The sequence below is a fragment of the Anabrus simplex genome, chromosome 3, assembly GCF_040414725.1.
Source record: "Anabrus simplex isolate iqAnaSimp1 chromosome 3, ASM4041472v1, whole genome shotgun sequence".
Lineage (NCBI taxonomy): Eukaryota > Metazoa > Arthropoda > Insecta > Orthoptera > Tettigoniidae > Anabrus > Anabrus simplex.
This window is the reverse complement of record NC_090267.1, coordinates 478,187,981-479,309,163: the sequence shown is the minus strand read 5'-3', so window position 1 is coordinate 479,309,163 and position 1,121,183 is coordinate 478,187,981. Positions and strand designations below refer to the sequence as shown.

The window sequence follows — 1,121,183 nt, the reverse complement described above, 5'->3', positions numbered from 1 at the left end:
CCAACGATATCATTGCTACCTTTCTTCTTTCTTGTTATGCTGTCTGCTTAGTTACTTCGTTTCTTCATTTCTTTATTTCCGACATTCAGTGATAATACGTATTGTGTCTGAATAAGTAGTAAAAATGTTGCTTTCATCCTCTGGATAATATATATCGCATTTCTTTTAAAACTTCTTATTTATGTCCGGCAAGTTTTGATAGGTCTTCTCCAGAACCACATTTTAAACTCATTTTGTCTTCTGTCAAGAGAGACCAACCATTTAGCAATAAATTTCAAACACATGTCTTTAGAACGTTTGTTTTTCTTTCTGTGCTGAGAGTAAGAGTTGAGATCTTGTCACTGTGAAACCTTCTTTTTTCTACCAATTTGCATACTGCATCTACCTTTTGTTGTATGAACTATCACTGGCAACGACCAAGCAAATAATTGGGACGCTGATTAATTCTCTTCTCTTTATGGCAATAGGATTATATCACTACAAGTGGAACGAAGTTAATTATCTAATCTTGGTTATTAACTAATTCTGCGGTTACTAAGTCTCACATAATATCTTCCTGATAATTCAGTCCACCAGGCTATAATAATGAAACAAGGTTATGTTAATTATACAGAAGGAACATATGTTGTATAACTTTTTCTTCCCGCTAGGAATATTTTCCGTGTGTCCTCAAGGCTTACAGTCAACTGGTAGACCTTGGTGCAGTACTTCTTTCTGTGTCTTTGTTTAGCCGAGCATGAAGTTACATATGCAATTAAGATTTGAACATTTCCTTACGCATTATGTTCTCATTTGCAAGGATAAAAGGTGCAATAAAAGATAATCGTCATTTGGAGGCATTAATCGAAATACTGAATAGCATGAGGTACAACGAAAGCAGAATTAGTTCTATGGCCTTGACATTTTCAGAGACGTTGCTCAGACTTATTCGTACTAAAGTTAACGTTGTATCCATAACATCTTACAATGGAACACATTGTTAATTTGAAACTTCATCCAGCTCCTTCTTAATTCCAAAAAGGAGAATAGGGCATCAGAAAACTTTCGCCAACACGTTCTCGATCTCGTGACAGATATTCTGTTACTTCTTCGTTTGGTATACTCCGCATATAAGTGTTTCCTGGTCTTTCTCGTCAATAAGTGCATTTTTGGCGATGTTACGGTTTTCGCAGAAAAAGACGGGTGTGCCCAACCTACGTGACATTTAAAATATTTTTGTACTAAATAACCCTTTCCAAACTCGGTTCATTGGTTGAATGGTTAGAGAACTGCACTTTCGGTTCAGAGAAAACCGAGTTCGATTGCTAGCAAGGGCGAAGATTTTGGCCAGGTCTAGTTAAATCCTCTAGCTTTTAGGCTGCGTTTTTGCATTCCTTTTAATACGCATCTTCATTTTTATACAATATATCCCAATGCAATCCACACGGAATTGCGAATAAATCACAAAACATAATAAAGGCATCGGATCGTAAGAATCCAACCCCAAGTATTGTAATTGGGGAAACGCCGGGAAGAAGTATATGAAGATATAATCGGTTCAAGCCCTTCTCCCTCCAGGTCAAAAAGGCCCTTTGAGGAGAAGGGAGAATCTTGGCACTAAATGGGATAGAGTGGTTCTACGTCCTACGTTCAGCTGACTCTGTCCCCAGAATATAACCTGGAGCTCATTTTGTGTGTAAGCTCAGTGAACCACCCGGCCTCTCCAAAAGTGGAAATTTCATTTGTAAATTTTCCGATTTCCTGGAGCGGAATCGAATCCTCGCTCTTTCGGGTAAACTGGGAACACCTTTACCATATTGGCAAGTTGTAAAAAATAGCACTTAAGATCCAGGAGAATCCAGAAGAACAAAGAATGGAACGCAATTCTCAGTATAAGAACAAGGTACTAAAATTGACGAATCCAAGTCTTTGTAATTAAAGAAAGTACATTAGTCCCTAGTTGCTGTATAGTTCAGTAATTTATGAAGACTGTTCATTCCTTTAGCGTGGCATACGTCCATTAATCAATGCCGCGGTAAACCAAGCTGAAATGCATTGTACACAGATCATTGACGTCACTGTCACGAATAGATGCAGTACATAAAGGTTGCATTTACTGCTTACCCAGCACAAATCGAGCAGATACAATGAATGCAATAAATTATCTCAGCAACAGTATTTAATTTTGCTGATGGTGTAATGTCGCGAACACTTTTTTAGGTTTTCGGCAACAAGGGGATGGAAGAGGCCTATGGATGAGAAGCAGCGTGGTGGCGTTAATTAAAATACACGCCCGGTATTTGCCCGGTGAAACAATCGGAAAGCACGGAAAGCCATCTCAAACTACGCCACCCACAATTCACAGCCAAATGATTCCTGAACTTAAAAAATTGGAGCAAGATTTTTTAAATTGTATCACTGACGCAGTCGGTTCTTCCTTGATTTTCTGTTCTCAGGTTTACAGATTTATTTTTGACTTAGCGCAACGGGAGTTGACGGAGTTTAAAATTTGAGATAATTTTTTTACACATTTAGGAAACATTGCGGTACAGACGTTCGACACCTTGGTTTTTCCAAATCTGTAGTAGATAAAGATATACACATAACTTCGTTCCTCATAATCTAAACATTATCATCTTATTCATGTAGCAGGCTGAGCTGAAGCACAGTATCATCTCTCTAGAACACCCTCTCTGGATCAGTGGTAGAGTGTCGGTCTCCTGATTCCAAGGTAACGGGTTCCCGGAGAGATAATCGGATTTCTAAGGTTGAACAAAAGTACATCCGACACTCCATGTTGGCATGTAAAAGATCTCTGGTGACAAAGTTCGTGTTTGTTAACCTGAAAAAATTAATTAACGTTCATCCATAGACGACCGAAAGATATTCCATTCACTCTGCCGTCTAGAGCAAATCTAAATTGAAAATTGAAAAGCAGGTAACCAGATGGCGTCAAAAATAAAACATCTGCACACGGTAGCTATAGCCATACAATTGTTACAATTTTTTTCTTTCTGAACTGAATATTTGTTCCGAAATCCTTAATAAACAGATGGGGATTAGCAGGGTCTATAAGGTGACACTGATAATAATTAATAGTTTGATTGTTTGCAAGTGGCCTCCGGAAAGAAGTATTTCTATTCCTATTTGACGCATTTCGGCAACCGGCTGAATGCTGGTGTCGGCACATAGCCTTCTCTTGTCTGCTCAAGGCTTAACGTCTCCATCTGACGGATGAATCACTAACAGGAACATTACATGTTCTCACCACGGAGATGTTCGGAATTGAACCCTGGCTTTTGGCACGAGATCTAGTGAGAAGAAATGTTCACATTTTCATTTATATGTTTCCATTTAGGCAAGATATTACGGTGTTCAATGTAAACTCTTTACCGGCACAGAACACGGATACTTTCTCAACGTAACCTCACTGCCATTCATGGTTGAGAAGAAAAATGAGTGTACTTAAATATTATTTCGAAAATAAAAAATAAAATAAAATTTCAAGCCACCTGTGGGGTTTTCAACCTATTCTCAACTAGCCGTACTATACAGATAAAGTCTATACCAATCCTTATTCTTCTGGTGTAACCTATTTCTAGATTGCTTACAACAATCATGGCGTCTTTTTCTTAGCATTTATCCTGCGACGGTTCATTGTCGTAATTTTTTCCTGTTATGTTTTACCCGTATCGTTGCCCATAAATTGTTAAATGGCCGGGCTGTGTAGATCAAGGGGTAGAGCACTGGCCTTCTGAACTCAAGTAGGCCGGTCCAATTCCGGCTCAGTCCGGTGGTATTTGAAGGTGTTCAAATATGTCATCCTCGCGTCGGATGAAGTACTAAGGGGCAAAATTCCGGCATCTCGCCGTCTCTGAAAAGTGATTCGAGGGACACAAAACAAACATTATTATTATTATTATTATTATTATTATTATTATTATTATTATTATTATTATTATTATTATTATTATTATTATTATTATTATTATTATTATTATTATTATTATTATTATTATTATTATTATTATTATTATTATTATTATTGATACCGAATTGATGTCGAGGGTTCTAGGCTCAGGATAACCTTCTCCGCTCATGTCAACGTTTCTCTTACATCTATACCGCATTTCGGTTAATGTCAGAATCACTACATACTGATCACACAATCCGATAAGGTTCACGATAATGACCCTGAACTTAGTGGATGCTGCTTCGTCCTTGAAGTAGCCTTTCTTGGCACATACACACCTTAAAAACTGGCTGATTACCGCATACAACAAATCTAAGCTGGTCGTTATGCCTTGTATGGATATTCATACGGGATGGATTATGCAGCATCAGATTAGTTCCAGGTCATATGAACACGTGCAATTTAGAATCCGAGACCTCAAAGCATTACATTGTTCTTCTCGAACGTGTTAACTATCTCGACTGAACGCACGAAAGCATGGCTTACATTTTAGATGACGTTAAACAACGTTGACTTATATCGAGAGTGCGCTTTTGTACATAATATTATTACCCAAGATAGCGCACTATACGATAAAACAAATATATATTTTTTGTAAAATACTGTGTGAGTGTATGTGTTTTGTATGAAATAAAAAATAAACATTGATATCCAATGAAATGTGTTAAAACTTTATTGATACCCTGAAGGCTTGTCATGTTACAGTGTTTTGTATATTCATATGTTATTAATTACTGAGCCCAGATGTTCATGCATTTTTAAGGAAGAATGAAAACTTACCGAAGCGGCTTTATACCCTAGCCAGGATAACAGTTCTGTTTATGCGATTTGCATAAACATTTGGGGCACGGTCTGTTTTAAACTCTAGAAGTTATGTTATATTCTAGCCCGGACAACAGTTCTTCTATGAGATTTGCATAAAATTAGGGCGGGATCTATTCGAACCTTTAGTTACGTTATACTCTTGCCAGGATAACAATTCTGCTTTGAGATTTGGATTAAATTAGGGCAGGATGTATTAGAACCCCTAGCAGTTATGTTATGCTCTCGCCAGGATAACAGTTCTGCAATGAGATTTGAATAAATTTAGGTCAGGATCTATAGAACCCCTACAAGTTATGTTATACTCATGCCAGGATAATAGTTCTGCTACAAGATTTGCATAAAATTAGGGCACGATCTATTAGAACCCCTAGAAGTTACGGTATACTCTAACCCGGTAATGCTATGAGATTTGCATAAATACTAGGGGCACTGTCTATCAGAACCCCTAGGAATTATGTTCTACTCTAGCCCGCGCGGCAAATCTGTTATTAGATTTGCATAAACAATAGGGCCACGATCTATCAGATCCCCTAGAGATTATGTTACTATCGCTACTTTACGGAATAGTGGACTGGTCCACATTCCTTACCAGCCAAATTAGTTTGCCTATTACTGCCAAAACATCCGGACTTCAGTTATTATAGCTTGCCCCACTCGCTACTTAACCCGGTTTTTCCTTAATAATTCCAATACCAATAAAGATATTGCAACAAAACTTTAACAAGTCTCACTTCATCTCTTTAAGTCCTAGAAATGGCCACTATTTGCTTCCACACAGGATTTTCGACATGTTTAGAGAACCTCTCGTCGTTCAAAAAAGCTTGCAGTTTCTTGGAAAAGACCCAAATGGTGGACTTGATTGGTTGGTTGATGTGGACCTTCAAATTTTCTAAGAAATTGAGAAAGAGCATAAGTCAGTTTTTGACGAAAATTAATTAGGAATATATTTCTATTCTTCAGTGATTAATATACTTTCCACCACAGAAACCAGTGTAAGTCACGCTGTATGTTTTCTATTTTTTATCAAAGCAATTCACATGAGTCACTCTTCGAATCTCACAGTCGGCAGCTCTGAAGTAGGTTTTCCGTGGTTTCACAGTTTCAACCAGGTTAATGCTGGGACTGTACCATAAGTAAGGAAACCAAAAAAAATAAAAGAATGACTTTTTCCAAATGCTGCCTCATTCAATTATTTGGACTCTGCTGATTAGAATAGTGTACAGTTTATTTTAATACGACACATGGAAGCATTTTAAAGAAATATTTTAAAAATCAATGCAAAATTGTCAAATTGGGCAACTTAGACATTTTTGTTTTTGAAAATATGTGGAACCCTTTAATCTAGGAGGCTGTGGTTTTCACTGTTCTATTCCTGAATGTTATGCACAGAGGTTTCCGGCACTGTCATTTCATTAGTTTCGATTAAATAGAGTTGGATTTTAGGCACTGTTGTGGGTAAATGTGAGAGTGAACATTCTGTTTAACTTTGAAATCATATTCTGAAAAATGACTTTTTTCACACGTTTGACCCATTATCTCAGAAAATATACTGGATAGGTAGTTCATAGTTTGCAGAGAGTCACCTTGTGCCATGATACAGCTACTGAACCAGATAAAAGCACTTCACATATATAGTTTCTGATTTGCATACATTTATAATGACATTGTTTGTTAAAAACTTAGAACTTATTAAACAATTTCATAATTTTACAAATGTTTGCTCCAACCATTCAATCCTGGTTCAGTACTTATGGAAAGGGTGTAAATACAAGTCGTTTAAAATATTAAAGCTCTAACCTTAATACTTCCTGAGATAACGGGCCACCTTTTCTGTCAAATTAACATTATCAAGATAGGGCTTTCCGACTCCCCTTAAGACAACAATTGCTTCCTTCTCCCACAATCAGCACACCGCTATAAGACCTATCTACGCCGGTGCGACGTGAAACGAATTGTAACAAAAAAAAATACTCGCTGACGTCTGTTATTTCTCTACTGTACAGCTGACTACTTCAGAAATATTTTGCAGTACCGAGTAAAGAGGAAAATTAAACTACTTGATGGAATGTACATTAGTGGTTAATTTTGCTAAGCTGTTATTATAAGAACTCCTTCCTTGTTTTCTTATTAATGAGGTTGTGATAATTTCAAGGAATCTGTGTAAAAGGTATTAAATGATAGAGAATTCTCTTCAGTGAATGTCTTGGTAAAGGTGTGTCGCGACAACAGACAAATGTTCTTCATTTCGAAATGATGCACTATATGTATTCGCACACTCCAGTGACCAAAAATGTACGGTTCAGGCCAGAGATTTTTATAGATTGTCTCCAAGTTCATAGGCATAGGTATCTGTAACACCGGTAACGAGCTCAACGCAGAAAGGCTTTCTTTCAAACAATGAGGAGATAAAAAAACTGAATCATACTTACCAGAGGTAGAATAAAATTTTCCTGTAAAATTCTGGATATTTTGTTTAGCTATTAACAACAAATCTACTACAAAGCATAGATTGTAAAGGAAAGTGGCATATTTCTGGTATACAAGTAAAGTAAACTTGTGTCCTCGCCCAGAAGTGGTGCAGATTTCTCCCAGTTAAAACTCCTAATGGAGGTGAGCTGGGTGTACCAGCCACCTCACCACTCATCAATTTTAACCACATACCAGTCCTCCTGTCAATCTTAAATTTATTGCAGTACCCGGAATCGAACCCGGTCCGCTGAGGCCGGTAACTCGTAGAGCTAAACATTACGCTACGGAGGCGGAATGTTGTATTTCAATGAGTGAAAATCGCTTCAGAATTTCTTCTGCTACCCAATAATCTGTCCATTAACTTGAGAAACATCATAAGTCAGTATCATTAATTTTAATATAAGATTCCTCCTAAGTAAAACACTGTATAGCGTTTTCTTTCATAAAGTAAATAAATATATTATTTTTAATTCTTTAAATGAGAAACTCAAATGACCAATTCAATTATTGTTGACATGTCTTTATCGACCGTTTCCTAATAACTGCGGAAAATATACACTTGCTCCTTTCAGAGTTTTCTGATTTATTTTCTAACTATTCTGTGTGAATTCACAAAAAACAACCACTTGTGCAGTTAGCCACGCCCCAAGTTCATATGATTCTCAAGATGTGGAAATTTCATTTTGAAGTTTCTTGAAAACCTAACCCGGAATCGAACTATACATCGTCTCAGCTAGGTATACTCCTAATAGGAGTGCATCTAGTTTTCTTATCATTTAGGTAATTTAAACAAATATTGAGTTGCATTCACTGATGCGTAATCCAAACCTAGATGTAGGCAGCCTTGTCAGTACCGTAGCAAAGCCAAAGGGTTAATACTTAGACCTTCTCAGTCGGAGATTTCATGATTGTGGTAGGTCATCCTTTCCCTAGTATTCCTCCTTTCATCAAGAACACGTGAGCGTAACTTTGGAGATTTCAAGAGGTCCGTTATGTCAACATGGCTTTGGCGTTACCGAGTAGTTTCATGGAAGCTAAAGAGAATAGTACATGATAATAAAATACATCAATCGACAGAGTAGTATAGAGCAATTGTCCCATTAATAATCTCATTAAATCCCATTAAATATCTCCATGAGAAGGTGGATGATGAACATAATGTAATAAGTAAACCTTTACTTCCGAGACAATTCATTCGTACCAACAGTATTACTTTTACATTCATTCATATTTGAATTACACCACTCAGTGACAGAGTAAAAAGGTGAGGAATATGTTGTTCAAAAGTTAACCGTTGAAAACGTTTAGCAGAACTGCAAACGCAACTGACTGCAAAGTATGGAGCACAATTAACACGATAACAGCAATAACATCGTGTCGTTGTTTGAGTGATCAAACTAGTTTGATGCAACCCTCCATGCCACCCTATCCTAAGCTAATCTTTTCAATCCTACATAACTACTACATCCTACATCGGCTCTAATCTGCTTGGAATATTCATACCTTGGTCTACCCCTACCGTTCTTACCGCCTACACGTCCCTCCAAACCAACAGAACAATTCCTGAGTGTCTTAAGATGTGTCCTATCATTCTAATACTCCTCCTCATCAAATTTAACCAAATCGATCTCCTCTCACTAACTCGATTCAGTACCTCTTCATTCGTGATTCGATCAATACATGTCACTTCAGCATTCTGTAACACCACATTTCAAAATCTTCTATTCTCTTTCTTTCTGAGCTAGATACCGTCAATGTTTCACTTCCATACAATGCCATGATCCAGACGAAAGTCTTCAAAAACATATTTCTAATTCCTGTTTCAAACTTCCAAGTGAGAAAATTTTTCTTAAGAAAAACATTCCTTGCTTGTGGTGATTATCGTATGATCAGCCTAATGTCCCATGTGATAAAGGTATTTCTGCGTATCATCCACGCTCGAATCTACCTCAAATGCGAACACCAAGTTGGACATACTCAGTTTGGCTTTAGGAATGGACTGGGTACTCGCGAGGCTCTTTTCTCCTTGAATGTTTTGACCCAGAGACGCCTAGATATGAATGTAGATGTATACGCTTGTTCCATCGACTACCGAAAAGCATTTGATGCGTATCTCATGCAAAACTTGTTGAGATTTTAAAATCTACTGGTGTAGATGTTGGTGATCTTCGTATAATTTCCCATCTGTACTGGAATTAAACAGCAGAGGTCAAAATAGAACATAGCTATACGAAGAGGTGTCTGCCAGGGATGTGTCCTCTCCCCACTCCTTTTCAACATCTACTCTGAAGCTGTGTTCAGAGAGGCTATGGAAGATGTTAATCTAGGTATCAAGATCAATGGCTTTGTTATTAATAACATCCGATTTGCTGATGACAAAATTGTGTTAGCCAGCAACCCTAGTGATCTTCAAATCATTATAAACAACATCGTGAGGACCAGTGAAACCTACGGTTTATCCTTGAATATTAACAAGACCAAGCTGATTGTATTCTCAAAAACACCAAAACAGGCCTCCCTTTACATCAACAACAACATTGTCCAACAAGTATCTTCTATCAAATACCTTCGAACTCTAGTGAACCAGCATTGTGATTCAAAATGCGAAATCTTATCCAGGAATTGACAAGCAAAAAATATGTTCTATACCATGAGGATCTTATTCACCAGCCGAGAACTCAACCTCCTGCTCAGAGTTCGAATGCTACGTTGTTATGTCTTTCCTGTCCTTCTGTATGGTTTTGAAGGGTAGACGCTTAGCCCTTTAATGGAGAAGGGTATCGAATCTTTTGAAATGTACTTATACAGGAGAATACTCCGAATATCTTGGGTAGAAAAGAAGACAAATGAAGAAGTCCTCAACATCTTGAACAAGACGAAAGAGCTTTTCATAACCATCAAGAAGCGTAAGCTGAGCTACCTCGGGCACATCATGAGAGGTGAAAGATACGAACTTCTCCGACTGATCATTCAAGGGAAGATTGATGGGAAAAGATCTGTGGGAAGACGGAGAAATTCCTGGCTGAAAGACCTGCGGCGGTGGTATGGACATACGTCGATAGAAATCTTCCGTGCTGCCGTTTCGCGTGTAATCATAATCAATTGGATCGCCAACCTTCGGAGGGAGACGGCGTCATAAGAAGAAGAAGCTTGTGCTAGTTTGAATTTAATGTCCTCCTTATTTCTTCCATCATTAGTTATTTTGCTACCCAAGTAACAATATACATCTACTCCTTTTTCCATTTCCTAACCTTGAATTCCCGGCATCACCTGAATTCGTTCGACCCCACTCCGCGACTTTTGTTTTGGACTTACTTATACTCAAGTTTTACTCCTTTCCCTGGACTCTGTCCGTATCATATAGCAATTTCCCCTGACCTTCAGAAACATCTGATAAAATAACAATACCATCGGCAAACCTTGGGGTTTTAGTTTCCTCTCCAGGGATTGTGATTCCCCTTGCCAGTAACATATTATTTATAGCCTAATTTTACAAGAATTTGTGGGTAAAAAAAGTGAAGAGGATAGTAGACGGAATAAGAATAATGGAGAGAAAGGTCACCTGTTTCGTCTTTTTGAAACAGTATCATATATGTCTAAATGTGAAAATTTAGGAGACTGCGATATGACCAGCTTTTCTCTACGGCTTCAGCATATTGACCGGTGACAAGGAAAATGTCTTCACTATCCTGGGAGTAGAAGGTGCTTGAGTGGACATCCAGACTAACTCACTGTGACCATACAATGGACGAGGGTGTACGACGAAGAATTGGTGAAGCGTCGATTCTGAAAGAAAATGAGGGAGGTTCGAATATGGTGGAGTGACTAAGGCATGAAAAACTGGCCATTTGGTAAAGAAAACAGTTCTAAAACTCAGCAGAACTCGAAGCCATCTACCTAGAAGGCCAATGAAGCGGTGGATGAACATTATCATGGTGGGCATATAGGATACTACGGGCTTCAGATCTGAAGGTGCTGAGTCAAATGAAGAATTAGGGAAGGAGCACATCCCGGGCATAGGGTTGTATGCAAGGAAATAATAATAATAATAATAATAATAATAATAATAATAATAATAATAATAATAATAATAATAATAATAATAATAATAATAATAATAATAATAATAATAATAATAATAATACCTACTTTGAAACAATTCAGAAAAATGGACTCGAAACAAAAGCCAATGAAATTAGATGCCGAAAGATAGAAACTGCATACCGAATAACCCAAAGTATCTGCCACAAAAGTGTACAAAAGTACACAAAACTAAGAAATTACAATAGACTCGCTAAACCAGAATACCTTTATTGGTCAGAAATGCTAATTTTGAACAGTAAAACAGACACAAAAAGCACTGAGAAGCCGAATGTTATAATCATAAGAAAATATCTAGGCCCAAAAGTTCTCGCCGGGCAATCCCGATTCAGAGACAATACGCAAATATTTACAGTGACAATTAGGAAACACCTGTTAATATTATATGGACCTATTAAAAGAATACATCCAGACAGACTTACAAAACAAATAGCCGAGTTTTACGAAAACAGGAGAAAAGCCTTAACAGAAAAACTGAAATGGATTTGCGAAATCAAAACCGATTTGAAACAAGCAGTTACTACAGCAGCAGATTTCGAAATCGTGTATTCTTCAGATCCCAAATTCACAAATGGCAAGTTGACGGAGAGAAAAGACCAAAGAAGAAGACTGGAACAACCTAGTCTGAAGACAAAAAGGAAGCCCACAGTAAAAGAATGAAGCAAAAGATGGTACGAAGGAAGGCAAATGCATGCCTCTAAAAATTTCGCGTTTACCGAGCTCGATAGCTGCAGTCGCTTAAGTGCGGCCAGTATCCAGTATTCGGGGGATAGTATGTTCGAACCACACTGTCGGCAGACCTGAAGATGGTTTTCCGTGCTTTCTCATTTTCACACCAGGCACATGCTGGGGCTGTACCTTAATTAAGGCCACGGCCGCTTCCTTCCCACTCCTAGCCTTTTCCTATCCCATCGTCGCCATAAGACCTATCCGTGTCGGTGCAACATAAAGCAACTAGCAAATAAATATATATATATCGATATATATATTCAGGTACTCCTTTCATTCTTTCTTTCTTCCTTTCTTTAACATCCAGAGTTGTTTCTCCGTAGGACTCAGCGGGGGACCCCAACTCTACCACCTCAAGGGCAGTGTCCTCGTGCGTGAGACATTCGATCTGGGTATACAATTGTAGAGGGGAACCAGTACATCGCCCAGGAGGCTTCACTCGCTATGTTGAACGGGGAACTTGTGGGGGGGATGGGAATGTTAGAAGGGGTGGATAAGGAAGAGTGAAAGAAGCGGCCGTGGCCTTAAGTTAGGTACAATCCCGGCATTGGCCTGGAGAATTGAAAAACCACGGAAAAACACTTCGAAGATTTCTGAGGAGGGAATTGAACCCCCTTCTACTCAGTTTACCTACCGAGACTGAGTGGACCCCGTTACAGCCCTCGTACCACTTTTCAGAGCCGGGAATCGAACCCGGTCCTCCAGGGGCGGCAACAAATCACGCTAATCACTACACCACAGAGGCCGACTTTGCGTAGTCCTAATGGGCTTATTCGCATCTATATATGTCAAATCCTTAATTCTGTCTGTCATCCACAGCGACTTTGAGAAAACGAGAAGGACTCAACAGCTGAAATTGCTAACAGTTATAGATTTCTATGTCTTCCTTACCAGAAAAAATACTATTATCCTTTCACGACCACGACTTTTGGACTTTTCTGAGGAAAAATATGTTTCCATCAGTGATGTTATTGTCTCATCGCCATGATGACTATCGGCATGTTGTCGAAATGAGACGGGCATTGTGAAAACGGTAACGTTTCATAGACTTAAGCTGGTACAAGTTATGGGTTACCAGAACAATGCAAGAATCGGCCATCATTCTTGAACTGTTTAGTGAAAAATACTCCCTTTCACTTTTAGCTTTCGTGTGGCTATTTCTAGCGAAGTGCAGCCCTTGTAAGGCAGACCCTCCAATGAGGGTGGGCGGCATCTGCCATGTGTAAGTGATTTCGTGTTATTGTAGTGGAGGATAGTGTTATGTGTGATGTGCGAGTTGCTGGGATGTTGGGGATAGCACAAACACCAGCCCCCAGGACATTGGAATTTTCCAATGTGTGGTTTAAATCCCCGACGCGGCCGATAATCGAACCCGGGAACTTCTGAACCGAAGACCATTCAGCCAACGAGTCGCACCTCTCTTTTGGTTAATTGAATGAGTAATTTTCTTCCATTCTGGAGTATGAAAACAGAGTATCTCTATATACGCAGACAATACATCAGACTCTCTGGTTGCCGTGAGCGTGCAAGCATGAAGTTATTGTCTCAGACAATCTGGGTTCGAACCTCATTCGTCGAGAATATTTTTACAATCAGAATGTTGCCTGGCAGGGAAGGAGAGGTGGTGGTATACGATTTCTAATCACTAAATTGCGAGCCAAAAGCCTGGATTAAATTCCAAACCTGTACGCAGTGCACATGTTGAGTGAGGGCATATGACGCTGTTGATGGTGATTCGTCCGTCGGATGGGGACGTTAAGCCTCGAGCAGACCCCATGGTGTTATTCGACAGGAGATGGCTCTGTGCCAGCACCGGGCTTCACCTTCCATATATCACGTCATTCATACTTTCAATTCTCGATCATCAAAGGCTGTATGAGTTTCGTGTGCTAAATCAATTTGTTTCTAAATGCAAAGCATTAAAACCCCATGTCCGCCTCTGTGGTGATTAGCTGCCACCCCCGGAGGCCCAGGTTCCATTCCCGGCTCTGCCACGAAATTTGAAAATTGGTACGAGGGCTGGAACGGGGTCCACTCAGCCTCGGGAGGTCAACTGAGTAGAGGTGGGTTCGATTCCCACCTCAGCCATCCTGGAAGTGGTTTTTCCGTGGTTTCCCACTTCTCCTCCACTCGAATGCCTGGATGGTACCTAACTTAAGGCCACGGCCGCTTCCTTCCCTCTTCCTTGCCTATCCCTTCCAATCTTCCCATCCCCCCACAAGGTACCTGTTCAACATAGCAGGTGAGGCCGCCTGGGCGAGGTACTGGTCATTCTCCCCAGTTGTATCCCCCGACCAAGAGTCTGAAGCTCCAGGACACTGCCCTTCAGGCGGTAGAGGTGGGATCCCTCGCTGAGTCCGAGGGAAAAACCGAACCTGGAGGGTAAACAGATGATGATGATAATGATTAAAACCCCACAAACCGGGCGAGTTGGCCGTGCGCGTAGAGGCGCGCGGCTGTGAGATTGCATCCGGGAGATAGTAGGTTCGAATCCCACTATCGGCAGCCCTGAAAATGGTTTTCCGTTGTTTCCCATTCTCACACCAGGCAAATGCTGGGGCTGTACCTCAATTAAGGCCACGGCTGCTTCCTTCCAACTCCTAGGCCTTTCCTATCCCATCGTCGCCATAAGACCTATCTGTGTCGGTGCGACGTAAAGCCCCTAGCAAAAAAAACCCACAAGGAAGACAAAAAGGGTAAACAAAGGGCTAATTGGCAAAGATAAAATATTCAGTTACAGAGACCAAAAAAATTGAAGCTAAGAGGATGCGTTCGGAGAAATATGAAAGTAGACAGTGATGCGGCTATAAATTAGTAGGGCTCTACGTGCCACATAAGAATGTCAGAAGGCGGAGTAAATGAGATAGAATGAGTTAGTCGGATGGGAAGAGGCAGCATGACTCTCCTTCACGCTCTTTAAACATCAACATACAATGAACAACAAATCAGTTTACGCTGGAAATGTGCTCTTGCTTGATGCAGGCTTCAGACAGTGTCTGGCACTAGTTCCTCACTGTTACAGAATAAGTGTTTCCCAGTCAAGATTTAAATATCATATTTTTTTCCCAAAAAATAGAATTAAATTCAGTGAATGGCCTCTAAAACTCGAAAACCGAGAACTCGGACAAATGGAAATATTGAGATTCTTCAATCCATTATCTTACAAAATATTGTACGAGATCCACTAGGTTATTCTTTCCGCCCAAGCCAGAGTTCAGTTTTTCCAAAGTAGAAACGAACAAGTTAAAATCATCAGTAGTTTGAGTAGTTTGATAGGTGACCAAATAACATACATTATCATTGACTCCATGTTCGACTCGTTGGCTGAACGGTCAGCGTACTGGCCTTCGGTTCAGAGGGTTCCAGGTTCGATTCCCGGCCGGGTCGGGGATTTTGACCTTAATTTGTTAATTCCTACGGCACGGAGGCTGGGTGTATGTGTTGTCATCATCATCATTTCATCGTCATCACGACGCGCAGGTCGCCTACGGGTGTCAAATAGAAAGACCTGCACCTTGGCGAGCCGAACCCGTCCTGGGATATCCCGGTACTAAAAGCCATACGACATTTCATTTCATTGACTCCATAATGATAATGAAGTTAATAAAGCTGGTTTGTGCAAAGGAACGAAATTGAGTTTATGGAAGCTAGACAAAAATATTGTTCATGCAGAATATCAGACAGACTCAGCTTGAGGGAGAAAGTCCTTTAATCTAAGAATAGATCTAGCACCTGTGTATTGCATATGTTCTTAAAAGAAGGAAGTTTCATCTAATTTTAGGCGTATCTGTCACAATGACTAAGACAGGAGCATAAATATTTAGGGTGGGATAAATCTCCCCAGTGCTTTCGACAGTTGTATGTTGTATTCCCAAGAGTATGCAGATCCATAGATGTCAAAGTACAACTCCCAGCTACAACTGCACGCAGTATGTTTTGTAAAGGAACAGTACCTGTTTTGATTCCATTCGAATGCGGCATAAAACCTGGAAACTGTAATTTCTATTCATAAGACATATTAATAGTCCATGTAAAATTTCCAATTAATTTATAGATAGTAATTTCGACTGTCGAAGACAGACTTACGTACTAGTATTACATAGCGGACTTTTTAACGGGCTAGTAAATATTGTATAAATTCTTTGCATTATGAACACTCTTAAACGCTGACCGACTGCATAAGAGTTCGATGCTACGACCTCGGGTAATTAATCAAAGTAGTTTATCAACTGCACTCCACCCACCAGTTTTAAAAAAGCGCATTTCTTTCCCTTGGCTAATGGGTTGTTAAACAGTTGACATTGCAGTGGTACGTATAGCTCGTATATCAGTGCAGTTTTTCTCAACATTTCTCTCATTACATTCTTCCTTTCTGACTGACTTTTTTCTCCTTTTCTATATTGAACTCTCGTGCTATTTCTTCAAAATCCCAGACAGACAATATTCAAGCATCTTACTGCAAATTAATACAGATGGCATTTAGGATCCAAGATGCCAACAATTTATTTATTTATTTATTTATTTATTTATTTATTTATTTATTTATTATTTATTATTTATTATAACTATTTCTGACAATATTTAGCTTAACAGAACCTAAATCATTCCAGCTTTTTCACAAAATTGAAACGAGAAGTGTGAAAAAGGAATTGAAATTATAAATGAAACTTGAGACGGTATACTGTACTTAAAATTAATAAATGGGGGAGGGGGGCTCACAACCAAAGTTAACCAAGTCTGTTTGGAATAGTTTATAGAAATAATGTCCTAAGGTCTCTGGCTCATTAATTCAGGGAAATTTAAATTACAGCATTTTAAAAGAAATAATAGGTAGGGTATGAACAGGTGTTACCCAGTCAAAATTTAAATAATATACTTTTTTCCCAAAACCCAGAATTAAATTCAGTGAATGGCTTCTAAAACACGTAAACGGTGAACTCGGTCAAATCGCGAAATATATATTTTGAAAAAATTAGCACCAGATTTCAATACAAAAAAGTGGAACAAAGTCAGTCAGAAAGAAGAATGTATGACAACTTTTAACATAGATATTAAATTACAAGTTTTAACTCTGGTGAATATTTTCATTTTGTAACAAAAGAATTGGACTTGGTTCAGTCTGTTTGTGAATTTTAATTTCATGGAAGAAACAAAAAATTAATGTAAACAATATATCGAAATGATCAGTTTATAATATACATCACAGTCAGATCATTATTTGTGCTTGTAACATAACTTACTGCAATAATAGAGATTTTTTGACATTTGTTCATATAACCTTATCAGCAAAATTCAATTCAATTAGTGTATAAACATTCATCAATTTGATCTTCTTCATTCTTTACAATGTCAGTTGACCTTGTAATAAATTCAAATGGGAGATTCATGAATTGGTGGCAAATTCTAGGTATATAAGGAAAGAGGTGCATCATGTCATTTTTAGCGCAGAGATCCTTCGTTGAATGCCATACGTGGTCGTGAATGACATGTGACAATGATAATAATTATCGTACTGCACTTTTCGGGCTAAATTTACCTCCAAGCAAAACATATGTTCATTTAGAGTTTGCTTGGAATATGTTTATATATATTGAATAGGACAAAGAAGGGGAAAGATAAACTTACGAAGAATATTACAAGCACTTCATAGAAATTAAGTGTTCAGGGCGTTCACAAGCCAATATAAAATCAATAACCTTAAGTCTTATTGATAGATAAAAGTATGAATGAATGGGAAGCTTTTCACCACTCTTAACCCCATTAAATTCTGATGGTATACAGTCCAGTTCTATGGATAAATATTTAGTCTGCTTGCCTTTGGCTCAAGATGTCGTGGGTTCTATTCCAGACTGGATCAGATATCTAACCTTCATTGGTTCGTTCCAATGGCTCGGGAGCTGGGTGTAGGTGTGTGCCATGTTCAGCTTTATAATTCATAATAAGTAGGACCCCATCTTCACAGTCGCGCAGGTCGCCTATAAGGCGTCACCTCGAAAGACCTGCATCAGACCTCTACGGAGAGTATAAGTCATTAATTCATTAATACAAAAATATATATCGTAAATTCACTGGTTAGGTGGTGGAGAGGGGCCAAAGCTTATATTCACCACAAACGTCACTCTCTCATAGATCAACGTGTGTTATCTTCATTTTTTCTTTCTTTCTTTCTTTCTTTCTTTCTTTCTTTCTTTCTTTCTTTCTTTCTTTCTTTCTTTCTTTTTTCGTTCTTTCTTTCGTACTTTCTTTCTCTCTTAATCCATTTAGCCTCAACGGTTGGTTTCCCCACTCTCAGCGAGGGATCCCACCTCTACCGCCACAATAGCCTCTGGAGCGCGAGACATTCGGTCGGGGAGGATACAGCTGGGCATTGGGACGAGTACCTCGCCCAGGCGGCCTCACCTGCTATGCTGAACATGGGGCTTGTAGGCGGGATGGGAAGATCAGAAGGGATAGACAAGGAAGAGGTTACGAAACGGCCGTGGCCGTAAGTTACAGACCATCCCGGCATTTGCCTGAAGGAGAAGTGGTACACCACAAAAAATAATTTCGAGGATTGCAGAGGTGAGAATTGAACCCACTCTACTCAATTGACCTCCCGAGGCTGAATGGAGCCGTTCAATTTCGCGTACCACTTATTCAAATTTCGTGGCAGAGCCGGAATCGAACCGGGCCCTCCGCGGATGGCAACAATCTCACTAACCACTACAACACAGAGGCGAACAATTTAATTAATTCATTAGTATATATAACTAAGGTATATAATCGTCCCTCTGTTCTTATTTTTTAAATATGTACCTGATAGGACACGTTGTACCCTCTGTCTGTCTATTTTTTTGCTAGTGACTTTAAGTCGCACCGACACAGATAGGCCTAGGTCTTATAGCGACGATGGAATAGTAAAGTCCTACAAGTTGGAAGGAAGCGGCCGTGGCTTTAATTAAGGTACAGCCCCAGCATTTGTCTATTGTGAAAATGGGAAAACACGGAAAACCATCTTCAGGGCTGCCTACAGTGAGATACGAACCCACTATCTCCCGGATGCAAGCTCACAGCCACGCTCCCCTGACCGCATGGGCGACTCGCCCGATTATCAGTCAGTCAGTCAGTCTGTCTGTCTGTCTGTCTGTCTGTCTGTCTGTCTGTCTGTCTGTCTGTCTGTCTGTCTGTCTATTCGTATTTTATAGCATCGCGCGGGAACAGATCTGTGGGTTATCATGAAGATCGGTGTTTTCGTTCAGTATAAGGGCGAGTGGGATCTTAACTATAATTCCTTCAAAAAATCATGAACGTAGAACTCGACAAAATTCTTTTTGTGGAATAATTTATTACCACCGCAAATAATATTTATAGAGAAGGTTAGGTTATTTCATGAAATTTAATTTAATTGAATTATCTGTGTTTTCCAATTTTTAGTGCGTGTTCTTTCCTTAGCCCTCACCTTCTCTTCTGAATAACCTGAAGGTTGCTGTGATTACCACACATCTCCTATCACACTCACACGGCTATGAAGGCAGATTTTATAATTCACCGTTGATAACAAGGCACTATTGAGGCTAACAGGACGTAACTTAAACCACACCCTGGCAGGTGGAGAACGTGAATATGGATTGCTGTTCACAGTTAGGAAAACCCACCTCATAATGAGCTTTTGTTCTGGTCTCCCGACCACGATAACTTCGCCGGCCGTGTTTAATGAATGGGAACTTCGGAAAGTTCAGGAGCCAAAGATAATAATGATTACACCAAATAACACACCACATAGGTAACTTCTAAACAATTGGACATTTAAGGAATAATATTTCATAATGCAGAGAACAATGCTGCTAACCTATTAACCCTCTTAGACTGAGTATAAAATTGAATAGGAAAAAGAAAGGGAAAGATAAACATACGACGAATATTACAAGCACTTCGCAGAAATTAAGTGTTCAGGGAGTTTACAGGCCATTATAAAATTAATAACCTTAAGTCTTATTGATAGATAAAAGTATGTATGAGTAGCATTCAAAAATAATCTGATGGCCCAGTGATTAAGTACCCACGTCTCAGTAAAACAACGCAGCTTTTATGACTTCATTCTTTCATTCACGTACACCTACTCAAATAGGAAGAGATTTCATTCAGGGGATTGCTGTGGTTAGCCAAATTTCACCAGGACCTACAGTCCTATAATTAGTGCAAAACAGTCGAACATTACATTTTGGTTAATTATGAATGGGAAATCCGAGTCTCCATGGCTCAGGTGGCAGAGTGCCCGCTTTTAACCTCTGGGTTCCGTGGTTCAAATCCCGGTCAGGTCAGGTGAAACTTATGCTGGGCAAAGAGGAGGCGGGATAGGTTTTTCTCCGTCCACTCAGCTTTTCCCTGTCATCTTTCCTTCCAGTAACACTGTCCAATAGTAGTATAATGGGACAGTTCTGCGGCCTCCTCCGCCGCCCGCCTCCTCCTCCTCCCTCCTCCTCCTTCTCCTCCCTCCTCCTCCTCCCTCCTCCTCCCGCGGGAAATTTGAATTTTGGCGGGAGATTTGAATTTTGGCGGGAGATTTGAATTTGTAAACAAAGCCACGTGCTTTTTGACAGCTGTCATCGACAACAACGCATCGCTAACCTCACTGCTGCCATCTTGACGGGCCTAAACCTCACTAGTGCCAACTTAACCTAACTAGCATGAGGTAAACAAAGCCACGTGTTTTTTGACAGCCACGTGCTTTTTGACAGACAACAACGCATCGCTAACCTCAGTACTGCCATCTTGACGGGCCTAAACCTCAGTAGTGCCAACTTAACCTAACTAGCGGGAGGTAAACAAATCCACGTGTTTTTTGACAGCCACGTGCTTTTTGACAGACAACAACGCATCGCTAACCTCAGTACTGCCATCTTGACGGGCCTAAACCTCAGTAGTACCAACTTAACCTAACTAGCGCGTGGTAAACAAAGCCACGTGCTTTTTTGCCAGCTGTCATCCGCCATCTTTGAGCACTGTGCTGCCCTCTTTCGTCACCTGTCATCGGCAGTGCTGCCATCTTGGCGGGCCTAAACCTTAGTGCTACCAACTTAACCTAACTAGCGCGTGGTAAACAAAGCCACGTGCTTTTTGACAGCCACGTGCTTTTTTGACAGCTGTCATCCGCCATCTTTAAACCACAGAGCACTGTGCTGCCCTCTTTATCGTAGTAGATGTAAAATTCGTCACCTGTCATCGGCAGTGCTGCCATCTTGGCGGGCCTAAACCTTAGTGCTACCAACTTAACCTCACTAGCGTGAGATAAACAAATCCACGTGCTTTTTTGACAGCTGTCATCCGCCATCTTTAATCTATAGAGCACAGTGCTACCCTGTTTAGCTACTTACCTTTGAAATGTGGTGGCGGATAATTTGAAAAATGCTTTTTGACAGCAGCCATCTTTAATCTAGAGAGCACCGTGCTGCCCTCTTTAGCTAGATACCTTTGAAATGTGGTGGCAGGCAATTCCACATGACAGCAGACATCTTTAATCAAGAGAGCACCGTGCTGCCCTCTATGTGGTGGCGGCAAATTCTACATGCTCTTGTTTGGAAACAAACTCACGCGCTTTTTTGACAGCCGTCATCCGCCATCTTTAATCAACAGAGCACAGTGCTGCACTCTTTAGCTAGATACCTTTGAAATGTGGTGGCGGCAATTTGAAAAATTCTATGTGCTCTTGTTTGGAAACAAAGCCACGTGCTTTTTTGACAGCTGTCATCCGCCATCCTTAATCAATAGAGCACTGTGCTGCTATCATGCGGACAATTTCATCAGCTGTCATCCGCCATCTTTAATCCACAGAACACCGTGCTTCCCTCTTTATGACATGTAGTAGCGGGCAATTTGAAAAGTTCTGTTAGCTGTCATCCGCCATCTTTAATCTATAGGGCACAGTGCTACCCTGTTTAGCTACTTACCTTTGAAATGTGGTGGCGGATAATTTGAAAAATGCTTTTTGACAGCAGCCATCTTTAATCTAGAGATCACCGTGCTGCCCTCTTTAGCTAGATACCTTTGAAATGTGGTGGCAGGCAATTCCACATGACAGCAGCCATCTTTAATCAAGAGAGCACCGTGCTGCCCTCTATGTGGTGGCGGCAAATTCTACATGCTCTTGTTTGGAAACAAACTCACGCGCTTTTTTGACAGCCGTCATCCGCCATCTTTAATCAACAGAGCACAGTGCTGCACTCTTTAGCTAGATACCTTTGAAATGTGGTGGCGGCAATTTGAAAAATTCTATGTGCTCTTGTTTGGAAACAAAGCCACGTGCTTTTTTGACAGCTGTCATCCGCCATCTTTAATCAATAGAGCACTGTGCTGCTATCATGCGGACAATTTCATCAGCTGTCATCCGCCATCTTTAATCCACAGAACACAGTGCTTCCCTCTTTATGACATGTAGTAGCGGGCAATTTGAAAAGTTCTGTTAGCTGCCATCCGCCATCTTTAATCAAGAGCGCACCGTGCTGCCATCTTTAGCTAGATACCTATGAAATGTGGTGACGGCAAATTGAAAAATTCCACGTGCTCCTGTTTAGTAAACAAACTCACGCGCTTTTTTGTCAGCTGTCATCCGCCATCTTACATCGCAAACCTCAGTGCTACATTCTTTAGGTACATACCTTTGAAAGATGGTGGTGGATAATTTAAAAAGAAAAATTCTACAGCAGCCATCTCTCGACGCTAATTGCACAAGATGGTGGCTATACATGACTCCTTACAGGTGCTTGTGCAAGACGGCTGCTATACATAGGTTCTTATGAGACGCCCTTGGGATGCTTGCGCAAGATGGCGGTTATACATGGCTCCTTATGAGATGCCCTAGGGATGCTTGCGCAAGATGGCGGTTGCTCTTATGAGGCGACTTAAGGGTCCTTGCACAAGATGGCTAGAGATGCCCTAAGGATGCTTGCGCAAGATGGCGGACACAAGATGGCGGCTATACACGTCTCCTTATGAGACGCCTTAAGGGTGCTTGCGCAAGATGGCTGCTGCTCTTATGAAGAAAGCTAGCTTAGAGGCTAACGCGTCGTGCTAGTTCGATTCATTAAATTTGGGGCTTAAATGCAAAATGTTAAATATCTCGAAAGCGGTGCATCGTAGAGCAAAACGGACAAAAAAATTTCTGCCCAATACCTCGGTTCGCAGTACGAGGAACAAGAAAAACATAGTCTAATGATGAGATCAACGGTTCGGTTCCTACTTAGGCCCTTTAGCATTCGCTCTGTTTTAGCTTGTATTGAAGCAAGTCTTCGTAACATGATCAGGTTTAGCTATGGTAGAGAGTATAACGTGCCGTGCAGGTTCGATTCATTAAATTTGGGGCTTAAATGCAAAATGTTAAATATCTCGAAAACAGACAAAATTTTTCTACCTGATACCTAGGTTTGCAGTATCAGGAACAAGAAAAAAACATAGTCTAATGATGAGATCGACGGTTCGATCCCTACTTAGGCCCTTTGGCATTGGCAGCTATCTAATTCTACAAGATGGGGGCTATACATAGCTTCTTATGAGGTAGCTTAAGAGCGCTTGCACAAGATGGCTGCTGCTCTTATGAGACGCCCTAGGGGTGCTTGCGCAAGGTAGCAGCGACAAGACGGTGACTATACACAGCTCCTTATGATACGGTCTAGAGGTGCTCACACAAGATGGTGGCTGCTCTGATGAAGAAAGCTAGCTTTGCATCGTGCAGGTATCTTTACAGCACTAAACCTCATACCTTTGAAATGTAATTTGAAAAATTCTACGTGCTTTTTCTTAACAGCAGCTATCTTTAAACAATAGCGGCTATACATAAGCTGTTAAGGCCTCCTCTTATGTCAAGGCATAAACCTGCATCGGGATAGCTAGAGTAAGCACGTGCTGCAGTGAAGACGTCATTATGCATGTTTGGATTTGCAAATCACTAAAGAAACATAACAAGACTAGAATCGAACACTGCACTCTATGCTGTTAACTTTATCATGTGATCGGAACATTGACTGAAGTGTTTAGAACACTAAATAAGTGATCAAGACTAAAACAGAACACTGTACTCGATACAACATGTCATGGGATACCTTTGTTCTAAGAAGATTAGAATACCGCACATTCCTTGTAGGGCTAATAGGCTAAAGGGCTAATGGGCAAAAGGGCAAAAGGGCTAATGGGCTAAAGGGCTAAAGGACTAGGGTGCCTCTCCTCTCTTTATCCGGGCTTGAGACCGGCTCTACAACTAGAGGCGGAGTTAACACCCTAAGGAAGGGAGAATGTTGGGAAATAATCTATACGAATATAGCTACTCGATCGACTATATACTACAGATGGATGACTTAGGTGAGGATAAGCGCTTACTTAATAATACCAACACGACGTAATTCATGCTCTATTTCAAAAATATCTTCTTTGTATTGAGTGTAACCAGCATCATGATAGGCTCTTAGCAGTTGTAAACGTTTTACCAGTACGTTGGGGTCTTTACAGTAGCTTATATCTACATAGGGTAACAGAGGCTCGTTGTGAACTTTGAGTCTATATGCAGACAGTTGATGTGTAGGGACTTGTTTTGATATAATACGTGCTTCAGCAGTAGCGTTTCTAGGTACAAACTTAACTTGTTTCGATAGCGACGAAGCGTTGAAATTTCCTTCTTCTTTACCTTGCATCTCTTCTTGAGATGTTTGCACTGCGACAGAACGTGTAGTAGGCTTAGGAAATGAAGTAAAATCATCAAGCTGTAATGGCAATGAAACATTCAGATTTTCTTCTTCTACTTTCCCTTTACTACTGTTTTAATGAACATCATTATCCTTATTATCATAATCATGATCTTGTCTCTCTTTATCTTGAAGTTTGTGCTTAGTAACAGAACTCGCAGCAGGTCTAGACAACAAGGGAGAATTAAAAATCTCTCGCAGAGGTGTACTTTTTAAACATAAATTAGTGTTCGCTGGAATATGGTTGAGCTCTTTGTATTTTGTTCCCGATGAAGCTGCATTACACGCGGCTTCATGACGTTGAGCGTTGTATGCGTTCTTGAACTCTCTTCTACAATGTTTGCATTGAAAAATTGTCCTGCATGATATCTCATGACGTCTCCTGTGATAGCTTCGGGAAAATGCTTTTCTACACTCTTCGCAAATATACCTAGAAATAGGTTTTTCCATGACGGACTTTTATCTTCTGCTAACAGATTCTTCTTTAAATCTACTCGACATTTGTTACTCTCTACTTCGATGATGCGAACAGCTTAGCGATTAACAGTAAACTAGCACAAAAGCGTATAACCAAGGTAGCAACAGTAAGGTTTAAGCCCATCAAGATGGCAAGAGTGAGGTTAGCGACGTTCTGCTGTTGGATTTTAAATTCCGCGCTATAACATGCATAAGGTGGCAGCCTTGAGGTTTACTGCCGTAAAGATGGCAGCAGTGAGGTTAGCGACGTTCTATAGTCCTTCAAAGTGAGGTTAGGGTTCGTCAAGAAGACAGCTGTCAAAAAAGCACGTGGCTATGTTTACCAAACAAGAGCACGTGGTCGTGACGTCACGGTCACGTAATCAATCCTTAGCTCTACGTCGTTGAGAGCAGCATTAGGATTAGCTATGTTTAAAAATCTTAGGAACAGAGCAGCAGTATGAACAGCCATGTTTAAAGCGTGTAGACATCACCTATCGATTTTGCATGCATCGACTATCATACTAAACTTCTTCCGCTAGATTGTGCTACTATCTTAGCATAATTTATACATATGAACTTAAGGTACAGAGAATAGCCATGTTTCAAAGCGTGTACACATTATCTATCGATTTTGCATGCATCAAATATCACACTAAACGTCTTCCGCTATCTTAGCATAACCTATACGCATGAAATTAAAGTACAAAGAATAGCCATGTTTCAAAGCGTGCACACATTACCTATTGATTTTACATGAATCGACTATCATACTAAACTTCTTCCGTTAGATTGTGCTGCTATCTTATCATAACCTATACCCATGAACTTAAAGTACAATGAATAGTCATGTTTCAAAGCGTGTACGCATCAACTATCGATTTTGCATGTATCGAATCTCGTACTGTACTTCTTCAGGTAGATTGTGCTGGTATCTTAGCATAACTTATACAAATGAACTTAAAGTACAAAGAATAGCCATGTTTCTAAGCGTGTACACATCACCTATCGATTTTGCATTCATCGACTCTCGTACTAAACTTCTTACGCTAGACTGTGCTGCTATCTTAGCCTAACCTATACGCATGAACTTAAAGTACGACGAATAACCATGTTTTAAAGCGTGTACACGTCACCTATCGATTTTGCATGCATCACATATCGTACTAAACTTCTTGCGCTAGATTGTGCTGCTATCTTAGCATAACCTATACCCATGAACTTCAAGTACAAGGAATAGCCATGTTTCAAAGCGTGTACATATTACTTATCGATTTTGCATGCATAGACTATCGTACTAAACTTCTACCGCTAGAGTGTACAACGTTCGCAATTGTGTGCTGCTACCTATGTGCGTGAACTTAAAGCACAAAGAATAGCGTGTACACAACACCTGTCAATTTTGCACGCATTAACTCTTGTACTAAACTTCTTCCACAACAGCGTGCGATCATCATTTGTGTGTGCTGCAATCTTAACATAACCTATGTGCACGAAGTTAAAGCACAAGAATACCCAAGTTCAAAGCGTGTACACATCACCTATCGATTTTGCATGCATCGTCTTTCTTACTAAACTTTTTCCACTAGAGCGTGCAACAACCTTATAAGTATGCTGCTAACTTAGTATAACTTATACGCATGAACTTAAAGCATAAAGAATACTGATGTATAAAAATCTTGTGAACATAGCAGCAGCAGCAGTAAGACTAGCAATGTTTTAAAAGCGTGTACGCATTGCCTATCGATTATACATGCATCAACTAGAGTACAAAACCTCTCCCGCAAGAGTGTGCTGCTATCTTAGCATAACCTATGTGCACGGATTTAAAGCACGAAGAATAGTTAAGTTTCAAAGTGTGTACACAACACCTATAGATTTTGCATTCATCAACTATCGTACTAAACACATCCCGCTAGAATGTACAACGTTCGTATGTGTTTGCTCTGCTACTTTAGCATGACCTATGCGAACGAACTTAAAGCACAAAGAATAGCGATCTTTGAAAATCTTGCGAACTTGGCAGCAGTAAGAATAGCAAGGTTTAAAAGCGTGTACATATCACCTTTGGATAATGCATGCATCTTCTACTAGAGCACGTGACCATCGCTTGTACGTGTGCTGCTATCTTAACATAACCTATGTGGACGAACTTAAAGCATAAAAAATAGTTATGAGTAAAAATTTTGTCTACATAGCGGAGTGTTTACTACGTAGGTGTAGACATATAACTTTGCATGCTGAAGCAGCATACTACGTGACCGTGAAGTCACGACCACGTGCTCTTGTTTGGTAAACATAGCCACGTGCTTTTTTGACAGCAGTCTTCTTGACGAACCCTAACCTCACTTTGAAGGACAATAGAGCGTCGCTAACCTCACTGCTGCCATCTTTACGGCAGTAAACCTCAAGGCTGCCACCTTATGCATGTTATAGCGCGGAATTTAAAATCCAACAGCAGAACATCGCTAACCTCACTCTTGCCATCTTGATGGGCTTAAACCTTACTGTTGCTACCTTGTGCTAGTTTACTGTTAATCGCTAAGCTGTTCGCATCATCGAAGTAGAGAGTAACAAATGTCGAGTAGATTTAAAGAAAAATCTGTTAGCAGAAGATAAAAGTCCGTCATGGAAAAAACTATTTCTAGGTATATTTGCGAAGAGTGTGGGAAAGCATTTTCCTGAAGCTATCACAGGAGACGTCATGAGATATCATGCAGGACAATTTTTCAATGCAAACATTGTAGAAGAGAGTTCAAGAACGCATACAACGCTCAACGTCATGGAGCCGCGTGTAATGCAGCTTCATCGGGAACAAAATACAAAGAGCTCAACCATATTCCAGCGAACACTGATTTATGTTTAAAAAGTACACCTCTGCGAGAGATTTTTAATTCTCCCTTGTTGTCTAGACCTGCTGCGAGTTCTGTTACTAAGCACAAACTCAAGATAAAGAGAGGCAAGATCATGATTATGATAATAAGGATAATGATGTTCATTAAAACAGTAGTAAAGGGAAAGTAGAAGAAGAAAATCTGAATGTTTCATTGCCATTACAGCTTGATGATTTTACTTCATTTCCTAAGCCTACTACACGTTCTGTCGCAGTGCAAACATCTCAAGAAGAGATGCAAGGTAAAGAAGAAGGAAATTTCAACGCTTCGTCGCTATCGAAACAAGTTAAGTTTGTACCTAGAAACGCTACTGCTGAAGCACGTATTATATCAAAACAAGTCCCTACACATCAACTGTCTGCATATAGACTCAAAGTTCACAACGAGCCTCTGTTACCCTATGTAGATATAAGCTACTGTAAAGACCCCAACGTACTGGTAAAACGTTTACAACTGCTAAGAGCCTATCATGATGCTGGTTACACTCAATACAAAGAAGATATTTTTGAAATAGAGCATGAATTACGTCGTGTTGGTATTATTAAGTAAGCGCTTACCCTCACCTAAGTCATCCATCTGTAGTATATAGTCGATCGAGTAGCTATATTCGTATAGATTATTTCCCAACATTCTCCCTTCCTTATGGTGTTAACTCCGCCTCTAGTTGTAGAGACGGTCTCAAGCCCGGATAAAGAGAGAAGAGGCACCCTAGTCCTTTAGCCCTTTAGCCCATTAGCCCTTTTGCCCTTTTGCCCATTAGCCCTTTAGCCTATTAGCCCTACAAGGAATGAGCGGTAATCTAATCTTCTTAGAACAAAGGTATCCCCTGACATGTTGTATCGAGTACAGTGTTCTGTTTTAGTCTTGATCACTTATTTAGTGTTCTAAACACTTCAGTCAATGTTCCGATCACATGATAAAGTTAACAGCATAGAGTGCAGTGTTCGATTCTAGTCTTGTTATGTTTCTTTAGTGATTTGCAAGTCTAAACATGCATAATGACGTCATCACTGCAGCACGTGCTTACTCTAGCTATCCCGATGCAGGTTTATGCCTTGACATAAGAGGAGGCCTTAACAGCTTATATATAGCCGCTATTGTTTAAAGATAGCTGCTGTTAAGAAAAAGCACGTAGAATTTTTCAAATTACATTTCAAAGGTATGAGGTTTAGTGCTGTAAAGATACCTGCACGATGCAAAGCTAGCTTTCTTCATCAGAGCAGCCACCATCTTGTGTGAGCACCTCTAGACCGTATCATAAGGAGCTGTGTATAGTCACCGTCTTGTCGCTGCTACCTTGCGCAAGCACCCCTAGGGCGTCTCATAAGAGCAGCAGCCATCTTGTGCAAGCGCTCTTAAGCTGCCTCATAAGAAGCTATGTATAGCCCCCATCTTGTAGAATTACATAGCTGCCAATGCCAAAGGGCCTAAGTAGGGATCGAACCGTCGATCTCATCATTAGACTATTTTTTTTGTTCCTGATACTGCAAACCTAGGTATCAGGTAGAAAAATTTTGTCCGTTTTTAGATATTTAACATTTTGCATTTAAGCCCCAAATTTAATGAATCGAACCTGCACGGCACGTTATACTCTCTACCATAGCTAAACCTGATCATGTTACGAAGACTTGCTTCAATACAAGCTAAAACAGAGCGAATGCTAAAGGGCCTAAGTAGGAACCGAACCGTTGATCTCATCATTATACTATGTTTTTCTTGTTCCTCGTACTGCGAACCGAGGTACTGGGCAGAAAATTTTTTGTCCGTTTTGCTCTACGATGCACCGCTTTCGAGATATTTAACATTTTGCATTTAAGCCCCAAATTTAATGAATCGAACTAGCACGACGCGTTAGCCTCTAAGCTAGATTTCTTCATAAGAGCAGCAGCCATCTTGCGCAAGCACCCTTAAGGCGTCTCATAAGGAGACGTGTATAGCCGCCATCTTGTGTCCGCCATCTTGCGCAAGCATCCTTAGGGCATCTCTAGCCATCTTGTGCAAGGACCCTTAAGTCGCCTCATAAGAGCAACCGCCATCTTGCGCAAGCATCCCTAGGGCATCTCATAAGGAGCCATGTATAACCGCCATCTTGCGCAAGCATCCCAAGGGCGTCTCATAAGAACCTATGTATATCAGCCATCTTGCACAAGCACCTGTAAGGAGTCATGTATAGCCACCATCTTGTGCAATTAGCGTCGAGAGATGGCTGCTGTAGAATTTTTCTTTTTAAATTATCCACCACCATCTTTCAAAGGTATGTACCTAAAGAGTGTAGCACTGAGGTTTGCGATGTAAGATGGCGGATGACAGCTGACAAAAAAGCGCGTGAGTTTGTTTACTAAACAGGAGCACGTGGAATTTTTCAATTTGCTGCCACCACATTTCAAAGGTATCTAGCTAAAGATGGCAGCACGGTGCGCTCTTGATTAAAGATGGCGGATGACAGCTAACAGAACTTTTCAAATTGCCCGCTACTACATGTCATAAAGAGGGAAGCACGGTGTTCTGTGGATTAAAGATGGCGGATGACAGCTGATGAAATTGTCGGCATGATAGCAGCACAGTGCTCTATTGATTAAAGATGGCGGATGACAGCTGTCAAAAAAGCACGTGGCTTTGTTTCCAAACAAGAGCACATAGAATTTTTCAAATTGCCGCCACCACATTTCAAAGGTATCTAGCTAAAGAGTGCAGCACTGTGCTCTGTTGATTAAAGATGGCGGATGACGGCTGTCAAAAAAGCGCGTGAGTTTGTTTCCAAACAAGAGCATGTAGAATTTGCCGCCACCACATAGAGGGCAGCACGGTGCTCTCTTGATTAAAGATGGCTGCTGTCATGTGGAATTGCCTGCCACCACATTTCAAAGGTATCTAGCTAAAGAGGGCAGCACGCTGCTCTCTAAATTAAAGATGGCTGCTGTCAAAAAGCATTTTTCAAATTATCCGCCACCACATTTCAAAGGTAAGTAGCTAAACAGGGTAGCACTGTGCTCTATAGATTAAAGATGGCGGATGACAGCTGTCAAAAAAGCACGTGGATTCGTTTATCTCACGCTAGTGAGGTTAAGTTGGTAGCACTAAGGTTTAGGCCCGCCAAGATGGCAGCACTGCCGATGACAGGTGACGAATTTTACATCTACTACGATAAAGAGGGCAGCACAGTGCTCTGTGGTTTAAAGATGGCGGATGACAGCTGTCAAAAAAGCACGTGGCTGTCAAAAAACACGTGGCTTTGTTTACCACGCGCTAGTTAGGTTAAGTTGGTAGCACCAAGGTTTAGGCCCGCCAAGATGGCAGCACTGCCGATGACAGGTGACGAAAGAGGGCAGCACAGTGCTCAAAGATGGCGGATGACAGCTGGCAAAAAAGCACGTGGCTTTGTTTACCACGCGCTAGTTAGGTTAAGTTGGTACTACTGAGGTTTAGGCCCGTCAAGATGGCAGTACTGAGGTTAGCGATGCGTTGTTGTCTGTCAAAAAGCACGTGGCTGTCAAAAAACACGTGGATTTGTTTACCTCCCGCTAGTTAGGTTAAGTTGGCACTACTGAGGTTTAGGCCCGTCAAGATGGCAGTACTGAGGTTAGCGATGCGTTGTTGTCTGTCAAAAAGCACGTGGCTGTCAAAAAACACGTGGCTTTGTTTACCTCATGCTAGTTAGGTTAAGTTGTCACTAGTGAGGTTTAGGCCCGTCAAGATGGCAGCAGTGAGGTTAGCGATGCGTTGTTGTCGATGACAGCTGTCAAAAAGCACGTGGCTTTGTTTACAAATTCAAATCTCCCGCCAAAATTCAAATCTCCCGCCAAAATCAAATTTCCCGCCGGAGGAGGAGGAGGGTGGAGGAGGAGGGAGGAGGAGGAGGAGGAGGGAGGAGGAGGAGGAGGAGGGAGGAGGAGGAGGCGGGCGGCGGAGGAGGCCGCAGAACTGTCCCATTATACTACTTCCAATATCATTTCATCTGTCAGTGCGACATGCTTCGGCAGCCGGCACAGTTCCTATCGTCGCCGCTAGATGGGACTTCTTTCATTTCATTCCTGACCTGGTCACAGGCTGTGGTTCTTCATTTTCATAAATGAGAAATCTGAACTCAACTACCGACGACGGAAGTGCTTAATTTTACATTCCAATCACTAAATAATTTCGTGTTCTCATCCAAAGGTGGTGCGGGAGGTCTTTTCAGGAGAATAAATCCACGGTATCCCCTGTTTGTAGTAAGGTAAGGTAAGGGTTATTCTGCCCGCAGGCAGGTCCGAACCTCCGCAGAGGTGTTCCTGAGCCGGGGTTTACTTGCGGTAGGGTGGCCAGCTCCTTTCTGCTCCTCCATTTCCTTACCCCCCACCAACAGAGCGTGGCAACCATCCAACTCCTGACCACGCCCAATGTTGCTTAACTTCGGAGATCTCACGGGATCCGGTGTTTCAACACGGCTACGGTCGTTGGCTGTTTGTAGTAAAAGACCACTGAAAGGGGACTTAGATGCTTTCATCTTGGTTGCGTGGGTTGGGGACTACGGGTCCCCAAGCTGTTTCTGGCATTATTTCCACTTGTGACAGGATCCTCAATTTCATCCTTCCCATCCGACTGTCAACTGTTTTTGCTTTAACGTCGACTTATGTTCTTCAACATCAGATGCATGGAAAGAAAAATGTTAACACTCTTTTAGTGTTTGGGTAGATCGCGTATATCACTGAGATTATTTAACTTACAATTATGTTTAACGACTCAATTGACAGAAAAAAGAGGAGGCAACCTATTGCATGAAGAAATTGACATTTGTAACGTAGTTTTAATGAAATAGCGCTTCAAACTAAGGAAAAATATGTGCTAAATATGTGTCGTCCCACGCATACTCTGTTATAAGATGGCGCTGTGTTAACTCGCGCGCTCAGTTGGAGGTTAGCTGTCGTTGTGAATACATTCTGGTCAGTTGTATGTATGTTGGGTATTCAGCCCGAAGGCTGGTTTGATCCTCTGCAGCTCCGCCAACAGCTGTCATGAATAGCCTAGGCATCACAGAAGAGGCGTTCTAGGGAAATGAGGAGTGAGGTAGTTTCCCGTTGCTTTCCTCACCGAGCCAGCCGTTGCTATTACATATCAGTCTGCCAAGCCCACTGAAATGCATGCACCAAGTAACCCTATGAGTGATATTTTCACACCATGCATAACAGGGACTGGCTGCATAAGGAATGGTATTACTAGCATCGCTCATACCTCAGTCACTTTCATATTGTCAAAACCAAGGATGAGACTGAGACAGGTCTGTGAAAGTAACAAATTTGATATAGCCCATACCAGAAGACATAGTGCACTGTAAACACATCTGCCGGGCTGGGTGGCTCAGACGGTTGAGAGGCTGCCCTTCCGACCCTAGCTTGGCAGGTTCGATCCTGGCTCAGTCCGTTGGTATTTTAAGGTGTTCAAACACGTCAGCCTCGTGTCGGTAGATTTACTGGCGCGTAAAAGAACTCCTGAGGGACAAAATTCCGGCACCTCGGTGTCTCCGAAAATCGTAAAAGTAGTTAGTGGGACGTAAAGCAAATAACATTATTATTATTATTATTATACTCCACATCTCGCTAGCGAAGGCAGATCAGTTTAATTGAAAAACATATTTATAATGTACTGTACATAATATATATTTTTAAATTTCTAATAGGTAAGTCTACGAAACCCTCAAAACCCTGCGACCGTTACAATAGCGACAATATACCGCCAATTTGTTTCAACCCCACCGGTATTAGGTAAGCGAGGGCTTTGACGTCCTTCCTGGATCTTGCATTATTTTGCCAATACCTTCGTTTTTCAAAGTGTCGGACCTCTTAATTGATATCCACATGATTGAATTAGCGCCTGTGCCAGAAATGCGGGGCATGGTGTTCCGCAAGTTTCAGTTTGAGGACCGCTGATATATTTTATATACCTCCGATTAGTGTTAATAGAGGATGGTTGACCAGACCAGTTCTACGTCCACTTAACATAATAAAAACTACCAACACAACAATCCTAATAAAACGCGCAACGTGTAGGTTTTTAACCACATACCAGCCCTCCTGCCAGGCTTAAATTTCTGTCAGTTCCGGAAATCGAACCCGGGCCCCCGATGATCCCAAATAATGGTGTTTTCCGTTACACTATGGAGGCAGACTACTTTCAAAACCGACCATGCGGTTGTGTGGTTTGGGTCATGTAGTAATCAGCTTGCATTCCACTGTTTGCTGCCCTGGAGATGGTTTTCCTTACTTCCCATTTTCACACCAGGCTGTACCTTAATTAAGGTCACGGTCGCTTCCTCCCCAGTCCTAACACTTTCATCTTCCCTCGTAGCCACAAGACCTAGCTGTTGACGGTCCGAAGTAGAGCAAATTGTAAAAAATTAAAAATTAAAATATACCCTTCACTCAAACCGTGCACGCGGAGTAGGGGAATATGCAGTAATTCTGTTAGCACACTTACAAAGCGAGGCCGCATACCGGGGAATCACGGAACTTACGTAAATATCCCAATGAGCCAAACATTGCTTTCTGAAATTACGCCATGCGTCCTACAGAATGCATTAATATCCACATGATTGAATTAGCACTTGTGCCAGAAATACTGGTCATGGTGTTCCACAAGGTTCAGTTTGAAAACCGTTGTTATTTTTTTATATATATCAGTAATGTGGTCCAAAATGTACATAATTTGCAAGGAGTGCAATTAACTTTATTTGCAGATGATATTACAGTTTTTGTAGCGGAAAATTTATTGTAGGGATAGAATTAAAGGCAGGCAATATTGAGAGTAACATCGTGAGTTGTTTTGAAGGTTACAAATTTATATTAATTAAATAATAAACTTCTGTGAACGGATTTCATCATAAGATTAATCAAATTATAGAAATTGTTCAATACATTTGGGAGAGAGCATAGTTAGATAATCATCATGAAGACATTTTCTTGGCTTCTGGGTAGATGAATCATTAACCTGGGCAAAACATAAAGAATATATAGGAAAAAAGGCTTAACCGAATTTATTTCAAATTAATGTCTTTGTAAAATAGTTCTAATCTGGAATCTTGTCGAATCATGCATTTTTCATACGTCCATCCTCTGATAGCCTATGATATTATATACTGGTCGAGTTCACGAAGTAGAGAAGACACCATTAAGTCATGCTTTCTGTAGTACGCTTGACGTAATTTCGGAAAGGAATGTTTGGCCGTTATATTATTCTTGGCTCATTTAACGTTTGTGCGAAATTTACGTAAGATTCGTGATTCCCCGGCATGCGTTAGCAGAAGGATATTTCTTGTAGAAGTTGCATTACGTCGTACCGACACAGATAGGTCCTATGCGACGCTGTGATAGGAGAGGGCTAGGAGTGGAAAGGTAGCCTTAATTAAGGCACAGACGCAGTCTTGTGTGAAAGTGGGAAACCACGTAAAACCATGTTCAGAATTGCCGACAATGGGACTCGAACCCACTCTCTCCCGAATGCATGCTCACAGCGCCCCTAACCGCTCGGCCAGCTCACTCGCTGCAGAAGGACAAACTGAAAGAAATATTTTAAAATACTTAAGTACTTAAATACTTAAAATACTTAAGAGAATATAGCCAATTTCACAAGAAAGTTGGTTGAACATAGGTATAATACTAGAAAGAGACACTAAAATCACGGAACTAAGCTGAATGAATTAAGTTGGATTTCTGCAGGAGTCCATTTGTTTAATAAATTGCCGTACCACATTCAAAATTCTAGACAGTATTATTCAAATTTGTTTTTGCCCATTGTTTTAAATCCATTAAAGAATACTTAGCTCGCGAAAAGGAACATGTACTGTATATCAGTGTTTTGTTTGTTTGTCCTCTACTGGATTATATATATATTTCCTTTTCCTTTGTTACTGTAAATTTGACTCCGTGGCTCAGGCGGCAACGCGCAGACCTCTCACCGCTGAGTTTCGTGGTTCAAATCACTGTCACTCTATACGAGATTTGTGCTAGACAAAGCGGAGGCCAGACAGGTTTTTCTTCGGGTACGTCGGTTTTCCCTGTCATCTTTCATTCCAGGAACACTATGCAATATCATTTCATGTCATCTGTCAGAGGAGCACGACAGGCTACGGCAGCCGACGCAGTTCCTATCCTCGGCGCTAGACGGGAGCTTCATTTATTCAATTCATGCCACGGTCAAATGACTGGAAAGAGGCTGTGGATTTTCATTACTCTAAATATGATTATTGCCGTGCCCGATATTACACTACGAACGAGGTGTGTGATATAAAATGCAATACAATCTTTATAAACAATGATTATTTAGCCTAACATTGTTGAAAATATATACGTGAAATGTTTAACGGGTTTAATTTTCGCTCTCTCGATTTATACTTAACAGTGGATTACGGTAACTACGAACGTGGAAGATAACAGATACACTCTGATCGTGTGATTGACCACGTACAGTGTTTTGTTTATTTGACCTTCTTTACTAGTTTATATATTTCTTTTCCTTCATTACTGGAAATTTTCCTCCCTATAAAAAACGTATTCTTCTTTAATTGTTGTTTATTGTTGTTTCTCTGTTGTTTGGTGTAGAAACTAGCTTGCCGTTTGCTGACATCTGCCCGCCGGTCCGTGAAGCTTTGGCAGTCAAAACCACCTGTTGTGACTGTACCGCAGCCTTATCAGTAGAGAAGTAATCGTTGATCAATACGGCTATCTTATCTCGGTGTCGATAACCCATTGTATCCCGCGTGCTGTGTACTCTACCAATTAGTATGCTAGACCGACCGTACTGCTACTTCTTCATGCTGACCTCCATGCTATGTCCTGCCGCTGAACTGTCTAGTGGCAATTTCATCATTCATCAAATCAGTCACAATTTCACCTTGACATAAACCGCAGTTGCTTGTTCCTGGTTGCCCACCCTGGATGCTAATTTTCTGGAATATTTTGCTCCGTTGCGTATGCAGCGATTTTTGTACAAACAATAAAATACTTGGAACAACAAGAAACTTACGGAAACGGAAACATGGTGTACTGAATGTCCCAAAGCTACCAAGGAGTACGGAAAAAAGGCTCTGTACACTAGCAGCTTGTTATATTCAGTTACTGATTGCCTTGGAAAAAAGTCACGTCAAACAGCGGTCGCAAATACTACCGACATAAAATAAAAGCAAAAGAAGTTTCTCTGGGCTACTATATACTCTTTGTTTTCATTCCAGGATTAAAATTCCTGACTTGGCTTGGAGTCGATCTTAAGGACCCTGTGAACCGAAGGCCTCAATTTTGTCCAATATTCCAAGGAGTTTCTCGGTCACTCCATGTGAGATTTGTGTTGAACAATGCGGAGGAGGGACAGGTTTTTCTCCGGGTACTCCGGTTTTCCCTGTCATCTTTCATTCTGGCAACACTCTCCAATATCATTTCATTCCATCTATCATTCATTAATCATTGCCTCAGAGGACTGCGACAGGCTCCGACAGCCGGCAAAATTCCTATCCTCGCCGCTAGATTGGGGCTTCATCCATTCCATTTTCTGACCCGGTCGAATGACTGGAACCAGGCTGTGTATTTTCATTCTCACCAAGGAGTTAACATATCCTGGAACACCCTCAGCCCTAGAAAGATATAGAACCACACTAGCCCGAAGACATGAACAGAGGTTAAAGACACAGCAGTGTCGCAAGCCCAACAATAATTCATCACCAACCACATACACGAGCCAGAAAGAGAATGACACAACAACATGGCATGAACGTAATAACAGCTGTATCGGTACCATCTTTAACTAGTTGTCAACACCTCAGAGTGCAGTCGTGCTTGGACGAAGCATCCTTCTCTTGCTTACAGACATGACGTAACAATAGCGAATGTAGTGGGAGTCCTGAACTCCGCCCTGCATACCTGAACGAGAAGTGGGTCCAAGGTTTGGGAAGAGTCTGCGCTGACAATGGTCGCCCTTTCACCGCTTGCGAAACCCAAGTCAAGCCAGGCCAATCGATCGGATACTAGACAGAGCAATTGCTAAAAACAAGAACGGGTTTATCTCCCAGAGCCTGGGGCGAGGAGTCTTACGATGTGTCGAACCGAAAACACGCGTGATGGAGTTGCGCCAGAAACCAGTAATCTTGTTTAAAGTAAGTCATCTAGCGTGCGTCTAGCAGAATCACGAGTTACGTGCATAAATCACTCTCTATAACATGTGGATAGTAGTACGAAAGCTGGCAAGTATTCACCAAAATAAACAAGAAGAGGTGAGTCCTTCCCCTCGGCTGGTTCCTAAGCGAATTAGCTTTCACTTCAAAAAGTCCCGGGTTCATTTCCGGTCATTTCGGGGGTATCAAGTTCATATGGTTAATTCCTCCGGCTCGGGGGGTAAGTTTTTTTTTTTGCTATTGGCTTTACGTCGCACCGACACGGATATGTCTTATGGCGACGATGGGACAGGAAAGGGCTAGGACTGGGAAGGAAGCGGCCGTGGCCTTAATTAAGGTACAGCCCCAGCATTTGCCTGGTGTGAAAATGGGAAACCAAGGAAAACCATCTTCAGGGTTGCCGACAGTGGGGCTCGAACCCTCTATCTCCCGATTACTGGATACTGGCCGCACTTAAGCGACTGCAGCTATCGAGCTCGGTATTATTATTGTTGTTGTTGTTGTTCTTGTTTCTTCCCATTGAAAAGTCTTTACTGTATTCTGAAGTCAAAAGGTACGATATAGGCTATGGGAAAAATTAAAAAGTAATCTCTGTATATAAAATCCATAATTCTGTCTGACGTTCACAGCGACATTAAGAAAACTAGAAGGTTTAAACAGCTGAAATTGATACCAGTTATATATTGCTATGTCTTCTTTAAAATAAAAATACAATGAACCTCTCACGACCACAAATTTTGCATTTTTCTAGGGAGAAAAATAAGTTTCTGTCGGCGAAGTTATTGTCTCATTCGCCATTATACCATAGGTACCCAGGTATATCTATCAGCATGATGTCGAAGTACAAAAATCGTAACTTCTGCTGCCTTCGACAGATAGTGTATGTGGAGGAAACGGGAACTTTCGAGAGTTAAACAGGTACCAGATACGGGCTACAAGAATAATGCAATGAAAAACATCATACTTGAACTATTTAGTGAAAAATGCAACCTTTCAGCGATTCTCATTTTCATTTTATGTCTGTTGATAAGCACGAATTACAGCAGTCCACCTGGTGCGCACTGATACCAGTGCACCTTATTTCAGATTTTCTCATACTGATCATTACTCGCGACCTAAATCTGGCAACTCTGATTTACATTCTCAAGGTGATACTCCCTACAGTGACTGAAATCAACACAGGGTTTTATTTGAGTGTTTGTTTGCGGCAACAACCGCTTGGAATTTGAGATCGTGTTGGAGGAAGAAAAATGAATGCCCGTCTAAGGTTAGTTGCTTTATTTTGTTTATAAATATTGACTATATAATTTCGTATCGCATGGTTTATTATCTTGAAATATCAGTCCAGGAACTGCAATAACAAGCAATTGGTCATCATTTCTGTCTTAGGTATTTTGACACTAATTATTCTGTTGGTGCCGTATCTCTCTGCTCCTTGCTTCTAAGGGCGATTATAAAGAAGACAATTCATACTGTAGTTGCAAATAATGAATTATATGTGTCATAATTGTATAATTGTAGATTTTACTAAAAAAAATACACGTCATAGCAGACGATATATCGCATCTAATGATACATGAACGTCATTTGAGTAGCCTGACGCTTGAGGAGGTTCTACATGTTATTGAAGAAAAGGATACTGTTGCTGAAGCCATATACATTGAAACACCAGAATGTAATGTATTATTCGATGAAGATTCGGCTGAGAAAAATGAAGGTGGTCTCAGGTTAAACTTACGGGAGGTGTACTGCCAGCACCAGCTGAAGTAGTGCTGAAATAGCAAATTCCGCACATGAGTAGAGAATCCATGTCCGATAATGATTCACGACTCGCGAAGAGGACGATATCATCCCCTTATCCACCAGTTTAGTGCGAATTTTCCACTTTTAGAAATATGAAGCTGACCGAAATATTTCTGAGTTGTATTTCGACGATGAAATTGTGAATTGCTTTTTCTCTGAAGGCGCTTTTTAAAAATGAAGAAGATCCTAAAGTAACTCCGGAGAAATATTCGTCATCATTTTACTTCTAAGTGGCTAAGTGTAAATGCCATCTTCAGAATAAGGAAAATATTAGTTACAATATATATTTGAGAAGTATTTTGAAGAGAAATAAGGGCAGTTGTTCACACTTCTTTTCTTTTTAGAGTATCTGACACCTTGAGATTCAATGACCTACATCACTATTTCGCTCCAATAAACCATCGCGGCCGCTGGACGCGAATCTCGTGGCCTCACAGAATGCGTCAAGAATAATGTGGACGTCTGTGTAAACTACTTTTTGGCTCTTCAAGCTAGTGAAAAGTTGAAATAGGTGACCAAAAACTGAAGCCTATAGAAGTATTACTCCTATTTCCTAAAGATATGTCACGTCTGACCTAATGTTTTTTTTTTCGGAATTCCCAAAGGGATGTCACCGTTCGTTTTTTCTGTTTGTTGATAAGTAATTTGTAATCGATATTCTGTAACAGTATTAAGCATTAAATTTCATGGTATTCTAACGAGGTAACAATAATGTTCGTGTTTCAAGCGCCTTGCGGTACCATACGGCTCTCATTTAGAAACCAATCATCCAATTTTTAGAAAAAATGACTTTTAAATGTTCTCTGACATGTGAATGCTGAGAATATTAAATAAAAATTTTAAAAAATCGATCATTGAAAACTCCCAGGTCGTGTCACCTTTATATAGTCTTACACCATGGTTAAACATATTTTTACCAACAGAATGTTTGCCGGCACAATTTCTAATCACTAGAATGCCTGCCAAAAGTGTGGATTAAATTCCAAACTTCTCCGCGATGCTCATATGGAGAGAGAACATATGATCCTGTTGATGGCGATTGGTTTTGGACAGTTGTATGTAGCTTTCTCAAGAGTACGCAGATCCATAGACTGCGAGCTACAGCTGAACTCAATATGGTCTGTAAGGAAATGCTACAATACCTGTTTTGATTCCATTCGAATTGCGTATAAAATCTGGAAAAGTAACTTTAATTCATAAGATATATTAATAGTCAATTTACAATTTCTGATTACTTTATAGATACGGTAGCAATTTCGACTGTCGGGGACAGGCTTTTATGTACTAGTAAAATGTAAAGCTTTTCAACCTTAAAGAAATGAATCCTGAGCACTTCGACATCAATTTTTTCTTGATTTTCTTCCCTGTTTCACGCACAATCAAGTTGCGGATTTTCCATATAGGCAAATTACGTACATCCCAAATTCTATAAAATTGTACAAGTTCTTCATTTTATTAAGAAGTATATCTTTTTGGGCCGTCTGGAATTAGAGATATAAATTTCTCGACACTATTGTGACTATGACAACCACTGTACACTAGGTCAGTAGCGTAATCTCCTCACTGCGCCCTTTCTTCCTGCAACTAAGAACCAAGTGAAACCGATCCTAATCCTCAGTCCAGAATTACATTCCGGGGACTGGCTCACTTCTCCCCGTGGGAAATGCCGGTATGGTACCAAATTTGTGCCCACGGCCGCTTCCTTCCATATTCCTTCTATATCCTTTCCGATCTCCCCATCCTCTCACAACGCCCCCGTTCACCATAGCAGGTGAGGCAGCCAGGGCGTGGTATTGGTCCACCTACCCAGTTGTATCCCCCGACACAAAGTCCCACGCTCCTGGACACTGCCCTTGAGGAGGTGGTAGAGGCGGGATCCCTTGCTGAATCCGAGGGGAAAATCCAACCCTGGAGTGTAAGCGGATTAAGAAAGTAATAAAATAAATTTCGTGTGGCTGTTCCTAGCCGGGTGCAGCCCTTGTAAGGTAGACCCTCCGATGAGGGTGCGCGGCATCTGCCATGTGTGGGTAACTGCGTGTTATTGTTGTGGAGGATAGTGTGTGGTGTGTGAGTTGCAGAGATATCGGAGACAGCACAAACACCCAGCCCTCGGGCCACTGGAATTAACCAATGAAGGTTAAAATCCCCGACCCGCCCGGGAATCAAACCAGGGACCCTCTGAACCGAAGGCCAGTACCCTAACCATTCAGCCAACGACACGAACATTAAATAAATAAATTAATTAAAAGGAGAAGGTAATGGAGTGTGACCTGCGGAGAGGCATGGTGCAGGTATTTCGAGTAGGCACGTTATAGGCGACCTGCGTGTCTGTGTAGATGTTGCCCAATCTGAGATGAATTCTCTTATACTCAGTCCCGGAGGCATAGGAATCAAGTTATGAAAGTTAAAATGCCCAACCCGGCCGGGAATCAAACCTGGGACTCCTTTTCGAAGGGCCAGCATGCTAACCATTTACCCATTTAGCCAAATAATAATAATAATAATAATAATAATAATAATAATAATAATAATAATAATAATAATAATAATAATAATAATAATAATAATAAGGGCTCAGCTACGGTACAACGAAATTAAATGTATTAAGAATGTTTGTTACGAAAACTGACTGGAAGAAGTTGTGAATTTATTTTGTAAGGATTTATTTAAAACTGGAAGGATTTTACTTTTCCAGTAGAAAGGAAATGCCATTTATAGTGAAGTTAAATCAAGTGGACAATGAACAGCACAGCATAGAGCAGCGTTCTCTTTATGACGTAGTGTTATTTCTTCTTGTTGCCACGTACAGGTTTGCATATGGATTGAACAAGTTCCGTGTCGCTGGAGAGTGCGTGTTGATACTATGGTGATTTATTAAACCAAGGGAATAATTATTATTATGATTATTCTTATCTCCACTTCACTGTTACATGAAGTAGACTTGAGAATAACCCAGTTTTCAACGGTAATGGAATAAAAGTACTGTGTTAATAAGCTCTTAAAGCTACGATAAAAATGAAAGGGTACACATTCTATTTGCTAGCCATTCATAACTGAAAATTACACTAGGCTTTGTGTGAATGTGTATTTAGGATTCAGGTAGCTAAGTAGATTTACTTAATGGAGACAGGATGGGGGAAAATTGGAGTACGCTTAATCACTGTTGACAAAAGTGCGTTACCCAATTAGAGCTACTTGTACAAACAAATGAAACGTTCAGTAACAGTTATACAACCAGCAGTGTGGTTTCGATCCCTGGTCAGTCCGATGGTATTTTACGCCAGTCTTGAGTCACCAGATTTACTGGCAGAAAGAGAAGTGGCATAAGACCAAACACCGGTTAAGTCGGCATCTCCGGAGATCGTAAAATTAGTTTGTGGGACGTGAAACGAATAACATTATTATTACTGACACCCGTGCTCTTCAGTATCTATGGCGAGTTCATAATGAGAGGTGCACTTGAGGAATGTGATGGTGGATTTTCTGTTGGTGTTAATAAAATATCCAACCTGCATTGTGAAGACGATATTGCACTCAATGCTAATGTTGGGAATAAAATGCCACAGCTCATTTCTCGTGTCAAAAATGTCAGTGCTCAAATAGGACAACAAATTAATATGACGAAACATAAATAACGATTGTTAATAGAGCCGAGAAATTAGCCAGCAGAGACATATTCAAGGAAGTACAGAACGTCTCATAAATTCTATACCTTGGTTCACTTTAAGTAGCTGTGCTCCTGAGATTAAGAGAAGAACAGTTATGGCCAAAGTGTAATGACTAATGACGAATTTGTGCCATTTATGTGAGGATCGCTCTGTCTTGCTACCGCTGAACATGAGAGTAGTATCCAGTCTGGTATTTTCAGTTTTCCTCCATGAAGCGGACACGTGGACTTCTCGTGCTTAAAGGAAATCGATTATTTTGAAATGAGGTGGTGGCGAAGAATGTTACACATGTCTTGGACAGAATTTCGCACCAATGATTCCATTGTAATCATATTATCACTGAAATGTAAACGAAGAGTTTTACAATTCACTGGACTTGTTTTGCGACGTGGGAATGACAGCATGGAAAATCTGGTCATTCTTGGAAATGTTCCCAGCAAGAGAAGTCGTGGACGAGTTCCGACTCGATAGTCGAACATTATCTAGAGTATTACTGGGTTGAACAGGTCTGGTGCAGCACGTCTGGTGGAGGACTGCAAGAGACGGAGTCAAAGGACCAGTAGCCTCTTCGGAGATCACGATCCTGAGAATTGAGCGAACGAGAAGAGAAGAGAAGAGAAGAGAAGAGAAGAGAAGAGAAGAGAAGAGAAGAGAAGAGAAGAGAAGAGAAGAGAAGAGAAGAGAAGAAAGATTTTCTCCAGTGGGAAGGACCGGCAAGGGTTCTGGGTGAATACAGCCTGTCCTTCCCTTCTGCTCGCACGAGTTTGCCGTAACTTCTTGCTTGGTGGTCACTATACAAAATCTTCGTCAGACGGTGTCGAAATGCACATGTTGGCCACATAAAGGTACCTGAAAAATCATACGTACGCTTCAAGGCGACCACGTTGTTTGAAGGACCAGGTTGCACTGTTTGATGGAAAGGTGTGTGTAAAGTGCGGTGCTCCACTGTGGATGAAGCCTGCGGGTGCAACTATTTTTAACACGGATATATTTTTGGTCTATCTGGAATTAGCAGCATTAGTTTCCCATTGCAACAAGTGTTGTATGTATACTAGGTCCTTACGGTCATCTTCATACTGTGCGCTTTCTTCCTGTAACTGAAGTGTTTGAGAAAATCTCGTATCCCGTTCTACTCCTCAGTCCAGAATTAAATTCCTTGAACTAGCCAGAAAACGAACCCAGGGCCTTGGAGTAATAGGCAGGCACACTACCTCTACACCACAGTGCTGGCTAATAATAATTATTATTATTACTGATTTTAATTATTACTTATTATTTTTTGAGTTAGCTTGGACCGCCTGAGGACAATGGTGCTTGTGCTTTAGCTGTGTTGTTGTTGTTATTATTTCCTATGTTTGATGCTTTTGGTGTGTTTTATGGTGAGTTTGGTTTCTGCTTTCTATTTCATTCCTTGAGCTTTTCTGTTGGACCAGTGATCCTTCATTTCTTTGCTGAACTCTCTTTTACGTTCCTTGGAGCATTTTGTCGTCCAGTTATAATTTACTACTGTAAGGGATATTAGAAAGGGTCTGGTTTTGATAGCTGAACGGTAGTTGCTTCCGTTAATTTAGCTGTGTTGTTGCTGTTATTTTCTTTTAGATGGTTGCTGCTTTTGGTGTTCTTGATGGTGGGTTTGGTTACTGCTTTCTATTTTGTTGTTGTTATTATGCGACCTTTCCTCAATTTATTGTGGTTGGAATATGGTGTGGATTAAGCCTATATTTATCGCCGGATGCACTTCCTGACGTCAACCCTGTTGTATTAATGTATTCACAATTATTATTTTTTTTTTTGAGGTTGTTGGTGGTGTGCTGTGATCTCTATTTCTGTTAATATTAAGTTCTGTCAAATCTTTCTCTACCTGCTGGATCCGCTTCGATTCAGTGGCTTTATCTTTTGCTGGCTTCTTTGAAGATCGAATAGGACATATTATTAATATTATATTATATTATATTATATTATATTATATTATATTATATTATATTATATTATATTATATTATCTTAATAATAATAATAATATTGGATTCCTGCCACCCCTGCCACCAGACGGTACAAACGCTAAAGAAGAAGAAGATTATTTATTATTATTATTATTATTATTATTATTATTATTATTATTATTATTATTATTAATTTTGAGGAATGTGATGGCGGATTTCCTGTTTGTGGTAAGAAAATGTCCAACCTCCACTGTGAAGACAATATTGCACGCATTGCTAATTTTGAGAAGAAACTGGCAGAGCTCATTTTTCGTCCACGATCCCTCTTGCCGCGAACATTTCCAAGAATGATCAGTTTTCCTATGCTGTCATTTCCACGTCGCAAAGTGAGTCCAGTGAATTGTAAAACCCTTTGTTTATATTTTATTGATAATATGATTATAGGGTTGAGCTGGTTTATAATGGAATCATTGCTGCGAAATGCTGTCCAAGGCATTCGTAACATTCTTCGCCACCACCTCATTTCAAAATAATCGATTTCCTTTAAGCACAAGAAGACCACGTGTCCGCTTCATAGAGGAAAACTGAAAATACCAGACTGGATATTACTCTCATCTTCAGCGGTGAAGAGACAGAGCGATACTCACATAAATGGTTCAAATTCGTCATTACATTTTTGGCCATAACTGTTCTTCTCTTAATCTCAGGAGCACAGCTACTTAAAGTGAACTAAAGTATAGAATTTATGAGACGTTCTGTAGTTCCTTGAATATCTCTTTGCTGGATACTTTCTCGGCTCTATTAACAATCGTTTTTTTTTTAATATATTAATTTGTTGTCCTATTTGAGCTCTATTTGAGGGAAAGAAAAGAGAGTGAACAAAAGAGAAGAGAAGAGAAGAGAAGAGAAGAGAAGAGAAGAGAAGAGAAGAGAAGAGAAGAGAAGAGAAGAGAAGAGAAGGGAAGAGTAGTTTTCTCCAGTGGGAAGGACCGCTAAGTGTTCTTGGGGAATACAGCCTGTCCTTCCCTTCTGATCGCTTAAATTTGGCGTAAAATCTTGCTTGGAGGTCGCGGTACAAAATAATAATAATATTAATATTAGATTAGTATTATATTTACGAGTTCTAGAATGTATTTTCTCACAACTCATGAGCATTAGCATTCTTTTTTGGATACACACATTCTGCTTTCGATTCATCTAACTCTCTACCTCCCGCGTGGATGGAGACAAAGGATTCATTATCTGTACCGCCTTGAATATCGTGGAAGGGTACTTAGAGGAAGATAATGAAAGAATCTGCAGTCACTCTCTCGTCTTCCAAGCGCAAATATCATATTGATGGAACTATGCTCGACTGTGTAGCGGAGAAAATGTATGAATCCGAAGTTATTCAGTACCAACTGTAAAAATAATTATGATAACCACGACTATCCCATGTTTATGAGGTTTTTTGAACTGAAAGGCACGTTCTACAGATACGAATTCTTAGTAAAACTGGAGGTGCGGTGGCTATGACCACTTTATCCAACTGTATGTTAGCTTTCTTCTCATAATTAATAATGAGATTCTTTCATTATATCGTTATTTTACCTCTTAAAACAGCCACTACCTACACCACCCCAAGATCCAAAAACTGAGCCCAGCTGAGTTCGGTACCACCAATCAGAGCTATCTGACCTCAGCTCTTTTATCATTTTGACTAGAAGCATATTGCGTTTGTGAGACCTAAGGTGTCCTACATTTCACCTTCGTGAACCTATACTTCTATACTTTGACGAGTCAGACCACTACCCACATCTTCTTCTTCTCCTTCTTCTTCGTTTAGGCCTACAAATGACAACGTGGTTCATAACTTTTGTGAGATTTTTTCTCCTTCCTATCCCAGTATTCATTCATTCCAGCGCCATGGATGCCTTTTCCTTCTTGAGTCCATTTCACTCCTACTCCTGGACGCAGTGATTTATCTGTTACTGACTGGAGGGAGTCACATGTCTTGTTTAACTTTCTGAACTTATCTCGGTTGTAAATGTCAGTGTGATCAGTAGGTCTCTCCGAACTAAAATCATCCATTTGGCATTTGTTGCTTTCCCTCTGTTGAAGATCCTTGAAGTGAATCTCTGGCTGTCCATCCTGACTATATGACCATAGAACAGTAGTCTTCTCTTCCTCACAGGTGTTTTAATGCTCTCTGTTTTACTGTACAGTTCCTTGTTGTGCCTGATTCTGTACCCATCTCCTTCTTTAATCTCTACCCATATCTAATAAATTGCTGACTAAAAGAACTGCTTATGACAATGTTTGGTCTCTAAAATCAGGAATTACTTCTAACACTGAAATCGTTAAATACTACCTTCACTTCCCTGCTACATCGCTCAACGCAGTGGTTGCTATGAACCAAGATAATGCATGCGGAAATGGAATATCAGTCACGTGTAACTTCTATTGAATTAAGACATGCAAACCATAGCCAGATTGGTGTTAATTTGTGAAGTAGGTTTGTGAGGAATGAGAGAAACAGAGTAGATTTCAACACAGAAATTCTTTCAACCATTCCCGTGTCGCACACGGAATATTCCGCACGGTCTCTTGGTAAATAACTACACCGAACCGTATTCTTGAGCACAAGTTCTAGGCCTATGATGATGCACATCCCTGCACTCTCCAAATAATATGCCGAGCTCGATAGCTGCAGTCGTTTAAGTGCGGCCAATATCCAGTAATCGGGAGATATAGGGTTCGAACCCACAGCTGGCAACCCTGAAGATGGTTTACCGTAGGAAGACGTTTATACGCCCTGTGGATTGCTCTGCGGCCTATCAATGCAGAGACATTCTGTAAAGCAGCCATGGAAGTATACTATGTGTATCACACAGGCTATATTATTCAGTTGTTCATGTTACTCACTAAGGTACTGCAACAAACTTCTATGAGCCTCCCTGGCGGAGGCCCGCCGGCCTCTTTGTATTGGGGTCCGTGGTTCAAATCCCTGTCAGTGTAAGATTTGTGCTGGACAAAGCAGAGGCAGGACAGGTTTTCCTCCGGGTACTCCGGTTTTCCCTGCTATCTTTCATCCCTGCAACAGTCTCCAATACAATTTAATTTCATCTAGGAGTCAGTAATCTTTGCCCCATACGAGTGTGACAAGCATAGGCAGCCCGCACAATTCCTCTCCTCGACGATAAACGGGAACTTCATTCATGCCATTCCTGACCCGGTCGAACGACTGGAAACAGACTGTGGATTTTCATGTGTGTTGTCCATTTTCCTGGCTATTTTTTGGTCAAATAACAATGTACTAAAACCATACTATACAGTAATTCAAGTGCGTTTCCTTTCTTGTTATCTCCTGAATAGATTTGTAACATTTTACGGAATTTAAGAGCAATCGGCACGTTTTTCGGAACATTTGGATGGAAAACCTGATTACCCTAAACAATTGATCTATTATTAGCCTGACGTACGATGAGTTAAATGTTGGAAGGCAACATAAGTTTATACCCAGTGGTGAAGATATCACCAAGGCTAAACCTAAACCTACACTTCATACGTGCGTAATTCAAACATACTTCTGTAAACAACAACAGACACACACACACACGTTCCTTCTCAGTGGGCAAAGAGTCATGTCCGGCTGTAGTCCATGACCTCTGACTTTCAAGTGACTCATCGGCTGCTTGGTAAACTGTGGAGGCAGATTCTTTACGCTCAAGACAATGAATTGTCAACTGCAAGGCCTTTCTTAGTTCTCGTTTCTGATGATTAGGAGAAACAGGAGGCAAATTTTATAACCTTTTTCATCGGGAACAAGTAGTAGTAGTAGTAGTAGTAGTAGTAGTAGTAGTAGTATTTATTCATTCATCATGTCGTTTACATATTTACAGGACTCTGTTTTATATATACATAACTCTTCTAATAACATTATTACTTGAGAAATATTAATCTTATAACTAAACCACATATATTACAGAAGTAGTAGTATTATTATCAACATATTAATACTTAAAATAAATTGAACTTCTAACTATCTCTTGCACACATTAAATAAATTATTATTATTATTATTATTATTATTATTATTATTATTATTATTATTATTATTATTATTATTAATATTATTATACAAAATCAAACCAACCTCAACAGAGTCGAGTAGATATCAGTAAAATACCACGTAAGGCGAAACCTTGTGTGTGGTAATTTAGAATATTAATTACATAGTGAGAAATATATTTTAAATGATGCCTGAAATACGAGTATGTTCCCTTCATCCACCTACCTCTGTCTGATCGGAAACAACGTAAACCGGGTATATGAATGTTATATGCTTGGTTATTCTGATACATAATTTGAATTTTTAGCGAGACCTAGTGATTACAGCGCACTATGTCTTCTGGTCTGGGCTAGAACAATTTTGTTACTTTCATTGATCTGTCTCAGTCTTGGCTTTGATAATACGAGAATGAGCGATGCCATTAATACCACTGTATATGCAGCCAGTCCCTGTTATGAATGGTATGAAAACTTGCTCATAGGGTCTGTTGATGTATGCATTTCAACGGGCTTAGCAGACTGATGTGTAATAGCAACATCTGGTTCAGTGAGGAAAGTAACAGAAAACTACGACACTCCTATTTCCCCAGTATTCATCTTCAGTGATGCCTAGGCCGTCTACGACAGTTGGTGGTGGAGCTTCCCAGGATACAATCAGCCTCCGGGCTTGGATTGAACATACATACAATTAGATATCTTAGCCCTTGTCATTTCACCAGCTAGTGATTTTAGCGAATCCGGTCGGGCGATTTGAAAGGGGCTTTGCGAGGTTATGATGCTAAAACAGCAGTTGGCTTAAGACCGGCTTGAGGTCACCAATCGGAGGAAGATCTTCGCGAAGGAGTTAGAATTGAACAAGGACCTTCGAACTGAGAGGATCACTCCATAGCTAGCACGCAAGTAACACCGGCTGAAAGCCACGGTGTGTTTGTGTTCTATGTTGATTTCTCTGCATCGGTAGCTACTAGGTGATCGCCCATTTAAGGAATTGCTCGTTTGGCAGCCAAGTGACATACCTACAGTATACTTGGACACATATTGCAATGCAAGACTTCTTCGGATGGTGTTCACAAGCTGGTCTTTAACCACGTACAACACCGCCTCACAGAGCCCATTTGAACTTTCTCGCGAAGAGATCTGATTAGTTAACTTCAGCAGTTGACGAAATGACAACGACAAGAGATATAGAATTATTTCTTAAATACTCAGCAGTAATAGTAACACTCTAACACTCATGCACCTGGTTCACCTTGTTTCTGACCACCCTCTATAAGCCGTGCTATGATAATAATAATAATAATAATAATAATAATAATAATAATAATAATAATGATAATGAACACAAGCATTCGACATTACCCCTGGAACCGTACACAAATGTTTCATGGACACTAATCGTACACCGGGGCACCGAGTATTTCACAAAAGAATAAGGTATTTTACACATTCACACTAACGATTTGTTTTAAAATCTCATGAAATCAGTGAAATGGATTATTTTCAGTACATGAATTTATATATGTAAATTACAACAGCACTGTAATCGCTGGTAATTAAATAAAATATAAAGGTCACATTTAAAAAAGTCTATCTTTTGGTTTTGGTACTACTGTAAAGATCTGTTAGAAAAATTTGGGCAAAATTACAGCATATGTCTTTTTTTATACGGATATCCTTTGTTCACTGCACATATTGGTGATTTTAGACACGTAGCGCAGTCGTTACATATTCCAGGTCTGAGAATGGCTGGTGTTGGTTGACTGGGTATCGAAAATACCATTTTCCCTTCGCAATAGAAAGGTGGACTCTATAAATGTTGGTGGGATTTTCAGTCCTCGTCATACCCAGGATATTAATTCTTCTGCCAACGTAGAAATAAGGTCATCTGAAGCACGAAGGGAAAATATACATTCTATCACACCATCTTCTTCAATAATGTTTATTTCCATCATCGTCTAGAGCATCATCAAAATCATTAAGGATATCAGGCTCAGGCCTACATGATTCTGGTCAAATCTGTTCAGCGCTTTCAAGGCAATCGATTTCATACACTCTTAACACAAAGTACAAAGGTAAACATTAAAAAAGTATGAAAAACCAAACTGGCTACAAAGAAATAAAGTTTCATTAACCATACATACCGAGCTCGATAGCTGCAGTCGCTAAGTGTGGCCAGTATCCAGTAATCGGGAGATAGTGGGTTCGAACCCCACTGTCGGCAGCCCTGAAAATGGTTTTCCGTGGTTTCCCATTTTCACACCAGGCAAATGCTGGGGCTGTACCTTAATGAAGGCCACGGCCGCTTCCTTGCCACTCCTAGGCCTTTCCCATCCAATCGTCGCCATAAGACCTATCTGTGTCGGTGCGACGTAAAGCAAATAGCAAAAAAAATTAACCATACATCGGGGAACTGTATGCCCCAAAGGTATGTTTGGATATAGACGTACTCCTCGCTCGTTGGAATTAATGCACGAGCTGAGAGAGTCACAGATGTACGAGACTATTGGAGTTGTGAAAACCAAATTAATCCTAATTAAACATTCTCTGGCGCACTCAGTGCCCCAGTGTACGGTTCCAGGGTTACACGACGGTCGTCAAACCTGAAACACTATATCCCAATGAGAACGTAAACCTGAATTATACAGAGGATCTCGAAAATATCAAGAAAGCTGAAAGGAAAATCCTCCGCAAAAACCTTGGCCCAAAACTTACAGATGAACAATATCGTCTACAACCGCACAAGATTTCCGTGAAGGACAATTGAAATTTTATGGACCCATTATGAGGCTAAATGACAACCGACTAACAAAGAAATGATACTGATGTACTCACAAACATTCAAGACGACAACGATTTGGATCAAATAAGTCCAAACTGATCTCAATAACGCCAACATCACACCTCAAGATATCGAAAGCCGCAAAGCTTTCAGACATAAGCTTTACACTAGGCAAATTGCTTCAGAAGATGAGCCCAGTAGATCTACGAGAAAATGGACTGACGAACGTCGATCTAAACATAGCGACATGATGAAAGAATTCTGGAAGAACAAGAAGAATAACAACAAATCATAATTTCCTTTATGTGATCCGTTATGGGTCGAAATAAATAAATAAATAAATAAATAAATAAATAAATAAATAAATAAATAAATAAATAAATCCGAATCTATTTTAACTGGTGGCAGATTATTAGAAAAAACATAGAGAAATGAGAGGTAAATTCTCATCTCATTTTCGCTGTGCTATAACTAGTGCTAAACCGTACCATTTGCGGCGAAGTTAAGCATGCAGACGTCTCATGTGTTTTAGTTCACAGATTCCTCTCGTATGTTGTAATCGAAGGCTAATTTAAAATGCGTCTTGAAACCTAATTGCATTTCCGTGATGTGGGGATGAAGGCCGTCTTCTAGGGTGGGTGCAACACTCAGAATGCAAAAAGAACGGTCAATTTCCATGCTAAGTGTTCGTGATGAAGTTTCAGTTCCCCACTTGGTGTTATTCTGCAAGCCACATACCGTTACCATGCTGCAATGCACGTGTCAGCGTGTGCTGTTAGAAGGCCACATGAAGTCACATGTATGTAGCGTGCGGGCCGGCTTCGCGCGGGAACCCACGAGACTACCACGTGCCGTATGAGAACAACAGGGAACGAGTCGTCTGACTCTTGGATCTTACGTTCAATATTGAAATTCCTTACAATATGGTATTTTGTCTGTGAATAATAATAATAATAATAATAATAATAATAATAATAATAATAATAATAATAATAATAATAATAATAATAATAGAAAAATCACAGACACCAGTAGGAAAAGGAGATTAAAATTCTATGGTCACCTGGTCAGAATGTATAACAATAGGCTAACGAAGAAAATACTAAACTTCGCAGTATCTGTAAAAATTCACAATTGGCTTACAGAAATAAACGAAGACCTTCAGGAAATTAGTATAAATGAAGATATATTGCAAGACAGAAAAATTCATAAATCTAATAAACAAACACGAATTGGTTGTTCAACCTAAAAGACAAGCTACAGTAACCATGGCAACAACAGCTCCAGTAAGCTTTCAGCAGCGAGATTATCTACAGTATATCACAAAATCCTAACATGTTACAGACATAAAATTTGGTATTCGGAATATCTTTTAAAATAAAAAGAACACACATTTTTGTTTTCAGAGTATCCACTTAAGGGGTGAGGGTTGAAAAGAAGTGAGGAAAGTGTTGAATTCTTTAAGGTCTATTCACACATATCCGTGACGTGTCCGTGCCGTGAAATTTCATCAGTGTCAGTGATGATTCGTATCGTTCCTTTGAATCTGACAGTCGTGTCCACACTTGTCCGGCGCAGTGCCGTATTTTCTGCGTCCGTATCAGTGCAGTATCCGTTCCGTGATATTGAGTTTTGTCGCCAACGATATTTTTGCTGTTTCACGGGCGTGTTCTGTTGTGAATTTTGTAAGCGTTTGTGAATGTAAAAATAAAATAAATGACGTAAGTTCAATGTGTGTGGTTAAGTAAATATTTGTTTAGTTGTATTTGTAATGTGTTATTCACTTACCTCAGACAAACTGCCAACTGTTCTCTCGGTATTATCGCCTTTCTCCAGCGGGTGTCTTGTCGTTTTAAATGAACTTCCAGTTTACTAAGCAATCTGTTAAAGCAATTTTCAGACATTCTGAAATATTCAAAACACATAGTTTGATCTTCAATTAGTTCCTTGTACAGGGTAGCGAATTCGCCATCACGTTCTCTATTCTGCCATGCCTCATGTATCCACTTTTTTTTATTGACGTTGTTCCTCTTCCTCTTCGTCTAGAAGTATAGCAATAGCCGCCAATTTCACATTCGTAAACTTTGACATCTCGGCAATCACTGAACTGAAACTGAAACAGTACTGATAGGTGTGGATAGCCATCACTCAGATGTCACGAATGTCACGGAACTGATACGTCACGGCAATGACACGTCACAGATATGTGTGAATAGACCTTTCTTTGAGGATACATATATCTCAAAAACAGAAGATATTACAGACGTTAAAATTGGTAGGCTGTACTTGGAATTTCTTTTAAAAATAAATGAACGCACTTTTTCTGGAAAATCCATTGAAGGGGGTGAATTTTTTTTTTTTTTAAAGCGGGTGATATTTTAAAATGAGTACCTTCTCCTCTTCTATCGGTCTTCCCACACCTGTAGGATCGTGGGTGCGAACCGTGTCGTACATGTGGATTTGACGCTGTTTTACGACTGGGTGCTCTTCCTGACGCCAAACCTATGTGTAGGGATGTAATTACTATTACGTATTCCTGTTGTGGTTGGTAATGTGGTGTGTTCAGTGAATATGAAGAGGAGAGTGTTGGGACAAACACAAACAACCTGTCCTCGAGCCTGAAGTATTAATCGCACGCGATTAAAATATCCGACCCAGCCCGGAATCGAAACCGGAACTCTGTGAACCGAAAGGCCTCAACGATGAACTCTCAGCGAAGGAGTAGGGAAGTTTTTAAAGTTAGTATATCTACAGTATTTCTCATAAGTTTAACATGTTACAGGCGTGAAAATTGGTGTTTGTAGTCTCCTTTAGAAATAAAGAAAACCCCTTCTTTTTACTGTTTTTCACGTGTAGAGCTCCATGTCGCACGTTCCAAATTTAGCTCTGACAGCAGCTTGGTCATCTTATCCCCAAAAGGCAATGCCATGGTTTACAAAGTGGTTCTGGCGTTAATGAAATACAATTTTCGGCGAGTTTTTATACTTTAAGGATTTTCAAATAATGTCTTAGTGCAGTACCGAGGAACAATTAATTATTATAAACTTACGAAACCCTCGCGAGCGACGCTGTGGGTAACAGTTAATAATAATAATAATAATAATAATAATAATAATAATAATAATAATAATAATAATAATAATAATAATAATAATAATAATAATAATAACAGTTTGAGATAAGAACAGGCCTAAGAGAAGGGGATGGTCTTTCCCCAATTCTGTTTAATTGTGTTTTGGATAAGATAATCAGAGAGTGGAGGAAAAGTTGACCGAAAATAATCTTCAAAATGGAGTGACAGTGGAATGAAAAAGCAAACGTTTGGCTTTCGCTGATGATATTGTGCTCCTAGCAGACAATCTTCAGACAGCAGTGAAATAGGTGGAATTTCTTCAAGAATTAGCCTTTAAAAGAGGCTTAAGGTTCCTTGGAAAGAGCTAGTGTACGGACTCGAAAAAATTGATGATGATGATGATGATGATGATGATGATGATGCTTCTTGTTTAACGCGGCCTAACATCTAGGTCATTGGCCCCTAATGGTACGGAATGAGACAAAATGCAATGACAAGTTAAAGGTACAAAAAAGTCATCCAGTGACCACAATTCAAAACGTGATGATGAAGAATGAATTGATGAATATGAATTTGAAACAATCAGTGGATCCGACTCGCAAGGTCTCACCTTCCCAGAAACAATATTACTGATCAAGGGACTGCTTCCAAAGCACAGTGATGAATCGATGGTGCTTGTTGTCTAAAGGGGTTCAATATCCAGGTCAACGGTCCCTCATAATGGCAATTGTTGCTATTACAGTAGAACCAAGGTATTTCTCAAGTTGCAGTACTAATCAAAGGTAGCGTAAACTCACCATGTTCCAAACATTGTGGTACTACTTACAAGTATTGTACGTTGTACAGGTAACGCAGACTTATGGTGTTTCTCACATAATGGCGCCACTCGTAGGCAATGCAAACCCATGGTGCACCTCACATAGGTGTACTAATCGTAGGGACTCGTACTATCCCTTGGTGTTCCTCACATAGTGGGTACAAATCGCTGGCAGTGCAGACCAACAATGTCGCTCATATAGCGGCACTAAACACAGGCAACCCCCAGACCCCTGGTCTATCTCACATTATGGTACAAATCACAGGCAACTTAAGCGCGTGATGTTCCGCATATTGTGGTACAATTCACAGGTACTGGAAAGCCACAGTGAACCACTCTCTGCTATTACTAATCACAAACCTATTGCGTACCTAACATAGTGGTACTACTCGCATGTAAAGGCGACCCATAGCTCTCCCCGTGTGATGGTACTAATCACAAGTAGTTTCACGGATCAAATTCAATCGTCCCTTGGTCGCCCCATTTAGTCCCCTCTTGCGACAGACATGGGATACCATGGGTGTATTATTCGTCTGCGTCCCCCACCCTCAGGGGTGATTCGGGAAAGAGAGACTCCACTCACAACATTGCGACGGCTTATGTGAGTGTCCGGATGACCATGAAATTTAAATATCTTGGCGCGATTATTACCCCGAATAACAATAAAGAAGAAGCACTGGAGGAGAAAGTCAGAAACATGGAACTGGCATTTGAAATGATCCGCGATACTTAGCGATCCGAATCCATCCACTGCCCGGTTAATCTGAGACTACTGCGTAGTAGTCAGACCGCCGTGAATTTACGCTGCAGAAATACTGGCATGAATGGTAGAATATCGATTGAGAGAAAGGAGAGGAAGTTCCTCAAGAATATTCTGGGTCCTACAAAGTGTCCACGGGCTTGGTCTTCCACCTGAGGTCAAGCAAGGAACTGTTTACATTTTATGGTCATCTGAAGAGAATGGAGAGACTGGCGCACAGATTCCTCACTTTACTGGAAAAATGGAAATCTTATCGCCACTGGCTGAAACAGGTGCGTAGAGACATTCAGGAAAATGATAAGACCAGAGGTCATAATAGGGGAGGACCATCTATAGGAATAAAGTTGTGGGGTTGAAGGATGATACAGAGAAAGAATCTGCTAATTACATATATAGGCGTTCCATTGATTTTTACTCCTAAACTTGTACCTTCTTGAACTCATGGAACCCAAAAATTACCGTGTCCAGCGCAGGCATGAACGATATCATTTCGTGTCATTTACACTGTCACCGAGTAGACTAAAACCACATGAAAAAATGTTTCGGAAAATATTCTGACAATTTTGCGCATTTTACTATAAGTCAAATTAATATTCTTAGTCAAAAACCAAAAATACACTCGCTTACTGAAATTTCCAATACCGTACACGATTTTTTGACTTAAATTTACTTTCCCTTTTTTATATTTATAAATTATTTAAAGTTGTTTGCAAAAATAAAATTCTAGCATTGAAATCATAACGCTTTTCTGAACCTTTTCCTAACAATGTTGCTGATTACATCAGGAGCTCCAGATAGAACACACTGCTTCGCGCTCTCGCTACTGTGTTCAATCAGAGAGAGCCGTTTAGAGTAGCAAATGTTTTATGCTGAAGCACTATGTGGGAGGAGTGCACAACTAGCTGCCGGTATCTGCATATGTATAATGTGTTCTGCCGTTAGGCAGGTCTTCACCCAGCCGCTCTCCATGCATTCTCGTCTGCAGCTATCCTCTTAGTTTCTTCGTAAGTCCCTGCTATTTTGACACTGTCCACCATCTGGTACCTTCTTCCCCTTTCATTTATCGATCCTTCTAGAGCTTCCATCAGAAAACACTCTCTTCGTAGCCAGTACCAAAGCCAGTTCCTGTTCCATGTATGGATGGTTTGTAACAACTTTATCTTTTCTCCAACGCTCTCCACTACCAGGTCGTTCCGTACCCTTCCCATCCAGGATATCCTTTCCATCCTTCTCCATAACCACATCTCAAATGTTTCTAGTCTCCTTTCGTCTACCTTCCTTAGCTTCCAGGTCTCTGCTCCATACAGCGCCACACTACAAACAAAGCATTTCGCCAACCTCTTCCTTAATCTCAAGTCCTAGCCTCCACATAAGAGTCTCCTCTTCCTGTTGATGGCTTCTTTAGCGATGGCAATGCGAGTTATTTCCTCCCTACTGCATCTCATATGGTTCGTTATTATGTGACGTAGATATTTGAGACGTGAAACTAGTTCAATATCTGTCTGGTTTACCTTGTCTTGTTCTTGTTCTTGTCTTGTCTTGTTCTTATTAATTTTCATTACATATTGCTCACAGGTTGCATTCAGGTCCTGTAGCATTCCATTCAGCACCCTTTCATTCTCTGCTAACAATACCATGCCATTCGCAAATCGAATACCATCCTGTGTCCTGTAACCAACACGTAATCCTCCTCTTCCATCCAGGCATTTCCCAATACTATCTTCCAAGCAAACTTTGAATAGAATGGGAGATAGACATGATCCTTGTCTAACCCCCCTTTCAATTCTGCTTTCCTCTGTCAACTCATTCCCTACTCATTCCCTCATTCTGACCTTCTGTTGTAAGTAAAGACCTTTGATTAGTATTCTGTCTTTACAGTCCACTCCTTTCCTCACGAGTATTTACATCAGCTTCTTCTGCACGTAGACATAACATTGTCATCGAAAGCAGGACTGATACTTGGATACAAGAAGGACAACTTCATCGTACATTGTCTAGCCTTTGATGATGATCTAACCCTGCTGGCAAACATCATAGAGGAGGCTACTCACCAAATACAGAGCCTCTAGAGTATTTCAGCAAATAGTGGCTTAAAGGTTAACCTACTGAAGAAGGGGTTTATCACTAATACAAAGCCACCTTCTTCAATAATTACACTAGGAAGCAACAACGTAGGTCAGATTCCTGCAGTCAAGTACTTAGGGGGATGGATCTCATCAAGCGAGAGCGAAACATTGGCCACAGACACCAGGTGCACCAAGTCAGAGCGGGCGTATCGTTCCTGAAAAGCATCTACGCCTTCAAGAACCTCTCCAAGAGCCTAAAGCTGAAGCACTACAACTCAGCAGTAAGATCATCTGTATTCTACGCCTGTGAGTGCCTCTTGATGAACCACAAGGGACCACTCAGAAAACTAGAACTTAAAGAGAAGAATATCTTAAGGAGGATAGTAGGACCCACAGTGGAAAAGGATAACACCTACATGATAAGGCACAACAACGAGCTCTACGTACATCAGGAAGACATAGTCATATGTACGAGAAAAAGGCGACTTACCCTCTACGGGCACATGAGCCGCCCGAAACCCTACAGACAACCAACAAAATATTCACAGTGATATGTAGGGGAAAGACATCCAAGACCAAGTGGATCAACTCGGTAAAATCATATAATATACTACGGTTGATTGTTTGGTCTGCCCTGTCAGTATATTATATGAACCTAGTCAATACGGACCAATTAAGGGACCGAAAATGGTCAAATTTGTCGAATAGGTAAACTTAGACCTAGAGGAACTACAGATACCATTAAAGACCAAAAAGAACCGTTCTTAGTTCCGACAGGCCATCCTAGGGGGAGTCTTTCTACTGTCCATCTCAGGGACCACCAGACCTCAATGGACGGATGGAAGGAAGAAGGCACACGACCAGAAAATGAAAGCGTACAGGGCCAAGAAAGATCAGAAGATCATACTAAGAGTTAAAAGGAGCTCCATGGCCGCTAGTAGGCCAAAAAAATATATGTGCATAAAAATGTGGGTAAGAATGTGGTTCAAAAGTGACTCGAAATCACTGGTCTCTTGTTTGGACTGTAACGTGACTGTACTTCTATGGAGTTGAATAAGTGACCTTTTTATTGCACTTGAACTGCTTTAGCGAGAGAGGTGAGGTATTGTATTGGAAGTGTAATGGGTAATTAACTTTTATTTACAATGTTTTTTTCAGTGAAAATTCTTATTGGTAAAAAAAAAAAGAACGGTAACGTTTCCTACCTTGGTCACACCTATCTGCCTGCTAACTGAGCACAGTCGCCACGAGGGGTTCATAAAACTAAACTCGCTCATTATTACAATGGATGACTCCCTGTGGGCCGGGGTTTAAAACCGTGAAGAGGAAGGCATGCGGATCACATGCAGCCCACTTCTAATTACCACAACGTTGCGTACATAAATTAGGAAAGGGAGTTTACGACAGTATTATTCTTATTAACGCTTGCAAATGGACTCAAGCGTGATTTAAAATATTAAGTCGATTGGAAATCGTTAGGAAGAACTTTTCATTACAGAGTAATTTATAAAATAAATGAACCAGATCGTAACTACATAGTCAGCTAAATTTCTGTTTTGTTTTTTGTTTATCTCTCTCTGCCCTCTCTAATCCGGCATAATAGGATTGAGGAAATAAATCGTTTAAGTAGTTTATATATCAGTAATTTTATTCTTTCATCCATTAATTTGGGAGGTGCCGTAATAAAATTTAACATGCCCACCAGGACAAGTTTGTGGAAAATTAGAAAAATAGGTTTTCTGTTCAAGAAAACAAGAAAGAAAATCCTGTACTTCATTTTTAATGCCATTTTAAAATAAAAATTTTGCTGCACCAATCAGTTGCTGCCACATGAGCGCGCGCGCATCTCCCTCATGCTCAACACGCGAGGGTTTGTCATTATGCTGTAACGCATGCACCATAGTAAATTTGTAAGCATACAGATTTGTTTATTTAGTTATTTATTTATTTATTTATTTATTTATTTATTTATTTATTTATTTATTTATTTATTTATTTATTTATTTATTTATTTATTTATTTATTTATTTATTTATTTATTTAATTCATTCATTGTGCTTCAGACAGGTACAAACCTAACGATGTGAAACACATATACATATACTATTACATTAGATAAAAACAAATAACAAATTAAAGTCCTTGTAAAATAAAGTCACAAATGAAATAAAAATGCACTTTTCTTCAGTTACATAATATTACGAATATTCAGTTACATATGCACATAGTATAACAAGGTATTTAAAATATCGTCGTTGTCGGGACAAAAATTCCTATGTGATAATATTTTTGGAGATATACTGACTCGCAGCACATACATTATGAAGAGCGAGATTGCCTTGACAATATTCACACAATACTGCACCTTAGATGACAGAACCTTACCGGCCAAAGTTCTAAGCTAAACTATTTCACATAGGAGGTTTCGTCCTGACAGCGACGATGTTAAAATTAAAATGATTTACGAACTGCTTTAAAGCTTCATTAGTACTGTAATTATACATGATGGTAGTGATGTTATCGAAGATAAAAATGATGATGAGGTAGATGGTATAACTAGAAAGATAACAAAAGTTATGAGCTGGTCCTTTCATTAATGTTTCTACACGACGAACTCTGAATTCCCACTTGCACAGATAAATGGCGTTGAGATTTAGTCGGACTTAGTTCCAGGATTTCCTTCACTCGGACAATGTTTTCTGGTGTTCGAACACTTTTCGGACAGTTACGGTTTTCATTCGCTGCAGAGGCCGTTTCACACCATTTTGCCACTAAGTTCTGCATTGCAGAATTTATCTGGAGGTTTTGCCAAAACACTTCCAGTCTTAAACTCTTGCGCAAAGAGTACCCTAAAGGTATTCCGCGAATCGTGCTTCGCAAAACACTCGACAATGAACACGCGCTGTTTTGCGTAAGCACCATTTTGTGTTGCATTCAACTGGTCACTAAATACGTCTACTCCTATCATTCCCCCTCCCAACACCCAATGCCACTAGAGCCCTTGAAGGGCCTTGGCCTACCAAGCGACCGCTGCTCAACCCGAAGGCTTGCAGATTACGAGGTGTCGTGTGGTCAGCACGACGAATGCTCTCGGCCGTTATTCTTGGATTTCCTAGGCGGGGGCCGCTATCTCACCGTCAGATAGCTCCTCAATTCTAATCACGTAGGCTGAGTGGACCTCGAACCAGCCCTCAGGTCCAGGTAAAAATCCCTGACCTGGCCGGAAATCGAACCCGGGGCCTCCAGGTAAGAGGCAGGAACGCTATCCCTACACTACGGGGCCGGCGCTCCTCTCACTCACTCACTCACTCACTCACACGTAATGGCACACAAACGTTCTCGGGAGAGAGCATTACGTTCAGCAATCGATTTGTCCATTGATATCACGGTCTCCAGCATTTCCTGTCATGCTCAGTTCTCCTGTTCATTAACAAGGTCCAATTCCGCGTGTTTTTTAAATATCTTCCAGGCCAGTTTTATTTCGCTCGTCCTGCAACCTACTACTGCTGCAGTCAATCAGTTTTTGGACTGGCACCTACAGTGTAGGCAACACAGCGTACACTTACATACGAGTAATATGACAACATTGTCCCTGAAAATAGTCACTATTGGTCACTATGCACTTCCATAAACGTTGGTATAGTTGTTGAAATCACTGCTGAATTATACTGGCACAAATCTACTATACGGCTGATTTTGTAGCAGTACCGATCTGCTCAAGTAGTATTGTTTGAAGTGGGAAGAGAGAAAGAAATTGCATGATGCTATGTCACCTAGCTATGGTGGGTGTAATGAAATACTGACCTATCCCTTGCCAGTTCCTCCTGCACAAGCGCTGAACGATATTCAACCACACCGTTGTGCAGAAAGGGTTAGTTTTTCTAAACCACAGCTTAAGACGCTTACAGAGAACCGAATCTCTTAGACCGGGTAAGAGGCAGGCACGCTACCCCTACATCATGGGGCCGGCACCTTAATTAACACCACTGGTAATTCCTTCCCAACATCCTCCCACCAAAAAAAAATCTTATTTCAGCCATACAAAATTATTTAACTGTTGATATCATGATTATAGGCAAGAAGCTCTCAATGTACGTGAAATTAAAAACACAGGACATTACATTTCATTGTTTTAAACGCAAATGCTTTCGCCATGGTTCGAAATGAGGATAACTCGCAGACAATGCAGCGACTATACAAATCAGCTGGCACGCACTTCAGGGTCCGCTATGGTTTGCATACTTAATATCTGGCAGGTGTCATAATACTTTTTTTTTTTTTTTGCTAGGGGCTTTACGTCGCACCGACACAGATAGGTCTTATGGCGACGATGGGATAGGAAAGGCCTAGGAGTTGGAAGGAAGCGACCGTGCCCTTAATTAAGGTACAGCCCCAGCATTTGCCTGGTGTGAAAATGGGAAACCACGGAGAATCATTTTCAGGGCTGCCGATAGTGGAATTCGAACCTACTATCTCCCGGATGCAAGCTCACAGCCGCGCGCCTCTACGCGCACTGCCAACTCGCCCGGTATGTCATAATACCTCTACCAGGATTTTAATTTTTATATATTTCAAATAAGGTTGAAAAACATGTTCAAAGTCAAGTTGTTAGCAGACAAAGTAGGGGACGCTATACTACAAAAAACGTAAAATTGACCTAAAGGGCTAAAGGTCCCGGAAAGGTTTCAAATTGTGAGTCTTGCACAGCTCTATCAAACTAAAAAAAAAACTTTTGAAAATCACTTCAGGCCTAAAATAGTTTGTTCCTTCACTCGTTTTCTTTTTGATTTAAATCCTAGCCAAATTAACAAATTTACATAATTCCATCTCTATTATGTACCTTGGTTTAGTACCGTCAAGTTTTTTTCTGATTTTTTGAATAATGTGCACACCCAATGTAGTTATAAGGGCGTAAGTGAAATTCTATATTCACTCACATTAGCGCTAACTGCAGCGTTTAAGCGAAACTATGTATTGACGCACGTTAGCACTCGTGGTGGTAGAAATAGAAAAACTGGTAACCTAATCGACTGGATAACGATGATTAAGAAAATATTGCAATATTTAGAACTACGTAATGAATATATTCTCATATTTTATTATATTTTATTTGCGCAAGCCAACGGCCGTAGCCGTGTTGAAACACCGGATCCCGTGAGATCTCCGCAGTTAAGCAACATTGGGCGTGGTCAGGAGTTGGATGGGTTGCCACGCATGGGGGGTAAGGGAATGGAAGAGCGGAAATGATCTGGCCACCCTACCGCACGTAAACTCCGGCTCAGGAACAGCTCTGTGGGGGTTCGGATCTGCCTTCGGGCAGAATAACCTAAAATTCGTAGCTCATATCCCTGGGATGTTTTCAACATTGAGTGGTTTGCCTGAAGGACTAGAACTGTGGATTTTTCAATCATATTACAAAGTACGCCTTTAAATATTATGACTAATTTACGGCTATTAAAATTTCTATCACCAGAGCATTTTCTAAACCAATGTGTCAGACCACAACAATTCTAACGTCAGCTTAAAACCGCCTTATTTAATTTTATTTCCATTGTACTCCCTCTCCGTCTAATCCCTTCTAAGAGGATTGTGAGAATGAATCGTTTAACTATTTTCTCTTCCGGCACTTGTTTGCGTCTCCTGTTATTAAGTAGATTTTAGTTATGTCAGCGATTTACTTTTAAAATACCTACTGCAGAACCTCTTCTCTAAAATCAAAGAGATAGTGTAATTTGTACGTTGTTGAATTCTGCCAGACGTGGGAGGAAGATAGGTATGCTTTTCTTGTGAAATAAAGTGGAACTGACGGTTTGATAAGGACATTCCTCTACGTAATATACGACCCATATCTACTGACACGATGTCGTAATAATTTAGTATATGAAATTTTGAAGAATGCTTGCCTGTCAAGAGTGATATTACCTTACAAAGGAGAAAATCGGATGAAATCTTTATAAAAATTGGCGGTGCTTTACCAATTTATTCCTCACAGATTCTGTGTATATTATCATATACGTACCGATGTTAAAATTACTTCAACGAACAGATGTTTATCTTGTTGGAAATGATTAATTTCATTTACAATTGAAGTAGTTTTAAAGGAATGAGGAATGATGTGGAGTTGTTGACGGCAAAAAAGACGTGGGTTTATGAAAAGTATTGAATTATGATGTGCAAATAACTTCTCAATTCAATCAACCAATCAATCTCAAGTGAGCCTAATGAGGGTTGTCACCGAGGTGGCATATTTACTATCAGTTGTTTAGCTAGTCTTTACTTAAAGAATTTCAGTGAGGTTGAAAATTCATTGTACATCTCCCTTTGTAAATTCTTCCAGTCCCTAATTCATCTTACCATGGATCAATACCAATCCCAATTAGTCCTCTTATATTACAACTTTACCTTATAATTGTTTCTACCCTTTAAAACTCTATCCGAGTTTATTCGTGAACTAAGGCCATTCTACGCCACTTCTAAACTGACTTCCCGAAACATACCGCTCAGTCAAACAGCTTGTTACTGAAGCTGTTGAATCTCAATACGAGGCAAAACCGTCATCAACCTCAATTACGCCGACCATGCCCTCATCACAACTGAAAGTGTCGGGGAGATAAAAAGTTATAATGGAATAGTTGATGATAGTTAGTAGGTAATATGGTCTAGAGATCGAACAGTCCAAGACCAAAATCATAAATGTAGGCAGAGAAAACAGCAATCTTCATCTACTTGGAAAATCAAAATCACTTCGAAGTATGGTAGCAGCTTGGAAGAAATCTGAAGAAGATTACCCCCGTGACTAACAAAATGACAGGACGATAACAAGCCAAACCAAACTCCGTCCTACCACTATGTGTACCGCAGAACGACGGACGTTAAGAAAGCAGATAGAAATAAAATCTAAGCTTTTGGACTGTGGGTAATTCTCCTGGCCCTGAAAATGTCATGAACAGGGGACGAACTAGCACATGTGTTCTGAGAAAGCTTATAGTGTAGGATAGGCTCATCATAAGAATGGACAACGCTTATCTGAAATTCTTCGGCCGCTTCCCACGAAGACATGATGGTGCAGGGGAAAATAGAAGGAATGTTGTCCTCAGGTAGACATCCCAAGCAGTTGGATCGAACAGTTGAAAACTTTGGCTGGAAAAGAAACCAAGAACATCAAATAGTCATGTTTTCTTGCTATGGCCATCCATCAACGGCTGAAAATTTCAGATGATTACCAGCCATAAGATATAGCCTCCACGGTTGCTAGGTAACATAATCTTACTATCCATCAATACTTTACATAATTGTCTGACCATTCATCCGTACCTAACATCGCTGCCTGCACGGTTGCTAGGTAACATTGTCTGACCATTCATCAACACCTTACATCACTGCCTGAGAGGTTACTAGGTAACATAATCTGACCATCCATCAATACCTTACATCACTGCCTGCACAGTTACTGGGTAACATTGTCTGAACATGCATCAATACCTTACATCACTGCCTGCACATTTGCTAGGTAACACTGTCTGACCATCCATCAACACCTTACATCACTGCCTGAGAGGTTACTAGGTAACATAATCTGACCATCCATCAATACCTTACATCACTGCCTGCACATTTGCTAGGTAACATTGTCTGACCATCCATCAACACCTTACATCACTGCCTGAGAGGTTACTAGGTAACATAATCTGACCATCCATCAATACCTTACATCACTGCCTGCACAGTTACTGGGTAACATTGTCTGAACATGCATCAATACCTTACATCACTGCCTGCACATTTGCTAGGTAACATTGTCTGACCATCCATCAACACCTTACATCACTGCCTGCACATTTGCTAGGTAACATTGTCTGACCAACTATCAATACCGTACATCACTGCCTGCGAGGTTGCTAGGTAGCATTGTCTGACCATCCGCCAACACCTTACATCATTGCCTTCACGGTTGCTAGTTAACATTGTCTGACCATGCATCAATACCTTACATCACTGCTTGCACAATACATTACTGCGTGGATCAATACATTACATCATGGCCTGTAAGGTTGCTAGGCAACATTGACTGACCGTTCATCTATAACTTACATCACTGCCTGCACGGTTGCTAGGTAACATTGTTTGACCATCCATCCATACCTTACATCACTGCCTGAGAGGTTGCTAGGTAACATAATCCCACCATCCATCAATACCTTACATCACTGCCTGCACAATACCTTACCGCCTGCATCATTACCCTTCATCACGTCCTGTGAGGTTGCTAGGAAGCATTGTCTGACCGTTCATCTATAACTTACATCACGGCCTGCATGGTTGCTAGGTAACATTGTCTGAACATCCATCAGTACCTTACATCACTGCCTGAGAGGTTCCTAAGAAACATTCTCTGACCGTTCATCCATAACTTACATCACTGCCTGCACGGTTGCTAGGTAACATTGTCTGACCATCCAGCAATACCTTACATCACTCCCTGCACATTTGCTACGTAACATTGTCTGACCAACTATCAATACCTTACATCACTCCCTGCACGGTTGCTAGGTAACATTGTCTGACCAACCATCAATATCTTACATCACTGCCTTCACGGTTGCTAGGTAGCATTGTCTGACCATGCAACAATACTTTACATCACTGCATGTGAGGTTGCTAGGTAACATCATTCTCCGACCATTCATCCATACCTTACATCACTGCCTGCACGGTTGCTAGGTAACATTGCATGACCATCCATCAATACCTTACATCACTGCCTGAGAGGTTGCTAGGTAACATAATCCCACCATCCATCAATACCTTACATCACTGCCTGCACAATACATTACTGCCTGCATCAATACATTACATCATGGCCTGTAAGGTTGCTAGGCAACATTGACTGACCGTTCATCTATAACTTACATCACTGCCTGCACGGTTGCTAGGTAACATTGTTTGACCATCCATCCATACCTTACATCACTACCTGTGAGGTTGCTAGGTAACATTGTCCGACCATTCATCTATACCTTACATCACTGCCTGCGCGGTTGCTAGGTAACATTGTCTGACCATGCATCCATACCTTACATCACTACCTATGAGTTTGCTAGGTAACATTGTCTGACCAACCATCCATTCCTTACATCACTGCCTGCACGGTTGCTATGGTTTACACTTCCGTCACACATTTTGTCGCATTACGTTATACAAATTTTTGGATGACCACCAGCCGTAAGCCATATTTATATAAAAGTTACTCCATTAGACTACACAGCTGGCACAGAATCGGAGAGAATGTTATTTAATTCCCAGAAATACACGACATGCCACCGCATCCTATCAGAAGTGTAGGGACAGAGGGAGAGAATCGAATCCGTGAACTCAGGTTTCTAAATCCAGGCACTCTACTTGTGATCCACTGTGAATAGTAACACTACTGACGCCACCAGCGTTATGTAAAAAATCCCTGTGCTGTGTACATAACTGCTGTAAATAACTTTTAAAGTGCACTAATGCCGAAGTATTAAGCAGACAGGGCGGCTCCGATAAGCATTGACAGGGAATTACAAGGGACTGAACGCCCTATTGGAGCCACATAGTCAATGTACACTGACAGAAATGTATCCTGTGACATGATCTGACGGCAGTGACAGAATGGATATGTAAACAATGGCTTCTCCTGGCTATAACTTTCATAATTCATTTTACTGTATATGATGAGTCGATAAGTACGCTCGTCTCAAATATCTCCAGATCCTTAAAGATACCGACATATTCAATTCAGATTTCAAAATTGTATATTATATAATGTATCGTGCTGTCACATGACATGTTACAATGTATGATTGCGACTACGACTGAGACAGAGCCTTGACTGGGCGTCATGGATACCAAGATGCTGAAGTGAACACCTGACATCACTAAACTGGATATTATCTCCAATGAATCCATCAGGGATAGATTTGTCGTTACAGCGGTTCAAGACAAAATGCGCGAGAGTCGTCTACGTTGGTTTAAACATGTACTAAGGGCAGACGCTGACACTATCGTGAAGATAGAATAACATGTTAGAAGTCGCCAGTAGGAGGATGAAAGGAAGGCCAAAACTGCGATGGGCCGTTACCCTTCACAAAGCCCTGAAGAATATCACTCTCCACCCGGACATGGCCCAGGACAAAACTAAATAGAGACAACGAATCCATGCAACGGAACCGCCACCAGGACGATCAAACGCTGACTTAAAAAGAAGAAGATAGGGGTAGACGTGCACGAAAACCTTTAAAACTATAAAAAATAATTTGCAAAATATTGCAAGCTTATTGTTTTATGGATCTAGCCCCAAAAGGATTCGGTTGAATTTAGTACATAAATTCATTTAAAAATCAAAATTCCGTACATATTTATGTCGAGTGGCATGCCTCCTTTTGCATGCATTGCTATTTTTCATCATCGCTGAACCCTTCACGTCTGTTTGCTCAGGAGTATTGAAGAATGCTGCAAAGAAACATTTCCGGTTTATCAATTTCCCCACCAACACTGGGTAGGGCCTGACACATCCCAATCTGCGGAGTCTAGTGCCAAGACCAAGAAGAAATCCTGATTTGTAGAGCAAACACCTGAAAAGCCTTACATATAATTTTTAATTGCTCTATTTTTGAAAAATCTAGTTATTTTCCTACACATGCATCACTTGATCTATTTCATTATATGAGACCGATTTCATTTCATCATGGTCTAAAATTAGAATTTTATACCTGAACTAGCAAGATACCCGTGCTTCGCTACGGTATTATACTGAAATTTATAATTAAATGCTGAACGTTTTATATATATAATCCTCCGAAATTCGCGATCTGACTCGTTTTCTGAGAGATTACGGCAAAGTTCCTCAAATTTTTCAATCTTTCTTTCCAGCAATCGATTTCGTACTTCCCGAGGTAGGTCCAGGTATTCCACGCGGTCAGTTCGGCCCCTAAATCTTTGCCATCTTTTCCTATAAGCATTTTTAGTATGGATCAAATCCTGAAGGAGATCCGGCGTGGTGTCGTCTTGGGTGCCTTGGCGGTACTGAACCCGCGGCTTGACTGTATTCGTAGTCATTACCAGGCCAGGACCCGTTTCCAGCGCGGTCCGCACAATTTGACGACGGTCCAGAACATTATTATTATTATTATTATTATTATTATTATTATTATTATTATTATTATTATTATTATTATTATTATTATTATTATTATTAGATGTTCTGGACCGCACAGCAAGATGCAAGACCGCTACTTGGCGGTAAATTACATCCGCTACCATTGTCATTGTTGACATAGTGACCAGCACCATTGTCGCGCGTAGGCAAGTGTACGGGATTTCTAGCGATACGAATGACATACTTCCGTGCATTATTGACCTTATTATAGAGGTGAATAATTTGACGGTCAATCTCATTCCTATCGTTGATTTCAAATGTGTTTAAATTTTTATTTATATGCCAGGTGGGTCTACTGTAATCTAAAAATGTACTCCGAAGGAAAAGATGGCTGTTGAAATCGAACCCAGGAAAGATTAAAAATGATCGGTTTATGATCAGAATAAGTACATCGAAAATCTACAGCCTGTTTCCAGTCATTCGACAGGGTCAGGAATGGAATGAATAAAGCCCCATCAAACGGCGACAATAGGAATTGTGCCGGCTGCCAAAGCACTCCTCTGGGGCAATAAGCGATGAATGACAAATGAAATTAAATATTGGACAGTGTTGCTGAAATGAATGATGCAGAGAAAACCGGAGTATCCGGAGAAAAACCTGTCCCACCTCCGATTTGTCCAGCACGAATATCACATGGAGTTATCGGGATTTGAACCACAGAACCCAGCTGTGAGAGTCCGGCGCGCTGCCGAGTGAGCAACGGAGGCTCCTTATAAGTACATTATGAACAGTAAAATCAATTGGTCTCACCTCCTTTTACACACCACCGCCGTTAATTTTATTTACCCCCCCCCCCCAAAGAAAAATTTAAAAAAGGCGTGTTTCTTTATGCTTAAAGGAGATTCCAAACACCAATTTTCACGTCTATTATCTTCAGTCTTGAGATAAAAGTATGCCCATACAAATAATTCACCTTTTTTCACTTCCTTTCTCCCCCCCCCCCACCCGACGGGTGAATTTTCCGGCAAAAAATACTTGTTTCTTTAATAGTAAATGATCTTCTAAATACCAATTATCACGACTCTTAACTTCTTTAGTTTTTGATTTGTGTGTCCTCATGAAAGGAATTCAACTCCTTTTCACTCCCGCCGCCCAAGATGGTTTCCCCTTCAAAACGCGTTTTTGTTTGTTTATAGAGAGCCAAATACCAATTTTCACGTCTGTAACAACTTTAGTTTTTATTAGATGTATGTATTCTCATACAATTAAGTCAATTCATTTTTCAATTCTTTCACCCCTTCCCCCCCTTCATTGGATTTTCCGAAAATACGTGTTTCTTTACTTTTAAAGCAGATTCCAAATATCAAATTTCGCGCCTGTTACATCTTCATTTTTGAGATATCAGTAGCCTAATTAAAAGAAGTCGACACCATTTTCAGTCACTTTTACACACACACCCCGTTCCACCCAAGTGGTTTTAGAAAACCCGTCCTATTGGGATTTACAGAAAACAAAAACATACGTGTTTCTTTATTTTTAAAGGTGATTCTAAATACCAAATTTTAAACCTATAAACTTTAAAAGTTTTGAGATATAGATATACTCATTTTAAAATTCACCCTCTTTTCACCCGCTCCATTAATTGGATTTTCCAAAAACAAAAAAATACGTGCTTCTTTATTTTAAAGGAGATTCCAAACACCAGTTTTCAGGTCTGTAATATCGTCAGTTTCTGAGATATAAGTATCCTCATTAAAGGCATTCAACCCATTTTTCACCCCTTTCCACCCCTCCTATTGGGATTTTCCGAAAACAAAAAAATACGTTTTTCTTTATTTTTAATGAAGATTCTAAATACCTATTTTTACATCTGTAAACTTTAAAAGTTTTGAGATATGGATGCACTGTTCTTAAAAATTCACCCCCCTTTTCACCGTCCCATTAATTGGATTTTTCAAAAACAAAAAAAATACGGGTTTATTTATTTTTAAAAGAGATCAAAAGTACCAATTTTCAGGTCTGTATTATCTTCAGTTTCTGAGATATAAGTGCCGGTATTCTAATTAAAGGCATTCAACCCCTTTTTCACCGATTTTCACCCCTCCTATTGGGATTTGCTGAAAACAAAAAAATACGTGTTTCCTTATTTTTAAAGGAGATTCTAAATACCAAATTTTACATGTGTAAACTTTCAAAGTTTCGAGATACACTCATTTTAAAATTTCACCCCCCTTTTCAACCCCTTAGCAAAGGAATATCCAAAAATCCTCTCTTAGCGAGCACCTACATCTTAATATGAATCTATGCCCAAAATTTCATTTCTTTATGTCCAGTAGTTTTGGCTCGGCGATGATGAATCAGTCAGTCAGTCAGTCAGGACAAGTTATTTTATATATACTAGCAAGATACCCGTGCTTCGCTACGGTAATATACTGAAATTTATAATTGAATGCTTATCGTTTTATATACAACCCGCCGATATTCGTGATCTGACTCGTTTACTGAGAGATTACGGCAACGTTCCTCCCATTTTTCAATCTTTCTTTCCAGCAATCGATTTCGTATTTCCCGGGCTAGGTCCAGGTATTCCACCCGGTCAGTTGGGTTCCTAAATCTTAGCCATGCTTTCCTATAAGCATTTTTAATGTGGATCAAATCCTTGAGGAGATCCGGCGTGGTGTCCTCTTAGGTGCCTTGGCGGTACTAAACCGGCGGCCGGACTGCAATCGTAGTCATTACCCGTCCAGGACACTTTTCCAGCACGGTCCGCACATGTTGACGACGGTCCAGGACATTATTATTATTATTATTATTATTATTATTATTATTATTATTATTATTATTATTATTATTATTATTATTATTATTATTGATGTTCTGGACCCCACAGCAATATGCAAGACCGCTACTTGGCGGTAAAATACATCTGCTGCCATTGTCATTGCTAACAATGTGACCAGCACCATTGTTGCGCGTAGGCAAGTGTGCGGAATTTCTGGCGATACGAATGACATACCTCCGTGTGTTATTGACCTTATTATAGAGGTGAACAATTTGACGGCCAATCTCATTCCTATCGTTTATTTCAAATGTGTTTAAATTTTTATTTATATGCCAGGAGAATCTACTCTAATCTAAGAACGTTCTCCGAAGGAAAATATGGCTGTTGAAAAAGAACCCCGGAAAGATTAAAAATGATCGGTTTATGATCAGAATAAGTACATCGCAAGTCTACAGCCTGTTTCCTATCATTCGACAGGATCAGGGATGGAATGAATAAAGCCCCATCTAGCGGCGACAATAGGAATTGTGCCGGCTGCCGAAGCTCCCCTCTGGGGCAATGATCGATGAGTGACGAATGAAATGAAATATTGGACAATGTTGCTGGAATGAATGATGACAGGGAAAGCCGGAGTATCCGGAGAAAAACCTGTCCCGAGTCAATTTTGTCCAGCACGAATGTCACATGGAGTGACCGGGATTTGAAACACGGAACCCAGCTGTGAGAGGCCGGCGCGCTGCCGACTGAGCAACGGAGGCTCCTTATAAGTACATTACGAACAGTAAAATCAATTGGTCTCACCTCCTTTTACACCCCACCGCCGTTAAGTTTATTTACCCCCACCCTCCAAAAAATTAAAAGAAGGCGGGTTTCTTTATGTTTAAAGGAGATTCCAAACACCAATGTTCAAGTTTATTACCTTCAGTTTTGAGATATAAGTATCCCCTTAAAAATAATTCACGTTTTTAACTTCCTTCCACACTCCCCCTCCCCCTCCCTCACAAAGTGATATTAAAGCAAAAATTACTTGTTCCTTTAATAGTAAAGGATTTTCTAAATACCAATTATCACCACTCTAACCTCTTCAGTTTTTTATTTATGTGTCCTCATGTAAGGAATTCAACTCCTTTTCACTCCCGCCCCTCCCCCCAAGATTGTTTCCCCCCTAAAACGCGCTTTTCTTTGTTACTAAAGAAGATCAAAATACCAATTTTCACGTCTGTAACAACTTTAGTTTTTATTAGATGTATGTATTCTCATACAATTAAGTCAATTAATTTTTTCTATCCTTTAACACTCCAAATCCCCTTCATTGGATTTTCCGAGAATACGTGTTTGTTTACTTTTAAAGCAGATTCCAAAAATAAAATTTCACGTGTGTAACATCTTAATTTTTGAGATATCAGTAGCCTAATTAAAATAATTCAGCACCATTTTCAGTCACTTTTACCCGCCCCCCACTACCCAAGTTGTATTTCCGAAAACTAAAAATACACTTTTCTTTATTTTTAATAGGATGAAAAAATGACCATTTTTCACTTCTGTACATGTTAAGTTTTTTGAGATATACTGTAGAAATTCTCATTTTAAAATTTCACCCCATTTTAGTTCCCCTTAAGTGGAGTTTCCAAAGACAAATCACCTATGTTTCTTTACACTTACAGGAGATTCCAAATACCCACTATTTACGTCTGTAACATTTTACGCTTCTCAGATATTCTGTAGATATAGTCTTTCAAAGAATTCACCCCAATTTGCCACTCCTGTTTAACCGCAATTAATTGAATTTTCCAAAAGCAAAAATATACGTGTTTCTATATTTTTAAAGGAGATCCCATTTACAAATTTTCAGTTCTGTAATATCTTCAGTTTCTGGGATATATGTATCCTCATTAAAGGCATTCAACCCATTATTCACCCTTTTACACCCCTCCTATTGGGATTTAGAGAAAACAAAGAAATACGTGTTCCTTTATTTTTAAGGGAGATTCTAAAGACCAATTTTTACATCTGTAAACGTTTAAAGTTTTAAGATGTAGACACACTCATTTTAAAAATTCACCCCCCTTTTCACCCCCATTATTTAGATTTTCCAAAAACGAATAAATACCTGTTTCTTTACTTTTAAAGTAGATCCCAAATACCAATTTTCAGGTCTGTAATATCTTCAGGTTCTGAAATATAAGTAGCCTCATTAAAGGCATTCAACCTATTTTTCACCCTTTTTCACCCTTCCTATTAGGATTTTCCGAAAACAAAAAGTACGTGTTTCTTTATTTTTAAAGGAGATTTCTAAATACCAAATTTTACACCTATAAACTTTAAAAGTTTGAGATATAGATACACTCATTTTAAAAATTTCATCCCCCTTTTCACCCCCCATTATTTGGATTTTCCCAAAACGAAAAATTCCTGTTTCTTTATTTTTAAAGTAGATCCCAAATACCATTTTTCAGGTCTGTAATATATTCAGTTTCTAAGATATAAGTATTCTCTTTAAAGGCATTCAACCCATTTTTCACCCCTTTTCACCCCTCCTATTGGGATTTTCCGAAAACAAAAAAATACGTGTTCCTTTATTTTTAATGAAGATTCTAAATACCAATTTTTACATCTCTAAACTTTAAAACTTTTGAGATATAGATGCACTCATTTTAAAAATTCACCCCCCTTTTCACCCTCGCATTAATTGGATTTTCCAAAAACAAAAAATTTGTGTTTCTTTATTTTTGAAAGCGATCAAAAGTACCAATTTTGAGGTCTGTAATATCTTCAGTTTCTGAGATATAAGTAGCGTATCCGGATTAAAGGCATACAACCCCTTTTTCACCATTTTTCACCCCTCCTATTGGGATTGTCTGAAAACAAAAAATACGTGTTTCCTTATTTTTAAAGAAGATTCTAAATACCAATTTTCACATCTGTAAACTTTTAAAGTTTTAAGATATAGACACACTCAGTTTGAAAATTTCACCCCCCTTTTCACCCCCTTAGCGACGGAATATCCAAAAATCCTCTCTCAGCGAGCACCTACATCTTAATATGAATATATCCCCAAAATTTCATTTCTTTATGTCCAGTAGTTTTGGCTCGGCGATGATGAATCAGTCAGTCAGTCAGTCAGTCAGTCAGTCAGGACAAGCTACTTTATATATATAGATAGATGGTACGGATTCTGTGGCGATAATAATGAACGTGACCATAGGAATCAGCAATTTCTAACTTGTTACTTTACGATTATTGTAATAAACAGGGGATAGGAGGTAGATGGATCTATCCCTGTTCTAAATAATTTTTAAAAATGCACTTCTCGTGTTCTTACTGTTGCAATAAAATTAATCACCGTATTTCAGTTAATAAACTAAGTATATCAGGACTAATCTTAGCCAAGAAATTGGAGAGAAAGATCCTTCACAATATAATCGGTGGCCACTATAGGTTACGGGGAAGGGGGACAACTGTTCCAGGAAAGGGAAGGATTTACTGAGTCAATGAAGAAAAGAAGACTCAAATGTTATGGACATCTACTTCATACTCACGAGAAGAGTCTGACAAAACAGACTTTTCAAACGCATGATGGTAGCGCTAAAGTTCAAATTGCTAGGGAGGTAAGAAAAGATCTTGAGCAGTCCGGATAAAATCGGGAAAAACATCCTAAACCGAACAATGTACCGGGCGGTTTGGCCATGCAGTCAGAGGCGCTGGGCTTGAGTTTGCATCTGGGAGATAGTGGGTTTGAACCCCAATTTCGGCAGCCCTGAAGATGGTTTTCCTTGGTTTCCCATTTTCAAACCAGGCAAATGCAGGGGCTGTACCTTAATTAAGGCCACGGCCGCTTCCTTCCAATTCCTAGACCTTTCCTATAAAGCCACTAGCAAAAACGTAACAAAGTATAGATCAGTGATCGACAGCTTCAGAGGATTCCTTGACGAGCAGAAACTGAATGGGGCATGGACAGAGGAAAGAAGACAGCCTGTCAGAGAAAGAATTGAAATTTTTCGGGCTGCAAAGATGGCTTCTAAATATGTGTTGCTTAATGTGGTCTCAAATGGCCATAAACAAATATAAGAAGAAGAAGAAGAAAAGACCAGACCCCATGGCTAAACAGACCCAAAAGTCATGGCCTATGAAGCGACTGGTGCTCAGCCCGACGACCTTCAGATTATGAGGTGCCATGTGATCCGGTACGACGAATCCTCTCGCCATTATTCTTGGCACTATCTCACCTCAAAGCATCCAGGAAAAATCCCTGACCTGGGCGGGAATCGAACCCGGGGCCTGCGAGTAAGATGCAGGTACGCTACTCCTACACCGCGGGGGTGTCATATCAATCTATATATATAAAGTAGCTTGTCCTGACTGACTGACTGACTGACTGACTGATTCATCATCGCCGAGCCAAAACTACTGGACATAAAGAAATGAAATTTTGGGGATATATTCATATTAAGATGTAGGTGCTCGCTAAGAGAGGATTTTCGGATATTCCGTCGCTAAGGGGGTGAAAAGGGGGGTGAAATGTTAAAATGAGTGTGTTTATATCTCAAAACTTTAAAAGTTTAGAGATGTGAAAATTGGTATTTAGAATCTTCTTTAAAAATAAGGAAACACGTATTTTTTTGTTTTCAGACAATCCCAATAGGAGGGGTGAAAAAGGGTGAAAAAGGGGTTGAATGCCTAATCAGGATACCGGTGCTTATATCTCAGAAACTGAAGATATTACAGACCTGAAAATTGGTACTTTTGATCTCTTTTAAAAATAAAGAAACACGTATTTTTTTGTTTTTGGAAAATCCAATTAATGGGATGGTGAAAATGGGGTGAATTTTTAAAATGAGTGAATCTATATCTCCAAACTTTTAAAGTTTGCAGATGTAAAAATTGGTATTTAGAATCTTCATTAAACATAAAGAAACACGTATTTTTTTGTTTTCGGAAAATCGCAATAGGAGGGGGTGAAAAGGGGTGAAAAAGGGGTCGAAAGCCTTTGATGAGGCTACATATATTTCAGAAACTGAAGATATTACAGACCTGAAAATTGGTGTTTGGGATCTCCTTTAAAATAAAGAAACACGTATTTTTTTGTTTTTGGAAAATCCAATTAATGGGGGGGTGAAAAGGGGGTGATTTTTTAAAATGAGTGTATCTATATCTCAAAACTGTTACAGTTTATAGATGTAAAAATTGGTATTTAGAATCTCCTTTAAAAATAAAGAAACACGTATTCTTTTGTTTTCGGAAAATCCCAATAGGAAGGGTGTAAAAGGGTGAATAATGGGTTGAATGCCTTTAATGAGGCTACTTATATTTCAGAACCCGAAGATATTACAGACCTGAAAATTGGTATTTGGGATCTACTTTAAATGTAAAGAAACACGTATTTTTTTCGTTTTTGGAAAATCCAAATATTGAGGGGTGAAAAGGGGGGTGAATGTTTTAAAATGAATGTGTCTACATCTTAAAACTTTAAAATTTACAGATGTAAAAATTGGTAGTTAGAATCTCCTCTAAAAATAAAGGAACACGTATTTTTTTGTTTCCTGTAAATCCCAACAGGAGGGGTGTAAAAGGGTAAAAAATGGGTTGAATTCCTTTAATGAGGATACATATATCTCAGAAACGGAAGATATTACAGAACTGAAAATTTGTATATGGGATCTCCTTTAAAAATAAAGAAACACGTATTTATTTAGTTTTTGGAAAATCCTATTAATGGCGGTTAAACAGAAGTGACAAATTGGGGTGAATTTTTTGAAAGATTATCTTGGGAACGTAAAATGTTACAGACGTAAAGTGGGTGTTTGGAATCTCCTGTAAATGTAAAGAAACATAGGTGATTTGTTTTTGGAAACTGCACTTAAGGGGAACCCAAAAGGTGTGAAATTTTAAAATGAGAATTTTTACAGTATATCTAAAAAACTTAACATGTTACAGAAGTGAAAAATGGTATTTTTATCTCTATTAAACATAAAGAAACGTGTATTTTTAATTTTCGGAAATACCACTTGGGTTGGGGGGGGGGTGAAAGTGACTGAAAATGGTGTTGAATTCTTTTAATTAGGCTACTGATATCTTAAAAATGAAGATGTTACAGACGTGAAATTTGATATTTGCAATCTGCTTTAAAAGTAAAGAAACACGTATTCTCGGAAAATCCAATGAAGCGGGGGGAGGGGGGTGAAAGAATTGAAAAATTAATTGACTTTAATTGTATGAGAATATATACATCTAATAAAAACTAACGTTGTTACAGACGTGAAAATTCGTATTTGGATCTCCTTTAAAAACAAAGAAAAACGCGTTTTGGGGCGGACGGCATCTTGGGGGGCGGGAGTGTAAAGGAGTTGAATTCCTTTCATGAGGACACATAAATCAAAAACTGAAGAAGTTAGAGTCGTGATAATTGGTATTTAGAAGATCCTTCACTATTAAAGAAACAAGTATTTTTTGCGGGAAAATTCACTTAGGGGGGGGGGGGGGGGGAGTAGTTTGAAATGAAGTGAAAAAAGTAAATTATATTTATGGGGATACTTATATCTCAAAACTGAAGGTAATAGACGTGAACATTGGTGTTTGTAATCTCCCTTAAACATAAAGAAACACGCCTTCTTTTAATTTTCTTTTTTTCGGGGGGGGGGGGGGCAGTAAAAACTAACGGCGGTGGGGTGTAAAAGGAGGTGAGGCCAATTGATTTTACTGTTCTTAATGTACTTATAAGGATCCTCCGTTGCTCAGGCGGCAGCGCGCCGGCCTCTCACAGCTGGGTTCCGTGGTTCAAATCCCGGTCACTCCATGTGACATTCGTGCTGGACAAAACGGAGGCGGAACAGGTTTTTCTCCGGATACTCCGGTTTTCCCTGTCATCATTCATCCCAGCAACACATAATAGTAATAGTAATAATAAGAAGAAGAAGTATAAGAATAACATTAATAATAATAATAATAATAATAATAATAATAATAATAATAATAATAATAATAATAATAATAATGTTCCGGATCGTCGTCAAATGTGCGGACCGCGCTGGAAACGGCTCCTGGACGGGTAATGACTAAGAATGCAGCCGGCCGCGGGTTCAGTGCAGCCAAGGCTCCCAATAAGACACCACGCCGGATCTCCTGAAGGATTTTGTCCAGATTAAAAATGATTATAGGAATATACGGTATGTCAAAGATTTACGGACCCAACTGACCGGGAAGAATACCTGAGCCTAGCCAAGGGAAGTACGAAATCGATTGCTGGAAAGGAAGATTGAAAAATGGGAGGAAACGTGCCGTAATCTAACAGAAAACGAGTCAGATCGGGAATTTTGGTGGATTCTCGCTGAAAACGTGTCAGATCGCGAATTTCGGCGGATTATATATCTAAAACAATAAGCATTCAATTATAAATTTCAGTATAATACCGTAGCGAAGCACGGGTACCATGCTAGTATAATATATAATAAGTGCAACGAAATTATTTTTTCACTCGTAGTTGGAATTAAAACAGAAAATACCAGCATAACGTGTGACAATGTTGTTGTTGTTGTTGTTGGTGGTGGTGGTGGAGGTGGTAGTGGTGGTGGTGGTGGTGGTGGTGGTGCGCTCAGTCCGATTTTACAGCAGAGTATTTGCCAGGTCAAGAATTACTGATTCTGGCTGGAGTGAAAATCCACAGTCATTCGACCGCGTCAGGAATGGAATGAATGAAGCAGTCTTCCAGCGGCGGGGATAGGAAATCTGCCGGCGGTCGGAGCCCGTCACACTCTTCTCGGGCAATGATTGGTGCCTGACGGGTAAAATAAAATGGTATTGGAGGGTGTTGCTGGAGTGAAAGATGCCATGCAAAAGCGGAGTACAAGGAGAAATACCTGTCCCGTACCCACTTTGTCTAGAACAAATCTCAAATGGTGTTTGAACCACTGATCCCAGCGTTGAGAGACCGGCGCGTTGCCTCTTGAGACACAGAAGCTCATTCATAAATAAATTCATCACCAATCCATTGTGCTTATCACAGGAAAGCTTGTAGTCATAATGCTACCATTTGCTAGTCAGCCAGTGTCTTCCAACGGTGCGCAGTCCAAATGATAAGCACAAGCCATAATGGGCTGAAACACTGGTGCTTTCACTATTGAGATTCCAGAATTTATCTAGTTACCTCAATCAGAAGCTGTAGATTTGGGTCATGCTATTAAGTGGAGGTACATATTTCCCCCAAGTACAACGGCTCTGCATTGTACACGCATGCCCAGAAACGGTCTCCTGATATAAACAAAGCATGACGTCTTCCCCACTCCACCTCCTCGCTTAATGCATTGCTGCAGGTAGACAGCCCACTACATGATTGTTGTGATTTAAATGGGAACATTGTTGGATGTATAGGGACATACACACAGACACAAACACACATTCTGTGCCTTCAGCAAAACCCGTTCACTCCCTTCCCCTCCTTTTCAGTGCTGAAGTGGGGCAGTGTTGATTGCTTATGTTATCACTTGGTTTCTGTCCATGCGTGTACTTATCACAGGGTTACTTGCAATGCGCCATGTGGAGTGTGTTTTGACTTAACAGCGGCAAGTTTAAGTAGCCTTGCAAGTCTACATTCGGCAGGCGGAGGGGCTTGTACTCACCGTCGGATGTCATCAAAGAGGTTTTCGGTAGTTTTCCATTCACCTGCATTAAGGCGAATGCCAGGGCAGTTTCTGTTGTAGACCGCGACCTCACCTATCTCAAACTTCTTCGAATCACAAATCACCGTACCACAGCTCCTGGGCTCAGAGGTGGCCCATCGTCCTCATACTCGGTTGTAGTATACAATACTGCTTTACAGAAACGTTTGGTGGTTAGCCGATATAGCCAGGCGTCAGACTACTTCATTACTCGGTTGAAGTATAAAATACAGCCTTACAGAAACGTTTGTTGGTTTGCCGATAGAGCCAGGCGTCAGACTACTTCATTACTCGGTTGAAGTATACAATACTGCTTTACAGAAACGTTCGTTGGTTTGCCGGTATAGCCAGGCGTCAGACTATTTCATTACTCGGTTGCATTATACAATACTGCTTTACAGAAATGCTTGGTGTTTTACCGATATAGCCAGGCGTCAGACTACTTCATCACTCTGTTGTAGTATACAATACTGCTTTACAGAAACGTTTGGTGGTCTACCGATATAGCCAGGCGTCCGACCATTTCATTACTCGGTTGTAGTATACAATACTGCTTTACAGAAACGTTTGGTGGTTTGCCGATATAGCAAGCCATCAGACTATTCCGCCACTCAGTTGCAGTATACAATACTGTTTCACAGAAATGTTTGGTGGTTTACCAATATAGCCGGGCGTCAGACTACTTCAGGCTATTCGGTTATGCGGAGCACTATTAGGTACGGTTGCTTGTGAGTGAAACATCAAATTGTTGAAACTTACGACATAAATGACGATGACACATCCTAAGTTGCAACATAGACCGTAATTTTCGCTAACTCCCTCCTTGGAAGAAATACTTTACCAGTTTCGCAGAATAACTGTCGATCCTATGGTCGTGAGATTTTAAATCACGCAATGCTACGACATATATAAGATCTGTGGAGGGCCCATAAATTGAAGACAGAATTGGCCGATAGAACCATTCACCTTAACATCAAAGGAATGCTATATAGTTATAACATACCTCTAGTTTGAAGTTAAATTGATATTTCTTGAATCTTCTCAAAAGCGTTTGTACTTGAAGTTCTTTCAAAGGATTTGTTACTTTTTATTCTTACTATTTCCCAACCTTCAGCTTGTAGAGTTCGATTGGCGAGCCAGAGCGTTCCAGATCAAAGGAAACTTGCTTTTAACATAATACTGTTTTATTTCAAGTTCTAGTTACCTTTATTAATGGTGAAGGCAAGGAAATTTTTGTTACCTTTGCTAATTATATTAATGATATAATGATATATGGTAAACATTTACTTGTACATGTTAAGAGAACACAGTTTCATTAATTTCCTTTTGCGTGTCCAGAATATGAAATTAATAAAGTATGCAGATATTACTTTGTACCGGGGATACACATTCTCCGTTCAGTTAAACTGTGCGCCTTCTTTAAGTCCATCTATGTTATTGAACTTGAACTAATATAAATGCAAGATACATGTGTTTTCAACTGTTAGATGTTCTACCATCGGACAAAGTGCCCTCTCTTGCGGGATTAAGGAAAATTAATTTTTAATGGAAAAGTCGATTCTTTAAAGTTGGATAACCTTTATTTTTTAAGATTATTTTGTTCATGTATCAAAGTTGTCAACACAACTACGGCTTCCTTCTTCCTTAGTTACCAACCAATCAGAAATTTGCAATATTTTTCTAGCCAATTAAAGTTCCTGCCTATCTGTAAAGTGTTATAGAAACGTCCCCTAGAAATGCTATAAACGCTGGGCAGTTTTGGGCTGTATCGTCATCTTCATCGCTCCAGTTGATCGTGTGCGGCGTGTATTAAGGAGGCAGGGGCCGCAGGTCGGCTTTCGGAAGGCCCAGAAAAACAAGGTAGTGGCAGAGATTCATTACGACGATATTAAGGATGCTAAATCATACAATTTATTACAGTGTATGGGCAGAGTAGAGGTAATATACGTAGACGTCAGAAGAAAATGAAGGATGTCTGTCAACAGCTCGTGTTTCATACTAAGTGCGTCATTTGGCTGCCTGATTTGTTGTTGTAGTTGAACAGGGTGGCCCACGCCTGACAAAGGAGCCAACTTTGATAACTCTTTTTTTTTTTACTTGAGAAATACTAGTCTAATTTTCGAGATAATCACAACTCTGAGTTTAGGGTCAGGTGTAGAAGAAAAGTGTTTTCTTAAAATAATCAGATATAATATCATTATCTCAGCAGGTACTATCACCCTGGAAAATAAATGCAAATGTTATTCAGTGCCTATACTACATTAGAAAACAAAATATATATATCTTTAAACGCTTCTCGGTTTTTGTGATGTGAACATGTTAGCTGAATAACCCTGTAGAGTATTATGATCAAAATCCCTCTGTTTTGAGGTGGTTAGGAGCACAAATAGCCAATAAAAATACTAGAGTGTTTCACGTAAAAAATTATCATCGTTGTAAAGAATTGATGCCAGACCGTGGTCTAAGTGTAGCGTGCCTACTTCATATCCGGAGGTCCCGGCTTCACTTCCACACGACGTCAGGGATTTTTATCTGGATCTGAGGTTTGTTCCGAGATCCAGTCATCCTATGTGATTACAATTGAAGAGATATATGGTAGCGGCCCCAGTCTAGAAAGCCAAGAATAACGGTCAAGAAGATTTGTCGTGCGGACCACACGGCATCCCACAATCTTCAGACCTTACTGCTAAGCAGCGGTCACTTGGTAGGTCATCACTCTTCGAGGCTTTTGCGCCATGGGCTTTGGATTGGTTTGGTTTGATTTGGCGAAGAAATGACGTGAGAAGCGTAATTTTTTCTTCTAACACAATATTTAGCCATCAATTTTCAAGTAAAAGTTTCGTTTTCTCTTCATGGTGCCGAGACTTGGACCGTAACAGGGAACACCACGAAAAATTGTGATTCATTGAGATGTGGTGCTGCCGAATCTTGCTCTGAATAACGTGGGCTAACAGAATACGTAAGACTGAAGTACTCCAACGCCTGAATAAAGGGATACTGTCAACCTGGAAAATAACTGCAAGTGCTATTTTGTGCCCCTCATTAACATTACTGGAATGGAAAACAAAATGCACAACATGAATAGGAACTTCAGATTAACTTACAAGGTAAAATTGAAGGAAGGTGAATCATGGAAAGAAGGAGAATGTCTTGGCTACGAGAATGTAATGGGATCCGTACCGCCAATGTTTTCGAGTTGCTGAGAACAAGAACCAGATTAGCCTGATGATAGCCGACATCCAATGAGTACATGGTACAAGAAGAATAATGAAATTTTAGAAGTGAAAAGACCGTTTTCTCTAGATTGAGATAGACAGACACGCAGATACGTAGACTGATAAAGCAAACAATATTTCAACACGTCTACTTACACTGATATGTCATATGTACACCAAGTAGATATGTTACGATTCCATACTGCAGTCAGTGTCTCGAAAAGTGCAAGGTTAATATATTTTATGAATAATAATCTTCGGCAATATGTATTACATGTCAAAAACGGCACGTTAACAGCTACTGTACTTGGAATTATTCCTTTTAGTCTATGTCTTTGTGGTTCACCTTGGTTAAGTTTAGGTGGACTACCTTTGCAATGTCCAACCACGTGCAATTGCGGTGATTTACCGCTCTACATCGGCTTTCGGCAGTCAACCTAAGAGTGTCTCCATACACATCGCTCAAATAGGGTAACAATTTCTAGGGATGTACACGAGAAATATAAAATAATAAGACATATTTTTAGACAGGAGTGGCATATACAGGAGAGAAGAGAACCTTTGCACAACAATAATTAAATACCGTACCTTGTGAAGAAGAAATTCAAGGGCAACTTGCGCTTATTTCAGTTCTTCAGCTTTTGGTTAAAACTGTATTGTCGTGCTGCTGTTAAAAATGTAGTCCTACAGGTATTACTTCATAAATATACTGAAAGGAATCTATTCGCTGGTTACACATTATATTGGGCAGCTGTGTATCGTTGTTTCTGAATTACAAGTCAGAAAAGTAGCGGACTTCTATCTTGCAGATGAACTCACTAGGTGTCACTAGTGCACTAATAAAACAACCATTTTCCTGTATGAATGGTCTGTTGATCTTTATTGTCAAGAAGACATTCGAGTTGAATCTGGTCGATTGCGAAGTTACCTGGAATGATTTAAAATGCAATGTTGATATTACGAAATGACGTCTTAAAGGAATTAGTCGAAGTAAGGATATAAAGTTAAGATTAGCATAAACAAGAAAAGAATAGCTTCGAAATATACATTTGCTCATCTCGAACATTACTGTAGGAATTAGAAAGATGTTTCTTAAGGAGTTCGTCTCAATTTTGACACTGTATGAAAGTGAAACATGGATAATGAAAGATACAGAGAGAAAGAGAATAGAAGCTTTTGAAATGTGGTGTTACCGAAGAATGCTGAAGGTGAGATGGGTAGATTGAATCATGAATTTTGAGATACTGAATCGAATTTGTGAAACGGGAATAATTTACTGGAATTTGACTAGAAGAAGGGATAGAATGATAGGGCACATTTTATACACCCAGGGCTTGTTCAGTTAGTTTAGAGGGAAGTGTAAATGGCAATGACGTTAGGGGTAGACGAAGGCATGAATATATCAAGCAGATTAGAGTAGTTGTAGGATCTAGTAGTTATGTAGAAACTAACATGTTAGTGCAGGATAGGGTGGCACGGAAAACATTCTGGTATAATCAAATAGGCCCTATCTGTATATTTCTTAAGAATAGGCATTATTTCCTATATTTAAAATTCTGCATTGACATAATCGTATATGTATATAGACCTATTTAAGAAGGGAAGGTAAAATTACCACTGTAATATGTTTTATCTCACAGAATTCATGAGCGTGGATATTTCTTAAAGTGGAAGACTGAAGTATCTAAATCTTCAAGATTTTATAGGTGATGATGGTTTTTGAGGTTCAGGATCTGTTCAGCGCATGTCCTTGTCTTTCAAAACGAAGCCTGGTACTCTACGATGCAGGAGTCTAGTTGTGAGTAATACTTTGAAGAGTGTCTTATAAATCACTGATACAAGGTAAATTACTCTGTAGCTGTTGAGATCTGATCTGTCGCCTTTTTTGTGTAACGGGTAGATGAGAGCTGAGGTCCAGTCGCTAGGTAATGCTTCTGTCACCAAGATATTAGATATGATTTCATGGATAATTTGGATTGACTCCCCATCAGCGTATTTCCAGAGCTCTGCTATGATTCCATCATCGCCCGCTGCATTGTTAGATTTCAATTCTGAAATGGCTTTCTGAATCCCCTTCTTTGTTGGGGGGAGAGAGTCCGACTTAGCAACATTCTGAGGTTCGGAATGCAGTTTCTCCTTGGATTCCTTTGAATTTACCAGTTCGTTGAAATACTCTGCTTGAACTGTAGTGCACTTTTCATTGTTCAGTGTGAGTTTTCCGTCAGCTCCCCGAAGGTGAATTGTAGGGGCTGTGTAGACTGTTATTTGAGATTTAAAAGTTTAGTACAAGTGTATTGCTTGGTGAATCATATCTTAATTGTACTACCTCTTGGGGTTTCCGAAAAATTTTTGTAGCAGTTTCTATGGCTTCTAAGAAGATTTGTGAATATCCAGACTTTTGTTACGGTTCCATTTTAGCCATGCTTGCTTTCTCTCTGCTATTGCTTTGTCACAAGTAGTTGTACACTATGGATGTTTGATCTTTCTGACCGCCGGGATGATGGTTGTCGCTGTATTTATTAGTGCCTTCTGTAGTTGGGGCCAATCATTTTTGTCTTTAATTTTAGCCGGGTTATGGGTGACGTTATCGTTATACTTCAGCTTGGCTGGACTGAACCTTCGAATTCGCGACTTGATGCAGTGGTTGTCTCTGCTTTTATAAGAGGAATGAAATTGATTTTGATCAAAGAAAGTGGTCTGAATCAATGTTCGCACTTCTCAGTACTTTTACATTTAGCACTTCCTTGCCATTCCTTCTACTGATGGCTAAATGGTCCAGTTGGAATTCCCTGAACATTGGGTTAGGGCATCTCGCAGTCATGACTTTCCCAAGAAGGCGTTTGGATGCTGTAGATTTCAGGACTGAAATGTAACTTCTGCACAGGTCAATTAGCCTTTCTCAGTTCCTGTTGGTCCGATTGTGAGCTGAGTATTCTCAAGCTTTTTTCTTGAATTTTCTCTCTTTGCAAGTCTCCCATTAAAATAGTTATTTGGTGCTTTGGAATCCGATCCATTGTCTCTTCGAGTATCCTCCAAAAAGGTTTCCACATTTTCAATATATTTCCTGTTGGTGTCATCAGTAGGTGCATGGAAGTTAACAACGGTGTATGCTTTGTTGAGAGTTGATCATTTTGTTGCAGACTATGAAGCCTGTCCCCAAGTGAGTCACATTATTCATCACTTTTTCACCTGGTTGCCCTTTGTAGATTGCGATTCTATCACTTCTTGGTCAAGGAATCTGGTCTCTTGTACAGCTGTTATCAGAACGTTGTGTTCAATTAAAACATCTAGTGTATGCTTTAGTTTTCCTGTCAATAGGAGACAGTTGATGTTTTGATGGTCGCCAAGAATTTAAAACGTATCTTCGTCTGGGGTGAAAGTGCAAACTCCCCAGAATCCAAAGTTTTGCTTGCCCCATGAAAACTTGGGGTGGATTTTATACCACCTGAGGTAGTTTTTCCGTTGGTCGTTTTCTCCATGTTGCGAGAGTTAAGAAAAACTTTTCGGGTGGTTACCCGCAGGTAACAAATTGTTAACTGTCCAGATTGTAAGCCTTGAAGCTCTCAGCACTGATCGGTTCGCCGACCAAACTTCTCGCTGGGATTGGTACCCAACATTCCACTGGGTTGCTCGGTTTAGCAAGGGCACCTTTTTCAACTTATGCGCTGGGGCTGGAATGAAAGAGGCTAGTTTGATTCTCTTGCTGATTTCAATATCTTCATGTTTCAGATGACTGACAGCAAAGCATTTCACTCCCATTATTATTATTATTATTATTATTATTATTATTATTATTATTATTGTTATTCAATGAACTGTGTTTAGCTCGATATTACCCATTTGTAAGAATAACCTTTATTTACGTACGGTACTGAAATTTGTATTTAAAATGTGTTTGATTCAGCCATGGTCGGGCTTGTGTGGTTGAGAAGAGTGTTTTCGCTACGAGCCGCGGCGGCAGCACTGGTCGATACTGCGGCTGACCTCAGGCGGTACCATGGCAGCCCGGCTGGTATGCGGTCCAGTCACCAGCTCCTACACGTGGTCAAACTGTTCACGTGCTTGATCACACTACCACACAACTCACGTGCAACTCCATGCCCCGTTACCCAGAGGTGTGTCCCGCAACGGACTCACGTGCCACCGCATGCCAGTGAGAGTAAAAAGCGAGGCGATGCGATGCTCTTTCCCGGAAATAGGTTAGTTGGCAAACCTGTCAGGGCAAGGTCGAGCGAACAGTAATGAGTCTGAGGATACGAAATGTCAACACTCATCACGTGCGGATTTTTTAGACGGGCCATAATGCTATTTCAGAATAACTGAGAGATTGTACGAAGGGGATATGTCGTCATCTCTGAGATTACAGAGCCAACGACCGACCCAAGATTAAGGTTAAGAAAAATACACGATTGGCAATCAATAGATGCAGATTAGTGGTGGAGGTCTTAAGAAGAAGTAGGCCATACAACTGGTTAACAATCCTCATTTAACACCAATCAGTGGACCTCGGATTTTATGCATAAAAACCAATGTTCTTGATGAAGAGGTAATTTAAAGTAAAGTAGTATTTACACGTTTCATGTAGTTATAACGAGTTCCCACAGTTTGTTATGAACATGAGTGTATTTCAATTGCTGAAGTTGGATTTAAAAATCCTTTAAAATTGGGATTTATAACCCTTTTTCTGGGAAATGCAGTAGGTCTGTGTGACCCAAGTGTATACAACAGCAATAATAGTTCTTCAAAATCTGGGGTGGGTGGGTGCTTTTCATTAGTCATAGATTCTAACAAACTCCACGCAGTCTTAAATAGAAATCTAGATTATGCAAGCTTTCTATCTGTTTGGAAGATCATTAGTGCGAACGAAACATATGTACCAGTGACTTCCTGCGATAGTCCTCCTAAGCCTACAAGAGAATTTTATCCGATCAGTGCCAAAACGTCACACTGGAAAACATAGATAAGTACTTGGTGACACACTGAGCATTACGGTAATAAAAGATACCACAGTATTTGTGTTACTTCATAGAGGTTTAAAGACAGATTCTATATTAACCTTTTACAGGGTCTGAGTGGCAGACGGTTGAGGCGCCGGCCTTCTGAACCCAACTTGTCAGATTCGATCCTGGCTCAGTCCGGTGGTATTTGAAGGTGCTCAGGTACGTCAGCCTCGGATTAGTAGGTTTACTGGCACTTAAAATAATTAATACGGGACAAAATTTCGGTACCTCGGCGTCTACGAAAACCTTAAAAAGTAGTTAGTGGGACCTAAAGATAATATTATTTAATATTATTCCTTCTTTCTTTCTTTCTTTCTTCCTTCCTTTCTTTCTTCCTTGTTTCTTTCTTTCTTTCTTTCTTTCTTTCTTTCTTTCCTTCTTCCTTTCTTTCTTTCTCTTCCCGTTAGGGTCTTCTAGGGGCCACGAGACAATATCAATGCTTCATCCTTTGTTGTTCCTTCTTCCTCCTCCAATTCTCCTTCAGCTGCTCACTTTGCCTCTTTCTCTCCCCGCAGACCATTTTGTGCCCATTTACTTTCCCTCGCGACCTTGGATTCCTTCGATTTTTAAAAATGTCTTTGTAAAAATATCCCTCTCTCTGTTGTTTCTTCTCGCCTTATCTTGTTTCTTTCCAAATCTATCTGGACTTCAAGAATCCAGGTTGTTGTTGACTTCTTATTCCAAAGATATTTGAAGATCTCTTTGGTTTACCTGTTGTCATCCATTCTGTATAATTGTCCAGAAAATATCTATCACATCTTCCACGTTGTATCTGTTATGTTTTCTATATTCCGGGATACTTCGTCATTACTTCTTGATTTCCAAAGTACAGTAGTTCTTAACGGGACGAGTATTTTCCGAATCAATTTTCTTTCCAACACTTCTAATTTATTCAGCTTTTAATTAAGTACTAGACATTCATTCGCGTATAGGCATTCCGGTTAGACTACTGTGTTGTGGTGTTGTATTTAGAGGTTTCTAGATAAACACATTTGTTGTAGATATTCCGTATGCTCCTTCCATCTCATGTATCCTTTTTTCTACAACGAATTTTTCCAAACCACTTTCCTGAATGGTTTCTCCCAAATATTTGAATTTCATTACCTTCTTTATTCGAACAAGTCCTGTTACTACAAATTCTGGAGCATATTTCATATTTGTCATCAATTTGTTTTTTCGTACAGAAATTCTTAAACATTATACTTATGAACTTAATTTAGTTACATTTATTTGTTTCTTCTTCAGGCTATGAGGTCATCGGGAAATTAGCTACTATAATACTTTATGAAATATACTCCGCTATTGACAGTGCTTAATATTATTTTTAAATATTTGGAGTTTTTTCATCATGCCTTTAATATTATTATTTAATACTGTCAAAGTTAGAAAAAGCTAAAATATATAAATGATATAAAGCAACCAAGAAGGCTTTGTCATAAAAAAATGTTCGGGTAATTAAAACAATTTTACTGTTTCGTATAATAAGCAGAAGTCATAATAAAAGGAACATACGAATATTATTTTGTAAATTTATTGCTGTAAAACTATTGCGTATTTTATTAATATAACATACTTTATGAATATGAATTACATATTTCACTTATATTTATACATTTTATGTGCATACTTTTCACTTTGAGATTATATAAAAAATAGGGCACTAGTTATAAGGTTAAGCACGGTGATCTCATAACGTCTAACAATGACTTAAATTTATATTAGAACCTATAATTGCCTATATTGCTAAATTCCTATTTTTATCCGTAAATCTATTAAAATGCTTTTAATTCATTCCTAGAAATGAAAATATATGCTAACTCGTTTTATTATCTTTAACAGTACATTCTTGAAATACTTCTGAAACAAAATCTGTGACAAATTTTTCATTCGTGGGCATATATTTGAATTGTTTTTTATTTTCTATGATCCTTAGTTTCACTTGTTTTCTAAGTTGATATTGTATTTTCAAGTATGTCTTTTATATGGGCAATAATAATAATAATAATAATAATAATAATAATAATAATAATAATAATAATAATAATAATAATAATATCTGCCTCTGTCGTGTAGTGATTAGCGTGATTGGCTGCCAACCCCGGATGTCCGGGTTCGATTCCAGACTCTGCCACGCAATTTGAAAAATGGTACGAGGGCTGAAACTCGGGAGGCCAACTGAGTAGATGTGGGTTCGATTCCAACCTCAGCCATCCTCGAAGTGGTTTTCCGTGGTTTCCCATTTTCCCTCCAGGAAAATTCCGGGATGGTACCTAATTAAAGGCCATGGCCTCTACCTTTCCTTTTCCCTGTCTATCCCTTCCAAACTTCCCATCACCCCTCAAGGCCCCAGTTCAGCATAGGAGGTGAGACCACCTGGGCGAGGTACTGTTCCTCCTCCCCAGTTGTACCAGAGACCCAAAGTGTCACGTTCCAGGACACGGCCCTTGAGGCGGTAGAGGTGGGATCCTTCGCTGAGTCCGAGGGATAAACCATCCCTGGAGGGTTAACAGATTAAGAAATAAATAAAGAAAGAAAGAAAGAAAGAAAGAAAGAAAGAAAGAAAGAAAGAAAGAAAGAAAGAAAGAATAATAATTTGACCTCTCCTATCCAGTAGGGGAATTTTTATTTGATGCCACTTCGGATGCCTGCGTTTCAATTTCCACTTTATGTTTCGCTGTACAACATGGGAGAATAAAGATGATCTCCGCTATGTGCTCTAACGCTGAGTGTTAATTAATTGTGTCTGGTAAATGCCAAATCTTTTACATCGCAACAGCCTACGACTTAGAGTGTCGAATAGACCCGACTATATCTGTCGGGCTTCAACCCGCGATCTTATGATCTCGAGGCCAATGATCCATAGCTGATTCAATGATATGTTCCAAAATACCGAAACTCAGCAATTATAACATTCGGATACAGGTATGTGTACTATCGTGAATAAGATATGGCAAAATAAACAGCCCATCTATTATGCAGAAAATGAGGTAAGTTACTTAGATCATTTCATATTACAAAAGAAATGTGTATTTATCTCCTTCCTTCTGGTCTGTGGCGTGGAGAGGTTTCAGTTTTGCCGTGTACTGCAGTTCGGGGAGTAATGAGGGATTCAACCGCTCCATAACGGAGCTGAGTTTGAAAACATACAATTTCTAACAATATAAGTTTCCCATTCTTTGAGTGGCCACAACAGGAATATGAAATGTAACAATAAAGGGATAAAGTAACATTACGGTTGTGGGTGGTTCTCTGTCTCTTTACCGTTAAGGCTTCTTAAGAGTGATGACGCCACCTCCGACATTGTTTAATATTGCTGGGACAGGAGTAATTTTACCTCATGCAGAGAATATAGCATTATATCATGTCACGGTGGCCTTACTGCTGGATATTCATGACGTGATTTCATCGTGAAATGTGGATACAAGTATTTGTAGGACGTGCTCGAGTTTATCAAGTCATTGCAAGAAGTATGAGTCGCACCCTGTAATATACATCGCCTATTAGGAGTGCTGGTTTTCCGAGGAGGCTGTTCCCCATCCGGATGGATTTTTTTTTGCTAGTTGCTTTACGTCTCACCAAAACAGATAGGTTGGGGACAGGGAAGGGGTAGGACTGGGAAGGAAGCGGTCGTGGCCTTAATTAAGGTACAGCCCCAGAATTTGCCTGGTGTGAAAATGGGAAACCACGGAAAACCATCTTCAGGGCTGCCGACAGTGGGGTTCGAACCTACTATCTCCCAAATACTGGATACTGGCCGCACTTAAGAGAACTAGCTTGCTGACACTGGAGTATACGTGGTCAACGTAACGAGATACTCCGTCCAGGTGTCTGACTGTATACAAGAGACCAGAATACAATATACTACAACCATATTTTCCGGGAACAGCTGTACAACAGGAGAATTTCAAAATTAAAAATATGTGTTTCCTTACAGTTGGTTTTACGTCGTACCGACACAGATAAATCCATGGTGACAATTGGACAGGGAAGGTCTTGGAGTGGGAAGGAAGCGGCCGTGTCCTTAATTAAGGTACAGCCCCAGCATTTACCTGGTGTTAAAATTGGAAACCACGGAAAGCGATCTTCAGCTTGCTGACAGTGGAGTTCAAACTTACTATCTCCCGAATGCAAGCTCAAAGCTGAACGCCCCTAAGTGCACGGCCAGATCACTCTGTATAAAATATGTAAGCCCATTTTATTGTAAGATAAATAGTATGAATATCTGAATAGCATTACAGTATATTGCTATCAATGTGATGGTATTGCCGTCCGGCACCCCTTGTTGCAGGGAAAATCAGACATTCCTTCACCCCCCGTGCGTGGTGGCCCTAGAATAACACCAACGGCATCCCCTGCCTGTCGAAAGAGGCGACTAAAGTGATCCCCAGGGGCTCTTAACTTGGGAGCGTGGGTTGGCGTCCACGGGGCCTTTAGCTGGATCCTGGCATTGTTTTCACTTACTTGTGCCAGGCTACTCTCCTTAATATATCATATCTGACCTACCTTGGAGAACTCTTGTTCTTTTCCGACCCTGATGGTATTAGGTTTGCAAATCATAGGGAGTTTTTCATTTTCACGCCCTTCGTGGCCCTTGTCTTTCTCTGGCCGATTTCTTCACTTTTCGAAGTGTGAGAACCCTTCCATTCTTTCTCTCTGATTAGTGTTGTATAGTGGATAGTTGCGTAGCTATACTTCGTTTTTAAACAATAATCACCACCACCACCACCACCACCATCACCACCACCACCACTTCTGGGGAGGCTATCCCTTGTTGATTTCCACTATGTTTAAATGATACTTTATTTTCAACTTGTCTAAGTAAAACTGATTCAGATATGTCTTATGCTGACGATGGGATAGGAAAGGGCCAGAAGTTGAAAGAAAGCAACCGTGGCCTTAAATAAGATACAGTCCGAGAATTTGCCTGGTGTTAAAAGAGGAAACCGCGGGAAAACATCTTCAGTGATGCCAGCGGTGGGCTTTCGATCCCACTATTTCCCGAATGCAACCTCACAGCTGAGCGACCCAAACCGCACGGCCAACTCGCTCGGTGTTTTGATTTCTTCTCCTCCTTCTTCCCCGTCTTCTTATTCTCATTCTTCTTATTCTCATTCTTCTTATTCTCCTTCTTATTTCATATAGGCCGACTAAGCGCCACGATATTCAACTATTGCGTTTGGGGTGGATTATGAAGTTTGCCCGGTAATTGCGCATCTTTTGGCTATGTTGTTCTCACTTCTCCTTTGTCCAGAGGGAACCTGTCTTCCTTCTTGGTGGTTTGCCCTGGAACCTCTTTTGATTAATCATCTTCCACTCTTTATGTTCCCCCCCCCCAGTACCTGAAGATCCAACAACCATGGTGACTTGGTCTCCATGTTTTGCCAGTAAACGAGGAACTGATTGGTCAGTCTGGTATGATGCATCCTGTAGAGGTGTCTATGGCGTCTCTTATTGGCCACGTCCGTGATGCTTCAATTTGCAGAGCTCTTTTGTGTTCATTCCCTACCTTGACTGGTGCTAATATCTTTCTCAATATTTTTCTCTCCTGGATTTTCAGCTTGTCTGTCAATCCCTTTCTGTTGAAGGTTAGACATTCTGAAGCATATAAGGATTCAGGACGGATGACTCTCCGGTAGTGCTTCATTTTAGTGTTTCGGGACACTTGTTATTGTAGGAGATCTTGGTCACTTGGTATGCCAGTTCTAGCTTATTAGCTCGAGTTTATAATGCTACTCCTTCTAGAAATTAGGTTCCAGCCATTCTCGGAGGTACTTAAAACTGTTGGCTGTCTTGATCGTTCCGTGCTACAAAAGGGGCTGCCTGGCCGAGGCGGTAAAAGCATGCTCGGTTCGCCCGGACGGACGGGGGTTCGAATACCCGTCAGGAAGTCGTAAAATTTAAGAAACGAGATTTCAACTTCCGGAGGTGCATATGGCCCTGAGGTTCACTCAGCCTACACCAAAAATGAGTACCAGGTTAATTCCTGGGGCAAATGCGGCCGAGCGTAAAGCTAACCACTCTACCCCATCACGTGCCGAGGTTAACAATGGTGGGAGCCTTTACCTTCCACTCCTCCAAGGGCCTTAATGGCCTGTACGGAGATGACATTGCTATTTTTCCTTGCTAAAAATGCAGTATACAAGGAAATTCACTGATGTTTGTGATGTACTGTGTGTTCTCTTCTTCTTCTTTCTTCGTTATGACCATTTACAAAGCCCGTTAAACTTGTTAGCTTGATGATGGTTTTCCTTTCTTCGTCTCCTCCAAAAATCTATTCATGAATCTCGCTATCCTGTTTCCTGCGTTCTTCTATCCATTAATGTATTACTATTATCATTATTATTATTATTATTATTATTATTATTATTATTATTATTATTATTATTATTATTATTATGTCGCATATCCCTCACCCTAATGAAGTCGCGAGTGCAAACTGTGTTGCTCATGTTGCCTTAGACTTACTTTAACTCTCAAAAGGTGAGGTGGGGTCGTTTATGGCACCAGTTAGACTGTACACCTCTACTTCGGTCCTCACTTTACTTCCTAACTGTTGCTCATCCTCGTACCTTAAACCTAGCCGAAGGCTAATTCTTGTCTGAAGTGGCTGTTCGCTAATGTTGTCCGTTTTCGTTGTACCCAGTGTTGAAATTACAGTATAGTGGTGCATTCTTTGTTCCCGCCTTACCGTTTGCGTAAATATAATGTATTTTAACCCGCGATCACTCGCGCTATGAGGTTTAACCTAACATTTTTACAAATTTTGCTATAATTCGTTTGTCCTTAGCTTTGAATTGATGTCAGTTTGAAAATGCTTCAGTCGGTCCTTTGAGCACGCCATGATGTATTTGTGTAGTAGTTTGTGATATTTTGGAGAGGAGGAAAGAATCTGGAAAAGAGCGCGTCACGCGTTGTGTTAGTTGCTATCTCACTGCGCGAGCAGTCGTGTGTGTGTAACCAGTGAGTAGCGTTAGGGGAAACCTAACAGTGCGAGTGATCACGTGTGTCTGATTTTCTACAATTTGATTGATATTTATTGTTATAACCGGCAATATGAGTGTAAGTCAAAGACAGCAAGTTATCAGCTGGTTGTTAGATGAAATTTACGTTGATCACATGAGTTTTCCTCGAAATAATTATGTGTTGCTTGTGTGAAAATGCTGAAAATAACGTTAATACCATAGGATAAAGTAAACTACCTTTTAGACCGTAAACCAATATACTGTAGATGTCATTAATATTACAAATTGTATTTTTGACTTGGTAACTAAGCTGATATATTTATAATCCACTTTTATCAGTTGGTGCTATTTCACCTGAAATAAATGTAATGTTTAAGTTTAATTGTATATCATATTCAATAAAAATATTAAAACGTGTTAAAATTATCTGTATATAATCTATATAAATAAAATTGTTTCTGTTTGTCTGTTTGTCTGTTCCACCATCACGTCGAAACGGCTGGATAGATCTCAACCAAACTTCATATTTAGAGTATACTGACCCCGGGGAAGGTTTCGATATGCATATCATTTTAAAATCTTTGAAAAGACGGGGGTTTTATAGGAAAAACGGTTTTCCTCCATTTTCTCTTATACTATTATAGGCAAAATATCGAATTTGTCGTATAAGGACGAGACAAAGCTCAATTTAATCCTCTTGACGCAAAGAACAAAACTCGGTAAGCCCTACGGGCCCGAAAACCATGTTTTAAGGCCCTAAAACCAACCGTTACGGAGATATTGGCACCACACTACCCCTGCTCTAGGAATCGGATAAAGAAATGAACTGCCGTAACCATGGCAACGTCAGCTCCAGGATTCTAGAGCAGTGAGATTATGCATGTACGTTTGGGCATAGCTGTCAACCAAAATAGGTACAAATAAGACTTAATATCTGGGAAAAAAATATACTGTTGTGTAAGGCACTCATAGGACTCCTTTGGGCGGGGATGGAAAGGGGGTGAAGAACGAGTGTAAAAATCTATCTATATAAATAAAATTGTTTCTGTTTGTCTGTCTGTTTGTCTGTTCCACCATCACGTCGAAACGGCTGGATAGATCTCAACCAAACTTCATATTTAGGGTATACTCATCCCGGAGAAGGTTTTGATATGCATATCATTTTAAAATCCTTGAATAGACAGGGGGTTTATAGGAAAACCAGAATGGTTTTTCCACCATCACGTCGAAACGGCTGGATAGATCTCAACCAAACTTCATATTTAGAGGATACTCATCGCGGGGAAGTTTTCCATATGCATATCATTTTAAAATATTTGAATATATGGGGGGTTTATAGGAAAATCAGAATGTTTTTTCCACCATCACGTCGAAACGGCTGGATGGATCTCAACCAAACATTGTATTTAGAGTATACTAATCCCGGGGAAGGTTTAGGTATGCATATCATTTTAAAATCCTTGAATAGACGGGGGGTTTATAGGAAAACCAGAGTGGTTTTCCCACCATCACGTCGAAACGGCTGGATAGATCTCAACCAAACTTCATATTTAGAGGATACTATCGCGGGGAAGTTTTCCATATGCATATCATTTTAAAATATTTGAATATATGGGGGGTTTATAGGAAAATCAGAATGGTTTTTCCACCATCACGTCGAAACGGCTGGATGGATCTCAACCAAACATTGTATTTAGAGTATACTAATCCCGGGGAAGGTTTAGATATGCATATCATTTTAAAATCCTTGAATAGACGGGGGGTTTATAGGAAAACCAGAGTGGTTTTCCCACCATCACGTCGAAACGGCTGGATAGATCTCAGCCAAACTTCATATTTAGAGTATACTCATCCCAGGAAAGGTTCCGATATGCATATAATTTTAAAATCTTTGAATAGACGGGGTGTTTATAGGAAAACCACAGTGGTTTTCCTCTATTTTCTCTTATACTATTGATTTTCTGTAAACTTCGTTTACCGTACGTGAAACGTCTCTTCATTATAAACAACTTTCGTTATGTTCATAATTTACCTTACTCTTCACATGACGGAGAAATTTACAATTTTCTGCTGGTATCATGCTCTGCATTTAGTGACCGACAGACCGACAACGAACCTACAGGTTACCATGGCAACGTCTCTGACTGCATGCCAGTAGGGAAGTAACGTATTGCCATTTTCCTCATCATGCTTTTAAATTCGTGGTTGTTCCTTGGGTAGATGGCAAGAGAGGCATCAATCGGCTCATCTGCGGGATATTGGCGGAATATCGTTGGAGGTTATAACCGCCCTCGAATAGATTAAGTAATAACACCATTAGTCATCTTCATATTTGTTTACCTAAGAATCACTGAACCTAAATTTCTCCTCTGTTAGCGCTTTATTATATCCATAACTCACGGCATTTATTTATTTGTCGTTATCCGGCTGTCCTCAGTTATAATCCATTTTCTATTAGTTTCAACATTCTTAACTGTATTATTTTCTTCCTTAATTACGCCGTATGTACGTGAATGCTAGAAACTACTGGATGCATTTCCACCAAGATTCGTATTTAGAATACACCTGTCCTTGATAGGTTGCAGGGCAAATATTGTTTCTAAATCCCTGAACTAACTGGGGGTTTATACGAAACCGAAACAGTGATTTTGCACTTCCAAAAAATATACACAACAAAAGTTTATGGAAGTCTACCTACCTTGGTAGAAATTAATGTCTAAACCTTTTTTTCTCATGTGCATCATTTCGATACGAGGATCAATAAGGGAGATATCATTAAAGGACCGTTTTTCTGTACAAGTCCCATCGGACTTAACTCACGAGCGGGTGCGTGTAAAGCGTATTCCTTACAACTTGAAAACTACTGAAGACATTCGAAACAAAATTTATATTTAGCATCCACCTGTCCAAAGGTAGGTTTTAAACGTAAATAACATTTCATGTTCCGGAATGGACTGGCGGTTTATAAGGAACCGAAATGGTGATTTTACTCTTCCACAATATATACAGAACAAGACCAACCTGACTGGAAATCGACCAAACCTGATGGAATTCCACCTCTAAACCTTTTTTTTCATGTGCATTTTTTCGTCAGGAGGATTAATAAGGGAGATATCATGAATGGTCACTTTTGCAGGTTAAGTCCAGCGGACATACCCCAAAAGGTGTTTTACATGGAGCAGATTCCTTATCTATATAAATCAAATCGTAACGACTGTGTACCTCTACACTGACTATTTTGGCGAAATTTTCGTACAGCTTTCCGTTTAAGGGGTAATAATAACAATCTCCATAATTTTTGATTTCCTGAAAGTCCTAATTTTTACCCGCCTCGCCCAAAATCCACATTGTGGCATAATCTGCCAGAAGAATAAGAAGATAATTGAAATTTGACAAAATTATACGTTTTAGCCTGTAACGAATGAAAAATCCTATATCATTAAATTTTTCATTTTTTATCCCCGAAGAATATCGAAATATGCAGGCAATTTTAATGATGGTGCAGACCTTCGGAAATTCCTATCACGTAACGGATTGCACAATCTCCGTTCAATTTGGAATGATCTACAACCTTGGTCTTATGACTTTATGCCGTATCTGTATCCCTTTTACGTTTGATTTTTCTCTATTAATCGATGTTAAGTCAATTTGGAATTTTCACATGCATTATTCATACTTTCAATTACTTATATGAAATACAGAATCATCAAACTCTTCACGAAAATTGGCCCACTCAGTAGCCATATGTGAGCCAAATGCTACGTATGTAGCTGTCACATTATTATCCGAAAAGTAATGTAATGTGAGATGATCTTACAAAACCTTTACCCTGTTCCACGTTTCTAAATCTGACCCAAGAATAGATGACATATCATTGGACCAGCCATTTAGGCCACTAAATCCGGCGTCTCTTATGGTATAATCCTTTGTCGATATGACGTACGTTTAGTAGCAGTTAATCTGTAAATGAAGGTCTTCAATATTGTAAACACGCATATACTTTCGTATGTCGATCTATATATATTCACTGATGTCGATTTAGCGATCGAGAAAGGGTCGGTCTGCTATTGTAATCAGTACTCCCCACACCGACTTTGACTGGCAGTAGGAAAGGGTTCCTTCTCCAACTCCTGTGTAACTGTCATTAGTAAGGAAGGCCTACAATTGTAATGAATAGTTCCCTTCTCGATTTGACTTGCAGAAGGTAAGTGAGCATGCAGTTTTGTTTAAAACTCCCCTACCCGATTGTGTTTGGCAGTAGGCAAGGGTGCCCGCCATTATAAAGAAATGTACTCATCTAAAATGTGACTGGCATTAGGCATAGTGGCCTGCTATTTTGATGGAAACTCACCAACTTGGTGTGACTGGCAGTACGCTGGCTGGCAGTAGGAAAAGGGGCCTGTCATTATAATGATAACTGCACAACTCAATTTCGAGTGATAGTAGGGTAATTGCCTGCCATTATAATAAAAACTGTAATCTGTCTGGAGGTAGGAAAGGGGGGCTGCCATTTTAACGAAAACTCCCCAAATCGATTCTGTCCGCATAGTAGGCAATGGGGCCTGCAATTATAATGTAAACTTCCCAACCTGATTGTGAATGACAGTAGGCAAGTGAGCCTGCCGTTATATCACAAATCCGTAACAAACACTTTACATTGGAAACGTACGGGGACCTCCCCATGCTCTTTCTCGGATAACGCTAAGAGACATGCAATTTTAAAACTATCTTATTTACTGCATGTACACTATTTACTTCGATATTCGAATACAATGTAGAATACCGTAGCGAAGCACGGGTACATTCGCTAGTATCTATATAAATAAAATTGTTTCTGTTTGTCTGTTTGTCTGTCTGTTTGTCTGTTCCACCATCACGTCGAAACGGCTGGATAGATCTCAACCAAACTTCATATTTAGAGTATACTGACCCCGGGGAAGGTTTCGATATGCATGTCATTTTAAAATCTTTGAAAAGACGGGGGTTTTATAGGAAAAACGGTTTTCCTCCATTTTCTCTTATACTATTATAGGCAAAATATCGAATTTGTCGTATAAGGACGAGACAAAGCTCAATTTAATCCTCTTGACGCAAAGAACAAAACTCGGTAAGCCCTACGGGCCCGAAAACCATGTTTTAAGGCCCTAAAACCAACCGTTACGGAGATATTGGCACCACACTACCCCTGCTCTAGGAATTGGATAAAGAAATGAACTGCCGTAACCATGGCAACGTCAGCTCCAGGATTCTAGAGCAGTGAGATTATGCATGTACGTTTGGGCATAGCTGTCAACCAAAATAGGTACAAATAAGACTTAATATCTGGGAAAAAAATATACTGTTGTGTAAGGCACTCATAGGACTCCTTTGGGCGGGGATGGAAAGGGGGTGAAGAACGAGTGTAAAAATCTATCTATATAAATAAAATTGTTTCTGTTTGTCTGTCTGTTTGTCTGTTCCACCATCACGTCGAAACGGCTGGATAGATCTCAACCAAACTTCATATTTAGGGTATACTCATCCCGGAGAAGGTTTTGATATGCATATCATTTTAAAATCCTTGAATAGACAGGGGGTTTATAGGAAAACCAGAATGGTTTTTCCACCATCACGTCGAAACGGCTGGATAGATCTCAACCAAACTTCATATTTAGAGGATACTCATCGCGGGGAAGTTTTCCATATGCATATCATTTTAAAATATTTGAATATATGGGGGGTTTATAGGAAAATCAGAATGGTTTTTCCACCATCACGTCGAAACGGCTGGATGGATCTCAACCAAACATTGTATTTAGAGTATACTAATCCCGGGGAAGGTTTAGATATGCATATCATTTTAAAATCCTTGAATAGACGGGGGGTTTATAGGAAAACCAGAGTGGTTTTCCCACCATCACGTCGAAACGGCTGGATAGATCTCAGCCAAACTTCATATTTAGAGTATACTCATCCCAGGAAAGGTTCCGATATGCATATAATTTTAAAATCTTTGAATAGACGGGGTGTTTATAGGAAAACCACAGTGGTTTTCCTCTATTTTCTCTTATACTATTGATTTTCTGTAAACTTCGTTTACCGTACGTGAAACGTCTCTTCATTATAAACAACTTTCGTTATGTTCATAATTTACCTTACTCTTCACATGACGGAGAAATTTACAATTTTCTGCTGGTATCATGCTCTGCATTTAGTGACCGACAGACCGACAACGAACCTACAGGTTACCATGGCAACGTCTCTGACTGCATGCCAGTAGGGAAGTAACGTATTGCCATTTTCCTCATCATGCTTTTAAATTCGTGGTTGTTCCTTGGGTAGATGGCAAGAGAGGCATCAATCGGCTCATCTGCGGGATATTGGCGGAATATCGTTGGAGGTTATAACCGCCCTCGAATAGATTAAGTAATAACACCATTAGTCATCTTCATATTTGTTTACCTAAGAATCACTGAACCTAAATTTCTCCTCTGTTAGCGCTTTATTATATCCATAACTCACGGCATTTATTTATTTGTCGTTATCCGGCTGTCCTCAGTTATAATCCATTTTCTATTAGTTTCAACATTCTTAACTGTATTATTTTCTTCCTTAATTACGCCGTATGTACGTGAATGCTAGAAACTACTGGATGCATTTCCACCAAGATTCGTATTTAGAATACACCTGTCCTTGATAGGTTGCAGGGCAAATATTGTTTCTAAATCCCTGAACTAACTGGGGGTTTATACGAAACCGAAACAGTGATTTTGCACTTCCAAAAAATATACACAACAAAAGTTTATGGAAGTCTACCTACCTTGGTAGAAATTAATGTCTAAACCTTTTTTTCTCATGTGCATCATTTCGATACGAGGATCAATAAGGGAGATATCATTAAAGGACCGTTTTTCTGTACAAGTCCCATCGGACTTAACACACGAGCGGGTGCGTGTAAAGCGTATTCCTTACAACTTGAAAACTACTGAAGACATTCGAAACAAAATTTATATTTAGCATCCACCTGTCCAAAGGTAGGTTTTAAACGTAAATAACATTTCATGTTCCGGAATGGACTGGCGGTTTATAAGGAACCGAAATGGTGATTTTACTCTTCCACAATATATACAGAACAAGACCAACCTGACTGGAAATCGACCAAACCTGATGGAATTCCATCTCTAAACCTTTTTTTTCATGTGCATTTTTTCGTCAGGAGGATTAATAAGGGAGATATCATGAATGGTCACTTTTGCAGGTTAAGTCCAGCGGACATAGCCCAAAAGGTGTTTTACATGGAGCAGATTCCTTATCTATATAAATCAAATCGTAACGACTGTGTACCTCTACACTGACTATTTTGGCGAAATTTTCGTACAGCTTTCCGTTTAAGGGGTAATAATAACAATCTCCATAATTTTTGATTTCCTGAAAGTCCTAATTTTTACCCGCCTCGCCCAAAATCCACATTGTGGCATAATCTGCCAGAAGAATAAGAAGATAATTGAAATTTGACAAAATTATACGTTTTAGCCCGTAACGAATGAAAAATCCTATATCATTAAATTTTTCATTTTTTATCCCCGAAGAATATCGAAATATGCAGGCAATTTTAATGATGGTGCAGACCTTCGGAAATTCCTATCACGTAACGGATTGCACAATCTCCGTTCAATTTGGAATGATCTACAACCTTGGTCTTATGACTTTATGCCGTATCTGTATCCCTTTTACGTTTGATTTTTCTCTATTAATCGATGTTAAGTCAATTTGGAATTTTCACATGCATTATTCATACTTTCAATTACTTATATGAAATACAGAATCATCAAACTCTTCACGAAAATTGGCCCACTCAGTAGCCATATGTGAGCCAAATGCTACGTATGTAGCTGTCACATTATTATCCGAAAAGTAATGTAATGTGAGATGATCTTACAAAACCTTTACCCTGTTCCACGTTTCTAAATCTGACCCAAGAATAGATGACATATCATTGGACCAGCCATTTAGGCCACTAAATCCGGCGTCTCTTATGGTATAATCCTTTGTCGATATGACGTACGTTTAGTAGCAGTTAATCTGTAAATGAAGGTCTTCAATATTGTAAACACGCATATACTTTCGTATGTCGATCTATATATATTCACTGATGTCGATTTAGCGATCGAGAAAGGGTCGGTCTGCTATTGTAATCAGTACTCCCCACACCGACTTTGACTGGCAGTAGGAAAGGGTTCCTTCTCCAACTCCTGTGTAACTGTCATTAGTAAGGAAGGCCTACAATTGTAATGAATAGTTCCCTTCTCGATTTGACTTGCAGAAGGTAAGTGAGCATGCAGTTTTGTTTAAAACTCCCCTACCCGATTGTGTTTGGCAGTAGGCAAGGGTGCCCGCCATTATAAAGAAATGTACTCATCTAAAATGTGACTGGCATTAGGCATAGTGGCCTGCTATTTTGATGGAAACTCACCAACTTGGTGTGACTGGCAGTACGCTGGCTGGCAGTAGGAAAAGGGGCCTGTCATTATAATGATAACTGCACAACTCAATTTCGAGTGATAGTAGGGTAATTGCCTGCCATTATAATAAAAACTGCAATCTGTCTGGAGGTAGGAAAGGGGGCTGCCATTTTAACGAAAACTCCCCAAATCGATTCTGTCCGCATAGTAGGCAATGGGGCCTGCAATTATAATGTAAACTTCCCAACCTGATTGTGAATGCCAGTAGGCAAGTGAGCCTGCCGTTATATCACAAATCCGTAACAAACACTTTACATTGGAAACGTACGGGGACCTCCCCATGCTCTTTCTCGGATAACGCTAAGAGACATGCAATTTTAAAACTATCTTATTTACTGCATGTACACTATTTACTTCGATATTCGAATACAATGTAGAATACCGTAGCGAAGCACGGGTACATTCGCTAGTAAACATTAAAATAAAATAAAAGCGAAAAGAAAGTACGAAATTAATGATTTTATGAGAGAAATACTGATGTTAGGTTGCACCTAACAGCGCGAGTGATAGCGTGACTTGCCGATGCGCGAGTGATCGCGGGTTAATTTTCTTATATATTTTACGAAATTGGCACCATAAACTTCATCTCCTCGTGCAAATATTGCAGTTCACCTGTTTCTATTCAGATGTAACTCTCGACGAATGGAATTTTTTTTAATCACCGGTCTCGATTTTCCAGGTTTTGTGACCAGTGTAGTAAATGATTATTGCAATGGGATCGATGCCTGAGATAGGTGGATAATGAACATGAGTTTCAATTTGGAAGCTCTGAAGCAGTACTGGGCCAACGAATACTGTACGTGTCGCTTGCAGCCGTCTATTGTGTCACAACTACCGTTCCGTTGTTTGCCACGAGTGTCCAGAGAGCAGACTGTGAAGTAATCTCACCGATTGTGAAATCAAAGTTATAAATATTTCTGTATATTTGGACTCTTTATATAGAATTCCCAGTATAAATTTTGGAATCATCTCTATCTTTAAGGAAGAAAATTAGTGTCTATCAGATCTTGCAATTTCGTTACGAGTTTGGTGGAAGAGTATTACTATTTAATCGATTTATTATCCAGGGTTGTTTTTCCCTCGGACTCTGCGAGAGATCCCACCTCTACCGCCTAAAGTGGATGATACAACTGGGGAGGGGACTAGTACTAGCGGCCTCACCTGCTATGCTGAACAGGGGCCTTGTGGGCGATGCGAAGAACTGGAGGCATAGACAAGGGAGAGGGAAGGAAGTAGTTAAGAAGTATATTCTAGTCCGCACAACAGTTCTGCTATGAGATTTGTATAAACATTTGGGGTACACCAATTAGAACTCCTAGAATATATGTTACTCTCGGCACATTTCGAAAGAGCGGGCAAGACGATATTTCTCTAACGTATCACTGCCTAAAAGTCAGTGCTCTAATCATTATCCATAAACAATGGAGTGCGAAATTTTCGTTGGCGTCGTCCTTTATAGGCTCTGTTTTGCCTCTACAAAAATTCTTCCCTTCCTTAAGCTGTCCTTTTCATTTCTTCGTGGTTCCAGCATCCTGTATACTACATCGCATCTTCCATTATCTTCTTTTGAGGTCTTACTTTCTCTTTATTTCCTAATGTTTTAACTTCCAAAATCTTTTCTCCTTTTAACTTTAATTTTAGTTGACTGTGCAAGTTAGCCGTGAGGTTAGGGTCGCGTAGCTGTGATCTAGCATTCGGGAAATAGTAGGTTCGAGTTGCACCGTCGGCAGCCCTCGCGTTGGTTTTCCGTGGTATCCCATTTTCACACGTGGCATATTTTGGGGCTGTACTGTAATTAAGGTCACGGTCGCTACCTTCCTAATTGTAGCCTTTTCGTATTATCCCGTCGCCAAAGTCCTTTGATGTGTTAGTGTGACGTTAAATCACTAGAAACAATAAATAAATAAATAAATAAATAAATAAATAAATAAATAAATAAATAAATAAATAAATAAATAAATAAATAAATAAATAAATAAATAAATAAATAAATAAATAAATAAATAAATAAATAAATAAATAAATAAAATAAATAAATAAATAACATATTTTTGATATGCACTATTACGAATAAGCCACTGTGTGTTTCATTGCTCTAGTTTAATTCTATGATGGCCTAGATTAATACACACACACATATTTACACAATTTTATTCAACCATGAATTACCACACTCCAATATTTGCTGTCTATTTAAAAGTCCTTGTCCTCCTTACAGTAGGTAGTCCTGATCTGCAGTATTACCTGGAAGATGGTAATCCTGACTGACAACCCACTTTTCACTTTCGTTTGCAAGATCAGTCACCTCGCATGGCTTCTGCTAGTGGGTAGATACGAACACAGGGGTACTGGCCACCTCGGCACACGGCGACTGTCCCTTGGTTTGACTTCGGAGAAAGGCAGCCCCTCACAAAGTCAACACAGGCAGTTAACGTGTCCGCTCCACCCACTGAACTACTGAACGTTGATAACTAAACAGCAGCAACTCCACAGTTATAACTAGCACTACAGCATTTCTCGCAACCATATATCCGCACCACTATACTCAGAACAACTGCGCTACATGCGGATTCACGTTGTTCTACAGTCTCCGGTAGCACACACACAGTACTGCTAGGCAGTACACAGAAAGTACTCCACGCTGTAAACGACGAAACTCTGATGACAACCAGCCTTACTGCCAGCCAGCTGCAATCACCATCCACTCCTCGTCGTAGTGCACATACAGTACTCCAGTCACTCCTCCCAGGAAGTACACACACAGTGCAGTACTCCGCTCAGATACTCTGAGACTGACATAACGACAGCCAGCTCTTCTGCCACCCCAGTCTCACTAACGAACTGCCTGTTCGCGGCTAGCCTCCTTCTCTGTATCCTCATGATGGACTACTAGAATCTTCGCGATGCGGCTAGAGAGGTCATTTTCACGTTTCTCGTTCAAGAAGATTCACGGGGAAGCAAAACGAAAACAAAATGCAAGGAGAGGCCAACCGTGCCCTCCAGCCCTGTGGGGACATCTCCGATCTGACTCCTTAATCTCTTCCATGAAACATCGAAAATGTTTACGACAGGGCCAGTATATAACAATACTGTTGTTTTTGTTGTTGTTTGATTCATCAGTCCATAGACGGGTTTCATGCAACTCTCCATGCCACACTATCCAGTGCTAATCTGTTCATTTCTACGTAACTAGTACATCCTACAACTGTTCTAATCTGTTAGTCATATTCATACCTTGATCTACCCCTACCGTTCTTACCGCCTACATTTCCCTCAAAATCCAATTGTACAAGTCCTGGGTGTCTTAAGATGTTCCTATCATCCTATCTCTTCTTCTCGTCAAATGTAGTCAAATTGATTTATCTCCTCTTAGCAGTTGGATTCAACATCTCTTCATTTGTGATTCTATCCACCCGTATCTCCTTCAGCATTCTTCTATAACACCACAATTCAGAAGTTTCTGTTCCATTTACTTTCTTTTTGAGCTATCATTTTCCATGTCTCCCTTCCATACAATCGCAACCTCCATATGAAAGTCTTCAAAAACATATTTCTATTTCCTATATCAATGTACGAAGTGAGAATAATTATTTTCTTAAAAGAGGACTTTCGTGCTTGTGCTAGTGTGCATTTTATGTCCTCCTTACTTCTGCTATCGTTTGTTATGTGACTACCCAAATAAAAATATTCATCTACTTCCTTTAACACTTATTTCCTAATCTAATATTATCTGCATCACCTGATTTTGATCGACTGCACTCCATTACTTTTGTTTTGGACTTATTTATTTTCATCTTGCACTCTTTACCCAAGGCTCTGTCAATAGCATTCAGCAGTTTATCCAGATGTTCTGCAGTCTCAGATAAAATAATAAAATCATCGGGTAATCTCAGAGTTTTGATTTCCTCTTCTTGGATTGTTATTCCCATTCCTAATTCCTCCTTCGTTTCCTTTACCGCACGTTCGCAGGGGCGGGTAACAGTACTACATTTACTGAATACGAACCAATGCACTGAAAGTTTATTTCGAGTGAAAATGTGGTCGTATAAATCAAATATTCATTGTCCTTGCGTTACTTGTTTCCTTTCAATTTCAGAGAAAATTGGTTGATTCCTGTCCCATATTAATTATTGTATCAGCCTCTTCATCGTGGCCTTTTGTTATTGGACGGCATTTTATTACAGTCTTTATAACAACGGTTCAATATTGTAGCTTAGCAAGTTCACAGCAATACGCTATCTCCTACGATAAGCCTAATCTTAAACGAGATAAGCGTCAACACACGTCATCTTTTCTTTGTACGAGGCGACCATTACTCACAGCTTTGCTCCAGGCTATTTGGCAACACGACACAAACATTCTTCCAGACTATCTCGCGACAATAGGGCCGTGTCCGCACGAACGGCTCATTCTCACAGTCATTCATCCTTTAGAACACGCGAGGATATATCTGTGTCAGGAAGCCAAGTCTAGCACGCCACAATTTCTCGCTACTTGTCTTCGTTACCGGACATTTCTCATGTGTGAAATAACTACACAGTTCCAAATCTTATGTAGCACTGTCACGACGGGATTCATTTATGTCATCTGTAATAGTTTGGCCGCAGAGAAGCGTTCATACGCCTCCCAAAAATTTAAAATGTTTAGAGCAAATCGTCCTCAAAGATAAAAGGAAGTCCTCAGAATTCTCAATAAATTATTCGATTCAGTCAAAAAAAAAAAATCGAGCTATTTCAGTAAACCAGTTTTCAGTCTGCAAAATATTTGATGAGGTTGTTAAGAAAGGTTATAGACCTCTTCACATGGCTGTGAAGGTTTTTAGGTGTTGTAGTAAGGATGTAATGGAGAGAGCGTGTAAGTCTGGTAAGAACCCACCTCACCAGGATTACTTGATTCGAGAACTGGAAAGAAATTCAAAGGAAAGCAGCATGATTTATTCTTGGTGATTTTCGAAAAACAAGTAGAGTTATGAAAACTACTGCAAATTTCGGGCTGGGAAGACTTGGGAATAAGGATAGGAGCTACTCGACTGCGCGGTATGTTTCGAGTTGTCAGTGGTGAATTAGCGTGGAATGATATTATTAGACGAATAAATTTGAGTCATGTTTTTAAAAGTAGGAAAGATCACAATATGAAGATAAAAATGGAATAGAAGGAAACAAATATTCGTTAATAGGAAGCGCAGTTAGGGATTGGACTAATTTACCAAGGGCCATGTTCAATAAACTTCCAAATTTGGCACAGCATATTTTTAAAGACAGCTTCAAAAGATGGTCACCGGCTAAAAGTATAATATCTATTGCTTAATGTAACCCATGGCTGCTTAAGGAGATATAACCACGAGTAGGTTCTTCTGCATTCTTTCCCACTAGGCATCTTTGGGCAAATATGTGATGCGAATGAAAGTCCTTGTCATTACATATAAGGCAATGATTTTCCTATCGATTTCGTAGAATTGCTAGCGTATAATAGATGTTTCCATTACTCTGTAGTACTTTGAAATACATGGTCCGTGGAAGGAAGCAGAACTAAATTTAAACTCCATTAACGTAGCCAACCACTCCGAGGAAATAATAGTGAACCAGTCTTGTTCAGAGGAACAAGACGACGAACTGCAGACGACTGGCGACGTGATCTGCCAAGTATTTTATAGCATCATATGTTACGTCTTCACTGGCAATCGTTAAATTGCTCAGGTCAGTATCAAGTAGCAAGTTTTCTTCACTTCCGCCAAAGCTTAAGCGGGTCCCATGCATTTGCTTACCAATTTTATTGCACCTCTTCTCAACAACTAATTAATTTACATGTCTGAATTAAAATAAGGTGAACCTGGTTTTCTAATACTTTAGGACAGTCATTTCCAAATGCACCGTTTTGTTTGGCAGAATTAATATTTTTATACTCCAATTGTTTGCGCTTTCTGAGATGCTTTACAGTCAATAATTCACACAATATGATGTATAATACAATATACCTGTGTTAAAATAATCACAGAAACATATTTCCAAGGTTTTAAAAGTTTCAGGAAGTTCATGCAGGTAGTTTATGAGAAAAGTTACACTAAATCTTTCAAAAGTCCGTCCCCGCGGTTTAGGGTTCAACGCATCCGCCTGTCACCTTGCGGCCCCGGGTTCGATTCACGGCCGGGTATGGGGTTTTTAATTGTAAAATATTAATATGCCTGGCCTGGGCCCAGGCCTTAACGTTCGTTTCCTCAAATTCAACACTCTTCACTTCCACAATTGCATTTACACGGAGGTTCCTATCATATGGTGAAAGTAATGGCAAAAGATCTGCAGAGGTTGACGCCACGAACAAATACCATTTTTTTAAATATTTTAAAACGTAAACTTACGAGAAACTGCTGTCAATTCAATGCATTTCGGAACCATAACTCGGGTCATCTTCATCGTTCCGATATGTTTCTTCCAGCCTCCTCTTTAAGTTTTTTCTTCTCTCGTACCTTATTTTCCACTCCCCTCAACGCTTTCTCTGAAGCTCTAACCCTTACTTTGTCAAGCTTGTACATGTTCCGTATGGTGTGATACCCAACGCTAATACTACGTTTCTTGAGTGACTATCAGATTTACAAGTTGCCATTGTTAAAAGTCATTACAGTATCGTAAACACCAAAGTAAAGAGCATTAATTCACACAAAAACTGTTTTTGGAATCCTTGACCAAATAAAACGCCTGTTGCCATTTCTTGATGGACGCAGTATTTTTGTATCCGTCTGTTGGCACAGGCCAGAGCAAAGTGTAGCTTCCAGCGAAGTCCCATCTCATCCATGGCTGTGACAATGTGGAAGCTGCTGGGGTACGGGTAGTGCTGAGTAATGACATTCAGAGCACGACTAGTGCATCTGAGTGTTATGAAAGGTGTTGCTCATAGGGTCAGTCGTGCTGCAGTAGCACGGTCTGGCCCAGTGAGGAAAGCAATGGCAAACTACCTCACTCCTCATCTTGCCTAGTACGCCTCATCTGGGCTCTGCCATTTGTTTTTGCGGTTTCCCTATAACTGCATAGCCTTTGGTGGTGCAATTTGAGGATCCAACCAGCCTCTGGGCCGATGACCTGACACACGACCAAATAAAACTGTTGATGCCCTCATTATGCTTTTGGGTACGACAATGTAAACACTCTTTCAGTAACTGTACATCAGAGAGGTCCCTGAATATGGGCCTAACTTCCTCTATGACAGCATATGGTAAACCAACCTTGTTTACAAATATTCGGCCTGTTGCTTGTGCTTTGTTGTACTTACATCATGTATCAGATCCTTTGAGGAAGAGTCCGTAGTTCGGTGCAGAATGAGTTCAATTAACGCTGCCACGTCCACACTGCTTTCTCTGAAGTCGTTTATTTAAAGCCTTTCTAGGTTACAAAAATATATGTATTATACACCAAATTAAAGAGAACATTTCGAAGACAATAATCAGAAAAAGAAGCGAAAATGATAAATTTGATAATTTTCCCACCATACTGGAGCCCTTTAAACCATCTGCCGTGTTGTCAATCACTCTGATGCAAAGTTAGATGGAAGGGAAATTCTGGAATTATTCTTCAGTTCTTCATCAGGTGTCATGGGGTCAGAAAATGTACGAGGTTGACTTCTGTCATCAGCAACAGTGGCTCTATGAGATATGAGGTATATCGTTCGCGTTTCCAGTTAGTGTTACGAGACGCAGTCTGTTCGAAAAGAGTGGGATTGATATAAAATATACAGAGACCTCGAAGTCTAGAAAAATAATTTTCCAGGCAATCCTGATTTAGTCTGGAAGTCAAAATATACCTTGCTCCAATGCCATTTACATCTTGAAAGAGTATAGTAAGTGATTTTATGGATATTACTTTCTGGAATGGAAGGAGACTGCTCCTTTCCCCAGCCGCATACTCGAGAAAATGTCTAAAAATCTTCTTAAAGTCTTTTCTTGACTTCTAAAGTTGAGGTTTAACCACTTCTAATAGGATATTTTTCGTCATTACTAACCCTTGAGTTCAAAACGTCGAATATGTAATTTTTTAGTTCAATGATATTTGCGTAGAATATATTTCATTGCTTGAGCAGTGCGGCGTGAAAATAGTTGTGCAGCCTTGCTAACATTTCGGCGAGCACGCCCAGGAAACTTCAGGAAAGCCTACTATACCAAGGGTGATTCACCTAAGGTGTCCACCTAAAATATCTTCTGATCCGTTAAAGAGGCATTCGGTTTTCAAATTCTGAAATTATATTAGGGGGGGTCATAAAGTACTCTCTTATTCCTCTCGATCATGTACGTAGGTAAGTATCGAGAGGCAGGTAGCAACTTTGCTTTTTTAGATGAGACGATACTAATTTCGCCCAACATAACAATTAAGAATCGAGCAACAAATTCTATGATCTGTCTACTTTGCAAATTAGACGAGTATTTTTGGAGATATGAAGGGTTTCAACTGTGTGGGCATTAGACGAAAAGCGATTTGCCACTTGTATTGTCATCGTGTATGACTCACGCTTTGTTGATAAACACACACACCGAACGTATTCCATACATAGCATATTGTGATGTAATTGTGCAGTCAAAATGTTTAGTGGTTAGCCACACTCGTATGAAAAAAACTAGAAGAGACGTTCACAAGAAACTAAATGGTCGAGTTTTGTTTCATTTTAAATTTGAATGTGCAAATTAATTCAATTTTCTCAGTAATGAGAGAGTACAGTACTTACTTTTCCAACTCAACCACTGCCTGATGCTAACGTACATCGATCTTACATGTTGCCTTCGAGGAGGACCAACGAGCCCAACTATAATGTTGTCCGTCAAGTTTGCATCCATTCTTCCCAATCCAGTTGGATTTTGAAGTTGTTGATTTCATCTCATGTACTACGTACTCATGAGAAGGATAATAAATCACTTAAATTATTAAAATGTCACTGTGTTATCTGATCTTTTTCTGGTTAAACAGTAATTAAACAAAAGCGTCCGCCTCTGTGGTGTAGTGGTTAGCGTGATTAGCTGCCACCCCCTGATGTCCGGCTTCTATTCCCGGCTCTGCCACGAAATTTGAAAAGTGGTACGAGGGCTGGAACGGGGTCAACTCAGACTCGGGAGGCCAACTGAGTAGAGGTGGGTTCGATTCCCACCTCAGCCATCCTGGAAGTGGTTTTCCGTGGTTTCCCACTTCCCCTCCAGGCGAATGCCGGGATGGTACCTAACTTAAGGCCACGGCCGTTTCCTTCCCTCTTCCTTGCCTATCCCTTCCAATCTTTCCATCCCTCCAGCATAGCAGGTGAGGCCGCCTGGGCGAGGTACTGGTCATTTTACCCAGTTGTATCCCCTGCCCAAGAGTCTGAAGCTCCGGGACACTGCCCTTGAGGCGGTAGAGGTGGGATCCCTCGCTGAGTCCGAGGGAAAAAGCCGAACCTAGAGGGTAAACAGATGATGATGATGATGATGATGATGATGATGATGATGATGATAAACAAAAGCTTTGTAATTTCGAAATGCTGTAGGTCTACATCATACTTTTTCTTCTCTGGCCCAACTCGAGATAATTGCGAGATATCTGTGTTTATCAAGCACGAGAATTACGCGCTCAACATCAAGCCGAATGGTGCATCCCTTTACGTCTAATACCTACACATTTGAAACCCTTTAATATCTCCAGACGTACTAATCAGTTTTCCAAAATAAGTAGATCACTGAATTTGTCCCTCGATTGTTAGTTGTTCTATTGGGTGAAATTAGTATAGCTCCATTTTAAAGAATTTGTGCCACCTGTCTCTCGGTACTTACCTACGTATTTGATCGAGAGGAATAGGACAGAACTTTAGGAGCCACTTATACAATTCAAGAATTTGGAAACAGAATGTCAATATCTTCAACGAACCAGGAGATTTTTGAAGCGGAAAGCTTAGCTAAATCACCCTGTACAGTGTACGATTAAAAGTGTTAGCGCCGGGCTGAGTGGCTCAAACGGTAGAGCGCTGGCGTTCTGTCCTCAGCTTGGCAGGTTCGATCCTGGCTCAGTCCGGTGGTATTTGAAGGTGCTCAAATACGTCAGTAATTTGTCGGTAGATTTACTGTCACGTAAAAGAATTCCTTCGGGACAAAATTCCGGCACCTTGGCGTCTCCGTAAACCGGAAAAGTAGTTAGTGGGACTTAAAGCCAGTAACATTATTTGTTGAAAAAGTAGCGGTTTGTTTTAAACACCTCACGTTATATAGCCTATATTAGAGCGGGGAAAAGGCAGAACTTCATTAAGGTAAGTTCCAAATCTTAAATTCCTATGTGTTTGGGCAGAAATAAACATAAATACTTCCAAATAATGAGTGTCACTTGATAGAACCTGAAGATGACCTTATAAGAACGAAATATTCTTTGTTTAGTAGTGCGTATTATTATTGCTTGTTTAATAGTGGTATTTTACATGCATGTTATAATGTAATATTTTCCGACTCGTTGGCTGAATGGTCAGCGTGCTGGCCTTCGGTTCAGAGGGTCCCAGGTTCGATTCCAGGCCAGGTCGGGGATTTTAACCTTCATTGGTTAATAACAGTGGCTCGGGGGTTGGGTGTTTTTGCTGTCCCCAACATCCCTGCAACTCACACACCACACATAACACTATCCTCTACCACAACAACACACAGTTACCTGCAAATGGCAGATGCCGCCTACCGTCATCGGAGGGGCTGCCTTACAAGGGCTGCACCCGGCTAGAAATAGACACAGGAAATTATTATTATTATTATTATTATTATTATTATTATTATTATTATTATTATTATTATTATTATTATTATTATTATGTAATATTTATGTTCAAATTGTGTGTTGGACAGATTTGTTGTTTTTTTTTTTACGTTACACCGATACAGATGGTTCTTGTGGCGACTATGGGCTATGAGTGGAAAAGAAGCCGCCGTGGCCTTTATAAAAGTACAGCCCCAGCATGTACGCGTCCGCAGCGTAACGGTTAGTGTTATTAGCTGCCATCCTCGGGAGCCCGGGTTCGATTCCAAGTATTGTCAGAAAATTAATAATCGCAGGAGGCCTGGTATGTGGTTGAAATGGTAGCCTACATGCAGCTCACATCCATTAGGGAGGTGCCTGGAAAGAGCTGCACCACCTCGCGATGAGGACACGAGTTTGTATTTAGCCCCAGAGTTTGCCTGGTATGAAAATGGGAAACGACGAAAAACCACCTTCAGAGCTGCCGACAGTAGGGTTCGAACCCACTATCTCCCGGATGCAAGCTCACAGCTGCGCGCCCCTAACCGCATGGCTAACTTGCCCGGTTGTTCGACAGACTGAAAAACTTTTACGTTACACTATTTTTACGCACAAAACTACAAATGATATTCAGGTAAGGAAACATCAGCCACTTTTTCCACGGGATCTGCGACTACGGAGTTCAACTCAACAATCGGAACACTGTTCCCAATGCGACAGAAAGAGCAAGCAAGTTCGTACCATGTGTATGTGCCTAAGTAAAAATAAAGCATATTTCTAGGATTTTCACAATCGTTAGAATGATATTACTGATAATTAGACACGTGTTGCAATAATGTTTCTAAATAACTTACTTTTCATTGTAGTCATGTTCAATATGTTGTACGACAGGAAAAATTACAATTAAACGCGATATATTTCTAGTCTTTAGAATTTATTGATAACGTAAAGCCTGGAGCGGACCCCTTGGAGCTATTCGAGAGGAGTAGGCTATGTGCCGGCACCGGATTTCACCATCTCGCTTCGTATCATGTATGTATATCACGTCACTCATTTCATCTCATTAAATCGTCTGATCAGGTTGACGTCAGGAAGGGCATCCGGGCGTAAAATCTAGGTAGGAAGTTTTATCTCGCTTCATACCTGACCCCGCAGAGAAACGGGAAAAATGATGGACATACGATTCTGTATAATTATTGGTTGTTCCCTCTCCTGTTCCTCCTCTTTCCCTTCTCAAACGTAGTCTTCATTCTCTTTTTTGGATTAATTATCAGAAAATTTACTTGTCTTGTTAGGTGTTCCTTTCGAACCTCAGGCTGCTGGGGTGCGAACATCGGAGTGTATGTTGAATGAAAGCTTGGTTTCTTTTGGCAGCGATTAGGCATGTAAATGTGGTAAGTGCCTGTCGTTTCTTTGTGTGTTATGTGTTAGGCTCGTAGCACATTTGCTCTGATTTCCAGTGTGGTTTTATTATTTAACTTTGTTTTCTATTGGGCCACTACATACTTTATAGCATGCTAAATGCCGGAATAGTTTTGTGTACAAAAATAGGTTTGACTGAACATTATGTTGAAGTGTATGCTATGGAGCAAATGGCAATGCAGTTTTGGTCCCGTATCTATCAGCTTAATTCAAGCGATAGTGGGTTCCAACCCCACTGTCGACGCCCTGAATATTAAATACCGTGGTTTCCCCATTTTCACCCCAGGCAAATGCTGGGGCTGTACATAGATTAAGCCACGGTCGCTACATTCTCAGTCCCAGACTTTTCCTGTTGCATCCTCGTCACAAGACCTATTTGTGTCGGTGTGACGTAAACCAGATTGTAATGAAGAGGATGTTCAACAGTAATTAGTTGGCGAAGTATACTCCGGGTCGAGAATTTTCCTTTTGAACATTATGACTTTGCTTTCTGAACTCAATGAAGCTTTTCGTTAATGCTGTCATGTTATGCAGCAGTTAAATTTGTTTTTGAAAGAACATTTGCTCCTTATAAACTGCTCTTACCCTCTCATTGTCCTGTTAATAATAATAATAATGTTATTTGCTTTACGTCCCACTAACTACTCTTTTACGGTTTTAGGACACGCCGAGGTGCCGGAATTTAGTCCCGCAGGAGTTCTTTTACGTGCCAGTAGATCTACCGACACGAGACTGACGTATTTGAGCACCTTCAAATACCACCGGACTGAGCCAGGATCGAACCTGCCAAGTTGCATTGTCCTGTTAAATTACAGATGATAAAGTGTCTTATCGGCTAGTTTCTTCCCATGGGCCTTATGGTAGTAACTTCTCAGTCCGGATGATGCGAATTCCTGTTTATTGGGGATATGAATAAACGAGGTTTCACAGTAATTTGTGACGCTCTTGTCTCTAGTGCTGGATGTAGAAAATAGTTTAATCTCAGTTACAAGAGCAAAAGTAGTTCCATTAACTCGACAGATATTGCCACACTGGATGAGTACTGCAAGTTCTAATGTGAAACCGTGTTAATATTGCTAAAAGAGAAAACAGATTTTGGAATCCTTGGAGGTTTACACTTTACTTGAAAAGTTTATTTCAAAAAGGTACCAAATGCAGAATTTCGAAACTGAAGAAGTGATGGAAAGCACAATATCTTGGGAGAAAGTTCCATTATATACTCGTATATTGTACCGTGAAGGCATAGGCTCTGGCATATCTGGTTATAAACATTTTAAACATGAAAGAATGGCTGAGTTGTGACATAAGGAACAGCTGTCCGAGGGAATGTTGTCGTCTCTACTGCTCTGTGTATGTGTGAGGGAGACAGCAAGAGAGGGGAGCAAGGTCAAGTGACGTCAGCGCCACATGTATCTCACCTCCCCGCGGAAACATCTAGAAATCATTTTTATAACTTCTAAACGACTCGACAGATGAAAACTAGACAAACACCAGCATGTAGCTCATATTTTAGACGTACAATGTTCAAACTCTGAGATCAATCCACCTATTAGTTTAGAAAATATGACGAGTAGAAGTTTGGAATGCATAACCACCCCTCTGTCGTCTGACCCAGTGAGCTCGCTCCCAGCAGAACATAAATTGGTCAACGAATCAAGGGTATGGACAGTTGAAATCTACAACTCGATCATGGCTAGAAGTCATACTGCTCCGTCGCGCATCGCGTGACATGCGTAAGTCATAGTCTAAAACTTGGAATTTGTGCGAAATCGTAGTAAGTGAAGCTTCAAACGCGTCGTGGAGGTGTGAGATGTTATAAAGTTCCATAAAAACGAGTGTCGTCGTATAAGATTTACGGATTTCTTGAACAAGTGATCTTTTTATAGAGACTGTGCATTTAGGCAGACCTGAGAATACCAGCGTTTAATTTACCATTTGACAATATTACGGACTTTGTTAAATTCCTCACCTACTTGAACTCTGTCGTGATCATTTACAGTGACGAGCATATTATGAAATTGTGCGTGATACATTAAACCTTCAATTAATGATAATTTCATTAATTTTGAGACACATTTCTCGTATACAATTACGATTGTGAACTATTTGAAGTACTATTCCACTCAAATATTCAGTTATTAAATGGTTATTAAATGTGGCTAATTTCACGCTTTTCCTTGAACATTCGATTAGTTCCACAAGAAAAGGACTGAATATTAAGGACTTTTAATGGTAATATTACGTCATACGCACTCTTATTAAGAGAAATCGCTCATAAAAAACACTTAAGCAGTGAATATTAGGATTCAAGAGACTGTTCTAGAAGTGACCTTAATTGTATTTATTCGACCATTTAACCGACTGTGATAGTTATTCTTGTATTGAATTTCGATGTAATCTGTGATTATTCTGCATTATAACTTATTTCAGTGTGAAATACAACTCATTAATGATAATTAATAGTCCTACAGCTATCTGTATAGTGCCAATTGAACTATCCCGTGTTTCAACATTTCTTTTTTAAAACACCGGAAATTTGGCGAAGTGTCGTAAGCACACCACGTAGAACGTCATATCCAGCTTGGGATTATTCGTGGTGTCTTCGAGGGATTAAACGTGGTATCGTCGTGGGATGGAACGTGGTACGTCGCTGGTGCTGAGTTCGAGTTCAGGCTGTTCGCTGCAGAAGCTCCAGTCACCAAGCTGCAGAGCTATACTTCATCCATTCTTATGAACAGAACACAGGTGATATAAGTGTATTTTATCTTTTATTAAGCGAGTAATTATACTTAAACAATAACTGACCTTTTAATAATGCACTCAATCACTCAACAGTGCTACGTTGATCAAATGAAAAGTGCTTCTTAACTTTTGATCGTGAAAATTCTGCTTGTAGAAATTGTGGGAGACTTCAAGTCATATTTCAATGAACTTTAGGTTTCTCTTCGAAGTTGTGTAAGCTGAAATCATTTCACAATAACTAGATGAACTGTAGGGCTTGTCATATAACAAGTGAACTATTTAGCAGTCTTGTATAATTGGTTTAGATGAACTGTAGGATTCCTTAAGAAAGTGATTGATAATATTTAATTTTAACTATAAGACTACTAAAGCAAGTGTCAGTTAATATTATGTTTAAAAATTTTAGAAAGACTTTAAGTTTTCACTACAAGTGGTGGACTTAATTTGCAATTTTTAAATATTGGTAAATCAACAAGTGGTTGAATGAAGTTCTATGATCAGAGCGCTATTTTGAATTTGAGTTTATATGAGAGATCCTAGATGAACTTCAGGGTGTATTGAGATCTTAGAAAACTGATATTTACTCTGAATATTATTAGCATCGAGTGGATGTATAGGATTATAACAGCGCATATATTTCATTTACGTAATTGCATTCTGAAGAGATCAAATGAAAATGTAATTTTGATGAAGCAGAGGCAGGGTAATTTGCTTCAAATTACCAATAAATATTGTCAAAAAATTTAATTACCATCTATTATTCGCCCTGCGAAATCATCCTTCTCTGTACCGACTCCAATCGCAACCGCACACTACCTGAGATCCTTCCCATGCTCTGGCCCCATAACTACTTCCCAGTACAATATAATTATATACAATAAGTTTTGTCCGTAAATTGCTCAGAATTTAAAAGGAATAGGATTTCTGCACCGGTCGGGTCCAGAGTAACTAGAAAATGCACCTTTGAATTTTCCATAATTTCTGTCTGTCTGTCTGTCTGTCTGTCTGTCTGTCTGTCTGTCTGTCTGTCTGTCTGTCTGTCTGTCTGTCTGTCTGTCTGTCTGTCTGTCTGTCTGTCTGCACAAGCATCACGAGAAAATGGCTGAAGAGAATTTAATGATAATCGGTATGTGGAGTCGAGGAATGATACACTACAATCTAGGCTGTAAATAATTGTGTTCACACTGGGTGAAATGGTAGTTTAGGGGAAGGCTTAAAATTTTATTCTCAAGTATTTACGTTATTAATGGTCCTACCGAGAAATACAACATAACTAATCTTATATGTAATTAAATTTCCGATCATTTATGTCTTATACATTTTTACCGTACGGGATTTTCGTGAATTTCTGTTTATGTTGCAAGGTACATATGAACACCGAAACAGGAAAAAATGGGTGGAAAGAATTAAATGTAAATCGTATGCAATGTCTGGTAATAAGGTGCTTAAGCCTAAGGGGGCTGTCACACAGGCTCGATCGAACGACTGCGATCAACCGACTAAGAAAACAAACCTACAGAGGGCAGTGGCACCAGTCACACAGCATCGATCGTCAGCGATCAACTACGAGCGATGAAGATCGACTGGTTTGTGAAAACAAACGTGTCCGTTTTTCAGTCGCAGTCGTTCGATGATGGCGGACGCAACATAGTCATCTGTTGATGAAATCGAAACATTAATTTGCTTAGTGTATGAAAACAAAGTGGTGTATAATCCTAGACTCCCTGGATATAGTAATAGGGAGACCGTGAATTTTGTATGGCATTCTATAGCGTCGAGAACTGGGACAAAAACTGGTAAGTAATTATTATATTTTTACGATTATCTTATGAATAGTGTTATCTTAGATTATTTATTGATAAAATATATTATACGGAATAGATTGGTAAAAAAAGTTATACTAGAACTAGTAATTATCATTCTTGTAACTTAATTGAAGAAATTTTTGGAAAACATAAGCAGTGCTTTCCTAACCTCCATCTCGTACCGGTACCTAATGAAATGAATAGGCCTACCATTGTTCGCTTTAATGACAAATAAGTGTAGGCCTATGCCATAAGTAGGCCTACTACATGTATATTTTCTTTGTCACAATATTCTGATTCATTGTTTCAGGAAAAAGTTGTGCCAAAACAAGGCAAATTCTGAAGGCTGGATATCGAACTTGGAGAGATAACATCCTCCCTCTCCTCCCAGGTTCTGCTGTACAGAAAACATAAAATGGGTCTACTTCAATGCTCTCAACTTTCTGGAACTCTTCATTGCTGGAGAAAGGTACAATTCTGTAATATTTATTTTTAAAAGTAGGCCTACACTACAGACCAGTGTTATAGTTGTGAAAGAGTGAGGGGAAGATTCAATCTGTAGGCCATTAGTTCCACCCATCTGTTCATTAATTTATCAGATATAACTGAAAGTAATATAATATAATCCAACCTAACAATCATCTTACTAAAATAATTATTGAAAGTAACAATTTCTTAAGCAGAAGGCTTGTGTCCAGACTAAAATATAGCTCCAATTTAGAAGAATTGCATTAATATGTTGTTCATTTTTTTTCAGTTCTGTAACAAACACATCTATGGAAGTGGCACCTGATGTGTGAGAGCCTTTTCACCAAGCTGAAATAGAGGAGGAGGAAGCAGAAATAATTTGTGTTGGAGGGGTCTAACTCCTGCAGTTCAGAAATTACTGAAGGGACTTCAACTTCCAGTCCAGTGGCTTCTGCTTCTACAAACAGCTCTGCAAGCAGTTAAAAATAAAAGAAGCAGAAATGTGAAAGTGACAGTGACAGTGATGTGTTAAGTGAATATTTAGAAAAGATACTGAAAACTGAAAAGAAAATGTAATCAGTGTTATTTTTAGTGTCTTTGTGATGACATGGAAAGAATGAGTGTACTAGGTCGAAGGGTTTTCAAAGTTAAAATTCAGGAACTGTTGTATACAGTGTTAGATCAAGAAAGAATCAAATAAAATTTATGTTCTTGAGAAATGTTCTACTTTTTTAATTAAATCAGTTTTTGTTATACTTATCTATCAATATTTATTTGAATCCTCAGTGAGTTATGTGTATTAGCACCTGATGGGAAAGAACCTTAACTCCAATTTTTTTAAATTATTAGCATTATTACAACATCTTAATTTGTATATTTTATGTGGTAGAACACGTATGGTTTACAAGGAAAGGAGTATTTTGAAATACATGTAGTAGGTCCCTTCTGTGTGTATGTAGTAAGCAGTTGTACAGCACAGGTGGTCTGAAACCAGACCGGCGTATTGATAGTTCTGTCCAAGAGCTGACTTCCTTCTTTTGGTACCTATACTGTTGATCACAACTGCAAACTCATTGCATTAGGTATGTACAGCACAGGTGTTCTGAAACCAGACCAGTGTAAAGACATGAGTAGTTTTGTCCAGGAGCTAACTGTCTTCTTACAGAATACTGTTGAACACAACTGCAAGCTCATTGCATTGGGTTTACTGCATCTATATTCAATGTTGCCTACTAGACTGCCATCCTGGAAGAATACACATCCTAAATACCTATTTGAAATTATCTACCTGTTCCAATTTTGTATTCTCAACCTGACATTCAGTTCTACTATTCTTCCCTACTGCCATCACTTTAGAATTGAAACGACTAATTTTCATGTCATATTCATTGCATCCTTTTTGAAGTTGCAAGATATTAGATTGCACAGTTTCAATAGACCAAGTCGTTTGCATAGGACAAAATTCTTACTAGAGTTATACCTGACAGAATCCCTCCCTGCCACCTTATACCTTTGTAACTTAGGTAGCCTTTATCTCCTCATTCCAAGTACTCTCCTGCCATTGGTACCTGTCTGCACCAGCAATCACTACTTTCATGTCTGTTACCGTACTTATAATTTATTAATAACATATAGGCCTACAGAGGGCATCAAGGTAGACCGATTATTTTATTTCTTGTGCTGTAGATCCATATAAACAATGAAAAACAAAGATGAAAAATTCATTTGTAACTATTTGGACAGGTGTTTCTACCAAAGTTTTGTAGATTTTAATCTACAACATAAAAAAAACTGTATTTTGCGGGATGTGATATTAAGGGGATATGATGGCAGAACATGTACATATTTATAAAAAGTATATCCATATGACAGTTACATGCTTGTAATGAAAGGTTGAGTAGATTAATTACCCTGTAAGTCAATCCAAGATCTTAAAAGACCCATACACCCTACTCTGTCAAACATTAATTTATATAATTGGTATTTACAAACAGTTTTGACAGGCAATGTAAGATATTGCAAAATTAAATCATTTACCACCTGAGCAACAGGCCTAAATAACATTTTACTGTAGATGGCAATAGTATTTAGTTGTTAGAAAGGCACACTCTTCACTTCTAAAAATAGAAGGCAAGGTGCTTGTTATTAGCACCTATTATTTTTTGCAGTGTTTGGTTCTCATTTTGGGTTAAATTGAAGGCAAAGTTTTCATTTTCCTTGAACTGATTCATAAGGAAAGTATTTTAGGATGGATAGATAGGCTTGGTAGTGTTCATATCAGTAAAGAAGTTACATATGAACAATGCACAGAAAGGCAAAATCAACATTGAGGTAAGAAAGAGAGTCCTACCAGACCTTTGCGGAAAAAGTTGTTACTCTGTACCAAGGAGTTTACCAGTAACTTGGATGGAAGTGCAGGATTTATATTAATTGGTTTATTATTGTCAAGTGAGCAATTAGAGCAGCTTGCCAGTGCGAAGTTTGGGGGGACAGTACTTTATGCTTAGTGATGAGGGTAATAAACAAGACCTTGTGTGTAATTTACATGTAGTTGTGACAAGTATCAGTCTATTACACTGCCAACTTATTAGAACAATATTCCAGAAGCTTTTCCTATAGTTATTAAGTTAGTGTAGAGCACTAGCCTCACCTGAACTCCTCAAGAAATGTACACATATGTGAATACACAGAACCCCAAAGAGAATTTACTTTGGAAGAGATGTCCATAGACAACCTTTCTTCACAGCCATTTGGTAAAATTAGCTGCTTTTGAAGCTGCTGTAGTCTTCAATGATATAAATTAAGACAGGATTGTCATTCTTGCAAAGTTTGGATATGGACCTGGATTCTTTGCACAAAACACAGTAGGCCTACAGAAATTCAGCAACATCTTTGTCATGAAAGCAATATGATACTATTCTGAACATGGCACAATAACAAAGAAGAGGAGAGGCAACAAGAGATTTGCAGAGGATCATGAGGGAGAGAAACAGTGTAAGGAACTCCAATACTTTTATCATTTTCACAATATTCAGAGCATATGTGCATTTTTTTTTCCTTCCAAAATTATTTACAGGATTGTAATGAAACTTGACACATTATTTCTACATTAGGTAATGTAAATTTTGACTGGAAGCATTTCTTGATATGTCTATTATTTTGGTAGGTGGGATCTCACCAAGTGGTATGGAAAAAAAAAGCTGTTAACCTCCATCAAATAAACACCTCAAAATATCATTTGAAAAGACAGTAACTATGCTCCAAGATCCAGCATCATTAAAACAAATAAGCATAAATGGTATTAGTCTTATATTTGAAGTACAATGAGCCACTGTTGTGAGGCTTTTGTTGGAACTTTCACCCTGTCAAGAATTCTGGCTGTAGTGCTCTATGAATGGCATCACATATAATAGGAACAAATCCACTGATGTATTGTGAGCAATCCTAAATCTGTATGAGTCACCAATGTCCAGAAACCTGTAGGCCTAAATAAATATATTTCCACTGGTCATTGTAGCACCTTCAAATTATGAATTCAAATTGATCTAGGCTACATAACCGTTTTCAGTCCTTTTTTATCAATACTTTACTAGAATCCTACAGAATGCAAAGAAATGTACCTGCCACTAATCCTTTATTTGATATATTTTGCCACGGACATACAGTAGTTGTTTCGGAGGTGAACATCACTTCTGACTTTAAACCTAAAAAAATCGTTGTGAATATTGAATTTAACGATAGTGTCAGCCTTTCCTCAGAACTTCTACTTTTCCTGTAATTTGTTTGCCTGATGTTTATTAGTGACTACATTTTTTCCTCTAATTCCTTATACCGTAATTATTGATGAACATTCGGTACTAGTTCCTGAATTTTTCTTCGTCATTCCACAACGAAGGCACACTTTGGTGGAATTCTCCATGGCTCTTTACCTCGTCCACTGCGATCGTCTGGTTCTTTCCTTTCTCCTAATATATTCATAGGTTAGAATCATATTTCCACCCGAATTATCGCTTTCACAACACATTCTTTTTCTCCCGTGAATATGAATACGTCTGTAGCCTGTACGGTACTGGGCGGGAATATCAGCTGTTTCCGTGCAGTCGATCCCTCTCGATCGATGAGCAGTGTGACAAGGTAAATGAATTTATTCGTTAGTACTCGATGCCAGTTGGTCGCTCTTGATCGTTCGATGCCCTGTGTGACAGCGGGCTAAGTTGTAAATAATTTTTATTCGCGTTCGATGAAATTGTAATTTAGGAGAAGGTTCCTATTTTTTTAAATACGTATGTTATTGGTCCCAACGAAAAGTATTACATTCTGCAACAAAAGTTATAGAGAATACAAGTTCCGATCATCTATGTCTTAATACAGTTTTACCATATAATGATTGTAGAATAATGAATTAAGACTTTTGTTATTTAGTCCATACCGAGCTCGATAGCTGCAGTCGCTTAAGTGCGGCCAGTATCCAGTATTCGGGAGATAGTGGGTTCGAACCCCACTGTCAGCAGCCCTGAAGATGGTTTTCTGTGGTTTCCCATTTTCACACCAGGCAAATACTGGGGTTGTTCCTTAAATAAGGCCACGGCCACTTCCTTCCTATTCCTAGGCCTTTCATATCCCATCGTCGCCATAAGACCTATCTGTGTCGGTGCGTCGTAAAACAAATAGCAAAAAATATTTAGTCCATATAAAAACCAAGCATTGTTCAAATGAAAATGTTGTTTAATTGTGTTAACCGGTGATGGTTTATGTCATGATTGCCTTGAAGTGTAAAACAGCGTGGTCTTCGGTCCGTATCGACAAGGAAAGTTGTGAAGATAATTATCAAAAAAATAGAAAAATCGTAAAGGAACCATCGCTTGAAGAATACGACAAGAGGGATTCATGAAAGAGAGTAGGACTGCCATGACATGAGTTGCTATAATACCGCAGGGTCGGAAGAAAACGTATGTGAAAGCCTTAAACATCGACAGCTCATAAAACTGATGTAAAAAGTAACATTATGTTGACCATTGTAGTGATGTGATTTGTCTCTTCTGCTACCACTCATCCCTGATAGATGGGATTTCTGCTGCGTCCAGAGTCTGCCTGAATATGGGCAGAAAGTAGCGGGGAGTTATATAACTTTGCATATGTTATATGATTATCACGTCAACAACGCGTACTGCAACTAGTATGAAAACAAAACCACCCCAGTATAATCAAATACAATTTAAACGTCTTTGATTATATGCTATTTGTCATTTGCTTCGTTGTCAGAGGCGAAGATCATCCTGCGCGAGTGTTGAGGTTATGTCACGATACTTCTACCCTATGTTCATTAATACGATTTTATTTACTGTCAGAAGACGTAATCAATAGTATATAATCTATTATTAACTGTAAACATGATGTATAAATCCAATGTACTGTTGTTCAACAACAAGGCACTTTTGTCACACAAGTTTTACATAATGTTCTATCCATTTGTACATAGGTTACTGGAGACTCGAGAAGATACGAGAAAACATGTTATGTCATACTTTTCTAGAAGCCTAGCCTGGCAAATATATATATATATGCTATTTGCTTTACGTCGCACCGACACAGATAGGTCTTATGGCGACGATGGGACAGGAACGGCCTAGGAATGGGAAGGAAGCGGCCGTGGTTTTAATTAAGGTACAGCCAGCATTTGCCTGGTGTGAAAATGGAAACCACGGAAAACCATCTTCAAGTCTGCCGACAGTGAGATTCCAACCCACTATTTCCCGGATGCGAGCTCACAGCTGCGCGCCACTAACCGCACGGCCAACCCGCCCGGTAATGTATATAAAGAATCGTCTTTGGAGTTGAGCTGAGTTGTTAGCTAAAGTTGTCAGTCCAATCAAGTGTATGAACTCATGTTGTGATTTTGTTGTGTTGGTAGTTGGTTGACATGCTAATGTCTTCTTCTTCTTCTCTTCTTTGACTCAGTTCAGTGTGGTGGTGCAGTAATGTGTGTATTATTTTTAAATAAAACAGTGTACACAATTGACAATTTTAAATACGATAGCGTATTTTGTGTCCGATGTGATATTTCAATCAGTGGTGTATGGTGGTAAAATCACGACGTGGCACAAGGTTTTAATATTTTGACACAACTATGTTTTATGGCTGGGGTCATCTGAAAATTTGTGTAATTTGTTACATAGCAACCGTCCTAACGGCCCCAAAATCTATGTCAAGCAGGCCGAAAAAATTCACGTCTGATACCAGTAAATACCAAGATCCAAGGAGTGAATTTGCTAAACCATAACTTATCCATGGAGCCAATTAGAAGTCATTTCTGAGGCACGAGACCAGGTATAACACAACATTTTGTTTAATCCCTAATTACTCGCGTCGTGTCATAGAGACCCGAGTGAATTTTATTTTATCAATTTTCTGTAATACGTGGTATTAAAAATCTCGTCTGCACTATGAAATTTCAACTGCTGTTGAGATAATCGTCTTATTGTTCACAACAATTCTTGTTCACCTGCTAAGGTGATGAGATTTGATCCGAAGCTAATTTGTGTGTTCTGCTAAAAGATCTATGACTATGAATTAATGAGCGCACAAACAGATATTCTTTTAAAAAATTGTATGTATAAGTGTTACTTTATGGCGCGGCTGCATGGTTCAACTGGTTAGCATTTTAGCCTTTACTCCAAAGGTTCCTTAGGTTCGATTCCAGGCTGGGTTAGGGATGTTTTGGATATGTCCTCCAGATCGTGACGGGTTGTTTGTGCCGCGTTGAACATTACAGTGCATCATATTCATTGTCCCATTGTCACTAGTGGATAGTCGCTCATCAGCGTTCTATTGAAATACCTGCAGCAGGCCATTATAATATACAGTACATGATGTTACGGAATAGTCGGTAGTGTCGTTCGTAACATGTGTATTAAGGTGGACACAAACACCCAGTCCCCGATCGACAGAGGTCTACCATTCGAAGTTACTATTCTAGGCCTGGCCAAGCATTGAACCTAGAGCACTTTGAACCGAAGGCCACTACACTGATCATTCAGCCAATGAACATGTCTTCATATTTCGTATATGAATGAATGGGTCAAAAAGAGCCGACGCGAGTGTTGATGTACCATTCTTTCACACGAGTACTTTAATTTATATTGTTGCGGTTCGATGGTAGGTAGGTAAGGGTTATTCTGCCCGAAGGCAGGTCGGAACCTCCGCAGAGGTTTTGCTGAGCCGGAGTTTACGTGCTTTAGGGTGGCCAGTTCCTTTCCGCTCCTCCATTCCCTTACCCCCCACCAACAGCGCGTGGCAACCCATCCAACTCCCGACCACGCCCAATGTTGCTTAACTTCGGAGATCTCACGGGATCCGGTGTTTCAACACGGCTACGGCCGTTGGCGTGGTTCAATGAGTTCATTTAATATTATTCAACTAATCTGTGCCTTCACTGTAAATATCTTACTTTTGATGATTGTATATTTAAATATATTCAGTGTCCTGATAGAGCCTCCGTGGCTCAGGCGGCAGCACGCCGGCCTCTCACCGCTGAGTTCCGTGGTTCAAATCCCGGTCACTCCATGTGAGATTTGTGCTGGACAAAGCGGAAGCGGGGCAGTGTTTGCTACGTGTACTCCGGTTTTCCTGTCATAATTTATTCCACCAGCACTCTCCAATATCATTCAATTTCACCCCAGAGGAGTGCGACAGGCTTCGGCAGCCGGCACAATTCCTATCCTCGCCGCTAGATGGGGCTTCATTTATTATATTTCTGACCCGGGCGAATGACGGGAAACAGGCTGTGGATTTCCAGTTGTCATTGTCCTGATGACTGCAGTGAAATTTATGACATTCGGATGGAAGTATTTAGAGTTTCAGTGCCAAAAAGCACCAGATCTTTTCTTGAATATCTCTTAAACTGCCGATGGTTTGAAAAATATACTTCTTATAATGGCCCCTTTAATCTGCTAGATCACAATAAAAGTGACAGAATAATATTTTGTTGACATTTTACACTGAGTGTTTTCATTCCCTCCTGTAAAATTTTACTTTTGGACTGGATACCTCTTGAAAATAAGATTTCCATTTGAGGTAAATCTTTAAGGTTCTTCACCCTGCTCTGTAAAAGTTAACTGTAGTAATATTCTAAAGCCCAAATTAAAAAAGTAACTGTGAATAGATGTGAGTTAATCTTATTCAGCATTACCTCTCTTGCCTTGTATTAATTCATTTTATATGTATTTCTATTGTTTTGTTGAAACTTTACATCTCAGTAACGCAGTTTGCTTTATAATGAAACATATTTGCATAAAGCCGTGCACGATAAGCGCCCAGAGTGACCATCCCTTGTTGCCGTTCTCAGAAATTAGCTGTAAACCCTCATTATCATTCCTTTTAAAACGATTTTATGCGCCAGCACGTTACAAATGCGATATTGATTCTTCCATGCACGCTCTCCCAATCCTGCTGAATATGTATTACGTCTGCATCACATCATTCAGTCCCCTTTTCTTTCCCTCCAGTGCAGTGTTTATTCCCTTGCCAACTTGAAACATCCAAGGGAAGCATATATTTTACAGCGCATTTCGGTCCTTAGGTTTTTGAGTGAAAGGTAATGTTCTCGGCGTGTATCTTCTTACACATTTAATGTATTGTTTCTATAACATTGTTGTCCTTTATGGCTGCGAAAAGTTCCAAAGCAAAAATTCACATTTTGGTTTTTCCCTTCTTTGTATACAAGAAGCTTTCCTGAATCCAAATGCTCATGTGTAAAATTGTCATTCGGTCTGTACATGGCTTTTAGAATCTTCTGTTTGTTACATAGTCAAGGAAAACTGATAGAGGTGATATCATGGTTCTGTATTAACCCGCGTGTGGTCGCTAGCCGAAATGTAACGTGAGTGGTCGCGCGTAAGACTTTCTCTCACGTTAAAATAAATATAACTTAATTCACAGTTTTGTGGGGCGTAAGGCTGAAATTTACAACTGAAATGAAACGTAAATTCTACCTTATATATTTTAGATAAAAGTAAAATGATTAGCTCTGTGTGTGTGTGTGTGTGTGTGTGTGTGTGTGTAAGGGAGAGAGAGAGAGATGGCGTATGGTTTTTAGCGCCAGGAGTGTTCGAGGACAAGTTCGGCTCGCCAGATGCAGTTATTTTGATTTGACTCCCGTAGGCGACCTGCGCGTCATGGTGAGGATGAAATGATGATGAAGACGACACATACACCCAGCCCCCGTGTCAGCGAAATTAACCAATTAAGGTTAAAATTCCCGACCCCGCCGGGAATCGAACCCGCGACTTTTGTGACCAAAGGCCAGCACACTAACCATTTATCCATGGAGCCGGACATGATTAACTGTTTATTAAAGACACAAATTACTACTTAAAATAACATATTGAATGTACATGAAAATAACTTCGGCCCTGAATTCGTAAAAAGAAAAATCTCACACATGCATTATATCTAGTAATATGTACGTACAAAGCAAGGTTTCTGAACACAATAACATTTTCAGAAACAAGAAGAGCTCATAATACAAATACTAACGCGTACAGCAGGAGTAAGTTTCCCGCTCCACTTCAAAATAACACCAACGTCATTAGTCGCGCTATGAGAGAATCTCTCACGCAGCGCGCACGGATATGTAGGAACCTTTGTTCTGACTAGGGGAAGGGGTGCTTACCCTTCAAATCGGAATCGCTCTACTCTCAAAAGTCATAAACTCAGCTAGACGAGTGAACAGTCGCCTCCCTTTCATCACTGTGAAGTAATATCAGAATAAAAAATAATGTGAGAGAAAATCTCATATAGCGACCACTCGCGGGTTAATGGAGATCTCAACCACATTTCGTTTAAGTGTGGACTTTATAATGTTTATCGAAGCCGATTTCTATCTGAACTATGTCATCTACAAGTGCCGTTCCCAACCACCGCTGCATTGGAGTTGCAAGGTAAAAGTTGTCAATGCTCTTATGGACTTTTTGAGGACGGCGGATAGAAGCATTTGACTTTGTGCTCATCGCATTGTTGCCAGTGTTTTGTTTGTTCTTCCCCTTTCCTCCCGTAATAGAGATTCATTGTGGTTTTATGTACGTGAAGAATGTGGACGATTTGCTTTTATTTCTGATATGGGCAAAGCTATACTGCCCACTCCGCAAAGGGCACCACTAGGTGGCGCACGCGAGTTGACTGTCCTTTGTATAATACTTAGGTTTCAACTAGTAGGGCTGAGGTAAGAACTGCTGCCAAGTGTTGGTTGTTGGTTTGAAATGGGTATACTAAAATTTTTCTTGCTGTGCGGACAGTATGAGCCGTGGCGGTAGAAAAGACCTTCTGGAAGGGAGTGTGGACCCGAAAGGTCCACTTTTCTCAAGAGAGGGATTGGCCATGATGAGCAAAAGTACTGTGCGTAAAAGCTAATAATTGACCTTGCCTAATTAAAGGCGGAATTGAGAAAATTTAAGGTTACCGTCCGACGCCGTGATCCTTTTAAACTTTGCTGGCCACTTCAAAATTGCTTTTTTCTGAAATAGTTGGTAACAAAATCTCGGCCTCTTCATTGGTGTCAATGACGTCATCTTCTTTCATACGTCAACCAATCCCCGATATAATACCGCATTAGCAATGGACTATGACGCCTAAAACAGTTTTTTGATTATAAAAGTAAATATACTTTGTAGGGCCGGGTGTGTCCATGGCAAGCGTATTGAACACATCTCCTTTCCACAATAACAGCAATGAAGCTAACATATTATGTTACAATCCTTGCGAAGTGCATGCTATATTTCTACTGTTATATGTACTTTGCGCTGCCAATTCATATTTTTGTATGTGTGCTGTGAGTGTTCCTTGTACGTGAAGGATGATAAAATGTTGTTACAACAAAGATCAAGTAAATATTTAAAAAATGGTACGGTGTTTAAGTTTAGATAGAGCGAGTGGAATCTCTTCTAGAAGTTGTTCGAAAAGATTTCCGCGGGAGCGGGGCTTCAGAGGAAAACAAAAACATAAAAAGGTTGGCGATACGCTGCGAAAAAATATTTTTTATGCATCAATTTCCAGTGTTCAATTGGGCTTACTGATGTACATTGGTACTTCCACCTCTACAGTTGTCGTAGTGACGTCACCTTACAACAAATTTTGCGAAGAGTGGTTAATGAAAGTCGCTTCTTAACCCATTATTTAGCCATATATTGACAGCTTTTCTCTTGCACGCACGTTCTACAGTTTGTTTCACTTTCTTCTGTGGACTGGAAGCATAGCTTCAGCTAGTATACTTGCTAGGTGACTGCGGTGTCTCTTCACTGGATTGACGGGAATCAGACTCGGGGCTCAAAATCGGATCCGTAACACATCTTGTACCTGGCAATGGTGTGCTTTCTTCTCTTTCAGATAATGTAGGTGAGGTCGGTGTTTCCACTATCACTTTCACTGTCACTATTTCTCTCCAGACACGACTTCTAGACGATGCTGGCACCCATGGGATGATTTATAATTAGTTCGATCACATGTCGACACATCACCCATTCTTCCGAAGTTATTTCACGGGAAGAGGAGAAACTTTATTACGGAAATAACGTAAAGAATACTCGAGAACATTAGCCGGATTCATGACTGCTCTTTCGAAGGCACATATGTCAACTGGCTAGCACAGAAAGCTCAAGATAACCCGGTCGCTTCAGCTGGTCAAGAGGGCTGTCTACGTCGAGCTACGTCTATATGACATTTCCATATCGATTTTAGGACTTTACAGATTGAAATGCCAGCTGAATTTGTGTACATTGATTTGTTATGGACTCCCCATCCTCTCTATTAAATTTCATCGTCGATTTCGATGTGACAGTATGGACAGTTCCCTTGTTGTCCCATATCAACTCCGAGCATTGCTGATATGGACATATTGTTCATTTGTGTTAACTGGCGATGGTCTATTGTTATGATTGTCTTAAAGGGCAAAACCGCGTCCATATCGACGACGAAAATTGTGAATATGATTATAAAAGTTCGTGAAGGAACGATCGCTTGAAGAATAGGAGAAGAGGATGGCATGAAAGAAGGAAGGACTGCCTTTACGTTGGAAGCCCTAACATCACAGTGTCGGAGGATAACTAAACGTGAAGGTCTACAATATCGAAAGCTTATAAAAGTGATGAACAATAACATTACACTGAGCAGTGTTGACTCCTGTAGTTGTTGGGTAGTTACGTTTAAAGTTTGCTTCATTATCACTTTAATGTCAAGCTTGTAGTAAGCTCAGCCTATAGAATTTTAAGCCGTAGTGATAAGCACTTGGAATATTTAAGTTGTGTATGAAAACGTATATATATTCTGATCCTGGATTTAGAATGTTAAACTAGTTACATTTCTTGTAATATTATATTTCCATTGAATTGCTTGTTGAACTCTTGTTGTTGTTGTTGTTGTTTTTGGGTAGTTAGGTTTTAACTTCATTATCGATGAAGACGATGATGACAATGCTTGTTGTTTAAAGGGGCCAAAAGTCGAGGTCATCGGCCCCTAATGGTACGAAATGAGACAAAATGTTATGACAAATTAAAAGTCCAAAATTCTCCACAGACCAGAATTCAAAGCGTGAGTACGATGGATGGATGGATGGATGGATGGAGGGATGGATGGATGGATGGATGGATGGATGGATGGATGGATGGATGGATGGATGGATGGATGGATGGATGGATGGATGGATGGATGGATGGATGGATGGATGGATGGATGTGAATTTAAAACGATTAGTGGAACCGACCCACAGTGCCTCACATGCAGAGAAGCTGGCACAAAACAAGAGTATTACTGACCAAGGGACTGCTTCTATAGCACGATGCTGAATCTATTATGCTAGTAGTCGAAAGAGGCCCAAAATCCAGGTCATCAGCCCCTCATAATGGTACGCATCGCTAGGAAAGTAGAACCATGCTATTTGTCATTTGGCGGTTCTAATCAAATGTTGCCTAGACTCGCGGTATCCCACAGGTAGTGTATTGCCCACATGTAACACAGACCCATGGTGTTTCGAACATTGCAGCGCTGTTTACAGGCAACCCAAACCTATAAAGGCAACGCAAACCTATGGCGTTCCTCACATAAGTGGACTAATCACAGGGACCCGAACTATCCCGTGGTATTCCTCACACAGTGAGAACTAAGAATAAGCAAGGCAGAACCATGGTGTCGCTTATCTCATGGTGTTGCTTATATAGGCGTACGAATCACAGGTACGGTAAGACCCTCATCCTGATTCACACACCGTCGCTACTAATCACAAACCTATTGCGTACCTAACATAGTGGTACTGCGCGAAAGTAAATGCGGCTCATGTTGTTCCCTGCGTGACGCTACAAATTACAAATAGTCTCATGGTTCTAATTTGATCATCCCTTGGTCGCCCCTTCTAGTCGCCTCCTAGGACAGGCAGACGATACCGCGGGTGTATTCTACATGTGCGTCCCCCACCCGCAGGGGTAACGTTATTATCAGTTGTAATGTTAAGCTCAACCTATAACAGTATAAGCCGTAGTGTTAAGCACTGGAAATACTTCGTGTGAAATTGTGTATGATGATGCTGAATTAAGAATGTTAAGCTAGTAATATTTCTTGTCGTATCTTCTTTCCATCGAATTGCTTGTTGTACTCTAGCAAGAAGACTGAAGCGGAATGCATACGATGAAGCTCTGCGACTGTGGGCCTTGAAAATTTCAAGAGAGATTTCGATGGCGGGGGGGGGGGGGACTAATTTCAGCGTATGTACTAGTTGAGAGAGTAAAAAGTTGAAAAATTACGAAATTTGTATCTCGTACCTATCTGCAAGAAGAAGACGAAAAAGATAAAGTAGCAAAGAAATTTGTGGAAGCAGTTACAACATACAGAAATTCTCCAGATTCCTCCCGGCACTACAAGGAAAATACAGCCCTTGGACAAGTTTTTCTTCCGGCAGTGGAAGGTTTTGATTTACAGCTTAACAGGCATTGTGCCGACTTGTGAACACATTGAGTCTGATGTTTATCAGAGAAACAGCATACTGAAAATGCAGTCCATTCATTTTCAATTTTCTTCCCCACGGTCCAAGGATTTGATTAAATATTCGTGGTTCGCAACCAATTATACAACGGAGAGACCTCCCGAGTTCGAAATACCTGCCAAATATTGCCTTCAAACAAGTAAAGAAAACTGTGAAGAACAATGTGGCCTCAAACTGCATATTTGTTGTGCATGGTGCCAAAAATATCTGTGATTTTTATAATACGATTAACGCACCTCATTTCAGTTTCACATTCGTTCCGTGACAATAAAGTGACCTTGGAGCGTGGCAGCCTGCCAGTTCGTTCTCTCCCTCATTCTGGTCAGCACAACTGCAACTCCACTTCGTTGTGCGCCGCGCGAGCCAGCAAGAAGAAGGGTTGTCCAGTAAGCTGCGGTGTCACACGAATTTTGTATCAAGATTTCAAAACTTTTCAGTTCGAAACAGCAGCTACATGTTTGTACATCGCCATCCATTTTATGGGTCTCCTAATGGTCTCTCCGAAATTTCATTGTCGATTTCGATATGGCAGTATGGACAGTTCCCTTGTACGCAACAAAAGGTTTTTATTTTTTAACAAAAGTCTAAATTCATGAATTTTATCACTATAGTCGGCAAGATAAAACTGAATAACACATAAATAATCGGAAATTGTATTATCTATAACTTTTGTTATGTCCAATTTTTCGTTTGCACCAATAACACGGGTATTTAAAAATTAAATTTTAGGTGCCTTCCCATAAACTACCATTTCATAAGGCGTGAATAACATTATTTATAGCCTATACTGTAGTTCATTAATCCTTGACTTTATACACCAATTTTCATTAAATTCTATTCGCCCATTTTCTCGTGTTTCGGCGTTGAAATGGACTTAGCAACAAAAATTGGAATTCATTAATATCTATGCTGTAATAACTAGTACGTTAAAAATGTATAAGACGTAAATGATCGAAAATTTAATTCTATATACCATTAATAGCATTAATCTATAGAACCACGAATACAATAGATATTTGAGAATAAAATTTTAGGCCTTCCACCAAACTGCCATCACCGGCGTGAATAAAATTATTCATACCCTAGATTTTAATGCCTCATTTCCCGATTTTACATGCAGATTTTCGTTACATTATTTTCAGCGGTTTTCTCGTGATGCGCGTACATACTTACAGAGAGACAGACAGTGAAGACAGAAAATTAAAAAAGGTCATTTTCTTGTTACTGTGGATACGACCGATGCAGAAATACCATTATTTCTTAATTCTGAGTAATGTACAGACAAAACTCGTATTTTATATATAGACGACAATTATTATGTGGATTATAAGTTTTATTTAATAGAACGTGGTACACTTGAATTTGGGTAATAACTCGGTGTGGTACGGGTCTGAGAAATAAGAGACACAATTTAAGAGTTGCCTTTTTGTAAATAGTTTTCGCTGTTTCAATTTCTTATAGTAACGCCACTTGCACTCTTTCTGTTTCTTTTATCTTCTTCCTTCATCATTCACTTTTCATATTTCAATTCTTTCTTTTGCGCGTTTTTGCCGAAACCTAATCAAATCTTTCTTTTTCATTCTTAAATTTGTTATTGTATACAAATGACCACGATGGTTTCATAATCTCTCACATATCGCTAGAAGTATTTTTTCCGACTATAAAGCATACACAGCAATCTTTTCCAATTTTATAGTTCTTTTCAAAAACACAAAAATGCTGTCCAGCGTGAACGAAAATATGAAGGAAAGATCAGATCAAGTTCCTATGAGATAACTTTCCAGTACCTCAGCTTCTTCTAATTTCGAAACCAACAAAAATTTTAAAAATGTTAGGAGAAATAGAAGAAGAAGGAGAAGAAGAATTTTAAGGCAAGCTGTTTTACTCGGGTGGCAGCAATTATGAAAAATGTTTATTATTATTATTATTATTATTATTATTGTTGTTGTTGTTGTTGTTGTTGTTTGTTACGGAGTTATCCGTGGAAGGCAGAGGTGAAAGAAGGTGCGGGCTGGAATGGGTCTAACTACAAGGCCGAAAGATTTACTAAAATTTAAATAAAGGTTACATTTTCAATAGACAGCAAGATTTAACAAATTTTCACTAGGTGAAATGAACATAAAAAAACACAGGTACAATGATAATTTTACAAGCGAAAACACAAGTTTTAGGGGATCATTACAGGATCTGGGCTACGGCCCCAAGATCAATAATTCCTGAGCTCTCAGCTCACAACCACAATTTACCAAAGGGCAGAAAACCCCTAATTACATGGAGCACTTGCTCCCACCTAGTAATGTCAAGCCTCTTAGAGGCACCTTACACAACACCATAAAGACCTGACCAGCGGTCAATCATTCAAGCCTATTAAAGGCAATACAATGCTTTACAATCACTTGCCATCGAGGCGCAACTTACAAGAATAAACAGGGGCATCTCGTACCCAAACTACAGGGCCTTAAAAGAAAAATAATAGGTTAATTAAATGGCCCAAAATACCTATCTGAATGGAGGCGTTGCTTGCACTCCTACATGAAACCTTATAAAGCCTAAGGGGCACTAGGCCGATGACACAGGGGCTATTCCCAAACTAGAGAGATGACTCGTATGAGAACACTTTAATACATTAAGAGTAGGAAATCGGTTATGAAAACGTAGTCACCTCAACTCAAAATGAAGGGGAGCTCGAGAGGGTAAAGCACTCTCCATCCACGAATTACAGTTAAAGTAATAAGAAACTTTACATAAGGCGGCGCAAGTTACATTTTTAGAAAGGTAGGTTACATTGAAAAGTTTCGGACCTTCCCCGAGGGCTAAACTGCTGAGCTAGCAAGAAATAAAGATGTTAAAAGGCCATTACCTTGAAGAAGAGCTGCAGACTGATAAAAGTGGCGCTTCCCGCCTTCTGCTATACTTCAATACACTAAGCAAGATGTTGTACGAGTGGCCGAGAGACAAGAAAATCAGCAATTTTTATACTCTCGGGGAAGATTCGAGACCTTTCATGAATAATTCAGACACACCCACATGCGTTTATTGGCTAACTAAAATTTACACATCAAAAATTGGGGAAGAAGGACACAATTGGCTGAAAATTAATGACAGAAATTATTGATTGGCTAACTTAAAAACTGGCAGAAAGAGAAGATTTATATTGCCAACCCCCAACTGAAAGAACGAAATTTAGTTATAGGAAAACTTATGAGTATAAAATATCTTCAAGAAAAGTTCCGTCACTTCGCAGCAGGGTGCATGATCATAGTTTTTGGTAGAGACATCTGTGAGAGAATGTCCACACTTCTTGATAATTAGTAAACAAAAACAATTCGAAATTAACACAGTGACATCTTCTGATAAACGGTTGAATTAATTAAGTTGTGAAGTTCAGAGTTTTAGCTGTAGGGGAGTACTTTAAGGCGGAAAATTCAAATGTGCGGCGTATAGGTGTACCAACCGGTACAATTATTATTATTATTATTATTATTATTATTATTATTATTATTATTATTATTATTATTATTATTATTATTATTATTATTATTATTATTATTATTATTATTGTTACGGAGTTTTGGTGGACCAGCAGAGGTGAAAGAAGGTGCTGGGTGGAATAGGTCTCAACTACGAAATTAAAGTTAATTTAAAATTTAACCAAGGTTATATTTTATTTTCAAGATCAAGAAATAACAAGTACAACAGGCACCCAGTAGCATATCAACAAATTAAGAAAGTACAATTACAGTTTGTTACTGGATTTGGGCTTCGAGCCCCAGACTCACAATCCTTGAGCAATGAGCCCAACTTTACCTATGTACAAAGTTCAACAAAGGGGCAGAAAACCCCAATCATGCCAAGGAGCACTTGCTCCCAATTCCCCAGTAAAGCCTCCTCGAGGCACACAGAAAATCCACTTTTAAGAAAGAGCAAACCCGCTCTCAAAGTTCAAGCCTATTCAAACGCCATACCAAACTCCACCTTCAATCTGCCCTCCAGGCACACAAGAACAGGGGAAATAATACCCAACCTACTGAGGCCTATTCAGTAAAGAAACAGGTCAATTACATGGCCCAAAATTCTGAGTTGAATGGAGGCGTAGCTTGCACTCCTAATACACTTTTAAAACCTACTTGGCACTAGGCCGCTAACGCAAGGGTTAATCTCATACTACGGAGGTGACACGATAAGAAAACTTATTTACATTACGAAGGGAGGAAAAACGGAAATGAAAACGTAGTCACCTCAGAACAATATGAGTGGGAGCTCGAGAGGGTTAGGCACTCTCTATCCCAATTTATAGTTAAAGAGCCAAAATTTACCAAATGTCTATTACATTTTAAAGATAGGTTACATTAGAAAGGTTTCGAACCTGCCCCGCGGGTTAAACTGCTGAGCTATCAAAAAATGAAGTTATAAAATGGCCATTACCTTATAGATGAACTGCTGCCCGAAGAAAGAGGCGCTTCCCGCCCCCTGCTACATAATCACAAAGGAGAGATGTTACTGAAGTGGCGACGAGCCATGAACCTCAGCAGTTTTATACCCCCAAGGAAGCTTCGAGACCATTCATGAAATAAAAGAGCCACACACCTTCCCTTTATTGGCTAACACCAAACGTTACACACAGCATGAACAAGAAACCCAGGATTGGAGGAAAATTAATTAAGAAAATTCGGGATTGGCTGCATTCAAAACTGGCGGAAACAGAGATTAATATTGCCAACCCAAAAGATGAAAGAAAGAAATTTAACAAAGAACAGACTTACGGATATAGAATTTCATCAAAAACAGTTCGTTCACTTCGCACCAGGGTGCACAGTTATAGTTTTTATGTAGTGACATCTAGAAGAGAATGTCCACACTTCTTGCTACAGGGCAAACAAACATAAATCGAAATAGACACAGTTCAGAACACTTCAAAATTTACAATAGCGACATCTTCTGAGAAACCTTAGAATTAATATGGTTGTTAAAGTTCAGGCTTTCTCCAGTAGAGGAGTTTCAACTGGCGCAATGTTTGAATTAGCGGCGTGGAGGTGTACCGCCCGGTACAATTATTATTATTATTATTATTATTATTATTATTATTATTATTATTATTATTATTATTATTATTATTATTATGTCTTTACTTGCTGCTATAAAAATTGGCATAAAAAATCACATTTCTCGTGATCTCTAAATATGGACAACCAGTTTGTGATTTATTTGCAGATTTTATCATGTTTTCGTCTTAGTACAACTTGCCCAGAGACTCCATTGCAGTCTTTACCATTCCCATGCTTTATATTTCTCACTTTCTTTTTCCATACCATCAGAATATTAACTACTCTTATTCGGCGTTTAGAAATATGATTTGCACATTCTTGTGTCATCACTGGTGTTGTATTCATAGCCTGAATTTGCAGGATAACTCCCTTCTTGCTGAGCAAATTTCCTTCTTTCTTGCACTAAATATGGCACAAATGTTTCACTATGTATGCTACTATTCCGCCGGAACATTTTTCGAAAATTCCTTAAATATTTTTGGAATGGGTACCGCCGTACTCATGCTAGTTGGGTGTTCATAGGGCAACTTTTACCATTATTGATATGAAAGAACCAAAAGAAGTAAATAGCTTTTAATGAATTATTTCGGGGGGGGGAAATACGATATAATTGTAACGAATTAAACTGATGACAATTTTTAATATTATTGGCGTAATTTATTCCGTATGAAAAAGATTCACGCACGTATTCCATTTAATTTGTTTCTTAAAGGCCATTTCTCAGTATCACACATGGGTGTGGAGCAATCACTTTCCTTGCAGAGGCACAGGTCATAGTCTACATAGCGAGTTCTGGCTCCAGTGTTTCATTCATAAACTTTAAGCCTGGTAAGCTGACCGTGCCGAAAGGTTGCAAGTCTACCTCTTACGCCCTGTGTTCAATTCCCGGCTAGTTCAAGGACGTTTATCTGGATATGAGCGCTAATTCGAGGTCCAGTCAACATCCTGGATAACCATTCGTGAGCTATCAAACGTTGACAGATGTTGAGATAGCGTCCTCTAGTAATTGTGTATGCAAGACTTCGGGATGAGCATCGGCCGCTTTTTAAGATAAGTCACATATGCTGCCATATTTTTGTTTTAAGGTGATTGCCAAATACAACAACAAAATCAGTCAAAAGACGCTCTTTAAGACCCACAAAATGGTGGCCATCGACGAGGCTAATACGATTGAGCGAACCAGATTTTATTTAAATCTCAGCCACACGTTCCCGCTGGTCAGATAGGAAAATGAATATAAAGAATAAGTTACTTCCGACTTGCACAAAATCCTTCAGTTACATCTGCACTGATCAATAGCTGGTGAAAATGTCGCTGAGACGTAGAAAGAGTATGAGGCAATGGAGTCTCCAGCAAAAGTGACGTATCCAACGAGAATGCAGTCATACACGAATCACTGTAGGTAATGTAGCCACTTCTAGGATTAGATGACGGAAAAAGGTTGTTGTATTGCGCAACATCGTAGATTCATACTACGCTGAAGGAAACGTTCTTGCATAGAGAACAATATTAAATCTTGATTTATGTTTAGAAAATACAAATGGGATCTTACGAACAAAGTTGATCTGTATAGTTGTTTAGGAAATTACTGAGATTATACTAACTTTTACCGTGCGAATGGCTGGGAGGTTTGTGTCATATAGTTATCAGCTTGCATTCGAAACACTAAAATAGGTTTCCCTATCAATAGCCTTCCGTGGTTTCTCATTTTTACAACCGGGAAATGTTGGGAATGTACGTCAATTAAAGACACTGTCGCTTCCCACCAATTCCTAGCCTTTTCCTAGCCCATTGTAAACTACAGGCAATAATAATAATCGTAATAATAATGAAATGAATAATGACTCCGGGTCAGGAATGGAATGAATGAAGCCCCATCTAGCGGCGCGGAAAGGAAATATGCCGGCTGCCGGAGCCTGTCGCACTCCTCTGGGACTATGATTAATGCCTGACAGTTGAAATGAAATGATTTGGACAGTGTTGCGGGAATGAAAACTGACAGGGAAAACTGGAATACCCGGAGAAAAACCTGTCCCGAATCCTCTTTGTCCAGCACCAAACTCACATGGAGTGACTGCGATTTGAACCACGCAACCCAGGCGGTGGGAGGTCAGCGCGCTAGTGCCTGAGCCACGGAGGCTACAATAATAATAATAATAATAATAATAATAATAATAATAATAATAATAATAATAATAATAATTTAATATCCTTTTCAAAGAAACCGCTAATATTAATTTCGTGTGGCTATTTCTAGCCGAGTGCACCCCTTGTAAGGCAGACCCTCCGATGAGGGTGGGCGGCATCTGCCATGTGTAGGTAACTGCGTGTTATTTTGGTGGAGGATAGTGTTATGTGTGGTGTGTGAGTTGCAGGGATGTTGGGGACAGCACAAACACCCAGCCCCCGGGCCAATTGAATTAAGCAATTAAAGTTAAAATCCCCGACCCGGCCGGGAATTGAACCCGGACCCTATGAACAGAGGGCCACTACGCTGACCATTCAGCCAGCGAGTCGGATAATGACACCCCTAGAACGATGAGTTAGTGATACCAAGCAATTCAAGTGATCCAAAACAGTGAAGTATATTGGAGACCTTAGTGAAACGGTTATTCTCGAACAGAGAGGAATCAAGCTAGACAAGACATACTATGTAGGCCTATGCAGAAAACTGTACGTCTAAAAACATCTAACGATGAATGTCAAACTAAGACCCTACAATACAATAGTGCTACGCAGCAGAGTGCTCGACTAAGAAGACCAAAACAAGAGCCCTCGATGTTCAAGAGAGGAACCTCCTCAGAAAGATAGTAGGACGAAGGGTCCTATTAGATGAAAGGCGATGGTACAAACCAAACCGTGAACTCTACCAACAACAAGAAAGACTCACAGATGCCATCAGAAAAAGTACAGCTGACTCTCTACGGACAGCTGTATAGAATGGACTCCAACAGGATTCCCCATTAGATCTTGTAAGTAGCCAGCAAGGGTAAAGCCATTGCTTTCTGTAGATCCAGCAGATAGAGAACGATCTCGCAGAACTTACTATTAATCATGCCACAATAATTAACTGAAGTAACTACCATCCAACTATCAAAATCAGATCCTTCCCAACATGAGATCAAGAAATGATCCGAGAAATGCAAGATAGATTTCAAGAGAGTGAAGGATATCTGGGAAAACATAAAAGGTCAAGGTATGAAGAAGAAAGCAGGAGTCCAACCCCCTTTCTACAACACCAGAAGCGGTCAACATCGACAACAAAATCAGCAACAACAACAACAACAACAACAACAACAACAACACAGCTAAAGTACAAGAACCATAGTCCTCACAATCAGGCACCCCAAATTAACTAAATAATAATAATAATAATAATAATAATAATAATAATAATAATAATAATAATAATAATAATAATAGAAACAACAATAATAATAACTTAAAAAAATAATCATAATCATAATGTACATCACACCCTTTACCCTCCTACCTAAATCACTGCCTGGAGAGAATATGTAGAGCTCAAGTTGAAATGTTAAAGAAAATTGCCGAACAAACTGGTCTGCAGATATCGTTTGAAAAAACAGAAGTAATGACTGACATCGAAGAGGTCCCACCAAATCTCCATACAAAATAAGGGGACATCACCCGAGTAGACAAATTCAAATAGCTGGTTGAGATAATCATGAAAAATGGATTGGACAAAGAAGCACTTCAGAAGCGAGTACCCAAACTGGAAATAGTTTACCGAACATCCCGCAAAATTTACAACAAAAAATGCCTTTGCCAAAACACAAATATACGTCACTATGAACCAGTTCTGAAGCATGTAGTTCTATATGCAGCCGAAACCTTGTCTCTAAATGCCAACAAAGGACTCCTTGAAGAACTGGAGAAAAAAAGAGCGCAAAATTGTGAGAGAAATCTTGGGATCAAAGTACAGAAATGGAATCCATCAAAAGAGATCCAACGAGGAAGTCTACAACAAAATAGAGAAAATTACTGACACAATCCGAAAAAGACTGGCACGATTTTACGGTCATCTGAAAAGAATGGACGGAAGAAAGTTAACTAAAGAGACCTTTCACTTTTTTGATTGAAATCCCAAAACCACAATTCCCTGGTTTAGATATACCAAAGAAGACCTGCAAATGCTACATATCTCAACCGGAGATGCCCTTAACAGAGATCTCTTCCGCAAGAAAATATTGACGAACGGGCTAAACCGAGACGAGCAACCGAAGTGAAGACACGGTGCCCCTTGGACAGAGGAGAGTAAGCAGGTCCACTCACAAAGAATGAGGGAAATTTGGGCTCTAAAGAAGGCCAAGTTCAGTGTCAAATGCAAGAAGACTTTACGTGGTCCTTGATGGCTCCAAATAATTATATAATAATAATAATAATAATAATAATAATAATAATAATAATAATAATGAATATCTTAATACGTAGCCCTTCGCGATAACTAAATGACATTATAATAATTATTTGGGGATATTAGGTCGCGTAATATTAATAATCAGGTGACGCGTTTCGATCCTGCGACCAGGATCGTCTTCAGAGCAATAACAAATAACGTATTTGTAACTGCCACTTCTTAATAACCAGACTCAAGATATAGAGACTCTTTTAGAAATACAGCTCATTCCAGGTCATCCAGAGTCACAGAGAATTATTTTGACGAATTAATTATGGTGGGTAGCCATGTTCTACTCAGTATAATTATAGCCGTCAACTTTGTTTAAATTATTCGGGTGTTTAGCAATTTATATCACCTCGCGAATGATTCTAGATATAAAACGTTTCTATTTATAAATGAAACACTTCACATTTTCACATCTGATGACAGAAATTCGAATAAATTACCTGATAGTAATTATATACTATTAATGAATAACATTTTCACATTCAGTACCTGATTATTAACTGTTAATTTTCTCGTGTATAATGTATATTACACCCTTTACCCTCCTATCTAAATCACTGCCTGGAGAGAATATGCAGCCAAAATATGCTTCCACATCCCCACCCGCTGCATAAATATAACTGAAACAATTCGAACTAACCACAGGCAGGTTGAGAATACCGGAAACTCGCAAATCGCTTCCCTGGTAGCGTTATTCCTTTATTCAAAATTTACACCGCTCATCCATATTTCGACAGTAGATTTTTTCTTGCATCATAGTAACCACAACAGTAACCACGAGATACCTATATTCCCATAAATAAACTAGAATCTGTATTTAGTATGGACTGTTTGTTACTTTGTTGTCTCTATGCCTTCTGTTGTGTGAAAGCTAAAAGCGATGGGATTGATATTGACAGATACAAGTTGATAATGATATTTCGAAGGAGCCATAATTCACTTCGAGTATATAGGGTGTTTCATCTAGCCTATATTTTGTTTACAAAACTTCCCTCAGTCGAAGTTTGCCACAATGAACGAAGCATAACGAAACAAATTAAGTTATAATTTTTATTTACAATAATTTTGTTGATTATATTATTTTCATAATGTCTTAAAACTACAATAGTTATAACTCAGTTATTTATCAGTAATAAAATTGAACCTCGTAAATCTAACAAAGACATAGTTTGTATTTCCGGAACCTGTAAATTGAACTACTTCCAAAAATTCAATCAATTTCATGTCCTTCAGTCCAAATTTAATTTTATAACAAATTAAGCTTATTTTCCCTATCAACGTCTTCTGTCTGGTTTGTGGAAATTTCAAAACGAACTGTGTAATTTATTATATATCCCACACACTCTGATTCATTGCAGTCTATGATTTTAATTATCCTGCTGCTATCGTTATCGGCAAGTCTGTATACCTCTTCGACGAACCCAATAATTTTTTTCTGAGGTTATTTGCTATAAAGGATGGAATTTTGTAATTCCTGGCATTCCGCAGCCTTTCTCAATGAGGGCATGATTCCAAAACACGAGGAAGTGTTTTATATCTCTCTTCGGCAATGCCGACAGAAGTTTCCGTTCTGGGTCCTACCAGCGTACACAATGGCAGTCATTTTTATTCCCTCACGCCATTCACTGACTGATAAATTAGTATGATTTCTATCTCAGTTATTTTCGGGTTTATATTGTTAAAATAGCGCCACACCTTTACCTTCGTGAGATAATTTGAACCATTTCTTGAATTCACGGTTTCTAAGCTATACTCTGATTTTGTAAGCTGAAAGTAAATGACTACGTTTATCTAAAATATGTTCTTGTTCCTCTAACCCAGGGCTTCTCAAACGCCCAAAATCTCACGCGTGCAGATAGAGGCGCAAGAGCTCCGTGCACTGTGCATCGCTGCCGCTCGGCATGGCTCGGATAAACGCTTCGTCTCTGGGCTACGCGGCTAAGCTCGGCTCAACTCGCCTATACTCGGCTCAAGTCAGCCCGGATTTGGAGCGTTACGGCGCAAGTGGGGCAGAGGGAGATAGGCGGAGCGAGCGAGACAGGCGTGAGGAAAGAGAGAGTAAGCGCTATTGCTCCAAATCGAGGAGTGGGGGTCTGCACTCTGGTCAACCAAGCCAAGTCGTCTTTTGCACCGTGCACAGTGCATGCACCACGCGCATGCACCCTGAGAGGCCCTGATCTAACCCAAGCTCTGTGAGACATTTGTTGAATTCTTAACGACATCTCTTGTTGTAGATATATGTGAGTTCATTTACAGTGCAAGCAATTTAAAAGTATTGATATGTTGTAGTTTAGAGTCCCAAGATGCGCAAAAAGAGACCAGGATCTTTAACATTCTTTCTAGAATAAACCATGGCATCAGGTACGTCAGACGGATGTTGTATTATTTCCTTATCCGCATTCTTGATTAGCTATGTGTGTGTGTTTGGGAATTGGACATGGACATGGTTCTCACATGAACTCCGAAACTACTGGACTGATTTCGCTGAAAATTTTACTAATTGTTCTTATTACTCCTGAGATAGTTTAGGAAGTGGTTTGGACGAAATCCGAGAGTAGTTTTTATTATGAGTCTTCTTTCTTCACTTTGCCAACGGCCGTAGCCGTGTTGAAACACCGGATCCCGTGAGATCTCCGAAGTTAAGCAACATTGGGCGTGGTCAGGAGTTGGATGGGTTGCCACGCGCTGTTGGTTGGGGTAAGGGAATGGAGGAGCGGAAAGGAACTGGCCACCCTACCGCACGTATACTCCGGCTCAGGAGCACCTCTGCGGAGGTTCGGACCTGCCTTCGGGCAGAATAACCCTTACCTTACCTTTCTTCTCTTGCTACCGATTTTCCCGTAGCTGTGGAGTCGCGGGAACGAACGGCGTCGCACATGTGGATTTGGCCATGTTTTACGGCCGGATGAACTTCCTGACGTCAACCCTATATGATTATCACCATTGCGTGTTTTCCTGGTGGTTGGTAGTGTGTAGGAGAGTGTTGGGACGGACACATACAGCCAGTCCCCGAGCCAGAAGAATTAAACAGAACCGATTAAAATACCCAACCTGGCCGGGAATCGAACCCGGAACCCTCTGAACCGAAGGCCAATACGCTGACCATTCAGCCAACGAGTCAGATGGTAGTTTTTATGATGAATTGTTTTACATAATTAATTTAATTGCAAAGACTCACCAAGACTGGTTCGATTTGATGGAATGTTTGTCGCTAGGCGACAGCAACTGACGCTGTATCATGACAGTTCGGTAGGAAAAGCTGTATATAGGGGGATGGGAACACGCCGCCATGCTCGATAAAGTACCTTTCTTGCTATGAGATTCAATATCATGCCTGTTACTTGGAAATAGTTATCCAACATGCCGAGATCGAGATGTACTTTCATGTCATAGGACCAACCTTGATAGGTCTGACAAGTTTGATGAAGGTAGACGGAAAACAGTAAATTAAAATTGATTGTACATGTCAACAAACACAATACTTTCATCACTACGATTCTTGAAGAGAAAGTGCTGGGAAAAAAATGAAGAGGAAGTCCTAGGATGAAGTATTTGGACGACATCAAGAAGTGTGACAAATACACGGAACTGAAACGAACAGTCAATGAAAGAAGAGAGTGGTTGGATCGACAAGACATTAGCCTTTAGAATATAGATTGACCCATCCCCACCTCTAGGGATTCATGGGGGTTTGTCTTCAGGGAGTCCGCACATCCCAATTGCTCATCGTTAGGAGTGGCTGATACCTCGTGCCATTCTGCTGTTGATATTCTAAGTTCTTCAGAGTTTCTTAAATATTTTTTCGTCATCTAATGCACAGCGTTCTAGCTGAACACTCATGACGATAAGGTTGAGTATTGTAGCTAAATGCAATATGTATTGAACCTTAGCCGAGGTGGTTAAATAATTAACTACAATCCTATACAGGGTTTTAAGGGTCACTGGTGTGAATAGCGACACCCCCATTGTGCGAGGAGTTGTAAATGTGGGTTATTTTATGTAGGTTGTCCTCTTCCCTGTCCTTTCATATTGTTATTTCATATCGGTGTTCCCCAAATTCTCACGCTCCTTCTCACTAGACGGTTCATTTCAGGTTCGTTACCTTCATAACGTGTGTCCCATCAGTTATACCCCCTCACCCTTCCTCTCGCGGACCGACTTCCGCTCATTACACTCTCTTTTTTCTACATACTTTCTTTCCATTCTTCAGCTCTGTTCTATTCTTCTATCCTGGGAGTCATTCGTTGCACTTTATTTTATTAGTTTTATTTCTATTTCTTCTACCACATTCGTCCCTGATTATTCTGATAACCTTGCTGTTACTTAACAACGCACGGTGTAACAAGAAACGTTTTAACTGGAGCTAAGGTGGTGTAGTCAGCTCCCTCTTGGAAACCCCATTTGGGTGGACGCGGTAGACTAACACCCAAAGCATCCCCTGCCTGTCGTAAGAGGCGACTAAAAGGGGTCCCAGGGGCTCTCAACTTCGGAGCGTGGGGCCCTTAGCTGAGTCCTGGCATTGCCTCCACTTACTTGTGCCAGGGTCCTCACTTTCATCTATGCTATCCGACCTCCCTTGGTCAACTTTTGTTCTTTTCCGACCGCGACAGTATTAGAGTATTCGAGACCTAGGGATTCATTCATTTTGACACCCTTCATCGCTCTTGTCTTTCTATGGCCGATATCTTCATTTTTCAAAATGTCGGACCTCTTTCCTTTTTCCCTTCGGATTGTTGTTTTATAGAGGGTGGTTGCCTGGTTGTACTTCCTCTTACAGTAAAACATTAATCACCACCACTCCCTCTTGGAATGCTAGCTTACAGTGAGCCATATAGTGACATATGACTGTACCACTCTCTCTAGATCAACGGTAAGGCGTTCTTAAATTCAAACCTTGTTTATTAGAGAAGTCTTCTGAATGCGCAGAGCAAAGTTCTCTGCGAAACGTAAATAATTTCATCTTGTTTTCTGGACACGATTATATCCCTCAAATACCATAGGTGTATTCTAACACTCCCACGCACTGGGAAATAAATACTCGTGCATTTACTCTGCTGTACGGAAAGGCATAAAATAGTGGACATATTTTTGGGCTCAGAAGACGAGAAAGAGAGAGTGAGAGAGAGAGTGAAATTTTTGAAATTTGAATTTGAATTTATTGATAATTTACATGCCACTGAGGCTGAAAATCCCCTTTATGTGGCATTTTTATATAATAATATACAGGTTTATGAACACACTATTTTTATATTCAAAAATATTAAATTAAACAATTAAAAATCAAAATACAGATGCCAAATCCAGTAAAATTAAAACATACGTTATATAATAGGTATAAAGGAAGGATCAGCAGGAATTGCAAGCTTTTATCTTTCGCAGACGACGTGGTGAGCTGGGTGAAATGTTGAGAAAGAGCTGTAGAAATGGAGTCAAGAGTGTAAGAGGTATGATTTAAATATCAACAAGGCTATGACGGTGGTGATGAAGTTACAGAGAGAGAGAGATGACAAACCACAAATCAGAATAAATGACATCAAACTGGTCAGTTTTCCAACGTTTTTAAGTACTTGGGTAGTATAATATCAAAAGACAACTTTGAAAAGTATGACGTGGACAGTCGAATTAGCAAGGCAACTAAATTTTACAACCATCTAAGACAACAGCTGTGAAATAAACAAGTACCATTAAAAGCAAAGATGACATTATGAAAATCATATTATACACTCATCCTCACGTATAGCTTGGAAACTACCACGATAGCGAGACAAGACAACTCAAAACTCCAAGCTGCAGAAATGAAGTTTTCACGCACCATGACACAGAAGAGCAGGAAGGACAAGTTCAGGCATGAAAAAGTCCGAGATGAGGTAGGAATATACGAGTCTTTACAACATAGGATTCAGAAAGCAAGAATGAGGTGGTTTGGCCTTCTAAGAAGGATGAGCGCAAGCAGGACTGCAAGGAGAGAATATGCAAGACAAGTAAAAGGAAAAAGTCCATTGGGCAGACCCATAGGAAAATGGATAGATCTGGTGAAGAAAGACGTCGAGGAGAGAGGACAAGATTGGGAGAAGATTATGAGAGAACAGTGGTTCATGGGCAGATAAAGATGGAGGGGGCTCGTACACCACACCCGGGCAACTGGAGTTGGTCAACGATGATGATGATGATATAATAAGTATGAATGTAAGACATTAAATCTCTTTATTATTTTAGACTGCAAGAATATAAAGTAGAGCAAAAACGGAAAGTAAAACAATTCTCTAAGAAAGATACATATTTCTGATTGTTAGACGAGGGAATGCGTAATCTCAGCCCCTTGCGTACTCCTGGACTGCTCTAGTGGAATTTACTGGCCCCGCGGCTCAGGAGTAGCGTTTCTGCCTCTTACCCGGCGGCGCCTGATTCGATTGCCGGACAGGTCAGGAAATTTTACATGGATCTGAGGGCTGGTTCGAAGTCCACTCAGCCTACGTGATTACGATTGAGAAGCTATCTGACGGAGAGATGGCAGCCCCGATCTAGAAAGCCAGGAATAACGGCTGAGAGGATTCGTTGTACTGACCACACGTCACCTCATAATCTGGAGGTCTTCGGGCTGAGCAGTGGTCGCTTGGTAGGCCAAGGCCCTTCGGAGCTGTTGCGCCATGGGGATTGGTTGGGGGTAGTTGAATACAGTTAGTGATATTTGTGAAACGGTGAAGATTAAAATTGTGTGCTTTTCTGTCTACTGGAGAAAATATGCGAGTGTCTGTAATGGAGCATAGGAGTGCAAAGGTTCAATTATTTTTCGTTAGTGCGACGTTAAAGCGGTAGCGAAAGAGAACATATTTTTGCGAAGAAAAAGTACAATGATGATGGAATAAATGAAAAATATATTTACACATAAATATACAGACATAGGATTGTGCACATTGGGTATACTCGGTAATGGACAGTGAAAGGAAAAGTACGAAACGTACTGTTGTCTTGTTAAGCCGTTTTAGTCGCAACGGTGCATGTACTACTACTCGTCGGCGAAGTGTCTGGGTCGTTGTTTAATTCGAGGGCGAAAGTATCACTCATGAAGGAGAGGAGCTCTTGACCAAGTGCTGACTTCAGATCACTGCCAAGTAAGATAGTGTTACTCGTTCTTCTGAAGCATGCGTTGTTATAGCAACGCAAAGATGACGCCACTAGCCTTGTATGATGAACATTGGTTGCCATGGTTATAATGGTGTCGGAAAATTGTTCGAGGTTCCAGGTTGACATCCTGCCCAAAAATACATCCGTATTAATACTGTCGTATAACTCCGCTCTTTTCTGTAGAAATTCTTCAAACGATTCTACAGCAGTGAGTTGGCAGCTCATAAAAGCAGGATTGCAGTCAGCGAAGAGGCATGTTACTCCCAACTTGACCTTCACTGTTCAAGTGGATACACTTCTTTACTGGTAATGATATGAAAACAAACATACGTTTTAACAGCAAGCAGTAGCCAGTAAAAGCAATCCTCCCTTGAGATCATTACTCTAAATATGCGCATAGCAAACTCCTAGTCATAGAAGGTAGATGTAGCCCTTTCATTAATATACCCCACTCGATATTTCTAAGTCAACTTCTGTTCTCTCTCGGCACCTTCACTAAAATAGGATTCCAGAAATAAAATGCCATGTTTTTCTTACACCCTATACCCTCAACGCTGGACTTACGGTGTGTGTGACTGCGGTAGAAAAGTAAATTACCCCTGTTCCTCACCTGTCTTTCCCTCAGAGATTTCTCGTCTACAAAGCCTTTCAGATCTAACCAGATTTGTCACTCACTATCATTTTACACCGTTAGTTTCAAAGTGGCACTAATAATTAGTTGAATTTTGTAGCGATTAGCGTAGCCGCGCGTCCATAGTTTGGGATACTCAGCACAGTAGTGCGTGACGGAGCCTCCAGTATAGTACACTCACTTTCACAAAAAACAGAAAAATTGAAATACTAGAGATAGGAAGTTCATATTCCCATCACATGTTCATTAGTATGTTCTGGAGAAACGATTAGCATTTCAGTCACCTAGTTTCAGCATGTGTCCTGTTCCCCAGTAGGCACTAGGTCCTCCATGGGCACTAATTACCTGTTTCTTGGGTGATTGCATTGACACCTATGGCCCTAATGGCGTTCAGGGGTATAGCAACCCATGCCGCATTCACTTGGTTCCACAATTCACCTTTGCTGGTTGGCATTGGGTCACAGCGTCGCACCCGCCGTTTCACCATATCCTACATATTTTCGATTGGCGGTAAGTTCAGAGATCAGATGGGCCAGGGCAGCAGTATGACATTCTGTGACAACAGAAGGCACGCTTTCGTGCAGCAACATGTGGTCGAGCATTGTCCTGCTGAAATATGGCGTCTGGGGTGTCGTGCAGAAAGCGAATGGCTACGGGTCGCAGGATGTCATTCGCGTAGATCAAGCTGGTCACATTGCCCTGGACACGCACCAACTGTGATTCGTGGTTGTACCCAATAGCACCCCGCATCATAATGTCTTGAGTTGGCGCTGTATGTCTTGTGCGAATGCAGTCAATATGATGCTTCTCCCCCTATCGGCGGAGAACTAAAATGCGACCATCATTTTTAAACAAACGGAACCTGGATTCCTCCGAAAACACTATCTACTGCCATTCCTGTCCCCAGTGACGTCATCCTATACACCATTTCAGTCAATCATGTTTATGCACATTATAGGCGGAGAAGTGGACGACGCGCTGGTAACCCAGACCGTAATAACCGGGGACGAACTATCACTAATGATAGTGAACGATATTTTAAACTATTCCAATGTTGCGGCAGGGCCGAGGAGGTGGCGTCGATCTTCTGTGGGGGGGGGGGGTCCTGAGTGGTGCGTCCAGACCCATATCGTCGTGTTTTATGGCCTCCTGTGAACCATTCTGTACACAGCCGTTGCACTGCCGACACACTTCATCACACGCGAGCAGTAATTTCTCAGATGGATTCATCCCTTCTTCTCATGCCAATAGTGCACCCTCTTTCAAACTCGCTCATTTGAGGGAACGGTTCTCGCATCCTGCTCGTCTGCTCAAGTCACACTGATCCATTACCTTCGGTTTATAGCGACAACGAGTTCCGGAGGCACATTTTACTAGTCGGTGGTGGTGCGTCGAGATATCGATGTGGACATTGAACCTGAGGGCCAACATGAATCAAATGCTAAACATTTCTTTAGAACATTATGTTCTGTGAATATGAACTTTCTATCTCTATTCCTTCAAGGTGTTACGGTTTTTATGTACTGTATATGAGTGTAGAAACTCGGTAATCTGAAACCCACAATTCCAAAATTTCGAATAATCCGAACAGAATCAGTGACAGCAGAAGAAAAATCTAAATCCGATTTGAAATATAAAGTAAAATACATAAATCATTCTTAACAGAATATATAGTTAATGAAAATGAAAATCCGGAGCCGTTTCCAGATTCGACCCGGTCAGGAATTGAAAGAATGAAGGCTTCATTTAGCGGTGAGGATAGGAATTGTGGTGGGTACCGAAGTCTGTCGTACTCTTCTGGGGAAATGATTAATGACTGACAGATGAAATTAAATGACGCGGCTTTAATGGTTCATGTTTGTGGGTTACTGTAGTCACGTCCTAGTTCGTGAACCATGGGCAACGGCTGAGTGGCCTAGTAAGTGGTCCTGAGAGTCGGGATACCAATTGCTATGGAATGGTAGGGGGCATCTCGGACATATTCTGAGTCGTGGCCCTCCTTGTGCTCAGGCGACTAGGACTATACAATTCACCGGTGGTCCATAACCCGTTAGAGGAGAGATGCTCACTTGGACTATGTGCAAGTAGGGCAGCATCCTGCTTCATGAATTTACCGAGCTCAGAACACTTTACGCAAGCCTCGGACCTATGGGAGTAATGGAGTCCCACTCCCATTTGACAGGCGAGGGACTCCTTGGAAACAACTTGGCGAACGAAATGGAATTCGATGGGGAGCTATCAATATTAATGGGGCTTATGGAAGAAAGAAGGTAGAACTGGCTGAGTCAGCAAAGAGGATGCATCTGGATATACTAGGAGTAAGTGATATACGGGTAAGGGAAGGTAATGAGGAAGAGATAGGATATTATAAAGTGTACTTGACGGGTGTTAGAAAGGGAAGGGCAGAGTCTGGGGTAGGGCTCTTTATCAGGAATACCATTGCACGCAACATAGTTTCTGTTTGGCACGTAAATGAGCGAATGTTGTGGGTAGATTTGTCAGTGGGAGGAATTAGGACAAAAATTGTCTCCGTGTATTCACCATGTGAGGGTACAGATGAGGATGAAGTTGACAAGTTTTATGAAGCATTGAGTGACATCGTGTTCAGGGTCAACAGCAAGGATAAAATAGTGCTAATGGGCGATTTCAATGCGAGAGTTGGGAATAGAACTGAAGGATACGAAAGGGTGATTGGTAAATGTGGGGAAGATATGGAAGCTAATGGGGATGGGAAGCGTTTGCTGGACTTCTGCGCTAGTATGGGTTTAGCTGTTACGAATACATTCTTCAAGCATGAGGCTATTCAACGCTACACATGGGAGGCTAGGGGTACCAGATCCATAATAGACTATATCTTAACAGACTTTGAATTCAGGAAATTTGTTGGGAATGTACGAGTTTTTCGCGGATTTTTCGATGATACAGACCACTATCTGATCTGTAGTGAACTAAGTATCTCTAGGCCTAGGGTAGAGAAAGTGAAATCTGTCTGCAAACGAATAAGGGTAGAAAATCTCCAGGACGAGGAAATTAGACAGAAGTACATGGGTATGATTAGTGAGAAGTTTCGAACAGTAGACAGTAAGCAGGTTCAGGATATAGAAAGTGAATGGGTGGCATACAGGGATGCTGTAGTAGAAACAGCAAGGGAATGCCTAGGAACAACTGTGTGTAAAGATGGGAAAAGGCGAACATCTTGGTGGAATGATGAAGTGAGAGCAGCCTGTAAACGTAAAAAGAAGGCTTATCAGCAATGGCTCCAAACAAGGGCCGAGGCACGTACGTAGATGAAAGACACAGAGCGGAGCAAATAGTTGTTGAATCCAAAAAGTCGTGGGAAGATTTTGGTAATAACCTGGAAAGGCTAGGTCAAGCAGCAGGGAAACCTTTCTGGACAGTAATAAAGAATCTTAGGAAGGGAGGGAAAAAGGAAATGAACAGTGTTTTGAGTACTTCAGGTGAACTCATAGTAGATCCCAGGGAATCACTGGAGAGGTGGAGGGAATATTTTGAACATCTTCTCAATGTAAAAGGAAATCATCATGGTGGTGTTCCAAACAGCCAAGTTCAAGGGGAGGAGGAAAATGATGTTGGTGAAATTATGCTTGAGGAATTGGAAAGGATAGTAAATAAACTCCATTGTCATAGGGCAGCAGGAATAGATGAAATTGGACCTGAAATGGTGAAGTATACTGGGAAGGCAGGGATGAAATGGCTTTATAGAGTAGTAAAATTAGCGTGGAGTGTTGGTAAGGTACCTTCAGATTGGACACAAGCAGTAATTGCACCTATCTATAAGCAAGGGAACAGGACGGATTGCAACAACTATCGAGGTATATCATTGATTAGTATACCAGGCAAAGTATTCACTGGCATCTTGGAAGGGAGGGTGCGATCAGTCGTTGATGAAAACCAGGATCAGATTTTCAGTATGCGCCAGGTAATTGAAAAATGCTACGAGAAAAATAGGCAGTTGTGTTTATGTTTCGTAGATCTAGAGAAAGCATATGACAGGGTACCGAGGGAAAAGATGTTCGCCATACTGGGGGACTATGCAACTAAAGGTAGATTATTAAAATCAATCAAAGGCATTTATGTTGACAATTGGGCTTCAGTGAGAATTGATGGTAGAATGAGTTCTTGGTTCAGGGTACTTACAGGATTTAGACAAGGCTGTAATCTTCCACCTTTGCTGTTCGTAGTTTACATGGATCATCTGCTGAAAGGTATAAAATGGCAGGGAGGGATTCAGTTAGGTGGAAATGTAGTAAGCAGTTTGGCCTATGCTGACGACTTGGTCTTAATGGCAGACTGTGCCGAAAGCCTGCAGTCTAATATCTTGGAACTTGAAAATAAGTGCAATGAGTATGGTATGAAAATAAGCCTCTCGAAGTCTAAATTGATGTCAGTAGGTAAGAAATTCAACAGAATTGAATGTCAGATTGGTGATACAAAGCTAGAATAGGTCTATAATTTCAAGTATTTAGGTTGTGTGTTCTCCCAGGATGGTAATATAGTAAGGGAGATTGAATCAAGGTGTAGTAACGCTAATGCAGTTAGCTCGCAGTTGCGATCAGCAGTATTTTGTAAGAAGGAAGTCAGCTCCCAGACGAAACTATCTTTACATCGGTCTGTTTTCAGACCAACTTTGCTTTACGGGAGAGAAAGCTGGGTGGACTCAGGATATCTTATTCATAAGTTAGAAGTAACAGACATGAAAGTAGCAAGAATGATTGCGGGTACAAACAGGTGGGAACAATGGCAGGAGGGTACTCGGAATGAGGAGATAAAGGCTAATTTAGGAATGAACTCGATGGATGAAGTTGTACGCATAAACCGGCTTCGGTGGTGGGGTCATGTGAGGCGAATGGAGGAGGATAGGTTACCTACGAGATTAATGGACTCTGTTATGGAGGGTAAGAGAAGTAGAGGGAGACCAAGACGACGATGGTTAGACTCGGTTTCTAACGATTTAAAGATAAGAGGTGTAGAACTAAATGAGGCCACAACACTAGTTGCAAATCGAGTATTGTTGCGACGTTTAGTAAATTCTCAGAGGCTTGCAGACTGAACGCTGAAAGGCATAACAGTCTATAATGATAATATATGTATGTATGATATCGATATCAACGTGGTTTGCTTTTCCCCTCCGTGGCTCAGGCGGCAACGCGCCGGTCTCTCACCGCACGGTTTCATGGTTCAAATCCCTCCAACTCCATGTGAGATTTGTGGTATACAGGCGGAGGTGGGGCAGGTTTATCTCTGGGTACTTCATTCTTGCCTGTCACCTTTCATTTCAGCAATACTCTCCAAAATCATTTCATCTGTCAGCCATTCATCATTTTCCCAGGGAAATTGTACAGGCTTCGGTAGCTGGCACAATTCCTATCCTCGTCGCTGAATGGGGGTTTCATTCATTCTATACCTGACCCGGTCGGATAACTGGAAACAGGCTGTTTCCTTTTTTTCATAAAATAAAGCCATTTTGATATGAAAACTACAATTTAATCATTCACTTGCACAGTAAATTCTGGGAACAAAAGTGTAGGCTTGACTACGTAACACAACACGCTGTTGAGACCCGTTCCTCCTACGCGGGATAATTAAGTCTCGTGTCCAGTCACGTTCACCTGGTCCCCACACCACAGCACACGACTCAACACGTGCATGTGCTGACCTTAACCTCAGTTACTGTAAATGCATCAACTCCACACGTTGTTCATTAGCGCTGAGTTGGCCTTGTTTATACAACCCACTCCCCATATAAACTGCGCATATTGCTCTGAATGAGTGTCATTGATCCACCTCTAGTCATTTATTCTGTCTATCACAACCATCTTCTTGAATTGTGCAAATTATCAACGAATGTTGTATCATGAATACATTTGTAAAACAAGAATTTTGCAGGATTCAACACAGAGAGAGTTCTTATGTTTATATACAATAAGAGTTCTGTCTATACAATGCTCATAATTTTAAAATAATTATATTTCTGTGTCGGTTGTAACCACAGTAATAAGATAAATCACATTTTCCCCCCGTAATTTCTGTCTCGTACGCCTCTGTGGTGTAGTGGTTAGCGTGATTAGATGCCACCCCCAGAGGCCCGGGTTCGATTCCCGGCTCTGCCACGAAATTTGAAAAGTGGTACGAGGGCTGGAACGGGGTCCACTCAGCCTCGGGAGGTCAACTGAGTAGAGGTGGGTTCGATTCCCACCTCAGCCTTCCTGGAAGTGGTTTTCCGTGGTTTCCCACTTCTCCTCCAGGCGAATGCTGGGATGGCACCTAACTTAAGGCCACGGCCGCTTCCTTCCCTCTTCCTTGCCCATCCCTTCCAATCTTCCCATCCCTACAAAAGGCCCCTGTTCAGCATAGCAGCGAGGCCGCCTGGGCGAGGTACTGGTCATACTCCCCAGTTGTATCCCCGACCAAGAGTCTGAAGCTCCAGGACACTGCCCTTGAGGTGGTAGAGGTGGGATCCCTCGCTAAGGCCGAGGGAAGAACCGAACCTGGAGGGTAAACAGATGATGATGATGATGAATTTCTGTCTCACTGCCTGTCTGTTTTTATATGTGTGTACGCGCATAGCAAGAAAATGGATGAACAGAATTCAATGAAAATTCGTGTGCAAAGTCGGGGAATAACCCGCTACAATCAAGGCTATAAAAAATTGTATTCACGCTGAGTGAAATGGTAATTTTTAGGAAGGCGTAAAATTTAATTCGCAAATATTTATGTTAATAGTGGTCAAATCGATCAATACTATTTAAGTAATGTTGTGCAGAATGAAATTTCCGATCATTTATGTGTTATACATTTTTACCGTACCGGCTATGATGACAGATTCATGAATTGCGATTTTTGTTGCTAAGTCCATATCGACGCAGAGCCACGAGAAAATGGGTAAACAGAATTTAATGTAAATCGGTATGTAGAGTCGGGGAACAAGGAACTACAAACTACGCTGTAAATAATTTAATTCACGCTGGTTGAAATGGCAGCTGAGGGGAAGGTTCCTAAAATTTCATTTATAATTGCATACGTTATTAGTCAAAGCACTACATAACAAAAGTTATAGAGAATACAATTTCCGATCATTTATGTCTTATTCAATTTTACCGTACAGACTGTAATAAGATTGGTGGTGATGGTGATTAAATTGTTAAGATAATTATAAGAACAAGAAAAATATCATGAAGGAACGATCGCTTGAATAATGACACAAGAGTGAGTTATGAAAGAAAGGAGGACTCACTTTACATTAGATGCTCTAATATCACAGAGTCGGAAGAAAACTAAATGTGAAGGCGTGAAGTATAGAATGCTTATAAACATTGATCAACAATAACATTACATTGACCATTGTTTGTTGTTATGTGCTTTATGCACCGAAGTGGCTTTGTGCCTTCTGCTGCCTTTCATCTCTGATAGATGGGACTACTGCTACGTACCAGGTATAATAGCCTGTCTGCATATCTTTTTCAATCACCACTGATCTGCATTTAGGGCAGTTGTTCATGTGGCAGATTCCCTATATGTTGTTTCCCTAGCCTTTTCTTAAATGATTTTAAAGAAATTGGAAATTTATTAAACATCTCCCTTGGTAAGTTCTTCTAAACCCTAACTCCCCTTCCTATAAACGAATATTTGTCCCAATTTGTCTTTTTGAATTCTAGCTTGATCTTCATATGTTGATCTTTCCTACGTTTAAAGGCACAACTTAAACTTATTCGTCCACTGATATCATTCCACGCCATATCTCCAATGACAGCTCGGAACATACCACTTAGTCGAGCAGCTCTTCTCCTTTCTCCCAAGTCTTCCCAGCCCAAACTTTCCAACATTTTTGTAACACTACTCCTATCGGAAATCATCCAGATAAAATCGAGCTGCTTTTCTTTGGATTTTTTCCAGTTCTTCAATCAGGTAATCATACGCTGGAACCAAACTCTAGTTGGGATCTTAGTAGAGAAGTATATGCCCTCTCCTTTACTTCCTTCCTACAACCCCTAAATACTCTCATAATCATGTGCAGGGATCTTTACCCTTTATTTACAATCATATTTATGTGATTACCCCAAGGAGGATCTTTCCTTATATTAAGATCTACGTACTTACAACGATCCTCAAAAGGAACTTTCACTCCCTCAACGCGGTGATTAAAACTGAGAGGACTTTTACTATTTGTGAAACTCACAACCTGACTTTTAACCTCGTTTATCATCATACTATTACCTACTGTCCATCTCACAACATTATCGAGGTCATTTTGCAATTGCTCACAATCTTGTAATTTATTTATTACTCTGTACAGAATAACATCATCTGCAAAAAGCCTGATCTCTGATTCCACTTCTTTACATATATCATTGTTATATATAAGAAAATATATAGGTCCAATAGTACTGCCTTCGGAACGCCCCTCTTAATTGTTACAGGGACAGATAAAGCTTCGCCTACTCTAATTCTGTGAGTTCCATTTTCTAGAAAAATAGCCACCCATTCAGTCACACTTTTGTCTTATCCAATTGTACTCAATTTTGCAAGGAGTCTCTCATGATCTACCCTATCAAATGCCTTGGAGAAGTAAATCGCGATACAGGCCGTTTGAATTCCTGAATCTAGGATATCTGCTATATCTTGCTGGAAACCTACAAGTTGAATAACCATTCCTAAACCCAAACTGCCTTCTACCAAACCAGTTATTAATTTCGCAAACATGTCTATCATGATCAGAAAGAATATTTTCCCAAAGAAATCTGCCTGCCATCTCCTTCCCCTTAAAATATTAGACCACCTGACTTCTACAAATCCCCGCTTTCCTTCCTATCCCTCATTTACACCTACTGTATCTTGTAATCCTGGAGAGGTTCTCATATGCTGGAACCATACCTAGTTGGGATCTTAGTAGAGAAGTATATGCCCTTTTCTTTACTTCCTTACTACAACCCTTAAATACTCTCATAATCATGTGCAGGGATCTTTACCATTTATTTACAATCATATTTATGTGATTACCCCAATGAAGATTTTTCCTTATATTAAGATCTATGTACTTACAACGATCCCCAAAAGGCCTACTTTCCTTCCTGTCCTCTGTGAGTTTCCTAATTATTTCCCTCAAACTCTCCAACTCCTCCCTCATACTCCTTAATGCCTGACCACACCCATAATTCCTACACTTGCACTCCTTATCCATTCTTTACAGAATAATGAAGAGAAAAGGAAAAATAAAATAACTTATTCTGTGCAAGGTAAAAAAGAAAGTAATGAAATATTGTCTAGGGTAGTTCACAAAGATCACACGACAATAAGGTAATTAATACAGGCTACTACTTAGTTGTACGATTTTTTTCCTACAACACCCTGACGGTATGAAAATTGCTGTTAATTGTGAAAACCGAAAGTAAATACACAATAATTTCACAATTCTAAACTGCAGTTAATTCCACCCTAATAATTACAACAGATTTTTAGTAAGAGAGTTACCACAGATACCACAGATACTACAGATACTATACTACACAAATATTTCAGAGTAATAGAGTAAACACACTAATTACTTATAATACAATAGCCGGGCTGAGTGGCTCAGACGGTTAAGGCGCTGGCCTTCTGGCCCCAACTTGGCAGGTTCGATCCTGGCTCAGTTTCGGTGGTATTTGAAGGTGCTCAAATACGTCAGCCTCGTGTCGGTAGATTTACTGGCACGTAAAAGAACTCCTGCGGGACTAAATTCCGGCACCTCGGCGTCTCCGAAAACCGTAAAAGAGTAGTTAGTGGGACGTAAAACAAATAACATTATTATTATTATTATTATAATACAATACACTACAATAATTTTATACTACGTTCAGATGTATCCTAATTACAACAGGTTATTACTGAGCAAAAGCAGGAATTGAAATTACAATTAATGTTTGAAATTCGCAAGACTACTGAAACAATTAGAATAAGCACTCAAATTTCTAATAGTCTAAGTTACTACAATACACTACAATAATTTTTAAACTACATTCAGACGTATCTTAATTACAGTAGGTTATTACTAAGCCGAAATAGAAATGAAAACTGCAATTAGTCTTAAAGCTTTAAATTCGCAAGAACTACTCAAGGATTACCAACAAAGTTAAACGCCTAGACAGGCTATTGTTAATTTAGTGCTACTTTATCCTACTATGCTCTAATAGAAATAAAACCTGCCGTTTGGTTAAATGCTAAAGTATAGAAAGGATTACCGTACACAAATATGCACACGAATATAACAGGCAATATACTACATACAATAATATACCGTTTCTACACTACAATTCTCACCTGAAATGTGGTTGTGATTATTACAGCTGGTGGATTACTACAGTATTATTTTTCCTACTCTACGGGACGGAGAATAAAATTGTCCTTAAATGCTGAGAAATACGAGGTTGACTAATTTAATGTCTCAAAAAATTATTCTGTCAAAATTACGCCAGGGACTTGAATTGCAATTATTGGGACATAGGAACTTTACTATTATCAGCTAAGCGCTGAAATTCTGAAATATTGAGGGTGCGTATTATCAATTACGGATACTTTAACTACCTACTCATAACTATAAATGATCGGAATACAAGAATCAGCTGTTTTTAATTTTTTTTCCTTGACTACACTACAGCCTTTTTTCACGACTGTAGGCAACAATGTAATATTATTGAATATGAAGAGCGACAATAATTGATAACAATACAACGACTGTTAACTATTGCGCCAGTGAAATACTGTATATTCTGTTGAAAACCTTCCTTAAACAAAATTTACAACAATATCGCGTTATTTAAAGAACTTATTACCTTCGTTATAGGTGGAACAATTGAACTGCTATTTGAAATACCCTGTCAATTGCCTGCACTAATATAACCGTTGTCGAAACTACGACTCATTTTAATATCCCGTCTTTGTAAGTATATTATCAATAAACCCACTGATATTTTAATAATTAAATTTAAAAGAAGATATTTCATCTTTCACGCAATCTCAAATTACAGCTTGTAATCTAGCAAACGCCTACGGAGCTACTCAGTGTAAAAATTGTAAATAAATACCACTAAACGCAATTACTACAAACAAACACTAAACACGAATATTTGTGGAACTAGATGTATTACACAAACACATTGCTAAATTTCTACAACTATTAACTACTTTATCACTGATATAATACAGAGCTCTAGGAACAGCCAACCACTCGCTAGCGCATCCAACAATGGATTTGGGGGAAGTACCTGGGGAGTTATTTTTCTTTCTTCTTTAGCATGCCATTCCTCTGGATCTTCAATTTTCTGATACTACTGGCACGTAACACAGTGGTTCGTCGTATTCCAACTACTGGATCCGTACTCTGAGGCACTGATTGGAATGAGCAGTATGCAGACTTAACGGAATAATGGCAGAGGAGTGTCTGCGGCCTGGTCATTCCGGCTCTGGAACTTTGAACTGTTAGATCGGCAGCGCAGTACTTTTTAAGAGTGTGGAAATGTGCTGTTTTTTATTTTTTTATCGAATATTTCATATCACAGCATTGCTTTTAATCGTGACATTCGTACTGACGTCATTGTAATGACCTATGTTGACTTCAATTGGAAATTCTGAGAATTCCGTAGCGAAGTTTTTAATAAATTACTTACTGGAACCGCGCTTGATAGCCAGCTTAACATGTATTTTTGTAAACCTTTGGAAACCATTCTTTCTGATGTTAAATTACTAACTGTTTTTATGTATGGGTTTAGGAAAAGTTACTCCAGTGAACGATTCCAGCAAGATATAGCAGAAGGCTTTTGACAGGATAGATTATGGGAGATTACAGTTAAAAGATGACAGCTAATGGACTGTACAAAAGCGTGGTTGAATGTGCGGCTACATTTTTAGAAAATAGAACTCAGAGAATTAGAGTGGATGATCCTGTAATGATTAAGAGGTGGATCCCGCAGGGCACTATTGTTGATCCTTTATATTTCCCTATGTATATAAATGATAGGAGTAAAGAAGTTTAATCGGAGATCAGGTTATTTGCAGATGATGTTGTACTGTACAGAGTAGTAAATGAGTTGCAGGATTGTGAGCGATTTCAGTGGAACCTAGACATTGTTGTGAGATGGACTGCCAATAATGGTATGATGATAATGGGATGAAAAGTGAGGTTGTAAACACCAAGAGGAAAATTCCTTTCAGTTCTAATTACTGTGTTCATGGGGTGATAGTACCTCTCGGGAAGCTGACTGTCGTTTTCGAACTATCCTCCGAATGTAAGCTCACAGCTGGGTTACCCTAACCAAACCTGCCAAAGAAACTATTCGGTTGCTATACGCTGTAGTAAGAAGACAAAATGATAATTGGACAGAAGCTTTGACCGATTTGATATCCAACACTGAAGATATTACTGGATTAAACCAAACCAAACCACATGGCGAGACATCTCTGAAGGGCCATGGACTACAACGCGAGCGCTGCTCAGCCCAAAGGCCTGCATATCATGTGGTCAGCACGATGAATCCAGTTGGCTGTTATTCTTGGCTTTCGAGACTGGGGCAGCTATCCCTGACGTGGCCGGAAATCAATCTCGGGGGTTGCGGGTAAGAGGAAGGTATGCTACTCCCATACTGCAGGGCCGGCTTACTGGACTATGGTTTTCAGTTTTTAATTTTGACTGAAAAATATGATTTTCCACTGCAATAAGCCTGGGTGTGAGAACTGTTACTGTTGAAAGCAATCTCCCTTTTTCCTAATCTGCTGATGGGCTATGCCTAACACTGTCAAGGGTATTTCTGTCAGGATGAACTCCCCTAGTTTTGGTAATCCCCTACACCATCCACAATATTTTAGGTAAAGAATTGAATTGCCTTACCCGCCAACTGCGTCGTTCTTAAGGTCCCGTTCTCCACCGCAACTGCTGTTAAGTACTTCACAGTAACAATGTCAGGGGACACATATATGGTACTTCCATTAGGGCTAGCTGGGCTGAGTTTTTTAAATGTGTTACTCGTCTATCTCTCGCCCTTTGTATTAACATGTGACAGACATAGCCTGGCTAAACTTCCAATGGCACTGGCCTTCTGACCCCATCTTGGCAGGTTCCATCGTGGCTCTGTCTGGTGGTATTTGAAGGTGCTCAAATACGTCAACCTCTTGTCGGCAGACTCTTAGGCACATAAAAGAAATCCTCGGCTTCTCAGAAAACCCTAAGAGTAGTTAGTGGAACGTAAAACCAATATACTTCAATATTATTATTATTATTATTATTATTAATAATAATAATACTATTATTATTACAAACGTGCAGGACACATTCCCCACACGTAACAGAAGAGCATAGGTTATATGTGCATGGGTCTGGAAATACTTCTCTGGCCTCCACACTCTCCGGACATAAACCCAATAGACTTTTATTTGTGGGGGCGTTTGAAAGCTCTTGCGTATCGAAACCATATGCAATACTCCAGGGGGACATTCGTGCACCTGGAACTCAGTGAGTCGGCGGGTTGAACCACCTATCAACGGCGGGTTGAAGCACCTATCAATGCAAACGGTGGGCATTTTGAACGTTTCACATAAGGAGGTGTTTCATGTGTTATGCCGGTATGTTGCGTTCCTGCGTGTTTCCCATTATTCATGTACTGTGTAGAGTAGAAGAAGAGTTTTAACGTGGAAATAAAGCATTTCCGACACTTTGCGCGTATAACATATTTTTTTCTTCTACGTGTGGGAAATGTGCCCTGAAAATTTAGACCATACCTCATTATTACACCTGTATACTGAGAACAGGTTGCTGTTGGTGGTGGTGGGGGTGAACTGTGTTCGAATATTTTGAAACATGACAGTAGCCACCACGGACTAGAATCGCAATACCAATATACCTAGATAGGTATGACGTCAGTGTGGCAGTTACTGGGCGAGTTGTCCATAGGTTAGAGGCGCGCAGCTGTGAGCCTATATCCGGGAGATAGTGGGTTCGAACCCCACTGTCGGCAGCTCTGTAGAGAGCTTTCAGTGTTTTCTCATTTTCACATAAGGCACATGCCGGGGCTATACCTTAATTAAGGCCACTGCTGCTTCCTTCCCACTCCTAGGCCTTTCCTATTCCATCGCCGGCATAAGACCTTTCTATGTCAGTGTGACGTAAAGCAAATCGTAAAAAATGGCAGATAGTAAAACTGCAATTAAAGTGCTCATGAAAACTCGGAGGAAATAGTTTTAAAACATCTTCCGTCATAATTGTACAAAATTTCTCATTATATTGCGCAACAAATTGGTTTCGCATGAAAATAATTTTACCAGTTGTAAGATCCATGTAAACTCACGATTCGTAAGGATACAGGAAATGTTTATCCACTCCAGGGTTAGAACAAAGGTGTGGAAAATGGTGGACAGGGAACAAGTCAGTTAATGCAGTAATTTACTCAGCTCGGGTCATTGTGTTCACCGAGTCCATCTCCCCAGCTGTTAGCCTGTTGCTATTGTAAGCGAAAGTTGTGATCTCTGACACAGACACTTATATTTCATGCTGGTGTAACAGCATTTCATACACTTCAGTACTGAACCATGAGACATGATTTGAAGCGAGAGAAAAGCAGAGGTTATATCGGACCCACAAATCGTGGTCTATTATCCGTTACTACATTGCGATAAGGCCGCGCAAATTTTCTACTTTGAGATCAGTGTCATCATCTAACAACAGCTGTTTTCAATAGATATAAAGGTCATTCACACTCATGAGGACAAGCGAAAAGCATTTGCTTCAAGATAACGTAAGATTTTTATCTATGACACGTAACTACTATAATAATAATATACAATTTACCTTGTGTTTTCTGAGCTAAACATCAGGGGGAAGAGATTCAAACCGATAATGGAAATGTCAAACGGTGTTCCAAATGATTAACAAGTAATTTGCGTGTTTTGTAAGAAAGACGGCAGAGTGGAAGTCTGGGAGTGAAACACAAACCTTACATTATTGATCTTCGGCCGGTATGACTAATAGAGTCAGGATATTTTGGTAGTAATAGGTTAGAATGCAAACTAATTTGGCTGGTAGGCGATGTCGTTTAGCCTGCACTTCCGTAATGTACCAAGAGTAACATAACTTCTAAGTTTTCTGATAGTCCGGGTCCCTATTGCTTATGCAAACCTTAAATCAGAACTGTTGTCCGGGATAGTGTATAGTTGTTACATAACTTCTAAGGGTTCCAGATAGTACGGGCCCCTAATACATATTAAAACCTCAAATCAAAACTGTTGTCCGGGATAGGGTATAGTTGTGAACATTACTTCTAAGGGTTCTGATAGTACGGGTCCCTAATGCTTATGCAAACCTTAAAGCAGAACTGTTGTCCGGGATAGTGTGTCGTTGTTATTCACTTATTTCCATACAACTCGGCAACTTTCGGAAGCACCATTGATGTATTTCTTTTTTAACATTTTGCTTTAAGTCTCACTGACACAGACAGATCTTTTGACGACGATGGGATAGGAAAGGGCTAGGAGTGGGAAGGAGGAGACCGTGGACTTAATAAGGAACAGCATGAGTGTTTTCCTGGTGGGAAAAGGGCTTCACCTTCGTCAGGGCTGCTCACAGTGGGATTTAAACCCACTAACTTTGCAATGCAAGCTGGTAGCTTCGCGACCCAAACCGCACAGCCACTTGCTCGGTCCACCTGTCTCAAGCTCATTCATGTCATTAGCAACGTTGAAGTTACTGAGGTACGTGCGGTATTAAGTAATGACATTTGAGGTACATCGGCTGTGACTGGATGTTTCCAGGAAATTATTTATAAGGTAGGGCGTGCTGCAATAGAACGTCTATGTTCCAGCGGGGAAAGCAGAGGCTGGTCTAAGCCAAGGAAACTTAAAACTAGTTAGTGGAACGTAAAGACAATAGCATTATAATTACTACTACTACTACTATTATTATTATTATTATTATTATTATTATTATTATTATTATTATTATTATTATTATTATTATTATTATTACAAAAATTCAGGACACATTCCTCAGACGTAGCAGAAGAACGTACGTTATATGTGCATGGGTATGGAAAGACTTCCCTGGCCTCCACACTCTCTGGACATATACCTACTGGACTTTTAATTGTGGGGCCATTTGAAAGCTCCTGTGTATCGAAACCACATACAATACTCCAGGGATAAATTAGCGCACCTGGAACTTAGTGAGACGGCGGGTTGAAGCACGTATCAATGCAAATGTCATCTTGCCTAGAGCATTTGAACACAAAAAGTTCACCGATTGTTTCGGTTTCCCCACATAACAGTGCATCATAACTACAAAAAGATGGATTCAACTATCCCTTCTAGCGCGTTTCCTCAAATAAAGTTGGGGGTTATTTTTGAGTGTTCTCCTGATAAGGAAACTTTACCGTCGTGTCCCTAATGATTTAATTTATTTTCCAATATATGTGCAGGTTATGGCGAGGAATTTCAGCGGTTGGAACTGCAAGGCACAAACCCCATCTAATTCCGAGAAAATGGAATTTGAATATTTAGAAAGATTTTTACAAGCAGGAGAGCCGGTTACTGCGATGCTACGGTGCTCAAGCATCACCCAGAACTTTTGTAACGGTGCCCAGGAACCCCCACAAACAGAGGCTAGAAAGATAAAAAAACTTTGTGATAACAGAAATAATAAACTGGGGAATCATAACGTTTCGTCGTAGTTCTCAACCCTAGCAATAACAAGGTATATTTTGTCCCGTGTATTACCATCGGAGGTTGGGGATGGATTTGAGGAGCCCACAAAAAAGAAATTGTTCAGTTTATTCCCAGTCACAAGTGAGATATGTACCCACTTCTACATCTATATTAGAACGTTCTTTTCCCACCCTGAGAAGGTTAATAACTAACTGCGAGGTATCAAGAAGCAAGGATATTTGAATGACAATGCAATCATGCATATTAATAAAACGAAAATAAATTGAACCTAGAAACTTTGGAGAACATTTTCATCAAAATATCGACTTCTTGTAGAAACACACTCTTTATGAGTGGGAATTAGAAATTTATTTTATTAATATGCTAATAATAAGTGCCAAACTAAAGGCAATTTACTTTTTAAATCTCAATTTGGTGTTATTCCTCGAGGAAGGTAGACTAAAGCTTAAGAGTTTAGAGATAAAAATGTATTTATTCAGCTTCCATCCTTCTAATTCACATATATTTTAAAAATCTTACTTTTTCAACCTCAAAACACAGCTTTACCTTTTATGTGGATTTTATGCCGATTGTGTGAGAAGATATGTTGGCTTTTGTTAGTACTCATTCCTTATTGTTGAAGAAGAGCCTTATAAAAACTATAGTTCATGTTTTTCATCAATTAGAATTCATTCAAGGAAAAGGACTAAGACTTGAATTTTCGTGAAGCTTAAATTTCGACATTCTCAGAGTCCTTTCCCCCGTTCAGGACTGTGAGTTACAGCACCCCCACTAATTTACAAAAACCTGCGATCTTGCTCACAATACCAGCGTTCGAGATATTCCCTCCCATCCATTAAGGTTACCTTAAATTCAGACAATAGTCAAACTGATCTGAGAATTTTTCCGGATATCCCTCCCTGCCTCCACACAACTTGTAGCGTTTACTCTACTATCCCTCATTCCTACACAATTACACAGTTCGCGCTCTCTCTGTCGCTATGACAGCCAATCAGTTAACAGCCCATGCACTACAGTCTCTCATTCCCGTATGATGTAAAATACCTTGTCCATTCACTCCCAACAGGACTTGTTCATTGTCCCTTGCCGAGCGCTCTTCGAACTCTTCCACGATGCACCAGACATGACGTCCACTTCACAGCAGCTGAACCGTGAGACTCCATACGTCAAGGACAGACCCATACTACAAACACTCATTTTCACGGTCAGAACACTCACAGAAAATTGCAGGCAGATTGCCTCCTCAAGTCAGGCTGAACTTCAACTTGAACTGTCACTGTCCACAGCAGCATTCCCTCGCAGACTGCAGAATGACTGCACTCCACTCAAGACTACTCTGGACCACCTTAAATAGGGAGACCAGTGGTTTCAGAATAGCCCGGAAGCTGGATGCGCCTAGACACCTCGCACATCCCACCCCCAATCATCACGAGGTTTCTGGTCATTGCTAGCGGCTACCGAAGAGACACCAGACTACAATCTCTCCCTTCCATGGAGTAGACAAGCAGGTAACGGCCAATAGTCTGGCTGTGACTTCATTCGCTTGTGGTCGGGGCCAGACCAGCCTGCTACGCTCGGCAAGGAATCGCCATGGCCGACACAGCTACAATATTTTCCTGTTTTACACCTATTGTCATACGTTTTGTCATTTTTGTGTTTATTTGCATTCCACATTTTACTCAGGAGTTCTTCAGTTCTTTTAACATCTGCGTACTTGCTTACTGCTTTATAACATTTACTGATAGCGAAATGTTCCCAGTATTAATTTCTAAGCAGCGAGTAAAACTATATAAGTAAAATTATTCACTTATATGCAAACATATTAATAAGATCTTTTCACTCATCAAAAGCTACAAGACTGGAAGCATGGATCAATGAAGTAAAAATGGCATTTCTGATAGTGATGTCTCAGACCACTCCAAAATTAGTAAAATAGTAAACTCTTGGTCTCCTCTACCAATGGTTGTTAATTCTCGCAAACCTATTTCACAGCAATATAAGGAAAAACTAATAGGAAGACTCAACATGTACTGGGAACGAATGTGAGCATCCAAAATTAAGTAGATATAAGAGCTCTATACTGGGCTTAAATTATTATTTATTTATATAGCGTATGATGCTTCATTTGACAATCGTTTGAAATGTATTTTACATATAAGTGTCATTAGAAAAATATAAACACATTTACAGACTAACTAGGAGGTAAACACACACACACACATACACACACAACTGCAGGTTCCGAGATTTCATCACAAGCTGATGTCAAGTCCTTCCAGCCAAGTGAGCGCCGTAGGGGTTACTTGATGTAGCTCCTCCATAGGCCCAGTGAATACTCGGAGAGGACAATCTTTCACGATGTGGCTGATGGTTTGCACTACAGCACCACAGTTGCAGGAAGGAGACTCCAACCACCCCCATTGGTGTAGTGCAGAAGCAGTTCTTCCAACACCGCAGCGTATCCTGTTTAATCTAGTCCAGATGGTGCGTGGGAGGTTGAACCCAGGAGGTTTTGCTGTTGGGTCATCAATGTTGATGAGACCATGTGGGTGTAATCTGGCCCATTCTTGCTTCCATGCTTCGTCAGGTCTAAAAGGTATGTCAGTTAGTTCCCTGTCCGTCTTCCAGGCAGGTTTCCGGGATTTCAGTCTCGCAAGGGCGTTTCCTTCTGCATCCTGGTGGATGGGAAGTGAGCTGTTCATCATCACCTTAGTCCATAATCTGACAAGAGCATTTTGTCTTCTGATGTGAGGAGGTTGAATGTGGCTCAGTACGGGTAACCACTGTACAGGACTGGAGTGCAGGGTGCCAGATATGATTATCATTGTGTGGCGCAGCTGGACATCGACCAGGCGAGTATGGGAACTATTCAGCCATACAGCAGAACAGTATTCAGCTGAAAAATATACTAGTGCTAAAGCAGTTGTTCGCAGTGAATTCGCATCTGCACCCCATGATGTTCCAGCTAGTCTACCCAGAAGGTTGTTACGACTTTTCAGTTTAGCTGCCAGTTTCTGAAGGTATTGGCGGTAGGTTAGGGATCTATCTAAAGTTACACCGAGGCTTTTGGGGGTAGCATTACACCGCAGTGTGTTATTTCTGAACCTTATTGTCGGTTGATAGTTTGCATTCCTGTTACTGAGGTGAAACGTAGCTACTTCTGTCTTTACAGGGCTAGGTGTCAATCGACACTTTGTGAAATAACCGTCCATCTTCTCAAGGTCCTGGGATAGGATTTCTTCAGCTTCACTGAAGTCTACTCTTTGTATGGTGAGGTTTATGTCATCTGCATAGATGAACTTGAGAGATGTGGTTTCTGGAAGTTCGTGTATGTATAAGTTGAAAAGAACTGGAGACAGCACTGAACCCTGTGGCAAACCATTGTTGAGTTTGTGGAAACGACTGCGGACATGTTCTGTATGAACCTGGAAAAATCTATTTCCCAGCATATTTTTATTAGAGTGAAGATCTTGAGACATGGTATTGCTCTGCTAAGTTTCAGGAGGAGACCTTCTTTCCAGACTGTGTCATAGGCGGCGGTAAGATCGAGGAACACAAAGACAATTTTCTCCTTCCTCTCAAATCTATTTTCTATAAAGGAAGTCAGAGAAAGCAACTGATCGCTGTAGTCACGGCCATGACGAAAACTTGCTTGTTCAATGGGAATGAGGCATTCAATCGTAGGAGCTACCCTGTTAAGAATCAATCTTTCCGAAAGCTTGTAAGTTACGCTTAGTAGGGCTATTGGTCTGTAGCTTTGGGGTAATTTAGGATCCTTGCCTGGTTTCAATATAGCGATCATTTGAATTTTCTTAAACAGCGGAGGCAGTCGGGCAGACTGCAAAACTTTACTAAAGAAAGAGGCAAGCCAGCGCTTGGTTGCAGGACCACAGTTCTTTAAAAGTTCTGGGAATATGCCATCAAGTCCGGAAGCTTTACCACTACGAAGGGAGTCGAGACCATTTTGTATCTCTTCTGAGGAAATCGGAATTGAATATTGGTCATTTGGTTGGATTTCTTGTTTTCTTTGCCTTAGTTCCAACTTAACTTGCTTCGTGAATTTCTCATTCCCCTGAGGCCGTGATACAGAGACCAAGTGGTTTGCTATGGTCTCCACATTAATGGAGGTCTGCATCCTCAGTGGTGTGGAAGTTGGATCTAGTTTACGGATGCGTGACCACGCTTTTCTACTAGAGTGTGTGAAGTTCAGATCTTGTACTGCTATTATCCACTTCTCTCGTCTAGCATTATCTAGAGATTTCAGAAGTTCAGTTGCTTTCTCCTGACTGTTTTCTTCTAAGTATTCAGCAAACAAGCGACTCGTTTTCTCGTTACAGCCAGGTATGTAATCCTTCCTATAGCCACGAGGAATGGTTGTTTTTGCAGCTGATTTTATTAGCCCAACAAACCTCCAGTAATTTTCTGGCGTTGGAGCTATCCACCTAATGTTGGCATCTGTGTGCAAGGGATATGACTTCCAGTCATCTTTCTGAAAGTTCCATCTTGGTATGGGTACAGACCTAATAACAGGAATCTGAAGACCAACTCTATAGATGATGGGTCTGTGTTGGCTCCAAGGGAAATTGTTCAGTACCTGTCTGTGTATTGAGGTAGTTGTCATAAGATTATGGGAAGCAAAACACAGACCTGGCGAATAGTATTTTTTCCAACGACCAGAGTGGAAAGTTCCTTTGTCCTTGGCATCGTACACTAGCTTAAGATCGCTTGCATCCATCTATTCAAATAGCCTGTCTCCATTTCCATCGCACTCATCGTATCCCCACAGTGTGTGGTGGCTGTTGAAGTCTCCAAGAATGATGCTGTTTTCTGGAGGTACCAACATTCTGTGCTCTGGCCAGCTGACGCTAGGTGGTTTATATACGTTAGTAATAACGACATTATCTACCTTTACAGATGAGGAGAAGAATGCTTCGTGTGTAACGTGTTCCATTGCTTCACAGTTTGCTATATCGTTCTTAACAAAGGTGGCTATGCCATACTTAGGATCATTCACTGCTACCGCTAGTTAGCTTTAGAATTTTACCCCTATATTTCAATTGCTGGTCATCTTTAGTGTGAGTTTCCAGGAGTACAATCACATCCACGGAGAGTTCATGAAGGATCATGGATAAATATTCACTTTTTGCCTTACTAATGCCTTCTATGTTACTGTAAGTTGGCAGATGGTTAATACAGAGCCAAAGGTTCGGGTGTGTGAATGTGAGTCCTCAGAAGGACTATTATTTAAGTTCGTTGCACGATTGTCATAGCCGTGAGGCTCTGTAGGGCAGTACGGCGGCATCTTGCTGTTATTGCTCGATTAGCACCACCCAAATATTTCGGTTTCAACAGAATAACATACAGTAGGCACGTACTGCTGATTTTGCGGTCTGTGGTCAAATTATTATCCAAGAAATTTCAGTGCACTATTCTGATAAAATAATATGGAAACAAGTCCATGTAGGTGTGGTCAGATAAAAATGATTTTGTTATATGATGCGCGAGTGGATTTGCCATAGACACAGAATTTTTAAGTGAAGTGCATGCACAAACTAGATAAAAACATCCTGACATATTTCAAAATCCACAGTTGTAGCACTCCAAGCAAACAACTCAATTTTGGAAACATCCAAGGGAAATGAGCTACGAATTTTAGGTAAATATAATGAAGTATGAGAAAGTATTCTTTAATTACTCCCAAAGTTGCAATCTTTTTCTTAATCATCGTTCTTAAATCGATCAGATTAGCAGTTTGTCTTTGTCTACCACTACGAGCGCTAATGTGAGTTAATGCATTGTTTCACTTACGTACCACTACGAACGCTTATGTGAGTCAATGCAGAGTTTCACTTAAAGCACTTATAACTAAATTCCATTGGACATTTTTCAAAAATCAGACAAACGCCTGAGGGTGTTGAACCTAGGAACTCGTTACGGAAGAAATTACAACGTATATAAATAAGTTAAATGAGCTAAGATTTTTGCATCGAATTGCTTTGCTGAAAGTCTAGAACTGTAGATTTGTTTCTTGACTGACGGCGATATTATCGATATTTCTATTGTTTCCGTTCGTCATCAGTCGGTAAACAACTTCGTGAACTCCTAACACTTTCTTGTGCAGGAAGGCGTTACCGGAAGACTGTATTATGTCACTTTATAGCTATTGATCGTCTAAATATCTTGATATGCTTATTATGGTTTGGTCATTGAATCAAAGGGTTATATAGTCTAAATGACTCGTGTTACGATTCATACGATTTTATTCGATGGTCAAGCAAAAAAAGAATCGTTACGTGTTATCAGAACAAATATATCTAAAGTTATTCTTTTGCATATTTACCTCAGTGCGACAGATATTCCGTCATATTAGCAGTTCAATATTCCTGTGAACCCTTTAAAACACGTACTTGGCAGTTTGTGGCGCTGCTATGATATAAAGTCATCTCAATTTGTTTCTATCTATTTTTTTCGTAACGTGGTGCGTGGTGCAATTCGAAAGACTACTGCATACATTCTTCACAAAGTGGCAGGAAATAACTTCAATTTACTTTACCCATGGGACGATGTCTGACCTACATGTTCAACAGCCCTTGAAGGTAAAATACAGAGCGACATTTACAGCGACCAGTCTGGGAAACACATCAACGATTTAACTGGGAATTCATGAACTAGTTCGGAGCAACAGGAGGCATTGTTTCACGGCTTCCAAGTGGACGGTTTATGAATCCTTACTAAGTAATTAGAGAACGAACTGCAGCGTAAATGACTCCAGGATTCCGGCATTTTATGATCGCTATTCGAACTGGACAAGGCAAAACGTATTTAATTAACAGGCTTGGAGTCGGGATAACGCAGTGCCGACCCATTTGCTTTAATGGCAAGCGGCGAGTGATGTAATTAATTGAGTGAAATTAGGGGTAAGACTGATGAAAAGTCTATTTCCAAGGAACTACCATAACTGAAACAATAAAACTAAAAGCACACTACTTTTAAACACTCATAAAAGGTTCATTACTATTATTATTATTATTATTATTATTATTATTATTATTATTATTATTATTATTATTATTATTATTATTATTATTATTATTATATAATTCGCTGGGGCCATCAAGGACCACGTCAAGTCTTGTTGCATTTGACACTGAACTTGGCCTTCTTTAGAGCCCAAATTTCCCTCATTCTTTGTGAGTGGGCCTGCTTACGCTCCTCTGTCCAAGGGGCACCGTGCCTTCTCTTCGGCTGCTCGTCTCGGCTTAGCCCGTTCGTCAATACTTTCTTGCGGAAGAGGTCTCTGTTAAGGGCGTCTTCAGCTGAGATATGTAGCATTTGCAGGTCTTCTTTGGTATTTCTAAACCAGGGAATTGTGGTTTTGGGGTTTGAATAAAAAAGTAAAAGATTTCTTTAGTTAACTTTCTTCCGTCCATTCTTTTCATATGACCGTAAAATCGTGCCCGTCTTTTTCTGATTGTGTCGGTAATTTTCTCTATTTTGCTGTAGACTTCCTTGTTGGATCTCTTTTGATGGATTCCATTTCTGTACTTTGATCCCAAGATTCCTCTCGCAATTTTGCGTTCTCTTTTCTCCAGTTCTTCAAGGAGTCCTTTGTTGGCATTTAGAGACAGGGTTTCGGGTGCATATAGAACTACTGGCTTCAGAACTGTTTCATAGTGACGTATCTTGGTGTTTTGGAAAAGGCATTTTTTGTTGTAGATTGTGCGGGATGTTTGGTAGGCTATTTCCAGTTTGTGTACTCGCTCCTGAAGTGCTTCTTTGTCCAGTCCATTTTTCATGATGACCTCACCCAGGTATTTGAATTTGTCTACTCGGGTGATGTCCCCGTATTTTTTATGGAGTTTTGGTGGAACCTCTTTGATGTTAGTCATTACTTCTGTTTTCTCAAACGATATCTGCAAACCAGTTTGTTCGGCAATTTCCTTTAAAATTTCAACTTGAGCTCTAGTAGTTTCTATGTCGTTTGAGAGAACAGCAACATCATCGGCAAATGCTAAGCAGTCTGTTGCGATCCCCTTGGATTTGGTTCCTATTCTCAATGGACTGTAGTTGGTTTCCTGAAATCTCACCCGCCAGGTTCTGATGATCTTTTCAAGAACACAGTTGAAGAGTATCGGGGATAGCCCATCACCTTGTCGGACTCCTGTTTTGATGTCAAAGGAATGCGAGAGACATCCGTGGAACTACACCTTGGATTTTGTATCGGTCAGGGTGGCTCTAACTGATGCCAGCAGTTTCAAATCAACTCCAAATTCATTTAAGATGTTTAGCAGGACTTCCCGGTCAATGGAGTCGTACGCTTTCCTAAAGTCCACAAAGACAGACATATACTGCTTGGACCTTAGTGTACAATATCTGATGATCGTTTTGAGATTTTGGATCTGTTCAGCTGTTGAGCGACCTTTTCTGAACCCTCCTTGGTATTCACCTATTTGATGTTCGACTTGTGCTTCCAAACGCTCCAGGATGGCAAGTGATAGAATTTTGTAAGTCACGGTTACAAAGATATTCCTCCGTAGTTGTTGATGTTATTCATGCTGCCTTTTTTGTGTAATGGATGGATCAAAGCTATTTTCCAATCTTCGTGTAGGGTTTCCTTGTTCCAAATTTCTTCTATTTGCTTTTGCAACATATCAAGTGATTCCTCTGGGGCATATTTCCATAGTTCTGCTACTACTGAGTCTTCCCCCGGCGCTTTGTTATTTTTGAGACGGGCAATGTGGCGCTTGATTTCATCTCTGTCGGGTGGTCTGGAATCTGGGTACCTGAGTAAGGGTTCCTTGGTCTCAATGGCGCTTTGCGGTTTAGAGCAATTAAGTAAATTCTTGAAGTAATCTGCCAGAATGCTGCAATTTTCTTCATTTGATGTCGCCAGTGTGCCGTCCTTTCGCTCAAAGCATAGAGATGGTGGTATATAGCCAGTGAGTTAGCGTTTGAAGGCTCTGTAGTACTCTTTGCCTTCAATCTTCCTGAAGTTTTGTTCTATCTTTTCAATGAGAGATTTTTCGTATTTACGTTTCTCAGTTCTGAACACCCTAGCTGCTTGGGCACGTTGGGTTTTGTAGGTTTCCCAATCATTTTCTGATTTCGTAGAGTAGTACTGTTTCCACGCATTGAGTCTTTCTTGGAGGACTGATTCGCAGGTACCATTCCACCAGGCATGCTTTTTGCCTCTCTTGATTTCTGCAACGTCTTCGGCGGCCTCAACAAGGAGACTTTTGGCGTTGTTAAAGTCACAGTCATTTGGTCTAGCCTTCTCCTGGAACTCCTCGACCCTTTGCCGAAGTTCATCATTGTCGAAGCGTGTGATCTGTTTGGTTGCCTTCCTTGTGTTTGTGGGAATTGGTTTGAATTTGATAAGAGACATATAATGATCTGAGGCCACAATGATGCCTTTCTTTACCTTGACATTCATAATCTCAGGGCTGTTTCTCCTGGAGACTGCAACATGATCAATTTGGAACTCTCCGAGAGCTTGGACCGGAGAACGCCAAGTCATTTGCTTTCTGGGTAGATGGCGAAAGTGGGTCGACATGACCTTCAGGTTGTGATTTTCACAAATGGACACCAGTCTTTTGCCGTTGGGATTGGTGCTTTTGTGAGCAGGGTAATTTCCTATAACTCTCTTGTACTTCTGTTCACGACCTAGTTGGGCATTGAAGTCACCCAAAAGAAGCTTGACATGGTGTTTGGGGATTTTGTTTAATTTTTCATCCAGTAGGTCCCAGAAATTATCAACTTCGTCTGGATCAGACTTGTTCTTATCGTTTGAAGGAGCATGTGCGTTAACTATGGCGTAGGTTTTGTTCGTGCATTTAATTGTGAGTACAGACAAACTGTCATTCACACGTTCGAAATTTGCAACCGATTTAAGGATCTTGGTTCTAACAGCAAACGCGGTTCCAAGAATCACAGCTCCATTGAGGATTCCTCTTTGCGCTTTGCTCTTGAAAAATAGGTAGCCTTCGGATTCAAAAATCTCTCCATCTGGGTACCTTGTTTCCTGTAGGCCCATTATTTTCGTTAAGAGCTTTGGTGAGGGTTTTCAGCTTGCCAGTTTGTGTAAGTGAATTTATGTTGAAAGTTGCTAGAAAGGTTTTAGACTTTGGCCTGAGTTTTTGACTCTTCGGGGTACACCGAGACGCTCCGACTCGTCTCTTGCATGATGTCGTGTCTCCCCCAGAATCTGAACGAGACTCGTGCGCCGTGGCGTTCACGACGAGGGATTTATCCGAAGATTTACCCCCTGGGGTATGTTTCTTGAAATGTCGTGCCATCATGCTTTTTGACGTGACTTTGCTTTGGACGAGTACCCATCCTTTTACAACTAGGGTTGTTAGCCCTAGAGGTTGCCTCAAGATGTTTTCTGGCTTCTGGTCATTTACCAGTCTTCGCCGTAACCCTGGCAAGGGACCAGTTTTTTTTAACGGTGGTATTTTATTTCCCTACTACCCTCTGACTCTGCTGGCGGCAGAGCCATCGAGCTTCCCCAATTCCAATGGGACGCGCCCGATGGAAGTAACCGGTAAATCCCCACACGGGTATTATTATTATTATTATTATTATTATTATTAATTTTTATGAGCCTCTGTGGTGTAGTGGTTATTGTTATTAGCTGCCACCCACGGAGGCTATGGTTCGATTTCCGACTCTGCCACGAAATTTGAAGAGAGTCTTACGAGGGATGAAGCGGGGTCCACTCAGCCTCGGGAGTTCAACTGAGTAGAGGGTTTTCGATTCCCACCTCAGCCATCCCCCAAGTGGTTTTCCGTGGTTTCCCACTTCTTCTTCAGGCAATTGCCGGGATGGTACATAACTTTAGGTCATGGAAACTTTCTTCCCACTTCATTGTCTGTCCCTTCCTATCTTCCTATCTCCCACAAGGCACCTGTTACCACAGTAAGTGAGGCCGCCTGGGTGAGGTACGGGTCCACCTCCCAGTTGTATCCCCGACCAAATATCGCATGCTCCTTCAGGCGGTAGAGTTTGGATCTCTCGATGATTCTGGGGGAAAACCAAACCTGGACGGTAAAAGAACTAAATACATAATAAATAAATAAAATTATAAAATTATTATTATTATTATTATTATTATTATTATTATTATTATTATTATATCGTCTTTGAAAGAAAAATATCTTGTTCTGAAGTTATTGAACCTAGAGAGAACATAAAACCTGGGAACGTATGCCAGAGCAGGAAGAGTGAAATTATGCATTGGAATGCAAACTAATGCAGTATATTCAACCTCAGTCAATAAAAGGCCATTGGTCATTTGGGTTCTGTTATTACTGAATAGGTAGATGGATGATATTCAAACGTGTTCTAATAGTCACCTCCATACAAGCAAAATAAATGAAGTGGCTAATTTTTCAACCCATATTTATATGGTACGTTCGTTTACAAACCTTGCTCACTGATTAGAAATGTCAGGGATTGAAACTCAATAGATGCTTAATCAGAAACATTTGTTGGTGAGTGAATAAGCTATAGTTTCTATCTGGATCGAATCTAAATGGCACCATTAGCAAATGAGCTAATATATGCAGCTCGTTTAGTGTTGTTTGAAATGCATTCATTCATACTTATTATAGGTATTTGCCAGGTCTGCACGACTTTGCTGTTGAATCAATGCCAGTTAACACTCGGTTTCGAGACTATAAAGGGTTCTTGGTATCAAATGTATGTGCAAGGAGGATCTAATTGGTTAGAAGCGATGTTTCTCAGACTTGCAGGTCAAAGTTATGTTTTGTTGTTCTACAAATTCCTGAATATCTACCGAATTATTGACTTCAAAACTTGTGAATTTGGCTCTCTTTTACGGTTGAATGCCTTTCATGATGACAACACTATAAGGAGAGATGTATTCACTATTGATTGATAACTCCACCTGGTTGTCAGTCCGAAGCCTGGATAAAATAGGAGGGTTTCCGGGGGTTACCATTGCCCCACCATAAAAATCAGGCAAGCAACGCAATGTTGAAAACATCCTAGGGATATGAGATACGAACTTTTGGTAAATAAAATATAATAATATAGGCCTACTATAATATATTCAATGATCGCAAATTCAGTTCTAGATTTTGTACCACTTAGTGATAGAGTAATTTTGCTGAGGTTACAAACATCACACCGGCTCATGAACGTTATTCAGGTCCATGCACCAACTGCCGATAAAGATGACAACTTAGAGTAAGCTATGAAAATAACTAAGAATGGAGAAATAACATTGGTCATGGGTGATTTCAACTAAAATGTAGGGGCTGGCATTGAGGGCAATACTGTAGACAGCCATGGTCTTGGTGAACGTAATATAAGAGGAGAGAGACTTGTTCAGTTCTGTATGGAGCACAATCTGTTTGCCTCTATCACATTCTTCAAACTTCCTCCTCGGCGGCTTTACACATGGGTATCACCCGCCGATAACGACGAAAAGATCATAAGAAATCAAGTTGATTTCATTTTGGTAAAACAACAACTAAGGAAATATGTGACATCCGTTAAGACGTATCCCGGTGCTGATGTAAATAGGGACCACAATCCAGTTGTAATGGACCTTAAACATGATACGTTTTAGAAAAATTAAAATAAATGTTAAACCATCCAAGCATATAGATATTAAGAAACTCTTGGATCCCAAAGTAAGAACTAATGTTGGAACTGCACTGGAAAAGAAGATGGAATTAATAAGATACACTGAATCATCAGAGGTAGAATACACATGGAACGCCATTAAAGATAGTGTGACTGAAATCCAGGAAAATGAAATTGGACACTGCAACAACACCAAAAGACAGAGCTGGATGACAGATGAAATTCTAGAACTTATGGATGAAAGGAGAAAGCACAAAAATACAGATCACATCCAATACAAAACTCTAAACAAAGCTGAACGTAGAAAGTGCAGGGAATCCTGATAATTATGGATGACAGACAGATGTAAAGAAATTGAGATCCTTCAAGAGAAGCACGACTATTTTAACTTGCATAAGAAAGTGAAAGAACTTGCTGGTTTGAAACGGAGACGACATGGTCAAATTTTGAGAGATGCCAATAATAAAATCATCTTGGGTGTGGAAGGGAAACTCAAACGATGGAAGGAATTTATAGAAAATCTCTTCAAAGATGAAAGAAATGATTCTCCTTCACCTGACGAGAGAATATATGAAAATAGCCCTGAAATAACAAAAAGGGAAGTTGTACATGCCGCAAAACTTTAAAAGAGTGGTAAAGCAACTGGACCTGATGGTGTGTACGCTGAGGTTCTCAAAGTAATAACAGAATAGGAATCTACCGGCCTCAATATCTTTACATCATTATCCAATCAAATATATGTATCAGGAGAAATAACATCAGACTGGCTGAAATTAACCTTCATACCACTACCGAAGAAGCCTAACTCGTCTCAGAGCGATGATTATCGTATGATACGTTTGATGTCTCACGTGCGATTCTTGCTAATCATTCACACTAGAATATACAAAAAATGTGAATCTCACATGATCAGAATCAGTTCTGTTTCCTAAATGGCGTTGGTACACATGAGTCACTCATCTCATTAAATGTGATGTTGCAGAGGTGCAGAGATATGAATGTTGATGTCTATGCCTGTTTTATAGACTATAAAAAAGCTTTTGATTGTGTCAGGCACAATAATCTGATAGAGATTCTGAGATCAACAGGTATTGACTACGGTGACTTACGTATAATCAGTAACCTGTACTGGAATCAGTTTGCAAATGTCAAAACTGATCAAGGAACTTCAGAAACTGCTTCGATCAGGAAGGGCGTCCGCCAGGGTTGTGTACTGTCACCTCTGTTGTTTAACATTTACTCAGAGGCAATCTTTAAAGAAACATTGGAAGACTATGGTGGGATCAAAATTAACGGGAAAGTCATCAACAACATCAGATATGCAGATGATACTGTTGTCCTAGCTGATGACGTGCCTGCCCTTCAGTGCACGATAAACTCCTTAGTTCAGCACAATGAAGAGTTTCGATTCTATGTTAACCCCTCAAAAACGAAACTGATGGTGTTCTCTAAGAAGACAATTCGGACAAATCTCACAATAAAAGATAAAATAGTTGAGCAAGTGTCTTCTCTCAAATATCTGGGTACCATCTTGGATGACCAAAGTAACTCCAAACGGGAGATAATATCTAGAACTGAGCAGGCCAGGAAACAATTCATTACCATGAAGAAATTCTTTGTGAGGTCAGATCTCAGTCTCCAGCTACGAATTCGTATGATCCGCCGCTATATATTTTCTTTTCTCCTATATGGGTGTGAAAGCTGGACTCTGGATCCAATCATAGAAAAACGTATTGATGCCTTCGAAATGTTCCTGTATCGCCGTCTATTGCGGATATCCCGGGTAATGAAAATCTCAAATGCCGAGGTTCTTCGTCGGATGAAAAAGCAAAAAGAACTACCGCTCACCATAAAACAGAGGGAAAGGCAATACCTAGGACATATCATGAGAGGTGAGAGGTATCAGTTATTACAGATTATTATCGAAGGGAAGATACAGTGGAAGAGATATGCTGGGAGAAGAAGAAATTCATGGCTGAAAGACCTTTGAAGATGGCACTGCTGTACTTCAGAAATGGCATTCCATTCTGCGCTGTCAAGATCAGAGCTAGCTACGTGGATCCCCAACCTCCGCTCGGAGATGGCGTCTTAAGAAGAAGAAGATAATCTATTTTTTATTTACTCCTAATGATTACAATTCTGTTCTTAATCATCGTTGTCCGGTCGATTAGATTAGCAGTTGGCCAATTTCTACCACTATGAGCGCTTATATGAGTCAATGCATTGTTTCACTTAAGCACCACTATGAGCGCTAATGTGAGTTAATGCAGAGTTTCACTTAAGCACCACTACAAGAACTAATGTGGGTCAATGCATTGTTTCACTTAAGCACTACTACGAGCGCTAATGTGAGTCAATGCATTGTTTCACTTTAGCACCACTACGAGCGCTAATGTGAGTTGATGCAGAGTTTCATTTGAGCACCACTACGAGAACTAATGTGGGTCAATGCATTGTTTCACTAAAGCACTACTACGAGAACTAATGTGGGTCAATGCATTGTTTCACTTAAGCACTACTACGAGCGCTAATGTGAGTTAATGCATTGTTTCACTTTAGCACCACTACGAGCGCTAATGTGAGTTAATGCAGAGTTTCACTTAAGCACCACTACGAGAACTAATGTGGGTCAATGCATTGTTTCACTTAAGCACTACTACGAGCGCTAATATGAGTCAATGCATTGTTTCACTTTAGCACCACTACGAGCGCTAATGTGAGTTGATGCAGAGTTTCATTTGAGCACCACTACGAGAACTAATGTGGGTCGATGCATTGTTTCACTTAAGCACTACTACGAGAACTAATGTGGGTCAATGCATTGTTTCACTTAAGCACTACTACGAGCGCTAATGTGAGTTAATGCAGAGTTTCATTTGAGCACCACTACGAGAACTAATGTGGGTCAATGCATTGTTTCACTTTAGCACCACTACAAGCGCTAATGTGAGTTGATGCAGAGTTTCATTTGAGCACCACTACGAGAACTAATGTGGGTCAATGCATTGTTTCACTTAAGCACTACTACGAGAACTAATGTGGGTCAATGCATTGTTTCACTTAAGCACTACTACGAGCGCTAATGTGAGTTAATGCAGAGTTTCATTTGAGCACCACTACGAGCGCTAATGTGGGTCAATGCATTGTTTCACTTAAGCACTACTACGAGCGCTAATATGAGTCAATGCATTGTTTCACTTTAGCACCACTACGAGCTCTAATGTGACTTAATGCAGAGTTTCACTTAAGCACCACTACGAGCGCTAATGTGGTCAATACATTGTTTCACTTAAGCATCACTACGAGCGCTAATGTGAGTTAATGCAGAGTTTCACTTAAGCACCACTACGAGCGCTAATGTGGTCAATACATTGTTTCACTTAAGCACTAATACGAACGCCAATGTGAGTCAATGCAGAGTTTCACTTAAGCACCACTACGAGCGCTAATGTGAGTCAATACATTGTTTCATTTTAGCACCACTACGAGAGCTAATATAAGTCAACGTAGAATTTGACTTAATTCCTTATAACCACATTCAGTGTGGACAATTTTTCAAAAAATTATAAAAAGCCTGAGGGTATTTAACCAAGGAGAAATTTACAGAAATAATAAAGTAAATAAAATAATTTGATTAGGATATGAATAAAACAGAAAGCGAGTAAAGAAACAAGCGATTCTCGCGAAACTCCATTTAGGCCGGAAGTGATTTTCGAAATTTGTTTCTTATTTTAGTTTTATAGAGCTATCCATGACTCACAATTTTAAATCATTCTGGGCACTTTATCCCATAGGAAATCGCTTTATTTTACGTTTTTCGTGGTTTTTGACCCTAACTGTTTCTGATAAGAAATGTTTTCAACATGAAAATAAGACTGGTTAATAACCTACAAAAATCACTTTCACAGTCGTACATTTTATCGACTCAACGAAAAATTATAGACGAAAGAGCGAGTACAGATTATATGTTTGTTCCCCTCTTAGTAGCCTCTTACGACATGCAAGAGTGTACATCATTTTAATCCGCCCACAGTGTAGAGAAAGTTTTGAGATAAATCGAAAGTAAAATGAGTGTATTCACAAATGAATATTAAGGCTCATGAATTGTGAGAAAATGAACAGACATTCTAGACCTCATAAGTCATGTATATTATTTCGGTAGTATAAATCCATTTTGCGGCGCTCACAAGTGAAAAATGAGCATTTAAAAGAAAGGGAATAGAAATTAGAAGTGACGAATTGCACTCTCATTTCGTAAATGTCGACAAATTGTTTAATACGAGAGTTTAAAAAACTGTACGAAGTGTGCGATTTGCAAATACTGTTGCTGTAGGAAAATACGCGCCATCATTTCTGTCCACCGCAAATTTTGGCCGCGGGGTTGCCTGTTTTATGCCATTATAATATGCTGTAATTATCAGTTAAGGAAAGAATGATAGTGAAACCAAAAATTACTTCCGGAACATTCGTCAGTATAATCATGCATATGAATTTGCTTCCGTACAAAACTCTGCCTGCCTGGAAGTGAGAAGTAATAGTGAAAGATTCTGGTCTCTGATAAACAGCAGGAAAAATACAAAGCGTGTGCCAGACACAGTGACTTGGGGTGATAATTTAGCCAGTGGTAGTAATAGACCGGAAATTTTCAACGATTACTTTGCGTCTAATTTTTTTGCACCTGTTCAGTTCCCTGATTTTCCGTCTATTGATTCTGTTCCTTCTCATAGTCTCAGTAATCTTTCCACCTCTGAGTCAGAAGTCTATTCGTTACTTTCCTCCCTGCCAGAAAATAAACCTACTGGTCCGGATGGTCTCAGTCCTGTCTTCCTTAAAAATACCGCTACGACTCTTGCCCATTCTATTGCTGTTATATTTAACCGTTGCTTCTTAGCCGGCTACTTTCCTGACGACTGGAAAATCGCTAACATCACTCCGGTTTTTAAAAGTGGAAAGAGGTCTGATGTCAGAAACTATCGTCCGATTTCTATATTGCCCACTCTGTCACTCATCTGTGAAAAGATTATCCACCAGCGCCTTCTTTCTTTCACACTTCCTTATATATCGTCCCAGCAGCATGGTTTTCATCCTGGTAGCTCCTGCCTAACTAATCTGGCTGTTCTTCTCCATCGTGCAACATCTGCTCTTAACGCCGGTTCTCAACTGGACGTATGCTACATTGATATTGCTAAGGCTTTTGATACCGTAGACCACGCACTTCTTTCCTATAAACTCTCAGAACGTTTTAATGTCCATGGTCGTTTGCTAACTCTCCTGCAGAACTTCCTCAATACCAGAACTCAGCGTGTGGTTCTTGATGGGTTCAGTTCGACTCTTGTTATGGTACATTCTGGCGTCCCACAGGGCAGTGTCCTAGGTCCGCTTCTTTTTGTCTTATTTATTGACGATCTCATTAATTCTATATCCTCCGTTTCTTGTGAAATTCTACTATTTGCAGATGACTGTAAAATATTCAAACAAATCGATTCTTTATCTGACGTAAAATCCTTACAGAGTGGGCTTAATTCACTCTCTGAATGGTGCTCCACATGGCGCCTTAAGCCTAATCCTGCCAAGTGTTCCTCTATTTCGATCACGCTTCGTAAATCCCCTATTCTCAGTAAATACTCCCTCCTCGGTAACCCGTTCCCAACTCTAACAGAACAAAATGACTTAGGAGTGATGTTTGACAGTAAAATGTTATTTGTCCCCCATATACAAAAGATAACCGCGCGAGCAATGTCACTTCTCGGTTTGTTGTATAGATTTTCTGACATCACCGATATCCACGCCCTCCGAGCCTACTATGTATCTTGCATCCTACCGATTATTGAATTCGCGTCTCCCATTTGGGCTACCTCTTCACCCACTAATCTGAATCATATTGACTGCGTGCAGTCATCCTTCTGTGCCATTGTTAGAGCCAGAGTATCTGATTGTCGAAACTTGAGCAGTTATCAGATACTAGACAAGTTAAACCTTCACCCGTTATCTAGTCGCAGGAATGTAGCCGACCTTAGATTCCTATATAACGCTGTTAACGGTTTATTTCGTTCTCCTGAACCTGCATCCTTCTTTTCCTTACATGTTCCAACTCGCAAAACCAGGATTAATCCGCCCCTTCATATTCCGTATTCCCGCCTCTCTCTCGTTCAAAGAAGTTTATTTATCCGCATACCAACCCTCCTTAACTCTTTATCTTCTGACAGGAACTTGGACGTTTTTTCTTCGTATGCCTCCTTTAATCGATTCTTCCTTAACTTAACCTAGTTCATTTTCTTCATATTCCTTTTTTCTCTTCTCATTGCTGTCCTCTCTTTTGTACATAATATAATATTTATTTTTTACTGTACTATACCATTACTTAAGTGTTATATCTGTATTTATCTTACTGTGACTAGCTATAAGTTCTTCTCTTCGTTTTACGTTCAACAATTTTTCTCGTTGTTTCTTTAGCTTTTATTTTTTGTTTTTATATGTTGTGTCTCTAATTTGGTTAGTTTTTAATTTTTTCCTCTATTTTTATCGTTAGATGTTTTTTCGTCATTATTCTTCCACTTTTCTTTATGCTTGCCTTGTGCTACTCTATTGTAAATATGTATATCATTGCGGAACTCTGTAATTCGGCTTCTCGCTGTTTTGGTTTCCCAAATAAATAAATAAATAAATAAATAAATAAATAAATAAATAAATAAATAAATAAATAAATAAATAAATAAATAAATAAATAAATAAATAAAATCAAAGATTACATTAAGTGTTAAGTAAGACTGTCTAATATTGTACTGATCTGTGTATTTCTTAGCTCACCATTAGTTCACCAGGGGTATCCACCACCAAATACTTTATGAACATGCGAGATTTCTCGCACGGGTCCCCTATAGTTGGGCCCGCGACAGTTGAAGTCTGACGCTGCGTTGCTAGTGTTACCTCAAACTGCGGAATATCACTCTTTCATGCAGGCTGAATATTTAATCAACTATGTTGGCCTAATGCAATTCAATAAACTTTAACCCGTTCTACGCTCGTGCTAATAATTCCGGCATTTAAGACAGAAGACGTCATTGTCGATAAGTATGAGATTTCATATTCACTAAACTGGCAATAACCTCAATAAATACGCATGTCAGATAGAGAATAGAGTCCGCCTCTGTGGTGTAGTGGTTAGTGTGATTAGCTGCCATCCCCGGAGGCCCGGGTTCGATTCCCGGCTCTGCCACGAAATTTGAAAAGTGTTACGAAGGCTGGAACGTGGTCCACTCAGCCTTGGGAGGTCAACTGAGTAGAGGTAGGTTCGATTCCCACCTCAGCCATCCTGGAAGTGGTTTTCCGTGGTTTCCAATTTCTCCTCAAGGCAAATGCCGGGATGGTATCTAACTTAAAGGCACGGCCGCTTCCTTCCCCCTTCCTTCTATATCCCTTCCAAGCTCCCCATCCACCCGCAAGGCCCTTGTTCAGCATAGCAGGTGAGGCCGCCTGGGCGAGGTACTGGTCATCCTCCCCAGCTGTATCCCCCGACCCAGAGTCTGATGCTCCAGGACACTGCCCTTGAGGCGTTAGAGGTGGGATCCCTCGCCGAGTCCGAAGGAAAAGCCAATCCTGGACGGTAAACAGACTGAGAGAGAGGAAAGAAATAGAGTATAGAACTGTATAAATGGCCACTGATTAACAACGAAAATAATATCCTGAAAACAAACACGTAAATAATTATATAAACCAGCAATAACTAACACAGCTAACACAGTACCCCTCAGAATAACATCACAAAAGCGACTGAGAGCAAGCCAACCCACATGGCGATAGTTTCCTTAAATGTGGCATCTCTGTTGACGTTGCCAGAGCAACAGACCATTTTCGAGCAGTGTTATTCAACTTTTTCTCGCCGGTGGCGCTAAACGTCTGACTTCAACTCTCTTTGGCCCAACTATAGTATAATACTTATCTAATTATTGTTACCCAGCCCTAAGGCCTAGAGAGATTGTGCCTGTCATTTATTTCAGCCAATTCAAGGATTTTAATTCTGGACTGAGGGGTAAGCCGGTGTTTACTTGATATGCGATTTTCGTTTTAGTTTTTAGTTACAAGGAGAAAGCGCACAGTGAGAAGGTGACGCTTCATAGACGGTTGCCATGGTTACAATGGTGTTGGTTAGCTGGTGACGCTAATTCTAGGTAGACCCCCAGCCCAAAAGGAACTATCCTTATTATGAAAGCCTTGAATGAACGGATGGATGCGACGGAAGAATTTGTGTGCAAATCTCGGACTACAAATTTGAACATGGAATGATGTAGGTCTATTTCGACCATGAGATTTCTAGTAACAAAAGTAGAGAGAATTTCACTCCAGGAAATGAGTTGGAAAGGTAAAGGGCCACTTCGCGATTATAAATACACTATATTGTATGGGGGATGTGCTGAGTAAGAGAGACATGCCTTTGGAACAAACTCTAGTTCCTGACACTGATAGCTGACTCTATTTTACTTTCATGTACCTAGAAAAGCACAGACGAGCTTTTGCGTCCAGCTGTCTCATTTACAGCAGTACAATCAGGCGTAATTCGGCTTTTTTAAATTATAAAGCTACATAGTGCTCACTGGAATAACTTTATTCGTTATAGACATCTTCTTATATTTTTTCTTTTGTTTTAATCTTAATACTTGCCACTTTTTCAGATTCATTTCGGTTACCATGTTATGTTGTTCTACCAGATTTTCCATTCTGATTACCTACAACTCCTCTACACTGTAGTTCCTGTTTATTGTTATTTTCTTTTCCATAACAGCATTTGTTAGGCATGGAGCTAATTGCTGTTGGCAGCGTAATGGTATAATAATAATTTCATTTGGCTATTTCTAGCCGAGTGCAGCCCTTGTAAGGCAGAACCTCCGATGAGGGTGGACGGCACCTGCCACGTGTAGGTAACTGCGTGTTATTGTGGTGGAGGATAGTGTTATGTGTGGTGTATGAGTTGCAGGGATGTTGGGGATAGTACAAACACCCAGCCTTCGAGTCACTGGAATTAACCAATGAAGGATAAAATCCCAGAGACGGCCGGGAATCGAACCCGGGACCCTCTGAAGCTAAGGCCAGTTCGCTGATCATACAGCCAACGTGTCGGACACCGTGCTGTAATTGCAAAGGGAGACTCGTCCTATTTTTAATATTCTCTGCCTTACTTAACGTAAGGCACTGACACTCTGGCGCCTCAGGTGTGGATTAGTGTCGTACAGTACATTTGTAACAACTCTCAATGGTTTCAAGAGTTTACCTAGTCCTGCCGCGAGGAAACATGTACAGAAACTAGGTTGAGTATCAGGCTTTCATGTCCTTTCCGACATCACACACCCCTTGATGTCGTTCAATTTTGAAACACTTCCATCTCAACATGTCCGTCCTTATCAACAACCACCTGCTGTTCCTAACATTATCGTTACATCACGTAATATAATCAGTTCTGCAAGTTTCTTTTAATGTAGAAAAAATTTCCTCTATTGTGCCGAAAGCCGAACCGATAAAGGGCCCGGAAATGCATCAAATTGTAATTCTTGGATAGTTCTATCAAAATAAAAAACATATTTCGAAAATCACTTTCGGCCTAAATGAGGTTCCGGACAACAACATAAAATTGATGTTTCTTTACTCCTTCTCTTTTTAATTCAAATCCTAGCCAAATTATCTTATTTACATAATTATTTCTGTAATGTGTTCCTAGGTTCAATACTACCAGGCGATTTTTGTAATGTCCACGCTAAATGTAGTTATAAGGAATTAACTGAAGCTCTGCATTGAGTCACATTAGCACTCGTAGTGGTGCTTAAGTAAAACAATGCAGTGACCCACATTAACGCTCGTGGTGGTAGAAAAATGCGAGCTGATAATTTAACCGACCGGATAACAATGATTAAGAAAAAGATTGTAATTTTTAGTAATAAATAAAGAATATATTCTCATAATTTATTCTATTTTGTTTACCTAAAATTCGTAGCTCATATTGCCAGGATGTTTTAAACATTGAGTTGCTTGCATGAAGGGCAGGAAGCGTGGATTTTTCTATGCCCAGTGCTGTTCCAATGTTAAAACCGCCAATAAAAATCAGGATATTTTCAATTATGACATTTTCACACAATTGGTATCTGAATCGAGGAAATTCCAGCAGTAAATCTTCTTAATCCCATTTCGAATTTTGCTACAAGGTAATTCAGTACACGGGAGTAATGCCTCGCATATTTCAAAGGAAAATTCGAATGGGAAGGTAAGTTGCAGTGGTGTGGCGATAAGGAAGCGAGGGACAAAAACCTAATATCATTGATCATTAATTTATTTATGAATTCAGCCTGCAAGTACTGCTATTATTTTCGCTTTCACTTAATTCTTCATAAGTACACAGTGTCTCACGCTGCTCCCTCCTAAGTACGATCACTGCTCTTACAGATAATAACGTACACGCCCTCATCATTAGATAATGCTTCCTGGTATGTTTGCAGAGTGCACACTTTCTTCCAAGGAGGGAAGATTACCTTATAAGGAACAAAACATGGATGGAATGTAGATCAAAGCCTTATGTTTCACAACAGTTAAACCGGCAGTGATAAAGTCATCAATCAAGAATAAATCTTCATTTGAAGAACGGTAGTGTTTTCCATATCAGTTATCACTGTAAATGTTTCAATCATTTACCAGTTGGTAAATTATTCCAATCCATAATTCAACATCCTTTAATAATGTTATTATCCAATAGAAACAGTACTTCATTATGATTTTAGGAGCCATGAGGAGCACTTCCTATGAACAAGTAGTTGTGTTAGTTTGTCCTCTTGAATTCGAAATTTACTGTTTGTTCATTGTAGAACGCCGGCCCCGTGGTGTAGGGGTAGCGTGCCTGCCTCTTACCCGGAGGCCCCGGGTTCGATTCCCGGCCAGGTCAGGGCATTTTACCTAGACCTGAGGGCTGGTTCGAGGTCCACTCAGCCTACGTGATTACAATTGAGGAGCTATCTGACGGTGAGGTGGCGGCCCCGGTCTAGAAAGCCAAGAATAACGGCCGAGAGGATTCATCGTGCTGACCACACGACACCTCGTAATCTGCAGGCCTTCGGGCTGAGCAGCGGTCGCTTGGTAGGCCAAGGCCCTTCAAGGGCTGTAGTGCGATGGGGTTTGGTTTGTTTTTTTTTTTTCATTGTAGAACATTTTGTACTTCCAAAAAATTTATATTTAAGCTTATTCTTTCTTGCTTTCTTAATCCGTTTACGCTCAAGAGTTGGTTTCTCCGTTGGACTCAGAGAGGAATCCCACCTCTACCTTCTCAAGGGCAGTGTCCTGGAACGTGAGATTTTGGGTTGGGTGATATAACTGGCAAGGAGGACCAATACCTCGCCCAGGGCCTTCACCTGCTATGCTGAACGGAGGCTTTGTGGAGGGATGGGAAGATTGGAAGGAAAAGACAAGAAAGAGGGAAGGAAGTGGCTGGTATGTTATGTACCGTCCCGGCAATTGCCTGGAGGAAAAGTGCGAAACCACGGAAAACCACTTCGAGGATGACTGAGGTGGGAATCGATCCCCTCTACTCACCTGACCTAACGAGGCTGAGTGGATCCCGTTCCAGCCCTTACGGCACTTTTCAAATTTCCTCGCAGAGCCGGAAAACGAACCCGGGCTTCCGGGGGTGGCAGCTAATCACGCTAACCACTATACCACAGAGGTGGCACATCTTAATAGCTACAGTAAATTGTTATGGCTTCCGGAGTCACCAGTTACACTTCTTATAAAAAGTCCACTTGCCTCAATTTGTCTTCATGAATTCGAAATTTATCTTCATCATGGAATATTTCCTGTTTTCAAAAGATCCATTTAGCTTATTTCTTCACTAGAGGCTGCCCCGCCAAGGCGGTAAAGGCGTGCTCGGTTCACCCGAAAGGACGTGGGTTCGATTTCCCGTCAGGGAGTCGTAAACTTTAAGAAACGAGATTTCCACTTCCGGAGGTGCATATGGCCCTGTAGTTAATTCAGCCTACACCAAAAATGAGAACCAGGATCATTCCTGGCGGGGGAGAAGGCGGCCGGGTGTAGAGTTAATTACTCTCCACCCCCATCAAGTGCCGAGGTTACGCATAGTGGAAGCCTTTACCTTCCACCCCTACAGGGGCCTTCATGGCCTGTACGGAGATTACTTTGCTTTTTATTTCTTCACTAATGACATTCCACGCCATATCTCCGCTGACAGCTCGGAATATACCACTTAGTCGATCAGTTGTCCAGGTGCTCGTCGCGGTCTAGGGGTAGCGTGCTCGTTTCTCACCCAGAGACCCTGGGTTCGATTCCCGGCCAGTTACTTTGACCTAGAGGTTTGGTTCGCGGTCCACTCATTCTACACGATTACATTGAGGAGGTATCTGACAGTGAGAAGGCACCCCGGTCTAAAAACCAAATTTAATGGCCGAGAGGATTCCTCTCACTGACTACACAACACCTGGTAATCTGCATTCTTTCGGAATGGACAGTGGTCGTTTGGTAGGCCCAGGCCCCGTAGAATTTTAATCGCATTTTTCTAATTGTATCTGTGATTTTTTCTGTGAGTTTATAAATTTCATCTGGTTTCTTTACCTAGCGAGTTGGCCGTGAGCTTCGAGGCACGCTGCTGTGAGCTTGCATCCGCAATATAGTGGGTTCGAACCCCACTGTCGGCCACCCTGAAGATTGCTTTCCGTGGTTTCCCATTTTCACACCAGGCAAATGCTGGGGCTGTACCTAATTTAAGGCAAGGGCCACTTTTTCCCACTCCTACACCTTGCCTCTCGCAACATCACCATAAGCCTTATCTGTGGCGGTGCGACGTAAATCAACTTGTAAAATATATATGGTTTATTTTTCGTGCAAATTCCAGTTTCGTATTTTTGTCCTGTGATTTTCTGAGAAATTTCGTATCCTATTTTTGGATATTTTCTATTTGTGACCTGCCGCTAGTTATCAGGGTTTCGAATGCATAATGTGCCTATGGTTTGATGGCTGTGTTGTAGTGTCGCAATTTTGCATGTTTGGTAATAAAGATTTTGTGAATCTGTTCCGGGAGATTTTGTGAGCACTTTGTAGTTTATCAGTTAATTGTTTGCATCTTTATTCATCTCTGCTTGTTGAAAAATTTTGACTAGCATCTTGAATTTGTATACTTGGAACATTTTCCGAATATGGTGGTTAATGGTCCGTTGTCGAATCTTGATATAGTTCCTTCTATATCTTGCGTCTTTTCAAATGAAATTGGAGTCCAATTTTAGCAGCTATTTCATGACATTTTTCTTTGGACTCGATTTATTTTTATTATCATTTTCGTTTCAGTGACCTATGGGTTGCGATTGCATAAATTCGATAATTTTCTCGAATTCTTTGCCTCTTTCCTCTTTCGATAATACCCCTTGATCCGTTGTCTTACGCGTGCTCGTTCTTCTTCCTAGAATACTCCATTCTTTCTCGTTATTCTCGTAAGACAGATCCTGCACCTACGCAGACTTTTTTCTGAAGCATTTTCTCTCTCGTGTATTTTCTGAGCTGATTGCACACTTTCTAGATCCGACAGACTTCTTTCAACTAATGGACTTGCATTTTTCTGTTCTCCTGGAAAGTGGGAATCTTGTTGGCGAGATTTTCCGGTGCCATCATTTTAATACCTCCATAGAAAGCCAATCTCCTTTCCATCATTGTGGTACTGATATTTTCAAATCTATGGTATAGTTCTTGATCGGAAAATAAATTCAGCTGTTGGTTTCCAGGATTCAATAATATTTCTAAGGAACTATCTTTTCCACATCTGAGTGTCCCTTGATGGCTATTGCCGCAACTGCATATAACCATTCAGTTTTGACTTCAGCACTGTAATGCCTGAATTTGGCCTGATAGGTGAGCGATTTCGATTCTTAAGTGTTCTGATAAAGTCTGAATGTCGTCTCCATCTTTATTAGGGCCGATGACCTTCGATGTTAAGCCCCTTTAAACAACAAGCAGCAAGCATCTTTATCACCCGCTCTTGAGTTGCTGCCTTGAAGCCAGAATTGCAGAATTTCTTAGTCCTTTTGATATCATCATACATGGTCATCATTGTCCAGGATGGATCTCTTCTTCTTTTTATTCTCTTTCGATATGCCCCTTCAAAGAGTGCGTTTGAACTTGTTCGTTGGACTGATGCTTTTGGACCTCTTATCCTCCCAAAATCTCATCATGAATGCACTCAGCTGCACCTTGCGTTCAGTGGACCACTTCCTACCAGTTTTCCTTTTAGGTTTATCCAAGAATTTGTGCTTGGCTACTATAGTACTAAAATCTCCACTATATTCTACGATGTCATCTGTGATATGCATTTCTTGGAGGTCCGCCTTAGTTTCTTCTAGCCAGTTCACTTTGACCCTCGTTGAGTGGATTACTTTAAATAATATTTTGGTGAGTCTGTCGCTGTCCATTATATAGATATGGTCATAGAATTTCAGGCGTCTCTTGCGTACGGCATCAGCAAACCTGTTTGATAATGAGTGGAGGTCCACTGCTCACCTCTTAATCCACATTTCATTTTCTCTCGTGGGACCATACATTTTCCGGAGAATTTTTCTTTCTTTATTTTCAATTTCTATAATTTTTGAGTGACCTCCAATGGATATGGTTTCTGAGGCGTACAAACTGTCTCGTAATGTCGTAATTTGCCTTATGGGGTTTAGTTGCTTTTCTGTGTTGGCCCTACTGAGTAGTTCCGATTTTAGTATGATTTCTCCAAAGTATTTGAAGGAGAACACCTGTGAAATTGTTCCGTTTTACATCTCTAGCGGACATTTTTTTCCTATGTTGTTGTAGATTTTCCATGTAGTGGGTTTTGTCGTACGATATGTGGAGGCTTGTCTTTGGTGGTATCTTGCGTAATCTCTGCACGGCGTTTCTGGTTTCATCTCTGGTCTTAGTAATGATTGCTAGATCATCAGCAAAGGCTTAACATTTCACCTTAACTTTGCTTCACATATTTCTGCTGCTCACACCTTTGACGTCAATTTCCCATTCTCTAATAACCTTGTCTAGAACTAAGTTAAGCAGAATTGGGGAAATGCCGTCACTTTCACGAATTCCCGTACATATTTCAAAAGGCTATTATTATTATTATTATTATTATTATTATTATTATTATTATTATTATTATTATTATTATTATCATTATTATTATTATTATTATTATTATTTATATTAATTACTGTTACCGTCCGAGATCGTTTGGACTCCAGTGAACTGATTGTAATTTTGCGATAATACATCCTCTGCACGACCGAGAGAAGCACCATTCTGACGCTTGTTTATATTTAGCCGCGGCTGTCGCTTGCTATCGGAGTTGAAGTTTAGTTAGCTGAAAGCCGCATGTTGAGTCGTATGTGTAAGGAAGTGTTGGTAATTGAAAAGTTTACGTTTTCTTTTCACAAACCTCTCGCTGACGATGTGGAACGATCGAAGTGTATCACCCGTGGATACACAGCGTATTCTAAGCAGCTGGGGAGTGTTACGAAAACAAATCAAAATCATTCCGAAGCAACACGTACGATGAAAGTGCTCTGTATCTGATTTTAAAGAGATAGGACCAATACATCTATGGTACTAGGTACATAAGCGTATAGGTACACTAAAAAGGAAAAATCTTCGCCCTATTCTCTTTTCTTAAATTAAGTAGTGGCGATTGGGTATTAGAAGTGGAGGGTCAAAAAAGTACAGACAGGAAAAATTACCCGAGTTTGTTGTGGGATATAGGGGAAGTTGGGGGGGGGGGTGTTTATACACATTAAAACTGAAGAAAAATATTACAAAGTGGTATTTGATCTCTCTGAGCAAATTTCGCCACACAGAGGTAAAAGTTGACAGTTTACCGACTTAATGCGGTAATAATAGCTTCTTGATATTTTATTCAATATTGTACAATAAAACTTTCACCGAAGGAACAATATTTCACATATATTACAATGAAATAGAAGCATGATGTGATTATACAATTGGAATCATTTAGTATGTGATTAAACACTAAGAAACTAACAGCCACTATAGAGGCCGCAAGACTGACGAATGTGCGTGGCAAGCGCGTCAATCATAGCTCAGTCTCCATGATCTTGGCAAAATAATACACCCCTGCTAGTCTTCCTCACGGCACATGCAAGGTCTCCACTATTTGCTGTGGCGCAATACAAATCGGTTAGCTGGGACGAACGACAATTTTGCGTATTTCCGCAAATAATTTTTTAAATAATTAAATAAAATAAAGGAGAGAATTAGCTAATAAGACAACAAGAATAATAAAAATTGCATTTATTTAATAATTCCTTAATTCCTAGCTCCAGTTGGCTAAAATGTAATAAAATTGTCATTCTTTTTCCACAGCTCCACCCCCCCCCCCCCCCCTCGCGACTCTAATCGCCTCTACTGTTTTTAATGGCTCATCACTGCTGCCTACTTCACTAGTAATCACCAGAAATAACCGTAAAAACCGAACCTGAATGTAAGCATCAATAATGTAGTTTCGTTTACCCAAGTAAATGGTAAATCAAGATATTCATAATTTTGTTTTCAAGCTCAGTGAAGAATTAATAAAATAATCACACTCTCACACTCTCACAGAGGCTAAGTCTGCAAACCGTACCAAAGTCGTGAAAAGAGTAGGGAGGCAACGTTTCTTTCCTTGCTGATTTTTATTGCGACTGCTATATCTTCATTACTATTTATTCATATCAGAAGCATTATACTATAAATACATATATACTCTTGCTGAATTATAAACATTATATACAAAGTCACACTTATAAGAAAAAGTATATACTACTTTTGCCCAGAAATTGGCGACATTCAGTGCATTTTCTGTTGCCTGAAGTAGATCTTGTACTGTGCATGTTTTAGGGCACTTACTACACTGCAACAAATGAGACGTCGTCTGGATTGCACCACACTCACACAATGATGACTCGATGTTAAAACCCCAGTTCTGCAGGTTGCTTGTCACGCCTGCCCGTAATCTGTTCAGTGATCTCCAGGTACTCCATTTCTCCATGTGACCAGGTGGTAATTCTTCACTTGGTGTCAACCATTCTTCGGAGCGAGTGCAGCTTGCGCGCCACATATCAATTCGGGACTGTTCAGGTGTCCCATTAAGAACCTCTGTTGTTCTGAGGAAACTTTTCCTTGATTTGAGACTTGGAGTAACTGGCCTGTATCCATACAGAGGGTAAGCTTCGGTTGTTTCCGCCTTCTTCCTCTCGTTTCTTGCTGCAGTCCATTGACGGATATCAGGAGGGGCAATACCAGCAAGACTATACAATTTGTTCAACGGAGTTGGTTTTAGACAGCCGGTAATGATGCGACAGGTATCGTTTAGAGCAACATGTAATTTCCTGGCATGACTTGACTTGTACCATACTGGGGATGCATATTCCGCTGCAGAGTAACATAGAGCAATGGAAGAGGTTCTCACAGTATTGGGATGTGCCCCCCTGGTAGTACCTGTTATTTTCCTTATAATATTGTTTCTGGCTGCCACTTTTTGCTTGGTTTTCGAGCAGTGTTTCTGGTAAGTGAGAGCGCGATCAAGGGTAACTCTAAGATATTTTCGCGTGATGCAATGTTTTAATGTGGTTCCTTCCCAAGTGATTTTGAGAGTTCTGTTTGCCATTTTATTTCTGAGGTGGAAGGCACAAGTCTGGGTTTTACTGGGGTTCGGTCTCAGATGATTCTCCTTGTAATAAGCAGACAGCACTGAAAGTGCATTAGATAATTTCTGCTCAATAGCGTCGAAGCAGGTGTCTTGAGTGGTAATGGCACAGTCATCTGCATAGATAAAGCTCGGTGTTCCTTCGGATAGCAGCTGGTCATAGGTGTAGATGTTGAACAGTGACGGAGAGAGCACACTTCCCTGAGGTAATCCATTCCTCTGTGATCTCCACCTGCTTCTTTTTCCCTGAAATTCAACAAAAAATCTTCTATTTTCAAGGAGGTTCCTAATGAAGCATGTAAGCTGGTAGTCATTAGTAGCATTGTATAGTTTCATACAGAAGAAATGAAATAAGACCGTTTTAATAAAATGCTGCGTTCGTCATGTAACTCTAACTACATCATTAAACACATTATTAGAACATGCCAAAGTTCTACTTATCTAGTATTATCCCACAAAATTTACAATTCCACATAAAAATAAAATATGCTTTAATAATACCCGCAAATATAACATTAGTTATAATCATAACACGGCACTGGTAAAACGTATAATCTTGCATGTCACAAAAAAATTATGACTACATAGTGCCAACTTGCAAGATTAACAGTAAGTGTAAGATAACGTATCAGTAAGTAGGATCCCTAAACTGTATGATTGGCGAGACTGAATCCAACCCAAAAGTTAGAAAATAACTATAAAATCCTATCGTCAGTATTAACAGGGCAGAAAGGGTAAGATTGTTCCCTTAGTGTATTCACTTACATGCCGATTAGTATAAAGTATGTATCTACTTTACAAGATCCTACGCGTTAAATGGGGTTCGCTGATGCCATATGTACTGCACATGCGAAGTTGTGCAAGGTTAGGAACATGTAACAAAACTCTTATACAAGCGTGTTTTTAATGAAAAATTCCCGAATTTCCGATATATTTTTTTGTTGCATGCAATTGTACTTTATGCCCATTCCAACAAAGCATAAATGTACTTCTAAATAAATTTGCGTTCTTAATCCCAGGCCAGAGGTGCATTAATTTTTAAATAATTATACTGATTTCAAAATATCCTTCCATGTGCCTTGGTACCGCGTACAGTAGGTTGCTGGCGTGTTGAATTATTTTGATTTTATATATCCCCCATATGCATCCATCAGCACAATTCTTTGGATATGAATTTCCAATTCCAGTTTCTACTCATCTATCCAGTTCAGCAATTAACAACACCTCAGTATTTTGAATGTAGTGCATTCAGATTTTTTTTCTTTCCCTGGTATGGTATTTTCACTTACACGTTTAGAAATACTCCTGTTTCAAATATCACTGAATGATTTTGTCTTAGAAGAAATGGGAATTGTATACTTTGGAACCATTGTCTCCTTTACAATCAACCAAATATACTTTTACGGTAATTATTAGATTGCTAACTTCCGTTGTATGAATAGAATTATTTGATAAACTAAGTTAAAATGTCTTGTTTCGGAATACGCCAAAATGAAATTTTTGTACATTTCACATCGCCCGACCAGAAACAAACAACCAAACAAGAAATATCCCACAAACAAAACAGATATACAGAATATATACACGTTTCTGTGCGAATTTTTTTAAAAGATTTGGAATCTAATATAGTACTCTCACACAGATTCGGTTAAAACGCTTCTCCCTCAGTTCACTGAAGTACTGCAGATTCATTATACATTTAATATACTATATATTTTAATAAGGAAATCGGTCGAGATAAAAAAATTCACTTCTATTGGTCCAGCATTTTCTTTGCTAAGAAACAATTTTTTCAAGCATTATCTGAAGAGATAATACTTGCAAAATAATTTGCAGTAATTGTAGTTAGTCTTTTGATAATTTCCATTGAAAATGTTTGTGCAAATCTCATAAATTCTGCGAAGTGTTGTGGGCATTGTGTCGTTTCAGAAATCAGAGGTCATTTCAGTCTTATGAATCGAATAATAATAATAATAATAATAATAATAAGAAAAGACGTTTGCCTGATTCCTTTATCTCAGTGGCTGGGTATTTTTGAACATCTTAACACATATATTAATGTACCTAACACATATCACTCTACAATCCACCACAGAAACACGCAAAAATGAATGCTTCCCTCCGCATAAAGTTAGTGCCAGGAAGAGCATCAGGTCGTAAAACTGGGCTCAGTCCATATCCACCTTTTTAGATCCCGTATAATTGGGAAAAATGATAGAGAGGGATAAATGAAAATAACAGGGAACCACCTTTGCGAAAATCGATTGATCATAAATATATTTCCCGGTCATGGTCATCCGTTAACGGCTGTTAATTTCAAATGGCAACCAGCCATAGGACGTAACCTGTACGGTTGCTAGGTAACATTGTCTGACCATACCTTACATGACTGTCTGCACCGTTGTTATTTGTTACAATTTCGTCACATATTAATGTTAAAAACATTTCTTAGCAGACAAATTAAGGATCCCCATTGTACGAAAAACGTAAAATTAAGAAGTTTCCTAAATTTTGCCCTGAATTTGAAGGGCCAAAAGGCCCGGAAAAGTTTTAAATTGTGAGTCTTTGATAGCTCTATCAAACTTAAAAAACAAGTTTAAAAATCACTTCCGGCCTAAATGCTGTTCCAGAATAACAGCATAAAATCTCTTGTTTCCTTATTCGCATTCTGTTTTATTCAAATCCCAGCTAAATTAACTTACTTACATGATTATTTCTGTAATGTATTCCTAGGTTCAATACCCTCAGGCGTTTTTTGATTTTTTGGAAAATGTCCGCACCGAATCTAGTTATAAGTGCTTAACTGAAACAATGCATTGTCTCACATTAGCGCTCGTGGTAGTGCTTAAGTGAAACAATGCATTGACTCACATTAGCGCTCGTGGTAGTGCTTAAGTGAAACAATGCATTGACTCATATTAGCGCTCGTGGTAGTGCTTAAGTGAAACAATGCATTGACTCACATTGGCTCTCGTGATAGTGCTTAAGTGAAACAATGCATTGACTCATATTAGCGCTCGTGGTAGTGCTTAAGTGAAACAATGCATTGGCTCACATTAGCGCTCGTGGTAGTGCTTAAGTGAAACAATGCATTGACTCACATTAGCGCTCGTGGTAGTGCTTAAGTGAAACAATGCATTGACTCAGATTTGCGCTCGTGGTAGTGCTTAAGTGAAACAATGCATTGACTCACATTGGCTCTCGTGGTAGTGCTTAAGTGAAACAATGCATTGACTCACATTGGCGCTCGTGGTAGTGCTTAAGTGAAACAATGCATTGACTCACATTAGCGCTCGTGGTAGTACTTAAGTGAAACAATGCATTGACTCACATTACCGCTCGTGGTAGTGCTTAAGTGAAACAATGCATTGACTCATATTAGCGCTCGTGGTAGTGCTTAAGTGAAACAATGCATTGGCTCACATTAGCGCTCGTGGTAGTGCTTAAGTGAAACAATGCATTGACTCACATTAGCGCTCGTGGTAGTGCTTAAGTGAAACAATGCATTGACTCAGATTTGCGCTCGTGGTAGTGCTTAAGTGAAACAATGCATTGACTCACATTAGCGCTCGTGGTAGTGCTTAAGTGAAACAATGCATTGACTCACATTGGCGCTCGTGGTAGTGCTTAAGTGAAACAATGCATTGACTCACATTGGCTCTCGTGGTAGTGCTTAAGTGAAACAATGCATTGACTCACATTACCGCTCGTGGTAGTGCTTAAGTGAAACAATGCATTGACTCACATTACCGCTCGTGGTAGTGCTTCAGTGAAACAATGCATTGACTCACATTAGCGCTCGTGGTAGTACTTAAGTGAAACAATGCATTGACTCGCTCGTGGTAGTGCTTAAATGAAACAATGCATTGACTCACATTAGCGCTCGTGGTAGTGCTTAAGTGAAACAATGCATTGACTCACATTAACGCTCCTAGTGGTAGAAAAATGCAAACTGCTAACCTAATCGACCGGATAATGATGATTAAGAAACGGTTTGTAATTTTTGGTAATATATAAAGAAGACATTCTCACGCGTTATTACATTTTATTTACCTAAAATTCATAGCTCATATCCCTGAATGCTTTCTACATTGAGTTGCTTGACTGAAGGGCTAGAACTGTGGATTTTTTCATTCTCTGAGGAAACACCTTCCAATGGTAATTATTTTTTAAATCGCGAATTCCTTGTCTGTATTAAGAAAGACTGAGTTACTAAACAAGTTTTCCGTATTCTTCATTTTGTATGATTTTATTAGTACAGGGAAGTAATTTTACATTCCATAGGAATTGGTGCGGTCGATACAGTTGAACGAAATTTCGCATCAGTACATTGGACATCTGTCGAATTTCTGCCATTCTCATCACCTCTGTTACAAACACCCGAAAATTCACTCACTCCTGGAATACGTATTCAATATTTCTAGCAAGCTGAAACACCTCAATCCATTCCACACACCACATCATAAGTAACAACCACATACGTACACTTTTAACTGATACGCTCGGAATATGCATTCGAGAGCTCACGCAAGAGTGCGCGTGTGTGCCAGCCTTTCCTCGAACAGCCCGTACGAGGTCTGACATCCACGCTGTTACATTCGCTGTGTCGAGCACAGGGCCATTTACTGGCTAGTGTAACTATTTCTAACTCAATTGCCAATAATGTTATTTTGCTTTACGTCCCACTAACTACTTTTTAAGGTTTTCGGAGACGCCGAGGTGCCAAAATTTTAGTCCCGCAGGAGTTCTTTTACGTGCCAGTAAATCTACCGACACGAGGCTGACGTATTTGAGCACCTTCAAATACCACCGGACTAAGCCAGGATCGAACCTGCCAAGTTGAAGTCAGAAGGCCAGCGCCCTAACCGTCTGAGCCACTCATCCCGGCACCAATAACTATATATACCAGATGTCTAATAACTGATTTTTACAGGGGTATTGTTGCCTGCAGCTTATTTACATCAGAATATGAGGAGATAATATCCTGATCGCCACACGCTGCGCGAATGTGATCCCTTACTTAAGTAATCCTCGTTTTCGAACCCACAGTTACAGGCTGGTATTTGGTATAATAGCACAAAAATTGCTGTCAACATATTGCTGATGTGTTCAGCAAGGACGAATACACAGACATTATTTTAATCTGTGGAGAATCTGGTCGGAATGCAGCCGAAGTTCGCAGATGTTTCCATATAGCCATCTACCTTCTGTGCACGTATTTCGCCGAAATGAATTGCAATTAAGAGCTAGTAAAGCCTTCAAAGCATTTTTTTTGTTCATCCGAAGTTTAGCACTTTGAAGCGCTTCTTTGTAAACCGGTGAATAGGCACCTCCACTCAACATTGGTGCGTGCGGGATAATCATAAGTTTAAACTCAGGGAGTAAAGAATACAGGGAGCTGCCCGCTACACTACTCTCTGTGGCTATCGCTTGAAGCCAACGGCCACGCCCCACCATGGTTAGCAAAACATGGCAATTCTTACGTTGTGGATATATACAAACTAAGGCACTTTCTCGGGAGTAGGGAAACTTCGAATCGCTCAATTATGTACGATCGTTTTCAAAATAGCACGGCGATTAACTTTAACAATATTTTCTGGCAAACAGACCTATTAATGTTTTTGTTTCTTACTGAGCTCTAAGGGCGCGTTTCTCATGACCCGCAGCCTTAAATCTACTCTCTCGCTAGTTGACTATTGGTACTGTAAACCGAGTATCTTAAAAACAGGAGATGCAAATCTTCACGTGATATCAGTAAAGATAATGAGAAGGCTATTAATAACGGCATACCGCAATCTAAATGCTTTAGAAGAATGCGCAATAAATCACCAAACTGGACATAGCAACATTGCTTACTATACCACTACCGTGCAACCGTCAAGTAAACCATCCTCTGACAAAGTGGAAACATGCAGGACTCAGCTAAGGGCCCCTTGGACACCAAGCCACACTCCGAAGGTAAGAGCCCCTTAGGCTACTTAGAAGCCAAACCACACTCCGAAGGTAAGAGCCCCTTAGGCTACTTGGACGCCAAATCACACTCCGAAGGTAAGAGCCCCTTAGGCTATTTGAACGCCAAACCACACTCCGAAGTTAAGGGCCTCTTAGGCTACTTGGACACCAAACCACACTCCGAAGGTAAGAGCCCCTTAGGCTACTTGGACACCAAACCACACTCCGAAGGTAAGAGCCCCTTAGGCTACTTCTACACCAAGCCATACTCCGAAGTTAAGGGCCCCTTAGGCTACTTGGACACCAAACTACACTCCGAAGGTAAGAGCCCCTTAGGCTACTTGTACACCAAGCCATACTCCGAAGTTAAGAGCCCCTTAGGCTACTTGTACACCAAGCCATACTCCGAAGTTAAGGGCCCCTTAGGCTACTTGGACACCAAACTACACTCCGAAGGTAAGAGCTCCTTAGGCTACTTGGACGCCAAACCACACTCCGAAGTTAAGAGCCCCTCAGGCTATTTGGACGTCAAACCACATTCCGATGGTAAGAGCCCCTCAGGCTATTTGGACGCCAAACCACACTCCGAAGGTAAGAGCCCCTCGGGCTTCCTTAATCGCCTTTTATGACACGTGGTGGTGATTATTGCTTTAAGAGGGAGTACAACTAGGCAACCATCCTCTATTAACACTAATCAGAGAGAAATGAAGATATCAGTTAATTAAAGAAAGTCATTGGCCTTGAAGAGCAAGAAAATGAAAGAATCCCAACCCCTCGAATCCTCTTATAGCCTCGGGGTCGGAAAAGAACAAGAGTTGACCATCGCAGGTCAGATATGAGATTAAAATTAGCCTGGCACAAGTAAGTGGAAGCAATGCCAGGTCTCAGCTAAGGGCCCTGTGGTTGCCAACCTATGCTCCGAAACTGAGAGCTCCTACGGCGCCTTTCAGTGGCCTTTTACGAAAAGCAGGGGATACCGTGGGCCTTATTCTACCGTAATAACCCATAGGACGATACCTACGTTAGAGGTGGTGGTAGTGATTATTGTTGTAAGAGGAAGTACAACTGGTCAAACATCCTCCATTAACACTAATTAGGAGGAAGAATGGAAGAGAGTCGACACTTCGAAAAATGAAGGTATCGGCCAAAGGAAGACAAGTGCCACGAAGGGCGTGAAAATGAAATACTCCTTGGGCCTGGAGTGCTCTAATTCTGTAGGTAAGAAGGGAATGCTTCAAAAATGGTAGGTACTCCTTTCTCCTTCAAAACAAATTTCTTCATGGACCGATCAAACAATTCCGGTTTGAAATATGCTGAACATATTCTGATGTAAAGAGAAAGTATTCAATTTTCCCTTCTAATGGCCTTAATCCAGTCTGCTCTCCTTCCTTGATAAACAGGAAACCCCAGGAAAAATTGACTATAAACAACAAGTCTAACCTAAGAATTCTTACGAAAAGTGGACGGTGCTTCTAAGACTCCGAAATACTAGCACAATAACAATGGAGGTAATATAACATACTGTACTACATACAAGCCATACTTAGAATCTTACCTATGAAATGGTATTCCAGGAATATTTTTGGATTTCCGATTCGTGCAACCGTATGCACAACACGACATTTTAAGAGCTACAACATCAACTAAATATTAGTGTCTATTTTTACGTTTTAGCGTGTCGTACAGTGTTAGCATTTGAAAATTCCTGCAATTACAATTTACGTTCACCGTATTTACTTCAATGAGCTGTGACAGATTTGACTGTCAAAAAATAGCATGTGCCTTGCGCCTATTTACAACCACACCCCCGGGGGATGTAGACCACTGTCATTGGGCTTCACGCTCAGAGCTCCAAGGCATCTCTCTGTATTCTTTACTCCCCGTTTAAAGTACGAGGCTCCAGGTCCACCTGGAATATATAGCCTCTATTAATTTAGAAGAAATCAGCAATCATTTGATGAAAATGGAAATCCACAGCCTGTTTTCAGTAATTCGACTGGCCCCTATCTAGCGGTGAGAACAGAAATTGTGCTGGCTGCAGAAGCCTCTCGCACTTCCTTAGGGTCATGACAGATGGAATGAAATTATGTCGGAGAGTGTTGTTAGAATTGTAGATGGCATCCAGAGAAACACCTCTCCCGCCCCCACTTTGTCCAGCAAAATAACTCACATGGAGTGACCGATATTTGAACCACGGAACCCAGTGGTGAGAGGCCGGCTCACTATCGCCTGAGCTACGGAGGCTCAGGTAGTTTAATACCATTTGTGTAAAACAATCTTAATCAGTGAAATTGTTTCACAATTCAAGGAATTTCCTTCCTGTTAGAGTCGGACGGCTCTATGGTATTATCTGCTGGTATCTAACGAGAGATAAGCCCAGCCCAGTACACACAAGAGGTAGTATCTCTGTGACCGTGTTGAGAGTAAGGATCATTAGCAGCTCCAACTGCAACCCTCGTGTGTAAATCACTTTCAACCCCTCGTGTGTGAACGTAATGGCAGGCAAAGGTGACGGTACGGGCACGGCTAGTGAAAACAGACTGGGAAACAGCATTAGCTGTATCAAATATACGCTGCTATGCTTCAACGCCATTTGCTGGGTGAGTCGTTTGCTTTCTTTCACTTATGTAAGATATAGAAAGAAGAGACTACCTTCAGGTTTCAACTCCAGGAATGAAGCAACAAGCACGATCCGTGTCTTTCTCACAAATTTAATATTTTAACTCTAAATATTCACGAGGGGGTGGGGGGCGGCAAGGGGAGAGGAGGGGGGCTTCGAGACCTACAATGAGAAAAAATGGTTCTTTAATGGGATACACTGGTTGTAAAGAAGGTATATTATAATTTTAGTCATAATTTAACTACCATATTACAGTAGAGTAAATAATTTTGAAGCTTTTGTTCTTACCTAAAAATGGTACTCAAAACTGGTATAAGCTTGCGAGGCCAACCCTTTGACCAATTTGTCTAATTATGAATACCATTGATTTTCACATCAGCTTTGCACAAATAGATTCCAATAATGCACAAATAACATCATTGGTAATAAAATCAACAATAACAACAAGCAGATTATCGAAGGAACAAGACTGGCTATTGGCAGATTGTGTATGTTTTTAATGTCAAATATACAGTAGTAGGTTTACGTATTTTTCCTTAGATAATGTATAAGCTGTGAGTCAACGTGAGTCGAAATCATTTTAGTTTTGAAGAAATAAACAGCATGTTGGAAGAGGAAGACCATTTGGAGCAAAATATTTTTGATACTTCAGATGAAGAAGTTCGTGTCTGATTTGTGTTTGTGCCTAATATTTCGGTGAATTTAATTTTGGAGTCTAATGATGCTATTGATAAATATGAATATAATAAAGAGAGAGACATTCATTGACATAACTCTATTACATAATAAATCTGTAATCTACTTAAACTATGAGGCCGCAAATAACACTGACAAGGAAGATATGTGTGATTGATTTGTGTTTGTGATCAATATCTGGGCGAAATGAATTTAATTTCATACTTTGTACTGAAGTTTTCCTTACAAATTATTCATGAAATGATGTTTCATAATTTATGTCAGTAGAATTCTGGTTTATTACATACTTTCTACAATGGGCCACAGAAGCGGCCCCTTGGTCCTCCGTGCAACAAACGTATCCTTGTAGTGTTACAAGGGGTGGTAAAGGAAACAACATTTTTCAATTTATTTTGTGGAGAAAACATTTCAGTTTTATCTGGTGAAAATAACAATCTCCACCACGTCAAAAGAAAGAAGCAGTGCAGAAGGAAGGAGAATAGAAGTTTTTGAGATGTAGTGTTTCCAAAAAATGTATAAGGCCAGATGGACGGATTGAATCAGTATTTTTCTTTGCTAATTGCTTTACGTCGCACTGACACAGATAGGTCTTATGGCGACGATGGGACAGGAAAGGCCTCGGAATGGGAAGGAAGCGGCCGTGGTATTAATTAAGGTCCAGCCCCATCATTTGCCTGGTGTGAAAGTGGGAAACCATGGAAAACCATCTTCAGGGCTGCCGACAGTGGGGTTCGAACCCACTATCTCCCGGATGCGAGCTCACAGCTGCGCGCTCCTAACCGCACGGCCTACTCGCCTGGTGGATCAGTAATTATGAGAGGAAGAATTTAATTGGTGAGAGGAAATATATTTAGTGAAATTTAATTGGCAGGAGAGATAGAATGATAGGTCATATGTTGAGACACCCAGGAATTTTTAACTTACTTGTTGAGGGACGTACACACGGTAAGAATGGTAGGGATAGACCAAGGCAATAATATGAAAAACACGTGTAGGTAGTAGTGTAGTTGTTACATAGAAGTTTAGCTCAGGATAGGAAGGTTTGCAATGATCTATCTAACCGATCTATTATCTGATGACCCAAATTATATGTTTGTAAATGCTTATCTATGTGTTTGGTACATATGCTCGTCGTCGAAGTCGACGAATGAAACCAAAGACATAGCGCACTGTAAACACTAAGAATATTAATATAGATTCATTCAGGAAACGTAACAGCTCCAACATGATCTCAATAGAAGAGGAAGAGCAGTTTTTGAGTGGAAATGATAGCCTCTGACAACAAAAACCCAGACAAAATGGAACAAAACATCTTCAATTTTCTTCTTGTAATGCATTGTTCTTAATCAGCATTTCTTAACCACAAGGCCGGGAGATGTTCCCTTGATACTTGCATTTTTACTTTTCTAAGCTTTTGTCACGAATAAATATCCTATAGTGGAATATGTTAGGTGAATACTTTTTTGTGATTCTGTTGAGACTTGAGAGATTCCTACATTTTTATACACAAAATTACACCCATTGCATACATATAAAAATATTTGGCAATATGTGTGATAAGTATAGAGAAAAATGCGCGGGAACCGATTGACAAAGATCTTTAAAAACATCGTAGGACTGAAGGCTACAGCGAAATGGGTGGAAGAGATCAAGAGGGATGCTGAGGAAATTCGACTTACAGTAGACGTGATCAACAACAGAGAGGAATTGAAGCTGAACTGACAACATAAGAGAAACGACTAACATTTGGACCCAAATTGATAATATCCGAGGTGCGGAGAAAGTTCAGAAGTGAAGAAATGAAGATGTTCTGGGAAGAAAAGAAAAAGAAACTGACCATATTGCCTCAGGTTCCATGCGGTGCATATTTGGCCATATTCGGATATAAAAATATATTTGTTGAACAGAAAAATGAGTTTAGCCACATTTTTTGTAAATATTGCTGTGCAATATTTCTGTAAATCGTTGTGTAATAACTTCTTGTTGCTCAAAACTAGTCCTTTCAGCACTTTTCCTAATAACGAACACTTCTTAAAAGGGATATGTGTTACGTTTTCGATCGGCATCCGTTGTTACATTGTATTTGCATTTATTAACAATGTTTTGGGATGTACTGTATTATTGAGGCACTTGTACAATGAATGCAGACATTAAGCAGAAATATGTGGATAGTAATACATCATCCAAAGATATATTTTGCCTGTCCACCATGTTTATATTACGGAATATTTTCCTCCACTGTGATCTTGAACCTCCGTAGGCCGAACCCAGTCTATATTTGATAAACCCAGTAGTCTGTAAAATATGAATTCTTATACTCATAATTCATGCAACCTGGATAGCCACCTACCGAATTACATTAAAGTACCTAGGATCGAAACAGGATAATGATGGCTCATAGAGAAAGAAGAGACCGAAAATACGGCTGTGCAGGTTTGTCACGCAGCTATCAACTTGCATTCGACGAATTGTGGGTTAGAGACCCACTGTTGGCAGCCCTGAAGATGGCTGTACCTTAATTAAGGTCACGGTCACTTCCTTCCCTCTACTAGCACTTTCCCACCCATCGTCGCCATAGGACCTATCAAAGTCGGTGCGACGCAAAGCAAATTGTAAAAATAAAAGGCTCCCTCCTGTTACATATTGATGTAAAGTCATCTACAGAATATTGTGGTGTAGGATGTAGGAAACGAACGACTATCCTGTGTGTAGACTGATAATGTAGCGTCATCGGACGATAAGTTAAGTTGAGATTTGAGTCACACTGATAACGTACAGTGAAACTGATATCTTCAAAGTGACAATCATCGTAAGACGCAATAACAATCAATTTTTTTTTTTGTTCTACGTCTTGCTAGCACGAACAGGGTTATGGCGACTATGAGGTAAAGGAATCAAGATGAATGAAGAGCAAATAACAGTATCTAGTATGCACACTATACGGCGATACTTGCTAACAATTACTTGCTCAAGAACAATTCGAAAAATAGCTGCAGATTATAAGTTAAAATGGTCTTTACGATTAATTTTACTGAGGAATTGACAGAATGTGACGGTCCTTTTCTTTCGCATGCCATTTTACAGTAACATACGATCGCTTCTTGTTCACAGAAGACTATAAATAATAATACAATATATTTACTATCCCCTCAGGTATTATCGTATTTGATAATAAATAATAAACACTTTGTTAATCATCATAATTAATAAACATACAGCACACAAATTGTTCATGGTATAAACAAAGTTTATCATATATACTGTCACCTCTCACTATTACAGAAGTTCACAATGGATAATCCCTGGTTTTTGCATGAAATCACATGATATTGACTGCAATGCTCACCGCAGAGCTTGCCAACACAGGTTTTGTCATGGTCATGAAAGTAATCAGTGTTGCACAGTTTATGGTGATACCCATGGACCACCATCGAGTTAACGATGTCGCATGTCTTGATAAGTCTTTGTCCATGTTCTATTCACCATCGCCGCCGTTGAGTAAAAATCCAACCAGATTTCTTCCGTCTTCATCTCTCTGTCCTACAGTAATTTTTCCCAAGCGTCTGTGGTTGGAAACCCTCGTTTCATTCGGAGGTCCTCGATGAAGAAGGTCTCCTTTGCGAGCAAATATTCAAGCCTTGATTTTGTGTATTTTGATGTTCCCAGTGCAGCTTTCAGGAAGCGCTACTTAACTGCTTCATTCGTCTTCATCTCAGCCAGACCCAGTTTATCCCATATAATGTCCAGTCCGTATGAGGCAATTAGCGCAATTTTCGCATCGGATAGTTTCATATAAATTGATAGTATTTTAGAATTTTTCCCCAACTGTCTAAAGTACCAGCAATCTTTGCTGGATTTCTGTCCCACATCTTGGACTATGGTAGTTAAGCACTCGTGGCCATTGAGATATTTTGAAGGATTAAACGGTTTCCAGACTTAAACATTGTTGGTATTGCAGATGAAACCAGTGGTTTAGAAAAGTACGTCGATGACCTGTGAAATATAAAAGACTGTATAGAAAGTAATTATCTTAATGTCATTACATCCAAGTCGCAAGCAATCATAATAGGATCAAAAAATTCTCATACCAAATTGAAAAGTGTCAACATTTCTCCAATCATTTTCCATACATTACCAATGAAATTAATCGGAACTGTGGAGTACCTTGACCTAATTTTGATATGCACTTAAACTGTACAGAGCACGCCACAAAATTTCGCCAATGAGTATTATTTTCTGTTTTTTGCACTCCTTTAAACTTTTACTGGATTTCCTTTCACTAAATACCAGGAAGTTACTTGTTCAGAGCTTAATTCTACCATATTTTATTATGATTACGTAATATACAACAATATAAATACCACACTTAACGTTAAACTTCAGCAGGCTTATACATTAATTAAATACAGTCTCGAACAGCTGTCTTGGTTTATATTTGGGGCAGAGAAGAAACCTTCACTCAGTCTCGCTCGTCTACAACGTCCTCCGTACAGACACACCAAGTTAAGTGAGAGCAGATCATAAATAGTTTACGTCCCCAAACATTATTCCTACATAGTCAGAAACCTCCTTCATGCTGAGCTTCCCAATGTACCGCATGACAAGTTACGGCAACTATTTCATACCTGTAACCATACGCTCCTAGTATTCCCTTCCGGCTCTAGAGACATGCATAATAGAAGTGTATTTAAAAATGATATGTAAATGGTACATAGACTTGTATATAATGTAATGTTTCTTTGAAGTAACTCAGAAATTTACCCTTCCTTTATAACTATTATTTAAACTTAATTTCATAATAAATTGCACCCAATTAGGAAACTTAAGACGCTTTCGTTTGTCCTATGGAGCATATACAGTATAAGACGGTTTGGCATAACAGCAAGCTTCACAGCCTGAGTCACGCCATATATAATAAGTAAATAAATAAAAAAAATAAAATGTACCACTCATTCAAACATTGTACTCTAAAACGACGTCACTATAATTTGATATATATTGTATAGGACAGCGATGTCATGGTCTAGTTCAGGGTCTCTCTGGGTGCATGCACCGTTTCATTGCGCGGCGCAAGGTCGAAGACGACTTCGCTAGTTTGACCTGAGTGCAGACACCCACTCTTTGATTTTGAGCAATAGCGCTCTCCCTATCTTTCCCTATGCCTATCTCGCTCGCTCCGCCTATCTCCCCCTCCCTCACTTGCTCAGCAGTGCTCCACCATCCGAGCAGAGTTCAGCCGAGTTTACCCGATTTTCCCCGAGAAAACGCTGGTCCTAACCGAGCCGAGTCGGACCGATGCGCGGTGCACAGAAACTTTGCGTCTCATTTTGCTTGCGTGAGATTTTGAGCGTTTGAGGGGCACTGTCCTATGTTTATGGTGAGAACAGAATGCACTCGATATTTCTCATATGGGCAATGTATTTCGAAACCAACTTCCAACGTATTAGGTCGTTCGGCACAAACATGACCTAGGCCACCATAGCGCAACTGGTAAGAGCATTAGAAGCAAAATCGGCAGTTAGTACGTTCGGATCCCATGATTGTTCTGTACACAAAATCATATCGGCGTATATTGTATTTACTGAACACGACAAAGTATGCTGAAATGTTATTTCGAGTACAATACGATCATGAAAATCAAACACTCAACGGAGAATATGCCGGTTTAATTATATCTTATAAATCGTAATATTCAACATCATTAGCGCATATAACATCCTAATACTTCTTGACGGTTTATTAGACCTCCGTTTTCTATTGAAAATAAATTTAATCTTAAAATAAACATTAAGAAACCCAGTTTCATGATAATCAGTAACCAAGAGAGAAAATATTAAAGCAACAAACACTTCTATCTCATAAATTGTGTCCGCTGCACGGAAAAACATAGAATCTTTGACATGTTATTGGTCCTAGAACAAGGGAGAGTGAGTTAGATTCTTTAGTTATTCCCCTCTCAGTGGCCCAGAGGTACAGACAAATCATCATTTGGCTCAACCCACAGAGAAGGTGAAGAGTTCCGAGAGATCGAAAAAAAGTGAGTGTACCGGTAGTTTTCCCTTTTTTTAAATTTGCTTTACATCGCATCGAGACACATAGGTTTTATGGCGACGATGGGGGTAGGAAAGGCCTAGGAAGTGGAAAAGAAGCAGACGTGACCTTCATTAACCCTAAAATACTAACATATGTGAAATTAACTTGTATGCGTCCTATAAATGTGCACTGCTTCTCCCCTCCCACATTACCGCCAATGTACCATCCCCATGCAGTGCTGTCACCGATGAATGTGGATCATGTCACCATAGCAAGTAGATGCATGTGTGAGGAGCGAATGCCGGGAGAGTTCATTTTCCGTAAGTTACTGTGCTTCTTTTACGTATTATTAGTATGTAACAGGTACTTGGATGTTGTCGTATGCTGGTAGGTTGTTCATTCCGGATGGTTGCTTTGTGGCTTTGCACGACAAAAGGGATAAACGAAGAGAGAAAGAGGGGGAGTTCATCTGCCGTATTCTTGACGAGCTGGGTGAAGATAAGAGCGGGGAAGATAACGATTCAGAAACTGAATCTGAGCACGAGACTCATCGATGACGATTCCAACTATTCACCCAGTGATGGTGGTTCCGAAGATGATCTCGACTTTGATTCAGATTTACGAGCTTCTCTTGAAATTCATCAAACTGAGCGGCCATCGAAAGGGAAATATAAAAAACAAATCTATGAAAGAAACAACAGAAATGACTACTTCTAGCAGCTAAGCTTCAGCCTCTCAACATCTACAACAGCTTCTTGTTGACTGTGAAGTGGGTAAACTCTTTAGTAAGGCATATATTGAAAGCAACTGCGAGCTCGATAGCTGCATTCGCTTAAGTGCAGCCGGTATCCAGTATTCGGGAAATAGTAGGTTCGAACCCCACTGTCGGCAGCCCTGAAGATGGTTTTCCGTGGTTTCCCATTTTTACACCAGGCAATAGCTGGAGCTGTACCTTAATTAAGGTCACGGCCGCTTCCTTCCCAGTCCTAGCCCTTTCCTATCCCATCGTCGCCATAAGACATATCTGTGTCGCTGCGACGTAAAGCCAATAGCAAAAGAAAAAAGAAAAATTCAAACTGTACTTCGCAATTTTTAAATAATACATTACTTGTAGCAACAGTGTGGAGTCTGCATATTGTTTTAGCGTAGATATGGATATGCAAGTAAATTTTACGTATGTTAGTATTGGGCAGCTAGCGAATAATGTTAGTATTCTAGGGTTGTACAATCCCAGCATTTGCCTGGTGTGAAAATGGGGAAAACACGGAAATCTATATTCCGGGCTGCCGACTGAGGGGTTCGAACCCAATATATCCGGGATGCCGGTCACAGCTGCGTGCTCCTAACCGCACGGTCAAGTCGTCTGCTATATCAAAAAAAGAAAAGAATGATAAGGCTCATGAATGGTGAGAAAATGAAAGATTTATTTTCTTAATATTATCATTATCATTAATAGCCAGGCGTGTGGTGTAGAAATAGAATGAGGTTCACTTGGTAAGAGGTTTTCTAAAGCTCTTATTTCCAGGAAGAAGACGACGGTGAGAATAAGACGTGGTTACGTTGGTTTCGGGAAGTTTATGCCGAACTTCTTTCGTCACTTTTTGCGAGTTAGCACTTGTCACAATGTGTAAGACTTTATGATGAGAGTAAGATTCTTTCTCGTCGTAGATATGACTCACGAGCCCATTCAAGATGATAAGGCGGCGACCATGTGTTAATATTTGACAACCTGACAAACAAGTGACTACCTTTATTTACTTTAGTGTCCCACCTTAAAGACAAGGCTAGGGACGAAACAAAGTAGTATCATAGCACAAGGCTGTGTATTAGGTCATTTTCTATTTCTTACCTTGTAACACTGGACCGAGCGGAGAGGCCGCGCGTGTCAACGCGCCACGGCAATGGATCCAAACTCTGCCTTCGAGAGATGAGTGGGCTCGAACCCAGTCGTCTGTCACTTCCAGGCAAATGCTGGGAGAATTCCTATTCATAGACCGGAGCCTATTCCTTTACTCTCCTAAAAATACGTCCTTCACCATAATTCGTTTAATCCTTACTAGATCTTCAACTGTGGTTGGTGAAAGGAAGGGTATCCAGCCGTAAAATCATGCCTTATACCTTACTCTTACCTCATCCCCGATCCAATGGGACTAAGGGGTAGATGTACAACAGAACCTGATGCCTATTCTGTCTTACAGAACATACTTTCTTTCCTATTTTCTTTCCTTCGTCTTACTTCGTTTAACATCCAGGATTCGTTTTCTTTCGGATACAGCGAGGGATCCCACCTCTAAAGCCTCAAGGGTGTCCTGGAAAGTAAAACTTTTGGTCGGGGTTACAACTGGGAAGGAGGACCACTACCTAGCCAAAGCGGCCTCACCTGCTACCCTGAACAGGGGCTTTGTGGGAGGATGGGAAGTTTGGAAGGGATAGGCAAGGAAGAGGGAAGGAAGCGACCGTGGCCTTAACTTAGGTACCATCACATTTACCTGAAGGCGAAGTGGAAAACATCGGGAAACCACATCGTTCGTGGATGGCTGAGGTTGAAATCGAATCCGTCTCTAGTCAGTTGACGTCCGGAGGCTGAGTGGATCCCGCTCCAGCCATCGTACCACTTTCCAATTTTCGTGGCAGAGCCGGAAATTGAACCCGGGTCTCCGGTGTTTGGCATCTAATCACGCTAACCACTACACCACAGAGGCGGATCTCAGTTGATAATGTAATTCTAAAGTGTCCTATACAGTTGAATACACGGATAGTGTGGCGGTATTCGCGGAATCAGGGAACGATCGGAAATTAATGTAGAAAATATTGAAAAAGTGGGCACAGAGTGAGGAATGAAGGTCAATATTCCAAGGTAATGAGAGTAGGAAAAGAAGAAAATACTGTTAATATAACACCAGATGGAAATAAATCAGAACAAATAAAAAATTCAGATAGTTGAGGTGTTTATTAACATGGAATGGTAGCTGTCCTGAAGAAGTAGGAAGCAGGGTATCCATGGGAAAATAAGCTTTAGGTATGGTGAGAGGGTTTCTGAAGTCTAAGGCAATCGTTATTAATTTAAGAAAGAGTTTCGCAAAGTATTTTGTGCAGTGTACGGTGAACAATGTATTTATTTATTTATTTATTTATTTATTTATTTATTTATTTATTTATTTATTTATTTATTTATTTATTTATTTATTTATTTATTTATTTTACTTTAATCACACCAGCACTGATAGGTCTTATGGTGACGATGGGATAGGAAAAGGCTAGTAGTGGGAAGGAAGCGGTCGTGCACGTAATTAAGGGATAGCCTCAGAACTTTCCTGGTGTGAAAATGGGAAACGATGGAAATCCATCCTCAGGACTGCCAACAGTGGGGTTCGAACCCACTAGCTCCCGAATGCAAGCTGATAGCTACGTGACCCAAACTGCGCGACCAATTGCTCGGTGGAGTACGGTGTAATACGGAATTGAAACATGGACATTACGGAAAAAAAAGATAAAAATTATTTGGAAAGCTTTAAAATTGTGTTGTGGAGATGTAGTCTGCCGACAGAGAATCGTGATGTCCTGGGTTGTCAATTCGACACTCCCTTGGTCCATCAGCTTCCATCCTGCTTCACGACATATCGTACCAATTTCTTCTTCAGGGTCACGATGGACACACAAGTTCTTCTGCTGACTTGTTTGTCGGTGTCCTGTATCGATATGAGTTCTCTTATAAGCTGCTCACCATGGTCTGTAGCATAGGTTGTAGTCTGTTGGACATTATGTGAGATACCATGACTGTATTCAGACCATAAGAGTAACAGGGAGGGTACAGATATTAAATACTTTCTTGTTAAAGTTGTCTCCCAAGATAAAGCTAAGTCTTCCAAAAGCACCCTAGATTAGACTCGCCCTCCTTGTTACTTCTGATCTGTGATATTTCTATCCGTGCTTGATCTTGTGTCCGAGATTCTACTCAAATTCCTCGGCCTGCTCCAGAGTTTGACCTTCAGTAATGGCGAAGATACCATCAGTTCCCATCACCTTAGTATTTCATAGATTGCTAAACATACAATGTCAATGCAATCTCTTGAAAATTCACGTAATTTCGTTTTATATTTATACAGATATATTTAACAATATTTTTCACACAAATTCATTGCTGAAACAATGACCACTATCATATGAAGTAATTCTATAGTGGTTACAATTGCTGTGTGGTTTCTCCTTCTCCATATACTGTGGTTTTATAAACTTTTTGTGAACGCTAATAAACGTATTTTTTTCAACATTTCATGCCTGGCTAGGTATGCCAGTGAAAATATGCAGTTATTAAAAATTGATTAATGTGAACGTAAATTAACTTTATTTAGTAATGTTTGCGTGTATTTATAGAACACTGTGTCTCTATATGATTATATAATCTATATAAATAAAATTGTTTCTGTTTGTCTGTTTGTCTGTCTGTTTGTCTGTTCCACCATCACGTCGAAACGGCTGGATAGATCTCAACCAAACTTCATATTTAGAGTATACTGACCCCGGGGAAGGTTTCGATATGCATATCATTTTAAAATCTTTGAAAAGACGGGGGTTTTATAGGAAAAACGGTTTTCCTCCATTTTCTCTTATACTATTATAGGCAAAATATCGAATTTGTCGTATAAGGACGAGACAAAGCTCAATTTAATCCTCTTGACGCAAAGAACAAAACTCGGTAAGCCCTACGGGCCCGAAAACCATGTTTTAAGGCCCTAAAACCAACCGTTACGGAGATATTGGCACCACACTACCCCTGCTCTAGGAATCGGATAAAGAAATGAACTGCCGTAACCATGGCAACGTCAGCTCCAGGATTCTAGAGCAGTGAGATTATGCATGTACGTTTGGGCATAGCTGTCAACCAAAATAGGTACAAATAAGACTTAATATCTGGGAAAAAAATATACTGTTGTGTAAGGCACTCATAGGACTCCTTTGGGCGGGGATGGAAAGGGGGTGAAGAACGAGTGTAAAAATCTTACTATATATAGAAATGGAAGTGTGTGTGTAAATGACACATCTCCAACTAAACCACTGGAGCAATTTCAACCAAACTTGGTACACGAATCACTTACTATCGGGAGACGATCACTGTGGGGGGTAAGCCATCCCTAGCGCCCTTAAGGGAGAGGGTCAGGGGGGTGGTAGTTACAATAATAATCGAGAATAGTGTCGAATTCATAGTTTTCGGGGTCGCTGAGTTGAAAAGTGATACTCTAGAATTTTTTTAAAATCCAGCCCCCTTTTAGGTTGGGAGCAAAGGGTGGGGGGGTGGGGTGAGATATAGAAATAATTAAAAACAGTTTCGAATCCATAGATTTCAGGGTCTCTGAGATGAATAGTATTACTCCGGATTTTTTGCAAATCCAAGTGGGGAGCGAAGGGGGTGAGATATAAAATTAATCGAAAAACTACATATAAAAATATTATCTTCTTCTTCTTACTATATATAAAAATTGATGTATGTGTGTGCGTGGGTGTGTGGGTGTGGGTGTGTATATGACACATCTCCTCCTAAACCACTGGAGCAATTTCACCAAACGTGGTACACTTATCAATTAGTATCAGGAGACAAACCGCGTGAGGGTAAGACACCCCTAGCACCCTTTTGGCAGGGGGCGAGGGGAGTGGTATAAAAATAATCTTATAAATAAAGTTGTTCGTTTCTGTTTGTTTGTTTGTTTGTTTGTTTGTTTGTTTGTTTGTTTGTTTGTTTGTTTGGCTTAAGTGCGGCCAATATCCAGTATTCGGGAGATAGTAGGTTCGAACCCCACTGTCGGCAGCTCTGAAAATGGTTTTCCGTGGTTTCCCATTTTCACACCAGGCAAATGCTGGGGCTGTACCTTAATTAAGGCCACGGCCGATTCCTTCCAACTCCTATCCCTTCCCTGTCCCATCGTCGCCATAAGACCTATCTGTGTCGGTGCGACGTAAAGCAACTAGCAAAATAAAAAGAATAAAAATGTTTGTTTGTTCCACCATCACGTCGAAAGGGCTGGATAGATCTCAACCAAACTTCATATTTAGAGTATACTCACCCCGGGGAAGGTTTCGATATGCATATCATTTTAAAATCTTTGAAAAGACGGGGGTCTATAGGAAAACCACAACGGTCTTCCTCCATTTTCTCTTATACTATTGATTTTCTGCAAACTCTGTGGACCGTATGTGAAAGGTCTCTTCATCACAAACAACTTTCGTTGTGTTCATAATTTACCTTACTCTTCAAATGACGGAGAAATTTACTATTTTCTGCCGATACCATGCTCGGCATTGAGGGACCGACAGAGCGATAACGAATATATGGGTTACCATGGCAACGTCTCTGACTGCTTGCCAGCAGGGAAGTAACGTATTGTCATTTTCCTCATCATTCCTTTAAATTCGTGGTTGTTCCTTGGGTAGAAAGCAAGAGAGTCGTCAATCGGCCATTCTGCGGGATATTGGCGGAATATCATTGGAGGTTATAACCGTCCTCGAATAGCATAAGTAATAACACAAATATTCATCTTCTTATCTGATTACCTAAGAATCCCTGCGCCTAAATTTCTCTCCGATTACCGCTTTCTTATATCCATAACTCACTCCGGCATAATTTATTGAAGAGCATTTGATTTTCCAATACATTCACTTGGTATTTATATATTTGTCGTCATCCGGATGTCCTCTGTTATAATCTATTTTCTATTAATTTCAACTTACTAAACTGTATTACTTTCTTCCTTAATTACCACGTATGTATGCGAGTGCTAATCCCGAATGCTGTACACTCTTTCCTTTGAGGAAATATTCTAAGCTATGCAAATGTATAACTTCTGGCCCAGGAAAATTCCGAAATATGGATGCAATTTTAACGGCGGTGCAGACCTTCGTTTCGGGGTAATTGGTGGCTAATCAGTAAGTCGTATCAAAAGTCACAAAGCAAATTGCGTTTCATTTTGGAGAGATCTACAACTTTTGTCCTGTGACTTTTCGTCGTATTTCTATCCCTAATACATTAAACACAAGTTGATTTTGTACTTTTACACGTATATGTTATCATTTGGCACACTTATAGGAAAGGTAGAATCATGACATTCGGCACGCACATTGACATGACCATTGGCAATGTTATAGCCAAATTTTATGATTCTAGCTGTCACATGAGAATCAAAAATATAAAGTAGCATTCAAAAACTGTACAAGATTTCACCCCATTCAATGACTCTAACTCAATCTAACCCATAAATAAAGGAGATACGAGAAGATGTCATAGGACCAACCATGTAGAGCACTCAAAGGGGCGTCTGATGGTGAAGTCCGTTTGTAGATACGTCGTACAGTTGCAAAGCAGTAACTATCGAAATAAAGGTCTACACTTCTAGAGTATGTCTGTACATTGACAATTTTGGCGAAATTTCCGTACAGTTATCCGTTTCAGGTGTAATAATGACCATCTGCATATATTCTGTTTTGGTGTCTGTCTGTTTGTTTGTTTGTCTGTTTGTCTAAAACTTGGAAACTACTGGATATATTTCCACCAAACTTGATATTTAGAATCCATCTGTCCTTTGGTAGGTTTTAGGGCAAGTATTGTTTCTGAATCCCTGAATTGACTGGGGGATTATACGAAACCGAAACCGTCATTTTGCAACCAAACTTAATGTAAATTTAGCTGCCGTAATGGAAATTCATTTCTAGGCCTTTTTCGTCATGTGCATCATTTCAATACGAGGATTAATAAGGGAGATATCATTAACGGACCGTTTTCCGGTACAAGTCCCACCGGACTTAACTCAAGAGCGGGTGCGTGTAAAGCGTATGTTTTACAACTTGAAAACTACTGAAGATATTTGAGTCAAACTTTATATTAACATCCACCTGTCCAACGGTAGGTGTTAATCGTCAATAACATTTCATGTTCCCGGAATGGACTGGCGGTTTATAGGGAACCGAAATGGTGATTTTACTCTTCCAGAATATATACAGCACAAGACCAACCTGACTGGAAATCGACCAAACATGATGGAATTCCATCTCTAAAACTTTTTTTCATGTGCATTTTTTCGACAGGAGGATTAATAAGGGAGATATCATAAACGGTCCGTTTTTCCGGTTAAGTCCAGCGGATATAGCCCAAAAGGTGTTGTACGTGGAGCAGGTTCCTTATTTATCTATGTAAATAAAATCGTAACTACTGTGTGCCTGTACATAGACTATTTTGTCGAAATTTTCGTACAGCTACACGCTTAAGGGGTAATAATGATCATCTGCATATTTTTTGGTTTAGTATCTTGAAAGTTCTACTTTTTACACTTCTCACTGAAAACCCAGATTGCGGCATAATCTGCCAGTCGAGAAAGAAAACTGAAATTTGGCAAAATTTTACGACTTAGCCTGTAACGGGCGGAAAACTTCCAAGAGCTTTAAATTTTTCCCTTTCTATCCCGAAGAATATCGAAATATGGAGGCAATTTTAATGATGGTGCAGACCTTCGGGAAGTATCATCACATAACGGATGGCACAATCCCCGTTCAATTTGGAGTGATCTACAACCTTGGTCGTACGACTTTTTGTCGTATTTATATCCATTTTACGTTTGACTTTTCTCTATTTCTCGATCTTAAGTAAAGTAGTACTTTTCACATACATAATTCATACCTTCCATCACTTAGAGGAAAGATAGAATCATCATACTCTACACGAAAATTGGTCCACCCAGTAGCCATATGTGAGCCAAATGCTATGTATGTAGCTGTCACTTAATTATCCGAAAAGCAATGCAATGTGAGATAATCTTACACAAATTTTACCCAAGTTTCTAACTCAATCTGACCCATGAATAGATGAGATATCATATGACCAGCAATTTAGGCCGCTAAATCCGGCGTCTTATGGTACAATCTTTTCTCGATATGATGTACCGTTTAGAAGCAGTTAATCTGTAAATGAAGGTCTGCAATATTGTAAACAAGCACATACTTTCGTATGTCGAACTATATATATTCACTGATGTCGATTTTGTAGCGATCGAGAAAGGGTGTGTCTGCTATTGTAATCAGTACTCCGCACACCGACTATGACTGGCAGTAGGAATGGAGTCCTTCTCCAATTCCTGTGTAACTGGCATTAATGAGGCAGGCCTACCATTGTAATGAATAATTCACTTCTCGATTTGACTTTCAGAAGGCAAGGGAGCATGCAGCATACAGTCTTTGGCTGTAGGCAAGCGTTCCCGCAGTTATAAACAGATGTACCCATCTAAAATGTGACTGGCATTAGGCATACTGGCCTGCTATTTTGATGGAAACTCATCAACTTGGTGTGACTGGCAGGAAGCTGGCTGGCAGTTGGAAAAGGGGCCTATCATTATAATGATAACTGCACAACTCAATTTTGACTGGTTGTAGGGAAGTTTCCTGCCATTATAATAAAAACTCTTCAATTTGTAATATGTCTGGAGGTAGGAAAGGGGGCCTGCAATTGTAACGGAAACTCCCCAAATAGATTGTGACCGCGCAGTAGGCAATGGGGCCTGCAATTATAATGTAAACTTCCCAACTCGATTGTGAATCGCAGTAGGGAAGTGAGCCTGTCGTTATCATCACAAATCCGTAACAAGCACTTTACACTGGAAACAACGTATGGGGACCTCTGCATATTGTTTCTCGGATAACGCTAAGAGACATGCTATTTTAAAACAATCTTATTTACTGCATGTACAGTATTTACTTCAATATTCGTATACAATGCAGAATACCGTAGCGAAGCACGGGTACATTTGCTAGTGATTATATAATTTGAAATTAAATCTAGAGTATCCTGAAAGCATTTGCTTTGAATTTGTGAATATAATTAACCTATTACTTAATGGCTGCTTTAACATGTGATTTAATTTGTTCAACTCCTATGCGGAATTTTTGTGACAGAATGATGGTTTCTATTGTCTGGCTTGAATATATATTTATGTGAAGTAGGGTAATATTGACAATTAATTTACACGGAACAGTAAACCGTTCATGACGAATTGTTCAGTAAATGCCAGAGCATCTATTTACAAAATATGTTTCAGTATAATCAAATATTACAGTTGATCGAGTGGCCAGGCACGTCTACGTACGGTCGTATGTAATGTTAGCAATGTATACATGATAGGGTAGAAAAAGTTCCTCTTGCTTTCATCAACATTTCTCCAACTTAAATTTTATTCTGATAATCTGAAAGTAGGGATTAATCACCATCTGATAATAGTAATGATGGTAATAACTTCAGTACTCTGGAAATGAAGTCGTAATGATGAAATATACCGGCACATAGGAAACAGTGATACAAGTACGGAAAAGGCGATTGATTTTTTTTTTGGACATTTATACAGAACGGACGATAACAGGTTAACCAAATAGATCTTCAGAATGTCTTTAGAACAATAAGTCAAAAACAGCCTAGATTCATGAAGTCAAGAAAGATTTTAAAAGGGAAGAAGTAGTAACAGGGAGAGAGAGATATTTTTAGAAAGAAAGAAAGAACGAAAGAAAGAAAGAAAGAAAGAAAGAAAGAAAGAAAGAAAGAAAGTGTTAAAAATGGAAAGATACCAAGTTTGGGCGGGAAAGAAAACAGCCCCAAAATGTATCGAGGACAGGAAAAGGAGACATAATGAGCAGATGGAGGAGAATTGGAGGAAGAAGAAGGAACATTAGAACATTTATTGAACATATCAGGCGACTTCGCCACTATGCATGTTCACATACAGAGTAAAATAAATAATAGAGAATAATAAAGTGAAACAATACAAATTTAGCTGTCTGCTGCTACCGTCCGACCGTGTTATTCCCCTGGTGAGAAGAAGGCCGCCTTCCCCATGACGACACGGCCGGCCCTAACTGTGGGGCCCTAAGGAGAACCCAACCATCCTACCAGATGACAGTGTGTTTTCTTCTCACCCTTCCATTACGACGGTCCACATCTAACTGGATCCTCTCTCCTTCCCTATCCAACCTATCGTATTCTTCCCTTCCTTGACTTATTTGGAGTGGGCCTTACCCACCCCGTCTTTCTCACTTGCCCATCCTCCCTTACTCCCCCCTAATATGCATGAATGGTGAGAAAAAAGCACCTGTCCTAATACAATAATAATAATAATAATAATAATAATAATAATAATAATAATAATAATAATAATAATAATAATGGACAACTCATATTACAAAAAAGGGTAAGGAAAGAAATTGCCGTATCCCCTGGGCATGCCATGAGGTTCGTTGGATACTCCGGAAACGTAAAACCCCCAAATAGAGTCACCACAGCAGTCATCCTCAGAACCTCGTGCCATGCCCCTCATCCCGTTGAATTAAAACCCCAGAATCAAGAGAGAAATAATGATGAAGGTAATAATAATAGAAATAATATATATATATATATATATATATATATGATAGTATTATTCCTAGCAGTCATTAGCAGTAGCAGTCACTTACTCAATGTTCAAAACTGCTCACCAAGTGTCCTTATTGCGCTCTGCACTTGCGTCACATTATTGTTCCTGACCTACACCTAATCAATACTCCAAACAACAACACTAAGCATTTCAGCACTTGCATTCCAACCAACTCTAACACAAACAGAAAAAGACCTTGCCTTCATACAATCCCATATCATTACCCAACTCCACATACTTAACTAAGTACTTGACTCCTATATTCTCTAACCCATTAGAATTTTATCATACTACCCCATTCCCTTATATACTCACACACTCTTCCCATATACATACATAACTCTTCCACCACCTACCCCCTTGTCCACCCTCTAACTCACCCTCCTTCATTTTACTCTCGCAGGCCTTTTTTGCCGCACATAAATACCTGTTCAATTCATCCCCTTTTTCCCACTGCTTAATAATCCATCTCAAGATTGCTTTCTCATCCCCTCTCCCCAATATTTTCCGATGCTCGTCACTCAATAATCCATGTCTTATCTCTCTCGTTTCCTCACAATCTCTTAGCAAATGAAATTCATTATTCACAGCTCCACAAAGTATGCACCTTGTCTTATCCCATCCCTGCAGCCACCCTGTATTCCTTTGCAATCCTAACAGCCACCACATCATCCCATATCGTTTTGACCCATCAACGTATCTAAAATTCAACCCTGCTATCTCCTCTATTTTCGTCAAAACATTCAGCGAGTTTCTCAATCTGCTTTCCCCCAATAATTTCTGCCTATGGATATCTCTAATTCTCCTTTCAAGTATCTTCATCCCTCTCACTTCTGTCTTCGACCAGGCCTCCCCCCATAGGTGTCCTAATCCTATCCTTTCCAAATATCCCTTTATTTTTTCTAGCCATCCGCCCTTATACATGCTCTTACATTGCTGTTCATACGCTGCCTGTAATACCCTCCCACCTTCCTGTCTTTTTAAATTCATCCAGTATCTAACTATTCTTTTCACACCCTCTGATTCCAAATCCTCCCCACACATTAATTCCGCCCCTGCATTTGCCGTTTACCTCGGTAAGCCCATTACTAACTTAGCAAAACTACTAACAATCCTTCTTAGATCCTCTCTTTTCTCATCCAGCCCCCAAACTTCTGCGCTGTACAATACCCTCCCAAAAATTACCGACCTTAACACTAGCCTCAGTGTTTTATAACTGATAACCGGGTATTTGGCTAGCAAATTTCTGACTGAGGCTAGGGCTGCCAATCCTCTGTTTTTCACCCTTTTGATTTGGTCGTTGCACGTTCCTTTATCATTAAAAATAAACTCCTAGATATTCCAACTTCCTAACCTGTTCCAATCTTTCTCCCTGAATTACCCATTTACCTTCTATCTTTCTTCTTTTATCTACCTGGACTACTAATATTTTAGACTTATTTCCATTAATTCTCAATTCCCATTTCCTCGCAAATAGCGTCACTGAATTTAACGCTCTATTCATCCCCCCTGAAGTTAGCGTCATCAATAACACATCATCTGCAAATATCAGTCCTGGTACCTCTAAACCATTAATTACCGGCACAGCCCAATTTTCTGCCCCAAACCCCTCTAAAATATCGTTGATAAATAAAATAAACAGTATTGGCGATAACTTGCACCCTTGTTTTAAACCCACCTTGGACTCTAAGGGTCCACTCAGTCTCTCTACTAACAATTTTACACAAAACCTGACAACCCTATATATTCCTTCCACTGCCCTCAACATCTTTTCCGAAATCCCTAGCCTGCCTAATTTCTCTAATAGGGCCTCTCTATTCACCTTGTCAAAAGCTTTCTCAAAGTCTATTGCTGCTACATAAACCGTACTTCTAGCCATATTCTTATACTTTTCTAGAATAGTCTTTGCCGAGCTGAGTGGCTCAGACGGTTAAGGCGCTGGCCTTCTGACCCCAACTTGGCAGGTTCGATCCTGGCTCAGTCCGGTGGTATTTGAAGGTGCTCAAATACGTCAGCCTCGTGTCGGTAGATTTACTGGCACGTAAAAGAACTCCTGCGGGACTAAATTCCGGCACCTCGGCGTCTCCGAAAACCGTAAAAGAGTAGTTAGTGGGACGCAAAACAAATAACATTATTATTATTAGAATAGTTTTTACTATCATTATATTATCAACTGTTATTTTATTTTTCCGAAATCCCCCTTGGTAATCTGTCAATATTTAATTTTCTTCCGCCCACCCGCTTATTCTGTTCGCTAACACCCCAGTGTATATTTTACTCAAGGAATCCAACAGAGATATACCTCTATAACTGTCCACACTGTTCCTACTACCATTCTCTTTGTATATAGGGCGTATAATTCCTGTTTCCCATTCCTTCGGGTACTTACCTCCCTCAAATAACTTAATGAATAGTTTAACTATGCCCTCTATCATTATCTCATTTTTGCTGATTTCCTTCCAAAACTTGTTATTTATACCATTACATCCCCCGGCCGACTTCGCTCTGATTCTGCTTATCACCCTCAGGATTTCCTCCCTTGTGATTCCTTTATCCACATCATAAATTGCCACTCTCCTATTCCTCCAAATTACCTCTTTCCCCATACCTCTCCATCCTTCTTCCCCCTTTTCCCCTAGTAATTCATCAACGTGTCTCACCCATTGCACTTCTTCAATACTCGTTTTCTCTGTATTCCTTCCACCCTTAATAATTTTATTAATCTTGTCCCAAACTCTCTCAAAATTGTTTGTCTTGCAATCATTATTTATGGCTTCAATTTGTTCCTCTAACCACGCCTTTTTTGTCTCACAAATTTTCTTTTTATACTCCTTCCTCAATTTACAGTAAATCTCCCTTTCTTGGCCCCCACCTTTCCTTCTAAATTCTCCTAACGCCTCCATCACTTTCCTCCGCATTCCTTCACACTCCCTATTAAACCACTCTTCTCCCTCTTTATTATTTCTCTTTCTAGCATTCGCCTTCTGTGCTATTATCTTTATTGGATGCAGCAGAAATTCCAAGGCTTTATCAGTATTATTTTCTTCTAACGCCCCTTCCCACCCATATTTCAGAAGTTGTAACTCCTCTTTTACTCCCCTATTCCAATCCCGACCCACCTTCTCTGACCATTTATACTTATTATATCCACTTCCTTGTTTATCATTCGTCTCATCCTCCTTCCGTGTACACTTCTCTTCCCCCTTTTCAGCATAACCCTCACCGTGAAATGGTGTGATTCAATCCAGTCTCCTATTTCCATTCTTACAATATCCTCAATCACCCCTTCCGAACTTAAAACCATATCTATCACACTACCACCCTTCTCAGTAACATATGTCAATTTCCCCATCCTGTCACCCTCTATCCACCCATTCAGAATATACAAATTTCCCACAGCACACATCTCTAGGAGCTTCTCTCCATAACTGTTTATAATTTTGTCCTCACTCCTTCAACTTTTCAACATACACATTCCATCTTCCCTACTATATACCGGGCTCTGTTCCCCTATTCTCGCGTTCCAATCCCCGAATAACAACATATCCTCTTCCCCTGGAAACATTCCTCTTATCCTACAAATATCTACCAATAACTCTTCAAAAAATATTTATTTGCATATGCTGAATTACTAGGATGGCAGTAAACAAAAGCTAGATTTATTTTCTTCCTCCTTCCCTCAACCCCTCCCATATTCAATCTCAACCATTTGGTTTCTTTCATATCGGTCTCTATATCCTTTACCATTTCACTAATTTCTTCCCTAATTAGAACTATCATCCCTCCTGGTGCGCGACCCCTAATCCTCTCTTTTCTTCTATATTTATATTTTATCACAAACCCCTTCCATGCGATCTCCTTCCCTGTTTCTAGCCACGTCTCTAAGAGTGCAACCACATCGAAACTTTAAATTTCTTCCCGCACTTTCTTATTTCCTAATTTGTTCATTAATCCTTCTATATTTACGCATCCTATTTTCCAATATAGTTATAACTTTCCCTCACTCCCTTCTGAGTTTACCCCTCTGATCTTGCTCCTAGTCGTTATCGAACTCTCAGTCGTTATCGACCTCTCATCCCTTGTTTCCCTTCCGTCTCTTTTAACCGACCTATTCCTTTCCCCATCCTCCCTATCCTCCTTCCCATTCCGACCTTTTCCCCATAGGTCTTTCAAACTGATACTTCTTTTTTACTCATAATGGCTTTACCTTCCTGTTGGTTCGTTTTCCCTTGTCCTTTCTTGCTCACTGCAACACTACATTCTGCTCTCACAGTTTCTTGCTGCTCACTCTCACTGTCCACTTCACTATCTTCTGTATCCCGACTGCACTGCCCGTTCTCTTCTGAGATGCTCTCCTCTCCTTCCACGTCTCTCCTCCTCTCCTTTTCTTCTTCCCATCTTGCCTTGTCATTTCACCACCCTCAACCCACTCGTTTTCGTCCATCTCCTTTAGCTTCGCCACTTAGTGCACTCTAACCCATCGCCCGTTTGTCACCTCCAACGTCAGACCTCTTATTCGGGCCTTTAGCCCCTGGTTCCTCGCTCTCCATAGGTGCCTATTCAAGATCCTCATATTTTCACTTCCTTCTCTTCCCATGTCTCTTTTCACCCTTATTTTCTGTTCCTGTAAATTATTACTGTTACATAACACAATTTCTGCCATTAAGGTAGAGAAAAATTTTACCCTAATTGGCCTCCGACCTTTAGTTTTACCAACTCTCCCTACATCGTCTATGTCTACATTACTGAAGTTTATCTTCATTGTATCACGTATGACTTCGACCACCTTGGTTATCAGTTCAATCTTGCTCTCCCTCACACCTTCCTCAACTCCATATATAAATATGGCTTTCTTCAATCTCTCCTGCTTGTACTCCTCCGCTTCTTTCTTCATTCTCATCATCTCCTCTTTCTGATGTTTCACTTCCCCTCTCAGTAACTCGATTTCTTTCTCACAACCACCCTGAGTGCGGCCAAATACTCCGTGCTATATTTTCCAGTGGTATTTGGGCCTGGATTTAATTCCAGTCCCCCAATAACCAGTAGAACCGCTATCACTGCCACTACCAGCACCGCTTCACTCATTTTTAATCCGTCCTTACTTATCACCAATCCATTCCTGTGCACCTTCTTCTGCTTCGCCTGCCATTTGCAAATAGCGGCCCGGTACTGCTCAATACCGACCATGTTCACAGCACGCACTACACTACGCAACCTCTCTCCTCGACCGCTCGAGCTAGACTGGAGAAGAAGGAACAACAAAGGTTGAAATATTGAAACTGTCACGTAGTCCCTAGAAGACCCCAACGGAGAAAGAAGAAAGAATAGTAATTGTTACGGGGTTAAACGTGGACCAGCAGAGGTGAAAGAAGGTGCCGGGGTGAATGGGTCTAACTACTATGTCAAGAAAGAATTTAAACTGAAATGGAAGGTTATATTTTCAAAAAAAAAAAAATCAAGTTAACAAATTCTCACTTAGTGAGATAACAATGACAAAGCAATTTAGAAACAAGACTTAGAAAAATCCAAGATTTCAAAATTTTAACACACTTGGGCTACATGCACCTAGTTTTACAATTTTTGAGCTTCCAGCTCAAACTTTACAGAAGGGCATAAATTTACAAAAGGGCAGAAATCCCCTAAATACACAATATCAAGCTCCCAGAGGCACCTTTACAACACTAGAAAAGAGCAGACGTGCTCTCAGTTTTTGAAAGCCTATGCAAGGCGATATAAGAAAATTACAATCACTTGCCATCAAGGCACAACTTACAAATTTGAAACAGGGGTATCCAGTACCCAACCTATTGGGCCGTTGCGGAAAGAAACAGGTTAAGTAATGGCCCGAAACACAAATTGAATGGAGGCGGGTACTTGCACGCCTAAAAATGCATTCTAGAAACCTAAGGGGCACTAGGCCGATGAAACAGGGGCTATTCCCAAACTATGGAGATGACTCGTATAAGAAAGAAATTTAAGACATTACGGAGAGGAAGGAAACCAGTTACAAAACGTAGTCACCTCAAACCAATATGAAGGGGAGCTCGAGAGGGTACCTCACTCTCTATCCCCAATTTACAGTTAAAGATATTGTGAAGTTTTTACATAAGCCGGCAGAAATTACATTTTCAGAAAGGTAGGTTACATAGTTAAAGTTTCGGACCTCCCCCTCGGGTTAAACCGCAGAGCTAGCAAGAAATAAAGATGTTAATAGGCCATTACCTTGCCGAAGAACTGCTGCCTGATGAAAGAGGCGCCTCCCGCCTCCTGCTTCACACACACACACACACACACACTTGGATGTTGATCAAATGAACAAGAGACGTGAAAACCCGCAGTTTATAAACCCTTGGGGAAAGTTCGAGACCTTTCATGAATAAACCAGCCACACCCTCTCTCTTTTATTGGTTGACATCAAAAGTGACACTCAGCATCAAGTAAGAAGCCTGTGATAGGCTGAAAATTAAATTACGAAAATTTATGATTGGCTAAATTCAAAACTGGCGGAAAGAAAAGATCAATATAGCCAACCTAAAAATGAATGAACGTAATTTATTAAAAAAATAACTTATGAATACAAAACTTCTTCAAAAAAGGTTTCTTCTACTTCGCACCAGGGTGCATGATCATAGTTTATTAGCAGTGACATATGTTGAAAAAGGTCCGAACTTCTTGATGACTGGTAAACTAAACACGTAGAATTTCATACAGTACATGAAACTTCACAATAAGAAAATTACGTCCAATTACTGTAGTGACATCTTCTGAGTAAAGGTTGAAGTAGGACTAGTTTCAAGTTCACGATTTCTCTAGTAGAGGAGTTCTTTTAGGCGCAAGATTTAAATGTGCGGCGTAGAGGTGTACCTCCCGGTACAGTAATAATAATAATAATAATAATAATAATAATAATAATAATAATAATAATAACACGGAGCTAGTTGGCTGTGCGTTTAGTGGCGCGCAGCTGTCAGCTTGCATTTGGCAGATAATTGGTTCGAACCCCACATTCGGCAGACTTGAAGATGGTATTCTGTGATTTCGCCTTTTCACACTACGAAAATACAGGGGGCAGTACCGTAATTAAAGCCGCAGTCCTTGCCTACCCCATCGTCGATGTAAGACCTATCTGTGTTCGTGAGACGTAAAACAGATTGGAAAAATAAAATTACTAATAGCATACTCGGTGACTTTGAAATCTCAAGTAATGGATGTGAAGGTGATATTCAAAACAAAACTATCACAATAATTCACTTTTTTACCAACACCCTTCCCCACAGCAGAACTAACATTATTAAGTGCCCTTTTTATTTTTATATGGAAAAGCCATATTTTAAGTCCTTAGAGTTTCGTATTACATTTGGTTCACAACAATCACCCATAAACCGCACGAAAAGAAGTATTGTTGCAGCAATCAATCTAAGAAAGCTTTTCGAAATTTAAATTTCTGTTCATGTGCTACGTATAAAATTTTGCAAAGCTCGAAGTATAAATTCAGTACTGCCAGTATAACTCTGAAACTTCGATTTGTGTCATAACGGCCCTGATGTACAAAACCTTTGTACGTAACCATTACCAACGCGCTGTTATCAGATATTGACAGGCCTGTAATTTCAGTCAACTTAGAATAATCCTAAGATCACCACTCCAATAATTGCAGGCGAAGGCTTACGCTACCCCGCAATACATTCTGTACATAGCGGGTTGCTAAGAGATTATCAAGTTCATTAATATGCGATTTTCAACTTTAGCAATGTTATTGTATACAGCCATGTTTGTTTAGTACTTGTCAAGCCAGAGAGTATACACTTCCTTTGATCATGGAAGAATGCTATTCTCTACCAGATACTGTGACCTTTCCTAACTTCTAAAGATACTCATCAGATGGCAGAATGTTCCTAATAACGTGCATGCTGCTAAGAGTAAACAGTCGACGTACGCACATACAAAAATGTATCAAGTAGGCTAGCCTTCTGTATGACCATTTATAACGCGCTGGGGCATACTTTTGAACGGATAGGTGTCTACTTACCCGAACCAGTATTCCATTACGGCCAATTGTATGTTGAACTAAGGCCAGATCCAGATATGCCTAAATGGTCGAAGCGCAGTGAATATCGTATGGAAAGAATTGTTATAAAGTACATTACGAATGCATCAATTATCGTGTACTGGCATTAAATATTTATAAAACTACTGAGGCAGGCATATAAGGACGATTTATCTGACCTACTCATAACAAATGCTGCCGAGCAGCACGGGTTCACTACGTTAACGTTAAAATCTCTGTCCCGGCCGGGAATCGAACCCGTAATTCTCTGAACTGAAAAGCTGACTATTCAGCCAAGTAGCCGGACAGATGATATGTAAACTATGAACTGAAACGGTGAAAGACTCTCGCTATCAATATACATAAAATTTATTGCTTTAAATAATCTACACTTAACCCCAAAATTCAAAATGCCTCAGTACAGCTAATATCTATTACTTGGTACACTTTCGCTAGATCTACGAATTATGAGCGTAGCTGTTTATTCATCTCGTAGCATTTTCACTTACTCGGCACATACTGAAAATCCGATCCTGACGGCCCCTCTGAGATCTGAAATCACGCTGGTTTTCATCCAACTTCCTCTCAACCAAAATCTTACTGAACAGTTTATATATTCCATTTATCATTCTTGGACCTAGTTTTAATATGTACACAAATTGAGACCTTTTAGATATTCCTAAACTTTAGGATATCTCTTTATGCACATCGTTAAAACGCTACATATTTTTTCAACTTCCTTGGTTTCCTTTTAAAAATTCCTATGATAAAATTACATACTTTTACCGTTCTCCCTGTTTTTGTCCATTCCATTTTCAGTAACTAAAGAGGAGTGTAATGTTCTAATTCAGTTACAAATCTCTTTCTCATGCCTATATTTTATCTGATTCAATTTGTTTATTTGCATTCGTTTTTTAAGTGTGCAGCTTTCACAATCTTGTTGCACGAAACACATTGAGTTTCTTTTCCTCTTATTCAATTGCTTTGTTCTCACATTCTCATCAACCATTCTGGAATACAGGAGCAGATAAACGAATACCTGTGCGTGTCAGTATTGTACGAGGAAAACTATTTCGTCATTCTGGATAAGCTGTTATCTCTCAAAGATAACAGTATCTCTGGACTTGCTAGAAACCTGAGAACCATTCTCAATACATCAGTGTTATAATTCCACATATTTTTGATAGATCAAATTTACTTCAGTTTCGGGAATATTTCTGTTGTCTAACGACACCCTCAGTCTGATTGCTTCCATCTGTTGCACCTCGTATCAGATAGCACATTTTTAGGTCTCAGGAGGTTCAATGAACATTCTTCCAGTTCTCAGTTAAGAATTATAACTTCTGTACCTGAAGGGATTCGAACTCGGCTCTCCAGGGAGGGAGAGACGAGCTACTATATAAGAAATAATTTATCTTGATTACCACAGAGTAAATAATATAATATTAAGGTACAATTTATCTTCGTACGCCCTACCTTTTAAATTCAAGTTACCGTAGAGGTAGGCATGACGTTATCAACTAGTCTGATGCATTCTTACTTTCACTGAGAAGCAATGAATTTATTTCACAAAACTCCCTGGTGAAAATTTTCCATTTCAGTCCATAATTCCGTTTCACGTTCGTTACGCTTGAACGGACGGATACTGTTAATTAAACCCATTAAATTTATTAGGCCCTTCAGTTTATCAAATATAGAGAGAAACAAGATTCGTCACAGCACTAAAAAGAAACATTCATGCAATGTACAACAATATTTGACCTTCAGGAATACCAATTGGGCCAGTAATGACCCCAAATAAACGATACATTTTTCCTGCGCATCTTTATTTCATCACATAATTTTACTTATCACATCGTGCATGTTTATTTATTAGACCGGTACGTCCTAAGGAAACATGTTTTTTATTCATCTGGGATTTTGTTGCCCCTCACGGAAGTTTGCGTTGAACAAAATTTTCATTCTGGCCTCTTGCTTGTTCATTTTTGTGTTGATATACATTTCCGATATTTTAAGTCGTTCATTGCTGTTGGGAAGTTTCCTCCCTTTTAGTTCAGTAGATGGCTGGAGTAGAATTAAGATCTACACGAATATTTTTTTAATATATAAATGTCAAAAAGGGACACATTTACCCTACATTATATGGTGCGATGAAGAAGCATCTGATCGATCAGAATCAGAAGAAAATATTGTGATAGAAATAGATGAAGAAGGTTTCTTTTTTACAAATGGCTTTACGTCGCACCTGCACAGATAGGTATTACGGCGACGATGGGATAGGAAAGGGCTAGAAGTGGAAAGGAAGAGCACGTGGCCATAATTAGGATATATCAGCGTGGTGTGAATATGGGAAACCGCGGAAAACCATCTCCGGGGTTACTGAGAGTGGAATTCGAAACCACTATCTCCCGAATTCAAGCTCACATCTGTTTTCACTTAACCGTACATCCAACTCGCTCGGTAGTTGAAGTAGTAGATTAAACAAGAAATAGCGGCACTAATGTAGATAGAGATCAAAATTATGACAGGGGTATTGTAATCTGATTAAAATAAAAAATAAAAATCCAGTCATTAGACCGGGTCAGGATAGGAACTTTGCCGGCTGCCGAAGCCTGTCGCACTCCTCTGGGGCAATGATTAATGACTGACAGATGAAATGATATTGCAGAGCGTTGCTGGAATGAAAGATTACAGGGCAGTCCGAAGTACCCGGAGAAAAACCTGCCTCGCTTCCTCTTTGTTCAGCACCAATTTCACCTGGAGCGACCGCGAATTGACTCACGGAACCCAGCGGATAGAGGCGGCCGCGCTGCCACCTAAGCCACGAAGGCTCACCTGTTTAAAACTATAAAAGTAAAAATAAAATCATTGCTATTAAATAAAGACAATGTCACGCGGCGAATTGTTCATAATATTGTTCGAGTGCCTGCGGGGTTTACAGACGAATATCACAGAACTGAGACTTGAGGAAGAAATTGTAGAAAACTGGAAGTTACATGATTGTTAATGCTCGAAAATACGAATGATAATTCAGAGGAGGAAATTTCAGTTTGGTTGAAATTTGTCGAGAACCGACGAGATTTTCTTCTGAAGATTTGGAACGAAGTTCTTTGCGAAGCGTAAAGAATCTTACCTTGTCTTCTGATATGGCAAAAGCCTTAATCTTATTATCATGTCTACAATTGAGGCATGTTTTTTCAAAAGGTGTTATTTACACTTCGACTTTTTTTCCTAATATTCTATCCACATGCATCGCAGTAGTTGAATGCTATCGAACGCCATGAGCAATCCAAACCAGAAATATGTAATTCGTTAAAAGTAGTACCATTCCCGATCATTGTTACGTTCCATGTGCCTTTTATTATACGTTTCCTTGCGTTTTCCACGACTTCCTCAGGGTGGAATTACCGCCTTTTGAATAGACACTGACAGGCCGTCAAAACTTCAATCTAAATATTGTCTTATATTTTTTTTTCTGAACTCATTGATGAGATATTATGTATTTTTAAAATGCACCGTAATTCTCATTTACTTGAATTATTTGTTGAAATGAAATGGCATATAATTTGAGTGCCCGGATGTGTCCGAGGACTTCGGCTCGCCAGGTGCAGGTCTTTTGATGTCACGCCAATAGGCGACCTGCGCGTCGTGATGAGGTTAAAATGATTATGAAGACAACACATACACCAGTCCCCATGCCAGGGTAACTAACCAATTATGGTTAACATTCCCGACCCTGCCAGGAATCGAACCCGGGACCCCTGCGACCAAGAGCTAGCACGCTAACCATTTAGCCATGGAGGCGGTCAAGTATTTGTTTAGTTTTTGTTTTGATTGTTTATTTTTTAAATTAACTAGCAATTTCCCGCTGGCTCCTCCCACAATGTACAAAGTATGTATTTCCAAAGTTTCAAGTTAATGAAATAAAGCACATGATCTGATGTGGTAATAGAATGTAATATTATGTCAACAAAACACTTGAAAATACATCACACAAATAAATTGAATTAAACGTTCCTTGGAACAACACTACGCGCCGAACTGTTAAAAAGTCCTTCAAAGATCTTCGTCATGGAGACAAATGTACTCATAACTTTTCTCAGAATCTACCAATTCAAGTACTAATTACCTCAAAAGAAAGCACTTGATCCACTGAGTGGTTTTAGACCAAAACGAACCACGTACCTCAATTAGAATGAAAGATGTGATTGCTTCAAGGAGAAAAAATGTTGAAGAAATGAGACGTCAAATTTAATGTGCACTAATAACTTTCCTCAGAATCAATCAATTTGAATAGATAAGAGCTGAAATGAAAGAGCTTGATCCACTGAGTGTTCCTAGGCCAAAACGAACTCTGTACCTCAATTAGAGCAAAAGATAGGATTGCTTCAAACAGACAAACAATTGAAAAATCAAATAATTTGAGGAAGGCGGAAATTAAGTGATTTATAGTACAGGATGACAAATCTGTGCATGAATACCTTTCAGTTAAAAAAGAATGAAGGAAATCGACCGAATAGAATGACCTGACTGACTGACTTTAGTTTTCAATTTTTTTAATATATATATTTCTTCTTTAGGTCTGGGGTAACCCCACGTGGTTCTTGGTATCAATAAAATAGTTTGGTAGTCTGGAGGATAACTCAGAAGGAAGGCAAGTATAGCCCTAATGAGGAATGACTAGATATTACGTACACATCCTTAATTACTCCTAAGAACAATCTGTCAAGAAATATAAAGTAATTATTGCATGAATATTAATAGTAGAGTTCTTGTACTAAGACAACAGGAAATCCTTATATTTTTTTCTGGAGAAAAAACTTTTAAACACGTTTCTTTGCCCAAATTTTAATATCAAAATAATCTATCCACCTTGCGCATCCCTTGTCAATCACACGCCATGTCTTTCGTAATATAGATACGCTCGTACTTGCCTACGAGCAGTGTAGCTAATTCTCCAGCAAGTGACGCAATATCTGGGCGCAGCAATATCTCGCAGAAGCAATAAGCAGTTTCAAAAACTTAACAGAATGTTAAGTAAATTTTGTTGTCGAATACTATGTGCTGAGGAATTCGAAGCATCGGTTTATTGGATCCAAGTAACACACTCCGCCAGCAGATACTGGGAGTCGGCTTGCTCTTGGTTAATGTGCCTACAAACATTTCTTTTACATAAGTTCAGCCAGGCTGTGTTAGGTAATGAATAACGACAGGATGTTAGTAAAATATCTTCATGTATAAGAAATGTGTTATAAATTCTGACCCAATCACTGACGATTTTACTTCGTTCGAGGTTTATCCCTGTCACATCGGGCGGTACAATGTTTACAAAAAATAAGTTATACATTATTTTTTTCTGGAAAATATTGCAGGAAAATATTAATAAATATTAATAAATATTAATAAAAGTTTAACAAAATATGAGTACACATATATATGACCAACGCATTCTTATGATGTGAGTCACAACCGTTCATTTTTCTACATTACGAATATATTATGTTAATTCTAAGTGTAATTAAACACCATTCTAAGTATGGAAAGACATGTTGCTTTAGTCCTTTAGTATTAAGGGTGACATACAACTATACTTCATGAAATATTTGCAATTTTTATAGGCTCAAATATACTCCAATTATACAATTTCTTAGCTGTTAAATGACGTTAAGTGTCTGCGCTTCCTTACTTCTCATGAAGTTCGAAAACTGTTCAATAGTCACGGATACACATCGACATTGTACAATCAAGTGGTATGGATCCCTAGAGATTATTGGATCGTTAATCACTTGTCACAGGGTAGGGGCGGAGCTGGTATAAATATTCTAAACACTATATTGCGTATCAAAAGTATGGATTCAGTTCCAAACTTCTCCGCAGTGTTCAAATTGAGTGAAAGCATATGAAGCTGTTGATGGTGATCCGTCCGTCTAATGGAGAAGTTAAGCTTTCACGAGACGTCTTCGTACTATTCGACAGTAGTAGTCCATATACTGACACCGGCTATCACCCTCTCCCTTCCTTCTATCATTTATAACGTAATTCATTTCATGACATTAACTTCTCTAATAAGGTTGACTTCAAGAAGGGCATCCGATCGTTAAACCTCGCTACGAACATTTTTCTCACTTCATAACCAAGACCGTAGAGCAGGGCCTCTCAAACGCCCAAAATCTCACGCGTGCAGAGCGAGGCGCAAGAGCTCCGTGCGCTGTGCATCGGTGCCGCTCGGTATAGCTCGGATCAACGCTTCGTCTCTTGGCTACTCGGCTAAGCTCGGCTCTACTCGGCTATACTCGGCTCAACTCAGCCCGGATTTGGAGCGCTACGGCGCAAGTGGGGCAGAGGGAGACAGGCGGAGCGAGCGAGAGAGGCGTGAGGAAAGAGAGAGTAAGCGCTATTGCTCCAAATCGAGGAGTGGGGGGTCTGCACTCTGGTCAACCAACCCAAGTCGTCTTTTGCACCGTGCACAGTGCATGCACCACGCGCATGCACCCTGAGAGGCCCTGCCGTAGAGAAACAGATCAAAAGGGGGATGTTCGTATATTTATTACTTGTTTTCCTTCTTCTACTTCTTCCTCTTCTTCCTCTTCCTCGATTTGGGCCAGTGTGAAACACGGAGTAACAACTTCACTGTATTGGATTCGTGTTTATCTTCTTCTTCTGCTGTTATTGCCTGATTCTGTCACTTAATAATTTCCTGCATTCTTATGAGAAAATCACCCATGGAAGTTTCCTTCTTATTTCCCCTCGTCGAAGTCTCATATCATGCGTATGAAGCGGCTTCTTTCCTGAATAACCTCCTGTTTGATACCCATTTTCTACATATCTGGACGGCTTTCTGTGAGTCAACTAGAAACAATTTTCTTCACTTCAAAATGCATCAGGATCTTTCGTGTAAGTCTTTCACGGTTCATCATTAGGAGATGCCCATCAAAGTGGACTCATATTTTATTTCATGGATTCCACATTTCGTTTCCTTTCTTTGTGCAGTCCTCATCGACCATTAACTTACCTAGACACTAAAATATTTCTCAAAATCTTCCATTCCACATTCTCTAATTGATCTATCAATCCTCTGCTTGTTTCAACAGACCTATCTGTGTCCGCGTTACGTAAAGCAAAGTGTAAAGAAAAAAGGTTGTTGCATCCTTCCTATCTCAAAATTCCACTGTTAAATTTCCGTTCTTATATTTGAATCCACAGTTTTTAACTTACCTCGTCTCTTCTCGCCTCAGAATATTCTTTTTCATACCGTGACATGTTTATTTCGTGCTCTCTATTCTAAGGCAGTCTTATAGTTTAACTTCATAACAAAATGTATTTATTTGTATTATGTACTACTTTAAAAATAATTTAATGTAGTAAAAATCAAAACAAAGTCATCTCCGTACTGGCAATTAAGGTCCTTGGGGAGGGGAAAGGTTAAGGCTTTCACTATCCGTAACCTCGGGTAGAGTTGTTAGCTCTACGCCCGGCCGCCTTTGACCCCAGGAATTAACCTCATACTAATTTTTGGTGTAGGCTGGATGAGCCTCAGGGCCATGAGCACCTCCGGAAATGGAAATCCCTTTTTTTAATTTTTCGACTTTCTAACGGATAATCGAACCCACGTCCTTCCAGGTGAACCGAGCACGCCTCTGTCACTTCGCTCAGGCTGTCCCTTATTTATTGTAATAGCAGCATGTTTTGTATTGTATTATTATCTTTCTCTTGTTGCAATCCTGAAATCTAAATAGAGTTCATTGTATTCTCCTGATTGTATTTTTATTTGTTTGTATTCAATTAATGTTTGATAGTGCAGTTATCATTTGTATATTTTGAACATTGTTATTGGGTAGAAGCCTGTTATGTTGTTCATTCAATAAATTAATACAAATTGGTTTCGAGCTTCATACTAGTATTTTAGTATTTTGTTTTTAAGTTTTGCTGTGATGTAATTGAAATATAATGGCGCGTGGCTTTTAGTGTCTGGATGTGTCCGCGGACTTCGGCTCGCCAGGTGCAGGTGTTTTGATTTGTCGCGCGTAGACGACCTGCGCGTCGTGATGAGGATGAAATGATGATGAAGACGACACATACATCCAGTCCCCTTGCCAGGGGAATGAAGTAATTATGGTAAAAATTCCCAACCCTACCGGGAATCGAACCCAGGAACTCTGTGACCAATGGCCGGCACGCTGACCATTTAGCCATGGAGACGGACTATGCAATGTAAACGTACTTTTAAAAGAATCAAGGGGAGTCGTTGCTGAAATACTGCCATTTTTAGAATTTTTATTTTTCACCGAAAAAGTCCTCTAAATCTTCCTTTTCCACATCCCATTATCAGTTTTTCTGTTACGCCATTTTTAAAACTAAAAATGCCGGATTTAAAGGGTGGAGCTACGGCGTATATAGAACAGGCACTCGCCCATTTCTCTCGCTCTGTCAGACAAAATTAGCCTCAAATTTCTTTCGGACTACTATTTCAGTAATTCAGCTGGAATATATATTTACCTTTTGATAGGCCTACGCTGTGGGTAAGAGAAGAAGGACATGTGAGGGAGTAATTTACAGTCCAGGGCAGTTTTGTGGCAAGTGGGTTTCTTAAAGTTTTCAATTGCTTTTATGTATCTTACAATTATTTAGCTCTTTGTCATGCATAAAATACTCCTTTCGACAGACTTCGGACTTCTTATCGGATTCTCCTGAAATTTTCGGATAATGTTTGAATACGTGTAGGAATTAAAAATCAGTTCTGCATTTTATTATAAGTTAAATATTACCTTCATATATTTACTCCTGAAGTATCACGATACCAGATTTTTGCCCATTGAATGAATAATAACAAATTTAAAATACTGTATCTCCTATAGTATATGCCTGACTGCAAAACACAGAGTTGTCCTTAAATATATGAGTATTTTTGACAAGTCTGCAAAATTATAGTCCATAAAATGTAAACTGTACTGCGAGGGGCATTTTCCATGAAGCATGTAAAAATAAAAGTTATTTGTCAATAATTGTGCAATTATTTAACTAATCAACAGTAAATTGTGTGGGGGGCTATCTATATATTAAGCGAGTTTACTAAAACAGCTTTGGTAAATCAATAATTCCGTTCTACTGAACCAATTTGCTTCCTTTTTTCTCATTCGCTCCGAAATTTCCTGCCGATGAATCATAAGACATTGATAAGTCTCTTAAGTTCATCCAACTTGGGGTAACAATGAAATTATCACTACAGTGATGTTTGACTCGTTGGTTGAATGGTCAGCTTACTGGTACTTCATTCAGAGGGTCTCGGGTTCGATTCCCGGCCAGGTCGGAGATTCTAACCTGCATTGCTTAATTCCAATGGATCGAGGGTTAGTTGTTTGTAGCTACACATGGCAGATGCCGCCCAGCCTCATCGGAGAGTCTGCCTTACAAGGGCTGCACTCGGCTAGAAATAGTCTCACGAAATTAAAATTAAACTCCAGTAATTGTAGGCGAAGCCTTACCCTAACCCGCAATACAGCGTTATTCTCAATGATTGTCGGGGTTCCGTGAATTTTTTTAAAAAAAACGTGGAAGACGTACCATTTTTATCGTCGCAGTAACGGTTAGACAAACTCTCAAAGTTTTGTTTTGCATCAACTGTAGTATATAAATTGCCACCAGATGGCAGTCATAGCAGTGTTTAACAAAATGGCGGTTAGCGATAAGGAAAAAGCTCTTTGCACTCTTGAATTTCATCAACACCGATCCGTTACCACAGTACAGCACTATTTTCGGACAAAATGCGGGAAGGAGCCTCCTTCCGACAACTCTGTTCGCAGATAGTAAGCACACTTTGGGGATACACATTGTTTGTGCAAAGGGAAAAGCAGTGGGCGTCCCGCTGTGTCAGAAGCGGATGTGAATCGAATTAGGAGCGTTTATCTCCGTAGTCCTAAGAAATCAACTACGAGAAGTAGCAGGGAACTGCAAGTATGGCGTGTGTTACGAAGGCGCCTAAAGGTAAAGCCACGTCGCCTACAATTGCGTCAAGCTGTAACAGCTAATGACAAAGCCCTACGTTTCAACTTTTGCATTGCACTGCAGGAACGGATTGAAGAAGATGATGGTTTTCTTGGCAGAATAGTTTTCAGTGACGAAGCTACTTTTCATGTAAGTGGAAAGGTAAACAAACAAAACTTTCGCATTTGGGGTGCAACGAACCCCCATTCTTATGAAGAACATGTGCGAGACTTTCCTAAAGTGAATGTGTTCTGCGCCGTATAAACACGAAGGCCTATGGCCCATTCTTCTTCAACGAAGTGACAGTAACAGGCCTGACTTACCTGGACATGCTCACAGAATGGCTGTTACCCCAGTTGAGTGACGACAGGGTTCATTACGTGCTGCAACAGGATGGTGCACCACCTCTTTTCCACAGGGAGGTTAGAACTTCCACAACGAACGATGGGACGCGGAACGGAAGGTGATCTGATGTTCTTACCCTTTCCACCACGTTCACCAGATCTTACTCCATGCGATTTCTTCCTGTGGGGATATGTTTTAAGATCAGGTATTTGTTCCTCCTCTACCGGTGGATATTCAGGAAGTGAAGCAGAGCATCCAAGCCGCCTTCGAAAGCATCACCGCAGCAATGTTGACTCCTGTGTGGGAAGAGATTGAGTAGATGTGTGTAGAGTGACACAAGGCGCACATATCGAGCATTTGTAAAGTATGTCAAAATAACTTTATGAGTTACAGTACACAACAAAAGAAGATTCATATTCCTACGTCAAATGCACTGTGATTTATGAATTTTGTAACCCCGGAAATCATTTAGAATAACCCTGTACATTCTGTACTTAGCGAGTTGCTAAGCGACTGACACTTTCATTAATATTCTGATATAGGCCATACCTACCTGTCAAGCCAGAGAGTATACTTCCTCTGATCATACAACATTATTATTTTGTGCTGTATACTCTTTGATTATCTGACCTCCTCTAGATTTTTCATGTACTCAACAGATGGCAGAACATTCCTAATAACTTACATGCTGCTAATAGGGAACATCGACGTACGCACATACGCAACGGTATCAAGTCGACTAGCCTTATGTGTGACCATTACCAGTAATAAAGAGCAGGCACAACCTCTTGAAAAAGTTGGTGTCTACTTACCCGAAACAGTATTCAGTCACGGTCAACTGTATGTTGCACTATCCCGGGTAAGATCGTTTGAAAATATTAAGGCGACACTCCCGAAATAAAATTTTTACCTAATGCATGGATTTTCACGAAACTTTGTGGGAATGTCAGCTACATAAAAGTAGAGATATCACGAAAATTTCTTTCATATAAAATTAATAGCTTTACGAAAAAAAAATTGAAATTTGAAATTCCATTTTATCAAGTTATTTCATAAACATGTTAATGTAAATTCGCAATTAGGTAGAGAGCACTTCTTTAAAAGCTCTACCCATCGAGTTTTCTGCATATAATTAATATAAGGAGATACTAACATTTAATTTGTTTGTTCTAAAATTTTGGACTTAAAAACCCCTACTTCTCAAAAAATACTGAAATGAAAACTTCCATACGCAAGTTTCTTAATACAGCTGTGATACATGTACCATACAAATGTTGTTACATTTGGCAGAATATTATGGGAGAAAAATGGGATTTAAATGTAAAATTAAAATTGGAAAACAAAGCATTATCACAGTGATAAATTGTTTCAACTCAGCGGAATAACAACGTAACAAGAAAAAGGAAGCTTAATCTTTTCAATATCAGACATTAAAAATTTCACGAAAATGATCAAAATATCGATTTTTTCCTCCGGAGTGTTACCTTAAGATACGTACACGCCCGAATGCTCGAAGCACGGTGAATAGTGTATGGGAATTGTGATAAACTACATAACTAATGAATCATTTATTACGTAGTGGTATTAAATATTCCAAAAACTATTGAAAAGGCCGGGGAAAACAATATGGCTGCGAAGGGCATATCAAGACGAGTTATCTGGCCTGTTTATAACGAACGATGTGGAACAGCGCGTGTCCTCTTGTATCTTATTAATATGTGCGTGTGTTTTAAATTCTGTTTTGTTCAATAAACAACAAAATAATTGAAGAAGTATTGTTTAAATTAAGTCTAACTGTGTGGGGTGTCTGACAGATACCACGAATCCTGTTACGGTACATAAATATGATGTACCAATTGAGGGTTACGTATAACGCCACCTGCCGTAAATCCTTAATTGGGATAAGCCACGTTACATGCTAGATTCACTGAACTGAAAGTAACAGCACTTCAGAGGAGCTTGCGGAAAAGGAAGAAGGAGAACAGTGCGTCGAGCGCGGGTGAAAATAATGATGCTCACTTCCTCACACATACATCGTGTACAGAGGTGAAGTGCCTTTCAATAGAATTATGAATAGCACAAAAGAGAGAGGAAATGTTTGATTTCCCGTCATTTCGTGAACAATTGGCGACTAATGGTTAAATTCTCAAGTGCTTTCCTTTAATCACGATCTTCACAATATCGGGCCGTTTCCATGGTTACCAGACGGCCTACCGGATATGAACTTAATGCTGCGTGCTCCATCGCTCCGTCGGTCGTTACATCTGCTGATGCTGATGACACAGCTCGCTCTTTTTGAGCCCCGTACAAATGAAGCAACTGAACTATTACCAGACATTATAAAGCAAAGGAAATGTATCTTACGTGTATATAAATCAAAACGTGGTGTCAATTATCCCTTTCTGAAAATCAAGTGATCAAAAATATATCTCTGAATAAATGAGACTCAAATTGATAACGATAAATTCATTTGCATCCAACGAATCATTTTAGAGAGGTATCGGTGTGGAATTTCGAGTCGACTGGTGTAGGACACAGTGTATTGTTAGGAGTAAAGTGACCCAAAATGATACCTAACAAAGTCTTGTACGAAGAGCTAGAACCCATTACAGATACTATGCGTAAGAGGAGAGCAGGGTTTCCCAAACTTTTAATGTTAAAAATATTTCTTAGCAGGCAAAGTAGGGTTCCTCATACTACGAAAAACATACAATTACCGGGCAAGCTGGCCGTTCGGTTAGAGACGCTTGGCTGTGAGCTTGCATCCGGGAGATAATAATAATAATAATAATAATAATAATAATAATAATAATAATAATAATAATATCAACTCAAAGAAGGTCAAAATAAAATGGCTAGAAGAAACAAAGGCGGACCTCCAAGAAATAAATATCACAGACGACATCATGAAAAATCGTGGAGCTTTTAGAACAAGAGTAGCCAATCATAAATTTAGGGAGAAACCCAAAAAGACAACTGGTAGGAAGTGGTCGACAGAATGCAAGATGCAATACAGTGCATTCACGAAGAGATTTTGGGAGGAAAAGAAGGCACAAACCATCGAACCAACTAACAAGTTCAAGCGCGCTCTATGAATGGGCATAACGAAGAAAGAAAGAAAGAAAGAAAGAAAGAAAGAAAGAAAGAATAATAATAATAATAATAATAATACACTCATGTTCGTAAAAACTAGAAAACCTTAAAGGGCAAGAGATAGGAAGTTAATATTCACAGGACATGTGCATTGGTATGTTCTGAAGAAATGATTAGCATTTGAACCATGTCAGCCCTCAGGTTCAAGGTCCACATCGATGTCTCTGCGCACAACCACCGACTGGTAAAATGTGCCTGAGGCTCTCGTTGTTGCTATAAACCGAAGGTAATGGAACATTGTGACTTGAGCAGACGTTCAAGATGACTCGCAGGCGTATGCGAGAACCGTGACGTTAAATCAGTGAGTTTGAGAGACGGCGCTATATTGGCATAAGAGAACATGATGCATCCATCCGGAAAATTTCCGGGTTACCGGCGCGTCGTCCACTTCTTCGCCTACTTTAGGATAGTGTGCATAAACGTGCTAGGCTGCAATGGTGTATGTAGCGACGTCACTGGGGACTGAAATAGCAGCAGATAGTGTTTTCGGACGAATCCAGGCTCTGTTTGTTTGAAAATGATGACCGCTGACAGAGAGAGAGAGGCATCACATTGACTGCATTCGCACAAGACATACAGCGCCAACTCAAGGCCTTATTGTGTGGGGTGCTATTGGGTACCACCACAAATCAGAGTTGGTGCGCGTCCAGGGCATTGTGACCAGATTGACCTATGTGAATGACATCCTGTGACCCGTGGCCATGCCCTTTCTGCACGACACCCCAGCCTTTCAGAAGGACAATGCGCGACCACGTGTTGCTGCACGAATACGTGCCTTCTTGTTGTCAAAGGATGTCAGACTGTTGCCCTGGCCTGTCAAATACCGGACTTATCGTCAATCGAAAATGTGTGGGATATGGTGAAGTGATAGGTGCGGTGCTGTGACCCAGTGCCAACCACTAATGGTGAACTGTGGAACCAGGTGAATGCAGCATGGATGGCTATACACCAGGATGCCATTCACGCCTTATACGCGTCGATGGCATCACTCGTGTAACAAGTTATCAGTGCCCATGGAGGACCCAGTGCCTACTAGGCAACAGGACACCTGTTGAATCTAGGCGTCTGGAATACTAATCGTTTATGCAGAACATACTAATGAACATGTCCTGTGAATACGAACTTCGTATCACTAGTCTTTCAAGGTGTTCTGTTTTTATGATCATGAGTGTAATAATAATATTGAAAAAATATAATTTTGGATAATTTATGATTTTTCACCGCACGAATAATAAGGGAGATATTATTACGATTTATTACTTTATTTTTTAACAAACTACAAGTACCTGCAGACATATTAGTTCATTGAGGGATTTGGCTACAGGGTTTAAGTCACATACCTGTGATATTACATGGCTTTGAACCTCTACTGTCGGCAATACTGCATGTCCTTTTTCCGTGGTCTCCCACTTTCACACCAGAAAAATGGCGAGACTGTACCTCAATTAAAGACAAGGCTCTCCCTTCACAGTGTCACCCCACCATCACCGTAAGACTTACGGCTTGGACTTATATTTTAGAAAATCCACACCGGGCGAGTTGGCAGTGCGGTTAAGGTCGAGCAGCTTGCATTCGGGAGATAGGGGTTCGGACCCCACTGTCGGCAGCCCTGAAGATATTTGTCCATGCTTTCTCATTTTAACACCAAGAAAATTCTGGAGATGTATCTTAATCAAGGCTACGGCCGCTTCCTTCCAACTCCTAGCCCTTTCCTCCCCCATCGTCGCCATAAGACCTATCTGTGACGATGAGTCGTAAAGCTAATTTCTAAAAGGAATCCGTATTAGATACAATGCTGTAATAATACATACGTTTTTCAACATTGAACCTATAACTCGCTGTAACATACACAGCGAACAGAATACCCCATATGGCCTATACCTAATTAAAATCATACACCAATCACTACCAGTAATACATAGAAACGCTTCAACTTCGATGTAAACCAAGAACTGGGCGGCTCCTTCAGTGTTGTCATCTTTAAACTGATTTGCGAAAAGACTCGCTATAGGGCAGAAATGTTAGCAAATATAACCAAATCTATAAAAATAAGTCCGCCTCTGTGGTGCAGTGGTGAGCGTGATTAGCTGGCTCCCTGGAGACCCGGATTCTATTCCCGGCTCTGCCACGAAATTTGAAAAGTGTTGGGAGTACTGGAACCGAGACCACTCAGCCTCGAAATGTCAACTGAGTTGAGGGGTGTTCGATTCCCACCTCAGTGATTTCCGAAGTGGTTTTCCATGATTCCGCACTTTTCTAGAAGCAGTTTTTCGTAGTTATTTATTCTTGTAGTGGTTTTCATGATTCCTTACTTTTCTAGAAGCAGTTTTTCGTGGTTATTTATTCTCGTAGTGGTTTTTCATAATTCCCCACTTTTCTAGAAGCAGTATTTCGTGGTTATTTATTTTCTTAGTGGTTTTCCATGATTCCTCACTTTTCTAGAAGCAGTTTTTCGTGGTTATTTATTCTCGTAGTGGTTTTCCATGATTTGCCACTTTTCTAGAAGCAGTTTTTCGTGGTTATTTATTCTCGTAGTGGTTTTCCATGATTTGCCACTTCTCTAGAAGCAGTTTTTGAGATTATTTATTTGAACCTGTTTTTCCATTATTTGCCACTTTTCTAGAAGCAGTTTTTCGTGGTTATTTATTTTCGAAGTGGTTTTTCATTATTCGCCACTTTTATGGAAGCAGTTTTTCGGGGTGTTTTACTCTCGAAGTGGTTTTCCCAGGATTCCCACGTTTACTCCAGGCAAATGTTGGGATCGTACTTAAGTTAAGGTCACGGTCATTTCCTCCTATTTCCTTGCCTATTCCGCCCCTGTTCCGCATAGCATGTGGGACCGCCTGGGCGAGGTACTGGTCCTCCTCCCAGTTGAATCCCCAACCAAATATCTCACACTCAAAGATGCTGTCCTTGAAGCGGTAAAGATGGGCCCTCGCTATGTCCGGGGGGAGAAACCAAACTATACGGTAAAGTGAATAGTTATACATAAATAGAAGTAAAACAATAAAATAAAAAAGTGTGAAGAATTAGCTAGAAGGCTAGATGACCCTAGTTGCGTTGCCATGTATTGACAGCCAGGGATCAAAATAAATTAAAATGATAAATATAAATAATTTGATGGTAGTCCAAAAATCGGGGCATCTAACAAAACTGAAAGTGATTTGGAGTGGGAAGGTTGTTAAAAACAAGTCGTTCCCGCTAAAAACGGGAGATAAGATAATCCTAATCTGAGTTCAACCCGATTCAGATCAACATTGGTTTACTTTTGTTGTAGATTCGTACCCAGGTCAACCTCGTAAATGGTTATTATTACAATCTACCGGCACACAGTTGAATACCTCGAATTTATTACTTTCACCATAACTCTTAAAATTCGAGGAGTAAGGTCTTTCATTTGACAGGAATAATGGATAAGTCGAGCGTGCAGGAAATCACATGGTTACCTTGAGAAATATTCAGCGAAATTTCAGAGCTATCCTAAGCTTATCGTATTTCACAACGTGGTGAAGGTGGGTGCGGAGGCAATATTAATGACGCACACAGAGATAACAAGCAACTGGTGGGTTTGTCTTGTAGCGTGAATTACATTCCTCTCTCCAGCTAGGTGACCGTGGACCAAGGGACCTGCAAGCGCTATCTCGTGACGTCTGCTCGAAACGAGAGAGCAGACGAAGGTTCCTTCAGAGCTCTGCCGCCTTTCTTATACAAGACCTGCATGCTAATCCTCTCTAAGTGCTCTGAGAGCAACGATGTGAGAACTGAGTTTCTTGCTTATCACTAGCGCTCAGAGTTTATGTAACATTTAGTAAATAACTGTGAAATATGTATTCATAATATACATAATAGTATTAATGCACACAATTTAAAAAAATGTTCGTATATTCCCTTAAACATGGCCAGGACTCGGAAGTTGAAGAGCTATAAATAGACTAAGAAAGACATGAGAAAAACCAAAATTTAAAAAAGGGCCTAAAATTTGGCTTAATTTTTGGTTTTAATGATTTAGTGAAGGAATGCTTCTTCTTCTTCTTCTTCTTCTTCTTCTTCTTCTTCTTCTTTTCTTTTGCTACCGCTTTTTTTTTTTTCAAACGTCGGATCGTGGGTGGTAACTGTGTCGAGCATATGTGGATTTGGGCCTGTTTTACGGTCGGATGCCCTTGCTAACGCCAACCCTATATGGAGGGGTGTAATCACTATTGCGTGTTTCTGTGGTGGTTGGTAGTGCGGTATGCTGTCTGAATATGATGAGGATAATGTTGGAACGGACACATACATCCAGTTCCCGAGGCAGGAGAATTAATTAGAAGTGATTAAAATCTCTAACCCGGCCGGGAATCGAACCCGAGACCCCTCTGTAGCAAAGGCCAGTACGCTGACCATTCAGACAACGAATCGGACTATTTAATGAAAGAATACAATGTTTTGAAATGCAAAATTGTGTAAAAAAAAATGTACATGCAGAATTTACAATGAGTGTTTCTCCATCTAGAATGAATTCAGCGAACCCGCAAAGGACATCCTGGAGGAAGAAATTTAAATTAGTATAACTGAAATCATTTTTGTCTTCACCACACTACCGTTACAGAAATTGGAATTCGGAAACCTTACCTCAGTTCCTTTGCAGTATATCACAACAGTCATCTTCAGGTTCTTATGTGTAACGCATCGTCTGTTTCCAGACAGCACGTTGCAGAACATCGAGAAACATATCTTCTCATCAACAGGTTTGAAGGGTGCGTCCTTGAAGGAAATGAGATCTTCCTCGCATCAAAACGTTCTCCTTTCAATACTTCAATTACCTGGTTTTTCAAGCATTACTTTCTTACTTTTATTTCATTTCATTTTCTCTCATGCCACAGAAAAGATGTTTAAGGGCTGGTGGATGAACTAATGCTGATTAGAATTGAGAATGGGCAGTACAAATGTCGTCGAAAGACGGTGAAGTTCACAAAACCTGGCCGTTGAAACATAAAAAGGCTAAAAAAGAACTATAAGCCTAAAACGCCAAGAAAAAGGCAAAAAGGACAAGTAAAACCCATCATTTTCTGGCCATCAGTGAACCAGAATGAAAAAAATATTATATTAGACCTTTCCTCAATTTCCGAGCCCTATTTATGACGTTCAGTTATAATATATGGTGTACTGTATGGAGATATTCAGCCGGTAGGCTGGTTTGGACCTCCCCCGCTCCGGCAGTAGCCGTCATACATGTTCTAGGCGTCACTGAATAGGCATACTAGGGAAATGAGGAGTAGTGAAGTTTCCCGTTGCTTTCCTCAACGAAGCAGAAGTTGCTATTGCATATCAGTCTGCCAAGCCCACTGAAATGCAAGCACCAACCGATCACGTCAGCAATATTTTCACACCATTCAGAACAGGGACTGGCTGGATAAGGAATGATATTACTAGCATTACTCAATACCTCAATCACATTCATATTGTCAAAGCCAAGGATGAGACTGAGACAGGTCATTGAAAGTAACAGATTTATTCTAGTCCATACCAGAAGACATACTGTACTGTAAATACTGCATCCCGCCAGCAAAGATATGTTGTTATGATATGATACATTAAAATAGTTTTAAATGCCTCCATATTTTGACAAAGTCACAGTTGTTTCATTAAATAATTGATATAGCCCCCTGTTTTTGACAGTGTTAAACAATCAAATTAAAGGGATAATGATAATACTTCAAAATATTTAAAAATAATGTTATACGCTGTAAATCATAGAGTATATTTAATCGCAGAGTATATTTAAACGTAGAATATATTTAATCGCAGAGTATACTTAAACGCAGAGTATATTTAAATGTAGAATATATTTAATGGCAGAGTATACTTAAACGCAGAGTATATTTAAACGTAGAATATGTTTCATCGCATAGTATATTTAATCGCCGAGTATATTTAAACTTAGAATATATTTAATCGAATAGTATATTTAATCGCAGAGTATATTTAATCACGGAGTATATTTATACAAAGAGGATATTTCATCGCAGACTATATTTCACAACGTATTGTTTCAGTTAAATTCCTGTCGCCCCCATGCCCTGAAAATGAAACAAATAAATGTTACAAAATAAAATTGAAATATAATTTATCCTTAAACCGTAAGTAAAACAAATAGTATGGTAACTCTTTTCATCGTGATGTGCAATGTGTCACCTAGTACTTCTCCTTGTTTTCCATTGTGATCTGATAAAATTCTCTTGCTGGGCGGGAAGGACTGTTCAACATCGCAGGAAATCATCGGTTCATATTTTAAATTATAAAACTAGCCAGTTATGAAATGCAGCCCTTCATGTTCGCCACTTTTGTTCTTATAAACAGATAAAGAGTTTGAATAGCCTAAATTTAATTTCAAGATTTCATGGAGTCCGTTGAAAACTATGACCAATTAAAGGCACCTAACCATACCAGACTCTGAAAGAGGATTAGCATTGCTGTATTTCACAGAAAGAATACTAGAAATCTCAATTTTAAAGGAATTTTTAAAGCCACCTTCAGCAATTGAAATTATTCTCCTTCTATCTTCGATTTTGGCCCACTTTGGACCACGGTAAACAACTGACTTGCTGGCCAGTCCTTTTTTCCTTCTCCCAGAACTTCTTCATCATTTCGCTGTGATGATGATGATGTTGATGATGATGATGATGATGATTATTATTATTATTATTATTATTATTATTATTATTATTATTATTATTATTATTATCTCAGGCTCCAGGAAAAATTGTTAGCGTGATGGCCTTTGGTCTCAGGGGTCCCGAGTTCCATTCCCGGCGGGGACGGGCATTTTAACCATAATTGTTTAATTCCCCTGGCATGGGGACTGGGTTTATTTCCCGTCTTCATCATCATTTCATCCTCATCACGACGCGCAAGTTTCCTACGGGCGTCAAATAAAACGACCTGAACCAGGACTCTCCCGATGCCACACGCCTTTTTATTATTATTATTATTATTATTATTATTATTATTATTATTATTATTATTATTATTATTATTATTATTATTATTATTATTATTTGGATCATCACGACTTCAGTTATTATTCATAACGAGAATGGCAACGTGAGTAATTCCATGAACCGGACTATTCCACTTATAATTATTTTACCACGTACTAAATAAATATAAAGGCATAAAATGACGTTGTGTTGGCGGTGAGATGGAAACATGCATTCAGCTTTGTATTAGTTCATATTGTGTGAGTACTTTTCAGGTGAATGACAGGCCCAGATTAATGACGTCACAGCGGCTGCTCATGTACAATGGAAACATGTTGTTAGCAAAATAATTGCCAGTCCGGAAAGCATAAATACATCACAGAACTCAGCACAACTAGGTCGAGTGACTGTCTAGCTGCATGACAAGGTGAAAATAGAATATTTACAATGTTCCTCTTGCAGAAAAATACACATTTTACTTCTAAAGTACACGGAAATCCTTTTACAGACAGATTTCGTGTCGAAATATCGCCCTCAGCGTAAAATATTGTGCCGTAAAGACGAGGGGCGATCTAACCCAGGCGATAAAGGCGTGATTGGTTCATCCAGAAGAATATGGTTGTGTTCAGTTACCGCCAAGTTAGGAAATTATGAAAAGAGACTTCCACATGTTGGGTAGCACTTGGCTCTAGGGTAAAATTATCCTACAAGAGAAGTGAATAATGTGTTTATTTCTAGCGGCAAAGACAGAGAGACATGAAGCTAACTACTCTCTTCCAGTTAGAATCGAGAATGTGGGATCTGAAACACTCTACCCTACACTTCTCTAAGAGATTTCATGCCTATCAAAAGGTGCCTCTTTTCATTATACAAGTTACGGTGGGCGTTCTTTATGGCATTTTTCTATAAATTTGCATAAATCACTTCCAAAAACTACAAAAAATATACCAGATTTGTGTCTGTTGTCAAGAGTGATGTAACTAAATACTTACAGTAGTATAGTAAACGCGATCATGTAGCTTTGTCTTCTGTTATTCATTACATCACAAACTGTATTTACTGATAGACATGGTATGGGCTTAGGTGTGTTTTTAAATTTTAAATATAGGCACATGAGCCAAGGCTTTTCTTGGTGCAACACAGAGTAATTACAATGATGACCGTGTTTCACGACGAAACTACAAAATGAACTGCATTATTATACAAGTCTTCCTCCTGAACAGTCAAGATTTACTTCTGAAAACGTTGCGACTTACTCCTCATTGATTTTACTCGGTCTATGTACTCACACTTAGTTCATACCTGATTACTTACACATACAATAATTGATGGGCTCCAGCTACAATTCAATGCAGCAATATTAAAATGAGAGTCTTGCATATCTCTAGGGTGTGAGGTAATAAGCGTAATTAGACGGCATAAGATATAGGTTCTGGGAAAAAGAGATTGTCGTTATGTATCCCCATTAAATTTGAGGTAAACTAATTCTACCATTGTAATAAAACGATAAATTAATTTGATATTGAAAAAGTATATTCTTTAAAATACCTCTAAGTCCAAAAATAGTAAGACTTGCTGCGATGAAACAGATGAGAATACAAAATTAAGACACAGTAACTGAAAGAAACTAGGCATTAAATTTGAATTCCTCCTGACCGGACATTTAAAATTTGTACAAAAAATGTATCCCTCACTGGTTCACCTTAGAGTACCTCGAACACTTTGAGTGTTATTACGACATATACCTTTGAGTTGGTATCAGCTATAGTTATATCAAGCCTAATTAGGTGATTTATCCTTTTTCTTTCACAGACGAGATATATCATGGCTTGACATTATACTTACACTTCTCATTCAACTTTAGAAGTTGATAATTGTTAGTCTGCATTACGACGATTCTATATTCGTCTGTCATCTAACTGACACAAGAAATCAACCGAACAGATATATGAAACACACTCCGAACATATAATCCATTTAGTCACTGATGATTACGTATCCGTATCACTATCTCCATCCAAATATCTCACCATTACCATCTCAGTAGTACTCCGTATGTCAAAGTTCTGTATCCAGCTGACTTCATGGCAAGTCCCTTCATTAATCTCCTTCCTCTCACCTGCTTCCAATTCTGAACTCTCCAAGTGACTGACCGACTGAGGCCTCTCCATCCAAATGACTGACTCTATAATATACAGCCAGCTTATGTATGATAATCTCCAGAAATAGCAACGACCTCACACCACCCAACTCGAGGTGTTGCAGGTTGTTGTGAAATTGTCTGGGGCACTCTAAGTGTTTCCTAAAAATGTTGCCATTGCTAAATGCATACAATGACAGAGCAATGAACCGACAGTTATGGTAGCATTATTGCACCATGTGTTGCAATGTCAAAAGATTTCACAAAGCATATCCATATATGATATTAGGTAACAAGCCTCACTTTACATATCTTTAATCTACACACACATATATACATAACAATTTAACTACAATCACGCAAGCGATGATCAATAATTATTACTACATAGCGGAATTAGATTACAGAATTGAATTAAATAATAATACAGATTCAATAATAACAATAATAATAATAATTAAAATAATTTTTAGGGGAACTGTCAGAGCCCTTTGAAATTAAAACACATTTGAGACAAGGAGATGGCCTCTCTCTCCAATTTTGTTCAACTGTGTTTTAGAGAAAGTTATTAGGGAATGGCGAAAAGAAATTAGCAAATTCAACTTTCCAAATCTAATTAGATTAGGTCACAAGAGAACTGGGCATAAATTTGAATGCCTCGCATTTGCAGAAAATTTGCAAACTGCAATTAAGCAGATTGAAGTCCTCAATGAAACAGCAGACAAAACAGGATTGCAAATATCTTTCGAGAAGACGGAGTACATGAACATAAATACCACTGACCCAACCTGCACAACGAGGAAGAAGTACGGTGACATCAAAAGAACTAAAAAAATTCAAGTATTTAGGAGAGATTTTGACTCCAAACATGAATGAGAAAGCAGCAATTCAAGAACGTGCAAGAAAGATGGAAACTGAGTTTAGATTATGTCAGAACACCTACAATTCTATGTCACTCTCCTACCAGGCCAAATTTAAGCACTACAGCACGATAGTCAAATCTGAATGTTTATACGCAGCTGAGAAAATAGCCACGAAGGGACTCTCAGATTTGGAAAAGAAAGAAAGGAGGTTACTTAGAAAGCTTGGAACCAGAAAATCAGAAGACAAGTTTACGTTTCACATGAGACCAAACCGATAACTATACCAACAATTTGAAAACATCACCACCACAATGAAAAAGAGGAGGTTGACGTTCTACGGACATATTAAAAGGATGGGATCGGAGAGACTCGCCAACACGATCCTTACCTTCCAGGAGAACAGGAAGACACAAGTCCCATGGATAAAAGAAGTCCACCGAGATTTAGAAAAATGTGGGATCGTGGCAGAAGATATAACAAACAGAAAAATCTTCAGGCAGAGAGTTGCGGAGGTGAAGGACCTAGCTGATGAGAAAACAAGGAAGAATAGAGTATTCTCGGCAGAAGAACGAGCACGAGCAAGCCAACGGATGAAGAAATACTGGCGAAAGAGGAAGGAGAAAGAGCTTGAGAAAGCAATGAAAGTTGCGTAATCGCAGCCCATAGAAGGCTGAAACGAAAATAATAATAATAATAATAATAATAATAATAATAATAATAATAATAATAATAATAATAATAATAATAATAATAATAATAATAATAATAATAATAATAATAATAATAATAATAATAATAATAATAATAATAATAATAATAATAATAATAACTGTACCGGTTGGTACACCTATACGCCGCACATTTGAATTTTCCGCCTTAAAGTACTCCTCTACAGCTGAAACTCTGAGTTTTAAAACTGAATTAATTCAACCGTTTATCAGAAGATGTAACTGTGTTAATTTCGAATTGGTTTTTGTTTACTATTATCAAGAAGTGCGGACATTCTCTCACAAATATCTCAACCAAAAACTATGATCATGCACCCTGGTGTGAAGTGAAGGAACTTTTCTTGAAGATATTTTGTATTTATAAGTTTGTTCTTTACAAAATGTTGTTCTTTCATTTGTGGGTTGGCAATATTAATTTTTCCTTCCGCCAGTTTTGAAATTAGCCAATCGTAAATTTTTGTCATTAATTTTCAGCCAATGGCGTCGTTTTTCCCCAATGTTGATGTGTAACTGTAAACTACCCAATAAACGCATGTGGGTGTGTCTTAATTATTCATGAAAGCTCTCGAATCTTCCCCGAGAGTATAAAAACTGCTGATTTTCTTGTCTCTCGGCCACTCGTACAACATCTAGCTTAGTGTATGGAAGTATAGCAGGAGGCGGAAAACGCCTCTTTCATCCGCCAGCAGCTCTTCTACAGGGTAATGGCCTTTGAACATCTTTATTTCTTGCTAGCTCAGCAGTTTAGCCCTCGGGGAAGGTCCGAAACTTTTTCAATGTAACCTACGTTTCGAGAAATGTAACTTGGTGCCGGCTTATGTAAAAGTTTTTTATTATTTAACTGTAAATCGGGGATAGAGAGTGCTTTACCCTCTCGAGCTCCCCTTCATTTTGAGTTGAGGTGACTACGTTTTCACAACCGATTTTCTACTCTTAATGTATTAAAATTTTCTTATACGAGTCACCTCCCTAGTTTGGGAATAGCCCCTGTGTCATCGGCCTAGTGCCCCTCAGGTTTTATTAAGTTTCATGTAGGAGTGCAAGCAACGCCTCCATTCATCTTGGTATTTTGGGCCATTCAATTAACCTATTATTTTTCTTTTAAAGCCCTGTAGGCTGGGTACGAGATACCCCTGTTTAATTCTTGTAAGTTGTGCCTCGATGGTATTGCCTTTTATAGGCTTGAAAAATTGAGAGCGGGTCAGCTCTTTCTTGTGTTTGAAAAGTGACTCTGGGAGGCTTGAAGTTAAAAGTTTGGAGCAAGTGCTCCTTGAATGAAGGGGTTTTCTGCCCTTTGAATATATGAGTGTACCTTTGTAATGTCGGGCTAGTAGCTCAAGGGTTGTGTAACTGAGGCTCGAAGCCAGAACTTGTAAAGACCCCGAAACTTGTGCTTTTGTTTGTAAAGTTATCAGTGTACCTGTGTTTTTCATCGTTATTTCACCTAGTGAAAATTTGTTAAATCTTGTTGTCTAATGAAAATATAATTTTTATGAAATTTTAATTCATCTTTCGGACTTGTAGTTAGACCTATTCCAGCCCGCACCTTCCTTCACCTGTGCATTCCACGGATAACTCCGTAATAATAATAATAATAATAATAATAATAATAATAATAATAATAATAATAATAATAATAATAATAATAATAATAATAATAATAATAATAATAATAATAATAATGTAAGGGGATTTGAACCGTTACAATGCGGAGCAAATTCTCCGCGAAACGTAAATGGTTTCACCTTGTTTTCTTGACAAGTCACAAGCCCAAAAGTCCATATCGTGTCTATAAGTAAATACAGTTAGTGATGTAATAAATAAGAGAGAACAAAGCTACACGATCACAATTACTATACTTCTGTAATGATTCATTATTCTTGAAAGCAGACACAAATATGGTACAATGTTTATAGCTTTGGAGAGTGGATTACTCACATTTATAGAAAAATGACGTAGATGCACTTTCATAGTAACTAGTAGACTAAATTTGACTGTAGTGAATGTTATGAATACTTCTTGTTTCATTATGATAAAAGTGTGAATTGGTGATAATTGATGTGTTTGGTGTTCAGTTGAATTATGCACATGACAGAGGACTTCAAGAAGTTGCCAGCCTCTCTAATATTTTGTTACTGTGTGGAATAATAGAGATAACCTTTACATTTATAAGAATCTGTGCAATATGTTGAGGGGACTGGGGGCAATGGTTAATATTCGGTACGAAATAATTCATCACAAAAATGACTAAGCAACCTGTTTAATGTGCTAAAGAAACACGCGTTCTCCGATATTTGAAACGAAACGTTTCTCAAAACGCTTGTATGCCAAAGGAGACATGCGAATAATTACGTTCCTGTAGCTCAAACATTTTTCATTTAAAGAATTCTGAACGTCGTTTTGCGAGGTTTCCATTTAAACTTGGGTCAAGCCATTGTAGGACACTTGCGTGATATTGGAGTGGCTTCTCACTTATGAGTTGGTGGTGCTAATCCCACTTAATATATATGAGGTATTAGAAATTAGAACCTCGTCTATGTGGCTTGGATAATACGTAGTATTTGGAGTTATCGTGACTAGGACCACAGTGCCAACAGTCTCTTAGTATTAAAAGCTTTCCTTCGCCTCCTACATGATATTTATATTTGATTAAAATATTTCTATATCAAAATGGAACTATTTATATACACTGACTGACAGAGCAAATGCAACACCAAGAAGGAGTGGTCAGAACTTTATGCCAATTGCAGGGTAGACTGACGTCACTGAGGTATGCTCATGATGTGAAATGCGCCTCTGTGCTGCGCACGTAGCGAACGATAAATGGGACACGGCGTTGGCGAATGGCCCACTTCGTACCGTGATTTCTCAGCCGACAGTCATTGTAGAACGTGTTGTCGTGTGCCACAGGACACGTGTATAGCTAAGAATGCCAGGCCGCCGTCAACGGAGGCATTTCCAGCAGACAGACGACTTTACGAGGGGTATGGTGATCGGGCTGAGAAGGGCAGGTTGGTCGCTTCGTCAAATCGCAGCCGATACCCATAGGGATGTGTCCACGGTGCAGCGCCTGTGGTGAAGATGGTTGGCGCAGGGACATGTGGCACGTGCGAGGGGTCCAGGCGCAGCCCGAGTGACGTCAGCACGCGAGGATCGGCGCATCCGCCGCCAAGCGGTGGCAGCCCCGCACGCCACGTCAACCGCCATTCTTCAGCATGTGCAAGACACCCTGGCTGTTCCAATATCGACCAGAACAATTTCCCGTCGATTGGTTGAAGGAGGCCTGCACTCCCGGCGTCCGCTCAGAAGACTACCATTGACTCCACAGCATAGACGTGCACGCCTGGCATGGTGCCGGGCTAGAGCGACTTGGATGAGGGAATGGCGGAACGTCGTGTTCTCCGATGAGTCACGCTTCTGTTCTGTCAGTGATAGTCACCGCAGACGAGTTTGGCGTCGGCGTGGAGAAAGGTCAAATCCGGCCGTAACTGTGGAGCGCCCTACCGCTAGACAACGCGGCATCATGGTTTGGGGCGCTATTGCGTATGATTCCACGTCACCTCTAGTGCGTATTCAAGGCACGTTAAATGCCCACCGCTACGTGCAGCATGTGCTGCGGCCGGTGGCACTCCCGTACCTTCAGGGGCTGCCCAATGCTCTGTTTCAGCAGGATAATGCCCACCCACACACTGCTCGCATCTCCCAACAGGCTCTACGAGGTGTACAGATGCTTCCGTGGCCAGCGTACTCTCCGGATCTCTCACCAATCGAACACGTGTGGGATCTCATTAGACGCCGTTTGCAAACTCTGCCCCAGCCTCGTACGGACGACCAACTGTGGCAAATGGTTGACAGAGAATGGAGAACCATCCCTCAGGACACCATCCGCACTCTTATTGACTCTGTACCTCGACGTGTTTCTGCGTGCATCGCCGCTCGCGGTGGTCCTACATCCTACTGAGTCGATGCCGTGCGCATTGCGTAACCTGCATATCGGTTTGAAATAAACATCAATTATTCGTACGTGCCGTCTCTGTTTTTCACCAACTTTCATCCCTTTCGAACCACTCCTTCTTGGTGTTGCATTTGCTCTGTCAGTCAGTGTATGTCTGTCTTTCGAAACGGCATCGCGTCTAGACTGATTGCCGGAATATTATGAAATTTTGCTCTAATGTTCTCGGAGAGAGCAGTCACTTTTATATATATTAAAAGTGTGCACTAAAAACAAATTTGGCAAATCTGTCCGTCCGGTCTACTGGACCGATTTGCTTCACTTATCTATTAATCTCTCTGGAATTGCCTGTTGGTGAATCATGAGGCATTGATAGGTCTCTAAGTTCAGCCAGATTTCAGTAATTATAAAATCAAGTCACTAAATGATCACTTCAGTAATTGCAGTGGAAGTCTTACCCTGACCCGCAATACATGCCGTACTTAGCAGGTTGATAGTCAACTAACACTTTCATTAATATTCTGATATACGTGATTTTCATCCTTAGTAGTGTCATCGCAGTAAGCCAAATATATTCAACAGATGACAGAGCGGTCCAAATTACTTACATGCTGCTAAGAGAAAAATCTCGATGTACACCACAGACATTATTTGGGAACACCTATCGAATTAGCTACCCTAGAAAGTGTGAGGGACCATATGTATTAAAGAGTTCTCTGTCTAATTAAAAAACGCTCCTCCGATACTAACATGTGAGAAGAACTGCGGTTAAAAATACCATTGCCTTCTGCGACACAATACGAAGCTTTACATCAGGAATTGCAGGATAACAAAAGCGAATATATGGATAGATTTTGCTAAAGAGGTGACATGATGACGTCAGAATCCATTAGCTCCAGCTATGAACTGGGATATACCATAACGCAATTCTAACTAAATGTTCGTGAAACTATTGAAAAGGGCAGGCAAAGCAATATGATTACGATAGGCATATCAAGACGAGTTATCTGACCTGTTTATAAGGAATGCTGCGCAGCTGCACAGATCCTACAGTTTTCTTTTGAAAGACAGACCTGAAAATACAGCACTTGGGGAAATTATTTGTTAATAATTGCATAATGCATTACTCATAGATCAGGTAATATGGTTACGTGAACGTACCAGTGATATGGGTTTACTGACATGAAGGCCATTGCCGACTGCTTACTACGTGGCGTGGTAAAAGTAAGTCGGTTGACCTGGGTAGCGCTTTCCCATAACAATATTATTTTCTGTAAATTATCGCTACGAACTGTCTTCGGATTTCCAACAGGGCAACAGCGTAATAATTTTGTTAAGAAACAGTGACAATGCAACATGCCTATAGCACCCCTCCCCTGCATTATTAAATTACGTCATCTTATTTTATATTATACATGAACACCACTCCTTGAAGATATTTCATGTCAATATCACACTTCGGGATAGGGAAGAAAATATAAAACAATTTTCCGAAACACGAGACAGCTGTTTACTTGTTTTAAAATAAATACAGTAGAAAATTGTATTATTTATATTACTTTAGATGCATACGATACTATCCTCGTGTTATTGAATATTATATTGAGATGAAATATGCAAATTTGTTCACAACTGTAGAGTTGAGGATAACGCCTGATTTTCAGGCAACCCATCTAACAGTTATGTTTGGCGGTTAAAACAGAATACTTCCGTGCTCCTTTGAAACTTCTGCTACATTGTAATATTAGTCGTAACATGAATTGCGAACTTAGGAGCAATAGAAGGCTAAACATATATTATTAAAAACGCTACTCCATTCAGAACTCCTTCCAGAATAATTCGAGAATCGAGTATTACGAAGTAGCGGGTTTCAAAGGAGTTCAGAAGTATGTTGCCTCAACCACCAAACAGAACTGTTTGGTGGGCTGCCTGAATTTCAGGAGGTAGTACTCAACACTGTAGTTGTGAACAAATTTGCAGATTACTTCTCATAAAGATGTTCAGTAAGAGGGGGCGAGAATCGTATATTGCTGGTGGCTTAACGTCACACTAATACGTCGAAGATCTTCGGTGACGCAAGGCTAGGATATGGACGGTAGCGGCCATGGCCTTTATAAAGTACAACCCCACCAATCTATCAGGTGTGAGAATTGGAAACCACGGTCAACCAACTTTAGGGATGTTTACGGTACGATTCTAAGACACCATCTCCCTAATACAGTCTCACAGCTACGAGGCCTTAAACGGATGTGTTACTCTCTCGGTCATCACCATATTCTGTGGAAAATATTTGGATCGAAGTTCGGAGATGGTAGCTGGATGCGCAAAATACTCTGAAGAACTCATTCATTTAAGTCGCATGAAAAAACGTACGAAATTCTATAGACAAATAGCACGAACGGACGATTCGCCATTCACCACGAGAATCTTCCTCATCACCATTGGAACAAAACAAACCAAGGTACATCGCTTAGCAGACACCCAAATGAATATCACAGAAGTCAGTTGACCCACTACATGGAGACAGAAAATAACCTCAAACAAATCTACACCCAAAGCACCGAATGCAAGAAATTTGAAATTCAGAAACCTGTAGACGAGAAGCTTCGGGAATAAAAAAATTTACAAGAGGACCAATGCTAAATAATGGTTCTACGTGTGCTACTTAGTCAGCCACAAACATAATAATAATAATAATAATAATAATAATAATAATAATAATAATAATAATAATAATAATAATAATAATAATACGTAATTGTAAATGAATTCAGAGGCAGCCATCAGGTTCATGTTTAAATACCTGGGAGAAATTCTCATTTCCAATAGAAATTAAGAAGAGGCATTAAAGGAGAAAGTGGGGAGGATGGAGATTCCCTCCAGACTATGCCATGACACAAGTCCAAGTCCATCTCCATTAAGCCAATTTAACAAAAATCATTACTGCACAGTGGTCAGAGCGAAGTGCCTTTATAGAACGGAAGCACTGACAAGGGTTTCAAACTCAGACCTTGAAAAAAGAAAAGGAAAATTTTTTCGAAATAAATTGGGTCCAAAATGGCAAAATGACCAACATACTTTCTGGTTGAGATCAAACCACTAACTCTATAAACGATCTAAACATTTATAACGACGATGAGGGAAAGGTGACGGACTGATTGACCTTACATGGACACAGAAATAAACAATATTGACATCTCCAACATCCTTTTGGGTGTCCACAAACCAGCATAACTTGGTTTATCTGATTCTATTGACGATGAGGAAGATTTCCTTGGTTAGCGAACAGAATATTCCCTACAAAAGCAGTGGTAACTACAGACTGGGTGGCTTACAGAAGAGCACAAGAACCAAGAAGAAGCTGGTGTCAAGTAGGAAGAGAGAGAGGAAAGAACAACATTCAGGAACAAGTTTGCGGGAGTGATGGATGCACCCGAAAATCTACTGGCCAAGCACCGGAACATGTCGGCGGGCGAATAAGAAAGAAGCCTAAGACTTAAGGATCTTTGGCGAGATTGAAAGGAGAGGGGCATTCGTTTGAGTAAGCATGGCATACAGATATCCGTATCGATAAATAATAATAATAATAATAATAATAATAATAATAATAATAATAATAATAATAATAATAATAATAATAATAATAATAATAATAATAATAATATAGAACAATAAGGAGATTGGCTTCACAGTCAAATAAATACTTTCATGGTCGCAGAACATTGTTGCACGGGAATTCTTCTCCGTGATGGTTAATCTACCAGCACGGCGCTGACGTATTTATGCACACTGCAGTATTATCTGACAGAGCCGAGTTCGAACCCACCAACTTGAATTCATAAGGCCAGTGCTCCTACCACCCCAGTCACTAAATGCGGACTTTGGAGCCATAACTACTCGAATGCTTCATGACCTTCTCTACTCAAGACTGTGATCCTCTCATTTAGAAGAACAATGAATGTCTCAGCTAGTAACATTTATTAGTAGAATGAGGTATCAACACAAGATCAGTATAATGCAAATACCATTACAAAGTACACTATTTCCCCATTTCTCAAAATACTTTCCGTATTCGTATTTGCCTCAAATAGAATTCATGTGTAATTACTATTTTTCTCTAAGTTCAGAATAGCGTGTGTTTTACTATAATGAGTATTGCATGGCGAGCTTCATTTATATTGAAAAGATTGATTTCATCTTGGCTCTACGTTCTACATTCACCTGCATTTCCAAGTCTAATGTTCTCGAACAGTTCACGACGTTTCTACTCATGGTAATAAAATAATATTATCCGTTGTATGCTGTAGCAAGAATTTACATTACATTAAATCGTGTATTAATATGAGGGAGGGGGTGTAATCACAGGTGAAAATTAACATAATCATAATTTAATTCCATAATTAATGGCATACAGTAGAAACGAGAGCAATGATTCAAGAATATTCTGTTTAAAGTCTTCCTATTCGTCAAGCTCCTTTAGTGTATAATTTCAAGGATGTTCATACTTTGATATTCCGAAAGATATGTAATTTGTCTATGGAAGTACTTATGGACTTTTCAACCGGCAATTTGGATTATTTCTCTGTGCAGAATTTGTGTTGGAAGTCGTATGGCAATGTAAAATTTAATGAGTATAGCTTCAAGGAAACAAAGATTTTCATTCCATTAATATTTACGTCAGATCAATACTTCTTTCTTCTCTCGTTCATAGGCAGCACATCTTTCACTTCGAGTTTTCATGGCTCTTCTCAGGAATATCTTTATTCTTTAGTCATTGGTATGGTTATAGTATTACTTTCATAAATAGCACATTTGGAAATACAAGTCGGTGAACTGTGTAGCTGGACTACTTGCTGCCCTTCTCGGTCATAGTTTTCTTGTGACCGAGGCTCTGTCATTTTACCAGGCTGCGCCTCCAAGAAAAGTAGCAAACGGCAGGGCCCCTTGCCCACTGTCAGTCACAGTAGAGCTGAGAGTTTTCATTATGATGGCAGGCTAAGACAACGTTTGGAGACCATGTACTTTGAACCTATGATTGACGATCACATAGAGCTTCTGACCGGGAGTTGATTTGTACGATTTTACTTTCCATTCCAAAGCCAGACTTCGCATTTTAGAAGTTTAAGTCACCTTCATTATTTTTTTTTTACATTTTTTTTGCTAGGGGCTTTACGTCGCGCCGACACAGATAGGTCTTATGGCGACGATGGGATAGGAAAGGCCTAGGAGTTGGAAGGAAGCGGCCGTGGCCTTAATTAAGGTACAGCCCCAGCATTTGCCTGGTGTGAAAATGGGAAACCACGGAAAACCATTTTCAGGGCTGCCGATAGTGGGATTCGAACCTACTATCTCCCGGATGCAAGCTCACAGCCGCGCGCCTCTACGCGCACGGCCAACTCGCCCGGTGCCTTCATTATTAGATTAAATCCTGTACTTATGTCTAATGTACTGGGAAGTAAACATTATTTTCATTATTGGTATTGCACCTGAACCCTGTAATCTTATTAGTCGGTCGCAAAAGAAGGTTGATGGACAGCATGGAAATAGTGCTCTGGTTTTCTTCTATCAGCCAGTGGCTTGGTTCATTGTCTGATGATATGGATCAATTTTGTCTGTGGGTATTCTGCCTTGATAACATATTTCCTGTAGTGTGGTGCCTGTATGTTTCGGGTGGTGTCAATCAGCATAACAACATGTATTTTATCACTGACATGAAAAGTTCCTCCAATAAATATTACTGAACCATGTTCCCAAGTTCTTCAGCCAATTTTTTTTCTTCCAGTCCTCCATTTCTGGAGAATCAATTGTGTGAAGTAAAACGTATCTTTGTATTTTTGTCGCTATATGCAGCAAATACTCCCCTTTACGATATTTTACTCTGAAAAGAATCTCCCTCGGTTTTCCAATTATTTCCAGAAGAGTGTTGACGTGGTCTATCCAAGATATCTGAGTATGTGATGACAAATTAACATTTATGACTCAATGTTTGCGTCAAGGATTAAACTCCAGATATTAGTACTGGGAATACAACATCTCAATAGCTTTACTTTATACCAGAAGGATAGAGCTTGATATATAAGTAGCTTCAACATCCCCAGAAATACCAACGTTAACCTTTTCAGTTGGCACCTAATTTCGACTTCTCCCAATATTCGTTAATTTATTTCCCAAATTATGGGCAATTTTTGTGCCCTCTAAGTTGGATGTCCAATCAGGTGGCCGGTAAGTATATGTTTCCTCAATGACAGCAGCGAGGCTGTACTCTTCTTGTATTATAAGGATCATTTCACGCCTAATTTTCAACAAAAGGACGATGGGGTTATTTGTCTGCACTTGATCTTAGAACGAGACAAATAAAGGCCTTACTTTTGCTCTGAACTGTACGGCTCGCGACGAATGAAAAATGGTTGTCAGCTAAGCGACGCGATCCAATCCCGGTTGTGTACTGACCCCTGACAAGCGGGGTGGAGAGCAAGCCCGCTGAACACAGGCTTTCGATTAAACGCTTCGTCTATGCGGCACATCCTCAGCTTCCGGCAGAGAATAGTCTAGGTCCTTAATTCTGGGGGAAAGGGTCAAATCATATCCTTACTATCTCCTTACAAACTACTATATTCACGGGCAGTAAACTAATACAAAGCTCACGTAAATTAGTTCCTGACGTTTTTCTAGTTTCTGTCTTTCAAGTTGTATAGAATTTAGACCAGTTTCAATTACGACATACCCGTACAATTGCACATGAATAAATACTAAACATACTGTATTAAACAAATATACTAAATACGTCATTTTCTATAAGTAAGAAAAAACAAAGGATGATAAACATAGCATAATTATGAATTGAAGGAAATCATTTTTTGGAGAAAAGATGACCTGATGATGGTGATATCGTAAAAAGTGTCTTACATCTAAAATTAAATCCATTTCTCAGTTATGTTCGTCAATAGCGTTCCATGTATCAATCATTGTTGGTGTTGACACTTTTACAAAGTTATTCCAGAAAGTTGTATATTGACGGGAGCATGGGGTATCTTGAGTAAGAACTCATAACTGCCCTCCAAGTTATTAACTATTTTAATCAGAAAATTTTTATCAGTAATTTTCCTTCTATTTTTCAGTATGACATATTGAAGATGTAGTTGTAATTTAATATTATGATGTTCTGATACGGTAAGTACCCTTTAATCATTCTACAAAAATTTCAAACATAGTCTGCTTGTTCTGAAAATATCTTGGGTTCTAGATAATACAAAATACAACATATGACTCCATTATGGCAATGCAATAGCCTTCTCACTCTGGAATAGCTTGACTGCCCTGTCAGAAAATCCAGGTTGTGATACCCATCAGTTGATAGTTTACAAATCTAGGCGAGTAAATGGCCGTTCCAAGCGTATAAAATATCCAGAATGAAAATGAGTTCCTGTTACAAATGTTTGTGCTGTACAAATTGGATTGAATGTAGTTGTGATAAGGAATTAACATCCAGATACTTGGCGTCATAATTGGCTTCCTATCATTTAGGTTAATTTCAGCCATCTCTGTTGATAAAGTTGAGTTTAAACGCGATGGATTTATCGGGTGCAGATGATATTTAATTATTTTCCCTGCTCTTACTGTGGTTAAACCTTCTCAGACGGCTCTGTGGTAATATTGATCGCATTGATCTTATCCTTCGTCCATAGCATCCACTAATGTTTCTTATTAATAGATCAAATTGTAACAGATTGTACCATTCACTTCCATCCACTCATTAGTTGTTCCATTTTCAGATCTAAACCTGTTCGTTTCGTTTCCTCACTTGTGCTTTGTCGTTCGTTGTGAAGACAGTGAATTACATTATGTTGTGTCATATGAAATTCATTTTTTAAAGGAAGAATTCCCCTGCTTACTTATGAGGGTAAGCAGAATAGCCTTACATTTTACAATAGAAATGTTTTATTAAAAGTAAAAAGTAGAACCCAATGACGGGAACCAAAGAAAATGGGAAAATGCTTCATCGTTGACAATTGGAAATATTTTCGATCACACAATTTACAACATTGCGAAAGTGCTCGTTGATATGTGTAAAATTTAGCATACATACAATAGCTGCAAACATTTTAGGATTCTCCAGGAATATATCGTAGGTATTTGGAGAACGAAATTTACCAGTTTTTCTGTCAGGAGTATTAACCACATTGACACAACGGCAAATATAATGTAACAAATGTTTATAAAACGCACTTGTAAAACTGCAGGTTTTATGTTTGGCTTGTGCCTAATACTAAGGTAATAGTCACAAAATCCATAATTTATGTGAAAATTTACGACATGAATCACACCCAAATAAAAACAGAATTACCCAAATTTATATCCCTGCGTGTGGTTGCTTTGGTTGTGTGGGTAGTCTCCCATTCACATTCATTGCTTAAACTTACTAGATTCTGGTACAGTAGATTGAGAGACGAAATTTTTACACATAATCCAGATTATTCATCCAATAAATCTACGATACAAGTCACTCAGAATGAATAACTCGGACAGTCCCAGGATTGTATCCCATAACCTTAATCACTGGAGATCGGGGACTTCAGTCAATGTCCTTAAAGGTGAACAGAGTAGATAAGTTATAGCTCACTTCGTATAAATATTCCACATATTTAAAGGGCATTTCGTCATATAATAATTCACTGAACCATGGTAAATAATCCCGAGAACACTGTATTGTGTACCAAGTCGTACGTTATGCCAGAAGTAGTGCGACCTTTGAAGTTCAAGATTATTTGAGGAAGCCACGGGGGAGGAAGAGCCGTGATATTCAACATGTGACTTGGCACGAAATTTAGAATTCAGGTGAAGAAGGATAACAAAGCTCTCAACAAAAGAGCAACCAACCTACTTATGAGCCTAAATTTGACATCTTTTCCAGTAAACTGACTCTTTTACAAATTGTAAAATAATGTTGTGTGCAAATACCTGATTGGCAATATAGAAGACTACATATTGTAAACTACTACATTTGGAAGGAGTTTATTATGGTATGAAGAGTGGAATTCGGAGGGCACTTCAGTGCAAAATCTGTATGTTTTAAGACTCACGGTCTAGCTTCATATATAAGAATATGTTCGCTTCAAGACTATAAACCTTTACTCACATTTAATAATAATTTGGACAAAATAAATTATTAATACAGACTATGTATCTCACTTAGTTTGTCAACCTAGATGCATGAAGCAAAACAAAAAGTACTTACATGTGCATCAAAAACGTTCCTTTTCCAATTAAGATGGGTGTTTAGTGGCATACTACTTGCTTTTTGTTAATATTTTAACGTTATATTAATTCAGTTAGGTCCTTTGGTAACGATGGGATAGCCGTTTCTTAACACCGTTAAAAGTTAGGAGGTGTTTCAAGAAAATTATTGTTGTTGTTATTATTATTAATTACTGCGTTTATGCCCATCTATGCAGTTCAATGGAAAATTAACTTATGTTGACTTTTTCTTCTCTCAAAATCTCTTCATCTGGACATTGAAAAATTGCATCAGTTCTTCAGTCCATAATTTATTGGTCATGGCATTAATTTCCTCAGCAGAATGATGGTTGTTGACTGATTTTTGAGTTCGTATTCTTATAATCATTATTACTAAATGCCTACCTAGCTTTCGTTAACTTGGAAAGTACTTCTGAGAGTTCCCAATGCAAAAAAACAGTTGTTCATAATGAATAAAGATATAAACATGGACTGCAAAGACAGAAGGGTAATACTAAACCTCTACATTAACCAGAGGATAAATATTCTGAATAATGAAACAATTTGCAAGGTAAAAGTCAGAAAAGGAGTACGACAGGGCTGTTACCCATCACATTTTCAGTTTAAATGAAGCTGCCATTAATATTTTAGGTCATAAATACCTGGAGGAAAATTAATTGGAGTAACTATACATCGTATTATATTTGCCGATAATATTGCACTTTTGGCTGACAGCTAAAATAATACGATTCTGCCTAATAAACTCACAACCATCTTTAAAATATTAAACTGTATATTAACGTTAATATAGCTAATGTTGTGATTATAATAAAACCAAAAGAAAAGAGAAGAACGCATTTCAAAATTGATAAAAGCACAATACAGCAAGTGCGTAGGTTCTTCTACCTAGGGTCATTTGTGACGGATGACAACAGGTGTACTGCGGGAATAAGAAAAAGAATTATATAAAATATGTATTTCACGATAGCTCTTAGTGAATAAATCATTGGGCACTGAACAAATGAAATGATTGTTCCACTGAATGGCTGTGAAAGCTGGAATCACTTGATGAAGGATGACAAATGGCTACAGGGCGTGGAAATGTGGCTATCGAGAAGTATGAAAAGATCCAGCTAGACTGATAGAAAATTCAATGATGAAGTGCTTAAGGAAATAAACACTCCGAGGCTTCTTCTGGCAACGGTGAAGAAGAGTAAAACACCCGTATTTGGTCGTCTTCTACAGCACAACAATTTCCTGCAGAATATGTTTGAAAGCAATGCACTGGGTAAGAGGGCAGAGGAGAACCACGCAAGAAGATTCAAGAAGAGGTAGCGGAGATCATGGGATGCCAATATTACGCACATATGAAACGAACTGCAGAGAGAATAGATCAATGGTTTAGGAAATGATGCTTATTATTATTATTATTATTATTATTATTATTATTATTATTATTATTATTATTATTATTATTATTATTATTGTACGAATTTTCTTTGATATGACCCGGCAACCGACAGGAGAGAGAGAGACAATGTAAGTTCCTACTTAATGATGTATACTATCCCGCACAGCAAAGCCGCTTGAAGTATTATCGAACCAACATTGTGCATGGCGCATGGGTTGTCTGAACCAGCGGGACTATCAGTAACCAACTGAATTAGTGATATAACAAAGAAGAAATCAAATCTCTGCACAGACTATGAAAGCCCTTAGTAGAATGTATTATACAAGCTATCAATATTCGTAGGTACGACACAAAATGGCAGTGAGCGTAATTCAAGGTCCAATCGCCTTTGTCCAAAGGACAAATAATACTCACACACATTTCTTTACACAAATAGGTTTTATGGTGAAAATAAAAATACGTTTTCATGTTATTGCGACGTTGGGATAAGAGAGGGAAGGAAGTGACTGTTGCCTTAATTAAAGCACAGCCCCAGAATTTGCCTGGTGTGGAAATGGGATAAAACAGAAAACCATTTTCAGGGCTGCTGACAATGAAATTCGAACAATTATCCCCCGAATGCATTACGTTAGCTACGTGACACAAACTGCGCAACCACTGTTACGGTCGCGCTTATTCCTAATAAAGAATTCATGTTATTGGCTTTACGTCCCAATATCTACTTTTACGGCCTTCGGAATTGCCGATCTCCCGGTATTTTGTCCCGGAGGAGATCTTTTATATGCCAATAAATCTACGGACCCGATGCTGACGTATTTTAGTAGTTTCAAATACCATCGGACAGTGCCAGGATCGAACCTGCCAAGTTGAGTTCCTACTGCAGTGCCTCAACCGCCTGAGCCACTCATTTCTGTTGTAGAAAGAGCAATACGAGGCAGGAAGTGCTGTGCAACCCGACCTGAAGACTCAGCGAAACTCATTTTCAAGAAATGGGTCCCGCTCAGTCCAGACTCATTTGAGGACTTCCGGATCGAGCCCTTTGTTCAATGTGTGTTTGGATCGACAGAATAAAAGGCGCTAAACTTCACTGAAAAAGTGAGTCTAATGAACTGCCCATGCTGTGTGTTCAAGTCTAACCAAATCGGAATTTCAAGAGGCTTACTCATTTTTACAGTGCTGCAACATGCATTGGTTCTCCGAACACCTTTCTTGTACAGCCACTGAATATACAAGGCATTATCAAAAAGTATCCGTTTGTGGGCATTACTGCATAGGACATTCAACGTAGCGCGACTCTCATGCGGATATTTAATAACTGACATGTGGGTAAAGCGATTAGAGGGCAGTCGTGTCCTGCTGAGGTGCAAGCATTAAATGCGTCCAAACAGGACCAACGTGCTGTTACTCTGTTCTTGGTTGCTGAAGGACAAACACCTGTGGACATCCATAGGAGAATGCAGACTGTGTACGCCGGTCGATTGGTGATTTTGCCTGATTTGCATCCCAATGTATAGCCGTCGAACGGGAACTTTTTGATCGACCCTTGCAATAATCGTAGTGCACACGCGTGAAGCAGAAAGATGGCGACAGCTCGCAGTTTGGGCACCGAATGAGTGACTCGTATACCGAGCACGTAATCGAATTTTGCTATTAAAATATCGCCAAATAAACTGAGCAGCTAGGAGTTTGGTTCGAATCTGTCGTGAATCGTTCATATACGAGTCTGTTTCTGTTCGTTCTAGCAGTAGGCTCGTTCTCTGGAAAGTAGAAGGGGAGACCGAATGAGGGCAGACTCGCACATTACACGACTCTAGGCCATGGACCACTACAGAAGTGGAAATTACGATTCCAAATTTCAAGGCTTTTGAGAGATAGCCAACTTCACGCCGTCTTGCAAGAATCAAGCCGGTCTTTACATTCTGCTGTATAAACAAACAAACACTAAGGTTCTTCAGCCCAGATTATTCTTGATCTACAAGGAGACCGCTCCCCCATGCCGAAGGCCTGAAGACTGTAATGTCCCGCATGGTCAACGTAAAAAGTCCACTCACTTTTTAGGCCAGGAGCGCTGTATAACCGTCTTACGTAGACTGCAAGCATCCCGAGTCACGCATAAAGTCAACAGTAACATAACAGTGACTTACATTTTTTGGTTACTTGAGATGTGCTTTGTTTCTTCTGCAGCTACTCATTTCCAAGATATCGATGGACTAGTTCAAATACCACGTACCTTTTCCTTAAGACTGACCACGCCTCCCAGCCACATATGGATCTGAAGTCCATCAGAACAATTTTCGTTGCGTTAAATTTGCTATTGCTTCGGTTATAGAAAAATTAACCATGAATAGTTTATACAACATGAGTTAGTAAATTGGTCATGCGTAAATACTGGGGTCGACAATTAAACTGACGGTGTTCCGTGCAGCATAGCACGGGCTGTAGTTATCGTAGGCATCCTAAGTTTCGTAGATATTCTAGTTACGCAATGGGCTCACATATTATGCCCCAAGTGTTAGTTATATGTCTTGTCACCAGTTGGAAATATGGCACTGCAAGCGATCATAATGAGCAATTTTCCGTAACTCTGACGTCTGAATATTTTTCCGGTCGAATTACGTTGTATCCCTTGATTGGTTGTTGCAGGAACAACCATTGCATCCATATTACGTTACTCTTTGTGTGGATTTACAAGCTCCTTCATCCTTGCCCGTTTTTCTTTGAGGAGACGACCCCTCGTGGACCAGTTAGGTGTACAGTGACATCTGCACGTTATAAGGACTGTCTAGAGAAGTATGTGATTCCAGATTTGCTGAAAAGCAACTATGACAACACCTTTATTTTTATGCAAGACGGTGAAACACCGCATGTAACGCGCCAGGTGAAATATTTGCTGCGAGAAACTTTCAGTAACCACCGCGTCATCTCTGGGCATTATTCAGATGCATAACCTTCGATATCCCCCGACCTAAATCCGATTGTGGAAATATTTGGAGGACCGTGTCTATCAGGAACATATCCGGTCTCTGGTCCAAAGACTAGTATACAGCAACATATCGCTCCGATTTCATCCGATATGCTTTTAACAGCTATCGACCACACCTTGTTAGTGATGCAACGTCTTGTTGAATTGGGAGGCCATATCGAACAGTGTATTCAATCATAAATAAATATGCCAGAACCAACGTTATCATGTGTTTCATTTTTATTGAACTTTTCTGCGACCCTACCACTGCTTACAGCACCCTATTTTCGCCTGGTGGCAAGACATGGAACTAATAATTTGTGTGGCATAATTCGGTAGCACATTGCTCAGTTTAATTGAGGACATTCCTACAGTATGTTACGGCAAGGTTTGTTTTCCTTTGCACATTAGCGTAGGAAAATGAACACAGCGACTGTTGCTCCGATGGACTGCATATCCGTATAGTGGCTGTTAGGCGTAAAGAGTTTTAAGGAAAATAATGGGTGGGAAATATATTATCGAATGCGTAGTATTAAAACTAGGCCATCGATGTGGTTTTACTGGTGCTAATGAAAAACTCATCCAACAAAAAACACTATGCAATGATTAAGATCTAATATTCAATGATTGAAGAAATTTGCGTGACATTCATCTGTTCATTGCTCACTTTATTATTCTGTATGATGTTAGAGAAAGGTTTACTTTTCCTTCCATCAATCTCTTTCTAGTAAAGATCATTAACGAAAAACGTATTACGCTATATACTTCCTTGAATTCATCACGTCTTGGCCTTAATACCAGCGAAACATGCGGAGAGTGAAGGGAAGCGAGAACCCCTTGTTTATGGCGTAATTATAACCCGTCACTTGTCTGGCACATGTTTTAATTGCAGCCGTAACACTGAGTAGGTGACACCACCCGCTCGGCGCTATTCATTAAGAACACTCCGGGGAAGAGCAATATCACCACCGTACCTAGCACATATCACCCCAAGCAATTCTTTTGGACACATATTTCATTAGTAATTGTTAGATCTTGAATGCAAACTTACCGAAGGGAGTAATAAATATATCCTAAACTCCACAGCAGTTATCATATGAGGTTTGCATATGCATTAGTGTTACGATGTATTACAACTCCTAGAACTTATGCTATTCTTGCTACATTACGAAACAGCAGGTTAGTCGACAGTTCCTAATAACCAAAATACTTTGCATTCCAACCTATTTAAAACCAAACCCAATGGCGCCTTGGCCTACAAAGCGACCACTGCTCAGATTAGCAGGTGTCGTGTAATCAGCACGACGATTCCTCTCGGCCCTTACGTTAGCCTTTCTAGACCGCAGCCGCTATCTCACCGAGAGATAGCTCCTCACTTGTTACCACGTAGGCTGATTGAACATCAAACCAGGCCTCAGATCCAGGCAAAAGTCCGCAGTTCAGACAAGTAACCCAATGTTAAAAACATCCCAACCTGAGAATTTTAGGTAAAAAAAATATTAAAACGTGTGAGAATATAAATGAGAATATAAATATAAATAAATATAATGTATGAGAATATCACAATCACAATCATTTTCCTAATCATCGTTATCAGGTCGATTAGATTAGCAGTTTACGTCTTTCTACCTAATTAGAGAACACGCCAAGGAAATAAATAAGGAAATACAAGAGTTAAAACAGTGTGTTAAAGAGGAGATAAACGTGATAAAAGAGAGAGTGGCTCATAACGCGGAGGAAGTAGAACGAAACTAAAGTCAGGGATTTAAGAAGGAACTGAGTCAAGTAAAGTTGTCTCAAAACAGGACTAACCAAGTGTTCAGGAGGATAAACCTTTCTATTGATGGTGTGCCGGAAGGAGACAACGAAAGCAAGGTGGAAATAGTATTTAAAGTGGTAGAAGTAATATGAAGTAAAATGAAGATAAACTTTAGTGAGGTGGACATAGACGATGTATAGAGAGTGGGGAAAGTAGAGGGTAGGAGACCAATCAAGGTTAAGTTAATATCAACCCCTACACAGTGGGTCTGACACATATTAACTTTATACTGCCTAAAACGACGGAGTCTAGAAATTATTTGATGAAATCTGATGTACCCATATCTTACACTGAAAAACGAACATGAGTTAATATTTTTGTTGTAGATTTTGCCTCATCCTCTTCCTACCTGACCCACATGTCCATTCAACTTCAGTTTAAAGAAAATATGGTGTGCTAACGTGTTGCTTTAAACTCGTAAACCGGGACTGCAGTTATTGTGCGGATGTCGCAAAGTACTTTTTCTAAAAATTATCTTGCTGTGGTAGACCAAAGCAGGTACCAGGTTTTGGATTTCTTCGATGCAAATGTAGAAAAAATCTCTCTCTGCAATGTTGAGAAATTACTTTCTAGAAACAAATTAAATGGAACATCTATCAGAATCGTTTTCATACAAATTGCTCTAATTTTTCGGGAAGTTCTTACTGGACAAATAATGGGAAACGATTGTACAGGTTAAATTCCTGGACATGAATGGTAAAAATAAATTCCCTTCTTCGAGGCCTACCGAGCTCGATAGCTGCAGTCGCTTAATTGCGGCCAGTATCCAGTATTCGGGAGATAGTAGGTTCGAACCCCACTATCGACAGCCCTGAAAATGGTTTTCAGTGGTTTCCCATTTTCACACCAGGCAAATGCTGGGGCTGTACCTTAATTAAGGCCACGGCCGCTTTCTTCCTACTCCTAGCCATTTCCTGTCCCATCGTCGCCATAAGACCTATCTGTGTCGGTGCGACGTAAAGCAACTAGCAAAAAAAAAAAAAAAAAAATCTTCGAGGCCTTCTGCGAATTAAAAGACAAAAATATGTACAGGTGAAAAAGGGATATTAGAGAGATGTGATATATGAGTAATACGAGGGTAAATCCAAAAGTAAGCTACTCTTCCAAGTTATGACCGTTTTTGAAACCACCTACACATAGGCAACATGTTAGAACAACATACAGTGTAAGTTCACTTTTACACATAGTTCCCAAGAGACTGCAATCATTTCTCGGATCGCTCAACCAATTATTGGAATCCGGATGCGTAGAAATAACCTCCAGGGTTTTCAGACCCCTGGAGACAGCTACCTTCAACTTCCTCATCGTTTCAGAATCGTCGTCCACCGAGATCCTTTTTCAGCTTACCGAAACATGATAATCGATTGGTGCCAAGTCTGGAGTGTACGGAGGATGTTGCCATACCTCCCACTTGAATCGCTGTAGCAGTTCGAACGTTTAGCTAGCCGTGTGAGGTGTTGCTTTATCGTGCAAGTTAAAAAAATGATCTTGGATTACGATGATTCCGAAACGATGAAGAGGTGAAAGCAGCTGTATCCAGGTGGTGACATAGCGCTGGAGGTGATTTCTACGCATCCGAAATTGAAAAGTTGGTTGACCATTCCGAGAAACGTTTACAGTCTCTTGGGGACTACATGAAAAGTGAAATTATATTGTGTATTTTCAAAGCCGTGTTGTCTATGTGTGGGTGGTTTCATAAATGACTATAACTTGGAAGTGTAACGTAACTTCTTGATTCGCCCTCGTATATTCACAACCTGTCTATTGCATTTTGTAGCTTAGACGTCTTGTCCCGTGCTTATGATCACGACTGACAGTATTCAATGTGTATTCTAGGATAATTTCCACGAAATATTCGTGCTTCAATAATAATAATAATAATAATAATAATAATAATAATAATAATAATAATAATAATAATAATAGAGTTCTGTCTGACCTAATCGCTATAGTCGCGTTGTAAATTTCATTACTCAGTACCACGCGTACCTCGGCAACTTTCCATAGTCTCCACAGCTGCGAGTGTGATAAGGACTGAGTTAAATTGCCAGTGGTTTTCAGGAAATCAACCGTACCTTGAACCCCGACAATAAATGTGGTATTTTCAAATTAAAATTCACGCTCCTTTTGTTCAGATTCTATGTAAAACTGGAAATTCTGTGCCTATATTCACGATATCGACAATTTCGTAAAGCTTCAAGGTTGCTTTGCTTACTCTCACAGCTCGTTGTTAGAAACTGCATGTTTAACCCCGTGCCATCGGCAGGTGCAAGAATACATCTAGAGCTTACGTCAACAGGGCAGCCATTATCCTCTTTTCAGGATAAAAGGCCCGATCCGAGCTACTGTCTGTCCGGTGGTATTACAACATGCTCAGTTACGGCTTCGTGTTGTAAAATAACTCCCACAAGTCAAAATTTTGGCATCTCGACGTTTCTGAAAACCATTTAACTCGTGAGTTGAACGCAAAACCAATGACATATTTACACCATCATACATACAAAGAACAGCCTTCTAACCTGATGCTATTTTCCTTTTTAGTCGTAATCGCTTTCGTATTTCACGTCTGATTAATTACTCTGTAAGGAGGACACGTCTCCGGTGTTCGTGCCAACACTTAACTCTTCATACCCACTCCACCCAGGCAACGTAATACTGAATATATCAGTCCACATAGGATTGGCGTCAGGAAGGGCATCCTGCAGTGAAAGAGAGCCAAGTCCACATGTGCGACACCACCAGTGTGTGAGAAAAGAGGAAGTAAAATGAGAAAAAGAAGAAGAAAAAAGGTAATGACCGGGAATTGAACGAGGTGCCTCCAGAGAAGAGGCAGGCACAGTAAGAAACAGAGCAAAGTCATCTCCCTATAGGCCATGAAGGCCCTTGGATGAGGGGTGGAAACTAAAGCTTCCGTCATTCGTAACCTCAGCACTTCATAGGGTAGAGTTGTTAGCTCCGTGCCCAGCCGTCTTTACCCCCAGGAATTTACCTAGTACTCATTTTTGGTGTAAACTGAGTGAACGCAAGGGCCATGTGAACCTCCACAAGTGAAAATCTAGTTTCTTAAACTTAACGACTTCCTAACGGGGAATCGAACTCACGTCCTTCCGGGTGAACCACCTTACCACCTCGGCCTGGCAGCCTCTCTAACCCACGTAACTGGCTAATAAATAAATAAATAAATAAATAAATAAATAAATAAATAAATAAATAAATAAATAAATAAATAAATAAATAAATAAATAAATAAATACATAAATAAATAAATAACTAAATAAATAAATAAATAAATAAATAAATAAATAAATACTATCACCAGAAATCATGACAGAAATTTTCCCATACTGTAGCCACACATGACCGCTCCAATAAAAGGGGAGATATTTTAGAAATATCTCCGCCGATCGTTCCTGGATTTAGACTGAGAGAATCTCATTTCTACAAGACGCACACATTCTTCGAAATGTGACTGCTCTCCTCTTTCCTCTTCAGTCTCGTTCTTCTTGTCGGCGAAGTGCATTAAAGTTATTCTGGAATAGCTTGGTCTACAGCTTGCGAAATGGGATGTTCCTGCGCCTCATCCCACTCCCTTGCATCTCCTCTGCAACTACTCGTCTGGAATTTGAAAAGTCTAGTAATTGGTGACTTAAGAGGGGGATCTTCCTTATACCTCCTCACCCTCATCTGTCACATGCTCACCCGCTGTCTCTCCCTTATAGAGCACCGTGAAATATGCTCTTGGGGTTAGCATACGAGAAAACAATTTCCTGGGATGGATGAAATATGAGGCGATGAATTAAAAGTCACCACGAGCTGCAGTAAATGGCGTTCATTAACGATCTATCAGATTGGCTGTCTTTGAACATAATTACACTCTGGTGGTAATTCCTCTTCTGTCACAGGTGCACCTTGTTCCCGTGCCGTAATTACATAGTTTTGCGCTGTAAATAATTTAGGTTCAGGTCTGACAAGAGTCATACATCATCCCCGATGACTTACTTATACAATGTCAATAAATGGTGGTTATTTCCCCTGATAAGTATTAATATCCAATAATTATCTCTGCTGTTTGTTTTTAGTCATTGTCTATTGCCTAAGGAACAACATTTGAATTCCCAGCATTTTTCTGACTCCATTTACAACGATGTGTATGCTGCACTGGACGCAGTATTTAAGGAACTAGCAAGCAGAATTGTATTACATTTCTTCAATGTAGTCACCCGCAAAATCTATTGCCAAATGTCGGCAAGCCACTGGGGGCCGTTGGCAAGGCGTTCTCTGTTGATGACAGCGACGAAACGCCCTACTGCGGATGCAACGTCCGAAAATCGACGGGCTCGTAAGGGTTCCTTTAACTTCAGAAACAGGTTACAAGGAGTCATGTCTGGTGAGTACGGAGGGAGTTCCACGACTTCATTAAAATCTGCACGAAACACCCTGACCAATCATACAACCATCCCATATTGTAATGCATTCTCGTCACACGTTTCACATATACCTTGATAAAGTTTTTGCCGCTGGAAACCTCAATTTTAATCCACGAACGCTGATCATCTTTTGAAAACATGCTTTAGAGTGGTGAAATTGACACTCTTCACTTCATCGCCACACAGCAACAACACTCCCAACTGGATGCCCGTCAAATGCAAGCTACACAAGGTCTATATACACAAATCTCGTCGCGCTCCCAGAATTCTTTGCCGCAGCGACCATAATGGGAACAAAGGCCTCCACTCTGCATTATACAGTGCAGTGAGATTAAGTTGCCATGGTTTGTTGTGTCGCTCCATTCTTGTAAAAGGACTAGGTTATTTAAATTCCTGAAAGATAAGAACAGGAGAAAAAAATGGGTTCAAAATTGCCCACGTCATTAGTTACTGCCCACAGATCAATCGTAGCTGTGTGAGGTTAATATAATTTTTGCTAGCTAAAAATAAATACTGACCAAGTTTAATTATATTCAGTTTTGTGGTGTAGTGGTTAGTGTGATTAGTTGCCATTCTTGGAGGCCTGAGTTCGATTCCCGGCTCTCCCACGAAATTTGAAAAGTGGTACGAAGACTGGAAGGGAGTCCATTCAGCCTTGGGAGGTCAACTGAGTGAAACGGGTGTTCGATTCCCGCCTCAGCCATCCTCAAAGTGGCTTTCCGTGGTTTTCCACTTCTCTCCCAGGCATATGCCGAGTTGGTACCTAACCTAAGACCACGGCCGCATCTTTTCTCTTCCTTACCTACCCCTTCCAATCTTATCATCCCCCGACAATGCCCCTGTTCAGCACATCAGATGAGGCCGCCTGGGAGATGTACTGGTCTTCCTCCCCAGATTTATTCCTCAATGCAACGTCTCACGCTCGAGGATACTAACTTTGAGGCGGTAGAGGTGGGATCCCTCGCTGAGGCCGAGGTGAAATAGAATCCCGGACGGCAAATGGATTAGGAAGAAGAGAAATAAAGAAATAATAAGGTAAAATTTGTATAACTCATTATTATTATTATTATTATTATTATTATTATTATTATTATTATTATTATTATTATTATTATTATTATTATTATTATTATTATTATTATTATTATATAAATTTTACATCACCGAGAAAGTGGCTGCGGGTCTTGGGTCACGGAGTAATCAGTTTGCATTCGTTAGATAGTCGGTTCGAGCCACACTGTCGGCAGCCCTGAGGATGGTTTTCCGTGGTTTCCCATTTTCAGACCAGGCAAAGTTGGGATGCACCTTAATTAAGGCCACGGTTGTTTCCTTCCCACTCCTAGCTCCTCCCTATACCATCGTCGCCATAATACCCATCTGTATCGGTGCGATGTAAAACGAATTGTAAAAAAAATATATATTACATTATAACAGTAAACTCGTATCGTCATCCCGTGATGGTGCGGCCTTTTTTTAGGCACACTCGCAATAGGTGTGGGCTGCATGTACCATTTCGACCACATACTATTGTTAAATTTCCCGTAGTACCGGCAATCGAAACCGTGCCCGGAGGACGGCAGTTAATTACATAAACCGTTACACTACGAAGGCAGTTCTCTAATATACGTGTTTATACCTGTTACTAGAAAAATGGCCTAAATTAGTGGCTTTAATATTTATTAGAATAGGCCTGATGTTGTGTTAGGGATTAGCCTATATGTAATTATTTAATTTTAACCGTTTAGGCTTTGATCGTTATATTAATTTGTTCACGCTTAGGTGCCCTACATATTAGGTCTACTGACTGAAAAATTGATGATAATTTTGTCATATAGTCTGTTCATAATGCCATTAGAACTGCTCACAATATATGAAAACCGAGTGCTTATAGATGACAAAATACGTAAATTAGTGTTATTTCAAACTTCGCAAGTTATGGTAAAACTATTAACTACACGTAATCAAAGGCAAAAAAAAAATTATTTTAACAGCTTTCTTATTCTTAAATCCATTTTTAAATCCCAAACTTGCCTGTATCCAACACAGAAATACTGTGGGGAACGCCCAGACTTAGTGGCAATATGGCGGCTCCATAAGTAACATGCGTGTCCTGACCAGTGTATATAGACATTGACACTACACATCGACAACAGAGCCACCTGTCCGCTCCCATATCGTATTCTTTACGTTTCGCAGAGAACTCTGCTTCAGAAGAAAATCTCGTTTGTTGAAGAGCAAGACTTCTACAGAACACGACAAAAGGTCAAAGGCTTATTGTCATGTCAACATTTGAATACCCATCATTTTTTTTATTCCAGCCTTTTCTAATATGCCAATGCTTTGTTGTAACAGTACAAATCTACAACATCAGAACTGCGGTAATCCAAATCCATGAATCTCAAGTTTCAAGTAATCCGAACAGAATTTAGATTAAAATTCTATTTGCAGTAAGAATCTGCGTAAAGAAGTTTCTAATCATGGCACGGTACTTAAAATGATTATTTAATCTAGCATTAAGCAGAATTGGATTCAGTTTCTGTACAGTACTTTGTACTGCACTGGTTTACAATGTTCTAATTTGCTTTTAATGGCCGGTTGTATGGCTAAATGTTAGGTCCAGGGGATTCAGGGTTCGTTTCCCAGTAGGGTCGGTGATTTTAACATTCATTGGTAAACTCCACGGCTTGGGCCTGGTGTATGTATAGCGTATTCATTACCAGAATTCATAATAGGTTGGGCCCCATTGTCATACATGTGCAGGTCGCCTGTACGGTGGCAGCTCGGAATGCCTTCACCATGCTTCGTCGAAGGCCACACGTCATTATTTACTTTCTTTAATTTAGGGAACGTTCCGATTTGCATTAGAACACAAAAATTTCACTTAACTAGAGCATTAGGTTACTATTAGCCTAAGAGACTGAAGTTGAAAGTTTCTTTGATGACAGAATAATTTCGCAGGCATTATTGCCCCAACTTACGCCGCCAGATATTTGCCTTGTGGGGTTACCTCAAGGATCGAATTTATCAGAATGGTAAGTACAACTGGACAACCATCGACTTTTAAAATTAATCAGAAGGAAGATAGAAGCGGTCCAATAACTTCAACGAATGATGGTAGAGGGGAAGAAGGGGAACGGCTACGAAGGCGTGAATTTGAAGGACTCCCTAGGCCTCGCAAACCTAATACCATAGGCCACGGAAGTGAATAAGAGTTGACCAACCAAAGTCAGATACGAGAATGCTGGCAAGCAATGCAGATAGGTCGCACTTTTATTCGCTTCTTACGACGGGATGTGTAAGGCATGATCAAAAAGTTTCCTTTTGAGGGCATTACTGCAGCGGATATGCAACATAGTGCGACTCCTAAGTGGGTATGTAAGCGTGTACTTGTAGGCAAAGGGATTAGTATGTCAGTAGTATCGTGCCGAGGTGCGTGCCTTAAATGAACCCGCGTGAACTATGGAGACGTTATTACCAAAATGCGTCCAAACAGGACCAACGTGATATTATTCTGTTCTTGGCTGTCGGAGGTCAAACACAGGTGAACACCCATCGGGGAATGAAGACTGTGTATGGGTCAGCAAATCTGCCGACAACCACCGTTGTGGAATGGTACACCAAGTTCCGTGAGGGTCGTGTTTCCACGAAGTTGCCGGTCGATCTGGGAGGCCAGCCTCATCCACTACGGACAGCAACAAGCAGGAGACACTCGAGCACCCGCCATATAGTCCTGATCTCTTCCCATGCAATTATCACGCGTTCGGTCCCCTCTAAAGAACCTTGAGGGGTCGACGCTTCCTGTCTGTGGAGGATGTGCAGCAGGTGGTTACGGACTTGGTCACGCAGCAGGACACGGGAATCTTCAGCTTGGTGCGTCGGTGGGATGAGTTCCTAATGCTCACGGCGATTTTGCCTGATCGGCAACCCGATTCAAGACAGCACGGCCGTCGAACGGAAACGTTTAGATCGCCCCATGGGGGAGGGACTCAGTGCTGAACATTACATACGGCACTTCCACAATATGACAACAGGTTGTACAAGTAACTGGTATTTTTAGCGAGGGGCGGATCATGAGATGATGAATAAGCTCATCAATTTGAAATTGTGGTAAATGATTACCACTGGTTCACGTTGAGCGTTGGACATAATTAAACTCCACAGTCTCCCACGCAGGTACTACCAATTCGTTCCTATAATTACATAGTGTTACATAATAAATAACTGAGGTTTGCTATTAATAACAGTAGTACATCATTCTACTTATAATGTCAATACCAGTTAACATTTGTATACAGTTTTATCACATGTTACTTAATAATCCTCAGCCATTTTTAACTTACAGTTCATTATTATGAGCGGTGAATAATATTACACAAGATTTATAGAAAACTCTGCTACTATGATATATTGTGAACCAACTGAAAACGACAGAGCGAATGGTTTCAATGAGAATTAAAAACGATATAAATGTGCAATAACAGAAATGATTTCTATATCCTCCTCTGACTCGAAGCTTATGCCGGAATATCCCCTGCAGCTACTTACACTCAGATTATGTGGTACTAATCTGCATGTCAGCAAGCACGGTTCACAATTAAACTTAGAACTGCTGTAGGTTAATTTATTAATTGAATTTACCATAGCGTACTGGATATCGGAACACAATATGTGTACCTATATCTTAATCCTACCATACGCAACTGAAAGCTGTTCAGTCACACTAGGTGTACATTTTATCGCTTACGAACTAAAACAATCAAAATTAACACTCTTCCATAACTGTCACTTATTGTCTAAGTCAGTTCCAGTACGCTATCACAGTAATTTAGTTTGCAGCTCGCACGCCTGAGGCTATCAATCCTCTATGTCATACACAGTCCTTACACTCACAATAGAACTCGTTCATAATCTCATTCCGATGCTTCACATGCTGCAACAGAGACGCACACATTTGCTCAGACGCACACATTTGCTCTGACCACGTGGGCGAGAAAAACAACAGAAAGCTGAAAGAGAGTTGTGTATAATTATTCCCAAAGTAGCAACAGTAATTTAATCATATTCAATTAAGTAATTAATAATATTAATAGAATTTAAAAACATTATTCATTATTTTCGATCACTGAATGAATTTTCAGAGTATAACTTACATTAAAACATTGTCTTTGAAGGCTTATAAATATCGACTTTCTAACGCAACGGTTTTAGATATCCCTTGTTAGATCTCACGAAAAGTATAATTTATGTAGCCTAACACTTCTGACATTCTTTTTACCAATTTTGGACATGGTCTTGGCTTTAACACTTTTCCAGACCTTCAGAGGTACCCTGTGTAACACCATCACTCTCATTACTTTCAGCTAATTACATTTTATGTCCGACTCGTTGGCTGAATGGTCAGCGTACTGGCCTTCGGTTCAGATGGTCCCGGGTTCGATTCCCGGCCGGGTCGGGGATTTTAACCTTCATTGGTTAATTCCAGTGGCCCGGGGGCTGGGTGTTTGTGCTGTCCCCAACATCGCTGCAACTCACACACCACACATAACACTATCCTCCACCACAATTACACGCAGTTACCTACACATGGCAGATGCCGCCCACCCTCGTCGGAGGGTCTGCCTTACAAGGGCTGCACTCGGCTAGAAATAGCCATACGAAGTTATTATTATTTACATTTTATTCCTTTTCACTAAATAAGTACTTATTTTTGTGAGAGTGGAAAGCAATATATATATATATATATATATATATATTTACGGGTCGAGATAGTTAATTCACACCAAATGAGTCGACCGAGCGGTTAGGGTTGCGCAGCTGTGATTTTATATTCGAGAGTTAGTGGGTTCGAACCATAATGTCGGCAGCCCTGAAGATTGTTTTGGCTCTCCTGAGGACTGTATCTCAAGCATCAACTCCGCATTAGAATTATTCGGGGTTGAGTTAACACTTTGAAAAAATACACAAAGTTATTAACCTATTTTCCCTGCTTTGAATAATGCTAAAATAATTTCATTTAGTGTTACGTTGTTAATTGTATTTACAAATTTCATGATCCCTTTCCCAACGTTCTAACTGTGGAAGTTGTTTTTCAAAAACGCCTTTCTTTAAGGAATATTGCTGTGGTAATGTTAGGTGACTCACTCTACGTATGTATACTTTGTCATCAGCCCTGAAGATGGCCTTCCGTGGTTTTCCATTTTTACACTAGGCGAATGCCGGAGCTGTACCTTAATTAAGGCCACGGCCGCTTACTTCCAATTCCAAGGTCTTTCCTATCCCATTGTCGCCATAAGACCTACCTGTGTCGGTGCGACGTAAAGCAAATAACAAAAAAAAAATACAAGAGGTCGTAATAAAGGGGATGAAGATAGCATATGGAGCGCGCTTGTTACACTACCTTTATCACGTAGCCGCGAGTTTGGATAGCAGACATAGTGGGTTCGAACCACACTCTGGGCAGCTCTTGTCATGATTTTCTGCCGTCTGCCATTTTTAACTATTGAGAAATTTATGGCGCTGAACATTAAAGCTACGGTCGCTTCCTTCAAAATCTTAGCCCTGCTCTATACCATCGTCGACATAAGACCTCTCTGTGTCGATGCGACGTAAAACAGAGATAAAATGAGGGCAGAAACCAACCTCCACGCGCTAAAACAACTGTCAGCCCTATCGCAGCCCCCTTCCGTATTTACCAGAAGGAATTAGTGAGTCACACCCGGGACCTCCCAGCCAGCCAGAAGGACATGGCTGGCCTCTCCTTTTATTGTGATTTCATCTGGTTTTCACGTGGTCCTTCTGGAGAGGGAACCGATAAACTTTCCTCTTCAGTCGTACCGCAAAGATTCAGTACTATATCACCCGGGATTTAAATACAAGTCCGCAACGAACGAGGAGTTGTTGTTGTTGCGTCGGAGTGTCGAGTGTGGTGGATTTTCCACCACAGTCAGAGTCAGAGTAACGTCGTGGGTACTGAGTGTAGTAACGTGTGTGTACTTTACTGAAGTACATTGCGTGGAACAGTTGATTTTTCACTGTTAAGTAGCTCACTGTGTGGAGTGGCCACGTGAACTGACTGTTTTGACTGTGCGAATGACAGATTTTGTCTGAAGTTGAGCCATGGAACAGTCAAAGTGTGTTGTGGTGGTCAGCAGTCCTATGTTCAAACATGTCTGTTGCAGTTGTTGAGTGGGGCGCTTGAACGTGTGGAGCGATAGTGAACGGTGAAGCCTGTACCAGGTAAAGACTGTTCGGATGGAGTCCTGCTGCGACAGGCTTTTAAGTAGACAGCAAAATAGTGGAGTGTGATCATTCAGGATAGAATATAATTGTGTGTGTACTAATTGGGCCGCGCTATAATTAAATTAATTCGACGAAACAGTCTTTAATTCGTAACAAAACAGGATTTGGATGAAAGTTGCGTGTTATGTGATTGGGTCGGTACCCCGCACATTTTTCCGAATCCGCATTATCTAACTTTAAACTTTTCCCGATTTCCGTACTTACCATTTTCGCGAATAAAATCTGTCATTTATTTAAAATTTAGTTTGTGAAAATGTATCTAAGTAATACATGATGGAATTTATTTCAAAATTTACAAAGTTATTTTTTTTAATTTCGTGTGGCTATTTCTAGCCGAGTGCAGCCCTTGTAAGGCAGACCCTCCGATGAGGGTTGGCGGCATTTGTAATGTTAGGTAACTGCGTGTTATTGTGTTGGAGGATAGTGTTATGTGTGGTGTGTGAGTTGCAGGGATGATGGGGACAGCACAAACACCCAGCCCCCGGGCCATTGGAATTAACCAACGAAGGTTAAAATCCTCGACCCGGCCGAGAATCGAACCCGGGACCCTCTGAACCAAAGGCCAGTACGCTGACCATTCAGCCAACAAGTCGGACATTTACAATGTGAAGTAGGTACAAATTTCCTCAGATATTCAAGGTGTCTGTTATTGTCTGAAAGTCATCCAATATAACTCGTATTCGACTCTGCAGTTGTAGCCACTGTCTCATTATTTGTGCCGGCAAGCGTCTATCCAATGCAAATTCCGCAGTCAAAGTCCGAGTGCCGTTCTCTTCCTTTTTCAGTTCAATTAAAACACCATAAAAGCTTAGATGCTGTTTACCGAACGTCACTTCCAGACGTTTGTGGAAGTCTTTCGATAGATTATTTGTTCGGTGCACACGCATGAACAGAACTGGTGTCCCAATATAAACAACGCATGACGTCCCTTCATCTCCTCGCTTACGCATCGCTTGTGAAAGATATCCCGCTACAAGACTGTTGTGATTGAAATGGGCACACTGGTGGATGTATAGCAATACACACACACTGTGCTTTCAGCAGTATCCGTTCACTCCCTTCCTATCGTTTACGGTACAGTAGTGGCTTTTAACAATACCCCTTCACTCGCCCCCCCCCCTCTCTTTCAGTACTGGAGTGGGGCAGTGGTGATTGTTTATGTCGGGGACATCATTTCTGTGCATGCGTGCACATTATTTAATGTGGAATTATGCTGGTTCCAAACATCAAATCGCGGAGGTGCACCTTGTTTTCTGCCAGAAACGTGTGTGACACTGGTATACTTAATATCAATGTAATAAAAGAGCCTCATCCGAAACTTCATCATGGAATTCTTCAAAACTTCGAGGCACATCTGCAACTGGCACAGCAAAACGAACATTGAACGTTGCCTGCAGGTGGAACTTCATGTCTATTGAAAACTCGCAATAAGCTGGCATACGTTTTTGGAATACGCCCCATTATACAAAGGGCGATCAAAATGTTTCTGTTCGACGGCCGTACAGTCCTGAAACGGGATGTAAATCAGGCAAAACTGCAGTGAGCAATGAGGCAGTTATCCCACCGACGCACCAGGATGAAGTGTCTCCCACTTGTTGTTGTCCGTAATGCATGAGGCTGCCTTCCCAGATCGAAACTCGACCAGCAGGAAACTTGGTGCACCATTCCACAACGGTAGTTTTCGACACACACGCTGCCCCATACAGATTCTTCATTCTCCGATGGTTGTCCACGGGTGTGGCAGGCAAGAACAGAACAACAGCATGTCCTGTTTGGATGCATTTCGTAATAACTTCGCCATAGTTCACGTAGGCACATTTAATGCACGCAACTCGGAACGACACGACTGCCACACTAATACGCGAACCTAGGACCTAGGGAAGGTTTTCATTCCCCTCCCCAAGGAGGGGTGGGGCAACAAGAAGGTGACGCCTCCTCTCTGGCCAGGAGATTCGGCGGGTTTGGTGGATTGTTGAAATTTTTGGGAGGGGGATGGGGCTTTGATTCGGTGAAGGAGTGAGGAGGCGGTCTCGACTTCTTGGCTAAGTGCTTTATTGAATTTCAAGTTTGTACAGCTGAATTTCGCCTGAATGTCCATTCTTATATACCCTCATCGGAGCCGCGCTACGTTTCATGTCCGCTGCAGCAACGCCCTCAGTCGGAAACTTGTTAATTACCCCTTATAACAATAATAATAAAAAATTTTTAGATCGATGATTTCATGGTCCGTATTTATAAATGTAAATGTAAATAAGTTATTGGGCCTTCGCCGTGTAAAGGAAACAATTAGAACTTCTTTACATTTCGCAGAGAACTTCTCTTCGCGTCTTCAGAAGAAACTCTCGACTGTTCACGAGCAAGCGGAGCAAAGTTCTTTGCGAAACGTAAGGAATTTCACCCTTTATCTGGACACGGCAAAAGCCCATACGCCTATTATCACGTTTATAATAATAATGTAATTGGTTTTCGTCTGTCTAACTATACCTTTTTACTGTTTTGGAAGACGCTGAGGTGCCAGAATTTCGTCCCGCGATGCTCCTTTACGCGCCGATAAGTCTGCAGACAGGCAGCTGACATATTTGAGCACCGGACTGAACCATGATCGAACCTGCCATCTTGTCCCTTATGTGTCTGTCTATCTGCCAACTCATCAGCCCGTTGGCTGCTTGGATCCTCACGCAGTACTACTGATATTTATGCAGTTATGAAGCAACCGGAAAAATCCTATGGAGGTACTACAACGAGACACATTAGGGATGGTGGGATAGTAAGTTTGCCATTGCTTTCCTCAGAAGGTTTTATTTCAACACTATTGATCTTATGAGAAGGACCTTTCAATGCACCCTGAACTGTATGCCATCAGTAAGCAAAGCCATACCCGAGAAGGTACTGTACATTCAAAGCCATATATGAGACTGGGAATTCGGTGGTAGCTGCATTATACTCTGAACTTTGCCAACAGACAGATGTAAAATAAAAACACAATGCAATAGTAGTAGCCGCGCCTCTGTGCGTAACGGAAATGAAACAGGTCAGATGGACAAGGAAAATTTTAAGTGAGTAGCGATTCTGTCTATATAAAGAAAATCCATATTATGTCTGCCTTTCGCACCGATATTGAGAAAATCACAACGTTTCAACAGCTAAAATTGGCACCACATATAGGTTAGAAGAACAGTACAATGATGAACGTCATATTGGTGCTACTAAGTGAAAATTATATCCTTTCACTGAACCATCTTCATGATTCTAGCGAATACAACGACGTTATCTCCTTCTAAATCTCCAAATGCCGAGTTTCAGGAGTGACAACTATGAAAATTCAAATACGAAGATTTGCCATGCTACGATGTTGAAATGAGCTCAGATTATTACACAGAAATTGGATGGACAGATTCGGCAGAGGCAGTGTGTCAAATTTAAAATAGCAAAATACCTTAAAATAAATATTTTTCTTAATTTCTTTATTCCTCATTTCATCATATATTTATATTTATGGAGCCTCCGTGGCTCAGGTGGCAGCGCACCGGCCTCTCATCGCTGGATTCCGTGATTCAAATCCCGGTCACTCCATGTGAGATTTGTGCTGAACAAAGCGGAGGCGGGACAGGTTTTTGTCCGGGTACTCCGGTTTTCCCTGTCATATTTCATTCCAGCAACACTCTCCACTATCATTTCACTCCAACTGTCATTCATTAATCATTGCCCCAGATGAGTGCGACAGGCTTCGGCAGCCGGCACAATTCCAGTCCTCGCCGCAAGATGGGGCTTCGTTCATTCCATTTCTGACCCGGTCGCATGACTGGAAACAGGCTGTGGATTTTCATTCATTTATATTTCCCTCTCTTCTATATACATCTACTATTTATTATTTCTACAATAATTTGGCCAATTATAGACTGCTTAGAACCTAAGACTAAGTTACAGTATTTTTTTATTATTTTCTTCTCATAACTTCTTTACCCGGCCGCTGATCGCCTGCCTCTTTGTCTCCGATAACTCTGTCCGAAGTTGAAGTCGAATTTGCAAAAGCGAAAAATTTGCAGAAGTGATATGTCGCTGGAAGGCCTCCCTGAAATTTGCTGTATCATCTGCGATCTTCAGTCTTCGTAGATTCCATAGTATATCTTTCAGCCAACGGGTCGTGTGTTTTTAAATTAGGAGATATTATCAAAAATCTTGTTAGTTACCCTGTCGATGTTTATTCGGTGAAGGTGAACGTAAACATGTAGTCTTCGACTTTTATTTGTGCTGTAATTCACCCCATCCCCCACCCCCCGGGGGACTATCTGGAATTAGGGTTATCAATATTCCGACAGCATTGTAACCATGGCAACCAGTCTTCTTCTATGTAAACTAGGTCAGAAGCGTCAACTTCTCACTGTAACTTAGAACTTGATAAAATCTCGTATCAAGTGAACACCGTTCTACTCCTCTTCAGTACAGAATTAAAATCCTTGAACTGGCCGGAACACGAAGCCAGGGCGTTGGAATAAGAGGTCGGCACACTAACGTTGCACCACAGGGCTGTAGTAGTATATTTACGAGGGCTAGAATGTCTTTCATTTATCACAATTCATGATAATTTCCATTCTTTGTGTTGTCAAGTTTACGCAGTGGAATTGGTGTGTTTCACTCGTATACTGATTCGAAAGGTTTCATAAATAACGGGTTTTACGTGTAGCCAACTGCGAACAATCAAAGGGATGACAAACGACAATTGAATTGGAAGCAGCCTGGGAACAGTGAGGTATCCGTGGATGGTACAAGAAAGAGTAAGTGTGATTTTTAACAGACTTTGTGTACTATTTCTACTTGAAACTCAACCATAACAGAACTCAGTATCTTATAAATTTCAAAACTAAGGTACAACAAAATTTGAACGGAAATGACGTCATTGCGACGGATGAACTTAGAGAAAAAAGCGTAGTTACAACAATATTTTATATACAGAGTTCTAGACCATTTATAAAAGGTTTTTACAATTAAGCCAACGGCCGTAGCCGTGTTGAAACACGGGATCTCGTGATATATTCAAAGTTAAGCAACATTAGGCATGGTCAAGAAGTGGATGGGTTGCCACGCGCTGTTGGTGGGGGTAACGGAATGGAGGAACGGAAAGGAACTGGCCACCCTACCGTACGTAAACTCCGGCACAGGCATACCTCTGCGGAGTTTTGGACCTGCCTTCGAGCAGAATACACCCCTACCTTACCTATGCAATTAAAATAATAAGAGATAATAATAAGAAACTCTCCAAGTCTTAGACTACTAAAAAGGGAAACACAGTTTCAGAAGAATTAAGTGAGTAAGTATGCAACAGAGAAGGTCTGAGAAGGAATGGGTGGAATCACAACACCAGCTATCGTTCGTAAATAAGTAGGTTAAATGCCACAGTTTTCAAAAGTTCACTTGCCGATTGGTTCGTTTAAACTTAATTCCAGGCCCACTCTTCATTACTCAAGTCTCAACCGGAGATGCATTTACGTAGATTATTTTTAAACTAGTCAAGAAAAGTACCGTACTGAATTTAAATACTTGTACATAATATGAGCTGCGCATTCTCGTAAAAGGAAAGGAATATAGTGTAAAAGTACGCCGGCATAATAAAGTCTGCGGGGCAAAATGACAAAATCACAACACTCTGTTGCTCAACCAATATTGTTGAAGCAGTAGCAGAATTTCGCAGTGATGGAACTGGGAACAAGTAAGACGACCCTCCAACCTCACTGAGTGTCAGTGCTGGACTGAAGACCGAGCGGTCGGCGAAGGAGTGTTATTGAAGCAAAATAAACTTCGAGAAGCAATACGCACAGTGACTTGGCGAGTGACGTAATCTACGGGCAATAGCAAATAGCAGTTCAGTATGTAGCAGCATGTTGAGTGAGTCAAGCAATGTGCGCAGCAACAGCCGGCCGAATGAAGTCAAATAGGTAAGCGCTCGTTACAGTAGATACACGCATTTTTATTTCGATTTATCGGAACTCTGTATCTCCCTTGTGAGTGGAGTCCAACGATGCAACATCTGTTTTCCTTGCGTGTTGTAAGATGCCACTAAAAAGGAAACAACCAAAGAATCTGTATTTTTTCTCTCGTCTTCAAAGCCCAAAATCGTATTCATTATTCTATGCTTTTCATAAAGCGGAGAAAATGTAGGAGTGCTTATCTTTATTTTTCTGTCATACCTTCACTACTCTGAACCCGGGCCTTTGTCCTTCCACACGTTTCCTTTACCCCCATCCTCCATGGCACTACAGCGTACCAAGCGACATCTGCTCAGCGAGATCTGCAGATCATGAAATCAGTGATTACAAAACCTATTGTTCGTTATTCATGGATTTCTAGACCAGGATCCCCAGGACACATTCAGATAGCTCTTCATTTATATACACGTAGAATGAATGGACGCCACGAGCCAGCCCTCTAATGGACGTAAAACTGACCGACGTGAGCGGGAAACGAACCATGGCCCACCGTGTGAAAGGAAGGCATACCACTACTACTCCGCGGGACCGGCATTTCCTTTAGTCCTCACACATTTTAAAAAGTCCTCAAAAATTACACATGTCTTGTCTGCTCACTTCATCATTTCGTTTCTCAAAATTTGTAAACACAAGGCGCAATTCTGCTTGTAATTCTATGTGCTTTTCTGCTAGTTGCCATGAGGTAAGCTGAAAGAAGGTGTGATACATAAGATTCAAGTTCTGAAAGTAAAATTGTAAGGTATTTTATTTTATAAAGCTCCTTACATTTCGGAGGTTTAACTGCAGCCTCGTATCTCGCAAGGAAGAGGAGTGTAATTGCCTTGTTCACACGTGGAACATTTACGGCGAGCTTCAATACATATTACACAATATTAAAGCCAACACAATGGAAGAATGTTCCATGTTAGACTAGTTTTAAATTGTGTCAAAATTGGAATACATTCACTATAATGTATGGTGTATTTGAGCATAATAGTAACAATAATAAATTTATTTAATATTTATAAAAAATATTTACGAGTTTAATTTATTTTCAGTATGGATATAGTAATAGTATTTTTATTCTAATATATATAAACATATAAAAGTTACGAAATTAATTTATTATTTATTTATGTTATTAGGAGAGTTATGTATATAAGAAACAGAGTCCTGGAGTTTTTTTTATTTTATTTTGTTGCAATTTGCTTCACGTTGCACTAACACAGGTAGGTCTTACCTCGACGATGGGATAGGAAAGGGCTCAGAGTGATAATTAAGTGACCGTGCCCTTAATTAAGGTACAACCCCAGAATTTGCCTCTTGTGAAAATTTTAACCACGGAAAACTATCTCCGAGGCTGCGAGGTGATATCTACGTGACCCAAACCATGCTCCGGAATTACTTATACAATGTAATGATTGAATAAATCAGGTCATAGGGACCCGCATTCGACTCCGGGAGAGGCCGGAGATCTTAATCCCAACAGGTTAATTCCCCTGGCTCGGGTATTAGGTTTATGTCCCAACAGTGTCCTCTTCTAATTCAGACAAAACAACAAACTACCAACCATGGCAGAAACACGTAATATTGAATGTAGTCCTAAGTATAGGATTGGCGTCAGGAAGGACATCTGGCTGTGAAACAGGGTCAAATCCACATGTGCACCTTCTAACTTACTTTTAGGAGGAGGAGAAAAAGGAGAAAAGGGGAATAGAGTGTTGTATTTTAAGGGGAATCCAACATTTCTACTATAGAGCTATCCCTTATCAGCTTACTTAACTCATGATAATCGAATGGCGCTAAGTCTGGACTGTATATGGAGGATGTTTCCATATCTCCCACTAGAATCGCTGAAGCAGTTCGGACGTTTGGCGGGCGGGAGGGTCGTGTGAGGTGGAAGACGTTTCCGAAACGATTTTGAGGTGCAAGCAGCTGTCTCCAGGTGGTTGTGTAGCGCTGGAGGTGATTTCTACACATCCCGAATCGAAAAGTTGGTAGACCATTCCTGAAAACATTTACCGACTCTTGGGGCTATGTGGAAAAGTGAACTTATATCGTATGTTGTCATGGCCGTGTTGTCTATGTCTAGGTGGTTTCATAAATGGTCATATCTTGAAAGTGTAACTTACTTTCTGATTCACCCTCGTATGTAACCTGATTTTTATGGATGTTGTCACATCAATATAATCACTCACAATTTCAAGATTGCTTCATTGCCTATTGCCACATGACCTACAGCAATCGGGCTCCCGCTCCCTTAGAAACAACGCTGTAACAAGGTTATTTCCCCTCAAACGCATCGTGAAAATAACTGCAGATCATATAACCCACGCGAAACTGTAACGAAGTCCACTGAGCAAATTACATACAGGGTACATCTATAGAACTTGCGAGCTAACAACATGCATTGTTCTTTATGACTGCGGACATAACACACTCGACTATATTCCATTGACTGAAACAGACCCGCAGACAATGCAGCCGGGTCACATACTGTTGAGCTGCGTTACGTGCAGCCCATTTTCTCTCCCTATGATGGAACGTATCAACTGTGCCAGGTGACGAATGAACGCTGGCTTGTGCCGATACGCGCGCCTGCCGTTAGTTATAACTTGAGTGTGCCAGTCTCTTATTTACTGGTGACACGTTTAATTGCCAATACCTACAGTGAGAGTAATTAAACACGTGTGTCGGGAACGTGATCGTAACAGAACTTAAAATTGTTTCTGTGAGACTAGCTCGAAGGCAACATGCTTCCTTTCTGATGCGAACAACATTACAGTATATAATATGACACATGTGAAGGCTGTCTACTGTTGATTTTTCTTAACACGTTCCTTAAACGACAGATCACCGAGCTCGTGGCTGCGAGGTGTCAGTCGCGCAGTTGTCAACTTTCATTCGGGAGATAGTTGGGTCGAACTGCACTGTCCACAGCCCTGAAGAGGCTTTACCGTGGTTGGCCATTTTCACACCAAGAAAATGCTGGGGCTGTACAGTAATCAAGGCCATTGCCACTTCGTTTCCACTTTGAGACATTTCGTATCCCATCGTCAATGTAAGAACTGTCTGTGTCGGTGCGACTTAAAACAAATAGCAAAAAAAAAAAAAAAAAAAGAAAAAAAAAGGAAAAGAATACAAACTACTCATGACCCGGTTAACAATCCTGTTATGAGGATTGCATAAACATTAGTGGTTCGGCATCTTAGAACCACTTAATATTATGTTTCTCTCATATTATGGAAGAAATGGGTAGACAACACATCCTACTCGACAAATTAATGTATATATTCTAAGCTAATACTGCCTATCCGGGCACCACTGATGACGCGGGCAGTTGAAACTATTTGATTTCAAAATCTCCTTTTATAAAAGCAAAGCAATTTCTTTACAGGCCATGAAGGCCCACAGCTTCTCCTATACTTAACCTTCACAGTGTCCGGATAGCGTAATTATCTCCGTGCCTCCAGGATTTTCCTGGCACTCATTCCTGTTGCAAGATGAGGGAAACTCATGATAATGTGCCTCTCGATAAGTAAAAATGTGGATTTTAAATTTTTTGACGTCTTGCCGGGGATCAGAACTTACATCCTTGTTGATGACATATATTTATGCTACATTTAAATTTTCCTTCCAGTCAAGGTCTTATCAGCGACTAACGGCAACCTTATAAGAAAGGAAGAAATTCTGCAGTAAAGGAATATTGCCAGTGGAAAGGAAAGGCAACTCCTTGGATCGACGGCCCTCTGAGAGCCCTGGCATCCTTTAAGATGATCGCCAATTCTTTGCTGTTTATCGCTGTCCTTTTCCAACGTCGCACTTACAACAAACTGTCACACTCCATGCACATGCACTCCTTCTTTCAGATTTACCATCCAGAACCGCCTTCAAGAAGTCTGGTTTCATGCATTCTCATGAATTGGCTAATACATTGTTACCTGCTCTTACAACAGCTGCCACTATCTCTTTACTTCTGCACGAAATTCGTTGTTCGTTATTGGGGAAAGCACCTTTTTAGTCACTAATAGGATAGATTGCAAACGTATTTGACCAAGGCGCAAATTTCCTCTACCCGCACGACAGTTCTGCAGTGAGATTTGCATAATAATTAGCGATCTGGACGGTCAGAACGCCTTACATTTATACAACTCACCTACATGAATGTAGCGCTGCTAGATGGTACTTGCGCCTTGCTCAAATACATTAGCATTCTAGCGCTTTCCCTATTAGTTTTTACGTTTTATTCTCCAAATTGCATCCTCCGCTAGTAATATACGGATCGCTTAATGCAAGATAGTATTGTGGCTCTAGTCCCGAGAAATTTCATATCACTCTACGGAGAACTTGTCTCCAAATACTAAAGCATGTCTAAGACGACAGACAGTATTCAGAGAAGTACGATTTGATATCGGAAAAAATGTAATGCAATTTCTTAAACTTTTCTTCTTTTTTACATGTAAGCCTGTACCTTATACTACTTCTCAACATGAGTTCGAGATATTTTTTTTTGCTATGGGCTTTACGTCCACCGACACAGATAGGTCTTATGGCGACGATGGGATAGGAAAGGCCTAGGAGTTGGAAGAAAGCGGCCGTGGCCTTAATTAAGGTACAGCCCCAGCATTTTCCTGGTGTGAAAATGGGAAACCACGGAAAACCATTTTCAAGGCTGCCGATAGTGGGATTCGAACCTACTATCTCCCGGATGCAAGCCCACAGCCGCGCGCCTCTACGCGCACGGCCAACTCGCCCGGTGAATTCCAGATATATTAAAGCACTTGTCATATCTTGAAGCCAGCGTATGAATTCCATCCTAATAGTTATCTGTCGCCTGATCTGCCAGCCATTGCCACGCGGTCGCTTTTAGGTCATTATCATCGTCGTGGCATTGATTTTCTAAATGCTTTTATCAGGCGCAGGAACAAGTGGTAGTCACTAGACACTTGGTTACGAGTATACGACCGGGCGAGTTGGCCGTGCGGTTAGGAGCGCGCTGCTGTGAGCTCGCATCCGGGAGATAGAGAGTTCGAACCCCACTGTCGGCAGCCCTGAAGATGGTCTTGCGTGGTTTCCCATTTTCACACCAGGCAAATCCTGGGGCTGTACCTTAATTAAGGCCTCGGCCGCTTCCTTCCCATTCCTAAGCCTTTCCGGTCCCATCAACGCCATAAGATATATCTGTGTCGGTGCGACGTAAAGCAAATAGCGAAAAAAAAAGTCCCCAACCAAATAAAGAGATGAGGTCTCGGGTTGAATTAGACGTGTGAGGTCGCACCCTGTCATTAAGCAAACGAATCCTCCTTGTGAGCATGACAAGCCGCTTGCTTTGGATTGCGTGAACACAACTTCCGATAATCTAAGCGTCCTGACACACTCCGTGAAATTTCAGGCAACACATAACTAAATGACAAAATCGTAAATCATCCGTTTTCTCGAACCTTTGCATCAACTTTTTGCCCCAAGTCTTCAGTTTGACAGACGGTCTCCCATTACGCTTCCCGCCGTGAACATTAGTACGGCCTTCTTTGACTGCTCTAACCTATTTTCATACCATTCCTTTGCTCATAGTGTGTTCTTCATACACTTCACTAATCTGCCAAAGAATTTCAACAGCTTTTACGCCTTCTGTCTTCAAAAATCGAATAACAGTGCGTACTTCACACTCGCCGGGATCGTTAATTTTCAGAGGCATTTTCAATACGCACAAACAAACGTAAATACGAGCGAATTCTTCAGTAATGGCGTTTGTGGCTAGCCTACAGATGTTAAGCACTGAGCGCGAATGCTCTGAACGACGAACGAAGCGTTGCAGTGACCATATTTTAAAACGGTAGTTACTTTAAAAACATGCTTCGTATAAATCTTATATCCGTGGCTCTTCTTCCAGTTATGTGGGGTTGGCTGTAATGTGATTGAGCGCAGTTTCACGCGTGGATGTCCTTCCCGACGCCAAGCCTGCGTGGAGAGATGTATTTCCCATTGAGTGTTTCAGCAGTGGCTGGTACTGCCAAGTGCTGTATGTAAATGAGACGGTCATAAGTACCCATATCCCGAGCTAGAATCCCCGAGCGGGCCGGGAATGAACCGCGTAGCTCTATGAGCCAAATGCCTGGATGTTGACCATTCAGCCGAGGAACCGTACGGAAGTACATTTATGTACAAATCAAAAGGAAGGACGCATAGAAATATTTCACGTTACTGAGCGAGTCAAATGCGCAATTCGGATCACGTAGCTGTGATCTTGATCTCGGGTGATTGTGGGTTTGAATACGACCGTCAGCAGCCCTGAAAATAGTTTTTAGGTGGTTTCCCATTTTCATACCTGCCGCATACAGAGGATGGACCTGAATTCAGGCGAAGGGTACTACATTCCAATCATTGTGTCACCTCAAACCTTCGATGTGCTGGTATGCCAAACTAATACCAAGAGCACGAAACAAAATCTACATGATATGGTAAACTTTTATTTATTTACGTCAGCCTGAGCTTGATGAAAGACATTGTAATGAAGATATAAGTTATTTATTCGGTCTTTTCCCATATTTTTGTGCTCTTCGTTGTTGGTTACTAACAAAACCTGTTTTAATCCACGATTATTTTTGGGCTTGTCCTCTTCGTTGGAATAACATTGATAGTAAACATCACATCTTTCCTATTTTTCTTTCTTCAGGTACATTGGGAGTGTACATTTGTATGGGTCTTCTAAATAAGTTCAATGTATCTTCTTTCTCTGAAGGAAGTCAGTCATAATTATGATATGATATCCATATGAAAGAATTGGCAACAATCTTTTTTCCCGATCTTTTGCATCTATTTTAGCTTTTTCAGCATTGTGCTGTTTTTCAAGAGAAAGAACGTTCGAATGAGCATGGCGCAGATACATTTTGAACGTAAGTGAGCATTGATGTGATAACAGGAAAGAGGAGTGAATTGATTCTGGCTGCGGAGTGAAGTGTGCGCTGCAAGACGAAGGGGCCCCATAAGCAGAAAACGACTGGATTATTCCACCCTTGTGGCTGCGAAGATAGAAAATATATGGAATCGGGGAGGGTTTTCTTAAATGTATGTCACCAAGAGACTGCATAAGAAAAATACTGTGAGTCCATCTCAGGACTAGTCACAGTACTCGCTAAGGTTTTAGTGAATAAAACGTAGCTAATTGAAATTATTTTTATTATTTTTATGAATAAAATAAAGTCTGTTTTATTAGTCTAATGTATGTAATGATGACCCAATACATACACACACACACACACACACACACACACACACACACATACAATGTGATTCATTGGTTGGCCGGCAGGCGCGCCAGCATATCTGCCTCCCGTTCACTCACTACACCCCGTTAAACGGCGCAGAGACAGCGCGGGAATGCCCGCACTTCGCAGTTCAGGTCCATGCTTAGAACGTGTATTAAGTGTTGATCTGTCGTTCCAAATGTTCTCGAGTTGAGAAGTGTTATTTGCAAGTATAATTCTCATTATGCCTGCACAAGTATACACAGTAGAGGAAGGGGTACATGTGTATGATAATTGTGTGTAAACAGAGTCCTGCAGGGAAGTCGTTAGGCGATTTGTAAAACAATGTCCATGCGTACTCCCTGCACATACCGATACCGTGTGGAAACTCGGAAACAAATTGAGAGGAACTGGTTCTTTACTCGATAAGATTCGAAGTGTTAACAACGTGTACTTAACGAGGAAAAGTAGATAAAATCGCAGAAAGATTAGAACATACGCCAACAAAATCCCTAAGACGACCTTGACAAGAATCCGGGCTTTCGAAGAGCTCAGCATGGCGGGCTACTGAAATGTGTAGATGCAGCAGTAGAACATCTGTCATATGGTACGAACTTATTTGGTTAATTCTTAATTACTAATTTTCTTAATTCTTAATTACTAATTTCCTTAATTCCTCAATTCTTATTTTCTTAATTTTAATTGTTATCTCAAGTCATGCACGGATAAAGTAAGCGAAGTAATGTTGCTATGCCGCGGAGCGGGGAGTGATGAGTCAACGGGTGGGAGATAAGCTGGGTACATCTGCCGGCCGACCGATGAGAGAAACTCACTGTATACATATAAGCACTTACAATTCTATTCAACCATGAATGGCCACATTTACAAATTGCTGGCTATCTCACAGCAGGACTCCGACTGGGAAGTCTTTACCTTAAGGATGGTTTTGGTGATTATTGTTTTAAAAGGGAGTACAACTAGGCAACCATCCTCTATTAACAGCAATCAGAGAGAAAAAATGGCAGGGATCGAACACTTCGAAAAAAAGAAGGTAAGGGCGTAAAAATGAAGGCCTCGAGTGTCGGTGTCGGAAAAGAAAAATAGTTGACCAAGGAAGGTCAGATAGGATAGACTAAAGTGAGGATCCTGGCACAAGTAAGTGGAAGCAATGCCAGGTCTCAACTAAGGGCCTTGTGGTCACCAACCCAAGCTCCAAAGTTCAGAGCACCTGGGCCCCTTTCAGTCGCCTTTTACGACAGGCAGGGGATACCGTGGGTTTTATTCTACCGCTCCCACCCACAGGGGGTTACCTTAAGTACGCTACAATCCTGAATGGCGGGCCTTTCACTTGCGTTCGTTCACCAGTCCAGTCACCCCACACAGCAACTTCATACAAACGGACCGAGCTCGATTGCTGCAGTCGCTTAAGTGCGTCCAGTATCCAGTATTCGGGAGATAGTGGGTTCAAACCCCACTGTCAGCAGCCCCGAAAATGGTTTTCCGTGGTTTCCTATTTTCACACCAGGCAAATGCTGGGGCTGTACCTTAATTAAGGCCATAGCCGCTTCCTTGCTAGTCCTAGCCCTCTCCTGTCCCATCGTCGCCGTAAGACCTATCTGTGTCGGTGCGACCTAAAGCCAATAGCATACAGACGGGTTTGAACACAGTGCTATTCGCCACACAACAAACGATGATTATTCCTTGGTTCAACTCAAGTGATTTACACAGTCATATTCAGTGAACAAGTAAACAGCTGAACACTGCTAACCCGCAGGACAGTACTCAGAAAACGACCATTTAACACTGTTCTAATTTCACTCTCGATAGCTGCTCCGGTCGCTGACCCTACGAAGATCATCTTCAGTTCACAGAAGTACAAAAGCGCACAGTACTCTCAGGTCGTACATACTCTTCTGTTCCGTACGCCGTCTTCAGTGCAGCCACTCACTCCACACTCAATGCAACAACGAACACAACTGCTCGTTCAGACCTCGGTGGCACACTGTCGACAGCCCAAACCTCTGTTGCCCTCAGCGCAACCATCGAACGCCAACACACTGAAGCTCACAGTGACTCCAACAGACAGTACCCAGTGACTCTAGCACCGACTCCGAGGCCAACACTGACTAACACTGACTCAAATACTGACTCCATCATGGAGTCCAACACTGACTCACAGTCCCGCGGCTAGTCTCCCTTTTTATAGCTCGGGTGATGTGCACCAGAATATTCGTGACGGAACATTCTCGTTGCATCTCCCAGAAACTCACGGGTAAACCAGCCAACGAGAACAACACAAGGAAACGCCGGCCCCACCCTCCAGACCGGCTGGGAGCTCCCCGGTCGTCGTGTTTCCCTGACTCACTAGCCCCTTCCAGGAAGTACCGAAAAGGGCTACCACAGAGCTGGCACGTAACATTATTTTCTCTGAATCATTTTCCAGTGTTTGGTGCAAAAATAACCTCCTAGTTGTAACAGTTTATTTTTTAATATTTTGTGCATACAACACATTGTTTTCGAAGTGTCCCTACTTTTTAACAAGCCAAACAAGGGCAGGGTTATCAATATTCGTACAGAAAATATAATCCCTTGTTAAATATAAATTCAGGATGGGAAAAATATGACTACTTATATTTCGCGTGTTTCTTTTTACTGTCTGTGAACTGTTAGAGCAAGTAATAATTATCTCTTAGAATACAGTAGTAATTGTTTTAATAATTATCAACACATTGTTACGTAATATTAATAAATCAACAGTGCACCAGCTTGATCCCTTTGTTGAGAAATTCTCTAAAATGTAGTAAATGAAAACGGACAATGAAATATAGTATAATTAGAACACGATTTTTAGCCAGTAATAGGTTAGAATGAAAACTTACTGACGCGAGTAACTAGCATGTTTTTAATTGCTCAACACCTATGCCATAAGCTTTGCATAAACACTAGGCATACGGACCATCAGAAGCCCTAAAATACATGTTACTCTCGCTACATCACGGAAGAGCGGGCTAGACGACAATTCCTAATAATCAAATTAGTTTTCTTTTTAACCTAGTTCTACCGAGCGAGTTGGCCGTGCGGTTAGGGTGGCGTAGCTGTGAGTCTCCATTCAGGGGTAGCGAGTTCAAACTCCCCCACTGTTGGCAGCCCTGAATGTGGTTTTCAGTGGTTTACCATTTTCATTCAAGCCAAATGCTAGGACCACTAGCACTACCTTCCCAATCCTAACACTTTCCTATCCCTCGTCGCCATGAGACATATCTGTGTCGGTGCAACGTAAAGCCAATTGTAAAAAAAAAAAAAAAAAAAGCTGATTCTAATGAACTTAATCTTTAACTCCTCATTCCGGTTACCCTCCTGCCATTCAATCGTTTGTACTTGCGACTATATTTCCTACTTTCATGTCTATTATTTCTAACTTATGAATAAGGTATTCTGAGCCCACCCAGCTTTCACTCCCATAAAGCAAAATTGGTCTGAAAACAGATCGATGTAAATATAGTTTCGTCCGGGAGCTCACTTTTTCTTACAGAACACTGTTGGTCGCAACTGCAAGCTCACTGCATTAGCTTTGCTGCACCTTGATACAATCTCATTTACTATGCTGCCATAGTAAATACATGAAATTATCTACCTGTTCCAATTTGTACTCCCAACATCACATTCAGTTATCTTACCAACTAACATCACTCATTGCAATAATTTTCCAGTTCCAAGGTATTAGACTGCAGGCTTTAGCCAGAATCTGCCATTAAAACCAAGTTGTCAGCAAAGGCCAAACTGCTTACAATATTTCCACCCAAATGAATCCCTCCTTGTTACTGTATTCCTTTAAGTAAACTACGAACAACAAAGGTGAGAGATTACAGGCTTGTCTAAAGAATTGTTCAACGAAATTTCTGCCATTCTACATGGAGGTATTGAACTTCTAATTGATTCCGGTGTTTCTTTCCAGTCCTGTTAATTCCTCCTCATGGGATTTCTTCCGCTCTGCTAACTAAAGGGCACGCACAGCCGTGTTCTGTTCTTTGAGGCAGCATAAAAAATGTAGCGTTCCTTCCCAACTTCCTTTCTTTTCATTGTCTTTTCATTATGCTCTTTCTCCAACAACAACAACAACACAGCTTCCTTAGGTCAGCCAAGATATTTTATTGATTAGCCTTCGGAGACTGTAGAGTTCAGGTCCACATACATGATGCAATATTCACTAACATGGTCCCTCATAAAGTTACTCTGCTGTTTTCAGTATTGCGATAGTAAACAAACTGTTATTAATGGAATACAGGAAACTACGGGAGATTAGCTCTCAGCTTCTTAACGCTGTAAGAGTCGAGCCTGGGATCTTCATCTTCAAACAAGTGCTTCATTTATCATTTTCTCAAATTTCGATTGCAGACCAACATTTATAATGCTATGTATATGTTTTATCTCAGCATGTATGTTGATACCATGTTACGGATGAGAATTTCACATACGACAAAAGAGCAGATAGTGTTTACGCCTTCGTCTTTCGCCTCTGTCTTTCAAATATTTGTTTATTCGAATAAAGAATAATAAAAAATATTCTCAATACATTTGAAAAAAGTGCAACGATAAAGATGACAACAACGAGTATGATGATGATGATGATGATGATGATGATGATGATGATGATTATCGTACTATGAGCCAGTAGTCAAAATTTTCATTTCAACATAAAAACATATGATTCAAGAAGCATTTTCTGTATTGAAAAGTAAAATGCAAAAAATAGAAAAGGAAACAGATCTAAGAAAAATTTTGTGAAACTTTTCTGCGATAACTTCATATGGGACTAAGGATCAATTATTTAAATTTAGCTAGAAAATAGTAGAAATTCAACATTTCAATTGTAAATAATTTTGAGGGCTTCAAAATTAAAGACCTCCCCGGAATAAGGATATAACTAACAAATCAGTAATTTTTCAGGAGAGAGGAAAATTACTTTTGGTGTTTATTTCATGGTGTACAGTACTTAAACCAATTTCATACGAAAGTCTGCAAATAAGTTCATCTATTAAAAGCAATATATATTATTGTTATAAATTAAGGCTTTAACAATAATGTATGAATTGGAAGTAATAAAAAGGAAAATAATCAGCAAGTATGTGCAAGCACAATTAACAGGAATTTATAGTTACCAGCCACCACTGACTTGAGTGGGTGCAAACGTCATCTTAATTAAGAAAATTACCAATACAACATTAATAAAAATTATTAGATACTTCAGTAGAAGTGCACTGGCTAAGACGATTGAGGCGCCGGCCTTCTGACCCCAACTGGGCACGTACGCTCCTGACTCTGTCCGGGGGCTTTTGAAAGTGCTCAAATACGTCAGCCTCGAGTCAGTAGATTTACTGACACGTAGAACAATTCCGGAGGGACTAAATTCCGGCACCTCGGCGTCTCCGAAAACCGTAAAAGTAGTTAGTGGGACGTAAATCAAATATCATAAATTATTATTACAAGTTCAGTTGATTTTATTATCATAGAGAAAGATACTTCGAAGTCTGACTCGTCGGCTGAATGGTCAGCGTACTGGCCTTCGTTTCAGAGCGTCCTGGGTTCCATTCCGGGCCGTCGGAAATTGTAATCGCTTCTGATTAATTCTTCTGGCTCGAAAACTGGGTGTTTTTGTTCATCCCAACACTCTCCTCTCCATATTCAGAAAACATACCATACTACCCACCACCACAGAAACACGCAATAGTAATTACATCCCTCTATATTGGATTGGTATCAGAAAGGGCATCCGGCAGTAAAACAGGCCAAATCCACATGTACAACGCAGTTCACACCCGCCACCACGCGGGTGTGTAAAAAGTGGTAGGAAAAGAAGAAGAAGAAAAACCATGACATTTCGAACGCTTTCCTTAACCAGGAGTATAAACAGTATATTGTACAGTCAATGTAACATAAAACTGTAACATACTATGTTCGTTAAATACCTACACTTCTACCAAAGTATCTAATAACTTTTTTTAACGTTGTATTGGTACCTTTTCCTAACCAGGATGGCGTTTACGCACAATCAAATCAGTGGTAGCTGGTAGGCATAATTATAAATGATCTCGCAAACGGCTCGTTTGTGGACCCATGTTTAATAACCCCACTTGCTTTTAGTACAGTGTACTTACTGCTTTTACAATTTGCGCGTTTAATAATGATACAACCTATATTATATTTGTACATAACAGAAGAGAATTCCTGTATATGCATTGGAAGCACAAATGAAAGCAAGTAATATTGTGCAATAATAAATGAAATAACAAAAACGATACAAATGCCAGACAATATTTCAAAATATAGTTGTACCGGGCGAATTAGCCGTGCGGTTAGGGGCGCGCAGCTGTGAGCTTGCATCCGGCAGATAGTGGGTTCGAACCTCACTCTCGGCAGCCCTGAAGATATTTTTCCGTAGTTTCCCATTTTCACACCAGGCAAATGCTGGGGGTGTACATTAATTACGGACATGGCCGCTTCCTTTCCCCTCCTAGCCCTTTCGTATCCCATCGTACTCATAACACCTATATGTGTTGTGTAACAAAAATCATATTATAAGAACATATATGATGATATAAAAGTGATTTCGTATGCGGCCTCTAAATTATCTCCTACACCAACTCAAACACTGTCCACCACCTTGACTGATGTTCCATCCTTGCACCACTGACGAGTCCGGCTCCATCGATAAACGGTTAGTGTGCTGGCATTAATTGGGTAACCGATTGGGTAACCCTACCGATTTTACCGTCTACACTTCCCTCAGAAACGAACTGAACAAGCCCTGCCTGTCTTAAAATATGTCCTATCATTCTATAACTTCACTTCAATTTTTTGCAAAATCTTTCTTTTCTCGCCAATTCGATTCAGTGCCTCTTCATTCATGATTCGATCTACTCACCTCACCTTAAGCATTCTACTGTATTATCAAGTTTCAAAAGCTCCTATTGTCGTTCTTTTTGAGCTAGTTATCGTCATGTTTCACTTCCATACTATATCACACTCCAGAAGACAGTCTTCATAAACAACTTTATAACTCCTATATCAATGCATGAAGTGAGCAAATTTCTATTCTTATGCAAGGCCTTCCTTGGTTGTGGTAGTCGGAAATGTATGTCCTCTTTACTTCTACCATCTTTAGATATTTTACTACCCAAGTAAAAATATTCACATATTTCCTTTAGGAAATCATTTCTAGTATTTCCTGCATCACCTGACATTTTTCCACTGCACTGCATTGTTTTGTTTTTCACTTATTTCCATCCACTGTGTACAACTTCACATGAATCATTCAATACCATTCAGGAATATCTCCAGATCTTCTACGTACTCAGATAAAATAGCAATATCATCGGGAATCTCAGGGTTTTGATTTCCTCTCTTTAGACTGTGAATCCATTTCCAAATTCCTCTTTGATTTCCATTGCTGCCTGTTCTATATAATCACTGAAGGGCAGTGGCCACAAACTGTAGCCTCTTGCCCCACTCATTCATGGATTCCTGCTTACTTTTCAAAGCCCTCGATACGTATCACTGACAACTGACTTTTGTATGTTAAGTTATGAATAATTTATTGGCATGATTCGCCCAATAATGTGATAGAGTATACAATATCTATTTTTTGCTAAACCGTTTGGTTGATGGCCACTTGTAACTGCTTCGTATCTATTATACCCTGTGACACAGTGCATTTTATTCCCAAACAAATTCGTAGGATCTGTAGAAATTATCTCAGCCATCATTTATGAACACAGTGCAGACATAAGCGCGTGACTGAAGACTGCACTGTATTGGCTGTTCCGGAAAGCAATCCAGTAGAGCGTATTGGTTGGCCCAACACGTCTACAGAAGGGAAATGGAAAAATGGGGCATCGCGAATGAGAAATTCAAAGTGGCAATTCCTGCAAATGTACGCGGTTGTGCCCTGCGCCGAATAAAACGCACTACAAAGTAAAATACAAAATACTGACGTTCGATAATATTACCTGTTTTTGTTTTTACGCCCCGCTAACTACTTTTACGGTTTTTGGAGATGCCTAGATGTAGCAATTTAGCCGGTAGGTGTTATTTTACATGCCACTGAATCTACCGACACGAGGCTGAACAACTTCAAATACCACCGGACTAACCCAGGATCCAGTCCGGCCCAGCGGTGTAGGGAGCAACGCGTCCGCCTGTCATCCGGCGGCCCCGGGTTCGATTCCCGACTGGGCCATGGGTTTCAATTGTAAATGATTAATATCCCTGGCCTGGAGACTGGGTGTTTGTGTCGTCCTTACCGCTCCTTTCCTCACATTCAACACTCTACACTTCCTCCATTCCAATTACATGCAGGTTCATACCACATGGTACAAGTAGGTTGTATCGGTCACCGACGAAAGTGGATCGCCTTTCCGTTCCTCATTAAAGTGATGGATCACGCGTGTTAATTATAAAAAAAAACAAAAAAAGATATCTTAATGGTCGTGTATCTCTCAAGATTTGTTTGTTTTTGTTGATTTTGTATTTGATGTTTATCCGTAATAGTATGTCTAATTTAAGAAGAACTGAAATTAATTATGTATCCTTTACTTTGCTCTAGAAAATAAAATAATTATTTTATAAAAAGTAGGGGCAAAAGATCTCTATAAGTCGACGCCCGAACAATAATAGAATTTGTAAAAAAAAAAAAAAGGAAAAACAGGATCCATCCTTACAAGTTAGCGTTAGAAGGCCTGCGCCTCAATCATCTGAGCCACTCAGCCCTGCACGGAGGGTCACAGTATGAACAATACCTAAACATAACAGAAATCTATGACAATAAATTAAAATCCTGGATGGCTACGGTAGGGAATCTAAATAATGTAAAGAAGATATTTGGCATTAAAGTGGTGCACGTTTCTGACTAACACCTACTGAACACAATAATAAGGTAAAATATTAGGTAAAACATTGATTTATTAGTCTATATCCTGTAATGAAGGGGCTGCCTGGCCGATGCGGTAAAGGCGTGCTCGGTTGGCCCGGAAGGAAGTGGGTTCGAATCCCCGTCGGGAAGTCGTAAAATTTAAGAAACGAGATTTCCACTTCCGGAGGTGCACATGGCCCTCAGGTTCACACAACCTACACCAAAAATGAGTACCAGGTTAATTCCTGAGGGCAAAAGCGACCTGGCGTAGAGCTAACCACTCTAACCCACCAAGTGCCGAGGTTACGGATAGTGGAAGCCATTACCTTCCACCCCTCCAAGGGCCTTCATGGCCTGTACGGAGATGACTTTGCTTTGCTTTTATATCCTGTAATGAACCTAGCCTTTGATTCTTGTCAATACGGCAGAACGTGTTAGCAAATTTAACTCCACTTCACTGGATATAAACTGAGATGTTGTAATTAATATAACATAATATTGCTATGTGAAGGAATAGTGAATTATTCACACAATTTGCTTTACGTCGCACCCATACTGGTAAGTCATTTGGCGACGATGGTGTGGGAAAGGGCTAGGAGTGGGGAGGAAGCGGACGTAGCTTTAATTAAGGTACAAAACCCCCACCCCCCCCACAGCATTTGCCTGGTGTGAAAATGCGACACCACGGAAAACCATCTTCAGTACTGCCGACAGTAGGGTTCGAACCCGCTATCTCCCGAATGAAAGCTCGCAGCTGAGCGCCCAAAACTTCACGTCCAACTCACTCGATGATGGTGAACTCTCCCGACTGGTAAGTATTCGAAACGTGTTTACGCGAATTTAACTATGTAAACTACATGAATGCTGGCCCTGCATGCTTGCCTCATGCCTGAGGCTCCAGGTTCTATATCCGGCCAGTTCAGTGAAATTACCTGGGTCCGAGGGCTGATTTTAGGTTCACTCACTCTACATGATTACAGCTGAGGAGCTACCTGCCAGTGATATAGAGATCCCGGTCTAGGAAACGAGGCATAATGGCCAAGGTATTCGTTGCACTGACATTGCGTCACCTCACAATCTGCAGGCCTTCGTAGGCCAAGGCCCTTCAACGTTGTAGTGCCATGTGATCGTGGAAAGTAAAACATATTTAGGTGCATAATGTGAAATTTATAAGAGCATACTTACATGCATATTTTTGACATTTTACTGCACATAAGACCGAGCTAGTGGCTGGGTGATTTGGCTCACGCAAATATCAGCTTGCATACGGGAGATAGTGGGTTCAGCAATCCCACTGTCGACATCCCAGAAGATTTTTTTCGCCGCTTCCCATTTTCACACCAGGAAATTACTGTGTCTTGCATTTTAATGAAGACCACGACCGCTTTCTTCCCAGTCCTAGCCTCTTCCTATCTGATCGTCGCCATAAGACATATCTGAGACTGTACGACTTAAAAATAACTGCATATAAGATCTCGATATACTGATCATATTCTACAATAATAGCAAGTGAAATTTAATCCAGATGCACAAAGTTCTTCAGACATGAAGGTTCAAAAAATCCAAACGCAACCGGAGACTCGTGTTCTTTCTCAGGATCGAATTCACATTTTTCATAATCCCACATGGACATAATTAAACAACAAACCTGTTTCTCGAAACGTACAGAAACCATGCGAATATTTTATGATAAATACTTTGTATATTATGTAGAGTACAATTTACATTTTCAAGAGAGAATTATTCCGTTCCATGGACACATTTAAAGTCCCAGAAGCGAAGGTAAACGTAGGCAATTACAAGCAGGATATTTATCAGCGGAGGACAGCTTATAGCAGCATTATTTATGCATATAACGCAAACAAGCGACTGGCAATTAGCTGGGGGTCGAGGAAGATGGATGAGCTAGGTACGTCTGCACCGGCAAAGTGACAAGTGTTGGCTGGCCTGTCACCGACTGCTTCCGACGCTCAGCTTACTCCAGAGATGACTCAAAAGACAGTACTCATCATAACAGAGTCTCATTTCATAATGAATTATAATTTCTTTCGTAAGCAGATACAAACCCAGGTACAAAAATGTTAAGCCATCTGCGAAAAGGCAATAATAATAATAATAATCATAGCAATAATCATAATATTTTTTGCTATTTGCTTTACGTCGTTCCGACACAGATAGGTCATATGACGACGATGGGACAGGAAAGGCCTAGGAATAGGAAGGAAGCGCCTGTGGCCTTAATTAAGGTACAACCCCAGCATTTGCCTTGCGTGAAAATAGGAAGCCACGGAAAACCATCTTCAGGCCTGCCGACAATGGGGTTCGAACCCACTATCTCCCGGATGCAAGCTCACAGTCGCGCGCTCCTAAGCGCAGGGCCAACTCACCCGGTATAATAATAATAATAATAATAATAATAATAATAATATTAATAATAAAAATATCCGCATCTGTGGTGTAGTGGTTAGTGTGATTAGCTGCCATCTCCGGAGGCCCGGGAAGGATTCCTAGCTCTGCCACGAATAAAAAGTAGTACGAGGGCTGGAATGGGGTCCACTCAGAATGGGAGGTCAACTGAGTAGAAGGGGGTTCGATTCCGTTCTCAGCCATCCTCGAAGTGCTTTTTTGTGCTTTCCCACTTCTCCTCTAGGAAAATGCTGGGATGGTAGCAAACTTAAGGCCACAGCCGCTTCGTTGCCTCTTCCTTGTCTATCCCTTCCAATCTTCTCATACCCCCCACAAGGCCCTTCTTGGGCGATGTACTGGTCTTCTTCCCCAGTTGTATCATCCGACCCAATGTCTCACGCTCCAGGACACTGCCCTTGAAGTGGTAGAGGTGGGAACCCTCCCGGAGTCCGAAGTAAAAACCAACCCTGGTGGGTAACCGGTTTAATAATAATAATAATAATAATAATAATAATAATAATAATAATAATAATAATAATAATAATAATAATAATAATAATAATAATAATAATAATATTTCCTCAGTAACGGAATGCAAGCATTTAAATTTGATGCCATCTATTCTGTGTGCGTGTCAGCTTAGATGTTGTATTCTAGTCTACCAAATGGCACAGATGGGTGATCTATGAGTGAGAATTAATTAATTATTTAAGGCAAACAGCAAATAATAAGTCAGCAGAGAATTTTACATCTCGTCATCGTATGACATGGAGTGTCGATTGGACATTTTTCGCCCTCTAAAAATCCGTAAACCTTAACCTGGTTTGAACATTAGGATTCTAAGTCCGTTTCTCTTGTGTCGGGCTGAGTATTTCAGAGGTTAGAGCGCTGGTCTGCTGAGCCTAACATGAAAGATTCGATTCTGACTTACTCCGGTGGTATTTCTGAAGGTGTTCAAATACGTCAGCCTCGTGTCTGTAGATTTACCTGCAAATACCGTGGGAAAAAATTCCTGACGTAATTAGTAGGACTTAAATTCAGTAACATTGATTCTCTACCAGTGATCTACATACGGAGCTAACAGGACATGAATATGCCTGAAAAAGGGAAAGGTCTCTTCTGTTCGCAATATCGACTTTAGGTTGGATGGAGGCATAACTCATTGGCTTTAAGTCGAGTAGACTTCATTCTTAATAAACAAGCGAAACATCTTGTAGTTTTACCTGGAACCTGTTATTGTGATTAAAACCTTGTGACCGGAATCTGAACTACAAGAGCATGACACTTTATTTCAAAAATCGAGTATATATAGGCCGGGACTGGAACCACTGTTTCCTTGATGGGAGTGTAACTCAGTTGTTATGATCCTGCTCTTAGTAAATTATCACTCTCATTTTTAAGTCGGCTATGGTGACTATTATCAGTCACGTTAAACAAGAGCTTGACTTCGTACATTCCCACATTTTAATGTTAGCTGTCGGCATATGACGGAAATATGCCTCTAAGGAAATGAAGTTTCATTCCTAAACGTCTCTAACTTGCTGTTAGGGAATCAAAACTGAGTACTCGGGGAATCATCAGCGAATCCGGGATTCAAAGTGATGGTAGGTTTTTGCATGTATCCTTGTTTTATTTTTCTAGCTGTTTTACGTCGCACCGACACAGATAGGTCTTATGGCGATGATGGGATAGGAAAGGGCTAGGAGTGGGAAGGAAGCGGCCGTGGCCTGGCGTAAAAACGGGTAGCCACGGGAAACCATCTTCAGGGTTTTCGACAGCGTGGTTCGAAACCACTATCTCGCGGATGCAAGCTCACAGCTGCGAGCCCCTGACCGTGCGGCCAACTCGTCCGGTGTGTAACAATGTTAAAGGAGGAAATGTTTCATGCGGTACGCTGATACGTTTTGTACCTGTGCGTTTCCCAGGTAGGCTACAGTAGTAAACAACGCGTTATAACGTGGAAATGAAGCGTTCCGTATTCATTCCATACAACATATTTTCTTCTCCTACGTGTGAGGATAATTTCCTGAAAATTTGGCTATACCTTAGTGTTACACTGTTTAGTGTCTTCTGTATATGTCATCCACTTTTTCTCCATATTCTTTGCGAGGTCAATGTTTTTTGCTCTCATGGCATGATAGACATACCCCACATACAGCTGCAATCCTTTAGCCCATAATTTGATGCGTGCCTTCCCTATACTCAAGTAGAGATCATCTGAGGTTTCAATTGGTATATATTCACTGTCATATGCTGAAATACCAGATGTTTCTCCTCCCTAGACTACTCCTGCGTCAGCCGTTTTGTTTCTGATGAGTGGTGAGTGCTGGCTCGCCGTAGGTCAGCATTGGAGTGTATTTTAAGTCAGGCACGAGCAATATTTGGAAGAACGGCGCATCTCAATATAGCACATCACACGCCATCTATTGACACTACCGAGAAACCATTTAGGTAGTATCTAGAACCGCCTCCAAGGAACGTATATATGTAATTTACCGAATAACAACACAATCTGACTTAAGCCCTTTTTCCATCCATGTCTTCAATTCTTCCTCCAAGCCAGAGGAGAAAACCCCTCTTCACTGCTAATTTGGAATAAAATGAATACAGAAAATAATAAAAGTGAAACGGAAGAAGCTTTCCTTAAGGAACGGCTCTTTTCAGGGTTGAAGTGAGTTATTTAGTGAATTGTGGTGCTATAATTTGGAACAGGCCTAAATTGTAATTCTAGACTAGGTCATACTACTACTACTACTACTACTCTGCTTTAAGTGTGCACACTGCTCATTCAAAACAGCGCGTCAGAGTAGGGATCGAATAGCTGGAATACTATGATGGACCAGTGTGTTACGTACCAATATCAGTAAATGAATGAACCAGAGGAATGGCATGCTAAAGGAAGAAAGTTTTTAACTGCCCAGCTATTTCCTGTCAATATTCAGTCGGGCTGTTAAACTCGGTACGCAGTAGTAATCCCATATATCGTAGTTTACTGGCAACATAAGAGACAAAGAACATTACAACCAACAATGGTCAATGTATGTTATTATTGATCAATGATATGGCTTTCGATATTGTAGGCCTTCACATTTCGTTTTCTTCCGACTCTTAAATACCACTCTTATAATAGTCGGTACGTTAAAACTGAACAAAACATAAAAGGTCGGAAATTGTATTCTCTACACCTTTCGTTATGTAGTACTTTTCGATAGGACCAATAACATAGGTATTTAAAATTGAATTTTAGGCGCCTTCCTCTGAATTACAATTTCATCCAGGGTGAATACAATTTCTTATAGCATAGACTGTAGTTCCTTCTTCCCCGACTCTATACACCTATTTTCATTAAATTATGTTAACCCATTTTCTCGTGGCTCGGCGTCGATTTGGACTTAGCAACAAAAATACAAATTCATTAATATCTGTGTTATCATAGCCGGTACGGTAAAACTAAATGGTTGAAAATTTAATTCTATATAACTTTATTTATGTAGTATTTATCGATAGGACCACTAATAATATAAATATTTGAGAATTAAATTTTAGGTCATCCCCTAAACTACCATTTCACTCAGCGTGAATGAAATGGCTTATAGCCTAGATTGCAGTGGCAGAACCCCCGACTTCACCTACCGATTTTAATTAAATTATCTTCAGCCGTTATCTCGTGATGCGTGTACATACATACATACATACATACATACATACATACATGTAGACAGACAGACAGAGAGACAGACAGGCAGACAGAAATTACAGGAAAGTAAAAAGTGCATTTTCTTGTTACTGTGGACATGACCGATTCAAATTCTGGGCAACGTACAGACAAAACTCTTATTTTATATATAGATAGATGAAATTAATGTAAAACAATTTTTTTGTGCTGAATATTTTCACCACGCTAACACTTTTAACTACTCAAAAACGTGTCACATGAAGCGTCATTTGTAAACGCCTCCATTTTTCAGTCTAGTAATTTAAACTGAGGTACAATCAATATTTTACTTTCAAGCGTTGTGATGTTGACGAATGAGTTCTTCCAAATGATTAAATGTGACGTTCCACTTAATTTGACGGTGATTTTAATGGACTAAGTGTATGTGATAATATGACTGATAAACAATAAATATTGTTCGTAAATAAATGATGATGCTTATCACTGTGAAGCATAATAGCTCTTCTGTATATTAATTGACAAACCTGAATATCGAACATAGACGTACTGCTTTACTTTATTGTGATACGTGCTGCTTTTAGCCCTTATTGACGGGTTAGCTTTTGTAACTGCAGGAAAACGATCATCATGATGAGATGACCAGCTTCAAAGGAGACGAACTAACAACAATATTCAGTAAGTATGTTTAACGTTGGTCTAGAAAGACAAGAATAACGGCCGAGAGGATTCGTCGTGCTGACCACACGACACCTCGTAACCTGCAGGCCTTCGAGCTGAGCAGCGGTCGCTTGGTAGGCCAAGGCCCTTTAAGGGCTGTAGTGCCATGGGGTTTGGTTTTGACGTTTAATGTTAACACTTATAAGCTCACCGGACAAAGAATTAGTTACCCTAGTGGGCACGGGTAGATGTATCGTTAAGCCTATACAGATGGCGTACCGGTCGAGTCTCGTGCTCAACCGCACGCGCACTCCCTCTACAGTATGTTAGCATAAGGTCGTAGCAATCAGTGAGACATTCATGTTTCAAGCGGACATTGTACGTCAACATGGATAGATGTAAGGATTGACCGAGCGGGTAAAAGCGACAATCGTGTTTGACCGTGCCCCTGGCCATACCCGTTTCAGACCGAGTACGCACAATTGTGCGGGTTCGTATTTTGTTTATCCCTGACCGTATTTGATGTTTTTTCGGCGCTAGACCGGACTGCAGTGATTGTGCGGGACACGTGGCACCTATTTCAATTGTTTTTCGTATGCGCTTGACCGCCAGGGCGAAGGAAGAAGAGTTTAAAAAGCACAGTTGATCAGCGAGATGGCGAGAAGCAGTAGTGCCAAAAGTAAGTATTTATTTATTGCGTTTATATTAATCTAGAAGCTTTACTGAATACCGGAATATATTCAATGAAGTGTGTACATTGGTTAGTGAACGTAAATTTTGAAGATACATCATCGTATGTGATACAACGAGGTTTTGAATTATGATACGCACATTTGCGTGGATCCTTTTTTTCGGATGTTAGGTTTTATTTTGTAAAATAAACTATCAATATGTGTATTGAGGAGCATTTTATTCAATTTTTGACATACAAACAAAAATTCACGCCTCCAGTTTTATTTCAGGTCTGAAAGGGATACGATACGTGAAGTTGCTGTATTTGTTGGCGTTTCGCAGCGGACGGTTCTTCGTGTATAAAAGCAGTGCTGTACTACACGTGGCCACGAAGAACGACGTAAGAATTGTGGTCGGGAAAATATCCTGACTGAAAGGGACGGGGGTGCTATTCACGGCTTGTGAATGAAAATCACTTCCAAACCCGACACAAATTTCTGCAGTCAGGGAATGGAGGTCAATCCCAACGTGTTAGCGAGAGAACATTGGGACATGGAACTGAGTGCAATGAGCAAAGCTCGCACAGCCAAATGGGCTTGAAATTATCGAACGTGGACGGTAGCTGACTAGCGGAACACAATGCGGTCTGACGAATTACTTTTTTGCCTGTATTCCAGTGACACATGTCGTCGACTGCACTGAAGACCAAATGAAGGATTTCATCCTGGATGTGTGCAAGGTCAGGTTGAAGCCGGAGATGGGTCCATGATGTTTTGGTGGTGTTTTCCGTATCATGGATTGGGCCAGCTCACTGAGGTGACACTAGCATGAACCAGAATGCTTATTTAAACATCCTGTATGATCAAGTGTTGCCTTTCAGTCAACTAATCACTCTGTAAAATTTCCTGAAGATAGTTCAAACCCGCTCTCTATAGATCCGAAGGTCGAAACTCTAGCACTAATCCACAGAGGGAGCTATGATGCTAAAGTGATACATGCAGCTCACCTCTGCTGGAGGTTTTGGTGAAGAAAGCTGCACCACCTCGGGATGAGGACACCAGTTTTTCTTCCCTTTAACTATGCATAATTCGTAACCTAAAACTAAATCAAGTCTATCTGCATTTAGACTATGAAATTCACTGGAGTTTTGGAAGGTAAAGGCTTCCAATATTTCTAACGTCGGGACAAAGTGGAGCGTGTGATTTGCCAATCAACCTGACATGGATAGAATCCCGGGACCTGTTCTAAATTTCTGAACTTCCCAAAGTAGAAACGAACAATTTATTGAAAACATAAGAACCGCTCACTGTAGTTTAGTCATGGTACAGTCAACTTTCAAGGGATGCCAAAGACAGCTTTACACATTTAAGAGTTTCAAAAGTGAAAAATCCACGGCCTGTTTCCACTGTTTCGACAGGGTCAGGAACGGAATGAATGAAGCCCCTATCCAGCGGTGAGGATAGGAACTTTTCTGGCTGCCGAAGTCAGTCATACTCCTCTGGAGCATTGATTCATGACAGATAGATAAAATAAAATGATAGTGGAGAGTGTTGCTGGAATGAAAGATGACAGGGAAAACCGGAGTATCTGGAGAGAAACCTGTCCCACCTCCACTTGGTCCAGCACAAGTCTTACATGGACTGACCGGGTTTTGAACCACGGAACCCAGCGGTGATAGGCCTGTGCGATGCCACCTGAGACATGGAAGTAAGTATCAAAGGTAAAGGGACATAAATTTGGCAATTTTAGAATCTTATTCCAATTTTCCTCCTTGTTGTGAACTACTTCCAGTGCATTACGGAGCCATGAAAAGAAGAGTAGTTAATTGTGGAGCGGAATAATCCACCTATCGGGCAAAGCCACACTGTATTCCCAGTCTCTTTATATCAAGTCAAATATACCATAATGTTTATGGTCACTTATATGACCGTTAAACCTACTGTCATCTAAGAGTTCGCTAGCTACCACAGAGGATCTCGTCCACTCTTCAAACCGTTAAATGAATAATGCTGTGAAGCCGTAAATGACACTAAAGTGGGTTATGCTGACATCACCTCTCCACAATACTACCGCTGAGTTATGAGTTTGCCGGATATATTTTATTGAGGGTTTAAGCTTGGTTTAACGATTTTACAGCCTGCTGGAGTATCATTGACGTATTACAAAGTTCTCAAAACAATTTTGTTTAGATATAATATCCCTTCGGAATAGTGTAGTGTACCCCATCGTATCTAACTAAATCTGACCTTGTTCCCATAATGTTATTATAATAATATTAACAAAAACACTGTGCAGTAATCGAGGGATACCACGATGTAAATGCATGTTTACAGTAGAATAGAAACTAAGTTTAAACGTAGATTATATAATAAGGCAACACAACAAACATTACGTGGAAACGAAATATAACAGAAAATTTTACTATAACGAAAGAAGGAGGAAAATCATTGAAACAAAAAATAATTCACGAGTAGTGAAACGTAATAATTTAATATCAGTACTCTAGAAATCCATACGAAATTCACGGGGAAAAATATATTTTCTGTTACATATATTCCAACATTGAGCCTAGATGGCACTGGCGGCAGCGCGTCTTCCTCTCACCTCTGGGTTCCGTGGTTCAAATCCCGGTCCCTCCATGTGAGATTTGTGCTGGACAAAGCGGAGGCGGGACAGGATTTTCTCCGCGTACTCCGGTTTTCCCTGTCAGATTTCATTCCATCAACACTATCTAATAACATTTCATTTCATATCTTATTGCCGCAGAAGGGTGCGGCAGCCGGCACAGTTCCTATCCTCGCCGCAAGATGGGGGCTTCATTCATTTCATTCCTGACCCGGTCGAATGACTCGGAATGTATTCCAACACCATCACAACCCAGTTATTCAGCAATTCCCTCAAATTTACCAAATAATTATTGCATGCGATGTAGCATATTAATTGTACTACAATCACTTATAAATAATCACATAACCTAAATATTTTCAATATCATAACGATACTATTTACAGTAGATTGAGCAGTACAAGCTTTATATATTTTTTTTTACAATTTGCTCTACGACGCACCGACACGGATAGCTCCTATGCCAGCAGTGGGATAGGAAAGCGCTAGAGCTGGGAAGGAAACGGTAGTGGTCTTATATTAAAGTACAACCCCAGAATTTTCCTACTGTGAAAATAGGAAACCACGGAGAACCATCTTCAGGACTGCCGATAGTGGGGTTCGAAACCACTATCTCCAGAAATCAAGGTCACAGCTGCACGGCGCTGACTGCACGGCAAGCTCACTCGGTACAATGGCTTATACTAGCATTCTTCTGGAGATGGATGGTGATCAGCATAGCGATCTTGAATTGGATGCAGCGATACGGAACAGGGACATCGTGCTCAGTCTGTACCCATGAACGAGATTCCTCAGCCACATACAGTCTTGTGCCAGGTCTCATCCGCCCTCTTTTTATATTCCCTGTATGGCAAGTCGTAAGACTTTCCACTCCTCATTCCACATTAATTGGCCGAAGTAGCTTCCAATTTTTGATGGTTAACATGATTTCACTCTTCTTTCTCAGCAGATCCAACACGTTGGATTCTGTCCCTCTATGAAATTAAAAGCATCAATACATTCACCCATATTTCGAAGGTTTTCAATCTATTGTAGAAAGCCCGACTAAGTGCCCACCCTCCCATTCCATTCAATAACGCGAGAAAGATGTAGGTGCCTTAGGTTGAGTAGCAGGTTGCGGTTGGTGAGCAATTTTCTCCATCTGGATGAAGATACTTCTTGCACGTTCGTTGCGGACGCGAATTTCTTGGCTGCAGTCACATTGCTGGCTGTGGTTACATCCTAGGTACTGGTGTCGGTGAAACTTAGTGATGGTCTCATTGCCCAGATCGAGCTGCACGTTGTTTACTTGTTGTTTACTGGCGACTATGAAGTTATTTCTCTGTATTTATCTTCTTTTCTCTGCTGTTGCAACCATGTTCATTTTGTCTAATAGCAGCCGAAGTTCCTCTGCATTGTCTGCTAGCAACACCGTGTTGTTACTTAAAGATGTTTCAAAGAAGGTTCACGTTAATACTGATGCCTATGCTAGATGGTGACAGTACACAGCCTTGTCGAAAGTAGCGGTGGATATCTATTTCTTCTGACAAGCTTTCCTCGCTCATGACTGCTGCTTTCCTGAGTGCAACATTACCTAAACACTGTAAATACAATACTATCGCACAGAGTAACTGCAGAAAAGTTACAGGATACTGAGTACTTTCATGCAGCATCTTATATTTTAGGAAAATTATGCTTTGCTCATTACTTTCTCTACGGTCTGACACTGCGGTTAGCTGGTTCGATCCTCGCTGATGGAAAAAATATTAGCAACAGAATTGGCTGGCTGGGCAGGAGAAGTGGTGGTAGTGGTGCAGAATTTCTAATCACTACATAGCCCACCAGAAACCTTGGTCCAATATTCGCTACCCAAACTTATATATAGTTTTCTATGTAGTGAGGGGAAATATCTCTGTTGATATTGATTCGTCCGTCGGATGGCGACGTTCAGTCATGTGCAGAACCGTTGGTGTTATGCAACGGGATTGCTCTACGGTTCGCTGCGGGCCGCTGGGAAGGCCACACACCATCATATCATATCACATAATATTGTTCCTTCCTGACTTTCCTTGTCCGGCTCCATGGCTAAATAGTTAGCGTGCTGGCCTTTGGTCACAAGGGCCCAGGGTTCAATTTCCGGCAGGGTCGGGAATTTTAACCATAATTGGTTACTTTTTTTGGCACGGGGGCTGGATGTATGTGTCGTCTTCATTATCCTTTCATCATCATGACGCGCAGGTCGCCTACGGGTGTAAAATCAAAAGACCTGCATTTGGCGAGTCGAACTTGTCCTTGGACACTCCCGGCACTAAAAGCCATACGCCATTTAATTTCATACTTTCCTTGATAAAGATTTGTTCTAACCCTACGCTGGTAGTGATTATTATTTCGTGGTGAAGTACAACTAAGCAACCGTTCCACATGAAGTCTAATCAGGTGGTGAAGAAGGAAGAACAGATCCCTCCAAGAATGAAGGTAGGGGATTAGAAAATAAAGGATTACGAAGAATGTGGAATGAAAGACTAGGTCTCACAGATCTAATACTATCGGCGTTGGAAGAGATCAAGAGTTGACAAAGGGAGGTTGGATTGGAAAGCAAAAATGTGAGGAGTCTGGGACGAGTTAATGGAATCAAAGTCAGACGCAACTACGTTGCCAATCCATGCTCCAAATTTCAAGTCGCCTCTGACAACAGGCAGGGAACATGACGAATGTACTCCACGTCCACACCTTCATTCTCAGACCTTTCATGGCTCCTACATTTATTTACACTATACTTCAATTTCCCTAGAAGTCGCTCTTTTCTATTTGGAGTTAACACGAACCTATTTAGCCTTAAAATAATAATCTCTTTTGCCTGGTAAAAACCCGTGATCTAGCGAAGCGGAGCCCGACAATTCCCCGCTGATACAGAGAACAAAATTATTTACAGTTATGAATTATTATTATTGCATTTCTCCTGACGCTTGACTGAGTGGTAATAGCCGACAACTTTCGTTTAGGGGGTCCTGCGCTCAATTCCTGGTTGGGTTGAGGATTTTAGACGTGCCTGGTTAATACCTCAGGCTGGAGGAGCTAATACACGTGTTAGGTCCAATACACACACAGAAACACGCAATAGTCAATATATCCCTCCACAAAGGGATGTGTCAAGAAGGGCATCCGGCCGTAAAACAGATCCAATGTGTGTTAAAAGTGACAGGAAAAGAAGACCAATTTATGTAGGCATTCATTCATTCATCCATTCATTCATTCAAATGTATGTTGTAATTATAGGATTCGGTTAAAGTATATGTAATGTTAAACGGAATATTATTCATCTCACAAAACTAAACTTTTTGACAAAACAAAATATTTATTCTCATTATACTAAATTTTCGTTCAATTTTGTTATTGTTCTTATCCTTTGCTCCGGTTCTTCTTCGTCTTATTTTCCTTCTTGTTCATATTTTTGTTTCTTCTTTCTTTCTTAATCTGTTTACCCTCCAGGTTTTTTTTTTTCCTCGGACTCAGTGAGGGATTCCACCTCTACCGCCTCAAGGACAGTGTCCTGGAGCGTAAGATATAGGGTTGGGAATAAAATTGGCGAGGAGGACCAGTACCTTGCCCAGGTGACCTCACCTGATATGCTAAAGTGGGGCCTTGTGAGGGAATGAGAAGAGGGAAAGAAGCGACCGTGGCCTTAAGTTAGATACCATTCTGGCATTTGTCTGGAAGAAAAGTGGGAAACCACGGAAAACCACTTAGAGGATGACTGAGGTGGGAAAAGAACACCCCTCTACTCAGTTTTCCTCCCTAGGTTGAGTGGACCCCGTTTCAGTCCTCATACTAATTTTCGTATTTCGTGGCAGATCCGGGAATCGAACCCGGGGCTATGAGGGTGGCAGCTAATAATACTAATCACTACATCACAGAGGCGGACCTTGTTTTTGTTACCTTTCTTATTATTCATACTCTTGTTCTTAGTATTATTCTATTTATGTTCATATTCTACTTACTTGTATCCTTATTTTTATTGTGCTTATTATCATTCTTATTAGTGTTCTAGAACTTATTCTTGTTTATTGTTCTTCTTCTTCTTCTTCTACCTATTGTTGATATTACTCTAATTCATATTCTAGTCCTTACTTTTGTTCGTCTTCTTGTGTTTCTTAATGTACATACGTTTCTTCTAAGTTTCTTGTTGCTGACTTTATTATTCTTGTTCTACTACTGATTATTCTTGTTCTTTTTCTCCCTCTATTTATTTTTTGTTCTAATTCTACTTATTCTAGTTGGTATTCTTGCTCTTCATCGCACTACGTTAAGTTTCACAGAGATTTTTGAAAGCTATAGCAGATCATTTTGTACGTAACTATATCATGTCTGCTGTAATACCTCAGAACACTTTAAGCAAGCCTCGGACCTATGGGGGTAATGGAGTCCCACTCCCATTTGACAGGCGAGGGACTCCTTGGAAACAACTTGGCGAACGAAATGGAATTCGATGGGGAGCTATCAATATTAATGGGGCTTATGGAAGAAAGAAGGTAGAACTGGCTGAGTCAGCAAAGAGGATGCACCTGGATGTGCTAGGAGTAAGTAATATTCGGTTAAGGGGAGATAATGAGGAAGAGATAGCAGATTATAAAGTGTACTTGACGGGTGTTAGAAAGGGAAGGGCAGAGTCTGGTGTAGGGCTCTTTATCAGGAATACCATTGCACGCAACATTGTTTCTGTTAGGCACGTAAATGAGCGAATGATGTGGGTAGATTTGTCAGTGGGAGGAATTAGGACAAGAATTTTGTCCGTGTATTCACCATGTGAGGGTGCAGATGAGGATGAAGTTGACAAGTTTTATGAAGCATTGAGTGACATCGTGGTCAGGGTCAACAGCATGGATAGAATAGTGCTAATGGGCGATTTCAATGCGAGAGTTGGGAATAGAACTGAAGGATACGAAAGGGTGATTGGTAAATGTGGGGAAGATATGGAAGCTAATGGGAATGGGAAGCGTTTGCTGGACTTCTGTGCTAGTATGGGTTTAGCTGTTACGAATACATTCTTCAAGCATAAGGCTATTCACCGCTACACATGGGAGGCTAGGGGTACCAGATCCATAATAGACTATATCTTAACAGATTTTGAATTCAGGAAATCAGTTAGGAATGTACGAGTTTTTCGGGGATTTTTCGATGATACACACCACTATCTGATCTGTAGTGAACTAAGTATCTCTAGGCCTAGGGTAGAGAAAGTGAAATCTGTCTGCAAACGAATAAGGGTAGAAAATCTCCAGGACGAGGAAATTAGACAGAAGTACATGGATATGATTAGTGAGAAGTTTCGAACAGTAGACAGTAAGCAGGTTCAGGATATAGAAAGTGAATGGGTGGCATACGGGGATGCTGCAATAGAAACAGCAAGGGAATGCCTAGGAACAACTGTGTGTAAAGATGGGAAAAGGCGAACATCTTGGTGGAATGATGAAGTGAGAGCAGCCTGTAAACGTAAAAAGAAGGCTTATCAGAAATGGCTCCAAACAAGGGCCGAGGCAGACAGGGATTTGTACGTAGATGAAAGAAACAGAGCGAAACAAATAGTTGTTGAATCCAAAAAGAAATCATGGGAAGATTTTGGTAATAACCTGGAAAGGCTAGGTCAAGCAGCAGGGAAACCTTTCTGGACAGTAATAAAGAATCTTAGGAAGGGAGGGAAAAAGGAAATGAACAGTGATTTGAGTAATTCAGGTGAACTCATAATAGATCCCAGGGAATCACTGGAGAGGTGGAGGGAATATTTTGAACATCTTCTCAATGTAAAAGGAAATCATCATGGTGGTGTTGCAAACAGCCAAGCTCATGGGGAGGAGAAAAATGATGTTGGTGAAATTATGCTTGAGGAAGTGGAAAGGATAGTAAATAAACTCCATCGTCATAAGGCAGCACGAATAGATGAAATTACACCTGAAATGGTGAAGTATAGTGGGAAGGCAGGGGTGAAATGGCTTCATAGAGTAGTAAAATTAGCGTGGAGTGTTGGTAAGGTACCTTCAGATTGGACAAAAGCAGTAATTGAACCTATCTATAAGCAAGGGAACAGGAAGGATCGCAACAACTATCGAGGTATCTCATTGATTAGTATACCAGGCAAAGTATTCACTGGCATCTTGGAAGGGAGGGTGCGATCAGTCGTTGAGAGGAAGTTGGATGAAAACCAGTGGTGTTTCAGACCACAGAGAGGCTGTCAGGATCAGATTTTCAGTATGCGCCAGGTAATTGAAAAATGCTACGAGAGGAATAGGCAGTTGTGGTTATGTTTCGTAGATCTAGAGAAAGCATATGACATGGTACCAAGGGAAAAGATGTTTGCCATACTGGGGGACTATGGAATTAAAGGTAGATTATTAAAATCAATCAAAAGCATTTATGTTGACAATTGGGCTTCAGTGAGAATTGATGGTAGAATGAGTTCTTGGTTCAGGGTACTTACAGGGGTTAGACAAGGCTGTAATCTTTCACCTTTGCTGTTCGTAGTTTACATGGATCATCTGCTGAAAGGTATAAAATGGCAGGGAGGGATTCAGTTAGGTGGAAATGTAATAAGCAGTCTGGCCTATGCTGACGACTTGGTCTTAATGGCAGACTGTGCCGAAAGCCTGCAGTCTAATATCTTGGAACTTGAAAATAGATGCAATGAGTATGGTATGAAAATTAGCCTCTCGAAGACTAAATTGATGTCAGTAGGTAAGAAATTTAACAGTATTGAATGTCAGATTGGTGATACAAAGCTCGAACAGGTCGATAAGTTCAAGTATTTAGGTTGTGTGTTCTCCCTGGATGTTAATATAGTAAGTGAGATTGAATCAAGGTGTAGTAAAGCTAATGGATTGAGTTCGCAGTTACGATCAGCAGTATTCTGTAAGAAGGAAGTCAGCCCCCAGACTAAACTATCTTTACATCGGTCTGTTTTCAGACCAACTTTGCTTTACGGGAGCGAATGCTGGGTGGACTCAGGATATCTTATTCATAAGTTAGAAGTAACAGACATGGATGTAGCAAGAATGATTGTTGGTACAAACAAGTGGGAACAATGGCAGGAGGGTACTCGGAATGAGGAGATAAAGGCTAATTTAGGAATGAACTCGATGGATGAAGCTGAACGCATTAACCGGCTTCGGTGGTGGGGTTATGTGAGGCGAATGGAGGAGGATAGGTTACCTAGGAGAATAATGGACTCTGTTATGGAGGGTAAGAGAAGTAGGGGGAGACCAAGACGACGATGGTTAGACTCGGTTTCTAACGATTTAAAGATAAGAGGTATAGAACTAAATGAGGCCACAACACTAGTTGCAAATCGAGGATTGTGGCGACGTTTAGTAAATTCTCAGAGGCTTGCAGACTGAACGCTGAAAGGCATAACAGTCTATAATGATAAATGTATGTATGTATGTATGTATGTATGTATGTATGTATGTATGTATGTATGTATGTGTGTATGTATGAAAAATCTAATTTGAAGTAAGAACTATTTTACTTGCGTTCTTCTTTGTGTTGGGTACACGAAGTAAATGAGCCTAAGACTGTGAATGGGTCGTGTAATCTTGTCTACAAACAATTACGAAATCATCCCTACATATTTTATGAATATTTTGGAATGACTACAGAAACGTTAGATATTCTGCAAAAGCAAGACACCAACTATAGGAAATGCATATTACCCAAAGAACGACTAGTCGTCACTTTGAGGTAAGACCAAGGTATCCTTTAGTTTTTATTACATACTTTGTCATTTAAAGAAAAAATGTGCGCAATTCCTCTTAAAAGTGGACAAAAGCTACGTATAAAGTATGTCAAGTACAAAAAACAAGTTCACGTTTCTACCTGAATAGAAACTTGGAACAGCAGTCCAGTTCGTTCGCTAGGATAGACGCTTAGCGACTACCCAAGGAACCAAGCCAAGCCAAGCGCTCGGTGCGGCCACTTCCATTCGTTCTTGGGAGTACGTTCGCTTGGATGAATCATACTAGCGAATATCAACCATCTAGGCACTAAGCAAGCCACCTCTGGTGCGGACGTAACTTAATGTGGGACCTACGCATTTGAACATAGAAAAATGGGGTGTATTAAATTTCCTTTTCTGTAGCAACGAAATTAATACTAAAAGCAGGGCCTCTCAAACGCCCAAAATCTCACGCGTGCAAATCGAGGCGCAGGAGCTCCGTGCACTGTACATCGGTTCCACTCGGCTCGGCTCGGAACAACGCTTCGTCTCTGGGCTACTTGGCTAAGCTCGGCTCAACTCGGCCCAACTCGGCTCAACTCGGCTCGGATTTGGAGTGCTATGGAGCAAGTGACGAAGAGGGAGACAGAGGGAGCGAGCGAGATAGGCTTGGGGAAAGAGAGAGACAGCGCTATTACTTCAAATCGAGGAGTGGGGGTCTGAACTCTGGGCAACAAAGCGAAGTCGTCTTTTGTACCGTGCACAGTGCATGCACCAGGCGCATGCACCAAGTGTTGGAGATACTAAGATAAAATTGCACTGTTATAAAGAGAAGTTTAAATTTTTAAAAGTGGAAAATGGCATTTTTATCGGTCAAGGGTGTTGGCCGCCCCTTAAAATGGAATCATACTCTAACTGAGGTCTTGTCAGTAATTTACATGCATATCTCCAACCCCTAAATATCCTCACAATCAGATGAAGAGATTTGTAACCTTCATATATACTACAACCTCGTTAACGTGACTAACGCAATGTCTGGCCCCATGACTAAAGCGTTATTACCGGACGAATTGGCCGTGCGGTTAGGGGCGCACGACTGTCATCTTGCATCCGGGAGATAGTGCGTTCGAGCCTCACTGTCGTTAACCTAGAAGATGGCTTTTCGTGGTTTCCCATTTTCACACCAGGCAAATGTTTGGACATTGGCCGCTTCCTTCCCACTCCTAAGCATTGCCTATCCCATCGTCACCATAAGACGTATCTTTGTCGGTGCGACGTAAAACAAATTATAAAAAGAAGGTTTAGTGTGCTGGTCTTTGGTTCATGAGTCCTGGCTTCGATTACCACCCGGGTTCATTTTAATTGCTCGGGGGAATTGGGCTAAGAGATGGACACGTTAACGTTAACTCTCCGTAACAGAATAAGTTATAACTTACATTAAATTACGCCCAAAGTTCAAGAAATGCAGTAATAAACGACGTTCTAATTAAGAAACCCGCTGTAATAATTAATTTTCAAATACTTCATGGAGAATTATTAATTCTTTTCCTTAATAATAAACAGCTGGATTCTGCTGCAGGGCTATGTGGAAGCATGCCAGCTTGTTTATTAAATTGAAAATTTATATGTAAATTACCGATCTACTGTACTTAAATAGCATTACTGAAATTATTGGGATTTTAATTAATCGTCTTGAGACTCACACGTCTCTTCAGAAATCATAATTATAATACAGTGCTACTACTTTTGGAAATGGATATGGATAGTAGTTCGATGGGTAGTCAATGATGGACTGTTAAAACGTTAATATTCCCTGAAATATTGCTATCAAAGAATATTTTAGGGGTAAAAGAGGAATCAATATCGCATGATACAGCATTGGACATAACTGCTTATTTTCAGCGTTTCACATTTGATATGTCTCTCAAGACCAACAGCACCTATGTATCCGATCAGTAACAACATATCGATGGCTTTCTTTTAAAAGTTCGTATGTCCCAATGCTCTTCCCACTCATCACATTCCTTAAGACTGCTCACACCTACTAGCCACGTAATTATATGCAGTCCATCAGAAGAATATTGGTTGTGTTGATTTTACTATGCTAATGTGTAAAGGAAAATGAACATTAAATACAGTGCACGGTATAAGTGTGTAAATTCGCCATGCAAACACCATCCCTACGAAAACTGTTCTCAGAGACTCCATATAAATACGTGGCTGGGAGGTGTGACCAGTCTTAAGGAGTAGAATGAGTAGGAAGAGAATTGAGACATAAGAGATTTTAAAGAGAGCCATTGATATGTTACACTTTGCCTCACTTTCAGCACGTGCTTCTTTTTTTCCTTCCTTCTTTCCTTCCTTCCTCCCTTCCATTCTTCCTTCTTTCTTTCTTAATCCGTTTATCCTCCTTTCACCTTCAGACAATGACATTATTCAAACGCATAGAAGCATGAATTAAATCAATCAATCAATCAATCAATCAATCAATCAATCAATCAATCAATCAATCAATCAATCAATACTGATCTGCATTTAGGGCAGTCACCCAGGTGGCAGATTCCCTATCTGTTGTTTTCCTATAAATGAATATTTTCACCATTTGTCCCCTTGAATTCCAACTTTACCTTCGCATTGTGATCTTTCCTACCTTTAAAGACGCCACTCAAACTTATTCGTCTACTAATGTCATTCCACGCCATCTCTCCGCTGACAGCACGAAACATACCACTTAGTCGAGCACCTCGTCTTCTTTTTCCCAATTCTTCCCAGCCAAAACTTTGCAACATTTTTGTAACGCTACTCTTTTGTCGGAAATCACCCAGAACAAATCGAGCTGCTTTTCATTGGAATTTTTCCAGTTCTTGAATCAAGTAATCCTGGTGAGGGCCCCATACACTGGAACTGGGGTCTTACCAGAGAATTCTATGCTCCCACCTTTACATCCTTACTACAGCCCCTAAACACTCTCATAACCATGTGCAGAGATCTGTATCCTTTATTTACAATGCCATTTATATGACCCGATTAAGATCCTTCCTTATATTAACAGCCAGATACTTACAATGATCCCCAAAACGAAATTTCACCCCATCAACTCAGTAATTAAAACTGAGAGGACCTTTCCTATTTGTGAAACTCACAACCTTAATTTTAACCCCGTTTATCATCATACCATTGTCTGCTGTCCATCTCACAACATTATCGAGGTCATCTTCAGTTTCTCACAATCTTCTATCTTATTTATACTCTATACAGAATAACATCATATGCAAAAGGCCTACTTCTGATTCCACTCCTTTACTCATATCGTTTAGATATATAAGAACATGTAAAGGTCCATGAATACTACCTTGAGGAATTCTCCTCTTAATAGTTACAGGGTCAGATAAATATTCGCCTATTATAATTCTCTGTGATCTATTTCCTAGAAATAGAGCAACCCATTCAGCCACTCGTTTGTCTAGTTCAATTGCACTCATTTTGCCAGTGTTCTTCCATGATCCAACCTATCAAATGTTTTAGACAGGCCAATCGCGATACAGTCCATTGGACCTCCTGAATCCAAGATATCTGCTATATCCTGCTGAAATCATACAAGTTGAGCTTCAATGGAATAAACTTTCCTAAAACCGAACTGCCTTCTATCGAACCAGTTATTAATTTCACAAACATGTCTAATACTGGCCTGTAATTTTCAGCTTTATGTCTACCACCTTTTTTTTCTTTATACACAGGGGCTACTATAGCAACTCTCCATTCATTTGGTATAGCTCCTTCAACCAAACAATAATCAAATAAGTACTCCAATGAATGAATGAATGAATGAATGAATACACTTCTCTCCCAGTCACGGATGACAACCAAGTGGGGAGAGCGTATTCATTTTTTATAATCTAAAACATTATATGTAGTTATATTTCAACGTACTCCTAGCCAACAAACCAATAACCGAAAGCAAGATACAAAAAAATTCAAAGATATTCAAATTCGTTAACAGTTAGATAATGTTAGTATATACTGCAAACCACATACATATTATACATCCTTATAAAAACAGCTAACAGACGCCCCCACCCCCAAGTCAGGCACAACCGCCCACCGGGGAGGGGGAGAAGGTCCGCCTGCCGCGACCATTGCACTCACATGCAACCAGGATTATTAATTACGGTAAATCGAATATATTTAACTGCACACGACCGATTGGAAACAATGAACGGATATCCCCCTCCCCCAGTCACAGATGGCCACCAACCCGGGGGAGAGACCGTCCGATCATCGCATCCATCGTTATCACATGTCACTGGTTCTGTTAAATAAGTACTTCACATATGGTATTATATCCCAACCCATTGTCTTTAGTATATCCCCAGAAATCTTATCAATTCCAGCCGCTTTTCAAGTTTTCAACTTTTGTAAGTTATCTCTTTGTAAGTATCATTGTCATCATATGTGAATGTTAATACTTCTTTAGCATTAGTCACCTCCTCCAGGAACAATATCATTCAAAAACTTGCAGGTTCTACATGGGGAGCATCAGCATCCACTCTTAGGTCGTCAGGACTGGGACTGATATACTCTACAGCCGAGTATTGTTCTTCTGTTTGGCTGAATAGCCCTTATGTTAAGAATATTGATGTTGTTCTGAATCAGACCATGCGCATTGTCAGCGGCGCAGTCAGATCTACTCCTCTTTTCTGGTTGCCAGTCTTGAGCCACAAAACAACCTAATTCGCGAGTTCAGGAAGATAACAATGAACCCAAGTCTTCCCATTCATGAAGACATGGTTGTTAGGTATAGACGTCTGAAGTCAAGAACTCCGCCCATTCAGACTGCAAGAGAACTCATCAATAGGAACTTTAACGGTTCTGATGAATGGGAATTGGAGTGGACCAACACAGCTCCAGATGAATGGCAGACCCTCTTTAGTCGCCAACACCCACCACCTGGTTTTAATCTCCCCAGAAGAACTTGGGTTCTTCTCAACATAGTCCGTTACCAATCATGGACGATGTGGGTGAGTGTTGAATATGTGGGGTATGCGCTCCTCCCCTGAGTGCGACTGTGGTGAGAAGAAACAGACCATCCGTCATATTGACACCGAATGTCCTAGGAGGTCATACTCTGGTCAGCTGAAGGAGTTTGTGTGTGCTTCTGACGGGTTTGCACAACGGTTGGACGGCTTAGATTTGAGTTTATGAACTGTTTTAGATATTGGTTGATTGTTTATGGTGTTATATTGTTTGTTATATTTTTGAATATTTGTTTGTAGAGTTATGTACAAATCATAAGCTAAATAAATAAATAAATAACCTCCTCCATCTGGACATTATCCTTGTAACCAACTACCTTTACATACTGCTGACTGAATACTTCTGCCTTTTGAAGATCCTCACATACACACTCCCCTTTTTAATTAATTATTCCTGGAATGTCCTTCTTGGAATCTGTTTCTGCCTTGAAGTACCTATATATACCCTTCCATTTTTACCCAGATTTGTATGACTGTCAATTATTCTTGCCATCATGTTATTCTTAGCTGCCTTCTTTGCTAGATTCAATTTCCTAGTAAGTTCCTTCAATTTCTCCTTGCTTCCACAGCCATTTCTAACGCTATTTCTCTCCAATTTGCACCTCCTTTTTAGTCTCTTTATTTCTCCATTATAATAAGGTGGGTTTTTACCGTTCCTTAACACCTTTAAAGGTAAAAACCTGTTTTCACATTCCACACACACTCCCAGGCCTTTCCTATCCCATCGTCGCCGTAAGACCTATCTGTGTCGGTGCGACGTAAAGCCCCTAGCATTCCTCAACAATTGCTTTAAACCCATCCCAGAGCCTGTTCACATTTTTATTTACGGTTTTCCACCGATCCTAATAACTTTTTTAAAAACTGCCTCATGCCTGCTTTATCGGCCATATGGTACTGCCTAACAGTCCTATTTTTAGACCTTCCTTTCTATCACATTTATTTTTAACTACGACAAAAACAGCTTCATGATCACTAATGCCATCAGTTACTTCGGTTTCTCTATTATAGAGCTCATCTGGTTTTATCAGCACCACGTCCAGGATATTTTTCCCTCTAGTTGTTCCGTCACTTTCTGGATCAGCTGTCCTTCCCATATCAGTTTTTTTGCCATTTATTGGTCATGCTTCCTGTCGTTCGCATTTCCTTTCCAATTGACATTTGGTAAATTCAGATCTCCCGCTACAATCACATTCCTTTCCATGTCGTTTCCCACAAAGCTGATTGTCTTATCAAATAATTCTGAATCCGTGTCAGCCGTACCCTTTCCCGGTCTGTACACTCTAAAGACATTAAGTTGCCAATACTTTGAAACACTTTATAACACATGGTTGTTGATGTTTTGTATTATAATGAGTTCTTTTATATGATGATGTCCTGTGCTTAACCCCTGTTTCAGGTGAATGTATATGAAATTTACATAACACGAGAATCTGTTATCGAAAGCGGTATTAGTTCAGTCCCAATGTTTCTTGTTTTGATAAATGTTCCCACTCTCCAAATAACTATATAAAACCACTTTATTCACTGTGTATATATGATCAAGGAATTGTTATCTGTGGCACAATTCCAGGTCACCCGTCCCAACTACGACCTAGAAAAATGAAATCCATAAAGCAAGCGTGTCAAGTGAACAAAGTTGGAATGTTTGAACTTAAATATGATCATCTAGAACTTGTAGGACAGTTCTTCATATATACAATAAACAACAGACCATCTTGTTATTTTGACGTAAGTAGGACAAAGTTCAGCGAGAAGCGTCTGAGGATAAGCAAAGAGAAGAAAAAAGACTTTGAAGGAAAAATGTGGCATGTATTGTGGGGGTCTAGGTTCGATAGCGCTGGGAGATCTCTGTTGTCTTCCTAGAGGTAAATCCTTTGTGTAACATTTGTCTTGCGAGTTACCATAGACAGGGTGAATCGATAGCATAAGCGTAGTCTTCTTCTGCGCCAAGATAGACCTTGTCACAAGAACTCTCTTTCAAAGTCTAGCTGTAGAGTACCTAGCATTTTGATTGCAGCGGTAATACAATTCAAAATATACGTGCAAAATATTATGTAGTATTTAGTACCTTTAACCGAAAGTTCAGCTTCGTGGTTAAAAGTTTAGCGTGCTGGCGGTTGGTTCAAGGGTTGCTGGGTTCGATTCCCGGCCGGGCCGGGGATTTTAACATTCATTAGTTAATTCCTACGCCTCGAGGGCTTTGATATTTGTGACGCCTTCAGCATTAGATGACATAAGTACCTTAATGAACTTTTATTTTTCACAACACATCATATATTTTGTTTCATTTTTTTTTATTTTGTTGCTATTTGTTTTACGTCGCACCGACACAGATAAATCTTATGACGACGATGGGACAGCAAAGGCCTATGAATGGGAAGGAAGCGGTCGTAGCCTTAATTAAGGTACAGCCCCAGCATTTGCCTGGTGTGAAAGTGGGAAACCACGAAAATCATCTTCAGGGCTGCTCACAGTGGGGTTCGAACCAACCCACTATCTCCCGAATGCGAGCTCAGAGCTGCAAGCCCCTAACCGCAGGGCCAACTCGCCCAGTCATATTTTCTAGAAATGTTTTGAAATATCTCTTGCTAAATTTGTTAGCCAGGTGATGCTGGTCCAACGGGAAACGAAACATGTTCTGGTGTTATAAAAAATGTCTCTTTCATTATTTATTAATAAGGTAGAGTCTTATCCGCCTCTCTGGTGAAGTGGTTAGTGTGATTAACTACCAGCCCCGGAATCCCGGGTTCGATTCCCGGCTCTGACACGAAATATGGAAAATTGTACCAGGGCTCGAAATGGGTCCACTCAGCCTCGGGAGGTCAACTGAGTAGAAGGGGGTTCGATTCCCTCATCAGCCATCTCACAGAGACGGATATTATTATTATTATCATTATTATTATTATTATTATTATTATTATTATTCGATATCCTTCTGGAACATCATATTTTAAAAGTTTAAATTCTTTCTTTTTTTTGTACAAGTTGGTCCATGGTCAATTCAAAGCCAACTACACACACAAAAGTCTTCAGTAAAATTGTGTTAACAGATCTAATGTAAACTAATTCCTTTTGACATAAATAGGTATGTCTTATGACTGAGGGTCAACCGAAAATATGTGTAACGTGACACGACAAAATGTGTAACGGAAGTGTAACCATAGCAACCCTGCAGAGAGTGATGTATTGTATTGTTGGATGGCCAGACACTGTCACATAGCAACCGTGCCGGCTATGTCTTATGGCTGGTTGCCATCTGAAATTAGCAGCCGTTGATTGATGGCCATGAACGGGAGACATATTTATGATTATTTTCCAGAATCAAGTCATTTTTACTACCAGGTGTATTCATAAGTTTTTATCGGCTTTGTGGTAAAGAATTCATTTTTTTGTTTATTCAAAATATTGGCCATCGGCTTCTACACAATTCACCCATCTTTTGGGTAAGTTATAAATACCATACCAGAAAAAACTGCTTTCCTTGTGCGGAAAACCACTCGTCGAGCCATTTTCTAACTTCCCCGAAATTGCTGAGGTGCTGCTCTGCGAACGCGTGCCCCATTGATGCGAAGAGGTGATAGTCAGATGGCGCCAGGTCGGGACAGTACGGCGGGTCCCACCCAAGCGGTTTTAATGTGTCTTTGAAGATGTGTGAGGTGGTGCATCGTCGAGTAGGAAAATCACTTTGCCATGTCGTCTGGCCCATTCCAGCAGTCTTTCGATCAAATTAGAATGAATTTAATTTAAATTAATCATTTTTAGCTATAACGTTGTCCATTAATGGTTTCGCCGGGCTTCAAGAGTTCATAATACACAATACTGCTACCAGAGGGCGCACTGTCTTTCACATTAAAATCACCACGTTTAAACCTTTGAAACTACGTCTCACATGTTCTAACCGATGGAGCGTGTTCACCATTTGTTTCTACCAGCAAACGATGACTTTCACAGACTTTTTCTTTTGATTAAATAAGAAAAGCAATTTCTGCCACGAATGTTCCTTTTCAGGTACAAACCTCGATATGATCACTGAACGATACAGCGCAGATGCTAATTATTGGCGGAATCAACTTGTGTGGTAGGTTAATGATGCGATCTATTAGTGAAACCGGAAAAGACTTATGCATACACCTGGTATTTAGGTCATCTTTAGGTCATTCTTTTATAGGTCATTTTTGTTACGAGATATTCATTTTAAATTCTCTATTAATATTTGTGTTTTTAAACTATAAAAAATGTGTCAGCGTAAATATTCTTGGAATGATCCATATACTGTAGTTGTGCAGTGCTCATCTATTTTCATTAGCCGTTCCATACCTACTCAGAAGTTTTATTTTTTCTTAACCATGATGCATTTGTGTGCAGGCCATACTTTGAGTCACCGATTTCTTCATGTGCAAGTGAGTATTGCGTCCGTCTCAGTTAAGAACCCGGGGTAATCCCCTCAGTGCCGTGCGGCTTGTGTCGAGTTTCGCTCTATTAGAAGTGTTGGCAGCTATGGCGCAGATCTGGCCTCTGGTCCTTCACTCAGTTAGCCAGCAACTATAGGACTTTAAAGGTGTGTGTTGTAGGTGTGTGACGTTTTGTTGTGCAGTGCAATATTGAAATGCCAAAACAAAAGCAGTCACCTGCAAACCGTTTAAAACAGTAGCTTGTGTGTCAGAGTTCGGTGAAAACATATTCTCAACTGATGGAACTGTATTGTTCTTGCATAAAATGAATTTCATAGCAAAGCTCGTATTATCGATATTATACTTTTTAAAGGTAAAGACAACGTTTCCACCTTTATAAAACGACAAAAATGTTTAATTAGCAATTAGCAATTTAATTAGCAATTAACAAGTTTCAGGACATGTTTCGTCCTTCTTTTTTGGACATCATTAGCCAAAAATATTGTTCTGTAAAGTGTGAGAAATTATAGTCGCTGCAGAATCACCATACAAAAACATGTTGGGCGCGAGAAACTTTTGCGAGTTCCTGAAAATGTGAACAAAAGGAAAGTGCCTAATTACTGTTAAAAGAAACTGTTTCGACATCAAGTAACAAGTCATTTTCCTTTCATAAAGAATTAAGTGAAGGGTTTTAGTGCAAATATTCTAAACTAAACAATACTAAATTAAGTGGTTTCTTGAACGCCACACTGGTCATACTATTTCAAATGAATTAACATTGCGTAAAAACTACCTAAAAATGTTACAAAAGCACATTCAACAGAATACGTGAATGTGTTAGGAAAAAAAGAATTCCGTATCAACTGACGAGGCTACAGATGGAAAGAGACGTTATGTAGGTAAATTACGATCATTTGATTTTCGCAAAGGTAGAATTGGTTTCTTTTATTAATGAATGTGTATTGCACATCAATTCATGTCCAAGATAGTACCGATTTTGTAACATTTTTAACGGCTGAAGAGCAAAAAATTATTGCTTTGAACATTAAAATGTACATGAAGGCTTTGTTCTTGAGCAAATAACTATATGAAATATGACATCTAAAATCGCGCGCGTTAGGAAAGAACCGTCTTCTTTATGGTAGAAAGTAAAGGAGAGGATATTTTTAATTTCATGCGTATAAGGAATGATTTAGCTTTATTACTCGCCGTCACCCAAACTTTTAAGACTCGCAATTAAAGTGAGGTAGTCTGTTAAAAATAACTCGAGTGGTATTTTTATTGCCAAATTTTCTCCTAAAAATATTGCTCTTCCGGTAGTTTACATGCAGACTCACGTACTACAAGACCACTCCAAGAATTGTTTATGCGTCTGAGGATATAGAGTAGACAGTAAAGAAGGTATATCATTCGTGGAATATGAAAATACTTCCTTCAGCTTCGTTCTTCTGCTCTTTTAGAGATACGCGCTCGTGCCAGATTCACGTGAGTTCTACGTTTATATTACGGCAATGTTTTGTTGTTGTTGGTTCCTTTCCATTTGTTTCACTTCGCACTGACATAGGCGGGTCTTGTGGAGAAGACCATACAGGGCAGAGCTGGGAGAGGGAAGGAAGCGACCGTGGCCTTAAGTAAGTTGCAGCCTGGTATTTAACTGGTGTGAAAATGGCAAACCACAGAGCGGCCGACAGTTCGCAATATACCATTTAGTCGAGCATCTCGTCTTCTTACTCCCAAGTCTTCCCAATATTTTCGTAGCACTACTCCTTGGCCGGAAACTGCCCAGAACTAATCGTGATGCTTTTCCAGTTCTCGTACCACGTAGTCCTAGGAAAGGCCTACAGCCAGCCATATTTGAATTGCTTAGTTGTCATTGTAAAGGCAGACTCCCTTGCCTACTGCTGTTGAAATTATGGTGCCCAAGATGATTGTTCAAATCACGATCCAGTTGGGAATTGTCAAAGTAATGGCAGGCCCTCTTGCCAGTCACAATCGATTTGGGGAGTAATCATTACATTACTCTTAAGTTAATATTTTCTACATCTGTTTATTAGTCCACATTCCACTCCTTTCTGTTTTCGTTTTATTTTTACCTTTAACACTTTCTCTAGTTCTTCAATAAATCCGGATAATATAACAATTGTATGTGTCAAACCCATATTACGTTTCTCTATAGGACTGGGTATGAAGTGAGAAAAATCTTCGTAGCAGGTTTTACTACCGGTTGCCCTTACTGACGTAAACAGCAGAGGATTTAACGAGATGAAATCAATTGCGTGACATACTAGGACTGCAGAGGGTGAAACCAGGTGCCTGCACATAGCATTCTCCTATCGAATAACACCAAGGAGTATGCTCAAGGCAATTGTCATCAACAGCGTCATATCATCCCTTCTATGAAAGAACCATGAATGTGAAAATGCTCCTCGTATCCATTATTTCTCTTAACACTGGTCACGCCTCTCAACCATATATTATTATGTAGAATATCAGAACAATTTTCGTTTAGTTAATTTTTCTATGTGCATGAGTAAGGGAAAATGAACCTTAAATACATCGTAATCTTGGAGTGAGTAAATATGTCATGCAAACATACATTCCTACAGTAGGTATGATGCAGTAAGGTTCATTTTCTTTTACACATGCGCATAGGAAAACCAACCCAACAAAAATTCTTCTGATGGACTGCGTATCAATATATATCGTCCGCTTAGCGACGTGCAGCTTTGAGCTCGCATCCGGGAGATAGTGGGTTTGAACTCCCACTGTCGGCAGTCCTGAAGATAGTTTTCCGTGGTTTTCTTTCATTTTTGCACCAAGCAAATGGTGGGGCTGTACCTTAATTAAGGCCACGGCCACTTCCTTCCCACCGCTAGCCCTTTCCTGTCCCATCGTAACCATAAGACCTATCTGTGTCAGTGCGACGTAAAAAAAAACCGAATTGTTATTATCAATATCTGGCTGGGAGGCGTGACCAGTCTTAAGGTAAATAATGGATAGGAAAAGCATTGTCACATTCGTGGTTTCGGCATAGGAGTGACGGTATACTCCTCACTCCATATGAAGAAGGCGGAGAAATTTGGAACTGAATTATGACTTTTAGGACGCAATCTCTTGAATATAAATTATACACCAGTACCTCCCACACCCTTTTGGCCAACATTCTGATGGTGAAATGGGACTCGAACCAACCACTCGAACTGTCTTTTTGCGGTGTTAGACTATATAGATTTGATGCTTTAACGATCATGGCCATCAGATGGAATTCCAAAGTAAAAGAACCGAGCTCGATAGCTGCAGTCGCTTCAGTGCGGCCAGTATCCAGTATTCGGGAGATAGTAGGTTCGAACCCCACTGTCGGCAGCCCTGAAAATGGTTTTCCGTGGTTTCCCATTTTCACACCAGGCAAATGCTGGGGCTGTACCTTAATTAAGGCCACGGCCGCTTCCTTCCCACTCCTAGCCCTTCCCTGTCCCACCGTCACCATAAGACCTATCTGAGTCGGTGCGACGTAAAGCAACTAGCAAAAAAAAAAAAAAAAAAAAAAGAAGTAAAAGAATATCATTGGAACATTTCAGAGATTTGATATCCCGTCCTGCCTCCTAGATTTCGTTTACCACGCATTCTACATAAACAGTGAAAAGGAGGTGTAGAAACTGCAGCACTGCCACACTCGCTTCTGATTAGTTACTTTTTTGGAGCCCTCAGTTCTTATCTCATTTAACTCTTTACCTGAATTTTTCTGCTCTACAGATCTATGCTTTTACCTGTTGCTTCTGGACGCTCCGCTCTTAGGGAATAATTCGTCTAAATTTTTGTCAGGCATGTCCAGTGAAAATTCTGTGTTTCAAGCCTCGTTCACTGAAATAAAGTTTATCGTGCATGAGTATCTTAATTATCTTTTCTGTGGCAAGGTTTTGGACTTCCAGTCGTGAGATTCATACACTCAATATTTTAAATAACTTCAAGTAAGGTCATTTCTAACATCGTCCTGTTCCATGTCTAAATGGATAGCGTTTTGTCCTTTGGTTCAGAGGGTCCGTGTTTAATTCCAGGCCGGGTCGGGCATTTTAACTGATTAATTCGTCTGGCTCGGTGGCTGGGTACGTGTGCTGTCTTCTTTCTTTCTTAATCCGTTTATCGCCCGGGGTTGGTTTTCCCTTTGAACTCAGCGAGGGATCCCAACTCTACCGTGTAAAGGACAGTGTCCAGGAGCGTGAGACTTTGCGCCGGGAATACAACTGGAGAGGAGGACCAGTACATCGCCCAGGCGGCTTCACTTGCTATGGTGAACCTGGGGCCTTGAGGGGGAATGGGGAGATCGGAAGAGACAGACAAGGAAGAGGGAAGGCACTGGCTGTGGCCATAAGTTAGGTACCATTCGGGTACTTGCCTGGAGTAGAAATGGGAGATCACGGAAAACCACTTCGAGGATGGCTGAGGTGGGAATCGAACAACCCCTCTACTCAGTTGATCTCTTCAGGCTGAATGGACTCAGTTCTAGCCCTCGTCCCACATCCCAAATTTAATGGCAGAACCGGTAATCGAATCCGGGCCTCCGGGCGTGGCAGATAATCACACTAACCACTACACCACCGAGGCGGACTGTGCCGTCTTCACCATTACAAATCATCATAAGCAGGGTCCCATCTTCGGAGACATGCAGGTCACCTATAGACGTCTACTATTATTATTATTATTATTATTAATCGTTATAAAACCCATGCTTACTTTCCATTATTTTTGTAGAACATAATCTCAACTCTCCTTTTGGAATCTTATTCAACGAGTATTGTGAACCTATGCACTCACTTTGAACACTGTACTGATAACAATAACATAAGGCGCAGAAAAATTTAACAGTTTAACCTTGTTTACTGTCGTGGCAAAATCCAAAAAGCTTATTACAATGTCAACAAATAAAAGAAAATCTAGAATTTGCAAAGGATTTCCTTCTCGTGAGAAAGCGGTTTCCGTTCCCGGAGAGTGGAGCTAACCGAAGAATTATTGCTGAAAGACTGCGAGAAAGATTGAATATGAATCACTAGGAAGATAAGTTTATACTACTCTCCCTATATTACAGTTTAACTGCGGACAAACTACTTTGGCTTTTATTACGTCCATGGAACTGTCTATAAAATATCATAGACCATTTCGCTCCTAACTTTTCGTTCTTTGCATCCACTTACAGATCTGCTGGTATTGAAAAGAATTGTCACATATCTTCTCCACCTTTAATGGCTTCACAAGAATTCATGAGATATATGGACATGTTTTCAACTTGAGTCAGAAATAACCTCCACCGAGAAAACTTTTATAGTTAAGTGTATGGTGCGAGAGGGAGAAAATCTCTCACTTCACTTTCTTCTCCTCTCCTAGAGAGCAACATCAGAAGGTTTCTCGTAGCGAGCATTAAAAGTTAGCGATACAGTTACTTCCTTCTGATCCTAACGGCAATTGTTCTTCGTATCACTACGCAGGTCGGTAGGACATGTTTACTGATTTGAATTTGGTGATATTTTTTCTAAGCTAGGTTAAATAATTACAACTACATGTTGAGTATCTTCCACTTTTCTCCTAGAAAAAGAGCACTGGATACTGGTAACGACAGGAAAAGAAACTCAGCAATAAGTAATGATTATTGCATTGAATTTTGGCTTCCTCAAAAGTATATCAACATATTTGAGGGTCCTGATGTATAAATCTGTTACGTACAAAAATCCACACTTATATCCCTTGAGTCAAACAAGTCAATGTCGAAAATATCCTAGGGATATGAGTTACGAATTTTAGGTAAATAAAATATAAAAAAATATCAGAATATATTCGTTATTTATTCCTAAAATTTACAATACTTTTCTTAGTCGTCGTTATCCGGTCGATTAGATTAGCAGTTTGCCTTTTTCTACCACTACGAGCGCTAATGTAAGTCAATGCATTGTTTCACTTAAACCCTTATAACTAACCCTTATAACTAAATTCGGTGTGAACATTTTTCAAAAATCAAAAAGCACCTGAGGGTATAGAACCAAGGAATTCATTACAGAGAGAATTATGTAAATAGCTTAATTTAGCTAGGCTTTGGATAAAAAGGAAATGAGAAAAATAACAAGATTTCTCAGGATGTTTTTCCGGAACTGCATTTTGGCCAGAAGTGATTTTCGAAATTTTTTCTTTTGTTTGATAGAGCTATCCAAGACCTCTCCGGGCCTTTAGACCCCCAATTTTCGGCACAATCACACTATCACACTAACCACTACACAACAGAGGCGTACATGTTACAAAGTACGTAATTTTACGACCAGGTCATGTGGGCAGCTAAACCTTTACTCACTGCCAGATCATTTAAACCTAATTAAAAAATATGAAATACATGAGATAGGAAATGCTTAAGAGAGGGAAGGAAGTGGCCATGGCCTTAAGTGAAATACAGCCCCAGCATTTGCCTCGTGTGAAAATGGGTAAACCCAGAAAAATTCCTCAGGCCTGATAATAGAGCGGCTCGAACCCACTATCTCGCGGTCGCAAGCTCACAGATGAGCGCCCCTAACCGCACAGCCAACTCGCCCGCTAAAGATAAAATAAATACTCGCCAATCAGTTCGAAAATGTTGTTCGTAAGACACGAGCTCAGAGTTTGTATTTAGACCACAGTGGGAAATGGAATGAGAACAGAGACCGTGTTATTTTGTGATATCTGCAGAATCGTTTCCTTTCCTCTAAGTTTAAGAACAAATAGTTCCAATTCTCTTCCAGAAGCAGTAAGGATAAATCAGATTGCAATATACTGTATACTTCACTGGTGTGAAAAGTCGTAGTATCCTCCAGGAATCAACCCTATCCAGCCCCCAAGCTTCTCAATCCTTCCTTCCTTCCTTCCCGATCAATTTAATCTACCGAAAACAACATTGCCGCCGGCTCGCGCGGAATCCGCACACAATTACACATCTTAATTGTAGGGCGTCTCCCGCTGGCGATAAGCCTTGGCTTTTCCCCTTCCTGCGGAGAGAGGCGCGATTCATCAGGCTCGCTCGGCAGGTGAACTAACGGGGTTACATTACGCTTCTCTTACAGTTACTGTAAACAGAGGCGAGCTCATACGGTGATGAGGAGAACAGATCTGATTTAAGACAGGGAGAAATATGTGTCTTACGTCCAGAGAAAAATAGTCCTCTTAGGATGTATGGTTGTCATGCAGCAGAAGTAATGACATTAGAAGAACATACATACATTACATACATTATCATTATAGACTGTTATGCCTTTCAGCGTTCAGTCTGCAAGCCTCTGTGAATTTACTAAACGTCGCCACAATCCTCGATTTGCAACTAGTGTTGTGGCCTCATTAAAAGTAAACTCGTGTCCTCATCCCGAGGTGGTGCAGCTCTTTTCAGGCACACCCCCATTGGAGGTGAGCTGCACGTACCATTTCAACCACATACCAGCCCTCCTGCCATTCTTAAATTTCTGGCAGTACCGGGAATCGAACCCGGGCCCCAGAGGACGGCAGCTAATAACACTAACCGTTACGCTACGGAGGCGGACTGTGGCCTCATTTAGTTCCATATATAAGAAATATGTCATATACAGTAAATCATGGCTGAAACTGACCTCCCACATACAATATATCAAAACCTTGCAAAGACCGAAAATAAATTTTTAAATAGAAGAATTTCCTTTGTTCATTTACGAAAAGTGCCTAACGCTGAAAGAGAACAGTTGTTGGGAAACATTTAGATAAATAACCTGATGAAAACAGAATACCTATCTCGAATCATTTAAAATTTTGCCCCTGATAGTATTATCACTGAAAATTCGAGTTGCTCAGCTCCCAACTGCACAAACACAGCATTTATCAAATTTTCTTATTAGAATTTATATGTTAATGTTGAAAATATTTCTTAGCACACAGCGTAGGGGTCCCCATACTTTGAAAAACGTAAAATTAAGCATTTTCCTCAATTGTGCCGAACACTGGAGGTCTAAAGGCCCGGAGAGGTCTTGGATAACTCCATCAAACTAAGAAAGAAATTACCGAGCTCGATAGCTGCAGTCGCTTAAGTGCAGCCAGTATCCAGTACTCGGGAGGTAGTAGGATCGAACCCCACTGTCGGCTGCCCTGAAGATGGTTTTCCGTGGTTTCCCATTTTTACACCAGGAAAATGCTGGGTCTGTACCTTAATTAAGGCCAAGGCCGCTTCCTCCCCACTCCTAGCCCTTTCCTGTCCCGTCGTCACCATAAGACCTATCTGTGTCGGTGTGACGTAAAGCCAGTTGTTCCAAGTAAAAGCAAGCAAGGTACTTCTTTTGAAACTGAGTGTACTCGGAATTCTAGAAACCATTAAGACAACCCTTTTTGACCAACTTCTTTCCCGTCCTACCTCCCTTTTCCGACACCGAAGGTTTTAGGTTTTCGAGGACTAGGGAGTCTCACTTTTACTCCCTTCACGAGCTTTCCCTTTCATTTACCGATATTTTCATTTTTCGAAGAGTCGCATATCTTCCATTTTCCCATGCTGTACTTCTTTGAAAAACAGTAATCAACACCACCACCACTTCACTTGCAAGAGCACGGATTCAATACATTGTCGCGAAGCCAAACAATTTAGAAACAATTCTTTCACCTCCTCAGAGGCACACGGCTGTGAACTTCATTCAGCTTACACTAAAAATGAGTATATACCAGGGTAATTTCTGGGGGAACAGGCGGCTGGACAAAGACCTATCCACTATCATGAGGTATTAACCAGCAGCGGGTAGGATTAACCCTACTGGGGATCAAACCTTGGACCCTATGAAGCGAACACCACTAGGATGTCAGTGAAGAATACGGAGTGGATTAGCGTTAAACGCCGCTCCGCTTGGAGGTCGGGTCATCCATGCCCTGTGTAAATACACGATAGTGTTTTAATGGCGCGTGCATTACACCTGCAATACAATCCGATGCGCATGAGCAGACGTGTATTGAATACTGCCCTACAAAAGTGTGCTTTAGTTAACAACAGCTTCATCCTCATTATTAATAGTCCTTTAGATCAGCGTTCACACTACCGCATTTACAACACCTCAGCGCCCGATTTGTTACCAGTATTATACACACTTTATATTGAATCACATGTACGATGTTTATATAAAAAAGTCGAAAACAATTAGCCGGCACCTTTGTTTAAAAGTAGTGAGATTGCCTCTTACCCATACGCCCGGGTTCAATTCACAGCCACGTCATTATTACCTGAATCTGAGGAATGTCTCGAAGTCCACTCAGCCTACGTCATAACAAATGAGGAGCTATTTGACGAAGAGATAGCGACCCCGGTCTAGGAAGTCGAGAATAACGGCCGACAGGATTCGTCATGCAGACCATACGGCACCTCGTAATTTTTCTGCTGAGCAGCGGTCGCTCGATAGGCCAAGACACCTAGTTGCTGTTTTCTTTAATTGGTTTCATGTTCACTTCGGCACAGATAGGCCTTATGGCGACGATGGTATAGGAAACCGCTTGGAGTGGGAAGGAACCGGCCGGTGCCTTAATTGGGGAACAGCCCCAGCATTTTGCGTGATGTGAAAATGGGAAACCACGGAAAACCATGTTCAGGACTTCCGAGAGAGGGGTTCGAACGCACTATTTCCCGAAGTCAAGCTGACAGCTGCGCGATCTCAACCACACGGCCTACTCGCTCGGTCTTGGTGCGGTTGTGGCATTGGGTTAGGTTTTGTCTTTTTAAACGTGTCATGCTCAAGGCAAGGTCTAAAGTCTTCATTCGTTGCCGGCTTGAGCGGCTCAAGTAGTAGAGGAGCTCAAGGTGGCTGGTTCAATCCCACCCAAATCCAGTGGTATTTGAAGGTATTCAAATGCACTGAGTGGCCAAAAGACACGGGAAGGGGTATTCCGTTAGAAAATGTGCCGTGTATGACGCCTGAGCGTTGCGGCTAGCTGCGGCATAGCAAAGAGAATGTTACCACCCGCGTAAACCGCCGCACGGGAAAACCACAAGTGTTTAATGAACGGACATCACGTCGCCTCCGCAGAACTATACTGGGCGCTCGACGGGCTACTGTGAGTCAGACCCCAGCCCAGTTGAACGTTGGGAGTAAGAAACCAATTCTACCAGAACCCATTTCTGCACTGCATAGGCTTGACCAATCGGCGACACCTCGACACAGAGCTTAACGACATGCATCGGCCCGCGAACATCGACAATGGACCATGGAATATTGGCGACGTGTGGTATGGTACGATGAATCATGGTTCCAGTTGTATAGAACTGCTGGGTGCGTGAGAGTGTGGCGTATGCCCCATGAAGCTCTGGATCCTGCGTGTTAACAAGGTTGTATCCAGGCGGGAGGTGGCTCAGTTCTGGTTTGGGCGGCGTTCTCATGGTCGCAATTAGGCCCTATTGTCCGACAGAGGGAGCGCTGGCAGGTGTACATTATGTGGACATTCTTTCAGACCATCTGCATCCCTTTTTGTCCCTAGAGTACCTTGACGGATATGACATGATACAACAGGACATTGCGCCATGTGACCGCTCTGTGGTGTGTCCAGATCCCTCCACAACGATTCCAACACCTTGTAGACAGGATGCCTCGTAGGAGGAGCAACTCGTTATTAACATCACATTTGGTGTCTTCACATGACTTTTGGCCACTCAGTGTGCATGAGCCTCGTATCGGATGATTTACTGGCACGTAAAATAACCGTGCACGATAAAATTCCTCCACCTCGGCGTGCCCAAAAACAACTTCAGTAGTTAGCAGGACGTTAAACAAATAAAATGACTTACCTTCATAGTTTGCCAGTGAAGTTCCTCAATTTGTTAAGCGTTCGTTATCTACGATTTTGAGTGAATTCTAACGGCGGAGAGGATTCATCACAATGAACATTCGATACTTCGTAGTATGCAGGCCTTCGTACTAATGAGCACACCTTTGGCTGTGTTGTGTTTTGTTATATATTGTTTTTGTTTTATTTTGTTAAGGGAGCTCAGATACTAGAACATCTTGCCACACATTCCCACTTCCTCTTCCCTCAAACGAATAACCAAGAAATAACGTCAAAATGTTCATCATAATCATTATCATTATTTTGTCATCGTCCAACTCCGTATCGTAGCAGTTAGCACTATACTCCTATTGGCCGCCACTCTCGGTGGCCTGGCTTCGATTCCCGGTACTTCCAGAAAATTAAGAATGGCAGGAGGGCTTAGGTGAGGTTAAAACGGTAAAAGAAGCTCTCCATTTTTGTAGGATATACCTGAAAGAGCATCACCCCATCAGAATATTGTCGACACCATTGCACCAGTCGAGTAGGGGAGGGGGGGGGGGCTCGTGAGGGAGTGCCGAGGTCAGTATCTGCATGGGTGAGCACTCAAGACTATCGCATATCGTACTCCATATTAAACTGTTCTAGCCATGCTATCGTACAACCAAATCGACTTTCCTGCTACCCAACACAGCATATTAATCATATAAAATATAAACACACGTCCTAAAATTATTAAAACTTCTCAAACTTACTTACAGTACTAAAGCGAAATTATACACTCATCTACAGACCAAGAGAAGAGCACCAGGAGTACACCGTTATCGGTAATTCACTCATCTCTTTTGAGATGGGTGACTCATAGGGATGACCAGGGAGTTAATAAAAATAAATTTAACTATGTTTCCTTAATGGAAGCTGGCGACAATGTTACCTTTATCTACCAAAGGTAAGGTAAGGGTTATTCTGCCCGAAGGCAGGTCCGAACCTCCGCAGAGGTGTTCCTGAGCCAGAGTTTACGTGCGGTAGGGTGGCCAGTTCCCTTCCGCTCCTCCATTCCCTTACCCCCCTCCAACAGCGCGTGGCAACCCATCCAACTCCTGACCACGCCCAATGTTGCTTAACTTCGGAGATCTCACGGGATCCGGTGTTTCAACACGGCTACGGCCGTTGGCTTATCTACCAAATGCCAGCACAAAGTATCATATTTTATAACAATTTTGCTGTTTATTTCATGTATTTTAATAGAGTCGTTTACTTAAATTTTGTGCATAATATGGGGCGCAGAATAGCCGCCTCTGTGGTGTAGTGGTTAGCGTGATTAGCTGCCACCCCCGGAGGTCCGGGTTCGATTCCCGGCTCTGCCACGAAATTTGAAAATTGGTACGAGGGCTGGAACGGGGTCCAGTCAGCCTCGGGAGGTCAACTGAATAGAGGTGGGTTCGATTCCCACCTCAGCCATTCTCGAAGTGGTTTTCCGTGGTTTCCCACTTCACCTCCAGGCGAATGCCGGGATGGTACCTAACTTAAGGCCACGGCCGCTTCCTTCCCTCATCCATGCCTATCCCTTCCAATCTTCCCATCCCCCTACAAGGCCCCTGTTCACCATAGCAGGTGAGGCCGCCTGGGCAAGGTACTGGTCATCCTCCCCAGTTGTATCCCCCGACCAAGAGTCTGAAGCTCCAGGACACTGCCCTTGAGGCGGTAGAGGTGGGATCCCTCGCTGTGTCCGAGGGAAAAACCGACCCTGGAGGGTAAACAGATGATGATGATGATGATATGGGGTGCAGAAGGAAACCATATGAAATGTATATACTCGATACGTGTAAAGTGCCTGCAAGTTTAAGATAAAACATTTTATTAATTTCATTTTCGCGACAACTAAAATTGTGACCATGTGCTTGTGCTGGCGATAGCAAGCTGATTTATTCGTATGTGAGGCAAGCATGTGCTACTTTCAGCACCGTTCTTATCAGTTCATTTGAAGGTTTCGTTCGAGCTTTTGGAAAAAAATACTTTCGGTAATAGGAGCCTACATATTTCTTCTTCATTCTTTTTTCCCCTGAGATTCGATCAATAATTTTCTTAAAACTAGAATTTTAAGAAAAGTACATATTTCATAAAGTAAATATTTATGTTAGTTCCTCAATTCCTAAATTCTCTTCAATTGATCTTCCTTTCTTTCTATCTCAATCTCTTTACTCTCCAGGGTTGCTTTTTCCCTAGGACTAAGCGAGGGATCCCACTTCTACCGCCTCAAGGACAGTGTGCTGGAGCGAGAGACTTTTGGTTGGAGATAAAAGTGGGATAGTATTCAGTATTTAGCATTTATTGAGTTTGAACTTTAGAGGCATTCGCCCATTACAATCTTCAAATCCATAACAACCAAGCAAGAACTGAATATTAATCACAATGTTAGTATTAGTCGCCTCTGTGGTGTAATGGTTAGCGTGATTAGCTGCCAGCCCCAGATGTCCGGGTTCGATTCCCGGCTCTGCCACGAAATTTGAAAAGTGGTACGAGGGCTGGAACGGGGTCCACTCAGCCTCGGGAGGTCAACTGAGTAGAGGTGGGTTCGATTCCCACCTCAGCCATCCTCGAAGTGGTTTTCTGTGGTTTCCCACTTCACCTCCAGGCGAATGCCGGGATGGTACCTAACTTAAGGCCACGGCCGCTTCCTTCCCTCATCCTTGCCTGTCCCTTCCACTCTTCCCATCCCCCTACAAGGCCCCTGTTCACCATAGCAGGTGAGGCCGCCTGGGCGAGGTACTGGTCATACTCCCCAGTTGTATCACCGACCAAGATTCTGAAGCTCCAGGACACTGCCCTTAAGGCGGTAGAGGTGGGATCCCTCGCTGAGTCCGAGGGAAAAGCCGAACCTGGAGGGTAAACAGATGATGATGATGATGATGTTAGTATTAGTTAAATTAGAATTGTAAACAGAAAAAAATGCTCACAGTCAACTCACTACCGGAGTGCCGATAGCCCAAACGAACCAAAATACAGTTATGAATAATACACGAGCTGTTACAAGTGTGTAGGACCCCCCACGCGTTGGTTACTGCTCGGCGGAGCCCAATGCCGCGAGGCTGCTTTCAACAATAATAGTGTGGACCCCGCAATGATCACCGTCCGTAGGAGTTCCGCGATAACCAGGTGAACTATAATTGCCAGGAAATGTGAGGCTACTCACAAGACAATATGGATTTTGTACTAATAGAAGAATTAGCCTACCAGCAAACGTGACGGCCTCACTTGCTATGCTGAAGAGGGGTCTTGGGGTGGGTGAGGTGGGGGGGGGGGGGTGAGATTGGAAGGGATAGACAAGGAAGAGGGAAGGAAGCCACCGCGGCCTTAAGTTAGGTTCCATCCCGGCATTTGCCTGGAGGAGAAGCGGAAAACCACGGAAAACCACATCAAGGATGGCTGAAGAGGGAATCGACGCCACCTCAACTCAGTTGATCTGCAGAGGCTGAGTGAGCCCGGTTACAGCCCCTGTACCACTTTTCAAATTTCGTGGCAGAGCCAGGAATCGAACCCGGGCCACCGGGGGTGGCAGCTAATCACGTTAACCATTACACCACGGAGGCGTACAGTTTCAATTGATACTTCATTGAATGTACGGTAATGCACAATATGGTAGTTAAGTAGGCCAATGTCATGTACCATATTATAACACTGGCAAATATGCAATGTATATATTTACACCTTTGAAGTTTTTTCTTACTATTTATAAATTTTCTGCGACCACCGACATAATACTCAGCGGCTGACACTGTAGTCCAGTAAAAAAATTCAAGCAGACTTGAAAAGTATACGATTATCTTATTTTAATTTGCTTTTCGTCGCACGGACACACATAAGTCTTACGGCGGCGATGGGATAGGGAAGGGCTAGGAGTGGGGAAAGAAGTGGTCGTGGCCTTATTTAAGGTACAGCCTGATTTGCCTGGTGAGAAAATGGGAAACTACGGAAAACCATCTTCAGGACTGCCGACAGTGTGGTTCTAACCCACTATCTCCCGAATGCTAGTTCACAGCTGCGCGCCACCAGCCGCACATCCAACTCGCCCGGAGTATACGAATTTTGACATCTCTAGGGTGCCTTCTTTGTAATAGCTGGCATCCCCACTTCATTACATTGTGACTTGATTGATCCAAGGTGTGGTCGTGAGTGTGCATCGTTAATGACAAGATCTGGTATACCTAACTTTTCCAACGATTCCCAATAGGATGGTTTGTACAACGTCATTAACTTAGTTTGCTTCCACCTGCATTAATGAGCTATTATGTTTACTACAGAAAACTTACAAGACGTGCCTAAGGAATCGATTTATAGATATGATCTCGACTTTCATGTGACAGGTCAATAACACACACAGTTCAAGAACATCAAGCCCTTTTTAAGGAGTTTTTAAAAATTTATTTCAATCAAACATTTTGTTGATTTGCATGGTAATTAATAACGATATTATAGATGTGCATGAAAAAATCTACAGCCTCAGCCTGTTTCCAGTCATTCAACCGGATCAGGAATGAAATGAATGAAATCCCCTTCTAGCGGTGAGGATATGAATTATGCCGGTTGCCAAGGCCTGTAGCACTCGTCTGAGGCAATGATTAATGAATGACAGATGAAATGGCGTATGGCTTTTAGCGCCGGGAGTGTCCGAAGACAAGTTCGGCTTGCCAGGTACAGGTCTTTCTATTCGACACCCGTAGGTGCCCTGCGCGTCGTGATGAGGATGAAATGATGATGAAGACAGCACATACACCCAGCCCCCGTGCCATTGGAATTAACCAATTAAGGTTTAAATCCCCGACCCGGCCGGGAATCGAACCCGGGACCCTCTGAACCGAAGGCCAGGACGTTGACCGTTCAGCCAACGAGTCGGACATGAAGGATAAAATGATATGATATGGGAGAGTGGTGCTAGAACGAAAGATGACAGGGAAATTCAGACTATGCCACACTGGTGTAGTCGCGGGTGCAAACTATTTCGCACGTGTGAATCTGGCTTGGTTTCACGACCGGATGCACTTCCTGGCGCCAACCCACTGAAGAGGGATGTACTCACTATTGGGCGTTTCTGTGGTATTTGGTAAATGTTGGGACAAACATAAAAACCCAGTCCTGAAGCCGTAAAATTAACCATACGCAGTTAAAATCTCCGGCCCAGCTGGAAATCAAATCCGCGTCCCTCTGGTCCTATTATTATTATTGTTATTATTATTATTATTATTATTATTATTATTATTATTATTATTATTATTATTATTATTATTATTGTATGGGTTCATATGCTGAGATATATTATAAAGTACTGCCATATAGGCGTCCTGCTTAGCAATTTTGTCACTGAGTGCCAGAAATCTTTGATATGGTAACAACAATGACTTGATGGACCAATATATTTTTACCGCTGGCGTTATCGAACTCGGCGGAGTCGGTCACTCTACCACTGATCCAGAGAGTTTGCTCTCTTTCGTAAAAAGATTGATTGAAACCACTTCCGCAGCATCGGAACGATACACAGTATTCTGACTGCATGCAGTTCAATGCACACTATGTGAGTATCTGGACTTCTTGTCCGTCTTAACTGAATAAGAATCGAACTCTTGAACGGAACAGAAATGGCCACGAAGTAAAATATCTTATGAACCGTAGAGTTACCACTTATCAAGTTGCACTGGTTATTCAATGGAACAGTGAACTATTTTTGCTCAGTACTGCATTGAGCAGTCTAATGAGAGGAACTTGAGTATCACACAATGACGACTACCATTGTGCCATTGTGCTCGTTCGTCAATACCCAGTCAGTACGAAGTCTCGTACAGTAATGCCTGACAGGAATTCTGGATTCTTTTTCTTCTCTTCTTCCATTCATCCTCCTCTCGGCTTTTAACGTAGCCTTTCTTCTTTATTTCTTAGGTATTCAGGGAGTAATCTCTTGCTTCGTTCCTTTCTCCTCTTTTATTTCTGACAAATTCTGATTCTGCCTTCAATTTCTGTTTGTTAGATTCGTTCTCTTCATTTTTTCCTCCTTCTTTCTTCTCTCTTTCTCTCTCTGTTATGTCCCTGGGCTTGTGACTGCTCTATTCAACCTCAGAATAAAAGCATCTTTCTCTAGTCCCCCTTCGGCTTTTATTTTATTTCTTGTCGTTGTGTGTGTGTGTGTCGCCCTGCTGCCTTCATCCCTTTCCCGCACACGCCCGCCACAAGCTTTATCCCACATTTATCTCGTGTATTAACTTGTTACGAGATTATATTTCTGGCAGAAGCCTCCCCTTGTCCCCCGCCACACACACCCTTAACGACGACCGTGCAGCAGAAAAGCAACGCTCGACCACGCTGCCAGACAAACACGTCTAATGGCGACTCCATCTCAAGTCGCCAGCCTGGCTGCAAGCGATTACCCCTTCGTCCCGAGGGGAACCCCCTTTCTCTGTTCCCATTAAACTCCATTCAGCTCGTGGCCCTCCAAAACAATACCGAGAGCATCCAACAGAGTGCATCCCTATCGACTTAGACGTCCTGTCAGCAAAAACCTCGCGACTATCTGCAGCCGTGTAGGTCCAAACAGAGAACGTGATGTGCATTGTTTACGTACCCTTCACTGAGGGGAGAAAAGATGCGACGTGCCTGAAGAGTGTTAAACACATTCGCGCTGCCATTAAAGGATAATGCTTACAGCAGTCCTGAGATACGATTTAATCGTGAGAAGCTACTGCTCTGTTGGCTGGAACGCCACAGGTCTCAAATAAAACTGGTATTATAGAGACGGCCATTTATTGACCTTAATGTTCTTCAAACATTAGATGTTTTCTGTTTCTTTGAAATAAAGTACGATCTCAATAAGACCGGAATGATGCCGTATTACTGGGAAAGCCACATTAATGGAATTTATAGGTTTGAACTTCTGGTTTTTAGAAGTGTAATAATAATAATAATAATAATAATAATAATAATAATAATAATAATAATAATAATAATAATAATAATAATAATAATGTCTTGATATGAACAAGAAAGGCCTGGAAATGAAAGAAAGAACTCTCTTAAGGAAAATTCATGGCGCAGTTAAAGACAAATGTCTTGCGGAGAAGGAAAATTGCGTTTTACGGCCACTTGTTGAGAAAGAAACAGAACGATTAATGAAGCGGATCTTCACCTATTTTAAAGGTAAGAAAACCCAGCCAGATTGGTTCAAGGACGTGAAAAGGGACCTGCAGGAGATGGGAATATACATGCAGCCCACCCTGGAGGAAACTGAAAGACCACCAGGGTTTCCAAGAAAAGCCAAAGTTGAAGACGGCAAAGACGTGCACGGAGGAAAGGAATGGGCAACACTGGAAAGGAATGAAGGATCACTGGGTAAAGATCAAAACCCAGAGAAGACAGCTGAAATAACGTGGTCCTTAGTAGGCCGATACGAACAAAATAATAATTTATAGCATGGTGCACACCGTGTAACCCATGGCAGCATATACAGTGTATAGGATGTTGGGGACAACATTAAATCCCAGTCCCCGAGAGAAGGAAATAAAACCATTTAGGGTTAAAATCTCCGACGTAGTTGGGTATCGAACCCGCGGCCCTGAGAACCGAGCAGCACTACGCTGACGATTCAGCCAATGAGCCGGACATAATGTATAATATGCCGTAAGTAATTTATCCGTACTTCGTTTAGTATAATATATTACTATTATTATTTTTTTATCCATTCACCCTCCAGGATAGTTTCTGTTTTCCATGGACTCAGTGAGCGATCCCACCTGTACCGCCTTAAGAACAGTGTCCTGGAGCTTGAGACATTTAGTCGGGGATACAACTGTGGAGAAGGCTCGCCCAGGTGGCCTCACCTGCTATGCTGAATTGGGCCTTGTGGAGGGATGGGAAGGTTGGAAGGAATAGGTAAGGGAAGAAAGCGGACGTAGCCTTAAGTTAGGTACCATCCCGGCATTTGTCTGGAGAAGAAGTATAATACCACGCAAAACCACATTGAGGATGGCTGAGGTGGGAATCGAACTCCCTCTACTTAGCTGACCTCCCGAGACCGACTGAACCCCGTTCCATAATTCGTACCACTTATCAAATTTCGTGCAGAGCTGGGAATGGAATCCGGGCCTCCGGTGGGATAGCGGCTTATTATACTAACCACTACACCACAGAGGTGGACACAGAAAGTACCTTACCCTCTTTTTTCTTTCTTTCTTAATCCGTTTACCGTCCAGGGTTGGTTTCTCCCTCGGACTCAGTGAGAGATCCCGCCTCTACCGCCTCAAGGGCAGTGTCCTGGAGCTTGAGACTTTGAGTCGCAGGGATAGAACTGGGGAGGAGGACCAATACCTCGTCCAGGTGACCTCACCTGCTATGCTGAACAGGGAACTTGTTGGTGGAGGAAGAGGTTAGGAGGAATAGACAAGGAAGAGGGAAGGAAGTGGCTGTGGCCTTAAGGTACGTGCCATCCTGGCATTTACATGGAGGAGAAGTGGGAAACCACAGAAAACCACTTCGCGTATGACTGAGGTAGGCATCGAACACCCTCCTACTCATTTGACCTCCAGATTAGTGATGAAAACATTAACAAATGAAGCTTCCTAAAAACCTGTAGTTAAGAAGATTTCTCTCCAGAGAGATTGGTGGAAATATCCAGTACAGTAGTGAATTACCAATAATTGAAGGAACATATCTTAGCCAGCGGGACTGGCCAAAGGACTACGACAGGAATAGTGTGAGTGTATAGTCTGACTGGAAAACAGGATTGCAAAGGGTTTAGGTGATTATGTTTCGTGTTGTGTACACAAAATCGCATCATAGAATTGATCGCATTTTTCACCCCAGACCGGGTCACTGCGATAAGACGTGTTCCGTCAAAAATATTATTATTTAGGTCGGTAAGTGATATACAAGTCGGCTCCGCGGTGTAGAGGTAGCGTGCTTGCCTCTTAACCGGAGGCCTCGGCTTAGATTCCCGGTCAAGTCAGGACGTTTTACCTGGATCAGAAGGCCAGTTCGAGGTCCAGTCTACGTGTTTACAATTGAGGAGCTATCTGACGGTGAGATAGAGGTCTAGAAAGCCAAGAAAAACGGCCGAGAGGGTGCATCGTGCTGACCACACGACACCTCATAATCTGCAGTCCTTCGGGCTGAGCAGCGGTCGCGTGGTAAGCCATGGCCCTTCGGGGCTGTTACGCCGTGGGGTTTGGTTTGGTTTGAGGGATATACAAGGTGGTCGGAAACAACGTGAACAGGGTATATGAGTTTAGAGTGTTGGTCACACTGATAAGTAAATTGAAAATAATACGTCGATATCTGATACCGATGTCATTTTATCAGATGCTGAAGTTGGCCAATCAGAACGCTTCGCGGTGACTTTATATGGGCTTTGTGAGGCGGTGTTGCTAAATTTGCACGTGGCTTATGGCCGGCTAGAGAGCGCCAGTAGAAGAAAAAAAAAAACTACTCCAGGGGAGGAACTTGAAAAAGGACATCCCTGCTTATAGGCTCGGCTCACAGCAAGCACGCTACCGTGGGATTGGCTGAAACCCATGGTGTCTTAAGTTTGAAGCTCATTTCTCGTCATGGGTCTCAAGGTTGACCAACCGCTAGGTGCAGGCATCTGGAAGTGCACACTGTAGTACGATTAATATAGATACCTTATTAACTTCAAATTGTGTGTAAATAAAGCTACTGATTATGACGTTAATAATGCTTGTAATGAAGCACTTAGAAACACATTAAATAACAATAATTTAACCTACAACATCCATGTTTGTACTCCAACAATAATACCATTGCAAACTGGAACAGTTTATGGACAATTTAAAAGATTTTATATGTATGAGGAGTAAAATTTATACCCCGTGTTTCAGTGCCAGGCTAGTTAAATATTGATTTCCGGTATCGCAATTTGAATATTTTCCACCTCTTGCACGCGCCACCCATATCATATATACCTTCCATTTAGCCATTAAGTGTGTAGGAATTAGGGAATGGGTGATGTCATTGATAATGGAAACTGTCAAAAAATGTCATTACGCCCACAGTTCCACGCAGAAAATATCCGCAATGCAATTTCCGTGTGATAATTGAATACTGTTACCGGATTGGGAAATGACTGATAGTTACAACATGGGAAAGAAATGGAAGTGCGGGGGCTAAACAGATTAGAATTGCTAAATCCATTTGGCTATAGAATACCATGTAGAAAATGTTCCCTCGCCTCGTTCATTCATTCGCTTTGATTGGTTTAGACTAGTTCTAGGCAGCACGACTAATGCAAAAGTCAGAGTTTCCTCAACTGTGGTAAAAGTTGGCTCTGTGGTTACGTCGATTCAGCTTTGTTCGCAGGGCTTCCCTCACCCTACCCTCCTCCTCATCCGTCCTCCTTTCCTCACCTCCATCTGTTGTTTCAGTCCCCTGTGCCACGAATGCACTCAGATTGCTCCCGCTATCCTTCCCTCTACCATTCGTCACAATTATCCATTATTCTCTAATACAAGTTCTCTTTTATTTTTATCTTTAATGGTATGGTTGTGAAAGTGTGCTTCATGGATCTCCTGCGGCAGCTCTCAGGGGATCTGCTACTGGAAATATTCTTAAAACACTTTAGAGACCAAATATGCTGTAGTGCATCAAGATTTTTTTTTAAGTGGAGTCAAGACCAAAATATTGAACTTCTAAAATTTACCACTTATCAGAACCAAATATAAAACACAAGCAACTATTAATATGATGTAGCCCCACACAAAATTTGGAGTTGATTAATTGATTGGTTGAAAAGTTATTAACAAATAATATTTAGTTTATACGCTGCGTGGAAAATGCACGTTGGTGTAGAGTTTTCATTTTGTTTAGGCTATAATTTGGCAGACATATCAAAAATACTCATGTATTTAAGAACAACTCCTGGTTTTGAAGTTAGGTATTAAATACTGGAGATATTTTTTTTCAGTTTTTCATTATTAATTCTTCTTCTTCTTCCTCTTCTTTATCTATTTACCCTCCAGGGTCGGTTTTTCCCTGGGACTCAGTGAGGGATCCTACCTCTACCACCACAAGGGCAGTGTGCTGGAACTTCAGACTCTGGGTCGGGGGATACAAGTGGGGAGGATGACCAGTACCACGCAGAGGCGGCCTTACCTGCTATGCTGAACAGGGACCTTGCGGGGGGATGGGAATATTGGAAGGGGTTGACAAGGAAGAAGGAAGGAAGTGGCCGTGGCCTTGAGTTAGGTACCATCCCGGCATTTGCCTGGAGGAGAGGTGGGAAACCGCGGAAAACCACTTCCAGGATGGCTGAGGTGGGATTCGAACCCACCTCTACTCAGTTGACCTCCCGAGGCTCAGTGGATCCCGTTCCAGCCCTCGTACCACCTTTCAAATTTCGTGGCATAGTCGGGAATCGAACTCGGGTCTCCGGGGTTGGCAGCTAATCACACTAACCACTACACCACAGAGGCGGACTCATTATTAATTGGATAGGCAAAAATCTAGTTTCGTGCAAATTCCAGAGTAAAATTATTCATGTGATAATAAAATGCAAAACTACTTTTCAATCCTGTACATATTCAAACGTATCCTGAAAATTGCAGGTGAATCAGATAAGAACTCTTTTGCAAGGAGCTGAAAATTGATAAGGTAAATAAAAATAATTGGAAGTTTTAAGAAACATAATTGCTTTAAAACTGCCCTGGACTCTAAATTACGCCCTCAGGTTTCTTTATCCTCTTGCGGACAATATAGGCCTACTAGAAGGTAAATAAATTCTAGCTGTAATACTGAAAGAGTAGTCCGAAAGAACTTTGAAGCTACTTTGTCTGACAGCGTGTGAGAAAGGGGCGTGGATTTATTCTGTATACGCCGAAATGCTACTCTTTAAATCCGGCATTTATACCTTTAAAATGGCGTTACTAAAAAAAAAAAAAACTGACAACGAGATTTGAAGCAGGAATAATTGGGAGATTTTTAAAAAGTTAAAATTGGAAATTCGATTTTCTTTTGTCAGAAATTACATTTCAGTCATAATTCCCCTTTTATCTTCTGTGAATTTTAAAATACTTCCGTCTCTGTGGTGTAGTGGTTAGTGTGATTAGCTGCCACCCCTGGAGGCCCGGATTCGATTCCCGGCTCTGCGGCGAAATTTGTAAAGTGGTACGAGGGCTTGAACGAAGTCCACTCAGCCTCGGGAGGTAAAGTGAGTAGAAGTGGATTCGATTCCCTCCTCAGCCATCTTCGAAGTGGTTTTCCGTGGTTTACCACTTCTCCTCCAGGCAAATGCCGGGATGGTACCTAAGGCCTCGGCCGCTTCCTTTCCTCTTCCTTGTATATCCCTTAAAATCTTCTCATTCCCCTGCAAGGCCCCTGTTCAGCATAGCAGGTGAGGCTATCTGGGCGAGGTACTCGTCATCCTTCCCAGTTGTATCCCCCGACCCAGAGTCTGAAGCTCCAAGACACTGCACTTGAAGCAGTAGAGGTGGGATTCCTCGCTGAGTCCGAGGGAAAAACCGACCCTGGACAGTAAACAGATAAAGAAAAATCAAAAGGAGTGTTGCTATGTGATTGAAATGGTAGATGTGGATTGAGGATGTGCCTGGAGGGGGCTGCACCACCTCAGAACAAGAGATTATTTTTACTTCATTGTAGAGATGTCTGACTCCATTGTTAAATGTTTAGCATGCTGGCCTTTGGACCCAGTAATCCCGGGTTCGATTCGTGGCTGGGTCGAGAATATAAACCTTCATTCGTTAATTCCTTTGGTTCTGTAGCTCGACGTTTTTGTCTTCAACATCAGAATTCAACACAGGTAGGGCCCCATCTTCACATGCGCACACGTTGCCTATACGGCGTCAACTCGAAAAAACAGCACCAGGATTCTCAGCACAAAGCATTATGTAATTTGTTTTATGTTCCACTTACAACTTTTACGGTTTTAGGAGATGCCAAATTGCTGGAATTTTGCCCAATATTTTAACTTGTAGGTACCGTCACAAGCAGGGTTGCCAGACGTCCGGGATTTTACGTAACTGTACTCTGTTATAGCCGACCCCGTGGTGTATTGATAGCGAGCCTGCCTCTTAACCGGAGGCCCCGGGTTCGATTCCCGGCCAGGTCAGGGATTATTACCTGGACCTGAGGGCTGGTTCGAGGTCCACTCAGCCTACGTGATTAGAATTGAGGAGTTATGTGACGGTGAGATAGCGGCCCCGGTCCAGAAAGCCAAGAATAACGGCCGAGAGGAATCGTCGTACTGACCACACGACACCCTGTAATCTGCAGGCCTTCGGGCTGAACAGCGGTCGCTTGGTAGGGCAAGGCCCTTCAAGGGCTGTTGTGCCATGGGGTTTGGTTTTGGTTTGGTTTGTTTGGTACTCTGTTAAATTCCCCGCGTCCCGGACAGTTTCTATCACGGACAGTGGTCATTTCTTTCAAACCTCGAAAGAAATACGCCAGTATTCCCACGTCTGATAAATACCAAGCTTTTTCTTCTTTCTTGAAAGAGGATAAATTCCTTCACTCCTTGGTTTCTTTATCTGGTGTGAGCTGGTAGATCTTTTAAATATTATTTTATAGTTTGCACTTCTCGGGTTTTCGATCCTAGCGAATGAGACTAGTAACAGCGCACAGTTACCTGAGGTAGTTCGAGTCCACCGCATGTTCGTGTGAAATTGTCAGCTGTGAGACAGTCGACTTGATTGGGTCTGAGCTGTTCATTTCTATAAATTGTTCTTAAATGTCATGCAGAGAGTTTAATGCATAGCACTTCAGAGAAACGAAAATGTATTGAAATTGAAAGAATTGGTATGAATAATTAAATAAACTACTTTCTATTTGCTTTACGTCGTACCGACATAGGCAGGTCTTACAGTAACAATGGGACCGAAAAAGGCTAGGATAGGAATTGTCCCTGGCCTTAAGACAGGTTACATCCCCAGCATTTGCCTGGTGTAAAATGGGAAATCACGGAAAACAATCTTTAGGACTGACTACAGTGGGGTTCGAACCCATCATCTCCCAAATACAAGCTCATAGGTACATGACCCAAACCGCGCGGTCATCTTGCTTGGTACTGTAAGTTTCAGTCTGTGTGTGAATGTTAAGGCATGCATTAGTAAACTGCACTCTGATGTCAACATAATAACAAGCCTATCAGTTTGAAACGAAGTTTACAACTTATAGAATACGGGCCCGCTGACTTCCTCGATCGCACATCTGTTTTGTGTTTTTATTTCAAATATCTGTCAACCCTTGTCACAAGTCTCAGAAGTCTAACACTCCACCGCATGAGCCACTAACTCCGGCAATAACAATAAGAAGAAGAAACTGTCATCTCTGCCACATTGTACAGTGATAATATTGGTCTGACGTTATTTACAGGGCTGATTATTATGAAGAATATGCCGCCCTGAAAGTAACCGCTTCTAATCAAACCACGCCCGTATGCTGTTGACGTGAAGAACCCAATAAATTTTAATATTCTTACTCCCCTTCTTTGTTATGCCCATGAGGCTGAATTCACCTCATTCCAGAAGCTCAGACATTAAATTCGTACCAGAGTTTAAACAAAACCAAAGCAAACCAAACTGGAAGCTATTATTTAAATCTTTATACAACTGGGCTGCGTTCTAGAACTCGTATTTTCTTACATCTCAGGGTACTTCATCTCCCTATTCTGTGGCATCCAGTTAGGTCGAATTTCATCTCCTTTGACGCTAGTGTTTTCACTTCACTTTCCCTATCCTATTTCAAGCCTGCCCTCCCACCTTCGACCAGTATCTCATATTTCTCCCTTTTAAGTCGTTTCTGTTTGCCTACCACCTCGGCCTCTTGCTTATACTCTCGACTTGGTCGCTCAACCGCAGGCATGTTGACCTTCCGGCCATCAATCATACACCATTTTTATTTAGCAGAGAAACTTCAGGAGCAGTTAGAGTTCATCCAATAAGACTCCTTATGTCCACCCGCCAGCGTGATTGAGTGGGCTGTGGACACAGAACTAAAAGTTGGAAAAATAAGAAGAATCCATCTGTTGGAGACACTCTCACAGTCCTTTCCCTGTGGGCATATAAATCTCTTCAGTTATTGTATTCCGAGTCGCGAGGGCTTTTTATCCTTGCTATGAAACGAAACAATATGAGCGGGTGCGTTTTTGTGCTTGTTTCAAGCAGGCTTCATTTGAAGAGAAGGATCAGCTAGCGTGTCCTGAGAAATTTATTCTTGTATCTAAGTGCGCCTGACTCTAATACTTGGATGTCAATCATTTATCGCCTTACAATGAGTTCAAATCTCAGCCAGTATACGCTGAAACAACTAAAAGCAAACATATTATGGATAGGAGATGACGCTGTTTGTTTTAAGAGGAAGACAACAAGACAATCAACATCACTTAGCACTAGCAGGAAGCAAAAAGTGGAATACTCGTTCTCCGTGGAAGAAAAAGGCTACCTGAATTCGGAATGATCAAGAAGGGAATAATAAAAATACGAGTAGTAATAATAAAATGGAATTTGGATGAAAAAGAAACCACACGAAATTTTTCAATTCACAGATAAAATCACGGATACCATCAGAAAGAGACGACTAAAATTCTACGGACACCTACACAGAATGGATAACAACAGGCTGATAAAGAAAATTCTAAATCTAGCTCTAACCCTGAAAATCCGCAACAATTGGTTAGCAGAAATTCATGAAGATCTACAAGAAATGGGTATTGAGGACGAAACCATTCAAGATAGAATGAAATTTAGAAGCTTAGTAAACAAACATAAATTTGCAGAGAAACCAACAAGAAAAAATACAGGCTGGACAGAAACACGCAGAAAGGAACACAGTGAAAAAATGAAGAGATATTGGGAAGAAAAGAAGAAGAAACATTGTGCAAAATAAGTTCAAACGCGCTCCACAGCTGGGCACAACGAATCACAAAAAAAAAAATAAGAAAATCGTGGAAGCAAACAGAGAGAGAGAATTTCTAAATTACAAAAAGCGTATAGAATAACATGAAACAAGTGCAACATCTCGGAACACTAAATTAAAACACCGTAACACTGGAATTGAGCCTAAAGCATTATACGCATTAGAAACGTTGATCACTGGGGACAGATCCGTAACTAAAACAAAAACAAGAAAGAAAGGAAAATGCCTAGGAAAATGCTTTCTTTTTTTTTTTTTTGCTATTTGCTTTACGTCGCACCGACACAGATATGTCTTGTGGCGACGATGCGATAGGAAAGGTCTAGGAATGGGAAGGAAGTGGCCCTGGCCTTAATTAAGGTACAGCCCCAGCATTTGCCTGGTGTGAAATTGGGAAACCATGGAAAACCATCTTCAGGGCTGCCGATAGTGGGGCTCGAACCCACTATCTCCCGATTACTGGATACTGGCCGCACTTAAGCGACTGCAGCTATCGACCTCGGTCCTAGGAAAAATGTTTGGCACAATATGCATCGGATTGTGGAGGAAAAGGTGGTCTCCTGTATTGTATCAACAGTTTGAAAAAAAAAAATTATCAGACACTATTAGGAAAAGACAAGTTTAATGTTACGGTCATATTCAAAGAATGGACAATGAAATAATTACCAGAAACATACTTAATTATCCCTCCTCACCAAATGTCAAAAATAATTGAATGATCGAAATTGAAGAAGACCTTCAAGAAATCAGCATAACTGATGAAATTATATGGAACATGCTTAGCTTTAGAATGTTGGTGAACAAACACCACTTTGCTAAAAAAACCAAGAAAAGAAATCACCACTGAATGGACGGTAGAACGAAAAGAAGGAATACAGCGAGAGGTCGGAGAGTTTCTGGGAAGATAAGCAAGCAGATTCGTCTGCTAAATAAGTGCAGCATTGTTCCTTAGTTGGACAAATCATTGCGAATAAAATAATAATAATAATAATAATAATAATAATAATAATAATAATAATAATAATAATAATAATAATAATAGGAAAATATTAGGTCATCTAAGAATTGCAGAGCTTTGGAAATTAAGACGTAACAATGAAATTTACCAGAACGTAGAAAACATATCAGAAACAATAAGAAAAAGGAGATTGCTATTTCTTGGACACATTTACAGAATGGATGACAATAGACTAACTAAACGAATCTTCAAGTACCTTTGGGAAAAGAAATCAACTACCACCTGGATTCAAGAAGTCAAGACAGACCTGCAAATGAACAACATACGAGAAGAAGAATTATTGGAAAGAAAGATTTTTGGGAAGAAAGTCTTACAAATGGAAGGATTCCAAGGGAGGAAGGAAAGGAAAACAGGCACAAAGTGGACTGAAGACAGGAAAAAGAAACACAGTGTAACAATGAAAGAATACTGGAAGAAAAGGAAAGAACAACTAAGGAGGAACAATTGAAATTGTAACGTGGTCCTTAGAAGGCCGGAACGCAAGAATAATAATAATAATAATAATAATAATAATAATAATAATAATAATAATAATAATAATAATAATAATAATAATAATAATAATAATAATAATAATAATAATAATAATAATAACAATAATAATAATAATCTAAAATTATAGAAATTAAAAAGCAATGAAGGAAAATTCTTCGGAAAATTTGTGGTCCCACGAGATAAAATGGAATGTGGATTAACAGGAAAACAGGGGACCTCTGCTCATTAACCGACAGGTTTACTGAAGTACGCAAGAGACGCCTGAAATTCTATGGCCGTATCCATAGCTTGGACAGCGAGAGACTCACCAAAACATTATTTAAAGTAATCAACTCAAGGAAGGTCAAAATAAACAGGCTAGAAGAAACTAAGCCCGACCTCCAAGAAATGAATATCACGGACGACATCATAGAAGATAGTGGAGCCTTTAGTACAATAGTAGCCGAACACAAATTCGTGGAAAAGCCCAAAAAGAAAACTGGTAGGAAGTGGTCCACAGAACGCAAGGTGCAACACAGTGCATTCATGAAGAGATTTTGCGAGGGTAAGAAGGCAAAAACCATCAGGCCACCTTCAAACACGCGCTCTTTGAGTGGACATAGTGCGGTAGTAATATTAATAATAATAATAATAATAATAATAATAATAATAGCTGGGCTAATTTTCTCAGGCTTTTTGACCCCAAAATTTGGCAGGTTAGACCCTGACTCTGCTTCATGGTATTTGGATGTGCTCAAATATGTCGTCAGTCCCGTACGGTTAGATTTACTGACACGGAAGTGAACACTCGAGGGACACAATTCGGAACCTCAGCCTCTCTAAAAACTGTCAAAGTAGTTAGCGGGATGTAGAAACAATTAATAGTACTAATGAAAATCCACAGCCTGTTTCCAGTCATTCGACCGGGTCAGGAATTGAATTAATGAAGCCCCCATCTAGCGGCGAGGATAGAAATTGTGCCGGCTGCCGAATCCTGTCGCACTCCTCTGGGGCAATGATTAATTAATGTCAGATGGAATGAAATGATATAGGAGAGTGTTGCTGGAATGAATTATGACAGGGAAAACCGGAGTACCCGGAGAAAAACCTGTCCCGCCTCCGCTTTGTCCAGCACAAATCTTACATGGAGTGACCGGGATTTGAACCACGGAACCAAGCGGTGAGAGGCCGGCGCGCTGCCGCCTGAGCCACGGAGGCTCTCATAGTACTAATAAATAATAATATACAATAATATATCGAATCTGAAAAAGATTCTGAAGATCTGCAGAAGCAACACGATAGTCACTTTCGTGGACCTGAAGAAGGCGTATGATTCTGGTGACAGACAGATCTTGTTCGACACGCTAGATGAACTTCGAGTGGATAAGAATACCATTGAAATGATACGTTAGATCCACACAAACACAACATCTCAAGTGAAAATTTTTGGGGAAATTTCTGACCCTTTTGAACTGCACACAGTTGTTCGTCAAGGAGATGGACTCTCCCCTCTTCTACTTAACTTGATTTTAGATAAACTCATCAGAGAGTGGGAAAAGCATACCACAGGCATAACCATCAGGAGTGGTGGGAACAAAATTAAAGTGTAATGTCTGGCTTTGGCAAATGACTTAACAATCATCACTAAGAACAAGTAGGAAACTAGGTATGCTATAGAGACATTACACAAAATAGTAACAGAGACACGCATTCGGATATCAATCGAGAAAACCAAATATATGCAGAATTTTCAGCAAAAGTGCATGAAAGATCAAATTTAAACTGCATATGAGACAATTTCACAGGTGTCTTATTTTAAATACCTTGGAAAATAATTCTTCCTTCGAGATTAGACAGTTTGGCTAATACAGAAAGAGCCTCAAAACTCCAGAGGGCATTTAGACTGACATGGGATCACTACAATAAGCGAGTAATGTCACGTAGTGCTATATTGAAACATTATAAAACAGTTATTCCACCGGAAGCTCTGTATACATTAGAAACCTTAACTTTAGGAGGTTTTTCTAAAATTGCAGATATTGAAAAACATTGGGCCCCATAAAATAAAATGTAATTAGGAACAAAAGGCGAACTTCATACCTCTATAGTTAGACGGATAGTTTCATCAGTACTGTTCGGAGGAGACGTTTGAAATTTTTGGACACATTTTTAGGATGGATAATAACAGACTAACAAAAAGTTTATTCAATGTAATACTTTGTCAAAAGAGGAGAAAAAATTGGCTGGAGGAAACAAGAGGGGACCTGAATGAATTGAAAATCGGGGAAGACATCTTAAAAAATCAGGACCTCAGTAAGTAAGCACGCATTTGTGGTCAAAACTAGACGCAGGACTGGTACAAAGTGGTCAGAAGAACGGAAGAGACAACGCAGTGAGTTCATGAAGAGATTTTGGAAGAATAAGAAGGTGAAAGTCATCAAGCCAATGAACAAGTTCCAACGTACTCTATGAATGGGAATAACGAAACAACAACAAGAAGAATATACAAGATAGATGTACAATATAGCAGGGAATCGCATCTATGTTGGACGATTTATGACTGCGCCGAAATCATTTTTCTCGAGTAAACACCAAACGTGTCACCAGAGAGCTTTTACCACTCAATATCTTATCACATGGAATATCCTGCGGGCATCTTCGCCCGTCAAAATTCCAAATGAATTCGAACTCTTATGCTTGGTATAGGGAAGCCGTCACTCTACCACTGGTCCATGGAGGAAGTAAGCATTAATTTAACGATTTAAAGTGTTATTATGAAATAAATTACATTACTGTTACAAGTTTCAACGTTGCTGATATGATATGTTATGTTATATTTTTAGACCAAAAATATCGTGATTGTATATTGAAAATTTGTCTCTTGCATCCGAGCCATGTCTCGAAGCATGGTTGCTTATGATACCTCAGACAGTAGTTAAATTACTGACCATCCATACATCTTTAATGGTCGACTACCACCTTGAGAACACTTTGCATCAATTTCATGGATGAGTATACGAGACACGATAACAGGAAGTTTGTAATTATGAAGTTGCCAACTGGTTCAAAGAGATAGAATGCCTCGTACTGATGCTACCTAAACTTTAAGACCACCAGCGGAAATTCTTACGCGGATTTAAACGTGTGGAGCTATGAGGAATTTAAGATATAGCGTCCAGTGATTTCTTTGAAGGAGTTGAAATAAACAAATACTGACATATGAAGGCGTATAAACATACGTGTGTCATTTACATCAAATGTTATCATAAATCAGTGAGGCTGCTGTCAAACGTTCTCTCGGCCATCCCCTCTCCTTCTGGGGTCCTTGTGAATTTGCACTTATTGAAAATTGTAGTGTTGCCTGTGATAATTAAAAATTGTTCATTTTTAACCAAACTCGATTATGTACATCGAAATGTTAATTACTTGAGTTTCCAGAAATTTCGTTTCCCTTACCGATACTAGGTTCTTTTTAAAAGTCTGACGTAGACAGTTGGCAATGAAAATAAATCAGTAGCTTCAAGAATTCAGAAAATGGAAATTGCTTTTCCACACAGAGAATGTTTATTACAAAAAAGTCTGGTCCTGAAACATTAAAATTCGTCATTACTTAACAGTGATATAACCTGAAGCTCTTTCTGCTTCAGGAACGTTCAATTTATATCAGAAAAAATTAAAGGAACAATTAGAGATCACAGAAAGGAAAGTTACGAGAACAAATCTTAGGAACAAGAATAAAAAATGGAATACATTACCCAAAACCCAGTTCAAAAATAAAAATATATTTAAATATACCTAAACTTACTGATACAATTAGACTGCTACGAATTCAATTTTTAAGCCATTTGGAAGGAATGAATAATAACAGACTTGCTTATCAAATACACTAATTTTTGCAAAATTTCGCACAAGATCAAAATGGTAAAGCAAGTAGAGAATTAGTCACCAAATCTGCAGGATAGAAATTTAATCAGGAAAATTGTTCACAAGAAGAAGTTTGAGGAAAATGAGAAGAAATCAGCACTAAATACCTAGTGGGAGGAACAGAAATGATAACAATTGATGAAAATGAAGAACTACTGGGCAAGATTGAAAGCTCAACAAATGTTGATTCGCCGTGGTCTTAAGTGACGCATTCGCACAGAAGGAGAAGAGAAGAGAAGAAGAAGAAGAAGAAGAAGAAGTGTCTATTAAAAGGCACACTTAAGAAAAGGAGGATTCGAGGGGAATTATTGCCTTTCACTCGTATATTAGATATATTACAGTAGTTACTGTTTTTGTTTAGTTTCCATATCAATACATTTTTGTTTAGATGTATTATAGGAGCGTGATATTTCAATTGATATTTAAGATTATACAGTAAATACTGAGTTGTGGAAAACATTAGATAAAGGAGGGAAATTTTATCATTGTGATTGGAATTTCAGCTCTAAATTCCTATCAGCACAGAATGACCAAAATATTCGATTGTAAATTACTGAGAGCTCCCTCAAAACATTTCTCAGACAAAGAATAGTTTAAACAAATGCTTCGACTAGCTTCCTTCAATGTGAGGAAGTTAATACTGATGAATAATCTTTCTGTCACAGGTGCGACTGTGTCACACATGTAGATTTGTCCATATTTTACGGCCGGATGCCCTTTCTGACGCCAATCTCCTGTGGAGGGATGTAATTACTATTGCGTGTCCCTGCGGTACTTGGTAGTGTTGTGTGTTTTTTAAATGTGAAGATGAGAGTTTTGGGACGAACAGGAGCACAAATACCAAGTCCCCGAACCAGAATAATTAATCAGACGCAATTAAATATTCCCGACCCGACCAGGGCTCTATGATTAGAAGGCCTCAACAATGTCCACTCAGCGACGGAGTCTGACAGTACTGGTCAAGAATAAAGGAACATGTTTTTGATCCGTTTGTACGTGACATTACGACTATTAAAATATTACAGAGCGCTTCTGTGATGTTGGGTTTAGTGAGATTAGCTGCCAGTCCAGGAGTCCCGCGATCGATTCCCGGCTCCGCCACGAAATTGAAAAAAGGCGTACGAGGAATGAAACGGGGTCCACTCAGCCTCGGGATGTCAAGTGAATAGAGGTGGGTTGGATTACCACCTCAGCCATCCCTGAAATGCTTTTCCGTGATTTCCAACTTCTCCACCAGGCAAATGCCGTGTTGGTGCCTAACTTAAGGCCACGGCCGCTTCCTTCCCTCTTCTTTGCCTACCCTTTCCAATCTTCGCATCCCCTTACAACGCCCCTGTTCAGCATAGGAGGTGCGGCCACCTGGGTGAGGTACTGATCATGCTGCCCAGTTGTATCATCGACCTAAAGTCTCACCCTCCAGGACACTACCCTTGAGGTGGTAGAGGTGGGATCCCTCGTTGAGTCGTAGGGGAAAACTAACCCTGGAGTGCAAACAGGTTAATAAATAATAATAATAATTATAATAATAATAATAATAATAATAATACGCCTATTTTAATTATGGATGACAGATGAGTGGAGAATTAATGATATTCACAGTGTACGGGCAACTATTGTCAAGAACATTCACCGAGAGCAAACTAAACCGTAGCAATTTGTTGACTTGACAGTTTGGTAGATGGCAACAGGAATCAGATCGATGCCCAGTGTCTCGAGAAGTACGTTTAGTGATCATGCAACCGGAACTTCGTCGTTTCACATTTGTCTATCAAGAACAGAGGTTCCTGATGTCGCAAAACACGAAATGACTGCCATTTGTAAAGTGTCACTTGGAAATCCAGACGACATTTACAGCACGCGACATGATTTCTATTAGCGGGTTACCGTCACTTAAATACATGTACATACACTGTGGCTGATGGCCTGGAAAGTTTAGAGTTTCGTATTTCTATTTGCATTTTTTTTTGTAACTTAGTGATTTAACGTCTCAGAAGGTGAACGATGTGAAAGGGCTAGGATTGGAAAAGTAGACGCCAGGGCAAGTCCGCGTGTTCGAACCTATCAGGGTGTGCGAAAGGCAGAAGCAGATGAAGAATAAGATGAAGAAAATGTATAATCATTTAAATATCCCATCACCAAGCAGCTGATTACTTAGGTTCTGGTGCAATATCAGACCTCAACTCTGTTGATGAAGAAGTTATGGCATATTTTCATATATATGTATCTTGAAATAATCCACACTCAACTCCCGATTAACCGGGATAATGTAGGCTTCCCGGGTAAGTGAAATCGCGGTTAACCCGAACAGGCATACTGAAAGTACAGTTAAATGATAATAAATGAAACTGCTGCAAAAGTTTTTTATTAACTTACCCTAAACGTTGCCGTAAAAGTAGCACTTGGCACAATTAATACCACGAAAAATTAACTGCACTTTTCTATTTGCATTACGTCGCACCGACACAGATAGGTCTCATGGCGACGATGGGATAGGGAAGGCCTAGGAGTTCGAAGGAAGCGGCCGTGGCCTTAATTAAGGTACAGCCCCAGCATTTTCCTGGTGTGAAAATGGGAAACCACGGCAAACCATCTTGAGGGCTGCCGACAGTGGGATTCGAACCCACTATCTCCCGGATGCGAGCTCACAGCTGCGCGCCCCTAACCGCACGGCCAACTCGCCCGGTAACAGCACTTTTCGTTGAAACTAATAAGGCAAAAAAAATGTTCAGACTACGTAACTTTACTGCTTCTGATAATCAGTGATGATTATCTGCTTTTCTGTCGAGAAACACTTTTCTTTCTTTTTTTTTTTCTCTCAAGTTTTTCGGTGATGAGCGCATCATCCGGGCCCTCGACACACCAGCTACAAATAACTTCAAGGTCGCGCCACCCCTGCTAATATTACGACTTCGCAATATTATACCGACCCTTTGTAATTCTGTATTACTCTAACTCCTAACACTGATAGGGGCTGCCTGGCCGAGGCGGTAAAGGCGTGCGCGGTTTTCCCGGAAGGACGTAGGTTCGAATCCCCGTCAGGAAGTCGTAAAATTTAAGAAACGAGATTTCCAATTCCGGAGTTGCATATGGCCCAGAGGTTCACTCAGCCTACCCCAAAAATGAGTACCAGGTTAATTCCTGGGGGCAAACGCGGCCGGGCGTAGAGCCAACCACTCTACCCCATCACGTGCCGCGGTTAACAATGGTGGAAGCCTTTACCTTCCACTCCTCTAAGGGCCTTCATGGCCTGTACGGAGGTGTCTTTGTCTTTTTGCCTAACACTGATGTATTTTTAGTGTTTTTTATATTGCGGTTAAGCCACAACGCGGTTGATCCGATAATGGTAAACCGAAAGTTGAGTGTATACACATAAAATAAGAATTTTATTTGTACATTGCCCGGGATTTAAAAGGAATGGTATTTTTGTATAGGTCGTGTCCACAGTAACAAGAAAACTCACCTTTTAATGCAATTCACATCTGGCTATATACACAGTAAGTACGGGCACCACGAGAAAATGACGGAAGAGAATTGCACTCCCGAATGCAATCTGACAATTTGATAGCTACGTGGTCCAGACCGCGCAGTCCCTCGCTCGGTGTAATTGAAATTGAGGAGCTATCTCAGATATCGGCCCCGGTCTAGAAACCCAAGAATAACGGCCGAGGGGATTCGTCATGCCGACCACACGACACCTCGTAATCTACAGGCTTTCGGGCAGCGGTCGACTGATAGGCCAAGGCTCTTCTGCGCAGAGTATGGGGGGTGGTTTGGATTTTTAACTCTTTGAATTTTTAACTGATGCTGGGATGGAATTGTGTGTGTTCATCTTCCAATGGTACTCGGTAAAAAAAAAATGAGCCGCACTCCTATATTTAAGGTTCATTTTCCTCTACACATATTCATAGGAAATTGATCACAACGAAAATTGTTATGATAGACTGCATATCCATATGTGACTCGGAGGCGTGACCTGTCTTATTCAAGACTAGCTGATGTACCCGTGCTTCGCTACGGAATTGTAGTGTACACGTTGTGAGCAAGATTGTATTAAATTGCATAGCTCTTAACGTTACCGAAGAAACGCGACGGGGAAGTGATCAAACACCATTTCTCATATGAAGACTGAGTTGGGGAATTTTCACTGAAATATTTCTTGCATACCATCAGTCACAATCAGGTTGGGGAGTTTTCATTATAATGGCAGACACTCACTCTCCACCTGCCTTTTTATATCCTCAGAAAGACTGTCTTAGTGGTTTTCCCAGCTGAAATGAGCAAACATTGCAATGACGTCAGTAGGAATGGCGCGATTAAAAGCAATGCTTTCATATGAAATACTCGATGAAATGAAACACCACACATTTTCTCACTTTTAACGAACAGGACTACACTGCCGATCTAACAGTCGAAAGTTCCAGAGCTGGAATGACCAAGCCGCAGACAGCCGTGATTCGTGATCACTCTTCGTCTTTTTTCGGTGGGGAGAGGGTCGAATAGTAGAGACTCCCAGGGCAAAAACTATGCCCTTTTACTAATCTGTTTCCTAGGAGTACCGGATGAGTAGGAAAATATCAGTTCAATACACTGGCGGCGGAAAAATCTGAGTTGGAGGCAAATTTTTTCTCCAAGCCAGTGAAGAAACCCCCCTTTCACTGATAATTTGGAATAAAATGAATGTAGAATTCAATAAAAGTGAAGAGGAAGACGCTTTTCTTAAGAAACGTATCTTTTCAAGATTGAATTTTGAATTATTTAGTGGATTGTAGTGCTATAATTTGGAATAGGCCTAAATTGTAATTCTAGACCAGGTCATACTGCTACTACTAAGTGAGCCTCTGCCAAATGTGCACACTGCTCATTCAAAACAGCACGTCAGAGTAGGGATCGAAGAGCTGTCTTCTAGGCCTTCACATGGCCGACACTGAAATACTACTCTTGTAGTCGGTACGGTAAAGCTGAATAAAACCTAAATGATCTGAAATTGCATTCTTTATAACTTTTGTTATGTAGTACTTTTCTATAGTACCAATAACATAGGTATTTAAAAATTAAATTTACCGAGCTCGATAGCTGCAGTCGCTTAAGTGCGGCCAGTATCCAGTAATCGGGAGATAGTAGGTTCGAACCCCACTGTCTGTAGCCCTGAAGATGCTTTTCCGTGATTTCCCATTTTCACACCAAGCAAATGCTGGGGCTGTACCTTAATTAAGGCCATGGCCGCTTCTTTCCCATTCCTAGGCCTTTCCTATCCCATCGTCGCCATAACAGATATCTGTGTCGGTGCGACGTAAAGCAACTAGCAAAAAAAAAAAAAAAAAAAAAAATAGGCGCCTACCCTAAACTACCATTTCGTCCAGGGTGGGTATAATTGTTTATAGCTTAGACTATATTTTATTCTTCCCTGACTCTATATACCGATTTTCATTAAATTCTGTTCGCCCGTTTTCTCGTGGCTCGGCGTTGATGTGGACTTAGCAACAAAAATCAAAATTCATGAATATCTGTGTTATAATAGGCGGTACGGTAAAAATGTATAAGACATACATGATCGGAAATTTAATTCTAAGTTTAGTTATGTAGTATTTATTGATAGGACCACTAATAATGCAACTATTTGAGAATTGAATTTTAGGCCTTCCCCTAAACTACCATTTCACTCAGCGTAAGTAAAATGATTTATAGCCTAGATTGTAGTGGCTCATGCCTCGACTTTACATACCGATTTTCATGAAATTATCTTCAGTCGTTTTCTCGTGATGCGTGTACATACATACATACATACATACAGACAGACAGACAGAAATTACGGAAAAGTAGAAAGTGCATTTCCTTGTTACTGTGGACATGACCGATACAGAAACACAACTTTTTTCAAATTCTGAGCAATGTACAGACAAAACTCTTATTATATATATATATAGATATAGATAATGGATACGAATAGCATTGTGAGACACGTGGTGTTAGGACTAGGCCATAGATATGCGTCAGATACTACTTAGTGAAGATGGGAACGAAATGTTAAGCATAACTATGAATGTGGATTGTGTCCTGCTTTAATAAACACGTGTCTTAAATGGCAAAACAGCTCATTTGACTGCAAACACATGACCAACAGAGACATATCTCTCTCTGTGTGCAAAAGATACATGATGGGTCGAATACATATTTGCAAACACTCGAGATCATTCTTGTCACTAGAACGGCTCGTCTTTCTTGTTAGAGGAAGAACTATAAACGTAGCCAATTTTCGTGGAATATTTCACATGTTATTCGAAGAGTTATTTGTAAATATATCATTCTGCATTAGTGAACAACCATATTAACGATGTAACTTTAATTCCAAAGAATAATATTCATTTTACAGTCACAGGAAACAGAAACGAAATATTTTAAACTAGCAAATGTACCCGTGCTTCGCTACGGTATTCTACATTGTATACGGATATCGACGTAAATACTGTGCGTGCAGCAAATGAGATTGTTTTAAAATTGCATGTCTCTTAGCCTTATCCGAGAAATAGCATGGGGAGGTCCACATACGTCGTTTCCAATGTAAAGTGAGGGTTGCGGAGTTGTGATGATAACGCCAGGCTCACTTGCCTACTGTCATTCACAATCGAGTTGGCAAGTTTACATTATAATTGCAGGCCCCAATGCCTACTGCGCGACCACAATCGATTTGGGGAGTTTTAGTTACAATGGCAGACCCATTTCCTACTTTCAGACAGGTTACAGTTGAGGAGTTTTTATTATAATACCAGGCAACTTCCCTACCACCAGTCAAAATTGAGTTGTGCAGTTATCATTATAATGACAGTCCCTTTTTACTGCTGCTAGCCAGCTTACTGCCAGTCACACGGAATTAGTGAGTTTCCATGAAAATAGCAGGCCACTATGCCTAATGCTAGTCAAATTTTATATTGGAACATTTGTTTATAATGGCGGGCACCCTGGCCTAGAGCCAAACACAATAGAGTAGGGGACTTTCGAACAAAACTGCATGATCCCTTGCCTTCTGCAAGACAAATGGAAAAGTGAATTATTCATTAAAATGGTAGGCCCTCCTTACTAATGCCAGTTACACAGGAGTTGGAGAAGGACCCCATTCCTACTGCCAGCAGTCAAAGTCGGTGTAGGGAGTACTGATTACAATAGCAGACACATCCTTTCTCGATCGCTACAAATCGACATCAATGAATATATACAGATGGACATACGAAAGTATATGAATGTTTACAATATTGCAGACCTTCATTTACAGATTAACTGCTGCTAAACGGTACGTCATATCGACAAAGGATTGTACCGTAAGGCGCAGTATTTAGCGATCTAAATGGCTGGTCCTATGATATTTTCTCGCATCTAATCTATTCGTGGGTCAGATTGAATCAGAAACGTTGAATAGGTTGAAATTTGTGTGAGATTATCTTACATTGCATTACTTTTCGGATAATTATGTGACATAGCATTTGGCTCACATATGGGTACTGGGTGGGCCAATGTTCGTGTAGAGTTTGATCATACTATCTTTCCTGTAAGTGATTGAAATGATGCACATGAGAAGAAAAGGTTTAGAAATTAATTTCCATTAAGGCAGGTAGATTTCCATTAAGTTTGGTTGTATGTATTTTGAGGGAGTGCAAAATCACGGTTTCGGTTTCGTATAAACCCCCAATTAGTTCAGGGATTTAGAAACAATATTTGCCCTAAAACCTCCCCAAAGGATAGGTGGATTCTAAATATGAAGTTTGGTGGAAATATATCCAGTAGTTTTCAAGTTAGAGAAAGACAAACAGACCAAACAAACAAACAAACAAACAAACAAACAAAGAAACAAACAAACTAACTAACTAACAGACACCAAGGAAACCTACCCTTGGACAGATGGATGCTATATATAAAATTTGGTTCAAATATCTTGTTAGTTTTCAAGTTGTAAGAAGTACGCTTTACACGCACCCGCTCTTGCGTTAAGTCCGCTGGGATTTGTACCGAAAAACGGTCCGTTAATATCTCCCTTACTAAATCCTGTTATCGAAATGATGCACATGAGAAAAAAAGGTTTAAAAAAAATTTTCATTAAGGCAGGTTGATTTCCATTAAGTTCGGTTGTGTATACTTTGAGGGAGTGCAAAATCACGGTTTCGGTTTCGTAAAAATCCCCACTCAGTTCAGGGATTTAGAAACGATATTTGCGCTAAAACCTACCCAAGGAGAGGTGGATTCTAAATATGAAGTTTGGTGGAAATATATATTTAGTAGTTTCAAGTTATAGAAGGACAGACAAACAGACAAAGAGACAAACAAACAGACAAACAGACACCAAAGCTAAAAATGATGCAGATGGTCATTATTACACCTGAAACGGATAACTGTACGGAAATTTCGCCAAAATAATCAGTGTACAGACACACAGTTTGCGCTAAAACCTACCCAAGGACAGGTGGATTCTAAATATGAAGTTTGGTGGAAATATATCCAGTAGTTTTCAAGTTATAGAAGGACAGACAAACAAACAGACAAACACTAAAGCTAAAAATGATGCAGATGGTCATTTTTACACCTGAAACGGATAACTGTACCGAAATTTCGCCAAAATAATCAATGTACAGACACACGGTCGTTACGATTTTATTTATATAGATGACGGATAAGCATGAGCACATTGAACAGTGCAGACTTCCACTTCGAGATTCATATCTCCTAAACGGTTTATGATATTAAGAAACGGTTTGCGCCATCAGACGCCTCATTTATCGACTATATGTTTATTTCTAAACCATTTCCTCGTATCTCCCATATTAAGGTGCTAAATTGAGTTCAAATTTTCAATAGGGTGAAATTTGGGTGCATTTTTAACATTTTACATTACATTTTGCCTACTTATGTATAAGCTAGAATCATGAAATTTGGTACACATATGTCCCTTAATCGTGCCAATGTGCGCACACAACGTGATGATCCTATCATTCTTATAAGTGTGTCAAACAATAAAATATACTTGTAAAAATCACCAAATTTACGAACAATCCAGAAATACGGCCAAATTTAACGTATAAGGGAGAGAGATACGACAAAATGTCACAGGACCAAAGTTGTAGATCACTCCGAATTGAAGTGACATTGTGCCATCCGTTTTGTGATACGACTTACCGTTTAGCCAAAAAATAGCTCAAAAGGAATGTCTGCACAGTCATTAAAATTGCCTCCATATTTCGATATCCTTGGGGGTAAAAAGTGAAAAATTTGAACATCTTGGAATTTTCCCGTCGGTTAGAGACCAAAAGCTATAATTTCACCAAATTTCAATTGTCTACCTCGTCTCGCAGGTTGTGCCGCCATCTTGATTTGGGGGGATGGGGGATAAAAATGAGGAAATTCCCGAAAATTTTTAAGCCCACGAAACCTATAGGTTATCGTTTTGGATATACTATACGACTGTGTTCTTATACTGAGCCCAAAATTGGAGCCCCCCCAGCGTGCCCCCTTCAGGGAATTTTGAGAATTTCCGATTTTTCTAGGGATCCTGGGGTCATCAGTTTCCCTCGTACCAAGTTTCAAATTTCTGAAATTTCTGGAAGTGCCTCATTAATTCACGTCTTTTTTCATTTTTAAATATTTATATATACATCGCTCCAGCCCGACTTGCTTTTATATATATAGATGACGGATAAGCATGAGCACGTTGAAAAGTGCAGACTTCCACTTCGAGATTCATATCTCCTAAACGGTTTATGATATTAAGAAACGGTTTGCGCCATCAGACGCCCCATTTATCGCCCTACATGTTTGTATCTAAACCATTTCCCCGTATATCCCATATTAAGGGGGTAAATTGAGTTCAAATTTTGAATAGGGTGAAATTTGGGTGCATTTTTAACATTTTACATTACATTTTGCCTACTTATGTATAAGCTAGATTCATGAAATTTGGTACACATATGTCCCTTAATCGTGCCAATGTGCGCACACAACGTGATGATCCTATCATTCTTATAAGTGTGTCAAACAATAAAATATACTTGTAAAAATCACCAAATTTACGAACAATCCAGAAATACGGCCAAATTAAACGTATAAGGGAGAGAGATACGACAAAATGTCACAGGACCAAAGTTGTAGATCACTCCGAATTGAAGGGACATTGTGCCATCCGTTTTGTGATACGACTTACCGTTTAGCCAAAAAATAGCTCAAAAGGAATGTCTGCACAGTCATTAAAATTGCCTCCATATTTCGATAGCCTTGGGGGTAAAAAGTGAAAAATTTGAACATCTTGGAATTTTCCCGTCGGTTAGAGACCAAAAGCTATAATTTCACCAAATTTCAATTGTCTACCTCGTCTCGCAGGTTGTGCCGCCATCTTGATTTGGGGGGATGGGGGATAAAAATGAGGAAATTCCCGAAAATTTTTAAGCCCACGAAACCTATAGGTTATCGTTTTGGATATACTATACGACTGTGTTCTTATACTGAGCCCAAAATTGGAGCCCCCCCAGCGTGCCCCCTTCAGGGAATTTTGAGAATTTCCGATTTTTCTAGGGATCCTGGGGTCATCAGTTTCCCTCGTACCAAGTTTCAAATTTCTGAGATTTCTGGAAGTGCCTCATTAATTCACGTCTTTTTTCATTTTTAAATATTTATATATACATCGCTCCAGCCCGACTTGCTTTTATATATATAGATGACGGATAAGCATGAGCACGTTGAAAAGTGCAGACTTCCACTTCGAGATTCATATCTCCTAAACGGTTTATGATATTAAGAAACGGTTTGCGCCATCAGACGCCTCATTTATCGCTCTACATGTTTGTTTCTAAACCATTTCCTCGTATCTCCCATATTAAGGGGGTAAATTGAGTTCAAATTTTGAATAGGTTGAAATTTGGGTGCATTTTTAACATTTTACATTACATTTTGCCTACTTATGTATAAGCTAGAATCATGAAATTTGGTACACATATGTCCCTTAATCGTGCCAATGTGCGCACACAACGTGATGATCCTATCATTCTTATAAGTGTGTCAAACAATAAAATATACTTGTAAAAATCACCAAATTTACGAACAATCCAGAAATACGGCCAAATTTAACGTATAAGGGAGAGAGATACGACAAAATGTCACAGGACCAAAGTTGTAGATCACTCCGAATTGAAGGGACATTGTGCCATCCGTTTTGTGATACGACTTACCGTTTAGCCAAAAAATAGCTCAAAAGGAATGTCTGCACAGTCATTAAAATTGCATCCATATTTCGATATCCTTGGGGGTAAAAAGTGAAAAATTTGAACATCTTGGAATTTTCCCGTCGGTTAGAGACCAAAAGCTATAATTTCACCAAATTTCAATTGTCTACCTCGTCTCGCAGGTTGTGCCGCCATCTTGATTTGGGGGGATGGGGGATAAAAATGAGGAAATTCCCGAAAATTTTTAAGCCCACGAAACCTATAGGTTATCGTTTTGGATATACTATACGACTGTGTTCTTATACTGAGCCCAAAATTGGAGCCCCCCCAGCGTGCCCCCTTCAGGGAATTTTGAGAATTTCCGATTTTTCTAGGGATCCTGGGGTCATCAGTTTCCCTCGTACCAAGTTTCAAATTTCTGAGATTTCTGGAAGTGCCTCATTAATTCACGTCTTTTTTCATTTTTAAATATTTATATATACATCGCTCCAGCCCGACTTGCTTTTATATATATAGATGACGGATAAGCATGAGCACGTTGAAAAGTGCAGACTTCCACTTCGAGATTCATATCTCCTAAACGGTATATGATATTAAGAAACGGTTTGCGCCATCAGACGCCTCATTTACCGCTCTACATGTTTGTATCTAAACCATTTCCTCGTATCTCCCACATTAAGGGGGTAAATTGAGTTCAAATTTTGAATAGGGTGAAATTTGGGTGCATTTTTAACATTTTACATTACATTTTGCCTACTTATGTATAAGCTAGAATCATGAAATTTGGTACACATATGTCCCTCAATCGTGCCAATGTGCGCACACAACGTGATGATCCTATCATTCTTATAAGTGTGTCAAACAATAAAATATACTTGTAAAAATCACCAAATTTACGAACAATCCAGAAATACGGCCAAATTTAACGTATAAGGGAGAGAGATACGACAAAATGTCACAGGACCGAAGTTGTAGATCACTCCGAATTGAAGGGACATTGTGCCATCCGTTTTGTGATACGACTTACCGTTTAGCCAAAAAATAGCTCAAAAGGAATGTCTGCACAGTCATTAAAATTGCCTCCATATTTCGATATCCTTGGGGGTAAAAAGTGAAAAATTTGGACATCTTGGAATTTTCCCGTCGGTTAGAGACCAAAAGCTATAATTTCACCAAATTTCAATTGTCTACCTCGTCTCGCAGGTTGTGCCGCCAACTTGATTTGGGGGGATGGGGGATAAAAATGAGGAAATTCCCGAAAATTTTTAAGCCCACGAAACCTATAGGTTATCGTTTTGGATATACTATACGACTGTGTTCTTATACTGAGCCCAAAATTGGAGCCCCCCCAGCGTGCCCCCTTCAGGGAATTTTGAGAATTTCCGATTTTTCTAGGGATCCTGGGGTCATCAGTTTCCCTCGTACCAAGTTTCAAATTTCTGAGATATCTGGAAGTGCCTCATTAATTCACGTCTTTTTTCATTTTTAAATATTTATATATACATCGCTCCAGCCCGACTTGCTTTTATATATATAGATGACGGATAAGCATGAGCACGTTGAAAAGTGCAGACTTCCACTTCGAGATTCATATCTCCTAAACGGTTTATGATATTAAGAAACGGTTTGCGCCATCAGACGCCCCATTTATCGCTCTACATGTTTGTATCTAAACCATTTCCCCGTATCTCCCATATTAAGGGGGTAAATTGAGTTCAAATTTTGAATAGGGTGAAATTTGGGTGCATTTTTAACATTTTACATTACATTTTGCCTACTTATGTATAAGCTAGATTCATGAAATTTGGTACACATATGTCCCTTAATCGTGCCAATGTGCGCACACAACGTGATGATCCTATCATTCTTATAAGTGTGTCAAACAATAAAATATACTTGTAAAAATCACCAAATTTACGAACAATCCAGAAATACGGCCAAATTTAACGTATAAGGGAGAGAGATACGACAAAATGTCACAGGACGAAAGTTGTAGATCACTCCGAATTGAAGGGACATTGTGCCATCCGTTTTGTGATACGACTTACCGTTTAGCCAAAAAATAGCTCAAAAGGAATGTCTGCACAGTCATTAAAATTGCCTCCATATTTCGATATCCTTGGGGGTAAAAAGTGAAAAATTTGAACATCTTGGAATTTTCCCGTCGGTTAGAGACCAAAAGCTATAATTTCACCAAATTTCAATTGTCTACCTCGTCTCGCAGGTTGTGCCGCCATCTTGATTTGGGGGGATGGGGGATAAAAATGAGGAAATTCCCGAAAATTTTTAAGCCCACGAAACCTATAGGTTATCGTTTTGGATATACTATACGACTGTGTTCTTATACTGAGCCCAAAATTGGAGCCCCCCAGCGTGCCCCCTTCAGGGAATTTTGAGAATTTCCGATTTTTCTAGGGATCCTGGGGTCATCAGTTTCCCTCGTACCAAGTTTCAAATTTCTGAGATTTCTGGAAGTGCCTCATTAATTCACGTCTTTTTTCATTTTTAAATATTTATATATACATCGCTCCAGCCCGACTTGCTTTTATATATATAGATGACGGATAAGCATGAGCACGTTGAAAAGTGCAGACTTCCACTTCGAGATTCATATCTCCTAAACAGTTTATGATATTAAGAAACGGTTTGCGCCATCAGACGCCTCATTTATCGCTCTACATGTTTGTATCTAAACCATTTCCTCGTATCTCCCATATTAAGGGGGTAAACTGAGTTCAAATTTTGAATAGGGTGAAATTTGGGTGCATTTTTAACATTTTACATTACATTTTGCCTACTTAAGTATAAGCTAGAATCATGAAATTTGGTACACATATGTCCCTTAATCTTGCCAATGTGCGCACACAACGTGATGATCCTATCGTTGTTATAAGTGTGTTAAACAATAAAATATACTTGTAAAAATCACCAAATTTACGAACAATCCAGAAATACGGCCGAATTTAACGTATAAGGGAGAGAGATACGACAAAATGTCACAGGACCAAAGTTGTAGATCACTCCGAATTGAAGGGACATTGTGCCATCCGTTTTGTGATACGACTTACCGTTTAGCCAAAAAATAGCTCAAAAGGAATGTCTGCACAGTCATTAAAATTGCCTCCATATTTCGATATCTTTGGGGGTAAAAAGTGAAAAATTTGAACATCCTGTAATTTTCCCGTCGGTTAGGGACCAAAAGCTATAATTTCACCAAATTTCAATTGTCTACCTCGTCTCGCAGGTTGTGCCGCCATCTTGATTTGGGGGGATGGGGAATAAAAATGAGGAAATTCCCGAAAATTTTTAAGCCCACGAAACCTATAGGTTATCGTTTTGGATATAATATACGACTGTGTTCTTATACTGAGCCCAAAATTTGAGCCCCCCCAGCGTGCCCCCTTGAGGGAATTTTGAGATTTTCCGATTTTTCTAGGGATCCTGGGGTCATCAGTTTCCCTCGTACCAAGTATCAAATTTCTGAGTTTTCTGGAAGTGCCTCATTAATTCACGTCTTTTTTCATTTTTAAATATTTATATATACATCGCTCCAGCCCGACTTGCTTTTATATATATAGATGACGGATAAGCATGAGCACGTTGAAAAGTGCAGACTTCCACTTCGAGATTCATATCTCCTAAACAGTTTATGATATTAAGAAACGGTTTGCGCCATCAGACGCCTCATTTATCGCTCTACATGTTTGTTTCTAAACCACTTCCTCGTATCTCCCATATTAAGGGGGTAAACTGAGTTCAAATTTTGAATAGGGTGAAATTTGGGTGCATTTTTAACATTTTACATTACATTTTGCCTACTTAAGTATAAGCTAGAATCATGAAATTTGGTACACATATGTCCCTTAACCTTGCCAATGTGCGCACACAACGTGATGATCCTATCCTTGTTATAAGTGTGTCAAACAATAAAATATACTTGTAAAAATCACCAAATTTACGAACAATCCAGAAATACGGCCGAATTTAACGTATAAGGGAGAGAGATACGACAAAATGTCACTGGACCAAAGTTGTAGATCACTCCGAATTGAAGGGACGTTGTGCCATCCGTTTTGTGATACGACTTACCGTTTAGCCAAAAAATAGCTCAAAAGGAATGTCTTCACAGTCATTAAAATTGCCTCCATATTTCGATATCTTTGGGGGTAAAAAGTGAAAAATTTGAACATCTTGGAATTTTCCCGTCGGTTAGGGACCAAAAGCTATAATTTCACCAAATTTCAATTGTCTACCTCGTCTCGCAGGTTGTGCCGCCATCTTGATTTGGGGGGATGGGGGATAAAAATGAGGAAATTCCCGAAAATTTTTAAGGCCACGAAACCTATAGGTTATCGTTTTGGATATACTATACGACTGTGTTCTTATACTGAGCCCAAAATTTGAGCCCCCCCAGCGTGCCCCCTTGAGGGAATTTTGAGATTTTCCGATTTTTCTAGGGATCCTGGGGTCATCAGTTTCCCTCGTACCAAGTATCAAATTTCTGAGATTTCTGGAAGTGCCTCATTAATTCACGTCTTTTTTCATTTTTAAATATTTATATATACATCGCTCCAGCCCGACTTGCTTTTATATATATAGATGACGGATAAGCATGAGCACGTTGAAAAGTGCAGACTTCCACTTCGAGATTCATATCTCCTAAACGGTTTATGATATTAAGAAACGGTTTGCGCCATCAGACGCCTCATTTATCGCTCTACATGTTTGTATCTAAACCATTTCCTCGTATCTCCCATATTAAGGGGGTAAATTGAGTTCAAATTTTGAATAGGGTGAAATTTGGGTGCATTTTTAACATTTTACATTACATTTTGCCTACTTATGTATAAGCTAGAATCATGAAATTTGGTACACATATGTCCCTTAATCGTGCCAATGTGCGCACACAACGTGATGATCCTATCATTCTTATAAGTGTGTCAAACAATAAAATATACTTGTAAAAATCACCAAATTTACGAACAATCCAGAAATACGGCCAAATTTAACGTATAAGGGAGAGAGATACGACAAAATGTCACAGGACCGAAGTTGTAGATCACTCCGAATTGAAGAGACATTGTGCCATCCGTTTTGTGATACGACTTACCGTTTAGCCAAAAAATAGCTCAAAAGGAATGTCTGCACAGTCATTAAAATTGCCTCCATATTTCGATATCCTTGGGGGTAAAAAGTGAAAAATTTGAACATCTTGGAATTTTCCCGTCGGTTAGAGACCAAAAGCTATAATTTCACCAAATTTCAATTGTCTACCTCGTCTCGCAGGTTGTGCCGCCATCTTGATTTGGGGGGATGGGGGATAAAAATGAGGAAATTCCCGAAAATTTTTAAGCCCACGAAACCTATAGGTTATCGTTTTGGATATACTATACGACTGTGTTCTTATACTGAGCCCAAAATTGGAGCCCCCCCAGCGTGCCCCCTTCAGGGAATTTTGAGAATTTCCGATTTTTCTAGGGATCCTGGGGTCATCAGTTTCCCTCGTACCAAGTTTCAAATTTCTGAGATTTCTGGAAGTGCCTCATTAATTCACGTCTTTTTTCATTTTTAAATATTTATATATACATCGCTCCAGCCCGACTTGCTTTTATATATATAGACAAAGCTATTATACATTTTTTCTTTCTTAATCTGTTTATCCTCCAAGGTTGGTCTTCCCCTCGGAGTCAGCGAGGGATCGCGCCTCTACCAACTCAAGGGCAGTGTCCTAGAGCGTGAGACTTTTGGGTAGGGGTATACAACTGGGGAGGAGGACCAGTACGTCGCTCAGGCGGCCTCAGCTGCTATGCTGAACAGGGGCCTTGTGGGGGATAGAATGTTTGGAAGAGCTTGACAAAGAAGAGGGAAGGAAGTAGCCGTGGCCTTAGGTTAGGTACCAACCTGGTATTTGCCTGGAGGAGAAGTAGGTAACCACGGAAAATCACTTCCAGGATGGCTGTGGTGGGAATCGAACCCTCCTCTACTCAGTTGACCATCTGAAGCTGATTAGATCTCATTCCACTCCTCGTACCACTTTTGAAACTTTCGTCCAGAGCCTTGAACCGAACCCGGGCCTCCGGGGATGCCAGCTAATCACACTAACCACTAAAACGAAGCCATATTTCCTGGAATATTTCACATGTTACCCGAAGAGTTGTTTGCAAATATATTATTCTGCATTAGTGAACAACTATGTTAATGATGTAATTTTTCGTTCCAGAGAAGAATTCCTTTTACAAGCACAGCAAAGAGGAAAAAATATTTAATCTCATAGCTTTGTTATAAAATAAGATCCTTTTGTTTTATAATTTCCTACATTACAGAATGGCTTTGTTTGTCGGCATTTTTAGTGGGTGCATATTCTGTTTGTAATTATGATGACCTTTTAGTGTGTACCTTGGTTATTGATGTCAAGCATACAAGCGCAGTTATTTCCATAAAATGATGCTTAGTAAATTGACAGTCTTTCAATGTCGCATGTTTGTTTTGTGTAAACATATTTTTTTCTGTTATTAATGGTTTAACGTCACAGCAATTTAGAGAGATTTTCCTTTTGTGATGATGGCGCAGGAACAGTGAAGAAATACTGAGAACGAAGCAACTTAATTAAATTAAAGCCACCGAGCTCGATAGCTGCAGTCGCTTAAGCGCGGCCAGTATCCAGTATTCGGGAGATAGTAGGTTCGAACCTCACTGTCGGTAGCCCTGAAAATGGTTTTCCGTGGTTTTCCATTTTCACACGAGGCAAATGCTGAGGCTGTACCTTAACTAAGACCACGGCCGCTTCTTTCCCACTCCTAGCCCTTTCCTGTCCCATCGTCGCCGTAAGACCTATATGTGTCGGTGCGACGTAAAACAACTAGCAAAAAAAAAAAAAAAGAAATTAAAGCCACTGCATATGTTCGGTATATAAATGTCGAATTATCTTAAGGAACATGCTGGGCTTCAAACTCACTATCTCCGAAATCCAAACTAACAGACATAGGGTCTGCATCACGTAGTGCGCTCGCCAGGTGAAGAAATTTGTGTGCGAAAGAATGAATTGAGTCAATCGTTGGAGAAAGGAACTAAGATTTTTTTTGGTACTTTTTCGTACCTTCACCAAGATACTATGTGCAGTGATGGAAGGAAATATGTGTGTCTTATTGTAAGAGAGGAAAACTCATATCAATGTTATTCATCATGAAGGGAAAATATGTATTGCAGTGACATTATTCCTTTTTAAAACAAGACTGGCTACGACACTTGTTACTACAAGAAAAAATGTAGGGTAACGGGAGGGATCCAGTATTTGTGCTCCTGGTGCGTTCATGATAAAGTGTCCGCTAGAGCGTGATGAAGGCCAAGCAAGTAGCTAGAGACATCTGTCGAGAAACTGCAATATTTAAATTAATTATACGTATTCAGATATGTGTTACGAATTTTCTTCCCTTGGTAAAAATATAGAGTACGCCCCGCAAGGATTATTACAAAATATGCCAGATTCAACGGTGCTATTCGTACCTAGAAATGATTCTGGATGTGCTGATTACGCCTGCCGGGCCCCAATCCACCCGCCCCTAGAACCTAAAGTAGTGGTCCAGGCGCCATTATCCATTGCTTCTGCCAAGAATCACGGACATTGGCCGACGTTACCAACCACTGCAAAAGAAAAAACTAAAGAGGCCCGCGAAGTTTGAAAGTGTCATGGCGTCGGACGATAACCTTACACTTTCCCGATTCCTGCTTTAATCTCGGGGTTTACGGCAAGAAATGAAGGTCATTTATTAACTTTAATCTATTTTTTCACAACCAGGCCAATCTCTGTCATGAGAACAGTGGTCCCTTCAGGGCCACACTCCCTTCAAAAGGCTCTTTTCTGTCCCCGTTGCGCATAATGTCCGTACGACATAAAAAGAAATATAGCGATATCAGACCAACAACCAACAGTTAACAACCATGCTATTCTACTGTACTCACCTCTACTTACCTCAGCGCTACAAGTGGAAACCTAAGTAAACAAAGGACAGTCAGTTCGCGTGCCCCACACTGTGGTACCTCGTTTTACTAACTTTGCGGGGCGGACTCTATAGTTTTTCCCCTCCCTAGAGAAACAGCATACAGGAATGTACCCCGCAATGAGAAGCAAAGCTTCCGCATATCACTGCTTAAACAATACACGTATAACTAACTCAAAGAAACCCGGAATACTAGCTGCCTATAGCCTACTTTGTAAACAGTTGCGTTAATAATTCCTTTAATTTTGAGAAACACAAGGTACCTGTATTTTCTAAGACATCATGTAGGGTTCACAAAGGAGGAAAAGTGAAACTAAACAATAAATCGAGGATATTAAAAAAATTAATGAAATACATTCAAGGAGCACAGCAGCTTTTTTACATTTTTTTTACCTGGAGGTATTGAAGTGGCAAGCCACAAGTAGTGATGATTCAGTCGTGTTGTAAAATGATTTGAACATGTTTGGAAGCGTTTATCCCCAAGATTTTTCTTTCGTAACAACAATATTTAGGGTTTTTTTTTTCAAATTGCTCAACGTCGCACCGACGATGGGCTAGGAGTGGGAAGGACGCAGCCTTGACCGAAATTGAGGCCTAGCTCCAGCATTTGCCTGGTGTGAAAATGGGAAACCATCGTCAGGGCTGCCCACAATGGGGATCAAACCCACTGTATCCCGAAGGCAAGCTCATAGCTGCGTATCCCTAACACCACTGTCAACTCTCTCGGTTAGGTTTTGTTCCAACAGTGCAATTTTTTGCAGTTTGGTGTGATTATAATGCAATAATATAATTTCTTTGTTTTTATCAATAAATAGTAGTTTTGTGGTAAAATACATGTTATTCACGAGTAAATTACCGGAAGTACGCCTCTGTGGTATAGTGGTTAGTGTGAAAAGCTGCCAGCCCCCGCAGGCTCAGATTCGATTCCCGGCTCTATTCAACCACAAAATGTGTAACGTGTTACGTGGAAATGAACTGAGTCCGATGACTCGTTGGGGTTCGATTTCCACATTAGCCATCTTCAAAGTGGTTTTCCGTGATTATCCACTTCTTCTCCAGGTAACGGCCGGGGTAGTAGCTAACTTAAGACCACGGCCACCTCCTTCCATTTTCCTTACCTATCCCTTCCAGTCTTCCCATCCTCCACAAGGCCTCTGATTAGCATAGCAGGTGATACCACCTGGGCGAGGTACAGGTCTTCCTCCTCAGTTGTATCTCTGATCAAATATCTCATAAACCAGTACACTGTTCTTCAGGCGGTAGAGATGGGATCCCTTTCTGACGCCAGAGTAAAAAGCAATTCTGGAGAGTAAACGTATTAAATTAACAATATACTATGTATATATATTACCTAAAATATGTTAAATTCCCACAGCGAAAATATAAAAGTAAGTTAATTTTTAAAATAATTATTTCTCTAATACCTCATTAAATAAATCGGTCGTGTTAAGTGGTCAATAAACGTTATAGGCCATATATCAACTCAAACAGCTGTTAAACGCAACACTTTATTCACAATTAAATTTATCGTTTCAACTGTATAATTATAAAAAAGTTTAATCGTTCCTTTTTCCACCCATCAATTCAATTTTATAAGAAAACGGAATATTATATAAACATGTAAAATGTTTAGTTGAAGTTTACTATAGGGCATTCTACTCCTAATATTTTTCCAAATGGCTATAAAAATGTACACTCTCCTTCGATCACACATTGTCATCTATAACCGATGAAGTCTAATTCTAGCCACCGTGTATATTATCAAAATATCGTAGATTATTTTTCACCAATTAATTACCAAAGTACTGAATTTTATCAATTTATCTCATTGATCTCTTAGTTCTTATAATAAATCTCGTATGATACAAATGCACGACTCTCCACTTTCTCAGTACGGAGAGTGTGATGGAAACTTCAGCAATTGTTTTACCTCCCACAGAATTTAACTCACATCTCTTTCCTTTTATCAGGAAGAGCTCTTTGCGGTTTGTAAACAGTTGGAGGAACACGTCGGTAAATCACAACTCTCTCCCTTTTTGGACCAATGCTATCTTAAAGCTCACTATGATATATCGCCGCACAAGTATTGACTGCGAAAACTTCGGAAAGGACTGTTTACATAATTTAGTATCCTTTAGATAATTTGATCTTGTTTTATCTGAATTATGGGAGCAGGCACAGTAGACTTCTATCCCCGAGAGAGAGGTTCCTTCCAGGGAAATGATTCCGGTAAAGACACAATTCTGCTTAGTCATTTCCCCAGAGGAGTTACGTAAGGCAAACTAACCAAGTTCTGAGAGTATATAAAAAATTTTTAGCCTGCTCTCCAAAGATGGTAAAGATGGAATATAGGTTTAAAAAAACGTTTCTCCCTCTCTCTTGGTTTTGTAAGTACGGTTGATAAACTGTCCCATTTGTCCTTTAAATCACCAATCGCCTTCGCCAGCTAAGTGTGTATGTGTTAGTGTATTTGTGTCATTATCATACTGAAACACTCCTTCAATACTGAATTATTATTATTATTATTATTATTATTATTATTATTATTATTATTATTATTATTATTATTATTATTTAATGCGTCTACCTTCAAGGGTTGTGGTTCCCAGACTCCCGGACTCAGCGAGGGATCGAAACTCTACCGCCTCAAGGGCAATGGCCTGGATGGTGGGATATTTTGTTGAGGATACAACTGAGCAGGAGGACCCGTACCTCGCCCAGGCCACCTCAACAGCTATGTTGCAAAGGGGCTTTGTGGGGATAGAAGGATTGGAAGGTATAGGCAAGAAAAGGGAAGGAGTTAGGTACCATTCCGGCATTTGTCTGAAGAAGAAGTGGGGAACCACGGAAAACCCCTCTCATCTGATGACCTCCCGAGGTTGAGTGGACCCCATTCCAGATCTAGTACCACTTTTCAAATTTCATGCCAGAGCCTGAATCGAACAAGGACCTCCGGGTGTGGCAGATATTCACATTAACCACTGCATCACTGAGGTAAGGTAAGGGTTAATCTGCCCGAAGGCAGGTCCGAACCTCCGCAGAGGTGTTCCTGAGCCGGAGTTTACGTGTGGTAGGGTGGCCAGTTCCTTTCCGCTCCTCCATTCCCTTACCCCCACCAACAGCGCGTGGCAACCCATCCAACTCCTGACCACGCCCAATGTTGCTTAACTTCGGAGATATCACGGGATCCGGTGTTTCAACACGGCTACGGCCGTTGGCGCACCACAGAGGCGGACATTATTATTATTATTATTATTATTATTATTATTATTATTATTATTATTATTATTATTATTATTTTATACTCCCATACAGAAGCTGGAAAAACTTAGTTATGAAATAATATTTTATACAAAATATTTGTATATTGCTAAATTATAACTTCGTCTACTCAAATACTTTCTTGTGCTTAGTTCTTGATCGATTTACATCAGCCGTATATCCGTCCTTATAAGTCATGCCATCGTAAAAATTTGAGCTAAGTCGACTGCAATGCCACAGATTGCATCCATGACTTCAAGAGGTATGGGACGAACGGCGCAGGAAGAGGAAGGAAATAATAATAATAATAATAATAATAATAATAATAATAATAATAATAATAATAATAATAATAATAATAATAATAATATATTTACGACGTCTTGCATGTCTTTCATTTTTTTTACAACTCATGAACCACGCAACTCTTCTTTTGGATATCGTCGTTGCGTTCGGAATAGCGTTATGTGACAATGATAAGGGGAGAAATACTGATCCGCAGCACATGTATCACTTAGAAATAAAATTCGTTGGTACAGCTCATGCAATACTGAACCTTAGAAGGCAGAACCGTTCTGGTCAGAGTTCTAAGGTGAAATATCACATAGCGGTTTTTCACTTTTTAAATTCTTCTTTCGGTTCATCCTGTGAGTGGAAGGAAATGATACATTATGTGTAACCCCTACATGTCGTAAGAAGGGAGAATAAAGAATCCGAGATCTCTCTCTCTTTCTCTCTCTCTCTCTCTCTCGTCCTCGAATCCCAAAGAAAGAAAAATCCATGATTCTATGCATTTTTGTGTAGGTGAGAAAATATGCGAGTGCGACGCTTTTCATTACCATCTGTAGCTTCCTTCTTTTCTTCATATAACAACAAGAACGGATTTTGCGTTCCGTTAACTAAATTTTTGGTTTTTGAATTTGCCGATGTGCCCAACAGGACTGCCCTTACGTGTCGGTCGAGCCCGTCATCCTGGTCTCTTTACCACGACATAAACACAGTATCTTCTCTCACAGCGCGGTAATGATTGTCTAAAACTCTGTCTGATATTCTCCGCGGCGGTCACGCTAAATAATTCACACCAAAAACTTCGTACTCAAGTCATCCGCGTAAATATAACTAGATGAGGGGAGAACGTTGGACGATATTCCTTGTAGGAATGACACCATATACGGCTTGATAAGTGAGAAAAACCTCTAAGAGTGTGCTTCTTGGGAAAGTTTATACATTGTAAAATATACTTTTTGGGTAGGATACGCGTATCGTTTAAGAACCGTACTTGTGCAGGTGGGTGCTAGAAAAACATGAAAGTTTTTAAAAATCACAATGATTTGTAGAAAACAGGTGTGATGACAGTGTTCAACATCTTATTTTAAAAAGCAAGAATCGTTGTATATAGCAACAAGAATCTGACAACGGTATAGCATCATCGAGCGACATAATAGTGCTGCCACTGGGCGAGTTGGCCGTGCGGTTAGGAGCGCGCAGCTGTGAGCTTGCATCCGGGAGATAGTGGGTTCGAATCCCACTGTCGGCAGCCCTGAATATGGCTTGCCGTGGTTTCCCATTTTCACATCAGGCTAATGCTGGGGCTGTGCCATAATTAAGGCCACGGCCGCTTACTTCCAATTCCTAGGCCTTTCATATCCCATGGTTGCCATAAGACCTATCTGTGTCGGTGCGACGTAAAGCGTAGGCCTATAGCCAAAAAAGAGTGCTGCCATCTTGAGGTACGGCAATCGCCATGCCACGCGGCTAAGATTTATGTATATATGAATTCCGATGCCGTATAATGTCCTGTGTGGTCCTTTGGATTCTTCTAAGCTAAATTAACTTATTTACATAATTATTTCTGTAATTAGTTCCTTGGTTCAATACCATCATAAGTTTCTGGATTTTTTGAAAAATGACCACACCGAATGTAGTTATAAGGGTTTAAGTGAAACTCTGCATTGACCCATATTATCGTTCGATTGCTCGTAGTGGGGCTTAAGTGAAACAATTTATTGACTGACGTTAGCGCTCGTAGTAGTAGAAAAAGACAAACTGCTAATCTAATCGACCACATAACGATTAAGAAAAGGACTGTAAATTTTTAGGAATAAATAAAGAATGTATTCTCATACTTTAATATGCATTTCATGTACTTAAAGTTCGTAGCATGTTTTCAACACTGAGTTACTTGCCTGAAAGGCATGTATACGAGAAAAAATAAAATAGCCGATATATGAGAACGTTTCGATGCGAAGAAGTGCGAGAAATTTATTAGTAAAACGTAGCAACTTATCATAGTTGCGCCTGCATAAACCATCATATAATCATGTTGTTGAGAAAATACTGACCCGCGGCACAAATCTCATTAAGAACGAGAAATATTTACGATCTTACACAATATTAAATACTAGATGACAGATCCTCTCATGCGAATAGAGAGGATGGCATTCCTTAATGTCGTATGATACCACACAAAAGGAAGAATATTCCTCGAAATTGTGCATTTCAACAGTACAACTAGCCAGAGCATTCCTCCGTCCATGTGAGGAATGGTTTTTGATTGACCAAACTAAAGCCCCGATCTGAACCTCATTGAACACATCTGAAAAAAAAAAAAAGGGACCGATGTGTACATTGCTGGAATTACTCAAAATAAGGATCAGTTCCTTGCTGCTTTAACATCAAAACAGCTGAGAATCTTGCATTCCTTGAACAGCGGTAAGGGATCATTTTGACACTTCATAAGAAACGCTTGGAATAGTTCCAAGTAGAACACAATAAGATATGTATTCTCTTCCACTGTATTTCCACAAATTTATTTTGCACACAAAGACTTCAAATTAGTGTATGGACCTCTTATATATTACTCATGGACACATAATAATCACAAACAACTGTACCATGTTTCTCTAAAGGGTTTTCACAAAATTAACCAACTGAACACCTTTCCTTAGTCAGTCATCCACATTGCAACAATTATACGTTGTGAGAAATACCTTAAGAAAATTAAAAGCACCCTAAACACATTTCTCACACACATCTGCTTTTCGGGCACATATTCCGCACACAGCTTTGAAACACTTTCTGCAGGCATTGCTAGATAAGTTGCCTTTACTCAAACCAACTTGGCAGTTCTTCCTTTTAGATGGACACGGTCCTACTGGTTCCTCTTGTTGTTGTCGTTGTTGCCCTTGCTCGCCCCTCCTTGTTATTTCACTTGCCAGCTGGCGGAGGAATTTCATCCGCTTTATCTTCCTAGCGGTTACATGCTTCTAAATGACCATAGCATTGACAGCCGGTAGGTCCAGGACATTGCAAATGACGTGCATTGGCCACCTCCTGCATGCAGCCTCGGTAGTATATTTACGAGACATTTGGTCGACCTCATCTCGCCGTGTTTCGTTCCGTTGTAGAAGGTTTCAGTTTCGAATACTTCTTTCATTTTGTGCTCATCGTTACTTCATCGTGCCATGAGCTGAGAAGAAGGACGTTCTTCTTCCCTTGATACATTGTCAAGGTTCACTGTGTGTTCCCAGCCTGTCAAAAGGTGGTTGTAGAGTACTGTATAATTCAGACTTGAACTTATTCACCTCAATACTGATTTCCCGAGGAATGAAATCTTTTCCTCCTGAAGTTTCTTAGCAAGTTGGAGATTTGGAAGGATGCTGTCTATCGTCACGTTTCTCCCTTGGTTCAGAAACGGCTCCAAAAGACAAAGTACGATGTATTCTCCCAGTGGCTACTAATCAGGACATCTGTTGACTTTACCAAGGAAAAAGATGGTAATGCAGATGTATCTTGAGTCCACGTCTGCAGCATTCCAGAATTTGAGTCCATACTTGTCGGCTTGTTTGTCAATAATTGTGTAAATATGCAGTTGATTTCGCTGGGAAGTAATTGTTCATCGACTGTAATATTTTCACTTGGGTGGTAACAGTGAAGGCAATTTTTCACAAATTTATCCCAGATTTCAGACACAAGAGCAAACCTGTTAGCTGGCAGGCTCTCAGATCGGGGAGATCTCTCGTTGAAACGCAGGAATATGAGAAACTCTCCAAACCTATCTCTTGATTTTGTGTCCTTTATGAATTGCTGTCCACAACTATAGGGACTTAGGTCATCCACAGACACACCTTTCGAACACGGGATACCGTGGGTGTATATGATGGCAATCATAGCCGTAAACTTCTCTAACGACACTGTCCAGTCCGTATTTTTGAGTTCTTTCTGAGCATTTGATTCGGTGTCTCGTTTCATTAGACGAAGCAAAGTAGAGACGAAAGGCACTAATGGCAGAGTCGTCAATTCTGCGGTAAGCATATGTGGTAGTACCTCCCCGATCTTTCAGGACGTTCATTTGCAGTCCACTTTCCAGATGAAGAGTTCAAATACCAGACTTCCCAGGCGGTTACGTCTCGGGCGACAGCCTGAACTGATGAAACACCTAACAGAGACAGGCATTTCGTCCTCGCTAGGCTCACCTGTCTCAAGCAAGAAATCACCACATGAATCGGATAGTTCACTTTGAGACGCAACATCTGAATTTTCTAGCATACGAGACACCTCGTTAGTAGAAAGACGATCTATCACGAGATTTCTGTAAGATGAACACTTTGTAAATGATGAATTGAATGCAAAATCCAGGCTGGGTACACACTGTTGTCTTACAATGCAAACTGCTGAGGTGTAATAAGGAAATAAACAGGAGTCAAAATGACCCCTAGCGCTGTCCAGGGTAAGTCATATCAAAAATCTATGAAAATGTAAATATTTTGCTGGATGCAATACATCACCGTAAACTGGACAAATTGCGATGAAAAGTCATGATGTTTGGTGAGATATGATACAAGAATGAGCACATTAATAAAGAAAAATTGAAGGCGAGTGTCATTTTGACCCGTTCCGCTGTTCTAGTGTTGAAAGAGGAATGGACCAACATTGCATCCGTACTTTTCCATAAGCTTGTGAATTCTAGGCCTATATCACGGAGATGTGCTGCTATTATCAGTGCTCACGGATATGCATCTAGTACACTAGTCTCCAAAAGTTATCATAAGTTACGAGTAAGCAGGGCAGCAGGAAATACAAATGGCAAGACATATGCACCTACCGACCTTACGTGTTCGCTCTGCATAGGAATGGAGTGTTCCCCGCTTTGACTAGCGGCGTAACCGGCAGGTAAACACAGCCAATGCCAGTGACTGAGTTCCCTCAGTCGTGTTTGCGCAGTTACAGTGTGCGGAGTGTAGCCTGATGGTGAATGTGACAGCATAATGGCACAACGACGCCATTTGGACACCGTTTTATCAGGGTAGAATACTCGGCCGCCTCGAAGCAGGCCAATCACAGACCGGAGTCGCCGTAGTCTTGAATGTGCCAAAAAGTGTCATTTCCAGGCTTTGAAGACGATTTCGAAACACAGGAGATGTCAGTGGTAGACCAGTACCAGTTCGACCAAACGTAACCATCCCACAGCAGGACCGATATCTGGCCTTAACCGCCCGACGAATTCGGAGTGCACCTGCAAGACAATTTGTCGGCGGAGCTTGCAGCCGTCTGAGCAAAGTTTCTCGGCAAACTGTGTACCGGAGGCTCAAAACATCAGGGCTGTTTGCCCGACGTCCAGCGGTGTGTGCCTCGTTCACTCCAGCACAGAGATGGGCCCATTTACTGTGGAGCCGGCAACATCGAAACTGGACACTGGAGGCATGTGCTCTTCACAGATGAATCCCGCTTCAGTTTGCAGAACGATTCCTGTTGCACATTAATCTGAAGAGAACCGGATAACCGATATAACCACAGGAACTTCGTGGAAAGGGACCAGTATGGTGGTGGTGGCGTCATGTTGTGGGGCGGCATCAGGTTGAATTGTTGTACGGACCTGCACATCTTCATGGGTGGTCCGAGGAACACTGTTAACGCTCGGAGATACAGGGATGAGGTACTGAGACCACATGTTCTACTCTTCAGAGGTGCGGTTGGTCCAGACTTCCTCTTAATGGACGATAATGCCCGACCGCACCGCACTGCTGGATGAATTTCTGGCTGGGGAAGACATTCAGCGCATGGACTGGCCAGCGAGGTCTGCGGATCTGTATCCTATAGAACGTGCCTGGGATGCATTGGGGAGGCGAATTGCATCCCGTCAGCTTCCACAAAGGGCCCTCGAAGACCTTCGCATTGTCCTTTCATAGGAACAGCATCGACTGCCACAAGAGCTCTTGGACCATCTCATAGAGAGCGTGCCACGTCGTCGCTGCGAAGCATGCGTGGCAGTTATGGGTAACCATACACCCTATTATCAGCATATTTTGTTGTGGAAGACATTGCCAAGTTTTGTTAGTTGTTGTCAAACGTGTACCTTACTATCAGAACCTTCCTGACACTGTTTTTTGGACAAGTTGTGTGACATATGGTGTGTGATTCAAGTTCTGTTTGTTCACTAAACCGTCTGACATTCCTATCAGGCGTTATGGCCTCGTTGAGTGATTATGCTTAACTTTTGGATACTAGTGTACTAAATTTGTACTTCATCATCTAACAATACTTTGTGTACTGATTTATTGTTCTATTTACAACATACTTTCGATACACGAAATTCTAAGCTTATGTGTTTGATAAATATAAAAATCAACACAGTTTGTATGTATATTCGCAATAAGATATTCTTCCATAGTAAAACAATGTGAACAAACGACTCAATTTTTTTTATTCAAAATTTTAAAAACACATTCTTGACTTATTGTTAAGTTCATAGTTTTAGTTCACTTCCTAGTGTCTATTATACACATCTGCATCATCACAATCGATTTTGATAACATCAATTATAATTACAGTAATAATGCAGGTTTTTTTACTTTTTGCTAGTTGCTTTACTTCGCTCCGACACTGATAGGTCTTATGGCGACGATGGAAGAGGAAAGGCCTAGGAATGGGAAGTAAGTGGTCGTGGCCTTAATTAAGGTACAGCCCATCATTGGCCTGGTGTGAAAATGGGAAACCACGGAAAACCATCTTCAGGGCTGCCGACAGGTGGGATCGAACCCACTATCTCCCAGATGCGAGCTCACAGCTTGAATGTGATTCTTAACACTTTTCTCTCCGGGAATGAAGTTGTTTCGTATTGGCCAATCCACAATGTTGTAATGTTTATCTTTTGCCCGGATGTCCCATTTGCAAGGAAAGCAACAAAATTTGGTAAACACAGACTGCATGCCTAACAGTATACCAAACATTTTGAGAACCCCACATATCTGCCAAGCATATTTTTCATAATTTATCATATTTGATATGGTATCCATATTTTCGAATATTTCGTTCATGGTTAAACAATAGGCAATATGTACTATATGTTCCCATTATATATTATACATTGGATTAATCTAAAATATAGTATCCACTCGTTTGGGTTGTGACTCCTTCGAAGTTCTTGCAGATGGTCTTCTATATTATTGCAGTAATATAACTCATTACTAATAGAAAATAATATGTCACTGATTGTTTCCATTTCCGATATGACACCTTAACGTCATCTTGTAATAAATTCCACCCTACTTGAAATTTAGAAAGGTTGAGGTCTCTGACTAGATCATTTAGTTCGGATTGGGAAATAAAGTTATGTATATTTCGATGAGGAAAATTTGGATCGGTGTTTTAATATGACAGTATAGGTTCTTCATCTGAAGAGCCACTGCTTGGTTCTGTCTCATCCACTGCCCATTCTTTAGGAGGCTTAAGATTTGGTATAATATCATGACTCATAGCTTTCTTGACTGAGGGAATATCAGGATAAAATATAGAATGTTTAGATTTAGAACTATATCACACTGTGCTTTTAAATGTGTAGTATGGTATTTCTATTCTGACCATATCACAGGGTTTATGAATGCCATTAAGCCTAGCAGCTAAAGTTCGTAAATAATTACAACAAATTTTACCTGGCGCCCAGCCTTTTCCCTTCTCTACTTTACTTCCAAAATACAACTCAGATGTTTTTTTTCACTATAGGAGTGATAGTATTTCTCTGTGACTTCCGAGTAAATTCGGGTCATTCACACATTTGCGTGTCATGGTGAACTCATTAACTGAGTTACAATATATTTCGTTACAAAAACAATTATGATGAATGCTGTTTTGTTAAAATACAACATACAAACATACACAAAATACGGCTACTCGCTACTCGTGAAGTGATTGGGAAGGAAGTTAAAACTTGACTAACCCACAAAAGAAAAACTTTTAACAAATAAGCATGAAATGACTCTACCGACAGATGTTTTATCCACGAAATATTAGGTGCCAGTCATAAAAATAAAATGATGATTAAACGTTCTTTTCCATCTAATAGCAAAAAACCGCTAATCCGGGTGCGAAGAGCTGAAACTGTAAAACAGTAAATGCGGGTGTTCTGCGAACAATTTAGGTGATTCAGTAGAACGGATGCGATATTCGTTATCAGCACATCAAAATGCAATTCGTTTTATTTAAAGGAGTATTTCGTTGTTTATGAGTGTAATTTTACTAAGGATAGTTACACTTAGAGTTGTGTTAGTACCAAATCGATCACAAACCTACACGTGTATATGTACTGTATATTATGTGATCAGGTTAATTCCGGATAGGGAGCAGAAATCGCTGCATCAAATCAGACTATGAACTGATGGCCGACACAACAAGCCCCATCGCAAATAACACTTCAATTATTGCACTCTTGTGCTGTGTAATCTACACAGCAATTAGAGATAGTATCTAAATTAAAATAACTAATTATTTCAAAAGATGCATTTAATTGGTCTCTCTATGCGGAGCTGGAATTCATTAACGTTTGGTGTTTTTAGTGCAATGCACTAATTGAAAATTGAGGTTGAACAATGAAATCAAGATACGTCTCAGTCATTTTGCTAATTAAGTCAGAATTTTAGTTACGGTCATATTTTCGGTTTGGTTTGATCGTCGATAGACTTCGTTATGCAGTTCTCCATGTCACCCTATCCTGCGTTAAGGTTTTCAGGTCTACGTAACGACTACTGCTTACATCTACTCTAATCTGCTTGTCATATTCATGCCTTTATCTACCCCTACCATTGTTATTTATTTATTTATTTATTTATTTATTTATTTATTTATTTAATTTATTTACTTATTTATTTATTTATTTATTTATTTATTTATTTATTTATTTATTTATTTATTTATTTATTTATTTATTTATTTATTTATTTATTTATTTATTTATTTATTTTTCTGTACATGACGTGGCTCAGCCTATGAAGCCTGTTATTATTCCAAACCATATAATTATGCACTTGCATGAACATAATATATTGAGCATTATAACTACTTAAAATTAAAAATAAGTATATTATAATTTAAAGTTAACGCGAAATGTAATTTAACTGAAATTTGAAGTATCATAAATATAATTTTAACATTTTGAAATGAATTTATAGTATTTACTATTATTAAAAATATATATCGAAAAACTAAAACTATAAATGTTACTAATTTTTATTTACATTTTATTCATTTAACTTAATAACGTAATATTTGAGGGGGCTTCTTAGAGTATATTTTCAATGTTGGTAAAATTTACAGCACATTCTTCTGAATAGCTTTAGGTGCTTATGTCTCTAATTGCAGTCGGGAGAAAATTTCAGAAATGTGTGGTACAAATGAGTAGTTGTACTGCAACCATACCACCCAAGCCATTGCCCCATAGAATCACACAACAGCAACATTGCCCCCAAACTGGGCTATCGCCATACGGGACCATACGCCAAGGCGTTCTATGGTATGGGACATTTTGAGTCTAGAGCCAAATGCCACCTCACGTGGAAAGTCAAGAAAAAGAATATAATCGATACTGATGGGTAAACAAATGCTCTTCCAACCGTGCAAGGATCACCTGCACTCCCTCCGTTCCTAAATACACAATCCGGTCTCCCAGGGCACAGAGCTTTCGCGGCATAATATCAAAAATACAACATTAAACTAACTTAAAGGCATAAGTGAACGGAAGAAAAGTAGGATGAATTTCTACGGCAAATGATAAGCAAACAACCTTTAAAACCCTATTTTAATATACCTTGATAAAACACAAAAAATAAATTCAATGTAACCATGAATAGCACTACAGTAAAAAATGTATATTGTCTGATGGACTGTATACATAAATTCGGAGATATGCCTTCGTTCATTGGAAATTGAAAATTGCATCAGATTGAACGTTCTTTTCGTTTACTACATGGGAATACACCTAGATCTTTAAACACACATGTATTTGAAATACCCTTAAGTACAGGAATATTCTTGTAAATGCGACGGTTCTCATCAAAGACTTTCATCACTATCAGAAGAAAAACACTATCTACGCATAAATCGGAGGAAACTTTGAGTGGTCGCCTAACTAATTAATTACACTACTAATAAATAAACAAAAATAATAAGCTAACGCTAATAGAAAATATCATAACAAAATATTAAATTAAACAGATGTCACGTCCAAAATCGAACCCACATCGCAATGAACACGATGAAAAAATCACGGGACAGAACCCGCTCTCTAATTCAGACATCAAACATGAAATAAATCTCAAAAAATACGTTCAAAAATTATGTACCCACACTACAAACAGAAGTATAAGCAATAAACACATACGACCAACTGTATTTCATGAAAAAAAAAAGAACTTGTGCGTGACGCAAAATCCAGGTTTTGACTTGGACTTCGAACAGGTGGTCTACAGGATACCTTCGACAAATGGTCTCTGAAAAATCCCTATCTAAATTATTCAAAAGATAAACAAATAATACTATCCCGACGTTCCAGTTACTCAATTTCTTTACAGAGATAATCATGAAAAAATTAAAAGGAAATCTCCTTAATGCGATCGTATATCTGCGAACCCCTAAGTTTCTCTTTATTGGTGCACAGGCTTGAACAATACTCTTGGCAGAATTCTTTCTTGCGAGAGCGGCCAGGTTCCCACTCTCACATATCATAAATTATGACGACGCAGGGCCAAGCTTGTAAATACTAGCCGGAGACCCTTCATTTTAAACCTTCTCCAAACGAGACAATTAGTCTACCTGAGAAAACATCAAAGTAGATATATATCATTTCAACCAATATCCTGTTATCATATTCAAAAGTTTTACTCGCTCATTCATTCTCTGCCCAAACTCTTTGACTCGCATCAAGCCAGTATTCATCTTTTCAGTGTCACATCCGTACACATGGAATACCCGTGTTCACAATTAGTCGATCGCAAAGAAAAATCAACCTATGGTTTTCCTACAAATCTGAACGCAAACAAAAAATATCAAATGTATCTGAACGTAGCCATAACTTTATTCTAGCTTAAAAGAAAAGTATGTACTTATTGACATAGAAGGAATATCCTATCTCAAATGGGAGGACGTCCGTTAGAGCCAAGGCTTCTCACATATTACACAAATTGATACAGCCATCTCAATTAACGTAAATAAATGAATACGGGATTAAAGCCACTATATTTATTTCATGAACCTCAGCTTTCAGCCACATTGCATTGGCCTTCATCAAGGCATGTTAATTCCTGCTTCCGACAGTGAGCAAAGGAGTTCAAAGAAACATGGAAGTCATGACCGTAGTATCCACGGCCTACCCCACTAATTGGACACAAGGATCGTCGTGCTGTGATTCACCGCCCCTCTGTCGGTGGTTTCGTGAGTGCGTCCCGCTGTTCCATGGTGGTGTTATGCATGTATTTCTGCAGTAGAGGTCTCCATGTATTTGATAACTTGATGCCGTCTTATTGATGTTATTTGGGCGCAGCTCTATCTCTATGGCTTCCCTTGCAAGTCGATCATAGAAGTCTTCTACAAGCGCGATAACCTTCGCCTGGTCGAAGAGGATTTCATGGTCTGTACTGTAGAAATGTTCTGCTATGGCAGACTGGCTTATGGCATTCTGTGTGGGGGATGAATGAGTGGCATTCTTTACCGACCTGATGTGGTCTTTCACCCTGGTGCAGACAAGCCTTTTCTTCATGCCAATATATGAGCAACCACAACCACATGGAACTTCATACACGCCCGGTGTTTCAAGATGTGGTTTTCCTTTGAATGAGCGAAACAGGGATTTGACTTCCGGTCTGTGGTGAAAACTGGAATTATATTGTACTTCATAAGAATGCGCCCTATTTTGTCAGTTATACCTGCCACATCAGGAAGGAATACTTTCTTATTTTTACTGTAGTCCTGGTTGGTACTATCCCTGTTAGCCTCCTTGATCTTCACAGCTCGTGCTATGTTTTCCTCCATGGATGTTGTCAGTGTTCTTAATGCACGTGTGTGGTTATCAGCGTCTGCAACGTTATTCACCCTTGTAAATAACGTTCGAAGGAGAGCTACGTTTTGGCAGGGGTGGTGTTGTGAGGACTTATGAAAGTATCTTTGAGAATGTGTACGTTTCTTGTACATTGCATAGTCTAGTGTAACATGATTCTTATTGTATACGAGCACATCAAGAAAAATTATGGAATATGGGATACATTTTCGAGCCTATGAAATGTTAAATTAAATCATGTGCATGGATTTATAGATAAAATATCCGAAAGGTTGAGAGTGCTTTAGATTGAGAGCGTAAAATATTGTTTAGTTTTACTGAAGATTTCAAATGGTAAAATTAATAACTTACTTTGTATGGAATATTAAATCTAGATTGGTAATGCATGACGGTAGTGTCTTCAAAATACCAGTATTGATCAAGCCAGTATTCATTTTTTCAGTGTCGCATCCATACGCATGGAATACCCGGCTTAACAACTAGTCGATAGCACAGTAAAATCAGCCAATGGTTTTCCTACAACTTTCAACGCAAACAAAAATCTCAAGTGGATATGAATGTAGCCATAACTTTATTCTAGCTTAAAAGAAAAGTATATACTTCTTGACATAGAAGGAAAATGCTATCTAAAATGGGAGGACGTCCACTTGAGTCAAGGCTTGTTACATATTACACAAATTGATACATCCATTTTAATTAATGTAAATAAATAAATGAATACTGTATTAAACCTACACGATAATGACGTGCCAGTAAGACCAATCGTGAGTGCAATTGGTTCTGCGACCCATTAGGTAGTCCGCTATATTAAATCACTCTTACAGCCAGAAACAGGGAAGACAGAACATCACGTTAAAGATTCGAAACACTTCTTGCAAAAGTTACGTGAGCTACGGGTAGACGAACGTGACATCCTAGTAAGCTTTGACGTTAGGTCACTTTTTACTGATATACCAGTAGAAGAAATGCTTGCTTATATCAGACAATACCTGTCTGAGGACTTGACCAATCTGGCAGAAGATTGTTTAAAATCTACTTACTTCTACTACAAAGGGTATTATTACGAACAGACAGAAGGAGCAGCAATTGGTTCACCTCTGTAACCAGTGACTGCTGATATTTTTATGGAACACTTTGAGTAAGCAGTTTGGCCTATGCTGACGACTTGGTCTTAATGGCAGACTGTGCCGAAAGCCTGCAGTCTAATATCTTGGAACTTGAAAATAGGTGCAATGAGTATGGTATGAAAATTAGCCTCTCGAAGACTAAATTGATGTCAGTAGGTAAGAAATTCAACAGAATCGAATGTCAGATTGGTGATACAAAGCTAGAACAGGTCGATAATTTCAAGTATTTAGGTTGTGTGTTCTCCCAGGATGGTAATATAGTAAGTGAAATTGAATCAAGGTGTAGTAAAACTAATGCAGTGAGCTCGCAGTTGCGATCAGCAGTATTCTGTAAGAACGAAGTCAGCTCCCACACGAAACTATCTTTACATCGGACTGTTTTCAGACCAACTTTGCTTTACGGGAGCGAAACCTGGGTGGACTCAGGATATCTTATCCATAAGTTAGAAGTAACAGACATGAAAGTAGCGAGAATGATTGCTGGTACAAACAGGTGGGAACAATGGCAGGAGGGTACTCGGAATGAGGAGATAAAGGCTAATTTAGGAATAAACTCGATGGATGAAGCTGTACGCATAAACCGGCTTCGGTGGTGGGGTCATGTGAGGCGAATGGAGGAGGATAGGTTACCTAGGACAATAATGGACTCTGTTATGGAGGGTAAGATAAGTAGAGGGAGACCAAGACGACGATGGTTAGACTCGGTTTCTAACGATTTAAAGATAAGAGGTATGGAACTAAATGAGGCCACAACACTAGTTGCAAATCGAGGATTGTGGCGACGTTTAGTAAATTCTCAGAGGCTTGCAGACTGAACGCTGAAAGGCATAACAGTCTATAATGATAATGTATGTATGTATGTACTTTGAGTCTGCTGTATTAACAACAGCGCCATTGAAGCCTAAGTGCTTCTATCGTTACGTTGATGACACGTTTTCGGTTTGGACACATGGAAGGGAAACATTAAAATAATTTTTGGAGCACCTAAATTCCATTAACAGTAAGATCAGGTTCACGATGTAAGTAGAAAATGAAGGTAAATTACCTTTCTTTGATGTGCTAGTATACAATAAGAATGATAGTACTCTAGGCCATGCAAAGTACAAGAAACCTACATATTCTGAAAGATACTTTCAAAAGTCCTCACAACACCACCCCAGCCAAAAGCAGCTCTCCTTAGAACGTTATTCACAAGGGTGAATACTTCTACTAGGGTGAATAACGTTGCAGACGCTGACTACAGCTCCAAGTGCATTAAGAGGACTGACAACATCCATGAAGGAAAACGGATATACGTCAGGAGACATAGCACGAGCTGTGAAGGCCAAGGAGACTAACATGAATAGTACCAACCAGGACTACAGTAAAAAGAAGAAAGAATTATTTCCTTACGTGGCAGGTATAACTGACAGAATAGGGCGCATTCTTAGGAAGTACAATATACTACCAGTTTTCACCACAGACCGGAAGCTAAAATCCCTGTTACGAGCATTCAAAGAAAAACTGCATCTTGAAACACCGGGCAAGTATGAAGTTCCATGTGGTTGTGGTTGCTCATATATTGGTATGAAAAAAAGGCTTGTCAGGACCAGTGTGAAAGAACACGTTAGGTCGGTAAAGAATGTCACTCTTTTATCCTCCACGGAGAATGCCATAAGCCAGTCTGCCATAGCAGAATATTTCTACAGTCCATCCTACCATTATCTAAAGGCTAAGGCTTGTCGCTGCAGCCATATCCCACGCTCCTCAGCAGTCCTTTTCATCGTGACATTGGAAGCAAAACCCAGCTGAGTGATTATGTTCCTGAGGTATGAGAGACGCGGTCTTCCTCCCGACCTCTTCCCTAGGACCTTTCCTTCGAAGACATTCTGGAGAAAGGTGTCATGTCGTAGGAAATGTCCAAGAAATTTAGCTTTCCTTTCCTCTGTTGAATAAATTAAGGTCCGTTTCTCATTAACTTCATTCAGGATTTGGATATTAGTCTTTTTTCTGTCCAACTCGTCCCTCCAGAACCACATTTCAGCAGCTTCTATTGTTGATAGTGCTTGTTTTCCCAAAGTACAGGTCTCACAACCGTAAGTTAGCACACTCCAAACAAAGGTTTTAACAAATTACTTCCTGGTTTCAATTCCTAAGTGCTTATTTAACAATAGATTTTTCCTGCTTTGAAACACTTGTTTTGCCATAGCAATTCTTCTTTTGACTTCTACCAGGCACTGATTATCATTGGTAATAACACTAGGCCCTACCTAGATAACAAAATTCTTTAACCTGATCTATTTTTTCATAGCCTATAGTACAGACCATGAAATCCTCTTCGACCAGGTGAAGATCATCGCGCCTGTAAAAGACTTCGATGCTCGACTGGTAAGAGAAGCCATAGAGATAGAGCTGAGCCCAAATAACATCAACAAGGAAGATGGCTTCAAGTCATCAAATACATGCGGACTTGTACTGCAGAAATACATGCATAAAACCACCATGGAACAGCGGGAGGCACTCACGAAACCATCGACAGTGGGTGGTAAATCACAGCACGACGATCCTTGAGTCCAATTAGTGGGTTAGGCCGTGGATACTACGGTCATGACTTCAACGTTTCTTTGAATTTCTTTGCTCCCTGTCGGAAGCAGAACTTAACATGCCCTGATGAAGGCCAATGCAATTTGGCTGAATGGTCGGCTTCATTAAATAGATATAATGGCTTGAATCCAGTATTCATTTATTTATTTATTTACGTTAATACAATGAGCCACGAAATCCTACGTTCATTACTCAGCCATCTCAATATTCTATTCATGCAAATTTACTTTAAAATCAGAGTGAATTGCTACCTTCACGATTATCATGCCAATACTGGTATTTTGAAGACACTGCCGCCATGCATTACCAATACAGATAGAATAACTATATATATATAAAATAATTGTTTTATCTGTAAATTGCTCAGAATTTGACAATAATGCTATTTCTGTATCGGTCATGTCCACAGTAACCAGGAAATGCACTTTTTACTTTTCCGTAATGTCTGTCTGTCTGTCTGTCTGTCTGTCTGTCTGTCTGTCTGTCTGTCTGTCTGTCTGTCTGTCTGTCTGTCTGTCTGTCTGTCTGTCTGTCTGTCTGTCTGTCTGTCTGTCTGTCTGTCTGTACACGCATCACTAGAAAACTGCCAAAGAGAATTTAATGAAAATCGGTATACAAAGTTTGGGAATTAGTCGCTACAATCTAGGCTATAAATACTTGTATTCACGCTGATAGAAATGGTAGTTTAGGGGAAGGCCTAAAATTACATTTTCAAATATTTTTTTAGTAATCCTATCTTCATAAAAATTGGTATACAAAGTCGAGGAATATGTCGCTACAATCTAGCCTATGAATAATTTTATTCACGCAGAGTGAAATGGTAGTTTAGGGGGAGGCCTAAAAGTAATTCTCAAATATTTATAATATTAGTTGTCGTATCGATAAATACTACATAACCAAAGTTATAGATAATTAAATTTCCGACCGTTTATGTCTTATACATTTTTACCGTACCGGCTAGGATAACACAGATATTCACGAATTTGTATTTTTGTTGGTAAGTCCATATGAACGCCGAGCCACGAGAAAATGATTTAACAGAATTTAATGAAAATCGGTATATAGATTCGGGGAAAAGGAAGCTACAGTCTAAGCTATAAACAACTTTATTCATCCTGGATTAAATTGTAGTTTAGGGGAAGGTGCCTAAAATGTAATTTTTAAATACCAATGTTATTGGTCCTATCAAAAAGTACTATATAAAAAGTTATAGAGAATACAATTTCCGATCATTTATCTCATATTCAGTTTTACCGTACCGACTATGATAAGAGTGGTATTTCAGAGTCGGAAGAAAACCAAATGGGAAGGCCTATAATATCGAACAATGACATTACATTGACCATTGTTTATTGTGATGTTCTTTGTCTCTTATGCTGCCTCTCAACTCTGATAGATGGATTACTGCTGCGTTCCGAGTATAACAGCCTGACTGAATATTGGCGGGAAATAGCCGGGCAGTTAGAAAACTTTCTTCTTTAGCATGCCATTCCCCTGGTTCATACATTTTCTTATACAGTTGGTACGTAACAAGCTGGTTCATCATAGTATTTCAGCTATTCGATCCCTACTCTGATGCGCTGTTTTGAATAAGCAGTGTGCATACTTAAGGCAGACCCTCACTTAGTAGTAGTAGTAGTATGGCCTGGTCTAGAAGAACAATTTACCGAGCTCGATAGCTGCAGTCGCTTAAGTGCGGCCAGTATCCAGTAATCGGGAGATCGTTGGTTCGAGCCCGACTGTCGGCAGCCCTGAAGATGGTTTTCCGTGGTTTCCTATTTTCACACCAGGCAAATGCTGGGGCTGTACCTTAATTAAGGCCACGGCCGCTTCCTTCCACTTCCTAGGCCCTTCCCATCCCATCGTCGCCATAAGACCTATCTGTGTCGGTGCGACGTAAAGCATATAGCAAAAAAAATAGAAGGACTATTTAGGCCTTTTCCAAATTATAGCACTACAATATTCACTAAATAACTCAAAATTCAACTCTGAAAAGAGCCGTTTCTTAAGAAAAGCTTCTTTCTCTTCACTTTTGAAGAGGGGCTTTCTCTTCTGGCTTGGAGAAAAAATTTGCCTTCAAGTCAGATAGATTTTTCCGACGCCAGTGTAGTGAATTGATATTTTCAGACTCATCGGGTATTTCTAGGAAACAGAATGGTAATTGGGCATAGTTTTTTTTTCCCTGGGAGCCTCCACTATTCGACCCTCTCCCCGCCGAAGAGTGTTCACGGATCACGGCTGTCTGCGGTTTGGTAATTCCAGGTCTGGAACTTTGGACTGTTAGATAGGCAGTGTAGTCCTGTTTGTTATAAGTGAGAAAATGTGTGGCGTTTCATTTGATCGAGTATTTCGTAATATAAAAGCATTGCTTTTAATCGCGCCATTCCTATTGACGTCAATGTATGTTCATTTCAGTTGGGGAAACCACTAAGACAGTCTTTCTGAGGACGTAAAAGGGCATTATAATGAAAACATCCCAACCTGATTGTGACTGGTGGTATGAAATTGGGTCTACCATTACAGTGAAAATTCCGTCAGTCTTCATACTGTATGAGAAAAGATGTTTGGTGACCTCCCGTCGCGTTTCTAGGGTAACGTTAAGAGCTATACAATTTAAGACAATCTTGCTCACAACGTATACACTACCTAACCTAGAATTCTGTATACAGTGTAGAATTCCGTAGCGAAGCACAGGTACATCAGCTAGTTCCATATAAAGTAGGATATAAATTTTACCATTTGAAATCTTCAATAAAAGAAATTATGTTTTACCCTCTCAGTCTAAAGCAGTCTCAACCTTTTGGAAATGCCTTACTTTATACCATTTAGACCACTCAAAATTCACTCCATAATTCAAAAATACACACAGTTTACATTTACTAACATATCTTACGTGATCTACATAATTACACAAAATAAATCCGCACCTAAAAAGTTAGTAACTTATTTCAAATTTAATGTACTGATCGTCACGTAAAGAAATCCATGGCTCAGGCCTTGGCAAGTCCCTTGGCGTCGTTTAACCCCTCCTGGTACTGGCGTGGATCACTGCTTCAAATCCCCTTCTGGTCCTCTTGAGCACCTTCATAATCCTGGAGTATTCTTCACTGGAACATGTCTAATCTTAATGACGTTCAGTTAATTTCAATTAAATTACGTCATTCACCAACACAGTTTATGAAACTCTAATACAGTTCCCGCGGTCTTTTTACAGCAATATAATAGTCCTGTTAGTCAAATTTGCACACACTTTCAGTAATTTAACTTTAACTGTAACTTGAACACAGTCTTTCATTCAGCGCATCGATAAAATGTACAATAGCACTCCCGAACACAGGTAAGGCCAGAGCACCAGCGGACGGTGTGTCTGCCTCCAATATTTCGCGTCAAGTCATCCCTTCCGTATCACCGCGGGTTTCTTTATGATTTTACGCCTACACGAACAACAGACGGCGAACGGTCCCCACCACACTTTTCACATCAGCCGATCTACGAGTTCTGCAACACAGGCAATGCAGTTAAGAATGTAACTCAGACTTCTAAGTAATTTGGTTATGTGCGGAAAACAAATCAATGGGCGGTTTATCCTATATCCATCACCAAATATGATACTTTTTCGGGGGTCCACCGTCGGGAGCCTGCGTTCTCGACTAGCGCGGGTACAATGCTGGTGCTTATATAATCTTCTGGTGGCGTAATTTTCCACACGTTGAAATTTTACAAACACTTGTAATTTTGGCAGTGGTGTACTATAAGAACATATGACATGTCGAGGTTTCCCTTACTAATTAATGCGCTTATCTCGAAATCTTACGACACAAATCAAGCTTGCACGTTGACATTACCGTGTTTCGGTCATTTTTAGTGGGCGGACTTCGACATGGACAAAGGAGCTTGACAAAAGTTTCCATTGCTTAAAGCAATTTTCGATTAATTATATGTATGACCGATACGGTTACAATACATACTACGGTGGTGAGTGGAGATGGACAGCCGGGATCGTATTGATGACCATAAAGATGCTCTACCTGAAGGTGAGAGGTAGTTGAATTCTATTCTGAGGTAATATGGTTTACTTGTTTGCAGTATTTTTTGCAGTAGATAAAGAGTATGGTACTTACGTCTATCACATAATCTTAACCAGGACAGCTGATGGAGAATGGAGCGGAACATTTAGAAATAATCGAATGCAGGCATTCCTACGGTCTACCCTTCCCTCAAAAGCTAACTAAAATTTCCTGGGTGTCTTAAGGTGTGTCCTGTCATTCTATCTCTACTTCTGGTAAAGTTATGTCAAACCATTTTCTTCTAAGCAATTTGATTCACCATCTCTTCATTTGTGATTCGATATACCTATCTCACTTACAGCATCCTTCTGTAACACCACATTTCAAAATCTTCCTTTCTGAGCTAGCTGTTGTCGATATTTCACTTCAGTACAATGCCACGCTTCAGACAAAAGTCATAAAAAACATCTGTTTAATTCCTATTTCATTGTTCAAAGGGAGAAAATTCTTTTTCTTAACTAAGATCCTTTTTTACTTGTGCTAGACTTCATGTTATGTCCTCCTTACTTCTGCCGTCATTAGATATTCTGCTATCCAAGTAACAACATTCATCCACTTCCTGATCTAATATTTCTTGCTGTAGCTGACTTAGTGCGACTGAACTCCATTAGTTTTGTTTTGGATTTGTTTTGTTTTATCTTCTACTCTTTCTCAAACACTGTGTCCATACCACTCAACAGTTTCCAGACCGTCTCAATACCCAGATACAATAACAATATTATCGTCAAATCTCATAAATTTTGTTTCCTCTCTTTGAATTGTTATTCCGTTTCTAAATTACTGTTTGATTTTCTTTGCCACTTGTTCTATATAAATATTTGAAACGAGAGACGACAAATTGCAGCCTTCAGTCACTCCTTCATGGATTACTGCTTCTTCCTCATAGGATTCGATTCTTATCACTGCAGACTTGATTTTTGTACAGTTTGTAGATAATCGCTCTTTCCGGTATCTGATCCTGATCGCCTTCAGATCGCTTGGTCAAATCAACTTTATCAAATGACTTTTCAAGATCTACGAATGCGAATGGGGGCTTGCCCTTCTTAATTTGACCCTCGAAGACCCGGTCAACTCGTTCGGTTAGAGAACAATCTTGCAGCTAGAATGAACGATTCTGAACAGTATGGAAGCCGTCTGACTGCTACTCAGTCAATGTAAACTGGAAAGTCGATAAGGGACTCTGTATACCAGTCACTCAGTGGGTGCTCAGACTGCCAGCTGTTGCCATATTTCTGCTTCTCACGTGTTTGTTGCGATTAGCCGTATAAGATAGATGTTCAGAGAACCAAAGTATGGGCAACAATATTCCAGTGAACTTTTGAGCTGCTCGGTCTGACCGGACTCGTTTCTGCTCATTGTGATCAGGCAGCGTGGATAGTACGTGAAGATTCATTTGTACAGTGAAGCTTAGTCTTTCCAGACACCTATTATCCAAGGTGGTCGAGCAGGAGGCTTTCAACTAGTTTAGACAGACGGAGCCTATTCCTTGTAAATTAATTTCAGAGAGTAAACGCGTAGTTTTGCACAGATCTACTACATATCACTCGAGGGCTGCAATAGTGCCACAACAAAAGAAAAATACTAATTTGGAGTTGGTGCCCTCTCCAGCATTGTAGATTTGCCTTCCTTCCGGCAGAAACACCGGAAAATATTTCACCAACAATTGAGAGAAGTCAGTTGTAATCGAGCAGGAGAAGTGAGGACATATTGTGTGTGAGTGCTGAACGAGTTTTGGTCGATGACACGGACGTGAGGAGTGTGAGCGTGTGGCAGATGCGAAGTAACTGGCAACAACAGGGATTGCACGCTTCGCTGAAATGACAGAAGTACCACTGTTGCATTCTCTGCTTTGTTGTTTACAATGGCTGCATTACTGGCGCTTCTCAGTTCGCACCTGGAGATTGGCGGTCCCGTAGCACATTCTCTTCATCAACAGTGACACATTGCAAGTTGAGCCGGTGTTCCAGAAGATTTTAATTATTGTCTGCGATCCTTCAGAATCTTCTAAGCTTATTTATCTTAGAACTTGTATTTTTGAGTTGTTCGGAATCGTCAGGAATTCGAACCGTGGTCGCCTGATCAAATTCAACGTCACTTAGACATCCCACCTTTCGCCAATACTGTAGCTTAATTATGACGTGTAGCCCCCGAAGTGTTGTGGTGCAGTTCTTTTGAGTTGACGGCGTATAGGCGACCTGCGCTTCTGTGAGGATTAAGATTAATTCTGATGTTCAATACCTCACATACAACCATCTCCAGCCCTCCGAACTAACCAATGAGTGTTAACATCCTATACCCGGCCGGGAACCAAACCCGGGCCCCCTAGACCAAAGGCTAGCATGCTAACAATTTAGCCATGGAGGCGCACAGTACTGCAGCATGAGCCGGATATGTCACATTTTACACCCTCACAGTTCCATCACTGGTTTAAAAAATCAGGACTAATATTGAAGGTATCTGAATATTCAATACTGTATTCTCTCTTTCTTTTTTCTTTACATGATTTCTTTAACCTATTTTCGTGACTTAACACACAGATAACGAGACTACAGTCCTTAATGAGTCTTTTGCGTGTTGCCAATTAACGTGCTGTAATTTGTCAAGTTCAGTCTATAAGGACTGTGTTATTTATACGTCATACTCTTCAAATTACAGTCACCGGAGCACTGGTAATTACCTCAAGCATCCGTCGTAATCGGCTATGACATTCCCTCTCGTACATGATTTAAAAGAACTATATTTTTACCAGTGAATGACAGAAATATTTAGCACTGCATTAAAAACAGAATTCAGTCGAACATTGCGTACTACGGATAATATTCCCGTAGGCTTACTAATACTTCTACAGTCAATAAGTTCGTGTACTGCCGCCTACGGTACAGGCAACACTGCCTACACTTACGCTGCAATGTCAATAAGTTCATGGACTGGAACCTACAGTGTAGGCAGAAAACTGTACAGGCGGCTACAGATGAAGTATCACGCAGTCCTTTTAGTCTATATTTTCTTGTTGCTACGAGAGATATCGTAAACACTGTCTAACCAGAAGTATGATGCGAATGGTGGTTGAATGTGAGCGGTGGAATTTGAGAATGTCGTAGTTTGAACAACATGTAAATTTGATTTTCTTCCAAAATTGAATTTGTGAAGAACTGACACGGCACATTCCGGTGGTGCAAACTATTCACACCACAGGGACGCTAGGCAGGCAGTACACGAACTTACTGAACGCACTACCTATAAAATCAGCGTGGTGTCTGCCTGTGCATTCGGTTCCTTCTGTCATGATATTCAGAAGATTGATGGCACACACGATGTGGAAACTATATTCATCAGTTTTAAAAGTTATATTCACCTATTTCTTTGTCAATTGGTTTAACCCGCTGTTGGTCGAGCCTAAGGATGAGCGCGGCGCCCTTGGTGAGGATTTCTTAACTTTTGTAGACTATTTTTACTTTGTTATATTTTGGGGAGGTTTATCATTCTATTATAGTCTTTTTAAAACGCAGATCGTCTTTTTTTCTACAACTTGTTTAACGTCGCACAGACACAGATATGTATTATGGCGACGATAGAATAGGAATGGGATAGGAGCGGAGAGGAAGCGGCTGTGGCCTTAATTAAGGTACAGCCCCAGCATTCGCCCGGTGATAACATGGGAAACCAAGGAAAGCATCTTTAGAGCTGCCGACAGTGGGGATCGAACTCGCTACCTCCCGGATGCATTCTCATAGCTACGCGCCCCTAACCGCACGGCCATTTCGCCCGGTAGATTGCTTTTTAGAACGTTATATGAGGCTCTTGTGTCGTTATGAGATCTAGACGCAAGGTTTTCGGGAATTTTCCAATTGAAATCCTTTTCCAGTATTGCAGTCCATAATGATTTGTGAATTTATTCCACAATGTAAAGAAAATATTCCCAAAGCGAAGGGCATTAAGCAATACATACTGTACCTCATAACCAAATGAAATATGTAGTTGCATCATTCGCCCAAAAATCTAACATGCTTACGTGGTAAGATTTCATCACCCCAACCAGATAAAGCAATTCCATAAGGGCTTTTATTTCTTATAGATTGTATCAACCACATCTGATATACGCATGTACTTCATTCTAATTTTCCCATCCGTACATTCGTATGGTAGGTTATTTCTTCAAAAACCGACACTGGTAAAAATAGGTTCCATGCTTCGATAATTGTCTCTGAATTTCAGGCCTTCCCTGTCACTTCTGGAAGTTGAATTACGATGCTCCCCCTTGATATGCGTCTGCACAGATTTGGTACGTCGATTATCCATCGTGTTGTCTTGTCGTGGTCAGTGTAGTAAGGCCCAAAACTAACGGAAATTCCTTCCTCTTCATTTTCTTCAGCATATTGTTCACATTGTGGTCAGTGTTTCCAACCTCATCTACCTCCGATCAGAAGAACTCTTACCGTCCTGAAACATATTCTCTTCATAGTCCGGTTCCTCTTCAAGCCAATTGGCAATTTTATATTCATCATTCACAATGTAAGAAATAAACTACTCGTAAAATTGTTAAAATTATTAGAATTGAGTAATTAATCATAGGAATTGTAAGAATTTGATAAGCTAAACACAAAATACGAAAATAGAGAATCAAACGAAATCAGAAAAATATATAACACATATGGTCTAGGGTGAGCGCTCCGCTCACTGGCACGTAGTAGTTTACAGTTTAGTGAGAGTGAAGTCACTGAAGACGATTCAGTTAGGTAGTGACTATTCCCCCTCACTCCAGATATTCCAACGAACAACTACTCAGACTTACACGTCACTACCTACGGTTTCCGGACTTTTAGAGCAAAATTAATTTGAAAGTGAGCGCCGCGCTCACCCTGCGACCAAGGGCGGGTGAAATTGAATGAATAGAAAAAATGCTCATTGAATTTTTAATGAGAGTTCCAATTTTGTTAATCCGAGAGAAGTCCCAATGTGTGTTTGAGTCCAAGTTCATATCATTCACGTCACCCTTTTGGGATTCCCATCATATAATGATTATATTATTATTTGCTTTACATGCGACACCCAGGTGTTACAATTTAGTCCCGCAGGAGTTCTTTTACGTGCCAGTAAATCTATCGTCACGAGGCTGACTTATTTGAGCACCTTCAAATACCACCGGACTGAGTTGGATAGAACCTGTCAAGTTGGGGTCAGAAGGCCAGCGCCTCAACCATCTGAGGCGCTCAGCCCGGCTCCCACCATACACAATGTAACCCTAAAGGGAGTTTTAGCAATACTTTCCCGCCATCCACCAGTCCACTGTAGCGCGTCAAGTCCAGTTACACACCATAGATTTCAGACGAGTCTTTGGAACTTTGCGTGAGGTACCGAATTTTGCATTTTATGATGGTACCCAAAGAAGAGGTTAGAATCGGGAATCACTTGGAGAGCACAGAGACAGAAACCGCGTGCTTATAAGTGAACAAGACAGGAAACGAGAAAAATTATCGCTTATCAGGGAGATGAACATAACAATATGCAGCATTCTGAAAGAACGCAGCGAATAGGAGACTGAAATGTGACAGCCTGTAACATTGAGGCAGGAAATAGGGCCTGGTCGTTGCGCCATCTATGATGGATGCAAGCACTGCAGACCAAGGCTCAGTGCAACGTATGTCAGTCGTACATCTGCAAGAAGCGCACAGTTCCAATGTGTGTCAAGTGTGCGCAGGGGAAGGTAATGACGAAATCTAATGAGCAGACCAATGAGGAACTGGAGTGTACGACATACTTTTCTGTTATAATTACAAATATTTCTAGAATTGTCATTAGAAATAGTTCATAAGTAAACATTACAACGCGTGTCCACTGACTGAACTATCATTTTAAATTTTACAATGTGTGAATCTTTTAAATTATCCAAAAATCAGAATAATTCCATGCAAACAATAAAAATTAATCCTAGAACAAAAATATTTTAACAAATAATAAAAATCAATACAGTAATGATTCATTTAAAAGCATCCATTCCAAGACACCTAACGGGACCTCTCATGTCTAAAAAGGGAACGCGACAACTTCCTGATTAATCTAGAGGCATGCATAATTTCCTTAAACGTGGTTTTATTTTAATCCGTTAAGTGAAAGAATTTGAACTCTGGCTAAACAGAATAATTTTGAGAATATCATGGACTCAGAAAGTTACAAACGTTGAAGTTCTACACCGAGCTAGCAAGAAATCAGAGCTGATCAACACCATCATGTGCCGTAAACTACAATATTTTGGGCACATCATAAGGGATAAGAAAATATATGAGCTGCTACAACTTATCCTGCAAGGAAAAATAGAAGGAAAAAGATCTCCTGAGCAAAGAAGAATTTCCTAACTCGATAACCTTAAAACCTGGTTCAACAAAACATCTGCAGAACTGTTCAGATTTGCAATGGATAAATTCAGAATAGCCATATTGATCGCCAACGTCCGAGACCGCCAGGCACGCTAAGAAGAAGAAGAAGTGAAGGTTGAGATATAACATTATTAACTTGGTGAATGCGCCTCTCTACTAGAGAGAAGGAAAAACAAGAGTTGAGAGACTTCCCTTGCGGGATACGGATACTGCGCCCGGGTAAACTACTCTGTTTTGTTAACAACAGCCGTTGTGTTTGGCACTTGATTCTCCTCTACACTGAGATGAGCGAAGAAGTTTGCTATCATACTGAGGTGAAATTGCTCTGTTATCTTACTGTTCTGAGGGGCCCGATTATCAATATAGTGGTAGTGAGGGTGTTCAGGAATAATACAGATACCCTCAGCTATCGTCGTAGGTACATACGAAGCAGAGATAAAATAGTATACAATATTAGTTGATAGCTCAAACATATACGTGGTAGAAGAAGCAGCATGATATAATCATAATAATAAGAAGAATAATTTACGGCAGAATTTACGCAGTGAGAAGGAATAGGACCACGAGAAAGTGACAGGAACAAGAAAATCTCGAATTTAACAAAGCAAACAGGATATGTATTTAACAGATAATAAAAATAGTAAACATTTTTCAACAAGTTTAGTAAATCGCAGACAAGAGTTTGCTAGACTGAAATATATAGAGGAAACCTTGAAAGACAAGGAAAATGTGCCACATTTACAATATAAAACATCAAAACCGTATGAATAAGTATAAAGGGTACAATGAAGAATAATATAAGTCGATATAGAGGAAGCAACCTGAAAGAAAAAGTGAAAAGAAGGAAAAAGGATAAAAATGAAGTAGGGATTGAACTAGGAAAGGGATTCCTTCGCCGGGTGAAGTTACGCTGCAGAATGTGTTAAATAAACATTATACCAAAAGGTAACGATGGTCCAAGGAAATAGATATTGTGATTTCAAAATTCCATTGTCCGTAGTACAGATGCGGTAATAAGCTGGCCAAAGTAAAGTTCAAGTGGGGCAGATGGCCCAAAGAAGAATTTAATGTCCAAATAATATTATGATAAAACTGGCTCACCGGATAACCTGAAGAAAATAACAGTCCAGATGGTAAATGGCAATATCGAACGTAGCAGTAGTATGGCTGCTTCCACCACTCCGTAACGAAGCCAGACTCAATATTTTGAGCGGTGGAGCGAGATTATATAATCGTACAGAAACATCGAGAAGGATAGAGAAGTTGAAAACCAGCATATTCCAGAAACGTCATAATCACGTGTCCAATAGAGGTTAGCGCAAGCACACACACAGGTAGAGGAGGCGGTGCGTGGAGAAGAAGATGACGTCAGGATCACGTGATGAACAGAGTAGGCAGGCGACAGGTGAACATAGCAGAAGAGTGAATGAAGCAGTGGCGGCGTGATCGGCGAAAACCAGCATGCGAAGGTAGGTTGTATACGTAGCGGTAGCGGAGATCGTAACAACACGCTGTGTGGAATGCAGAGCAATTGGAACCAAAATATAACATCCTTCACATGTGCACTGACTGTGGAGTTTCCTGCTGATCGATGCTTCGCTGAGATGTGTGAATTTCATTTCCTTACAGCACCAGTACATCTCGGCATACTTTCGATGCCCCGCACCACAATTCTGGCAGTAAATTCATCGCATTACCATACCTTCTGAAAGTGTTCCAATATTTGGTTAAAGTTAGTGCAGCTAAGTTTGCTGAAATCCATGTCGTGTACAACAACTGATAATGACAGGAAAATGGATGTGGATAGGCCACACCCTGAGGACACCACAAGAAAGTATCACAAGGCAAGGATTGAACTGGAATCCGCAACGTAGTCGCAGGCAAGGCAGGACGAGGATTGCCTGGGAGAAAACCATGGACAGGAGGATAGATGGAGTCAACAAGACATACAGAGCCGAGTAAGCATTGCCAGTAGCTGGAACCAATTGGAGGAATTTCGTCGAGACGCTATGTTCCACCAACAAATGAAAGAAAATAATTAAAAATTGTTCTCCATTATATTCCGAAATACTTCTATTTAAGTAGAATACTTGCTTCTAATCACACGTTAGTTATCTACTAGAACCTTGAAGACCTGTAATGGCGAGTTGGCCATGCGGTTGGGGGCGCGCGGCTGTGAGCTTTCATCCGGGAGATAGTGGATTCGAGCCCCACTGTCGGCAACCCTGAAGATGGTTTTCCGTGGTTTCCCATTCTCACACCAGGCTGTACCTTAATTAAGGCCACGGCCGCTTCCTTCCAATTCCTAGCATTTTCCTGTCCCATCGTCACCATAAGACCTACCTGTGTCAGTGCGACGTACAACAAATTGTAAAATATATTTAACATTCATCAAACCCACCTGACGGCCGTGATGGTTAATGCGTCATGTCTGTATGATAGTGGTTATTCCTTTCAAGTCCTGCTGATGGAAAAATCTCACCAACAGAATGTTGGCCAGCAGGGTAGAATAAATGGTGGCATACAATTTCTAATCACTAGATTGTAAGCCAAAAATCTGAATTTAATTCCAATCCTCTCCGTAGTGTTCGTATGAATGACTGTGATTCGTCCCTCGGATGGACCGTTAAGCCTTGAACTGTCCCCTTCGACAGCGGTATACTATGTGCCTCTCTATCCCAAGAAAACATCATCTCATACCCAGACGCGCATATCGCCAAATGGCGCACCTGCACCAGGCGAACCAAACATACCCTTGAGCACTCCCGGCACTGAAAGCCATTTGCTAAATAACAAGGCCGTCCTAGGGAAGTAAACATTATTGAAAGTTTCCGAAATTAGGCCAGAAGAAAAATGTCATAATTCGCTGTCCACCCGCTGTTCAGTGGAACACATTTTGTTACTCATCTCTATAGACCGGAAGTTTAGGAAGTAACAGGTTAGAATGGAAACTAATTTGGCTGGTACAAAGTATCGTCTAGCATGCTCTACCGTAATGTAGCGACAGTAACATAATTCCTGGGGGCACTCCTAATGATTATACAAATTTCATAGCAGGAATGTTGTGCAGACAAGACTAAACTCGTTACTCGCTTTTGTAAGTTTGCATTTCAGGCTATTTATGCCCTTAAAATGTTTGGCTTCCTGAAAAGAAATTGCAGGAGTTTTCTTATCCCCATTCACATTAAAAAAGCCTGTATTTCTCACTCATATGGTCGAACCTAGAGTACAACTCTGAGATGTGGACACTTTCATAACAATGCCTTCGAGCAAGTGCAGATTAGATTTGCAAAATAGATCAGTGCAAAGTGTTTGTGCACTGATCTGTCATTAATAGATTATGATGATTCATCACTCATATGCAGAGATCAAAACGAAATTTACAAATAAGACCCTGTTGCAACATAAAGTACAGTCAATATATAATAATTAATACACTGTTTGGTTCATTGTCCTGCTTCTTGGGTGAATGGTCAGAGTTCTGACCTTCGGTTTCAGAGGACCCCGAGTTCTCTTCCTTCTCCGGTCGAAAAATTTAATTTGGTACAGTTAATTCCTCTGGATCGGGGACGGGCATTTGTGCTTGTTTCAAGACCTATAATTTCATATATACCAACCCCCACAGGGAAACGAATTAGTGAATAGCCTACATCCTTCTAAATAGGGTTGGTGTTTGGAAGGCTCATAATGCAGAAACACATCCACATGTACAAAACAGCGAATTGATATTATTATTATTATTATTGTAATAAATTAAATTTGAATGAAGATATTCAGAAATGGATTAAACTGATAAACGTTACTATGTAAACTAGGTGCTTAACGTCGCACTAACATAGGTATCATCTCGAAATATTTCAAAATACGGTGCAATATCCTTCACGACTAAGTCGAAAATTAGTGTATTCAATTGTTATATGAAAGGCCAAGAAGTGATATTCCTTTTCGTAATAAAACCGGTTTACGTTACAATTAGCAAGAGTTAATTATCGTCAATATGACACTTAAAAAGATATTGCAGGAGTTACAATTCTACAATCTCTTTAAAAACCCTGTATTTCTCACTCATACAGTCGAGTCTAGAGTAGTACTCTGAGGTGCGGACCCCTTCACAACAATTCATTAGAGCAAATAGAAATCAGGTTCACAAAAGAGATCAGTACAATGTGTTTTTGTACCAAGCTGTCATTGGTATATTACGATGTGTTTTGTACAAAGATGGATATTGGGTAACACAGAACTCGACGCAGGAAACTGAATGCATGTTTCATACACAAATGTATTGGTAACAGTAGCGGCTGTTTGTATCAGAAGCTGGCTGTTGCATCAACATATTTAATGTCACATTGTTATATAAAAAGCTTGCAGAAATGAAAATAAACTATTATCCTTAAGTAACGAACTACACTCCTATTAAAACGAAATATGCCCCGCAATTAAAACACAGGAGATAAGAGGCAAATTATACAGTAAAACTACAGTTATTCTTACCTAACGCGAATAGAAAATTAGCCTTCTGTTTTTCATTGATGCAAAATGTTGATAATATTGTGGGTGGACTGGTATGGTTTACCCTAGAAGCGTGGAAATGAAATTACCTTTGAGAGGAGAGAAATCAGGTATGAAGTCTTCTCCGAAGAGAGGTGCAATCTAACGGGGAGATTTGGAGTTGTTTCTCGATAGGGGGTTTGCTGGTCTCGTGCAACACCCAAGGACCGATACTGGCGAGCGTCGTACCTGATGTTACGTACATGCATAGCCGTATCGCTTGGGAATTGCCGTAGGAAAGCATAGTCGCTGAGTTTGATTAACCATTTATTGGTCAATTAAGAAGCATTAGGACATCTAACGATCAAAGTTGGTTGATTTTAATGTATTTTAGAATATATGATGGGTTCATTAAACCAAATATTTAGAAGAAAGGACGACAAATAGAAAGGACGACAAATGAATTATTGAGGGTTGTGCATCACTGCGCAACAATACCACGCACCGTTCCTGATCGGTAATATGCTACATTGTCCTAATTTACTCTAGCTCCTACCAGTTTATGCTCCTTTCCATAATACCAGACAGACTACCACCTTTCACATACCGAAGTGCGGAACTGAATTATAGAGAAAATTCTTGGTTTATTCAGGCCCCTAAGATCACTAAATCAAATTAGTACCGGGCGAGTTGGCTGTGCGTTTAGAGGCGCACGGCTTTGAGCTTGCATCCGGGAGATAGTGGGTTCGAATCCCACTGTCGGCAGCCCTGAAGATCTTTCTCCGTAGTTTCCCATTTTCACACCAGGAAAATGCTGGGGCTGTAATTTAATGAAGGCCACGGCCGCTTCCTTCCAACTCCTAGGCCTCTCCTATTCCATCGTCGCCATAAGCCCTATCTGTGTCAGTGCGAAAATAGCAAAAAATAGTGGAATAGTGGATGTATTCCACTTGTCAGGTATTCCAATTCGTAAACATCTTATAGATGCCTCACAGACAGATAATTCCTCGTATCCTCTTCTCAGTACTTAGTGAGTTGAAGTTAAATATTCTTCCCTTATCTATTAGTCATTTCATTCTTCCGTTTTCATGTCCTCTTCTCGTGTGTGTGTCTCGTAAATAAGTACAGAGTGACCTGATAGTTCGTTGTTAACATTGGACGAGGCAGTAGGCTCTACTTCACGAAATGTTTTAGGCAGAGAGGTAATAAATGATACACATAATTGGCGTGACATGGGCTTTTACTGACATCATTAAGCCCTACCTGAAATGAATTCTAATGCTGAAGACGTCACATATACCCAGCCCTCGAGCCATCTGAATTAGCCAAAGGAGGTTAAAATCCCCGACCCGGCCGGGAATCGAACCCTGGACCCTCTGGACCAAAGTCCATCACGCTAACCATTTAGCCATGGAGGCGGACACTTAATATACGTGTAAAATATTTAAAACCTAGAAAAACGCATCCAAAAACATTAAAAACGTTAAAATAGTGCATACACGGAGCTTAAAAACACTTTAAATTACTATAGGTGAGCTGATAAAAGCTTTGTCAAATCTCGTTAATGTTAGCTTTTTTGAATAAATCCCACATGAATGGTTTCATGAAAAGTACACTCTTTTTCACATTTGATCCCTGCCTTCATGTCTAGCTTATTATCGAGCTTCCAATGTTCAGTACCACCGTAATTTGTCTTCTTGAGTTGATATTGATAAACTGATTGTTGTTGCTTTGGATTATAAACAATGTGTCCAATGTATGGCTGTAACATGTATCCAGAGGTTCCTAATTAAAATAAAAGCTGATGTAATTAGGTTGGATAGGTACAAGAATATCCTCCTGATCGTGTCGAATAGGATCGGATAATTAAGGACACTGAAAAATGAAGGAAAATAAAAAGTGTAATCATTGACTTATAAGTGGAAGTGGTAGAAATAAACACTGGAACCTCTGCAGTATGCTGGACATACATGCAGTGATCAAATTTGGTAAATTTAACACGAAAACTTTCCAGTCTGTTAAACACATAACAATTTCAATATAAATTACAACACTATAAATATACAATACCTGTAAAGTACACACTATTATACAAAGAATGACATGATTTCTTCTACAAGAACATTCTCAGATTCTATCAGTTCAATCAAAATATGCGTATACCTGTACAGTATTGTTGACGTAAACAATATTTACTTTAACATTAACGAAATTTAACGAAGCTTTTATCGGCTAACATATAGCAATTTAAAGGGTTAAACTGTTTATGTGTAGTATTTTAATGTGTTTTTACTTAAACAATACTGTACATTATACGCATGCTTTAAGTGATTTTCATAGAAACTGAGGATGTTCATGTAGAACGAAACATGACATTCTTTGTATAATGGCGTGTATTTTTTTTTACAGTTATGTTTATAGTGTGCCTTTGCTGGCAGGACCTAGTGTTCACAGTGCACTATGTCTTCTGGTATGGGCTAGAGCAATTTTGTTACTTTCATTGATCTGTCTCAGCTTTATCCTTAGCTTGGACAAAATGAAAGTGACTGAGGTATGAGTAATGCTAGTAATGCCATTCCTTCTGCAGCCAGTCCCTGCTATGAATGGTGTGAAAATATTGCTCATAGGGTCAGTTGGTGCATGCATTTCAGTGGGCTTGGCAGACTGATGTGTAATAGCAACTTCTGGCTCGGTGAGGAAAGCAACGGGAAACTACCTCACTCCTCATTTCCCTAGTACGCCTCTTCAGTGATGCCTAGGCCATCTATGACAGCTGATGGCGGAACTGTTGAGGATCCAACCAGCCTTCGGGCTGAGGACTAAACATACATACATACATGTTTATAGTGTTTTAATTTATATTGAGATAATTGTGTTTTTGACAGACGGGAACGTTTTTAAGTTACATTTCACTAAGTCTACACTAGAAAGTATGCTTTTACTCTTAACAAATGTGATATATAATAATTTCGTGTGTCTACTTCTAGCCGAGTGCAGCCCTTGTAAGGCAGACCCTCCGATGAGGGTGGGCGGCATCTGTCATGTGTAGGTAACTGCGTGTTATTGTGGTGGAGGATAGTGTTATGTGAGGTGTGTGAGTTGCAGGGATGTTGGGGACAGCACAAACACCTAGCCCCCGGGCTATTGCAATTAAACAATGTAGGTTAAAATCCCCGACCCGGCCGGGAATCGAACCCGGGACCCTCTGAACCGAAGGCCAGTACGCTGACCATTCAGCCAACGAGTCGGACAACAAATGTGATAAGGAGTGTGTTTTTCATGACAACCATTCACGTGGGAATTATTCGGATTTGACAAAGCTTTTATCGCCTAACATGTAATAATGTAAAGTGGTTTAAGCTCTGTGTATGTAGTATTTTAGCGTGTATTTATGTTTTGGATGTGTTTTTCTAGTTTGTAAATGTTTTGTATACTTTTATTAACGTCCCTATTTTAAATTACATGGCTGAAGATAACCCTACGCAAGGGTCGAAACCTGTGCCATATATATTAAATGGTGTAAATTTTAGTTTTTCCTTTTAATTTTGTATTGAAAGGTGGATAATTCCTTCCCTATTCTCCTGAATACTGTATCAATATGTATAAAATATGAAGTTTCTTACTTATGAGATAGTTAAGAGTATTGCTATTATTTATATTTACTGTATCATCTGAAGGTGGATAAGTATTGACTCCCTTGATGACAAATAGACGAATCAAATCAAATCAAATCAGATCAAATATTCGCTCTCTACAAATATCATGAGTGCGTAGAAGCACGGACAGGATTCCGTGCTCGACATCGTCATATTGTAGCCTCGCGTGAATTGAATGGGACTTATCAAATCACTGACGTTCGCATGTTTTCTCCCCTCCTCTCCCGCATACCCCAATCACCTCAATCACGTTCTGGTAGGTTTATACAGTCCCGTTTGAACTCGTGGAGCAGAATCGTCCTCAATTCACTTCTCTGTAACACGCTGTACAGACTGCTCTCACACGAATACTAATAACTGGAGCTCAACACATTATAATGTGCCCGGCGCACAATTAGTAGTATGAGTGGTGCTGCGATCAGACCCGCAGTAAACGAGGTGCATGGGTCACCTCAGAAAATAGGCCGTGATGTAGAGGATAACGAATCGGATTATCAGTGATGGGAAAAGTAAAAATAAAAGCAACAGGCTTAATTAAGCCACATGACAAATATTGCACTCATTTACAATTATAAATTCCTTTCTCAGACAGTATTCTTTAAAATTACAATTGCAGTTAGAATTAGTTCACAGAACGTTTTAGAGAAATCGCGTATTGGAGCTTGAACTGTTCAAAGAGAAAGATAATACTGTGCCCTACAGGACCCTAGAGTTCCGGCCAGACGAAAGCCGGTCTCGTACCCAGGGTACAGTAGTGAAAGAACTCTCACAAACGTGAGCTGGTGCACATAGTCTTACCTGAACACACATCCTTACTCAGCCGGATAAAAGCGCTCTTCTCAGGGATAACATGGGGATCAATGGGCAATATAAAGATAAAACACTAGGATATGTGACTAATCAGGTAAGAATCAGCTAAATAAAAAAAAATTCTAACAGAAACATCGCTGCATTCAAAGTATAACAAATAGGGATTTATTACAAAAACAAAATCTATTTACAAAATATAAGAGCTTTCAAATGCTTGGGTAAAGATAACGTTGAGCCGATGACAACCAGTTCACTGCCTTCACGAAACAGCTGGGCTGTAACAAGCATGTTACAATTGTGTAAGTAACGAAATCTCGAAAACGGATATCTGCTGAAATACACATCTAAGAGTGATTCCCATACAATTTACTATGCCTCGTACCATCGAACCCCGGTGCCAACAAATCTAAACACAAAATGTACAGTGTCCTGACTCGGTCACGAACCCTAGTCCCATGAAGAGTAAAGCGTAGAATATTCATATCCAAACAATCAAAAAAGAACGCAACCAACATATCCAAAGTGACAATATCAAACGGGCCAGTGTTAAAATTAAAGTAGAAAAAATCGAACAAAAAAAATCTCTCCCTGCGTTCCAAAACATCAAGGTCGTCTCCTTCCCCCATACACACTCGACAAGCTGAAGACAGAAATATCACCGAGTTTCAAGACTGTGACGTCAGACACACCAACCCTCACCATTCGACCACTTGACTAGCGGCAATCCACATAATTTACGAGCTCAGCTGGCTGCAGGCAAAAACAAAACCTTGCCTTTCTACTCACGTAATCTGGCTGCTAAAAAGTACTCTTTTAAATACACCTGGGCTATCCGCCCTCATCTCAATATCGCCAGCAATATAACAAATCTTATTTCCGCCTCCCATGGGCTCAACCTTGATAATACAAAGACAGAAGTCAATATGCGATAGTCACATGGCCATAATAAGGCATCTCTAATGCTTCCAATACACTCTCAAACTGTGCTGGGCTTTCTCATCTCAAATACATACAGTCAGCTACATGCATAATGCTCACATCTCTCAAACATTCGGACTTGCTCGCCCTGTCAGTAAAGCTGGGTGAATTACGGGTTGTGGTCTTAACTATACAGCCTACATCTGCAGAAACAAATGCCTGAACGCGACACAATAAATAGTGTCTGCCTGTTAGACTAACCTACTATGACCAAGGGAGTTCGACCTGACCCATGAAGATAATACATACGCTAATATAATACAATCGAAATGAAATATAAACACACCAATAAGGAATCTACAAAGTATCATCTACTCTAATGTACGGGGTTCGAGCTTGAGGCCTAGCTCTATATTACCAAGAAATTTTCCTACCATAACTAATCTGTTGACTGACGGCCCCTCTATTACTATCTAAATTTAAATGACATGCTTGAAACAGAATTGGAAAGCTCTGACCTTATGTGATTGATGACATGAAGGAGCGGCCCTCCCTGTGCACCACTGAATTTACCACATCATGACAAACTGCGACGGTGGCAGCAGATACTGGTGAACACTTGGAGACATCCTATCTTGCGTGAGTCCTTCGTACAGCTCCTTGGATGGTTGGAAGATGTCCCCTTCGACGTCGCGCTGATCAGGTACTCCCAACGTTCCTGGATCGATGCCCGTTGTCGTGTTGGCTTCAGCTCCGGTTGTGGCTTCCTCGAAATGATGATGTAAAAGCTCGTTCTGGCTTGATGCAGGGGTAACTGAAAACAAATTCATTCATTACAGACTGTCCAAACTCGATGCCTGTTTCCACTACTATCGTGTCTCACACGTGACATTGACCAAGTCTTGTTCAGAATTTTAAACCTGGTACACAATAGTTTCTTCCCTACTCTTAGTCACTGTTATTTCATCCCTTCACTCGGACAACATGTAGTGCTTGAAGAACTACTCTGAGCCTAAATTTATTCTAGCCTTACGTCAGTTGCAACTTGACCTCACAGAAATATGAAGCTACTAGTTCATCAGTCTATTATAGGCAGTACCTCATCTCACCATAGCATATCAACACAGGTAATATCAGGAATTTAGCTGAATATGCAAGTTGATTACTTACTTCCTCGCCGATACAGTAGTACTAGTTGTATGTGCAGCTCGAAGACAAAGTGTCGTTCGCAGTGCCGACTTGTAGCATGACGACTTCGTTCCAGCAGCCTTACGGTCAAAGAATGAGACTGATATGCCAGGTGGCCTCTCTTTTATAATTGGGTTAGCGTAACCACGCCACTCGCGTGCAGAATACGCGCGCCCGCGACTCGAAGTTTTCCCGCACAACGCACTTCAAGTACTTCATTTAACGAATGCATTTATGATTGCAGCCTTAATGCATATCAAAATAAAGCAGAAATTATGCAGGTTGCAATTCTAGTATCAAATCCAATGCAACTCTTCCGTAACCAAAGATATTAATTTAATTCTTTCTTCCCTCCGAAGGTAAGTTTTGCCGGGATCCTGGAAGCGTCCCCAATCTTCATTAAGAGGCTTGGCTTGGGACATAACTCCCTTTAATGAGGTTCTGGAGATTTCTCATAATGACGCTCCAGCTCTCTTCACAAGAACGCTTTTTCTGGCCTCTTTTATGAAATATACTATAAGACAATGACTTCGTGGGTGGTCTTATGTAATCCCAATATCCAATACTAAAATCTATACTATTGGTCCATGAACAGTATGGTTCATAGCCCTCCGTGAACGACAAAATAAAATTTTGCCAAAAATTTTATTTTCCTCAATGTTGAGATCATCTTCTCATCGCAATCATTTATGCTGTAAAATTTCAAAACTTTATGGCACGGGACTATCTTCGGCTACAGACATAATAGCCTCCCTATCCTTCCTAACTTGGTAATAGGCATCTAGCAGTGCTAGAAATCTCCGGTGGTTACACTCGCAGCCTTGGCATTCTGCTCCTTCTCGCTGCTCAGGTATCTGTTTATGACGGTTTCCTGAAGAAATCATATTTCTTCTTCTTCTTCTTCTTCTCCTTCACCACTGGGTACCTCTGGTTGCTCTTCTCTGCCGTCATGTTCATCTTCTTCCGGAATAACAACCTCCTCTCCTGCAATATCTTCGGTGTCTTCCTCCCCAAGTTCTTCTTCCTCTTCTTCGTCTCCTTCTTCTTCTTCTCCTTCCCCTTCCTCATTGTTTAATTGGTATTGGCCTGGTCTGAAAAAGGGCTTAAGATTTGCCGAGTTAAAGACCTTAGTCACAGTAGCGTCCAAGCTTTGTACCTTGTATGAGTTATTTTCATAACTATGAATTATTCTATACGGTCCAGTATATAGCTCAGCAAACTTGTGGTAGTATCTCTCTGTAGGGTTGGAGACAGTGGGTGTCTTAACTAAAACCAACTCGCCCACTTGTAGGGGTCTATGAAACCTCTTTTTCCTTGTTCTTCGCAGCCGTTTTTCAGCCTGTGCTTTCAAATGATCCGCAACGATTCTAATACACATCTCTCGAGCTAGGTGGGGATCCCTAGGGCAAGGAATTACATTCTCCCAAGGACGTTTGGGCAGCACGTTGTTGTGAAGCCATGCCGGAATCATACCGGTGGATTCGTGTCTGGTTGAGTTAATACACTCAGTAATAATGGGCACTACAGTGTTCCACTTATAATGTTCTCTCGGGCAGTATATCCTACAATACTTGGATATCTCCCTCATGACACGTTCACTCGGGTTAGCTTGCGGATGTCTGATACTGGATAAGACATGCTTATTTCCCAGTCTTTGTAATTCACGCTTAAACCCTGCAGCAGTGAATTGGCTCCCATGATCACTTAAGATACTCTCTGGCTTACCCATAATGGGTATTATCTTCTTCTTGATCTGCGATAGTGCTGAGCGAGTATTCGCCTTCTGAATAGGGCATAGCGTTACAAATTTACTGAATACGTCCATACAGACAAGGATGTATTTTAAGTCCCTAGTAGCAGAGGGTAAGGGACCGAAGAAGTCTATTGCATATAATTTACGTGGTCCCGTGGGTATCAGTGGTCGGGGTGGTTGCTTCAGAAGGTAAGGATTTGGTTTCACCCTCTGACAGATGTCACAGGTACGCAGGATTTTCTGTACCATTGTCCTCATTTTAGGCCAAACGAAAGTTTCCTGCAGTATTGCTACCACTTTATCAATTCCCGAATGTCCTGTAGAATGATGAGCTATCCACACCAAGTCAATCTGTAATCGAGGAGGTACAACAATTCTAAATTTCGTGTGATTCTCATCCACAAATTTGTGTAAAATATTATTGAAGAAATGATAATTTGCCGCTTTGCGCTCCGCTTCAGCGTACTGTGGAGTTCCGGGTTGGAGTTCTTTCCGAAAGTACTGGATCAGCCGTCCGGTCTCTGGGTAATTTGCCTGTTCCTCATGAATATTCCGAAGTCTCTCCAGTATATTCTGATCCTCTTGGTCTAACATAGTTAAGTGTATTGTGAGCTCCTCCGGATTTGGATTTCCGCTTAGCGCGTCAGCAAGCACGTTCATTTTCCCTGGGCAATGTTCTACCGTGAGGTCGAACTGCTGGACGTAAAGTGCCCATCTACTGACCCGTGCATTAGCCATGTCCGTCTTGAGAATAAAGGTAAGGGCTTTGTGATCTGTCCTAATCACTACCGGGAACCCGTACACATATTTTCTCCAGTGTGCCAAGGCAGTAACTATGGCTAACATCTCCAACTCGGTGGTAGTGTATTTCAACTCGTGTCCTCATAATTTTCTACTCATGAAAGCCAAATAGGATATTTTATGCTCCTTCTCGGGTGTATAATGAATTTTCTATCGAAGCTAGGGTACCCCAATTTTACGGAATTCTCTAAAAGCCTTTTAGTGTTTACGAAAGCTTTTTCTTGCTCTTCTCCCCATTTCCATCTGTTATTAGTCTTTAACATGTCTTGAAGTGGCACCGCGGTTTCTGTGTAACCGGGACAATGATTGGAGAAAAAGTTCGTTAGGCCCAAGAACTGCCTAACGTGTTTAATCTTGATTGGCCTAGGAAAATTCTGTATTGCTGCAATTTTAGCTGGGTTAGGCCGAATGCCCTGACCGTCGACAACATGTCCCAGGAACAGTACCCTGCGCTGACAGAAGTGCGATTTCTCAAAATTGACCTTGAAATTGCATCGCTCGAGGTCCTGAAAGAGTAAATTCAATTTTTCCAGGTGTTCTTCCAGTGTTTTAGTGCAAATTAAAATATCGTCGATGTACCTTATCGTAAACTCTTTTACCTCGGGACTGAGGTTCGATTCCAGTGCCCGTATCAAAGCGGCACAACTTGAAGCCAGGCCAAAGGGAAGCCGTAAGAAAATATACGTCTGATTATCAAATACGAATCCGGTTAGCATACTAGTACTTGGATCCAAGACGGTATGGTGAAACCTTGAGGTCATGTCTACCGTGCTGAAGAATTCCATACCTCCGAACTTCTTCAGAATGTCTTTAAGGTTTGGAGGTCTCTCATACTCGGGGACTAGGCGCTGGTTCAAAGATCGAGCGTCTAGGCACACGCGGACAATTCCATTTGCTTTGGGCACTGCACACAATGGGTTTAAAAACGGACTCGGGGACTTGGCGATTATCCCGTTCCTCTCCATGTCTTCGATTACCTCCCGGACCTGGGGTAACATTTTCTCTGGAATCGGATAAGGTCTCTGTTTGAAAGGCTCCCAGTTATTCACACACAATTTGTACTGGTAATTAGGGATCTTTCCGGGCCTCGAACCAAAGACCGTCTCATGCCTCTTCAATAATTCCTGCAGCCGCCCCTTGTCTTCTGGACTAATCTTCGCTTCTTCGATTTTACCCGGCAACAGATCTAAAAAATTTTCTCTCTCTCGTTGTTCTTCCAATTCAGATAGCATGATTTCAAACTCCGGTATAATCTCTTCATGACCCTGCAGCCACCCTTCTGAACCAAGTTCTTCCGTCTTCATGTCCATTGTCCAAATACGTTCCCCGGGTTGGTAATCCTGGGTCTTGTTTAACTATATTCGTTCCTGGTTACCATTTAATTTTAACAAGATAGAGTTTGTACCCATGTCAATAACGGCTTCGTATTCTCTTAAGAAATCGGCTCCTAATATCAGATTATATTCCATTCTGGGAAGCACAATACATGGATGGGACACCAGTAAGTCTCCAATTTGGATGTCCAGTAATACCTGCTCCTTACAGGACGTTGCTTTATCTGGTATAATACCCTTAATTTTGACTTTCGAAATTGGTATGGACGGGATACGAACTCGGCTTTGAATTTCCGATACTAAGGCCTGTGAAACCACACTGACCGTGGCTCCTGTACCAGCCAGAGAGCATACATTCAAACCGTGAATTCTGGTATAAATTACTGGTAATTCTTTCGGTCGGGGCAAGGTACTTTTAATAGGATCCTCTAGTAGATCTTCTGGAGTGATAACCCAATTATGAATAGCTACTGTCACCCAACCGGCATCCTCGCGAAATATTCTATCTCCTCGCATTAAATTTCTCGTTTTTTTATCCTCCCTTTCGATCTCATCAAAACTGGGTGCATTTGGGTTTAGATTCTTCTGCCTGGCTCCGTTGTGGAATTCTTGGTAAGCCAAGCTCGCAGCTCCCGGAGAATTGGCAGCACTGTGGGTTCGTATTGCTTCCTGCCATGTGTCTTGTGGTGATACATTCCCCGATCCTTTTACTCTTGAGTGGAAGGCGCCCTCTTGTCTGTCACCATTTCTCGGGCGCAGTGAACTCTCCCTAGGTCTGTTGTACCTCGCTCGGTTCCCATTCCACCGCTGGCTGTTATTTCTGGGGTTGTAACGATCTCCGTCTCGTCTCCAGTACGGCCGGTCATTCCTTCGCTGTTCATATGAATTCCTGCGGCGTTCTTGTCCTCTCCATCGGTCCGGTTCCTCCTGCCATGTGACCCACCTTCGAAATCGCCTGTTCGTGCCTCCTCTGTGTTTAGGGTTTTCTTCTTCTCGTTCCCTCAGGGTTGGCGTTTGAGTGCCGGAATTTTGACACTCCTTGGGGCGTCCTTCTCCAATCTGCTCTCCCGCATGAACGTTCACATGATGGACAGTCTCTATAGCCCGTATACGTGGCTGATGCAGTGCAGACGTCTGGTCCCAGAGCCTAAGCATTTCCTCAGCGGCTACTGCCGTCGTAACATTGGCAGCGATTAGAGCTCTTTGTACCTCTACAGGCAACTGCCTAATAATGGTCGTTACGATCTCCATTTCTTCAGGCGGATGATCTAGCTCTTGCAAACGTAAGTATTGGGAAATAAAGAACTCGCTTAGTCTTGTGGCAGTACTATTGGCATACCTACGAGCGTAGAGCTCCATTCTAAGCGCTAGCTGATGCCCCTTATTCCAGAACTTATTCAGGAATCCGCTCTTGAATTCTTCATAATTCTTAAATGCTTGCCCAAATGCCTTGAACCAGGCTCCAGCAATCCCTCCAAGATACTTTTCTGCTGTGCGTAATCTGCGCTCTGGTGGTATCTGGCATTCGTCCATGTATGTTTCTAACTCTTTAAGGAATGAACGGGGCGTGACCTCCCCATTCCCTCGAATTTCTTAGGTTTCTCCTCGGGTGCCCTAATCCAATTATAACCCGGGAAAACACTGTCCTGACTGAATAGGGTAGTATTTCCTATTCTTGGCTTAGCTCTAAATGATTCTCCTAGCAGTTCATGTCCCTCATCCTGACTTTCATTTAGGCTGTCACCTCCATACTGGTGTTCTATCGGGCTGTGAGTCCTACTCAGCTTCCGCTTCTTTACTCCGTTTTCCTCCTCGAGTTTCAATTGGTCCAACTTATCACGCATATTCTCCATTTCATGCTCTAATCCCTGTATTCGCTTCTCAGTTGTCCGTTGTTCCCGCTCTCGGCAATTCTTCAAACCCTGGACCTCAGCGCTGACTTCCTTCCTAGTCTGTTGTAAACTCAGTTCTAGTCCAGCAATCTTAGCCTTATTATTTTCGGTCGTCTTCTCATATCTGTCAGCTACTTCTTGAGTCCTAGCCTCTAGTTTTTCTTCTATTCTTACTAGCTCTTCTTGGGTATGGTCCATACGGACTACTACTGCCACCAGGTTTTCTTTAAATGTTCCCAGTTCCGATTGAGTCTCCTTGTCTTTTTCTTCCATACGATGTTCTATTCCTTCGATACTGTCCTTTACTTCACGAATTTGCTTCTCTACCGTTCTATGGGATTCTTCAACCTGTTGACTCAACTTCTCGGTCGTGGTGACACAGCACAGACGTACGTTTTCTATTTTCGTATCTAATTCTTCTATGGTTTCCCTAGTCGCTTCATTTTCAGAGGCCAATTGCTCCAAACGAATGCTAGTGTGTTCCTTTAGCTCAGTTATTTGGTTCGCTACCCGTGTCTCTGTGAGTACTAATTGTTCGGTCACCTTTTCTTCGCACTCCGCGAATTTTTCCGTGAGTTTCTCGGTGATTGTTTGTGTAACCTTTTCTTCGGACTCCGCGAATTTTTCCTTAAGTTGCTCGGTTAAGTGTTCTTTAAGTCCTGTCACTTGTTCCGAGTTCCTAATTTCCTGTTCTTTAAATTTTATAGTGGCTTGCTCGTTCAAACGTTCACCGTTCCTATCCGCTTGTCCTTTAACCACTCCTAGTTCCTCTTTAAGCGCCACAAACTGTTCATTGAATAGCTCACTATCCCTAGTCTGTTGTCTTTAATAACTCCTACATCCTCTCTAAGTTCCTTTAGCTGATCGCTCAGGTGCCTCAGCACCTCTCCCATGTCTACCGACATTCGTGATTCACTCGTCATAAGGTCCGGCGAAAAAACCGTTCCGTATGTCACCGATTAAATTTCAAGTACTATCAATTTCCCTCAATATTAATTTATCAAAAATGTTCCTAACTGCCAAACTCTCGAACTTCCAAAGCCTAAGTAGGCTACCTCAATATAACATCATGTCATTCAAACACAGGGTAACCGTCAGCACAACACTATGATACAAAATATATACAACACAAACAGAAAATTCTCCAACAAATGTCATAAAACAGCAAAAAACTACAACATGCAAAAATCAAAGCTAGATGATTATACACCTGTTAAACACAACACCTTACAGGTCAAATCTCCACACGAATCTCATCCAACACTCCACGGTAACCACAAAATCAGCACACCCTCACTAATCAACATCAACTGCAATATCCACATTCTAATGGTAAGATCAAGGGACATATAAATCACGAAATACCTCTATGAACTGGCAGTCATGTAAACATCACAGGTCTCAACAAGATACTCCTAATACATCACGAAGCTAACAGTACAGATCAAAGACCAAACTTGGTATACCTGCACTACACATACTTGAATGCAGCTGCCATAACATATGCCTGAAATCAAGCCTTGCATGGCCTTTATTTACCGAAATATCAGGTCCTGCCTTTATAGACACAAGTTATGACCTATAGCCCTATTTACGGAGAACATCAGCAAAATTCAACTTGGCTGTGTGAGCTCGTTTACACATATATCAAGCATCACCTGACGGCATAATAAAACAAGCTGTATGACCCTCATTTCTGCAATATCGGGTCCTCAGTTAGCCACACCAAGTTCACTATTATTGGGTAACCCTCATTTACGGAAATTTCAGGCCCCAGAATTGTCTTGCGTCATGTTTACTATGGCGCTATGGTCCCCTTTACTGAAATATCGGGCCGACATGTTGCTCGGCGTCATATTTACTATGGCGCTAAATTTACTATGTCTGGGTAGCCCTCATTTACGGACATATCGAGCCCCGCAGTTGCACGGCGCCATAAATACTATGTGCACTACAGGACCCTAGAATTCCGGCCAGGCGAAAGCCGGTCTCGAACCCAGGGTACAGTAGTGAAAGAACTCTCACAAACGTGAGCTGGTGCACATAGTCTTACCTGAACACACATCCTTACTCAGCCGGATAAAAGCGCTCTTCTCAGGGATAACATGGGGATCAATGGGCAATATAAAGATAAAACACTAGGATATGTGACTATTCAGGTAAGAATCAGCTAAATAAAAAAATTCTAACAGAAACATCGCTGCATTCAAAGTATAACAAATAGGGATTTATTACAAAAACAAAATCTATTTACAAAATATAAGAGCTTTCAAATGCTTGGGTAAAGATAACGTTGAGCCGATGACAACCAGTTCACTGCCTTCACGAAACAGCTGGGCTGTAACAAGCATGTTACAATTGTGTAAGTAACGAAATCTCGAAAAACGGATATCTGCTGAAATACACATCTAACAGTGATTCCCATACAATTTACTATGCCTCGTACCATCGAACCCCGGTGCCAACAAATCTAAACACAAAATGTACAGTGTCCTGACTTGGTCACGAACCCTAGTCCCATGAAGAGTAAAGCGTAGAATATTCATATCCAAACAATCAAAAAAGAACGCAACCAACATATCCAAAGTGACAATATCAAACGGGCCAGTGTTAAAATTAAAGTAGAACAAATCGAACAAAAAAAATCTCTCCCTCCGTTCCAGAACATCAAGGTCGTCTCCTTCCCCCATACACACTCGACAAGCTGAAGACAGAAATATCACCGAGTTTCAAGACTGTGACGTCAGACACACAACCCTCACCATTCGACCACTTGACTACCGGCAATCCACATAATTTACGAGCTCAGCTGGCTGCAGGCAAAAACAAAACCTTGCCTTTCTACTCACGTAATCTGGCTGCTAAAAAGTACTCTTTTAAATACACCTGGGCTATCCGCCCTCATCTCAATATCGCCAGCAATATAACAAATCTTATTTCCGCCTCCCATGGGCTCAACCTTGATAATACAAAGACAGAAGTCAATATGCGATAGTCACATGGCCATAATAAGGCATCTCTAATGCTTCCAATACACTCTCAAACTGTGCTGGGCTTTCTCATCTCAAATACATACAGTCAGCTACATGCATAATGCTCACATCTCTCAAACATTCGGACTTGCTCGCCCTGTCAGTAAAGCTGGGTGAATTACGGGTTGTGGTCTTAACTATACAGCCTACATCTGCAGAAACAAATGCCTGAACGCGACACAATAAATAGTGTCTGCCTGTTAGACTAACCTACTATGACCAAGGGAGTTCGACCTGACCCATGAAGATAATACATACGCTAATATAATACAATCGAAATGAAATATAAACACACCAATAAGGAATCTACAAAGTATCATCTACTCTAATGTACGGGGTTCGAGCTTGAGGCCTAGCTCTATATTACCAAGAAATTTTCCTACCATAACTAATCTGTTGACTGACGGCCCCTCTATTCCTATCTAAATTTAAATGACACGCTTGAAACAGAATTGGAATGCTCTGACCTTATGTGATTGATGACATGACGGAGCGGCCCTCCCTGTGGACCACTGAATTTACCACATCATGACAAACTGCGACGGTGGCAGCAGATACTGGTGAACACTTGGAGACATCCTATCTTGCGTGAGTCCTTCGTACAGCTCCTTGGATGGTTGGAAGATGTCCCCTTCGACGTCGCGCTGATCAGGTACTCCCAACGTTCCTGGATCGATGCCCGTTGTCGTGTTGGCTTCAGCTCCGGTTGTGGCTTCCTCGAAATGATGATGTAAAAGCTCGTTCTGGCTTGATGCAGGGGTAACTGAAAACAAATTCATTCATTACAGACTGTCCAAACTCGATGCCTGTTTCCACTACTATCGTGTCTCACACGTGACATTGACCAAGTCTTGTTCAGAATTTTAAACCTGGTACACAATAGTTTCTTCCCTACTCTTAGTCACTGTTATTTCATCCCTTCACTCGGACAACATGTAGTGCTTGAAGAACTACTCTGAGCCTAAATTTATTCTAGCCTTACGTCAGTTGCAACTTGACCTCACAGAAATATGAAGCTACTAGTTCATCAGTCTATTATAGGCAGTACCTCATCTCACCATAGCATATCAACACAGGTAATATCAGGAATTTAGCTGAATATGCAAGTTGATTACTTACTTCCTCGCCGATACAGTAGTACTAGTTGTATGTGCAGCTCGAAGACAAAGTGTCGTTCGCAGTGCCGACTTGTAGCATGACGACTTCGTTCCAGCAGCCTTACGGTCAAAGAATGAGACTGATATGCCAGGTGGCCTCTCTTTTATAATTGGGTTAGCGTAACCACGCCACTCGCGTGCAGAATACGCGCGCCCGCGACTCGAAGTTTTCCCGCACAACGCACTTCAAGTACTTCACTTAACGAATGCATTTATGATTGCAGCCTTAATGCATATCAAAATAAAGCAGAAATTATGCAGGTTGCAATTCTAGTATCAAATCCAATGCAACTCTTCCGTAACCAAAGATATTAATTTAATTCTTTCTTCCCTCCGAAGGTAAGTTTTGCCGGGATCCGGGAAGCGTCGCCAATCTTCATTAAGAGGCTTGGCTTGGGACATAACTCCCTTTAATGAGGTTCTGGAGATTTCTCATAATGACGCTCCAGCTCTCTTCACAAGAACGCTTCTTCTGGCCTCTTTTATGAAATATACTATAAGACAATGACTTAGTGGGTGGTCTTATGTAATCCCAATATCCAATACTACAATCTATACTATTGGTCCATGAACAGTATGGTTCAATACTTCATTTAGTGTCTTTTTTTTTCATGGACACATTAAGTGGCTATCATAAAGCAAGACATTAAAAATGCTATCTTCCAAACAAAGCCAGAATTTCACACGCATATGCTCATTATTCTGAGAGGCAACTAATATTCTAATTTATAAAAATGAATATTTGTTAGTTCGTCTCGGATGAACTCAAAAACTATTGGACAAATTTCGCTGAACATTTCACTATTAGTTACTACTCCTGGGAGGGTTTAGGAAGTGGTTTGAATGAAATCCGCCAGGTAACCACGCCGGATCTAGGTAGACTTTTATGATGAGTAATATAATGTAATTTAATTACAAAGGCGCCCCAAGATTTGGATCTACTTTGATGGAGAGACTGTCGCTAGGTGACAGCAACTTACTCTGTATCGTGATTGTCCTGTAAGAAATGCTGTGTATAGGAGGATGAGAACACGCCGCCATGTTTTGTAAAGTATATTTCCACATCCCCTCGTAAGCCACTGGAACGATTTCAACAAAACTTTGAAAACTGCCAATATTAGCGACGAGTTTATAGTTTTAAGAATCTGTGACATGAATAGTGACACTCTGGTTATCGTTTAAGTATATGTTCTGGCCCCACAGGAATGGAGGGTAAGAATGGGTTAAAAGGATAATGTGGAAAATCACCGAGATTCACAAGAACGCTTCTTCTGGCCTCTTTTATGAAATATACTATAAGACAATGACTTCGTGGGTGGTTCCAGTATAGCTCTCCACCAACTTGGTACTGCACCCGCCCCTACCCACTGGTTCTTCGGCGACGATTCTACAGGCTCGTTAATTGGGTATAAATTAAGTGGGAATCATAAATATATAATAAAAAATTAGCAGCATAAATAGTTGGAAAATATGGATGTCATATTACTAAAATCGAATGATAATATAATTTTAAAATATTGAAATCGGAGTGTTTATTTTCCTCCTGATGATTGCGGAATCTGATGCAAAATAACCATATTGAATACATATGAATAATTACAAATTTCACAGGTAACATGTTGAAGATTGTTTCAATTGTTTTGAGGGTGGGACTAAGTACCATCGATATAAAATTTGATCATGACCTAGCATATACGGAATAATAAACGAAGAAAATCACTCAAACTATCCCCGTTAACTCTGGGATATTTTTACATAATTTATACACACGTCTGAACGAAGCCTATTCTAGATCTAACTTGTACAAAAAATAACATGCCGATGTAAAATAACACGTACTAAACACACAGGATACTTCAACACGAAATGCTCTGGTTAGGAATCGAACCCAGCATACATATATTCAACCCCAGGACTAGAACCTGTGTTGACAAATCATAATAGAAAGCACTCACCACAATGAAACAAAACATAATAAAATGGATACAAATGAACACGGATCTCCACAGTGTGATACTCGAACAAGTGAGCACTGGAATCCACGGACGGGCACTGAAAACCCTAACTATCATATTCAGTCAAAAATGGCTGCCTTACACTAACTGATTCAGTCTATCTATGATCAAAGTACTTTAAAGAAACGGTACCTCCTTAATGTGTCACATAACACGTAAATCACGGGACCCAACTGTCTAAAACCCTGGCTCGCCTCACAAAAATATCGTTCACTCTTCCCTGTGCAGGGGTCTCTGTGGTGGACGTGTCTCTGTCACACAAATATATGGCTGCTCAAGTCGGTCAGCCGACACACATCTTAACTCGGGTGCATAACTTCACTCTCAAATATATCTTTAATCTGCCTTCACGGCTTCCATATTATCGTTGCTTATAAACTCATACTTAGCCCGTTAATATACTAGTTCACAGAGACATTTCAACTCATATTCCATTTCATATCGGGTGATCAATCTTTGCAACTCAGAGTCCCGGCTTCCAATCTCTGATGTACCCCTATGTTACGTTTCTCCCTGTGCAATTACACAAAAATTCACTACCAAATAATTGGCAATTAAAATACTTCCTTCAACGATTCTACTAAGTTCTTAGGATGACATTACTACCTTCTCAACTCACAGCCATTTATTTAGTGTATGAACGAATATAAAATATCCGTTTCTCGCCTAGTTACATGGGAGGACATGGTTCGAACCTCACGACGGCTCACTCTGGCACTCCTTCCATTCCATCAAAATACTACTCGCATGCATGATGATACAACTGGTTGAGTACCAATCAACATACGAAAAATATTCCAGTGTAGACTACTGGCACTAACCATTCTACTCCAAGTCAAACCATGTAAACAATAAAAGAAACCCGAGAAAATTTCCAAATAGAAAATGAAGAATAAAATAAAATAAAAATCAAATTACCGTATTTACAAGAATCGAATTCTTTCAGACTTGTTACTAATTGAACACTATGCCGTTAATTAGCATATTTACATATTAAAGGAAAGAAACCCTATCAATTATTATTTTCAGATTAATGAAATTTAAATAGATATTCCGTTATAATACGCGTCATCCTAATCCTCAGGACACGTCGTGTAGCTACGAGACACCCAAACGTCGATCTACTGATTCATAGCTTACGTGTCAACTGCTTTTATGACCAGGTGCGAACTAGAACTCCTAGGATGAAACTCCATATTCCTTGGCACTGGAATATCGTTGTCTACGGCACACAACACACAGAGTTAGATTCGTAACGTACGTCTGCTTTAAACACGCGCTTTACGGTTCGATTTTTGACCCAAGGTACCTGGATCGAAAATACTACCCCAGGTTTATTAATTAAACGCCCACATTTTTTAGTTGTGACGTCTTACAGTTAAGATTTGTGTCTCTACTCACGATATTTATTATTATGAGGGTTTGTTTTGGGTGATAACGATAATAAGAATACTACTAGTTCGAGTTCCTGCTCATAATTACGACCCAATAACCCGAACGCGCACTCTCATATAACACCGATGTCACTTCTTCTTATACACCAATTGTTTAAGGCATTACTACTATTCTTTAAAACAAAAGTTCACATACAAACGAAACTGCCACTCGAGACGTTCACACGTGTGTTTCTCACGAGACAAAAACACAGACTTCCCAGGGATGACGCTTCCCAAATCTTACTGAGAAGTTTCCTCCTCTCAAATTTCCCATACATACTATTTTTGGTGTATTAGGGGCGCAACAGCGCGATAATCAGGTGACCGATGGTATTATACTATCGTTAAGATCCGCCTGGACGAAATCTGATCGCAGAATCCTCACTAGTGAATAAATAACTGTATTCAATTTTCAGCTCGCTCACGGGATTCCCCCTGTCAAGTGGGTGTGAAGACATTTAACACATGGCCTCTCTAACTTTCCACGGTTAGGCAATCATATATTACTTCTTTTAACAGGAGATTATCACCATAAAGGACGTTAAATCCTCTAAATAAATTCACAAATCACGAACAGCTTTTCTGAATCGTTATACAGTGCAGTATTATTAAAATCTTTAATTCCTTTAACATAGAAAACGAAGTTGGCCAAACTGTTTTAAGGATGGTACCAAGATAACGATGCTAAAAAGTTTACCTCTCGCATTCACCAACGACTTGTGGTGGGGATAACCTTTTCCGCCTTTCCATCCAGGGATTGCCTAGCTCTGCTTAGGGAAATATTTCCTAGCCACGTCCGTGGCGTTCCAAGCTTCGAGATCCCGCGAATTCGCTCCCAGACAAAGAAATGCGCGTCCTTGGTACAGTACACATATCACTTTTTATCTGAACAAAATAACACTGTGGTGGTGAGATACCCCTAAGAACTCGTAGGAGAGGGCTTGACATGAAAAAATGTCGATAACGACCAAATATAAGTGTCGAATCAATAGTTTTCGGGGTCGCTGAGATGAATTGTGCAAATTGGTTTGTTAAATATCAGCCAACGTTACAATAATGAAATCTACAAAACATCGCTTCACACATAATTAACAGGTTTAAATACAGACATTCAATAAAGTGCCCGGGCAGTGTAGGGTAATATAGCTAGTTCAAAATATTTATTCAAATAGGGAACTGGAAATTCCATAACATCTTTGCCGTCACGAGTTAATTGTGGTTCCATTATCGACTACGTACGAACTCACAAAGTCACGGTACACGATAATCTAAATGTCAACTCAACTCCTCTAGAAACCACAAGCTGAGAGTAAATGAACTAGTGTGCGTTGTATCCTTGGCTTTATAACCTTGGTGTGACGCCTTGTGAGTGATGGGACTTCAAAGTATCCAAACTCTCAATTCCGTGTATGTCGCTTACAAGGATGCAACGATTGCTTGGAGGGTAACGATTAAAATTTTATTTCAAGGAGTAAATTACGAATGAAACTTACATTTTATGAAAAGTAACGATTAAAAGTATTCCGGGAATTCTGTGAAATGCAGAGGTGTAAGAAAGTGCTGGGGTGATTGGGTGAGCAGGGAAATGACCAGAGCTTAAGGTCAACCAAAAAATTTTGAAATCTTATTTCTTTCCTTAATATTTTATTTTAATATTTGATGGATAATCAGAATGAACAACAACAATATTATGATTATCTCGTCAGCTCCGGTAAGAACAGTCGATTATAAGACCAAAAATCAGTTACGATAGAGAAAATTATCGACACAATAGTTTACATGGTTTGAGCAATATGGCTCAAAACAGCTTCACTTTTAAAAGCATGTTTGCTCCACTCATTTTCATTCAAGGAGGCTGAGATCCGAAAGTTACTACAATACAGCCCCTCCAAGGCACACGCTTCTTACAAAATTACAGCTGATAAACTTCAAATACTGTGTTTATAGTCACCTATGCTCAACTAATGACTGTGCATTTAAGTGAATTATTTTCAAATCAGATGGATGGATTTCTGATGATTTTGTGAATTTCAGAAGACTTAAGTTTAGAAGACATGAAGGAATTTGGATGGTTCCAAAAATTCCAGAATATTAATATTCAGTTATAGGTTCTAATAACATTACATAGGGTATTAGATCACGCGAAGCGAATGTAGGAAAAAAATAGTGAATCGAACATACTAATTTACTTTCAACAAGGAAAGATCCTTCTAAGTTCAGCAATATTTTTCACACGGTGTTTAACACCGCGTTTTAGTACGATAATTTTTCTATCAGAATTCCACACCTGCCTTTCGCTGAAGATGGAAATTGCCTGTTTCAAAAGATGATGTCTGGTGGAGGTAAGATATTCGCGAATCGCCACCTTGGATCCACGTGACAGCCTCTTCGCACGGAAAACTACTGATCTCTTGGTGCAGCAGACAAATTTATACATAATAGGTCTTGACTTCCCAGACCCAGGGTCTCCAACCCTATGCGAGCGCTCAATATCCTCCGCGCTTAATTTTTGGGCCACATTGATCACTAAGTGAGTTGTATCCTCGCCAGATTCTTCGAACAACCCAAAAATTCTAATACTATTTCGCTTTTGGTATTGTTTAATTTCGTCCATTTAAGGATTTAATAAAGACTTCAATTCCAAAATTTCATTTTCACGAGCTTTTAACTCAGATTTTAAATCGCTGATAAATTTAGAATTGAAATCTATTATTTCTTTTAGTTCTTCACAGACTTTTTGTGCAAGAACTGTTACTAAGGTTTGAAGGAAGTCCCTATTTTGGAATAAGTTCCCCACTGTACCTTGAACCAAGGTCACAATCTTGTCCTCAGTTAAATTAGTGTTACCTTTGGTGTAGGAGGGCGCTGCGGTCAGCATGTTGATGTTGCCTCTAGTTGGTGGTGTGAGGGAGAGCTTCTCACTAACAGCTGACATCGTGATGCACGGGTCGAGCCAGATGGAAGAGATTGCGCAGCTTCCTGCGAAGTGGCGGTAGTGCCGTTAGTCTCCGATGGAGAGCGCTTGCGATCAGCCGAAGGTACAGTAGCAGAAGGATGGAGGGTTGACCGTGTTTGTGAATGCTGTCTAGAAACAGTTGACAAGCGTGATGTGGGAGTCTGAGCTGCACCCTGCCCCTGGAAAGCTGAAGATCTTACTTCCGGCCGTACCTGACCTAACTTCCAAACTTCTTATTAATTTAAGAGAAATAAGTGCTATATTTCTACAACGATATATACTGCCCTAACACACTTCACAGGTCACTTTCCCTTCACTAAATCAGTACTTGCACACAAGACCGTACTAAGAGTACTATACACCTTCAATACACCTGGGATTATGAGCCGCAATCCACGCCACAATGACACGGAGTACACTTAGCGAGAGGGACTGCTTACTGAAAGAAGAAATAGAAGAAATGGTGAAAGGCAAGCGAGGAAGGGGAAGGAAAAGGTATCAGATGTTGGATAATATCAAAGGAAATAAATATTTTGACATGAAAACTTGGCGCAGGACAGGCAAAAATGGAAGATTTTCATCCCATGACAAGACTTGGCATGATGATGACTATTATGATCTGTTGTGCCTTTCAGCGTTTAACCCTCTCAGTGCCAGAGCCGCTATAAGCGATCCTTAAAAAATGAACGAATCTTGTTAACATCGCTTAGAGAGACGCTTCGTTCCTTTACTCCTTGATAGGCCTCTAGACCGAAAATGGCGCCTAATCTTGGCACAACTATTGAAGAGAATTCAAGCGACCATGTTCTGACAACATTCTTTTGTTTTCTGTCTATTGACAATTTCGAGAAATATTTACAATTTCTGGACTTTTTACGAGCGACTCGAAAAATTTCATGGCGTCGAAGTGTAAGAAGAGTGCTGTAAGAGAGAAGGAAATTAAATAACTGATTGGTTCAGGAACTGTCGTGGAGCCTGTGTAGGATTATCCTGGTCACCCAATCAGTATCAGTATCAACATCATCACTATCCCTTGCTTGGTTATGTATTGTCACATTGCGTGCATGTAATTTATTGTCTGATGCGAAATGGAAACTTGATTCGTCATCAAAATCCGAATCACTGTGCACGAAGTCCGAGAGATCATCACTTGATTGCAAATCATTAGCTATATGGCTGTTTATTTTCACTGCCATCATTTATTTGCCTTTACATCTGTGATTGCCATTCTTGCTAGATTTTGGAATTTCGGATGTTTGAAACCACTGCAATATGTATAGAATAAACAAGCTGGATTTTCTGGTTCTAGTATTATGTATGTTTATCCTCCAATGTTCATTTTACTCCATTTGTAAGCGTGTGGTAATAAGAGTAATGAAAATTTTCAACTTTCATTTTCCTGAATAATTTATTTTAATTAATTAATGAATAACGTGAGTAATAAATTTCGTAAAGATCTGAAATACTATATATCCCGTATTTATATGACTATTCGTCATTTCCTGATTAAATTTTGCTCTCATATATTGAAAGGCAGATGAGTTACATTATTTTTTATGTGAAAGCTTTCATTTTGCATTAAAACAGCCAGGAACAGTTAGACCTCACCTTTATATTTTCTCCTGGTATTTAATCAGGCGCCTCTATATCCTCTATTTACAACTTCCCCATATGCTCGATTAATTCTAATTCAAAATTGTTATAAACCGAGTGTAAGCATCGTTGTCTTGGACGCCCTCTGCAGAGTTGCTCAGCTGGGCGTCCGTTGAGGCTAGACTAATGTAACCGGGCGCGCTTGTCTGAAATGCGGGCAGCTTACGTACCCAGTGTACATTACAGTTAAGCGAGAGAGGGAACACACTCGGTAAAGGACAGAAGCAATGATGTTCGAACGTGACATCAAAGCTCTCCTTGCACCATTCAATGAAATGTTCATTGGAGTACAGTATAAAAAAGAACTTTATAATCAGAGGAAACCCATCTATTAAAATATTCTGGTTTGATTTATACTACGCTCGAAAAACCGACACGTTTCAAGTTTCGTGTTACAATGTACAATGTACAAATCTACTACAAACAATTTCTTGGAAAGGAATGACAGAATTTCTACTCAGAAAAGTAAACTTCCCCTCAGTCATTCATGAAAATTAAAAATATTATTGACAATATTTCAACAAGTGTTATGCTTGGTTTAGCCCAGTGATGTAATGTTATGTGATTTCCTTTGCTCATTGATTTTCTAAAAACAGTATTTTTAAGATAAGACGCCCGTTAATAATAAGCCTCTAAACAACGAGTGATCTTCATCATTAGTAATAATAATTAATAATTAATGGTATTTGTTTTACGTCCCACTAACTACTTTTAGGTCTTCGGAGACGCCGAGGTGCCGGAATTTAGTCCCGCAGGAGTTCTTTTACGTGCCAGTAAATCTACCGACACGAGGCTGTCGTATTTGAGCACCTTCAAATACCACCGGACTGAGCCAGGATCGAATCTGCCAAGTTGGGGTTAGAAGACCAGCACCTTAACCGTCTGAGCCACTCAGCCCGGCTCCATCATTAGTGAAGATACATATATATATATCACTATATACAGGGTGGTCAAAAACAACGTGAACCTAGTTTATGAGCGTTAGGGCTTGGTCATACTGATAAATAATTTGAAAATTATTATACACTGTACACCATTGTTATTTTATCAGCTGCTGCAATTAACCAATCAGATCGTTTTGAGCGCGAATTCAAATGGTCTTTGCGAGGTAGTGTTGCTAAATCTGCACTTGGTTTAAAACCAGTTTGAGAACTATGTCAAGATCTCAGCATCAAACATAAACACACCGAGGGTTTCAGCCGGTGTCTTCGTGGCGCGAACCTGTCAGCTCAGAGCTCTGTGTTTAAATCCCTCCTATGGCAAATGTTTTGCTTCTTTGAGTGGTGTTCTCAAACCGGTCCTCATCACGTCGAGATTTAGCAACACCGCCTCGCAAAACCCAGTTGAGTTGCTCGCGAAGCGATCTTATTGGTTAAGTTCAGCAGTTGATAAAATGATTAAGGCGCGAGATTCCAAATTATTATTTTCAAATTATTTATCAGTTTGACCAACCTTCGAACGCTTATATACTCGGCCCACATTGTTTCCGTCCACCCTGCATAGATTATATCTTTTAAAAAATAGTCTAATTAATTTTATCCCCCTATAAACGTGATTAGATTGTAGATGAGTTTATCAGGTTATTTAACTCAAGAAAGAACAACAACAAGCAAGAGCTCATCCCCTTTACTCTTGAATATACAGGGTGAGCAACTTAACGCGGAACCAGTCCCGTAGTCCGGCAGGGCAGCATGCAAATGGCACGTGCGTGCGTGACAGGAAGTCTGCAGTAAATACATTGTCGCGTAAGCTATTTCTAACAAACAAATAACTCAAAAAAAAATTAAAACTACTAAAATATATCACAACAAGAGATGTTGAAACTGCCTCCCATCAATGTTCAAGCATTTCTGGCACCTGCTTAGGAAATTTTCTATGACCCTCTGTAGTTCCCTCTGAGAAACGGCACCAATTTCTTGACGAAGTCCGACCTGGAACTTGAAAATCAGGAAACTTCCCTTGAAGTAATCTCCCTACGGTCCTCGCACTTTCTGTAAGGACGTATGACTCGGAAATGAACACCCTTTGGGGAAAAGATTACCGATACCCAACTTGAGCCACTGAGCCATTTCATTGAATTCACACACTGTGCTATTGTCACCAACAAAACACGTGCTACGTTTGCAAAAGTTCAACAAAGACTGAAACCTAACGCGGTAGCGCGGCCTTGAGTACATCCGTCACAGTATTACGTCACCGGCCGACTACTCACTCACTCAGGAATTTCCGCGCAGAGGATGGAGCGGTTCCGCTTTATTCTGCTCACCCAGTATCAGAAATGTTTATAAAGCATATCCGTCTTAAAATTTTGAAAATCCTGATTCATTGCGTAGAATAAAGTATAAACTTACTTTTAGGTACCGGTAAACTTTCTATTGTATACATAAAGAGAACAGTAAAACATCTTACAAAGTAAGTTATATTGAAAATTACATGGTCCTGACTGAGTTGCTCAGACGGTTGAGGCGCAGGATTTTTGACCCCAACGTGGCAGGTTCGATCCTGACTCAGTCCTGTGGTATTTGAAGGTGCTCAAATACGACAGCCTCGCTTATACAGATTTATTACTGGCGGGTAAAATAAATCCTGCAGGACTGAATTCCGGTACATCGGCGTCTCCGAAAACTGTAGAAGTAGTTACTGGGAGGTAAATCAAGTAACATTATTATTAAAATTAAATGGATTTCTGTCCACTGGAAATAAAACAATAATCTATTCCTTTGGTACTCAAATGAACCTTCACCATTCACAACTTCCACGTCTGTGACGTAAGCACAGTGTCGCTGTCGCTGAAGCGCACACACTGTTCGCTCGTCCGCCCATTTAATTTCTGTGTACCCGCGAGACGAGAAAAACCTCTGCTCCATGGCCTATACTCGTGTTTCAAATGACCTCAACTCGGAGCCACTTTATCGATTTCAGTTTGAAATTAGCCTTTAAGCCTCATTCTCTTGCAGTGTTCCCACATATATATTTACCAAGAATCATTATCATTTCTTTCATGTGTCACTTCCAACATATGGAGGAAAACAATCTGAGTCCACCCATATTTCACTCACGTAGAACAAAGTCGGTATGAAGACAGATTTATTTAATTACTGTATTATTTCTTCCAAGAACTCGTTTCATCATTCTAGAATACCGTTGAATGAAAATGCGAGCTGTCTGAATTAGCCTAGCTACACTTTGGTTCAGCTTCACTACTACACTACCATTCTTGGAGAATACATGTTCCACACAAAACATGTTCCATTTATTTGTGGAAGTCCGTTAACGCCTTATTCTTTGCATTCTCTTGTGAGATGATGACTACTGCAATAATATTTAGGTGCTATGTGACTTGTACTTAATGTAACTCTATTTATTACATATAGCTAACAAATATTTCTCTTTGTTTTCTAGGTGAGTTATGGTGCTAAATGATTTGGTGATTGACGAACTTAGTTTTCAATTGGTGAGTTACATTTGATTTGTCTTAGGAAAATAAGCTTTTGTTTTTAAATTTGATCTAGAAATGTTAACCCATCCTTTGTATCGGATGAAAATATAAAGTACAACAATATACCAAACCATTCTGGTCTAATCATGGGCCAATTCAATTGTATTTATTGTGTTCATTACCTATTCATGTATGAACCTTGCTGATTTGATGTTCTTCAGTTTATTCCTCGTCACAATCGCATTAGGTGGTCTCGTATAAAAAAATAACCAGTGTTTTAGATTGGCACTGGAGCATCTGACATGTTTTAAGTCGGTTTAGTGAACTCCACTGACTTTAAAAAACATTACCGTTTATTCACAGCATGCCTCATTACATGACAGTAATACTATTATATTATAAATGCAACTTAATTATCTAATTACATGTAAGATACATTCTTAATACGATGGCTCTTGTTATGTATATAAGTAAACAAAATGATAATGTAAACAAAACTACATCCTCTTTTACAGTTTTTCAAATACAATTGAGTTTGTGAAACGTAAGAACTGTTTAAAATATTTTTGACTTAACTAGTTTTGCTCACTGGCCATAAGTCTGTGCCTAAAATATCTTTAATTAAAATACTTCTTTCTCTCTCAAGTAATTCACAATGGAATAATAAATGGTCAACAGCTTGATTACATGGACATATGGGACTATCTAAAATTTTGAAGCGATGAAAATAAGCTCTTAATTTCCCATGACCCGTTACCATTGCTGTAAATTTTGGTGTTAAGTAGGTATATTGGGAAGGTATGTCTATTACACTGGGAAAAATGATTTTGTAATTCAACCTTTCGTCGTTTGATCCCATTATCTCTACCATTTTCTTATACTCTCATCTCTCAATTCCTTAATCAAAACACTTTTAGGAATTTTGCTGTAACATTCACTAATTTCTATGTGTGTGCTACTTCCTTGGCCAGATGATCCGCAAGTTCGTTACCGCAGTTCCCAGCGTGAGCCTTAATCCAGATGAACTCGATTTTCCGCTTGTTACTTGCAATAATCTTCGCTTTAACCTTGATTTGTTGAATAAGGTCGTTGCAGTTATTATATTTTAATGAGTCAATTGTTATTTTACAGTCAGTGAATATCTTGGCTTTCCGCCAGATATTTTCTTTTAATATCAATGTTTCAATTGATTCGAATGCTTTCAAAATAGCCAACTGTTCAGCTTGATTATTCGAACATCTTTTATCCCGTTTTAATTCAAACTGTCGTATAAGTTCGTTTTCTAGAATTATAGCTGATCCTGAACCAACTCCGATGTCAGTCTTGCTCCCATCTGCGAACATTTGAAGGGCGTCATTTTTAGATTCGTTGAACTCACTAATTACGATGTTTTCTGCTGGATGTAATCTGTGTTCAATTCCCACTGCAAACAAAATCTATTAAATTATTTCGTCTCATTTCATTCAAAACAGTGTATAATTTTGAACTCTCTTCAGCTTTAATAACAATAGGTGTTAATCCTGTAATGATACACTGTTCTGCGTTAGATATAGTCCGGAAACCTTTTGCGATTTTGATGTTAATAACGATTTGCACTCTTACGTAAATGTTCCTAGTGCATTCCTTTTCCATAGCTCCAATCCATACAGGTGCTCCGTACAGCAGCAGAGGCTTCTTCATATATTACCTACGCCTCATGTTGAAGCCTCCAACATGTTTTCGCTGATGTTGACAATGCGTGAATTAATTTCGTACACTTCTCAGCTGCATGATATATATGGTGCTTAAAGTTAAGATTGTGGTCAAATATTATCCCCAGATATTTCATCCTGTCGACTTGCTTCAAGGCACTGTTACCAAGGTAGGTTCTTATATCTTTTACTTTTCGTCATTTTATTCTCGTTATGAGTATAGCCTTTGATTTATCTTCTTCTTCCTCTTCTTTTATCGATTTTGGCCAGCTGTGGACCACGTAAATAACTCCTCATGTATTAAATTTTCTTTGGCGCCAGTACTCCTTCATCCTACTGCTTCTTTCCTTTCAGCCGTCCATTGTTGCTTCTTCTTGGTCGCTGTTTCTGGCTCTAGGAAATCCTTAAGTGTGTGTAACTTGTTTCTGAAGGTGGTTCTATTGTGGATGTCTTAATGCGTGATGTTCATTTCTTGCAAATCCTTCTTCGAGTTAACAAACCATTTTTCATAAGATCTGCCTTTCCTATTGGGCTTATTGAAGTGGTTAAACATTTCCTTGGCAAGTCTCTCATCAGGCATTCTTGAATTATGTCCAAAAAATTTAACTCTTCGTTTTCGAATGACACCTGAAATCCTACTGCATGTTCTATATATTTCTTTGTTACTGCGTAATCGATATGTGTCAGTACATTTCTTTGTATCGAGGATTTTTCTTAGAATCTTTCTTTCGTTCTTCTCAATTTCTTCAATGTCTTTCCTGGTTGTTAATCTCAGGCATTCTGAAGCATACAAGCACTCTGGTTGAATTACTGCCTGATAGTGGCGTAGTTTTGTCCTAATAGAGATCGCTTTCTTGTTGTATGTGTTTTTTGTAAGGTGGAATTAAAGCTCCATTTTTCTGGCTCTCTCTTGCGGTTTGCTTCTTTATCAAGCCCATTAGGTTGTATAATCTCACCAAGGTATTTGAATTTTACAACTTTATTTATCTTATCATTGTTTGTTGTTACTATGTACCCTGGGGGTTCTTAATGTTGGTCATAAAATGTGTATTTTGAAATGATATCTGCAGGCCGGTTTTCATTGCTACCTCTTTTAAAGTGTTAACTTGTATTATCACCGATTCAATATTTTCTGATAACAGTACAAGATCGTCAGCAAATGCTCAGCAGTTGATAGTGATGTTCTCTTTCTTGTATCCTATCCTTATTTGGTCTTTAATGGCTTTTTATGCGAGTTCTTTTTTTATTATTATTATTTATTTATTCATTTATTTATTTATTTATTTATTTATTTATTTATTTATTTATTTATTTATTTTTAGCTCTTGTTGCTAATTTGTTCATTTTCATGTTCGTATAGCATTCAATTTCTTTAACGGTTTCTCCTTTGACGGCTAATATTAAATCATCAGTGAATGATACTGCTAATGTACGTTTTGTGAATTCAAGGTTAAGCAAAGAGTTGTACTGTATATCCCAAAATCCTGGTCCACAGCATGAACCTTGTGGGCAGTCATTAGTAATATTTGTCTCGAAAACTTCGCCATTAACGGCCATAAAATCTGTGCTTTGGCTGAACTCCTTGTCAGGTTATTTAAATTTCTTGAACTTCTGTAGACTCTTAAAGCTTTTAGAATATTCGGCCACCAAAGCTAACAAGCACTACTATTTGACCTGCTTTTAAAGCTTCTTCAATAAATTCCTTAACCAACATCGCAGCGTCAATAGTACATTTGGTGGAGTAAACTCGTATTAGTTTTGATTCATAAGATTGTTAGTATAGATATGATGCATTATTCTTTTAAAGAGAATTTTCTCAAGTAATTTTCTTCCTATATTTATTAAACTTATTAAACGGAATTTAGATACTTCTTTGCTACCTTTTTTACCTGGTTTAATAACAGGTATTACTTTAGCTCTTTTACATTTCTTCGGGAAACATCCTATTTTTCTATGTAAAATCCCGCTACTGATTCCATCTTCTGGAACTTTATATGATCTATGTTTGATGTTGCTTGGCGGCAGAATATTCTAAAAGCAAAGTTGATGCCCTACAGGTGACCTACGAGTCTGTCAGGATGGGACACTACCTAAGATAAATTCTAATGATGAAGCCGGCACAAAACTCTAGTCCCAGAGGCAGAACAATTAACGAATCAAAGTTCAAATCCTCGACACTTTTCGCCAATCGAATACGGGACCCTTTTGACCAAAGGACAGCATGTTAACCATTTAGCCATGGAGCTGGACAGGCATATTATGGACCCATTCCTTAATTAATACAAGTGGTACTTCCGAGTCGTATGCCTGTCCTATCCCATCGCCGCCGCAAAATCTATAGGAAGGGGAAAGTAACGTGCGTGAATGCTGGATAAATTCCATAAAGGGGTGAGAATCACGATAGTGTGACCTCATGGCTAGGAAACAAAACACTTTTAAAGATACTTCATTGTTTCGAGAAGTACTTGTCGGATATTGAAAAGAATCACAATTCTGAAAGTACTCATCTCTTGGTAGCAGGTAGAGACTCCTCTCTAATGAGGCAGCCCTATTCAGGGAGGACCCATGTGAGTAACAGAGCACACTCTCCCGGTGTGTAGCATCTGGTAAGGGTCCAAGCTCCTGGTTACGAGTGAAAACCTCAATAGTGGAGGAGAAGGGCTTCATTACGGTGTCGGTGGCGGAAGATTCAAACCAGTGCTCGGATTAAGGAGAGCCGTATCCGGAAAATATAATTTCATTTTTATTAAAAGATAGAGGGGAGTTTCCCAATTAATTTGACATATAGGTCACTACAACACCAGTTTGAGAACGGTAGTAAAATAATTTTTAAAATGAGCATTGCAACTAGTGTGTGGACTTCGTGAAGCGTATGTATGACAGATATAAGGAATGTAATTCTAATTTTAAATATGTTGCCCCTGCAAAAATCACAGTGAATATGGGAAACTTTTGTGGGTTAGATGGCCTGTTTGTACAGATATATATGTGAAGTGTGGTGGCCAGTCTGTTTGATTTGGGAGGGAATAATGTAGAAGTCCATTTGTTTGTTTACACATTTGACTTCGTGCTGTGCTCCGCGATAGCACGAACATTTATCACACCAAGATGGGAGGAAATACTGACAAAAAGTTAGAAATAACCTAAAAAATTGGAAAAGTTAATACTAAATTAATTCCTAGTGCTGGAAGCTCCATTTTTTACGTGAAAATACAAGTGTAACACTCAGTGAAAATCAACAGGACAAGGAAGTATCTTCTTCGGCAAAGAAACTAAGTTAAATTGATAAGACAAATAAAACTTAATTAGGAAAGTGTGACAGCATGAATTTGAATGACGTTATTAATATAAAACTCTTATCAGTGTGAAGAGAAAACAGCTGATGAAATGGCTGAGGATCAATATGAACCTTCATACGGAGCACGAATGCTCTGCAGTTTAATACTGTTCCTTAAACTCCGATTCTCAGAAGTTTAACATTTCTCAAATCCAGTGCACTTTTCCTCTCAACCTGCTGAAAGTTGAAATAGAAACTTTTATCACTCATAAACAATATGACTGTGCACGCTTTAGCCCGGGATTACTTCCATAACTCGGATTACAAATAAATTACATGTTAAAAAGTGCACATAATTGATGTGCAATTTTGACAGTCACAAAAAATGTTATTCCAGTAAATAGGGAAGAAATTCAAAAACCACTGTGTTAAAGTGTGTGTAAATATTCAGTTTAAAATGTATAAAAATATGAAACTTCTATAATTAGTAAATTCCTAGAAAAGGTGCACCAAAATTCTTAAATATATCATTACTGTGGTAGGCAGGTCAGGCTCCCCTAATTGAGTAAAATGTATTTGTATTCAAGTTAGAACTTTCAGCCGCAGCGTCTGTACCTCAGAGAGGTGGCTAAAACAGCGACTGTTCCTTATGTTAAGGGTGGCTGATGAGTAGCCTAAGATTGAATTGAGGAAGGCAACGGGCAATCAACAAAAATAATTTTTCCAGGATGTAATGATTGGATCACAGTCATGACTGGACCAGAACAACTTATGATGCTGCTGCTGTTGATGATGAAAACTATCTCAGCGATTATTGAAACTGCGGAAGTTTACTGAAACTTGGATTATGAGCAGCTTAGGCCCAGTTTGATCAACTCTGTATTAAACTTTACGTAAATTAATAACAACAATTAGTTAACGTTTGTTAACACTTCGGTTAAAAATCCCCAGTTTAACGAACAAATTTCCAACATTTGTTACGAAACAATTGTTTAAGACAAATTAACACGTTTCCATGAGATTTCTGAACGCTTTTGCAGTGAGCGTCTTTCGTTTCTTTACATAGAGTATCTCAGAGCGTAGTATAAAGGAATTGTTATTTTGTCACAAATGGTTGACATTATAATAGGTTATGGTAAGCAGAGACCGCTAAGACGTAGAAATGTGCAGTGGGAGAAAACAAAAAGTCTTATTGTAATGAATACGAAACAAACGTTATTATATAATTAATTTCAAAGTATACGAGTGTGCCTGACAAATGAAACAACGGACGATTATTTCACAACATTCAATATATTCTTATATGAGAGTGATCTAAGATTCCTGGGAAAATGTGATAATTGACATGATAATTTTTGGGCATTACCTTACTGCGGGGAAAATATGTTAATGTCTTGCCAGTGCTGCAATGGCAAGAGAAAAACTTTGCACAGTTATTTTACACTCTGTTATTTTTAACTCGCTGGCCCCGTGGTATGCGGGTAGCGTGCCTGCCTCTTACCCGGAGGCCCCGGGTTCGATTCCCGGCCAGGGCAGGGATTTTTACCTGGACCCGAGGGCTGGTTCGAGGTCCACTCAGCCAACGTGATTAGAATTGAGGAGCTATTTGACTGTGAGATAGCGGCCCCGGTCTAGGAAGCCAAGAATAACGGCCGAGAGGATTCGTCGTGCCGACCACACGACCCCTCATAATCTGCAGGCCTTCGGGCTGAGCAGCGGTCGCTTGGTAGGCCAAGGCCCTTCAAGGGCTATAGTGCCATGGGGGGGTATTTTTAACTCACGGACATAGCCATCTACAATAATTGAATCATGGAAATCAAAAACCATCTAACCTTTCTTCATTTTCGGTGTTGTGATGGAAAAGTATTGCAAGCGTAGTCTACTATCCATCTACAGCATAAAACATCAAAATCTGAAGGTAACTAGGCAGCTACAAGCTGTTTATAATTTCTTGGAAATCACAAACCAATTTATTCCATGGAGTTAGCGAGTTTCTCCTTTCCATAAATATTCTACCACTACTTGGCAGCATTATCACATGCTAGCAGATGATGAGAATGACACAAAAACCATAACTAATGACTTCCAGTGAAATATCTCTGTTTCCATCACGAACTTTTGTTATGATTTCTACCTCAGGCGGATGTGGGTGCATAACTTAGGTGTACATCGAATATCAGACAATAAACAAGTCATGTATATGTACAGTGAATTAGACGGCCACAAATGGTGTTCTGATGTTTGTAGCTTGTTAATACCCTGTGGAAATCGAAAACCACCTCATTACAGGCACATGAAACATTTATCTAAATAAAATCCTATCCAACTATCATATTTTTTGGTATTTTTGTTTGTATTAAGATAGTCCTGCAATTAAAAAAAGTATCAAAATGATTTAACAGGAAACATGGCCATAAATTAGTTTTTGTTCCTGCTGTAGAATTTCGTTTAATGGAAATAGTGGGTTTTTGATTTCCATGATTCAGTTACATGAAAAAATTCTGAAGCCTAATGCCTAAGAACGATAAAAAATTACTGCATTTGGGAAACTACTTAGTTTCTACTTCTAATAAACTCCAACCTACGCTATCTTCAGCTTCTTCAACTACCTTCTTCATTATGGCTTTGGTAATTAGGTGTCTTTGTAAAAAATATTTTCCGATAAATTCATAATGTAGTTCTCCAGTTTATGGGTAGTTTTCATACAGTAGTAAAACTTCAAACATCTTCAAGAGCCGTCATTTTGGAAATTTAACAGCTTTTATGAGGCTTAACTTGGACTGGTGTCATGTTAATTTAACACATGTATGAAGGCCATCCAGAAATTAAGTTTCCTATTTTTATATAAATGACAACGTAGTTACATGGAATCTTTATTGTCACCCGATAAAGCAATGTAGGAGCTAATTTTCAACAGAATTCAGACACTTGTCATATCGTGGTATCAACATTTGTATGCTAGTGTTGCAGAAGTCTGACGCCTGGGAATAGAACCAGCGTGTGACATTCGTCTTCAGCTCTTCAAAATTGCGAAAATGCTGACAGCAGGACAGGAATTTTTTGAGGTGTAAGGAAAGACAAAGATAACTGGAAACACGACCAGGACTGTATGGTGGATGATAAAACACCTCTTCGCGAACACCTGCAGAATAGTTGCTGAGCGCTGAGCCGTATGTGGGCGATAATTGCTATGGATCAGCACAGCACCTGCACTGAGCATTCCTCGCCTCTTGTTCTGAATGGCCCATCGCACTGAAACTTTATCACAGACCGAACCTCGCTGGCAGTAGAAAAAAGAATACGAGCCGCCATTTCGAGCCACTGCTGCTACGCTACCTATACCAGGCGGGATTGTCTGGCCGCCATATGATTCCGACGTCATAGGTCTGTAGTGCATGCTCATATCTCCTGACGAAATATATTTACATTACAAGAAAATAAATAGGGAATCTTAATTTCTGGATGGCCTGCGTATTAACACTTTTTAATGTTAACAATTCCTGTTGAGACGTTCATATTGCTAGATTGTGTGTTAAGTTTACTTAACAGCAGTTTTAACACTTAACATTCGTTGAAGGAACCGGGACTTAGTAACGTTAATGGAACTGAAAAAAATATTTTCGATCACTTCATCTGCTTACCGGTTATTGGAGGTGAATGTGTTTGCTGGCCTACACCCTATAATGAATAAATTCTTTGTTGGAGAAATCCGGATGGAAAGAAAAATGCTTCCCTGTATTTCATACACTTATACGTCCAATTTTGATGAGAAATCACTAGATCCGGTAGACCTATTCAGTCTGGAAGTATCAGCAGAGAAACGACCTCAAGGCAGTCTATTTCAGCAAAGAGCATACAGCGTTGGGCGTTTAGAATTATGATAGCTCGTTTCTCTCTCACAGCAGGAGAACTCCGGCGAGGAACTCCCAGTGTATGGTACGTCTAGCGTCATGGCGTGACGCTGGTATTGCGACATCACAATCGTTTCAGGTTGCGCTCCCTCGAGGCGCCATTGAAGCCTCCCCACTGAGCTCGCCGTCGATAGACCCAATTATACCTCTCTCCGAGCTTGTCAACCTGCGCAGCAGAGAAATTGATCCCAAATGGAAGCATAAATCCTATAATAACCAGAGCCATAAGACGGGAAATACGAGCTGAGCCCTCGAAACCGCGCTAAGAGCATTTGCTGTATTATTATTATTATTATTATTATTATTATTATTATTATTATTATTATTATTATTATGTCGACCGAGCTGACGGTGCAGTTAGGGATGCACAGCTCTGAGCTTGTATCAGGAAGATGGTGGGTTCGAACTCCACGGTCGATAGCCCTGAAGATGTTTTTCGTGGTTTCCATTTTCACACCAGGGAAATGCTGCGGCTGTACACTAAGGCCACGGCCGTTTCTATGCCACTCCTAGGCTTTTCCTATCCCATAGTCGCCATAAGAACTACCTGTGTCGGTGCGACGTAAAGCAAATTGTATTATTATTATTATTATTATTATTATTATTATTATTATTATTATTATTATTATTATTATTATTATTATTATTATTATTACGAGAAAATCTACCCGTGCTTTGCTACGGTATTCTACATTGTATACAGATATCGAAGTACAGTAAATTAGTGTACATGCAGTGAATACGACTTTTTAATTGCATGTCTCTTAACGTTATTACAGAAACAGCATGGTCAGGTCCCCATACGTTGTTTCCAATGTAAAATGTGAACTGGGGAGTTGTGATGATAATGGTAGGCCCCCATTCCTACTTCCAGACAGATTACATTTGAGGATTTTTTTATTATAATGATAGGCAACTTCCCTACTGCCAGTCAAAATTGAGAGGTGCTGTTATCATTATAATGACGGGCCCCTTTTCCTACTGCCAGCCAGCTTAATTCGAGTCACACCAAGTTTCCATTAAAATAGCAGGCCAATATGCCTAATGCCAGTCACATTTTAGGTGGGTATATTTATTTATAAGGGTGGGCACCCGTGCCTACAGCCAAACACAATCGGGTAGGGAAGTTTTGAAGAAAACTGCATGCTCCCTTGCCTCCTGCAAGTGAAATCGAGGAGGGAATTATTCACAACAACGATAGTCCCTCCTCAATAATGCCACTTACACAGGAGATGGAGAAGGACCCCCATTCCTACTGCCAGTCAAAGTTGATGCGGGGAGTACTAATTACAACAACAGACACATCCTTTTTCTATCGCTAAAAATCGACATCAGTGAATATATGTAGATCGACGTACGAAACTGCATGCATGCCTACAATATTGTAGACCTTCATTTACTGACTAACTGCTGCTAAACGGTACGTCATATCAACAAACTGATTGTACCATAAGACGCCGTAATTATGAGTCTAGATAGCTAGCTGGCCCAATGACGTTTTCTCGTATCTTATCTATTATGGGTCAGATTGAGTTAGTAACTTTGAATAAGGTGAAGTTTGGGTAAGCTTGTCTAACAGTGCATTACATTTCGGATAATTATGTGACAGCTATAAACATAGCTCACATATGGCTACTGGGTGTGCCAATGTTCGTGTAGAATTTGAAGATCCTGTCTTTCCTATAAGTGATTCAAAGTGTGAATTATACGTGCAAAAATAGAAAAAATTAACTTACTTAAAATCGAGCAATCTAACGTGTAAGGGATAGAGGTACGACAACATGTCATAGGACGAAAGAAAAACAAGTGTAAAATTATGAAATCAATACATGTAAACTTACAATGTTGTTGTAAAAGTTTTGGACATACCATGGTATGTATTGATTTCATAATTTTACACTTGTTTTCTTTTTTCTCATTTTACAGTTAATGTCAATATTTAACTCATTTTAACTCATTTTGACGACACACTTATGTGAAATTAAATTTAAAATTTAAATATAAACACTGATGATGTACCTTAGTGTCCGAAAACCGGTTATGTTTTAATAAATTGTGTGCTGATACGACTGTATATATCAATAATAATAATAATAATAATAATAATAAAATAATTACATCAGCACTGTCAAAATGGCTTTGATATTTTATAATGATTATAATTTGATATGGGAAACCAAGAAAAGCCATCATCAGGGCTGCCTACAGTGGGATTCGAACGTACTATTTCCCGAATGCATGCTCATAGCTCCGCGCCCCCAACCACACGGCAAACTCGCATGGTAATCCTGCATCTTATATTGAAGTTAGCACGTAAATTCTTGCTGAATAAAATGAATGTGTGGGAGTAACTCCGATTTCAAACCATCGCTGCGATGCCAAAACCGTGTATGTGACAATGGTCTTCCTATCCAGTATTTCCAGGTCACGCCTCCAAGCCACATATTGATATGCAGTCCATCAGAACATTTTCGTTGTGTTAATTTTCCTAGGCTAAAGTGTAAAGGAAAATTAATCTTAAATACATCACACTCTAGGAGGGGGTAAATACGTCGGGCAAAAATACAGTCCTACAGTACTGTACAATAAAATTCATTTTCCTTTGCACAACGCATAGGAAAATGAACTCGACGACATTTTTTTTTTTTCTGATGGACTGGATATCCATATGTGGCTGGGTGACGTGACCAGTCTTGAGGGAAATAATATATGGGAAGAGAATCGTTACATTCACGATGTAGGCACAGCAGCGACGGTATCTTTCCTGTCAGTACTCTTTTAATAACCACTTCCGGAGGTGCATATGGCCCTGAGGTTCACTCAGCCTACACCAAAAATGAGTACCAGGATAATTCCTGGGGGCAAAGGCGGCAGGGCGTAAATCTAACCACTCTACCCCATCACGTGCCGAGTTTAACAATGGTGGAAGCCTTTACCTTCAACTCCTCCAAGGGCCTTCGTGGCCTGTACGGAGGTGACTTAGCTTTGCTTTGCTTTTTACTCTTTTAATAATCATTCTATTACTTGGTACCGGGCGAGTTGGCCGTGCGGTTGGGGCGCGCAGCTCTGAGCTTGCATCAAGGAGATAGTGGGTTCGAACCCCACTGCTGGCAGCCCTGAAGATGGTTTTGTGTGGTTTCCCATTTTCCCACCGGGCAAACGCTGGGGGCTGTAAAGGCCACGGCAGCTTCCTTCCCATTCCTAGGTCTTTCCTATCCCATCATCACCTATCTGTGTCGGTGCGACGTAAAACAAATAGCAAGAAAAGTGTCTTACCTGGTAGGAAGGCATTAAACATTCTTAGTAGACAATGTTAATTTTTCCGAACTAGGCGACGTTTCGTAATTCGACAAATGAAATTGACGAAATAAATAATGAAGTTCGGTTAGCGATACTTTCAATATCGTCGCTGCCGGGACAAAACCTTCTATGTGAAATATTTTAGCTTAGAACTTTGGCCGGTAAGGTTCTGTCATCTAAGGTGCAATATTGTGTGAATACTGTCAAGGCATTCTTGCTCTTCATAATGTATGTGCTGCGGGTCAGTATAACTCCAAAATTATTGTCACATAGGAGGTTTTGTCCCGGCAACGACAATATATAACTTCAACATTGGTTTGGAAATTTTACTTAAAATTCACATTTGACTTTTAAAACGTAAAGTTTCAGGACCAATAAATGCTATTATACACGTAGTATTCTGGGATATTACGTCGTGTTACAAATATTGTACATTGATATGTTTCGATCATAATACGTAGGCCGTCTTCAGAGCAATAACAATTAAATAGCAATAGTCACTCCTTAGTGAATGAAATGGTGTACGGTTTTTAGTGACGGGAGTGTCCGAGGACATGGTCGACTCGCTACGTGCAGGTATTTTGATTTGATACCCGTAGGCGACCTGCGCGTCGTGATGAGGGTGAAAAAATTATGAAGACGACCTATACACCCAGCCCCCGTGTCCGCGAAATTAACCAATGATGGATAAAATTCCCGGCCCTGCCGTTAAGTGAACCCCTGTGACCAAAAGCCAGCAGGCTAACCATTCATCCATGGAGCAGGACACTCCCTAGTAACTAGACTCAAGATAGAAATGACGATGATGGTGATGACGATGATGATGATGATGATCAAGTGCTATCAAGTCGACGTCAACTTCTGGTAACTGCACTGATGGACTGTCTCCAGATATTTCGTTCTTCAACCATTTACTTCATATCCTTCAGTGACATGTTTGATTCGAATGAGTCTGTCCATCTCATCCCCGTTGTCTCCAAGAAAACTTCACCTTCCCTAACCTTTTCCAATGAATCAGAGCGTCTCATAATGTGTTCGAAATATTACAGCTATAATGAATGCCTGAAGAGGTAGATCTAGTCTGATCTTTTAAATGACCCATGCATTTGTCTTCTTAGATGTCAAATGGATACATAACATCCTTCTCAAACACCAGAGCTCAAATGCATCTATATGCTTCCTGTCTCGCTTCCTTTAGGTCCAGATTTTACAACCATATGTAGACTAAACCAACTGACTTTAGCATGCAAAGCTACATCTAAACAATTGAAGATCTTATCCAAGCCTTTGAACGCCGGTCTTCCAAGAGCAAGTCTTCAGAGAATTTATGGACTGCTTGGGCCACTTCTAGTGATGGTTGATACCAATAAAGAGAAACTATTCACTTCTTCGATAAACTCATTTATCACAATGTTTGACGGTAAACCTACTGTCATGATTTTGATCTTGTTGATGTTCAGGTACAGGCCCATGCTCTCTAACTTTCATTATGATGTCCACAAGCTCTTCCTTACTTTTAGCAACCAAAGTGGTATCATCGACATACCACAAGTTGTTGGTACTCAGACCACCAATCTCGAAATCATGAGTTGACTCATCGAATCCGGATTTCCTCGTGATGTACTCAGCGCACCCTGAATAAAAGTAGTTCATTCCATAGCTTTAAGATTCATATTTGAAATTTAACTATAGAGGACAACCATTATTTACTCAGTATATAGACGAACCCCTTGTTAAAATTATTCGGATGTTTAGCATTTTTTTATCGACGCACGAATGATTGTAATTGTAAAACCTTCCTCCTTACAAATGGCAGATGTTGCATTAAAATGATGTAATGGCATACCCAGCCACATAAGACTGCTCTGCCACGGATAGAATTGCCAGTATTCTCAGAAGTATTTGCTTATGATCGGTTAAAACTCCTAATGGATTAAACTGAGCTTGAATAAATCGTCTCTGTGTCTGCGAAAAATGCAATGTGAAATACTTCAGCTTAGAACTTCCGCCAGGAATGTTCTGTCATCTAAAATTGAATACAGTGCGAGTGATTAGAAGGAGTTTTCACTTTCGATGACATATGTGCTGTGGGTAAGTATTTCTCCCAAAACATTCTTACATAGAGGTTTTCGCTGGCGCAGCGGCGATATAGGATTACTTGTTCCTGTGGATCTGTTAATGTTCGCCAAACATGTAGAAAGATAGCGACGAGGGATTAGGAACATTGCAGGCACTTACGACTTTTGCTGTGTATCTGTGTCTAAGGACTGGTCAGTGATATAATATTGATCCAGAAAAATGGGACTATAAGCTAAATTAATCACTATTCATTCTTTCATTTTCATGCATGACCACTGGTGCAGATCTCAGAAGAATTTCGTGTAGTACAGAAAATCGCTGGATTGATATGATGGTGCCTAATCCCTGAGTAATATAATAATCAAACGGCCCACGTGCCAAGTTATTGTCCTTCTAAGGTAGTACATTGTAGGCGGCTTTACTGCGAATTTCTCTATTCCGATTATGATAATGTCTACGAACGAAATCGGAAAATTGCAAGTCGGTTCCTATGACTGAGTTCATTAAATGTCGTCGGAGGTCACTGAGTGCGCTGCCAGTCGATTATCACAGTCTCAATCAAACCCATGACATTTTATCACTGATCCACCTAGGCAGCTATATAAACCTTTGAATGGACGGTACAAAAGTGAGGGGCAAAGATCAATTCGAGCGAATCACAATAATTTAAACGAGAAATACCAGTCATTATGTGACAGTCGTAAACTCTCAATAGAAAGTATGCACCTCCATGACTAAATAGCGAGTGTCCTAGCCTATCCAGGGGTCCGGGGATTGACTCCCGGCCGTGTCGAGCATTTTAACCTTAGTTGGTATATTCGTATGCCTTGCGGGATGGGTGTGTGTGCCGTATTAATCACTAGAAATCATCCTAGATATGGCCCCATCCACACAGACATGAAGGTCGCCTATAGGCCATCTACTGGAAAAAGACCTGCACCAGTCCTCTCTGGGGCCATACACTATTATTATTATTATTATTATTATTATTATTATTATTATTATTATTATTATTATTATTATAAGTGGTAGTAGCGTAAAGGTGAGCACTATTAGCTGCCGTCGTCGGAGGCCCGGCTTCCATTCTGGTACTGCCATTAATTTAAGAATAGTAAGAGGGCTGATATATAGTTAAATGTTATGATATGCAGCTCAAATTTATTGAGAGTGTGCCTGAAAAGAGCTGTATCACTTTGGAACGAGGGCACGAGTTTACTTTACTAGCTTAAAGTGAATACATTTTGAACATATAGCTTAATTCCACATCCAGTAATTGACGTTAGAAAAAATGATGAGTGGTCCATGATGAGCCATTCCGAGACGAGAGTGGATTGGATTTATTGACACTTAATAGCTTGAATTAATTTCCGTGATTTAGGTGGAGTATATTCAAACCGTGGAATACAGGATTCATTATAATGCTTGTTCTAAAGGAGTAAGGAAAAACACAAAAAAATGAACAAATATCGCTGATTTAAACATCTCAGTTAAAATAGCTTGTGAATGGATAATTCCAATCCAATGAAGTAAAGTGAAATGAGCTAATGTATTTCTTTCCTTCTTCTTTTTCTTATTCTCCTTCTTATTCCTCCTCCTCCTCCCTCATAGCGTCATCAATCATTAGGCTGGTTACATGTAGATCTAAACATTCCGGGCTAACACGGTGAATATGTATCTGTTTGGCTCATTTTGTGAATAGTACTCTTTCGGTGACATCTTGACTGCTGCCTCAGCCCGAGATAAGAACTAATTACCAGCAAATCGATACAAAATATGATGGTCCTCATCACCACTATCTTCATACAAATTAAAGTCATTGATTTTGAAGAGAGTTACTGTACCTTTTAAATACCATAATCTATCTTAAAATCTATGCAAACTGAACCTGGAATAGGAAACAAACCACTCACATTAAACCGCTGTTTCCAAATACGCACGTGTAATAATAATAATAATAATAATAATAATAATAATAATAATAATAATAATAATAATAATAATAATTTCTGTTGTAAATATTTGTACATATATGTACCTGTAGTTTCATAATCAAGAGGGTGACTCCTTGCTTAGGCCGAGTCAGCCCATTATGTTACCGGCACAAGCCGAGCCTTCCTAAAATGATGATGATGTTAATAATAATAATAATAATAATAATAATAATAATAATAATAATAATAATAATAATAATAATAATAATAATAATAATAATAATAAGGGATACAAGAACGGCTCAAACAGAAATCGGTCCTCAAAATTCACCAACCAATTGCTTTAGGCAGAGGAACAGTAGCGATACATTTGCGGATGACCTAGCAATACTAACCCGTGATATTTCAAAAGCCCTAAATCAGACTGAATTCCTGAAAGACATTGCGGAGAAAGTCGGCCTTCAGATATCTTTTGAAATTACTAGAATTCATGCAACAAACATGCACCAAAATTCATGAAAACAAAATACGGCAAAATTAAACGAGTATCAAAATTTTGTGAAACAATTCAGGCAAATGGACTCGAAATCAAAGCCAATGGAATTAGATGCCAAACGATGGAATCTGTACATCGACTAACCCAAAATGTCTATTAAAAATGTATCCTCAAGCATACAAATCTGATACTCTACAATAAAGTCATTAAACCAGAATGTCTTCATGGGTCAGGGGCGCTAATTTTGAACAGGAAAGCAGAGATTGAAAACATTGAGGAAAAGTGACGAAAAATTATAAGAAAAATTCTAGGCAGACAGGAAATCCAACAATACAAAAATATTCACAGTGACATTAGGAATCGCAGGCTAAGTTTCTGGGGTTATATTAAAAGAATGCATCCAGACAGATTTACCAAACGAATAGTTGAATTCTTTGAAAATAGGTGTAAGGCTAATGAAATGGACTGGCGAAATTAAAACCGATTTGAAACAGGCCGGAATTACACCAGCAGATGTCCAAACCAGGGTAAACTTCAGATCCAAAATTCATAAATGGCAAGTTGACCAAGAGAAAAAACCAAGGAAAAAGACTGGAACAACCTGGTCTGAAGACAGAAAGAAAGTCCACATTAAAAGAATGAAAGAAATATGGGCACAGGGGAAGGTACATGCATGCCTCAAAGTACTTCGCGCAGTCTTAATGGGCTTATTCGCATACATATATAAAAATAATGTTATTGGGTTTACGTCTCACTAACTGCTTCTGCGGTCTTCGGAGACGCCAAGGTGCCGGAATTTAATCCCGCATGATTTCCTTTACGTAACATTAAATCTACCGACACGAGGCTGACGTATTTGATCAGCTTCAAATACCACGGGACTGGGCCATGGCCGAACCTGTCAAGTTGGAGCAAGAAGGCCAGCGCCTCAACAATCCGAGCCACTCATCCCGGCGGGAACGTACAAATTCTGAAACTTTTAACTACACACAGTGCACAAAATTGAAAAATTACACGTATAGGATAATTTTTTACCTATTCGCTGCAATAATTTGTACAAGTAAAGAATTTATGTCACAACTTGTAAATGTTATAGCCTGCCTTTCACGGTAAGATACTGATGACCAGAAGTACGCTCACTTCCAATCCAGTAAACTAAACAGCAATGCGAAGTGAAGTGAAAGTGGAAGAGCCGTTTTATTCAGTACTACCAATGAGGAAATATGCCGCAATGAAAATTCTCGCATGTCAACCATAAAAAAGTACACAAGGTGTTTTTCTTTAAAACTGGCTTATGTCGCTCCGACACAGATAGGTCTTATGGCGACGATGGACAGGAAACAGTTAGGTAAGGGAAGAAAGTGGCCGTGGCCCTAATTAATGTACAGCCCCAGCATTTACTGGTGTTAAAATGTGAAATCATGGAAAACCATCTTCAGGGCTGCCGGCAGCGGGGTTCGAACCCACAATGCACAATCTTAAGTGCCGGGCTTAGTGGCTCAGACGGTTAAGGCGCTGGCCTTCTAACCCCAACTTGGCAGGTTCGATCCTGGCTCAGTCCGGTGGTATTTGAAGGTGCTCAAATACGACAGCCTCGTGTCGGTAGATTTACTGGCACGTAAAAGAACTCCTGCGGGACTAAATTCCGGCACCTCGGCGTCTCCGAAGACCGTAAAAGTAGTTAGTGGGACGTAAAACAAATAGCATTATTATTATTATTATTATTATTATTATTATTATTATTATTATTATTATTATTATTTGTATCAATTTAGGAAGGCTCGGCTTGTGCCGGTAACATAATGGGCTGACTCGGCCTAAGCAAGGAGTCACCCTCTTGATTATGAAACTACAGGTACATATATGTACAAATATTTACAACAGAAATAATTACAACATATACATTTATACAGTAAATACAAACAACTTCAGACTTCTTATGTCCCCGTTTTGGGAATCTGTTCTTCAGTATTACTGGAACTGCGACCTGGAACTTCATGCTGTTTGGCGTGAGTCAGAGGAAAAGTCGTTCCTAGGAACTTTCTCACAATGTGGCAGGTGCTCAGGAGGGTGGCTTTCTGTAGTTCTACGTATGTGTGATGATGCAGGTTTAATGCGGCCAGAGAGCTGTGCAAGCATTTTGGAATAACACCGGTACATGATATTACTATTGGAACTGTGGTGACTGATTCTAGTTTCCACAGGCGTTGTATTTCTATTGCCAGTTCTGTGTATTTTGATATCTTTGTGGCTATTGTTGTTTGCAGATTGGAGGTATTTGGACAAGCAATTTCTATAAGGGATGCGGATCTTTTTGATTTATCGATTAGAATAATATCTGGCCTGTTGTTGCTGAGCGTGACATCGGTTATTATTATTATTATTATTATTATTATTATTATTATTATTATTATTATTATTATTATTATTATTATTATTATTATTATTATTATTATTATTATTATTAGATTTTTAAGTGGGTTAAGTCGTCTTCATATTAAGGAACTCATTCTGTACAATTTAACCAGAGTGTATTACCTGAGTAGCTGCATACCTTTTGAGCTTTAACTCTGGCTCAGTCTACTTCATAACACTCAGAAAGCTACTCACAGTAAAGGTGATGTGTAAGTTGGGAGTTTATAACCAGCTGGTTTACTCCAATGTCAGATCAGAACAGTAACGACTGTGCCATGTTTATTTTAAATGCAAATGAAAAATAGAAGTTTATTAAAGAAGTGGAAACATTTCGAAGGAAGAAGAAATAATGTTGAAATTTCATTGTAAATATTAAGATATCTCCTATATAAATTAACGTATCCTGACTGATTGACGACTGATTGATTAATCATAGCCGAGCTAAAACTACTGCACACGAAGAAATTGAATTACAGTGTTGGTGTTCACTAAGGTATTTTTATATTCCGTCGCTAAGGGATGAAATTGGGTTGAACTTTTAAATGAGTATATCTCAAAAACATAACAGTGTACAGACGTAAAAATTGGTATTTGTAATCTCCCTTAAAAAACTAAGAAGGCACGTATATTTCCGCTTTCGGAAAAACCGCATAGGCCGCGGTTTGCATGTCAAATGCAAATGGAAAATAGAAGTAGATTAAAGAAGTGGAAACATTTTGAAGGACGAAGAAATAATGTTGAAATTGCATTTAAAATATTAAGATATCTGCCATATAAAATGACATTTCCTGACTGGCTGACTGATTGATTCTGTCCTCAGCTCTTTCATTAGGATACTTACATCTCAAAACTGAAGATATTAAAGACATGAAAATTGGTATTGGGTACTCCCTTAAAATTAAAGAATTAAAATTAAAGAATTGGTTTTCAGGAAGGCCAATCTAGGGCGTTTGGGGTGAATAGAAGTGAAAGAAGTGAAAAAGGAGCTGAATTATTCTTATGAGGTTGCTTATATGTCAAAAAATTAAGATGTTACAAACGTGAAAATAGGTACTTGGGGTCTCATTTAAAAATAAATACGTACTGTTTTGTTTCCGGAAAATCCACTTAGGTTAAGAGAAGTGGAAAATAGATTTATTTACTTTTATGAGGATACTTATCTCGAAAACTGAAGATTATAAAGGCGTGAAAATTGGTATTTGAATTCTCCTTTATAAATAAAGAAACACATATATCACCATTTTCCAAATATCCTCTGATGGGCGTGAAAAGGTGTGAAAACCGGACGAGTTGGCCGTGCGTTTAAGGGCGCGCGGCTGTGAGCTTGCATCCGGGAGATAGTGGGTTCGAACCCCACGTAGGGCGCGGTTTGCATGCTTAGTTAAAGCCACGATACCGATATGTGTATCTTTAAAACTGAATATGTTACTCTGAGGGTGTGCGGTTCTTAATGGATTTCCCGCCCTGAACTCATTCTTAAGGGAGACCTTACCAATGTTCTGCATGCTATAGTATTTTCCCTCTAAAGCAACACCTTAATAGCCACGTGAAGGTGTGGAGTCCGGATGGTCAACTTAGCGTATTCCAGTGGACCGGTTTAAACCAATTTTCCTATTAGAAGAAATTATCAATAACACCACCGACTCTCAACGTACCAAAACCTGGTAGTGAATCGCACAATAGTGGGACTGACCAGAACGACACACTTCACGTTTCCGTGAAATCCACACGGTCGAAGCCGCAGGTGAAAGCCATTTATTAATATCATATTACAATAATTGTAGAGTTTCCTAGAGGAAATGGGAAGGAAACTTCTTCTCGGAAGAATGCACGAAGTTAATATGCTACCGAATGAGTAAATATTGACAGAACCTCAAAGTCAAGCGCGGAAGAATTTGAACACCAATCCAGTATACTGAAATTGTTACTAAGTGGTCCATAGTGGCCCAAATAGAATAGAAGGAGAATTCTGGACATAGAAATAATTAGAGGCAGTGGTGATAGAAATTAGGATGCAAATAACAGCACAGTTGATAATTATTTTGTGGAACTGAAATAGCACGCACATTTTCCTAAACATAGAATTTTCTATAACTCAAGGTATTTTCAACCCCTCGCAAGCGTGTCAATATATCAAAGTTATTCAGTAATTGCAATGCCATTATTTCACTGAAAATATGTAAAACTGAATCGCTTTATCATTTGCGTATGCATCTACACCAGACTTAGACAGATCGATGAAATAAACTAACTACTTCACACTTGTGCGCTTTGAACACCATGTCACACCAGAGATAAATCAGAACTAATACTTAAAATAGGTCTCAACCTTTCTACAGGCGTTTCCGCCATATGATTGCAAGTTTCCTTTATTTTTGTGACCACATAACTTAAAGGTAATAATTTGAAAGGGTATTTTAGGACTTCTAATTTTGTTGTGATCAGACGTAACCTGTCAACTATTGATCATTTAAACTTTGCTCGTGCGAACTAACACACATAGTGACATTACAAACTTCGGTTCGTTGGACTAAACTGAACTTCTACTTAGTGGGCAGAAATAGATGGAAAGTAGGAAGTGCATGATGATGACACTATTTTTACACTCCTAAAAGTAGCGCTTCCATATTTAGCTGTAATTTCCAAACGTACTTGTATGACAGTTCAAGCTAATTTTATAGCGTTTCGTTCTGTTGCACGCACCATTGAATGTGTAGAGAAACAAAGTATAAATTGTTAGCTTGTAGGCTGGGAAATAAAGAACACGGTGATTCCTCTCATCGATAACTAGAGCTAAGTTCTTCTGCAAACATTTATGCAATATTAAGGGAGAATATTCTTTACAGAAAGGGCTGAGGGGGAAACGATAGCTGACTGGTAACGTCACTGGATTCTCTCCAGGGGGATAGCGATTCTACTCCCGGCAAGTATAACTGGGATATTTAATATGAAATGCATTTGAAAATTGAATAATAATAATAATAATAATAATAATAATAATAATAATAATAATAATAACAATAATAATAATAGGGACGTACTCCATTTCTTCACATAACCAGTCTTAACCTAGAACACTGTTAATAATAACTACTGATGTCTATAAGATTAACAATTTTAACAATAATAGCAGTAACAATATTAATAAAATAATCAAACATAGTTATATTAAGGAAGAATCACATCGTGTATTAAAAAAACAATCATATCATCCATATAATACACATCGTACGTAGAGGACATAAAAGCATACGAATGATAAGGACTAGATATACTTCTTAAAAGAAAGTTTGAAAATATACATAGATTTCAAGAAGATACCGAGATATCGCCTTGAACTGAGAGGTGAAGATGATTATCTGTGAGAGGAAGAGGAAAATGATGATGAAGATTAAGCAGGAGAAGGTGTTTTCAGGTCGAAACTTGATGATTCATCCATGATTGCCTAGTATTTCGACACAGGCATGTTTAAAAGCTGAGTTGCTGTACATGCTTCTGGCGTCCTGTAAGAGATTCCACTGTCGGGTTGTGGTAACTGTGAATGATTTCGCGTACGGTATATTGTTGTTCTGTGTACAGGAAGGGATAAACACGTGGCGCTGCAGGATCGGGTATTTTTATTATGATCTGTGGAGAGGAGCTTCATCCGATCACGGAGATAGGTAGGTTGAGAAGTTTTATTGTGCAAAAAGCAAAGAGTATGAAGTATGCGTTGCTCTTGCAAGCGAAGCTTCGCAAACCGCGTTTACGACGGTGTGGCATAGTCAGCATAACGAAGCCCACAGATAAACTTTACACAAGCATTCTGAGCACACTGTGGTTTCCTTCCCCATCAAGTGTCTCCAGCGAAAAGTCAACGTGCCGGTTCACATTTAAGGCTATAAATTATTATAGCTAACCAGTCAGATGCGCTTGTATGGTAAAACAAAACTGAATCGGACTCTTCTCACTCACGGCGATAAAGTTGTAGAAGTACAGCGACTGAAGTCCAGATCTCCGGCAGTCCGAATAGCACAAGAACTGATCTTCAGAGACTGTAGGTTGGCAGCTGGGTGGCGTTTCGAATATTGCAGTAAGAGTTCACAGTGATGAAACATCTAATGCCCAGTACCCTCCAAAATGATTTGATTTACCAGGGAGAACCTATGCTACCCTCAACAGAGACCGAAAAAAATCATGGGCTATATAGCTCTTTGCTTCGTACACGGGGCACATGATCTTCCATTGCGTGTGATTATGGTGACGCGAATCAGACAATCCAACATATTGTTACTGATCTCCAAGGAGGTAATTTGCAGGTTATACATAGGACTTCATGAAAGCTTCTGAACAGGCTATACAATGGCTGGACAACTTAGATATTATGACTGCCAAGTACTTTTCTGTTTGTCAATTTATGGCACGTCTGTTAATGTAGAAATTTGTTAATGTCGATGTTTGTAAATGCTCGTCCGTATAAAATCTGGTACCATAGGATAAATAAATATTACCAAAACCCGGATTTTTTAAACACTATTAAGTTAGAATGTTAACTTGTTTAAGAAGTAGCAAGTGGAGTGAGGCCCGGCCCTATCGTTATGTAGGCGAGTTGTATCAGGACTTATAGGCCTTGACTATGATATGCAAATCTCATTGCAGAGCCGTGACGCGGGCTAGTATAACTTGCCTGTTGTTAGAAATCCGGGATCTACTGTATATTACGTAACGGGGAATGGTTTGTATGTAAGTGTTAAAATTAGAAGTGTGAATGCACAAGAGATGACCGTGGTAGCTGACGTAATGCACATGACGGCCGCCATTCAAGATACGACTGTTGGCGGTCAAAAGTCACTTACCACGTGGTATAACATGGCGTGTAGGTATCGCGCAGGGCCAAGTGTGGTTTTATTAGATTTGTCTTCACGAAGACTAGAAGCAAATATCAGAAAAATGTACATGTAATCGTATTTTAAATTTTCTGACAGAAACATTGAATTTTGGTATGATTTTCAAAAATACCCAACTATGTTAATAATGAGCTCGTAAAAAATCAGTGAACGTTTATGGGAGGAATCAAGACTCAATAGAGGATCAAACAGGACCTAATTAATAGGTTCGAAACGAATGAAATGGATACGGGATTGGCGGCCTTCCAAACAGAAAAATATTTTTCACTTCAATTTCAATAAACAATTATGCAAATTAAAATTTGAATGAATAAAGGAAACGATATGGAAATTTCAAGTTGTTTATTATTTTTAATTACAAGACAAAGTAAGTTTCACTCCCGTGGCTGTACGACTACCACGTGATTTTCGAAATGAACGTCACGTCCTGTCGTTCGGATTCCATATTAAACTGCAAATATTACTATCACTACAGTCTGCAAGCTTGGGTACTAGCCTTCCATTGTATTGATACGGTAGGAGGGCTGTACTTCTGCAACCAAGCTAGGGAGGATCGATCTCAATTTAGTGTGGAGATTTGTAATTGCGTACCTAAACAGCCTCATCTCGATTGATTTATCGGCACGAAATAGAACTAATGTGAAACGAATTTCGGGCACCTTGGCACACCGAAACTGCCTGAGAATTTATAGGGATGTAAAACAATGGATGGTATTGTTAATAGCACTCACTGGGAGGGACAACAATGTCAACCAGTGTTCGTCACATCTGTATAACAGGTCCGTTGCGTCCCCTATACGTTGCTTCATGAACGCAAGTTCGTTGTCCAATTCCAAATGGTAACGAATTTCTACACGAGTTGCATCCCGCTAAGCAACATACTCCAATGTGGACGGAGGAAAAGTATTTAAATTTCGCACCGGGCGTGGAACAGAAGCCGATCAGTTTGTTATACGATGAACACGTCGATTGTGTTTTCGTTCCCATTAGTACCTATGGCTACGAGTGAAGTTCGTAGACGAGACAGACGTGGAGTGAATTCCGAGCATGTCCTCTACATGGCGATGAAAATTATGTGCATCCGCTTTACCTAAGGTTTGTTCTCCACTTTCAAAACTACCGGTTAAACAACAAACTCTAGTCACAGACATGAACTTTATGGAGGGCTGTATCGAGGCGAATCTCTCGCTACACATATCGATTCCAACCGATACAGTGCTGGACGTAGCGGAAGAAGGACGTGTTTGCGATCATCCTTCAGCTAGGTAAACCTGCTGTGTACTTAACTTTGAGCACTTAATTTTTTATACGAACTTCGTTTTCACATCTTTTAAGCCCATGTGGACGAAACGTATGAATGACAATTATTTTTACAAAGGAATACCACACAGTTGTAATCATTAACAAGTTTAAGCATCGTATAAAGTATTGTACAAATAAAAAAAATTTAACTAATTTAAGTATGTTATTATACAATGGAACATGTCGTTCTGTTATTACCTTGTTATTTTACAGACAGGTAACATTACCGTTAATTTTTATGGTTTGTAGAAACACCATGTAATATAATAATAATATAATATAATATATAATATATTGAGTCTACACTGAATAAAGTCTAAGCTTCCTCATTTAAAACCTTTTAAAATTGTGTTATAGATTTATAAAATTTGATTATGATGATGATGATACTTGTTGTTTTAATGGGCCTAACATCTAGGTCATCGGCCCCAATGGCATAAGTGAGACGAAATCCAATGACAATTTAAAAGTTCAAAATTCATCCACTGAATAGAATATGAAACGTGATGAAGAATGAATATGAACTTAAAACTGTTAGTGGATCCGACCCGCAATGCCTCACCTTCACAGAAACTATGTTGGATAATTTAGTATTACTGACCAGAGGACTGGTTACAAAGCAAAACTCTGATTCGATGATTCTTGTTGTCCAAAAGAGTCCAAAATCCCGGTCAACGGTTCCTAGTAGTGGTACCTAAAGGTAGTAAAGTAGAACCATGTTATTTATCAAGTTGTTGTACGAGTACTAATCAAGAGTAGCGTAGACTCACGGTGTTCCAAACTTTATGGTACTACTCACAAGTATTGTACGTAGCGCAGGTAACGCAGACCTATGGTGGCACTCGCAGGCAACGCAAACCCATGGTATTCCTCACATAGGTGTACCAATCATACGGACCCTTACTATCCCGTAGTGTTTTACACATAGTGGGTACTAATCATAGGTAACGCAGACCTACAGCGTCGCCCATGTAGTGCTACTAACCACAGGCAACTCTCAGTCCCCTGGTGTTTCTCACAATGCTACTAATCACAGGCAACGTAAGCCCGTGGTGTTCCGCATATAGTAGTACTAATCACGGGTACTGTAAACCAGTAGTGAACCACCCACTATTGCTACTAATCACAAACCTATTGTGTAACTAACATAGTGGTAAAACTCGCAAGTAAAGGTGAGCCATGGTTTTATCCGCACGATGGCACTAATAACAAGTAGGTTCTTGGTTCTAATTCACCCCTTTTAGTTGCCTCTTACGACAGGCAGGGGGTACCGTGAGTGTATTCTTCATCTGCGTCCTCCACCCACAGGGGGTATATATTTTGCAATATTTGATTAGAAATAATGATCAACGTACAGGTTAGATAACAAATTAGTAATCATCTCTAGTACATCCTTAAGGGGAGTTAAAATGTTGAAATTTTTGACCCAAAATTCGAATTTTCAATGTTAAACTTAAAAGTCCTCCAATTCTTCATATTTAAAATCCCGTCATCACTTTTGCTCTAACACCATTTCTTAAGATGTAAATGCCGTATTTAAGAGGTAGGAACACGGCGTATATAGAGCAAGCATACGTCTCCTTTTCACATGTTGTCAGAAAAAATTGGGTTCATAGTTCTTTCTGACTACCGTTTCAATAATCCCAAGCCTGTGCATGAGAGGAGAGAGGAGTCTGAGGGAATTATTTAAGTCCATAGCAGTTTTAAAGCAAGTATGTTTCTTAAAACTTTCAATTTCATTTTTCCAGCTTAAATTAGGATCAGATCTTTGCCAAGTATAAAATGCTCCTTGTGACAGAACTCTTATCAGAGTCACCTGAAATGTTCAATAATGTGTCAGTATGTATAGGAATTAAAGTATTTATGCATTTGATTATCATTTTAATATTAGCTTCTTATTTGTATTCCTAAAATAGCACCTAAGTAGAGGTTTGTCTATTGAATGAATAATGAAAAGCTGAAACACGTTATCTCCAATTGTTTATACCTGACTGGAAAACCCAGCGTTATTATTAAGTATATGAGTATTATGACAATTCTATCAAATTATTACCCAAAATTAATGAAAACTGTTGTGCAAGGAGTATTTTCCATGCAACCTGTGATGATAAACAATATTTTTTTAATAACTTTGCAACAAATTAACTAATCATCATATAATTTTGTGTGACCCTGTATCTTATTTATATATGATTATATTTGAAATTTGGCTGTGGTAAGTGTTAAATTGTGGAAGTTCCAAATTTCAGTCATTAACTTGTAGAAAAACTACTAATTGAGCCAAGAGAAAGTGGGTGTGAATCCACTATGCTAACGTTCGGACTATGGAAGAAATTAATCTCTCATTTGAAGAGGCATACTACAATTGCGATATTAGCCATATTCCAATAAAGTAGAACAAAATAATAAGTGTCATATTAGGTGCTAAAGGTACAAAATAACAGGGTTAATAGACAAATTCCAACCCGAACTGTACACAGAGCTGATGATCAAGGATTTTTGAACGTATTAAAAATGTTCCTAAAGCTACAAACAAAAGCATTCGTTTCAAACTCTTAAATATTCCGAATGTGTTCGTTGTTAGCACATGTGGTGCATTCAACGAGTTAATTTGTGGTGATATAAGAGGGTAAATTTGTCTCCTGTTGGATTGGCTGTCGAGTCTTATCTGCTTGTCAAATAGTCTTCACGTCCCAGAATGCCGCAACCACGTCTGGATAAGGCAGAGCGACGCATGGCGTTCCGGAGCGTCATAAATCGTGGCTCGGTTAAAATTGGTTTTGAATGTATGGAAGATATTTCGGAGAGGGTGGGACGGGAAGCAGTGAGCTAACCGACATACCAAACCACACCATAGGAAATTGTTGGATTTGATGATGAATGGCTTGGAGAAGACTTGGCAGCCAGAAGGAGATCCATGTATGTGGGGCTGACGAATGAGTGCTGATAAGCGCCACCATTTACAGACTTGTGCATTTCCAATACTTTTCTCGACGAGATACCCATAATAATTTCGCATTCGGAAGGATATATAAATCATTTATTATAACTCTACGATATCCTCTAGAAGAAAAACCTATTTATATTGAGATAAGTGAAATAACTTTATCAAAGACCTTCAAGACGTACAGTATATCTTTAAGAATGAGTTCATTTATAAAAACATTTTCCACAAACAAATGGAAACTCAGGATTGTCAGGGATATTTTGAAGTCTGTACAGGTGTCTCAATTGCCGTCGACTTCTTGAAATTATATCTCGTAGTTGTCCGCCATCATATCTTAACGGTCATACTATCAGCTGCCGCCCTGGGGGTCGGGTTTCGATTCCAAGTATTGCAAGAAATTTAAGAATGATTCGGTTAAAACGAAAATTGTCCATTTGGAAAGAGTTAATGATAATGAGTAGGAAAAGGATGTTTAGGCCCTAATAGGTTAGAAGGAAAATGTATTCGAACAAGATGCAAGTATCATCTAGCCCAGAGGTGCTCATCTGGGTGCCCGTTAAAGCTAGCCCAGTGCGGTTAGGCTGGCGTGACCTAAATGTGGGCAGCTTACGTCACAGTGAAGTGAGAGAGCGGACACTCTTCGCAGGTAAGGAAGGAAGCATTGACGTTCAGTTGTCATTACGAAGACCTCCTCCACTACTCAAGGAAATGTTGATTGGGGTACAGTATTTAAAATAAAGCGCTATAATCTCAAAAAAATAAGCTGACCTTTTCAAGACATTCCAGATTGATTTATACTGCGATCATTATAAACAGTCAGTTTAATTTCCTTATAGCTATTCATTCAAGGAAAACTGGCATGTTATAATATGTTTGTTGTAATGTACAAAGGTACAGGGTTTCAGCGTACAAACTACGATTTACAATTCCTTGGATGGGAATGACAGTATTTCCATTTTATAAAATGTAAAATTCTTATTATTCATTAAGCAGAAAGTGCTATAATTACATAATTCAACAAGTTTGCTGATTGATTCTTCACAGTGTTGTGGTGTTGTGTAACTTTCCCTGTTCACTAAGTTTCTTAAAGTAGAATTTAAAATTTAACAGGCGTTCAATGATAGTAGATAGCATCTAAATGGCGAGAGGGAGTTTCATCACGATTGAGGACATAGATATTTACTATCCAAGATAAAAGTACACAATGTAAATGCATCTGCCAGGTAGATATAGAGTATGCCTTCAAATGAATAACTAACTGATGTTATTCCCGGTAAACATGAGTGGATTTTTGGTGAGTTTATTAGATAATAAAAACCCAAACAACCACAAACTACAGCTTATCCTTCTCAACTCCTTATTATATTACAAATGTTTCTAAAGCCCCTCTAAATATTTAACAATGAAAACTGTAATTCTTACCTATATTGTGGTCGAAGGCCTAACTCATTATTGTGTCCGGTCAAAATGCATAAACTGAAATGAAAGTAAATAAGTTTTCCTTACAACGTAAAATGAAAATGACGTCTATTTCTGCCCTCTTTCTTTCATTATTTTCTACCTCCATTTCAAACTTGGGTCTCTTCGCACTGGTGGAGATTGACTGGGAGGACATCATTCGACATTCACAGCCTGTCACTGTGGTTGAATACCATACGTTGCGCTCATCGCCTGTCTGCCCACCCACTTACGGTGCTGGATGCCCGCGAGACGGAATGCCCATTATGAGCACCCCTGATCTAATCGCTCTGCAGTTAGGTGGGATCTGCATTAATTTTAGAGCTCTGATAATTCAGATCGCTAATATTTACGCAAATCTCACTGCAGAACCGTTGTGCGGGTAGAAAACACTTCAGGGGGTTCGATTGTTCCGATCGCTAATATTTATCCAAATCCACTGCAAAACCGTTGTGCGGGTGGAAGACACTTTATGGGTTCTGATAGTTCAGATCGCTAATATTTATGCAAATCTCACTGCAGAACCGTGGTGAGGGTAGAAGACACTTTAGAGATTCTGATAGTTCAGATCGCTAATATCGCTATTTATGATTCTGAAGATGATAGGGATCAGATACCGAGAACGAAGAATTATCTACAACCTGTATAAAAATCAGTCTGCAGTGATAAGAATCGAGGGCTTTAAAAAAGAAGCAGCAATCCAGAAAGGAGTGAGGCAAGGCTGCAGTTTGTCCCCTCTCCTTTTCAATGTTTACATAGAACAGGCAGTAAAGGAAATCAAACAGAAATTTGGAAAGGGAATCACAGTCCAAGGAGAGGAAATCAAAACCTTGAGATTTGCCGATGATATTGTTATTTTATCTGAGACTGCAGAAGATCTCGAGAAGTTGCTGAATGGTATGGATGAAGTTTTAGGTAAGGAGTACAAGATGAAAATAAATAAGTCCAAAACAAAAGTAATGGAGTGCAGTCGAACGAAGGCAGGTGATGTAGGAAATATTAGATTAGGAAACGAAGTCCTAAAGGAAGTAGATGAATATTGTTACTTGGGTAGTAAAATAACCAACGATGGCAGAAGTAAGGAGGACATAAAATGCAGACTAGCACAAGCCAGGAAGAATTTTCTTAAGAAAAGAAATTTGCTCACTTCAAACATTGATATCGGAATTAGAAAGATGTTTTTGAAGACGTTTGTGTGGAGCGTGGCATTGTATGGAAGTGAAACATGGACGATAACTAGCTCAGAAAGAAAGAGAATAGAAGCTTTTGAAATGTGGTGTTACAGAAGAATGCTGAAGGTGAGATGGATAGATCGAATCACGAATGAAGAGATACTGAATCGAATTGGTGAGAGGAGATCGATTTGGCTACATTTGACGAGAAGAAGAGATAGAATGATAGGACACATCTTAAGACACCCAGGACTTGTTCAGTTGGTTTTTGAAGGAAGTGTAGGTGGCAAGAACGGTAGGGGTAGACCAAGGTATGAATATGACAAACAGATTAGAGCAGATGTAGGATGCAATAGTTACGTAGAAATGAAAAGGTTAGCACAGGATAGGGTGGCATGGAGAGCTGCATCAAACCAGTCTATGGACTGATGACTCAACAACAAGAACAATTTTTATGCAAATCTCACTGCAGAGCCGGCATGCGGGTAGAAGACACTTAAGGGGTTCTGGTAGTTCAGATCGCTGATATTTATGCAAATCTCACTGCAGAACCGTTATGCGGGTAGAAGAAATTATTTATGCCTTGGTTAAACACGTGTGCATTCTAACGTATCAGTGCCTAAAACTTCTTGCCCAAATTTCATGTATATGTCTTTTAATAATTGAAACTTAATAATGATAACGAGAAGCGCGATCAAGGCATGAGGTAAAGACTAACGTAAGGTCACGGGCGGTACACTTTCTATATCAACACACTCTATTTATACATCCACAGCATTTTTAGCGACCAAGGCCCACTGTAACGACTAATGTGATGTCACCTCCATCATACATTTTGTCACGTTACACACATTTTCGAATGACCATCCCAGCCTTAAGGCATATTCATGTCAAAATGGTGAATGCAGCTCACCTCCACGGGTGTGTGCCTCATAAGATCTGCACCACCTCAGAATGAGGACACGAGTTTACCGTGTCCCGTAGTTGTGCATGGCGCGCTAGTACGATGGTTGAATGTTACAGGGGTCTCATGGGTCGTAGAAGTAATTTCATTTGCAATTTGTGGCTATTAGGTCTCCGTTTGTTTTGACTAATGAGTTAAAAGTCAGTATTATGTTTGAAGATCCTATCGTCCTCACAATACACTTCAGTGGTATACAGGTAGAATCTACATTATTGTCAAACTGGCATAATTATGTACCCGTTCTCCACATGGGAAATGGTAATCGATTCACGATTCCTTCATGAATTTATGCGAACTTACACGTCTGTATTCAAACATTTAGTACTGCATCATAAATTGATATTCTTCGACGAAGACACATGGCAGTAACGTGAAGTACGATAAAGATTAACAAAGTGGAGGCATAATGAAGACGATTACATAAATTTTTGAACGGTAAAGTTCCTTGGCCAAAATTCTCGGTTACATATTGCTGTTAATCTGAAGCAGGAAGTGGAGCTGTGGCTCAAGACTCTTTGACGACAACCTCCCTTATTATTTCTATCGAAAACAGTAAAATGGCTATATAGGTAAACCCTTTAAACCACGATGAAATGACAGGAGAGCCTGTAAAACAGTCCGTTAATGATATCTCTCTTATCAATCATCGTATCGAAATGATACACATGAGAAAAAGGTTTCGGAAATTGATTTCCATTAAAGCGGATAGATTTTCATTAAGTTAGGTTGTGTATATTTTGTCAAAGACAAACACAAAGTTACCTCCGTACAGACCATGAAGGCCCTTGGAGGAGTGGAAGGTAAAGGCTTCCACCATTGTTAACCGCGGCACGTGATGGGGTAGAGTGGTTAGCTCTACGCCCGGCCGCCTTTGCCCCCAGGAATTAACCTGGTACTCAGTTTTGGTGTAGTCTGAGTGAACCTCAGGGCCATATGCACCTCCGGATGTGGAAATCTTGTTTCTTAAATTTTACGACTTCCTGACGGGGATTCGAACCCACGTCCTTCCGGGCGAACCGAGCACGCCTTTACCGCCTTGGCCAGGCATCCCCTTGTGTATATCTTGTGGCAGTGCAAAATCACGGTTTCGGCTCCGTGCAAAACCTGCAGTCATTTCAGAGATTTAGAAACAATATTTACCCTAAGACCTACCCGGGGACAAGCGGATTCTAAATATGAAGTTTGCTTTAAATATATTCAGCAGTTTTCAAGTTATACGAAATCAGACAAACAGACATACACCAAAGCAAAAAAAAATATGCAGATGGTCATTACTACATCTGAAAACGATAACTGAACGAAAATTTCAACAATATAATCAATGTTCAGACATACGGTCGCTACGATTTAATTTATCTAGATTAACCAGTAACCCTGAAGTTCAGCAGTGCCAGGCTCCATATCTGAATTATCAGCGTACTCGCATTTGGTTCATAGGTCCGTATGTTCAATTCCCAGCTGGACCGGTGATTTTAACTGGGAACGATAAATTCATCTGGCTCAGTGACTCGGATTTTATATACTTATAATTATGCTAATTTTCATCTACATACAACACGCCACACTACTGACCACCACAGCAAAGTAAAATGTCCAAAACGTCCCTTCGCATTGGATAAAACTGTGCAAGTTCACAATAAATGCTGATCCCAATAAATTATGGAGAATCCAGGAAGAATAAGAAGAAACTGATATTCACAATCACAATCCAAGGAACTCCTCAACTCTATTTCGAGATAAACATCAGTGTATTATCACTGCGACCCCGAATTCCAGAAAGGAGACCAAGTAGAGAAACAGGATCAATGGTGATCAAAAATCGCTAACAGTAATCGGGAACAAAAGTGCTAGAGTGACTGACAAACATACAGCATGCACACTGAACGTTTTTGAGAAAAGCAATTCATTTTCAAATACACTATAATTCAATCGGAGAACGAACTTAAACATTTTCACAAATGCAACTGAACAGATTTTTAATGAAAAGTACACATAGCCACACAAAAATTAGCCAACAAAAAATTTTTAATTTTACACATTTTCAAAATGCCACAATATTCGTAAACTGTAGATAACCAATGTGGAAGAGATTATACTTTGAATCTTACCACTTTCGCAATATATTCAACCTATTTAAAACAAGATAATTTTAAGACAAGGTCTTCTTCTGCGACGGTCCACTTTTGTGCAGTTGAGAATAGATCTTCGGACAAAAGAAAATCAAGCAGATATAGATTAAATGATAGTACCCATAATTTGTAAAAGTTTACAATGAATTAATTAAACATGTACTTTAAATATAAGGAAACCTCCAAAAATCAGTGTTGAGATAGAATCTTTCTTAGATAAGAATTGGGTTTGCATTCGGGAGAGAGTGCGTTCTAACTCTACTGAAGATGAATTTCCTTGGTTTACAATTTTCACAAATGTTGCGGTTGTACCGCAAATAAGGCCACGGTCGCTGCCTTCCTACTCCTAGGCCTTTCCTATTCCATCGTCGCTCTAAAACCGACCTATTTCGGTGCGACGTTAAGCGAAGTGTTAAAAAAAAAGATGAGAAGTAGTATAATCCAGACATTAACTTACACCTGTGCATCTATTTCCTTTTTTAATATTGGGTGATATGAATTAAAAATTAAAAGTACTTGACAGAACTCACACTCGTGAGAATCAGCTATTAGCAGGAATATCTTTTCATCCAAGCTTATGTACTCATTTACTTAAGAATAGAAAGGTACTCGCTTTTATTCGTACCATAAATGAGAATCGACTCAGGCTGTTAGAACAAGAGCATACACTCATCCAAAAATATATTCTAAAGAACTGAATTCCTATGAAGTGGAATGTTTGCTCAGAAATGTGGATTACGTACTAAATATTTGTGTCTATTCATATCACCCATTATACCGTTGACCATTCTGACATCTAAGGTTCAGTAGTGCATAAATTGTATCAACGAATTTTCGTTATAAGTAATACATCTGCTGCGGATCAGTATTCCTCGCATCATTATTGTCACATAGCGGTATTTCAAGGCGCAACGACGAAATATTGTGATTATGTAAATCCCTTTGAGAAGAAAAGGACACATTTGTCCCCTACAAAACTATTCATTTTCTTCACTTTCACTATGAAAGGAATCAATATGTTTTATCTCCAACCAGTGATGTTTCTAACTATCCACCTATGTAATACAAAATTCCACTTACAAAAATTAATAGAAATTTGCACTTTCCCTTTTCAGCTAATATTTTATTAATTCATACTTTTAAAATTTACAATATTTATTCAACAACTGATCTCGAATCTAATTATTTATCCTTTAGAATTATATCCTCGAGATTTACAAGAAGAAATAGTTTCGGGACAAATATGTCGTTGTTTTACATATTACTGGCCAAATATATTATTTGTTGCTTTTATTTATATTCGCGAAGGCGATGTGTATTATTATATTGCTCTGCGTTGCTCTATCTATTGGTGCTGCTAATCGTTCTAAACTGACTTCTAAAAGACTGTTTTCTATAAATGAAACAGATATTTTTACATTGTTTGACAGCAGATACAAGTGGCGATGAAGAAAACCTTGTCCTCGATGAAGAGGACTGTGTGTTTATAACGTAAATGTGTGCAACGTTCTAAGAGCAAAGTTGAAAATTGTTCAAATAATCTGTGTGAAGTTGCGATGTGCATTTGTGCTTTACATATGATAGTAAATGCTTTGAAATATTTGATAGAGTACCGTGAACTTGAATTTCCTCCCTCTGAAGAAGTTATTCAGACATAACGTCTTGGTACTTTCATGGACAAAGTATACAACCGTAGATCATTTTGAAATATATATGTACCATCATACAGATACTTGGCTGTTTCAGAGTCAATCCAAATATTTAATCCTCAATATCTTTTAAAATACAGTTTATGAAAGAACAGTCTTTAGTAGCCAAGCAATGTCTTATTCAGAATCGTACACTGCATTAAAAACAATGGAGGTAAAATCCTGGTCCCTTATGAGCCATAGGAACACATACGTCCCTTGCAATTATGATTAGTCTAATCACGGCAGATTAAAATAAATGCATGTAATATTTATTAGGGACCATAAAGACGTAACAATACTGACGAATCTTAAAGAGATCTGTCACAGTTCTTATAGTCCCGAAAGAGGTAAATTGATGTCACTTTTCTATCCCATATATATTTCTCCCTTCAATGATTATTTGCGCGTGGAAGTCTGCCTTTTGAATTAATATCGGTATACTTTCTCATATTTTTCTAAACATAACTTTCGCCTTAAGTAATTATGAGAAAATACCTCGCTTGTTAGTACTCGGTCGAATGATTCTCTCCGCTGTGAGCTAAGGTTTATTGTACTTAATATTCCTACCTTAACTGAATTTTTCTTCTCACCAGGCTACGCGTCTCTTTCTCCTGTAAAGATCGAACGTTTGTATGCAGCATTAAATGACACGTGAAGGAGCTGGAGTGCTGAAATAATACGCATGCAGAATCTCCCCCAGATGCGTGAGAGCCGTAGGAAATAATATTCTCTACTAAACACCTCAGCTGGAAAACCATAAAATATACGCTCTCTCCTTCATTGGAGTGACGATATCTGCAACACGATACGAACATAAGGAGAAGCGTAGAGGCTGCGAATGTTCTTAACAACAATTGTTTTTTTCATTCAAGACAAGAAACACAGTTATGGTGTATCACATTCTCTCGCGACAACCGTTTCCTCCATTATTGCATTCATATATTCAAATGTGTTATTGAATTTCAATGTATTCTTTTCTCTCTAAATGTTCCTTTTTGCTGTACGGGAGAAGTTGACGTCCATACGGTGCCTCATATGGCCCGAATATATTTTTACTGCACAACTTTATCCACTCTAATAGCACAACAACTTTTCTTGAACGTACAAAAGTGTATTTTCCCTAGTTCCGAAACATATATTCCTTCTGTGTTCTTTCTGCCTTCTTTTTTAAATAAAATACCATGAGATGTATAGAGATAAGGGATAAAGTAGGTACAAGCTGTTGAAAGGAAACGAAGTAGAGAAACTGGGTAAATCAGGCGATCATCTCTTTCTTTTTGTTTTTTGTGCACCCTCCCGTATGGAAGCTGAAGATCGTCAAAGGGCACACACAGTAAACGGATTTAAGGCGCTGGCGACTAGAGTGTTCGAGGGTGGGGGGGGGGGGGGTGCACATTTGCATGCAAAGTAGTCTGGTCCATGTAGCGGCCGCAAGATGAACTTCTGTGCGTCGGGGATGTTGTATCGAGAACTGTACGAAGCTGTGAGGGACTTAGCGTTTACAAAGTAGCAGTCATGTGGCTCAAATAACTCGTTCAAAATTAACAAAGAGCAATGTAATGTTACGCAATTTCTAAGTTACTTAAATGAGAAATGTCATAATTGTTCCTCAGAAGAAGAAGAAGGAGAGTGTTACAAGAACGTGGGTTGGTAAATCCATATCGTTACACAGTTGTACAAGTGTGCGTATTTACTGCGTGCACCCCGATACGTCCTGATTGCCAGAATAAAATACGAGACACCGGATATTTACAAAAATAATTACGTAGCGAATTCATTTAATGTGGGCCTCACCTAACACTAAGACCCTGCACAAGATATCCTGTCCTCTGTAGTTCTTGGCGATTGCTTGTTTGGACACTGCGTTCCTCTGGAAAGTTTTATTGGACAGAACTAGACAGAATTCCTGAGTAGGCTACTATATTGCCTGGTTACTTGGAAGATATACCACTATCAACACATCGACAACTGTACTTCATGCATGTTGGTGCTCCAACAAATTTCAGTTGTTTAGACCAGAGGCACCTTAAAGTATATTATCCTGGGCATTGGATAGGGAAAGGGGGACCAAATTTTTGGCCACCACACTTCCTTGACTTAAACCCCTGGACGTTTATCTTTGGGAACAGGATGTGTAGAGATGAATAAATTGTTTGGCCACCACACTTCCCTGAATTAAACTGTCTGAAATTTAACATTTGGAAACAGGTTAATTAGAAGAGGACCAATTGCTTGGCCACCACACTGCCCTGACTTCAACCCTCGACATTTACCTCTGGGAACAGGATGTGTAGAGATTAACAAATTGTTTGGCCACCGTACTTCCCTAAATAAAATAGTCTGGTCTTTTGCATTTGGAAACAGGGTAGGTAAAGGAGGACAAATTGCTTGGCCACCACACTCCCCTGACTTCATCCTGGACGTTTACCTTTGGGAACAGGATGTGTAGAGGTGGACCTATTGCTTGGCTACCACACTTCCCTTACTTAAACCCTCTGAACATTACCTTTGGGAACAGGATCTGTAACGAAACACTTACTATTTGGCAACCACATTCCCCTGACTTGAACTCACACAATTGTACAAGTGTGTGTATTTACTGAGTGCACCCCGATACGTCCTGATTGCCAGAATAAAATACGCGACACCGGTTAAATACAAACGCAATTAGGTAGCGAATTCATTTAATGTGGGCCGCACCTAACACTAGGTCCCTAAAAATTTGAGAACAAGTTAAGAAGACGTGGGCCAAATGCTTGGGCACCATACTCCCCTAACTTAAACCCCTGGACTTTTACCTTTGGGAACAGGATAGGTAGAGGTGAATTAATTGCTTCGCAACGACACTCCCCTGACTTGAATCGCTGGACTTTTACCTTTGGGAACAGGTTTGGAGAGGTGAACCAAATGCATGGTTACCACACTCCCCTGACTTGAGCCCCTGTACTTTTACTTTTGGGAACAGGGTAGGTAAAGCATAACCAATTGTTTGGCGACCACACTTCTCTGACTCGAACACCCTGGACGTTCACGTTCGGGAAGAGAATATCTACACAGGACCAATTGTATGGCCGCAATCTTCCCCTATTTTAAACCCTCTGGACTTTTACCTTTGGGAACAGGATAGGTAGAGATGAACTAATTGTATGGCCACCACACTCCCGTAACTTAAACCCCCCACCTGGACGTTTGCCCTTGGGAAAATAATAGGTAGAGATGAGCTAATTTTATGGACACTACACCCCATTGACAAAAACCATCTTGACTTTTACGTTGGGTAACAGAATAGGTACAGATGAACCCATTGCTTGGCCACCGCACTTCCCTGAAGAGAACCCTCTGGATTTTAACCATGGGAACGGCTAAAATCTGTCGAGTACTCAACTACTGCTGATTATGAAGCAACTAATAGGTGGGAGAACATTGTAATCATACATTTCTTGACTTATTTGTTCATATCACTTAATTTTTTCTCTCTATATGATTAATCCATTCCTGAAAATTTGGAAGTTCTACTAGGTAATGTATCCATTGTTGATCCCCCCTGTGGGTGGGGGTGGTAGAATACTTCCACGGTATCTTCTGCCTACTGTAAGAGGTGACTTGAAGAGGGACAAGGATCATGTGTTTGCTACCAGTGGTCCCCTAGCTGAATCTTCCATTGCTTTTTCATGAGGCTCTTCAATTCCATCTCTTCTATCAAAACTCTTGTAGCCAACTCTTGCTCTCTTCCGAGCGTGCTGGTATGAGGTTTTTCCAGGCCTAGGGAGTCTTTCATGTTCCCGTCCTGTGTGGACTTTCCCTTTCTTATGCCGATACCTTCATCATTGGACGTGTCGGATCTCGTCCATTTCTCCTCCGGTTAGTGAGTATGGTTGCCCAGTTGCACTGCGTCTTAACATAACTACCACCACCACTATCCATCGTTGACGGGTTACTTTTGTGCAAATGCAGAATTAATGTTATCTCGGTCCATCTTAGTGGCTAGTGTAGTAATTTCCGGTTCAAAAGGATCCGGCTTTGATTCCCAGGCCAGGTATTATAACCGCGTCTCTGTGTTCGTCTTAATATGTATACGACCGGGCGAGTTGGCCGTGCGCGTAGAGGCGCGCGGCTGTGAGCTTGCATCCGGGAAATAGTAGGTTCGAATTCCACTATCGGCAGCCCTGAAGATGGTTTTCCGTGGTTTCCCATTTTTACACCAGGCAAATGCTGGGGCTGTACCTTAATAAAGGCCACGGCCGCTTCCTTCCAACTCCTGGGCCTTTCCTATTCCATCGTCGCCATAAGACCTATCTGTGTCGGTGCGACGTAAAGTCCCTAGCAAAAAAAAAAATAATACGTATACGTGCAACACATCACCAGAGAAAACGCGTAATATTTGAAAATACTTAAAGTTAGCTTCAAGAAGTGCATCTGGTCGTAAAACTGGGCTTCATATACATTAGTTTTGATCCCAGATGACTGAGAAAAGAGCAAGAAGAAAGAAGGAGAAATGCTATTTGAGTAGTAGCAGAAGAGATCAGTTCCACCTCAGTTAATAATAATTATTCATTCAGTCATTAGTTCCCTGTGTGGATCAGTTGCAGACTGTCGATCTCCAAGATCTGCGGTTCAAATCTTTCAGAGATAATCGTATTTGTTTAAGTGGAAAAAATCCTTTCAGTAATCCATGACGTACGTTGTGGACACTTGAACACCTTCTGATGACACACTCGTTATTTAGGTTATTATTATTATTATTATTATTATTATTATTATTATTATTATTATTATTATTATTATTATTATTATTATTACTATTAGTCAGTAGCCCTCCTGGTGTCCATATCATTAAGGTATTGAAGTCTAAGTCTAAGTCTTACACCGTGGTTAGTCAGTTCGAGTCCCTTTGGTCGAAATTAATTTTCACCATAAGAATGTTGGCTGGCAAACCTGGGGAGGTGGTGGTAATACCACTTCTAATCACTAGATTGCGTGCCAAAAGAACGGATTAAATTCCAAACCTCTCACCAGTGCTCATGTGAAGTGAAGGCAAATTTCGCCGTTGATGGTGATTCGTCCGTCGGATGGATAAATTAAGCCTAGAGCAGATCCGTTCGTGCTATTCGACAAGAGTCGGCTACGTGACGGTACCGGGTTTCACCCTCTCCCTTCCTATTATCACATATCACGTCATTCATTTCATCTCATTGTTTACTTTGATGAGGTTGACGTCAGGAAGGGCATCTGGTCATACAAACGGGACAAGGGTTAGACAAACATTATTATTATTTTATTATGTCAGTCAGTGCAATGTTAATGTTGAATCCGGCTCTCTGGCTGAATTGTCACCGAAATAAACTTCGCTTCAGAATGATCTAGGTTCGATTCCGGCCGGATGGTGGATCTTAACTTTTACAGGTTAATTCCTCTAAGCTCGGGGGATGAAATTTTGTGCCCGATTTATACCGTCAAAGCCCAATGTTACATAGAGGTGACGCTTGTTATAAAATAATATTTCCTGATCACCAGACTGCTTGAATTTCTTTGCCTGTTGGGAGTATTTAAAGAAATATCTTTTAATTTGAAATTGGCCATTGTTGACTGGTCAGTCAATTGTCGCTCGGATAAAAGAGGAAGTGGAAGAATGAAACAGTCATAGGTGTATGTAGGTTATGAAACTATGAAGAAGAGCACAAGTCTAGAGTGAACCATCTAGTGATGAGGAGAGTACGAATTTAGAAAACACCGAAGTGAAATAATTATAGGGAAAGGACAAGGAAGGGAATTACCTTAATGGCTGGCAACCACATATTACCGAATTCACAGCAAGTGACCGTGTTGAAATTATTGGGATTTTTACGTATCTCCACAGCTTCTGCCACATTAGTCCCTGATTCGTCTGATGACCTTGCTGTTTACTTCGCACACACATACGATGGAACAGGAAACATCTTAACTGAAGCTCAGAAGGCTAGCGCACAGTGACCCACCTAGTGACGAACGAGACTACCACTTACTACATACCAGCGGTGAAGCATTCTTAAATAAATTCAAAATTTCATTATCAGAGAAGTCTTGCTCGTGAAGACGTAGAGCAAAGTTCTCTGCGAAACGTAAAGAATTTCACCTTGTTTTCTGACACACTTAAAACTTATTAACAAGTCTACAATTACTGCCCTTGGATCCGTCAATCTAAAGATTACCGATCAATTGTTTATCTAGTCTTTTCTGTCCGGCTCCATTGGTAAATGGTTATGGTTCTGGCGTTTGGTCATAGGGGTCCCGGGTTCAATTCCCGGCAGGGTAGGGAATTTTAACCATCATTAGTTGATTTCGCTGGCTCGGGGGATGGAGGTATGTTTCTTCTTCATCATCATTCATCCTCATCAAGACGAGCAGGTCGCCTACGGATGTCAAATCAAAAGACCTGCACCAGGCGAGCCGAACATGTCTTCTGACACTCCGGCACTAAAATCCATACGGCATTTCCGTTGTCTAGACTTTTCTTAAATTATTTCTAAAAAGTTGAAAACTTATCCAATGTGTGCCATGGTAAATTATTGCTATCCGTATTTCCTCATCCTATACAGGAATATCTTCCCAATTTGTCCTCTTGAATTTTAATATTTATCTGCACATTTTGATATTGCTCACTTCTCAAGCTTATTCGTCTACTGACAGTATTCCTCACCATCTCGCTACTGACAGTTCGAAACATACCACTTAGTCGGGTGGCTCGTCTCCTTACTCTCAAGTCTTTCCAGCCCAAAGATTGTAACATTTCCGTAACACTACACTTTTCTCAGGAAATAATCCATAACAAGTCGTCACAATCACATTTAGAGAAACTATTGTAATTCAGTTCCATTGGCTACTTCCTTTCAATGTTGAACACATTTCTGAGCGGCAAAGTAAGTGTCCCCATTCTACTAGAAACGTAAAATTGAACAATTTCCTCAATTGTGCCGAAAGTTGAAGGGCTAAAGGGCCCGAAATGTTAAAATTGTGAATCTTAGATAGCTGTATCAGACTAAAGAAAACTGGGCGAGTTGTCCGTGCGGTTAGAGGCGCGTGGCAATGAGCCTGAATCCGGGAGATACGGGGTTCGAATCTCACTGTTAGCAGCCCTTAAGATGGTTTTCCCTAGTTTCCCATTTTCACACCAGGCAAATGCTGGGGTTGAATCTTAAATAAGGCCACAACCGCTTCCTTCCCACTCCTAGGCCTTTCCTATCCCATTTCCGCCATAAGACCTACCTATGTCGGTGAGGCGTAAAGCCACTAGCAACAAATAATAACTAAATAAAACACATAACTTCCGGCCTAAATGCAGTTCCGGAAAAATTGACTAAATTCGCTTGTTTGTTTACTCGTTTTATTTTTATTCAAATCCTAGCCAAATTAACTTATTTACATAATTCTTTCTGTAATGTGTTCCTTGGCTCAGGAGGTTTTTCTCATTTTTTGAAAAATGTCCACGTCATACGTAGTTATAAGTGCTTAAGTGAAACTCTGCGTTTACTACATTAGCGCTCGTAGTGGTGCTTAAGTGAAACAATGCATTCACTCACATTAGCGCTCGTAGTGGTAGAAAAAATGTAAACTGCTAATCTAATTGACCGGGTAATTATGGTTAAGAAAAGAATGGTAATTTTTAGGAATAAATATATATTATCGTATTGTATTTACCTAAAATTCGTAGCTCGTATTCCTAGGATGTGTTCAACATTGACTTGCTTGGCTGTGGATTTTTAAAATTATTTCTAAAAAGTTGAAAACTTATCGAATATCTGCCATGATAAATTATTTCTTTCCTTATTTCCTCTTCTTATAAACGAATATCTTCCCCAATTTGTCGTCTTGAACTTAACACTTTGATATTTCCTACTCCCCAAGCTTATACGTCTAATAACGACATTTCTCGCAATCTCATTACTGACAATTCGGAACATACCACGTGGTCGAGTGATACGTCTCCTTACTCCCAAGTCTTCCCAGCCCAAAGATTGCAACATTTCCGTAACACTACCTGTTCGTCGGAAATCACCATAAACAAGTTGTCACTTTCATCCTAAGAGTAACTATTGTTTGAATTTGTTTCCGTAAACCACTTCCTTTTCCATTAATTCGTATTATTCAAAAATCTCCCTCCAGTGCAAGTTGGAACGTCAAAATACATGGATTATAAAATAATTAAAAATATGAAGAGCTTAATGAACGTGCTGTTGTCTCCTTGTTTGACATGAAGCAATTTTTCCAGCTATCTGCAGCGCCAAAGCTCCGACAGGCAGTATGTCTAGCTCGGGTGGGTGACAGCTTAGGGTGAAATCCCAGGCATTGTTTGTTTCTTCTTGTTTGGCGCAGCCAAAGCCCTCCTTATCGTTCTGCCGGCAGTAAATCAAGTTGCCAGCTCCTAGCTGCAGCGCGACAATTATTTTTATCAAGGTCACGTAAAAATAGAGAAGAAGGGGGATAATAAATTAACGACACAGCAAAGCGCGTCGACGTCTGGCCGAAACGACGTAAGGTCACGGAGGCGAGCGAAAGCAGAAAAACCGTAAATGTTCCATATAACTGTTAAATGAGAGAACAGCTCAAGCTTTCGTTTTATAATTGCGTACAACTGTAACCAAAACTTCAGGTTATAAAACAAACTTCAGGAGGTCATGGGTTTAATGCTAGAAATCAACATATTGATTCCGTTTACACACAGTATCATTACCGACATTAACACAGATATACACTCATCGTCGCTGCCGGGACAAAACCTCCTATGTGAAATATTTTAGCTTAGAACTTTGGCCGGTAAGGTTCTGTCATCTAAGGTGCAATTTCGTGTGCATATTGTCAAGGCATTCTCGCTCTTCATAATATATGTGCTGCGGGTCAGTATGTCTCCAAAAATATTATCACATAGGAGGTTTTGTCCCGGCAACGACGTAATGTTCTTAAAAAACCCGAACACGTTGAAAGACTACAGATAGCAAGTTCATATCCACAGGACATGTTCATTAGTATGTTCTGCAGAAACGATTAGCATTTCAGTCACGTAGGTTCAGCATATGTCCTGTTGCGTAGTAGGAACTGGGTACCCCATGGGTACTGATAACACGTTCCATGCGTGATGGCATCGACGAGTATAAGGCGCGAATGGCGCTCTGGGGTATAGCTACCCATGCTACATTCACCTGTTTCACAGTTCATATTTAGTGGCTGGCTATGGGTCATAGCGCCGCACCCGTCTTTTCATCATATCCCACTCATTTTCAATTGGCGACGAGTCCGGTGAAAGGGAGGGCGAGGGCAACATTTTGACATCCTGCGACAACAATAAGGCACGTGTTCGCGCATTACTTACTTACTACTTACTAGGTTGGCCACACAAACCGTAGTCGGTTTTTGGCCTCACCTTTCTCGATCCCAGTATTCTTCTTCGTTTAGTCCCATTCTGCTCATATCCTCTCTGACCCCATCTATCCATCTCAATCGTGGTCTTCCCTTTGGTCTTTTGCCTCTGATGTTTTCTTCCACCATCTGCCTGGTTATCTGACCTTCTCAACGCATTACGTGCCCATACCACTTTATCCTCCTCTCTTTAATCACTGCAACAATGTCTAACAATTCCTGAAGTTCTAGGTTTTTCCGTTACCTCCATTCCCCTCTGTCCTTCACTGATCCAAAAATCTTTCTCAGCACAGCATTCTCAAATGTCATGAGTTTCCTTTCTGTCTTTTGGGTCAGAGTCCAGATTTCTGCTCCGTATTACAGCCGCCTTATCTTCGTGTGTCTCGATAGAAGCCGGGACTTTAGCACCTTTCCCAATGCAAACCTTGACCTGTTTCCTGCTTGAATTCTATCTATTATTTCTTGGTCTATCTCATTTCCTCTCACTGAGTACTGCCCCAAGATATTTAAATGCTCTTACTCTTTCGAATATTTCTCCATCCACATATAAGTGTTTGTTATTGTTTTCCCTGCTCACTACAAGGTATTTGGTCTTTTCCATATTCATCTTTAAGCCCACACTAATTGCTTATTCCCTTAAAACTCTTGTCATTTTAACAAGATCTTGCTCATTCTGTGCTATCAGGACTACATCATCCGCGTATGCGGATGTTGATTCTTCTACCCAATTGATTCCTGTCTCTAGGTTTGTTACTTTCGTCAGTGCTTTTTCTAGTACCAGATTAAACAGAAGGGGGAAGAGGCAGTCTCCCTGTCGTACTCCAGTCCTTACTTCGAACTTCTCCGACCTCTTTCCATTCACTTGTACTGAGCATGTTGCTTCTTGTATACATGTTTGTGTTAGTTTTATTAGTTTCCTGGGAACTGGTGCCCTTTCCAGTTCCTGCCATATTGCTTGCCTGCACATTGTACTGATGAAATATGGCGTCTTGGATATCGTGCAGGATGGGTATGGCTGCGGGTCACAAGGATGCCATTAACGTAGGTAGAACCGGCTAAAGTGCCCTGGGCACACACCAACTGTGATTTGTGGTTGTACCCAATAGCACCCTACACTATAAGGCCTTGGGTTGGTTCGGTAAGCCGTATGCGAATGCATTCAATGTGATGTCTCTACCCCTATCTGCGGCGAAACAAAATGTGGCGATCATTTTCAAACAAAATGGACCTGGATTCGTCCTAAAAGACTATCTGCTGCCATTTCAACATTGCAGTCTAGCATTAGTCAAAGGTAGGAGGAGAAGTGGATGACGCCTCGGTAACCCAGACCGTAATAAACGGTGACGGACTGTCACCCCTGATAGTGTACGATGTGGTACACTGTCCCACTGTTGCGCCAGAACGGAGGACGATGCAGATCTCTCCTGCAGTGCCGTTCGGGTGACGTGTCGATCTTCTCTTGAGATGGTCTTGGTGGTGCGAGCAGACCCATTTCGTTGTGTTCCACGGCCTATTGTGCACTGCCGACACACATCGTCCTACACGAGCAGCAGTTTCCCGGATGGATACATCACGTTCTCTCATGCCAATAATGCGCCCTCTTTCAAAATCAGTCATTTGACAGTTCGGTGCTCGCATACGTCTGCGAGGCATCCTGCACGTCTGTACAAGTCACAACGATCCGTTATCTTCGGTTCATAGCGACAACAGGAGCTTCAGGCACATTTTTCCAGTAGATGGGCGTGCGCCGATATATCGATGTGGCACTTTAACCAGAGCGCCGGCATGGTTGATATGCTAATCAGTTCTTCAAAACATACTAATGCTCACGTCCTGTGAATATGAACTTCCAAACTCTACTCCTTCAAGCTGTTCTGATTGTTATGAACATGAGTATACAAGGAGGTCCAAAACAACGTGAGCTGGGTATATGAGCGCTAGAGGTTTGGTCATACTGATCAATAATCTGAAAAAATAATTCTTATCTCACACCGTTGTCATTTTATAACATGTTGAAGTTGGCCAATCAGATCGCTTCGCGGGAGAATTCAAATGGGCTTTGAGAGGCGGTGTTGCTAAAGCTGCGGGTGGCATACAGGGCTTGAGAACCGTGTCGAGAAATCATCATCAAACACAAGGAATCCGGGGGTTTCAGCCGGTATCACTGTAGCGCACTTGCTATGGCTAAGTTATTTCTTTTTTTTGTCCTTAAGTCAGTCTTTAGCCACGTTCAGATTTAGTTGAATTCGCCCGCGAAGCGATCTGATTGGTTGAGTTCAGTAGCTTTTAAAATGACAACAGCAAGGGATGTGGAGTTAATCTTTTTTCAAATTATTTATCAGTATGACCAATCCTCTAATGCTCATGTAGCCGTTTCACGTTGTTTCCGACCACCCTGTATTTTTGGGATGGGGTCTATCTGGGATGAGTGTCACAAATTTCCAAACACTGTTGAAATAATGGAAACTAGCGTACCTCTTCGTATACTAGGTCAGTAACGTCGTCTTCTCACTGTCCGCTTCCTTCCTGTTACTGAGAGTCTGCGATATTCCCGTAGCAAGTGAACTCTATTCTACTCTCAGTTCAGAATTGAAATCCTAGAACCGTCCTGGTTAACGAACCCAGAGTCTTGGAATATGAGGCAGGCACGCTATCTCTAAACCACAGGGAACCTAATAATACTAATAATAATAATAATAATAATAATAATAATAATAATAATAATAATAATAATGAAAATAAGTTCACCTCAAAGCAATATGAGTGGGAGCTCGAGAGGGTTAAGCACTCTCTCTCCCAATTTGTAGTTTAAAAAGATAGAATAGATACCAAGTGTCTTTACATTTTAGAGGAAAGTTACATGGTAAAAGGCTTCGGCCTGCCCCGATAGTTAAACTGCTGAGCTAGCAAGAAAAGAAGTTATTAAAAGGCCATTACCTGGTGGTTGAACTGCTGCCCGAAGAACGAGGCGCTTCCCGCCCCCTGCTACATAATTTACACCATGATAGATGTTACTGAAGTGGCGCGGAGACCCGAAAATCAGCAGTTTATATACCCTCGTGGAAAGTTCGAGGCGTTTCGTGAATGATAACACCCGCCCACAAGCATTTTATTGGATAATGGCAAAAACTACTACACTAGACGAAGAAGAAACACCCTATTGGTGGAAAATTAATTACAGAAATTCCTTATTGGTCAAATTCAAAACTAGCGGAAAGAAAGGGTTAATATTGCCAACTTAAACAATGACTGAAAGAAATTTAACAAAGAACAAACTTATGAACCCAAAATTTCTCCCAAAACACAGTTCGTTCACTTAGCATTAGGGTGCATAATTGTAGTCCTTCAGTAGTGCCATCTAGACGAGAATGTCCACACTTCTTACTACATGCAAAACAAAAATACATCGAAAACAACACAGTTCAGAAAACTTCAAAATTTACAAGTAGGGACATCTTCTGAGAAACTTGAGAATTAACACTGTGGTTAAAGTTCAGGCTTCCTCCAGTAGAGGAGTTTCAACAGGCGCAATGTTTGAATTAGCGGAGCGGAGGTGTACCGCCCGGTACAATAATAATAATAATAATAATATTAATAATAATAATAATAATAATAATAATAATAATAATAATAATAATAATAATAATAATAATAATAATAATAATCTTTTTTGAATCTTTCTTATTTTTTGAATCCAGTAATTCCTATCTGTCGATTTATCAAAATTTTATCTTCCCATTGGATGCAGCCCTTGTAAGGCAGACCCTCCGATGAGGGTGGGCGGCATCTGCCATATGTAGGTAACTGCGTGTTATTGTGGTGGAGGATAGTGTTATGTGTGGTGTGTGAGTTGCAGGGATGTTGGGGACAGCACAAACACCCATTCCCCGGGCCATTGGAATTAACCAATGACGGTTCAAATCCCCGACCCGGCCGGGAATCGAACCCGGGACCCTCTGAACCGAAGGCCAGTACGCTGACCATTCAGCCAACGAGTCGGACAATAATAATAATAATAATAATAATAATAATAATAATAATAATAATAATAATAATAATAATAATCATCATCTGCATCTACCGCTTTCCATACACCTGTGTGGTCGCGGGTGCGAACTGCGTGGCACAAGTGGTTTTGGCCCAGTTTTACGATCGGATGCCCTTCCCGACGTCAACCCTATGTGGAGGGATATAAATACTATTGCGTGTTCCTGTGGTGGTCGGTAGTGTGGTGTGCTGTCTGAATATGAAGAGGAGAGTGTTGGGACATACGCAAACACCCAGTCCCTTGGCCAGAAGAATTAATCAGAAGCGATTAAAATCTCCGACCCTGTAGGAAATCGAACCCGGGATCCTCTGAACCGAAGGACAGTGCGCTGACCATTAAGCCAACAAGTCGAACAATAATAATAATAATAATAATAATAATAATAATAATAATAATAATAATAATATATTTAGGAGATGTAGAATACGTTTCTTCTTTTTTGGATCAACTAACTCCTATCTTTCGATTTATCAAAATTTTATCTTCCCATTGGGTGGAGTCAAGGGATGCATTATCTGTACCCCGTGCATATCGTAAGTGACTACTAAGAGGGGAACAACGAAAGACTCTGTACTCGCTCTCTCGTCTTTTTGGAGAAAATGTACCAGTGCAAATTTCCATTCTATTTTTAAATATTGCTTCTTACTTACTTTTATCCATTTGTGTTCCACAAGTAGCGGTATAATTTTTATTTTGTACGGAAGTGTGGAAAGACAGTGTTTCCATCGATAAGAACTGCTACTGAAAACTTGCTTTCCTGCAATGAGTATTCAGTATACTTTTCCACCCTTATATCCTGCACGCTTCCTAATAAATAGCATAACAGCTTGACTACTGTAATCACAACAAGCCTGGCTCAAAGATCCGCCTAATGGAAATAGGTGTTTACCTTATTTACACGTTTCCAATAAAATAAAGTTTCTCGCTCTGATGTTTATAACATTCTCTTTTGTCTGTTAAATGGGAACTCTTTCGTATAAAAGAAAATTATGTAACACCCTTGCGGAAGTGAGAACAGCAAACTCGATGATAGGAGCAATTATTTCGCACATACTCCAATTTACATGTTAAATTTTCAATAGAGCCCCTTCACAACATTATCGATTTTAAAATACACTCAAATACTTCCACTATGTTGAGGATAGATGCTTACTGCATTCACTTCAGTTAGTACGTGCTGGTCACAAGACCGTAAGAAAACGTTCCCCATTTCCTCGCCTTTACGTAAGGTGTTGGAAGGAGAGGCTATTGATCCTGAAGGAGGCAAGAAATAGCATGTACTAGACGTGGAATGTACGTGAAACTGGATCCAGGTGTGTGCGACACCGCTATTGAAGCGTCAAGCGAGCCCTAGTATGTGGGAGGTACTGTATTTATAGGCAGGTTGGGCTGGGAATGACGCACTTGGAAACACTACGCCCGCACTCATGAGAGAAACAAAAATACTTTCAAAAATAACTGTATTATGAAATATCAAGTCTGGATCTCCACGGGAAGATAAACAAAGTACTTCGATTAATTTATTGCTAATTGTTTTCTGTCGCACTGACACAGACAGGTTTTATAGTGACAAAAATGGAGGGCAGTATTGGGACTTTGAAGGGAGTGGCCGTGGCCTTAGGTAAGGTACATTCCCAGCATTTTTCTGGTGTGAAAATGAGAAACTACAGAAAACTATACTCAAATCTTCCGAAGGAGGTGATCGACCTCGCAATATACCGAACAGAAGCTCACAGATACGTAACCAATACCCCGTAGCCAAATCGGTTGCTAGTAAATCATTTCTCTCATCTGGGACGGAATGACCGAAAATCAAACTGCGATGAAAGATCATAGATACACGTAATATCATACCACAATCCTGTGTCTAGAGGAGAAAATGTGATGAAGGAAGAATAGTGAAAATATTAGCATTATTAACGGTTTGTTAAAAAATAAACAAGCTAGTTACATGCTGGTTAATTCATTTTTAATATCTCAGTTGAGGAGTGTCTGTTGAAAAGGCACCTAAAGAAAGCTGTGGGAAGAACGAAGGAAATGTAACATAAAAGGGGCATGGAACGTACCCACGAATCAGTTTGGTACAACGTTTAAGGAATTACATCTTTCTTATCTGGATTGCTCACGGAAATAGATAATATTCAACTACTTAAATGCATGTGGACGAAATAATTTACTTTTTGTAAGTAGCAGTAGCACCTCTTGAACAGAGGATCCACTGTTGGTGTTCGTCAAGGTTTATTCCACTCACCCCTAATCTTCAACCTTTGAATGGATACGACAATAGCTCTGGACACTCCGATGTGTGTGGATGTTGAGGTAATTTCATAAGAGTGAAATCTTGCATTTCAAGACCATGTGGTAAACTGCAAACAGAGGCTGGATGTGAATGGGCTTCGACTGATCATCAAAAGGTCGGAATATCTAAACCGTGGCCCCGAGACCGATGGAACCATTACGATGATGATTATTTGATTATTATTGTTGTTTAAAGAGGCGTAACATCTAGGTCATTGGTCCCTAATGGTACATGATAAAGCGCAGTGATATGACCATCAAAATTCTAAAATTCATCCACTGCCTAGAATTTAAAAAGACGACGACGATGAACAATGTTTATGAACATAAAACAATCAATGAATCCGATCCTAAACACTGGTTACAGTGGTACCAATCACGGCAACGCCCAACCATATAATGGTACTTATTACAGGTAAAGTCGACCAGTGGAGTTCCTCACGTAATAGTACTAATCGCAAGTGACCTCATGGTTCCAATTCCATCAAACATTGGTCGCCCCTTTTGATTATGAACTTAAAACAATCAATGGATCCCAATCCGAAAAGCCCCACCTTCGCAAAAAATAACTTAAAACAATAGTATAAACTGATCAGCGGCAAACTCTTACGACAGGCAAGGGATACCATGGGTGTATTCTTCGTCTGCGTCCTGCACCCACAGGGGTTGGCACCATTACCATTAAAGGCCATTTTAACTATTTTAAATATTTTAACTATTTTAAATATCTTGGATATTGGAACATATCAAATTACGATGCTACCTCTGACACACGGACGGGAATCAGCGCTATATGGCCCAAGTGGAGACAGGTACCTGGGGCCCTCTGAGGCGAAAGAATACCTAAATACCTGAAAGCTTAAATTTACAAGGCAGTAATAAGACCAGTTGCTCTCTATAGAGAAGGATTTTTTCACTTCCTTTCACATCCCCCCACCCCCACCATTAAGTGAATTTCCCGTTAAAAATACTTGTTTCTTTAATAGTAAAGCATCTTCTAAATACCAATCATCACGACTCTAACATCTTCAGTTTTTGAGATATGTGTCCTCATAAATGGGATTTAACTCCTTTTCACCCCCGCCCCCAAGATAATTTCCCCAATACGCTTTTTTATTTGTTTTGAAAGCAGATCCAAATACCAATTTTCACGTCTGTAAAATCTTTAATTTTTATTAGATGTATCCTCATGCAATTAATTTTTCAATTCTGTCACCCCCCCCCCTTCATTGAATTTTCCGAGAATATGTGTTTCTTCAGTTATAAAGCAGATTCCAAATACCAATTTTCACGTCTGCAAAATCTTTCGATTTTGAGATAATAGTATTCTCATACAATAATTCAACTAATTTTTCCGCGCAATATGGCTCAAGTGGACACAGGTACCTGGTGCCCTCTGAGGTGAAAGGATGCTCAAATACCTGAACAGGCCCTCCAGTTTGACCCAGGTGGACGCCGACTATGAGGAAGTCCACTGAAGTGGTAGTTTGACAACATTATGGAAGATATGAGTGCTGTGGACATCAATCGTAGGGACGTCCATGGCAGGGCCAAATGGTGAAAATGTAGCCGAATAGCGCATCCCATCTGATGGGAAAAATCCACAGTTCTATCCCTTCAGGCAAGCAAATCAGTGTTGACAGCACCATAGCAAAATGAGCTACGAATTTTAGGTCAATAAATTTAATAAAGTATGAGAATATATTCTTTATTTATTTCCAAAAATTACAATCATTTACTAAATCATCGAATGCAAAGTGTGCATGCACGACCTTCAATAGATAAAACACCACTTAGTTTTAGAAGAACGTTACATCTGGAACAGCGGCAGAAAAGTGTATAATTAATGTGCCGGTGTGATGCCATATCCGGTCGATTGGATTAGAAGTTTGACTTTTGTACCGCTACCAGTGCTAATGTGAGTCAGTAATGATGAAATGAGATAGAATGGTGATTTTTCACTGGAATCTCAACCATATCCGTCGTCGTTGTCGAAAGGTTTTCATTCTCCACCCGGAAGGTGTGGGGCGGGCCACCTGGCCAGGAGATGTGACGGGGTTGGGAAGAAGTGAGAGAAAAAGAAGATGGGTAAAGGGAGATATAAAGAAAGGTGATGCGAAGAAATGGCTTTATTTATGAGGTGTGATACAAATACGAATACATCTTGGTGAATATAACAAGGCCAGGAAGGTCAGAAGAGAGTTCCTGGTTGGAGATCCATATCCGGTCGATTAGATTAGAAATTTTCAGCGCTATCACTTCCGGCCTAAGTGCAGTTCCGAAAAATCACCCTAAAACCATTTGTTTCTTTAATCGTTTTATTTTCTACTCAGATCCTACCTAGATTAAGTTATTTACATAATTCTTCTGTAATGTGTACTTGGTTCAATAACCTCAACCAGTTTTTAATTTTTTGAAAAATGTCCACGACGAATGTAGTGATAAGGACTTACGTGAAACTCTGCTTTGACTCACAATAGCGCTCATAGTGGTGCTTAAGCGAAACAAGCAATGCATTGACTCACATTAGGGCTCGTAGTGGTACAAAAAGGTAGAATGCTAATTTAATTGACAGGATAACGATGATTAGAAAAAATATCGTAATTTGTAGGAATAAATAAAGAGTACATTTTCATAAGTTATTATATTTTATTTACCTAAAATTTGCAGCTCACATCCCTATGATGTTTTGAACATAGAATTGCTTGCGTGAAGGGCTGTAACTGTAGATTTTTGTGTTGTTATAAAATCATGTTCGTCATTAGTTCTAATTCTCCAAACTTCCCGACTTTTAGCCCCTTTCCCCATACGCCGGTGCGGTAATAGGTGCAATCTATGTAGCACTTGTGGAGTCAGTCCTGTTTTACGACCGGATACCATCCTATCGTCAACTCTCTTAGGAGGGTTGTATTCAAAACTGCGTGCTTAAGTGTTGCTTAGTAGTGTAACGTGTTGTGTCTATGTGAGAATGTGGTGGTGGATCGGAAAAAACACAAATTTCTGGTCTCCAAGCCAAATGCGGCTTAAGGCCCCGATCCAGATGAGTATCAAACCCGTCTGCCTTTCGACCGAAGATCATGACGCTGACCAGTCAGCCTAGGAACAACGCATACTCTTAGATTAATTGCTAATATTTTTCAGTTTACTTAAATTCAAAGAGCCTACGTGCTCAGGTAGCTGCGCACCGAACTCTAACATCTGGGTTCCGTGGTTCAAATCCCAGTCACTCCACGTGAGATTTGTGCTGGACAAGGAGGAAGCGGGGCAGGTTTCTCTCCTGATACTCCGAATTTCCTCGTCATCAATCATTCCATCAACACGCTCCAGTATCATTTCATTTCACATGTTAGTCGTTAATCATTGCCTCAGGGAAGTGACAGACTTTGACAGCCGGCATAATTCCTATTCAGGTCGCAAGATGACCCGGTCGAGCGACTGGAAACAGGCTGTGAATTTTTCACCTAAATCTAAAATTTATAGGCCAAAAAATGAATTCATGGTTCATGATTGGTAAGTGCTCTGATTTCCATGGTTGCACGTACGGGCACATAAAACTATAAAGTAACAAATTACATCTCCTTGCCTTAATCCACTATTAATAATTGTTTCATAATTAATATTCCACATTAATTACATAGCCTACAGAGATGAATACCGAAAATGGTTCCCTTTCTTGTCCTGCTCACTAAACTTAATCCACCCGAACTTTTACAGTATTTAAAATGATAAAGTACAGCATGTTATCAATTCACAGTTGAACAGAACTGAAAATTATACATTTTCCTCCGCTGTAGTAAATATTCGTGATTTTACAACAACTGTCTCGAATCTGCTGCTTGTGGAACACACAGGTGGAAGAAGTGGGAAATATAGAGCTATCGGAACTGCTCAAAGTATTAAACGTTAGGAAAGTTTTTAATTGGATTCTGAGCGGAAATAGTAACAACAAATACCAAAATCTGAATGGCAAGGTATTTCTAATATGTCAGTAAATATTTTTAGAATCATTTTGGACGGAATATAATTAAAAATACAGACAGAAGTTATTGAGAATGTAACTTATGTAATTACTGAATACCCCTTGAATAATTAAATACCTTCCTAAAAATAATATTGTAGAGTATAAGCAACCGAACAGTGACATTACTGGGTTAAGGAGCTTGTTTTCTATCCATTATTTACAGCAGATGTTGTTAGGAGAGCGTTAACGAAACTGGTCGTCCCATGGGACTTCCTACGTCTCCAGACACTTGTTGGGAGGTTCATAAACTGCAGGTCAACACTTCTCTTTTATAGGTTTCGTTTTATTTCGCCCTGCCTTTAATCGTTACGGAAGCGAAAAAAACAAAAAGAAAGAAGCAGGAAACCGTATACCAGTACATGTGACTCTCGTTCGTAAGGTGAATGTATTCTTAGGAAATGTAGACCAATGCCTGTCCCATTACCTCGACAATAAATTTTACAACCAACAAGTTTACCGAAAGCATCTAAAAGCTGGTTATATGCTCGATTTCTACGCACAACATTGTAGGGCCAGATCCCGGCGCAGTACGTTCCTATTTGCGAGTGTTTCAATGAAATAAATTTTATCATTAGAATTACTGGCACCAAAGGGGAACTCCTTTTATATTTGAAATTCTAACTCTCTGAAATATAGAGCAAATGAAGGGCTGTTAAATATAATAATAATAATTATTATTAATATTATTATTATTACTTATATTTGTTTACGTCCCTTCGTCGCAGAGAGATCTAATGCTAGAAACTGGCCGTCGGTGTCATTAAGGTGGGAAAATGGTGAAAATGGGAAAGAATGGAAAAACATCTTCAGGGCCCCCGAAAATGGAGTTCGAGCCTACTAACTCCCGCCTACAAGCTTAAAGCCACGTGACCCAAACAACACAATCCCACTCGGTATACTATTACAAGGGTTTGGGAAAAAGACATGGGAACTATGTTTTCCTTTCTCGAACGAATGCGGGCTCTGTCAGACAAATGGAGAGTGAGGAGCGTAAGGTGCTGTGGAAAGTGTGAATAATGACGAGTAGGTTTACTAGGTGTACGATATAAAGCGACCATAAAGTTCTTCTGCTTCATAATGTTTATTCACAGAGAGTACAGTAACCTTTACGGTAAACCCTCAGAGTACTCCTCTAGGTTGTCCACAACACGTTGCCAACAATGCGAAAGACGTTGGATACCATTGGCCTCAAAATGAGTATATTATGCAGTCTCATGTTTCAGAACGTTGGCAATGTCGTCATTGGTCATAAAGCGCTACTAGTGTATTTTCCTTTCAAAATCACATGGAGACAAGTCCGGTGAGTACGGCGGGTGTTTCTGCATTTCCAACCCCCAGCGCTGTAGTTGTTCCCGTACATCTTGGGTTCTCGTGGGGGGGGGGGGCGTGATGGTACTTTTGAGAAGATTCGGGTGTTTGCCCCTAATGACACGACGTAACTGTCTCTGCAGGGAGATTCTGTAGTACGTTGCTGTCATCGTTGCACCATGTAGAACGAACTGATGCACAGTCACTCCCCTGACGTCGTAAGCCACAATGACCAACATATTCACGGGAGAAGGGTTTTGCTTGAACTTCGATCTTTGTGGTGATCCTGCATGTCGCCGTCCAAAAATTAACTGATCACATCCATTCTGCATGGAGCCTGACTCAGTACTGTAGTCCCATCGCCCTGTGCGAAGTACCTCTCCACCTCTTGCTGTGTCCGAGTATAATGAGTGTCATGCTTTTCGGAATATACACCCACTGTATGGTAGCATTGTACAACTGTCGTATAATTGTAATATATTATAATAATTGTTATACTATTATTATTATTCTTTCGTTCGTTATGCCCATTTGCAGAGCGCGTTGGAACTTGTTGGCTTGATGATGGTTTCTCTTTCTTCTTCTTCCAAGATCTCTTCATGTACTCGCTATGTTGTTTCTTGCGTTCTTCCGTCCATTGTTTCCCTGTGGTTATTTTTAGCCTGTTCCGTGATCGTGTGCTTTGCAACCAGACTTCCAATAGCCTTGCGATTATTATTATTATTATTATTATTATTATTATTATTATTATTATTATTATTATTATTATTATTATTATTATTATTCCCCTGCGAACCATGTGACGATGCCGTATAGCGGTGGCTTATGCGTCCCATTGGAAGTAGATAGCCGAACCTTAGGAGCAACCATATCGCATGGGTATCTGTCAAGGTCCCACACTAACGAACGGTTAATCGAAACTGGGTAGAAACCTTTCGGAAGTTGCAAGGACGTTAGTCTGGATGATTGATAAATATGGCCTGGTAATAATATTTAACATGGCTTAGTAGTGTTGATGCTGCTACACGGCTGAAAGCAACAAAAAACTACAGCCGTCATTAGTCCCGAGTGTATGCGATTCTCTCTGTGTGAATGATTTGCTGATAATGGCTTCCTTCCAGGTAAAATATTCCGGATCTTCGGGTGGGGACTACACGAGAGGGGGCAATCATCAGGAAGGTGGATACTGACATTCTGCGAGTCAGAAGGTGGAATGTTAGAAGCATGAATCGTTATGGTAGGGCGGTGAGTATGAAAAGGGAGATGGATAGACTAAAGTTAGATGTCGTTGGTACAAGTGAAGTACGTTGGTAGGAAGAACAGGATTTTTGGTCAGTTAACTACAGCATTGTCATCACTAAATGGAACTTGGGAAATACGGGAGTTGGTTTAATAACGAATAAATAAATAGGTAAACTAGTATGGTCAGCAAAGTGAAAGGATTATTGTTTTCGAGGTAGATACCAAAGCACTGCCCACCACAATAGTGCAGGTCCATATGCCTACTAATTCAACGGATGATGAAGAAATCGGAAGAATATATGAAGAAAATGTAAAAGGCGACGATAATCTTATTGTGATGGGAGATAGGAAAGCAACGGTAGGTCAATGAAGAGAAGGTAGTCCAGTAGGAGAATTGGGACTGGAACAAAAGAATGAATGAGGAAAAACGGCTGGTTGAATTTTGCTAACATTTGTTTCAAACAACTTAAACGTCGGCTATCAGCTTGCATGTGGAAAAGGGTTGGAATTTCACTGCCGGTGGCCCTGAACGTGGTTCTCTATTTTCACACAACACAAATGTCCACCTCCGTAGTGCAAAGGTTATCTCTATTATTTTCGTCCTCGGAGAGCCGGGTTCTATTCCGGGTACTAACAACAATCTTAAACTGGCACGAGGGATAGTACAGGGTAAATGTGGTACATACAGCTCACCTCCGATGTCGATTTACCTGAAAAGAGCTGCACCACTTCGTAATGAGAACACTAGTTTACATTTACCAGTCAAATGCTGGGGCTGAACTTTAATTAAGGCCACGGTAGTTTCCCTCCAAGCCCTTTCCCAACTCCATCGCTGCCGTAAGACCTATCTGTTTTCGGTGTGATATAAAGGAAAGTATAACAAATTACCAGTACAGTGCCGTTTCCAATTGGAACTATTTCACCTTAAAAGTATGATGAAATTGTATTCCACAATGTGTCATTAAACACATTAAAAATCTATGCAGATGTGCTAAAATGTAATTTATGCTCGACGATGCCGAAATATAAATATTATATGCCAGAAAACTGAATATTAATTAGGCTCATTATTGTTCAAGTTTCATTATGATACAGGTTCTCCACCAACCAGAGTTCAGATTTTCGTTATGATACAAGTGTTTGACTAATTAAGTAAGGATAACATCGCACCTGCGCTCAACGCACTTGCTTTGCACTTGTTTCCAAAATCAAACATGTCGGACACACAAATTAACATCAATGCACATTCTACTTCCAATATTCCACAACCACACGGCACATTCCCGCAAATTCACTTCACCAACAAACAATTTGTATTTGAAATAAAGCTAGGTTATGATAACTTTATATCAAAGCACTTAAAACATATGAAATTGTCAATGTATCTGATCGACTCACGGAAAATCAATAACCCATCAATAATCAATAATCAATAACCCAGCTCTGTGCTCTGTACAGTTAACTCAAATGCCAAGCGTCATCTCGACAGAAATGTATGAACATTTAAAAAATAGGATTATACGTAATTATCGTCAAGCATAAACAGTCGTATGCAACTCGCCTATAATGTTAATTAAGACACGAGTATGTTTATAATACGTGCGAGGCTTGTTTCATACTGTACTATTTTATGTACATATTAGAAAAATAATTATTTCCCAAAATACTTGCGTGTCTCTTACCATAGCCTCTGCCTTAATATTTAAGTTTCTAATTGTGTTAAAAGGTACATTATCCCTATTGTTAATTATTATGCCACACGTGAATACTACAGTTTTCAGAACTGACACGCAAGAACGCCTCGTGTTGCTCATAAAGGACTTGCTACATCCAAAGCAGACACCTCCTCACATACAAATATCCTCAATTCTCCCGGGATGATGTGGGGATGGATAAACTAACCTATGACGTAGTGAATCCTCTCGAAGCTCACTTTGCATGTGGAAACGACCTTCTCTGCCATCAGTCGAGCTTTTAAAGTGTGTTGGAGTGAGTCAAACACTCTAGCGCCAGCTCACAAATATTGGACTGGGCGAGGCAGAAACTTACAGCACAAACAAACGTTAATTTGATGCGTCACTTTAGTTCGACGGCATGGATACGTCGCGTTGCTCCCAAGCTGCTGAGTGGAAGGGAACAGAAAGCTACAGTTGTTATTGCTGACGCACATGTTACTTGTCCAAACAAAGTAAGTCAGCACATTGTGTCTGAGTCAAAGATCGACATACAAATAATATTCCTTTCTAAACATTACGTATTAAAATTGTTCTGTAGAGAAAGGGTCCATAATGCTTGTAGTTACAGCTTGAATTTAAAATAATTCTGAGAGGATCTTCGAACAGAATCTTGAATTAAATGAATTATTAGCGTCTTACGAAACATTATGTTAAAAGAGAGGAGTTATTTCACTGAAAAGCAATATAATTTATAAGTAGGAAATCTGTCACCTCAGTTGTCTCAAAAAAACATTCAATAATAATAATAATAATAATAATAATAATAATAATAATAATAATAATAATAATAATAATAATAATAATAATGTCCGCCTGTGTGGTGTAGTGGTTAGCATGATCGGCTGCCACCCTCTGCCGGCTCTGTCACAAAACTAGAAAAAGGTATAATCCGCGAACCTTTTAGTGATATTTCTTTGTACGGGGTGAGGAATAAGGAGGGAGCACTCCCGGTTCCGGCAATACTGCCAACTAAATGGAAATGAAATCTGAATTGAATCGATAATATGATCGATATGAATTTTCCAAACCTTTATTATCTTACGCCAAAACTGTGCCATACACACATTATATAACATTATATAACATTCCTCGATGCGAATCTTGTTCCCAGTATGAATTCTATACTTTGGGTTTGCTGTGTAAACAACAACAGTACTAGTACGTAAAGTGTATGCCAGATGTCGCACAGCGATGCACAAGCGATTCATAGTTCGTGTTTCAAAGGTTACCAATACGAATCTCGAAGATACCAGAGGTCGACCTATTCAGCACTAGGGTGTCCATGTATCGCTGAAAGGTGCGCGTAGGTACGAGGGCTGAAACGTGGTCCACTCAGCCTCGGGAGGTCAGCTGAGTAGAGTGGGATCCGATTCCCTCTTCAGACATCCTCGAAGTTCTTTTTATGTGGTTTCCCACTTCTCCTCAAGGCAAACGAATTAATAAGTAAATAAATAAATAAATAATAATAATAATAATAATAATAATAATAATAATAATAATAATAATAATAATAATAATAATAATAATAATAATACGTATTGTTTTTCTGGCAAAGTTTGGAATTTCCTGCCTTTCTTACACTTAACCAGTCTTAACCTATAAAACTGTTAATAACAACTATTGATGACAAGAATATGAAAACAATAACAGTAATATAATTAATAAAAATAAACACACGTAGTGATATTAAGGAAGAATCACTTTAAATATTATTTAAAATGCTTAATTCTCTCAGACATTCACTGCGATATTGAGAAAACGGGAAGGGTTCAACTGCTGTAATTGATACCAGTTATAGATTTCTATGTCAGCTTTACAACCAAAATACAATGAGAATATCACGACCAAATATGTTGTACTTTCTTAATGAAAAAGTAAGACTCTGTCAGCGAAGATTTTGTCTCATCGCCATGATGACGTTAGTACACAGCTACTGTATATCTATCGGCATGATGTCGAACTGCGTCAGGCTTCTATTGCTTACCACAGAAATACATTGAGAAAAAGATAACGTTTAGCAGACTTAAACTGGTACAAGGTATGGGCTATGAGAACAATGCAGGATGACCATCATACTTGAGCTGTTTAGTGAAACATACTCAGTGAAAGGTAATGACGTATGGCTTTTAGTGCCTGGAGTGTCCGAGGACATGTTCGGCTCGCCAGGTGCAGGTCTTTTGATTTGACACCCGTAGGCGACCTGCGCGTCGTGATGAGGATGAAACGATAATGAAGATGACACACACACCCAGTCTCGGTGCCAGCGAAATTAACCAATGATGGTTAAAATTCCCGACCCTGCCCGGAATCGAGCACAGGTCTCCTGCGACCAAAAGCCAGCACGCTAACCATTTAGCCATGGTGCCTGACTCTCTTTCAGTGAATTGAATGAATATTTTCCTTCCATTTAGAGTACGAAAACACAGTATCTGTATGTACAAGCACGCAACGGGCAAGAGTGTCCGGTGGCCGCGGACTTTAAAGCATGAAGTTAATGTCTCAGATCGTGCTTCGACTGTTCTAGTCCCATTCGTCGAAGATATTTTTAGCGTCAGAATGCTGGCTGACAGGGTAAGGGAGGTGATGGTATACAATTTATAACCACTGGAATGTATGCCGAAAGTGTGGATTAAAGTCGAAGCCTGTACGCAGTTCTCATTAGGAGTGAGGGCACATGACGCAGTTGATGGTGATTCGTCCAACGGATGGAGACTTAGTTCGCCGGGTTGAGTGTCACAGACGGTTGAGGCGCTGCCCTTCTGACCCCAACTTGGCAGGTTCGATCCTGGCTCTGTCCGGTGGTATTTGAAGGTGCTCAAATACATCAGCCTCGTGTCGGTAGATTTACTGGCACGTAAAAGAACTCCTGCGGGACAAAATTCCGGTACCTCGGCGTCTTCGAAAACCGTAAAAATGTTAGTGGGACGTGAAGCAAATAAGATTATTATTATTGAGACTTAGTTCGCCTGTGTGGTATAGGGGTTAGCGTGATTAGCTGCCTTCCCCGCGGTCCCGAGTTCGATTCGTGGCTCTGCCAACAAATTTGAGAAGTGGTACGAGGGCTTAAACGGGCTCCACTCAGCCTAGGACTGTCAACTGACCAGAGTAGAGGTGGGTTCGATTCCAACCTCAGACATACTCGAAGTGGCTTTCCGTGGTTTCCCATTTCTCCTCCAGGCAAATGGTGTGATGGTACCTAGCTTAAGGCCACGGCCGCTTCCTTACCTCTTTCTTGTCTATCCCTTCCAATCTTCCCATCCCCCACTAGGCCCCTGTTCAGCAGGTGAGGTACTGGTCCGCCCGATCCAAAGTCTCACGCTCCAGAACACTGCCCTTGAGGCGGTGTAGGAGGGATCACTAGCTGAGTCCGAGGGAAGAACCAAGCCTGGAGGGTAAATAGATTAAGAAAGAAGAAAGAAAGTAAGAAAGGATTCGCCCTCTCCCTTCCTACTATCCTATATCACGTCACTTATTTCAATTGTCGATCGCCAAAGGCTGTATAAATTTCCTGTGTTAATTTCTTTTTCAGATGGAACGCACTAGAACTCCACGAGGAAGACGAAAAGAGTAAACAATGGAAAAATTACTTAAGATAAAATATGCAGTTACAGAGACAAAAAATTGAAGCTAAAACGATACGTTTAGAGCAAGATGAATTGAGTAAAGAATGTCAGAATTCGCAGATTAAATGAGACACGTTGAGTTAATCATATGAGACAAGGCAAGGTGGCTTCACTTCACGCTCTTTCATCTATAGGCCAGCTGCTTACAATGAATAAAAATCACTTTTCGCTTGATGCAGACTTCAGTCAGTGCCTGTCAGTAATTCCTCAATATTACATAACAGGTGTTATCCAGTCAAGTTTCAAATATTATATTTTATTGTCCAAAATGAACAATTAACTGAATGACATCAAACACAAGAAAACGTACAATTCGGCTAAATGGCCGTACTGACATCCTTCAAAACATTATTTCAAAAAAGCTTTGTATGAGTTCTACATGTTTTTTTTTTCGTCCAAGTCAGAGTACATTTTTTCCAACCTAGCAATGTTTTTTCCCAAGAAACGAACAAATTAACATCATCAACCGATACGTTCTGAATAGTTTGATAGGTGACCAAATAACGTACATTATAATTGACTCCATAATGTCTATGAAGCTAATAAAGTTGGTTTTTGCTCTGGAACGAGATTGAATTTACGGTAGCTATACAAAATCTCGTTCATCCAGAAAGTCAGACGTACTCAGCTTCAGAAGAAAAGTGCTTTAATCCAAGAATAGATTTAGCACCTGTGCATACCATTCGTTCTTTAATAGAGGCAATTTCCTCTAAATTTAGCCTTCTCTGACACAATGAATAAGTCGCCAGTGTGAAAATTATAATTGCGATAAATTTCTCCACTCCACTGTTTTCTACAGTTGCATGCAGGTTTACAAGGAGTACGTAGATCCATAGATGTGAAAGTACAACTGCGAGCTACAAATGTGGTTTGTAAGGATATACTACAATACCTGTTTTAATTCCATTCGAATGTCGTATAAATCCTGGAAAGTGTAACTTTTATTCATAAGATATATTAATAGTCCATTTAGAATTTCCAATTACTTTATAGATAGTAATTTCCATTGTTGAATGTAGGCTTGCATACTAGGATCATACTTAAAAAACAAATCATATCATCTACAGTATATAATACACAGTACATTAAAACTATATAAATAATGATACTAGATAAAACACTTAAATTATTTCAAAAATATACACAGTACATTTCAAGAAGACACCGAGATATCGTCTTCAATTGAGAGGTGAAGGAAAGGATGAGCAAGAAGAAGATGATAATGTTGAAGAGGAAGTAGGAGGAGGTGTTTACAGGTCAAAACCCTCCTTCAACCGAATACCTCAGTTGGCAGAAATACAAACGAAACCTTGAAAGGAATGAATTAAGACTGACGGATTCAAGGCGAGCCAGAAAAAGAATACATGCAAGGACTAAGAGTAAGTGGTCAGAGGGAAGAAGAGGAAATCTGTTAATGAAAGGAAATTCTGGATTGAGGAGAAAAGACTAAACAGTAAACCAATTTTGTCTTGTGGTTCATTGTGGTCAATTTTGAAGAAGCAGGAGTTTAAGAATAAATAAATAAATAAATGAATAAATAAATAAATAAATAAATAAATAAATAAATAAATAAATAAATAAATAAATAAATAAATAAATAAATAAATAAATAAATAAATAAATACTGTAGCACGATAAAGAGTAACAACAGCTTCCCCCACAAACCAGTGGCAGAGTGTCCGACACATGATCCCTCGTTCAGGAGTTCGGTCCCGACTGAGGTAGTTCCTTAAAGAACAGTCAAAAACTTTCGTCCTCTATTTTATTGCTGTTGGCAAGTTAATATCTCCTTATTTTTTCACAAATTTGTTTCATGTCTTACCGACACAGATAGGCCTTAGGGGGGCGATGGGATAGGAAAGGGCTAGGAGGTGGTCGTGGCCTTAATGAAAATACAGCCCCAGCACATATTCGATTTGAAAATGGAGAAGTAGGGAAAACTATCTTAAGAGCTGCCGACAGTGGAGTTTGAACCCACTATCTCCGGAATCGGGGCTCAGCTCGGCGACTGTAATCGCACAGCTAACTCAGTTGGTTTGAAGATGTCTGCTGTCAGCGGACAAAATAATTAAATAACGCACTAATAGTGCCTGCCAAGTACAATTCAGCGTTCCTTGATAGATGGCAGCATATTGAATTGTCAGGCGGCTTACCTAAATGGCACCACTTCATATGAGTCTGCAATCCGATAGCTGAGGACAAACTGTTGTTGTTATTATTATTATTATTATTATTATTATTATTATTATTATTATTATTATTATTATTATTATTATTATTATTTGCTTGCGAAATTTCAATTTTTGAAACGTAAACGAATAATTTATCATCTTCTACAAGGCGACGAAAGTAGTTATAACATAGATTACTTCCTCCAATCGACATATGTGTTGTTGCTCATGGATTCCAAATACACAGTTTAACACTTTAAAGAAGGTATGTAAAATAAAGAATGGTATTTATTCCCTATCTGCTATTCCGTGAAATCTCTCTCTTCTGTGTCCCCGTCTCATCCATCTCGTTATCCGTCTGCTTACTCTAACACACAAGACGAACAGACGAGGTTGCAATGCGTGTACTGCACAAAGAAGAGATTTTATGTATGTATGTGTAAATAGAAGAAAGCGCGCCAAGTTTTTGCGGCTGAGTGGAGAAGAGATGTGTTTGCTCAGAGTGATGCGTCCTCCACTCACTACACACTAAAATGTTTGCCCAGTCTTCGGTAGACGATCACGAATTATCATGGTTATGAATAGATTTACACATAATGGGAATTGTGTGAAATTAGCAACAAAAAAAAAAACCGTCCATGAAGAAAGACGAATAGAGAGATAAGAGGTACAAGGAGGTGGCTAATGGGTATCTATAAAATAAAAATATAAGAGAGGAAAATTACGCCTTTCAGCAAGCCTCCGTGAAATTACTGAACGTCGCCACAATCCTATATTTTCAACAAGTGTTGTGGCTTCATTTAGTTCTATGCCTCTTATCTTTAAAACGTTAGAAACTGAGTCTAACCATCGTCATCTAGGTCTCCCTCTATTTCTCTTATCCTCCCTAACAGAGTCCATTATTCCCATAGGTAACCTACCTCCCAAGTTCACCTCACATGACCTACCACCGAAGACGGTTTATGCGCACAGCTTCATCCATCGAGCTCAGTCCTAACTTAGTCTTTTCCTCCTCATTCCGAACACTTCCGTGGCATTCTTACCGCCTGTTTGTACCAGCAATAATTCTCGCTACTTTCATGTCTGTTACTTCTCACTTATAAATAATATGTCCTGAGTACACCCAGCTTTCGCTCCCGTAAAGCAAAGTTGGTTTGAAATTAGACCAATGTAAAGATAGTTTCGTCCAGAAGCTGATTTCCTTCTTACAGAATAATGTTGATCGCTCTCTTCATTAGATATACTGCACCTTGATTCAATCTCACTTACGATATCACCATCCTGATAGAACACACATCCAGCTTTCTATCAACAATGTGACATTCAGTTCTCTTAGATATTTTACCTAATGACCTCAATTCAGTCTCCGAAAGGCTAATTTTCATACCATACTCGTTGCATCTATTTCCAAGTTCCATGTTATTAGACTGCAGGCTTCCGGCACAATCTTCCATTAAGACTAAATATCAGCATAGGCCAGATTGCTTATTACATTGTCGCCTGCCTGAATCTCTCCCTGCCACATTATACCATTCAGCAGATGATCCATGGAACATTCGAAGAACAAAGATGAAAGATTACAGCCTTGTCTAACCCATGTAAGAACCCTGAACCAAGTACTGATTCTGCCATCAGTTCCCACTGCAGCCCGATTGTCAAAAATAATGTTTTTGAATGATTTTCTAGCCTTAACCTCATAGTCCTCCAGTATGGCGAACATGTTTTCCCCACGGTACCATACCATATGCTTTATCTACATATACAAAACATAAACGTAACTGTCTATACCTCTCGTAGCATTTTTCAGTTACCTGGCGCATACTGAAAATCTGATCCTGACAGCCTCTCTGTGGTCTGCAACCACACTGTTTTCATCCACCTTCCTCTCAACCACTGATCGCACACCTTTCCAAGACGCCAGTGAATACTTTGCCTGGTATACTAATGAATGTGATACTTCGATAGTTTCTGCAATACCTGCTGTTCCCTTGCATATAGATAGGTGCAATTACTGCTTTTGTCGAACCTGAAGGTACCTTACCAACACTCCATGTTAATGGTATTACTCTATGAATCCATTTCATCCCTGCCTTCCCGCTATACTTCACCATTTCAGGTCTAATTTCACCTATTCCTTTCTATACCATATTTTCCACTTCCTAAAGCATAATTTTGCCAACATTATTTTCCTCCTCCCCATTAGCTCGGTTGTTCGCGACACCACCAGGGAGATTTCCTTTTAGGTTGAAAATATTTTCAAAACATACCCTCACTTGTCCAGTGATTCCCTGGGATCTATTATGAGTTCACCTGAATTCCCTAAAACATTGTTCATTTCTTTTCTCCCTACCTTCCTACGATTTATTTACTGTCCAGAAAGGTTTCCCTGCTGCTAGACCCAGCCTTTTCAGGTTATTACCAAAATCCTCCCACGACCTCTTTTTGGATTCAACTATTTGTTTTGCTCTGTTTCTTTCATATACGAACCCTGTCTGCATCACACCTTCTTTGGAGCCATTTCTGACAAGCCTTCTTTTTACTTATACAAGCTGTTCTCATGTTCAGACAACATACCACACTACCAATCACCACAGACACACGCAATAGTTATTACATCCCTCCATATAGAGTGGGCGTCAGGAAGGGCATCCGGCCGTAAAACAGAGCCTAATCCTCATGTGCGGCACAGTTCGCACCCACGACCCCACACATGTGGGGAAAGCGGTAGGAAATGATGATGAAGAAGAAGAAGACCCTCCTTTCTCTCACGTTGTCAGACAATAATGGGTTCAAATCTCTTACGGACTGCCAGTTCAATAATCCCACTGGAATATATTTACCTTGTAATAGAGCTAGGCAGTGCGTAAGAGGAGAAAGACATCTGAGGGAGTAACGTACAGTCCAGGGCAGTTTTAATGCAAGTATGTTAAAATTTCAATAACACATTTCTAGCTTATAATATTATCAACTCCTTATCATTTATATGAAATGCTCCTTGTGACGGAGTTCTTATCAGATTCACCTTAAATTTTGTGATGAAGTTGCAATATGTACAGGAATTAAAAGTAGTTCTGAATGTTATTGTCAGTTGATGATGATGCTTGTTGTTTATAGGGGTCTAACATCTAGGTCATCAATCCCTAATGGTAGTAAACGAGACGAAACGCAATGATAATTTAAAAGTCCAAAATTCATCCACTCACTAGAATTTAAAATGTGATGATGAAGAATGAAAGGATACATATGAATTTTAAATAATCAGCGGAGCCCACTCACAATACTGAAAGTTAGAAATGATTCCAAAACCGATCCATTATCTAGACTTCAAAACTATGACGATGATTAATGATTATGAACTTAAAACAATCAGTGGAACCGAACTGAAATACCTCACCTTCCCTGAAAATGTATTGATAAATTAGTATTACTCACTAAGGGACCTGCTTACAACGCACAAATCTGAATCGTGATTCTTGTTGTCCAAAGGGGTCCAATTTCCAGACCAAGGGGACCCTCATAATGGTGCTTACAGCTAGTAAAGTAGAACCATGTTATATCTCAACTAATCAAAAGTAGCGTGCATTCACGGTGTTCCAAAAGTTATGGTACTACTCACAAGTATTGTACGTCGCACAGGTAACGCAAACCCATGGTGTTCCTCACATAGTGGATACTCATCACAGGCAACACAGACCAACAGTGTCGCTCATATAGCCCTACTAATCACAGGCAACACCCAGATTCGTGGTATTTTACACATGATACTAACCACAGGCAAGGTAAGCCCGTGGTGTTCCGCATATAGTGGCACTAATCATGGGCACTGTAAACCCATAGTGACCCACCCACTATTTCTAGTAATCACAAACCTATTGTATACCTAACATAGTGGTACTACTCGCAAGTAAAGGCGACCATGGTGTTCCCCGGATGATACTACTAATAACAAGTAGTTTCATGGTTCTAATTCAAATATCCCTTGATCGCCCCTCTTAGTCACCTCTTACGACAGGCAGGGGATACCGTGGGTGTATTCTTCATCTGCGTTCCCCATCCACAGGGGTCAGTTGAATATTACCTTCATATGTTTGTTCCTAAAGTAGCAGCAAAATATTTTGCCTATCGCATGAATAATGAAAAATTGTAAAAATTATATCTCCAAGAGTTTTTACCTAACCCAGAGTTATTATTAATTGTATGAGTACTGTTGACAAGTCTGCCAAATTATAACCCGTAAAAAATGGAAACTGTGCCACAAAGACCATTTTTCATGCACCATATAAAAATAAATATTATTTGTTAATAATTATGCCACAAATTAACTAATAAACTTCAAGTTATTAATATATGCCCGTGTTCTAAATTTTTGTTATGGTAAGTGTTAGTAGTCCGATTCATTGGCAGAATGATCAGCATTCAGGCCTTCGGTTCAGAGGGTCTCGGGTTCGATTCACGGCAGGGTCGGGGTTTTAAATCGTGTTTGATCGATACTTCTGGCTTGGGGACTGGGAGTTTGTGTTTGTTCCAACACTCTCTTCTTCATATGCAGACAACACACTACACTACCAACCACCACAGACACACTCAATAGTGATTACAGTCTTCCATAAAGTTTGGCGTCAGGAAGGGCACCCGGCCGTCAAACAGGACCAAATCCACATGTGCGCCACAGTTCGCACCCGCGACCGCACAGGTGTGGGAAAATCGGTAGAAGAAGAAGTGGAAAATTTTAGAAGTTACGAATTTCAGTCCTGACTCTTCTTAAGCGGCAGAAGAAGTCCAAGTTTTGTGCAGATAGTGTTATTTATTAAATAATTCGAAAGAGATCGTATAACTCTTGATACTCTTCCACTTCCTTCTCTTTGCAGATATCGTGAGATCTAAAGCCAATTATACGCCTGTAATAGTCCGTAAGAGTTTATCGTAAAATATACAGCAGTAATAGAAAAGCAGATATTGCAATTAGAATTTTAATACAAAAATTTTAGGTATGTTTTCTGATTCCTCAGTAAGGGATGGAGAAATACTGTCTGTTTGCTAGAAACGTAAATATTTGCGTGACGTTTGAGAGGGTTTCCTGGAAATGGCCTGGACTAAGTTACGAGCGTTCTTAACAGCCGTAAAGGACACTAAAAGAAGATGTAGATGCCGGATGTACGAGATGTAGGAAAACGCTTCGGAAAGACATGTGTGAGTCTTCCGCTTTGATGACCTAATAGTGACAGTACATAAAAGAAATGTTCGCCTATGTCTCAGCTGCTTGCAGGCCTAAGTAGAAATCCAGGATACAGGAAAATATTTAGGCTATGTATCCACTTCGTTCTGCTCCACCATCCTCCCCACGTAGGCTTTTCTCTGTGAGGAATGTGTCTGTCACAATTCTGTACTGAGGAACTCTGTAAGTTAATGTAATAATAATAATAATAATAATAATAATAATAATAATAATAATAATAATAATAATAATAATAATAATAAATAATGATAGGTCACTGACCACGTTCAAAGCAATTTAATGTCGCATATAAATGCATATTTCGGCCATTTTTATTGTTTTGGTCATATTTTGCTATTTTATTGCTATCGGGTCATATTTTGTTTTAATTTCAGCATTTTAGTTTTCATTGAGGGGTCGTTAACAAAGTACGTCTTACCTGCGTCGAGTTTCCAACACAAATAGTATAATAGGTATATTTGTCTTTCTTTTCCCTGAACAGACAGGTAGCAGGTTTATAAGACCCGGCTCCAAGAAGGAGCTGTTGTCTTTTAGCATATCCTTCTGGACAGGTTACAGTGGGACACGATACGCGTGAGCTCATGGGAAGTGATGATAGTGTGTTTGCTTCTTTGAATCACTCTAGTAGATATATTTAGCTCAGAATCAATTTGTAAACAGGTAAATTCGATGTTATCTCTCACCCAGTTCTTCTTTTTATGGCCCAGTTACAGGTCCTTTCCCCTTAAAGTACCAACGAATTTCAACAAATTCGCCTCAGTAAACTTCCCTTCAGGAAGCGTCTTCAAAGCCTACACATACCATATACATATACCGGTCGAGAGCTGCACCTCAAGGCTGCGATACTGAATAAATGTTGAACATTTTAACTTAGTATAGCTCTCGGTCAGTTTGTATGTTTAAATGTGTCTGGTGTATGATCGCTGATCATGTTTTGTTAATTAAGATGTTTAATATTAGTAATAATCTAATACCTGCTACCTGTCCCTAATATTCGTGTCATACTTCATCATTTTAGGTCATATTTTGTTAGTCTTCGAGACATATTTGCCCGCATATTTTCTACTTCTTTAGGTCATACATTTCCAAACTATAATAATAATAATAATAATAATAATAATAATAATAATAATAATAATAATAATAATAATAATAATAATAATAATAATAATAATAATAATAATAATAATAATAATAATAATGGAAACATACAACCTGTTTTCAATTCAGTAACCCGGTCAGGGATGGAATGAATGAAGCCCCCATCTTGCGGCGAGGATAGGAATTGTGCCGGCTGCCGAAGCCTGACGCACTCCTCTGTGGCAATGATGAATGACTGATAGGTGAAATTATATGATATTGGAGAGTGTTGATGGAATGAAAGATGACGAAAAACCGGAATACACGGAGAAAAACCTATCCCGCCTCCGCTTGGTCCAGCACAATTCTCACATGGAGTGACCGCGATTTGAACCACGGAACCTAGCGGTGAGAGGCCGGCGCGCTGCCTCCTGAGCCACGGAGGCTCCCTAATAATAATAATAATAATAATAATAATAATAATAATAATAATAATAATAATAATAATAACAATATGAGGGCAGAACAGAAAATAAGTTCCCAATTCCCAATTATGGCCATTTATTACACCACCTATATAATAGCAACGCGACTATAACGACATTCACTGTAACGTCACTTTTCCACATAGTTTCCCAGAGACTCCAAATATTTCTACGAACGCACAACCAACTTGTCGATGCAGGATGCATAGAAATTTCCTCCAGCATTCTGCAATCACTCGGAGACAGCGGCCTTCACCTTTTCATCGGTCTGGAAACGTCTACCACCGAGCTCCGTTTTGAGGTTACCGAACAGATGAAAGTCACACGGCGCTAGGTCTGGACTGCAGGGCCAGACCTCCCACTTGAAACGCTGCAGCAGTTCTCTCGTTTTGCGGGCCTTGTGAGGTGTTGCGTTATCGTGCAACAAAATCATGCCGGTGCTCAATTTCCCCCGGCGCTTCTCTCTAATCGCTTTACGCAACCGGTGCAGCCACGGTTACTAGACTAGACGGTAGGGGTCACCCGCAGGCTCGCTTTGGCTGGTGACGTCATATGGCCTCCACTGCCGAACTTGCAGTGAACAAGACCCATTGTAATTGTGCATTTCTGTTAATGATTTGCTTGTTTTTATTTAACCACTTAATTAATATTTTTCTATTTTGTTTAATATAATTGCCAGTTGTTATGTGTTGTAATTTATTTCAGTATTTTTCAGAGCATTACAAGTAATATAATAACACTGATTAACACGAACAATTCTAGTAGCTTTCTCAGTACTAAATTATCTTTCGCCACGCAAGTATTTACGTTTCGGTTTTCGTATTTTCTATCCATCCATCCAGTGCTTTTAGAACGATGTTAAACGCAGTTTTATTTCTACAACGACTTACTAAAAATAAAGAAACATGACCAATCGCACGGGATGCTTTTTAACGCTGTTTTTGCGGATTGTTAATATTAAGTAGTATTGTAAAAACCTAACATTATATTATTGTATAAGTAATTATTTATAAATGTGTACTGGCCGGTGAAATGTTGGTGAAAAGCCCCTGACGAAACGTCAACCTCTTGCACCATGTCAGAGTCACTCGTTTTTAGCGGAAAGAGGCTTCCCATGGTGAAAATTAATTCGAATAATTTGTCAAGAGCATGATTTTATTGTTCTACACAATTCCCATAGGCACTTTTAAGCTGTTTGTACCACACACGTGGACACGGGAGTTTAGGACGTCAAATCCATTATTAATAGTGATTACAGTCTCTTCTACATAGCTGAGCTCTGGAAAGTTGTGGCATATCACTTTACCCACAGTCAGTGATAACAGTTCAGCGGCTTTCCATACATTCTGCCTCTCCGTTCCAGTCACAAGAATATGGTTCATTGAAAGAGTATGCTCATATTGCAGGTCTTCGCCCTCACTTCGCATTTCAATTAATTTTGTAAATGCTTCTTTTGTAACAGATTGCCCACTTTTCAGTTGATATCCTTCCGCAGTAATTCAAGTGCATGAGGCACATCGCAAGAAAACCACATGTTACGTTCTTTACTTGATGGGTTTTCCAGCGAGGGTTTGTCCAACGAACGGTTTCTTATATTTCTCATTCTTAACTGGTTTTCCTTTTTTAATTTTGTACTTAAGGACGACACACATACCAAGTCCCCAAGCCAGTGCAAATAACCAATTAAGGTTAAAATCGCCGACTCGGCTGGGAATCGAAACCGGGGCCCCTTGAACCAAAAGCAAGCACGCTAACCATTGAGCCGGACGCTTATCAATTGGTCGGATATCTGCCTCCATAGAGTAATGGTTTCGATGCCATCCTCGGGGGTTTGGGTTCGATTTTCGGTACTGTCAGAAATTTAAGAATGACTGCAAGGCTGGTATGTGGTTAAAAGGATACATGCAGCTCATCTCCATTGGGAGTTGCACTACCTCGCGATGAGGACACGAGTTTACCTACTGGGTCGGCTTAAGGAAGGTTTACTGCCCTTCCAGTCGTTGTCGTAACATTATCCTTCGTTCTCACAATCCTCCACTCTCCAAACCTCCCTGGAACCAGAGAAACGAAAATAAAAGGATTCTTCCCAGTTTTGTTATGAACTTAAAAGTGGGTGAGGGACGATTGATCGATGAAATTTTACGGATATTAGCTTGTGGTTCCAAAGACCAAATCTATCTAAGAAAATAAAGAAATTGAACCTATCAACACCTGTCTATCGCCAAAACATTAACGTTTACGTATTACAATTTTCGTATTATCGCACGTACATTAACTTGATTTTAGATAAGTTAATCAAAATAACGTGATCAAACATCTACATAGATCTCTCGCTGAAATAGCATGCTTCAATAATATACACAGTTAAAAAATAGGGTAACATGTTTTTGATCGTATACCATGCTCCACAAAACAACACCTCACACCCAGGTATATTATCAACTAAACCTTTATTCTTTATTGTTGACGAACACAAAATAACATCGATGGATTCGCGTTCATTTTCAGAACACAAACGGAAATGTTCAAATAGGGGCCAAAACAAAGTGGTAACAGTCCTCCAGGGTGGATGTTTATCAGAGTTGGAGAGCCTCAATTTGTTGTATGACCCTCCACGAGCATTTAACACAGCTTAGTACCTACGTGGCATGATCCGTATAAGTCACCGGAGGTCACGTTGCAGTATCAGGTCCTAGTCTATAAATCGAGGGGGATGACTGAAACTTAGATAATACGATAATATTTGACCTCTAAGCTTGCATGTATCCTTGCTGACTTCTGTATCCCCTCAGCTTTTACCGGTGGCTCTATAAAACTGTAAATGATGACGAGTAAATTGATGAGTTCCTAGTAATAGTCGGTGTTTTATTCCAGGTCCACACTTCGTGAGTCGACTAATTGCCGGTAATGAAGGGCAGATGCTGATTGGTGAGAAAGTTTGGTGATCGCCCGTTAACGGCTCATCTAGCGCAGTGCGGTGGTCACAGGCTAGGGCAGGCGACTGGCGGTACAACACCTATTAGTATTCATTAGTCCGGCTGGCGTTTGCGATGCATAGCAAGTGTGCTACGGTCTTCCGTTCGCCTCATCTTCCAGCCTGTGATGTGTTACGACAGCTACCAGCATGACATGACACTAAACGGAAATGTATACAACGTTATTGTCACGGTAGCAGAGTAAAGCCGACTGCAAATGTTAAGCAGACGTGTTTACGATAAATGAAAGCAGAAATACAACAAAAAATTAACGCAGAATTCAAGTTTTTACTAGTTTTCTTAATTACGTGGTAACTCATAGGTTTTAGGTGACGATGACAGAGAAAAGGGATAGGATAGGAAAGTAATCGTCCATGTTCTTAATTAAGGTACACCCCAACATTTGTTTATTTTGAAAATGTGACAGAACGGAGAATCATCTTCAAGGCTTCTGATGGTGGACTTCAGATCCACTATCAATCAAATGTATGCTTACAACAAGCCCATGTACCAAGCATTTTTTGTGATATCTGACATCGGATAATTATTTGGAGGGAGCTTATTACCAAGAATACAGGCATGTGAAATGATGAACAACTATTAGTGCGAACATTCCTAGATAATAACAATATTCACAAACAAACACAAAAACAGAACTAAAATATAGCTTGTTTCTCAAATGCATTTTTGAACGAGTCTAATGTATGGAGATTTCAATAATATTCACAATTAAAGAGAAAATTAGAACTTGATTCATAAATAAATATGTAGAAGGAATGTTTTATGTACGAAAATAATCACAAGTAAAAAAATTCATAAATACATTTTCTTAATAAATGACATATTACTATAGCCTATAATATGCATTTCATGATACGAAATGTGAAAAGCTCTACCCTCTGTACAGTATCCGTTGAGAAATGTAGTTCTCTGAAGCAATGCCCGCTTTCTAATCTCATTTCTTGATATATAAACATCTACAACCTCCCAGAATTAACGTCTTAGCAGCCTCCGAAGACTACCAAACTCCACGTTTTTGGGGTGTAAAATGGCATTCTCCCACACTAAGATCAATTTTGGGGGCTCACAAAACGCCTTGCACCCCCAGAGTCGGCGCCACAGACTGTTAGGTTCATGAGTCTGCCTAAATTAATTTTGAATGCATAAATTTAAAAACTATCTGAAAAAGAAAACATAGGGTTACAGAATTATACCTGAAAAAAGAAACAACATAATTCAAATAGAATTCCAGGTTTGAATTAACATCATCAGTTTCTACCAAATTTTAGCATTCTATCTTAGACTAGTGAGAAATGACCAGTTAATTAATGTAAGTTCCAAATTTCAAGTTTTTAAGGATTCAAATAGAAATGATGATGATGATGATGCTGATGATGATATTTGTTTTACGTCCCACTAACTACTTTGTTAAGGTCTTCGGAGACGCCGAAGTGCCGGAATTTAGTCCCGCAGGAGTTCTCTAACGTGCCAGTAAATCTACCGACACGGGGCTGTCGTATTTGAGCACCTTCAAATACCACCGGACTGAGCCAGGATCGAACCTGTCAAGTTGGGGTTAGAAGGCCAGCGTCTTAACAGTCTGAGCCACTCAGCCCGGCCAAATAGAAATAAACAGAAATGTTGATATATTTCTAAATATATTCTAGTGTGATTTGATAAACATGATGATGCCCTTCCAAGAACGAAATATGTCATTATATTTTAATTAAGTTGTTTATTTTTCAGGTTTAATTTTGTTTAATTTTTTACTTTCCTGGTAGCTTGTAAATGTATTTATTCAAAATTAGTTTCGACAGAATGAAGAACTAAACAGTTGTTTTAAAAACTGTGCCAAGCAGCAAACTTTTTGTCGGAAAGACAACAACAAGGTCATTAATTAGAATGAGAATGTATAAAATAATTACGTCCTTCAATATGTCGTTTTTTTTGCTAGTTGCTTTACGTCGCACCAACACAGATAGGTCTTATGGCGACGATTGGATAGGGAAGGGCTAGGAGTGGGAAGGAAGCGGCCGTGGCCTTAATTAAGGTACAGTCCCAGCATTTGCCTGGGGTGAAAATGAGGAAACCACGGAAAACCATTTTCAGGGCTGCCGACAGTGGGGTTCGAACCTACTATCTCCCGAATACTGGATGCTAGCTGCACTTAAGCGACTGCAGCTATCGAGCTCGGTCAATATGTCTAAGAGTATCTATAAACTGGGATATTTCGGAGTAAAGACTACATTATTGGCAACTCAGTTATGGGAATTCCTTCCTCCAGGAACATATTTCCTGCTCCTACAGTTGTATATGAAGCTACTTTATACACCTGGCTTGTGTCTGTAGATAAAAGAACTCCTGCGGGAGAGCACCTGAGTGTCTCCGGACACCTTACATGTTAGTTAGAGGAATTACGAAACTATATCGACAACATCTAAATTACAAGACAACCAAACCTAATTTAAACTAACGAGATTCAATGGAAGGGGATCTATAGAACATTCTGAAGGAAGAACGAAAGATCATAAGGAAAATTCTAGGTCCAGAAGACAAACTTAAGACGGATACAGACTGAAATCCCACAAAGCAACGGTGAAAATTTCCAACCTGGCAGCAGATATCAGAAAACGAAGATTGAAATTTTATGGACGCGTTCAAAGACTCCCAACAACAAGGCTTGCACACAAGATCATGACGTATAGCAGAAAACTGAACAGTCAAAAAAGACCTGGATAAAGCTCAGTTAGATACATCGAAAATATTAGATAGAAATCTATTCCGTAAGAAAAGTAAACACGTGGGTAGTACATCCAGAGAATGAAGTTCCAAGGAGACCAGAAACTAAGTGAACTGAAGAAAGGAAGAGAGCCCACGGAGAAAAAATGAAAGCCATATGGAAGACCAGAAAGGCGAATCATGTAAGCACTGCATGACTTAAGAGGATCCATACGCAAACAATAATAATAATTACGTGATTCTTCCTCAAAGTTAATAGTTATTAATTTTTGCGTACAACGAAATTCACATGCTAATGTACTGTAGTTATTTTACAAGGGCCTAAAGTACAGTTTTTAGGCATGAGTTTAGATATGTCATTATTCGATGTTCCTAACTGCATTGTACGAATACATAGTGGGATGTGGACTGGACTATTGAGGTAATAACATATCCTGTTTAAACATCAGAGAACCCCACTGGCACCCGGATGTCTGATAGGGACCAAGAAAATTGACTACGCCGTCTGTATCATATATCTGTGTCTGTGTGACGTAAAGTAAAAGATAAAGAGTTAAAAATCCACGCCACATTTTCTATCAACAGATATATACATGCATGCTATAAAATATGTAATCACCTATTAGCACAAACAAGGAAGCTGCCGGATTCTTGTAAGAAGGCAAAAATAATTAATACATTGAATTAATCAATTAATTGGGTTGAATTGCTGTTACCTGAGAAATATTTTAGGGGCTGCCTGGCCGAGGCGGTAAAGGCGTGCTCGGTTCGCCCAGAAGGACGGGGGTTCGAATCCCCGTCATGAAATCGTAAAATTTAAGGAACCAGATTTCCACTTCCGGAGGTGGATATGGCCCTGAGGTTCACTTAGCCTACACCAAAAGTGAGTGCCAGGTTAATTCCTGTGGGCAAAGACGGCCAAGCATAGAGCTAACCACTCTACCCCATCACGTGCCGAGGTTAACAATGGTGGAGGTCTTTACCTTCCACTCCTCCAAGGGCCTTCATGGCCTGTACGGATGTGACTTTGCTTTTGCTTTGCTTTTCTTTGAATTTTGAGACATATTTTACTCCATTACTAATTGCGTTTTCAACAAGTGATAAGTAAAATTAATTTACCGAACGCCAGTCGTGAGAAAATCAATGACACTTTATTAACATGGGGTTGGAATGGTACCTAAATTCGCAAGAAAAAATATGTTACCTCTTTTTGTGTTTTTTGCCATAGATACATTAGGTGACTAGCATCACTATCATCACTTAGACTAAACAGGATACCGCTCAATTTTCGGTATATTTGCTTCCAACAAAGTTTGAATTTAGCACTCAATACTTTGAGGTCCAACTAATACAAGGGTGTTTATTCAAATATAAGAACGGAAAACCCTTAGCTCCTTCACCGTCACATGGTTATTCCGGTTCCGTATAGATTACCTGAGAACTTCCACGATCATATAAATCTCACCCAACAACTAACCACGTTTGACGTGAAGCCTTGCGAATGCTGGGGTCCAAAGTGCTCTAAATTTGCCAAAATCTTGATTAATTAATTGAAACAAATGGGTGCAATATATATATTATCAGAATGTAACGACTAAAATTTATTTTGGGAAGTAAATTAATTAATTAATTAAATTAATTTTCATTATGATTATTAATATCTTTATTAATAGCGCAGTTAAGCTCTTGGGCCTTTCTTCTCCTTCACCATACCGGTAATGGAAAATTATGATCTTATTATGGTGCAAACAACATTTCTAAATTATGTACGATAATAAAATATTTCATTGCAAGTGAAACCTGATTAATTTAAGCTAGGAATATCTATATAGTCTACCTTTAAATCTTAATAACGAATATAAACATATGCATCATTATCTCAGGCAGTTGAATAATTCTGAGAATAATTTCGGCAAGAAGATCTGACGTTTTTTAAGTAGTGTGAATGGCAACGGTATGGGAGATCGAATGTATTATTGTCGTAAGAGGAAGGAAGTGAGTCAACCCTCTACTGCATACTGTTGCCGTTAGGCAACAAATAACATTTCAACTGTATAAATGGATAAATACAGTAGACAGAGGTAGTTTTACGGCACACCTTCAACTGTACAGTCAATTAAACACATATCCCAGTTATACCATGGTTTTTATTTACATAATATAAGACAAAAGAGCCCTACAACCAAAGGTAATCCTTCCGCCCCGTCAACATCCACGCGTACCAACTACCGTTTATTTTACGTAGGCCCTCCCAATCGCATACGAGTGTTAAGCTATTAGCCCCAGTTAAGAATTGCTGGTACATCTAAAACACTGAACATATTGAACCCTTTGGTCCATATAGAGGGATACCTACCTTTCTTACCTATCAGCAAAGTTCATGAGATCTGTCTCTTGGGTCGTATCGGGTTCTTCGTCACTTGCTGAGGTAAAGGTAGGGTTCAGTAATTCTAATCTATCTACTGGAATGAAAGGCCTATTTAAAAGATTCCTATTTATTCAGGAAAATTCTTAAGCGATCAGATATGTCAGCGGTGTCATAGAAGTCAATTGTGTCCACTGGACACCACAATCATTTTTACATAAAGGTCAGAACACTGGTGTGAGACTTTAACGTAACTGCCTGACGGGCATTCATACTAGAAACCATTGTCTCAATTATTAATCATTTAAGAAAGGAAAGTCTGGAAATCCTTAAATTCGGCTTCTATGTGAGACCACATGTACCATCATAGTGATTCGTTATGGTCCAGCCCTCGTAACACGAACTCTGGACTCTGGGTATAATTAAGGCCGTCCAATTGGTGTGTGCCACACAGTGGTTCTACGGCATGGACCCTTAATTGAATCGATGTGACCTGCGTCTATGTCATGGACCGACATCTAATCGTCTAAGTTACTTTAAAGTCATTGTGGATGATGACCGCAAGGAAATGATGCTACAATGGCATATGGCCCTAATCTAAGTCACTGAGGTTGATGACCCCCTGACCATCCAAGTTTCTAGGCTGAAGGCTAAACACAATTAAGTTACATCGGTTGATTACCAAGTTCCACTTTACTATCCCCAGCACATTCACTGCTCAACCAATCAAAGTTCCATAATTACAACAATAGCAATGCTCACAAACTTTGTGGCAGTAAAATCCATTTCCTTCGGATATGTCCCTTTAATCGTTACTTCATATTTAAAATATTCCCCAGAAAACAAGCTAAAATTTCCAGAATGCATCTCCAAGTTATTCGTTTGATTAAAGTTATTTCAAAATGCGGTTTCACTGAATTTAATAATTAAATAAATTTAAATGATTTAACGAAATGTTAAAGATCAGTAAAATTTATCTCCGCGGACTCTGGTTTCTTCACAAATTCCTACGCAGCTGTGATGTAAATTCAATATTGCGATGTTTATCTGGCTGGAAAAGAATTGTTACATAATTCATGTCCAGTTATATATCTTGACTCGTGATCTCACACTTTAAAATCTAATCTAGTCCCAACCGTTTTTAACACTTGGATATCCTATGAATCTACGTACAAACCAAACGACTCGCCATATAATTACGATGTCATCTCTCGTCATACCATTATGAATTTTGCACACCCCTCACAGACAAACCGATCATCACGGCTATCGCTCTATATTTTGGACAACCCTGAATTTGGTTACTCTGTTCCTTATACTCGAAGTTCATGATTTCAAATGTTCATTACGTCCCCAATTACAGTATTTCACAATACTCAGATCATTACCGGCTATGAATTTCAACTAAATCCAACATTTTAACGTTTTCGCTGGCCGAGAAATACAATCTCAATTCCACGCGTGTCCCGTTATATCCCCGCTGTTTTCCCCCTATCAGCTGAGGCCTCTCACTCCAAGTTCGCTTGGCAGTTACATGACACACCTGGTTTATTCCAGTTGACTGGCTTCTCAAAATGCTCTCTTTAAACTCTGCCGACAACATTAAACAAATACGATATTCTAACCAACAAAATGCACAGATTAAGCTTCAAGAAGCCCACACTAATTATACGCATCGCGAATTAACACTGCTATAGATTTCTATGAATTTCTTTCCATTCCCAACATTATAAAATATACCTCGGGCTATCGTGTCCCGGCTTCATGACAGGACTCTAACCTGATTCGCACATCTCATCTCAACTCATATAAAACATTCCTTGGGCTTCCATGTCCTGGCTTCAATGACAGGTCCAACCTGATTCACAAATCTCATATCAACAAAACTAACCTCTGTTTCCCAGCTCCACAATTATCATCGACAAAGAACTGGAATAAAATCCTCACTAGAAATATCGACGTCTAATATCGCACAATGCATTAATCATGAATAACTTCGCATAAAGGATATCGTATTTAATAACTTGACTTTTACGAGAAAATGACTGAAACATTCTACTAGATCTTTTTATTGTCAGTCAGACACAGTTTAAAATGGGCCTAGAAAAACGTTTCTCTCCGTGACCAAATTCATCACCCTAGATTCTCACCCGACAGCGCGCTTCCACTCGATTGAAAATGAGTAACCATGGATTATCATTATTAACGTCAAATTGCAGACAAAAAAATTTTACGTCGACTGAACATCTTAATTTGGCACTCACACGGATGACGATCTACATTGGACGTGATATCACTTCGAAACCCTATTCAATAACTTTGACAACATTATACGGCACTCGCAAGACTTCAAAAATTTATCCAAGTGGGAAATAAAACAAATGACTCTTTTAGTCGTACTCTCACATTTACAAACTTAGTAGGGGTGACGACATGTTTCTTCAGGTTTCCTGGAATAAAACATAAAAAAAAGAAAATACCCTTCACTTGTTTCCTGAGCGCACACGATGGACTATAATTATTTCCGCACACGAATTACTTAATCACATTAGAATTTATTCAGTACTTTGACCGTCCTATCTGGTACAATTATTTCACTCAAGAAAACTATCTCCTCATGGACTCAAGACCTAGCCACACTGGCTGAAATCTGCAGTTGAATTCAGTCTACTTTCGTTGTTTGATTTCGCAGAGCAGCTCAACAATTTTTCGTCCGCTTTGTATCAAAAATGCCGGAGAAGGAGACTTCGTCATGGCGTCCCTTCATATTTATAGCAGTTACCCCCTCTCCTCGGATATCTCCCTTTGCCGCCAAGAAAATTTCTATAAAATTTCCGACTTACCTAAACTGTAATTTAAAGAGTTTTGAACGTGACTACATGCTTGCTACATTTCTGGCGGTAGTGTTCATGGACATTTAAAATGTATACGTGTTAGATTTGTGAGATGATTGACCTCCTTTGATAGGCACTATATTTTTTGACTTGGCTTTGATCACGCCATGTACACGCGCTTTGAAATAGTTCATAAAAATGACTTGAGATTCTTCCGCCGTTGACACGTGTGGCTGACGTCACGTATCCCAGAGCGTGGGACCGAAGGTAATCACCTCCTCGTCACGTGTCAAATCCATGCTATCAAGAATCCAACTTTTAAATGATTGTCGATTTATGCATAATGTTCTTAGGGCACAAAGGTCATGGGTTCAATATGTTGAACATTAAAGCTTGAAATTTTCTTCAAAAAACAACGAAAAATAATTCATGCAGTAGAGGGTTAAACATAGAAATTCAATTAGGTTGTGAATTATTCAACGATCTATGAACTAGCGTGACTGCATGAAGCCTACGTAGTTCATAGAATGTTATCAATGCTAGTCTTTCAAGATAGGGTGTTATTTGAGCGAAGCAATTTCATGAAGTTATGTATCGTATACATTAATTTAATGCTTAGTGATCGCTTCAACAGTTGCATCAATAAGTATAACAGCACAATAGTTTAATAGGCAGAATATGAGTGTTTGAATCGATTTTTATTTAGAGGGTTGTGGGATTGTTGATGCTCAGCACACTCGCTATATATTAATTCCAACTTCTATTTTCACTCATAACGGCACCGACGATTTTTACTGCATTTCAGAAAGCAACATTAACACTATTTAGCTCAAAGTTGAGAATATTGCTGCTTTTGGGTTTAGTTATTAGCAGAGACTGAACGTTAAGGTATTAATAGGTTAGAATCAAGCAACTGAAGCTAGTAACAAGCATATTCTAGTGTGGACAGCAGTTCTGCACAAACGTTAGTGGTTCTGCCTATTAAAACCCCTATAAATTATGTTATACTCCAGCCTATACAACAAGTCTGCTATGAGATTTGCATAATCATTAGGCGTACTGCCTTCAGATAATGACACACTCGCTCCATTACGGAAGTGCGGGCTAGACAACACTTCTTATTTGGCGAATTAGTTTGCATTCTATCTTAACATCTCTATCTTAACATTCTATATTAAACATCTCGGCTCTATTTATGACTCTAATTTGTCCAAGGATTACCGATTGTATTGCACGTTTTTGGAAACTAACGACTACATGTAAAGACTACCGGTAGTAAAAGAGTACTCGTTACAAATTTTACTATTCCATTAACTTTATTCAATTAATAATCAAGTTTGATATCTTACCCATTTTCATTGAAATGAATGCCTTCGATGCACCACGTTCGATTTAAAACATCAACAAAAGTACGTAAATATTATCTTTGGCGGAATGGCTCTTACCTTTAATTATGACACCGTACTTGATCATCCCATTGCATTCTATCTGATCCAACTCACATAATTCCCTTGAGAGACGATGTGTAACTCAGCATGAAATTTGATGCAGTGTCTCTAACACTTGTCCATGATTTTTCATAAATACCCGTGTACGTTAAAGCGAATACCTTGCAAGAGAATCTACTGCTAAGTGGTATTTACATATAGCGATGATGCACGTTACACACTACAACGCTGAATTCAATAAGCATTGGCTAAACCTCTCTGAAACCGCTTTGTCGAGGTCTTTGTGGGAAAATAAAGTTACGTCCTGCTTTGCTCCACGCTCCATTGTTAGTTATTTTACAGCATATTCTGGAGTAGCATTGTTCAAAGCTAAGACCTGTATGTAATAAAGTCACTGTATCGTTTCCTTTCCTTAAAACAACATTCTCTCTTTCACATATCCGGCTCCATATCTGATTACATCCTACATCACACACTTTTTCCATAAAACATGAGGGAAGGAATGATTCTCATTTATTCCTAGTTGTTCACATGATATTTTTTTCACTAAAAGTTGTTTATGATCTCGTCATTAATGTGCAGAGAAGAGTCACACCCGGTTGAAGGGAACTCCTTTACACAAACAGGTTAATAAGATATCAGCTGCCACTGAATATTGAAAAGCTAAAGTTACGCATCAATCACGGATTCAAGTCAATATTCGTAAGAGGATTTGATTAAGGAGAAGGGATATATCCTTTTACAAAGAGGTTCCGCATGTTTCAATTTTACAGAACCTTTAATCCTAAATTGTGTTGAAGGTATAATTCATCATCTTCAAGACGATGATATCTGTAGGTGGTGGAGAAACGACAGCCAAGCAGCGAGTTAGTCTACTCTTCTACTGAAACTTTCAAAGTAGAATACGTTTCTTGGAGAAGGGAAACGGACAAAATCGACACTTGGACAGCCTTTTAACAGCCTCATTGCATATCGATGGAACCTTTCGTGGTCATAGTAAACGTAAACTTTCACAATGTGATAAAATAACCCTATTTATATACCAAGCAACGTTTTTCATCAACTCTCTCTGCATTTTAAACACTATTAGGGCAAATAACAATTATGTTTGTGTACAACCGTTATCCAGTTTCTATACGGGGTAGGATATGTAGTGAGATATACATTCGTAGCGAGCTTTTACGACCGGATGTCATTCCTGACGTTAACCTAATCAGAGAAGTGACGTGATATATAACATATGATATATGGTTATAAACTGTGCCTAGCCTACACCTGTCCAATAGAGCCAAAGCTTATCGTCACCATCCGACGAGCGAATCGCCATCAGTTGTGTCATTTGCCTCACTCCACATGACATGGAGGGATTTGGAACTGAATCCAGGCCTTCGACACTAAATCTAGTGTTTACAACTTGTATACCACCAACTCTCGTACTCTGCACTAAATTATTCTGATAGTGGTTCCTTTTCCACCAGCGGGACTCGAACGCTGCTAACCACGGTGTCAGAACATATAGATTTGGTACGTTAACAATCATGGCCACCAAGGGGCGGGAAATAACAATGTATTAGAAGATAACTGTAATTGTAGCTAGATGTTGAATGACGGTGTTGATGGAGTGAATGTACGCCATGGGGATGCTGTTAAGTACCTAGGTGTTAATATAAGGATGTATTTTTACTGGAGTATTCATATTAACGATTTTGTAAACAAAAGGTGCAGATCTCTTCATATGTGTGTGGAGATATTTTGAGAATAGAAGTAAGGATGTAAACTGGAAGGCGTTTAAATCAATGGCAAGACCCCTGTTATCATTCCATTGTATGGGACTGTCACTGGGACAACCTGATTCGAGAGCTGGAAAATATCCAAAGAAAAGAAGCACGAATTGCTGTCGATGATTTCCGACAAAATATTACTATGAAGAAAATCTTGCACACTTTGTACTGAGAAGACTTGGGAGTAAGGAGATGAGCTGCTTAACATAATGGTGTGTTCTGAGTTGTCAGTGGATCCGTGGTAGAGTGTCGGCCTCCGGTTCCCAAGATAGCGGGTTTAAACCCGGCAGAGGTAGTTGGATTTTTGAAGGGCGGAAAAAAGTCCATTCGACACTCCATGTCGTACGATGTCGGCATGTAAAAGAACTCTGGTGATACATTTGGTATTTACCCGACAAAATTAATTAAATCTCAGCCATAGACGCACCCGGTGTACTCTAGGTCCGCTAGATGGCAGACAGAGTAAACCGGAACGTCGAAATTGACGAGCAGACAGCCAGATGGCGTCAAATCGAAATGTCTGCAAACGGTAGCTGAGGCCATACGATTATTATTATTATTATTAGTGGAGAGATGGCGTGGAATATTAGCAGACGAATAAGCTGGAGTGGTGCTTTTAAAATTAGAGATGATCAACATATGAAGACGTTGAAATTCAAGAGGAAAAATTGGGACAACTATTCCTTTATAGGGATAAGAATTGTGGTAGGGAGTGAAAGGCACATGTAAGTTGAAACAATGGCAGACTTGTTTACGGCCCCGTGGTTGTCACTCCACGCGCATAAGTTGTGAGTGTTTGGAGTAGTGAATCATCTCGATGGAAGACTGTATTCTAAACTCGTCATTTGTTGACAATCTGCGTTTAATTCTCTTAATATTTGAATATATTTATATTTACACACATCTTTATGTTGACTTTCTAGAATCTCAAACTAAAATCAAAAGAAAAGCATCACTCCTGAAAATAATAAAATGGTTCACAGAAATAACAAGAAGACCATTTTATAAAAAGTAAGTACATTTCAAGGTAACTGTCTCAAATGTTGAATATTTAAATGCATATTCTTCTGTCCTGTGAAGCAAGCAGTGTAGATATGGATATCGGGAACAGCTGTTGGTAACTGCGGATTTCATTATGGACCCCTGTTGACTTTTGTACCTTCTGCAGTGGTAAAAAAATGGTTAATATTGAAACGGTAACGCCCTACGAGCATTCACGTTTCATTCTTTTATTAAGAGAAGCTCGCTAATACCCGGCCGTAAACTTGCGCCGAGCGCACAGGCATAATGGGAACTGCGAGCAAGTTCGCGACGTTCCAGAACACCGGCCAAGGACGAGCGACGTCACGCAGAAGGTTCCTTCGTGTTCCATTGCTGCATGAACGAAATATAAGCGAGTCGCCAGCCTGGGGTAAGGCAGAATGTAAGCAGAGAGCCTGCAGTAAAGCAGAGGGAGTGCGCGGTATGCGACGGCAGTGTGCTGAAGGCAGAGAGTGGAGTGAGTCGGCAGTAAGCCGTGAGTCAGCGAGCGCGTGCAAGTAAGCCGTCGCGACATAATTCGTCTCTCGATCCGGCTGTATATTTGAATTCGTTTAAAGACTGTGTTCTCGCCAGCTTGAATTCATTTAAAGACTGTGTTCTCACATAAACTGTGCCAGTTTTGAATTCGTTTAAAGACTGTGTTCTTGCATTAATTGTGTCAGCTCTGAATTCGTTTAAAGACTGTGTTCTCGCCAGCTTGAATTCGTTTAAAGACTGTGTTCTCGCCAGCTTGAATTCGTTTAAAGACTGTGTTCTCGCCAGCTTGAATTCATTTAAAGACTGTGTTCTCACATAAACTGTGCCAGCTTTGAATTCGTTTAAAGACTGTGTTCTTGCATTAATTGTGTCAGCTTTGAATTCGTTTAAAGACTGTGTTCTCGCCAGCTTGAATTCATTTAAAGACTGTGTTCTCACATAAACTGTGCCAGCTTTGAATTCGTTTAAAGACTGTGTTCTTGCATTAATTGTGTCAGCTTTGAATTCGTTTAAAGACTGTGTTCTCGCCAGCTTGAATTCATTTAAAGACTGTGTTCTTGCATTAACTGTGCCAGCATTAATTTCGTTCAAAGACTGTGTGAAAGCAGCGGTAGTATTTCTAGCCAGCCCCAATTTCATTTAAAGACTATGTCTATCCGTTGAACTGTGTTGCATTATGATCTTAAGTGCCAGTGTTAATCTGAAAATTACGACGCACGGGAATTTGGACTATCATTTATTTCAACAAATGTATTATGCTGGTGGAGTACAGTGCAGAGACTGTACTCGATAAATTTAATTTTCTTTATGAAGTGCTTGATCACCGCACCTCGGAAGGTTCTAGATTGTTTCATTTGCGTATTATTCCCAATACGAACTGTGACTCTAACTTTATCCTTGCTACTGTGGGAACTATTTCGGCGTGCTTCGCCATAGGGAAGTGTCACACCAGTACCCCATGACGTCAAATGTGGAAGCTCCACATTTCCCCGTTCCTGCCTCTGGTTCGAGTCATCAACACTAATACAAACACCAACGACGGAAGACAACGCCGACGCCGACCGCAAGACGACGCAGCCGCCGCGGGACAACGTCCTCTTTACGCCCTCAGGGACAAATCTACAATTCAGCTATAAAAGGTGACATAATTATTTGCCTATTTATTGAATAAACTGAAGGATCCACTTAATCATGAATTTTTCTTTCACTACCCTTCTCTCTTACTCTCTTAGCATGGGCCGTACACGCCTTGTCGTTCCTCATGCTCTCCGATAAACTGAAGTACGGGCGTTCCTGTTACAGAGAGAAGGTAGTGAATAGTGGCACCCAAGACGTTGGGGCCAGATTAAAGAGAGTAAAGTGATAAAAATTAACTTTGAAATCAGTGATATCTTAACTTACCAATTCAAATAAAAGTGCATAGTACGTACGTTAATTCCAGTTCAGTGAATATGTTAAAATTTTACGAAGTTCAATTCAATGACTTTGACGAAATTTTAAACTTTTGGCACAGAACTCTGATCAAGTTTATGGCACAAGTGATTATTTTTCTCTTTCTCTTGCTATGTAAAACATTTCAGGCATAATATTCATGCACAGGCTTATATAAATTTTGATATTTTGTATTGGTGAGATTTTGAACTTTACCATTGGACAATAATGGTGATATTTAATTTTATGCACAAGTGTTTGATATTTTGTGTTGGTGAGATTTTGAACTTTACCATTGGACAATAATGGTGATATTTAATTTTATGCACAAGTGTTTGATATTTTGTATTGGTGAGATTTTGAACTTTACCATTGGACAATAATGGTGATATTTAATTTTATGCACAAGTGTTTGATATTTTGTGCTGGTGAAATTTTGAACTTTACCATTGGACAATAATGGTGATTTTACGTATGAAGTGAATGATTGTATTTTCTGCATTTTGTGAAAATAACTACATTAATATGGAAAACATACTAGCTGCCATTGAGGCTTTAAAAATCAGTCTAAATGACAGGATTACGGAAAGTAACACTAATCTCGGGCGTAGGATTGCTGAATCTAATAATACTTTAGGAGCTCAACTTAAAGAATCTAACGCGGCCTTGGAAAGTCGTATGGAAGCCACTAAGGCTAGTATAGGTCAACTTAGGGAGGCTAATGAAGTAACTAATCGTAGTATCACTCAACTAAGGGAGGCTAATGATGCCAACATTGTAAAATTGACAGAATCTGTTGATCAAAAATTTGCAGAAGTTAATAATAATTTGGAACGTAGGCTCAATAGTGCAGGTGCCGAAATTGAAAAAAGATTTAAAGAATCTAACAAAAGGATGGATTCTAAGTTTACGGAAATAAATGAAAGATTAACACGTGACTTAGAAACCATTAAGCAAGATATAAAATCACAAGTGGCGGAGGACTTAAAACTTGCTTTCCCGTCTTCTTCTCAGGAAGTCCTTAAGGAAGTAGAAAGCTTAAAGGAAGAATTTCAAGAGTCCCATGCTCAATTATCTCTTGCGCAAACTAAAATCGCGTCTATTCAAGACAAACTTCATGAATCTGTTAAAAATAATTTCATGAAGTTGGGAAACGAAATTACTCTTCTGAAAAGTCAGCAAGAGGAGGCCGATAAACGTGTTAAGACTCAGTTAGATAATGCTCACACGCAGATTACTCGTATCTGTCGCGACGTAGCAGAAGTCAAGACCGACATAGAAAAGGAGGTCAAGGAAATTGAGAATTCTGTACAGGGGAAAATTAAAACCCTAAAACTTGAACTCCAAGGAGGTATAGAAGCTCTCAACAGCAAAGTATCGCAAATCGAACAGGATGTTTCATCATCTAGCCTTCACAACACTAGTGGAGAATCCATGAATGTTTCCACAGTTTTTAAAATAACTGAGGAAAAACCAGCCAAATTTTCGGGGAAGGAGGAGTATACTGCTAAGGAGTTTCTCCTCAACCTCGAAGAGTTCTTTCAAGAAAATCACGTTAAGACCGACCGTCGTTTACGAATAGCATCTCGATTGTTAGAAGGCAAGGCGTTAATGTGGTTTACCGCTTTTAAATTCAGTATTAACACTTACGAAGAGTTTAAGGAAGCCTTACTTAGACGATTTTGGAGTGCTGAGGCTCAGCACCTGATAAAACTTCAATTATACTCTAGAAAGTATAACACGTCCGTCAATTCCTCGCGATACTCAGATTATCTCATATCTCAGCTTAAAAAGATGCAGTTTTTCGACCCTCCTTTACCGGAGCAAGAACTTATTCAGGTCATAACGCTGCAATTTCCACCAAATGTTCAGGAAATATTGGTGGCAGCAAACGTCCAGGACTTGGAGCAGCTCGATGATGTCCTGAGGAAACTCGATACTGCGCACACTCAGAGCGCAGCAAAAGCAGGTCGAACCAAAGAAACTACAACCAACTTTACGGAAATGAAAACTCCGGTTCAAGTAAATCTAGAACCGCGAGAAGAAAGAGAAACTCGCCGAGATATTCCGTTTCGGTATAGAAGATCTAGGAATCGCCCCTACGAAGGGAGGGCTAAGTTTCAACCTGGACCTTCATGGAGGCAGGCAGCTAATCAACCCAATGATAATAGGAACTCCCAGCGGGAAGAATTAGAGAAACGTTGGAGAGAGACTACGGAATATGTAAGGAGTAAGAACAGGGAAGAGGGCTTACCTGGAGCAGCTTCTTTGGAATACCAGGCAGAGATGCAGAGAAGAAATGAGAGAACGGAAATGGATCCAAGAGCTACGGGTACCAAAAAAAAAACTTTGTCGAAGCAATAAAGAGATTGCCTGAAAACCCGGAGGGAGGAGAGGTAGTATGTAGTGCACTCATTAACCATTGGTATTTAGAGGATGCAGATTTACTATATGAGGATTCAACACCACGACAGCCTCAGATACAACGCGGCTTACCGATCATTATTACTAAGTTAGGCAATATGATTGTCCACTCTCTAGTAGACTCGGGATCGCAAGCCTCACTAATTTCGCAGAAATTAATAGATGTGGCGCAGGAGACGTCCTACATCTCCATCTTGCCGGTTGCTCAAGTTAAGGTTAAAGGCATAGTTCCTGACAAAGCTATTAAATGCAAATTCCAGGCGTTTCTTGAGTTAGAAATTGGTGGTGTTAAGTTCCAACATCTATTTTTGATTTTGACGCAAATGAAATTTGACTTAATTCTTGGATCAGACTTTCTCATTCAACATGGGGGAATCATTGATTATCCCGCTAATGTGATTAAATTTTTCCACGTCGAATCTGTAGGGCTACAGTTGGTTACTTATAATGACGTGAAGAATCCGGAATGTGAGACCCCGGTGGGCATAGTAGAAGGCAAGATGAGCGAGGCTCCGCCTGTCGAAGAAAGCGTCCACGAAGAGGGGCGACCCGAGGAAGTGGGACCCGTAGAGGACCAGATGGCGTCCATTATCGATGATGAGTTTAACGAGGACCACTACAACTTCACGCTTTTCGCCAATGTAGCTGAAAGCCCAGATTACGATGATGATAAAGTAATAAAGGCAATCCAAGAGCTTTTTAAGAAGTTTCCAGATGTATTTTCTGAAAAACCTGGAGTCATTAAGGGTTTCAAGCACCACTTAGATGTTACTGACACATCACCTTATAAGAAACGGCCTTATCCGATACCCATGAAGTACTTGGAAGAAGCACGGGTCATTATTAAACAGATGGAGAATGATGGAATCATATCAAAATGCGTCACACCTTATATTAATCCTCTGGCTATAGTAAGAAAACCAAATGGTAATCTGCGCATATGCCTCGATGCGAGGGCTTTGAACGATAGGCTTGTGCTAGAATATGACCACCCTCCCCTTCTCCGGGATGTAATTAGGAGATTTCATAACATGAAAGTATTTTCTGCTATGGACATGGCTTCTTCATATTTTCACATTTTATTGGATGAAGATAGTCGGAAATTTAACGGATTCATCTTTGATAATGTCACTTATGCCTTTAATAGACTCCCTTTTGGCATTAAGAACTCTGGTGCAGTTCTTATCAGAGCCTTAGAGGAACAACTCTCCGATGAAGTAAAGGCAATCACCACCATTTATGTGGACGATATCATCATCGCGTCCGAGTCCCTGGAACAACATGTACGAGATGTCCATAAGGTGTTGGAGGAATTACAGACCAAGAACTTTAAAATTAACGCCAAGAAAAGCCAGTTTTTCAAAACTGAAGTTTTGTTTTTAGGCCATCTTATTGGAGGGAATGGGATCAAGCCCAATCCGGCTAAGATTCAATGTATTCTAGAATTTCCTAAACCCACAAGAATGAAACACATCAGGCAATTCTTAGGCCTCTGCCAGTTCTTCGCGCAGCATTGCCCTAATTTTACTGAAACGGTAGCACCCCTGCAGCAGTTGTTGAGGAAGAACAACAGGTGGAAGTGGACTGATGTCTGCGATAAAGCATTTGTGGCGACAAAACAGATGTTGAAAGACAATGTTCAACTGGCCTATCCTAATTACGAGCTACCCTTTTATATTGAATGTGACGCCAGCCGCATAGGGATCGGTGCAGCTCTTTTCCAAATTGATCCAAGGGAACCTGAAGTCCGCATCTTTCTCTCGTTCATGAGCCGCAAGTTGAGACCCCATGAAAAGGCTTATACGATAACAGAGTTAGAAGCCCTTGCCGTAGTACATTCTCTCATTTACTGGAAGAAAATAATCTTTGGATATCCGGTGATTATTTGCACAGATCATCAAGCACTGACATTTATTCTCAAGTCAGACATTACAAGCGAACGGATAACCCGATGGGCGCTGTTTATACAGCAATTTGATATCACTGTTGTTCACAGGCCCGGAAGGAAAAATATCCTAGCCGACGCATTAAGTCGGAATCCGACAGATGAGGTTTCGATCCATGCGATTGAAGTCATGAATGATGAAGATGAAGAGTTCTTGCGACGACTAAAGTATCTAGCGCAAGCTCAAGGAAGAGATCCTCTAAGCCATGAGCTGATTCGTTTTTTAAAAGGATTTATCCCTCAAGACGACGACGAGTATCCTCGTATATCTAGGATAGCTCAAAATTTTTGCTACCATGATGGCCTACTTCACAAGTACGTCGACCTCGCTAGAACAACAGATCGTATTTATGCCCCTCCTCGAATAAGGACTGCTATTATATGGCATTGCCATTCCATTTCTGGACACGCCGGTACGGACAAGGTCCTAAACCTGATTAGAGAAAGGTTTACGTGGGAATACTTACGCCGTGACATCCGTAACACCATTAGGACTTGTGATATTTGTCAAAGGATCAAGCCCAATAACAGGCTCCTCCGGGAATACCCACGACCTTTAATACCTGAAAAACCTGGCCAGATCTTCGCAATGGACCTATATGGACCTTTGCCCAAGGCGTTACGTGCCAACAGATACATTGTTGTCACCATAGATGCATTTTCTAAATACACTATGTTGCTTCCAATTCAGAAGGCAAATACCGGGAACATTCTCCGCAGGATCCGTCGAAACATCATTCCCGAGATGGGCAAGCCGGAATTTCTCTTAACAGACCATGGAAGTCAGTTTACCTCCATGGAATTCCAAGTTGCCCTGGAAGAACTTGAGATAAGGCATATCATGAACTCCATCCGACACCCGGAAGCCAACCCAGCCGAACGGGTTATGCGAGAAATTGCCAGATTCTGTAGATTGTATTGTGGACAACAGCATTGGAAGTGGGTTGAAGTTCTGCCCATTATGCAAAGGATCGTCAATACCACCGTGCATGAGTCTATTCAGGACATCCCTTTAAGTGTACATAAAGACCTCACTCCTGACAGACCGTGGGATCGAGTTTTGCCTGATCAACCTGACGCAGTAGTGAGCCAACAAGCTCGCATTACCAAGGCCCTTCGGCAATTACGACATGCTGCCCGAATCCGAGAAAAGAAGTTACGACATCACAAGTTTCGACAACCCTTACAAGTGGATGACCTGGTATTAATACGCAAGCCTGCAGTTTCGCACCCCGACCAGGGAATTTACGCCAAATTTTGTCCCTTATTCATAGGACCCTTCAGGATACTTACCGCACTAAATAATGGTGCCTATGAAGTAGGAAGGGCAGATGGTGACATTGAGGGAATCTTCAACTCAGCCAATCTCAAGAAATACTTTACTAGGAGATGAGCGAAAGAAAATCGCCCAGCAATTTTCTTTTTCCCGAGCAGGGGGGAGATGAAACGGTAACGCCCTACGAGCATTCACGTTTCATTCTTTTATTAAGAGAAGCTCGCTAATACCCGGCCGTAAACTTGCGCCGAGCGCACAGGCATAATGGGAACTGCGAGCAAGTTCGCGACGTTCCAGAACACCGGCCAAGGACGAGCGACGTCACGCAGAAGGTTCCTTCGTGTTCCATTGCTGCATGAACGAAATATAAGCGAGTCGCCAGCCTGGGGTAAGGCAGAATGTAAGCAGAGAGCCTGCAGTAAAGCAGAGGGAGTGCGCGGTATGCGACGGCAGTGTGCTGAAGGCAGAGAGTGGAGTGAGTCGGCAGTAAGCCGTGAGTCAGCGAGCGCGTGCAAGTAAGCCGTCGCGACATAATTCGTCTCTCGATCCGGCTGTATATTTGAATTCGTTTAAAGACTGTGTTCTCGCCAGCTTGAATTCATTTAAAGACTGTGTTCTCACATAAACTGTGCCAGTTTTGAATTCGTTTAAAGACTGTGTTCTTGCATTAATTGTGTCAGCTCTGAATTCGTTTAAAGACTGTGTTCTCGCCAGCTTGAATTCGTTTAAAGACTGTGTTCTCGCCAGCTTGAATTCGTTTAAAGACTGTGTTCTCGCCAGCTTGAATTCATTTAAAGACTGTGTTCTCACATAAACTGTGCCAGCTTTGAATTCGTTTAAAGACTGTGTTCTTGCATTAATTGTGTCAGCTTTGAATTCGTTTAAAGACTGTGTTCTCGCCAGCTTGAATTCATTTAAAGACTGTGTTCTCACATAAACTGTGCCAGCTTTGAATTCGTTTAAAGACTGTGTTCTTGCATTAATTGTGTCAGCTTTGAATTCGTTTAAAGACTGTGTTCTCGCCAGCTTGAATTCATTTAAAGACTGTGTTCTTGCATTAACTGTGCCAGCATTAATTTCGTTCAAAGACTGTGTGAAAGCAGCGGTAGTATTTCTAGCCAGCCCCAATTTCATTTAAAGACTATGTCTATCCGTTGAACTGTGTTGCATTATGATCTTAAGTGCCAGTGTTAATCTGAAAATTACGACGCACGGGAATTTGGACTATCATTTATTTCAACAAATGTATTATGCTGGTGGAGTACAGTGCAGAGACTGTACTCGATAAATTTAATTTTCTTTATGAAGTGCTTGATCACCGCACCTCGGAAGGTTCTAGATTGTTTCATTTGCGTATTATTCCCAATACGAACTGTGACTCTAACTTTATCCTTGCTACTGTGGGAACTATTTCGGCGTGCTTCGCCATAGGGAAGTGTCACACCAGTACCCCATGACGTCAAATGTGGAAGCTCCACATTTCCCCGTTCCTGCCTCTGGTTCGAGTCATCAACACTAATACAAACACCAACGACGGAAGACAACGCCGACGCCGACCGCAAGACGACGCAGCCGCCGCGGGACAACGTCCTCTTTACGCCCTCAGGGTCAAATCTACAATTCAGCTATAAAAGGTGACATAATTATTTGCCTATTTATTGAATAAACTGAAGGATCCACTTAATCATGAATTTTTCTTTCACTACCCTTCTCTCTTACTCTCTTAGCATGGGCCGTACACGCCTTGTCGTTCCTCATGCTCTCCGATAAACTGAAGTACGGGCGTTCCTGTTACAATATATACAATCTTAGTTACACCCCATACATAGCAGGCAGAATCCACACTGATCACACGCTTGAGGTGACTGGGAAAACTACTATGACTGGAATGAATCTTCGTGATGGACCATCTTCTATCATTCAATTTTGAAATACATGGCTTTTCTGGAGGGTATTGTTCTATAGTAGAGTTATACTGTCCTCACTTATTTTTAGATGTTGTCAATAATTGATATACCTCAGTCTCATATTTGGCTTTGACGGTATGGAAGTGACTGAGGTACGAGCGATGCTAGTAATGTCATTCCTATGCGGCCAGTTCCTATTACGAATGGTGTAAAAATTTTGCTCATAGTGTCGGTTAATGCATGCATTTAGTGGACTTGTAGTGGTGGATTCTGGCTCGGTGAGGAAGGCAACGGCAAACTACGTCATTCCTAATTTCCTTAGTACATCTCTTCAGTGATAACTAGGCCATTTATTACGACTGATGGTGGAGCTGTTGAGGATCCAAACAGCCTTCGGAATGAGGACTGAACAAACAAATAAAGAAACAAACATCCACCACTGATTCGAATGTACATAGTTGTTGTAGATTTAATGGTAGATAATTAAAAATTAGGTCCAGCAGTCAGCATTATAGCCTTGATAGCACCATTCAGAGGTTAAGTGCGGGCTATTTTGAGGTAAAACTTACGGATGTGATGTAAATTATACTTCAATCAATCACCCATCCACAGAAGCTGTGAGAAAATAATTTCAACCACAATGCTACCGATGAAAGGAAGAGGGGACCTCAGTAACAAAACAATACCTCTGGCCTGTGCTTCATTCATCCTAGGGATTCGACCTGACAGCAATGACTTGGTCCACCCTTTATAGGATCCGTTGTGGTCATGGTGTATGTTCAAGTGTGGTGAGATCCAATTTCCCAAGTGACGCTGCGGTATCTCGCCTCAAACTATCGAACACTTGTGAGGGAGTGTGGGAGAGGTGACGGTTTTGACATTCTGGAGGTAAATACAGACGCACTGAACTGGTACAAGACTTGGGCATTATAAAGATTTATTAAATTTTAAAGGATCTATGAATTTGTGTTCTTTTGTATATTGTGTATACGGAAAAAAATATCCCGTTTGTACATTTTCTCCGCTACACGGAAGTATATAGCATCTCCGATATGTTTCTGAGCTTTAGAAGACGCGAAAGAGCGAGTAAACTTTCTCTGGTTGTTCGCCTCTATATAGCGTTTTACGACATGCAAAGAGGTACGATAAGGAGTTGTGATAAACCGAAAGTAAAGTAAATGCATCCGCAAAGGCTCCCTGAATTGTGACAAATTGAAAGCCATCCTACACCTCTGGATTGTACCATCAAAGGAAGAATCTTGACTGTTGGAAATACTTTTCATGATCTTCCAGAAAACAGACTAAAAACATGTATAATATAATCAGTAATGGGTAGAATCTAAAGTATATATATCGCCTAGCTGAGTTGCTCAGATGTTTGAAGCGTTAGCCTTCTCACACCAACTTGGCAGGTTCGATCCTGGCTCAGACCGGTGGTATTTAAAAGTGATCAAATACGTCAACATCGTGTCGGTAGATTTTCTGGCACGTAAAATAACTCCTACGAGACAAATATCCGGCACCTCGGCGTTTCTGAAATCCGTAAAAGTAGTTAGTGGGACTTAAAGCAAATAAGATTTTTTAATTAATTTACCTGGCAGCTTGCGAGCGCCGTACTTTCTACTTACAATTGTCCCGCATGCAATAGTGATGCATGGGTTGCCTACACATTTGTTTTCGAAGGAGTGCTACAACGTGATATATTGTGGATATTGTGAAATAAATAGCAGTCATTTTAATGCACATGTTCCAAAAGAGATTTCATTTTTAAATACGCAGGAGAGAAAATTTAATAACTTATTAATTTATACACGTGTAGACATTCCATTCTATAAAAGAGGTGTTTGTATGAAACAAAAACTAATACTCTTCGGCGAAATACTTGTGTGGAAGGCAGACGTCTCTTTGGAGCTTCGGCTGCATTCCCACCAGGTTCCCCACAGATTAAAATGACTATGTGTATTCATCGTTGCTGAACACAATAGCTATTGCAGATATGCAGACAGCAAATGTAATGCTGCTGTACACAAGTGCATATGCCAGCCTAGTGCTACGGGGTCGTAAACGAGGTTTGCTAATCCAAGAGGTTGCATTAGACGGGTAGCGCTGAGGAACATGCTGCGAGCAACCGTCCGATTGTTATCTCTTCATATTCTGGCGTAACCTGCCAGTTGGCGGTAGTGCCCCTGTGAAAATCTGTTAGTAGACTTCCCATTTATCATTTGATCATGCGGGACATTTATAAGTAGAAAGTACGGCGATCGCGGGCCTCCTGGTATAGCTGAAGACTCTACTACAGAGCAGTACCTTCCATCCATGCTTTGCTTTTCAAAATGGAATGCCAATGGAATATTTTGCACTTTAGACATCGTAGTTTTCCCTGTAATATCCAACGCGGAACGCTGTGAATTCTCCGTACTGTGTATGAGATGGAACTACGATTTTAGATATTAACCATTTATTCTACCACTGCAGAAGATACCAAAGTCAACAGGGGACTTTAATGAAATCGGCAGTCATGAACACCTATTCCTGACATACATATCTACACTGCTTTCTGCACAAGAAAGAAATAAACACACTTTAAATATTCAACACCTGAGGATATTTTCATAAAATTGAGCTTAATTCGTTACAAAATGTTATTTTTTTTTCTGTGAAAATTTTTATTACGTTCTGGAGTGATGTTCTTTTACATATTCAAATTACTGTTTTTCCCTTAGTTTAAGATCCTAAAAGTCAGATTGTATCAGAAGAAATTTCAAAATCTAAATGTAGCTCACAGTGTTTTTAAAAGCAAATTGCCAAGTAAATGAGAAGTACAGAGAACGTCAATGTGCCATATTCCTCCCAGATGACGGAGTGCTAAGTAGATAAGTCTATCATTGCTTCTACTTGTGTCTTGCACCCTCTTTCACATTTCTTATCCCTAATTATTCTTCTCCTGAAAGGAATATTTGCCCTAATTTGTCTTATTGAATGTCAACTTGATCTTCATACTGTGGTATTTCCTAGTTTTGAAAAATCAATTGAAGCATAATTGTCTACTGTCATTCCAAACCACTGACAGCTGGAAACGTACCACTTACGAGAGGTGACTGCATTAGCTTCGCTGCACCTTGATTCAATTTTACTAAAATGCCATCCTGGGAGAATACACATCCTAAATACTTGAAATGATCTACCTGTCCCAGTTCTGTATTCTCAACCTGACATTAAATTCACTCAGGAATCTCATCTACTGACAATATTTTAGTATTGGAAAGGTATAATTTTCATATTATATTCATTGCATCTACTTTCGATTTCCTAGATATTAGACCGCAGGCTTTCGACACCTCTGTCATTCCGAACACGTCGTCCGCCAAACTGCTTACTATATTTCCACCAATCTGAATCCAACCCTGCAATTTTATACCTTCCAGTAGGTGATGCACAACAAAGGTGAACGATTATAGCCTTGTCTGTACCATTTGAGTACCTTGAACTAAGAACTCATTTTACCATCAGTTCTCATTGCATCTCTGTTATCGACGTACATGCTTATGGATTGACTTTCCTCTGTACTCTGTCATATTCCTTCTCTAGATCTACGGAACAGTGTCGTTCCCTGGGCAAGAAGTCCACGCGTTGTCATATATGAAATTAATGGATTGGATATAATGCCAATCAAGCCAATCCAACCTCCATGGTGCAACAGCCCTGAACGGCCTTGCCCTACCAAGCTACAGCTTCTCAGCCAGAAGGCCTGCAGATCACGAGGTATCGTGTGGTCAGGATGACGAATGCTCAATGCCGTTATTCTTGGCTCTCTATACCGGGGCCGCCATCAGATAGCTCCTCAATTGTAATCACGTAGGCTGAGTGTACTTCGAACCACATCTCACATCTAGGTAAAAATTCCTGGACTGGCCGGGAAAAGAACCTAGACCACCGGGTAAGAGGCAGGCACTCTACACCTACACCGCGTGGCCGGAAAATGTAATCCCGCCTCCCCTCATTCTCCACTATTTATTTTCCCAGATTACCAGACCACAATTTATGAAAACTGAGATCAGTCAGTCCAGCCATTCCATCCGGTCGATTTCCTTCTGTTTTAACTGAAAGATATTCATACACAGATTTGTCATCAGGTACTAACAATCACTTAACTTCCGCCTTCCTCAAATTATTGTATTTTTTCAATTTTTGTCTCATTGGAGCAATCATTTGGTTCTAATTGACGTACGGAGTTCCTTTTGGACTAAGAACACTCAGTGAATCAAGGTCTTTCATTTAAGCTCTTAAATATTCAAATTGGTTGATTCTGAGGAAAGTTATGAGTGCACATTCAATTTGACGTCTCATTTCTTAAACATTTTTTCTCATTGAAGAAATCATAGGCCTATCTTTCGTTCTAACTGAGGAATCTTGTAGATTCTTTAGAACAGATCCTAGTTACATACTTCAATTGTATTAAATTGTAGTATATATACACATTTTTGCAACCGAAACAATTACAGACTGGATCATTAAGTTATTCACCGAGTTCCGTCGTCGTTCGAAAGCACAGTGCCGGACATTGAATATGTTGTTCTGATCTTCAGGAGCTAGCAATTTGCTTCAATCAAACGACTCGTCTTCGACTTTTACACAGTTCTGGGACTTCATATTTCCTAAATTGTGTTGTTACTTCGCGCCTGATGGTACATTCAGGTTGGCTCACTTAACTGTTCTCCGCTTCTCGTAAACACTTTGAGACATTGCAGAACTTTGCGTGTGTTGTGCTACTATTCACAAGATTGCGCCTCAAGTGACTGACCTTCTACTTCTTCTAAATTTTACGATTTCAAATCGTGCAGTGCCTATCCCCATTATCTTATATTGCGTCTTCAACTGTTTTTGTTAAAGACTCATTCTTTAATTTCTTATTTACCTATGCATTGTTTTTGCATTTTATTCGGCTGATGATGAGCCAGATTGGGGTCGAGACCGGTACCATTTCCTATTATAATTAAATAGGAAAAACACCACATTTCTTATTTACTTGTATTGAATAGGTTGAACTACGTTATTTGTTATTTCGATTTAACTTCTCAACAATGTCATCTTTCTCCGTGACAACGTCAGACCTCATGCAGCAAAGGCTGCACGGAAGCAACTTCAGTGCTGGGGATGGGAAGTATTTGAACACACGCCATACTCTCCGGACATGTCTCCTTGCGATTGTGTTCTCATCCCCAAAGAGAAAACTCCATTACGCGGAAGATGGTTTGGGTCACGAGATGATATGGTGAACGATAAGAAACATGAGACTGAAAAATTCACACGTGGTGAGGAGACTCGTATCGGACATCTCCCACATCGTTCGCGACGTGTTGTGGACGATCTAGAAGACTAATTTGAGAGTATACGAAAACGTTTAATGTATTCTCTGAGAATAAACATTATGTAGCACAAAGATTTCATGGCTGAGAGTTTCCTGGATTTGTATCCCACTCCTGGTAAACCTACTCCTCATTATTCATGCCTTGCACAGCACATTACACTCCCCACGCTTGTCTGTATATTTCCGTATATATAGATTCCGTATTCTTGCGGAGAAACGAACTTATTTTGGCTTTTGCCCTAACCCTCGTATGAAGCATTTTGTCAGTACTCAAAAGTTTACTCTCCTTCCAACAGGAAAATTGCTACTAATGAACTCCTCAAGACCCTAGTGCTCGTGGAACTTCTCACCGGCTACTTCACAAGTCATTGCCCCCGTCATTCTTCCGTCGTTGTTGTCACGTCCATCCTGTTATGATGTTGTCACTGCACGACTATTTTCATGAAGTAAATAAACTTATTGATGGATGTGTTACAAAGTTGACTTAGGTAGTGGAAGTTTGTGTACCGATATGACTGCGGTGTTCTGAGAACAGCCTTCCTCTATCCTCATTTCAGCTTCTAATCACCTTTCAATACACACAAGTGTGAATGATAATATTGATAATAATAATAATCATCATAATCATAATAATATCCGCCTCTGTGGTGTAGTGGTTAGTATGATTAGCTGCCACCCCCAGGGGCTCGGGTTAGATTCCAGGCACTGCCACGAAATATGAAAATTGGTACGAGGATTAGAACGGAGTCATATGAGTAGAAGGAGGTTCGATTCCCATCTCAGCAATCATCGAAGTAGTTTTCCGTGGTTTTCCACTTCTCCTGAGGCAAATGCCGGGGTGAAACCTAGTTTTAGGCCACGGCCCCTTCCTTCCTTCTTACAGGCCATTCTTCCCATCCCCCTACAAGGCCCCTATTCATCACAGCAGGTGGAGTGGCCTAGGGGAGGTACTGGTCTTTCTCGCCACTTGTATTCCCAACCCAAAGTCCCACGATCTAGGGCACTGCCGTAGAGATTGTGGAGGGGGAATTCCTCACTGAGTGCGAGGACAAAGACAAACCCGGACGGTAAACGGATTAAGATATAAAGGAAGAAAGAAAGAAAGAAAGAAAAGAAAGAAAGTAAGAAGAAAGAAAGAAAGAAAGAAAGAAAGAAAGAAAGAAAGACAGAAAGAAAGAGTAATAATTTGTGTGTAAATTTACATATCTTGGAGAATGGAGCCAATCACATGGACTAGTGGCCTTAGTGGCAAGAGAAAAATGATTTCAAAACCGCCCGAAAATATTCAACAAAAAGTGCATTTCTCTAGATACCAAAATGCATCATTACAACACTGACGTCAAGCCGGTATCTCATGCGTCAGAATGCCTTATCCTCTCCTAGAAATGTGCGCAGGTTAAGCTAGACCAAAACGAGGGAAAGAATACTCCACAACATTCTTGGCCCAAACTCTAAAAACGGGATCTTCATAGGAAAACCCGGACAAGATATCTACTATAAGATAGAGAAGATCTCAGAAAGCTTGTTTATACGGTCACCTACATAACGACAAGTGCACGACTCTCCATAGACAAAACAGTTTTTAACAATTTCCCTCAAAACCAAAAACAAACATTTCCCCGGTATGTTAACGTCAAGAAATGGTCCTATGACCAGATGACGCTCACAAACGAGAACGTACCATAGCAAGTTTCGTGACTTTTGGGACTTACCGCGTGCAAGGTGGTCCGATGAGCATCTTGCTCAACACAGGGATCTAACGAAAACCTACTGGATCGAACAAAAATTGGAAAGCAGAATGAAACTTATTTGTGGTCTCTCGTAGGCCAAGTAGTGAAGAATAAATAAATAAATAAATAAATAAATAAATAAATAAATAAATAAATAAATAAATAAATAAATAAATAAATAAATAAATAAATAATACCTTGTCTGAATGGCCTAAAGCTCAGAAGGCCATGGATTCGACTCCCGGCTGGACAGGGGTTGTTAGCGGCGTCTGTTTAATTTCTCCGACTAACAGGCTAAGTGCTTGTGTTTGTCGTAACAAAGCAGTTAACTTTGAATACATCCCTACACGTTAAGAATGGTAACAGAAAAGCATCCGTCTCACAGGTAAGTTTTATTAGAAAGAACTACCGACCAAAAATAGACGAGAAAATACCAGTAATAATACGAAGGGTGTACTATGTAGTTTTACACTTAATTTTTTCTACCCAAATGAAGTACATTACACGTCATTTGTTACTTCAACCTTCGCAACATAATCACCTTGTAATTTTATGCACATTTGCCATCGATGTGTCAGTCTCTCCAGGCCTTCCTTAAACCATTCTTTCGGAGTGCTGAGTACCCATGCCTTGACAGCTGTGTCCAGTTCTGCAAAATCCACCAAATGGCGACCACGCAGGGGTTTCCTCACGTTTCCGAACAGGTGATGATCACTTGGTGCCATGTCGGGAGAGTATGGTGGATGCAGCAGCACCGTGAATCCCACTTCATCGATGGCAGGGGTGATCTCTCGGCTGATGTGGGGCCGGGCATTGTCATGTTGCAATACTACACCTTTAGTCCATTTTCCCGTCAACTTAGTTTCAATGGCACGGCGTTAGCGCTTAAGGGTTGCCACATATGCTGCACAGTTAATCATGGCCCAAAATTCCAGCCAGTCAATGTGTCCCTGAACACTGTCGCCATTCGCTTGTCAACTGATGGAACTGTTCGACATTTCTTTGACGCCGGACTGCCCCTATGCTTCCATTGCATCGATTGTTGTTTCGTTTGTGGCTCATGGTAATGGAGCCACGTCTCATCACCAGTCACAAACCTAGACATGAAGTCGGCTGTATCTTGATCATGGCGTTGCATAAGTTCCCTGCACACGTCCACACGCCCGAGATTGTCGTCTGCAGACAAGACTCTAGACACCCACGTGGATGGCACGTTCCCCAAAGGAACTGTAAGTAGCCGTGCACGATCCGCTGCAGGGTGTTTCTGCTAATTCCTGTGGCTGCCTCCATTTGTTTCTTTGGATGGCCTCTTTGATCCGGGAAATGTTGGCTGGTGTCGACACTGTCACATTCCTTCCAGAACTGGTCCCTTTGTCCACCGATGTGCGCCATGTTTAACAAACTTACACCTAATTGTATGTTAGAGACGCAGAGGTCAGAGTGAGCGTCGGAACGTTCACGCTATCATTAAGGATAGACTATAATTTCGCTAAAAGTGCTCCCATTGGTTGTCTCACAGTATTCAACCAGCACAGGAAGCAAGCCGTATGGACATCTCTCTTGAACGTCTACTGCGCTGTGCCAAGGAAGATAATGAATTCCTGTCACGAGTGGTTACAGAAGACGAGACATAGTGTCATCACTTCGAAACCAAGTCAAACCGACAAAGTCTCCAGCGGAAGCATGCAGGGTCGTCGCCACCGAAAAATTTAGTGTGAGCTAAAGAAATCTCCGAGAGGCAAATGATTTACCTCGGACTCCGACGTCAAGCAGTACGTTCGGAAATGATTCACAACGCAGCCACAGGAATTTTACGAGACGGCCATTCACCCCCTTGTGTCACGAATTGTCTGTTATTTGTGTCGGCGCGCGTGGCGTTCAATATGTTTAAAATTCTTAAAAATGTGTAGTTAAATATTACAAAGAAAATCAGTGAAATAATGTTCCAACCGGTAATTTTTATAATGATGTTACTGATGAAGATAACCATTATAAGTTTGATAAAGTTAAATAATAATAATAATAATAATAATAATAATAATAATAATAATAATAATAATAATAATAATAATTGTACCGGTTGGTACACCTACACGCCGCACACTTGAATTTTCCGCCTTAAAGTACTCCTCTGCTGCTGAATATCTGAACCATAAAACTGAATTAATTCAATCGTTTATCAGATGTCACTGTGTTAGTTTCGAATTGTTTTTGTTTTTTAATTATCAAGAAGTGTGGACATTCTCTCACAGATGTCTCTACCAAAAACTTTGATCATGCACCCTGGTGCGAAGTGAAGGAACTTTTCTTTAAGATATTTTGTATTCATAAGTTGTTGTCTTTACTCAATTTCGTTCTTTCGTTGGTGGGTTGGCAATATTAATCCTTTCTTTCCGCCTGTTTTGAATTTACCCAATCAGTAATTTCTGTAATTAATTTCCCTCCAATCACAGGTTTCTTCTTTACTTTTGACTTGTAACTTTTAGCCGACCAATAAACGCAAGTGGGTGTGTTTTAATTATTCATGAAAGGTCTCGAATCTTCCGCGACTGTATAAAAGCTGCTGATTTTCTGGCTCTCGGCCACTCGTACAACATCTAGCTTAGTGTATGGAAGAATAGCAGGAGGCGGGAAGCGCCTCTTTCATCAGTCAGCAGCCCTTCAAAAAGGTAATGGCCGTTTAACATCTTTAATTTCTTGCTAGCTCAGCAGTTTAATCCTGGGGGAAGGTCCGAAACCGTTTTGATGTAACATATACCATTTCGATGTAAAATTTTCATGTTACTTTAACGGTAAATCGGGGATAGAGAGTGCCTTACCCTCTCGAGCTCCCCTTCATTTTGATCTGAGGTAACTACGTTTTCATAACCGATTTTCTTTTCTTTCCTAATGTATTAAAATTTTCTTATACGAGTCACCTCCCTAGTGTGGGAATAGCCTCTGTTGAATCTGCCTAGCTCCAATTAGGTTATAACAAGCTTTCATGTAGGAGAGCAAGTACTCGCCTCCATTCAGCCTTGTATTTTGGGCCATTAACTTAACCAGTTTTTGTTTTCCTTCCTACGAAGGCCCAGTAGATTGGGTACAAGATACCCTTGTTTATATTTGTATGTTCTGCCTTGATGGCAGTTAATTGCAAAGTCTGGTATTGCCTTTAATAGGCTTGAAAGATTGAGAGCGGGTCAGCTCTTTTTAGTATTTCGAAAGGTGCCTCTAGGAGGCTTCACTTTACTAGGTGGGAGCAAGTGATCCATAGAATTAGGGGCTTTCTGCCCTTTGGTATTTTGTGGTTGTGAGCTGCGAACTCAAGGATTGTGAAATTGGGGCTCGAAGCCCAGAATTTTTAAGGACCCCTTAACTTGTGCTTTCGTTTGTAAAGTTATAATTGTACCTGATTTTCTTCATTGTTATTTCACCTAGTGAAAATTTGTTAAATCTTGTTGTCTATTGAAAATATAACCTTTACTTAAATTTTTAATTCTTCTTTCGGACTTGTAGTTAGACCCATTCCAGCCCGCAGCTTCTTTCATCTCTGCTGTTCCACAGATACCTCGGAACAATAATTATAATAATAATAATAATAATAATAATAATAATAATAATAATAATAATAATAATAATAATTGTACCGGGCGGTACACCTCCACGCCGCTAATTTAAATTGTGCGCCAGTTGAAACTCCTCTGCTGGAGGAAGTCTGAACTTTATCGACGGTATTAATTTTCAAGTTTCTCAGAAGATGTCACTACTTGGAAAGTTTGGAGTTTTTGAACTGTGCCACTTTTGATGTATTTTTGTTTTACCGGTAGTAAGAAGTGTGAACTTTCTCTTCTAGAGGACACTACTGAAGAACTACAATAGTGCACCCTAGTGCGAAGAAAAAGAACTGTTCTTTTGGAGAAAATTTAATTTCAAAAGTTTGTTCTTTGTTAAATTTCCTTCTGTCATTGTTTAAGTTGGCAATATTAACCCTTTCTTTCCCCTTGTTTTAAATCCAGCCAATCCCGAATTTCTTTAATTAATTTTCCACCAATAATATGTTTCTTCTTCGTATTGTGTAGGGGCTTTCTCGGTGAACCAATAAAATGATTGTGGGCGGGTGTTTTCCTTCCTGAAACGCCTCGAACTTTCCGCGAGAGTATATAATGCAACCTTTCCAAGGCATCAGTACATGAACCAGTTACCATTGTTCATAAATATGACGTTAGAATGGAGCACCATCGGTGAGCTTCGAACTCTGCCCGGTTTGTCGAAGCCTCACCCTCCCCTACTAGAATAGTTCGCTAGCCGAGTCGGTATCGCATTTTCGGGTCTGTGGACTGTCCGATGGGGGCGGTAAGTCCTTTAGTAATAGTCTCTATAGTAGGGGAAAAAGTTAATTATGAAAGGAATACCATTTCATTACTAATGAGAAGAGAGACAATATCTTGTATAATAAAAATTTTACTTATACTAGTGAAACATTATTTACATGGGTATGCCATACAAACACCTTACATATAGTAACTTGGGTAATCTTGACGTTTAAATGTTCGGTAGTCCTTTCTACACTTCATTATACGTTTAAATATTCCAACTTAAGAAGGCGCTCCCTCTTGGGTTATTTACACTATCTCAGATTTAGAGAGGCGTTTTCTGTCTAATTATTTCACTTTACATTTACACTAATCACTTTACACACAAATCTATTCAACATAGGCATACCCAGCTGTAATTCTGTTTGTTTGTCGAGAATTAATATATTCAATTTGCATCAAATTATGATATCAGTTTGCTAGTATCGTATGAACTGAGATAAGCAATTTACACTCCCAATCCTTTGAAAGTCGCGTTACAACACTACCTTAAGTTAAACGTTGCCAAATATGCAGTATGATAAACACGCTCATTTCATTAGGATTTTTATCACCACATATATCAGGACATTATTTACACAACGATGTTACCTATGGACAAGCATTTAGCGACTTCAATACCAGACATCATAAACAAAGTATTATAGCACTACCTGCAACAAATGGACAAGAATATATACACTTCACATACACATAATGGGCCGCAGGTGGTCTTATTCACCTGCCGCTTGTGACAGGAGGCTTTACTGTCTCCTGCAATGAACTCAGGACCTTCTGAGACGGGGTATATCTGACCTGGAATTCCCTATACGCTGTGGATAATTAAAGAAATAAATTGGAGGGATCCTTCATTTAATGCTCATTTGGAATCTCTGCGACGTTGGCTCTATTTAAATTAACACACATAATCTTTGTATCGAAAGGAAAAGAAACTCGCCACTTGTATCTGTTCTATTTCACTGAAGAAACGCCTTCACTCCCCCGTTTAAAGGGGCTCATAAACCTCCCGCTGTGAGCTACCCGTGCCACACTTTCAAAGAGCGGTCCACTAGCCTTCTCGGGCAATGACTTCACGGCAAATAATCTATTCACTTCTTTCAATACTGGCCATAAATGGCATCACACAAATCACGGCCCTATATCCGGCCTAATCAACACATTCACATCGCGATATGCGCCTCGCGTGTCTTAATGACAGATTCCAAGGGAACTTCACATTTCATTTCACAATATATATTGTGGCTACAGCCTGTTCAGCCATTTCATTTCCTCTCGGTACATCGACCACGATGCAGATCTAATGATGATCTCCTGCCACCAGGGTCCAAATTAACTTGCACATTCGCGAACTAATTAGCGATGTAAGATATATACCCCAATCTCATGCACCATTCGTTGTTCCAGCAGTTTTAATTTCTAATAAGGAGGATTTCCTAAGAGCTTGTGAAGTACAAGAAAAAAAATCATTTACTGAGATATCTTTGAGGACTCCTATTGGCTGTAGAAAGATGATAACTGGAGTCGCTTACGTAGAATATTTAGGCCCTTTTACTTGACGGTACTTCACACTTAATTAATCTGAGGTCCTTAAACTTACGTCATGCATTATCAAACCCTTGTAAAAAAAATGGAAGTAAAATATGGTCGTTCCCAAACCATGAAGAAGTATTCTATAAAAGACCCAAATAAAATGAAATTATAATTGTTATCCCTCTGAAATGGCGTGCTTGCAGTCTACGTTATATCTAAGTGAAAAATCTACATATTTACAATGGGACACGACCTTCAAAGATATAAATACTTGGAAATGTACTCAGCCTTCTGGATACCACGTTCACAGCTTTACAGGAGGGCACTCCATGGATTTAGAGTGCTTGCATCACGTCATCGGCGATGTGAAGACCCATGATGACCTCCTGGCAGGTCATACACATGACAGTGACGTTCCAGACGTTCTCGGCTACCAGGCGAAATTCCGGCAAACAGCTAGATGACTCGTTCACTCCGGTACACAGGCAAAATTCTGGCATTCAACTGGACGTCGGCGTTCACTTCGGCGTTCTCGTAGACATGTAAATGAGGGGAAATTATCTCAAGTGAATGCGTTAGTCTATTACAAACCACAATTTGAATATATGGTTGGATCTGCTCAATAGCACGGGCATTCCAACCCAATGCCGGTATTGTCTCTGTAGCCCGACACTGCTCCCTCCTCATGTACCTATTCTTTTATAAACAGCATACAGCTATTCTAGGTCCTGAATAAAGAATGTCACTGGTTAGGCCACTACTGGATTAAAATTTCTCGTCTCACACGACCACACTTCAAGCATATTCTATCTCGCCTAGTCATGCGTAAGTCAGGCTCTCAACTGCATTATCGATTTATAGACGTGACACTACCCTTAATTATGCCGACACTGAGGCGTTCACGCACTTTCTTTGTATCTCTCAATTATGTCGAGACACACACACACAACTCCACGCACTGAGTTACCTGGCTATTGTGGTTAATTGAGCCGTATTAGTATCGGCACGTATGAGGCTCGACGCACGACCTCTTCGACACACGGACAGCAGTCATTTCGGTTTCGTGCTGCTCCCACTATATTAATTAGCGACACACTGTACTCGCAAAAAAAAACTTACTTAAATTGTGGGTATTTTCGCAGATGTTCACAGGGTTTAATGAATCTGCATAACACTGCTCAAATTACAAGATTATTTCTTCACAAACGACTCATACACAAACCACGACGAAATACTACCGTACTGGCGTCACATTGAGAATGCACTGGCTAGTGTCTCCTCCTCAGCTCATGAATATATAGGCGAGCTACGCTAGAGACCCGAATGCTGAGGTTGGGGGAAAAAATGCAATCCTTTCTCACACATTGATCCGTTAATACGCAACGTACAGTGACGAACGGGGTATCGAAATGTAGCTCCTGTATTCCCATCTCCACTGAGTGACTGTTATTAAAATAACTTCGTAGGTTTTGAAGCAATCTTAAAAGCGTCCTTTAGTCTCTGGCGGTGAATGATGACGAGCACAGGGGATTCCTTGTGTTCCTTGGCACGGTTAGGGTCCAACATCTGTTAGTCATTAAGACGCGCCCTTGTTTACAGCGCAGTTACTGCCCTGTCAGTTAAGTAGAGCACTTCTCGGTCCCATAATTATGCGTAAAATTCCCTGATGCAAATGAATGTTTGCGCTTAATTATCCATTGGGTATTTTGCGATTCATGAAAATTAACAGAAATAAAACAGTTGAATGCGTTAAGTTGGCAGTGGTGAATAAGCGAGGAAAACATGGTATAATGTTAGTTTTCACGTTGGACCTACTCTCTGGGCTCAGGTAGTGACCTAGATTCTTTGTCACGTGATAACGCGTATCGTTTCGTCTCTCTCGCGGTGGGAGTGAGAGAGCTTCGAGTACAAGCGCTCTTGCACCGCCTTGCTGCTAATTACCAGCAACTAGAGCTGGGTCGCGCGACTCTGGAGATTGCAACTCGAGTGCTGGAGCGGGCAGAAAAATTCTAACTTGGGCAGTTTTTATCGTAGAATAACGCGGAAAACGGCATATTTCATCTCCTGGATATCATGACATACCATAGGTGACGCTGTGAACGGTCACAATAAACTGCTGATTTTAGGGTCTCTGTGCCACTTCAGTACCATCTTTCAGTGTGTAAAGTACATAGCAGGGGGCGGGGAGCGCCTCTTTCTTTGGGGAGCAGTTCTACACCAAGGTAATGGCCTTTTAATATCTTCTGTTCTTGCTAGCTCAGCAGTTTAACTCTCGGGGCGGGTCCGAAGCGTTCCTACCATGTAACCTTTTCCTAAAATGTAACGTCTCTTAACTCTATTCTCTTTAAAGTCACATATTGGGATAGAGAGTGCTTAACCCTCTCGAGCTCCCACTCATATTATTTATTTTGAGGTGAACTTATTTTTCACAACCGATTCTTCCTTAATATAATGTAAATTGTTCTTTTCTGAAGTCACCTCTGTAGTATGGGATTAGCCCTTGCATTAACGGCCTAGTGCCAAGTAGGTTTTAAATAAAGTGTATTAGGAGTGCGGAGAGCTTCCTTTCAAGTTGGTATTTTAGAGGCCATTTAATTAACCTTTTCTCACTTAATAGGCCTCAGTAGATTGGGTATTTTACCCCTGTGTTTATGTCCGTTGAGGACAGCTTGAAGGTGGAGTTTGGTGTGGCCTGAGACAGGCCTAAATTTGAGAGCGGGTCGCTCTTTAGTTTAAATTGTTGTTGTTGTACGCCTCGAGGAGGCTTTACTGTGTATTTGGAGCAAGTGCTCCGGGGCTTGATTGTGGTCTTCTGCCCCTCTGTTAAATCTTGTTTTGAGGTAAAGTTGGGCTAGTTACCCAAGAATTGCGAGGTCGGGGCTCGAAGCCCAAATCCTGTAAATACTGTAATTGTACTTTTGTTGCCTTGCTACTCTGTACCTGCCATTCGTGTTATTTCTGAATTTTGGAAAGAAAATATAACCTTGTTAAATTTTACATTAACTTTAATTTCGTAGTTTGAGACCTATTCACACCCGCACCTTCTTTCACCTCTACCTACCACGGAAATCTCCGTAACAATAATAATAATAATAATAATAATAATAATAATAATAATAATAATAATAATAATAATAATAATAATAATGCATTGAGCAGTTAGGTAAACGAGAGTTGCTGTTTACACCGAAATCCAGTGACGCAGAGTAAAGTTAGGCACTTTGGAAATTTAATTTTTGTGACACCGTGTATTTGTGATATAAAATTACGGCATGCTGTTTTGCTCCTGAGGTCTGGAAAAATTTTGAGAAGTTAAATTTGAGATCATTATAAAGATGTTTGGTTATGGCATCGCTTGTACTTAAAAGTTTCAAGCAAGAAGAAAATGGATTGTAATTGAAATGAAATATTATGAGAATGATTAGGAAGCAGCTAAAGGCAGAGTAATACTGTATTTAATGAGTGATATATAATAAGCACGATTCCGAGGATAAAAGACCCTGTAGTTCAAAAGAGAGGGATTTTTTGTTACAGGATGTACGTATATGCTGATGTGTAATACTTCTGAGACAGGTTGTATAAGAAGCGCGATGTCTTGTAGCGATCAAGAACGATTGAAGTATGTAAGGGTTGTCAAATCCATGTGAGTGCGTTGTAACGTCTACTTTAGGTACAAGCTGATATTCTCCCATAATTATTATTTTATGTTTTTTTTTTTTGCTAGGGGCTTTACGTCGCACCGACGCAGATAGGTCTTATGGCGACGATGGGATAGGAAAGGCCTAGGAGTTGGAAGGAAGCGGCCGTGGCCTTAATTAAGGTACAGCCCCAGCATTTGCCTGGTGTGAAAATGGGAAACCACGGAAAACCATCTTCAGGGCTGCCGATAGTGGGATTCGAACCTACTATCTCTCGGATGCAAGCTCACAGCCGCGCGCCTCTACGCGCACGGCCAACTCGCCCGGTATTATTTTATGTAAGACCATAGGTAACGTCAGTTAAGTCAAGGTGACGATTGTATTTGATACCAGCCAAGTGTATTTTGTGATAGCCGATTTCAGGAATAAAGTACATTCTTACACACGGTCGAGATAATACTTACTTATTGTAGCTTGAATCTTATTCTATTTTTAAGAGACAAAAATATCGTGAATTGGAAATACTGCGGGTGAGAGAATGAATTTTAACAGACTGATAGTTTATCCTGCGTATTTTGATGGAATTTACTTCATTGAATAGTTTACAATGATACATGTTTGTAGTGTTGACATTGCAGGTCATTTGGAGCTTCACAATCGAGTTATGCCATGAATATCGTGATGGTTGTGATTATTAATATTAGCGATATTACGTAATTTCAAACGAGATTTGAGTTTAATTTGAGTGTTCATGCCCATGCCAACTGAGAATTTTTCCAACCCTCGTTGACCCTTACCTAGAGTGCTAAATGTCTCAACCATTGAATTGTTGACATGGAAAGCAGGCCTCTGTGAATTATTATTTTTCACTCTTGGAGAACTATATACATTTGCAGAAACATAATCACAAGTTCTGCATTTAACACAAATTTTAGACAAAAAAACCATGGATTTCTCTAAATTGAATGAAAATTGATTTGGTTCGACACTCACCACATAGTAGTTCTTTCACAAGTTCACTCCATACATCACTCTGTACTAAGGTGTAATTTACAGGCGCAATATTAGAACATTTAATGGTAGGGTAAGAATTAGAAAATGAGTCGATTTTTCTTTTTGAAACAGTAATAACTGGAGGTGGTAAGGTACTAGAATCAGGAACCTCCTCACTAGGCCTACATGGAGCTGTACCTGGCTTTACCTCCTGACATTTCCTTACTGAATATCTCAATTTTGCAGCCAAACTTCTCCTAGAAGGTTGTTTCTTTCCTGATCTATAAGAAGTTCTGGGCCTTTTATCCATCATAACATAGGATGTTTGCCTAACCTAACAATGTATATAACTACCAATATACTCGAAACAAAGCACTATCCCGTTATATACACTGAATTTAAAATATTCACACTATATATACACAGTAAAATGAACTTAGTATACTGTTTTTCACTGGATAAATAATTTTATCACTCAGGAATAAGATTTATTGTGCAAAATGTATACAAATTAAAACAGGAACATGCCTCTACAACGTGAAATAAATAAATACTAAGTAAAAAATGTAAACGAAGATAGAAGAGAAAATATGCAACATTGAAAATACACTTGTGTGGCTAAAATAAATCTACTCTTGTTTAGCAACACATTTTTAGTTCCCTTTGATGGACTAGTAAATGATTTCTTTTATTTTAGTATTTATTTTGACTACGTCGTAAACAAATGAAAGGAGACTGCGTAGATGAGTGTCTGTCGTCCTCAGAGGGAAATGTTTCGCGCAATATTCAAAACTCTGAACAAACAACTCAACAAAAACGAAGACTGTGGCGTATCAGTAGAAAGAGGGCGTGGACCGGGCATTAAATCCCACGCGCTCTCCCTTTAAGTAGCCACTGGGAGGTTTAAAAATGGCGCTGGAAGGAAATGTATAACATTTTCTGATAGAGAAAATATGGAGCTATTTTTTAAACACAAAACTCAAAAAGTAATTTTTCGACCAAATTCCACAAATTTTAGTCATAACCCCCCCCTTTTTAAGGGGACAAGTGTAGGTAGACAGGTTTGTAATTGCAGTTGTAGTTACATAGATTTGGAAATATTTCATGTTGTTTGTTTCATATTGTAGAATTGTATCTTAACGAATTTCAGACGTAAGTGTTTCATAACCTGGAATTTGGTTTATTAAGAACACTTTTCGAGTGATTTATCACTTTTATTTAACTTCAGTGTTCGGCGTTTCTTCTAAACGCCCGATGAATTAATGTTTCCCTGCATTTCGCAGTTTTGTTCCTCCGGAACAATGTAACGAAAAATCCCCTCGGATCAAGTGTTGTTGGTTCATTCTGAACATCTGTTCGAGGTGACGCGTGTTTAAGCGTCGGGATTCATCTATAACTTAAGGGTGTCACGAGATGACAATACATGGTGGAATTTTATTTTTTACTGTGATAATTGCTGTTAACTAGTAATACACACCATGCTTTCAAGTAATATTTCGCAACCTATCCTAAGCAACTGATAGTCAATTTGGTTCGATTAAGAATCCATTCGAGGGATGTTCCAATATCAGAGAGGATAGTCGACTGGAGGATTAGTTTATTTAAATGTAAATCTGGAATTCTACTTGTTGAAGGTCAGATTTTCCACAGATATTGTGGATTTCGAGATACTTTTTCCACTCACGTTATGCAATGTGACTGCGTTGTAACATTTTGTGATAAATTTGACTGATTTTCTTGTCTATTTAAAATATATAATTATCATGGCTTAATTAAATACATTCTTAGTAAGCACGAACTCGCTCTTCATTTGAAGTAGTTATTCTCTCCTCTGAACCCTATCGATTTGTCAATGATGTCACAGAACAAAACCCGAAGCGAACCCAAGATCAAAGAATCGACATTGTTCTACCTAATTGGCCTAGGCAGACGACCAACGATGGAACGGTATGTTAAAGGGTACAGCACGACATTATGTTCGGTAGGAAGTGAAGAGGTTGTCAGAAAATACCTTTCTTAAAGAAATATGCTATGATTGGAGGAAATAAGGAATAGTTAGCTAGTCCAATGTAATATGGACTATGTAATATGATTAGAGATTTGGACCTTTGGATCGTGGGAATGGGTGAGAACTGAATTATTTTTCAATGGTTTCTTCTGAAATAGACGTAGAGGCGAAGGTTGAAGTTATTGCTAGAACCTTAATTTTAGTCAGTAATAGGTTGGAATTCGAACTAATGTGCCGTCTGGTCCGCTCTTCCGTACTGTAGCGTGAGCAACATAACTTCTAGGCGTTCCAATTAATCGGGTCCCTAATGCTTATGCAAATGTCAAAGCAAAATTGTTGTCCGGGATGGAGTATACTTGTTACTCTCTTCGATAAGTTTTAATTCTCACCCATAAAATCCTAAACGTCTGAGCAATAGTTATTGATAAATTAAAAAAAGATGCAGCGCTGCAAAGCCCACTGAATTGAATGACATTTCTTAAAGAACCGCGTCCCTTTGGTGGAAAAATAATCATTGGAAAGGCTTGTTACTCATGCTGCTAGAGGGGTGAAAGAGGCTGCATCTACGTTAGACATTTTATTACGAACGTACGTAACCGTTCCTACATGGGCCAGATTTTGCACACGAGTGTAAATCTGTAGTTGTGAAACAAAGGCAAACAAACTTGTAGCTCTGAATAACAGTTCTTTTCGTGATCAAAGTACGGCTCAATAGCTGAGTGGTCAACGTAATGGTCGTCGGTTCTGGGAGCCACGGGATCGATTCTTGGCCGGGTCGAGGGATATTAAGCTTATAAGCGGTTAATTCCCTTGGGTGGAGGACTGGATGATTGTGTTGTCCCCAGCATTCCCGTAACACGCACACCACGCACAATCCTACCCTCGTGATGAAAGCCAGGTGACTCACAGACTTACCTGGAATGTGAACAGTAAAGATTTAGCCTTTCATATTGAAACACCCCAGTCATTGCTCGAGGATTGAACCGCGATATTCTTAACGGAAAGCCAGATGCGCTTTCAGTAGCCAATTTCGGAGCGTGCTCAAACCTTTGATTTACCGACTTCTGAATTACTGCTTCCTAATCCAGTCCATTTTAAAGGGAGCATAGTACATAGGTATAAAATAATTTTAAAATTCCTGATTAAATTGCGGAATCAGATGTAATGAACCACTTTTTATAGAATAGCTCTTAAGGTTTACTAAATTAATTTCACAACATCAGTTCACAAATTTTAATGACCATAAGGATTCTGATTTTTTAGCATTTAAGCGATGATAACCGAAAATATTAAAATTATTGTACAGAAAGGAAACACTAAATAAATTATCATTTAAGAGCAGAATGAATGATGGTTTAAAATTTCCACCGAATGTTTTACAATGTCCGCTATAATATGTTCTTCACAAATTTCCCTTGTTTCTCTTTTACTTTAAAACAAAATGACGTATATGTCTTAATTGTTCGCTAATTTATGGCGAAAGATTCACTTTTACGTTGGTAAGATTGTAATGACCATCACGGCTGCTTAGAGTGCGATATTTTATTCTTATTTTTTGCTTTTTATAATTTGCTTTACATCGCACCTTCACAGATATGTTTTATGGCCACTGTGGTATACGAAAGTAATAAGAGTAGGAAGGAAGCGGCCATGGCCTTAGCTAAGGTACAGACGCGTTATTAGCCTGGTGTGAAGATGGGGAAACCACAGAAAACCATCTTCAGGGCTGCCGACAGTGGGGTTCGAATCCACTGTCTCCCGGATGCAAGCTCACAGTTGCGCGACCCGTAACCGAAAAGGCCAAATTGATCGGTAAATACAGTTTTGTGTTGACTGAGCTTGACATTCAGTTATAGCAAATACTCGCTAACAATATGATGGCATAATTAATTCCTGTACATTACAGTATATCGTAGTTGCCCCTAGAAAACCACTATGTGATATTATTTCAGCTTAGCATTATGGCCACAAAAATCCCTAACCGCACTGCCTACTCACTTAGCGGTATTTTGTTTAAAATGTCTCGTGAATATTCATAATGTTTTACCTTTAAACTTCATATAATGTGTAACAGTTCAACATGTTAGTTATCGATGCATGTTTTGATGCACAAAACCACGTCCTCTGGAACAGTTCACAGTAGATATTGAAATATCCCACCAACGACTTCAACGCAAGTTTCAGTTATCTTGACAATTGGCAGTCGGAGGTCGTCTAATCGCTCATTTATGAGGGCAGAACTTTGAATAATTTGAGCAACTAATCATCTCTTGTGTTTAATTTGTCTCTGTAGACATCCCCATAAAAAGTAAAAAGCTGATGGAGAAATGTTTCAGTATCAATCAATGAATCATTAAGTCATTTGTGAGTCTTTGATAATTTTAATAGGCTGTTCTTGTGCGTACCCTTCAAACAACTTTAATTCCAAGTACATTGCACATTGGATATTCACTCATATGACATTTTGTACTACTGTTTTCCTAAAAGTGTATCCAAAAAAATCATAAATCTTGTTCAAATCGTAAAGGCAGCTTGATTCTAAAACAAAATGCCTTATCAAATCCAGAACGATGGTGACCTAATCAATGCACCCAGTTAAGCAATGGAACTCTGATCAGGCATCTTGAGCTGAAATCTACTTCCAGTTAATTAATGTATTTATTTACGTATTTGTATTAAAGCTAAGGGCTGATACAATTGCATATATCGTATACAATATTTAAATATTAATATATACAAAAGTAAATACATTGTGTAAAACTCCAGTTTACGTAATCTTGCACCTCACGGTCCAGCCTGCTAATCCGTACAAACACTTCAGCAGATGATCAGTAAATATTCATTACTGGCCCGTTAAATTTTCTTATTGGGCTGTTATCACTAGAAGGCGAATTTTGGCATATTTTTATGTTCTGTTTGTTTCCAGATATAATATACCTGTAAGACATAAAGGTGATTCACACCATTTGAAATCGGATGACTTTTTAGCGCATATAAATGCATATATGTGGAATACTAGCATATTCTTTTCATATGTGCATATCAATGAATAATTTCAGTTTTTATTCTTATTTTGTATAAAACAACATATAATTTTGTATATTGATATTCAAATCTGTACAACAATGCAAAGAAATGAATATGTTCTTTTACGGTCGACAGTATTAACAAGAGCTTGACAATTTTTTTCGTTGGTGTTTTGGTGTTTGTTTCGTATGTTGGAATCAAAGAAAAAAAATGTTTTACAAGACACGAAGTAGCATAGAGGAGAGACCCTTCCTCAATACTTGGCAGGGACCAACCTAGCAGCTCCAAAAATCATTCTTACTTATGTAGAAAAATTAAAACAGAAACAGCCTGGAACTAAATAATGTCACCATTTATTTTGTCCCTATGGTCTTGTCACTCGCAGGATCTAACCAGTGCAGACCGATCTTTTGTAGCACTAACCTATCTCTACCGTTCACCTTTCCTGTTGTTCAGTATATCTGGATAATACGCAGACGCCGGCAAGCCTGTTTAATGCACTGGTAATTCGCCGGAGCCACCGCTATGTTGGATCTATAACCTATACGTCCATTTCTTCGTTGTAACCAGTAACCAATGGAAATAACACCAGAAGAAAAATCAAATACAATTAACGTATTCTGCTTCAGCAGTTGATATTTGGAGAACCAACCATATACATAGAGGAAAATCAAGTATTTTTCAGATTATGATATATGCACATATCAGTGCATATTTTCCCGTTATTTGCGCATATGAATCCGCTCATTATTTATAATTGTATTTGTAAGTTGGCCACACGGTCAAGTTTTGCAGAAGCAGGCTTGCCCGTCTTATACAGGAAATATAGATATCTGCTTCGTCTTGAAAGGATACGGTTAATGATTCTCCACGGGCGGACTGGGAGACTCGATGGCTAGCACATAATAGGAGGGATTTCCAATGCAATCTTTATTTAATACTAACGACTGCTTCGACTAGGTTTTCCATTCGTTAATGACGCTGAAACCGTCTCTTTAAGTTGAACTACTGTACGCCTGATTGTTTTATTGATTTCAAGCTATGTGTTGAATCTCTGTTAGGTCTCAATTTATGGGTAACTGAGTATTCTTCTGAATGTTACTCCAGATCTTAGAGAGAGCTTTTGATCTTCGTAGGGCTGGAGGTAGAATTTTACCAACAACAGGGAGCCATTTGTGCTTGCGTTACGTATACAGCTACTGCCACACGCCCGTAGGTTTTGCCTTCAAGTGCCCTATGCGTGAACTCTGCGAGGTCCTACGTAAGCAGTAATATGATGAAACCGATCCGTCTGAACTTGTTTGAAAAATCCCCCGACGGAAAAATTCTTAGAAAACCCTTATTGCTGAATATCTTCCAAGTAGTCTCGGGCTCGATTCAAGACCGGCTCGGAGATTTTTATGTTAATTGGTTAATTCCCATGGCTCGGGGGCTGGGAGTTTTTGCCGTATCAGAGCTAGAATTCTAGAACTCGTCTTCAGCAGGAACACATCCTCAGAGGCGCGCAGGTCGCCTATACGGTTTCAACTTGAATGAATTGCACCAGGCTACTTTGGAGGCCACATGAATTATTTATTATTATTATTATTATTATTATTATTATTATTATTATTATTATTATTATTATTATTATTATTATTATTATTATTATATATATATATATTGCGAATGAGCCCATTAGGACTACGCAAAGTACTTAGAGACAGGCATTTGCCTTTCTTTGTGCCCACACTTCCTTCATTCGTTTGCTGTGTGCTTCTTTTCTCTCTTGAGACCATGTTGTTCCGGTCTTCTTCTTTGGTTTTTCCTCTTGGTCAACTTGCCACTTATGAACTTTGGTTCTGAAGATAACCCGGCTTTGGATGTCTTCAGGTGTAATTCCTGCCAGTTTGAGATCTGTTTTATTATTATTATTATTATTATTATTATTATTATTATTATTATTATTATTATTATTATTATTATTATTATTACGAACATTATTATTATTATTATTCATTTTGAATTTGAATATCTCATGATGACCCAATTTTCACTTCTTTCCCTTCTTCCTCCTCTCTTCCCAAAATATCTTCATCCTTTGGCTGTGCTCTTGTTTCCTTTGTTCTGTCCACAATATTCCTGTCTTCTTCTTCTTCTTCTTCTCATTTACTATAAATTTTGTATTCCTAATTTTGTTTCTGAATTATTTTCTATCTCGTATCGTTTGCCTTTTGATCCCCAACTGCCTTAAATCTTCCTCTATAATTTACTAAATGAGCTTGTAGCTCCACAGTTACACTATTTCAAACAGCACCTTTGCTACACTCGATTTACACTCTAGAAGACTGAGCTCCAAAATTGACTGTAATCCGGCCTCTCAAAAGCACCAGTTTCTTATCATGAGAATAGTGTTCACTGTATTTTCAGCCCGACAGTCTATTACACACTCATCCATAATATTAATGACACATTAAACAGAGGCATTAAGTGCCCCTAAATGGCCTTAGTGGTCAAAAGAAAAGGTTTAAGAAATCGGCAATAAACAAAATGCTAGGTGGCGAAACACATGAACTCCTCTTGAAATACACTTTGAAAACCACTTAAGATCCTATAATAGCTTATGGCCTGAAGTTACAGAGGCTAGAGGATGACTAGAATGCTAAAATATAAAGTTCCAAATAAAGTCAAAACTTTAAGTTTTAGAAAATCATAGTCACCCATACCCCAAGTCGTAGGCGAATTAAAAGAGGGTTAAAACTCTTTTATCTCTAAGGTATATATTTCCTAGCAGGGATTTGAAGAGAGTCCTTAGACTTGTCTGAAAATTTACATTTAAAAGATGACATTAAACTTTAGAAATTTATATTAAGGAAGAAGTCAACTTTCTGGACCTATCATATCGTCGCTTCATCGGTAAAACGTTGTATCCCACAATACTCCTCCTCGACGATTAAACGAAAATGAACCTTACATGCATTGTACACTAGGAGTGCGTAAATACGTAATGCAAACGTACATTCCTACAGTACGGTACTGTGAGGTTCATTTTCCTTTACACATGGACATAGGAAAATGAACACAACAAAATATGTTCTGATGGACTGCATATCCATACGTGGCTGGGAGGCGTGACCAGTGTTAAGGAGAATAATTGATAGGAAGAGCTTTGTGGAATACAACCTTTTACCGGTCGAGCGACGATATATTTAAATGATGTTTGCTATTACCTTGAGCAGGTGGGCCTTCCGAGGACGGCAAGACTTTTCCCTGCCTCCACTGACATTACGCACTCTAGACTGGAGGGATGAAGAAGACAACATGGCCCAAACGCTCCCAGCTTTTATAGCAGCTGAAATGTTCCAGAACTCTCTAGGCCGATGGCTAATAATTCCAGGAATAAGGAGGCCATATAGCACTGAACAAATTCAGCAAACATCAATAAACAATGTACAAACACTTCAGGTTAACAAAAATGTAGGATATAATTTTCCCTTGAAAATTAATTGTCCCTCCTCCCACAAGAGGGGACACATAAGTTGATAGTAGAGGCATCTGAAGATTAAAGTTCGAAACTTCTTCCATTACACAGTTCAGGGTTTATATCACAGATGGCCTTCTAAAAAGTGCTCAGTTCAAACCTACGGTACAATTATTATTATTAATATTATGGTAATAAAATTATTATAATTAATTATTTTCTTTCTTCTTTTCTTCCTTTCTTAATCCGTTTACCCACCAGGGTGTGTTTTTCCCCTCGGACTCAGCGAGGGATCCCACCTCCATCGCCTCAAGGGCAGTGATCTGACTTTGGATCTGCGGCATACAACTGGGTAGGAGGACCAGTTCCTTGCTCAGGCTGCCCCATCTGCAATGCTGAGCTGGGGCCATGTGTTGGGGATGAGAAGTTAGACAATTAAAAGGGAAGGAAACAAGCCGTGCCCTTTAGATTGATACCATCACGGTGTTTGCCTTCAGAAGAAGTGGAAAACCACGGAAAACCACTTCAGGATGGCTGAGGTGTGAATCGAATCCCCGTCTAATCAGTTGACCTCCTGAGGCTGAGCTGACCCCGTTCCAGCCCTCGTAACACTTTCCAAATTTTCGTGGCCGAGCTAGAAATCGAACCCGGACCTCCGGGAATGGCAGCTAATCACACTAACCACAACACCACAGAAGCAGAATAAGTTTAATATGTACGTAATAATAATAATAATAATAATAATAATAATAATAATAATAATAATAATGCTATTGTTTTTACGTACCACTAACTAAGTTCGACGGTTTTCGAAGACACCGAGGTTCAGGAATATTTCCCACCAGGAGTTGTTTTTCGTGCCGTTAAATCTAGTGACACGAAGCCAACGTAGGTGAGTATCTTCTAACAGCGCCGGACTGAGACAGAATCGAACCTGCCAAATTCGGGACAGAGGCCAGCGTCTCAACCGTCTGAGCCACTCACCGCGGCATTGAAATATGCTGTTTTGCTTTCATGGGATCACTTGCGAGGAATTCATTTTTTTTACCCCAGTGACACCAACGTCAAGGAATGCTCAACTCTCCGTTGAACCGACACCAACTTGTATTTTAATAAAGTGTAAATTGAGGGGAACATAGTGGGGAGCTAGCTTTGTTTACATTCTTCCGTCATGTCAGTGAGAGCGAGGGGCTGTAAGCTGCTTTTCACTTTCGATCGACGATGATGGCAAGCTGTCAATACAGACAGCACCAACACGAGTCGCTACTCAGCACTTCCTTGAGCAGAACACCAGTTAATATAAGAAAATGAGATGTGGCGTCAAAATACAGTATTCCGTCAACGTAGAATGAGTACAGAATGTGTATCAGGAATTTTCTCCTATATTACCGAACAAGTCTGTGTGGTCCGATACCGGGTAATTGTAAGCTTACGTTCCGGAGATTGTGGTTTCCATCCTTTCTCTTGGAAGCCCTGAAGATAATTTTCCGTAGTTTCCAATTTTCACACCAATAAAATTCTGAAATCAATCGAGGGATGTTCCACTATTCAACATATTATACAATATATAACTTTTATTAAATGAAAACCGATTTCGATTCCCTTGAAATCGTCATCAGTTCAAAGAAAATAAATACATCAAAAGGTTTTTAACACAATCAACATGAAATCTGTCTTAAAACACACTTAAAATGGTTTACATGGGTTATATGACATAAAAAGAAATTAAAATTTAGGATCCAGGCCACAAATAATTGTAGTGCTTATCTACAATATAGAGCAGAGTTAAAAGATAATATATACAACTTGAATTTGAGGAACGATATTTTATTACTGTAGATATAAAAAGACATATGTTAAAAAATGTTCATATATTCGTAGTTGAAACGTCGATGGTAAATAAAAACCTGTATCAAATTTGACGATCTTGCGAAAGTGCCGATATTAAGACAATTTGCAGTTAAAGTAATTTGCCTGGGAGTTAGGGGAACATCCTACGTTGTTTTTAACAGTTGCTGTATATTGAAAATGTCACTGTTGATGTTGTTGTTGTTGTCGTTGTTGTTGTTGTTGAAGGTAAAATGTTAAATGACGGTACGGCCTTGGTTGTACGGCACAGTAGTCGTAAAAATGTGGACGTTCCCTTACTTCTCGCTCTCCTTTACCTGCCGCAAGGAGGTGCACTGCTAGCCCGTAAATGAAAGCAAATTCTGTGAAAGATACTTTTAAATGACACTTTCCAAACGTTGCCTCATAAAATTATTTGAACTCTTCCGAATGAAATGAAGGTATCATTCAATACGATACGCTACCCGTAAACATTTTTAATATATTTTAGAATGTGAATGCACAAGTGGGAAATATTACAACTTCGGGCATGTTTCCATTTGAAATTACTTATTTCTGTAACCGTTTGATCTATGAGGCTCTGGTTTTAACTAATCTGTTCCAGAATTATGTGTGAGAAGTTGCTGTCACTGTCATAACAAACACCTAGATAATGCTGATTATAGATATGGTCAAATGTGTGAGAGAAAAATGCGTCTTATTTTGAACTCTGTTTCTGAAAATAGACTTTTTTTTCACATGTCTGACCCATTATCTCATGAAGTATACAAGCTAAGCGATATTTTTTCAGAGAGTTATTTTATGCCTTAATCCGGCTACTGAATTAGAAAACAAATTATTTCGCTTGATTAGTTTCTAATTTAGAACAATTTTAATGAATTCGTCTGCAAAAATATGTACACGTGTTCACTCAATCTACTTCACTCTAGTTCAGGATCTAGGGGAAGGTTGTTATTATCAGTGTTGTTGTGCTCCATGTCACCCTATCCTGGGCTAACCTTTTCATTTCTACATAACTACTACATCCTACATCTGCTCTAATCTGCTTGTCATATTCGTATTCTTGGTTTACCCTTACCGTTCCTACCACCTACATTTCCCTAAAAAAAAACCACTACAAGTCCTGGGTGTCTTAAGATGTGTCCTATCATTCTATCTCTTCTTCTGGTCAAATTTAGCCAAATCGATCTCCTCTCACCAATTCAACTCAGTATCTCTTCGTTCGTGATTCTATTTACCCATCCCACCTTCAGCATTCCTCTGTAACGCCACATTCCAAAAGCTTCTATTCTCTTTCTTTCTGGCCTAGTTATCTTCCACGTTTCACTTCCATACAATGCCACGCTCCAGATAAAAGTCTTCAAAAACATATTTCTAATTCCTATATCAATGTTCTGGGTGACCAAATTTATTTTCTTAAGAAAGACATTCCTTTCTTGTGATAGTCTGCATTTTATGTCCTCTTCACTTCTACTATCGTTAGTTATTTTACTACCCATGTAATAATATTCATCTACTCCCTTTAAGACTTAATTTCCTAATCTAATATTTCCTGCATCACCTGACTTTGTTCGACCGCTCAAAACTTTAAGATTATTAGTACCTGCGATACTTTGATATCTTCTCTGTCAAATTAACATTGTGAAGATAGGGCTTCCCCACTCCCCTGAACGCCAGACATTGGTACCTGAATGTTCGTGACTCCATTGTTCTCTAGTATCTGAATTAGATAGCAATCCTTGTCTTATAAGTTACTTTAAAATCCTTCAAAGTGGAACAAATTGCTTTGATAATAACTATTTTATATCATAACGGTCAGCGCTAATCGTTACTCCTCGGAGTCCTGGGTTTGATTTCCTGTGCTGCCAGAGATTTAAGAACGACAGGAGGGCTCCAGTGTGAGTGTGCGTGAAGAAAGAGCTGCGTCACCTCGGGACGAGGACACAGGTTTACTAATGATAATTGAAATGAAAACATCAGGGGGGACGCTTGGCTGAAGAATGGTATAAATTCTCAGATCCAAATGCAATGTTTTTCTCGAAAAATGTATATCTTAACCGGTTTAGAGAGTGAAGAAAAAATATTAATTTCGTTATGTACGGGAGGTGCACCCTCTCCGTGCATTTAAAGTGAGCGCCTTTTAGAAGGCCATCTGTATCGTGTACTTCAAACCGTGTATTGAAGAAGTTTGAACCTTTGTCGTCAGATGTCTCTACTGTCTATTTATGTGCCCCCCCCCCTGGAGGGAAGAAGAACAATTAATTTTCAAAGAGATGTGTAATGTCGAAGTTTTCAGAAATTAAATTATGTAAATTTTTTGTGTTCTTAGATTAATAGTACTGCTATCCCTTTCTTCTTCTTCTTCTAAATTTCCAACAAATCAGGAATTTTGCACATTTATTAAATCAACCAATAGAATTTCTGGATGTGTACAGGGCTTCGTCCCGGAGAATTCTGGAACCATATTCTCCGCTATAAAACTGGGGCATTTTGGGTCATCGTCCCAGTCAAAAAATTTCGAGTGTATTCGTAGAGGAGGCAGTGGACTAGCCTTGCCCATTTCCGAAAGGCCCACCCGCTCAAGGTAATGGTAGACATCTTTTATTCATGTAATAGGGTCAGAAATCTGACTTGAGAGGAAGGATTCAAAATTATTTCGTAATATGAATTTCTATCTTTCAATGTAAATTTTCAAATATGTCTAAGGAATTTATTCTAACTATTCAACTTGGCATTGAGGTGACTATGATTTTAAAATGTATCTCACCGAGCTCGATAGCTGCAGTCGCTTAAGTGCGGCCAGTATCCAGTAATCGGGAGATCGTGGGTTCGAGCCTCACTGTCGGCAGCCCTGAAGATGGTTTTCCGTGGTTTCCCATTTTCACACCAGGCAAATGCTGGGGCTGTACCTCAATTAAGGCCACGGCCGCTTCCTTCCCATTCCTAGGCCATTCCTATCCCATCGTCGTCGCCATAAGACATATCTGTGTCGGTGCGACGTAAAGCAAATAGAAAAAAATGTATCTCTTATTTTTGTAATTTAAAATTGTCTCTCCATCTAGTTGCCTTCGTAGTATACGTTTAGCCTCTGCCAACTTCGGGCCATAAGCCCACATAGCGTTTTAAGAATTTTAGAGTGAAATTCAAAGGAGTACAAGTGCTCACCTCCTACATTTTGATTTACAACGGACATATTAAAAATATTTTCTTTTTTCACTATGGCCAGGTAGAATGGACGCTTATTGAATCTGTTAATGTTTAACTATTCGTATTCAAATGTAACTTAGACTATCGAGCGAATAAGTCAGTGGAAACCGGTTGTATTTTACCTAATGTAAAAGTTAGACTGTACCTTGGAGAGGCTTGAATCTTGTAAACTTTGGAGAGTGGTTTCCTTACTTCTAATTGGTTGGAGCAGTAGTGCTCTTGTTAATAGTGTAAAGTTTGAGCCACCTAACTCATCTCCTAAAAATAATTATGTCTCTTGTATCCGACCATACTTAGGTTTTGAAATAACTATTGTTATACGTGCTGAAGAGCTCCCCTTATGTCTAACCAACTGTTATTCGTTATTGTTTGATAAAGTGTATAATCTGAAAATAGAAATGAATTAGGAAAGGAAAACATTCAAATTTTAGAGTTTCAAATTAAGGTTTGATCTTTTCTCTGTCCACCCATTCGTGCCCTCACCTTCTTACACCTCTGTATCGCCGTATCACGTTATATTAGAAATGTGAGCAGCCCAGGACAAGTTTTTACCCAGGGTAATGCCAAAGTATTTGACTCTGGATGTAAGTGGTGTTCTACTGCCACAAATGATAATGGAGGGGAAGAACCTTTTGGTTAATTTTGTATAGGAGCTTGGGATAGCCTAGAATTATTGCTTTAGATTCAGTAATGTTCTGTGAAGAGAAGAATGGATTGACAATTCAGCTTCTGAGCCTATGCTGTCTATACTTGAAAGAAATGGGATAAAATACGGGAGTGGCTCTGAGTGGTTACATTAGTGTTTTGTGAGGCTGCGGTTTTGATTTATTGATGCTGATCTCATGTACTCTAATTGAACAGTCACTATAACCGCGCCCTTAGGATCCATTAGAATTCACTCGATAATCCTTTGCCGATTTATTAGTAATTACCTTCCTGGCCAACACAATTGTGTGCGGGTCGGCGTCTGACATAAGCGAATAAAGCCATTTCATTACCGTTCAAACCTGTACGGCCACAGTGATAAATGCTTGATTAAACGGCGTGGTCAACTGTATGTACATACTCTGGCAACAGTGAATTAATGAAGTATAGTACATTTAATGAGGATAATAAAAAGGTACTTCAAAATTTCTTTCTTGCCTAGGTATCGGATATTCCGTGAATATATGGTGTCCTCATCATGGCGGTTTGTGACATTTTACTTTGACAGGGCTGTGCCATCATCTCTTTCCCCTCCCCAATCATTTCAGGTTTCAATATTTTATCGACAATAATAATAATAATCTATAGATTAAAGTACTTTACATAAAACAGCTCCGGTAAATCCGTCCATGCGTTCTACTGGAGCGATTTCCTTCAGTTTTCTTCTTTCTCTCCTGAAATACCTGCCGGTGAATAATCAGACATTGATAGATCTCTAAGTTCAGCGAATATTAAGTAATAATAAAATCAAATCATTAAATGATCATTCAAATAATTGCAAGCGAAGGCTTACCCTAACCAGGAATAAATTCTGTACTTAGCAGATTGCTGAGCGACTAACACTCTCAATAATATTCTGATATATATATGGAATGGAATGGCGTATGGCTTTTAGTATCGGGAGTGTCCGAGGATATGTTGGCTCGCCAGGTGCATGTCTTTTGATTTGACTCCCGTAGGTGACCTGCGCGTCCGGAGGATGAAATGATTATGAAGATGACATATACACACATTCCCTGTGCCAGCGAAATTAACGAATGATGGTTAAAATTCACGAACCTGTCGGAAATCGAACTCGAGTCCCCTGCGACCAAAGGCCAGCACGCTAACCGTTTAGTCATAGAGGTGGACTCTGATATATTATATTCATCCTTAGTAATGCCATTACATGCAGCCATAATTGATTACTACCTGTCAAGCCAAAAATTATACAATTCCTCCGATCACGGAGGAGTACTATTCCTTGCTAGATACTCTTTGATTTTCTAACCTTTCGCGGGTTACAAATATATTCAACAGATGGCAGAGCATTCCTAATAACTTCTTACATGATGCTAAGAGAAAGAATTCTACGTACAAACTGACCCCATCATGACATACGCCTTAGATATTATGAAGGCCATATCTCTTAAAATTTTTCTCTGCCTGGGTTTCCTTCGTGACTAAATTATGAGCTCACAAGACAACCGTTCTATATAGAACTGCGATTAAAAATACCATTGCCTTCTACGACAAAATTACAAGATTTACATGAAGAACTGCAGGATTTAAAAAAAGCTAATATATGGATAGATTTTTTACCGAACAGACGGCATGATGACGTCAGAATGGATGAATGACTACGAACTGCGGCACTCCATATAGAGCTTCTTATTAAATGTCCATAAAACCTTTGAAACGAACAGGCAAACAATATGATTACGATAGGCATATCAAGACGAGTTATCTGACCTGTTCATAACGAATGCTGGGGAGCAGCGCGTTCCCTCTAATAATAACAATCATCCGATGACGTTGGCTGAATAGAAAGCTGTTTCCGAGACAGAAAGGTTAAGACAACATTAAAAAACTCGAAAAATATGAGGGTTGTCAGATGTATCTGCCTGAGCGCTAATTCAAACTTCCCACAGAGCTTAACAGCACATTTTAACTTACTAAGAATGCGGAATCAAAGACATTCATTGCCAAATAAGAGTAACGAAAAACGCATTCCTCATTTCACATCCACACAGTCAGTCAGCGTGCTTATGATATAACGAACTGAATTTCCTAGTTTATTTATTTTCGTTTTTAAAACCCTTCTGTTCTTGTGCAATATTTAAATTCGGCTGAAGAGGCTCTAACTTCCTTCATTCTAACCTATGTTCACAGATTAAATTCCCGCCACTAGTTAAAATGCTGCCAGATCCGTGGTGTAGGGGTAGCGTGTCTGCCTCTTACCCGAGGCCACGGGTTCGATTCGCGGCCAGGTCAGGGATTCTTATCTGAATCTGAAGGCTGATTCGAGGTACAGTCAGCCTACGTGATTAGAATCAAGGAGCTATCTGAGGGTGAGATATCGGCCCCGATCTAGAAAGCTAGGAATAACGAACGAGGGGATTCGTCCTCCTGACCACACGACACCTCGTAACCCGTGGGCCTTCCGGCTGAGCAGCTGGTAGGCCAAGGCTCTTCAGGGCTTAGATAGTTTTAAAAATACTACTTACAGAATTCATCTCCTTTATATTCTTAAATCCAGTCCGTAACACTTGCTGTAGTTTTCAACTAGACAGCTAAGCACACGAATGAGGATATTAACACGAGACATAAATTTACATGGCTATTTAAACTAGAATGGTGCCGCAGTTTTATCTATCGAATATTTTCACTACACTACAATGGCACTTATACACACATTAACAGGCTAACAGCTACTGCAATTACGACTATTATGGCACTGCACTGTTTCACTGAACGCAAACGAGAATAACGACAATCGCGAAACCAAATGAATATTAATATTATTTGTTTTTACGTCCCACTAACAAATTTTATGTTTTAAGGAGAAGCCATTGTGCCGGAATTTAGTCCTGAAGGAGTTCTATAACGTGCCACTAAATTACCGACACGAGGCTGACGTATTTGACCACCTTCAAATACCACCGGACTGAGCCAGGGTCGAACCTGCAAAGTTGGAGCCAGAAGACCAGCGCTCTAGCATCCGAGCTAGTCAGCCCGTCAAAAAACAGTGCACGTCCGAATTTCTCTCGTCTTGCCCAATTCTCAAAATATGAAGACTTAACAAATGATGCCGTCATCTTATGGTTACATTTTAAATTTTTATATTAGCTTCTTTGTATAACGGAATTATTTCAGTGGTCAATATAATGGAATTCATTGTTTTGTAAAATGTTTTGGAATTCATCTCTAAAAGCAGTTAATATAAGACGTGGGAGATAAAGACTGGATACATTGTAAAGTGGTTGGTGATGTTGCTGTGGGCTCTGCCGGACAGCTCATAGAGCCGCCTGCACTCTTTCTTCCCCTGAGAAGCCCATATCGCCTTTTTAAGGTCCTCCCGCAACCCGCACACTTATTTAACTCTAGAAACCTACTGAAGGCTGCCCTGCCAGAACCCGACTGCCTCAAGACTAAAGAGGTAACATCGTACTTGCTGAACAGCTGCCACTTTCTGAAAATAGAAAAGCGAAATGTTTACAGACAAAGAAGTAAAGATAACACTATATAACTGATAGCACACCGCCATAAGTTCGAATTCACTGCCCTTGTACATCTCTTTATGTAATCAGTTACAGAGTGTAATTATGCTATGTGTTTCTTAAAAGGCGGCTGGGCAGCGCCCAAAGTCCCCCCATGCACCAACAGCCATTGGTCCAAATATCCTGGATGTCATTTTCTGGACGCATAAATGTCCTGGATTTGATAAATATTTAAAATGAATAGGCTACTGAATTTTGCGTCGTCCAACGTGATGTTAAATATTAAGAATGAAATGAAAATCCACAGCCTGTTTCCATTTTCAACCAGGTCAGGATTGGAATGAATGAAGCCACCATCTAGCGGCGAGAATAGGAACTGTGCCCGCTGCCGAAGCCTGTCACACTCCTCTGGGGCAATGATTAATGACTGACAGATAAAATTGAACGGAGATGACAGTAAAAGCTGGAGTACGTGGAGAAAAGCCTGTTACACTCCCGCATTGTGCAGCACAAATCTCACACGTAGTCACCGGGATTTGAACCATGGAGCTCAGCAGTGAGAGGCCACCGCGCTTCCACCTGAGCTACGGAGGCTACAAACATGGGGAATAATAAATGAAATATTCGTAATCATTTCTAAAATGAGTCCACTCTCGAGTTATCACAATGTTTGCGAATGTACCATTGCAGTTTGAATTTGATCGACCTCTCGAACAAATGTCAAGCATAAGTCTCTCTTGTAGATTTAGACGTCGGGTTCTCTAGTATGTGTAATTCATTGGCCGGTCAGATACAGATAATCTGAATCCGGTTTCACTTCCGAAAAATACCTGTTAAACGTGGTAGCGACTGTTATGAACAAGGCGACACACCGGAGATAAGATATTTTACGTACTAATGCATGGATTTTCACGAAACTTCGTGTGAATATAACCTGCTTAAAAGTGAAGATATCACGAACATTTCTTTAATACACAATTAATCGTTTTTCCAAAATAATTTTTTTTTGAAATTTTTGATTCCATTTTATATGAAATTGAATTAATATGTTATTGTAAAATCGTATTTTTGTAGATAATACTTCCTTTAAGAGCACTACGTATCGATTTTTGTGTACATAATTTATAAAGAGATATATCATACTAAAGTTTGTGTAATTTTTATGTCCTAAAATTTTGGAAATAAAAATCCCTGCTGTTTGAAAATCTTCTGCAAGCAAAAATTCCATAATCAGGTTTCATAATATAGCTGTGATACTTATACCATACAAATTTTGTTACATTTGGCAAAATATTATAGGAGAAAATGGGACTTAAATGTAAATTACAACTGACAAACAAAGCTTTATTGCAGTGAAAAACTGTTTGAATTCAGCGGGAAAACTTCGTGACAATAACACAGCAATTCCAATCCTTTCAACTTCAGTGATTAAAAAATTCACCAAAATGAAGAAAAAATCGATATTTATCTCCGGAGTGTCTCCTTAAGGACTCCTACTGCAGAAACCAACGTGGCGAAAATAAGTCCGGCTCTTATTTACTCTAACCAACAAAATGTGAGTGTTGCCTGGAAATATGCTAGATTCATAAATTTTGTGAATCGATTTTGGCCTCATTTGAACCAAGTAAACAATTCTTTATGATTTCAGTTTTCTTTGGGGACAGTATTTCTTCATTCCCTGGCAGCATTTTGCTTCTTTCCCGTCCGAAGTTGTTTCTCGAGATGTCTTGTATGAAAATCCTCCAAATTAATTTACCTGCATTTTCGGAAAATTGAAAAAATACTGTTCAGAATGAATCATTAGCCACATAACATAGATTTAACGTTGATATTTTAAGTTTACTGTTCAGCGTTTGATACTGAAATTGGGATTTAGTGGGTTCAGAAACAAAGGAATGGAAGATTCATTTGAAAATACGGGTAATGTTGAAAGAGGTGCCAGTAGCTGTGTAAACTAATATTCACTTTTAATAATATAAATTATGGATTCTAGGTTAAATGAATTGGGTTTTATGAAAACTGACTTTTAATACCACCATTTAAAGAAAGAAAGGTGTGACTTGCATGCTGGAAATTCGTTGGAAGGACTCCAGAACGAGATGCCGTGCATAGGTTCCTTTGGACTCAGCGATGGTGGTGATGGTGCGTGATTGTTTTTTTAACACTAGAACCGTGGTTGGGTCATTTGTGACCCAGCTGTCATTCCTTTCTTCTCTATATTCAGAAAAAGAACCTTTTTATCAAATGTAGAGCCAATGAATATACTAGTACTTGCGCTGGATATTTTTTTGAAATTTAATACACATAGTGTATTTTGAAGTAGAGTACTAACCGTACAAGTAAGGAATGTGTGTACAATATGATTGCCCCGATTCGCTGGCCCACAATAAGTCCATTTCTAAGCCCGTGGTCCTATGGCACCGCGAATGTACAGCAGGGCTAGAAAGGCTTCCATCTCCTCCATGTTTAGAGAGCAATTGTCTGACATCAGTATGCACGATGTACATTATGCTTCATATAGCTTATTTGTAGGAATGGCACTTCACACGACACACACGTTGAGAATACATAATATTCCCTGGCTGTACACATGCTACAAATGTTTTTTTTTTTTTTTTTTTTTTTTGAGAAGATAGGGAAGGAAGAAAGAAATAACAGCTGGGTCACAAATGACCCAGCCGCGGTTCGAGTTTTAAAACGGAGCACTAATGTGCAGCAATCCTTTCCTTACACTAATCAGAGTAACAATACAAGAGATATGACCCATCTAAGAACGAGGACTTCGGCAAAAGAAATGGGAGGCCACAAAGGAAGTGAAAATTAGAGAATTCGTGGTCTTCGTAATCCTCTGTCGGGACTGGAGGAAAACAATAGCTGACGAATGTAGATCTGACAGGAAAGTGAGGAGTCTAGCAAGAAGGGTGAGCACTGGACAAACAATGATAAAAGAAAAGTGGAACACAATGTGATGGGGAAAATATTGCGATGAATGCAGTAAACTCTCCAACAAGAGTACAACCCTCATAATGGAGGATCGACAAGAGAGTTACTAATAATTTTCGATTCAGACATCGTTACCACAGGGAAGAATGTTCCTTAGCATCAGCTTGGATTCAATTCTCTGACAGAGCTACATGGAGTTTTATGGAGGAGTCACGTTTCAGATCCTTGGAGGCTGTTGACTGTTGCAATGCTAGACTTCTGAGCTAACAATGTGTGTAATTACTCTTTGTGTGACGTAAGCAGGTGCTGACTCCCGAGAACACTTCATGGAGCTGAGCTCTATCTCTCTTTCGAGAGGGCGCTTAGAGAGCAGCATTAGCGCAAACAACGCCCGCGAGTGACGAGTACAAGTTGAACATCGGAATGCATTCGCACGGGTGACTAAGAATTGAGAAATATAAAATGAACTTAGGGTTTATATAAGATAAGATCAGAAAATTTAAATCTTAAGAGGACTTCTACGTTAACATCGTAGAAAAAGCTCCAATATTTGCTCCAATATTTGCTTACATTCAATGCTACTCTTGCTACTGAAGTTTAGAATGCACAAGGTTATAATTATTATGATAATTTCACTATACCTTTAGAAGTATTTAAGCCCATAAAGTATACTTTCCCAAAAATTACATTTGTTATATATTTTTATGAGTTTTTGTAAGATTCAATGAATGTTCTTACTTCATGGGTTGGTACAAGTTTCTCATAAACTACTGAAGATGGAGATCTGAAATTTTGTGCAAAACTCTTAGACAGATATTAGATTAAATCAGACCATCTTTCGTGTTCTATTTGAAATAATTCCCATACTTACTTAAGACCAAACACTTAAAATTTTCAATATTTTTTTGTTTGTAAAAAATTTACACAGTAGAATTCCCACACACTAGAAATACAGTAACGGTCTACTTTGAAGACCAGATTAAGGTGGACATCTATGAAAAATGTCATTCCAGTAAAGTTGCTGATTTCTGAGGTAATTTATCAACCCATGAGATGACAAAAACTTTTTTTAAAAATTATAACAAGAGTAATTTCTGGGAAACATGGGTCTAAAATACTTCTAAGTGTTTAGTGATATTATCATAATAATTATAACATTGTGCATTTTAAACTGCAATAGAGAGTCGCACAGCTGTGAGCTTGCATTCGGGTGATAGTGGGTTCGAATCCCACTATCTACAGCCCTGAAGAGGGTTTTCTGTGATTTCTCATTCTTACACAATTCCAATGCCGTGGCCGCTTCCTTCCCACTCCTATCCCTATTCTATCACATCGTTGTCATAATACTTGTGTCCGTGTGAATTAACGCCAATTTAAAAAAAACAAAAGCCTTCAGTAGAATGAGTACTATGAATATAAGTAAATATTGGAGGATTTTCTATTATGTTCACGTACAAGTCCATTTAATGGAAGTAAACATTGTCATTTGATAGATGAAGTAAGGAAAAGAAATTTATTTTAACCACAAGCAGAAAATATTTTATGAGGAAGAGGACTTTATTTACTTCAAACATAGCATCAGAAAGTCTGTCTCTTTGGTTGAATGTGACCTTCGGTTCAAGGGGCCCCGAGTTCGATTCCCCGTTGGATTGGTTGATTCATCCTGTTAGCGGGATGGCTGTTTCGCTCGTCTTAATAAATATCTTAATTTACCTACAATTATAGTTCGTATGTTAAGGCGTTACTAGGTTGAAATACAAACTTACTGAAGCGAAGTAACAGGTATACTCAAGCCCGCACAACAGTTCTGCTATGAGATTTACAAAAATTAGGAACACTGCCTATTGGAACCCCTAGGAATGATGTTATACTCTGACCAACACAACAGTTTTACTATGAGTCTTGCATAAACATTAGGAGTACTGCCTATTAGAACCCCTAGGATCTGTGTAATATCTAACTAGGACAACAGTTTTGCTATGAGACTTGCATAAACATTAGGAGTACTGCCTATTAGAACCCCTAGGATCTGTGTAATATCTAACTAGCACAACAGTTTTACTATGAGGCTTGCATAAACATTAGGAGTAATGCCTATTAGAACCCCTAGGAACTGTGTAATATCTAACTAGCACAACAGTTTTGCTATGAGACTTGCATAAACATTAGGAGTAATGCCTATTAGAACCCCTAGGAACTGTGTAATATCTAACTAGCACAACAGTTTTACTATGAGGCTTGCATAAACATTAGGAGTAATGCCTATTAGAACCCCTAGGAATTATGTTATACTCTATAGACATGATACTGTATATGGCAATATGTTATGCTGTAACTAGCATAACAGTTTTACTATGAGGCTTGCATAAACATCACGAGTACTTTCTATTAGAATCCCTAGGAATTACGTTACTCTCACTACATTCGTTTTAGTGATCACTCTGAAGAAAGTGTCCCTTTCATTCGGTAATCGTTGATGTTTCTGAGCCATGATATCGGTGGTCTACCAGCTGCTCGCTCGTCTTCTCTCTTGCCTTCACCTAGAAAGTGGCTGCGCGGTATGAGTCAAGTAGTTATCAGCTTGCGTTCAGGAAATATTGGATTCGAGCCCAACTGTCAGCGGTCGTGAAGATGGTTTTCCGTGGTTTCCAATTTTCACACCTAGAAAATGCTGGGGCTGTACCTTAATTACGGCCACCGTTGCTTCTTCCCCACTACCAACTCTTTCCTATCCAGTCATTGCCGTAAAACCCATGGGTGTCGGTGCAACGTAAAGCAATTTTTTTTTTTTTTTGGAATCTTGCCTTGTAGTATCAGGTGCTTTCCAAACCGTTGAACATCGAATAAATAATCTGTTGTCATGGCTTTGATATTTGCCAGCACTCTATCTACTGTGTTTCTCCGCGAACATTTAATTATTTTTAACGAAATCCGTCCAGGGTATTATGAGCTTTCTCCAATGTAACCACATTTTAAAAGCCTCTAATCTGTTTATGGAGTAAGCCTTGAGTGTCCAGGTCTTTAATCTATAAAACACCATCGATATAAATGTGCCAGTTGTATGGGGTAGATTTCTCGGTTTCTTCCAGTTATTCCGTGAAGGAATTTTTGTGCAGTTCTAAGCAAGGAAACAGGAAAATATATTCAGTATAACGACCCGTTTCCTCGTTCTTAACATCACTCAAGCGATTAAGTTTCCGACGTTTTATGGCACCAGACCGACTCGTCAGCAACGTAGATTTTAAATGTAATTTTTTTGCTAATTATATGTCTGTTAATAAACTAAGGTAGGTAGATATTTGATACTACGCAGGTGTTTTGTGAGCAAAAATTGTTAGTCTTGAATCAAATAATTTCAAAATGGTTCTTAAAATGTGCAGGGTTTACATCAATATGCCCTTAAAATAATAACCACCAAAATTAACACTGTACACAAAAACATAATCTAGTGTGTAGGATCGATGTTTATCAATACAAGACAAGACTGCAAGGCGATTTTATGTGCCACTATGTCGTTGTCGCAGCAAGTTGCTGAACATCCAAGTGGCTGCTCTTTAATGGGGAAATGAAGTCTAGACTTAGCATGCATTACCTAACTCGAAACTTTACCTTGTTCATCACAACAGCGTGACATTTTACCACCACTTACCAGGATCTGGCAGAGAGAAAGGTGGGATTTAATCCTCAGTTGCGTCAGAGAATGTTGCTTCGCGACAGCTTTTTAACCATTAAAGGCTCTAGCGATGATTAAAGTTAGGCTTAGTAATGACCTGAACACGTCCTGCTGCTTTAACACTGGAAGAAATCATTTACGAAGCTAAGCACACAGAACTGTGTTTGAAATGTTAATTATTTTTAAATATAGAAATCACTGACGTGAATAAATCTGCATCAGACTACGTTACAATTTGAATGATTTAACTGCGATAAATTACGTGATATCAGCAATATGCTGAGTGAAGATATTTAAATTCGGTTAAAAGTACGACAGTGATAATCACCATCCCCTATTCTTGTATTCGGAGGGGAAAATTTCGTAAATTTGTGTTGAAAAATTAATGGGAACAGCAGGTAAGTGAATAACATACGTTATTCGTTATTAAATTATTAATACAGTTACCAGTCACAATTTTTATTAATTTGTATTTCACAACGCATTTCAGAGCTTGTTCTCTATCTCAGGTGGTGAAATGGTGACCTTTAACTGTTATTCTATTTGATGCACAGTTGCTTGACGATTTCATGGAAGAGTATCATTAATTTATTACAGCTAGGTTGGGTCAAGTATAGGTGTGTGTTGTCTCATAAATATACAGTTGTCCCTAAACTTAATATTGTTTATAAATATTCATTTTAAATTTTATCATTGATTGTGTGTTGAGGATCTATTAATTGATGTTTACAAATTTTGTAAGTTTCTAAAATCTTAAATTTTATCCTTTTTGGATATGTGAATAAAACAGTAAGATATTATTTGTATTTGATACTCGATGTCTGTGTCACGTAGATGTGCATTAACTACTTATTTTTTGTGCTTATTTAGCCGAAGCGCCACCAGGTATTCTTGAAATCTGACGTCAAGTCCTCTTCCATTTTGTTCGATGTAAAAACATTCATCACTTGTTTCGTCATACAGCAATGCAATTTCGTGCATTGCTTACAATGAAAAGCATGGATGGATCGTCTTCTAAAGGTGCTCTGCAGGTCTTGGTTTGAATCAGTCCATCTTTGCTTCAGCTTACGTTATAATTAATTACTGGAAAATGCACCGCGGACAGGCCTCGTGCACGTTTTCGAGTTGATGTTCATGGCATCCTGCGCATCTGTGAGTATATAGAGCTACCTAGGATGAACTTTAATGATGAGGATGGCAAACCAAAACAGCCAGGCGAAATGAATACTGAAGTTTAATTAGATTTGGCGACGGAGCCGTGAATCGAATCAGGGACCCCTTGAACCAAAGGCCAGCAAGCTAAGTAGCTAGACATGGCGCCGGGCATAAGTTATGCTTAAAATATCTTATTGTTGTTATTATTATTATTATTGTTATTATTTCATTCGTTCTTCCTTTCTACTTTTTTGTCGTGCCCGATTAAAGAGCGCGTATGAACTTGTTAACTTGGTCTCATGGTTTCCCCCTTTTCATCTCCTTCCAAAATCTCTTCATGAACTCGATGTTGTATTTAACCCCTTCTTCTTCCCAGTGGTCCTTTCAGCTTTTTCCACGAATCTGTGATTTGCAACCAAAATTTCAAGGACTTTACACGGTTTGTTATGCTATCGTCGGGGATTTTTAACCTTGATTGGTTACTTCCAATGGCACGGGCGCTGGATGTATGTGTCGTCTTCATCATCATTTCATCCTCATCACGACGCGCAGGTCGCCTACGGGAGTCAAATAAAAATACCTGCATCTGGCGAGCCGAACCCGTCCCGGGGTATCCCGGCACTAAAAGCCATACGACATTTCATTTTTCATGGATAGGAAGATCATTGTGGCATACAAAGTATTGATTCTTTCAGCGACGATATATTCTTAATATAAATATTAATAAAATATATTATAAATAAGTAGAAATAGAAGTCGGCTCCCTGATCTTCTTTTACTGGAAGTGCCATATTCTGAATGGACGTTGGCTGTCAATCTGGTCCAGGACTCCCCACTAACAGCTGCCCTGAATAAGCCAGCAGGTATAATAATAATAATAATAATAATAATAATAATAATAATAATAATAATAATAATAATAATAATAATAATAATAATAATAATAATAATAATCCTGACCTTTTCCCGTGAAAATTGTGACTGAACTAAATACACTAAATTTGTAGTTGAGATTGCTAGAAATTTCTCCCAATTGATAAGGATTTGTATTCCCGGAGGACAAAATATACTAAAGAAAAGATGAACATTATAAGTAATTTTGAGTTGATTACAAAATGTTTGGTTGGCACATTTGTTGCATTAACAAGTTTGGGAGAAATGGGTCTTCAGGATTCGGATATAATATTTCCAAGCTGTTTTCTCTTATTAAAGCCTGATCGATGTTAAATGATTTGCGGAACTTCACGAAAAAGTAGTAGAATGGTTCTTCTAGGGACAAGCATTAATCCTATAACTTCGATATTGCTTATATCCTCACGAAATTAATTTGAAACTAAGGATGCCTTATGTGTAATGCTATGTCTGCTCTGTGTTACTACAATGTTTAGATACATGGACGCTGAAAGCTTAAAGCTTAAAGGTTTTAAGATGCGGACATACCGTCTCCTAATGAAACTTCTCTTGGCTGATCTTGAAAAGAATGGAAAACAGAGAGAATTTATCTATAGAATGAAACGCAGGAAAATACATTATTTGGGTCACAAAATGAGAAATATCAAATACGAAACGTTTTAGCTACCGATATGCTTCAAGGCAAGTTATTTGGCGAAAGCAGAGTACGAAGAACAGGCGGAAACTTTGGGTAATAATGACCTTCCATACCGAACCGTTGCGAGATGGGCAGCAGAATTTCAGCACGTACATGAAACTACCAGTGGCCTGCAATGCTCGGGAAGACCTGATGTGTCACAGTAATTACCCAGTGCATGGGTTTGGACAGAATATGGACACTACTTGTGTCAGAACATGCACTGAAATGAGAAATATCCATGGAATTTTACCTACTGCCTAAAATTTCATTACTGTGGACGTGGAGGAACAAGCGATGAATTCCCTGGACGTGTTTACGTGCCATTTTGACCTCATCCTCGAAATGAAAATCCGTCGGAGATGGCTGTGAACAGGGGAGGACGTTACCAATGCTGTGAAACATGAGATTACAAAACTCAAACATTGTGGAGCGACTGGCATCGTGTTGTGGGAATCTAGGGGACTACGCTGAGGATTTACTATAAACGTTACTGTAATGAAGTGTTTCTTGGCTGACAGTGGTTCCCTCGCTTTATATCCTACATTCTTTATATCCTACCTACTCGGCATCATTATTACATTCTATACCGCGTTACTCTCCCCACTCCTATCTGTATATTTCTATTTATCTGGTAGATCCCACAATCGTACGGAAACAAAATTCTGTACTTGCCATGACTTTTACGACCACTCTCGTACATAAATTTTAAGCTTCAACATTCTGTAGGTTCATCTAGTTCCTTATTTAAGACGCATGATATTAATTATTACTCTTTTCGTTTTGGCCACCCGAGGACCACGTTAATTCATATCAGCTCCATTTCTTCTGGACTTTCTTCTTGTTCAATATTCAATCTCATACTTCGCAACCTTCTACTCACTTCTTTCCATGATTATTTTATTCTGTACCTAGTCTGTCCTGAAGACAGTCTGATTTAATTAAAATCCACAGTTCTAGCTCTTCAGGCAAGCAACTCAATGTTGAAAACGTCCTAAAATATAATAAAGTATGAAAATATATTCTTTATTTATTTTTAAAGATTACAATCCTTGTCTTAATCATCGTTATCCGGTCGATTAGAAGTTTGACTTTTTCTATCACTACGAGTGCTAATGTAAGTCAATGTAGAATTTCACTTCAGCCCTTATTCGGTGTGAGCGTACTTCAATAAAAAAAATTAATGCTTGAGGGTATTGAACCAATGAACACGTTATAGAAAGAATATTATGTAAATAAGTTAATAAGCTAATATTTGAATAAGAAAGAATACGAGTAAGAGAAGAAGTGACTTTAGGCTGTTTTTTCTAAGCTGCATTTTGGCCAGAAGTGACTTTGGGCACGTTAGGCCTTCAAAATTGCTTAATTGTACCTTTTTTGCTTGCTAAGAAATGTTTTCAACCTTAAAAATCACTCTGTTTTATATCTCCGGTCCTTTGCACCTCTTGCATCCAGCGTACTTTGGTTCTCTTGTTCACAAGAAACTGTGTTATTTGCAGTGTTAACCTCCCCTGGTATATTTTCAGGAAGCGTCCGAAGGACACGCTCGTACTTTTCCGTATGATTTCCGTGTTTTCTGTGTCTTAGTATACAGTTCGTGGTTCGCTCGTCTTCTAAACTGACCGTCCTCTGTTCTTGGTTGTCACAATATCTTCCTGAGAATCTTTCATTCCACCATTTCTAATCTTTTCGGTACTCCTGTTCTTACTAGTTTATGAGTTTCTGCTTTGTGTAAGGATTCAGGGAGAATCACTTTCTGGCAATGTCTCAATTTTGAATTGATCGAAATACAGGGTCTCTCTTATAAACCAACTATCGGTTTTCCGTGGTTTCCCATTTTCACACCAGGCAAATGCTGGGGCTGTACCTTAATTAAGGCCACGGCCGCTTCCTTCCCACTCCTAACTATTCCCTGTCCCATCGTCACCATAAGACCTATCTGAGTGGGTGCGACGTAAAGCAACTAGCAACAAAAAGAATCTTATTAACCAGATCAAGCGCACGGTGGTTGTACTCTGCGCTACAGCAGATGCCTCAGCTCAACGGACTCACGCGCGGTCGCCCTACTTTAAGAGTGAATACAACCTTATACGAAATCTTACCTTATAAAAAATGCTGGAAGTGTCATCCTTCATAATGATGGACTTCATAAAAACCATTAGGATTTTCTTCACACCAATAGCGAGAGTTATAAATATTCACACGACCATTAAGATGAGCCTCCGTGGCTCAGACGGCAGAGCGTCGGCCTCTCACCGCTGGATACCGTGGTTCAAATCCCGGTCACTCCATGTGAGATTTGTGCTGGACAAAGCGGAGGCGGGACAGGTTTTTCTCCGGGTACTCCGGTTTTCCCTGTCATCTCTCATTCCAGCAACACTCTCCATTATCATTTCATAGCATTTATCACTCATTAATAAATCACCTTGGGAGTGGCGACCCCATTGTAATAACAGCCTATATAAGTTTCATTCATTACATCCCTGACCCGGCCAATGACTGGAAAACAGGTTGTAGGTTTTCTTTTTTTTCTTTTTTTCATTTTCATTAAGATGAAACCAGGCCTCATCCGTAGAGAACAAAGCTGTGGGTCGAACAAAACGATCGTTCAATGATGCAAGATACCACTCATAATATCTCACTCTTGTGGCTGGATCAGCAAGTTTTAAAAAATGGGCCCGTGTAAACCTGTACGGTTTGGTGTGTAACAGGTTTGCGGCTCTGTGTGCAGAAGAAACCGAAACCCCAACTTTCTGTGATAATTTTCTGAGTGATTTATTCGGTGACCGTTCCAGATTCGCGCCAATATTATCTAGGGTTTCCTCTGTTAAAACTGTTCTTGTGCGCTCATATTTTGTATTGAGCACTGAGCTTCATATGTATTTACAATTACGTGAATCTGTGCTCATTAAGATAGCACTTCACCAGGAAATTGCTGAAGGAAGGCATCGCGAACCCGTCGAGCCGACTCGTACTTAAAATTACTTTTACATACGAAAATACGATGTTTCAATGACAACTGTTCTACCAGGTTAACAGCTGGGATTCAGACTGGCAATTGATGCTAAGTCAAACACGTGAATGCTCCTTGCATGTTCAAGCACTATGCTTGTGCCTTCCGTTCAGCTGCTTAGGTCTCGGAGCGTAGAAACGCCGCTGGACGGTCTGGGCTTATAAAAGAGACCCTGTGTTCTTCTTATTGTAGACTAGCAAATGTACCCGTGCTTCGCTACGGTATTCTACATTTTATACAAATATCGAACTAAATACTGTATGTGCAGTAAATAAGATTGTTATAAAATAGCATGTAAAGTACGGGTTGCGGAGTTGTAATGATAACGGCAGGCTCACTTGCCTACTGCCATTAACAATCGAGGTGGGAAGTTTATATTATAATTGCAGACCCCATTGTCTACTGCGCGGTCACATTCGATTTGGGGAGGTTTCGTTACAATTTCCTATCTCCAGGCAAAAGCAGTTGAGGAGCTTTTATTATAATGACAGGCAACTTCCCTTCTACTAGTCAAAATTGAGTCGTGCAGTTATCATCATAATGACGGGCCATTTTTCCTTCTGCCAGCCAGCTTACTGCCAGTCACACAGCATTGGTGAATTTCCATTAAAATAGCAGGCCACTATGCCTAATGCTAGTCACATTTTAGATGGGTACATTTGTTTATAATGGCGGGCACCCTGGCGTACAGCCAAACACAATCGGGTATGGGAGTATTGAACAAAACTGCATGCTCCCTTGCCTTCTGCAAGTCAAATCGAGAAGTGAAATAGTCATTACAATGGTAGGCCCTACTTACTAATGCCAGTCACACAGGAGTTGGAGAAGGACCCCATTTCTACTGCCAGTCAAAGTCGGTGTGGGGAGCACTAACTACAATACCAGACACACGCTTTCTCGATGGCTACAAATCGACATCAATGAATATATATAGATCGACATACCGGTACGAAAGCATATGCATGTTTACAATATTACAGACCTTCATTTACAGATTAACTTCTGCTAAACGGTACGTCATGGATTGTACCATAAGACTCAGTATTTAGTGGCCTAAATGGCTGGTCCTATGATATTTTCTCGCACCTCGTCTATCCATGGGTCAGATGGAGTTAGAAACTTTGAATAGAGTGAAATTTGGGTAAGAGTATCTTACATTGCATTACGTGACATAGCATTTGGCTCATATATGGGTACTGGGTGGGCCAATGTTTTGTAGGGTTTGATGATTCTAACTTTCCTGCAAGTGACTGAAAGAACGAATTATGCCTGTAAAAAGTCCAAATTTACTTAAAATATTCATATGGTCATTAGTACAACTGAATCGGAAAACTGTACGGAAATTCCGCCAAAATAGTCAATGTACAGACAAACGGTCGTTACGATTACATTTATGTAGATGACAGGAAAGCATGGGCACGTTAGTAAGTGCAAAGCTTCATTTCGAGATTTACTAACAAACGGTTTGCACCCTTTTACCGCTCTTAATGATTGCTCTCAAAACATTTTCTCGTATTTTCCGTATTTATGAGTTCGATTGAGTTACAATGTTTGAACGGGGTGAAATTTTGGTACATTTTTAACATTTTACATTATTTTTAAATACTTATGTGGAAGGTAGAATCATGAAATTTGGTTCGCATATAGCCATGGTCGTGACAATGTGCGTGCCATATTCGATGACTATCTTTCCTATAAGTGTGTCAAACTAAGTAACACACGTGTAAAAAGCAAAAAATTTACGAACAGTCGAAATATACAGCCAAATCGACCCTATAAGGGAGATAGTGACGACAAAAAGTCACAGGACCAAAGATGTAGAACACTTCAAATTGAACGGAGATTGCGCCATCCGTTTTGAGATATACTTACCGTTTAGCCGCGAAATACCTCGAAACGAAGGTATGCACCGTCATTAAATTGCCTCCATATTTCGATATTCTTCTGCAAAAAAGTGAAAAATTTAAAGATCTCGGAAATTTTCCATAGGTTACCGGCTAAAACGTATAATTTTGATTAATTTAAATTTTCCAGCTCGTATGGCAGATTGTGAGGCAATCTTGATTTTGGGCGAGGGGACTTTTAGGACTTTCAGGAAACTATAGCTAAAAATATGTAGATGGCCATTATTACACCTTAAACGGAAAAAATGTACGAAAATTTCGCCAAAATAGTCAACGAACATACACACGGTCGTTACGATTTGATTTATATAGATAAGGAATCTGCTCCATTTTTCGGTACAAGTTCCACAGGGCTTAACGCAAGAGTGGGTGCTTGTAAAGCGTATTTCTTAAAACTTGAAAACTACTGAAGATATTTGAACCAAACTTTATATTTAGCATCCACCTGTCCAAGGGTAGGTTTTAAGTTCAATACCATTTCAAATTCACGGAATGGACTGGGGTTTTATAGGGAACCGAAGTGGTGATTTTACTCTCGCACGATATATAAAGTACAAGACCAACCTGACTGGAAATTGACCAAACTTGATGGAAATCCAATTCTATTTCTTTTCTCATGTGTATTGTTTCAACAGGAGGATTAATACGGGAGATATTATGAAAGGTAGGTTTCTCAGGCCATGTCCAGCGGACACAGTCCAAATGGTGTTATACGTGGAGCAGATTCCTTATCTATATATATAAATCATATCGTAACGACCGTGTGTCTGTGCATTGACTATTTTGGCAAAATTTTCGTACAGATTTCCATTTAAGGCATATTTTTAGCTATAGTTTCTTGAAAGTCGCCCTCGCCCTAAATCAAGATTGCCTTACAACCTGCCACACCAGCTGGAAAATTTAAATGAAGCAAAAGTATACGTTTTAGCCGGTAACGTACGGAAAATGTCCAAGATCTTTAAAATTTTTACTTTTTATGCCGAAGAATATCGAAGTATAGAGGCAATTTAATGACAGTGCATACTTTCGTTACGAGGTATTTCGCGGCTAAACGGTATGTCTATCACAAAACGGATGGCGCAATCTCCGTTCAATTTGGAGTGATTTACAGCTTTGGTCCTGTGACATTTTGACGTCTCTCTCTCTCTCTGTCTCCCTTATCGGGTAGATTTGCCAGTATATTTCGATTGTTCGTAAATATTGTGCTTGTTACACGTATTATACTTAGATTGACACACTTATAGGAAAGACAGAGTCATCGAATTTGGCACGCACATTAACACAATCAATGGCTATATGCGAACCAAATTTCATGATTCTAGCTTCCACATAAATCTGTGAAAAATAATGTAAAATGTTAAAAATGTACCCAAATTTCACCCCATTCAAATATCCTAACTCAATTGAACCCATAAAAATGGAAGATACGAGAAAATGTCTTACGCCCAAATATGTAGAGCGATAAAAGGGACGTCTGTGGGTGCAAACCGTTTGTTGATATGATCTACCGTTTAGGAACAGTAAATGAAGGTTTGCGCTTACAAACGTGCCCATGCTTATCTGTCATCTATATAAATATAATCGTAACGACCGTCTGTCTATACACTCACTATTTTGTCGGACTTTCCGTACAGTCATCCGTTTCAGGTGTAAAAATGACCATATGCTTATCTATTAGCTTTGGTGTCTGTTTGTTTGTCTGTTTGATTGTGTGAGATCTTATAACTTGAAAACTACTGAATATATTTCTACCAAACTTGATATTTAGAATCCACCTGTCCTTGAGTATGTTTTAGGGCCAATATTATTTCTGAATACCTAAATTTACTGGGGGTTGATCAGAAACCGGAACCATAATTTTGCACTCCCTCAAAATATGCACATCCGAAATAAATGGAAATATACAATCCTTAATGGAAATCCATTTCTAAAACTTTTTTCTCATGTGCATTTTTCGATAGGAGAATTAATAAATGAGATATCATGAACGGTCGGTTTTACAGGTTAAAAGTCCAGCGGACAAAGGTCAAAAGGTGTTGTACGTGGAGCAGATTTCTTTCCTATCTATGTAAATAAAATCGTAAACACTGTGTGTGCCTGTACATTGACTATTTTGGTGAGATTTTCATACAGCTACCCTTTTGAGGGGTAATAATGACCATCTGCATATTTTCGGTGTAGTTTCCTGAAAGTCCTGATTTTACCTCCCTCACCCAAAATCCAGATTGCGGCATAATTTGCCAGACCAGCAAGAAAATTGAAATTTGGCAAAATTATATGTTTTAGCAAGTAATGGACGGAAAAATGCCAAGATCTTTAAATTTTTCACTTTTTATACCCGAAGAATATCGAAATATGGAGGCAATTTTGATGATGGTGCAGACCTTCGTTTCGAAGTATTTCGTGGGATAAACGGGAAGTCCTATCACATAACGAATGGCACAATATCCGTTCAATTTGGAGTGATCTTCCACCTTGGTCTTACGACTTATTGTCGTATCTCTATCCCGTATACGTTACATTCGTCTGTATTTCATGATTTTAAGTAAATTTGGAATTATTACGTGCGTAATTCGTACTTTCAATCACTTACAGTAAAGATAGGATCATCACACTCTACACGAACATTGGCCCACCCAGTATCCACATGTGAGCCAAATGCTATGTCACATAATTATCCGAAATATAATGCAATGTAAGATAATCTTACACAAATTTCACCCTATTAAACGTCTCTAACTCAACCTGACCCATGAATAGATGAGAAGCGAGAAAATATCATAGGACCACCCATTTAGGCCGCTATATACCGCGTTTTATGGTACAATCCTTAGTTGATATAACGTACCGATTAGCATCAGTTAATCTGTAAATGAAGGTCTGCAATTTTGTAAACATGATTATACTTTCGTATGTCGATCTATGTACATTCATTGATGTCGTTTTGTAGCGATCGGGAAAGGGGGTGTCTCCTTTTATAATCAGTACTCCCCACACCGACATTGACTGGCAGTAGAATGGGGTCCTTCTCCAACTCCTGTATAATTGGCATTAGCAAGGAGGGCCTGCCATTGTAATGAATATTTCACTTCTAGATTTGACTTGCCGAAGACAAGGGAGTATCTATTTTTATCAAAACTCTCCTGTCCGATTGTTTGGCTGTAGGTAAGGGTGCCCGCCACTATATACAAATGCACCCATCTAAAATGTGACTACCATTCGGCATAGTGGCCTGCTATTTTGATGGAAACTCACCAACTCTGTGTGGCTGCAGTAAGCTGGCTGGCAGGAGGAAAAAGGGCCTGTTTTTATAATGATAACTGCACAACTCAATTTTGACTGGTAGTAGGGAAGTTGCCTGCCATTATAATAAAAACTCCTCAGCTGTTATCTGTCTGGAAGTAGGAAACGAAGCCTGCCATGTTAACGAAAACTCCCCACATCGATTGTGACCGCGCAGTAGGCAGTGGGGCCTGCAATTATGATGTAAACTTCCCAAATCGATTTTGAATGACAGTAGGCAAGTGAGCCTGCCGTTATCATCACAGCTCCACAACCCACACTTTACATTGGAACAACGTATGGAAACCTCCCCATGCTATTTCTCGGATAATACTAAGAGACATGCAATTTTAAAACAGTTTTAATTACAGTATTTACTTAGATATCCGTATACAATGTAGAATACCATAGCGAAGCACGGGTAAATTTGCTAGTTAAAATTAATTTTGTTTATTCGAGCCCCCATTGCTTCTATTTATGTCGGTCAAATTTCTATCCATTCTCCTAGGTATTTAAATCTCTACACCTTCTGAATTTTCCCTCCTTGTATTGTCATACATGTAGGAAATGCATATTAATAATAATAATAATAATAATAATAATAATAATAATAATAATAATAATAATAATAATAATAATAATAATAATAATAATAATAATAATCATAGATTCTTATGAAAAGAAAAAGTATGTGGAAGGGACTATGTCAGGTTTCAATAGTCAACAGTTAGTCACCAAATATGGAAATATTGCTCAAGTAGACAAATTCACCAAATATGGAAATATCGCTCAAGTAGACAAATTTGACTATCTAGGTTAAATTACTGAACCATTAGGGTTAAATCAATTGCCATTTTCTTTACGTCGCACCGACACAGGTAGGTCTTATGGCGACGATGGGACAGGAAAGGGCTAGGACTGAGAAGGAAGCGGCCGTGGCCTTAATTAAGGTACAGCCCCAGCATTTGCCTGGTGTGAAAATGGGAAACCACGGAAAACCATCTTCAGGGCTGCCGACAATGGGATTCGAACCTACTATCTCCCGAATACTGGATACTGCCCGCAGTTTAGCGACTGCAGCTATCGAGATCGGTGGTTAAACCAAGCCATCAAGAAAAGAAATGCAAAACTTCAAAGAGAATACAATATTACTTACAATTGATGGAATAAAATAACTACCTATATCGTCAAAGGCAAAATTACGACATTATAACACAGTAGTTAAAATCGAAGCACTTGAGGCATCTGAAACTATTATAATTGGTGGCAGATCTGGAATAAAAATGATAGCAAAACAAAAAATATATCCTCAGGAAAATCGCAGGACCACAGCGCGAAAATGGCATTTGGATGAAAAAGAAATGACATGAAGTCTATTAAGTGACAAGAAATGTGACAGATACAATCAGGAAACACTGATTACAATTTTATGGTCACTTATATAGAATGAATAATAACGGGAACACAGAGATAGTTTTAAACCTAACCTTCTAAATGAAGAATCACCGTAAATGGCTAAAAGAAATCAGTGAATACCTAAATGAAATTGACATTGGTGAAGAAACCATTTAAGACACAATAAAATTCAGTACCTCAATTCACAAACACAAATTTTCTTTAAAGCCCAACCGAATAGATATAGCATGGACTGAAGAACATACAAAAGGAACACAGTGAGAGGATGAAAAGATATTGGGAAGACAAGAAGAAAAAATAGAAAGTGCTAATAAGTTCAAACGCACCCCTTAGTTGGACATAAAGAATCAAGAAGAATAATGGATGGAGACAAATTTCAAAATAAATTATATGATTACATGTCACTGAGCGAACTACTCCTGGGGACAGATAAACAAGCTTTCAGCAAGTCCTACTTGCGATCACGTGCAGGCCATCTGGTCCAAGGCCTAAATACACCAGGATATAATATAGCCGTAATATCAACACACAGTATATTATATAGTGGATGATATAAGCGTGCTCACTGCAATGCAGCAGGCAGACTCACTGCACAGTTTAGCTGATCACTGCTGTGTATCTGTAACATTTCCAGCTGGAGGTTAGCCCAGATTCTCCCTGGACAATATCTCACTGCAATAGCTCAAACAGTGGGCTGCTATATTAGGTATTCTGATAATGTGGAGTACTTTGTCCCAGTCCTGGCGTTTGAGTACCGAAGAGGACTGGTGCAGGTGTTTCGAGTTGACGCCTTGTTGGCGACCTGCGCATCTGTGAGGATGAAGCCTACCTGTGATGAAGATGAATTATAATGCTGAAGAAGACACACACATCCAGTCCCCAAGCTATTGGAATGAACCAATGAATGTTAAAATACCTGACCCAGCCGGGAATTGAACCCAGAATCTCCTACGACAAAGGCCAGCGCGCTAACCATTTAGCCATGGAGATGGACAGTCTTAGTACTCACAGTGTGAAATTCCAAGGTGGTTTTCGGTCTAGCTAATTTTTCTCTACTTTGCTAGTGGTTTAATGCCACTCCAGCGAAATTATTACATGCTCTAAGTGGCAATGCAGAGGAACATATCATCGTCACTTATTTTTATTTTTTAAAATTTGGTTCACGTCGCACCGACACAGATAGATAGGCCTTATGGCGATGATGGGATAGGAAAGGGCTAGAAGTGGGAAACAAACTGCCGTGGCTTTAATTCAGGTATAGATCCAGCATTTCTTTCTTTCTTAATCTGTTTACCCTCCAGGGTTGGTTTTCCCTCGGACTTAGCGAGGGATCCCACCTCTACCTCCCCAAGGGCAATGATCTGGAGCTGAGGCTTTGGGTCGGGGGATACAACTGGAGAGGATGACCAGTGCCTCGCCCAGGTGGCCTCACCTGCTATGATGAACAGGGGCCTTGGTGGAGGATAGGAAGATTGGAAGGGATAGGCAAGGAAGAGAGAAGGAAGCGGCCGTGGCCTTATGTTAGGTAACATCACGGCATTTGCCTGGAGGAGAAGTGGATAACCACGGGAAACTACTTCGAGGATGGCTGAGGTGGGAATCGAACCCACCTGTACTCAGTTGACCTCCCGAGTATGAGTTGACCCCATTCCAGCCCTCGTACCACTTTTCAAATTTCGTGCCAGAGCCGGGAATCTAACCCGGGCCTCCGGTGGTGTCAGCTAGTCACACTAACCACTACACCACAGAGGTGGACAAAGCTCCAGCATTTGCCTGGTTTTAAAATGGGAAACCACGACAAACCATCTTCAGGCCTGCCGACAGTGGGGTTCGAACCGAATTCAAGCTCACAGCTGAGCGATCCGAACTAACGTCCAACTCACTCTGTTAAAGTGGTTGGGAAAGAAGACATCTAGTTTCCGCCCATAAAGTATATAAGACTTACAGTAAAAAAATTAATTGTTTTATGTATTAATTATGTTTTTTCCCTCCTTTGAATTCTGTGAGTATAACGAATGATGTCAGCTAGTTGAATTGATTATATTACCTTTCGGTGTTTGATTGCAGATCAATATTTGTGCGCGTTGACTGTCCTCTGTAGATAAAAGCAATCAATAAAACATTCAGCACTTTAATTAATTTTGAAGCGAATGACTTCCCAAATTGTATGAAGTAAATTACTTCAAGTCAGTTCGCATCTGTTACACCTGGTATAATATTCAATTAATTTTCTCTAAAATCGATCTTCGACTAATTAACTGATCTAAATTTTATGGACTGGTTCTGCTATGATGTGGCGTATTTCGACGTTATTAGTGAATCTATTCTTGGTTTGAAATAACTCACAATATAGAGGGTGATTAATAAAAGCAACGACAACGCTGAACATACTTGGCTTTGACGATATGAAAGTGACTTAGGTATGAGCGGTGATTGTAATGTAATTCCTTGTGCAGCCAGTTCCTTTTATCAATGGTATGAATATGTAGCTCAAATGGTCGGTAGCGGAGTGCATTTCATTGGACTTGGGGGACTGATATGTAAGAGCAACTTGGGGTTCGGCGGAGAAATAAACGGGAAACTACCCAATTTCGGGCATATCTCTTCAGTGACACCTAGACTATTCGTAACAGCTTATGGATGAGCCTTATGCCTGTGTTTCGCAAAAATATGGAATGCACACCCTTTCTCATATTGCAGGCGTCGCCATAATTCGACGACCCACAGTGCGAAAACCATGCTTTTGGATCAAAGGTTTCCGCTTGAAAAATAATCAGTTTGCTTCTTAGCAAAACGTATTAACCCTATGGGTGTTGAATGGTAACAGATGATCGTGACAGTAACTTAAAGTGTTGAATTTGTATTTTACTCAACAGATATATCCACCAGACCTACGAAATATTTTTATTCTCTACAAATGAAATCTGCTCACTGTGAATGTTTATGTTGTGGTTGTCCGAAGTTGATATTGTGTGGATCTGTTTTTGTGGGTGGTTTATCAATGCAGGAATTTGATCTTGCCATCAGTTTAGTTTAGAGTCTCTTTCATTTCTCTGGTATATCGTGTGTTCGCTGTACTTCCCGAACTACAATTATTCATCTTCTCATTACTCCGTTGCTGCATGTGCTTGCGTCATCTTTTTCTAGTAAAGCCTCGACCATGTTCAAGGCCGAATGATTCCAATATCCTTGAATTTTCAGATTATTTCGACAGTAATAGTGACATTTTTGTCGAAGTGATTCCTATTGTGTAGGAACTAAAGATTTTACCCCTAACGATTTTCGCACAGTCACAGCTGCTTACCATGCATCGGACCGTGGAGAATATGACACCGATGAGTGAATTGAAGCACACATATCATACTGATATCAAATTATAAATTAAATGTTTTTTCTTTCAGGCTTAAGAGTAAAGAAGAAAGACGCAATAATGTCTCATCTTTCCGTCACTGAAAACCGTCATTTTTTAAAGTTATTTTCAAATTTTTATAATTGTTTGGGGGTTACCAATAATAATACGTCTAAGGTATATTCTTTTCTGAAATGGTAATTGTTTCTTATATTAGTGTCATTTAATTTATTTTAATATGTGTTAAACTATGTGTTCATGTTTTATAATTTGGTTGCAAAATCACAAAAATTAGTTTGAGCTGCTTCGAGCAAACCCCTGCATATATGCTGAGTGAAAAAGAGTTAAGTGTTACCGTGAAGAGTTTCAGTAAATGGGAACTAGTAAATAAATTTAGAAGATTCCTGAATAACTTATTATACCTGGAAAATATATTCTCTTCTTGATCAAAAGTATCCGGAAATCCCTAGGTAATGTGGAATTGAACTCTAGATGTCATGAGGGGGCGGACCCGCCAGTATAAAAGGACGTGGGTAGTATTTTGTCATTAACTGTCAAGGTTGTTAGCCCTGAGGTATATTGTATCAGCCGCTTCTAACATGTGGAAGAGACTCTACCGGGGTACCGCCACTGACATTTGGAACCATCATTAAAACGATGGACAGTGGATTGCCAGCTCAACCGAGCTGAAGTCCATATTCTCCTTCTTTGTTGCCTTTGAGTTCTTTTTAATGAATTTGTGGGCCATTTCCTCCGCAGAGGCTTCATTAATCCTCCCATGAGAGAACTCCTCCTCCCGAAACCTTTGGTTCTCTATGGGGTGTTAGGTTTGATATTGGCTGCCCAACGTTCGGTCAGACAACCGCAGGTAGTACCGTCTACTGTCTCATGCTGCAGCAGAAAACTTCTGACCTGGGCCCTGCTTAAAATGTATTTCACTAATATTATTAGCATAAACAAATATTATTACATTATAAATAGTAGATGTTCCTAATAATATTAGTAAAGTGTTTCATAGACAGAATGTCTAATAAAATTAATTTTATTCATGTTATTAAGATTATTTCCATTAGTGTGTTTTGACTCATGATCCATATTGTTAATGATACAAAAGTGAGTGGGATTTCAATATTTTGGAATAACATTGTGAAGATCAGTGAAATGGCTGAATCTTATTCAAAGAGTGATGAGGAGAGAGTGTATTGTGGAACTGACTTCATCACCCTCTTACCTGGTTTCCCTTTATAAATACTGTATCCTTGGGTTTCCATTGGTCTTCATCTGTGAACCGAGTCTCTTGTAATGCTGCTATCTTGATGTTATACTTGTCCAACATTTCAAGGGTGTGTTTGAGTTTACCTACCTTTAACAGGTAGCTAGGTAAGTAACGATCCTTTTCCTTTTTCTGTTTTTTATGTAAGAGCAGTAGTGATGAGGTACATAAAGGTGCAGGCTCCCGAGAATCCGATGTCCAGCTTGCCCCATCATGACTGAGGGTGGATTGGTTACAACCTGGAGTAATATATTTGATGCTATTTCTATTCATATTAAGTCCAAAGAGTATATACGTGGGGTCACCCAAGTGGGTGTTGTCTGCAGGGAAGCAGTAACACCAAAATGGGTCGGTTGGGGAGCTCAGTGACTTCTAACGTGGACTAGACACTGAATGTCACCTGAGTAACGAATCCATCCGAAAAATTTCAACCGTCCTAAAGCTGCCAAGTCGACTGTTAGTTTGTCACGTGATTGTGAAGCGGAAACGCGAAGGAACAGCCGCAGCTAAATGAAGACCAGTCAGACCTCATTTAATGACGGACAGGAACCGTGGAGCATTGCGGAAGATGGTTGTAAAACATCACAGGAAATCAGACGAAAGGAATCACTCGCGTGTTCCAATGTGTTATCAGCAGTACAGCTAGAACAATGACTGTGCGTCTGGAATTAAAAAGAATGAGGTACAATGATCGAGCTGCTGCACATAATCCAAACAGTTCTGCAGTCAGTGCTAGACGACGCTTGAGGTGGTGCAAGGAGCGACGCCACTGGACGGTAGATGACTGGAAACGAGTGAATTGGAACGATGAATCACGCTATATGCTGTAGCAATTCGGTGGAGGGTTTCGGTGGAGCGTATGTCTGGATAACGTTACTTGCAGTCGTCTGTAGTACCAACAGTGAAGTGCGGAGGAGGAGGTGGTGGTCCGTCTCCATAGCTAAATGGTTAGCGTGCTGGCTTTTGGTTACTTGGGTCTGGGGTTCGATTTCCGGCCGGGTCGGGGATTCTAACTTCGTCTGGTTAATTTCTCCGGCTCTGGGGCTAGATGCTTTTGTTCGTCCTAAATGTGTAAGTTCAATTCATCAAATTCGATTCATAATTAATAATGAGAAACGTACAAAAAGTCAATTCCTAATTAATAATAAGAAATATACAACATTGTAGCTGGCTAAATGGTCGTTAAGACGGAAAGTCATGATTTAAAGAAAGAGGAGGTGTTGTTATGGTATGGGGGTGTTCTTCGTGCTTAGAGTGTAGACCGCTTATTGCGCTTAAGAAAAATCTAAATGCTGGAGTGTATGAACACATTTTAAACTGTTGTGTACTGCGTACAGTAGAGGTTCAGTTCGGAGACGATTATGTTTCTATCAGCATGACGATGCACTCTATCATAAATCTGCATCTGTGAGGCAATGACTTGTAGACAATAATTTTGAAAAGAAGTGCCCCCGTGGCTCAGGCGGCAGCGCGTCGGCTTCTCACCGCTGGGATCCGTGGTTCAAATCCCGGTTTCTCCATGTGAGATTTGTGCTGGAGGAAGCGGAGGCGGGACAGATTTTTCTCCGGGTACTCCGGTTTTTCCTGTCATCTTTCATTCCAGCAACTCTCTCCAATATCATTTCATTTCATCTGTCAGTCATTAATCATTGCCCGAGAGGAGTGCGACAGACTTCGGCAGCCGGCACAATTCCTATCCTCGTCGCAAGATGAGGGCTTCATTCATTCCATCCCTGACCCACTCACTGACTGGAAAACAGGTTTTAGGTTTTCATTCAATTTTGAATTGGATTGGCCAGCGAAGAGTCCCGACCTGAACCCAATGGAAGGCTTTTGGGATGACTTCGCTCCAGACTCCACTGTCCAATACCACTATATTCCCTTTTTCCGGTTTTGAGGAAGAATTGGCTGTCATTCCTCCACAACCATTTAGACACCTCAATGAAAGTGTTCCCAGCAGAGTTAAAGCAGTCACAAATTCTAAGGGTGGACTCGCCGCATATTACTGTCCAATAATAGAGAATGTGTGACACGGTCCCCGGATACTTTTAATCAGTTAGGCTATATTTCATTAAAACAGAACATAATTCGTTATTGAAAGAACATGACGAGATTCTACCATAGCACACCGGCATTAGTATTGTTATTATTATTGTTTTATATATTGTTATTTTATCTGAGTCTGCAGAAGATCTAGAGAAATTGCCGAATGTAATTATGGACGCAAACTTGGAGAAGGTGTACAAGATAAAAATAAAATATTAAAATACGAAAGTGGTGGACTGCATAAATACACATATCAAAAACCCAAACCAAATCCCATGGCTTGGATAGACTTTGGGGTAAGATGAAGTGGATGTGCGTACTGATAGTTCTGTTTCATTCAATAAATATGAGCAGTTATTTAAGATTTAAATGAAAGAGAATGTAATGAATGACTCTTCGATGAAGCAGATGTTGCTTTTATCTCCATTCGATGCAATTCCTTCAAAGACATCTTTCTTTGCTAAATTTCTCTCGCTTACATGATCTTAAAGTAACTGCCATGCGAGATTTTTCCAGATATTTTGTTTCAAGGCTCATGCGAACTTCAGTAAGTTGGGAAAGAGCGTAAAAACATCCGACAGCACAAATCCAGTTAAAAAAATATTTGATCTACTACTTTTACTGGAACACTTCGAAAATTAACTAAAATAGAACATACACATTTCAAATTCCTACCAATGTCATCAATTTTTTTGTTGCTATTTGCTTTACGCCGCACCGACACAGATAGGTCTTGTGGCGATGATGGGAGAGGAAAGGGCTAAGGCTGGGAAGGAAGCAGCCGTTTACTCAATGAAGGTACATCCCCAGCATTTGCCTGGTGTGAAAATGGAAATCCACGGAATACCATGTTCAGGGCTGCCGACAATGGGGTTCGAGCTCATTATCTCCCGGATGCAATCTCACAGCTGCCCGCCCCTATCCGCACGACCAACTCGCCTGGTATCATCAACTTTATCTTCATCCGTATTATAAGTGACTTTTAACCCAACAATGAATTATAGACTAAACTTATGAAATATTTGTGATTATTCTGTTTAGTAATAATAAAACGATTGTAATTTTAATTCCATGAGCCTTTTTCATAAAACTAAATAATTATATTAACAAATATTAATAGAACTCATAAAAATAATTAACTCGGTTCCATAAAAATGTATGCATGAATAATAAAATGGCTTCACACTTAATATTAGTTCATTAGTCAACTGAAAAAAAATGTCGTATGGCTTTTAGTGCCGGGATATCCCAGGACGGGTTCGGCTCGCCAGGTGCAGGTCTTTATATTTGACTCCCGTAGGCGGCCTGCGCGTCGTGATGAGGATGAAATGATGATGAAGACAATATTGGAATTAACCAATTAAGGTTAAAATCCCCGACCCGGCCGGTACGCTGACCGTTCAGCCAACGAGTCGGACATTAGTCAGCTGATACAATCGGAGTTTAGAATGTGTTTGTTGCATGCTCCTAGTTTGTGTTTGTTCCTTGCAGTAGGCTAGCGCTTGACTACAAACGGTTAAAGGAGTAGAATATCTGGTGAAGATAAAGCTCCAACTTGAAGTTCTTAAATTGGCTGCATATCTAGGTGATGGGAAAGGAGCAATCGTTGAAAATTGAAAATGTTTACCCACACACGTGGCATTGAACTGGGAGAAGAATGAGCGGCACACTCAGAACATTGATATTGCTATATAGTAACTGATGAAGGACAGTTTGTTATGGCTCATCCACAGACCTCAAAGTAAATAAAAAGCACTACTGTGTTTGGTGGCCATACCATTTTCCTTAAATTTAATTTTTATTCGGTCATCACGAAGTACGTTAAGGCAAAGTGGTCGTAAAGGAAATTCAGATTTTATTGAGCCTGGGCTGGAACTTCCTCACCCTGCTGAATATCATCTTCCTACAAATGATTGTCTTATATTTCAGGAGCCATGTAGTTGTCTAGACGTCTTGAGGAATTACGAGCACATATTCAAATGTTCTGTAATATAACCTAAATCTCTTATTGTATTCATATGTTTGTTCCATACCAGTATAGGCTGCTCTTGGCCTAAACGTTCTTGGATGGCAAATATGAACTTTCTACTCATCACTATTTGAATCACAGTCAACCATTTCACTGACCTTCACAGTTTTATGCCATAATATCAAAATACCACTCACTTTGTTTCATTAATAATATGAATTATGAGTCAAAAAAGAGTAATGGAAATAATCCTAATAACATTAGTAACTTTTATTAGCCATGTTGTCTATGAAACACTTTACAAATATTATTTTTGATTCATAAAATAATAATTAATATAATTATGAAATAATAATAATCGTATGGTCTCAGCTACCGTGCGCAGACATTTCAATTTGACGCCATCTGGCTGTCTGCTCGTCAATTTCGACGTTCCGTTTTACTACAGGCCTACTAGATGGCAGACCGAGTAAACCGAACCTATCTTGGGCGTCTATGGCTGAGATTTAATGAATTTGTCGGGTAAACACCAAATGTGTCACCAGAGATCTTTTACATGCCGACATCGTACGACATGGAGTGTCAAATGGACATTTTTTCCACCCTTCAAAAATTCGACTACCTCTGCCAGGTTTGAACCCGCTATCTTGGGATCCGGAGGCCAACGCCCTACCACTGACCCACTTTATGAATCATAATATCAACAGTATTAGTTAGTACTATTGGTTTTTACTAATAATATTAGTGAAATATGTTTTATGAAACAGGGCCCAGGTCAGAAGATTTCTGCTAACAGTATGAGACAGAAGACGGTACTACCGGCGATTGCCTTACCGAGGGTTGGGCAGCCAGTACCAAACCTGACAACCCATAAGGAAACCAAAGAGTTCGAACGGAGGAGTTCTTTCATGGGAGGCTTAATGAATCCTTTGTGGAGGAAATGTCCCATAAATTCATTAGAAAGACCTCAACGGCAACAAGGAAGCGGAAGATGGACTTCGGCACGGTGGAAGTAGTGCAGAATGCAATCTATTGCCCAATGTTATAATGAGCACAGGGGACATCGGTCTCTTCCACAGGTTAGTGTTAGTGGCGGCTGATAAAATATACCCCAAGGCTAACAACCTTGAGAGTTAACAACCGTCACCCACTAGGGAGACCCAAAATATATACTCTTTAGACTTAACATGAAGAGAAATATCAACAAAAATATTACCCCACGTTGTAACCAATCTACCTTCAGTCATAACGAGGCAAGCAAGCCATCGGATTCTGGGGAGCCTGTACCTTCATGTGCTTCACCACTACTGCCCTTACATAAATAACAACAGAAACGAGAAAGGAACGTTACTTACCTAGCTACCTGTTAAAGGTAGGTAAACTCAAAAACACCCTTTAAATGTTGGACAATTACGAATATAACACCAAGATAGCAGGATTACAAGAGCTTCAGTTCACAGTTGAAGAATGGAAACCCAGGGATACCGGATTTATAGAGGGGACACCCGGTAAAAGGTGATAAAGTCAGTTCCACACCTGGGTACTGGCCTTGATGTACACCATAGAATGGTCGACCATCTATTAGAATTCATCTCGCCCAATGGCAGAACCTTCTTACTATTCTTCAGATCACACAACAGAGCGTACATCATAGTGAACTTCCCCTCACTTACAAACGATACCAATGGGAACGATTTGCGAGCAGTAGAGTACTACTGGAACACCCTTGGAGAGAACCTATACATGATCACAAACCACCACACCACCATACTGATGGGCTACTTCAACGCACAAGTCTCAAGGGGAAGAAATACCGCAGGGTAGTAGGCAATTACCCAGCCCACAAAACGACCAAAAGAAATAGCGAGCGACTCATAGACCTTTGCGAGATATCTACCTGGTCCTAAAATCAACAGCGTTCAAGCGATTGCCTAGGAAGGCCATTATCTGCAAGAGCCCAAAACACATGCTTGGTGAATTTCAGATAGATCATGTGGCTGTTGACAGGCGATGCCACAGGGAAATTCAGAACGTCAAGGTCTTGAGAGGAGCCAACCTCTACTCTGACCACTATCTCTCCCTAGAAAAGATCAACCTACAAAACTTAAGCAGAGCAACAAAACCCCAAAAGTCTCGAGGATAACTAGGTTCAACACCCAATGGCTGAGACCAACCTTGAGAAGAATGCACGGAAACAAGTGTGGCCTACTTTACACAATGCTCTCCTGGATGCCGATCAAGAAAACATCCCTGCTTCAGCCAACAAAGGTAAGCACCCCTGATGGACCACAGAAAGTGATCAGGCTGTAGAGGAAATGCGCAGAGCCTATATCAAGTGGAACCAGCGCAAGGATGAACCCAACCATCAGGCTTTCATTGCACAAAGGAAAACATCAGTGAGCATCATTCACAAAACTAAGAGGAATTACAACAGTCTCAAATACAGTACAATAGATATAAGAAGACTTCATGATGTAAATAATTCAAGAGATATCTACAAGTGACTCAAGAAACAGTCTACCTCATACACGGTCCTCACCGTACGTCTCCCAGAACAACAGAGACTGCACCAACACCTTTGCAGAGTACTTCCAGAAACTCCTCAACGCAGAAGAACCTAAAGAGAGACTGGCCTTCACCGAGCCAACTGTCAAGAACCAGGACTCTGTACCACCCAACAGGGAAGAAATTGAGGAGATCATCAAAGGCCTCAAGAACAAGTCCCCAGGTGAAGTTGGTATAGTTGCAGGGACGTGGAAGCATGTATATGAACAGTCCTTGAAGAGTTCCACCCGGATCGTCCAGGACGTACGGAGAAGAGAGTTCTTGCGAGAGGGATGGATCTCAGTCATGGTCCATCCACTTACACAACAAGGGAAGTAAGACCTATCTCAACAACTACCGAGGCAACTCCCTGTTGCTTGTAACATCCAAGATCTTCTCTACAGCCCTGCGAACTAGAGTCACCTAACAGCTGTACTCCCAATTAGGTGAATAACAGACTGGTTCCCGCATCAGCAGGTCCTGTGAACAGCAGATACAAATTATCAAGACAATCCTCACATATAGAAGCCGAAGGGGAGACCCCTGGGTAGCCATTGTGGTGGATTTCCAAAAGGCATACGATTGAATACACAGACAGACCCTCTTTTCTACCCTGCGAGAACTAGGCCCAGATGAGAAGATCACCAGATTGGACCATGCTACCTTGACGAACGCGACCTACATAGTCATGGTCAAGGGTTAGCTCTCCCATCCAGACATGAGTCATAAAGCCAGATGGTCTCTCTTGCATCATATTCAACTGTGTTCTAGGGAAGATCACCAGGGAATGGACTGGAATACTGTCATCAGAAACAGGACTGCAACTTCGTTAAAAGACAGACAACCTCAGTGTATCCTGTCTAGCCTTTGCTGATGGTCTTACCCTACTGGCCAACAGCATGGAGGAGGCTACTCACCAACTACGGAACCTCTAGAGTAATGCAGCAAAAACCTAATTGAGGCTTAACCTAGAGAAGACTGAGTTTATCACAAAATATAAAGCATGCTTCTTCTACAATCCCACTAGGAAACAACACCATGAGTAAAGTTCCTGCAGTAAAATACTTAGGAAAATGGATCTTAGCAAACGAGAGCGAAACTTTGGTCATAGACACCAGGTGCACCAAGTTAGAGAGGGTCTGTCATTCCTGTCAAAGCATCTACACCTCCATGTACCTCCCCAAGAACCTAAGGCTGAAACACTACAACTCAGTAGTAAGACCCTCTGTTCTGAAGCATCTGAGTGCCTCTTGATGAACTGAAAGTGCCCATTCAGGAAACTAGAACTTAAAGATAAGATCTTGAGGAAGATACTAGGACCCATAAGGGAGGAGGATGGCACCTACAGGATTAGGCATAACGACCGCTACAAACATCAGGAAAACATAGTCACAATTATGAGGAAATGGTGACTGAGCTTCTATGGGCACATTACCCGCCTGAAACCCTGCAGGCTCACCAATAGAAGTGACGACAAGTATGGGGAGAGGCTTCCAAAACCAATGATAATTTCTGTAAAGAGAACCGATCTCAGTACCGATAGAAATGGAGTTTTCCCACTGAACATTGACCACCAGAGCTAAGTGGACGGATGGAAGGAAGCAGGCATACGGCTAGAAAATGAAAGCGTACTTCGCCAAGAAAATGAAGAACATAGCTAAGAGTAAAGACGAACAATGTGATCCCTAGTAGGACAAAACGAAGCAAAAAAGAAAGAATGTAATAAGCTTTACGAACGACAGTCAAACAAACTTATTAAAATATTATTTTATAGCATTATTCCCACGGTATACCCTGCCTGTCATAAGAGAAGACTGGCAAGGACCGTAGGGGCTCTTATCTTTGGAGCGTTGTGTGCGATCAAGGGACCTTAGCAGAGTCCCCGCATTGCTTCCATTTTCACATCATTTGTGGCCCTTCTCTTACTCTCGCCGTACCTTCATTTCTTGAAGTGTGGGATCCCTTCAATTTTTCCTCTGATTAGTGTTATGTGGAGGATAGTTGCCTAGTTGTACTTACTCTTAAAACAATAATCACTACCACCACCATGGCATTATTGTCACATAAGAGAAGGAAAGGAAATATTGCCCCAAACAGAATATTCATTCCCGGACCACCAACGAAAATTTTAGGGTTCTCTGTGGTTCTGTGAACCCCACAGTGAGAAACAATTTCATAAACCAATGAAAAGGAAAGTCATCTCCGTCGACGTGCGAGGAGAGTAAGGTTAAGCCTTCCGCTATCCGTAACCCTGGCACTTGATGGGATAGAGTGGTTAGATCGTCGCCCTACCACAATTTCCCTCAGGCATTAACCTCGTTCTCCTCGGGTAGTGGAAAACTCGTTTCTTAAATTGTTCGAACCCACGTCCTTCAGCGTGAACCGAGCACGCCCTTACTGCCCCGGCCCTAAACTAAAGCTCAACTATATATATTTTTTATGCAATTTGTTTTATGACGCGACGACAAATGTAGGTCTTATGCCGACGATGGGAGTGCGAATGATGTGGCCGTGGCCTTTATTAAGGTACAGTCCCAGCATTTGCCTGGAGTGAAAATGGGGAAACCATCTTCAGGGCTGTCGACAATGGCGTTCGAATTCACTGTCCCCGAATGCAAGCTCACAGAAAACCGCACGGCCAACTCGCCCAGTAAAAATGGAGACCATGAGCATGGATTATGCGTGAGCTTTCTATGAAATGACGTTCCTACTTCAGTTCTGCATCAATTTACTCTGTTAGGAGCATAGTTTTATTGTCCTTCGTGTAGGTGCAGTGGACGTTTCGTGGAGGCTATCGAACGCACATCAGAATCCCGGGTAAGTGATGGGTCTGGAGCAACCTTCGCGCTGTTTACATTGCCATATCGCCAGTCTTGTGGAAGGAACAGAATGATGAACAAGGTATTCTGGAGAAAATGGGATGGAAAACGACCGGGGAAGAAGACCCAGCATTTTGAGGATAGATGGCGTAATATAGGGGCTAAACAGCCCGAGTTGGTGGTCCAGAAGGGATGACGCATTATGGAGAAAATGGGGAGAGACTGCCGAGGGAAATGTAATGCTGTTAGACAAAACTTTACCACTGGCAGGTCAGACCAACATTGATCCAGGCTTTAGGAGTTTAGATTATAGCACGGTGGTGAGAATACTGGGCCTGTTCCGAATTACATACTGAATATAAAGTATGTCTCTAGTTTTGTAACAGAACATAGTTTATCAACGTTTTAATATCACTTGAATGTTATAAAATCAACATATTTTCCACCAACGCTTGTGGCGACAATGTTGAAAAGTTCGTTTTAATGATCAAATTTCTTTTCTTCAGAAAGGCCTTCCTTGCTTGTGTTAATCTGCATTTCATGTCTTCCTTATTTCAGCCATTTTTAGTTATCTTACTACCCAAGTAAAAATATCCATCTCCTTACTGTAGGACTTAACTTCCTAATCTAATATTTTCTGCATCACCTGATTTCGTTATACCGCGCTCCATTACATTTGTTTCGGATTAATTAATTTTTCATCTTAGAGCGTCCGTGGCTCAGGCGGATGCACGCCGATCTCTCACGACTGGGTTCCACAGTTCAAATCTAGGTCACTCCATGTGAGATTTCTGCTGCATAAATTAGAGGTGGGACAGGTTTTTCTCCGGGTACTCAGGATTTCCCTGACATCTTTCATTCCAGCAACACTCTCCAATATCTTTTAATCTGTCAATCTTTAATCATTGCTTCATAGGAGTGCGACAGGCTTCGACAGCCGGTGCAATTCCTATCCTCGCCACTAGATGGGGCTTCATTCATTCCATTCCTGACCTTGTCAAATGACTGGAAACAGGCTGTGGATGTTCATTTATTTCTTGTACTCCTTCTTCAAGACAGCATCCATACCATGCAGCAACATCTCCAGATCTTCTGCAGTCTCAGATATAATAATAATAATAATAATAATAATAATAATAATAATAATAATAAAACGATCAGAAACAATAGGCCAGATATTATTCTAGTCGATAAATCAAAAAGATGCGCATCCCTTATAGAAATTGCTTGTCCAAACACCTCCAATCTGCAAACAACAATAGCCACAAAGGTACCAAAATGCACAGAGCTGGCAATAGAAATGCAACGCCTGTGAAAACTAGAATCAGTCACCACAGTTCCATGTACCGGTGTTATTCCAGAAAGCTTGCGCAGCTCTCTGGCCGAATTAAACCTGCATCATCACACATACGTTGAACTACAGAAAGCCACCTGCCACATTGTGAGAAAGTTTCTAGGAACGACTTTTCCTCTGAGTTATATCAAAGAGCATGAAGTTCCAGGCCGCAGTTCCAGTAATACTGAAGACCAGATTCCCAAAACGGGGAGATAAGGAGTTCTTTAGTGACATCATCTGTGCATGTTTATTGTATGAATGTATATGTTCTAATTATTTATGCTTGTAGATATATGTACCTATAGTTTCAAAATCAAGAGGGTGACTCCTTGCTTAGGCCGAGTCAGCCCATTATGTTACCGGCAACAAGCCGAGCCTTCCTAAATTGATGTAATAATAATAATAATAATAATAATAATAATAATAATAATAATAATAATAATAATTGCGTTATTTGATAGAATCTGATCATTTCCTTTCATGAACAAAACATTTCACTCCGTTTTTAGTGTAATTAAAATAATCCACAATTCCAGTCCTTCAGAAAAGAAAGTACTGAAAACATCCTAGGGATATGAGCTACAAATGTTATATAAATAAAATATAATAAAGTATGAGAATGTATTATTTATTCCTAAATATTACAATCCTTTCCTAAATCCTCGTTATCCTGTCGATTAGATTAGCAGTTTGAATTTTCTGCCACTACGAGTGCTCAGGTGAGTCAATGCAGAATTTCACTTAAGCCTTTAGGCCCATAACTACACTCGGTGTCGGTGTCAAAAATCAAATAAAACCCGGAGGGTATTGAACCAAGGAACACTTTACAGAAAGAATTATGTCAATGAGTTAATTAGGCTAGGATTTGAATAAAAAACAAAACGAGTAAAGAAACAAGACATTTTAGACTGTTTTTTTAGAACTGCATTTAGGCCGGAAGCGATTTTCAAAATTTGCTTTTTTTTTAGTTTAATGGAGCTATCCAGGACTCACAATTTGAAAATTTTCGGGCCCTTTATCCGATGAACATTCGGCACAATTAAGTAAATTGCTTATTTTTACTTTTTTCGTAGCATGCGAACCCACATTTTGCTAAGAAATATCTTCAGATTCAGGTATAATTTATGTTATTCAGTTATCTTCTAATTTTATTTATAGTTATAATAAAATCAACGCAATACAACACTGATCGTGTTTCAAGTGGGAGTCTTGGTTCGGAAATGCAAAGTTTTGGCACTGTGGGTTGTCGATATTTCGCTACGAGTCGTATATGAGAATGGGTGTGCGTTCACCTTTTTTACAAAGCTGAGAACGTCTATGTAAGTATGTTAAGATCACTAAGAAAACACTCAAGGTTGCAGGCCGTACACCTTTACAGACCACTCTCACGATGTTCCTAGTTCTTCCCTCGTGCCTTGGGACCGACTTGGAGATGACATGAATATCATCACCTGAAAATCGTCCCCCTCATGACACAAGCACTGCACTTGAATGTAGAGAATTTTTGCTCGACAAAACACTTCATGAGAATTTGTGGAATGGCACTCTCATTTCAAGTAATATCTGAAACTATTTTATTAATTTACAATAATATCTTGAGGGATAGTATCTCCAAACTAGTCGTAACCTAAGTCGAAACAAGCAGACTCCATAACTCAATTGCTTAAGTGATCACCGTCAATACAGATGTTTCGAGAATGAATCCCGAATTAGAAGGATGGTATGCATTGGTGGTGGTGATCTTATTATAGAACTAAACTGACATATTATCCACTTTTCTTATAAATAAATTTATTCAGATAATAAACAATTCCCCCATGAGGGAGTTGCCCAAAAGGACAACGTATAATTGTTATATTAATGAAGGAAAATAACTTTTACGTTTAAACAAACTGTTACAGAAAGCTGGGGATTCCATTAGTTAGTAGAGAAAGGTGCATTATTTATGGCTATAGGATTGTCATAATACGTATGACATCACAGAGGAAACTGGAAGCTTAAAAATCAAAATTGACTTTTTAAATTTTTCGAAAGTTTTGCTATTAAACTGATCTATCATTTGTTAAGAATTGGTTATCTGCAGAACTAAATAAAAGAGGTTACATAATACAGAAAACGAAGACCCTGGGGAGATGAAAGGTAAATTTTTTCACTGCCTTTATCCTCGGCAGTAAGTGGGATAGAATGATTGCTTCATTACCCGTTCGTCTTTACCGCCAGGAATTAACCAGGTGTTAATTTTATATTTAGACTGAGTTCCTAGAATCTCTACTGAAGTGAAAATCTCTTTTACTAAATTTTTCGACTTCCTGACTTAGAATCGAACCTATGTCCTTTACCACTTTATAGCTAGGCAGTCTGTTGAAAGAGAATATGTGATCTCAAGCCGTGATAATTTTTCGATTATCTCTGCTGTTACAATGAACGTCTGAGAATGTAACGAGAAACAATATTTATAGTTGGAATTTCACGCACTCAGTAGAAGGAAATTCAAGGTCTTAAGCAAGTTACGGCAGGTTACAAGAAACTGACAACGAGCAGTTGGTAGGTAAGTCATAAATGTTCTCAGGGGAATATTTCTTGTTTTTAAACAATACGAAGTCACCGATTCACCAAATGTCCAAACATTTCTTCGTTATATGAAGCAGCATTTTAAATAATGGTTTTATTCGGAATTTGTTTAATTCAAAAATTAAATGAAATATCTGCCTTGGATCGTGAATGAAACTGACTTGTAATATATTGAACATGCATTATTTTCTTGTGTGGATCAGTAAAAACAAAGCGTGTAAGTCACATATGTGTATAGTTAGCTGTTAAGATTTATCAACGCTTATTAACAAAGAGAGCTGTGTAAATTCACTACCAATAATAAAATTACAAGACATTAATGTCCACGTCCACAACACACAACATAAACTGACTTGTATGCTTTATTTTCCATTTACTGTACGTACTCTCTGCATGCTCCACTACATGAGTGGTACTACATGCACTTACAATACATTTCCTTACAAATGAACAAACATAAATTACATTTGAATAATTAAATTTCTAGATGACTGTTAATCTTGCCAATATCAATCAATATCAGTCTTCCTTTTTCCTGAGAGTTTGAAAGTCCAGAGCATTAACAAATTTGGAAAATTCCTTTAAATACTTTTTTAATAGCACAGATTTCTGCATTGGCCAATTATCACTTCTATTAACACTCTTTATCAACAATTGCCTAATATTTTTCACTTCACTGCACTCGTAAATTATATGATCTATTGTCTGAGGGCTGCTGTTACAGGAACACTCGGAGTTACGTATAATTTTAAGTCTGCATAAGTACGAAGCAATGTTTCCGTGTCCAGTCAGTATTGTAGTCATATTTGGTGTTAAGTTGATTTTGGATTTTAATCTGCCTGCAACTGTTGGAAAGAATTCCTTTGTAAGTGTGCCTTTTGAAGTTTGTTCCCATTTTTGCTGCCATTCATGAATTGATTCTTCCCTAAGATTTTTCTTTAATTCAGAATATTAACAAGATAACTCAACTTACCTAATTCATACCGGGGACTGTTTTGTATTCTTGAACAAAATGGAAGTAAAACTGGCTATTTATTCAATATTGTGACGAAACAACTTATTTTGTTAGTGTATAAGGAATGAGAACATTGACTTTAGTAGGTCACCGCTAAATTTAATAAAAATAATGAAATGACTCATCTGACTTTTTCTCCAGAATGAGTGAAATAAACTACGCTCCATAGAGAATCTGGCTACGTTTCACTTTCTTAACAATAAGAACATAAATTGAAACTATCTGCAACATATGACTCTACTCCCAGAGCATTTTAAGTTTCCATATACTTGAATGATTTCTAACAAATGTTTTATAGTTGCATGTCAGGATGAAAAATCAACCTATCCATCGCTACTAAACATATTGTCTGTGTCAGACAGGGCTAATGCTAACCTCGCGAACAAGCATTTGCACTTTCCATTGAAAACTTAAAGTAATTTCAACGTCAAAGTGGTTCTGAAGTCAATTAATTAGACGACGGTGGGAGAGAAGGCCTGTAGCAGATTGTGTCACCTGGCAACGCCGAGCGGGACCCCGAGTTATTGCATTCCAGATTACAAATTCTAATGGGTCCCTGTCTTCAGATGGAACGAGATTACAAACTAACTACTACAGAAGCGTATTTACACAATTATTAATAATATTACATCCTGAAGAGAACGGGGGGAGTTCTTCAAATTGAGCTAATAATCCAGTAAACTTTTCGTTTATTTCATGTCAATTTCAGATCACCTCTACTTTTTAACGTTGAAAATATTTCTTAGCAGACAAAGTAGGTGTCCCCATGCCAGGAAAAACGTAACATTAAGCAATTTCTTCAGTTGTGCCGAAAGTTGACGTGCTAATGAGCGCGGAAAGGTTTAAATTGTGAGTTTTGGATATCTCTATCAAACTAAACAATTCGAAAATCGCTTCCGGCCTGAAAGTATTTCCGAGGAAACAACCTTAACTCGCTTACTTCTTTACTCGTTTCCTTTTTTATTCAAATCTTAGCCCAAATCAATAATTCTTTTTGTAATGTGTTCCTTGGTTCAATAACCTCAGATGTTTTTTGATTTCTTGGTAAAATAGCCACACCAAATGTAGTTATAAGGGCTTGCGTGAAACTCTGCATTGATTCACATTAGCGTTCGTAGTGGTAGAAAAAGGCAAACTGCTAATCTAATCGACCGGACAACGATGATTAAGAGAAGGACTTTCATTTTTAGAAATAAATAAATACATTCTCATCGTTTATTACATTTTATTTATCTAAAATTTGTAGGTCATATCCTTTGGATGTTTTGAACGTTGAGTTGCTTGCCTGAAGGGCTAAAACTATAGATTTTTATCTGAATTCTCAATGTTCTCCTGCCGATCAGTGGTAAAGTGTCGGCTTTCCGAACCTAAATTCGCGAGTTCCAACGTGGCGGACGCAGATTGGATTTTTAAAGGATGGAAAAAATCCACTCGTACAATTTCGTGTTCGACCAAAAAATGCAAACTAAATCATTGATCGCATAAAGTAGATGCGATACTCTACCATCTGGAGGAGTAAAATTTAAACATCGAAATTGATACACAGCTACCTAAAGTGCCTCAAATCAAATTGCCTTAACATGATAGTTGAGGCCATATTATTATTATTATTATTATTATTATTATTATTATTATTATTATTATTATTATTATTATTATTATTATTATTATTGATGTTGTTATTCCTGGGTTTCCGTGGTCCACTGAGGAATAGGAAGCGTCTGAGTTGAATGGCTGGACAAGGGATTAGTTAGAGCAACTTTTAGTATAACAAATTTGGAAATTTTATTATTCCCCTTTCATAAAATTGAGAGATAGAAAATCTAACATAATAACATAATGACACGCTTAAATTACAGTAGGAGACCCATCAGGCCACTTTAAAGTGTTCATACACGCTCTCCCCATGGTGGGCTTATCAACTGATTCACAATAAGATTGATAATTGTTCTCAAAGGGAACCAAAACGAAGAAACAGCTACCCTATGAATAGTACAGAATGAACAAGGGCATAATTACCCATCCTACACGGCCTTAATATTGAAAATGAAACGATCGCACGTAACAGGCTATCAACAAGATGCATAGGGGGAAACACTAACATTCCTTATATAAATATCTGGAAACCAAAGTGGGCTCAAGGCCCAATGGCACAGAGGCTAATCCTATACTAAAAAGGATAACTAAAGGAAGAAAATTTAAAGCCGAGACAGGATTTTCAAAATTTAGAGGTTGGAAACTTTAGTCATCCAATTCAAAACAGAATGGGAGATGACAGAGTGTCACCACTCGCGTTTCCTTACATTGCATATTTCCCAGTAGGGAATAGAACTAGACTCCAAAACTTCACCGAAAATCCTACATTTAAGCCACCAAATTGCAATATTTCATTAAGAAACGGGTGAAACCTTCCCTCAGACTATCCTCAGGCACGATCACATGTTTAGGTAAACACTGCCATAACCTTTTATCGATGGATCTTCTTAAAGCAGGCAGCCCTCTGCCTCCATAGCCCTCCGTCAAGTCGCGCTCGCAAGCACTGGAGCAATTCAAACAAGACGCCTCTGAGATTCCCTGCGTGTATAGTTCCGTAAGGGAAAATTCCAGATTACTGAACTAAAATATGCTGGTAGGCTGATTTTCCCTACACACTCCCGGGTATGTTTTGCTAGAGAACATATTTACAAACATATGATAGGTAGATTACAATAGAGGGGGAATCAGTTGTAGTGTTTACAACTTTGGTATCGTACATTTAAAAACATCCTCAGAATAACGTTTACCTATAACAATAAAATATCCTAAGCTATTAGTTTGCTTTTGTCCATGAGATGTCATTAGTAAATAGACGGCAGAGCCATCCCACCATAAACGAAGAAAGTTTTTGAGAGTTTAATGTTCATGTCCGTTAGCACAGATGGCAATAGAGAAGATGCGCGGTTAAAATAGCCTCGGAAGGTGTATCCCTGCTACAATTATTATTATTATTATTATTATTATTATTATTATTATTATTATTATTATTATTATTATTAGATCCGACCCCTTGGTTGAATGGTCAGAGTACTGTACTTCAGTTCAGAGGGCCCCGGGTTCGATTCCCGACCGGATCGGGGATTTTAATCGCTTCTGATTAATTCTTCTGGCCCGGGAACTGGGTGTTTGTGATTGTCCCAACACTTTCCTCTTCATATTCAGACAAAACACTACACTACCAATCATTACAGATTCACGTAATAGTGTTTACATCCCTCATGTAGGGTTGGTGTCAGGAAGGGCATCCGGCCGTAAAACACTGCCAAATCCACATCCATCCATCCATCCATCCATCCATCCATCCATCCATCCATCCATCCATCTATCCATCCATACATCCATCCATACATACATACATATATATATATATATATATATATATATATATATATATATATATATATATATATATATATATATATATATATATACGTGTGTGTGTGTGTGTGTGTGTGTGTGTGTGTGTGTGTGTGACGCAGTTCGCACTCGCGACCCCACAAGGGTGGGAAAAGCGGTAGGAAAATATTATTATTATTATTATTATTATTATTATTATTATTATTATTATTATTATTATTATTATTATTATTATCATATCGTTCGACCCCTTGGAACGACGGTTAGCACTTGTCAATCATTCTGGATTTCTTAATACCGAGCAAGTCGGCAGAGTGGTCAGGGGCGGGCAGCTGTGAGCTCACATTCACATTCGACAGATAGTGTGTTCGAAACCTAGTATCGGCTGCCCTTAAGATGGTCTTCCGTAGTTTCCCATTTTCACACAAGGCATATTCTTTGGATGTACCTTCATTAAGGCCACGGCCGCTTCCTTCCCACTCCTAACCATTTCCTATCCCATCATCGCCATGTGACCTATCTGTGTCGGTGCGACGTAAAGCAATTTGCAAAAATGTTTCATCTTGGTGGGGCATGCAGTTCTTCGCACTCCATACCATTTTGAGCCTGGCCATCTTCTCACTTTTTCGGAAAAACCAGTGTGGACTCACTGTGTACTTACTTTATCCTTGAACCAGTTTCTCGGAGACACCGACCATATCCTCTTTCACTGCAGTTGTCCATGGATTGATACAATTGAAAGTAATGAGAAGACTAGAATTCGAGATATTCTGATTAGGCATTCGAGACGGTGCTTCCTCATAACAAGTGAGAGATTTTCAAATCAAGAATACAGTTCTGGCTTCTTATCTTCCCAAAATCTCTTCATGAATTCATTTTGTTGTTTCTTGTGCTCTTCTGACAATTTCTTACCGGTTACTTTCTAGATAATTTGTGCTTAGTTACTAATGCTAGCTAGTTGCTTTACGTCGCACTGACACAGATAGGTTTTTGGCGGCGATCGGACAGGAAAGGCCTAGGAATGGGAAGAAAGCGGCCGTGGCTTAAATAAGGTAGAGCCCCAGCATTTGCCTGGTGTGAAAATGGGAAACCACGGAAAACCACCTTCAGGGATGCGGACAGTTGGGGTCGAACCCACTATTCCCCACATGGGAGCTCAAAGCTGCGCGCTCGTAACCGCACGGCCAACACGCGCCCGGTATTTGCTAATGTTGTAAACGCTCCGTGATTTCTTATGATGTCTTTCTTCGAATAGGGACTGTTGTACTTAAGTCTCAATTTCATTATGCCAACCTTATAATATGAATTTCCACCTAAAATACTTATTCTCACTAATATCTGTACATTTTTTCCAGATCGTTGGAGCCGGTCTTTTCGGGTTGGCTATGTGGATGAAACTGGAGCCTGGATTTGCCGACTGGATTGAGCGCCTTGACATAGAGGAATTCTACGCGGGAATCTACGTACTGATCTGTGGTGCTGTCATCATTATGATCGTCTCTTTCGTAGGCTGCTGGAGTTCTCTCATGGAAAATACGAGACTTCTCGCCGTGGTAAGTCACATATTTATCGCTTTTCTTCAAGTTGTCTCTTTACGTTGTTTAATTACGAAATGAAACACTTCTACTTACATTGAAATGTTACTGACTTTATTTGAGAAGCCTCAAGTGTGACTTTAGTTCTTAAGATTCTCTTTGCATGAGATCAAAGATCAACGACTTTATTTTCCTCTTCCTGCCTTCTCCCAGATGCATAGGGTTGGCTTTAATGTGGTGAAATCCATTCACTACTTATTTTTATATTTTGCTGCGAATAGCCCGCATAAAGGCCAGGTAATGGTATTTCTAGCTGATGTCCTGTACGTGACACCCGCGTGTGTCAGGAAGGTAAGGTAAGTGTGTATTCTGCCCGATGGCAGGTCCCAACCTCCGCAGAGGTGTGCCTGAGCCAGACTTTACGTACGGTAGGGTGGCCAGTTCTTTTCCGCTCCTCCATTCCCTTACCCCCACCAACAGCGCGTGGCAACCCATCCAAATCATGACCACGCCCAATGTTGCTTAACTTCGGAGATCTCACGGGATCCGGTGTTTCAACACGGCTACGGCCGTTGGCTGTGTCATGAAGAGGGACCACTTAAAATTAATTCTAACGTTAAAGACGGCACAAAATCCAAGCCCCCAACCCGGCCGGAAGTCTAACCCGGGAAACTTGAACCGAATGCAAGCATACTAGACATTTAGCCACGGAATAAATTCGTGCCCTCATCCCGCAGTGGCGCAGCTCCTTTAAGGCACACCCCTAATGGAGGTTATCTGCTACATACCAGCTCTCCTGCCATTCTTATATCCCTGACAGTACCAAGAATCGAACGCGGGCCTACGAAGACGGCAGTTAATCGCGCTAACCGTTACGCTGCAGCAGTGGACTGTATGCAAACAAAACGAACGAAGATGAACCGACATGAACAAAATACACCCAGCCCACAAGCTGGAGGATTTAGCCAATCATGGTTAAAATCTGTGGCCCAGTCTGGAATCTAACCCCGGGCACTCTGAACTGAAGGCGAATTTGCTGACCATTCATCCAGCGAGACAGTCATATACAAAATTGTTCCTTAGTCAAAATTTAAACTTTGTTTGGATATATTCGATTTATTCTTCCATATGAATATATTCCTGCAATGCGAATGAAATTCCATTGCTTTTGAAAGAAAATTGCTTGCAAAAGAGCTCAGATATTAAATTTGTATTTGCTGATTAACTATACCAAACTATTAAAATTCTGAATATCACATATGGTGTAGCGGTTAGTGTGATTAGCTGCCACCCCCGGAGGCCCCGGCTCTGTCACGAAATTTGAAAAATGGTACGGGGGCTGGAACGGGGTCCACTCAGCCTCTGGAGGTCAACTGAGTAGTGATGGGTTCGATTCCCACGTCAACCATCCTGGAAGTGGTTTTCCGTGATTTTCCACTTTTCATCCAGGCAAATTCCTGGATGCTACTCAACTTAAGGCCACGACTGATTCCTTCCCTCTTCATTGTCTATCCCTTCCAATCTTCCAATCCCCATCACAAGGCCCTGTTCAGTATAGCAGGTGAGACCGCCTGGGTGAGATAGAGGTCCTACTCCCCTGTTGTATCCCCCACCCAAAGTCTCACGCTGCAGCACACTGCCCTTGAGGCGGTAGAAGTGGGATTCCTCACTGAGTCCGAAGTAAAAACTAACCCTGGAAGAAAAACAGATTAAGAAAGAAAAGAAAGAATATCACATGTAATTACTCCTACTATATTTATATTGTATACGAATAAAACCTCTGAGTAATCTATCCGCTAAGGTACGTACTAAGTAGAGGGTAGGCATAATTCAAACTAGCCCAAAAATGTTTATAAGACTGACGTGGAATTGGTCCTTGTCAATTAACGGGAGACCTGCCCATCACATGAAATGCGGATACCGTGATATCCATGCATCAGTCAATTGCTGTCATATGTCGAACACCAGAAAACATTGCTCAAGTGAAGGAAAGCCTAGAACGAAGTACGACGAAATCTCAACGCCGTATATCTGTACAAGTGGGAATAAAGACATCGACGTGTCGAAACTTTATCAAAAAGGATCAGAATCTGTGTCCTTACAAATATACTGTCGTGCATGTGTTAAAGCGTCCAGAAGAACATTTGCGTGTTGAGTTCTACCGGTGATTTCTGAGTAAAGTGGAGCCAGGTGACTCTTGGATCCTCAGTTTTTCATTTCTTCAGATTAGGCCTGGTTCAGCCTGTCAGGGTATGTGAACTCAGAGAACACGCGCCAATATACATCGGAAAAACTCGTAATCTCAAGATTGGTGCGTGGTGGGTAATGTCCGGTTTCCGCGTCGTAACACGATTGCTTCACCAAACTGATAATGCAAACCGGTATGTACAGACACTGTTTAATCCATATGTGGATCAACTCACAGAAGACGAACAACTGTATACATGTTTTTAGCAAGACGGAGCAACAGGTGTACTCCAATAATTCTACAGCTATTGCTACGCGTGTCTCACAGTTTGATAAATCGATGACAGCGCTGAATAGAAGTCACCGGTGGCCATTTTCAGCGTCTTCTGTGATGGTTATTAAGAAGGGTCACACTCACTTCAAACCAATTGTATATATTTTACGTATTTTAAAACACGTAACACTTTCTTGAAACCAAAATTCAGCTATATTTCTCCTTAAAAAGTATGATACTCTTGAAGGATTTACTTCTCGCCATTGTTTTCATCGACTGAATCCCCTTACTTTTCTGCTCATGGGTCCGCATTTCGAAGGCGACAACGTTAGAGACAAGCATTTCTAACATAACTGCTCATTCTTCAGAGGGCAATGGAGGTACAAGTATAGCATTGTTAACTGTTCAAAGGGCAGGATTCGCTCAGTTATTGGCTTCTCCTACCTCAACTTACTCGGTAAAATCATGTACCTCAGTTCGTGGTTCGGACGGAACTTACATCTATCCCGTAGAACATGCCAAGTCCAAGTAGAGGTCGTCTGTTCGCTTGTACGACAGAGAAATTCTCCAAGGCATCAAACCATCGGAGGAATGGAAGAATTCATCAATTCATATAAATAAATAAATAAATAAATAAATAAATAAATAAATAAATAAATAAATAAATAAATAAATAAATAAATAAATAAATAAATAAATAAATAAATAAATAAATAAATAAATAAATAATCAAATAAATAAATAAATAAATAAATAAATAAATAAATAAATAAATAAAAAGAATACTATATTTCTTAAAGAAACATTTACACGTTCCACCGGAGTGTGTTGTGTTCACTAGGGAGTGATTACAGTCTGAGTTTAAATTTGTAAATACTCTTGAAGGATTTGCTGCTCGCCGTGGTTTTCTTCAACTGAATTCCCTCACTTCTCTTGAAATATGTCAACCTTCAATCCAGTCTAGGAATTTCTGATTCAGAAATTACTGTTGTAAACTTGCTTTGCTTCCATGTCTCATCTTCCATTATAGGCCCGTAGTACATGAAGTGCCCAGCACGATGGCTTGGTTAGTATATTATGTATTTCTCAAACCATTTAAAATTAAATTATTTACTTACAGAGATTGAAATATATGATATTAAGTGAAAAATGGTGAATGAGATTATAAGAGAACAGAATTTTTAGTGCTACATTTACGTTGGTTCCTATGAGGTATATCTCGTGTTGGAATATGGAAATTTTGCATTTAACATTGTATTTAAAAGGTGTAAAGTTGCTTGTAGATCAAACTAGACGAAATTTCAGAGTTCTGTGGTGACAAAAGCATGAAAGAAATTAAAATAAGATTCCCTGTGGCAAAAAGTTAATCTGAAAATAAAAAAGAAAATATTCCTTAAAACCAGGAAGAAATAATTAAAACTATTCAGAAGAATGTATTGTAAATGTTACCTGCAGTGAGAATAATTTCCTCTAAGAAGCACCCTAAAAAGTTAGATTATTAATGTAAATAAAGAAAATATGATAGTAAGGTTAGTAACATTATAGTTTCAATTTTTCGAGATATAGATTTAATAATAGTAAATACTGCACATTCATTTCATAATGTTAACATTATTTTTATGATACCTCAACTTTCAGTTAAATTACATTTTACTTTAACTTTAAATTATGTTAAATTTTCTTTCAATTTTAAGTAGTTATAATGATCAGTCTATTATGTTTATGCAGCTGTATAATTATATGGTTTAGCATAATAGTAAGCTTCATAGCCTGATATCCTCCATGTACAGAATGTCATAAATAAATAAATAATAAATAAATAAATAAATAAATTTAATATATTGAGTGTACTAACATATAGGCGTGAAACATGGAATCTGGCCAAACCATAAAATGACAGACTGGAAGCAGGTAAGGTGGGTTTCGAAGTCTATTAAACCGAACAAGCTGTATTGATAGAAAGCATAACACTGTATTGCTGAGATAATTAAATTGAAATACGTATTATCCGAGAAATGGAGTTTAAAAATGTTAAATGGTTTCAGCACTTAATGAAACACGACATTTTCATTTGCAACTTTACGGAAAGCATAGATCCTGGAAAAAAAGAGAATAGGGCCACTGACCCCTTCGTATATTAAGAACGTCATGATGCAAATGAACTGCAGCTTCTACAAAGAGATATTTGGTTGTAGAAATAAGGGTATGCTCCAGTAAATTATAATGGTGGACGCTGAATATTCCAATGTTCTAACACTGCTGCAGTGTTTGAAACGAAACCATAATAGAATGGTGTCTAAAATATGATCAGCATTTGAGGGCTAATTTTTGTATATCATTCAATCAAATGTTGTCAATTTTAGATCATTTTTTACTCTATATTCAATTTTTTCGTTGAGAAATAAGTGTAATTTTCAACCTGAAATCATCGTAAATGGAATTGTCACCCACCGTATAACATACGCTGATCACATGATAGTGTAAGTTTACAGTGAAAACGGCATGAAAAAAATTAATGAAAAATTAGTGTACATTGAGAGGAAGAGAATTAATATTAATAAAGCTAAATGTACGATTATTCGCAGATCAAAATAAAGACACCCAACAGAAATACAGGTTAATTAAACATAGAGCAGATGTACTCTGTAAATTAGAATAATTGCAACAGCCAACAGACCTTTCATGGAGGGAAGTAATGTATTAATAAACAACTCTCGCAGCTTGGAAATAAATAAATAAGAAGTCTCTAAATACATGTATTTAAAATATATTGATATATGGTTACAAAAGCCGCACTCCCTTGAAACAAGGCGAAATATATTTAGAAGCACTGAAAATATGGTTATGAAGGAGACTTACAAGAACTATCTAGAAAGAAAGAAGAACCAATAAAGACGTTTTAAAAGAAGTGGAGGAACAAAATAAAACCTCATAGTTAATATCTAGAGGAGTAAAGCAAATTGTTTTGGCTGCCTGTTGAGATATAATAGCTTCATAACTACAGCACGGATGTTGACGCATTAATAGGTTAGAATGGCGAACTTACTCATGAGTGTACAGTGACAAGTATATCTTAACCCGGCCAACAATCCTGTTAAGAGGCTTGCATAGGAATTAGGAGCTCTACCTCTTAAAATGCCCTGAAAGTTACGTTAATCTCGTTACATTACCGAAGAACGGGCTAGACCACACATCCTATTCAACAAATCAGTTTGCATTCTTACCTAATACTGCCTAAACATCCGGACTACATTAATCTATATACAGTAAAAAATATCGTAACACCGTGTACCTATACATTGAATATTTTGCGAAATTTTCGTACAGTGTAATAATGACCATCTGCATAATCTTTAGTTTTGGTGTATGCGGTTTGTCTGTTTATCGGAATTCTTATAACTGGAAAACTACTAGTTATATTTCTACCAAACTTCAAATTTAGAATCTACCTGTCCTTGCGTAAGTTATTATTAATTAACCCCTGAATGGACTGCGGGTTTGTAGGAAGATCGAAACAGTGATTTTATACAAGCACAATACTTAAATGACAAAATTTCATGGATATCAAACAGTTCCTAATTTTTTTCTCATTTGCATATTTTCGATAGGAGGATTGATAAGGGTGATATCATTAACGGACGGTTTTTCAGTCTAAGTCCCAGTGGACACAGATCAAAATCGGGTGCAAGTTTTAATCTAATCATTCAGGATTTCATGTCAAGGTGTCACTTGAATTTAGCTTTTTTAGAAGAAGTATTCCCAATATATGCTCATTAAATTAGCTATATCATAAGACTATATATAATAAAAGCTGAAGAACATGTCGTTTCCGTCTTTTTATGCCATATACTCATCGTATGATGGACGGGGTATAATAACGTAGTTGCCTACGAAAATTGGATTTTCCTTCCATGAAACACTTGGTCCATGTCACTTCAAGGTGCATTAACGGTAAAAACTTAAGAGATATTTTACTGTTTTCGATAGAACAGATAACAAGGGAGGTTATCGTCAACAATGGGTTTCATTAGTCTTCAACCACAGCGCCACTGCAGTGGTCAGAGAAACAACAGCATGTAACCGAGAAGCAGGGATAATTTCACACAACTTCGGACCAGGAACTGTACCGTAAAATAAACTCTGCAGTCATCCTCATTCTGTCGCGAATTTGTTAAGCTTTATCGTGCTCTACGTTGCTGCCACGTGTTCTTGTAGAAAAATATCAGTTTAACATGCCGTATTAAACATTTCAATATAGGCACGTAAGATCGCATAAATTCATGAAGGAAACATCCAATCCATTACAAATTCCCGTGCGAAGTACCGGTACAGATGTACATGTAACTTTTTGATGACTACCAATAAATAATAAAATATATCATGAATAATATATAAATAAATAACATTGCTAAAAACTTCACAAAATTAATAAACATAATGAACCGAAATGTCCGTAGTATGGGCGCCAGAGTTCACCAGAATGGATCCCTCGAATTTTGATAGAGCATGATAAACTTTATATCCCTGGGGCGTGTACATAATGCTGCGTACTGGTACATCTGCTGCAGGCCTTACCTAACCTCCTGAAAACGACTAAATAGGTAGGAACTGCACCTGGGTTCATCAATAACTCCTCTGATTCTAAAATAGCGAACTATATTCTTAACAAAATCCGTGCATGAGCACCTCATCAACATACAACATTATACATATAATACACACATAAAATATTGCTGGAAGACTCCATATTTACAGCAACAACAATAATGAAAACCGTGGGAAAACGAAAGCGAGAACTAAGTTACCATTTGTAGATAGTCCGATGAACAATGTACATGTATGAAGATAAATACCCTTCACTGTCTCTATATCAATTCGACTTACCGATTCTCATAATCGGCAGTTATCACATCCCACAGATACTGTACCTTGTAATACTGTGTTCACATATTTTAAGACTTGTAAAGATATATAGATTTTAGTAACACACGCTTGTCGATCCTCAACATAATTTATGGAAAGTCTGAGATAGGTTTCACCAACATATAATGCTAGACCTCCACAAGTACAACAACACTTAATGCGTACGCCCTCCACAATTTGTTGATCAGCCACTTTCAACGGACATAACAAGACTACGCTCCACGAACGTTTGAAGTCAAGTCCATTGCAGCCGTGTCACTCCAGTACCGTGTATCAGCACCACTTCCTTCCCGTACAGTGTGCCAGTTGTCCTTCTTGTCCGTACCGAGTGGTTCTCTTGTACAGTGTCACTGGTTCCTTATCGTTCCTTTACAATGTCACTGGTTGCCGCCGTATGATCAACCTTTATAGTCATCAACATCCCCCTCCTCTCAGATGATACGTCTGGATTGGTGCTTGCCAGCCAATCATGAGTGAACGTCTTGTCAAGACTATGCCCTGAACTTCTCCTTGCTCCCAAGAGATACACAAACTCTGGGGTTTATTACATGAGTCAACGAACTTCCCTAATACAACAACAAGCTAATCTCATCAGGCTGGGATATATACATGACTCATGGAATTTCCCGACACAAGTACATCACAACAAACACTGGGGTAGCCACATGACTCATCCAGATTACCAGAGTTATTAAAGCAATGTTTTCCCACTCGTGCAAAACAAATTACTCATACCTGCATATGTGGATATCTTCCAGCTTACAAATATAAATGGCAAAATATACAAATGAAATATTGATAATAATAATGATCATAATAATAATAATAATAATAATAATAATAATAATAATAATAATAATAATAATAATAATAATAATAATAATAAATCTAATGCTGACAATAATATCTCTAACTTCTACACATAATTCGAGGGTGTGATATATGTACTATCAGAACCAATAAGTCTCAAGGCGAAATTCGGGTTATGAAAGACAAGGAAGACCACGCAAAAAGGTGAATACAGATGTGACGGAGGTCACAAGATGTAAAAATTATCAGCAAATGGAATATTTAGTAAATGATGATGAATATGATGATGATGATGAAGTTGATTATCATAAGATGTAGAAATACTGGGCCAGAATTCATCAGTTAATGGAATTAGGTCATGTCTCACTGTACGGGTGTGACGCTAACGCCCTGCCCTTCGGAGACATGTCGTGACAGTCACCTTCTGAGTGCTCTTGTGGGACCACTTGGATGTTGACACACGCGAGTCTTCAATAAAACAGCTGTTATGGCTCCTAACCTGAGGCTCGTATATTTAGAGTTATTGCTTTCTGAAGACTGCATTAATATTTTAATGAAGGATTGAAGTGAGATAGAAAACAGGAATTCATGCTGTACAATCGTCATATTCTCTGTAATATATAACAGAAGAAGGATTCAATATATTCAGAGAAATTGGATTATAAAAACGTATCTCCACTATTCTTGTAAATATTCATCACAGAATGCCCCTACGATACTTTTTTGTTGTTGCGTTTCTGCTCGTTACCGTCCTTTGAATTGTTACAAACCTTCAAGAGGCATCAATATGTATGAATCGTATCGGGTAGGTGTTTTTCAACGTGACAATAGTCAGTAACAAGGTGTTGTCACATAGAAATATTCTCAAATGCTACTAATTTCAGTCATATTCAAACTGATTGTTTTCTTAACACGTCAAATTTTAATTTTCAATTTAATATTTAGCTGTGCGCTTGTAAAAGCATAGCTTATTATGTCCCATTGAAACACTCCATACGACAATATTCCTACACTTTCACGTCCTTTAATTGTCTTCAACAGCTGAAGGGACGCTAAAAACAAAACGTTGGCACTTCTAGCCCTTCAGGCAACCTTAATGTTGAAAATATCCTAGGAATATGAGCTACGAAGTTTAGGTAAATAAAATATTAAAAAGTATGACAATATATTCTGTATTTATTCCTAAAATTACAATCCTTTTAATCATAGTTAGATGTTTGCCTCTTTCTACCACCACGAGCGCTAATGTGAGTCAGTAGAGAGTAATCCCTTATAACTACATTCGATGTGAATATTGTTCAGAAAATAAAAAACACCGCCTGCCAGAAGTAATTTTAAATTGTTTTATAGCTTGATAGAGCTATTTATCCCTTTCTGGGCCCTTTAACTCTTCAATTTTCGGCTTATTCTGCTAATAAATGTTTCAATATTAAAACCGTAACAACAAAAATATCACAGAGGTATTCTTTTATTTCAAACGGCTCACACTGGGCGACTAGGGCACACTCTATACTCGGATTCGCTGTTGTACCAGAGCAGTAGGTCACAAGGGAATCCTCAGTGAAGCCACGTCGCAACTTACTAAAAGTTTAGCTGATATAATCTACGTACCATGAAATGGTCATCTACTAAAAATTGTCAGGCAAGTTTTAAGTAGAAGTTTCCGAAACCTACATCGGAATGCGTATAAAATAGCAGTGTATGAATTATGAAGTCTATCGATCCGTTTGGACATTCCCGGTAAGGAAGTAACGGTGTGCAATAGATCATGCGCACACAAAAGACAAGATGCGTGAATCATTGTGTTCGTCGCCTATTGGTCCTCTTATCCTCAAAGAAACAATGGAGATCCAACAGCAGACCTTAACTCCACACCGTCTCCAGTCAGCTAGCGGACAGGGATGTCCAGTACAACTATTTAAAAACTTCAATACCTACAATGAGCGAATATATTTTTTTTTCAAACTCTCGCAAGCATTATCATGATTTACTACTATTTACCCATGAACTTAAAGGGAGAACAATATCGCCATTGAATGTAACAATTCCCTTCCTCTCCATTATGCTCCTTAAGACTGGTCACGCCTCCCAGTCTCATACGGACATACAGTCCTTCAGAACAATCTTCTTTGTGTTCATTTTCCTATACTAATGCGTAAAATAAAGTGAACCTTACTGTACTACACCGTAGGAAGTTGTGTTTGTGTGACGTATTTAAGTACGCACTCTTGCAGTATATCGTATTTATGGTTCATCTTCCTTTACGCCTTGGCACAGGAAAAATGAAGGAAATAATGGATAGTTTTGTGCGATACGAGTTATTGTATCTTCGGTGATGATATGGAAAATTTGACCTAATTTGAAATTTCAAGTTTGAAAACTAATAAAACGTAACAATTGATAAACTTGAATCTGTCGGAAGAAAACGAAATTGGTAAAAGGGTTAGACAAGGTTGTTATATTTCACCACCCTTGTTTAATATATTCCTTGAGTAAGTAGTTCGAAGTTGTTATCAGGGTAATCAAGGTGTAAATGTGGCATGGTGATCCTAGCAGAAACTGAGCAAATGAATATCATGTTGGAAAAAATGAGAAGATCGTGTGTAATATTTGGTATGAAAATTAACATAAAGAAAGACTAAGGCAATGATCATGGGTAAGAAGAATGATGTAACAGCAAAGATAGTTCTCTCATGTGTAGAAATATAACAAGTATTTGCATTCAGGTATTCAGGAAGCAACATCGGATGTGATGCATATTGTTTGCATGAGGTGAACAGCACGATCGCAATGAGCAATGGAATCAAACAAAGGGTACTGATGAGTAGGCCACTGAATACGGACCTTAAGGAGAGGTTAGTGAAGTGCATTGTATGGAGCGTTTCTCTTTATTGGTCTGAGACTTAAACTCCATTGAAACGTGGGAATGGAGAAAAGTGGATAATATCAACTGAGAGGACAAATTAGGGAATGAAGTAGTATTGGAAATAGTACGTGAAGAAAGGACGACAATATTGAAACCATTAAAAAGAGAAATAATACTTGGTTAGGTCACTGTTTACGAAGAAAATGTTTATTAAAACAGACATTGGAATGAAAAGTTGCAGGGAGATTTTTGAGAGGAACAAAGAGGTATCAGATAAATGAAATGGAAATGGCGTATGGCGTTTAGTACCGGAAGTGTCTGAGGACAAGTTCGGCTCGCCAGATGCAGGTTTTTTGATTTTGACTCCCGTAGGCGACCTGCATGTCGTGATGAGGGTGAAATTATGATGAAAACGACAGGTACACCCCGCCCCCGTGCCAGCGAAATTCACCGATTAAAGTTAAATTTCGCGACCCTGCCGAGAATCGAATCCGGGACCCCTGTGAATAAAGGCCAGCACACTAACCATTTAGCCATGGAGCCGGGTGGTATCTGATGATGGACAGCGTGAAAATTTATGGCAGGTACTGGAAGACTAAAAGGATGGCAGAAGACAGATCAACATGGAAAATGCATGCGAAAATCTGCTGACAGGGAGAGAACCGATGATGTTAAACTTTATTATAATGTAGTCAAACTGAATCCGCTATGAAAACTGTAAAGTCACTGTCTTGAAATATATGCAAAGGAGAGTCGAAGTAAATTTCACGGAAAAGGAGCAGATTCATAACATAACATAGAAACTCTTTCTTTTCTCCTAAATAGTAGGGACTACATACGTTAGTTTTAACATGGTGCCGACGATATGATGAGTATTTGTGAATTAATGTTTACGTTCTAATTAAATTATATTTTAAATTTAGTGAATTATAATTACCAACATTATTTCCCCCCGTTTGTTTGCGATAACTTGTGTAGAACTTCTCCCAAGACATAATCCAGTCGTGACATTGATATATTCATATTATATATTTATTTTCCTACCCACGGCGTGTTTCCGCAATCGTTCGCGGAAGGAAATGACAAGAATAAGAGGGACCGAGGAAAGGGGACGGAATGAAAACAACGGAAGTGCCGGTGAGTTTCTCGTGCTAGAGGACGGGACGGGACGGGAAGTGTGTACAACGAGTGGCCTTTATTCAGGATCAACTTTATTACCATATCCGGTCGTACAAATTGATGAAGAGCAGAGTTAGGGTGCATATTTTACGGCGACCACCCCGGCTGATGCAACCTCACGCACCAAGGTTCTTATAAATCTACTTAAGGAAATTGCTTATTGAAATGAATCTCCACAGATATCCTTCCTACAACCCGCCAAGACTTAGAGCGCCGTCGCCAAGCCAATTTTATTGTTCGTCTCTCTATTCTTTTGCCTTACCATACTGTAGCTGGATTCAAGCAATATTAGAAAGTAGAGAAGAATAGTATCCAGCCAGGTCGGAACAAAAATTCTTCTACTTCTGGGCCTTTCTCTCAAATTTCTTTGGAGACGGCATTTGAAGTGGATTAGTCCCAGTTTCACGGCAGGATGGCCCTCCAGATCCCAATCCTATCTCGTTGGGTGTATTCATTCAGTATTGTGTGTTTCTGTGAAGATTGGTATTGTTGTGTCGTGTATGGAAATGAAGAGATTTTAATTAGGGAATCATACGTCGAAGACATTAACAAATGGGAACGCAATATCAATAGGAGTATTGTAGGTGATCTGTACCGACTAAGAAAAAATTAAATAACTCATTCACAGAGACATCAGAAAATATGGATTTTTTACGAACACATAAAAATAATGAACTGTAGCAAACTAAAAATATAGAATTCTATGAGAATAGAGGTAATGTAGAAACAGTAAATATTGCATTGATCGGGGAATTATAAAGTGACCTTACACTGGCAGGAATCACACGAACAGACATTCAAAGTTCACAAATTGCAAGTTGACAGGTAGTGGTGGTTGTGGTTGTATTGATTATTGTTTTAAGAGGAAGTCCAACTAGGAGGGGAACATTGAAAGGGTCCGACACTTCGAAAAATGAAAGTAAAGAAATGCAAAGGCCACGAATGGCTAGAAAATAAAAGGCTAATAATGAATATTGTTAAAATATTTTACTACTTTAATGGTTTTCGAAGACGCCGAAGTGAAATGAAATGGCGTATGGCTTTTAGTGCCGGGAGTGTCCGAAGACATGTTCGGCTCGCCAGGTGCAGGTCTTTCTATTCGACACCCGTAGGTGACCTGCGCGTCGTGATAAGGATGAAATGATGATGAAGACAGCACATACACCCAGCCCCCGTGCCATTGGAATTAACCAATTAAGGTTAAAATCCCCGACCCGGCCGGGAATCGAACCCGGGACCCTCTGAACCGAAGGCCAGTACGCTGACCGTTCAGCCAACGAGTCGGACGACGCCGAAGTGCCGGAATTTTGTCCCGTACTAGTAGATATACGTGCCAGTAAATCTACAGACATGAAGCTGACGTATTTGATCACCTTCAAATACCACCAGAATGAGCCAGGATCGAACCTGCCAAGTTGAGGCTGCGGAGTTGGGGTCAGATGGCGAGTGCCTCAAACATCTGAGCCACTCAGCCGGACAATAAAAGACTCACCAGGCTTCGACACACATTACCGTTGGGATCGGAAAAAACAAAAATTGATCCAAGAAGGACAGATAGAACAGATGAAAGATGACTCAAGTAAGTGGAAGCACTATCAGGACTCAAATTAGAAACCCGTAACCTCCAATCCTTGCTCCCAAGTTAAGAGCCCCTGGGACTCTCTTAGCAGCATTTATGATAGGCAAGGGATACCGTGGATGTTATTCTACAGCCCCAACCACAAGAGGGTAAACAGTTCTCAATAAAGAGTGGAAATAAACCCACAGCAAATAATGAAAGAAATACGGCTCAAAGAAAGGCAAATAAACGCCCGTAAGCACTTCACGTGTTTCTAAATAGAATCACTTACAAATAATAATAATAATAATAATAATAATAATAATAATAATAATAATAATAATAATAATAATAATAATGTAATAAACAAAACTCTGTCATTATATTACTCTAATTTATTGCAGGATGACCCAATAAATGCACAGACACACATATATACATAAATGCTAATCAGCTATGAATGGCCACACTTATTAATTGCTGTCTAGTTACAAGTCTCTCTCTTCCTTACGGCACAACAGGCAGTCTGACCCGTTGCTCTACCAGGGGCGCCTAATCCTTACTTTCACTTCCCCAAATTCGGTCAGCTCATACATTAACTGTGTGTAGATCTTTGGCTGTGTGTAGACACAGGGCTACAGGCCCCTCAACATACGATGACTGTTCGTTGATTCTACTCCACGGACAGTTCAGTAATTCACATATTCACATGCAGTGAACAACTAAACAGCTCAACAGTATTCAAGTGCAGGACGATAGTCACAACAGCGAACATTAACACAGATCCATTTACACTCACACTCACGACAGCAGATCCTCTCGCTGACTCGCTGCGATCCTCAGTCCAGAGAAATACACAAACTCAAAGTACTCTCACGCAGTACACATCTTCCGTTCCATCATTTCCAGCACACCTACTCACGTGATTCTCCCTGCACCACAACCACGGCTCGTGTTTCAGGCCTTACTGGCACACTACCGAAAGCCAACATCTCCGTCACCCTCAGTCCAGCCAGCGAACCCCAACATAGTGAGTCTCACACTGACTACACCATCGAGTCCAACACTGGCTGACTGTCCGCGGCTAGCGTCCCTTTTTATAGCTCGGATGATTTGTTTCGCGAGGTAGCTAGAGGCAAATCATTCCCGTTGAATCTCCAACAAACTCACAAGTAAGCCGGTCGACGAGAACAATACACGGAAAGGCTGGCCCCACCCCACAAAAGGACTGGGAGATTCCAGGTCGTCTGAGTCACTACAGACAGGGGCTACCGCAGGGCTGACACGTAATCATAATAATAATAATAATAATAATAATAATAATAATAATAATAATAATAATAATAATAATAATTTTCTTGAGTTTATCCCAATTATTTTTGAAGTCATTGGAACACCCCTGGTGCATTTAGGGTTTTGATTGGGAATTTAATGTAGGATGCCCTTTCCGATGGCTCTTGATAATTCTCTGAAATTTCCATCATAGGATAAACAAGTTTTGGAACTGAGGTCGTTCGTGTGGACAGCCAGAAGCTAAGCTAGTGAACAATTTTACCGAAAGCATAGGTGTCGAACTGTTGTCCCAATGGACTTCTGTAATGTGTCTAACATTCTGAATGCTCCAGCTGAGGGGATTACTGCTATGAACTAAGCCGTGTATTCGGGAGACGCGTGGTTTCGAACCAAACGGTCGGCTGTCCTGAGAATGGTTTTCCGTGGTTTCCCAGTTTCACCTCCAGGCAAATGCCGGAACATTCATAGGCCACAGACGATTCCTTCCACCACCTTACCCAATTTCACTCACCATCATTCATTTTATCTCGACCGAGATTTGTGTCAAGAAGGGCATCCGGCCCTAAAATATGCCTAATAAATGCGTATCACCTCATTCTCGACTCCGTATTAAGAAGCGGGACTACCGAACTCGATAGCTGCAGTCGCTTAAGTGCGGCCAGTATCCAGTATTCGGGAGATGGTAGGTTCGAACCCCACTGTCGGCAGCCCTGAAAATAATTGTCCGTGGTTTCCCATTTTCACACCAGGCAAATGCTGGGGCTGTACCTTAATTAAGGCCACGGCCGCTTTCTCCCCACTCCTAGCCCTTCCTTGTCCCATCGTCGCCATAAGACCTATCTGTGTCGGTGCGACGTAAAGCAACTAGCAAAAAAAAAACAAAAAAAAGAAAGAAGCGGGACTAGACAGTAGACAAATACTGAACGAATACTGCACGTTGCAAGTAATAACTATTTTTATTTAGCTATGTGCATGTACATAAATTGTGCATTACCAAGGCTATCTACAAAGAAATTCAATACGCAGTCAGCAATGCAAAAGCAGCAAAGGCACAGACTTGGTCAAATGGGATTTTCAACACAAAATTTTCGTTCAAGTATGGAACTGTGCCCAACATTCACTAATGACGCTGGTCATTTGTGTCAACCTTCGAAAAGTGGCAGTGGAAGCGTACCCATGGTTAGTGGTCAGGTAGGTTTCCCCCCTCCTTCGGCCACTCTGCCAAATTATGTTGTGTCTAGTGATATCAATTTTAAGTGACTCATTTCAAATCTATGTAAATTTGCAGGTGAAAAATATGAAATACAGGTATTTGTTGTCAGAAACACACCACAGTCCAGGAACAAGAATACTTCCGTTCATTTTCTTATGCTCATGTGCAGGGAATCAACCTAAGAAGAATGTCACATATGAAAACGAAATAACTAGGACATTAAAAAAACGAGACATCACTGCTAAACGTAATCTATAAAATCTTCAACACTGCCTTCGATTAAAACAATGCCTGATATTTCACTATCTCTTTGGCAAAAATTTTTCAACATTTATTAAAACCAACCAAAAAATAATAAAATGTATTTCCATAATATTACACATTTTCTTTAACCTTTAGGACGAATATTGTCTTGGAATGTTGTCTGTTGGGTTTCAATAGGCCTATTATTCTGAAAAGTACAGGAGCTAGTGGTGGAAGACGGAGCATCACTTCCCCTTAAACTTACTTTGGGCTAACAGCCGACTTGACTATGGGCGCAGTTCAATCGGCCTAATTGAAGGATCTTCAAATACCACTGCCCACGGGCGTAGTTCCATGTACCTCGGCAGTCCAATATCGGGTGTATCCACTTCCCGCCCGGAGTCATGCTTGAGCACGACGAGGCACAGTCAACACCAAAGAATTCAACTTATTTTAGGGCATATTACTTCACTGTCGGATGCCGTCTTCTGAATGCTGGCAGGAGGAATAGAACGGTGGTCATCTGGTCTCTTCAATTCATGCCATGCATATTAACACATCCATAACCACAAAATATGACTGCCACACACCATTCATTGTTTACCATGTGTCTCAAGGAGCTTATTGGCTACTCTGGTTCCACAGGCACGAGCATTATCATCTACTGATATTAAGCCCTCGTACACAGTGGCAGAAAATCCTTTAACTACAGGTTCCCTGTATACTCGACCAAGTATATTACTCTGGATAGGAATTAGAGGCGTATGTTGACCACACTTCTTCTTCTTCATTATCTGGTTACCCTCCACGGTCCGTTTTTCCCTCGGACTGAGCAGGGGATCCCACCTCTACCGCCTCAGGGGCACTGTCCTAGAGCTTCAGACTCTGGGTTGGGGATACAACTGGGGAGGATGAACAGTACCTCGTCCAGGCGGCCTCACCTGCTATGCTGAAAAGACAAGGAAGAGGGAAGGAAGCGGCTGTGACCTTAAGTTAGGTAACATCCCTGCATTTGCCTGGAGGAGAATTGGAGAACCACGGAAAACCGCTTCCAGAATGGCTGAGTTGGGAATCTAACCCACCTCTAATCAGCTGACCTCCCGAGGCTGAGTGGACCCCGTTCCAGCCCTCGTACCACTTTTCAAATTTCGTGACAGACCGGGGAATGGGAGTGGCAGCTTATCACACTAACCACTACACCACACAGGTGGACAACCACACATCTTCCACCCCAAAACATTACCGAAGTACCATTTCAGAACTCTCATATTTTCATTACAAATTTATTTTTGAAGAGGAATGCTTAGTGGAGTACTTAGCCGCTTTGGCTTCGGTCCAGATGACTGATTTTCTAATCCCGGTCGATCCTGGGTTAGAATTTTCTACAGAAAATCACGTGACTTCAGCGGGCTTCCGGGCTTAAACTAAAATGAGCCTGGATGGCTACGGTTACTCTAGAAATAACTCGGATAGTCTAAGGAGAGTGTTTTCATGAAGTGATAAAGCACTGCTTGGGTGTAGAATAGTGCTGATGCTAAAATCGGACTAACAATTATTGCGAAACAAGGAATAGCCTAGACTTTTTGCTATCTCAGGGAATGTTCCTTGAGTCGTTTGCTAAGTAACGAACTTTGAGTTTCGGTAACCGGGAAAACCTGTTCATTATTTCTAAGCCCAGGACTTCATGTCGGCTTGATTGAAACGAGATTAAATGAGTAACTTACAGATTTAAGGCCAGCCTGGTTAACTTAAAATGTGACGTGGATTGTGTTATATTCAAATTTTGCTATACAGGGTGAAGCGAAATTCGCGCACTCTGGCGTCGCAGCGCGACTCCTCACATGCCAGCAATAAAGAAATGTCTCTCACAAAAGTTCGTCCTGCGAGTATATCCGGCAGAAAAAGGACGTTGAAGAGTAGCTGTCTGGCAACACTGTAACCACATGTAGTGTAACTACCTCTGTCAGCATTTATTAGTCGTGCTGTGCAGTTGGTGCAGTGGGTAGAGTTTTCGGTTAGCATACAGAAGGTGTAGGGTTCGATCCTGGGTTGAGGAGTAAGCTTTATTTCTTTCGTAAATGTAGTGCAGGTGGTGTAGTATCTGGCATCTTAATCGTCAACAGCGATTGCAGCGGGTCCTCTAGAAACCATTTGCACTTACATACTACGATCCTAGAAATGGATTAACAATCGTTTTCATTGGTCAGCTTTGAAAGACGCCCTTTCCACATCGTGGGCGTGAATTTTTTCGCACCACTTCATCTACTAGATGCGTTACAACGTGTTCAGCGTTCCAAAAATGTTGTAAATATAGGAGACATGTGACCTAAGGAACGGTGTCTTACTGTATTACAGTATGTAATGTCCGATGGAAATTAGCAAATAAAAAATGCGCCTCAACCCAGGATCGAACCCTCGACCTCCTGAATGTTAACCCAAAACTCTGTCCACTGCACCAACTGTACACCAGGACTAAAGTGTGCTGGCAGAGGTAGTTACCCTACAGGTGGTTACAGTGTTGCCAGATTGTCACTCATCAACGTCCTTTTTCTGCCGGATATATTCGCAGGACGAACTTTTGTGAGAGACATTTTGTTATTGCTGGGATGTGAGGAATCGCGCTGTGACGCCCGAGTGCGCGAATTTCGCTTCATCCTGTATACAGCAATTCTCTATACTTCTTCCCCTTAGTGCACAATTCCACAATGTTTCTTGTACGGCCTTACTGCTTTATTTACTTCGAACATTTTATGGCTACAGCTATCATTGTACCACCTCTTGCTTATTTTCCTCTTCACCTGGTTTACCAGTATCTTCTCTCCCGTCACCTTAAGTGCATGTTGTGAGGAGTTCGCTACCCTACCCGTTTAATTATTTTCAGTCATGGTATCTATTGTTCGCCTCTGTGGTGTAGTGGTTAGCGTGATTTGCTGCCACCCCCGGAGGCACGGGTTCGATTCCCGGCTCTGCCACGAAATTTGAAAAGTGGTATGAGGGCTGGAACGGGGTCTACTCAGCCTCGGGAGGTCAACTGAGTAGAGGTAGGTTCGATTCCCACCTCAGCCATCCTGGAAATGGTTTTCCGTGGTTTCCCACTTCTCCTCCAGGCGAATGACGGGATGCTACCTAACATAAGGCCACGGCCGCTTCCTTCCCTCTTCCTTGCCTATCCCTTCCAATCTTCCCATCCCTCCACAAGGCCCCTGTTCAGCATAGAAGGTGAGGCCGCCTGGGCGAGGTACTGGTCATTCTCCCCAGTTGTATCCCCGACCAAGAGTCTGAAGCTCCGGGACACTGCCCTTGAGGCGGTAGAGGTGGGATCCCTCGCTAAGCCCGAGGGAAAAGCCGACCCTGGAGGGTAAACAGATGATGATGATGATGGTATCTATTACAGTTTTCACTATTTTACATGTTGCTTCTTCATAATAATTCATAATCTCTTCTTCCAGCTCCTCTTTCAACCTGTATTCCTCGTGCAACTCGTTGAGGCGTTACTCTCAGTACATTCCAATCGAGAAACCATTGAAAATGTGGGCATCGTTTTGAATTAGAGATAAGGACGGTGTGTATGTTTAATTCGAATTCGTAGTTAACTCGAATTTTATTGAAAACATTTCTTAGCAAACAAAGTAGGGGTCCTCATACAAGGAACAACGCAAAATGAAGCATTTTCCTCAATTGTATTGAAAATTGAACAGTAAAAGAGCCCGGAAAGGTTTCAAAATGTGAATATTGGATATCTACATTAAACTGAAAAAATCTAATTTCGAATATTACTTCCGGTCTAAATGCAGTTCCGGAAAAACAGCCTAAAATCGCTTGTTTCTTTACTCGTTTATTTATTTCAATCCTAGGCGAATTAACTTATTTACGTAATTATTTCTGTAATGTGTTCCTTGGTTCAATACCCTAAGTCATTTCCTGACTTTTGAAAAATGTTCACACCGAATGTAGTTATAAGGGCTTAAGTAGAAACTCGTCCGCCTCTGTGGTGTAGTGGTTAGCGTGATTAGTTGCCACCCCCGGAGGACCGGGTTCGATTCCCGGCTCTGCCACGAAATTTGAAAAGTGGTAGGAGGGCTGGAACGGGGTCCACTCAGCCTCGGGAGGTCAACTGAGTAGAGGTGGGTTCGATTCCCACCTCAGCCATCCTGGAAGTGGTTTTCCGTGGTTTCCCACTTCTCCTCCAGGCGAATGCCGAGATGGTACCTAACTTAAGGCCACGGCCGCTTCCTTCCCTCTTCCTTGCCTATCCCTTCCAATCTTCCCATCCCTCCACAAGGCCCCTGTTCAGCATAGCAGGTGAGGCCGCCTGGGCGAGGTACTGGTCATACTCCCCAGTTGTATCCCCCGACCAAGAGTCTGAAGCTCCAGGGCACTGCCCTTGAGGCGGTAGAGGTGGGATCCCTCGCTAAGCCCGAGGGAAAAACCGAACCTGGAGGATGATGATGATGAAGTAGAAACTCTGCATTGATTCACATTAGCGCTCGTAGTGGTACGTAAGTGAAACAATGGACTGACTCACATTAGTTCTCATAGTGGTAGAAAAAGGCATACTGCTAATCTAATCGACGGCATAAAGATGATTAAGGAAAAGATTGTCAATTTTAGGAATAAATAAAGAATATATATTTTTATTTACCTTAAATTCGTAGCTCATATCCCTAGGATGTTTTCAACAATGAGTTGCTAGCCTAAAGGGCTAGAACTGTGAAATATTTTGGACGCTTAGGTCTCAAATTAAGCAAGTTCTATCGTATTACTCTCGATAGTTAAGACGCTTCTTGAAGGGTGTGTACCTCTGAGGGATGCGAGCCTGCAGCTTTATCTGGCGCGCAGCAGGAGGCCTGGAGGGGCTGTCCTGGTCTCCCCTATCAGGGTTGCTATGATACAAGCCGCCCCTTCCAGGTAATGTATCAACACTTGCCACGTGCCACGGCTTCTTAACGTAGGCCAGGCTTCCACTTCTGCAAGTCATTTTCTCCACAAGTAATAATTAAGTTAAAAACAAATTTAACTCGCGGAGCGAGACAAATCACCAGAAATGAAACAGAGTAAGGTCGAATGTCTTGGAACATAAACGAAACAGTAAGTACACACGTGTTACTCTGATCAATTCTCTATAGTGTTCCAAGTAGGCCTATATACGGAGTGGTTGGAAATGAACAAGGAAGCTTCCCAGGATGTAAAAACATTCTCAACATGAGCATAATTAATATAGGACGTTACGCGGAGTGGGGTGGCAAGAGAGAAGCTCCTCATTCGGAAGACACATGGGTTCGTAGCCCACCGTTGACTGACGTGAGAGTAGATCGCTGTGGTTTCCCATCTTCACACCCAGGTAAATGTTGGGAAAATTACAGTTCATAGGCCACAGCCAATTATATCCACTTCCTTGCCCAATTTCATTCCCCATCATTCGTTTCATTTTCATTAGCATCTCAACTGAGATCGGCGTCAGGAAGGGCATTCAGCCGTAAAACCGTGCCAAGTACATTCGTTTCACATCATCCCCACTACGTATCAAGAAACAGGACTAAAGGGTAGACGCCGCGGTGTAGGGGGCAACGCGTCCGTCTGTCACCCGGCGACCCCGGATTCGATTCCCGGCCGCGTCAGGGTTTTTTAATTGTAATGATTAATATCCCTGGCCTGGGGACTGGGTGACTGTGACGTCCTTAATCTTCCTCACTCACAATATTCCACACTACCATCATTCCAATTACACGCAGGTTCATACAATATGGTGTCAGTAGGGGCAAAAGGTCCACATGGGTCAACGCCCGGAACAAATACCATTTAAGAAATAAGGGGTAGACAAACACACACACAATCTCAGCATTTTCACTTTTATTAAATGTGCCAATGGAAGAATTCAATGTTTAAAATCAGTAGTTTATAAACAATATGGACTCATGGGCCCTTGTAGCAAATATGTAGGCTTAGAGAACCCCAATAACCATAACCCTGTACGATATTTACACTTTGCGGTGTAATTTGTATGGAAAAATTTTAATACCGTAAAATGATGCTCCATTTAAAGACTATTGAAAGTGAATTGGGTGGTGTTATGCATTGACCAAGGGCCAGAAATATATTCCGAGTTATTTTCAGAAGCGCAGAATCCCTTGTATTAATTCATCTGCCGAGTAAAATATTATATACCAAACGGAAGGTAAAGCCTGAATTTTCTTGTTGCAATCTGAGATAATGGTGATCACTTGATGTTTTATTGCAGTTACTTTATATTTTTTTGTATTGACTAATCAATAAATTTGTCATTTGGTGACTAGATTTGACTTTTAAAAATCGGTACAGTGTAGAATATGGAATTTTGAACACAATTTATTGCTCATTTGAGTACAGAATCATATCCCGTCAAAAACCACATCGTGTCATATTGATCATATTCGTCAACAGTCTTCTTACACAAAGGCCTGCAATTTTTGCACTAAATAGAACAAGAGTTTATAAACATTAGAATTACACCATAAATTGCTCATATAAGAAGTTCTAAAACAATGTTCTACATGAAAACAGCATACAACATGAAATGGCGGGTATTCACTTGATGTAACACTTTAAATTCCTGATTAAAGGGTTGGCATTTGGTCAAAATTCATTTTCCACGAAACAATATAGAGAACAAAAGTCCGAATAACAAACTACATGAACTATTTAAGTCTTCAGGCTTTTTCAATCGTGAAATTACCAGCGTTTCGCCCCAGTGTAGCAGCAGACTCATCAGTTTTTTTTCGAAACTACATAATGTTTAGACTATTAACTACCAGATGGAGCAATAATCTAAAAAGTAAATCAAATTTGAGCTCAAGGCATGCATTAAGCAATCCAATTATAAGAAATCGATCACAATCTAATCAATATACTATCAAAAGTATACAATGGACACTTGAACCTTTAACAAGCATATTGTGGCGTGAATTTGGTTTCTACAGTTATATTATTAATAATTGTTTTATGATATAAAGGGAGTCACGTTTGCTTATACAGACGGGTAATTTTTCTCCATTCTTAAATATAATTCAGCCACAAAATGAAGGTGGAGGAGAGTAATAATTTCCCCATTTAGAATTTGAATGATCACGACTACTTAGGATTTTAGGAAATGGGGGCGAAAGTTTTAATACTTTTTTCTCGAGAACTGTCAGTTCGATTTTGAAAATAATTACACCCCTGCATTTTTAAAGTCAATTACCTGGGGATCCTTCATATGAGATAAAATGGAACCCCTGGTACATCCACCAACGTACCTCATCGCCAAACGATTCAGGAACCTGAAATTATTGTTTTCGCAAGGCAAACCGAACTTCAGAGGTGTTTTCTGACACTCCATAATGAAAGATAGTAAGACGCCAATAGCATCTCTTAGTACCCTGAGACAGACTTGCACCTACAGCAAAAAAATCTGACTACGCATTGTTCCCGAATTGTGTCCGATTGTTTTGACCAACACTACGAAAATACGTGTATTCATGCCTCGCCTTCAAGTTTGCCTGACCTCATTCCTATTGAGCACATCTGGGATGCTGTCTAGAGGGATGTGCGTCCCCTGGGCTATGCTCCGAACATCTGCGTACGTTTCGACAGGCTGAGCAGCGACGTGGGTCAGTATGGCTCCACTGTGCTTCTGATGTTTTGTGGAACCCATGTTTCACCGCATCGCCACCATCATCAGGGCGAAAAGAACTGCTATACGCTACTACCCAGGTATCTCTTATTCAATTGCTCATCAGTGTAACATGAATTAATTCACTTCTAGATCTTAGGGTTTTATTAAACAAACTCATGCGTGGTAGTTTGAAAGACTGTTTCCCACTTTCGGTACACTAAATCCAATACTGGTAGACTCCAAATTCCGCACAGACGTCTCTCGAATACTATTCGTTAGATGCAAATAAATTAATCGTTATGAATAATTGTCAACACAACAAGGCTTCTTCGGTGACGCTGTGTAAATTTCTCAACCTTCTGACTGGGAATTTAATCTACTTTCTTCCGGAATAGTCAATGGTCTTGATGAACTGTGTTGCTCATTAAAAAAGCGAATCGGCGTGTCCCAGAAAGGTGCATATCAGACTCTCCGAGATTAATTTCAAAACTAGAGTTCAGGAACCCCAGAAATGTAAAGCTTGGTATGATAAAATCTGATACCTCGTATACCCAGACCCTTAGAAAAAATGGAAATTCACAAAAATCTCTGAAGGTGCTCGAAATGGGGTCTTCCAAACTGGTACATAGAAGCAGAACAGCTTAAGTACACAAGAGCTAACAAACGCTTTTTGTATTGAAGTATTTGGGATAAATTGAGATCATGTGTTAGCCATTCAATGGCACTTAAGTGAATACAAAAAATAGGCCGGAATAAGGCCTTAGGAAAGTTAAAATTTTCAAATGGGACTTCATTGTTTTCTATCCAGAGTAATAGTAATTACCTGGAATGGGCGGCTTGTATCATAGCTGCAAAAGTAATGAGGCTGTCTAACAGGATGCTTGGTTTTATCATTAGATATTCCATAATACTTACTCAGCCTGAGTTAAATGTTAAGTTTTACATAAGTTTAGTATGAAGCAAATTAGAATATTCATTGGTAATATTAGACCCCCTCCCCTTCATTAGGACCACGCCCGTAGCCGTGTTGAAACACCGGATCCCGTGAGATCTCCGAAGTTAAACAACATAGGGCGTGGTCAGTAGTTGGATGGGTTGCCACTGTTGGTGGGGGTAAGGGAATGGAGGAGCGGAAAGGAACTGGCCACCCTACCGCACGTAAACTCCGACTCAGGAATACCTCTGCGGAGGTTCGGACCTGCCTTCGGGCAGAATACCCCTTACCTTACCTTATAAGGGCCAAACACGTCACATTGAGACTGTACACAATAGTTTTCTAAGATATTTGCGTTATAGTGGTTTTAATGTACTTTGTCCAGTTTTTTAAGAAATTTGTACAATTTTACGTCTTTGAAAAATGGGAGAACATTAGTTCCGTTGCAATTACTGTGGATAATTGTATATTAAAAATTGATTTTCGAGAATTATTTACTTTCATTCCTTTTCATGTACCACAATAAAATCATGACATTACTATTTTATATCACTAGAAATAGAAGAATTAATCGTTCTAATTCACCACTAGTTAAAATATTATTGGTTTATAATTCAATTGGTGCTCAAGTCGATATATTTGCTGGCACTAGATTGTTCAATAAGCAAATAAAGGCAATGTTTTACTAAATCATTATTGAATTTCTTTATGCTGGAATGCTAGGGACTCATAATTTTTTGTTTTCTGTTTTTCTTTCTATGGCTGATCTATAGCCTATATTATTATGTCTTCCATTTGTAGTTTTAATTTTAAACTGATTTCTTATTTTTAGTTTTCTATCAATTAATTTATTGTTACTATTGTTATTATTTTTGTTTTCTTGTTTTTAAAGTTATAATAATATAATTTCGTGTGCCTGTTTCTAGCCGGGTGCAGCCCTTGTAAGGCAGACCCTCCGATGAGGGTGGGTGGCATCTGCCATGTGTAGGTAACTGCGTGTTATTGTGGTGGAGGATAGTGTTATGTGTGGTGTGTGAGTTGCAGGGATGTTGGGGACAGCACAAACACCCAGCTCCCGGGCAACTGGAATTAACCAATTAAGGTTAAAATCACCGACCCGGCCGGAAATCGAACCCAGGACCCTCTAAACCGAAGGCCAGTACGCTGACCATTCAGCCAACGAGACGGACTGTATTTAAAGTCATGAAGAAACGTAATTGGGCTCAGGTCTGTATACCTCCGCATTATCAAATAAATAAATGCATAAATGCATAAATGAATAAATAAATAAATAATTAAATAAATAAATAAATAAATACATAAATAAATAAATTTGCCTGCGTTTTTACAATTTGTTTTTCATCGCTCTGACACACATAGGTCTTCTGGCGACGATGGGATAAGAAAGGACCAGGAGTGGGAAAGAAGCGACCGTGGTCTTAATTAGGGTACAGCCCCAGCATTTTCCTGTTGTGAAAATGGGAAACCACGGAAAACCTTCTTCAGGGCTGCTGACAGTGGGGTTCGAAACCACCATCTCCCGGAAGCGAGCTCACAGCTGCACGCTCCCCTACTGCTGGACGTAGTAGCTTAGATCTCTGCCAACAGAACAAGAATGCCAGGGCCCTCCATATTTTGAGAGTAAACAGCATGTGAATTATTTTTTTCTTCTTCTTCATGTCGATGACCCCTTCAATGGAAGGAAAGTTGCGAGGAATCAGTAATCACCACGACTCATTATGGAAGGGGCAACTTCTCTGTTTCTTACTTAGGTTCCACATTAGATTTCTACTTTCTTCAATGACTTCAGTTGCAATCTGTTCTAGTCTGAAAATTCGAGGATGTCAGAGTAAACAAAGCAGATGTTAAACAAAAAAAAATTAAAAGCAAAACACAGAAATATAAACAAATCCTAATTAAGGGGGGGGGGGAGATCCAGCTTAACAAAGGAAAACATAGGTTAATATTCATTCTATTGTTAAATATGCTACAATTGTTGTTGACAATTGCTGCACATATCCCAGTATTGGCATGCTTCCCGGCAACCAGCGGCAACTTTAATAATGTCAGAATTTTAATAATTTTAATATTTTAAAATAAAATGTTCGAAATTTCCCGCCCTTTTAACAGTATATCACTGTTTCCCTTATAAATTCCAAGTTTATAAGAATTTTCGTACTTTTCCTTTTTTAAAGTGTGTATCAAAACTCCAGCTACAAAATGAACCTCAATCATTAACATAGTCTGTGATTTGAATTTTTGTCACGTTTTTATTCTGAGTACCAGGAAATATTTATAGTTTTTTAATAAAAATGTTATATAAAATCAAATTAAAATCCTATTGATCTGAACGAGATACAGAGTGTAGTACAACACTATGGGAGGAAACTGAAAAATTCATAATTATCCGTGAATCAGTGAGAGAGTTATGAAGGAAACCGTGATATATTGTTAAAAAGCGGGAAATTTTGAACATTTTATTTGAAAATGTTATAATTAAAATTTTGACATTATTGAAGTTGCTTCTGATTGCTCTGAAGCATGCCAATACTGGGATATGTGCAGCATTTGTCAACAACGTTTGTAGCATATTTAACAATCGAATGAATATTGGCTTATTTTCCCCTTAAAACAATATATAATATTAAACAAATCAGAAATGAAACAGAAGTCAAACAAGACAAAACGAATGATAAATGAAACAAAACGAAAGACACAAGCCTAATTTAAAGCTAGGGCTGCATTAATTAATGAAACAATCAGCGAATAAACAAGATGAAAAGCGAAATAAAAGAGAAAAACATAACAGTAAAATAATGGTAAATAAAACGGAAGAGTAGATTAAAGAACGACAAAAAGCAAAGTATAAAAGTCATAACAAAGCTAAGCAAAGCAGAACAAAATTAAACAAACCTAAACGAAGCGAAATGAAAGAAAAAGAAAACAGAAGCAAGGGAGCAAACACTTGAACTAGAGAAACAAGCAGATAAATTAGGTCTGCACATCTCCTTCGAGAAAAAAGTCACGTCAGACCACAAACACTCAGATGAATAACTCAAAGTCCAAGAGCAAAAGATTGAAATAGTAACAGAATTCAAATATCTGGGAGAATGGATTAGTTAGAATGCCGTGAAATTCAAAGCAATGGAATCCAGAAAATATAAACTTGAACTGGCCTTCCAACTAACAAAAGATACATACAACAAGAAGTCCAAAATTAAACATTATAAAACATTCATTAAATCAGAACCACTATACGTGGCAGAAACACTAAATATGAAATAGAAAGGCCAGGTGGGAAAACTCCAGCTAAAAGAAAGGAAAATTTTGTGAACGATTATAGGACCAACATTTCAGGATAATAAAGTAATATGCATCAAGAATGAAACACTCTACAATAAACTGAAAATTAAAACACTATGCGAAAAATAAGGAAAAATTTTTACGGTCATCTTCTCAGGATGAACTGTAATAGATTAAACAAACAAATCTTTTACTTCTTCCTTAACCGAAAAACCACACACAACTGGTTAAATAAACTGATAAAACTAGAAGTTACAGAAAATTCACACCTAAAGCAATAACTGAAGACGGAAATATAAGGTTCCAAGAACAATCTGCTATAAAAGCCAAACCTGTTATCTCGGATGACGAGGGGAAACGAAGGATGAAGACATACTGAGGAAATAACAACACACAGAGAAATGATTGAATCAACGTACCCCAAAGAGGATGAAACGAAAGAAGAAGAAGACGACAAAACTAAATTTCTAGTTGAGAAGAGGGTATTAACCCCCAATCCTCAACTGAATGGCTATACCCCAGAATAACACACAAAAAGGGTTATACTTGAACTACAACTTTAATGCAATGTAGGATAGAGTGCAAATGAACAGCACCCATTATCGAATGTAAGTGAAGATTCTTTCATGTTATTGCCCGCTTCTTGCGACTAGTATATTCACTGGTTCAGACAACTAGTGACATAATATAGTGATACTCAGTTAAATATATAAACATGACTAGCAATAAAACTAATATAGCAACGCTCTACAGAAGGACAGCTCATTGTCCACGAAAGAAAACATCTCTGATGAGGTTTCAATTGAAAGGGACGTACAATTGTATGAATGGCCTCCAATAATGGGCAGTCAGAAACACAACAGCAAGTATTGTTTCCACTTTTATAATATCGCCACAAAAAGAGAAACCCTGAAATGCTGCTAACCACAGTTAAACAGATGGTATTGGCATTTTACACAGCGTCATTCAAATAACAATATTTGTCAGTCATTGATATGTCACGGGCTGGTTTTATTACAAACCACACCCAAGCAATATTTGGGGGCTCATTACTAGGTACGTGAAATGTGAATATTACGGGCACATTTTCAGATGAATACGTATATAATGATGATGACGACGATTAATTATTTATTATTCGCAAAACGTCCAACTAGGGACCACGATAAGTCTAATTATACACTCTGGCGTTTATTCGATTTTCTTTTGACTCAGTAGGTTTTATTTGCTTGCTGTGTTGAGCACAGCGTTCATAAGACCACTTTGCATCTATTTTTCATCTCGGAATGTCTCAAGTGCGATGCTTGTCCTGAAAAGGTTTCGCTCGTGTGTGTCTTCGGGTCCTAGGCTCTATTCTTCGAGGCCTTTCTTGACGATATTATTATTAATATTGTTGCGGAGTTTCCGGAGAGCACGGAGTTGTAAGAAGGTGCGGCCGTGAATGGGTGGACAAAGAAAAGATCAAATTTTAATTTAAAACTCTACAATTTGACAAATGGTTTCTTTCCTTTTCTTTCGAATTCAAATTTAGATGAACAAGACCAAAAAAAAAAAAAAATAACAGCTGGATAGACAAAGGTGAGCTCATCAGCTCTAGTAACCATAATGATTTGGAAAACCCTAAAACAATCAGGTACACAATAATTTAAGAGTAAGCTCGAAGCTCCAAGTTTAGAAATGTTCAAAAGAGTACCACTGCTCCATTCCAATAATTCTCTGGAAGACCTACTATCCAACTTAGGGGCACAGGATCAACATGGATCACCGCCCCGACCTAATAGCATTTTTAGGAATAAAACCTCTCCAACTTATTACAAGGTACAATCTAAGTTTTAACACTAGATTAATAAAAGCAGCTTTCACTGTATTACCCGCTCGACAGCTTGCATTACACTTAAATGGGAACAGTTAAACTTCTAACAGAGGCAAAAGCTGCATTAGTGAAAGACGAAAAGGATAAAGTTATTCGCCGTAAATCAAAATACTAGGAGTCGAACTCTTGCACTCCTTTGAAAATAAACTCAGAAACGTTTAAAACCCTATGAGGGCTCCTGGCCCGTAGTTACAGAGCTTAATCCTATAATACAGAACATTAGAACATTTTTTTTTTCAATCATCAATCAATCAATACTGATCTGCATTTAGGGCAGTCGCCCAGGTGGCAGATTCCCTATCTGTTGCTTTCCTAGCCTTTTCCGAAATGATTTCAAAGAAATTGGAAATTTATTGAACATCTCCCTTGGTAATTTATTCCAATCCCTAACTCCCCTTCCTATAAATGAATATTTGAACCAGTTTGTCCTCTTGAATTCCAACTTTATTTTCATATTGTGATCTTTCCTACTTTTATAAACGCCATTCAAACGTATTCGTCTACTAATGTCATTCCACGCCATCTTTCCGCTGACAGCTCGGAACATACCACTTAGTCGAGCAGCTCTTCTTCTTTCTCTCAATTCTTCCCAACCCAAACATTGCAACATTTTTGTAACGCTACTCTTTTGTCGGAAATCACCCAGAACAAATCGAGCTGCTTTTCTTTGGATTTTTTCCAGTTCTTGAATCAGGTAATCCTGGTGAGGGTCCCATACACTGGAACCATACTCTAGTTGGGGTCTTACCAGAGACTTATATGCACTCTCCTTTACATCCTTACTACAACCCCTAAACACCCTCATAACCATGTGTAGAGATCGGTACCCTTTATTTACAATCCCATTTATGTGATTACCCCAGTGAAGATCTTTCCTTATATTAACACCTAGATACTTACAATGATCCCCAAAAGGAACTTTCAACCCATCAACGCAGTAATTAAAACTGAGAGGACTTTTCCTATTTGTGAAACTCACAACCTGACTTTTAGCCCCGTTTATCAACATACCATTGCCTGCTGTCCATCTCACAACATTTTCGAGGTCACGTTGCAGTTGCTCACAATCTTGTAACTTATTTATCACTCTATAGAGAATAACATCATCCGCAAAAAGCCTTACCTCCGATTCCACTCCTTTACTAGCTGAAAAAAAAATGTTAACTTCCAAAAGAAGAGATAATTTTAAATTTTACTAAATCATAGTCACCCCAATACCAAGTTGAATGGGAATTGAAAAGAGGGTTAACACTCTTTATTACCTATGTTAGAAAAAAGTCCTTAGATTTGCTTAAAAATATGCATTGAAAAGATGATAGATTTACATTAAGACATAATTTTGAAACCTTCTCCTCAAGTCAGCTTTCTGAGACACCACATGATTAAAAGATGTCTGCCATTACCTTGAGCTGCTGGGCCTTCCGAATACGGGCAAGACTTGCCCCCTGCCTCCGCTACGAGCACACTCAAAACCTCCTGACTGGAGCGATAGAAACCACAACCTGGCCCAAAAGGACTCAGCTTTTATAGCGGAGAGGAAGGTTCCAGAGTTCTATTGGCCAAAGCCCTGAACACACCTTTAATTTTCAGTACCTAGTTTAATAAATAACCAAAATTCCTGATTGGTTCATAAATTAGATGAAGAAGCAGTGCTAGTAACCTTAGAACACAAAAACAATCTACAAACATTTCAGTTTGGAAAACCTCGAAATACCAACATTCCTATGAAAATTAATTATCCATCCCTCCACCACAGGGGACACATTCGTTGATAGAAGAGGCACCTGAAGATAGAGGTTGAAACTTCTTCTGATAGATAATTTAAATTTAAATGAACAGAGTTGTTATACCTCCGGTACAATTATTATTATTATTATTATTATTATTATTATTATTATTATTATTATTCCATCTTCATTATGCCCATTCAAAACAGTTCATTTAAATTTGTTCATTGACCTGATGATTTTCGGCATTTTATCCTCCCAAAATCTCTTCACGAATGCACTGTGTTGCATATTGCGTTCTGTGGACCACTTCCTACCAGTTTTCTTTTCCAGGTTTCTGCACGAATTTGTGCTTGGCTACTATTGTACTAAAGACTCCATAATCTTCAATGGTGTGGTTCGTAATATTCATTTCTTGGAGGTTTGCTTTAGTTTCTTCTAGTCACATTACATTTTGCAGAAACGCTATTAGTCGTAATGTTACAACTTGGGAAAAGTAAATTATTTGTATATACAAATAAAAATCCACGGTATTAGTCCTTCAGGCAAACAATTCAACTTTGAAAATATCCTAGGGGTATTAGGTAAATAAAATGTAGTAAAGTATGAGAATATATGCCTTATTTATTCCTATCATATGCAATCCTTTTCTTAATAATCGTTGTCCGGTCGATTAGATTAGCAGTTTGCCTTTTTCTACCGCTAATAGCGCTAATGTGATTCAATGCAGACTTTCACTTAAGTCTTTATAACTATATACGGTGTGGAAAGTTTTGAAAAATCAAAAAACGCCTGAGGGTGTTGAACCAAGGAACACATTACAGGAAGTATTATGTAAATAAGTTAATTTGGCTAGGATTTAAATGTTAAAAATCGTGTTAAGAAACAAGCGATTTTAGGTTGTTTTTCCGGAACTGCATTTAGGCCGGAAGTGATTTTCTAAATTTGTTTTTTAGTTTGATAGAGCTATCCAATACACATAATTTGAAACCTTTCCGGGCCTTTTAACCCTTCAACTCTCGGCACAATTGAGGAAAATACTTAATTTTATGTTTCCCGTAGTACGGGGATCCCTACTTTTTCGGATAAGAATTTTTTTCAACGTTAAAAACTGCTTGGAGACATCCTTTTCGGAATGCTACACATGTATCGGGGATTATCACATAACGTGGCCACGTTTAACATTTATTAAATATAAAGGTGGTGTGCAGAATGTCGGCTTCGCGATGTAAGGGTACCATGTCTGCCTCTTACCCGGAGGCCCTGGGTTCGATTCCCGGCCTGGATCTTTACCTCGTGGTTCGAAGTTCACTCAGCCTAGGTGATTACAACTGAGGAGCTATCTGACGGTGAGGTAGCGGCCCCGGCCTAGGAAGCCAAGAATAACGGCCGAGAGGAACCGTTGTGCTGACTACATGACACCTCGTAATCTGTAGGCTTTCGGGCTGAGCAATGGTCGCTTGGTAGGTCAAGGTCCTTCGGGGCTGTTATGGCATGGGATTCTGGAGCTTGCAGAATGCTTAAAGAGTCCTTGACAATGCCTATTTTGATGTTGAGAGTATTTCTTGGGATACCTACAGTAACCCTTTCAAGATATTCCAGGTGTAGTTTGCAGTACTTCCCCTTATTTATTTATTTATTTATCGTGTCAGAAGTACAAAGTAAGAGTACTTCCCCTGATACCAAGTAACAATCCTTTAATTGGCCAAAGCTCAAGTCGGAAGTTGTAATATTTGCTTAAATATGGGAGGCATGGTTGATAAATATCCATCATTTGTGTGTCAACCTCAACAGTCGCCTGCTCACTGTCTCTTTGGAAATGAATAGTGGGATCCAATACTAGAACTTTGGTTAGCACCCATTTACGTTGAAGGAATAGAATTTATTCAAAACGACCAAATGAAAGAATTTATTCCTTCTCACACCCCCTCTCCTCACTTCTCCCGTAATTCTCTCTCCAGAACTCTGCGAATGGACTGTAAAGCGATTCCTTTCACAATTCTATAAAATAAGAGGCAGCATAATTACTACATTAAGTCTGTCACTCCTCGGAATTATATTTTTCCGTGTGCGCTCAACTCCATTTTCCTCCCTTTGAGACCGTCTGTACTCGAGATATTGGAATAGTTTGTCTGGAATACATTTCAGTTTCATCAGCTCGTAAAGTCAGGTTAGCGTCAGGAAGGGCATCCGGCCGCAAAGATACATGCCATATAAATTCATATAACGTCATACCTGACTCCGTATCGAGAAACCGGACTAAGGGTCGGACATGCAGACATCAATCTGAAATTAGCTACAGCAATGTTAGGCTAAGGTAAATATATTCTCTCGACTCATGCTTCAAATAACCTGTGTTAGGTTGTGAAATAATATTATTAGGAATTTGACGTCACAAAAATTCATATATTTCCTTTAACACATTTCCTGTGAACTCAGTTCCATGCTAAGTCACTGTCCTCTCTTGGTGACATTGTGATCTTTTGTACTGTATATCCAGTGGTTATGCTCTATGCTGTATAACTGTGAAATACACAAATGAATTCACATTTTTTGTAGCAATTTGTATTTGTACTGGGTAGAATGACATGGATCAGTAGCTCTCCGGTACAGGAAACCCCTGCGCCATAGCGCGTCTCACTCGGAGTTGAATCTACTGATTACAGGTTGCATGTACAATAATATTTGCTTCACCGTTTGCTTAATATTTCCTTCCGGTATTTAATAATTCAAGTTGTAAGAAATACGCTTTTGCTTTTGCGTTAAGTCCGGTGGGACTTGTACCGAAAAACGGTCCGTTAATGATATCTCCGTTATTAATCCTGGTATCGAAATGAAGCACATGAGAAAAAAAGTTTAGAAATTAATTTCCATTAAGGCAGGTAGATTTTCATTAAGTTTGGTTGTGTATATTTTGAGGGAGTGCGAAATCACGGTTTCGGTTTCGTATAAACCCCCAATTAGTTCAGGGATTTAGAGACAATATTTGCCCTAAAACATACCCAAGGACAGGTGGATTCTAAATATGAAGTTTGGTGGAAATATATGCAGTAGTTTTCAAGTTATAGAAGGACAGACAAACAAACAGACAAACAGACACCAAAGCTAAAAATGATGCAGATGGTCATTATTACAGCTGAAACGGATAACTGTACGGAAATTTCGCCCAAATAATCAATGTACAGACACACGGTCGTTACGATTTTATTTATTTATATATATATATATACATTGAAAGTCAGTCATCAAACTTTTGGGTTTTCATATTGATGCCAAATTGAACTGGGAAACAAACATTGATCATGTTTGTAAAATAATATCACGAGTGGCGTATTTTATATTAAACTTGAGGGATTTTTTTTAGCAGTGACTACGTAAGGTAGGTAAGGGTTATGCTGCCCGAAGGCAGGTCCAAACCTCCGCAGAGGTGTTCCTGAGCCGGAGTTTACGTGCGGTAGCGTGGCCAGTTCCTTTCCGCTCCTCCAATCCCTTACCTCCCACCAACAGCGCGTGGCAACCCATCCAACTCCTGACCACGCCCAATGTTGCTTGACTTCGGAGATCTCACGGGATCCGGTGTTTCAACACGGCTACGGCCGTTGGCTGACTACCTAAGGATGGCATATTTTGGTCTCTTCCAGTCACACAATACTTATGGACTGTTATTATGGGGGCATTCTTCTTACGTATATAATGTTCTTCTAATACAGAAAAAGGTTTTCCGCACAATGTGTAGGGCTGGTGCAATTGACCAATATCGACATCTCTTCATTAAGCTTAAAATACTGACAGTTATAAATTTGTATATTTATATATCTTTGACATATTTTAAAAACAACATAAATGAATTCTTTACTAGGGAAAGCATTCACCTTCACGATAGTCGAGGCAAAGCGGACATTGATATCCCAATTCACAGGCAGTCGAAAACTGCTAACTCACTAAAAAATCAGTTATTTAAGATTGTATAATAAATTACGACATTCTGCGCGGTTTATTCCTTTAAGTAATTTTAAAAGGATAATTTGTGATTTTTAGGTATTGTAAACAATGCCAATATACACCTTCTGCCCTAGTACTTTCCACCTACTTACTTAATTGACGACAACTTTTATATCAAAGATACCTAGTCAAAGATGTGTTAATTATGTCAATTATTTTCAGTAAAAAATAATCAGTATTTTCCCAGAAAATACGAATAAATTAAAATGTCTACGGCATGTGGTGGTAAATAAGTGGAATATACTACTAAAAGTTTCATCATTTTGGTGTTAATACTTTAGAAGGAAATGTTCCTTTTATTTAACATTGGAGGTATGAAGGTCCAGGTCCGCTTAAAGCTTCATGGGTCACCAACAGGATGTGCTTCAGCGTTACCCGATCGTCCGTGACCACACAGACACACCTATTCCATTCCAGTAGGTAGGAGAAGAGCCGTCCTCGGAAGAAAAGGAACATAGCTTTTCCATCATTGTGCCATCCGGCTCAAAACCAATATTGAATTTCCGCTTCAGTGTAACAGATCTTTGTAGTTAAAAGCTCAACTATGCTCTAGCCAGAGCCGAACTAGTAAAAGCTCTATAACTGGCAGTGGAATGTGTGGATTTTGTGATATTTTAAGTTTTGTATTTCTCTGTTTTTTACATGCAGGGGAATCGAAACTTCTGTGTTGTGAGTGTTATTCTTTTAAAGGGTTGACTTTTCAGCCCGCGCTGTTATCTGAGCGAAAATATAATCACAAACCCGCTGTCGTAAGATACACAAGAGAATCCACAGAAATATTCTTTTAATGTAATGTAAATGTACCGACTTTCACAAAAAAGAACTGTAAAAGAGGGAGGAGTCCCCCTGTGTACACAAAATAGTCTGCGAGAGTTTCAGTAGAGATAATACGCGTGATACCTGTAATACACCGTAGTGTCTACTTCAATTAACTAGCGCAGACATAACGTTTCAAATACAGTTGTACTATTCTCTACAAAATGAGATTGGATTTGCACAGTGGGCTGACAGTCGGGCTAGACACGGTATATTGTACAAGACTGCGGGCATGAAGATTCTAATTAAACGAGAGATCATAATAACACTTGCTTCTATGTAAATACTTACCCACTTTTACACTCTTCCACGCAGTCCAAATTCATACTTTATAACATACAAACTAAAGTTTGTGAAACTAGGCTAAGTTTATTAAGTTTTGTAGGATAAGGAGTATTATTAAAGTAGTCTAACATTATTTAGATTAAGCGTGGTTTGGGCCACGCAGCTTTGAGCTTGCATTCAAGAGAAAGGGGTTTCGAAACCCACTGTCGACAGTCCTGAAAGAGGTTCCGTGGTTTCCTCTTTTCACCACCCGACAAATGCTGGGAACATGCCTAAATCAAGGCTATAGTCAATTCCTTCTCACTCCTATCCGTTTTTCTTTCAACGTTGTCATAAGACCCATTGATGTCGGTGCGACATAAAAGAAATTATAAAATAGAAAAAGCAACCCTTATGTTAACCAAGAAGGAATCTGCAAGACATAAACATCATGGATCAAGACATTCATAACAGAACCACTTTCAGGAACAGGATACGCATATTTGAGGAATTCCTGGAGCCAGAAACAGCGATCAAGAAGAAAAAACATTGGACGGCTGAAAAGAAAGACGCTGTAAGCAAGAGAATGAAGATGTACAGGGGCCAAAGAAAACTGAAATCAGGAGGATTTATTTACGTCGTCCATAATTGGCCAAACTCGATTATGGAAATAAAATAGATTGATTTTCCCAGGGCTTCATTTTATTTATTTATTTATTTATTTATTTATTTATTTATTTATTTATTTATTTATTTATTTATTTATTTATTTATTTATTTATTTATTTATTTATTTATTTATGCTTCCCAATATATCGGGTTGCTATTTTGACATAATATACCGTACAAAATTTGTAATTTTAAATCGTAAAAATAACACTTCGAAATGAAATATGTTTAAAGACGATTGTGCAATCGTTTTATTTTTATTATTTGTTTTTTGTAATCTAAGGAGGGTCTTCTAGGACCAGTGTAGCTAAGAACCGCAGCGTGAATTTCACTCAATAACGGAGTCGATACTCGATCTAGGAATAGTGAAGTTGAGTTCTACTCTATGGCCGCGGTTGATTTACATCGGTTGCAAAATTATTGGACTTGGATAAAATAGAAGATAAACTGTCCAAGACCTGTTATATTCTATCATTGCTGGTCCATATTTGATTCAGGTTGGGAATATTATATTCTGTGCTTTGTAATAAATAGGCAGGAATTCGATCAGTTAATAATTTATAATTTTCCTTTCTTTAGTTATTTTATTTAATTATAATATTTGTTCGTTTGTTTTTGTTTTTTGTTTGTTTGTTTGTTTGTTTGTTTGTTTGTTTGTTTGTTTGTTTGTTTGTGTGTTTGTTTGTTTGCCCAACCCTTGTCCCGTTTCTCTACGGGGTCAAGTATGAGGTGAGATGAGATGAATCTGTCGTGGCGGGTTTTTATGACCGGATGTCCTTCGTGACGTTAACCTCATCAGAGGAGTTAATGAAATGGAATGAATGACATGATATGTGATACCAGGAAGGAAGATGGTAAAAATGAAATGGCGTGTGGCTTTTAGTGCCGGGAGTGTCCGAGGACATGTTCGGCTCGCCAGGTGCAGGTCTTTTGATTTGACTCCCGTAGGCGACCTGCGCGTCGTGATGAAGATGAAATGGTGATGAAGACGACACATACACCCAGTCCTCGTGCCAGCGAAATTAACCAATGATGTTTAAAATTCCCGACCCTACCGGGAATCGAACCCGGGACCCCTGTGGCCAAAGGCCAGCACGCTAACCGTTTAGCCATGGAGCCGGACAAGGAAGATGGTGAAACCTGTTAACGGCGCGTATCCTACTCCCGTCGAATAGCACCAAGGCTTAACGTCGCCATCCGACGGACGAATCACCATCAACAGCGTCATATGCCCTCACTCCATATGAGCACTGCGGAGAGGTTTGGAATTTAATCCAGGTCTTTGGCACTCAATCTAGTGATCAGAAATGGTATACCATAACCCTTCCGGCCAACATTCTGATGGTGAACAGTTTTTCGACCAACGGGACTCGAACCGGCTAACCTCGGTGTCAAACCGTTTAGACCTCAACGCCTTAACGATCATACTACACGGGCTTTTAATGATTATATTTATATTTTCTTAATTTATTTTATTCCTTTTTATTTTTATTTTATAATTTATCCTCGTCAATGTTTAGTAGCTTTAGTTTGGCGGCAGCTTTGGCTTCTCTTTTGACTGTTTACATTATGATAACTGAAATGCGACTACCTGTTTTACATAGAATCCGAAACAAAGACACGCAAAATTCAATTTTCTAAAATCCCACATACATCAGTCAGAATTCGAACCACGGTCACTTAGACGGGAAAACAGTGACTACGCCATGCAGCTATCACTCCTGCTAACATAATAACCGGGAGAGTTACGGAAGACTATTGAAGTCACAACCTTTTGTGTTCTTCATGACAAATAGTCTCATACAATATTTGATCATGCCACAAGAACAATGTGTCCTGTGTTGCTGTGTTCCCAATACTAGGAATAAATGTAAGATGTTAATGCAGTAAAACTTAATTCCTCTTGTGGAAGTTTTTAAGTCAATTTTAAATTGTTAGGGCCTAAGTATGCTTGGTGTCTAAGTATACAGGCTGTAGCAATAAGGTATGGTAAAACATTTGGGATACATTTCTCACACTTAGAAGTACAAGAAAAAATATGTTCCAGGGACATGGGCCCATAGACGCTTTATTTCCATGTTACAACTCATTTTCTACAACTCTACATGGTACTTTAATCATGGGAAGCACATGTCAGCATTCCACATTAAACTCTTCCTTCCCTTCTTATTCCATTTAACGTCCAGGGTTGGTTTATCCCTCGGACTCAGAGAGCGATCTCACCTCTACCACATCCAGGAGCGTAAGACTTTGGTACGGAGATAGAAATGAGGAGGGGGACCAGTACCTCGCCCAAGCGGCATCACCTGCTACGTAGAACAGGAGCCTTGTGTGAGAATGGGTAGATTGGAAGGGATAGACAAGGGAGGGAAAAGGAAGCGTCCATGGCCTTGAGTTAGGTATAATCCCGCCATTTGTCTGGAGAAGAAGTCGGGAACCACGGAGGATGGCTGAGGTGGGATTCGAACTCCCCTCTACACAGTTGACATCCGAGGCTGAGTGGACCCCGTTCCAGTCCTCGTAACACTTTTCAAATTTCGTGACAAGTTGGGAATTGAACCCGGGCCTCCGGAGGTGGCAGCTAATCGCACTAGCCACTTCACCACAGAGACGTACAAACTTGTTCTTACATAAAATATTAAATGTCTACTTGATACGAGATTTTTTCACACAGAAAAAAAGCGCACGGTGAAAAAAACGGCGCCACATACAGTGGATGACGTATCCATTACATATCCATGTCAAAATGGCCCCAGATCAAAACCAATGTTGGCCTATATAGGGTATTTATTATACAGTACGTAAATGAAAGAAAAATAACGAAATAATTTATTGAGAATTCACAAATAAATCATGGGACGTTTTAAGATTTAATATGGAAAGGCTTGTTCAAGCGGAAGGAAATCCGTTCTGGTCAGTAGTAAAGATTCTTGGAAAAGGACAGAAATGGAAAATGGTAATTGCATTGGGTAAATCAGGTGATCTCACTGTAGAACCCAGAGAATCGTTGGATGGACGAAAGGAATGATCTGAAAATCTTCAGAAAAAGAAAGGAAATATTCTTGTATTATCCATGTAGAACGTAGAAATATTCTATTCGAAATAAACGTACGTAAGTGAAGCGATATTCTTCAATTCTCAGTAAAAAGACGTTCTGAAAGAACCTTTTTTCCTTAGATATAATATATTAAAGACATGTCTTGATCTAGCTAATAAAATGTAATGTAGTGTCGTTACAAATTGCAGAGTTTTTTTACACATGCACTACGCATGAGTTCTCAAAGAGAAATATTCATCTCACTCACAGCAAATTCATTCTACTCGAGGATATTTTTAAAAGTGTAATAACCCTTATCTAACAAATGGTTCTTGTAGTGTCTGACTTGAAGCCTACCTACAAGACAGAGTGTCTGGCGGATAAGGCTCGGTTGCCAAGTACGCTGCTATTCATCGCAGCCGCACAGAGCTTAATGACGGCCAATCTCGGCATAGCTTATAGCTCCGCAGACGAGATGCCGGGCGGCGTCTGTACACACTCCGTTCCACACATCAGCGAGAGAGACGTCAGTCCAAAGAATCAACTTAATACAACAAGGAAATGTTCTTAAAGACGGAGGTCAAACATCCATCTTCCACATAATCGGATTATAATTTCTTAAAACTCAAATTAAATTGGGGAAGTTTTGTAATAATTACAGTTCGGATGTTTACGAAGTAACAAGTTAGAATGCAAACTAATTTGGCCAGTAGAAGTGTCGACAAGCTCGCTCTTCAGTTACGTAGGGAGAGTGACATAACTTCCAGGGGTTCTAATACACCGAGCGCCTAATGTTTATGCAAATCTCATAGCAAAACTGTTGTTCCCGCTGGATTATATTCGTTGTTCAGTGGTAGTGGTGGCGGCGGTGGTGATTGTTTTTCTGTGAGTAGTAGTGTGGTTACTCATTAATTTAAAAATGAAACCGAATTAAAATATTCATGATATAAAATATTCAATCGTCGGACTATGTACTCACACTTAGCACTTACCTAATTACTTACACATATAATTGTTGATGGGCGCCAGCTACAAATAAATGTAACGATAATAGAATGAGAATCTTGAATACAAAAGGCACTAGGAATGTTTTGCAATGTGAGTGAACGCTTCAGACTTTTTCAAAATAATATCCAGCACACTCAATACACTTCTCCGTACGTCGAAACCAGTCACTGAACCACCTCTGCTACTTTTCTTCGGTTACATTTTCACACTCTTCATCTCATGCTGCCAGAAGCTCCTCGTCGGATGCAAGACGCCGCCCTTTCACTTTCATCTTCACTTCTGGGAAGAGTGTGAAGTCACATATCTCATGCTGCCAGAAGCTCCTCGTCGGATGCAAGACGCCGCCCTTTCACTTTCATCTTCACTTCTGGGAAGAGTGTGAAGTCACATGGGGCAAGATCAGGACTCTATGGAGGGTGATCAAGCACAGTCAACTCTGATCGGGCAAGAAAATCCATTGTTACATTAGTACGATGTGCTGGAGCTTTGCCGTGATGCAAGAGCCAAGTGTTGAGCCGTGACATCGGACGGAGCTGCTTGAGAGCCTGGATGACCCGAGGCAGACAAGTATCACTGTACCACTTCTCAGTAACTGTCCTTTGTGTTTCTAGCACAACCCCAGTCAGGATACCCCGTTTAGTGAAGAATACTGCAATCATCCTTTTCTTCACTGACCTTGACTTTCGCACAGTCACAGGAGAACCCTCATCTTCAAACAGCCATACCATGTTCTGAGATTTTGTTGGGACATCGTAATAATAAATCCAATTTTCGTCACCCGTAACGATGTTATTGACGTTACGCGAAGTCCCATTTTCAAACTGTTTTAGCATTTCTCGGCACCAATTCACTCGACGTGCCCTTTGTTCCTCTGAAAGTGAATGGGACACCCAAAGGGAACAGATCTTTCTAACATGGAGATGGTCGTGTAGAATTAATGAATAGCTGGTGCAGGAATGTGGACGGTCTCTTCTGTCTGCCGATATGTCAACCGCCCCTCTTGCTGCACTATTTTCCTCACAGCTTCAATGTTTTCCTCAGTCACTGATTCAGACGGTCGCCCAGAACGAGGATCATCTTCAACCCCAAAATTTCCCCCCCGGAACTCTTTGTACCAGCGTAAAATTGTTGCCTGATGTGGACAGTCTTTCCCCAGCACAGTAGTCATTTCCTACAGGCATTGGTCAACAGTTTATCCACGAGCAAAATTGTAGCGGATAATTGCGCGATATTCACCCTTAAACCACACTGACATCTTAACTTGCTTTCAATCCCACTGCTTGGTGACAACCGATGTGAAGGTCGCGCCTTGCTCTCTTCTAGACCAGTTTCCACCCCTCTTTTCATCACTCACCATAACAGGGGTGTCCAGCCAACCGTTTTTGCGTATTGCAAAACTTTCCTAGTGCCCTTTGTATATTTAAGGTGTGAGGTAATAAGCTTAATTTAACAGCATAACATAGGTTCTGGGAAAAGGACATTGAAGTTTAGTTTCTCATTAAAATTTTAGGTTATCTGATCTACTATTGAAATAAAACAAATAATTGTATTTGATACTAAACAAAATATATTCCTTAAATATTGGCATTAACGGGTGAGACCTGCTGCGATAATATCAATGATAATATGAAACTGTGAAATAACAATTGAAAGAAACTCTAGGCATTAAATTTGAGATCCCCTTGACCGGATATTTAAAAGTTGTACAAGAAATTTATCCCTAACTGGTTCACTTAATTGTACCTTGAACACATTTAATGTTATTACATCGTATTCCTTTGAATTGGTATCAGCTGTAGGTATCTCAAACCTCATTTGGTGATGTACCCTTGTAGTTTCACCAACGAGATATAGCATGGCTTGAAATTATATTCACACTTCACAATCAACTTTACAAGAAATTCACTGATAACTGTTAGTCTGCATTACGACGACTCAATATTCGGCTGTCACCGAACTGACACAAGAACTCGACCGAACAGATACACGAAACACACTCCGAATACATAATCCATTTGGTCACTGATGATTACGCATCCATATCACTGTTCGCCATCAGTCTCCCTCCAACTGATTCCAATTGACTTCATGCCAAGTCTCTCCATTCAACACCTGCCAACCAACTGAACTGCTGCTGTAGAATACAGTCCTTTATATAGATATTAGTTGGCACATACACATCATTTCTAAAAGAGTATATGGTGTAACTCCCACCCAGTTCCAAAGCATTACATATAGTGATGAAATAGCCTCAGGCAAAGTAGAAACTCCCAGAAATTATTTCATAGTCTAAATGCATACAATGACAGAGCGATGACCCGACAGTTACTGTAACAGTATTACACCGTATGTTGCAATATAACTCTCACTCTACATGGTTTTTATGCTAATACACACATACACACACATATACACAATAAATGAACTACAATGAAGTAAGCGATAATTAATTAATACATAGCGAAATCAGATTAAATAATTGGATCAAACAATAGTAATAATAATAATAATAATGTCCCTCACAAGTAAGAAGATTACAGGAACTAAGTGGACAGAAGAGAGAAAGCTGGCTCATAGTTAGCAAATGAAGGAGTATTGGAAGAAGAAGAAGAAGAAGAAGAAGAAGAAGAAAGCAAGAACTTTACCGAAGAGGAGATACGAGCCGCGTGGTCCTCAGTAGGTCTAAACGACAAAGAATAATAATAATAATACACATTAATTCTTATAACGGGGTCTGAACCGTTACAGTAGTACAACTAGGTAACCATCCTCTCTCTCCAAAAAAATAAGTGGAAACAAAAAATGATAATAAATGTAAAACAATTTATTAAACCGTGTAATTTGAAAATAAATTTCAAAATAACAATAACTGGAGGACTCGTCCTGCTCCACAGCATCGTTATAAATAGGTCAGATAACTCGTCTTGATATGCCTGTCGTATGCCTGCCCTTTTCAATGGTTTTATGAACATTTAATAATAAGCGCGTTATGGTACGCCGCAGTTTGTCGTCAGAATTAATCCATTCTGACGTCATCATGCCACCTATTTGGTAAAAATCTATCCATATATTCGCTTCGTTCTTGATGTAAACCTCAGTATTGTGGAGTATAAGACAATGGTATTTTTAATCTCAGTTATTCTGTTTAGAACGATTGTCTTGTGAGTTGCCAACCAGAGAACTTTTATAAGATGCATGGCCTTAACTCTTTATACTGTAGCTAGGTTATCCTTTGTTTGGTGTTTCCAGACATTGTCTAAGGCGTATGTCATGTCCGTTTGTACGTAGACCTTTTTCTCTTAGCAGCATATAAATTATTACAAATGCTCTGCCATGTGTTGAATAAATTTGGAAGCCGCGAAAGCTTGGAGAATCAAAGAGTATTTAGTTGGGGATAGTATTCTACCATGATCAGGGGAAGTTTGAATTTTCTAGCTGCATGCAATGACATTACTGAGGATGAAAATCACACATATCACAGTATTAATGAAAGTGTTAGTCGCCTAGCAACCTGTTAAGTACAGAATGTACTGCGGGTTAGGGCGAGGCTTCCCTGCAATTATTGGCGTAATCATTTAATTACATATTTTTATTATTACTTAAATTTGGCTGGACTTAGAGACCTATCAATGTCTCATGATTCGGCGGCAGGTAATTCCTGAGAGAATAAAACAAGAATGAAGTAAATCGGTCCAATAGAACGGACGGACGGATTTTCCAAAGTTGATTCCAGTAAACTCTTTTAGTATAGAGATAATAATAATAATAATGATAATGTCCGCCTCTGCGGTGTAGCGGTTAGCGTACTTAGCTGGCACCCCTGGAGGCCTGGACTCCATTCCCGGCTCTGACACAAAACTGAAAAGTGTTACGAGGGCTTGAACGGGGTCCACTCAGCCTCGGGAGGTCAACTGAATGTAGAGTGTTCGATTCCCTCCTCAGCCATCCTGAAAGTTGGTTTTCCGTGCTTTCTCGCTTCTCCTCCAGGCAAATACAGAGGTAGTACCTAACTTAAGTCCACGGCCATTTCCTTCCCTCTCCCTTGTCTATCCCTTGCAATTTTCCCATCCCACACACAAGACCTCTGTTCAGCATAGCAGGCGAGGCCACCTGGGTGATGTACTGGTTGTATCCCTGACTAAAAGTCTCACACTCCAAGACACTGCCCTTGAGACGATATATATGAGATCCCTCGCTGAGTCCGAGGGAGAGACCAACCCTGCACGATAAACAGATTAAGAAATAAAAAATAATAATTTCGTGTGTATATTGCTAGCTGAAGGCAGACCCTCCGAAGAGGGTGGGAGGTATCTGCCGTGTTTTGGAAACTGCGTGTTAGTGTAGTGGAGTATAGTGTTTTATGTAGTGTGTGAGTTACAATGTTGTTGGAGGAATACAAACAGCCAGCCAACGAACCAGGTGAATTAACCATTTAACGTTAAAATCTCCGATTCCACCAGGTATCGAACTCGAGCCCCTCTCACCAGAAGTCAACTTCGCTGACCATTCAGCCAAGGACTGAACAAGTAAACTCGTCTCCTTATCCTGATTTTGGGTATGTTTTTCATGCACCTGTTCAATGAAGGTGAGCGTTATGAATCATCGTTAACCATATACCAACCCTCCTGCCATTCGTAAATTTCTGGGAATCGAACCCAGGCCTGCGAGGACTGCCATTAATCAGGCTAACCGTTACGCAACGGAAGACACTACTACACGAGTTATCATTCCGCCCCTGAAGGGTACGGCGGACCTCCTACGCGGTAACGCCGTTCCTGAGGCCAGGAAGATTTGATTCGGCCAAGGAGATGTTCAGAGAAGGTAAGGTGGATGCCGCCGTGTTAAGCTAGGAACTGTCTCGGCATTCGCATTTGTGCAGGAGAATGGAAAACAACGGAAAACAACTCTAAGTCAGCCGATAGTGGGAACTATCCCCTCTCCGACTCCCGAATGAAGAGCTGCAGAGTCACTGTATAGCCGTAGCCACTGCTACGGCTGCATCCAACTGTGCATCAGCTGACGCCGTTGAGGCACCCCTGCAAGTCTCTTGTATACGACAATGCAGTGACGGCGCACTAGGGGAAGTATGTATCTCCACTTACACAGTAGAGAAAAGACTTTTAAAAGCTAACCACATGGCACTACAGTCCTGAAGCGACCGCTGCTCAGCCCGAAAGCCTGCAGATTACGAGGTGTCGTTTCGTCAGCACGACGAATCATCTCGGCCTTTATTTTTGTCTTTCTAGACCGGGGCCGCTATCTCACCGTCAGGTAGCTCCTCAATTCTAATCACGTAGGCTGCACAATTTGCTTTACGTCGCTCTGACACAGATAGGTCTTATGGCGGCGATGGGGTAGGAAAGAGCTAGGAGTGAGAAGAAAGAGACTGTCGCCTTAGTTAAGATGCAGCCTGGTGTGAAAATGGGAAACCACGGAAAACGATCTTCAGGGCTGCAGACAGTGGGGTTCGAACCCACTATCTCTCGAACACAAGCTCATATTTGCTAGACCCTAACCACACGGCCAACTTGTTCGGTCAAAGTAGGCTGAGTGGACATTGAACCGGCCGTCAGATCCAGGGAAAATCCTTGACCTGGCCGGGAATCGAAGGCAAATCGCTGAAGTTAAAATATCAGTATTAAACTATTAGGCTGCCTGTTTAATATTATTTTTATATTCTACAAATTTAATGTGTCGATAACGTACGGACTACATTATTGAAATGGAGAATAATATTACGTTTCTACTGCTTATGTCATTGCAATGACCAGTTTTTCTTCAATGGAAATAGGGTTGACATGATAGTTGCTGTACTTCTGTGGTTTCATATGGCCTTCAATTAATTCCTTTTAGCAAATAAGAATAACGCCCACGGTATCCCCTGCCTGTCTTAAGAGGCGACTAAAAGGAGCACAAGGGGCTCTTAACTTGCGAGCGTGGGTTGGCGACCATGGGGTCCTCAGCTGAGTTCTGGAATTGCTTACGCTTACTTGTGCTAGGTTATTCACATCAGTCTATCGCATTTGACCTTCATTGGTCAATTCTTGTTCATGTTGAGCGAACCAATCACAGAAGAGCACTCAAGAAGCACATCGCTCCAAAATCAAGCGATTTGATTCTTGAGGGAGGATCGGAGAGAATTGTTGATCCCGTCGTTATTAGAGCTTTTGAGGCCTAGGGAGTCTTCTATTTTCACGCCCTTTGTGGCCCTCCCTTTGGCCGATACCTTCATTTTTCGAAGTTTCGGATCTCTTCCATTTTTTCTCTCTGATTAGTGTTATACAGAGGATGGTTGCCTCGTTGTACTTCCTTTTAAAACAATAATCACCATCACCACCACCTTTTAGCAAATATTGAAATGTCTGCATTCTTCTTCTTCTTTTTCTACCACTTTTTCTCACATCTTTTGGGTTGACGGGTGCGAACTGTGTCGCACATGTGGATTTGACCCTGTTTCACAGCCGTATGTTCATCTCGACGAAAATACTATGAGGAAGGGATGTAATCACCTTTGCGTGTTTGTATTGGTTGTTAGTGTGGCGTGCTATCGGAATATGAAAAGGAGAGTGTTGGGATCAACACAAACAACCAGTCACCGATGCAGAAGAGTAAAATCCTCGACCTTGTCGGGAATCGAGCCCGGAACCTGTGAACCGTAGGCCTGAACGTTGTCCATTCAGCCAAGGAGTGGGACATTGAAATGTCTGCAATGCCATTCTTAAATGGTTGTGGAATTTCGGTGAGTCGTTCTTCATTTACTAGTTTAAATGGTGGAATTCACCGAAGAACGCGATCTTCTCTTATTGATTGGATGTGCGCTGTACATTCTGACAGAACTTGAAATCTAGTACAATTGGCTTGCCACCGTAAGTTCAATTTAAAGAACACAACGCGATCTTCGCGTGAACGCTGCACAGTCATAACTGGATGGAAAACCTTTCCCCTTTAATGAAAAAACGAGGGTCTCCCACCCGGTATCGCGCCTTTGAATGATGAGTGAAGGCACTGCTATGAGCATTGAGTGAGGAGTAATTCACTAGGCATGTTCGTGCCGAAAGACAGGACCGAACCTTTTTTAATTTTTCATTCTTTTTTGTTTTCCTTCTATTTCCTGTTTAAGGATGACACACACACACACACGCGCGCGCACGCACGCACACACACACACACACACACATTCCCCTGGCCAGTGGAAATAACCAATTAAGGTTAAAATTCCCAACCCGGATGGGAATCGAATCCGGGGTCCCTTGAACCAAAGGCCAGCGCATTAACCATTTAGCCATGGAGCCGGACAAACTCATTAACTTGCGATTAGAACGTCAAAGTTAGCGAGACGGGCTAGAACTCTTTGTCTACACTCAAACGTTAGTGTTTCTGTCCTATTCTATATTATAGACATGCCATAAGTTACTTTATGGACCAGGATATTCAACCTAATAAGGTACAGAGGAGAATCTCATAACCTCGACCTCAAACTACTGTCAATGTGTAGTCAAATGAAGGGACTTACGAGGAGTTTAAATCTAGGGAGGAGTATAGGTGATGGAGTTTCCAAACTCAAGTGTGAACAAGTATTAGCATATATTGTCTTGTATGACGTTAAACTCTGTATGGAGGCCACCAGCATGCTATTGCGTCATACCACCTTGTGAAATGTTTCATTAGTCCGCCTCTGTGGTGTAGTGGTTAATGTGATTAGCTGTCACTCCCGGTGACCCGGGTTCGATTCCCGGTTCTGCCACGAAATTTGGAAAGTGGTACGAGGGCTGGAACGGGGTCCACTCAACGTCTGGAGGTCAACTGAGAAGATGTGGGTTCGATTCCCACCTCAGCCATTATGGAAGAGTTTTTCCGTGGTTTCCCACTTCTCCTCCAAGCAAATGCCGGGATGGTACCTAACTTAAGGCCACGGCCGCTTCCTTCCCTCTTCCTTGTCTATCCTTTCCATTCTTCCCATCTCCCCGCAAGGCCCCTGTTCAACATAGCAGGTGAGGCCGCCTGGGCGAGGTACTGGTCATCCTCCCCAGTTGTATCCCCCGACCCAGAGTCTGAGTTCCAGGACAGTGCCTTTGAGGCGGTAGAGGTGGGATCCCTCGCTGAGTCCGAGGGAAAAACCGACCATAGAGGTTAAGCAGTTTAAGAAGAAGAGGGGCAAGAAGAAGAAGAAGAAGAAGAAATGTTTGATTAAAGTGAAACTCCATAACAAGACCAAAAATACCGTAACAAATAGTTTATACGTAGCCTAGTCTGCTCAGGAGTCGTGACAATCCTGACAGGCAATCTGTTATAGAATCTATATACACTAATTATTTGAAGAAGCCTAAAGGAAAGCTGAAAGATTACGTTCATGTCTGAGACAAGATATCTTCTTATAACTTATTTATTTATTATCACTGTTTTACAGTCCGCCTCCATAGCGTAACGGTTATTGTTAATAGCTGCCGTCCTCGGGGGGCCGGGTTCGATTCCCGGTACTGCCAGAAGTTTAATCATGGCAGGAAAGCTGGTATGTGGTTGAAATAGTACATGCAGCTCACCTCCAATGGGGGTGTGAAAGAGCTGCACCACCTCGGGATGAGGACACGAGTTCACTTTATTGTTTTACGTTGCACCGACACATATAGCTCTTAAGGGGATGATGGGACAGCAATGAGCTAGGAGAGGGAAGGAACTGGCCTTCGTTAATGTACAGCCCCAGGATTTTCAAGCTCACAGCTGCCCGATGCTAACCACATGGCCAACACACTCGGTATTTTATTATTATTAAAAATTAGTGTTATTAATATTATTCTTCGTTATTTCTTTCTTAAGCCCTTTTCCCTCTAGGGTTGGTTCATCCCTCGGACTTAGCGAAGGATCTCACCTCTACCACCTCAAGGGAAGTATCCTGGGGATGAACTGGAGAGGAGGACCAGTACCTCGCCCAGGTGGCCTTACCTGTTATGCTAAACAGTGGCCTTGTTAGGGAATGGGAAGATTGGTTGGGACAGGCAAGGAAGAGGGAGCAAGCGGCCGTGGCCCTACGTCAGGTACCATCCCGGCATTTGCCTGGAGGAGAAACCACGGAAAACCACTTCGAGAATGGCTGAGGTGGGAATCAAACCTACCTCTACTCAGTTTACCACCCGAGTCTGACTAGATCCCGTTCCAGCCCTCGTAACACTTTCCAAATTTCGTTGCAGAGCCGGGAATCGAACGCAGGCCTCCGGGGACGGCAGTTAATCACACCAACTACTACAGTACACCACAAAGGCTATTATTATTATTATTATTATTATTATTATTATTATTATTATTATTATTATTATTATTATTATTATTATTATTATTATTATTATTATTATTATTATTATTATTGTTCCGGGGTATCTGTGGAACTGCAGAGGTGAAAGAAGGTGCTGGGTGGAATAGGTCTCAACTGACGAAAGTAAAGTTAATTTAAAACTTTAACAAAGGTTATATTTTCTTTTCAAGATAAATAAATAACAGAATATAACATGTACCAAGTAGCAGATCAACAAATTAAGAAAGTACAATTTTAGTTCATAACAAAATTTGGGCTTCGAGCCCGACACTCACGAACCTTGAGCTATAAGCCCAACTTTACCTATATACCAAGTTCAAACAAAGGGGCAGAAAACCCCGATCATGCTAAGGAGCACTGGCTCCTGATTACCATATTAAGCCTCCTCGAGGCACACAGAAACCAAATTTAAGAAAGAGCAAAGGCCACAACAAACTATACTTCAAACTGCCCTCAAGGCATACCAAGAACAGGGGTAATAAATACCCAACCTACTGGGCCTATTCAGTAAAGAAGCAGGTTAATTACATGGCCCAAAATACCAACTTGACTGGAGGCGTAACTTGCACTCCTAATACACTTTTAAAACCTACTTGGCACTAGGCCGCATAGACAAGGGCTAATCCCATACTAAAGAGGTGACTTGTATAAGAGGACATTATTACATTAAGAAAGGAAGAAACGGTTGTGAAAACAAAGCCACCTCAAAACAATAGGAGTGGGAGCTCGAGAGGGTTTAGCACTCTCTATCCCAATTTATATTTAAAGAGATGAAGTTTTACCAAGTGTCTATTACATTTTAAAGATAGGTTACATGAGAAAAGTTTTCGAACCTGCCCCGAGGGTTAAACTGCTGAGCTAGCGAGAAATGAAGTTATTAAATGGCCATTACCTTATGGATGAACTGCTGCCCGAAGAAAGAGGCGCTTCCCGCCCCCTGCTACATAATCACACTAGGAGAGATGTTACTGAAGTGGCCAGGAGACCAGAAAATCAGCAGTTTATATACCCTCGCGGAATATTCGAGACCTTTCATGAATGATAGGACACACCCACAGCAGTTTATTGGTTACAGAACACAGTTACAGAGCAGGTTGGGGAAGAAAGCCCCGATTGGCCGAAAATTAATTTAAGAAATTCGGGATTGGCTAATTTCAAAACTGGCGGAAAGAAACGATTAACATTGCCAACTCTCAAACCACAGAACAAAATTTAGCAAAAACAAAACTTATGAATGTTAAATTTCTTCAGGACAGTTCATTCCTTAACACCAGAGTGCGTTATTATAGTTTTTGTAGAGACATCTGTTAGAAAACGTCCAAATTTCTTGATCCGGAGGAAACAAACACAAGTCGAAATAGACACCGTTCAGACACTGCAAAATTACCAAATTTACTGTGGTGACATCTTTCGAGAAACCATTGGATTAATATAGTTGTTAAAGTTCAGGCATTCTCCTGTAGAGGAGTTTCGACTGGCGCAATATTTGAATTTGCGTCGTGGAGGTGTACCGCCCGGTACAATTATTATTATTATTATTATTATTATTATTATTATTATTATTATTATTATTATTATTATTTCCATCCATTTCCCACACCTTAGCTCCGTTAAGGGTTCGATCTGCGTCGCTCACGTCCACTTGGCCCTATTTTACAACCAGATGCGCTTCGTGGCGCCAACCCCATGAGTAAGGATTATTTAATTATTACGCGCTTCAGTTGTGGTTGGTAAGTGTTGTGTGTATACGAATACGTATGCACTGGACAAATAAAAACACCTAGTCTCCGAGTGAGCAGGGAATTACGCAGATGTGACTAAAATCCCTTATCAGGCTGGGATTCGAACCCGAGATCCTCTGATCAGAAGACCACAATGCTGACCATTCAGCCAAGGAGCTGCACGGCTGAGAAATATAACATATATTTTAAATATCGATTACATCATTACTGATTTTCAAGTTCATACTGTCAAGGGTGAAAGTCAGCCTACTAAACTAGTTGGATACGCAGTTTGGTTCACGTTACCGCGGGCTTGTATTCGAGAGATAGTGGGTTCGCACTCTATCCCAAGCAGTCCTGAATATTGATCGCTATTATTCTCACCACCTTCAGTGTGTGGGTGAAAGTTGGGCTACCATATTTAGCAGAACGCTTATTTTTATACACCAGGTGTCCTGCAAGCGCCGTACTTTTTAATTATAAATGTCCTTCATGCACCAATGGCGAATGGATTGTTTGCTATCTGGTTTTCACAGGGGCATTACTACCAGCAGGTAGGTTACGTCAGAATACGAGTATTATGAAGAGATAAAAACCTGACGGTCGCTCGCAGCACGTTCCTAGGCGTTACCCGTCTGTTGAAACTCCTTGAATAGTAAACCTCGCTTTCGACCGCATGGTACGAGGCTATTCTGTGTACTAGTGTACAGCAGCCTTACATTTACTATCTTCATATCGGTAATGGCTAGTGTGCTCAGCAATGACGAATACAAAGACATCATTTTAATCTATGGAGAATCTGGTCGAAATGCAGCCGAAGCTCGCGGACGGTAGGCACAGGAGTTTCCAAACAGACGTCTGCCTTCTACACACGTATTTCGCCGAACAGTGGAATTTTTGTTTCATACAAACAAGTCTTTTATAGAGTGGAACGGCTGCACGGGTATAAATTAATAAGTTAATAAATTATATTTTTTGCATCTTTGGCGTATTTACAAATGCACGCTGTTATTGAACGCGTACAGTAAAATGACTGTTATTTGTTTCACAACATCCGAAATACATCACGTTGTAGTGCTCCTTTGAAAAAAGTGATCAGCATCCCATGCTTCAATAGTGCATGCGGGACATTGGTAAGTAGAAAGTACGGCGCTTGCGGGCCGCCTGGTGTGTTGCGTGTGTTTGCGTCACATATGACACTACAGTGTGGTTTGTGTAACAATGGTTTGTTCATTACAATTATTCTGTCTCATAAATGTCATATGTAACTGATAAACGTTTGAAGTAGAATGATACATTATCTGATCGCCATTTGAGATATTGAGGCGTAGAAGTGGCGTGCTCGAGCTGTAGTCTTTCAGCAGACTAAATCTGCAAATTTATTAATGTTAAAGTAGGATAGAGATGTGTCATTCCTAACTGAACTGCTCCTAAAGAACTGCTCCTCGGGATGAGTAACTCTTCATGGAAGGACTAGCTACGGAGCTGTAGTTCTTTTATTCCCAACCGACCAATGAGAGGCTTGTATGTGACTTGAGCGGGACATGATCGTACTAGGAGTTGGAGTAAGATTAACCAGAAGGTTGGCTCGGGGCTCATCTAAAGGAGTGTGCGGAGAGGACTTTCAAGTGAAATGTAAATTAATGCGTGTAAATTGATTGCAATACGAAACACCGGTAGGGAAGCCATAAAACTTGGCCAAAATCTATGTCAGTATCGACGCAATTATTTTTACATTTTTGTCTTCGTGATGTATAGTGCTCAAAGCTAAAATAGGCCTAATTCAAACGCTGGTTATGCGATATTTAGAGAGTTTGAAATCATATCCGAAATTGTTTAATCAAAATATTAATAATGTGGAATCAGCAAACTCATAGTTTATCACCGACCGGTGTAGCGTGACGTTAAGCACTGTTTGCTTGTAACCCGGACTCGGGAGGCACTGTTGGTTTGAATCTCTCCATCGGCTGTTCTTTAAAGGGTTTTCTGTAGTTTTCGATTTTCCCTCCAGAAACATGCTAGAACAGTGCCTTCTTCAAAAGCGATGGCTGATTCCTTCCAAATTCTTTTCCAAACCCCACATAGGGAAAAATCTCCAGTAAGAATGAGTGGACTCTACAAATAAATTTCCCCTTATTTTTCTCTGTTTATCGCGAAAAATAAATAAGTAGGGGCCTAACGTTTAAAAGCTTATACCTTTATTTCTTTGACACAGTTTTTTTTAATTTCATGTGCCTATTTCTAGCCGAGTGCAGCCCTTATAAGGCAGACCCTCCGATGAGAGTGGGTAGCATCTGCCATATGTAGGTAACTGCGTGTTATTGTGGTTATGTGTGGTGTGTGAGTTGCAGGGATGTTGGGGGCAGCACAAACACCCATCCCCGAGCCATTGCAAATAACCAACGAAGGTTAAAATCCCCGATCCAGCCGGGAAACGAACCCGCGGCCCTCTGAACCGAAGGACAGTACGTTAACCATTAAGCCAACGAACCGTACTTTGCCACAGGTGAAGATGTCCAACCGAAGAAGTGTTGTGTGGCTTCATTTCAACTATACAGAAAGTAAAGTCATATGTCGATACTGCCTAGCGGAAATTAGTGTGAAAGGAGGAAATATTAGTAATATATGAAGACACCTCAAAAATAAATACCCAAAAATCCACATCAGTGCATATATCACAAATAATGTTCGCTCTCAAAACCTCAACATACCCTCGTACTGGTCACGGGCCACTGTTGGCAGCCCAGACGCCTGGGACTATTTGCGAGCCAAGTAAATTAATTCCGTGTGGCTATTTCTAGCCGAGTGCAGCCCTTGTAAGGCAGACCCTCCGATGAGGGTGGGCGGCATCTGCCATTTGTAGGTAACTGCGTGTTATTGTGGTGGAGGATAGTGTTATGTGTGGTGTGTGAGTTGCAGGGATGTTGGGGACAGCACAAACACCCAGTCCCCGGGCCACTGGAATTAACCAATGAAGGTTAAAATCCCCGACCCGGCCGGGAATCGAACCCGGGACCCTCTGAACCGAAGGCCGGTACGCTGACCATTCAGCCAACGAGTCGGACTGCGAGCCAAGTTACTGACGGAGAAGACTAGGAACTCAAAGAACTGCTCCCAAAGAACTATTCATTTCAGGGACTGAGGAGTTCTGATACTAGTTCTTCGGTCAACTACCCTTATCCATCTTTAAAGTAGGACATGGAATCACAGTGCAGATTCAGTGGAGTGAAATTAAAGAATTCGCTGAAAAGCAGCTGATACTGATGGTGAAGATGAAACAGTTGAAGTAGCTGGTATCGAAGGCAAGTTTTAAAAGGAGTTCATATATTATGGAACGTAAAGTAGCCTATGGTAAAAAAAGGCAACAAGAGGTCAGATAATACTTCCCATTCAAGATACAAAATTAAGAAAGCAAATTTTGATAAATCATTGTCCAAAAGCCAATGAACAAAGTACTATGTATTGTGGTATTTAAATGAAAAATGAAAAGAAAATCTAAAGCCTGTTTCCAGTCATTCGACCGGGTCAGGAATGGAATGTATGAAGTCCCCCATTTAACGGCAAGGTTTGGAATTGTGCCGGCTGCCGAAACCTGTAGCACTCATCTGGGGCTATGATTAATGACTAACATCTGAAATGAAATGATACTGGAGAGTGTTTCTGGAATGATATATGACAGGGAAAACCCGAGCACCCGGAGGAAAACCCTCCCCACCTCCTTTATGTCAGCACAAATCTCACTTAGAGTGACCGGGATATGAACCAGGGAAACCCAGCCGTGAGAGACCGGCGCGCTGCCACCTGAGCCACGGAGGTTGTGGTATTTAAATGATTTTGTTAATATTATTTGTCCATCAAATAGTTGTAGTAAGTAAGAGAGTAATTCTACGACTCATTTTACTACTGTTGTATTATTACTATAAAATATTCAGCAAATCAGTATTTAATGCCGGACACTACATCAATGAGGAGAGAAATAACGTAAAATTTCAATATAATAATTGCTTGAGTTACGTTTCCTAAATGGATTATTGGTAACCCCAGATTGTGCTTTGTGTCCTGAAAGTGACAGAGTGCTGTTGTAAGGTTGAATTAAACTGAAACTTGTTATGCAAACTAACGCATGTGGCAGATGATACCCTGAAGCGCACACACTAACATGATCGTTTACTTAAACAAAACTAAACTAAACCACTGTAAACAAATACATAATTATAGCACATCTATTTCTTTGTCACGTGACCTACGGCAATGTTCACAGCAGGCTGTTTACACAACACCACATGAAATCAATGAAAAATTTTACTATGCGACTTTCTGCCGACGTTCAATTATACCCTCCTATCGATTCCCCCCATTTTAGTCAAACAATTTCGCACAGTGTTTTCTGCGATTTCTTCGCCACAGTGACAAAGCATCGCTGTGGCAATTATTTGTTTTTGAACCAAAGTGGGGAGGAGTCGGGAACATGCTACAAGTTTCGTTAACGGCGTGTGAGCTCCGGGGAGATCTGGTTCAGAATAAGAATAAGAATAAGAATAAGAATAAGAATAAGAATAAGAATAAGAATAAGAATAAGAATAAGAATAAGAATAAGAATAAGAATAAGAATAACAATAACAATAACAATAAGAACAATGAATATGTCCGCTTCCGCGGTGTAGTGGTTAGTGTGATTAGCTGCCACCCCCGGAGGCCCGGGGTTGATTTCCGGCTCTGCCACGAAATTTGAAAAGTGGTACGATGGTCGAAACGGGGTCCACGCAGCCTCTGAAGGTCAACCGAGTAGAGGTGGGTTCAATTTCCACCTCAGCCATCCTCAAAGTGGTTTTCTGTGGCTTCCCACTTCTCCTCCAGGGAAATGCCGGGATGGTACCTAACGTAAGGCCACGGCCGCTTCCTTCACCCTTCCTTGTCTATCCCTGCAAATCTTTCCATCCCACACCAAGGCCCCTGTTCAGCATAACAGGTGAGGCCGCCTGGGCGAGATACTGGTCATCCTCCCTAGTTGTATCCCCGACCCAGTGTCTGAAGCTCCAGGACACTACTCTTGAGGCTGTAGAGGTGGGTTCCCTCGCTGAGTCCGAGGGAAAAACCGACTCTGGAGTTTAAAAATATAAAGAAGAAGTAAATATTAATAATAATAATAATAATAATAATAATAATAATTGTACCGGGAATTAAGCCACAACCCCTGCATTTAAACGAAGCGCCTTGAAGAACGCTATTTATCACATAAAAATGTAAATAACTAGTGCAAGAAGTTGGGACGTTGATCAATTTGGATCTTTCTGCCAATCATGGGCTTCATGTAACTTTTCGGCTGCGCAATAAAAATGAGAGGGTGTGTCTGGTTTGAGTCCAGAGCCTTCTCGAACCTTCCTCTCGGGTATAAAAGCTGACGCCTTTTTGAGATAATTTGTCTTATTGATCGTCGTGTTACTGAGTGTGTGTGTTAAGATAGGAGGCGGGAGCCTCATTCTTCGGCAGGCAGAATATCAGGTAAGGTAATGGCCACCATATTTCTAACTCTGTAGGTATCTCTGCCAGCTAAACTTGAGGGGGAGATTCCAATCTCTAACTATGTAACAGTCAATTTCCGCAAATGTAATCCTTCTTCCTTCTCATGTAAAGTACTTAAATTGAAAACCAGACATTGAGAGTGCATTACCCTCCCGAATTCCCCTTCAGTTAATCTAGTGGTGACTATGATCTTGTAAAACCGTTTCGCTTGTAAATTGTAACTTAAATTGTCCATATATTCACCTCAGTAGTTTAGGATTAGCTTCTGCATCGTCGGGCCACAAGCCCCAGTAGGGTTTTAACCTCTTGATTTCTAGGAGCGCAAATGTCCGCCTCCATGCATTTTGTTTTTGGGGCCATAATTGAACGTGTTAATTTCCATAGAGGCCCAGTAGAATGGTACTAGATACCCCTGTATAAACTTCAAAACAATTGATAAGGTATTGTAAATCGTAGGTTTGCCTAGGGAGGACTGAAAGTGTAATTTTATTGAGCAAAGACACTAATCTTTAGTGTAAAAGGTAAAAGTTGCCTTGAGTAGGCTGTTAGGGTTTGGAAGTCCAGTCTCCTTGGTTGAATTATCGAGCATAGAGACTCTTTTATAATGTAATAGATTTTTGTGTGATATTGAAGGGTGCCTTTGGAAGGCCATATATTGTAACCTTTGGAGCAAAGTGTTCTGCAAAATTGTGATGTAGAATTTCCTGTGAAAGAAAGGGGGGTGGGATACGTCTCCTTGCCTATCTAACTAAATGCAACATTAGTGATGTCAGGACCTTTGTAAATTATGAGCTGGGAGCTCAAATTGTTACCTACCAATTCTTGGTTTTTGTGCTTTTCTCTTTTGTACGAACTACCTCTGTACCTGAAATCTTGTTTGTTTGTTCAAATTTAATACCTGAAAAGACATATAACCTTTATTGTAAAGTATTAATTTAATCTTTGACTATCGTAGATAGACCCATTCAAACCCGCACCTTCTTTCACCTCTCTGCGTTCCACAGAAAACCCCGGAATAATAATAATAATAATAATAATAATAATAATAATAATAATAATAATAATAATAATAATAATAATTCAAAATATGGAAGGGTTTCAAGTCGTAAGAACTACAAAGATGGGAAGAACCTGGACGAACGAACGGAAGAAACAGCATAGCTCCCATAAGAAGGAGTACTTGAGGAAAGGGAAACTTCGGACAAAGAATACATTAAACGTAGCGTGACCCTAACTGGTCAATTCGCAAATAATAGTAATAATCATAACAATAAAAGTAATAATGGGTTTTATTTATTCTGGCAATTTTAGGGATGTACTCTCCTTCTTACACTTAACCAGTCTAAACCTTGAACACTGTTACTAACAACTACTGATTACAGTAATATGAAAAAAATATTAACAGTAATAACAGTAACAGTATTAACAAAATAATAAAACGTAGTGATATTAAGGAAGAATCATATCATACATAAAAATAAATCATATCATCTGTACCCAAATGCACATCGTGCGTAGAGTACATTAAAAATATATGAATAAGTACTAGAAATACTACTTAATAGAAAGTTACAAAAACATATATTTCAAGAAGATAACGAGATATCGCCTTCAATTGAGGGGTGCCGGGCTTGGTGGCTTAGACGGTTGAGACGCTGGCCTGAATCCAGCGTGGCAGGTTCGATCCCTGCTCAGTCCGGTGGTATTTGAAAGTGCTCAAATACGTCATCATCGTGTCGGTAGATTTATTGGCATGTAAAAGAACTCCTGCGGGACTGAATACCGACACCTCGGCGTCGCGGAAAACCGTCAAAAAGTAGTTAGTGGGACGTAAAGCCAATAATATTATTAACGATTGAGAGGTGACGAGAAGGATTCGTCAGAAGAAGAAGAAGATAATGATAATCTGGTAAAGGAAGAGTGAAATAATGATGAATGGGAAGTAGGAGGAGGTGTTTCAGGTCAAAATTGACGATTTCGACACAGGCATGTTTTATGGTTGAGCTGCTGCAAATGCTTCTCACGTCTATTGGTAAGAGATTCCATTGCCGGGTTGTAGTAACGGTGAATCATTTCGCGTAGATTGTTGTTCTGTGTACAGGAAGGGATAAACACATGGTCTGGTCTGTGGAGAAGAGTTAGATGTGACCACAGAGATAGGCTGGTTGAGAAGTTTTAAGGGTATTATGCAAAAAGCAAAGAATATGAAATGTGCGTCGTTCTTGCAGGCGAAGCAACCCGAGCCACGAGTACGACGGTGTGATATGGTCAGCGTAACGAAGCCCACAGAAAAATCTTACACAAGCATTCTGAACACACTGTAATTTCCTTCCCCTTTCTACTCCTAGGTTCTTGTAAACTATATCTCTATAATCAAAATTAGATAATGCGAGTGATTCAACATCTGTCTTTAGTTTAAAAGGGAAAGTGAATTTACATTTACTGAGACAACAATTTTCTACACACGGAACTGGCTAAAACAGAACTGATGTTCATCAAATATTATACAAGATTCCTTACTAAGATGAATTCTAGTGCTAAAGACGGCACAAACTAACTAATTAACATTGAAATCCCTGACCTGACCGGTAATCGAACCCGGGACCTCTTTGACAAAGGTCAGCCTTATAACCATTTAACTATGGAGTCTGACATGCTACAAGTGTCGTGCAAAATGACGTTCCTGAAGACAGTCTAGTTGTATGAGGAACCTGTGGAAATATTCAAGTTGCTTTACGTCGCACCTACACAGATAGGTCTTATGGCGACGATGGGACAGGAGAGGGCTAGGAGTGGGAAGGAAGCGTCCGTGGAGTTAATTAAGGTACAGCCCCAGCATTTTCTTGGTGTGGAAATGGGAAACCACGGAAAACCATCTTGAGGGCTGCTGACAGTGGGGTTCGAACCTACTATATTCCGAATACCGGACACTGGCCGCACTTAAGCGACTGCAGCTATCGAGCTCGGTGTGGAAATATTCGAAAGGACGAACAACATACGGGTACCTTAAATAAAGAATCTGATATCACTGCTGGTGTGGATCATCAGCTTGGTGCGAACAGTCTATTTAATTGAAATCATAATAAAATCCACAGTCCTAGCCCTTCAGGCAAGCAACCGAATGTTGAAAAATATCCTAGGGATATGACCTACGAATTTTAGGAATTTTTTTTTTTTAATGTGAGAATATATTATTTATTCCTAAAAATATAAATATTTTCTTCTTGTGACTCTTCTTATTAATCGGTTTACCCCCTAGAGTTAGTTTTTCCCTCGAGTCAGCGAGTGATCCCACCTATACCACCTCATGAGCAGTGTCCTCGAGCGGGTCGGGGGATACAACTGGGGAGAAAGAACAGTACCTCGCCCAAGCGGCCTCACCTGCTATGCTGAACAGGACCGTCGTGGGGATGGAAGGGATAGACAAGCAAGAGGGAGTGGCCGTGGACTTCAGTTAGGTACCATCCCGGCATTTGCCTGGAGGAGAAGTGGGAAACTACGGAAAACTACTTCCAGGATGGCTGAGGTGGGAATCGAACCCACCTCTACTCATTTGTCCTCCCGAGGCTGAGTAGACCCCGTTCTAGCCCTCGTATCACTTTTCAAATTTCGTGCCAGGGCCAGGAATAGAACCTGAGCCTCCGGGGGTGGCAGCTAATCACACTAACCGCTAAACCACTCAGGCGGACGAAATATTTTCTTAATAATCGTTCTCCGCTCGATTACATTAGCAGTTTACATTTATCTACCGCTATAAGCGCTAATGTGAGCCAATGCAGAGTTTCACTTAAGCCCATTATAAATACCTTCGGTGTGGGTATTTTAAACAACAAAAAACACCTGAGGGTATCGAACCCAGGAACGCATTACTGAAAAATTATGTAAATAATTTGGTTACAATGTGAACCAAAACAGAAAACTAGTAAAGAAACGAGTCATTTTAGAGAGATTTCCGAAACTGCATTTCGGCCGAAAGTGATTTTTGATTTTTTGTTGTTGTTGTTGTTGTTTAATAGAGCTATCAATGAATCAAAATTTGAAACCTCTCCTGGCCCTTTATCTCCTCAATTAACGGCACAACTGAGGAAATTGCTTAATTTTACGTTTTTCTGTGGTATGGCCACCCTCTTCCCTACTTTGTCTGAAAACTGATACAGTGGTTCATGCCACTTTGCTTAGCATTCATTTAATTTACACCAACAGTTGAATCTAGCTTCGTGATGAAAGTAGAAACATGCGAAAATTATCCATGAACACAGCTTACCTTTTCCTTGATGAAGATTTTCTAGATGAAAACTGAGAACGCTTTTGCCTGTGGAGAAGAGAACATAACCACTGCAGACCTCATTACCAAGCGAGAATGTAATTCTCGGGTTACACAGCAAGAGGATGAGCCAAAAGGGGAGGAAAACATCTGTTTGGTATATTACAGCAGACATTCTCCATGCTTATGCCCCACAGCAATCATTATTTACCCTCCAATGTCATTGTTACACAAAATCTTTTACGAAAATAGCTCATATTTGTGGAGAATTCTTAATAAATTTTGTCTGCTTTAATCTCTATGAAACACTATTAAGTTTCTCCTAACGTTTACTCTCCAGGGTCGCTTTTTCCCTCGCACTCACCCAGGGATCCCAAGACTACCGCCTCAAGGGCAGTGTCCTGCAGCTTCAGACTCTGGGTCGGGGGATACAACTGGGGAGGATGACCAGTACTTCGCCTAGGCGGCCTCACCTGCTATGCTGAACAGGGGCTTTGCGGGGGGGGGGGAAGATTGGAATGTATAGACAAGGAAGAGGGAAGGAAGCGGCCGTGGCCTTAAGTTACGTACCATCCCGGCATTTTCTTGGAGGAGAAGTGGGAAACCACGGAAAACCATTGCCGGGATGGCTGAGGTGAGAATCTAACACACCTCTACTCAGTTGACCTCCCGAATCTGAATGCACCCCGTTCCAGACCTCGTACCACTTTTTCAAATTTCGTGGCAGAGCCGGGAATCGAACCCGGGCCTCCGGGGATTGCAGGTAATCACACTACCCACTACACCACAGAGGCGGACGTGCTTGTATTCTGTCGGCTGAATTGTCAACGTATCGGACTTCAGTTCATTGCATCCCTGGTTCGATTTCCGACAATGCCAGGAATTTTTGTTATGTCCTGTTTACTAATCTGTTTTGGAAAGCGGTTTCTTTTGCCCGCCTCAGTACACATCTTCACTATTAAATAGAAGGTGCCAAACTCTCAGAACCAGAGGAACTAACCGAACGCATTAAAATGCTCTGCCGGCCAGGAATCGAACCTGGGTCCCGTTGACGATTCAGCTACAAAGAACACAAGATATAAATTTAACTGCGTTACGTGTTGTACAAGTTGTGCCGTTTACGTCAAGTGAGGGAGATACAGACACCTTTAGAGAACGCCACTATGGTTGAATCTAAATTTTGGTAGGCACAGTTCCGTGACTAAACCAAATAGAATTAAACACAGATTTATGAAAGTGACATACATTCCTCAGTCCAGAATTAATATCTTAGAACTGGCTGGGAAACGAATCCAGGTATACGCCAAAGGCTTGGATAAAATTATTATTATTATTATTATTATTATTATTATTATTATTATTATTATTATTATTATTATTATTATTATTATTATTATTATTATTACACAGTTCAGAAAATTCGGGGAACATGTTTTTGAACGTGTGCCACTCTCTACAAAACAATACCTCACAACCACTTACACTGACTGACGGAGCAAATGCAACACCAAGAAGGAGTGGTTCGAAAGGGATGAAAGTTGGGGAAAATGCAGAGACGGCACGGACGAATAATTGATGTTTATTTCAAACCGGTATGCAGGTTACACAATGCGCACGGCATCGACTCAGTAGGATGTAGGACCACCGCGAGCGGCGATGCACGCAGAAACACGTCGAGGTACAGAGTCAATAAGAGTGCGGATGGTGTCCTGAGGGATGGTTCTCCATTCTCTGTCAACCATTTGCCACAGTTGGTCGTCCGTACGAGGCTGGGGCAGAGTTTGCAAACGGCGTCCAATGAGATCCCACACGTGTTCGATTGGTGAGAGATCCGGAGAGTACGCTGGCCACGGAAGCATCTGTACACCTCGTAGAGCCTGTTGGGAGATGCGCGCAGTGTGTGGGCGGGCATTATACTATTGAAACAGAGCATTGGGCAGCCCCTGAAGGTACGGGAGTGCCACCGGCCGCAGCACATGCTGCACGTAGCGGTGGGCATTTAACGTGCCTTGAATACGCACTAGAGGTGACGTGGAATCATACGCAATAGCGCCCCAAACCATGATGCCGCGTTGTCTAGCGGTAGGGCGCTCCACAGTTACTGCCGGATTTGACCTTTCTCCACGCCGACGCCAAAGTCGTCTGCGGTGACTATCACTGACAGAACAGAAGCGTGACTCATCGGAGAACACGACGTTCCGCCATTCCCTCATCCAAGTCGCTCTAGCCCGGCACCATGCCAGGCGTGCACGTCTATGCTGTGGAGTCAATGGTAGTCTTCTGAGCGGACGCCGGGAGTGCAGGCCTTCTTCAACCAATCGACGGGAAATTGTTCTGGTCGATATTGGAACAGCCAGGGTGTCTTGCACATGCTGAAGAATGGCGGTTGACGTGGCGTGCGGGGCTGCCACCGCTTGGCGGCGGATGCGCCGATCCTCGCGTGCTGACGTCACTCGGGCTGCGCCTGGACCCTCGCACGTGCCACATGTCCCTGCGCCAACCATCTTCGCCACAGGCGCTGCACCGTGGACACATCCCTATGGGTATCGGCTGCGATTTGACGAAGCGACCAACCTGCCCTTCTCAGCCCGATCACTATACCCCTCGTAAAGTCGTCTGTCTGCTGGAAATGCCTCCGTTGACGGCGGCCTGGCATTCTTAGCTATACACGTGTCCTGTGGCACACGACAACACGTTCTACAATGACTGTCGGCTGAGAAATCACGGTACGAAGTGGGCCATTCGCCAACGCCGTGTCCCATTTATCGTTCGCTACGTGCGCAGCAAAGCGGCGCATTTCACATCATGAGCATACCTCAGTGACGTCAGTCTACCCTGCAATTGGCATAAAGTTCTGACCACTCCTTCTTGGTGTTGCATTTGCTCTGTCAGTCAGTGTATATTACCAACTAAACCTGTATTCTTTACCATTGAAGTATACAAAAGAACATCGATGGATTCACGTTCATTTTCAGAACACAAACGGAAATGTCCAAATAGGGGCGAAAACAAATTGATAACAGTTCTCCAGGTTGGATAATTATCACAGTTGGAGAACTTCTGTATGGTGTATGTCCTCCACGAACATTTATCACAGCATGGCACCTACGTGGCATGTTCCGTATAAGTCGACGGAGGTCATGTTGCGGTATCAGGTCCCATTCTTCAATGAGTGCCTGTTCGATGTATTGGAGAGTCTGTGGTTGAACAGGACACCCATGAACACTTATGTCAAGCCTATCCCACACATGCTCCATGGGATTAAGGTTGGGACTCACTGCTCGCCAATCCATCTCTTGAATGGCCAGTTCTCGCAAGACAGCTCTGGTGATGCGCGCTACATGAGCCCTGGCATTGTCGTGCATGAGTACGAATTCAGGGCCAACACCGTATGCAGCAACCAACACATGATGCACACTGCAGCTGTAAGATTGCCACGGTAGACGACATGATCCGTACGGCCATCAATGCTGATGCCACCCCACACCATCACAGAACCTTGTCCGAATTGGTCGCCTTCCTGGGCAACATTTGGCAAGTACTGCTCACCACGGCGTCAGCATGCACGTTTATGTGCATCACATCGTGTCAGGGGAAATCTGTACTCGTCTGTGTACAACACAGGTCTCCAATGGCGAAGTCGCCAGTTGACGTGGGTACGGGCAAACAGAAGGTGAGCTGCGCGATGTTGCTGCGTTAAACAGGGCACTCGAACAGGACGTCTGGGTCGTAAGGACACTTGTCCTAACCTGTTCCTTACTGTCTGGTCAGACACCCTGACTGACACTGAGCTCGATAGCTGCAGTCGCTTAAGTGCGGCCAGTATCCAGTAATCGGGAGATAGTGGGTTCGAGCCCCACTGTCGGCAGCCCTGAAAATGGTTTTCCGTGGTTTCCCATTTTCACACCAGGCAAATGCCGGGGCTGTACCTTAATTAAGGCCACGGCCGCTTCCTTTCAATTCCTAGGCCTTTCCTATCCCATCGTCGCCGTAAGACATATCTGTGTCGGTGCGACGTAAAGCAAATAGAAAAGAAAAGAAAAAAGACACCGTGACACCAGTGACCCTCCTGTGATCTTGTTGCAGTTCTCTGGCAGTTGCTGAACGACGCCGCAACGCACAGATGGTCAGGTGTCGTTCATCCTGTGTGGTTATCATGCGTCCACAACCTTATCCAACCCTCCTTGTGAACTGGCCTGTCTCATTGTTGCGATTCCACAAGCGGTGAATAAGTGATGGAGAGACATTGAGATCCACAGCGACGCGACGTAAAGTCTATACTTCCTGAATCAAAGTGATGGCCCTTGTGACTTGAACCTCGTTAAGATGCCTCATGGAATGTGCTGGTTGACGTACAAGGTGCTCCACTGACCGCATTACCTCACAACAACACACGGACGCACGGCTATTCACAGATGGAACATAACTTCCATTTGACATACCCTGAATAGCTAAGGTCTCAAGATATGCTGTACGACCATTGGAACCCCATCTACCAAATTAACGTTCACACATAGCAGACATTAAAGGACATGTTCCCCTAATTTTTTGAACTGTGTACTATTATTATTATTCCTAGTGGACCCGTGCTACTCCTCAGCATTCCTTAGACCAGGGCCTCTCAGGGTGCATGCACTGTGCACGGTGCAAAAGACTACTTGGCTTGGTTGACCAGAGTGCAGACCCCCCACTCCTCGATTTGGAGCAATAGCGCTTACTCTCTCTTTCCCCACGCCTGTCTCGCTCGCTCCGCCTGTCTCTCTCTGCCCCACTTGCGCCGTAGCGCTCCAAATCCGGGCTGACTTGAGCCGAGTATAGGCGAGTTGAGCCGAGCTTAGCCGAGTAGCCCAGATACGAAGCGTTGATCCGAGCCATGCCGAGCGGCAGTGATGCACAGTGCACGGAGCTCTTGCGCCTCGCTCTGCACGCGTGAGATTTTGGGCGTTTGAGAGGCCCTGCCTTAGACTATAAATAGGTCAGATAATTCGTCTTGATATGCTTGTCATAGTCATATTGGTATGCCTTCCCTTTTCAACAGTTTTATGAATATTTAACACCTAATACATAATAATAATTGGTTAATTTGTAATGCAGTTCGTGCTCAAGGGCAGTGTACTAGAGCATGAGACATTGGGTTGGTGGATACAACTGGGGAGGATGACCGTACCTCGCCCGGTGGCCTCACCTGCTATGCGCGAGATGGGAAGATTGGAAGGGATATACAAGGAAGAGGGAAGGAAGCGGCCGTGGCCTTAAGTTAGGTACCATCCCTGCATTTGCCTGGAGGAGAAGTGGGAAACCACAGAAAACCACTTCCAGGATGGCTGAGGTGGGAATCGAACTTACCTCTACTCGGTTGACGTCCCGAAGCTGAGTGGATCCTGTTCCAGCCCTCGTACCACTTTTCAAATTTCGTGGCAGAGCCTGGAATCGAACCCGGGCCTCCGGGGGTGGCAGACAATCACACTTACACCACAGAGGCGGACCTCTTATAATTTAATAGTGAAAATGACGTGGATTTCTGGCCTATTTCTTTCATCACTTTCTGCCTCCAATTCAAACTCGTGTATCGCTGCAGTGATCGAATGTGATTGAGAGAACTTCGCCAAACCTTCATGGGTTATGACGTAACCAGAACGTCATTGTGGTTGAAGAGCATACGCTGCGCTCATCGCCTGCCCGCCCACGTACAGTGCCGGGCGCCTGCGGGATGGAATATCCAGCGTGAGCACCTTAGGTCTAAAGGGTTAAAAATATGTCGATAGTGGTAGAACTTCGCAGGACATGAAGCCGAACAGAGCAGACAATGAGGCCTTGATCGGTGTACAACAACGCCGCCTGAGGCAGGTATTCCACTCTACGTCCGAAACAATGCCACCTCGATACATGAATGAGGGTAGCTTTATGGCAATTTACATGTTGTAAGAAGTGTTGCCAATACTAATACATGATTGCAAAAACGGCTAGCAATAACAAGCTATATAGTAGCTTGCAAATAGTCGCTATATACATGGTATAAATCAAAAGACAGAATAGGCTCGTAGAGCCACACAAAACGTAAACAATGTTTGAAATAATACTGAACTCAACGAGTAAACATACACATTGTCCTCCTCATCCGTCCTCAACATTTCTTCCTGGATAAATTGGCATGTCCGTTGATTTCTATGATGACGTGTAAGCTACACTTGTTCCAACAAACTAAAGGACTCCCGACAGGACCGCATACGAAAAACAACATATATCCTCGCAGCTTAGTCCAAATATTACACTCAAAACAGCCCACAAGTCTTTTGTTCCAGTTTGCTTCTTAGTTAGTTTTTAACGATGTTAACCTGACCGAACACACCATTGACGTCAGTAATTGAATCAGGCAATGTGAGGGCTCAGGGAACAAACGGAATCAATATTCTAAATAGGAATTTTCTACTGCAGAATATTTATTTATTTATTTATTTATTTATTTATTTATTTATTTATTTATTTATTTATTTATTTATTTATTTGTTTATTTTTTTATTTATTTATGAAATGCTCGCCCAGGTGGCCTCACCATTTAAGCTGAACAGGAGCCTTGTGGGGAATGGGAATATTGGAAGGGATAAACAAGGAAGAGGGAAGGAAGCGACAGTGGCCTTAAGTTAGGTACCATCCGAAATTTGCCTGGAGAAATAGTGGGAAACCACGGAAAACCACTTCGAGGATGGCTGAGGAGGGATTCTAACCCCCTCTATCAGTTGATCTCTCGAGGCTGAGTGAACCCTTTTCCAGTACCCGTACCACTTTTCAAAATTCGTGGCAGAGCCGGGCATCGAGCCTAGGTCTCCGGGAATGGCAGCTAATCAGACTAACCACTACTGTACACCATAGAGGCGGACGTCACTTCTGAAAATTATATTCCTACAATGATTTTCAATTTTGTCAATACTCATTTCAAATTCTAAAACTGGGTATGCGAAAGGCTGTTTAAGTGGGATTTTTTATTCATTGTAGTTATATATTTTGTTAGCAGACGATTTTGAATTTCCATATACATTTTTACACCTCTCTCTTAATATTTATTTGGTCTCATGTGACAAACTGGAATTATTCATTTCTTTCATAACTGAATAACGAAGGCAAGGCAGACGAAATTCGAATCGGGATTTTTTGGTTTTTTTATGAAACAGAGGTGTCCAGTTAATATTATTAACTTTCCATTAAAGTAAGAATCATTTCACAAAATGCCCATACCAGCAATATTAAAATCTGTAACTACATAGAAAATCACAGTAACATTTTTTATAGTAAAATATTACTGACTTTTCTACTCTGAAAAAAGGACATTTTCACGTACAACTTGTCTCAAAAACATGATACTCGCGAAGTCAAAAGTGTTTTTTTCATTACTCAACACCCAGTTTTCAATTATTTCTGTTAATTGCAGAAATATAAAGAAAACACATTTCCCTTTGCGGAAATCAAATGATCAGAATGATGTCTCCCAGTCATGGACATCCATGAGTGGCTGCTAATTTCAGATGGCAAGCAGCCATAAAACATAGCCTGCACGGTTGCTAGGTAACATCATACCTTACATCACAGTCTGCACGATTGCTATGATCACACTTCCGTCACACATTTTGTCGCACCGGCCGAGTTGGCCGTGCGGTTAAGGGATCGCGGCTGTGAGCTTGCATCCGGGAAATAGTGGATTCGAATCCCACTGTCGGCAGCTCTGAAGATAGTTTTCAGTGGTTTACCATTTTCACACCCGGCAAATGCTGGGTCTCTACCTTAATTAAGGCCACGGCCGCTTCCATCCAACTCCTGGGCCTTTCCTATCCCATCGTCGCCATAAGACCTATCTGTGTCGGTGCGACGTAAAGCCACTAGCATTTTGTCGCGCCACATTACACAAATTTTCGAATGAGCCGTAGCCATAAGACATATGTATGGCATAACGTAGGAAGAAAAACATGGCTATAAGTGGCCAAGTTAAAACAAAGAAGAGGCCAAAATGCCAATAGTGGCTTTATCGAAAGAAAATTTCTAACTTGATACACGAAATAACCAGATCTAGTCGCATAGAGGTTAAACTGAGAACCCTTATTTTAAGTCAATTTTACAAATTTTGTGTCAAGGCATGAGGACGGGCCTGGTAACCTCCATCTCGACATGTTAATATTTATTCTTACACTGAGTATGATATCGTCTGTTGAATCTGAATAACGTAGCCTATCGACTTCGATAAACACTGTCATCCAAGCCTTCCATTGTTCTCCAAAATTTTAAACACAAATTCCTTGTTAAGGAGAGTCACGACTGAAATTTTGAACTTCTCTAATTTACCGATTATCAAAAATCAAATTTAAAGCATAAGGCAAATTTTAATAATATATAGACTCACACAAACTTTGGAGTATTTGATTGATTAATTGGTTGCAAATTCTTGACAAATCATTGCTATATATTGAATGAAAAATACTCCTTCTGGCAAAGTCTCCATTTTCTGGGCTAATATTTGGCAGACTTGCCAAAAATATATTTATTTAAGACCAATTCCAGGTTTTGTAGTCAAGTATAAACAATTAGACATGTAGATTTTTTCAATTTTCATTATACGTTTATTAGACAAAAATCCAGTTTCGTGCTATTTCATCATCATCATTATCATCTGTTTACCCTCCAGGTTCGGTTTTTCCCTCGGACTGAGCGAGGGATCCCACCTCTACCGCCTCAAGGGCAGTGTCCTGGAGCTTCAGACTCTTGGTCGGGGGATACAACTGGGTAGTATGACCAGTACCTCGCCCAGGCGGCCTCACCTGCTTTGCTGAACAGGGGCCTTGTGGAGGGATGGGAAGATTGGAAGGGATAGGCAAGGAAGAGGGAAGGAAGCGGCCGTGGCTTTATGTTAGGTACCATCCCGGCATTCGCCTGGAGGAGAAGTGGGAAACCACGGAAAACCACTTCCAGGATGGCTGAGGTGGGAATCGAACCCACCTCTACTCAGTTGACCTCCCGAAGCTGAGTGGACCCCGTTCCAGCCCTCGTACCACTTTTCAAATTTCGTGGCAGAGCCGGGAATCGAACCCGGGCCTCTGGGGGTGGCAGCTAATCACGCTAACCACTACACCACAGAGGCGGACTTCGTGCTATTTTAGGAGCAAAAATATGAAGTTAATATTCAGTTGCTAATAAAATTCATAACCAATTTTAATTCCTGTTAATGTTGAAACATTATCTGAAAATTTCCGGTTAATCTGATAAGAACTTTTTTCGCAGGGAGCATTTTATGCATGGCAAAGTACTGAAAAAATTTCAAGTTAGAAAAATCAATTGTAATTTTTAAGAAACTTACTTGCTTTAAAACTGCCCAGGTCTGTAAGTTTATTCCTCAGACTTATTTCTCCCCTTACGTACAGTGTACGCCTACTACAAGGTGTTATTGAAATGGTAGTCCGAAAGAACTTTGAAGCTAATTTTGTCTGACAACGTGTGAGAAAGGGGTGTGGGTTTGCTCTATATACGCTGAACAACTACCCTTTAAATCCGTTATTTAAAAATTATGATAGGGCAAAAATGATCACGAGATTTGAAAGAGGATGAATTGGGGCATTTTTTAAGGTTAAAATTGAAAATTCTATTTTTGGTCGAAAATTCAATTTTTTTTCTGTCACAACTCGACTTAATCCTCTATCATGGTCCCTACACAGGATAATTCTTTCTAATTTTCCTATGTTCAGCTACTAATGGTTATATTCTTGATTAAATCCTATTTAATGTAAGATTAAAATTCACTTCATCACATTTCGGAAGTTGCAGTTGGTAACACAGGTGCTATGAATGTGTTTTGAAGTTAAGGATCAATTCTAATAAGGACAACTTAGTGAAATAAATCAAAAGTGATTGGAACAAGAGAATTGCACGAATTTAATACCTTCTTCAATATTACACTCGCAGGAGTCGAACACATTCACTTTGGAATACCAATGAGAAGAGAGTAAGCTTTGAACTTCCATAAACTGTTCTCCTCGACAGATGAGATCTGAAGTAGTTTCTCAAGTGGGGCAACAAGCAATTGTCTACAACTTCCACATCTCCTTATCGACATGTACTCCAAGATACTGGCATGGAAACTGTTTGTATTGGACTTCACAGATTTCAGTTAAACATCAATGAGTGATGAGTTCCCATGAATTTAATGGAGATAAACAGTTTGCTTTTACATCAATGATACTGCTAATAATAATTTAATTTAGAGAGGCACAGCTATGGAGAATCAACAAGATGAAATTGGAATATAAATCAACTATGACACTTTATGATGAATATCTCGATAAATACAAAACTGAGGAATTACCGGAGAGTAATCCGCCCGGTGACTTCATATGACTCTGAATGCTTGAACATGATTAAAAACAGGATTGATGAAGAAGTTTGAACTGATGGAAAGAAAGATGATGAGGAGGAAACTGGGGACCCAAGGAACAGAGGATGGATCATACAGAAAGAAAGGAAACCAAGAATTCTACCTCAGGATGGGAAAGATTTCAGATACCATCCGGAAGAGGAGAGCCATGTTCTTTGGAAATATTTACATAATGAATCCGGGAATAACTACCATTCAAATAATAAGATTTATTGAGACCAGGGAGACTATTGTGCGCCGTTAACAGGAGGTGAAGGATGGCCTGGAAATAATGGGAATACAAGAAACGGAATTCAACAACAGGGATGCATACAATTCGAGGATCAACACCACCAAGAGTTTCCAAGATAAAGTTAGAGATCCCGCACCCAAATACCGCCGACAGAAGAGAGAAAGAAATTGCAGGTTGAAAGGATGAAAGAGTACTGTACACGGATCTAAGCCAAGAAAATGATGAAGCTGAATGGAAGTGAACGTGATACTTACACGGCCAAAACGAAAGAAGAAGAAGGGCGGACATCATTGACATCAATAAGGAAGAAAATAAAGCGATGGTGTTAGATCCTACCATTCGCTTCGAGAGGGACCTGCAACTAGCTCAGGACGTTGATCTCGAAAAACAAGTAATTTATACACAATGTCTGCCATATCTATCAGACATATATAATATTCCGTTTGGTCATTGGGTTCCCAGAGGACTCTTGTTTAGATCCAAGGGTACCCTGTTGAAGAACACAGCCACCATCCTTCAAAATTAAAAATTTATTTTTATGGCATAGAGAAAATCGAATTACAGATCATAAGAGATATTCTGCATTTATACCTGGGAACATCATCATCATCATCATCATCATCATCATCATCATCATCATCATCCTTTTACCCTCTAGGTTCGGCTTTTCCCTCGGACTCAGCGAGGGATCCCACCTCTACCGCCTCAAGGGCAGTGTCCTAGAGCTTCAGACTCTTGGTCGGGGATACAACTGGGGAGAATGACCAGTACCTCGCCCAGGCGGCCTCACCTGCTATGCTGAACAGGGGCCTTGTGGAGAGATGGGAAGATTGGAAGGGATAGGCAAGGAAGAGGGAAGGAAGCGGCCGTGGCCTTAAGTTAGGTACCATCCCGGCATTCGCCTGGAGGAGAAGTGGGAAACCAGGGAAAACCACTTCCAGGATGGCTGAGGTGGGAATCGAACCCACCCCTACTCAGTTGACCTCCCGAGGCTGAGTGGACCCCGTTCCAGCCCTCGTACCACTTTTCAAATTTCGTGGCAGAGCCGGGAATCGGACCCAGACCTCAGGGGGTGGCAGCTAATCACGCTAACCACTACACCACAGAGGTGGACGTACGTGGGAACATAATCTCCTTAAAATGAATTTTACGGATTTTTTAAATTTCATTATTGTAATTACATACTGTAAGTTCAGGACATTTTATGGTCTCCCTCACTGCAGCACAGAAGATTTTTTAAAAAATCTTATTAATCCACAAGTGGTTTACATACGTTTGTAATAAATATCTGCTATAGGTTATTAGTGATAATTCAAGTACTGTGACCTCCGTTCACATGGTGCCTGACGATTTCTACTGAAAATGAGTTGTTATAACCTGACCTTGAGGTCGATTTAAAATTTGTATGTTTCCATCCTCTTTACAAATCCATTGGAAATCGTTCCTCCGGCTCCATGGCTAAATGGTTAGCGTGCTGGCCTTTGATCGCAGGGGTCCTGGGTTCGATTCCCGGCAGGGTCGGGTATTTTAACTATCATTGGTAAATTTTCCTGGAACGGGGCTGGCTGTATGTGTTGTCTTCAGCATCATTTCATCGTCAGCACGGCGCGCAGGTCACCTATAAGTGTCAAATCAAAAGACCTGCACCTGGAGAGCCGAACCCGTCCTGGGATCTCCGGGCACTAAAAGCCATACGCCATTTCATTTCACTGACTCATATATATATATTTCTTTTCTCTGTCGACCTTGTGCGGTTATGTAATAATAAATATTTATTGCGCATAAGTATGCATTTACCGAGCTCGATAGCTTCAGTCGCTTAAGTGCGGTCAGTATCCAGTATTCGGGAGACAGTGGGTTCAAACCCCATTGTCGGCAGACCTGAAAATGGTTTTCCGTGTTTTCCCATTTGCACACCTCAATTAAGGACACGGCCCTTCCCTTTCCACTCCTATCCCTTTCCTACCCATCCTCGTCATAAAAAAAGAGAAACTTAATCATACTTTGCAATCGAAGGAAGTAATTGAAATATATATGGACACTTGAGATAGTAAAATTAGCAGCATTAAGCATGAGGATTTGCCTGCCCCTAATAGTGGCGTGAAAGCATTCACGAGGTTGAGGCAAGTGAGCCTCTGTTTATTACTGGTTATTAATTAAAATAATCCAGTTCACTTTGGACTTACACAAAATAAAAATAAACCACAAAAAGTTACAAATCATGACAAAAACGCACGGTGTCAACAAAAAACTTCCTCCTGGCAATTATGTTATTAAGTCGAAGGGTTGTTTCTGTGATCTCTTGAAGGAAATACGTTAGGCTGCGGTAAGGCACTTGGGATTCAAATCTTCTCCTTGTCGTCGGCGCACTTACTTCAATCCCTTGCTTCAAAAATAGATATGTTAATCTCGTCGCTCCAAACCACTTTCGCGCAGTCACCATTAGTCCAAGATCTGTGATTGCTTACGCCATTTCACATTATTTCCTCGCCTTTCGTTGAGAAATGACTTTTTTCTGGACGATCTTGCAGTTTTTAGGCGATTTTCGATTAAGATTCTTCGAACAGTTATTGCAGAAATGTCAATTTCGGAACGCTGTAGAATTTCCTGGATCGCTTTAAAAGAATTTCTGCAATCTCCCATTGATCACCTGCTCAACTCCCTCACATCCCTTGAATTACTTTGGGTTTTCTACCAGTTCTTGGAGCTGATTTGCAAGTTTTGGTAGGTCATACCTCTAGCATACCTTTAGTACTCAGGACGGTGTAGCATCATTACCAATCTTTCTGGATATTTTATTGTATGTGTACCTTTATTTACGAAGAGTGATTGTCTTGCTTCATTTAGCACGGGCCATTCCTTTCTTAAAACCATTTTGAGATATTTTGAACTGAAATTAACCGATGAATGTTACCTGGATGGAAGCTAAACAGAGAATCGCAAAATGAATACTCAACACTGCTGAAATTGCCGCCAGAAGTTAACAGTGTACTAAATATATACAAGAATATGAACAATTTCAACTATGGAACAAGTGCGCCTTATATGAATGAACCATTAACACCACGGATTTAGTTTCAAATTAATTATTTAACGATCACATGAGGAGCATATTTCCAAAACGTCCTTTCTCCACATTTTGAGGAAATTGACTTATGGGTACATTGATAAAGTCCATCTCTTTCCCTGTGGAATGGTGATGAGTTTTTAGGCAGGATGTCCTTTTTGTAAGCACAAAACACGGTTAAATATGAGCTATGTTTCCAAAGAGTCTCTTCTCCAGAGCAATATGGCTGACTGGAGTGCATCACAATTATGTTTACAAAATGTCTCTTCTCCTCTATACTGCATAACAAGGACTGCCATTATTGTTTCAAAGCTGTCTCTTATCCTACAATGCAACTAGATATAAAGGCAATGCAAAACGAGCATTTTATTCAATTTCTTTGCAAATATGGTGATAATTGTGTAGTGGAAACATTGTTGCATGACTATGAGATTTAGGAAAACAGTTGAACTACAGGTTATGGTGTAATAATACGTTGAAATCCTTGTACTTCGTGTGCGTTTTTCGCTAAGTTATTGTGCTTTTACGCATATTGTGTGGTATATTTAATAAGTTTGGACATACGTTCTGTAAGGTGTTTACTGTTACATTCGTTTCCACGCAAAATAATGGCAGAAAAAGTGTCAAGTGAAGATAGTGTGAAAAACAGCGCAGTAGTTCCTGCTCCCTTGAGAAAAGGGAGAAAACGTACTAGGAATGAGTAGTGGAGGAAAAACGTTAAGAAACGAAAACTCTATGCTCAAAAGAGACTACCACAGATGCCGAACTGTACGCATGTCAGCAGTGTTTTGAAGTGTAAAGAGTTATCTATGCAGAATGTTCAAATGTATTTCCAAAACGTCTCTTATCCTTTTCATATTTCCAAAATGTCCCTTCTCCAACTCATTTGTATTAAGATCTAATGAACGGTATGGTATTAAATGCATTCCTTGGTTGTGGGGAATTATGTATAACAATTATGTATAACAATTAGCTAGAAGTATGTTTGAGAGAGTCAAACTCAAAATTGCATTTTCTATTCGTTTTTTCTCCGTTCTGTAAATTAGAAGCTGCTGGAGAAAGGACGTTTTGGAAATATGCTCCTCACATTTACCTTTCCAGTTATTAACGGGGTTCAATATTTTCTTCACCTGCTAAGAAACATATAAGAAGTGAGAACTCAATGCAAATGCATAATATTTCCAGAATTATGGCCACCAGTGTAAGTGTGCAGTCTATAACTTACAGATTTTTAGTAACAACAAAAAGAAAGATCGGCTTGTGTGACTATCAGCTATAACGACCGTTAATTGACTGTCACATCTTAGTCGTTATAACCACTTTCGACTTTATTTAACAATTGTACTTTCAATTTGATTTATTGCATAAATCTGGGAGTTTCGACCTGACTTGATTTACCATATCTATAAATAATCGTGCGAGGTTTTCTAAATGATTTCTTGATATCTAGAAAGTAGGTAGTATAGTGCATCCTTTTCATTCTGTAATCCAACATTTTACTTGCTAAATATAAAAGATTAGCCACCCACCAGAAGCCAGTTTTGTATAGAGAAAAATACTAAAGTTAGCCATTAAGTCTCTTGAATATAAAGTTTGGTAGACAGGCTTGCTCTCCGTTAGATTGCTCGCATGTCATTAAAATCCTCTAAGCTCAAAAAAAAAAGAAAGATGAATAGCTACGAGCAAAAGTTAGTCGCATATATATATATCGGGTAAGTGAAGAAAATATCGTACAGTCGCTTGCATGGTTAATCCGATAATCTACCTCTGGACAATGGAAGTCGACTCTATTCCAAAGCTGCTAAGCCTGGAGGACGTTATTAGACCAGCAGACAATACCAATTCGTTGCTAAGTAGAACACTGTCCTCCCAAACTTACGCCACCATATTAAATTGCTACGTTCGAAAAGAAGTTTTCAACCGGAACTCGACTATATAAATTCACTGTATGCAGTAAAATGCTAGGAAATAAAATGTAGTGTCAAAAATGAAATCTCCTATCACACATCACGTTGGGATTTCAGTTCAAATTACCGACTGTCTCCTCACATTTCATTAATATTCTTGCCGTATTACGGACTCCAACCACATTCAGGATATCCATGGCAAAGAAGAAGACTTCAAATGAATTGTGCCATGAAAACATACAGAAAGGCTACTCGTCTATTGAAAAGGATTTGAAGGACATTGGCAACCATTTCAACTGTCCATCAACGTACGATATTTTCTTTTCTAAGAGGCGCTGGCCTTCTGACCTCAAATTGATAGATACAATTCAGGCTCAGTCCGGTGGTATTTGAAGATTCTAAAATACGTCAGATTCGTGTCGGTACGTTTAGTGGCACGTAAAGAACTCCTGCGGGACAAAATTCCGGCCCCACGGCGTGTCCTTAAACCGTCAATGTAGCAATTATTATTATTATTATTATTATTATTATTATTATTATTATTATTATTATTATTATTAGAGAGATCGCACTTCTACCACCTCAAGGATAGTGTCCTAGAGCGTGAGAATTTGAGTCGGGGATACAACTGAAGAGGAGGACCAGTGCCTCGCCCATGCGGCCTCACTTGCTATGCTGAACAATGGCCTGGTCGGCGACGGGAAGATTGATGATGATGATGATGATGATGATGATGATGATGATGATTGTTGTTGTTGTTTAAAGGGGCCTAACATCAAAGGTCATCGGCCTCGATGGGTAGGTTGGAAGGGATAGATAAAGAAGAGGGAAGGAAGCGGCCGTTGCCTTAAGCTAGGTACTATCATGGCATTTGCCTGGAGGAGAAGTGGGAAAACACAAAAATCAACTTCGAGGGTGGCTGAGGCGGGAATCGAAACCCTCTCTACTCAGCTGACCTTCCAAGGCTGAGTTGACCCCGTCTCAACCCTCGTACCACTTTTCAAATTTTGTGGCAGAACCGGTAACCGAACCCGGGCCTCCGGGGGTTGCAGCTAATCACACTAACCACTACACCACAGAGGAGGACATTATTATTATTATTATTATTATTATTATTATTATTATTATTATTATTATTATTATTATATATAATTCGCTGGGGCCATCAAGGACCACGATAAGTCTTGTTGCATTTGACACTGAACTTGGCCTTCTTTAGAGCCCAAATTTCCCTCATTCTTTGTGAGTGCGCCTGCTTACGCTCCTCTGTCTTCTCTTCGGTTGCTCGTCTCGGTTTAGCCCGTTCGTCAATATTTTCTTGCGGAAGAGATCTCTATTGAGGGTGTCTTCAGCTGAGATATGTAGCATTTGCAGGTCTTCTTTGGTATTTCTAAACCAGGGAATTGTGGTTTTGGGGTTTGAATCAAAAAAGTGAAAGATTTCTTTAGTTAACTTTCTTCCGTCCATTCTTTTCAGATGACCATAAAATCGTGCCCGTCTTTTTCTGATTGTGTCGGTAATTTTCTCTATTTTGCTGTAGACTTCCTTGTTGGATCTCTTTTGATGGATTCCATTTCTGTACTTTGATCCCAAGATTCCTCTCACAATTTTGCGTTCTCTTTTCTCCATTTCTTCAAGAAGTCCTTTGTTGGCATTTAGAGACAGGGTTTCGGCTGCATATAGAACTACTGGCTTCAGAACTGTTTCATAGTGACGTATCTCGGTGTTTTGGGAAAGGCACTTTTTGTTGTAGATTGTGCAGGATGTTTGGTAGGCTATTTCCAGTTTGCGTACTCGCTCCTGAAGTGCTACTTTGTCCAGTCCATTTTTCATGATGATCTCACCCAGGTATTCGAATTTGTCTACTCGGGTGATGTCCCCGTATTTTGTATGGAGTTTTGGTGGAGCCTCTTTGATGTTAGTCATTACTTTTGTTTTCTCAAACCATATCTGCAAACCAGTTTGTTCGGCAATTTCCTTTAAAATTTCAACTTGAGCTCTAACGGTTTCTATGTCGTTTGAGAGAACAGCAATATCATCGGCAAATGCTAAGCAGTCTGTTGCGATCCCCTTGGCTTTGGTTCCTATTCTCAATGGACTGTAGTTGGTTTCCTGTAATCTCACCCGCCAGGTTCTGATGATCATTTCAAGAACACAGTTGAAGAATATCGGGGATAGCCCATCACCTTGTCGGACTCCTGTTTTGATGTCAAAGGAATGCGAGAGACATCCGTGGAACTTCACCTTGGATTTTGTATCGGTCAGAGTGGCTCTAATTAATGCCAGCAGTTTCAAATCAACTCCAAATTCATTTAAGATGTTTAGCAGGATTTCCCGGTCAATGGAGTCGTACGCTTTCTTTAAGTCCACAAAGACAGACACATAATGCTTGGATCTTAGTGTACAATATCTGATGATCGTTTTGAGATTTTGAACCTGTTCAGCTGTTGAGCGACCTTTTCTGAACCCTCCTTGGTATTCACCTATTTGATGTTCGACTTGTGCTTCCAAACGCTCCAGGATGGCAAGTGATAGAATTTTGTAAGTCACGGGTAGCAAATATATTCCTCTGTAGTTGTTGATGTTCTTCATGCTGCCTTTTTTGTGTAATGGATGGATCAAAGCTATTTTCCAATCTTCGGGTAGGTTCTCCTTGTTCCAAATTTCTTCTATTTGCTTTTGCAAGATATCAAGTGATTCCTCTGGGGCATATTTCCATAGTTCTGCTACTACTGAGTCTTCCCCCGGCGCTTTGTTATTTTTGAGATGGGCAATGTGGCGCTTGATTTCATCTCTGTCGGGTGGTCTGGAATCTGGGTACCTGAGTAAGGGTTCCTTGGTCTCAATGGCGCTTTGCGGTTTAGAGAAATTAAGTAAATTCTTGAAGTATTCTGCCAGAATGCTGCAATTTTCTTCATTTGACGTCGCCAGTGTGCCGTCCTTTCGTTCAAAGCATAGAGATGGTGGTTTATAGCCAGTGAGTTTGCGTTTGAAGGCTCTGTAGTACTCTCTGCTTTCATTCTTCCTAAGGTTTTGTTCTATCTTTTCAATGAGAGATTTTTCGTATTTACGTTTCTCAGTTCTGAACACCCTAGCTGCTTGGGCACGTTGAGTTTTACAGGTTTCCCAATCATTTTCTGATTTCGTAGAGTAGTACTGTTTCCACGCATTGAGTCTTTCTTGGAGGACTGATTCGCAGGTACCATTCCACCAGGCATGCTTTTTGCTTCTCTTGATTTCTGCAACGTCTTTGGCGGCCTCAACAAGGAGACTTTTGGCGTTGTTAAAGTCACAGTCATTTGGTCTAGCCTTCTCCTGGAACTCCTCGACCCTTTATTTATTATTATTATTATTATTATTATTATTATTATTATTATTATTATTATTATTATTATTATTATTATTATTATTATTGTACCGGGCGGTACACCTCCACGCCGCTAATTTAAAATGTGCGCCAGTTGAAACTCCTCTGCTGGAGGAAGTCTGAACTTTATCTACGGTATTAATTTTCTACTTTCTCAGAAGATGTCACTACCTGGAAATTTTGGAGTTTTTGAACTGTGTCATTTTCGACGTATTTTTGTTTTGCTTGTAGTAAGAAGTGTGAACTTTCTCTTCTAGAGGACACTACTGAAGATCAACAATAGTGCACCCTAGTGCGGAGTGAAAGAACTTTTTTTTTTTTTTTTTTTGGAGAAAATTTAATTTCAAAAGTTTGTTCTTTACTAAATTTCTTTCAGTCATTGTTTAAGTTGGCAATATTAACCCTTTCTTTCCCCTTGCTTTGAATTTAGCCAATCCCGAATTTCTTAAATTAATTTTCCACCAATGATGTGTTTCTTCTTCATCTTGTGTAGGGGTTTTCTATAACCACCAATAAAAGATTGTGGGCGGGTGTTTTCCTTCCTAAAACGCCTCGAACTTTCCGCGAGAGTATATAAACTGCTGATTTTAGGGTCTCTGCGCCACTTCTGTTCCATCTTTCAGTGTGTAAAGTACATAGCAGGGGGCGGGAAGCGCCTCTTTCTTCGGCAGCGGTCAACAACAAGGTAATGGCCGATCAATAACTTCTTTCTTTGCTAGCTCAGCAGTTTAACTCTCGGGGCGGGTCCGAAGTTTTTCCATAATGTAACCGTCCTTAAAATATATCTATCCTATCTTTAAACTGCATATCGGGATAGAGAGTGCTTAACCATCTCGAGCTCCCAATCATATTGTTTTGAGGTGAACTTATTTTTCTCAACCTATTCTTCGTTAACGTAAAGCAAATTGTTCTTTTCTAAAGTCACCTCTGTAGTATGGGATTAGCCCTTGCATTAGTGGCCTAGAGCCAGATTAGGTTTTAAAAACAAATGCATTAGGAGTGCTGATCGCCTCCTCTCTAATTGTTATTTTAGAGGTCATGTAATTAACCTTCTTCTCATTTAATAGACCTCAGTAGGTTGGGTATTTTACCCCTGTGTATATGTCCTTGGAGGACAGCTTGAAGGTGGAATTAGGTGTGGCCTTTGACAGGCCTGAATGTTGAGAGCAAGTTGCTATTTTCCCGAAAATTTTGTTTTCTGCGCGCCTCAAGGAGGCCTTTCTGTGTATTTTGGAGCAAGTGCTCCTAGGCATGAATGGGGTTTTCTGCCTCTCTGTTGAAACTTGTGTTTTGGGGTAAAACTGGGCTAATTGCTCAAGAAGTGTGAGGCTGGGGCTCGAATACCAAATCCTGTAAATATTGTAATTGTATTTTTATTGCCTTGCTACTCTGTACCTGCCATGATTGTTATTTCTTTATTTGGAAAAGAAAATATAACCTTGTTAATTTTACATGCACTATAATTTCGTAGCTTGAGACCCGTTCACACCCGCACCTTCTTTCACGCATAACTACCACAAAAACACGGTAACAATTATTACTATTTTTATTATTATTATTATTATTATTATTATTATTATTATTATTATTATTATTATTATTATTATTATTATTATTATTATTATTTTATCCCGTGGCATATACAACCCGTTACGTGACTTGACACGTGAGCAATTTTTTGTGGTTCGAATTCGAGCTACAACGAAGATTTCCGGGGCCATCATTATACAATATCAAAGCAAAGCAAAGCCACCTCCGTACAGGCCATGACGGCCCTTGGAGGAGTGGAGGTAAAGGCTTCCACCATTGTTAACCTCGGCACGTGATGGGGTAGAGTGGTTAGCTCTACGCTCGGCCGCCTTTGCCCCCAGGAATTAACCTAGTACTCATTTTTGGTGTAGGCTGAGTGAACCTCAGGTCATATGCACCTCCGGAAGTGGAAATCTCGTTTCTTAAATTTTTACGACTTCCTGACGGTATCAAAAGTCACGCAAAACTCCAAATTGTATTACTTGCTTGGTTGCTTGCTTAATAAGGTGCCGAGTCGAGCAGATGATTAGACAGCACAGAGTACTTGTATGTCCCAAATATGATCGCACACCATGGCTTTGGACGAACGAAATACTTTTATGTCTCCAACAAAACAATCTTCTAGTCAATATAAATATAATTGTGGTATATATTTAAGTTCATGAGGATATGAACATTAAAAGCAGGATAATGGGGGAATGAGAAGTGGTGCGAGCTCCATGTTGTTTATTTGCGAAGCCCGGCAAGGGAGACTCAAGTGTTCTGCGGAGATAATTGGAAAGCTCAGTGGCCCCGCTGGATTGCGAGCAGGGCCCTGAAATTAACGAGCAAATTAGTAAGGAAGGAGCTTGTGCTATTAATGAAATAGTCAGTCCATATTACAAATCCTCCCAAGGTCACGTGGCGACAATCGATCGGTAAATCTAATTGTCGAGAGAGCGCTCTTGATGGAATATTGCAGGCTGCTCACGTCTTATATGGGGATGTCTGTTACAACTTTACTCGTCTATGAAACGTGATATTAGGTACTACAAAATTGTAACTAGATCCGCATACCTCTGAGATAGGTCCTTGGGTTGCTCAATCTACAGGAAATGACATTCATACCAGTCACTTGACAATAGAAGAGTAGTGAGAAGTTGTAGATCAATAATGTCAGAGAATAAGGCTATGTAAATTGTGCAGGGTATCAATAAAAGAACTCCGGGGATTTCAAGTTATAATTTCAATGATATCACAAATAAAGGATAATATGTTATACATGGTTTGAAAGATAATATTGCCAAGTTCCTTTTTTACAATGTACTGATCAAAATTTTACACCATGGCTCCGAATAACAATAATAATAAGTATTTCCACGGAAAGAAAATAATACAAGCAATATTACTAATTTACGCTGCCAACAGATCCTACAGTGCACTGTACCCTCTTCTGAGAAGTAAACATTTAAGCAGGAAATTAAAACTGACTCTCTAAAAAAACAATAATAAGACCAGTACTTATGTATGGGAGTGAGGCATGGGTATTGACTGAGGCCACTGAGAGGCGGTTAAATGTGTGGAAAAGGAAAGTTCTGAGGAATATATATTTGGACCGGTGTAGGAGGGAGATTTATGGAGAATCAGAACAAATAAATAAGATTATTGTATAAGGAGCCGGACTTGGTGACCTCTCAAAATGGGACGAATTGGATGGTTGGGGCATGTACAACGGATGGAGGAGGGAAGACTTCCAAGGAAAGCACTGACAGGACAACCTGGGGACAGGAGAAGGACAGGTCGGCCCCGGATGGGATGGCTGGAAGATGTGGAGACTGTTCTGAGGACCGTTGGAGTCAGGAGGTGGCGTAGGCGTGCTGAAGACCGAGACGACTGAAGAGCTGTGGTTAAGGAGGCCAAGGTCCTTAAAGGACCGTAGAGCCATGGAATAAGTAAATAACTATTAATTTACCAGGTATATGCATAAGTATTTTCCTGTTTCACTAAGAGATGGCGCCAGCGAACAGTATACAGCGTGTGAATTTGACGCATACGTCAGTTAGTTTGACCTACGAACACATAAAAGTTGAGTCTGCCAAACAATAGCGTCTCTGTTATATCGTTCAGTGACCATGTCGTCGTTTGTGCCTGGAAAACAACATTTGCAGCACGCATTGTTTTCTTATTTAATCTTAAGAAAAAGCTGTGGAAAGTCATCGCTTGATTCTAGAAACATATGGTGAACACGTTCCGTCGATTACAACGTTTGAGCCATAGTTTCGACAGTTAAAATTTGGTGATTTCAATGTGAAAGACAGTGCACGCTCTGGTATATCACAAAACTTCGAAGACGAGCAATTGCAGGCGTTACTGGATGAAACCGTTAATGCACAATGCTATCTCCAAAAATGATTACGGTAATTTAAATCACGCATTGATCGAAAGACGACCGAAATGTGCCAGAAGACAAGGCAAAGTGATTTTGTTACACAAGAATGCACCGTCTCACACAGCAAAACCATTAACAGACACCTCGAAATCGCTTGGATAGAACATCTTTCCGCACCCGCCGTACTTCCCCAACCTGGCACCATCTGACTATCACACTTTGTTGTGTGAATGGGGTACGCTCTCGCAGAGCAGCACTTCAGCAATTTCGGAGAAGTTGGAAAATAGTTCGACGAGTGGTTTAGCGCAAAAGACATTCAGATTTTCCGGCATGATGTTTATAACATACCTCAAAGATGGGCGAAGCGTGTGGAAGCCGATATTTTGAATAAACAAAAAATTATTTTCCTCGAAAATTACGCGTTTTCTTTACCAGAAAAAGCAGCAAAAACGTATGCATACACCTAGTAACATATTAAATATAGCATCAGAATACACAAATTCACGCGTACCTTAAAATATGTTAATAAATAGGGCCCGGATGTTTATGCAGTAATAGGTTAGAATGCAAACTTACTGAAGTGAGTGGCAAGTAGAGTCTACCTGCACGACGGCAATGCTATGAGGTTTGCATAAACATTAGGGGTTTGGCCCATTAGAACCCCTGATGTTTATGTAAACCTCATAGCATTGCCGTCGTGCAGGTAGACTCTACTTGCAGCTCGCTTCAGAAAGTTTTCATTCTAACCTTTTACTGCATAAACATCCGGACCCTATTAATAAATATTGATTCTATATTTTTGTATAGAAATGTATTGTCGTGATTTTTATCCTTCCATCAACAAAATGAGAGAATAAATTATACACTCCTCTTCTTTTTTCCTATAGAGATTGAATATATTATTACTAAATAAAGTGCACAAACTATATCTATGTAGTAAATAGCCTTATTCAAAACTCATGATTGCCCATCTCAGTTGAGGTAAGACATATGCAAAAGAGTTGTCACCTGTAGGGAATGTATAGTGACCAACAGATCCCTCAGGATTATCTAGCAGTTAATGGAGGGATTAACTCAAAATCATTGCTAACTTGTATCATGTGCGGGCATTATCAGGTAGGCCCAAGACTGTCGCATTTGCCACAGTTAGATCGAAACCCTTGCACATGTTCTGCGCGCCTACAGACATGGTGAAACCCTTAGAAATGCCTGCTATCATTGTATTCGAAGCCTGCTATTTTCGTGTGTATCTTTGTGTGTGTATCTTTCGCGTGTATCTATTAGAGCATAGTAAGATAAAATAGTACTAATAATGATCTGTCTCAGCATTTAGCTTTGTTGGTAATCTTTGACTAGTTCTCGCAAATTTCAAACTTTTAATTTTCATTTCTGTTTGTGCTTTTTAGTAACATAGGCCTACGGTATTGTAATTAGGATACGTCTGAACGTATTTTAAAATTATTGTAGTGTACTGTAGTATACGAGTAATATCTATTAGAAATTAGCGTGTTTATTCTATTATTGTGAAATATTTGTTAATTAGACCTATAGTACAGTTATCCGTAGAAACTCTCTTACTAGAATTCTGTTGTTGTAATTAGGATAGGCTTAACTGCAGTTTAGAACTGCGTAATTCTTGTGTATCCCTTTCGGTATTCAGTAATTAACGGCAGTTTTTTATCCTGTTAGAGTGTTGTAGGATAAAAATAAAGTACAACTAAGTAGTATTGTAGTAGTATATTAATTACCTTATTGTCGTGTAATCTTTGTGTACTATCCTAGACAATATTTATTTCCTTTCATTTTTTGCACATAAAAATAATTTTGTTTTTATTTTCCACTTCATTTTTCCGTAAAGAATGGATAAGGAGTGCAAGTGTAGGAAATATTGGTGTGGCCAGGCATTAAGTAATATGAGGGAGGAGTTGGAGAGTTTGAGGGAGATAATTAGGATTCTCTCAGAAGATAAGAAAGAAGACAGGATACAGTAGATCTAAAAGAGGGATGGGAAGGCAATGAAGGAATTGCAGAAGTGAAAGGAGATTGCAGGCCAAGGGTTCTATTCAGGATCAAAATTCAGGACAGGTGTCTGTGAGAAATCAGTACGAGTCACTGCAAGTAGAACAACAGAGGGAAGATGAGCATCAGGGAACTGTTGTTGAGAATTGTGGAAGTAGGAGGAAGGGAAATGGTAGGAAAGGAAAATATAGAATAGAAGACAGGAAAAGTCAGGTGGAACAGGCTCATAGGAGGGATAAAAGGGAAGAGGAAGTAGCTTCTGCAGCTGTCAATAAAGACAGAGCTCACCGGCACGGGAGGGGATCAGTTGAGGTGGGTAGGATTGAGTCTCTGCTCATGGGGGATTCCATTGTAATACATGTGGGGAAACTGTATGGAGGAAAAGTAGAGTGTTATCCAGGAATAAGGTTGAGGAAGATGTTGAAGAAAGTATAAGATAAGGAGGATGGGAAAGAGAAGGTGGTAGTGTTTCACGTTGGTACCAACAACGTAAAGCAAACTGGTATAATTACCAACATAGTTGGGGATGTGTGAGATCTCGTAAATGCAGCACGGATGAAGTTTAAGGAAGTGGATATTGTTGTCAGTGGAATACTCTGTAGGAGGGATACTGACTGGAGGGTGATTGGGGATTTAAATGAGACTGGAGAGTGGGTATGTGGGAAACTGGAAGTGAGATTTCTAGTTCCTAATGGGTGGTTAGGAGATACGGATCTGCGCTCAGACGGCCTTCACTTAAACCGCAATGGTACGTATAAGTTAAGAAATTTGTTTTGAAGGGTTATAGGGTGGTGCATTCAGAGAAATTGGGTGGTCTAGGTAGCGGTGATAAGGGTACTGGGATCTGGAAGTCAAGTAGGGATGATATAAAAAGGTTAGTGTTGAACTGTAGAAGTATGTGTAAAGAAAGGAATAGAACTAATTTAATAAATATATACTTACCACATATTGTAATAGGAGTTGTATTGCCCCCATTATTACCTAGCTAAGCCCAGCCAGTGAGCGAGAGATCCCGAGGTGGACCGTTCGTTCATGGCTATCGTTTTCTAGAGGCATTTAAGGGAAAAGGGGTTGATGACCAGGCAAAGATAATAAATTTTAAAACAACACTCTGACATTTATTGACATAAGCATATCACAAAAAAATATCCTTGGTGGTTTTGTTACAATGAACTTTCATAATATTTTATTCTTCCGCAGTGTTTGAGTATAACACGTATTTCTCGACCTCCAGCCTTATTGTTCTGGAATGAAAATCAAAGAAAAATTAGGCCTCTACTGCCTTTTAAAATTAAAATATTTGGCTGAAAGAACTCAAAACATTAACATAGGGATTTTACAAAATAATTAGACAGCTGTCTCGCTTAAGGTTCCACAATAAAAGTTGCTAGAGGTTTTAAGAATTAAGAGTAGTCTCAACACGTGGTTTAAGCTTAATTCTAATAAATTTCAACATTTAAAGTATATAACATTTGTCAATTACACCAATATAAGCTTTAATAGAAATCAAAATTAATTTCAAAAATCTCATAATTAATTAATAGTTATTATTATTATTAATCTCTATCATCATTTGATTAACATGTTCTTTACCATCACACGCTCGTGTTTCTAATTAATGTATCTCACTGCATTATCCACATGGCAATTGTCATTTACATTTTAAATATTCTTCAATTAATTACTGTCCGCCTCTGTAGCGTAACGGTCAGTGTGATTAGCTGCCGTCCTCGGGGGCCCGGGTTCGATTCCTGGTACTGCCAGAAATTTGAGAATGGCAGGAGGGCTGGTATATGATTGAAATGGTACATGCAGCTCACCTCCAATGGGGGTGTGCCTGAAAAGAGCTGCACCACCTCGGGATGAGGACACGAGTTTAGTCCGACTCGTTGGCTGAATGGTCAGCGTACTGGCCTTCGGTTCAGAGGGTCCCGGGTTCGATTCCCGGCTGGGTCGGGGATTTTAACCTTCATTGGTTAATTCCAATGGCCCGGGAGCTGGGTGTTTGTGCTGTCCCCAACATCCCTGCAATTCACACACCACACTTAACACTATCCTCCACCACAATAACACGCCGTTACCTACACATAGCAGATGCCGCCCACCCTCATCGTAGGGTCTGCCTTACAAGGGCTGCATTCGGATAGAAATAGCCACACGAAATTATTATTAATTAATTACTGTGACTCATTATCACCAGAATTCAAGATAACTATGCCGTTTGTGAACATTTAATTCTGACCATTGCATGGCATTCACATTTCAAATTAATTTAAAATGTCACGAAATTTAAACATAAACGTATTGGAAATTTTTGTTATCCACGTGAGAGCTAATTAAATAATAATTTACTTTACAAATCGTTTGCCTTAGCGAAAATAACAAGATGATCTTTCCTTTTAAATCACATTAATCAACAAAATAAAATCCTTTTCTAGTCTTCCTCGACTTAAACTTATTAAATTTTCCCTTAAGGGCGCAAAAATAACTTCTTAAAGGTGGCACACAACGATGAACGTAATCTGCGTCGCCACAAGTACACGACCAGATTAAATCAAATGGAACAATCAAGATACATGGAAAATACTCATATTTACACACACACATCAGATTGATACTGGGAAACACGTATTTTTACATACATTATTTACATCGAATCCTGTCCTTATAAGTTTATTAACTAAATTTAAACATGGTCAGGTCAACACTCAGTAGAAGATCAATTCGTGTACGGAAATTACTCTTTCATCAATAGTGCCTAGTGATCGAAATTAGGGATATCACTTGGGTTGAAATATTCTTCTCACAATGATGGAGATTCATCTCAAATTTGGAGATATAATTGAAGATGCCAATAAAATCCATAATCACTACCATCACATGGGTCATAAATCGCAACTCTCGCGTCCGTGAGCCTCAATCACATTATTATTATTCCCTCTCCGTGAAATACACACGCAACACGTGCTCCACTTAAAATAAATTCCCTTGTGCTCCCAATGACACAAGAACAAGTTAATCATCACAAATAAATTATCCAATTGCTCAATTACATAATTAACATCCCGCAGGATTTGTCATATTCCAGACACTTCATGAACAGAGCACATTAAATCTCACATATAAGGAATCTAAGATAAGTTATAGCTCACGAGCATTTAATTATCCTTTTTACCCGATCTTTAGTTAATTTTATTATTACTCAAGTGATTATTACATCTATCAATCCTCCTGAAATATCGTAAAATTAGATGACTCGATCCTAAGGAATACAAGTGATCTTAAAAAGACACTAGGTTCGACCCTGTCTCACAAGATGTACACGTAAATTCAAGTCCGATTAATTCCAATATTATAGGCAAAGCAAGAAGGTTTATCCCGTGGTCAGTGATTTTTAGATACCTAACTCATATGCATGGGAAGTCATTCAAAGGCAGACTACACATCTACTCTAATAGGTTCCAAATTTCAGTCACACACATGAAACTCGACTACCATGACACCTCAAGAAATGGAAAAATGAAACGTTTCTAACTACAACAAAACTAAGAGATCTACGATTTAAAGAAGAAAGACCTCTAGTTTTACAAAAGATGGAAAGAAATAAAAAAATTTAAATGGTACTCAAGTTTTAGATGAGGTTCGATCCCAGGTAGTAGCCAATCATTCCAGCATTTCCCCGGTCAGTCACTTTCCCCTGACCAGATACGCCTCACATTTTAGAAATCCATGGAGACACGGCAGTAGACGCCCCACAATGAAGTTGAGGTGTTGATGATTGAGGAATTATCCATCTTGATGCACTGCGATCTCCGGGATGGCTTCTGTTGCGTTCCAGACGTGTAAGCTGTAACTGAGATGGCAAATGTTAAGATAGGCACAAACACACGCAGAATACTGAATATTCTCGAGGATAGTCACTTAACTTGGTTTTTAAGTCGAATTTTACTCCATAAGAGTTAGTTAGCAATTTCCACTAAATTTGGCAGAACTGACGTCTGCTCAGACTGCAAGGTTCCTTTCCACGTGGTCACGTAGATCAGCGTCGAGTAACGTCGTAGAGTAGAACAGCACAAAGTAGAACAGCATAGCATAGAGTAGCATAGAGAGTGATTTACTCGGAACATGGCTTTTTATATCCTTGGCTTGGGAGGCGTGTACTCTACGAAGACGATAATTGGCTATTGGGTCTCTTGTAATTGGCTCTGACTGTTCGAGAAGGTGGCTGTCAGTCGTTCGCGCGTGGCAGGACAGCACATGGGCTCGTCACGTGATTTACCTTGCCCTTGTCCTAGCTGGATCAATACATCGCCTCTCTGAATGAAGAAAAACTGGTTCGGAGCTCACTGACGACTTCCCAAATAACAAATTACAACTTCCGCCAGACAATAAAACTTTTAATATTAACTTGTTGGAAATATTCTCAAGATCGCCAAATTTAAAGGGGACTGTATCATTTTTGAGAAATGATGTAATGGATGCAGGAATATTCTCACGGAACTGGAGTGTGTATCGTAGAGATAGGATATGTATGGTAGGAGGGGTGGTATTCATTCTGGTGAAAGATGGATTTGTAATCTACGAAAAGTCAAAGATGGCAAACATGAAATTCTAGGTGTAAGGTTCATTTCTAAAGACAATAGGAAACTTGATGTCTTTAGAGTGTACAGACCGGGAAAGAGTAGCACTGACGCTGGTTCAGAAACATTTGATAAGATAATCAGCTATGAGGCAAACGATATGGAAAGGAATGTGACTGTAACGGGAGATATGAATTTACCAAATGTCAACTGGGAAGGGAAGACAGGAAGCATGACCAACACATGGCAAATAAGTTAATATGGGAAGGACAGCTGATTCAGAAGGTGATGGAACCATCTAAAGGTAAGAATAACCTGGACGTGGTGCTGATAAAACCAGATGAGCTCTATAGAGAAACAAAAGTAATAGATGGTATTAGTGATAATGTAGCTGTAGTTTTTTGTACTTTAAAATAAATGCGATAGAGAGAAAGGTCGTAAAAGTAGGACTATTAGGTAGTACCATATAAATGATAAAGCGTGGATAAGGGAGTTTAAAAAAAGTAACACTATGATCGGTGGAAAACGGTAAATAAAAATGTAAACATTCTCTCGGATGGGTTTAAAACAACTGTTGAGGAATGTGAAAACAGGTTTGTACCTTTAAAAGTGGAAAAGAATGGTAAAGTCTCACCTTATTATAGTAGAGAAATAAAGAGACTAAAAAGAAGGTGCAGGCACTTTAAGGCAGAAACAGGCTCCAAGAAGGACATTCCAGGAATCATTAATGAACAATGGGAGTGTTTATGTGAGGATCTTCAAAAGGCAGAAGTATTCAGTCAGCAGTATATAAAGATTGTTGGTTACGGGGATTATGTCCAGTTAGAGGAGATGACTAATGCTAAATAAGTATTAAAATTTACCTATGAAAACAACGACATTTGTATGTATGAACAGTCTTCAGCCCTAAGGCTGGTTGGATCCTCAATAGCTCTGCCATCAGCTGTCATAGATGGCCTAGGCATCACTAAAGAGGCGTACTAGGGAAACGAGAAGTTTGGTGGTTTGCCGTTGCTTTCCTCACCGAGCCAGAAGTTGTTATAACAATTCAGTCTTCCAAGCCCACTGAAATGCATGCACCAACCGACCCTACGAGCAACATTTTCACACCATTCATAGCAGGGACTGGCTGCAGAAGGAATGGCATTACCAGCATCGCTCATAGCTCAGTCACTTTCATATTGTCAAGTCCAAGGATAAGACAGAGACAGATCAATGAAAGTAACAAAATTGCTCTAGCGTATACCAGAAGACATAGTGCACAGTGAACACTAGGTCCTGGCAGCAAAGGCATAACAACGACAATTTACAATAAGATAAAAATGTTGAAAATAGAAAATCAGCTGGAATTGATAAGATTTCTAGGGATATACTAATGACAATGGGTTGGGATATAGTACAATATCTGAAATACTTACTTGATTATTCCATGCATGAAGGAGCTATACCAAATGAATGGAGAGTTGCTAAAGTAGCCCCTCTGTATAAAAGGAAGGGCGATAGACATAAACTGAAAATTACAGGCCAGTAAGTTTGACATGCATTGCATGTAAGCTTTGGGAATGCATTCTTTCTGATTATATTAGACATGTTTGCTAAATAAATAACTGGTTCGATAGAAGGCAGTTCGGGTTTAATAAAGCTTATTCTACTGAAGCTCAACTTGTAGGATTCCAGAAAGATACAGCAGATATCTTGGATTCAGGAGTTCAAATGGACTGTATCGCTATTGACCTGTCTAAAGAAACTGACAGGGTGGATTATGGGAGACTACTGGCAAAGATTAGTGCAATTGGACAAGACAAAGAGTTGCTGTATTTCCAGAAAATAGATCTCAGAGAATTAGAGTAGACGAAGCTTTATCTGACCCTGTAATAATTAAGAGGGAATTCCTCAAGGCAGTATTACTGTACTTTTAAGTACTCGTGTATATATAAATGATATGAGTAAAGAAGTGGAATCAGAGATAAAGCTCTTCGCATATGATGTTATTCCGTATAGAGTAATAAATGAGTTACAAGATTGTGAGCAATTGCAAAATGACCTCGATAATGTTGTGAGATGGACAGCAGGCAATGGTATGATGAAAAACGGGGTTAAAAGTCAGCTTATGAATTTCGCAAATAGGGAGTGTCTTCTCAGTTTTAATTATTGCGTTGATGGGGTGAATGTTCCTTATGGGGAACACTGTAAGTATCTATGTGTTAATATAATGAAAGATTTTCATTGGGGTAATCACATAAATGGGATTGTAATTAAAGGGTACAGATCTCTGCACATGGTTATGAGGGTGTTTAGGGTTTGTAGTAAGGATGTAAAGGAGAGGGCATATGTCTCTGGTAAGACCCCAACTAGAGTATGGTTCTAGTGTATGGGACCCTCACCAGGATTACTTGATTCAAGAACTGGAAAAAAATCCGAAGAAAGGCAGCTCGATTTGTTCTGGGTGATTTCCGACAAAAGAGTAGCTTTTAAAATGTTGCAATATTTGGGCTGGGAAGACTTGAGAGAAATAAGACGAGCTGCTCGTCTAAAGGGTATGTTCCGAGCTGTCAGTGGAGAGATGGCGTGGAATGACATTTGCAGACGAATAAGTTTGAGTGGTGTCTTTAAAAGTAGAAAAGATCACAACATGAAGATAAGGTTGTTATTCAAGAAGATAAATGGGGGCAAATATTCGTTTATAGGAAGGGGAGTTAGAGAATCTGCCATCTGGGCGGCTGCCCTAAATGCAGATCAGGATTGATTGATTGATTGATTGATTGATTGATTGATTGATTGATTGATTGATTGATTGATTGATTGATTGATTGATTGATTGATTGATTGATTGATTGATTGATTGATTGATTGATTGATTGATTGATTGATTGATTGATTGATTGATTGATTGATTGATTGATTGATTGATTGATTGATTGATTGATTGATTGATTGATTGATTGATTGATTGATTGATTGATTGATTGATTGATTGATTGATTGATTGATTGATTGATTGATTGATTGATTGATTGATTGATAAGTTTTTGCTAGATGCTTTACGTCGCACCGACACAGATAGGTCTTATGGCGGCGATTGGATAGGAAAGGCTTAGCAGTGAGAAGGAAGCGGTCGTGGCCTTAATTAAGGTACAACCCAGCATTTGCCTGCTGTGAAGATGGGAAACCACGGAGAACCATTTTCAAGGCTGCCGACAGCGGGACTGGAACCCACTGTCTCCCGGATGCAAGCTAACAGCTGCGCGCCCCTAACGACACGGCCAACTCGCCTGGTGGCACATGGTCTTTCAGTATATGTAGTTTCATTTACTTTCAAACACTCCTTCTGGGTGCTTAACATTTTTTGCCGGGCAGTGTATGTTTATGTATTTGATGTGTTAGTGTATATACTAGGCTTTGAATATTGTATTGACAGGGCGGATCTTTAAATAACTAATAACACAGAAATATTCCTGATGTAAAATCTGAGAGAAATTTTCTAAACCTTCTCACTGATAGAGAAACAGCATATTATCTCAGAAGGGACATGGAAATTTCCAAGCACTTGTTTATTCAGTAATGAAATATAAAGTGGAATTAGCGAAGGTTATGCTCGACCCCGTTCGTGTAGAATACCAAGCGCTTGACCAGTAAGAGGTGGGACGTGTATGAGAACTGGGTGTGTAGGGCGCCTCGCGTTATGATCACTGCTGACTCAGGAGCGTCACAAAATTCATTACGAGAGGAATAAGGCGACTGTATTCCTGTCCTCATGATTACATGTAAGCTGAACCTAACCTCCTCAATCTAAGGAAATGGAATTCCATTCCATAAATACAGTGCCAGCAACTCCCATTGTGTAAATTTATGCAACTCTTGTATACTCGTATACTACGTAGTTTGGAGGTACTACAGAATAAATCACTTTACTTTTCACAGTACAAATCGAGTGACTTTGATATTTGCGATTCGAGGCATGTAGCCTATTAGGAGGTAGTGAGATATAATCCCACTGTCAGCAGCCATGAAGGTAATTTTCCGTGGCTTCCCATTTTAACACCAGGTAGATGCTAGGGCTGAGCCTTAACTAAGGATAGGATCTCTTACCTCCCGTTTCCTAGCCCTGTCTAACTCATGCAATGATGAAATGAAATTTCCACAATATATTGAAGTTAATAGGTCCCTGGTCTTGTCGAAAGATCCTGGAATCCAATTCCTCTGGTAGAAGAACGTATTTTTGAGAATGGGTAAACTGGTAACCAAAAAGTTATTAAATATAAATACAATGGAAAAATTAACTAGCTAAATTTGAGTAATATGCCACTAGGATAACTTGTGGCTTGATAATCAGATTATTTTTAAATGATCATGGTTATTCAGTACTTCACTGATACAAAATCTCCTTTTTCAATAGTTGGAGATAATATGAAGAGTTCCAGTACAACAGAAGGTTGATTTGCGGCTTATTTTTGTTCCTCTGCTTGAGGATATCGTGGTCTTTGAAACAATGTGTACCGGGCGGTACACCCCTACGCCGCAACTTTAAATCTTGCCCCAATAGAACCTCCTCTACAGGAGAAACTTGGAACTTAAAACTGGAACAACTTATAAATTTACTCAGAAGATGTCACTACTGTATTTTTTTATGGTGAAGTTTTCTGAACTGTGTACATTTCTACTGGTTTGTTTTCCGTTCGGCAAGAAGTATGGTCAGTCTCTCATTGATGTCTCTGCCAAAAAAAAAACTATGATCATGCACCCTGGTGCGAAGTTAAGGAACTTTTTTGAAGGAATTTTGTATTCCTAAGTTTTCTCTTTACTAAATTTCGTTCTTTCATTTGTGGTTTGGCAATATTGATCTTTTCTTTCCGCCAGTTTTGAACTTAGCCAATCCAGAATTTCTGTAATTAATTTTTGACCAATCGTGTCTTTCTTCTTCGATTTTGAGTGTACCTTCTATTCTGACCAATGAAATTTAGTGGGTTTGGCTGTTTTATTCATGAAAGGTCTCGAACTTTCCCCGAAGATATAAAAACTGCTGATTTTCTTGTCTCTCGGCCACTTCATCAACATTCAACCTAGCGTATGGACGTATAGCAGGAAGCGGGAAGCGCCTCTTTCATCAGGCAGCAGCTCTTCAGTAAGGTAATGGCCGTTTAACATCTTTATTTTCTTGCTAGCTCAGCAGTTTAACTCGCGGGAAAGGTCCGAAACCTTTACTATGTAACCTATCTTTCAAACATGTAATTTTCTGTCGTTTTTGTAAAACTTCATAAATCTGTGTCTGTAATTCGGATATAGAGAGTGATTTACCCTCTCGAGCTCATTTTGGTTCGAGATGACTACGTTTTGTAACTGGTTTTCTTCCTTTCTGTAATGTCTTAAAATTTTCTTATACGAGTCACCTCCATAGTTTAGGAATAGCCCCTGTTTCATCGGCCTATAGTGCCTCATGGGTTTTAAAAAGTTTCATGTAGGAGTGCAAGTACACGCCTCCATTCTACTTGGTGTTGCGGGCCATTTACTTAACCTGTTCTTTTCTGCTAGGCCAGTAGGTTGGGTACAAGATACCCCCCGTTTCCTTGTAAGTTGTGCCTTGAGGGCAATTAACGGTAGAGTCTGTTATGCCCTTTAATAGGCTCAGAAAAGTGAGAGCGGGTCAGCTCTTTAATGTATTATCTGGGAGGCCGGATAGTGTAATGAGGAGCAAGGGCTCCGTGTATTATAGTGTTTCTGCTCTTGAAACAAATTTTGGTTTTTGAGCTACCATTAAAAATTGTAAAACTAAGGGCTTGTAACCGAAATATGTTAAAGATTTAAAATCTTGAATTCCTTTTTCTTTGCCGAATCCTGTATTTTTTTAAAATTGCTAATGTTATTGTAATCTCACTAAGTGAGAATTTGTTTACTTTTCGAAAATATAACCTTCCATTTCAGTTTAAAGTCCTTCTTGTCAAAGTAGTTAGACCCATTCACCCCGGCACCTTCTGTTCCACAGAAATCTCCGGAACACAATGAATGCTATGCTAGTGGCTTTACGTCGCACCGACACAGATAGGTCTTATGGCGACGACGGGATAGGAAAGGCCTAGGAATTGGAAGGAAGCGGCCGTGGCCTTAATTAAGGTACAGCCCCAGCATTTGCCTGGTGTGAAAATGGGAAACCACGGAAAACCATCTTCAGGGCTGCCGATAGTGGGATTCGAACCTACTATCTCCCGGATGCAAGCTCACAGCCGCGCGCCTCTTCGCGCACGGCCAACTCGCCCGGTACACAATGAATGACGAATTCAACATACATAATTAATTAACACTTATAACTTGAAAGTTGGTGAACTTCTTCCTTGAACACAGCGCTGGGAGTGTAGGTCGCCCGGTGCTTTGTATACTGGTGACTCAAGAATTTCGTAAAATTGAACAGAATACTTCCGCATACTTTATCTAAAAATAGAATTACCACCGTGTTTACAGAAGAATATCACACATACATGGGGTTTCCCAAATAAGACTATAAATTAGGTTACAGTAATCTAACAATGAAGGCCGACGGAATGCAATAATGCCAATGGAATGAAAATCACTGCGTAGTCGCGTCAGTGTAGACGGAGCCAGCAGCGAGTAAATCTACAACACTAGCGAACTTTTGAGGCTCGTAATAAGAAAACTCCTATGTAAAGCTGCAGGCCTTTAATGCATAATTTTTTATTTTCATCTATATAGTTATTTTTGGACTTTCCATGAGGTTTATTGAACGGGAAAAATATTGAAAAAATTATCAATAATGCTGCACATGATGGATAAATATGGGTTGCCATTCAACTGGTTCCTACATAAAATATATAGAAATGGGTAACTAAGGTCAAAGATATTCTATAAACAACTTGGAACTCATGTGGAACATGCATTGGTTCATGAATTGTCCACCAGAGGCGTGCAAAACAGTTTGTTAATCTATGTTGCATATATGTTACACAATGCAACAAAGGGTTAAGAATGGACTAGGCGTCCAGGATAATCAGGAAGTGGAAAATACTAGAATTTTTCGCGGGCCTTTATGAACAGCGCAACTGGCGCAGACCATTCGGCCTTGAGTGTGTCAATCGCGACCGAAAATAAGCAAACGGTCTCAAGTCCATGACGAGTCATTTATCAAAAGTGAGTCTGTCAGACGGTTACGCGGAGTTCAACCGAGCCTTGCTAGATGCGAACTGTAGTATCGAGTGTGTTTGTGAGTCGAGAAAAACTGTGTCGAGTAAATTAAAGGTTTAATTAAATGTAAATAGAAACTCAATAAGTTTAGTGGATAGTGAAACGCACTACCTGTCTGTGTGGTAATTTTAATTTTAAGGACCCCGGTAGTTTGTCATAGCACTGTACTATAGTTAAGTAACTATGACGAAGTTCCTATTGCACTCACCCAGACGGATTGACATGATTTAGGGTGAACGTACTCATGGTAGCTCCGTATAAAGCACAAGGAGACAACATCCTCCCTACATCATCTTTAAACAGAGGACATTTTTTACAAATATATTTGCATGAAATCCCGATGTATTATATATTTACTCAGGAAACGCCTTACACCTATCAAATGCTGTGTTATTCAAAATAAAGTAATATTTAATACTGAATGCATTTTGAAAATTTAATAAGTAATATCACACCCGACATTCGACTTAACACATTTAAAAATATCAACTTGCTGTGTTTACTGTTTTTGATTCCTTATGCCCATAAAAATATTTAAACTCTAGTTTAGTAACAATTTGTAGTCTTACATAAATGTTCAATTACTTTACACATACAGATTACATGATCACGGTTTCAAGAGAGAAGTCACAAAAATTTTATTCAGTGACAGGTTGCATTATTACATATAAATTGGTATGTAATTTATTCTTCTTTTAAAAAAAGCCGATTATTAGTAAAGAGATTGAAATTAGAGGGGATAGTGCTAAAATATAAAACATATTTCTATGAACACATAAAAACCTATACCCCATGGCGTAACATTTCCAAAGGGCCTTGGCTCAGCACGAAGGCCTGCAGATTACGGGGTGTCGCTTGGTCAGTCCGACGAATTATCTCGATCGTTATTCTTGAATTTCTAGACCGAGCCCGATATCTTACCGTAAGATAGCTCCTCAATTGTAATCACGTAGGCTGAGTGGACCTGGAACCAGCCCTCAGAACCAGGTAAAAATCCCTAACCTGGTCGATAATCGAAACCGGACTCCGAACACATGATATTTATAATTCTGTTTTATATTTTCATTATAAAAATGTTTCCAAACCGAATCGCTAAACTTCCCATTATGAGAGCCGCAGTTGCCGTTCACACCGCCAATAAACACAGTCACGCATATATACTACATAGCATGTGTATATGAGAAAATTGCTTTGTATATGAGAAAAAGAACGAAGATATATCTGAGACAGAAACTTATCTGCAAATAAAATCTTCAAGTTTAGGTCAAGTGTAAAACGCAAGTTGGCAGTTCGTGTTTGCAACTGCCGGGCTTATTTATTTGAAAAGGAGCCCGAGTCCAGGCCATTGAGGCAATCAATAGAATGCTATGTTCAGGAAAGTGGTCCCGTTCCTCTTAAATGAGTCTCCGGCTAGTCCAATCTCTTTCGTGCCCCGTGTATAAATAAGGCAGTGCCCGCATTTGTCTACGAGGTAGGCCTGCTCGCACAAAACGTAGCGATGACTACACAGACTTGCCTGTCTTATGAGGTTGCTCGCAATTCACGTTCATTCGTCTACAGTAAAAGACCTTTTGTTATTCATGAATACCTCCAGCCTAGCACATGGCAGTACTGAAATACCTAATTGAAAGACTCCAATCTGGAGAAGGATTTACAGTAGTCATGGCATTTGAGTCAGAGATAAACTTTGATATACTAAGAAGGAACAAAGCCACGGGTATACAAATGTTTTGTTAATGAATAAACTATTCTGAACTTCTCAAAGTAAAGTTTGGTTAAAGAAAAAGTCAAAGGAATTATGTTGTGACCTGCACGCCATGATGAGTATGAAATGATTATGAAGACAACACATACACCCAGCCCCCGTGCCAGCGAAATTAACCAATTATGGTTAAAATTCCGGACCCTGCAGGGAATCGAACCCGGGACTCCTGTGAAAAAGGGCTGGCACGCTAACCATTTAGCCATGGAGCCGGACAGAGTAAGAGGAAATTGAATAGTTTTCTTCTGGTCTGCCTATAAACCTCTTAGCTACGTTCGAATTCAGCTGGTGTCGTTCCATTTGCGTTCTGTCTCATTTGCAATCACTCAGGTAGAGTACAAGACAAATTTATTTTCGACGTGTTAAGCATTGTCCCATTTGCTATCAGTCCAATTTGCATTCACTCTTATTAGTGAGAATATAATGACTTACAAACACTCGGGCTTCTGTGAAGGAATTCTCTACTGAAGGGCTGGCACAGGTAGACAGCCTTCAAGTAACTGGTGACAACTACCCACTAAGATTCTGATACTGATTCTTATGTTTACCGTTTGAGTCTGATGCGTTAATATCGGGACAGGAAAACAGAGACCAAATAGCACCCACATGCCCCTTTTATTTCGGGTTAATGGCGATCAAATGTGTTTCAAAAAGCATGACAAAGATTTGTGCTGTAACACTCCGCTTCCTCGATAGAGTGACCCTTTTTTGAAGCAATTGTAGCTCGTTAATAACTTAGCAGTAAACTCACACTTTCTTTTCCGCAATATACAACAGGAGACACTATTAAATGAATGCGTAAATATTGCTCAAACTGTTCAAATATTTGATATGGCATGTTAAATAAACAACTGCTCAAAATATAATTAGCCTACTTTCATATCTATACAAATAAATAAAACTGAAGTGTCTGTTTGTAATGTCATAATAACAGCACTTTGCTAGGTACGCATGAAAGTATATACGGTACTTATAAAAAAAGGATTTTTTAAAATTTGTGTCTGTTTGTCTGTCTATTCCACCTAATCCCCGAAACGGTTGTACCTATTTTGACGGGTCTTTCACTGGCAGATAGCTGATGGTATAAGGAGTAACTTAGGATACTTTTAAATTTTCAAAACAATTAGGGGGGTGACGGAGGGGAGTTATGAAAATAACAGGTGAAATATCGAATCTGTCGTACAGGGACGTATCGTATTAGAATAAAAAAGTGTATTTAAGATGTGATGTGTGCTACTTGAACTGAATCAAAAAATGTAATCTCCACACAGGCCATGGAGGCCCTTGGAGGGGTGGAAGGTAAAGGTTTCCACTATCCGTAATCTAAGCACCTGATGGGGTAGGGTGGTTAGCTCTACGCCCGGCCGCTTTTGCCCCCACGAATTAACCTGGTATCCACTTTCGGTATAGGCTGTGTAAAGTGTAGGGCCATATGCACCTCCGGAAGTGGAAATCTCTTTTCTTAAATATTTTGACTTCCTGGCAAGGAATCGTACCTACGTCCTTCCGGGAAAATCGAGCACGCCTTTACCACCTCGGCAAAATTTTAATGTCGCCAGGGGTCAAAAAATTTTAAAAAGTACACTTTCGATAGATTTAGTAGAAAAGTTAGACATCATAAAGCAACTCATTTAAAACGAAACTGTGGCAAAGCCAATTACGAGTAGAATAAAAGGAAACAATGTCTTGACAAAGTGAAATTTGAAATGTGAACGCCCGCACTATACATTGATGCGTCTTTCTTTTGTTAATCGACTGTTAGTGAATTCATTTTCAGGCTTAAAATCGATATATCGATTCGATTTCGAATTAAGTTACGGCACATGATTGGAACTCATCCAGTGACCACCACGGTCAAGTGCTGTAGATTAAATATTTGATTTCATAGGAAATCAATTATGGAAAACGCAAGTGTGGAAAATCAACATACAGCAGTTGAATATAGAGAAATATTGTCCGGAGGAAATGAAGCTCAATGCAACTTTAAATTAAAGAGGGAAAGGGTAGCTTTATTCAACGCTCGGAACTGTGCAAGATAACTCGAGATTGTAACACGCTTATGGACCACATTGCGGGATTACCTGAATTCAAAATATCCACGCTGGCAGGTCACTATTATGCAAACCAGGAAACCACAGAGCCGTGTAACAGAGTCACTATGCGTGGTCATGGGAACATGCTGTGCACATCCAGCTGAATATTCTCTGACACAATTCTTTGAAATGGAAGTGGTTGCACAGCTTGGCGCTTGTACTCCAGATACGTGGATCGAATCCCGTACTGCAGGCAATTAAGTGTGTTTGAACCAAATATAACACTATTCATGGTTTATTTTGTTCTCCTGAACCTGCATCCTCCTTTTCCCTACATGTCCCAGCTGGCAAAACCAGGATAAATCTATCCCTTCATATTCCGTATTCCTGCCTCCCTCTTGTTCAAAGAATTTCATTCATCCGCATTCCATTCCCCCTTTACTCTTTATCTTCTGACAGGTACCTGGACGTTTTTTATTCGTATGCCTCCCTTAATCCACCATTCCTTAACTTAACCTAGCTCATTTTATTCATACTCCTGTTTTCTCTTCTCATTGCTGTCCCCTCTATTGTACATAATGTAATATTTATTTATTTTTACTGTACTATGCCGTTACTTACGTGTCATACCCGTATTTGTCTTACTTTTCCGAGGTACAAGTTCTTCTCTTAGTTTTATTTAAATCTTTAATTTTTCTCGTTCTGTTTATTTGTCTTTATGTTTTATTGTTAATTCATATGTCTCTACAGTTATTTTGCTAGTTTTAAATTTTCTTCTGCTACTTTTATGATTCGATGATTTTTCTTCATTGAATATTCACTTAATATTTTTAAGTTTGCACTGTACTACTCCGTTGTAAATATATTTTTCATTATGGAACTGTAATTAGGCTTCTCGCTGTTTTAGTTTCCCAAATAAATAAATAAATAAATAAATAAATAAATAAATAAATAAATAAATAAATAAATAAATAAATAAATAATAAATAAATAAACTGTACCAAACACTACGAAGATTATATCCCCCATGAGCCTTGACCTAGAATGGAACGGTTACTCAGCTCATAGACCTCCAGATTACGAGATGATACGTGGTCAGTGTAACGAATCCTCTCGCCCATTAGTTTTGGGTTTCTAAGCTGGAGAAGATATATCGCAGACAGATAGCTTCTCATTGTTCTCACGGAGGTTGAGTATATATTGAATAAGCCTTTAGATGTAGGTATAAATCCCTGACCTGGCTGGGATACAACCTGGCGCTTTCCGATAATAGGCGGGGTCGCTGCCCATAGGGTGCGGGCTGGCGAATGAATCATCTTATTAAATTTCTTGCCCTTACAGAACTTCTTTCATGATAACAATGCAGCACTATAATGCTTCCAAACACCAACAGTAATTGAAGAGACGTTAAACACAAAAATATTTTTCGTCATCCTTATTCCTTCTTATACCGAGCTCGATAGCTGCAGTCGCTTAAGTGCGGCCAGTGTCCAGTATTCGGGAAATAGTAGGTTCGAACCCCACTGTCGGCAGCCCTGAAAATGGTTTTCCGTGGTTTCCCATTTTCACACCAGGCAAATGCTGGGGCTGTACCTTAATTAAGGCCACGGCCGCTTCCTTCCCACTCCTAGCCCTTTCCTGTCCCATCGTCGCCATAAGACCTATCTGTGTCGATGCGACGTAAAGCAACTAGCAAAAAAAAAAAAAAAAAATCCTTCTTATTCCCACTATTAATACTAGAGGGACGTAAAGCCAATAACAATAGTTACTTTTACGGTTTTTGAAGACGCCGAGGTGCCGGAATTCAGTCCTGTAGGTGTTCGTTTACGTGCCAGTAAATCTACCGAGACGACACTGACGTATTTGAGCACCTTCAAATACCACCGGACTGACCCAGGATCCAGCCTGCCATGTTGGGGGCAGAGGGCCAGTGCCTCAAGAGTCTGAGCCATTCAGTCCGGTACATTATTATTATTATTATTATTATTATTATTATTATTATTGTTACCGAGTTTTTGTGGTAGTTAAGCATGAAAGAAGGTGCTGGGTGGTGAATAGGTCTCAAGCTACTAAAGAGAAATTAAATTTTAAAATTTAACAAGGTTATATTTTCTTTTCAAAATTAGGTAACAACAAATAGAACAGGTACTTAGTAGCCGAAATACAACTTGAAATGTACAATTACAGGGATTAAAGAATTTGGGCTTCGAGCCCTGGAAATACAATTCTTGAGCAACTAGCTCAACTTTACGATATACCAATTTCAACAAAAGGGGCAGAAGACCCCACTCAAACCCTGGAGCCCTTGCTCCAAATTACACAGCAAAGCCTCCTCGAGGCATACAACTCTCAGTTTTAGAAAAGAGCCACTCGCTCTTAAAGTTAAGCCTCTCCCAGGCCACACCAAACTCAACTTTCAAGTCGTCCTCAAAGGACATATACACAGGGGTAAAATACCCAACCTACTGAGGTCTATTAGGTGAGAAAAGATTAATACATGACCTCTAAAATACAACTTGAGAGGAGGCGAACTTGCACTCCTAATACACTTTGCTTTTAAAACCTAATCTGGCTCTGGGCCACTAACGCAAGGGCTAATCCCATACTACAGAGGTGACTTAGAGAAGAACACTTTACATTACATAAACGAAGAAAAGTTTGAGAAAATAAGTTCACCTCAAAACAAATGTGAGTGGGAGCTCGAGAGGGTTAGCACTCTCTATCCCAATATGTAACTTTACAAGAAAAGAAGAAAAGAGTAGTTACATTTTAGGAAAAGGTTACATGATGGAAAACGCTTCGAACCCGCCGCGAGAGTTAAACTGCCGACCTAGCAAGAAAAGAAGATATTAATAGGCCATTACCTGGTAGTAGATCGCTGCCGAGGAAAGAGGCGCTTCCCGCCTCCTGCAATGTACTTAATACACTGAAAGATGGAACAGAAGTGGCCCGGAGACCCCAAAATCAGCAGTTTATATCCTCTCGCGGAAGATTCTAGGCGTTAGGGGAAAGAAAACACCCTCCCACAAAATCTTTATTGGTTCGGGAAAAGAAACCCCTACATAGAGGAAAAAGAAACACATTATTGGTGGAAAATTAATTAAAGAAATTCGGGATTGGCTAGATCCAAACTAAGGGGAAAAAGAGGGGTATACAGCCAACTTAAACCATGACAGAAAGAAATTTAACAAAGAACAAACTTTTGAAATAAAATTTTCTCCAACAAAATAGTTCTTTGATTTCGCACTAGGTTGCACTATTGTAATTCTTCAGTAGTGTCCTCTAGAAGAGAAAGTTCACACTTCTTACTTCAAGCGAAACAAAAACACATCAAAAGTGACACAGTTCAAAAACTCAAAATTTTCCACGTGGTGACATCTTCTGAGAAAGTAGAGAATTAATAGAATAGATAAAGTTCAACCTTCCTCCAGAAGAGGAGTTTCAACTGGCGCAACTTTTAAATAAACAGAGTAGAGGTGTACCGCCCGGTACAATTATTATTATTATTATTATTATTATTATTATTATTATTATTATTATTATTAATGAATTAAATATTCAATAATAATCCTCATCTGTCCTAACTGTGTAATCTCGGAATGAGCCGAGCAATTTTTCTCCGAGATTATCCTAGTTGGTTTCCAACTCTGTCACGAAATTCAGAAGACGTAGCGATTTGGTCGTGCGGTTAGGGTCACGTAACTGTGAGCTTACATTCGAAAGATAGTGGGTTCGAATCTCACCGTCGACAGCTTCGAAGATGGTTTTGCGCAGTTCCCAATTTTTACCTCAGGCAAATGCTGGGACTGTACCTGAAGGTCACGGACACTACCTTTCCAATCCTATCCCTTTCCTATCCTTGCATCGACGAAAAACCTTCAATGTGTTTGTGCGACTTTAAACCACTAGCAACTAAATAGAAATACAAAATTAAGACTAGTTTGAAAAGTAGGCGAGAGGTACAGAGAGAAATAGACAGCGTAGGAAGCGTAAGATAGAAGTTTTTTTCTTTGAAATCACCACTGCTTGGAATTCGATTCTCTTACCCGAAACACAACACCGAATTTCAAGAAATTCATTTTAGCCACTTACCTGTTATGCCGTAAAAGAAAAACCGACACGCAGACAGACAGAAATTGAACTGGACCTATTTTGTAATTCGAGTTAAAAATGAAGATTGGTGGCAAAATTATAAATAGGCCCCTGATTTTTAGGCACTAGTAGGTTATAACGCAAACTAATTCGGTTATTAGTAAGTGTCGTTCATCCTGGTCTTCCATTTGTAGTAGGTTCTGATGGGCTGTACCCCTACTGCTTATGCAAAGCTCATAGCATATCTGTTGTTCAGTATAGAACATGCTTGTTACCCGCTACATTAAGTTTGCATTCTTGGCTAAAAAAACAAAAAACATGGCACTACAGCCATGACGGACCTCGGCCTACCAAGTGACCGCTGCTCAGCTCGAAGGCCTGCACATTACGAGGTGTCGTGTGGTCAGCACGACGAATCCTCTCGGCCGTTTTTCTATGGTTTATAGACCGGGGCCGCCATCACACCGTCAGATAGCTCCCTAATTGTAATCACGTAGGCTAAGTGAACCTCGAACCAGCCCTCAGATGCAGGTAAAAATCACTGATATGGCCGGGAATATAACTCGGGTCCTCAGGGTAAATGGCAGGCACGCTTCCCCAACACCGCGGGGCCGGCATTCTCCGCTATTACCGTCCGAAAATGCGAGCTCTAATTACAAATTTATTCACACGAACACAATAATGACCTAATACTCACATCACATGGGATTGGAAATGAAGATCTCAGATCTCTTCATGTAATTAGGATGGTATTTAAGGGACGTAGTAAGGATTTAAAAGAGAAGGCGTGTAAGTTACTGAATATGATTCCAATGTACGAACCCTCGCCAGAATTACTTGATTCAAGAACTGGAGATGATCCACGAACCACCGATTTGTTCTGGATGATTTTCGACAAGTGAACAGCGTTACAAAAACGTAGCAAACCTAGGGCTGAGAAGACTTGGTACTTAAGAAACGAGCTGCTCCACTGAGCGTGTGTTCTGAGCTATGAGTGAAGAGTTGGTGTGGAATGTCATTAATAGGATAATAAGCTTGAAAGAAGTTTCTAAAAGTAGGAACAACCATTGTATTAAAATAAAGTTGGAATTCAACAGGAAAAATTGGGGAATGTAAGTATTTGTTTATAGGCAGATGAATTAGGATTGAGAATAATTTACCAACTTCTTTCAAATCATTTCAGAAATGGCTTGGTATACAACTGATAGAAAATATGTCACCTAGGTGACAGCCCTAAATGCATATCAGTAGTAATTATTTGATTGTATTCTTACTTCCTAATGATATGTGTGACGAATAAAACTGCTAGAAAGTTATATATTTCATGAAATATTGTAAAAAACTGAAGACCACGGTGAAAAATCCAGTTAAGTCCATAAAGTCAATTTTTACAGGAAACGAAAAATCCCAAACCATTCATATTTGTTTAAATATCGAATGTTCACACAAAATTTACGATAATTGTCGGGAATGTGTGTGGTTACCAATGTTCTCTGTCCTGTTTGTTTCATACATAGTCATCTTTTAGAATGATGGACTTTACTGTTTTAGCCAGTTTTCATCATGTAGTAACAAAAGTCAAACAAACAAACAAACAGACAAACGGTAATTAAAACTTAGAGGATTTCTCCTCTTTGTGAAACATACGACCTGACTGTTCACCCTCATTTACCATCATACCATGTCTGATGCCCATCTCACAACTTTTGTCGAGATTTTCTTGCAGTCACTCACAATCCAGTAATAATCAATAATAATATAATTATTACTCCATATAGTATAAGATCATCCCCAAAGAGCTTTATATGTGATTCTTGAGTCTTACACATATCAACTGTATACAAAATTGCATGTAAAATGTCGTATTTTAAGAAAAAATTGAACTTCACTGCTTCCCACTACGAGGTCTTCAATTGAATGGGTACTCGCAAAAACGGGCTAACCAACATTTTGTCAGAACAGAGATAAATCAACTTTTGCAAATGTCAAAAAACAAAAATTATACCATAAAAATAATATTTGTTTCATTATTTTATCTTGTTCCAGTACCTTTAAATTATCAATACCGTATATTGGAACTGTATTAAAATGAAAAGTGCTTGGAAAAATAGGAATATAAAAAATGGAAGGAAATTGACTTCTGCGTTTACCTAGCTATAGTTAGTAGTTTACCTTAGATTCGTAACCAAACTTTATTTTATGATCATACAAAACAAAAAATGTGTTTTATACAGTAAACCAGACATAAAGATGCCGGCCCCCGTGGTGTAGGGGTAGCGTGCCTGCCTCTCGCCCGGAGGCCCCGAGTTCGATTTCCGGCCAGGTCAGGGATGTTTCTCTCGACCTGAGGGCTGATTCGAGGTTCACTCGGCCTACGTGATTAGAATTGAGGAGCTATCTGACGGTAAGATGGCGGCCCCGGTCTCAAAAACCCAGAATAACGGCCGAGAGGATGCGTCGTGCTGACCACACGATCCGTGGTAATCTGCAGGCCTTAGGGCTGAGTAGCGGTCGCTGGGCAGGGCAGAGCCCTTCCAAGGGCACGGCAAACTTATCACTTGTCATTTTTACTACTTGAAATGGCTTTCTTACTCTAGCTCTTTTTACTAAATACTTCCATTCATCTGGCACAAAAACACAAGGAACACCCACAGCCTCTAGTATACATGGGGATAAGGTTTGCTAACCTACATATACAGCAACGCCATCTTTACGGCCTCCTCCGTAAATGTCTGTTATCCCGATTTTGCAATAACAAAATTGACCTAAATAAAATGGCATAAAATTCAAAGCGTTGTATCTCATCACACAGGATTGCCTCATGTTAGCTCAACTCACAGAAAATACTTTGATCCTTTCGAAATTGATGGCGGCACATAACTATTTTTTCCAAATTTGTTGGTTAGCCCGTTTTTGCGAGCACCCATTCAATTGGGAGACACTGATTTCATTTCCATCTGCAGTTAATAGACAACTAACTCTGTGCCATTTTACTGCAGTCGACAAGATTTACGTCTTCCTGGTAGCACTTAATCCCCACAGACGACTTCAAGTGCTTATTCTTGACACAGCTATATTAGAGTGAGGATATATAATTCATAGAATGTTACATCTATGTGTTGTACATTCTACTTATTTCTCCTTTTGTACTTAATGGAGGAAGGAATATCATACATTTCTAAGTTATAATGTCTGAGTTTTGCTCTCAAACTCAAATAGTTCCATATCTCCTGGTCTTGCTTTCGCTACTTCCTTTTCTATTCCAAACCAGGCGAGCTGGCCGTGCAGTTAGGGGCATGAAGTGGCGAGCTTTCACCCGAGACATAGTGGGTTCGAATACCAATTGTCGACAGCCTTTAAGATGGTTTTTCAGTGGATTCCCGATTTTACACCTTGAGAATGCTGGGGCTGTACCTTAATTATGGCCACGGCCGCTTCCTTCACTCTCCTAGGCCTTTCCCATACCATCGTCACCATAAGACCTATCTGTGTCGATGTCAAGTAAAACAAATTGTAGAAGAAAACGTTCTTTATTGTTATTTTGATTATTAATTTTATTCGTTACACTCATCTCTGGACAACGTTTGCATATTTCAGCAGATCTTCTACACCTCAAACTTATTCCCTCTTCTTTGCACTCCTTCCAGATCTTCTTAAGTCTTAGACTTCTGCTTTTTCACCCTTTAATTGAGATGCTGCGTGACTTGACACGGTTCCCCGGTGCATCCATCATTTCTGCAATTATTTTCTTACAAAAAGTTACTCTATCCTGTATATCTCCCTCCTGGATCCCAACTTCTTCCCTTTCCTTATGGAATCTCCTAGCCATAAAGACTGAACTTTCCACTTTTCTTTCAGGTTAACAATTCTGTGTGCCAGAATCTTTGGATTTGTTCTCTTAATCCATTGTTATTATTATTATTGCTTCCCCTCAAATACGGTTGGCACTCATTATGAAGGAAAATTACTCTAATTGTGCGCTTCCCCTTTCAGCGTCGCTGTGTCATAGATGTAGAACCATTGTCGGAGTTCTCCCCCTAGGATAATCATCTCTCCGTCCACGTCACATTTCCCATATACATGGGCGGAAAATGGAATCCCAACACTATGAATTATTATTGCTAAATAACGAAATTCTGGAGGCATGTTTGCTTACCTTAAAGATGACTCCTATTCAAGATTGCGCGCTAGTCGTCCAAGAGTCATGCTGGTAAAGCTTTCAAAGCAAATTTGCCTAAGATACGCGCTGCACACTTCGTGAGCGTTAACCATCGTCCTGTGTGAGAGAAGTGTGAAACAAACATGCCTTTAAGGAGATGAAGAACGCAATATCAGCAACTTACTGAGTTTGAACGAGGTCGTGTAATGTTGCTACGAGAAGGTTGATATCATTTCTGTGATATTGCACCAGTGTTGGCAACTCTCTCAATAAGACCGCCGTGATTGCCACATGGCTGTGGTGGATCATACTGCATTTTCAGCAGCCATTAGAGCTTTAGTTGAAACCAGAGAGAGACAGCGAAATGTGAGAAATCGATTACTTGAGTGATAGCAGCTCCGACCTAGACGTCCTGTAACTTTTATGCAACTACCTCCGAATCACTGCCATCTGCAACTTCAGTGGTGTCAAGCTATGGCTGATTGGAGGTCGGCGAGGGAGATTTTTTGTGTTCTCAAATTAAAGCTATTTCTGTCTTAGTCACTTCCGAATATTGTGACATATTTAAGCTGATTTCATGCGTTTTGTGTTAAGTTAAGACTTCGCGTTTTTTAGCACGACGGAGTACCTTCTTGTTTTTTAAGTGGTCAAACCATATGATCTTGAATATTCTGCGAAACACCCACATATCAAACGCATGAAATCGATTCTCTGACGTAATATTTAGTTTTCATTCTTCGGAACCATATAACTACACCGATTGCATGTAAACCTTTACGACAGGCCAATAACTTCGAATCGGAGTTCGGAGGTCAGAAAAATAGCCAGGTGCCTATAGGCGGGTAATCAAACTAAAAAATTTCAAAATTGCTTAATACGTGTCCCCTTAAGGCATCAATTCCAGTCAACGAATAAATATTCGTTTATTCTGCCGTGGCTCTGAAATATCCGCAGACATTGACGCTGTTCGAAGCCTCCGTAGCTCAGTAGCCATCGCACCAGTCTCTCATCGCTGGGTTCCGTGGTTCAAAGCCCGGTCACTCCATCTAAGATTTGTACTAGATAAAGCGGAGGCGGAACAGGTTTTTCTTCGGGTACTCCGTTTTCCCCTAATATCTTTCATTCCAGCTACACTTTCCAATATTATTTCATCTGTCATTAATCATTGCCCAACAGGAATGCAGCAGCCTTCCGCAGTCGGCACAATTCCTGTCCTCACCGCTAAATGGGGTCTTCATTCATTCCATTCGTGACCGGGTTAAAATTGTAAACAGGCTGTGGATTTTTTTCATTGATGCCATCTGTAGACACTCTTCAGAACAAGGTTTATAAATGTAATATAATAGAAAACTCAGTCCAACTCGTTGGCTGAATGGTAAGCGTACAAGCCTTCGGTTCAGAGGGTCCCGGGTTCGATTCCCGGCCAGGTCGGGAATTTTAACCTTCATTGGTTAATTCCAATGGCCCGGGGGCTGGGTGTTTGTACTGTCTCCAACAACCCTGCAACTTACACACCACACATAACACTATTCTCCACCACAATAACACGCAGTTACCTACCAATGGCAGATGCCGCCCACCCTCATCGGAGGGTCTGCCTTACAAGGGCTGCACTCGGCTAGAAATAGCCACACGAAATTAAACATTTTATAGAAAACTCAGACGGACGTAAAGAAACACTTCCAAATTCAATGCATTTGTTCTTTTGTTTCTTCACACCGAGCATTTACGAAAATAGATAAATGTGAGAAAGTCTCATGGTAACACATAGCTTAAATCCTGCCGCCGGAACTATTGATTTAAAAGTCATTCTGAAGCGAAATATATTCCAGAAGCAAAGGAGGCTTGAAATATGGCGAACTTAGTGACAGAAAGCATTTCATCTACGGGGGGGGGGCTTGTTGTGTGGGAAGGATGTGTTTACCGAGGAGAAAAACGCAATAAATTTTACTGAATGTTCACCAAAGCCGAGAGCGAGACTGGAAGGTGTATTTACCGACTAGGCCCTTTGTAGAGCTGCGAGCAAATACCTGCTTTAACCGCCTCTCTTTGTTTCAGTTCAAATCCTCCATTCTCGCTGTGCAGGCTCTAGAATAAGCCTCTTCGCTGGTCAATTGGTCAGAGAGCAGATAGTCCAGCAGATATACAATACTGGGTCAGAAATGCTCACGTGATACAATCCATCTCCCGTGATAGGCACTACCTTATACTCTCTTTGGAGTATGTGGTAGTCTGAAGTAATCAAAATTAGCATCTTAACGTAACCCAATACAACAACGATGATATCTCTGTATCCATATTGTATGTACCATAGCAATCAAAAAATTTAGGACCTCATAAAGGAATCATGAAATGTCATATACATCCTAAAAATTGTTGTGCCACTAGAGCCTTGTACTGTTTATTCTGAGCTCTTACATGTAATAGAATACATGTCACCTGAATTCACTGATTTAGGCCAAGTATTGTAGAAGTTCTACATGTTTAACTGTTACAAAGTCACACCAAACAGTCAGAAATTTTGCAAATACAACTATAATGTAATGTATACTATAATTCAGGGCCTCTAAGGGTGCATGCGCTTGGTGCATGCGCTTGGTGCATGCGGTTGGTGCATGCGCTTGGTGCATGCACTGTGCTCGGTGCAAAAGACGACTTCCCTTGGTTGACCAGAGTGCAGACCCCCAAATCCTCGATTTGGAGCAATAGCGCCGTCTGTCTCTCTCCAACGCCTGTGCTCGCTCCCCCTGTCTCCCTCTACCACACTTGCTCCGTAGGGCTCTAAATCCGAGCTGACTTGAGCCGAGTAGAGCCGAGCTTAGCCGAGTAGCCTAGAGACGAAGCGTTGGTCCGAGCTGAACCGAGAGGGACCGATGCAAAGTGCACGGAGCTCTTGCGCCTCGATTTGCACGCGTGAAAATTTGGGTGTTTGAGAGGCCCTGCTCTAATTGTTTGTGGTATTGTCATTAAGATTTTTTAGACTTAGCAGTATACTCATGTCATTTTTGTGAAAATATAACATTCCTATAAATGTGGTAACATTCTTTTGAGTGTTTTTTTCAAATCAGCGCTAATATAGTTTTGTCATAGGTTGCAGGGCATGCAATCGCCATCAGACTTATCCGCTTTTATAGTTTCACTTGCGCTCTACAAATGGTATCCAAGAACATATTTATGACGCCGATAGCTCGACCTGTGACCTATGACAAGAACAAGGATAAACCGAAAAAAATAAAGACGCAAAAAAACCGTGCCGCATTTTTTGAGATGTTTATATTTGTCCTAAAAGGTTCCCCAAGTCCACAAAAAAAATTGTTGATAATCATTGTAACCAATTAGAGTGTAATATAATGGCGTGTGGCCTCCGGTGAGGCCTAGTGCAGCTCTTCCGAGTTGATGACGTACAGGCGACCTGCCTGAAAGGAATCGAACCAGGCACCCCTGGACCAAAGGCCATCCTGCTAACCCCTTAGCCATGGAGCCAGACACCAATTAGATTGTACAGTACATTATAATTTTGACCTTGCAACAGTTGTGGATTTTTAACTTCTACAATACTCGGCTTAACTCAGTGAAATCAGGGAACGTAAATCCTATTTGATGTACGAGCTTAGAAAAACAATTACATAGTTCTAGTGGTACAATAAAAGGTTCTAAGTGGTATTCAATAATTTTTTCGTGCGGTCCTAAACTTTTAACCGGTACTGTATGTCGTTGTTAATAAGAAATCATAAACTACATTTTGACACAAAAGAAAGTTTATGTGACGTCACTCGTAAAAACAATATAGCTGACAAATAAGACCCCATTTTGGCAGTACCGTGCTCGAAGGCAATCATCATTACATAGAAACAGCCCGTCCGATTTCAAAAACAAAAATGTCTTTTGGAACCCTATATAATGTCCTACAAAATGTCGAAAATTCAATTTTAGTTTGCGAAGCCGTTGGCGAGGGGCGGCTCCTTCCAAAAAATTCACAGTTCTAGACAAACAACTCAATGTTTTAAACATCCTAGGGATATGAGCTACGAATTTTCGGTAAATAAAATATCAGTATATATTTATTTATTCCTAAAAATTACAAGTATTTTCTTAATCATCGTTATCAGGTCTATTAGATTAGCAGTTTGCCTTCTCCTACCACTGTGAGCGCTAGTGTGAGTCAGTGCATTGTTTCATTTAAGCACCACTAGGAGCGCTAATGTGAGCTAATGCAGAGTTTCACTTAAGGCCTTAATAACTACATTCGGTGTGGACGTTAAAAAAATAAATAAATGCCAGAGGGTATTGAACCAAGGAACACATTACAGAAAAAAATCCTAGTTAATTTGGCTAGGATTTTAATCAAAGAGAAAACGAGTAAAAGAACAAGCGATTTTAGGCAGTTTCCGGAACTGCATTTATACAGGATATGCGAAATTTACTTTTCTAGTTCGATAAAGCAATCCAAGAGTCACAACGTGAAACCGTTCTGGGCTCTTTCACTTTCGGCCCAATTGAGGAAATTGCTCAGATTTACGTTTTTCGTCGCATGGGGCCCCCTACTTTGTCAGTTCAGGAATGTTTTTCAACATTAAAATATTTTTGAAATATTCCTAAATTAAATAACAAAGAAACAGGCAACATTGTTCGACTACTCCATCGTTAATATGACAACTAAATTAAGAATGCAATTGAAATGAAGAGTTTAACCCCCTTCTGGTTCATAAACGATCACATTTCTTTTTCAAAACTTCAAATAAAATCGCACATGTATAAAATTTGAACTATACCAGTTACCAGTATAATTACGGCAAGACTATTTTATGGACTTCTAATTAAAGGAGTCCTAATCTGGTCCCTTGATTAGTTGATTACTATAGACCAAGAAAAATGAATAACACATATCCAATTTAGTGTTAGAATATTTATGTCGTTCTCTAATTTAGACTTGCTTAGTCATTGAAATTTGAAGGTAGTATTCATTGTTCAATAATGATAATAATACTATCTGGCCTACAGGCTAACGCAGAACAGGTATATCTTATCTTTTTATCTTAATCTGTTTACACTCCAGCGTCGACTTTTCCCTCGGACTCAGCCAGAGATCCAACCTCTACCGCCTCAAGGGCAGTGTACTGGAGTTTCACAGTTTTGGGTCGGGTGATACAACTGGGGAGAATGACCAGTACCTCGCCCAGGCGGCCTCACCTGCTAGGCTAAACAGGGGCCTTGCAGAGGGATGGAAAGACTGGATGGGACAGGCAAGGAAGAGGGAAGGAAGCGGCCGTGGCCTTAAGTTAGGGACCATCCCGGCATTTGCTTGGAGGAGAAGTGGGAAACCACGGAAAACCACTTCCAGGATGGCTGAGGTGGGAATCGAACCCATCTCTACTCAGTTGACCTCCCGAGGCTGAGTGGACGCCGTTCCAGCCCTCGTACCACTTTTCAAATTTCGTGGCAGAGCCGGGAATCGAACCCGGACCTCCGGGGGTGGCAGCTAATCACGCTAACCACTACACCACAGCGGCGGACCTAGGAATTTCTTAAGAAAAGAAAAGAAATTTTCTCACTTCGAACATTGATATAGGAATTAGAAAGGTGTTTCTGAAGACTTTCCTCTGGAGCGTGGCATTGTAAGGAAGTGAATCATAGACGTTAAGTAGCCCAGATATAAAGAGAATAGTAGCTTTTTAAATGTGCTGTTACGGAGGGACGCTGGCGGTGAGATGGATACATCGAATCATAAATGAAGAGATACTGAATCGAATTGGTGAGAGCAGATCAATTTGGGTACCGGTAAATTTGACTAGAGGAAGTGATAGAATTATAGGACATTTTAACACACCCAAGACTTGTGGAGTCGGTTTTTCAGAGAAGTGTAGACGGTAAGAACGGCAGGGGTAGACCAAGATATGGATATGACAAGCAGATTAGAACATGTAGAAAGCAACAGTTACGTAGAAATGAAAAGGTTAGCACAGGATAGGGTGGGATGGATTGCTGCATCAAACCAGTGTATGGACTGATCACTCAAAGAACAACAGGAACCATAGGTCTGCGATAAGTTTTAAAATGTAACCGACAGATGTCAGGAAGTGCGTGAACTTCGTTTTTATATCATAAACTTTAACTCGCTCCTCAAATAAGGAAAATAAAACACACCTCACCGCGTGATATTTGTAGACAAATATGGTAGCGGCCTGGAATGGCGCGGATGATGTTATTCATGATAGGCTTGAAAATATTGATGTTAATATTCACTATGAAACCGCGCGAAGTGATAATAATTCACCTTCAAATGATATTGGGGAAGGTGAACCTGATTATTTTTCCGAAGACCCAGAGATAATGGATAATTCAAGATTTACACAAGGTACAGCAAATTCAACAGGTAGGAACGTCAGTAATGACTGGATGTGGAACTGGATCTAATAAACCTACTGATGTCATATGCAAGCCAGTTTTTGAAATTCACTCTGTGACAAAGAGAATGTTAGGAGATAATCCAACAGATCTGTAAGTGGTCAATGAATTTCTAAACCCATAGTTCTGTGATCATGTAGGAAAGAAACCAGTGCTTATGTTTGTAAATATCTTGAATCTTTGCCAAATCCCCCCCCCCCACACTGATAATATTCCCATGACACTTCAAGGTGGATATACTGGCTACTACCCATCAAATATGACCACAATCAGAAGAAATCATAGCCACCCAGGCGTAGATAAGTGGTGTAATATGGGGACTCTGAAAGGATACTTCATTACAGCATTTCAAATTAGAGTTTGGTTTGCATGTGAACACCTGTTTTCTTTAGTGTCCCATACATACGAGGACTTCTCTAAACCATAAATGTATGGTGTAATTTAAAAAATGTTATATATGTGTAACGTCCATGTATATATTCGTTTGCATTTTCTTAAAATAACTGAAATTCTAAATAGTATGCAAGGACAGAAGTTTAAGCTCGAACGTCTGGAAAGTAGGCAGGCGAAAATAATCACCGCAGACCTTATGTTCACAATATTTGTATTTGTACCACCTAACACTCCTTTAAGGGGACCGGGGACACATTTTTTTTCGGTAAATGGATGAAATTGTCGAAATTTGAATTCTGGCATAAATAAATTGTATTAACCTTCCTCTACGTAACAAAAGTGGTTTTGTGTCGCTGTGACTATTTTTGGCGTAGTTACGGCCGTTTTTAAATGGCTCTGCACGGTCATTTAAATCTCCACCACACCCCATTCCTCTGTATGCTCGGCTATCCGTGTCCCTTCTGTTACCATTAATTCACTCTTTACAGTGGCATTGAGATGACACTATTTTTGAATATTGGAATATATACTGCCATCTGGTGACTATGTAATGAACTACTTGAACCTACAATTTAGTCAACATAAAACTTTATATTTTAAAACATGTTTACAATTATATCCATTCTAGTGACATGTTGACTTGAAAAAATTATGTGTTTTTAGAAGTAGTATTTTAATATGTTTGAGAGTTGTAATCAAATGCATATATTTAATAAGGTTATGGACAGCCTGACATCACCCTATACACTTCCTTGTTTACTATTGGGTTTGTTTTGGTCAGTTTTGTGAATTGCAAGCAAGGTTGTGGGAATTTTTTAGTGAATATTATATCAAATCATGAGGAAGTAGATCCATCCAATGTAGATAAACAAGTGCTTGGCATTGTTGTATCACTTGATGGAACATGGCACAAGCATCTCTCTATGGCATTGGCATGGTGATTGACATTCTGAGTGGATTAGTAATAGATTACCATGTGTTATCTAAATATTGTCACATGTGTGTTGTAACTGCTCATGAACTGGGTGATGATTCTCCAGAATATAATATATGGCTGGAAGGTCATAAAGCATGTGGGGAATGCTCCAGGAATTATGAGGGATCATCTGTAGCAATTGAAGTATTCGCAGCTGATATTTTATGGAATAAATCAGTGGAAAAATGTGGCATGCGCTACACAACTGTGCTTTCTAATTGGGGATGCCGAAACATTTCTCCACCTTTTAAATGAAGCAGTATATATCAACCAGATGTACAATTGAAGAAAGAAGAGTGCATTAACCATGTTGCAAAAAGGATAGGGACTGGTTTGAGGAATTTGGTGAAAGAGTGGAATGTAAAAGGAACTACACTTGGTGGAAGGGCACCTGGAGGTTTGAAAGAAGCAACTATTGTGAAGTTCACAAATTATTATAGGCAGGCAATATGTGCAAATATTCTCTCAGTAGATAATATGAAATCTGCAATATATGCACCACTATACCATTACTCCTCCACAGATGAAGATCCTAAGCATAAGAAATGCTCCCAAGGACCTGAATCATGGTGCTTCTACAACAAGAGTATTGCAACTGGACAAACCCCTCAAAACGCACAAAAAATATCAGTTAAATTCACAACTGCAATGCTGCTGAAAATTGTGCCTGTATACCAAAGGCTGGCATCAACAGAACTTCTGTCTAGATGTTGTAGAGGGGCTACTCAAAATGCAATGAAAGTCTTCATGCATGTATATGGAAAAAGTGCCCAAAAGAGACCTCTTTGTCCTCAAAACGACTTGGAATAGCTGTTTCTAATGCAGTTGCAGAATACAACATGTGATGTAGTGCAACACAAGAAATGAAAATGGCTATAAGGAATTATAAACTTTCACCAGTATCCAACAAACTTGCCACACAAAGAGATGGAAGAAGAAAATTTTACAGTCAGCGGTCAGTCACACAACAAAAGAATACAGCCAGGAAAAAACTGAAAATCCTCAAAGTACACAGGAAGGAAGCCAAGAAGAAACGGAAGGGTAGGAGTTATAGTGCTGGTGAATTTTAAGAGATTTGGAAAGGCCATTATGAAAATTTTTAATGGTTTTAGAACTAAAATTCATTTAACTCAAAACACCATTTTTTGTAACCTGCAGTGTTCCATGCGGGTTACATCTAAACCTATATTTACCAAAGTCGGTATGTAGCTTCTATGTGACCTAACAAAGAAATTGTAGGATGGATTTTGCAATCTTCTTCAACATACTCATTTTATGAGGCAAAATGTACAGAAAATTAGTGGAAAATTACATGAAATAAAATTAAAAAATTGAAACAGGAGTTAATTCAGCAACATAGGGTGAATCGAAAATTCCATCCTAGAGTTGTTTTGTATTATAAGGAAGAATCATTACACAATTTTTCAAACTCTCAGGTAAAAATCCATCCCGCAGGGAACTTTTTGAAAGTTGCCTGTTTCGCGAGTGTCATAAACACAAAGTACATCATATCTCATGAACTACTAAGGATATTAAGTTGAAATTAAGATATATTCTTTCCACAATAGTCCTACATATTCTAAATTAATTTCATCGTGATTGCTCAAAAATTGTGGAAAATAAGAAAATGTGTCCCAGGTTCCCTTAATTTAATAAAAAAAAATTTGTGTACGCTATATAGGAAATCCATAAGTAATGTTTTAGGTACGAACAATCATGGCATACAGATCAATATCAAACCGTACAGCAACATAAGATTTGCAAGTGATATAGCAATGATAATTGAGAATGAAGAAGAATATCGATCGTCACTTCTTCTTCGTCTCCTTCTTCTTCTGTTTTCCTCCAACGTTGGTTTTTCCCACGGACTCAGCGATGGATCCCACCTCTACCACCTCAAGGACAGTGTCCTGGAGCTTCAGACTCTGGGTCGGCGGATATAACTGGGGAGGATAAGCAGTACCTCGCCCAGGCGGCCTCACCTGCTATGCTGAACATGGGCCTTGTGGGGGGATGGGAAGATTTGAAGGTATAGACAAGGAAGAGGGAAGGAAGCGGCCGTGGCCTTAAGTTAGGTACCATCCCAGCATTTTCCTGGAGGAGAAGTGGGAAGCCACGGAGAACCACTTCTAGGTCGGCTGAGATGGGAATCGAAACCACCTCTACTCAGTTGACTTCCCGAGGCTGAGTGGACCCCGTTCCAGCACTCGTACCACATTTCAAATTTCGTGGTAGAGCCGGGAATCGAACCCGAGTCTCCAGGGGTGGCAGCCAATCACGCTAACCACTACACCACAGAGGCGGACTCAATCGCCACTTAAGAAGCAAAATCTCGTATCCGAAAATTCTCCTCCTATCCATTATTTTCCCTAAGTTTTGTCACGCTTTCCAGCCACGTATGGATATGAAGTCCATCAGAACAATTTTCATTGTGTCCATGTTCCTATAATCACGTGCTGCTCCGCTGGATTTGTTATAAATAGGTCAGGTAACATGTCTTGATATTAGTTATGTGTCAAGTGAATTTTTGTTTCTTCATGTGACTTAGGACCTAGGAAAGATCTTCATTCCCCGAAGGGGAGGGGCGGGCCAACTAGATGGTGACGCCTTCTTGATATTTCACGAACTATTTTGTAGTTATAGAGTTATTATGCGTTTAATTAAAAGTTTTAGATGATTTTGTTTCGAGTGGAAGTTTCTACTTTTGGCAAGCAGTTGAACATTTCAAATAAATAAGAGAATTAGTAATGTTTGTATTTAAAGGTCGCAGTAGAATATGATGTGGACTGTAGACTGCACGATTCCCACAGTCACTGGGACTGTTACCAATCAGCCTAGCGAACCCTAAAACTGCCATTTTGGACATTTTATTCCTCACCCCTTCTGACATGCATGCCGATAGGGGCTGAACTTGAACTCAGACGGCATCAAGAGTGTCGCAATTGACCCCGAAAAGTATTGATCGTTTTCGATTATTTGTGCATGTCACTCCCTGCCAACCCCCAATCGTAGGGTTGACTTACCCAGAAATTATTTTGCTGCAGATATCAAGTCGTCTGTGTATCAAGTTTGGTTGAGAGCTATGTTGGAACATACAAACAAACACATACACGCACACACATATTATACATATTATATTTCAGCAGTATAGATTCCTTTTGCGGCGCTCACAATTAACCGACAGTAAAAACGAGCATTCAATAGAAAGAAAATAGACATTAGCAGTGACGAATTGCACTCTCATTTCATAAATATCGATAATTTATTTCAAATATTGTACGAAGTGTGCGATTTGCACATCCTGTTGCTGTAGGAAAATATGCGCCATCATTGCACCTCACTTCACTTTTTTGCCTCTGGGACGCCTGTTTTATGTCATTACAATATGCTATAATTACCAGTTAAGAAAATGATAGTAAAACCAATAGTTACTTCGGAATATTCGTCACTATAATAACGCACTTGCATTTGCTTCCGTTCAAGTGGATACCATAAATGTTTAAAAAAAGATTACGTTAATTGGTAAGTAAGTCTGTCCAATATTGCACTGGTTTGTGTATACCTTAGTTCACCAGGGGGCTACTGCACCACATACTCTATGAAAACGGGAGATTTTTCACACGGGTGCCCTAGTACATACATAATCTCGGTAATTTTGGACATTTTCCTTTTTAACCCTTCTCATCCCCATGCCGAAGGTGGCGGAACGTTGACTTAAATGTCATAAGGAGTGTCACTATTCATCTCAGCGACCCCTAAAACTGTGGATTCAACATTAAATTAGGTTATTTTCTATTATTTTATATGCTACTCCATCCCCACTCCACCCCTAGGAGTATTTCTCTCCAGGCAGTGTTAAGTCATATGTTTACCAAGTTTGGTCGAACTGCAGGTTTGCCTATAGTCGCTATCATTTTTAATTGTTTAGGTTCGCTGATATATTTACGTACAAATAGTGTTCCTTAAATGTATACAACGCGCTGAGTAATATATATATAGCGGGCTAGGTTAAGCCCTCGCCTGGAATTATCATCATTTAACGAATTAATTTTATGATTTCTCACAGTTGACTGAATTTTGGGACCTATCAATGCCTCACGATTCACCGGCAGGTAACTCCGGAGAGAATAGAACAAAAATGCAGAAATCGGTCCAGTAGAACGGACGGACAGACTGACCAATCTGTTTTAGAAAACATTAATATATAGATAGTGTAGAAGTCCGTAAATACCTCATGAAAATATACATTCGTAGAGTACAGTACGGTGAGTTCCATATTTGAAAATATCAGATTATAAAATAATTTGTAAGCTTAGTCAATATAGGCAATCTCCAATTACGGAGAAAGCAGAATAAATAATGTATTGAAAATAATAGCAGAAAACTTCGTTTCTAGATTTGATTCACTGTAACGTCATGGTTAATATAAATGTTCCCTTTTCTCTGCAACTATTGATATTAGACAAAAACGTAGGTTACATTCATTTTGAAGCCACCCTGTAGATTTAAACATCATGTCACATATGACATGCAAGTTGTCTAAATTGTGCTGCACACAGTATCCGAGTCCATATGCTGAAATGGTTCGTGGATCGTTGTTGAATACTGTCATTCACCGTGCGTCTATGTCACATCTGAGAATGTGTGGGTCTTCATTTGTCTGATGTTCCCTTGCTCGTGGTAGTTCAGAAGCATTTCACCAAGCACGTGTCGCAGCATCCCTTAGAGACAATTCGCCTCTCACACAAAGCGAACCCTCTCGAAACACGCATGTTGTTGATAATGCGGTCTTCTTTGCCACATGACCGTGCTTGGCACACCACCTCGACATTTCATTCACTTCAAGTAAACTGAGCCTCACTATGGTCTATATGCTGAATATGGCTTATCAGAGCCTGTAGAATGAGACTTATTTTAATAAATGGTACTTAAAATTGAAATGATTAAAGCCCCATAATTCAAAGACCAAACAAAGCGATGTATTTTCATGGTAACTGCAGTTCTCATTTCACTTACTTTTCCATATTTTCATTTTAATATTGATAACATTTCTGAGCGGAGAAAGTAGGACTCCCTATACAACGAAATAGGTAAAATTTACCAATTTATGCTGAAAGTTGAAGAGCTAAAGGGCCCGAAAAGACTTCAAATCGTGAATCTTGGACAGCTCTGTCCAACTACAAGAAAGCAAATTTTGAAAATCACTTCCGACCGAGACGCAGTTCCAGAAAAACAGCCTAAAATAACTTGTTTCTTAACTCATCTTATTCATTCAAATTCTAGCAAAATTATATACATAATTCTTTCTGTAATGTGTTCCTTGGCTGATTAGCCTCAGACATTTTTTTTGAAAAATGTATTAAGTGAAATGGCTTGTGAAACTCAACATTGTCTCACATTAGCGCTCGTAGTGGTAGAAAAAGGAAAACTGCTAATCTAATCGACCGGATAACCATGATTAAGATCAGGATTGCAGTTTTTGAGAATAAATAAAAAATATATTCTGGTACTTTATAATAATTTATTTACCTAAACTTCGTAGCTCATATTCCTAGGATGTTTTCTGTCTGGTTTCACTAGCTCTGTGCTAATGCAACTCTGAAGTTCATGTTGTCAGATATATTCCTTCCTGCATATCGCAAATTATTTTCAGAAATGTAAAGTCAAGACGCACCTTATTTAACTCTCATTTTAAGCGAGTGTTATCTTTTCCTGTGAAACACATCACGGCTGTTATCTCATACCCCTTTGTGTGGTTTCATACGTCGTCAGCGGTGTGTCTCGTAAAAAGAAGATGACTGTGTCTTTGTACTTGCTGACGTTATGAGTAATTCGCGACACCATTTCATTAAATGAAATAGTTAATTTTGTTCGCCATGACAGATGTACATAATGCAGGTGCAGAGATGTTCTCTTTCCCCCAATGCTGTTGAAGTATTCATTCTTATTTTGTTCTATTCAGTTTCTCAAAATGTATATTTTTACTGTTCTATTTATAAGTACTCCCTGTGAAGTTTTACCAGAGTCATTTGATAATATGTGCCTTCCATATTTTGAATTTATTTCCAACTAATCGTATTTCGAACGACATAGTTATCCATATCGTTGACAAATGAAATTTGTATCGAACCATCCACCTTCAGATCAGAAGGCCAGCGCTTTACGGCGTGAGCTACCAAGCCCTGCAAATCCTAATAATTCCGTTTTAAGTCAGGTTAATAAAAGAATCACTGTTAATTGTTATTTGGGATGAATTTCCTTTCATATATATTGGGGGACATAAGAATCCACACAGCCTTATCGACATGAAATTAATACTTGTCTTATGTACATAGTTAGAATCACTAAAGTATAAACGGAGGCGCTTCATCACTAAACATCGTAAACGACACAACATGAATAAACGGAAGAAGTAAGAAGTTTGTAAATAATAACGCAGCACGTCATTAGTCTGGATTAACCCAGTGACAGTATTCATACAGCTGGTTTGTCCTTCAGCTGTACAGACAGTGGATACATCTCCCCCCCCACCCACCCACCTATTCAGTTCCCAGCAGTTGTAGGCTAGACGTACTGTAGATGAGCAGTCCACAGCACTGGAACAGAGTACAAGCTGACATTGTTACCCGAACGGGGCAAAAGTCCAAAGAATCTAGGGTTGGTGAGAGAGAGATCATGGTACGGCTTCATAATCTAAGTAAATCACATTCTGAAATCGCAAATTTAATACGTAGAAGATGTGCTACTGTCCAAAGTGTCATACAGAGGTTTAAGACAAACAAAAGCTAGTAAACAACAAAATATTAGGCCGACCATTCAGCTGACGACTCGAGAAAGTAGTGAAAACATTTATGAAGAATCTGAAGACAACTGCGATAGAAATATAAGCCCATTGAACCCATGACCTTTGGACAAAAGGGTTCACCATGTATACGAATATTATGGTAAAGAAGTCACAAGCAGAACCATTAGAAGAATCCTTCATCGCGCGGTGTAAAATGCTATGGTCCCTAGGAAGAGACACTACATTAGCAACAAAAATCAAGTAGCCATATTGCACTTTGCCAACGAGTATGAAAGAAAAAATAATGGATTATGGGATCGAGCTTTATTTAGTGACGAATATTTCACAAACATGGACGGGTGTTGGTCTGGAGAAAGCTTAATACTAAACTGGACAACAGGGGGTAGGAGAACTAGTTTTCTTGATGGAATTATGGACATATTTGGTTACCTGAATGTACTGAAGGAAGTATTGCAGAAAAGTGTCGACGAACTAGGCATTGGGGACAATTTCTATTTCCAGTATGAAAATGAATCTGTCCGTCTCTGGCTGCATTATCATACACCACACATCCTGAAAACCACAGCCCAATCTCAATCCAACTGAGCATTTCTGGAACGCGCTGGGGAAAAGACCAGCAAACAAAGGAACTTTTGCTACAAGAATTTAACACTACTGGTTCCGAAGTAACGAGAAAATTGAGATAACATATTCCACGCCATATGGGCTTACACACATCATTCATAACAATTTGGTGGATGAGGTACTTATAGAAACAACGAACATTCGTTCATGTATGAATACTTATGTCTTATATAAAAATGATATTCCAATGAGTAGTTATTCAGTAAGGAATCATTTTATGTTGATTTTCTTATTTATATCTTTAAGTCGAGATGTTTTCTCTGCCAGTGGCTTTACGTCGCACCGACACAGACAGACCTTATGGCGACGATGGGTTAAGAAAGGGTTAAGAGTGGGAAGGAAGTGACCGAGGCCTTAATAAGGTACAGCCCTAGCATTTGCCTGTTGTGAAAAAGGGAAACCACGGAAAACCATTTTCAGGACTGCCGACAGTGGGATTCGAACCCACTATCTTCCGGATGCAAGCTCACAGCTGCGCGCGTCTGCTATAGCGTCTGAGTGTCGTTAAGGATAGTTGGATGTTAATAAACAGATGTTCATTACCGGTACTAATATACGTTCTCTTGTATAATTAAATCTGATAGAATGATGTTTCTATATAAACCCATCTGTTATGTCCCACATTGTATATATATATGCGAAGGAATTGTTGTGAATTGTACTCTATTTTTAGCATCTCAAGTCATTGTGATGCTATAGCGTCTGAGTGTCGTTAAGAATAGTTGGGTTCTGATCTCTGAAAGTTTTCGCGGATATATAGCATGGTGTGTTTTGAGTTCCAGTGTTACATTATCACACAAATCCTAATGGCAAGCACATTTTTATGCGCGCCACGCCACATGAAAAGACGGCTTATTATTATGATACGGGCCACCATGCCATTTACTCTGCTATTGAATTTCCTTCCCGTAGCTCGACTTGAAGTTAGCTTTCCTACAATAATACCATATCGTTAAGTCAGCGCCTGGTTATCGCTGTAAGAAAAGATTGGATTTCAATAACGCGCTGTGCTATATGCACGCGAAAAACAAGAAATAAAATACATGTAATTACGAGAACGCAATTCTGCTATTACGAGCAAAATAGCGGAGTTTACATGAGTAAATATATTATGAAATGAGTGCTATAATTAACTAAGTGAGTGACACACCACACTGGCGAGCCTTGAGGGATTTCATACTCCCTCTTAATTTGATAAAGCAAACTATCACCTCCTTTGAACAAATAGTCAGCCCTGGATTCCTTACTTATAATAAGGAAACAATTCCATTAATCTAATGAGACTTCCGATTTGTCTGGCCTGAGTTCATATTGTATAAGAAACAGCATGAAATAACTCTGACCACACCCTCGCCTTCTCATTATGGTTTTCGGGATAGTAATGAGAAGTTAGATGTTAAGGACATTGTTTTGCTTAATCGCTATTATACTGCAAAAACGATCCACGCTCTGGTCTTGGGGTTAATATTGTTACATGCCAGCCCGGAGCTGGTTTCCTTCGGTACTTATTGGAAGTGGCTAGTGAGTGTGATGAACGACGATCTCCCAGCCGGCCAGGAGGACTGAGCTGGACTTTCTGTGTGTTGTTCTCGTCAGATGGTTTACCTGTGGGTTACCGTATATTTTGCGCTCACTGACATTTCTCGTCACTGAGATAAACTTGTGCCCACTCACAGAAATTCCCCTGCAGTCACATGAGATTTGCGGTCACTGCGGCAGGGGGTAGGCCTCATTAGTTTAATCTCGGTATACCCCCGCTAACCTACCTGGGCTCCTACTCGCTCATTCTGCATTAACATTATGGATAAAGTGTGATGGAACTCGTCATTTTAAAACATATAAAAATTACTGACTACCAAATTATTATACCAGGTGGCTCTCGAACGCCGTACTTTCTACTTATAAATGTCCCGCATGCACAAATGGTGAATGGGGTGTCTACCAACTGATTTTCACAGAAGAACTACTGCCAGCGGGCAGGTTACGTCAGAATATGAAGAGGACCGGAGTGTAGCGCGCAGCATGTTACTCAGCGCTACCGGTCTAAAGCACCCGTTTCATTAGTAAACATCGTTTCCGACCGCATAGTTCTAGGCTGGAGTATGGTACAGCCGCACTAACAATGGCTAGTGTGTTGAGCAGCGACGAATACACAGACATTATTTTAATCTGGATAACCTGGTCGGAATGCAACAGAAGCTCCAAACAGATGTATGTCTTCTACGCACGTACTTTACCGAACAGTATTAGTTTTTGTTTCATACATGCAACTATATTATCGAATGGAATGTCTACACGTGTATAAATTAATAAGTTATTAGATTTCCTTTTCAGCATCTTTGGCGTATCTACAAACAGTAGAGGCGATTAGGGGGGTGGGGTGAGAGGGACAGTCGCCCCCCCTCCCCAACTTTGTGGATTAAACTTTATATTTTTATTCCACTTTAGCCAGCTGGAACTAGGAATTATTTCAAAAAAGCTGTTTGTACAAACCTTGTTACCTGATCTGCTAATTCCTTCGTTTATTTTCTTTAATTATTAATGTTACCGTGGTTTGGTGGATCAGCAGAGGTGAAACAAGGTGCTGGGATGAATAGGTTTCAATATACGAAATTAAAGTTAATTTAAAATTTAACAAGGTTATATTTTCTTTTTAAGATCAAGAAATAACAAATATAACAGGTACTCAGTAGCCTAGCAACAAATCGAGAATGTACAATTACAGTTGTTACAGGATTTGGGCTCCGAGAGCCAGACACACAATTCTTGAGCTATAAGCCCAACTTTACTTATATACTAGATTCAACAAAGGGGCAGAAAACCCCAATCATGCCCAGGAGCACTTGCTCCCTATTACACGGTAAAGCCTCCTCGAGGCACACAGAAACCAAATTTTAAGAAAGAGCAACTCGCTCTCAAAGTTCAAGCCCATCAAAGGCCACACCAAACTCCACATTCAAGCTGTCCTCCAAGTACATGAAAACAGGGGTAAAAATACCCAACCTACTGAGGCCTACTCAATAAAGAAACAGGACAATTACATGGCCTCCAAAATATCAACTTGAGAGGAGGCGTACTTGCACTCCTAATACACTTTATTAAAACCTAATTTGGACCTAGGCCGCTTATGCAAGGGCTAATCCCATTCTACGGAGGTGACACGATAGAAAACTTTATGACATTACGAGTAGAAGGGAAACAGTTATGAAAACGTAGTCACCTCAAAACAAAATGAATGGGAGCTCGAGAGGATTAGGCACTCTCTATCCCAATTTGTAGTTTAAAGAGACAGAATTTATACCAACAGTCTTTTACATTTTAGAGGAAAGTTACATGGTAAAAAGTATCGAACCTGCCCCGAGAGTTAAACTGCTGAGCTAGCAAGAAAAGAAGTTATTGAAAGGCCATTACCTTATTGATGAACCGCTGCCCGAAGAAAGAGGCGCTTCCCGCCCACTGCTACATAATTTACACAATGATAGATGTTACTGAAGTGGCCCGGAGACCCAAAAATCAGCAGTTTATATACCCTCGTGGAACATTAGAGACCTTTCATGAATGATAACACCCGCCCACAAGCTTTCTATTGGACGGCCAAAAGATTACGTATCAAAACAGGAGAAGAAAACCAGGATTGGTGGAAAATTAGTTACAGAAATTTACGATTGGCCAATTTCAAAACTGGCGGAAAGAACCGATTAACATTGCCAACTTAAACAAGGGCTGAAAAAAAATTAATAAAGAACAAACTTATAAATACAAAATTTCTTCAAAGAAAAGTTCCTTCACTTCGCACTAGGGTGCACAATAGTAGTTCTTAAGTAGTGTCATCTAGAAGAGAATGTTCACACTTCTTGCTACAGAGAAAACAAATATAAATCGAAAAAGACACAGTTCAGAACACTTCAAAATTTATAGTAATGACATCTTCTGATAAACTTTAGAACAAGGTTGTTAGAGTTCAGGCTTCCTCCAGAAGAGTTCAACTGGCGCAAAGTTTGAATTAGCGGAGCGGAGGTGTACCGTCCGGTACAATTAACATCATTATTGACGGAAATACGCACAAAATGCTGTTCGTCGCGGCTAACCAATTTGTACAGCACTACGGTAAGTAGTGGAGACTTTGCACGTGCTGTGAGGAAGGATAGTAGGTGAACATAGTTTTTTGCCAAGGTCGTGGCCACTGAGTTATAATTCACCCGCTTGCCGCGCGCATTCGTCAATCTGGCGGTCTCTTTAGTGTCTGTTAGTTTCTTAGTGTGTATTTAAATACTGAATGATTTTAATGGCATAATCATGCCGTACTTCTATTTAATTGTACCGGGCGAAATGGCCGTGGGCTTAAGGGCGCGCAGCTGTGAGCTTGCACTCGGGAGATACTGGTTTCGAATCCCACTGTCGGCAGCCCTGAAGATGGTTTTCCGTGGTTTATAACTCAGTGGCCACGACCTTCGCAAAAAAATACTATTTACCCCTACTACCCTTCCTCAGAGCACATGCAAAGTCTCCACTATTTGCCGTAGCGCTATACAAGTTGCTTAGTCGCGGCAAATGGCGTTTTGTGCGTATTTCCGCCTATAATTATGTTAATTAAAGAAAATAAAGGAAAGATTTAGCATATAAGACAACAAGGCTTGTACAAATAGCTATTTTAAAATAATTCCTACTTCCAGCTGGCTAAAGTGGAATAAAAAAGTAATGTTTACTCCACAAAGTGGGTGGGGGTGTGAGTGTCCCTCTTCGCCACACCCCGTAATCGAATGGCCGCTACTGTTTGTAGACACGCCAAAGATACAGTAAAGGATACCTAATAACTTAGTATTGTATACACGTGTAGACATTTCACTCGATAAAAGAGTTGATTGTATGAAACAAAAACTAATACTGTTCGGCGAAACACGTGTATAGAAAACATTCGTCTGTTTGGAGCTTATGTTGCATTCCGACCAGGTTGTTCAGTTTAAAATAATGTCTGTCTATTCATCGCTGCTGAACACACTAGTCATTGTCGATATGCAGTCAGCAAATACAGTGCTGCCCTACCATACAACAGCCTAGAAGTATGCGGTGGAAAACGAGGTTTACTAATGCAAGTGATGCATTAGACCGTTGTCGCTCAGTAACATGCTGCGAGCGACACTCTGGTCCTTGTCTCTTGATATTCTGAGGTAACCTGCCCGCTGGCAGTAGTCCCCCAGTGAAAATCAGTTGGTAGACATCCCATTCATCATTTGTGCATGCGGGACATTTGTATATAGAAAGTACGGCGTTCGTGAGCCACCTGGTATGTACTCGAGTTTCGAGGTTGTTCATTAAATAATCAATAGGTCTACAGAAATCCAATGACGCTATAATCTTCCCCCCTTCATGTTAAGTTTCATTTTACGTTAGGTTTTGAATTTGTGATTATATTAATTTTTTATCGCATGTGGAACGCAAAACGTACCCAGTATTAAACGTGTTTCAACCATACATCAATTTTAAGACATTATTATTCAAAAACCCGTCATCTGGTCTAATCCCAAATTTCAACACTGTTTTATACTTTGCTCATAAATTTGAGAATTGTACACAGCCGGCCAAACGTTTCCGGGCAAAACACATGTATCCGCACGAATATGTTTAATGATAGGATATATTAATGTAACAAAGTTTCGGAGGTTTTCGGGCAACGGCGACAAGTTTATGTTCGACGTTCAGCGTCGGAAAAATGCATCCTATTGTATTACACCTACAGTGAAACACGGAGGGTCTCTGTTATGGTGTGAGGTTGTTTCACAATCAGTGGAGTTGGTAGATTGCACCGAATTCAAGGAACACTAGACAAAAACGGCTCCTTATGCTCTTCCATCTGGACTGCAAAGCGGGTTTGTCCTTCAACAAAACAATGACCCCAGACACACGTCTCCCTATTGCATGAATTATCTGAAAAAACAAACAAAAGTATGGGGAGTTATTTTTAATGGATTTCCCCCCCCCTCACAAATCCCCGGTGCTGTAGGAGTAGTTGGATCGGCAAATCCGAAAACAGTGTCCTTCTTCATGGGAAAATCTGTGGGACGTTTTACAGAATGTCTGGAAAAATATACCTGCATCAGTGTTAGAAAAACTTGTTCTGAGAATGCCGACAATAGTTAAAAATATACTTGCAAAAATGTGGGGTTTCTTTGATGAGTAGAGCGTTTGGTGTGTTCTGGGGAAGTATGAGATTAAATGTGTACATATTGTCCATCTTCTGACCAATCTCCACCCACTTTTCTCTGTTGACTGCTCTGGTTCTCCATCTTCTGATTTCCATCCTTCTCAAATCCTCCTCCACGTTGTCCAGCCATCTGATCCTCGGTCTCCTCCTCATACGACGTCCTTCTGGTTTCCCATCGAAGACTTCCTTTACTGCCCTGTTCTCTGTCATTCTATCTACATATCCCAACCATCGCAGTCCACTAAGATTTATTTCTGATACTATATCTGGTTTATTATACAGCTCTCTTATTTTTTATTATGTCTTATTCGCCAGAGTCTACCATCCTTTATTGGTACATAGACTCTCCTAAGTATCTCCCTTTCCTGTCTTCGTAGCAACTCCTGATCACCTTGTGTCCTTGTCCAAGTCTCCACAACATACATCACCACAGGTCTCACTACCGTGCGATAAACAGTCAACTTCAGATTCTTACTAAGATTCCTTGCTTTAAATACTTTGCCCTCCTAGCATGTATTTCTTCCTTCATACCATTGTTTACAGCTACCATTGACCTCATATATTTAAAGCTTTTGCAACGTTCACATTCTTTTCCATTCAAATTCACATATTTTTCCGCTTCATTATACTTTTTCCTATACATTAACATGTGCTTATTTTTGACTGATTAATCGCCAGTCCCCTCTCAGCCCCATAGTTTTCTAGTTTTCTCAACTTCTTTTCTAGATCCTGTTTCCTCCTAGATAGCATATCAATATCATCTGCGTATGCAAGGTCTTGTGTCATTCGATTAAACAATGTTCCATCCGGGTTGCGCCCTTGTATTATTCACATCACCCTCTCCAAAACAATTTTAAACAGAAGGGTGGAGAGTACAACACCCTTCCGTAATAGTTGGTTAACTTCAAAAGCTTTAGATAAAGTACCCTCAACCTTTACTTTACATACTGTTGTATGTAAACCTTGTCAGTTTTTTTGGGTTTCCCTGCCTCTTTCATTGCCTTCCGTAACGGACACCTGCACTAGTTTAAATCAATAAACAGCTGGTGAACTTCACTGTTATACTCGTAACATTTTTCAAGAAACTTTATAATAGTAAAATTCTGGTCCGTAGTAGACCTGTTAATTCTGAAGCCGCACTGGTAAACTCCTACATATTCTTCAACGTTTGGTCTCAGCCTTCCAGCTATGATTTTTCTGAGATTGTATAAGCAATGCATAGCAATGCCATTCTTCTATAATTCCCACAGTATGCTTTATCATGTTTCTTACGTATAGGGCATAGAATTGCTATATTCCATTGCTCTGGCATATTCCCCTTTGCCATATCTCTACCATAAATTCACGCAACCATCTTGTTAATTTCTCACCTCAATAGTTTATCATTTCTGCTGTATGAATAATGCTGTCTTCTCTTGGCGCCTTATTGCTTTTAAGTGCATTCATTCCATCTTTAACTTCTTGCAATGTAGGTTTGATTGATTCCACCCCTTTTCTGCTGTTCCTGTCCCCTCTTTTCTGTCTACGCATCTTCTAATTCACCTTGAGATCCTGATTCCTTATTCATCAGTTTACTAAAATATTCCACTCATCTGTCTAACATCTGATCTTTACCTCCAATCAGATTTTCCTCCTTATCTTTACTGAAAACTGCTGTGGGTTTAAATCCTTTCTTTATATCTTTTATCCTTATAAAAACTGTCTACTTTCCTGGGCAATCTCTTCTAATTCTTAAATCCAGTGTTTCTCAAATTCTATCTTTTTCTTCCTAAATTCCTTGCCTGCTTCCTTTCTCTTCTCTCTGTATTCTTCTACAGTAGTTCTTGTTCTTCTCTGTAATACTGTTCTGCTTGCCTCGTTCCTTTCTTCAGTCTTCTTCCTACAAGCTTCATCAAACCATGCTGAATCCTCGATTGCTTCTTTCTGCGCAAAACAATTTCGCCCTTTTTGTGTATTTTACATTTAACCGTTCGCCATCTTACTTCAGTACTATCTCCTGTCCAATCTCCCGCTTCTTTAAGGCTAATTGTCAAAACTGTTGCATATTTATGTGATTTATTTTCATCATTTCTTAACTTAGCATCATCGAACCTGGGTATAACAGTTCTCTTAATCTATCTGTAGTTGGCTATTCTTTGTCTGTATTTGACTCTTACCACATAATGATCACTATCCCGATCTGCGCCTCGACAGCTAACCACTTCCAGAATATCTGAAGCATACCGTCCATCTATAATCACATGATCAATTTGATTGTTTGTGAGCGCAATATTGCTTTCCTTATATCCTTTCGTTGCGTCCATGCGCTTTTGGTAAGCATGTTATTACCCGTAGCGAAATCAGTCAACCTTATATCATTATCGTTCGAAACCTCATGTTAACTCTCCTTACCAGCTGTTTTCCTGTTAGCAATATCTCTACCCACATGGGCGTTGAAGTTCCCCATAAACACTTTAATATCATGCTTTGCCACTAGTGTTAATTCTTGTTCCAGTTGTTCGTAAAATATATCTTTCTCTGCTGACTCTGCATCTTCTGTTGGTGCATATATACATGTCAAGCATATATTGAAGAAGCTGGCTTTTACTCGTAGAACACAAATTCTGTCATTACCGGGCTTAAAGTTCAATATTACATTCTTACATGCATTATCAACAAGGAACACTGTGCCTCCGTATCCTCTATTTCCACAGATATAGAACAAGATGTGTGTCCCAGTTCGAAGTAATCCACTTCCATTCCATTTCACCGCTTTTATTGCTACCACCATCACATTATATTTTTTCATTTCATTCTTCAGATTCAGTAATCCTCCAGGTTTAATCAGCGTTCTTACTTTCCATGTCGCGAAATACCAATTCATATGCCGTTTCCGTTGCCAGGGTCGTTTATAAATTACAGTATATCCGTCCAATTTCCTTCGTCCTCCTGGAGGACCAGGCTACCCAACCCCCAACCTGGAGGGCCAGGGTACTGCTCTTAGTCAGGCTCATCGCCTTAGACCTGTCCAGCTTTGGTGGCCCTATCATTAGCCGTAACTACCGCTGGCATAGCTCTAAGGGTCATTTGAGCACGCAAGCCTCCAAAATATTAGTTTTATTTTACATACATGCATATATCAATTCCTTGCGTAGGTATCTTGTTTTCTTTTAATCCCAGTCCATAATTTAACAGTTCAGTGTTTGTCCGGAAACGTTTAGCTGGCATTGTATGTTTCCAAAACATGACATGCCTTGTTCTTCTCTTTCAGACACACCCAGGTGAAGATTCCATTTTGATTTTTCCTATTCCTTCTGTACATATAACCATTGTAATGTGCACAATAATAGCTGAAGTTATCAGTCTCTAAATAATTATCGGGAGAGAAAAATGTTGTTTTCCAAGGGAACAGGAGACCAGGCAGGTTAGCGGGGATACCCCGAGTTTGAGCTAAAGAGGCCCACGCCTGCTGCATTGACCGCAAATCTCCTGTGACTGATGGGTTTATCTGTGAGTGGCCAAACGTATTTCTCAACGACCGTAAATGTCCGTGATTTTGTGGTGACCCCAAATACCCGTGAACGCAAATATCCGGACACCCAACTCTGAGTTTCTGCGATATAAATGATTTCTTCTATTATCCACATCCTAATACAGTTATCACCATTGCATTGTTTTTTATTATTTCACAGTAACTGCAAGAGAAATCTTCAGGACCTTAACTACACCAAACAAAACAAGGCAAATAAAGAATTACTAGTGGAACCAAAATATAAAGATGTATATTCACGGAATGGAATATTAACTATGAAGTGGTTACAAAGACTAGACGAATGTTCGAGTATTTATGCACGTCGTTGAGCTACAGCACCATTCATTACATTACATTTCCTAGTAACCACCGCGCAATATTCTGTTATACGAGACCATTCTCGCCGAGCCTTGGACAAGTATTTGCACTTTGCCTCGTAATTTATTTATTACTCCACGTAGTAAGAGGTATGTGGAATATTACGACAGAAACTGTTCAACTGACTGACCCAATTATCTATCTTTATATAGTTCAACAACCATTCTTTAGAGCATTCAGGTTTTTATGTGAAAAGATTATTATTTGATCATCTTAAACAGCTGGGAAACATATGTCTTGTGACGAGCGTCACATTACTGTTAAAGTTATTTGAGGATTTAAAAACGAAGTTTCTTTTCCATTATGTGTCTGAAATGAGTTCCACAGCTTCTAATACTTTTAAGACTTGCCTTAAATATTATAACGAGGTATTATACTCAGTGTCGGATAGCACCTTATACATGCAGCTGTCAAACATATCTCTGTCTAGAAGTGGAAGTTTCTTTTCTATCAAATCCACGTTCTTCTGATGAAATCATCTCAGACTCAGCTTGGAAGCCTCCCATTTTATTGGAGTGTGACTCGTTAGTTTGATTGTATATTCGGACGACTTTAATAGCGATATTGAAACATTGGTTTATTAATTACACTGGCAAACGAAAATAAATAGATACGTAACACATGGATGATTTTTACAAATACAAATTTAATGTATTGATTTGTTTATTTAGCGCATGGCTAGAGATACACTGTTGTTATAGGTATACGTATATATACAAGGTGTAAAACTTTGCTTCCGCCGTCTTGTCTCCAAAATTGGAGGCTTTAATGAAACAGATTACTTACACATGTATCATTCAAAGTAGTGTCCATCGCTGTCCACGACTTTATCCCATCCTTCGGGCAGTGTTAGAATCCCGTGTCGAAAAAAATGTTCATCTTCTGAAGCGATCCACGAATAGATCCAATTTGTGACTTCTTCATGAGATCGGAAGTGTCGGTCAGCCAGGCCATGCGCCATTGATCGAAACAGGTGATAATCAGAGGGAGCAATGTCTGGAGAATACGGCGGGTGTGGTAGGATGTCCCATTTTAACATTCCCAGGTATGTATTGACCTCTTTTGCAAAGTGGAGTCGAGCGTTGTCGTGTTGCAAAATCACTTTATCGTGCCTCTCGCTGTATATCAGCCGTTTGTCTTTCAATGCTCTGCTCAAACGCATTAATTGCGTTCGATAACGAGCACCTGTGATTGTTTCACCGGGTTTTAACACCTCATACAAGGGTAGTACACGACGCCGAGCTGGTCCCACCAAATGCAGAGCATGAACTTGGAGCCGTGAATATTAGGTTTTGCCGTCGACTTTTTTGCGTTTAAGGTTATTGTAATGAAACCACATTCGTCCCCGTTCAACGTCTCTTGGTTTCAACTCATACGGGACCCAAGTTCCTTCTTTATGAATCATGCCCATGGTCTTGAGACGTTTTGGAATGGCTTGCTGTGTCTCTCCCACTGATCGTGCCAATTCTTCTTGAATTTGACGCGAGTCTTCACTCAGCAATGTCTTCAATTCTGCATCTTCGAAAACTTTCTCTCTTCCACCACTATACCGGTCTTCGACGTTAAAATCACCGTTCCTGAAGCGTTGAAACCACTCACGACATGTTCTTCCACTAATAGAGTACTCACCATACGTACGTTAGAGCATTCGATGAGACTCAGCCGCTGTTTTCTTCATATTGAAACAAAACAGTAACACCTCCCGCAAATGCCGAGAATTTGGCTCGTACACTGATATGCTCAATCGAGAACAACTTGATGATGCAGACACACATCGACTAAGTTTGAATGGGGCTATATTGACCGAGGTCCAAGCTAACTGTCTGACGTCTGCGATCTGTTTCGTCCGACCGCTACGGACCCTTGTCGCCATCCATCGGCAAACGGCGGAAGCAAAGTTGTACACCTTGTACATATAACTAAATTTTGGATGTAGTCTATGATTTTTGGGGTCACGCGAGCCGACTTTATTGTCTTACAATCAGTAATAAAGTGCTGGATCATCTGGTTTTTAGCGTCGCAGTCAGACTCAGGCGCTGAAGTGCCGTTTCAATTGTAGTGGAAGACTGCACAGTTCCCGTGGTTGGTTCGAATTCTGTTCAGTGTGGATCATAGTCTACGAGGGAGGTTGAAATCAGATGGGGGCGTCTACATCACAGGAGGCATTGTTGGGTAGTACTAAGACTCTTCTGCCGTTCAACATTAGTTTGGTAGTTGCTGTTCTTCAAGTTCATGGTATCTCTTGTTGGTGGTTTTCTTGAACGCAGGCCTTTAGCATTTGCATCACCGATTTCATCATGTATCGGCAGTTCTAGATTGTTCATTATTTTGTTGAATTCTTTTAGGAGAACATCTTTACGCCTGAGATCTGTAGGAGGAATATGACTTAACACTGGTAACCACAGTAGATTTGATTGTACCAGTGATGAGACTCAGTGTAGTACTCGGAATGAACAATGTTTTCACTAATTCTTGAATTACCTTTCTTTAAAGTTATTGTTCCCTTATTTAAGCAGGTAAGGTAAGGTAAGGGTGTATTCTGCCCGAAAAAGGTCTGAACCTCCGCATAGGTGTGCCTCAGCCGTAGTTTACGTACGGTAATGTGGCCAGTTCTTTTCCGCTCCTCTATTCCCTTACCCCCCATCAACAGCGCGTGGCAACCCATCCATATCTTGACCACGCCCGATATTCCTTAACGTAGGAGATCTCACGCGTTCCGGTGTTTCAACACGGCTATGGCCGTTGGCTTATTTCAACAAGAAACACAATTTTAACCAAGGGAAGGGCATTTAAACAGGGAGTGAATAGAACACTTAGAAACTGTTCCTTCGGCGACATTCGAGTTACACTCCTATAAATCCACTCTGACACACCCCTGCCAACTTACAAAATGTACAACCACTTGCGAACATCTCTGGATACTGAGTAACGGGTCCTGTCATAATTTTCAGCAATACAAGCTCAAGACCTAATATACCCACCGAATCATTATAATTCATTTTTACATTACATTGATTGCCATAGAAACACGCAAGCTTGTTTTATAAAGAGTGAGTGCGCCGTTTGAGTCACATAGGTATCAGTTTGCAGTAGGGAAATCGTGGCTTCGAACTCCAATGTCGGCAGCATTGAAGATGTTTGTTCCACTGTTTCCCATTTTCACACCAGGTAAAACTTGGGGCCGTACATTAAGGCCATGGTGGCTTCCTTTCCAGTCCTATCCATTTTCTAGCCCATCAAAATCTATCTGTGTCGGTGTGTCGTAAAGCAAATTGTAAAAATTGATAGGCTTAATTCTATGACATAAGATCACCTATAGGTGGAATGTAAACCACAGATAAACAAATTAGGTACTTTTCTTTTCAAAAATCCCATACTCAGTGTTCAGAACTCGTAATACGTCTAATTTGGTGATAAACTATTACTAATGCCCTTATACAATTAGATCACTGCCATGCAGTGTTCATATCCGTGGATTTTGCTGGGCTCTTTATATCATACTAGCAGAAGTACCCGTTCTTCGTACGGGTTATCACAACCTGGCTTTAGTTACTCATACTATCGGTGTGACTGACTTCATTAGATATTTATATCACTGGTGTATTTACTTAAGTACGTAGAAATTATTTGTCATGTTTGGAATTATAGTGTATCTTCTTTTCCTTTTCTTCATGGGGGCCTCTAAATATTAGTTCCTAATTAGCGTCGACCTCTAAGATCTTTTGCTACAATGTTTTTCCTTCATTCCCACCTAGATATACCTACTCCCTTCACAAAGCTGCAGGTTTAGTGTAAGTATACTTTCGCCAGATAGTACCACAAATATAAATATTATTGAATGTACTTGTTTGATCCGACATTTCATAACTATTACAAATGATAAATGGCATACGCGATGCATAAAAGAAACTACTAAAATTATCAAGAATTATAATTCTCAAAGCTTGTCACTCATGTCGCACATCATATAATGAATCTGAGTATAAATGTTGAGAAATGTTTTCAAGTATATAGGTTTCATGGTTACAATGATCGTAAAAGTGGACCAAAATATCGGCACTGATAACACCAGTGATCCTACTACTCCATGATTTAATAGAAAATACTTTAAACTATAGGTAACAGACTCCGCAAAATGCTGAAACCTAAGCCAGTACGTAAAAATGGAGGTCCGTCGGCAACCGCTGGTCGCTGTACTACGGAGATCTCCGGGGCTATTATTTTTATACTTCACTCCCTTTCCATCCCCTCCCAAAGGAGTCCTATGAGCGTCTTACACAACAGTTTATTTTTTCCAGATAGTAAGTCATATGTGTAACAATGTTGGTTTACAGCTATGCCCAAACGAACATGCATAATCTAGCTGCTGTAGAATCCTGGAGCTGACGTTGCCACGGTTACGGCTTTTCGTTTCTTTATCCAATTAATAGACCAGGGGTAGCGTGGTTCCAATATTTCCGTAACGGATGGTTTTAGGGCCTTAAAACATGGTTTTCGGGCCCGAAGTGTTTACCGAGTTTTGTTCTTTGCGTCCAGGGGCTTAAAAGGAGCTTTGTCTCGTTCTTGTACGATAAATTCGATTTCGCTTATATTAACCTATTATTTTAATATTTTTATATCGCCCCTCCCCCTCGAATTGTTTTGAAAATAAAATACAGCCCATGTTACTCACTGGCACTGTAGCTTTCAATAAGTGAAGTGATTTTTAAAATTGGTTCAGTGGTTTTGAGTTTATCCGTTACAAACAAATATACAACATTTTTCCTCTTTGTAATATTAGTATAGAAGTATAGATTACATCCCTACACATACGGTTTCCGTCAGGAAGGGCATCCAGCCGTAAAACAGGGTCAAATCCACATGTTTGACACAGTTCGCACCCGCAACCCCACAGGTGTGGATGAAGCGATAGAAGAAGAAGATACTTATTTTTAAAAATCATCCGCTTTTTTTTCTTTTCACCCCCTTAAGTGCATTTTCCAAAAAGAGTGTGTTCATTTTTAAAGGAGATTCCAAGTACCAATTTTAAAGTCTGTAACATCTTCATTTTTTAGATATATGTATCCTCATATAAATAATTCAACTCCTTCCTCACTTCTATTCACACACACACCCCCCTTTCCCCTTAAGTGGATTTTCTGAAAACGAATATTTGTGTCCTTTTATTTGTAAAGGGGATACCAAATATCATTTTTCATGTCTGTAACATGTTAGGTTTTTGAGATTTATTGTACATAATTTCGCTGCTGTAGAATCCTGGAACTGATGTTGCCATGGTTACGGCAGTTCATTACTTTATTAAATTTCTAGAGCTGGGGTAGTGTGGTGCCAATATCTCCGTAACGGTTGGTTTTGGGGTCTTAAAACATGGTTTTCGGGCCCATAGGGCGGACCGAGTTTTGTTCTTTGCGTCAAGAGAATTAAATTGAGCTTTGTCTCGTCCTTATACGGAAAATTCGATATTTTGCCTATATTAGCCCGTTATTTTTATATCTCCCCCCGTGCCCCCCACCTCGAATTGTTTTGAAAATAAAATACAGCCCATGTTACTTACTGCCAATGTAGCTTTCTATAGGTGAAGTAATTTGTAAAATCGTTTCAGTAGTTTTTGAGCCTATTCTTTACAAACAAACAAATTTTTCCTCTTTATAAAACTAGTATAGATAAGGCATGATCAAGAAGTTTTTGAGAGCGTTGCTGTAGTGGATATGCAACGTAGCGCGATCTTTATTCGCGTATACTGTATACGTGATCTGTGGTGGCAATATTACCAAATGCGTCCAAACAGGACCATTGTGCTGTTATTCTGTTCTTGGCTGCCGACGAACAAATGAAGATGTGTATGGGGTGGCATGGCCGTCGAAAACCACCGTTGTGCAATGGTGCACCAAGTTCTGTGCGGGTCGTTTCGACACAAGACGCTGGTAGATCTAAGAGGCCAGCATCATCCACTACGGTCTAGGCCAAGTGAGAGGTGATGAGGCGATACGATTATCACGCCTTCGGTTCCCTCAAACAGGTCTTGAAAAGTCGACGCTTCTTGTCGGACGAGGATGTGCAGCAGGTGCTTACGGACTTCTTCACACAGAAGGGAACGTTGTTTTAACACACGGCGATCTTCAACGTGATGCGTCGGTGGGATGAATGCCTCAACGCTCAGGGCGATTTTGCCCGATGGATATCCAGATACAGGACTGTATGGCCGTCGAACGCAAATTTTGACCACCTTGTATATTAAAACTCATTAAATTCCATGATGAAATATATTCAGAAGAAACATGTATTTCAGGTACCTCTGAAACATTTTTGACAGGATGCCTTTCCTGACGCCGCATGATATTTCAGGAGAAAACTTCAACCCAGCATCGACCAAAATTCGAACCGCGGCCATCCAGGCGGAAAGCCACAGTGTTGATCACGATTTCCTCTTTCCCGCGGCACAGCAGCCCATTTAGAACCCTTGTCTATCCAGAAGACTGTTGCCCTGTCGGAGGAACTACTGATAGTGTAGTATCTCGAGGTCTGTGTACTCCTTGGTTTTCTCTCATGGGTTTCAATGAACACCGTGCCAGCCATCAGTCCAAAATTTAAATCCTTATATCGGCCGAGAATCGAACTCGGTGCCTTGAGTTAAGAGGCAGTCACCGCCGGATGGCACACAGTGGTTTCCGGTTAACCGCCCCTATCCTCCAGCCATGTATACGCGAAAGTACTTCAGGACACGAGAGATAATAAAGAAACGGATCTGGTATCAGATTTGCATAAATATTAGGAGTACTGCCTATGAGAAGCCCTAATAATATGTTACTCTCGCTAGTGGGCTAGAGGACAGTTCTTACTAGCCTAATTTGTTTGCATCCTAGGATATAGTTATCTGTGTAAGAGACAGTGCGACATATACCACGCCGTAGTGTGCTTACGAAGATCAGCCTCAGTCACGAAATATTGTAGTGATAAATTCGATACTCCTGTCTTAAGCGGCTTACGGTGGTATGGACATAATAACGGGCCGTTTAAAGCAAGTAATCATTCTTTATAATTTATCTCATGCTTATTAGGTTGTACAAGTACTTCAATAAATTCTTCTTCTTCTTCGTCGTCGTCGTTTGCGCCTACTAATGACCACGGGGCTCGTATCTTCTTATCACTTGGGCCTTCTGTTTTATGCTATTTCATAATTCGTTCATTTTCTGGCTATGAGCCAGCTATCTTTTCTCCGTCCACATAGATATCAGGTTCTTCCTAGACGTACGTAACCTTGGAAACATTCTCCGCTGAATGGCTTCCCGAAACTGTGCGATCATGTATGGACTCGTACTGGATCTCTAGTTGTTTCAGATCCGACTTCACCGAAGAGATCCACTTGTTCCTGGGTGCCTTCCCTCTACTTGCCACAGTGAAGATCATGTTGGTAAGCCTGCAGGGGTTCATTCGGGTTAGGTGCCCATAGAATACCGGGCGCCTTTTTCTTATACAAGTAAATATGTCTTCCTGATGTTTATATAGCTCATCGTTGTGCCGAATTCTGTAAGTGCCTCCCTCTTCTCTTATGGGTCCCAGTATTCCTCTCAGGAGATCTTCCTTCCTTTGGGTTCTTGTTTCTTAAGAGGGCTTTCCCTGGTCGCCACGAGACAACCAGAGGCTTAGGGAACAGATGGTTTTACTACCGCATTGTTGTACCCGAGTTTGAGGTTCTTGGAGAGGTACATTCATGCGTAGGTGCTTTTGCAGGAGTGATAGGTCCTCTCAAACTTGGTGCATCTCGTTTCGGTGGATTTCTCACTCTGGTTTGCAGAGATCCACTCTCCTGTGTACCTTTCTGATGGTGGTACCTTCTAGTTGTATTGTGGAAGGGGCTTCTTTGGTATTGGTCATGAACTCAGTCTTCCTGATGTTGATCTTCAAGCCAGCCCTAGCCGCTACAGTATGAAGGCCTTGCAGGTGGTGAGTAGCTTCCTCTACACTGTTAGTTAGTATGATGAAGTCGTCGGCAAAGGCTAGACAAGAGGCGTTAATGTTGTCTTGCTTGTTCCTTAGATTCAGTCCCGCTGGTGGTGGTAATATTGTCGTCCATTCTCTTATGATCTTCTTCAGGATGCAGTTGCAAAGAATGCAAGACAGTCCATCACATTTCCTGACACCTGTCCTGATGGAGAAACTCTCAGATAGTTCACCACTGAACTTTACCTTAGAAGTTGTGTCCTTCATGGTAGCCTGAACAAATTTTAAGGTCTTCCCATCAAGGCCAAGTATTCGCAGGGTGAAGAAAATGATCTTTCTTTCCACAGAGTCGTATGCTTTCTGGAAAACTACTAAGACAACTACGTAAGGATCCAGATTGCTGAGAAATATGTCTATCTAGGCATACATATTATTAGACCCCGCAGCAATAGGTTAAAATGTATACTGATTTGGTTATTAGGAACTGCTGACTAGCCCGCAAGAATAACATAAATCCTAGGGTTTCTGACAGAACGTACCCTAATGTTTATGCAAATTTCAGAGCATAACCGATATGCAGTACAGCTTATACTTGTTAGTCTCTTCAGTATGTTTGCATTCAAACCTATTATTGCGTAAAGATCAGGACTCTACACATTACAAACAGTCGGAATAAAGAGAAGATTATTGATTGATACAGGATAGTAAAAGTCCACAGTTCTAGCCCTTGAGGCAAGCAACTCAGGGTTGCAAACATCCTAGAAATATGAGCTACGAATTTTAGGTAAATACGTGTATATAATAAATTATGAGATTATATTCTTTATAAAATATTATTAACAATGAGAATATATTATTTTATTCCTAAAATGGCAATCCTTTTCTTAATCCTCGTTATCCAGTCGATTAGATTAGCAGTTTGCATTCTTCTACCATTACGAGCGGTAATGTGGGCTAATGCAGAGTTTCACCTAAGCCCTGTCCGACTCCTTGGCTGAACAGTCAGCGTACCGGCCTTCGGTTCAGAGGGTCCCGGGTTCGATTCCCGGCCGGGTCGGGGATTTTAACCTTAATTGGTTAATTCCAATGGCACGGGGGCTGGGTGTATGTGTTGTCTTCATCATCATTTCATCCTCATCACGACGCGCAGGTCACCTACGGGTGTCAAATAGAAAGACCTGCACCTGGCGAGCCGAACCCTTCCTGGGATATCCCGGCACTAAAAGCCATACGACATTTCTTTTTCATTTCACCTAAGCCCTTATAACTACATTCGATATAGACCTTTTTCGAAAATCATAAATGCATGAGGGTACTGAACAAAGGAACGCATTACAGAAAGAACTATGTAAATAAGTTAATTTGGCAAGGATTTGAATAAAAAAGAAAACGAGCAAAGAAACAATCGATTTTAGGCTGTTTTTCAGGAACTGTATTTAGGACAGAAGTGTTTCTAAAATATGTTTGTTTTTGAGCTTGATAGAGCATCCAAGACTCAAAATTTGAAACCTTTCCGGGCCCTTTAGCCCTTCAACTTTTGGCATAATCGAGAAAATTGATTAATTTTACGTTTTTCGTCGTACGGGGACATCTATTTTGTCTTCAGAGAAATGTGTACTATATTAAAAATATTAAGGCAGTATTTCAAAGATCAACATAGAATATATATGTGCAAATTTTTATAGACTAACGATGAGGTCATCCTTACACCCTCCTTGAATTTCTGTCATCAATTATTATCAACGGGGTTAGATTGGCTAATTCCAACGAAGTGTGCGTCACGAAATGAAACTAGCCACACAAGAATTAACCACTCAGCCCTCCATGCGATATACTCTGCTATGTATTATCTCTTTATTTTCTCATGACTTGTTTCCCATGGGAGGGTGGATGTGCCATGACGTCAGACTACTCCTATCGACTCACCCTCCCTCCCCACACCACCTACCTATATAGACGCGTCAACGTGCCTCTCAGCGAACAAGGCTCGACAGGTCCTGCGTCCAAATACAGTTAATAATTTATATAAAACGAACTTATTACGAGAGAAAACTGTTATAATGGGAAGATTGACATTTTTCCCACACACAAGCACTCTCCAGCCAGGAATTATTGAAGATAAATAGGAATGATTTAAGGTTGGTCACTGTTAGATACAATATTTATATCCCACGTCCAATGTCCTTTCATTACGTTACATTAGTTCTTGCCTAGGGATGGACTACAACTCTGAACCAGTAGGATCTCAACCGTTTTGTTCTCTCGATGCTGTTTCTTCACGACAATCATGGGTTAATTTTAATATAGATATATTCTTGGGTTAGGGGCCTAACTGGAATATGCGTCATAAATTTCCTATCACCAGTGTAATGACGGAAACCAGTGTTCGTATATGTATACTAGGTCAGTGGCGCTATATTCTCACTGTGCGCTTTAAATATTGAAAACATTTCATAACAAAGTAGGGGATACGACGAAGAACACAAAATTAAGCACTTTTCTCGATTGTGCCGAAAGTTGAAGGGATAAAAGGCTCAGAAAGGTTTCAAATTGTGAGAGATAGACTATTAAACTAAACAGCAAACAAATTTTGAAAATCAGTTCCGGACTAAATGTAGTTCCATAAAAAAAGCCTAAAATCGCTAGTTTCTTTATTCGTCTTCTTTTTCATTCAAATTCCAGACAAATGAACTTATTTGCATAATTAGTTCTATAATGTGTTCCAAGGTTCAATAACCTCAGTCATTTTTCGAGTTTTTGGAAAATATCCTTACCGAATGTAGTTACAAGGGCTTGAGTGAAACTCTGCATTGACTCACATTAACGCTCGAAGTGGTAGAAAGAGGCAAACTGCTAATGTAATCGCCCGATAACGAGGATTAAGAAAAGGATTGCCATTTTAGGAATAAAATAATATATTCTTATTGTTAATAATATTTTATTTACACAAAATTCGTAGCTCATACACCTAGGGTGTTTTCAACACTGATTTGCTTGCCTGACCGGCCAGAGCTCTGGATTTTTTCCTGTAACTAAAACTTGAGATGAAATGAACTATCGGATGGCTTTTAGTGCCGGGATATCCCAGGACGGGTTCGGCTCGCCAGGTGCAGGTCTCTCTATTTGACACCAGTAGGCGACCTACGCGTCGTGATGATGAAATGATGATGAAGACAACAGCGCGCGTGCCGTAGGAATCAACCAATTAAAGTTAAAGTCCCCGACCCGGCCGGGAATCGAACCCGGGACCCTCTGAACCGATGGCTAGTACGCTGACCGTTCAGCCAACGAGTCGGACAACTTGAGATGATCTTGGCGGATAGACGAACCCAGGACCTCCAAATAAAACATAAGCAAGCTGCCTCTTCACCATAGGTTAGTCTAATACTTAGTAATCATTAGCAGATTAGTATTACATTTACTAGGTCTACAATGTCTTTTATTTTCTCACAATTCACTAAAATTACCATTTTTTGTGGATACACTAGTTTTTCTTGCGATGTACCGAAACTTTCCATCTCCTCCGAGGGTATTCATTATCTTTATGCCCTGCATGATATAACAGGATTCTAAAAGGGGAACTACCAAAGAATCTGTACTCTTTCTCTCGTCTTATAAGCCCAAAAACATATCCAAGAATCTATGCTTTTCCGTGCAGCGGAGAAAATTTTTGAAGGAATACCTCCTCACTTAATTCCTTGCTGAGGATCTCCACCAAGGTCATGCACGATATTCCCAGCAGAACTAGAACTTCAGGTTGTTGTTTCCAGAAACCCATATTTGTCTCTGGAATTACCCACTTTCACACAACTAGTGCTGAAAGGCCTTTCGTTTTTACTTTTGTATCCGATTTCTCTAGGTCGATTTTGGTTATCTTACAACATTTCGCAATACATGAAGCCTCCGTGGCTTAGGTGGCAGTGCGATTTAGAACTGAACATCATGTATGCTGATACGACTGTTTGATCTTAATAATAATAATAATAATAATAATAATAATAATAATAATAATAATAATAATAATAATAATAATAATAATAAATGCCGGGCTGAGTGGCTCAGACGGACGAGGCACTGGCCTTCTGAGCCCAACTTGTCAGGTTGGATCCTGGCTCAGTCCGGTGGTATATGAAGGTGCTCAACTACATTATCTCTCCTACAACCTGTGACAATAACGTTCGGTGAATAGTCCTGTACTATCAACATAGATGAACAATGCACGACAGTGACCTTACTGTCCTTCGAAATAGTCCCCTCCCATAACTATGCACTGCTAAGATCGGCGATACATGTCCTGGAAACTTTGCAAGAAGGCTTCCTTTGGGATGGTGTTCAAAATCCTCGTCGCGTTTCGTCGGATGTCATGATTATCGTCCAATCTCTCTCCTTTCAAAGTGAGTTTGAGTCGTGGGAATAGGAAGAAGTCTGCAGGATTGAGATCTGATCTTTTTTCTGACGAGGGGATCCCGGAGAATGCCATTCCATGCTTTTCCGTTTCGTTTCAGGGTCGTACCTGAGATACCAGCTTTCATCCTCAGTGACAATACAGTTCAAGAAATTTCGTGTCGCATCCGCCGTTTCGACGAAATACTGTGATGACACTGATGACTCTAAACGTTCCTGCTTCTGATCGTCAGTCAAGTGATGTGGCACAAGACGAGAACACGTTTTCCTCTTGCCTAACTTCTGGGCAACGATTTGTCGCACGGATTCACGGTTAATCTGCAGTTCATCCGCTATTATGCGCACAGTTAATCGCCGATCGCTCGTGATTAATGTCTTCACCTTCTCAATGTTTTCGTCACTGCCGGCGGTCGCCAGTCTTCCGCTGCGGGCGTTGTTTGAAACATTTTCCCGGCCTCCTCGAAAACGGGCCAACCACTCGTACACACACTTCAAGGACCGTTCTTCATCTTCATAAACACGTACCAGCATCGCATGCGTTTCTTTCGGTGTCTTGCCAAGCTTAAAACTAAACTGTACATTGATCTTTTGCTCGTTCATATTCCTGTTCGCAGTTCAGAACCAACGCACTAAACACGTCCTGTGTCAAACACTTGTTACTCTTACCCACACGATACTCAACTGAACAACGTTGGGAGCCAGTGGTTGTGTGTCACCAGTGTTGCCAGATCGTACGTTCTGACTTCATTCTTCCTCTTCCTTAGCGTTTGTCCCTCCTGGTGGCAGGGTCCGCTGTGCTGATTCGTTGTCTCCATTTAATTCGGTCACAGCCCATGTCTGGATGTAGTCCTACAGCTTTCAGGTCGTTGTGCACTGTATTGGTCCATCGCTGTCTTGGTCGTCCCTTGGGCCTCTTCCCAGTGACTTCCAATGTATTCGCTGACTTTGCCAGTGTATTGTCTTCTGCACGCAACACATGTCCAAATCAGCGCAGACGGTTTTCCTGCATTTTCTTCTGGATCGGTGCAACGCCAAAGCGTTTCCTTATATTGTCGTTTGAAATATGATCCAGTCTAGTGATGCCAGCTGTCCACCTAAGCATCTTTGTCTCCATGACGCTTAGTCGACGTTTTACCTCCTTCGTAGCAGGCCAACACTCAGTGTCGTAGAGAGCGACAGGACGGTAGATCTTAGATTTCAGATGGTCGTTCATCCGACGGTCGCAGGTGACGCTCGTTGTCATTCGCCACTTCATCCAGGCTGCGTGTATCCTTGTGCTGACCTCATCAGTAAGTCTGCCATTTTCAGAGAGTGTGGAGCCAAGATATTTAAATTTCTCTACTCGTAGTAGATATTAACCATCAACGTGGATGGTTCCAACTTCTCGAGGATCTAGTGTCATTTACTCTGTTTTTTAGGCGCAGGCCGTATGTTGTTTCACTCTTCTGTTTGGCGCTGGAGATCAGACTTATTCTCAGCAGCCAACATGACATCATCAGCATAGAGAAGTGTCCATGGTATTGGCTTGTACAGGTCTGATGTAACAGTGTCCATCACAAGAATTAACAGCAGTGGTGATAAAGCAGAGCCTTGATGTACTCCTACAGTGATGCAGAAATCATCGGACGCTCCTGCGGCAGCTTGAACATAACTCCTTAGTTCTACTTACAGCATCTATACCCACTTAACAAGGTGCTCTGGAATGCTATTTTATCGTAGCGCTAACCAGATTAGGTCATGTGGCACCCGATCAAAGGCCTTCTCAAGATACAGAAAAGCGAGATGAAGAGGCTTATGTTGTTCATGGTGTTTACCAACTAACAGCCGTGCATTGTGGATTGCACCTGTTGTGCAAAAATTTTTCACGAAACCAGCTTGGTTCGTTGTAAGTTTGCCTATCTGGCGAGTCATTCTGTCGAGAATATGTTCGAAGATCTTCATCGCGTGGCTCAGAAGTCTGATCGGGCGATAATTAGAACAATCGGCAGGACTTCCCTTCTTCTTGAAGATTGGTACGGTAATGCTCCGTCGCCAATCTGATGGTATTTGACCTTCTTTGATGATCTGATTGAAAAGCTGCGTTAGCCATATTGCCGCATCCCACCGTTCAGAGCACCAGAACTCTGCTGGAAGATCATCGGGGCCGGTGGCTTTCCCTTGTTTCATCTCCTTCAGAACAGCCTGAACTTCCGTGACGTCAATTTCCTTCACTGGGCCTTTAATAGCGGAGGTGGTTGGGATTGGTGGGTGAGGAAATTCTTCGGTTGAAAGTTTCTCAAAATAGCTCCACCAGCGTTCTCGCAATTTCTTCCAGTCGAGCGTTCTGACCTTATTCACCGAACTTTATTGTCACCGGTTGTATAATCTCAGACCAAACGCTTGTCACGTGCGGCCGCCCTGATTTAGGAGAGTATATAATTTTGTATAAAATCGTACCCTATAACCTGGAAATTTCGTCCTTTTGGGGTTATACAGACATTGTATCTGGTAACCACGTTCTGGCGGACGCGAATGAGTTCTACCACAGTAATATTCCTGATTTAATTCGTAATATTTTCTTTGTGTTCCTCCAATGTGTGACGATTTGTTTGATGCACTTTTTCTTTCAGCTTAACCCACAAGTAAAAAATCACCCACTGTTAGATCTGGAGAACATGGGGGGAATAGACTAGCACTGATCACTCTTTCTGCAAACACTTCCGAGATTGTAAGAAGGGAATGTTATGCTGTATGAGGAGGGGCTGGATCTTGTTGAAACCACCCACGTGAATATTTTTCTCGCGTCATCTGATGGAAGAACGGCTTCAGAATGTCACTTTGGTCCACCCTGTATTTCCTGTCATCTCGAAAAAATAGGCCCAATTGTTCGTCTTGCGCTAACAGCACATCAATCAACAACCATCCTATCATAATGAGGGACTACATAAACACCATTAGGATTCGATATTCACAAGTGCACTGTAATCGAATCGACTTTCAACTTATTAGGACCGGGCGAGTTGTTTATGCGGTTAGGAGCGCGCAGGTGTGAGCTTGCATCCGGGATGTAGTGGGTTCGAACCCCACTGTCGGCAGCCCGAAAGTGGTTTCCCGTGCTTTCCCATTTTCATATGGGGCGAATGCTGGGGCTGTACCTTAATTAAGGCCACGGCCGCTTCCTTCCCACTCCTAGCCCTTTCCCATCCAATCGTCACCATAAGACCTATCTGTGTAGGTGCGACGTAAGGCCACTAGAAAAAAATACTTATTACGTCGTGTTATACGTACATAGTACGCGTTAAAGAGATGTTAAGTACAGAACAAAAATGGCCAAACGGACATCATTGGGATCAAAACCCACAAGTTCACGATTTCGCGTCGGTTGCCAGGCCACCATAGCTCAGTTTAGTTTAGTTTAGTTTAGTTTAGTTTAGTTTAGTTTAGTTTAGTTTAGTTTAGTTTAGTTTAGTTTAGTTTAATAATGTTTTATTTTACCTGGCAAGATTAGAGCTGGTGTCCAGATGGCCATTTTTGATCTGTACTTGACATCTCTTCAGCACGTACAATGTACTTACAACACGGCCTGATACGCTGAAAGTCGATTTCGACCATTAGGATTTCCTGCACACCAAGAGTGAGAGTTGTGACTGTTCACACTAGCATTAAGATGAAACCAGAACTTTTGCATACGAAAATATGTTTTTGCAATGATAACAGTCTCGCCCTGTTAGCAGCTGAGGTTCAGACTGGCGACTGATGCTTGCAAGGTCAAGAACTATGCGTGCGTTCGGTATGGGCTTATATGACAGAGCTTGTACGTCAGCCTCGTGTCGGTAGCTTTACTTCCACATTAAAGAACTTCTGAGGGAGGAAAAGTAGTTAGTGGAACGTAAATCAAATGCAACATTATATAATAAAATTAACCTCGATAAGAAAAAAGGCGACTGACTTTCTACGGACACCTGAGAATAATGGGACCGGAACGCCTAGCAAATATGATCCTCGTCTTCTGGGAAATAAGAAAGACCCAAGTACTATGGCTGAAAGAAATTCATCAGGATCTTAAAAAATGTGGCATTGAGGAAATATTACAAACAGAACAGTGTTCAGAACGAAAACTGCGGAGGTGACGGATCTGTTCGTAGAGAAACCCAGGAGAACAAGAAGGGTTTTTCGGATGAAGAGCGAGCAAATGCGAGCCAGAGAATGAAGGAACATTGGCATAAAATGAAAGAACACCAACAGTCATGGAAGTTGTGTAATCATAACCCATAGGAGGTTGAAACGATCCTAAATAATAATAATAATAATAATAATAATAATAATAATAATAATAATAATAATAATAATAATAATAATAATAATAATTGTACCAGGAGGTACACCTCTACGCCGCACGTTTAAATCTTGCGCCAATTGGAACTCCTCTACTGGAGAAAAACTGAATTTAAACTGGACCTACTTAAACCCTTCCTCTGAAGATGTCACTGTGTGAATTACGACTTGTTTTGTTTACTATTTATCAAGAAGTTTGGACATTCTCTCATAGATGTCACTGCCGAAAAACTATGATCATGCACCCTGGCGCGAAGTGAAGGACCCTTATTTGAAGAAATTTTGTATTCATATGTTTGTTCTTTACTAAATTTCGTTCATTCATTTGTGGGTTGACAATATTTATCTTTCTTTCCGCCAGTTTCCAATTTAGCCAACCCAAAATTTCTGTAATTAATTTTCAGCCAGTCACCGGCTTCTTCTTCGATTTGGTGTGCAACTGTAAGGTATCAAATAAAATTGAGAGGGTGTGGCTTAATTATTCATGAAAGGTCTCGAACCTTCCCCGAGGGTTTATAAACTGTTGATTTTCACATCTATTAGCCACTCGATTAACATCTAACTAAGTGTTTGGACGTAAAGCAGGAGGCGGGAAGCGCCTCTTTCATCAGGCAGCAGGTCTTCTGTAAGGTAATGGCCTTTGAACATCCTTATTTCTTGCTAGCTCAGCAGTTTAACCCGCGGAAAAGGTCCGAAACCTTTACAATGTAACCTAATTTCCAAAATATGTTATTTTCTGCCGGTTTATGTAAAAACTTAATTAAATTTGTAACTGTAATTCGGGAATAGAGAGTGATTTACACTCTAGAGCTCCCTTTCATTTTGGTTTGAGGTGACTACGTTTTGGTAACTAAATTTTTCTCTTCCGTAATGTTTAAATTTCCTTCTTACACGGGTCACCTCCATAGGTTGGGAATAGCCCCTGTGTCATCGGCCTAGTGCCTTTTATGTTTTAGGAATGCATGTGTAGGAGTGCAAATTCTCGACTACATTCCTTTTGGTTTTTCGGGCCATTTACTTGACCTATTCTTTTTCTACTAAGGCCCAGCAGGTTGGGTACGAGGTACCTCCGTTTCATTTTTGTAAGTTGTGCCTTGATGGCAAGCAATTGTAAAGTATGCTATTGCCTTGAACTGGCTTGAAAAACTGAGAGCGTGTCAGCTCTTTCCTTGTGTAGTAAAAGTGCCTCTGGGAGGCCTGATATGGTAATCGGTAACAAGTGCTCCATGTATTAGGGGTTTTCTGCCCTTTTGAACAAACTGTTGCTTGGTTAAAATCGAACTAGGAGCTCTGAATTGTAAAATTAGGGCTCGCAGCCCCAAGAGTGTTTACAGGTTGTAATCTTGGATCCCTAAAAGTATTGGTTCTAAATTGCCATACCGTTGTTGTATCACCTAATGATATGTTGTTAAAGTTTTGTTATTCTTGCTGGTTAAAATTCAGAAAAATATAACCTTGTTAAAGTTTTATATTAACTTTGATTTCGTAGTTAGACCCATTCACCGCGGCACCTTCTTTCACCTCTGCGTTCCACAGATAACCCCGGAATAATAATAATAATAATAATAATAATAATAATAATAATAATAATAATAATAATAATAATAATAATAATAATAATAATAATAATAATAATAATAATAATAATAATAATAATAATAATAATAAAAGAGAGGTAGACTTTAGAGACGAAGTTTAGACCATATTTCAGAGTGAGACGAATGGAAACTGAAGAGGCCACCATACCCGTTGCATTACAGTCACAGAGGCACTTGTAACGTTTGCAGAGCCTTACACACCAATAGATGGAAGACATCAGCAACGATAATTAAAATCTAATTACTGTATATATGATCTTGAATTTCTTCCGCAGTTCTAAAGACAGCCATATTTCCTTTGGTGTACAAAATTGTTCGTGCGTTTTATATAACTTGATATGTCAATCATTGCACGTTTAAATATACACTAGATGTGCGAACAGTTGGAGAAGATTGATTTCAGAGAGAGAAAATAGGTGGGTATTCAAACGGCTTGCTACAGATTACATATTCTGTTATTAAGTGTGAATCTTGTATTACACCAAGCACCTGAGCACGAAACACCCACTCAAAAGATTTTAATTAAATTTTTAATTAAACATTTACTTCAGTAATAGATGTGATTCACCGACTGAACGTTACAGTTCTATGGAGGTGCATTAAAAACCAGACGATATGTTGCATATTTGATTCAGTTGCAAGTTATATTAATGCACAGTATATATCTACCTGTGCATTGCAGGGAATTACGCCTCGCTTCTGCTATCGGGTTGGAATACCATAGTTCAGTACAGCAGTGAATGTCCATGAACGCCCAAATATTGAACAATGGATGATCTCACTACTCTTTCACATCCTTCAGGGACCAAATTCTCTTCCATTTATTTTGCCTTTTTCAACCACTACGAACGCTAATGTGAGTCAATTCATTGTTTCACATAATACAGCGACGGGCGCTTATGTGAGTCAATGCAGAGTTTCGATGTGAAAATTTTTTCAAACACTCAAATAACGCCTGCGGGTACTGAACCAAGGAAAACGTTACAGAAATAATGATGTAAATAAGTTAATTGGCTAGGATTTGATTAAAAAACGAGTAAAGAAACAAGCGAGTTTAGGCACTTTTCCGGAACTGCGTTAAAGGCCCGAAGAGATTTTCGCAATTTTTTTCTTAGTTTGATAGAGTTATCCAAGACTCAAAACCTGAAACCTTTCAGGGCACTTTGGCCCTCCAACTTTTGGAAAAATTGAGGAAATTGACTAATTGTACGTTTTTCGTCTTAAGGGGACCCCTACTTTGTCTGCTAAGAAAATGTTTTTAATTCAAATATTTCCAACTTAATACAGACAAATAAAAATCACTGAATCACTCGTTTGTCACGAATATTCGGACACACAAACTGAAGCAACATGTTAGTCCTGTTCGGGAGCAAGGGCACCTATGCCCGGGGGCAAGGAGGGGACCCCCCTCCTAGCTCTCAGGGAAAGGAAAACATCTAATATAGTCAGGTGTTTTTCTTTCAAAAAAATATTTAAAAGTCGGTAGTACGTAGAAGTGGTAGCGGATATCATGGGTGGTATCCTACCGTGGTATAAAAGTCGCATTCATCTTCCAAAACATTAAAAATACTACATACCCCCAGGTCTAGGCCCCCCTTATAAACTATCCTATGGGTGCCCTTGATTGGGAGTGCTTCACTAACATAGTAACTGACGTGGAGGAATTTAATGAGATCCCAACTTGTGGAGAAAAGTACGGTGGACACAATATCAGGTACACAACATATTCATTATAGCTTCCACATCCTCCGGATTATCAGGATTATATTCTCAAGCTAACAATGTACATTTTCTTCATCATGCTATTAAATTACATATTGTTGCCAGAGAAGCACGGAATGTATTGTTGATACAGAAAATAAATAATTGTCTGGCAGTGGTCGGAAGAGTCATGGAGAAAATATTCACTCTAAGTACATCACCAACCGGGTACAAATGTACCCCACATTACTTTCGGATGTATAATTTTAAACATGCCGTTTCGTTTTTATTTTGGCAGCATCATGTGTCAGCAATGTTTACTTAACAATGCAAACATGAATGAAAAACGAACAAGTATGTTAAAGCATTCATTAACAAATGACAACTGGGATTTACTTGTACCCCGATTGGTATACGGGAGGTTATGAAATTCGACCTAGAGAGAAGTTTTTGATATTTACTAAGTTAGAGTTGAATTTTTTCCATTTTTCCCTCCTTTCTGTAGAAAACCGAGTGACAGAGGAGCAGCGCTTCGCTGATTTGTAAAATTAATTTTCTCTGTTTAAAAATTATTAAGTTGTGATATTTATTTGCAGGAAGGAAACAGAAAGTTAATAATAATAATAATAATAATAATAATAATAATAATAATAATAATAATAATAATAATAATAATAATGTCCGCCTCTGTTGTGGTTCGTGTGCTTAGCTGCCACCCGCTTACGCCCGGATTTGATTCCCGGCTCTGCCACGAAATTTGGAAAGTAGTACGAGGGCTGAAAAGGGCTCCACTCAGCCTCGGGAGGTTGACTGAGTATAAGGGTGTTCGATTCAATTCAATTCTCAACCAACCTCGAAGTGGTTTTCTATGGTTTCCCACTTCTCCTCCAGGCAAATGCTGGGATGGTACCACGGCAGCTTCCTTCTCTCTTCCTTGTCTATCCCTTCCATCTTCCCATCACCCACAATGCCCCTGCTGAGCATAGCAGGTGTGGGCACCTAGGTGAGGTACTGGTACTCCTCTCCAGTTGTATCCCCAACTCTACGTCTAACGCTCCAGGACACTGCCCTTGAGGTGGTAGAGGTGGGATCCCTCGCTGAGTCCGAGGGAAAAACCGACCCTGGAGGGTATACGGATTAATTCATAAATTAATAATAAGAACATTTTTTACGTCGCACTACCTACTTTCGATGGTTTTTGGAGAAGCCGAGTTGCCGGATGTTTTTCCAGTAGGAGTTGCTTTGCGTGCCTCTTAATCTACCGACACTAAGCTGACGTATTAGAGCACTTTCAAATAGCACCAGACTCAGCCAGGGTCGAACCTACCGATTTGCAGTCAGAAGAGCAGCGCCTCAACCGTCTGAGCCACTCAATTCGACAGGAAATATAGAAAGAAAAAGAAAGAAGGAAAGAAAAAAGAATGGTGCGATTGAAATTAACATTGCAGAGACAGCACGAGAATGCTTCCCTGAATGCTTGCCTATTATACGGCTTAGGAATGGATTTTGGACATTTTAATCACTAAAATCTCCAAAATATAAGACCATTTGAGATCATTTCTTATTTTTTACCCACGTAGGTTAAGTCGTGAAAGATCTACAAATTCGGTGTCCACCACATAATGCACTTAGTTGTGTCTCCCTAGCTGCTTGAGATGTACGCTATTTCAGATCTCTTATTTGGCATCATTTCTAAAATTCACTTATTTTGACAAGGAAATTAGGACATATAGTTATTAATGGAATATTTTGCTGAATAATGCTTTATAAATTGCAATATTAACGGTATATTTCACATTTCTATGTTTATAAACACCGTGGAATTGTAAAGGTTTTTACCTACAAGGCTACAGAACTGCATATTTAGACGCTTTATCTCAAAGATTACAACGAGGGAATTAGATTTCAAAGCTATTACTAACAACATGCTTGTATTGTGTAAATGAATGTATACTTACACATGCGCCTTGCTTGCGAGAGAGCTCCCTTCTAATGACTTCTGATTAGCAGGATCGAATTTAATGAAATTTGCAAGCGATTTAGCATAACGCTGTATAAGGGATCCCCATATAATATTATAAAGCGATATCAATAAATTTGATACCCTCGCGGATATTTTATTAATATTTAATCATTTGTAAACGTTAAAAGTAATTTACTTCATAATTATTATAATAATGGATCAATATTAACTATGTTCACAGAGATAAATCGAAAGATTCAACAAAGCAGACACATAAATCTCTAGATATTTATTTCTTCCCGTCAATACTTCTACATTGTATTCTTGTGGGGGAACAACATTTACAGCACGTTCGAACGTGACTTATGTTATATTCTCAAATATATAATTTTACAGACGTGTAATTCACAACATTGTTAATTGGTGGAGAAAATATAAATAAACATAGACTCTGTTAATCAGACTGGTTCAGTGTATAAACAGGACTTCCATAAGGACGTGTATTATCCCCTGTACTCTTCATCACAGTCTTGTGTGAAATACATAAGAGTGTACAACAAAAATTGGGAAGTAAAGAGACAAAGGCCTTACTCTTTGCAAACGGCATAGTAATATGGGAAGAAGGTAAAATGGAAGTACACGAACAATTTACTGATGACATCGGGAGATAGAGCAATATGGAATGAAACTGAGCTTGGAGAAGAGTAAGACAGTAGTGATGACGAGAGGCAATAGAGAAGGAAGAGGGAATATTGAAGTAAATGGAATACTATTAGAAGTTGTGAAACAATTTATTAGTCAGGAAGCATTCTTGCAGAAGATGGGAAGATAAAGAAGAAATTCAGAAGAGAATCCAATAAGACAATGGTTTTACCAAGGTGGGAAAAGTATAGTGTGGATCCGGGACGTCCCGGAGAACGGCAGAAAAATTCTGTACTCATTTTACACACCAATTTTGACGTATGCAGCGGGTTCATGGACAACAACGAAAAATGATAAAAGCTGAATCCACGCAGCCGAGATGAAGTTCCTTAGAGGAACAATTGGGAAGGCACGAAGGGATAAAATGAGAAACGTAGAAATGAGAGAGAATTGGATTTCCTAAAGTGCAATACAAGATAGAGACCTGTAAGCTGAAATGGTACGGACACGTGATGAGAATGGAAGAGGATACTCCAAAGCGAGTATTTACGAAGAAGATAATACGTGGAAGACAACGAACGGAGATGTCCTAGAAAGAGGTGGATACAATGAAGGAGAGTGTAGAGAAAAGAGGAGTGAAAGTGGGAAAAGTACTGAAGGAAAGAAGGGAATGATGGAGAGATCGAAATCTGTGAAAGTCGTTGATTCAAAATCCGAACCAGAATACCGGAAGCGGGAAATTAAGAAGAAGAAAGAGAATAAGAATAAGAAGTTGCTAATGGCCCCACCCTGGATATAGAAAGTGATTAAGAGCTAAGGTTTGTCCAACTGAAGATGAAAGTAGAAAGCGAAAGTGGAAATTCATATTGTGCGAATCCAGCCTTCACCATTGTTCACTGTGTGATCATTTTAGCCAATTCAGAGCAAAGAAAAAGATTCATCATAATGGCAATTTTACCCTTTTCAATTTTCAATTTTATTTCCAGAGAAAGAAGTTCTACGATGATGAGAAGATATCAAACTGAAATTCGTACAAAACAAAAACAATATAAACTACAAAAAATATGGAAGGAGACTAAAAAAATTACAAAAGAACACCTGAAACGAACAGATCAGAAAACGTTGTCAGCTTAATTGTCATTTTATGAGGACTTTACAGTTTCCCTTCCTCTTTTCCAGTGCTTAAACTTTGCTCTAACACAGTTCTTTACTATTTCTTGTTATATACTATTACTGTATTTATTTTCAATTCATTTTAAATCATTTAAGAATGGTGAGTGAAGAAAGGACATAGATGCACCAAAGTGCCTCCATTACCGCTTGAATTACGAAATTAAATAAGCCTAAATAATGGTAACATTCTGAGTAGGAAGCCAGGGCCTTGGAAAGATTTCGATTTCCTGCCTCAAGGCATTCCGGACAACTATTTTGAACTGTTACTTCAAACTGAAGATTGTGCAAAACGTTCAAAACAACGGCTTATCCTAAATTATACTTGAACATTACATATTGTAAACTATATTTTAATTTACATTGTTTAAATGAGGTGGTTAAACAATTCGATTTGATAAGGATGAATTTAAGCGTTTAGTTTTATTAATGTCTCAGTGCTAAATTCGTGATTTTAAGGATGATAATTTTAAAATGACGTATGTGCTAAGCCCAATACGTTTCAGAAGGGTCCAAGGGCTGGGGAAAGCCGTGTTACTAGCAATAAATTCCAAGACATAGCACTAGGTCTATCTCCGCCACCTATTTCTGTGGGTCACTATGTCATGGCGCACCTAACTTATCATCTTGTCAACTCCTTCCGTTTAACGATTACTACAATAGCATGATTATTGCACGACATGTTATCAGTGTATGTAATATTGTATTCTTCCTACGAAATAGAGGAGAATGTTTTATTAACTTAAAATATAAATATAACATAAATATACCTACACTTGGCTATGTATTAAGGATAGGTATACGTTTCCGAAACGCTTCAGTAGAACTTTCTATATTGAACAATTATTTCCCTCATAGTAATGATATATCTTTACCAGTTTAGCAAGCGTAAGCTAACGCGCACGGACAGCAGTTTTCTTCTTCGACTTGCTTCGCATAAATAGTTAATGCTCGGCTTCCTGTGGTCATAGATGAATGTTTCTATACACAAACCTTTCTTGAGAAATTATTTGTAGAATTCTGTAAACCGCATCAAAATTCAACCAGTGGTTCTTGAGATTAGCGCGAACAAACAGACAGAAGCACTGACAGTGGGCTGAGGATGTTATTTTATACTATGTATAGATTCTACTTTTGCACGGTGACCTCCATATTTACTCCAGGTAGGTCGACTTATTCAGCCGGCCCCGTGCTGTAGGGGTAGCGTGCCTGCCTCTTACCCGGAGGCCCTGGGTTCTATTCCCGGCCAGGTCAGGGACTTTTACCTGGACCTGAGGGCTGGTTCGAGGTCCACTCAGTCTACGTGATTAGAATTGAGGAGCTATCTGACGGTGAGATAGCGGCCCCGGTCTAGAAAGCCAAGAATAACGGCCGAGAGGATTCTTCGGGCTGAGCAGCAGTCGCTTGGCAGGCCAAGGCCCTTCAAGGGCTGTGGTGCCATGGGGGAAAAAAAGGTCGACTTATTCATAATCACAAACACACTCACTCACTGGACATCACATGCATCCACCTTCCCACGAATACAGAAAATTTCGCATAAAGGGAATTACGTTATGTAGAGAATATATATAAATACATACTCTCTTCCCCCTCTCTAAAATTCTTTTGTGTGAAGTTATTTTTTTGTGTCGAACAGAAAAAATAAAAAATACATTTTGACAAACTGTTAGGGAACTTGATAGTGAAGGGTAAAGGAACACTTAAACCTCTTTGAACTGAACGGTAATCCAGTTGCAAGCGGTCTTAAGGTCTGATGTGACAAGTGCCTGCGAAAGATTTTTCTTAGAAAATCAATATCTACTCTATTTGTTCACGGAGAGCTGTTATGGAGGACAGCAACTTGAGTGTGTTTAAATGACTGTGTTAATCTTCCAGCTTTTTGGCAACGCTGACATAGTAAATCGACTATGATAGGTATGGAAGTAACCGTGGCACTCACTAAGGTGTAAACTAGTGTGGACATAGGAAACCATGGAAAACCATCTTCGGTGCTTCTGTCGGTCGCGCTTGAACACATCATCTCTTTGGGTCCAGTTGAATGTAGTCAACCAGTTCAAACCAGTTACTTTCAACACTAATTGAGTGAAATAATTAGGAGATAAGGAACATTTATTGATATAGGCTTTGGAAATTCGGATCTCTCAACCCGTTAATATAACCATTACGCTCTTTTTATTGTTGATGGATCTCTAGACAAGCCAGAACCAAGACTGAAAACTTACATTCACTTTTGATCTCTGCTAAACAAGAAGCGTACTTTCGTCATTAGGAATTACTTCTTGAAGTTCCTTAGTATCCACAACCGTTTACCATCTTGTTCCATCGTATTTATTTCTATCGTCTCTCCCGCAAAATGTTCTTACTTTAACTAGGAGTTTCCTGCACGTTGTAGAATGACTGATAACATGAAGAAGTATCGTTATTAAAACTTTAGACGCGACATCCGGTTTCGAATTACCTACATTCCCCGACTATTCACTCCATGTTTCTCAACTTCAGAAACTTTGTAGTTGATGAAGTCCACGAAGGGTTTAAGTGCTTTCAATAAATTATGTCGTGAAATTTATTTAAATTGCAGTCGCAATGTGTTTTGTACTCAGTGAGTCACTTCAGTGTTTTGACAGGGCTTTTCTCATTGTGTTTTGTTCCCACTTCACTACTCATTTAGCATCAACCAGGGAAAATGTGACCTAAAGACTGTCATGGTTATGAGTACGGCCCATTTTATACTACACTCTAGGAGCCGACTCAATGTGACTGAGAATTTGGGTCTCTCGGTGACTCAACGGCCACCCATTATGGAACGGGAGGCACGCAGAAGCTGTTAATGATCAATGAGCCTTAGCTAACGATTTCTGTTTATTTTTCAAACTTGACACTTCCTCAAATTTCATCTTTGGAATAACATGGAATTCGTTGTTCTTGTTGTCAAATTAGCATGTTTCTTTCTTTCTTAATCTGTTTATCGTCCAGGGTTGACTTTTCCCTCGGACTTAGCGAGGGATCCCACCTCTACCGCCTCAAGGGCAGAGTCCTGGAGCATCAGACATCGGGTCGGGGATACAACTGGGAAGAATGACCAGTACCTCGCCCAGGCGGCCTCACCTGATATACTGAACAGGGGCCTTGGTGAGGGATGTGAAGATTGGAAGGAATAGACAAGGAAGAGGGAAGGAAGCGGCCGTGGCCGTAAGTTAGGTACCATCCCGGCATTCGCCTGGAGGAGAAGTGGGAAACAACGGAAAACCACTTCCAGGATGGCTGAGGTGGGAATCGAACCCAACTCTACTCAGTTGACCTCCCGAGGCTGAGTGGACCCCGTTCCAGCCATCGTACCACATTTCAAATTTCGTGGCAGAGCCGGGAATCGAACCTGGGCCTCCGGGGGTGGCAGCTAATCACACTAACCACTACACCACAGAGACGGACCAAATTAGCATGTACAAGACCAAAATAATGATTGTTGATAGAGCCGGAAAATTAGCCAGCGCAGACATCTTCAACGAATTGGGGAACGTCTCAGTAATTCTAGGGCTGCCTGGCTGTGGCGGTAAAGGCGTGCTTGGTTTCCCCGAAAGAACGTGGGTTCGATTCCCCATCAGAACGTCGAAAAATTTAGGAAACTAGTTTTTCATTTTCGGAGGTGCATATAGCCCTGAGGTTCACTCAGCCTACACCAAAAAATGAGTACCAGGTTAATTCCTGGGAGCAAAGGTGGCCAAGCGTTTTTTAAACAGAAATTACATACCTTCGTTCAGTTCCTGTAGACGTGGTCCTGTGATTAAGAGAAAAAAGCTAAGGCCAAACCAAATGTAATGACGAATTTGTCCTTTTTATGGAAGGTGGGTCCTATCTCGTTCTTCTTCTTCTTCTTAATCTGATTACCCTCCAGGGTTGGCTTTTTCCCTCGGACTCAGCGAGGGATCCCACCACTACCGCCTCAAGGGCAGTGTCCTGTAGCTTCGGACTCTAGGTCGGGGATACAACTGGGGAGTATGACCAGTACCTAGCCCAGGCGGCCTCACTTGCTATATTGAACAGGGGCCTTGGTGGGTATGGGATGTTTGGAAGGGTGAGACAGTGGAGAGGAAAGGAAGCGGCCGTGGCCTTAAGTTAGGTACCATCCCGGCATTTGCCTGGATGAGAAGTGGGAAACTACGGAAAACCACTTCAAGGATGGCTGAGGTGGGAATCGCACCCACCTCTACTCAGTTGATCTCCCGAGGCTAAGTGGACTCCGTTCCAGCCCTCGTATCACTTTTGAAACTTCGCGGCAGAGCCGGGAATCGAACCCGGCCCTCCGGGGGTGGCAGCTAATCACACTAACCACTACACTACAGAGGCGGACTCTATCTCGTTACCACTGAAAATGAGAGTAGTATCCATTCTGATATTTTCAGTTTTCCTCTATGGATCCGAGACGTGCTACGGACCTGAAGAAAATCTATTCTTTTGAAATGTGGTGTTGTTGAATAATGTTACGCACTCATTGGAAAGCATTTCGCACCAATAATTCCATTTTAAACCAGCCCAACCTCAGAATCAGATTATCATCAATATGAAAACAAAGAGTTTTGCATTTCTTTTGACACACTGGAGGAATCGAAAAGTTCGTGGCAAGAGAGATCGTGAAAGAGTTCCCACTCGATGGTCGAATATTATCAAGAGTATAATTAGGTTGAACATCTTTGTTGCAGCTCGTCTGGCCAAGGACCGCAAGAGACCAATAGCCTCCTCGGAGATTACGATCCTCAGAATAGAAGTAACGATAAGAGAGAGATAGCACCTCAGCATCCAAAATACGCATTGCTTTCTTTGTTTTTCCGAGGGTAGAAGTATCTGATGTGAACAACAAAACGCAACTGACTTCTTACTGTGAAACTGTATGATGAGTCAGGGAAAGAGGAGAGCTGATGGAGCGGCACATGTTGCCTCTAGGCCGCGTGGCCTGAGTCACAGGAATCCTAGTCTGAAGGGGTCGAGGATGTTTCTCGTTCGAATGTCAAAACTAGTCCGGTGAGGAGAACCTCAGATATCACCACACAATTCAAGATCCAGATAGGTACGTAAGGTCCAAGATTATCAGTATTTATAGGGACGAGCTGGGCGCTGATTGGTTGGTTTGAATAGAACTGACAGTCACATAGAAACTGGGCTCTCGGAGCATAGTGTGAAGTGGGCCTAACCCTGTCGAAGGCCGCGTGAAACAGAGGATAAGCCATACTTCATAGGTGACTAAGACAAGAAAGAATATGTTAAATACTGAAGACACGCAAGATAGAAATTTAGAAAATTGGAAACTTAGTCTCTAAAGAGACAAGGAGAGCAAGGAAAAAGAGGATCCAGACACTTCCTTATGAAATTAGATGATACCCACTAGGGTAATTGCACTCCCTTCGCAGACAGCCTAGAGATCTACATATTACAAAATAACAGAACTTAAGAAGCCCTAACCGTAACATGACAGAGGGGAGCGCTGCTCTGGTATCTTCTCGTCGCCACACGCAAATACAGTAAGTTCACAAGTTAAATCAAACATTGCTGCCTATCTTACATGCTGCCCCAGCTCGTCCGCGTCTCCTGTAAGGAGAACCTTTTTATCGCCACACAATTGAACATCCAGATAGGTACGTAAGGTCCAAGATTACCAGTATTTAAGGGGGCGAGCTGGGCGCTGAGCAGTTGGTTTGAATAGAACTGACAGTAGTAGCTGCTTAGAAACAGACGATTTAAGTTCACAAGTGCCGATCCACAAATAGGTACAATACTTTACTAATTTTCATACATTCCAAGCCCCTAAGTGGCACTCAAAGTCAAACATAGTCATATCTACTGTATCAACCAAGTAGAAAATTAACTATATTTCTTAAAGTTCTGGTTGTCTCCGAGGGACTACACTGCTCTCAGGCGTTACAAGTGTTATTCCTATCTTCTTTCGTTTCACCCTCCTTGGAGTACGTTGAATCAATCATTTCTCTGTGTTATTTTTCTTAGTGCCCAGTATTTGCTCATTCTTTCTGATCTTCATTTCCTCTCGTCTTCCAAGATAATCGGCTTGGCTTTTAATGTAGTTTTGTCTTGGAACCTTATATTTTCGTCTTTAGTTATTACTTTAGCTGTTCGCTCGAATAATTAATTTTGAATTCTACTAGGTCTATTTTAGTTTCTTTAAGGGTACACTATAGTGAAATTTCTAACATCAATACTTTTCAATGAATTTTTTCCATATTTTTTCTGAGGTCTAATTCCTCAGATATAGAAATGCAACCAACTTTCAATATTGTGCATATACAACTTTTTGAGTAGGATTTTTTACTTTCCTTTTACGACCATCCTTAAAAAATGTCCCTTGCATCACAATATTTTTCCATTTGGCACCAAATGTTGCACAAATATGCTGTACAGTTATGCCAACAAACATCACTGTCACAGTTTGTTGTTTGAGAAATATATTGGTATGTAGATTTTTTTTAAATGTAATGTTTAATTTTTCTAAAAAAAAGTGTATACACAAAATTTAGTAGGTCACAAAAATTTGAATCACCTTAAACAGCAAAATGCACATTGACATTTATGCACCTACTGTCTAGCTACTACTGCGTAAAATTTCCCCTACATCAGACAAAAATTGCATGATAAGGGATTATTTTTGTGAAAGAAATCATAATCTTGCTAAGCCATAAAATGCAAAAAAAAAAAATTTATGTAACTTCACTCACTTTAGAACTGTCCATCACAATAAGTATGCCCTTCAGACTTCTTTATTCTTTCCTCCAGTGATATTTTCATCACCTTATTCCTTTTCCTTAGCTCTTTGCTTTCACCTGAGCTCCTTTTCCTGCTTTGCTGTAAGCGCCTTTGGTCTCGCTGGTGACTGATGTCCACAGCAGAAGTTGGCACTGGCTTCCCTCTGATGGACTAAAGGACTTCAAGTGTTCTAACGCACCCCATATTGAACTCACTTACAGCGCTCACAATACCAGGCTGAAGTTTATTCCTAGTAACAAATACTTCTTTTGGACATTTGGTCATTTATTCCAAAGAACACTGTAAAGGATCTCATTTGGATTTTGTGTCTTTCCTTTTGTGCACCTTTGTAGCAGTGCGTCTGATGCAAGTCTCTGACATGTTGGCATTATTTCTAAAACTAAATCATACAGAATACCACGTCTGCTACTCAATGCTTAGATTACATTTGAAATCCAAATGAGAGACACGTAAGAAAGGGAAAGCAGCAACTGGAGGGGCGTGTCCAGTAGAGCATGGGACAGTTAAATGCTAGCGCAGTGCCATGTGAATGAGGCGCTGTGTTTTTTTTTTTTTTTTTTTTTTTTTTTGCTAGTTGCTTTACGTCGCACCGACACAGATAGGTCTTATGGCGACGAAGGGATAGGAAAGGGCTAGGAGTGGGAAGGAAGTGGCCGTGGCCTTAATTAAGGTACAGCCCCAGCATTTGCCTGGTGTGAAAATGGGAAACCACGGAAAACCATTTTCAGGGCTGCCGACAGTGGGGTTCGAACCTACTATCTCCCGAATACTGGATACTGGCCGCACTTAAGCGACTGCAGCTATCGAGCTCGGTCGCTGTGTTTTTAAAATGGCGGCAAAAAAATAAAAGCAGTTTTCGGAAAACCACACACCAGGGTATTTCTTAGAGTCCTAAACCCAATTTTGATATTTTCCTCGAAATTCATTAAATTTCACTATAGTGTCCCCTTGAAACAATTGGGTTTTGCGGTTACTGATAAAGTCAAAGATTTGTTTGCTTAATCTATTACAGTTCATTCTGACAAGGTGGCATTAATACATCCTCCTTTTTCGCATAGTATCTGAGAAGTTTCCAATTTTTCTTGTAGTGTGTTTCATTCTTGATGTGCATTACCTCATCCTGAAATTTAGGTCCTATGATTATTCTTAAAATTTTCCTTTCCTTTAGCTCCAGTTTCTACATCTTGGAAATTCATGTTTAGTGTTTCAACCGTGTATAGTGCTTCCGGTTTAATTACTGTTTTCTAATGTTTAATCTTGGACCCCCGTGAAAGGGATTTCTGGTTGCTTGTATCATTTCTTAGCTTGAAGGCTAGTTCAAGTTTATTTTACCTGGACTCTATTACTTTGCATTGCAAAGCATTCCATCTAATCCATCCTCCGAGATGTTCGAATTCTTTTACTATTTCAATCTTTTGTTTTTGGACTTTGAAGTATTTATATGGGTTTTTGATGTTTTTCATGATTTTTTTTTTTTTGTAGGGGATGTGAAGACTTATTCTAGCTACTTGTTTTTCTAGTACACGGATTTGCTTCCTCCATTGTTTCAGCAAACAAGGCCATATCATCTGCAAAAGCAATACAATTACTGATTTTACGGTTCCTCTTTATGCAACCCAGTAAAATTCCACTCATATTTTTGTTCCATTCTCTAACTAATTTCTCAAGCGCAGAGTTGAACAATAACTGTGAGAGCCCATCCCTCTCCTTATTCTTATTCTCATTCTCATTCTCATTCTCATTCTCATTCTCATTCTCATTCTCATTCTCATTCCTATTCTTATTTTTATTATTAATCTTATTCTTATTCTTATTCTTGTACTATTATTTATAATATTAATATTATTATTATAGTTCATGAAAATTTTTCTGCATTGATTCGAGTGGCCGACTGTTAGCTATTTGTTAGGAATTGGATTATATATACTTCTTATCGTATTTGAGTCCGACTCGTTGGCTGAATGGTCAGCGTACTGGCCTTCGGTTCAGAGGGTCCCGGGTTCGATTCCCGGCCGGGTCGGGGATTTTAGCTTTCATTGGTTAATTCCAATGGCTCGGGGGCTTGGTATTTGTGCTGTCCCCAACATTCCTCCATCTTAAACAGCACACATAAAACTATCCTCCACCACAATAACACGCAGCTACCTACACATGGCAGATGCCGCCCACCCTCATCGGAGGGTCTGCCATACAAGGGCTGCACTCGGCTAGAAATAGCCACACGAAATTATTATTATTATTATTATTATTATTATTATTATTATTATTATTATTATCATCATATTTGTTTCTGAAATGAAGTTTTCTAATGATTTATACACACGACGATGTTTACCTCCTTCTGTATTCTGTAAATGTTTTCTATAATTCTCACGCTCGATAGCTGCAGTCGCTTAAGTGCGGCCAGTATCCAGTATTCGGGAGATAGTAGTTCGAACCCCTGTCGGCAGCCCTGAAAATGGTTTTCCGTAGTTTCCCATTTTCACACCAGGCAAATGCTGAGGCTGTACCTTAATTAAGGCCACGGACGCTTCCTTCCCACTCCTAGCCCTTCCCTGTCCCATCGTCGCCATAAGACCCATCTGTGTCGGTGCGACGTAAAGCAAGTAGCAAAAATATATATAAAATTCTCACTCATATTGTTCGTTCTTGCACTGCTAGCAATATCCTCTGTGGGCAGTTTAAACACGTGTGCCCCTGCCCTGGTTTGAACTGACAGCATGCGGTGAGCATTGGCCACTATTCCCATTGAGTCGCACAGGTTGGCAAACCAAGCAAACAGCGCTCCTTGCACGGATGGATTATTGTGGTAAGACTCAGACTGATGCTTGGTTAAAGCAAGATCCTCCAATACTCCCGATATGCGATTGGTTTTCACAACAAATCTACCATCATACCATTCGTTATTTTTCAGAACACAATGCAATAAATTTATTCATTATAAAATTAAACCTGTTTGGTAGAAATTTTGCGTACATGATTAGGTGAACTCAAACATTTTAGTAAGACAATAGTACAGAAACTTTTCATTTCGTTGACCTGGATTCGATTCTCGGCACTGTCTCAAATTTAAGACCTACTTCATGGAGCGAAAAAGGAGGTATACACCCTCATGTAAAATAACTTTTGATAAAAATGGCTCCCTCCGGAATGAAAGATTATGGGTTCAAACCTACCGGAAGTAGACCGAAATTCGAAAGGTAGGAAAAATTTCATTTGGCACTCCATGTCGTTCAGTGTGGGCGCAGAAATTATATTTAGTGATATGTTTAGTATTTACTCGCGAAACTTGTTAAAACTCAACCACAGACTGTTCAACAGTGATCCGTTTATTCTCCCGTCTGGCAGAGTAAACTAATGGAACATCGAAATTGTCAAACAGGTGGTCTAAATGGGGTCAAATCAAAATTATTTCACTCATTCGCAAGGGAAATAAATGATATTATTATTATTATTATTATTATTATTATTATTATTATTATTATTATTATTATTATTATTATTATTATTATTATTATTCTAGCCCGTCTGATGGACATGATTGTCTATCTGGTGTGATACCATGGTAAGCATTTCACCTCCCGATGATAGAGCAAAGCATTTGAAACCTGTAATGGAATAAATAAGTAAAGAAACTTGAGATTTTATTATTTCGTAAAGAATAATTCACAGTCACAGATAGGTCCACATAAAATTACGCGGATGTTTAAGAAAGGTCTCCGGAAACCATGAAAGTAGTCAGTTGGACGTAAAGCCAATAGCATTATTGTTTAAAGTAATCAATTCATACATCGGACACTTCTTGAAACATCAATCATAATTCAACTCAGGATTATTTTCTTTTTGCTATTTGCTTTACGTGGCACCAACACAGATAGGTATTATGGCGACGATGGGATAGTAAAGGCCTAGGAATGGGAAGGAAGCGGCCGTGGCCTTAATTAAGGTACAGCCCCAGCATTTGCTTGGTGTGAAAATGGGGAAACCACGGAAAACCATCTTCAGGGTTGCCGACAGTGGGATTCGAACCCACTGCCTCCCGGATGCAAGCTCACAACTGTGTGCTCCTAACAGCACGGCCAATTCGCCCGGTCAACTTAGGATTGTAGTCGCTAAGAGTGGGAGCAGGTCTTCCCCATCAGACAACATGTTTCCTTGGGATAACAGCGAAACAACTGCTTCTGTGCGTACACAAGTATGTTTCGTAAATCAAAATAATGTTATAGGATTTAAGACCCACTAACTACAAAGGGCACTACGGAAGTTTTGCAATACGCAATACCAGTTGCTACCAAGCAGTGGGATTGAAAGCATGTTAAGATGACAGTGTGGTCTAAAGGTGAATATCGAGCAATTATCCGCTACAATATTGCTCGTGGATTAACTGTTGACCAGTGCCTGGAGAAAATGACTCCTGTGCTGGGGAAAGACTGTCCACATCGGACAACAATTTTCCGCTGCTACAAAGAGTTCCAGAGTGCAAATTTTGGGATTGAAGACGATCCTCGTTCTGGGCGACCGTCTGAACAAGTGACTGAGGAAAACATTGAAGCTGTGAGGAAAATGTTGCAGCAAGAGAGGTGGTTGACATATCGGCAGGTAGAAGAGACCCTCCACATCCCTGCACCAGCTATTCATTCAATTCTACCCGACCATCTCCATGTTAGAAAGGCTAGTTCCCTTTGGGTACCCCATTCACTTTCAGAGGAAGAAACATCACATGGAGTGAAATGGTGCCGAAAAATGCCGAAACAGTTTGAAAATGGGACTTTGCCCAACGTCAGTAGCATCGTTACAGGTGACGAAACTTGGTTTTATTATTACGATGTCCCAACAAAATCCCAGGACAAGGTGTGGTTGTTTGAAGGTGATGGTACTCTTGTGACTGTGCGAAAGTCAGAGTCAGTGAAGAAAAGGATGATTGCAGTATTCTTCACTAAACGGGGCATCCTGACTCAGGTTGTGCTAGAAACACAAAGGGCAGTTAATGCGAAGTGGTACAATGAGACTTGTCTGCCTCAGGTTATCCAGGCTCTCAAGCAGCTCCGTCCAAGGTCACGGCTCAACACTTGGCTCTTGCATCACGACAATGCTCCAGTACATCGTGCTAATGTACCGTAACAATGGATTTTCTTGCCAGATCAGGATTGACTGTGCTTGATCACCCTCCATACAGTCCTGATCTTTCCCCATGTGACTTCGCACTCTTCCCAGAAGTGAAGATAAAGCTGAATGGGCGGCGTTTTGCAACCTACGAGGAGCTTCTGGCAGCATGGGATCAAAAGTGTGAAAATGTAACCGAAGAAAAGTGGCAGAGTTGGTTGAGTGACAGATTTCGACGTATGGAGAAGTGTATTGAATGTGGTGGAAATTATTTTGAAAAGTCTAAAGCGTTCACTCACATTGCAAAATTTACCTAGTACCCTTTGTAGAATGTTTTTGTTTTCGGAGAGCCCGAAGTGCCAGAATTTCGTCCGGCAGGAGTTGTTTTACGTGCCAAAAAACCTGAAAATGTTTAAGTTATGTGTAATTTTGTATATGATAATCCTGGATTTAGAATGTTACACTGGTAGTATTTCTTGTAATACTTTCTTTCCATGGATTTGCTTGTTGTACTGTTGTTGTTGTTGTTGCTTTTGGTTTTTATCTTTTTATTTTATTATCACACTGCTGTAAGTGATCATTGCCACCGGGATATTTCCCAGTTAATAATAATAATAATAATAATAATAATAATAATAATAATAATAATAATAATAATAATAATAATAATAGTGGTTTAATATAATTTTTAATTTACTAATTTAATAGTTTTTCTCATATTCGTCGTTAGCATAAATATTACCGGTAACATCTTTAATATCTGTTTCATATAAGGGATCGTTATCATTATTACTTTTATCTCCTCTTGACATCTAGAAACAGTATAGTGTAGTTTATTCATTTCATTTTATTGTGTACTTAATTGTTATTGTACATTTTATGCTGCCACCGGTTGTAAGATACTTTTACCAGAAATATATATTACAACTTGTTTTACGTCGCGCTTTCACAGATAGGTCTAATGACGACGATGGGATAGGAAAAGCCTAGGAGTGGGAAGGAAGTGCCCTGGCCCTAATTAAGATACAGCCCTGGAATTTTCCTGGTATGAAAATGGGAAACCACTGAAACCCACTATCTCCCGGATGCAAGCTCACAGCTGCGCGCCCCCAACCGCACGGCCAACTCGCCCGATGTACCAGCAATACTTACTTACGTACTTGCTTATTTACTGACATGAGGCTGACGTATTTGAACACCTTCAAATACCACCGGACTGAACCAGGATCAAATCTGCCACGTTGGGATCAGAAGTGATTTACCGCCTTAGCTATTCAACCAGGCGTTCCCGTAAATAGTGATGTATCTCGTGGGTTTGCAATATGTTACGTATTAGGTTAATAATCGTCTGTATCTCTTAATTTCAAATGCTTTCGCATAGATATAATACTTCTCTAAATAACAGTTTCTCTAAATTGATAAATTGAATGAATGCCTTTCTAAGAAGTGTATTTAAATAATGCCCTTAAAGTTCACTAGAAGTATGCGAAATGAAATTTGGTTCCCCCACTGTACAACATTATATTTACCGAGAGACACGTGCAGATTCCTGTAACATTGAAACTGTGGCAGATAAGATTGTCAATACAACAACATTGAATATTCCCAAAGTGGTAAGCTATGTGTCATAGAAATTAATGTTTGTTCATCTGAAAGAAACATACGATGAGGTAAAAATTGTCTGTAATGTAAATGTTCTGAAAAGGGGAAACGATATACAAGCAGCAATATTAGAAGCTATCTCGTCCAAACGTTCAACGTCACTAGAAAAGAAGAATTATTTCAAAGCCATGATTCCCCTATTGACCAAGGAAGAGTGGAAGAATTTTATTTCCAGATCTTTGAAAAATAAATGTAAAGAAACCTATATAAAATGTCTGCAGTACTTAGCACATTTCATGAATTGTGGTATTTTATTTATTTCTCACGGTAGTAATTTAGACTTTATAATCAAGATTGTTGAAGATCAATCATATGCCATTAATGTCTTCTTCGTATTATTATTGTTATTCTTCTACTTCTTACCTTCGAGGGTTGGTTTTTCCCTCGGACTCAGCGAGGGATCCCACCTCTACCACCCCAAGGGCAGTATCCTAGAACGTGAGACTTTGAGTCGGGGATACAACTGAGGGAATGACCAGTACCTCACCCAGGCTGCCTCACCTGCTATGCTGAACAGGGACCTTGTCGGGGGATGGGAAGATTGGAAGGGACAGACAAGGAAGAGGGAAGGAAGCGGCCGTGGCCTTAAGTTAGGTACCATCCCGGCATTTGCCTGGAGGAGAAGTGGGAAACCACGGAAAAACACTTCCAGGATGGCTCAGTTGACCTCCCGAGGCTGAGTAGACCCCGTTTCAGCCCTCGTACCACTTTTCAAATGTCGTGGCAGAACCCGAGCCTCCGGGGGTAGCAGCTAATCACACTAACCACTACACCACAGAGGCGAACTGTCATTAAATTCTTTGATATAATTCTCAAAAACAAATCATTTTAATTGTTTATCAGTGACAAGTTCTTATCAATAACTTGCTCTTCATTAATTCGGCATGCTGCCTTTGAAAATGGGAAAACTATCTGCAGACGTGCAGACAGTGGGGTTCAAACCCACCATCTTCCGAATCGAATGCTAGCTCGTGGCTCCACGACACCTAATCGCACGGGCAACTTACTAGGTTTTATGAATAATAATAATAATAATAATAATAATAATAATAATAATAATAATAATGGTTTTACGTCCCACTAACGTAGATGAATCAGCTGATGAGCGAGCGGTCTTACAATTGCGTCACATCGCCAGGCAAGCAGGCAAGCTGCTAGCCATAGCGGGAGGCTCCGTACGGATCGATGTGATACGGCCTGCACACCAGAAGGTAGCCACGTCCTCTAGCCAATTGATACGTAAATATTGGATTATATAAACAGCGAAGAAGGAAGTCGCTTTGCATACCCAAGTACCTATCATATATCCTATACTTCCAGGTTCATTGGCATACGCAGTCTTTCTTTGTCAGACGATATTTGCTCTCTATTCTCTTTCCTTCCTCGCACAAAGCAGACTGAAAACAAAATATTGCTTTTACTTCCAAGAATCAACTTCAGTTTACATCGAGTTCAAACAAATGCAATTACCAAGGCACGGATTTCTATTCCATTCAAACTCTAGAACTCTGAATACATCGATGATGTAATATTTACGAAAATAAGGACTCAAATTTAATATGAAGGGAAGGATGTCCTTATTTCCTGAGGACCTTATTATATATTTGATTGACACACAACTTCAATGGACGGCCGCTTGTTCCAATGGTCACTGTCATGGTCTTCGGTTGAAATTGGCCCGGGTTCGATTCCCAGTCGGATGTGTAGATTTGATCGCTTCTGATTAATTTGTCCGTCTCGGAGACTGGGCACTTGTGTTTATCCTAATTCATTCCTCTTAATGCGTAACACACATCACATCACAATACACAAACAACTACTACTGAAGCACCCAATCATGAATACCCCCTACCACATAGGGTTGGGCACAGGTTGGAGGCTTATAGCCAACCGCCACCAACAGCCAAGTCTAGATACTTGTGGAACACAATCGAACCAGTGTAATAGAGAAAATGAACGTCGTTGAGCCCGACAACAACCACTGGATGGCTAGGCGAATAAGAAATGTTCATAGAGACCAAGCCTTTCGTACGGGTTCCTCTCACAAATTAAGGTGAAAAGGCATTGCATTATATGCAAAATATTCCAAAGCGAATTTCTGGGTGAGCAATTGAACAGGATTATCAAACCTGATTGGACACAAGGCCTGAAAATAACTTGCAACGCTTCAATGGTTCGAGCACTACCCGACAGATGTACAAGCACAACCCACTGCAGTCATCCAGACTGTGGTGAGATCGAAACTATAGGACATATACTTGGATACTGTCCTAGGGGAGAAGTGCAAAGGATCACTCGCCACCACAAAGTGAGAAAGGCTTGGGCCTCTGCAATGTGGAAATCAGTTGATAAGTCCATGAAGAAGTACCCAGATTTCGTTGCGTTCCATGGTCAATCGCATCGAGCCGTGGTGGTCGGTACAGGTGTCTTTTATGAGATATAAAGAAACTAGTGAGTACGACTCTGAAAACAAGAACATATACAGATCGTGAATGTCATTCCGCAGTAAACACTACAAGATCCGGAAATCAGAGGGATACCATTAATTGGGTAAGTCTTGAAGCTAGATCGCGCCTGTGTGGCCTTTATAGGAACTACACGGGATGGTCTGCTTGGAGGAGTATTACGAATAGGTTAGAACCTCCCTCGTACTTCCCGAGAAATGATCACGAGCAGAAACCAGCATACGGGTGTTAGCAAGTTTTCCTCCTTAAAGAGGGCCATAAGGAATTGGAAAAAAGTACCTGCAGAAGACTTTGATAGTTACCCTTCCGGTATCAAAATGATTAAGAAGATCATTAGTGCCAGTAGACTATAAAGTGAAAAATAAAAGTAAAAGTTGTGATTTTCTGCTGGATATAAAATGTTAAACTAGTAGTATTTCTTGTAATATTTTCTTTCCATGGAATTGGTGGTGGTAGTGATTATTGTTTTAAGAGGAAGTACAACTAGGCAACCATCCTCTATATAACACTAATCAGAGGGAAAAATGGAAGGGATCTGACACTTCGAAAAATGAAGATATCGGCCAAAGGAAAACAAGGGCCACGAAGGGCGTGAAAATGAAAGACTCCCTAGCCGTCGCAAACCTAACAGCGTCGGGGTCGGAAAAGAACAAGAGTTGACCAAGAGAGGCCGGATAGGATCGATGAAAGTGAGGAGCATGGCACAAGTAAGTGGAAGAAATGCCAGGACTCAGCTGAGGGCCCCGTGTCCGCCAACCCACGCTCCAAAGTTCAGAGGCCCTGAGGCCCCTTTTAGTCGCCTCTAACGACAGGCAGGGGATACCGTGAGTGTTATTCTACCACCCCCACCCACAGGGGGTTTCCATGGAATTGCTTGTTGTACTCTCGGTTTGTTGGGTATTTATGTTCTAACTTTAATATTACTTGTAATGCTCAACCTATACTACAGTAAGCCGTAGAGTTAAGCACCGGAAATACTTAATTTTTTTGTGAATTTGTATATGATAATACTGGTTTTAGAATGTTAAACTAGTAGCATTTCTTGTAATATTTACTTTCCATGGAATTGCTTGTTGTATTCTTGTGGTTGTTGCTGGGTAGTTATGATTTAATTTTATTTAATTATCACTTGTAATCTTTAGCTAAAAGTAGGCTCAACCTATAGTATTGTACGCCGTACTGTTAAACACTGGAAATACTTAAGTTGTGTATGAATTTCCATATGATGCTGGATATAAATATACATAAGGCCGCACACTCGCATATAAATACAGCTGCTTTCCAAGCAACCAACGCAGTCGCCAGCGGGATACAGGAGAGAGTATCTACACGACGCCACAGAAGATGATTACTGCAGCAGTAGTCGAAACGTCTGGTCGAAGTGAGAGGAGTGGACCACGGCATATTAGCCCGAAAGATTTTTATTATATCATAGTAAATATCACAAAATATCAGTTGGCACCCTAAATCGCCGTCTCTGTTATACATAGGTCCCGGCATTTTACAGATTCTGATTTGTGCTATTCACAATATTGCTGTGAATAATTTTATTCTATATTACGTAGCTTCCTAATAATTTAGATTCCATTCAGAATTCAAGAAAACGTGGTCGCTCACAACTTGCCGACTGATGTTATCCTGGAATATACAGTATAATGTCTCTATGTCATAAAACAATACAAAAGGAAAGAAGACTTGTCTATATGCATGCCACACATTGTCCGTGTATTGTCGTTGCGGCTCGAAATACAGTTATATGACAATGTTTACCCGCAGCACATGTGATATACATAAGGGAAATTCATTGATATAATTCATGCAACACTGAACCTTAGATGACAGAACCTCGACGATAGTCCGGCTCCATGGCTAAATGCTTAGCGTGCCGGCCTTTGGTCACTGGGGTCCGGAGTTCTATTCCCAGCCGGATCGGGAATTTTAACTTCGAATGGTTAATTTCTCCGGCTCGGGGGCTGGGTTTTTGTGTTCGTCTAAAACGTATAAATTCAATTCATCAAAGTCGATTAACAATTAATAATGAGAAATATACAACATTGTCATTTCATTATTAATAATCAAAAATATACAAAGTTGTCCTTAAGACCGAAAACCAAAGGTGACATTAAAGAAACCCTGGACGATATGAGACCCGTTAAGCTATAAGGGACCAAACATCAGCAATGGACATTTCACAGCAGATCTGAACAAAGGTGCCTGTGGTGTAAAAACTGCATTGCTATATTTTGACTTCTTCCGCTCCCTACGGGTCTCCTTGAATTTTTGTTTGTACGCCAAAAACTGACTAAAATGCTCTTAAATACATATATTTTAGTTTATTCTGCAGAATAAAAATTAACATTTGGAAAAAAGCACCCGCACAGTTGTGCGTGTCAGGACTTACTTCAGTACTTACAAAAAAGAAAAATTACCTCAATGCATGTGCATATACATATGTACATGATCAAATGGTCTATTTTACAGTGGGGAATAATTTAAAACAATTAAATCTTCGTTCAAACACAAGTAAACGTTACATTTTCTACATTGAGAAGGAGTTTTGCTATTACTGCCCTTTTGGCAGCAGCAGCTTGTCGTCAGACCTGAAAGAAATCTGGAGGTGTCAAAACGTCAAAAACTTACTAAAATACTCTCAAATACATGTTTTTACAGTTTATTTTACAAAATAAGAACTATTGGCTGAAAAACAGAACCCACACAATTGTGCGTGTTAGGACTTCATTCACTACTTGCAAAAAATAAAAAAATAAAAAAATTCAACTCATTGCATGTGAATATGCACATGTACATGATCAAATGTTCTATTTTACAGTGTGGAACGATTTTAAACAATTAAAATCTTATACATTACATTTCTCATGTAGATTACGAGTTTTTCTTTCACAGTCCTTTTTGTGACAGCACCCAGCAATCCTGCATGCATTGCCTGTAAGGAAACCTAGCCCGCACATATGTGCGTATCAACATTCAAAACCTCATGGTATTACGTACGATGTTGTAAGTTCACAATTTACGTTTGGTACACAATCCACATACTTCATTGATTATATTCTGATATTCAGTCAAGCTTCTAGATTAATATGAGTGCAATAAATAAAAGCTTACTTTAGGCATTACTGCTTCCCGCCATATTGCTAATGAACTGTATTTTTGAATTTTTCTTCCTGCCCCTTGGTGGTCAATTACAAAATAAAAACAGCTGAAGTACATGCTACGTGTCCCGCACAAGCACTGCAGTCCGGTCTAGCGCCAAGAAAACGTCAAATAAGCTCAGACATAAATAAAATATGAACCCGCACAATTGTGCGTACACGGTCTGAAAGGGATAAATTTAGAATCACAACAATCTCAAAAAACGAGAAATCCAGCTTTAGTTCCCTTGCTGCGGAAACGGTCACATATGTAAATCAAGTGCTTGTCTGCACCGTATGTAAACTGTTCCCCGTCCATCCATGGATCACTGTCAAGTGTATATAGATCAATCCCCATCCCTGTCACTACCCAACCATTCAGCCCATTTCCTCCATCTCCTTCCTCCATCACTACCCGGAATCTCCTGACCGGAGAAAGCATGTCCCATACCCCAGGATTGTGAATGAAATTTTTTGAAAATATATGCTCTTGATAAAATTAAATTATGGTTTCCTTCTGGGAACTTAATTTTTTATATGAAAATTTGTGATTGCTTTCTTGTTTTCCTTGAAAGTAATGTCAGTGATAACAAATATCTCTGTGTAATTGTGAACGAGAAATCGGACGCGATGATCTAGAAAAGGGCGGTGGGCGTGGAGGTGCAAAATCCTCTACCTCAGGATTCTTACAAATACAGTTGTACAGTAAAACGTACTTTTATCGGAATCTTTATGCACCGGAAAACTGTCCATATCGGGAAATTCTCCCAGTCCCATGATTTATGGTTTAATATTTCTGAAATGTTATCTCTGTACTCGATACTCTAATATGGATCACAGAAGCAGTGAAAGGGGTATCGCTAAAAACAGTAGGCCTACGTCAATCATTTCACAAAGTCAACTTTGTCCCATACTAATGTGCTACAACAAAATCTCGAACAGTGCAATTATGGTAATGTAATGCGGAAGGTTACGTGGCCATTCATCTAGAGGTTGAGTCAGAGGCGGCGTTAGAAAACATCGAAGGGTTCGTCACACATCACCTCCAAGAAAAGAAAATAGAAATTGATGGCGATGATGACAAGAACGAAGACGATGAAGAAGATGGTTTATGTAATGTGAAGTGCTACCGACATGTCCTCTCTGCCGTAAAGAACATTCAGTCCTTTTCGCTAGCGACTTCCAGCTCCTGATAGGAACTCCAACTCAGTATCAATATTTAAGACTGCATGTAGAGATTATCTGTTGAATACCGCTGATTGTTTCGAGTGCATCATAGGTTGTGTGAGTGTGGTCATGATTATTATTATTATTATTATTATTATTATTATTATTATTATTATTATTATTATTATTATTATTATTATTATTATCATTAAGACAATGGTTCAACTTGAATGTTACATGATTATTCAATTTCGTCTTCTTTTATCCTTTTCTCTTCCCGTTATCCCTTCATTTCTTGACTGTGTTCTTGTTTCCACACTTACCCTGTCTTTTATATTCTCTTTTATTTCAAATTCTGCATTCATAATTTTATTTCTGAATATGTTTCTTTCATTTATCATTGTCTTCTTGATACCTTCTTGTTGTAGATCTTCTATTTCTTTCAGCCAATTGTTTTTCTTTATTGAGCTATTAGCTACATCAAAATTCCTCTTTGTGAGTCTGCTGCTGTCCATTCCATGTAGGTGCCCATCGAACATTAGTTGCCGTTTTGTGTTCATGTTTGTGAGCCTGCCTGTGTATTCGTATAGTTATTTAGTTTTCTCTTCATCCAAATGCCATCTCTGTGTATTGCACCAGAAATCTTTCTAAGAATTTTACGTTCTATTTTTTGTCTCGTATGATACCTGATTTTCCAATTGTGATTGTTTCTGAAGCGTAAAGAGCTTCTGGTAGTACAACTGTATTGTTGTGCCTGAGTTTGACCTGTATTGACATGTTTACTTTATTGTAACTATCCAAGTGAGTTTGTGCGCTTTCTGAAGTTTGTCTGTTCCTCCTGTGTTGGATGCCTTATTTGATCCTCCTATTTGTATATATTCCCCTGTATACTTGAATTGTTTTACTCTTGTGATCTTACCACATTTTGTGTGGATTTTATTATTATTATTATTATTATTATTATTATTATTATTATTATTATTATTATTATTATTACCATTATAGTGTAAATGAACATAATATTTAGCTTCTTACTCATGTACATAGATCACTTTTTATGGCCATACTTATATTTCCATTCACTTTAATGTGCTGTTTATGCATTGCTTATATTTTTCAGCTTGTATCTTTCTTTTTCATTATGACTTCGTCTCTTTATTTTTACCTTTATGCTCCGGTTTATTTTATTTTATTCTATTTTATTTGTTTAACTTTGCTTATTTTCTTCATTATATGTTGTCCAAATCGGTAATTTTTAGTTTATCTTTTATTTTATAATAGAATAGTGCATTCCTTTTATATATGTATTATCTGTAAATTATGTGGTTAAGTGTGAGGGACGACCATGAGCCCTAACTTCACCACTGATAAAGTCAAATAAATAAATAAAAATCACGCGAAGTTGTCGAAATTATTTGCCATGTCCGAATTTTAATTTAGAACCGTACTACTAGGGATAGTTGCGTCCAGCATACAATTCTGGTTTACTGGAAGATGTAAACGACAGTGCTGAACAGTATTACTATTGGTATTAAAACATGTAATATGTATTATATACTGTACGTTTATGTACTTTACTACTGTGCACTGTGTAGATACCAGGTGTATGCATAAGTATTTTCCAGTTTCACTAAGAGATGGCGCCAGCAAACAGTACGCAGCGTATTAATTCGACACATACGTCAGTTTGTTCATCTGACAATAACCTACCCACACACATTAAGTTGAGTTCGCCAAACACTAGGGTCTATGTGCTATCGTTCAACGATCATGTCCACGTTTTTGCCTGAAAAATAAAATTTGCGGTAGGCATTGCTTTTCTTTTTTAATCAAAGGAAAAAGGCTGTGGAAAATCATCGTTTGCTGGTAGAAACACATGGTGAACATGTTCCATCGATTAGAATATGTGAGGTATGGTTTCGACAATTTGAACGTGGTGATTTATATGTGAAAGACAGTGCGCGTTAGTGGATGATGATCCAGTTCATACAACAACAATTGGCACGAGTATTAAATGTGACACAAGAAACAACCAACAAGTGTTTACGAACAATGGGGAAGATCAGTAAACTCGGTAAATGGGTCCCACACGATTTGAATGAACGTGTTTTCTTCACCATAAGAACCGGCAAAAACTTATGCATACACCTGGTAAGTGTGTAATTAGTGACATTATTGTATCTACTATCGTGCAAAATCATATAAATCTACTGTTGGATTTTCTAACGGAGGTGTGTACTTATGATCTTTTAACAACCTTTATGAATCGAAATCCTGCATACAGGTCCCTTGCGTTTCCAGTGAGGACAGGTTTTACTGTAATTATATGAAGTACCATAATTTCTTGAAGTGTTATATCCGAATCTGTTGAGTAATTTGCATCGTATTTCAATTTTTTAATACAGTGTGTTTTTCTCCGTTGTTTGTTCAGTAACAAGACGAAACCTGGGAATAAAGTGCCTGAGAATGCGTTAATTCACTGTAGTAGATTACTGTAAGGGGTTTAAAACATCTTCAGTAAGTACAACATTGTAGTAGTTTTGAAATACTCTAAAAGCAAACACCTTGAGTTAAAATCTCCTGTGTAAGTTTTCAGAACATCTCTTACAGCGTTACTTTAAAGTTCGAATCCTTTATTTAGCCGGAAGCCTCGTGCCAGAGTCTCATAACCAGTATTTTCCCACGAGCATTAAGTGGAAAGGAGACAAGTCTGGCTGCCTCCTTGTGAGCTGGCGCCATGCGGGCTAGTGTGTCACTTCAGAAGATAAAAGTTCCAGTCCTTGTTAGACGAGCCATTCGTTCTGTGCTGATCAACCAATGGACATCATCACAAACACGGTTTTCGTATCACTTATTTATTCTGAATGGTATGGATAGAGTCTTGGGGAAGAAGTACAATATGAAAATAATTCAGTCCAAATGAAAAGTAACGGAGTGCAATCCAAAGAAATGAGTTGATGCAGGAAATATTGGATTAGGAAATGAAGTCTGAAAGGAAGTAGTTTAATACTGTTACTTTTGTAGTAAAATAACTAACGATGGCAGAAGTAAGGAGGACATAAAGTACAGACTATCACAAGCATGAAAACAAAAGCAAAGGCATCTCGGTACAGGCCATGAAGGCCCTTGGAGTGGTGGAAGGTAAAGGCTTCCACTATCCGCAACCTCGGCACTTGATGGGGTAGAGTGGTTAGCCCACCCGCCATGCCCCCAGGAATTAACCTGGTACTCATTTTTGGTGTAGGCTGAGTGAACCTCAGGGCCATGTGCACCTCCGGAAATGGAAATCTCGGTTCTTAAATTTTACGACTTCCTGACGGCGATTCGAACCCACGTCCGTCCTGGCGAAACGAGCACGGCTTTACCGCCGCGGCTAGGCAGACCCTACAAGCGGGAAAGGAGTTTCTTAATAAATAAACATCTGCTCACTTTGAATATTGATGTAGGAATTAGATGTTGTTGACGACTTTAGCCTGGAGCGTGGCAATGTATGAAAGTGAAACAAGGACTATAACTAGCTGAGAAAGAATGTGAAGAGAAGCTTTCGAAATGTGGTGTTACAGAAGAATTATGTCGGTGAGATGGATAGATCGAAACACAAATGAAAAGATACTGATTGGAACTGGTGAGAGCAGATCGATTTGGCTTCATTCGACGAGAAGAAGGGACAGAATATTTGGAAATTGGTACGAAAGCTGGAACGGGGTCCACTCAGCCTCGGGAGGACAACTGAGTAGAGGTGGGTTCGATTCCCACATCAGCCATCCTGGAAGTAGTTTTCAGTGGTGTCCCACTTCTTCTCCAGGCAAATGCCGGGATGGTACCTAACTGAAGTCCATGGCCGCTTCCTTCCCTCCTCTTTGTCTATTCCTTCCAATCCTCCCATCTTCCCGCAAGGCCCCTGTTCAGGATAGCAGGTGAGGCCGCCTGGGCGAGGTACTGGTCATACTCCCCAGTTGTATCCTCCGACCCAGTGTCTGAAGCTCCAGGACACTGCCCTTGAGGCGGTAGAGGTTGGATCCCTCGCTGAATCCGAATGAAAAACCCACCCTGGAGGATAAACAGATAAAGAATAAGAAGAAGGGACAGAATAATAGGACATATCTTAAGACACCCAGCACTTATTCATTTGGTTTTTGAGGGAAGTGTAGGTGGTAATAACGGTAGGGGAAGACCAAGTTATGGATATGACAAGCAGAGCAGAGCAGATGTAGGATGCAGTAGTTACGCAGAAGTTAAATGAATAGCACAGGATAGGGTGGCATGGATAACTGTATCAAACCAGCCTATGGACTGATAACTCAAACAACAACATACACTCTACTTCCCTACATATGTAGGTCTATGTTTATACTGTGGAACAATATCTAGGAGACTAGATTACTGATTCACCTAGTTTAGAATCACAAAGTTTGATCATAAATTCTTCTTCACTGTGAACTTGAAAGTGGGTTCGAATCCCACTGTCGGCAGCCATGAATATGGTTTCCGAGTTTCACACTAGGCAGATTTTGAGGATGTACCTTAATTAGGCTAGCGCCGCGTCCTTCCCTCTCCTAGCCCTTTTCTATCCCATAGTCGCCATAACGCCTGTCTGTGTCGGTGTGACGTATACTTTAATCCTGTCGGAGTCCGACTCGTTGGCTGAACAGTCAGCGTATTGCCCTTCGGTTCAGAGGGTTCCGGGTTCGATTCCCGGCTGGGTCGAGGAATTTTACCTTAATTGGTTAATTCCAATGGCACGGGGGCTGGGTGTATATGTTGTCTTCATCATCATTCCATCCTCATCACGACGCGCAGGTCGCCTACCGGAGTCAAATAGAAAGACCTGCACCTGGCGAGCCGAGCCCGTCCTGGGATATCCCGGCACTAAAAGCCATACGACATTTCATTTTTCATTTTTCATCCTGTCGGAATCTTCTTAATTATTGATATTAATGAGAAATGTATCTAACTACAATTCGCTTACCTTACATGATACTTGTTATAAAAATCAAAAAATTATGTTAAGGCAATAATATTAATATGGGGAATTTATTTATGTTACCAAGTGATTACGTACCATGGCGTGTCGCACGAAGAGTGCAGTATGGTAGAATATAACTATCCACAGCCATGAGAATATATAAAGAAAACGTACTCTTGTCCACTCAGAGTACGTAGCACGCGATCGCAATTTGTTCTGACTCCCTCGTAAACATTGTTTCGAGGTCAGAGTTCAACTTTCCTGTACTTAACAGCTAAAGCCTTCATGCCATTCATACAACAGCATATCATGTGCAAAATAGCAACGACACATCCTAGGGTTTGTTTGTTTGTTCCAGGACTTTCTGTATTGTTCTAGAGCACGTTTTAAAAATTACGTGGGAATATTCCTTCCAGATTGATGTTGTTTAGTTTGCTCTTTCTTGTCCCTTAATTTTACAGTTCCCAAATTCTATCGTAGGGCGAACTTTGCATTCGGGTTCTTGAAGTATTTTACGGACACATCCTTAAATATATGTAATATAAAAATCCATTATTTTTACAGAACATAAGTATTCTGTTGAGATGTATCTTAAGAATCAGTCAACGCTGAATAATTTGAAATACCGCAATGGTTTAGTACGAACGCTTGTTTCAGATGGGTAGACTAATTGAAGTTACTGCTAATTAGTGGGCAAGTTCTCGTGTACTTAACGGAAGTTACAGAACCGTACGATGATGAGGCCAGAAACTTCCCGGGGGATATCGTCCTATTTAGGAATATCATATTCACTTCTCTTGAGCAAACTTTAGCGTCACTAGAACATCGGCTTACCACGAACTTCTTATGTTCACAAGTAATTCTATTTGCAGATCTTGAAGTGCCCCTCTTTGCCCAGATAAGAATTATATGAGGAATTTGTACGTCTAATTCAACAACAACTACTACTAGTAATAATAATAATAATAATAATAATAATATAAGTCGTGATCAAAAAGTGTCCACTTGAGGGCGTTCCTGCAGCGGAAAATCAACATAGCAAGACTGCTATGCGGGTATATAAGCAGAGACATAGGCAAAGGGATTAGTGTGGCAGTTGTGTCGTGCCCAGGTGTGTGCGTTAAATGAGGCCAGGTGAACTATGGTGACATTATTAGCAAATGCGTCCAAACAGGACCAACGTACTGTTGTTCTGTTCTAGGCTGACGAACGACAAACACCGGTGGACATCCATCGGAGAATGAAGACTGTGTATGGGGCAGCATGTCTGTCGAAAACCACCGTTGTGGAATGGTGCACCAAGTTTCGTGCGGGTTGCGTTTCGACCCAAGACGCTGGTCGATCTGGGAGGCCAGCCTTATCCATTACGGACAAAAACAGCTCAAGTGGGGGACACTCGAGCACCCGCGCTATACCCTGGTCTCTCCTCATGTGGTCCCGTCAAAAGGCCTTGAAGGGTCAACGTTTACGTTCGGACGTGCAGCAGGCGGTTACGTACCTCTTCACACAGTACGACACGTTGTTTTACCACTCGGGAATCTTCAACCTGGTAAATGAAATGGCGTATGGCTTTTAGTGCCGGGAGTGTCCGAGGACATGTTCGGCTCGCCAGGTGCAGGTCTTTTGATTTGACTCCCGTAGGCGACCTGCGCGACACGATGAGGATGAAATGATGATGGAGACGGCACATACACCTAGCCTTCGAGCCATCGAAATTAACAAATGATGGTTAAAATTATCGACCCTGCCAGGAATCGTACCTGGGACCCCGGTGACCAAAGGCCAGCACGCTAACCATTTAGCCATGGAGCCGGACTTCAACGGCCATCGAACGGAAACACTGATCGCCCCTTATAGCAATAATAATAATAATAATAATAACAATAATAATAATAATAATAATAATTTGCATCTAAAAGTGGACTCTAAATCTAATATGATAAAATCATCCGATACATGGAAGTATCTCCTCGATTCTTAGAGAAAAACTTCTGCGAACTCAGTTCGGTAAAATCCCTCAGATATTAATTTCATATACTTACGGGAAATTATCCAAACAACCAGATCATATCGTGAAACAAACCGAGAGAGAATTTCAAAATTACAAAAATTCCTATGCCGGCCTGAGTGGCTTAGACGGTTGAGGCGCTGGCCTTCTGACCCCAACTTGGCAGGTTCGATCCTGGCTCAGTCCGGTGGTATTTGAAGGTGCTCAAATACGTCAGCCTCGTGTCGATAGATTTACCGGCACGTAAAGAAACTCCTGCGGGACAAAATTCCGGCACCTCGGCGTCTCCGAAAACCGTAAAAGAGTAGTTAGTGGGACGTAAAGCAAATAACATTATTAACAATTCCTATAGAGTCACACGGATCAGGTACAACAAAAAATTAAGATCTCGGAACGCTGAATGTATACACTATAACACTGTAATTAAGCCTGAAGCACTATACGCATCAGAAACATTGATCAATGGAAGCAGATCACTAAGTAAAAGTTTAGAAAATCAAGAAGGAATAATCCCCGGTAAAATCTTTGGCCCAGTATCTATAGGTGGGTGCATGAAGAGGAGGTCTCCTGAATTTTACCAGCATTCTGAGAAAGTATCAGATACTATTAGAAAAAGACGTCTGAAATTGTATGGCCATATTCAAAGAATGGACAATGAAAGATTTACCATCATGATGATGATGATGATGCTTGTTGTTTTAAGGGGCCTAACATCGAAGATCATCGGCCCCAAAAGACTTACCAAAAATATAATTAATTATGCCTTCTCATTAAAAGTCAAGTATAATTAGATAATCCAAATTGAAAATGACCTTCAAGAAATCAGCAGATCAGGTGAAATTATATTAAATTAGAATGTTGGTGATCATTTTGCTGAAAAACTCAAGATCACAACCATCACTGCATGGAGGAAGGAAATAACACAGCGGGAAGATGGAGATATTCTGATAAGAGAAGAAAGCAAATACATCTACTAAATAAGTTCAATAGCACTCCTTAGTTGAGCAGAGAGTTGCGAGAACGAAATAATGTTCGGTGAATAATAACGTATATTCTTAATTCCCTCCACTTTCCACAGATTTAACGACACCTCATAGTGTCAAGGAGCGCAACAACGGTATGGAATATCGACATTAGGACTGCTGGGATGTAGAAGTGAAAACAACAAGAATTTGAATAAACAAATCAAGGTATTTGTTTCCGCAAAAGAAACTCTATTACCCTTCTTCATCGGTTACATTGTCCGACTCGTTGGCTGAATGGTCAGCGTACTGGCCTTCAGTTCAGAGGGTTCCGGGTTCGATTCCCGGCCGGGTCGGGATTTTAACCTTCATTGGTTAATTCCAATGGCTCGGGGGCTGGGTATTTGTGCTGTCCCCAACATCCCTACAACTCACACACCACACATAACACTATCCTCCACCACAGTAACATGCAATTACCTACACATGGCAGATGCCGCCCACCCTCATCGGAGGGTCTGCCTTACAAGGGCTTCACCCGGCTAGAAATAGCCACACGAAATTATTATTATTATTATTATTATTATTATTATTATTATTATTATTATTATTATCGGTTACATTTTAGTGAAATAAATCTAAACAGTTTTCTATCATAAAAGTGAAGTAGTATGTTGTACTGACATATCACATTGAAGATAAACTGTACATTTTATTCATTGAAATGAAATGGTGTACGGCTTTTAGTGCTGGGAGTGTCCGAGGACATGTTCGGCCCGCCAGGTGCAGGTTTTTTGATTTAACTCCCGTAGGCGACCTGCTCGTCGTGAAGGGGATGAAATGATGATGAATACGACACATACTCCCAGCCCACGTGCCTGCGAAATTAACCAGTGATAGTTGAAATTCTCCGACCCTGCCGGGATTCAAACCTGGGACCACTGTGACCAAAGGCCAGCACGCTAATCATTCAGCCATTTCAAATTGGAATATTCTCATATTCCAACTCAATACCGGTGGATTTTAATTTCAGTACCTGTTTGCTGGCTTGACCGAGCAGAGTGATTACAACTGTGGGGCTAACCTCTGCATTCGGGAGACACGTAAGTTCGAACCCCACCGTCGGCTGTTCTGATAATGGCTTCCTGTGTTTTCCTATTTTCACTTCTACGAAAGTGGAGGGACAGTCACTATGCATAGGCGACTAGCGACTCCTTCCTCGGCCGTACCCAATTTCTATCTAACATTTTTCATTCATTCTTCATTAGCGCCCCAAGTGAGTTTGACGTCAGGAAGGGTATCCGGCCGTAAAAGCTCGTCATGTAGATTAATCTCGCCTCATTCCATATTAATCAAACGGGCCTGAGCAGTACGCACATATCTGCTTGTTGACTTGCTCCGTCATTACGTGAAATGACAGTAAACACTTCGACCAAATTTTATACCTGGAGACTACTCATCTAGCAGGGTGTTTTAAAATACATGTGATTTCAAAATCACTCATTGGACTGAGTTCCTAAAGGAAGTCGGTTAATGCTGGTATTGGATGACGCTAGATTTGTTTTCCCATAACGTCCTGAATGTCCTAAACTCCGATCTCGATAGCTGCAATCGCTTAAGTGCGGCCAGTATCCAGTATTCGGGAGATAGTGGGTTCGAACACCACTGTTGGCAGTCCTGAAGATGGTTTTCTGTGGTCTCCCATTTTCACACCAGGAAAATTCTGGGACTGTATCTTAATTAAGGCTACGACCGCTTCCTTTCCACTCCTAGCGCTTCCCTACCCCATCGTCGCCATAAGACCTATCTGTGTCGGTGCGACGTAAAGCCAAATGAATAAACATGTCCTAATGTGATTAAGAGGTGAAAGGTCCAGTGATCTCGTTGGCCAAGGCAACTGGTTGACCGCCTGTAGAGCACGTTGGGTGACAAGCAGCGGTATGGGGCCGAGCATTATCCTGTTGGAAAACACCCCATCATCAGCTCCTGCTTGGAATCCTAGCGCTGTGCCGGCATGCAGTGAGCTATCTGGTGACAAATGAGCGTACTTACAGCGACCAACGGTAAAGCATTCTTAAAATCAAACTCTACCGCCTTAAGGGCAGAGTCCTGGAGCTGTCTTCCTCGTGAACAGTCGAGACTTCTTTCTGAAGACGCGGAGCGAAGTTCGCTGCGAAATATAAAGAGTTTCACATCGTTTTCTTGACACGGCATCAGACGAAAAGCCTGTATCATGTCTACAAGTATTGGCCATGAAAGCATCAATGTTAATAAGACTAAAAGAGATCGTCATCAGCAGCAGAAGCAGTAGTAGCAGCCAATAATATCATTACATGATGTGGCCTCCTTAAGTCCTGAACTCAGGCAAGTCCTTAGCAGAACTCTCCAGGTAGAACGGTCTTGAGCAGTTCTCTGCCAGGTACAACCAGCTATTCTCTTCATGTCTTTATCTGTCTGGCGGTCTTCCTCTAGGCCTCTGATGATCTCTTGGACTCCATTCTAACACTAGCTTCGACATCTTCCCTTCGAGCAATATGTCCAGCCCATTGCCATTTTAAGGTGTCTATTCTCTTAACAATGGCATTAATTTAAGACTGATCTGATGTCATCTGCTCTCTTCTTATCCTTCCTTGTAAAACCCAGCATCGACTTTTCCATGCCTCTCTGTGCAGTCCTAAGTTTCCCTTTCATAAATTCGTTCAGTGTCTAGGCATCATAGCCATAAGTCAACACAGGTAGAATGCACTGATCATAAACTGTTTTCTTCAGATTTACTGGCATATTTGATCTGTAGCTCAGTTTCTTCCATACCCCTGCCATCCTAGCTTAATGCGTCGAAAATTTCTGTTATTACACCAGGTTTCATATTCATTAACCGGTCCAGGTAGCTATATTCACTACGGGCGAGTTAGTTAGGAGCGCGCAGCTGTTAGCTTGCATCCGAATCCCACTGTCGGCAGCCCTGCAGATGGTTTTCCGTGGTTTCCCATTTTTTTTGCTAAGGCTTTACATCGCACCGACACAGATAGGTCTTATGGCGACGATGGGATAGGAAAGGCCTAGGAGTTGGAAGGAAGCGGCCGTGGCCTTAATTAAGGTACAGCCCCAGCATTTGCCTGGTGTGAAAATGGGAAACCACGGAAAACCATCTTCAGGGCTGCCGATAGTGGGATTCGAACCTACTATCTCCCGAATGCAAGCTCACAGCCGCGCGCCTCTACGCGCACCGCCAACTAGCCCGGTGTTTCCCATTTTAACACTAGGCAAATGCTGGGACTGTACCTTACTGAAGGTCACGGTCGCTTCCTTCCAACTCCTAGCCCTTTCCTATCCCTTCGTCGCTATAAGACCTATCTGTGTCGGTGCGACGTAAAGCCGCTAGCAAAAACTAAAAGATATATTCACTGACCTCTTACGGCGTGTTGCATAGTTGCAAGGGGTATTTTATTTTTGCATACGAGTTATTTATCAATTTTTTCAAGTTTACTATCGTTTTTGTAAAATTCAAAATCCTTGTGGTTAAACACAATAATTACGTGAGCTGATGATCTTGTCAAAATATATGTACCTAAATTATGTAATGAAAAGTTATTATTATTATTAGTATTATTGTTATGTCCGGCTCCATGGCTAAATGGTTAGCGTTCCGGCCTTTGGTCACAGGGGACCTGGGTTCGATTCCCAGCCGTGTCAGAGATATTTTATTTCCCTGGCTCGGAGGCTGGGTGTTTGTGCTGTCCCCAACATCCCTGCAACTCACACACCACGGATAACACTATCCTCCACCACAATAACACGCAGTTACCTACACATGGTCGATGCCACCCACCCTAATCGGAGGATCTGCCGTACAAGGGATGAACTCGGCTAGAAATAGCCATACGAAATTATTATTATTATTATTATTATTATTATTATTATTATTATTATTATTATTATTATTATTATTATTATTATTATTATTATTATTTAGGGAGAGGAACAATATCCAGATTTGTTTTTCAGTGGAACCCCTCTCAAAATATACCTTTTACTTATATTTTGGCTATATTTATTTTATAAAACTTTCTAGGGCAGTTCTATAGCCTGGCCAAATCCTATTGTCAACTAAGATGTTTTAATGGGAGGTAGCTTAATAATGAATCTCATTACTTCCTCAGTGCAGTGTTGTGATCCTGAGACTCATCGCACTGTGCATACAGGCTTTTAAATGCTTTTAACAAACAGTGCGGCATTTTAATGGGGTCATATTTGACACTTGCCTCCCACGTCAGACCGAAGTTAACGTGGCGTAATGACAAGAAGTACAGAGTACAACAGAGAGTTCGGCGCTAATGATCACTGACTTCTCGCTTTTCTCCCGTCTTTATCGGGAGGCAACCCGAGCCTGCAGCCAGCACTTCAGAGCCTTGATGGATGGGGTGATGGCCAGGGTGATAATGAGCCGATGAAAACACCACACAAGCATCTCTGTCTGTCGGCCTGAGGTGGGATTGAAATCCTAGATGGCTCACTCAGACTGTGGGGTAGCTACCTTATCGTGAAGAAATTCCTCCTAGAAATAACTCCTACACTAATTCATCATTCACCTTGAGAACAGCAACTCACGCGAACACAAGGCTCCATCTCCTGCTTGCCAACAATCTGAAACATTTCCTTCCGTAAACTTGTCTCGAGATTTTAAAAAGATATTTCAAGGAGAAGGACAGACAGATATTCAAATAAAGCAGTCCAATTTAGAGTCTGTATGAGTGGAGACGGATCCCATTCAACTATGTCTGCGAAATTCTCTGTCGCGTGAGGTGAGCTGTACAGTATGTTTTCAGTTGTCCGTTAATTCAGTGCCTGCAAAATGTATTTATCTAAAAGTACAACAAAAATAGTCCACCTCTGTAGTGGTTAGCGTGATTAGCTGCCAACCCCGGAGGCCCGGGTTCGATTCCCGGCTCTGCCACAAAATTTGAAAAGTGGTATGAGGGCTGGAACGGGGTCCACTCAGCCTCGGGAGGTCAACTGAGTAGAGGTGGGTTCGATTCCCACCTCAGCTATCCTGGAAGTAGTTTTCCGAGGTTTCCCACTTCTCCTCCAGGCGAATACCGGGACGGTACCTAACTTAAGGCCACGACCGCTTCCTTCCCTCTTCCTTGCCTATCCCTTCCAATCTTCCCATCCCTCCACAAGGCCCCTGTTCAACATAGCAGGTGGGGCCGCCTGGGCGAGGTACTGGTCATACTCCCCAGTTGTATCCCCCGACCAAGAGTCTGAAGCTCCAGGACACTGCCCTTGAGGCGGTAGAGGTGGGATCCCTCGCAAAGTCCGAGGGAAAAACCGAACCTGGAGGGTAAACAGATGATGATGATGATGATGATGATGATGACAACAAAAATAAGGCACTGTCTAAAATGAAATGAAATGAAATGGCGTATGGCTTTTAGTGCCGGGAGTGTCCGAGGACAAGTTTGGCTCCTTTGACTAGCGTCGTGATGAGGATGAAATGATGATGAAGACGACACATACACCCAGCCCCCGTGTCAGCGAAATTAACCAATTATGGAATCGAACCCGGGACTCCTGTGGCCAAAAGCCAGCACGCTATCCATTTAGCCATGGAGCCGGACACTGTCTAAAATGTTTCGCGTTTATAAAGTAGGCCAATTCTGAACACTGTGAATAAATGGTATTTTGCCGCACATGATGATAATGTTGTTGATGATGATGATGATGATGATAATGGAGCTTGTTGTTTAATAGTGCGTAACATCTAGGTCATCGGCCCCTAATGGTACGAAATGAGACAAAATGCAATGACAATTGAAAACTCCAAAATCATCTAGTGACCAGAATTCAAACCGTGATGACGAAGGAATGAATAGGCGAATTTGAAATTAAAACAATCAATGGATTCGACCCACAATGCTTCACATTCCCAGGAACTACCGTAAAACGGTAGTATTACTGAAGAAGGGACTGCTTTTAAAGCACAATTCTGGATCGATAATGCTTGTTGTCTAATGGGGTCCAAAATCCAGGTCATCGGCCCCTCACAATGGTACTTATCGTTAGTAAAATATAGCCATGGTATTTGTCATGTTGCGGTACTAGTCAAAAGTAGCGTAGACTCGCGGTATTCCACACATTGTGGTACTACACACAGGTAATGTAATACGCACATGTAACGCAGACCTATGGTGTTTCTCACGTTGCGGGGCCACTTACAGGCAATGCAAACCTATGGTGTTCTTCTCATAACGACCAAAAGCAAACCCCATGGCACTACAGCCCTTGAATGGCCTTGGCCTACCAAGCGACTGCTGCTCAGCCCGAAGGCCTGCAGATTACGAGGTGTCGTGTGGTCAGCACAACGATTCCTCTCGGCCGTTAATCTTGGCTTTCTAGACCGGGGCCGCCACCTCACCGTCAGATAGCTCCTCAGGTCCAGGTAATGATCACAGACCTGGCCGGTAATCGAACCCGGGTCCTCCAAGTAAGAGGCAGGCACGCTACCTCAACACCACGGGGTCAGCGTTCCTCACATAGTGGGTATTAATCATAGGCAACGCAGACCCACGGTGTCGCTCGTATACTGGTACAGATCACAGGCAACGCCCAGACCCGAGGTATTTCTCAGATAATAGTACTAATTACAGGCAACGTAAGCCAGCGGTGTTCCACATGTAGTAGTGCTAATCACGGATACTGTAAATCCCACCCTGGTTCACAATCTGTTGCTACTAATCACAAACCTACTGTGTGCCTAAAATAGTGATACTACTCGCAAGTAAAGGCCACCCGTGGTGTTCCCTACGTGATGGTACTAATTACAAGCAGTCTTAAGGTTCTAAATCGATCATTCCTTGCTCGCTCCTTTTAGTCGCCTCTTACTACAGGTACGGGACACCGTGGGTGTATTCTTCGTCCGCATCCCCCACCCACAGGGGATTTTAAGTAACGTTACCGCATACTTCATGTCCTGTATTGTATCGCTGTCTTAACAATGTACATATATCGTTAAATTAGTGATTATTTCCTGTTCAGACGTAAAGAGGAGGTAAACCTAACACATTCTAGTGTGAGTAATTCTTTATTGCTACAATTTAAAGAAGTCATTTCAACAACATCACATTATCGTTAAGACTTTCTGGCCAGTGTAACTATTCATGCTGTGTATTTTGGGTTTATGCCGTGTGAGGAACTATATTAACGCTCTAAGCGCGTTTCAAAAGGAACCTGCCTTTCTTCATCAGAAGAAGACAGAAAAACGAAACACGATGCATCAAAGGTTGCTAAGATAAAACAGCAAAGAACTTAAAATGTTGCACTAAGATGTAATACCTCCCGATGGTATCACCACCTTGACGAAGGCAAAATACATTTTGCCGGGTGTTTTGGAGGCTTGCGTGTTCAAATGATCCTTAGAGCTATGCCGGCGGTAGCATATGCTCCTGGTAGGGCCACCCAAGCTGGACAGGTCTTAGGTGATAATCCAGACTAAGAGTGATACCCTGGTCCTCCAGGTTGGGGGTTGGTACGTGGGGCTAACAACTCCACTACCACAAAACTACATATTGTTCAGAAACCAAATCAAGATAACCGGACGGCCCCAAACTTAAGACCGGGACGACTGGAGAGCTGTGGTCAAGGAGACCAAGGTCCTTAAAGGACCGTAGAGCGATGGAGTAAGTAAGTAAGTAAGTAAATAAGTAAGTAAGTAAGTAAGTAAGTAAGTAAGTAAGATGTAATAGCGACACCATTTTTGCCCCATGCCAGGGACAACGAATGGCAACAGTAAAACATCATTTTCTGATGGATAACTGATAGCCGTTATTTACTGAGGTTGTAGCTTGTATCGCGGTTGAAAAATTTCAATATACAGGTATATCTTATGATAACGATGGGGCTGGAAGGGGCTAGGAGTGGGAAAGAAGCGGCCGTGGCCTTACTTGATGTACAGTCCCAGCATTTGCCTGGTGTGAAAATGAGAAACAACTGAAAAAGTGTCAGCATAAATCACGTCAGTGGAGATGGGAGATACTGGAATTACACAACATTAGCGGCTTTTGCTATAAGGTGCAAGCTGCGTTGAACTACATACCGTACGTACGAAGGCTAAAAATTAACTCCCTTCAGTAATTACGCACTAAGAGCAGTTTAAACCACATTCCTCATCCTACCCGTATGAACGATTCCATAATCCTTCTGAATACCATGAAAAGAAAATCGGGGCTCAACTTACAACTTTACTCGCCATTCCAACGCATAGATTCTCAGCTTTCAAAACTCCTCCTGCAACCTTCTTCCTAAAGAGATTTCAAATGTGCTTGTAAAAGATATTTCTCAGAAAGGTAATAGGTAAATACTACTTCTCCATCAGCATCATCTCCGTCTTCTTCTTCATCATCGTCTTATTATTATTGTTGTCCCAGTGTGAATGCTCCTCGACTCCAAAACGGATATTCCTCAGAAAGGCAATAGGTAGGTACTACTTCTCCATCAGCATCATCTCCGTCTTCTTATTACTATTCTTTTCCCACTGTGAATGCTCCTCGACTCCAAAAGATGTATCCTTCACACGCTACTTATGTCGTTCTTACAATTTCTTTTCTATTCTGGAATAATTTTCCTCTCGGAATTGTTAATTTTATAAATAAATTTTAGTGGGTCCGCTGTCTGTAACGTCATTTATTTCGCAGTATTTTGATATACTTATCCGTTTTATAACTCAAGATCGTATCAGTTGTTTTTAGCTTTCGTGTCTGTTTGTTTGTCTGTTTGTTCCACCATCATGGGTAAACAGCTGGATAACTCTCGACAAAACTTCATATTTAGAGTCTACTCATCCAGGAGCAGTATTTGATATGCACATAATTTAAAAATTACTGAATTGACTGTGGTTCATAGGAAGACCAGGAGAGGTACCTTTTTTCATTTTACTCTTACGCTATTTATTATGTCTCAAACAAACTTCATATTTAGTCTACTCAACCAGACGCAGGTTTGAATATGCATATCATTTAAAAATCACTGAACAGACTGGGGTTTATGAATTGTCTTTTACACTATTAATTATACAGTATCTTGACCAAACTTCCTATTTAGAGTCTACCCATCCAGGAGCAGTTTATACATGCATATCATTTAAAACTCACTGGATAGACTAGGGAGTTCACATGAAGACCAGAAATTTTTCAATTTCCTCTTACACTATTGATGATATCTCGACCGAACTTCATACTTAGAGTTTACTCATCCAGTAGCTTGTTTGGATATCATATCATTTGAAAACCTCTGAATAGAATGGGGGTCTATACTAAGGCAAGAAGAGATTATTTTGAATTTTCTCTTATAGAACTGATTATGTGTAAAACCTCTGTGAAAAGCACCTTCATTTTAAATAATTCCTTTTATGTACATAATTTCACTTTTTCTTCAAATGACGGACAAAACTAATTTCTATGGGCTTCATGCTCTGCATCCCGTGACAGACACCCTCGCAGACCTATAGTTATTTGAAGGATCCATAAAAGGAGAAATTCAGAGCATGCATAATACTTCGCATGGCTTGAGAATTAACCCCACCTAATGTAACTGAACACCAAGGAAACATGAGGTAGAACTTTTCCCTTTGGTGACAGCCTGTCTTTCTGTCTGTCTGATTATCTCTCTGCATATATATTCCTAAAATTGTAAAAACTGTTAAACCTACTATGTATTTGGAATCTACTCACTGAGGATTCTGTTATCACGTGCATATGATGTCTTGGTAATTACATGGAACTGGTATTTATATGAAGATCATTATCAAATATTTTCGTGAACATTAGGTCCATAAACAGACTATATTTAAGAAACGTTAGAGAATATTTTATTTTCGTTTCCTTATCTTTTATCGTACGAAGGATAATAACGCAAATATTTACTAAAAATTGGATTTTTAGTCCAAGACCCGTGGGACATGTTGTGCCTGTCACTTCAGGGTGAGTAACGGGAAAAATTTAAGAGACATTTTACTATTTTCAATAGGGCAGATATTAAGGGAGATATCATCAACGTCAGATCTCCACGCCAGTGGTCAGGGACACAATATTCAACCTGAGAACCACGGAGAATTTCACACAACTTTGGAGCAGGAATTGTACCGTACAATAAATTCGGAAATCGTCATCATTTGCTCTCGACTTTGTTCAGCTTCATCATATTTCACGTTACTGCCACGTGCTTTCGTAGGAAAATATCATGTTAACAGATAGAATTAACATGTAGCTAGGATTCCTGAAGGCAATATGTAATCCACTGCAAATTCCCGTGCAAAGAATGGGTACAAAATGCTAGTAATCAATAAGGCTATTAGAATGATACCATCATCATCATCATCATCATCATCATCATCCCCAATTAGATAATATTACTATAAATTACTAAATATGAGTAAACGCAAAGTTATGTGTAAAAGACACCGTGTGAGCCGACCATGAATTCAGGGTCATGCATCTGTGAGCTTGTAATCTATACATTGTGGGTTTGGCAGCCATGAATATGGATTTCCGTGGTTTCCCATTTTCAGTCAAGATAAATGCTGGGACTGCACGATAATTAAGTCCACTGTCGAGTCTTCCCTTTTCCATTCCTCCGCTGCCGGAAACCTTTAGTGCGATGTTAAACAAGTAGGAAGAAAATGTGTAAGACAGGGACAATTGCCCCTAACTTGGTCAGATTAAATAAATAATTTGTCTATCTAGCCTCCGCGGCTCAGGCGGCAGCACTACCGCCTCCCACCGATGGGTTCCGCGTTTCAAATCCCGGTTACTCCATGTGAGATTCATGCTGGACCAAACGGAGGCGGGATAGGTTTTTCTCCAGGAACTCCGGTTTTCCTGTCATCTTTCATTCCAGCAACACTCTCCAATATAATTTCATTTCATCTGTCGTTCATTAATCATTCCCCCAGGGGAGTTTGACAGGCTTCGGCAGCTGGCATAATTCCTATTCTCGCCACTAGAGGGGAGTTTCATTCATTCCATTCCTGACCCCGTTCAAACTGGAAACATGCTGTGGATTTTCGTCTACTGTATCTGTCTACCATTTCTCTAGGAATTAATCTTGTACTCGTTACATTGTATTTTGGCAATGCGTCTCTCTACAAGCGAGGGTCTTGTTTCTAAATTTCCGAACTACGCAAAGCCAAACAACGGCTTAGCTAAATCAAAAAATATCCTTATGTAATTCTTATTTTGGGATTGAGAATAATGGTAATAATGAAGGCAAAATAACTTTCATATTGTCTTAAAACCTGCATGCGTGTTTGTTTCAGTTTATTTTCACTCAAGTTCTCTGCTTCATCTTCGGGTTGGTGGGCTCTGCAGTACTCATGGACTACAGTACCTATGACTCTGAGATTCAACCTCTGATTCGCAAAGCAATGCAGCGTCTCATCGTGGACTCTTCAAGCACCGCCTCTGTGGAGACCCTCAGCATGATTCAAGAGAGCGTAAGTTTGTATAATAGACAGTATAGACGTTGTAAGAATGCAGTTATTTTAAAACGCAGTTAACATTTTTTAAAGTAATACACAATTCAATCGTAAACAAAATGGTTAGAAATGAATCCTGGGGATTCAAACTCGGCATCTATATCAACAAAGTTTTAACGGGTTCGCTGTCTGTAATTTCGTTTGTTTTGCCAATTTTATCCGTTTCAGGTCAACTCAAGACCATGTCGGTGGTTTTTATTTTTCGTGTCTCTGTGTCTGTTTGTTCCATTATCACAGCAAAACGGCTGTACAGATCTCGACCAAACTTCAGATTTAGATTATACTAATCCCAACGAAGGTTTTGATATGCATATGATTTTAAAATCTCTGAATAGACGCGGGGTTTACAGGAAAACCAAAACAGTCTTCTCCATTTTCTCTTTTACTGTTAATTTTCTGTAAAATCCATAGACTATATCTGAAACGTACCTTCATTATAAACAAATTCTTTTATGTATATAATTTCACTTACTCTTCAAATGACGGAGGAAAATTACTATTTTCTGTGGGTCTAATGCTCTGCATTTAGTGACCAATAGACCGACAACGAACCTACACGTTACCACGGCAACGTATCTGACTGCTTGCCAGCAGGGAAGTAACGTATTGCCATTTTCGTCATAATTCCTTTAAACTCGTGGTTGTTCCTTCAACTTTGGTCTATGATGTATTGTCGTGTCTCGATTGTTGATAAGTTAGATAGCGCTGCATTTCTCGATTATAATCAAATCTCTCCAGCTCGATTGTGACTTGCATTAGGAGAAGGGGCTGTCTTTATAATGAGAACCCTCCACCTTTACTGTGAATGGCTGTTGCCAAGTGAGCCTGCAGTTATAGTAGAAACTCCCGAAGTCGATTAGGATTGGCAGTAGGAAATGTGTCCTATCATTATCAACAAACCTTCCCCAATGCCTACTTTACACCGGATACAACGTATGGGTTCTTCCCTGTTTTGTTTCTCGGATAGCGCTTAGAGGCATGCAATTTAATATAATCTTACTCACTTCCTTTACAGTAATTTACGGGGAGAAATCCGAATACAGTGTAGAATACCGAAGCACGGGTACATTTGCTAGTTCTAAATATAGGTGGAGCGTTGCGTGGATATATAAAATATTATATGCATTCGTAATTCCTTGAACCACACCCGCATCCGCGGTTAATGTAAATATTGAACAATATTACACCCAATATATTGAAACGGATAGATCTGTTAACATAACACAATAGGCCTGGTATCTGGCACCAGAACCCCTACAGTCGCAGGTTTGTGAGGGATTTTCTCTTGCGACAACTACCCGCGTATTGAGAGGTTCCCTTTCGGAAACTTTGTTCCTTCCACTAATTGCAGTTAGGAGCCAGTTAGGCTTAGGTCATATTTACAGATTTATGGCCTCAAGGCTCTTTATATCGTCGCTGATCGGACAAAAGGTCGTATCGTCGCACCTATGCCTACACCATGAATGTGACAATGCTCTTCCTATCCATTGTTTCCCTTAAGACTGGTCACGCCTCCCAGCCACATAAAAATGTACAGTCCATCAGAACATTTTTCGTTGAGTTCATATTCCTATGCGCGTGTGTAAAGGAAAATGAACCTTACTGTACCGTGCTGTAGAAATGTATGTTTACATGACGTATTTACCCACTCCTAGAGTATGATGTATTTAAAGTTCATTTTCCTTTACACATGCGCACAGGAAAATTACCTGAACGAAAATTGTTCTAATGGACTGCATATTAATATGTGGCTGGGAGGCGTGACTAGTCTTAAGAAAAATAATGGATAGGAAGAGCATTACGAGATATGCCCTTTTGCCCGAACAGCGACGATATATCACCATCCTCTCACATCAGTGTAAAGGGTCGCCTAACCACAGGCAAATATTAGACGATGCCTGAGTGAAAAGCAATAAACCTTATTATTTAGAAATTGTTAGCAAAATTAGCCACACTCTCGTACAGTTCGTATACGCCAAGACACTAACTTCGCGGATATTCGCATCCGTGAAGGGCTCTATACATAGGTGGTTATATTCGCAATGAAGATAGAGCCAATTATATTATAGAGATATTCGTGCTTCGAAAACATGTAACAGGCTCGCAACATAGTTTCCATTACACCAAATCAATGTGGCTTGGTCAAAGTTGGTGGAACGACGGATGCTATTCATGCTGTTTGGTTGATTTTGGAGAGAACTCATGAGAAAGCCCTATCTGTTCATATCGCACTCCTGGATCTCGAAATGGCCTTTGATAGTGTACATTATTAGCTCATTTGGCACGCCCTACGATCTGACAACGCCCCCGAAGCATACGTCCAGTAGATACGTAATATGACTATATCTTTCGGTATGTACGGTTACTTCTCATAATACAGATCGATACCAATTTGTCTTGACGACTTGTTTAGAATAAATTAAGAAATAGAAGTTCAACAAAATTTACAATTGGATTTTAATATGGATTTGTTTCTGGGCTGGAGGTCGATCTGCAATCCCCGTCATTAATTTCCAAACATCATTGTAACTATGGCAATCAGTGTTCGTTATGTACGTATACTAGGTCAGTAACGACATCTATACGTTGCTATAAGAATGCCGCCACAATTTCGTCGTTGCGTCTGCAAAAATGATTATGTGATATATTTTAGTTTAGAACTTTGGCCGGTAAGCTTTTGTTATCTAAGGTTCAGGAAAGCTGCTTTACGTCGCACCGACACATATAGGTCTTATGGCGACGATGGGACCGGAAAGGGCTAGTAATTGGGAAGAAGCTGCCGTGGCCTTAATTAAGGTAAAACTCCAGGATTTGTCTGGTGTGAATATGGGAAACCACGGACACCCATTTTCAGGGCTGCCGACAGTGGGGTTCGAACCCACTATCTCCCGAATTCTGGATACTGGCCGCACTTAAGCGACTGCAGCTATCCAGCTCGGTTATCTAAGGTTCAGCATTTTGCTAATATTGTCAAGGAATTCTCATTCTTTATAATGTATGTGCTGCGGGTCAGTATTTCTCCAACAATGTTATCACATAGCGGTTTTCGCAGGCGGAACGACGATTCGTAACAACAGTCGGTATCTTAGTACTCTTTCCATACTATAGTTACTAGGTTTAATGCTTGAGCAACTCAATTTATGTGTGTACCTTTTGAAGAAATATATAATTCATACCATATTCTGAAATTTTGAAATAAGTAGCAAAGCAAAGTCTTCTCCGTACAGGCCGTGAAGGCCCTTGGAGGGGTGGAAGGTAAAGGTTTCCAGCATCCGTAACCTCGGCACTTGATGGGGTAGTACGGTTAGCTCTACGCCCGGTCGCCTTTGCCACCAGGAATTAACCTGATACTCATTTTTGGTGTAGGCTGAGTGAACCTCAGGGCCATGTGCACTTGAAATAAGTAGAACGTGTATAATAACTGCCATAACACCAACAAATAGTTAATTAAAATAATTAATACTTTGAGATGTGACCAAACAGAATTTAAATATTTGCACTTACCATTCGTTGTTATGTGCACTAGGTTATCATAAAACTTTTAAAATTGTCAGTGATAGCAGAAATAATAATAATAATAATAATAATAATAATAATAATAATAATAATAATAATAATAATAATAATAATAATAATAATAATCAGGCTAGTAGAAAAAATGAAAACACCAGGATGAGATCAACATGAAAAATGGAGTGGATAAAGAACCACTTAGGGAACGAATACCCGAACTTGAAATAGCTTTTACGTCACGCACGATCTACAACAAAGAAAGTCTTTCCCAAAATCTAAGATGCGTCACTATGAAAGGGTTCTGAAGCCAGTAGGTACGTATGCAGCCGAAACCCTATTTCTAAATGCCAGTAAAGGGTTCCTCGATGTATTGAAAAAAATAGGGGCGTCGAATCATTAGGGGAATCATGGGTTCCAACTACAAGAATGACATGCACCAAAAAAGATCCAACAAGGAAATCTGTAACAAAATAGAGGAAATACAGACAAAATCCGCAAAAGGCACGCACGATTTTGCGGTTATCTCAAGCGAATCGTCGGAAACAGGTATAAATAAAATTTCGTGTGGCTATTTCTAGCCGGGTGCAGGCCTTGTAAGACAGACCCTCCGATGACGGTGGGCGGCATCTGCCATGTGTAGGCAACTGCGTGAATGTGGTGGAGGGCAGTGTTATGTGTGGTGTGTGAGTTGCAGAGATGTTGGTCACAGCACAATAACCCAGTCCCCGAGCCAAGTGAATTAACCATTTAAGGTTAAAATCTGAGATCCGTCTGCGAATCGAACCCGGGGCCCTCAGGATCAAAGACCAGCACGCTAACCGTTTAGCCATGGAGCCGGACAACGGAAATAGGTTAACTAAACTGTTCTTTAACTTGTTTGATTCAAAAACTAAAACCACGATGCCTTCCTTTACAGACACCAAAGAAGAGTTCATGTGCTACATATCACGTCGGAAGAAGCCTTTGACAGAGGTCGTTTCCTAAATAAAATAGTGAGAAATTGGCTAAACCGCAAAGAAAACACGGTGTCTCTTGGACAACCAGGCTCAGTCAGAAAAAAAAGAGGGAATCCTGAGCTCAAATGATAGCAAAGTTCACTGCCAAATGTAAGAAGACTTAACGTCGTCCTTTATGGCCTCAGCGAATAAATAAATTTAAAAACTAATAGTAATAATAACCGTATGGCTTCTGCTACCGTGTGCAGACTTTTTAATTTGATGCCATCTGGCTGTTTGATTGTCAGATTCGACGTTCAGTTTTACTCTAGGCCTACTAGAGGGCAGGCTAAACTCCAAATGAGTCAGCAGAGATCTTCAACAAGCCGTCATCGTACATGAAGTGTTGAATGGACTTCTCTTCCGCCCGTCAAAAATCCGACTACCTCTGTCAGGTTTGAACCCACTGTCTTGGGATCCTAAATCCGACACTCTACCACCGATCCACAGAGGGAGCTACAAACGAAGTATATAGGGTGGTTAGAAACAACGTGAACCGGGTATGTGAGCGTCAGAGTGTTGGTCATACTGGTGAGTAACTTGAAAAAATTACGTCGATATCTCCCACCGTTGCAATTTTAGCAGCAGCTGAAGTTAGATAATAAGATCGCTTCCCGGGCGAATTGAAATGGGCTTTGCGAGGGAGTGTTGCTAAATGTACACGTGGCTTATGACTATACCTCGGATTTGTAGGGGGTAATAGGTTAGAATGCAAAGTAATTTGGTTTGTAGGAAGTGTCATGCAACCCGTTGTATCATAATGTAGGAAGAGTAGCATAAATTCAAGGGGTTCTGTAGGCTGTACCCCTAATATCTATGCAAATCTCATAGCATAACCGTTGTACAGGGTAGGTTATACTTGTTACTGGCTTAAGTAAGTTTGCATTCTAACCTGTCAGCCCCTAATAATCCGGACACTACGTCTTATGACTGACTTGAGAGCGCCAATGGAGTAAATTAACTCCACCAGCGGAGGGACTTGAACAAGGCTCTTCCTTCTGATAGGCTTTGCCCATAGCAGGCCCGCTACGGTGGCACTGCCTGAATCCCACTGTATGTTGTTGCTTGATGCACATTTTGCGGCATGGCTTTCAAGCCGACCAATCAACGTGCAGATTTAGCAACATCGCCTTGTAAAGCCCATTTGAATTCGCCCACGAAGCGATCTGATTGGCTGATCACGGCACGTGATATCGACGTAATGTTCTCAAATTACCTATCAGTATGACCAACGCTGTAACGCTCATTTACTCGAATTACGTTGTTTCCGACCACCCTGTATATAATATTGATATGGAACTACCGCTCTTGAAGGGCCTTGGCCTGCCAAGCGACTGCTGATCAGCCCGAAGACCTGCAGATTACGAGGTGTCGTCTGGTCAGCACGACGAATCCTTTCGGCCGTTATTCCTGGCTTTCTAGACCGGGGCCGCTAACTCACCGTCAGATAGCTCCTCAATTCTAATCACGTAGGCCAAGTGGACCTCGAACCAGCCCCCAGATCCAGGTGAATATCCCTGATCTGACCGGGAATTGAACCCGATGCCTCCGAGTAAGAGGCAGGCAGGCAACCCCTGCACCGCGGGACCAGCATAATATTCATATTGGTAATAAAATAAAACCCCGAATAAAGTTTGGCGGGGGTTCTCAGCCCTCGTAAATTTCCTCCTCTCTAAGAAAAAAAACATGGAAATGTGAACATGAACTTGCTCTCTCGTCCTCTGAGCCCATGATTTTATACTCTTCCATGTACGGAGAAACATACCAGTGGGAATTTTTATCCTCGCTGGTTTTCCTAGAGATAAGTAATTAATACCTCTCGTGATCTGATAAGTATAGTATAATTTACTCACTTAGCGATGTCGGAAAAGATTCGAAAACTATTTCCTATATTTCACTGTTAACAATCCGCTTCTATGGAAACGTTGAACTGCAAGACCACAAATGAACTTGTAACACCCCGGGATGTAACGAGACAATACCCTTCCCTGTAGAATTCTAGAACTCACACTGGAGGTCATAACACAAATAATTACACAATACTTGTCTCTAAGACATAATCATCTTCTCCTTAAATAAAGCTTAAAGTGGCATAAAAGCTCGCCAACTATGACGTTCTCATGTGGTGCACGCGTGCGCAGTCATCTAGTACGAACGTGGCGCCAAGCAGCCCGGGGGCAATAGCGCGCAATGATACGCAACGTTATGACCCGGCATATTGCTGCCGACGGTAATGACTGACGTAATTTTCCGCTCTCCGCATTTGAAAGGTTTAATATGGCAAGTCCCGAGAAGATGCCTTGAACACTGCTTGCTTCTGAAAACATCCCGCTGAATCAAAGGCAAAGAATTCATACTCGATATTTCCTTTTGGTTAATTTCACTAGCATAGGTTGCTATTTTACATTAAGATTATATAGGTCTTGGTTCTAATTAATTTCTTGAATAACGGAACAAATCACGACTCGCGTTCCATCGTGTTGGGAAATAAGGTTGCACAACGGAAAACCGTGAAATAAGATTTAAGACATTTTCCATTTTGCCATCAGGAATCATCCTTCACCACATTTTAATAATAATAATAATAATAATAATAATAATAATAATAATAATAATAATAATAATAATAATAATAATAATAATAATAATAATAATATATCTGCATAAGAGCGAAAGCCCTGACTCGCCACTAGGTTTACTCTTCAGATAAAGCTGTAGGGCTGAAATTTGCCACAGGTGTTGGTTATTACCCGAGAATGGATTTATACGTACTTGTAGCCTAGATTTAGTTATTTTTATTGAAATATGGAATTACGTATGAACTTACAATTACAATACAAAATTATCAGTTCCATTCAATATTAAAGTTCAATGAATATAAACAATGTGGGCATATACTATATGAAACATAATGTAGGATTTTAATATGAACTTCTAAGGACACAGTCATTTTCTGTTATGAAACGGGGGATTACAATATGTTATTTAAAGTGCTGGAAAGTGAATCTCTGATTTCTCTGAGGACAGATTCATAGTATATTGAACTGGAACTGCGTTCAATAGAAGAGGTGATGGGGGCACGCTTGAACTTCACAATATCTGATGCGGTTAAAGCCAACGTTAACTTCACACTTCATTTTCAACACAACATATCACCAACCATTCCGATTTATTCTTATTCAGAGTTCTTTGAAACTACAGTGTCCATATTCATTTTTGCTCTACCTGAAGCTTTCCATCACTATTCTGTTTTCCTCAGTATTACTCACATTTTCGAAACTTTCAGAAAATGGCAGAAGCAACGACCTTTTGAAGGCTTTTGTGGTGCATAACAAATTTAAGTCTCTCTTCACACTTGCATCATAGACTACTATTTTTGCACCTTTAGTTGAGTCAGAATCCTATGAGCCCACGGCATGCAGGACGATCTTAATAGAGTCACATGAAGCAATGAAATGCCCGAATTGCGAAATAATCGAAAAACCACTGGAAAACTATCGATTGTTGAGCTGAAATCAAGTTAAAGTATTAAATGTTTAAATATAAATTGTTAGTGTAATAGAATTAATTAGCTTTAGCCGAAATATTGACTTTAATGAATAAGAACATACGTGCTAAACTCCAAAATATGGAAAAATATGGAAAATAAACACAGAATTTTTTAACTCCACGCGTCATGATTCGTAAAGATAATACAAAATATAACTGATTTTAACTTCCTAATAAGATATGTATTCACATAGAGATCCTATCCCTGGTTATATCTTAATTCAAAAATGTAAGGATGTTTTTTTCTGACATTTGACAATATTCAATGCCCACACTTCCCACGACGCTAGAAAGATGAAAATTTTCACAGTTGCTCATTATAAGCTACTTAACAAAATTAAGGGGGTGAAGTGAGATTAAATCCTCAAATTACAAAATTTTGTTTTCAAACTTACCATGAAGCTAGAGAGATTAAATTTGGCACACATGTTTATCTAAGCTAATGAGGAAAACTGAAGATATTTCATTTTGATATCTTGTGACTAAAGCGGTGATATCTGGGTAAGAACTCTAATCACTCTGTCACTGATTCTTTCCTTTTCACCAATATATATTTCTGAAATTTGTCGTAAGTATTCCTTATATGTTAATTAGGAAATATAAAAATGTTTCGTTGTGATATTTTGTGAATAAGGGTGAAATCGGAGTATACTACCCTAAACAACAATGATATTAATTCTCAAGCTTGCAAGGATGGTAGAGGGCTGTAATTGGTCACAGGTGTTCCTAATAAGCTAATTAGAGAAATTAAATTACGATGTTCTGTGATTAAGGGAGTAAAATTGAGGCATCTCTCCTAATCAAAAATATCGCCGATTCTCGCAGGGCTAGAGGATGGAAATATGGCTCAGGTGTTCCTCATAAGTTAACTTAGAAATTTAAAGAAGTTTCATTCCGGTTGTTTTGTGTCCATATTCATTTTTGTGATATTTCTTCATAAACAACCAAGAAACCAGATACTCTGGTGATGACTATCATAAAACTGAACGTCATTGAAACCACAATTTTCACAGGAACTGCTGTGAATGGGACCGAGTTTATAACAACTATTCTATGTAAGTATCCTGTTTGAATTTATCGTCTCCATTTTCCTATTAAGGTTTGCTTCTTCGACATGGATAGAAACAAATCGCATGGATATTTTTTGGAAAATGCTGGTATCGATTTACAAAAAAATGTTTTTCATATGTTATGAAGTGGCAGGGAGTGATTCAGTTCGGTGGAACTGCAGTAATCAGTTTGGCCTATGCTGATGATTTGGTCTCAAGGGCAGCTTGTGCTGAAAGCCTGCAGTCTAATATTTTGGAACTTGAAAATAGATGCAGTGAGTGAATATGAATATCCACAGTTTGTTTACAGTTTCAACCGGCTGAGGAATGTAATGTAATGTAATGGAATGTGGTGTACCTTAATTAAGGCCACGGCAGCTTCGTTCCAACTCCTATCCTCTTCCCGTTCCATCGTCAACATAAGACATATCTGTGTCCGTGCGACATAAAGCCAATTGTAAAAAATATACATATATTAGAACATGTTTCCTTCTTCGGCAATTTTATACAGCCTATTCGGAGGGTGAGCAAACCATCCACCCTCGATTCTTTAATATTTAAGCTTTCATTCCGTACGCTGATTTTATCAATCGAGTTCTTTAACACCCCATTGCAAGTACCCTCCTGCCATTGTTACCACCTGCTTGTACCAACAATCATTCTCGCTCCTTTCATGTCTGTTACTTCTAACTTATGAATAATTTATCCTTAGTCCATCCAGCTTTCACTCATGTAACAATAACAACAACAACAACAACAATAATAATAATAATAATAATAATAATAATAATAATAATAATAATAATAATAATAATAATAATAATAATAATAGTGGCTTTCGCTGACGATTTTGCTATACTATCAGGAAGTCCAGAGGTCACAACCATCTAGATTAACCTCTTGGAAAGAATCGCCAGCCAAACAGGACTGAGGATCTCAGAAGAAAAGACCAAATTCATGACGAACATCAAAGGTAGACGAAAATTCCTGGAAACAGAGATAGGACGGATTGAAAGGGTCAAGAACTTTATGTACCTTCGTGAGACTCTACAGGAAAATGGACTAGAAAAAGCTGCATTGGAAGATCGAATCTCAGAAATGGAGAGAGCATACGGCTTGACAAAAAGCATCTACAATAAGAAGTGCTTATCCTGGAAATCCAAATTAAAAAATTACAACACCGTGGTCAAAACAGAATGCCTGTATGCTAGTGAATGCCTGTCCATGAACTACAAGCTGGAGAAGCTAGAAGTCCTGCAAAGAAGAATCCTCAGAATAATTACGGGAGCTGTCCAAACTGAAAGCGCATGGAAACTTCGGAGCAACAAAGAAGTTTAGCAGAAGGTGGAAAGAATCTCAGAGACCACGAAGAAAACGAGACTGGAGTTTCACGGACATTTGTACAGAATGGACGCAAACAGACTTACCAAACAGATTTTTGATTACTTCTGGAGTAAAAAGACCACTACAGCATGGATTAAGCAAACGAAGAAGGAGATGGAAAGGTTAAGCATCCCGGAAGTGCAGTTGTTGGAAAGGAATACGTTTAGGAACACAGTAATTTGGAAGGGTTTCAAGCCGCAAGAATAACTATGAAGACCAGAAGAGCCTGGACAGATGAACAACGGAAGCAGGCCAGCGAACGCATGAAGGAGTATTGGATACAGAGGAAACTCCGCACGAAGAGAAAGAAATGAAGTTGTAGCGTAATCATTAGTGGTCCGTTCGCTTGCAAAAGGAATGGCGTGTGGCCTCCTATGAGCCCTGGTACAGATCTTTCTAGCTGACGCCGTGTAGGCGACCTGCGCGTCTATGAGGATGGACCCCTATCTAGGATGAATTCAAATGCTCAAGACGACACGCACACCCAGCCCTCGAGCCATCGGAATTAACCAATGAAGGTTTCAATCTCCGAACCGGCCGTGAATCGAACCCACTGGCGCTGGACTATATAGCACTAATGCCGGCCTCGGTTCAAACCCCGGTCAGTTCATGTGAAATTTGTGTTGGACAAAGCGGAGGAGGGGACAGGTTCTTGTCCGGGTACTTCGGTTTTACCTTTCATTTTTCATTCCAGCAACACTCCCCAAATATTATTTCATTTCATCTGTCAGACATTTAACATTGCCCCAGAGTAGTGCGACAGGCTTCGGCAGCCAGCACAATTCCTATCCTCACCAATAAATGGGGACTGGAAGCAAATATATGGACTTTCATTTTCAATGTGCTATTAATAGCTGTACGCATAAACCGGCATCGGTGGTGGAATTATGTGTGGTGAATGGAAGAGGACAGATTGCCTAGGAGAATAATACACATTGTCATGGAGGGTAAGAGAAGTAGATGGATACTAAGAAGGCGATGGTTAGACTCAATTTTTAATAATTGGAAGAAAAGTATAGAGTTAACGTAGGTTACAGAGCTAGTTAAAAATACAGGATTGTGGCGATGTTTAGTAAATTCACAAAGGCGCGCAGAGTGAACGCTAAATGGCATAATATTTTATAATTAAGATATATGTTATTATTATTATTATTATTATTATTATTATTATTATTATTATTATTATTATTATTATTATTATTATTATTATTATTATTATTATTATTATCTAAAATATTGTCTTCACCTCGCACCGACATAGATTGATCTGAAGGCGACGGTGGAATAAGAAAGTGCTAGGAATGGGAAGAAAACCGCCGTGGCCTTGATTAAGGTGTGAAAATGGGGAACCACGGAATACCTTCTTCATGGTTGCCGACAATGGGTTTCGAACCCACTATCTCCCGAATTCAAGCTTACAGCTGCGCGCTCCTAACTTCACGGCCAACTCGCTCGGTTATTATTATTATTATTATTATTATTATTATTATTATTATTATTATTATTATCTAAAATATTGTCTTCACCTCGCACCGACATAGATTGATCTTAAGGCGACGGTGGAATAATAAAGTGCTAGGAATGGGAAGAAAGCGGCCGTGGCCTTGATTAAGGTGTGAAAATGGGGAACCACGGAATACCTTCTTCATGGTTGCCGACAATGGGTTTCGAACCCACTATCACCCGAATTCAAGCTTACAGCTGCGCGCTCCTAACCTCACGGCCAACTCGCTCGGTTATTATTATTATTATTATTATTATTATTATTATTTCTTTATCTTAGCATTTCTTTGCATTGAAATCGTCATGTAAGGTAAGGTAAGGTCGTCATGTAAGGTTTCTTTGTGTAAAGATGGATAACCACGGAAAGCCATCTTGAATCGTGCCGACGATGTGATTCAAACTCACTATATCCCGAATGCAAGGTTACAACTACATGGCCCAAAACACACAACCAGCAGGAAATGACTATAATTTCATGTTATCCTAATGTCATTACACCTCATTTATATCCTTACGGTAAAGTATCCCCCCAAAGAGAACTTTCCACTACAGTCTAATGTAATAAGGTGATATGTCCGCGAATGTCTTTTCCCTCCATTACACGAGCTCTGGTTGTGTCAATGGCGATGACGCTGCTGTGATAGCAGTAATATTAGTACGAAGCTAAAGTGACTGTGTGTGTATGTGTGGTGGGTTGCAGTAATCCTATTATTGGGGGCAATGCACGACACAACACGCTAACAACGTAATTGTCTCCATGAAGTTACCCCGTGTGTTATCCAGATGATTCAGTAGACACAGCGAGGCAGCCGGAGTGATATTAACAACGGGTTGGGCTCCAGTTACACCCATTTATATCTAGGAGCCTGCTTTATTACCTGGGTCCCTGGCAAGCAACACAAGGAATTCTCGCTGCTGCTATTTCTACTGCAGTTTGATTTATCAATGCAATCTACATCATAGGATATTGTGTAGTATATGAGGTGAGATTCTAGAGTAGTTTAATTGGTAAATAAAACAGCGTAAAATTAGTGAGAATTCGGTCTCTACGACTTTGATCAAATAATAGTGGATATTGATGTTCAGTGTAGCCACTAAAATTACACATGTCAAAATATCAATATGCTACAGACGTGAGAATTAGCATTTGGAATCTCTTTTAAAAATAAATAAACACGTACCTTTTGTTTTCGGAAAATACACTTAGGTGGAGGAAGCGAAGTACTGAAAAAAGGGATGAATTAATAGGGATACTTAAGTCTCTAAAAGTGAAGATGTCACTGACGTGGAAATAGGAATATCCTTTTTATATCGCAGAGTATATTTAACTTACGAGTATGTTCAATGTCTCAGTTGATAGATCAAAGAAGAGGCTACCGGTTGCGAAAAACAAATTGAAAATATGAACCGTAGTTTTCATGAGATAGCTCTTCAAAGAATGGCAAAATTTGAGCTAAATTTGTGACGTCACAAAGACGGTGCTGTGTTGACTCACGCGCTCAGTTGAAGGTTTGCTGTCGTTGTGAATACATCGTGGTCAGTTGTATATAATAAAAAATTTAATAATGGAAAAGAAAGTTTGATTAGGTTTCAGAAAAAACGTACAAAATGAAGAGTTGATAGGAAAAAATTCAATGACGAAGAAATAAAAGAAAAGGAAATTACAAGTTTGAGGCTTGGTTCATGTCATCATTCCCTTTATAGGCCTGTTTAGAGAGTTTTTGACAATGATCTCACAAATTCTAAAATACCGAGGATAATAATTATTTCTTCTACTTTTTCTTTCTTTCTTTCTTTTCTTCTTTCCGTCCTTCCTTCTTCCTACTTTTCCCCCATTTATTACAAAGAAGTGGATAGCCTTAAACTCCACATCTGATCTTCATTTGTGAGGCAGGGAAATGTATTTTACACTTTCCAAGCAGTTTTTATTGGAACAACGAAGTCCTCTTTATCTTACAGACAATTCTCTTACCTAAGAGACGAACTTGTCTCGCTTAATTCCAACTTACCTCCTATCACAAAAGTTGGAGGTGTCTTCTTAAAATTGACCTGAAACTGACAGGTTGGAAATTACTTGAGATAACCCTCACCGTGACACCAGTCTTCAATAGAAGCACTCAGAACACATTTCACTCTTCAAATATTCATAGCTCAAGGGGACTGCCGATGGAGGTTATAAAATCTCAGATTCTCTGTTATGAGGATAAATTTAACAACTTCAGAAGATGAGAATTAGGATGAGGGTTATCATATTTTTTGTTCTTTCAAAGGGAAATAATTTAAATAATACTCAAAGAATTAAAATGCACAGACGTTGATATCCATCGGACAGTGATGGTAAAAATGTTCACTTTCATCAATTTCAAAATTTGGATAGGATAAACAAATTGGCCCGCCCCCTGTGGTTTAGTGGTTAGTGTGATTAGCTGCCATCCCCAGAGGCCCAGGTTCGATTCCTGGCTCTGCCACGAAATTTGGAAAGTGGTACGAGGGCTGGAACGGGGTCCACTCAGCCTCGGGATGTCAACTGAGTAGAGGTGGGTTCGATTCCCACCTCAGCCATCCTGGAAGTGGTTTTCCGTGGTTTCTCACTTCTCCTCCTGGCAATGCCGGGATGGTTCCTAACTTGAGGCCACGGTCCCTTACTTCCCTCTTCCTTGTCTATGCCTTCTTATCTTCCCATCCCCCACAAGGCCCCTGTTCAGCATAGCAGTTGAGGCCACATGGGCGAGGTACTGGTCATCCTCCCCAGTTGTATTCCCCGACCAAGAGTCTGAAGCTCCAGGACACTGCCCTTGTGGCGATAGAGGTAGGATCCCTCGCTGAGTTCGAGGAAAGAACCGACCCTGGAGGGTAAACAGATAAAGAAGAAGAAGAGAAAACTAATTGAAAATTCAGAACTCTGTTCACAGAGACTATCATAATTCACTTTTTATAACGACTTATTTTACATATAGGACACTAATATACCGACATGAACATAAGAATGCAAATACTCCACACTTTAGGGATGAGAAAGTAACAGAGGGAGCACCAATATTCAGATAACATTAAAATCAATCCTATGCCTACATAACTAGATAGCAATAACAATAATAATTTTATTGATTTTACGGTGACGCCGAGGTGCCGGAATTGTGCCCCGCAGGAGTTCTTTTACGTACTAGTAAATCTACCGACACGAGGCTGACGTATCTGATCACCTCCAAACGCCACCGGACTGAGGCAGAATCGAACCTTCCAACTTGGTGTCCGAAGGCACTCAGCCCAGCACACGCAAATGACTCTTCAATAATAACTGTGGTTATGGCCATTATACTTGGTGTTTACCAGTTCCGAAAGACAGTTGTTGAAGATAATTCTGTAACGATTGTGAAAAATAGGGTAACTGACAATGCACTTCCTAACCATTATTTTCCTTAACACTGGTCATGACTCTGAGCCACGTATGTATATGCAGTCCATCAGAACAATTGTCGTTGTGTTCATTTTCATATGCTTATGTGTACAGGAAAATGAACCTTACATACCTTGTAGCATAGGCCTGCCGCAGAAATGTATGCATGATTCCCTCCTACGGTATAATGCATGTAAGGTTCATTTTAATGTACACATCGGCGTAGGAATATGAACACAAGGACAATTGTTTTGATGGACTACATATCCATACGCGGCTGAGAGGCGTGACCAGTTTTAAGGAACATAATGGTTAGGAAGTACATTGTCAGTTACCCGGTTTTTCACAATCGTTGCAGAATTGACCGTATTCGTGAATGAAAGATGTCGGGAGCGAGTGAGATGGCTGTGTGGTTAGAGGCGCGCAGCTGTGAGCTTGAAATCGGCAGGTAACATAATAATAATAATAATAATAATAATAATAATAATAATAATAATAATAATAATGCACTTGCATTTGCTTCCGTTGAAATGGATACCAGAAATTTTCATTTAAGGAAAAAAAAGGAGAACAACTTGAAGATCATAAAATTTATTTACGTATTTTCATTCAATTGAACAAAATATTAAATTTTTTGTAATGATCATTTTCATAATATTTCATTAGTTTCTTTATTCATTGATATGTAGAAATTAGAATACAATACTTCTTCAAATTGTAAGGAAAAACAAAACATAGTGTTATATGTTTTATTTCTTGAACTCACATCACTGATGATGCGAATGGATGATTTTCCCGAAACATGTACGGTAAATTAATATTTTTCCATCATGATAAGTTGTATTGTCAAGGTGGACTCAAAATAAAACTATAATAGTTTCATTAATAGATCCAGAATATTCGTCAGCATAATATTTCACTTGCATTTGCTTCCGTTCAAGTGGATACCATTAGAATATCAAAGGTTACATTAGGTGGTAAGTAAAACTATCTAATATTGTGCTGATTTGTGTATTCCTTAGTTCACCAGTTGTTCACCTTGGGGCTACTCCATTACATACTTTATGAACATGCAAGATTCCTCGCACGAATCCCCTAGTCTTTTTTTTATACTGCGAGTAATGGCGTATGATGTCGTAAAAATAATGTATCGGCATTAAGATAATTTAATTCCTGCGTTGATTGTGGGTCAATAAATGCAATATAATAAGACTGTTATAGTGGTAATAAAGGTTAATCTGTATAAAAAGGGACGTTACACACGAAAGTAAGCTACTCCTCGCAGTCTCTGCAACAATGATGTACGTGGTAGAAATGTTGAAAGCAAAAAGCGGGTCTACACCAACCTCACATAACAAAGGGGGGATTAGGATTTAATAACACATGTTCCATATTTCCTTCCGATGCAAAAATAACTTTGCCTATGAAAATGAAATGGCGTATGGCTTTTAGTGCCGGGTGTGTCAGAGAAATGTTCAGCTCGCCATTTGCAGGTCTTTGGATTTGACGCCCGTAAGCGAACTGTGCGTCGTGCTGATGGTGAAATGATGACGATGATGAGATATACACCCGGTGCCTGTGCCAGCGAAATTAACCAATGATGGTTACAATTCTCGACCCTGTGGGGAATCGAATCCGGGACCCATGTGACCAAAGGCCAGCACGCTATGGTGCAGCTCCATGACTTTGCCTATGTTGATTACCAATATACAAACAACCACTAGTCCCATACAAGTTCTACAAACGTATGTCAGCGTGGTCTCAAATCAGCTGTTGAACCGTGCGAGTTGCGGATAGGATATGGAGTAGCGGCCTGCTAGTCCGAGCGCGCTAATTCAAACAAACTTTTAACGCTTCCTTTAGGTCGCACGAGTTCATTTCCGAAAGAAGTATTTCGGCCATTATGTTACTCTTGGCGCATTTAAAGTGTGCGCAATATTTGCGTAAAATCGGCGATTCCGCTGTACGAGTCCTTCCCTTGTCAATTCAGTGGTATTTAAAGGTGCTCAAATACGTCAGCCTCGTGTCCGAAGATTTACTGGAACGTAAAAGAACTCCTGCGGAACAAAATTCCGGCACTTTCCTGTCTCCGAAAACCGTCAAATATATTTAGTGTAAATTAAAACCCATAACATGATTATTATGAAACTAATCAGTAAAACAGTCTTATGGTACTGAGGAGAAAATAATGAAATAACATTTTTAAAAGTAAATCCCTCCATGGCTGTACAATGGCGGTGCACCGACAGATATGAAATGTGATCAGAACATTCAGAACACTCTCATGAGCTTGAGTTTCAGTGAAGTTGATACAGCAATACTCGCACACTGCACTGGAACTGCTGAGTGCCGTCGTGTAACGGGACTCTTGTCACGACTGCTAAAGGCGAGATTAATGTGCACGATTTCCAATTACGAGACACTCGTGGCGGTAGACTTACTAGCGCGTTGAGGATCGCATATCAAAGCGAATTTTGTACATTCAGAACTCTCTTCTATTATCGGCCACGTATTATATTAGAATACGTTCAGTGTCTTCTGTTAATTCTACCGTTTAGAAGCAAACCCAAAACAAAACAAACCCCATGGCACTACAGCCCTTGAAGGGCCTTGGCCTACCAAGCGACCGCTGCTCAGCCCGAAGGCCTGCAGATTACTATGTGTCGTGTGGTCGGCACGACGAATCAACTCGGCCGTTATTCTTGGCTTTCTAGACCGGGGCCGCTATCTCACCGTCAGATAGCTCCTCAATTCTAATCATGTAGGCTAAGTGGACCTCGAACCAGCCCTCAGGTCCAGGTAAAAATCCCTGACCTGGCCGGGAATCGAACCCGGGGCCTCCGGGTAAGAGGCAGGCACGCTACCCCTACACCACGGGGCCGACACGTTTACAAGCAAAACGTAAATAAAATTATACTGCCGTGCTAAGGAGAAAGTAAGTAACTACCTTAACCTCATAACTGAGAAAATTCAGATTAGAGTTTAATCAATTTCTCATTACAAAGGGTTGGCATTCTATGACCTAAAAATGTATGAAATATATATGCATTTACGACCTAAAACCCATAAAAATATGACCCATCAAATTGAAAATATGATCTAATGAATAGCATCTGCATTACATACAGAAACACTTTTATTACGGAATGTTTAACCTTGTAGTCAATATTTAATTAACTAATCAATGTTTCACTGTATATTCCTAGGTAATGACGGGCTCTGTGGAAGACATAGACACTAAAGTTACTTCCATTATTCAGTACTCAATCAGTTGTACGTTACACACAAAATACGTGTTATTTGAATGAAGCTTTCATACCTGATCAAGTCTCCAATATGAGGATTGTTGTTACAATTTATGGCCACATGCATCTTAAGGTTGTTGAAGGAGAATCCTCTCCTGTTGTCACTGAGTATAGTCTTGAAGCAAGAAAAGCTTACTTCAACATCACATGATGTAACGGGAACGTACTTGAATGGAGTTAAATCATTTGGAGAAAATTCCTGGAAATCTGCAGACAAATAACAGTAGAATTGTATTTGCTTCGGTGAAAACAAAAGCCCGGTTTCCTGGTGAGACCACAACCCACTCTACAGCAGCGATAACGCAGGTGTCCTCGCACTGGGATGCCTAGGAGTTAAGCTAGCAACCTGTCCGTCCATGCTGCTAAGCGGCTATGCATACTCTCTAGGCGTTCTATTTGATGATAGAAACCGATTTGTGTCCCCACCAGATATTTTTGGATATTTATTATTACAAAAATGTCCATGAAAATGTCCTTTATAACGGTTAAAAGATGTGGATGGTGAATGTCTGTATTGTATCTTGCTAATTTGTTCTTGAGATATATTCACTGTTTAATGTTAAAAACATCCAGGCAAGCTACTCAATGTTAAAAACATCCTAAGGACATGAACTACAAATTTTAGGTAAATATAATAATGTATGAATATATATTCTTAATTTATTCCTAAAAATTACAAACCTTTCCTTAATATCTTTATCCGGTCGATTAGATTAGCAGTTTGCCTTTTTCTACCACTACGCGCGCGAATGCGAGTCAATGCAAAGTTCCACTTAAGCTTTTATAAGTTTATTAGATGTGGATATTTTTCAAAAATCAAAAACGCCTGAGGGTATTGAACCAAGGAATTCATAACAGAAAGAACAATGCAAATACGTTAATTTGACCAGGATTTGAATAAAAAAGAAATCGGGTAAAGAAACAAGCGATTTTAGGCTAAATTTCCGGAACTGCATTGAGACCGAAAGTGATTTTCGAAATTTATTTTACTTTTCGCTTAATAGAGCTATCCAAGACTCACAATTCGAAATGTTTGCGGGCTCTTTAGCCCTTCAACGCTCAACCCAACTGAGGAAATTGCTTAATTTTAAGCTTTTGTAGTATGGGGATGCCTACTTTGTCTGCAAAGAAATGTTTTCCACATTGAAAAATATAACACAAATATATTATATTTCACTTGCACACTTTACGAATAAATATTTAAAATCTGAAACAAGTACATAAAATGTGCAAGTCCTTTCTAGTGAATTTTCCGCGAATGAAACATATCCATTTGCTTTGACTTTAAAACACGCATTGTGTGATTTAATTATTTGTATTCAAAACACCTCGTATGTCATTCTTTTAACCTTTATCAGCAAATGAGATACGGGGGGTGGGGATTTTGACGAGTGCCGTACTATATTTTGACTTTAAGTTACGAGGAATAAAAGCAACTGCTAGCTGAGAAATTTTAAATGGAAATAGATACAAATATCTCAGTCCTTCTAGGTCAACGTTGTTGTTCCGATGAGAAGAATGGAATGATTTTGATTCTGCATGAGATCTAGAGCAGACTGACATACAATTCTAAATGTCTCGTCCGCCAAACAGCGGCGGGACTAGAATTACAATGGGAGCGATAGCATCGGGCATAAGACAAAAAAACTCTAGCAATAGCTCCAAGTAAACAAGAAACTACATTTACTCAGGAAGCAATCCAATATATCTTTCTTCACCAGCTCCTGCGCATATGTTTACAAGTACTATAGTGACGGGAGAATTACCCGTGAAAATCTCTATACCGAGGCATTTTTCATTAGAAATGGGGGTCACAATTGATTCTCAGTTTATAAATATTTTTAAAAATTATTAACTTGAAGCATGATCATCCACAGGAAAGTTTTATGCTTTCTCTATATGCTAGTTCTATCTGATCCTGTAATCATTAAGAGGGACCGGAACATAGAAAACGTAACTGGACATTTATACGGAATGGATGTCAACAGGTTAACAAGAACCAAACCAAACCCCATGGCACTACAGCCCTTGAAGTGCATTGGCCTACAAAGCGACCGCTGTTCAGCTCGAAGGCCTGCAGATTACGAGGTGTCGTGTGGTCAGCAAGACGAATCCTCTCGGCCGTTATTCTTGGCTTTCGAGACCGGGGCCGCTATCTCACCGTCAGATAGCTCCTCAGTTCTAATCACGTAGGCTGAATGGACCTCAAACCAGCCCTCAGGTGGAGGTAAAAATCCCTCGCCTGGCCGGGAATCGAACCTGGAGCCTCCGGGTAAGAGGCAGACGCTCTACCCCTACACCACGGGGCCGGCAGGTTAACAAAACAGATCTTCAAATACCTTTGGAACAAAAAGTCAACAACAACCTGGATTCATAAAACTAGGAAGCATTTGGAAAGAAACAACGTAAGGGAAGAAGAAGCAACAGAGAGAGTGAGAGATTTTTAGAAAGAACGTGTTAAAAACGGAAGGATTAAAAAGTCGAGAGAGAAAGGAAACGGGCTCAAAATGGTCCTAGGAGAGGAAAGGGAGTCATAATGATCAGATGAAGGAGTCTTGGAGGAGGAAGAAGGAACAACAAAGGCTTAAGCATTGAAAATGTCTTTTGGCCTCTAGAAGAAATAATAATATTATTGACTTTACGTCCCACTAACTAAGTTTTTACAGTTTTCGGAGACGCCGAGATACCGGAATTGGGTCCCGCATGAGTTTTTTCATCTGCCAGTAAATATACCGACTCCACGCTGACGTATCTGAGCACCTTCAAATACCACCGGACTGAGCTAGGGCCGAACCTGCCTAGTTGGGGTCAGAAGACCAGCGCCTCAACCACCGGAGCCACTCACTCCAGAATCATGTACATATATTTAGAAATTTAAAAGAACTTAAGAAGTATCCCGACTGTTGGCCACAGAATCATCAAGTTAAGCAAGTACATGAGTGTTTGGCAACGGAAGGATATACAATAGCGTTCGCTGATTCTCCTTCCGAGAAACTAAAGTTTTCAATATTCCTTCTATCACGCTATTCAACTTGTATATGAAAAGCACAAGTTATGTTTTGTGCGTAAGATTTATGTTCTTACATTTTAATATTCATTCATTACATGATGGTCTTCCTCACCGACAAGGGATTTTATCAACAAATGTTGATGAAGACTTTTCACAACTTGACTCCCTCCTATCTATTAGGGAAGATTTTAATTTTCTATTCAAGTGACTATTGCAAATAGAAACTTTTGATGGTCCCAGTAGAAACTATTTTTGCCATTTCAGAAGATACGGGAAATAGTAATTTCTCTCATAGTGTAAGGTGAATCAGATGATTGCTCTACAAGCTCCCAGCATAAAATATCCTTTGAGTCATTAATGTATTTAATTAATAGGTCCATGCCTGCATGATTTTATAATGGACAGGGCAAATAGAAATTTTAAATGCAATTACGCCTTTGAGACACGCAATCCAAATATTCACAGCATGAGGGGAAAGTAAAATCGACAATCTAAATTGGAATGAACGTATCATTCGTATCTGTAGAGCAGTATATGCTCTGAAATATTATCTAAACCTGTCTGCCTGTAAGGTCATCAGCCCATAGGCTGGTTGGATCCTCAAATAGAAGCATCAAAGGCTATGCACATAAAAGAAAACCACAAAACCAATGGCGGAAACAAAATGAGGCGTACTAGGCAAAATGAGAGATGAGGTATTTTGCCATTGCATTCCTCACGACAAACCCTATGAGCAACACCTTTCATAACACTCATACTTACTGCTTGTTTTCCGAATGTCATTACTCAGCACCACCCTTACCCCAGCCGCGTCCATGTTGTCAGAGCCATGGGTGAGATTTGGTCTTCGGTGGGAGCTATATTTTGCTCTGGCCTGCGCCATGAGATGGATACAAAAGTGCTTTATCCATCAAGCGACGTAAAGCAAATTGAAAAAAAATATTACTTATTATCAAAAAATGCAGGTGTGCCACAAAACAAAGAGAACTGAAATTACAAACATCATCTAAACATCAATTTATGTTATTATCATTATATCCCGTAATTTTGTGCAGTAATATTTTTTTTATTTTGGCCTTAGGTCTTAACGACCATTTAGCCAGCTACAATTTCGTATGGCTCTGATTATTATTTATGAATTGACTGTATATTTCTGATTATTAATTATGAATCGCCTTTGATGAATTGAAATTAAACATTTAAGACGAACACAAACAGCCAGCCCCCGAGCCGGGGAAATTAACCTGACGATGTTAAAATCCCCGGCCGGCCTAGAATCAAACCCGGGAACCCAGTTTCCAAAGGCCAGCACGCTAACCATTTAGCCATGGAGTCGGACCAGTAATAGGTTAAAATGCAAACTTATAAATCGAATAACAACTAAACACTAACCTGCAGAACGGTTATGTTATGAGCTTTGCATAACCCCTAGGGGTTCGGCCCATCGGAACCCCTACAATTTATGTTACTCTGTCAACACTGCGGATGAGCAAGCTAGACGCTACCAATTGCCAGCCAATTTAGTTTCCATTTTAACCTGTTACTGCCCAAGAATCTGGAGTCTAATGATCACAAGTATGGTGACGATGGCTACACTTCGGTACAACATGTGTACAAAACGTGCAACCTCACGCCTCATATAATGTTCATTACGGTTCTGTAGGCTGTCGAACATGCTGATAAGCCCAAATTGCCCCAAGAACACACAAAATGACTTATCTTCGATCCTAATTCGGGAGCATTGCTAGGTTGGTCAGCTGACTGAAAAACGGATTCCTTCAAAATGCTCCGAATGGTGTTAAATCAAAATGCATGCTTAGGGTAGGTGAGGTCCAAGATTATTATAAAAATGATAAAAATAACATTTATTTTGTGACCGGTTTCATTACTTGAAATGAAAAGTGAGGTATGTTCTAAATTAATGCTGTATAGCATGATTTTACAGATTTACCTCATTTGGTATCAAGTTACAAATTATCCTCTCCATGTACAGAATGTTCTTGGAAAAGGTTCCAATAATTACAGGGGAGACTGCACGCAACGAAGGAAGGAGGAAGTTCCTATATATCGGTCGCAAACCCATTTTCTTCGTAGTTGTGGTCCGCTGCCACTATCATCAATGATCACGATGACCCAATCATTTACGGAGGATCGTATGCAACAACAGACGGATATGCGTTCTTACTTAAACAGTAGTCATAAACCTACTAGCGAGCTGTGTTATGGTTTTTAATATGTAGGAGGGGCATATTCTGTACTCCAAGCTTTTTGTCCCGAGACAAACGCGAAATCAATGTGCGTTATCAATTTATGTGTTTGCGTGTGTATTTGTACTGTATCAAGCAAGATTGAAACACAGTATTCTACTGCGTTCTACAGACATCCCGAGACAGACCTTAACTGTTGCAAAGTTGCGAGTTATTTCATGTTCCCTCACTAGCAAACAACACGTGGGCTACCCACCTAAGCGGCCACCTCACTCACGATCTCTCGGTAACCACTGTTTAAACATGGTTACCGACTTCGCCTGTTATACTGTACATAATCTTCATAAAACTGTAAGTAGATTGTTACCGTTCTGATAACTTGATACACTTACTGAAAATTAAATCTATCTATATCAGCATAAATTAAAATATTTTAATCTAAAATCGGTTTTCGGAAACTTCGTCCGATCACAGGGGAATATAAAAATTTAATAATTACATAATTTTTCCCTCCTGATTTCAAAAATGTAGAGGATAATTTTGCTGCAATATAGATGAAGAAACGAATAAGAAAAGCTCGCATAACAGTATATATTAATCGTAATGCACATAATTAAAACGTACCTAATAATGAAGAAATGACGTCTCAGCTGTTCACGAATACTGAGCAACCTTTATGGCACTAGCGAATGAGTAGCATGTGACAATGCGTCACCTCAACATTGTAAACATTACTTTGTCCGTGGCGGTTTCATTTAAAATTTTGTCCGTATTATACTTCTGTTCTAAGTATATTTCGATATACTGTACTCATGAATATTTAATTATAAACTAATATTTCATTTGTATATTAATTTCATATCTTCTTCTATGTCATTATAGTTGTGATTATTGCTATAAATACGCTATCTCGGAAACCCCCTTTTGACGACCATACATGGAACGATTGGGAGAGTCAATCGCTTCCGCTATCTTGGTGAATGGGTCCACCCCAATGGTAGAGACGGTACATCCATCTTAGAAATATGTGACAAACTCAATGCAGCGAACCAACTATCCCACAACCATTATAATAAGAGGTGCATTTCGAAAAATGTTAAGATCTCTTATTACAAAATTGTTGTCACATCAAAGTTTTTGTACGCCTCAGAGACCCTCCTGATGAACAAAAAAGGCACCATGGATGATCTAGAGAAAGCCGAAAGACGTATCCATAGGAAAATTCATGGACCGATATTGCTCCCAGATGGAACCTACAGACTTAAATCGAACTCTGAGCTATATCGACAGTTAGAATTAGCGAATACCAGTATGCGACGTAGGAGGCTTAAGTTCTACGGACACCTACAACGAATGGACAGCAACAGGCTTATAAAGAAGATATTCTCTTTGGTTAAAAGCTACAAGACTGGAAGCTTGTGGCTTAATGAAGTACAGAAAGACTTGGATTCGGCTGGGATTTCAGACATTGATATAGAACGTTCCAAATTTTGTGCTATGGTACAGTCTTGGACCCCACCACCTAGAATCCCTAGAAGTCGGAAGCCCCTTTCACAGGAGAGAAAGGAGAAATAATCATCAGGGCTCAAGAGATATTGAGAACGAAGAAGAGCATCGAGGAAGAACTAGTCATCAGCGCTTAAATCAATAACTAGCAAATGTACCCGTGCTTCGCTACGGTATTCTACATTGTATACGGATATCGACGTAAATACTGTGCGTGCAGCAAGTGAGATTGTTTTAAAATTGCATGTCTCTTAGCCTTATCCGAGAAATAGCATGGGGAGGTCCACATACGTTGTTTCCAATGTAAAGTGAGGGTTGCGGAGTTGTGATGATAACGGCAGGCTCACTTGCCTACTGCCATTCACAATCGAGTTGGCAAGTTTACATTATAATTGCAGGCCCCAATGCCTACTGCGCGGTCACAATCGATTTGGGGAGTTTTAGTTACAATGGCAGACCCATTTCCTACTTTGAGACAGGTTACAGTTGAGGAGTTTTTATTATAATACCAGGCAACTTTCGTACCACCAGTCAAAATTGAGTTGTGCAGTTATCATTATAATGACAGTCCCTTTTTACTGCTGCTAGCCAGCTTATTGCCAGTCACACAGAATTAGTGAGTTTCCATGAAAATAGCAGGCCACTATGCCTAATGCTAGTCAAATTTTAGATTGGAACATTTGTTTATAATGGCGGGCACCCTGGCCTAGAGCCAAACACAATAGAGTAGGGGACTTTCGAGCAAAACTGCATGATCCCTTGCCTTCTGCAAGACAAATCGAAAAGTGAATTATTCATTAAAATGGTAGGCCCTCCTTACTAATGCCAGTTACACAGGAGTTGGAAAAGGACCCTATTCCTACTGCCAGCAGTCAAAGTCGGTGTAGGGAGTACTGATTACAATAGCAGACACTTCCTTTCTCGATCGCTACAAGTCGACATCAATGAATATATACAGATGGACATACGAAAGTATATGAATGTTTACAATATTGCAGACCTTCATTTACAGTTTAACTGCTGCTAAACGGTACGTCATATCGACAAAGGATTGTACCGTAAGGCGCAGTATTTAGCGATCTAAATGGCTGGTCCTATGATATTTTCTCGCATCTAATCTATTCATGGGTCAGATTGAATCAGAAACGTTGAATAGGTTGAAATTTGTGTAAGATTATCTTACATTGCATTACTTTTCGGATAATTATGTGACATAGCATTTGGCTCACATATGGGTACTGGATGGGCCAATGTTCGTGTAGAGTTTGATCATACTATCTTTCCTGCAAGTGATTGAAATGATGTGCATGAGAAGAAAAGGTTTAGAAATTAATTTCCATTAAGGCAGGTAGATTTCCATTAAGTTTGGTTGTGTATATTTTGAGGGAGTGCAAAATCATGGTTTCGGTTTCGTATAAACCCCCAATTAGTTCAGGGATTTAGAAACAATATTTGCCCTAAAACCTCCCCAAAGGCCAGGCGGATTCTAAATATGAAGTTTGGTGGAATATATCCAGTAGTTTTCAAGTTAGAGGAAGACAAACAGTCCAACAAACAAACAAACAAACAAACAAACAAACAAACAAACAAACTAACTAACTAACTAACTAACTAACTAACTAACTAACTAACTAACTAACTAACAGACACCAAGGAAACCTACCCTCGGACAGATGGATGCTATATATAAAGTTTGGTTCAAATATCTTGTTAGTTTTCAAGTTGTAAGAAGTACGCTTTACACGCACCCGCTCTTGCATTAAGTCCGCTGGGATTTGTACCGAAAAACGGTCCGTTAATGATATCTCCCTTACTAAATCCTGTTATCGAAATGATGCACATGAGAAAAAAAAGGTTTAGAAATTAATTTTCATTAAGGCAGGTTGATTTCCATTAAATTCGGTTGTATATACTTTGAGGGAGTGCAAAATCACGGTTTCGGTTTCGTAAAAATCCCCACTCAGTTTAGGGATTTAGAAACAATATTTGCGCTAAACCCTACCCAAGGACAGGTGGATTCTAAATATGAAGTTTGGTGGAAATATATATTTAGTAGTTTTCAAGTTATAGAAGGACAGACAAACAGACAAACAGACAAACAGACAAACAAACAGACAAACAGACACCAAAGCTAAAAATGATGCAGATGGTCATTATTACACCTGAAACGGATAACTGTACGGAAATTTCGCCAAAATAATCAATGTACAGACACACGGTCGTTACGATTTTATTTTTTGGGCTAAAACTTACCCAAGGACAGGTGGATTATAAATATGAAGTTTAGTGGAAACATATCCAGTAGTTTTCAAGTTATAGAAGGACAGACAAACAGACAAACAGACAAACAAACAGACAAACAGACACCAAAGCTAAAAATCATGCAGATGGTCATTATTACACCTGAAACGGATAACTGTACGGAAATTTCGCCAAAATAATCAATGTACAGACACACGGTCGTTACGATTTTATTTATATAGATGACGGATAAGCATGAGCACGTTGAAAAGTGCAGACTTCCACTTCGAGATTCATATCTCCTAAACGGTGCATGATATTAAGAAACGGTTTGCGCCATCAGACACCTCATTTATCGCTCTAAATGTTTGTTTCTAAACCATATCCTCGTATCTCCCATATTAAAAGGGTAAATTGAGTTCAAAATTTGAATAGGGTGAAATTTGGGTGCATTTTTAACATTTTACATTACATTTTGCCTATTTATGTACAAGCTAGAATCATGAAATTTGGTACACATATGTCCCCTAGTCGTGCCAATGTGCGCACCTAACGCGATGATGCTATCATTCTTATAAGTGTGTCAAACAATGAAATATACTTGTAAAAATCACCAAATTTACGAACAATCCAGAAATACGGCCAAATTTAACGTATAAGGGTGAGAGATACGACAAAATGTCACAGGACCAAAGTTGTATATCACTCCGAATTGAAGAGACACTGTGCCATCCGTTTTGTAATACGACTTACCGTTTAGCCCAAAAATAGCTCAAAAGGAATGTCTGCACAGTCATTAAAATTGCCTCCATATTTCGATATCTTTTGGGGGTAAAAAGTGAAAAATTTTAACATCTTGGAATTTTCCCGTCGGTTAGGAACCAAAAGCTATAATTTCACCAAATTTCAATTGTCTACATCGTCTGACAGGTTGTGCCGCCATCTTGATTTGGGGGGATAGGGGATAAAAATGAGGAAATTCCCGAAAATGTTTAAGCCCACGAAACCTATAGGTTATCGTTTTGGATATACTATACGACTGTGTTCTTATGCTGAACCCAAAATTTGAGCCCCCCAGCGTGCTCCCTTCAGGGAATTTTGAGAATTTCCGATTTTTCTAGGGATCCTGGGGTCATCAGTTTCCCTCGTACCAAGTTTCAAATTTCTGAGATTTCTGGAAGTGCCTCATTAATTCACGTCTTATTTCATTTTTAAATATTTATATATACATCGCTCCAGCCCGACTTGCTTTTATATATATAGATAATACGCTATCCAAAAGTAGAACATTTGTTATATTCCATTGCGCTAAAGTGTTCTTGATAACGCTGAGCAATAATGTTGAAATGTCTACGGAACAATATACAAGAATGTTAATAATTTAGATACAAGACCGGAATTTAGAAAGTGCGGAAGATAATAAAAATAGGTGGAAAAATCTACAGGTTTAGCCCTTCAGGCAAGCCATTCAGTGTTGAAAACATCCTAGGGACACGAGATACGAATTTTAGATGCATAAAATCTAATACAGTATGAGAAAATATTCCTTATTTATTCCTAAAAATTAAAATCTTTTTCTTCATCGTTGTTATCCGGTCGATTAGATTAGCAGTTTGCCTTTTTCTACCACTGTGAGCGCTAGTGTGACTCAATGCATTGTTCTACGGACACCTACACGCACCACTACGAACGCTAATGTGAGTCAATGCAGAGTTTCACTTAAGCCCTACATTCGGTGTAAATATTTTTGAAAAAATAAAAAATCACCTCAGGGTATTGAACCAAGGAACACACTATAGAAATAATTATGTAAATAAGTTGATTTGTCTAGGATTTGAATTTAAAAAACGAGTAAACGAACAAGCGATTTCAGGCTGTTTTTTCCAGAACTGCTTTTAGGCCGGAACTGTTTTTCGAATATTGTTTTGATAGTTTGATAGAGCTATCCTAGACTCAAAATTTGAAAATTTTCCTGGCCCTTTAGCCATTCAATTTTTGGCACGATTGAGGAAATTGCTTAATTTTACGTATTTCGTATTATGGAGACCCTTACTTTGTCTACTAAGAAACGTATTCAGCATTAAAATGTGTTGCTAATATAAAGTGCGATAAAGTATAATGCTTGCATTTATTCCCCACATAATTTAACTTTTGTATGGTGTGGATTTTCAATTAAGAAATTACATGAAACGAAATTATTCCTGCAAAACCACGCTTTACAAATTGAGACGTGGTTACCTGTGAGCTGACACATTATTATGACAAATCAAAGATTATATACGAATTTTGCTTAAATTGCGTGGAAATTACATGTGAGCAATGAAAATTATTGGAAGTCAAGAAGAACAAAGCAAAGTGTTCGTCCCTTTTCAGGCATTCTTGTCGCCGGAGGTCTGCCTCCACTGCTGGCTCGGTCTTATGCTTTGCAGTTGGCTTATCTCCTGACTTGACGTCGAGGCAATTTCCTGTTGCGAAAGAAAAAAAGGAGCACGCAACATGATCAAAGCTTTGGCGGTGTTATGTGAGATTGATTTAAATAAACTCCTCTAAAGTATGAGACATAACCTCTTAAACATTCAGGATGTAATCATGCTAGTATCTGCTTGGGAATTAAAAAGTCATCCAGTAGGTAAGGGTAGATAAAAATGTTACGAGTGCATTAATTAAAAATGTTGATGGAGATTGCAGAAAATAACAAGTACAGGAGTTACACAAAGAACTACTCCATCCATATTCACAATATTTTGCTTTTTCATATACAGTACTACGCCCATCCTGAGTCCAGGTTGGTCAACGTAAAGGATTCCCAACCAGATTCTCAGGGAATGTCAAATTTGGATTCAGTTTAATGTGGGATCCAAGAGATTATTCGATGCGCCGATAACCATGTCCAACTTACTGATGGACATCTCCATCCGACACATCATCGCAATGTTACCCTACTCGAAAATGCAATACCTTAATTTTTATACATTTTATTCTATCATTTTTATAAATAACACTTCAAGTTATCCATGTATTATAACTACTTATTAAACATAATGAAGTAACTAAAGAATAGGAACACAAAATTTTCACTATGTATAAACTGTCTTCGAAAAGATAAACAATCATTGAATAGCTGATTCCTCAATTTCTACAACTAGCCTTCATATCTCACTTCCCACTTTCTCCCTGTCATTAATTGAAATGAGTTCGCTTTTCTCCTTTTGTATTGAGATTGATCAATTTCCATTTACATCTGACCATTCACTTTATCCTAAACTCATTTCTTCACCTTCTTCTTCTTGTTCTCCAACCTTAATTGAGAACTGGAGTTTAGCATCATATCTAACCAAATTATACTATTCAACATCATCGGTTCAATTTCCTGACTTAAGTTAACTATTTATTCTGACTCTATCTGATCTGTATTATATTTTAAATTTCTAGTTGGATTTTATTATCTAAGATTTATATATCTGAAATATTATTTATGTTATCTGAAATTTATTATGTCATCTGAAGTTTATTTAGGTTTTGGTAAATGCTCAGCAAGTTTCGTGTATGCAGCCAACATATGCTGTTATTAACCTATTATTCACAACGAAATATTTCTACATCTAATATGCACATATTAAATTCATGTAACACATTATCAAGGTTCACTAGTTCATACCTATCTTCCATTCTATAAAAATGAGCATTAGAATGTATTGTACTTCCTTATGTGGTGATATTATAAGCTGACATTGCATATGCTCTCATGTGCCATTTATTGAATCACTCCATCTCGATCTTGACTTGTTCTGGAAAAGCGTAGTTCTGAATGTATCAACTAACCCTATTATATTTCATGATATCTATTTGAAGTATGGAGGCTATCAGCTGATTAGCGACATTGTTTTAAGTTTTATTTAAGGTAGAGTGTCGGCCTCCGGATCCCAAGATAGCGGGTTCAAACCCAGCAGAGGTAGTCGGATTTTTGAAGGGCGGCAAAAAGTCCATTCGACACTCCATGTCGTACGATGTCGGCATGTAAAAGATCTCTGGTGACACATTTGGTGTTTACCCGACAAAATTCATTAAATCTCAGCCATAGACGCCCAAGAGAGTTTCGGTTTACTCGGTCTGCCATCTAGTGGGGGCCTAGAGTAAAACGGAACGTCGAAATTGACGAGCAGACAGCCAGATGGCGTCAAATTGAAATGTCTGCACACGGTAGCTGAGGCCATACGATTATTATTATTATTATTATTATTATGGTATTATACTCTCTTCTCGACAAAAACCATTGCCATACAATAACTACCAAGAATGATCCCATTCTCGTGTCATCTAATATCAGAATGGTTTCATCTCTCTTCAAACTCGACGACGAATGCACCTTTATACCTTTTAAATTTCCATATTTATTCTATTGAACTCTACCACTTCGTATACTATGCATTTCTTATCTCGTATCTTCTTAATATCTCTCACTCTTCATAACATTTAACTTCCCTCGACGTTATTGCTTCTACACTGGCCCATAATTCATATAGGCTCTATTTCTTCTTTGTATTATACAGCCATCATCCTGTCTATTAACGTTACTGTGTCTTAGAATCCATCTTAACTTCACACATCACGCTACCTCTCTAGTACTCTTCTAATGACAACCACCTATACCTTCAATATGACTTGGGGTCTATATATTCTAATCGTAACACATTCTCCAATAGGATTAACAAAACTGTGGCTAAGATTGGAATTCGCTTATAACATTATCACTCCCAAAATCAATATACATTGACTAGCACACTAATCACTCGTAAGGTCACGTGACATAGGTGAGATAGTTTGGCAGATTGACTCTTTTCGGCCGAAATTACGCTCAGGCCGCGCTGCGGGCATAACCCGTAGTAAGGTTTGAGAATTCACTAAAAACCGACAACGAGCTATGCACGCACTCTGGTGGCTGTATCGTGTTTCTTCATGTATTGATTACGAGAGTATTTAAGCAAATGGCAGTATTATATGTCTAAGTCAGAGAATTTACGATATTTTCGATCAACGTGCGTCAGTAGATGTTGTCACCCAGTGAGCTCTATGACGTGGCTTCTCGCGGCAAACATGTGCTTGACGAAAGTGATATTTTCGATATTTTATGATATATGATAAGTTTATGCGCAAATGAACATGTTATTGACATATGAATTCGAAACAACTTCTTACATTTCATTATGATTGGAGTTCGTATGACGGCCTAGCGCTGGTTCCCGCGTATTTCAAATTTGCGTGAATACGTAAGATTGTCTACATATTAGTAAAGTTGTTAGTTTAGAAGACTGTATTTTCTCTTTCTCGGAAGTCTTTTTTGGTAAATGGAACAATATTTTTACATTCGAGTAACTTTCGACGAAACTGATCAATTAAAATAAAATTTCATAAGAGTTCCCATTTTGATTATTGTAATTATTACTATTATTATTGAAAAAATATTATTTTTATATCGTACTCATTATTGTTGTTGTTTTGTAATTGCAATGCACATTTATTATTAGAAAAATAGGGTAAATATAACAGTATTTCAGAAAACTGTACTTGCTTTATTTACCCGTCAGACCTTTCTTCCATTCGCAAAACATGGCATAATATATAAACAATTTTACAATCTCAAGTGATAGTTGACATAATACAAACAGCGGTTTTGAAAACTAGATGCTCAAACAAGCACAAAGAAAAAAGAATCATGCAAATATCTCCTACGGGTACAGAGATATAATGGTTTAAATATCCTTAAAAATGCCCAGTCCAGAACGTGTGTTAGGGATATTAAGGACCAGGCTGGAATGGGTAGATTATATGACACTTGCAATCAAGCTGCTGAAGTTATTTTCTAACAAATGATACTTAAAATTTTGAAAAACAAGGAACTTATCTCGCTTCCTCCGCCTTTTGGGGATGGTCTTTTCTTCTCGGCTGCTACATGCGATCCTCGCGGCTGACTGCTGCTACTCCAAGTGTCATCTCTGATCAGGGTGGTTGATCATCTTGAGCTAAATTATGTAACCTTGGGCAGTTCATTCCATAATCTTAGAAGGACTCCATGGTGAGGATCTCATTCATGAAATCATAAGATACAATTCGTATGAAATAATACATGTTGTTGCCGTTCATTATGTCTCTAATACAGTTATTTCTCCATGCATTTATGGTGAATATGAAATTTCTGATTAATGACTCTGATTTTCTTAGCTAATATGAGTGTTAAACACTTTGTTTTAATTCTTTCTCTTGTTTTGGTGGATTGCCTGAAGTTGCGTGTAGCACTCCCGTTTTATTCCGATGTTACAGATCAATCTTCTGGAATTTTGGAAATTTCTTCACGTAATTTTCACTGTATATCGGCAATTGGATTAAAGATTATTATTGGTCTTCTCCTAGAAGAGCTTCCTACCTTTATAGCGATAATTTAATGTAATGTTGTATCCCTCCAGCTTATTTGCGTGTGTCGCTCAGAAAACAAGTGATTCATAAGTCATTTTTCTTTCTTTTTTTGTTGTTTCAAAAATCCAGCTCCCGTTTCGTGGTCTTTTACACGGCCATTATGATTCTATGTCTTCCGCTATGATGTTAATCTGGACTTCAGTGACATTGTGTATTTATTTATTCCGTTTGATGCAGCTGACGGCCATTTTATTTATTTGGGTCTCCTTAATATTTCCATTTTATTACTAGCGTAAAGGTACAGTACGCTTCATGAATATGTCACTGTACTTCAAAAGTTGGTATGAAGTGGATAAACATGCACGTGACAACATGTCTTTGTGTGGCGAAACTTAGAAAATTATTCTACTTGCCATTTACTCCAGAGTAATGAAACTCAACAATATTTTAATTGAAACATACAACAATAGAGTAAATAGACTCATTGTGCGGTTTGAAATTGAGGTTTATTGAACCATTTATCATCATTTTTGTGGTTTCTGCACAATTTTTCACCATAACAGACAATATGGACCCCACGAAAAGAGATCAGACAACGTATTGAGTTTTCCAGGTTATCTTTCCAAACATTAAGATCATTCTTTTGTGATGACAATATGAACCTAAAATTCAAGCAAAAGCTGTTCAGATGTTGCGTCTGGTCATCAGTGAATATGGGGTAGAGTCCTGAACTGTCAAAGCTTCCTCCATGATCAGATTAGAGGCCTTAAAAATTTGCTTCCACCGGAAAATGTTCAGAATACCCTGGACAGAGTTTGTAACCAATAATGAAGTGTTAAGGAGAGCTAGAGATGGCAAACATCATTTGAGCCAGGAAATCAGCTCATTTAGGCTGTGTTCTACGAGGTAAAAAGTACGGGCTTCTACACTTCATATTACAAGTAAAGATAGAAGGCAAACTAGGAGCTGATAGACCACCGTCGTCATGGCTCCAAAACATCTAAGACTGGACTTGCATCAACAACATTAAACAACCATTCAAGTTAGTTAAATAAAGGGTGATTTCTCCTAGGTGATCACCAATGTCTGGGAGACCGGATATGGTACTTGAATAATAAGAAGAAGAAGAATTAAATGTTGGAACGTTTAGAACAGAGCAGTCGGCATGGCGAATAAGTTGCATACCAATGTGCGCACTAGCGGTGAACAACTCCGTTGAGGCGAGCCTCCGAGGTCTGGAAGGAAATATGTAACGTTGGGACGGGCCACTTTACTCTAGCTACAGCGATAGCAGGTATGGTACTTCACTTTTAAATGTTTCGTAAACTTACAGCGATAGGGGCTTTATACAAACGCCAGTGCATTTCATTAGAGTAGAGAAGGCCTAATGGCCTTAACTACGCCAATAAAGACATTTATCTATATATCTACCATTAGCACGGATGTTTCTAATAATGTAAACAAATGTACATACATGCATTATGATTATAGACTGTTATGCCTTTCAGCGTTCAGTCTGCAAGCCGGTGTGAATTTACTAAACGTCGCCACAATCCTCTATTTGCAACTAGTGTTGTGGCGACACTTAGTTCTATACCTCTTATCTTTTCATTGTACGAAACTGAGTCTAACCATAGTCGTCTTGGTCTACCTCTACTTCTCTTACCCTCCATAAGACAGTCCATTATTCTCCTGGATAATATATCCCCTCCATTCGCCTCCCATGATACCACCAACGAAGCTGGTTTATGCGTACAGCTTCATCTATCGAGTTCATTCCTAAATTAAACTTTATCTCCCCACTCCGAGTACCCTCCTGCCATTGTTCCCATCTGTTTGTACCACCAATCATTCTTGCTACTTTCATGTCTGTTACTTCTAACTTATGAATAAGATATCCTGATTCCACCCAGCTTTCGCTCCTGTAAAGCAACGTTGATCTGAAAACAGTTTCGTCTGGGAGCTGACTTCCTTCTTACAGAATACTGTTGCTCGCAACTGAGAGTTTACTGCATTAACTTTACTACACCTTGATTCTATCTCACTTGCTATATTACCATCCTGGGAGAACACAAAACCTAAATACTTGAAATTATTGACCTGTTCCAGCTTTGTATCATCAACCTGACATTCAATTCTGTTGAATTTCTTACCTACTGATATCAATTTAGTTTTCGAGAGGCTAATTTTCATACCATACTCAGTGCACCTATTTTCAAGTTCCAAAATATTAGACTGCAGGCTTTCGGCACAGTCTGCCATTAAGACCTAGTCGTCAGCATAGGCCAGACTGCTTACTACTTTCCCACCTAACTGAATCCCTCCTTGCCATTTTATACCTTTTAGCAGATGATCCATGTAAACTACAAACAGCAAAGGTGAAAGATTACAGCCTTGTCTAACCCCTGTAAGTACCCTGAACCAAGAACTCATTCTACCATCAATTCTCACTGAAGCCGAATTGTCAACATAAATGCCTTTGATTGATTTTAATACTCTACCTTTAATTCCATCGTCCCCCAGTATGGGGAACATCTTTTCCCTCGGTACCCTGTCATAAGCTTTCTCTAGATCAACGAAACATAAACACAACTGTCTATTCTTCTCGTAGCATTTTTCAATTACTTGGCGCATACTGAAAATCCGATCCTGACAGCCTCTCTGTGGTCTAAAACAACTCTAGTTTTCATTCAACTTCCTCTCAACGACTGATCGCACCCTCCCTTCCAAGATGCCAGTGAATACTTTGCCTGGTATACTAATCAATGAGATACCTCGATAGTTGTTGCAATCCTTTCTGTTCCCTTGCTTATAGATAGGTGCAATTACTGCTTTTGTCCAATCTGAAGGTACCTTACCAACACTCCATGCTAATCTTACTACTCTATGAAGCCATTTCATCCCTGCATTCCCACTATACTTCACCATTTCAGGTCTAATTTCATCTATTCCTGCTGCTTTATGACAATGGAGTTTATTTACCATCCTTTACACTTCCTCAAGCGTAATTTCACCATCATCATTTTCCTCCTCCCCATGAGCTTGGCTGTTCGCAACGCTACCAGGATGATTTCCTTTTATGTTAAGAAGACGTTCAAAATATTCCCTCCACCTCTGCAGTGATTCCCTGGGATCTATTATGAGTTCACCTGAATTACTCAAAACACTGTTCATTTCCTTTTTCCCTCCCTTCCTAAGATTATTTATTACTGTCCAGAAAGGTTTCCCTGCTGCTTGACCTAGCCTTTCCAGGTTATTACCAAAATCTTCCCACGACTTCTTTTTGGATTCAACAACTATTTGTTTCGCACTGTTTCTTTCATCTACGTACAAATCCTTGTCTTCTCGGCCCTTGTGTGGATCCATTTCTGATAAGCCTTCTTTTTACGTCCACAAGCTGCTCTCACTTCATCATTCCACCATGATGTTCGCCTTTTCCCCTCTTTACACACAGTTGTTCCTAGGCATTCCCTTGCTGTTTCTACTACAGCATCCCTGTATGCCACCCATTCTCTTTCTATATCCTGAACCTGCTTACTGTCTACTGTTCGAAACTTCTCACTAATCATATCCATGTCTTCTGTCTAATTTCCTCGTCCTGGAGATTTTCTGCCCTTTTTCGTTTGCAGACAGATCTCACTTTCTCTACCCTTGGCCTAGAGATACTTAGTTCAGTACAGATCAGATAGTGATCTGTATCATCGAAACATCCGCGGAAAACTCGTACATTCCTAACAGATTTCCTGAATTCGAAGTCGGTTAAGATATAGTCTATTATGGATATGGTACCCCTAGCCCCCCATGTGTAGCGGTGAATAGCCTTATGCTTGAAGAATGTATTCGTAACTGCTAAACCCATACTAGCACAGAAGTCCAGCAAACGTTTCCCATTCCTATTAGCTTCTATATATTCCCCACATTTACCAATCACCCTTTCGTATCCTTCAGTTCTATTAATAAATCAAGATTCATTTAAATTCGAGTGTATCATTTAAATACGAGTATATTGTCGAGTGAACTTTGAGTAACAAAAAACAACAGTTCTAACCCTTCAGGCAAGCTACTCAATGTTGAAAACATTCTAGGGATATGAGGTACGAAATTTAGGTGAATAAAATATGATGAATTCTTTACCTATTCCTGGAAATTCCAGTCCTTTTCTTAATCATCATTATCTGGGAGAATAGATTAGCAATTTGCCTTTTTTACCACTACGAGCGGTAATGTGAGTCAATGTAGAGTTTCACTTAAACCCTTATAACTACATTCGGCGTGGACATTTTTCTAAAGAAACAAAAACTCCTGAGGCTATTGAAGCAAGGAACATATTACAGAAGGAATTATGCAAATAAGTTAATTTGGCTGGGATTTGAATCAAGAAGCAAACTAGTAAAGACACAAGCGATTTTAGACTATTTATCCGAAATTGCATTTAGACCAGAAGTGATTTTGGGAATTTTTTTTATTTTAATAGAGCTGTCAAAGACTCACAATTCTTTTGAAATCTTTCCGGGCCATTTAGCCCTTCAGCTTTCGGCACAGTTGAGGACATTGATTAATTTTACGTTTTTCGTTGTATGGGGACCGCTACTTTGTCTGCAATGGTATATTTTCACAATTAAAATATTCCAAGGACACAGACACACTTTAACATCCTAATTCATTGAAAAACACTATGATGCTCGGGAAAGTGGAGCGGTCTTGGAGACGAGGGCGACCGCCATTGAGACGGATAGACTCCATCAAATGCAACAAGAATATGTGACTGAAGGATCTGAAGTAAATAGCTGAAGAGCGAAACATCTGAAGACATTCCATCAGTGCATTCACCAGATGGCACCTGATCATCATCATCATCATCATCATCATCATCATCATCATCATCATCATCACGATTTCTCAACACAACTCATGTAAACTTCCATAGTTTTCATTTAATGAGTCAAACCACGATTCTGGTATCAGATATCTTTTTATAATATTTTCATAGGGCATGTCCGACTCGTTGTCTGAACGATCAGAGTACTGGCCTTCGGTTCAGAGGGTTCCGGGTTCGATTCCCGGCCGGGTCGGGGATTTTAACCTTAATTGGTTCATTCCAATGGCACGGGGGCTGGGTGTATGTGTTGTCTTCATCATCATTTGATCCTCATCACGACGAGCAGGTCGCCTACGGGAGTCAAATAGAAAGACCTGCACCTGGCTAGCCGAACCCGCCCTCGGATATCCCGGCACTAAAAGCCATACGACATTTCATAGGGCATAGGAAAATATTATGTAAAACAGATACGCTGTGGATATTTCATACTTTTAAAATGCTGTATAAGTGAATACATTTCTCCCAGCTACCATTCATTCACATATAGTTACTTGAAAACTGGCAGAAAGTGCCTATCGTTCATTAAAGGATTGTTTACGATGTCACTAACTTCTGTTTTAGCATTAACCGTGCTTGATTTTAGACAGGGTCATTTTAGTGTGTGGAAGACATTTCACTGCCTTCTTCCTTTCTTTCTTTCTTTCTTTCTTTCTTTCTTTCTTTCTTAATCCGTTTACCCTCCAGGATTGGCTTTACCCTCAGACTCAGGGAGGGATGCCACCTATACCGCCTCAAGGGCAGTGTCCTGGAGCGTGAGACTTTCGGTCGGGAACGTACAACAGGGGACGCGGACCAGAACCTCTGCCAGGAGTCCGCACTTGCTATGCTGAACAGGGGCATTGTTGTGGGGAAGAGTAAAATTGCAACGGATAGACAAGAAAGGGGGAAGGAAGCGGCCGTGGCTTTAAACTAGGTACCATAGCGGCATTTGCCTGGAGGACAAGTGGGAAAGCACGGAAAACCCTTCGAGGATGACCGAAGTGGGAATCGATCCCCCTCTACTCAGTTTACTACCCGAGTCTGAGTGGAAACCGACCCACCTCTCGTGTCACTTTTCTAATTTCGTGGAAAACTGAGAATCGAAACCGGGCCGCTGGGATTGGCACCTAATCGCTAAGTTCCCTCCGATATACAATATTTTTAATTGCATTTACAGGAGCGTAAACGATATTTTGCTTTTTTTTCCTGTAATGATTGAAAATAAAGTCTCACAATTTCAATTTTTGTCGATAAATATATTTTTGCTGCAACTCACTTTTGAGAATATACTTGGGAACTTGAGGAGTAATTTCAATATCCCGAAAGCTTCACCATATTGGGATTTTACGCTGAGCAAATGCCGGTCGAAACTGAAAAATGAAAAAATGAAAACCTACAATCTGTTTTCCAGTCAACGACCGGGTCAGGGATGTAATGAATGAAGCAGATGTAGGCTATTAGTACGATGGGGTTGCCACTCCTAAAGTGATTCATTAATGACTGATAGATGCTATGAAATTAGAATGGAGAGTGTTGCTGGAATGAAAAATTATAGGGAAAACCGGAGTACCCGGAGAAAAACCTGCCCCACCTCCGCCTTGTCCAGCACAAATCTTACATGGAGTGACCGGTATTTAAACCACGGTATCCAGCGGTGGGAGGCCGACGCACTGCCATCTGAGCTACGGAGGCTCCCTCACTCGAAATTATTATTCTATAATGTATCTTCATAAACATGTTGTCAACGTAGATAAATGAAAAGAAATGTTTCAAGTTTCTTGTGCACCACAAGAACATTCGGAAATATAGAAATAAAAGGTACTTTAAAATGAATCAAGGAATTGGCACATTCTAAACATAAGAATTGGATGAAATGCCACAGGCAGTTTTCCAGTTATAATTTCATTTTAATTTCGCACAATGTGCATAAGTAGATTACAGAATCTTAAATTCTTAAAACTTATACACTTCCAAAGAATTACGCCAGAGATATTTCTCTGCGCTTACATGTCTTTACGTGATATCTGTCGTATGGGTTACCACAAAGTTTGCATACACATACTTCGTCCGGATGATGGTAGATGTCTCTAGTGCAGATCTGGTGGTATATAAACCATGGAACACAAAGCGCGTCTTTATGTGTTGCAATTCAAAATTGGCGTTTATCCATCCTCGGTTGATCATTGCATCTGTACCGTAAAACTCAAGAAATATTTCCTCCTTTTTCCTTGCATTTCTCGGAGTAAACTCTGATACGTTTCTGTAGTAGTAGTAGTAGTAGTAGTAGTAGTAGTAGTTCATATCTCAAATCCAAAATGTAGGAGGACTCTCTGACAATTACATATGCTAGGCGTGAGGGTGTACGCTTTTAAATACATAAAGTCTTTCTTTTTTCATGAATCTTGCTTTTTGTTCTACTATTTTCCTGACGTTCTTCTTTTTGAATGGTTCCCATATTATTGTCCAGATATATTGGGGTGATTTTTTACTTAAACATTTTCAATGCAGTATTTGATGCCAACTTCCTTAAATTTAGTATACTGATCATTTGATAAAGCAGCTATAACTCTCTCCCAAACATGGATACCATATACATTTCCATGGGTTTGTAATGTGATTTCTAAGTATTTAGAATGTGTAGCGATCGATAGTGTTTGTCTTTTATAAATTATAACATCATTAGCTGCCATCGTTAGTTTTTCAGTAATAAGCGCTCTCTAAAGCAGACGGCAATACGTCGATACGTAAACATATTCCATACTGCTTAAGCTTCCTCTTCACAGAAACACAAGCGAATCGATGGCCTAGTTCATACCACGTATCTGACAATGTTTCTAATACATTATTTTCCTTTAGACTGGTCACGCCTCCCAGCCACATACGGATATGCAGTCCATCAGAACAATTTTCGTTGTGTTCGTTTTCCTATGCTGACGGGTAAATGAAAATGAACCCTAAATACACTGTACTGTAGGACTGAGTAAAATACATCATGCAAACATACGAAGGATGATCAAAAAGTAAGGGAAACATAGGCCTATACATTTTATTTTATACAACCAATAAGGCCAATTGATTTTACATACACTACGTTAATTTTAGACATAGTCTCCATATCGGTTTAGAAACTTGTCACTTCGTGGGATGAGTTTGAATATTCCCTCCTGGTAAAAATCCCGTCCTTGCTACGTTGTCGTGAAGTGTTTCATCTCCCCGTCATATGCCGTATCGTGATCCTCCTGTTGTCCTAAATCAGCTCTTCCACGCGAGCTGAGTTCAAACCTCTTGATTCCGTGCTGGTTCGGCCCCTGCGATCCACGTCGTCTACCGGCCGAAAACTCTCGACACCAATATGCGACATGCTGACGAGACATAACAGTCTCTCCGTAATGCTCTACCAGCTGCCGGTGAATTTCAGCCGCAGTTACATGTTTCGCCCACAACTACCCACAACTAGCGCTGTAGGTGACGGGTGGCTGAAACTCTGCACAGTTGTTAACGGCTTGTATCAGAATAACAGCACACTACTAATTTTTCTATAACAGATGAAACTCCATGAATATCGACCTTGTAACCTTAATTTTTGATCATCACTCGTACATTCCTAAAGCGTGGTACGGTAAGGTTATTTTCCTTTGCATATTAGCATAGGAAAAAGAACACAACCAAAAATATTCTGATAGACTGCAGACATAGATATAAAATGAATGAAACTAATAAGAAAGATATTTTTTACAGTATACAATACAAACTCAATTTAGTTTAAATTTTGTATCATTTTCCAGTCTTTCTATGATAAGTGGGAAGAAAACAGCCTTCAACAAAAATGAGTACCAGGTTAATTCCCGGGGGCAAAGGCGGCCGGAAGTAGTGGTGACCACTCTAGAGATGATTTTTCTTTCAGAGTATGGCGTATATAAAGTTCATTTTCCTTTACACTCGCGCATAGGAAAATGAACTCAATGTAAATTATTCTGATGGACTGCATATCAGTATATGGCTTAGGGATGTGACCAGTCTTATGGGAAATAGCAGATAGGAAGAGGATTGTCACATTGGCTGTTTTGACAGAGCAACGATGATGCATAATAATATGACGCACTGATGATTCCTGACCTGGTATGACACATGCACGAATACATGTACTTCTCAGATAACACTTCTTATTATTTAACCATTATAAAACCCCTCTTATTAGCGGGAAAGTATACTTTCCTGAGTGCTTGGCATTAAACGATGCAAACTCTGGTGCTTCAACTTGTTTTTACATCTCTAACTGTGGTTTGGTGACAGACAGTAAAATGAAAATCAAACGAGATGAAAATTAATATATTTCCTAACAGAATACATGAACAAATATTCAAGCTCTGTTTTTTAGTGGCGGCTTGGATTTTTTAAACCTGTGTCCTTTACGAAGGACACTAGACCTCATGGGTTATGGCCTTGCATTGTGCCCGTCTATAACACTAAAATCAATATAAAAGTTCAGTACCTATTTGGTATTACGAATCTTACGTAGAATAGCGTATTCGTGGCAGACTATTTTGACTTGTCTGGAGTCAAGAAAATAGGAATTTGCATTCTGCGATTTCGAATTTATTACAAATACAGGCACGAAATCTTTCTTCGATAGTATCGCTTATTGAACATGTTTATTACTCGACTGCTGCAAAAGCAAGCGGGTTTGTAGTTTTGCATGCATCTTGATTGCGTCGTCATAGCAACATGACCTCGGACGTTACTTAAAATCTGAATGACGGGAACGTGTCTTTTAATTAAAGAATCCCACATGAAATGGCCAGGATTCGAACCATGACTGCCGTATGTAGCTGCCTTGGTGAATCATACGAAGTGTATCCAATATATAATACTACGTTCTTGAGCTCGATGCCAGCCACGTAGCCGAATTTTTTAAGTAAGGACAAATTCTTGATGATGATGCTTGTTGTTTTAAGGGGCCTAACATCGAAGGTCATCGGCCCCGGACAAATTCTTAGCACTGTAGATAATCATTGTTGGCATATCAGATACGTCTGATGGTGCACCGTGCGTTATCTCGGCCGTCGGAAACGTCCAGAGGAATGCCTTGTAGCTGTTAGCAGGAAATTGAGATGTCACAACTGTTACGCAGGCCATCTAGATGGCACCAGTTTAAAAGGTTAAATATGATTTGTGTTTGGGTCCCACAAACTAATTTTGACGGTTTTAGGAGACGCCGAAGTTCCGGAATTTTGTCCAGCAGTATTTCTTTTACGTGCCAGTAAATCTACGGAGGCGAGGTTGACTTTAAATGCTACCGGACTGAGCCAGGATCGATCCTGCCAAGTTGGGGTCAGAAGGCCAGCGCCTCAAGTGTCTGAGCCACTCAGCCTGGCCTGCGATCTGGAACTTAAGGCACACTCACAATTATGAAAAGTGCAATGCATTGCTAGATGATATTTTTAAAAAATTTGCTTTACGTTGCATCGACACAGATAGATCTTATGGCGACGATGGGATACGAAAGGACTAGGAGTGGGAAGGAAGCGGTTTACTTAAGGTATAGTCCCGGCATTTGCCTGGTGTGAAAATAGAATGCTACAGAAAATCATCTTCAGGGCTGCCCACAGTGGGTTTCGAGTATACTATCTTCCGAATGCAAGCTCACAGGTGCGCGCCCCTAACCGCGCGGTCAACTGGCTTGATCCTTGCTGGATGGTTGAAACGTATGCGAAACTTACAGTAAATACAGAAAAAGGTATGACAAACAAAGTTATGAGAATTGCAGAGTGATTTTACATTCCTGGGCACTTGAGTGATTTACTGTTATAAATAGATATCTGTTGATCCAAGCAATTAGTATATCGGAGTCAGCAGAACTTAATGTTTGTTACCATTGAAAACATTTTTTAGCAGACAAGTAGGGGAACAATACTATGAAAAACGTAAAATTAAGCATTTTCTTCAATTGTTCCGAAAGTTGAAGAGCCAAAGTGCCTGGAATAGTTTCATAACGTGAGTCTTCGATAGCTCTATCAAACTAAAACAGAAACAAATTTCAAAAACCACTTCCGGCCTAAATGCAGTTCCGGAAAAGCAGACTGAAAGCGCTTGTTTCTTTACTCTTTTTCTTTTTTTGTTCAAATCCTAGCCAAATTAACTTATTTAATTATTTCTGTAATTTGTTTCTTGGTTCAATACCCTCAGGCGATTATTTATTTTTGAAAAATGCCCATACAGAATAAGGGCTCAAGTGAAACAATGCATGAACTCACATTAGCTCTTGTAGTGGTAGAAAAATACAAACAATTAGTTTAACCGACCAGATAACGATGACTAAGAAATGGTTTGTCATTTTCAGGAATAATAAAGAATATATTCTCCTACTTTATTATATTCTATTTACCTAACACTCGAACTATTTAAGGCACTCTTTGTGTGGAAGCCTGCAAAAGTTGTAGGAAGAACTTCAAATAAAATAAATATTATTATATTGCATTATGTAAAGAATGGCTTTCAAACGGCCTACTTGAAAATATATCTATAATAATAATAATAATAATAATAATAATAATAATAATAATAATAATAATAATAATAATAATAATAATAATAATAAATAATCGTATGGCCTCAGCTACCGTGTGCAGACATTTCAATTTGACGCCATCTGGCTGTCTGCTCATCAATTTCGACGTTCCGTTTTACTCCAGGCCCCCACTAGATGGCAGACCGAGTAAACCGAAACTCTATTGAGCGTCTATGGCTGAGATTTAATTAATTTTGTCGAGTAAACACCAAATGTGTCACCATAGATCTTTTACATGCCGACATCGTACGACATGGAGTGTCGAATGGACTTTTTTCCGCCCTTCAAAAATCCGACTACCTCTGTAGGATTTGAACCCGCTATCTTGGGATGCGGAGGCCGACACTCTACCGCTGATCCACACAGGCAGCTATAATAATAATAATAATAATAATAATAATAATAATAATAATAATAATAATAATAATAATAATAATAATAATAATAATAATAATAATAATATTTGATTTTAAATTAAAACCTGTGTCTGGATTGTAGATTGACGCTCGATGATTCTTTCCAGTAGGGTCCTGGAATAGGCAAATATAGTTTGGGAAGGAAGACTCAAAAAAGGGCACTCCATCATGAGATAAGATTAGGTTCAAAGCACAAGGGGGTTAGTGTAAACTATTTGGCCTTCGCTGATGACATAACAAATCTCTCTGGAAGTATAGAGACTGTCTTAAAACAAATCAACCTTCTGAAATAAACAGCAGGAAAATTTGGACTAAATTTGTGTTCAATACTAAAGAACTAAAAACAGTGTACGGGGAAAATCAACATTATTAATCAAATTAAATTATTCGGATTAATGGATTAGATAACGAATCAAACAAATCAAAAAACTGGAACTAGCATACCAACTCCCTAATGATAACTATAATACCAGGTGTGTGCGTACGTTTTGCTGGTTTTGTGGTAAAGAAAACAGGTAATTTTCAAATGAAAATCATTTTCTCTTTGATCAAACTATTGACCATCGGCTTCTACACACTTCGCCCATGTTTCAGGCAAGTTATGAATACCATGCCGAGCCATTTTCCAACTTCCTCGAAATTGCTGCAATGCTGCTCTGCGAGCGCGTGCCCCATTGATGCGAAGAGATGACAGTCAGATGGCGCAAGGTTGGGGCATTACGGAGGGTGCGGAAGGTTGTCTCATCCAAGCGATTTCAAGATGTTTGTCACTGGTTTTTCTGTTGTGAGACGGCACATTGTCGTGTAATAAAATCACTTTGCCATGTCTTCTGGCCTATTCCGGTCGTGATTGAAATTTTAATTGGCGATAGCGTTGTGCATTAATTTTTTCATCCAGTAACACCTGCAATCGCTGGTCTTCGCACTTTGTGGTCCACCAGATCACGCAGTGTTTTTCACATTGAAATCACTACGTTTTAACTGTCGAAACCATGTCTCACATGTTCTAAACGAGGGAGCGTGCTCACCATACGTTTCTACCACCAAACGATGAGTTTCCACAGATTTCCCTTTTCATTAAATAAGAAAAGCAATGCATGCCGCAAATGTTCTATTTCAGGCACATACGTCGACATGCTCACTGAAAGATACAACACAGACGCTATTGTTTGGCGGACTCAACTTGTGTGTGTTGGTAGGTTAATGCCAGACGAACAAACTGACGTATGTGTCAAATTCAAACGCTGCGTATTGTTCGCTGGCGCCATCTCGTAGTGAAATCGGAAAAGACTTATGCATACACCTGGTAAGAAGAATCTCTCAAGGAAATCGACAAATCAGTCTCTACGACTCATTAATCAAACCTGGCAGAATGTACGCCGCAGAATTAAATTATATGTGAAAACGGTGAAATAGAAGAGATTTCTGAGGACCATTGCAATTTAGGGAAGGAGAGTTTAGGCATAGGAGTGCGACGAAAACGGAAGGCACAAACAGAAAGAGGAGAATTACATTTCTGGTCACATAATGAGGATGGATAAGAGCAGATCGAAAAAACGAGCAAGAATGGCAACCAGTGGATCCAAGAAGTAATAAAAGTATGACAGAGATTGGAATAACAGACGATACAATACAACTTTCAGTAGATTGGTCCAACATTTCAAGTGTTTTATGGAGAAGAAGAAGAAGAGGAAAGGTAATAACATGTGGACACAAGAGAGGAGGAAACTGCAAATTGAAAGGATAAAGCACTATTTAAAGTCAAGGAAAGAAGAGCAAGATGAATGCACAGGGCTATTTTCCGTGGTCCTTCAATGGTCAAAATCGAAAAGAATGTTATCATTAATAATAGGAATGAAAAGCGGGTGAATATGACTAAAAATTAGAATACATGTATGATTCAATACGTGCATACAAATAAAAAATATAGTACATGGCACGTTCACATAATGGACTGAATTAAGCTATTTATAGCTTGTTGATCCAAATAACAACAGCAACAATAGTCTAATAAAACTCGTGTTTTGATTGATATACAGTGACAATTTATTCAGGAAAGAAAAACACTTTCCCCATGAGGAGGCTGTCCTTGGCTGTAGAGATGGTGTCTCATTATTGAATTATAAACTTTCAAGGTGACAAGACGATATTCCTTGTCATTGATGGAGAGATACTGAAATTTCGTGGAATTTCTCGAATGCCTTGGTTATTTTTACCCCTGCTCCGATGTTCTGAAGTCCGTATTCTTGTTGGTAGAAGGTAATAGGCGGTTCATACGTTCTCTTCTTTTCCTTGTCCACCTCGCTTGGATGGTTAGAGTCTAATTCAAACTAAACAATATAATCTAAAATATAACCTTAGATTTTTGTCTCTGAAGGCAAGAATATCGATCTTGCACGTACTTCCGTTCACCGTGGACTCCTTCATGCACATTATTGCCACTGTCTCGTAATCCCACACGATGATGATCCGTATTGTGTGGTGCCGAGTTGGACGCAAGGTTTCACCGTGGGAGCAATATTCGGGGACATGAGAAAGGCTTCTAATCTCCTTGTGGCAATGCCGACACGAGCAAGGATTATAATCCCCTTGTGGCAATGCCGACAATGGTTATTGTCCCGAAACCTGCTGAACAGATTGAACTGCTTCAGAATTGGCTGTCATTTTTAAAGCGTCTCGCCATTCACCACACCATAATTCTTCATGTGCATTACATAGCTGTTATCTAGAGAATGTTCCGAAATTGACAACGCCTATTCCCTTCCCTGGCAGTTGACACAATGTCTGACATCCCCGATCTTGGAGGGTGTGTCTGATTTTCCTCGAATACAGGAAACCGTATTTGTAATTTAATAATCTATCGGTGGATATTATGCAAAGTTCTTGGAGGCAGTTCTTGATCTCTTCAAACAGGTACCTACTTGTCAATATATGGGATTTGTTTCCATTGAAGGACTCTAAGGGCGTTAGCCTGTTGCAGGGGCAGCTCCGACTGTGATTGGAAGAGCACTAAACCTTTCATCTTCCGGTGAGTACTGTCGGATGTATCGGTGCGAAGCTGGAGAATTCCTTTGGGGCTGCATTTTATCATTTTGAAGCTGCCTTCGAGGAATATGAAAAAGGTTATCAGTCAATTCCACAGTCTGAAAATAATACACAAAAGTTGTACAAACAGGAGAATTAACGACAGTAATCTTCTGGTCTACCTGAGGAATAGCACAGCTAGATAACACCCTTTTATAAAGGTTACCTTTAGATACGATGTTGCCTATCGCTTCACACGAGTTACTGCTCAGATGAACTTCTCTAAGCACCCCGATTACCATTTTAGTCAGCACAAGTGAAGGAGCTTTATATCTTGTAATCAGTGGCAAAGTTGAAGAATTTAAAAATGATACAAGAGAAAATCCGTATTCTCTAGCTGTAGCCTCTTCCGGAAATTCATAAAGGGTGAGCGGTGAACTCTGCAAAAACTCCTTTTCTAATTGGTATCTTCTTCCTTCTCGAGTGAGTAACTTCAATCTGGGTTTCATTACCCTCTTGGAGACACAGGATTAGCTCGACTATTTTTTACGGAAATTTTTAGGGTTTTCCTCAGCAGCTTTCGATAGACATTAATGAAAGGTTTTTGGATATAAAGCGAGATTATAAAGATTCTTCGTTTTGTTTCTTTTGCTATTTGCTTTACGTCGCACGCGACGATGGGGCAGGAAAGGCCTAGGAATGGGAAGGAAGCGGCCGTGTCCTTAATTAAGGTACAGCCCCAGCATTTGCCTGGTGTGAAAACGGGAAACCACGGAAAAGCATCTTCAGAGCTGCCGACAGTAGAATTCCTTTTCCTTCTTTGAATAGGTCAAAATGGCAGATAAGTTCCGCTCGCCTGGTGCAGGTACTTCTATTTCACACAAAAGGGCGACCTGCACGTCTGAATGTGGAATAAAAATGAGATAGAGAAGTAAAACGAAGCGGTCTCCTCAAAGATTTACGTCACAACCCGACGGACGAATCACCATCAACAGCGTCATACTCCCTCACTCCACATTAGCACTGTAGAGAGGTTTCGAATTGAGTGCAGGCTTTTGGCACGCAATCTAGTGATTAGAAATTGTACACCACCACTTCGCCTATCCTGCCGGCCAACATTCTGATGGTAAAAATTCTCTCCACCAACGAGACTTAAACCGGCTAACCCCATTGTCAGACTATATAGATTTGACTCCTTAACCATCATGGCCACCAGGCGGGAATAATAATAATAATAATAATAATAATAATAATAATAATAATAATAATAATAATAATAATAATAATAATAATAATAATAATAATAATAATGCCGGATGTTGAGGCATTAACAGGTTATAATGCAAATAGGACAGGGTGAGTTTGCCGTGCGGTTAGGGTCGCGCATCTGTGAGCTTGCATCAGGGAGATAGTGGATTCGAACCCCACTGCCGGCAGTCCTAAAGGTGGTTTTCTGTGGTTTCCATTTTCACACCAGGCAAATGCTGGGGCTGTATCTTCATTAAGGCCACGACCGCTTCCTTCCCACTCCTAGGCCTTTCCTGCCCCTCGTCGCCATAAGACCTGTATGTATCAGTGCGAAGTAAAGCAAATAGCAAGGAAAGAAAAATGCAAATATGCTCATGAGTGTAACAAGTATATTCTAACCCGGTCGACAACCCTGTTATGAGGTTTGCATAAGCATTAGGGGCTTGGCCACTCAGAATCCTCTGAAATGATCTTACACTCGTTACAATAATCTCAACGTCCGACTCCAAGACTGGCTGACGAGCTAGGTCTTCCTTGGTTCATAAGGAACCGTGTTAGATTCCCAGGCAAGGCAATGTATTAACCACGTTTCGTTAATCCCGCCTCCGGAACAGAGACTGCGATTTTGTGATTGTCTTAATAAACATACTCGTTCACACACACACACACACACACAAAATATCACCCTATAGCAACATGAACAGGGGAGTGGGAATTATTGCATCTGGTCTTAAAACTACGTTTAATCCACAGTAGTGCTTACTCAAGACAAGTGCGAAAAATACCAGGAAAACAACAATAAAAGCAAACATAACAGGTGTTAAGGTTATAAAATGCAGCAGTATCAAATTTGCATTCCTGATTTCCTTTGTAAGTCGACAGATGTTGATATGGCATGGATGGGATAAAACTTGTTGTCGGTAATATAATACTAGGTCAAATTTTTCTTAGAATTTCTAGAAATTTCATTCGTTCAGCAAACGACTGGAATATGAACTCTTTAAAATTATCTAAGAGACAAATACGTATATATAATTCAATGTAGGTCAATTTACCTTGGACTTGCTCATACATGTGAGGTTGAATATCCGGCCTGAAGATTAGGTAGCCTCGGGTACGGGAAGGAATAGGAGCTCAGATTTTGTTTCCCGGATAACAGAGAAATTCCATTTACACCATACAGTGTAAGTTAGTTCCGAACTATCACTTCACAGCTAGGAGGGGTAAATAATGTGTGAGCTGATGTAGAGTAATCCTCCGTAACAACGTTGTAGACATACCTCTGTTGTCCATGTCCCCGAGATTATTGGGAAGAAGGTTCAAACTTCCAGATCCTCGAGCACTCATGCTGTTAAACACAGGAGTGTGGGGAAACACTGAGGAGGGCATTCCACAGTGTTGCGGAGATCGTATCGTAGTAACATTGGTGAAAATGTTCCTTAACCTTACCTCCTATATTATTATTATTATTATTATTATTATTATTATTATTATTATTATTATTATTATTATTATTATTATTATTATTATTATTATTATTAGAGACCGGATGTTGAGGCATTAATAGGTTATAATACAAACTTGCTCATGGGTGTAACAAGTATATTCTAACACAGTCAACAGCCCTGTTATGAGGTTTGCATAAACATTAGGGGCTTGACTGCTTAGAACCCCCCCGAAAGTTACGTTACTCTTGTTACATTACCGAAGAACAGGCTAGAGGACACTAACTGCTCGACATATTAGATTAAGTTCTAACCTATCACTGCCTAAATCATCCCCTTTTCGAATTAAGTCCCTATGGACTGCTGCGTGTTAACAACCAATCTCATTTTCAGTGTCTTTGTCTTTATCGTCTGCCGGTTTTGACATCCTGCCAGTAACTTTTGAGCCCATCGATCAGTGATTTTTACCTCTCCTGTGGTAAAGCGCCTCTTCGTCGTTTGGGTTCTGTCTCCACCATAAAAACCTGATAGCTTTTCATCATCCGTCTGAAACTAAGCCTGTCATTGGTTTTATCCTCCGTAATGCCCATCATTCTCAGATCACTCTCACACTCTTACAACCATCTCAACTTAGACATCTTTGATTTCACAAAATTCCAGATTTTCTCTGTGAGCCGATTATTATTTATTCGGAAGATGTGCCTAAAACACAGCAATCTTCTCTTTCTAATTGCTGTATTTATCGGTTCCATCTTGCTGTATAATTCTTTATTGGATTCCAGTCGACCTGCCCGTCAACCCATCTGTTGCCTAAAATCTTCCGGTGTAGCCTGAGTTCTCTTTTAAGTAGTTGATTTACTTTTCATATTCGATATATTATTATTATTATTATTATTATTATTATTATTATTATTATTATTATTATTATTATTATTATTATTATTATTATTATTATTATCCATTCATTCATTTATTCGTATAGGCCACTAATTGACCACGTAAAGCTTTTACTTGTTGTGAGATTCTCTAAGGCGCCACACATCTTCTCACTGTGTGCTTTCTTCCTTTCTTGAGACCAAGTTGTTCCAGTCTCCAATTTCTCGATCTCCCGGCCCACTTTCCACTTATGTACTTTTTATCTGAATATCCGTCTGTCTTGTATGTCCGAGTCTGTGATGCCAGCATCCTTCAAGTCTTCTCTAATTTCGGCGATCCACTTCATGTTCTCTATGCTATCGACCTATACCAAGATTTGTTTAGTCAGTCGGCTGTCCGGTATTCTCTTGATGTGACCATAGTATTTCAGTCGACCTTTCATCATGTCGTATACTATGTTACTTATATACTTAGTCTCCTGTCTACTTTGCAACTGGTATCATTCTTGTGCCTTTCTTGGGTCCTAGAAATTTTCTGACAATTCTTCTCTCTAGTTTCTTGATGTTTTCTAGTTCACCTTTGTGATTCAAGACCAATGTTTCAGATGCGTACAGGGTTTCATGTTTGATGACGTGTCTCACATTGGTGTTACGTGATACACATGATTTATTGTAGATGTTCCCAGTCTTCCAGAATTCTTTGGTCGTATTTTGTTTTCTCTGCTCGTAAGCAGATTTCTCCATCCCATTGGCCTGTAATTGAATGTGTGAAACCTCTTGATATTCCCGAATTTTGTAGTTATTTCCTCCGGTGCGCCTTTCATGTTAGACAGATATTGTGTTTCCTCGAACGAAATCTGTAGCCCTATTTGCTCAGCCATCTCTTTTAGAATTTCGACTTGTTGTGTTGCTGCTTCTATGGTATCTGCAAGTATTGCTAAATCATCGTCAAATGCTAGACAACTGATATCTATTCCCTTGCTCGTTCTTCCTAACCTGATGGGTTTGTGAAGTCCCTGTGCTTTCAGTTCCTTTTTCCATTCCCTGATCGCTTTGTCCAGTATTATGTTGAAAATAATAGGTGATAGACCATCACCTTGTCTTACGATTCTCACTGCATGATCTCAGAATTGTTCTCAGATTAAGTATCTGTTCACCACAAGATCTTCCAGGACTGAAGCCTGCTTGGTATTCTCCTATCGTGTGTTCCAGTTGCGACTGTACTCTACCTAGCAGGCATTATGATAGAATTTTGTATGCAGATAATAATAGCGATACTCCTCTGTAGTTATCTATATTCGTTCTATCTCTTTTCTTATCAAGAGGGTGTATGACTGCACACTTTCATTCTTCAGGCAGTGTTTGAGTTTCCCAAATATCTTGTATTATCTTCGTGATTTCACTCAATGTTCTCGGTCCGAATTCCTTTAGTTGTTCGGCTACGATTCCATCTTCTCCTGCAGCTCTACCGTTCTTCATTATCATGATTTGTGCCTTGATCTCTAATTCATCTGGTGCTTCTGTATTCTCATTTCTGTTGATCTGCTGTATCCTTGGCAATTTCTCCGTGAGTTCGGGACAATTCTGGAGTTCTTCTAGTGTTTCGCAGTCTTCTTTGTTGTTCAGTGCAAGTTGTCCATTCTTTTTTCTGCACTTGAACGTCTTGTAGAACTCCCTCTTATTGTGGTTACGAAAATTCTCTCCTTCCCGCTCTTAACTGATCCCTTAAATATTCTCTTTTGACCTTTTTGAAGTCTCTTGTCGTTTGCTTCCTTGTCTCCAAGTATATTGATAATCTGACTTCCGTTTTGTTGCTGTTCCAATTGTTGTATGCTGCTCTTCTGTTCTCAGTTGCTTCTTCACATATGTCATTCCACCATGAGTGTGTCTTTGTTCTCTTTAGAGATATTTTCTCTTTAGCTTTCTTAATTATCTTCTCTTTGAATTATCTCCAGGTCGTTGCTGTCTCCTCTTCCCATTCCTCTTTCATTCCTGATGAGTGTAGTTTTGTCATATCGAACTTTATTATCCGTGGAGTCTTTTTCTTTATTCTCTCTCGTGAGGTAGTGATCGGAGTCGATGTTTGCTCCCTTTATCATTTGAAGTTCATAATTTCTCTGTGGTTTTTGTGTGTTATTGCTTCATGATCAATCTAATATTTTCCTAAGGACGTTACTGGTGAACGCCAGGTCTTAGTTTTCTGATATCCTTCTTGATGTGGGTCGATATTAACTTCATATTGTGCTGATAACACAACTCCACCAGGCTTTAACCATTCCTGTTAGTGAACTTATGTCCGGGGTAATGTCCTATTGTTCCTCTGAATCTTCTGTCTCTGCCTAATTGCGCACTGACGTCGCCCAGTATAATTTTAACATCTCCTTTAGGGATTTTTCTCATTGTTTTCACAAGTTTGTCCCAGTACCGTCCGAATCCTTCCTTGACTCTCTCGTTATCTTCGTTTACTGGTGCGTGTATGTTGACTATTGTATAGAACTTGTTAGCACATTTGAGCCTCGTCGTCATCACTCTGTTGTTGATTGGTTTGAATTCCGTTACTGAGTTGAGTATGTTCTTGTTGACAGCGAAGGACATTCCCAGGAGCGGTTTTACCTATACCTACTCCCCTTTCTATTTTGCTCTTCAATAGCCTGTAGTTGCCGAAATCTGCCGTATTGTCATCTCTCATGCACGTCTCTCGGATTCCTAGTATCTGGATCTTCTGTTCGTCTAGCATCATTTCTAACTTTGTATTGTTATTATTATTATTATTATTATTATTATTATTATTATTATTATTATTATTGAATTCCCCCACCTAGCGGCGAGGATAGGAATTGTACCGGCTGCCGAAGCCTATCGTACTCCTCTGGGGCAATAATTAATGACTGACAGATGAGATGAAATGGTATTGGAGAGTGTTGCTGGAATGAAAGGTTACAGGAAAAACCAGAGTAACCGAAAAGAAGACTGTACCGCCTGCGCTTGGTCCAGAAAAAATCTCACAATGACTGATCAGGATTTGAACCACGGAAGCCGGTGGTGAGAGGCCGGCGCGCTGCCACCTGAGCCACGGAGGAACATTTTTTCAAATAAAAATACACAGCCTGTTTCCAGTTATTCGACCGAATCAGGAATGGAATGAATAAAGCCTCCATCTAGCAGCGAGGATAGGACCTAGTGGCTTATTCAGTCCTTTCATATTCAGTAACACACTTGGAAGAAAGTCATATTTCCAATTGAATATGATGTCGTTGGTGTTCCTAACAATGTTATGTGGGACACTGAATATTCGAGTTGCTCTACTTCCAACTACACAAGCCGGGCTGAGTGGCTCAGACGGTTGAGGCGCTGGCCTTCCTATCCCAACTTGGCAGGTTCGATCCTGGCTCAGTCGGGTGGTATTTGAAGGTGCTCAAATACGTCAGTCTCGTGTCGGTAGATTTACTGGCACGTAAAAAATCCTGCGGGACTAAATTCCGGCACCTCGGCGTCTCCGAAGACCGTAAAAGAAGTTAGTGGTACGTAAAGCAAATAACGTTATTATTATTATTATTATTATTATTATTATTATTATTATTATTATTATTATTATTATTATTATTATTATTATTATTATTATTATTATTATTATTATTATTACCAACTACACAAATGCGTCACACATCCATTGGGCATTAACAAATAATATTAATAAATAGAAAATATAATAAGGAAAACAAATACTTGTGGGTGGCACATAACATACACGTAACCATTTAAAAATACTAATTTTGGACTGTGGATTATTTCGGAAATGATACAAAGTTATCTGTTTCGTGAATTCCTTATTTATCTTCAAAATAATCTCACGGGAGAAATAATAGTCACCCAGTGCACACGCACAGATGAATCGTTAAGTCTGTACAGATGGCAGAGCCTATGAGTCCTGCGCTCAACCGCACACGCACTGCCTCTCCGTGAGCATAAGGCAGTAGTGATCAGTGAAACATTGATGTTTCAAGCGGACACTGCAAGTCAACATGGGTAGATGTAAGAATGTGACAAAGTGGCAAAAAGGAGCAATCGTGTTTGGCCGTACGCATGACCATACGGTGCGTGAAGTTGATGCATTTGTTGGTGTTCCACAGCGGACTGTTCAACGTGTCTACAAGCAATGGTGTACTACGTGTGGCCACGGAACACGACGTCAGAATTGTGGTCTAAAAAAGATTCTGACTGAGAGGTACCGCAGAAACTTTTCAGAGCTTGCGAATCGAAATTGCTTCCAAATCCAACAGGAATTGCAGCGGTCCGTGAATGAAGGTCCATCCCAAACTGTTAGCGAGAGAACATTGCCACGGGAACAGCATGCAGTGACGTTTGGAGTCGGTCCCCTTGCTCACAAAGGCACATAAAGCGGCACGTCCTCAATGGGCTAAAGTCATCGAGCCAGGACAGTATGTGATTGGCGGAACGTAATGTGGACTGTCAAATGACATTTTTGCCTGTATTCCAATGACGCACGTCGTCGAGTGCACCGAAGGCCAAATGAAACATTCATCCTGGCCTTGTGAAAGGTCAGATTCAAGCCGAAGGTGAGCCTGTAAAGTTTTGGGGGTGTTTTTCGTATTATGGATTGGGCCCACTCACTGAGGTGACCACTAATATGAACCAACAAGTTTATTTAAATATTCTGGATGATAAGGCATTGCCTTTCAGTCAACATCTCCATGATGAGTACGCTATGGGTAGCCCGATTTTTCAAGATCTCAACAGCAAATATCATCGAGCTGAACGCATATGTGACTGGTTTTATGAACAATCCCCCACCTTATGATTTCTCAATTGGTCTACAAAATCACCTGACGTGAACGCTATTCAAGATCTGTAGGACGTGTTGGAAAAATGGGTGAAACGCCGACATCAGCATTCCGGTGGAATTGCACGATCAAATCCTCCGCGAGTGGCTTATCCTGGATGTAACACACCTGCAGGACTCACTTCCTAACCAAATCCAGGCGGTGATCGAGTCCAGAGGCGGAGTTGCACGATATAAAATTATGCTGGAAATGATTTCTTCAGGAATGACTATTTTTCTGTCCGGTGAGCTTAGATACCAAAGATGACTTTCACTTAATGCAATGAGTTGTAACATCTGATAACTAGAGCTCTCCCGTAATGAAGAGAGAGTAACATAAATACTACGGGTTTTGATAGACCGTACCCCTTATGTTTATACAACACTCACAGCATGACTGTTGTGCAGGCTAGTATACTTGTTACTCGTTTCAGTAAGTTTGCATTCTAACCTATGACAGTCTAAATACCCGGGCTGGCATAAGTATATACATTCTATAACAATCTGAAAGGAATATAGTTCCTAATAGTGAGAAATTGCTGACGTATGTTTCAAAGTTCCAGAAATTAGTCTCCATATACAAAAATGAAAATTCAAGTCCTTTGAACAAAGAACTGAAGTTTGAAAATGTTTCTTTACGAAATGTGGAAAAGGCAAACTCTAGAACAAGAAGAAGGAGAAGTAAACCATGAGATTGCTTACAATGTACACAGTATTTTTCTACTCTTTCATATAGTTTGAAGTATTTGAAGGTCAGTTATCTTCGTCAATTGTCTTTGTTGATCGCTCTATCAGGGCATCTTCATCCGAACGACTCCTAGGACCTGGTTTTTCACTACTTTAAGTTTATTCCGCGTTTCTAACATAATATTTGCAACTAAATGACCTTTGAGTGTTGGCAGCATAACAGCGCAGGACATACTCACGTGGTTTATTGTTAGATAACATAACCCCAAACCGGAAAATCATTGGTTGCCTAACACTATCACTAGTAACTTTATTGTCACATCATGCATGACCCTCTTCAAGTCGAACTGGAGAACATACTTTTGTGAAATTCCAAAACCTGGCAAAAATTCCTTTGAAGAGTGGATTAATCTATTTATTGAAATATTAAAAAACGGACGTCGGGTAATAATTGTGGGAAAACATTTTTATATACTGTCCTTTTTTACGTTTTTTCGTGAACAATATTTTGACCTGACGTGATTTCCAAGATATACCTATCCAAAACGCGTGTTTTGACTCCTTCACCATTTCTCTACCTTCAATACTTCAATCACAGTTGAGTGAAACTTTAAGTTTTAGCTAAAGTGAGGCCATATAATGCGTGATGTGAGAAAGATTTTCAAAGTTACAAAGAATCAGAGTATCTCTTCTTATAATACTGTATTGGTACATATATAAAATTATTAAAACTTTTCTCAATCCTGTTGTACATTTACGGTACTAAAATTAGAATGATAAAAATGAGAAGATTAGAATGACTCCTGCGTAAGCACGACCGGCAATATGGTGAAGCGTTCCATCGTCTTGGTCCTCTTCCTTGGGTGTATGGTAACTGTACTGGTCTTCGGTTCATAGGAGCCCGGGTTCGAATCCCGGACGGATTTTAACAACGTCGGTTAATTCTTATGATATGGGGAACGGATTTTTGTGGCTCATTATAATAAACTTATCTTAATTTAGATACAAAACACCAGCTACTATCCTCTACAGAAGCACGCAATAGTAAATGCATCCCCTCAGCATAGGAAAGGCACAGCATACGGCCGTAAAGTTGTGACAAATCAGCATCAAGAGATGACGCTAAGAAACCTTGATAAAGACCAGAAAGAAGATTTTTCAATTTGCTTTACGTTGCGCCGACACAGATAGGTCTTATTGCGACGATGGGATAGGAAGATCTAGTAACGGGAAGGAAGTGCTCTGGTATTAATTAATTTGCCTGGTGTGAAAATGGGAAGCCACGGGAAACCATTTTCAGGACTGCCGACAGTGGGTTACGAACCCACCATCTCCAAAGCTGCACGCCACTAACCGCACGATCAGCTCGCCCGGTGAAATAATAATAATAATAATAATAATAATAATAATAATAATAATAATAATAATAATAATAATAATAATAATAATAATAATAGTTTTAGGCCAGAGAGAGCTCTCGAATGACTGGGAGGCTGATCTGAGAGACGCTGAGAGGGTTCAGAGAAACTTCTTCTCAAGATGATGGGTCCAAAAATTGTTTTACGTCCCACTAACTACTTTTGACGGTTTTAAGTGACGCCGAGGTGCGCAAATTTGTTACCGCAAGAGTTCTTTTACATGTCGATAAATATATCGATAAGAGGCTGACGTATTTGAGCACCTTAAAATAACAGCAGACTGAGCGAAGATAGATCCTGCCAATTTAGGATCAGCAAGCCAACGCCTCAAACATCTGAGCCACTCAGCCCAGCTCAAAATTTGTGAATGAACAATGTAGGTTAAGGGGACATGAAGATCTGTATCCGAAAAATGAACGACTGATGGAGGTTATTAGGTGAAGTCCTATGTGCAAGTCTTCAGAACAGAAGGAAAGCGATTGACAAATCAAATCTTTGATTGTAGACACGAAGTTTCTGACAAGTGGTGCAGGAAGAGAGGTTGGACTAAGGCAAGATGACATCTAAATTAAGCTAAACACCAACTCCATGAAATCCACGAAGAAAAAAGCCCTTCAGGCAAGCAACTCAATGTTGAAAACATCCTAGAGATAATAGCTACAAATTTTAAGTAAATAAATAATAATAAAATACGAGAATATATTCTTTATTCCTAAAAATTACAATCAGTTCCTTAGTCATCGTTATCCGGTCGATTCGAATATCAGTTTACCTTTTTCTACCACTTGAACGTGAGTCAATGCAGGTTTCACTTAAGCCCTTATAACAACATTCGGTGTGGACATTTTTCAAACTATTAAAAAAGTACCTGAGGATATTGAACCTAGGAACACATTAGAGAACGAATTACGTAAATAAATTAATATGGATAGTATTTGAATCAAACAGGAGACGAGTAAAGAAAGAAGTGATTTTAGGCTTTGTTCCGGAAATGCATTTAGCCCGAAATGATTTTCGAACCTTTTTTTATTGGATTTGATAGAGCTATCCAAGCTCCACAATTTAAAGCCTTTCCCGGACCTTTAGTCCTTGAACTTTCGACACAATTGAGGAAATTGATTAACTTTACGTTTTTCGTAGTACATTGTCTGCTAAGAAATAATTTCAACATAAAAAACAGAGCAATAGTTGGACTAAGAAAAGACGGCAGGCAGCCAAGGTAAGAACTCAGCTATTCTGGGCTGCAAAAAAAGTCTTCCCAAAATGTTATTTAACGTGGCATTTATTGGCTTTAAACGGAAAATGATTATTTATTTTACGTTTCACTAACTATATTTTTATGATTTTCGGAGACTCCGATGTGGCGGAATTTTGTCCAGCAGGAGTTATTTTAAAAAAGTATCTTTATTTTTTTTATTTGTGTTTCAGATTGGTTGCTGCGGGGCAGATGGTCCTAATGACTACATCAACCTCTACAAGCCCCTGCCTACAGAGTGCAGAGACACGGTGACCGGCAATGCCTTCTTCTACGGCTGTGTGGACGAGCTCACGTGGTTCTTCGAGGACAAATCTGCATGGTTGACCGGCTTGGCACTCACTCTCTGCTTCATCAATGTGAGTGAGAGTAAATATTTGACTTGTTCTTCTGTTTGGACAGGCAGTTCCGCTCCAGGAGCCACAACTCTACTACTGACATTAGTCATTATTAAATAGCTCATCCCATTTCTCGCAGATGTTTCCTTATTTCAGTAAATTATGTATTTACTAGCATATTTTAACCGCCCTTCGCAATGGGAATTTGCAATTTATTTCAACATTTTTCTTTCATAAATTTGTGTGAAGTTACAGTCCTCTGATTTCATCCAGAAATCGGGCCAAATATCCATCCATCACCTACATAAATGAAAATTTGTACAGTGTATACTGGGTCCGATGGGATTATCTCCAATGGGATAAAAAGCACAGGAAAAACATCTCTGTACAGGCCATGAAGGCCCTAGGAGGGGTTGAAGGTAAAGTATTACACTATCCGTAACCTCGGCACTTCATGGGGTAGAGTGGTTAGCTCTACGCCCGGCCAACTTTTCCCCCATGTAGTAACCTGGTGCTCATTTTTGGGGTAGTCTGAGTGAGCCTCAGAGCCATATGCACCTCTGGTAGTGGATATCTCGTTTCTTCAATCTTTAGACTTCCTGACGGAGAATCGAACCAACGTCCTTTTGGATGAACCGAGCACGCCGTTATCGCCTCGACCAGGCAGCCCCTTCTGCAATGGGATATAGTTTGTAAATAAATAAATGAATGCTAACAGTATAGTGGAGACTACCCAACACCTGCAGAGCCTTCATATTGTAGCGGATAGGGCTCGCTTGAAGATCAACAACAAGAAGACTGAATCATAATCGATATCAAGGAAGCCCTTTCAAGCCACTAGATGACACCATCAGAAAAGTTCCGGCGTTCAAGTACCTAGTAGAGTGGATCTTAGCAAACCAGAGTGAGAACCTAGTCATAGACATTAGGTGCAACATGTTTAAGAGGGTCTGCTGAAGCATCTACGTATCAAAGTACCTCTTCGAGAACCTCAAACTCAGGTACTATAATGCGGTAGTAAAACCATCTGTTCTCTAGGCCTCCGATGGTCTCGTGACGACCTGGGAAGGGCCTCGCAGGAAAATAGAACTCACTGAAAGAAAGATCCTGAGGATAATACTGAGACCCGTAAGGGAAGAGGAGCCACCTACAGAATTCGGCACAACAATGAGCTATACAAACATCAGGAAGACACCGCTACTTGTATAAGAAAAAGGCGCAATGTTTTCTATGGGCAACTAACCTGCATAAGCAACTCCGGACTTACTCACCAACAGGTTCTTCGCTTTGGCAGGTAGAGGGAAGGCATCCAGGAACAAGTGGATCACAATTTCGGCAAGCCATCCAGTGGTAATTTTTCCAACGTCACTTACGACTAGGAAGAACCCAGGAACCAGCAGACTTATGTGGTCGGAGGAAAGCAAACTGGTTCACAGCCAGAGAAAAGAAACACTGGAAGAAGAGAAAACAGAAGGCCCAAGTGACGAGAAGATACGAACACCGAAGTCCTCAGTACGCCAAAACGACAAAGAAAAAGAAAAATATAAATACAAATTAAATGAATTACACGTTTAATTCGACATGTTAAACTGATATTTCTCTCCTAAAGCACGTGGCAGCAACGTAACGTATGGCTGTTAGTGCCGGGAGTGTCCGAGGACAAGTTCGGCTTGCCAGGTGCAGTTCTTTCTAATTGACATCCGCAGACGACCTGCGCATCTTGAAATGATGACGAAGACGACACATTAACCAATTATGGTTAAAATTCCCGACCCTTGCGGAAATCGTACCCGCGACACCTGTGATCATTGGCCAGCACGCTAACCATTTAGCTATGGAGCCAGAAAACGTGATGTATGATAAAGCTGATTAAAGTCAAGACATAACGAGGACGATTTCCGAAATATATTGTACTGTAATGTTCCTGGTCCGAAGTTGCTTCTCATTTACAAATTCTTGTTTGTCGGACCACTGGAGTAACGCTGTGCCTGAAGATTCACGAAACCCATCGTTGATAATACCTACGCAGAGCAAATGACTGTGCAATTTGGGTCTCGTAGCTATCAGCATGCATTTGGGGGAGAGTGGGTTCGAATCCCACTGTTGGCAGTCCTGAAGATGGTTTTGGGGCTGTACCTTCCAGCTTCCTTCCCACTACTTGCCCTTTCATATCCCATCGTGCGGGGTCGATGCGACATAAACCAGATTGAAATTGATGATACCTCCGTTAATATATGCTATATCGCAAAAGGTAAAGTAGATCTATGTTTCTTCTCGTCAACCCAATTTTAAGTTCCATGCACCAAATCCTACGGGACTTGGACTAACAATCCTATATTTTGTAAGCAACTCCGTTATTATCCGTCGTACGATAAATACGGATATGGCATAAATGAACGGAAATAATTTATTCTTAAGCGTTTATTATATACATTCTTTTGACAGACCAAATGTTGAAGAAGATATTTGAAAATAGTCTTCCTATAAACCCGAATACCCTATCATGAACTTGAAGTTAAATTCGCCTGAATGAGTATATTCCAGATCGATGGCTTTCTTTAAAAACCTCGTATGTCCGAATTCTCTTCCTACTCATAATATTCCTTACGGCTGGTCACGCCTCTCAGCCACATATTTATATCCAGTCCATCAGAATATTTTTCGTTGTGTTCATTTTCCTATGCTATAGTGTAAAAGAAAATAGACAATATCATACCGTATAGTAGGGATATTGTTTGGATGGCTAAATTACGCACTCCTACCGTATAATGTGATTAAGGTTCATTTTCCCTTACACACCCGCATAGGAAAATGAACACAACGAAAATTGTTCTGATAGACTGCATATAAATATGTGGCTGAGAGGCGTGACCAGTCTTAAGGAATATAATGGGTAGGAAGAGCATTAAGACATACGAGGTTTTTAAAGAAAGCCATCGAAATGCGTAGTATGGCTTAAATAAATCCGACAGATTTCCTCCTTTAGGAACACAAACTGATAGGTAACCAGACAGACAGGCTAACACCAATGGGAAAAATAAATTTACGTAATCATTTTCACGTATGAAACAAATGATTATAAGGAGATTTTGCTCATAAAATGAATTTATTTATTTATTTATTTATTTATTTATTTATTTATTTATTTATTTATTTATTTATTTATTTATTTATTTATTTATTTATTTATTTATTTATTTATTTATTTATTTATTTATTTATTTATTTATTTATTTATTTATTTATTTATTTATTTATTTATTTATTTATTTATTTGGTGCGTCTTTGAATTATCTAGGACGGCCATTCGATAATGTTGACTGCGCTAAACTATTTGAGATTGAGCAATCCTGAAGGTGATCAGAATCAAAGTCCAAAAAATAATCTTTACATAAGTCAGCGTGGAGTGATAAAAATCTGTTGCTGTGAGAAAGAAACAACACTCCAGAACGGAGTGAGATAGAGCCACAGTTTGTATTCGCCTCTCCACGACCTGCTACCCTGTTCAAAATTTACAGAGAACAGGTAGCAAATAAAATCAAAGAGGGTTTCGGAAAAGGAATCGGTTCAAGATGATGAAATTAAAAACTTGAAATTTCCCGAAGATGTAATTTTATTTGAATTATCAGAAAACATGGCGAAATTTGTGAAAAGTATGGACCTTGTCAGAGAAGGGGTACAAAATGAAAATAAATAAATAAATAAATAAATAAATAAATAAATAAATAAATAAATAAATAAATAAATAAATAAATAAATAAATAAATACAAACCAAGCGTAATGGAAATCAGTCGAACGAAATCAAGTCATGCATGAAATATTAGACGAGGAAACTAAGTCTTAAAGAAAGTAGATGAATTTTGTTACTTTGGTTGCAGGACAATTAAAAATAGCAGGAGGGAGGCGGACATAAAATTCATCTTAGCTGAAGCTCGGAAAGCCTTTTCAAGATACAAATTACTCCATTCAAGTAATTAGAAAGCTTTTTTTCGAATCCTTTTGTCTGGACCGTGGCATTGTGTGGAAGTGGAACATGCCGAGAACCATCCCAGGAAGACAGAGCAGGGGAGCTGCCGAAATATGCTATTACAAAGTAATCCTGAAGGTCCGAATTGTAGAACCGTGTCGCAAAAGAATCGAGTTGTGAGAGAAAAATGACTTTGGGTAATTTTAACAGAAAAAGAGATTGCGAGACATTTTGAACTACAGGTGGTAGGAATAGTATGGATAGACCAAGATGTTAAGTCTGAACTCTTCACATAAAAAAATTGTGATATACGTCTGGGAGGTAATCATCCTCGTTATAGTCCTGATCTTTCACCGTTTGTATTTCAACAATTCGGCCACTGAAGGAATTCCTAAGAGAAGAAGAAGTGAAAATGATCGTGTGCAGGTGGCTGTACAACCAGGGAATGGACTTCTATGAACGAGGCATGTTCAAATTGGTGTCATGCTGGGAGAAATGTGGTACATAAATGTTGAAATATAAGTAAAACCTGTCGTGCTTTATGTTTTTGTTCTGTTTTATATTGGTGTCATGCTGGGAGATATGTGGTACATAAATGTTGAAATATAAGTAAAACCTGTCGTGTTTTATGTTTTTGTTTTGTTGTATATTTTTACCACTCCTTAAATGATTTGTAAATGCTCTGTTCTACTTTTCGACCAACCCCCGTATATGAATGCTACCCGAAACACAGTTCCTCGTTTTTCTTCTTCTTTACGTCTCACCAACACAGGTAGGTCTTACGGGCACAATGGGATAGGCAGGGGCTAGGAGTAGGAAGGAAGCAGCCGTGGGCTTAATTAAGGTACAACTGGTGTGAAAATGGGAAACCACTGAAAGCTATCTTCAGGACTGCCGACACTGGGATTCGAACCCACTATGTCCCGAATGCAAGCTCGCAGCTACGTGCCTCTAGCCGTACGGCACTCTCGCTTGGTAGAAACACTGTTTTTTTTCTTTTTGCTATTTACTTCACGTCGCACTGACACAGATATGTCTTATGGCGACGATGGTTTAGGAGGAAAGGGCTAGGAGTGTGAATGAAGCAGCCGTGGCCTTTATTAAGGTACAGCCCCAGCATTTTCCTGGTATGAAAATGGGAAACCACGGAAAACCATCATCAGGGCTGCCGACATTGGGGTTCGAATCCACCATCTCCCGGATGTAAGCTCACAGCTGCGCGGCCCTAACCGCACGTCTAACTCGCCCGGTAGAAACACAGTTATGGAAGCAACTGATGTAATACCTTCTCAGTATAACCGATAGGATCTATTGTCCAAGTCACATCAGTTGAGCCTCAGTCAAAAGAGAGGATTATTTGACCTGCGAATGGGATTCCTCTTCTCTCTCTCCTAGAAATTGCTTCTGACTCGCAGCTTATCTTCCTCTGGCGATCCATGTGCTGCAATATGGAAGTCAGTCTGCAGGAACACGCAACGTTGAGAGAATAATGGCTACGGGAATGGGAATTGAACGTAAAATAGGGGGGCTTTACGCATTTACCACGCCTTTTGTTTCAACATTGCAGCGATATTCTAGCTGCAGGTATAACGAGGTCGTAGCCCCAATAGCATTTGGTTACGACTGAGCGGCTGCTAGAAAGTCAAAGATTAAATGGCTGCTCCAGTGCTGTAAGGATGTGGAAGAGACCGTTCTCAACGTGGGGTTTCTGTTTGTGCAGGAAAATCACAATTTATAGTTAAGGTTCATCGAGAGTAATGAAAATAAAAAATTAAAATCCACAGACTATTGCCAGTCATTCCACCCGGTAAGGAATGGAAATGAATTGCGAATATAGGAAAGGCGCCGGCTGCCGAAGCCCGTCGCACTCTTCGGGGCAATAATTAATGACTGGCATATGAAATGAAATGATATTTCAGAGTGTTACTGGAATGAAAGATGAAGTACCCAGAGAAAAACCTGTCCCCACTTCGCTTTGTCCAGCACAAATCACACATGGAGTGACCGGGATTTGAACTACGAAACATGACAGTGAGAGGGCGGGGCGCTGCCACCTGAGTCGCGGAGGCTCTGAGGGTAATGAATAAAATGTAAATTAATGTCCTTATCCCGGAGTGGCGCAGTTCTTTCGATGCATACTCCCAATGGGGGTGAATTACAAGCATAACGTTTGACCCACACTAAAACGCTACTGCCAATTTTAAATTTCTGACATTCACAGGAATCGAGCTCGGACCTCGAGGATGGCAGCTAATGGCGCTAAGAGTTATTCTATTGAGGTGTTTATTGTAAAGTAGCTCACGGGTTATTAAAAATCTTAAGAGCATTGATTTAGCAGAAGGGGCTAGTAAGATACTTGACACGTAAACCCTTGCCACGCGCTCAAATGCTGTAGTACCGATATCTTCGTTATCAATGGGGGAAGATCGCCACACAGTTTCTTTGAGCCTTATGAAAGACTGGGGTGATGGCAGAGAGGTTCTGACGTGTTTTCGTGAAATCAGCTGGTCGCCTAACAGAGTTACAAATTCTCATAGAAAAACGATGCGGATACTACCAATGTGTCACCAGTTCTGTCACAGATGGTATAGGGGACAAGAGTAGAAATTATCTATTTGTAAATAACAATCATAAAAAATAAAAAGTAAACGTGTTGATGGAGTGCAAGTACCTATTTTGGATCGTTTTATGTACAACACTGGTCAAACGTTTAGGATCACATAAGGAAATCATGAAATGTCGGATGTAATCTAAACTTGCGCCATTATACCCCGGTGAATTTTTTTTCTGATTTCTTACATCTGATAGAATATATGTTGCATGATATCATTGAGCTAGGCCAAATATTGTAGAAGTTGTTGTGTTGTTTGAGTCATCAGTCCATACACTGGTTTGACGCAGCCCTCCATGCCACCCTATCCTGTGATAACGTTTTCATTTCTACGTAACTACTACATCCTACATCTGCTCTAATCTGTTTGTCATATTCATACCTTGGTCTACCCCTACCGTTCTTACCGTCTACACTTCCTTCAAAAATCAACTGAACAAGACCTGGATGTCGTAAGATGTGTCCTATCATTCTATCTCTTCTTCTCGTCAAATTTAGCCAAATCGAGCTCCTCTGGCCAATTCGATTCAGTATCTCTTCATTCGTGATTCGATCTATCCATCTCATCTTCAGCATTCTTCTGTAACACCACATTTCAAAAGCTTCTATTTTCTTTCTTTCTGAACTAGTTATCGTCCATGTTTCACTTCCATAGAACGCCACGCTCCACACAAAAGTCCTCAAAAACATCTTTCTAATTCCTATATCAATGTTTGAAGTGAGCAAATTTCTTTTCTTAAGAAAGCTCTTCCTTGCTTATGCTAATCTTCATTTAAGGTCCCCCTTACTTCTGCCATCGTTAGTTATTTTACTACCCAAGTAACAATATTCATCTGCTTCCTTTAAGACTTCATTTCCTAATTTAATATTTGTGGAAGTTATGAGTTTTTAATTGTTGGAAAGTCATACCCAAAGATAAACAATTTTGAAAATGTAATGCACTATATACTCCAATTAGTTGCAAGTATTTCCACTAAGAGTTTTCTATACTTAGCAATAGGTGGTATAATTTTATTGTAAACATAAGAACTCGGAAAAAAGTGGCACCTTTTATTCTGCTTGTGTACTTTGCTTCGAAGTACCACCAAGTTGGTCAACATTTCCTTATTCTTGACCTAAGTATCCCGGTGAGTTGTCGGCATCAAGAATATGTTCTTGGATGCCTCTCTGGTTAGATAAGACTGGAGGCAACAGCTCGCCCTGAGAATTTGGGCCATACATGACGAGAAGAAGGAAAAATTTACCATCTTTTAATGATTTTGAAAACCTTAATACGCAAAATACCGGTGCCACTTTTTCGGAATTTTTATATTTTCACTAAAATTTGTTAAGTCTACTAAAACATCCTCGTAGTAATACATGAAACCTACAAGAGTATACAGTACAATATTTTAATTTCATTTTTTGTATGACATTCCAAGAGTTAAAAACTCGTAGCTTCTAAAGTACTTGGTCTATCTCAATTAAATTATGCAACGTTTATCTCATTCTGTAAGAATCATCTTCCAGCACTTCTGGATTGGAAGAATTAATCGGTAGATAGTTAATGGGTGTCTGAAACCAAGTTCCATTGACAAATTTTTGCTGCTTGGCTGGTATTGTTACTCCAGACATTCGGCGAGAAGTGCTTGCAAGGCAATAGAGGTCGAAGTTGGATCTCACAAACACCTACCCGTTATTTGGGCATCGACCTCCACCCAGAAGACTGAAGTCAAGGAAATGTTTTCTCAATGTCTCCAAGGTTGTGGATAAACCAACAGGAACAGCTTGTTGTGTTATTTGGCGAGCAAGAATGGAGCATCCTTCTGGCTGGATGGTGCCTTCTGAATCTCCACCCACTGGTCATCATTTGGAATGGACAACCTGGAGGCACTGAATCGTTTAAGGAATGGAGTAAGTAAATCCAAGGATAACCTAAAAAATGGGGTTATTTGAAAGATCAGTCAGACTTCTGCGATTGCGGGGAGCGACAATCTACCCAACACCCTTATGATTGTCAGTCCTGTCCTGTTCGTTGTACACGTCAAGACTTGACTCAAGCCAGTGAAGAGGGAATTGCTATTGCCCATTTCTGAACACACTTTGTGTGAAGTGACATTGTTTTGTTTGCATATAATACCTTATGTATATTTTAAGTTTCTTCAACGCTCTGAGACGAAATAAATAAATAAAAATCTCATTAGATGTAAGAGCACTGTAAAAAATTCACAGGAGTGTAGTGGCACAAGTTTAGGTTCTAAGTGACTTTTCACGATTTCTTTATATTGTCCTAAATTTTAACAAGTACAGTACTTAGGCGTTAATATAAGAAAAGATCTTCGTAACAATACTTGGTCTAGCTCAATTAAATTATGCAACGTATATCTCATTCTATAAGAATCATCTTTCAACACTTCTGGAATGGAAGAATTAATCGGCAGATAGTTAATGGTTGTCTGAAACCAAGTTCCATTGACAAACTTTACTGCTTGGCTGGTATTGGTCCTCCAGACATTCGGCGAGAAGTATTTAAATTAACGAGATTGAATGTGAATGTTTAAGATATCTTCATATAGTCACGAGGGTATTCAGGGGTTGTAATAAGGATATTATGGAGAGGGCGTACACGTCAATGGCAAGATGCCTGTTAGAGAATGGTTGCATAGTATGAGACGGGAAATGGAAAAGATCGAAAAGAAAGCAGCACGATGTGTTCCGGGTGATTTCCAACAAACGAGTACTGTTACGAAAATGTTATAATTTTTGTACTGGGAAGACTTAGAAATAAGGAAAAGAGCTGCTCGACTAAGTGGTATGTTCGGAGCTATCAGTAGAGAGATACTGTGGAATGATATTAGTAGATGAACAAGCTTGAGTGGAGTTTTTTAAAGTAGGAAATACCATAAAATGAAGATAATGTTCTAATTCAAGAGGAAAAGTGGTATAAATGTTCATTTACGCGAAAAAAGAATAAGGAACTGGAATAATTACTGAGGGAGATGTCTTGCTTTGCCTTTTATCTTATTAGTTTATATTTATTTCTTGTACCACATTCGTCCCTGATTCGTCTGATGTGCTCTCTGTTATTCCTTACGCCCACATGGTGAGATAGGGCATCTTAATTGGAGCTTTAAGTATCCGTCAGCTCCCGCTTGGAGCGCTGTGCCAGCATACAGCGAGTCACCTGGTGGCGAATGAGCGTACCACTAAAACTCCAAAGGGAAAGCAATCTTAAATGCAAACCCTCATTATTGTAGAAGTCTTCCTCGTGAACAGTCGAGATTTTCTTCTGAAGGCGCGGAGCAAAGTTCTCTGCGAAACGTAAAGAATTTCTTGACACGGTATAAGCCCAAAAGTACGGGCCGTGACAGCAAGGTAAGTAATTGTTAGGGAATCTGCCATCTAGGCAACAGCCCTAAATACACATTAGTGGTAAATTAAATAAATGCTGCTCTTTACAAATTGATCATGGTGCTCAGAGTTCGAGCCAATAAGCCCTAAAGTGCAATTCGTCGAAAGCTGTAAAGAGCACTAGGTGTTAGTTCTTTGGCTGCTAACATCAATATGCATGAACTTCGGTGCAAAAGCCATCCACTGTCATGTCCATGCATTGTTTCTTCCATAACACTTACAGCCTTTTTTATAATCTCACAGAGGCTGTCAAGGGTTGTGCAACGTTGAGTTAGGATCGCTGTTTAAGGGTTCATTAATTTGTAAAAACTTATTTCAGTGCATGCCCATCAAAACGGAATCGGTGATTTATGCCTAAAGCACATTCCACTGTGTTATACTGGGATTTTTCTTTCATTTAGCCAGCTCACAAAAAGTGAATGATGTGAATGAAACATTTCAAGAACTTGTAATATTTCACACACCGCCACTAGATACAGCAGTTTGCTACCATAACAAGCTTAAAAGACGAAGGAGAGAGTACAGAGTCTTTGGTTGGTACCGTTTTAGTAGCCTCTTACGACTAGGTGGTACACATAATGCTCCCTTCAATAATAATTCTATTGATTTTTACGTCCCTCTAACAGTTTTTACGGTTTTCGGAGACGCCTAGGTACCGGAATTTCATCCCCAAAGAGTTCTTTTACGTGCTAGTAAATCTATAGATAGGAGTTTGACGTATTTTATAACCTTTAAATACCATCGGACTGCTGACCTTTGGTCACAGAGTCCCGGGTTCGATTCCTGGCAGGTCGGGAATTTTAACCATCATTGGTTAAATTTAATGGCACTGGGGATGGATGTACGTGTTGTCTTAATCATCGTTTTATCCTCATCACGACGCGCAGGTCGCCTATGGATTTCAAATCAAAAGACCTGCACCTGGCGAGCCGAACATATCCTCGGACACTCCCGGCACTAAAAGCCATACGCCATTTCATTTACCACCAGACTGAGCCAGAATCGAACTGGCCAAGTTAGGGTCAGAAAGCCCGCGCCTCAACTCTCTGAGCCACTCATCCCGACTGCCAGATATTTCTGGGTCGTTGGAGTCACTGTGGATTTTAACTAGAGGTATGAAGCTGTATGATCTACCTGACATTACGTGATTCTTCCGGTGAAAATTTGAACCTCTGTCATCCTTGTGGGAGGTCAGTACCTAAGACAATGATTAGTTATCCCCTCGGACTCTTCCCACCCCCAACCGCATCCAGGGATCCTAAACGGATGATGCACAAGTCGTGAGAATGTTCGTAGTATATTTGTTAATTATACTTTTTACTATTTGCTTTACATGGCACCGACACAGATAGATAAATGTGATAGCGATGGTGAGAAAGTAAAGGGCTAGGAGTGCGAAGAAAGTGGCCTTAATTATGGCACAGTGTACAGTGTCAAAATGGGACACTAAGGAAAACCATCTTCAGGTCTGCCGACATTGGGGTTCGAACCCATAATTTCCCGAATGCAATCTGATGGTTATGTGTCCGGGCCCATACAGCCACTAGCTCAGTCTCAATCAAACAAAATTAATTTAAAATGAAGAATACATCAGCGAAATAAAAGGTTATTTTGAAACTACTGTACAAGGCGTCATCAAAATGTTTCCATTTGAGGCTGTTGCTGCAGCGCATATGCAAGGTAGTGCGACTCCGATGCGGGTTTATAAACATGGACATGTAGGCAAAGGGATTGGTGTGCCAGTCGTGTCGTGCCGAGGTGCGTACGTTAAATGTGGCCAATTTATTACCATATGCGTCCAAACAGGACCAACGTGTTGTTATTCTGTTCTTAGCCTCCGAAGGACAAACACCGGTGGACATCCCTCGGAGAATGAAGGCTGTGTTTCGACACAAGACGCCGGTCCATCTGGGAGGCCAGACTCATCCATTACGGACGACAAAACCCAGGTGATGGATGGAGCGATGAGGCACTCTAGTTCTGATCTCTCCCCATGTGATTATCACGCGTTCGATTCTCTCAAAAAGACCATGAGAGGCCGACGCATCCTGCAGGATGTGCAGCAGGTGGTTAAGTACTTCTTCACGCAGCAGGACATGGTGTTTTACCACACACGCGCATCTTCAACCTGGCGCGTCGGTGGGATGAGTGTCTCAATGCTCACGGCGATTTTTCCAGATTGGCATCCCGATTCAGGAATGTACGGCCGTCGAACGGAGACTTTCTGATCGCAAAGATATATTATATTTGTTACGGTGCTGGTGGTAATGATAATGGAACTGGTGGTGATTATTATTTCTAAGGCGAAGCACTACTGGAGAGCCATCCTCGGTTAAACATAACGACAGGGAAAATGGAAGAGGTCCGCTTCTTCGAAGAATTATGGTACCGAAAAGACAGGGAAAGAGGAAGAAGGGCTTCGAAATGAAAGAATTCCTAGGCGTCGCAAATGTTATACCATCATAGTCGAAAGATAACAAGTGCTAACCAAGGAAGGTCAGATAGAAAGGATGAAAATGGGAAGCCTAGTAAAAATTGTATAGTCGCCCCTTACGGCAAGTAGGGGATATCATGGATATAGTCCACAGACCCCACCCACAGGGAGTTCTATTTGTTACGATGTGTTGTAGTTTGAGTCATCAGTCCATATACTGGCTTGATGCAGCACTCCATGCCACCCTATCCTATGCTAAATTTTTATTTCCACGTAACTGCTGCATTTTGCATCTGGTCTAATCTGCTTGTCATATCCATACCTTGGTCTACCCCTACCGTTTTTACCGCTTACACTTCCTTTAAAAACCAACTGCACAATCCTGGGTGTGTTAAATGTATTCTATCATGCTATCTCTTCTTTCCGTCAAAATTAACCAAATCGATCTCCTCTCACCAATTACATTTAATATCTCTTCATTCGTGATTCGATCTATGCGTCTCACCTTCAGCATTCTTCTGTAACATCACATTTCTGAACCTTCTATTTTCTTTCTCTCTGAGCTAGTTATCGTTCATGTTTCACTTCCATACATTTCCACGCTTCAGACGAATGCCTTCAAAAACATCTTTCTAATTCCTGTATCACTGTTCGAAGTGAGAATTTTTTTTTTAAGAAAGGCCTTCCCTGCTTGTGCTAGTCTGCATTTTACGTGCTCCTCACTTCTGCCATCGTTAATTATTTTACTACCCAAGTAACAATATTCATCCACTTATTTTAAGACTTCTTTTCCTAATTTAATATTTCCTGCATCACCTGCCTTCGTTCGACTGCACTCATTCATTTTGTTTTGGTCATATTATTTTCATCATGTACTCCTTACCCAAGACTCTGCCCATATCATTCTGCAATTTCTCCGGATCTTCTGCAGTCTCAGTTAAAATAATATCATCAGGAAATCTCTGGGTTTTGATTTCCACTCCTTCGATTATGATTCCCTTCCCAAATTCCTCTTTGATTTCATTTACTGCCTGTTCCATACAAACACTGAAAAATAGTTGGGAAAAATTGCAACCTTGTCTCACTCCTTTCTGAATCGCTGCTTCTTTTTCAAAGCCCTCGATCCTTATCACTGCAGAATGATTTTTATACAGTCTGTACGTAATTTTTCTTTCTCAGCATCTGATCCCGATCCCCTTCAGAATCTCAAATATCTTGGTCCACTCAACATTATCGAATGTCTTTTCAAAATCTACAAATGCCATGTATGTGGGCTTTTCCTTGTCCTCTTTAATTAGATCCTCTAAGATCATACGTAAATTAGGGATTGCTTCACGTGTTCCTACATATCTTTTGAAGCCAAATTGATCTTCTCTCAACTCAGTTTCAAATTGTCTTTCCATTCTTCTGTAAATAGTACGTGTTAAAATTTTCCAGGCGTGGGATATTAAACTAATCGTGCGGTAGTTTTCACACTTGTCAGCACAGTCTTTCTTGGGAATAGGTATAACAACATTCTGCCGAAAATCGAATGGCACTTCTCCTGTCTCAGACATCTTACACACTAAATGGAATAACCTTGCCATGCTGGTTTCTCCTAAGGCAGTCAGTAATTAAGAGAGAATGCCATCATTTTTACCTATTGAGGAAACATGCAGCTCTGTTTGATCGGTAATTAAACATTAAGGAGAACAGTGAGAGAGGTTGATTATAATTAACTTTCCTTCATTAATGAAAATCTCCGGTGTACAACAGCATCTGATGCGATTTACGTGGCAGGTCACGTGACTGGGGTACACTTCTCGACCACCTGGCCGTCGCCCTCACTTGCAGGCACCTGCGGCTGACAGCACTCGGTGGCTCTCAACAAGGAGCGTACTAACAACAGCAGACTGTTCAAGTACACACGAGATGCTATCAATGATGTTCACTTACCGGGATACTGGTATCTGAAGAAGTGGGTTGTAGAATGCTGTATTTCCTTTCATTATAATAGTGATACTTAGGTGATAGAATATCGCAGTTGAAATGGGTGCCAAATCTGTCAACGTAGGTTTATTTAACTTTTGAAGGACAATTAAGTGTAGCATTGTAATTTTCTATCCGGAGTTAAATTGTTAAATTGAGTATAAAATTCGAAATGTATCATTCCTAAAACAAGAGGGAAATTACATTCTTATGACATTCCCTCGTTTAAAAGAAGATAATATCCACATGAGTGATGATAACCCTTTTAAGAAGGAGTACAATCTTATTCTTCTTCCTTTATGACCTCGTTGCACACTTCAGTCAATCATTTTCTGGTCATTTTCTCCGGTAGGTTTTATTTCCAAATTGCCCAATAACTTTTTATTCCTTCTGAACTTTTCTGTCGTTCCTCATCCGTAAATACTCTTTTCATTTAATCTCTTTAAGTCTTAAGGCTTTTTCAATCGTGCAATTAGCAGCGTTTTGTCCCAGTGTAGCAGTGAGCTCAACAGTTGGATTGCAACACCTTTCCAAGACGCTGGCGGCTAGAGCGCCGTTGAGACCCTTTTCATTGTATGTCGTTTGCCAATTTTTTATGTTTTTCGTTGTTTATGCAAATCTTCCCGAGGTATTTCTAGTTCTTCCACAACCTCTCTAATTTCCCTAACACATCCTATTTGTTGTTCCAGATTCCAGAGTTTCTCTGTAATTCTTCTTGGTGATCAGCTTTCTTGTCCCCTCATAATGTGACCAAAAACAAAATATCTGAGATGGGATCCAGTAATCTGTACAGTACTTCATTCGGAACTATGCACTACTACCTATCTTTTTGATATGTTTTATTTAAGCATGTCCTTGCTATTCTTCTGTCTACTTTTAGGATTTTGTTGATTCTGTTTCTCTGAGGAACTTCGAAAAGAGTTTCGCTTCCGTTTGTCACCTCCCTTTGAACATCTCTCTTGTAACGTTTTAATTTTGTTTTGATCGATAGACATTTCTTTATTGTATGTAGACCATATTAATTTTTGATCTTTTTCATTTTATTAGTTCTTTCTTGCCATGCAGGTTTCTCGTCTATGTTATAATTTCTCCTACGTGTTTCACTATTTTACTTTCCTATTATTTACTGTCATGTGGTTTACTACTAGTGGATCTGCTACTAATATCTCAGTCTCTTCGAACGATATCTGGATTTCTTTTTGTGCTGTATTTTATAGAATTGTTATTTGATTTCTGGCTTCTTAAATATTATTAACTAGCAATGCTTAGTCGTCCGGGAATCGCAAGCAATTTAAGTGGTTAATCTTCCTTGATTCCAATATTTTTATAATGTTATTTGCTTTAAGTCCTACTAACTAGTTTTACGGTTTTCGGAGACGGCGAGGTGCCGGAATTTAGTCCCGCAGGAGTTCTTTTACGTGCCAGCAAATATATCGACACGATGCTGACGTATTTGAGCACATTCAAATACTACCGGACTGAGCCAGGTTCGAACCTGCCACGTTGGGATCAGAAGGCCAGCGCCTCAACCGCTTGAGCCACACAGCACAACACCCCAATATTTACTTTATTAGGATTTTCCTTGCACCATTCCCTCATCATGTATTCTAGAGCACAGTTGAAATGTAATGGCGATAAAACATCTCCCTATCTTAACCACCTATTAATACTTATCAGCGGGAAATAATGGAAGCCATAAGACACTTATAAAAATTAAGGTATCGGCGAAGGAACGAGAAGGGGCACGAATAGCGTGAAAATAAAAAGCTCCCAAAGCCTCGACACCTATTACAGATGGGGTCGGAAAAAACACGAATTGACCACCGGAGGTCGGATAGGATAGATAAAGGTGAGAAATCTGACACAACTAAGTGGAAGTAATGTCAAGACTCAGCTGAGGGTCCCGAGGTGCCATCCCACGCAAGCAGTTTAAGAGCCCCTGGGGACCCATTTATTAGCCTCATACCTGGTGTGTGCATAAGTCTTTTCCGGTTTCACTAAGAGATGGCGCCAGCGAACAGTGCGCAGCGTATGAATTTAACACCGACGACAGAGATTATCCTACCAACACAGACAAATTCAGTCCGCCAAAAACTAGCATTTGTGTTGTATGGTTCAGTGACCCTGTCGATATTTGTGCCTGAAAAGTGACATTTGTGGCACGCATTGCTTTTCTTATTTAATCAAAAGGAAAAGGCTGTGGAATGTCATCGTCTGCTGGTAGAAACATATGGTGAACACACCCATCAACTAGATCATTTGAGACATCGTTTCGACAATTTAAACTTGGTGATTTCAATGTTAAACCGTTAATACACAACGCACATGATTAATTTAAAACATGCGTTGATCGGAAGACGACAATAATGGGCCAGAAGACACAGCGAATTGATTTTTTTTACACGGCAATGCGCCGTTTCACACAGTGAACACCTTGATATCGCTTGGATGGGACATTCTTCACACCCGCCGTACTGCCCCGACTTGGCACCTTCTGACTATCTCCTCTTCGCATCAATGGAACCACGCGTTGGCAGAGCAGAATTTCCGAAATTTGGAAGAAGTTTTAAAATAGCTCGACGAATGGTTTCCCGCAAAAGGCAAGCACTTTTTCCGGCATGGTATTCATAACTTACCTGAAAGATGGACTAAGTATGTAAAAGCCGATGGCCAATATTTTGAATAAACAAAAATTAATTTCCCTTGAAATTAAAGTGTTTTCTTTACCATCAAAACTTATGCATACACCTGGTACGACAATCAAGAGATACTGTGGATGTTATTTTACCGCCCCCACAGAATGACAAGGATGAGTGTGTGCGTTGTCTGTATAATACTTACAATTGACTTCAATTCAGGAGGCTGGCAATATTCAAATGTGATAAGAAATTCAGGTACGAGCTAGAACAATTTTGTTACATACATTGATCTGTCTCAGTCTCATCCCTGGCTTTGGCAATATAAAAGTGACTGAGGTATGAGTGATGCTAGTAATGCCATTCCTTTATGCACCAAGTCCCTGTTATAAACGGTGTGAAAATGTAGCTCAGAGGGTCTATTGACTCATGAATTTCAGTGGGCTTAACAGACCGACATGTGAATAAAGCAACGGGAAACTATCTCACTTCTCATTTCCCGAGGCCACATATGGTAGCTGATGACAGAGCTGTTGAAGATCCAACTAGCCTTCGGTATATAAAATCTTCCAATGATGCTCTAAACGAGGTACGATTTTCCACTGAATGTCAGGTTACATTGAAAGGATTTGTGTTAAACGTATAATGGGGGTCTTTAAACCACAAGTGACAAAATAAAATTATTTACTGCCTTTAATACAGATTTCTAATTAGTTGTAGATATATTTTATATGCGGGCAGGTTCATACCAGTTTATATGTTTGATAACATTTGTCTGACGGTCACCAGTGTGCAGTGAATATGTACGTGTTTATAAATACACGTCATACATGCGACGTAAAGGAAAACGGAAAACATTGAGTTTTCCACCTAGACAATACCAGTACGTCGGCGGATGTACAAGCAAGCACAGAAATGGTGTCCCGATGTTGTTGTTTGAGTCATCAGTCCATAGACTGGTTTGATGCAGCTCTCCATGCCACCCTATCCTGTGCTAACCTTTTCATTTCTACGTAACTATTGCATCCTACATCTGCTCTAATCTGCTTGTCATATTCATACCTTGGTCTACCTCTACCGTTCTTACCACCTACACTTCCTTCAAAAACCAACTGAACAAGTCCTGGGTGTCTTAAGATGTGTCCTATCATTCTATCTCTTCTTCTCGTCAAAGTTAGCCAAATCGATCTCCTCTCACCAATTCGATTCAGTATCTCTTCATTCGTGATTCGATCTATCCATTTCACCTTCAGCATTCTTCTGTAACACCACATTTCAAAAGCTTCTATTCTCTTTCTTTCTGAGCTAGTTATCGTCCATGTTTCACTTCCATACAATGCCACGCTCCACACAAAAGTCTTCAAAAACATCTAATTCCTATAGCAGTGTTTGAAGTGAGCAAATTTCTTTTCTTAAGAAAGCTCTTCCGTGCTTGCGCTAATCTGCATTTAATGTCCTCCTTACTTCTGCCATCGTTAGTTATTTTACTACCCAAGTAACAATATTCATCTACTTCCTTTAAGACTTCATTTCCTAATCTAATATTTCCTGCATCACCTGCCTTCGTTCGACTGCACTCCATTACTTTTGTTTTGGTGTCCCGACATAAACCAAGAATGGTGTCCTCCAACTTCCTCGCTTAACGCATTGCTGCAGGACGACAGCCCGCTGCAAGAGTGTTGTGATTGAAATCGGCACAGTGGCGGATGTATAGCAATACAGAAGGTAGTTCAGGGTCTCTGGTAAAGAGTTTTAAGGCTGCTGGTGGCGCTGTTATCAAGTTGAGCAAGTCAAAATGGGGAATGATGATTCACGTCAGTATTGAGAACGTGTGTGTAGAGTTTCGTGACACTAGCTGCCGAAGAGGATTGTCCCTTACTGGGAGGGCTACGTAACAGCCCATTTCTATGGTTTTTCGCCACACCTCTCGTTAGACTCGTCTGGTTTTAGTGACATTCCGGTGAAAGCAATCGATGGGTCACCCACGACTTATGTACATTTGGATTCCTGAAAATTGCCTTAGGAAATAGATGTCCACGCACTATCAATGGCCTCTGGAAAGCCTGTCCGAAGGCATGGGAAAAGATAGACATGGTAGCTCTGCGAAAAAGTCAGCTGCAATGGAAATTACGTTGTCTTGCTTTAGCTAGAAAACCTGGCTTTCCAAATGATCATGATTGTTGGTTGAGACAAGGCTTTCCATAAGCTAACTACCCTTCAAACATAGTCCCCACAGATCCCGAACGACCTTCTGTACATACTACTCGTTCACTCCCTTCCCTCCTTTTCAATACTGGAGTGGGTCACTGTTTATTTTTTATGTCGAAACACCATTTCCGTGCAGGCGTGTACTACCTAATTGTAGCAAATACACTTCTTACGCACTCTTCACTATTTCGGCGAAACTTTCTCTTACATCCTGTATACTCTTGTATACTCCCGTCAACCGTCATTTCTCATTTTGTTAAAATTTCAGTCCTTATTATCGCATTTGTACATTTTTTTACTTTCTATGTATTTCACTGTTTTTATCGCCTTCTTACGAATTTTCCTGTCAGCCTTTGTAAATGTTTCCTTCCCACCAGTACACCATTCCTCCCATCTAGTCATTCCTACACACCCATCTACCCAGTTGCCCTAATTTGAAAGAATGGATTGATGAATTAAATGGTACCTCAAGGAAATTACTTGACAAAGTATTAAAGGTATTTTGTACTTGTTTCGTTACAGGTAATCAACACTGTCCTATCAACTATCCTGATCCAGGCATTGAACAAGGAACAAGAGGAACTTGAAGGCACTTTCGCGCGCTAAGGAGGAATGTACCTTGCCTCGGGCTCAGAGTCGACTGGGAAGACTCGAAGATTTCTTTCAAAATACACCGTATTTAAAATAATCTACGTTATTGTTTTGTATGAATTCTTATGTAATCATCAACAATCTTGCATATCAAGCGCGATTTATTCATTGAAATATGTGGTTAACAAAGGAAAATAAATACGGTAATGAAAATCACAGTAAATTGATGATAGGCTATCACCACAAATATGAGAAATTATATTTGAACAATAAACAAGACACCTACCTTCCAAATATATCGGCATAGATCATTATTATATTCAAAAAGAGATCATGTGCGTTTAACCTATTTAATAATTAAATATTTGTATGGTTAAGTTTTGTGATTATCTTTTCTATTGTGTATACTTCAAGATATGAATATTTGTTTCGAAATTAAGTATTGTTTTAAATTCATACCATTTTATAGTATTTTCTAGATTATCGTGTTAATCAGTGAGTTCAATGTTTTTGTGGTCATGTAAGTGTATAATTATGTATGGTAAACATTAAATAAAACCAAGACCGAAATATTTTTGAAATGTATTACTGAGGAAAGCCGCTTATAACATCAATAGATAATGCAGAAACCCCATAACACAATCCCCTACAGGGCGATAGCAACTGACATAGTAAATCACAAAGGTGCGAAACTTCTCCTCGAAATAAGCATAATTAAGATAGTAACCGATAGTGTAACGCCACAATTTTCCACCTCTGTAAAATTGCTGACATGAACGTTTCAGTGTTTCACTAATAGGAAACGTAAGTATTTCCATTACTTTTCTTTAGTGATGTCAATGAAATTGAAAATTTATTAAACTTGTCCCTTGGCAAAATATACGAACCCCTAATCCTTTTATATAAAAACGAATATTTGCCCCAATTTTTCCTCATTAATTCAACTTCATCTTCAAATTCAGATCTTTCCTGCTTTAGAAAACACTACTGGAGCTAATTAGCATATCGCTAAGACGAGCTGTTCAACTCCTTTCTCCCAAGTCTTCCCATGCCGAAGTTTGCAATATTTTCGTAACACTATTTTTTTTTATTTTTTTTTTGCTAGTTGCTTTACGTCGCACCGACACAGATAGGTCTTATGGCGACTATGGGACAGAAAAGGGCTAGGAGTGGGAGGGAAGCGGCCGTGGCCTTAATTAAGGTACAGCCCCAGCACTTGTCTGGTGTGAAAATTGGAAACCACGGAAAACCATTTGCAGGGCTGCCGACAGTGGGGTTCGAACCTACTATCTCCCGAATACTGGATACTGGCCGCACTTAAGCGACTGCAGCTATCGAGCTTGGTCGTAACACTATTAATTTGGCGCAAATCGCTCAGAGCACATCGTGCTTCTTTCTTGTGGATGTTTTCGAGATATTGAATCAAGTAATCCTGGTGTGGGTCCCATACACTTCAATCATACTCTATACACCGTCTCGTTTACATCCTTACAACTATGACTAACTACCCTGATAACAATATGGAGAGATCTGTGAACTTTATTTACAATCAGGTTAAAGTGAACACCACAATGAAGATCTTTGCTTATATTAACACCTAGGTACATAGAGTGATCACTATAATATACTTACACGCCATCAACACGGTAATTAAAAATGAAAGGACTTCTCCTCTTACAACCTGACTCTTCACCCCCATTTACCACCATACCATTGTCCGTTGTCCATCTTACAACTGTCTCGGCGTCTGTTTCAAGTCGCTACACAACCCTGTAGGCTAACTTAATTATTACCCCACACAGTATAACATAATCTACAAAATGGCTTATCTGTGATTCCACTTCTTAACACATATCACTTTCTTTCTCTTATCATCAGCTGTACGTCACACTGACACAAATAGGTCTTACGGCGACGATGGGGCAGAAAAGGGCTAAGAGAGGGAAGGAAGCAGCCTTAACTAAGGTACAGCCCTAGCATTTGCCTGATGTGAAAATAGGAAATTACGGGAAAATACCTTCAGGGCTGCCAACAGTCGCCAGTCTCACAGCTGCGCGCCACTAACCGCACGGCTAACTCACTCGGATTTATTAATATGATGCATATATATATATAAGAAAACAGAAGTCCAATAATAATGACTTGTGGGACATCCTTTCCCCCCCCCGCCCTTCCGTAATCGTCACTGGATCAGAATATTGCTTCACCTATCCTCATTGTCAGGTTAATACTTTCTAGAAATTTAGCCACTCACGCAGTCACCCATGTCTAGTGGAATAACACTGATTTTTGTCAATTATTTTCCATGATCTACCCGTAGCCCGCCTGGTGGCCATGATCGTTAAGGCGCTGAAGTCTAAAACGGTCTAACACCGAGGTTAGTCGGTTCGAGTCCCGTTGGTCGAAAAAATTTTCACCATCAGAATGTTGGCCGGCAGGGTAGGGGAGGTGGTGGTATACAATTTCTAATCACTAGATTGCGTGCCAAAAGCCTGGATTAAATTCCAAACCTCTCCGCAGTGCTCATATGGAGTGAGGGCATATGACGCTGTTGATGGTGATTCGTCCGTCGGATGGGGACGTTAAGCCTTGAGCAGACCCCTTGGTGCTATTCGACAGGAGTAGGCTATGTGCCGGCACCGGGTTTCACCCTCTCCCTACTATCATATATCACGTCATTCATTTCATCTCCCATTAACTCCTCTGACGAGGTTGACGTCAGGAAGGGCATCCGGTCATAAAAAACCGCCACGACAAATTCATCTCACCTCATACCCGACCCCGTAGGGAAACGGGACAAGGGTTGGACAAACATTTTCCATGATCTACCCTGTTAAATGCCTTGGATAGGTCAATAGTGATACTTAATGGGGTAGAGTGGATAGCTCTAGGCCCGAATGCCCTTGCCCCCAGGAATTAACCTGGTAATCATTTTTTGAGTAGGATGAGTGAACCTCAGGGCCATGTGCACCTCCGGAAGTGGAAATATCGTCTCTTAAATTTTACGACTTCCTGACGGGGATTCAATCCCTCGTCCTTCCGGGCGAACAGAGCACGCCTTTATCGTCTCGGTCAGGCAGTCCCTTATTAACTTAGTACCACCGGTTAAACAACATGAGAGAACTAAGAGCTCGAGAAAAATCTCGTATCAAGTGAACCCCGTTCTACTCCTCAGTCTGGAATTAAAATCCTTGAACTGGCCGGGAAACGAACTCAAGGCCTTGGAACAAGAGACAGGGACGCTACCTCTTCACCACACGACACTACAATAATAGTAATTATTGGGGAGCGGATTTGTAAGCAGTAATAAGTTAGATTCTAAACAGTAGGAAGCCATTTCAAGCCCACAAAACGTTCTTGTTTAAAGGGCTGCATAAACATTAGGGGCACATCCCTTTAAAACACCCTAATGTTTATGCCTTGCCTGCTGCCATTTCTTGATGGATACAGTACTTTTGTATTCATCTCTTGGCACAGGCCAGAGTAAAGTGTAGCTTTCACCGAAGTCCCAGTCTCATCCATGGCCGTGACAATATGGAAGCTGCTGGGGTATGGGTGGTGCTGAGTAATGACATTCAGAGCATGACTAGTGCATCTGAGTGTTACGAAAGGTGTCGCTCATAGGGTCGGTTGTGCTGCAATAGCACTTTCTGACCCAGTGAGGAAAGCAATGGCAAACTACCTCACTCCTCGTCTTGCCTAGTACGCCTCATTTTGGTGCTGCCATTTGTTTTTGCGGTTTCCTTATAACCGCATAACTTTTGGTGGTGCTATTTGAGGATCCAACCAGCCTCTGAGCTGATCACCTGACAGACAATGTTTATGCAACTTTTCCTACTGAACTTATGTGCATGCTACAGGATGCCTTCGACTCGTTGAAATCTAACCTATTAATGCATGGAAATCAGCTAACTAGAAATAATATTAGGTTAGTGTGATATTTACGAGGTTTAGAATGTCTTTCATTTTCCCATATTTCATGAGTTTACCATTCTTTTGTTTATTTATTCATTTTTCTGTCAATTTATCGGGATTCCTTAATCTAATCTGTGAGTGGAGTCAAAGGGCTACTAAGAGAGGAACAACCAGGAAATCTGTACTCGTTCCCTCTTACTAGCTCAAAAACTTATCAATGGCGTTATGCTTTTCTGTACCGCGGAGAAAAGATACGAGTGCGTTTAGTGTTTCTTCTTCTTCTTTACGATGGGGCCTGCTAGCAACCACGTGTCAAATTCAATTCATCCCTCCTTTTTGTTTTCTCTTCCGTTCCTTCCGCTATTCCTTGATCATTGCACTATCATATATTCTTCTCTCCTCTGACCACTTAGGGCTTAATTTCCTTTTCATTCTTCCTTGGAATCCTTCCATTCTTTAAACTTACATGTTAATGCCGAAAACATTTCTTATTATACAAAGTAGTGGTCCCCATACTATGAAAAATGTAAAATGAAGCAATTTTCTCAATCGTGCCGAAAGTTTAAATACTTAAGGCCCCGGAAAGGTTTCAAAATTTGAGTCCTGGATAGATCTATCAAAATAAATAACAAATTTCGTAAATTACTTCGGGCCTAAACGCAGTTCCGGAAAAACAGCCTAGATCGGTTGTTTTCTTTTTTATTCATTACCTAGCCACACTAACTTATTTACATAATTCCTTCTGTAATGCTTTCCTTGGTTCAATACCCTCAGAAGGTTTTTGATTTTTTTTAAATATCCATACCAAATGCAGTTATAAGGGCATAAGTGAAGCTCTACATTGACTCAGATTAGCGCTCGTAGTGGTAGAAAAGGGCAAACTGCTAATCTCATCCACAGGATAACGCTGATTAAGGAAGGGATTGTCATTTTAGGAATAACTAAAGAATACATGGTCATAATTTATTATATTTTATTTACTTAAAATTCGTAGCTCGTATCCCTAGGATGTTTTCAGTATTGATGTGCTTGCCTGAAGGGCTATAACTGTCAATATTTAAATTAACTTTCTGTAGTTTCTTCTCTTATTTTACTTGTTTCTTAATCGTTTTTCACCTCATGACTTTTCCTCCCAAAGTTTTATTTCATTTATATTGATAAAATATTATTAATTACTCATAACCTTCCCCTTTAATATTTCTAGCATTTATAATTTTTCTTCTTTCTTCTTTGTTGAACGGTTCCTTATCCCTTTCTAACTTCCCCTTTCAATTGATTCATGATTAATAAAGCTGAGTTTCAAACAGGTCACCAGGGTTTGTAGTAAAAGGGCGTTCTGTGTAGCAAAGCGCGTGCAAACCTAATTCGTATATCACAGCAGATTTCTTTATCGGGCGGGTCCGTAATAGGGGATTTCTGCTATCAAGAATGCTTTCCAAATGCAGTTATAAATTCCGTGGTGTATTTTATATAAAATGGGAGCAGCCTGATGCTATTCCGTGTACGTGGCGTGCCTGTTTTCCCTTTGTTGGTCCTGGTTTCTACATTCCTCGCCGGCAATAGCCCAGCCTTCCTCAGAAAGGAACAGTACTTGGCAGCGGAAACGTTATCGTGCAAAAGACAATAGAAAACGTGTAGTGAATATGTACCGCCTGCTCCACTAACAACAAGAGATATTTTATTGCATATAACTGAAGGAACACAAGATGCTTTCTAACTAGTTCTACCATTTTAAATAAATTTCTTTTACTCTGGTCTTACGATTTGTAACACGAGTTGTCATTCAGTTTTCTTTTCTATACCACGCCAGGCTGTTAACAATGCACGTGGATTTCTATAGGTAAACACCCAGGAAATGACGTCAGCATTTACATTGAAAATGAGAGGGACAAATCGAAGGAGATGGGTTTCTTCGTAGGAAATCTCTACTGGCAACACCCTCTTCAACTCAAGCCATGCTATTACATGAGACACCATTGCCTAGTTCAAAATATAAATGCACACACCTTCCAGCATCATGCAACGCTTTTAGAGCCACTAGGTAATATTCAAGTAAATTATCCACTAAGACATCAATATTACTTATAACTTCTTGTTTCTGGAAATCAAATATTTTTTATTTTTCAAATATCCTCTCTCCGCGAATCGAAGTCACGTCTTTCAACTGATGTGCATTACCTAATTTATGATAGCAAATACGGAAATTTCCAGGTAACTGCATTCTCAGTAAACTTACGAAATCCGCGAGTCAGCTTTTAACAGCGCTTTCGGGTTGTTTCCAATTCTCGTTAGCTGTAATGTCTTCACCACCATCACAGCCACTGATGCCGATATTATGGTATGGCACAAATTCAATAGAGTATTCTTTGCACTTCTTTAGGAAAGGAAAATGTGAACAAATTTCTACTCCGTTTCACGGAGCAATCATAATTCGAATATCGGCCGGTGTCTCTCACATCCCACGTATGTAAATGTTTGGAACGACTGGTAGCCTCTAGTATATGGGTATACTTCCTGGAAGGTAATATGCTAAGTGAAAGCCAACACGGTTTTCTCCCAGGAATATTTTATAATACTTTATTAACAAAGATTACCGATGAGTGGCAGTTCTCCCCGGAGAAATCTAAAATTGTTCAGGTAGGGGTTCAGGTAGACTGCATGGCTTTGAACTGGGCTAACAATTTTTATCGAATCCCGCATAAATGAATTTTGTTAGGGGAAGTGTACTGGCATGGTTGCGGTCATTTCACGAGGGTCGAACTCAGCGTGTTGTGTGTGATGGAGTTCGATCATCGACCCTTAAAATAAACTCAGGAGTATGTCACGGCACAGTTTTGGGACCTTTATTTTTTAATGCATTTGTTTCTGATTTACCTGAATATGTTACGTCAACCATGACCCAGTACGCTGATGACACAGTAATGTACAGGGATATACAATGTGTAGATGATTGTCTGAAGTTACAGTTGGACTTGGACACTATAGCGGTGTGGTGTTAACTAAGTTACGTAGGTCTCGAAACCCAATAGAATCTATATATAAAATTAATAATGTATATATGAACAAGTTAAAAACCATGCATTTGCTAGGAATTATATTTTATTTTACCAGAGAGCGCAACAGTCGCCTCATAATGCGCGCGCACTGCATGCTGATCAATGCATCCCCCCACGGCTCAACGTTGGTATAAATACAACTGCAAGTTGCAGTTTCACTCGCTTGCCTCGTAAGAGGCGACCGTGCCTTGGCATCTTAGCCGGAGAAATATATTTTGTAGAAGACTCATCCCTACGGCGGTAGAGCTCTAGGGAGAAGGAGAGAGCACAACTCTCACTCACCCATCTCCTATTATTGGTAATGGAAGCTGGTAAATGAGGACTACCTCTCTACCCTCTCTCCCGAATTCAATAAAGCATAAAAATCCTCTGAGATTTGCCTTGCACTCTTGCGCGCCTCAGCTCGCGGTTACCTCACGTCTATGAGGTTAGCCTTGCTCACTTTTTCAAATTCCGCGCCCCTACGCGGTTAAGATGTTAGCAGTAAGGTTTGGTCGCGTTAAGATGGCAGCACTGTGTTAGCCACGTTTACTTGTTTAAATTCCGCGCCCACATGATTAGGACCTGTCATCTTGACAGCTGTCAAAAGCACGTGGATTTTAAATTGCCCACCACCGCGTGCGTAAGTTGGCAACAGTGAGGTTTAGCCCCGTCAAGATTGCAGCAGTGAGGTTAGCGATGTTCTGTTGTCCTTAAAAGTGTCAAGTTGACAGCTGTCAAAAAGCACATGGCTTTGTTTACAAACAATGTGACATCAAGGTCACGTGGTCATAATGACATGGGTTCAATGACTTTTGCTGGGGTCAATGACCTCGGGTGCTGACTCAGCAGAAAAGATGCTGACGCCTGGGTCCAGAATCCCCCTTGCTCCCCTACTACGTAGGTAGTTCCTTTCCCTGACTCTTCACTATTGTTATCTCGCGTCGGTGCTTTCCAAATTTGTACGTTCCACATCACCAGATTCTTCATTCCAGGCTTGTGTCAGTGTCAAACTTTCATAATGTGTGTACATCTGTTATGTGATCCCCTCTCAGACAAATTCTGATGGTGCCGTCAGCTTCCGCTTCGAATGCTAGTGCTATACCGCGTCCGGTGAGCCATCTGGTGACGAATGAACGTAACACACGTCTGTTACTAACGTCTATATTCAAACGTTCATTATTATTGAAGTCTTCCTCATGAACAGTCAAGATTTCCTTATAAAGGCGCTGAGGAACGTTTTCTGCGAAACGTAAAGAATTTTACCTTATTTTCTTGACACGGCGTAAGTTCAAACGCCTACATCATGTCTGTAAGTACGGGCCTTGAAAGCATTAATGGTAACAATAATGGTATTGTCCTTACGTCCCACTACCTACTTTGAAGGTTTACGGAGACGCCGAGGTCCCGGAATTTGGTCTCGCAGGAGTGCCTGGAATGTATTGTACTCATAAAATTGATGCTGCAAAGGTACAGTATTACCTTATTTTAATAGTAGCTTGTAAATGCAGGAGGTTTTCCTGCAATAAATAGAAATAAATTATCGAAGAATGAAAATCCACAGCCTGTTTCCAGTCATTCAACCGGGTCAAGAATTGAATGAATGAATCCCCCATCTAGCGGTGAGGATACGAATTGTGCCGGCTGCCAAAGCCTCCCGCACGCCCATGGTGCAATTATTAATGACTGACAAATAAAATGATTTGATATTGGAGATTGTGATCATCATGATGATGATGATGATGACGACGATTGTTTTTAAAGGGGTCTAAGACCTAAGTCATCGGCCCCTGATGGTACGAGATGAGAAGAAATGCAATGAAAATTCCGAATTTCATCCACTGACTAGAATTCTAAACATGATGATGACGAAGAATGAATAAATGAATTTGAATGTAAAATAATCAGCGAATCCAACTCACAATATTGAAAGTTAAAATAATTCTAAAATCGATCCACTGACTAGATTTTAAAAAGACGACGATGAACAAGGATAAAAAAATTAAAATATTCAATTGATCCGACCCCCAATGCCCCACCTTCTCATAAAATAACTTAAAACTATTGTATAAACTGAACAAGTGGCTGTTGTCTAAAGGGGTCCAAATCCATGTCACCGGCCCCGCCTAATGGTACTAATCGCTGGTAAAGTAGAACCAAGGTACTCATCGTGTAGCAGTATTACTCGCAGGTAACGCATACCTATGGTGTTCCTCACATCATGGCACCACTCATATGCAATGCAGACCTGTGGTGCTCCTCACACAGTGGTACTAATCATAGTCAACGCAGACTCATGGTGTCGCTCATATGGTGGTACTAATTACAGGCAACGCCCAGAACCATTGTGTTCTTCACATAGTGGTACTAATCCCACGCTTCTGCAAGACCTGTGGTATTCCTCACATAGTGGTACTAATCGCACGCTTCTCCTAGACCCATGGTGTTCTTCACATAGTGGTATTAATCGCACGCTTCTCCCAGATATGTGGTGTTCTTCACATAGTGGTACAAATCGCACGCTTCTCCCAGATATGAGGTGTTCTTCACATAGTGGTAACTAATCCCACGCTTCTCCCAGACTTGTGGTGTTCCTTACATAGTGGTACTAATCGTACGCTTCTCCCAGACCTGTGGTGTTCCTCACATAGTGGTATTAATCGCAGGCTTCTCCCAGGTCTTCGGTGTTCCTCACATAGTGGTACTAATCGCAGGCTTCTCCCAGACCTGTGGTGTTCCTCACATAGTGGTACTAATCGCACGCTTCTCCCAGACCTGTGGTTTTCCTCACATAGTGGTACTAATCGCACGCTTCTCTCAGACCTGTGGTGTTCCTCTCATAGTGGAACTAATAGCACGCTTCTCCCAGATCTGTGGTGTTCGTCACCTAATCACATGCAACGTAAGCCCATGGTGTTCTGCATAACACAGTGATACTAATCACGGGTTCTGTAAACCGATAGTGATCCACCCACGACGTTACTAATCACAGACCCATGGTGTTCCTCACATAGTGGTACTATTCGCACGCTTCTCCCAGACGTCTGGTGTTCCTCACATAGTGGTACTAATCGCACACTTCTCCCAGACCTGTGGTGTTCCTCACATAGTGGTACTAATCGCACGCTTCTCCCAGACCTGTGGTTTTCCTCACATAGTGGTACTAATCGCAGGCTTCTCCCAGGTCTGCGGTGTTCCTCACAGAGTGGTACTGATCACAGGCTTCTCCCAGATATGTGGTGTACCTCACATAGTGGTACTAATCGCACGCTTCTCCCAGACCTGTGGTGTTCCTCACACAGTGGTACTAATCGCAGGCTTCTCCCAGGTCTGCGGTGTTCCTCACAGAGTGTTACTGATCACAGGCTTCTCCCAGATATGTGGTGTTCTTCACATAGTGGTACTAATGGCACACTTCTCCCAGACCTGTGGTGACCCTCACATAGTGGAACTAATCGCACGCTTCTCCCAAACCTGTGGTGTTCCTCACATAGTGGTACTAATCGCAGGCTTCTCCCAGATATGTGGTGTTCCTCACATAGTGGTACTAATCGCACGCTTCTCCCAGATATGTGGTGTTCCTCACATAGTGGTACTAATCACAGGCTTCTCCCAGGTCTGCGGTGTTCCTCACATAGTGGTACTAATCGCACGCTTCTCCCAGACCTGTTGTGTTCCTCACATAGTGGTACTAATCGCACGCTTCTCCCAGACCTGTGGTGTTCCTCACATAGTGGTACTAATCGCACGCTTCCCCAGACCTGTGGTGTTCCTCACATAGTGGTACTAATCGCACGCTTCTCCCAGACCTGTGGTGTTCCTCACATAGTGGTACTAATCGCACGCTTCTCCCAGATATGTGGTGTTCCTCAGATAGTGGTACTAATCACAGGCTTCTCCCAGGTCTGCCGTGTTCCTCACATAGTGGTACAAATCGCACGCTTCTCCCAGACCTGTTGTGTTCCTCACATAGTGGTACTAATCGCACGCTTCTCCCAGACCTGTGGTGTTCCTCACATAGTGGTACTAATCGCACGCTTCCCCAGATCTGTGGTGTTCCTCTCATAGTGGTACCAATCGCACGCTTCTCCCAGACCTGTGGTGTTCCTCACCTAATCACATGCAAGGTAAGCCCATGCTGTTCTGCATAACACAGTGGTACTAATCACGGGTTCTGTAAACCCAGTGATCCACCCACGACGATACTAATCACAGACCCATGGTGTTCCTCACATAGTGGTACTATTCGCAAGTAAAGAAGACCTATGGTGTTCCTCGCGTGATCATACCAATCACAGGTAGTCTTATGGTTCAAAATCCGTCTTCCATTGGCTGCCTCGTTTAGTATCCTCTTAAGACAGGCAGCGGATACCTTGTGTGTATTCTTCATTTGCGTCCCCCACCCACATGGGGTTATTGGAGAGTGTTGCTGGAATAAAAGATGACAGGGAAAACCGGAGTTTTCGGAGAGAAAAACCTGCCTCGTCTCCGCTTTGCCCAGCAAAAATCTCACTTAATTGACCAGGATTTGATCCACGGAAACCAGCGGTGAGAGGCCAGCGTGCTGCCGCCTGAGCCATACAAGCTTGAAATACATAATTATTATTTTATTATTATTGTTTTTATTATTATTACCATAATATTATTATTATTAGTAGTATTAGTAGTAGTAGTAGTAGTAGTAGTAGTAGTATTAAACCCTATAACGGATTGCTTATTTTAGGACTACATCGTCGTATGCTGGAACTGTATAAAGATGTTACACTGGAATTATAGGGCGAGCAGTGACCTTAAATGGTATGGGTTTTATATATCCTGCTGTGCATCCGGTGTGTGCATTTCCGTCTCTAAACGATAACTACCCGGCGCTTATACGATTACTGGTGGAGTCTTCGCTAAATGATGGCGTTCCCCAGTAAAGAAGTGTGTTTATTGAGTGCTCGAATGAATAACAAATTCCTGCAGTAAAACATTTAGTTTCCCAGAATACACACGATTTTGTAACTGTGTTCTACAATAGACCATGGACTTAAATGGACCTGAGAAACATTTTGTTGTGCCATTAAGTTGAGCAGTGCTGAGGTTTTCAACGTCTTGACCTGAAAACCTAGAACTATTGGCGCCAAGCAGCAGGCGGGGCGTGTAATGTTTTCAGTATGACATAAATTATTTCGGTGAATTGAAATCCCATGTAATGTGATAAAGTCCCTCCCAGGAAATGTAGAACAATGTTATTTTTCATACTGTGAAAATAAAAGGAGTGGAGCGTTTACAGAGTATATCATAAATATCTGAAGCAAACATTACGAGTGAAACTAACTTCGACCGGTTAATCAATGCATAGAAATAAAATGCTCAAGGCAGGAGGTGATATTCTAAAGATCAGTATCTTCTTCTTCTCTTGCTACCACTTTTCCATACCTTCTGGGTCGCTGGTGTGAACTGTGCCGCACATGTGGATTTTGCCCTGTTTTACCTCCGGATGCCCTTCCTTACGCAAACACTATGTGGAGGTGTGTAATCACTATTGCGTCCTTCTGTGATGGTTGGTAGTGTGGTGTAATGTCGGAATATGAAGAGGAAAGTGTTGAGACAAACACAAAGGCCCATTCTCCGAGCCAGAAGAATCAATCAGGTGCAATTAGAATCGCCAACCTGACTGGGAACGTAACCAGGGACCCTCTGAACCGAATGCCATTGAGCCAATGGTCCTAAAGATCAGTATCAAACATCAAAATATACGTTACAGGATGGACACCGTGCGAAAATTACTAGACATCATAGCAATGGATACAGCATGGAAGGGATTTAAGTGCTGTTGGCAGTGGTTCACGTTGTTTTTGTTGTTGTTGTTTTTGTTGTTATGCACTGGTTTGATGCAGCCCTCCATGCCACCCGATCCGCAGTTAACCTTTTTTCATTTCTACCTAACTACTACACCCTACATCTACAAAATATGCTTATAATATCTATGGATTGGTCTTCCCCTAAGACTCTTACCACCTCCACTTCTCCAAAGAAACTAATTGAATAAGCCCTGGGTGTCTCAGGATGTGTCTTAACATTCTATCTCTTCTTCTGCTCAAATTTAGCCAATTCGCTCTCTTCCAGCCAGTTCGATTTAGTAATCTCTTCATTGGTGATTCGATCTACCCATCTCACCTTCAGCAATCTTCCGTAACACCATACTACAAAAGCTTCTATTTTTTTCCTTTCTGAGCAGTTATAGTCCATGTTTCACTTCCGTAAATTGCCACGCGTCAGACGAAAGTATTAAAAAATGTATAATTCCTATATCTACATTGGAAGTGAGCAAATATCTTTCCTTACGGAAGGCCCTCCTTGCTTGTGCTAGCCTGCTTTACATATCCTGCATACTTCTTCCATAATTGGTTATTCTACTACCCACATCACTATATTCATCTGTTTCATAAATTCCCTAATCTAATTGTTTAAGCTTCACTTGACTTTGTTCAATTGTACTCCATTACTTTTGGTTTGGACTTAATTAATTTCATCTTTTACTCCTACCTCAAGAGTCTTTCCATACCATTCATCAATTTCTCCAGACCTTCCGCAGTCTCATAAATAATAAAAATATCATCGGATAATCACAGAGTCTTAATTTCCTCTCCTTGTATTATGATTCCTTTTACAAAACAGTCTTTAATGTTCTTTACCATCTAATCTATATAAACATTGAAAAGGAGGAAGGGGAATTCGCAGCCTTTCCTCACACCTTTATAGATTGCTGTTTCTTTCTCGTAGACTTCGATGTTTATCATTGCAAACTGAATTTTTTACAGATTATTTATTTATTTATTTATTTATTTATTTATTTATTTATTTATTTATTTATTTATTTATTTATTTATTTATTTATTTATTTATTTATTTATTTATTTATTTATTTATTTATTTATTTATTTATTTATTTATTTATTTATTTATTTATTTATTTATTTATTTATCTGAAAGTACACAGGTTTTACACCCAATTAAGTACCTTCTTGACATTCAGTAACATTCTGTACATTGAGTTAAAGTTTAACAAAAACAAAATTTAAAATGAACAAAAACAAAACGGAACAAAATTAACATTATATATGATACCATTTACAGTTGATAATAAATAAAAACTTCACTAAGAAATCACACGGTAATACAAAGGAAAAGACAATGCAAAAACAAGGAAACTTAAAACATGGATGAGTACACTGGGAAATATGAAGAATACCAGAAAGAAGGAAATATCAAAAATTTACAAATTGTAAAGGCAGGCTTCTAGTTTCTTACTGAATTCCTTATCCGATTTGGTGAATATATCGACTTCTTTTGTTACAGTTTTATAAAGCGTTGTCATTTTTACGAAAGGTGAATTTGACTGATGCAATGTTTTTGACTTTTGAACGTGAAATAATTGGTGCTGACGTGATCTTGTCTGCGGAACATGGAATGAAATGCGTCTTAACAGGTCCAAGGAATCAAATCGTCCTATTACAATTTTTCTTTGTATTTTTTTAGAGATTAGGGACCGTCTAGTTTTCAATGAAGTAAATTTAAATATATTCCTTTATAAATGGTATCTGATCCTGATCACTTTCAGAATCTTAAGATATAAAACAAAAACAAATTGCAATAAGGGAAGAGAAGAATACCATGGACACAAAAAACGCGAATGTGTCAATCAGGAATGAACTGGGCATGAGAATATCTCTTTCTTTACTACGCTACGAGAAGATTCTGCAGTTCTTTGGCCACAACGCAAGACGACAAGGGAAAAATTTAGAGAAGGCTATAGCACAGAGAGCAGTCAATGGTAAAAGTCAGAGATCAGATGGGTTGATCCGGTGGCGGATTTCACCTACATGCATTTAAGGAAGATCATAAGGAGGCAGAAGGTCGATAACAATGAAAGCAGTATGTCATGAACAGAATGAATAGATACAACGTGTACGAGGTCACGATGTTGAGCAGTCATGATCAAAACAATTAGAGAAAGAGATAGAGAGAGAATGATAAGAGGTGTGGAAATAAGAAAGGCTATAGAGCTACTTGCAAGTACATTATCGAGGTGATTAGATAGGCTTCCAGACTGAACGTTGAAAAGTGTATGTGTATAGGTATGTATCTACTATTATTATAATTATTAATTAACTTAATTGCTTCCCATTTAGCCATCATGATGAAGGATACCATTCAAGTATTTCTTCTAGCGGTAGTGTTGCCATTGAGCCTGCAAAAAACCACCATACTTCGGTGTTGTCGAAGAAATACTACCCACAGTACATATATCATGACAAGAATTATTTGAGGTAACGTAAGGAGACAAAACCTTGCCGCCCAAATATCTAAGCTGAATTATTTCGTCTAGTAAATGTCTTAGTCGCAACGACAACATACATTACATTTAGCTGTTTAAATTATTAACAGTTACATGAAGATTGTTCCAAAAACTATATACAAAATGGGGTCTATTATTATTATTATTATTATTATTAAATACAACTGCATAGATAATGTATTCATAAAATAATTAAATTTATACATATGCATCAATTTTCATTGTACCGTGCATCAGCAATTTCTCAACAGAACTTCCCATAATACAGATGGAATATTGCAGCATTTTATGTTCCATTTACTGTAAAACGGCACGGAGAGAGAGAGAGAGAGTTCTCCATTCCTTTGTCAAATATGTAGTAAATCATTCTGGGACTATAAAATAAACTCCGAGAGTTGACCACAGACTGTCTATTTGTAATTCAAAGACAATCGTAAATTATTTTCTCCATTGTTCCCTGGCCACCGTTTATAATACGACATGAACACAGGCCAACTTATTATCATGATGCTAGTCCGCTGAATCAACCCTGCAAAATGAACTGTAATACCACTAATACGTGCGCAGAGCGATAGTAGTAGTAGTAGTAGTAGTAGTAGTAGTAGTAGTAGTAGTAGTAGTAGTAGTAGTAGTAGTAGTAGTAGTAGCTGTCCTCGTTCTTGTCCTTCTGTAGTAATAATAATGATTACTATTTATTTACGTATTTATTTATGTATTTAATTATTTATTATTTATTTATATAATTATCTATTTAGTTAATTAGTTGATTTGTTAGTTATTTAGTTATTTATTTATTCATATCAAAATCAAACACGGTGCAATATTTATTTAAAACGATTAGAAGAAAAATTACATTAGATAATGGCACCTAATTGAATGGCTTGTAAAACTAAATAAACCTATTATCCCATATGATATCTTCCAAGAAATATTTGGCTAAATCACGGAAATTAAGTGCCGAAGTCAACAAGTCTTTCACTGTGCAACTTATAGGGCACTTGTTGGAGTTTATGAAATGAGCCGTTGTTTGATATTCACCACATTCACAAAGCTTGGACGAACTGAGGAATGAATTATTATATTATCAGTTCTGGATCTACCAACACCAGTTTGAAGCTTGTTAAGCGTTTTACAGGAAGTCCTGTGTTCGTCACGAACTGCAGGGAGATGCTCAAATGGCAACATCAACCTACAAGCTGATTCTTGTCCTTAGTAATCTGAACCTTGCTGCCTGATGTGATCCACTTAGGCTTTCGGTTGGGTGAAGGTAACTCCTCCAGGATTCAGTAGTTAATGGGCAAGTTTATACCCGTATAACGCGTGCATGTCTGAAGCAATTGCTTTGGATATTCCCTTTCTGACATATATTTCTCTTGCCATATCAGGTGGAGGGACACTCATTAAGTTTGTGGACTGGTGCCTACAGTGTAGGCAACACGGCGTACACTCATGTACTACAGTCAATAAGTTCTTCGATTGGCGCCTAAAGTGCAGGCAGCACAGTGTACACCCATGCACTACAGTCAGTATGTCCGTGGACTGCGGCTCACACTCATTTGATCTGCCTCCTCGCGACTTTTTTCAGTGGTGGTGATCCGGCCGATTTCAACTTCACCATTTCAAACGTTTCGCTAGCTGATTTCTCTAATTTTTGGCAGAACTTGACACATGCCCGTTGCTCAAACTACGGAATTCTCTAGCTCTGCCACTGCCTCTCAACTAACCTTCACAACAGAGACCGCAATTATGCTTATACTGTATGCACGCGACTGCCTCTTACTGGTGCTAGCGAAGAACTATCTTAGTAACATCACATAGTGCACAATCTTCACTGTAGTATAACACAGCAACACTAGGTCTCCAGTCAACGAACTTAATGACTCTACTTGGTATATACCCACAGAGTAAACAAGTGCCCGGTGAACTATCTGATGAAACTGTCTCTCTTTTCAGACCGACTTTGTTGTAAGGGAGGGAAAGCTGGGAGGACATGAAAGTTGAGAGATTGCTGATATATAGGCTACAAGTGGGAATAGTGGCAGAAGTGTACTCTAAATTAACAGACAAGAGGTAATTTACTTGAGGAACAAACACGATAGATAAAGCGGAGTAAAAACCGGTTTCGAATGGAAGGGATCTTTTACCTAGGAAAATAACAGACTGAAGGAGCGTGTGCCTGTGCTGTTTGGATCTCGCAGTTCTCAGCTTACATTGGGGAAATAATGGGTTCGAATCCCACTGTCGGCAGCCCTGAATATGTTTTTCTCTGGTTTCCTATTTTAACACCGTGGGCTGTATGGTTTCTTTCCACTCCTAGCCCATTCCTATCCCATCGTCCCCACAAGACCTATCTCTGTGGGAGCGAAGAAAAGCAAAATTGAAAAAATGGAAAGGAAAACGGAGTTGGGGACGTAAAGGAAGTATGGGGCGACCAAGGCGTCGATCGTCAGACACAGTTTCTAATGAGTTTTTATAGGAGATGTGGAACTAAACGAGGAGTACATTTTGCTATGTATTGAACTGAAAATATAATATTTTAAAAACCTGTGTAATGTTTTATAATAAAATGGTGTCTCTTCATTTCTCGATCTATCATGCTTAAATTACTGCACCAGTTTATCTCAAATTTGGTATAGGCATACCTTACATATATAATCGAATTGTGAGCATATTCCAACTCTTCAATATTTCTCTTGGTATATCAGATGGAGTGATACTTAGCAAGTTCGGTGACTGGCACCTACGGGGTAGGCAACCCGGCATACATTCGTGTACTACAGTCAATAAATTATTGGACTGGCGCCAACAGTGCAGGCAGCACAGTGTACACTTATGCACTACAGACAGTATGTCTGTGGACTACTGCTAACCTTTCTAGGATCACACGGTCTTTTGATCTGCCTCTTCACGACTTCTTCCTGTGGCGGTAATCGGGGTCATTTCAACTGCATCGTTTCAAACGTTTCGCTAGCGGATTTGCTTAAGTTTTGTCAGAACATGAAATTTGCCTATACTAAATTGCTGCCATTAATATCTAAGTAGTTACTGAACATGTGCAAGTTTTCTGTTAATAACTACAATAACGGGCAAATGATTAAACCTGATATCAAATAAAGCCCAGCACGTGTACTTAAACCTCAATATAAAAGTGATCATATGCATTCTCTTTGTGATTCTATTAGTTCTCTCCAGAACATTCAGGTTTAGCTCGCGATGCAGAGCACTCGCCAGCCGATATCGGTTCGAATGGGTATTTGGCCATTCTTCGAACGTCATGCTAATTCAGACTGGACACCAGAGTGTGCAAAATTTGCTTTCTATATCTTACACACTAGTGAGGGGTGCAAAGACAAATCAGTAACATAACTGTCGACCCCTCAACGACGAATCAGTTACACTCGTCTAAAATATTAACAGAGGGACTGGATAAGTCATCAGCTTCGAATTCACTGGGTTTTCCCTCCCTGTGGATGGGGGCGGTAGAATAACACGCATGGTATCCTCTGTCCGTCGTAAGAGGCGACTAAAAGGAAACCCAGGGGCTCTGAACTTTGGAGCGTGGGTTGGTAACAACGGGGTCCTTCCTGGTATTGCTCCCACTTACTTGTGCCAGGCTCCTCATTTTCATCTATCCTATCTGACCTCCCTTGTTCAACTCCAGTTCTTTTCCGACCCCTTTGGTACGCCTGTCTTTCTATCGCCGATAACTTCATTTTTCGAAGTGTCGGATCCTTTCAATTTTTTCTCTCTGATTAGTGTTAATAGAGGATGGTTGCCCAGTTATGCTTCCTCTTAAAACAATAATCACCACCCCTGGGTTCTCTATGACAGGTGAAAGTAGAACTCTTAGTGATCCAATCATTCCTCAGGATGAGAATTCAACATACATATTATACATTGAGGACTAAGGAACGGAAATATTATAATCGCAATTGTAATTGCATTATTCCATACTAAACAGAGAGACAATAAATGTTTGTTTTATTCTCGGACTGACCGTTATGTTAACACACAAAAGACAAGACATGTTGACTCATGAACAATGGCCAACCACTTGAGCGAGATAATATGAAGACAATGAAATGAAACCAGTGAACTGGTTAAATCGCCGCCTACAGCACCGTAATGAAAACTGGGCAGGTCCCTATTTACAAAACAATGTAATGTGGGTTTTTCCGACTGGTTAATGAAATGTAGCGAAGCGATCTTTTCAGGCTAATCAATAGCGGTAGCAGTGTTGTGTCAGGGGTAAATACGCAACATATTGCCGTTAGTTCTCTGTTTATGTTTAGAAGTTTGTTTCGGAATCTATATACATAGCTACTCTTTCTAGACATGGTTTCAGCAATTTGTCTTATGTCGTGTCTAGAAAACAAGGTGAAGCTCTCTACGTTTCACAGAGAACTTTGCTCCACGTCTTCAGAAAGAAATCTTGACTGTTAACGAGGAAGACTCCTCCATTAGTCCCCAAACTATGAAAAAACAATATTAAGAAAATAATTATTTTCCTACATATTTATACCAGGTGGCTTGCGAACGCCGTACTTTCTACTTATAAATATCCCGCATGCACAAATGATGAAAGGGATGTCTACCAACTCAATTTCACAGGGGAGCTGCTGCCAGATGATAAGTTACGTCAGAATATGAAGAGATAAGAACCGGGCGGTCGCTCGCAGCATGTTACTTAGTGCTACCGGTCTAATGCATTAGTCAACCTCGCTTCCCACGCATAGTTCTGGACTGGTGTATGGTACAGCCGCACTATATTTGCTATCTGCATATCGACAATGGCTAGTGTGTACAGCAGCGACGAATACACAAACATAGCTTTAATCTGGACAACCTGGTCGGAATGCAGCCGAAGCTCCAAACAGACGTCTGCCTTCTACACACCTATTTCGCCGAACAATATTAGTTTGTTTTAATATAAAAATAACTCTTTTATAGAGTGGAATGTCTACACGTGTATACATTGTAAGTTATTAAATTTCATTTTCTGCATCTTTGGCGTGTTTACAAACAGTAGCGGCGATTAGGGTGTGGGGCGAGGAGGCACAGTCGCACCCAAAAACACCTCCATTTTGTGGAGCAAACCAGTTTTATTCGTTTTTAGCCATCTGGAACTAGGATTTATTTAAAAAACTATTTGTAAAAACCTTCATGCCTTATCTGGTAATACTTTCCTTTATTATCTTTAATTATTAACATAATTATTGGCGGAAATACGCACAAAAATGCCGTTCATCGCGTATTACCGATTTGTATAGCGCTACGGCAAGCAGTGGAGACTTTGCTTGTGCTGTGAGGAAGGGTAGCAGAGGCGCATATTTTTTGCCAAGGTCGTGGTCACCGAGGTATAATTCACCCGCTTGCCACGCGCATTTGTCAGTATGGCAGTCTCTTTAGTGTCTGGTAGTTTCTTAATGTGTATTCAAATACTAAATGATTTTTAATTGTATAGTAATGCCGTACTTCTATTTAATTGTACCGGTCGAGCTGGCCATGGGGTTAGGGGCACGCCGCTGTGAACTTGCACGCAGGAGATAGTTGTATCGAATGCCACTGACGGAAGCCCTGAAGATGGTTTCCCGTGGTTTCCCATTTTCATACCAGGCAAATGCTAGGGTTGAAACTTAATTTACCGAGCTCGATACCTGCAGTCACTTAAGTGCAGCCAGTATCCAGTAATCGGGAGATAGTGGATTCGAACCCCACTGTCGGCAGCCCTGAAGATGGTTTTCCGTGGTTTCCCATTTTCAAACCAGGCAAATGCCGGGGCTGTACCATTATTAAGGCCACGGCCGCGTCACCATAAGTCCTATGTGTGTCGGTGCGACGTGGAGCCAATTGTAATAAATATATACATATATATATATATATATAATTGTTATTGTAATTTCAACGGGAGGTAATACCAACTTTCCCTTCACTGGGATAAATTATTTCTTTTGTGTTATGTTATTTATTATGTAAATCTATTTAACCTGCCCCCGTGGTTTATCTGTAATAGTAGTTTTTTTGAGATTTTGATTCAATGCTGTACAATAAAATTTTCACCAGATCTCACAAACAAACCACGGGGCAGGTTAAATACATTTACTCAATAAATAACATAATACAAAAGAAAAAATATATCCCAGTGAAGGAAGGTTTGGTATTATCTACCGTTGAAATTACAATTACAATTGAATATTTTTTTACAATTGACTTTACATTGCACCGACACAGATAGGACTTTTGGTATCGATGGGACAGGGAAGGGCTAGATGTGAGAAGGAAGCGGCCGTTGCCTTAATTAAGGTACAGCCCCAGCATTTGTCTGATGTGAAAATGGTAAACTACGAAAAAAATTTTTTTGGGCTGTCAACAGTGGGATACGAAACCACTATCTCCCGGGTGCAAGCTCACAGCTGCGCGCCTCTAACCCCACGGCTAGCTCGCCTGGTACAATTAAATAGATGTGCGGCATGATTATAGGGTACAATTAAAAATCATTTAGTATTTGAATGCACACTAAGAAACTAACAGACACTAAAGAGACTGCCACACTGCCGAGTGCGCGCAGCAAGCGGGCGAATCATACCTCAGTGTTCCCGACCTTGGCTAAAAAATATGAACACCTATTACCCTTCCTCACAGCACATGAAAAGGCTCCACTAGTTGCCGCAGATCTATACAAATCGTTTAACCGCGACAAACAGCATTTTATGTGCATTTCCGCCAATACTTATATTAATAATTAAATTAAATAAGGGAAAGAATTAGCAGATAAAACACAAAGGCTTACACAAATAGCTTTTCTTAAATAATTTATAGTTACAGCTGGCTAAAGTGGAATAAAAATTTAATACACTGACTGACAGAGCAAATGCAACACCAAGAAGGAGTGGTTCGAAAGGGATGAAAGTTGGGGAAAAAACAGAGACGGCACGGACGAATAATTGATGTTTATTTCAAACCGATATGCAGGTTACACAATGCGCACGGCATCGACTCAGTAGGATGTAGGACCACCGCGAGCGGCGATGCACGTAGAAACACGTCGAGGTACAGAGTCAATAAGAGTGCGGATGGTGTCCTGAGGGATGGTTCTCCATTCTCTGTCAACCATTTGCCACAGTTGGTCGTCCGTACGAGGCTGGGGCAGAGTTTGCAAACGGCGTCCAATGAGATCCCACACGTGTTCGATTGGTGAGAGATCCGGAGAGTACGCTGGCCACGGAAGCATCTGTACACCTCGTAGAGCCTGTTGGGAGATGCGAGCAGTGTGTGGGCGGGCATTATCCTGCTGAAACAGAGCATTGGGCAGCCCCTGAAGGTACGGGAGTGCCACCGGCCGCAGCACATGCTGCACGTAGCGGTGGGCATTTAGCGTGCACTAGAGGTGACGTGGAATCATACGCAATAGTGCCCCAAACCATGATGCCGCGTTGTCTAGCGGTAGGGCGCTCCACAGTTACTGCCGGATTTGACCTTTCTCCACGCCGACGCCACACTCGTCTGCGGTGACTATCACTGACAGAACAGAAGCGTGACTCATCGGAGAACACGACGTTCCGCCATTCACTCATCCAAGTCGCTCTAGCCCGGCACCATGCCAGGCGTGCACGTCTATGCTGTGGAGTCAATGGTAGTCTTCTGAGCGGACGCCGGGAGTGCAGGCCTCCTTCAACCAATCGACGGGAAATTGTTCTGGTCGATATTGGAACAGCCAGGGTGTCTTGCATATGCTGAAGAATGGCGGTTGACGTGGCGTGCGGGGCTGCCACCGCTTGACGGCGGATGCGCCGATCCTCGCGTGCTGACGTCACTCGGGCTGCGCCTGGACCCCTCGCACGTGCCACATGTCCCTGCGCCAACCATCTTCGCCACAGGCGCTGCACCGTGGACACATCCCTGTGGGTATCGGCTGCGATTTGACGAAGCGACCAACCTGCCCTTCTCAGCCCGATCACCATACCCCTCGTAAAGTCGTCTGTCTGCTGGAAATGCCTCCGTTGACGGCGGCCAGGCATTCTTAGCTATACACGTGTCCTGTGGCACACGACAACACCTTCTACAATGACTGTCGGCTGAGAAATCACGGTACGAAGTGGGCCATTCGCCAACGCCGTGTCCCATTTATCGTTCGCTACGTGCGCAGCACAGCGGCGCATTTCACATCATGAGCACACCTCAGTGACGTCAGTCTACCCTGCAATTGGCATAAAGTTCTGACCACTCCTTCTTGGTGTTACATTTGCTCTGTCAGTCAGTGTATTTACTCCACAAAGTAGTGGTGGGGGGGGGCGACTGTTCCTCCTCGCCCTACCCCCTAATCACCGCCACTGTTAGTAAACACACCAAAGATGCAGAAAAGAATTAAAAAATTAATTTATACACGTGTAGACATTCCATTCCATAAAAGAGTGGTTTGTATGAAACAGAAACGACTTCTGTTTGGAGCTTTGGCTGCATTCCGTCCAGGTTGTCCAGATTAAAGTGATGTCTGTGTTTTCGTCGCTCGTGAACACACTAGCCATTGCCGGTATGCAGACAGCAAACAAAGTGCAACTTTACCATACACCAACCTAGAACTATACGGTGGAAAACAAAGTTTACTAATGTGAGGGGTGCATTCGACCGGTAGCGCTGAGTAACACGCTGCGAGCGACCGTCCGGTTGTTATCTCTCCGTATTCTGACGTAACCTGTCCACTTGCAGTAGTACGCCTGTGAAAATCAGATGGTAGATATCCCATTCATCATTCGTGCATGCGAGACATTTATAAGTAGAAAGTACGGCGCTCGCGATCCGACTGGTATATTAATTAATGTAGATGATCAGGTTCCAAAAAGAGAAGAAATTTACAACCATACAAACGACATGTTCCCAAATGGGAACAAAGGGACAATGTTCATGTATGCTCTTGTTGTACTCTGGTGAACAATGAATATGTAGCAAGACAAGGACTGGACGCATTGCATTTTCGTGTTCCTCTTGCATACTTTCCATCGACCCCGATGTCCTGCTGAGATCAAATGATTTCCATGCCCTTTGTTGGGCGTGAAGGAAAGGGAACCTCTGGGCCCAGTTCTTGGACTAATTGGACTGTAAGTGAACATGCCACTAACAACGTGCCTTGTGAATTGAAGCTGATCGATCTTCATGTTAGATTCAAGAGTGGTACAGATTCTCTACGCTGATACTCTAAAAATAATGAGCGTATTCATGAGAATAGGCCAGTACCGTCTTTTGGAAGTAATTCCTGGCTTGTATTGCGATACGAACCTATCAACTGAGTGTACGCCACCCAATGCTTATTGTGCTTATTTATTAGGCGAGGCTGATCATCCTGAATGTACTTCTTCGAATCGGAGCTGTATCTCTTGACTTGATTAGTTGGGTACGCTACAGGTATATCATGCGTAGTTTATCACTGGAGAAACCACCTGGAATTTATACAAAAGTATCGAAAACGGTGACAATGATTATGATGATGATCACCACTCACTATGTCAATTAATGTCCTCACGTCATACAGAGCTAATATGAAGGAAAATTCAAATCCACAGCCTGTTTCCGGTCGCTCAACCAGGTCATGAATGAGATGAACGAAGTCCCCATCTAGCGACTAGGATAGGAATTGTGCCGGCTGCCGAAGCCTGTCGCACTCTTCTGGTGCAATGATTGATGACTGACAGACGAACTTAAATGATAATGGAGAGTGTTGTTGGAATGAAAGATGATAGGGAAAATAGGAGTACCCGGAGGAAAACCTGTTCCGCCTCCGGTTTGTCCAGCACAAACCTTACACGGAGTGTCCGGGACTTGAACCATGGAGCACAGCTTTGAGAGGCCGGCCCGCTGCCACCTGAGCCACGGAGGTTCCGTGCTCATGTAAAGGCATGCCGTCAAAAGTAATGACTGTTGTCCTGACTTCTTTGATCTAACTAACGATATAATGGCACTCACAATATTGGTAGACTTGAATTACTTCGTTCCAAATCGCGAAGAATAAAAATTTATCTATTTCTACTGATCCATGAATACCTGTATGGCACTTAAGTTTAATACTATCAAGGAGACTACGTATGACTAAACTACCATAATAATAACTATATAAAATATAATTATTTTGGCATTAACTTCAAAATACGGCAGAGTGACATAGCAGAGAAAAATTATCAGCATTCGAGGTTACGTTTCACTACTTCCGGTTTTCAGGATGTCAGGAATAATAATACCACCAATTGACAACGACCTTTCTCTCCATACCTTTGGCGTATTTGGAAACGCATCCTGTTATGGAACTTGTTCAGTCGCTCACTTTTTAAATTTTCTGTAAAAATTATAGAAATAAAGTTCCCAAATGGGAACAATGGGAACTATTGGATTAATAATGCTTTACCTTTAGTAAAGTATTTTTCGTGAACAGTCGAGATTTTCTATAACGACGCGGAGAAACTTTCTCTGCGAAACGTAAAGAATTTCACCTGTTTTCTGACACGGGAAAGCCCAAAAGAATATTATCATGTCTACAATTACGAGCCGCAAGAGGATCAATCTAAGCTTCCTTTACTTAACATTTTATCATTTATCACACAGAATTGCTTTATATAACCTTTCAGAACTATTCAGGTCACAGACTATTACTGCATCCAGTCCTAAAACTAATAAATCGCAACAATCATAAACAATTCTGGAGAAAATGAATGAATAGAGTTATAAGGAATTGTGCACGTTCATTCGTGGCTGGTCGCTTTCCAGATCGCAGTTTCAAGAAACCTAGGCAAGAAGTTTACAGCATAGTTTCGAAGTCTGTAAGCTCAGAAACATATGCATTGTGTTACACTCCCAGTTCCATATACCAAGCGGCCCGGGAGTGCCATACTCTCTACATACAATTGTCCCGCATACACTAATGTTGCATGGGATGCCTAATCACTTGTTTTCGAACGAGCGCTACGGCGTGCTATATTTCGGATGTTGCGAAACAAATAGCAGTCATTTTACTGAACAAGTTCCGTAACAGGATGCGTTTCCAAATACGCCAAAGGTATAGAAAAGAAACTTTAATAACTTAATAATTTATACACGTGTAGACATTCCACTCTATAAAAGAGTTTTTTTATGAAACAGAAACAAATTATGTTGGGCGAAATACGTATGTAGAAGGCATGTGTCTGTTTGGAAACTCCTGTGCCTACCGTCTGCGAGCTTCGGCACCATTCCGACCAAATTATCCGTAGATTAAAATGATGTCTGTGTATTCGTCATTGCTGAACACACTAGCCACTGCCGATATGCAGACAAGAAATGTAGTGCTGCTGTACTATGCACCAGCCTAGTGCTATGCGGTCGAGAACGAGGTTTATTATTGCAAGGGGTTGCATTAGACGGGTAGCACAGAGGAACATGCTAAAAGCCACCGACCCGTTGTTACCTCCTCATATTCTGACGTAGGGTAACCTGTCTGCTGGTACTAGTGCCCCTGTGAAAATAAATTAGCAGATATATCATTCATCATTTGTGCATACAGGGCATTTATAAGCAGAAAGTACGGCGCTCGCAGGTCGCCTGGTATAATTTGAACGTGTAATACAAAATTGTGAGAAAACCGCAGTACTAATGCCGTGTGTTATACATCAAAAGAAAGGTCTTAATCTCAGGATTACTCAAAAAAGTTATTTTTTCATTAAGTCCTTTATTTGCGTAAAATAATATTTTTTTCGAATAATATGATGTTTAGGTCATTTGCCGGTAGATGGGTCCATGACAGTTGTGTCCGCCGATCCTTCTATGCCAGCTCGATGGAGAGCTCCGTCAAAGTTGTCTATGCAGATATTTGTATGTTAGACTAATAGATGGCTCTGTGAAATCAAGTTATCAACAGAATAAGATGTTGTGCCATATCGGTTCTAATACGCGATACCTTATAAAATTAGAAGGGATCACGTGTGCTTCCAAGAATCCCGTCTTTCATATTCAAAGGGGGACAGTTCTTGTTACTTCTTGCTTTCGGAGTGAGCATGAACAAAGCACAGGGTCAAAGCTCTGACAAAATGGTATTTACTTATATCAGTGCGCTTTTAGCTATGCTCAGTTATAGGTGGCATTTAGTACAGTTAAACAGAGAAGTGAGAGGGATTGTGTGGTGGCTAATGGGAATTTATAACAATAAGGGTCAGAGAGAGAGGAATAAAGAAAATCAGTGTCTACTCTGCGGAGAAGAAATGGAAGAAGCGCATCTGCTAATAGTGTCTAGGGCAACCGATGCACTGACAAAGGGGCATTCCCTACTCGTCACCACCGATTTGGCTCAAATTTATAGAACATGCAGGGCTTGGCTAGAAATGAAAGCACCCAAAGTGGAAACTTCAGATGGCCAAGCGAATGGAAAATAAAAATAAAAATAAAAATGTTCACGCGGCTCTCGCACCGTATTATTATTTACAGAAGGATGAAAAAAGAAGCTGAAGCTGAGTTGGGAGAAGATCCGTTTGACTTCAGAAAAAATTTGGGAACATGTGAAGCAATCCTGACTTTACTTCTGATCTTAGAAGACTGAATTAAAAAAGACCAGACCACGTACATGGCGTTCGTAGATCTAGAAAAGGCATAAGATATTGTTGATTGGACCAAGCTGTATGAGATTCTGAAGGTGATCGGGATCAGATACCGAGAAAGGAGAATTATCTACAACCTATATAAAAATCAGTCTGCAGTGATAAGAATCGAAGGCTTTAAAAAAGAGACAGCAATCCAGAAAGGAGTGAGGCAAGGCTGCAGGTTGAACCCACTCCTTTTCAATGTTTACATAGAGTAGGCACTAGGAAATCAAAGAGGAATTTCGAAAGGATATCAAAGTTCAAGGAGAGTAATTAAAAACCCTGAGATTCGCTGATGATATTGTTATTTGATCTGACTCTGCAAAAGATCTGGAATAATTGCTGAATGGTATGGATAGAGTCTTGGGAAGTAATACACAGTAATTCTGAAGGTGAGATGGGTAGACAGAATCACGAATGAAGAGATACTGAATCAAATTGGTGAGAGGAGATCGATTCGGCTAAATTTGACCAGAAGAAGGGAAAGAACGATAGGGCACATCTTAAGACAGCCAGGTCTTGTACAGTTGGTTTTTGAGGGAAGAATGGGTAGTAAGAACGGTAGAGGTAGACCAAGGTACAAACATAGCAAGCAGATTAGAGCAGATGTAGGATGTTGTACTTATCTAGAAATGAGAAGGTTAGCACAAGATAGGATGGCATGGAGGGCTGTATCAAACCAGTCTATGGACTGATGACTCAAACAAGTTACTTGAGGTTGGAATACACTCTTGTAATATTTCAATTTGGTATTTATTACCAAACATTTCTTCTTGTATGTATTTCTGGTTACTCTTTGGGCTATGGATAATTTATTCGTTCTCTCTGTCCAAGAACTTTTCATTTAAATTTAATGCTACACTATTATTATTATTATTATTATTATTATTATTATTATTATTATTATTATTATTATTATTATTATTATTATTATTATTATTATGAGGAAAAACTTGGAACAGCTCAAAGAGGCATGGAAATATCGATGCTGGAATTCTTACGAAGAGTCAGTTACTATGGTTACCGACATCATTGACAGGGTGGCAACACGCAAATGGCAGTGGGCTGGACATGCGGCTCGTAGAAGGTACTGTCGATGGGAAAAACTAGTTCTTGAGTCGATCCCTAGAGAATATCAGAGACCAAGAGAAAGACTGCCAGAGCAATGGGACCAGGACTTACGGAGAAATACTGGAGTTCATTAAAGGAGATTTGCCGGAGATCGTACTGAACTACAGTTTTACATAATTACACTCCTCACAGAATTTTAAAAGGTCACGTCAAATAATGACGAACTTCACTGGTAATAATAATAATAATAATAATAATAATAATAATAATAATAATAATAATAATAATAATAATAATAATAGCAATTAGACCGAGCTCGATAGCTGCAGTCGCTTAAGTGCGGCCAGTATCCAGTAATCGGGAGATAGTGGGTTCGAGCCCCACTGTCGGCAGCCCTGAATATAGTTTTCTGTGGTTTCCCATTTTCACACCAGGCAAATGCCGGGGCTGTACCTAAATTAAGGCCACGGCCGCTTCCTTCCACTTCCTAGGCCTTCCCTATCCCATCGTCGCCAAAAGACCTATCCGTATCGGTGCGACGTAAAAAAATAGCAAACAAATAATAATAAGACACCGATTAAGATGATAGAAGAACAAGACAGAGAAATCCTCAGGAAAATCTTAGAACAAAAGTGCGAAAATGGAATTTGGATGAAGAAGAAATCACATGAAATCTATCAAGTTGCAGAAAAAATCGTAGATACTATCAGGACACGACGATTATAATTTTATCGTCACTTACACAGAATGGATAATAACAGGCTCACAAAGCAAATATTAAACTTAGCCTTATCAATGAAATATTAAAATAATTGGCTAGGAGAAGTCAGTGAAGACCTAAATGAAACTGGCAATAATGGAGAAACCATTCAAGATAGAATAGTATTCAGACTCTTAATTCACAAACACAAATTTTCTGTAAAACTCACCCGACTAAACGCAAGTTGTACTGAATAACGTAAACAGGAGCACAGTGAGAGGATGAAGAGATATTGGGGATAGAACAAGAAAGAACAAAAACGTGCTAAAAATTTCATACGCGCTCCTTAGTTGGGCATAACCAATTAAGAAAATGACTAGATAGAGAGGCCTAAACAGCCAGAGCAGAATAACTGGAGGTAGCTTTCCAAACCAACCGGAACATGTGTAACAAAGGTGCTTTTCTCTAAATACCGAAATTCATCACTGTAAGACTGTCGTCAAACTGGTGTCCCCCTCTAAATCAGAATGCCTTACCCTCTCTCAGAAATGTGCCCTCGCTAAATTAAAGCAAAAAAGAAAAGAAAGATTTTTTCCAACATTTTTGGTCCTAAATACAAAAATCCCGTGTATATATAAGAATATCTAGACAAGAAATCTACTCTAAGATAGAAAAGATCATGGACACAATGTGAAAAGTTAGGGCTCACTTCTACGGTTACCTACGACGGATGGACAACTATCGATAGACAAAATGCATTTTTAACCATTTTGACTCAAAAAATAAACAATTCCCTGGTACGTGAACGTCAATAAGGACCTAAAAAATGGGTAAATCAGCAGATGACGCGCACAAATGAGACGTTTTCAGAATATGCATTGGGACTTTTGGGACTTTCCAGAATGTGAAGTGGACAACTGTGCAAAGTGGTCGACATAGCGAGCTAAGAAAAACCTACTGGATCAATCAAAACTTGAGTAAACTCCAGAATGTATAATGAATCTTATCGTGGTCCCTAGTTTGCCGATTAGCGAATAATAAATAAAATAAAAATGAATGGTAGACCTTATTAAAACATCTATACGTTACTTCAAGTAGGGGTTTAAGAGAAGGCTACAAACGCTGTTCCATCGCCGCCTGCGCTGGAGCTCTCAAATGACTTCACATGGCCTTGTTGCAACTTTAAATATGATATTCTGTGAACGGCTGTTAAATTCAATTAAAAATGTGCAGGAATCCTCGCCCATGTCGATGTGTCTATATCTGTCTGGCAGTGTAATTTTCTAAACATTGACGTGTGAATTTTGACGTGACGTGAGAATTCTCTGTTATCTGATGACAGCTGTATCAAATTTCGTAATCCCAATAGCAATTGGATTTCCCCAGTACCCGCCATACACGCCGTACAGTAGGTGAAATTTAATTCAGTACAGACAACAGCAGTGAATAATAAAATGTATCTACCTGTAATGACCGATAATAGTTCCAACTATTGCTATAACGTCAAATTATTCAAAAGAGAGATTAGTGTTATAAGTATTCAAGCATTTTTGTGTTAGAAATTGTAAAATAGCCGGCATTTTGCTCATCATGGCAGCGGGTTTATCGGATAGAAAACCACAAATCACTAAGGCGCTAGTTAGCACTCCATTAAGAACCCGTTGTAAAATTCTCAGCAGACCAAATTAGCTCAAACTCCCAGAAAAAAAGCATCGGACGAAGTCGTTGTCTATCATACAAGGACGACAGAATATACAGGGTGTTTAGAAACAACGTGAGCCGTGTATGTGAGCGTTAGAGAGTTGGTCGTACTGATATACGAGGTGGGTCGCGAGCGCCGTACTTTCTACTTATAAATGTCCCGCATGCACAAATGTTGAACGGGATATCTACTACATTATCTTCACAGGGGCACTACTGCCAGCAGGCAGGTTACGTCAAAATATGAAGGGATAACAACCGGACGGTTGCTCGCAGCATGTTTCTCAGCGCTACAAGTCTAATTCAACCCCTTGGATTAGTAAACCTCGTTTACGACCGCATAGTACTAGCTTGGTGTATGGTTCAGTAACACTACATTTTCTGTATACATATCGGTAATGGCTAGTGTGTTCAGCAACGACGAATACAAAAACATTTTAATCTGTAAATAATCTGGTGAAAATGCAGGCGAAGCTCCAAACAGATGTCTGCCTTCTAAACGGTACTAGATTTAAAAAACACATATAAGCTCTCTCTAAGTTTTTAGGATTTTCAATCGTGAAATTATCGGCGTTTCGCCCCAGTGTAGCAATGGGCTCATCAGTTAGAATGCTACTTCCAAGACGCTGGCGGCTAGTGCGCCGTTGAGACACTACTATAAGCCTCCTATGTAGGACAATGCACTGACGGTGCACAAGGGGAAGCATATACCTCCACTTGTATAAATGCCAGCCTTTGGCTTATATCAAAAAATACGGTTCCTAGAAGGAAAACATAATTTAATTTCATCTACTCTATTTTTTAAATTGGCTTTTTCAGTCGTGAAATTACCAGCGTTTCGCCCCAGTGTAGCAGTTTTTTAATTTTCAAAATATTTACGTGTTGGTTTTGACGTGACGTGAAAATTCTCTGTTGTCTGATGACAATTAGTATTAATGTTAGATTTTGATTCATACAAACAACACTTATATAGAGTGGAATATCTGCACGGGTATAAATTAATAAGATATTAAATTTTCTTTTCTGCACCTTTGGCGTATTTACAAATTCACCCCGTTATGGAACATGTGCAGTGAAATGACTGCTATTTGTTTCACAACATTAGCAATACAGCACGTTGTAGCGCTCCTTCGAAAACAAGTGATTAGGCATCCCATGCATCACTATTGCATGCGGGACGATTGTAAGTAGAAAGTACAGCACATGCGAGCCGCCTGGTGTAATTCTAAAAAAATATTTGATATCTCGCACCGTTGTCATTTAATCAGCTACTTGAGTTGGTCAATCAGATCGCTTCGCGGGTGAACCCAAATGGGCTTTGGACACCAATCGAAGAATAAAACCTCTCCAGGGGAGGAGTTTGAATACAGCAGACCTCCGAGTTCACAGGATCGTGCCAATGCAAGTACGTTGCAGTGCTACTGGCTGAAACCAACAGTGTGTTTGTGTTTATTTCCTGACATGGCTCACAAGCTACTCTTAAGTCTCGTAGAGATTTAGCAACACCGCCTCATAAAACCCATTTGAATTCGCTCGCGAAGCGATCTGGTTGTCTAATTTGAGTAGCTGATAAGATGGCAACGTTGCGAGACATCCAATTATTTTGCTCATATTATTTATCAGTAAGAAAAATTTCCTAACGCTCATATACCCGGCTTACGTTATTGATGATAATGATGCTTGTTGTTTAGAGGGGCCTAAAATCTGGATCATCAGCCCCTAGTGGTACGAAATGAGACGAAATGTAATGAAAATTTAAAAGTCCAAAATAATCCACTGACTAGAATTTATTCAAAACGTGAGCACGAAGAATGAATGGATGGATATGAATTTAAAACAATCAGTGGATCTGACCAGCAATGCCCCACATTCCAAGAAACTAGCGTTAAACAATAGTATTACTGACCAATGGACTGATTCTAAAGCACAATACTGAATCGATGATGCTTATAGTGTAAAGGGGTCAAAAATCCAGGTCATGGGCGCCACATAATGGTACCGTACTTATCTCTACGAAAGTAGAACCATAGTATTTGTCACATTGCGGTACTAATCAAAAGTAGCGTAGACTCGCGGTATTCCACACATTATGGTATTACTCACGGGCAATGTAATGTGCACATGTAACACAGACCTATGGTTTTTCTCACATTGCGGCGCCATTTTTTTCTGCTAGTTGCTTTACGTCGCACCGATACAGATAGGTTTTATGGCGACGATGGGATAGGAAAGGCCTAGGAAGTGGAAGGAAGCGGACGTGGCCTTAATTAAGGTACAGCCCCAGCATTTTCCTGGGGTGAAAATAGGAAACCACAGAAAAACATTTTCAGGGCTGCCGACAGTGCGGTTCGAACCCGAATTCAAATTCTCTTTGAAGCTATATATTCATTATTGCGTGTTTCTGTTATGGAAGGTAGAATGCTTGAGTTATATGTAGATGTGTACTAAGACGAATACGTCAGAGTCCCCAAGCCAGAAGAATTAATCACACCCAGTTAAAATTCCCGGCTCGGCCATGAATCGAACCCTGTCCGCTTACCCGAAGGCCTCAAAGATGACCTTTAAGCCATGGAGTCGGACACCAAAATACAAGAAAACAAAATACGGACAAGTCAAACGAGTCTCACAATTTAAATGCTTCGATGAAAAGATAAACTGAAATCGAGTTGAAAAGAAAAGTCAACAAAATGTGATGCCGAATATGGAGGATGCCTACAAAAAAACATCCGAAACTTTAATTATCAAGAAGAAAGCAGATAAAACATCTGAAAAACTTCGTACTCGTAAAATACTCTACGACGAGAAAAGAATCATAAAATCATGGTTATGCTTTTGGCCTCGAAGACTGGAGAGCGAGTACCGATTTTGTGGATGTTCCACCCTTAATACCTTGTTATGACATGCTGGATATATTATTATTATTATTATTATTATTATTATTATTATTATTATTATTATTATTATTATTGGATTTACGTCGCACCGACACAGATAGGTCTTATGGCTACGGTAGGATAGGAAAGGACAAGGAACGGGAAGGAATCGGCAGTGACCTTAATTAAGGTACAGCCATGCCTGGTGTGAAAATGCTAAATCATGGGAGACCATCTTCAGGGTTGCCGACAGTGGGGTTCGAACGCACTCTCTCCCGGATGCAATCTCACAGCTGCGCAACCCCGACCACACGGCCAACTCGCCCGGTGTTTTATTATTATTATTATTATTATTATTATTATTATTATTATTATTATTATTATTATTATTATTATTATTATTATTATCAGAGTCTCTGCATTTTCAAATATTTCCCTAAAATGTAATATAACGTGCTTCTAAATCAGACAAAATTACCTTACATCTACGCACCTTAAATGCTAAAATTTGAGTCTGGATTTGAAAGCAGTACCTTGACAAAACGAGAAGACCGTTGAACCACTTACAATAGTCAGTCTCTATAATTTAACGAGACAAGTATTCTGAATGAGCAAGACTTTCTTATTCACTTCCCTACCTTCGGATTTTTTTTGCTTACTCCAAGGTTCTTTTTGAAGGGTTATCTACGAGTAACTGGGCATTTACAGATCCGTGCATTTCAGATGATTGCGCTAAATTGCTTCCGCATTTAGCAACGTTTTTAAAATCTGTATCGTATGCCATATACTAGAGCTGTAACTCAATGGACATATTTTGTTATTCCGGAATAAAGTTTGAGAAGTTATAAGGCTCGTACTGTAACATAATAACTACATGATTTGAACTGTACAAATACGTCAAGGAAATTACGGCTGGCAATTCACGGTTGAGCTCACGTGAATACATCTCCAGAATCAAAATGTTGGAAGGACAGCTGATAAAACCGGAGGACTCTAAATTAGTGGCAGGCACTCTAACCCCCCACAATGGGGTTAGTCCGCATTATTATTATTATTATTATTATTATTATTATTATTATTATTATTATTATTATTATTATTATTATTATTATTATTATTATTATTATTATTATTATTATCTATATAAATGAATTCGTAACGACCGTGTGCCGCACATTGACTATTTTAGCCAAATTTCCGTACAGTTATCCGTTTCAGGTGTAATAATGATCATATGCGTATTTTTTAGCTTTGGTGTCTGTTTGTTTGCTGGTTTGGCTGTTTGTTTTATCTGAGTGCTTATACCTTGAAAACTACTAGATGTATTTCTACCAAACTGTATATTTAAAATCCACCTGTCCTTGTGTAGGTTATATTGCCAATATTATTTCTGAATACCTAAATTTATTGGTGGTTCATCCGTAAACGAAACCATGATTTTGCACTACCACAAAATATGCACATCCTAAATTAAGGGAAATGTACAATTCTGAACGGAAATCAATTTCTAAAACTTTTTTCACATGTGCATCATTTTGATATCATTAACGGACTGTTTTCCAGCACAAGTCCCAATGGACTTAACTCAAAAGCGGATGCGTGTAAAGCGAATTTCTTATAACATGAAAACTACTGAAGATATTTCAACCTAACTTCATATTTAGCATCCACCTGTCCAACTGTAGGTATTAAGACACATACAATTTCAAATTCCCGAATTGGACGGGGATTTTATAGGGAACCGAAACTGATTTTACTCACCCACAATATATACGAGACCTACCTGACTGGAAATCGACCAACCTTGATTTCGAAAACTGTTTTCTCATGTGAATTTCTTCGACAGGAGGATTAATAAGCGAGATACTATGAATGGTCGGTTTTGCAGTTTAAGTCCAACGGACATAGCCCAAAATGTGTTGTACGTGGAGTAGAATCCTCATCTATGTACATAAATAAAATCGTAATGCCCATGGTCTGTACATTGACTATTTTTGCGAAATTTTCGTCCAGCTATCCGTTTAAGGGGTAATAATGACCATCTGCATATTTTGTAGCTTTAGTTTCCTGGAAGTCCTAATTTCTGCCCCCCGCCCCCAAATCAAGGTTGCGGTACAATCTGCAAGACGAGCTAGAAAATTGTAAATTGGCAAAATTATATGTTTTAGCTTGTAACCGATGGGAAGCTTCCAAGACCTTCAAACTTTTCACCTTTTATCCCCGAAGAATATCGAAATACGGAGGCCATTTTAATGGCATTGCAAACAGGCCTTCGTTCGAGGTATTTTGTGACTAAACGGTAAGTCCGAACAAAAAACGTATGGTACAATCTCCGTCCAATTTGGAGTGATCTACAACCTTGTTCTTATGACTTTTTGTCGTATCTCTATCCCTTATACGTTAGAGTTGTGTATATTTCTCGGTTTAAGTAAGTTTGGCAAATTTTACACACATAATTCATACTTTGAATCACTTATAGCAAAGTTAAAATCATCAAATTCTACACGGACATTGGCCCACCCAGTAGCATGGGAGCCAAATGCTAATTTTGTAGTTGTCACATAATTATTCGAAAAGTAACGCACAGTGAGACAATCTTACCCAATTTCACCCTATTCAACGTTTCATAATTAATCTCACGCACGAATATATGAGATACAAGAAAATAAAATAGGACCAGCCATTTAGACTGCCAAATACAGCGTCTTATGGTCTTATGGTACAATCCGTTTGTCGATATGACGTACTCTTTAGCAGCAGTTAATCTGTAACTGAAGGTCTGTAATGTTGTAAACATGCATAGACCTATACTTTTGCATGTCGATGTATATATATTCACTGACGTCGATTTGTAGCGATTGAGAAATGGTGTGTCTGCTATTGTAATCAGTACTCCCCACGTCGACTTTGAGTGGCAGTAGGAATGGGGTGTTTCTCCAACTCCTGTGTAAGTGGCATTCGTAAGGAGTGTCTACAATTGTAGTGAATAATTCCCTTCTCGATTTGACTTGCAGGAGGGAAGGGAGCATGCACTTTTCTTCACAATTTCCCTCCCTGATTGTATTTGGCTGTAGGCAAGGGTGCCCACCATTATAAACAATTGTACCCATCTGAAATGTGACTGGCATTAGGCAGAATGGCCTACTATTTTGGAAACTCACCAACTCTGTGTGACTGGCAGTAAGCTGGTTGGAAGTAGAAAAAGGGGCCTGTCAATATGATAAAAACACAACTCAATTCAGCTGGCAGTAGGGAAGTTGCCTGCCATTATAGTAAAAACTCCTCAACAGCAATATGTCTGGAAGTAGGAAAGGGGGCCCGCCAATGTAACGAAAACTCCCCAAATGGATTGTGACCGCGCAGTAGGCAATGGAGCTTGACTATTATAATGTACAATTCCCAACTCGATTGTGAATGGCAGTAATCAAGTGAGCCTGCCGTTATCATCACAACTTTGCAACTCATGCTTTACATTGGAAACAATGTATGGGGACCTGCCCACGCTGTTCCTCGGATAACTCTACGAGACATGCAATTTTAACAAATCTGATTCACTGCATGTACAGTAATTTACGTCGATATCCGTATACAATATTGAATACTGTAGCGAAGCACGGGTACATTCTAGTTATTATTAATGTTGAAAAATCCACGAGCCTGTTTCCATTCATTCGACCGGGTCAGGGCTGGAATGAATGAAGCCCCCATCTAGCGGCGAGGATAGGACTTGTGTCGGCTGCCGAAGCCTGTCGCATCCCTCTGGGACAATGATTGATGACTGACTGACGAAATGAAATGATACTGGAGAGTGTTTCTGGAATTAAATATGACAAGGAAAACCGGAGAACCCGGAAAAAAGTTGTTCAAACCTTCACTTTATCCAGCAAAAATCTCACATGGTGTGACCGGGATTTGAACCACAGAACACAGTGGTGAGAGGCCTGCGCACTGCTGCTTGATCCGGCCCTATGATTATTATTATTATTGACATGATAGTGTATTGGCTTTTGGGCTTACGCCGTGTCAAGAAAAATAAGGTGAAATTCTTAAAGTTTCGCAGAGAAACTGTGCTCTGCGTCCTCAGAATAAATCTCGACTATCCACGAGAAAGGGCACAGTATCGATTTTGTTTGTGGTCTCATCTGAAAGACATTTTCTTTCTAAACACATGTATGAATTTTTATTCAAAATTATTCATATTTCGCTGAGTTATTGCAGTTTTAATAATACTATGTGCTGTTCTGTCAGTTGAGTGGGCGTGGCATGACAAGCAGATATATATTTCAGTAATTTTTTCAGTGCATCTTTTTAATCTTGTTGGACTTACAATGGCTGCTGTACGTTCTGGTTACCACTGAGATGTTCTTTTAACCATGGAATGGAATGTTACTTTGTTAATTACTCCTTGGCGACTGGGTATTGTTTTTGATTTACCACTGGTGTTCTGTGATTTACCATCACATAGTGCTAAGTTGATTTAATTTATGCTGTCTGTGCGATATTGGTGAATTATGAATAAGAAATGGGGCGTAGCTCGTTGTAAAAGATCAACTCTTCACGGTAATCGGTATTCGAAACGCCAGGGTGATGAAAATTCTCCCAACAGTTATGAAACACCTAAAAGTGCATATGCTAGGAAGCTAGGTTTAGAGGTTAGCCCGTGTCCATCATTTCTTCCTGACGACAGGGTAAAGAATTATCCAATTCCCATTGATGAAATCTGTCAGTGAATATGTAAATTGTAAAGTGTGTCATAATGCAATTAGTTTATTTGAAACTTCAGTGCAGGGTTTAGCAAGTACTTGAAGAAAAAGTGGTCAGGCAAGAAACTTAGTGATGGAAAAGATATTGGTGATACTGGTAGATTAACAGATGCTGTTATTGATAAACTGCAACTGTATTATGGGAAATCCATCAGAGATAACAAAGATGATGTTAACAAAATTAAATCTATCTGGGCCATGTGGTACCATGAATCTTCAACTGATACTGAACCACAACACTGGATGTGCCCATCAGGCCTTGTTTCATGGTGTGGTTATCGTTGATCTGAGACAGAAAGAGCTGAAGTGCGTTACAGGCATCCTCACCCTATCCCAAATGAGCATTATGATGGAGGTAAAGCTGATTTTCAGAACTTCTACGGAGGTGCCTGAGAAGTTGCACACAAAATGCAAATGAATCTTTTGACAACAAGGTTTGGTCAGTGTGCCCCAAAACCAGTAACAGTGTTCAGGAAATAGTCAGAATTGCTGCTGCTGATGCAGTAGCTTCTTTCAATGATGGGAATAGCAGTAAATTATAAATACTGAAACACTTGGATGTTGGTGTTGGGAAACGTGCTAGGAGTGCACGGGGCAAGCAGGACAAAGACACGGCTGAGACTCGAACAGCACAACAAGAACATCGAGAGAGAGGGCGCAATATACTCTCCCGGAGCATTTTAATGAAGTATGAAAGCAGTATTTTTTGCTTTACTTTTAAAGCTGATTCCCCGAAATTTGCTAATTTGGTTACGAATAACATGATAACTCTCACATTTATCGCTCAAATTCCATGAAACTTTGCAAGTACATTACTTTATACAGGTTCTAGACGATGTACTAATATAATTACAAACAAACCAAAAATCAATGAAATATTGATAGATGTATGAAGGAAAAATCAGAATTTTTACCTAACTGAAATTTAAAAATATGTAGAAATTTTAGTAATAGTCCCACACCATTCATACTAGTTCTTCCCCGGCTACATGTCGTTTGCTACTCAGAAAACAAAATCAGAACTAATATCATGAGTGGTTTTGCTGAGATTATGTTTTTTGTAAGATGTTATCATTAAAAATTGGATTTTTTTCTTCGTAAATATATTGATCGTGCTACCAAAAAGTTAATTCATGGACAGTGAACGCAATTATAAGACCCCTTTGTTGCTTTACAAAATTTCATGCAGTTACATTGAAAAACAACCTAGATAGAGAGTTTTGAATCGTAACAATGCAGAGATGGCTATGAGCGGTGTATGAGACCCCGCATCCCTCTGAGACAATGATTGATGACTGACGGACGAAATGAAATGATACTGGAGTGTGTTTCTGGAATTAAATATGACAGGGAAAACCGGAGAACCCGGAAAAAAGTTGTTCAAACCTTCACTTTATCCAGCAAAAATCTCACATGGTGTGACCGGGATTTGAACCACAGAACACAGTACTGAGAGGCCTGCGCACTGCTGCCTGATTCGGCTCTATTATTATTATTATTATTATTATTATTATTATTATTATTATTATTATTATTATTATTATTGACATGATAGTGTATGGGCTTTTGGGCTTATGCCTTGTCAAGAAAACTAAGGTGAAATTCTTAACGCTTCGCAGAGAAACTGTGCTCTGCGTCCTCAGAATAAATCTCGACCGTCCACGAGAAAGGGCAGAGTTTCGCTGCGAAACGTTAAGAATTTCCCCTTATTTTTCTGGACACGGCATAAGCCCGTACACTATCATGTCCTTAAGTACGGCCGTGAAAGCATTATTATTATTATTATTATTATTATTATTATTATTATTATTATTATTATTATTATTATTATTATTATTATTATTATTATTATTATCTTTGTTATGCACAACTAAAGAGCATGTTTGTACATGATAGCTTGGTCTGACGTCTTCTTCTTCTTCTTCTTCTTCTTCTTCTTCTTCCAAAATCTCTTAGTGAGTTCGCATTCTTCTGTCCATTGTTATCAAATATTGTTTTAATGTTTTTAATTTTTAGTTTTATCCGCGAATGTGTGATTTGCAGAATTGCAAAGACGTTCCAATTTCTGATGTATCTTGTGTAATGTTTATTTCTTTTAAATGCCGGCCTGAGTGGCTCAGATGGTTGAGGCGTTGGCCTCCTGACCCCAACTTAGGAGGTTCGATCCTGACTCAGTCCGGTGGTAATTGAAGGTGCTCAAGTACGTCAGCCTCGTCTCGGCAGATTTACTGGAAAGTAAAAGAACTCCTGCGGGACTAAATTCCTGCAACTCGGCGTCTTCGAAAACCGCAAATGTAGTTAGTGGGACGTAAAGTCAATAACATTGTTATTATTATTTCTTTTAAATCCTGCTTATTTTCTTCTAACCAGTTGATTGCTTATTAATTTTTTTAATTATTATTATTATTATTATTATTATTATTATTATTATTATTATTATTATTATTAATGCATATAATCATACTTGTAATTAGGAATTTATAGTTGAAAGTATTCACATTAACTTACATTATAAATCTTGATACTCCAGTATTCGGTAGATAGTGGGTTTGAAACCCAATGTCGGCAGCCATTTAGATAGTTTTGCGTGGTTTCCCATTTTCACACCAGTCAAATGCAGAGGCTGTATCCTAATTAAGGCCACGGCCACTTTCTTTCCACTCCTAGCCTTTTTCTCTCCCATCGTCGCTGCAAGACCTATCTGCGCCGGTGCGATGTAAAGCAACTTGTAAAAAGAAAAAAAAAAAATGATACAGAAACAAACATACCTCTATGCAAATAAAACGAGAAGTAAACTTCAGTAGGTAAGTGGAAATATTAAATAAATGTTATTAACATTAAACTGATCTCCATGGCAATTCGAATATATCTTTCACAATCTACAATTTGCTTTACGACGTGTGAAAATGGGAAACTACGCAGAACCACCTTCAGGACTGCCGATAGTAGGGTTCGAAATCACTATCTTCCGGATGCAAGCTCACCACTGCGTGACCCTAACCGCACGGCCAACTCGTTCAATCGAATATTTCAAGAAGATAACAAATATTTACAGCTTTAAACTGAATTAAATCAATACATTATAGAGAGGATGAGCAATGTGATAACTGTAATAAATCGTGTCTCTTGAACTGCATACGCGCATGATAAGCTTCCTCGTTAGGTGATACCCGTTAATTTCCGGACACGTATAATATCAACGAGGCGATTAAAACAATGCGGTACTCTGTGTCATCTACGCGGACTCGACAGCACTGCCCGAGACGAAATAAATTAAACACGATTTAAAGTGCACTCGGAAAGATAATAAGACAGTAGCTGATTGTGTGAAGACTGAGCGTATGCCGGGAGTGTCCGAGGACATGTTCGGCTCGCCAAGTGCAGGTCTTTTACTTCTTATCTCGACTCCCGTACGTGACCTGCGCGTCATGATGACAATGAAGTGATGATGAAGAAGACACACACACCCAGCTCCCGTACCAGCGGAATTAACCAATAATGGTTAAAATTCCCTACAGGAGTCGAACTCGGGACCCCTGTGAGCAAAGTCCAGCACGCTAACCATTTAGCCATACATACGAAAATGGAAGACATTTTAATCAGGATTATAGCCCGTAGGCCACCAAACTGACCGCTCGCTGTGAGGAGAACAGAGAGACTTGTAAATACACAGCAATTAATGAACTGCTGTCATTCGTAATAGAATAGAAGTGTGTGTTTAATGTGCATGTGTATTTATTGGGTCATCCTGAAATAAACTATACCTATAAAACAAACAGTGTTTCATATTCGTAACAATATGTTCTTCTTCTACGTGTCTGAAATGTGACCTGAAAATGTAAACAAGGCATTGTTGACTTCAAGAACTGATGTAGCCATTCAACTAAAATCTTCACCAAATCTTCGTGTTTCCCACATATTACTTTAGTAGTATAATTGGATGGTTCTGCGGCCTCCTCCTCCTCGCGCGGCGCGGGAAATTTGAATTCTGGCGGGAAATTTGAATTTTGGCGGGAAATTTGAATTTTGGCACGAGATTTGAATTTGTAAACAAAGCCACGTGCTTTTTGACAGCTGTCATCGACAACAACGCTTCGCTAACCTCACTGCTGCCATCTTGACGGGCCTAAACCTCAGTAGTACCAACTTAAACTAACTAGCATGAGGTAAACAAAGCCACGTGTTTTTTGACAGCCACGTGCTTTTTGACAGACAACAAGGCATCGCTAACCTCAGTACTGCCATCTTGACGGGCCTAAACCTCAGTAGTGTCAACTTAACCTAACTAGCGCGAGATAAACAAATCCACGTGCTTTTTGACAGCCACGTGCTTTTTGACAGATTTGTAAACAAAGCCACGTGCTTTTTGACAGACAACAACGCATCGCTAACCTCAGTACTGCCATCCTGACGGGCCTAAATCTCAGTAGTGCCAACTTAACCTAACTAGTGCGAGGTAAACAAAGCCACGTGTTTTTTTGACAGCCACGTGCTTTTTTTGACAGCTGTCATCCGTCATCTTTAAACCACAAAGCACTGTACTGCCCTCTTTAGATGCAAAATTCGTCACCTGTCATCCGCAGTGCTGCCATCTTGACGGGTCTAAACCTTAGTGCTACCAACTTAACCTAACTAGCGCGAGGTAAACAAAGCCACGTGTTTTTTGACAGCTGTCATCCGCCATCTTTAATCTATAGAGAACAGTGCTGCCCTCTTTAGCTACTTACCTTTGAAATGTGGTGGCGGATAATTTGCAAAATGCTTTTTGACAGCAGCCATCTTTGTGCACCATGCTGCCCTCTTTAGCTAGATACCTGTGGTGGCAGGCAATTCCACATGACAGCAGCCATCTTTAATCAAGAGAGCACTCTGCTGCCATCTTTAGCTAGATACCTTTGAAATGTGGTGGCGGCAAATTGAAAAATTTCACGTGCTCTTGTTTGGAAACAAACTCACGTTTTTTTTTACAGCTACCATCCGCCATCTTTAATCAACAGAGCATAGTGCTGCCCTCTTTAGTTTGAAATGTGGTGACGACAAATTCCACGTGCTCTTGTTTGGAAACAAAGCCATGTGCTTTTTTGACTGCTGTCATCCGCCATCTTTAATCAACACAGCACCGTGCTGCGGGCAATTTCGTCAGCTGTCATCCGCCATCTTTAAACACCGTGCTGCCCTCTTTATGGCTACTACCTTAAGCACGTAGTAACGGGTAATTTGAAAAGTTCTGTTAGCTATCATCCGCCATCTTTGAGCACCGTGCTGCCATCTTTAGCTAGATACCTGTGAAATGTGGTGGCGGCAAATTGAAAAATTTCACGTGCTCTTGTTTGGAAACAAACTCACGTGCTTTTTTGACAGCTACCATCCGCCATCTTTAATCAACAGAGCATAGTGCTGCCCTCTTTAATTTGAAATGTGGTGGCGGCAAATTCCACGTGCTCTTGTTTGGAAACAAAGCCACGTGCTTTTTTGACAGCTGTCATCCGTCATCTTTAATCCAGAGAGCACCGTGCTGCCCTCTTTATCGTAGTAGATGTAAATTCGTCACCTGTCATCCGCAGTGCTGCCATCTTTAGCTAGATACCTTTGAAATGTGGTGGTGGATAATTTAAAAAGAGAAGTTCTACAGCAGCCCTCTCTCGACGCTAATTGCATAAGATGGCGGCTATACATGACTCAAGGGTGCTTACGCAAGATGGCTGCTATACACAGGTTCTTATGAGACGCCCTTGGGATGCTTGCGCAAGATGGCAGTTATACATGGCTCCTTATGAGATGCCCTAGGGATGCTTGCTCAAGATAGCGACTGCTCTTATGGGACGGCTTAAGTGTCCTTGCACAAGATGGCTTGAGACGCCCTAAGGATGCTTGCGGAAGATGGCGGACACAAGATGGCGGCTATACACAACTCCTTATGAGACGCTTTAGGGGTGCTTGCGCAAGATGGTTGTTACTCATAGCTTAGAGGCTAACGTGTCGTGCTAGTTCGATTCATTAAATTTAGGGCTTAAATGCAAACTGTTAAATATATCGAAAACGGTTCACCGTAGAGCAAAACGGACAAACTTTTTCTGCCTAATACCCAGGTTCGCAGTATGAGGAACAAGAAAACCATAGTCTAATGATGGGATCAACGGTTCGGTTCCTACTTAGGCCCTTTGACATTTGCTCTGTTTTAGTTTGTATTGAAGCGAGTCTTCGTAACATGATCAGGTCTAACTATGGTAGAGAGTATAACGTACCGTGCTGGTTCGATTCATTAAATTTGGAGGCTTAAATGCAAAATGTTAAATATCTCGTAAACGGTGCATCGTAGAGCAAAACGGACAAACTTTTCCCGCCTAATACGTAGGTTCGTAGTATCAGGAACAAGAAAAAACATAGTCTAATGATGAGATCAACGGTTCGATTCTTACTTAAGCCCTTTGGCATTGGCAGCTATCTATTTGTACAAGATGGTGGCTGCTCTTATGAGACACAAGATGGCTTGAGACGTCCTAGGGATGCTTACGCAAGATGGCGGACACAAAATGGTGACTATACATAGCTCCTTATGAGACAGCCTAGGGGTGCTCGCACAAGATGGCAGCTACTCTTATGAAGAAAGCTAGCTTAGAGGCTACTGCGCAAGATAACAGCTGCTGTTATGCATGTGGTGGAGGGCAATTTGAAATTCTATGTGCTTAATCAACAGAGCACCCTGCTACCCTCTTTAGCTGAAATGTGGTGGTGGATAATTTGAAAAATTCTTTTGACAGCTATCATCTTTAAACAATGGCGACTATACATAGGCTGTTAAGGCCTTATCATTCTCCTCCTCCTCCTCCTCCTCCTCCTCCTCCTCCTCCTCCTCCTTCTCTACCTCCTCCTCCGCCTCTTATGTCAAGGCATAGCTTTATATCGAACAAGTTTAAACCTGCATCGCGATGGCAAGCGTGTGCAGCGATAACATTATTATGCATGTTTAGACTTTCGAAACATAAGAAGAGTAGAATCAATCGCTGTACTCGATACGACATGTGATCAGAACATTGATTGATGCGTTCAGAAAACAAAATAAGTGATCAAGACTAGAATCGAACACTGTACTCAATACATCATGTGTTTAGAATATGTCAGGGGATACCCTTGGTCTAAGAAGATAAGATTGAAACATAACAAGACTAGAATAGAACACTGTAATCGATGTTGCTAACTTCAACATGTGATCAGAACATTGATTGATGTGTTCAGAACACAAAATAAGTGATCATGACTAGAATCGAACACTGTACTCGATACAACATGTGATCAGAACATTGATCGATGTGTTCAGAACACAAAATAAGTGATCAAGACTAGAATCGAACACTGTACTCAATACAACATGTGTTTAGAACATGTTAGGGGGTACCCTTGTTCTAAGAAGATCAGAATGAAACATAACAAGACTAGAATCGAACACTGTAATCGATGTTGTTAACCTCAACATATGATCAGAACATTGTTTGATGTGTTCAGAGCAAAAGTACAATTTTGATGATTTGCTTAGTGAAAAATCAAAAACTATGGAAACACACTGTGCACATATCGCATAGCTAACTCGCTCAGTAAGCAATATTGCAAAACTACAACTTCAATGATTTGCCTAGTGTAAAAATCAACAAAAAAAACACTGTACCCATACTGCGCAGCTAACTCGCTCGGTAAACGATATAGCCAAAGTATAACTTCAAATTATTTACCTTCCATCATTCGTCTTGTGTGAAAATCAGTCGAACAAGTTATCGCATAAACATGTAACATGAAATATCAGTCAATCTGTTGGCATGGGTTACAAGCATGTAGCTTATGCGGGAAGTAAAATTAAACAGAACGCCAGTGCTATAAGAAATACTCTGCTTACATTTAAGTCCCTAGCTGTTGAACAAGTTATTACATAAATATGTAACATGAAATATCGGTTCGGAAACATATTGTTTCAAGGATGAAAGGACTCTTCCTCCTCCTTACCGCACATTCCTTGTAGGGCTAAGGGGCTAATGGGCTAAAGGGCTAATGGGCAAAAGGGCTAAAGGGCTAATGGGCTAAAGAGCTAAAGGGCTAAAGGGCTGAAGGAGCAACAACCTCATCGATCGCTATCAGCAAGAACGCTTGTACTTTGTTAAGTGTAGAAAATTAATATTTATTTGTAAATGGTTTCATGTTCAGAACAAGGAATGGAACCTAGGGGTTACGTCTTACCTAATAAAATCCCCGAGGTGCGATGAGTTACGTTTTTCGAACTAGTGTTTGGAACACTGAACTTTTCAAGATGATAGCAGAGAGTTTAGCAATGTTCTGCTGTTGGATTATAAATTCCGAACTACAACATACATAAGGTGGCAGCCTTGAGGTTTACTGCCGTAAAGATGACAAGAGTGAGGTTAACAATGTTCCGTTGTTGGATTTTAAATTCCGCGCTATAACATGCATAAGGTGGCAGCCTTGAGGTTTACCGCCGTAAGGATGGCAGCAGTGAGGTTAGCGACGCTCTATTGTCCTTCAAAGTGAGGTTAGGGTTCGTCAAGAAGACAGCTGTCAAAAAAAGCACGTGGCTATGTTTACCAAACAAGGGCACGTGGTCGTGACGTCACGGTCACGTAATCAATCCTTAGCTCGACGTCGTTAAGAGCAGCATTAGGATTAGCTATGCTCAAAAGTCTTGGGGACAGAGCAGCAGTATGAATTGCAATGTTTCAAAGTGTGTACACATCACCTATCGATTTTACATGCATCGACCATCGAACTAAACTTCATCCGCTAGATCGTGCTGCTATCTTTGCATAGCCTATACACATAAAATTAAAGTACAATGAATAGCCATATTTCAAAGCGTGTACACATTACCTATCGATTTTGCACGCATCGACTCTCGTACTAAACTTCTTCCGCTAGATTGTGCTGCTATCTTAGCATAACCTATACGCGTGACCTTAAAGTACAAAGAATAGCTATGTCACAAAGCGTGTACACGTTACCTATCGATTTTGCATGCAACAAATATCGTACTAAACTTCTTCCGCTAGATTGTGCTGCTATCTTAGCATGTCCTTAAGGTACAAAGAATGGCCATGTTTCAAAGCGTGTACACATTACTTATCGATTTTGCATGCATCAAATATCGTACTGAACTTCTTCCGCTAGATTGTGCTGCTATCTTAGCATAACCTATACCCATGAACTTAAAGTACAATGAATAGTCATGTTTCAAAGCATGTACGCATCAACTATCGATTTTGCATGTATCGACTCTCGTACAAAACTTCTTCGGGTAGATTATACTGCTATCTTAGCATAACTAAGACGCATGAACTTAAAGTACAAAGAATATCTATGTTTCAAAGCGTGTACACATCACCTATCGATTTTGCATTCATCGACTCTCGTACTAAACTTCTTACGCTAGACTGTGCTGCTATCTTAGCCTAACCTATACGCATGAACTTAAAGTACGAAGAATAACCATGTTTTAAAGCGTGTACACATTGCTTATTGATTTTTCATGCATCAAATATCGTACTAAACTTCTTCCGCTAGGTTGTGCTGCTATCTAAGCATAACCTGTACGCATGAACTTAAAGTACAAAGAATAGCCTTGTTTCAAAGCGTGTACACATTACCTAATGATTTTGCACGAAACGACTATCATACTAAACTTTTTCCACTAGATTGTGGTAAAATCGTGTAAGTGTGCTGCTACCTTAGCAAAACCTATCGATTTTACATGCATCGACTATCGTACTAGACTTCCTCCGCTAGAGCATGTAGCAATCGCTTTTGTGTATCCCTAACCCATGTGCACGAACTTAAAGCACAAAGAAGAGCTATGTTCTAAAGCGTGTACACATCACCCACCGATAATGTATCGAATATCGTACTAAACTTCTCCTGCCAGAGCGTACGACTATCGCTTGTGTGTGCACGAACTTAAAGCATAAAGAATAGCAATGTATAAAAATCTTGTAAACAAAGCAGCAGCATTAAATATAGCCATGTTAAAATGCGTGTACACATCATGTATCTATGATGCACGCAGTACTAAACATATTCCATTAGAATGTACAAAGTTCGCATGTGTTTGTGCTGCTATCTTAGCATAGCCTATGTGCATGAACTTAAAGCATAAAGAATAGTTATGTGTAAAAAATCTTGTGAACACAGCAGAATGTTTACTACGTAGGTGTAGACATTGAACTTTGCATGCTGAGGCAGCATACTACGTGACCGTGACGTCACGACCACGTGCTCTTGTTTGGTAAACATAGCCACGTGCTTTTTTGACAGCTGTCTTCTTGACGAACCCTAACCTCACTTTGAAGGACAATAGAGCGTCGCTAACCTCACTGCTGCCATCTTTACGGCGGTAAACCTCAAGGCTGCCACCTTATGCATGTTATAGCGCGGAATTTAAAATTCAACAACGGAACATTGTTAAACTCACTCTTGTCATCTTTACAGCAGTAAACCTCAAGGCTGCCACCTTATGCATGTTGTAGCGCGGAATTTATAAACCAACAACAGAACATTGCTAAACTCTCTGCTATCATCTTGAAAAGTTCAGTGTTCCAAACACTAGTTCGAAAAACGTAACTCATCGCACCTCGGGGATTTTATTAGGTAAGACGTAACCCCTAGGTTCCATTCCTTATTCTGAACATGAAACCATTTACAAATAAATATTAATTTTCTACACTTAACAAAGTACAAGCGTTCTTGCTGATAGCGATCGATGAGGTTGTTGCTCCTTCAGCCCTTTAGCCCTTTAGCCCATTACCCCTTTAACCGTTTTGCCCATTAGCCCTTTAGCCCATTATCCCCTTAGCCCTACAAGGAATGTGCGGTAAGGAGGAGGAAGAGTCCTTTCATCCTTGAAACAATATGTTTCCGAACCGATATTTCATGTTACATATTTATGTAATAACTTGTTCAACAGCTAGGGACTTAAATGTAAGCAGAGTATTTCTTATAGCACTGGCGTTCTGTTTAATTTTACTTCCCGCATAAGCTACATGCTTGTAACCCATGCCAACAGATTGACTGATATTTCATGTTACATGTTTATGCGATAACTTGTTCGACTGATTTTCACACAAGACGAATGATGGAAGGTAAATAATTTGAAGTTATACTTTGGCTATATCGTTTACCGAGCGAGTTAGCTGCGCAGTATGGGTACAGTGTTTTTTTTTTTGTTGATTTTTACACTAAGCAAATCATTGAAGTTGTAGTTTTGCAATATTGCTTACTGAGCGAGTTAGCTATGCGATATGTGCACAGTGTGTTTCCATAGTTTTTGATTTTACACTAAGCAAATCATCAAAATTGTACTTTTGCTCTGAACACATCAAACAATGTTCTGATCATATGTTGAGGTTAACAACATCGATTGCAGTGTTCGATTCTAGTCTTGTTATGTTTCATTCTGATCTTCTTAGAACAAGGGTACCCCCTAACATGTTCTAAACACATGTTGTATTGAGTACAGTGTTCGATTCTAGTCTTGATCACTTATTTTGTGTTCTGAACACTTTGATCAATGTTCTGATCACATGTTCTATCGAGTACAGTGTTCGATTCTAGTCATGATCACTTATTTTGTGTTCTGAACACATCAATCAATGTTCTGATCACATGTTGAAGTTAGCAACATCGATTACAGTGTTCTATTCTAGTCTTGTTATGTTTCAATCTTATCTTCTTAGACCAAGGGTATCCCCTGACATATTCTAAACACATGATGTATTGAGTACAGTGTTCGATTCTAGTCTTGATCACTTATTTTGTTTTCTGAACGCATCAATCAATGTTCTGATCACATGTCGTATCGAGTACAGCGTTTGATTCTACTCTTCTTATGTTTCGAAAGTCTAAACATGCATAATAATGTTATCGCTGCACACGCTTGCCTTCGCGATGCAGGTTTAAACTTGTTCGATATAAAGCTATGCCTTGACATAAGAGGCGGAGGAGGAGGTAGAGAAGGAGGAGGAGGAGGAGGAGGAGGAGAATGATAAGGCCTTAACAGCCTATGTATAATCGCCATTGTTTAAAGATGATAGCTGTCAAAAGAATTTTTCAAATTATCCACCACCACATTTCAGCTAAAGAGGGTAGCAGGGTGCTCTGTTGATTAAGCACATAGAATTTCAAATTGCCCTCCACCACATGCATAACAGCAGCTGTTATCTTGCGCAGTAGCCTCTAAGCTAGCTTTCTTCATAAGAGTAGCTGCCATCTTGTGCGAGCACCCCTAGGCTGTCTCATAAGGAGCTATGTATAGTCACCATTTTGTGTCCGCCATCTTGCGTAAGCATCCCTAGGACGTCTCAAGCCATCTTGTGTCTCATAAGAGCAGCCACCATCTTGTACAAATAGATAGCTGCCAATGCCAAAGGGCTTAAGTAAGAATCGAACCGTTGATCTCATCATTAGACTATGTTTTTTCTTGTTCCTGATACTGCGAACCTACGTATTAGGCGGGAAAATTTTGTCCGTTTTGCTCTACGATGCACCGTTTACGAGATATTTAACATTTTGCATTTAAGCCTCCAAATTTAATGAATCGAACCAGCACGGTACGTTATACTCTCTACCATAGTTAGACCTGATCATGTTACGAAGACTCGCTTCAATACAAGCTAAAACAGAGCAAATGTCAAAGGGCCTAAGTAGGAACCGAACCGTTGATCCCATCATTAGACTATGGTTTTCTTGTTCCTCATACTGCGAACCTGGGTATTAGGCAGAAAAAGTTTGTCCGTTTTGCTCTACGGTGCACCGTTTTCGATATATTTAACATTTTGCATTTAAGCCCTAAATTTAATGAATCGAACTAGCACGACACGTTAGCCTCTAAGCTAAGAGTAGCAACCATCTTGCGCAAGCACCCTTAAAGCGTCTCATAAGGAGTTGTGTATAGCCGCCATCTTGTGTCCGCCATCTTCCGCAAGCATCCTTAGGGCGTCTCAAGCCATCTTGTGCAAGGACACTTAAGCCGTCCCATAAGAGCAGTCGCTATCTTGAGCAAGCATCCCTAGGGCATCTCATAAGGAGCCATGTATAACTGCCATCTTGCGCAAGCATCCCAAGGGCGTCTCATAAGAATCTGTGTATAGCAGACATCTTGCGTAAGCACCCTTAAGGAGTCATGTATAGCCGCTATCTTATGCAATTAGCGTCGAGAGGGGGCTGCTGTAGAATTTCTCTTTTTAAATTATCCACCACCACATTTCAAAGGTATCTAGCTAAAGATGGCAGCACTGCGGATGACAGGTGACGAATTTACATCTACTACGATAAAGAGGGCAGCACGGTGCTCTCTGGATTAAAGATGGCGTATGACGGCGGTCTAAAAAGCACATGGCTTTGTTTCCAAACAAGAGCACGTGGAATTTGCCGCCACCACATTTCAAATTAAAGAGGGCAGCACTATGCTCTGTTGATTAAAGATGGCGGATGGTAGCTGTCAAAAAAGCACGTGAGTTTGTTTCCAAACAAGAGCACGTGAAATTTTTCAATTTGCCGCCACAACATTTCAAAGGTATCTAGCTAAAGATGGCAGCACGGTGCTCAAAGATGGCGGATGATAGCTAACAGAACTTTTCAAATTACCCGTTACTACGTGCTTAAGGTAGTAGCCATAAAGAGGGCAGCACGGTGTTTAAAGATGGCGGATGACAGCTGACGAAATTGCCCGCAGCACGGTGCTGTGTTGATTAAAGATGGCGGATGACAGCAGTCAAAAAAGCACATGGCTTTGTTTCCAAACAAGAGCACGTGGAATTTGTCGCCACCACATTTCAAACTAAAGAGGGCAGCACTATGCTCTGTTGATTAAAGATGGCGGATGGTAGCTGTCAAAAAAGCACGTGAGTTTGTTTCCAAACAAGAGCACGTGAAATTTTTCAATTTGCCGCCACCACATTTCAAAGGTATCTAGCTAAAGATGGCAGCAGAGTGCTCTCTTGATTAAAGATGGCTGCTGTCATGTGGAATTGACTGCCACCACAGGTATCTAGCTAAAGAGGACAGCATGGTGCACAAAGATGGCTGCTGTCAAAAAGCATTTTGCAAATTATCCGCCACCACATTTCAAAGGTAAGTAGCTAAAGAGGGCAGCACTGTGCTCTATAGATTAAAGATGGCGGATGACAGCTGTCAAACAACACGTGGCTTTGTTTACCTCGCGCTAGTTAGGTTAAGTTGGTAGCACTAAGGTTTAGACCCGTCAAGATGGCAGCACTGCAGATGACAGGTGACGCAAGAGGGCAGCACAGTGCTTTGTGGTTTAAAGATGGCGGATGACAGCTGTCAAAAAAAGCACGTGGCTGTCAAAAAAAACACGTGGCTTTGTTTACCTCGCACTAGTTAGGTTACGTTGGCACTACTGAGGTTTAGGCCCGTCAGGATGGCAGTACTGAGGTTAGCGATGCGTTGTTGTCTGTCAAAAAGCACGTGGCTTTGTTTACAAATCTGTCAAAAAGCACGTGGCTGTCAAAAAGCACGTGGATTTGTTTATCTCGCGCTAGTTAGGTTAAGTTGACACTACTGAGGTTTAGGCCCGTCAAGATGGCAGTACTGAGGTTAGCGATGCGTTGTTGTCTGTCAAAAAGCTCGTGGTTTTGTTTACAAATCTGTCAAAAAGCACGTGGCTGTCAAAAAGCACGTGGCTTTGTTTATCTCGCGCTAGTTAGGTTAAGTTGGCACTACTGAGGTTTAGGCCCGTCAAGATGGCAGTACTGAGGTTAGCGATGCGTTGTTGTCTGTCAAAAAGCACGTGGCTGTCAAAAAACACGTGGCTTTGTTTACCTCATGCTAGTTAGGTTAAGTTGGTACTACTGAGGTTTAGGCCCGTCAAGATGGCAGCAGTGAGGTTAGCGATGCGTTGTTGTCGATGACAGCTGTCAAAAAGCACGTGGCTTTGTTTACAAATTCAAATCTCCCGCCAAAATTCAAATCTCCCGCCCAAATTCAAATTTCCCGCCAGAATTCAAATTTCCCGCGCCGCGGGCGGAGGAGGAGGCCGCCGAACTCTCCCATTATACTACTTACTTTCCTGAACTGCACCCTCCAAGCGATGCAGTTATAGTGACTAAATCAAGATTTTGTCTTCCTTTCTTTCTTTCTTTCTTTCTTTCTTTTTTTCTTTCTTTCCTTGTTAATCCGTTTAACCTCCAGGGTTGGTTTCTTCCTCGGGCTCAGCGAAGGATCCCACCTATATCGCCTCAAGGGCAGTGTCCTAGAGCGTGAGACATTGGGTCGGTAGATTCAACTGGGGTAGGGGACCAGTACCTCGCCTAAGAGGCCTCACCTGCTACGCTGAACAGGGGCCTTGTAGGGGCATGGGGGGATCGGAGTGAATAGATAAGGAAGAGGGAAGGAAGCGTCCGTGGCTTCATGTTAGGTAGCATCCGGGCATTTCTTGGAGGAGAAGTGGGGAACCACGCAAAACCACTTCGAGCATGACTGATGTGGGAATCGAACCCCGTCTACTCAGTTGATACCCCGAGGCTGACAGGACCCCGTTCCAGCCCTCGTACCTCTTTGCAAATTTCGTAACAGACCCGGGAATCGAACCCGCGCCTACGGAATTGGCAGACAAGCACACTCACACTAACCACTACACTACAAAGGTGGACGTCACGATTTTTTACTGCTCTTAATGTTAACGATAGAGTGCCTAATGAATCAGGGAGTTGTTTCCGTTTAAGAACAGCATTATCATCAGGCTTCGCTGTGATTTATCCGACAAGGAAAACGCTCTTCGTGTAATATTTAAATCACACGGATTATTCAATACGTCGAGGATACCATGAAAATGTCAAGAAATATGTTTCCAAAACTAATAAATGTGAGTGTGAAAGCGTGCTGGTCACGGTATTGTTCTCTATCCACTAAAAGGATAAATAGGCCTACTTCCAGAGCGCGGGGAAGCCGGCAAGTGAAGAGTGGAATAATGTACTGCTCAGTTACCTTATCAACAAAAATGTAATTTTTCTTCCAAGCATTTGCCGAAAATGAATTTAAAATGGTATGGGAATGTCAAAGAGTCATGAATGTCTTATACGTCATTTGGTCGAGGTCACTAGTGCTAGCAGAAGTGTACAATGTTTTCGATGATAAGTGAGAGGGGATATAAGTTAGTAGTTACGGTTACTAATTTCAGATGATCACCAGGATTTAAATTTTAGTTCTACAGTGTGTATCGTAAGAGGGAGACCCTTACTCTGAATGTTAGTACTGCCATGACCGACTTGATATACAGCGTAGTTCTAGATGGCCGTGGAACTACCCTACGTATCTTAAACGGGTAGTACCGAAATGTTCCGACGGACAAAACATACCAAAGAAATGTTTGTTCCATAACGAAAGGTCACGATTGAACTGGTCCGATTCGCAGTTGGCAGGAATTCGCGAATGGTTTGCTGACCTAACCCCAAACCCCTCAACAAGTACCACGTTTCTTTAGACTCAGCGTCAGTTCTCAGACAGTGTCAGTGCAGTATAGTACTAGTAGAAGTCTACAATGTTTACGATGATAAGTGAGAGGGGCTATAAGTTAGTAGTTTTTGAGTGATTTATTCAAAAGGTGACAGACACAATCGGGAAGAAAGCTGCGACCCGATCTGATCCTAACCTAATATAACCTAACCGACAGGCCACCACATATACAGTACCGGTCAAAAGTTTAGGACCACATAAGGAAATCACGAAATGTCATCTAGAACCTAAAATTGTGCCACTAGATCTCTGTAATTTTCTTTCTGAGCTCTCACATCTAATAGGACTTATGTCGCTTGATTTCATTGTGGGAGTTATAAATTTTTAACTCTTGGAAGGTCACACGAAAAGATCAAAATATTTTGTAATATAATGTACTGTACACTCTAATTGGTTGCAAGTAACACTAAAAATATTTTTCTATAGACTTAGGGATGGGTGGGGGCCATTTTAGTATAAATATAAAAATTCAGAAAATATGCGGCACCGGTTTATTGCGTTTTTTTTTTGAACCAGGGCCAAAATTGTTGATTTTTCTTTGCCTTTTTCATGTAAGGCCTAAGCTCTCAGAGCGAGCTATCGGCGTCAGACTTATCTGCCCTTATATTTCCATTTGCACTATGCGGATGGCATCCAAGAACACATTTCTGATGCCTATAGCTCACACTGAGACCTATAACAAGAACAAGGAAAAATTGACTATTTTAGCGCTGGTTTGAAAAGAAAATAAAGGCACAAAAATGAGTGCCGCATTTTTTCGTAATTTTTATATTTATACTAAAATGACCCCTAACGATTGCTAAGTCTCTACAAGAATCTTGGTGGTTATTTATTTATATCGTGTCAGAAGCATACATAAGTTTAAAATTAAAGATAAGGGAAAACATAAAACATAATATAAATACTCCAATGGCGAAGAGCCACATTAAACTATGTGAGCCCAAAACCTTGCAACATCAAGTGCATTTGGCTTCGCTTTAACCAGGTCTTCTGTTGTGCAGCTGAATGGGCATGAACTGCATTGCAGCAAATGGGCTGTGGTCTGCTCTTCTTCACATACACACAAGGTACTGTCCACTTGAAACCAATTAGAGGATACAGTACATAATATTTCCAAAAATTTTGACTTTCTGATTGGAGCTTCCAACAGTTAAAATTGTATAATTTATAGAAAACTTGGCGTAAATCACTGAAATCAGGCGATGTATATCATATTACATGCAAGAGCTCAGGAAAAAAATACAGAGATCTAGTAGCAAAATTGTAGGTCCTAGATGGAACTTCATGATTTGTTAATGTGGTCCTAAACTTTTGACCGGTACTGTACAAGTTATCTGACAAGGCCGAAAGGCCGCTATATGCATTTACTTTATTGCCCTGTGTCATTTTATCGAGACGTTTGGTATAATGTATGAGCGTACAATAAGGCTTCTTCAATCCTTGATTTTGATATTTTACCGTCGGACCAGTTCGACCCCGCCCACTGTGTTAACCCCACTAATTGGTTCAATTCCAAATTCCTGTAACCATCGTACCAATTCGACAACATACTCTTAAACTAGTGTCTTTTATTTCAGCACGCCCTATTTATACGAATCTACAGCCCGTGCACCTTTCAACGTCACTGTTGCTAAATAAAACATTTTGTTATGTCACTTCCGTTACATATATTGTCACGTCATGTCACTCAAATTTTCGGATGACTCCCAGCTATATTCATGTCAAAACCTCCACGAATCAACGTAATAGGTAGTATTGTAGTGCAGTATAGGGACCGTTTTTAATGAGATGTGCAGGGACCAAAAAACAGCGTGTGATGCGGGGCAGTGTATTAAACAGGCGCGTGTTATCGGGATTTCACTGTATCTCCATTACCCATATCTAGTTCACAGACTAGACGGTAAGTTTCTATACATCATGCTGTAACAAGTTAATGGAGTTAATCCAGGTCTCTGAGAATAGCTCTGGCTTCTCGTGCCCATGTTGTATAATGAACCTGCCTCCTGGGGCTTTATGAAATGAATCCTCGTCCAATACTTCATTCATGACGCAACTGCTCTGTGTATTAGCTGCTCGGAGTTGCAGATCGAACCAGTGGTGTTGCTAATAACAAGATCGATAACAACGGAGTCTCAAGATGACAATCAATAGCCATTGAATATCCGCAATGATAATTACATTTACAAAATTAAAATAATTAACAGGAATTACGTGTTTCGCTTGGACGTTAAGAAGGAAAACTGCGCAGCAGGTTATAAAATCAAGTAGTATGCCGCCTTTACGTTCACAGACATGTGGCACATATTTTCTTTTATTTGAAACAAATGTGAGGTTAACTCAATAATAATAATAATAATAATAATAATAATAATAATAATAATAATAATAATAATAATAATAATAATAATAATAATAATAATAATAATAATAATAATAATCTTCCTCCTGGCTTTCTTTCCATTTCTGTGGTTGCACTGAATATGAACTTGATCGCAGTTTTACGTTCGGATGCCCTTCCTGACACCAATGCTTTGTAGAGGGATAAATTCACAATTGTCTGTTCCTGAGATGGTTGGTAAAGTGATGTGTTCTGATGCAAATACCCAGTCTCCGACCGAGAGAAATTAACCAAACGCAGCTATAACTCCACACAGCCTGTAATCGAACCGAAGGACCGTCGGAATCAAAGGCTGTAACACTGATAATTCAACTTATTATTATTATTATTATTATTATTATTATTATTATTATTATTATTATTATTATTATTATTATTATTATTATTATTATTATTACGCGGATACCCGTGGAGCAGAAAGAGGTTAAAGAAGGTGCCGGGGAGAATGGATCTATCTACAATATCAAAATTAATTTAAAATTTTAACAAAGGTTATATTTCTTTGGAATTTCAAAAATCAACAAATAACAATATAACAGGTACAATTAGCAATCTTGAAACAAGGCTAGGAAAATCCAAGATTAGTAAGTTTTACAGATTCTGGGCTTCAAGCCCCTAGTGTTACAATTCCAGAGATACTGGATCCAGTTTATAACTTTAATTCAAACAAGAAATCATTTACTCAAGAGCAGAAATCCCCTAATTCAAGAGCACTTGCTCCCATAATACAATATCTAGCCTTCCAGAGGCACTCATTACTCTTACAAAATTTTGGAAAAAGAGCTAACAGGCTCTCAGTTACATCAAAATTTACTTTCTCTGGCCTCTCAAGCCACAATTTAAAAATTGAACTGGTTTTTACACAGGGGTATTTAGTACCCAAACTACAGGGCCTTTGTGAAAAAGAACAGGTTAAATAAACGGCCTGAACACAAACTGAATGGAGGCGTACCCAGCGCTCCAAGATAATGAACAATTTAAAAACCTACAGGGCTCTCTGCCGATGAAACTGGGGCTAGTCGCAAACTACTGAGGTGGCTCGAATGGAAATCACTTTAATACATGACAGAAACGAAAGGTTGCGAAAACGTAGCCACCTCAAACCAAGATGAAGGGGAGTTCGAGACGGTAACTCACTCTCTATCCCCGATTTACAATTAAAGATGTATGAAGTTTTTAGCCGAAAGAAAAGTTACATTTTAGAAAAGAGTGGTTACATAATTAAAGACTCGAATCTTCCCCTCGAATAAAGCTGCGGAGGTAGCAAGAAGGATAGATTTTACGTGGCCATTACCTTATAGATGTTCTGCTGACCGAAGAAAGAGGCGGCCCCGCCTCCTACCTTAACACACACACAAAAAGACGATGGTCAATTGACAAGGAAATTTGAAAAGCCGCAGTTTATATACTCTCAGGGAAGGCTCGAGAGAATTCAAGACTAATCTGGACACACCCTCTTAATTTTTATTGGCAGATTCAAAATGAACAAGAAATGCGGGATTGGTTGAAAATTAATTACCAAAATTTATGATTGACCCGATTCAAAACTGGCGGAAAGAAAAGGAAGGGTTGCCAATCCAAAAATAAATGAACATAGATTCAGTTATAAAACCTAGAAATACGAAACTTCTTTAAGTTGTAAGTTCATTCACCTTGCACCAGAGTGCATGATCATAGTTTTTGGTAGTGTCATCTGTGGAAAAATGTCCAAACTTCTTGATGTATCGCAAAAAAACAAGGAAAAATTCAATCAGTTTAGAAAACTTCACAATAACACAATTCCTCAATATTTAAGTAGTGACATCTTCCGATTAAAGTTCCAAGTTCGTGTAGTATCAGTTTCACATTTTGATCAATAGAGGAGTTTATTACGGCGGTTATTTTAAATGAGCGGTGTTGAGGTGTACCTCCCGGTACAATTATTATTATTATTATTATTATTATTATTATTATTATTATTATTATTATTATTATTATTATTATTATTATTATTATTAGTTAGGGGCACTAAGGACCGTGAGATCTCAACTGTTTGTCTTCCTGCGCGCCCACCAGATTTTCATACTCTCGGAGTGTGCTTTCTTCCATGCATCAGAATGGAAATGCTTCAGTCGAGTTGGGACTTCATGGTAAACATGTCTAAGTTTTTGTTTAAGTGGTTGAATGTTTTGTTTCTGAGATTCCATACTATAAAATATCCTTACCGACCTCCACCAACCAAGAAGGAATCGTTTTGAGACTTCTTACGTATGTTAACAAACGTTTACAGATTCTTTCAGCTGGCAATTATTATTATTATTGTTATTATGATTATGATTATTACCTACCGAGTTGGCCGTGCAGTTAGGGGTATGCAGCTGTGAGCTTGCATTCGGGAGATAGTGGATTCAAACCCCAATCTCTAGTAGAAATGAAGATGGTATTCTATGTTTTTCCATTTACACACCAGGCAAATTCTGGAGTTGTAACTTGTTAAGGACTGATGATGATGATGATGATGATGATGATGTTTGTTGTTTATAGGGGCCTAACATCAAGGTCATCGCCCCTATGTTAAGGACTCGGCCACTACTTTCCCACTCCCATCTTCACCATAAGACCTATGTCGGTGTGACGTGAAGTCGTTTCTTATATTTCATTATCATTCATTCGTATAGGCCACTAATGGACCACGTAAAGCTTCTACTTGATGTGAGATTCCCTAAGGCGCAACACTTCTTTCATCTTCTCACTGTGTGCTTTCTTCCTTTCTTCAGACCAAGGTCTTCAATTTCTTGACCTCCCGGCCCACTTTCCACTTATGTAGTTTTTGTCTGAATATCCGTCCGTCGTTTATGTCCGAGTCTTCTCTAACTTCGGTGATCCATTTCGTGTTCTTTATGCTTTCGGTGTATTCAAAGATCTGTTTATTATTATTATTATTATTATTATTATTATTATTATTATTATTATTATTATTATTATTATTATTATTATTATTATTGTTACCGTGTTTTGGTGGTAGGTAGAGGTGTAAGAAGGTGCGGGCGTGAATGGGTCTCAAACTACGGAATCAAAGTTAATGTAAAATTTAACAAGGTTATATTTTCTTTTCAATATTAAGTAATAACAAAGAACAGGTACTTAGTAGCCGAAACACAATTTGAAATGTACAATTACAGGGGTTACAGAGTTTGGGCTTCGAGCCCTGAGTTCACAATTCTTGAGCAACTAGCCCAACTTTCCGATATACAAATTTTAACAAAGGGGCAGAAGACCCCAATCAAACCCTGGAGCACTTGCTCCAAATTACACAGTAAAGCCTCCTCGAGGCACACAACACTCCGTTTCCAAAAGAGCCACTCGCTCTTTAATTTAAGCCTCTCCCAGGCCACACCAAACTCCACCTTCAAGTTGTCCTTAACGGACATAAACACAGGGGTAAAATACCCAATCTACTGAGGTCTATTAAATGAAAAGCAGGTTAATTAAATGACCTCTAAAACAATTGGAGAGGAGGCGAACTTGCACTCCTAATACACTTTGATTTTAAGACCTACTTTGGCTCTTAGGCCACTGATGCAAGGGCTAATCCCATACTACAGAGGTGACTTAGAAAAGAACAATTTGTTTTACGTTATCGAAGAATAGGTTGAGAAAAATAAGTTCACCTCAAAACAATATGAGTGGGAGCTCGAGAGGGTTAGCACTCTCTATCCCAGTATGTAGCTTTACAAGAGAATAGAAGAAAAGAGTAGTTACATTTTAGGAAAAGGTTACATGGTAGAAACGCTTCGCACCCGCCCCGAGAGTTAAACTGCTGAGCAAGAAAAGAAAGAATTTATTAATCGGCCATTACCTTATTGTTGACCGCTGCCGAAGAAAGAGGCGCTTCCCGCCTCCTGCTATGTACTTAATACACTGAAAGATGGAACAGAAGTGGCCCGGAGACCCTAAAATCAGCAGTTTATATCCTCTCGCGGAAGGTTCTAGGCGTTAGGGGAATGAAAACACCCTCCCTCAACGTTTTTATTGGATAGGACCCCGCAACAGATTCAAGTTGGGGGAAGATACCCCTGATTGGTCAGAAATTAATTAAAGAAATTCGGGATTGGATACATTCATAACAAGGGGAAGAAAGGGGTAAATATTGCCAACTTAAACAATGACAGAAAGAAATTTAACAAAGAACAAACTCTTGAAATTAAATTTTCTCCAAAAAAATAGTTCTTTGACTCCTCACTAGGTTGCACTATTGTTGATCTTCAGTAGTGTCCTCTAGAAGAGAAAGTTCACACTTCTTACTTCAAGTGAAACAAAACCACATCAAAAATGACACAGTTCAAAAACTCAAAATTTTCCACGTGGTGACATCTTCTGAGAAAGTAGAGAATTAATAGCGTAGATAAAGTTCAGAGTTCCTCCAGCAGAGGAGTTTCAACTGGCGCACATTTTAAATTAGCGGAGTGGAGGTGTACCGCCCGGTACAGACCTCCCCCCCCCCAAAAGTTCCTCCAGGGATGACACATGAAGTCAGTTTGAAACAAGTTCCAAGTTATGATGTGAATATGAAGATAGATTGCAGAAACTTTTATGATATTTTCTTAATTTGGTTTGTTTTAGTTTCAAAATTTTGTTGTTGCAGATGAAGAATAGTTTTTAAGTTTGTAGAAGTAGAATTCAGAGGATAAACTTTTAATACTTAAAAGTGATGAAACGTTTGCAATGTCCACCAAATATTGCTGTTGAATTCCCATGAAACGGTATTAAGGTTGAACAGGAATGTCTATGTAGTTGATGTAGGCTAAGTTGGATGGCCAGACCGGCCGTTACAGCTTGCGTCCAAAGGAAGCCGCTCGGACCCCTCATGTACCCTGAGATACCGCTCGCCCGCACTATGAGGGGAGCAGAGGTGTTGAAACACGCCGCGCCCGCGGTGAACATATACAGGCTGCGGGCAAGTAGCAGGTCGTGCGCCGCACATCAGCCTTGGCCGGGAGGAGAGCTCCGGCTCGCCGTGCACATGTCGTCCTCGCTGGGGCCGAGGGGGCCCGTCCTCGGGCCCAGTTGCCGCACGGCGCCGCGCGGCTGCGGGGGCACTGAAACATTAAAACTAGGCGGCAGAATTGTGTTGGACCATCATGTATCTTTTGAGGGCACAGGCATGTAGAGAGATTGAGGGGCCAGCGGCGTGGAGATATCCATGGCGTTTCATCTAAGCCAGCCACTGTGTGTAGTGGAGCAGGAGACGGGAGGGTGGTAATGGCCGTGACAAGGACAGGATGGCAGTTTAACAATCGCGGGAGGTTTACAAGAAATGCTTACATATAAAATAAAATAGAAGGAGCAGAATGCCTTAAGAGTGGAACTCAAAAAAAAATATTACCTTCATATTCCTTTCAAATTATATGAAGCAAGTTGACACAAAATTTACACTGGTTTCACCTGTGACAGGTGAACCCTAAATATCCTCTCGGTGGCTGGATTGCTTACTAACAACGTAACTGGCGTAAGAAAATCGAGAATGATACAAGGCCCATGAAATCTGGGGGCAAGCTTGCCCGCGGGAACAAAATTCTTGACCATCACCTGGTCACCTACCTTCAAAGGGGTGGGTCTCCGTCCACGATCATACTTTTCCCTAACCTTTTCATGAGATACCATAAGGTTGGCTTTAGCCTTCTTCCAAAGATCTTTGATATTATCCGGATCTATTGTCTCGGGTAGAATGTCACTCAGAGACCAGAGGTTAGAGAGCGGCGTGTTGGGAACAAACTTGAACATCAAGGAAGCTGGAGTGAACTTATGAGATTCATGAACCGCCGAATTCAAAGCAAAAGCTAACCAATGCAGGGACGTGTCCCACCTGGAAGGATCTTCATGATGATAGGCGATAAGTGCGGACCTGAGATTACGATTAACCCGTTCAGCCAGAGATGGTTGAGGGTAATAAGCAGAAGTGGTTACATGAGAGATGGACAAGTCAAAACAAAATTTACGAAAAAGATTTGATGTGAACGCCTTAGCATTATCAGATACAATGTATTGGCACGGACCAAAAGAAGCAAAAATAGAATTTAGACAGGTAATGGTGGACTGAGCGGTAGCCAGCTTAGTCGGAAATAACCAAGAAAATCTGGTAAAACCATCTACACATACAAAGATGAATTTGTTGGCATTTCCCTTCGACTGGGGGAAGGGTCCTACATAATCAATATACAGGCGTTCCATGGGGCGCGATGCTTGATGCGAAGACAAGAGGCCTACCTTGGTGGACATGGTTGGTTTACTAATCAAACAGGATTTACAAGCCTTTACTAGTTCACGGATTTCACCATCCATACCTTTCCAGATGAACCTTTCACGAATCATTTCACGGGTTTTAAAGATTCCAAAATGCCCCCCCAATGGGGTCTCATGATAGTATTTGAAGATCATAGGCACCAGAACAGCTGGAACGACAACTTTCATCATCTTGTCATGCCTCGAAGGGCAACATAAAACACCATTCCTCAGAACATAAGGGACAACATGTTCCCCAGAAGAAAGGGTTTCCATTATCGGAGCCAGCGTCGGATCTTCACGTTGGTATTTCTCGATATCCCTAAAAAGCATGGGAGCATCTGTTAGGATGGCATTAACCTCAGATAGCATGGACTCGGGAGGTGATGAACTGTCGACCTGTTCATGGTTATCAACCTCGTCTGAAAACAAACGGCTGAGTCCATCAGCAACAACATTTTCGGTACCTCTAATATGCCTGACATCAAATTGGAAGGCAGAAATACGGATGGCCCAACGGGCTATACGACCAGTACGACGCGGCCTACCTAAGACCCAGCTTAGGGCTTGATTATCTGTCTCCAGGTCGAATTTGACATGTTCCAGATAGAGACGGAACTTCTCTAAGGCGAATAAGACTGCCAAACCTTCGAGCTCATAGATGGAATACTTGGCTTCTTGAGCCGACAATGTCCTAGACGCATAGGCGATGGGGCGCCTCCCTAGTTCAGTCTCTTGAAGAAGGACTGCAGCTACCGCTGACGACGACGCGTCGGTTTGGACGATGAATTTCTTCGAGAAATCAGGCATAGCAAGTACAGGGGCATTACAAAGTGCTAATTTAAGGTCTTCAAAAGCGGCTTGTTGAGAGGGTCCCCACTCGAATTTGATGCCTTTCCTACGAAGAAGGTTTAAGGGCGCCGCTCTATTAGCGAAGTTAGGAATAAACTTCCTGAAGAAATTCACCATACCAATGAACCTGGCGATGCCTTTAATGTCCTTGGGAGGTTTGAAATCACGGATGGCCTGTGTTCTAGAATGATCGACTGCTACACCATCGGGTGACACAATATGCCCTAGGAAGGACATAGAGGGCTTAGCGAAGGCAACCTTGGACAACTTAACAGTTAACCCAGCCTTACGAAGGCGATCGAGAACTTCTCGCAGATGATCTAGATGTTCTTCAAAAGTCTCTGAAAATACGACGACATCATCCAAGTAGTGATATAAGTACTCAAATTTGATGTCGGAGAAGACCCTATCTAGTAGCCTAGTGAGTACAGCTGCTCCGGTGGGGAGCCCGAAAGGCACGCGGTTGTATTCGTATAAATTCCAGTCCGTAGCAAACGCTGTAAGATGTTTAGACTCTTCGGCAAGGGGAATTTGATTATAGGCCTGATTCAAGTCCAAGATGGTGAAGAACTTGGCCTTACGAAACCATGAAAAACAAGAATGAAGGTCAGGAAGGGGCACAGATTGCAACACCACCTTCCGATTGAGAGCCCTGTAATCAATGACAGGCCTGAAGCCTCCTTGGGGTTTCGGGACTAGAAAAATAGGCGATGAATACGCCGACTTAGAGGGCCTAATAATACCATCCTTCAACATCTGATCGATAATTTCTTTCAGAGCCTTCATTTTAGGAGGAGATAGCCTATAAGGTGGAAAACGGACAGGAATCGAATCCGTGACCTCAATTTTGTATTCAATAAGGTCAGTAACACCAAGAGTATCAGAGAACACCTCGGGAAACGACTGACACAGTTTGCGAATACTATCGGCCTGCTCCTCAGGTAGATGTCTAAGGTCTAACAACATCTCATCCTGGGTAGGCGAAATAGAAGAACATGACACAGAATTACACTTTAATAGTGGGATTTTACAACTAGAAGCAAATTTGAATGTGCACGACCTAGACTTGAGATCGAGCACAAGACCAGTGTGAGAAATAAAGTCAGCTCCCAATATAATGGGGCAAGACAATTGCTTGACAACAAACAATTTAACTTTCCATGTAAACTTAAAAACACGAATTTTGACCAGTAAGGAACCTAGAATTTCTAATGGAGATGAATTAGCCGATACATATGGAACAGGAGAAGAGACATAGTCAGGAAGTTTACAAACCGTTTTCAATTTATAATACCATTCAGCCGAAATAATCGAACAAACACTTCCTGAATCTAAGAGAGCTGTTATAGGCTCGTTATTTAACTCAATCTTAAGAAAAGGAACCGGTGCGGGGGTATCCGCCGCAATCCTAAGACATTCTTTAGGACATTCAAAAGATGAATTTGAAGGCTGATCGTTCTCTGCATTTACAACCTGTTTACTAGGGGCTGAGTCTCGGGAAGATGAATTAGTCGACTCAGCCGAAGCCACTAGTCACTTTTTATTATTGGCATAGTTGGAATTTGCACCGGAAGTTGAGCAGGAGGGGGTGCTATTTGAGTTTGGGCAATTCTTGGCGATATGTGAGAAGGCCCCACACTTAAAACAGCCTAGTGCTGAACCAGCTCCATTATTTGCCCTACTACTTTTGACCAATGGACATTTATTGCGAAGATGGTCAGGCGACCCGCAAGTATAACATTTACGGGGTGTGACTGGTCGGCGAGGTGGAGGCCGAGTATTACTAAACGAAGGAGGGGGTTCTTTTGCCACACGCAAGGAATCGGCGTACCTAACTCCTTCCGCTGAGACGGCCAACGCTTCAAGTTCAGAGAAAGTTTGCGGGCACGCCGCGAAACACAAGTATGACCTATAAGATGGTGAAATTCCCTCTACAATAGCCTGTACAATTTGATCTTCAGGAAAATGAAGGGCAAACACCCTAGTATAAAACTTAATGTCCTGTATGAAATCAGCCAAGTTTTCATCCAACCTCTGTACTCGATAATAGTATTTCTGAATCAGAGATGACCTCGCGCGGGCAGGAATAAAATTTGCAAGTAGATGTGCATGAAAATCTTCGATGGATGACTGTTCAGCTATGGCTCTTACTATTTTGTCGGAGAGAATGCCAATTGCATAGGGATAGATGATTTGCAAAATTTGACATGGAGAAAGAGAAAACACGAGGGCATGATCCTGAAATTCCACTAGAAATCTTAAAAATGAAATTACGTCACTGGTGGTATTAACAGAAAACTTGGATATACCTCTGAGCAACATTGCCAATGGATGAGGCAAGCTGCTGAATCCGGGTGACATAGTGGGTAAAGGTTTAAGTGGCAAGGAAGTTAATTCAGAACGGATGTTACTCAATGATGCACGACGTTCAGATTCGTTGTCCAATGGGGCAGGGATAGTTTGAGCAGCAACGGTTATCCTATTAACTTCTCCCTTGGGAGGCGCTTCCTCACTACCTGCATTCACTATGGTGGGTTGATCAGATTTGGGAGGAACTTCCCCAGTTAACAATAGAGTGACCTTACTAGATAATTCGGAAATATTTTCCAGGAGCGTACTAGCTTCCTTCCTCTGAACGTCATTCAGTTTTAGAGACAACAGATCGTTAACCCTATTCGAAAAATGATATAGCCTGCCTTGCACGCGCTTAATTTGATTAGGAGACGGATCATTTTCATCAAAAAAACTAACTACAGAAGCTAGCCCAGTAATATTCTCGACGATCGTGGAAAGAGAGTCATCAATTTCTTTCTCTCCCAAATTGGGGATGGAAATGGGCAAATCAAGGGACTCTCTAAGCTTGTTAGTGTCTACTGCAACCGTGCCTCCAGATTGCACATTTCTGATAGTTAATTCATAGATCAACTCCTCTTTGCGCAAATAATTAAGATGGAGAACATCGCGAGGGCCTGGCATGATAACAGAACAATTTTGAACAAGTCAAAAAAGAAAAATTCCAGCAACTGAGAAAATGGTTAGAGTTCGGATCAAAACAATGTGTAGCCGTCAAAAGGGGCTAAATTGAGACCCATTCAACCACGCTCTGCTACCACTTGTTACCGTGTTTTGGTGGTAGGTAGAGGTGTAAGAAGGTGCGGGCGTGAATGGGTCTCAAACTACGGAATCAAAGTTAATGTAAAATTTAACAAGGTTATATTTTCTTTTCAATATTAAGTAATAACAAAGAACAGGTACTTAGTAGCCGAAACACAATTTGAAATGTACAATTACAGGGGTTACAGAGTTTGGGCTTCGAGCCCTGAGTTCACAATTCTTGAGCAACTAGCCCAACTTTCCGATATACAAATTTTAACAAAGGGGCAGAAGACCCCAATCAAACCCTGGAGCACTTGCTCCAAATTACACAGTAAAGCCTCCTCGAGGCACACAACACTCCGTTTCCAAAAGAGCCACTCGCTCTTTAATTTAAGCCTCTCCCAGGCCACACCAAACTCCACCTTCAAGTTGTCCTTAACGGACATAAACACAGGGGTAAAATACCCAATCTACTGAGGTCTATTAAATGAAAAGCAGGTTAATTAAATGACCTCTAAAACAATTGGAGAGGAGGCGAACTTGCACTCCTAATACACTTTGATTTTAAGACCTACTTTGGCTCTTAGGCCACTGATGCAAGGGCTAATCCCATACTACAGAGGTGACTTAGAAAAGAACAATTTGTTTTACGTTATCGAAGAATAGGTTGAGAAAAATAAGTTCACCTCAAAACAATATGAGTGGGAGCTCGAGAGGGTTAGCACTCTCTATCCCAGTATGTAGCTTTACAAGAGAATAGAAGAAAAGAGTAGTTACATTTTAGGAAAAGGTTACATGGTAGAAACGCTTCGCACCCGCCCCGAGAGTTAAACTGCTGAGCAAGAAAAGAAAGAATTTATTAATCGGCCATTACCTTATTGTTGACCGCTGCCGAAGAAAGAGGCGCTTCCCGCCTCCTGCTATGTACTTAATACACTGAAAGATGGAACAGAAGTGGCCCGGAGACCCTAAAATCAGCAGTTTATATCCTCTCGCGGAAGGTTCTAGGCGTTAGGGGAATGAAAACACCCTCCCTCAACGTTTTTATTGGATAGGACCCCGCAACAGATTCAAGTTGGGGGAAGATACCCCTGATTGGTCAGAAATTAATTAAAGAAATTCGGGATTGGATACATTCATAACAAGGGGAAGAAAGGGGTAAATATTGCCAACTTAAACAATGACAGAAAGAAATTTAACAAAGAACAAACTCTTGAAATTAAATTTTCTCCAAAAAAATAGTTCTTTGACTCCTCACTAGGTTGCACTATTGTTGATCTTCAGTAGTGTCCTCTAGAAGAGAAAGTTCACACTTCTTACTTCAAGTGAAACAAAACCACATCAAAAATGACACAGTTCAAAAACTCAAAATTTTCCACGTGGTGACATCTTCTGAGAAAGTAGAGAATTAATAGCGTAGATAAAGTTCAGAGTTCCTCCAGCAGAGGAGTTTCAACTGGCGCACATTTTAAATTAGCGGAGTGGAGGTGTACCGCCCGGTACAATTATTATTATTATTATTATTATTATTATTATTATTATTATTATTATTATTATTATTATTATTATTATTATTATTATTAGTTTCTTTTGCTAATGGTTTAACGTTGCATCGAATGTTTTCTGCGATGCATTTGACTGGTGTGAAAATGGGAAACCACGGAAAGCCATCTTCAGGGCTGCCGTCGGTGAATTCGAACTCGTTATCACCTGAATGCAAGCTCACAGGTACGCGACTCTAACCGCACTGCCATCTCAATGGATATTATTATTATTATTATTATTATTATTATTATTATTATTATTATTATTATTATTATTATTATTATTATTATTAATCGTATTATGCCATATCTTTGTTATGGGTAGTTTTACCATTGCGCCGAGTAATGCAAGTCTTATGGTGACGATGTGATAGAACGTGGTTAGTACTTCAGGGCTGCCGACAGTGAGAATCAAACCCATCATATCCCTAATGCAAAATCACGCCTACACAGCTCGGACAGCCAATTTACTTGATCATATGACTTCCGACGTTCCATTTTATTCCGGTTTATCTGCTTGGAATCGAACCGTTAAACCTGAACTATCCTACCCTACAGCGCAGCGTGCGAAGCTCGGCAATGAAGGTGGATAGCAAGAGACGTAAAATAGAACCTTTTCAATTATTAATGTCCCTCATATTCAATTTCTTTTTGTGTTTATGAGCAGCTGGAGCTGTATCTCAATGCTTTGTGAAAATAGATAACGAATTCTTACAGTACATTACACAGTAAATGGGTTGTTTTGCTGGCATGAGTGAGAACACGCTCTGCGAGATGTAATCAAATAAAACTTCGCTCTCTTGTAAATACTGCACTCACAGACTTGTTTTAGTGCTAAACGAAACTCGAGATAATCTCAATGCCAGCTCTGCCTTCCACCGTATTCATTTCTACACACTGCAAACATGACCAAGGATAAGACATATATTGTAATGATAATAATGACCTAATAAATCTATTGTGAATAGAAATGCATTCCACTGAGTCGAATGTTATGCCAAAATATATTTCATACGTGCGTCGTGATTATAAACGGTTATTAGGACACATCCATGTGTATTTATACTACAAAAAATTCAAAATAATTTGTTAATAATTTTCAGTGATGTGGTTATTTTTGCAGAATATTTGCGGGTGGTTCTCCCAAAGTTCGATTAAAGAAATGGCTGTATCTACTCAGTACTTAAAATTATTCCACATTTTTTTCTTTTTTTCTTAATCGGTTTACCCTCCAGGGTTGGTTTTTCCGTGGGACTAAGCGAGGGATCCCACTTCTACCGCCACAAGGGGAGTGTCGTGGAGTGTAAGATCTTGGGTCGGGGGATACAACTGGGGAGGAGGAACAGTACCTCTCTCAGGTGGCCTCTCCTGCTGTGTTGAATGGGGGCTTTGTTGGGGAATTAGAATATTCGAAAGGATAGAGAAGGAAGAGGAAAAGAAACGGCCGTGACCTTAAGGAGGAAGAGAAGTGGGAATCCATAGAAAACCACTTTGTTGATTGCCGAGGTGGGAATCGAAGCCCCTCAACTCAGTTGACCTCCCGAGGCTGAGTGGACCCCGTTCCAGCCCTCGTACTGCTTTTCGAATTACGTGGCAGAGCCGAGAATCGAACCTGAGCCTCCACGAGTGGCAGCTAATCACATTACCCACTACATCATAAATGCGGACAAATATTCCACCTGTCAAATTATAAATACTTCGTCTAATCATTATTTGAGATCATTAAAGAGAGCCGTGACTGGGTGTTTGAACTTCCACAATTTGCCACTTCCCAAAACCAAATTTAAAATGCGAGCAAATATTAATAAGATACAGACCCCACACAAAATTTGGCGGTGATCATTTTTTTTTCATATATTGCTTGAAAAATGCTCCTTGCAGCACAGTTCCCATTTTTTGGGGCTGTACTTTTGCATACTTCTCTAAAATAATCACATATTTAAAAACAACTCGGTTTTGCAGTCAGGTATAGACTACTGAAGATTTTTTCAATTTTCATAATTCATTCAATAGGCAAAAATTTACTTTCCTGCTATTCCTTTCTTTCTTCCTTTCATAATCTGTTTACCGTCCAGTGTTGTCTTTTCCCTCTGACTCAGCGAGGGATCACACCTCTACCGCCTCAAGGGCAGTGTCCTGCAGCGTGAAACGTTTTGGCTGAGGATAGTACAGGGGAGGAGGGCCAATACATCGCCCAGGTGGCCTCACCTGCTATGTTGAGCCTTGTTGTGGGGAGGATGGGCAGATTGTAAGGGATAGACAAGGAAGAGGGAAGGAAGCGGCCGTGGCCTTAATTTAGGTACATCCCGACATTTGCCTGGAGAAGAAGTGGGAAATCACGGAAAACCACTTCGAGAATGGCTGAGGTGGGAATCAAGTACACCTCTACTCAGTTGACCTCCCGAAGCTGAGTGAACCCCGTTCGGGCCCTCGTACCCCTTTTCAAATTTCGTGGCAGAGCCGGGAATCGAAAGCGGGCTTCCGGTTGTGGCAGCTAATCACGCTAACCACTACACCACAGAGGCATACATCGTGCTATTTTAGGAAAAAAATTATGAAGGTAATATTTAACTGATAAATATGCAGAACTACTTTAATTCCTGTACATATCCAAACGTTTTCTGAATTTCGAGAAGACGTAGCCATAGATGCGACAAAGACTACCCCAACCGGCTGGTCGCTTAGCCTGTCGTTGAGGACATTTGATACTTTATGCCAGGTTTATACGGATGATGTGGTACTTGCCCAACAAACACGCCTTGGACTCCAACGCCAGACACAAACTTGGAGCGACAAATTAGCTGAGAATGGTCTGCATATCAACACCCAGAAAACCGAATACCTAAAATGTGGCCCCCAAACTAGCGGGATCATAAGGATCAATAATCTAGACTTTCAGAAAACCATGCATTTTAAATACCTAGGGTCAGTTGTCACTTCGAACTGTGATGCCACTTCTGATATCCGAGCGCGAGTAAATGCAGCTTGGTTCAAGTAGAGACAAGTCACCGAAGTCCTCTGCGATAAAAAGATGCCTCACCATCTAAAGGCAAAAATTTACAAGACAGTGGTATGCCCAGTAGTTATTTACGGGGCAGAATATCGTCCAATGACAAAAAAAGCACGAGCAGACTCTTCATACAATGGAAATGAGGATGCTTCTATGGACTCTTGGACTGACTCGATGTGACCACATAAAAAATGGAGATGTTCGACAAAGGATTGGCGTCGCTCCAATTGTGGAGAAAGTGAGGGAAGCACGTCTCCGCTGGTACGGTCACGTTATTAGAAGATGGGATGGCTCAGTTGATAAAACAGTTCTCCAAGTTGATCTGGGAGGAACACGACCACGTGGAAGGCCTTTAAAGCGGTCGACATGCACGACGTTCGTTTAAAACCTGAAGATGTCAGCAATAGGACGAAATGGAGGAGATGTAGCAAAGCATACTTTGGAATATTCGCTAGGAAAGAGAGATCCAAACATTTTCTGAAACTTTTATGCATGACAAAGAGCTTAAAAATAGATAAAAGCAATTAAAAGTTTTAAGAAACATACTTACTTAATAGCTGTAAATTACTTCTTCAAGTTTTTCCACCTCTTACTCACAGCGTAGGTCTACTAAAAGGTAAATATATTCCCGCAGTATTATTGAAACTGTAGTCCGAGAAAGTTTGAAGCTGATTTTGCCTGACAGGGAGAGAGAAAGGGGCGTAGGCTTGCTTTTATGCCGAACTCCTACCCTTTGAATCCGCCATTTAGTGACTTAAAAATGGCGAAAGTTAAAAACTGATAACAGGGTATGAGAAAGGAAGAATTTTGGGATTTTGAAGACTAAAATAGAAAATTCGATTTTTGGTGAAAAAGCGCAGAATTTCATTCACGACTTACGATAAAATTACACCACTCGCTTTGGAGGAATAATATTAAATAGGTCCAGTCAAGTTCACTACAATTCGTTCACAGTATCTTCAGCTCTTTGGAACTACGACACCTTCAAGTATTGTCTCCGCAGAGCACTGCGTGTTTTTAAGGTTTATGTGGCTTCTGGACGTGGGCGGTATGTTCCGGCCAATATTTATTTCTAAGACACCCAAGTCGCAGGCCTATCGTCCCCGTCTGTCCCGCATGATGCATACGGCAAACTGTTATACTGCACAGTCAACTACAACTAAAATCATGCTTGGTATTCTCTTACCTTATGGTCAAATTCAGTTTATGACATCCTGGTACTCCTCCAGAATGCAAATAGTTTTCACTCAAATTCCAAACTCTCATCTCTGCTGGACTGAATCCATGTTACAACCATTGCTCCTAAGCAATGACTAATCTTCTGTCGTCCCAATACTCCTGGGATATCCCCGAACCCCGTAAACTCCGTACTGATTCCCAGACAATCGTCCTGACGACATGGACTTGAAAGTGCTTAAAAACTCACAAGCATATTTCACTCCGACCTTGAATAAGTGTGCCATTATTTACGCAGCGTCGTAAACATGGAAAAATACTGTCTCCTCATCATATGTATTTAACATTGTATTCCAATTGCACTGAGAAAATTCAGAACTACACTGCTCATCTTCCATCGTAAAAATTAGTCTAACTTCACACGGGATAGTTGTCTCCGCGTCCATATCCCTCAAACATATATTTTTGTGACGTTGAATATGGTAAAGTTCCCTCACTCTGATTTGGATGTGTCATTCCCTCTCCACATTTCTTGATACTGCTAACAATACTCCAGCCGAGGTGTCTTGCGGGTACGTATCCTTTGCTCCTAACCTTGCACATCAAAATGTCAAATGCTCGACATTCTTAACCGGTACATATAAATATCAATTATTTCACTCTTGCTCCATTTTTTAATACAAATTTATGAAATTTATAACAACAAGAAGATCATTGTCAACCTTAACAGACGAAGATAAAATCACTCAAGAAATGTCATCTTTTATCAAAATGTATTTAAAACAATCCATCAAATAAGCACGAATTTATGAGCAGTATCCGATAAATATTGAAGCCTTGTAATATTCTTGTTCTGACAACTAAGCATTTTTTTTAAGATAGATAACTCTTTATTGCCACCCTAGTTTGCACCTTCGGTTACAGACAATAAAGAGCATAAAATACACATGAACCCAAAAAGCCAAACAAAACAATATAAACCAAACAAAACAATATAAAGTAACATACTATTATATATAATATAAGGCTCTAACTATCTACACTAAAACTATTAACTAAGAAACCAAAAAAACCGCACAAAATAATATAAACCAAACCAAACAATTACTATCTACTCTACTTATTTAGTGGTGTCCATGTCGGCGGAATCCAGCCTAACACTGCACCAACTTGTCTAAAACTATTGAGATGCCTCTGGTATGCGAGGAACTCCTCCGCATGTAAGGGCATCCCCTACCTTAATTCTAATGTACTAACCCATATCTACTCTCTACAGCAAACTAAACATAAAGAAAAAAAAACCTTGGCTGCATGCGGCATTCCCTGTGAGGAGAGAGCCATCCCACCCTGGCCGCTATCAGCCACTCCTCCCGGGTTAGATATTACCCCCACCTATAACTCGTACTTCTCTCCTCATTTTATGTGGCGAATCGTACAGGCGGTTTCCGGTCCATCATACGATCCGTCACGCATTTCTCTACTGCTCCGCCTATAATCGTGTCGTCTTACGTTCCTGCCACCATCTTGATTCACTTGTTATTCTGTGAGCGGACATGTTTCCTCTTTCACCTAGGGATGGGACTGTACCATCCCACCCGTCTGTCTCCTATACCCCTCCCCCCTTCCATCCCCAATCTTCCCCTCTTACTCTTCCTTGCCTCTGCCCATCTCTCTTATAATACTTATTTGCTAACTTTTACAGATAATCATCCACTATACCGTATAGTTAATATTTATACACTATATACAAACGCACTTGTTGACAATTTCCAGTTCCTTGCTCATCGCTTTTCTTTCTTATTCTTGCGACTCTTAGACTAAAGCTACTTCCTAATTGTATTTTTTTTAAATAGTTTAACTTACATATTAAACCACCGAATTGCCACAAATCAAATCTGACTTTTCCTTTTGTTTCCTCACATCACTTATCAATCCTTTCCATCACTAAACAGTCCAACAGTTCCTCTTCCTCACGGCCACTCATTACTTATTAAAATTTTTAAGCCAGAGTTTAAAATTATCTACTATTTTGTTATCCAAACACCTTTTCTTGTCCACTAACCCTATCATTCATATTCAAACACCGTTTACAAATGTATTTGTTGCCAATTCTCTAGCTCCTACGACTCTTAGACTAAAACTAAAAACTACTCTCTATTTTTTTAACATTAACTACCACCTCCGTTCTCTCACACATGCAATCCTCTCCAAATATATACAAATCTTCTTTTCATCATACAATCAGATTGTACTTCGAACTCCTCTTATTGTCTTAAATTTTTATATAACCTAGCAGTTTCGTCCACCTCCTTCCTCTCCTTCCTCTGTAACCCTCTTTTACCCATTATTCTCTTAATTTCTTTATAAATCTCATTCTAACCATATTTAAATATTTCGAAATATTTGTTCCTCTTCCCCATTCTCTGGCCAGCCAAACCGTCATCTTTTCAATTTTTTCTACTTTTTCTATCTCTTTTTTACTCAACGCTTTCTATTTCAACTCTTCTAACTCCCTACATTCGATGAATATATGTAGGTCCGACCATTTTTCTCCACACAGAATACATCTACCTGCATTTTCTGTACCTATCCACCCTCTGTTTCTAGGAGTTCCAAAAATCCACCAGTATAAACCTCTCTTGCCCTTCCGGTCCTCCACTTCGATTTTCGGGTTCATGATTTCTAACAATTTATTTAATACTGATAGTGAGGCTCTTTCTCTACATTCCATTATTAAACTCTGTCTCTCTATATCGGCAACTCTCCTCATAACCCCTCTCCATACCCATTCTTTCTCCTCTCTCCACCTCTCATATCCTATATCTCCTAACCCCAGTTTTCGTAATTTATTTTTGCATTTATTTACCCAATACCTCTCGTTCTCCATATTTTTCTGGAACCTATATGTGTCTTGTATTAAATCCCCTCCCTTCCCTTCTTCCAATCTCATCCAATACTTCATCACCCTCTTGGCTATAGTAGTGTCTATCGATTCTTTACATACTAATCTAGCCCCCACATTTGCAGTACAGTTTGGGACTCCCATAATAATCTTACTAAATTTCGCCACCACCTGGTTTAGTTCTTTTCTATTTTCCTTTAATCCCCATATTTCTACCCCATATAACATTTTTACTTTGACCATTGATTGGAACACCAATCTCTGTATTTTGTACTTTATATCCGGAAATTTATTTTCTAATATCCCCACTACTGCCAGTGCTCCCCTCCCTTTATATCTGGCTCTTCTAATCTGATTTTCCCACGTGCCGTTACTACTAATTATAACTCCTAAATACTCCATTTTTTTCTGGTCTGATTTCTTGCTGCTCGACTGTCCAGAATTTCTTTTCTTTCTTGGCTTTCCTCTTCCTACATATCATTATATGCGTCTTCCGTACATTTATCTTGAGTGCCCATCTTCTAGTATATTCCACTACCTCATTTAGTCCTTCTTGCAATCCCTTTGCTGTTAATGCCAAGATCAATAAATCGTCTGCAAATAGCAGCCCCGGCATCTCCCTCTTCCCAATCCAAGGGCATTGCCATCTCTCGCCTCCATGTCTATCCAATATATTATTTATAAACAGTAGAAATAATATGGGTGATAGCTTACAACCCTGCCTCACACCCCTTTTCGATTCCATACACTTACTCAACCCACCTCCTTTTAGTTTAATCATCACCAATACTTTCTCATATATTCCTTCTATTGCCAGCCTCATTTTTTCCGATAACCCAACCTCTCTTAATCTAGTAAATAACGCCTCTCTATTCACTGCATCGAAGGCTTTCTCTAAATCTACTGCTGCTACATATAATCTCTTCCCTGCTATTTTCACATACTTCGTAATTAAAGTATCCAAAATCCATATATTATCCACAGTATTTTTCTCTTTTCGAAATCCATTTTGATAGTCCGAAATCCTTCCATATTTCTCTGCCCAATTTATAATCCTATTAGCTAAAATTCCTGTATATACCTTCGACAGCGAGTCCAGGAGTGTTATTCCTCTATAGTTGTTTGGATCACTTCGACTTCCTTTGTTCTTATATATAGGACAAAGTACTCCTTTTCTCCACTCGCTAGGGAATTTATTCGTTTCCCATATCTTGTTAAAAAATTTCACCATCACTTTCAACATTACTTCATTTGCTCCTACTTCCTTCCATATCCTCTTAGTAATACCATTTGCCCCACCCGCTGTTTTGGTTTTTACTTTACTTAACACCCTAACTATTTCCTGACTTGTTATCTCCTCATCTAGTAACTGTACTCCTGTTTGTACTTCCTTTACAATATACGTCTTTTCCATACCCTCCTGACCTTCTCCCCTCCCACCCAAAAGCTCTGCAAAATATCCTATCCACTCATCTTCTGTTATCATTGTTCCTCCCCCTGTCGATCTAGTTCTCTTTATCTTATTTATAGTTTCCCAAACCCTATCAAATCTTTTCTCTTTGCAATACCTGTTCACTCTCTCAGCTTCCGCCTCTTTCCAGCACTTTTTTTCTCATTTAGTAACTTCTTGTAATCTCTTCTTAATTTACAATATTCCTCTCTTTTCCCTTGTTCCCCTCCTTTCTTGAAGTCCGCTAGAGCTGTCATTACAACCATTCGTTTCCTCTTACACTCGTCATCAAACCACCCCGCGCCTATGTTTCTGTCTATCTCTTCCCTTATTCTCACTTTCTTACCCACCTTCCAAACTGGGCGTTCTATTAGTTTTAAAACTTCATCCACATCCCCTCCTTCCAACATCCTTTCACTTTCAACCCTTATACTTTCTTCACTCTCTTTTAACTCTGTTCTCAATCTCTCGATCGTGGCATCATTCCAAATGTACTTCCATCCCTCCTTATACCTGTCTCTTTTTCCTGCCCTTTTCTTCACTCCATCATACTCCCCCCTTAATTTTATCTTGATGGGCATATGTTCTGTTATCACACATTCTGTCACCTCAAAACTTATTATCTTCTTTTAGAGCTATTTCCGTGCTAACTCCTATATCTACTACACTCCCGCCCTTCGGTGTGATGAATGTCAGTTCACCATTACTATTTCCCTTCATCCATCCATTTAAAATATATAATTTTTCTATAGCACATAACTCTAATAATCTTACCCCATAGCTATTTATATCTTTGTCTTTACTATTTCTCCTGTACTCACTCACTTCCTTATCCTCTCTCCCATAATCGGGTACCCTATTACTCACTCTTGCATTCCAATCCCCTAACAATATCATTCCATCTTCCACATATAATCCTTTCATTTTGTTTATTTCAGTCTAGCTCGAGCGGTCGAGGAGAGAGGTTGTGTAGAGCAGTGCGTGCGGTGAATATGGTTGGCATCGAGCAATACCGGGCCGCTATTGGCAAATGGCAGGCGAAACGGAAGAAGGAGAACAAGAATGGATTGGTGACAAGTAAGGACGGATTAATAATGAGTGAAACGGTGCTGGTAGTGGCAGTGGTAGCGGTGCTACTGGTTATTGGGGGGGTGGAATTAAACCCAGGCCCAAATACCAGTGGAAAATATAACACAGAGGATTTGGCCGCACTCAGGGTGGTTGTGAGTGAAGTCTTGCAGGAGAAATGCCAGTGGGAGAAACTGCAGGAAATAAAGGACATGATGGAGGAGCAGAGGAAGGAGATAGGCAACATGAAGAAATGGCTGGAAACGAGGACGGAGGAATCAAGCAGAAGAGTTGACAATAATGAGAAAGAAATCGAGTTATTGAGAGGGGAAGTGAAATATTTGAAAGAGGAGATGATGAGGATGAAGAAAGAAGGGGAGGAGTACAAGCAGGAGAGATGGAAGAAAGGCATATTTATATATGGAGTTAAGGAAGATGTGAGGGAGGACAAGTTGGAACTGATAGGCAAGGTGATCGAAGTTATACGTGATACAATGAAGATAGATTTCGGTTATGGTGACATAGACGATGTAGAGAGAATTGGTAAAACTAAAGGACGGAGGCCAATTAGGGTAAAATGTTTATCTACCCTAATGGCAGAAATTGTGGTAGGTAACAGTAAGAATTTACAGGGACAGAAAATAAGTGTGAAAAGAGACATGGGAAGAGAAGGAAGTGAAAATATGAGGATCTTGAATAGGCACCTATGGAGAGCGAGGAACCAGGGGCTAAAGGCCCGAATAAGAGGTCTGAGGTTGGAGGTGACAAACGGGAGATGGGTTAGAGTACATTCAGTGACGAAGCTAAAGGAGATGGACGAAAACGAGAGGGTTCAGGGTGGTGAGATGATAAGGCAAGTTGGGAAGAAGAAAGAAGAAAAGAAGAGGAGAGACGTGGCAGGAGAGGAGAGCATCTCAGAAGAGAATGGGCAGTGCAGCCGGGAGGCAGAAGATCAAGATAGTGAAGATGACGGTGAGAGTGAGCAGCAAGAAACTGGGAGAGTAGAGTGTAGTGTTGCAGGGAGCAAGAAAGGACAAGGGAAGGTGGATTCAGAAGCCCAAACTAGCGAGGGGGTGAGTGGGGGTGAGCAGCAAGAATCGGTGAGAGCAGGGTGCAGTGGTGTAGTGAACAAGAAAAGACAAGAGGAGACAGATCGACAGGAAGGTAAAAAAATTATGAGTAAAGTCAGAAGTAGGAGCTTAAAAGATATATGGGGAAAAGTACGTAAAGGGATGGAGGATACAGAGGACATGGAACGGTATAGGTTGGTTAAAGAAGGAGGAATGGAGACGAGGGATGAGAGGACGATAACTTACTTCTAGTAAAGAATAGAGGGGGAGACCAAGAAGGGAGGGAGGGAAAGTTATAACTATATTGGAAAATAGGATGTGTGAATATTGAGGGACTAAGGAACAAATTAGGAAACAAGAAAGTTCGGGAAGTAATTGAAAGTTTTGATGTTGTGGCACTCTTGGAGACGTGGCTGGAAACAGGGAGAGAGATTTCATGGAAAGGGTTTGTGATAAAATATAAATATAGAAGAAAAGAGAAGAATAAGGGACGAGCACCAGGAGGGATGATAGTTCTAATTAGGGAAGAAATTAGTGAAAGAGTAGAGGATATAGAGACAGATATGATGGAAACCATACGTTTGAGATTGAATATGGGAGGCGGTGAGGGAAGGAGGAAGAAAATAAATCTGGCTTTTGTTTACTGCCACCCTAGTAATTCAGCATATGCAAATAAATATTTTTTTGAAGAGTTATTGGTAGATATTGGTAGGATAAGGGGAATGTTTCCAGGTGAGGAGGATATGTTGTTATTCGGGGATTGGAACGCGAGAATAGGGGAACAGAGCCCAGTTTATAGTAGGGAGGATGGAATGTGTGTGTTGGAAAGTAGAAGGAGTGAGGACAAAATTACAAATAGTTATGGAGAGAAGCTCCTAGAGATGTGTGCTGTGGGAAATTTGTATATTCTGAATGAGTGGATAGAGGGTGATAGGACGGGGAAATTGACATATGTTACTGAGAAGGGTGGTAGTGTGATAGATATGGTTTTAAGTTCGGAAGGGATGATTGAGGAAGTTGTAAGAATGAAAATAAGAGACTGGATTCAATCACACCATTTCCCGGTGAGGGTTATGCTGAAAAGGGGGGAAGAGAAGTGTACAATGAAGGAAGATGAGACAAATGATAAACGAGGGAGTGGTTATAATAAGTATAAATGGACAGAGAAGGTGGGCCGAGATTGGAATAGGGTAGTAAAAGAGGAGTTACAACTCCTGAAATATGGGTGGGAAGGGGCGTTAAAGGAGAATAATACTGATAAAGCCTTGGAATTGTTGCTACATCCAATAAAGATAATAGCTCAGAAGGCTAAAGCTAGAAAGGGAAATAAGAAAGAGGGAGAAGAATGGTTTAATAGGGAGTGTGAAGGATTGCGGAGGAAGGTGATGGATGCGTTAGGAGAATATAGAAGGAAAGGTGGGAGCCAAGAAAGGGAGTTTTTCTATAGATTGAGGAAGGAGTATAAAAAGAAAATTTATGGGACAAAAAAGACGTGGTTAGAAGAACAAATGGAAGCCATAAATAATGACTGCAAGACAAATAATTTTGAGAGAGTTTGGGATAAGATTAATAAAATTATTAAGGGTGGAAGGAATACAGAGAAAACGAGTATTGAGGAAGTGCAATGGGTCAGACACTTTGACGAATTACTAGGGAATAAGGGGGATGAAAGATGGAGAGGTTCGGGAGAAGGAGTAATTTGGAGGAGTAGGAGAATGGCAATTTATGACCTAGATAAAGAAATCACAAGGGAGGAAATCCTGAGAGTGATAAGTAGAGCCAGAGCAAAGTCAGCCGGGGGGTGTAATGGTATAAATAACAAGTTTTGGAAGGAAATTAGCAAAAATGAGATAATGATGGAGGGAATGGTTAAACTATTCAATAGGATATTTGAGGGAGGTAATTACCCTAAGGAATGGGAAACAGGAATTATATGCCCTATATACAAGGGGAAGGGTAGTAGGAACAATGTGAACAGTTATTGAGGTATATCTCTGTTGGATTCTTTGAGTAAAATATATACTGGGGTTTTAGCGAACAGAATAAGCGGGTGGGCGGAAGAAAATGAAATTTTGACAGATTACCAAGGTGGATTTGGGAAAAAGAGAAGAACAGTAGATAATATAATGATAGTAAAGACTATTCTAGAAAAGTATAAGAATATGGCTAGAAGTACGGTTTATGTAGCAGCAATAGATTTTGAGAAAGCTTTTGATAAGGTGAATAGAGAGGCCCTATTAGAGAAATTAGGCAGGCTAGGGATTTCGGAGAAGATGTTGAGGGCAGTGGAAGGAATATATAGGGTTGTCAGGTTTTGTGTAAAATTGAGAGAAGGGAGACTGAGTGGACCATTAGAGTCCAAGGTGGGTTTAAAACAAGGATGCAAGTTATCGCCAATACTGTTTATTTTATTTATCAACGATATTTTAGAGGGGTTTGGGACAAGAAATTGGGCTGTGCCAGTAATTAATGGTTTAGAAGTACCGGGACTGATATTTGCGGATGATGTGTTATTGATGACGCTAACTTCAGGGGCGATGAATAGGGCCTTAAAGTCAGTGACGCTATTTGCGAGGAAATGGGGATTGAGAATTAATGGAAATAAGTCTAAAATATTAGTAGTCCAGGTGGACAAAAGAAGAAAGATAGAAGGTAATTGGGTAATTCAGGGAGAAAGATTGGAACAGGTAAGGAAGTTGGAATATCTAGGAGTTATTTTTAATGATAAAGGAACTTGGAGTGACCAGATCAAAAGGGCGAAATATAGAGGATTGGCAGCCTTAGCCTCAGTCAGAAATTTGCTAGTCAAATACCCGGGGATCAGTTATAAAACACTGAGGTTAGTGTTCAGGTCGGTAATCGTTGGGAGGGTATTATACGGCTCAGAAGTTTGGGGGCTGGATGAGAAAAGAGAGGAACTAAGAAGGATTGTTAGTAGTTTTGCTAAGTTAGTAATGGGCTTACCGAGGTGTACAGCAAATGTAGGGGCGGAATTAATGTGTGGGGAGGATTTGGAATCAGAGGGTGTGAAAAGAATAGTTAGATACTGGATGAATTTAAAAAGACAGGAAGGTGGGAGGGTATTACGGGCAGCGTATGCACAGCAATGTAAGAGCATGTATAAGGGTGGATGGTTAGAAAAAATAAAGGGATATTTAGAGAGGATAGGATTAGGACACCTGTGGGGGGAGGTTTGGTCGAAGACAGAAGTGAGAGGGATGAATATACTGGAAAGGAGAATTAGAGATATCCATAGGCAGAAATTATTGGGGGAAAGCAGACTAAGAAATTCGCTGACTGTTTTGACGAAAATAGAGGAGATAGCAGGGTTGAATATTAGATACGTCGATAGGTCAAAACGATATGGGATGATGTGGTGGCTTTTAGGTTTGCAAAGGAATACAGGCTGGATACAGGGGAGAGATAAGACAAGGTGTGTACTTTGTGGAGATGTGAATGATGATTTTCACTTGCTAAGAGACTGTGAGGTAACGAGGGGGTTAAGACATGGATTATTGAGTGCTGAGCATCGGGAAATATTGGGGAGAGGGGATGAGAACGCAATACTGAGATGGATTATTAAGCAATGGGAAAAAGGGGGTGAATTGAACAGGTATTTTTGTGCGACAAAAAAGGCCTGCGAGAGTAAAATGAAGGAGAGTGAGTTAGAGGGTGGGCAGGGGAATAGGGGGGTGGAATAGTTATGTGTATAAGGGAAGGGGATAGTATGTTAAAATTCTAATGGATTAGGGAATATAGGGACCGAGTACTTAGTTATGTGGAGTTGGGTAATAGGACAGGATTGCATGGTCTGTTTGTTTTAAAGTTAGCTGGAATGCAAGTGCTGAAATGCTGAGTGTTGTTGTTTGATTTATTGAGTAGTTGTAGGTCAGCAACAATAATGTGACGCAAGTACAGAGCATAATAAGGACACTGGATGAACACTGAGTGAGTGACTGCTACAGCTAATGACTGCTAATTATTCTTATTATTATTATTATCCTTATTATTATTATTATTATTATTATTATTATTATTATTATTATTATTCATTTTATTATTATTATTATTTATTATTCATTTTATCATTATTATTATTATTATTATTATTATTATTATTATTATTATTATTATTATTATTATTATTATTATTATTATTATTATTGCATGTGAACATGTATAGGGGCGAAGTCGCCTGTTATGTTCAATAAATGTATGTATGTATGTATGATTTTGTTTATTTCTTCAATCAGTTCTTCAAAAAATGTTTTATTCGCATAAGTTGAGTCTTTAGGATGGTTGTATAATAGAGCCAGGCAAATTGCCTCCTTCGCATCATTTCCCATTTTAATTCTCAGCCATACCACCCCTTCTACCTCATTCTGTATTCTCTCTACTCTCTCTACTATCTCATTTTTTTATTAAAACTGTTATCCCACCCGGATTTCTTCCCATTCTCCCCCTTTTTTTCTTTTATCACGTTGACTACTCTATACCCATCCCATTCAATTTCTATCCCTTTTCCTAACCACGTCTCTACTAGGGCAATAATCTCATACTCCTTTACTGTTTTCTCCAATTCTTTATTCCCTATCTTCCCCATCAACCCCTCAATATTCCACAACCCTATCGCCATCTCTAGTTATTTATTCCCTCCCACTCTTTGCACCTGTGCTTCTCCATTTCCACCTCTACTCCTTGTCACTCTTCCCTGTGAGTCCTCTCCAGATCTCTCTTCGTCCTCTTTTCTCCCGTCATCCTTCCCTTTCTCCATACCTACGCCTTTTTTCTTTCCCCACAGATCTTTCAAACTTAATGATCTTTCCTTATTTAGCGCCTGTCTTTTTTCCATTTTATTTTCTGTGTTCCTTTTACTCGGAGAGGATGCATTCTTACCCTGCCTACTGTTACCTTCATTCACAATTTTCACTGTACTCCTCACCAGTTGTGGCACATTACTTGCTTCCTCCATCTCTGTGTTGTGATGACTCTTCAAGGACTCTCCATTTCCGCCCACCTGGTTGCTGGCACTGCTGTTCAGCACATCCCTACTTCCCGCACCTGATGTGATGTGGACTTCGCTCACTTACGTAATATCACTCCTTTCTACGTCACTGACCTTCCTTGCTACTTCCACTGTTGCCAAAGACACGTTCTGCTGCTGTTGGTGTTCATCAAGTTTTTTCAGCCTTCCCGCCCCCCACACTCGATTCCACCTTCCGTTTCCAACCACCAGCTGCTGCTCTCTAATATATGCCTTAAGACCTTGTTTTCTTGCCGCTCTTAAATGTCTATTCAGAATTCTGTTCTTCTCTATGGCTTCCCTGTCCATCTCCCGTTTTATCCACACTTTCTCTCCTTTCAGATTACTCGAATTTCTTATTACAATGTCCGCCATCAGTGTCGATAGTAATTTCACTCTAATTGGTCTCTTACCTTTCACTCTCCCCACACGCTGTACATCGTCAATATCAACTTCACTGAAGTTGATCTTCATCCTGTTCTGGATCACCTCTACCACTTTGTACACTAGTTCAACTTTAGACTCTCTTTCTTCTTCTTGGACACCGTATATGAAGATATTTTTTCTTACGTTGTCTTGTAAACTCTTCTCGACTGCTCTCTTCGTTTCTCTTAGGTCCCACTCCAGGCTTCTTACCTTCTGCTTCAATAGGTCTAATTCATCTTTATTACACCCTTCCTCTTCCAAAATCTTCTTTACATCTTTTTTGACACAAATTTTTGGTCCATAAATTCCCTGGATAACTCTCGGAACATTTCTTTTATTTGCTCTGTCTGACAAGCCTCTCTTATCATCTCTCTAATCGCCTCGTACTCTTCCCATCCAATGGAAACTACTGGACCTGGGCCGGGATTAATCTCTACTCCTCCTATTATCAGCAACACCATCACCACCGGCGCCACCAGTAACGTAGCCACCATCTTGCTTTTTTTTCACCCTTTAACTCCATTCTTGTTTCCATTCTGCTTCCCTTTTTACAGTTCCATCTGCCGATCGCTATCCTATATTGTGTCAACGTGATACCCATTGCTCCGCACTCCACTCAGCACATCCGCTCAGCTCACTGTCTCACAGACGACTGTGAACTAAGCATTTGTTCTTTCAGAATATTTCCCTTCACCTATGTGGATTTATTTTCTTTGCCTTGACTACTTAACAAAATATACGTTTCGGATTGTATGCCTAAACAAATTTTAACGAAGTGAACCTATTTGGATGATTGCTATTGAATAGGCTATTCAGCTTCTTGTGCAACGATTCGCAAATGTTTGTCATTCGTCTGGCTGAATAAGAAAATTCAGCCCATTCCAATGGAAACACAGCATCGTCACCACTCTAGTTATCGAAAATGCCTTCATTTTCTCATGAATAGGTAGTAAAGACATGAAATTCAAAAAATCATTTTCTTCACTCCTATTCCGGTATGTTTCAGTCAGCCTAAGTTGCTGAATTTTCCTGCATCGGCTTTGCCCAAGATAAAATCTGTATCCTTTTATAGTTATATTAAGCCAGACTGATTCTACAGCGTCGTGGATTCCTCCTTCGAAATCTATACTATTCACGAAAGTTTGAGTGACCGTTTTACGGGGGTAAAAAATGAAATGAAATGAAATGGCGTATGGCTTTTAGTGCCGGGAATGTTCGAGGACAAGTTCGGTTCGCCAAGTGCAGGTCTTTTGATTTGACTCCCGTAGGCGACCTGCACGTCGTGATGAGGATGAAATGATGATGAAGACGTCACATACAACCAGCCCTCGTGTCAGCTAAATTAACCAATGATGGTTACAATTCCCAACCCTGCCGGGAATCGAACCCGGGACCCCTGTGACCAAAGGCTAGCACGCTAACCATTTAGCCACGGAGCCGGACGTTTCACGTGGGTGAGGGGCAAGGAGGGAACTTAAATGTTTCAGTAGAACTGCTAAATGCAAGGAGCCGAAACTTGAATGAAACGACAGTATAATCGATATAGATCTTACAAACCTTTACCTTAAGCCCACGACTGCATCACATCATGTTTCGAGTAAAAGGTTTTATCTAGGTTTAAAGCTAAGGAAACAGAGGTGACAGTTAAATTTGTATTCATCAACAACATTATCTCGGATAACGGGTATTATCTCGGTTTACAACTTTACCAAAGTAAGGTTGACCAGACCCGCCTCAGTGATGTAGTGATTAGTGTGATAAGCTGCCATCCCCAGAGGCCCGGGTTTGATTCCCGGCTTTGCCACAAAATTTAAAAATTGGTACGAGGGCTAGAAGTGGGTAAAGTCAGCCTCGGGAGGTCAAATGAGTATAGGAGGGTTCGATTCCCATCTCAACCATATTCCGAATGGTTAAGTAACGCCGGTTCAAGAATTAAAATTCCCACTTCACGAGTGGAGATTATTATCAATACCAATGGTTTCAAAATTTCGTCACCAGGCAAGGTATTGAAATTTGAAATGATTTGTTTTATACACACGAGGCTTGGTTTTATCTGTCAAACAGTGTTCATTCACCAAATACCCGCTTGTGGTATTCCGAAAATCCATAACGTGATTACCTTCATCTGCAACTATGAGCCTTATGTACAGATTTCACGCTGCGGAAACAAGAGTTGAAGGCATTGTACTTCAGAAACCGAGCGAGTTGACCGTGCGGTTAGGGGCGCGCAGCTGTGAGCTCGTTTTCAGGAGATAGTGGGTTTGAAACCCACTGTCAGCCGATTCCTTCCAACTCCTAGCACATTCCTACCCCATCGTCGCAATATGACCTTTCTGTGCCGGTTCAACGTAAAGCAACTTGTAAAAAAAATAAGACTTAAAACTTAAACCTGCCTTAAGCTTCCAGGATGGAGGTTGTAGTCGCGACGGGAGTTCAAGATATTCTAAAAGGTATCATTGAAAAATATTAGACTTACATGTTTGACGTCAGTCAACACAAGATTATGCATCCATTCATTTGTACAAAGCAGTGGTTCCAAATTGCCGTTATCCGGTAGATTAGATTACTAGTTTGCGTTTTTCTACCAATACGAGCGCTAATGTGAGACAATGCATAGCTTCACTTCATCCCTTATAACTACATTCGGTGTGGACATTTTTTAAAACCTCAAAAAATGCCTGAGGGCATTGAACCAAGGAACATATTACAGAAAGGATTATGTAAATAAGTTAATTTGGCTAGGATTTGAATAAAAAAGAAGTCCGCCTCTGTGGTGTAGTGGTTAGTGTGATTAGCTGCCATCCCCGGAAGCCCGGGTTCGATTCCCAGCTCAGCCACGAAATTTGAAAAGTGGTACGAGGGCTGGAACGCGGTGCACTCAGCCTCGGGAGGTCAACTGAGTAGTGGAGAATTCGATTCCCACCTCAGCCGTCCTCGAAGTGGTTTTCCGTGGTTTCCCACTTCTCCACCAGGAAAATGCCGGGATGTTACCTGACTTAAGGCCACGGCCGCTTCCCACCTTCATTCTTGTCTATCCCTTCCAATCTTCCCATCCCCCTGCAAGGCCCCTGTTCAGCATAGCAGGTGAGGCCAACTAGGCCAGGTACTGGTCATTCTCCCCAGTTGTACCCACCGACCCAATGTCCGAATCTCCAGGATACGGCCCTTGAGGCGGTAGAGGTGGGATCCCTCGCTGAGTCCGAGGGAAAAGCCAACCCTGGAAGGTAGGCCAATTAAGAAAAGAAGAAAGAAAGTGAAAAAGGGAAACCACGGGAACTTACCTTTAGACCTGCCAACAGTGTGATTTAAATCAAATTTTCGGATATCCATAGAGTTAGATCAGGGCCTCTCAGGGTGCATGCGCGTGGTGCATGCACTGTGCACGGTGCAAAAGACTACTTGGCTTGGTTGACCAGAGTGCAGACCCCCCCCACTCCTCGATTTGGAGCAATAGCGCTAACTCTCTCTTTCCTCACGCCTGTCTCGCTCGCTCCGCCTGTCTCCCTCTCCCCCACTTGCGCCGTAGCGCTCCAAATCCGGGCTGAGTTGAGCCGAGTATAGCCGAGTAGAGCCGAGCATAGCCGAGTAGCCCAGAGACGAAGCGTTGATCCGAGCCATACCGAGCGGCACCGAACGGCACCGATGCACAGTGCACGGAGCTCTTGCGCCTCGCTCTGCACGCGTGAGATTTTGGGCGTTTGAGAGGCCCTGAGTTAGATGATAAGCTAGTTTTAAAGTCTTCATTGAGGGAACCTTTAATTCACCTGAATTGGTAGGCTGTTGAAATACACAAATGATGTAAAGTAATTGTCTCCATTGACATGGCATTTGAGAAACTGACGCTTCACGTAAACAACGATGCCTTCAGTATCGACCTGAATTAACCTATGTTCAATTGCTGTTTCCTTGAATGCAGAACAGCATACGTTTTTAATTGTCCTTATACCTTCAAAACAGATAGCACCTACTACATTAAGTAACAGTATGTGAAAATGATATTTATGTGTTTTCACTGGCGAAACATTGAACATTCTACCTATTATTCTTCTAGAATTAACTCGTTTTCTTCCACAGGCGTGTATTACTCTTCCAAACAAAACGAACTGACGTTCATGGATAAAAGAAGATATTTCTTGCCACCGGATTTTTATTTAAATCAAACCATGCATTAGTTGTGTGCTTTACAATTTTGCTCGACGCAGAGATTTAGTCTCATTGTCATTATGAAAATACACCTGCTGTTCGTCTTGCAAATGAACAGGTAAGCGAACTTAATTGTACCGGGCGGTACACCTCTACGACGCAAGTTCATATCTTGCGCCAATTGAAATTCCTCTACAGGAGAAGCTCTGAACTTTAAAAACTGAACTAACTCTACTGGTTATCAGAAGATGTCACTGTGTGTTTTTGATTTGCTTTTGTTTTTCATTGATCACGAAGTGTGGACATTCTCTAACAGATGTCTCTACCAAAAACTATGGTAATACACTCTGGTGCAATGGAATGAACTCTCTTGAAGAAATTTTTTATTCATAAGTTTGGTCTTTACTAAATGTTGTTCTGTGGTTTGTGGGTTGGTAATATTAACCCTTTCTTTCCGCCTGTTTTGAATTCAACCAATCAGGAATTTCTGTAATTAATTTTCGGCCAATCGGGGCTTTCTTCTCCAATTTTGTATGTAATTGTGTACTGTAGCCAATAAAAGTTTGAGGGCGGGTTGTTATCATTCATGAAAGGTCTCGAACTTTCCACGAGGGTATAAAAACTGCTGATTTTCTTGTCTCCGGGCCACTTCAGTAACATCTAGCTTAGTGTGTATCCAGCAGGGGGCGGGAAGCGCCTCATTCTTCGGGCAACAGATCTCCAACAAGGTAATGGCCTTTTAACATCTTTATTTCGTGCTAGCTCAGCAGTTTAACTCTCGAGGAGGGTTCGAAACCTTTAATATGTAACCTATATCTTTAAATATGTAAGCCTTTTAAGTCCTTGTAAAAACTTCACATAACTTGAACTGTAATTCGGGGATAGAGAGTGCTTTACCCTCTCGAGCTCCCCTTCATTTGAAATTGAGGTGACTACGTTTCCGTAACCGTTTCTTATCTTCCTTAATGTATTAAAGTTTTCTCATACGAGTCACCTCCCTAGCTTGGGATTAGCCCCTGTGTATCGGCCTAGAGCCACTTAGGTTTTAAAATGCGTATTTAGGAGGGCAAGCTCACGCCTCCAGTCCTTTCTGTACTTTGGGCCAGTAACTTAACCTGATGTTTTGTTTTCTTCATGCGAAGGCCCTGTAGGTTGGGTATTAAATACCCCTGTTTCTTTGTGTGCCTTGAGGGCAGTTAGAAGTAAAGTTGTTGTGGCCTTTGATAGGCTTGTAAAATTGAGAGCAGGCCAGCTCTTTCTGGTATTTTGGAAGGTGCCTCTAGGAGGCTTGGTATTACTAAGCGGGAGCAAGAGCTCCATGTAATGAAGGGGTTTTCTGCCCTTTGGTAATTTGTGGGGGTGAGCTGTGAGCTCAGACTTTGGGGCTCGTAGCCCAGAATTTGTAAAGTTGCCTTGTACCTGATTTAACTGGTTGTTATTTGTTGTACGCTCTAAATTCTATGTCACCATTGTTAAGTTTTGAAAATATAACCTTTGTTGAAATTTTAATTCATCTTTCGAACTTGTTGTTAGACTCATTCCTGCCCGCACCTTCTTTCACCTCTGACTTCCACGGATAATTCCGTAACATTAATAATAATAATAATCATACGAAGAAGAGCCAACGGCCGTAGCCGTGTTGAAACACCGGAACCCGTGAGATCTCCGAAGTTAAGCAACATTGGGCGTGCTCAGGAGTTGGATGGGTTGCCACGCGCTATTGGTGGTGGTAAGGGAATGGAGGAGCGGAAAGGAACTGGCCACCCTACCGTACGTAAACTCCGCCTCAGGAACACCTCTGCGGAGGTTCGGACCTGCCTTCGGGCAGAATAACCCTTACCTTATACGAAGAAGAAAAAGAAAACGCAGAAAGTAAGTCCGACTGATTGGCTGAATGGTCAGCGTTGAGGCCTTCGGTTCAGGGGTCCCCGGTTCGATTCCCGGCTGGGTCGAGGATTTTAATCGTGTTTAATTAATTCGCCTGGCTCGGGGACTGGGTGTTTGTGTTTGTTAAAACCCTTTCCTCTTCATATTCAGACAACACACTACACTACCAACCACCACAGAAACACGCAATATTGATTACATCCTTCTATATAGGGTTGGCGTCAGGAAGGGCATCCGGCCTTAAAGCAGGGCCCAATCCACATAGTTCGCAACCGCGACCCCACATATGTTTGAAAAGCGGTAGAAGAAGAATTTAATAATAATAATAATAATAATAATAATAATAATAATCCGTCTCTGCGGTGTAGTGGATAATGTGATTAGCTGCCACTCCCGGAGGCGCGAGTTCGATTCCCGGCTCTGCCCCGAAATTTGAAAAATAAAAAGATCTAGGTCTGCAACGGGGTCCACTCAGATTCGGGAGGTCAACTGAGTAAAGAGGGTTTCGATACCTACCTCAGCCATCCTAGAATTGGTTTTCCGTGCTTTCCCACATCTCCTCCAGGCAAATGCCGGACTGTTACCTAAATTAAGGCCACGGCCACTTCCTTCCCTCTTCCTACTCTACCGCTTCCGATCTTCCCAGCCTCCCACAAGGCCCCTGTTCAGCATAGCAGGTGAGGCCGCTTGGATAAGGTACTGGTCCTCCTTCCAATGCTTCCATGATCTTAGTGAACTTTCAGAAAGATTGGAGGGATGTATCCATTGCTGTGTCTTTGCGCTGTGGTTGCTAGTGTAGTGTACGGTATTGTGCATTGACAAAGAGAAGTGTTTTAGGAAAATAAACATCCTGTTCTCGTCCAGGTTGAGTATTGAACCCAGCGTCCTCTGAACTGAAGGCCTCTATGCTGATCATTCAATCAAGGAGACGGATATTATTATTATTATTATTATTATTATTATTATTATTATTATTAGCCGCCTCTGTGGTGTAGTGGTTAGCGTGATTAGCTGCCACCCCCGGAGGTCCGGGTTCGATTCCCGGCTCTGCCACGAAATTTGAAAAGTGGTACGAGGGCTGGAACGGGGTCCACTCAGCCTCGGGAGGTCAACTGAGTAGAGGCGGGTTCGATTCCCACCTCAGCCATCCTCGAAGTGGTTTTCCGTGGTTTCCCACTTCACCTCCAGGCAAATGCCGGGATGGTACCTATCTTAAGGCCACGGCCGCTTCCTTCCCTCATCCTTGCCTATCCCTTCCAATCTTCCCATCCCCCTACTAGGCCCCTGTTCACTATAGCGGGTGAGGCCGCCTGGGCGAGGTACTGGTCATACTCCCCAGTTGTATCCCCCGACCAAGAGTCTGAAGCTCCAGGACACTGCCCTTGAGGCGGTAGAGGTGGGATCCCTCGCTCAGTCCGAGGGAAGAGCCGAACCTGGAGGGTAAACAGATGATGATGATGATGATTATTATTATTATTATTTTCCTATCAGACTACTAATGGAACCGATGTTTCAGCTTCTTTGGACATTGATCTTTGCACAGTGATCCTTCATTCGTTGCCTGTATTGCTCTTTCCTTTCCTCCTTCCACGTCTTTCCCGTCTTCAACTTTGTCCTTTCTTGAAAATCCTGGTGGTTTTTAGTCTCCTCCTAAGTGGGTTGCGTTCTTGTATATTTTTATACGTAATTCTCATCTTCTGTAGGCCCCTGTCCACCTCCTTGAACCAAGTATCGGTAAAATTTAAGGTTCAATAATCGTGCTGGTTTCATTGTTAGCAAGTGGCCATGGATTGTGTACGGAGAGAGTTGACAATGAATAAGATCATCCCCTTGAATACAGGGAGAATAGGATATTTTCGACAACATTTATATTATATTTAATTAATTTGAGTTGTTGTATAAGTAACCGGCTATATCTATCTGCAAACCCGTCATTTGGGTCTTTGTACAACAATCGTCTATTTCTATTGGAAAACGTTCTGTCTGGATTTTTGTAGGACCACCATCTATCTATTTTAAATCTATTCAGTGAAGAACGACGTTCACCCCTAACTGGCGAGGTATGGTTTGTTTAACCTCGACAAAATAATATTATACAAGCCGACGCTGGTCAATGTGTAATAACAGCCCAACACCAGCTCGGACAATACTTTCATACTTGGTAGTGTCGGACCCCTTCCATTTCTTCCCTCTGATTAGTGTTAATAGAGGATGGTTGCCCAGTTAAACTCTCCCTTAAAACAATAGTTACCGGGCGAGTTGGCCGTGCGCGTAGAGGCGCGCGGCTGTGAGCTTGCATCCGGGAGATAGTAGGTTCGAATCCCACTATCGGCAGCCCTGAAAATGGTTTTCCGTGGTTTTCCATTTTTACACCAGGCAAATGCTGGGGCTGTACCTTAATTAAGGCCACGGCCGCTTCCTTCCAACTCCTAGGCCTTTCCTATCCCATCGTCGCCGTAAGACCTATCTGTGTCGGCGCGACGTAAAGCCCCTATCAAAAAAAAATAATCACCACCATTTCACCATGTACGTAACACACTTATGCCTCATTAGATTGCTGTATTTTTGCACAATGTATGAGAAGGGTAACCTACTTTAGTTCGCAGAATTGTATTTAATTATTTAATAAATTTACTCTCCAGAGTTGGTTTCTATCCCGGATTCATCCAGGAATCCCACTTCTACCGCCTCAAGATCAGTGTCCTGGAGCGTGAAACATTTGGTTGAGGATACAACTGGACAGGAGGCTCAGTACCTTGCCCGGGCGGCCTCACCTGCTATGCTGAACAGGGACCTTGTTGAAAATAGGAGGAATGGAATTGATAGGCGGGGAAGACAGGAGGAGGTGGCCGTGGCCTTAAGTTAGTCCCCCTGTGGGTGGGGGCAATAGATTAACACTCACAGTATCCCCTGCCTGTCGTGAGAGGCGACTAATAGTGGTCCCATTGGAGCATGGGTTGGCGACTATGGGGCCCTTTGCTGAGTCCTGGTATTCCTTCCACTTGTTCCAGGCTCCTAACTTTCACTTATCTTATTCGACATCACTTGGTCAACTCTTATTCTTTTCTTATACCGATGGTATTAGGTATCGAAACCTAGGGAGTCTTTCATTTTCACCCCCTTCGCAGCCGTTGTCTTTTTGGCCGATATTTTCATTTTTCGAAGTGTCGGACCCCTTCCATTTTCCTCTCTGATTAGTGTTATATAGAGGATGGTTGCCTAGTTGTGCTTCCTCTTAAATAATTATCACCACCACGTTAAGTTAGTTACATCCCGGCATTTGCCTGGAGAAGAAGGGAGAAACCACGGAAAATCACTTCGAGGATGGCCGAGGTGGCAATCGAATCCCCTGTACTCAGTTTATCTTCCGGGGCTGAGCGGACCCAATTCCACTCCTCGTACCAATTTTCAGTTTTCCTAGCAGAGCCGGGAATCGAACCCAGACCTCCGGGGATGGCAGCTAATCATCTAGCCACTACACCACAGAGGCGGACTGCAAGATATTATACTGTACAAATTTTACTTGTATTTTAGTAATGTCGTTCTTTGAAACAGCTTTTAATGTGAATGCTCCTGGGTTTGAGGACTGCGTAAATTATATTTTCTACGCTAGGGGGAGCGATTACAGGCACTATGAAGTCACACCAGATTTTCAAAGCGATCATGCCAGCGAAACGGAACAGCATTATCTCCGATAGGGAGGATGAATCGGGGGAGTAATCATCAGATAATCTGATGGATGAACACCAAACTGTTGTACACACACGGTGTACTTGTGGACTGATTCCACCCTCTAAAATAGACTTCATGTCGATCATTGATATTCTCCCACTATGATAGTGAACAGATGTTGTTAGTTTTTGATATAAAGAGAATCGTAGTGCTTTTCTACTAATCTCGTAAGAAGGAAGCTTAGATAAATGCAATTTAACAGCTTTTCAACTTTTGAGGCCCCAGGGTCTCTCAAATTTGGAGCGACCACGGGGCCCTTAGCTGAGTCCTGCCATTGCTTCCACTAACTTGTGCCCGAGTCCTCACTTTCATCTAGCCTATCCGACCTCCCTTGGTCAACTCTTGTTCTTTTTTACGATCCCGATGATATTAGAGCACTCGAGGAGTGGAGTCTTTCATTTTCATGTCCTTCATGGCCCTTGCCCTCCTTTGGCCGATACCTTCATATTTCGAAGTGTCGGATCCCTTCCATTTTTCTCTTTGATTAGTGTTATATAAAGGACGGTTGCCTAGTTGTACTTCCTCTTAAAACAATAATCATCACCACCACCACCTTCAACCTGTTAAACACACAAGTTTTTCTTCTTCTTGCTTCCGAATTTGGCCAAGTGTGGACCGCGTGAAACTTAATGCTTTCTGGCCAAGCTTCTTCTTTTCTCTTCCCAGAACTTCTTCATTCGCTCACTCCTTATTTTCCTCTGCTCCTCAGATATTGCAAATTTGGGCCTGTTCTTCCGCTGCTCTTCATGAAATTTGTGGTCAACTACTCGAGTTCTGAACTTCTTTCTGTTGAGGATCAATTCCGGTGTTATTTTAATTTCTTCTGCGTCCTTCTTAACCTCCTCCACCCAGTTCGTTCAATATAAATATTACATTATGACATACCTGTAAAAAAATTCACAGTTCTAGCCTTTCAGGCAAGCAATCCAATGTTGAAAACATCCTAGGGATAAGAGCTACGAATTTTAGGTAAACATAATAATATTATTTATTTCTTCCTAAAATTGCAATCCTTAACTTAATCATCGTTATCCCGTCGATTAGCTGTTTGCCTTTTCTACAACTACGAGCCCTAATGTGAGTCAATACATTGTTTCACTTAATCACAACTACGAACGCTAATTTGAGTCAATGCAGAGTAAATAGTGAAACTCCGTATTTTTTTATAACTCCTAGTTCATCCCTCTTTTTTTCGGGGGGTGACAGGGGAGTGAGATATAATAATAATTAAAATAGTGTCGAATCCAATGTTTGCAAGGTCACTGAGATGAAAAGTGAAACTCCGTATTTTTAAGTTCAAGTTCATTCCCCTTTGGCATAGTTGTGAGAAAGGGGGGAGGGGAGATAAATTACCAGAATGACCGAGATTGTGAATGTACGTGTGTATTTTTCAGCAGAGCTGTCAACTAAATTTGGTACAAGTATTACTTACTATCTGTGAAAAATGCTGTTGAGGTAAACACCCCTAGAACTCCTAGGGGATTGGGTGAAATATAAACATAACTAATAACGACCGATATTAGTCTCGAACCATAGTTTTCAGAACTTCTGGGGCGATTTATACCAAAGTTGGTAAACATTTCGGTTACTATCAGGAGACTAACCGCGTGAGGACAAGACACGCCTAACACCCGTAGGGGGAGGGTGATATATGAAAATCGGAAATAGTGTCGAATCCATAGTTCTCGGTATTGCTGAGACGACAAGTGTTTCTTCAGATTTTTAAAAGACTAAGTTCCCCCTTTGGTATAGATGTGAGAAAGGGTGAAAATGATAAAAATGACCGAGATTATGGATGTATCGGTGCAGTTCCCAGCATAACTGACAACTAAATTTTATGCAAATGTTATTTACTGTTTGTAAAAACTGATGTGAGGGCAAGACACCCGTAGAACCCCCAGAAGAGGGGGTGAAATATAAATATAACTGAAAAGGACCGACATGAATCTCTAACCATAGTTTTTAGGAGTACTGGAGCGATATCTACCAAACTTGATACACATATGACTTACTATTTGGAGACTACCGCGTGGGGAGAAGATACACCTAACATCTTTGGGAGTAGGGGTGGAGATGAGGGAGCGGAACATGAAAATAATCGAAAATAGTGTCGAATCCATAGTCTTCGGGGTCGTTGAGATGTATAGTGACACTCTGCATTTTTTGAAATCCAAGTTCCGCACCCTTTGTGGTTTGACGTACGGACTTGAAATTGCACATGATGGTTGCCCTATATGTCTCGGATATTAAATAACAAGTGGTCTTAAAATAATATACCCCTAAGATGTTTTGATCAGGAGGGTAATGTCTAAGAACACAATTATTCATATCTCTGAAACTGTTTGACTTACTGGGTTGAAATTCCACATGATGGCTGCTCATATATGTAATAAATTTGAAATAAAAAGTGGTCTTAAAACATCCTCAAGGGGTTTTGACTGAGGGTTTCTCTGAAATCGCTTCACATGCGAGGTTAAAATTTCACATGAGGGTTTCTCCTATACGTTTTAGATTTTAAATAATTACAGGTCTTACGAAAACACCCCTAAGGGATTTTGGTTCTGGGGTGTAGACTTATAACAATATTAGTCATGTTTCCAAACCATTTGACGTATGCATTTATAATTTAACAAGAACTTCGATGGCGTAGGAGTCGTATATAGTATAATTCAAAATAGTTCACTTAAAAGAGGACTGAGACCATGTAGAAGTTGTTGAAGTTCTAAAACTAAGTCTTCACAACAGCCAAGGTACTCGACCGAATTTCTTATTTTTCTTCTTTATTGTAAAAAAGTATTTATGAAGCTCAGGGGTTTAACTTAACTAATATTAAACTTAGTACACGACTGAAAGAAAATTTTTGAGACTGTATATACCATTAATGGTACTTACGTATTGTTGTGCATGTTGAATGTATAATTTTTAAAGATTTAAACCTCTCAAATTACTAATCAAATTCCACAAAATTAATATGTATACTACGCCTAAATAATAATGGAGGTTTCAATCTATTTTTATCAGAGATCGGTGCTTCCCTCTATAAATATAAAATTCTGTCTTAGATATTAAATAAGAAGTGGCCTTAAAAACATTAAACCCCCTAAGGGGCTCTTACTGGAGGATGAGGAATGATGAAATGTGCATTTACATGGAACCGTTTGAATCACGAAGTTAAAATTTCACATGATATTCTAGGTGTTAAATAACAGGAGGTTTGAAACAAATATAACCTCTCAGAGAGTTAAATGGTGGTTAAAGATCCGAAAACAAATACTGTACAAAGAAAAACATTCGAAGAGCGGAATTTGTTTTAAAACCTAGGTGTGAAATAGAAAATATTTTTTAACATTCCACGCCTAAAGTTAGCTCCAGAAACGAAATTATTCATTTCTCCAAAACCGTTTGACTTGACGTAGTTTTACAAGAAGGTTCTTCTTTTATTTTCTAGGTGTAATATACTGTATACTTCACAATATTTCTCCCCTGAGGTATTCAGATGGTCGTTTACTCTCAAATGCACAATACATATTCTTCCGAAACTGTTTCAGGTACGAACTTAACATTTCACATGAAAGATGGTCTTCTGTATCCTAGATGTTCATACGAGTGAATATTTACAAGAAATAAGTGGGTCCTTTCTGCACCACAGGTTCCCCAAGGAATGTGGAAAAAAACAAAAGACCTCAATCCGAAGGTAGGCTATTCTTATATTGAGACTGATACTATGAGGTATTGTCCTCATCTACAAAAGAAATTCGATACATCTCAATGGTGATGCAAGATTCAAAGGCCTCGGAATGCTGCAAGCAACCTGGGGGGTGCAGTTGCAACAAGTAAGCGCATGCATCGATCTTCACCAAGCCAGTAACAGCTACATTTTAAACAGCGGCTTTTCCCGAGCACCCAGCACATGACGCCTTTCGCATTACTAAAGAAAACAATTGAAATCACAAATAGAATGATTGACAAGATAAGTTTGCGTGTTCAGAGAATACTCCACTCATTTTAAATTTCATAACGTTCCTTTGAATGTAGTTAATTAATAAGATACGGAAGTATGTCATGAAAAATGTAATATACGCGGAAGTTTCACAAATGGATATTAACATACTTCAGATCAGGAACGTGTTTCGAGAAATAAAAGTGAATTTTCAAATGACATTAACATAACTCCTTTCAGGACAACAGCCGGAATTACTTCGTTACTAGGCGTATATATTTACAAATTCCAGCACGATTCTAAGTAAAGGAAGTACTGTATAAACGATCATTAAAGGAAACGGTATTCGAACGTCCTATTCACCTCACGGAGACAGTAACTTACAGGTATGTAATGGAAACAACCTTGAACCCCCTTATGTGGGAGTGGTGGAAAATATCCAATTTAGATAGATTTATTTTCTCCAGCTTTTACAGGTTTTCAACCTATTAATCTTCACGGAGAAAATAGAAAAAAGACTAAAACACCGCCAAATTCTTTGAGTTTCAAGAACATAGCTATTACTACTCAAGTAAGATTCTTTACAATTAACGCTATTAAACAAAAAAACAAAACTAGACGGTAAAACGGCAACACAAACAACCAAAGAACCAAAGAACAATGGCCTACCTGTCAAACCCTGGTTGAATCAGGAAGTCTTATCATCCACTCTAAACTCTATATTCACTAGCCACGACCTAGAACAATGCATAACCCCGTCTTTGAATCATATTTCACTGATTCTCGACAAGGACGCTGTCTCCAGGCCACGACCTACCACACTACCATGCCCAGATCTTCCTCGTTATCCAAGACATTTTGCTGACTCAACCCCTTCCCTCCCGCGTCTTGCTAAGCCTCAGTGTCCTATACTTCTCATTTCCTCTTATTTTCTTTACCTAGAACCCAAATATCGAGCCAAAAAGACAAGTAATCTAACAATACAAAACACATCCAAATTACCCCATGCTTGTTGTAAGAGTTGACTGAAAGAGGAACTTCAGAGTCTACAACTAGGGAGCGTGGGGTGGCGACCATAGGCCTCTAGCTCAGTCTGGCATTACTTCCACTTACTTGTCGCAGATTCCTCACCTCCCTCTGTCCTGTCTAACTTCCCTCGGTCAAATCTCTTTTTCTTTAGACCTTGACGTATTATAGGTGTCTGAGACCTCAGCAGTCTTTCATTTTCACACTCTCTGTGGAAATCCGTTTAATTTACTTATACCTTCTCATCCTTTGCGTAGAGGTGGTAGAATAACACCCACGGTATCCCCTGCCTGTCATAAGAAGCGACTAAAAGGGGCCCCAGGGGCTCTTAACTCGGGAGCGTGGGTTGTCGACCACGGGGCCCTAAGCTGAGTCTTGGCATTGCTTCCACTTACTTGTGCCAGGCTCCTCACTTTCATCTATACCATCCGACCTCTGTTCATCAACTCCTGTTCTTTTCCAACCCAGGTGGTATTAGAGCAATCGAGGCCTAGAGAGTCTTTCATTTTCACGCCCTTCGTGGCCGTTATCTTTCTTTGTCCGATACCTTCATTTCTGAAGCGTCGGATCCATTCCATTTTTCTCTGATTAATGTTATGTAGACAACGGTTGACGAGTTGTACAGTACTTCCTCTCAAAACAGTAATCACCACCACTACCACCACCCCAGTGGCTCTTAAGTTTAGAGCGCAGTTTAGCGACGACGGCGCCATTAGCTGAGTCCTTGCATTGCTTCCTCTTACTTGTGCCAGGCTCCTCACTTAATCTATCCTATCCGACCACCCTTGGTCAACCAACACCTCCTAGATATAAGGCCTCACAAGTGTTCCGGATGTCTACCGTGACGTCAGCACCGAGAGGCAAGCTTGAACATTCTCAGTGTTAAGAAAGCAATGAGCGTGGCCATTTGACGGTGCAATTATATAGAAGTGTTTTAATCCTTTTAATGATACCAGTTGCGAATCTTTGTATACTATGGTGCTAAAGTGTTGTGTGCCCAACAGCAAGGGGAATTACGATAATGGTAACAAAGTGCATGTTTTAAGTTCCCGAAAGATGAAGTTATGCAGTAGAGATGGTTACGTGCAATTCCAAGACAAGATTACCGAGTTACTAATTACTCTATGGCGAGTAACTATTACTTTTACATTCTCACATAATCATAATGCACATAGGCCTATGACTTATTAAACTACACGCAGTAGATGGTGATATGTACGTATATTTACTCTCGCAAGATATGAGGTTATGTTAGCATACAATCAAGGGATACATTTTATTAGTATTATTATTATTATTATTATTTTATTATTATTATTATTATTATTATTATTATTATTATTATTATTATTATTATTATTATTATTATTATTATTATTATTATTATTATACGCATTAAACTACACGCAGCAGCTAGAGATATGTAGGCCTATTCACTCTGTACATGCATGAAGTTGGCTCACAATGGTATCATATTTAATAGGTATGCCACAGACTTTTCATAGCCAGTGATGTTTTGTGGGAAGTAAACTGCTTCTGATTCAAAGACAAGAAAAACTTTAACTTCTCCTCTTCCAAGACCACGACTTTCAGAGAATGCAGCGCCCTGTATCTTTCCCAACTGTCCATCATATTTATCTTCACATTCTGCCAGTTCAAGAGAAGGACCAGACAGAAAGAGAAGTAGAATAGAGTGAGAATCAATAAACAGAGCGATTGAAGATAGTTTCAACAGTCATGCCTGATACACAGACAGAATTTCAGTCCACAATCTAACACATATGAGAAGTAAAATAAACATGTTTATGTTACATGATGGTTGGTGTATTGTGGTGAAAGAAATGGAAGTCATTATTCTGTAAATGGATACATTAAATCAACAACATTGCATAGTATATATGAAATTTGAAGAGGACATGAGCTCAAAAGTGTATTCTAAAAGGGTTTTATTGTGGTGTAAATTTTGTAATGTAGACAAAATCACCAACACAAATGATGTATATTCTTTAGTTACAAAATTCCGTAGCTACATTATAGGGAATGAGTGTAACAGTGTGCAGAATAATACAAAAAATAAGTCATTCTAGGCCTAGGGAGTGAATTGAACACTGAGGAAGATGACCCCACATATAATTTAATAAAATCACAGTTAAAACTTTCCATAATTCCTAAACACAAAGGAAGTATGATAATAATTTTATTGTTATTTGTTCAATCTTCCAACTGATTTTTCCTCATTCTTACAAATTTACTGTATGAGACATAGAAGTAATTTAATTTTTCCACATGTTAATTCTTTGAAAAGTGTATATTCCAGTCTGAATGGTGGCCCAATATTACAACAGAACACTACATACTTTCTGGAATACATAAAACAAAAAGTTCAAGGTTTTCATCAGAATGACAAATTTGTAACATTGATGGTAGATGAAATTCACATTAAACCATACATGGACTTCAAGGGAGGAAAAATTGTAGGCTCGTGTGCTTGTACTACCAATGTTGCTACATCAGCACGTGTATTTATGATCCAGAGCATGTTTTTATCTACGAAGGAAGTAGTTCATATTATCCCTGTGTTCAAGTTAACAGGTGAAGATTTACACAGTATCACGTCAAAGGTTATTCTTGGTTTGGAATCTATGGGATTTAATGTTCTGGCTGTTGTGACTGATAATAATGCTGTCGATATCAAAGCAATGTCAAAATTTTCAATCCACCTCAACTTAAAACCAATTATTGTAATCCTGGAAATCCTAACAGGTCTCTTTATTATCTCATTAACACCGTGAATTTATTTGAATGCATCAGAAATAATTGTCTCAACCATAAAACTAATGGTTTGTATTTTGTGTATCCAGACTTTGATGATTTTTCAAAAGATAAAGTTGCACCTTTCAATGCTATAAGGGAATTGTTTGAGATTGAAGTAAATTATCTTACAAATCATGGGTATGGTCTGACTGTTAAAGCTCTACGGCCTTCATGTTTTGAAAGACAATATGTGAAATATGTGTGTCAGTTGTTTAATGACCATATAGTAACTACTTTACTAGTTGTAGGAGAAAAGTACAATTTAACATTATATGAGGGCACAGCTGAATTTGTAAAAGTAATCACTACCTGGTGGCATATTATTAATGTAAAGACCCCTTTCAAAGGTGCAAGACTTAATTATAAATTTCAACAGCCTCTCAACAACAAAACTGGCAGTGAACGGAAGGGTTTTTCAATGAAGTTTGTTGAATGTTTAGATCACTTGAATAATCTCGGTCTGAAATGTGGCAAATTGTCTAGTCAAACGCTCAGGACTCTTACTAAAACAGTTCGCTGACTTTTACAGCTAACAGAGTTTTGTTCTGAAGTACTGAAATGATCATAATTTCTTCCTGGATATATTCAAACAGATGAATTAGAGGCACGATCTGGTGATTACAGACAACTTTCAGGTGGCCAATACCATGTTTCTGTTAGACAAGTGTTTGAAATTGAGAAAAAAATCAGAATCTTGAATTCAATTGAACTACCCATTTCTAGGTGTAATTGTAGGAAAATGGTTGTAAATGCTGTTGTTGATGAAGATATACTATTAGTTCATGATTATTGTTCAGTCTCCTCATTTCAAACATTTTCAGGGCAGATCATTGTAACAGACTCAGATCTTGACAGCACGTCTTGTGTTGCAAGTGTTTTAACATACATATCAGGTTATGGATGTCTTTCATTTCACAAGAAATTAAATTTTAATTACTGTGCAGATTTCTTAGTTTTGAAAGCAATTACTATTAGAAATAGTCATCATAATGTCATAGACAGCTTCAATAGGGGCAATTTGAAATATCCTGCAGAAACAGCTGTACACTTAGTGACATACACACTTCATCATAAAAAATATTGAAGCCAGAAAGTGGGAAAACATTTCTTAGCTTAAATAACCATAAGTATGTAACTGATGTAACCCTGCTCAGCTGATGAATGTATAGACTACAGGAATGAATGTAAGGAGCACACTGCAGAATATTTGTATTACGATATTATTTGGAAGTGTACAACTGTTCTAATAAATTACTACTGCAGGCACAAAACTAATGAATCCACAAAACATTGTATAAATTCAAGAAAGTCTGTAATTTTCTCAAAATAGATATGTACTGTACTCATGTAATAGGCAAAAATATGGAAGTATTTTTTTGCATTATTAGCATGCTTGATATATGAGATATATATTTTATTAACTTTTATGCTAATGTGTTATAATTTTGACACAGGCCTACCTTAAGACCAGATGAATGTTATGCACCTCTTCTTTTAATATCTTTAATATTATTAACTCAGTGTCTTTATAAATTCACTACCATTATAAACTTACTTCAAAACAAGAAGGGTCATTGCATACACGAAAGGCAATGTATGTTAAGAAAATCTGTTATTTTCGCAAAACGGAAGACTTCAGTTAGTGTATTATATTTTTGTAGTATATGTAAGGCCTAAACTAATATTATGCGTTCTCTTTTTAATTTAAAATCATTTAATGTCTAGTCAGTGCCTATTTCAATTGAAATATGTTTGTGAATTTCAATTCTGTGTATTAGCAAGTCAGCCTGGAGTAAGTTTACATTGTAAAATGCTGCCGTGATTTTAAACAGTGTGTTGCTTATCTTTAATGACAGTCTCTAAGATACAGTAATAACGGCAATATAATTCAATGTCCTTTAAAATTTAAACTTTACTTGTTGGTAAATAAGTTATTCCATCAAGCCAAAAGTATTAAAATCATGTTTGTGTGTGACCATGCTTCGCCTTTCTTTGGATTGCGATCGCCTCCTTAGCGCGACGTCACAGCGCTCTTGTGAGGCCTTATTATCTGAAAGGTGTTGGATCTACTCTTGTTCTTTTCCGACCCCGACGGTATTAGTATGGAGGCCTAGGGAGTTCTTCATTTTCACGCCCTTCATGGCCTTGTCATTTTTTTGGTCGATACTTCATTTTTCGAAGTGTCGGATCTTTCCAATTTTTACTCTCTGATTAGTGTTATATAGAGGACGATTGCCCAGCAGTTCTGGCCCTTGAACTATTTTTTACAAGTCGCTTTATGTCGCACCGACACAGATAGCTTTTATGGCGACGGTGGGATAGGAAAAGGCTAGATGTTGGAAGGAAGCGTCCGTGGCCTTATTTACGGTACAGCCCCAGTATTTGCCTGGTGTGAAAATTCGAAACCACGGAAAACTCTGCAGGGCTGCCGAGAGTGGGGCTCGAACCCACTATCTCCTGAATGCAAGCTCACAGCTCCCGACTCGCTCGGTCTCTTGAAACAATAATCACCACCACTACGAGTCATAAGAATTAAATATCTAAACCGAAGGTCTCGACGCTGACCATTCAGCAAAAGAGACGGACAATCACCATCAATCCAGAAAAGCAAACAGTGGTATGCAGTGGAAAGTACAGCCTCCAAGATGTTTCTTGTGTGCTGTTATTACACTGATGAATTAGATGTACCTGGTAAGTAACATGAAGCACACCATTTCGCCCTGATGATGGCAAAGACATGGGCTGCACAAGATATCCAAGGTGTTACGGAGTCATACTGATACATATCGCCACATAATCTTCCATAATGCACACAGATTGGCCGGAGCAGTTTGCAGGCTGTGCACATCCCTCTTGATACCATATCAGATGCGCTCAGTAGACCGGGAGACCTTCGAAACCAGCCAAGCATCCGCATGTCTTTGGAGTGTTTATTGAAGCTACCGGCCGCAATTCGGGAGTGATGGACCGGTGCAGGAAAAGATTCTATGCAGGGTGCTGGAAGTGAACAAATGGGTTGGCATGATCTGACAGCAGTTTTCTGTAACTTTGATCTGTGAGGGACGTTGGCAGAAATACGAGGGATCTCATTTCATACCACGTGAGTCCTCATACCACCGGCCTGTGCTGTAAACTATTGTCTCATGTGCTGAGTGACGCCCTCATATATCTCAACTCATCTGACTTGGCAACCATTGCAAAGGCACTGTTCCTTTGGCCATATCAGTGATTTGTCTTCTGACGTGCGGGATGGTGACTCTGCTGTGAGGAGATGGTTCTGGATGGGATAGCTGCATGCACTTCTTTGTTGTCCAGCATTTAATTCATTAGTGATCAGCTGCACACTATGTCCGCCATCAATACGTACTGCACGGCAGGTACTGAGGTCAGCTGTTGCTCACCTGGCCAGTACCAGAGGTCTGACGACATCGCAGTCACCTAGCTAACCACAATACCATTTTACCAAAAACTGCAGCTATCTCCGCTTCAGTTGTCCATCCGTTGACAAATGACAAATACATTGAAAGCAGTGTTGCCAGGTCTGCTGAAATTTCAGAAGATCCCCCGATTTGTTTACAACACACTAGAAAACACGAAAAAATAAAAAAAAACCAAAATGTATTGTAATCCAGATTGAAGGAAAACGAATATTAATTATTTAATGGTACATAATATATTTGTGCCGAAGAACTATTTGCTTGTCTCAGTGCGTGACGTTTTATCGATAACATCACTTGTTAGGTACTTCTCCGCATTCATTTTAGGCTCGAATTACGTAATCTCTCCCCTCTAATTGAACTCAAAACTCACGCTTGACTGCATCATTGCAAGGGAAATCCCTGACCGCATATAGAGTACAACATTTACATCCTGCTACGACTTCAAAATTGGCACACAATTTCTACGCCTAATGAATAACTATATCTACAGGAAGAGTGGAGAGAAATATAAGGACCGAGCTCGATAGCTGCAGTCGCTTAAGTACGGCCAGTATCCAGTATTCGGGACATAGTAGGTTCAAACCCCACTGTCGGCAGCCCTGAAAATTGTTTTCCGTGGTTTTCCATTTTCACACCAGGCAAATGCTGGGGCTGTACCTTAATTAAGGCCACGGCCGCTTCCTTCCCACTCCCAGCCCTTTCCTGTCCCATCGTCGCCGTAAGACCTATCTGTGTCGGTGCGACGTAAAACAACTAGCAAAAAAAAAGGAATATATAAGGACGAGAAGACGAAGAACTATACAGGATGAAGCGAAATTCGCACACTCGGGCGTCGCAGCGCGAATCCTCACATGCCACATGTCTCTCACAAAAGTTCGTCGTGCGAGTATATCCGGCAGAAAAAGAACGTTGACGAGTGGCAATCTGGCAACACTGTAACCACATGTAGGGCAATTACCTCTGTCAGCACATTGTAACCGTGCTGAACATTTGGTTCAGTGGCTAGATTTTTGAGTTAGCATGCAGGAGGTCGATGGTTCTATCCTGGGTTGAGGTGTACTTCTTTATTTATTTTTATTTCCCATTTTCACACCAGGCAAATGCCGGGGCTGTACCTTAATTAAGGCCACGGCCGCTTCCTTTCACTTCCTAGGCCTTTCCCATCCCATCGTCGCCATAAGACATATCTGTCGGTGCGACGTAAAGCAAATAGCATCATCATCATCATCATCATCATCTGTTTACCCTCCAAGGTCGGCTTTTCCCTCGGACACAGCGAGGGATCCCACCTCTACCGCCTCAAGGGCAGTGTCCTGGAGCTTCAGACTCTTGGTCGGGGATACAACTGGGGAGAATGACCGGTACCTCGCCCAGGCGGTCTCACCTGCTATGCTGAACAGTGGGCTTGGTGGAGGATGGAAAGATTGGAAGGGATAGACAAGGAAGAGGGAAGGAAGCAGCCGTGGCCTTAAGTTAGGTACCATCCCGGCATTTGCCTGGAGGAGAAGTGGCAAACCACGGAAAACCACTACCAGGAAGGCTGAGGTGGGAATCGAACCCCGCTCTACTTATTTGACCTCCCGAGGCTGGGTAGACCCCGTTCCAGCCCTCGTACCACTTTTAAAATTTCGTGGCTGAGCCGGGAATCGAACTCGGGCCTCCGGGGATGGCAGCTTAATCACACTTAATCACACTACACCACAAAGGGGTTTAAAAATTCGTGGCAGAGCCGGGAAGTGAACCCGAGCCTCCGGAGATGTCAGCGAATCACACTAACCACTACACCACAGAGGCGGACATCGTATTATTTATTCATTCAAATTTCATTTTACACAGTTTTAAGCAGTTGCCAAATTTTATTGAACAATGGTGAATGTTGTGAGAAGTTAGAGATGTATCGTTAGATTTGTCAGCATTGCAGATTCAAGTTCACGACACTCCCTTAACCGTGTCATTCGTTCTGCAGATGTATTTGTGGTCCTATTCGATCCTTTAATTAGTCTAGTTTCCTCCCGTATACCTTTTGATTGGCTTCTCCCCGCTTATCAGTTTTATATACGGATAAATTTATGAACTAAGTCGAAGCTTGCCAACTTACATTCACAAAAATGTCAATATTTTATTTACGGTCACATTTTAATTGCCCTTGTTTTCTCCGAAAGATCTTTTGAAGAAAATTCAAATAACATCTCACTCGCCTCTGCACATCTCAAACCAAACTACAGCGCCTATTAAGTGAATCCCGACAGCCAAAAGCATACCTTGATTTGGCAACCGTCTTGTGATGACGTCATACACAATAGGTCAGCTACCATGGTAACGTCTGGTGCATTCATCTAACTACTTTAAAGTAATATGCAAACCATTCCGGTGCATGAATTCTTTTTAGCTACAATATTTTGAAGAGTTTCATCAAAAGCGCTTCGTCGATTATGTGCTTGAGAAAAACGTTTCACTTCAGAAAAAGGTTCTCCTCGTCCATTTTACAAATAGGCCTCTTACGAAAGTTCTTTAGATAAGTAATGTGAAGTAAAGTGAACTCGTGTCCTCATCCCCAGGTGGTGCAGCTCTTTTCAAGCATACCCTCATTGGAGGTGAGCTGCATGTACCATTTCAACCACATACCAGCCCTCCTGCCATTCTTACATTTCTGCCAGTATCGGGAATCGAACCCAGGCCTCCGAGGATGTCAGCAAATAACACTAACCGTTACGCTACGAAGGCGGACTACAGTGGGGTGAGCGAGTGCAAAAAGACCTCTACAATGTTGTGAGATGGACAGCAGACAATGATATAGCGATAAATTAGTTAAAATATCAGGATGTAAGTTTGACGAACAGGTAAAAAGAGCACTCAGTTTTAATTACTGTGCAGATAGATAGGAAGTACCTCATGAGGATCATGTAAGTACCTAGATGCCCACTGTCGGCAGCCCTGAAGATGGTTTTCCGAGGTTTCCCATTTTCACACCAGGCAAATGCTGGGGCTGTACCTTAATTAAGGCCACGTCCGCTTCCTTCCCGTTCCTAGGTCTTTCCTGTCCCATCGTCGCCATAAGACCTATCTGTGTCGGTGCGACGTAAAGCAATTAGCAAAAAAACAAATACCTAGATGTTAATATAAGGAAAGATCATTTTTTGGGATAATCATATTAACGAGATTTTAAATAAAGGTTACAGATCTCTTCATACCCGATCTAGAAAGCCAAGAAAAACGGCCGAGGGTATTCGTCGTGCTGACCACATGACACTCATAATCTGCAGCCCTGTGGTCTTCATTTGTTCTTTTCTGACCCCGAGGGTATTAGGTACTGATTCCTAGGGAGTCTTTCATTTTCACGCCCTTCGTGCCCCTTGCCTTTCTTTGACAGATACCTTCATTCTTCGAAGAGTCGGATCCCTTCATTTTTTCTCCTCTCTGATTAGTGTTAATAGCGGATGGTTACCCAGTTGTACTTCCTCTTAAAACAATAATCACCACCACCACCTTCGGGCTGAGCAGCGATCGCTCAGTAGGTCATGGCCATTCGGGGACTGTTGCGCGATGGGATTTGGTTTGATCCCTTTATATGGTAACGTGGGTCCTTAGGGGATGTAATAAGGATGTAAAGAAGACGGCGTGTAAGTCACTGGTAAGACACAATTAGAATGTGGTTCCAGTGTAGAGACCCACACCAGGATTACTTGATTCGAGAACAGGAAAGGTCCAAAGGAAATAATTCAATTTGTTCTGGGACATTTCCGACAAAAGGGTAGTGTCACGAAAATGTTGCGAACTTCAGGCTGGGAGGATTTGGCAGTTAGGAGACGAGCTTCTCGAATAAGCAGTATTCCGAGCTGTAAGTGAAGAGATGGCGTGGAATGAAATTAGTGTACGAAATAGGCCTACATTGAATGTAGGTTTTAAAAGTAGGATACACCAAAATATAAGGATAAATTTGGAATTCAAAAGGATGAATTACGGCAAATGTTCGCTTATGGATTATAATAATTTACCAAGGGAGATCTTCGATTAATTTTCAGCACCTTTCAAATAATTTAACAGAAGACTAGGTGAACAACGAATAGCAAAATTTATTTCATGTGGGTGACAGCCCTTAATACATATGATTGATTGATTGATTGATTGATTGATTGATTGATTGATTGATTGATTGATTGATTGATTGATTGATTGATCGATTGATCGATTGATTGATTGATTGATTGATTGATTGATTGATTGATTGATTGATTGATTGATTGATTGATTGATTGATTGATTGATTGATTGATTGATTGATTGATTGATTGATTGATTGATTGATTGATTGATTGATTGATTGATTGATTGAAATTTGTCTCCTTCAACACAATTCCGTTGTTTGTTCCTTTTTCAACCGATTCAATTATATTTATAAACTGTGTTCGACCGTCCAGGAAGTATTTTAATTCTTACAGTAACATCAAACACCTAATAGAGAATGAGTTAGACTCAGTGACAGTCATAGGATTAATTAAGCGCTTTCGCCACATACTTCATCAGTTTGTAGTCGATGTTAGTAATTACTATAGGCCATTTTCATTTAATGCATTCTAAGAAAGAGTCATGTCCACTAAAATATTAATTTTATTGACACATTTAATTTCACTTCAGATGGAAGACTCACATGGCGTATGGAGCACGTCCCAGGCACCCAGATGAGAATATCTAGTCCTCTCCCATGCTATACTCTACCGTGAGTAGATTATTGATTCACTGATCCTGAGAACCACCCAGCTGTTTTAAAAAGAGTAGTTGATTTAGCTTCCATATAGCCTGTCGTCACTTAGTCTGGTAGCATTTCCACATGCAAGTACTCACTGCAAAGTGAAGCGTGTTAGCCCATCTCCGTTTTAGAAAGTCTGTATGAGATTTCAACGAAGAGCCCATGACGTATTTACAATATTTCGGTTAATTTTTGACAGTAAGCTAACGTTCAATAATCATATCAATACAATAACAAAGAATGTTAACCGAATGCTAGGATTTTTTATAAGAACATCGAGACCATTTACTCAGCCCTCTGTACTGAATAAATTATATACTACCTTGGTACGGAGCATACTGGAATATTCTGTAATAATCTGGAGCCCGTACACAAAGCAACAAGTGAAGGCTATTGAAATTGTACAAAACAAATTTCTACGTTACTTTTATTTCAAAATGATAATCCTTTTTGCCCTTTCGACACATCAACCCATTTATTAAGGAATATATTTAAATTTACTTCATTGAAAACTAGACGGTCCCTAATCTCTATAAAAATACAAAGAAAAATTGTAATAGGACGATTTGATTCCTTGGACCTGTTAAGACGCATTTCATTCCATGTTCCGCAGACAAGATCACGTCAGCACCAATTATTTCACGTTCAAACGTCAAAAACATTGCATCAGTCAAATTCACCTTTCGTAAAAATGACAACGCTTTATAACACTGTAACAAAATACGTCGATATATTCACCAAATCGGATAAAGAATTCAGTAAGAAACTAGAAGCCTGCCTTTACAATTTGTAAATTTTTGATAATTCCTTCTTTCTGGTATTCTTCATATTTCCCAGTGTACTCATCCGTGTTTTAAGTTTCCTTGTTTTTGCATTGTCTTTTACTTTGTATTACCGTGTGATTTCTTAGTGAAGTTTTCATTTATTACCAACTGTAAATGGTGTCATATATAATGTTAATTTTGTTCCATTTTGTTTTTGTTCATTTTAAATTTTGTTTTTGTTAAACTTTAACTCAATGTACAGAATGTTACTGAATGTCAAGAAGGTACTTAATTGGGTGTAAAACCTGTGTACTTTCAGATAAATAAATAAATAAATAAATAAATAAATAAATAAATAAATAAATAAATAAATAAATAAATAAATAAATAAATAAATAAATAAATAAATTTTCACGTTTAAACATTGCTACAACATTCATCTTACGGAAAGCATTCTAATGACTTGAAACATTACAAATAGAGGATAAAACTTCGACGTTAAGTTTATTAGTTTTAATTTCGAAAAAATTTCGAAAATATTTCTTAGCATACGACGAAAAACGCAAAATTAAGCAATTTCCTAAATTGTGCCGAAAGTTGAAGGGCAAAGAAATGTTTCAAACTGTGAGTCTTGGATAGCCCTGACAAACTAGAAAAAACACATTTCGAATATCACTTCCGGCCTAAATGCAGTTCCGAAAAAACAGCCCAAAATCGCTTGTTTCTTTAATCGTTTTCTTTTTGATTCAAGTCCTAGCCAAATTACGAGTAACTTATTTACATAATTATTTTTGTAACGTGTTCCTTTGTTCAATACTCTCAGGCGTTTTTTTTATTTTTTTTAATGTCCACACCGAATGGGCGTAAGTGAAACTCTGCATTAACTCACATTAGCGCTCGTAGTGGTGCTTAAGTGAAACAATCCATTGTCGCACATTAGCGCTCGTAGTGGTAGAAAAATGCAAACTGCTAATCTAATCGGACGGATAACGATGATTAAGAAAAGGAGTATAAATTTAGGAATAAATAAAGAATATATCCTCATATTTTACTATACCTTATTTACCAAAAATTCGTAGCTCATATCCCTAGGATGTTTTCAACATTGATTATCTTGCCTAAAGAGCTAGAAATGTGGATTTTCCCTTTATGCTTGCGTGTTTTAACAATTGTATGTCAAGCATATAAAGTGGCATCATATCCTATTAAAGTTATACAAGAACAGATTAAGATGAGTCTATTTTCCTATTAGAGACAAATGAGTTTGCAATACGAATATAAATCAAATTTCATACAAAATTCATTAACAGTGGCATTTCATTATGACTCCAGTCCGATTGTGTCTGAATGGTCATCGTACTGTCCTTCGTTTCAGAGCGTACCGTGTTCGATCCTCAGCCGGGTGGGGATTTTAATTGCTTCTGATTAATTCTTCTGGCTCGGGAACTGGACGTTCGTGTCTGTCCCAACCCTCTCCCCTTCATATTCAGACAGGACACAACACTACCATCCAGTACAACAACACGCAGTAGTGATTACATCCCTCCGTATACTGTTGGCATCAGAATGGGCATCCGGTCGTAAAACAGGGCTAAATCGAGATGTGCGAGGCAGTTCGCACCTGAGAACCCACAGATGTTATTAAAGCGGAAGAATAATAACAAGAAGATAACTATGAACGAACGCTCGTATCAAAGAGAGAGGAGAGTTTTGATGAGGCTATATTTTCATAGAAATTTATTTATACATACGGTAGCCTTTTTACACGAATCTACTTTCTTATTAAGAGGCGGCTATGCAGAGGCGGTAAAGGCGAGCTCGGCTCACCCGAAAATACATGAGTTCGATACCCCGTCAGGAAGTCGAAATATTTCAGAAACGAATTTTCCACTTCTAGAGGTACACGTACCTTTGAAGTTCACTCAGCCTTCACCAAAAATGAGTACCAGATTATTGCGTTTTTTGTTGTTGTTTTTTTGCTTCCCGATAAAAATTAACTAACAATAGTATATTAATAAGATTTTGGTTTATATCAACATTACACAGAAAGGCATGTTAATGTGTCTCTACCACTAAAAGTAATTAAGAGTACCACATTAAGAGTGGTTTGTATTTTCCTTATTAAATTTAATCAAAAGTACCATATTATTATAAATCGAGTTGCCTATTAAATTCCTGTAAGAATAGTGTATTAACAAGGTTTTATACTCCTACAAAATATAATAAAAAGTAATATATTAACATGCATGTACTTTCCTGTGAAAATGAGTTAATAATTACATATTATTTGTACTAAAATTATCTGCTATATGAATATTATTTAGAAAAGCATATTAGTGGAACACTACTATTAAATTTTAGACTTGTAAATTTATATTCTGTAAGATATTCTCCAAATGGTACAAAACCACCTGTACAATAGAAAGTACATTGCAATTGAAAAAAGTAGAATCCATCCAGGCGTAGCGACCCGAAATAATGAATATTGCTATTAACGTTCTTTAAATTCTAATGATAATTAATATGCAGTATCGTGCGACTTTTACTAGAGAGATGCAGGCCTCGTAAGGTAGGTCCTCCGTCGAGGGTGGGCAGCACCTGTGTTTATAAAGCTGCGTGTCATTTTAGTGTTGTACGAATTTTACGGATATTATGACAGCACAAATATCCATTTCCCGAACCAAGGGAATTAACTATTCAAGAATAAAATCCACAACCTTGGCGGAATTGATCCCCGGTCCTTCTGAACAGTAGGCTAGTACGTAGACCAATAAACCAATGAGCCGAACAGGAAGATTAATGATTTCTTAAACTTTATACGTATTGCCCCTTTAGGCTCATCAATAGGCTGAACCGTTTTGATTTCCCCAATATTAGGGCAGCTATGCATAGTGAACTTACTTTCACCCATATTCTCATGAATCTACTATTTTATTTAAGCCAATTAAGAATAGAAAATTATGTTTTCTAATTTTCTATTGTTATTATTTCAGAATGCCTTTGCTGGCAAGCTGTAGTGTTAATAGTGCGCTATGTTTTCTGGTATGGGCTAGAATAAAATTGTTACTTTCATTGACCTGTCTCAGTCTCATCCATGGCTTTGACAATATGAAAGTGGCTGAGGTATGAGTGACGCTAGTAATGCCATTCCTTACGCAGCCAGTCCCTGCTCTGAATGGTGTGAAAATGTTGCTCATAGGGTCGGTTGGTGCAGGCATTTCAGTGGGATTGGCAGACTGTTGTGCAATAGCGTGTGGGATAGCGATATCAGCACCTTTCAGAATTTGAAAGGGATCTCATTGTGGGTCTCCATTTGGCCAGCTGGTCGAATCGTGCAATATTCAGATTTGTGGCTTATTCCGATGTGACAGCGACGCTATGTTGGTCTGCATGAGAACGTGTGGGCAGGCATATTCGTCGTCAAGGTTCCAGTCCAGAACAGCAGCCTTCAAATTCCACCGGAAAGTTCTGGGATCGAACCTGCCAATTTGAGCTCAGAAGACCAGCGCTCTACCGTCTGAACTACTCAGCCCGACACTTGAAGAAAGCAAAAGCTGTAACTGTGAAACTTTCCAGTCTCTTGAAACTATTGCAGGTTTAAAACAATAGAAAATGCTTAAGTCCGCCTCTGTGGTGTAGTGGTTAGTGTGATTAGCTGCCACTCCCGGTGGCCCGCGTTCGACTCCCGGCTCTGCTACAAAAATTTAAAAGTGGTAAGAAGGCTGGAACGGGGTTATTCAGCCTCGGGAGGTCGACTGAGTAGAGGGGGTTCGATTACCTCCTCAGCCATCAACGAAGTGATTTTTAGTGGTTTCCCACTTCTACTCCAGGCAAATGCCGGGATGGTAGCTAACTTAACACCACGGCCGCTTCCTTCCTAATTACTTGTCTATCCCTTCCCATCTTCCCGTCCCTCCCCACAAGACCCCTGATCAACATAGCAGGTGAGGCCACCTGGGCGAGGCACTGGCCCTCCTCCCCCGTTGTATCCCCAACCCAAAGTCTCACGCTCTAGGACACTGCCGTTGAGGCGGTACAGGTGGGAGCCCTCCTTGAGTCCGAGGGAAAAACCAACCCTGGAGGGTAAACGGATTAAGAAAGAAAATGCTTAAAAACATAAAGCTTTTTAATAACAGATTACGTCTAAAAAGGTACATTTTAATTAAAGCAGGATGATATATTTCGTTCTTTAAATAACATCATCAGATTATATCAGATAACTTTACATTATTATTATTATTATTATTATTATTATTATTATTATTATTATTATTATTATTATTATTATTATTATTATTATTATTATTATTATTATTATTATTATTGGCAGCCCTGAAGATGGTTTTCCGTGGTTTCCCATTTTCAGACCAGGCAAATGCTGGGGCTGTACCTTAATTAAGGCCACGGCCGCTTCCTTCCCAATCCTAGCCCTTTCCTGTCCCATCGTCGCCATATGATCTACCTGTGTCGGTGCGACGTTAAGCCAATAGCAAAAAATTATTATTATTATTATTATTATTATTATTATTATTATTATTATTATTATTATTATTATTATTATTATTATTATTATTGAAAATTATTTAGGAGATATTAATGAGCATTAATTAATAAATGATAGAATTTAATTGAGTTTGAATATTGTGCTTTCCTGTTACCTGACTTGATTGAACAGAGTATATAAATTAGGTCTGTGCGATCATTGATTCATTACTGTTGGTTATTTTCTATGCGTAATGTTTAAAAACGTAGGCTATAGAAATACACTTCACGGTAAAAGCAAAGCACTCATGTTTACATACATTTTAACTGCAGCATAATACCCAATTTTTTGTGAGAGTAAAACATTTCCCCTTGTTTAACATTGTACCTATATTGATTACCAATTTTCACCCCGCATTGATCACTAATTAAGCTACTAATGAATGGATCATGTTCATATTTCAATTAGTTAAGCACCTTAACATTTCGTATCACGTGTGCGCATTTGAACTCCAGTCCGACAATTGAATTATGTATAATTTATTTCAGGAAAACCTACAAAAAAAGGAAAATAATGAAAACCGCAGATACTCATCGTTTAAATTTCATTTCACATGTTACCTGAAAATCTAAGCTTTCAATCTGCTTAGAAGGCAGGTGGGGAGTAACAAGTAAGCTAGCATGCACCGTCAATGCTGTATGATAACTCCTGAGAACAACGTGAGTGTACAACCGGTGTACAACCAATGCAGTACAGGATATAAGGGAAATTGACACCTAAAATGTGAGGTTTAGTGGTTTCCTGCAATATGGTACATCTGTCAGCGTCCTGGTAGTGTCCAGAAGGACATTGGTCAATGTTTTCCATTTTGCTTTACGTCGCACACGTGGCGAATGTTTATAAAAACATATGTATTCACTGCACACGAATGGCCGTCAGACAAAACGATCCATGGCCCTGGTGTATGGTGCCCCTATCTACGACACACAGTGAGTATTTGTAAGCATCAAAATGCTCGTTTCACGAGCCCTTGCCGTGAGAGCCCGCTGGTGTCTTGTTTACTGAAAAGTAGTGGCACGGCAGAGAACTAGTGGAGTGAAAGGTACACTACATATCGCAGCGTTATCGACACTAAGCATGCATTCATCTGTACACAAACCAGTGTAAGAATCCTTTTATTTTAAGGAGGCCTATATGAAGCTAATGTAAATTAAATAGCTTATACTTACAGTTTTACAATAATTCATTACTGAGTAAATCTGAGGTTACACTTATAATTTCATCCGCCATATCAGTTGTCTCGTGTGCCATATCGGTCGAGCTACCATCCGAATCCCTGGTTGTGGTGATATTGGATTCCTGTTAATTGTCTTCATCACTAGTTTCCAAATCAATACTTATCACCATTCCTTTGTAAACTTCATAAAATTCGAGCAATATTCGATACACAGCTCTCTTAGCGAATTCGTCAAGCTCTGTCTTCTTCCGTCACGGGCGACTTTTATCTAGGCTAAAAATTGCAGTTCCATCTTCCCAGGCTTTTGCACACTACCTAGTAATATTACTTACAATCCTTTCACAATTACCGATAGCTTTAGCAGGTCTCTGCATAGATTTCTAGAGAGGGACTACGAGATCTCTTCCCTTTTCCTCTCCAAGAAAAACTATAGAGCGAAATATATTATCTTCCTCAGCTTGTGAGGTCGGAACACTGCACGCGATTTCTTCGACGTCGCCTCCATTCTAAATACAATGTAATGGCACGTCATACTCTGTATAATTGCCTCATATGTTTACAAGTTCTCTCAAACGTAATACCAAAATTGCATACAACATGAAACTGAGCTTAGTACAAGTGGCAGAACGATGCACGTGTGTAGACTGTACAGCGCGCTTTTGTTCAACATGCTACGCCATACAGAACTCTTAGTTTTCTCGAAACCCACTGACAAAGACTCACTCAACGGGTAGTAACTTGTTCGTGATCCATTGTGCTACCCTGGCCTTAGTCCAGGTGTGTTGTGTTGGTTGTAACAAGTCCCTTGCCCTTGTGACTGAAGCAACTCCCAGCATACAGAAACAAGCCACTGTATTGCAGCGCATGATCTTATCTGTTATACTATCTAACATAAAAACATAGTATTTTACAATGTACCATCAGAGTAACTACAGTATGTTGGAAAAATAAATACAGAAATAACTTCTCAACCTCTTCACGCACCTAGAAGGACCAGCGAGGACAGCCCGAACCAGCAGGTTGAAAGAAAGAACTCACAAATTATCACACCGGATAGAACCGATAAATACCGGACGAGTTGGCCGTGCGGTCAGGAGCGCGCAGCTGTGAGTTTGCATCAGGGAGATAGTGGGTTCGAACCCCACTGGTGGCAGCTCTGAATTTTCACACCAGACAAATGCTGGGGCTGTGCTTTAATTAAGGCCACGACCGCTTACTTCCCTTTCTTAGGCCTTTCCTTTCCCATCGTCGCCATAAGACCTATCTGTGTCGGTGCGACGTAAAGCAAATAACAAAAAACAAACAGTAAATGGTGACGAATTTCCCTTTTGAAAAATAAAATTCTCATTAAATATGTCTTTCAATAAACGCAACTCAAATTGATAAATATTAATTTATTTGTATCTAAGGAATCGTTTTTGCGAGACATCTGTATGGAATTTCGAGTCAAAAAGTGTAGAATTCAGTGAATCGAAAGGGGAAAACTGATCAAGGGCCTGTGAAACTTCCGCGAATGGAACAATCATTTCTCTCTAGAGTATGATGAGATGAAACTTCTTCGATAAAAGCGCCTTAAGTAGAGTCATTAATTCGTGAACTGGTCGCCTAGTGCCGTTGTTGTGCTCTGTAGAAGAGAGTTTGCACCACAGTTTGTTGCCGGGACAGTTCTTCGCTAGGTCCCAGCAAGAGGCGGTCGGATGCATACTGTATAAGCTGAACTACGGTCTCTGTTGTGAAGGGTAGTTGAATGTCAGCGGCGTAACGTGAGAATGTCGTACTTTGAGCAACGGATAAATTTCAAGTTCTGCCAAAAAAAATTCTAATCCGCTGGCGAAACGTTTGAGATGATGAAGTCAAAGTCTCCCGGAACACCACGATGGGAAAAAGACGCAAGAAAAAAAAAGTCAAAAGACTGTGTGATCCTTGAACATATTGACTGTAGTACGTATAAAGGTGTACACTGTGTTGCCTACACTATAGGCGCCAATACATTGACTGTAGTACATGAGTGTACGCCGTGTTGCCTACACTGTAAGCTCCAATCCAAGAAGTTATTGACTATAGTACATGAGAGTACAAAGTGTTACCTACATTTTAAGCGCCAATCCAAGAAGTTATTGACTGTAGTACATGAGAGTACACCGTGTTGCCTACACTTTAAGCGCCAATCCAAGAAGTTATTGACTGTAGTACATGAGTGTACGCCATGTTGCCTACACTGTGGGCACCACCCCACAAACTTATTGACTGTATAGTACTGTATATGTCTCTCAGTCATTCCCCTCCCCTCCCCTCCCCCGCCCCTCAATCAACACTCCATATCACAGCCTGCATAGTTGCTGGGTAATACCCCGTCACACATATTGTATCGCTAATTTCGTGAGGAAAATTTTCAGAACGCCTTGCCATGAGAAATATTTATGTCAAAATCGTTCTCACGTATGTCTTCAATTATCATTCCCTGCTATCCCGTATGATCGCGATACATTAACTTTGGCTATGTTGCTTGGCTATTTATTTGTATTCAAAATATCCCATACGTAATCTAACTCTGACTACTAATTTGATACAAATTGCAGTCTAGAAATACTTCATTCTCATAACTGCGAACTGTTTTCTAAATATAGAGCTGGACTGCAATTCCTATCTCCGCCTAGCAGTCAGACAAGTAATTTAAAAACATCGTGCTTTAATCAATCTCCTTTCATCTTCAAGTTCATTTTATATTTTTAATAACGGTGTATTATCCTAGAAATACGAAATAAATCAGTTCCAAGAAATCACTTGGGAAATTACCGTCAGGCAGATGAGAAGTAAATTACTTCAGAGTTGCGTCTTGTTTACTGCTCCGTGCTGTCTCATTTCGCTCTCCATTACGCCAGAAGATAACATCCTAACATTTATCATATGGGACGTGGAAACGTGTCTAAGTCTCCAAAACGGAAGTTTCTATTGACAGTGGTCACTAGTTGAGGTAACAGCTTTCCACTTGTGGGTAGGGACGGTAGAACACATCCAAAGTATCCCTTGCCTATAGTTATGGGGGCCATAATGTGGGGTCCATAGCTGAGTCTGGCATTTTTCCACTTGTGTCAAGTTCCTTTCAACTTCCCTATCTGATCTCCCTTGGTCAACTGTCTTTCCCTTCCGACCCCACCGTCTGTGGGTGGAGGCGGTAGAATAGCACCCACGGTATCCCCTGCCTGTCGTAAGAGGCGACTTAAAGGTGCCCCAATGGTTCTGAACTTTAGAGCGTGCGTTGGTGACCACGAGGCCCTTAGCTGAGTACTGGAATTTCTTCCACTTGTGCCAGGCTTCTCACTTTAATCTATGTTATCCGACCTCCCTTGGTCAACTCTTGTTTTCAGACCCCGACACTATTAGGTTTCCGAGGGCTAGAGAGCCTTTCATTTTCACGCCCCTCGTGGCCCTTGTCTTTCTTGGCCGATACCTTCATATTTCTAAGTATGGCATCCCTTCCGTTTTCCCTTTGATTACTTTTATATAGAGGATGGTTGCCTAGTTGTACATTCTCTTAAATCAAAAACCACCACCATCTTCCCTCCCCGAACGAATAATTTGCAACGTCTAGGGAGTATTTTATTTTAACACACTTTGTAGCCCTTCCATTTCTATCACGAATACCTTCATTATTCGAAGTGCCGAATTTCTTCCATTTTTCCTCTGATTACTACTAAAAGAGTGTGCTTGCCTGATTATTTATTTATTGAATATCCCATAAGTTTGAAACCTATTTTACATTATGATATTAAACTTAACGTTTCGATCAGTTAATTAATTATTGCTCCTTGAAACAAAGTTAGGGAACTAAATTATTGAACATGTGGTGAATGAACTTCAGGAACTCTCTGCAGCATCAGAATTTCTTAAACAGATGGTATAATGGCTTTGAGAGTTCCACATAGTTTAGATGATACTCAAGATCGAATCCTATCCTTTCAAACATGGCAAAGACGAACAGTTCGAGAGAATCCACAAAAGCGCGAATAATCGCCCGCAGTGTTAATTTTAAAGCGTATCACTTAAACTTTCCATGGTGGCGAAAAACTGAGTGAGAATGTATTCGGGTACTAATGTTTTGCTCTGGAGTCGTCTATATTTGTCGGAGAAAAAAAATAATTAACTTGTACTTGATGCCCAGAGGTTACTCCACTGTCTTATTAGATATGTTTTGATTTAGGATTTTGCATAGCTTTGGGGTGGGGGTGAATTTTGTGGGTAATTTCTGTGTTGGAGGATGTCTGCATTTTCATTTTCAGAATAACTGGATCCAGGAAGTACAGACATGGTGGACGGCGGGGCACTTCTATGCATTAGATCTTATAGGTGCAGCTATTGGGTTGCTTGCCTGATTATACTTCCTCTTAAAACAACAATCGCCAACACTCCCCTTGCCAACCCGATCATAAATTAATATAACAATAAATTTACTTTTGTTTTTATTACCATTATTATGAACAAATACAATTCAATTGAGACATATCCCGGTAGCAACGCTGGTGACAGTGATATAACAATGACATTTTAAAATATTTAAAAAGCCGAAAATAGTCTCAGTTCAATTTTTTATCAGTCTCCACTTGCTGCGGATGAGGAGATTATGACGTTGACGACTATGAAAAAAATGGAATAGACTGGCGTACTCCCATCCCTACTTCCGGATCATAAGGATCTAAGCATAGATTCGTTAACTGTATTCCAAACAGCATTGACAGATGTATCATTTTTTTTTTTTTTGCTTTACGTCGCACCGACACAGATATGTCTTATGGCGACGATGGGATAGGAAGGGCCTAGGAAGTGGAAGGAAGCGGCCGTGGCCTTAATTAAGGTACATCCCCGGCATTTGCATGGTGTGAAAATGGGAAACCACGGAAAACCATTTTCAGGGCTGCCGACAGTGGGGCTCGAACCCACTATCTCCCGATTACTGGATACTGGCCGCACTGAAGCGACTGCAGCTATCGAGCTCGGTGTCAGATGTATATATATAAATAAAATCGTAACGTCCGTGTGTCAGTACCTTGACTATTTTGATGAAATTTCCATTCATTTATCCGTTTCATGTGTAATAATGACCAACTAATTATTTGTTAGCTTTGGTGTTTGTTTGTTTGTTTGTTTGTTTTGATTGATTGATTGATTGATTGATTGATTGATTGATTGATTGATTGATTGATTGATTGATTGATTGATTGATTGATTGATTGATTGATTGATTGATTGATTGATTGATTGATTGATTGATTGATTGATTGATTGATTGATTGATTGATTGATTGATTGATTGATTGATTGATTGATTGATTGATTGATTGATTGATTGATTGATTGATTGATTGATTGATTGATTGATTGATTGATTGATTGAGTAAGTATAACTTGAAAACCTACTGGATATATTTCTACCAAGCTTCATATTTAGAACCCACCTGTCTTTGGATAACTGTTAGCGCCAAAATTGTTTCTAAATCCCTGAACTGACTGGTGGTTGATATAAAACGAAAACCGTGATTTTGCAATTCCACAAAATATATACGAGCAAACTTAATGGAAATCGACCTGCTTTAAGGGAAATCAATTCCTAAAACATTTTTCTCATTTTCTTCATTTCTATACGAGGATTAATAAGGGAGATGTCGTTAACAGACCGTTTTTCACTCTAACTTCAAGCGGACATTTATTAGCTGTTTTGTCGACTTGTCTGTTCGTCCGTTTGTTGGGCTTGTAACTAGGAAACTACTCTATACATTTCTACCAAACTTTATATCTATCCCTGGGTAGGTATTAGGGTCAATATTATTTCTAAATCGCGGATTGGTTTGGGGTTTATATGAACTCGAAACAGTAATTTTACCCTCCCTCAAAATATACATGACAAAACATAATGGGAAACTACCAGCCTTAATGGAAATCAACTTCTACTTTTTTGTCATGTAAACCTTTTCGATAGGAGGATATCAAGGGAGTTATCATTAATGGACTGTTTTACAGGCTGACATGTCATTTCATGTTGGGTTAAATGGTTTAACTAAAAAGAGCAATTTTATTGTTTTCGATAGAACAGATAATAAAGGAGGTTATCGTCAACGATTGGTTTCACGAGTCTTGAGCCTCAGCGCCACTCCCGGTTTCAGATGAACAACAACATGTAACCGAGAAATAGGGAGAATTACGCACAACTTCGAACCAGGAACTGTATCCTTCAATAAACTCTGTGATCTAGCCCATTCTGTCTCCACTTTGCTCAGCTTTATCGTACTTCACGTTACTGACACGTGCTTTTTCAGAAGAATATCAGTTTATCATGCCGTATTAAATGTTTGAATACCGGCATGTAACTTCGCGTAAACTCATTAAGGAATCGTGAAATCGATTACCAATTCCCGTGCGAAGAACGGGTACGTATGCTAGTATTAGATAATACTCATCCTTGTTAGTCTGTCTCTGTAACTACACACTACCCTTACACGTGCGCACAGGAGCATGAACTCAACGAAAATTGTTCTGATGGACTGCATATCCGTAAGTGGCTGGGAAGCGTGACCAGTCCTAAGGAAAATAATGGATAGGAAGAGAATTGTCACATTCGCGGTTTTAACATACCAGCGATGATATCTTGTACGATAAATATGTATCCTCCCCTTTTATTATTGACATGAATATGTCTTATGGTTCGGGGTCATCCAAAAATTTGTATGATGGAAGTGACGTCACATTAGTTGTTACGGTAGGCCAGGGCCTCTCAGGGTGCATGCACTGTGCACGGTGCAAAAGACTACTTGGCTTGGTTGACCAGAGTGCAGACCCCCCACTCCTCGATTTGGAGCAATAGCGCTTACTCTCTCTTTCCTCTCGCCTGTCTCGCTCGCTCCCCCTGTCTCCCTCTCCCCCACTTGCGCCGTAGCGCTCCAAATCCGGGCTGAGTTGAGCTGAGTATAGCCGAGTAGAGCCGAGCATAGCCGAGTAGCCCAGAGACGAAGCGTTGATCCGAGTCATACCAAGCGGCACCGAGCGGCACCGATGCACAGTGCACGGAGCTCTTGCGCCTCGCTCTGCACGCGTGAGATTTTGGGCGTTTGAGAGGCCCTGCGGTAGGCCTTGGTTGCCAAAGATGTTGCCTCTGTATCCACCTCTGCGAAATGATGCAAATAAATCGTTCATTATCAATATTTTATTTTCATTTTATGAAAGACATATTCATGATCATTAGCTTCTTTTTTCCTCCCCATCCAAACTGAATCTCTGTCTGTTAGAAAAGACATCTTCTTGAAGTGAAATTTCACAGGAGAGCAATTAAACGTAATTTTGAAAAACAGCAATGTGTTCAGAATCCTTTTATGTATGGAACATCTTCACGAATGGGTTCCCTTTGGAACATAATATGTAATTTCAGCACTAGGTAGCAGCGAGTTTTGTTTTGGAAACTTCCTTGCTGTTGATGTGTTGACATTTACACGAGGTTTTAATGAACTGTGATTTCGGTTCCGCTCTTGTGAAGTAATTATTAACCATACTAAGAATTAAATTATGTTTCAAGAAACAGAAATTCAAGGTTCTTGCTCGTGCTAAGAACATAATTCAGCCGTATGAAGTATGAGCTCAAGAACATAACTTATCAACTTCATTTACGAAACTAAGCTCTGATTTCCGTGGCCTAGTTCAAGCCGAAGGGAATAATTTTTACACGTTAGAGAAGTTCAGGCTAAAAATAAACACAAAGAAAACGAAAATGATGGTCGTTCAAAAGAAGAAGACTGAATTGAAAACAAACATTAAATTATGCTGTGAAAAAATAGATAAGGTTAAAGAATTTTGTTATCTCGGTACTGTTATTACCAATGATAATCAGTGCCTGACAGAAGTCAAAACAAGAAAAATCTATTGTTAAATAAGCACATAACAACTGAAACCAGGAAAAAAATTGTTAAAACCTATCTTTGGAGTGTGCTAACTCACGGTTGTGAGGCCTGGACTTTGGGAAAACAAGCACAATCAACACTAGAAGCTGCTGAAATATGGTTCTGGAGAAGAATGACAGGGACGAGTTATACAGAAAAAAGACTAATATCCAAATCTTGAATGAAGTTAATGAGAAGCGGACCTTAATTTATTCAATAGAGCAAAGGAAAGCTAAATTTCTTGGACGCGTCCTACGACATGACACCTTTCTCCAGAATGTCTTCGAAGGAAATATCCTAGGGAAGAAGTCGAGAGGAAGACCACGACTCTCATACCTTAAGAACATAATCACTCAGCTGGGTTTTGCTTCCTATGCCACAATGAAAAGGGCTGCAGAAGACCGTGGGATGTAGTTGCAGCGACAAGACTTAGCCTTTAGATGATGGATGGACGGATGGCTTCATGTTGTTTTATTTTGCTTTTTCCTGATATTTTTATAACATATAATAATTTTGATCTAATTATCGGTGAGATCCCCTCCTTATTTAATACTTGGAAAATTGTGTGAAATTCATTCTTTTCCTCTGTTATCAACCATAGGTTCACTATAAATACATCTGATTCTGTCTCCCTGCAGACTCTTACATGTGTGAATCTTCCATTGCTTCACTAAACAACAAAAGATTCTCATCATCTTTCTCTGCATGAAATATTTTCTCAAACGTGCCCATTAACCACCACACCGTTCACACTGACTTTTATATTTATAAGTTTTCTCGTTTTGTTTTTTTTTGCTAACTTCGCAGAATTCTAAAAATGTTGTTTTGTTATCACTATAATGTGTATTTTTATGGATTAATATGTTAGAATGTAAACTTTGTTTTCGGAAGTTTCGTCTATCCTCTTCTTCCCTTTCGTAGCCAGAGTAACATTAATTCCAATTGTTTATGCAAAACTCATAGCACATCTGTTGTGCAGGGTAGACTATACTTGTTTGTATTCTAACCTATTACTATATAAAAATACGGGCCCTCGGTATTACATTCTGATATGATGATCTGTGTCTCAGTATCCTTTACTCTTGCTGTCACCTCCTTACTCAGCATCTTTCCTTCATTCTGAATTCCTTTATCTTAGCAGTCTCCCCTACTTTTTATAGCACCCTTTTGCCCCTTGTTTTCCCTGTGGGTAGCTAAATGTCGGTACGCTAAGTTTAAAACGCCCCTTTGATCTTATACAACATGTTATTATCTTTTAGCTGAGTCTATGATTTGTTACTATTAGCTGTACATTCTGGTCGAACCATTATTATTTTGCAGAACTTCTTAACAATTATATCTAACTCTTTACTGTCTTCCTCAGTGCCCGATAGTTCTGCCTCATAAAATGCTGTAGATATTATAAGAAAATGTAAAATGTTTTCCTGCTCTTAATTGTCAATATTTGCCATCTTATTCTCCAAACATCTTGAGCTGGGTAGAGAAGCCAACGCGTTATTTTTTCGCTCGCCTTATTTGCTCATCCGAATTTCTAGATATTATATTTTATTGACTGCTTCCAATTCTGCATCTTCTACCTCAGTAGCGTAGGTAGGCTCGACCGATGATGAAGGTGCTTGTGCGTATGTGTGGTACGTGCATGAGCGAGAGTCATAAGGACTTTGACACCGGTAAATTATGTTGATATTCACATTTCAGTACCGGTACATTAAGTTACAAAATCTTACATCAGCATACAGAACAAGAAAAATATTATCAAAGTGAATAATTTTACAGCAAATGGTATGTTCAAATTACAATCTAAAATCCAACTTTTGAGGCTTCTTATAAAATATATTCATGAGATCTGTTGCTTTCACAATTTCGTCTCAGTGAATATTCAAAAGAGCTAAGAATTTGACTCGACTTTTACTTGTTTAATTTATGTTTCAGTTCATTTTTTTTTTTTTGTAAAAATTCCACGAGTGGGGGGAGTTGCTCCAATTTAGCAAATAATGTTTGATACAAAAATATGGATTTTTCATTATATAACCTAAGCAGTATGAATGATGATTTTCGTGGGTTTTTTTTGTTTGTTTTGTTTTGTTTTTCTTGTTTTTTTCCCTGGGCTGGTGAATGTCTGGTTTGTCACTTGGAGCGGCCCTAAAGATAACCTCAGTTAACCAAGAACCCTGAAATATATTATTAGCAACAAAGGCTTTTTTTTCTAGTGACTTTACGTCGCGCCGTCACAGATAGGTCTTATGGTGTCGAAGGGATATGAAAGGCCTAGGAGTTGGAAGGAAGCGGCCGTGCCTGGTGTGAAAATGGGAAACCACGGAAAACCATCTTCAGGGCTGCCGACAGTGGGATTCGAACACACTATCTCCCGTATGCAAGCTCACAGCCGCGCGCCCCTCACCACACGGTCAACTCACCCGGTAGCAATAAAGGCATTGACGCGTCATACTCTTCAGTTTCCGACACACTCTAGTGAAATCGTTCCTTTCAGAGTCCTAATCCACGTCTTCGAGGAAGCAACGTCATCAGTAAATGCATATAAGAAGAAAGATGCCGAGGAGGTAGGTCGCAGATTGCTCCAACTTCCTAGCGAATATTGCCAGGGTGAACTGATACGCTGACAAAGCAGGAACTGTTGACGCATCTTTACTCCAGAGGACACACTTTGGGAGCTCATATCCCATATCGGGGATCGATTGATACCAAGATTCAATATCATACAGTGTTTACCACTAGCTTTCCCGAGTGAGGTCCGTTCCCTTTAATTAAATACAGTCTAAATCAGTTGTGCCAAACTCAAATACCACCAGAACGCATGCATGCTAAGCGTGATAACTCTAGGTCGTTTTTATATTTCACTCCCTTCGTGACCATTGTGTTTTTCACGTAAGCACCATTACGAGCGCTAAAATGAGTCAATGCAGAGTTTCTCCTAAGCCCTAATAACTATATTCGGTGTGGACATTTTTCAAAAATCAAAAAACGCCTGAGGGTATTGAACCAAGGAACACATTTAAGAAATAATTATGTAAATAAGTTATTCGTAATTTGGCTAGGAAGCGAGAAAGGAAACAAACGATTTTAAGCTGTTTTTCTGAAACTGCATTTAGGCCGGAAGTTTTTCGATGTTTTTTAGTCGGACTGAGTGGCTCAGACGGTTAAGGCGCTGGCCTTCTCACCCCAACTTGGCAGGTTCGATCCTGGCTCAGTCCGGTGGTATTTGAAGGTGCTCAATTACGTCAGCCTCGTGTCGGTAGATTTACTGGCACGTAAAAAGAACTCATGCGGGACTAAATTCCGGCACCTCGGCGTCTCTGAAAACCGTAAAAGAGTAGTTAGAGGGACGTAAAACAAATAACATTATTATTATTATTATTATTATTATTATTATTATTATTATTATTATTATTATTATTATTATTATTATTATTATTATTATTATTATTATTATTGAATTTTTTTTTGACAGAGCTATCCAAGACTCAAGACTTCCAATTCGAAATCTTTCTGGGCCGTTTAGCCCTTTAACTTTCGGCACAATTTAGGAAATTGCTTAATTTTACGGTTTTCGTAGTATGGCGACTCCTATTTTGCTACTAAGAAATGTTATCAATATTAAAAATTTGAAGGAGGAATTTTCTTTCTTTATAAAACAGAGTCTATGATCTTGGTATTAATCCCAATACATTAATCATTTGTAACAGTTTTTTTTTTGTTATTATTACGGAGGTGGCGGAGCGCATTGATTAATTCATAAGCCTGTGCGCTCTGCGCTAACATTAAGCTTGTCTGGCGATCTAGTGGGATAGATGAAAGATAATGACCGCTTTATTACCTGCAGAAATGTTGCTCTAATACAAACACTGCTTTAAAAACTTCCATGCGAGGTGTAATCTGATGCAATACCATAACAATAGACTCAAATAGACTCTGAGATTTAAGGAGAAATTCCAGGAGCTGGCTTCCCAGTAGCGTGCTAGATCTTATTTTCCCTTCCATTTCTCCCCAACGTACGGTGGAATAACATAACCACGACTGTTGAAAAGCTTTCTATTAAGATGTGATATCTCAGGAGTCATAAAGCGGGCTCGCAACAAAAATACCAGCAGCTAGGGTTTTATATCGTGCATATCCTCTCTTTATCCATAAATCGTGTGAAGGCCTGTGAGGGCGCAATAAAGGGCGAAGTTAATCCTATTGGAGTAGAGTACTCCAGTGAGTTAAGTAGACTCAATTTCATTGGCTGAAACAACATAGTCCTGAGCAGATAAGACAGCGTCGTGGAGGATCAGATATCAACAGTGCACTCTCCTGAAAGGGGAATGAAAGTTTAAGGCTGTAGGATTGTTAGGTTACGAGTTGATAACACGAATGAACACGTTTGACATCTTTGAATCTATAGAGTTTCCTTTATTCATTTCATTGTTAACTCTGGGACACTGTGCTTTCATCAACAATTGACGAGTGTCTGCTCACAAGGGGCTCTTTCCACTTCAAAATATAAATCAGTATTTCGTCCATATTCACTGCAGTAGTCGAATATTACACTGATATGCATTGATTCAGACCCTAAATCCGTATCTGTATTCATATTTTCAGTTTTACGTCAGTTTTTTTTTTTTTTTGTAATTTTGAAAAGAAATTTGAAAAAGCATCAGAATTGGCAATGTTTTTCTATTTACTTTACGTCGCACCGATACAGATAGGTTTCATGGGGACGATAGGCGAGGAAAGGCCTATGAATGCGAAGAAAACGGCCGTGGCATTAATTAAGGTACAGCCCCATCATTTACCTGGTGTGAAAATGGGAACCCACGGAAAACCATCTTCAGGGCTGCCGACAGTGGGGATTCGTATCCACTATCTCCCGGATGCAAGCTCACAGCTGCGCGCCCCTTACATCACGGCTGTTCATCATTTAAAAACATATAAATGAATAAGACAATATACCTTAAATGACTGCTTAGGTATTGAGGAATCATTGTGCCTTGTTGATTCACATAGTGAAACTATCTCTATCGTGCCTTGTTTATATAGGAATAAGAACGAAACACTTCAAAATTTGAACAAGAATTTCAATAACGTCAAATTAGGTATATTATTTTGAAAAACGTGTTTTAATACCGCAATGAAAATTCGAATTTATAAAATGAACTATAAACTATATTCATAGAAAGTACTTGAAGGCCTTAAGATATTCAATTTGTCGGTCGAAATGTTGCATCGTTTTGAAGACCTGCTGTGACCTTGAGATGTACGCATTTTTAAGCACCAGCAATAATCCGCTAACATTGCTTCAGTCCGCCTTGGTATTTTATTTCTGTCTTTTTAATATCTTAATGAAATATTTCAAGGAATGGCATTCATATAAATGTAGAAATGAACTGAGTTTTTCTTTCTAGTGTCGTTGCAATATTAAGCAAGGAAAAAGTAATTATAGGATATTTTGTTCTTAATTTTTAATTTCAGTTGTTTTATAAGATTTTAAAGATTCCATTATGTCCAAATTACCAGCTTTAACGCAATAATAATGTAATTGATGTAGGATATATATTAATTTCAGTATTTAGACATTTTCATGGATTTTAAAAATTTGGGTTCTTTCATTGGACGTGATGAAACGAAAGTACATATGGGCTTTGTAACTAACCATATGGGGTAACTGAAAAATTTAAATAGTTTCTCTGTAGAAATATAGTTCAATATCAGTGCTATCGAATGCCAAGAGTAATCCAGACCAAAAATGACGCGCGTATCGGTAAAAATTTCTCGGGCGAAATTGAAATTTGATTATTTCTGTTATTTCTAATGTGTTATCCAGGCCTCCTCTCTCAGTACCTTTTGAGTAAACCCTTCCGAATGTTTTGACCGTAAATCAGCTGCGGAGGTTTGTTAGTTCATCCACTGCGCGCTCATACATTTCATACTGCCATTCTTGTTTATCGTTAACTACTTTGTTTTTACAGACGAACAGAACAGCAGTTATTAATAAGTGTACTATGTGCGTATTTTCGGCAAGTTTACGAGAAATTTCAGTGAATTTCAGAAATTCAAAATGTATCACTCTATGACTCAGAATGGAATCATAAACCTGTTGCTCCCAAGTAAGTCAGCGACATCGCGGCTAGTGATGACCGAGAAATTGACAATGTCGAAGAAATTGATCAAGCATGTTCCAAATATGTTTATTTCCTCTAGGGGAATTACTATTTGGCAATTTGATCCTATTTCAAATGCTGAAGTCATCTAAAAAGCAAAGAATCTCAACTCAAATCTGAATATTTATTCTGTAGAATTTGCTTGAAAATTATGTCCTTTAATCTCACAAAGGAACATTTGGCATTGAGAAGTAAAATACTGACTCCACCAGTAAATCTTCACCGAGCTTGATAGCTGCAGTCGCTTAAGTGCGGCCAGTATCCACTATTCGGGAGATAGTAGGTTCGAACCCCACTGTCGGCAGCCCTGAAAATGGTTTTCCGTGGTTTCCCATTTTCACACCAGGCAAATGCTGGGGCTGTACCTTAATTAAGGCCACGGCCGCTTCCTTCCCATTCCTAGCCCTTTCCTATCCCATCGTCGCCGTAAGACCTATCTGTGTCGGTGCGACGTAAAACAACTAGCTAAGTGCTGCTAAGTAAATCTTCAAAGACTTGTTCGGTGGCTTCCTGGAACGTCTGAGGAAAGGAAAAGTACAGTCCCCAGAAAGCGTCAAGCAGGGAGATGCGAAGACCATGGAAGTAAACATGACAGAAAGAACACAATATTTTGTGTAATGTGTGAAAAACTGATTTTGCGGGAACATGTGAAACCAGTGTGTGTGGAGAATGCGTAACAAGTGAACGAGCAACAGGAAGTAATGGACAAGGTGTGAAGTCTAATCAAGTCTGACTTTTGAAATACCTCTACAGTTCTTACCCTTTGCTTTTCCCTCTAAACCCAACGGGCATATGTGACTCTCTTGATATAGAAGATGTGTGTCTAATGTAAACGATGTGTCTTAATATAAACAACTGAGTGATGTCAGTGAATGTGTAAGAGTTATGAGAACATGAATATTTCAGTTTTTATTCTTATTATCACAAGTTACACATTGCCATAATTACACCAAAACTATTACAGTTGATTAACTACATAAATTTATTGTCATTTACAGGGTTTACAATAATTAAAATTTAGAATTAACGAGAATTATTGCTTGCGGGTAATTTTCATCCATCGCGCATCCTTGAGTCTCGAAAGCGAGCGGGCATCTTACGGGGTTAAAATGTGTATCATATCCGATCATAGGTACGTTCCACGAGCCTTTTATTATACGTTCCTTGCGTTTTATCCCACAACATTCTTATGACGGAAATAGCGGCTTTTGAACAGACACTCCTCAGATATCACTACAAACCACCAAGTGAGATGGCGATATCACATATCTGTTACTTTGAATTCCTGAGATGGTTGCTTCGAACTCCACTGCCGACATCCCTAAAGATAGCTTTTCTTAGTTTCACATTTCCACACAGGCTAATTCTGAGGCTATACCATAATTAAGGGCACAGTCGCTTACATTCTATTCCAGCCTTGGCAATATCGAAACACATTTGTCAAAAAAAAAAAAAAGAAACCCATAGCGCAACACACCCGAAGGGATGTATATTACGAGGTGTCATGTGATCACCACGACGAATCCTCTCGGCCGTTATTCTTGGGTTCCTAGACAGGGGCAACCATCTCACCGTCTGATAGTTCCTGAATAGTAATCACGTAGGCTGAGTGGACATCGAACCAGTCCTCGGATAACAGATAAAATCCTTAACATGGCCGGGAATCGAACCCGGACCTCCAGGTAAGAGGCAGACAAGCTAACCCTACATCGCGGGCCAGCAATATCTTCGTCATCATAGGTAAATTTCAGTACTTCTCTAGGTCCGACTCGTTGGCTGAATGGTCACTGTACTGGCCGTCAGTTCAGAGGGTCCCGGGTTCGGTTCCCGTCCGGGTCTGGGATTTTAACTTTCATTGGTTAATTTCAATGGCTCAGGGGCTGGGTGTTTCTTCTGAACCCAACATCCCTGCAACTCACACACCACACATAACACTATCCTCCACCACAATAACACGCAGTTACCTACACATGGCAGATGCCGCCCACACTCATCGGAGGGTCTGCCTTACAAGGGCTGTACCAGACTAGAAATAGCCACACGAAGTAAAAAATAAAGTTCCTCTCTAGTATTCGTCACCACTCCTACTTAAATAATAACGTTATTGTTTTTACATCCCACTAACTACTTTTGACGCTTTTCGGAGACGCCGGGGTGCCGGAATTTTGTCCCTCAGAAGTTATTGTACGCGCTAGTAAATCTACAGACACAAGGCTGACGTATTTGATCACCTTCAAATTCCACCGTCCTGAGCCAGGATCGAACCTGCCAACTTGGAGTCAGAAGACCAGCGCCTCATCCGTCTGAGCCTCTCAGCCCGGCTCTCTTCTACATGGATATTGTCCTTATATCGAACATTATTTACACACTGCTAACTAGAAACTTCTGCGTTTACTAGATCCTCACATAAATACTCCTCTTGCCCATTAATAGTTCCTAGAAGGTCCTTCCTGGAACCTGTTTCTGTCTTGAAGTACTTATACATACTGCACCCTTCCATTTTTCACTAAAATTAATATGACTGTCAATTATGCTTTCCATTATGTTATCCCTTGGAGATAACTTCAACAATATAAGCAGCTTAAGCCGAAAAGTATTCGCGTGCAATTACTTTCTTTTTTAATTGTTTCGAAGGTATTATTTCTGCTCGCTTTCGCATATTCGCCTATGACCTATATATCTACTCAGACGATCATCTGATCAACAATTTGTACCCTAAAACTCTAGTATTGGAAGGTCTATGCCTCATTACAAGTTTTAAACCTCACTATTGATCCGTATTGAAAATTGTTATAGTTCAAGAACACCTTCCAAATTATTTAATCTTTTAAGATGAAGGGGGTAAGGTAAGTACCACGTGACTATCAACAGGCCTGTAATATGTTACCTGTATGGTGGTAGTGATGATTATTATTTCTTTGGTAGTGATTCAACGATGCGCTAACACATGGAAGGCTTCTGGCAAAAATGATAGGAAAGTAATCACAGCGAATTTATCACAGCTCCAGCATTTCACTGTCTTTAAAATAGGAAAACAATGAAATCATTTTCAGGGTTTTCGACGGTGAGATCCGAGCACACAGTCTCTCGAATGCAAGCTCACAGCAAAGAGACATGAACCTCGTAGGATTATTTCTTTAAAAGAAATAAAAATCAGACAACTATCCTCTCGTAATGCTACTCGATGGATGAAGAATGGATTAATGGGTAAAGGGAAGTCGTAAAGCCCTCTTAAAATCTTAAAATGACCATATAAATGCCCCATTTTCCCAGGATCTGTCAGTTGTTGAGATCTGAGTTTCTACAAGGTGCTTATTCACTTGTTTTCAGTACACTAATTCTCAATCACTTATAAATATATATTATAGAAAAGGCTGAGAATTTTAAATAGGAGCCCCATTTTTTCAAAAAGTCCGATATTTTAATATTTTAATAATTTACTGAAGTAAATTATCTTGCAGAAGATCTATATTATTAGAGTGCTATTCTGTACATACATTAAAAATTTGTCGGAGATATAACCGGCGGTTTCTTAGATAACGGGCCATTTATGTACAAAAATATATTTTCGAGTAAACTGAGTTTAAAATTGCACCTATACTCACTTTAAGAAGAAGAAATATTCTAGAACCCTCCGGGATAGTATTTCTCATCTTCCTCTCTATCTCGTTGACCCAATACTGCTCTTCTTCTCTTAGACTGAGGTTTGTTGGCAATTTCTGATGCTGCGATCCTCACTTTGAAAATTCTCACTTTATCCAATTTCTTCACTCTCTGAATGCTAGCCGTAAAACAGTGCCCTCCAAGGCCTGTAGCTTTGAACTGTACCCATTGACAAATGCCAGTACAGAACCAAACACACCAAGTGTATTGATAATATACCAACAAATACAGTTTTGGGAACTCTCGACCACACAATGTCGTCGAAACGTTCGTTGGAATTTTGTGTTCTTTCTTTGAAACACCATTCACCTTATTTTCTTGACACGGCACAAGCCCAAAAGCCTATTATTATCATGTCTATAAGTACGAGCCGTGAAAGCATCAATGGCAATATTATACAACCTCTATGGGGAGGATACTTTTAAGAAGGCTTCAAAATTCAGCAAATTAACGAGAAAGAAGTCCATTCTTTTTTTTTTTTTTGTGCTTTCCACTGAGATGCAGGGACCATAACATCATTCCCAATTGTGTGAAGCTCAAGCACACGCTAAACACACCGAAGGCCAGGAGAATATATCAACGCCCTAGCAAGGCTCTTGTGATCGAGAGAGTAAGGAAGGAACTGGACTCAGTCTCCCGAGGGTTGTTTCGTTTACACCTGATGTTAAGCAACACTCTCTCGCAGGAAATGTGGTTGACTTTCGATCGCATTACTGCTATACAGTCTGAACGAAAATTCAACCAAGTGTCATTCAGACAGAAATCGAAGTTCCTCTGACTAGCTCAGAAACAGGCGATATCTCGCACGAACCCGGATGCTAGTAAAACTGTCGTCAATCTTTCCAAGAAATCCTTGGACGAGAACCAAACGGCAGTTCTAGCTAGGGGCTGTAATTTCGCTGTTGCTCCCTCTAAAATTTTCACTGAGGAGTTAATTACTTCTGTTGAGACAGCCATCCAAAAACTACCTACGGATGAGGCTGAGGAGTTGAGACAGAAATGCGTGAGACTCATAAGGTCCACCGTTGTACCCGCGCCCAATTTAACAAGAGGCAAAAAGGAGAGCTCTAAAGGAACTTAGAGATGATTCTGAACTGACTATTCTATAATCTGATAAGAGTAATGCGACAGTGGTTATGGACACTGACGAGTATAAGAATAAGATCTCGGCTATATTTGCAGAGCCCGTTTACAGACTCAGCTCACTTGACCCCACAACTCGTGTGTCCAACACCACCGTGAAGCTCTTAAGGCAATCTCCAATTCCAAAATAGGAGGCTAAACATCTGTGGCTGGGGAATGCAGTGCCACCTAGATGATATGGACTGCCTAAGATCCATAAAAAAGATATTCCCCTCAGACCAATATTGTTAAAGCGATAGGTTATACAACGTATGCTCTGGCTAAATACCTAAGCAAATTGCTTCAGCCACACATAGGATGTACTGAATTTAACGTCAGAGACTCTCGGTATTTCGTAAACAAGCTGTCAACCATAACCCTTCAACTTAATGCTCTTTTGGTGAGTTTCGATGTGGAGTCCTTGTTCACTAAAGTGCCGATTGACTCGGCCATGTCTCTCATTGAACACCTGTTCCCTGAGGACATTACTAAGCTATTTTACCACTGCATGACTTCCAGCTATATCTTGTGGAGTGGGAATTTCCACGAACAGATGGACTGAGTTGCTATGGGAAGTCCACTTTCGCCCGTAATGGCTAATTTCTTTATGGAGCATTTTGAGGAGAAGGTTATTGCTTCGGTGCCCGTCAAACCTATGATATGGTGGAGGTATGTTAATGATGCATTTGTGGTCTGGACAGAAGGTCCTGGGAAACTTCATCTATTTCTAAACCACCTAAATCATCAACATCCTTCAATTAAATTAGCTATGGAGATGGAGTCGGACAGATGCCTTCCTTTCTTGGATGTTCTAGTAAGAAAGAAACCGGACGGTTTCCTAGGACATACCGTCTATCATAAACATACCCATACAAATCGCTATCTTCATGCAGATTCTCACCACCATCCAGCACAAAAACAAGACATTCTCACGACACTCGCCAAGAGGGAAAGACGAATTTGTGAGCCATCAAATATCCAGGTGGAGATGGACACGCTTAATGTCACGTTCAAGGGTACTGGTTACAGCGATTTGCAGATTCATAGAGGCCTTCATCCAAGAGAAACGACCAAGCAAAGCTCACAGAAGGAAGAAGTGAAGAGAACTGCCTACTTGCCTTACATTCAAAACACCACAGATTGAATTGCCAAGGTCCTCCACAAACACAATATAAAAACCGTGTTTGGCACTGCCACTAAAATTGCTCACAATCTGAATAAAACCAAAGACAAATTGTCCCAACTTTTACATCCTGAGGTATACGAAATTCCCTGTACTTGCGGTAAGATATACATCGGCCAAACATGCCGGTCCATTGGTACCCGTATCAAGGAACATGAACGTAATATTCGTCTCAACCAGCTAGACAAATTGGCAAAAGATGAGCACGCTCTACCGTCGGCTCATGATGTCATGTTCCAAGATGCTCGTCACCAACACTAGACACTACAGGTCCAGCATTATACGGGAAGCTGTGGAATTACGTAGAAATCCTAACAATTTCAACAGGGACACTGGCTATCAATTAAGCAATACCTGGTTGCCAGCCATTAACGATTTACGTAGGTTGTTCCCTTCCCTGTCCCTTCACTATTGTTATTTCGTCTCGGTGTTTTCCAAATGCGTACGTTCGTCATCGCCAGAAGTTTCATTTTAGGCTTGTGTCAATGCCATACCCATGTCAATATCATATGTTACATGTTATGTGACCCTCCTAGACTGATTCTGATGGTTCGGTCAGCTTCCGCTTCGAACGCTAGCGCTGTGCCACGTCCGGGGAGCCATCTGGTGATGAATGAACGTACCATTTCTACTTCTATTGTAAAGTCTAAATTTCAAAAGCTCATTGCTTAAGAAGCCTTTCTCGTGGACAGTCAAGATTTTCTTCTGATGACGCTGAGCACAGTTTTCTGCGAAAGGTAAAGAATTTCACATTTTTCCTTGACACGGCATATCCCAAAAGCCTATACAGTATCATGTCTGTAAGTACGGGCAGTGAATGCATCAATGGCAACTTTTTGAAATATTCTGGATTTGCAAAGATTTTTAAACACGTGCTTTATGCTAGCATTACGGTTTTTGTTATGTGATTATTATACGCGAACGCTTCTAGAGCATCTTTTTTTCTCTCCCTTCAGATATTTAAACGTATTCTTATAACAAAAATGTATACAGGTTCAGGATTTTCAGTCATAAGAACACCGTAGTAATAAATTTAAAAATAATGAATATGGGGTTTCTTCTTCTTCTTCCTTGTCGTTCGGTCCCACTGAGGACCACGGGATTCATATCTTGTCGTAACGTGGGCATTCTGTTTTCTCCTGTTCCAGTATTCCTACATTTTCTGGCTGTGACCCAGCTTTCTTTCCTCCGTCCACATAGTTCTGCTGGTACCTGTGTTCTCCCTACGTGTAAGTGACGTTTTAAAAATTTCCCGCTAGATGGCTTGCCGAAACTAAGGGAGGTCATGTATGGACTAATAAAACAAACTACAAATTAAGCAGAATGGCCCATATATTCATGCAATGTGTAGAAATGAATTTTTTTACAACTGGCCTTGCGTCGCACCGACACAGATAGGTCTTATAGCAACTATGGGACAGGAAATGCCTAGAAATCGAACGAAATCGGCCGTGACTGTAATTAAGGTACAGCCCAAGCATTTGCCTGGTGTGAATATGGGAAACTACAGAAAACCATCTTCAGGGCTTCCGACAGTAAGGTTAGAACCCACTATCTCCCGACTACTGGATACTGCCCACACTTAAGCCACTGCAGCTATCGAGGTCGGTGTGAAAAAAGTGAAAATGTCCAAATTTGTCAGTTTGGGACTTTATGACTACCATGAAGGGCGTGAGAATGGAGCCTTACAAAATCTGATTCCGACTGGGTTGGAATAAAGCAAGAGTTGGCAAAGGAAGATCAATAAGGAAGATGAAAGTAAGTAGCCTGGCATAACTAAGTGGAAGCAATTCTACACTTAGCTATGTACGTAGTAGTTTGGTCGCCAGCTCACACTGTCATGCTGTGAGCCCTTGGTATCCTATTTCAGTCGCCTTTTACGACGGGTGGAGTGGGATAGCGCAGAAGTAATTTCCCGTCCCCACACTAAAGGAAATTGTTTTCTATGTGAGTTTTATTATTTCTAGGATAGTAATTAAACTACGATAACGGGTGATAAAGTATTGCGAGTTGAGGAAGCACTTGAAGTGCAGGTCTTTGCTCGTGTCATTTCTCTCCTCGCGAGCAATAACATACGTGGCCCGTTAATTAAACAGACTTCACAGCGTTTGAAATTGAAGGTGGTTATTACTGTTCGACTACACAGCAGATATATGTGTACATTACGCAGAATTTTAAAAAATGGTATTTATGTATCGGTCGTGGCCACAGTAACAAGCAAATGCACTTTTTAATTTTCCGCCAGGTCTGTACGTATGTAATAAATATGTATGTACGTATTTATGCGCATCACTTGAACATGGCAGAAAAGAATTTAATGTAAATCAATATCTAAAGTCGGGGAATGAGGCACTACAATCTAGGCTATAAATAATTTTATTCACGCTGGATGAAATGGTAGTTTAGTGGAAGGTACCTGAAATTTAATTCTTGAATGCCAACGTTATTGGTCCTATAGAAAAGTACTAGATAGCACAAGTTATGGAGAATAAAATTTCCGATCATTTATGTATTATACAGTTTGACCGCACCGAAAATGATAAGTAGAGTGAGTAAACATATGAAATTTCATATTTTAAACTATAAAGAATGCTTAAGTAAGAACCAGACATCTTTGATTTTTATGCAGTCAGGAATAAAAATCCACCAAAAATGTTCATATTTCAAAATATTTGGATAAAATCTTCATATTTTACGAAAGTTTTCGTACTTTATCATATTCTGGCATTTATGCAGTTGTGTATAATTATATATTAAGTAGTTACTCAAATAAATTAGAAAAATAAAAGGTTTTTCGTTCATGTTTTATAAGCAATAAATAAGCAATAAATAAAGAAATAAGAAAATAAATTGCAAAACGAAGTTAATGTGTATAAATTTATTATTCATTACAAAAGAAGACCATCCCGCAATTATAAGAGTATACACCCCTAAACTTGTACATACCAAGAAAAATAAAATTCCTAAACTAAAAGTAAATAAAGTTGTCATAAAAGGATAAATTATTCAAGTGGCATTAATTATTTACGAAATGTAGAATTGATGAATACATGTCAACGCGGATAACATGATTTCGTACATATGTAAATAAAACCTTATATGCCATGTCATATTAAAAATAATGTCACAATTAAGTTAAATTAATCATCTATTTTGAATCCATTTTCGCGTATAAAATCGTATGACATAGTATAGTGAGATTGTGTACCCTGTCTCAATACAGATCCCAGCAGCTAAAAGTGTATTAAAGCATATTGTAAATTTAACACGCTTTAATCACGTTTCTTCAAATAAACATATTAAAATGTATTTAATATCAAATAGTGTTTTCCTTGATTTCGTATTAATTAGAAAATAACATGATTTCGTGTACAAATAAAAGCACCTATATATGCTATGTCGTATCGAAAAGCTTCATAAAACCTGAAGAATCAGTTCATTGTTTTGAATACAGATGAACATATAAAATTGGATGGCATAATATACTAAAAAAACAATATACCTATTGAAACGAATTTCAATGTTGCTACTTACATATGAAAATAAAAAGAAACGTGATTCATTGTGGTACACGCTTGTATGTTTTAATATGGTTCCGGCTGCTGGGTTGGTAACAGTGTGAGCCACGCGCGCATCCTTTGTTGACGCCTGGCTTACACTTACTTTCTGCATTGATAGTGTGGTTACCGAGTCGTAAAGATGTCGAAAAGTGGAATGAAAGCTTGGCTTTTCTGAATTTAAGTGCTACACAAGTGATGCAACAGTCGTCTTTTGCACCAATTGTAACAAAGAGGTAAGTGTTATATATTCAGTTTATTGAAGCAGAAATATGTAAAAATATAACAATATATGGCTTATAATATTGACATCAAATTTGTAAAATGCTTTTAGGTGAGTACTAAAACAAAATTTTAACTACAGCAGCATCAGAAAAGCGCAATGCATGAAAAACTTCTCTGAGACAAAGGACTTTCAAACAGACCTTGCTCACTAATCAAAAGCTAGCAGAGTCAAAAAACCAATTTTCTGAGGATTTATGTGAGGTGCTAATATTATCAAACATCCCATTTAAGAAAATAGAGACCCCTGAACTCAAAGAGATTTTGAAAAAAATACTGTAACAGAGAGATTCCTTCAGAATCGACATTAAGGCAGAAATATGTGGATGTGATTTACAACAAGTAAAGTGAAAACGTTTATAATAAACCCATACTTCGCAGTACTGTTCTACGATTATTATTTTATTGTTCAATATTTTTTGCACTAAGGTAATATAAATTTCTTCACGATAACTTCACATTGATTAATTAAATGAATTAATTTTCAGACTGTTCAAAGGATAAATGATGATATTGGCGACAATCCTATATGGATAATGGTGGACGAGACGAGGGATGTAACCGGGCGGTTTGTTACTAACAAGATTGTTGGTAAGTTAAGATCCACTGAAATAGGTGGGCAACATATCCCGAGCTGTAAAATGCTCGACAGTGCCAACAATGAAACAATAGCACGTTTCACAATTGAATCTCCCCGTAAGTATTTTTAGTATTTTAGTGTTAGTGTTCTCATTCTCATAGGCATATAAACAATGAATAAAAATATATCATCTTCGAAATTACCATAAATATATATTTCCAATATGTTCTTGTAAATTAATATGAAAAGTGTTAGTGTTGTTCCGTCTTATTATTTAAAAGCTTACATTAAATGTGTATTCCTTTGTTTTGTTTCACTGTATTACCTATTAGATATTGTTCCCTTTGTAACATATTTGCATAAATATCAAATATCAAAAAATGTTTTAAAATATCGAAAGTTAAATATTTAAAATTGAACTAAAATGAACTTTTCAATTGAGAAAGTAAGGTAATTAAATACTTTATAGGCTACAGTAAGGCATTTTTTATTCTCTTTTTAGGTATTCTATGGCCAAATGTAGGCAATGAAGAAAGCGTTCTTCTGATGGTGACGGATGCAGCAGCATATATTATAAAAGCAGGAAAAAAATTAAAAAACATATTATCCAAAGATGCTACGCATTACCCGCCTAGCCCATGGAATTCATCGTGTAGCAGAAGAAATCCGTTGTTGTCAGTTTCCTGATGTTCACTGTTTATTCAAGCAGACAAAAATGGTGTTCCTCAAAGCTCCCGCTAGAACTGCAACGTACAAGAAATATGTTCCCGAGCTTCCACTTCCACCCCAGCCAGTCCCCATCATATGGAACACATGGATAAATTCTGCAGTTTTTTATGCAAAGCATTTCGAAGCCATCAAATCTGCAAGTCTTCTTTTATAATATTTGAAAACGAAAATGTCTGAGGGGATTTTAGTGCCTTTTTAAATGCTGGTAATGTTTTATTTAATTTTAATTACCTAGTGTGTTGTAATCTAAGTTTAGTAATTTATTTGCAGGTGATGGATACTTTTGAAGCCAATTCAGCACACTGTGTGGTCTGGCACAGAAGGGGTTCAGGACTGATGGCTTTAAATGCGATTTTGCTTTCATCCTTACTCATTTCAGCATGATAACATAGGTCATAGAGTAGCTGGAATGCAACAATTTAACACTAATTTCCGCCATTCAGAAAGTGGAAGACCTGAGCAAGACTGTTGCAGATATTCATGGACCCAAAGGGAGAACTGTGTCAGGAAAATTTGAATCTGTGTTGGATAAAAATAATTCTTACCAAGTACTGAGTGAAATAAGTCAAGTTATTTGAAGTATGACAAACATCATTCCAGCAAACATTGCAGTAAATTATGTAGTAGGCTAAAAAGATGCTCCCTTTACATCATGTGATGCGGAACGAAGCTTCTCATCATACAAAATTACGTTACAGTTTGCTACCTCAAAATTTAGAAAAATTATTAGTTATATATTGCCAAAAATATAATATTGTTATTTTATCTATGCAAACTTTGTCCTCTTCAAGGTTTCAAATTCCCTAATTACATATTGATCGAAAATATTTATAAATTTTAATTTACTTCATTACTTTTTGTAAATTACTGGGAGCTCATTAAATAAACACAGTCTTAAAGGAAACCTATTATCAAATTCCTACCAATTAACTTTCAAGTATCCAAATTAAAATCAGCATGAACAACTTCACATAATTTCATATTTTGTCACTTTCATTTTCAGTTTTTCATACATTTTATTTCATATTTTGGTAAAAATTTCTTCATATTTTTACTCGCCCTAATCATAATAGAATTCATGAATTTAGACTTCTGTCGCTTAGTCCTAATAACTTATTAACGTCGAGCATTGCTAGCATGAAAATATTGTACAAACGTTGGGGGCTATCAAACAGGCCCAATCATGTAGTCTCCCAGAATACCGCACCACACAGTATCTCCCACTGGAGTTGCATATGCTGTTCTCGAACCTAGTGGGCGTTTGCTGGGGCCCAATAATGGAGATTATGAGTCTTGACAATGGAGTCATTCAAAATGTAACATTCATTGCTCCACAGGATATTCCGGATAAAATGTGGATCCTGCTGTAATGCCACGGCCATTCTTGGGTAATATTTTACCCTGCGATCAAAATCGTCTCCGTATAGTTGCTGATGTAGGTGCGCCTTATTTGGGCGCCATTTTCTCTCCTCCGGGATCGTTTGTATTCACGTTCGGGTACTCCTAGCTCATCCGCAGCTCGTCGTTGCCTTAAGTAACATTAAGCCTGAGCACGTTGTAACAATAATGACATTATTATTATTATTATTATTATTATTATTATTATTATTATTATTATTATTATTATTATTATTATTATTATTATTATTATTATTATTGTACCGGGTGGTACACCTCCACGCCGCTAATTTAAATGCGCGCCAGTTAAAAATCCTCTGCTGGAGGAAGTCTGAACTTTATTGACGTTATTAATTTTCTACCTTCTCAGAAGATGTCACTACCTGTAAATTTTGGAGTTTTAGAACTGTGTCACTTTTGATGTGTTTTTGTTTCGCTTGAAGTAAGAAGTGTGAACTTTCTCTTCTAGAGGACACTACTGAAGATCTACAATAGTGCAACCTAGTGCGGAGTCAAAGAACTATTTTTTTGGAGAAAATTTAATTTCAAGAGTTTGTTCTTTGTTAAATTTCTTTCTGTCATTGTTTAAGTTGGCAATATTTACCCCTTTCTTCCCCTTGTTATGAATGTATCCAATCCCGAATTTCTTCTATTAATTTCTGACCAATCTGGTGTATCTTCCCCCAACTTGAATCTGTTGCGGGGTCCTACCCAATAAAGAGTTTGTGGGAGGGTGTTTTCTTTCCCCTAACGCCTAGAACCTTCCGCGAGAGGATATAAACTGCTGATTTTCGGGTCTCCGGGCCACTTCTGTTCCTTCTTTCAGTGCGTAAGGTACACAGCAGGGGGCGGGAAGCGCCTCTTTCTTCTCCAGCCGTTCAACACAAGGTAATGGCCAAATTATAACTTCTTTCGTTGCTAGATCAGCAGTTTAACTCTCGGGGCGGGTTCTAGGCCTTCCACCATGTAACTTTCCTTTAAAATGTAAAAACTACTGGTATCTATTCTATCTTTCAAACGACATATCGGGATAGAGAGTGCTTAACCCTCTCGTCTTGAGGTGAACTTATTTTTCCCAACCAATTCTTCCGTAATGTAATGTAAATTGTTATTAAGTCACCTCTGTAGTATGGGATTAGCCCTTGTATTAATGGCCTAGTGCCAAGTAGGTCTTAAGCAAAGTGTATTAGGAGTGCAAATTCGCCTCCTCTCAAATTGTATTTTAGAGGTCATGTATTAACCTTCTTGTCATTTAACAGACCTCAGTAGGTTGGGTATTTTACCCCTGTGTATACGTCCTTGGAGGACAGCTTAAAAGTGGAGTTCGGAGTGGCCTATGATAGGCTTGTGTTTTAAGGGGAAGTTGCCCTTTATTGAAAATTGTGTCTCTGCCTCAAGGAGGCTTTTGGGTGTAATTGGAAGCAAATGTTTCTGGCATGTTTGGGGGTTTTCGGCCCCTTTGTTGTATGGTGTTCATTGTAAGGTTGGGCTCTTTGCTCAAGAATTATGTTTCTGACTTTTGAAGCCCCAAATGGGGTACCTATGTAAATGTATTTTTCAATCGTGTTTCGGCTACTAAGTACCTGTTCTATTTGTTGTTACCTAATTTTGCAAAGAAAATATAACCTTGTTAAATTTTAAAATTAATTTCACTTTAGTAGCTTGAGACCTATTCACCACCCAGCACCTTCTTTCATGCATAACTACCACCAAAACACGGTAACAAGTGGTAGCAGAGCGTGGTTGAATGGGTCTCAGTTTAGCCGCTTTTGACGGCTAGACATTGTTTTGATCCGAACTCTAACCATTTTCTCAGCTGCTGGAATTTTTTGACTTTTTCAAAATTGTTCTGTCACCATGCCCGGCCCTCGCGATGTTCTCCATCTTAATTATTTGCGCAAAGAGGAGTTGATCTATGAATTAAATATCAGAAATGTGCAATCTGGAGGCACGGTTGCAGTAGACACTAACAAGCTTAGAGAGTCCCTTGATTTGCCCATTTCCATCCCCAATTTGGGAGAGAAAGAAATTGACGATTCTCTTTCCACGATCACGGAGAATGTTACTGGGTTAGCTTCTGTAGTTAGTTTTTTTGATGAAAATGATCCGTCTCCGAATCAAATTAAGCGTGTGCAAGGCAGGCTATATCATTTTTCGAATAGGGTTAACGATCTGTTGTCTCTAAAACTGAATGACGTTCAGAGGAAGGAAGCTAGTACGCTCCTGGAAAATATTTCCGAATTATCTAGTAAGGTCACTCAATTGTTAACTGGGGAAGTTCCTCCCAAATCTGATCAGCCCACCATAGTGAATGTAGGTAGCGAGGAAGAACCTGCTAAGGGAGAAGTAAATAGGAAAACCATCGCTGCTCAAACTATCTCTGCCCCATTGGACAACGAGTCTAAACGCCGTGCATCGCTGAGTAACATCCGTTCTGAATTAACTTCTTTGCCATTGAAACCTTTACCTACTATGTCACCCGGGTTTAGTAGCTTGCCTCATCCATTGGCAATGTTGCTCAGAGGTATATCTAAGTTTTCCGTTAATACCACCAGTGACGTAATTTCATTTTTAAGATTTCTAGTGGAATTTCAGGATCATGCCCTTGTTTTTTCTCTTTCTCCATGTCAAATCTTGCAAATTATCTATCCGTATGCTATTGGTATTCTCTCTGACAAAATAGTTAGAGCCATTGCCGAGCAATCATCTATTGAGGATTTCCATGCCCATTTGCTAGCTAACTTCATCCCGGCTAGGGCCAGGTCCTCCCTTATTCAGAAGTACTATTATCGTGTACAGCGCTTGGATGAAAACTTGACTGATTTCATACAGGACATTAAGTTTTATACTAGGGTGTTTGCCCTTCATTTTCCTGAAGATCAGATTGTACAGGCTATTGTAGAGGGAATTTCACCTCCCTATAGGTCATATTTGTGTTTCGCGGCGTGCCCGCAAACCTTCTCTGAACTTGAAGCATTGGCCGTCTCAGCGGAAGGAGTTAGATACGCCGATTCTTTGCGTGTCGCGAAAGAACCCCCGCCTTCCTTTAGTAACACTCGGCCTCCACCTCGCCGACCAGTCAATCCCCGTAAATGTTATGCTTGCGGGTCGCCTGACCATCTGCGCAACAAGTGTCCGCTGATCAAGTCAAGTGGGACAAGGAATGGAGCCGGGTCATCACAAGGCTGTTTTAAATGTGGGGCTTTCTCACATATCGCAAAGAATTGTCCCAATTCGAATAGCACCCCCTCCTGCTCAACTTCTGGTGTAACTTCCAACAACAATCAAAAGTGACTAGTGGCTTCGGCTGAGTCAACTAATTCTGCTTCCCAAGGCTCAGCCCCTGGCAAAAAGGTCGAGAATTCGGGGAACGATAAGTCTTCGAATACATCTTTTGAATGCCCCAAAGAGTGTCTTAGGATTGCGGCGGATACCCCCGCACCTGTTCCTTTTCTTAAGATTGAGTTAAATAACGAGCCTATAACAGCTCTCTTAGATTCAAGCAGTGTTTGTTCGATTATTTCGGCTGAATGGTATTCTAAATTGAAATCGGTTTGTAAACTTCCTGACTATGTCTCTTCTCCTGTTCAATACGTTTCGGCTAATTCATCTCCATTAGAAATTCTAGGTTCCTTACTGGTCAAGATTCGTATTTTTAAGTTTACATGGAAAATTAAATTGTTTGTGGCCAAGCAATTGTCTTGCCCCATTATATTGGGAGCTGACTTTATTTCTCACACTGGTCTTGTGCTCGATCTCCAGTCTAGGTCGTGCACATTCAAATTTGCTTCTAGTTGTAAAATACCACTATTAAAGTGTAATTCTGTGTCATGTTCTTCTATTTCGCCTACCCAGGATGAGATGTTGTTAGACCTTAGACATCTACCTGAGGAGCAGGCTGATAGTATTCGCAAACTGTGTCAGTCGTTTCCCGAGGTGTTCTCTGATACTCTTGGTGTTACTGACCTTATTGAATACAAAATTGAGGTCACGGATTCGATTCCTGTCCGTTTTCCACCTTATAGGCTATCTCCACCTAAAATGAAGGCTCTGAAAGAAATTATCGATCAGATGTTGAAGGATGGTATTATTAGGCCCTCTAAGTCGGCGTATTCATCGCCTATTTTTCTAGTCCCGAAACCCCAAGGAGGCTTCAGGCCTGTCATTGATTACAGGGCTCTCAATCGGAAGGTGGTGTTGCAATCTGTGCCCCTTCCTGACCTTCATTCTTGTTTTTCATGGTTTCGTAAGGCCAAGTTCTTCACCATCTTGGACTTAAATCAGGCCTATAATCAAATTCCCCTTGCCGAAGAGTCTAAACACCTTACAGCGTTTGCCACGGACTGGAATTTATATGAATACAACCGCGTGCCTTTCGGGCTCCCTACGGGAGCAGCTGTGCTCACTAGGCTACTAGATAGGGTCTTCTCCGACATCAAATTCGAGTACTTATATCACTACTTAGATGATGTCGTCGTATTTTCAGAGACTTTCGAAGAACATCTAGATCATTTGCGAGAAGTTCTCGATCGCCTTCGTAAGGCTGGGTTAACTGTTAAGTTGTCCAAGGTTGCCTTTGCTAAGCCCTCTATGTCATTCCTAGGGCATATTGTGTCACCCGATGGTGTAGCAGTCGATCATTCTAGAACACAGGCCATCCGTGATTTTAAACCTCCCAAGGACATTAAAGGTATCGCCAGGTTCATTGGTATGGTGAATTTCTTCAGAAAGTTCATTCCTAACTTTGCTAATAGAGCGGCGCCCTTAAACCTTCTTCGTAGGAAAGGCATCAAATTCGAGTGGGGATCTTCTCAACAAGCCGCTTTTGAAGATCTGAAATTAGCTCTCTGTAATGCCCCTGTCCTTGCTATGCCTGATTTCTCAAAGAAATTCATCGTCCAAACGGACGCGTCATCGTCAGCTGTAGCTGCAGTCCTTCTTCAAGAGACTGAACTAGGGAGGCGACCCATCGCCTATGCATCTAGGACTCTATCGGCTCAAGAAGCCAAGTATTCCATCTATGAGCTCGAAGGGTTGGCAGTCTTATTTGCCTTAGAAAAGTTCCGTCTCTATCTGGAACACGTCAAATTCGACCTGGAGACAGATAATCAAGCCTTAAGCTGGGTCTTAGGTAGGCCGCGTCGTACTGGTCGTATAGCCCGCTGGGCTATTCGTATTTCCGCCTTCCAGTTTGATGTTAGACATATCAGAGGGACCGAAAATGTTGTTGCTGATGGACTCAGCCGTATGTTTCATAACGACGTCTAGACCCACGAACCGGTCGACAGTTCATCACCTTCCGAGTCCATACTATCTGGTGTTAATGCCATCTTAACAGATGCTCCCATGCGTTTTACGGATATTGAGAAATACCAACGTGAAGATCCGACGCTGGCTCCGATAATGGAAACCCTTTCTTCTGGGGAACATGCTGTCCCTTATGTTCTGAGGAATGGTGTTCTATGTTGCCCTTCGAGGCATGATAAGTTGATGAAAGTTGTTGTTCCAGCGGTTCTTGTACCTATGATCTTCAAGTATTATCATGAGACCCCATTAGGAGGGCATCTTGGAATCTTTAAAACCCGTGAAAAGATTCGTGAAATGTTCATCTGGAAAGGTATGGACGGCGAAATTCGTGAACTTGTAAAAGCTTGTAAATCTTGTTTGCTCAGTAAACCGACCATGTCCACCAAGGTAGGCCTCCTGTCTTCTCAGCAAGCGTCGCGCCCCATGGAACGCCTGTATATTGATTATGTAGGACCCTTCCCCCAGTCAAAGGGGAATGCCAACAAGTTCATCTTTGTATGCGTAGATGGTTTTACAAGATTTTCGTGGTTATTTCCGACTAAGCTGGCTACCGCTCAGTCTAACATTACTTGCCTAAATTCTATTTTTGCTTCGTTTGGTCCGTGCCAATATATTGTATCTGATAATGCTAAGGCTTTTACATCTAATTTATTTCGTAAATTCTGTTTTGACTTATCCATCTCTCATGTAACTACTTCTGCGTATTACCCTCAACCATCTCTGGCTGAACGGGTTAATCGTAATCTCAGGTCCGCACTGATTGCCTATCATCATGATGATCATTCCAGGTGGGACACGTCCCTGCATTGGTTAGCTTTTGCTTTGAATTCGGCGGTTCATGAATCACATAAATTCACTCCAGCTTCTTTGATGTTCAAGTTTGTTCCCAACTCGCCGCTCTCTAACCTCTGGTCTCTGAGTGACATTCTGCCCGAGACAATAGATCCGGACAACATTAAAGATCTTTGGAAGAAGGCTAAAGCTAATCTTAAAGTATCTCATGAAAAGGTTAGGGAAAGGTATGATCGTGGACGGAGACCCACCCCTTTAAAGGTAGGTGACCAAGTAATGGTCAAAAATTTTGTTCCCGCGGGCAAGCTTGCCCCCAGATTCCATGGGCCATGTGTTATTCTCGATTTCCTCACCCCGGTTACGTTGTTATTAAGCAATCCAGCCACCGAGAGGATATTTAGGGTTCACCTGTCCCAGGTGAAACCGGTGTAATTTCTGTGTTAACTTGCTTCATATTATTTTGAAAGGATATGAAGGTTATATATATATTTTTTTTTTGAGTTTCGCTTTTAAGGCATTCTGCCCCTTCTGTAATATTTTGGTTTTAGATGTAAGCCTTTTGTAAAACCTGCCCCGATCCGTTAAACTGCCATCCTGTCCTTGCCACGGCCATTACCACGCTCCCGTCTCCTGCTCCACCTTACACAGTGGCTTAACTTATGCCATGGATATTTGCACGCCGCTGGCCCCTCAACCTCTCCACAAGCCTGTACCCTCAAAGAAGATGATAGTCCAACACAATTCTGCCGCCTAGCTTTAATGTTTCAGTGCCCCCGCAGCCGCGCGGCGCTGTCCCGCGGCTGGGTTCGAGGACGGGCCCCCTCGGCCCCAGCGAGGACGACATGTGCACGGCGAGCCGGAGCTCTCCTCCCGGCCTAGGCTGATGTGCGGCGCACGACATGCTACTTGCCCGCAGCCTGTATATGTTCACCGCGGGCGCGGCGTGCTTCAACACCTCTGCTCCCCTCATAGTGCGGGCGAGCGGTATCTCAGGGTACTTGAGGGGTCCGAGCGGTTCCCTTTGGACGCAAGCTGCAACGGCCGGTCTGGCCATCCAACTTAGCCTACATCAACTACATGGACAGTCACTATAAGAGATGACTACACTTGGGAATTCAACAACAAATTTGGTGGACATTGCAAAATTTTTCATCACCTTTTAAAAGATTATATTCAGAAATTCGCCTTCTACAAACATAAATACTTTACGTTACCAATTACAACAAAATTTTGGAACTGAATCAAACCCAATTAAGAAATTTCTCAAATACTTCTGCAATTTATTTTAATATCAACATCAAAACTTGGACCTTATTTTCAAACAAAAGTTTATGTTCTTCTGTGTTACCCCTTGGAGGAACTTTTGGGGGGGGGGGAGGTCTGTACCGGGAGGTACACCTCCACGCCGCTAATTTAAATGCGCGCCAGTTAAAAATCCTCTGCTGGAGGAAGTCTGAACTTTATTGACGTTATTAATTTTCTACCTTCTCAGAAGATGTCACTACCTGTAAATTTTGGAGTTTTAGAACTGTGCCACTTTTGATGTGTTTTTGTTTGGCTTGAAGTAAGAAGTGTGAACTTTCTCTTCTAGAGGACACTACTGAAGATCTACAATAGTGCAACCTAGTGCGGAGTCAAAGAACTATTTTTTTGGAGAAAATTTAATTTCAAGAGTTTGTTCTTTGTTAAATTTCTTTCTGTCATTGTTTAAGTTGGCAATATTTACCCCTTTCTTCCCCTTGTTATGAATGTATCCAATCCCGAATTTCTTCTATTAATTTCTGACCAATCTGGTGTATCTTCCCCCAACTTGAATCTGTTGCGGGGTCCTACCCAATAAAGAGTTTGTGGGAGGGTGTTTTCTTTCCCCTAACGCCTAGAACCTTCCGCGAGAGGATATAAACTGCTGATTTTCGGGTCTCCGGGCCACTTCTGTTCCTTCTTTCAGTGCGTAAGGTACACAGCAGGGGGCGGGAAGCGCCTCTTTCTTCTCCAGCCGTTCAACACAAGGTAATGGCCAATTTATAACTTCTTTCGTTGCTAGATCAGCAGTTTAACTCTCGGGGCGGGTTCTAGGCCTTCCACCATGTAACTTTCCTTTAAAATGTAAAAACTACTGGTATCTATTCTATCTTTCAAACGACATATCGGGATAGAGAGTGCTTAACCCTCTCGTCTTGAGGTGAACTTATTTTTCCCAACCAATTCTTCCGTAATGTAATGTAAATTGTTATTAAGTCACCTCTGTAGTATGGGATTAGCCCTTGTATTAATGGCCTAGTGCCAAGTAGGTCTTAAGCAAAGTGTATTAGGAGTACAAATTCGCCTCCTCTCAAATTGTATTTTAGAGGTCATGTATTAACCTTCTTGTCATTTAACAGACCTCAGTAGGTTGGGTATTTTACCCCTGTGTATACGTCCTTGGAGGACAGCTTAAAAGTGGAGTTCGGAGTGGCCTATGATAGGCTTGTGTTTTAAGGGGAAGTTGCCCTTTATTGAAAATTGTGTCTCTGCCTCAAGGAGGCTTTTGGGTGTAATTGGAAGCAAATGTTTCTGGCATGTTTGGGGGTTTTCGGCCCCTTTGTTGTATGGTGTTCATTGTAAGGTTGGGCTCTTTGCTCAAGAATTATGTTTCTGACTTTTGAAGCCCCAAATGGGGTACCTATGTAAATGTATTTTTCAATCGTGTTTCGGCTACTAAGTACCTGTTCTATTTGTTGTTACCTAATTTTGCAAAGAAAATATAACCTTGTTAAATTTTAAAATTAATTTCACTTTAGTAGCTTGAGACCTATTCACCACCCAGCACCTTCTTTCATGCATAACTACCACCAAAACACGGTAACAATTATTATTATTATTATTATTATTATTATTATTATTATTATTATTATTATTATTATTATTATTATTATTATTATTATTATTTTATCATCACAGTACGGTGAAGTTCAACTTACCTTGTGAAGGATTGCATTCAAAGTGTTGGAGTACATTCAGCACAACGTCAGTATTGTCGCATACGGGCCTGTCCCTGCTCATATGTGCCTTGAACGATTCATTAGCTATTAATTGCAGCTCTGTTCGGCAAAATACGTGTATAGAAGGCAGACGTCTGTTTGTAAACTCCTATGCATACCGTCTGCGAGCTTCGGTACCATTCCAACCAGATTCTCCACAGATTAAAATAATGTCTGTGTATTCGTCGTTGTTGAACACACTATCCATTGCCGATATGCAGACCATAAATGTAGTGCTGTTGTACCATACACCAGCGGTTACTAATGTAAGTGGTCGCATTAGACGGGTAGCACTGAGGAATGTGCTGTGAGCGACCGTCCGGTTGTTATCTTTTCATATTCTGACGAATCTGCCTGCTGGCTGCAGTGTCCTTGTTATAATCGGTTAGAAACCATCCCATTCATCATTATCACATGCGGGACATTTATAAGTAGAAAGTACGGCACTCGCGGACCGCCTGGTATGTCAGTGGCACTGTTAATAAGTCGAGGATCGGGCTTAGTATATCAGACACCAAAGCACTGAGCTCAGATTGCCGGGTTCTATCCCAGCTCAGACTATTATTATCTGAACGTGTTCAGATATTTCAACATTCTGCTGATAAATTACTACAACGTAAAATAAATCCTCCGGACAAAATTGCGGCAGCTCGGCATCTCCTAAAACAGTAAATATAGTTAATGTAACTTAAAATATATAGGATAATTATTTTAATAAATCGAGGTGGTTTACACCAGAAGAAATATTAAAGTTAAGAAGTGTATTCGTTTCTTGGCACAGGCCATATCAAGGTATAGCTTCCACCGAAGTTTCAGTCTCATCCTTGGCTGTGTCAATATGGATGCTGCTGGGGTATCAGTTGTGCTGAGTAATGACATTGTGAGCACAGCTAGTGTCTCAGCGTTACGAAAGGTGTCGCTCAAAGGGTCAGACGTGATGAAATAGCACTTTCTGGTACAGTGAGGAAGAGAATGGCAAACTACCTCACTCCTCATCCTGCCTAGTACGCCTCATTTGGGCTCTGTCATTGGTTTTTGCTGTTTCCCTATAACTGCATGGCCTTTGGTGGTGCTATTTGAGGATCTAACTAACAAACAGACAAGAAGTGCGATGAACGAGTAAGTCAGTTCACATACTTTGGGAGCAACATAACATACAATCTGGAACCTGAAAAAGAGATCCGACACTGTATTGCGATTTCCAGGTCATCTTTCCAAAAGATGAAGGATTTTTTTTCTTTTTTCTTTTCTTTCTTTCTTTCTTGATGATATCCTAAACCTCAAACTCAGGCAAAAGTTGTTGAAATGTTACGTCTGGTCAACACTGCTTGATGGAGTAGCGACCTAGAGTGGCAAAGCTTCCTCCATGAACAGATTAGAGGCTTTTGAAATGTGGCTACGTTATAGAAAGATCAGAATTCCCTGGATAGGATTTGTAACCAATAATGAAGTGTTAAGCAGGGCTAGAGCTGAGCTTGAGCTGGTAAACAACACCAAAGCCAGGAAAACAGCTCATTTAGGCCATGTCATACGAGGTAGAACATGGCTGGACTTCTGCATCTGCTATTACAAGGAAAGACACAAGGCATCGAGGAGCTGGTGGACCACCGATGCCATGGCTCCGAAACATCAAAGACTAGACATGCATCAACAACATCGAGCAACTCTTCAAATTAGTCAAAGAAAGAGGTGCTTTCTCCAGAGTGATCGCCAACGCCAACATCTGCGGGACCGGATATGGCACTTGAAGAAAAAGAAGGAAAAGAATATGGAGCAGAAGAATAAGAATAAGAATAAGAAGGTCGAAATTGTACCACTGTATCACGTCATAGCTGCTTAGTCTGAAGGAATACTTTACCTAAAACTGTATAGACTGTGTATTCCTTCATGTAATCCCTTCTTCCGTTTGTATTTATTTATTTATTTATTTATTTATTTATTTATTTATTTATTTATTTATTTATTTATTTATTTATTTATTTATTTGTGTGTGCCGAAATTGGGGACACGGCCCAGTCTTGCATATAACCACGTAATTTGAAAGTTATTACATAAGTCTGTATATAGTGTCTAAACACTATCTAAAATAACTGAATAGGTTTTCTCTTCAGAGTCAAGACAGAAAGGAAGCATGTGCGTGTCGAAGAACATGATGATGGGGGAGACAGTGAAAGAAGAGACGGCGAGGCAGAGATCTGGTTCCAACAGCACTTTAGAGCAGCATCCTGCCGAGGGACGCCACAATGTTTATACGTCGAGACGTCAGTCAGTCACAGATAAAGCAGACCAACAAACAAGAGCTCCAGTCTCCATTGATCACCTCCATTCTTGATCCAAGCATTCGTCTCGACCTTGTTTCCCGAAGCAATCGGTCACGGTCTTGTAAGAGTTGACAGTACCGTATACATTAATTGCTCGATCACTAAACAGCTCAGTGGTGATGGGGCTTGGAACACTTTCTGAACGGCCTCAATTAAGTACAGGGGCGGGGTAGTCCTTAGTGTGGCGGATTCTAAAGTTTAATAACATTTCTTTCTATGAGTACCACTTGAAATAAAATATCATCCTAACAGAGAGAGTCTTAAAATATAAGGAAGAACAAAAAAGTGCAAGTTACGCAAACAATTTCTAATTTTAACACTTACCTTTCACAGCCTGTGCAGCTATTCATGATGTATATTTTGGGTTTATGCCGTGTAATAAACTATATAAACATTCTAGGCGCGTTTCAAAAGAAACTTTGCCTTTCTTCATCAGGAAAAAACAGGGAAAGAAAGAAACATGACGCATCAGATGCTTCTAAGAGAAAACAACTATGAACTTAAAATTGCGCCCTTAGATTTGATAGGGACGCCACTTTAGACCCATGCTGGGGACAACGAATGGCAACAGTAAAGCATCATTTTGTGATGGTTCTGACAATAAGTAGCCATAATTCACTGACGTTGTAGCCTTTACCGCAGTTGAAATTATGTGTGCAAGTACCTTGTGGCAAGGTTTATATTGGGCAGACTTCGAGAACAACATGTACTCGCATTAAAGAACATAACAGGTGTATCAGACTCAACCAACCTGATAAATCAGCTGTTGCTGATCATGCCTTAACACCTGGTCATGATGTCATGTTCTAAAGAACATAACAGGTGGATCAGACTCAACCAACCTGATAAATCAGCTGTTGCTGATCATGCCTTAACACCTGGTCATGATGACATGTTCTAAAGAACATAACAGGTGTATCAGACTCAACCAACCTGATAAATCAGCTGTTGCTGATCATGCCTTAACACCTGGTCATGATGACATGTTCTAAAGAACATAACAAGTGGATCATACTCAACCAACCTGATAAATCAGCTATTGCAAATTGAACGCAAATTGCAATTGCGGGAATTTTCAGATGCAAACACTGTACGACACGCTAAAACGTAAAAAAGGTACTAATATTTAGTTGATGTTGTAACTTTTACAATGTCGTGTTGTGCATATGGTTGCGCTAATCGGAAATGCAAATATATTCCTGGAATAACATTTCACGGGTAAGATTCTAAAAATGGCTTGTAATGTGTAATTCAGTATATTATATTACCTCTATTGTTATTGTGCTAGCATTTCGGAGTCTCAGAAGCACTGCCCACTTTTCGTAAGAATTTTTAGGTTAGACTTTTTGTTTATAATCAATTTTTCCTGAGGTTTCCTGTTCATGAAGGAAGAAGAGCAGAGTGGATTAAGGCCATTAGAAGGGAAAACTGGATACCTTCTCCTTACAACAGAATATGTTCAGCACATTTCAAACCGGAAATGTTTGATCGGCCCATGAAGAAATTTGTTTTGAAGGAGAATGCAGTACCAACTATTTTTGAAGCATTCCCTTCTTACCTACAGAATTAGAGCACTCGAGGCCTAGGGAGTTTTTCATTTTCTCGCCCTTCGTGGCCCTTGTCTTACTTTGGCCGATACCTTCATTTTCCGAAGTATCGGATCCGTTTCATTTTTCTCCTAATTAGTGTGTGTAGAGGATGGTTGACCAGATGTACTTCCTCTTAAACAATAATCACTACCACCACCTCTAAAATATGCATCCCTCTATGGTTGAGGACAGTAGAATAGGGTCCACGGTATCCCCTGCCTGTCGTAAAAGTCCCTGTGGAGAAGTGGGGGTAGTAGAACAACACTCACGGTATCCCCTGCTCAGGAGCTCTCAGTTTGGTTGCATGGGTTAGCAACCACAGGGCCCTTATCTGAGTCGTGGTATTGCTTCCACTTCTGCCAGGCTAATTTTAATGTCCGACCTCCGATGATCAATTCTTGCTCTTTTCCGACCCCGAGGCTATAAGAGGATTCGAGGGCTAGGGAATCTTTCATTTTCTTGCTCTTCATGGCCATTGTCTTTCTTTCGCCGATATCTTCGTTTCTCTTTCATTAGTGCTGATGGTTACCTATTTGTAGGCTACTCGCTCCTACAGCAATAATCACCACCACGTATCTTAAAAGGCGATTGAGGGGGGCCTAAGGGGCTCTTACCTTCGGAGTGTGGTTTGGCGTCCAAGTGGCCTAGGGGGCTCTTAACTTCGGAGTGTGGGTTGGCGCCCAAGGGGCCCTTAGCTGAGTTCTGAATTGTTTCCACTTATGTCAAAGGATGGCTTATTTTTTATGGTTGTACGTTCTATTAAAACAATAATCACTATCACCACCACTCCAAAATATGTAGTAAGCAATGTTGCTGGGCCCAGTTTGGTGATTTATTGAGCATTCCCCTAAAGCATTCAGATTGCGGTATGCCCTTATCAATAGCCTACTCCTTATACTTACTGATATCTGATGAAGATTTGCATCTTCTGTTTTTAAGATACTCGGTTTATAGTACCGATAGTCAACTAGCGAGAGAGTAGATTTAAAGCTGAGCGTCATGAGAAACGCTTCCTTAGAGATCGATAAAAACGCATTAATAGCTCTGTTTGCCAGAAAATTTTGTTACAGTAAATCGCCATGTTATTTTGAAAACGATTCTACTTAATTCAGCGATTCGAAGTTTTCCTACTCCCGAGAAAATATCTTGGTTTGTATATATCCACAACATAAGACTTACCATGTTTTGCTAACCATGGAGGGCGTGGCCGTTGGCTTCAAGCGATAGCCACAGACAGTAGTGTAGCTGGCAGCTCCCTGTATTCTTTACTCCATGGTATATATAGACCTTGCTAAATGCTAGCGAACAGTGAGCCATCTGGTGGCAAATGGCAGTAGGCCTACCACTTACAACAGCCCATCGATAAAGTATTCTCAAGTTCAGACCGCCATTATCACAGAAGTCTTCCTCGCGGACAGACGTGTTTTCCCTTCTGAGGGCGTATATCAAAGTATCCGCAAAATGTAAGGGATTTCTCCTTGTTATCTCGACGCAGCAAAAGCCCAGAAGATATATTATCAATTAATTGACTCATCTATTAATACGGGCCATGAGGGCATCAGTGTAAACACATATTTCGAGACAGTTACACATCCTGAAATCCGACTTTAATGTCCAGGTCAGCTGCAGCTTAGTGAGAGAGAGAGAGAGAGAGATAGGACAGTCTACTGGTGATTACTGCGGGTGAAGAAGGAAGCATGTGGGTGTCCTCTTGACCGCGAAAGCCAGGTGCGCCCTGGGGGTGACAAGTTGGCGAATTTTAATTACCAGGTCCCATCTGTGAATACTGTCGCTAACGACCGTCAGTCACCTCCATCTCACGTTCGACATCTAACAATGACTGCGCCTGCTGGCTAACATCCTTGTCAATAGAGCGTCCCTCTACCAAACACTATCTGCCTGTTAGCGCCAGTTTCACCTGTGGCCACTGTCACAGGCAATCCCAGAGCATTTTAATGAGTTCATTCGGATAATATCCTGTATCATAGAACATTTTGTTGGTGATTTACATTTTGGGAATAAAACATGTGTTGTAACTCTGTACAATCAGAGAAAGTAGCACACACGCTGGAAGAAATTTCAGTCATCGGCCTATCAGTGGGAGCACATGGAATCATCCCTCACCTCTTCGTGGACATTTGGTAAACTTCTTCTCTACAGAATCACGTTTTATAGAAGATCGCAATGTTGGCTGTGAAAATATCGATCTACATTTTCAGGTAATACTGCTACTGAGAAGCAACCGCAATAACAATTATTTTGTCGTTCTTAGGGCCAACAGTTCATTCACTAGTTTGATGGAATGCTCCATGGCACCCTATCGTGTGCTAAGATTTTCATTTCTACGTAACTACTGCATTCTACATATGCTCTAAGCTACTTTTCACATTCATACCTTGATCTACCCCTACCGTTCTTACCGCCTACACTTCCCTCAAAAACCAACTGAACAAGTTCTGTTCGATCTACCCATCTCGCCTTCAGCATTCTTCTGTAACACCACATCTCAAAAGATTCTATTCTCTTTCTTTCTGAGCTGGTTATCGTCCATGTTTCACTTCAATATGATGCCTTGCCCCAGATGAAAGTCTTCGAAAACATATTTCTAATTCTGTATCACTGTTCGAAGTGAGCTAATGTCTTTCCTTAATAAATGCCTTCATTGATTTTGCTAGTGTGTAATGTATATCCTGTTTGCTTCTGCCACCATTAGTTATTTTACTTCCCAAGTTAAAGTATTGATTTACTTTCTTTCAGACTTCATTTCCTAATTTAATACTTCCTGCATCACCTGACTGTGTTCGACTGCACTCCATTACTTTTGTTTTGGACTTATTTATTTTCACCATGTACTCCTTCCCCAAAACTCTGTCCATACCATTCAGCAATTTCCCCAGATCATCTCAGACTGAGATAAAACAACTATATCTCAACAAATCTCTGAATTTTTATTTTTCTCTCCTTGGGTTGTGATTCCCTTTCCAAATTCCAATTTCATTTTCTTTATTTTCTTTTCTTTAGAAACAAACCATAATGAACACTAAAAATCTTAACAAACTAAACGTTTATTAGATATGCTTTGTCTCATAGACATCACAGAAATCTGGGATGTGCGGAAAGAATACACTCTAGCTATGTACATTTCTATTGCCTAATGATTTTATGGCATCGATTTCACTTCACGGTGTTCAAGGCTCCATCACTGAACAGGCTTCATAAATATTGATTTGCGCAGAATATTGAATACTCCATAGGTACATCCCATCAGCATCGAAGAGGTACTCCTTCGAGTTGCGAAATCGTTTAACCCTTGCGGAACACAGGAAAGCAGCAAATTATGGTCACATCTTCAGAACAGAATGATAACAAAGGTCATAGGAAGGAATGCAGAAAGGAAATGTGGATGTGACTGCAGAACTTTAAATGTGGATCCTCCGAAAGCGGCTCCACATTGACCTTATGGAAACCATAACACGGGAAATGCAAAATCGAAGAAAAAAATAACTCCTTGATGGTTGCCAACCTTCTGTAAGAGGACGGCACAGCCACAATAAGAAGAAGTAGAAGAAGAAGTATTCAGATGTAAAAGCATTTGTGAAACACTATAATGCGGGCATGAAAATCACTGTAGTGTAAAGCTCTTTTAAACCCCTACTCACCGGGCGAGTTGGCAATACGGTCAAGGGCACGCGGCTGTGAGCTTGCATCCGGGAGATAGTGGGTTCGAATCCCACTGTCAGCAGCCCTGAAGATGGTTTCCCGTGGTTTCCCATTTCCACACCAGTCAAAAGCTGCGGTTATACCTTAATTAAGGACATGGTCGTTTCCCTCCCAATTCTAACTCTTTCCTCTTCCATCGCCGCCATAAGACCTATCTGTGTCGGTGCGACGTAAAACGAATTGTAACAAAATGTATTACATTATAACAGTAAACTTGTGCCGTCGTCCTGTGGTGGTACGGCTCTTTTTATCAGGCACACACGCAATAGGCGTGAACTGCAGGTACCATTTCGACCATATGAAAATGAAAATCCACAGCCTGTTTCCAGTCATTCCACCGGGTCAGGAATGGAATGAATGAAGCCTCCATCTTGTGACGAGGATAGGATATGTGCCGATTGCCGAAGACTGTCGCACTCCTCTGGGGCAATGATAAATGACTGACAGATGAAAAGACATGATATAGGAGAGTGTTGCTGGAGTGAAAGATGACAGGGAAAACCGGAGTACCCGGAGAAAAACCTTTTCTGCCTCCACGTTGTCCAGCACAAATCTCACATGGAGTGACCAGGATTTGATCCACGGTATCGAGCACTGAGAGGCCGGCGCGCTTCCGCCTGAGCCACGGAGGCTTCCATTTCGACCATATACCATTCTTAAATTTCCGGCAGTACTGGGAATCGAACCCGAGCCCCGAGGACGGCAGTTTATGACATTAACCCTTACGCTACGAACTCAGTTTAATAATATACGCGTTTATTCCTGTTACTAGAAATGTAGCCTAAATTTCTGGTTTTAATATTTATTTTAATAGGCCTAATGTTTGTTAGGCCTTATCCTATATGTAATTATTTAATTTTAGCCGTCCACACACCTTTGATCATTATATTACTTTATTCATGGTTAGGTACCCTAAATTAGGCCTACTGGCTGAAAAATTGATTATGATAATTTTGTCATATAGTCTGGTCTTAAGCCTCCGTGGATCAGATGGCAGCGCGTCCGCCTCTCACCGCTGGCTTCCGTGGTTCAAATTCCGGTGCTAGACAAAGCGGAGGCGGGATAGGTTTTTCTCCGGGTACTCTGGTTTTCCCTGTCATCTTTCATTCCAGCAACACTCTCCAATATCATTTCATTTCATTCGTCAGTCATTAATCATTGCCCCAGACAGGCTTCCGCAGGCGGCACAATTCCTATCCTTGCCGCAAAATGGGGGCTTCATTCACTCCATCGCTGACCTGGTCACTGACTGGAAAACAGGTTGTAGGTTTTCATTTTCAGTCTTTACTTAATGCCTTTTCAACTGATCACAATATATGAAAACCGAGTGCTTGTAGATGACAATATATATGTTATCTTAGCATGATTTCGTAATTCGCCGGTTATGGTAAAACTATTCTACATGTAATCAAAGGCAAAAACTAATTTTAACAGCTTTTTTGTTCTTAAATTCATTTTTAAATACGAAACTTGCCTGTATCCACCAAGGAAATACTGTGGGGAACGCCCAGACTTAATCCCAATATGGCGGCTCCATAAGTAACATGCATGTCCTGATCTGAGTACATAGACCTTGGCATTTCGAGTGGTAAGTAACGTCACCATCTTAGTTTCAATTAAGTTATTTCCTGTTCAATACATACGTGCGTCCACACATCAGATGAACCAATGACGATGAGGATGATGGACTTCTAAAAATTAAACTCAAGAAATCTCCGTTGTTATACAGTAGCGCGTTCGGTGATGATGATGATGATGATAATGATGATGATTATTTCCTAGTATGATGAAATTTAAAATATACGCCATTACGAAACAGCCACAATAGCTTTTTCATCGACCATAATGAAATCTTCAAGATGAGTTTCAATAGTTGAAGGGAGAAATATATATTCAAAATCTTGAATTTCACTGCAGCCACAATCTGTGAATGAGCCCCATTTTTTTCAGTATAGTCTTGATTCTTGGAATTCTAGTTTTAAACCTGTTAAAGGTCTTCTAGACCGGCCATGAATATGATGAATACGCTGAAGTTTCTTAAAATCCTCACATAACTCATCAAGAAATTTTTCTGAGGAAGTTACGGCAAAGTGATTATATTTAAACTTAGTGCACGACTTGGGAACCCAATATTGCCAGAATCATATAACATGACTCTATAACGGAACATCAAGCAGGAAACAAAACAATAGAATAGGCATGGTATCTTGAATAAAAATATTCATAAATTGATTTCAGTTGGTCTGAGTACAAAATAACTTAATTGATTTCAATATCAACCCTATATATCGCTCAAACCTCAAAATATTCTCTAGAATAACAGTCTGCATAATATTTTGCTTGATATTATCAGCAAAGACCTGGATTTACCACAAATTACATCATTCAAGTATTTCCATTCTGACGAGGATAAACTGCAAAGTCAGATTTCGGTTTTAAAGTAACAGCCATCATCATTTCTGTTATTTAATGTTCAATTCAGAAGTTAAATAAATTCGTTCCTGAAAAAGACTTACTGTAAATACCAGAAAATAGCTCCTTTAAGTGGTGGTGATGATTGTTGTTTTAAGAGGAAGTGCAGCAGAGCAACCACCCTATCTTAACAATAACCACAAAGAAAATGGAAGAGGCGCGATATTTCGAAGAATGAAGTGATCGGCAAAATAAGGACAAGGGACACGAAGGGCTAATACTGTCGAGGGGTAGGAAGTGAGGTTGGATAGGAAAGTCAGAGTCAGCTAGGTAAACCATGGTCACCAAATTATACTCCTAAGTTGTGATCTCCTGATCCCCCCTTTTAGTAGTCTCTTTCGACAGACAAGTGATACAATGAATACAGTCTACCACTCTATTCACAGGGAAATTGTTTTAAGACGGAATACATCTGAGCAGCCTTCCTCTTCCTCCATTTCCTTGTACATAAGTACACTTAATCATCATTCATCAGATTATTGCATCGGCATTCGAACTCGCTGTGTTTACCACAGGTGATAGTCGATAACGTCCTGTTTGACACAGTCAGCCAGAGTCCGTCAGGACTGACAGGAAATTGCAAAGCCTATGTAGTAAAATTGATTACAAAAAATGACTGAATATCTCACAAGAAATCAAGAAATAATTTGTACTAAGCGAGTATCACAATGTTTATTTCCAAATAATGTTAGTCATAACTGGTGATAACGTGCAATTGTAATTTCTCCTAAATGTACGACTCGGCCGGATTAGTTAAGTAATTCCTGTTATCTGCTATCTATGATTTATGATTTGGTATCTAGAACTCCATAGCAATTACCTTTCACGAACTTCACTTAAGAATTAACAGGCACGCTAACTTCTTAAAGTAGAACAAGCACGAATAACAGTGCCCTTGACCGGGCTCGAACCTGTTAGATCTGAATTAGAATGAACCTCCAGGAGATTGATTGCAGCAAGGCGAAGAGTTAGTAACCTCATTAAAATTCAAGTAGTTAGCATGCAGTCCTCTGATTCAATCCTGTTCAGTTCTAATAATATAATATTAGTACTGGCTTTACGTCCCACTAACTACTTTTACAGTTTTCGGAGACACCAAGGTGCCAGAATTTAGCCCCACAAGAGTATTTTACATGTCAGTGAATCTATCGACACGAGCATCTTACAAATACCACCGGACTGAGCCGGGATCAAACCTGCCTAGTTGGGTTCAGAAGGCCAGCGTCCTACTGCCTGAGCTACTCAGCCCGGCCCGTTCAGTTCTTGTCTTCGCTATCACATTATAATATATTATAGTATAATACCAGAGATAGGTGATTATTACGCAACAAGACATCATTACTATGTAACTTATGTAATAAGGAACTCATTACTTCCCTAGTGGTGGTGGTTGTTGTTGTTGTTTGATTAGACAGTCCATAGATTGGGTTGATGCAGCTCACCATTGCACCCTATCCTGAGCTAACATTTTAATTTCTACGTAAATGGTACAGCCCACATCTGCTCTAATCTGCTTGTCATATTTATACCTTGGCCTACTCCTACCTTCTTACCGCTTACACTTGCCTCAAAAACCAACTGAACAAGTCTTGGATGCCTTAAGATGTGATCATTCTATCTCTTCTTCTCGTCAAATTTAGCCAAATCGATCTCCTCCCACCAATTTCATTCAGTACCTCTTCATTCGTAATTCAAGATTCGATCTAACCTTCAGCATTCTTTTGTAACACCACATTTCAAACATTTCTATTCTCTTTCTTTCTGAGCTAGTTATGGTCCATGTTTCGCTTCCATACAAGGCCACACTCCAGACGAAAATCTGGTATCTATATAAATAAAGTTGTAGGGGGTCCGCTGTCTGTAATTTCTTTTGTTTTGCCAATTTTTCAGATATTTATCCGTTTTAGGTCACCTCAAGACCGAATCGGTGGTTTTTACGTTTCGTGTCTGTTTGTTTGTCTGTTTGTCTGTTTGTCTGTCTGTTTGTTTGTTTGTCTGTTCCACTATCACGTAGAAACGGCTGGATAGATCTCAACCAAACTTCATATTTAGAGTAAACTCATCCCGGGGATGGTTTCGATATGCATATCATTTTAAAATCTTTCAATACTCGGGGGGTTTATAGGAAAACCAGAATGGTTTTTCCACCATCACGTTGAAACGGCTGGATAGATCTCAACTAAACTTCATATCTAGAGTATACTCATCTCGGGGAAGGTTTCGATATGCATTTTATTTTAAAACCTTTGAATAGACCGGGGGTTTATAGGAAAACCAGAATGGTTTTTCCACCATCACTTCGTAACGGCTGGATAGATCTCAACCAAACTTCATATTTAGAGTATACTCATCTCGGGGAAGGTTTCTATATGCATATTATTTTAAAATCTTTGAATAAACGGGTGGTTTATAGGAAAACCAGAATGGTTTTCCTCCATTTTCTCTTATACTATTGATTTTCTGTAAACTTCGTTTACCGTACGTGAAACGTCTCTTCATTATAAACAACTTTCGTTATGTTCATAATTTACCTTACTCTTCACATGACGGAGAAATTTACAATTTTCCGCTGGTATCATGCTCTGCATTGAGTGACCGACAGACCGACAACGAACCTACAGGTTACCATGGCAACGTCTCTGACTGCATGCCAGCAGGGAAGTAACGTATTGCCATTTTTCTCATCATGCTTTTAAATTCGTGGTTGTTCCTTGGGTAGAAGGCAAGAGAGGCGTCAATCGGCCTATCTGCGGGATATTGGCGGAATATCGTTGGATATTATAACCGCCCTCGAATAGATTAAGTAATAACACCATTAGTCATCTTCTTATTATTTGTTTACCTAAGAATCACTGACCTAAATTTCTCCTCTGTTACCGCTTTATTATATCCATTACTCACACTAGCATAATTCATTGAGGGGCATTTGATTTTCCAATACATTCACTTGGCATTTACATATTTGTCGTTATCCGGCTGTCCTCAGTTATAATCCATTTTCTATTAATTTCAACTTTCTTAACTGTATTATTTCTTCCTTAATTACGCCGTATGTACGCGAGGGCTACAAACTACTGGATGTATTTCCACCAAGACTCATATTTAGAATACACCTGTCCTTGATAGGTTTTGGGCAAATATTGTTTCTAAATCCCTGAATTGACTGGGGGTTTATACGAAACCGAAACAGTGATTTTGCACTTTCACAAAATATACACAACCAAACTTAATGGAAATCTACCTACCTTGGTAGATAATAATTTCTAAACCTTTTTTTCTCATGTGCATCATTTCGATACGAGGATTAATAAGGGAGATATCATTAACGGACCGTTTTTCTGTACAAGTCCCATCGGACTTAACTCCCGAGCGGGTGCGTGTAAAGCGCACTCCTTACAATTTGAAAACTACTGAAGACATTCGAACCAAAATTTATATTTAGCATCCACCTGTCCAAAGGTAGGTTTTAAACGTAAATAACATTTCATGTTCCGGAATGGACTGGCGGTTTATAGGGAACCGAAATGGTGATTTTACTCTTCCACAACATATACAGAACAAGACCAACCTGACTGGAAATCGACCAAACGTGATGGAATTCCACCTCTAAACCTTTTTTTCATGTGCATTCTTTCGTTAGGAGGATTACTAAGGGAGATATCATGAATGGTCACTTTTGCAGGTTAAGTCCAGCGGACATAGCCCAAAAGGTGTTTTACATGGAGCAGATTCCTTATCTATATAAATCAAATCGTAACGACTGTGTGCCTCTACACTGACTATTTTGGCGAAATTTTCGTACAGCTTTCCGTTTAAGGGGTAATAATGACCATCTCCATAATTTTTGGTTTAGTTTCCTGAAAGTACTAATTTTTACCCGCCTCGCCCAAAATCCAAATTGCGCCATAATCTGCCAGAAGAAAAAGAAGATAATTGAAATTTGACAAAATTATACGTTTTAGCCTGTAACGAACGGAAAACATCCTAGATCATTAAATTTTTCACTTTTTATCCCCGAAGAATATCGAAATATGCAGGCAATTTTAATGATGGTGCAGACCTTCGGAAATTCCTATCACATAACGGATTGCACAATCTCCGTTCAATTTGGAATGATCTACAACCGTGGTCTTATGACTTTTTGCCGTATCTGTATCCCTTTTACGTTTGATTTTTCTCTTTAATCGATGTTAAGTCAATTTGGAATTTTCACATGCATAATTCATACTTTCAATTACTTATATGAAATACAGAATCATTAAACTCTTCACGAAAATTGGCCCATCCAGTAGCCATATGTGAGCCAAATGCTATGTATGTATCCGAAAAGTAATGTAATGTGAGATAATCTTACAAAATCTTTACCCTGTTCCACGTTTCTAACTCAATCTGACCCAAGAATAGATGACATATCATAGGACCAGCCATTTAGGCCACTAAATCCGGCGTGTCTTATGGTATAATCCTTTGTCTATATGACGTACGTTTAGTAGGAGTTAATCTGTAAATGTAGGTCTTCAATATTGTAAACACGCATATACTTTCGTATGTCGATCTATATATATTCACTGATGTCGATTTTTAGCGATCGAGAAAGGGTGGGTCTGCTATTGTAATCAGTACTACCCACACCAACTTTGACTGGCAGTAGGAAAGGGTTCCTTCTCCAACTCCTGTGTAACTGTCATTAGTAAGGAAAGCCTACAATTGTAATGAATAGTTCCCTTCTCGATTTGACTTGCAGAAGGCAAGTGAGCATGCAGTTTTGTTTAAAACTCCCCTACCCGATTGTGTTTGGCAGTAGGCAAGGGTGCCTATCATTATAAAGAAATGTCCTCATCTAAAATGTGACTGGCATTAGGCAAAGTGGCCTGCTATTTTGATGGAAACTCACCAACTTGGTGTGACTGGCAGTAAGCTGGCTGGCAGTAGGAAAATGGGCCTGGCATTATAATGATAACTGCACAACTCAATTTCGAGTGATAGTAGGGTAATTGCCTGCCATTATAATAGAAACTCCTCAACTGTAATCTGTCTGGAAGTAGGAAAGGAGGCTGCCATATTAACGAAAACTCCCCAAATCGATTCTGTCCGCGTAGTAGGCAATGGGGCCTGCAATTATAATGTAAACTTCCCAACTCGATTGTGAATGGCAGTAGGCAAGTGAGCCTGCCGTTATATCACAAATCCGTAACAAACACTTTACATTGGAAACAACGTACGGGGAACTCCCCATGCTCTTTCTCGGATAACGCTAAGAGACATGCAATTTTAAAACAATCTTATTTACTGCATGTACACTATTTACTTCGATAACCGAATACAATGTAGAATACCGTAGCGAAGCACGGGTACATTCGCTAGTAAGTGTATATTTTCACGTGTGAGATAATCAAAGGTCCGCGTTTCATTTTACACCTAATAATGTTTCTGGACACAACAATTTTTAAATTTATATGTCCAATGAGTCCGCCTCTGTGGTGTAGTGGTTAGTCTGATAAGCTGCCACCCCCGGAGGCCCGGGTTCGATTCCCGGCTCTGTCACGAAATTTGAAAAGTGGTACAGGGCTGGAACGGCGTCCACTCAGCCCCGGGAGGTCAACTGCATGCTGGTGGGTTCGATTCCCACCTCAGCCATCCTGGAAGTGGTTTTCCGTGGTTTCCACTTCTCTTCCAGGCAAATATCGGGATGGTACCTAACTTAAGGCCATGGCCGCTTCCTTCCCTCTTCCTTGTCTATGCCTTCCAATCTTCCCATTCCCCGCAGTGCCCCTGTTCAATAGAGCAGGTAAGGCCGCCTGGGCGAGGTACTGGTCATCCTCCCCAGCTGTATCCCCGACCCAGGGTCTGAAGCTCAAGGACACTGCACTTGAGGTGGTAGAGGTGGAATCCCTCGCTGAGCCCGAGGGAAAAACCGACCCTGGAGGGTAAACAGATAAAGAAGAAGAAGAAAAATGTCCAATGAAAAATAATTATTTATTTGCACATGTATAAGTATACTATCTCTTTATTCGAGATTCGATCTAAACATCTCACCTTGAGCATTCTTCTGTAACACCACATTTTAAAAGATTCTATTATCTTTAGTTCTGAGCTAGTTATGGTCCTAGTTATGGTATCTCTTTATTCGAGATTCGATCTAAACATCTCACCTTGAGCATTCTTCTATAACACCACATTTCAAGAGCTTCTATTATCTTTATTTCTGAGCTAGTTATGGTCCTTGTAACATAGAAAAAATACAAATAAAGATAATATTGCTAAAAATATTCAAAGCCAATATTGTGTTACTTCCCTACTCCAGATCAGTGACAAAATATTTTGGAAACATATTTTAATATTTTTCCCCTTTTATTACATCTAAGTTTGAATCGGACATATTTTCAATATGCTATAAGAGTAACCATAACTAAAATTAAATAAAATAAAAACGAACTTATTTCTTTTGAAAGAAAGACTTTAAAAAAATGGTACATGTAATTTTCTCCGCTACATGGAAATGCGTCAATCATGGATATGTTTTTGGGGCTTGGATGACGAGGGAGTGAGTACAGATTCTTTGATTATTCCCCTCTTGGTAGCCTCTTACGATATACAACGGTACAAATAATGCATCCTTTCACTCCACCCCAAGGGGAGATAAAGTGTTCCGACAAATCAAAAGAAATGTGTTGCATCATGATCTAGTCCAACAATATGGCAGCTGATGCAGCACACAATATTCCCATCCCATATCACAAGATAGACCCACCTGTCAAGATCTACGTCCAACAAAATGGCCGCTGATTTAGCACACAATTGTATGGCCGTAATATTCGTAAGGTGCGCTTTACGAGAAAAATTATGTTGCCTTGAGTGACGTTACCATGTGTAAGGGGCTTTGTTGTTACCTGAATGAAGCGCCAGTCGAAGACAGTGGAAACTCGTTTAAAACACGACGCCATTTGTACCCATCTGTATATAGAAGGCTGCCTGAGAGGCGGCGTCATCATTAGAGACGTGACAAACGGTTATTTTTGTGTAACTGCTACATCTGTCACTGCTACAATAAAGTAACTATGAAAAGTAACTGTTAGAAATAGCGTACAACGTTACTCATCGCTTCTCTCCTTACAGCTGTGTTGCAAAGTCCCATTCATTCACTCGCACATGGGCGCACTCATCACTACACTGCTGAAAGTCGGTGCAGCAAAACACGCATTCCTGTTTGCTATAAAGTTAACGAGAGGCAGACAACGAAATGAAATGAGAAGATAACATAAATCTGGAGGAGTGAGTTTGACAATGCCCCGATCAAGGATAGTAGACAAGAAAACATAATGATCTGTCTGCCAAACCTCCACACACACCGATACAAAAGGACCGATTAAGTAAAATGAAGTAATGTTATGTTATCTACAATATCAATATGGAAAGTTAGCATGCTAATTTATTTATGGTACAAGAAAAATTATACGGGTGAAACTAAAAATGATATTATAATAGATAGCCCTGTACGATGTCCGAGTCAATGATTACCCCTGAGCAGTTGAATATGTCATAACAATTTGTACTTAAGTTACCAGATGGTCCGCCTCTGTGGTGTAGTGGTTAGTGTGATTAGCTGCCACCCCCGGAGGCCCGGGTTCGATTGCCGTCTCTGACACGAAATTTGAAAAGTGGTATGAGGGCTAAAACGAGATCCACTCAGCCTCGGGAGGTCAACTGCATGCTGGTGGGTTCGATTCCCACCTCAGCCATTCTGGAAGTGGTTTTTCGTGGTTTCCCATTTCTCTTCCAGGTAAATGCCGGGATGATACCTAACTTAAGACCACGGCCGCTTCCTTCCCTCTTCCTTGTCTATCCCTTCCAGTCTCCCCATCCCCCGCAAGGCCCCTGTTCAGCATAGCAGGTGAGGCCACCTGGGCGAGGTACTGGTCATCCTCCCCAGCTGTATCCCTCGACGCAGGGTCTGAAGCTCCAGGACACTGCCCTTGAGGGTAGAAGTGAGATCCCTCACTGAGTCCGAGGGAAAACCGACCCGGGAAGGTAAACAGGTAAACAGATAAAGAAGTTACCAGATGACAGCAGCAACTTAAACAAGTACACTATAGAGTATTTATTATACACTATAGTGTATTTGACTTAAAGCAATCTCCTACGAAAACGCTCTCACTTGGAAGACATGCGTACTATCTGAACTCTGAAGGTCACATTCTGTGTCTGTAAGGTACTACTAAGTGACAGTTCCCTCTTCCTAGTTACTGTTTTCACTAGTACGTTATTCTGTAGTCGTTACTCAGTAACGTGTTATTTTTTTGTCCTCGTTACATTTGTAACAGTGACATGCATGTAACCGAGACAAAGTAACTGCTACGTTATTTTTCAGCCATCTCTAGTCACCACCTAAGAGGCCCGCCTGCCCCTTCAGGGAAGGAATTAAAACATTTTAGTAGTAGCAAAGTTCTGGCACACGGTAACAGCGCGAGGAAGAAGATGACGACGACTTGGTATAGATGAATGACGAACACTGGTTACCATGGTGTCAGTTTTCTGCTCTCGTAAAACTGTCCACGCTAAACTGATGACACTATTCCCAGATTGGCGCTCAGTCCAAAAACATATGCATATTAAAATATGAGGGCCATTCAAAAAGGAACGAGCCGAAGGCTATAAAATGAAAACCGTTGAAAGGATCGTAATGCAATCGCCTGCGGAAGAAGATGCGGTCCCAATCAGAGCACTGAAATCCTAAACTTGGAGGGACTTGGGTGCACACCACGTGACGACAGAGCGAGCACGCTCGCGCGTCGAACGTCCACTGTGCCCAGTAGTGCTGACAACAGTTAAATGGAGGCTTCAAAAGGAGAGCAAAGGGGTGTAGAGCGTCTTCTGACAGCAGAAGGAGTGAGGGGAATGCAAAATCATCGAAAAATGGCACAAATGTACGGAGAACACAACATGTCCGTTGCAAGTTTCAAGGCGTGGCTCAAGCGATTTATGGAAGGACGCATGGCGATGGCCGATGATGTATGGTCTGGAACGCCACACCGCATCACCGATGCCATTGTCCAGCAGGTGGATGTCCTCATTATGCAAGACCAGCGAGTTACGGTAGCAACCATTGCCACAGAGGTCGGCGTGAGCGTCGGAAGTATCCACGCCATCATTAAGAACAGATTGAAATTTCGCTAAAAGTGCGCCCAATGGATGACTCACAGAATTCAACGAGCTCAGGAAGCATGTCGAATGGAACTCTCTTTTGAACATCCGCTGCGCTATGCCAAGGAAGGGAATGAGTTTCTTTTACGAGTGGCCGCTGGAGACGATACATTATTTCATCACTTTGAACCCGAGTCAAAACTACAAAGTCCCTAGTGGAAGCATCCAGGGTCGCCGCGACCCAAAAAATCCAAGGTGAGCTAAAGACGGCCCCGAGAGGCAAACGATTTACCTCGAACGACGACGTCAAGCAGTAAGTTCGTAACTGGTTCACAACGTAGCCCCAGGAATTTTACAAGAGGGTGACTCACCGCCTTGTATCGCAGTAGGACAAGTGCCTCAACAGTGCTGGGCAAAACTTTTGAAATAATGTTTTTTTTTATTTCATACCCTCCGGCTCGTTTCTTTTTGAATGGCACTTATATTTGTAAATTACTAATTACTTTACATTTATGAAAACTTGTTCAGTGTTTAAAACTGTCGTCTAATGTATTGTCATGTGACATTATGAACTCCATTAATTGGAAAAAGTACACTGATGTTCATAAAAACCAGAACACTTTGAAAGACTACAGATAGGAAGTTCACGACGACGTCAAGCAGTAAGTTCGTAACTGGTTTACAACGTAGGCCCAGGAATTTTACAAGAGAGTGACTCACCGCCTTGTATCGCAGTAGGACAAGTGCCGCAACAGTGCTGGGCAAAACTTTTGAAATAATGTTGTTGTTTTTTTTTCATTTTATACCCTCCGGCTCGTTTCTTTTTGAATGGCGCTTATATTTGCAAATTACTAATTACTTTACATTTCTGAAAACTTGTTCAGTGTTTAAAACTGTCGTCTAATGTATTGTCATGTGACATTATGAACTCCATTAATTGGAAAAAGTACACTGATGTTCATAAAAACCAGAACACTTTGAAAGACTACAGATAGGAAGTTCACGACGACGTCAAGCAGTAAGCTCGTAACTGGTTCACAACGTAGCCCCAGGAATTTTACAAGAGGGTGACTCACCGCCTTGTATCGCAGTAGGACAAGTGCCTCAACAGTGCTGGGCAAAACTTTTGAAATAATGTTTGTTTGTTTTTCATTTTATACCCTCCGGCTCGTTTCTTTTTGAATGGCGCTTATATTTGCAAATTACTAATTACTTTACATTTCTGAAAACTTGTTCAGTGTTTAAAACTGTCGTCTAATGTATTGTCATGTGAAATTATGAACTCCATTAATTGGAAAAACTACACTGATGTTCATAAAAACCAGAACACTTTGAAAGACTACAGATAGGAAGTTCATATTCACAGAACATGTGCATAAGTACTGTACGTTCTCAAGAAACGATTACCATTTGAACCATGTCGGCCCTCAGGTTCAAGATCCATATCGATATCTCAGCGAACCACCACCGACTGGTAAAATGTGCCTGCAGCTCTCTCTGCCGTTATAAACCGAAGGTAATGGATCAGTATGACTTGAGCAGACGTCCAGGATGCCTCGCAGACGTATGCGAGAACCATACCGTCAAATGAGTTAGTTCGGAAGCGGGCGCATTATTGGCATGAGGGAACGTGATGCACCCATCCGGGATATTGCTGCTCGTGTGGGACGAACTGCGTCGGCAGTACAACGGGTGTATACAAAATGGTTCACAGAAGGCCTCAGAACACGACAAGATGGGTCTGGTCACACCACACCCGACACCTCATCCAAATGGCATTGAAGATCCGATCTGCGTCTTCCTCGGATCTGGCTCAACAGTGGAACAGTGTAAGACATCGTACCACTATCAGGAGTGACAGTCCGTCCCCATTTATTACGGTCTGGGTTATTGGCACATCGTTCACTTCTTCGCCTACCTTTGTCTAATGTGCACAAACATGTTAGACTGTAATGGCGTATGTAATGACGTCACTGAAGACAGTAATGGCAGCATATAATGTTTTCGGACGAATCCAGTTTCTGTTTGTTTGAAAACGATGACCGCAATTTGGTTCGCCGCAGACAGGGGGAGAGGTATCACATTGACTGCATTCGCACAAGACGTACATCGCCAAATCAAGGCCTTATGGTGTGGGGTGCTATTGGGTACAATCACAAATCACAGGTGGTGCGTGTCCAGGGCAATGTGACCAGTTTGACCTACGTGAATGACATCCAGCGACCCGTAGCCATACCCTTTCTGCATGACACTCCAGACGAGATATTTCAGCAGGACAACGCGCGACCACATTTTGCTGCACGAACACGTGCCTTCTTGTTGTCACAGGATGCCATACTGTTGCTCTGGTCTGCCCGATCACCGGACTTGTCGCCAATCGAAAATGTGTGGTATATGGTGAAACGTCGGGTGTGTTATGTTTTTTATGAACATTAGTGTATACCGTAAAGGGAAAGTTTCCATGTTTTGAAAAATAATTGTGATGTACAGCACTTCTTCATCGGGATAGATAAACGTTCCAGAAATTACCACGTAGTACAAGAATATCACTTGCAGTAAATCATTACGTTCTACATAAGTGAATATTACATAAAATGAATAGTGAATAAGAGGTTATTTTCCTTTATCCTAAACCTACAGTCTTTGCATAATATTATTTCATGCACGCGATTGAATAAACCTTTGAAATGTGTTAAGAATAGTCACTTCCAAATATATCCGTAGAATTAATTATATTTGACATGCACGAGCTCCAACATGGATGAAAAAACCTTCTCCTGTGTGGTAATTCTTTTTCTCATTTTCTTCATTCACCAGCATGAACTGGTTCTGGAACTTTTCTCCCTCTCTGATCAATGTGGAAAGAAATCCAATCCTCATTTTTTTTTGTCTGTAGTGTATTGGGACTGGCAGAAGTAACGCTAATACAAGCCAATTAGAAGATTTCTAATTTTCCAACTCATGAACTTCATCACCAATATCAAAGAAGTCTTCACAACCCATGCAACTTCTCTAATGTGTTTCATTCTAGTCGCTAATAGGTGGCATGGGTACTTGTATCGTCCCCTTGGAAATTTCTTCTAGCAGATATATGAAGTTCCATCAAAGGAATTCTTTTTGAACCACGAGAAGGATAAATAGAAACACATATCCTTATTGGTTAAATTGGTCACAGCACATATTCCGATCTCCATTTTAATGTTGAAAATATATCTTAGCAGACAATACTATGAAAAACGCAAAATTAAGCAATAACCTCTATTGTGCCGAAAGTTGAAGGGCTAAAAGGCCGGAAAGGTTTCAAATTGTGAGTATTGTATAGCTTTATAGAACCAAAAAAAGCAAATTCCGAAAATCACTTCCGGTCTAAATGCAGTTCCGAAAAAATGCCTAAAATCGCTTGTTTCTTTACTCCTTTTCTTTTTTATTCAAATCCTAGCCTAATAAGTTTATTTTCATAATTCTATCTGTAATGTGTTCTTTGGTTCAATACGCTAAGGCTTTTTTCTAATTTTGAAAAATATCCACACCGAATGTAATTATAAGGGCGTGATTGAAACTCTGCATTGATTTATATTAGCGCTCGTAGTGTTGTTTAAGTGAAAAAATGCACTGAACGATATTAGCGCTTGTAGTGGTAGAAATAGGCAAACTACTAATCTAATCACGGCCGATTTGATGCGTCGCTCTAGCTAGCTGGAGCGCAGCGAGGTATCTAGTCGGCCGTGATCTAATTTACCGGATAACGATGATTAAGGGAAGGGTTGTAATTTTTAGGAATAAATAAGGAATATATGCTCATGCTTTATTATATGTTATTGACGTAAAATTCGTAGCTCATATCCCTACGATGTTTTCATCATTGAGCTGTTTTCCTGAAAGGGGAACTGTGGACTTTTTAAATATTTTTCCGGCACTTGTATTGTTTCTCACGAAGGAGAATTCACAATTTTAATTCTATTAATGAATATAACTTGGTTGCGTTCGCTGACACTTCCCTCATTGACCGTTATGTTTTATTGCGGCGCAAACATCTCCGAATGGCCTGAGCATAAATCTTTCAGGCTTTCGCGATGCCACTCGGCTGGTATTATTTGAAGGCCGCTTATATATCGTCCCGTTTATAAACTGTCATAATCCTGTGTTTTCTCGTTCGGTTAGAGTCTAAAGCTATTTATCTGAGATGGGCTCTACGATCAATGAATGCGCCGTCTCGTGGCTGCGTTTCCTAATGCCATCTCCTTTATACTCAAATCCAGAATATCTCCGTGGCGTTCATTAAATATTCAACAGTCTGTGATTGTTCTTTGTTTGCAGCGCGCGATACTCCACTAAGAGGTTACTCTCCGTAATAAATAATTACTAACTATTTGAGTGGAACATAAGAATGCTCTGAAAACTCTACTGTATGGGGTACTATTTTAAAATCTGGATAATAATATTCTTCATAATAAAGATGTCAAATTATTAATTTTTCCAGTGAATAAAAATTGGCTGTAGGCTATCACTATTGTAATTGGCGCAGGGTTTCATGGGTTTCGTAGACTTACTTATATTATAAACTAGCCCGTTACCCGCGGTTTCGCTCGCGTGGATTTTGTAATTGGATTAAAGTAATCGTTCCTCGGTACTGCAGTAAGTCATTATCTGAAAAATCCTAAAGTATAAAAATTCACCGAAAAATGAGTTTCATTTACCCCAGAAACTCTTTGTAAACAATGTTTGCGGCATTGCCTTTAGGAGCTAAGGTGAACATGCAACTGGCAGAGCTAAATCTGGAACATGCGACATGTATATGTGAGAAACAGTCTTCTCTCAAGTCGAAAACAAAAAAATACGTGTGTCTTAATTTTTAGAGGAGAATCCAAATATCTATTTCCACGTCTGTAACATGTTCAGTTTGTGAGATAAAATATGTGTTCCTTTATTTTTAAAGAAGATTCCAAATACCAATTTTCATTGAGTTTATGAGATGTAAGTTTCCTCATAAAAACAATTCAACTCCTTCTTCACATCTTTCCACGCTACCCCCTTAAACCGGGCAAGTTGGCCGTGTGGTTAGGGCCGCGCGGCTGTGAGCTGTATCCGGAAGATAGTGAGTTCTAACCCCAGCACTAACGATGATTTTCCGTGGTCTCACATTTTCACAACAGGCAAATTCTGGAGCCGTACCTTAATTAAGGCCACGGCCGCTTCCTTCCCACTCCTAGGCTTTTCCTATCCCTTCGTCGCCATAAGACCTCTCTGTGTCGGTGTGACGTAAAGCAAGTAGCTACCCTATTAATTTGACTTTCCGCAAACACAAAATACGTGTTTCGTTATTTTTAAAATAGATTACAAATATCAATTTTCACGTTTGAAATATTTTCAGTTTTAGAAATAAGTTAAGTATCCTCATAAACCGAATTCACCTCCGTTCTCACATATTTTCACCCCACACCCGTACCCCTTCCTTAAGTCGATATTTTGGATACGAAAGAATACGGATCCTCATAAAGAGAATTCAACCCAATTTCGGTACTTCCCCATTCCCCCCCCCCCCCCTTAAATGAATTTTCCGAAATCAAAAAAGTACGCGTTCCTTTATTTTTAAGGGAGATTCCAAATACCCGTTTTTATGTCTATAACATGTTACGTTTTGATATATATTCATTTTCAAAATTCACCCTATTTCTCGAATCTTTTCAGCCCCCTTAAGTGGATATTCTCCCAAAAATACATTTCTTTATTTTTTGTAAGGAAAATGCAGGTACCAATTTTCACGTCTGTAACATCTTCAGTTCCGCCTCTGTGGTGTAGTGGTTAGTGTGATTAGCTGCCACCCCCAAAGACCCGGGTTCGATTCCCAGCTCTGCCACGAAATTTTAAAAGTTGTACGAGGGCTAGAACGGGATCCACTCAGCCTCGGGAGGTCAACTGAGTAGAGGGGGGTTTGATTCCCTCCTCAGCCATCCTGGGAGTCGTTTTCCGTGGTTTCCCACTTCTCCTCCAGGCAAATGCGTAACTTAAGGCCACGGCCGCTTCCTTCCCTCTTCCTTGTCTATCCTTTCCAATCTTCCCATCCCCCTCAAGGCCCCTGTTCAGCATAGCAGGTGAGGCCGCCTGGGCGAGGTACTGGTCATCCTCCCCAGTTGTATCCCCAGACCCAGAGTCTGAAGCTCCAGGACACTGCCGTTGAGGCGGTAGAGGTGGGATCCCTCGCTGAGTCCGAGGTAAAAACCGACCCTGGAGGGAAAACAGATTACGAACGAACGAACATCTTGTTTTTGAGATATAAGTACCCTCACAAAAAGCATTCGCGCACTTTTCACTTTTTCTTATCCCCTATAAGAGGATTTTCCGAAAACGGAAACTACTTGCTTCTTTATTTTTAACGGAGATTTCAAATATCAATTTTCACGTCTTTAAACTCATTTAGAAGATTTGGCGAGTTGGCCGTGCGCGTAGAGGCGCGCGGCTGTGAGCTTGCATCCGGGAGATAGTAGGTTCGAATCCCACTATCGGCAGCCCTTAAGATGGTTTTCCGTGGTTTCCCATTTTCACAGCAGGCAAATGCTGGGGCTGTACCTTAATTAAGGCCACGGCCGCTTCCTTCCAACTCCTAGGCCTTTCCTATCCCACCGTCGCCATAAGACCTATCTGTGTCGGTGCGACGTAAAGCCCCTAGCAAAAAAAGAAGATTTGGCCTCCTTTTTTCCCCCGTGGCGACCGAATATCCAAAAATCCTTCCTTAGTGAGCACCTACACCGTAGTCTAAATTAATCCTCAAAATTTAGTTTCTCTATGTCCAGTAGTTTTGCCTCGGAGAAGATGAGTCAGTCACTCCGTCAGGACATGTTATTTTATCTCTCTCTCTCTCTCTCTCTCTCTTTCTCTCTCTCTCTACATATAGATTAGAGACAAATATTATGTGGATAATAAATCTTATTCAATAGAACGTGATACCCTTGGAATATGGGTAATAGAAAATTAAATAGTATGGGTCTCTGATATGAGATATAAGAGACACATTTAAGAGTAATATTACGAGTAAACGAAAGATCAATAAATGAATTGAGCAATGCAACATTAAAATTAGAGTGATGTATATATTAAAATAGGTCTTCATGCTGGATGAAATGGCTTTCAGTGCCGGGAGTGTCTGAGGACAAGTTCGGCTCGCCAGATGCAGGTCTTTTGATTTGACTCTCGTAGGCGACCTGCGCGTCGTAATGAGGATGAAATGATGATGAAGACGACACATACACCCAGCCCCCGTGTCAGAGAAATTAACCAACTGTGGTTAAAAATTCCCGACCCTGGCAGGAATCGAACCAGGGACCCCTGTGTCCGGAGGCCAGCAAGCTAAACGTTTAGCCATGAGTGCGCTAAAGGGAAACATTTTCAAATCGCCAGAATTGATGGAAAGAAGAATAAATACGGACGTCAATTTTTCTTTTCCATTATTAATCTAGTCATTCTATACAACTCACCACGATGTATTCGCAACGACAACTAATCTCCAACTGAGCGCGCGAGTCAACAAAGCGCCATCTTATAACAGAGTATGCGTGCGATGTTAATCTTCCTTTTCCATTATTAAATTTGTTATTCTATACAACTGAGCACTATGTATTCACAACGACAGCAAACCTCCAAATGAGCGCGCGAGTCAACAAAGCGCCAACTTATAACAGACTATGCGTGTGACGTCACATATTTAGCACAAATTCGGTCTGACTTTGAAGCGCAATTTCATAAAAACTATGTTTCCGATTTTCAATTTATTTTTCCAGCAGGTAGCCTCATCTTTTATCTGTCAATCTAGACATTCAACATAATCGTAAGTTATATACGCGCTCTACCCAAAGACTAGAAGCGTCTTAAAATCTTTATTTCCATGTGCCCATTGTCGTGGAACATAAGTCTACATTAAAGACGCAAACGCAGTGAACACATTTAGGAGTAAACTCTCGTATACTTCACAAAAAGAGCCATGGCTATCTACAGAGTAATTCTTAAGCTTCCAGAATAGGTTTTAATGTCACGTGTTCTATGTAAAGGACGTCATCTGAAGGACTAGTTAGATGAGTTTATGAAATGTCTGATATTTTAACACCTGCCCACAACAGGTCACACTGCTGGACCAACCACTGAATGTACGCGGTTTGAGAGTGAAGTTACGCGAGGTGTATGGTGGAATTACGAGTAATTAACACATTTTGAGCACGTTCCAAATGGGCGTGTTGCTAAAACTCATGTTTATTCTGAATTACTAAACAAGTTCACAGTTTCGGTTCACTGATCTCCACCAACAGGTAATTGGAAACTTTGCCACTACAGTATGGCGACACACAACTTCATATGGCTGAAACTGTTGCAAGTGAAATCACAGTTCTACCTCATCGATTATACAAATAGGCCCATTACTGAATTAGCATACATTGATGTCAAAGTTTGAAAACAACATACGAATGCCGTGAATTCTTATCCATAATCAAACCATTTACCCCAGAAATTCAGTGGTTTTTCTTTGAGCAATCAATCAATCAATCAATCAATCAATCAATCGCCAATGATCTGGATTTAAGTGACATCGATCAATCTATCAATAAATCAATCAATTAATTAATCGCCACTGATCTGGATTTAGATGACAGATACCCTATCAGTTGTTTACATAGTCTTTTGTTAAGCAACTTGGAAATATATCGCAGATCTCACTTGGTAAATGTCCAATCCCTAACTGAAACTGTAATTTCAAGAACATCCTAAGCCCATGTGTTCACCAAATCGGGTCTTTTTCAGCATGTTGTTGCATGAAGTCCGCCTCTGTGGTGTAGTGGTTAGCGTGATTAGCTGCCACCCCCGGAGGTCCGGGTTCGATTCCCGGCTCTGCCACGAAATTTTAAAAGTGGTACGAGGGCTGGAACGGGGTCCACTCAGCCTCGGGAGGTCAACTGAGTAGAGGTGGGTTCGATTCCCACCTCAGCCATCCTGGAAGTGGTTTTCCGTGGTTTCCCACTTCTCCTCCAGGCAAATGCCGGGATGGTACCTACTTAAGGCCACGGCCGCTTCCTTCCCTCTTCCTTGTCTATCCCTTCCAATCTTCCCCATCCCCCGCAAGGCCCCTGTTCAGCATAGCAGGTGAGGCCGCCTGGGCGAGGTACTGGCCATTCTCCCCAGTTGTATCCCCCGACCAAGAGTCTGAAGCTCCAGGGCACTGCCCTTGAGGTGGTAGAGGTGGGATCCCTCGCTGAGTCCGAGGGAAAAACCGACCCTGGAGGGTAAACAGATGATGATGATGATGGTGATGATGATGTTGCATGAAGTTGACCCGCATCGAGTGACAATATAAACTACCCAATTTTTCAACTCACTGCCGTTTATAACAACAACTGAATGTTACAGTGATTTGGATAGAATCCCAAGTCCAGGACTTTAGGAGGTTCACAAACTCACCTTCCGTCCTGCATAGCCCTGCTGTCACCAAATGAAGGACGGGTGGAAGTAATAAAGAATAAATTTCCCGTGCATTGCTTTCAAACAAAATTTTAAGACGCTTTAATTCCAGCAACACAAAGTACAAAGAGAGAGGTTTTGCGTTACAAAGTATAAACTTTCCTAGTTTGAGAGTTGCCATGTGAATGAAGTTAGCGTGGATAAAATAATGAGTGGGATAATACCAGAGCACTTCCGCGTCTTAAAATCTAATTAATTAATAGAGAAATGTACACTCAAGTTTGAGCATTAAATAAATTTCACATTTCAGTCTTTGCTATAGTCTGTAATTGTCCTGGTTCTTTTCGTGCAAGTTATGATGTGGTATCTACTACACTTCTGTCCACACAAAGTGCACTTACAATCTTCGTCTGGCTCATGGAACTTCTGGTTTACGCATATCTAGTGGTGAAACCCATGTATGGAGAGTCGTGTTATCACGTGGCGCTGTGTGTTCCACACTCTAGTCCATCTATCGTCCGTCATCGCTGGTGAGGTGTAGAAGTCTAGGTCACTTTCACTTTTCTTCCTTTCCCTGATGTTTACTAGTGCCCTGCTTGCTTCCGTTGATTGTAGGTAGAATTGTGATCGTATGTCTTCTATGAAATACGTCTCCCGCATCATTTCGTATACCATCCGGGATAGCGCTGTATTTCCAACTCGGGTAATCCTCTTCATGAACATTGCTTTTATTCTTTCTATTCTCAACAGGTCTCCGATCTTCAGCTTTTCCCACACGATCTCAATTCCATATGTTATGACTGGCGCTACCGTCGTCTTGAAAAGTCTCATCCCCGTGCTGATTGATAGGTTTGAAATGTTTTGGATGCTGCATGAGGCTCTGATTGCTGCTGCCGTTCTTTCTTGAATATGTATACCAAAGGACGCCGCCGTTGTCTGTAGTGTTATTCCCAAATATTTGTAATTTCGTACCTTTTGTAGTGGCTTTTGGTGTAATGTTATGTTGTCTTTGGGCGTTGATTTCCCACCATTTCTGAAGGTCATTTGTACTGTCTTTTCTTCATTTATCTGTAGGCTGTTTTCCTCCGCCCAGGTCTCTGGTCTGTGGACTGCCCTTTGCACCTCCTCCTTTTCTTTCGCACCGATCAGCATGTCATCTGCGTATAGGGTCAGCTCTGCTTTTGATCCTTCCTCTACTATGCGGTTCACATCTGCTGTATAAAATGTTGAAAAGTGTGGGACTCATGGGATCCCCTTGCATATTTCCGCTCGTCTGTATTATGTCTTCAGAAATTATGTTCCTCTGTAGACATCCTTCATGTATTCTCACTAGTGGGTCTCTCTCGCCGATTGTCAATTCCATTTTCTCGATTACCTTTCGCCTGTCGATTGAGTCGAATGCCTTCTTGAAATCAACAAATACCGCGTGATATTTCCCCACCGGAAATCGAACACGGTACCTTCTTGACCGAATGCCTGTAAGCTGACCATTCAGCCAACGAGTCGGACAAAGAACACTAATGTATGGGATTTAAAAGTTTTGACAATTTTTAATAAAACCTTTTTCTTTTTTCCTTTTTCTTTTGTTCCTGTTGAAAAGTTTGAACATGTGGTCTTGGGATACTTTGAAATCACCGTCTCAATTTATCTACATAAATAAAATCGTAACGACCATATGTCTGTACATTGATTATTTTGGCGAAATTTAACTATAGTTATCCATTTCAGGTGTAATAATAACCGTCTACACACCTTTATTTAACTTTGTTGTCTATTCATCTTTCTTCCTTTCTTAATCTGCTTACCCTCCAGGGTTGGCTTTTCCCTCGGACTCAGCGAGTGATCCCACCTCCACCGCCTCAAGGGCAGTGTTCTGGAGCTCAGACTGTGGGTCGGGGGATAAAAGTGGGGAGGATGACCAGTATCTCGCCCAGGCGGCTTCACCTGCTATGCTGAACAGGGGCCTTGCGAGGGGATGGGAAGATTGTAAGGGATAGACAAGGAAGAGGGAAGGAAGCGGCCGTGGCCTCAAGTTAGGTACCATCCCGGCATTTTCCTGTAGAAGTGGGAAAGCACGGAAAACCACTTGCAGGATGGCTGAGGTGAGAATCGAACCCACCTCTAATCAGTTGACCTCCCGAGGCTGAGTGGACCCCGTTCCAGTCCTCGTACCACTTTTCAAATTTCGTGGCAGAGCCGTGAATCGAACCCAGACCTCCGAGGGTGGCAGTTAATCACACTAACCAGTACACCACAGAGGCGGACGTCTATTTATCTGAGTTCCTATAACTGAAAAACTACTGAATACTTTTCAATATTTCAATTTTCAGTTTTCAGGTGAGGGGGTTGTCGGCCGTGGCCTACACTAGGAATTGTCCCTGCATTCACCTTAATGTAGGAGAATGGAAAACCACGGAAAACCATTCTCAAGACAGCCCCTCTCCGTCTCCCGAATACAGAGGCATAGAGCCACGGTAGAGATCTCTGCTCGGTTGGTCGATCGGAACGCCTGGACGAGATACTGTTCCTTCTACCCTGTTGTATCCCCGACCCAAAGTCTCAGACTGCGGACTGCACCTCGCTAAGTCCGGGGAAAATCAAACCCTGGAAATTAAACCTATAATAAAGTGAAATAAATGATTCATCTCCTCTTCGCCCTATCGATAAACGCGACTAAGGGGTAGACATATAGGCCTACTGTACCTGCATTACTGATCTGAACGGCGGTAACTGTGTGCCTGGATCAAAATACATATAACAATCTGCTTCATCATAACTGCTACTGTTTTATCAAACACGACATAGCATGATGGTATGAAATAGTGCGTCGTTAGTTGAAATCGAGATTACAGAGATCGTATCCAACTACATAGAGCACCAGCTGGCTGGTGGTCTCAACCAGGTTGGCCGGGTGGTCTAAGGCGCCAGACTTTCCCGAGAGGGAGCTTTGGTTCGAACCGCACACCTGCAAATATTCTTCTTACAAACCTCAATGTTTCACATTTCAGCTCACATAAGAAACTATCCGATCTGGAAAGCCAAGAATAACGACTTCGGGGCTCTTGCACCGTGGGGTTTGATTTTTATAAAATGGATTTAGCTGTTAATCTTAAAATCTTATTCCTTCTTTCTTAATCCAGGGTTGGTTTTTTCCCTCAGACTCTGCAAGGGTTCCCACTTCTACCGCCTCAAGGCAGTGTCCTGGAGCCGGATACTTTGAGTCGGAGGGATACAATTCGGGAGGAAGACCAATAACTCACCCAGGTTGGAAGGTATAGACATGGAAGTGGGAAGGAAGCGGCTGAGGCATTAAGTTAGGCACCATCCCAGCATTTGCCTGGAGCAGAAGTAGGAAAACACGGAAAACCAATTCGAGGATAGCTGAGGTGGGAATCGAACCCCCCTCTACTCAGTTGACCTCCTAAGGCTGAGTGGACCTCGTTCCAACTCTCTCAACACATTTAAAATTTCGTGGCAGAGCCGGGAGTCGAACCCGGGCCTCCACTACACCACAGAGGCGGTCTCCTTCATTATTACGAATAATAATAATAATAATAATAATAATAATAATAATAATAATAATAATAATAATAATAATAATAATAATAATAATAAAAAGCTTAAATTTCCATTAAAATAGTACAACAAAATTTTCAAACACATGAAGCTCGCTTTATTCAGTTGTATCTTCACCGAGTGTGTTAGTTACGTGCAATTAGGGTGTGCACTAGGTAAGTGGTGAGTTCGAACTCCAAGGTTGAGGTATCTTATCGAAGGTAATTATCTTGCAAATTCTTAAATTTCGGTGTAATTGCGATGCAATTGTTGCGTTACACTACTTGTGCGAAGTAATTAAATCGCTGTAAGCTACAATAATAATAATAATGTTATTTGTTTTACGTCCCTCTAACTACTTTTTAAGGTCTTCGGAGACGCCAAGGTGCCGGAATTTAGTCCAGCAGGAGTTCTTTTACGTTCCACTAGATCTACTGACACGGGGCTGTCGTATTTGTGAGCACCTTAAAATACCAGCGGACTGAGCCAGGATCGAACCTGCCAAGTTGGGGTGAGAAGGCCAGCCCCTTAACCGTCTGAGTCACTCAGCCCGACTGTAAGCTACATGTACCGTTGTTTATTGTTTTCATTCTTATTTCATGTCTCTTATTCCATGCCGCCTCCGTCGTGTGGTTTATTCGGATTATGTTCCTCTGTAGACATCCTTCAACTATTCTCACTAGTGGGTCTCTCTCGCCGATTGTCAATTCCATTTTCTCGATTACCTTTCGCCTGTCGATTGAGTCGAATGCCTTCTTGAAATCAACAAATACCGCGTGATGTCTCCCTCCTTTATGTCTTAAGGCTTCCTCTACCTGATTTATTAGGTATTTCACTGCCTGGACCGTGCTCCTGCCTTTCATAAAAGCGAATTGATTTTCTAATAAGAAAGCGGTGTTCCGCCACTGTGGTGTAGTGGTTAGTGTGATTAGCTGCCACCCCCGGAGGCCCGGGTTGGATTTCCGCCACTGCCACGAAATTTGAAAAGTGGTACGAGGGCTGGAACGGGGTCCACTCAGCCTCGAGAGGTCAACTGAGTAGAGGTGGGCTCGATTCCCATCTTAGCCATCCTCGAAGTGTTTTTCCGTGTTTCCCACTTCTCCTCCAGACAAATACCGGGATGGTACCTAACTTAAGGTCATGGTGCTTCCTTTCCTCTTCCTTGTCTATCTATTCCAATAATCCCATCCCCTCCCACAAGGCCCCCTTCTTAAGCATAGCAGGGGAGGCAGACTGGGCGAGGTACTGGTCTCCCTTCTTAGTTGTATTCCCCTGACCCACCGTCACACGCTCACGGACACTGTCCTTGAGGTAGTAGAGGTGGGATCCCACGCTAGTTCGAGGGAAAAGCCAACCCTAGAGAGTAAATGGATTAAGAAAGAAAGAATCCCCCTTCTTAAGCATAGCAGGTGAGGCAGACTGGGCGAGGTACTGGTCTCCCTTCTTAGTTGTATTCCCCTGACCCACCGTCACACGCTCACGGACACTGTCCCTGAGGTAGTAGAGGTGGGATCCCACGCTAGTTCGAGGGAAAAGCCAACCCTAGAGAGTAAATGGATGAAGAAAGAAAGAATTAGCAACGACGGAAGCATAATATTATATTTAGTCAGTTTACCATGCGGGGTTAGTTTTTACCCGGGACTCAGAGAAGGGTCCCACCTCTACTCCATTAAGTGCAGTGTCCTAGAACGTGAGACATTAAATGTATCGGAGATACAACTGGGAAGAACAACCAGTCTCATACGCTAAGTTGAACAGCGGCCTGCGGTGAGGGGGATGGGAAGTTTGAAATGAATAGACAAGGAAGAGGAAAGGAAGCGGCCATGGATTTAAATTAGATGCCATCCCGGCATTTTCCTGGAGACAAAGTGGGAAACCAAGGATATTCACTTCGAGGATAGCTGAGAAGGGAACCGAAAGCTCTTCGACTCAGTTGACCTCCTGAGGCTGACTGCACATTAGATTTATCTTAACCTTGTCGTGCATATCACTGAAATCCTCGTACTAAATGGCTGTCAGCCAGGTTAGCCGGGGGGAGATAACGCCAGACTGAAGTTCTGGGTCCGACGGGGAGCCTGGGTTCGAACACCACACTTCAGACGAATTTATTTTCTTGTTCCTTAAAGAGCATTAATCACGGATCACACGGAATATATCTGAGAAAAATATTAGTAATCATATGCATCAATATTTCTTAATTTCCCCCTTTCGTTCTTTCTTCCTTTCTTAATCCGCAAGTGTACTGACGTTACTGTTCAACGAATGCCTGAGAAGTAAGAGGATCCCGAATATGTAGAGACAGGCCAATCTAATCTCATTGTACAAAGGCAAAGGCAACAAGGACGACCCCAGCTCATGCCGAGGAATTGCCGTGGAGTGCAATATCTTCAAAATATTCTCAAAGGCCATCCGCACCCGCTTCAGACCAAGAATAATGGAAGAGTTACCACCCAACCAATATGGATTTATGGAGGGCAAATCGACATTGCAAGCGATTAGGAAAGTAACAAACGAAATAGACACCGCACTAGCTCAACCATCTACACCAATTTACACTATATTCATCGACTAACAAAAAGCCTTCGACAGCATGTACAGGAAGATAGTAATAGGCAAACTGGAAGCAACACTAACCAACTTGCAGCATGAAATGAAAATCATAAAAGTTATATTTATTGTAAACTACGTGAAAATCCACGACGGGATAACAATCTCAGCACCTATAACGCAGACCAAAGGGGTGCTTCAAGGAGACCCAATGAGCCCGGTACTATTTAACCTGATGACAGCCGACATCGCAAGTACAATAGGGCCAGCAGGGACCAATCTTACCACGCGTTATCTATTATGGTGCAATCGTTCCATTTGATATCCGCTGGACGGATTTCTTTGAGACTCACGCCAAAGATTCCGCCTATTTTTCCGATCACTATAGTGTTGTACATTGGTTTCACCTGCTTATTTCACGGGCGTTTATAATTAATTCCGAGGATGATATTCCAGCGTATTTGAACTGTTTGTCGTGTAACTTCATTCTGCCGACAGACAGGCTAACTCCAGTCTGACCGAGCTCGATGGCTGCAGTCTCTTAAGTGCGGTCAGTATCCAGTATTCGGGAGATAGTGGGTTCGAACCCCACTGTCGGCAGCCCTGAAGATGTTTTTAATTGGGGATGACGTTGAATAACGTCTGGAATACAACTCCAACCTAAGATGCTGTTATTCTTCCATGCTCCAGAATTTTTGTAAGAACGCTTGTCGGAAACCCATAAAATCTTCGAACGTATACAAGAAAGCCCTGAACCAAACTGCAGGTGCTCCATCCAGGAACTTCTCTACCTTCCGTAATTGACGTTCTGCCGGAATTTCGTTTTCACTGATGTGGTACGATACCTCCCGGATGAAGCCTTTCGGTGTAATGTGTCCTCGGGCATCGAACCTAGGAGGTTTATCGCCCAATATTTTAAGTACGTGGGCCTCTGACGTCGGGATGGCATTTGATAATGATGACGATCCGTCTCCTACTTCAAATTTGAACCCGGTTGTATCGGCTTGCGATATTCCTGCCTTTTTATGAATTCCCTGGTTTTCTAGGGTCTCGAATTCTCGGTGTTGGAAATGGAAGTCCTGTGCTGATCCTATTTGCTCTAACTTAGCCTTGACCACTTAAAGATCCTTTCTAAGCTCTTACAGCTACTCGGCGTTACCGTCTGACATGGGCATGGTCAATGAATTTTGCTCAGTACGTGTCCTGCATTGTTCGATTATTCTGACCCCCGTATCCGCAATCATCTTGCTTTGTTCTGTCAACCCTTCGGTTTTCTGGAACAATGTTAAATTTGCCTCTTTACATTGTTTGATTCTCCGGCTACGGTCCTCTGAATTTGTTCTGAGATCCTTGATCTCGTTCCATAAACCTGCTACTAGCACTACAGTACGCACGGTCTCTCCCCGTAGCCTTTCGATTCCTTTCTCATGCCTATCAAGTGAACTTGCGGTCTGTGCGAATTTGTCCTCCATTTGGCTTCGAACGTTGTCGTTTATCTTACGAAATTTGTCCCTAACATCTTCGATGTGTACCTTCGTGTCCTCGCGGTCGATCAGCCTCTGAGCTGCAATCTCCTGTACGCATGACGTAAGTCTCTCTTCAATTTCGCTTCGTCCTATTAACGCCCCATCCCTGAACCGACCAACTTTTTCATTTACCCTGGTTATACATGAGTCGATGTGCCCTTTTAATTCGTCCTTGGCGACATGACACGCCTCCTGGACTTGGGTCATTTAATCCTTTAATTTCTGTCCAAGTGAGACACTAGCTGCGAGAACTGTAGCTATTTGTTACGTAAGTTCCAGTTTATTAGTATCGCACGCAGCCTGTACCTTGTCAACTTTCTGTTCTAGCGCAACACTAGCGGGCTCTACCTTGTCCACTTTATTTTCTAGCGAAACACTAGCAGCCTAAACTATAGATGTAAGTTCCTGTTTATTAAGAACCAAAGCTCGCATTAAGTCCTCTAACGTGAGAGCTTTCACCTCTCCCTGTCCTTCTAATTGTTCACATTGGGGATGCTCCCCACCTTCAACTGACAGTATTACAAATATATGAAAAAGAGGGCCGATCAGCTTCTCATCCTATCGCACGAGAACACTACAATGGTTGGTCTAGGACCTATCATACGGTTATATAATAATTAGCAATTTCTCAATTACTAAATTTCCAACATTAAACCAAACAAATAATTCGCTTCCTCATAGCGAATTACGTAAGTATAATATATAACTTTGCATGTTCATTGACCTCACATGCTTATTATGCATGGAAATCACATAATAAATCACTCAAGAATATAACAACATCAAAAATCAACAACCACAACTATGAAAGACTTGAAGTTTCCTATCCTGAAATAATGTATTTTTAACTTACCCAGTTCCATTTATCTCTTTATTACCAAACTTGAACTTGGTGCTCAGTCACAGTTTTACCAAATCCAGCATTCCTAACAAAACTTTGCCTATAAAAAGTTAGCCCATGGATAGTTACTTTTTTGTGAAAACTTGTGAAATCATAAACACAAAAAAATAGTTTCATAGAAAAGGGGAACTATTAAATTTATGAAACCTGTTGAATTTGGTATCATTGCCCGTCTAGAAGAAACGAACAATGAACTACTATTATATAATTTTCAAGTCTAGCTCCGTTCGGAAACTAACCTTAATCTAACACGCAATACTACCCTACACATTTAATATAGCCCCACGATTGAGCTTAGCCATGATGTACCCGCTCAACCCTGAAATTTGACTAATCGGTATGCGTCCTTCTTAAGATATTCAGCAATCTCTAGACAACACCGAAACAGCAGCATTTGAAGAACTTTAAAACTCTAATTGAACAATGACAATATCAAGGTATTGCAAAAGTATTGTAGTAAGTTTTGTTTGTATCTAAATACTATGTATAATAAAAGTGATTAATATTCTTCCTCCCAATTAAGGAACGTCACTTGGACAACTCCTCTCCGCAGTTTCATTTCACGACATTATTTTGTAAAATATAAACGAAACTAGCCTTTAGGATTAACAGATTAATCTTTTTGACAGCATGAGTCAATGTAACATAATCCTTTATTCCTCTAAATTGCGATAAATCGGCAATCAAAGTCAATATCAGAACGTTAGCTGGACCACTCCATCTCTTCGCAGCTTCATTTCACGACGTTATTTTGGCAAATATCAATGAAAGTAACCTTTATGATTAATCATTTTAACAGTATTAACCTATGCAACATACTCCATACCTCTAAATTAATAAATAAATCGGCAATCAAAGTCAATATCTTTCCCATAAAGAAGTGTGTATTTCTACCGCAAATAGTTAGACCGCCAGAGCCACGTGTGGAGCTTTGTAACTACTCCGATTACAGTGCGTGTACCCGGTTGTCAAGGCCGGTAAGGAGCTAGCTAGATCGACGAATCAAGGCGACCGTGTTAACAGACACGGTGTACATGTTCTCAGCCACCTGCAGCGCTGCCGTCGATAAAAATCCAAGTACGCGTGCTTTTTGTGGGATTAATGAGGAAGTGTGTCAACAGTTTGTACGTGCAAAATATCTGGTGTTAACTTTTCGTGAAATGAAAAGTGAAAAGGATTAAGCATTTGAAAAGTAGGGCGTATACTTTGTCATATGCATCAACTTACTAACGCATATGAATTTGCCTACAACTTATGTCCCGGGTTGCAAGTTGGGTTGCAATAAACATTCGAATTTAAAACAGCATTTTTTCACACCCAAAAGATCCCACTCTCTTCTTAAAGTGATCGAGGGCTATCCCACGTCAAGATCTGCCTTTAAGTCATAGTACTTTTAAGATAATTTTTCAGTCAGATGAGCGTCATAGCAAAAGCTGTTGTCAAAGAGAATGCCAAAATCATGAGTAGGCTACAGCTCAGGAAAAAATTACAGCAAACTTACCTTTGATTAGCTACTATTATCAAGTTGGGAAGATGAACAAAAAATTCCTTTCACTAGTTCAAAAATGAACGTTATTCATCACTCCTGGTTAATTCCATGTCGGGATTCAAAGAATTGAAAAATTTTCATCATTATTAGGGGAAGTGGAGTAGTAAATTGGTGGAAGGAAAACAAGTTATACATGCGTGTTACTAATGGAATTGCACCTTAGACAACTAGAAAATATAACTCCGTTGAAGAGTACAGCAGTCAGGTACGTATATTACAGATATAGCATATAACTAGTTCACCGTCGTAGTTCTATTGGTCTGCACGTTTTCTGTTTTTCTTTCGATAGTCAATATGCCTGCGGTTATTTCCTGATGGATACAGTACTTTTGTATCCATCTCTTGGCACAGGCCAGAGTAAAGTGTAGCTTCCACCGAAGTCCTAGTCAACATCCATGGCTGTGACAATATGGAAGTTGCTGGGGTATGGGTAGTGTTGAGTAATGACATTCAGAGCATGACTAGTGCATCTGAGTGTTATGAAAGGTGCTGCTCATAGGGTCAGTCGGGCTGCAGTAGTACTTTCTGACCCAGTGAGGAAAGCAATGGCAAACTACCTCACTCCTCATCTTGCCTAGTACGCCTCATTTTGGTGCTGCCATTGGTTTTTGGGGTTTCCTTATAACCGCATAACCTTGGGTGGTGCTATTTGAGGATCCAGCCAGCCTCTGGGCTGATGACCTAACAGACAGTCAATATTAATATTCACTTCAGGAGTCGGACATATGGAGGGACTGAGGGTAACTGCTGTGATGACCTCTTTGGGGCGTGTGTCATGTTTCCTCAACAGCATGTTTCATTTCTTACAATAATATATCTAACAGACCTTTCAGGCCATTCTTTCTCAGTTTTATTTCTAAGTTACTCGCAAATATTAAATTTCGAATCATATTTTCCGGGCACCTTATTCTTTATTTGTGATTTTAGTGCACATTTTTCAATGATACTATATTCAGTTTTGTAAACTGCATATATCGGAAATTAAGATTAAAATATACAATTCCCTCTCCCGGATCTATGGTTTCCGAAATCATGCGAGATGGGTATTATCTTACCTTAAATCTCCTGTTAACACTAAGGTTTTGAGCTTTTCTATAACCCATCAGTGTAAATACATTTAGCCTTTTTTAGTTGCTTGAATATAAAAGAATACTGCAGTTAAGAACAGTTATGTAGGATTTTATTTACCGAATATCATAGGGATAGACAAAATTATCCATACATAGATTTTATTACCATCCATTGATACCAACATTTTACAATTGAAGTTATTCACATCAACTGAACATGCGTCATTTTGTCGATTCATCGCACGTTTCTTCTTTCTTGTCAGACAGTGGGTAGAACTTCTCCTAAGTCCATATCACCAAATACGATGAGGGTGTCTTGCCTCCTTGTCTCAACCCAGGAAGCTTTCGTAGAGGTGATGGCTCCTCCCCGCCATCACCCGTGGCGACCATCCAGAAAGTCGATGCGCTTTGTCGCCCCCGGAATCCTTTCGGACGCGCACCTCATCCCGCGTATTTGTTAATATCTCCGAAGTGTCAGTCGTTACCGACACTCGGGACTGAATCCCCAAACAGAGGAAACCCCTGTTCTGGGGAGCAGTACCTCGTGTCGAGTTCGACTGTCACCCCGACGATGTTAACAAGTACAGCGGGGGAGTACCAACTGCGATCGCAACAGGCTTCCCCGTAGTGATGGCCCCTCCCCGCCATCACCCGTGGCAACCATCCAGAGAGTCAGCACGCTTGATCGCCCCCGGAATCCTTACGGACGCGTGCTGGGAGAACGGGGAATAGCGAAACATTTCTTAGCCTTCATATATTAACTGAATACGGACTGCACAGTAAACGACTTGTTCAACAATAGTACGTTTCTGTCGTGTCTTATTGTTGACTGTGCACCGATTGTGTTGCGATTATGGAGCAGAATGAAGGATTCTCCCGATCCCATTATCTACTACCAGATCTTAAAATTATGTTATACTAAGGAATAATGTCGTAAGAAAAATGAACAGAGTTTCTCTGGTACAGTATATTGTTTCCTACTGGAGGATTTTTGAATTGGGCTGGGAATTCCTCCCCTCGCATTCAGTTCTGGATAAATATTCCTTTAAGGATATCAAATAGTGTAGTAGTGTTTCTACCTCAGCCCTGGAGATGGTCCATCACGTTCAATGATCAGTGATTACTATGTGTCGCATGTATTATAAGCTGCCACTTTTTCATATATCAATACGTTGACAATAATGAGATTATACGTTTCCTTAGAAACAAGTCCGACATGTCAAGCTTCAAAAAACTGAATCATTATATCATTTTCAGTTATTCAGAGCACTTCATTCGTGATGTACAGGCCGTATCGTGGCTTGCATTGACCGGAGAATCTATATGCATGTCCTATAAAATCTAAATACTACCTTACACAGCTAAATAAAATCTTCCCCTCTCGCCTTATATCAGACGTAATCATAAATAACATGTTCAATTTAACGTAATTTTAAAGTAATATGTGGTGGCTTCAGTTCTCGCTTATAACGTTTAATTTAAATAGTCATTCCTAAGCCGTAAATAATTCCATTCCTTCCGGTAAGAACCTGTGAATCTTATGCAAGGACATGAAAGCCCCAGGGCTCTTAACTTGCGAGCGTGGGTTGGAGTCCCGGGGGCCTTAGTTGAGTCCTGGCATTGTTTCCAGGCTCCTCGATTTCGTCATTCATATCCGACCTCCCATGGTCAACTCTTGTTCTTTTCCAAACCCGACCCACTAAGGTTTCCGAGGGCTATGGTGTCTTTCATTTTTACACCCATCGTGGACCTTGTCTTTCCTTGGCCGATACCTTCATTTTCCGAAGTAGCAGATCCCTTCTCTCCCCGATTAGTGTGATACAGAGGATGGTTGCCAAGTTGTACTTCCTCTTAAAACAATAGCCATCACCACAACAACATGAATGTGGTTAACATCGTCACGTTATTGTTCCATTCTTCTTCTGGTAGACCTACAACTATTCAAGATCTACAGGAAAGATTATACGTAGGATTGATTATATATTTGCGTTTTAAGTCTTAAATTTAGCAGTTTTAGCGTTCATGCATTTTTGATTGAAGAAAGACATAAAATATTAGTTCATTCAACAAAAGGTGTAATATTAACGTGAAACTAAAAATCGTATATGCATATAGCTGACAGTAAAATAAGAATGAATAAAGTGTTGTAGAATTTATTGTATATTTGTTTTAAATTGATATAGGCTAAAGCATAACACAAGGTAAAACAAATTTATAATTGACTAGCGAATGCTCCCATGCTTATTACGATTCGATATTACGTACATACAAAGAAGTAAAGACAAGATTTCAAGTTTTACATTCTTCTCACCACTCAATGCAAGAATCTCAGTAAGAGCGTGAGTCTCTTTGACATATACATATACACCATCCTTGCTATAGATTCTCTTAGCGCTCTTTTTCGTAACATAAACATGCAGTGATAAACATAATAATAATAATGAGAAAATAATAATTGAAGTCCATTGATCCTCCTGTTGTCATAAATATAAAAGATCCATGTTCCTTTGTCATATAACCTCAATTCAGCAACACGATTCCTTTGAATTTATACATAACCTTCACGCAATCCCTTCGAACTATCACAGAATAGGCTAACCTTAATTTCAATATGTCGCAACTAAACAAATTGAAACAATCGCGTGGTCGAGTAAAAGGCACGTTAACAAGAATAATAAAGTCGATTACAGCTGACACGTCAAAATCAGAGGCGAAGGTTAGAGTTAAAAATGTGAAGAGCTATGGAATTCTTTTGAAGAAGTACAAATGACAATAGAGGAAACTGAGATCACTGATGAAACAGCTGCACTACAGTTTCAAGAGGAATGTGAAGGAGAGGGAGAGCTTTTTGAATCTATTTATTTCCGCGCAGTTACGCAACTGCAAACGATAATAGATGAAGCATAGGATGTTCAAAATAATTTACTAGCTCAAATGAACACGGCAGTAAACAACGCCGTTCATCAACAGGAAGTTCCACAACATCATAACAGAATAATGCAGAAATTACCAGAAATTAAATTACCGGAATTTAACGACGAATTCACAAAATGGTTGCTTTTTAAGAACAGTTTTGAGTCAACCATTCATAATGATACTCAACTAACAAATATCCAAAAATATCAGTATCTGATCGGTCTTCTGCAGGGTGAGGCACGCAAAGTCATTCAAGGTTTTACCATTTCAGAAGAAAACTACATAAGTGCGTGGAACTTGCTTGTAGATACATATGATAATCAAATGATGATAATCGAGATACATCTAGATTAACTTTTCAAGTTTCCTACAGTTTTTAAAGAGAACAAATCTGAATCACTCAGGCAATTACAATTTCATATTCAAACTCACATGGCTTCATTAAAAGCAATGAAGCAACCGGTACAATATTGGAACACATTGGTTATTCATCTAGCAAAGAAGCAGCTGGATTTCATTGAGCAAAGAGACTGGCAGGAAAGGGTGAAAGGCAACACTTCAGAGAAGATGCCAATATTGGATGATTTCTTGAAATTTTTAACTGAGCGTTCCCAATCATACATGCTTTTAAATCATAACAAAACCATGGCATTGAATACGAAGGCAAATCCGAAGGACAGACAACCTAGCAAGAAAGTTGTTATGACGACGTCTCAGGCAAGCTGTAATCTGTGTGGTGGAAGTCACCCCATTTTTACATGTGAAGAATTAATTAAGCGATCAGTTGAAGACAGAAGAAAACTGCTCCGAGAAAAAGGACAGTGTCATAACTGTTTGAAACCAGGACATATTGCAAAAAATTGCAGAGGATCAAAATGCAAGAAATGTGGACTTCTTCACAACACACTTTTACATGCTGAGGAAGATGACAAACAGAAACAAAATGTTAAAGAAAATCAAGTGCCCATAAACCTGTGTGTCGAATCTCAGCTTTCACCTGCTTCATTCAATGTGAGCTTGGCGAAAGGAATAACATCACAAATACTTTTATCAACAGCTTTAATTGATGTGAAAGATGTTCACGGAAGAAGAATGACATGCCGAGCCTTACTGGATCCAGGATCTCAGTCGAATCTAATAAAGGGAGGTCTGTATAAGAAACTTGGTTTACCGAATATCAAGACAAACACACAGATCATTGGAGTAGACTGTTCCAAAGTGGAAACAAAAAGGATTACGAGAGTACACCTCGCTTCAAGGAATGACGGATTTGAGGTGGAAGCAGAATTTCTAGTTTTGCCAACTATAACAGTACGATTGCCACAGTTGGACATCAAGAAGGACAATATAATTATTCCAAAGGACATTCGCTTGGCAGACCCCACATTCAACAAGCCTGGAGACATCGACATGTTAATTGGTGCAGGACTTTATTGGAAAATAGTCATAGGTCCACCCAAGAATGAAGCTGAAGGACAACCAGCTCTGCAAAACACCCGATTAGGCTGGATTATAGGTGGTGAAGTTTTTGAGAACAAACAAGAATCAACAACAACGTGCATGAAAATTAGCAATCGACAATTATCAGATCAGATGGAGACATTTTGGAAACAAGAAGCAATTCCGGAGATTCAACATTAGACATCAGAAGAAACAATATGGGAAAGACAGTTCACGGACACCGTTTCGAGAGATACAACAGGTAAATTCATCGTAAGGCTCCCTATCAAGCCAGATGCCATCCTCGGAGAATCAAGAAAACACGCACTAAACAGACTAGAATCATTAGTCAAGAGGTTAAGCAGACACCCTGAATTCAAGACAGCTTATGCAGATTTCATGAATGAATATGAAAAACTAGGGCATATGAGCTTGATTGAAACAAACCGAAATCAAGATGTACCAAATTCATACTTCATACCCCATCAACCAGTGGTACGTCCAGATAGTGACACCACAAAGGTCAGAGTGGTATTTGATGCCTCGGCAAAAACATCACTCGGGACATCACTCAATGACAAGCTCATGACAAGACCTAATTTACAGCGAGATCTTTTTCACATTGTATTTAGATTTCGCAGCCATAAGTACGTCATAATGGCAGATGTGGAAAAGATGTTTCGGCAAATCCTCATCCATCCTGAAGATCGAGCATTATAGCAGATTTTGTGGAAAGAGGAATCTTCAGCCCCTGTGAGGATTTATCAGTTGAATACGGTAACATATGGAACAGCATCAGCACCTTATCCATGCCATGAAGTGCCTAAATGAATTAGCTACTCTCCATGAAAATTAATTTCCAGCAGCAGCAAAGGCTATTCGCAAGGATTTTTATATGGATGACTGCTTAAGTGGAGGAGACATTCTAGAAGACGTGATCGGGCTACGGCGGCAAATACAAAATATACTCAAGAGTGGTGGAATGCATTTGAGGAAATGGAGGTCCAACAGCAAAGAGATCTTGCGGGATTTGGGGAGCAAAAGCGATGAAGGGACTTTACTGGTTTTAGACAAAGGTGAAGCTAGTAAGACTCTTGGACTCCTCTGGGACTCAGCACAAGATTGCCTTCAGTTTCGAGTTGAGCGGGCAAAGCAGTCACCAAGATCCAAAAGAGAAGTCGCCTCCAAAATCGCACAGATTTTGATCCAGTAGGACTTGTGGGTCCAGTGCTGATCAAAGGGAAAATGTTGATGCAACACTTATGGGTAGATGGATTTGAATGGGATCAGCCATTGTCTCGAGAGCACCTTCAGATTTGGAACGAGTATTATGCGTCATTAGAAAGACTGAACAACATCAGAATTATGAGAAACATTAATCCTGGGAATTGCTCTGGCTCTTTTGATTTGTTTGGATTTAGTGATGCTTCAGAGAAGGCTTTTGGAGCATGCATTTATGCAGTTTGTCAAACGCAAAGTGGTCTCTACATTTCCAATTTACTTTGTGCGAAGACGAAAGTAGCTCCTTTAAAAACAATTTCGTTGCCAAGACTCGAATTGGAGGCAGCCCTTCTTCTTGCACAACTTGTCAAAACAACAGTGAGTGCTTTGAAAGAAAAAATTGGTCAGATCAGATTATGGAGTGACAGTACAATTGTTTTGGGATGGATCAACACTGAGCCAAGGCTGCTGAAAACATTTGTGGCAAACAGGATTGCAAAGATTCAAGAAGCCACTGATGCAACCACCTGGAAGCATGTTCCTTCGACTGAAAATCCAGCTGATCTTCTCTCAAGAGGAATTACTTCAGCAGAACTCGAAGATAAAAAGATGTGGTGGAGTGGACCTTCTTGGCTTCGCAACAACGTCAACAACCAGAGCATTCAGAAGAATTTGAAACAGAACTACCAGAGCTGAAGGTCACAGCAGTTACGTTGACAGCAACATCAACCAGCATTCTACTGAATAAATTCTCGTCATTTCCGAAATTATGCCGTACCGTAGCATATTGTCAAAGATTCATTTATAATTGCAAACTCAAGCCGCCAGAAAGGAAAAAGGGTTCACTATAAATACAAGAAACTTGTAAAGCAGAGGAACAGGTAGTCAAATGGACACAATTAGAAGCATTCCCTCAAGCACTACATTGCTTAATTAATAATCAAGACCTCCCAAAGAAGAGTTCTCTAAAGTCACTCAGTCCGTTTCTGGATAGTGACGGATTGATTAAGGTTCGAGGAAGGCTTCGTTTTTCGGAGCTAACATCAGAACAGAGACATCCTGTGACTCTACCAGCAAATCATCACATCACCAGAATGATCATGGAAAATTAACATTGTCGTCTGAAGCATTGTCCCCCAGAGCAACTGCTACATGCAACTCGACGACGATATTGGCCTATCAGAAGAGAAGCGAAAAGTATTGTCAAGAGGTGTCTGAAGTGCTTTTGTTACCATCCTACAGTTCCAGAGGTACGCATGGCAGATTTACCAAAAGAAAGGGTTGCGTTAGTTGTTCGACCCTTTGTTACCACGGGAGTAAGAGAAAGCCACAGAAGAGGCCACATTCATACTTACAAGAGTTACGTAGCTGTATTTACATGCTTCAGTACCAAGGCAGTGCATTTGGAGTTGGTGTCGGAGCTAACGACCGAAGCTTTCTTAGCTGCACTGCAACGCTTTACGGAGAGAAGAGGTTTGTGCAAGCAGCTTTTCTCTGATAATGGGAAGAATTTCGTTAGAGCAGCCAACGCACTACAAGATATCCAGTCCTTTTTGGAAAAGGGGTCAACGACTATTACCTCCTCACTTGTTCAGCAGCAGATACAGTGGAGTTTCATTCCTCCCCGGTCACCCCACTTTGGGGGATTGTGGGAAGCAGCTGTAAAGATGATGAAAAGACATTTGCTGACTGAAACACAGGGACGCGTGCTAACTTTCGAAGACACCTATACTATTCTTTGCGATATAGAGGCTGTATTAAATCCACGTCCCCTTATTCCCTTGCCAAATGATCCAAATGATTTAGAAGTCTTAACACCAGCACATTTTCTTCTAAGTGACTCGATCGTGCAACCCGTGCAATGGGATTCGTTGAGAGAACCTGATGACCGCTTGTCACGTTGGCAGCACTTGCAGAAAATTCGGCAGCGGTTGTGGCAGAGATAGCAGCGAGAATACTTGCAGTAATTGCAAAAACGCGTCAAGTGGCATGATACCAATCGACATATTGATGTTGATTCTTTGGTGCTATTAATTGAGGACAACATCCCTCCTCTAGAGTGGCCCAGAGGTAGGATAGTTCAAGTTCACCCTGGACGAGATGGTGAGGTGAGGGTTGTCACCGTTCGGACGGCTGGTGGAACTTCACCCGAAGCATCAAGAAAATGTGCCCTCTTCCCACTGAAGGGGATGACAAGGAGAACTGAATTCAAGATTTCCTGTGATATCTTTAACTTTGTGTTATTTTTCATCAAAGATATAATTTCGATATTATTTTCTTTTAATGATAAAAATATGTATGTATAGAGTTTTGTATTAATGCATGTGTTAAGAATAAGTATTTTTACAATAGGGATAAGATTACAATAGTTAGTTGAAAGAACTTCTATCAAGGGGGGCAAGATGTTATGAAGAGACTTATTTTTTGCAAATGTATTTCATTAATTGAAGTTGGCACTTTCCAAGCCTATTCCCGATTGGTCAGATGATTTTGTATTGTTGAAAATGGTTACGCATGCAACAGTCATGTCCGTCATCAAGTTGTAATATCGCATCATTAACACATATCAAATGCAATAAAGTATAGAAGGCACCAAGTTCCTTTACTTCAAAATCAAAAACAAACAGTAGGGTTGGTTATATATTTGCGTTTTAAGTCTTAAATTTAGCAGTTTTAGCGTTCATGCATTTTTGAATGAGCATTTTATAGTCTTCTGAAGAAAGACATAAAATATTAGTTCTTTCATCAAAAGGTGTAATATTAACGTGAACCTAAAAATCGTATTTGCATACAGCTGACAGTAAAATAAGAATGAATAAAGTGTTGTAGAATTGTATATTCGTTTTAAATTGATATAGGCTAAAGCATAACACAAGGTAAAAGAAATTTATAATTGACTAGCAAATGCACCCGTGCTTCGCTATGATATTCTACATTGTTTACGGATTTCTACGTAAACTGCTGTACACGCGGTGAGATTATATTAAATTGTATATCTCTAAGTGTTATGCGAGAAAAGCCACGAGGACGACCGCATGCGTTGCTTCCGATGTACGGCGCGCGTTGGGAAGTGTTGATGATAATGGCAGGCCACGGTTCGTACTGCCTAATGCCATTCAAAATGGAGATGGGGAGTTTTCATTATAAAGAGACAAATACACCGTACAAGGGCAGCTTGGCGTCTCTCTTACCTTCTACCCAACGAACAACCACAAGTTTACAGGAATGATGACGAAAAGGGCAATACGTTACTTCCCTGCTCGCACGCAGCCGGAGACGTTGCCATGGTAACTGGTAGGTTCGTTGTCGGTCACACAATGCAGAGCAGAAAACTGCAGAAGGTAGCAATTTTCTCCGTCATCGGAATAAGCGAATGTATGTACATAACACAAGTTGTTTAAAATGAAGGGACCTGTTCTGGTCTTCGTAAAAACACCCAGTCCATTCTCTGATTTTTAAATCATATGCATATATATTCCTGCTCCTGGATGAGTATACTCTAAATATGACGTTTGCTCGAGATCTATCCAGCTATTTCGCCATGATGGTGGAACGGGCGGACAGACGAACAAACAGACACGAAAGCTAAAAACTACCGATATGGTCTTCAGTTGACCTAAAACGGATAAATATCTGAATAATTGGTCAAATAAACGAAATTACTGACAGCGGACCATCTACAACTGTATTTATATAGATATAGAAATCAAACTCAACTGACAAAGCTAGTTTAAATAATTAATCTTCCCTTGAGGTACGGTAGCACATTAAAATAATTCTTTTTTTTTACCGGGCGAGTTGGCCGTGCGCGTAGAGGCGCGCGGCTGTGAGCTTGCATCCGGGAGATAGTAGGTAGGAATCCCACTATCGGCAGCCCTGAAGTTGGTTTTTCGTGGTTTCCCATTTTCACACCAGGCAAATGTTGGGGCTGTACCTTAATTAAGGCCACGGCCACTTCCTTCCAACTCCTAGGCCTTTCCCCCTTTCCCATCCCATCGTCGCCATAAGACCTATCTGTGTCGGTGTGACGTAAGGCCCCTAGAAAAAAATTCTTTTTTTTTTTTGCTCTAGCTGTGGTGTACAGTTTTCTCTCCCTTCTTGTTTTGCAATTTTTAATGTATACAGTGATATATTGAGACATTTCAATACTTATAACTAATTTAATACAGTTATTTTCCTGTTTTAATTGGTGAGAAGGCCAACCGTTACAAGCTCCTTCATCATTAATTTGCCATTTCACGAGTGAGTGTTACCACTGCAACCCTGAATATAATGAAGAATGACTAATTACGAGTATGTGTTAATGGCTTTTTAAATTCGTAATTCCAAATATCTGAACGATGTAAATACGCTACTTTTAATGTTAAGATTTTCACATGGTAAATGTGGAATATACATCAGTTGCCTGGTCTCCTATTTTCAACTGCAGTATACCAGGTGTATGTATAAGCTTTTGCCGGTTTTTGTGGTAAATGAAACACGTAATTTTAAAGGGAAATCATTTTAAATTCAAAATATTGGTCATCGGCTTCTACACACTTCGCCCATCTTTCAGTAAAGTTATGAACAACATGCCAGATAAACTGCTTGTATTTTGCGGCAAACCATTCTCGGAGGAATTTTTCTACTTCCTGAAAATTGCTTAAGTGTTGCGCTGCGAGCGCGTGCCCCATTGATGCGAAAAGTTGAGTCGGATGGTGCAAGGTCGGGAGAGTACGGCGGGAACGGAAGGGTCGCCACCAAGCGATTTCAAGGTGACTTTTAATGGTTTTGCTTTGTTTGAAGGCGCATTGTCATGTAACAAAATCACGTTGCCATGTCTTCTGGCCCATTCCGGTCGTCTTTCGATCAATGCTTAATTTAAATGAGTAATTTATTAGCGATAGCGTGGTGCATTAATGGTATCGCCGGGCCTCAAGAGGGCATAATACACAATACCACTCTGGTCCCACCAGACACCAAGCACGCATGGTTTCTTGTCGAATCGATTTGGCCTTAGTGGTGAAGGGCCAAATTGCGAGGTGACTGCCACGATTGTCTCCGCTTCGGGTTTTCAAAATAAATCCATTTTTCACCCGTCGCAATTCGGTACAGAAATGATTTTCTTTCGTGGCGTCGAAACAGCATTTCACAAGTGACTTTGCGGTTTTCCATTTTCCGTTTATTCAAATCGTGTAGGACCTATTTACCGAGTTTATTGATGTTCCACATTGCTCATAAACGTTTGCTGATTGTTTCTTGTGACACATTTAATGCTTGTAAAAAATTAATGTTGAGTTTGAGTCCAGAGCATATGTTCTAATCGATAGAGCGTGTTCACCATATGTTTCTACTAACAGACGATGCCTTCCCGCAGCCTTCTCCTTTTGATTAACTAAGAAAAGCAATGCGTGCCGCAAATGTGCTTTTTCAGGCACAAACATCGACATGATCACTGAATGCTACAACACAGACGCTAGTGTTTAGCGAACTCAACTTGTGTGTGTTGGTAGGTTAATGCCAGGCGAAAAAACTGACGAACGCGTCAAATTCATACGCTGGGTACTGTTCGCTGGCGCCATCTCTTAGTGAAACCGGAAAAACTTATGAATACACCAGGTAAATGAAGGCGAGAAAGGCCAAGAAAGATTTTTGCAAGATTTATTTACTATGAAAAAAAAATTTTAAAAAAATATCGTTGATTAATCGAGTTTCATACGATATATAGTTTTACTATAAGCACGCAGGTTATTATTAAGTATATATTTGTATATAGATATAGGTAACAGTGAATTTCACTTCAACACTAGGAAACAATATTTCAGAAATCGCAACTTACTAGATTGTAAAATTCCCAAAACAACTTGTTATACCAGGCGGCCCGCAGCGCCGTACTTTCAACTTATAAGTGTCCCGCATGCAATAGTGCTGAATGGGTTGCCTGATATATAATTTTAATGGGGGTTTTATTGTCTGGAGTTTACTTACGTCGGAATATAACAACCGGGCGGCCGCTCGCAGGATGTTCCTAAGCGCTACTCGTCAAATGCACCCCCTTACGTTAGTTAGCTCAGTATAAGGCAAGTATTTGGTACAGTTGCTGTCCGCATGGACTGGTGTGTTCAGCAACAACGAACACACAGGCATCATGTTAACCTATGGAGAATCTGTTTTCAAATACCCACCGTCTTCTGTACACGTATTTCGCTGAACAGAGCTGATGGATCGTTCAAGGCACATATCAAATACAAACTACTTTTTGGTACACTGTAATGTCCGTTCGTGTATAAATTCATTTATTTTTATTTTTGTGCATCCTTGGCGAATTTACAAATGAATCCTGTCACAGAACGTGTGTGGTAAAGGATTTGCTATTTGTTTCACACCCGAAATACAGCACGTTGTAGCGCTCCTTTGTGAACCAGTGACAAGGCATCCCATTCGCCACTAGTGCATGGGGGGCACTTGTAAGTGGAAAGTACGCGGTTGGTGGGCCAACTGGTATAACAAGTGGTTTTTAGAAATTTACTTTCTTTCTTTCTTTCTTTCTTTCTTTCTTTCTTTCTTAATCTGCTTACCCTCCAGGGTTGGTCTTTCCCTCGGACTCAGCGAGGGATCCCACCTCTACCGCCTCAATGGCGTGTCCCGGAGCTTCAGACTCTGGGTCGTGGATACAACTGGGGAGGATGGCAGTACCTCGGCCAGAAGGCCTCACCTGCTATGCTGAACAGGGGCCTTGGTGCGGGATGGAAAGATTGGAAGGGATAGAGAAGGAAGAGGGAAGGAAGCGGCCGTGGCCTTAAGTTATGTACCACTCCGGTATTTGCCTGGAGGAGATGTTGGAAACCACGGAAAGCCACTTCAAGATGGCTGAGGTGGGAATCGAACCCACCTCTACTCAGTTGACCTCCCGAGGCTGAGTGGACCCAGTTCTAGCCCTCGTCCCGCTTTTCAAATTTCGTGGCAGAGCCGGGAATCGAACCCGGGCCTCCGGGGGTGGCAGCTAATCACACTGACCACTACACCACAGAGGTGAAGTAGGAAGTTTACAATATAGTCAATTGCTGTTTCTCAAATACTTTTTCCTATTGTTAAAGTATATTTATAGAAGAATTTCACTATTACTTAGTTTACATATAAGTATATACTGAATAATTATTCTACGTACTTTAAGTCCTTATGTTGTATGGCACTCGATTAATCAACGAAGAATGTTTGAAGTGAACTGGAGAATTCGCCATTATGATTTGAGTTGTTAAAATGAGTTGAAACAGAAACGAACGGGCGCAGTTTGGAAAGGAAATCAGACATTTGTATATAAACGACAGGAAACTACACGAGTTTTGAACAACTTCAGACGAATTCAGACTTCATAGCCAGGAGAAGTTTATACCTAGGTTGTTCACAATCTCTGCTCAGTCAAGTTTCAAGAAAGAAGGAAAGAGTTATACAATCTAACTACAAGTGAACGGCTTCTAAAGTAGAGCAAAATTACACTATCGAGGTTCCTTAAAATCAGGTTCCATATCATACAAAATTATTGTGATTTTGTATCCAAGTAAGAATTTTTCTAAAGTAGCAGTTTTAGTTAATGCCATCAGACAACAAAGCCTGAACATTTTGAAATGTGACAAAGCAGCAAATACTTATTAGTACAGATTCCGCAGATTGCTATGGTGATAATGCACTGCAGCCTTATTGTTAAACACAGTCACAGGTAAATGGCATTGCATGAACTTTGCAAATTCTTTGAAAGCAGTATTCTCATTATCTATACTGTGCCGTTTCACAGTTCTTTATAAGAGCTAGAGCAACAAAGATGGAGTCTCTGCGATCAAAATGTCAAATAAAATACATTTAACGTCAGTACGGGCCGAATTGCAAGTCCTTTCGTCGATCAGTTACGGTAATGGCCGCGTATAGAAGGCGCAGAAAAAAATGACAGATGGACATTATTTGAAACCATTATTCAAGAAAAAAAATGCTCATCATTTATTATCTAATCTACCTTCGAGGTGTTAAGAAGACGTAAAACTCATTTTATAAGGAATTATCCAGCGGAGCTGTATATAAGGGATTGGAAACGAAGATTAATTCCCGACTACACGCTAATTTGCGGAGAGCAAGATTTAAACGACGCGGGAGATTTAATACGTGAACAAGAAGAGATAAGATATACTACAGTGGAACTACGTCACGCAGTGACGCAAGCCCTTGGCGAAATTTTCCCGATACCGTTTAACATTACAAGATACCTACGGAATAAGTAATTGAATGCACTTAGGCTAATAAAGGACGGCGGAAAGAAATTTATTTTTAAATCGGAATATACCGAACATCTGTATTAGAGAATTTTGAACTATTTATTGGACCAACTGAACCCCAGTAAAACCTATGCAATTTGAGCAACACAAGAGCTATAGTAATTGGAAGATGTCAGCAATGAGTCAAATGTTCTATCATTATTCTGTTCCATACGCACGAGTCTTCACCATGGGTCTGTAAGGAAGCAAGGCGATGCTGCTTGGATTCTGACGAGGCGAGACGATGTTGGCTGTCCCGGATGACCAGTGATCGATGTTGAGAAGCTACGATGTACCCGACCACTTGTGGAGGAACCAGATGACGAGAGCCTAGTCCCGGATGACCGGAGGAGGAAGCGCCGAGACCATCTTGAGCAAAGCTAAGTCCATTATCCAAGTCGTTTTCGTAAGTAAGAATATATCATTTCTTTTATTGCTTGTTAATATTTGTTTGCGCGAACACTGTGCATAGAGAAACATCCAGCGGAATTGATTGGAAGTAGGTACTCATCCGTATGAAACGTCAATTCCATTTGTAGGCGTGGTCACCAAGTGATTTCCCGATCGTAACATTTTCCAGAGATAGGTGAGGCGAGATCGATAGAATTATTATTATTATTATCAGTGATGTGTAAACAGTGAAGTTAGCATTAATACCTGCGTGTACTAAGGTTAAGCAACGTCAAACTGTTCGAGATCATGCATAGGATGTGTGTTATGAAGGAATGGCAGTAGACTACTCCAAATTCACGTTAAAATTTGGCACTATGACGGTAGTTTCTAGAGTAGGCATTTTAGGAATGTCACGGCACGTTGATGTGCAAGTAAAGGTAATGATTCACATGATGAAGTGATTATGTGGTTTATATGAAATATGTGTAATAATTGACGCGTTATGGATATGATATAGTGTTGTTGATGATGTATGATGGTTGTAGTTATTGTTTCTTCGAGAGAGATAGTCATAGTTGTACGAAGTAAGGTCTCGTGACTTCTATTGTCATAGTTGAGAAGGTCACTGATTTCTCGCCAATTCCACGCAATGATTCTGAAGCCTACGCATTTTTACCTAGTTCAGGACATGATCTCAAGACGTGTACTGCAGTGTTTTCTTTTATCCATATTAAGTTACCTAGAAAAGCATGTATGTATTCTGGATAGATTTGAGCCTTCACTGATTTACTTGGGATGAACTTGAAAACTCTCACTGAACATAATTACATTTCTGTATAAATTTCAACCTATAGACGGATCACTGGTGACCTAGAATTTCAAAGAAGAATCATTTTTCTTTTAGCTGGAGATAGTGTCATACGATTAAATAGATTTTCCATTGGTAGTATGTGTTATTATAACTCTGTATGACCAGTGTGGTGACGTTTCTTGCTATTTCGTACGCACGTAGTCTATGTCAATAAGATAAGGTCATATTACCTTAAGTTCATGAATTAAATCTTGCGAAAATGTTACTTATAGGGCGATTACGGCTTACAATGGACGTAGCTTAGCTCATGATGTGTACCACGAGGAAATATGAGTGACTAAGAAGCAAATAAGTAGGCAGAAAGGAATGTTTAAGATGTAAACATATACGCGTGTACTTGTCAAAATAATGCAAGAAGAACTTTATAATAGCCTTATTGATAGTCTTAAAACTGCAATCAGACAATCAGTCAGTGAAAATTTAAGGAATGTAACACTTTTTAGAGTAGGTATCAGGTGTTGATTACCAGAATCTAATGCGATTTCCATAGAATAATTGACTTAAACGACTGGAACTCCATTTCTTGACTGAACATTAGCTCAGAAAGTCCATGTGCGATTCTTTATTTCTCAAAGGAATATCACTAGAAAGACTGTAAATAATAATTAATAGGATTTTTGTTTTTATTTTTTCTGAGGATGTATCCTATATTTTTAATGTACTTAATCTTAATGTTTACTTTCTTGCCAAGAAGGCACCTGTAAATACCATTAACTGTGTTCAATTTAATTTATTTAGTCATCACCCAACTCGGTAGGTGAATTGAAAGAGAAGGAAAAGGTAGCTTTTTCAAGAATCTTCCCAGATGTTACATGTAATTCATACTGACAATTGAGGATTTCGGAGATGAATGACTTTTAAGAAAAGAAGCAATTTAAGCCGAGAAGGCATTCATTTAGGTGGAAGTCGAAAGATGTGATCTCTTTAAATTGTGGAAGGACATGAATTATTAGCTTGACAAAGAGTCCCTCATTACAAGAGTTTCTTTTTTAGTAAAGACTTGAGATAATTCCTTGAATATTTAGTTTAATATTTGAATAAATGTCGAATAGTGAAACCTAAACACTCTTTCTCTGTGTTCTTAGAATAAGGATTAGTTGTAAGACCGTAGTATTAACCAGCGACGATGATTCCCATAAGAATTTATAAGAATGGTACCTAACTAGATACGAGTAAGAGACGTCTTTCTGCGTTAGTTAGAGACTACCGTTGGTCGACCTGGACGTTTTTCTGTTGCGGAACTCACACCCGTAGAACTTAGTTACCAGATTTATTGAAGTTAGAGCTAGTCAGGATCTCTTGTGTCCATGCCTGGACGCGGGAACGGCGCAAGTAGAAAATGGCGCCCATACGTGTGGCAATTTGAGAAAGACACCGTGGTCGAGAACCGTTGGTCGCCAAGTAGAAAATGGCGCCTCAACGTGATGCGAATGGAGGAAAACGCCATGGGAACTGTTGGTTGCAAACCAAATAGATTTTTTTTTGGAGATACTCATGTAGGTGGAAATTCATGAGGAAGTCGTCGTGGGAATTCAAGAGAAAGAATATGACACAAAACTGTGAAGAGGTCGATTCCCATATGTAGCAATAAGAATGAGGAAAACATTGAGAAACCTGGTAAGAAGATGACAGAGATAATAGTCGAATGACGGATCTTTGGTGTAATATTAGAGTAAAATGGGAGAATTTACTCAAAGAAGTGGGTAAGATGAAGGGGATATTTTAGAAATTAATGGATGAGGAATTATTGATGGTAACAGCAAGATGATTGCATGGAGATGGAGATGTCGTACGGTAATTTCTTACTGGACTGTTATGCGTTATTATCTTAGGGGATCGAAGTGGACACAGCAAGATATTAGACTGTGAGAACGAGTAGATGCCCAGTATAGATAATGGAATAGGAGAAAGAAGAAATGGATGATTACTCTGAAGAGGATGACAGAAAATAGTTGGTAGCAGTCAGAACTAGGAAAGAAGGATAGATTACTGCTAATATGTCAATTTATTTAGATGTAACTTAGATATAAGAGATAGATTGTAAGAGGTTATTTGAGTTATTTTCAGTTAAGAATTGGAGTCATAAGTACATAGTACCTCATATTTCCTAGTGTGATTGGGTCAACATCGTGAGCTGAATCAGATCCAAGTAGTGAAGCCTGCCTGTGTATTTGCTGAATATATATTGTTGATTGGAGTAGTGGGAGAGACATTGTTGGAGAACTTAAGTTGTGGAGAATTTAGGGAAACCATAGAGTTTATTAGGATTTTTAGAAGTTAGGATACTAATTGAATATCGATATGACGACGTTAAGCCATTTGAAAGCTCAATTTGAGGAGTATCAAAGGGAACAACGAGAAGAACAAGAACAGTATCGGAAAGACCAAGAAGAGAAACAAGAGAAATATCAAAAGGAACAGGAAGAGAAAGAAAGAAGACAGAAAGAAGAGCATCGAGGATTGTTACAGGCTATAAAGGAAATGATGGAAGAAGCTAAAAAGGAGAGATTAGAAGAGAATAGAAAGCGCGATGAAGAAGCTAGAAAGCGCGATGAAGAAGCTAGAAAGGAGAGGTTGGAAGAGAACAGAAAGCGCGATGAAGAAGCTAGAAAGCGCGATGAAGAAGCTAGAAAGGAGAGGTTGGAAGAGAACAGAAAGCGCGATGAA

At 40.1% G+C, this 1,121,183-nt stretch overlaps 1 protein-coding gene and 1 pseudogene across 1 annotated transcript; both read left to right on the top strand.

Annotated features, from left to right (window-relative positions):
* Nucleotides 1-209,227: 209,227 nt before the first annotated feature.
* Tsp2A (tetraspanin 2A) lies at nt 209,228-910,414 on the top strand. The gene is made up of 5 exons (XM_067144664.2): nt 209,228-209,436; nt 628,668-628,865; nt 828,775-828,951; nt 889,870-890,055; nt 909,772-910,414. The coding sequence occupies exons 1-5, from the start codon at nt 209,332-209,334 to the stop codon at nt 909,853-909,855; spliced, it is 750 nt and encodes a 249-aa protein (XP_067000765.1). The 5' UTR covers nt 209,228-209,331; the 3' UTR covers nt 909,856-910,414.
* Nucleotides 887,772-887,871, top strand: LOC137499068 (U6 spliceosomal RNA; annotated as a pseudogene).
* Nucleotides 910,415-1,121,183: the final 210,769 nt, after the last annotated feature.

Excerpts from the sequence above, each read along its gene's own strand:
- Tsp2A (XM_067144664.2), top strand. The coding sequence starts at position 209,332 with ATGGCAGGCAAAGGTGACGGTACGGGCACGGCTAGTGAAAACAGACTG. Across the intron at positions 209,437-628,667 it reads GCTTCAACGCCATTTGCTGG|ATCGTTGGAGCCGGTCTTTT; the intron begins GTGAGTCGTTTG and ends CATTTTTTCCAG. Across the intron at positions 890,056-909,771 it reads TCACTCTCTGCTTCATCAAT|GTAATCAACACTGTCCTATC; the intron begins GTGAGTGAGAGT and ends GTTTCGTTACAG.